Source organism: Hypanus sabinus, chromosome 11 (genome assembly GCF_030144855.1).
Source record: "Hypanus sabinus isolate sHypSab1 chromosome 11, sHypSab1.hap1, whole genome shotgun sequence".
Lineage (NCBI taxonomy): Eukaryota > Metazoa > Chordata > Chondrichthyes > Myliobatiformes > Dasyatidae > Hypanus > Hypanus sabinus.
The window spans coordinates 87,424,599-88,394,820 of NC_082716.1; the positions used below are offsets into that span (position 1 = coordinate 87,424,599).

Genomic DNA, 970,222 nt, shown 5'->3' on the forward strand with positions numbered 1-970,222 from the left:
CCTGCAACTAGCCAAAAATTAGAGAGATGGACATATAAAAATTGGAGAAGTTACATTGCTGGGTTAGAGATCCTGTGGGATTAAAGGTATTGGTGGTGAGGAAAGGAAGCTATGATATTTAGCATTTAAAGAGTGGAGTAGCTTGTGTCCTCGACAACCTCACTGTGATCTGATCTGTCTGTTACGTTGGCAAAGGTTAGGCAATATCTTTACTCTTTCAGAAGTATCTAGACTTCAATACAAGCTGTGTAAGCTTTTGCCACATCAGTGGTGAAAATTTAGTAAAACGCTCTTGCATTATCAATGGGTCTGAAACTATGCAAGGATTGAAGTTAATATTAATTACTGGTTATGGTAAGTTAATAGAATGCTTCCTGTGATGGGATGAGGGTGGCTTCTTATGACATTATACCCAATACCCATTTACAATGTTCTGTTCATCAGCACATCAACTGGAATAAGTTTTGTCACCTGACAAGGTTCATGCAATGAATTTGGAACGCTTCCATCTGGTAGTCAAATTCTCTCTGGTCTTTGAAGAGATTTTAACATTTCAAGGATAAGACACCAAAGTCTCTCTCAAAGTGGAATTTATTATAGTGAGCAGTTCCTGCTTCAAAAGCCTAAACACAGAAGGTGTTGGGTCTAGCTGAGGAAAGCAAAGCAGGCCTCTGTGGTCAAAGCAGATACGACCAATTTGCCTCAGATCATCTCACCTCTGATAAGGCCCAAAGGCACCTGAGTCCACTGCCAGGTAAATCACCAGAAAAGAAATGCAATGATTGCACTATCTACCAACCATCTTCCTCTTGCTTTCATTTCATTTCACTAGCTTCTTCCCTTTCTTTCTCTTTACTTTTATTCCATCTCCAAGCAAATTTCTCTTCTTTCTCCCACTTCCCTCTGCTCCATCAAATTCTCACCTGCTCCATGAACCAAATCACTGACCTGCTCTAATTCTCCCTCTCCTCAACCACTTTCTCCTGGACAACTGGACTAGCCTATGCTCCATGATGACTTTCCCTTCCAGTTCTTTCTTGCTGAACATATAAAAACAGCAACATCTGAGCTCTTTGTACAGAGGAAGAAATAGTTTAGTATTCACCAATTTTCAAAATGATAAATGAACAGGATTTCAGGAGTACAATCATAGCAAATCTGTGTGGCAACTGCAATGAAGCAAGGTGTCCTTTGAAATACTAAAGCTCCTTGATTATAAATCACATGTCAATAGCCTGTCAAGTTTCTCAATGCAAATTTCATACATTAATGGTATGTTATATATGGTGATGAGGAGACTAGGAGTGGGAGATAGGTCAGTTGTTGAGTCGTGACACAACAGCAAACTTGCACTCACCGTTAGAAAGACCAATGAATTGATTGTGGAATTCAGGAAGGGTAAGTCAAAGGAACACACACCTGTCCTCATTAAGGGATCAACAGTGGAAAGGATAAGGAGTTTCAAGTTTCTGGGTGTCAACATCTCTGAAGATCTCTGAAGATCTATCCTGATGCAATTACAAAGAACAAAGTACTATATTTCATCAGGATTTTGAGGAGAATTGGTATGTCACCAAAAACACTCATAAATTTCTACAGGTGTACTGTGGACAGCATTAGAGATGGCTGCATCACCATTTGGTATGGAGAGGCCACTGAATAATCAGAAAAATAGTTACAGGAAGTTGTATTTTCAGCCAACTCCATCATGGGCACCAACTTTCCCAGCATCAAAGACACCTTCAAAAAGTGATACCTCAAGAAAGTGGCATCCATCATTAAGGACTCCCATTTCCTCTCCTCTTTGCCACCATCAAGCAGGAGGTACAGGAGCCTATAGATACACACTCAGTTTCAGGAACAGCTTCTTACTCTCTGCCATTATATTTCTGAATGGACAATGAACCCATGAACATTATCTCACCACATTTTGCTCTCATTTTGCACTACTTAATTTAATTTTGATGTATTTTATTGTAATTTTTAGGTTTTTTATATTATTATGTATTGCAATGTACTGGTGCCCCAAAACAACAAATTTCACGCCATATGCCAGTGATGTCAAACCTGATTCTCATTACTACATTTTATTAACCCAAAGCATTTAATGAATTCAATTGGAACCATCAGATATCCAAAGTAATCAATCCAATAAGGCTTGTGACAAAGCATTGATGGCTATTGGCTTTGGGAGGGCAGGACCAGCACAAATTTTACCACTCAGTCATACACCACTCAGACCTGGAGAACTGACAGCATTCCTTCAACACTGACACAAGAGTTTCTGCAGATGTTGGAAATCTTAAGGAATACACACAAAATGCTGGAGGAACTCAGCAAATCAAGCAGCATCTTTGGAGGGGAATAAACAGAAGACATTTCTGACTGAGGCCCTTAATCGGGACTGGGAATAAACAGTCAACATTTTGGACAGGGACTCTTCTACAAGACAGAATGAGGATCTGATTAAGGGTCTCAGCATAAAATATCAACTGTTTATTCCCCATGATAGATGTAGTGTGAACTTCTGAGTTCCTCCAGCTTTTTGTGTGTGTTCCTTCACCATCAGTGGGTCGAAATGTTGACACTCGCCATATAAAAGAAGGACATTCACCACATCAACTGCAGTGGTTTAAGGTGGTGGACATGTCCACACTGCATTGGCTCACCACTACAAAGGTCAGTAAGGGATAGACAATAAATGACTTCTTTCCACTGACACCTTACCCCAAGAATGAGTTGTGTTTAACAAAGATAACTCCTTGCAGCCTCTTGAACTACTATTGTGTTTTGGTCTTAATTTAGTTCTGGTGATGCCAACTCTATTAAAACATACAGAATGGAAAGTGGGCCTTCAGCTTATCATCAACACCCATCATCAAGCATCCACTAACACCAATTCTATTTTATTCTCCCTGCATTCCCAACAATTTAGCCCAGAATCTACCACTTACTTAGACTAAGGTTAGCTAAGTTTGAGGTATTTTACTAGTTAATATGTAATATGGGGGTGGGGTTGAAAATCACACCAATATCAGCCAACATTTTGAATTGATGGGTCCAGACACCACCACCCTCCTTCCCTAATCAGTGGCAGCCACTCTGCTGCATGGAAGGTCCTGAAGGATGGTCCAAGTACACATTCCATACAGACAGCAGAGAAAACTTAACAGAACATGAGTAATGTGAGTTTACTTCATTCTTTCTCTAGCAGTTTTGCTTATGAGCGACAATTGTGCCACATTGGAAAAGGGGCCTGATTGAAAACTGTCTGATAATGCATTGAAGATGCTGTAGAAAGCAAGTTTTTCATTGCACCTGTGCAGATGATGATCAACCCAACTTTGACTTTGATCCTCATCTTTTCCCAGTCAGTGGTGAGATTGTAGGCCTCAGAAGACCAGTGGTGGGGCATGGTAACAAGACCCTGGAGGTCAGGTGCATCCAAGCACACTTTACACTCCGACACTATGACAAGGTGCCAATTGTTGTCCCACAATCCACACAGAGTAATTAGCACGCACCCACTCACCATACTCAACTTAACTTTTGAATATCCTTGCAGCAGATTTGTCAAAAACTAGAGGGTGCAGGTTTAGGGTGAGGAGTAAGAGATGTAGATGATCTACTGCTTCACCTGGAGTGTGGTTGGAACCTGGAACACAATGGCGGAGATAATGATGGAGGCAGACTCTCACAGCATTTAATAAGAACTTCAGTGAATGCAACTGCTGGTGAAAGACATTACTAAGGATGGTACTTGATGGTCAGTGAGGAAATAGTGGGTAGAAGGTGGTGTTTTTGTGTTCTATTGACTCTGTAGCATAACCAGCTCTGTTGAGCCGACTATGAGAGAAAGTGCTTGCCCCAGTGTAAGAAGTGGAGATAGAGACTGCTGATGCTGGGATCTGGAGCAACTCAGGGGTTATACAGCATTTGTGAGGGAAATGGTCAGAGATGTTCTGAGTCAAAACCTTCATCTGAATTGAAAGACTAGAGTGGGGAGAGCCAGTATAAAGAGGTGAAAGAAAGGTGTCGCATAAGAGCTGGCAATTAATAGGTGATTCCAGATGAGTGGCGATGCTATACACATGGAGGATGAGATCACTGAAATAATGACAGAAGATGGGATATGATGGGTAGAGGTGACAAAGGGCTGCAACTGATGGAACTTGCTAAGTGGATTTATAATCCACACAGTAACCAGGTGCTACCCTGTATTTTGCAGCTTTGCAAAGTGTGTTATAGCTCAAGTATGCTTCCCTTGAGACTGAAATAAGTGACTGGTTTAATTGGAATTGGCAACCCTCCAGACTGGCCTGATCTCCAGCAGGATTTTAAATACACACAGTACTGCCTTCAGCAATCCTGTAGAAAATTCATGAGTATTTAAGCAAATGCTTTGTTTTCCATTTTCTCCCACCATTTTTTCCTTCAAAATCTTCGTAATGGAGGAAATAGTCTGTGAAATCATCCATGCTGATGATAAAGGGGTCCGATTCCTTCCTGTGAAGTGTCTAGTATCCAAAAACAACAGGAGAGGACAAGGTTGCTTTCAGTCATTCAATGAAGCCAAAAGAGATACCAGAGATGTGCTGGGCAGGTTGTACACACGGGCACCCACATTAATCTATCAGACCTTTCGTTGTATGAAGGCAGCTTCCAGCTTAGTCAGCTGACACTCAATACTTCTTACACGTCCTGTACCATGGAACTTCTCACCTGCCTGCCACCCATCTACCCCTCACTCCCATCAACATCTTCTCAACTTTGCCCTGAACCATCATGTCATGCCAAGAGGATGTCTTCCTTCAAGAGCAAAAGGTTGGAGGTTAAAACTGAGCAAGACCAAGCATCCCAAGCAAATGTTTGGTTAGAGGGTGGAACTGTGTCAGGGCTCTCCAACTAACTATCTGCTACTAGGCTGAGCTGGTAAATGAGAAGACGAAAGTGTAAACTGGAAATGAATGAACCAAACCACGTGGATCAACAAGAAACAAGAACATGGGTGAAATATTCTTGAGAGTAATATATTCTTTACAGACTTCAATGTAAGAGATTCAGGCTGAGAGTTCCAAACATCACCATGGCCATGCATGTTTCCTTAGTTTGTATTGAAAAGGGCTAGATATACCCTGTTGACTGGATTTCAAAGGTAAATTGTATTTATTTAAATAAAATGATATGGCTTGAAGTTGTCAAGCACCTGCTGTGGACTCTGGACATTTGAATTTCATTCTTTGGGCATGTTTATGACTCACCAGCATCTTTTACACTGAATTCAATGCTTTCACTTCTTACCAAGGTTCAAACCAGGTAACTGGTTCAGTAGAAAACAGTCTGTCTTAATACTTGGGAAAGCAGGGTTGCAGAAGTATTCACTAATAAGCTACTAGACCCACTGTGTGCATGCTAACACTTTGCTATACTGTGTTAATCAAGTCAAGTTTATGGTTATTTCACTATATACATGCATACCATCAAATGAGACAATGTTTCTCCTGTCCAGGGTGTAAAGCACAGAAGTACATATAACACACAATAATTTAGGAAATTAAGATTAAAATCTACAAATGACTTATGCATAGATAAACAAAGTGCATAAATTAAGTATTGTAAGGTATAGTGTAAATTAACCAGTGACACTTCAAATGTGATACAGCAGGGAATTCAGGATCTTAATGGTCTGAGGGAAGAAGCTGATTCCCAACCTGACCATTCTTACTTTCATGCATGGACTCTCCTGTCTGATGGTAGAAAGTCAGAGGATGCTGGATGAACGGGTGCGATCCTTAATAATACTAAGGGCCCTGCCTACACAATGCGCCTGATAAACATCTCCAATGGATGGTAGGTATGACCCTCTCAGCCATACAGTCCTTTCTAGGGACTTCCAGTTTGATGCTCGACTGCTCCCGCAACAGAGGGCGAGGCACACAGCCCTGGGCAGCTCCAGTACAGTGCAATGGGTCTAGAGGCATTGCTGCCTACACGGACTACCTGTGGCCTTTCTATTAAGGATCCAGTTACAGAGGAGGATGCAGAGACCCAGCGAGGACAGTCTCCCCACCAGTTTCTGGAGAATTATGGTGTTAAATGCTGATCTACAGTCTACAAACAGCAATTTGGCATATGAAACCCCCCATTTTCCAGAGAAATATTAATTTTCTGGGAAGGAAGACAAATTACACAAGCTGCTGATCTGAATCACAAATTCTGAACCTGCGTAGTCTGATCTCAAATTGTGATCAATGCATTCTCTCTTCCTCTAAAACTCATCCTCCGCTGTGATTTATAAACAAGTTATAAATCATTATAAATTATAAACAAGCACCAGATTCAAAACAGAACGAGGGCAGACCACCTTCAGAAGTAATGGGTCTCAATGGATTTAGAAGTACAAAGGAGGATTTGAGCTATGATTGCACGTCAGAGAAGAGTGATTGGCATAAAAGGCCTTAAGGCTTGTCGGAACCTCAGCACCTATTAGGAACCTGGAAAGAACAGGTGAAGGGAATGGGATTACTCTCCAATATGACAACTTCAATGAGCTGAAACGTCTTCTTCACAGTTTCATAGAAATATAGAATATTGAAAATGAGAAACCTGGAATGATTGTGATCTGAATATTTGTTTTCCCTATCAAATAACACAGTTAACAGAGTTCAGGAAGCAAATCATCACTTTAATGCTGAAATGCAAGCAAGTGAAGCAAGAGTAACAAGTCTAGAGGAGCCTCTCTCACTGAAATTTGAAGTAAAAAAGTCATTAAAATTTTATGTAAAACTCCATCAAAAGACATCCAAACCTGATCTCTCTGTTATCAAGCCACTTGGAAAATAATATGCAAAGACTTCAAGTTCTAAACATGGATCATTAGGGGATCTGAATATTCAAAGGACAGGAAATAAGGAGCACAAAGAATACAAATGATTTACTTTTATAGTTGCTAGCACACTGAGGCTACATCCACACTACACCGGATAAATCTGTAACCGAAGCTTTTTCTCTTCGTTTTTACCCTTCATCCACACTAAAACGCCGTTTTCATCCCCCGAAACCAGAGCTTTTCAGAAAAGCTTTCCAAGGTACACACAGACACAAGTGCTCAGAAAAGGTTTGCTTCATAGCACCTCCAAGCTCAGCACCATTTAGGAGGTAGAAGCCTGTTTGATAGGCAATCCATCCGCAACCATTCACTCACTCACTCCAAAACACAATAACAGCAGTCTGCATTATCTACAACTATTCACCAAGACTCCTTTGACAACACCTTCCAAAGCCCATGACCTCTGTCAGTTGGAAGGGCAAGGGCAGCAAAAAGCACAGAAACTCAACTCCACCACCTAAAAGCTGTCCTCCAAATCACACATCATACTGATTTGGAAATACATTGCTGTTTCTTCACTGGCACTGGTTCAAAATCCTGGAACCTCCCATACTCTGACCCACCCCCCACTCCCCTCAAAGAGCATGGCTGGTATACCCACATCTCCAGGATGCAGCAGTTCAATAAAGCAGCTCACCATCACCTTCTCAAGGGCAATTAGGGATGGGCAATTAAATATTGGCAGCATGTGAATCCCAGATCCTTGAACAAATAGGAAAATGAGATAACCCAAAGACTTTGCTTTGAAATTTACCGGGAGGGAAATTCTGTTTGGTGGTAGGATAGGGAGGACCGTTGCATTAATAAATACCATTTCAAACAAAACTGATTCACAGATTTGGCTGCCTCCCATGGGAGTAAAGCTCTGGAGAAAGCAAAGTTGAGGGGAAACAACATTTAGGTGCAGGACTGGAATCTAGTCTTGGTCAGGAGCGATCAGAGTAGCCCCATGGGAGGTAGGAAAACTGGTGAAGGAGCTGGTATTTCTTGGGAGGCACCAAAGTGGTTGCATGGCTGGTGAAACCGTTAAGTGGACAAGCAAGAATGCTGGTTAAAGATAAACCAGTGAAGATAATCAAACTGACAGATGATGACAGCTTCAATCATTTAGAACTTGAGCTAACTGGTGCAACCTAATCACTACAACTTAAGCAATGCTTTGCACTAAAATGGACTTTTTTGTTATAATTGTGTTCCCTTTTGTAAAAAAAAAGTGTATAATTTATGGTTTTCTTGTGAAAGCTGCTTTTATGATGCTATGTGCCTGTGATGCTGCTGCAAGCCAGTGTTTTCATTGCACCTGTACATACATGGACTTGTGCATGAGAATAAACTCAACTTTAACCATATTGATTTGATCATCACTTAAATACTTGAACACAATTCTCAGAACTACAGCACAAGTCTATATAACTGCTTCATCATATTAAACAGAGTGAGTCTATTGGGAAAGGAAGAGACACCTCCCAAAGCATATGCATAACCTCTGTCTTTGCTTTTGCCTATTTCCCTAAAGCACAGGAAAATAAAAATCTGTCCTGGGCAGTAAAACATTCCAATATTACTTGAATAAATATATGCAGCCTCCTGAAAAAGTTACAATGAGCTTCCCAGCACCTGAGATATCCCATTCTTTGTCCTGTCTCCAATAGAACCAGAGAAGGCAGGTTAGGCTAAACATTTTTTAAAATCTTGCTCAGTTTTACAGTTAAAAATTATCCTCTCACTGTCATTCAGGAGGAGTAACACAGATGTTAGTGATGGATAATACTGAGGCAGTTTGGAAGTACTACCCACTGAACCTGTTAAGCCCCAGGGAGCCCTAATTTCAGCCCTAAGCCTTACTAATGAGAAAACATCCCAGGAGCAAATCACAGCAACAAGGCCCCATCCTGAATACTGCAAAAACAGCCATACAATACTGAAATGGGCCCTTTGGTCAACCGAATTTGCATCCAGTTATATTTACCCACATCATGTCCACAACCTACTTTGCCATGGCAATTTAAGTGCATGTCTAGATGTTTCTTAAACGTTGATAGAGTCTCCACCTCCACCACCTCCTCATACAGAGCCCTCTGTGAGTAAATGTCTCCTTAGATACCCTTAAAACAAGGGGTTCCCAACCTCCTTTATGCCGTGGACAACTACCGTTTACTGAGGGGTCCATGGACTCCAGGCTGGGAACATCTGCTCTATCCCTCTTGTTAGACATCCTCACATGTGAAAGTTGCTACTTAATATACCCTATCTGCCCCCTCCCTCAAGTTTTTAGAGAAAAGGAATTGTTGACATTTCTGGCCACAACCCTACATCTGGACTACTCAACCTGCTGACTTCTTTCCAGAAAATTGTTTGCAATTCCAAACTTGCACTGACCCATACCATCTATAGGCTTCTTCTTTCAACTACAGCTCTTATTTCTGAGTTGGTTACAGATTCATGCTGAAGGCAATAAGTGCACTGAATGAATTCTAACGATTTATCTTTGCCCTCAAGCTCCTGTTTCTCTCTCCACAGATGCTGCCTGACCTGCACTTTCTGATTTTATTCCCACTGCCAACATGAGTTTTTTGCTTTCCTGTTACATGTTCAGATCTCATTCTTTGAGCAGAAAATACTGGTAGATTCGCCAGTGCAGGAGTGCCACACTGTTGGAGGCACCGTCCTTTGGCCAGCACTGTCTCAGTCCAGAGCTCCCCCACAAGTAAGTTTAAAGGTCAATGCCTTAGGAAACATTTATTGTCAAATCACTTTTATAATGTGCTCATTTGGTTATTTGAGCTCTGTCCTGATCTCAAATAGAGTTGCTTTGGCTGTGAAACACTTCAAAATATCCCAAATTCAATAAAGATGCTATATGAATGTAGTAGCAGAGCCTGGTTTAAAGCAGTCATTTTTCCACCCCAAGCATGCATCACTTTTATGCTTTCACAGACACAATGCAAACATTTTTTGTAGTGGAGAACATCTGGGGAGCAACTACTCCAAACAACTTTTGATTCAAGTGTTATTCGCAATAATCGTAACAAATGAAGGGGATATAAATTAACATGACTGCTCTCAGCCCAGCCTTGGATTGAGACGAGTCAACCCATTATACCCAGACATACAGAACAACTTCCCCTCACAAATGTGTTCATATACATTAATAGTTTTCAGCCTGAACTGCTTGCAATAAAGTACCAGGACTCCATAAAATCCCACATTAAACTCACAAAATATGAATGTGCCTAATAATTTCTCCAGATGAACTAATGTTGCTTCTTCCTTTCCTTTATTAAGTCAGGTTGTTTTGCTCAACAACTGAGCTAAGGTTGACCGAGCTCATTTGTTTTGGGATATTTAGCAGCCGGAGGGAGTTGGATCTCTTCTCCCTAGTCTGGGACTGATTCCAAACTGCATAACAGAGAGGTGAAAGGCTAATGCTCTTACCCCCTGTGCCACCTGTGCCTTCTATTTCCTACACTTGGGGACCAGCAGCATTTAACAGCCCCTGAGTTTCAGTTAGTGTTATCTGGGTCAAGTGAAAGAATTGTTTTGTTGCTTCTGACCCATATTGTCCTTTCAATAGTCTCTAGATAAGAGGACATAATTAGTACCTTTGCAAATTATTATAAGTGACATGCTTTATGAAGTGTAAAATGTCTAAATGTCTTTACCTTCTGAGTTCTTACTTTGTAATAACACAGACCATTTGGACCCTCAACTCAACATTAACCACTTGGGAGAGAGACCCAGTGCTGCTGGGATTTTTATGTTCCCCACAGGGAATGTTTCAAAATGATTCAATGCACACATCTTTTTCAGGTTCTAATTTTTAATTTCAGTGGAAAGACCATGAAATATTTTGCTTCAGCAGTGGAAATAAAATATCAGTGCTGAAGAGAACTCTCTGCCAAGGCTTGTCCAGGCATATTTGTAGGAGCTTTATTCTGCTTTTAACTGGTACTCAACCAGCAGTGTATGATGTTGCTTTCCAGTGCTGGGAGATGTCAAGTGTGCACACAAGAGCAGGGATGCTCGAATCTGGAGCAACAGACTGGGGAAAGGAACTGTTGACATTTTGGTCAAAGCCTTTCATCAGAACTAGACGTGTTTCTACCCCCACGAATACTTGTCACTCAGCCAAGTTTCTCCAGATTGCTTGTTGAAGTAATTCAAATCCAACAGAAAAAGATTGAGTAGGAGTCTATAGGAACAAGAGTGGGCCATTCAGTTCCTCAAACCCATTCCACCATTTAATTATTTGTTGGGTATTCTGGCACCATGGAGCAGTTAGTGTTGCCACTGCTGAGCAGCAACGAAGACCTGGCTTCAATTCTTACCTCAGCTGCTGCCCACGTGGAGTTTGCATGTTCTCACTGCGGTGTGTGCATTCCCTCTGGGTACTTCAGTTTCCTCCCTCATCCCAAAGATAGGTGGGCTGGCAGGTTAATTGGCCGTGGTAAATTACCCCAACTGTGTAGGTAAGAATCTAGGAGCGAAATTGAGGTGTGAAGGAAAAGAACTGACTTGGATGGATGGCTCATGTACAGACTCAGTGGGCTGAAGAGGCCGATTCCCTGATGTACCTCTCCATGACACCAATGTTCCAGTTACTTCCATCTCTCCTTACTCTGGTCCTGGCCACTATTCATCCTGCAAACATTGCTGATCATTATTGATGTTGTGGGGCCTTGCAATGTTATTTGTTCATATGTGCTGTGTTATGTGATGCGGGCAATCACAGTCATTCCATGACCATGACAGTTCTTGGCAAATTTTTCTACAGATGTCATTTACAAGTGCTTTCTTCTGGGCAGTGTTTTTACAAGGTGGGTGACCCCAGCCATTATCAATACTCTTCAGATATTGTCTGCCTGGTGTCAGTGGTCACATTATCAGGACTTGTGATAGCACCAGCTGCTCATATGACCATCCACCTCTTGCTCCCATGGCTTCATGCAACTCTGATTGGCAGGCTACACCTTGCACCAAGGGTGACTCACAGGCTAGCACAGGGATGGAGCGTAACACACTTTCTTTGGTAGCGACGCATCTCCACCGCACCACCATTAGGATGCACAACTTTAAATTGGCTACAAAGCAATTTTGTTTAGTTTTACAAACTTAAGCTGTGACAAGTGTTGTGCAAGTGCAAATCATGCCTTTCTTTCACATTCTTCAATATCTTCACTGAGCAAAAATCCATCACTGAAAAGGAAAAACTATATAGATACTGTGAATCTGAAGTAAAACCAGAGAATAATGGGGATACTCAGCAGGTCATGCAGCATCTGTGAAGAAGAAAATAGAATCAACATTTCTGTTCTCTGACTTTTCATGAGAATGATTGGGTCATTTATATATGAAATGTACAGCTGCCTGGATTTTAAATCTCTTTTCAGTGAAATTCCAGACTGCCAATATCATAAGAGTGAAGTAATATATCATAATTTCACCCTTGAACAGACTACTAATTTTAAACTTGTGATCCATTGCTCTGGTCTCTACTGGCAGAGGAAATGGCTTCTCTCGGTTTACTAAATCGATTTTACTTAAGCACCTCAACTTAGGTATTTTTTAAAATGATGCACTATCACTGGCCAAAAAGAGGGAGTTAACTGCTGGGATCACTGTTGTTCAAAATCCATGTCAATAATTTAATATCAAGATTAGGGAATACGATACACACAGCACCAAATTAGACAGTAGTTAGCACAATGCAAGCAGCTTACAAAATAGAGAAGGACATTAATAAACTGGCAGAACTGGGATGTAATTGCCTTCCAAACAGCCAGTTGTTAAACATAATAGCATGCATTTTAGTTGAAGAGTACAGAAGTGCCTGAATAATGAGTTTAAATGGTGCAGCTGTGGCAAGGGATCTACATACACAAATCACTACAAGTTAATGTGGCCATAAAAAGCAAAATAAAGTTCATTTCAGGAGGCTGAAAATAGGGAAAGCAGAAGAATTATATTGTAATGGCTGGCAAAGTATGAAAAATGTTACCTTCTCTGTATATTTGTGGATGTTTATACTATCATCTTATTGAATGACAGGAGCCATGTTTCTCAGTCAGAGATAATTCCACAGACTTTTGGGACTGAGGAATGACTTGCTTCCACTGCAGTTCTGTGGGCTCAAGGCCAATGAGCCATTATGGGACCAGCAGACTCTAGCTCAAGAGGGCAAGAATTGCCTGGTGGGCTGACTATTTGGGTAGATGTTGCACACCTCCACCTTCATATTGGGCTTCGTTGTGTTCCTGGTGAAGGGGCCTGAGGTTCTCAGCACCATCTTCTTCTCCATTTGGAGCCACTGTGGACCAATGCCAATCTTGCAATTCTTGAGAACAGTTTTGAACTCCATTAACCTGTTAACCTCTTGGCATGACAGAGCTTGGAGTGGTGTCATGCACGCAAATGACATGACCTGCCCATCTGAGCGCTGGGAACATACCCTAGGAGATGTCACTGATGGCAGCTTCCTTAACCTGCCAGTGAATGGGAAAAGGTCAGTTATTTTTGGTGGTGTATCTTCAGTGGTCTGGTGTAGATCTTGTCCACAGTGCTATTTGATGGGCAGAATCCACACTGGGACTCACAGACAGTTATGCAACCTCAGTGAGGTGGTGCAGAAGGATTCTGCTGATGTCTTTCCCTGTGACAGACAGTGAGGATACTCCACTGAAGACACCATAAATGGATTGATCTCAATGGATGGTCACAATTACATAATTTCTGAGGTTCTCTGCCACATTCAAATCTTCTCTGCCATGGGAGCTATAGACCATCAATGAAGACACCATCTACTTCTGAGACCTTGTTCTCAATGTCAATAGAACAGCATAGCTGCTTCTTCAGAACTCCAGTGACTTGGGCCAATCCTGTTCTCAGGTGTGGAGTTTACACACTTTCACGTTCATATGAGCTTCATCTGGGTATTCCAGTTTCCTTGCACTTCCCAAATACGTATTGGTAGATCAATTTGCTGCTGTGAGTTAACTTAGGACGTAGGTGGGTGACAGGCACATTGGGGAGTTAATGGGCAATAGGTTACAAGGAAACTGACAGGGAATAAAACTGTTGAATTACTGATGAGCACAGGCACAGAGTTGATGGGCCAAATGGCTTCTATGTCATAAAAATGTGAAAACTGAAATATGAAATATAAGATATGGAGTTTTCATCCTTATGGAGGCAGCAAGGGGTTATGGATGCAGACATCAAGAACAGTTATTGTCAGAATTTCTTCAGAACACTTGCACTGGACACCCTAACTGCCTCTCAGTAGAGAGGGTCATATAGTCCCTACAGCAAGAAAAAAAACTCCGTATGTTAAGGCAAGCTCTTACATTCACTCAGTTTTGCACCAAATTCTTAGAGTTAACACGTAAACACAAGCAACCCTAATGCTCTATCTAATCGAACAAGGTTTTGTCTCAATCTACAGTACTACTCCATTCAAAATTAGGTTAAAGCTACAAACTTGTTCACTGCATGCTGCAGAACAAATTCTGAAGTCACTGGCGATGGTATAAGGAAACTTTGCAGAGATGACATCAGCACTGTAAGGATAAGTATTTGCATCAGTTTATTATTGTCACAGCTAACAAGATACAGATTTGTTTTGCATGCCATCCAGACAGATCATGTCATACATAATAATATCGGGGCAGTAGTTAGACTCCAGAATTTTGTATTGCGGGTCCAGGGAAATTGCAGTGCTGGTAGACAATTGAAGTGTTAAGGCCATGGCAATGTCGATTGTGAATTCAAGAATTCATGTTAAATTGTCAATAAAATTAGCAGGATCAGGGATGAGGTAATAGAGGTCTTCAGGATAATGGCTGAAAACATGGAAGATCAAAACTAGACTGTGAGACTCGTGAATACAATGGGAAATTCTGGAACTACATCCAAAAATTGGCACGGAACATGCTATTGCATAGAGTAGTGAGACGACGAGCAAAAATGCATTGAAAGGGAAGCCCCAGGTAAACACATGGATTTAAAAATATTTTGCTGACACTGAGAGGAGAAAGGGGACTGGTTCCATACTCTACGCACTATGCAACTTCAGTGAAGAGCTCTACGTACTTTGCACAGTTGTATGTGTCAGCTTGAAGGTATACTGCATTTGTGCAAGCCTCCACACAATAGGTCACAAGGTTGGGAAAGAAAAATTTGCAGAAAAATAGTTAAGATTAGTATTCCAAATAGAAACATCATCTCCACTATCAAAGACTATTGAATAGTCCCCAAAATGGTGACTCTTGGCCTCACCATTTACCTTGTCATGGCCTTGCAGATTATTGTGTATGACTGAATGACAATAAACTTGAACTTGAATAAATCAATTTATCAAGTTACCAATTTAGCAACTTGTTTTCAATTGTTATTAACATCTGAAGATAAAAAACTAAATCAGAAACATCTTTCTGTGTTAGGTGTTCTGAGTTCTCAAGGACCATCAGTCAACCCCAAGGTTATTCCAATTTTATAAGTGAATGGTTACACAAGGGAGTCTTGGGAGGGATACACAGTAGGAAACCACTAGAAAGCTGAGCAGTCTGCTGATTATCTTGATATTACGTATTGTATGAGCTTAAGACAGTAGATCCATGCCATTAAAAAAAAAGCATCTTTATTGTCATTTGCTTAGTTCAGATAGGACTGAAGTACTTGAAGCACAGATGGTACTTGATGGTACATCAAGGTCTGTATTTCCCTGATAGACGGAGCTATTCCAATAAAATGCCCATAGCTCTCATCTAAATCTCAGCAACCCATTCCTCAGCTTGTGCCAAACTCCATTTACCCAGTACCTTAGTGTCTGTTGAGCTACAATGGTTACACAGTACACCACAGTTTGATGGCCTTGTGTTGAGTCATTTCCATAGCTCCACCTGCCACCCTGCCCCTGCTAACATCTTACCACCCACCTCGGTGATCTTCTCTAGCAATTTGGACAGTCTGCCCTATTTTAAAATTGCTTAATTCCATTCACAGTTCCTCAGAAATAGAATAGCCTATGCCTGCTTGCAGCTAGACCACAACAATATTCATGTGTCTGCAGTTCCTCGAATTCCCTCCCAAAACCTATCCATTTCTCTGTTATGTCACTCCTTTAGGAAATTCCTTGAAAGCTATGGCATTGACCAAACTCTTCCCTGATGTCTCCATTTCACTTCTAAGATTGCTTGAGCATATCCCTGAAGGACTTCAGCTGGTAGCAAGTGAGCCAGCTCAAGGGATCAGCTTCTTTGACCTCTTCCTTCATCTGGTACCAAAATATTGCAGTACTGAACAATCTGTTAATAAGGGCAAAAAGAAGTACCAAGAACTGAGCAGTGGCTTTTTTTTAAATTTTGCTCAGGCCTTTGACTCTGTGGGATAAAAATTATTAAGTTTCTTGGCCATATGGGGTTAATTATCCATTCGATCAATCTTATTGGAGAAGTAAGCTTGCTAATAATATTAAAGAGGATACCAAAAGTTTCTTCAGATTCATGGTATAAAAGAGAGTTGAGAGTGGATATTGGACCACTGGGAAATGATGCTGGAGAGATAGTTATGGAGAGACAACAAATAGCAGATGGATGGAATAAGTATTTTGCATCAGTCTTCACTGTGGAAGGCATTCGTAGTATGATGGAAGTTCCAGGTGTCAGGGGCATTAAGTGTGCTAAGTTAACTAGAGAGAAGCTTCTTGGGAAAATGAAAAGTTTGAAGGTAGGTAAGTCACCTGGACCAGATGGTGTACACCCCAGAGTTCTGAAAGAGTGTTTGAAGGGAGGTATTAGTAATGATCTTTCAAGAATCACAAGATTCTGGAATGGTTTCAAAAGACTGGAAAATTACAAATGTCTCTCCACCCTTCAAGAAGGGAGACAGGCAGAAGAAAGGAAACTATAGACCTGTTAGTCTGACCTCAGTGATTTGGAAGATGTTGGGAGTCGATTATTAAGAATGAGGTCTCGGGTACCTGGAGGCACACACTAGGCTGAGTCAGCATAGTTTCCTCAAGAGACAATCTTACCTGACAAATCTCTATGTTGTGTATTTGGATTAGAAAGGATGTGCTGAAACTGTAAAGGGTTCAAGCATGTTCGGGAAAATTATTCCAGGATTGAATGGCTTGTCATATGAAGAGCGCTTGATGGCTCTGGGCCTGTATTCACTGGAATTTAGAGAAAGCTGAGGAATGACCTCATTGAAACCTATCGAATGGTGAAGAGCCTCGACAGAGTGGAAGTGGAGAGGATGCTTCGTTTGGTGGGAGTGTCTAAGACCAGAGGACAGCATCAGAATAGAGAGGTGTACTTTTAGTACAGAGATTAGGAGGAATTTCTTTAGCAGGGTGGCAAATCTGTGGGATACTTTGCCTCAGGTGGCTGTGGAAGCCAAGTCTTTATGTATATTGAAGACAGAGGTTAATAGATTCTTGATTGCTCAGGGTATGAAGAGATAGAGGAAAAGAGCAGGAGGTTGGGGCTGAGGGGGAAAATGGATCAGCCATGATGAAATGGTAGAGCAGTCTCAATGGGCCAAATGCCCTAATTCTGCTCCTATACATTATGGTCTTTTAATCCATTTTTATTACCTAAAAATAAGGTAATAACATGGCAAAGCAGACATGTTAATCAAAAAAGCTAAAAGCAAAAACTGACTGATCAATTCAAAACTCTGGAGTGCTCCAAACTACCATTGTGAAGGAGGAATATATGAAACTTTTGGCCTCATGACTACCCTGCTATAAAATAAATTTATGACAGTTCCCATACTAACTCCTTATCATTTGATTCCATTAATATTTTGTCCCAATTTCCCCAAATCTAACTGTGAATATATTCTAGGATTCAGCCTCTGCAGGACTCCAGAGTGGAGAATTTCAAGCACTTCTGATCCATTTAAGACGCCAAATTCTTTCTCATTTCCATATTGTGGTTGAGTTGCTATAATGAGACTATGCCCCCCACCAATTCTAAAATTTACCCCAATAGGGGTAAATTCTCATTACATCATTTACCCATTAAACCCCTCAAAATCTTATACTTTCAATTATATCTATCACCTTACATTCTTCTGAACTTCATAAAACACAGGCCCATTCTACTTACTCTTTCCTGATATGACAGCACTCTTTCCAGCAATTCACCTACAGAATCTTTGTTCCTCCATCTCCAAGAAAAGTGTAAGGAGAGCCCAACAGTACACGATTATTCCAGACATGGTCTTACTAAAACTTAACATTGTGGTGAGACTTCCTTCCTTTGGTACTCTGTCCCGGTGCAATAATAGCAAACATTCTGACAAAAACATGTAGATCCAAAACATGAGCTGCTTCACTTTTTATAGATGTTGCCTGACCCACTGGGTTTTCCAAAATTTTCATGTTTTGCAATGACAAACAATCTATTTGCCTTTAAGTATTTCCTGTGCCTGCAAGTTAACAGTGTGTTTCTTGGATGAAGGCACCAGATCCTGCTGCACACCAAACATTTAATGTTATAGCACCACTTAAATAATACATTGATTTTCTATTCTTCTTATCAAAGGAAATTACCTCACTTTTCTCTTCTTTAAGCTCCATCTGTCCTTCCCATGTCAAACCTTTACAGCTCTATGGACACTCTGAGTCCTCCTCACAATGTTCTTTCCCATTTATATTTGTATCATCTCTAAATCCAAATGCAATCCACTCTTTCACCCATGTCACAGGTATATTTTACAAATAGCCAAGAACCAGCACTAATCCTCATCGCACTTTCTGGTATAGTCTGCCAATTTGAAAATAACTCATTCATCCTTACCTATTATTTTTGTGGATCTTTAGAACAAGACCAAGTGGAACCCCTATTAGAATACATCACCTGACTTAATTGGAGTTATGGTCTTGTTGGACTGTTCTTGCACTTGGCAAAGTCACTAGCAGCAAACTGCAGCCTGAGTGTAAAATTGGAGCTGGTTTGGAAGAGGCATACATCATCCATTATTACCCTGAAATTGCATTACTTTAAACAGTAAATGTTAACGATTCCCTCCAGCTCCTCAATTCCCCAAAGATTTGCCTTTTGCAGAAAATATGAGAGGTTTGTGATTAATCATTCCTATAAAAGTGTGTAATGTATTAAAGCCAATTTCAAGTGCAGAACTTACCAGAGGGTATTTTTCTTCCGACAGCCCATTAGAGCCCACAGTATTTATTCAGGGATTGAAATACATAATTATAATGTTAATTCAGTGTGAAGATCAGAAAGAGAAGCAGGGCAATTTGAAAAGGGAAATTCAAGTACCAAAGTGCAAAAGGATAAGGAAACAACTGGTGAGAAAAACAAACAAATAAAGAGGAGAAAATATGGAAAAGTGGCATGTGGGAGAAAGACATGAAGTGAGTGTCAGGGGGAAAAAGACGAGGGTAAGGGGAATAAATTTGAAGACAGGTCATGAGAGAAAACAACAATAACAGAATACAAGACATGGGAAAGGAAACACGGGAGATTCTGCAGATGCTGGTAATCCAGAGTAACACTCACAGAACGCTGGAGGAACTCAGCAGGTCAGGCAGTGTCCATGGAAATGAGTAAACTGAGCCAAGACCTTTCTTCAGCACTGGAAAGGGAGAGGGAAGAAGCCAAAATATGGGCTTCAATTTAAAAAATGACAATGAGCCAGAAAGGGCACACTGAATGGCAAGGAACTTGGTGAGGCAGGGAGAGAGAGAGAAAAATAGCTGTGGTGGCTATAAAAGATAGCTGGAGTCAGCAGAGGTTATTGAGATATACAGCAAAGAGCCAGAAAGATGGAGAACCATCCTCTGATGCAGAGCCATGACATTACCAGATTCCAACACTACCACAAGGACAAACAGAAGATGTACTAACCCTGGTATAGACCAATGGTGAAATGTTTTCATTTCAGAGGATGGCAGGACTGTGGTAATGGTAGTACAAGTTGAGTACCTTCATCCAAAATCCCAACATTCAAAAACTTCTAATATCAAAAATTTTTGAGCACTGACGTGGCCTCACAAATGGTAAATTCCACAAGGCACTGGGAAGGTTCCCAGGTCATCCACAGATTTCTGCACATCACAGGCTGTTCTGAAAAGTGGCCTCACATATGCAATGAACACAAGTTAAGGAAAAATAGAAAAATACTGCATAAAGCAAAAAATGAATATCTCAATCGTGTATTGAAAAAGTCGATTTGTCAGCAGAGTGAACATTTGCCACTTAACTGTATGCTGATCATGAAATAAGCAAATATATATCATGATGAGCTGAAAATTGAAGGTAATTGTGAATATTCAGCAGGCTGGCTGCAGAAATTTAAGAGGAGGTATGGCATTAAATTTTAAAGCATCTGCACATCACAAAGAAGCAGAGAAATTCACTGAGTTTGCCGAGATTATCGCTGATGAAAATCTTAACACCAGAATGTGAACAATGCTGATTGTTTTTGTGCCTTAGATAAAATACAAATGTAGTGTAGTGTAACCTTTTAATCAAAACACAGCATTGTAGTTGGAGACTGAAAGCCTGACGGTGTTTGTTGTTGTTCAACAGCTGATTCGGATATTCTCCCGACACTGCTGTGCTAAATTTGTTATGCTGCACATATTATATTTTCATTTTATTAATGGTGTGTAATAACTTTTACTGTTAGATACAAACATGTGATGAACAAGTGTTAAGGCTAGGACTGCTTACCAGTTACACATAAATTCAGTCAGATATGATGGCCATCCCAATCTATCTCATTATACTGTATATTCCAAAATCTGAAATCGGAAACATTTCCAGCCCCAAGCATTTCAGATAAGGGGTACTCAACCTGTCATTTCCACCACTTATTCAGTGAAGATGGCATGTTCATCTCAAACAGCTGATCTGCTGTGCTCTTCAAGGGGAAGTTGATTACCCAGACATACAAATAACAGCACACGCACACATACAAGTTCAGTCTGTCAAGAATGTGTGCCAAAATGAGAGAGGAACCACAAGCAAAGAGAAGAAGGATTCATCAGAGTTATTATCTGCCTGTCAATCCAGATTGTTAGTGGGTCTCTAATATTTCAGCTGCCACCTGCTAAACCCCTTATCCAGCCCCTCACTGGCATGCCATTTTCATCAAAACCACCCATTCCAAATGTGGTAAAGCCCAATTAAGCTTGACCAATATACCAAGCTGGACCCTCTGAGGGTGACAAGTTTGTGGAGGCAGAGATAGGGAAGATGACGTGTCTTCGGGAGGTGAGAATTTCCCAGATTGGAAACTGACACAGGTTAGGGTGAACATTGCAATTCACACAATGGATCACTTCAAAAAGCTGAAAGACTGCAATGGAGGCATACTTGACAAACCACACTGATTACTCGAACCCAAATCACCCCCAGGTGGAAATAGATTTGTCCCTGAAATAATAATTCCACTACAAACATGGTATTTCAAGTCTCTGACATAATTTCCATGGCTTGGCAGCCACTCCACATAAAGCATGTTTTAAAAGCACAACTTTTAACTGATGGATTGAACTAAATGTTTCTTGGGAGATGAATAGGCTGTCTGCCACCCTACCAAGCAAGCCTGGATGAAGTCATTACTGAGGATGTTCTTGATAAAAGTTTGACACAGATTAGTTAGTGGCTGCAACAAAGAGTGTGATGCTTCAGTGGGAGAAAGTCTATTTCTCTTCATCTTCCAAGAGCATTTATGCTGTGCTCTCGTACAGTCAAATACACATATCTAAGAAACTATGGCTCAAATGAATCCAAAAAATATCTAATTAGACCACAAGACCGTAAGATATAGGATCAGAATTAGGTCATTTTGGCCCATTGACTCTGCTCCACAATTTCATCATGGCTGATCCAATTTTCCTCTCACCCCAATCTCCTGCCTGCTCCACATATCCCTTCATGCCCTGACCAATCAAGAATCTATCAACCTCTGCCTTAAGCATACAGTACGTAAAGTCTTGGCCTCCACAAGTGCCCGTGGCAAAGAATTCCACAGATTCGCCACTCTCTGGCTAAAGAAATTCCTCCTCATCTCTGTTCTAAAAGGACAACCCTCTACTCTGAGGCCGTATCCTCTGGTCTTAGATTCTCCCACCATAGGAAATATCCTCTCCACATCCACTCTATCAATGTATTTCACCATTCAATAGATTTCAATGAGGTCATTCTTCTGAATTCTAGTGAATACAAGCCCAGATCCATCAGATGCTCTTCATATAACAAGCCATTCAATTCTGGAATCATTTACACAAACCTCCTTTGAACCCTCTCTGGTTTCAGCATATCCGTTCTAAGATAAGGGGCCCAAACCTGCCCAAAACACTCTAATGAGGACTCAACAGTGCTTTATATAGTTTCAACATTACATCCTTACTTTTATATTCTAGTCCTCTTGAAATGAATACTAATGTTGCATTTGCCTTCCTCACCACAGACTCAACCTGCAAATTAACCTTTAGAAAATCATGCAGAACTCACAAGTCCCTTTGCACCTCAGTTTTTTGTATTTTCTCTCCATTTAGAAAATGATCAACCATTTCATTTCTTCTACCAAAGTGCATGACCATACACTTCCCTTGAGGAAACCATACTGACTATGGCCTATTTTATCATGTGCCCCAAGTACCCTGAGAGGTCAGCCTTAATAATCGACACCATCATCTTCCCAACCACTGGGGTCAAACTAACTAGCCTATAGTTCCCTTTCTTCTGCCTCTCTCCTTTCTTGAAGAGTGGAGTAACGTTTGCAATTTTCCAGTCTTCTGGAACCATTCCAGATGATTATTCTTAAAAGATTATTACTAATGTCTCCACAATCTCTTCAGCCACCACTTTCAGAACTCTGGGGTGTACACCATCTAGTCCAGGTGACTTATCTACCTTCAGACCTTTCAGTTTCCCCAAGAAGTTTCCCTCTAGTTCTGATAAATTTGCACACTTCATGACCCAACACCTGGAACTTCTACCATACTGCTAGTGGCTTTCAGTGAAGAATGATGTAAAATACTTAATTCAGTTCATCCACTACTTTGTTGTCCCCCATTACAAACTCTCCAGCATAGTTTTCCAGCAGTCCAATACCAACTCTTGACTCTCTTTTACACTTCATGTATCTGAGGAAACTTCTGGTATCCTCTTTCATATAATTGGCTAGCTTACTTTCATATTCCATCTTTACCTTCCTATGACTTTTTTACTTGCCTTCTGTTGGTAGTTAAAAGCTTCCCAATCCTCTAACATACCACTAATTTTTGCTGTATTATATGCCCTCTCTTTGGTTTTTATGTTGGCTTTGACTTTTCTTGTTAGCCACAGTTGCATAATCTCTTCTTTAGAATACTTCTTCCTCTTTGGGATGTATATATCCTGTGCCTTCTAAACTGCTTCCAGAAATTCCAGCCATTGCTGCTTCTCCATCATCCCTACCAGTGTTCTTTTCCAATCAATTCTAGCCAACTCCTCTCTCATGCCTCTGTAATTTTCCTTGACTCCACTGTAAAGATTCATCTGACTTTAGCTTCTCCTTCTCAAATTTCAGGGTGATTTCAATCACATTATGATCACTTATCCCCAAGGGATCTTATCAACTCTGGTTCACTGCACAAAACCCAGTCTAGAATAGCTGATCCCTTAGTGGGCTTAGTAGGCACTCCAGAAATGTCCTGTCCTGTAACCAAGCACCAAACTGATTGCCCCAATCTATCTGCATACTGAAGTCCCTCCTGACTCTCCCCCATTGCCCTTTTGTCATGCAGTTGCTATCTCCCATTGTAATTTATAGGCCACATCCTTACTACCGTTTGGTTGGGGGATTTATATAAAACTCCCATCAGGGTATTTTTACCCTTGCAGTTCCTTAGCTCTATCCATAATGATTCAACACCTTCTGACATGGGTGTCATTTCTTTCTAATGATTTGATTTCATTTTTTAACCAACACTGTCTGCCTCTGCCTTCGTCTGACCTTTTGATACAATGTGTATCCTTGGACATTAAACTCCCAGCCATGATTCAGTGATGCCCACAACATGAAACCTGCCAATCTGCAACTGTGCTGCGAGTTCATCTACCTTAGTCCGTATACTGCACGCATTCAAATACACCTTCGATTATGTATTCACCCTTTCCAATTTTGTCCACCTTTTACAGTGCAACTCATCCTATTGACTGTAATTTTGCCTTATCTACAGCCCCTCCTCACTACACATTGCCTGTTTGTAAACCAGCTCCCTCATTTTCAGCACTATCATCTACCTTTCTTGTATTTAAATATACACAGCTCAGGGCACCATGTTCAACCTTTTGATTCCTGACAACACACAAAAATGCTGCAGGAACTCCGCAGTCCCGCTGAAGGGTCTCATCCCGAAATGTCGACTGTACTCTTTTCCACAGATGCTGCCTGGCCTGCTGAGCTCCCCCAGCAATTTGTGTGTGTTGCTTGAATTTCCAACATCTGCAGACTTTCTCCTGTTTGTGATTGGATTTTAATTCCTAACTTTGTCCGAGGTCTGACCAACATCTACCTCTGCAACCTCACCACTAACTGTACTGCCACACTGATTCCCAACCCCCGCAACTCTAGTTTAAGCCCAACCATGCAGTGTTAACATATTCGTCCCCCTTCAGTTCAGGTATAAAGCATCCCTTCTGTAGAGGTCCCACCTTCCATGGAAGAGAGTCCAATGATTCAAAAATCTCGTGCCCTCCCTCCTATACCAACTCCTTAGCAATGTATTAAACTGTATAATCTTCCCAGTTCTGGCCTCACCAGCACATTTAACAATCCTGAGATCACAACTCTGCAGGCCCTGCCCTTTAATTTAGCACCCAACTCCCTTAACTCCCAATGCAAAACCTCATCACTCATCCTACCCATGTCATTGGTACCTACATGGACCATGACTTCTGGCTGTTCACCCTCCCACTTAAGAATGCCAAGGACAGTCTGAGATATCCCAGACCCTGGCACCCAAGAGACAACATGCCATCCACTAATCTCATTCTTACCCACAGAACCTCCTGTCCGTTTCCCTAACAAATACCCTATCCCCATAGTTCCCCTCTCTTCCCCCTCCCTTTCTGAGTCACAGAGGCAGACTCAGTGTCAGAGACCCAACCACTGTGACTTTCCTCTGTGAGTTCATTCCCTCTCCCCCACCCCCCCCCCCCCCAAGTATCTGGTGATATACCTGTTGTTAGGGGGGTGGCCAAAGAGGTTACACTGGCTGCTTAACCCCTTTCTGTTTCCTGGACTGTCACCCAGTTTCCTGTGGCCTGCACCTCAGGTGTAACTACCTCTCTAAATGTCTCATCTGTTACCCCCTCCACCTCCCAAATGATCCAGAGTTCATCCAGTACCAGCTTCAACTCCTTAACTCAGGGTGCTAGAAGCTGCAGCTGGATGCACTTTTCACAGTTGTAGTCATCAGGGACACTGGAGGTCTCCCTGCCTTCCCAAATCCGCAAGAGGAGCATTTCACTATCCTGTCTGTCATCCCAACTGTCCTAGCTGAGCAGATATAAAGAGAAAGAAAAAAACTTGAGCTTTTATTTACTTTCTCTGTGAAGTCTCTCTTTGCTGAAGTTTCGAAATCACCACCCTCTACTCAGACAGCCACTGCACCTGTCCCTGCCTTCCTTTACTAATCAATTCCAATACCAATAGGCCACTATTACACTGCTGCAACCCACTCTTGCCTTTTATTGTCAGCCAGTGGACCTGATTGAAATCCCTTCCTCTCCAAGCTTCCAATGTCTAGATTGGCCGCAGATCAAAGTTCATTACTGTTATTATTTCAAAGAAGCCCCCATTGCTTGCTACTTGAAGGGCAGCACTATTTGCTTACTTCCTTGTGAACAGTTTGCAATCAAGTAACAGAGGCAAAGTTAGTTAACTGTATATACCCAGAGGCCACTTTATTAGATACCTCTTGTACCTTCCACTTTACCCCATCCACTTCCAGGTTTGATGTGTTGTGCTTTCAGAGATGCTCTTTAGAATACTACTGTTGTAACACATGGTTAATTGAGTTATTGTCACTTAAACTAGTCTGGCCATTCTCCCCTGACCACTCTCTTATTAACAAGGTGTTTCTGTCCACTGAACAACCATTCACTGGATATTTTTTGTTTATCTCACCATTCTTCACACCAGAGATTATTGTGCATGAAAATCCCAGGACATCAGTAGTTTCTTCGATACTCAAACCACCCCATCTGGCACTACCAATCTTTACAGGGTCAAGATCACGTAGATCAAATTTCTTCCCCATTCTGATGTTTGGTCTGTACAACTGAATCTCTTGACCATGTCTGCACACTTTTATGCATTCAGTTACTGTTGCATGATTGGCTGATTGAATATTTGCATTAATAAGCTGGTCTACAGGTGTAACTAATAAAGTAGCCACTGAGTGTATATCAAACTCATTGTTGTCGCTGTCTCTCAGAGTTTTAGGATATGGTATGAACCCTGTCTTAATTGGCTTCCAAACTAGCTGACCTCAAATTTGGAATTCTCACCCTTAACCTCAGACTCTGCCATGGCCCCTCCCTCTCTCTAGGAAAATTCTTCACACAGCCTCACTTACTCCTGCATGTCTTCTGCTGTCTAGACTTCCTGAAGGTACCTCTCTCCCCTTTGAAGATCCTCGTTAAAAACTCTCAAGAACCAGGTTTAATATTACCGGGACATTGTGAAATTTGTTGTGCAACAGCATTACATTGCAATACAAAATAATAAAAAATGTAAATAACAGTGTATGTATGTGTGTGTGTGTGTGTGTGTGTGTGTGTGTGTGTGTGTGTGTGTGTGTGTGTGTGTGTGTGTGTGTGTGTGTGTGTGTGTGTGTGTGTGTGTATATATATATATATATATATATACACACACATACACACACACACAATTTAACACACACATTACATTGCAATACAAAATAAAAATGTAAATGACAGCAAAAGAAAATATATATACACACAATTTAGAAGTTAAAATAAGTAGCACAAGAGAAAAAGTAGTGTGCTAGTGTTCATGGGTTCAACATCCATTCAAAAAACTGATGGTAGAGGGGAAGAAGACATTCCTGAATTGTTGAGTGTGTCCCTTTGGGCTCCTGTACCTCCTCCCATCTGGTAGCAATGCGAAGAGGGCATGTCCTGAGTGATGGAGGTCCTTAATGATGGATTCCATCTTTTCGAGGCATCTCTTCTTGAAAATGTTCTGGATGCTGGGTATGCTACTGCCCATGATGGAGTTTCACAACTTTCTGCAGCTTATTTTGATCCTGTGCAGTACACCCCACCCCCCTCCCCCATACCAGATGGTGATGCAGCCAGTTAGAATGCTCTCCATGGTACATCTGAAGAAATTTCCAAGTATCTTTGGTGACATACCAAATCTCCTCAACTTCAAATGAAATATAGCCATTGCTATGCCTTCTTTGTAACTGTATTGATATGCTAGGCCCAGGAGAGATCCTCAGAGATGTTCACACCCAGGAACTTGAAATTGCTCTTGCTTTTCACTACTGATCCCTTGATGAGGACTGGTATGTGTTCCCTTGACTTACCCTCTCTCCCTCTTTGGCCAAATGTTTGGTTGTATTTCCTAGGCTCAGTGTTAAATTTTATTCAATAATGTCCTGAGACATTCAGCTATCTCCAAAGCAAACATTGCTTTGAATTGCGTTAAAAATTCCTGCTCCACCGGCAGAAACTCAGTCAGTTCAGAGAGGCCAGCTCCAGACCAAACTGCACAGGCGGTGCAATTAGTATGGTTGGGGTGGAGAGTTACACAATTGTAAAGGTGAATCTGTAGCATTCTAGAAAGCCAAGAAAACAGTTTTAACCCAGGAGCCGTAGATACCTTCATTCCTATCAGGCTATCCCGTTATCCAAGCAAAATAATCAAACCTTGCAGGATCATGTTAACCTTTATCTTGCAAATTTTTTGGGTAACTATGGAGCTTCTCAGCAGACTTTTGTCCATGGAAGCTTGCTGATAAATTTCTCCACAATGCCTTTCTAAGAAGCCAGAGAAGCCATCCATGTGATTTTTTCCAAACACTGTGACATCCAAAATTGTTTCACCCCATCTCCTTGGACTCTGGTTTGCATTTGTGCAGTGTGTCAAGGGGATATCCTCTGAGTGCACAGCCCCAGGATTCACAAGTCAAAAGGGGGGCATCACAGAGCAACCGAATCAAAAAGATCATTCAAAGGGCAGCATTCTCATAACTTTAGACTCAGTACTTGGGGCCACAACAACCTAAACCCCGCCCATAACACACGAGTTATTGGAGACCCAGCACGCAGGAAAACCATTCAATCTCCCCCACCCATACTCTGCCTTTTGCATTTTAACTTCCAAAATCCCAGCTTTTCGCATTTTTACCCCACTCCTTACAAGAGCACAAGACATAGGAGCAGAAGTAGGCCTATCGGCCCATCAAGTCTGCTCCACCACTTCACAGTTGACTTATTAGCACTCAACCCCACTCTCTTGCCTTCTTCCCATAACCTGACTAATCAAGAACCCATCAACCTCCATTTTAAATATACTCAATGGCATGGCTTCCAGAGCTGTCCATGGAATTGAATTCCACAGATTCACCACACTCTGCCTGAAGAAATTCCTCCTCATCCCTGTTCTAAATGGATGTCCCTCTATAAATGGCTGTGTTCTTTGATCCTAGACTCATCCACTACAGGAAACATCCTCTCCACATCTATTTCTAGGCCTTTCAATATCCGATAGGTTTCCATGAGATCCTCCTCCTCATTCTTCTAAACTCCCGTGAGTACAGGCCCAGAGATATCAAATGCTCAAATTAACTCCTTCATTCCTGAAATCATTCTCATGAATTTCCTCAGGGCCCTCTCTAATGCCAGCACATCTCTTAGATATAGATCCAAAATTGCTGTCACCCAAAAGGATTTGATTTCATGTTTTACCGAGTCACTCCACCCCCTCTGCCCACCTGCCTGTCCTTTTGATACAAGGTGTATCCTTATGATCTTCTTAATAATGGAAATTCTCTGAAGAATCCCAAATGTTGAACTATCCATTGGCTTAACAATCTGAAATTCATTCATCTGCACCTTTCTGGGAGAGTCACGAACAAGGGGATATGGCTATCAGATAAGAAGGTCAGTCATTTAACACTGAGGTGCATCATGATTTCTTCTCTCAGTGGGTAGTGAACCTCTGGATTTCTCTGATCCAGAGGGTGATAAAGGCCTGATCATGGGATACATTTAAGGTGAGATAGACAGATATTTCAAAGATGAAGGAATTGAAGATTATAGGGAACTGGCATGGAAAAGGAGTTTATCAATTTATGATTCTGAGGGACCTGGTGACTTACTCCTGCTCCTTCAGTGGGACTCCTCATCCCCACCACATTCTTTTTGCCCATTGCTATCCACCAGACCCCACAACTTCAACTCCAGTTCCCGCACAAACCCACTGCTCCTTTCAGTTCCCAGAAGTAGCTCTCGTCATGCCCAACCCCATCTGACCCTCCTTTTCCTTTCTTTCTCTCCATCTCCAAATCTCCTCAATCCAGTCCCTGTCATTCCCAATCACGGGCTTTCAGACTTCAACACCTCCGCCCTACTAGTCCCATCCAACTCCCTTCTCACCCACTGTGGTCGCCCTCTGCACCACACCAACACCCAGTCACCCTCCACACTTCACTATTCTCCATTCTCTCTCCCCTTCTAGTCCCCTATTCCCAACTGTTCCCAGTCCCCATGTCCCAAAACTCAGCATTCAGCTCTCCTCACCTGTCCAGCTTGCTTTCCCTTCAGTGAATCAAAAGGTTTGTTTCTACACTCAGATCTCTCTTGGTATTAAATTTTGGAAATGACCACCTTAAAAGAGTAATTGGAACATCGTTCTGGTTAGTCACCTAAGCAAGGTGCTCAGCTCTGGAAAGACAACAGTGGGAAAAGCATGCCCAGAAATGCTTCTGCCAATGTCAGAACCAGCTTAAACTTGAGACCAGGCTGAACGCATCACACACCAGCAATTACAGAAGAGACGGTTTCACACCTCTTCTCTCTGCACAGAAGATGAAGCAGGTTTCAGCACTCCTTCTGACCGGCAAACACACCTGGGATCACCCCGATGTGTGATGGAGACTCCCTCCGGGAGAGATCCAGACCGTCCCATTCCATCCAAGCAAACACAAAACATCAAGTGCTCCAGAAGTCAGGTGTCATTTATTGCTGTACAGCTGTTTCTAATAATATAGCTACAGTACATCAATGATCTGTCATTGTAAAATTATTCTAAAGGGTAGCACTCGGCAGCATTCATTCACTGTTGTCAGATATTAAAGCCATGTTGATCTAACCAAAATACAACCTAGCATTGAAGGTGCCACAACACAAACTTAAGATTTTAAAAGAATGTTAATTACACCTTCCAATGCAGAAACAGGAGCACCTTAAACTGTAGAAGATTTTCACATCATTTGCAGTCTGACTGCAAGCAAACTTGCAACCAAAATGCATGCAAAAGAGAGTCACAATGTCACTTGCCAGATGTGCCACTGGGCAGGGCCTGCTTGCCTACAATAAAACACCGTCCTGCATGTCTGTCTATTCACTCACTCATTGCTCCTCCTGTAGTCTAAGGTGATTGTCAAGTTGTTAACTGGGGAGAGTACACTGAACCACAGAAGCAGACTCTCCCCCCCCAACAATCCCTCCTGATATTTACACCTGCTGTGTATTATCTTCAGGGAGCAAGTATGTCAACAGCGTCACGCATTGTGGCACCTTCAGTGCTAGGGTGCAGCCTCAACCGCAAATTCCCAAACTCAGGCATGCTGCTGTGGGAAACTACAAGGCCAAATGGACAGGATGGAGAGTGAAGGAGTTAAACAATGAGAGGCTGCATCTCTTTCACACTCCTGGGTTGCACAGCAGTGTAGAGGAAATGCAGACTTGTAGCATTCTCAAGTTCTTCTGAGGGCTGCAGAGGGAAGTAGGTATGTGGAAGAGTAGAGAGACTGAAGAAACCTTGGTACAATATTAACTCTCTGGCTCTAGGTATGCTTGTAAACAATATCTAATACAGTACTTGCAAATGGTGGGAGATGTCAAGGTATTCAAATTAGTACCAGGTCAGCTTTTAAACATCTAACTTTTATTATTTACAAACCTGTCATCACAAAGGCCAAAGACACTTTATGATATTTTACTGCCTGCGAATATCGTGGAATTACTGTTCTTAAAAGATCACTAGAAATGGTCAAATAGCAGCTAATCCTTTCAACCCAGATTCCGCATCTCTCACTGGGGCAACACTGACTGCTCCACAGCATTACAGAGTGAGCTGGCAGTGGGACAGCAGGAGTGCTGGCTGTTTTGGAAGATGGGTCACGGGGAGAGCTCTGGATTAAAGCCCACGGCCCTGATGAGTGAGGACGACACTTGAATGTGTCCGTGTCCGAGGCCCGTTGTCTGAGGAGGGCAGACCTCAGAACTGGGGCAGAATTAGGAACCGGTGGAATCTGGGATTGGGAAATAAGGCAGGACACACTGCCAACCTTGGGAACTACGAAGAAAAGAGAGGATGAGTGCTAAAAGTTTGTGACTCCAATAAGTTATGGTGGGTGTGCTGGGTTTTGTTTTGAGCTTGGTTCAGAGGATGGTTTCTGGTTTACCTTGCCTCCCAACCAATTTCCTATAGCTTCCCTGCAGGACTGAGTTGTCAGTGGATCTATGCCCTGTTCTTACAAGATCTGCAGCAGGCTTTCCTGTAGTACCAGTGTGTGCACAGTTTCACCTTCAGCACCAAAGCACAATTGGCCGTCACTTTATCCTGACAGTTGTCATCTGTGGGGTAAACAAATGAGGTTGAGATTTCACATTAGAATCAGAGGTTGATTTGCTATCTATCCACTGATCATGCCACAAAGTCATTGAAATGTACAGCATAGAAACCCTGTCCTTTGGCCCATTGAGTCTGCGCCGACTATCAACTACCCACTTACACCAATCCTGTATTAGTCCCAGATTTTGTTCTCCACATATTCCCACCAACTGCCCCCGGATTCTACCACTAGTGGCTGATTAACTTTCTGAGCCCCATATCTTTGGGAGGGGGGGATAGTGGAGCAACTGGAAGAAACCTACCCAGCCACAGGGAGAGCATGCAAACTTCGCAAAGACAGCACCAGATCAGAACTGAACCTGGGTCTCTGGTATTGTGATGCAATGGTTCTGCCATCTGTGCCACCATGCCCCTCATTTACCTCTTTCCCTGCAAAATCACTATTATCCCTTCCACTCCCTCTGTTATTCCCCAAACCACCCAATCACCTTCCATTACCAAATCCACAGAATGCAGGCTGAGCACTAGACTAAACAACATTTTTCATTTTTAAATGATCCCAGAGTAACCTAGTACATAATCAGATGATATAATGCCAGCTTTAAACTTGCCACACAGAGAGTGCATACAAATAACCTCTGTGTATTCTTGGGAACAGTAATCCTATCAAAATAAACTCTGCAGTAAGAACTCAATCCAGTGTTGTAGTTAAATAGCCTGTTCAGCATCTTCAATGGGAATTGGATTTTTAAGCAGTGACAGTGTTGCTTTACGTAGCTTTTGGTGTGGAAATATGCTCCAGGTATTGAGTTTTAGCCGCCGTGTCTCAACAACAACAGACTGGCCAAGACACACTGTAGGGCTCGACAATGAAGCACTCAAAGGGCAGCTGCACAAAACGTAGGCCCTTCCTGTAATGTTAGTTACACAGTTGGCATTACATCATCCTGATCAATGCTCGAGTGTTCCTTGGAATCGGAAACAATGAATTAATAAAATAAAGAGAGAAACATTTGCTGCAGCACACAAAAGCACGGAGGTGATCAAGGGTGCGAGACACCAGGCCTGGATGCTATCAGCAGGATTCAATAGGAAATGACGATTTAATACAGGACTGTGAATTGGATTGGCGGCTCACGATGGGGTGTGAATTGATGATTCGTGGTGGGTGCAAGCTGGATTGGTAATTCAGGTCTTGTTGTAAATTTGATCGGCGATTCATGCCTACGTCGTGGACCATCTCACCTGAACCCTCAACACCACATCTGCACTCAGGAAAGCACAGCAACATCTCCACTTCCTGAGGAGATTGAGGTGAGCGAGGCTCTCCCCCCTCCACCCCCACCCCATTCTAACAAATTTTTACAGGAACACCATTGCTAATGTCCTGACCAGCTACATCACTATCTGGTACGGGAACACCATTGCTAATGTCCTGACCAGCTACATCACTGTCTGGTACGGGAACACCATTGCTAATGTCCTGACCAGCTACATCACTAGTCTGGTATGGGAATTGCAAAGCATCTGACTGCAAGATCCTACAAAGGATTGTGAGGACTGTGGAGAGGATCATTGAGGTCCCTCTTCCAACCATCAGAGATATTTATTAGGAGCACTGCACATGCAGGGCCCTTAGCACTGTCAGTAAACCCCTCCCTTCCGTGCCACAATCTCTTGACCCCCTACCATCAAGCAGAAGGTACTGTAGCATTATGACAAGCACTGTTCACAGGGGAAACGACTTCTTCCCCCAGGCCACGAGACTACTGAACTCCCTGCCACCACTCAGATCTCATCACTTATGAAGCCCTAGTAGCTTACTATTTATTTCTTAACTTGAGTCGTAAATGCAGCTTATGCCAAATGTCAATCTTCTGGAATATATTTTATTATTGTTAACATATTTGTGGTAATATTACTTTCCCTGTTGCGTGTGAGTTCTATGTGCTGCAGTGTGCACCTTGGTCTGGAGGAACATTGTTTCGTTGGGCAGTATACATGTGTATATTTGAATAACAATAAGTTTGAACTTCAACTTGAATTGGTTTGATTCACACAAGGTGTAAAATGTGTTGGTGATTAAGCTAATGGTAGTGAACTAGATTGGTGATTCAGGCCAGTAATTGATGTTTCAGGTCCTTGTGGTACATTAATGAATTGAACTCAGGTCAGGGTGTGAATTGGGTTGGCATTTGATGTCTGGGCATGAACTGGATTGATGTTGTAGACCTTTAGCTGCTGTGATCTTACCTGGTGCATCTGTAGGACAGGGCTGAACTTCACAAGTCTCTTTTGTCTCTGGTTTTGTGGATGGATCACATCCTTGTCCAATCTCATCGCCTTGGTAACATTTCACCTCCCGAACTTTGACACCACTGCCACAAGTCTTACTGCACTGTGCCAGAATGAGATCAGTGTTAGTCATAGTACCCTGCCATCTGCAGGTTGCCTTCTGTAAGTGCAAGCTGTAGCCATTTAATTTTCCAATAATCTCCTTAAGCAAATGGTGTGCCAATGATCCTGTACTTAAATATGCCATCAGAATAAAGGGTGGAAATGCCAAGAAAAGACCTTTGGTCTGGTATCAGCATTTATCAGATACTTAAAATCTTCCAATACTGGTCTATTTCCACCACACACATCGAAGATGTTAGATTCTTACCGTCAAGTAAAGCACTCTCACACTAGCCAGAGAATATATTAAATGTAGAATTCAGATTTACAATTTAAAATCTTAACATAATAAAAATGTCATATTTCTTATTCTTCACATTTCTCTGAGACGTAGAGGAGAACATTCCAGCCCATGGGGTCTATGCCAACTCACAGAACAATCTGATTTCCCACTAATGTTCCCCCTCACCTATTCAACGCCACATCTTTTCTAAGCAACAATATTAAACAACACGTTGCACCAGGACAAAAGGATGGAGAAGAACAGTACAGAAGGCTGAGAAGCACTTCAAATTCAAGAGGGGCGCAAATGTAAAGTTACCGATAACAGGAAAACGGTTAGAGGGATACAAGGAAGATTTATATTCTATACCTGGAAGAAACTTTAATATATAGATTGCTTTTTCAGAATCGGGTTTAATATTACTGGCACGCGTCATGAAATTTATTGTGTTCTGGAAGCACTGCAGTGCAATCCATAATTTTTGTTAAACTATAAATTATAATACATAGGAAAATTAAATAAGTAGCACAAAAAGAGAGGGGAAAGAGAACTGAGGTTGTGTTCACGGATTCACTGTCCATTCAGATATCTGACAAAGGGGGAAGAAGCTGTTCCTGAAACTTTGAATGCGTGTCCTCAAGCCCCTTGATGGGGCAATGAGAAGGGACATGGTCTGGGTGATGGGGATCCTTAATGATGGATGCTGCTTTTTTGAAGTCTCACCCTTTGAAGATGTTATCGGTGCTGGGGAGGCTAGTACCCATGGTGAGTTTACAACTTTCTGCAGCAGTTTCAAATCTTATGCAGTGGCCCCACCATGCCAGGTGATGATGCAACCCGTTAGAATGTACATCTGTAGAAATTTGCAAGTGCCTCTGGTGACATACCAAATCTCCTCAAACTCATAATGAAATATATCCACTATTGTGTCTTCTTTGTAACTGCATCAATATGTTGGGCCCAGGATAGACCTTCCGAGGTGTTGATACCAGGAACTTGAAACTGCTCAACCTATCCACTGCTGATCCCTCAACAAGGACTGGTGTAATTCCCTCAACTTATCCTTCCTGAAGTCCACAATCAACTCCTTGGTCTTAGTGATGTTGAGTGCAAGGTTCTTGGTGCAACACCACTCAACCAGCTGATCTATCTCATTCCTGTACGTTTCCATGTCACCATCTGAAGTTCTGCCAACTACCATTCTGTCATCAGCAAATTTATATATGGCATTTGAGCTGTGCCTAACCACATAATCAAGGGTATAGAGAAGAGCAGTGGGCTAAGCATGCATCCTTGTGATGTGCCAGTGGTGAATGTTATCAAGGAACAGGATAATTCTGATCCACACAGACTGTGACATCCCAGTGAGGAAGTCAAGGATCCAGTTGCAGAGGGAGGTAGAGGCTCAGGATTTGAAGGTTGTTGATTAGAACTGAGGGTGTGATTGTGTTGAACGCTGAGTTGTAATCAATAAACAGCAGTCTGACGTAGGTATTTCTATTGTCCATATGATCCAAGTCCGGATAGAGAGCCAGTGATATCGCACTTGCTGTAAACCTGTTGTGGCAAAGGGCAAGTTGCAGTGGGTCCAGGTCCCTGCTTGGGCAGGAGTTGATTCTAGCCAGGACCAACCTCTCAAAGCACTTCATCACAGTAGATGGGAGTGCACCTGGGTGATAGTCATTGAGGCAGCTCACCCTGCTCTTCTTGGGCACTGGTATAATTATTGCCCTTTTCAAACAGGTAGGAACCTCTGTCTACAGCAGTGAGAGATTGAAGATATCGTTGAACACTCCCGCCAGTTGATTAGCACTGGTTTTCAGAGCCCTACCACGTACTCCATTGGGTACAACCTCTTGCATGGGTTCACCCTCTTGAAAGATGTTCTGACGTTGGCCTCCGAGACAGAGATCACAGGGTCATCAGATGCTGCAGGGATTCACACAAGTGTCATTTTATTCTCCCTTTCAAAGCATGCATAAAAGGTACTGAGTTGATCTGGGAGTGAAGCATCACAGCTAATCGTGATATTAGGTTCTGTTTTGTAGGAAGTAATGCCCAGTCAGGCAGGGTTTGCAGGACATGGGTTTGATTCTGTCTCTAACCTCAATTGGAATTGTTTTTTTCACTCTTAAATAGCCTTCTGTAGGTCATACCTGGACTTCTTGTATAGTTCTAGATCACCAGTCTTGAATGCAAGAGATTTAGCTCTCAGCCCATGATGAATCTCCTGGTTCATCCACTGCTTTTGGTTTGGGTATGTCCAGTATGTTCTCAAAGGTCTTGGTGAAGTCAGTGACAAATTTGGCATATTCATTCAGATCCATAGCTGAACTGAATATTGTCCAGTCCACAGACTCAAAGCAATCCAATAAGCACTCCTCCTCCTCCCTTGACCATACCTTCTTGGTCCTCACGACTGGTGCTGTGGTCTTTAGTGTTTGCCTATATGCCAGGAATAGAAGTACAGCCAGCTGATTGAACTTTCCAAAGTGTGTGTGTGTGGGATAGCATGATAAGCATTCTTGATGGTGGTATAACAGCAGGGAAGTGTGTTTGTTCTTCTGGCTCTGCAGGAGCTATGTTGGTGGTAGTAATTCAATGACTTCTTCAAGCTGACCTGGTTGAAATACTCCCCTCTCCCCACAAGGATAGAGGAAGCATCCTTGCGCTGTTTCATGCCTGCTCAGCTCCTCCAGTGCCAGCCTGAAGTTGGCCTGAGTTGGAATGGACACCACCACGAGGATGATGGCAGAAAACTCCCTCTGCTTCAGGTGAGCAAGACAAACACAACCGTCATGTTGGTGCACCATGATGATGAGCACGAAGCATACTCCCCTTCCTCCACTTTTAAAAGACCGAGAAGTCCTGTCTTTGCAGATAATGGCAAAGCTGTCAGGTTGCAGTGTTGCATCAGAAATGGCAGGTGATAGCCATGTTTTGGTGAAGCAAAGTACATAGCAGTCCCTGATATCCCTCTGGTACTGCAAACTTGCTCTGACGTCTTCAGTTTCGTGTTCCAGAGACTGTACATTTGCAGCAGGATTGTTGAGCGTGCGGCTCCAAGGCCTCAGCATTTCAATCATACTACTAGACTAGCGTGCCACTTCCACCTCCGTTTTCAGAAAAGGGAGCTGCATTCGCAACCAGAGAATGCCATCCAAGTTTTGTCAATTTTGAGTATCAATAGTTTTTTAAACGTCTTAAATTTATACAGCTTACTGAAGTACCCACGGGTGTGACTGTGGATCTCAGCTGTAGTAGTCCTGTGGGAATATTCCATGATTTCCATCTGATTTGCACGCAAAGAATCATCACTTATCAGTGCCATCTCACTGGAAGCAAAATGGTACCAATCAGTGCATGTGGTTAGGGTCTGGAACATTTGAGAGGGTGTTAACACATGGACTCTCAATACTTTAGGATGAACATTTGAATTGCTAAGGTACAGATGGCAATGGCCCGAGAGCTGGTAAACAGGATTAGTATAGATGGTCAGCATGAAGAGAATGGGCCGAAGGGCCTGTTTCTACGCAAATTGATTCTGACCATGAATCTGAATGGATGATGAGCACTTTAAAATTGAGCACCAGCAACAGCCAAGTTGAGTCAGCAGTGAAGGGTAGGAAACATATGGTTGGGTTAGGGAATGGCCAGAGCTCTCTAGGTAGGGAAAAGATTGCCCAAGAGTACAGAGAACTTGATGGGTGGTGCAGATGGGGGGGGGGGGGGGGGGGTGGAGAGAGAGAGAAGGCATGTTGATACAGCAGGTAGTGCTATCTATACGACTTCCCCCAGCTCTGATGAAAACTTGGGTGCTATCTGGCTGAACTTTATCATTTAGCCCTGTGACCACAGATTTCCTCTGGGTACTCCAGCTTCATCCCAAATTTGGTTACTGACAACTACATCCAGGTGCAGGCAACTTGGCAGGGGGGTGGGAACCGAAGTGAAGGGACTCAAGATGGGACGGATGGTTACACAAAAAGCAAAGGTAGCATGCAGTCAGTCAGTCAGGAAGGGCAGGCAAATGACACGACAAAATTGCAGCCAGCAGGGACAGTATCAGTGCATTAGGGATGCAGAATCAAAAAGTACTCAATACAGTACTCAAGGTGCACGGAGTATTAGAAATAAGGTGGATTATCTTGTTGCACTTTGATTGTCAGGTATGACATTGTGGCCGTCACTAGTTGTAAGTGGGAGCTGAATATCCAAGGTTACACATTGTATTGGAGGGATAGAAAGGTCGGTAGAGGGGGTGGTGTGGTTCTGCTGGTAAAGAATGGCATCAAATCATTAGAAAGATGTGACATAGGATTGGAAAATGTTGAATCTTGTGGGTTGAGTTGCAAGGGTAAAAGGACCCTGATGGCAGTTATATACAGACTCCAAACAGTAGTTGAGATGTGGACTACAGATTACAACGGGAAATAGAAAAGGAGTGTCAAAAGAGCAATGTTATGATACTCATGGGAGATTTTAAAATACAGGTCAATTGGGAAATGGATCTCAAGAGAGTGAATTTGTTGAATGCCTGCAAGATGGCTTTTTAAAGCAGTTTGTCATTGGACCAACTAGGGGATCAGCTATACTGGATTGGGTGTTATGTAATGAACCGTAGGCAATCAGGGAGTTTAAGGTAGAGGAACCCATAGGAGGTTGTGATCACAATATGGAGTTCAACTTGAAATCTGATAAGAAAAAAGTAAAGTCTTACATAGCAGTATTTTAGTGGAGTAAGGGAAATTACAATGGTATGAGAGAGGAGTTGGCCAAAGTAAATTGGAAAAAGATGTAGGCTGGGATATCAGCAGAGCAGCAATGGCTTGAATTTCTGGGGAAAATGAGGAAGGTGCAGCATAGGTGTAATCCAAAAACAAAGAAATACTCAAATGGCAAAATCGTACAACTGAGGCTGACAAGGGAAGTCAAAGCTAATGTAAAAGCAAAAGAGAGGGCATACAACAAAGCAAAAATTAACAGGAAGACAGATGATTGGGAAGCTTTTAAAAACCTACAGAAAGCAACTAAAAAAATCATGAGGAGAGAACAGATGAAATAGAAAAGCAAGCTAGCAAATTATATCAAAGTGCATAATAAAAGCTTTTTCAAGTATATAAAAAATAAAGGAGAGATGAGAGTGGATATAGGACTGCTAGAAAATGAGGTCAGAGAAATAGTAATGGGAGACAAGGAGATGGCAGATGAATTAAATGAGTAATTTCATCAGTTTTCACTGTGGAAGACACTAGCAGTGTGCCAGATGTTGAAGGGAAGAGAAGTGAGTGCAGTTACTACTACAAGAGAGAACATGCTCAAAAAGCAGAAAGACCTAAAAGGTACAAAAGTCACCTGGATCAGATGGCACTCTAAGGTTTTCAAAGAGGTAGCAGTAGAAATTAGCAATGATCTTTCAAGAACCATTGAACTCCGGCATGGTTCCAGAGGACTGGAAAACTGTAAACCTCTCCTCTCTTTAAGAAAGGAGTGAGGCAGCAGAAAGGCAATTATAGACCAGTTAGCCCAACCTCAGTGGTTGGGAGGATGTTGGAGTCAATTGTTAAGGTTATGAAGTACCGTAGATTCCGGACTACAGAGCACACCTGATTAAAAGCCGCACGCTCTAATTTTAGAAAGAAAATCAATTTTGTACTTGTACAGGCCGCACCAGATTTTAAGCCGCAGGTGTCCCACGTTGTAATATGAGATATTTACACAGAAAGATATTACACGTGAGGATTCTTTAACTTTTAATTAAATCCGTATGGTAACATAAACAAATACATATTGCAAATGCTTTTTTTCGAACAGTGCCTGTAACACAGCTACTTTTAAATATACATACGTATCGGTAACACACAAATTACGTTGCGTATACTTTTTTACTGAACAGTGCACGAACAACATTCCAATATCTCCTAACGACTGGTAAAAAAATATATTTACTGCAGCCTACCAGGAAAAGTTATTGATCGCCTTCTTCATCTTCCTCCTGCGCACTAAAACCATCAAAGTCCTCTTCTTCAGTGTCCGAATTGAACAATCTCAGGATCTCGTCACTCACTTCAGTCTCTTCGTTGTCACTCTCACTTAAGCGCACGCGGTCCTCTTCATCACGCAGCAGTCCAGCCTTTCGAAACCCGTTGGTGATGGTGGATGTTGTGACACCGCTCCACGCATTTAGGATCCACCGGCAGACTTGAGTTAAAGATGCTCTTCGCATGCGTCCTGTTTCGGTAAAGGATTTCTCGCCGCTCGTCATCCAAGCCTCCCACTCAACGCGCAGCGCCACTTTAAATGCCTGGTTCACGCTGATGTCCAGTGGCTGCAAATACTTCGTGGTGCCTCTAGGAATCACAGCTGGAATTGAGTTTGTACTCTTGATGGCAGCTTTCACTGAATCTGTTAAATGGGCCCTCATGCTGTCCATAACGAGCAATGCTTTTTTTCTGTGAAAAAATCCCCCGGTCGCTTGGCGTAGCACTCTTTCAGCCAATCCTTCATTAGACTCTCCGTCATCCAACCTTTCTTATTGACTTTCACCATGATTTCTTTTGGGAATTTTTCCTTTAGCATTGTCAGCCGCTTAAAAATCACCATCGGAGGAAGCTTTAGTCCAGATGCTGTGCAGCTCAGAACACAAGTAAAATGCGTTCTCTCATGGCCACTTGTTTTCAGTGTGATGGACGGACGAGTCACCTTTTTTTTTTATTAACAGTCCAAGTGAGAGGCAGGTCAAACGTCAAAGGTACTTCATCCATATTTACGATATCATCTGGCCCGATGGAATTCTCCGCTATCTTTGTTTGAGTGAATGTACGGAAGTTAGCAAGTCGTTCCTCGTGGTCGGGAGGGAGCTGCTGACACAGAGTCGTGCGTACCCTGACGGACAGGCCTTTTCGTCTCATAAATCTAAAACACCACGATGGCCCACCTCTAAAATCTTCGATTTTCATTTTGGTGGCGATTGCTTTAGCCTTCAGTCTGATCTGCATGGTGGAAACACCGCGGCTGCCTGCTCTCTGTGTGTTAACCCAGTCTTCAAGAAAGTTTTCAAGTTCGGGCCATCTGCTATGATTACCTCTGAAAGCTTTTGTCATCTTTTTGCATTGACTCAGTTCTTCACGCTGGCGTCTCCACCGTCTCACCATCGATTCATTTATGCCAACGATTATGTGCAGCAGCTCGATTTCCTTCTTCAACCGCCAGATTGATCGCCTTTAACTTAAAAGCTGCATCATATGCTTTTCTTCGAGTGTTTTCCATGTTGATGAGGGTGAGTACAAATGACTGATTTACAATAATTTAATTGTGAAAGTGCGCTTGATTTATCGTACAATTTCATTGGACCTCTGAACTACTCATCAATTTTATTGGTCTTGCTATGATCCCAGCCCCCTCCTTTGTGAGAATCGCAAGAGCACCCGTTGGGGGGGGGGGGGGGGGGGGGGGGGTCAGTAGACCCAGTAGGAGAGAGAGAGAGAGAGAGAAACGTGCCAAATTGCACGTTCCACCCGGGATACAGAATAAGACAACAGCGACTATTGTCTCATGGAGACCACGTGAAAAGCCCTCGGGCAAGGTGGGCTGGTTGAGAGAGAGATTGCATCATCCCAACCTGATTGACACCTGCGACCCTGTGAGGAAGTATAAAGGAGAGTCTCAGGGGGACAGCCCCCTCAGACGCACCAAGAAGACACGAAAGAGTGATCCCGCAGCAGCGGAAAGCCATTCTGAAGGAAGCCACGTGCGTTAGATTCCGGGATGGGAATTTGTGGCTGGAATCACAGAAAACCGCTTTTAACTAACATCGGGGCGAGGAAACCAACGCTCCACCGATTTCACAGAAGATTCATCAAGACTCGGCAAGTTCTTTCTCTTCTCCCCCAATCTCTCTCTCTCGGTCGCCCCACATGAAACCCAGCGATTTTCAAAGGGCTGAGGCCTGCAGACTTTATGAGTGACTTTTATATTTCCAACGGACAATCTATTAACCCCTAGACATCAGCAGAGCTCACTTCTTAATGATGATTATTACTATACCCGCGCTTTAGATTGAGTGTTGACGATGTGCACTATCTGAATGTATGTATTAACCCTACTTTTGTGTCCCTTTATAAATAAAACGTTTGAAAATAGTGACATCAGACTTCAACGGACCTCTCTATCTTTGCTGGTAAGTTCTCCAGTTACGGGATTCATAAGTCTACTGTTACGAGGCAAAATGTTTTTGGCGGCATGAAAAAAAAACATGCATTAGCCGCACCGTAGTATAGGCCGCAGTGTTGCTGCAGTGTTCAAAGCGTGGGAAAAAAGTAGCAGCTTATAGTCCGGAATTTACGGTACTTGGTGACACAGGACAAGATAGGACAAAGTCACCATGATTTCCTTAAGGAAATCCTGCCTGATGAACCTGCTGGAATTCTTTGAGGAGATTACAAGTAGGATAGATAAAAGGGATGCAGTGGATGTTGTATATTTAGATTTTCAGAAGGCCTTTGACAAAGTGCCACACACGAGGCTGCTTACAAAGTTAAGAAGAAAGGTACTTGCATGGTTAGAACATTGGCTGATTGGTAGGAGGCAGCAAGCAGGAATAAACAGTCCCTTTCTGGTTGGGGCTGCCAGTGGTGTTCCAAAGGAGTCAATGTTGGAGCTGCTTCTTTTTATGCTGTATATCAATGATTTAGATGATGGAATAGATGGTTTTGTTGCCAAGTTTCCAGATGAATCGAAGATTGGTGGAGAGACAGGTAGTGTTGAGGAAACAGGTAGGATGCAGAAGGACTTAGATTAGGAGAATGGGCAAGAAAATGGCAAATGAAATACAATGTTGGAAAATGCATGGTCATGCACTTTAGTATAGGAAATAAATGTGCATTTTATTTTCTAAATGGAGAGAAAAATCACAAAATCTGAAATGCAAAGGGACTTGGGAGCCATTATGCAGAACACCCGAAAGATCAACTTGAAGGCTGAGTCGGTGATGAGGAAGGCAAATGCAATGTTAGCATTCTTTTCAAGAAGACTAGAATGTGATGCTGAGGCTTTATAAGGCATTGATGAGGCCTCACCTTGAGTATTGTCAACATTCTTGGGCTCCTCATCTGTGAAAAGATGTGCTGGGATTGAAGAGGATTCAGAAGGTTCACAAGGATGATTTCAGGAATGAAAGGATGGCTCTGTACTCACAGGAGTTTAGAAGGCTGAGAGGAGATTTCATTGAAACCTTTCAAATTTTGAAAGACCTAGACAGTGTAGATGTGGAAAGGATGTTTTCCATGGGGGTGGGGGGGGGGAGGGAAATCCAGGACAAAAGGGCACAGCCTCAGGGACATCCTTTTAAAACAGGTGTGCGGAAAAAATTCTTTAGAAAAAGGGTGATGAGTTTGTTACCACAGACAACTGTGGAGGCCAGGTCATTTTGTGTTTGTGATTGGCCACGGCATCAAAGGTTACCGGGAGAAGGCCAGGGAATGGGATTGAAGAGTGGGGAGAAAAGAATCAGCTATCATTGAATGGTGAAGCAGACGTGATGGGCCAAATGGCCTCATTTTGCTCCTACGTCTTATGATGTTGTAGTGAATGGACTAGGTGTCAGAAGAGAGTGGCTGGGCATGTGAGACAGAACAAGCTGCAGGGGTAAAAGGGAGAGGAGGGGGAGGGAAGGTGGGAAATGGGATTGATGGCATTGCCCTGCTGAATGACTGCATGGGTCCAATGGGCCAAATCACTTTGTGTTGTAGTAAGCAATGGTTATTCAGCAGAGGTTAAAATCTGAGTGAAGGACATTACCAGGGTGGAAGTAGAAGCTCATGGTTCTAATAGGGGGTTCTAACCCAAACTGTGCGTCAACTCTGATGGCAAGATCAGGATATGGAGTACGCATGCTCTACAACACTGCCTGATGCCGACTGTGCCGAGAGCTCTGTGCTGAAAGGGCACAGAGCAACCACTCCCTGCTGAACATCGATGGCTCCACGGTACAGATCGCAAACAGCTCCAAATTTCTTGGTGCTCACCTGACGGAGAATCTCACCTGGTCCCTCAACACCAGCTCCATAGCAAAGAAAGCCCAGCAGCGTCTCTACTTTCTGCGAAGGCCAAGGAAAGTCCATCTCCCATCCCCCCCATCCTCATCACATTCTACAGGGGTTGTATTGAGAGCATCCTGAACAGCTGCATCACTGCATGGTTCGGAAATTGCACCATCTCAGATCACAAGATCCTGCAGCAGATAGTGAGGTCAGCTGAGAAGATCATTGGGGTCTCACTTCCCGCCATCACGGACATTTACACTGCACGCTGCATCCGCAAAGGAAACAGCATTATGAAGGACCCCATGCATCCCTCATACAATCTCTTCTCCCTCCTGCCATCTGGGAAAAGGCTCCGAAGCATTCATGCTCTCATGGCCAGACTATGTAACAGCTTCCCCCAAGCCATCAGACTCCTCAATACCCGAAGCCCGGACTGACACCTTGCCCTATTGTCCTGCTTATTATTTATTGCAATGCCTGCACTGTTTTTGTGCACTTTATGTAGTCCTGTGTAGGTCTGTAGTCTAGTGTAACTTTCTCTGTGTTGTTGGATTTTTTTTAAATGTAGTTCTGACATTGTAGTTCTGTACTGTGTCATGTAACACCATGGTCCTGAAAAACGTTGTCTCGTTTTTACTATGCACTGTACCAGCAGTTATGGTCAAAATGACAATAAAAGTGACTTGACTTGTTGTTAATTTTTTACTTGAATTTGAATCAGGCACACAGTTGGCATAATAATTCTATTCACACTTGGCTGGGAAGGTGCTGATGTTGGGAGCAAACAATAACAAGGTGAACGTTATGAAGTGACAGTGCAGGCTGACCACTACAGTCAGCATCAGCACACAGCAAGTTGAGGCAGCCAGTGGCAATGCTAATATCTGCCAGAGGACAGCAGCAGCATTGCAGCTTAGATTGTCCAAAGGCGATGAGAACCCCATGTCTAAAGCTATCTTGCATGAAGTCAAAAAGCTGCACAGCACAAAACCTCTTCAGCCCAAAAGTCCATGTTGACCAGCAGTGAAGGGGTAGAAAGAAATCTCAAGCAGCAGCCAATTCAGTGACCCATTTCACACCATGCCCAGGTACACCCTAATCTTCCATCCATCCCCTCAACCCATTCCTCATTCTTTCTTCATTAACAGCCTCAGTTTAAAAAACTGGCCAGAATAAGCAGCAATGGTGTGGTATGTGAGTGAGTGTTAATGCACCAGGGGTTGAAATGGCCAATGATCTGAGATTCAGAGATTCACACAATTCCCACTGGGGGGAGGGGGGTGAAGATCAGGTGTGGAGGATGAGGAGGGTGGGAAACAAGAGAGGGAAAATGCTTCACAAGCCTGTCCCACCACCCAAATGAGTGATCGCTAATCCATACTGCAAAAAGTCATCGGCCTGTACTCTGCAACCTTGAAATAGTGACCCAACAAAACGCTACAGAATCCATCCCTGAAATATCAGCGTCACCCAGTCAGGCAGAATCCACAGCAGACTAGATGTTTTGCCAATTACACTTCTAAACTGCCAAGTTTTAGCTTTAAGGTTTAACCCAAACTCCTCATGGGCTTTGATTGCCCCCCTGTTGATGGGAACAGTTACTTTGCCTCTGAACCCTTTCACCATTTCTCAGAGAGTTGTTTAAATCAGACTTTTAACGACTGAGTTTGCTCACCTGCGACCAGGAGGTTTTGAACCACTTTGAACAGGGCCTCTCAAAACAGGCAGCCTCTTCATCAGGCTTCTTGGTGTGTCTGCATTGTCTCTCCTCATACTCCTTGTAAATTCCATTTTCCAAGCCGGCACACAAAATCCTTCGGGTCTTCCTGCCTCGACCACAAGTAGCATTACACTGAAACGGGAGGTCAACCATTTATTGGTCAGTTGATCCTGACAACACCAGAGGGAGCCCGAGAGCCATCAACTGAGTCACAGATCATCTCTTTCAACGTCAAAGCAGCACTCACCCAGCAGCTCTATCAGAACACTACAGCAACCTCATCAGAGTATCAGAGCCCTCATCAACACGTTTCGTAACCCAGTCTCCGAACACAGCTCTGCAACATTACGGGGCAGCAGGTCGTGCAGCTAGTAGCTCCACTGCTTCAGATCGCCGCACACCTGGGTTCAATCCTGATACTGGGAGACATCTGTGAACAATCTGCACTTGGGTTTCCAGGTGCACTGGCTTCCTCCCACATCCCAAAAATGTGCCAGTTAATGCTGTAAATTGCCCCTGGCAGGCAGGTGAATGGTAGAATCTGGCATAAGTGTATAATTACTGTAAATGGGTGGTTGATGATATGTGCAGAAGGATTAGAGTTCCATGCTGTACAACTTCAACATGGCTGGCTTATTGGTGAGATCCTAAATAAAAACCAACAAAAATTATTTTGTGGTGGGCCCAAATATCCATCCGTCATCAATCAAAGCTGGCTCTGCCATCTGCCTTGGAACCTTGTGGTGTGAAACCTCAGCTCCTGCAGCTACCATAGGGCAGGAGGTACACAAGTTTAAAGTTTCACACCGTGAGGTTCAGGAACAGCTACCTCCTTTCAACCATTCAGTTCTTGAACCAACCTGCACAACCCGGAACGCTAACTCAGTCCTTCAAACCCTGACCATTTTGATCACTTTGTACTAAAGTGGACTTCTTTCTGTTCCAATTGTGTTCTTCCTTGTAAAATTGTCAAGTTTATATTCTACTTGTGAATGTTTTGTTTCTGATTTTTTTTCTCTGTATCTGTGCACAAACATACTTGTGCTTTTAAAAATAAACTCAACTTCAACTGTCCAAGGAAAAACATTTCAAAGTCAAAGTACAACAAGACTGGGAGAGTGTGCTCAATTGTTAGGCTACAGGGATAAGGTCATTTCCATTGACCAGCCCACCTCAGATCTGCAACGTCGTATCCACTCCTCCCTCGCCATGGTTCTAGACATCACTCCGCCCAGACTATCAGGGACTAATCAACTGCTGGAGTACCTCCCCTGGGGTTGAGATCCAGCTGTTTGACCCACTGTAGGATACACACAAAACTCATGCTGTGAAGTCTTTACCATTATTTCAGCAACTGTGCAATTCCCTAGACCAGTGGTGAGTGGAAAACATCAGGTCAAGCAGCTACTGCTGACTGATTTCATGCCCGTAACTCAAAGAGCACATGGCCCACTGCCAGGGCAGGGACACCGCAGGCCAGATCTCAGTACCCAGTGGTTGAGGTCCCACAAATTCCAGTCAATGGGACTCACATAGCCCTGAGGAGAGATTGGGAATTGAATGCTAGTTATATTGTGTCCTCCGGCATGGGTAAGGTGGGCCATTACCACAGTGTTGAACACAACTATGAGGCAACATCTACAGACTGAGACTTCAGTCACATCCCCACCAGCTGTCATCAAATCTCAGAATGCTCACGCCTCCCATTCAAGCTGAACTAATGGCTGATTACCATAGACAGATCCTTACTGGAGGTACATCCATTTATCTGGTCAGGGAAATGGGTCCTGTACACCATGGAGCCCTGTGGCACGCCATTCTTTAAAGATAACTTTCTCCACAGTGCTGATCCCTTCAAAAAAAAATGCAGGCTATCTTTGAGTGATTCATGTCTCCCGCTGAAGCATGCAGGCTAATGCTAGCTCTACCCATCAATTATGCCCCTCAACCAGCAGACTCTTAAACCAGTGGGGATAAATTCATTCAACTTACTTGCCCCATCATCGCATTGTTCCCTCACCTCACTTTCAAGAACTCTTCATCTCATGTTCTCCATATTTATTGCTTATTTATTATAAATACTACTTCTTTTTGTATTTGCACAGTTTATCGTCTTCTGCATTCTGATTGAACACCTTAGTTGGATCGTCTTTCATTGATTCTGTTATAGTTATTATTTTATAGATTTACAAATCGAGCATGCCCACAAGAAAATGAATCTCAGTGTTGTACATGGTAACATATGTACTTTGATAATAAAATTTACTTTGAACTTTGGAAGCTAGCAGGCAGGACATCTGTGGCAAACTACCGGCTTCAGAAACAATGTGTGGGGGTGAATCCTCCAATAGATCCCAGTCTCATTCTCCTTTCATTATTCTGACCTGTGCCCCACATCCAGTTCAGACTCCAGTGGGGGTCCCAGAGTGAGTGTAAGAGGCCAAGAGCCCAAGAAGGGGTTGCCACAGCCAAAGACAACACTGACATTGGTCCAGCTGGTGCACCAGTGCCTACTGTTCACACATCATTTCTGAACACCTACCTGCTCCCACTCCTGTGACACCCAGTGGGGCGGGCAGTCTTTATCTCCACAGGGGTGTACCACCAAAGGCTTCACTGTTGCATCACACTGTGAATCTGGCAAGACCTTCCCTTCGTTGTTTCTGCAAACCACATACCGCATCATCCGACCCTCTCCACAAGCTCCCGAACACTGCAGCGGAATGGTGGGGGGGAGTGGGAGAGAAAGGCTCAGATGTCAACACAGGCAGATAGAGGCCCATCAACAGCAGAGTGCCCAAGGCACACAGTACAGAACAGATCCTTCCGCTCAACAGGCTCATACTGACAAAGATCCCATCTAAGCTAATCCCATTTGTCCATGTTTAGCCTATAATAGCTTTCTTATCCATTCACCTTTCTGAGTGCCTTCTAAATGTTGTTAATTTTCTATGGCAGCTCATTCCATATACTGAACATCCTCTGAATGATAACATGTTACCCCTCAGGTACCTATTAACTAATCTGCTTCTAACCTAGGTTCGCTAGTTCTTGATTCTCCAACCCTGAGAAAAAGACTGTGCTCTATGTCACCCCTCATTCTCCTATGCTCACAACAAAAAACCTCAAGCGTCATGGATTAGGGATAGACTGACATCCTCTCGTAATTCCATGGTCTTTACCTTTTTGAAGAACTATAACCTTCTGGGTTTCTTTATTTTACAGCTGCCTGTTAGGAGACAAATTTCAAGGTTGTATAACGTATACATACTTTTGATAATTAATATACTTTGAACTTTGAGAGAAGTGCAAAGAACACCAGCAAACTGAAAATCTCATACCAGCCCGATCTGGAAAGCACTCTCTCTTCATGTCAGCAGTTCATACTCACAAGCTCTCCACCACCCCATTGTGGGAGGACCCATACCCCAGCAACTGCAGAGGTTCATAAGGGCAGCGCAACACGACTCTCACAAAGGCAGCAGGGACCGTGCATTAAACACTGGCATTACGGGAGATGCCTGCAGCTCTAGAGTGGATACAAACTAAACTTACTGTAAACCCCATTTCACTGGACTCTCTGGTGAAAACTGTGTTATGGGGAAGGTTCATGGATAAGGTTTTCATGGAGAAGGGGAAGAGAATGGATCAAGGCAAGATCAGGCAAGAAGGCAGGGTGTGGGTGAAACCACAAGTAGGAGATACAGGGATGGAAGATAGAGGGTGAGGGTGAAATAGCCTGAATGGATGAAAATTTGAAACTATGGATGTTGATAGACAACAGATGAGGACAGACCTAACCAAGTTCAAATCTATTGGCATTCAGCAGCAGCACAGTATATTGCAAACAAGACAAACATAAATTGCATGAGTGTGAATTAACATATTATACACAACTTACTCCACAAAGTAAAAAATGTTCATATCACATTACTGCAAGTTGAGGGAAATATAGTCTGAGTGATGTTCAGCTGACAGTGGGGAAGAATCTGCTATAGAATCTTGAGGTATGGGTCTTCGAGCTCCCGCATGACAGTAGCAAGGAGAAACGGGCCCAGCCTGAAAACCAGGAGTCTGTAATAATGGATGCCACCTTCTGATGGTGGATAAATTAATGGAAAGTATTTTTAGAGATGGTATAGATAATTTCCCGGATAGACAAGGTCTGATTAGGAGCAGTCAACATGGATTTGTACGTGGAAGGTCATGTTTGACGAGGGTAAAGCAGTGGATGTTGTCTATATGGACTTCAGTAAGTCCTTTGACCAGGTTCCACACGGAAGGTTAGTTAGGAAGGTTCAATCATTAGGTATTAATATTGAAGTAGTAAAATGGATTCAACAGTGGCTGGATGGGAGATGCCAGAGAGTAGTGGTGGATAACTGTTTGCCAGGTTGGAGGCTGGTGACTAGTGGTGTGCCTCAGGGATCTGTACTGGGTCCAATGTTGTTTGTCATACATTAATGATCTGGATGATGGGGTGGTAAATTGGATTAGTAAGTATGCAGATGATACTAAGATAGGTGGCATTGTGAATAATGAAGTGGGTTTTCAAAGCTTGCAGAGAGATTTAGGCCAGTTACAAGAGTGGGCTGAACGATGGCAGATGGAGTTTAATGCTGATAAGTGTGAGGTGCTACATTTTGGTAAGAATAATCCAAATAGGACATACGTGGTAAATGGTAGGGCATTGAGGAATGCAGTAGAACAGAGTGATTTAGGAATAATGGTGCATAGTTCCCTGAAGGTGGAATCTCATGTGGATAGGGTGATGAAGAAGGCTTTTGGTATGCTGGCCTTTATAAATCAGAGCATTGAGTATAGGAGCTGGGATGTAATGTTACAATTGTACAAGGCACTGGTGAGGCCAAATTTGGAGTACTGTGTACAGTTCTGGTCTCCAAATTATAGGAAAGATGTCAACAAATTAGAGAGAGTACAGAGGAGATTTACTAGAATGTTAACTGGGTTTCAGCACCTAAGTTACAGAGAAAGATTGAAGGGGGGACTTGATAGAGGTATTTAAAATTATGCCACAGCAGACCTTGGCAAAGGCCTTACTACGGCCCATATGAACAATGTCCACTGCCTCAACTTCATTTATCCCCTTAGCTACACTCTTTAAAAGAACTCAAAGAGATTCGTCAAACATGAACTCCCATGTACAAAGCCATGCTGACTAATCTGGATCAGGCCTTGACTATCCAAGTGTTGGGAGATCTTATCCCTCAGAATTCTATCCAATAACTTCCCTACAACTGCAGTCAGGTTCACTGGCCTTGACTATCCAAGTGTTGGGAGATCTTATCCCTCAGAATTCTATCCAATAACTTCCCTACAACTGCAGTCAGGTTCACTGGCCTTGACTATCCAAGTGTTGGGAGATCTTATCCCTCAGAATTCTATCCAATAACTTCCCTACAACTGCAGTCAGGTTCACTGGCCTTGACTATCCAAGTGTTGGGAGATCTTATCCCTCAGAATTCTATCCAATAACTTCCCTACAACTGCAGTCAGGTTCACTGGCCTTGACTATCCAAGTGTTGGGAGATCTTATCCCTCAGAATTCTATCCAATAACTTCCCTACAACTGCAGTCAGGTTCACTGGCCTTGACTATCCAAGTGTTGGGAGATCTTATCCCTCAGAATTCTATCCAATAACTTCCCTACAACTGCAGTCAGGTTCACTGGCCTTGACTATCCAAGTGTTGGGAGATCTTATCCCTCAGAATTCTATCCAATAACTTCCCTACAACTGCAGTCAGGTTCACTGGCCTTGACTATCCAAGTGTTGGGAGATCTTATCCCTCAGAATTCTATCCAATAACTTCCCTACAACTGCAGTCAGGTTCACTGGCCTTGACTATCCAAGTGTTGGGAGATCTTATCCCTCAGAATTCTATCCAATAACTTCCCTACAACTGCAGTCAGGTTCACTGGCCTTGACTATCCAAGTGTTGGGAGATCTTATCCCTCAGAATTCTATCCAATAACTTCCCTACAACTGCAGTCAGGTTCACTGGCCTGTAGTTGAATCCTTCTTCAACAATGGAAGGACATCAGCCACCCTCCAATCTTCTGGAACTTGGCCAGTGGCTAACAATGAAGCAAATACCTCTGAAGGACCTCTGCATTTTCAACCCTGGCCTCCCATGAGGTCCAGCAGTCCACTTTGTCAGGCCCAAGGGATTTTCCCATATTAGCTGCAAATACCTCTTCATAATATGCATATGTTCCAAGACCTCACTACTTATCATCCTAATTTCATTGGCATTCATATTTTCCTTAATAAACACCGAGAAGAAGCAGGCATTGAAAATCTCAGCCATCCCATCTCAACAACAGTGTGTCTGCCCTGATTTCTGTTCCTGTAGTGTAAGGCGCAAGTATGGGGCTTGGGGTATTAAGACTGCAGCATAGAAACAGCCAGTTGGTCCATACCCACCAAGCCAACAATGATACTGATCTGAGCTAATCCCTTTTGCCTGTCACCCTCTACTCCTCTCCTGTTCATTTACCCATCAAATAGCTTTAAAATATTGCAATTGTTTCTACCTGCAGCTCATTCCTGATATTGACAGTGTCAAGATGAATGCATGCCAGCTCCAGTGCAGGTCACACAGTACTAATATGGAGATTGTTTTGGAGTGAACAAGGTTACGTATATCAGGGACGGCCCTTACCGGCCCCCAGTCCGATGCAGTCCAGCGCCGGTCACATGGAGGGCCTGTGCACTCCTCCTTGTTGCTGGGCTTGGTGTACTCATTGCACAGGCGAAACTCCACCGAGCAGCGCACTTCCCGTCTCATCACTCCTCTGCTCCCACACCGGGCTGAACACTGAGGGCAGAAGGACAGTTACCAGCTCCACACCGCTTGCATTCCGCCAGCAATTGCTGGGAACTCATTACATTGGAAACTAAATGCACAAGTTGGACATCCCTCATTCAGAAAAGTAGTAGGAAACCATAGGGAGAATAGGGTTTGAGCTTTCTCACCACTAAAATCCACAGTGAGGGATGGAGCCAGTGGATTGGACTACTCTGCCCATCAATGAGCTGGTGGGTGAGCTCACCACTGACCATTCCCTTTACACCAGACAGAACAAGGTTCATGTATTACTTTCATCTGAATGGGGCAGCTAACCCCAAACAGAAAGATAAACAGACTCCTTGTATTTTGTCTGTTTGTAATTAACATCTCGGGCTTTAAGGAGCTTGCAATTAAACTTTTTTTTATTATAGTTTTATTTTATGTATTATTTCAACCCCTATGAATTGTACCCGATGATCGAAAATGTTTAAAACCTGTTTGGAGATCTCTGGCAGTGCCCAGCTGTCAGAAGATCATCAGTGGGTCCCAGATCTGGAGCCTCGGGATCTGTCCCCACACCCTCTTTCCCCGGTCACTACTCTGCCTCGAGTGCTGCTAATCAAGTAACAAAGGGTCAGTTTGGCTGGTCTTCACACCACAATTAACTTTGTGTAAGTGGCCAGAAAGTGGGGCAATAATACAGGGTTGAGGGTCAAATCCAATAACTGAAAAAAAACACCACCACCAAGTGATCAAATCACTTCAAATTCATCACCTAGCTTTTGTTCGGTAACCCTGTAGGTTTCTCTGACTATATAAAATTCTAAATTGACCAACGGGGAGCATCACATAAAGCAGGGAAGGGCCGAACAAGAATAACCTCTGGACCAAGTGTCCAACCTTTTTTTATGCCATGGACCCCCTACCGTTAACAAAGGGGTCCATGGACCCCAGGTTGGGAAACCTGCTCTAGGCTGAGCTTCCCAAGCTCACCGATATACAAAACTACACTGTCAACAGTACCAGCTTCAGAGAGTGAACACATACACATTCATTCAACTGATAGGGATGAACAATATCTTCTTTAAATACCATCAAGAAATTCTAGAAAATCTCAGCAGGTCAGCCTATAACAAGAGAAGCTGAGCGATCAGTGTCTCAGGTTTACAACCCTTCAGCAGAATTGGATGAGACAGAGATGCACATTAGCCATCAGCATGTGGGAGGGATGCACAGAACAATGGAAATGTCTGTTATAGGATGAGCCAAAAAGGGACCAGCACATTAAGCTATGAGGCCTTTTGTAATTGTGTTGGGAATGTGCTATTGTGTAGGTTGTGGAACCTGTTTCGGCAGGTGTGATAGGGAAAGAAGGTTGGGTGCAGGGAGATAGAAGGCTCTTATTTGTTTGAGAGCGACAGCCATTTGATCTGTGCAGTGTGAATTAGTGTACAAAATGTCTGTGTGGGGACTGTCGAGCTTTTAAAGAATATAAGAAAACCATGCTCAGCAGGTCAGACTCACAAAGGTGTGATAATTTTTAAAAAAATAGAAAATGGAAAATGCAATTAAAATTTAACACTTACTACGCAAAAAACAAAAAATGACATCTCATGTTGGGCTACAATGTCCCTTGTCCATTGGCTCCAAGAATGATAAACAAAAATCTGAACAACATTGTAGATCTCTGAGGTACAAAATGCTTCACAAATTGTTTCAATATTGGATAAATAAAACAAAGTGCTACAAATATTCCTTCGTCCTCATTGCCATGGACAGGAACTTTTTTTTTAAAAAGCATTTCCAAAGGGAGGAACAGACAGACACCGAGGAAAGCCCAAAAGAGATGACACCAAAACTAAGAGGTGAGAGCTCCCATCTATAAAAAAAAGTCTTAAAAATTACAAAAGGATACATGTTCTCGTGTAGGGGTTGAGTTGTTTCCAATCTTGGCAATTTACTTGCAAACGTTTTGCCACCACGCAGGGAGACATCGTCAGTGCGCTGTATATACCTTTCAATCAGCCGATTGGTCATCATTTCAGAATTTCAATTATGATGTGAGGAGGAAATCCCACTGCCGATTGGTTGTGCATTGTGCGTTGTGTCTGGTATTTTGCCCGCATTGAATCATAAACAGGATCAAAGTCTATGTGTTTCTTTACAGAATTGTTTGCGAAAACCACACTTCTAGGAGTTCTCTTGCATGCCCCGTACTTTCACTGATGCCCAGTCAAATTTCTGCCCCTCTGAGCAGTACACTGACGATATCTCCTCGCATGCCAAAGAAACATTTGCAAGCAAATTGCCAGGATCGCCCCACAACTCAACCATCAACCACCCAAGTTACACATCTTCCAAATTATTTCCAACAAAAGGATACAATTCATCTGTGGGAACAGGTACAACCAGAACTAGGGGCTGTAAATATAGTTTACATGCCAGCAAGCCTTGCAAGAAATTCAGAAAGATCATCTTTGTACAAAGAATGGCAAGAATGTGAAACTCACCACCTGTCAGTTATAGTGCAGATAAAAGTTAATGAAAAGAAAAGTAAACATGAGAGAACACAAAGGCTCTCCTGATAGCATTACAGGAACAGGTATGGGAAGAGACTAATGTGAGACATAAACAATGGTAAATTGTGAAAGGCTTTTCATATAACGTTCCAAAGCTAGATTACCTCTGACCATTCCGACACCTCCCACTGGGGCCCACACCCCTTGTTTTTGCAGAGTTTACGCTCCACGGGCCTGGTCAGCTCGGCACCTTCACACAACTCGTCATAAACTGAGCTGTCAAAACCAGGAGCAATCATCTTCCAGCACCGTACTGTCCTGAACTGATAGCCTTCCCCGCAGGTCCGTGAACACTCACTCCATCTGCTCGTCTCCCACCTGCATAATGTCCGGAACAAAGAGAGGCAGAGTGAAACCAGCTGTTGCAGGAATCAGTCAGGCATTGTTGTGCTGCAGGCACATCTCAGACTCACTGATGGGCAGAACAGACTTGAAAGGAAGAAAGGCCTTAACTGCTTCAAAAAACTCAAAAAGGGAAATAATGGCTATATAGCTCATCAAAACCCAGGCAGCCAAATCAATGTCATTACACCAACACTTACTGAATAAAAAACTGCTGGAAAAACTCAGCAAGTTGAGCAGTGGAGCGGAAAGGCAGCTGCTAATGAAAAGGAGAGGGTGGCACGAAAATGACTTTCTCTACCCCTCTTTTTTATACCACTAAGTGCCAGGGGCTCCCAACCTGGGATCCATGGGCCCCTTGCTTAATGGTATTGGTCCATGGCATAAAAATAGTTGGGAGCCCCTACTCGACACTCAGTCCTGATCCAGGTTCTCAGTTGAAAGCATCAACAGTTCCAACAAACTGCTGGAGGGACATCTGTGGAATTCCCCTCCAGAGATGCTGCTCAAACTGATGAGTTCCTCCAGCGGTTTGTTTTTCTTGCTTCAGGCTGCAGCATCTGCAGTCTCCGTGTGGCACCATTAGTGGTTCTCCTAAACCATTTCTTTCCATTCATCTCTGCAGTATGTCCAAGGTTTCGATCCCCTCTGGAATATCACTGTGGATTCACATTCTGCAACCTTGTCCCAATTAGGCCAGCATTACCCCATCAATTAAAATAATTTTAACTTTTGCACACCAACTATCCCAAATCCACCTCGGACTCTCTCTCCAATTTCAAAATTACATCAGTCTTGCATATTTAATCTCCACATTGCTCTCCACTGTTCCCTTTCATGAAGCAGGAAGGGGTTGGGCAGGGGGAGTGGAGGGAAGTCAGGGGCACCTTAGCCCAAATTGTCCGGGTAGGAAGATGATCAAGGTCCAATAATCTTTAAAAAAAAACCATGGTCCATGAACCATACCCGATACCAGCCCCCTAGGCCTGAGTCAACGTAGTAGTATAGCCCATAATAGGCCATATAAAGCTCTGTGCAAAAAGAACATTTTTAGTTACTTGAGTAAAGAAAACCAGCTTGCTGCCCCTCACCTCTTTGCTAGTGAAGCTTTCAGCTGGTGTTTCTTTCATGCTGAACTAGTTCCAACAACCTTAGGTCCTCTGTCCCAAAGATCTAAATTTGGCTTCCATTCAAATTTCAAACAAATGTCTTCAAGATCACAGGCCTCTAGGAACGTAGGTAAGTCTGGATTGAGAAGGAGTCCTCACCCTAACTTGGTTCTTTCAACGACAATGAAAAGTACAAGGGCTCTCATCCTCCTCGTAGGAAGAAACAATTCTACTTAACTCCAAATTCAATGGCTTTCAAGGTGCTCAGAGTGAGTACCCACCAAATCAAAACTGCAACAATGCAAGCTGTGAGGACAACGTGTAGTGGTTGGGTAATTAGACTAATAATCTAAAGGCAGAGACCCTGAATCCCACTATGATTCAAATGTCTGCATTTTTTTCCCAAAAAGATGGAAAACAACTTTAGTGGAGAGGATAAAATGGGTTAGAAAATTATTAATGTAAAATGGGAGCATTTATCGCAGAATTGCTGGGCCGAAGATGTTGCTTCTGTGCTGTACCTCTCCACGCCTCTGTATCCATGAAGCTAGCTGTCTTCCGAAAGCAAGCACGGCCTGATCCAGGTCTTCAATAACATGACTGACTCTCATCAGAAGTGGCCCCGAGTCAGCTTCTTCTCCAAATTTGGTGTGACAATCCCACAGCACACAGGAAAATAACATCCACCTGCATTTGAGTAGTTACCCAGATCGCTTACCTGGGAGGGCATTCCCTTCCTAAACAAAACTCGTGTGTTGGCTCGGGCCTGGTAACAGCATCACAGTGAGATTCGTCCACCTCCACTCCATCATACCTGACACACATAGCATAAGAAGTGGTAATCCCTGCAATGAGGAGAGGATTACAGTTCATTCAACATCGCTCCATCAGCTTCAAATCAGTTGCATTTAGACACTTTGTTCTGACATCAGCTAGGGGTCACTTTTATGGGTTTGAGACTTGATCATCAAAGCTCGACTGACACTTCCCCTTCCCCCTACCACCCAAATATGGTGGTAAATCCAGACTTTGTCTGCCTTCTGAGGTGAGCAGAGATCCCATGATAATATTTCTTAAAAGGTCAAACAATTTTCCCTGGCATCCAATACAGTATGTCCCACATTCTCTCCCCACCCCCCCCCCCCCCCGAAGTATGCACACACAAGCATTTAAGTATCATATTTAAGGTTGATATTCAGACATACTAAACGTCTCTGAAATCAACTGCATCTACCATATTTCTGCTCAACTGAAAAAACACTTTTTTTCCTGTAGACTTTCCCATCAATATTTGGATCATTTGCAAATTTCTTCATGCCTTTAGATTTAATTCTAAATTATTAATATTTACTCTAGGCTAAGGGCTGTGAACCTAGATGGCTAAAGATTTCCTGTCACAAAAACACCATTATCTTTGCATCCTGCCACTATATCAGTTTTGATTCCAGTCACTCTCCCTCTTATCCAATGGGTTTTTAATTTTTTGACTAGCCTATCAAGTGGGTTAAGTCCAGAGTTTAGCTAAAATCTACAGAGGCAACCTCAAAGCCACCATCCTCATCAACTCTCACTCCCTCCTCAAAGAGTCAGACACTGCCTTCCCTTAACTAGTCCTAATTGCCCCTGAATTTATCTCAACCTGTCTATTTAATGATTTATAGTCTCTTACAATCTATTCCAATAACTTGCCTAAAGATAAAAGTAACCACCCTGTAACCCTTTGATTTCTGCCTACAGTGCCTTTTTAACTAGCAACCTTCCAATCATCTGGGACCTTGCCTGGAGCTTGGGAGTTTTCAAGGCATTGGTTGTATATCCCCCAGAATCGCATCACTAAAACATTACATCATCCAATTCCCATTTGAGGGAGCTTACTCCTTATAAACTAGTCACTTCATATTCTATAATTTTCCACTGTCTGGATTTCTGAAGTACTTCATTTCTTTGAAGTATTGTGGGTCATCTAAATATCCCAAATGGCTGAATATAAATATGCAAATAATCCTTTCACTACAGCGTTGGCAATCTACGATTCAAACAACAATAAAACAGGAAATGTGGTGCTTCTGAACAATGAACTCAGTGTTGTCTTTCTGCAGCCACCTCATCACACCCACCAACACTTTAGAGATCCAGATTATTATGTGTGGAAGGGCAGCACACATCAGGAGATGGCATTAGGTTGGAACCTTAGCAGGGGGCCAGTAGGAAGGTTACCGAAGAAGGAATCTTATCTTTACTTTCTCAGACTCTGCCCTGAAAGTTAATGGTATTTGTTAGCACTGCTTGTGACACTTTCCATTACTCAGTTGTGACTACAAGCAGATGGACTGGGTGGTATTTGTCTCACTGCTGGGCAGTTTTCCACATTAATAACAATGTTACTACCATAGAAGCACAGCTAATTCTGGAGCAAAAGGACGTCGTCTGCTCCTATAGACTATGCAGTATCCAGTACTTTCAACTATTTCCAGACAAAATGTGAATCCAATAGATTGAAGACTGTGATGGTGGGAATTTCCGTAAGAAGTGGGGTAAATCATCCATTCAGCTGAATGCGGTTAACACTCCATGCTGGGTCCCAGACATCGCTAGAGCCTGTTAGCTGTTTATCTGTCCTCTATTTAGATTTTAAACTGCAAAGGAAGTGCTGTGAGGGATGGAAAGGACAAGCATAACAGCTCTGAGAGGGTGACGCCAAGACAGCTGAGTCATGGGGCACTCAGTGTGTGACTAGTCTTCATTGTCTATCTGTTCTTGATGGCAGTGGTGCAGAACATGCCTGGGTCAGGCTATACTTATGAAAAGGAGAGAAAAAACTTAAGCCAAAAGTCAAAAGATAGACGAGTTCCAGCAAAAATAAGCAGATCAGTGGCTTACCAAAACTGGAGAATTTGAGATTGAGCTGAGAAGGCTGACGTGTGCCCAGACAGCAGATGAATTGCAGTTTCTTGAGCTTCTTGAAATAGTGAAAAGATGGAGTCGGAGTGGGATGGAGAATTAAAGCAGCCTCTCCATTGGTATAACACACACAAAATTCTGGAACTCAGCAGGCCAGGCAGCATCTATGGAAAAAAAGTACAGTCAACGTTTCGGGCCAAAACCCTTCAGCAGGACATTGACTGTACTTTCCCTCCAGCCCCCCATAGGTGCTGTCTGGCCTGCCAAGTTCCTCCAGCATCTTGTGTGTGTTGCTCAGATTTCCAGCGTCTGCAGATTTTCTCTAGTCTCCATTGGTACAGCCTGGCTTGCCAGACATATCACAGATATTCCCTTTGTCCCGTCCATCCCTCAACCTCCATGCCATCTCCTCTGCAACTTAAAATAATTTCTATCTTTCTTTTATAGTTCTGCCAAGAGGCCTTGGGCCTGAAACATGAATCACATTTCTCCTTACACTGATACTGCCTAACATGCTGAATATTTCTGTCTTTATTTCAGATTTGCAGTATCTGTTGGTTTTTTTTTTAATTTTCATCACTGCTGATGCTTAGATTTGGCATGACTACTGCCTCTTGACCTGATCGGTTGGCTGTGGGATAAGTGGCCTGTCCATTGCACAATAACAATGTAATAATCCATATATCCACCCTAATCAGCCCCAAATCCCACCCTCCAAATGGTTGAACAATTAAATGCCCTGTACTTGTATAAGTGAAGGGCTGTAGGGTTTCCAAAGGCACCTGTGGTACATGTGGAACTGCAGGGTGCGTACGCTGATACCTTCCATCTGTACATGTCAGCCAGACTGATGTCATGGTCAATGTCCCCACCTTCAAACTCAATGCTGCAACAAGGAAAGAACAAGGGGTGGAATTTAATTACAGCACAGAGAAGAAAATCCAGGGAAAACTGCGGAACTTTCTAAACAAACGGATGAAAGATCAGGTTTTATGAACCTTTAGTAATCACAACCTTTAGCCATTTAATTCACAAACTTGAGCTAATTGCAATTTTCAATTACTCATCTTCTCAAACTCTAACTCCAGTCATTGCGCGACTTAACCCATGTCCCAGACCAGGTTCCCTGAAGGTAGTCACATGGTAGGTCAGGTAGGCAGTTCCTCACAGCCCTAAGTTAACTAGTCACCTCCAGGTGATAGGTAAACACCAGCCCAGGTCAGGCCTCATTCCCTCTTCACCTCACCAAGCACCAAGAGAATCCAACAGCACAGGCCTGAAGAACCTGGTAGCCTACTCTGGCTCCCAGTTCATCTGTAACCCTTCTATGTGGTTGCAGTGACAACTCAACAATCAAACTGACTGAGAAAAATGCTTTTCTGGTGAGTGGGCTGGGCTTTTTGACCACTCTATTTGTTAACCTTTCTAACTGGCACAGGTCCATGAAGCACTGAAAATAACAAAATTGCAACCTTGTACTGGATGGAAAAAAAGAAATGATATGAACGATTACATTCCTCCACCCAGCTCCAAGGGGAGTTTCAACTACATTACTGTCTCCCCTTGTAGCTGCACATCCATTCTAGGAGATCAACTGGCTATTTGCTACTTCCTCCACAGCCTCAAATTCCCTTTTCCTCAGGGAAGCTGCCTTTTCTTTGAATTAAAATCCTTGGCAATTGTCCAGCACTTCTCCTACGTCACCCCTAGTGTTATTCCAGCCTGGCAGATTGTCAGACAGGCACAGGTAGAGAACTCAGCCCAAAACTAATCTCATCTTCAAAGAACCAATAAGGGTCACTGTGGAGTGGCTACTGAGGGAATGAGACTACGAGGAGGACAGAGAGTAAGATAGTGTGATCACCAGGAGAGGGCGATGGGGAGCGACTTATAGGAGAATGAAGCTGTGAGGAAGAATGATCCATGAGGAATGAGATGAGGGAGGAATGGAGTGAGAAAAGAAAGAGTGATCTATGGAGGGACAGAAGCAGGAGGAAGAGTGATCAGTGGGGGGGGAAGAGGTGGGGGGGTACAGAGAGAAAGCCTGGAAGCAAGTAGCAGGCAACTCTGGGAACATGAGCGGGTGGGAAGGCTGACCAATGCACGAGTGAGACAGCAAGGAGCATCACCAATGAGACAAATCTATGCCTCCCCCCCCCCCACCCCAAAAGAGACTGGTAACAAACATCATGAGTTGCTAGCAATGAGGTCAAACTACACAGAGGTTTGAGGGTCACTGCTAATATCCTTCGTACGTATCAGCCTGTGAAATGTGCTCGGATCAAAGAAACCACACGAAAGAACGAGTTCCTTTAAAGACTGCAGTAACAAGCTGACCTTACCGGCTGTGTTTTGTTAGGTTATTTTTCTTCAGATAGAGACTGATAAATGACCTAAAAGATATTTAATGCTCTACTTAAAAGAAGAACAAGGGAGCATTTATTGGGGACTACACAAACTGTAAACGATTTAAAGTTAGTTCTGAAAAGCAAAGAACTTTTTGGTTTGGCACCACAGTAGGTGGTTAGCGCGACATTATTACAGCTTGGGGATTCAGAGTTCAAAGTTCACTTCCAGTGCCATCAGTAAGGAGGCGAGGTGTGCCTTCCTCGTGGAATGCTTGGGTTTTCCCTGGGTGCTCTGCTTTACTGTTACTCAGAATTTATCTAAATCTTACATACACCCCACAACGTGAGGCAGTAAAATTTTTTGCATTATGTCTCCGTTGCAATTCAAAGGTACATTTAATGTCAGAGAAATGTAAACAATATACATCGTGAAATGCTTTTTCTTCGTAACCATCCATGAAAACAGAGGAGAGCCCCAAAGAGTGAATGACAGTTAAATGTTAGAACCCCAAGACCCCCCAGTTCCCCTCCCTCCCGCGTGTAAGCAGCAGCAAGCATCAATCCCACCTCTCCCACCAGCAAATAACACATCGGCACCCACCACCGAACACTCAAGCGTGCAGCAAAGCAACAGCAAAGACAGACTTGCAGTACACCAAAGACTACTCATTCACCCAGTATTCGATATACTACAGGCTCTCTCTCTCTAATAAGGGAGAAAGGTGTCACCGTTTCACAGACATGTGCATTTATAAAAGAAGCTGTCCTGTTGAAATAAGCCTGTTGGTCCTGACTTTTATGCTGTGGTACCACTTGCCAAATGGAAGCAGCTTAAACAGTTTATGGTTGGGGTGACTGGTGTCCCCGATGATCTTCCAGGCCGTCTTTCTGCACTTGCTGCTTTAAATGTCCTCAATGGAGGGAAGTTCACATCCACAGATGCACTAGGCTGTCGGCACCACTCTCTGAAGTGCCCAACAGTCAAGGTTGCAGCAGTTCCCGTACCAGGTGGTGATACAGCCAGTCAGGATGCTCTCAATGGTGCTCCTGTCGCAAGTCTTGAGGATTTGGGGGTTCATGTCGAACTTCTTCAGTCGCCTGAAGTGAAAGAAACGCTGTTGCGCTATTTTTGACACTCACCTGGGATGTATGGTCCAGTGAGATCTTCAGTGATGTTTATACCAAGGGACTTAAAACTACTCACCCCCACAGTCTACAGACATACCAGGGAGGTTAACTGATCACTGTAAATAGTCCCATGACTAGGTTAAATTGGGGCTTTCAGGGGTTGCATTCCTTGAAGGGTCGGAGAGCCTACTCAGCACTACATCTCCAAATAAATAACTTCATGCAGACAGTTAGATTCTTCAACTTGGCAAGGCTTACTTTATCTCCTGAATCAGAGACAGACAACAGGGTGGTCAAAGCTATGACTGAATATGACAATGAACGAACATTGGAAGGTGTTTAAAAAGGAATTTAACTCAATAAAATATACCAGTATGCATTGAAAGCAGAAGATCTTTTCACCAACTAAAGAGCTGTGGTCAAAGGAGAAAAGGGACAACATGAAGGTGAAGGATGGCGTGCAATAACATGCAAAGAACAGTGCCAATTAAGGGCACAGAAAAACAAAGAAGTGAAACACAGAAAAACAGAAATAGGTGCAGGAGTAGGCCATTCGGCCCTTCGAGCCTGCACCGCCATTCAGTATGATCGTGGCTGATCATCCAACTCAGAACCCTGTACCTGCTTTCTCTCCATACCCCCGATCTCTTTAGCCACAAGAGCCATATCTAACTTCCTCTTAAATACAGCCAATGAACCGGCCTCAACTGTTTCCTGTGGCAGAGAATTCTACAGATTCACTACTCTCTGTGTGAAGAAGTTTTTCCTCATCTCTAAAAATTCTAAAAGGCTTCCCCTTTATCATTAAACTGTGACCCCTCGTTCTGGACTTCCCCAACATCGTAAACAATCTTCCTGCATCTAGCCTGTCCAATCCTTTTAGAATTTTATACATTTCAATAAGATCCCCCCCTCAATCTTCTAAATCCTAGTGAGTATAAGCCTAGTTGATCCAGTCTTTCTTCATATGAAAGTCCTGCCATCCCAGGAATCAATCTGCTGAACCTTCTCTGTACTCCCTCTATGGCAAGAATGTCTTTCCTCAGATTAGGGGACCAAACCTGCACACAATATTCTAGGTGCGGTCTCACCAAGGCCTTGTACAACTGCAGTAGAACCTCCCTGCTCCTGTACTCAAATCCTTTTGCTATGAATGCCAACATACCATTTGCCTTTTTCACCGCATGCTGTACCTGCATGCCCACCTTCAATGACTGGTGTACGGTGACACCCAGGTCTCGTTGCATCTCCACTTTTCCTAATCGGCCACCGTTCAGATAATAATCTGCTTTCTTCTTGCAACCAAAGTGGATAACCTCACATTTATCCACATTAAATTGCATCTGCCATGAACTTGCCCACTCACCTAACCTATCCAAGTCACCCTGCATCCTCTTAGCATCCTCCTCACAGCTAACACCGCCGCCCAGCTTCGTGTCATCCGCAAACTTGGAGATGCTGCATTTAATTCCCTCGTCTAAATCATTAATATATATTGTAAACAACTGGGGTCCCAGCACTGAGTGAAAAAGACTACAATCTGCTGTTGTTAATTTCTAAATTGTTCAATTTCTTAAATTGTCATTGTGGTTTTTTTTCCTCATTTAAAAGCCTTGTATGCACTTCAGTCTTCACAGATAGCGCCTGCTATCTGTTCACAGATCACAGCTTCCATAAATGGTCCTCGACCTTCTCATTCAACTGTGTTTGAACTATGAAATAGTTCATAGGTCATAACCTTCTGATCCAATTTCTATTGGTTATTCAGCAACACAAACTGCACGTATTATAGATGACATCACCAAACTCTGGAATGACACCCACACAAAGGCAAACGTTGTCATGAAGTGCTCTTTCAAAATTCCCCATCTATTTGGAAGGGCGTCATGGGAAATTGAGCTGTAACGCGGGAAAACATGAGCTCTTTTTTGTGTGTGGTTTACACAGAAAACAGGTCCAATCAGATTTGTTATCTAATATAAAAGCAAAATAATCAGGGCTATATTGGGCTTTTATAACCCTACACAGTTAAAACAAGTTAACAGAACCTCTGTGTTAGACTTGGAACATAGAACAGCACAGCACAATGTTGTGCCAACCTCTTTAATAAACTCCAAGATCAATCTAACCCTTCCCTCTCGCATAACCCTCCATTTTTCTTTCATCCTTCTAAGTCTTTCAAATGTCCTTAATATATCTGCCTCCGCCACCACTCCTGGCAGTGCATTCCATGCATCCATCACTCTGTGTAAGAAGAAATACACCTGACACCTGTAGGTTGAAAGGAAAGGTTAAAGGTTTGAAAGCACCATGGTTTTCAAGGGACAGTAGAAATTTGGTTCAGAAAAAGAGGCATGTCTACAATAGATATAGGCAGCATGGAGTAAAGGAATTGCTCGAGGAATATAAAGAATGTAAAAGGAATCTTAAGAAAGAGATTAGAAAAGCTAAAAGAAGATACGAGGTTGGTTTGGCAAATAAGGTGAAAGTAAATCCGAAAGGTTTCTACAGTTATATTAAAAGCAAGAGGATAGTGAGGGATAAAATTGGCCCCTTAGAGAATCAGAGTGGTCAGCTATGTGTGGAGCCGAGGGAGATGGGAGAGATTTTGAACGATTTCTTCTCTTCAGTATTCACTAAGGAAAAGGATATTGAATTGTATAAAGTATGGGAAACAAGTAAGGAAGTTATGGAACCTATGACAATTAAAGAGGAGGAAGTACTGGCGCTGTTAAGAAATTTAAAAGTGGATAAATCTCCGGGTCCTGACAGGATATTCCCCAGGACCTTGAGGGAAGTTTGTGTAGAGAAAGCAGGAGCTCTGACGGAGATCTTTAAGATGTCATTAGAAACGGGGATTGTGCCGGAGGATTGGCGTATTGCTCATGTGGTTCCATTGTTTAAAAAGGGTTCTAGAAGTAAGCCTAGCAATTATAGACCTGTCAGTTTGACATCAGTGGTGGGTAAATTAATGGAAAGTATTCTTAGAGATAGTATTAATAATTATCTGGATAGACAGGATCTGATTAGGAGTAGCCAGCATGGATTTGTGCGTGGAAGGTCATGTTTGACAAACCTTATTGAATTTTTTGAAGAAGTTACGAGGAATGTTGATGAGGGTAAGGCAGTGGATGTAGTCTATATGGACTTCAGCAAAGCCTTTGACAAAGGTCCACATGGAAGGTTAGTTAAGAAGGTTCAGTCGTTAGGTATTAATGCTGGAGTAATAAAATGGATTCAACAGTGGCTAGATGGGAGATGCCAGAGAGTGGTGGATAATTGTTTATCAGGATGGAGGCCGGTGACTAGCGGGGTGCCTCAGGGATCTGTTTTGGGCCCAATGTTGTTTGTAATATACATAAATGATCTGGATGATGGGGTGGTAAATTGGATTAGTAAGTATGCCGATGATACTAAGGTAGGAGGTGTTGTGGATAATGAGGTGGGTTTTCAAAGCTTGCAGGGAGATTTATGCCAGTTAGAAGAATGGGCTGAACGTTGGCAGATGGAGTTTAATGCTGAGAAGTGTGAGGTTCTACATTTTGGCAGGAATAATCCAAATAGAACATACAGGGTAAATGGTAGGGCATTGAGGAATGCAGAGGAACAGAGAAATCTAGGAATAACAGCGCATAGTTCCCTGAAGGTGGAGTCTCATGCAGATAGGGTGGTGAAGAAGGCTTTTGGAACGCTGGCCTTTATAAATCAAAGTACAGAAGTTGGGATGTAATGTTAAAATTGTACAAGGCATTGGTAAGGCCAAACTTAGAATATTGTGTACAGTCCTGGTCACCGAATTATAGGAAAGATATCAATAAATTAGAGAGAGAGCAGAGACGATTTACTAGGACAGGGGTCGGCAACCCGCGGCTCTTTGATCTCTGTGCTGCGGCTTCCCGTGGTTTGTTAGTTTTTGAAATGTAATTTGAAATTTGAAGATTATGGTGATCTTGTACAATCTAAAAACGTTGTGGAGACCCCATTTCCTGGCACATCCGAACCGGCTCACAATTAGCCACCGTTCCGGCTAAGGGAGATAGCCTACGGGGGTTTGTGAGTACGTGTCTTTGGGAGCATCCGCGCCCACGGGGACGGGTTGAGGGAGGCTTTAAATCAAGGCTGTTTAGTTCAAATAAAGTTACCTTGACTGCAGTGTCTTTATTTTAGCGCTGCGTGTAGCACACCGCTACAATGCGTTTTTTAATCGCTATTAATATACATCACCACTGCCAATGCCTGACACCCGCCAGTGTGCGCTTTCTTTTAATTCTTCGATCCAAGGTAGGCTAACTATGGAGTAACCTTCAACCCAACGCCTTTTTTTCGGAGTTCAAAATGTTTTTGTTGCATGCAGAAATGTAATTTTGTTTTCTCTGCAGGAGTTCATCAATTTCATAAATGCAACACATTATAGTTTGTTTATACATAGCATAAAGGCAAAAAAAATCCGTTGTATGCAGTGTTATTTCATTTTAAATGTCAAACGGGTTTTGTGGCTCCCAGTGATTTCTTTTCTGTGGGAAATGGGTCCATATTGGCTCTTTCAGTGGTAAACGTTGCCGACCCCTGTACTAGGATGTTACCTGGGTTTCAGCACCTAAGTTACAGAGAAAGGTTGAACAAGTTAGGTCTCTATTCATTGGAGCGTAGAAGGTTGAGGGGGGATTTGATCAAGGTATTTAAAATTTTGAGAGGGATAGATAGAGTTGACGTGAATAGGCTGTTTCCATTGAGAGTAGGGAAGATTCAAACGAGAGGACATGATTTGAGAGTTAGGGGGCAGAAGTTTAAGGGAAACACGAGGGGGTATTTCTTTACTCAGAGAGTGATAGCTGTGTGGAATGAGCTTCCTGTAGAAGTAGTAGAGGCCAGTTCAGTTGTGTCATTTAAGGTAAAATTGGATAGGTATATGGACAGGAAAGGAGTGGAGGGTTATGGGCTGAGTGCAGGTAGGTGGGACTAGGTGAGATTAAGAGTTCAGCACGGACTAGGAGGGCCGAGATGGCCTGTTTCCGTGCTGTGATTGTTATATGGTTATATACCTTCCTCCAGTCTCTTAAAATTATGCCCCCTCATATTAGGCATTTCCACCCTGGGAAAATGTCTCAAGCCAAGCCTCTTATCGTCTTACACACCTCTATCAATTCACTTCTCATCTTCCTTCGCTCCACAGAAAATAGTCCGAGCTCGCTCAAGCTATCCTCATAAGACATGCTCCGTATCCAAACAGTATCCTGGTAAATCTCCTCTGTACTCTCTCAAATCTTCTACATCCTTCTTATAATTAGGAGACCAGAATTGAACACAATCTTCTAAGTGTGGTGTAACCAGAGTTGTTTTTTTTTAAAAAAAGACCTCCTAAACCTATACCTTCTTGTTTTTAGTGTCCCCTCCTTGGGAAAAAGACTTCACAGTGCCTGTGCCCCTCACGAACTTACATACCTCTATCGGTTCATCCCTCAATCTCACACGTTCCAGAGAATAAAATCCTCGTCTACACAACTTTCCCTTGTAATTCAGGCTCAAGTTCAGGTAACATCCTTGTAAATCTTTTATGCAATCTCTCTCATGCGATAACACCTTTCCTATAAACAGGTGACCAAACTGTACACATTCATATATCAACATTTATAGAACCGCATTGGAACTTCTAATAGATTAGGATCCAGACTGTTGTTTTATTATGTTTTTAGCTTCCTTTACACTTGTTTATTTGTTTATTAAATCACCTGTTTGTCTGTAAGATATTCAGTTCTATACTTTGCAGAGCTAAAGACTCAGTCTGCATCTATTCATAGGTCTCTTATCTAAATTGGTTCAGACCAATTTGCAGCATATAAGTAAAGCAGGAGTTCAAGTTCCTGTGTTATTTCTAGCCTTGCTTGCTGATACAGGCTGACCCTATCTGACCTATACTATATTGCACATAGAATAAAACAGCTGCAACTATACATTATGCACCTCATTCTTAGCTTCCAAGGAATCTTCTGGAAAACATCTCCATATCTAACAACCTAGCATCATGAACAGGATAGCTACGAGGATTAAGGATAGGCAGGACCCCAGATGAGGAAAAAGTTCAGGCATGCACACTCAACAGGAGGCAAGGTCAGCCTCCTCACTTTCCTAATTGTTAGAGAAACACCTAGTTCCTGTCTCAATACACTACTTAAAGGAACTCTGAGAGAAGTTAAAACCTGGGAATTCTCTCCTCTGTTTTAAGTGAAATTAAACAGTAGATGTGCATAATTTAATGATTTGGTGTAATCTATTTAGCTACGTATGGTTCATATGCATTCCGGTTGTACAATCTACTCATTCAAGCTATAGGCTCCCATTAATTGTAGCTACTTATCCCCAAAGGAGGCGAACAATCGTTCTATCTCTACACATGTAGCAGAAGGAGAATCATAGCTCCGGCCAAGTTAGTGAAAAAATCTACTACAGGAAAAGGGAAAATGGAACCTCCAATTGTTAAGTGTAAAAAGACCAAGGCTTTGAGTTCTTATCCAAACTAAATATCTGACTGGATAAGACCAGTGAAGAAATCAAAATGAGATATACCATCAGTGTTGTGTCAAATTGTGTCACTGCTAGATGATTTTAAAGGGCATGAGGTAAGATCCAGACACCGCCTGAAGGAAAGAAGAAAACTGGATGTATGTTGGCAGCGTTATCACAACTCAGAGAACTTGCTCAGTTACATAGTCAAGATGATAAAGAGATCGAAGAATTGAAAGAGCACGTCAGTATATTAACTGAACAAGTGAGAAAACACAAACAGAAGGGTGACCAAGTCAAAGTGAATGATACAAAGCTCAGATACTGAGTGTGGAGAAGCACAGCAAGGTCCTCAGACGGCGGTCTTGTCACTGATCCTCCCTATTGTGATACACACCCTACATCAGACAATAATCCAAAACAGCACCAAATTTAGAGTATTGCAGAATGGACAAGATATAGATACAACAGAAACCTCAATTGGTTCAAGTGATGATGACAATGATGAAAAAAAATAGGACTGGCAGACTCCATTAACATCAAAGCAAGTGATCCTACGAAATACAACAAGTGTTTTCTCACAAATCTGCAGAATCTGAGAAGTTTGATACATGGCCTAAAGAGGTTCTATATCCTAAAAATCCTCAAACCCTGGTCTAAATTTCTGCATATGAAGAATATGTATGATTGGCATCCATATGATGGCACCCAAATAGTGGCCACTATGTTACCTCATCAAGTCAAGACAGTTGATGTGTGAAGTTAATACTGACATTGGAGAGGATGAGCAAAATCTACCAGGTAGTTAGAATGCCAGGAAGATATTAACAAAGCCCAACACCAACAGACTGGGGAAGGGTGTCAGCGACATCCCTGAATGTTAGAAAGACTTGAGAACAGTGCGGTTGAACCACACAGGAGTGCAGTGAAGGGTCACGCGATGGTCCACTGAAGTCGACCTTATGGATGGTCTGAAGTCAAATGTGGCCAGAAGATTAGGTTAACAACATTGGATTGGAATGAATAAGTGCTAGATGGAATTCAACCCAGATCAGTGTGAAGTGGTTCATTTCGGTAGGTCCAATTTGCTAGGATTCTTGGCAGTATGGAGGCTGTTCAAGCAAGGAAAGCTACTGCCACACATAGAACAAAAGAGTGATCAAGGACTACATCCCTCGATAGGGACTGCCGTGTTGCATTGTCTCTGACCAAGGGGGACACTTCACTGCAGAATGAACATTGAATGGTCTTCCTGTCCACATCGCCCAGTCATCAGAACAGCTGGAACGAATGAGCAGATCTCTCAAAAAAAAAAGACTGACAAGGTATTGTGTGAAGGTTATACGATCTCACTGTGCCTCAGAACAACTCCAAACTACAAGACCAGGTCAAACCCTTTTGAGATAGTGACAGGACAATCTACGTCATTACCCAGAGCTGTTGACCTCAGAAGGTTGATATACATATTATGACAGGCAGTATGGTTGGCATTTGTGTGAATCTAACCCAAACAGCCACTCAGTTTTTGAGGACTGTCTGCTTTAGGCCGATTTATAGCTGTGCCATATTTTTTCCATTTCTTGATGATATTCAGTGACTTAGAAATATTTTTGTATCTATCTCCTGACTTGTGCTTTTCAATAACCTTTCCATGGAGTTGTTCAGAGAGTGTTCTTTTGTCTTCATGGTGTTGTTTTTGCCAGGATACTGACTAGACAGTTGGACCTTCCAGATACAGGTGTATTTTTACTACAATCAATTGAAACACCTTGCTGTACAGAGGTCTCCAAAAACAGATCTCCACTTAACTAATTATGTGACTTCTAGGAGTAATTGGCCACACCAGTGATGATTTGGTGTGTTGTGTTAAAGGGAGTGAATACTTATATGATCAATTATTTTGTGTTGTATATTTGTAATTTAGTTAGATCACTTTGCAGAGATCTCTTTTCACTTGATATGCAAGTCTTTTTCTGCTGATCAGTGTCAAAAACACTCAAAATAATTCCACTGATTCAATGTTGTAAAATAATAAAACAGATTTCCAAGGGGAGGTGAATACTTTTTATAGGCAATATATATGTGCCTAAGACTTTTGCACAGCACTGTAGTCTATGCCATTATTCCTTCTACCAAAGTACATGACCATTCACTTTCCTACACATCTAATAAAACAGATGTGTCCCTCAATCTTGGCAAAATGATCTAACACTTCCCAACTCAAAGCCTAACTTGATGAAGGCCAGCATGCCAAATGCCTTTACTACCCCATCTACCTGTGATACCACTTTCAGTTGTTCCTCCTGTCCCAGGACCCTACCATTCACTCCATCAGTCCAACCCTGCTTTAATCTCCCAAAATGAAATACCTCAGTTATCTGGATTGAAAGCCATCTTGTAACTCTCAACCCTCACTCCCAGATGATCAAGACCATCCCTCCCACCCCCGTTCATAACCTTATACACGATCTACACCACCTATTTTTGTATTATCCCCATTCACATTAATTACAAATAAAAAGGTCCTACACCAACACCTGTGACACACCACTAAACACAGGCCTCCAGTCTGAGGAACAAACTATAACCATCAGCCACAGTTTCCTACCACTGAGCACATTATGAATCCAATCCGCCATCTTTAGGTGTATAAGATGATGAGGGGCATTGATCGTGTGGATCGCCAGAGGCTTTTTCCCAGGGCTGAAATGGTCAACATGAGGGGGCATAGTTTTGTGCTTGGAAGTAGGCACAACTGGGATGTCAGAGGTTAAGTTTTTTCACACAAAGCGTGCTGGGTGCATGGAGTGCACTGCCAGCAAAGGAGGTAGAAGCAGATACAATAGGGTCTTTTAAGAGATAGGTACATGCTTATAAAAATAGAGGGCTATGTGGTAGAGTAATTCTAGGCAGCTTCTAGAGTAGATTACATGGTCTGCACAACATTGTGGGCCGAAGGGCCTGTAACGTGCTGTAGATTTTCTAAATTCTATCCTTCCAGACTATATCTGTCATAAGGGAACATCAAAGGCCTTAAAACTCCATATAGACAACATCCACTGCCCTACGCTCATTCATCCTCTTGGGTACCTCCACAAAGAACTCCCAAGAGGCTTATCAGATACAACTTTTCACACACAAAGCAACGGTGATTGGCCCAAACCAGATCCTATCTCTCCAAATGTTGACAGAACCTGTCCCTCGTAATCCCCTCCAGCAATATACTCATCACTGATGTCAGACTCATGGGTCTGTAGTTTTCTGGCTTGCTTTACTGCCCTTTTTAAACAATGGCACAACATCCAGTCCTCCCGAATCACACCTGTCACCAGTGATGAAGCAACTTAACTGCAAGGACCTCTGTAATTTCTTCTCTAGCTTCCTATAAAGTCAGGCCCTGAGGATTTATCCACCTTTAATGTACTTTAAGGTCTCTAATACCTCCTCACTGCTAATTGCATGTATTCCAAGACAACAACACTCATCCCCCTAATTTCCTTGACTTCTGTCATTTTATCTGAGGTAAAAATTGAAGAGAAATGTTCATTAAAATCTCACCCACACACATGGCCATGATGATCTTTAAGAGAAGCTATTCTCTCTCCCTAGCCACCCTAAAAGGAACATGCAGGCTATGATCCCTGGACATCACACTTTTAAAAGGCCTCCTTTCTGCCAGGCACTCCTTTCCCTGCAAACAATCAACCTCTGCGAGACAGTACCAATGGGCTCCAAATTTTGTTCTTCTCCATTTCAGGATCTTAAACTTGAATCAACCACGTCACTCTCCATAATGATTTTAAAACTAAAAGAATCATAGTCACTGGATTTAAGCACTCACCCACAGGCACTTGCTCTATCCAATTCCACTGGGGAAGACCCATTGCCTGTAGTAAGTCCCTCAAGATACTGATCAAGTTTTCTTGGACATACTTCTCAAATTCCACTCCAAGGTTTTCGCAGAATAAATGACCCAGTCCAGATTCTGACCCAGTTAGAATCTGCCACTACTACTACCCTGTTATGTTTACAACCAGCTGTTATTGCTTTGCACATTTGGTCCTTCTGGGATGTGTGTAATATAATCCAGAGTGGCCACCCCACTTCTTTTTCACCATATGGCTTCAATGGATAACTCCCAAGAACCTTCTCTATAAAGATCATCTTTCATCAAGAAGACAACTCCCCCTCCTTCCTTGCTTGCACCATTGCATCATCTGTATCCTGGAATATTGAGCAGCCAATCCTTCCCCCTTCTCAACTATTTCCCACCCTCTCTTTCTGCTGTTCCCCAGAACACCCAATCACCTCCCTTTACCAAGACCCCAGAAAGCAGATTGTCAACCGTAGTGAGGCTTCCAATGAACTGGACCAAAGAGGCCACGAAGGTTAGCACAGCTCAAATTGTCATGGATTAATGAGAGGCTGGAGGTCTAGCTCAGGGTCAACAAATGAACACTCAAAGGTTGTTGCAAGAAAAAAAATTTCTGAATGGTATCTGTCCCAAGATTTTAAAGGAAATTAAACCTGCATTAGTCCTCATCTGCCAAAGTACGCTCAATTTACAAAGCGGGCCATAAGAGTGGAAAATTACAAAAAAGCGAGAGAGAAAAATCAAGTTATAGAGCTTGTTTTTTAACTCCTGCTGTAACCAACAATTTAAGTATCTGTAATAAGGGAAATAATTAGAACCTATAGTTAAGATTGGTAATTATGAGAAGTTTGAGCTGATTATAGTGAGCTAGCAAGGATTTATATCTGCTAGATCACATCAAAAATATCTAAATTAATGTACTGTGGAAGAAATTTAAGTTGTAGAAAGTGGAACCGGAAAAGATTCATGTTATCCTGCAAAGATCTGTGCTAGTACCTTAAGTATTTGCATTACTTTAGATAACAGGGCTGTATACCCAACTTCCTGTCAGCAATTCCACTCTTGAAGCCATCTGTTCAAGTTTATCCTGTGAACATTGAATTTGCTGCAATGTAGCCGTGATGCTGCTTCAAGTATGAATGGTCTCCTTATGTGGTATAATCAATAAGTAAATAATGAAAACTTAGTAGCATACTGCAAGTGGAAGCATAAAATATAGTTATAAAATTAAGTATTAAATTCTACAAGTTTATTAATAAATTAAATGGACAAAATGCCACACAATTCACAATATCATTAAATGTGAAGATATCCCTCATCAAACTAAAGGCACATGTCAGCATCTTTTGACATGATCATACACCAGGAATTCTGGAATTCTAAAGAATTACAGGGGTTTTCATGAATGCCGATCACTTAAAAGTTGTAGTTAGATCCAAAATCTAATTCAACAACAAATTAAATGAAATTATATAATTTGGAGGCTAGAATGGAAAGTGGAGGAAGGTTGTTCTAGCCATGCAAAGACCTAGTTCCACCACCCATGGAGTTTATGCACAGTTCTGGGCTCAGCTCAGAAAAATTATACTGGTTTAAGATGCGTAAGGTGCAGGTTCACTGGATTGAATCAGATTCAAAGAATTGGATTTTTTTTAAAAAGATTTATTTATCTTGCATTGCCTGAAATAAGGAATATCAAGGAGTGAAATTGATTTTTTTTAGATTTGAAAATTAAAAATTAGGTTTATTTGCTTAAAACACCTGTTTTTTCTCCCTCTGATGAAGCTGTCAGGCCTATTGAAAAGTTCCAGACTTTTCTATTTCGCTTATTAATGACTTAAAAGGAGAGTTAACCTCTTAAACTAAGCAAAACAATTCATCTTTCCCCAAAAGATCTCCTCAGACTACTCTAGATGAATAGGCAAAGTCCTGTACATGGGTATAATTTGTAACCTTCTCATGGTTTCAATCCTGCTACTTAGCAAATATTCATGACATTAAGATGTTTTGCGATAGAAAAATTTCACTCTCCAGTTCCACGTACTTGTCTTTGTAAACCTGAGCATATATCATCTTTACTTTGTAATTAAGTATCCTGCTCCTATCACAATATCATGCCCTGAAGCATCTCGCTTAAAATTAAAAATAAAGAAATCTGTGCGACAGTAAGAGAGAACACCAAGATTGGCCTGAACTCCTTCACCCCCGATGGCCTATATGAGGCCCCAGTCCCATTCCACTCCACCTGCCTTTACCACAGCTGAAACCACAACTATCAGAGCTCACTCTCACCAACCCCTTGACATGGCACCGGTGTTTTCCCCCCCTTCTATGGTTTGCCTAGAAAGTTTGTATCAACCTTCTAGCAGTTCTAACTGGCAATTCAGCCCATTATATGTACACTGGCTCAGGGAGCAATCACATTCCTCCACTCCTGTTACTTATTACAACCATAAAACAAAGGAGCAGAAGTAGGCCATTCAGCCCATTAAGCCTCCTCCACTGTTCCATCATAACCAGTTTATTATTATCCCTCTCAACCCCATGCTTTCTCCCTGTAATCTATAAGGCCCTGATCCATCGGAACCTATCAACCTCGGCTTTAAGTATACTCTGTGATTTGACCAACACAGCCGTCTGTGGCAATAAATTCCACATATTCACCACTCTCTGGCTAATGAAATTCCTCATCTCCGTTCTAACTGAAAGTCCCTGTATTCTGCGGATATCCCCTCTGGTCCTAGAAAAATCCTCTCCACACCCGCTCTATCTAGGCCTTTCAATATTCAATAGGTTTCAATGAGATCCCCCTCATTCTTCCAAACTCCAGCAAGTACTGAGTCATCAAGCACTCTTCTTAAGTTAACACTTTCATTCCCCAAATCATTCTCATCAACCTCCTCTGGAGCTCCTCCAATGCCTGCACATCTTTTCTGAAATTAAAGGCCCAAATCTGTTTACAATATTCCAATGCAGACTGACAAGTGCTTTATTAAGCCACAGCATTACATTCTTACTCTTATATTCTAGTCCTTTCAAAATTAATGCAAACATTGGGCTATTGGGAAGAGTTTAAACTAGGATTGCTGGAGGGGTGGGAACCAAACTTAAGAGATGGAGGAAAGGGCAGTTGGCTCACAAATAGAGAAAGCTTGGAGACAGTGCAAGAGGGAGGATATGCTGGTGGTAGAGAAGGGATACGCACAGACCGATGGTTCGAGATGTGTCTATTTTAATGCAGGAGTATTATGAACAAAGCAGATGAGCTCAGAGGGTGGGTCAGTAACTGGAACTTTGATGTTGTGGCCATTACAGAGACTTTGATGGCTCAGGGGCAGGAATAATTACTTCAAGTGTCAGGCTTTAAATGTTTCAGAAAGGACAGAGAGGGAGACAAACGAGGTGAGATGTGGCACCGTTGATCAGGGATACTGTCATGGCTGCAGAAAAGGAGGAAGTCGTGGAGGGGTTGTCCACCGAGTCTCTGTGGGTGGAAGTTAGGAATAGGAAGGGGTCAATAACTCCACTGCGTGTTTTTTTAAATATAGACCACCCAATAGTAACAGGGACATACAAGAGCAAACAGGGAGACAGATTCCGGAAAGGTGTAATAAAAACAGGACTGTCATTGTGGGAGATTTTAATTTCCCAAATATTGATTGGCATGTCCCTAGAGCAAGGGGTTTAGATGGGGTGGAGTTTGTTAGGTGTGTTCAAGAAGGTTTCTTGACACAATATGTAGATAAGCCTACAAGAGACCGTACTTGATCTGGTATTGGAAAATGAACCTGGTCGGGTGTCAGATCTCTCGGTGAGGGAGCATTTTGGAGATAGTGATCACAATTCCATCTCCTTTACCATAGCATTGGAGGGGGATAAGAACAGACAAGTTAGGGAAACATTTAATTGGAGTAATGGGAAATACGAGGCTATCAGGCAGAAATTTGGAAGCATAAATTGGAAACAGAAGTTCTCAGGGTAATGTACGGAAGGTATGTTGCAAATGTTCAGGGGATATTTGTGTGGGGTTCCACATAGGTACATTCCAATGAGACAGAGAAAGGATGTTAAGGTACAGGAACTGTGGCATGCAAAAGCTGTTGTAAATCTAGTATGTGAAGAGCAAGAGGATTAGACATCAGAGAATTGGACCAATCAAGTGTGACAGTGGAAAAGTGTGTATGGAACCAGAGGAGATAGCAGAGGTACTTAATGAGTGCTTTGTTTCAGTATTCACTATGGAAAAGAATTCTGGCGATTGTAGGGATGACTTACAGCAGACTGAAAAGCTTGAGTTTATAGACATTAAGATGATGTGCTGGAGCTTTTGAAGAGCATAAAGTTCAATAAGTCACCGGGACCGGATGAGATGTACCCCAGGCTACTGTGGGAGGTGAGGAAGGAGATTGCTGAGTCTCTGGCAATGATCTTTGTATCATCAACGGGGACGGGAGAGGTTCTGGAGGATTGGAGGGTTGCAGATGTTGTTCCCTTATTCAAGAAAGGGAGTAGGGCTAGCCCAGGAAATTATAGACCAGTGGTAAGTTGATGGAAAAGATCCTGAGAGGCAGAATTTACGAAAATTTGGAGAGACATGATATGATTAGGAATAGTCAGCATAGCTTTGTGAAAGGCAGGTCATGCCTTACGAGTCTGATTGAATTTTTTTTTTTGAGGATGTGACAAAACACATTGATGAAGGTAGAGCCGTAGATGTAGAGTATATGGATTTCAACAAGGCACTGATAAGGTACCCCATGCAAGGCTTATTGAGAAAGTAAGGAGGCTTGGGATCCAAGGAAACATTGCTTTGTGGATCCAGAACTGGCTTGCCCACAGAAGGCAGAGTGGTCGTAGACAAGTCATATTCTGCATGGAAGTCAGTCACCAGTGGTGAGCCTCAGGGATCTGTGCTGGGTCCACTGTTCTGTGACTTTTAGAAATGACCTGGACAAAGAAGAAAGATGGGTTAGTAAGTTTGCTGATGACACAAAGGTGGAGGAGTGGGGGGGTATTGTGGGTAATGCAGAGGGCTGTCAGAGGTTACAGCAGGACATTGATAGTTTTCAAAACTGGGCTGAGAAGTGGCAGATGGTGTTCAACCCAGATAAGTGTGAGGTGGTTCATTTTGGTAGGTCAAATATGATGGCAGAATATAGTATTAATGGTAAGACTCTTGGCAATGTGGAGGATCAGAGGGATCTTGGGGTCCAAATCCATAGAATACTCAAAGCTGCTGTGCAGGTTGACTCTATGGTTAAGAAAGAATATGGTGCATTGGACTTCATCAATCTTGGGACTGAGTTTAGGAGCCGAGAGATAGTGTTGCAGCTCTATAGGACCCTAGTCAGGCCAAACTTGGAGTACTGTGCTCAGTTCTGGTCACCTCACTAACGGAAGGATGTGGAAGCCATAGAAAGGACGCAGAGGATATTTACAAGGATGTTGCCTGGATTGGGGAGCATGCCTTATGAGAATAGGTTGAGTGAACTCTGCCTTTTTTTCCATGAAGAGACAGAGGATGAGAAGTGAGCTGATAGAGGTATACAAGATGATGGGAGGCATTGACTATGTGGATACTCAAAGGCTTTTTCCCCAGGGCTGGAATGGCTAGCATGAGAGGGCTCAGGTTTAAGGTGCTTGGAAGTAGGTAAAGAGGAGATATCAGGGGCAAGTTGTGTTTTTTTTTTAAATGCAGAGAGTGGTGAGTGTGCAGAAGGGGCTGCCGGAAACAGAGGTGAAGGTGTTTACGATAGGGTCTTTTAAGAGACTCCTGGACAGGTACATGGAGCTCAGAAAAATAGAGAGCTATGGGTAACCCTAGGTAATTCCTAAGGTAAGAACATGCTCGGCAAAGCTTTGTGGGACTGAAGGCCCTGTATTGTGCTGTAGGTTTTCTATGTTTCTATAACATGCACCACTGACTCAACCTGCACAAGGACTCCCAGATCCCTTTGCACTTCTGATTTTTGAATTTTCTCCCCATTTATAAATTAGTCTACATCTTTATTCCTTCTACCAAAGTGTATGACCATACACTTCCTTACACTATGTTCCGTCTGCCGCTTTGCCCACTCTCCCAATCTGTCCAAGTCCTTCGGCAGTCTCCCTGCCCTTTCACCCATCTTCATTATCATCAGCATACTTAGCCACAAAGCCATCAATTCATCATCTAAATCATGGACATTTCATGTGAAAAGAAGCAGTTCCAAGATCGTATCCTGCAGAAAACCACTAGTCACCAGCTACCAACCAGAAAAGCCCCCTTTACTTCCATTCTTTGCCTCTTTCCAGTCAGCCAATCTTCTATTGATGCTGGTATCTTTTCTGTAATACCATGTGCTTTTATCTTGTTAAACAGCCTCACGTCCGACTCCAGAAAATCCAAGTAAACAACATCCACCGACTCTCGTTTGTCTATTCTGCATGTCAACAGATTTGTCAGGGATGAATTCCCCTTAGAGAAACCATGCTGACTTTGACCTATTTTATCATGTGCCTGCAAGTACCCCAAAAATCTCATCAATAATGGACTCCAACATCTTCCCAACCACTGAAGACAAGCCAACTGTCCTGTAAATTCATTTCTTCTGCCTTTCTCTCTTCTTAAAAAGAAGAGAGTGACATTTGCAATTTTCCAGTTCTTTGAAACCATTCCAGAATCTATTGATTCTTGAAAGATCATTATTAATGCCTCCACAATCGCTTCAGCTATCTTTTTCAGTACTTGGGGTGTAGTCAATCTTGTCCAGGTGACCCATCTACCTTCAGAACTTTCAGCTTCTAAAGCAACTTTTCCTTTGTAATAGTAACTTCTGCCCCCTCGCAAATTTCTGGCAAATTGCTAGTGTCTTCCACAGTGAAAACTGATGCAAAATATTTATTAAGTTTGCCCCCCAGTTCTTTGTTCCCCATTACTAACTCTCCAGTTTCATTTTCCAGTGGTCCAATATCCACTATTGCCTTTCTTTTAATGTATCTGAAAAAAAACTTTTGGTATCCTCTTTTATAATACATGAAGATCAGCTAGTCAGTAATATCTTTGTTCTCTGTATGGCTCGTTCAGTTGCCTGCTTTTGTTTTTTTTTAAAAAAAACATCTTCTCAATCTTTCAGCACCACTAAGTTTCGCTATATTATGACCTCTCCTTTGTTTCTATGCTGGCTTTGACTTCCCTTGTTAGCCATGGTTGCCTCATCCTCCCTTTAGAATACTTCAGCTGTTTGGATGTATCCATCCTACACCTTCCAAATTGACCCGGAAGCTCAGCCCTATCGCTCTGGTTCCCATCGCCCTACCAAATTAGTTTAAACCCTTCCCAAGAGCTCTAGCAAAACTGCCGAAAAGGATATTAGTCCCCCTTGGTTCAGATGTAACCTGTCCTTTTTGTACAGGGCATACCTTCTCCAGAAGAGATCCCAATGATCAAGAAATGTGGAAACAATAGGGTCTTAAGAGACTCCTGGATGGATACATAGAACTTAGAAAAAAATAGAGGGCTATGGGTAAGCCTAGGTAGTTCTAAGGTAAGGACATGTTCAGCACAGCTTTGTGGGCTGAAGGGCCTGTATTGTGCTGTACGTTTTCTACATTTCTAAGTCCAAAACCCTGCCCCTTTCACCAGTTTCTTAGCCACTCAATCATCTGTACTATCATTCTATTCCTGATGAGCACTTGGCACTGGGAGTAATCCAGAAATTACTACCTTGGAGGTCCTGCTCTTCAGCCTCTTCTCCAACTCCCTATACTCCTCTGTGAAGGACCTCCTCCCTTTTTCTACTACGTCATTGGAGCCAATGTGCACCATGACTTCTGGCTGCTCACCCTCCCGCTTGGGAATGTTCTGCAGCTGCTCTAAGACATCCTTGACCCTAGCACTTGGGAGGCAACACACCATCTTTGTCTCTCTTTTGAGACCACAGGACCTCTTGCAAGCCCCCACCCCCAACTTTTGAATCTCCTATCACTATTACACTACCTGACTTTACCCTTCCCCAGTGAGCCTCAGAGCCTGCCGCAGTGCCACTGACCTGACTGCTGCTCTGCCCTAATGGGCATTCAACCCCCACCAATATCCAAAGGGTTATACTTGCTGCTGGGGGGAATGGCCACAGGGAAACGCTGCCTTACTTCACCCATCTACCATCTGAAGTCTGTACTATGAGTGTGACCACCCCATCAGAAGCCTCATCTGTGGAGGATTTCAGCCTCCACTGTGGTCCTGGATACATCCAGATCCAGTTCCTTGATCTTGTCAATTAGGAGCTCGTTGTGTGCACTTGCTGCAGATGTAATCATCAGGGAGACTCCTAGGTACTTTGAAATCCTAATCTCACAGGAGAAGCATTCCACTAACTTTACTTCCATTTTGACTATGTTTGTTATACCTTTGCCTTCAGCTTATAGAGAGTTCTACAATTAACTAAACAATTCCAAATGACTCAGTACCCTGTTCTCAGCGAAGCCTGTTGAGTCAAATCCTGGCTACTCTAACAATGGCCCACTCCAACAATGGCCATTCCACTTACACCTCACTTTTTATTACTAAGTTACTAATAACCCAAGCAATTTCCCACTCAACAGCCAAGTCCCCAATATTTAATAATATTCTCATAATATTTCCATTAGTTCATCCCCACTGCCCACTCCCGATTCTGTTACCCTGTCTATAACAACAATAATTTTCCAATTAACCTATGAAACCAGCATGTGTTTGAAGGGTGGGGGAAAACCAGAGGAAGCAGAAACTAGGGAGAGTTAAGTGAGAACAGCTGTTTTTGGGCAAGTCCACATCTGCCTTGTGGAGCGTGCTTAAAGACCAACCACACATAGGACGGTCAGATACATTCAAATCAGAGGGAAGGACAATGATGGCAAGGTAAGAGGAGAGTGATGAATTTAGCCAAGAAGATTTTTAAAAAATATATAAATCTTAGGAAGCTAGAAACAAAGAGTCCTTGAGGATTATAAAGAAACCAGAAGAGAACTCAAGGGAATTAGGGAAGTCAGGAGGGGCCATGAAAAGTCCTTTGGCAACTAGGTTTAAAGAGAATCCCAAGGCATTGTATACATACATCAGGAGCAAGAGTACAACTCGGGAGAGGGTGGGACCACTCAAGGATAAACATCTTTACCTTCCCCCGACCCAAACTCTTCACTTTCCATAGGGATCACACTCTGATTCCCTTGTCCACAAATCTCACTCTGACACATGTCCCTACATGCAACAGAAATTCTACACCTATCCATTCAGAACCCCAAGCAGTCCTTCCAGGTGAGGGAACACTTCACCTGCAAATCTACTGGGGTTATCTGCTTATACATTGCTCCTGATGCAGCCTCTTCTGCATTGGTGAGACCTGATTTAAATTGAGCGAACTGTTTTGTCGAGCTCTTACGCTCCTTCTGCAAAAAGCAAACTTCCCATTGTCCAACCATTTTAATTCCAATTCTCATTGCCGTTCCAAAAAGCCAGTCCATAACATCCTCTCATGCTAAGATGAGGGCACTCTCCAGGTGGAGGAACAATACCTCATTTGGTGCAGACTCGAGGGGCGGGATGGTCTACTTCTGCACCTATTGTCGATTATTGTCTATTTTCTGTCTAGGTAACCTCCAAACTGATGGCATGAACATTAATTACTCCTTCCTTTCATCCCCGCCCCCATCCTTTCCCTCTTCTTTCTTTCCCCACTGGCCTCTTACCTCTTCTCCTCACCTGCTTATCACCTCACCCCTGACCCAACCCTGTGCCAATCCTTCTTCCCTTTCTCCCATGGTCCACTCTCCTCTCCAATCAGACTCCTTTTTCTCCAGCCCTTCACCTTTTCCACCCATCTAATATCATCCATCACTTTCTAGCTTGTCCTCCTCCTCCCCCCACCTCTTTAATCTGGCATCGTCCACCTTCCCTTCCAGTTCTGATGAAGGATCTTGACCCAATATGTTGACTGTTATTCATTTCCATAGATGCTGCTTGACCGTTGAGTTCCTCCAGCATTTTGTGCATGTTTCAATGGTGAATTGGCCGTTTAGATAGTGGTCTGTGATTAGTGATGTTCCACAGGGATCTATACTGGGACCACTGCTGTTTGTGATGTATATAAATGACCTCAATTAAAATGTAGACACATGGGTTAGTAAGCTTGCAGATGATTCAAAAATTGATGGTGTTATGGATAGCGTAGAAGACTAGCAAAGAATACAACAGGATATAGATCAGTTCCAGATATGGGCCAAGGAATGGCAGATGGAGTTTAACCCAGTCAATTGTAAAGTGTTGGACCTTGAAAGGTCAAATTTAAAGAGGCACACTGTCAAGGGCCAGACCCTTAATAGTGTTGAAGAGCAGCAAGATCTTGGGTTCCAAGTTCACAGCTCCCTAAAAGTGGCTACACAGGTTGAAAGCACAAACACGAAGAAATCTGCAAATGCTGGAAATTCAAGGAAGTTAGAGAAATCAATGTTCAATGCCATCAGGTTGGAGGCTACCCAAACAGAATATAAGGTGTTTTTCCTCCAACCTGAGTATGGCTTCATCTTGACAGTAGAGGAGGCCATGGATAACCATATCAGAATGGGAGTGGGACGTGGAATTAAAATGTGTGGCCACTGGGAGATCGTGCTTTCTCTGGACACCTGAACACCTACACTCTGTCCGCCGAAGAAAGCAGGATCTCCCAGTGGCCACACATTTTAATTGATTTCTCTAACTTCCGTTAATGCCTCTCCTCCTCTTCTTACCCATCTCACCCATCACACTTTGTCTGTTCTCCATCTCCCTCTGGTGCTCCCCCCACCCCCCTTTCTTTCTCCCTAGGCCTCCCATCCCACGATCCTCTCCCTTCTCCAAGCTCTGTATCCCTTTTGCCAATCACCTTTCCAGCTCTTAGCTTCACCCCACCCCCTCCAATCTTCTATCATTTCGGATTTCCCACACCCCCCTCCTACTTTCAAATCTCTTACTATCTTTCCCTTCAGTTAGTCCTGACGAAGGGTCTCGGCCTGTGTGTGTTACACAGGTTGGAAGGGTGATTTAGGAGGCAAATGTCATGTTTGCTTTTATTAGTTGAGTCACTGATTTTAAAAGTCAGGAGATTGTTCTGCAGCCTTATAAAACTCTTAGGCAGCATCTGAAGTATTGCATACAGTTCTGATCATCCTCTTATTGGAAGGATGTTGAAAGGGTGCACAAGAGGTTTACCAGGATGCTGCCCGGATTAGAGGACATATGCTATAAAGAGAGGCTAGACACACTTTAGTGATTTCTCTGTAGCACCAGAGGCCAAGGAGAGATCTGATAGAGGTTATTAAGAATATGAGAGCATAAATAGACTTGAAAATCAGTTACCTTTCTCTCCCCAGGGTCAAAATGTCTAATACAAGAGGGCATGCATTTAAGGACAGAGGGGGCAAGTTCAAAGATGTGAGGGGCAAGTTTTTATTTTTATTATTTCCTGTTCTCTCCCCACCCCCCCTTCCCAGAGTGGTAGATGCCTGGGGTGGTGGTGGAGGTAGATACATTAGAGACTTTTAAGAGACATGAATGTGAGGAAAATGGAGGGATATGGACATTGCGTAGGCAGAGGGGATTCTTTTGGTTGGCCGTATGATTACTAACTTATTAGGCTCGGTACAGCATTGTGGGCTGAGGAGCCTGTTCCTGTGCTGTACTGTTCGATATACTCAGTAGATCGGGTAATACCTGATAAGAGAAACATCTACATTTTCAGTTTGATGATCTTTCATGATGCTGATAAGTGAGCTGGTAAGTCAAGTTTTAAGATGTGGAGAGGGTAGGAGAGAACATAAGTTAAGTGAAGTTGTAAATATCCAATGAGATTAAGGGTGAAATGGGGCCAAGGAAGTGCGAATAAATGTTAGGGTCAGTCTCACAGAGATGTGAATGGGGGAAGAAGAATCGTTGTTGAAACCTACAAGGAAATCCTTTCTGGATGCTGTAAATATTTAAATGCAAAAGCAGAATGTGTGAAGTTGGAAGATAGGATGTTATCCTTATAATTTATATTAAATTTCATTGAAACAGAGTTCACAGGCTGGGGTGGCAGACTGGGAGTGCAGGGTTATGAATGATCACAATGTCAGGGACATCCTTGCAGACTGAATGTAGGTCACACATTCAAGCACTTTGTTTCTCTGAGAGAGGAGACCACACAGAGAGCACTGAATACATTCTGCTAAATTGGAAGTCATACAAATAAGTCACTGCTTCATGTGAAAGCTGTGTTTGGTCCCCTTGTAAACAGGCAGGTGCTGCATCTCAAGCTACTGAACAGCAAGATACAATGGGAATGGGAGTGGACAGAGTCACTTGGTGAGGAAACAGAGCATTCAGCCTGGGGTGACCAACGTGCCTATCTAAACCAATCTTATTTACCTGAATTTCAATCATATTCTCTATAAACTCTCCCTATCCATTTATTTTTCAAAGTGTCTTTTAAATGTTGTTAATGTACCAGCCTCAACCAATTTCTCTGGAAGCTCATTCCGTATAATGGCCAATCTCAGTGTGAAAACTTTGTCCAAGTTTTATTAAATCTCTCGCTTCTCACCTTAAACATCCAGTTTCTGATTCCCCAACTCTGCTTAAAAAAAAACTGTACATTCCTCTCTCTCTGCCTGCCTCTCATGATTTTATTGGAGATTACCTCTCATGATTTGCTGCACTTCTGAAATTACGGGGGGGGGGGGGGGGGAAGAGAAGAAGAATGAATGTCACAGGCTGCTCAACCTCTCTAGCTCAGTCCCTCGAGTCCCAGCAACATCCTTGTAAATCTTTTATGCATTCTTTCGAGCTCAATAGCAACTTTCCAAGAGCAAACTGAAGACAATATTCCAAATGCAGCCTCAACATGAGAGTTGAACGAGGAGGCTGGTGCAGTGGAAGAAGAGAACCAGAGGAAGCCTTTTCTGGTTCTACATGGGAGAAGAGGGGGCAAGGGCAGAAAGTGCTGGGAAGGAAATAAACATGGTTGAGCATCCAGTCCATGAGGAAGATCGATCAACAAAACTAGCAGATGGAATCTGCAGGATGTGAGAGAGATGGAGAAATGAGGAGAAAGGAAAGAATCCCTTTCAGGAAGCCAAGTGGGAGGAACTGGAGTCATTAGCTCAAGGGAGAAGGAAGAAGGGGTGCCATGGGCAAGATTACCATCTAAATCAGTATTCCCTTTATCTTAAAGTTTATCCTCTTTTCAGTTTAGATTTCTTTCCAAGATACTGATTGATCTGACATTATGCATGTGTTAACCAAGAGTGGTTAATGAGAATTCAGCAAAATTGATTCTGATTTCTATATTACAAGATGAGAGGGGAAGTATAACTGAATCAGCAACACCTTGATGTCAAAGTTACAACCATTGCACCACGTGATCATCTCTCACTCAGCTATAAATTTCTCCCTGTGATGTTGAGTTGTGCTAAATATTGCAAATGTTTTTGTGACACTCAAGCTGTGTGTCTGCAGGGCGAACAATGTCACCAATGTCAGCAACAGACTAATGTTCCAACAAACACCCCAACAATACACAACCATAACTTGCTTGTCCCCAACTCCAGTGTGTAGCCTATATCCAGCAAAATCTTGGCTGTGAATACACTCCCAACTTCCTTCTAATACGATTGCTTCATATATGAGAATGGATGAGAATCACGAGGAAGAAAGTGAGGGCAGTGTCTATATGACAGTCAGGTACAGCCAACAGGGTTGAAACAACAAAAAGTAGTGGATACGGCCTCATCCATCCTGGGTAGAGCCCTCCCCACAAAGTATTGCCACAAGAAAGCAGCATCCATCATCAGTGACACCCCCCCCCCCCCCACAAGATCATCCAAGTCGTGCTCTCTTCTCGTTGCTGCCATCAGGAAGGAGGTACAGGAGCCTCAGGACTCACACCACCAGGTTCAGGAACAGTTACTACCCCTCAACCATCAGGCTCTTGAACCAAAAGGGGAAACTTCACTCATCCCATCATTGAAATGTTCCCACAAACTACGAACTTATTTTCAAGAACTATTCATCTTCAACATTTATTTACTTATTATTATTTCTTTCTTTTCATATGTGCACAGTTCGTCATCTTTTACACACTGGTTCAATGCTCAAGGAGCAGTCTTTCATTGATTTTATTATGGTTATTGAGGATTTATTGAGTATACCCATTAAAAAAACCTCAGGGTTGTATATGGTGACATATGTACAGGTGTCCCCATTTTTCAAACATTCGCTTTACAACACCTCGCTGTTACTAGAGACCTACATTAGTTACCTGTTTTCATTAACAGGTGCTTTCACTGTTACGAGAAAAGGCAGCGCACGCATGCCGAGCAGCCAAGCTCCTCCCACGGAACTGCATTCTAGCCAGCATTGCTTAAACACGTGCCTGTGAGCATCGATGCTTTGTATCGATTTATTTTGTGCATCCGTTAGCAAGCTGAGTTCTAAGGTATCAAAAAAGCCTAAAAGAGCACGCAAGGGTGTTACACTTAGCGTAAAACTAGACATAATAAAGCGTTTCGATTGTGGTGAACGATATAGTGAATTTGGCTAAAGGTTTGTGAAAGTTGACGAAGATGATGTTGAAGAGGTTTTGGCATCCCATGACCAAGAATTGACAGATGAAGAGCTGATGAAGAGGAAAGGATAACAATTGAAACCGAACACAGCAGCAAACAGCCCAAAAGTGAAGTCATCCAGGAACTGAACGTGAAGCAATTGTGTGAGATTTTTGCTATGATTGACAATGCTGCAATGATTGCAGAAAAGTACGACTTTAATTTTGAAAAGGTATGTAGGTTTAGGGCATATTTGCAGGATGGTTTGAGCGCTTACAAAGAACTGTATGATAGAAAAATGCGCAAGGCTAAGTAGTCAAGCATACTGTCATTTTTCAAGCCTTCCACATCAGCCACAGCAGACAATGAAACTCGACCTTCAACATCGAGGTAGACAGACATAGAAGATGACCTGCCTGCCCTGATGGAAACAGACGACAATGAGATGACACCCCAGTCTCTTGTAACTCCCAGCACCCCAACCTCCGATTACTCAGCCTAACACACCATCAGTGTGCTCACTGTCTTCCCGATTCTAGTAAATGAAACTACACTGTATATACATTATTTCTACTTTATATAGGCTATGTATTTTTGTGTTATTTGGTATGATTTAGCAGCTTCATAGCTTGAAGGTTACTGGAAAGAGTGTTTCTGCCGGGAGTGCTTGTGAGATTTTCACTATGGTGGACAGTGCTGCAATGATTGCAGAAAAGTATTCCTACTTTATATAGGCTGTGTATTTATTAGATAATTCCTGCTTTTACTATATATTACTATTATTTTAGGTTTATGTGTTATTTGGCATGATTTGGTAAGTTATTTTGCGAACAGTATGCGAACACTCACAAATTTTTCCCCTATATATAAATGGTAATTGCTTCTTCACCTGTACTTTGATAATAAATTTACTTTGAACAATGCTGTCGCATTGGCTCCACAACTGGTGGAGGCATACACCTCCAGGTGTATGCTGACCCAGGTCACTCCATAAGTTGAAATTACTGAACTGGTATTGTCTGAGGAATTCCTGTTAATTGGCACAGATGCCGCCCAGAGAGAATGCACAATGTCAATCCATAGATATAAAATGCTACATATTTACCAGAGGAAGATTTGCAGCTTCATGTAAGTGACAGGCAAAACACAAAAGAAACATTTGCAAACCAAAGGTGCCACATTTCACCTCTAGTTATATTCATGCCAGCCTAGCAAAAACTATGCCCTCCTCATTTATCATATTTATAAGGAAGGTAAAAAAAAATCTTCATTAATATGGCTCACTGAAGTGAAGGTCAAAATTATGTCTCCATTATTATAAATAACATTTTTTTAAATTACTAATCCATTCCATGTTTCAAGTATCTGCAGCCTCTCGTGTGCCCACGTTTCCGCTGTTAACCATCAGGCTGACTGTTCTTGACAAACATGACCTTGCAGTGAGGCATAATGAGGATTACAAGGCCTATAATTCATTTCAGAATCTAATGGTTACATACAAGTTGGTGGATTGCCCGAATGAAGAAAGACTTCAAAGTTGAATCTTACCTTTCAGTATCTGGTGACTGCACAGGCTCTGCCCTGTGGTTATTAACTAAATTCAAGAGGTGGAATGAGGTGGAATTGGAAAGCGGGTACAGTGAATCAGTTAATAGGCTGTAGCTAAATCTCTCCTCAGTTCCAGTGTTGATGCCCGGCTCAGAGTCCGTATGAAGTCGTTCAAGTATGCTCTCCTGCTTTGGCTCCTCAAGCTGCTGGCTGCTGGGTCCCATTCTGGAGTGGCTGGTGAAATTTTCAGATCCAAGTCTCGTTGACAGGTTGGCCTGAAGCTCTGTACAAAGGATGGGCAGAGCAGTATTCAGAGAACTGTTCCCACACATCGCTCGCAGACTGTTCTGCTGGGAAGTGCTTCTAAAGCTACTGTGGAAATGGGGGTGGTGCAACGTACTGGTTGTGTTCCAGGGTGTCGGGCTTAGGCTGATCATGTTGGACTGCAGGGCTGAGGAGGGAACATGGTGTTAGAATTTTATCCCTCAAATGACTGGGTAAGCAAACACCTGCACTCCTATACAAATCAAACTGATTAATGACAAGGTAGGTAGGTGTACTCTTAGATCATTCAGCCTTTGAAACCACACTGATCATTTTCTTACGATGTGGCAAATACCAACTTATCTACTTGCTTTTGTGAATTTTAGTGGTGAAAAATATCTATTTAATTGCAGTACCAGAAACAGACCACAGGTACACCAGACTCTGCCACTCTGAAGCAAGTGTTTCAAGGGCATTGAAGATAAAGGATTTTTGCATCTCTATCAAAAGCCACTGATCTCTCCTTTCCACATGGAGATAGAGGACACAATGGACAGATAACCCACCACTCCATGATACCACACATGGATGCAAGCAGACATGGGGCATTTGGGAGGGAGAAACCATCAGAAGAATGGAACTTTACACACATTCAGCAGAACATAAGAACATTATAACTGTTTGTAACGATTCTGTTATAATACAAGTGCTTGGTTAATTTGAAACATTTCAATCCTTCATCAGAACACCCCTACTGGGCAATCTGGCTGCAATTTCAAATGCAGCGGCAGTGCTTGGTGAAACCGTACAGCACACCAAATCAAACACCTTCTCCCACCTGCACTTTTTCAAACTGTTCAATCCTGCTTCAAATGGAAAGTCCTAATTTACCATCAGCTAACTCGCATTAACTACCATCCCTTACCCAGTGCTTCACGTGCCCAAGAACAACTCTACTTCTGTTCTCACTCTGTCCCGTTATGCGCCCAGAACCCCTCTGATTTGTGCCAACAACTGAACAATTTTTTTAATCAATCTTCTACTGTTATGATTATAATATTTTATTTAAGTGGCAGTCAATGCATTATTTAAATGATGGAAGACAGAAATGTTGAAGCTTGAGAGGCAGCTGGTAGAGCCTCAACACCAGAACCCGGGTTCCATCCTGACCTCAGGTGCTGTCTGAGTGAAGTTTGCACATTCTCCATGACCCCTGTGTTTTATTTCCCCTGTGTGCCCTGGTTTCCTCTAGGATTGGTGTAAATGGGTGCTTGATGGTCGGCATGGGCTCAGTCATTAAGGACTTGTTTCTCTCCTCTTTTGCTTGATGAGATCTAGTGTCACTGTAAACCAAGCATGTGGGTAAGGCAACCAGTCTCAAAAGTACATTGGCCATCATTGCAAATATCCAAGGCCACACCTGCATTACTCTTAATCTCCCTACCAAAGAAAGGATTTACTTGCTCTACAGGGAGCACAACAAAGATTTTCAATCCATTAATGGTGGGGCTGCCATATGAAGAGAGACTGAGCCTGTATTCATTAGAGAGGTCTCATTGAAATATATGAAATTCTGACAGAGTAGGATGTGAACAGGATACTTCCCTTAACTGGGAGAACATCAGCAATCAGGGTTCAGGGTTTTAGGATACTGAGGATTTACAACCGAGGTAAGGAGAAATGTCTGCATGGTAATACTGTGGAAGTCTCTACTGCAGAAGGCCAAGTCACCAAATATATTTAGTCAGAGTCATATCTCACTGTGTGTGTGTGTGTGTGTGTGTGTGTGTGTGTGTGTGTGTGTGTGTGTGTGTGTGTGTGTGTGTGTGTGTGTGTGTGTATGTGTGTGTGTATACACCCCACCCCACCCCCCCCATTACCTTCTATGCCATGCTGTTTTAAGTTCTCTTTTAGAGAATTCTTTGCTGCAAAGAACCCACAGGAATTTAGATGAAAAGCACAGGTGTGGGATTAAGCAGGAGACCTTTTTGCCGGGAGCCAGCACAGGCATAAAGGTCTATTTGTGATTTTATGAAATTTGGGACTTTCCATTACCTGGCCATGAATCACACTGCTCTCTGGGGGAGCTAGCACAGTGCCATGTTTTCCTACAACATACTGATGACAACATTTCAAAAATGCTCCAATAACTCTGAAGATTTTCAATGTGCCAGGGTTGTGAAAATTGTAGATATTTCCTTTTTTTAAATCCTGGTAAAGAGTGGCTGAGAAGATGCGTTAAAAGCATTGGAATATGCGTATAGTAATGGATCTTAGGTTACTGGAAGAAGCATAGTGTAATGTATTAGTCAGCGGACCCAAGTTCAGGTGGCTTAATAGCAATCGTGATTCCATGGATGAATAAAAAGGGTTAAGGTGCAATGGGAAAATGGAGTTTCAAAAGAGACTGGAGAGGACAGATGCCAAAGTAGTGCATGTGGAAAAATTGGAAAAGAGAAGATGCCACAGTAATGACAGGAGGTGATGGTAACACTTGGAAGATAATCAGTAAGTGACTGACAAGAAGGTGGGGAATAGTGGATAGAAGTGTAAGTGTAGACTGGGGAAGACATGATTTAAATCACAAAGACAAGCAAATATTACAAAGAGCCAAATTTATGAGTGTGTCTATGTTTTTTTTGAGAAATTGCAGATTTGTAAGCTGAGTGATAGGATGTCAGGCACTTTGATTCATTGAGAGAGAGGTACTGTGCTTCAGTACAGGTTGGGACAGAAGTTATTGTCATGCTTTATCAGTGTGATCTCACTTAAGCTACCATAATCAGCATCAAAGGGAAGCAATGCCTCACCATTAGGGCTTGAGTGGATCTTGACTTGATGCCAGTTGTTGTCACCATCTTCATACTTTGACTCAGGTACACTGAAGTAGAAGGGACTCTGATCAGGCGGTGCAGACTTCAACACAGGCGGCCGCGGGATCGTGTACTCATACGTTACGTGTGGCATCTTCCCATTCAAGTTGTAGTACTGGTTTAGCAGAAAGAGAGAATTATAACTGAAGAGGCACAAAGTCACCTTGGTATAACTATATCCTTTTTACGAGAATACTAGCACTGATCTCAAGCTAAGCAGAAGAGAAGATATCCAATGACATTTGGCACCAAGAAGATTAAATAGGGTTAAGAGTGTGAAGAAGGGAAATGGAGAGATTGCTAGTTGATTATTGGAACGAGCTTTAGATTTCCATGATTAGGACAAAACAGATGAAGGGTTCAAGTGTCTTCCATCTGTATTCCTAACAAACTCCTATCGTGATCTTTCTTGTGGTTTGCTGCTGTTCCAATAGCAAGAGGGTCCTGCCATTCTCAATTTTCCTCTGTTGTCACTTCCTCTGTCTAAACATATGTTTGCACAATCTCCTCATCTTAACCGAAGAGGGATGAGAATTCTGAATATTGCAAAATATTTCCCCACCTTTGTCCTTACTGCCTGCCTGACAAACTTTTCTTTGCCTTGTAATACCCTGTTTGGAGAAATACTTCGAGCACAAAATTAATTTCATTGTGTTATCTGTGGACTAATTTTAGCAGACTCCTCTCCATGGCAGAGGTCGCAGATTCGCACAGCATCCCAGAGAGCTGAAAACAGTGTCCAGTCTAAACTGCAATTGGGAGAGAATTCCAGACGTGATGTGTAAAGCAGATCAATCTTAAAGATCCCTTGGCATCTTTTCCATCTGCAATCTGTCTGCAAAATATCAACCTTGCAGTCTGTGCCAACTATAGCTCATTAGGAAAAGTGTCAGACTCTACAAATACACTAGGCTAGATACAGTTATAGAAAATTTAAAATACACTTCAATATCCTTCTAACCCACCTCACAAAAATGTAGTTGATCACTGCCACAATTCTGCTTATGGCACATGCCTGGGCACCCTGTATGTGGTTCCTTCGGGAACTCAACAGTCAAGAGTCTGTCCAGTTGGGAAGGTATCTACACACTTCAGAGATCATAGCAATGGGGGTTTGGAGAATTACAAATACCACATGACTGTCTTCAGGATGCTCAACTGGGGCTAGGTTGTGCCATAGTCTGGGAAAAGCAGAACAGGAAGCTCTGAACTAACTCAGGAAAGCTTACAGATGATAAAAGAAGTCAGCTAAAGAAAACTGCATCATCTGTAATGATTGGAGACAGATCAAAAAGGGTTAATGGAAAGGGTTGCGGGGCCCTCATCTGTAAACTGCACTCTAGACGTCAATGGGTGGCACTCTGTCCTTTCATCTTTCGGAGTTCTACTGAAGTGCAGATAAGATGGATTTGCTTCTGTGAGCTGTGCAAGTTGGGTCAGCCTGAACTGCCAGTACTTTGGAATACACCAGGTGGGAAAACAATGAAAATGAGAAGTGAGATACAGATACGACAGTCTGGCACAGTGAGGGAGTGCTGCTCTGAAATCAGAACTAAGGCCGAAACAAGTCTAGCAGCAATACATACCTTATCTGACCTTATTCCAGGTTTAAAGCAGTAGCATCTTTAATGAGCACTCAATGAATCATTTTAACATAAATGGAAACCACAAAAGGTGCTTCATTTCCAGTTATTTCCACAGGTTCCTACAGAAATACTGATGAATAATGTGGCACCAAAAAAGTATTTGGTCCCATCATGACATCACGAAGGAACTATCAGAACGTTTTCAGTTACAATCTCTCCCTCTTCCCATATCCCTGCAACTTCTTCCTTATTATACAGTTATCATATTCCCTTTTATCTATTATTCAATCCCTTTCTTCAATCATTTTAGGCAGTACATATTGCATTTCATAAAACTGTTCCACCTCATCTCTCACTACCCTGCAGTCTGATGTTACCCCTCTTGAAGTCCTCTAAATCTCCTCTGCTCCAAGGAGAAAAATTCCAGTAATTCCACTTCCTCAAATCACTGAACTCTCTCATCTATACGTCAATGAATTTTCCCTCCTGCTTCTCCATTCACAGTGGCATTTGGAATTAGATCAAATACTCAAGCCAAGAACAAAACTACGTGTTGTGAAAGGTTTAACTGACTTTGTTTTTGCACAACATGTCATCTATTTATAAAGTCAAACATGCACTCTTGGCATTTTGGACTAATGCAGTTAGACAGGATATTGTCACCACAATGGGTAAATAAGAACAAATCCTTTTAATATCACAGCAAATTTATGTTAAAAAGCATCATATTTTATTAATGCATTCCCTATCTGACCTCTGGCTAATTTTACCTGATGGGAAAGGAGTTCACTCAACACAATATGAAGAAAATTAATTTTAAAAAATAATTCACAAAAACCAAGGACAGGGAGCAATAAATTAAGTCGACGAAAGACATGTCATAATCACAAATTTACAGATGCAAAATCCTCAATATATACCTTTAATTTTATTGCCAAAACAGATGTTGCTCCCCTCCTGTCAAATGAACTGCTCCTCAGGGCTGCTGACCTATAACACCATAAGATGAAGAGATTGTTGTCAGAAGCACAATCCAAGAGTTAATGCTGGATTCACATTGCATGTTAGCTCTTCAGTAGCAAAGGCAACATTCAAAACTTTCCCAAAGCTACATTTGAAATGAGGAAGCCAGTCTAAGGGGACAAGAACCTACATGAGGAATTACTGCCTTAACAGATTTTGTTTGCTCATTGTTTCAAAAAAAAACACATTTCAAAAGATTTCTCTGACTTAATTTCTCAGCGCCTACATCAGAGACAACTGTTCCAGACTTCATGGAGGTGGTGTCCAGCACCAACTCAACAAGGAATTCCTCCCATTTCATTCCAGCTTCATGGTTAGGCCTACTACTGAATCTGACTAGGGCTGTTTACAGGAGTGAGGCTTCACTGAGAAAGCACATGGCAGCTTTATACACTTCTTCTATATTCAACTGCTGAGGTTCAGGCTTTGCCGGTAAAAATCCACATTTATTGCCTGCATCTTGTCAATTTTCAAGAAAATGTTGCTGGTGTGCCACCTTCTCAAATCAATGAAGTCCATGCAATGGAACAGCACTCACAAAACTGCTAAAATGACGTGTTACAAGATTCTGGCAGACACATATGAAGGGGGCATGGATGAGCAATTGTGTTAATTTTAAACAGCAGGCTGACATCAGCTGCCTTCTTCTCAGGAGAGATCAGGACAATGAATCAAATCAGAGAGAATAGAGCAGCCAAGTCATGGAAAGTCTGCAACCATTTCAGTGTCTTATGCCTGGTCATCTTTGACCTGGTCAGTAACTCAGTGGCCCTCACCTCAGTTTCAGCATTGCTCCTCTCAAATGATTTCTTCAGCCTCTGACGCCATGGATCAACAACCCAGTGCAGCAGTTCATTTGACAGGGTGGGGATGGGGAGAAAGCAACATGAATTTGGCAGCAACATTTATGATGCGTAAATTCAACAGTCTGAGCTTACTGAATGTTTGGAACTCATTGATTGGAAAATTGTTCTGAAGAACAGTGACAGCTTGGGGAATCACTTGGCACCAGGTGAGATCTAGTGCTGACATTCCTTCACAGTTTTTGCAAAAGCAATGCAAAGTTTTGAATGTTCCATTTTGCCCAGAATCCACTGATAATAATGGATAGGTCTGTGCCTTGTTGCCTAATCATGCAGTCAAGTGCACAGATTCCCAGTTTCACTTATTATGTAGTTGAATGGAGAAAACAAAGCTGTAATGGAAAAAATTGCTTGAAAGAACCCGGATTTCAATGTTCCATTCTGACCTGAGAGGATCCGAGAACATTTTGGAACCTAACAATTACCTCTTTTTTTTTTAAAAACACAAAAAAAAGAGAGCGGCAATTTAAGCAAAGCAAGGTCTCAGACATGACAATGAAGCAAAACTCCAAGTGACTTGGGAGACTGAAAGGAACCCCTGCTGTTCTGTGCCAAGTTTCATATAATCAAAATAGGCAAATAAGTAGGTTTTTGGTTTAATGCTCATCGACTAGATGATTCTCACCCAAGACATACGACTACATCCGTATCTGCAATCTGTGTCTGATCAAATCAGGGAGCAGTTGAACCAGCAACTTTCTGGTTTAGAGGTGGGAATGTTACTAAGATGTCATTCTGCAGAGTGAAATAGCCACTGGCTTAGGACAGAATTCAGTTGTGTAAGATGACCCCAGAGTCTTCAGAAACTACAGCCTACCTCAAGGGCACTGACAGTAAAGGCAATTAAAAAAACACTTCTATAAATTTTAAACAATCAGCGTCATTATAACCTTGCACCTCATTGCCCGCCCATACACCTCATTGCCCGCCCATACTGCACTTTCTCTGTAATTGTAACACTTTAATCTGCATCAGTTATCACTTTCCCTTATACTAGCTCAATGCACCATTGAAATTAATTGATCTGTATGAACAGTATGCAAAACAAGTTTTTCACTGGACACGTGTGACAACAATAAACCATTTTGTCAATTGTAAAGATATTAGTTGTGGAGAAAATAACCAGCTTGTTTGATGGTCAGAATATCCATACTTGGAAAGGAGAATCTATTCACTTCCTGCTAAAGCAGGTCATTTTCTGATGGGCAACCAATGGCAGGAGTGTGGGGGTGGGAATTAGAGGCAGGAAGTCCTGATATAGACAGCACTTCACAGACTCACCATGGGTATATGTCTGGCCCTCATCTTCTGTTCTCAAGAAAGGTCAACTAAATGAAACACAAGAATCAGTGAGAATTTCCTCTGTGTGCCCTACAAAGTCTTTGTTTTTTTAAGATGCAGTTTCTGGCAGATGAACTGACATTAATAAATTCCTAACAGAGCTGGGGAGGAAGGGTTTTAGATCTCTCCATTTCATTCAGCCAGTTTTACCTCATCAACCACGGTCTTAAAATAATGCATCTCCCAAAACACTTCAAATTTGGAGCTCTGAAATGTGCTTTTTTTTTTAAAAAAAAAAGCAGATGTTTTAAAAATTATCAAATGAGACAACTATAGGAATGAGTCAAATAATCTCACAAACATGAGATAGAGATATGCAGCTTACTATGTGGGCATGCAGTGGTCAGTAATTTAATTAGCATTTAGTTTGAAAAACCATTTTAAATCCATAAACTCTATGCTACATCACTTTCATGAGATTTGGCAGCTAAAGGTGCTGACTAGTCAATCCATACAAGGAAGGTAAATTGGATTTTTACTCATTACAATTAGTGAACAAATGGGTCTAGCTTAGATAGAAATCTTGTTTAGTATGGATGAGCTGGGCAGAAGATCCATTTCTACGCCATACTACCCTACAAGTCTAAATAATGGCAAGAGCTTACATGCCTTCAGACTTTTTATCTGTACAATACCTTTTCCATAGTCATTTACCACATTATTAGAGTTAAGGAAGTTGATATCTGGGAGTACAGCATTACCAACATTGACATAAAACTAGCAGAGACAAAATTCAGAGACTAGAGCTGAATAATGTTTATCAGAATGGAGGGAAGCATTCTGTGGTTTTCTCTTGGTTTGTTGATTTTAATGGAACAAAATGTGTGGGAAGCCCACAGAACTAATAACAGGAATGGTCAGTTATTTTATTAGAAAATCTGTAACTGCCAGATTTTACAACACTGAGGAGATTGATTAAAGAATTGAAATCTTGATGTACCTGCATAGTGAACATGAAGAGGTTGTTTCTTCTTCTGTGAATGTAGAAATAGGACTCATTGTTTAAAAAGTAAGGTACTTATCTAACAGAGGTGAAAAGATATTTTCCCCCTCATCATGGTCTTAGGAAAATTCCTGCCCAAAAATTATGTCTTTAAATATTTTGAAGGAGTACGTGGAACAATTCGTGAAAGAAAAAGTGGGGTGAAGTGTTGTGAGACTTCGGTCACAACTTATTCAGTCACAATAGCGGGGAGATGAGAGAGCCTTGGTGAACTGAGCTGAAAACCCTAATTCTACCTTAGACTAGATTTCCCTCAACTTGCACTGCTATCATTATTTATTTTTGTTTATTTTGTCATGCAAGTTATGTATAATTAATGTTAATTTAAGCTATATCATTTATTGTGCCATGCTTGGAATATAAGAATTCTTCCTAAATCATTAGGGAACTGTGTCTAATTCTGGGCAGGCTTTAAGGGAGTACTGGTGAGTTTAGGCTGGATTCTGACTGGAGGATTCAATCCCCAATCCTACAGATGGCAGCTTCACACCAACTAACCTCTTAACCCCAAGCACTTATGACTGATTGCGCAGTTCATCTTGTACTGGAGGTCAACTGTATGGTCAGACTGAAATAACTAGATTTGTGCTTTTTTTGGGGGAAGACAATGCAGGGATAAGTGAATTCATGTGGCTTCAAAATACTTGGAATTAAAAACTAGGGTTAAGTTGGGGTTACATGAAAGGGTGGTAGAAGTTTTCAATAGCAATATAACTAGAGTATTTGAAGAGAAAGCATTGCACACTATTGCTTTTGATATAGAACAAGTAAGTGCACATCTTTAAATGATCCAGTATCATCACAATGAGCTGAGAACTACGCATTCAGGTATGTGCTGCGTCATTCTCCAATTCCATCCATCAATACCTGGTCTGCCTGAGGCAGATTTAGGACAGTTTGAGCTGTACAAACAGTTATGTGTCCTAAGCTATAACAAGGCTAATGAGGGAAAAGGTCAGTGAGGCTGGTGCACATCAACGCCCAGTAGCATTGCACACACAGAAAGGACGGATTTGTTCTGTTCCAGTTAAATACTCAATTAAGTCCAGGAAATAACCAACAGTTGGAATAGAACCATAGCAACAGGCCTAATTTATAAGTGGAAATAAAGATTTTTTTTTCAAATTAAAAGAGGACAAGGAAGAATATTTCAAGGCAATGATCCTGCTATTCCTGAGATTAGAGGCTACGCTCTTTTCTTGTAGAGTCTATTGTCCTTTTCTTGTACATTCCCATCCATTTCTGGCTCTTATACTAAGTACTTGTTGATAGGACATACAATTACCCTATGGGTTCAGGTAACCGGCACTGAGCACACATGAGGTACAAACTAGTGAGCAAAAGGTAGAGTGCTTGCTCGGGGCGTTATCTGTGTTACGTACCATTACATTCAGTCCTTGGTTGGTTGGTCCTTGGGCAATAATATATTCAAAGCCATCAGACAGCGGATTCGCAGGTCGTCTGTATTTGAACACTGTACCGGCCACTCGGAAATTCCGAGGATTGTCAATCGCTGTGTTCCCATTAAAGAAAAAGTAGCCACCTTCATCTGCAAGAGCTTTGGAGGGGGGGAGGGGGAAAAAAGGAATAATATATATTGTGTTGTTAGTGAAGAAGGAGGAGGTGGGGAAAAGGGATTAACTAGTATGAAACGATTTGGCAGAATTACCTAAAATATTTTCTGTTTTTCGCCGTTCAATTATTTGGATGTCAGAAGCACCAACAGGAATGTTTGTAATAAAGAGATAACCTGCAGTATAAAAAAGATGAAGACATCAAACCCTAATCACTTCAGCTGCCTCTGAACACAACCATTAAGGAACATCCGGTGCATTAAACCCCAGCCTAACATGGAATTCTGAGCTTCAGTCGCAGGGAAACTTCTCCAGGGGTTGCAGACAAGTTTTAGTCACAACTTGCGTGACTGGTTGGTAAATACCAAGTACCACATTCATATTACACTGGCTTTCCAAACAGTCCTCACTCCCTTCACCTCAAACTTGACATCTGAGCCTACGGCCACTTAGGAAGAAAGCTTAGGAATTCCGTCCTCAAACCTTCCTGCATCTTTTCATTAAATCTTTCATAACCTTCTATGACACAGCTTCTAGTTAACAATTCTAATGTGTCTTTTTTGTAGGGGAAATATCTTGCCGTTGTTTTGTGATGTCTGAGGCACTATACAAAGCCAAGCTACTGTCTGCATGACCTGATGGCTCAGTCAATCCATGGCTTCTGTTCAACATTGATCCAAAATGATAAGCGAGTACAAGAGGCTCCACAGGGTTGATATTAAAACAACTCAGGAAAGCAGCTAACATGATCAAGGACCCACTCCCACCCCAGTCATTCTCACTGTCCTCTTCCCCACCCATCAGAAGCCCGACAGCACACACCACCAGACCCAAGGACTACTTCGATCCTACCGTTATCAGATGAACTCTTGGCCCCCTAATCCACCTTGCCGTAGCCCTGAGCCTCACTGTGCCCCTGCACTGCACCTTCTCTGTAACTACGCTGTACCTCGAACTTCTTTGTGTTTGCTACCTCATTGTAAATCACAAATGGCATAATCTATCTGGATGGCACAGGAAAAACTTCTCACTGTCTCAGTACATATGTCAATGATAAACCAGTTACTATTACCTCTCACAATGTCAGGATGCCCTTCACATCCATGAATACCAACTGTTAATCTGTGAGAGAAACACAAAACCAAACTGGGCTCCAACCTAAATGTGTGATGCCTCGTCGATAGGTGCCTGAGATCCGGAAACAGGTGCTGCCATCACCGCCGCATAGTCCACATTTATCCAACCTTTTGGAGGAATAAAGGAGACCGTCGCATCCGATGGGCTGCAGAGAAAACACTGTTACTATCCTGATGACTTGACAAGCCAATGATCTATTCAATACCAATCACCCTCCCTCACACTGAAATCCTGCAAAGTCCCCATTCAAATCCCTTTCACCTCTGCTTCCACCATCATGACAGACAGGGGTAGACGTATAGTGCAGAAACAGTTTCCTCAGCCCATAGAACAACCATTTACACCGGGGGATCCCAAGCCAGGGTCCGCAGTCCCCTCAGTTAACGGTAGGGGTCCATGGCATTTAAAAAAGGTTGGGAACCCCTGCTTTACACTCCCCAATCTACCATCAACTCCCCCCAGTTTTCTTCCACTTACGTTCACACATGGGACACTTTACAGTGACCAATAAACCCCAGATGGGACATGGGAGGAAAATGCAGCACTCAGAAAAACCCCAAAAAAGTGATGGATATGACGAGGGTAGAGCGCTGCAGGAGGAATGGCAGAGAGGTGCCAGGGTGCAGATACACCCATCCCTGAGACACCAGGCTAGGTCAATTGATAACAAACATTTATTGAATGTACCTCTGGAGGTTCCCACTCCCTCTCCCTTCCCCTTTTCCCAGCCATGATTCTCCTCTCCCTGACTCTTTCCCACTGTCAGTTCACAACAGAGACCCAGATCAGAATCAGGTTTATCATCACTCACGCATGTCATGAAATTGCTTCGTTTTTGCAGCAGTACAGTGCATTACATAAAATTACTGCAGTACTGTGCACATATGGTACATACAGTTGGCCCTCCTTATCTGTGGATTCCGCATGCGTGGATTCAACCAAACGTGGATCGGGAAAACCCGGAAGTTCTCTCTCCAGCACTCGTCGTTTGAGCACGCACAGACTATTTTTTTCTTGTCATTATTCCATAAACAATACAGTATTACAACTACTTACATAGCATTTACATTGTATTAGGTATTATAAGTAACATAGAAATGACTTAAAAGTACAGGCAGTCCCCGGGCTATGAATGAGTTCCATTCCTGAGTCAGTCTTTAAGTCGGATTTGAAGTCGGAACAGGTACATCCGGTATTATTTAGCGACAGTTAGGTCAAACATTTTTCTTAGTATATAGTACATATTTTACCTTTCTATGCATATAAAACACTTAAGAAACATACATATTTCAAATAATTAAACCACTGTGTTGCTTAGTAATAATTGTAGCTTTCATCGGGGCAGGGCCTTTCACATGCTCCATTAAAACTGTTCCAATCATTGACTGACTGTAGCCTAACGCTTTTCCAATGACCGATGGCGTTTCACCTCTGATCGCTTTATTACTTCCACCTTATTTTCAATCGTGATTACTTTCATGAACAGAAACACTGCGGATTCAGAGCTGTACCGCCAGGTCCTAATGTCCACTGCACTGAGCCATGTTAAATAAAGTCCAAGGTTCCGCTGGGTCCTGAAGACCACCACACTGAGATAGGTTAAATAAGGGACTTGAGCATCCACATTTTTTGGTAACCACGGGGGTCTCGGAACCAATCCCCCACAGATAAGGAGGGCCGACTGTACTTAGATCTTCAAATCCCCCAACCCCCAGCTGGGGTAGAACTTTTGTAAACTAATACAAATCATGTTCACAAGTTTCCTCTGGTTATCATATCTGTAATTTCTCAAGACAATCAATTCAACTTGTTAGAAATATCCATTAACAAATCCATACTGGCTCTCTCAAATCAGCTTGGACTTCTTGGAGCAACCAGCCACTGCTCATTTTATATATTTTACTAGCTTCCCATAAGAAACTAATATGTCCATAATTGACAAGTTTCTTATGTAATGCAATTACATTTAAAGTCTTCCAATCTAAAAAGGTAATTCCTGAATGAAGGGAAACATGGTAGATTATAGTCAAGAAATCTACAATTGTCTCATCTATTCCCCTTTAAAAGTCTGAAATATTAGTCATTGGAGTGAGGAGTTGTCAGTCTTCTGGGGTACCATTCTTTTCCGATATCCCCTTATTGCTCAAGCTTCCATTCATCATTCACTCCTTCAAATTTTCAATTATTTTATTCTCTTTATCTGAAAATAATCATCAAGTGTTTGGCAGAACAAACTCAAGTGGCGAACTGCTCTGTCCTCTTACAATAAACCAATTCTACACAAGCTGAAACCACAAGTTATTCATCCGGAAGCAAGATATCTAATGAGAGACTGGCACCATAGGATATTATAAAGTGATTGAGTTTAACTGTGAGTGAACTAACATCATACAGCATAGAAACAAGCCCTTCAGCCCACAATGCTCATGCTAGCTGCTGTACCCACCTACATTAATCCCATTTAACCACATTTAATCTGTAGTTTTCTATACCCTTCTCCTTGTCAAGATGGTTCTTAATGTAGTGGGACTATAGGCCACCATTTTCATTTCAGGCAGAATATTCCAGACTCCAGCCACCCTCTGTGGGGGAAAGAACCCTTCAACTCTTGCCCTCTCTCCTCACCTCCATTGTCAAAGCTCCTTTGAGCTGAATAGAATATACTGCCTCACCTCACATCGGCCAGTGATACAGACACCCTGATATGTTCTGTCTCGGCAAGATGTCCCATCTTGAGCAGTAACCATTAACTGCCGCTCTCCGTCAGTAGTGGTGCACTGCAGATCACACGGCTTGTTTGAAATATTAATATAGTCATCTGTTTGACAACAAAATAGAGTAGTGTAATCACAGTCCAGACATTCCACATCATGAAAAAGTTTTCAATCTGCCCACGTTGGGAGAGCTTTTGATATCTAGATTTCTGATTTTGACAAAGAGCCAGGAATTTATTAACAGCAAAATCTCATTCCATTGCTCAAAATAATTCTGATGCGGGGACTACAACATACACTCACACATACATGCACTCACCTTGCAATAATTGTTATAAATGGGCACACTGTGAAGTCTATAATATAGCTGCTCATTGTGCAAGGTAACATTTAACTGACACACATCGCAAGCTGCCCATAATAGACCTCACAATGTGTCAGTTTATAGCAATTAGATGTTATGGCAAAACGTGATGTGAGATTACCAGTGCATGTGTGTTCTTGGTCTCACATCAGAATTATTTAGAGGACTACAAAATCATGAAGGGATGGTGTGGTCAGGGTCTTTTTATCCCCAGGACAGGAAGTCTGGAGGGCATAGATTTAACGCGAGATGGGAAAGATTTAAATGTGACCCAAAGGGCAATTTTCTCCACACAGAGGGTAATAGGTATGAGGGAAAAAGCTGCCGGTGGAAGATTCAGAGGCAGGTAAAAAATGCAATGTTTAAAAGTCATTTGGACAGGTACATAAATAGATAAGGTCTGGAGAAGGGTTTCCTAACCTCGGGGTCCATGGACCCCTTGCTTAATGGTATTGGTCCATGGTATAAAGAGCTTAACCAATATGAGTGAGTTGTATTGAAGGACCAGTTTCAATACTGTACAACTCTGTGACAAAATGGTGTATTTGCCACCCTAACTGTCAATCATGCACTACCTTCAACGTAACTGGTTACCCATAGGTAATCAGGCTTCAAGAAGCACCTTGAGTAAGAAAGAGTGGCAAGAGCCTTTAGAAAGGAATTCAGATTCTAAATAGCTAAAAGCTCATCTATTAAAGAAAAGCAAATTAATATTAGAAGAATGCAAAGATCGCAAAGCAATGCTGGTCCGGAAGAGTTTATAGTGGTGGAATTTATAAATTAGCTGCAAGTGCCATTGAAAAATGCAACTAGAACTCTGTTTGTTATGATAATTGTTGTAAGTTTATCAAACCTTACCTGGATACAATGGAACCCAGTGATAATATCGGCCACTAAATGCTTTGGCATTGAAAGCTGAACATTGCTGTTGTTTGAAACTTGCAACATTATTTGGACAAGGCTGTGCATAAATAGAAAAAAATATGATGAACACCAGAAACAAAAGTACCACATTTATTTAGCGCCTTTCACAGGACCCTGGGATACTTTACAACAACCAAGTACACCTTGAAATGTAGGGAATTTTGTAATATAGAGAAAACAGTGGTTAAGTTGCACACAACAAGATCGAATAATAAGACCACGACAAAGGAGCAGATTTAGGCCATTCAGCCCATCGAGTCAGCTCCATCATTCCATCATGGCTGATCGCGGATCCCACTCAACCTCATACGCCTGCCATCTCGTCAAATCCTTTGATGCCCTGACTGATCAGGAAACAATCAACTTTCACCTCAAATATGTTGACAGATGGCTCCCATCGCAGTCTGTGGCAAAGCTTTCCACAGATTCACTACTCTTTGGCGAAAAGAAAATTCCTCCTCAACTCTGAGGCTATGCCCTCTAGTTCTGGATACCCCCACCATAAGAAACATCCTCTCCACATCCTCCCTACCCAGTTCTTTCAAAATTTGGTAGGTTTCAATGAGATCTCCACCCCCCCCCCCCCCCCCCCACCAAGACCCAGCATTTTTCTAAATTGTGGTGAGTACAAGCAGAATCCTCATGAACCTCCTCTGGACTATCTCCAATGACAACACATCCTTTTGGTTGACAATACGCCAAGTGCAGTCTGAAAAATGTCTTATAAAGGCTCAGCATTATCCCCTTGCTTTTATATTCTATTCCCCTTCAAATAAATGCCAACATTGCATTTGCCTGCTTTACCACAGACTCAACCTGTAAATTAACCTTCTAGGACTCTTGCCCGAGGACCCCCAAGACCCTCTGCACCTCTGATGTTTGAACCTTCTTCCCATTTAGATAATAGTCCGCACCACTGTTCCTTTTAAGAAAATGCATTATCATACATTTCCCAACACTGTGTTCCATCTGCCACTTTTTTGCCCAATCTGCGAATTTGCTACAATCGCATTGTTTCTACCTACCCCTCCACCCATCTTCGTATCATCCGCAAACTTTGCCACAAAGCCAAGCAAGCAATGAGATCATCCACTAAAGTTGGTAGTTGATTACACCGAGACCAGAATCACAGAGAACCCCACATATTTATCCAAAATAATGCACTTAAATAAGATGTTCATCTAAAGAGCATGCATGATTTAACAGTCATATATAACATGGATAAAGGCCCTTTGCCCACCACGCCATCAAGTAATGATCTACACTAATCCCATTTCCCTGCATTTCATCTGGAGCTTTCTTAACCACGGCAATTCATAAGCGCTAAAAGAGATCTGCCTGGATTCCAGATTCCAGCTGTTCCCTGGCTGAAAGAATTCTTCATTACATTCCCTCTGAATCTTAAACTCGTACTTCTGCCCCCGCTTTAAACACTACCCTCTAGTCTTGCACACCTCTTCCTGATAACCCAATGTTCCACAGCACCACCCTCTGGAGCTGTTCCTATACGAGAACCTCACCACTTGAAATCAAAAGTACTACATTCTGAGGTGAGGATCAGCACAAAACACAGGTCATTCCAGAGTGAACAATGACAAGGGTTGCCTATTCATTGTGAATCTCCTCGTTTACAGAGACAATAGGCAAGCAAAGGTACATCTGATCTCCTGGGGGACACAACATCAGTATCTGTGACCAGGCCAACTTCTACAGCCTCAGTGCAGACACTCCTGTGTGTCAGCAGGCTTGTCCCCAAGGAAAAGGAGGGTGATGAAGAGAAAAATGACAGAAGTCAAAAAGTCAGGACTGGCGACTCTTACCTGGATTTGACATAAGTGATATCGTCTTGGTGATCCAGTGCAAAAAGTGCCATTTTTACTTTGTGAAATTATACGCCTACAAAAAAGAAACATTTTGACAAACCAACTGTAAAGAGCTTTGCATTTCAATGATCATGGATATTGAATGGACTAAGTGCTTCAGCATCTCACAGACCAGTTCATGCAACAAGCTGCATTAAAACAAAAGAGATTTCTATTCATGTGATGGAACAAATCTCCCAATAATACAACAAATGATTCTTAGTAACAGCTCATCCCTATTTCCCTTAATGTTGTATTGGTGTGGCACCTCCTGAACTAGTACAGTGACTGTACTGAAGGTATTTGTCAAGCATTGTTAAACAGCAAGTTCTGAAACCTTGCCTGTATGTATCCAATCAGGAAATTCTGCAAATTGAAGAGGAAAATTCTAAGAGGGAATGGGGTGGGGGAGGGTGTTGGCTTCCCTGAACCTTCTCCCCTGGTTCTGGTCAGTGGATGTAACGCATCACAAAGATATTACAAAGGAACTACGGCAAGCTGTTACTATGGTAAAACTGCACCCATGCTACCCAAGAGGTACAGGGAAGAAGCAGTTGTTATGCAGGTTGTTCTACCGTGGATAAACTGCTCTTGTAAACAGAAATGGACATTATTTCATCACATTCTTGCATTGTCTCACATAGATCATAAAATGGTTCCCTGGAATTGTGTGGTAAAGCAATCAGTGCAGAATATAGAGCTTCTTATGGTCTTTTATCTGTCATTCAGCATATGGGGAGGACACTGCACTGGATCAAAATAAGCTGCAGCAATTTGTGTGCCCTTTTAGCCCATGGTAGACATCCCCACCCCTCTTCCAATTACCCAGGACATGCCCTCATCTCATTGCTACCATCAGGGATGAGGTACAGGAGCCTAAAGGCACACACTCAACAATTCAGGAATAGTTTCTTCCCCTCTGTTATCAGATTTCTCAATGGACATTGAACCATGAACATTAGCTCGCTGCATTTTTATTTCTGTTTTTGTACTATTTACTCACTGGGCAGAGCTAGGATGGTACAAGAGAGCAGCTTCTTCAAGCTCATCTGTGGAAGCAACTTTATTTTTACACTTAACATCTCCTTTTTTAACTTTTCAAAGTGGACAGGGTTCTGTCAGTGCCCCTGACCTAAATCTTTGGGTCTTTACAGCAATGATTCTCGCTCCTGGGGCTCACAGACCAGCCGTTTCTCGATATCCCAAGGGTACAACCTAGAAGACTAGCGTGCCTTCGAAGCTCCTGTGGATGAGGTGATTCTATGGCTGGGCTGCCGACTGAACTGTCGCAGGAGAAAACGGAATATCGGAAACAGCTGATCAGCTGTCTAAGGTCTCTGTATTTGGCAAAGCACTTGTTGGTGGGGTGGGAGTTTGCTGCTAATCAAGTTTAGAACTCAAAAAACCGACTGTGCAGATTTTAACACCGTAAGTCAGCGAGTGGTTTTGATTTTGTTGGTCTCCCCTCTCACTGTGACACACCACTCTACCCCTTTATTAGGGAGCCTGTGGCATGTCGAATTGGTCGGGTGAATGATTAGTTTTACTGTTCTGCAGATCACAGTCTCTCTTGGGTGGCTTTGTTATTGCCTGCTTTGTGGTTGGTTGGCACCTAAGAGTGAGTGAGTGAGTGAGTGTCTGTGCGTGTCTGTGCGTGTCTGTGCGTGTCTGTGCGTGTCTGTGCGTGCGCGTGTCTGTGCGTGCGCGTGTCTGTGCGTGCGCGTGTCTGTGCGTGCGCGTGTCTGTGCGTGCGCGTGTCTGTGCGTGCGTGCGCGTGCGTGTGCGTGTCTGTGCGTGTGCGTGTCTGTGCGTGTCTGTGCGTGTGCATGTCTGTGCGTGTCTGTGCGTGTGCGTGCGCGTGTCTGTGCGCGTGCGTGTCTGTGCGTGTGCGTGTCTGTGTGTGGGGGGGTGAGGGTTGAATGCTTTGCGGCTGCTTATATGTTGGGGGGGTGGGAGAGGAGAAAGGGACTTTGGGGCTCTACCGTTTTTACCGTCACTCATTCATTGGAGTACTCTTCTGTTTTCGTCTGCAAAGAGCAAGAATTTCTGGCTGTAATTTGTATACATTACCTGATATTCAATGGAACTATTGAACTGTTAATTTAACTTTCTTAATATACACTTTTGATAGTAATTTACAATTATATATTACAATATATTGCTGGCACATAACAAGTTTCATGACATATGCCAGTGATATTAAACTCAACTCTGATTCAGTTTGCTTTTTACGACCTCGAAGTACTCGTGTATGGCAGGATCTGTCTGGAAGGCACACAAAGACTTTTCATTGTACTTCAATACCTGTAGCAATAATCAATCAATAGAGGTACCATTATGTTGGGGCCACTGGCTACCCAGGAGTCTTGGTGAGCTTGCTGGCAATGGGAATGCTATTAAGTTGCCCAGATGCAGTTAGGTTGCCTCATTGCAGGTGACCCTAACCTGGTACTCAGAGGACATTAACACAACTCACCACAGTACCTAGATCTTTCCGCACAAGATCACAGATTACATTATCTGAAGAGCTATGAAGGAAACTGAATACTGTGCAACCAATGAATGGTCACATTACCATGGAGATAGAGTCATTACTATAGCAGGAGAAAATGCTTGGACCCAGCACAGTGCCCTGATAAACTCTTACATAGATATCCTGGGACTGAGATGACCAGTCCCCAACAATCACAAGAATTTCCCCTTGGACATAGCGCAACTCCAGCCAGTGAAGAATATTCCTCCCAATTCCTGGTAACTATTTTGAATAGGTCTACTCATTGCCAAGTATATCCATATACTGTCACGGCATCAAGCAGAATCACTCTATTCAATGCTGGAATTCAACTCACTTTCCAGAACTAACTCTGTGGTTTGGAACCAAGTGGCCCTGCTAATATCCACCACCACAAGTTGGCAAATACCTGGCACAGATCAAGTGGGTCAAGAGACCATCCTCCATGCTCCAACTTTCTTAATGCAATATCTCCTCTATTATTTCGTGTTAATTAATCCCTCAAGTTTTCTGACCTGCACCACAACAGTACAAGATCACCTTAGTGTTGAGAGGCCACATGCTGAAAGTTAACAATTGTCTAAAATAAACAGGTGTATTTGTAATCACCTCATCTGTTAAACACCATAAATCCAAATGATCAAATGTGCTTGAAAGAATTATAACAGAAAGCAATTAAGTTGCAGAAAACATCAACATATACAGCCTACTGAAAGGCATGAAACAGAGACTAGCAGAAAGGAGAAAATCTGGAAATTTTGTTAAATTGGTTTGACTGACAAACTCAAATCTTTGAAAACTACCCATTTATACAACAATAGGAACAAAATTTATAATATAGGAAATCCACTATGTACATCATGCAATTTGGAACAGAAATGTTAATTCATCTAGGGACAATTGTATTCATTGTGTTGCTAATTCCTTAAGTATATGTTATTAGAAAAGCCTAATCCTGTGTCAGGAACGTGGAGCACCTGACTGGAATGTGAATGACACACTTGAACTTTGTTCTGTTTACAGTTTGAGCCTTGGTTTCTCTCAATTGACCACATTATATTGTGGAGAACCAATTCAACTGGCTCCACTTGCTGCTTTTAACCCCACTCCCAGTCACTCCTCATGCTGCCTTTAATCACATCACAATCATTCAGCTTTGTGCTACCTTGATCAGTATCATCCATTCCCCCACCAACAGTCAACCAGCACCTACATTGTTCTCAACATCTTCCCAGTTTACAGGAGGGTGTAAAAGATTTTTACATCATTTCCAACACACAAGCAAAATTACCCAGTTGTATCTGAGGCCAATCTGAAAAACTACCACCACTTTGTGCTGCCGTCAAAGCCACCCCCTCACACTTCTCTGTGCCACCTTCAAACCTCTCCCTCCACCTCTCAGTGCTACCTTGACACCACGCTCCCATCCAATCAGTTCCTCTTGCTGCTTTCACAGCCACCATCCCCAACCAGATCTCTTCATGACTTTTAATGCTGCATTTTTCCCTGCACTCTTCATAAGACTGCAAGAAATTGTTGAGAGTTCTGAACACAACACAGTCCATCACACAAACCAGGCTCCCTTCCCGCTGCTTTGGGAAAGCAGACAACATGATCAAAGATCCCTGCCACCCCAGTCAATCACACTTTTCCCCTCTCCCATCGAGCAGAAGGTACAAAAACTTGAGAACACACACAAGCAGGCTCAAGTACAATTTCTACTCCATTGTTATCAGACTCCTGAATGGATCTTTCATCTATGAAAATATAAATTCTTAACCTCACAGTCTACCTCATCATGGCCTTGCACCTTATTGTCTATCTGTACCGTCCTTTCTCATGCACTTTAACATTATATTCTGCATTCTTTTTTCATTACCACAATGTAATTCTGTAAAGCATAATCTGTCCGATGGTATGTATATGAGAGCTTTTCACTGTACTCAGATACATGTGACATCAATAAATCAATACTTCAACATCCAATCAGCATCCCACATTTTTAACAGTTGTGCCACCAACAACCCAACTCCTCCGTTTCAGGTAACCATATACCAGCAACTCTAACCACGTCTGGTCCTAGGTCACTCAATTCTTCACATTCACTTCAGAGACCCAAACAGACTGGATCCCAGCTTGCCCACCATATTACGTCTATATGGTGTTTGATCTCAATCTCACGGCCTTTCAGCAACCCAGCCTGGGAAGATCCTTTACTTCAAACACATCATCTTGGCTTAATCAGCTGTACTTACCACAGAGGGGTGGTGGATTGGAGATACATCTCTACAAAAGGAGGTGCAAGGCTCTTCCTTCATCCACTAGCCTGCAGGTCACCCTTGGGTAAGATGTAGCACCTGCTTATCCCACCTCCCCCCACCCCCAATCAGGGTCACATGAAACCATGTGAGCAGGTGGATGGTTGAATGAGCAGCTGGTGCACATCACAAGTACTGGTTATGCATCCATGGACACCACGCAGACAATCTCTGAAGAGTACTGATCATGGCTGGGGTCACCAGTCTTGTAAAGACTCTGCCCAGAAGACGACAATGGCAAACCACTTCAGTAGAAAATTTTGCCAAGAACAATCATGGTCATAGAAAGACCATGATCGTCCATGTCATATGACATGACACATAACAAACAAAACTTACAACTGAATGCTGCTACATGAAGAGAGGCAGGAGTAATATCTTTTGGGATGTACTGAAGACATGAAAGATGATTTATTATTCACCTTAGACAAAATAAGCACTTCAGTAGCAGATACAAGAATTCAAGGTACACAAACTAAATAAACCACCAATGATTTATTTGGCTATTGTTACTAGACTCAAGTAAAATGGAAGACAATAAGAAATTGAACTAATCCATGAACTACAAATCAAACAATCCTAGAGGCAATCCAAAGATGTTGCTTGAACTATTACTGAAACTTGAATACAAATGTAGGTACTAGTCATTCTCCTCCTGTAAGTTTGCAGATGACACAAAGATTGGTGGTATTGTGAATAGTGTAGAAGACTGTCAGAGACAGGATGCAACAGTACAACACAGTGTGGGTCTTTTGGCCCATGATATTGTGCCAACCTTTTAACTTACTCTACAGTCAATCTAGCCTTTCTCCCCTACATAGCCAATAACTTTCTATTTGTTTCCATACCAATGCCTATTATAGAGTCTCTTAAATGTTCCTAATGTATCAGCCTTTACCATCACCCCTGGCAACACATTCCACACACCAACCTTTCTCTATGTTAAAATCCTGCTTCTGACATCCCCCTAAACTTTCCTTCACACACCCTAAAAGGATGATCTCTGGTATTGGCCATTGCCACTATGGAAAAAAATAGCACCGGCTGCCTACTCTATCTATGCCTCTTTTAATTTTATACACCTCTACCAAGCTGCCTCGGAAACTTGGCTACAGGATAGCTACCATTGGGAGCTGAACGTCCAAGGATACACTGTATTGGAAAGATAGGTTAGATGGAAGAGGGGGTGGTGTGGCTCTGTGTATAAGAAATAATATTAAATCATTGGAAAGAGATGACAAAGGATTGGATGGAGTTAAGAAATGGCAAGGGTGAAAGGACCTCAATGGCAGTTGTATACAGGTCTCCAAATAGCAGCCGAGACGTGGATTACAAATTATGGCAGGAGATAGAAAAGTCGTGTCAGAAGAGCAACATCGTGATAATCATTGGGGATTTGAACATAAGAGTGGATTGGGACCTGAAGAGAGAATTTCTAGAATGTCTAAGGCATGGCTTTTTAGAACAGCTTGTTGTTGAGCCCACCAGGGGATCAACTGTGCTGGATTGGGTGTTGTGCAATGATCTGGAGGTGATAAAAGAGCTTAAGGTTAAGGGACCCTTAGGGAACAGTGATCACAATATGATCGAGTTCACATTGAAATTTGAGAGGGAAAAAAAAGTAAAATCCATTGTGTTGCACTGAAGTTCCATTTCAGTGGAATAATGGAAATTACAATGGCATGAGAGGAGAATTGGCTGAAGTTGACTGGAAAGGAACATTTGCAGAAAGGACAGCAGAGAAACAATGGCTGGAGTTTCTGTGAAAAATGAGGAAAGTGCAAGACAGATACGCTCCCAAATAAGAAGAAATTTTCAAAGGGAAGAAGGACACTACCGTGGCTGACAAGTCAGAGCCAAAGTAAAAGCAAAAGAGAGGGCATACTAGGAAGCCACCGCTAGTGGGAAGATAGAGGATTGGAAAACTTTTTAAAATTTGCAGAAGTAAACTAAGAAGGTCATTCAGAAGGAAAAGATGAATTATGAGAGGGAGCTGGTGACTAATATCAAAGAATGCACCCTCAAGTTCTGAAGGAAGTAGTTGGAGAGATTGCAGAGGCATTAACAATGATCTTTCAAGAATTGATAGATTCTGGCATTGTACCGGATGACAGGAAAATTGCAAATGTTACTCTGCTATTTAAGAAGGATGGGAGGCAGCAGAAAGGAAACTATAGACCTGTTAGCCTGACATCAGCAGTTGGTAAGCTGTTGGAATCAATTGTTCGGGATGAGATCGCGGAGTACCTGGAGGTACTTGACAAGATAGGCCACAGCCAGCATGGTTTCCCAGAAGGAAAATCCTGCCTGACAAACCTACTGCAATTCTTTGAGGAAATTGCAAGCAGGGTAGACAAAGGAGGTCCAGTTGACGTGGAGTACTTGGATTTTCAGAAGGCCTTTGACAAGGTGCCGCACATGAGGCTGCTCAGCAAGATAAGAGCCCATGGAGTTACAGGAGCGTTACTAGTCTGGGTGGAGCATTGGCTGGTCATCAGAAAACAGAGTGGGAATAAAGTGATCCTACTCTGGCTGGCTGCCATTTACAAATGGAGTTCCACAGGGGTCAGTGTTGGGACTGCTGCTTTTTACAATGTATGTCAATGATTTGGTCTATGGTAATAATGGATTTGTGGCTAAATTTGCCGATGATGCAAAGATAGGTGAAGGAGCAGGTAGTGTTGAGGAAACAGAGCCGGCAGAGAGACTTAGATAGTTTAGGGGAATGGGCGAAGAAGTGAGAAATGAAATACAAGTTGGAAAGTGTATGGTCGTGCACTTTGGTGGAAGGAATAAACAGGCAGACTATTATTCAGATGGGGAAGAAATTCAAAAATTCAAAATGCAGAGATGCCAAGGGACTTGGGAGACCTTGTGCAAGATAACCTAAAGGTCAACTCTCCAGTTTGAGTCGGTGGTGAAGAAGGTGAATGCAATGTTGGCATTCATTTCTAGAGGTATAGAATATAAAAGCAGGGATGTGATGTTGAGGCTCTATAAGGCACTCGTGAGACCACATGGAGTATTGTGTGCAGTTTTGGGCTCCTTATTTTAGAAAGGATATACTGATATTGGAGAGGGTTCAGAGAAGATTCACGAGAATGATTTCAGGAATGAAAGGGTTACCGTATGAGGAACGTCTGGCAACTCTTGGGCTGTATTCCCTGGAGTTCAGAAGAATGAGGGAGGATAGAAACATTCCGAATGTTAAAAGGCCTGAACAGATTAGATATGGCAGAAGTATTCCCCATGGTAGGGGATTCTAGGACAAGGGGGCATAACTTCAGGATTGAAGGGCTCCTTTCAGAACTGAGATGCAGAAAAATTACTTTAGTCAGAAGGTGGTAAATCGGTGGAATTTGTTGCCACAAGCAGCTGTGGAGGCCAAGTCATTGGGTGAATTTAACGCAGAGATAGATAGGTTCTTGATTAGCCAGCGCATCAAAGGTTATAGGGAGAAGGCAGGGGAGTGGGGATGACTGGAAGAATTGGATCAGCCCATGATTGAATGGTGGAGTAGACTCCATGAGACAAATGGCCTGCTTCTGCTCCTATATTTTATGGTCGCCCCAAGATCCCCATTCCTCTACACTGCCAAGGATTCTGTTTTTAAGCTTGTACTCTGCTTTCAAGCTCAATCTTCCAAACTGCACCAATAACACTTTTCTGATTGAACCCCATCTGCCACTTCTCAGTCTAGCACTGCATCCGCTCTGTGTTACAATGTAAATTATGACAATCTTCTACACTATCCTCAACACCACTATACTTTGTGTTATCCGCAAAATTACTAACCTGTCCTTCCATTTTCTCATCCAAGTCAATTAGAAAAATCAAAGACCAGCAGTCTCAGAACAGATCCCTGTAGAACACCACTGGTCACCGATCTTCCAAGCCTCTGCTTCAGTGGCAAGCCACTTCCAAATCCATGCAGTCAAGTTTCCATGGATCCCATGTCTCATAACTTCCTTAAGGAACTTTGTCAAACACTTTATTAAAACCCACATCCATTACTCTACATTTACTTTGTTTATTCATTTCCTCCTAAAGGTCAATCAGGATCATGATCATCCATCATCAATAAAGCCACAAGACTGTAAGACATAGGAGCAGAATTAGGCCATTCAGCCCATTGAGTCTGCTGATATTCCATCATGGCTGATCCCAAATCCCACTCAACCCCATACACCTGCCCATCTCACTACATCCCTTGATGCCCTGACTAATCAGGAAGCTATGAATTGTCACTTTAAATATACTCACGGTCTTGGCTTCCACAGCTGTCAGTGGCAAAGTATTCCATAGATTCATTAGTCTCTAGCCAAAAAAAAAATTCCTCTTATACTCTGTTCTAAAAAGTTGCCCCTGTGCCTTCTAATTCTGGACATCCCCATGATAAGAAACATCCTCTCCACATTCACCTTATCTGGTCCTTAGAACATATGGTAGGTTTCAATAAGATCCCCACACATTCTTCTAAATTGTAGTGAGTACAGGCCAAACACTCATATCTTAACCCCTTCATTCCCAGAATCATCCTCATGAACCTCCTCTGGACTCTCTCCAATGACAACACATCCTTTCTGAGATATGGGGCCCAAAACTGTTAACAATATGCCAAGTGAGCCTGACTAGTATCTTGTAAAGGCTCAGCATTATCTCCTTGCTTTTATATTCTATTTCCTTTGAAATAAATGCCAACATTGCATTTGCCTTCTTTACCACAGACTGAACCTGTGAATTAAACTTCTGGGAGTCTTGCACAAGGACTCCTAAGTCCCTTTGCACCTCTGATGTTTGAATTTTCTCCCCATTTAAATAATATTCTGCACTATTGCTCCTTTTACCAAAATGCACTATCATACATTTCCCAACATCTGCCACTTTGCCCATTCTTCCAATTTGTCCAAGTCCTTCTACAATCGCATTGCATCCTCAGCACACCTACCCTTCCAACTATCTTCGTATCATCCTCAAACTTTGCCACAAAGCCATCAATTCCATTATCTAAATCAATAAACAATAAACAATATGAAAAGTAGTGATCCTAATATTGACCACTAGGTGGCAGCCAACCAAAAAAGGCCCAAGTCCTGTAGGCCCATGCAAGTGATTCTTGAAAGGTCATTGTCAATGCATCCATCATCTCTTTAGCAACCAGTCTCAGGATTTTGGGATGTAATCCATCTGATCCAGGTGACTTATCCACTTTAAGTCCTTTCAGTCCTGACGAAGGGCTTCGGTCCGACACATTCACTGCTCGTTTGCACGGATGCTGCCCGACCTACTGAGTTCATCCAGCTTGTTTGTAAGTGTTGATTTGACCACAGCATCTGCAGTGTTGACTTTTCAGTTTGCCTAGCACATTTTTCTTTGTAATAGCAATGACACTCACTCCTGCTCCCAAATACTCACGGACCTCTGTCACACTGCTAGTGTTTTCCACAGCGAAGACTGAGGCAATGTACTTATTAAGTTCATCCGCGATTTCTTTGTCCCCCATTACTACCTCACCAGCATCATTTTCCAGTGGTCCAATATCAACTCTCACCTCCCTTTTACTCATTATACAATTGAAAAAAATCCTGCTTTATATTATTGGTTAGTTTGCCCTCATAGTTCATCTTTTCCTTTCTTATGGCTTTTTTAGTTCCCTTTCATTGGATTTTAAAAACTTCCCAATCACTTTTGTTACATTATATGCCTTTTCCTTGGCTTTTATGCAGTCCTTAACTTTCCTTGTCAGCCAGTTGCCTACCCCTACCATTTGAGAACTTCTTCCTCTGTGGGACATATCTATCATGCACCTTGTGAACTATTCCCAGAAACTTCAACCATCTCTTCTCTGCCGTCATCCTTGCCAGTATCCTCCAATCCACTTGGGCAAACTTCTCTCTCATGCCTCTGTAATTCCCTTATTCTATTGTGATACTAATACATGTGACTTATACCTCTCCCTCTCAAATTGCAGTACAAATTAAATCATATTGATTACTGTCTCCTACGGGTTCCTTTACCTTAAGCTCCCTTATAAAATCTGGATTGCTACACAACATCCAATCCAGGATTGTCTTTCCCCTAGTAAGCTCAAGCACAAGCGGCTCTAAAAAGCCACCTTGTAGGCATTCACCAAATTCCCTCTCTTGTGATCCAACACCAACCTGATTTTCCCAATCCCTAGCATATTGAAGTCCCCATTACAATTGTGACATTACCTTTATTACACGTCTTTTCCAGCTCCCTTTGCAATCTCAACCCCACATCTTGGCTACTATTTGGAAGCCGATACAAGATTCCCATAATGTTTTTTTTTAACCCCTGCAGTTTCTCAACTCCACCCACAAAGATTCAACATTCTCAGACCTTGTGTCACCTCTTTCTAAAAATGCAATTTCATCTCTTACCAACAGAGCCACACCAATGCCTACACATTCCTGCCTGTCCTTTCAATACAAAATATATCCTTTGATGTTAAGTTTCCAACTATGACCTTCTTTCAGTCACGTCTCAGTGATGTCATACCGACCAAACTCTAACTGTGCCACGAGTTCATCCCCCTTATTCCAAATACTACATGCATCTTCAGTCCTGCATTCTTTGCCTTTTTGAATGCTGTCTCTGTACAATTTAACTCTTTGCACTGTATGGGTACCTAATCATTGCCTTGTCCATCCTTACATTCATTCATCATCTACTTGTAAACCTGCAGGCTCACCCTCAGCTCTATCATACTAGTTCTTATACCCCTGCCATATTAGTTTAAACCACTCCCAACAGCTCTAGCAAAACTGCCCGCAAGGATATTGGTCCCCCTCAGATTCAAGTGCAACCTGTCCCTTTTCTACAGGGCACAGGCCCAGAAGAGGTCCCAATAATCGAGAAATCTGAATCCCTACAACCTCATTCTATTCCTAGCCTCTGTCACATGGCACAGGCAGCAATCCCAAGGGTATTACTTCCTTCCTAACTCCTGTACGCTATTTTCAGGACCTCCTCCCTTTTTCTACCCATGTTGTAGTTACCAATAAGTACTATGACTTCTGGCTGCTCACCTTCCCTTTTCAGGATATTATGGAACAATTCAGAAACATCGCTGACCCTGGCATCCAGGAGGCAAACTACCATCCCAGTTTCCTTTTTGCATCCACAGAACTGCCCATCTGTCCCCCATTACTGCTACCATTCTCTTCAGTTCCCTACCTTTCCGAGCTACAGGGCCAGATTCTGTGCCAGAGGCACAGCCACTGTTGCTTTCCCAGGTAGGTCATCACCCCCAACAGTACTCGAAATGGAGTAGTTGTTGTTGAGAGTGTCAGCCACAGGGGTGCTTTCCACTATCTGACATTTTTCCCTCCCTCTCTTGACTGTCGCCCATTTATCCGTCTCCTGTAGCCTTGTGACTACCTCCCTGTAACTCCTGTCTATCACCTCCTCACTTTCCCTAACAAGCCATGATGATCATCCCTAATAAGACTATGATTTTCCAAATGCTCATAAATCCTACCTTCTATTAGCTTGCACTCCACTGACAGAACACTCACTGGTCCATAATTCCCAGGAATATCGCTACTAGCATTTTTGAATGAAGAAATCCTCTTTGACCACTGGGGATACAAAGATAATTACCTACTCCCCAGCAATCTTCTCTCTTGCTTCCCATAGCAAGTTGGAGTATACCCCATCCAACCCCGAGCACTTATCTATCCTAATATTTTTCAAAAGCTACACTATCTTAACCTCAATGTGCTCCAGTAAATTAGCCTTTTTTTACGCTGACCTTACATTCCTCAAGGCCCATCTCATAGGTGAACATTGAAGCAAAGTATTTGTTAAGGACCTCCCCAACCTATTCCAATTCCTACTTTATCTCTGAACAGTCCTACACCCACTTGAGTCATTCTTCTGTTCTTCAAGTACATGTAAAACACCCTCCCTTGGGATTTTCCCTAATCCTACATGCCAAGGCCTTCTCATGACGCCTTCTAGCTCTACTTTCTTAAGCTCCTTCCTGCAAACCCAAAACTCTAAAGAATCCATTCTTACTTTTACTTCCTAAAACTGAAGTACACTTTCTTCTTCCACTTGACTAAATTTTCCACCTCTCATCAACCATGGTTCCTTCACCCTCCCACCCTTTCCCCGTATCAATGGGACAAAGCTATCCAGAATCCCATGGAACTGCTCCATAAATAACCTTCACATTTCCACTGTGAATTTCCTTGGAAACCTCTCATCCCAATTTACAGTTCCACATTTCTGCCCAACAGAGTCCTAATTTGCCCTCTACCAATTAAATACATTCCCATACTCAAAACATGACTGTTTATTCCCCTCCATAGATACTGCCTAACCTGCTGAGTTCCTCCAGCACATTGTGTGCATTACTCTAGGTTTCCAGCATCTGCAGAATCTCTTCTGTTTCTATACCTATCCTTGTCTACAGCGGTGCTAAAAGTTAGGGAGTTGTGCTCACCATCTCTGAAATACTCATACACCAAGAGATCTATCACCTGACCAGTTTCATTGACTAGTACTAGATCCAGTATGACCTCTTGTCTAATCAGAAATCCTGTCATAATTACCCCATAATAAATATTTTAAACAACAGCATTCATAAAGATGATTTAGACGTCAAGAAAAAGGCTTGCCAGAGAAATTTCTCATCAGTGACATCAGTCTGCCTTCACAACTCGAGTAATAACTGACAATTAATAGTTGGGTGGAAGGGAATATTTCAAAAAAAGAAACTACGTTAGTGCCTGAAACTTTATTGGTTGCATCATAGCAAGTTGGCATAGCGTAGGTTCAGTCAAAGCACTGGGTTTCCTGATGCAAATTCCATGCATAATTTATCTAATTCCAGCCAGATCATGGCAAAAATTAGTAGGCGTAGAGATACAGTGTGGAGTACACTGGTATTTAATGCAATGGCAATGCCAGTCCCAATGTCATACCACCTGTGAGTGAGAGGTCATCACATTCAAAGAATTCCAGTTTGAATCTGCAACCCAAAGACTCCAGCATAATGCACACTATATCAAGGAAGTGCTGTACCGGAGATGCTGTCCTTCAAGTTTTCAATTCTCTGAAGGAAAACTTGAATCTACAAGCTCCTGGCCATCGGAGGGAAGACCCAGAGCCACAAGTGGAATGTCCTACAATGTAAAAGTCAAATTTGAGTTTATTCTCATATATGAAAGTGCATATATGTACAGGTGATTCCTTAAGGTTGTTACAGCCCGGGGCGGTAATGGGGCCAAATTCCCACTACCTATTAAATGCTCCCAATGGCGTGGGCCTGAATAGCCTGACAATAAGTCCAGCTCCTGGTCTTCACATATAGCTTCACAAATCCAAAACCGTTTCTACTAACAGAAGGGGCAAAGGGGCACCTCAGAACCAGTTGCTTTGGGCAGATGGGGCTCATCAGCCATGGTTGGCAGCTCACCTAGGAGAAGGAAAACTCTGATCTCAAACCTCCGCTGCCCTGAGGCTATACCCACTCATGGGGAAGGCCCCAGGGAAAAGTCTGGAGCTGGAGCCCCCAAGCCTACATTGGATTCAATGCTGAATGGCAGCTCCTGTGGCACTGCAGGTACCAAACTATAATCGGTCTCTACTGCTCCTTTGGGTTCATCAGATCACTGAGATAGGAAGCTTGCTACATGAGCAACAGCTTGCTCTTCATATCGTACTGTCCAGGCTTGCGTATTTAGACAGCTAGGATGCAATATCCATGGTCACATCTGACTGACAGAGGCCTCAACTCAACCATGTACAGGTGCAATATCTTAGTTGCAGAGGCATCGCAGGTACTCAGCAATATAAAATCATCATTCAGAAGAAAGCATCAATTAAACAAATTATACTACACAAATGTTTTAAGATAGAAAAAAATTAAGTCCATTTCAGCACAACTTAATCAAAATGGTTATAGTGTTGGTATATTGAAGCAGAGATTGTTGGTTTGAGGACCAAATCATTGAAGGCGAGTAGCTGTTCTTGAACCTGATACTGTGGGACTTCAGGCTCATTCTTACACAAAATGAAGTGTTGGATGGTCACACAGCACCTAGTCTATGTATGCAGTGTCAAAGCTGACAAAGTATCTAAAATTTATCAGGATGAGCAAGAGCAGTCAAAAATTCTAACTGCACTTAACAATGGTGCACAGATCAAGAACCCGAATTATACTGTGCGCATTCTGCTTTGATTGCTGATCCAGACCATAAAGGCAGCATGCAACCTGTTGCCCTGCACTTTCAGTGGAACTTTACACAGTTCCAGATCCTTCTTTCACCTTTTAAAACCAGCATGTTGGGCTAATTTTCTTTTACAGTGTGAGCAAACTACGCCAAAATCAAGGCCATATGAGATGAACTGCAAGGAGGTGTTAAGTGGGCCACATACATCTCACACGCAAGGAGCTGCGGCATTTGAAGTTATCAGGCCAGATTGGACTCCTCAATCATACTGCCTTGGAACTGAGTGATGAAGACGACTTTATGGACAGCAGGCTGTGGTAACTTTGGGACCAGTCTCGTTTACACAAGCAGATAGATTTACACAAAATTATACAGTACTGTGATGATGGCCTGGTGTATGTTGGAAGTATCCTTTCAATAGTGCTACTTAAATTCACATCAGTTTTTGGAACTGATCTCGACTTTCTTCTCATTACCCAGTGGACAGAAGGTAAAAATCTGTTTCTCTCCGGAAGGACAGCATAAGTTCAAGGCAAGAGAGAACTTAGGGACTGAGGAGGAATTTTTAAAACAGAGGGTGGTTTGAGTCTAAAATATTGTGGGGCAGCACAGTAGCATAGCGGCTAGCACAACCTTTTACAGTACCAGCAACCTGGGTTCAATTCTCACTGCTGCCTGTAAAGAGCCTGTACCCCATGACATAGGTTTCCTTCCAAAAACATAACGGCTGGTAGGTTAATCGGTCATTGCAAATTGTCCCGTGATTAGGGCTGGAAGAGCCTATTCCAAGGTATATCTTAATTTCTAAAAAAGGTAAATAAATAAATAGATAAATATGCTGCCTGAAGAGGTGCTGGTGGCAGCAAAGCTCAAAGCATTCAAAGTATAGCACAGCAACAAGCCTGACTGTGACACAAACAGAAACTAATCTCCTCTGCCTGCACCGTCCATTTCCCTCCACTCCCTGTCTGTCATAATACTTTTTAAATTTGCTATTGTACCTACTGCTACCACTTTCTCTGGCAGTACTTTTGAGGGCACCTGCCCTTCTGTTTAAAAATCTATCTCCTAAAAACTCCCTTCAACTTGTCCGCCTCATCTTAAACTCTGGTTTCTAGTACTTAACACTTCTATTCTAGAGGTTTCCTGTTGTACACATTAGAAGCCAGAGTTTGGAACAACTGAATTATATGTATGAATGTTCTTACTGGGAGGAAGCCACTCATCTCCCTAACAGATGGATTCAGAAAAGCCTGGGAGGTTGAGAGTCACACCACAATGGCAAGGGAGGAAATGAACTTTCACCCTTTCTTTTACATATGAAAATCATCAGAGGGGGATCTTTATTGTCAAAAGTTCAAAGTGGGCCACACGCTGTGAGCAAGTCTCCCTGCGTCAAGAGCTTTTCACTTTGAGGCTGCACTAATGATCCTAAAGGTTACAATTCAGTTTCTTTCCTGCAAACCTCAGAATAATTCCCACTTTTTAATGATATGCCAAAAATTGTTTGTGTCCAACCCTATCTGATTCAATTTTTTTTATTTCTACACACTCTAAACATAATGAGGTGTGTGCTGTCTACCAGGAAGAAGACTGAGGCATGAGAGAATAACCTTTAACCTGAACGACTAAGAGATGTTTTCATAAAGCTTCTAACAATGTTCTGCGATCTCTGCTGTTGATTTCTATTTTGCACCTTTTTCCCCAAAATGACAAATAGTCTCATCAGCTTCAATACCATGCCATCCTGGGGACAAAATAAATCAGCAGAAACAATTTAAAATGGGAGACGGCACATTTGCAGCTCTAAAATGCTTTTTTTTCCCCCGACCAAAAAGTAAGTTTGAATACTTTCTTCATCTTTCCCCCTACCTCTCCACTGAATAACTGTTTTTAAAGTCTGTCAGTTTTATCCGAGTTTTTTTTGCCAACAAGTGAGCTTAAAAATTCAACATTGGGGGAGCATCTGCATCCAGCTGCTCTCTGCAAGCAGTAAATACTGAGAATATAAAGGAAATCTGGCTCCCATTTTGCTGCAACAGGGCAACCATCATCTTGCTCCAGATTCCTCACTGCCTGACTCATAGGTCAGGAACAGGCCCTTCAGCCCACACTGTTGTGCTGACCCAACTAAATACGCAAATCAAAAACCAATCCCTCCTACCCCTCCATCTTCCTCACATTCAAAAAAACCTACCCCTCACATCCCCACCCCCTCCCCACATTCAAAACAGAGACTGAGGGAAGTAGAGAAGATCTACTACACCACCATGCTACCCATATTCTCTTCAATCTTCTTTGCTCACCCATCGCACACTATTTCCTGCTAAAGTAGAACTGCAAGCACAGTCCATGGTAACCATCAGTTGATGCCAGAGAGAGTTGAGATTCTGTTGCATTCTACCTCACCGTGGTGTGTTAGTGTGCACGTACCATTGAAAGCATCAATGGTACATGCACAAACTCGATCTCTCATTCTACAGCATCATGTCCCTTGCACTATATTTGTCTGTCTACACTGCACTTGCTTTGTAGCTGTAATACTCGTATCTCCACTCTGTTACTGCTCTCCCTTTTGTACTCCCTTTGATGCACTTACATTTTGAAACAATCTGTATGGATAGCATGCAAAACAGTTTTCAACGCATCTCAGTACAAGAGACAATAAGAACTAATATTCTCCTTGCACTAAAGCATTTTTTTTTAAATCACAAACCCCTTTCTGCAATGCTAACACCCAGACTTTACTGTACATCGATGTAAAGGAAGTCCATCATAAGCTTTGAGGGCAATTACATAGAATTCAGTTGTTGATGAGCAGATTCCAAAGTCTGGCTTCTAATGTGTACATTAATAAACCACCATCCTCATCCAGATGTTATCTTGACTACACAGCTGGCACGTTAAATAGTAACTCTCCACATGTACAGTATACATGTTAGGCAATTGATATGTTCAAAATTGATGCTTGTCTAGAACCAAGTAGAATAACTTGAGATTTGAATTCGCAATAATACAGACACAAGAGTTTCTGCAGGTGGTGGAAATCTTCAGTAACACACACAAAATGCAGGAGGAACTCAGCAAGTCAGGCGACATCTATGGAGGGGAATAAACAGTTAACATTTCACGATGAAACCCATCATCAGGACCAGAAAGGAAGGGAATAAGATGGTGGCAAGAACATGGACTGACAGGGCATACATTAGGACTAAGTAAACTACTACAGTTGGCCCTCCTTATCCGCGAGGGATTGGTTCCGGGACCCCTCACGGAAACCAAAATTCGCAGATGCTCAAGTCCCTTATTCAACCTGTCTCAATACGGTGGATCTTAGGACCCAGCAGAACCCCAGACCTTATTTAAGCTGTCTCAGTGTGGGGGATATCAGGACCCAGCACCAGAACTCTGAATCCGCAGTGTTTCTGTTCACGAAAATAATCACGATCACAATTGAAAATAAAGTGGAAATAATAAGGCGATCAGAAAGAGGTGAAATGCCATTGGTCATTGGAAATGCATTAGGCTACGTCGGACAATGATCCCAACAATTTTAAAGGATAAAGTGAGAAAGGCCCTGCCCCGATGAATACTACAATTATTACTAAGCAACACAGTGGTTTAATTATTGGGCTTTGGGTTTTTGATCCTCCACATCAACCCGGCACAGTGGGGAGTGCATTTGGGAGCGGTCTGCCACTCAATCGAACTCGGGAAATTCTGTTCCCGAGCCCGGCACTGAAACATACATTCTTGAATGTTTTATATGCATAGAAAGGTAAAATATATATTATATACTAAGACAAACGTTTGAATAACTGACTCTAAATAATACCGGATGTACTTGTACTTACTAGTAAGAGAACTTACGATTTTTTTCGATCCCGATCCACAATAACCCACGCACATCCTCCCAGATACTTTAAATCATCTCTAGATTACTTATAATACCTAATACAATGTAAATGCTATGTAAAATAGTTGTTATACTGAATTGTTTAGGGAATAATGAAGAAAGTAAGTCTGTACACACTCGAACAACGAGTGCTGGAAGAGCACTTTGGGGTTTTCTCGATTCGTGGTTGGTTGAATTCACACACGCGGAATTCGCGGATAAGGAGGGCCGACTGTATTTCCTTATGAGTGAAACAACGGCCTGTAGTTTTCCACAGGCCTCACATTGTGCTACTGACATAGAAACAATACAGTATAATGCTCCTACAATTCTCACCACAGAAACATCAGGTGTTGAACTACCTTCTACTGTCTCCAAAGCTTTACCAAAGTCTTCAAACAGGTCAGGTGGTTTGTTACAACCACACATGAAAGGACTCTCTTTGATCAAGGGCATGAGTTGTTGGATGCAAGTGACTTACTACACGCAGGCACATAACTTTACAGAACTTCAGCAGCTGCTCTTCAAATGGGAGCCTGATACCTGCTTAAAATACAATTAACCAAAGTTGTGGAGTATTTCAGTGGTACAATGTTCTAACGGTGAACTTACAGGCAAGAACAACTAAGCAACATAGGTACATCATCCATGACCAGCTCAAAAAAAATGGATCCTTCAGCATCGGCTTTGCTCCCCCCACGTACAAACCCTGCATAGAGGCAGCTTAACCCAGATCAGATCACAGTAGTATTTGCTTTAAGTTGAATTGCCAACCAGGTTCAAGAATAATGATTACCCTTCAACCATTGGGCCCCTGAACTAGTGTGGATAACTTCACTCACCTCTGAACTGATCGCACAACCTATGGACTCACTTTCAAGGATTCTCAATATTATTTATTTCCCCTTCCTTCTCAGTCCTGATGAAAGGTCTCAGCTCAAATTGTCAACTGTTTAATCTTTTCCATTTTTTGCTGCCTGGCCTGCCGAGTTCCTCCGTGTGTGAGTGAGTGTGAGTGAGTGTGAGTGTCATTTTGAGACATATAAGATTATTAAGGGATTGGACACACTGGAGGCAGGAAGCACGTTCCTGCTGATGGGCGAGTCCAGAACTAGAGGCCACAGTTTAAGAATAAGGGGTAGGCCATTTAGAACAGAGATGTGGAAGAACTTTTTCACCCAGAGAGTGGTCGATATGTGGAATGCTCTGCCCCAGAAGGCAGTGGAGGCCAAGTCTCTGGCTGTATTCAAGAGAGTGTTAGATAGAGCTCTTATAGGTAGCGGGGTAAAGGGATATGGGGAGAGGGCAGGAACAGGGTACTGATTGTGTATGACCAGCCATGATCACAGTGAATGGCCGTGCTGGCTAGAAGGGCCAAATGGCCTACTCCTGCACCTACTGTCTATTGCTTCAGATTTCCAGGGCAGATTTTCATATTTATCATTATTTGTTTTTGTACATTTCGTCTTCTTTTGCCAATTGGATGTTTATCAGTCTTGGTATAGTTTTTCATTGATTTTCATTATTGTATTTCTTTGTTCGACTGTGATTGCCTGAAAAAGTGAATCTCTGAATACTATATAGTGACATAGATACTTTAATAATAAATTTTACTTTAAACTAAGTTTAAAATGTTTGTAAAGTTTGACATTTGTAAAACTGACCCATTAATTAGAGTTCAATTCAGAGTACAGCTGCCATTTCTCCAATATCAATTGCACATCTGATGATGTTGCAAGCTGTACACCACAGTTTCTGCACCCATCTGCAGAAACTGCATGCTTTGAATATCTTACAGGCTTGGTTGAACATTCACAAAAGCCTAGGAGCACACTGGGCTGAGATGATGCCATAAAAAAGTTCTATTCTGGTATCTGTGTCTTGCAGATAGTATCTGCCAGTTTTCAAATGCCTCATTCCCTACTATTCCAGGACTGTCTGCATCCTTTTTCTATTGAATAAATCAGAGTGGCATACCACATGCCCCTGTCCCCTTCAGTCATCCTTCAACACTTAATGAGCTTACAACCATCTATGATACATAACTCAATCACCCAGTCCACCCTCCTTCAAGATTTGTGCTGAGCCAGATTGGGGGGGACTGGGGAAAGAATAATTCCTTTGAGATTTAATTTGATGCCTTTCCCCAGTGTTCAGTCCTGCAAAAAGACAGCAGGTGCAAGCTATTTCATGCAACTCTATCTGTAACTATGCATGAACTGAAGGTGACAATTCTGCACACAAACCACCATGGCACTGTTTTAATCTCTTTTCAACAAATTTCATGACACATTCTTGTAAGACCTTTGAGCATTAGTGCTGCACAGAGCGCTATTTAAATTCCAAAAAAAAAGTCCAGACACGTGATATATTCTTTTCATTTGCTTCCATTATCAAGACACTGTTGCAGGTAGCTGCTCAAGATTAGCCAGTCTATTGACCTACATATCATGTTTTACAGGTCATCTTACACAGCAGATGTCATGACGACATTCGACTGGACCACAGATGGCTCACTCTCTTCAAACTGTTCCCAAGCACTCCGGAAAGCACAGTCAGCACCTCCCTGAGAATTCCACCCTTGCAACTTGCTGCTCCTTACCAAACTTCTCCTCCTCTAGAATATCTCAGTTCTGTCAATCCCAGATCTGTACCAACTTTTCCTACAAGCTCAATATTGCCTACCCTGTTCTGGCTCCTGCTACAGCTGAGGACACAGGTTGTCAGTTGTGTGCTTGTGAACACTGGAACCTGCAACCTCTCGCTTTAGGCACAGTAAATTAGATGATCCTCCAATGCCTTCCTTTACTACCAAGCCCAGTAGCACCACCCTCACTCTTTCTAATCATACTTGTCTTTGACCCCTGCTCGTGCCGCAATTCTAATTGCTTGGTCTCCAACAGAACACGTTCTTCCCCTCATTCCAACATCATCTGCACCCCTCTTCTTTTTGTCCCACCAGTCACAGCCATGACTACAATTACATTCCGGAACTCCATCCTTACAATTCTCCCAAAACATTCCTCAAAGAACCACCTGATATAGTCTTCCCTATTCAATGAGTGTTTGATCATCCCAACCTTACAGTTCCTGCTTTGCATATGACAAATCCACTTTGTCCAATTGGATTTCTGTAATTACCTTGGGATATATTTTTATATATTTTTTAAAAGGTTCTTTATAATGCAATGAATCTGTGACTTCAAGATTTAGAATGTCATAAGTGATGATAATGGAGGAATTAAGGAAGCATTTTAGAGACATATGTGGAATGATCATTTTTTGGAGAAATCTAAAACTACAGGCCATAGATATAATTGCTAATTAATCATTTTGGAAATACTGTACAAATTTCTTTGCTAGAGGAGTGGTAACAATGAGGACTGCACTACGAGCTACAGAAAGGTTTGACAAATAGCCTATCTGCAATTACGGCGAAGCTGTAGTAATATGATATGAAAAGAAATGAAAGCAAAGTATGCTGGAAGAGTATGAAAATTAGTGGGAGAAGGGTCGTTTGCAGCATAAACTAACACAGACAAGATGCACAAATGGTCTGGCATAATATTTTCCTCAGTGATTCAGCATCATCATGTGGTTCTTTTGATGGGCCTTGGTCTGATGCTATTCTTCAGGGAGCTATTACACTATTACCCCATTCTAATATGGAAGCTCGGGTTCTTGTGACTAATTGACTGTCCTCGTTACCTATCATTCACACTGCAAATCTTCACTGGGATATCCTACACAGCTGAATTATTAAGTCTTGGGACATCACACCACCAGTTAGTTGTCCAAATACATTTATCCCGAAGTAACCTGGGGCCAACCATTTGGTGCATATTTATAATCATGAGTCAAAGTGATTTCATTTCACAGGGCCTGTCCTGGGCCCAGCATGGAAGAGCAATTACGAAGAAAGCACAGCAGCACCTCTACTTCCTTAGGAGTTTGCAAACATTCAGCATGATGCCCTAAACCTTTGACAAACTTCTATAAGTATCTGGTGGGTAATATATTGACTGGCTGTATCAAAGCCTGGTATGGAAACACGAATCCCCTTGATTGGAAAATCCTACAAAAAGAAGTGGATTTGGTACAGTCATCACAAATAAAGCCATCCCTACCATTGAGCACATCTAGACAGAGTGCTGTCGCAGGATAGCAGCATCCATCGTCAAGGAAACCCACCACCCAAGTCCATAAGAACTTAAGACCATAAGACACAAGAGCAGAATTAGGCCATTCAGCCCATTCAAGCCCATCAAATCATGTCTGCACCATTTCATCATGGCTGATCCTGGATCCCACTCAACCCCATTCACCATCCCTCACCATATACTTTGATGCCCCAACCAAACAGGAACCTGTCAACAACATTCCACAGGTTCACCACTCTTTGGCTAAAGAAAAATGCCTCCTTAGAACAAAGGTCGCCCCTCAATTTGGAGGCTGTGCCCTCTAGTTCTGGATATCCCTACCAGAGGAAACATCCTCTCCATATCCACCTCATCTAATTCTTTTAACGTTTTGTAGGTTTCAATGAGATCCCCCACATTCTTCTGAATTCCAGGCACAAACCTGCCAAACATTCCTCACATGTTAACCTCTTCATTCCCAGAATCATCCTCATGAACCTCATCTGGACTCTCTCCAATGAAAACACATCCTTTCCGAGATAAGGGGCCCAAAAATAAGATGATTTTTTTTTTTTTTTTTTTTAACAGGCCTATGGATTGCATTTAAACAGGATGATATGTTAAAATATGTTTGAATGTTAAAAGGCCTGAACAGATCAGATATGGCAAAGTTGTTTCCCATGGTAGAGGAGTCTAGGAAAAGAGGACTTCAGGATTAAAGGACGTCCATTTAGAACAGAGATGTGGAGAAATTACCTTAGTCAGAGGGTGGTAAATCTGTGGAATTTGCTGCCACGAGAGGCTGCGCAGGCCAACTCATTGGGTGTATTTAAAGCAAAGATAGATAGGTTCTTGATTAGCCAGGGCATCAAAGGGTATAGGGAGAAGGCAGGGGAATGGAGATGACTAGAAGAATTTGATCATCCCATGACTGAATGGTGGAGCAGACTTGATGGGCCAAATGGCCTGCTTCTGCTCCTATATTTTATGGTCTTAAAACTGTTGAAAATACTCCAAGGGTGGCCTAACTAGTGCCTTATAAAGCCTCAGCATTAGCTCCTTGCTTTTATACTCTATTCCCCTTGAAACAAATGCCAACATTGCATTTGCCTTCTTTACCAAAGACTCAACCTGTGAATTAACCTTCTGGGAGTCTTGCACATGGACTCCCAAGTCCATCTACACCTCTGATGTTTGAATTTTCTCCCCATTTAGATAATAGTCTAAACTTTTGTTCCTATTACCAAACTGCATTATCATACATTTCCCAACACTGTATTCCATCTGTCATTTTATTGCCCATTCTTCCAATTTCTTGCTGCAATTACATTGGGAAAAGTAGTGGTCCCAATACTGACCCCCGAGAAACATCACCAGTCACTGGCAGCCAACTAGAAAAGGCCTCCTTTATTCCCAATCGCTGCCTCGTGCCCATCAGCCATTCCGCTATTCATGCCAGTATCTTTCCTGTAACACCATAGGATTTTATCTTGTTAGCAGCCTCATGTGAGGCACCTTATCAAATGCCTTCTGACAATCTAATTAAATGACATCCACTCTGTCTCCTTTGTCCATTATGCTTGTTACTTCCTCAAAGAATTCTAACAGATTTGTCAGGCAAAATTTCCCTTTACAGAAACCATGCTGACTTTTGACTTATTTTATCATTAGACTCCCAAGTACCCTGAAACCTCATCCTTAATAATGGACTCCAACACTTTCCCATCCACTGAGGTTAGGCCAGATGGCCTACAATTTCCTCTGTCTTCCTACCTTCTTAATGAGTGGAGTGACATTTTCAACTTTCCAGTCCTCTGGGACCATGCCAGAATCAAGCGATTCTTGAAAAATCATGACCAATGCCTCCGTTATTGTTTCAGCAACCCCTCTCAGGACTCTGGGATGTAGTCCATCTAGTCCAGGTGACATATCCACTTTAAGTTCTTTCAGTTTGCCTAGCACTTTTTCCTTTGTAATAGCAATGGCACTCAGTCCACCTCCCCGACACTCACAGACCTCTGGCACATAGCTAGTGTCTTCCAAGCAAGTAATGTTCCATTCTTACTGCTATCATCAGGAAAGTGGTACAGAAGACTCACACCACTGAAGCTGAGGAACAGTTAGTCCTTCTCAACCATCAGGCAGTTAAACAAGGGGATAAATTCACTCAATTTCAATTGCCCCATCACTAAAGTGTTCCCACAACCTATGGACTCTCTTTCAAGGACTCTTCATCTCATGTTCCCAATACAGATGGCCCCTGTTTTTCGAACGTTCGCTTTACGACAGCTCGCTGGTACGAAAGACCTACATTAGTACCTGTTTTCACGAAGCAAAGAGGATTTTCGCTTTTATGAAAAAAGACGCCCGCTTTATACATGTGTTACCCTGAGAAAGACTACCATGACAGTGAAGCCTTGTGTGGGCAGTTGTGCACCCATGCGTGAACATGCGTATGCGTGTACATGCCGATTTTTTTTCTCCACATTGTTTTGGATCGCTGTCTTCCCAATTTTGATAAGTGAAACTGCACTGTACATACAATATTTCTACTTTATATAGGCTGTATATTTATCATATAATTCCTGCTTTTACTTTATGTTCATGTTATTTTAGATTTTAGGTGTTATTTGGTAGGTTGGTAGGTTATTTTTTGGGTCTGGGAACACTCAAAAATTTTTCCCGTATAAATAGTGGTAATGGCTTCTTCACTTTACGACATTTCGGCTTACAAACAGTTTCAAAGGAATGTTCTACCTTCGGATAGCGGGGGAAACCTGTACTACTTACTTATTTTTTTGTATTTGCATAGTTGGTTGGCTTTTACACACTGGTTGAATGCACAGTTTGTGCGGTCCTTCATTGATTCTCTTATAGATTTATTGAGTACTAGACAACTGGGTGACCCATTGGGGCACCCTTTGAGAGAAGGTTGGTGCAGTCTGATGTGACCAGAAGGAACATTAAATTTTCCTGAATTCTATTGGCATTGCTTTGCTTTAGAAATTGAAGAAGAAAACTTCAGTTTATTAAAGAAGAACAACACATAGCAAGTAAATATAGCTCCTCCTCATTTAACAAAGAACACTCGATGGCATCATTTCTGGTTGATCTGCCACCCTTGTGCCTCCTGTTGTCATTCTGGTGATGTGCAGTCCTTTCATCCCCCGTCTCTTCATCTTTTCTGCTGTTTACTGTTTGTCTCTGATCCTGGAGACGTACATTTCTCAGCTCCTTTGTTTCTTCCTCTCCTCTTTCCTTGCCAGTTTTTGTCATTCTGGAGACGTGCATGCCTCTCCTCCTCTGTCTCTTCTTCTCTCATCTTTTTTGCCCTGACTCTTTTATCCTGGAATCGTGCAGCCCTGGCCTCATCCGATTCTTGTTCTCTCCCTCTCCTTGCTGCTTCCCGATGACGTTTGACCATAATGTCCCCCTTCTCTTTCCACATGGCATAATTAGGCTAACCATATTTTTTTTTACCCTAATGCTGGATAGAAGATACGAAGCACTAACACCAAAGCCTCCAGGATGCTGATTATTCTTGATGACATGGTTGGCACTCTCCTAAATGGACGTGATATAGTCACCGCTCTCTTTTGAATGTAGCAAAGGGTTTGACGGGTGACTTGAAGTACGTCATTACAGTAAGATTTAATTATCTCTTATTGATGGCTGTCAGTTAGATCTGTCCCAATCCTGCACATGCTGATGGTGATTAGCAGAATGTGACCGCTCAAAATATCGAGCTGCCCTGCCCTTTTGCTCCAGTTGGAGTCGCTGCTGTGAGCATCGCGAGTCGCTTCTGAGGCTAGCCGTGCGCATGCGTCGTTGTGTCGTGTCGCAGTTTCCATCATGGCTGATATGGGCTCTCGGGTGAAAGCAGGGCTGTTGATTTTGGCAAGTGAGCAATTTTATACGAAAATATAATCCTGAACTTTGCCTGCATTCTGTAAGTTGGCACATTTTAAGTCGATTTAGCCAAAAATAGTGCCGCTATAATGCAATGTTTGTGCTAATTGGAGATCACAAACAGACAGCATGAGAGTTTTAGTAGTATGTAGATGCCTGCAAGAAAATGAATCTCAGGGTTGTATATGGTGACATACATGTACTTCAATAATAAATTTACTTTGAACTTTGATTTATTCAGGTCCTTTGAAAGACTAGACACTGGACTAGTTAGAATTCTACATGTTTCTAGACAGAGACGTTTCACCTGTTGCATGCTCACTGATTAAGTCTGCATTCAATTTCACGACACAACACAACAGAATTTGAACTTCTGCTCTCTGGGCTGTTTGTTCAAAAGTCCATCAAAGTCAAGCTTATCAATACACAGAGCTTACTGCAAATCTGTGGTCTGCAGTAACCAGCATAGTCCATTGCTAGTGAGTGAGTGAGGGGGAAAAAAAAGTAATAATTTTTCAGAAAAGTGATCTGCAGTCCTCCCATCTTTCAGTAAAAAAAATGTAGCACAGCAGTACTACCAAGAATTCCAAACCTTGTAGAAGCCGGGTTGGTAAATTAAAACCAGAGCTGGCTCAGGCTATAATCTCTTTCTGCTGCTCTTCAAAGTACAGAAGTTATTCAAGCAGCAACTTTCAAGCATCAGGTTACAGACCAGGGTTGCTGGCTGGTTTGGGACATGTTCTGTTGGACGATAAGAGAGTTGGCGGGTCAGTTGAGAGTGAAACATGTCAAGGCACTAATCACTATGATGAATAATCACATCATGAGAAGCCTTTCAAGTCTCACACAAGGGCCGACAGGGAACAGTTGTAAGGCAGAGCAGTTTAGTAAAGTTTACACTCAGAATGGAAAATACATCTCACTTGGACCTGGAAGTCATTTCAATTTTGTTTTTCAACGCTGAAACAGCAGCAAATGATTTTGTGGTCAATTTAACACAGAGCCACTGCACAAACCACAAATTCTTCAGAATCAAAATCATGTTTGAATTATTTCAGTGCCTGTGGTTCACAATTTATATCACTCCCCACATGCAGGTCCTTACCAGGTTATGAACGTGCACCTTACCTACACGGCCTGTATGCACAAATGAAGAGCTTGAGTCCAGAGGGATGGATTCACTGGGGCTGCAGACATTGTGGGCTGGGTGGGATCTCAGCTTGTGGGTGCATTTCTAACGTGCAATCCATTTGGGTTATGGGCAGTTCACAGGAATGTCACCCTGCCGCAACCTGGAGAAGAAGGGTCCTTCAGAAATAGAATCAAGCTCTTCCAGTTGTGACTCCAAGCCCTTCGTTTTCAAGGAACAGCAGGGGAATTCTCAGAGGAAACCAATATTTATCTCCCAACAATTAGTTGTTAAATGCAGACAGCTGCCTGTGGAGCTGACACAAGTTAAATTACAATGGTCAGAAAGACTGAAATATCAGAACTTAGAGCTTGACAAAGGATCCATTACAACCCACCACCAATGACATTCTCAGAGTAAAAGAGTCAGCCCATATTAACTTGGTGTCCATAAGAAGGATCCTCTCTTTCATCCTGTTTGACAGCTGCAACGAGGTGGTTTTTCTCCCGTTCACAGCCACATCCTCCATCTGTCTATCGGTGAGGTGGACGGTACACCCCCTCCTCTATATAGGCCATGTCTGGGTTACAAACTGGATTTTTCAGACAATCATCAGCTGATTTGTCCAAATTGGAAAATTCACAAAACAAAAAAATCACTCAATGCAGTAAGAGCACAGTATTGCACGTGAGAGAAAAAAAGAACAATTAATAAAAGTGGAAAGGGAAAGAAAGGAAACTAGTTTAGCCATTCTTAAAACAGATGTATGCACATCAGGCATTTGAACTGAATATTACGGGGCTTTCTTTGTATTTAAGGGTGTTTGTACATAGAGCGTACATAGCCTAGGGACAGCCTATATTCTGCCTCTGGGTGAAGAGGGCTGGAATCCTGATAACCAGTCGCACATGAATGGGTTGACTTGTGTGCTATTGAGCCACTATTGTAGTGGACTGTAACATCAGAGGGAACCACATACTATATGCTCAAAAGTGCACAGACAGTTCTTTATTTTTACCACCAAGTCCTGAAATTAATATAAATTAAAATCTTTGGATCATTCCTGCCTGACCACTTCAATGAAAGATGCAGAGTTGTGATGAGGAGGTCGTTCTCCATCTGGATATGAAGGTCCATATCTATCCAACCCTTCACCTTTCATCAATGTGTGCACAATGTGAAAGTGATCACACTGAGCCTCAGCAATCTCCTTCAGTAGTGAAATGAAATTTCTGGCAGGTAGATGATCAGGTCCAGGAGGGTTTGCCATTGACAGTTACTCATGTTATGTTATCTGTTCTCCCTCCATCCTGATACCTATGAATCTCCATTTCAGACAAAATCTTTAGTGCCCATCAGCTGAAAGACATGCTGCAAGACATTTCACTTGACCTCAACTCATCCGTATCAAACCCACATTAATTATCTTCCAGCATTTAGCCCATAGCTCCCTATGCCTAGGCAATTCAAGTGCTGTCTTGAGAGTTTTTATAAGCTATTGGTGACTCTGCTTCCCCCACTCTCTCCAGCAGCGTTCCAGGGACTCTCAACTCTCTGGCTGAAAATGCCCCCTTAGCCCCCCCTCCAAATTTCTTGTGCTTTACCGTAAATCTATGTTCCCCAGTTGTAGCTACCTCTGATAAGAGGGAAAATGCTCCTGACATCTAGCATATCTTTACCCTTCATAATTTTACATACCTGAACCAGTGAAGTTTTCATGTAAAATTAAACAGCAAAATTGTTTGATAGATGAAGTCTAATAGTGTGGTAATCATGTTTACTGTAATTTCCACTGAGAGGGCATGTTCATGTGAGTCACAAGGAATAAATCACGATGTGATCCCTCATCTGGGAGTCATACAAGACAGATACAGATCCTTTAGTCCAACTGATCCACACCAACCTCAGCTAGTCCCATTTGCCCGCATTCGACTCACGCCCTTCATAACTTTTTGTATCCATTGTCCAAGTGTCTTTTACATGTGGCTGACCTGTTTTAGTGGAATAGCCAGCCTTCTTTAACGAATAATGATGCAGACATGAACAAATTCCAGAGGTTATTTTAAAACAAGATACTAATGAAATATTCCAAATTTTGCTGTCAGCCATCCCCTGTGTTGGCATTCAATGAAGTAGCACTGACTTCAAGTGCTACTTGTGGGCCACAAGTGGACTTGTGGACTTCAAGTGGGCCACAAGTACTACCGCACAGAAACAGGCTCTTCAGCCCATCTAGTCCATGCTGAACTATTGTTGTCTTGTCCCATTAACCTGCACATGGACTACAACCCTCTATACAACTCCCATCCACACACTGATCCAAACCTCTCAAATGTTGAGATTAAACCCACATCTGCCACTACCTCTGGCAGCTCATTCCACACTCCCCTCACTATGCTAAGTGAATAAGTCCCCCTTCATGTTCCCCTTAAAACATTTCATCTTTCACACTTAACCCACAGCCTCTAGTTCTAGTCTCATCCAACCTCAGTGGAAAAAGCCTGCTTGCTTTTTCATCAGCATCATTATGTGCCATGTCGCATGACATGGGCAATCATGCTCTCCATGACCATGATTGTTCTTGGTAAGTTTTTCCTTCAGAATTGGTTTGCCATTGCCTTCTTCTGGGCAGTATCTTTACAAGATAGGTGACCACAGCCGTTATCAACACTCTTCACAGATCGTCTGCCTGTCGTCAATGGTCACATAACTGGGATTTGTGATGTGCACCAACAGTTCGTACAACCATCCACCACTTGTTCCCATGGCTTCTTGTGACCCTGATCAGGGGGCTAAGAAGGTGCTATAGCTTGCCCAAGGGTGATCTGCAGGCTAGAGGAGTGAAGGAGTGCCTTATACCTCCTTTGGTAGAGATATATCTCCACCCCACCACCCAATCTATAGGGCATTTACATTACTTATACATCTCAATTTTATATCCCTCAATCAAAGCTCCTCTCATTATTCCCTTGAGTGTAGGTAAAGTCCTATCCTTTTCAATCTTTCCCTATAGCTCAGGGCCACAAGTCCTGGCACATCTTTGTAAATCTTCTCTGTACTTTTTCAATTTACACCTTTCCTGCAGGTAGGTGACAAACTGCACACAATACTCCACTTTAGTCTCTTTTACAACTTCAACTTAACTCCTCAATAAAATCTGCTAAAATCTCTTTACAACCCCATCTGTGACGCCACTTTCAGGGCATTATAGATCTGCATTCTGAGATTCCCTCTGTTATATTGTCCTCCTCAGTCCTTAGCATTCACTGTGTAAGACCAACTTTGTTTGGTCCTCCCAAACCGTAACAACTCACGCTTGCTCACATTAAATTCCATCTGCCATTTTTCAGCTCATTTTTCCAGCTGGTCCAGATTCTACTTCAAGCTTAGATGGCCTTTCTTGCTGTACACTAGACCCCCAATATTGGTGTCATCCACAAATTTGCTGATCCAGTTTGCCACATTATCATCCAGATTGTTGCTATAGATGACGAACGACAGTGGATACAACACTGATCCCTGTGGCACACCACTAGTCACAAACCTCCAGTCTTAGAGGTCTCTTCTACCAATCACTGGCTTCTCCTACAAAGCTAATGCCCAATCCAATTTGCTACCTCATCCTGAATGCCAAGTGACTGAACCTTCTTGACCAACCTTGTCAAAAAGCCTCGTTAAAGTCCATGTAGACACCATCTAATGCATTATCTTTAAGTTTCCTGATAACTTCTTTGAAAAACTAACATTGGTCAGACATCTCTACAACACACAAAGCCATGTTGACTATCCTAATCAGTCCCTGCCTATTTATATATCCAGTCCCTTAGAGTACCTTCCAAAACCTTACCCACTACTAACATCAGACTCACCATCCCACAATATTCTTACAGCCTTTCTTAAACAACATTAGCCATCCTCCAACACCTCATCCGTGGTTAAGGATACAGATGGCCCCCATTTTCCAAACATTCACTTTATGACAGCTCGCTGTTACGAAAGACCTACATTAGTACCTGATTTCACGAACCAAAGAGAATTTTCGTTTTTATGATAAAAAAAAGACGCCCGCTTTATACGTGTGCTCACCCCAAGAAAGACCACCATGACTGTGAAGCCTTGTGCGGGCAGTTGTGTGTGCATGCATGTACGTGCCGATTTTTTTTCTCCAAATCAATTTCAGCCTGTTGTCTTCCCGATTTTGATAAGTGAGGCTATACCGTACATAAAATATTTCTACTTTATATAGGCTTCTTATTTATCATATCATTCCAGCTTTTACTATATGTTCATGTTATTTTATGTGTTAATTGGTATGATTCGGTAGATTATTTTTTGGGTCTGGGAATGCTCAAAAATTTTTCCCATATAAATTAATGTTAATTGCTTCTTCGCTTTACATTTTGACTTATAAATGGTTTCATAGGAACGTTCTCGTTTCAGATAGCGTGGGACACCTGTACTTTAAATATCTCTGCCAGAGCACCTACAATTTCTGTACTAGTCTCCCACAAGGTCCAAGGGACCACCTTGTCAGGCCCTGGGGATTTATCCACCCTATTTTTCTCAAGACAGCAAGCATTTCCTCTTCTGTAACGCAGACATGGTCCATAACCTCATCGTACTTTTGCCTCAGTTCTACAGACTGTGTCCATCACCCAGGTAAATACAGATGAAAAAAACATTCAAGATTTCCACCGTCAATTTTGGCTCCATGCATAGATGACCACATCAATCTTCAAGTGGACCAATTTTGTCCCATGCTATCCTTTTGCTCTTAATATCTCTCCTTCACCCTGACTGCCAAGCAAACTCATGCCTTATTTTAGCCCTCCTGAATTCCTTCTTGTCCTCTTACACTTCATATAATCATGTACACCATTTACTCCTTGAAGCTTTTACCAGCTATGCACTTTCTCCTTCTTAACCAGGATCTCAATATCTGTTGCAAACCAAGGTATCCTAAACCTGTTAGTGTTGCCTTTTATTCCAACAAGAACATACAAACTCTACTCTCAAAATTCATTTCTGAAGGCCTCCCAGTTACATCACTTTACCAGTAAACAACCTATCCCAATCCACACCTGCTGGATCTTTTCTGATACCATCAAAATTGTCCTTTCTCCAATTTAGAATCTCAATCCGATATCCAATCCTATCCTCCATAATTATCTTGAAACTAATGGAATTATGATCACTGGATCCAAAGTGATCCCCTACACACACTTCTGTCACCTTTTCTGTCTCATTCCCTAATTGGAGATCCAGTTGGATCTTAACAGTTGACATTGGTTTAACAGGGGTTCCTATACCATCCTGCCCTCTGCACACAATACTACCCGAGACCAAGGGAAACATAAACCACTTCTCATTCCAGGGTCCACTGCACAGTGGAGGCAGTGGTCAATGATCTAATTAATCTTCACCTTCAATGTGCCAACATAGCCATTGGTAAATTGCAGAAAAAGGTACTTGAAGATCAATGCCTCAGACCTGGCATATAACTGCCTGCTGGTCAATAGTGATTCCTGCTACACACTACTTGATCCTCCTCCAGTTTGAACAGTCATGGGTCAGGAGTGACTTGAGTCATAGGTTTTCTGAAACAGGCACTGGGGCTGTTACACTTTGTGGCGGAGCTCAGAGTTTAATTCTGGCATCCTCTAGCTTGTACATTCCTTCCCATGTGCCCATGGATTTCTTTTGGGTACTCCAGTTTACACCCACAGTACAAAGATGCGTACCAATTAGTAGGTTAATTGGCTATTATAAATTGTCCCATCATTTGGCTACGGTTAAATCAGTGGGTTGCAAAGCAGCACAGCTGGAAGGGCCTATTCAATGCTGTATTTCTAAATAAATAAATATCTAATACTATCTCTGCAAAATCCTCCAAATTCCTTGGAAAAATAAGCAATCCAAACCCCTTCCCAGTCTAATATCCGCGACAATGAATTGCAGTCCATCTCAGTAGGTCATGTGTTTCTCCTGCCCAGCACAACACTCACTCCAAAACTTGATAATGAGAGGATATTTCCAGGCAAGCCAGAAAGGAGATTCAGGAATGTGCTCAAAGAAGTGCCGTAACTCCCAGTGACTTTTGGAAATTTCTGATCCATGACTGCTCTAAATGGAGGAGAATCACTAAGGATGACATTAAGAGCTTTGAGAGCATGCAGCAGGAATACACAGATGCCCTGTGACCTGCCGAAGGAGTGCATTACTTAACAAACTAAATGTCCACTATCACCTACTCCCTACTCCATCGTTGGCCTCATTCGGCACCTCAGACCCAAATTCATTAAATCAACCCCAATCCCAGATTTACAACTTGACTAACTATTTGGCCCAAGATGTTGTGCCAGTCTTGTTGCTGATTTATACCAAATGCCTTCCTCTTGTGTATCACTCATAACCCTCCATTTTCATGGGTCTATCCAAAAGCCTCAAACTCCAGACTCTGCTTCCATTACTACCACTGGTAAGCTATTCCAGGTACCTACCACTCTCTCTGTCAAATACTTACCCCTAACATCACCTTAACCACACCATCCCAGACTTAAACACATGTCCTCTGACACTTCTAAAAGAGGGAACAGATTCTAACTGTCTACCCCATCTGTACCTCTCAATTTTACAGATTTATCAGATCTCTCCCCAGCAGTCTGCCACTCTAAGGAAAACAAAACAATCTTTTCTTTTTAGTTCACATCCTTGAATCCAGGCAGCATCTTGATAAACATCTTCTGTACCTTTCCCACAATCTCCACATCCACATGTAATGGGCAACTAGAAAGGCACACAATGCTCTAAGTAGGTCTGACAAAAGTTTTGCGTATTGTAGCTGCAGCATTACCTCCTTAAACTCAATGCCCTCTGCCAATGAGGGCAAGCATTCCAGATGGCTTCTTTACCAGAGCATGACACAAAATTATGGGGAGAAGGCAGGGGTTGAGAGGGGTAATAAATCAGCCACGATGGAATAGGAATGGCAGAGTAGATTTGATGAGCTAAGTGTCTTAATTCTGCTCTTAAGTCTTAAAATGCTGGAGGACCTCAGCAGGTCAATCAGCATCTATAGAGAATCAACTGTCAACATTTTGGACCTAAACACTTTTTGACCACCTTCTCCATTTGTGTAGCAACTCACATAAACTATGGAACTGGGCTTGAAAAATCATTCTGTATCTCAATGCAATTAAAGTGCCTACTATTAATTGTACACTTTCTCCTTCCATTTGACTTCCCAAACACCATTTACTATACATCACAAACAATAAGGGACCCAGCACAGATCCTTGCCAAACACCACTTGTCACAGATCTCCAGGCAGAATAACAGCCTTCCACCCCATACTTATCCTCCATAGGCAATCCAATTCCAAAGTCAAATTGCAATCCTGAACCACAAGCATCTTTATCTTCCAAATCAACCTACCATGAGGTATCTTATCAAGTGCTTGATTAAAGTACATGTAGATAATGTCCACTGCCTTGCCCTCATCAAGCACCTTTGTGACTCCTCAAAATCTCAGTTAAGTTTTGAGACATGACTTAGACTGCACAAAGCAGTGCTGACTGTCCCAAGGCAGGCCATGCCATTCCAAGTGTGCATTAATCCTATCCTTCAGTATCCTCTCCAAGAACTTTCCTACCACTGACATGAATCTCACTAGCCTATAATTACTTGATTTAATTCCATTTCATTTCTTGAACAAAGGAACCACATTTGGCAGTCTCCAATCCTCTGGGACCTCTCCTGTTTCCAGCAGGTCACAAACCCCAGCAATCTCCTCACTTGCTTATTTCAATATTCTGATGTATAAACATGACAGCAGGCTCTACATTTTTGATCCACCTAATGCATTTCAAAAACTCCAGCATCATCTGGGTGGGGGCGTGGCACTGTTGTCAAAGCTGCAGAAAAGGTGGACGCCATGGAGGGATCGTCTATGGAGTCTCTATGGGTGGAGATTAGGAACAGGAAGGGATCAATAACTTTTCTGGGTGCTGTTGTTGTTTTTTTATATATAAAAATAGGCCAGCCAATAGCAACCGGTATATCGAGGAGCAGATAGGAGAAACAGATCCTGGAAAGGTGTAATAATAACAGTTGTCGTGATGGGAGATTTTAATTTCCCAAATATAGATTGGCATCTCCCTAGAGCAAAGGGTTTAGATGGGGTGGAGTTTGGTAGGTGTGTTCAGAAAGGTTTCTTGACACAATATGTAGAGGAGAGGCTGTACTTGATTTGGTATTGGGAAATGAACCTGGTCAGCTGTCAGATCTCTCAGTGGGAGAGCATGTTGGAGATAGTGATCATAATTCTATCTCCTTTACCATAGCATTGGAGAGAGATAGGAAGCTAGAAAGATGTTTAATTGGAGTAAGGGGAATTATGAGGCTATCAGGCAGGAACTTGGAAGCTTAAGTTGGGAACAGATGTTCTCAAGGAAAAGTACGGAAGAAATGTGGCAAATGTTCAGGGAATATTTGTGTGAATTTCTCCACAGGTACGTTCCAATGAGTCAGGGAAGTTATGGTAAGGTGCAGGAACCGTGTTCTACAAAGGCTGTAATAAATCTGGTCAAGAAAAGAAAAGCTTACAAAAGCTTCAGAGAGCTTGGTAATGTTAGAGATCTAGAAGATTATAAGGCTAACAGGAAGGACGTTAAGAAAGAAATTAAGAGAGCCAGAAGGGGCCATGAGAAGCCTTGGTGGGCAGGATTAAGGAAGACCCCAAGAAATTCTACAAGTATGTGAAGAGCAAGAGGATAAGACGTGAAAGAATAGGACCTATCAAATGTGACAGTGGGAAAGTGTGTATTGAACCAGAGGAAATAGCAGAGGTATTTAATGAATACTTTACTTCAGTATTCACTATGGAAAAGGCTCTTGGTAATTGTGACAACTTGCAGCAGATTGAAAAGCTTCAGCATGTAGATATTAAGAAAGAGGATGTGCTGGAGCTTTTGGAAAGCATTAAGTTGGATAAGTCACCGGGCCCGGACGAGAAGTACCCCAGGCTACTGTGAGAGCGAGGGAGGAGATTGATGAGCCTCTGGCGATGATCTTTGCATCATCAATGGGGACAGGAGAGGTTCCAGATGATTGGAGGGTTGCGAATGTTGTTCTTTTATTCAAGAATGGGAGTAGAGATAGACCAGCTAATTACAGACCAGTGAGTCTTACCTCAGTGGCCAGTAAGCTGATGGAGAAGATCCTGAAAGGCAGGATTCATGAACATTTGGAGAGGTATAATGTGATTAGGAACAGTCAGCACTGCTTTGTCAAATGCAGGTCGTGCCTTACAAGTCTGATTAATTTTTTGAGGATGTGACTAAACATTTTGATAAAGGAAGAGCAGTAGATGTAGTGTATATAGATTTTGGCAAGGCATTTGATAAGATACCCCATGCAAGGCTTATTGAGAAAGTAAGGAGGCATGGGATCCAAGGGGACATTGCTTTATGGATCCAGAACTGGCTTACCCACAGAAGGCAAAGAGTGGTTGTAGAAAGGCCATATTATGCATGGAGGTCAGTCACCAGTGGAGTGCCTCAGGGATCTGTTCTGGGACCCTTATTCTTCATGATTTTTATAAATGACCTGGATGAGGAAGTGGAGGGATGGGTGAGTAAGTTTGCTGATGACACAAAGGTTGGCGGTGTTATTGTTAGTGTGGAGGGCTGTCAGAGGTTACAACGGCACATTGATAGGATGCAAAACTGGGCTGAGAAGTGGCAGATGGAGTTCAACCCAGACAAGTGTGAAGTGGTGCATTTTGGTGGGTCAAATATGATGGCAGAATATAGTATTAACGGTAAGACTCGGCAGTGTGGAGGATCAGAGGGATCTTGGGGTCCAAATCCATAGGACGCTCAAAGCAGCTGTGCTGGTTGACTCAGTGGTTAAGAAGGCATACGGTGTATTGGCCTTCATCAATCGTGGAATTGAATTTAGGAGCCAAGAGATAATGTTGCAGCTGTATAGAACCCTGGTCAGATCCCACTTGGAGTACTGTGCTCAGTTCTGGTTGCCTCACTACAGGAAGGATGTGGAAATCATAGAAAGAGTGCAGAGGAGATTTACAAGGATGTTGCCTGGATTGGGGAGCATGTCTTATGAGGATAGGTTGAGTGAACTCGGCCTTTTCTCCTTGGAGCGACAGAGGATGAGAGGTGACCTGATAGTGATGTATAAGATGTTGAGAGACGTTGATCATGTGGATAGTCAGAGGCTCTTTCCTAGGGCTAAATGGTTGCCACAAGAGGACACAGGTTTAAGGTGCTGGGGAGTAGGTACGGGGGAGATGTCATGGGCAAGTTTTTTTTACTCAGAATGGCGAGTGCGTGGAATGGGCTGCCAGCAAAGGTGGTGGAGACGGATACAGTAAGGTCTTGTAAAAGATTTTTGGATACATGGAGGTACATGGAGCTTAGAAAAATAGAGGGCTATAGGTAAGCCTAGTAATATCTAGGTAGGGACCTGTTCGGCACAACTTTTTGGGCCGAAGGGCCTGTATGGTGCTGCAGGTTTTCTATGTTTTTATCTCCTCTTAATCACAAACATTCCCAACACATTAGCAGGTCCCACACTATTTCCATGATCTCCCAATTTCACCATTCCCATAATATTCACCCACTATCAGGTCTGGTTCATTTCCCAAAACTAGTCCTGTTACATTCTTTCTTCTAGTTAAGATTTCACATGCTGTTTCAAGAAACCATCTTGGATGTACTGAAGAAATCCTACTACATCTAAGCTTCTTGAAATAGAGTTGTAATTAACACTGGGGAAGTTGAAGCCCCTTCCCCAATACAAAAAAAATTGTTTCTGTACCTTTCTATAATCTGTCCACATATCTGTTTCCCTCTCCATCAGCAGTCTATGGTTACAGTCTCATCAGCAAAATTTCATCTGTCCCATTTCTGAGTTCCACCAAACTGCCTGCGCAGAATCGCTCTCCAATGTGCCTTCTAAGTACTGATGTGACACTCCTTTATCAGCACTACAACCCTCCAACACCTTTATTATCCCCTTTCTACCATATGAAAGATAAGAAACCCAGGAACACTGAGCTGCCAGTCCTGTCTCTCATGCACCAGGTCTCCACATCAGCACAACATCACAATTCCATGTACAGATCCAGGCTCCAACTTTATCCTTATGTATAGTACTCCCAGCTTTGAAATAAACCATCACATCCACCACATTTATTAGTCTGTCCCTTGGTGTCCTTCCTTTCAATCTGACTTGTCAAACCATCTTTCTCACCTGTAACCCTACAAACTGCCCTACTGTTGTGGTTCCCATTCCTCTGCCACTCTCGTTTAAACCTTCCCAAGTAGCACTGACAAACCTCCCAACAAGGATATCGATTCTCCTATAGTTCAGATGCAAACCACTCTGTACAGATCCCACCTTCCCTGGTAGAGCGCCCAATGATCGATAAACCTGAAGTCCTCCTTCCCACAACAATTCCTTAGCCACATACTGACTGAACTTACATCTATTCCTCACCTCGTGAGCACGTGGCAAACTGCAGAGTTTGAACTTTGTACCTCATTTCCTAAAATCCCTTTGCAAGACCTCATCCCTGTTCCTGCCCAAGTCATTGGTACGGTACCTACAGTACATAGAAAACGTTCACACTCCCCTCTCAGAATGTCCTGTACCACTGCAAGACATCTTTGACCCTGGCACCAGGAAGGCAGCACACCATCCTGGAGTCTTGAATGCGGCAAAGGAAAAACCTCCTTGCACCCCTTGCCTAACTTCACCTTCACTTCTTTACCTTAGAGACAGATGCCCAGCTACCCAGCTGACCTCTAAGAGGTGACCCTCCAAAAATACCCAAAGGGGTTTGCCTGTTACTGCGAGGATTGGCCACAGGGGAATACAGCTGTCTATCTACTCCCCATCTATCTCACCCAAATATCAGTAACTCACACCCGAGGTGTGACTACACCACAAACTGTCATCTATGATATCCTTGACATCCCAGAAGATCCACATCCAAATATATATATAGCTCTTCCTTTTATCACAGCACAAGAAACCAAATGGACAGAAAAGTGCAAATGGAATTGAACTGAGTGTAAGGGTTTTGAAGACAGTGAACAGGAAGAACCTGTAGAGAGAATGCTGAGACATGAAGAACCAATAAGCCATGACCACAGATCTCAGGTAGCAAGGCAAATGGATGTGATGGTTGAGAAGATGTGCAGCACTTGCCCCATCCAAAACCTGTCTAAGAAGTTACTTAAACCACAGTCAGAGTATCGAACATAGCTCGAGTCACACTACAGAAAGACTGGGATAGCACAAAAAATAATGTACAGAATAAACTCCTGGTCACACTACAGAAAGACTGGGATAGCACAAAAAATAATGTACAGAATAAACTCCTGGTCACACTACAGAAAGACTGGGATAGCACAAAAAATAATGTACAGAATAAACTCCTGGTCACACTACAGAAAGACTGGGATAGCACAAAAAATAATGTACAGAATAAACTCCTGGTCACACTACAGAAAGACTGGGATAGCACAAAAAATAATGTACAGAATAAACTCCTGGTCACACTACAGAAAGACTGGGATAGCACAAAAAATAATGTACAGAATAAACTCCTGGTCACACTACAGAAAGACTGGGATAGCACAAAAAATACTTAAGAGGTTGATGCCAGGACTAAAGAAGCAAGAATGGTTGAGCAATCTTTTGTGATGGTTGCTGTAGGTACTAACAAAGTGTGCAATATTTTCTAGTTCCTTGATCACCAGTTTTTAATTGTGCTTATCTTTGCAATGAGCTATTGCTGTTATTTTTATCTACACTAATTTTCATTTTTCTGTGTGTGGTCTTTCTTCCTTGAGCTTGCCAGGTCAGGTTATACCCAGTCACCAAAGCATTCTAGCCCGAGGCTTGCTGTCTCGGGAACAATTGACTATCTCAGGGGAAAACAGCACTGGAAGCTTCTCAGCTGTGCAGCACTGTGTGTAGTCACATAGGATCTGCTGCTCAAAGAGTGATGCCTTGTTGCCTAGTACAGAATTCCACTCCATCACCAGCTGTCCTACAGTTGTCAGTGAAACAGCAGATGTGATACATGAGCCAATTTCCTGTCAACTGTAACATGTGACATATCACCAGGTGAATGAGTACCTTCAGATGCAAAGCAGTCTACACACAAGCTTCAGCTACAGATAACATAGATCTCTGTCACCACTGCCTTTGAACAGAAGGAAATAGGAATGATGATCCGAGAAGAATCTCAAGTAATAGCCAGTGCAAATAAGAGTCATTTTTCCTTCCTTCCTCAGGAGACCATGCCCTTAGTCTTACCTCTCCTGCTCAAGGACATGCACTGATACCATTAGCCTTCATGCAAGTGATAAGCAGTAACGTCCACAATCAATGCAGCTTCCAAAGTTCAGCTGACCCCAATCAACTTCAACAAGCAGTTGATGTTTCTTTAGGCAGCGAAAGGGCTTCCCAGTTCTGTTCAGGATGTGTGTTTGGGTGTCAATGTACATTAACTTCCCATATGCAAACCAAAGTAAAAATGATAGATATGCATCACACAACTGACATTCAACCCAGAATGAGGCTCTAAATTGCAATCAAGTCTATTCAACCTACCACTATTGATTTTACACAGCAATTCAGATTTCTGATTAAAATGCATTGCGATGTAATTGAATTTCAAAGCCACAGTAATAACTGACCAGTGGCCAACTCGTACCTTGATCAGTCCAGTTACGAAGTGAATGGAGACACAAAGATACAGGGTCACTCTCACTAAACTAGGAAACAAAACGTGACATCTCTGGCTTGCTCCGGTTGCTCTGATTGCTTGTACATGAGAGGCCACCTAGTGAAGAACAACTCACAATGCCCAGCACAGTGCAAAGCTGGATGTCAGAATTTCCAGCATTCTAGCAAGACAATGAGTTAAATTGTCCCGTTTCTGCAATTAACTTACTCAAATCAGGAGCACAAAAATTTGCAATTTAAAAAATATATATCATTACTGTTTCAAGTTCTAGTTTTTTTTAAAAAAGTTGTCTTCACTTGTGTTGCCAATACAGTTAAACTATTTTAACCGTAGAGCCACTGAAAAAGGTTACAAATCCTACAGGGCCTCAAATGGGAAACAATGGATTTAGCCAAAGAATCTGCAGTTAAATCATGGATATCTTGTCTTTTGCTCCTGTTAAGCACTAAGTGGGAAAGAGGCTTCAGATAAATTCAACAAGTCAGTGTGCCATCAACGGTAAGGGGGCAGAATAAAGTAACTTCATCCCCAAATCTTGGGGGAGGAGGAACAGAATATCAACGAGGCAGTCAAAACACTGACTTATGCCGTGGTCTTCACACACAACGTTGCTGCACGAGCCATCTTTGCAACAACCGCAACTACTGGGAACAGTCTTTCATGCTATTTGTCATTAATCATGAAGACTGATTTACAGCTGTAACCCTTACCCACAGGCTGGTATATGTCTAGGGGAAAAAGGAGATCCAGCCACTCACCAACCCACCTCCCGTACACGCAGGTGCTGTGAGAATCGAGTTTTATGCCTCACGCCCACCAACAGTATCAAATCCACAACAAATACCGTTATGAAATACACTTTAAAGAGTTTACTAAAATTAAGAGAGTAGTAGGCAATACAATATATATATATATATATATAAATAAACACAAGGAAAAACAAAAGGCGCCAACTTATCAAAGTTCAGTCTGTTTAGTGCACTCGTTGAAGCTCAATCAACGAACCAATCGACCCATCCGGCCATCGCACCTGGGAGTCCAGTGCACGAGTCCAGTCCAGCGCACGTCCACCTTCCTCAGCATCTTCCTCGGCCTCCCCCTCACACCCAAAAACCTGCGAAAACCCCTCCCCCAAGTTCCCAGCATCACAAGACACAATAACATTCCCCATTGATTAACAAATGAATACAATTACCATATCAGCCATTCTAAAGCGAAACAACGGCGAGAGGAACACTTATCCAACAAAGAAGCATTCCTACTTGTAACAAACCAAAGAGGCCATTTTGAGTAACATACACAGGACATTGTACACAGCTATAATGCTAAATATAAAGCTTTGAGCAGAGATGGTCCACAGTACCACAGCTACACAATCGAATGCATGACAGTGAGGTGCTTCCTGAGCATTTTGTACAATAAGATGGATTCTCGATGTCACAGTTTACTCTGTCATGGTCATGCATATTATTATTTGCCTGCACTGCCTTTTCTCTATAACTCTAACACTTTATTTGGCAATCTGTTATTGTTTCCCCTTGCACTACCTTGCTGTTTTGATGTGATGAAATCTGCACGGATAGCATGCAGAGCAAAGTTTGTCACTGGACCTCAATTCAGGTGACAACAAGAACAAATTTATCATTTTCCAGTAAATGACCCCAAGGAGGAAATGGGGTTTGCCAGTCGATCAACCCAAGAAACACAAAAAAATTTGTTATACCAGGGTCACCTTGTGCCAATGAAGAGTGGTAAAGCATCGTTATCATCCAAAATAATCCTACCCCTGCCTGTAAGGACTTTTATGTTCTTCCTGTGACCATGTGGGCTTCCTCCGGATGCTCTGGTTTCCTCCCACAGTCAAAGACGTGCTGGTTGGTAGATTAACTGGTCATTGTAAATTGTAGTTAAGCTGGGATTAAATCAGGGTTTAGTGGGCAGTGCAGATCGTAGGGCCAGAAGGGACTATTCTGCACTGTATCTTAATAAAATAGATTCATCCAACACCACACATCTAGGTTTATGCCTTTTGACTTGATGATTTGGGTGGGGGGGAGAGAGCTAGGGAGGAGCATCACCAAACTTCCTGGAAATAGCCTCTTCAAGGACCTGCCAAGATGGGTGGGCAAGAAGAGCAGGTAATCCTTTTCTTTTTGCCCAGATGTAGGAAGTAATTCATTGGGAAACTGTGCATCCTCACTGAAAACCAATGGAGAATAACATCACTTACCTTTGCTGTAAACAGTGCCTCTCCTGGGACATAACTCCTCCCCCACAGCTCCGACTACAGGTGGACCAGGAGCTCCACTCTCCCCACCAATGGGCCACATCCTCCTCTTTGCTTTGGTCCCTTTCCATGACTTCACTACTGTCCTGACAAAAATAAAAAATAAAAATCCATTTATATCATTTATATTCATCAGCCATTAAATGGATTGGCTGCTTACCCAAGGAACAAGCAGCAAAATTGGTAAACATGAAGCACAGAGGCAAAGAACTATCTTAGGAACACATCAACATTTGAGTCCTAAATTACTTCCACCAATCAAGAAATCATGGATAATCATCTTTGCCTTACAACCTTAGTTATTGACATCTCACGTGTATAATTATAAACATTCCAACACTTACTATATTTTTCAGAAGAAAGTTCCAGACAACTTCCCCAGCCAGTAGTGATACAGAGGCACAGCAGGTGGAGTTGCTGCATTAGGCTGGAGTGCCAAAGACCAAGATTCAATCTTAATCCAGGGTGCTGCCTATGTGGAGCTTAGACATTCTCTCTCACCACATGGGTATCCTCCAAAAGATGTGCTGACAGATTAATTGGCCAATATAAATTCCTGTTGTGTGCATACATAGTAGGATCTCGAGGAAGTCAATGATGAAGCGGGGAGAATAAATAATTGTGTTAGCGTACAGTCCTGTGCAAAAGTCTTAAGACGTGCGTACGTGTGTGCGTATGTGTATATATATATCTAGGCTGCTTAAGACATTTGCACAGTACTGTAGTAATTTTATATATTACACTGTACTGCTGCAACTAAAAAAAATTTAATGACATGTAGGTGATAAAACTGATTCTGATATGGCTCTGTTTTGTGGACTGAGAGTGGGAAGGGGATAGGGAAAGGGGAATCATGGCTGCAAAAAGGGGAAGGCAGAAGGAAACATCAGAGAAACATTCTGTAATGATCAATTAACCAATTGTTTGGAATCAAATTACCTTGCCTGGTGTCTCAGAGCTGGGCAAGTCTGCACCCAACTCCCCCACCACAGCTCTCCTCCTCTACCAACTGTCCCACAACCCTCCCACGATGCTCCACCCTCAGCATTCTCAACATCCTTTGCTCCCACCAGATTTAGAAATGCATTTCCAACTACTTTATTTGTTAGAGAATCAAATCTGCACTGAGCATCAAGTACTTATCCACTCCAATCTTACACTAGTCAAATTTTTATACCTCCCACAGATCCTACCACCCACCTACACACTACGAATAATTCACAGGTGCCAATTAATTTATGAACCTGCATATCTTCATATTAGAAGTACCACCATATACATCCAGAGGAAACTCACACAAAGAACATGCAACCTCCACACAGACAATATTGGAAATCAGGATTGAAACAGTTTATTTACAATGAGGCTGCAGTTCTACTAACAGCAGCACTGTGTTGCCTCCACCCATAATGAATAGAAACTTTGATCAGATCCCCACTTTTCATCTTCTAAATTTCCGGTCCAAGCCTATGCAATCAGTACTCAGAATGTAATTTCTGGAGAAGCAGTTACCATTCTCGTAAATATGCACGTCAAGTCACTTTTTATTGTCATTTCAACCATAACTGCTGGTACAGTACACAGTAAAAATGAGACAATGTTTTTCAGGACCACGGTGCTACATGAAACAATACAAAATCTACACTGAACTCTGTAAACCAACACGAAAACTACACTAGACTGCAGATCTACCCAGGACAGTGCAAGCATTACAATAAATAATAAACAAGACAATAGGAACAGCAGAGGTCAGTAGGATGATGTAGTCCGATGGCTTGGGGGAAAATTTGTTACATAAATAATCACCTGAATGGTGGCGTCCGGGATTCCGTCTGTTTCTGGACTCCGGCCGAGTATTTTGTTGCCAGAGAGGTAGCCAACTTAAAGTCCACTGGAGAGCAGAACGGGTGGGAGAGCCAGCCAGCTAGGGCTTGCTCACTTCCAGGCACGGACTCCTGCCCACTCGCCTCACTTCCGCTTCCTTGCACAACAGCCATTCCAAAGACAGCTCAATGGGGCAAATGGCCTAGTTTGGCTCCTGCATCTTATGATTCATTGTCTAGCTCTTCCTCACTGTGCTAAGATGCTTAGGATTGTTTTAAGTATCCCAGGTGTGACTTATGGAAAGCTTCGTTTAACTGCACCATAAGCCTTTAAATTCTAGTGCAATTAATATAATTTCATAATGCTTTAATCATAATGATTAAGGAGCCCACAGTAATTTAAGTAATGAACATAAATGTAAACCTAACTCACACATATACACATCTTTCTTTTCACTCAAGCCGTTGATAAACACTTATTGAAACATGTTGTGCATTGTCCTAACTCTGTTGCCTACAGGCAGCTAGTCTCCAAACCAGATGAGAAAACTGAACTCTGTGATAGCAGTTTCACAACTGGTCATTCACATTCTCCAAGGCAGAGGTTCCCAACCTTTATTTATGACATGGACCCCTCCCATTAACCAAGAGGTCCATGGACCCCAGGCTGAGAACCCCTGCCCCTGCTTCACCTAATGAATGCCTCCTTGAAAACCACCTAAACAACATCCACTACCATTCCTTAGTTCAGTATCAAAGACTTCAGCAGAGCAAGGTGGTTTGGGACTAAGTGTAATGGAAATTTACCAGAATGTTACCTCCCCTCCATGAATTAAATTCAGAGTCATGAATACACCAACTAGATTTGGACTCTCCACATTTTAGAAGATTTGGAAATACCTAGAAAGTCAGGCAGTATGCATGGAAAGAGAAAGTGTATGGCATTTCTCTGACCCAAAATTGCCTGGCCTGATGGTTATTTCCAACATTTTCTACTTTTGCTTCAGATAATCTATAATTTATTTTTTTTTTTTGACAATATTGTGTTTCTGATTCTGTGCCTTGATGCTGCTGCAAGTTTGTCAAATGCACCTGTGTGTACACATGCTTGTGCATTTGACAATAAACTCAGTTTTGATTTCTAAGGTCTACAGGTTTTTGTTTGGCTTTTAGAAAATTCAAAAGCTTGACTTGGTCTTATGTTCTTGTGCTTGTGAGTTCTTTCAGCCAATGCCATAAGTTCAAAAAACACTGCAGACAATTTATGAACAATATTCCTCAATGTCTCACAACTCAAGATCTTCTATTCAAGGCTAAAGTAGATATAACTACAGACAGTCTACATTACCTACCAAAGTAATCACCTTTCCCGTCTCTAGACACGGCCCCCTTGCTTAATGGTATAGGTCCGCAGTATGAAATAGGTTGGGAAACCCTGCTCTATAGGAAGCATCCATAAACATATCTTTTTTGTCTCCTTCAAAGCAACAAGAGCTTGAAGACCTGATGAAGGGTCTTTGCCCGAAACAGTGACTTTTCATAGATGCTGCCTGACCTGCTGAGTTCCTCCAGCATTTTGTGTCTGTTGCTCAGATTTCCAACATCTGCAGATTTTCTCATGTTTGTTATTAAACTCTTCTTACATTTCCTCAATTCAGTCTGATACTCAATACACACAGGAAAATGCATAGCCACTGTTGCACTGCTTTCACCAGGGCCTTAAAACTGGAAGATCATCAAAAGCAATATCAAGTTAATATAACATCTGAAGCAAGAAAAATGAAACTGGTTTTGTTAAAATGTTGTTAAACAGATCAATATTTATCTGGATTCATATTTGGCCAATAGAAAAAATATAAATTCCCTTCAATAGTCACCCAACTTTGAAGCTACCAACGAGCCATCTTATCATTATACATTTTACAGACCAAGAATCTGGCTAGAGAATCAATTAGCAATGAAAAGTAGTTCACAGTGACAACTTCAACAAGGCAGCTCTGCAAGAGTTGGTGAAAGTGGAGTGAAAAGATAGAAGTGCACTTGAAAGTGAGTTGATCACAATAAACATGCAGGAAACAAAGAGTAGACAGCTATCATTCACAAAATGAACAAAGTGCACAAATTAAATAGAAACCCAAAACTGAGTTTGCAAAGTACAAGAAAAATACATACATACAAGTTATAAAAGGATGTGTGGGAAAAGCACCGTCTAACACAGCAAATAAAGATTATTATACACAGAACCAATACAGTGCATTCCAGTTAACTGAGTCATCAGTTGATTGGGGTTGCCATATATTTGGGACAACTCCTAAAGAACAAAAGCTAAAAATGGAGAAAATAGCCAGGATTCCTTTTGTTTATTTGGGACACTGGCAGGAGACTGTTGCTGAACAGTTTCTAACTAGCCTTTGTCAGGTTCACCTGCATAGCTGTTGGACACTACTCTGCGCTTAGAGCAATCAGTTTTTAAACAGCATCAGTTGTGTGTGTTTCTGTTCAAAAAGCAGTGATTTTTGTCACTGATATTTAGTGAGAAATAAGGAGCAAGACAATTCAGAACTGTTTTGCTCACCGCATTCACTACTCATCACTACTTCAACAAGTCAGGAATTACTAAGATTTGGAGGGTGCAATCATTGTAAGCATTGTATGAAGGCAACTCGTTATCTGCAATAGGTGTCTACATTGATTTTGTTCATTTACAGTCAGTCAAAAGAACACAACAGATGAATTCCCGAAACATCGACTGTACTTTTTTCTGTAGATGCTGCCTGACCTGTTGAGTTCCCCCAGCATTTTGTGTGTGTTGCTTTGGATTTCCAGCACCTGCAGATTTTTTGGTGTAAATGATTGTTTGCCTTTTTTTTTTAAAAAAAAGCTATTTCCATGAAACTTCGGCTAAATGGAGCAGCCATTAAATTGGGACAAAATATTCTCATCCCGATGTGTCCTAATTAACCATAATCCACTGTATTAGCATTATAGTCAGATGTCAATGATGTTGTTTCAGGATACTACGTACACGTTTTCACCATTAACAGATTTGGTTTTTACAGATTGATATTGTCTGTGGGTTGGGCAGTGCACAAAAATATCATGCAATATGGTAACCACACCTCCACAGTAGCATCAAAGGCACATCAGGATGATAAGAAGGAACGATTAATAAAAGTGGAAAACGATTTTTAAAAAAAACTAGTTCTGCTGTTTGTCGGAACAAACACATGTAAATATGCAAGATATTTGAATTTATTATTATTCACATGCAGGGGTGCTCGTAAGTTCAGTGCTTGCAACCCAAGGATGACCTGTACATACATTCAGTTGTCACTTCATGAGGAACCTCTTGTACCTGATAAAGTGGTCGATGAATGTATATTCATCATCTTCTACTTCTGTAAACCATCTACTTCAAGGTTCGACATGTTGTGCATTCAGAGATGCTCTTCTGCACACCACTGTTGTAACATTGGTTATTTGAGTCACTGTTGCCCTCCTGTCAGCTTGAACCCGTCTGGCCATTCTCCTCTGAACTCACTCATTAACAAGACATTTCTGTCCACAGAACTGCCGCTCAATGGATCTTTTTGGGGTTTTTTTTGCACCATTCTATAAACTCTAGACACTATTATGCATGAAAGTCCCAGGAGATCAGTAGTTTCTGAGATGCTCAAACTGCCCCATCTGGCACCAACAATCCTTCCATGATCAAAGTCCCTTAGATCACACTTCTTCCACATTCTGATGTTTGGTCTGAACAAATGAACTTCTTCGCCATGATTGCATGCATTGAGTTGCTGCCACAGGATTGGCTGATTAGATATTTGCAGTAACAAGCAGATGTACAGGTGTACCTAATTAAGTGGCCACTGAGTGTCTATTTCAAGATGAATTTTTCCATGCATTCATATAACATCAATTCACACTACTTGAGGTTAAAGACAGGTCTGGCAAACAATTAGCAGACACAGCACAGTACACATAATGAAATAGTTCAGCCAAAACTTTGCACAGATTGAAAGAGTATAAAAATGTGGTATATTACATGTCAATCAGATAGTTAGTCTGCTACATGATATTTTGCAAGTGAGAGGTCAGTTACCTAAAGCAAAATATTAGTTATAAAAATTGTTTCCAAAATAATTACAATGTAGATGAAAATTTATTTTTCAAAGAGTTCATGCTTCATCCTTTGAGCGCATAATCATCAGCAAGAACTGAAATGTTCCTGAAATAGTTGCACCTTGCAAAGCATTACCACACTGAGGTTATTCTCAAATTCAGTCTAAGTAAACTGAAGCAGCTATCTGAGATTGAGAGTCATCTGCAGCTCAGAACTCAACTGAGCAGTCATCTAGCTGGGACACTAAGTGGCAAAGCACATCTATGACCAAAGTGGAATGAGGAACAAGTTCATCACTATACCCGGCAATGCAGAAAGACAGTGACTGTTATCTTGTGATGCTACTCTTTCAAAAGTCAACAAAAGATGCAAGGGATAGAAGTCTATACACCATCAGACTCATACACAAAAGGAAATTATTCACACCCAGATGATGGAACTCAAAGTAAATTCAAAGTTCTACGTAAATTCATTATCAAAGTATATACAGTGGCTATAAAAATACTGAACCCCTCTTGGAAGTTTTTGTGTTTTATTGTTTTACAACATTGAGTCACGGTGGATTTAATTGGGCTTTTTTTTTGACACAGATCAACAGAAAAAGATACTTTTGTGTAAAAATGAAAACAGATCTCTACAAAGTGATTAAATTACAAATATGAAACACTAAGTAATTGAAATTTTTTTCACCCCCTTTAATATGACACACCAAATCATCACTGATGCAGCCAAATGGTTTTAGAAGTCACATTAATTAAATGGAGATCACCTGGGTGCAGTCTGGAGGTTTCAACTTAGTAAAAACACACCTGTATCTGGAAGGTCCAACTGTTCCTATTTGTCTGAGAGTCTGTTGGTTCATCAGTATGTTAAGGAAAAGTACTGATATGTTAACAATTTTTACTAATTTTTATAGTTAATTTAATGAGGAATGTCAGTGTAGCTGTTTTTGTGCCTGAATTACAAGTAACAATAAAGAAATGTCTTGCTAACTATTTATCAGTGTATACTGCAGAACTGGTTGCCATTGTTTTGGCTTACAGTGGGTGGAGGAAATCTGTCCCTGCAAAGTTATAATTTGTTGAGATTCCTTTTCAGTTTTGACCAGTCATAAAACAGGTCGTTCTAGTAGTAGGTCTGATTTACTGCTGGTAGCTCTTCAAACTTTATTTCATATTCAAAGTATAGGTCTAGGGGTCCTTGCACATAGAGGTGTTGAGGGGAATGTTTGGCCAAAAAGGCTGTTAAAGTTCAACACTGGATATAGACCTTCCACTTAGCAAATCAGAAGCTAAGAGGTTGGTGGGGCTAAGAATTCAGGGATTATGGCAAGACTTGTGGGATAATGGGCATAAAGGGAGACACCTTTACAAAATACAAAAGCGTTGGATTGATGGGAGAAGGGAATATATTGACTTGAACTGAATTGGGCATACTATGCTTATTTATTCCTATATCTTGTTGGAAAACATCACTCTGGGGTACGTAGCTGTTATCATCATTATGAAACAGTTGAACACTATTTTACATTGTGAGGCATACAAGATTGAACGAAAGCAAATACAGGCTGCACTACCAGCTTTGGGGGTTGACAGTTCTCATCTAAAAACTAAGTTATGGAAGTGACTTTATTTAATTCACAATATTGCCTTTCGTCATTTAAAATCTGTAGGGCTTTTTGGGGTAATTCAGTATTCAGTCGAGAGAGTTGGGTTTTATTTCCCAACTCATTACACCACACTCCAGTCCAGTTGGTGCGTCAATGCGCCTTGAAGGGGGAAGATCCAGCTGCTGGCGAGTTAGTATCCTGACAAAAACTACACCATGAAAACCATTTAAAAAATTACTCCAACCAACTCCTCGAAAAGGTTATTGAAAAGCACAAGTCAGGCATGGATACAAGAAAATTTCCAAGTCACTGAATATCCCTTACAGTACAGTTAAGTCAATCATCAAGACAAGGAAAAAATATGGCAGAGCTGTAAATTGGCCAGAGCAAACCATCCTCAAAAGCTGAGTGACTGTACAAGGGGACCTATGACAGCTCTGGAGGAATTACAAGCTTCAGTGGCCAAGTGAGAAAGACTGTGCATACAACAACCCACTTCACCAGGTGCAGCTCTATGGGAGACTGGCAAAGAGAAAGCCCTTTTTGAAAACAACTCACATGAAATCTCGGCTAGAATTTGCCAGAAGGCATGTGGGAGACTCTGGTCAGCTGGAAGAAGGTTCTATGGTCTGATGAAACTAAAATTGAGCTTCCCCCCCCCCCCCCCAATCGGACGAAATGCTATGTTTGGCATTTCTGTGGGGATGTTTCACTGCAGCAAAATACAGAGAAATCCTGGAGGAAAACCTGATGCAGTCTGCAAGAGAACCGCGACTTGGGAGAAGATTTGTTTTCCAGCAGGACAATGACCCCAAGCATAAAGCCGAAGCTACACAGGAATAGCTTAAAAATCGCAAAGCCAATATCCTGGAGTGGCCAAGTCAGAGTCCAGGCCTCAATCCAATTGAGAATTTGTGGCTGGACTTGAAAAGGGCTGTTCTCTTACGATCCCCATGCAATCTGATACAGCTTGAGTAGTTTTGTAAAGAAGAAAGGGGAAAAATTGCAGTGTTCAGATGTGCAAAGCTGATAGAGACCTGTCCACACAGATTCGAGCTACATTTGCTGCCAAAGGTGCATCTACTGACTTGAAGGGGATGAATACTTATGCAGTCAAATGTTTTGTGTTTCATATTTTTTTAATTAATTTAGATCACTTTGTAGAGATCTGTTTTCACTTTAACATGAAAAAGTCTTTTTCTGTTGATCAGTGTCAAAAAGGCCAAATTATATTCACTGTGATTCAATGTTATAAAACAAAACAGGAAAGCTTCGGGGGGGGGGGGGGGGGGGGAGAGGGGGTGAATACTCTTTATTGGCACTGTATATGTCACCCTGAGATTCATTTTCTTGCAAGCATACTCAATAAATTCAGTAACCATAATAGGATCAATGAAAGACCACACCAACTAGGCATTCAGCCAGCGCATAAAAATCACTCACTCATCGAACTGAGAAATGCGACTTGACAGTGGGTAGGGGAGCAGAGACATGGTAAACCTTTGCTAAGCATAGCATTTGAGGCCCTTCCCAGGTCACGAACATCTGACTTGTGAACAACTGCAAATATGAACATGCATTTGCGACACTACTAGGATGAATTGGGTTGAACTTGCTGATGGCTACAGGGCTGCAGTCTACTTCTGTCAGGTGGGAAAGAAGCATTTGTGTGTGAATTTTCTCCCACTCTACTCCCCCCCCCCCCCACAAATACCCCAAGCTGCAACAATCAAGGGCTGCATTGACCCAAGCAGATCCGGGAGACCAGCTGGGAGCCACTTTTCCTTCTCCTGTTTGCTCTCCCCATCACAGATGTTTCTGTGATCCTCTTCAGCTTATGAACAGTTTGCAGGAATGCAAGCCTGGTATAACCTCCTAGGGGCTTCCTGTATTTGATCAAGGGTAAAGCACAGGCATCAAAACATGCCTGTCCAAAACCAGTTAAACTTAAACTTCTGCACTTGTTTGTGCTACTTGTTGTTTTGCTGAAGCTGAAAGTCCTCAGTAGTTTTATAGATAGCACAGGTAACATCCTAATGGAACGAAACAAATAAAAGGCCTGGGATGATCCTTAGTATGCAAGGTGAATTACATTGACTAAGATTGGTCATGTTTCTTTCCTGGTCCTTCCAAGTTCGGGATAGGTTTAATATTGTCTCATGTAGAGATACAGCGAAGAGTGGTCATTCTCATGCTATCCGTACCAATCATTCCACACATAAGCACATCCAAGTGGTACAGAAGGAAAACCATAGCAGATTGCGAAGCATTGTAGTAATTTATAGAGAAAGCTCAGTGAACTTAGTCAAATAAGGTCTAAAAGATTATGATAAAGTAGAACAAGATATCAGGAGCTCATCTTTACCATACAAGAGGTCCATTCACAAGTCTTAAAACACAACAAGCCTGGTGATACTTGTCTCAAGCCTTTGTATCTTCTGCCCAGCTGGTGTGTGGTGGGAAAAGAGAGAATGAAAGGTAGATACTTGATTTCCATCAGAGCTGGGGTGGCTGTTGAGTCTGCTGTGAAGTCAACAGCCCCCATCACAGATGGAGTAGCTGGGGGTCAACCAGGTGATTTGCACTGCTGTATACCCCTTTCATTTGGTATCTGCTTACCTTTGGACATGCTCTAAATCTAAGTGCTCACCTTCTCTTTTAGCTTGACCTTCCTTGGAAAGTTCAAGGACACTTTGAGGATGTCCTTGAAGCATTTGCTCTGTGTTCCTGCTCCCTCTCTCATCACTTGCCAAACCGGATTTCTGAAACAGCGACCTTGTCTCAGGAGGTTGATGTCAGGCATACAAACATAGTGGCCTCATAGAGGACAGTTGTTCATCTCCCAGAGGAACTTCTCCAGGGATAGAACTGGAGAAGTTCCACCAACACTTCAAGGTACCTACTGCAAGTTGTGCATATTCCCCAAAATATTTTGGGGTAGGGAATCACAGAGTCGTAGAGAAACAGCAGAGACACAAGAAACATCAGGAGCTAGAATCTGAAGCAACAAACAACCTGCAGGAGGAACTCAGCGGTGAGAGGGGAAAGGAAACATTGAAATTTTGGGTGGAAACCATGTATCAGTGAAGATCTCATGAACAGAAAACATCTAATCCCAGAAGCAGACTTGGCCTGAGCAAGGAAGACCACAGTGCTTTGGACAAACAATCTTATTCATGAAACCCGAACAAAACAGAAAGCTCTTCAATTATTAATCCAGTCCAAAAATGCACTATAGGGCAGCTTAGTTAAGGTGTGAAATTTACTACCACAGGGGTTTAACAAGGCACATGAAGGAGAAGCTATTTAAGTACAGGTACTTCAAGTTATGTGGGGATTAGGAAAAAAGCCAAGTAGTACATGAATATGCACAGAATTGTTGGGCTGAATGGCCTGCTTCTGTGGTGGAATTCTGCAGAAAATCCTCCTGGATATGGTTCTATGAATTAAGGATTCACTTGTGCAACACTGAAAGCAAATCCTGAGGAAAATACATTACAGATATCAACTGTATTCACAGTACCCCAACTCCTTTGCCTTGAATATTAGATTTTACTGAGTTATAAGAAATACTGGCCATGGTTTTAAAAAGGGAGATGGGGGTAAAGATCACTAGACAAAAATCACCAGCAGAACTGAGTTTTATAGCATAAATTCTCACTTGTTTACCACACCACAATGAAGAAAACATTTGGGATTTACAATGCCAACTAATAATACAATTCTGCTAATCCTTGGACTGTGTTAGTAACCCAAAATTCTAAATGTTATCCAGATTAGTGTTGTGAATAAATCAAATGTCCATGTTTGGTACTGAAGCTGCTGAATTTGTCATCTAAAGCAATTCCACTCCAGTTTTTATCTCTTCCCTCCACCCCCCAAGCAGTCCATCTTTCATGGTGGTTTCCAGCAGTGCCGCTGATGGGTCCCGCAGTCAGGAGAAGAAAATGTCATAGAATCTTTCTTCAGATTACAACAGATTTTCTGTATTGTGAATGGTGGTCAAGATTACCAGAGACTGACCACCATTTCACATCCTTCAGACTAATCAAAACAAGTGGCATAGAGCACATACACAACCGTGAGAAGAATCCAGGGAAATTTACGTAGAATCTTTCCAATCATTGAAAGAGTGGATGAAAGATTCAGTGCGCTACAGATTTGATGTTTACTTTGTTTAGAATTTATTTATATCTTACACCCATCCCACATGAGGGAGTAAAAATCTTTGCATTATTTTTCAGTTGCAATGTACAGACATGTGAATTCAAAAGCCTAATGGTTTGTTAAAAGAAACTGTCCCATACCCTGTTGGTCCTGGCTTAATGCTGTAATAGCGTTTGCCAGGCAGAAGCAGCTGAAAGCGTTTATGGTTGGGGTGACTGGTATCCCCAGTGATCTTCCTGACCTCCTTTCTGCAGCTGCTGCTATTACCAAGATAGACAGACTATTTTCTCTAATGGACCAATCCAACACAAGGGAGCATAATTTAAGAGACCTTACCCCAAAAGACTGTGGATGCTGCAGGACATTTAGAGTTTTCACTACGTTACTTACACCTTATTTATCCTCTGTTTTATCAGAGTCCTTTAAATCAGGTAAACTCCCTCAATCTTTTTATGAAGCTTTTATTTCTCTTATTCTTAAAAAAAAATAAAAATCCAGCTGAATTTTCTTCATACAGACCAATTTCTTTATTAAATGTTGATGCAAAACTTTTATCCCACATCTTAGCTTGAAGACTTGAAAATATTTTACCATCTATTATATCACATGACCAAAGAAGATTTATTAAAAATCATTATTCACATTTTAATATACCAAAAAAATCCTTAGATGCAGAAAAAGCCTTCGATAGGATTGAGTGGAAATATCTTTTTAAGACCTTAGAAAAGTTTAATTTTGGGCCTAATTTTATTTGTTGGGTTAAATTAATTTACTTGTCTCCTACCGCTCAGGTTATTACTAACTCCAAAATTTCTAAGCCCTTTAAATTACAGCGGGGAACAAGACAAGGTTGCCCTCTTTGTCCTTTACTTTTTGCTTTAGCTATAGAACCCTTAGCAATAGCATTTCGAGAATCTAAGGACATTTCTGGTATACTAAGGGAAGGTATGGCTCATAAAATTTCATTATACACTGATGATATTTTACTTTTTATCTCTAACACAGAAACTTCTTTACCTTTGGTTCTTTCTTTAACTTCCCAGTTTAGTTCTTTTTCAAGATATAAGCTGAACCTACATAAAAGTGAGCTAACAACAACACACACAAAATGCTGGTGGAACACAGCAGGCCAGGCAGCATCTGTAGGGAGAAGCACTGTCAACGTTTCGGGCCGAGACCCTTCATCAGGACTAACCGAAAGGAAAGATAGTAAGAGATTTGAAAGTAGTGGGGGGAGGGGGAAATGCGAAATGATAGAAGACCAGAGGGGGTGGGATGAATCTAACAGCTGGAAAGGTGATTGGCGAAAGTGATACAGAGCTGGAGAAGGGAAAGGATCATGGGACGGGAGGCCTCAGGAGAAAGAAAGGGGGGGGGGGAAGCACCAGAGGGAGATGGAGAACAAGCAAACAACTAAATATGTCAGGGATTGGGTAAGAAGGGGAGGAGGGGCATTAACAGGGGAAGTTAGAGAAGTCAATGTTCATGCCATCAGGTTGGAGGCTACCCAGCCGATATACAAGGTGTTGTTCCTCCAACCTGAGTGTGGCTTCATCTTGACAGTAGAGGAGGCCATGGATAGACATATCAGAATGGGAATGGGACGTGGAATTAAAATGTGTGGCCACTGGGAGATCCTGCTTTTTCTGGCGGACCGAGCGTAGGTGTTCAGCGAAACAGTCTCCTAGTCTGCGTCGGGTCTCACCAATATATAAAAGGCCACACCGGGAGCACCAGACACAGTATACCACACCAGCCGACTCACAGGTGAAGTGTTGCCTCACCTGGAAGGACTGTCTGGGGCCCTGAATGGTGGTGAGGGAGGAAGTGTAAGGGCAGGTGTAGCACTTGTTCCGTTTACAAGGATAAGTGCCAGGAGGGAGATCGGTGGGAAGGGATGGAGGGGGGGGGGAACGAGTGGACAAGTGAGTCGCGTAGGGAGCAAACCCTACGAAAAGCAGAAGGGGGGGGGGGAGGGAAAAATGTGTTTGGTAGTGGGATCCCATTGGAGGTGGCGGAAGTTACGGAGAATTATACGTTGGACCTGGAGGCTGGTGGGGTGGTAGGTAAGGACAAGGGGAACCCTATCCCGAGTGGGGTGGCGGGTGGATGGGGTGAGGGCAGATGTGCGGGAAATGGGAGAGATGCGCTTGAGAGCAGAGTTGATGGTGAAAGAAGAGAAGCCCCTTTGTTTAAAAATGGAAGACATCTCCTTCGTCCTGGAATGAAAAGCCTCATCCTGAGAGCAGATGCGGTGGAGACGGAGGAATTATGAGAAGGGGATAGCCTTTTTGCAAAAGACAGGGTGGGAAGAGGAATTATCCAGGTAGCTGTGAGAGTCTGTAGGCTTATAGTAGATATCAGTAGATAGGCTGTCTCCAGAGATGGGGAAGGAGGTGTTGGAAATGGACCAGGTAAATTTGAGGGCAGGGTGAAAGTTGGAGGCAAAGTTAATGAAATTGACAAGCTCAGCATGCGTGCGCCAATGCAGTCATCAATGTAGCGAAGGAAAAGAGGGGGATGGATACCGGTATAGACTTGGAACATGGACTGTTCCACAAAGCCAACAAAAAGGCAGGCATAACTGGGACCCATACGGGTGCCCATGGCTACACCTTTGGTTTGGAGGAAGTGGGAGGAGCCAAAGGAGAAATTATTGAGAGTAAGAACTAATTCCGCTAGATGGAGGAGAGTGGTGGTAGAGGGGAATTGGTTAGGTCTGGAATCCAAAAAAAAAGCGAAGAGCTTCGAGACCATCTCGGTGGGGGATGGAGTTATATAGGGACTGGACGTCCATGGTGAAAATAAGGCAGTGGGGGCCAGAGAACTTAAAATCATTGAAAAAATTCAAAGCATGAGAAGTGTCACGAACATAGGTGGGAAGAGATTGAACAAGGGGAGATAAGACAGTGTGTCAAGGTATGCAGAAATGAGTTCAGTGGGGCAGGAGCAGGCTGAGACAATAGGTCTACCTGACCAGGCAGGTTTGAGGTAAAAGTGAGCCATTTCCTTTAAATGACCTAATGTCATCAAATGCCAAATTTCCGTTCCAAGTTGTTACAAGTCAATTTACATATCTAGGTGTAACAATTACTAAAAGCTTCAAGAATTTATTTAAAGAAAACTTAAACCCCTTATTGAATTATGTGAAAAAAGACACTTTCTAAATGGTCCCCTCTTTCTTTATCCCCAATTAGCCGAATTAATTCAATTAAAATGAAGATTCTTCCTAAATTTTTATATCTTTTTCAGGCCTTACCTATTTTTATTCCTAAGACCTACTTTGATTCTTTAGATTCAATTTTAAAATCTTATATTTGGAATAATAAACAAGCTCGTTTAAGTAAAGTTTACCTACAAAGAAATAAAGAGATTGGTGGATTAGCCCTACCCAATTTTAGGTTTTACTATTGGGCTGTCAATAGAGGAATATTACTTTCTGGTCCTATCATATTTATCGTAAAGATTGCCCATCATGGGTCTCCTTAGAAGTTAATTCTGTAAAAAAAATCCTCTATTGTCCCTCTTCTTGGATCATACTCTTCTATTTCAGCAAATAAAATAACAGATAACATAATTGTTAAGCAAACTTTAAGGATTTGGGCTCAATTTAGGAAATTTTTTGGTTTAGTGAATTTTTCATTATCATCTCCCATTCTCCTTAATTATTTTGTTTATCCCTTCCATGACTGAAAGTCTTTAAAGATTGGAATGAATTAGGTATTAAGTGTTTTTGGGACCTGTTTATCTCAGGATCTCTTGCTTCATTTGACCAATTGTCAAATAAATTTGCACTCCCAAATACATTTTTACAGATACCTTCAAATTAGAGATTTCCTACATTTCCAATTAACTACTTTTCCTATAGCTCCTGAAAAATTTACTGGATGATCTTTTAAATTTAAAACCTGTTGTTAATGGTTCTATTACCTATCTATAACTTGTTGATTGATTCTAGACAAGACTTTTTAAGATATAAAATAAAAGCTTGGGAGGATGACCTAAATTGTCAGATTTCTGATGATAGATGGAATAAAATTCTTAAACGGGTTAATAAATCATCCTTCTGTGCTCGTCATTCTCTTCTACAATTTAAAGTGGTTCATAGAGCTTACATTTCTAAACAGAAGCTGTCCAGTTTTTACCCGAATGTTTCTCCACTTTGTAATAAATGCAACTCTGCTGATGCCTCTTTAATTAATATGTTTTGGTTTTGCCCTAAAATTGAAAAGTTTTGGCGGGAAGTATTTCATACCTTCTCACAACTTTTTAGGGTCCAATTTGACCCAAATCCCCTTACTGCCTTGTTTGGTATTATTGCAAATGAAGATATAATTTTAAATACTCCTAACCTACAGGTTTTAGTTTTTACCTCTCTTTTAGCAAGAAGAGCAATCTTGCTTAAATGGAAGGAATCTACTCCTACACATCTTCAATGGCTACGTGATATTATGTTTTATTTAAATTTAGAAAAGATTCGCTGCTCAGTCTTAAATTCGAAACAATCTTTGATATCTGGGGATCTTTGCTAAATCACTTTTCCAATTTATAAAGTTTAACAGTGCACAGACTTTTATGTATATTTTTATCTTCTCTTCTTAAGAGAATATGTTTTTTTTCTAATTATCCATTATCGTCCATCAGCTTTTTTCTTTGGTAGTTGGTAGGGGGTTGTTTTTTTTATAATTCTTTTATGATGTATGACTTATCTTTAAATTTTTGATTACAGAGTGGTATACTATGTGTTATGCTATAACATTTTGATCAATTTTATTACAATATATGAATATTATGTTGAGATGTATCTATGTGTTGCACTCTGTAAATCTTGTTTTTTTTTCTTCTGAATAAAAATATTGCAAAAAGAAAGAAAGAGCTTTCAAGACTGATTAATAAATGCCTTGATTCTGAGTATTAGAGATAGAGGCAGGGTTTGTAATGAGACAACATCAGATGTCTCAAGGAACAGCAAGGTTATGATGAAAATCTTATAAACATCTGAATCAGTAGTTGGCCACTCAATCTCTCAAACCTGTACCATAGCTAATGGAATCATGGCAGATTTGATTGTAACCTCTTCCTCTATTCACAATACCCTTTCACCCTCCTTTACTTATCAATGATCCATCTAACCACACATTAAAAATATTCAAAGAGTGTGCTTATATTGCCATTTGAGGAACAGAGTTCCAAACACTCATGATTCGGGAGAATAACTTTCTCACACAAGTTCTTGGAATGCCTTGGTTTGACCCCAGGAGCAATCAGCATGTTTGCCTTCTGTGAGGGCAACTGATAAGTTTGGCCAGACAGGAACACATTTTCACTCTGTTGGACTTATAAGAACACTGCCCCCACCACCCTTATTCAAGCCCACCATCACGAAGAGATACGTTTGCCAATCCAATTGGTAAACACTGACTACCCATGCAAAAGAACCATTCTGCAGGTCTTTTAACCATCAAGATGGCATCCAAAACCAGCCTCCAGGAATGGAAGAGCAAGACACACATTAATCTACAAAGTGGAGTTGGTCCTTCCCTCAGCAAGCTTATAACCTAGTGTTCCACGGAACAGGATAGATACCAGGCATCCTGTGGACCACACAGGCAGCAATGTAACCAGCCCCTTTTGAAAGTTCTGCAACTTCCAAAAACTTGTTCTTCCTTCGTATTTTTACATCAGGACTGCGCATCTGTGCCTGCCATCACTTTGTCCTTTAATATACTGCAATTTTGCCCACAAGATCAGACGATACAACATTAGCCAGAGTTCACCACATTGGCAACACATTACATGAAGCAGCTTCACTGCCCTCCCCCATCTCCTGTTAGAGTAATGTGCTCCTTTGCCAGATTGAATCCTCCATGTTAGACTACAAGACCATCAGACATAGGAGAATTAGGCCATTCAGCTCATCAAGTCTGCTCTGCGATTCCATCATGGTGATTTATTATCCCTCTCAACCACATTCTCCTGCCTTCTCTCCATAACCTTTGATGCCCGTACTAATCAAGAACCTATCCCCATTCACCTTAATAAACTTAATCACTTATCTCCACAGCCGTCTGTGGCAATAAATTCACCACCATCTGCCTACGAAATTCCTTGCTTCTGCTCTAAAGGGATGTTCTTCTGTTCTGATGCATCAGATGCACCCTCTGATCCTAGCCGCTCCCATTACAAGAAACATCTTCTCCACATCCACTGTATCTAGGCCTTTCAATATTCAATAGTTTTCAATGCGACCTCCCCTCATTCTTCTAAACTCAAGAGTACAGGCCTAGAACCATCAAATGTTCCTCATACGTTAGCCCTTTCATTCACAGAATCATTCTCATGAATGGCCACTTAGCCTCTCCAATGCCAGCACAAAAATGATGGAGAAACTCAGCAGCCACACCGTATCTATGTAAAAGAGTAGCAGTCAACATATCAGGTCAAGACCCTTCATCAGGACTGGAAAGTTAGAGACATCAGACTAAGAAGGTGAGGTGAGGGGAGGAAGTAGTCTAAGGTGGCAGGTGATAGGTGAAACTGGGAGAAGGGGAGGGTATGAAGTAAAAGGCTGGGAAGTTGATTGGTGAAAGAGACGAAGGGCTGGAGAAGGGAGAATCTGATAGAAGACCATGAAAGAAAGGAAAGGAGGACCACCTGAGGGAGGTGATGGACAGGTAAGGAGATAAGGTGAAGGAGAGAAATGGGAATGGGGAATGGTAAGGGGGGGGGGGGGCAGAGCATTACCAGAAGTTTGAGAAATTGATGTTCACGCCATTAGGTTGGAGGCTCCCCAGATGGAATACAAGGTGCAGTTCCTCCAACCCGAGTGTGACCTCATCACAGCAGTAGAGGAGGACATGGACTGACATGTCAGAATGGGAATGGGAAGAAAAATTGAAATGGATGACTAATGGGAGATCTCACTTCTTCTGGCAGATGGAACATAGGTGCTCAACAAAGGGATCTCCCACTCTATGTTGGGTCACACTTATAGGAGGTCAGACCAGGAGCACTGGATACGGTAGATGACCCCAACAGACTCCGGTAAAGTGTCGACTCACCTGGAAGGACTGTTTGGGGCCTTGAATGGTACTGAGGGAAGAGGTGTAGGGGCAGGTGTGGCATTTGTTCCACTTGCAAATACAAGTACCAGGAGGGAGATCAGTGGGGAGGGAACGACTAGATAAGGAAGTCGTGTAGTCCCTGCAGGAAGTGGTGGGGGGGGGGGGGGGGAGAGAGAGAAGGGAAAGATATGCTTGGTGGTGGGATCCCATTGGAGATGGTGGGTTATGGAGAATTACATGCTGGACGCAGAGGCTGGAAGGGTGGTAGATGAGGACAAGAGGAATTCTACCCTAGTGTGGTGGCAGGAGGACGGGTTAAGGACAGGTGTGTACGAAACTGAAGAGATGCCAGTGAGAACAGCGTTGATGATGATACATCCTTTCTTAGATAAGGGTTCCAAAATTACTATAATGCTCCAAGTGTGGTCTAACCAATGCCTTATTACATCCTTGTTTATGTTCTAGTCCTCTACTGACTCAACCTGCAAGTTAACCTTAAAGGAATACTGCACGAGGACTCCCAAGTCCCCTTGCACCTCTAATTTCTGAATTTTCTCTCCATTTAGAAAATAGTCTATACCTTTATTCCTTCTACCCAAGTGTAAACTCCCCTCACTATATTCCATCTCCACTTCTTTGCCCATTCTCTAATCTAAGTCCTTTTGCAGACTCTCTGCTTCCTCAACACTACTTGCCCTTCACCTATCTTTGTATTGTCCACAAAATTAGCCAAAATGCCATCAATTCAGTCATCCAAATCATTGACATATAATGTGAAAAGAAGTGGTCCCAACACCAACCACTGTAGAACATCACCATTCAACAGCAGCCAACCAGAAAAGACACCTTATATTCCTATTCTTTGCTTTCTGTCAGTCAATCTTCTATCCATGCTAGTATTTTCCTGTAGTAGCATGGGCTCTCATCTTGTTTAGCAGGCTCATGTGCATCACCTTATCAAAAGGCTTCTGAGAATCCAAGTCAACAACATTCACTGACTCACCTTTATCTATTCTTCCTGATATTTCCACAAAGAATTTCTTCAAGTTTGCCAAGCAAGATTCCTCCTTAAGGAAACCATTCTGATTTCCCCCTGCTGCAGTTTAGACCACAACAAAGCTCTCATGTGTTTCTTCCTATCCCCGCAATGTCTGTTCTAATCACTGCCTCCGTCCCCAGACAGAACAGCAATAGAGTTCGGTCCTCACTCTTCACTCCACCAGCATCTGCATCCAACGCATCCTCCTCCACCATTCCCATGAGCTCAAAGGCGATCCCATCACGTCACATCTTCCCCTCTTCCCCACTTCCTGCTGTCCACAAGGATCACTCTTTTCAAGACTCCCATCTACTCATCACTCGCTACCTACGCATTCCCATCCATTCAAATTCCCCCATAACTAAAGGAACCTTTCACATCACCATGTCTCTCGCCAGCATGCAGGGACCTAAATAGCCCTCCAAGAGAGAGAGAATTACATGCACTTCCTCCAACCTGATCTCAATGCTTGCTGTTCACAATGAGATCTTCTCTAAATTAGTGAAACCAACTGCAAACCAGGTGACAGCTTTGTGGAGCATTCGTGCTCTGTCCGCAGCAGACATCTCAAGCTTCCTCCCACTTGCACACCAATCTGTTTGCCCTCAGCCTTCTTTGCTAAGGAGAGGCCAAATACAATTTGGAAGAGCAGTATTTCATATTCTCCTTCAGTTTCATACAACTCAATAGTGTGAACATTTAAAGATTGAAAGAGTCCTTTCAAGAACTCATGTTGTCAGCATTATTTTTATTTTTAATTTCTCTTCTTTTGTGCATTGCTTGTTTTGTCAGTGTTTATGAATAATTTTCTGTAAAATTCTATTGTATTTCATTTTTCCTGTAAATGCTCACAAGGAAATTAACCGCATGGTAACATACCTACGTGAACTTTGTCAATAAATTTACTTTGAACTTTCCAATTTCAGATCATCTACACCGCAGTGTTTCCCTCCCACACACATTCACCTGTTCATCTAATCATCTCTCTTTGATCATCCTTTTCATCCTCTCCCCCAGCTGGATCCACCTGCCCATCATCTCCTCCCTGTCTAGTTCCTGATTACCTGCTGACTTTTTTCCTGTTCCCAACCCTTGTGTGTACTGCAACTTGCTGCCAATGTTTCCTCTTCTCTATCAATCCTGATCCTGGGTCTCAACCCACATCAACTTACATGCTTTGACTCCACAAATGCTGCTTAAGCTGCCAAGTTACACCAGAATTGTTTTTTTTTGTTTAATAAAAGTAGGTATATTAGTACATGCAAAATAATTAACAATTGTTAGGGGTGGAAAACAAGACTCAGAGGAGTTCTTTCCCATGCAAAAGTATAGACAATCCCTGCAAGGAATCTATTAATGCAAATGTAGATGAGAGGGGAAAGGAAATCAACTGGATTCCCCTGTATTACTATCTATGGATTGCAAGCGAGACTGTATGAAGCATCTTTACTATATTGTTTGTGTGGTAGTAACCCAAGACAGGGTCATCTTCTAAACAAACAGTTGAAGGCAATGCCCAAGCTCTTCACTGACTTTTTCCACTACGAGTTGGGCTGAGAACCCCATAAATCATTGTTGTCATTATCCAGAAAGGAGAAAGGGAAAATAATCCCATTTGCAATAGTGCAACTTTGGTAAGGATATAGACAGACATGAGTTCGGCAGCATGCACACAATAATCAGCCTCTGATGAGCTACACTTGCTTATCTGGCAAATCAAATGAATCATCCTATCCCCAGACGAAGTTTCTATCATGACCATCTTTCTGTACGAGTCTGTAGCCCTATATCCATTCTAAATAGTTATACCCTCACCAAACTTTACAGATGCAACATGGAAAGCACCCTATCCAGGTCCATTACTGCTTGGTTTGGCAACTAACCTGCATAAGATCACAATAAATTGGAGAGGGTTGTAATCGTAGCCCAGTCCATCACACAGTCTCCCCTCCATTAACTGTCTACACTTCCCAACTTTGCCTCACGAAAACAGCCAACAGAGACCCCTCCCACTCCAGTCATTCTCCCTTCACCCCTCTCCCATTGGGCAGAAGATACAGAAATTCAAAAACATGAACCACCAGGCTCTAGGACAGCTTCTATGCCATTGTTATAAGACTCTTAAACTGGCTTCTTGAATCATAAAAATGAACTCCCGATTTCTCAGTCTACCTTATCTTTAGCCCTCGCAATTTGCCTGCCTACACTTATTCTCTAACTGTAACCCTATCATCTGGGCAGATGGAGCTCGACAGCCATGGTTAGCAGCTCATCTAGAAGGGAAACTCTGATTTCAAACCTCTGCTGCCTTGCAGCCATACCCACTCATGGGGGATGGTATGGAGGTAAACCCAGAGGAAAAGGCAGTCCTGTTGAGTTCAACACTGACCAGCAACTCCTACAACACTGCTGGTGCAAAACTGTAGCAGTCTCTGCCATTCCTTTGAATTCATCAGCTGCGTGAAGAGGGCGAATCTGCTACACGGGCAACATCTTGCTCTCCATATCATACTACCCTGGCTTGCGTAGCAACTTCGACAGCTAGGTCACAACATTCATCGTAGATCCCGACCAATGGAGGGCCAACACTATATTCTGCATGAATGAACAGATCTATCTGGATAGGTCAATGTTTCAGGGGCTTACCCACCATGTGCAAAAGCAGAAAGGCCGGACTGTAGTCCTTCTCCAACAAGTTTCACACTAGCTGCACCAAGTTTCAGCACATATTCCTGTAACCTAGAATGTGCAGTCAGCAGCATTCCTTCATGGGTATCTTGCTGTGGTGCAAGTCTTCAGATTATTTGTTGCTTTATATTCTAGCATCTGCAGTTTCTTGTGTCTAAGTTCCTTTGGCCAGTCATACACTTGCTCTAATGCACCTTTTGAGTTGAGAGTTTATTTATTTTCTTCCCTCAGTTCTACCTTGCAAAAACAATAATTTCAGGCCAATGTGAATCATGGTCTGTGCTATTAGCAGGAAGACTGGCTGGCTACATTAAGACACTTCCAAGATGCTTGTGCCTCCCATACCCAGACACCACGTGTGAGGGCAGGAGAAGGGGAAATCACTGCAGTTATTTTTTGTGGAAAAGGTTTACCCTGTTAATTACTCGGATTTCACTTGTGGCTCAGCACTCTCACCTTTGAGACAGCGGATTTTGGATTCATGCCCAACTCCAGGCACAGATACCCGGCTGGCACTCAGTCCAGGTTAGAAAAGGGAGGGGCGGTTGCACGCTGGAAGGCGTCTTCTGTCGGAGGAAATGTAACAGAGGCCCTGTCTGCCCCTTCAGGTGACGTGAAGGAGCAGGCAGCTCCCGACCTCCAGAATACATCTGCCCTCTCCAGCAGCAACAGATGAATCGGTCACTTTCGCATCTGTTCCGTGCAAAATGGGCTGCCACGTTTCTAAAAGCGCACAACAACACACTTTTTACAAAAATATACCAAGTGTCATGGGGGTGGGGAATGTCGGAAAAAGGCGCCATGTAAATTCAGGTGCCTCTCTCAGGAGCATGCGCCAGTGCATTTGCGTCCCTCCCGCTAACAGGGGTGAGTAATTGTAGCAGCGGTGTCCCGCTGCGCTCCCATCGCATATTTATATCGGGACTCTCCGTCCGGGGGAGGTGGGGTGGTGACGGTGAAGCCAAGTGTTCCGGATCCCCGTGCGCTGTGCTTGGGAGAACAACCCTCAGAATATCAAAATAAACCACAGCAAATAATCTGTTTTCCTTTCCTTGGGGAAACAGTTAGCTAATCGGTGGAGTTAATGACATCCAATTTTGTTTCTGCAAACCGTCAGCAATTTAGTCTCTTGCAGTTTCAGTAGTCTCAAATTCTTTCGCTACAATCGATTGCATCAAACACACACACTCCCCTTCCCCACCCCCTTTCCCTTAATAGCTTCTCCCTTCTACCCTCGGGGTTGAAACTAAAGAGCGGGGGGTGGTGGGGGTGGGAGAAGGAGAGAGAGACAAAACAAAACCCACGTGATGTGCCGGAGTTTTAACACAGCCGAACCAGGGGGTACATGAAAGGCCTCACGTTTGAGGCAACTTTAACGCGCCTCTGCTCGTCTAGACAAGCATGAAGGTGGCTGCAGAGTGCCCTCCCCAGCCTCAATACACTGCCCTGCTCCCAGCCACGACTGCGTTCATTTCTCTTTCATCTGACCTTTAACGAAATAAAGCCTTTCACCTCATCAGCTCCTCCTAACGTTAAAAATTCAATGTTGTCTTCTCTTCAGATTTAAATTTAAAATATCTTCAACCCAATTATTTAATTTTCTCTACCATCTCTTAAATGCAGGTTCCCAGCTCGTGCAAACACCATTAAAAGTGCGAGCCCCAATATCATTGATTGATGAAAAGGTTGAGGGAAAATAAAATTGAGCGACTGAAAGTGGAGGGGGGGGGGAGATATTTTTTAAAAAGACGGAAAGCTACAGCTGTGTGTGATGAGAGTCTACATTTGGAAACAGCAAGGTTAAATAAACCTACATTTACAAACTTCGGTGCGAGGATGCATGAGGATAGGGGAGGTTCAGTTTGACTGGGCAACCGTATAGAAAGACTCTGCTGTCCAAAAAAACACACACTATATATATATCCAACAGTTTATAGTGGATAGTTTGATTTATAAGCTTACTAAAATGTTTCAAATAGTTTTTTGCCAAAAAGTGCTCTCTCTTTCACACTCTGCAAATCTGAAAAAACATAAAACAATGCATGCCGTTTAAAAATAAAACCAGGCGCAGAACAAATTGATTTCGAAAATTTCCTTTGAAAATATTTCTGAAACTCAAAAAAACTGCGAGATGCAAACCAAGATACAAATTATTTCTCACCACTTCGCTCATACACACACGTGAGAACAGCTTCTGTCTGTGTGCTGTCCTCCTGTGAAATCAGACTTAATAATGTTGCAGCGGGAGAAGGGATTTTTTTTCAAAAAGCACCAAAGCTCAAGAGTGTCTCGGAATAAGGAGAGCTCAAACTTACCAGATTGCCATGAGTTTCGGCACGCCACAGAAGGAAAAACACGGAATAGGTGAAAAGCGCTGCAGACCTGTAGCTCTGAGTCCAAACCCTGGCAGCCATTCTCCAGCAGAACTGCAGGAGGAACACATGAAGGGAGAGCTTGATGAAACCTGGATGGAGAGCAATTAATGACTTTACAACCTGTGGGTGCAAGCGAAGAGAGCAGATCGTTCCATTTACCCTGATTGACAAGCTAGACAAACAGTGTAAGTGCAAGACCCCAGCTGAAAGGGAAAGATACCCATCCTTCTCCTCCCAGGCTCCAAGCAAGCTTTGTATCACTGCATATTCTTTTGAAAGTTCATTTTCGCCCCCACCCCTTCTCTCTTACCCCCAAAGCGACATAAGAGAGGAGGGCAGACTGGCGTCAGGAAGAGAGCGGTCGACCTGAGCGAGCAATCATCCTGCCGGTTTCTCGCCAGTGGCGGCAAGTCACAAGGGGTTGGGACCAGCAGCCACCTCCACGCTGACTGCCTTTGAAGTTTGCGCAGCAGGTTAAAAGAGGAAGCGTTTCCTCTTTAATGTGATACGTTAAAGAGAATAGACAAATCTCTTTTTTCATGTTAGGAGACAACCTGGTAAATCAAAGCGAGCAGAAATGAAAACCACATGGCACCTCTTTTAAACTGCCCGCCCCTCCTCCAGTCCTGCACACCCTCCCCCCCCCCCCCCCCACAGCATGCACACAGAGGGATCCTTAATGCACCTTCTTTAAACTAAACTCGAGAAGTACAGGTTCTCAAGCAGTCTAAAAGTGAAAGCAGGCCACTCTTTCTGGTAGAAGTATTATCTAAAATAGCACAGCAAGTGTTTTTTTAAACCATCCTTTTATTTCCTGTGAGACCAGCCGCTGGGCATAATTCCCCTTTAGTCCGAGATCTGAGCTCAAATTCTAGGTCATCCCGGCACTGAAGGAGCTCTGTCTGCCTGGTCGGTGGTGCTGTCTTGCTGGTAGAGATTTGGTCTCTTTCTGTGGCACTAGTTCTGTTTATGTGAAAAATGTTAAAGAATTTTCTCCCAAGTAATGCAGATGTGAAAGTCCCTCATATGCTGAAGAGAAATCTGGTATCCCACCCAATAATTAATTACCAGTCAACCTACATCACAAAAAAAACACACATTATCTTATTGCTGATTGTGGGATCTTGGTGTGTTGCTTCATTGTAAATGTCTATGCTTTAGAAAGTACTTTATTAGTTTTAAGAACACCTGGAGGCAGCTTGTGGTTACAAATTGAATCTCTTTCAAGTATCTACATAATCCCATAGAGTAGCATAACTTTAATTGGACAATTTGCCTAAATGAGGCATCAAAGAGGATCAATTTCCCAAAGCGGAGAATGGATTTTTCCTGTGCTGTGTTTTGTTGGATCAGGGTGCTGAAAAACATTTTATTCAAGATTGCTAGAGAAAATTGAAAGTTCTAAAAGTTGTATTTCAGCATCCTTATAGTAGTAACATTACCCTGAGAGTTGCTTGCATCTTAGAGCCAAAACCTGGTCTCATTTCTCAAAATATGAGAGGGAGTTATAGGAATACATTGTGTGCTGGAACGCCTTGACAGCTCAGACACCATCAACGGAGGAAATGGTCTTGACCCAAAACATCTGCTACCCATTCCCCCTCCATAGATGCTACCTGAGTCACTGAGTTCCTCCAGCATTTTATGTGTGACTCCAGATTTCAGCATCAGCAGTCTCTTGTTTTTTCTAGGGAAAGTAGGGCAATGACCTTGATGCCATACACAGTGTGGTTTAAATATCGTGCTGTTGAGACTACAGACTGCAAAGGCATCAAGTTTAGCTCCTGGCTTCTTCGGAGGAAGTGAACCTCATACCTTGTCATAATGTGAGTGAAGATGTGGTAAACCCAACTGTAATAGGGCATGTAAACTTTAGCAGCCAAACTCTCCTACATGCTCTGTAAAATCCATACTCAGAATGTCAAATCAGATGACATCAGGTGTCAGCCCATTACATGCTGGAGGTTGTTGGAGATGTGTGCTGTTAGGCCAGCCTGCCAGTATTGGAGCAAGAAAATGGAAGTTCTGTGGAATTACAGCACTTTGTTGATCAAGCATATACTTGGACAATGGCCATCTGGGTAAGCTTCCAGTATAAATGTGTGATTAAACAAATGACCACTGAACAAGACCACACGGGACCACAAAGGAGGTTCTTAACACAGAGTGACTAATGCATGGAATTCCAGGTACAGAGGTGGAACAACTCCAAAATGATTTAAGAAATAACTGAATGTAATGAGGCAATATAGTGTTGATGGGTTGAGGGAACAGTGTTGGTTTCCTAAAGGGGGGTTTGAATGAATTTCCTCATATGTATCTGTCCCATGATACTGTGTCAGTCCTTACCCACTGGATACTATATTCACCAAAGCAAACAGGTCTTGAGCTTGAACCCCACTCAAAGGCAAAGGAAAACAGTCCGCACAGTACTGAGAGGCTGCTGCATTGCTGCAAATGTAGTTCTTCAGGTAAGGCATGAAGCAGAAATCATGCTTAGCCCCTTGTAAGTTGTGTCTGAAACAAAAAAATTTCCTGGTATCCCATGCAATATCCATCCCTCCACCAACATCATTTAAACAGAGTTCTCTGGCTCAGTAATTGAACTGATGAAAGAACTCAGCAGGCTGAGCAGCACTGTCATCTATGGAGACAAAGTAATTGTTGACATTTTGGGACAAGACCCAACAACACAACTACCCAGCTATTTATTTTAAGCAACACACACAAAATGCTGGAGACCCTTCTTCGGGACTGGAAAGGAAGGGGTAAAATGCCAGAATAAAAAGGTGAGGAAGGGGAAGGAGGATAGCTAGAAGGTGATAGGTGAAGCCAGGTGGGTGGGAAAGGGATGGAGAGGAAGGAATCTGATAGAAGAGGAGAATGGACCATTGGAGAAAGGAAAGGATGAGGGAACCCAGGGGGAGCAGATAGGCAGGTGAAAGGAGGAGGAACCCAGGGGGAGCAGATAGGCAGGAGGAGGAACCCAGGAGGAGCAGATAGGCAGGTGAAAGGAGGAGGGACCCAGGGGAGTAGATAGACAGGTGAGAAGAGGAGGGAAACTGGGGGCGGGGGGGGGGCAGATAGGCAGGTGAGGAGCGGGGAACCCGGGAGGGGCAGATAGCAGATAGGCAGGTGAGGAGAGGGATGAAGCCTGAGTGGGAAATAGAAGAAGAAGGACAGAGAAGGACAAATATTTTACCGGAAGGAGAAATTGATATTCATGCCATCAGGTTGGAGGCTACCCAGACGGAATATGAGGTATTACTCCTGCTCTCCAAGGGTGGCCTCATCTTGGGACAAAAGGAGGCCACGGACCAACATGTTGGAATGGGAATGGGAATCGGAGTTAAAACGTTTGGCCACTGGGAAGTTCCACTTTTGGCAGATGGAGCGGAGATGCTCAACAAAGTGGTCCCCCAGTTTACGACTGGTCCAACCAATGTTTAATTTATTTCTCTGCTTTTAATTAATCTTTTTGTAAATAAATTGGCAGCTCCATTTCCACCAAAACAGTAGTGACTGGCTTTCACATACCAAGGTCACAAATAATGCTATGCAACTGAAGTAAGTACAGTATTTTTTTCTTTATTACTTCTAGCCTGTTACCAAGTAACCCAATGAATCAGAATCAGGTATATCATCACCGGCACATGACGTGAAATTTGCTAACTTAGCAGCAGCAGTTCAACGCAATACTGTACATAAGCTAGCAGAGAGAGAGAGAGAAAAAAATAATAATAAATAAACAAGTAAATCAATTACGTATATTGAATAGATTATTTTAAAATGTGCAAAAACAGAAACACTGTATATCCAAAAAAGTGAGGTAGTGTCCAAAGTTCCAAAGTCCATTTAGGAATCAGATAGCAGAGGGGAAGAAGCTGTTCCTGAATTGCTGAGTGTGTACCTTCAGGCTTCTGTATCTTCTACCTGATGGTAACAGTGAGAAAAGGGCATGCCCTGGGTGCTGGAGGTCTTTAATAATGGACATTGCCTTTCTGAGACACTGCTCCCTAAAGATGTCCTGGGTATTTTGTACACTACCCAAGATGGAGCTGACTAGATTTACAAACTTGTTCAGCTTCTGCAGTAGCCCCTCCATACCAGACAGTGCTGCAGTCTGTGAGAATGGTCTCCACAGTACAATTATAGAAGTTTTTGAGTGTATTTGTTGACATGCCAAATCGCTTCGAACTCCTAGTAAAGCATAGCCGCTGTCTTGCCTTCTTTAAGACTACATGAAAATGTTGGGACCAGGTTAAATCCTCAGAGATCTTGACACCCAGGAACTTGAAGCTGCTCACTCTCTCCACTTCTGATTCCTCTGAGGATTGGTATGTGTTCCTTCGTCTTACCCTTCCTGAAGTCCACAATTAGCTCTTTTGTCTTACTGACATTGAGTGCCAGGTTGTTGCTGCAGCACCATTCCACTAGTTGGCATATCTCAGTCCTGTACACCTCTCATCACCAGCTGAGATTCTACCAACACTGGCTGTACCATCAGCAAATTTGTAGATGGTATTTGAGCTATGCCTAGCCACACAGTCATGTGTATACAGAGAGTAGAACAGTGGGCTAAGCATATATCCCTGAAGTGCACCAGTGTTGATCATCAGCGAAGAGGATGTGTTATCACCAATCCACACAGACTGTGGTCTTCTGCTTAGGAAGTTGAGGATCCAATTGCAGAGGAAGGTTCAGATGCGCAGGTTCTGCAAATTCTCAATCAGGATTGTGGGAATGATGGTATTAAATACTGAGCTATAGTCGATGAACAACATCCTGATGTAGATGTTTGTGTTGTCTAGGTGGTCTGAAGCTCTGTGAAGAGCCATGGAGATTGCAACTGCCGTTGACCTATTGTGACAATAGGCAAATTGCAATGGGTCCAGGTCTCTGCTGAGGCAGGAGTTCAGTATCATCATAACCAACCTCTCAAAGAATTTCATCACTGTCGACGTGAGAGCTACCAGGCAATAGTCGTTAAGGCACATTATTCTTCTTTGACACTGGTATAATTGTTGCCTTTTTGAAGCAAGTGGGAAATTCTGCCTGGAGCAGTGACAGGTTGGAAATGTTGAATACTCCCACCAGTTGGTTGGCACAGGTTTTAGAGCCTTGCCAGGTACTCCATCGAGACCTTCTGCCTTGCGAGGGTTCACCTCTTTAAAGACAGCCTAACATCAGCCTCTGAGATGAGGATCACAGGGTTATCAGGAGCAGCAGGGATCTTCACAGCTATAGTTGTGTTCTACTTTTCAAAGCGGGCATAGAAGGTGTTGAGTTCATCTGGCAGTGAAGCATCGCTGCCATACATACTATTGGGAAGTTATGTCTTGCAGACCCTGCCAGAGTCGCCGTGCTTCTGATATCTCCTCCAACCTCATTTGAAGTTGTCCCTTTGCCCTTGAAATAGCACTCTGCAAATTGTACCTGCTTTTCTGGTACAGGCCTGGGTTGCCAGACTTGAATGCCTTCAGCAGATGATGTACCTCCTGGTTCATCCACGGCTTTTGGTTTGGGAATGTACAATAAGTCCGTGTAGGCACACACTCATCCACACAGGTTTTAATGAAGTCGGTATCAACTTCATTAAACCAATGGGACTCTTTGGTCACTGTCTCCTAGATGGTGCTGGTGAACCACAGCAACGTGTTGCGGGCTACTTACAAAACTTCTAAATATACTTCTGAATCCCACTCACTGCAATCTGCACTTCTAATTTTCTTTTGCTTTTTAATTTTCTTTTTAATATGCTTTTGAACTTTCTGAATGAACTAATGATTTAGTGATCTTCTGTAGGACTTGACAGACTTAACTCTCGAGCATGCTGAAGAGGTGCATCACCACGCTGAAAGAGAGGGAGGAGGAGAGGACTCCAAGCCAGACTGAAATGCCAGGGAATGAAACTTCCTACACCCAGCATCTAATTAGCTATCGGAGGTCCATGAACCAGATTTTCATAGAGGGGGATCAGATATGGAGCAAGTTTGCAACTTTGAATTCCTCAGTGTTAGCACTTCAGAGGATCTGTCCTGGGCCCAGCATGTAAGTGCCATTACGAAGAAAGCACAACAGCATTTCTACTCTCTTAAAAGTTTGCAAAGATTTAACATGTCATCTAAAACTGTGACAGATGCACGGTGGACAATATATTACGGGTTGTGTTACAATATGTTACAGCCTGGTATGGAAACACCAATGCCCTACAAATAGTGGAATCGGCCCAGTCCATCACAGGTAAAGCCGTTGCACCACTGTCACGGGAAAGCAGCATTCATCATCGGGGACCCCCACCATCCAGACCATGCTCTCTTCTCACCGCTGCCATTAGAAAGGATATACAGGAGCGTCAGGACCCACACACCAGTTTCAGGAACAATTATTACCCCTCAACCATCAGGTTCCTGAACCAGAGGGGATAACTTCACTCAGCTTTACTGAACAGTTCCCACAAACTATGGACCCACTTTCAAGGGCTCCTCAGCTCATGTTCTCAATATTTATTTATAATTATCACTATTATTTTTTTTCTCTTTGCAGTTTGTTGGGGGTTTTTCTGCACATTGCTTAGGTGCGGTGTTTCATTGATTCTATTGTGCTACTTGTATTTACTGTGAATGCCAACAAGAAAATGAATCTCAAGGCGGAATATGGTGACATATATGTACTTTGATAATAAATTTATTTTGAACTTTGAACTGTGGCTTGTCACCACCCCGCGCAATCCGTTCACTGTATCTAACAACTGTTCCATGTAACAACTACGTGATTGAAATAACAACAACAGGCTAAAGGTTTCAGTCCCTCTCACAAACATTAATCATCTATAATGTACCAGCTGTCCTGCCTGAAGGATATTGTGACCACATAAGAGAGTGTATAGTTCTGTAAGCTATAAAAGAAGTACAAAAACACCTTTCTCAATTCCTCATCAGAGGTTCAATGCTCCTAAGATACTAATGCAGTCTAAGCGACAAGTAAATTCTGAGCAGAATGTTAATAAAATCAACATGGGCCATGGGTACCCATGGGACAGGTTTCAGGAATTCCCCTCTGTGTTTTGGGATAAGTGAATGGCCTCCCATCAAACGTGGGCCAAGTCCAAACTACTTGAAAAACCGCACCACTCCAAGCTGGCTGATCTCCAACACAGCACTGCACACAAAATAAGAAATCACATTTTATCCCGCCCTAGCTCTCCTCATGACTGAAGGTTTTTATGTTGAAGTGAAATGACCAAATAAGCCTTTGTTTCCATGCTAGGCCTGCTGCACACCTTAAATGGATCAGAGTTATTCTGGTGCAATAAAATTGTTTGTTTTATTGAATACATTGATCTATGAATCTGTCAGGAGAATATGTTGAGGAGACCCCTGTGGAACTTAAAGACCAGCCCATTTGGATAAATCATCCATTTCTCTTCTCCTAATTCGACATTACTCTAATGTAGGCAGCATATGCCTGTCAGAGGTTTCCCGCCTTTAACTTATGAGGCTGCGTCATACGCATTCAAGCTGAGCAGTGTGCCAGGTCTGTATTTCCGAAGCCACCAGCTGCAGTGTGAAAGTCCTGCACAGTCAAGCTGCCTGCAAACCAAGTTCACAAAGTGGTTGCAGTCTACAACCCGACAGCATGAACATTGAATTTTCTACTTTCGGATACCCTGCGCTTTCACCCCGTACTGAAATACTCAGATCCTGCCAGACACACTCTTCTTTTCAAACCCCTACCCCTCCCCCCTTATCACCCATTTCTTTCCCCTCCCTCACCTACTCCATCTATCCATCACCCACACACTCTGATCCCACCCTCTCCTCAAATGTTCCCATCTGCCTACCATCTCTCCATGATCTAGTTCCTTTCTTACGAGATTCCAGCATCTGCAACCCTTTGTTACCTCCACTTACCATCTCCATCCTCCTTTTCCCCATTATCTGCTTATCAATCCCTCCTCAGCTGGATCCACCTTTTCACCAGCTCTCATCCCACCCCTCCCCTTCACCTCTTTATACTGGTTTTCCTTACCTCTCTGCTCTTTAAGTTGATAAAAAGGCTCTTGACTCCAAATATTGGCTATCCATTTCCCTCCACAGATAATGCTTGACCTGCTGAGTTCCTCCAGCAGCTTGTTCTCTGCTCCAGACTCCAGCATCTGCAATCTCCTCTGAAGCTCAAATCATTGCTGCTGGGATGCATCATCATCCAGGGCAGGGTGAAGGAAGAGAAGTTGGCCCTCACAACAGCTGGGGCTGATGCACTAACTGCAGGAGGACAGCTGGAATGATCTAGTGCTCTTCCTGGTCGTTGCCTCGCAAAGAATCAGTGGGATGTTCTTGAAATGTGCTCGTCCCACCGGTCAGATGGGCAAGAGAGTTCAATATACAGTTTCTGCTAAAGTTGATACAGTCTATAGGGCTGGTTTGAGGAGGAGCGGAGAGAGAGCTGCTAAGGGTGGTCCAGCTGCCCCAGAAGTTAAACCTTGAGAAAGTAAGGCAAGCTATCCCATTCCTCACTATTACCCCTATCCAAAGTGCTTAGAATATACAATGGACAACTACATCTCCAATCACCATTTGGATGTGGACCCACTGACCCTCAGTGTTAGGATCTCTTGATTTAATGTACAATGATATTGATTTCTCAACATTATATTGAAGAATCTCAAGATTATTCACCGTAATTAGATATATGTTTTGATTTTGCTCACTCATGTCTCTTTACTCTAACAGCTGGAGATCTCCAAGGACATAAGTAGAGAAGGAATTCACACCAAATATATTTATAGTTTACATTGTAAGCTGTATTCCTTGGTGTTAGATCAGTGCCAACTGCCCACCCTGTTTCTGTTAACATCCCTCTTTTATAGTGAAGTGTATCACACAGACATTCCATCTGTAACAGGTGGATGAGAAGGACAAAGCCTCCTGAAAAAAACTGGTTGAATCACCAGGCTTTGCTTTCAGCTGTGCACCTATTAATTGGTTTAGTGAAGTTTGTAAAATATTCTACAGAATTTTAATTGAGTTTTGCAAGTGGTAGCAGTGTTTGAAACAAGTGCGTCTACACATTGTGGCCTCACAATCAGGGTTATGTCGCTGACATAAGAAATGAAACATGTTGATTTGTGGCAGCAGTATAATGCAGGCATACCTAATTACTGTTATAATTAAAATAAATAAATAGTACAAAAAAGGAGAAGTGAAGTAGTGTTCAGAATCAGGTTTATTATCACCAGCATGTGTCATGAAATTTATCAACATAGCAGCAGCAGTTCAATGCAATACATGATATAGAAGAAAACAAAATAAAATAATAATAATAAATAAATAAGTGAATCAAGTGAATATTGAATAGATTAAAAATTGTGCAAAAACCAGAAATTATATATATGAACAACACACACAAAATGCTGGTGGAACACAGCAGGCCGGGCAGCATCTATAAGCAGAAGCAATGTCGACGTTTTGGGCCGAGACCCTTCGTCAGGACTAACTGAAAGGAAAGAGTAAGAGATTTGAAGGTAGTGGGGGGAGGAGGAAATGCGAAATGATAGGAGAAGACCGGATGGGGTGGGATGAAGCTAAGAGCTGGAAAGGTGATTGGCGAAAGTGATACAGAGCTGGAGAAGGGAAAGGATCATGGGACTGGAGGCCTCGGGAGAAAGAAAGGGGGTGGGGGGAGCACCAGAGGGAGATGGAGAACAGGCAGAGTGATGGGCAGAGAGAGAGAAAAAAATGAACAACTAAATATGTCAGGGATGGGTTAAGAAGGGGAGGAGGGGCATTTACGGAAGTTAGAAAAGTCAATGTTCATGCCATCAGGTTGGAGGCTACCCAGCCGGTGTATAAGGTGTTGTTCCTCCAACCTGAATTTGGATTCATTTTGACAGTAGAGGAGGCCATGGATAGATGTAGCAGAATGGGAATGGGACGTAGAGTTATATATATGATAAGTGAGGTAGTGTTCAAGGGTTCAATGTCCATTTAGGAATCAGATGGCAGAGGGGAAGAAGCTGTTCAAGGCTTCTGTACCTCCTACTTGATGATAGCAGTGAGAAAATGGCATGCCCTGAGTGCTGCCTTTCTAAGACACCACTCCCTGAAGATACCTAAGATGGTGCCAACTAAATTTACAAACCTCTGCCGCTTCTTTCAATCCTGTGCAGTAGCCCCCCCCCCCCATACCAGACGGTGATGCAGCCTGTCAGAATGCTCTCCGCAGTACAACTTTAGAAGTTATTGAGTGTATTTGTTGACCTACCAAATCTCTTCAAACTCCTAATGAAATATAGCTGCTGTCTTGCCTTCTTTATGACTGCATCAATATTTTGGGACCAGGTTAGGTCCTCAGAGATCTTGACACCCAAGAACTTGAAGCTACTCACTCTCTCCACTTCTGATCCCTCTATGAGGATTGGTATGTGTTCCTTCATCTTACCCTTCCTGAAGTCCACAATTAGTTCTTTCATCTTACTGATGTTGAGTGCCAGGTTGCTGCTGCGACACCACTCCACTAGCTGGCATATCTTGCTCCTGTTTGACATATCTTGGTCCTATATGGCCTCTTGTCACCATCTGGGATTCTACCAACAATGGTTGTATCATCAGTAAATTTATAGACGGTATTTGAGCCATGCCTAGCCACACAGTCATGTGCATACAGAGAGTAGAGCAGTGGGCTAAACACACACCATGGATTTTAATAAGGCATTTGACAAGGTACCACACGGTAGGAATACTCAGAAAGTCAGAAGGCCTGGGATCCAGGGAAGTTTGGCCAGGTGGATTCATAATTGGCTTGTCTGCAGAAAGCAGAGTCGTGGTGGAGGGAGTACATTCAGATTGGAGGGTTGTGACTAGTGGTGTCCCACAAGGATCATTTCTGGGAGCTCGACTTTTCGTGATTTTTATTAATGACCTAGATGTGGGGGTAGAAGGGTGGGTTGGCAAGTTTGCAGACAACACAAAAATTGGTGGTGTTGTGGATAGTGTTGAGAATTGTCGAAGATTGCAGAGAGACATTGATAGGATGCAGAAGTGGGCTGAGAAGTAGCAGATGGAGTTCAACCCAGAGAAGTGTGAGGTGGTACACTTTGGAAGGACAAACGCCAAGGCAGAGTACAAAGTAAATGGCAGGATACTTGGGAGTGTGGAGGAGCAGAGGGATCTGGGAGTACATGTCCACAGATCCCTGAAATTTGCCTCACAGGTAGATAGGGTAGTTAAGAAAGCTTATGGAGTGTTAGCTTTCATAAGTCAAGGGATAGAGTTTAAGAGTCACGGTGTAATGATGCAGCTCTATAAAACTCTGGTGAGGCAACACTTGGAGTACTGTGTCCAGTTCTGGTCGCCTCAGTATAGGAAGGATGTGGAAGCATTGGAAAGGGTACAGAGGAGATCTACCAGGATGCTGCCTGGTTTAGAGAGTATGCATTATGATCAAAGATTAAGGGAGCTAGGGCTTTACCCTCTAGAGAGAAGGAGGCTGAGAGGAGACATGATAGAGGTATACAAGATATTAAGAGGAATAGATAGAGTGGACAGCCAGTGTCTCTTCCCCAGGGCACCACTGCTCAGTACAAGAGGACATGGCTTTAAGGTAAGGGGAGGGAAGTTCAAGGGGGATATTAGAGGAAGTTTTTTTACTCAGAGAGCGGTTGGTGTGTGTAATGCACTGCCTGAGTCAGTGGTGGAGGCAGATACACTCGTGAAATTTAAGATACTAAATCGTAAATCATCTTAATAAATCATCTTTCTGTGCTCGTCATTCTCTTCTACAATTTAAAGTGGTTCATAGAGCTTACATTTCTAAACAGAAGCTCTCCAGTTTTTACCCGAATGTTTCTCCACTTGGTAATAAATGCAACTCTGCTGATGCCTCTTTAATTTGTATGTTTTGGTTTTGCCCTAAAATTGAAAAGTTTTGGCGGGAAGTATTTCATACCTTCTCTCAACTTTTTAGGGTCCAATTTGACCCAAATCCCCTTACTGCCTTGTTTGGTATTATTGCAAATGAAGATATAACTTTAAATACTCCTAACCTACAGGTTTTAGTTTTTACCTCTCTTTTAGCAAGAAGAGCACTCTTGTTTAAAATGGAAGGAGTCTACCCCTCCTACACATCTTCAATGGCTACGTGATATTATGTCATATTTAAATTTAGAAAAGATCCGCTGCTCAGTCTTAAATTCGAAACAATCTTTTTATGATATTTGGGGACCTTTCCTAAATTACTTTTCCAATTTATAAAGTTTAACAGTGCACAGACTTTTATGTATATTTTTATCTTCTCTTCTTAAGAGAATATGTTTTTTTTCTAATTATCCATTATCGTCCATCAGCTTTTTTCTTTGGTAGTTGGTAGGGGGTTGTTTTTTTATATATAAAAAAAATTCTTTTATGATGTATAACCTATCTTTAAATTTTTGATTACAGAGTGGTATACCTTTATGCGTTATGCTATAACATTTTGATCAATTTTATTACAATATATGAATGTACACAAGATATGTTGAGATGTATCTGTGTGTTGCACTCTGTAAATCTTTTTTTTTCTTCTGAATAAAAATATTGTAAAAAGAAAAAAAGAAAGAGACTACTAGACAGGTATATGGAGGAATTTAAGGTTGGGGGTTATATGGGAGGCAGGGTTTAAGGGTCAGCACAACATTGTGGGCTGAAGGGCCTGTTCTGTGCTGTATTGTTCTATGTTCTTAAGTCAATCCTATATCAATGTTAATATGTTATCATCAAACTTGTGAAACCTTACATCATGCTATCTTTTCAAATGCCTTTGTAAATCCAGATATACCATAACAATTGCTTTGCCTTCATTCTCACAACTTTACCTTACACTCTTGGAAAACTCAGATTTTTCAAATACCATATCCCTTTCATTAAACTGTGTTCACTCTGTCTAATCACATTCTGATTTTCTCAGCAAATTTTCTCCCTTCACCGGCACCTTGCCATCAACTGATGTCTGGTGAGAATAACTGTTCTTAAGATTCTTTATTTCACTTCCACTTCTATTTGTGGTTAGATTTAATATTATATTTGCTACCTTCCAGTCTGCTGGAACTATTCCAGAATCAAGGAATTTTGGAAGACCAAAATTCATAACCAATGGACTCTGCCAACTGTGCTGTCACTTCTCATGGAATCCTGGAATGCCATCTAATAAGTCTATGAGTTTATCTGATTTCACTCCCCTTTTCACTTTCTTTTTAATAATAGGAATTACTCTTAATTTCCTCCCCATTCCTGGATCACTGGCTCTGCTACACTTGTGCTCCTCATTGGCTCTTCTGTACGAAAGACAAAGTTCAAAATATTAATAAGAATATCTTGGGTTTTTTGGGAGACACCGAAGTCCTTTCTACTATGACAACTACAGCAAAGTCTTGGGAGTACCATTGATGACTGATGTATCTTCCTGAGCTTTAGTCATAACCATGACAAACAGTAAGTAAGAATTGGGAAAATAACAATTCATATTTGACATTTATTGTCATTCAGCCTAATAGTCAATGTTAACATGCTTGCCGTCCACCCACTTAATTTCTCAATATATACACACTGGTGTGAAATTTTTGCATTCTAAAAGTGTCTTGCTTGACAGCTAAGTGGACTCCACAGTTGTTAAGCTGCAGTTTAATATATAATTATAGTCTTGGACAATAAAGTAGCATGTAAAGAATAACACTCATAAACTTCCCACAAAATCTTAGCAGTCTGCAAATCTCTCCTCACTGCGTTTTCTGGGAAAACTTCCTGGAATTCCTTGTAACTACACAGGATTCCCATCTGTGCTTCTAAATGAGCTGGAACCAACAACTACTAATCTCTACACGCAAGTTTCAGTCAAATTACTGTGTTCAGATTCTTTGTAAATCCAAGAAAAGAGAAAGGAATGGACTTCTGACTTTATTTTCAGGTATTAAACCTGACAAATACCAAAGGATACATCAGATTAACTTGTATTCAATATCTTTTAGTAGGATGCTAATGACAAATAAACCAAACAGAGTGGGTGATTAGATTACTGAAGTAAATGCAACTGATTAATGCAACATCAACAAGAAAAGTGAAAGTTGCATTTCTCTCACACCTTTTATAACTACAGGACATCTTAGAGAGCTGGAGAGACTTATTTGCACTTCAGTATAAAGCCATGAGCAAAACCTTTCATGTTCACTTTGACCAACAGATCATGGAGACATCTAATAATCCAGTGGTCTCAGTCTCTGAGGCCGATGTCAACACATTTTCAGAACGGTGAACCCATGGAAAGCATTAGGTCAGATGGTGTAACTGGATGAGTACTGAAGACTTCTGCTAATCTACTGGCAAGAATGTTTATTGACACCTTTAACCTCTCGTTTCAGCAGTCTGAGATGGATGATTGAGAAGTTTTTAAAATCCAACAAAAGGCAACTAAAAAAGCTATAAGATGGCATATGAGGGCAAACTAGCCAGTAATATAAAGCAGGATACAATAAATTTTTTTCAGTTGTATAAAGAGTAAAAGGGAGGTGAGAGTAGATATTGGACCACTGGAAAATGATGCTGGTGAAGTAATAATGGACAAAGAAATGACAGATGAACTTAACAAGTACTTTGCATCAATGTGCCAGAGGTCTGTGAGTGTCAGGGATCAGAAGTGAGTGCCATTGCTATTACAAAGTAAAAAGTGCTAGGTAAACTCAAAGGTGGATCAGTCACCTGGACCAGATGGACTACATCCCAGAGTCCTGAGAGAGGTTGCTGAAAAGATAACTGATGCATTGGTCATGATCTTTCAAGAATTACTTGATTCTAGCATGGTCCCAGATGACTGGAAGATTGCAAATGTCACTCCACTCTTTAAAGAAGGGAGGAAGGCAAAATAAAGAGAATTAAAGGGCAGCTAGTCTAAGCTCAGTGGTAGGGAAAGTGTTGGAGTCTATTATTAAGAATGAGGTTTTGGGGTACTTGGAGACTAATGATAATATAAGTCAAAGTCAGCATGGTATCTGTGAAAGCAAATCTTTCCTGACAAATCTGTTAGAGTTCTTTGAGGAAGTAACAAGCAGGATGGAGAGAGGGGAGGCAGTAAGTGTCATTTACTTGGATTTTCAGAAGGCGTTTGCTAGGGTACCACACATGAAGCTGCATAACAAAATAAAATCCTATGGCATTACAGCAAGGATGCTGGCATGGATAGAGAAATGGCCCGACAGGCAGGAGGCAGCAAGTGGGAATAAATGGGACCTTTTCTGGTTGGCTATCAGTGACTAATGGTGTTCCTCAGGGGTCAGTACTGGGACTGCTGCTTTTCACATTGTTTGTCAATGATTTAGATAACGGAATTGATGGCTTTGCGGTAAAATTTGCAGATGATATGAAGATAGGTGGAGGGGCAGGTAGTGCTGAGGAAGTAATGCGATTGCAGCAGGACTCAGACAAATTGGAAGAATGGGCAAAAAAGAGGCAGATCGAATACAGTGTTGAGAAATGTACGATAATGTATTTTGGTAAAAGGAACAGTAGTGCGGACTATCATCTAAATTGGGAGAAGGTTCAAATATCAGAGGTGCAGAGGGACTTAGGAGTCCTCATGCAAGACTCCCAGAAGGTTAATTTACAGGTTGAGTCATTGGTAAAGAAGGCAAGTGCAACATTGGCATTTATTTCAAGGGGAATAGAATATAAAAGCAAGGAGATAATGCTGAGCCTTTATAAGATTCCAGTCAGGCCACACTTGGAGTATTGTCAACAGTTTTGGGACCCGTATCTCAGAAAGGATGTGTTATCATTGGAGCGAGTCCAGAGGTGGTTCATGAGGTTTATTCTGGGAATGAAGGGGTTAATGTCTGAGGAGCGTTTGACAGCTTTGGTCTGTACTCACTTCAATTTAGAAGAATGCAGGAGATCTTTCTGAAACCTACTGAATGTTGAAAAGACGAGATGCCGTGGATGCAGAAAGGGTGTTTCCTATGGTGGGGGTATCCAGAACTAGAGGACACAGCCTCAGAATTGAGGGGCGACCTTTTAAAACAGAGGTAAGGAGGATTTTTTTTGCCAGAGAGCTGTGAATCTGTACAACGCTCTGCCACAGACTGTGGTGGAAGTTAAATCTGTGGGTATATCTAAAGTGGAAGTTGATAGCTTCCTGATCGGTCAGGCCATCAAAGGATATGCCAAGAAGGCAGGTCTATGGGGTTGAGTGAGATCCAGGATCAGCCATGATGGAACGGCAGAGCAGACTTGATGGGCTGAATGGCCGAATTCTGCTCCTGTGTCTTATGGTCTCAAATGCTTCTCCTACATTAACCCTTTCTTTCCCAGGATCAGTTTCATAAACCTCCTCTGGACATTCTCCAGTGCCCCCACATCCTCTTTTAAAAATGGGCCCAAAACTGTTCATAATACTCTAAATATGGTCTGACCAATGCCTTATAAAGCCTCAGAATTACATCCTTGCTCTTATATTCAAGTCCTCTTGAAATGAGTGCTAACATTGCATTTGTCTTCCTTACAGTACCGCGTGGTAGTGTAGTGGTTATCAAATCAAACCAAGTTTAGTTATCATTCAAGCCATATATGGATATAGTCGAATGAGGCAGCATTCCTCTGGGGCCAAGGTGCAAAACATTCATTCAAAACAGCAGAGAAAAAACACAAATGTTGTTACACAGGAAAACACAAGAACCTGAGCAACATGCTAAATGATGATACAGCTCCACGCAATTCAGTCTGTCATTCTACCGTCGAATGCTGGAGGGCAGCCCCCAACCAAGCACGGACGCCACACTATGCAGCCGTCGGTGTCACCTCACTTGGACTGCTGCAGCATGCAAGCCTGCTGCTTGAGGCCTAGTCCTTGCTACAACGGAGGCCATGCTGCTGCCTCGTCGCCTGCCTTACCACCAAGCTAGAGAAACAGGCCTCCGGCATCTTACATTATCAGTGTCCAACGGGGTCTTGCAATTGAAAGACAAATGTTGAAGACGGTCACTCATGGTTAAGCTGCACGCTGCTTTCGCACACCAACTCTAATACCAACAAGTAGTAGGCAGCACGGTCTGCACCCAGGTCAGCTCCTCTGAACCCTCTCCAGCTCATCCACCAGCTTCTCCTTCTCTGACCCAGATGCTGGCTTCTCCTATTCCGGCCCAACCGCTGGCTTCTCCTTCCCTGGCCTGGCTGCCTGTTTCTCCTTCTCTGGCCTGGCTGCTGGCTCCTCTTTCTCCGACCCGACTGCCAGTTCCTTTGTCACCCTGGACAGCTACTCCAAACAACGAGCAGATCACAGGTGTGGTCGACCTGCTGTACCCGTATTTCTTGGAGTCCAGTATAGTCCTACGATTATAACAAAACACATTTTAAAAAGAAAAGTGTACCTTTTGATGGCCCAGAGAGACAACTGTGTTTGAAAATGCCACCACTTTAGCGCAACTCTTTACAGTCCCAGTGATCAGCGATCAGTTCCCACCATTGTCTCTAAGGTGTTGGTACATTTACCCATGGCAGTGTGGGTTTCCTCCCACAATCCAAAACCTTGTGGGCTAGGGTTAGGTTTAATAAGGCATGCTATTTTGACACCAGAAGCATGGTGACACTTACAGCACATCCCTGGACTGTGTTGGCCATTGATGCAAATGACATATTTCACTGTATGCTTTAATATTTCAATGTACATGTGACAAATAAAGCTAATCTTTAATCGTTACTGAATCAAGCTGCACTTGACTTTTTGGGAATCCTACATGAGGACTCCCAAGTCCCTTTGCACCTCTGGTTTTGGAATTTGCTTCCATTCAGAAAATAGTCTACATCTTTATTCCTACTATCAAAGTGCTTAACAATAAACTTCCCTATACCATACTCTATATGCAACTCTTTGCCCATTCTCCTAATCTGTCCAAATCTTTCAGCAGACTTCCTGCTTCCTCAACACTACCTGCCCCTCCACCTATTCGCAAACTTGGCCACAAAACAATCAATTCCATCATCCAGATCATTCACATGTATCGTGGAAAGTAGCGGACAGCACTAGTCACCAGCAGCCAACCAGAAAAGTCCTCTTTATTACCATTTTCATCTTCTGCCAGTCATCCAATCTTCAATCCATGCCAGTATCTTTCCTGTAATATCATGGGCTCTTATCTTGTTCAACAACTTGTCAAAGGCCTTCTGAAAATCCAAATAAACAACACCCACTAACTCTCCTCTGTCTATTCAGCCTGTTATTTCCTCAATGGATCCAACAAATTTGTCAGGCATGATTTTCCCTTAAAGAAACCATGATGACTTTGGCCTATTTTATCGTGTGCGTCCAAGTACCCCAAAGTCTCGTCCTTAATAAAGGACATTAACATGTGCCAACCACTGAAGTCAGACTAATTGGCCTATAATTTCCTGTCTTTTGTCTCCTTCCATTCTTAAAGAGAGGAGTGACATTGGCAATCTTCCTGTCCTCCAGGACCATTCAGTATCTAGTGATTCTTGAAAGATCATTACCAATGACTCCACAATTTCTTCAGCCACCTCTTTCAGAACCCTGGGGTCTAGTCCACCTGGGCCAGCTGACTTCAAGCACCTTCTCCTCATCTTTAGCAACTACACTCTCTTCTGGCCCCAGACACTTTCAAAAGTCTGGCATACCCCTAGTGTGTTCTACAGAAAATACTTATTCAGTTCATACACCATTTTTCAGTTCTTCTCCCCATTACAACCTCTTCAGTGTCCTTTTCCAGCAGACCAATGTCCATTCCTGTCTCTCTTTACATTTTATATATCTGAAAGAAATTTTGATATACAGTACCCGTATGGACTACCTTACATGCACATTACTTCTTTTCTCTCCTTATTGCCTTTTTAGTTGCCTTATGTTGGTGTTTAAAAACTTACCAATCCTCTAGCTTCCCACTAATTTTGCTAGACTGTACACCCCCACTTTTGCTTTTACGCTGTCTTTGACTTCCGTGTGGACTTCTACGCTCTCTTTGACGTCACTATCAGTCTCAGTTGCCGTATCTTCACTTCAGAATGCTTCTTCTTCTTTGGAATGGATCAATCCAGCATCTTCCAAGTTACTCCATGAAGTTCTGGCTGTTGCTGCTCTACCACCTTCTCTGCTAGCACCCTCTTCCAATCAACCTTGGCCAGCTCCTCTCTCATGCCTCTGTAGTAAGGTTTACTCAACAGTAATACCAATATGCCTAATTTTAGCTTCTCTCTCTCTCAAGCTGCAGGGTGAATTCCATCATGTTATGATCACTGTCTCCTAAGGTTTCCTTCACTGGACTTCCTGCAGTTTGCGTACCATCTCAACCGTTCAACAGACGACACCATTGCCATCACCCTCCACCTGGCCCTTAACCACCTGAACAAAAAAGACATGTATGCTCGAATGCTGTTCATAGACTTCAGTTCAGCATTCAACACAATCATCCCTCAGAAACTGATTGGAAAGCTGAGCCTATTGGGCCTGAACACCTCCCTCTGCAACTGGATCCTAGACTTCCTGACTGGGAGACCTCAGTCAGTCCAGATTGGAGGCAGCATCTCCAACACCATCACACTGAGCACAGGGGCCCCCCTCAGTCCACTGCTGTTCACTCTGCTGACCCATGACTGTGCTGCAACAACCAGCTCGAACCATATCATCAAGTTCGCCAATGACACGACTGTGGTGGGTCTCATCAGCAAGAATGACGAGTCAGCTTACAGAGGGGAGGTGCAGCAGCTAACGGACTGGTACAGAGCCAACAACCTGTCTCTGAATGTGAACAAAACAAAAGAGATGGTTGTTGACTTCAGAAGGACACAGAGCGACCACTCTCTGCTGAACATCAATAGCTCCTCGGTAGAGATTGTCAAGAGCACCAAATTTCTTGGTGTTCACCTGGCAGAGAATCTCACCTGGTCCCTCAATACCAGCTCCATAGCAAAGAAAGCCCAGCAGTGTCTGCGAAGGCTGAGGAAAGTCCATCTCCCACCACCCATCCTCACCATATTCTACAGGGGTTGTATTGAAAGCATCCTGAGCAGCTGCATCACTGCCTGGTTTGGGAATTGCACTGTACCGGATCACAAGACCCTGCAGCGGATAGTGAGGTCAGCTGAGAAGATCATCGGGGTCTCTCTTCCCGCCATTACAGACATTTACACTACACGCTGCATCCGCAAAGCAAACAGCATTATGAAGGACCCCATGCACCCCTCATACAAACTCTTCTCCCTCCTGCCATCTGGGAAAAGGCTCCGAAGCATTCAGGCTCTCATGACCAGACTTTCTAACAGTTTCTTCCCCCAAGCCATCAGACTCCTCATTACTCAGAGACTGGACTGATACCAACATACTGCTCTCTACTGTGTCTATTGTCTTGTCTATTATTTATTGTAATGCCTGCACTGTTTTGTGCTCCTTATGCAGTCCTGGGTACGTCTGTAGTCTAGTGTATTTTTTTATGTTGTTTTACGTAGTTCAGTGTAGTTTTTCTATTGTTTCATGTAGCTCCATGGTCCTGAAAAACGTTGTCTTGTTTTTTACTGTGTACTGTACCAGCAGTTATGGTCGAAATGACAATAAAAAGTGACTTGACTTGACTTGACCTTAAGCTCCCTCATCAAATCTGATTTTAAACACTCACTCCCTCATCAAATCTGGTTCATTACATAACACACAATCAAAAATTGGCTTTTCCCCAGTGGGGTTAACTACAAGCTGTGCTAAAATGCATCTTGTAGGCATTTTACAAATTTCTTCCCTTGAGATCTGGCACCAAACTGATCTTCCCAATCCATCTGCATATTGAAAATGTTAGGACTATCATAACATTGCCTGTTTTACATGCTTTTTCTATCTCCATTTGTTATTTGTACCCCACATCCTGGCTATTGTCTGGAGGCCCGCATATAACTTTCATCAGTCTTCAGTTTCTTAACGAGGATTCTACACCTTCTGATCCTATGTCATTTCTTTCTAAGGATTTCATTTTTTACCAGCAGAGCCACTCAATCTTCTCTGCTTATCTGCCTGTCCTTTTGATACAAAGTATATCCTTGGATATTGATCTCCCAACCAGAGATTATTGCCTTTTGATTCTGCACTTTAATTTAATCTCTAGCTACTCAAATTCCCTCAGCAGGATCTCTTGCCTTGTTCTTTCTGTATTGTTGCTACTACCCACATGGACACAACAACTGGATCTTTCCCCTCCCACTCCAGATTCCTCTGCAGGTCAGTCAGCTGGTCCTGGGCATCAGGCAAACAACACAGCCTTCATGACACTCAATCCTTGCAAAAAAGTATTGTGTCTATTCCCCTGACCATACTAGTCCCCATTACAGCTACATTTCTCTTCTCTCCCCCTATAGAACAGCACCTTGAATCATGGTGTCACAATTCAATTCCTCTTATTTCATACAACCCACTCTTATCCTCACAAGGAGTGACAATCTCAGATCTTTCGGGCAAGTTTAAGAGCTAAGGCTCCTCCAGCACTACCTGTTGGAACCCCCTACCTGCCTCACTGTAGCCTAGATGGTGACTTTTCATCAGAGCAGGGACAGTGAAAAAAAAACACGAGGAAATCTGCAGATGCTGGAAATTTAAGCAACAAACACAAAATGCTGGTGGAACACAGCAGGCCAGGCAGCAACTATAGGGAGAAGCTCTGTCGACGTTTTGGGCCAAGACCCTTTGTCAGGACTAACTGAAGGGAAAGATAGTAAGAGATTTGAAAGTAGGAGAGGAAGGGGGAAATGTGAAATGATAGGAATAGACCAGAGGGGGTGGGGGGAAGCTGAGAGCCCGAAAAGTGATTGGCAAAAGGGATACAGAGCTGGAGAAGGGAAAGGATCATTGGACAGGATGCCTAGAAAGAAAGAAAAGGGGAGGGGAGCACCAGAGGGAGATGGAGAACAAGCAGAGTGATGGGCAGAGAGAGAGAGAAAAAAAAGAGGAGGGTTAAAAAAACTAAGTATAACAGGGATGGGGTAAGAAGGTGAGGAGGGGCATCCAAACCTGAGTTTGGATTCATTTTGACAATAGAGGAGGCCATGGATAGACATATCAGAATGGGAATGGGACGTGGAGTTAAAATGTGTAGTTAAAATGTCTGGGAGACCGTTTCGCTGAACACCTTTGCTCGGTCCGCCAGAGAAAGCAGGATCTCCCAGTGGCCACACATTTTAATTCCACGTCCCATTCCCATTCTGATATGTCTATCCATGGCCTCCTCTACTGTCAAAATGAATCCAAACTCAGGTTGGAGGAACAACACCTTATACACCGGCTGGGTAGCCTCCAACCTGATGGCATGAACATTGACTTCTCTAATTTCCGTTAATGCCCCTCCTCGCCTTCTTACTCCATCCCTGATATATTTAGTTTTTTTACACCTTCCTCTTTTTTTTCTCTCTCTCTGCCATCACTCTGCCTGTTCTTCATCTCCCTCTGGTGCTCCCCTCCCCTTTGCTTTCTCCCTAGGCCTCCCGTCCCATGATCCTTTCCCTTCTCCAGCTCTGTATCCCGTTTGCCAATTACATTTCTGGCTCTCAGCTTCATCCCACCCCCTCCGGTCTTCTCCTATCATTTTTCATTTCTCCCTCCCGCTCCTACTTTCAAATCTCTTACTTAATTTCCTGTCAGTTAGTACTGACAAAGGGTCTCAGCCCGAAACGTCGACAGAGCTTCTCCCTATAGTTGCTGCCTGGCCTGCTGTGTTCCACCAGCATTTTGTGTGTGTTACAGTGAAAAAACGTTTGTTTTAAGTTTTAAAAAAAACAAACAAAAGAAAATCTGTAGATGCTGGAAATCCAAGCAGCACACACAAAATGCTGGAGGGACTCAGCAGACCAGGCAGCATCTATGGAAAAAAGTACAGTTAACATTTCGGACCGAGACTCTTCAGCAGGACTGGAGAAAAAAATTGCTGAGTTGTAGATTTAAAAGGTGGGGGCGAAGGGAGAGAGAAAAACACCAGATGATAGGTAAAGCTTGGAAGGGGAGGAATTGTAAAGAGTTGGGAAGTTGATTGGTGAAAGAGACAGAAGACCATGGAAGAAATAAAATTGGGTGGGATGAGGAGGGAGGAGTGGGCAAGGAGATAAGGTGAGGGAGGGAAACAGTGAAGGGGGAGGTGAGAAGCAATTTCTCAAACTTCTGGTAATGGTGACTGACTTCCCATAGCTGAATGTGACCTGATCCACCCTTAGCTAGAAGGTCTTTTCACTCTAGAGTTATTCCACAATGGTACTGAGACTCTCAGCAATATTTGTCAGTACGCACCTCACCAATGCATCAGGGAACTCATGCTTCATAGGTAGAGAGCATCAGGTAGCCATTGGTACTTGCGAATGCTGCAGGGTCACTAATGGTTCAGGAGATGATTGACCATGTTCACATCATCTTCAGAGTCTGCCCCACCAGAGCAAGGGGTTTTATTTCCGTATGTCCAAGTATCTGCAACCACAAGCAGAAAATCTTCATTAACCCTCTCTAACACTCCATGTACAATATAGTGATGTATCTGATCTTGCAGCCACTGTGACAGATTAAAGGCCCACCCTCATATCACTTTACAGTGCAAGAAAAGAAGATGCTGGAGGAACTCAAACACAAGAGATTCTGAAAACACTACAGATGCTGGAAATCCAGAGGAACACGCAAAATGCTAGAGGAACTCAGCAGGTCAGGTAACATCTATGGAGAGGAATTAAAATGTCAATGGTTCTGGCTTAGACACTTCATAAGTACAGATGAAAAATTTTGGCCTGAAACAACTTTCTTTATTCCTTTCCATATGAAGGGTCTTGGCCCAAAACGTCAACTCTTCATTCCTTTTCATAGAAGCTGCCTGACCTGCTGAGTTCCTACTGGAGGAACTCAGAAGCTTAGGCAGCGTTAGTGAAGGTAATAGTCAAAGGATTAGGATCAAATGGACAGTCAATAGTGAGGTCAAGATGCAGAGTTGATTCTAATGCAGAATCTCCTTCTGAAACATTGTCTAACCTGTTGCCTCCATAGATGCTGACCCCACTGCAGATTGGGAAAAATCACATCACTGCAGATCACAAAGACTGCGGTCACCAGAGTCTCCTTTTACAGCAAGTTGCTGATTTGCAAATTGACTCAGCATGTAAAAGCAGAATATATTCACATACAAACTTATCACACAAGGTTCTGCTTTCTGAAGCACCCTGGAGGTGCACGAAAGACCTGTGAATGTATTGTTTCAAAATCTTTGACCACATTGATTTTTGCCTTCCTCTGCAGCTGCGGTGAGGGAGAGAATGGAAGAAGGTGGCAATAGGGATTCATTCCAACTATACCAGGAAAGGGAAGATTAGTAACTTGAAGTTCTGTGGGGAAATGGAAGATGTGTGGAGTGTGATCCTTTTCATGAATGCTCAAGAATGAAGCCTACTCTATTACCTAGAACAGGGTTTCTAAACTTTTCTATGCCACGGACCCTGAGAGGACTGTGGATCCTAGGTTGGGACCCCCAAAGAGGTAGCTATAATTGATCTGGACAGGGGAAATATCCTTTCTGCATCCAACCCTTTCAGATTCTTGTACCTTTCCGTGAGATCTGCTCTAATACTTTAAAAACTGTGATCTTCACTTTCCTGGATAAATTCAGAGTTAACAAAACTCAAGAAGCCCTACACTATGCAGAACAAATTAGCTCACATCTGGAGAACCACCAGAAACCTTCACTCCCTCCACCATCCTGTGCAGTTAGACCAATCAACAGTTATTATTTGACAGAGAATCTCCAACAGGCATTACTGAAGAGCCATGCCCTGCAGGCCACTGGAAGGGGGATTGTGCTGTCTAGCTCTTTCTCAAGGGGCACACAAACATCATGGGTGGTATATCCTCTTTAGAATATAAAGTTGTACAGCACTAGAACAGACACTCCCACCTATGTTACCGGTAAAAAGTCTGATGCCAACTTAAACTAGTCCCTTCTGCCTGCACATGATCAATTTTGCTCCATTCCCTCATGCTTCTGCACCTATCTAAAAACAACTATTGTATCTTTCTCCACCACCACCCCTGGCAGTGTGTTCCAGATACCCACCACTCTCTGTGTAAAAGAACTTCCCTCTCTTGCCTTAATTCTATGCCATCTAGTATTCAATATTTCATTCCTGGGATAAAGATTCTGACTGTCTCCCTTATCAATGTCTTCATAATTTTATAAACTTCTATTAGGTCTACACTTTATCTCTGATGTTTCAGACAAGATTATCGATCGTTCTGTGTCATAAACCCTCTATCATTCTGTGATGGCATGATTCACACCCCTATAGGATAAAGGGAACAGTTGAGTGGGCACACCAGCATCCACAAGTTCACCTCCAAGGGAAATGCCAGCCTGACTTGGAAATGAATTGTACACTTACCTCTCTGTTCCCCAGGTCAAATTCCAAAATCTTGTGCATTACAGAATCATGAGAGAACATTCACTGCAACAGTCAAAGAGTTGGACTATGAGGTGGCTCACAGTCAGCTCCTTGGGATTATCACTGAATGCTGACCTGCAATGGTCCACATCTGATTAGCAAATAAAAATAAATACATTTCTCCTAATTTCGTAAAGATTAGTTTTATTTGTCACACGTCCATTGAAGTATTGAAAGATAGTGAAATTTGCTGTCTGAGAGCATGCTGGGAGCAGACCACGAGCATAGCCATGTTTCTGGCACAAGCGTACCAGGCCCACAACTTACTGTGGGAATTACAGACAGTGATAGGAATTGAACCTGGATCCCTGGTGCTGTAAAATGTTTTGCTAACCGTTGCGCTACTGTGGCCCCCTTCACCGCGTTTCTCATTCTACTACTGATCATCCTCATTTTCAATGGAAAATCAAATTATCTTTCAAAATCATACACATCAGGCCCCAAAGTATGACTGTAAGCTCCACAATCTATTATTCCTACCTTTCGTTTAGATATCCCCTTCTGTCTCCTACGAGGTTCACTAGCTGCACTAAAGCTTATTGAAGGTAGTAAAAAAAGTCACAGACCTGTGAGCTCATGTGGCCTCGCCTCAGGTCACATGATTGTGCCAGTCATTTGGATGAATTGACTGACAGGCAATGAGACTAGAAGAGTACCAGTGATGTGATCATAAATGCCATCATTTTCAGCAAGGACAGACAACCCTGTTCTGAGGAGCCACTCCCATTTCCCCAGAGGATTAATCCTTGTAAATTGTTGGAATAACTTCAAAAAATGCTTTGAACTGTGGTACTCAGCATCATGAATGTGGCAACCTAAACTTGCATGCCAGAAGTCTGAACTTCCACTTTGTTTCCATGTTTACCATGGATGGTTTTTGACTTGGTTGCAATAAAAAACTGAGAAATTGTCCATTAGACTGGGCCCATAAATGCAATTCCCATCATTCCAAGCTAGGCTCTCTGCTGATATGTGTCAGACTGAAGAGCTGAGAATTGGATAAGGCTTGCCCTTTTCGTCCCCCCCACTGAATGAAGGAAGTTATATAACATTTTGAGAGACATAGAAAGGTAGAAAGAGTCAGTTTCCCATGTTAGGCGTGTCTAAGACATCATTTTAAGGAGAAGGTCAAAAGGGGATCTAAGAGGGAAATTTTTCACATGAAAAGCATTTGGCATCTGGAATGAGCTGCCAGGAACAGGAACACCATAAGAGACATTTTGATAGGAACTTGAATGGACAAGGCCTAGAGGAAATATGGAATGAATGCCAGTAGGATTGTCATACTGTAGATAGTCGTAATGATTAGCATAGATGTAGTTGGCTGAAGGGCCTATTTCCATGCTATCCAATGCCACGGCTCTTTGTCTTCTAACTTCTTTGCTCAGACCACTAGGGAGGACCTACACAGTTTGTCGTGCATGCCAAACCACCTTTGTCCTACCATAGTGCTTTTCTGAAATCTCTGGAGCTGAAACTGCATATGGCTGTCCCAGCCAGGGCCTACCCTTACCTCTAGCCCTCTACCCTGTTGCAATGCTAATGACACATCCATTCTAGCCACCACTATATGTGCAGTGGAAGGAGGTGAGGAGGCAGCTGCTATTTTGCTTTCCCTGATGTAATGCAAGATAAATCAATTATAAACATAATATCCAAGCACTTCTCAGTTACTTTGACTCAACATCGTGGAGCACTGATGGGGAATCACTGCTGTTTGTTAATGCTGTGCTCTAATTCCAGACAGCATCGGTCACGGAAGTCTACCTGTGTGTGATACTTCTGCATTTCTAACAGTATGAATCTTCAAGAACCATTCAGTTCTTGAACCAATCAGCACAACTCTGATCACTGCCCCAGCATAACAACACTATGACCATTTGAATCTCCTTGCACTACAATGGGCTATGCTTTCTTTTGGTCTAATTCTGTTCCTTCTTGTAAAAATTCTGTATAATTTATGCTTTTGTGTGAATACTGCTTACATAATGCTTTGTGATGTTGCAGCAAGTTAATTATCTCATTACACCTTTTCATATATACTCTTGTGCATATGACAATACGACTTTGACTTTGACAATTGAAGTGGGAGCCTGATGGAGCCAATCAACATGATTGAATAATAGTTAATCTAATCCAAAAATAACACTTTCACTTAAGTTGACTTCCAATGCTAACTAAAATAAGATTCTAATAAATTGGTAGTTTATTACTGTTACATGCTGACATACAGTGAACATCCATTATCCAACTATTCAGAAATCATGATGGTACATTATGTGCTAGGACATGCACAAGAGAATTGTGAATGTTCTTATCTTTTTGGAGCTTGGAAGGTGGGATCACGGCCTTCAGTTTACTAGAACAGGCAGGTCTGGAAATAAGAACGAGCTGAATGAGAATTTCACCAACAGATGAGCTAAGTCATTGTAGAGTTGGGTAATACCACACAGGTGGAAATAGACCATTTTATTGACATTGTGAATATACAGATATAAACTCACCTCAGAGTCAAGTCTAATGCGAAGTTGCAAACAGTCTCAGGCAGTCGCCAAGGAGACAGGCAGAGTAGGTGACTAGGGAACAGAATTTGTGGCTTTGGCTTTCTCGATTTTTTTGTTGGTCCGAATTTCTATTTATCCTGACTTGGGTGTCTGAATTGTGACAATATCATGACATCAGAGGGACTAGGGGAGATGCTGGGAGAATAAATGGGTGTCATACATGTGTGTTGTGTTGCTACTCTGCTCCACAGGACATTGCCAAAGGAATACGTCTGGATATCAAGACGTAAAGATTTGGGAGTGGGAAGCTTTATTTGTCACATGGACATCAAAACGTTGAAACATTCTGTGAAAGCATCATTTGGCTCATTGTGTACTAGGGGCTGCTGGCAAGTGTCACCACACTTCCTGAGCCAACATAGCAGACCCGTAATTTGCTGACCCCAGCCCATACACTTTTGAAATGTGAGAGGAAACCGAAGCTCCTGAAAGAAGCCCAAATGGTTACGGGTATAAATCTAAGAATGACCAGCAAGTCCAATCAATGAGACAGTTGGTCATGTAGTCCAGCTTCCAGCAGTAAATTTCTTCAGTAAACTTTTGAGAAATACAGTGAACATTAAAATATAGGTGCAATAGGCTTTAAAGTCTGCTCTATTATTCAACAAGTTCAGAACTACCTCCATTCACCTTCACTGTTCAATCCCCACATGCTTTCATTCCAAAACTTTTCTGCTCTCGGCCTTGAATATTATCAACATGTAAGCCTCACAGCCTTCTGGGGTAGAAACCTCTAAAGTGTTAAGATTTTCCTTGCATCTAAAACTAAATGTGAAACTGCTGATGATCAGACAGCACGACCAGAGTTCATGCTGCCCGACCTGCTGAGTTCTTCCAGAATTTTGTGTGTGTTGTTTTGGATTTCCAGCATCTGCAGATTTTCTCTTGTTTGTGAACCTATCTGTTAACATCAACCAACCAGATTGTTGTGTACACTTCAATAATCAGCATTCATTCAACTAAATTTGAGAAAATATTGTCCCATTCTACACAGTTTCATGCAATCCCTCTCCCAAGCTGATCACAGTAATTGTGTTAATTTTTGTGACCATCAGCCTTCCTATTTTATTGTTACTGCAGATTCTGGAAACCATAAATGAAAATTAAAGCTGCTTGAAAAATGCAGCAGGCCAGAATGCATGTGTGGAAAGAGAAAGTGGGTTACTATTTCAGGCACTTACTCAGAACTGGAAAAGAGAGAAAGAAAAAAGTCATCTTTAAATTGCTGAGGTGGGGAGAGGAGTAGGTGGAATAAAGGGAGTGTCTGTGGTAGGGTGAAACTGGGGTTACCAGGAGAGGTCAGTGGTTTAATGGTGGCATTTAGAGAGAAGAGGAGAGCCAAAACTGAGTGACCTACCCAGAAAGTCAAACAGTTTTAGGGAGATAATAAGTGATCCAATATCTCAGATGGACTTACAATGTATTTGTTGACCTGTTCCCATTTTAAATGCTCCCCATTGCCTTCAACTCCCCTTCCCTCGTCTCCATTGCCGATTTTAGCTATACAACCTTCAAAGCTTCTTCCCTTTTCAAGCATGCTGCATGTCCCCCACCTAACATTGATTTTACTAACTGGCAATTCCCATGCTTTGAAATATCAGATACTTAGACAGAAAACAAAACAGCACAGGAACACAATATCAATCCCAAGTAAAAATGCATTATAATCAGTCTCTTCACTTTAAGTTATAGGTAGGACTTACACAGTGAATGGCTAGGGCACTATGAGTGCAGTAGAACAAAGGGACCTGGGAATACAGGCCCATAATTTGTTGAAAGTGGTGTCACAGTTAAGTCGTAAAGAAGCTTTTGGCACACTGGCCTTCATAAATCAATGTATCAATGTACTGGGTACAGAAGATGGGATGTTATCTTGAAGTTGTATAAGACATTGGTGAGGCCTAATTTGGAGTATTGTGTACAGTTTTGGTCACCTGTCTACAGGAAAGATGTAAATAAGGTTGAAAGAGTGCAGAAAAAACTTACAAGGATGTTGCTTGGTCTGGAGGACCTGAGTTACAAGGAAAGATTGAATAGGTTTGGACTGTATTCCTTATAACGTGGTAGACTGAGAAAAGATTTGATAGAGCTATACAAAATTATGAGGGGTATAGATAGGGTAATGCAAGCAGGTTTTTTCCTCTGAGGTCAGGTGTGACTGTAATCAGAGGTCGTGGGTTAAGGGTGAAAGGTGAAAAGTTTGAGGGGAATATGAGGGAAAGCTTCTACACTCAGAGGACCATGAGAGTGCAGAATGAGCTGCCAACAGAAGTGGTGCATGTGAGCTTGATTTCAACATTTAAGAGAAGTTTGAACAGATACATGGATGGAAGGGTTACTTCCGGTGCAGGTCAATGGGAGTAGGACTACACGAGGAAATCTGCAAATGCTGGAAATTCAAGCAAAAACACACACAAAATGCTGGTGGAACAGGTCAGGCAGCATCTGTAGGGAGAAGCGCTGTCGACGTTTCGGGCCGAAACCCTTCATCAAGACTAACCGAAAGGAAAGATAGTAGGAGATTTGAAAGTAGTGAGGGGAGGGGGAAATGCAAAATGATAGGAGAAGACCGGAGGGGGTGGGGTGAAGCTGAGAGCTGGAAAGGTGATTGGCGAAAGTGATACAGAGCTGGAGAAGGGAAAAGATCATGGGACGGGAGGCCTAGGGAGAAAGAAAGGGGGAGGGGAGCACCAGAGGGAGATGGAGAACAGGCAGAGAGAGAAAAAAAAAACCTAAATATATCAGGGATGGGGTAAGAAGGGGAGGGGCATTAACGGAAGTTAGAGAAGTCAATGTTCATGCCATCAGGTTGGAGGCTACCCAGCCGGTATATAAGATGTTGTTCCTCCAACCTGAGTGTGGCTTCATCTTGACAGTAGAGGAGGCCATGGATAGGCATATCAGAATGGGAATGGGACGTGGAATTAACATGTGTGGCCACTGGGAGATCCTGCTTTCTCTGGCAGACAGAGCGTGGGTGTTCAGCGAAACTGTCTCCCAGTCTGCGACAGGTCTCACCAATATATGAAAGGCCACACCGGGAGCACCGGACGCTGTATACCACAACAGCCGACTCACAGGTGAAGTGTCGCCTCACCTGGAAGGACTGTCTGGGGCCCTGAATGGTGGTGAGGGAGGAAGTGTAAGGACAGGTGTAGCACTTGTTCCGCTTACAAGGATAAGTGCCAGGAGGGAGATCGGTGGGAAGGGATGGGGGGGGTCGAGTGGACAAGGGAGTCGCGTAGGAAGCAATCCCTGTGGAAAGCAGAAGGGGGGGGGAGGGAAAGATGTGTTTGATAGTGGGATCCCGTTGGAGGTGGCGGAAGTTATGGAGAATTACATGTTGGATCCGGGGGCTGTTGGGTTGTTGGTAAGGACAAGGGGAACGCGATCCCGAGTGGGGTGGTGGGCAGATGGGGTGAGGGCAGATATGCGGGACATGGGAGAGATGCGCTTGAGAGCAGAGTTGATGGTGGAAGAAGAGAAGCCCCTTTGTTTAAAAATGGAAGACATCTCCTTCGTCCTAGAATGAAAAGCCTCATCCTGAGAGCAGATGCGGCGGAGACAGAGGAATTGTGAGAAGGGGATAGCATTTTTGCAAGAGACAGGGTGGGAAGAGAAACAGTCCAGGTAGCTGTGAGAGTCTGTAGGCTCAAAGTAGATATCAGTAGATAAGCCATCTCCAGAGATGGAGACAGAAAGACCAAGAAAGGGGAGGGAAGTGTCGAAAATGGACCAGGTAAATTTGAGGGCAGGGTGAAAGTTGGAGGCAAAGTTAATGAAGTCAACGAGTTCAGCATGTGTGCAGGAGGCAGTCATCGATGTAGTGAAAGAAAAGAGGGGGACGGATACCCATATAGGCTTGGAACATGGACTGTTCCACAAAGCCAACAAAAAGGCAGGCATAACTGGGACCCATGTGGGTGCCCATGGCTACACCTTCGGTTTGGAGGAAGTGGGAGGAGCCAAAAGTGAAATTATTGAGAGTAAGAACTAATTCAGCTAGACGGAGGAGAGTGGTGGTAGAGGGGAATTGGTTAGGTCTGGAATCCAAAAAGAAGCGGAGAGCTTTGAGCCCTTCCTGGTGGGGGATGGAGGTATATAGGGACTCAATGTCCATGGTGAAATATAAGGCGGTGGGAGCCAGGGAACTTAAAATCATTGAAAAAATTCAAAGCATGAGAAGTCTCATGAACATAGGTGGGAAGGGATTGAACAAGGGGGATAAAACAGCATCAAGGTATGCAGAAATGAGTTCAGTGGGGCAGGAGCAAGCTGAAACAACAGGTTTATCTGAACAGGCAGGTTTGTGGATCTTGTGTAGGAGGTAGAAATGGGAACTGCGGGATGTGGGAATTATGAGGTTGGTGGCAGTGGATGGGAGATCCCCAGAGCTGATAAGGTTGGTGATGGTATAGGAGAAAGTGGCCTGGTGCTCCATAGTGGGGTCATGATTAAGGGGTAAATAAGAGTAGGTATCAGAGAGTTGTCGCTGTGCCTCGGCCAGGTAGAGGTCAGTACGCCAGACAACAACAGCTCCCCTCTTATCAGCGGGTTTTATAGTGAGGTTGGGATTGGTGCGGAGGACTGGACTGTTCCTCTTCCCACCCTGTCGCTTGCAAAAATGCTATCCCCTTCTCACAATTCCTCCGTCTCCGCCGCATCTGCTCTCAGGATGAGGCTTTTCATTCTAAGACAAAGGAGATGTCTTCCATTTTTAAACAAAGGGGCTTCCCTTCTTCCACCATCAACTCTGTTCTCAAGCGCATCTCTCCCATGTCCCGCACATCTAACGTCACCCCATCTGCCCACCACCCCACTTGGGATCGCGTTCCCCTTGTCCTTACCTACCACCCCACCAGCCTTCGGATCGAACGTATAATTCTCTGTAACTTACGCCACCTCCAACAGGATCCCACTACCAAACACATCTTTCCCTCCCCCCCCTTTCTGCTTTCCGCAGGGATCGCTCCCTATGTGACTCCCTTGTCCATTCATCACCCCCCCCCCCCCATCCCTTCCCACCAATCTCCCTCCTGGCACTTATCCTTGCAAGCGGAACAAGTGCTACACCTGCCCTTACACTTCCTCCCTCACCACAATTCAGGGCCCCAGACAGTCCTTCCAGGTGAGGCAACACTTCACCTTTGAGTCGGCTGGTGTGGTATACAGCATCCGGTGCTCCTGGTTTGGCCTTTCATATATTGGTGAGACCTGACGCAGACTGGGAGACAGTTTCGCTGAACACCTATGCTCGGTCTGCCAGAAAAAGCAGGATCTCCCAGTGGCCACACATGTTAATTCCACGTCCCATTCCCTTTCTGATATGTCTATCCATGGCCTCCTCTATTGTCAAAATGAAGCCACACTCAGGTTGGAGGAACAACATCTTATATACCGGCTGGGTAGCCTCCAACCTGATGGCATGAACATTGACTTCTCTAACTTCCGTTAATGCCCCTCCTCCCCTTCTTACCCCATCCCTGATATATTTAGGTTTTTTTTCTCTCTCTGCCTGTTCTCCATCTCCCTCTGGTGCTCCCCTCCCCCTTTCTTTCTCCCTAGGCCTCCAGTTCCATGATCCTTTCCCTTCTCTAGCTCTGTATCCCGTTTGCCAATCACCTGTCTGGCTCTCAGCTTCACCCCACCCCCTCCTGTCTTCTCCTATCATTTCGCATTTCCCCCTCCCCCTCCTACTTTCAAATCTCTTACTATCTTTCCTTTCAGTTAGTCCTGACGAAAGGTCTCAGCCCGAAACGTCGACAGCACTTCTCCCTACAGATGCTGCCTCCCCTGCTGCTTTCCACCAGCATTTTGGGAGTAGGACTAGATGGGCCAAAGGGCCTGTTTCTGTGCTGTACTTCTCTATGACTCTACGTAGATCAGAAATAGATGGGATCCATGCACTAGTTCTTGAAACATTCCACATTGTAAGTGTCTAACTTAAATTTGATGCATTATTCTGTTTTCTTAGTGAACCAACCTCTTTTCACACTCATTTGTTACCCTTCATACCATGAGCCTTTATCTTGAGTAACATTTTATGTGACAACTTGTCAAACAGCCTTTGAAAATCTAAATATATCATGATCACAGGCATTCATTTATTGAGTTTCAAGATTCATCCTCACAAACTTCTAATAGTTTTATCAAATATATTTTTTCTGATGAATAATGATACTCTGCTTAATTCAAGTGTCCAAATGTCTAATTGAGCAAATAACAAGGAAGGTTAACAGAGGAGAATCAGTGCATGTTGTGTGCTTGGATTTTTAGGCCTTTGACAAGGTGCCATTGATGAGGCTGTTTGACAAGAACCTGTTTTACAGGAATGATACTGACATAGATAGAGCATTGGCTGATAGGCAGGAGGCAAAGAGTGGGAATGAAGGTAACCTTCTCTGGTTGACTACTGGTGATTTGAGATGCTCCACAGGTGTCAGTACTGGGACTGCTTCTTTTTACATCATATGTCAATGATTTGGAGGCTGGTCCTGGACTTATTTCCACTTGGCACGATTAACTTATTATTATTTAATTATTTATGGTTTTCTATTGCTATATTTCTACACTATTCTTGGTTGGTGCGGCTGTAACGAAACCTGATTTCTCTCGGGATCAATAAAGTTTGTCTGTCTGTCTGTCTGAATTGACAGCTTTGCGGGGAAGTTTGCAGGTGATATGAAGATGGGTGAAGGGACAGGTAGTGCTGAGGAAGCTGGAAGGCGGCAGAAGGACTTGGACAAATTAGGAGAATGGGAAAAGAAGTGGCAAATGGAATACAGTGTTGGGAATTGTGTGGTCACGCACTTTGGTAGAAGAAGAAAAGGATAGACTATTTTCTAAATGGAGAGAAAATTCAAAAAATCAAGCTGTAAATGGACTTGGGAGTCCTCATGCAGGATTACCTAAAGGTTAATTTGCAGGTTGAGTCAATGGTGATGAAGGCAAATGTGATGTTAGCATTCATTTCAAGAGGCCAAGAATAAAAGAAAGGAGGTAATGCTGAGGCTTTGGAAGGCACTGATGAGGCCTCACTTGGAGTATTGTGAGCAGTTTGGGCCTCTTATCTAAGAAAGGATGTGCTGACATTGGAGATATTTCAGAGGAGATTCATGAGAATGATTCCAGGAATGAAAAATTATCATATAAATGGTGATTAAAGGCTCTGGGCCTGTACGTGATGGAATTAAGAAGGTATTTCCTGTGGTGAGGGAGTCTAGGACCAGAGGGTAGAGCCTCAGAATATAGGCACGTCCATTTAGAACAGAGTTGAGGAGGAATTTCTTTAGCCAGAAGGTGGAGAATCTGTGGAATTCATTGCCTTAGGCAGCTGCGCAGTCCGGGTCATTGGGTGTATTTAAGGCAGAGGCTGATAGATTCTTCATCTTTCAGGGTATGAAAGGTAACAGGGAGATTGGGGCTGAGAGGGAAATGGATCAGCTATGATGAAATGGTAGAGCAACTCAATGGGCCCAATGGCCCAATTCTGCTCATTTGCCTTATGGTCAATAAAGTCATAGTGTCCTAGAATAATACAGCAGGGCAACAGGGCCAACTTGTCAAATGAGCTAATCCCACTTGCTCACGTTTCATCCATATCCCTCTTCTAAACTTTTCCTGGTGACCTATTTATTCAGATACTAGACGCCAGAATTTTCTGGGAACAGACATGAGACGAACAGGCCTGTATTTTCAGGTAATATTCAGTGTTCCATTTGCTACTTCCAAATTCATCAGGAATTTTATGATCTTACATCAATCCCTCCATTATATCTGAAGCAAGCTCTTTTAAAACCCTATGTAGCCAACAGAGCATTTGCCAACTTTTACTCTAATTAGTTTCCCAAGTATTTATTATACTAAAATTAAGTACTCTGTGTTCCTCACTCTGATAAGCTCTTTGGTCCCCTGCATAATTTGGAATGCTTTTTTTCTGTCTACCATAAAGACTGTGTTGCCTTTAAGGCAGTTATTTAGTTTATAATATTTTCACTTAGTAATTCGTTTGTTAGCGTACTAGTTAAAGTTAGGATTGTTTAAAGTAAATTCATTGTGAGATATCGCGGCATGCGATGACTTCACATCCGGTTTCGCCGCGTCCTGTGGGAAAATACTGGTTTGGAGAAACGGGAAGGTGGGGGTCGAGACATGTGCGAGTGCAGTAAGCAGCAGCAATGTTTTCTCTCTACGCACCAGGAACATTGTGAAAGCAACGCTGTGAGTTATGAGATAATCGATACGTTGAATTAAAATGTTAACGCCAATCCTGTTAAAAGTAACGACGGTCGATAATGTTTATGTTTTCGTTAGTTAAAGAGTTGCGGATAGTTTGCGTTGAAGTGTATTTAAAGCAGTCAATGGCGTAGGTAGATTCTGACTGTATGCTGCACTTTAATGTAATGTAGTTGTTGTAGTTTTACTTTTACAAGTATTTACGATGTAATTGTAATATCAAGAAGGAAACAAATGCTGTACAAAGCTTGTATTGTTTTATCAACAGTTTTCACCATACGTTAATGTGGAAGAGTGAACAGTTAACAGTTAATCTAACTGGGATCCTGTCATCATTGACAAAGGTTTAACTCGGTGTTTAGCTCAGCGTTATCTTAACACGCCGAGCAAGAACACTACAAAGACAGATAGTCTCTCTCTAATCTCCCTGCCGGAACTTATCCCTGCAAGTGGCCTAAGTGCTACACCTGTCCATTCACCTCCTCCCTCACCTCCATTCAGGGCCCCCGACGGTCCTTTCATGTGAGGCAACACTTCACCTGCATATCTGCTGGGGCTGTCTATTGTGTCCAGTGCTCCCAATGCAGCCTCCTCTACACCGGTGAGGCCTGTCATAAATTGGGGGACCACTTTATCGAGCTCCTCAGCTCCATCCGTCACAAGTGTAACTTCCTGGGGGGCCAAACATTTTAATTACAATTCCCATTGCCATTCCGACATTGTCAGTCCATGGCCTCCTCTTGTGACAAGATAAGGCCACCCGCAGAGTGGAGGAGCAACACCTTATATTCCGTCTGGGTAGACTCCAACCTGATGTCATGAATAGTAATTTCTCCTTCAGGTTAAAAAAAAATTGTTTTCCTCCCCCTCCCCTCATCTTCTACTATTCCCCACTTTGACCTTTACCTCATCTCATCTGCCTATCACTTACCCCTGGGTCCCCTCCTCCTTGCTTTTCTTCTATGGTATACTCTCCTCTCCTATCAGATTCCTTCTTCTTTAGCCCTTCACCTTTCCCACCCCTGGCTTCACATTTCACTTTCCAGCTAGTCTCCTTCCCCTTACCCCCTCCCCAACCTTTTTATTCTGGTGTGTTCCCCTTCCTTCTCAGTGCCGATGAAGGATCTCAACCTGAAATGTTGACTGTTTAGTCTTTTCCATAGATGCTGCCTGACTTGCTGAGCTCCGCTGGCATTTTTGTGTGTTTCTACAGAGAAGTGTCTCAGCCATTCTGCACTCAGTGAGCACACAACCATAATCATCAAAGCAAAGCATCTTCCACAGGTCTGATGTAAATTCACAGTTGTAACATCACAAAAGCAGCAAGTAATTTGCTCCAAGCAAGCTATCAAGGGTCGCAAGAAGAGAATGCCAAGTTATGTTTCAGTCATAGAAACAGAGAAAGTAGGTGCAGGAGTAGGCCATTCGGCCCTTCAAACCTGCACCGCCATTCAGTATGATCATGGCTGATCATCCAACTCAGAACCCTGTGCCTGCTTTCTCTCCATACCCACTGATCCCTTTAGCCACAAGGGCCATATCTAACTTCCTCTTAAATATAGCCAATGAACCAGCCTCAACTGTTTCCTGTGGCAGAGAAGTCCACAGATTCACCACTCTCTGTATGAAGAAGTTTTTCCTCATCTCGGTCCTAAAAGGCTTCCCCTTTATCCTTAAACTGTGACCCCTCGTTCTGGACTTCCCCAACATCGGAAACAATCTTCCTGCATCTAGCCTGATCCCTTTAGAATTTTATACGTTCCAATAAGATCCCCCCTCAATCTTCTAAATTCCAGTGAGTATAAGCCTAGTCGATCCAGTCTTTCTTCATATGAAAGTCCTGCCATCCCAGGAATCAATCTGGTGAACCTTCTCTGTACTCCCTCTATGGCAAGAATGTCTTTCCTCAGATTAGGGGACCAAAACTGCACACAATATTCTAGGTGCGGTCTCACCAAGGCCTTGCACAACTGCAGTAGAACTTCCCTGCTCCTGTACTCAAATCCTTTTGCTATGAATGCCAACATACCATTTGCCTTTTTCACTGCCTGCTGTACCTGCATGCCCACCTTCAATGACTGGTGTACGATGACACCCAGGTCTCGTTGCATCTCCCCTTTTCCTAATCGGCCACCGTTCAGATAATAATCTGCTTTCCTGTTCTTGCAACCAAAGTGGATAACCTCACATTTAACCACATTAAATTGCATCTGCCATGAATTTGCCCACTCACCTAACCTATCCAAGTCACCCTGCATCCTCTTAGCATCCTCCTCACAGTTAACACCGCCGCCCAGCTTCGTGTCGTCCGCAAACTTGGAGATGCTGCATTTAATTCCCTCGTCTAAATCATTAATATATATTGTAAACAACTGGGGTCCCAGCACTGAGCCTTGCGGTACCCCATTAGTCACCGCCTGCCATTCTGAAAAGGTCCCGTTTACTCCCACTCTTTGCTTCCTGTCTGCTAACCAATTCGCTATCCACATCAATACCATACCCCCAATACTGTGTGCTTTAAGGTTGCGCACTAATCTCCTGAGTGGAACCTTGTCAAAAGCCTTTTGAAAATCTAAATATACCACATCCACTGGCTCTCCCCTATCCACTCTACTAGTTACATCTTCAAAAAATTCTATAAGATTCGTCAGACATGATTTTCCTTTCACAAATCCATGCTGACTTTGTCCGATGATTTCACCTCTTTCCAAATGTGCTGTTATCACATCTTTGATAACCGACTCTAGCATTTTCCCCACCACCGATGTCAGACTAACCGGTCTATAATTCCCCGGTTTCTCTCTCCCTCCTTTTTTAAAAAGTGGGGTTACATTAGCCGCCCTCCAATCCTCAGGAACTAATGCAGAATTTAAGGAGTTTTGAAAAATTATCACTAATGCATCCATTATTTCTTGGGCTACTCCCTTAAGCACTCTGGGATACAGACCATCTGGCCCTGGGGATTTATCTGCCTTTAATCCCTTCAATTTACCTAACACCACTTCCCTACTAACATGTATTTCCCTCAGTTCCTCCATCTCACTAGACCCTCGGTCCCCTACTATTTCTGGAAGATTATTTATGTCCTCCTTAGTGAAGACAGAACCAAAGTAGTTATTCAATTGGTCTGCCATGTCTTTGTTCCCTATGATCAATTCACCTGTTTCTGACTGTAAAGGACCTACATTTGTCTGGACCAATCTTTTTCTTTTCACGTATCTATAAAAGCTTTTACAGTCAGTTTTTATGTTCTCTGCTAGCTTTCTCTCATAATCTTTTTTCCCTTTCCTAATTAAGCCCTTTGTTCTCCTCTGCTGGTCTCTGAATTTCTCCCAGTCCTCAGGTGTGCCGCTTTTTTTTGCTAATTTATATGTTTCTTCTTTGGATTTGATACTATCCCTAATTTCCCTTGTCAGCCACGGATGCACTACCTTCCCTGGTTTATTCTTTTGCCAAACTGGGATGAATAATTGTTTTAGTTCATCCATGCGATCTTTAAATGCTTGCCTTTGCATATCCACCATCAACCCTTTAAGTATCATTTGCCAGTCTATCTTAGCTAATTCACGTCTCATACCTTCAAAGTTACCCTTCTGTAGGTTCAGAACCTTTGTTTCTGAATTAACTATGTCACTCTCCATCTTAATGAAGAATTCCACCATGTTATGGTTACTCTTACCCAAGGGGCCTCTCACGACAAGATTGCTAACTAACCCTTCCTCATTGCTCAATACCCAATCTAGAATGGCCTGCTCTCTAGTTGGTTCAGAAAACCATCCCACATACATTCCAAGAAATCCTCTTCCTCAGCACCCTTACCAATTTGGTTCACCCAATCGATGTGTAGATTGAAGTCACCCATTATAACTACTGTTCCTTTATTGCACGCATTTCTAATTTCCTGTTTAATGCCATCCCCAACCTCACTACTACTGTTAGGTGGGCTACAGCATAGTCATACAGCATAGCATCTCTGAGGGTCGTCACCTTATCATGGTGGAGAGTCTTCTGAGTGTCTGATCTTGGTTCCTGGTAGGGTCACCAAATGGTTCAGTGGTTCAATTTAATATCACAGAATTCATACAGTAAATAACCTGAAATCCTTACTCTTTGCAGACATCCACGAAACAGAGAGAAAAAAAAACCCAAAGAAAAATGTTGGAATCCCAAAGCCCCCTGCCCCCTCCCATGCACAAACAGTGGCAAAGCATCAATCCTCCCCCCACTTGTTCCAGCAAAAAGCATCAGTACCCCCACCAACAACCCACCAAGCAATAGCAAGCCCCCAGAGACCATGATCTGTAGACCATCAGAAACTACTGTCCATCCCACTCTTCAACGTCTCAGCAGGCCCTCTGTCACTAACGAGGGAGAGAGAGATATCGCTCCTGTCACTGCAAGAGGGGTGGCAACTGCTCGCTGTTTGAATGTTACAGTAAGCAGGGTCACTTACTTCGAGCTCCCCAACACAAGGATCAGAAGACTGTCTTTCCCCATAGAGAGAGAGAGAGAGAGAGAGCAATCACGAGTGTAAAGGCCTCTGGCAGCCACATCCGCTGTTTCGATGTTTTGATCTCCTGCAAAGCTTCAGTCAGCAACATCAGTGAGGAATCGGGACATCCAAAGGGCCAGACCCAGAAGGCACTCATCTTCCAAACTGCCCTTGAGATCCAAAATGCAGGCCGCTTAGTGAGTTCCGAACAGCAATTACCCACCATCCATGAAGAACATAAATCTGTTGATCATGGACTCCAACAGGACCCCAGCCACCTTGAAAAGGAAAAAAAAGACACAAGAACAGATTTAAACTGTTTCACGGATGAGCTTGAAGAAGTCACCCAGGTCCACAAAAACCTCTGGCCCCAAGGCGATTAAGGTCAAGGAAGAAGTTCCAGACAAAGTGCGATCCAACCACGACCTCAACAGTAGAGCTGGTGAGTGATAATGACACATCACAACAGCAAAGGCAGAGGAAGGGTCCCCAGTCGTCCTCTGAACCCCAACCACGACCACAACCATGTGATGGTTGCCTGTGCATCAACCTCCCCACGTTAAGCAAAGTCACGCACAGGCATTCTCCATTAATGGAGTCCACACTAATGTCCTGGAATAAGTCCTATGGCAATCAGCAATTGGGAAGGGGGCAGGGTTTAGAATATGTGGATCCCAGATTGGACACCACAGCTACCTGAAGAGACAACCCCCTAGGAACATCATACGTGACTTGACTGATCACTCTACAGAATGGAAACAAGCCATTTGGCCCATCATGTGGATTTGTCCATATTAATCCCACCTTCCAGCATTTGGTCTTCAGGCTTCTATGCCTAGGAGATATAAATGTCCATCTAGACATTTCTTAAATACTGTCATAACCTCTGCTTCCACCACTCTCTCCTGTAGTATGATCCAGGTACTCAATACTCTGCATGATCTCCCTCAGATTCCTTTTAAATCTCTTGCCCAAAGTCATGTTGATGGTGGATAAATGTTGGCCATAACATCATGGAATACTCCACAGCTTGAGTTATATTTTGTGCCTCATGAGAGGTCAATAGGTCATCCTATCTAGATGTCAGTAACAGAGCCATCCCTAGATTCTGCATTGCCATCCCAGCCTACCTTTTGTACTGAAGTATCTGGAGTAAGGCAGGAATCACGCAGAGATAAAATTTATTGACCCACAGCTGACTACTTATGGTTGAATACCATCTTCCCCAGACACCATAAAAAAGCATATAATACCCATGTCTGGATTTATAACATTGACAATCCAGTTTAAAATGATACAGCAGGACTGCAGCAGTAAGAGGCTTGATGTGTTAAACTCCTGAAGTGGAGAAGTACTGTGGTGAATGGGTTACTGATTGGACAGGGATTGGCTGCATTCCCAGCAGTAACAGCCACTCAGACATGTTTCCTGCTGGAGTAGGTTTTGTACAACATGTCTGGACAGCAGACTGTGTGATAACAACTATTTAATATAAACCATACCAGGCCCTCAATGGTCTTGCTTTAAAACCACACAATCATTCCCTTATTACACTTTCCTGTCAATCCTCTAAGCATGTGGTAAGAGAACCCGGTGCAGACTCTCCTGGTCGGTTGTAATTCCAATGATGTTACCCATTTTATTTTCTTTTTTTTAAATGGATGTCTCCACAAGCAGAAATATTCTAAAACAGGTGACACCCACCCCACCCTTACTCCCCCGCCCCAACAATTCCAAGCTAAGAGTGCTATAGCCTGATAGGGTGATTACTGCTGTCTCTGTAAGTATCAGTGTTCGATACTGAGCCTTGAACAAACTAGAAATGGCAGGGGCATTACAGTCCAATCCCAGTACATTAACAGTGCTATTTCCAATCCATACAACTTTCCAGCAGAGGCTCCTAGATCCCAACAGGGAATGATTTTGCTCAAACCAGATTAGTGTTCCAAAAAGAGGAGGTAATAAATCATTGTCCAGTTGTCAATCAGGAGATCAGGTGCTTGAAAGTCATTCCAGAGACCGGAGAATGTTACTGGGGCAGGCATCTAGTTCAGTGTGTGGGGAGTCTGGCACTAAGGGCGCTGTGGGTCAGATGAAATGTTAAACCAAGCCAATGAGTTTCAGTCACAGAGCCATAAAACACAGAAGCAGAGAAAACACTGAAAATACTGGCAGGTCAGTCTGCATCTGTGGGAAGAGGAACAGAGTTAACTTTTCACGTTAGATACCCTTTTTCAAAATGAGCCAAATGAAGCTATTTATTTATTGAGATACAACACAAAATAGGCCCTTCCAGCCCTTTGAGCCGGGCCACCCAGCATTCCTCCAACTTATTCCCAGCCTAATCATGGGACAACTTACAAATTACCAATTAAACTACCAACCAGTATAACTTTTGACTGTGGGAGGAAACTGGAGCACCCGGAGGAAACCCCTTGGGGTCATGGACAGTATGTACAAACTCCTTAAGGGCAGCAATGGGAATTGAACCTGGGTCGCTGGTACTGTAAAGCGTTGTGCTAACCACAGGAAAGGTAGAGGGTGGTATCATGTAAAATCAAGGTGGCCATGGGGATAAGCAAAGTTATCTGGTCAATGAGTGAATAGGAGCAGTTACAGAGTCAAACATAGACAATAGAACAGAGACATACACTCTCACTCACCCTACCAGCTTCTCTTGTCTCCTTTTCAGTCTCTCAAAGGGTCGTTTAACCGAAGCACTGACTCTTGCTATTCCCGCAGCTGAAGCCTGCTCTGCTGAGTGTTTCCAGCACATTTTTGTTTTTGTTTTAGATTTTCAGCGTCTGCAGTTTTCTTTGATTTTCACAACACAGAGACAAGTCCTTCAGCCCACCTCATCCACGCTGACCATCAAAGACTTGACTCCACTAATTTCATTTTACCCATTAATCCACAGCAACTTCCACCTCTGTAAAGGGATGATCTACACCTGCCAATTTACAAGCTAATCAGTGTGTCCTTGACACGTGAGCCCCAAGAGGAAACTCATGAGGTCACAGAGAGAACATGCAAACTCCTCGTAGCAGCCAAGGTCAGGATCTCTGAAGCTGTGAGCTAGCAGCATTAACCATTATGCTGCCCCATAGACCATAGACCATACTGTCAATAGCACTATGCACATTTCGTGGAATGGGGAGCTCTCCTGAAATCCCAAACAATAATTATTTCTTACTCAACTCTACTAGTTGATTTGGTCCTTAGCACATCTTCATTACAATTGAGGCTACATTTCAAAAATAATTTATTGCCTCCGCCTCTTCAGGGTGTTCCAGGGCTGTGAAAGGGAAGATATACAGTAAAAATACAATTCTGCCTTTCTCTCTTTTCTCCTACTGAAATAGTTAAGTCCCAGGTAGTCAAACTATAATAATGTTGTACCTTGCAACTCTTTTGCTTTGCATCCTTTTCATATTAGTGGAAATTGCTGTATTTATCCTGGTTCCTCGCAGATCTGCATTTCATTTTCATCTTAAACTTTGACTGAAGACAAACTGGGGATGCTCTAAGAGTGAAATTTGTCAGTAAGTTACTCCGCCAATGGTGGTAGAAATACTAACTGCTGGAATAATACCTACTTGCTTTAAGTAGTCTGTGAAGACTGAATCCACTTTCCATTTGGGGAAGAAATCCATGGAAGGAGAGTGTCATCCTTAGCTCACCCGGAGAGGTCACAAGCTAGCTGCTTTGACAGTGGTCCTATAGCACGTGCTTTGAAGTTGGGGCTGAAGCCTATTGTTGGGGCTGAATAAATGTCTCCTTCGTTTGAGGGTACCATACGCCAATTGTGAAACAGGAAATTCAACAGCCTTTCTTACCTCTCGGCCTCAAAGAGCAATTTATTTTGTAAAACGAGTTCATGATTATATAATTAACACTACAGCTTGCTTTCTTTTCACCACCTACTTTCCAGAATTCTTCCTATCTTGGATTTTCTATATTTTTCTTCCAGCTTCAGTTCCATATGGATGCCTGGTGCTTCCCTCAATATTTCTGTGGTTAATTCAGTGATTCATCTCCCCTCTCAGGAAGTCATATCTCCATACATTTTTCAGTTAGATTTCACAATAATGAACTAACTCCACTGCAATGAGTTCAGATGCCTGAGTCATCCATTGTTGAAGATAGAGGGATGGTACAGAAATCGGGAGAATTACAGGAGGAGTTATACAGGAAGAAAGCATTCACTTTCCTCCTCACCATCCCCCCCACCCAAACATTGTCCACCATTCTATCAGCTAATCTAAATTTATGGTGCAGTTGATTATACCCATTTTATAAATTTGCATAGAAATAATATGTCACTGAAAGTTTTAAGTGAGTCAGCATCCCCTAATTTTAAGGAAAGAGTTCCACATTTCTGCAAACCTTTCTTTTACCAAGCGCTTTGTAACTTCATCCTGGGGTCTAGGGTCCATTGTTTATGCCATGGACCCCCACCATTAACCGAGGGATCCGTGGACCCCAAGTTGGAAACCCTTGCTGTAGACCCTCTCCTAAACCTTAAGCTCAGTGTTACTGCATGGTTTTCCAATGTCTCAAATCAACTTTCCTCAATAACTTTCTGGATGGCCTTCCACTTTGCAACCTCTGTCAACTCTAAGGCAAGTGCTGGTGCTATTAGCCTAACTCTCTAAAGATGTTCATAAGAATTGACCTTCCCCATCCCCACCAACCCTCTCCTCTCACCTTCTTTTGGTTCCTGTCCTAATATCTTGGTACTATTTATCAAAAATTGTCTCATAAGGTCTCTGTGAATTTGACTGGCATACTTTCCAATTTGAAAGGCATTTAAGAAATACAAATACTTGCTGAGAGACAAAAAGATGTACCTGCTGGAATTTGGAGCAACAAATTATTTGCTGGAAGAGCTCATTGAGTCATGCAGCATCTGTGGGAAGACAGGAATTGTTGATATTTCTGATTAAAATAAAGCAGGGTTTCATCTTGAAGCACCAACAACTTAATTAGTTTGACAGTTCGTCAAAGGAAGACTAAGAACTCATATTTTACTGCAAATAAAATGAGGATATGAATGCCCAGTGGGATTGACAAGGGTAATAAAAGCCAAACACTGTCAGATGAACCCCAAAATGTTCAATTTTCAACTTAGATCAAATACACTAATAGATTTGAGAAAGTAATCCACAAGCAATGGATTTGCAAGAAATCAGCAACACAAGCAAAGCAGGCAAGGCAGTAGCCTGCCTGTGACAATTTTCTTGCCTTCCAGGAAGATGGCAAAGTGTATTGTCATAAGCAGGAATAGCAACGTGTCATGGCACACAACACATTACCCAAAACTGTGGCATCAAATACCACATAAGGCAGCTGGTGGGGTACAGTCAGAAACAAGGTGAACAGGCCATCACTTTCTGTCATGCTCTGTTACAAGCTGAAAATTTTGATTATTCTACTCAAACATGACAAGACGTTGTGTAGTAAGAAATTTGAGCAGATAAGGAACTTCCAAGAAGCTAAAAGCAGGCAGATGTTGGGTACCAGGTGGCTGAGTTGGGCCAGAAGATCTATTTCCATGCTGCTTTACTCTAGGACTACTTCTAGCAGATGGTGTTTCATATCTTAACTTACTCCAGCAGTCCCTTGATCCTACTTTTGTATGAAAAACCTAATGCAACATGATAGGTTATTCCCATTCCTCGTTCTCACCATTGGCATTTTGTTGCTTAATAAATTTATGAGGATGCATGAGTGTGTTGCAGATATGAACAGCTTTTGAGATGCATGCAAAAGGCTCTAGAGCAGTGCCGTGATGGAACTGTGTGTCAACCAATGACATTGCCTCACCAGTTGACGTGAACAAAGACCGGATCTGCCTCAAAAGCGAATCAGGCACTGACCCACTTCCAGGTCAGTGGGTAGCTCTCCCAGCTCTGAGTCAAAGAGGTGTAGATTTAAGCTCCCCTCCAAAGACATCAGCACCAAAATCTTGGTGATAGTTCTGTGCAGCACTGAGGGAGTACTGCACTGGCTGAAGTGTCTTCTTTCAAAATAGAATGTTAAACCAATTTGAAACTTTTTTCAAATTCAATTAAATTGAATTTCAATGTTCAACAATCTGCTCTCTTGGGTGCATTTCAGAGATCTTTTTAATATCACCTGCATATGTTGTCAGATTCATTAAATTTGTAGCAGCAATACAATGCAATGTGTTAATGAGAAAAAAACTGTGAATTACAGTAAGTATCCACAGAATACGTATATCAAATTGTTAAATAAGAAGTGCAAAAATAGAAATAAAGCAAAAAGTAGTGAGTTAGTGTTCATGGTTTCAAAGTCCAATCAGAAATTGGATGACAGAGGGAAAGAAACTGTTCCTGAATCACTGAATGTGTGCCTTTAGACTTTTGCATCTCCCTAAGGGTGGTGACAGAGAAAAGAATGCACGTCCTGGGTGGTGAGGGTCCTAAATGATGGAGGACGCCTTTTTGAGGCACCACTCCTTAAAGATGTCTTTGATACTATGGATGTCTACCAAAATAGTTGTCCCCAGAACCCAAGGTAATATTTAACCCTCAACCAACATTCCCAAAGTATAGTATTGGGATATTTACCATTTCACTGTTTGTGAACATTGCTCTGTTCAAAATGCCCCCATTTCTCTCACATTACAATTGGGATTTCATTTCAAAGTATTTAATTAGCTGTAAAGCTTTTGGTATATGTCACAAACACAGATGTGTTATAGAAATAGCAAACACGAGGAAATCTGCAGATGCTGGAAATTCAAACAACAACACACACAAAATGCTGGTGGAACACAGCAGGCCAGGCAGCATCTATAGGGAGAAGCACTGTCGACGTTTCGGGCCGAGACCCTTCGTCAGGACTAACCGAAAGGAAAGATACTAAGAGATTTGAAAGTAGTGGGGGGAGGGAGAAATGCAAAATGATAGGAGAAGACCGGAGGGGGTGGGGTGAAGCTAAGAGCTGTAAAGGATATTGGTGAAAGTGATACAGAGCTGGAGAAGGGAAAGGATCATTGGACAGGAGGCCTTGGGAGAAAGAAAGGGGGGGGAGCACCAGAGGGAGATGGAGAACAGGCAGAGTGATGAACAGAGAGAGATGGGGGAGAAAACAACTAAATATGTCAGGGATGGGGTAAGAAGGGGAGGAGGGGCATTAACGGAAGTTAGAGAAGTCAATATTCATGCCATCAGGTTGGTATATAAGGGGTTGTTCCTCCAACCTGAGTGTGACTTCATCTTGACAGTAAAGGAGGCCATGGATAGACATATCAGAGTGGGAATGGGACGTGGAATTAAAATGTGTGGCCACTGGGAGATCCTGCTTTCTCTGGCGGACAGAGCGTAGGTGTTCAGCGAAACAGTCTCCTAGTCTGCGTCGGGTCTCACCAATATATAAAAGGCCACACTGGGAGCACCGGACACAGTATACCACACCAGCCGACTCACAGGTGAAGTGTCGCCTCACCTGGAAGGACTGTCTGGGGCCCTGAATGGTGGTGAGGGAGGAAGTGTAAGGGCAGGTGTAGCATTTGTTCCGTTTACAAAGATAAGTGCCAGGAAGGAGATCGGTGGGAAGGGATGGGGGGAAACGAGTGGACAAGGGAGTCGCGTAGGGAGCGATCCCTGCGGAAAGCAGAAAGGGGGGGGAGGGAAAGATGTGCTTGGTAGTGGGATCCCGTGGGAGGTGGCGGAAGTTACGGAGAATTATAAGTTCGATCCGAAGGCTGGTGGGGTGGTAGGTGAGGACAAGGGGAACCCTATCCTGAGTGGGGTGGTGGGCAGATGGGGTGAGGGCAGATGTGCAGAAAATGGGAGAGATGCGTTTGAGAGATGCGATCATGACGGCATGGACATTGACTTCTCTACCTTCCGTTAATGCCCATCCTCCCATTCTTACCCATCCCTGACATATTTAGTTGTTTTTTTTCCCCTCTCTCTCTCTCTCTCTCTCTCTCTCTCTCTCTGCCCATCTCTTTGCCTATTCTCCATCTCCCTCTGGTGCTTCCCCCTCCCCATTCTTTCTCCCAAGGCCTGTCCCATGATCCTTTCCCTTCTCCAGCTCTGTATCACTTTCACCAATCACCTTTCCAGTCTTAGCTTCATCCCACCCCCTCCGGTCTTCTCCTATCATTTTGCATTTCCCCCTCCCCCCACTACTTTCAAAACTCTTAGGTTCTTTCCCTTCAGTTAGTCCTAATGAAGGGTCTCAGCCCGAAACGTCAACAGTGCTTCTCCTTATAGATGCTGCCTGGCCTGCTGTGTTCCACCAGCATTTTGTGTGTGGTGTTATAGAAATACAAGTCTTTCTATTTGAAATTAAATAATACTAAAAAAATACATTTTAAAATCAAAATCTTTTGTCTTTTAAAATCAAAAATATAGCTTTAAGGAATCAACCATTAACGAGTAATTAAAGAACAATAAAATCTATGCTCAGTCACACTTGATTTGTTTAACAAGCAGTGTACCGGGTTAATCCAAACACACCTCGAAAGTGTTCCATACCCTGCTGAAGTCTGACCCATTTTTCAAGTGTATATCATGCCCCCATTTAGCCCAGCCAAAGACTGTAATTGAAACAAGGTTTATTAAGTGCTGTGCTGTTTTATAGTGCAAAAGCATCTGGAATGTGTTCTCTTTTCCTGCAAAGCTCCTGCCTAACTACATAGCTACATCTAAGTAGTCAGGAAGAAGTGAAATTTGGCCACAAGGTCAAAGACTGGCGTGTTTAAGCAGCCTCCAAAACACTTGTGTTGAGCCCCACTTTCATGCCAGGTAACCCAGGGTAACAGTGCCAAGGCTGGAGAGCCAATTGCTTTGCTTTTGTCTGCGTCTGAACCACTGGGAGAGGAGGGACTGTTGCCCACTCGTCCTAACAGAAACCTGGTTTCAAGACACCATTCCAGACTTGGCCATCCAGCTAGATGGGCTAACCTCCTTTCAGGGGGGCAGAATTGTTGCAATCCGGCAAGTCCTGTGGAGGAGGTCTGTGTGTCTACATCAATAAGGACTGGTGCAGTGAATGGCTTGGTAATAACAGCCCACTGCTCACCGCAGATAGAGCTTTTAATGGTGAAGTGCAGGCCCATCCGCCACCCCACATGCTAGTGCTGGGGAGGTGCTGCAGGAACTCTATGCAACCTCAAAGCTGCTCACCTTGACACCTTCTTCATTGTTACTGGTGACTTCAATCATGCCAACTTAAAAACAGTCCTGCCAAAATTCTACCAACATGTCAACTTCTCAACCAGTGGGGGTGATGCACCATCAATAACTCACACTGAGACGTAAGGCGAGATATCGGCTTTTATTGACTGGAAGAAGGAACCAGGAGTGAGTGTCTATCATACAATGTCTTGGAGACTGAGGCCGAGCGTCAGGCCGCAGATCTCCTTTATACAGGGGCCTGTGGGAGGAGCCACAGGAGCAGTCAGCAGGGGCGTGTCCTGACAGGCACATAGTTCACCACAGGGGGAAATATATTAGACACAGTTTATACCAACATTCATGGAGCCTACAAGACTATCACCCACACTCACCTTGAATACTTAGACCAAATATCGGTTTTGCTAATCCCTGCACACAGACCACTGGTTAAACATGTCAAACCAGTTCACAAGGAGATCAGGATCTGGCCAGAAGGTGCCACATCAGCGCGGCAGGACTGTTTTGAAAGCACAGACTGGAGCATATTCAGGGAGGCAAATACCTATGATTATCACATCAATATTGATAAACATTGGGATCAGTGATTGACTATATTGGAAAGTACATTGAGGACATTGAGCACTACGCTGTCAGGGCAAACTAGTAACCATGGCTGACTGAAGAGGTATGTGCACTGCTTAGGGATCAGGACGCTGTTTTCAGATCAGGGGACAGGACACGACAGCTCTAAGATCAGCAAGAGCCATGGTCTCCCATGCCATCAGGAAGGAAAACATTAGTATGCACAAAAAAATCCACAGTCACCTTTGTAACACCAGGGACACACAGCGCATGCGGTAAGGTATACGTCCACCCCATGACAGTAATTGTCCCTTCCTGATAGGCTGAATGCTTTCTATGCACAATTTGACCAACTGAATGGTGTGATATTGAGGAAAGCCACTTCTCTTCCTGAAGAACAGGCAGCCTGTTTGGCTGCAGCTGAGTTGAGGGGGACCCCAGACAGGGTAAACCTATGTAAAGCTACAGGGCCAGGCAACATACCCGGTCAAGTGCAGCCCTGCTAACACAAGTCTTTACAGACATCTTTAATATCTTCCTAAAAATGTCCCATGTTCCTGCAGGCTTCAAGGCAGCCACTGTCATTCCAGTGCCTAAGAGAGCAATGTTAACTGGCCTAAATGAGTATTGGCCAGTGGCACTGACTTCAACAATCATAAAGTGCTTTGAACGTCTGGTAGATGGATTGCATAAATTCCCATCCTCCAGCTACATTGGACTCTTTCCAGTTCGTCTACAGTGGAAAGACCCAATCAGTCCAAGCTGGCAGCCAACATCTCAAGCTCAATCACACTGAGCACTGATGTCCTCCAGGGTTGTGTCCTCAGTCCACTGCCTTTCACCTGCTGACTTATGACTGCACAGCCAGATCCAGCTCAAACAGCATCATCAAGTTCACTGATGATACAACAAAGGTTGGCCTCATCAACAATGATGAGTCAGGATACAGAGAGGAAGTAGAGAGGCTTCACAAATGGTGCAAGAACAGCAACCTGGGTCTCAACATGAAAAAGACAAAAGAGACGATTGGCATGTGTCAACAACTCTCCATTGCACATCAACATCGGAGAAGGTGTGGAGGAGGATGGAAGGGACGGAGTCGAGATTCATGCCCAGCAGCTGCATAACCGAGAACTCCCTGATGTACGGGCTGTTCCCAGGGACACACACGGAGACAAACATCTGGCGCTGCTGGCAGATCATCAACTCAGTGTAGGACACACTTTGGTCAGCCCAAGACTTGATGGTCTACCAGCACATGGAGATGTCCGTGGCTGAATGCTGCCAGCTGGCACATTCTCGTCTGCAGGAATACGTGCCGAGGGATGAGCTCAAGCTTGGTGCAGCCACCGGGAAGGCCCGTTGGGGAAGGGCCACAGTTTAAGGTCAGTCACCCTTGGGATTGCGAGGGGTCGGGTGGGGAGGCGTATACCCCTCATCAGCGGTGTGGATAGATAAATCAACATAGTGCCACAGGAGTGGCTGGAAATGTGTAAAGAATGAGAGTCAACATCTGGTTTTATTGTAAATAAGTTTTATTCTTGACTAAGGTTTGAGTGTCAACGAATGATTTTTTTGTTAACATCTTTATTTTGAATAAGGACTGAGGGTCAATGTATGATTTATTGTAGATAACTTTATTTAGTGAATAAGAACTCAGTCAACGAATGGTTTTTGTAATCATTTTATTTTGTAATATTTCTGAATTAAGTATATTTTTCAAAAAAAAAGAAAACATCTCCGCCACGGAAAGAGTGAAGAACACAAAGTTCTTTGGTGTGTACACAACAGTTGATCTAACCTGGACTCGCAGCACTTCCTCACTAGTAAGAAGGCACAGCAGCAACTACACTTTCTGAGGAGACACTGAGGGTGTGCAAGCTCTCCATCCCATTCTAACAACTTTCTGCAGGGGCTCTAAGGAGAATGTCCTGGTTAGCTGCATCATGGTGTGGTACTAAGGGCATCAGACTGAAAAACCTTACAGACGATAGTAAAAGCTGCCAAGAGAATCAATGAGGTCTCCTTCTCCATTATTGGTGACGTTTATCATGAGCATTGCAGACAAAGAATCAAAAGCATTATTAAGGATCCCTATCATCCATCCCACAATCTCTTTGACCCACTACCATCAGGAAGGAGGTATGGAAACATTAGGACTAGGAGTGCCGTACTGGGTTATATCTTCTTCCCTTAAGTTGTGAGATTAATGAATACCCCATCTCAAACTAGGTCTCGCCACTAGTAGGACAAGCTTACTGTTTACCTGTGCTGTGCTTTACTACATGCATTTTGAATTATTTTTTATTAACTTATTGATAGTGTGATATTTTGGATTACGTGCTATGTACGATGTATGTCATGTGGGTGCACCATCATCCAGAGGAACATTGTTTTGTTCAGTTCTACAATATATAAGTACAGTTAGATGACAATAAACTTGAACTTGAACTTGAATGGCACTATACAAATCATATATACATTGAAGTCCCAGTTTCATACAGGACCCACAAAGGGGAGGAAAGGAGGGACATCATAATGGCACAAGTGACACTTCTAATGGTGACCAGGTAAGAATAGAAGAGTTTCTCCTGATCGCTATCCAGAGATACGTGGATGAGCAGAAACTTTCAACAAGAATGAGTTATGTAATCAGTATATAGGTTTGCTTTATAGATTCTTTGTTTAGAATGGGGACATCACAGAATTGCCAGCTTTTACTGCCTGACCCTAAATGCCTTTAAATACACGATAGTAGACCACCATTTTGAGTGGGTTAGAAGTTCCGGTTAGAAGACCCAATAATGATGAAAGATAAGCAATATATTTCTAAATCAGGATGGTGTACAACTTGGAAAGGAACTTGCAGATAAAGGTGTTCTACTGTCCTCGTCCTTGGTCCGAGAACTTATGAGTCTGGGGGGAGCTGTCAGAGTAGCCTTGTTGTAAATGGTGCTCACCGCTATCACTGAGAGTCAGTGGTAGAGAGAACTAATACTTAGTGTGGTTGATGGGATGCCAATCAAGCGAACTATCTTATGCTAGATGGCATTGAGCGTGTTCAATGTTGTTGAAGCTGCATCCAGCCCGGCAAGTAGAGAGCATTCCACACCTTGTAGATGGTGATAAAGCTTTGGACATCAGTAACAGGGTCACTTACTCTGATCTGCTCTTGTGTTTCCTTAGTTGGTTCAGCTGAATCCCCAGTCCCCAACATCCCCAGGGAACCTGATGATGAATACGTGTGACAAGGACGAATGATTAGATCCTTGCTTGTTGGAAGTGGTCAGTGTCTGGCATTTTTGTAGTGTGAATACTCTTTTTGCCACTTTTAGTCCACCCCTTAAAGCTGATTAGACCCAGCTGGTGCCAGCAGAGACTGTTGCATTTGCTCAAGAGTTGTAAATAGAAATGAACTTTCTGAAACCATCTGCAAACATTTCCACTTGTGATGGCATTGAAATAACTACTGATGGCAGTTAGGATTAGGATTCCTTCCGGAAGAACGCCTGCGTTAGGTGTCAAGGGGATGAGATGACCAATCTCCGACAACCATCATGATGCTGCTTTGTGTAGGGCATGACTCTAACCATCGGTTTTACAATGATTCCTGAAGTTATTTTGTATCATAGGAAATCACTCTCACTTCACCACTGACACCCTGCTCTTTGGTCCATATTTCAACCAGGTCAATAATGAGGACAGGACCTGAGACATTCAAACTGACATCAGTGAGTAGGTTATTGGTGTCACTTGATAGCACTGGAATGATGCTTCAGTCACATTGTCACAAGCAAGAAGAGTAGTTTGATTGGGTGGTAAATACTGGATTGGATGTTTCCTTTTCATTGGCAAACAGAACATAGCCAAGCAATTGCCCAAGTTGTCAGATAAACACAGAAAAGATTTGGCTGAATGTTGCAACAGGTGTTCAGTATTACAACTGGGATATTGCCTGGTGTTGCCATTTTCCCCTGTATCTAATTCTCTCAGCCATTTCTTGATATTGCAAAGAATTAACTGAAGATTGGGTTCTGTGATAGTGGGGATCTCAGAAGAACTCCAGAGTCCAACATTACAATAGATCTGGTCCAACATACCTATGTTGCCACACCAGCTGCTTTGATGAATAATCTGAAGGAAAGTCTGAATGATGTGAAACAATTTTTCTCAACAACTAGGCTGACTCAATCTATCAGCTGAATGATAGTCATGCTAAAAAAAGAACACAGCTTCTTCAATCCCAAAGATTTACAAGTGACAATGCTAACCGTGGATGAATAGGGTTTAAGTCTTCATGTACCTCGGTATACAAAAGGGCTCTTGATTACACTTGTTATACAGCATGTTACAATGCTTCACATAGCTTTCAGGTGGATCTTTTTGGAAGCATCTCATTTGTGATCAGTTTGCTGTTGTACGCTTTCCAACTAAAGCTGGTGAGAACAAGGCAGAGAGGAGACATTTCTTGTTTGCCTTGAAGAAATATTTGAAGTAATCATCCAAGACCAGAATTATTACTGACAAGCCTTCTTTTGCCCAAACAGCATTGACAAAATTAAACTTCAAAATAAAACATCAAATTTGGTGGAATCTTTGGAATGGAAAAATTGGACTTGATTTAGCTACCAACAGAGGTAAAGCACTTTAGAGATGCAGATCTTAATTGATGTTAAGGGAATTCAATGGTTGTTTGGATTTCCTTAAGACTCAAAAAAATGTTCTGCTACATCTGTCAAACTGAGCAAAATTTCTCAGAGATTTAATGCAGAGGGATGTATGCCAATAACCTGACCTGGTCCAACCACATTGACATCACAGCCAACAAAGCGCATAGTGTCTCTACTTTCTCAGGAGGCCAAAATAATTGGCATATCCCCTTTGACCCTCACCAGATTTTTATATATATATACACCATAAAAAGCATCCTATCCAGATGCTTCAGGCTTGGGAATGGCAACTGCTCTCCCTGGGACTGCAAGAAACCACAGAGTGTTACGACACGGCTGAGGACATCATGGAAACTGGCCTCCCCTCCAAAGACGATGTCTATACTTTGCTGCTTGGGTAAAGCAGCCAATATATCAAAGACTACAGTCTCTCCAGATATTTCCTCTTCTTCCCCATTCCATCAAGCATAAGATGCAACTGCCTGAAAATGTGTGCCATTGTGGTCAAGGTCAGCTTCTATCCCACTGACTACTGAATAGTTCCCTGGTAAATAAGATGGACTCTGAACTGCACAATCTACCTCAGTGTGGCTTTGCACCTTATTATCTGCCAGCAATGCATTTCTCTGTAAGTGTAACACTTTATTCTGCATTGTATTATTGTTTCACTTACACTAACTTAATTCACTGTTGTAATGAAATGATCTGCATGGGTGGCATGTAAAACAAAGTCTTACCCTGTATCTTGGTACATGTGACAATAATAAACTAATTTACAGATTTTATAGACAACAACCAGATTGACTTAATGTCATGGTTCAAGTGCTGGCCAATCCTTAAACTTAAGTGAAAAGATTAAACACAGAATGCCCAAGGGCATTAACAACAATGGAAATGAGCTGGCCGTTAATCAAGAGAAATCTTCTTGCATTACATTCATCATTACTAACCTTGCAGCTTACATGCTTGCCTAGAAATTGATGAACAAGGAAGTTGATCGTCACCTGTCAGAATTGACAGTCTACAAATCTCAGGGTGGTAGTACAGCACTGGTACAGGCTCTCCAGCTTGTCCCAATTTCCTGCATTCGCCCCATATCCTTCTATGTCCTGCCCCGCCACATACCTATCCAAGTGCTTCTTAAATGATACTATTGTGTATGCCTCAACCACTTCTTCTGGTAGCTCGTTCCACACCCTCACTACCCTCTGCCTTAAAAGGTTGCCCCTTAGATCCCTTTTAAATACTTCCCTTCTCATCCTAATGCTATGCCTCACAGTTTTGGGCTCCCTTATCCCAGAGAGTAGACTGTTAACATCCACCTTATCTATGCCTCTCATCATTTTAAACACTTAGAGTCATGGAGTCATAGAAAAGTACAGCACAGAAACAGACCCTTTGGCCCATCTAATCCATGCCAAACCATTAAACTGCCTACTCCCATCAATCTGCACCAGGACCACAGGCCTCATACCTCTACCAAACCAAACCAAACTACAGTACCTAACCAAACTTCTCTTAAAAACAAAATTGAGCTTGCATGCACTTGTACTGGCAGCTCGTTCTGTACTCTCACCATCCTCTGAGTGAAGAAGTTTCCCCTCATGTTCCCCTTAAACTTTTCACCTTTCTCCCTCAACCCATGAACCCTGATTGTAGTCCCACCCAACTTCAGTGAAAAAAGCATTCTTGCATTTACTCTATCTATACCTCTCAGAGCTCTATCAAATCTCTTCTCAATCTTTGACATTGCAAGGAATAAAGTCTTAACATGCTTAAGCTTTCCTTATAACTTAGGCCCCAACAACATCCTTGTAAAGTTCCTCTGTAATCGTTCAAATTTATTCTAGTCAGACTCTGTCTAACAATTGCTTGTGTATTCTACCCCTCAGAACCCCCTTCAGCAGCTCCATTACCCATTTCAGGCTGGTTGGACTTGGCCAATCCTTGCTACTCTTCTGAACTAACAGAACAAAACTAGCCACATCTAGTCTTCAGGAACTTCACCAGTAGTTAAAGTTGAAACAAACGTCTCTGCAAAGGCCTCCACAATTTCCTCTCTAGTTTCCCACAAGGACTGAGGATGCCTTCTGTCAGGCCCTGGACCACTATCCACTTTGATGTGCTGTCAGACTGAAAATACCTCCTTCCAGATGATATGAATGTTCCCCAAATTATCTCCACTTATTTTCTTTATACCTTGAGCAACCATAACTTTCTGATCAGCAAAGAGCGGGGAGAAATATGTTAAAATTTTGCCCCACCCCCACCCCGGCACAAGGCAGAACCAGCTCCGCTGATCTCTAAGAGGACCTGCTCTCTTGCTTGCCACCCTTTTATTTTAAATACAGCAATAGGACCTCTTGGGATTTTCTGTAACCATACCTGCCATATGCATCTCATAGCCTCCCTTGGCTCGCCTAATTTTCCAATTAAGAATATCCTTAATCTTGATTTTGTCATCAAAGGATTGACTTGATTCTGACCTCCTAAATCCAATGTGTGCTTTCTTCTTTTTCTTAACTAGAACTTCAATATTTCTCATCAGTTAAGGTTCCCTAAACTTGCCAGGTTTATCCTTCACCCTAACAGGAACATGCTGCTCCTGGACACTCGATATCACACTTGCAAAAGCCTCCCACATTCCAATCCTTTCAAATCCGCTCACTCAGTCATTGAGTCATGGAAAAGTACAGCAGAGAAACAGTCCCTTTGGCCCATCCAGTCCGTGACAACAATTTAAATTCCTATCAACCTGCACCAGAACCATAGCCCTCCATAACCCTACCATCCATTTACCTATTAAAACTTCTCTTAAATGTTGAAATTGAGCTCGCATTCACCACTCATTTCACACTCTCACCACCATCTGAGTGAAATTACCCCTCATGTACCCCTTAAACTTTTCACCTTTCTCTCTTAACCCATGACCTCAAGTTGTAGTTCCACACATTCTCAGTGGAAAAAGCCTGCCTGCACTTACCCTATCCATACCTCTGTTAATTTTGTATACCTCAATTAAATCTCCTCTTAATCTTCTACATTCTAGGGAATAAAGTTCCATCTATTCCATCTTTCTTTATATCTCAGATCCTACAGTCCTGGCAACATCCTTGTAAATTTCCTCTGTACTCTTTCAACTTTGTTTACATCTTTCCTGTAGGTAGATAACCAAAACTGCACTGCACACATTCAAATTAACCCTCACCAACATCTTAAACAATTTCAACATAACATCCCATCTCCTGTAGTCAATACTTTCATATATGAAGGCCAATGTACCAAAAGCTTTCTTTACAACCCTATCTACCTATGACTGCACCTTCAATGAGCTATAGACCCGTATTTCCAGAACTCTTTGTTCTACAGCACTTCTCAGTGCTGTTACATTCACTGTGTAAGACCTATCCTGGTTGGTCCTACCAAGGTACAACACCTCACACACGAGGAAATCTGCAGATGCTGGAAATTCAAGCAACACACACAAAATGCTGGTGGAACACAGCAGGCCAGGCAGCATCTATAGGAAGAAGCACAGTCCTCATTTCAGGCCGAGACCCTTCGTCAGGACTAACCTCGCACATGTCTGCATTAAATTCCTTTTTCAGACCATTTTTCCAACTGCTCCAGACCCTGCTACAAGCCATGATCATCTTCTTCGCTGTCCACTACACATCCAATCTTAGTGTCATCTGCAAAGTTACTGATCTAGTTAACCACACTTTCATCCAAATCATTGACATTGATGACAAACAACAATAAAGCCAGCACCGATCCCTGCAGCACTCCACTAGTCACAGGCCTTCACAGAGAGACAACCATCTACTAACTACTTCTGGCTTCTCCCACAAAGCCAGTGCTATCCAATTTACTACCTTATCTTGAATGCTGAGTGACTGAACTTTCTTGACCAACCTCCCATGCAGGACCTTCAAATGTCCTGCTAAAGTCCACGTAGACAACATCCACTGTCTTGCTTTCATCAAATTTCCTTGAAAATTCCTCGAAAAACTCTACATGATTGGTTAGGTATGACCTACCATTGCAAAAAACCATGCTGACTATCTCTAATCAGCCCATGTCTATCCAAAAACTAATATATCCAGTCCTTTAAAATACCTTCCAATAATCTTCCTGATGTCAGGCTCACTGGCCTATAATTTCCTGGTTTATTTTTAGAGCCTTTCTTAAACAGCAGAGCAACACTGGCCATCCTCCAATCCTCTGATACCTCACCAGTTGCTAAGGATTATTTAAATACCTCTGCTAGCACTCCTGCAGCTTCTGCACTTGCCTCCCACAGGGTTTGAGGGAACACCTTGTCAAGCCCTGGGGATTTAATTTGCCTCAAGACAGCAAATACCTCCTCTGTGTCTGTATAGGGTCCATGAAGTTGCTGCCACTCTGCCTCACTTCTATAAACTCTGTGTCCATCCCCTGAGTAAATATAGATGCAAAAATTTAATTTAAGATCTCCCACATTTCTTATTGCTCCATGCATGAATTACCATTCTGATCTTCCAGAGGACCAATTTTGTCCCTTGCAATCCTTTTGCTCTTAACAGATCTGTAGAATGCATAAGGATTCTCCTTCACCTTGTCTGCTAGGCAACCTGATCTCTTCTTTTGGCCCTTAAGATTTCTTTCTTAAGTGTTCTCTTGCATTTCTTATACTCCATAAGCCATTCCTTTGTTCCGACCTGCCTATTCATACCACGCATCTTTTTTTCTCAACCAGGGCCTCAATATCTCTTGAAAACCAAGGTTCTCTACACCTGTTATCTTTACCTTTTATTCTGACAGGCAAATACAGGCTCTGTACTAAAATTTTCACTTTTGAAGGCCTCCCACTGACCAAGCACACCTTTGCCAAAAACAGCCTGTCCCAATCCACACTTGCCAGACCCTCTCTGATACCCTCAAAATTAGACTTTCTCAAATTTAGAATCTGAACCACAGATCAGACCTATTTTTTTGCATACTTACTTTGAAACTAATGGAATTATGATTACTAGATGTAAATTGTTCTCCTACACAAACTTCTGTCACCTACCCTGCCTGATTTCTTAACAGCAGATCCAGTATCACACACTTTCTTGTTGGGACTTCTATGTACTGATTAAGGAAACTTTCCTGAACAGATTTGACAAACTCTATCCCATCTAATCCTTTTTACGGTTCGGGAGTCCCAGTCAATCTGTGGAAAGTTAAAAATCACCTACTATAACAACCTTGTGTTTCTTTCAACTGTCTGCGATCTCTCTGCAAATTTGTTCCTCTAGATTCCGTGGAGTGTTTGGCGGTGTGTGACAGCCCCATTACCTTTTTTATTCCTCAGTTTCACCCGTAACACCTCACTGTACAAGTTCTCCAGTTGGTCCTGAGTGACATTTTTCCTGGCTAGTAAAGCCAACCCTCCTCCTTTACTCCCTCTCACTCTGTCATGTCTAAAACAATGGAACCCCAGGATACTGAGCTGCCAGTCCTGCCCCTCCTGCAACCAAGTCTCAGTGATGGCCACAATATCATACTTCCATGTGTTGATCCATGTCCTGAGCTCATGTGCTTTTCCTATAATGTTTCGTGCATTGAAATATACGCAGCTCAGAACATTAGTCGCTCCACGCTCAACCTTTTTATCCCTGACTTTGTCTTAACAACATCTGTCTCCACAACCTCTCCACTATCTGTTCTGGCACACCGGTTCCCATCCCCCTGAAACACCAGTTTAAACCCCACTGTGCAGCACTAGTAAACTTTCCCATTAGGATTTTCCTTCTGTACAAGTGCCACCTTCCCTGGAAGAGAGCACAATTATCCAAAAGTCTGATGCCCTCCCTCCTACACCAACTCCTTAGCCACATGCTAAACTGGATAATATTCCTATTTTTGGCCTCAGCAGCATGTGGCATGGGTAGCAATCTTGAGATCACAACCCTGGAGGTCCTGCCCTTTAACTTAGCACCCAACTCCCTGAACTCACTTTGCAGAACGTCGTCACTCTTCCTACCCATGTCATTGGTACCTATATGGACCAGAAGCTCTGGCTGCTCTCCCCCCACTAAAGAATGCTGAGGACTCGTTTTGAGATATCCCTGACCCTGGCACCCAGGAAGCAACATACCATCTAGGAATCTCGTTCTCATCCACACAACCTCCTTTCTGTTCCGCTAACTAATGAATTCCCTGTCACCATAGCTCTCCTTTTTCTCCTCTTCCCTTCTGAGTCACAAAGCCAAACTCAGTGCCAGAGACCTGCCCGCTGTGACTTTCCTCTGCTAAGTCATTCCTTCCCCCCCCCCCCAACTGCATCCAAAGTGATATACCTGTTGTTGAGGGGTAATGGTCACAGGGGTAACTCTGCACTGGCTCCTTAACCTCTTTCCCTTTCCTGAGTGTCACCCAGTTTCCTGCGTCCTACACCCTGGGTGTAACTACCTCTCTATATGTCCTATTGATCTGTTCATCCAGCTCCAGCTCCAATTTCTTAACCTCTGCCAGATCCTGTCTAACTCCCCAAAAATTACCCCTGCTCTAGTTTAGGACCCTAAGCTGTGGACCTGTCCTACAGTTTTTCATCACTCTCTTAAAACCAATAGGATTGTGGTCACTAGAGCTAAGTGCTCCCTGACTGTCACCTCATTTACTTGCCCTGAGGAGATCCAATATTGCACCCACCTGAGGAAAGCCTCAATATATTGATCCCTTACACATTTCACAAATTCATTTCCACCCAATCCCTTAACACATTGTGTCTCAGTCAATACCAGGGAAATTGAAATCTCCCATTAATACAAGTCTTAGCACTATGAACAATTTCGCTACACACCTGCTCCTCAAATTCAAATCAGACTTCAAAGTTCAAAAAGTGCAAAGTAAAATTATAATCATCAGCATATACTACCCTGAGATTAATTTTCTTGTAGGCATTCACTATAGATACAAAGAAATATAATGGAATCAATGAAAAGTGACACACAAATTAAAACAAACAACCAATGTGCAAAAGAAGACAATTTGCACAAATACAAAAAGAAACAAATAACAAATAAATAAACAAACAAACAAACAAATAAATAATATTTAAGACATGAGTAGCAGAGTTCTTGAAACTGAATCAATAGGTTGTGGAATCACTTCAGTATAGAGATGAGTGAAATTATGCATGTTGGCTTAGGAGCTTGAAGGTTAAAGAGTTCCTGAACTTCGTTGTGTGGGACCTAATGCTCCTGCATCTCCTTCACAAAGGCAGCAGCGAGGAAGGAGCATGATCTAGATGGCAGGGTCCTTGATGATGCGTGCTGCTCTTTTGGGCAGTGATCCTTGTAGATGTGCTCAGTGTTGGGGAGGGCTTTACTGTGATGGACTGGACTACATCCACCACTTTCTGTAGGCTTTTCCATTCGTGGTGTTTCTATACCAGGCCATGATGCAAGCTGTATGCTCTCCACTGTGCATCTATAGAAGTCTGTCAAAGTTTTAGATGACATGCTAAATCTGCACAAATTTCTATGAACATTAAAGGTTCTGCCATGCTTTGTTTGGAAAGGCAACTCCATGCAGGTCCCAAGACAGATCCTCTAAAGTGATAATGCCAAAGATTTTAAAGTTACTGGCACTCTCCACACCTCCACTCTCCCTATGAGGACTGGCTTATGGACTTCTGGTTTCCTCCTCCTGAAGTCAATAATCAACCCTTTGGTTTTGCTGACGTTGAGTTAGAGGTTCTTGCTGTGGCACCATTCAACCAGATTTTCAATCTCCCTCCTAAATGTTGATTTATCAGCACCTTTGATTCTGCCAACAACAGTGGTGTCATCAGCAAACTTAAATATAGTATTGGAGCTATATTTGGTCTCATATTCATCAGTATAAACTATAAACTCCAAGTTCTACCCATTTGGCCTCATTGGCCGATCCTCCAAGAACGTCATTCTTACATACTGTTTTTAGACCTCAAGATATGGATAGGAGCAGAATTAGGCCATTTGGCCCATCAAGTCTGTGCCACCATTCCATCTTAGCTGACTTATTATCTCTCTCAACCCTATTTTCCTGCCTTCTCCCTGTAACCCTGACTAATCAAGAACCTATCAATCACCACTTTAAATATCGTCAATGGCTTGGCCTCCACAGCTGTCTGTGGCAATGAATTCCACAGATTCACCATTCTCTGCCTAAAGAAATTCCTCCTTATCTCTGTTCTAAATGGACATTCCTCTATGTTGAAGCTGTGTCCTCTGGTTCTAGACTACCACTACCCATCCTTTCCACATCTACTCAATCTAAGCCACTCAATAGTTGATAGGTTCCAATGAAAACTCCACTCATTCCTCTAAACTCCAGTAAGTGCAGGCCCAGAGCAATCAAATGTTCCTCATACACTGAGCATTTAATTCCGGGAATCATTCTTATGAACATCCTCTGGGCCCTCTCCAATGCCTGCACATCTTTTCTTAGATAATAGGCCCAAAACTGCTCAAAGTACTCCAAGTGTGGTCTGGCCAATGCCTTACAAAGCCTCTGTATTACATGCTTTTACATTCTAGTCCTCTCAAAATGAATGCATTCCATACCACTGACTCAACCTGCAAGTTAACCTTTAGGGAATCCTACACAAGGACTCGCAAGTCACTTTCCAGTGGTCCAATATCCACTTGCACCTCTCTTTTACTTTTTATACTGTATATCTGAAAAACTTTTGGTATCCTCTTTTATATTATTGGCCAGCTTACCTTCATATTACATTTTTTCTATCCTTATGGCTTTTTTAGTTGTCTTCTGTTGGTTTTTAAAAGCTTCCCAATGCCCTTAACTCCCCAGTAATGTTTGCTATATTGTATGCCTTCTTTGCAGTTATGCTGTCTTTGACTTCTCTTGTCATCCTGGTTGCCTCATCCTTCCTTTAGAATATTTCTTCATCTTTCGAATGTATCTAGCCTGTGCCTTCTGAATTGCCCACACAAACTCCAGCCATTGCTCCTCTGCAGTCATTCCTGCTGGTGTCCCTTTCCAATCAACTTTCACCAGCTACTCTCTCATGCCTCTGTAATTCCCTTTACTCCACTATAATACTGACACTGCTAACCTGATTTTATCTTTTCTTTCTCAAACTGGGTGAATTCTTTAATATTATGATCACTGTCTCCTATGGGTTCCTTTACCTTAAACCCCTTAATGAAACCTGGTTCATTACACAACTCCCAATCCTGTCCCCTGATGGGCTCAACCACAAGCTGCTCTAAAAAGCCCTCTTGCAGGCATTTTGGGATCCAGCACTAACCTGATTTTCACAAATCTACATGCATATTGAAATCCCCCATTGACTATTGTAACATTGCCCTCTTTACATGCCTCTTCTACCTCCCAATGTAATTTATATCCAACATCCTGGGTCTCTTTACCCTTGCAGTTTCTGAATTCTACCCACAAGGATTCTACATCTTCCAAACCAATGTCACCTCTTTCCAAGGGCTTGATTTCATTTTTTACCAACAGTGTCACTTCAACCCCTCTGCTGACCTGCCTGTCCTTTCGATACAATGTGTATCCTTGGATGTTAAGCTCCCAACTATGATCTTCTTTCAGCCACAACTCAGTGATGCCCATAGTGTAATAGCTACCAGTCTCTAATTTCTCTAATCACCTTTAATCATTGACCTTATTCCATATATACTGTGTGCGTTTAAATATAACATCTTCAATCCTGTATTCATCATACAGGTCCATCCCACTGTCAAATTAGTTTAAATCCTCCCCAACAGCTTGAGCAAACCTGCCCACAAGGATATTGGTCCCCCCCTCGGTTTTGATGCAACCCATCCTTTTTCTACAGGTCATAATTCCCCCGAAGTGATCCCAATGATCCAGAAACCTGAAACGCTGTCATTTGCACTACCTCCTCAGCCTCTCATTCACCTGTACTACCATTCTGTTCCTGGCCTGACTGGGAGTAATCCAGAGATCACTGCCTTGGAGGTCCAGCTCTTCAGCCTCTTCTCTAACTCCTTGTACAAACTACTGAAAACCTGTTCCCCCCTTCTGTGTCATTTGTGCCAATGTGCACCATGGCATCTGGCTGCTCACCCTCCCTTTTGAGAAGATTCTGCAGCTGCACTGAGACATCCTGGACACTACAGCAACACATCTTTCCCGGCCAGAATCTCTTGTCCCTCCCCGTAACGATTGAGTCTCCTATCACTATCGCTCTGCCTGACTTTGCCCTTCCCTGCTGAGCCTCAGTGGCAGCCGCAGAGCCACTGGCCTGGCTGCTGCTGCTGTGCCCTGAGCCCTGAGAGGCCATTTGCCTCCCCTCAACTATATCCAAAGGAGATAACTGTTGCCATTTGCAATGTCCACAGGGGAACCTGCACTGACTGCTTACTCCCCTTACGTTCCCTGATAGTCAGCCACCTACCATCTGAAGCCTGCAGTCTGGGTGTGACCACCTCAGTAAAAGTCTCACCTATGAGGGTTTCAGCTCCCAGATGATCCTGAGTGCATCCCGCTCCAGCCCAAGTTCCTTGACCTTGTCACTCAGGAGCTGCAGTTGGATGTATTTCCTTCAGATGTAGTCATCAGGGAGATTGTCAGGTACCCTGAAATCCCACATCTCACAGGAGGAACATTCCACTGACTTAACTATCATCCTGCCTACACTTGTTATATTTCTAACTTCTCAAGCTTAAGTTCTAGCCTGTGCCTGTTCTGACCCAAGCCTGTTGAGCTAAAGCCTGGCCACTCTAACGCTGTTCACTCCAACAATGGCCACTCAGCTTACACCTCACTTTTTATCTGTCCCTGCTGAGTGCCTAAAAAGATCATTATGATTGCAGCCAATCAAAAAGTTCCAGAAAGCCCCAAGCTCTTTTCAAACCTCACATTGCCCCACAAAGAATGACCTCCCACCATGGTTGTAGCCCACCGATTCTCAGAAAGGCTATGATACCTCCTCACCAACCCCCCCACATGAAGGTGAACTGGTCCTATGGTTCTGGACTCAGAGAATGGAGAAGAAGACACTGTCAAGGTACACTATCACATACCAAAGCTTCCCCCTCTATCCTCCCTAGTTCCTCAATAATGGTCACCACATCTGAAACACTGCTTTGAGAGGCGGTCAATAATTGACCATCGTGCACCATGTTCCATCCCTCTTCCACAATAGCTAAAGAGGGAGGTGGCAGGGCGAATTACTCCCTCCCACGAAAGGGCATCTACAATCTCCACAATCTCTGTGGTGCGGTACTGTTCGACCAGCCTTGAAGGGAGTGGAAACACCAAACACTCTCATTTGGCCAAACCCACCAGTACCTTCACCTGTGCTACCCCAAATGTAAAAAAAAACTTTACTTGTTTGCAGGATCTACTCCTCAGCATATCCATACCCAGAGTGCACAGGAAATGCCACCACCAAGTCATTCATGGGTACTGGTTGGCCTAGTCCGATGGCCACCTGCAGGGTAACCTCCCAGCTGGGAAGAAGGGAACCCCCTAAATCCCCGATTGTAACCCAGAGACCGCCATATTGGGGTTACCTGGAATGATTTTATGCTCATCTACAGTGTTCATCAATCACTGTACCTTTCCTTTCCTCCAATGTACCTCAATGGGTACGCGAAGCCTCTGGCTCCCCCAGCTGCCAAGCATATCTGCAGGGACCCTCGACCTCACCGCTAGGTGAGGCGGGTGGGAGGGTGCCACCCAACGTTGGACCCCTGCTGCCGCTGGAGGTCCACCACTGCCCTTTGTAGGGCCTCCAGTGAGGGATATAGGGAGCCCTGATTCCAAGACAAATAATTTGGCGAGGGATAAAACCAGGGGTTCCCAACCTGGGGTGCGAAATGGAATTTTAGGGGGTGCGACAAAGAGTGCCTAGTGTCCTTGAGTGACGAGTCATCACTCAGCCAGCTGTCAGTGTGCCTTGAGAAGCGGTAGTAACGTTTGTCCCAAGCTCACTCCAGTCTCCCACTGCCCGAGTCAGCGTTGAGGATTCTCATCAGTGTTACCTGGGAAGTTACACCTCAGAGTTGAGGAGTCTCATCAATGTTAGCTAGAAGGTTACATTTTAGAGTTAAAAATCATCTCATAATGTCAAAATCTTTATACATCCTGAATCAACCATCGAGTAACGACTTCACGTTAAAACCAAACCCGCAGACAGTAGGTAAATTATTCAATTATAAAATTTTAAAAAGCTGCATTTTGATAAAAAGCAGCTGAAGTCATTCATTTGTATTTGTCTCAATGCATTAAAGAAGTTTTTGAATTTTGAAGGTTTTTTTCTTGAATTGTTGATAATTTTGAATTGTGTTAGTTGAGGAGGTATCATGGTTAGCACCGAGGACTTTGAATCGTGTGATGGGAGTTCATATCTCCGGTAATAATTGGAAATAGGTGTGTAAATTCAGTAGAGAGTAGCCTAATAAGTCACGTTGCGTCCCCATAGCATTTCCACCTGACGATTAATCTTGGCGTAATCGCAGATAATATCGTAATATAATATTCAAAAGCGTATTTCTCGCGATACTTTGTTATAGGCATGTCTGGTTGAGTAAAGTGGTCATCCCTGACTTAGTCAGATAGTTTTTCTCATATTAGCTCATATTTTTCTCTTTACCCTTAACCCTTCATCATGCCAAAAAGAAGGAAATGGAATGATGACTATGTGTGCTTTGGTTTCACTTGCACAACAGGAAATGATGGCTTGCAAAAACCCCAGTGCATTCTTTGTAGCGTTGTGTTTTCCAACTCAAATCTGAAGCCATCCAAGCTTCAAGAGCACTTCAAGAACAAGCATGGCAGAGCTGATGTTGAAGGACATGATGTTGGATCATTGAAAATCAAAAGAGCTCGTTTTGATTCACAAGGAACTCTTCCAAAATTAGGTTTCGTTTCTGTTGAAAAACCACTACTTCTTGCTTCGTACCAAGTGGCATATAAACTGGCCAAATCCAAGAAGCCCCATACAATTGCGGAAGATCTCATCAAGCCATGTGCACTGGAAATGGCAACAATTATCCTGGGCAAAGAAGCAAGAAAAAAATTTGAACAGGTGCCCCTATCAAATAATGTCATTCACAACTGTATCAGTGATTTGAGTGAAGATATTGTGGACCAAGTCATCTCAGATGTCAGAGCTAGTCCTCTTAAAATCTCTATTCAGTTGGATGAGTCAACTGATGTCTCCAGTTGTAGTCAGCTCATCACATCAGTGAGGTATGTCAATGATGGTGCTGTGAAGGAAGATTTCTTGTTTTGTAAAGATCTGAAAACAAATGCAACTACAAAGGATGTGATGCAGCTGGTGAAAGACTTATTTGCCAAACATAATTTAGATATCAAAGTCATTGGTTCCCTGTGCACTGATGGGGCACCTGCAATGCTTGGAAATAAATCTGGCTTTTCTACATTGATGAAAAAGGAGATTTCAGACTTGCAAGTTACCCATTGTTTTCTTCATCGGCATGCTCTGGCATCAAAAATATTGCCTCCAAATTCGAAGAAAATCCTTGATACTTGTGTGAAGATCATCAACTGGATCGGGGGCGTGCTTTGAACCATTGCATCTTCAAATCATTTTGTGAGGATCTGGGAAGTGAGCATTCAGTTTTGCTTTTCCACACAGAAGTCTGTTGGTTGTCACGAGGACAAGCTTTAACCCTCTTCTTTGAACTGTGGGAAGAAATCAAAGTTTTTCTGGAGGAGTGTGAATGTAATCTGGTTGGGGCAATGGAATCACAGGAATTCGCCCAAATGCTGGCTTACTTAGCTGACATTTTCACTCGTATGAATGACCTGAGTGTTCCTCTTCAAGGAAAAGGGATAAACATATTGAAGGCTTGAGAAAAGTTGAATGCCTTCAAAGAAAAGTTACGTCTTTGGTGTCGAAGGATGGAAAGAGGCAGTCTCTCAAATTTTCCTTCACTAGAAGACATGGTTAATGATGCTGGATCCATAACTCCTCTTGTGCATGAAGAAATTGTGGCTCATTTGGAAATGCTGTCAAAACCGTTTGATGGATATTTTGCTGCTGGAGACCTGAAGATTTCAGAAGAATGGATCATGAATCCATATTCCAACAATTTGGAGAAAATGTCAGATGATGAAGAGCTGAAGGAAGATCTTATTGATTTGCAGACAAATCGAGCCCTTGAAATGCAATTTGAAAGCAAAACTTTGGAGGAGTTTTGGTGTGCAGCACAGACTTCGTGGAAAAGCACTCCGTGTCCTCATTCCATTTGCAACAACATACCTGTGTGAATCTGGATTCAGTTCTCTTTTGTCAATCAAGACAAAATCTAGGAATTGCCTGAATCCACAGGCAGACCTGTGGACCGCAGTCAGCAAGAAAGTTCCACGTTTTAACAAAATCATGAATGAGAAACAGCAGCAAAGAAGTCATTGAATTTTATGTTCACAATTGGAATTGATTTTACTGTTTACAATTTTTTCTGAATAAATTAGAATCTAATTGCTCAATTTATATTTGCATTTTATGCACTGAGTTAAAAGCTTATTTTTTTAAGTTCAGTTTGTTCACCCGCAGTATTGTATGTGGTTCAATTTGTGGTTCAAAAATTAGAAATTAGACTTCATCTTCAAATGTGATATTACTTTTGTAGGGGGTGCGAACGTTAATCAAACATTTCCTAGGGGTGTGGGGCATAGAAAAGGTTGGGAACCACTTGATAAAACAAAACCCTTATCTGGGTAGGATTTAGAAAAGATCCCACCCTCCCCACCTTAATGCTCCTGATCTATTTATCTAGCCTCTAGATCCGGCTAGGCATACCTTCTCCCGTGTATTCCAACCAAATGGGTGCATTTACGGTACCCCCGAATGCCAGCCCCATCAAAGGCAGCACCACCCCTTTCAAGTGGGGAGCTGCTGTCTTAACCAAGTGCCCAACCATGGCAGGGGTTAGTTCGGAATCACCTGGTGGTCTACCACTGTATACACCTGTAATTGGTGCCTACTGGCAAGGGCGCTGGTCCCTTCCTCTATCTGCTTTACCCTGCTCTGGGCTTTATCCAACTCAGGAACGGAGGAGTACCTGGCCTTGACCGCCCCTGCCACCTGATCCCAGAAGGATTTATTCCCTTCATGGGCAGTGGACAGCATCCTCAGGATGCTATTGACCGATTGCTGGGCTGACAGCCACTATAGGGTGCCCATCTCTCTATTTGATAGACCCACTCCAGTACCCCTCCATCTCATATTCTCAACAACCACATGGCCAGAGGTTCTCTCAGCTTCTGCCAGTACTTATTCCCCCTAATCCTGCCAGTTCTTCGGCTGAGGATTCCCTGATCTCTGTTGTATCAGAGGGGTCCATTGTACTACTCCCCCCACATTCCTCATTCACCTCCTGTCCTATGAGGGTCAAGAGGGGCCATGGGCCAAAGCCTCCCATGCCAGGTATGGGACCACATGGCCACCGCTCTGGTCTGTATTTCCTCGGGTGCATGGGGGGAGGGTGATCATTTTGAGTGAGAATCATAGGAACCTGCTCTACTCTTTCTTCTCAATCTTCACCATGCAGCCAGATACCCCCATCTCCCAACCCTGCTACTTCCAGCTCCCCCTGTGCGAACATCTAGTGCTAGTGCTTTATGATGGCTGCCAGCAGCCTAAAGGCACCCCTCTGTCCGGGACCCCTACTTCATTTAACACAGATCTTGCCTGCGTGGGAGTCCAACACCGGCATGCCATGGCTTGCCAGTAGGTTGGTGAGACTGCCAAGCCCAGGACTCAGCACTCCTCATACAAGGGGTTATCTCACTTGCTCTTATCCATGAACATTTGAAATTCCTGTTACACTCACCGAACCCTGTCAACTATGCCATATGTTATGTAAAAGCATATTCACAGACTAGATAAGTGGAAGAGAAGACACTTATTGCAAGCAAACTGTGAAACACAACTGAGCAGCCAAGTCAAACAAGTCCTTATCTAAGCCCCCCCCCCCGTGACAAAACTATAACGCTAAACATTCAATAACATTTCTAACTCAAAAAGGTACTTTGTTAAGTTCTAAGTTACAAACCTATGACACTAAACTTTCAACAAACAGGTACTCAACTGAGTGTGTACGCAGGGCCCCCTTCAGCAACACACTTTCCCAATGGTTCTTCAGCCCAGCCTGAAGGGAGCCCCTAGCTAAGAGACAGACTGTCTCGTGCACAGTATTTGCATACCCCTGGCATGCCTGCAACCAGAAGCTGATGCCATGGCACAAAAGCCAGCCAATGGGAGAGGGCAACTGCAAACAGCAAAACAGGTCAATCGACACCCAGCACAGGAAAAGTGGCTTTCGACTGTGATACACTATCAATAACTCCAAAAGACTGGAAGTAGAGTAAATACTGAAAGGCTTTAATTAGCAGTAAAATGGAGCACGTTCATGCCAGATGACTGCCCTGGACTGTGGGAGGAGCAGTGACACAATCACCGTTATCCAGGGGTCTGTGGGAGGAGCCACAGGAGCAGTCAGCAGAGGGGCGTGTCCAGACAGATATACATGGTTTACCACAGACTGGCAGGTAAGTTAACCCCTCGCATTACAGCCCCCGAGAGGATTGAGTCTCATCTCAAATACTGACCTTGCCTGAATAGTGACAAGGCAAAAACACTGAGCTCCTGTAGTCCAGCACATACTATAATACCAAATATATCTGGCCTGTAAGACTTGGTTTACTGGAGCCAAAACAACATAGTCCCACCATCCCGCCATCCCTAAACTTGACTTTCCCCAAGAATTCCTTGGCTTTATTCAGACAGGTTTGAAAGGAATGTTTTGGCCTCTCTCGCCCTGGCAGCCAGCTGCTTCACCATGCACAGAAAGAGAATAAGTATTTTCTTCATGGAGGTTCTTGCAGTGAGTGATGAATTCATCAGCGCACCAGATGTTTGCAATTTTTACAGCCAAGGCCATTAATACTTAAGGGTCCATCCAAAGAGAATCAAGCTTCCTCTGATAAATTACTGGTAAAAATTGCAGCTTTAAATTTCATCCCTGTAATAATTCAAAGAAAATCTGTTATTCCTCTCACCTGTGATATTTTAGTTATTCTTTACAGTATTCATCGTGCTCACTATCACGAACAGTATCCAAAATACAAAGGAATGCAGCTTTCTTTATGCCAATAAACTCCTGTTCGTAGGAAATGTAAACTAGTTCACCAGAGCATTTAAATGCTTGTGCCTGTGTTCTAGCACAATGGGAATTAATGACACTGAGATATATCCTAGGATGCTCTGGGACACATCATTACTGATGTGGCCTGTGGTCATCGGCTGTTTCAGTCTTTCAACATCAGACACCCTTGCCCAGGTTGATCAGACCCCAGCAGCAGTGGTCCACGGATCACACTCCTTCATCCATGGCCATCTGGAGGCTTGTTCAGCTGCCCCTGTGACAGTCCTGAAGGCTCCTTTCTTTGTGACCCCATAATGCCAGTGCAAGCAGTCAGCAAAATGTCTACAGCCCACCTCTACATGCTCACATCGTGCCCTCCATCACAGTCTCTGGCACTGCTCTACCAGCTCCTGGGAATTCTTAAACTCAAACACCTCCTTAATCTCCTCTTCCAAGGCACTGTCAGTTGCTTCAAGGTTTCTGACAGAATGACCATGTCAGGCCTCAGGGATGATGAGGTCAGGAACTTTGACTGGGAATTCAATGATGTTTCATGCCCCATTGTCACCAATTTCACAGCAATTACATTGGTTCTCTACCAACATCACCTAAATATCAAACCTTGTCTTTGAGACATCTTGCTGCCTGGTCAAATCCTGGAACAGCAAGTCAGGTAGCCAGCCTTTCCAATTTGTTCTGATGATTGCATTGTCAACAAAATCACCAGACAGACACTGAAGGGAGTAGATTTAGAAGCTTATTCAGCACAACAGGCAGCTAGCTACTTGAGACTCTTTTGTAACCAAAGTCCTTCCAGCCAATATTACATGACATTTTTATATGCTTGAGATCAAAGGCTAATGCCCTAATGCAGGGCAATTCTGTCATTATAACATATCTACATACAATGCTTCCTTTGAATTACATATGGTTTTCACATACCTTCTTCTTTGCACCCACAGTCCAGCCACCCAAAATGAATGCGTATCTCCACTGACTCTAGGCCATATTCACATATATGCCAGCATCTGAGGTCTAATTGTTCTGAGCTGTTTTAAATGCAATCTGCAATCTACGTTCAAATCTGAAGATTGGTTGCTGGTGAAATTAATATTTGTTAGATACCCTAACTCCAGTATACACCCCAACACTGATGAAAAGTCCCCAATTTTGAAATATCAATCAGATTTTCTATGCACAAATTCTACCTGCCTTCCTTTTAACATTCTCTTTCGTTCAGATTTCCAGAAACTGTTTAGTCCTGCATAGTTCTAGCTTTCTTTATTTTAATTTCCCTCTGTCTTCATTCATCTCATTTTCTTCAAACTTCCTCCAGACTCATCAGCGACAATTAACAAGCCTTCACCACCTTGCTCAGACAGAACCACCACCATCTGAATTGTCATCCCCTCTCAGTCTCAGCTACAGTGCACACATCCCCTTTGGTATCTCAACCATTCCTCTTCCTGGAAATCAAACATATATAAAATGCTGGAGGAACTCAGTATCTCAGGCAGCATCTACGGGGAATAAACAGGCGATGTTTCGAGCTTCATTGGGACTGGAAACCAGAATAAGAAGCTGGGGGGAGGGGAAGAGTACATGGACCAGACCAGGTGAGGGGAAAGATGGGGCAGAGTGATGAAGTAGGAAGCTTGGGGGTGATAAATGGAAGAGTTAAAGGGCTAAAGGAGGAATCTGATAAGAGAGCACAGTGCATTGTGGAAGAATGGGGAGGAGGGGAACCAAAGGGAGGTGATAGGAAGTTGAGGAAAAGAGAACGGGTAGAGAGGGTAACCAGAATGAGGAATGGCAAAAAGAGAGAAGGGAGGAGGGGAGAAGAAATTAACAGAAGTTGGAGAAATCGATGTTCATGCCATCAAGTTGGAGGCTACCTGGAACAGAATGTGAGGTGTTGCTTCTCCAGCCCAAGAAAGGCCTCATTATGTCAGTAGAGGAGGCTGCAGGTAGACATATCAGAAAGGGAATGAGAAATCGAATTGAAATTGGTAGCCATCAATATATCCTGCTCTTTGCGATGGACAGGGCAAAGCTGCTTGACAAAGTAGTCCCCTGATCTATGTCAAGGAGGTGACACTGGGAACAATGTTTACAACAGATGACCCCAACAGACTCACAGGTGAAGTGTCATCTCACCTGGAAGAAATGTTTGAGGCTCTGAATGGGAGGAGGGTAGGAGAACATGTAGCATCTGTCCCGCTTGCAGGGGTAAGTGCCAAGGGGGAGATTGGTCAGGAGGAACAAGTGGGCAAGGGAGCCACATAGAGAGCAATCCCGACTGAAAGCAGGAGGAGGGGCAGGGAGAGAGAAAGACATGTTTAGTGATAGGATCCCGTTGGAGATGACAGAAGTTATGGAGAATGATACACTGCATAGAGACTTGGGAGTGGTTGGTAAGGATAAAGGGAACTCTATCCCTGTTATGATCATGGGAGGATAGGGTAAGGGCAGATGTGGAGGAAATGAAAGAGATGTGGGTGAGGTTTATTAGGCACTCCTGTACATCTGCTCGTTAATGCAAATATCTAAACAGCTTATCATGTGGCAGCAACTCAATGCATAAAAGCATGCAGACATGGCCAAGAGGTTCAGTTGTTGTTCAAACCAAGCATTAGAATGAGGAAGAAATATGACCTAAGTGACTTTGACAGTGGAATGATTGTTGGTGCCAGATGGGATGGTTTGAGTATCTCAGAAACCACCAAACTCATGTAATTTTCACGCACAACAGTTTCCAGAGAATGGTATGAGAAACAAATAAAAAAACATCTAGTGAGCAGTGTGGGTGAAAATACCTTGTTAATGACAAAGGTCAGTGGCCAGACTAGTTCAAGCTAACAGGAAGGCAACAGTAGATCAAATGCAGAAGAGCATCTCTGAACACACATGTCAGGCGTTGAAGTTTATGGGCTATAGAAGCAAAAGGCCATGAACCTACACTCAGTGTACTTTATTAAGTACAAGAGGTGTCTAATAAAGTGGCCGCTGAGTGCATTTCTGACAAAGGGTTACTGATTTCATTAACTCTCTCCACAGATGCTATCTGACACAAATAGAACCACAGATTTAAATTCAAATTCAGACTTAAGGTAACTGCAATTATTGTTGTTGTTTTGCTGTTCCCTACTTAAACCAGACCTGCAATATATCAATTCACACTTTTAAAGTCAGATTTGCAGATTTTCTTTGCATCCCCTCCAGGGTCTTAAAGATGGGCAAAAGCAGATTTAACACTAACTTTCAAAGCAGTATTACACAAACAACGGAAACAGAGGGGAATAAGACTAATTGAATAACAAGTTCAAATAGCTGGCATAAACCAAACAGGCCAAATGGCCTCATTCTAAGCTGGATAATTCACTAACTAACTACTCAATGGCAACAGTATACAAATGCCTGAATATAATGTACAAAAGCTCTTTACTATACAGATATTTACATATTCTGTACATATATTTTTGTGTTTTTATTGAGTAGATAGCAAGAGAGAAAAGCAAAGTGCTGGCATAAAGATGCAGAAATCTAAAATATATGGGAGAGAGAAAAGAATAAATAGATGTGGGTATAAAATGCAGGTAGATTGTATGCAAAACTGCTTCATGTGGATGAATGAGATCTGGCTTGCATACGTACCATTAGCATTAGGCTTAAATATGGCTTAATGAGAAATTTTGCTCCTTCATCATCTGCAGCAGGTGGAATTGCTACTATAATCACCCACTCCACAGAGCTTCCAACACAACCACAGGATCATAGGAAGAGGCCTCTCTACCCAATATTACATGATATTATTATATGCTAAATATCAAAAGTAACAGCTGGACAATTCTCTGGTTACAATGTATCTTCAATGCTTCCATTGAATTAGGTATGGTTATCACACACCACCTTCTTCGCACCCACACTCCCAACATCCAAAGTGACTGTTAACCCCCACTGATGCATGTGCAGGTGTCTGAGGTCTAATTGTTTTGAGCTCTGTTTTGAATCTAATCTGCAATCCGCATTGAAATTTGAAGATTAGTAGCTGGTGAAATTAATATTTGCTATATACCCTGACTCTAGAAGATGTCCAAACAATGGCCAGAAGCAAGGAACTGGACCCGCTGCAAGTTGCTTAACACTACAATGGTCTACAGTCACGCAGTCTCACTGGCTCTTTCTTCACTTGACCTTGGATCACCTGAACGGTAGTAATGCTCATGTCAGGCTGCTGTTCACTGAATACAGCTACAGCATTCAACACAACCATACCCTCAGTTCTAATCAAAAAGCTCCAAGACCTGGGCATTTCTACCTCCCTCTGGAACTGGCTCCTTACCTTCCTCACCAGAAGACCACAGACCATGTAGATCAGAAATAACATCTCCTTGCAAGTCTACACTCGTGAACCTCAAGGATGTGTGCTTAGCCCACTGTTCTACTCTCTACACCCACAAATGTGTGGCTAGATACATCTCAAGCAGCATGTATAAATTTGCTGACAACATTACGATTGTTGGCACAATTTCAGACAGTGACAAGGAGGAGTACAGGAGTGAGATAGATCAGCTAGTTGAGTGGTGTCGCAGCAACATCTGTGCACTCAATGTTCAATAAGACCAAAGAACTGATTGTGGATTTCAGGAAGGGAAGTTGAGGGAACACACACCAGTCCTCATTGAAGGATCAGAAGTGGAAAGAGTGAGCAGTTCCAACTTACTGGATATCAACATCTCTGAAGATCTATTCTCGGCTGAACATATTGATACAATTACAAAGAAGGCACGACAGTGGCTATATTTCAGTATATTTCAGGAGTTTGAGGAGAATTGGCACATCATCAAAAACACTCTCAAATTTCTACAGATGCACTGTGGAGAACATTCTAACTGGTTGCATCACTGTCTGGTGTAGAAATGCCACTTCACGGGATCTAAAAGAGCTGCAGAAAGCTGGAAACGCAGCCAGCTCCATTACAAGCACCAGCCTCCCCAGAGTCCAGGACACCTTCAAAAGGCAATGGCTCAGAATCCATCATCAAGGACCCCATCAACCAGGACTATTGCTACCATCAAAGTAGTGGTAGTGGAGACTGAAGACACAGACTCAGTGTTTCAGGACCAGCTTCTTCCCTTCCACCATCAGATTTCTGAATGAACAATGAACCCACAAAACCTTCTTCAGTATTCTATTTTCTCCCCTTTCATTTTGCACAACTTACTTATTTAATTAAATATATATTCTTCTCATTGTAATGTATTAATCTATCATTTTATTACTATATATTGCAATATACTGTTGCCGCAAAACAACAAATTTCACGGCATATGCCAATGATATTAAACCTAATTCTGCCTCTGGTTCAATGTCTTAAATAACAGGAGGCTTGTGATTACCAATGCTTGTGATGAGATAGTCTAAACTGGAGCTGTCCAACAGATAATAAAAGAACTAATTAAATTAATATCTAGAAGTAGGGCCACTATTCTTGTACAACAGTCATTTTATTCACATAGAACAACTTAGACTCTGTGGTAGGGAAGAAATAGGGGGATGTATGAGTTGAGAATATTCATGAAGAATATTCTTTGAGAGTTAAGGGCAAAAGTTAAGGGGTAACATGAGGGGGAACTTCTTTACTCAGAGAGTGGTAGCTGTGTGGAACGAGATTCCAATAGAAGTGGTAGAGGCAGGTTCGATATTGTCATTTTTAAAAAAAATTGGATAGGGGTATATGGGCAGGAAAGGAATGGAAGGTTATGGGCTGAGTGCAGGTCAATGGCACTAGGTGAAGTAAGTGTTCAGCATGGACTAGAAGGGCCGAGATGGCCTGTTTCCATGCTGTAATCATTATATGGTTATATGAAGCTTTTTACTCCCGGTTGCTCTCCAGGTTCTCCAAACATTTACAACTAGGTGTGACAAGACTGCAGAGCTTTGATTTGATCTGCGCTCTACGAGAGTGTGTAACTCGGACATCTGTAGACTGCTAAGCTGCCACTTCTGTCAGACTGGCATAAAGTTTATGATTGCCGAGCATCAGTTCCCTCAGATCCTTTTGCACTTTGTATTGAATCAGGATCGATCAATTAATGTGACAGTAAAGGAAGAGCAGAGAGGGGTTTGGAGTTTACATCCTAGCCCGCAGACAGTACATTGTGATTCTCTCACTGATAGACCACAACATTCCATGCAAGCTCAGTCTTATTCGATTCAGCGCTACGGTAGGACCACACGTCATCACAGCGGGAGTTCTTGTTGTGAAAGTAAAGGTTTATCTCTGTGTGGACTGCCCAGAGGTATTCACTGGACAGTACTATCTGCAGCAACTGGATTTTTGAGGACAATGTGAAATGCGTTTTTTGTTCATATCTGCCCAGTCACCATCAAATGCAAACCAGGAGGTCAGCTGTACCCTTCAGGAAGCAGATAGCCGAGCATGTAGTGGTGTTGCTAAACCAATCAAAGGCATGGATACTAGATCTCCCACCATGACAGATGTCTCTGAATTTCTATCCTGTAAAAGATGACACCACTATTCCATGTGTGCTTCACCACTGGAAGAGAGATAAAAAATCAAAAGCAATGAAGGGCCAAGAGATGAAGTCAGTAAACTGGATTTGGTCAGAGTTAGGATATAGTTTCAACTTATGGAAGCTGGACAAAGGAGATTGATACTCAGCAGACAGGGAACCCAAAACAACAAGAACACACAAATAATTGTAGGAGCAGATGATGAAATGAGTGATGCTGCAGGCAATTTTTCTGATGGACATAACTATCAGAATAATCAATTGTCACCATTCGGAGTTTCAAATGTAAAGCCAAGCCTAGATCTTGTGTGAAAGCGTCTCAATTAATACGCCATGCAACTGAACATTTCATACTGTAGTGATCCTGTTTGGAAATCCAAGCCAGCAAACGCACTACTCAGGAGAGATGACACCTTATAGCTTAGATATTTAATCCTGAATAATAATTTATTTTTTCTTAAAACATTGCAGCAAAAGTCTTTTCAGGGAAAGACTTCACCAGAATGATTAGGAAAGGGGCTGCATAAATGATAGATGAAAAAGCCAAAGCACTATCAAAGTTTTAATCATAGCAGTAATCAGAAATCCAAGTGTCAGTTTGGATTAGATTAGCTTATTGTTGTACACATACACCAGGGTGCAATGAAATGGATGGTGCAGAGACATCTTACTTAAAATTAAATAATGCATTGGTAACATACTGAGTGTACAAATCACACAAGTGTGTTAACGTACACAACCAAAGGAGAAAAGTGGAAACTGTGAGCAATTTCAAACTCCTGGGAGTCCACGTCTCACATAACCTCTCTGGAAAGCTCACCAATGCCTCTACTTTCTGAGGAGGCTGGATAGAGCTGGACTCTGCACATCTACACTCGTGTCCTTCTACGGATACACAGTGGAGAGCATCCTAACAAATTACATCGCTGCACAGAAGGGAAACTGCCCTACTGCGGACAGGAAGGCACTACAATGGGTAGTGAAAAGTGCCCAAAACATCACTGGTACCAGCCTACCCGCCATCAAGGACATATTTCCACTAGGGTGCCGGAAAGGGGCCAGTAACATCATGAAGGATCTCACCCACCCTGCTCATGGACTATTTGTCCCACTCCCATCAGGGAGGAGACTATGTAGCATCCACGCCAGAACCACCAGACTCAAAAACATTTACTTTCCCCAAACAGTCAGCCTGATCGATACCTCCACCCACTAATCCACCCCACCACATCCCCAGTCACCACTACTTCACTTCTCATTAGTCACCTTATATACAGACACTCCCGTGCCTCACGTCGTTTTATGAATGTACTATCGATCTATGTATATGTGCTATCTTACGGATTCATATTCATTGTGTTTTTTTTAAATTAGTGTTGTATTCTTTGTTTTGTGTGCTTTTTATGCTGCATTGGATCTGGAGTAATAATTATTTTGTTCTCCTTCACACGTGTGTACTGGAAACAATATTGAGCAATCTTGAATCACTTGGGGCCAATGCTATACACAGAACATAGCTGAGGAACTGGTTGACCACACTCCTCCTTATGTCCACTGGCAAAGGAGGTGAGGGAAGGGGAGAGAAATTAATACAGCCTAACACGTCATTTTCCATCAGCTGAGTTCAAAAAGAATCATCAATCACACAATAAAATACAGAGCTTGTCTTTGATTCAGAGAATCAAAAGCATCAGTAAATTGGTTGTCAATGTAACAATGCTTTACACCTTATAATGTAGCCCTGTTACATTCTCCACGTGAGAATACTTTCATCTCAAGCCTTAAAGTGACAGAGGTCAGGATATGATTTCGAGAAGTGAAAATGAAGTTTGGCCACTTTCCGCAAGAACAACAATGACGAATATAGAACAGTACGGCACACGAACAGACCTTCAGCAGACCAGCATCACTGTAGCTTAGTGGTTAGCTCACCGCTGCTACAGCTCGGGGCATCAGAGTTCTGCACCATCTCCTATGACTGAGCTGGTTTCCTCTGCATGCTCAGCCCAAAGATGCTCCAGTTCAAAGTAAATTATCAAAGCACACATACATCACCATATACAACCCTGAGATTCATGTTCTTGCGGGCATACACAATCAATCCAATAACAGTGAAAGACTGCACGCAACAGGGTGGACAGCCATTGTGCAAAAGACAAAGAACTGTGCAAACATAAAAGAAATTAATAATAAGTAAATAGTCAAACAAACAATAAATATCGAGAACATGTGATGAAGAGTTTTTGAAAGTGAGTCTATAGGTTGTAGGAACAATTCAGTGATTGGGCAAGTGATCATCTGTGGTTGAACAGCCTGATGGTCGATGGATAATAACTGTTCCTGAACCTGGTGGTGTGAGTCCTGAGGTTCCTGTACTTTCTTCCCGATGGCAGCAGTGAGAAGAGAGCATGACCTGGGCGGTAGGGTCTCTAATGAAGAATGCTGCTTTCCTGCAGCAACCCTCTGTGTAGCTGCACTCATTGGTTGTGATGGACTGAGCCGTATCCACTACTTTTGTAGGATTTTCTGCTCAAGGGCATTGGTGTTTCCACACCAGGCTATGATGCAGCCAGTCAATATATTTTCCACCACACATCTACAGAAGCTTGTCAGAGCTTCTAACTTATAGAAGTTAGCAGGTTGATTGGTCATCATAAATTGTCCTGATATTAGGGTAGGGTTACTGGGTGGCACAGCTTGTTGAGCTGGAAAGACCTGTTCGTGCTGAATTTTTAGTAAAAATACAAACATGTTGCCAATTTAAACTAATTCTATCTCTCATATCCCTACATTCCTGGACTGCTCACACATCTGATTAAACATCTTAAACATTGTTACCATATCTGCTTCGGCAACCTTCCCTGGCAGTACATTCCAAGCACCCACCACTCTGTGTAAAATAATGTCCCCCTCTCACCTTAAATCTAAGCCCTCTAGTACTTGACCCTTCACCCCTGGGAAGGAGAGTCAAACAAACCTGCTGGAGGAACTCTACAGACATATTTCCTCCAACAGATTATACGCCACTCCAGATTCCACATCTACAATATTTTGTAACTCCACTCTGGCTATTTGCCCTATTTATGCCCCTCATAATTTTATAACATCAGTTTTTCTGTTAGCCTCTGACATTTCCGTGTAGAGAAAACAATCCACATTTGGCCACCTTCTCCCTAAGCTAACATTCTCCAATCCTAGCAAACCTCTTCTGTGTTCTCTTCAAAGCCTTCACATCCTTCTTACTGTGTGGCAGCCAGAAGTGCACATAATACTCCACATTTTAAACAAGTGCACCACAGTAGTGTAATGGTTAGCACAATTATTCACAGTACCAGTTCAATGCCCACTGCTACCAGTAAGGGGTTTGTACGTTCTCCTCGTGACAGCATGGGTTTCCTTTGGGTACTCCGGTTTTCTGCCATTTTCTCCCACAGTTAATCAACCAGCCAGTATGGCTTTGGACTGTCCCGTAATTAGAGTACAGTTAAACCATGGGTTGCTGAGCGGTGTGGCTCGAAATGCCAGAACATATGTGTTCTAACATAAATGCCAGAACAAACCAGAACAGGACCTATGAACATGACCGATGAAAGCAAGTATGCCATTTTGTTCTTTACTGAACTATCCGATTAAAGGTTTGGGTGTTGGTTCCACATTAGCACAGCTAAGATGAGAAGTCTATGATATTCCCAGCATTTATCTCTTGATTAAGTTATATCATCGCAGCACAAGCAGGAAGTCAGACACCTAAATTGGCCTTATCATCAACTGAAAGTAGGAAAACTGTAAATAAGCGAATAAATAAACCAACAGCCAGAGGTCTGCAAAATAGACAATGATTCACAATCCCAACCAGGTTTTGTGGCCCAAAACTGTAAAAGCATCCAATTGCAACACACATTATAAGGTGGAGAACTCAGTCAATTCCCATTTAGACAAGTTTGCTAATTCTTCAGACTTTTCTGTGAGTGTCTCACCTGCAAATAATGTCAAAATCTTGGTAGAATTTCTGTAAAACAGAATTGTCTGCTGATGCTTTGGAAACCGAACAGTAGATCACACCATCTAGAATAACACCCTGAAGTTTCAGGGACAGCCAAAACCAACTGTCCAACTAAAGTAAATCCCATCAGTTCATGATAAATCATTTCATCCTTGCTGGAGAAAAAATGCAAATCTTTTCAAAGAACACGAAAGGAACACTTTCATACATAAAGCCACTGCATTTGGCCATTGTGTCATGTAGATTCACCTTTGTATTTAATGGCACTATTTAGTCTAATTTGGTCTTCATCCTCCTATGCCTTGGCAATCAAAGTTCTTGACTCAATTTTCTGAAAATGTTGTGAGAGCACTTACTTCCACCACCTCTTCAGACAGTGTGGGCCAGATTATAACCGCACACTATAGTAAATCCAACCTCTCACCTTTTGCCATGCCCATGCCCTTTTGCCTTATACAGCCCTACCAGGGGAAAAATACTCTTGCTCTCTTCTCTATCTATCCTCATCACTTTGTATACCCACCTTTAGTTCAAGATTCCAAATAAATTTAGTATCCATTTCCGACACTTCCCTTCCCTTTCTCAATCTCACTGTCTGTATCTCTGGAGACAGCTTATCCACCCCTGTCTATTATAAACCAACGGACTCTCACAGTTACTAGGACTACACCTTGTCCCACCTTACTACTTGCAAAAACACCATCCCCTTCTCTTAATTCCTCCATCTCTGCCACATCTGCTCTCAGGACGAGACTCTTCATTCTAGAATGAAGATGTCCTCCTTTTTCAAAGAAAGGGGCTTCCCTTCCGCCACCATCAACACTGCCCTCAACTCTTCCATTCCACGCAATTTTGTTCTTATCCCATCCTCCCACCACCCGACCAGGGATAGGGTTCCTCTTGTCATCACCTACCTCCCCACCAGCTTCCAGCATATAATTCTCCAAAACTTACGCCACCTCCAATGGGATCCCACTACCAAACACATCTTTCCCTCTCCCACCACCCCCCCCCCAACTTTCTGCTTTCCGCAGAGATCACTCCCTATGCGACTCCCTTGTCCATTTGTCCCTCCGCACTAACGTCTGTCCTGGCACTTATCCTTGCAAGTGGAACAAATGCTACACACGTTATATATCTCCTCCCTCACTGCCATCCAGAGCCCTAAACAGTCCTTTCAGGTGAGACAACACTTGACCTGTGAGTCTGCTGGGGTCATTTACTATGTCCAGTGCTCCTGGTGTGGTCTCCTGTATATCGGTGAGACTGCTTCACTGAGCATCTATATTCCATCCACCAGAACAAGCGGGATCTCCCAGTGGCCACCCATTTTAATTCCGCTTCTCATTCCCATTCAGGCATGTCCATCCATGGCCTCCTCCACTTTCCTGACCAGGCCACCCTTAGGTTGGAGGAACAGCACCTGGTATTCCATTTGGGTAGCCTCCAACCTGATGGCAGGAACATTGATTTCTCAAATTTCTGCTAGTGCCCCCAACCCCTCCCTCCCTTCTCCATTTTCCTTCCCCCTTTCCCAACCTCACCTCACCAATCAACTTCACAGCTGTTTACTTCATCTTTGAAATCTACTCCTCGGCTTTTCTCCCCAGTCCTGCCGAAGGGTTTCGGCTCATAACATCAACTGTACTTTTACCGTAGATGCTGCCAGGCCTTCTGAGTTCCCCCAGTATTTTGTGTGTTGCTTGGATTTCCAGCATCTGCAGATTTTCTCTTGTTCAAAGTACATGTATGTCATCATATACAACCCTGAGATTCATTTTCTTGTGGGCATACTCAATAAGTCCAATAACCATAATAGCTGGCCAGTGGACTAGTGGCATCCACACTGGACTTCGAGGCGAGTGGTCCCGGGTTCGAATCCAGCCACAATCTGCATGCTTTCCATCCGTGCTGGGTTGAGCATTGAGCCAGCAACTCCGCCTCGTAAAAAAACAACAGACAAAAATACTAAAGAATCGGCAAGGAAGAACAACATAATAGAATCAATGAAAGACTGTACTAAGAGAGCAGATAACCAATGTACAGAGTCAAAGATGGCGTACAAATACAGAAGAAAAAAGAAATAATAACAATAAATATTCAGTTTAGAAAAGTGGAAACAAACATTTGAAAATATTGATTTCACACCATCCATCTGCATAGCATCAGCCCTAGGTAGACCCCGCTTGCTAAACGATCCGCTGGCAAAGGTGAGCACAGTCATCTCTCATCTTCTTTCCAGTATAAAGGCTTTACAGATATCATTTCCCAGCAGATTGAGCAGGAACTCCTCTGAAACTACAAGCAAGGAAAGAGAATCTCCACTCTCCTCTACGTCATCTGAAAAGGCCAATGTTATACTATTGGAGACTAAAAGCCAAACGCCTTTTAAGTGCCAATGACGTTTATCCAGAAACTCAAAAGACCTGAAGGAACATTATGAGTCCATGTGGCTGAAGAAGGGCCAACAAGCTAGAAACAGACAATCGCTGTTGCTCAGCTGAAGTCAATGTAAATTCCAGAGAATGGAACTACCAATCATGTTATCTCTCAGTCACCAGCAGGCTTGTGAAATTGTTTGCTCTGCCACCTGTTTGACACTATCACCAATTTCCTCCCAGCACAATGGGAAAGATTTTGTCCAAAGGAACTGCTATGACAGGTCACCAATCACAGCAAAGCAGGTTTCAAATGTAAAATGGGAACGGGGACTGCTCTCAGTGACATCTTTAACACTACCATGTTAGTCACACTTTCTGAAAAGTTACTCTTTTCTGCATTTTCAGTCAATGCCTTTTTAAATGACTAAAATTTTAAGCTTCATCATTGAATGGACTAACGAAGTTCACAGGCCAAGTTCACAGGCACATCTCTCCCCACCATTCGCAGTATCTACATCTAGTGCTACCTCAAGGGGATAACATCCATAATCATTCTGGGTCTGATCCAGATCTCAGTAAGTCACACACTTGTGTCAAGATCACATCCTCTAGTGATTCACTTGGTGCAATAAGGAAATCAGAATATAATTACTTCAAAGCAACAGATCGTGTTAGGTGATCCCATAGCTGAACATGACATTCAAAAATGCATCCAATATAAACTCAAGTCATGAATGTGTAGGGATCTTTACAAAGATGTTTCTGGAAATGAAGGAGTCAAGATTAGACTTAATAGTCACACGTACATCAAAACATACAGTGAAATATGGGAGTTTAATGCAATACATAATATAGAAATAAATAAACAAAATAAAATAATATTAATTAAGTAGATCAATTACAGTTGAATAGATTAAAAATCATCCAAAAACAGAAATACTATATATTAAGAGAAGTGAGGGAATGTTTAAGGGTTCAGTATCCATTTAGGAATTGGATGGCAGAGGAGAAGAAGCTGCTCCTGAATCGCTGAGTGTGTGCCTTCAGGCTTCTGAACCTCCTACCTGATGGTAACAGTGAGAAAAGGGCATGCCCTGGGTGCTGGAGATCCTTAATAATGGACACTGTCTTTCTGAGACACCGCTCCTTGAAGATGTCCTGGGTACTTTGTAGGCTCGTACCCGAGATGGAGCTGACTAAATTTACAACCTTCTGCAGCTTCTTATGGTCCCATGCAGTAGCCACCCCCCCCCCCCCCACCAGTGACGCAGCCTGTCAGAAGGCTGTCCATGTTACATCCATAGAAGTTTTTGAGTGTATTTGTTAACATACCAAATCTTTTCATACACCTAATGAAGAATAGCTGCTGTCTTGCCTTCTTCATAATTGCATCAAAATTTTGAGACCAGGTTAGATCCTCAGAGATATTGACACCCAGGAACTTGAAACTGCTCACTCTCTCCACTTCTGATCCCCCTATGAGGATTGGTATATGTTCCTTCGTCTTACCCTTCCTGAAGTCCACAATCAGCACTTTTGTCTTACTGACATTAAGTGTCAAGTTGCTGCTGCGCAACTTCACTCCACTAGATGGCATATCTCACTCCTGTACGCCCCCTCATCACCACCTGAGATTCTACCAACAATGGTTGTATCATCAGCAAATTTATAGATAGTATTTGAGCTATGCCTAGCCACACAGTCATGTGTATATAGAGAGTAAAGCAATGGGCTAAGCATGCACTCCTGAGGTGCACCAGAGTTGATTGTCAGCGAGGTGATGTTATGAGCAATCCGCAGAGATTGTGGTCTTCCAGTTGGGAAGTTGAGGATCCAATTGCAAAAGGAGGTACAGAGGCCCAGTTGCTGCAACCTCTCAATCAGGATTATGGGAATGATGGTATTAAATGCTGAGCAATAGTTGATGAACAGCATCCTGATTTAGGTGTTTGTGTTGTCCAGGTGGTCTAAAGTCATATAAAGAGCCATTGAGATTGCATCTACTGTTGACCTATTGTGGTGATAGGCAAATTGCAATGGGTTCAGGTCCTTGCTGAGGCAGGAGTTCAGTCTAGTCATGACCAACATCTCAGAATGATGCTTTCCAAAGTCTTTATGGGTAAGGTTATGCTTTTTTTTTAGCCAGGTCTTCTTACTTCCCATTCTTCCATAAATACCTTTTCTGTGGAAGGCTTTAGAGATTGTGGTGCTATGAAGTTCATCTCCAGTTGCAGCCACTGACCTCTACAGACCCCACTGTTTCCACCTCAGCAGCCTCTCTCACAAGTGCTATTCTTCTCTGGTCACTAAATTTAGAGGAACAGCCTGACCTAGGCAGTGTGGCTGTTGTTCATGTTTTTCTCACTTTTTCCACAATGGACTACAATGAGCTGTGAGGTATGCTCAGCACCTTTGAAATGGTCTTGTACTCTTCCCCAGATTTCTGCTCCTCCATTACTATTTCTCTGGCTTCCCTTGAATAGTCTTTTGTCTTCATTTTGGTTTGGTCTGTTGAAAATCTACCATGCAGTTGGACCTTACAGAGAGAGAGAGATTTATTCAGGTGACCCTCCAATCTTCTAAATCAACAAATTAGGTGAGTTGGTAAGAAAGTACACAGTACCGTACCTGAGGAAAGTTAGCATAGTAATTCCAAAAGGGATGAATTTATTTTAGTCTCTCAATTTTGGTTTTACATGTAAATGTTTAGTAAATTGTTAACAGGTTTTGCAATCTTTATTTGATTTGATACGATGCACAATGTTTTGTAGGTTACCTCAAAAATCCTAATTCAATATATTTTACATTTAGAAAATGAAACATTAACATGAAAATAGTTGTGGAAGCTGAATACATTTTCAAGGCACTCTGCTTTTCATAGGAAATGAAGTGACTGCAGATGAGAAAGAGTGAAGATATATGTTGCAAGTCTAAGATGAGATACTGAAAGTAAGAATATAAACACCAGATCAGATCAGTTTTGGTAAATTGGACTATTTGCAGTATACAAGATACAAACTTATATACTGCAGCTCATATGAAATTGGCTTCACAATTGCTCATCTTTAGTGACAAGGAGAGTGACAAACTGTTGTCACTTGCATAATAATTGTATATCAGCGCACACACACACACATACACACACACACATCATCCAATAACAGTATATCTTGTGTTAAGTCTAAGTCATCATTTTTCAGCTGGGAAAGCAACAATCACTCTGCATAGTAAATAAAGCACATCATGAACATTAGCTTTTCATTCTGAATTACTGTTCATCTTGAATTCAAACTAACTTTAAATGTGTCAGCTCTATAATGTGTGTATGTGTGTGTGTGTGTGTGTGTGTGTGTGTGTGTGTGTGTGTGTGTGTGTGTGTATATATATATAAAATATTTAAAAATCTGGAAGTTTGATAAAATAGGCATATTCTTCAAACACCAAGTGTTCGCATGGCCCACAAAGTTCATATGCAAGTCTGTAATAAGCTAACTAAGTGGTAGGACTAAATAAACATTCAATTTGATATTGTATCAACAGAAAATTCAAAGAAAGGCAACATGCCATTCTGAAGCAAAGTATGATTGGGTGTTGGAATCTGGGGTCCTCCTCACATAACTCAATTGTGCCTCCTTGTGGTTGTTTTCATGTATATCACCAGTACCAGATCATGCTGCATCAGAAACAATTTACCAGCGAATGCAGCAAAATCATACAGAAATATTATTGTTTAAAAATTGATGGAGATGTCAGCAGGAAATATTAAAACAGGTAACCAAATGCTTGAACAGAGATATTTTTTAAGGAGGGACATAAAGGAGAAAGTTAGATGCGAAAAGTTTTGACCAGTTGTGGAGCAAGTACATTTAGATATGAGGGAAAATGGGCATGGATTGCAGGAGTGAAATTGAGAAGATATTAATTTATTTAACCATTATATTCCTGGGAAACTGAATGGAAAAGCAGAATAATCCAACTTCTTACACACAGCAAGGAAGTCAATTCCATGTTATTCTTGATTATCTGTAAATATCAAAGTCAAGAACCATGGAATATATAAATTAAAACAATGATCACACTGCCACCACATCTCAGTAATAATCACAAGGTGAAACCCATTTGTTCATTTAGGCCATTAAAGATCCAGCTCGTCATGTTTCCTATACCCAAAATTGTGTTGATAGTCATTAGGTTGCAGTTTCTGAACTGGATTTAGACAGCAATTATACAGGGATTGATTCCTGGCTGGGTACTCAAAGACATCCTTCTGAACATCCCCTTGCTCAATTGAAGGGCTTTCTGTTCAAACCACCTTTAAACTTCATTCACTGAGTACAAACATCACTGGCAAAGGTCACCATCTATTGGCCATAACTCAGCTGCTCTTGAGGTGGTAGTAGTATCCTTAAGCCAACGTAGCTCACATGGCCAAGGTTTCAAGTAATTCGAAGAATGTGGTAGAGTTACAACAGTGGAACAGCGGGATCTGAAGTCAGGATAACATAGGTCTTGGAAACAATGTTTCCCATTGATTCCTCTGGTATCACATGATTGTTCCATTTCTCCTCCAGTCTCTCAAGCTCCCCCTTAAAAACAGTATGAAGCTCCTGCTATGCAGCTGGCTACAATGTATCTGAAACTGATGAAATCGGTGCAATTCAACCAACACTTTAGAAAGCAGCAGATGGACTCATGCTCACAGACTAAGATAAACATAATTTTAAAAAAATACAACTTTTATTTTTGTTATCACAAACTCTTACTACACAAAAATGCAGCCATCGTAAGAGCAGATGTCACATTTAGAGGTATCATAAAACTAGAATTCTTAACTTCTTCATTAGTATAAAAAGAAGCAAAATTAAAATGCTGTGTTTGGAATGAAATTGAAAAAGATCTTCCAGTTGTGTTGCGCTTGTGATCAAAATTACATGCCGTGAAACTTTCTTGTGTATTTATTGACTGTCTTTCAACTATGAATCTAATACAAGGCATTTTGAGAAGTCCTAAGAAAGTGAAAGACATGGAATTTCCACAAACAAAAGATTTATAGTGGTGGTCTTCAGGTCAATATTTTATTCCATATACTACAAAAGCAACCATACATTTGCTGGTTTAACAAAGCAGCCAGTGCCTAAATAGGACTGTTCCTTTGAGTGTTATTTTATTGCATTTGCTTTAAATCTTTTTTCTGTTTTTTTTCTTGGGAAAAGAAAATTAAGCCTGCTCAAGTTAAACAGATTAGTAATATTTACAATTAAAATTCCAGTTTGTGGATTAAAAAAAATACGCATTACTCTTAATTTTGTAGAGGCTTTTACCAAGATCATACTACCATGTAGTAGAGAAAGTTTAAACAGGCTTCAATAAAACAGCATGAATGTGATTCATCAAAATATTTAGCGGCTTGTATGAAAAATTAACATGTAGTTCAATATTGCCGGCAACCCCACCCTGTCTAACCAACCATTGCCACCAATTCCCATTCAACCTAAGGCACATGCAGACATGACATAAAACATGATCAAGCAAAGGGTTACATTCATAGTGCTGCAAGAATGAAACTATTAAGCTATTGACTTTTCCTGGGGGTTTAGAAGGGAGAGAGGAGAGTGGTTAGTGTGGTGGGAAGGGAGATGGGAACTAACAGTTCACACATTACCTCTGGATTATACAATTATTGGCATAGTTTGTAAATCACAACATGAAATTGAGGCTTTAGGAGGATTCCTAATTCTCTAATTAATATTAAGACATATCAATGAACAGTGGTCTACTTATTACAGTCTGTTTGATCTGCACTCCACTCTGCTCAACTCCAGTTTCAGAAGAATTGGAAGTGGTTGGTTGAGAATTGCATTCAATCCGTTGAGACAACTCTTTTTGCATATGTTAGAATGACAGAACTGCCGGGCAACTAGTAACTCAGTTGATCTATTTCCTGCCAATAGTTATTTCTGGGGTCAAAGTGAGGGAGAGGTCTATCCATCTTGCCCTTTTTAAAATCTATTCCTTAATCTATTTCATGCACCCATCCCAAGTGAAAAGCTAGCTGACCCACCAAAATCATTTACATCAGCTGCCAGTGTGTCCAATATCACCCATATCCATATTTCTATTTTAAATCACTGCATATTAGTTGAGATGGTCTTTAATGCTGTGATACAACAACCAGCCATCACTGCACAAGTAAAACATGGCATTAAATGAACACTAATCACCGGCATGAGGTCTCCAGTCAAACTGTTTAATGCAAGACTCAGCTTGGGTGAAGTAATGCATTATGAATTAGGAAAGTGGGAGGGTCTGTGCATATCGAATCTCCTTTTTTTTTGTTACAACACTAAGTATCCAATTAATATTTTAATACATTATGTCACAATTTTGATTTGTTTCTAACTTTAGATTTGTAAACTGTCCTTCCATTAAAAACAGAAGGCAGTATCTATTCATGTTGGCGAGACCTTTCTGCTCCGGTGTTTATATTCCCTTTAAGTGACTAAGATCAGCCTCCCTCACCCATGACTCATCATTTGAGATTTCTGTACTTGTACTTGACAGAAACAGGTGTAGAGGAACCAGGAGGAGGGAGGTAGGGTGATTACGGATGAGGAACAGGAAATCAAATGCAAGTGTTTAAACTTCCCTTTGACTTCACTTCCCATACTCTTTCAAAACACAACCTCCCTCCTCTATCTCACGAACTGGTGCCACTGGGAGCACAACATGTGCAATGCGACTCCACAGGCCGCTCAGTTTGTCAGTGTCCATGCCTTGACTACCTTCAGAAGCAGAAAACCTCCTTATCAGAAAGTCACGGACCTTCATTTCCAAAACTTTCAGGCTAACGTCTGGTGCCAACTTCTCCTCGTCCAGGAGAATAGTGATCAGCAGGGCGATTGCCTTGTAGGCTGCGTTCTCATGGTCACAGTACTTGTAGAAGATCAGGGTGGACAAAGGGGGAAGATCCTGGAAGTGGTGAATGACTGCTACCTTGCTGCCTTTGTCAAACCCAGATGACAGCTGGGTATCCACCTCCAGTTTCACACCATCACTGTTCTGGCCACTACTAACAGTTGCATTGACTTCCACCGCTGCAGTCGCATTGAGGGCTGAGGAGTAAGCATCGGCAATCCGACGAGTGAGGCACCTCAAGGTCTTCTGCCCATCTGATGCAGCTACAAACATCAGGATGGCAGGTTTCTCATGCCGGGTCAGATTAATATGGTTGCACATTGTGATCCTGCTTCTCTTCCACAGTACTGACTGCTGTCCGTAGAACAGGGCCTGAACCTGCTCAAACTTGTCTAAAAATACAGTTAGTGTTGTCCTTTCCACCAAAGTAACAGACTGGGGCGCATTCATCAGCAACAACACAGAGAAAAACACCACTACAATCATTAGAATGAAGATCACATTCTTGTTTGAAGTATCAGCACTTCCTAAAGTGGAAAGAGACAGAAAAATTAATGTATGTTTAAATAGTCAGTCACCTGCACCATACTGCATAGAAACTCAAAATAGTACCATATTTGCAACTGAAACTGTGTATGTTAGCATACTAAGATTATACCTGCCTCAAGATACCTGTACCAGCCCAGATGGGATGTCAGAATACTGAGAGAAAATCTGTACCTCTCAGTGCAAGATGACACTTGTCCCATAACAGTGGAGACCACACATAGAGTAACTGCAGGATGAAATCCTAACTAACTTCCTCGAAGATGTTCCCATTCTGTATCAGTTTACTTTTACCCCATTCAAGTGCATGGGCATCACTGAGATCCATAATCGCCTTTAGTGAGCAGATTTTTACACTACTGTAGTCGTTGTGAAGGAATTTACAGACATAATTCTAAATTGTAGCATTCAGCTGTTGTTTCAAGTTCATGAGGAAGAATTTCTTTTGCCAGAGGGTGGTGAATCTGCAGAATTCATTGCTGTGGAAGCCAGGTTACTGGGTATACAGTATTTAAAGTGGAGGTTCTTGATTGGTAAGAGTACCAAAGGTATTGGGAAAAGGAAGGACAAGACGGAAAATAAATCAGCCATGATTGAATGGTGGAGAAGACTCAATGGGCCAAGTGGCCTATTTCAGGTCCTACAGTATGTCTTATATTATCTTAATAACATTTATTAACTTTTTTTATTAAATCTGCATTGGTCCTCTCTCTTGAGAGTAACAGCTGTGCTGGGGAATGAGGTTACACACTGATGATAAACAAATGCACTACTAATGGTCCACAACAGTCCACGGATGTTTGCTTTGAATTGCTCAGTCTGCTCTCCATCTTTTCAGTTTAGCATTGGGGAAATGTTGGTCAATGTTAAGAATACTGAGAGGAAATCTGTACCTCTCAGTGCAAGATGACACTTGTGTCCCATAACAGTGGAGACCACACATAGAGTAACTGCAGTATGAAATCCTAACTAACTTCCTCGAAGATGTTCCCATTCTGTATCAGTTTACTTTTACCCCATTCAGGTGCATGGGCATCACTGAGATCCATAATTGCCTTTAGTGAGCAGATTTTTACACTACTGTAGTCATTGTGAAAGAATTCACAATAAGCAATGTGCTGCCGTTACTACGACTATCTTGGACTAATGTACTCTCTACATGTGAATATTTAAGGATAAGATAGGATATTACACTCAGATGTACTGTGAAGGAACTTTTGTCTGGTATGGAAACTTAAGTGCACAGGAACGTAAAAGGCTACAGAACAGTGGGCTTGTCAACCACTGAGGACATCTACAACAGGCAACATCCATCTTCAGGAGACAGCAACCATCATCAGGGATCCTCACCATCCAGGCCATGCCATCTTCTCAATACTGCTAGCAGGTAGGTACAAGAACCTGGAGACTCAGCCCACGGTTCAACAGCTTCCCCATGGTCATCAGGTTCTGGAATTGTCTGAGAAACCTTAACATTATCTTGAACTATTATTTTTCTGTCACTCAATTTTGCACGGGTATCATTATTTATTTTGTTGTTTATTTTACACACATGCATAATTTATGTTAGTTTATGTTAACTCATGTTTGTCCTCACTCTGTGCTGTTGCTGCATGTTTGCCAATGACAACAACAAACTTGAATTTGATGTTAGTTGCCATAGACTCAATCTAGCAGCCAAATTCTGCAGGATTCTGTCAGCTCAGCCAGCAGCTGTCAACTTAGTGGAGACAAAGAGAAGGTAAATGCTTGAATCTGGACTAACATACAATCTGCTTGAAGAACTTAGTGAGTCAAATGTTATCTACAGGGAGGAAAGGTATTGTTGATGTTTCAAGTTGAAACTCAACCTGGCTATCTGTCCCAGTTTAATTATATATTACTAACTTGTAGTAGGTTTGGAATATTTATCGACGGCAGGGACATTCAAAAACATGAAAAAGAAATTGACAGCTTTGAAAAACAGAAAACCCTGGGCCCTGACAAATAACTTTCATATTATGAATGGACTACTTCCACCTTATCCAAGTGATTAGGTCATAGTACACACAGAGCCAATGTGCAAGTGAAACCTCTTGGTGTTACAAAGGGACCTTTCTATCCACAACTCTCCATTTAACTCCTCCATCCCTACTAAGTCATCTCCTTCTCAAAGTACTTTTCCACACAACTTAAGGACGTTCAACATTGATCTTTTATGTCTTCCCTTCCTACCTCTTGCAGACCCAAACTGAGCTTCCAGATGAAGTAGCAATTCACATGCACTTTTTCCAATTCACTGTATTAGATCAAGTCCTCATAACGTGATCACGTCTACATCAGAAACTCTAACCACAGTTTCGGGTGACTATTTTACAACCCTGAGCTTTCACTGCCTGCCACTTTCATTCTCTGTCCCATGTATATTTTAATGTCTTACACTGTATGGCATGAGGAGAAGCACAACGGTTTCACAAGAGGATTCAATGCAGCCCTCAGGATCAAATCTTTTAAATTTATTTCTTAATTTTCCTGTCTTCAATTGCTTATTCCCCACCCCAGATCAAAAATCTGCAGATGCAGGTCAGGCAGCAGCTGTAAAAGGGAAAAGGACAAAGTTTTAACTTGAAGACGGTGTCAGTATTTAAAATGCCTGATGGCTGCACCCTATCACAGGTATTTCCTCAGAACTCCCCACCATCCCTCCTTCTCTCTACCACTCACTCTTTCCATTTTTCTAAATCTGATGAAGAGCTTTTAACCTATAACATTGACTGTTTGACTCCACACTGACGCTGCTTGACTACCAGTGCAAACAGTTTGCTGCTATTATTTCCAAAAACTTGTTTTGGTTGAATCAACATTTGAGGGAGGCAAATTATTAAAAGTTTTATAATTTACAACATCCACATATGATCACATTATTAAAGCCACATACTTGACATAAACGAACAGATCAGTCAGGTGGTTAACTTTCTACATCTGCAAAGTTTCACATTAACTATTGGCTGCTTCTTTCAACAAACACTTACAAACTGCATTATTACCCTAAATTTTAAACACTCCAATCCAGATTTTAAATTTCTGTCATTGAGGCCAGGAAACTTTTCACATTTCTTCTACTGCTGGCATAAACTCAAAAGTGAATAATTAAATACCTTCCTGTGCAAGTTTTCTGCTTCTTTCATCTTCCTTTGGGGGAAGCTCAGTGCGAGGCAGTACTGTAGAAATAAACAACCAAAAGTAAACCTGAGGCTGCTGAAAACAGCAAACTGCTGCATTCTCTGAGATATCACAAATACCATTACAACATACATTCAGATAATAAACCCAATTATAATGCAAGGTAAACCCAGATTACCAAATCTGCAATAATTCTCTTGTCTGCAATAATTGTCATTTGCACTTAAAAGTCAAAAACACAACATACATTAGACAAGTGTCTAAGTGTCATACATTAGACATTTGCAGAATGTCTTGAAAATCAGGAAATGTTCTATAATGAAATAAATTGGCACAATTTCCTCAATGGTCTTGTTGAAATAAGAACTCCTTTAACCCGATGGGGTGCTGAATAGTAAATTTATCACAATAGGAGACGGAGATAGACAATTATTGAAGAAACTGCAGAGCAACTCTCAGAACCTTATGATACCCCAAATGTTAAACACCCAATGGAGTACAGTTCTAAAAAAAAACACCCTGAAAACATGCAAAGACTTTGATAGTTTTAAACCTTTAAGACCTACCTGAATACAGACAGGACCCTGTCTTAACAGCAGATTCAAAGGATAATATACCACTCACCTCAAAACAATACTAGAGTGTAAACCCAAATTATTTATTTTAATCACTTAATATTGGTTGGAACTCTCTGGTCCAGCATACAATAAATCTGCAGTACAACAAAATTAATTCTAAGATATAATTATGATCTAAACTAATCTGTTACTAAATAGTCCATGAGTGTAACTTCAGCAGTCTCAGCCAACAGCTTTCTGGCTTCCTAAAACTTCAGATTACTGACAGTTATAAGGAACAAAACACTCACTACCCCGTGCAGTGTCCTGTACTTAAAAAAAAATTCTCCTCAAAACTCAATATGAACCAAAATAGAAAAAAAAATCATAACACAATACTGTTTTGCTTTACCTGGAGGTACAAGCTTAGTATTAACTTTACTTGATGGAGTTACATCATCCTTTTGACCTAGAGGAAAAAATTAAATGGGTTAACAATATTTGCAAGTACATGTATGTAATGAAGTGATTGAGACAATTCAAAGATTTTAAACTTTGAGTACCTGGGCAATTTCTCCTGGGCAATTTCAAGCAGAAAGCCAAATTCAATCTATTATACATTATAGATTATCTTAATTTTTAAAACTAGTCACAAGCTAATTCAACTGAAAATTTTAAGAAGTACTGATGCTGGAAATCTTAAACAAAAAATGCTGGAAATGGTCAGCAAGTCAGGCCACACCTGAGGGAAGAGAAAGCACTGACGTTTCAGACGGAACACCCTTGGTTAGAACTGTTGCTTCTTCAGCACCTTGCTCATTCTCAAATGTTTGAAAGATTAAACTAAAATACAGCCAGAAATGTTCTTAGAAAAGAAAGCACTTTGACTCTAGAAACAGATCAAGGGTTTTTGTCTTAATATATGAATGTGGGACTTCAGCATAATCTTAACTGCAGAGCAATTTAATGTTGCAATGAAGAGCCCAATTCCATCCAACTATTCTATCTTTTGTTGAGGAAAGATAAAAGATTCCCCCCCCCCCTTTGTATTCCAAAAGCAAATGAAAATTATTCTGATGCTTCCAATTTAGAGTGTATGAAACTAGTTATCATGAAATAGCCAAAGTTCCAGCATCTCAGGAACACAATCCACTGCACACAACATTCATTCACTCATTCCTACTAGAAAATAATATTCTTAAACACAATCTTACCCAGATCTCAAAACTCAATATTGATGAATTTCAACAGAATTTATTTTATAGAATATGGAAAGGCAGTATTTCAATCACAAACAAAGATAGTACTTTCCTATTTCGTTCACCTACTTTTGCTCAGATTGCAGGAAATTAACTCACCCTTGACAGTGCATTCATCATAATGACACTTAACACAACTCTGCAAATACAGTTCTGCAACTTAAACATTCCAGTTTCCATATTTGGCTTTCAGACGCTTTCCCTACAAAAACTTATTATATAAATTATTGAGAGAGAGCCTTTAAAGTTTTATGATATTCCAAAGCACATCATTGTCAATTTAGCTGATAAAATCTGGCACAAGGCTCCATACACTAGAATTAAGAAATGTGACAATTAGCTTGGACAAGAAGATGAAAATGAGATCATATGAAGGTACTCATACTTTTTTTCTCTCTGGCCATACTTCAACCCTCCAAGAATTCTGTGTTCTTCCAATTCTAGATCCCAATTTGATTGGTAAGTTCAATAATATTTTCGTTCTGAATAGATCTCTCAAAGGGCCAGCATGTGCATAGTATGTCAAACACCCCTCTCTCTTGTTCTATATGATTTTATAACTTTGCAAACTTAACAGGTTAAACAGTGGTTAGCAATCTGATAAGTAAAGAGCACTTGAATGACATTTGCTCAGTCATTTCAACACTCAGTGACATCCTCTCTATACAACTATCACTTTACCACACTCAAATAACAAGACACCAACCTTGAGTTGAACGAAGCGGTCTTCGGCTTAAGTTAGGTTGTTGGGGATTTTGATCTGCAAAAATATGTATACAAGTTCATCAACAAGTTAAGCTCAACTGTTTAATTCAAATTCCTGTGCATGTACACAGGCATTTGTTACTGATTTTTCTCAATAGTGATCCACAGAAAAATAAATAAAAGCATATTTTGAGATCTGCCTTCAAGGACATTAAAACTACTAACCTTCAAAAGGTCAGAAAAGAAAAAGAAAAACATTGGTCAAGAATCCAGTACTCAATAGCTACCTGGCAGCTCTTTTTAGAAAATCTAACTATGTGGTCATTTGTTATGAAAAATTGGACAAGAGTAAGGGAGGGGAAATGGGAATTAGAGGGAAGGAATTGATGAAAAACGCTGCTAAGTCCAAAATCAGCTGCACATTCCTCAAGCAGTGAAGCACAGTAACCACTGATTGTCCATCAATCTGAATGGGGAGGAAAATCACTCAAGTATTGATCCAATGACAAATTACGACACAATCACTAATAATTCTACTATATACATGCTAGCATTGACACTTGAAATGAAAAAGCCAATTTTCTGGAGTGAGGCTAAATGTGCTCACTCTGTGAGAATTCTATACCTGATGAAGTGCGAGAGCGAGTCCTGCTAAATATTGGTGAATCCCCAGCTGCTCCCAGATCCAAAGGTGAGTCAGTGGTTTCTACAAAAAGAAAAAAAAATCAAAAGCATCAGTATTGATAGATCCCTACTGGAAATTAGAAAGCCACTGATGTCCTCAAAGCCAGATTTCTCCAATATCTAAAGGTGAACATCAGATTAAAAAAGACAAACATTTTATGCACATGCACTTACCTTCATCTAATTGGTCAGAGTCAGATTCACTTTCAGGACTCACATCTAAAATAAAAGAAACATACCTCAGATGCTGAAGCATATACCAAGGAATCATCAGAAATACAGGATTATACATGATGTACATATATAAAACTTTTCCCCAATGCCTAGGTGATGGGACTATGGCAGCATTTTCATCCTTGGGAGAAGATGATGTGGAAGAATTTATCTAACTTTCCAAACAAGGCAACTTCTTAACTTGAGATAGGATTACAAAAGGGGAGAGGAGAGGACACAGATCAGAACATAACCATTTATTGCTGATACTTTGATCTACAAAAGATCACTTTTGGAAGAAGCTCACGATTCTACTACTTGGTTCTGCATCAGTAACTTGAAGATAATACAATCTATCGTCTGCAAAATTTCCTCCTGCATTTTTTAAAATCTAGAATATTACTGAGCACAACTCCAAACATAGTCACTCTGTTTATCAGATGATATTCCTTCCTCCTTCAGGGAGTCTGAGTCAAAGTCAGAATCATACAACACAGAAACTGGCACCTCAGCCATCTTGTCCATGCCGGTCTTGAAACACTCAATCAATACTAATCTCAATTTCCAGCATTTAGTCCATAGCCTCCAATGGCTTGCAATTCTAGTTGCCCATAGGTCTCTACTTTCACCATCCCCCCAGGCATATTTGATATTCCGTCCACCCTGTGGATAAAAAAAAACCTTCAAATCCACTCCAAACCTTATATCCCTCACCCATTTCATCAACTCAAGAATATCATCCTGTACCTTGGAATATCCCCTGCACAATACCCATAATTTTCATGCCAACTATGAAATTACTCACTACATTCATATTCACATTGTTAATACGCAGGACAAACAATAACAGCTCCAACACAGGTCCTTAACTAGTGAACAAGCTTTATTTTATATATTAGTATTAAGAGCAACAATTTGATTACAGCACGGAAGGTCACACTACAGATAGAATGACTTCATATCTTCTACCATGCTTCAACAAGTGACATTATTTTAATATATAAAAACACACACAAACATAAGAAATTCTGCTGATGCTGTAAATTTAAAGCAACATACAGAACATGCTTAAGGAAATCAGCAGGTCAGGCAGCAACCATGGAGATGAACAGAACAGAAAGGTATACTGGTATCTTCCCCCTTCTTTTTCAGTCATAAAGAAAGGCCTTTCCCCAAAAGATTAACTGTTCATTTCCATGGATGCTGCCTGACCGCCTGAGCTCTTCCAGCATTTTGTGTGTGTGACATACACACACTTATTATAGTATTGCAGAACATTCCACCCTAACCACTATTAATGATTCGTTTTTAGCTCGAGTTGATGTCTACCTTTTTAACAAAAAAAAACTCTAAATTAATATCCCAGTTTAAATAGTAGGTTGACAGGCAAAGTCTGCAGAATGTATCAACTCCAACTGATGTTGTTAATTGGCCAAGGTCCATCGTGAAGAAACTGATTCAAGTCACTAAAACTAAGAATCTTTCAAGTATCCTTTTCACCACACACAAAATTCCTAAATTCCAAATAAAAAAAACAAATTGCAGGCTATTTATAAATCTCTTAGTCTTGACATCTTACTAATATTTTGTTCCCGACGTCAGGAGCTATTCTGCTGTGCAGCAAGCGAATGACATACCAAAACTCACATAAAAAGAGACAAATTTAAATCTCACTCAAGTCTGTGACTTTATGATAGAATCCCAACATGAAGGTCAGAGCTTCCAAACTTTTGTTCTCTCTTTAAGGTTCCTCCATGTCAGATTTAATTTTGTGAGCTCAGAAGAACCAACTCTAGTGAAAAAGAGATAATCTAATCCACTCATTAATTTACCAATGTACCTTAAGTATCAAACTGCACTTGATGTTAATTCTAATGATTATGCAAAATACTCAATACCTGACCAATCGTTTGTTCGTCATATTTTTTTCTCCATCCGATCATCACAAATTACTCAACCCATAGTTGAGGTCGAAAGAGTTGAGAACTTACACGTTCCTCGGGGTGAACATCACCAGTAGCCTGTCCTGATCACACAACATTAATGCCATATCCCAGAATATGCACCAACATCTATATTTCATCAGGAAGAAAAAGAAATTTGGCGTGTCCCCTTCCAGATGCACCATAAAAAGCATCCTGTCTGTGTTTGATATGGCAATGACGCTGCTTGTGATCAGAAACTGCAAAGAACTGTGCACACGGCTCAGTATATCACAGAGACAAGTCTCCTTTCCATGGATCCTGCCTGTATTTCTTGCTGCCCAGTAAAGCAGCCAGCATAATCAAAGAGCTCACCCACATCTCTGCCATCAGGCAAATGACACAAAAGCCAGAAAACTCATACCAACTGGTTCAAGGAGACCTTCTACCCTGTTATTAAAAGTCTATTAAATGGTTATAGAATACCATAAGATGGACTCTTGACCTCACAATCTACCTTGTTATGATCTTGCACATAATTGTTTACTGCTTTGCACTTTCTGCGTAACTTATATTGCTATTGTTTTAACAGTTACTCCCTCGGCGCACTGTGCATTGAATGCAAAGCAAGCTTTTCACTTTATCTCAGTGCACGTCACAATAACAAACCAATTCCAATCAAATTTTGCAACCATGAGATGATAAAATCTGAAGAAATTGATGGAGAAAACTAGCCACATCAGAAATGTCAGAATGGTGAAAAATTGTGGGTTGAAAGAAGTTGTAGGTTTGTCAGTTTGTGCAAAAATACCAGTTTCCGAGAAAATCCAAAAGGTGTTTTTATAGACACACATCTTTAAAATAACAACTATTGATTGATGAGGTGGCCAAGTACTACCCACTATTCTTCTGATGTTGCAGATTCCAAAACTAACTCAATAACCAACAGAAATGTAAATGTTTCCCTTATCAAAAAGGCAGTCAGCACAAGGGCCGTTAGGATGGAGCAGTAAATGCCAGCGTTGCTAGAAGCACCCAGAGTCCAATTAATTAAACTTAACAAATCAAATCTTTTATAATTTTCCAGAGCTTGTCTTTTCCCCAAATGACTGCCACATTTCCACATCACAGCAAATGCAGTCCTCTATTACACATCACAGTAGTCCTTCATTATCTGTGTTATGCTTTGGTATATCAAAATTATCAACAGCATTTTACATTTACTCTACATGTTTCAACCTAGCCAAATAACAGGATCATAATGTATTAACAATTAAAACATGTATAATTAATAAACTTTACAGTGTATAACAAATTGAAATGTCCAATACATACCCTTCACTGGATTACAATCCACTTCATCTGACACTTTTATGTTTGGCGAATATCTACGCCTCTCTGTAAAAGAATTAAGAGCAACAATTTGATTTCAGCACCAAAGGTCACACAACAGGTAGAATGACTTCGAATCTTCTACCATGCTTCAACAAGTGTCATATTAAACCACCTATTTACTAGTCTCTGACACTCCTCTTCCCTTTCTCAATCTGTCTTCAGAATGTCTGGAAGCAGACTGTCTTTAACCAAAGTACTGATTCTCAGTTACCTTCACCATACCTCTTCCTACCCTGTCACTTGTACAAATGCTATTGCTTTCCAGCAGCTCCTACATTTCTACCTCATCTGTTCAAAGGATGAGGCTTTTTTTGGGAAAGGGAATGGGAACCAGAACGATACATCAAAGGATGGTACTGTTAGTTGAAAGATAGATGCAGCTTGTAGACTGACTGTGGAGTAGGACAGACAGTTGACTGGGTGCAAATTGTTGGATGGGTTGAAATGTGTCAATTTTAATACAAGAAGTATTAGGAACAAGGATGATGATTTTAGAGCATGGAATTATGATGTTGTGACCATTACAGAGACTTGTCTGTCACAAAGGCAGGAATGGTGCTGGATGTTCCAGGGTTTAGATGTTTCAAAAGAGACAGGGAGGGGACCAGGCACAGAGTCTGGTGGTGCGGCTCAGAAGGGAAGTGGGGAGAAGAGGACAGCAGTAGTGATAGGAGATTCCATAGTTAAAGGAGTAGACATAACATTCTGTGGATGTGATAGAGACCCTGGGTGGCATGTTGCCTCCCAGGTGCCAGGGTCCACAGCATTCTAAAGGCAGAGGGCAAACAGCTAGAAGTCTTAATACATATTGGCACCAATGACATAGGTAAGGGAGGAGGTCCTGATGGGCAAATTTATGAAGTAAGGTAGAAAGCTGAAAACCAGGACCTCCATGGTAGCAATCTTGATTTGGCAGATGAATGCATGGCTGAGGAACTATTGTAGGGGGCAAGGTTCAGATTCCTGGATCATTGAGATCTCTTCTGGGAAAGGAATGACTTGTACAAAAGGGACAGGTTACACTTGAACCTGAGAGGGATTCTAGTCAAATTTACTAGAGGGTTTAAACTGATTTGGTGGGGGGATGTGAACCAGAGTGATAGGACTAAGGATGGGACAGTTGGTATACAAGCAGAGTCAGTGTGTAATGAGATGGTCAGGGAAATGATAGAGCAAAATTGTAATTGGTGGGATGAAATGCAGTGTAATAGGGGTCAAAAATCGAAAAGGGTGACAAATACAAGGCTGAAGGTGTATATCCAAATGCAAATAGTGTACACAATAAAGCAGATGATCTTGTAGCGCAGGTACTATGTTGTGGACATCACTTAGTTGTGGCTAAAAGAAGATTATAGTTGGGAGCTTAACATCCAAGGATACATATTGTATGGAAAACACAGGCAGGTAGGCAGAGGGGGTAGTGTGGCTCTGTTGGTAAAAAATGAAATCCTTAGAAAAAAGTGACATAGGCTCAAAAGATGTGGGATCATTGTGGGTAGAGTTAAGGAACTACAGGGTAAAAAGACTCACATTGGAGCTACATATAGACCTCCGTACAATAGCCAAGATGTGGGCTACAAATTACAATACAAAACAGATAAGGGATGTCAAAAGGGCAATGTTACAACAGTCAGGGGATATTTCAGTAGATTGGAAAAACCAGGTTTGTGCTGATTTTGGATTCCAAGAGAGCAAATTTGTAGAATGCCTATGAGATAGTCTCATCAGCAAGAATGACGAGTCAGCATACAGAGAGGAGGTGCAGTGGCTACAGACTGGTGCAAAGCCAACAACCTGTCTCTGAATGTGAACAAAACAGAAGAGATGGTTGTTGACTTCAGAAGAGCACAGAGCAACCACTCTCTGCTGAACATTAATAGCAACTCTGTAGAGATCATTAAGAGCACCAAATTTCTTGGGTGTTCGCCTGGCGGAGAATCTCACCTGGTTCCTCAACGCCAGCTCCATAGCCAAGAAAGCCCAGCAGCGTCTCTGCTTTCTGCAAAGGCTGAGAAAAGTCCATTTCCCACCCCCCCATCCTCAACACATTCTACAGAGGATGTACAAAGAGCATCCTGAGCAGCTGCATCACTGCCTGGTTCGGGAATTGCACTGTCCCGGATCACATGACCCTGCAGCGGATAGTGAGGTCAGCTGAGAAGATCTTCGGGGTCTCTCTTCCTGCTATTACAGACATTTACACCACCCCTGCATCCGCAAAGCTAACAGTATTGTGAAGGACCCCACGCATCCCTCATACAAACTCTTCTCCCTCTTGCCATCTGGCAAAAGGTACTGAAGCATTTGGGCTCTCACGACCAGACTGTGCAATAGTTTCTTCCCCCAAGCCATCAGACTCCTCAGTACTCAGAGTCTAGACTGACACCTACATCATTTATTACTATATTGTCATTTGTCCTCTACTGCGCCTATTGTTTTGTTTATTAATTATTGTACCGCCCTGCACTGTTTTATGCACTTTATGTAGCCCTGTGCAGGTCTGTAGTGTAGTGCAGTTTTTATGTTGTTTTACGTAGTCTAGTGTAGCCTTGAGCTGTCTCACATAGTCTGGTGTAGTTTTGTGTTGTTTCATGTAGCACCAGGGTCCTGGAGGAACGTTGTTTTGTTTTTACTGTGTACTGTACCACAGTTTATGGTTGAGCTCACTAGGGAATAAGCTATTCTAGATTGGGTGTTGCATAATGAACCAGATTTTATTAGGAACCTTTAGAGGCAGTGATCATAATCTGATATATACCCTGCAATTTGTGAGACGAAGCTAAAGTAAGACGTGTCAGTTTACAGTTGAGTAAAGAGAATTGCTATAGCTGGCTTGTTGTGTAGTGGCATCAGCAACGGACTTTGTGATAAATGGTCCCGAGGTTGAATCCAGCAGGCTCCTTGCACGCTTTCTATTGTGCCGAATTGATCATTGAGCTAGTTATTCGGCCTCGTAAAAAAAAGTCAAATGCTACAAACAGCAAAAATGCTGCCTGATGCACACATGGCACAAAAAGGAACAACAACAACAAAGGGAATTATAGAGGCATGAGAGAGGAGCTGGCCAAAGTTGATTGTCAGGGTGCACTAACAGAATGACGGCAGAGCAGCAATGGCTGGAGTTTCTGGGAGCAATTCAGATGGTGCAGGACAGTTACATCCCAAAGAAAGAGAAAGTACTCTGAAGGCAACTGTGGCCGACAAAGTAAGTGAAAGCAAACATAAAAGCAAAAGAGAAGGCATATAATTGACCAAAACTTGGTGGGAAGTTAGAGAAGTGGGAAATTTTTAAAAAACCATAAGGGGAAGAGATGAGATATGAAAGCAAGTTAGCCAATAATATCAAGAGACACTAGCAGGGATGACAACAGAGCAGCAATGACTGGAGTTTCTGGGAGAAATTTGAGAGGTGCAGAATATATACATCCCAAAAAGTAGTATTCTAAAGGCAGGATGACACAACCATGGCTGACAAGGGAAGTCAAAGCTAACATAAACGCAAAAGGGAGAGCATATAATAGAGCAAAAATTAGTAGGAACTGAATATTGGGAAGCTTTTAAAAAAAACAAATGGCAACTAAAAAGCCATATAGAGCAAAAAGATGAAATATGAAGGTAAGCTAGCTAATAATATCAAAACAGATGCCAAAGGTTTTTGCAGATACGTAAAAAGTAAAAGAGAATGAGAATAAATATCAGGCCAGTGGAAAATGACACTGGAGAAGTAGCAATAGAGGACAGGGAAATGAATATGTATGTTATATCAGTCTTCTGTGGAAAAGGCGAGCAGTATGTAAGATATTTGAGAGTATCAGGGAGCAGAAGTGAAGGCAGTTTTTATTACTAGGGAAAAGATGCCTGGGAAGCTGAAAGGTCTGAAGTCACGTGGGCCAGATGGACTACGCCCAAGGGTTCTGAAAGAGATAGCTGAAGAGGTATGGATTTTCAAGAATCACTAGCTTCTGGCATGGTTCCAGAGGTCTGGAAAATTGTAAATGTCTTTCTACCCTTCAAGGAGGAAAGGAGCGAGAAGAAAGAAAATTATAGGCCAGTTAGTCTGACCTCAGTACTTGGGAAGATGTTGGAGTTGATTTCTGAGGATGACATTTTGGAGTACTTGGAGATACATTATAAAATGAGCTGAAGTCAGTATGGTTTCCTTGAGAAAAATCTTGTCTGACAAATCTTTTGGAATTCTTTGAGGAAAAAATAAGCAGAATAGACAAAGAATCAGTGAATGTTGTATACTTGCATTTTCAAAAGACTTTTGACAAGGTGCCACACATGAGGCTGCTTAGCAAGTTAAGGGTTCACGGTACTACAGGAAAGATACTAGCATGGATAGAGCATTGGTAGATTGGCAGGAGGTAGACTGGGAATCAAGTTAGACTTCTGCCGGTGACTAGTGGTGTTGGTTTTGGGACTACTGCTTTTTACACTGCAAATCAATGATTTGAATATCGGAATTGAGGGCTTTCTGGCCGAGTCTGTGGACAATACGAATATAAGTGGAGGGGCATATTGTATTGAGGAAGCAAGGAACTGCATGAGGCCTTAGACAGATCTGGAGAATGGGCAAAGAACTGGCATATGGAATACAATGACTGGAAATACACTTTGGTAGAAGGAATAAAAGGGGAGACTATTTTCTAAACTGGGAGAAAATTCAAAAATCTGAGGTGTAAAAAGGACTTGGGAGTCCTTAGGATTCCCTATAGGTTAATCTGCAGGTTGAGTTGGTGGTGAGGATGGCAAATGCAATGTTAGCATTCATTTTGAGAGGACTAGAATATAAAAACAAAGATGTAATACAGGTATTGAGGCTTCATATGGCACTGGTGAGGCCTCACTGTGTATTGTGAGCAGTTTTGGGCCCTTTGTTGTGCTGACATTGGAAAGGGTTCAAAGGAGGTTCACGAAAATGATTCCTGGATTGAAAGGTTTAGCATATGACGAACGTTTCTGGTTCTGCGCCTGTACTCGCTGGAATTTAGAAGAATGGGGGGGGGGGGATCTCATTGAAACCTATCAAATATTGAAAGACCTAGATACAGTGGATGTTGAGAGGATGTTTCCATTAGTGGGGGCATCCAGGACCAGAGGGCAAACCGGAATGGGGGAACATCCATTCAGAATGGAGATGAAGAGGAATTTCTTTATCCAGAGGGTGGTGAACCCGTGGAATTTGTTGCCATAGGCAGCTGTGGCCAGATCATTGTGTTTATTTAAAACAGAGATTGATAGGTTCTTGATTATTCAGGACGTGAGAGGTAAGGGGAGAAGGCAGAAGATTATGGTTTGAGAGGGAAATGGATCAGCCACGATCAAATGCCAAAACAGATTCCATTGCCAAATGGCCTATTTCTGCTCCACTGCCTTATGCTCTTAAAAGAGCTAGGGAGGCAGCATTGATTACCAGGGTAGTATCACAACTGCAGGGAGGGAGAACATTATGAAAGGATTGTCTACTGATTCAGTGTGGGTGAAAGTCAGGAACAGGAAGGGTATGATCACTCTACAAATCACTCAATAGAAACAGAGTCACTGAGGAACAGATCAGGAGGCAAATTTTTGGAAAGGTGCAAATAATCACAACTCCTCGATCTTTACCGTAGACTTGGGAAGGAACAGGAGCAGATGGTTGGTAAAGTACTTAATTGGAATAGAGGGAATTATAATGAATTTGGAAGCATAAATTGAGAACAGATATACTCAGGGAAATGTACAAAGGAAATATGCTAACAGACTTGCATGCGGTTCTGGATAGGTTTGACTCATTGAGGCAGGGTGAAGGAACCATGGTTGACAAGAAAGGTGGAACATCTAGTCAAGAGGAAGAAAGCATCTTAAAGTTTAAGCAGCAAGGATCAGACAAGGTTCTTGAGAATTACAAAGTAGCCAGGAAGGAGCTTAAGAGATGACTTAAGGAGAGCTACAAGGGGACACAAGAAAGCGAGTAGGACTGAGGAAAACCTTAAGGTGTTCCACGAGACATGAAGAGTCCAAGGATGACTAGAGTGAGTGTAGGACCAATCACAGATACAAGAGGAAATGTGCTTTAAGTTAGAGGAGGTTCTTAATGAAATTTGCTTCAGTACTCACTAGTGAGAGAAACTTTGTTAAATGTGATGAAATCGTAAAACAGTATGATATGCTGGAGCATTTTGATGTGGAAAAAAGAGGATATGCTGAAACTTTGAAAATCATTACAATATACAAGTCCCATGGTTAGACGTGATATACCAAAGGCTACTACAGGAAGCGACTGAACAGATTGCTGTAACAATGGTGATAATCTTTGTATCCTTGGTGGCCATAACAGTACTACCAAAAAATTGATGATGGAAAATGTTATTCCTTTCTTCAAGTAAGGTATTAGGGATAATCCTGGTAATTACAGACCAGTGAATGTAATGTAAGTGGTGGGCAAACTATTAGAGAGAATTTTTGAAGACAGGATGTATGAGCATTTGGAGAAGCATAATCTGATTAGGAGTAGTCAGCATGGCTTTTTGAGGGGTAGGTTGTGCCTCATGAGCCTCACTGAGTTCTTTGAGAAGTAATAAAACAAATTGATTCAGATTATGCAATGGATGTAGTGTATATGAATTTTCGTAAAGCAAGTAACAAGGTTCCTTAGAAAGTTAGGAGGCATGGGATCCTGGGAAACTTGGCTGCATGGATTCAGAATTGGTTTGCTCACAAAAGGCAGAGCATGGTTGTAGATAGAGCATATTCAGCCTGGAGATCAGTGACCAGTGGTGTTCCACAGGAATACATGCTGGGACCTCTACACTGTGTTTTCTATGAATGATTTGGATGAAGAAGTGGCTTAGTAGGTTTGCAATAACATAAAGGTGTTGTGGATAGTGTAGAAGGTTGCTGTAGATTACATCAGCATTCGTAGGATGCAGAGCTGGGCTGAGCTTCAGATGGTGATGACGTGGTGTACAGGAGCAGGATAGATCTGCTGGTTGAGTGGTATCACCAATAACATTGCACTCAATGTCAGTAAGACCAAGGAACTGATTGTAGACTTCAGGAAGGGGAATTCGAGGGAGCACATACAAGTGCTAATCGAGAGATCAGAAGTGGACAGGGTGAGCAGTTTCAAGTTCCTAGGTGTCAACATATCTGAGGATCTACCTTGGGCAGAACATACTGATGCAATTACAAAGAAGGCATGACAGCTGCTATATTTCATTCGGAGTTTGAGGAGAATAGATATGCCACCAAAGACACTTGCAAATTTCTACAGATGTACCATGGAGAGCATTCTAACTGGTTGCATCAATGTCTGGTATGGAGGGGCAACTGTAGGGTCAGAGAAAGCCGCAGTAAGTTGTAAACTCAGCCAGCTCCACCATGGGCACTTGCACCAACATCAAGGACACCTTCAAGGCTGTGATACCTCAAAAAAGGGACATCCATCATTAAGGACCTACATCACCCAGGACATGAACTTTTTCCCATTGCTACTATAGAGGAGACGCCACTGGAGCTAATTTTATTATAGTTTTTATTATTGTGTACTGTGCTGTTGCAAAACTACAAACATACAACATATGCCAGTGATGCTAGACCTGATTCTGATTCTGAGAAGTGGCAGATGGAGTTCAATCTGGAAAAGTGTGAAGTGATACACTTTGAAAAGTTTGAACGTGAAGGCAAAGTAGCTCATTAATGGGATAACCCTTAGCAGTTTGGACAAACATAGATCCCTCAAAGTTACTGTGCAAGTTGATCGGGTGGTTAAGAAAGCATATGGTTCATTGGCCTTCATTAGTTGGGGGACTGAATTCAACAGCGGCCAGTGAATGTTGCAGCTCTATAAAACTGTAGTTCAACCACACTTGGTATATTGTGTTTAGTTCAGGTTGTCTCATTATAGGAAGGAGATTTGGAAGCCTTAGAGAGGGTGCAAAGGGAATTTACTAGGATGCTGCCTGAATTAGACAGCTCATCTCATGAGGACAGACTGAGTGAGCTCTGGCTTTTCTCTTGAGAATTAACTTGATAGAGGTATACAAGATGATATGAGGCATAGATTGAGTGGATAGCCAGAGACTTTTCCCAGGAAAGAAATGGCTAATCCAAGAGAGGCATAATTTTAAAGTGATTATAGAAACGTATAAGGGAGGAGGGAGGATGTCAGAAGTAGCTTTTCTTTTTACACAAAGCGTGGTGGTGGGTGGAGTGCGCTAGTGGTAAAGGGAGATACATTAGGGACATTTAAAAGACTTTGAGAAAGGCATATGGATGAAAGAAAAATGGGAGGGCTATGACCGAGGGAAAGGTATGATGGATCTTAGAACAGGTTCAAATTTCATTAAAACATTATGGGCTGAAGGGCCTATACTGTGCTATATTCTTTGTTCTATCTGAAATCCCTTTTTTTAAAAGAATGGGGGTTTCTGCCCTTGGCCACAAATCCTTTATTTTCCACATCTGCCCTGACACAATCACCCACTATCATAACAGTGTTCCCCTTGTCCTTACCTACCACCCCATGAGCACATCTTTCTCTGTAACTTTTGCCATTCTAATAAGATCCGATCACATCTTACCCTCCCCTCTCCCGTTCTCCTTTCTGCAGGGATCGCTCTCTGTGTGACTGCTTGTTAAATCAATTCTTGGCACTGGGACTTATCCCTACAAGTGTGATAAGTGCTGCACCTGCCCCAACAATTCCTCTCTAACCAACATTCAAGAACCGAAACAAGGAGGAATGTAGAGCAACTGAATCAGGCAAAAGTTAGAATCCTCGTTGTTCAAAGGCAGGTGTATGCAAAGGAAGTGCATTGCAGCACCAAGCAGGAACTACCGTACTCACAATCCAGTTATGCTAGTAAATTCTGTCCCTTTCTTGACTCTGATGAACTACTGCGAGTTGGAGGATGTAGTAAGAGAGCAGAACTCATTTCAGAAGTAACTCACCTAATCGTCAATCTGGGTGAGCAGAGTGATGACACAGTGCTCATCAGACATTACTATGAGCAAGTATATCATCACGGCTGACATTTTTGAAGCAGGAATGATTAAAGACTGTTCAGTAAGACTACTTCAAAACATGTCTCTGAGACTGTCCTTTTTTTTGCCAAAGACATAATGAAATGATAATTTGACTTAGTTTCACTAGTTACATTTGACATCTGATGGATGTCAGGTAGGGAGTGTTCTGTCTCTCAAGCTCAGTTCACTTTGTATGAACATCATTTTCTGTTCTTAAAATGTTTTTTTTAAATCATCATTCTCTGTGCCGGTTAATTTCAATTTCCGAAAGCTTCATAAATTGGCCTTCATAAATCAAATTATTGAAGTCAGGAGCTGGGATGTTATGTTGAAATTGTATAAGACATTGCTGAGGCCTAATTTGGAGTATTGTGTGAAGTTTTAGTCACCAATCTACAGGAAAAATGTAAGTAAAATTGAAGGAGTGCTGAGAAAATTTACAAGGATGTTGCCAGGACTTGATGACCTGAGTTACAGCACAAGGTTGAACAAGTTCAGACTCTATTCATTGGAACACAGAACACAGAACCTGGACCCACTGCAATTTGCCTATTGCCACAATAGGTCAATGGCAGATGTACTCTCAATGGCTCTTCACACAACCTTAGATCACCTCCTGGACAATACAAGCAGGTATGTCAAGATGCTGCTCATCTAACATAGATCAGCATTTAACACCATTTCTCCCACAATCCTGATTGAGAACTTGAAGAACCTGGACCTCTGTACCTCCCTCTGCAATTGGATCCTCGACTTCCTAACTGGAAGACCACAATCTGTGCATCGGTGATAATATCTCCTCCTTGCTGACGATCAACACTGCTGCACGACACGGGTGTGTGCTTAGCCCACTGCTCTACTCTCTATATACCTATAACTGTGTGGCTAGGCATAGCTCAAACACCATCTATAAATTTGAGTGCTATAAACCATTGTTGGTAGACTCTCAGGTGGTGACGAGAGGGCATACAGGAGTGAGATATACCAGCTAGTGGAGTGGTGTCACAGCAACAACTTGGCACTCAACGTCATTAAGATGAAAGAGCTGATTGTGGACTTCAGGAAGGGTAAGATGAAGGAACACATACCAATCCTCATAGAAGGATCAGAAGTGGAGAGAGTGAGCAGTTTCAAGTTCCTGGGTGTCAAGATCTCTGAGGATCTAACCTGGTCCCAACATATCGATGCAGTTATAAAGAAGGCAAGACAGCCACTATACTTCATTAAGATTTTGAAGAATTTGGTTTGTCAACAAGTACACTCAAAAACTTCTATAGAGCTTTCTGACAGGCTACATCACTGTCTGGTATGGGGTAGCAGAGGGGTGGCTACTGCACAGGACCAAAAGAAGCTGCAGAAGGTTGTAAATCTAGTCAGCTCCATTTTGGGTACTAGCCTACAAAGTACCCAGGACATCTTCAAGAAGCAGTGTCTCAGAAAGGCAGCGTCCATTATTAAGAACCTCTCGCACCCAGGGCAGGCCCTTTTCTCACTGCTACCATTGGGTAGGAGGTTCAGAAGCCTGAAGGCACACACTCAGTGATTCAGGAACAGCTTCTTCCCCTCTGCCATCCCATTCCTAAATGAACATTGAACCTGTGAACACTACTTCACTTTTTAAGATATATATTATTTCTGCTTTTTGCACAATTTTTAATCTATTCAATTAATTTATTATTTCTTCTTCTTCTTCTATATTATGTATTGTATTGAACCGCTGCTGCTAAGTTAACAAATTTCAGGACACATGCCGGTGATAATAAACCTGATTCTAATTCTGATTGAGGGGAGATTTGAAAGGCATATACAAAATGATGACGGGTATAGATAGGGTAAAAACAAGCAGGCTTTTTCCACTGCGGTTGGGTGGGACTACATCTAAAAGTCATGGGTTAAGGGTGAAAGGTGTAATGTTTTAGGGAAACATGAGAGGGAACTTCTTTACTGAGAAGATGGTGAGAGTGTGAAACGAGCTGCCAGTGGAAGTGGTGGACGTGGGGTCAATTTCAACAGTTAAAGAGAAATTTGGATAAGCAGATGGATAAGAGGGCTATGGACTATGTGCAGGGCAACAGGACTAGGCATATAAATGGTTCAGCACACACTAGGTGGGCCAGAGGACCTACTTCTGTGCTGTAGTATTCTGTGACTCCATGTGGGTTGGTGAGAGCAAGAACCCGAGCAGAGATGAGGAGAATGTGGGTAAAATAGAAAATAGGATTGACATAAGTTTTGAATAAATTGGTAGCTGATGGTCAGTTGGAATTCAGTGGAATTCAATTTCTTTGCCAATGAGAAAAAACATGAATGGGTAATGTGACAAAGATTGCAAGAATAAGGACCACGTACATGAAGAGTTAAGTGAATAACATCTGAAATAAAGAGCAAACACAAGGAAAACTGCAGATGCTGGAAATACAAACAACAACACACACAAAATGCTGGTAGAACACAGCAGGCTAGGCAGCATCTATAGTGAGAAGCGCTGTCGACATTTCGGGCCGAAGGGTCTCAGCCCGAAACGTCGACAGCGCTTCTCACTATAGATGCTGCCTAACCTGCTGTGTTCCACCAGCATTTTGTGTGTGTTGTTATCTGAAATAAAGGGTGTTTTATTGGGTAGAAGTGAGGTTGGTGATGGTAACAGAAAGGACATTTAATGACAAGGTGGTTGAGAGAGCAGAAAATTAACCTAATGAAGAAGGGCAATCAGTAGAAGGCATGAAGACAGATAGGAGATAACGTAAAGCTACAGTCAGACTAGAGCAATAAGAACCTTTGGCCACACTTAGCTTTGTATACAAGATCAGGGAGTTGAGCAGAAGAGACAACTGAACATGTGGTTTCAATTTCAATGATGAACATGTCCTCAAGGTCTTTCTCTGGCTTAAAAACAGAGACAGAGGAAATGGGGGAGGACTGGCATAGATTTCTGTAATCCAACAAGCTTCTTGGCACCATCATTATAATCTGTATTTCTTGAACTGAAGGAAGAATGACCAAATTAAGAAAAGTTTTACTGGAGTCATGAACATCAAAGACAGACTGAAGTGTATCATCAAAAAATTTGGTAGCTCCAAAAGTGCTATGAGGAATGGAAGGCCAAGCATTTGATATTTTGGAGTCTGAAGGTGCTACAGCAAGAGACTTGGGGAGAATCTTTTCCCCTAGGGAATGATATGGCTGTAATTGACTTCAAGGAGACATTACTACTGAAAGACATAGGAAGTGTTCAGAAAATTACCTTTCTCCTGACAGACAGCATGGGAATAAACACAAAGTCATTAAAATCTAAGGGCTGTAAATAGCCTGCAGAGAAACGGGGTCATAGAGAACTGAATTTCTCCAGACCTAAAACAAAGTTGAACAAAAGGAGCAGATTAAACCGCAAAAAAAATAAATATAAGGGTACTCTAGATTATGAACGAATGAACATGTTTCAAGGTTTTCATTTATGACTGGATACAGCAGACATTACATTAATTATGGATAGTTAAGGTTCAATGGAACTAAAAAAAAAATGATAGTTCATATATGTAAAATGATACAATAGAGGCAGGAATAAAAGGTGTGTGTTTTTGACTTGCTGAGAAATTGATTTATGGACATTGGTTGTTTGTCTGCCCTGTTGGTACGGTCCTTCACTGATTTTATTATGTTTCTTGTATTTACTGAGTATGCCCACAAGAAAATGAATGTCAGGGTTGTATATGATGATATACATGTACTTTGATAATAAATTTACATTGAACTTTCAAAGTCCCTATATTTTTTGCAGTTTTTCTTTTAAGAGATACCCTTTATTCTACATTATTTTGCTTTAGCTTTCTATCTAAACAACACATTTCTTCACACTACATCTTCATAATAACCAAGGATTATTTTCCCTTGATTTGAAATGTGTTTTCTGGTGTTTTACTCCTCTGCTAATGTGAATAATGTAAAATTAAATATTGGTAAAAACTTGCACACCAACATAAATTTCTTCTAAATTTCCTCTGTTTCATAAACCAAAACCTCCTATTCTCTAATCTATATTTTTGGAGTTGTACTGTCAAAGTTATTCAGCACAAAAATAGGCCCTTCAGTTCAACTTGCCAGACTAACTAAACTATCACATCTGCTTGTGTTTTGCCCTCTAAACCCTTATCTTTATACCTACCCAAACTGTAGCCATTTCTACTACTTCCTGTGATAGATCACTCCATTCACATCCTCTGTGTGGAAAACTTGCTCCTCAGATCCCCTTTAGTCTTTCCCTTTTCACCCTAAACCTATGACCTCTACTTTTAGACTGCCCTACTCTGAGAAAAAGACCATCTATGCACCTCATGATTTTATAAACCTCTAGGCTAGTATAAAGTTTTAATTGAATTCTCTCTTCCTTAGGAAATTTCAAGGAAATCTTTATTGCACCCTCTCCACTATCTTCACACTTTTTTCCCCAACTGTGATCATAACTGGCTATAACTTCCTAAAGCTTTTTGTATTCTGTGGCTCCACTTACAAAGCCCAGAATTCCTAAAATTGTATAGTATTTACCTGTGACAAAATGGTCATAGTATCTATTGGGTTCTTGTGGGAGCTGTTGGGACAGTTCAACTCCTGATCTGAAAAGTACCACCTCCACCTCTGTACCATCTCCATGATATTATACTTAACTATTTGTTCAAACCTCTGGAGTGGGAGTCAAGTTCTTAAACTCACAACTCAGAAGTATACCTAACCATTTTTTTTTGCAAAAGCCTTCACATTGACACGTAATAGCCATTTCCAGGAAGAATGAGAAAAACAGCAACAGCATGCATTCTGGACAAGGTTGTAAATGATCAACACCACTAATGTGAAGAGAAACAAGGCTACTCTTTGCACTGGCCAATATTAATACCTAAACCAACAGGCAGAGACCTTCTGGCTAGTCACATTGTGCACATAAAATGAGAAAATCTGCAGATGCTGGGAATCCAAGCAACACACACAAAATGCTGGAGGAACTCAGCAGGACAGGCAGCATCTATGGAAGAGAGTAAACAGTCGATGTTTCAGGCCGAGGCCCTTCATCAGGACCAGAAAAAAAGATGAGAAGTTAGAACAAGCTGGGGGGGGGGGGAGAGAGGGGGGGGAGGCCTTTTTGTGGGTGCAGGGTACTGAAGCCTTACTGAGGGCAGAACGTTCTGCCTCAGAGAGCGGCAGGTCAGAGGGAACAGTGAAGACCCGACAATTCCAGCCACTGTCTGTAAGGAATTTGTACACTCTCTGTTGTTTTCCTCTGGGTTCTCCAGTTTCTTCCTACATTCCAAAAAATGTACAGATTAGGGTTAGTAAATTGTGGACACGCCATGTTGGCACTGGAAACATAGTGACACTTTCAGGCTGCCCCTAACACATTCTTGGACTGTGTTTGCCATTGACACAAGTGACACACTTCACTGTATGTTTCAATGTTTTGATATAAATGTGACAAATAAAGCTAATCTTTGTTTCCTCTCATGGGGCAAATCTGGAATTAGGAGTCAAAGTTTCAGATAAAGTTCAAAATAAATATATTATCAAAGTACATATATGTCACCATATACAACCCTGAGGTTAATTTTCTTGTGGGCATACTCATAATAAAATGATAACCATAAAAGAATCAATGAAAGGCTGCACCAACTTGGGGGGGGGGGGGAGAGGAGAGGGAGGAGAGAGAGAGAGAATAAATAAATAGATAGATAGATAGATAAATAAATAAATAAATAAGCAAGCAAGCAAGCAATAAATATTGAAAACATGAGATGAACAGTCCTTAAAAATGAGTCCACAGGTTATGGGAACATTTCAATGATGGAGCAAGTAAAGTTGAGTGAAAGTATCCCCTTTGGTTCAAGAGCCTTATAATTGTTCCTGAACCTGGTGGCATGAGTCCTGAGGCTCCTGTACCTTCTTTCAGATGGCAGCAATGAGAAGAGAGCATGGTCTGGGTGGTGGGGGTGGCCGATGATGAGTGCTGTTTTTTGCAACAACACTCTATGTAGATGTACTTAGTGGTGAGGAGGGCTTTACTCGTGAAGGACTAGGCTATATTTACTACTTTCTGTAAGATTGTCCGTTCGAGGGCATTGGTGTTTCCTTACCAGTGTGGAAGTTCAGATGCCCAGCATGTTCTGTTTTATTTCAGGCTTCCTAAATCTGGAGGTTTTGTTTTTCAGTTAAATAGCAGACATTCTACCAAGGTTGCTTTCAAGCTGTTTTATAGAAAGGAACTCACACAAAAAGTACACAGCTCACCATTGCTAATTCCTTCTAAAAACTTAGCTTTGCCACAAATACAAACTCTTTCTCTCTTTCCAGTTCTTTTTCTTTTAATTCTGGTATTTTAATCAGTTCCTGCTGCTGCAGTTATAACTTCAGCTCAAGGACTTTGGACTTAGATTCCTCTTCATATCTGAAAATGGATTGACACTGTTCTGCTGATCTGTTGAGATGTTGTAATATTACTGCACCAAATAAGTATCTCCAGATACCGTGGATGACAGAATACTGTTGTAAACTTCAAAGACTTGGACTTGGTCCCAATGCCACAGTTCTGATTTAAATCTTGTTTTGCTGATCAGTTCCAAAGGTTAACATTAAAAGAGAAACCTCTTGTACTCCTGGTGGTTCCCCCGTGTTACTTATATACCGAATATCTCTGGTTGTAGAACAGACTGACACTAGATTTTCTGATGATACATTGGTTTAGGTTCCAAAGACAGGGAATTTATATGGAATGAGAAGAGAATATGTCCTGGGTGGTGATGGTCCCTGATGATGGATACTGCTTTCTCACAATAACATTATGTGTAGATGTGAGCAACAGTGGGGAGGGCTTTACTGGTGAAGTACTGGGCTGTATCCACTACTTTTTGTAGGATTTTCCATTCAAGGGCATTGGTGTTTCGCGATCAGGCTGTGAAACAAGGATGAGAAGGATCTTTTTCTCAGATAATCATTAACAGTTGGGGATTTTCTACCCAAAGAATTAAATCTCTAAATATATTCAAGCATGAGATAAGAAGTTGCTTGAACAACACAAGTGTTGAAGGTTAGGTGAACCAGACAGGAAAGCATTAAGCTAAGATCACATTAGCTATCATTTTATTGAATAACACTTCTGAAGAGACTGCATGGCCTCTTACTTCTCTTTCTTATATCCTTGTCTATTTTGTTTTTGCACCATTCATCTGTTGTATTCCTTAACTGTGCAATGAGATTTTGTTCATGAAGTTCAAGCACAACCATTAAGCTCAGGAAGTGAGCAAAGGTCCCCATGCAGGGCTTGTAATCTTAAAAATTGGTGAATGGAATGGAACAAACTATACAGACTTGCTTTCCCACAAATAGAATTCAGCATTCTGGCTGTCCCCAGTTTATAGGAGATCCCGACCTGAGTATAAGACTAAACTCTCATAATCCAATATACGTACACTGGAACAACAGAATTAGTTACTTTCTCTATCTCTCCAGCAGGCCCACTTCCACGTTTGATTTGCATTCTCCCCCCACTTCCCACTCCATCTCCACCTGTTCTCGTGTCACGTCACGGCGGTCCCGGGCGCAGCCGGTGACCCTCCAGCCCGTCCTCACCTCTGCGCGCCTGGGTCGGGGAGCCGTCCTTCATCCCGGCGGCTCGGCCAGTTGCAGCAACCGAACTGCCGGGGAGGCGGGGGAGGGAGGAACCTTTTCCGGTAGTGACGCGAGCGACCGGAAGTGTCGCCCGGTCAACCGGAGAGGCGGCCGCGGCTGGTGCTCCGGCGCTCCCCTCTCCGCCCCACTGCAGTGCGAACCGAATCGCCAGGGTAACTGGTAATTCCCAGGCTTATGCCTTTCTCGAGCCATGCTGTGGCAAACGGATGGGTGGAAAGGTTAAAACAGATGAAGAGCCCCCGGCATTAACAATACAAAAAAATGTATCAATGCTCAGTCAGCATCTGTGGTGAGAGATACAATTCACTTTAACAACCCGAAACACCAATCCTGCGTTTCTTTCAACTGACCTGACAGTTATCAGCACTTTAAGGTTCGCTTAACCACAGGTTTTCTTTTATCTTAAGGACTAAGGGGAAATCTCAAGTTATAAGAGATTTGCTGGAATCTGCAGCAAAAGATGGGTGAACTCAACAGGTCAGATAGCATCTTTGGAGAAATGTAGGCAGTGACCTTCTCCACCCAAAGCAACATAACTATTTCCCTACATGGATGTTACCTGACCCACTGAGTTCACCCAGCAATTTGGGCAATGGTAGGAATAAACCTAGCCTTTTATAAGTCAAGTCACTTTTATTGTCATTTCAACCATAACTGCTGGTACAGTACGCAGTAAAAACAAAACAACGTTCCTCCAGGACCCTGGTGCTACATGATACAACACAAAACTACACTAGACTACATTAAGCAACACAAAACTATATTAGACTTCAGACTTCACGGGACTACATAAAGTACACAAAACAGTATAAGACAGTACAATAATTAATAAACAAGACAATAGGCACAGTAAAGGGCAAATTACAATATAATAAATGATGTAAATGTAAACAATGTTTTAGCAGGAATTGAGAAAAATTAGCAAAAATTGCAAAGGGAGTGGAGTGGTATTCAGTAGAGTTTGTATGTGTAGGTCAGTGTCAGACTAGACTCTGGGAATCGAGTCTAATGGCTTGGGGGAAGAAACTGTTACACAGTCTAGTCGTGAGAACCTGAATGCTTCGGTACGTTTTGCCAGATGGCAGGAGGGAGAAGAGTTTGTATGAGGTCGTGGGGTCCTTCACAATGCTGTTAGCTTTGTGGATGCAGCATGTGGTGTAGATGTCCGTGATGGCGGGAAGAGAGACCCCAGTGATCCCTTCAGCTGACCTCACTATCCACTGCAGGGTCTTAAGATCCGAGACAGTGCAATTTCCAAACCAGGCAGTAATGCAGCTGCTCAGGATACTTTCAATACAACCCGTGGAGGATGAGGGGGGGGGGCGGGTGGGAGATAGACTTTTCTCAGCCTTCGCAGTGAGTAGAGATGCTGCTGGGCTTTCTTGGCTATAGAGCTGGTGTTGACCAGGTGAGATTCTCCGCCAGGTGACCACCAAGAAACCATTGGTGCTGTTAACAATCTCTACGGGGAAGCCATCGCAGAGAGTATTTGCTCCATGCTCTCCTGAAGTCAACAACCATCTCTTTTTTTCACATTCAGATACAGGTTGTTGGGTCTGCACCAGTCTGTTAGCCGCTGCACCTCTCTGTATGCCAACTCATCATTCTTGCAGAGGAGCCCCACCACGGTCATGTCATCGGCAAACTTATTAATGCAATTAGAGCTGTGTGTTGCTGCACAGTTGTGGGTCAGCAGAGTGAACAGCAGTGGACTGAGCACATAGGACTAGGCCACTTAGCTCCTAAGCCTGCCCGACCATTCAGTATGATCATGGCTGGCCTCGATTCAGTACCAATTTCCCATGGCCCTCAATTTCCTGTTAATTCTTTGAAAATTCTTTATGAAGCAGCTGGAGTAATTTCACCTCCATAACCACTAGGAAAGAGATTTACAGCTCTCTGTGACAAGAAAGATTGTTTAGATGAAAAAAAGTTGCCACCAATGAGCCCTTATTATCTTTCACAGTTCTACCCCAATTCCTATCTGTCTAACATTTGCTAGACAGTGCTCAATGTCTATCCTTAATTCCATTTATAACAAGTATAAATAAGGAGTGATAGACATAGAAACAAATGAGGTATCTGTCATTTTGATTTTTTATGTAGAGATATGGTGGCCCTTTGAGCTGTGCTGTCCAGCAACCCATCAATTTAACCCTGGCCTAATTTACAAAGTCCAATTAACCAATTATGTCTTTGGACTGTGGGAGGAAACCCACGTACGTACAGGAACGAATGTCCAAACTTACAGCAGATACTGGAAATGAATTCCAAGCTCTGACACCTTACGCTGTATTAGCGTCACACTGACCACCTGCTACCGTGGCACCCTAATAATAATTGTTTTATATTTGAGATACAGCGTGGAGTAGGCCCTTCCAGCTCTTTGAGCTGCGTCACCCAGCAACCACCAAAGCCCCAATTTAACTCCAACCAAATCCAAGGACAATCTACAATGACCAGTTAAAATACTCAGTGTGGAAGGAAACTGGAGCACCCGAGGAAAACCCACACATTCCTCAAGAAGGATGCACAGTGACTCTACAGAGGACGCTGGAATTGATCTCTGCTTTCCAATGGCCTGAGCTGTAATAGTGTTGCACTAACCTCTATGCTTCTGTGGCACATTCATAGCATTTCCTAATGTAATTACTCTCACATTATAATATTGTGCAATAGCCCAACTTGTTTTCCTTTACTTCATACATCATGGTGTACTACTGTTCCTATATCGGAAAGTATTTACCTTGAAGTTACCAGATTTTATGCTACATTGCAGAAAATGCACTGAAATCATAACAAGATTACTGATGCCCCACATGCACAATGAGTGCACTAGGTTTGATAATATAAGTGTTATCGTTTGTTATTTCAGCAAGAAGCATGGCATGGTTTAAACTACTGTCCTTTACCTTACAAAACTGGGATCTGAAATAGAAAGGCATTGAAATACAGTAGCTCTTACTGAGATGTCTGAAAAATTGGGGCAATAATAAAACATGTTTACTCTCGGCATCCATCCTGCCAACCCTGATGTACCTTTTTGGAATCCATCCTCCCAGTCTGTGCTGTGGCGCTCTATGACTCAATGCCCTGAGAATCAATAAAATCACCTCTTATTCTAGAATTAAAGGAGAATCTTCCCAACTACGCAAACTTTCTTCTTGTGTAAAAGAGGGACAGAATTGAAAAGGGTGATAAATACGGACTGGTTTCAATAATTTCATTTACTATCAGAGCAATGTATACAATATATAACCTGAAACCCTCATTCTTTGCAGACATCCTCGAAAACAGAAGAGTGCCCTAAAGAATGAGTGAGGGTAAAAACTTCAGAACCCAAAGCCCTCCTACTCCCCCCTCCCATGTACAAGCAGCAGCAAAGGAATGTCCTCCCCCCACCCCCACCCATATACATAAAAAAGCATCAGTCCCCTCCACCCCACCAAGCAAGCAATAGCAAAGCCCCGAAGACAGACCACAATCTGTAGTACAACAAACTGATCTTCACCCGACACCTTTCACAGTGATAAGGGAGATATAACAAAACAACTCACTAATTTACAATGATAAAGTCTGTCATGCTACCATTTTTTCTCTGACTAAAAAATCAACAACGAGAGAGGGGGAGAGCGGAAGAGAGAGAGAGAGAAAATATCAGCCTGTCCACGGGGCTGCGAAGCCTCAGAATACCAAAGGTGTGCTTGTCTTCTAGGCCGTGACTTTGGGATTTCAAAAAGTGGTTGGTCCAAAGAGCCAAAGTCTGCTTGTAACAAGTCAGGGTCTTCAACATAACCCCATCAACCCTGAAAAGGAAAAGAAGAGACATCAGAGGAAGAAATTACAAACACGAGGAAATCTGCAGATGCTGGAAATTCAAATAACACACACAAAGTGCTGGTGGAACACAGCAGGCCAGGCAGCATCTATAAGGATGTCTCGGGCCGAGATCCTTCATCAGGACTAATTGAAAGGAAAGATACTAAGAGATTTGAAAGTAGTTGGGGGAGGGCGAAATGTGAAATCATAGGAGAAGACGGGAGGGGGCGGGATAAAGCTAAGAGCTGGAAAGGTGATTGGCGAAAGTGATACAGAGCTGGAGAAGGGAAAGGATCATGGGATGGGAGGCCTCGGGAGAAAGAAAGGGGGGTGGGGGGAGCACCAGAGGGAGTTGGAGAACAGGCAGTGTAATGGACAGAGAGAAAAAAAACAAACTAAAAATGTCAGGGATGGGGTAAGAAGGAGAGGAGGGACATTAACGGAAGTCAATGTTCATGCCATCAGGCTACCCAGCCAGAATATGAGGTGTTGAGTGTGGCTTCATCTTGACAGTAGAGAAGGCCATGGATAGACATATCAGAATGAGAATGGGACGTGCAATTAGAATGTGTGGCCACTGGGAGATCCTGCTTTCTCTGGCGGACAGAGCGTGGGTGTTCAACAAGAAGGTCTCCCAGTCTGCATCGGTTCTCACCAATATATAAAAGGCCACACTGGGAGCACCGGACACAGTATACCACACCAGCCGACTCACAGGTGAAGCGTCGCCTCACCTGGAAGGACTGTCTGGGGCCCTGAATGGTGGTGAGGGAGGAAGTGTAAGGGCAGGTATAGCACTTGTTCCGCTTACAAGGATAAGTGCCAGGAGGGAGATCGGTGGAAAGGGATGGGGGGGACGAGTGGACAAGGGAGTCATGTAAGGAGCGATCCTTGCAGAAAGCAGAAAGTGGGGGGGGAGGGAAAGATATGCTTGGTAGTGGGATCCCGTTGGAGGTGGCGGAAGTTACGGAGAATTATATGTTGGACCTGGAGGCTGGTAGGTGAGGACAAGGGGGACCCTATACCGAGTGGGGTGGTGGGTGGATGGGGTGAGGGCAGATGTGCGGGAAATGAGGGAGATGCGCTTGAGAGCAGAGTTGATGGTGGAAGAAGGGAAGCCCCTTTTTTTTAAAAAAGGAAGACATCTCCTTCGTCCTGGAATGAAAAGCCTCATCCTGAGAGCAGATGCGGGGGAGACGGAGGAATTGTGGGAAGGGGATGGCATTTATGCAAGAGACAGGGTGGGAAGAAGAATAGTCCAGGTAGCTGTGAGAGTTTGTAGGCTTATAGTAGATATCAGTAGATAAGCCGTCTCCAGAGATGGAGACAGAAAGATCAAGAAAGGGGAGGGAGGTGTTGGAAATGGACCAGGTAAATTTGAGGACAGGGTGAAAGTTGGAGGCAAAGTTAATGAAGTCAACGAGCTCAGCATGCGTGCAGGAGGCAGCGCCAATGCAGTCGTCAATGTAGCGAAGGAAAAGAGGGGGACGGATACCCTATAGACTTGAAACATGGATTGTTCCACAAAGCCAACAAAAAGGCAGGCATAACTGGGACCCATGTGGACCATGGCTACACCCTTGGTTTGGAGGAAGTGGGAGGAGCCGAAGGAGAAATTATTGAGAGTTAGAACTGTTATGAAATCCCGTAACGGGATCACTTACCAGCAAAGATAGAGAGGTCCGTTGAAGTCTGTTGGTACTATTTTTAAAAGTCTTTATTTATGAAAGGGACACAAACGTAAGATTAATACAAACACTCAGATAATATACGTAGTCACTACTTAATCTAAAAGCACGGGTCTAATAATAACCATCAATAAGAAACAGCTCAATCGTTTGTCTAGGGGATAATATAGTGTCCGATGGAAATATAAAAAGTCACTCAAATTCCTGCAGGCTTCTGGTTTTCACGGGGGGGGGGGGGGCGCTGGGTTTCCACTTGTTGGAGAGAGAGAGAGATTGGTGAGAAAAGGAAAACTTGCCTGGGTCTTTATGAAGCAAATCCGTTGAATCAGGGGAGCGGGCTTCCCCGTTGTTAGCTAAAAGCGGTTTTCCATGATTCCAGCCACAGATTCCAGGCCCAGAATCTAACGCATGTGGCTTCCTTCAAAATGGCTTCCCGCTACGACGGGATCGTAGCATGCGATGATACCCCCCAGTTGTCCCCCCCCCAGACCGTCCTTTATACTTCTTCACGGGATCTCAGGTGTCAATCAGGTTGGGATGATGCAATCTCTCTCTCAACCAGCCCACTTTGCCCGAGGGCATTACATGTGGTCTCCATGAGACAATAGTCAATGTTGCCTTATTTTGCATCCCGGTGGATGGTATTCGGCACGTCTGTCTCTCTCCCATTTCCTGTGTCTATTCGGCACGTCTCTCTCTCTCCCATTTCCTGTGTCTATTTGGCACATCTCTCTCTCCCACTTCCTGGGTCTACTGACCCCCCCCCCCCCCAACGAGTGCTCTTGCGATTCTCACAAAGGAGGGGGCTGCAGACATAACAGAACTAATTCCACTAGATGGAGGAGAGTGGTGGTAGAGGGGAATTGGTTAGGTCTGGAATCCAAAAAGAAGCGGAGAGCTTTGAGACCTTCCTGGTGGGGGATGGAGGTATATCGGGACTCAATGTCCATGGTGAAAATAAGGCGGTGGGGGCCAGGGAACTTAAAATCATTGAAAAAATTCAAAGATAGTTGGGAAAAGATTGAACAAGGGGGGATAAAACAGTGTCAAAGTATGCAGAAGTGAGTTCAGTGGGTGAAGCGCCATCAATAACTCTCGGAGAAGTGAGGCGAGAGATAGGCTTTTATTACCTGGAAGAGAGCATTATCAGCAGCAAGAGACCATCACACAACATCCTGGAGACTGAGGGAGGAGCAGTGCCTCCAATTGCCTTTATACAGGGGTCTGTGGAAGGAGCTACAGGAGCAGTCAGCGGGGGGGGGGGGGGGGTGCATGTCCAGAAAGGTATATGTAGTTCACCACAGTGGGGCAAGAGCAAGCTGTAGGGGTAGGGGCAGGAGTAGGGGGTAGAAACGGGAAGTGCGGGGTGTGGGAATTATGAGGTTGGTGGCAGTGGATGGGAGATTCCCAGAGCTGATAAGGTTGGTGATGATATAGGAGAAAGTGGCCTGGTGCTCCTTAGTGGGGTCATGATCAAGGGGTAAATAAGAGGAGGTATCAGAGAGTTGTCGCTGTGCCTTGGCCAGGTCAGTCACCAGACTACAACAGCTACAACCCCTTATCAGCGGGTTTTATAGTGAGGTTGGGATTGGTGCAGAGAGCAGAGCATTTAGAAGGAGTGAGGTTGGAAGAAATTAAGCTGTTTTTGCAGATGAACTCCAAAAGTCGCCATTGACTGCCATCATAACTCCACCTCCAACTGAAGGTCTATATTTGACTGCATGCAGCATATGAAATAAGGTAGATGATCTTGTAGTGCATTTGGAGGTTGGCAGGTATGATGTTGTGGTATCATGGAGTCACGGCTGAAATACAATTGTAGTTGGGAACTTAATATCCAAGGATACACAATCTATTGAAAGGGCAGGCAGGTAGTTAGAGTAGGTGGAGTAGCTCTGCCAGTAAAAAATGAAATCAAATCCTAAATAAGAGGTGACATTGGATTGGAAGGTGTAGAATCCTTGTGAACAGAGGTAAGAACCTGCAAGGATAAGAAGACCCTGATGGAATTATTTACAGACCTCTGAACAGTAGCCAGGGTATCGTATACAAATTCAGTGGGAGATAGAGAAAGCAGTCAAAAAGGCAATGTTATATTAGTCATGGGGAATTTCAGTATGTAGGTAGATTGGGAAAATTAAGTTGATGTTGGATTCAAGCTCCAAGCTGGCGTTTTTGGAACTGATTGTGGTTGAGCCCCACTAATTCTGGATTGGGTGTTGTATAATGAATCGGATTGGATAAGGGAGCTTAAGGTAAAGGAACTCTTTGGAAGCAGTGATCATAATATGATAGAATTCACCTTGCAATTTTAGAGGGAGAAGCTGAAGTCAGAAGATTCAGTGTTGCAGTGGAGGAAAGGGAATTACAGAGGCATGAGAAAGGAACTGGCCAATGTTGATTGTCAGGGTGCACTAACAGGGATGCCGGCAGAACAGCAATGGCTGGAGTTTCTGGGAGCAATTCAGATGGCACAGGACAGTTACATCCCAAAGAAAGAGAAAGTACTCTGAAAGCAACTGTGGCCGACAAAGTAAGTGAAAGCAAACATAAAAGCAAAAGAGAAGGCATATAATTGAGCAAAACTTGGTGGGAAGTTAGAGAAGTGGGAAATTTTTAAAAAACCATGGGGGGGGTGATGCACCATCAATAACTCTCTGAGACATGAGGCAAGATATCGGCTTTTATTGACTGGAAGAAAGAACAAGCAGCAATTGACCACCATGCTACATCCTGGAGACTGAGGGCAGGGCTCAGGCTCCAATCGCCTTTATAACGGGGTCTGTGGGAGGAGCCACGGTCTGTGGGAGGAGCCACAGGAGCAGTCAGCGGGGGGGGGGGGGGGCGTGTCCAGACAGGTATATGTAGTTCACCACATTCACCCCACTTTGTTTTGAAAGAGAGTCCCCATGGGGCGAAGTTTCTTACAAGTATATTTACAGGTTAAGTCTATCAGGTGATCGAATCTGTCGCTGCGATCTACATAGCACCTACTTTGATTGCACAGGTGCCGGTGGTTGTGCTGGTTCCGGCCTAACTGGAGGTGTCAGCCCACTAGATGAAATATGAAAGCAAGTTAGCCAATAATATCAAAAATGATACAAAAAGTTTTTTTTCCGGATATATAGAGAGTAAAAGAAGTGAGAACAGATATTGGACCACTGGAAAATGACACTAGAGAGTAGTAACAGGGGACACAGAAATGGTAGATGAACTGAATAAGTATTTTGCATCAGTCTTCACTGAGGAATGTGCTAGTGCTGCAGTATGCCAGAAGTTTGTTATCACTAGGGAGATAGTGCTTGGGAACGGTCAGAAAGTTGTTAAGACCTGATGGACTACACCCCTGGTTTCTAAAAGAGTTAGCTAAAGAGATTGTAGAGGCATTAGTAATAATGTTTAAAGAATCAATAGATTCTGGAATGGGTTCCAGAAAACTGGAAAATTGCAATGTTACTCCACTCTTCAAGAAGGGAGGGTGAGGAATTGAGGATATAAAAAAAAACATTTTGAACCTATGTAACTTCTGGCTAAAAGAATAATTGGGACTGAATAGGAATTTTTGAACTGAAGTAAACTCTGTCTTCAGCAACCAGCTAAGACAAGCTCATTACCAGTTCTCTCTGGCTTGTAGAGAGACATTAAGAGTTTGATAACGTACATTGTACCCTCGTTTGAGTAGGGGTGAGAAGGACTCCCCAATAAGGACAGGAAGGAACATCCATCTGTAATTAAGTCAGGGTCTAGCAAAGGGAATAACTGATAAGGACTGGACAGCACATCCACCTGTAATTAAGCCTTGATCTAGCAGACTCTCTTATTTGTAACCATGTAACATATAACCATATAACAATTACAACACGGAAACAGGCCATCTCGGCCCTTCTAGTCCGTCTGATGCTTACACTCACCTAGTCCCATTGGCCCGCACTCAGCCCATAAATATCCATTCCTTTCCTGTCCATATACCTATCCAATTTTACTTTAAACGACAATACCGAACCTGCCTCTACCACTTCTACTGGAAGCTCATTCCACACAGCTGCCACTCTCTGAGTAAAGAAATTCCCCCTTGTGTTGCCCTTAAACTTTTGCCCCCTAACTCTCAACTCATGTCCTCTTCTTTGAATCTCCCCTACTCTCAATGGAAAAAGTCTATCCATGTCAACTCGATCTATCCCCCTCATTATTTTAAATACCTCTATCAAGTCCCCCCCCTCAACCTTCTATGCTCCAAAGAATAAAGGCCTAACTTGTTCAACCTTTCCCTGTAACTTCGGTGTTGAAACCCAGGTAACATTCTAGGAAATCTTCTCTGCACTCTCTCTATCTTGTTGATATCTTTGCTATAATTCGGTGACCAGAACTGTACACAATACCCCAAATTCGGCCTTACCAATGCCTTGTACAGTTTTAACGTTACATCCCAACTCCTATACTCAATGCTCTGATTTATAAAGGCCAGCATACCAAAAGCTTTCTTAACCACCCTATCCACATGAGATTCCACCTTCAGGGAACTGTGCACCATTATTCCTAGATCATTCTGTTCTACTGCATTCTTCAATGCCCTACCATTTACGATGTATGTCCTATTTGGAGTATTCCTACCAAAATGTAGCACCTCACACTTATCAGCATTAAACTCCATCTGCCATCATTCAGCCCACTCTTCTAACTGGCCTAAATCTCTCTGCAAGCTTTGAAAACCTACTTCATTATCCACAACACCACTGACCTTAGTATCATCTGCACACTTACTAATCCAATTTGCCACCCCATCATCCAGATCATTAATGTAAATGACAAACAACTTTGGACCCAGTACAGATCCCTAAGGCACACCACTAGTTACCGGCCTCCAACCTGACAAACAGTTATCCACCACTACTCTCTGGCATCTCCCATCTAGCCACTGTTGAATCCATTTTACTACTTCAGTAATAATACCTAACGATTGAACCTTCCTAACTAACCTTCCATGTGGAACCTTGTCAAAGGCCTTACTGAAGTCCATATAGACAACATCCACTGCTTTACCCTCATCAACTTTCCTCGTAACCTTTTCAAAAAATTCAAAAAGATTTGTCAAACATGACCTACCACGCACAAATCCATGCTGACTATTCCTAATCAGACCCTGTCTATCCAAATAATTATATATACCATCTCTAAGAATACTTTCCATTAATTTACCCACCGACATCAAACTGACAGGCCTATAATTGCTAGGTTTACTTTTAGAACCCTTTTTAAACAATGGAACCACATGAACGATATGCCAATCCTCCGGCACCATCCCCATTTCTAATAACTGACTAAGTTTTGCACCAACAGATTTGGTGGGTGTACCAGTTCAAATAACATCTTGCAATAATAATATATGGGGCTTACTATGTATAAATATATGGCTGTAACCTGAGGAAATGGGCCTACTTGTTGGACGGTGGCAGTACTTCCCTTTGACAACTGGATCTCAAACTCCTGCAGGAGGGTGCACAATAAACTGTTGTAAGCTAGTCTCCCGAATTTTATTCAGATTCAACTTTAACAGGGGAGGCAGGAAAAAAAATCAAAATTATAAGCCAGTTAGCCTGAACTCACTGGTTGGAATGATGTTGGAGCTGATTGTAAAGGATGTGGTTTTGGGGTACTTGGAGGCACATGACAAAATAGGTGGAAGTCTGCATGGTTTCCTTCAGGGAAAATCTTGACTGACAAATCTGGTGGAATTCTGTGAAGAAGTAATAAGTGCATTGACAAAGGAGAATCAATGGATGTTGTGTACTTGGATTTTCAGAAAGCTTTTGACAAGGTGCCACATGAGGCTGCTAAACAAGATAAGAGCTCAGGGTATTACAGGAACAATACTAGCAAGGATAGAGCTTTGGCTGACTGGTAGCAGGCAAAGAGTGGGAGTAAAGGGATCCTTTTTGCAGTAGCTGCCGGTAACTAGTGGTGTTCCATTGGAACATAAGAAATAGGAGCAGGAATAGGCCATCCGGCCCATCGAGCCTGCTCCGTCATTTAATAAGATCATAGCTGATCTGACAATAGACTCATCCCCAAGATTCTTAATTCCCCTACAGTGCAAAGATCTACCCAACATTGTCTTAAATATATTTACAGAGGTAGCCTCCACTGTTTCATTGGGCAGAGAATTCCACAGATTCACTACTCTTTGGGAAAAGCAGCTCCTCCTCATCTCTGTCCTAAATTGTCCCCTAGTTCTCGTCTCACCTAGCAGTGGAAACAAATTTCCCACCTCTATCTTATCTATCCCATTCATAATTTTATATGTTTCTGTAAGATCTCCTCTCATCCTTCTGAATTCCAGCGAGTGCAGTCTAAGGCGACTGAATCTCTCCTCATAGTCTAACCCCTTATCTCTGGAATCAACTTAGTGAACCTCCTCTGCCCTGCCTCCAAAGCCAGTATATCCTTCCTCAAGTAAGGAGACTAGAACTGCACACAGTACTCCAGATGTGGTCTCACCAGTACCCTATACAGTTGTAGCATAATCTTCCTGCTCAACCCTTCTAGCACTGAAGGCCAACATTCCATCAGCCTTGTTGATAGCTTGCTGCACCTGCAAACCAAACTTTTGCAATTCATGCACGAACACTCCAGTCCTTCTGCACAGCAGCATGCTTCAATCTTTTACCATTTCAACAATAATCTGATCTTCCACTTTTCCTTCCAAAGTGGATGACCTCGCATTTACCAACATTGTACTCCATCTGCCAGAACCTTGCCCACTCACTTAACCTATCTATATCTCTCTGCAGACTCTCTGTATCTACACAATTTGCTTTTCCACTCAATTTAGTATCATCAGCAAACTTAGATACACTACACCCGGTCCCCTCTTCCAGATAGTTAATGAACAGTTGCAGGTGCAGCACTGACCCCTGCAGCACACTGCTCACCGCTGATTGCCAACCAGAGTTACACCATGTATCCCAACTCTCTGCGTTTTATTGGTTAACCAATTCTCTCTCAATGCTAATAGATCACCCCAACTCTATGCATCCTTATCTTATGGATAAGTCTTTTATGTGGCACCTTATCAAAAGCCTTCTGCAAATCCAAGTAAATAGGATCCATCTGTTCCCCTCCATCCACTGCACTCGTTACATCCTCAAAGAACTCCAGTAAGTTTGTCAAACAGGACCCGCCTTTGTTGAATCCATTCTGCATCTGCCTGGTGGATCTATTTCTTTCTAGATGCCTTGCTAGTTCATCTTCAATGATAGCTTCAAGCATTTTCCCAACTACAGATGTTAAACTAACTGGCTTATAGTTACCTGCTTTTTGCCTATGTCATTTTTTGAACAGTGGCATAACATTCATCTTCTTCCAATCTGCTAGGACCTGCCCAGGGTCCAGAAAACTTTGGTAAATTATCACCAAAGCCTCAACTGTAACCTCTGCTATTTCTTTCAGTACCCTGGGTTGCATTTCATCTGGGGTTTGTGTTGGGACTACTTCTTTTTAGTTGTATGTTAACAATTTGGATGATGGATTTGATGGCTTTGTGGCCAAGATTGCAAATGATACAAAGATAGGTGGAGGGGCAGATAAGGTTGAGGAAGCAGGGAATCCACAGAAGGAATTAAATGGATCAGGATAATGGCCAAAGGGGTGGCAGATGGAATATAGTGTTGGGAAGTGTATGGGCATGCACTTTGATAGAAGAAAGAAAAGCATAGACTATTTTCTAAGTTGGGAGAAAATTCAAAAATCCGAGGTGCAAAGGGATTTTGGGGCCCTCGTGCAGGATTCCTTAAAGGTTAATTTGCAAGTTGAATTGGTGGTAAGGCAAATGCAACGTAAGCATTTATTTCAAGAGGACTAGAATATAAAAGCAAGGATGTAATGCTGAGGCTGTACAAGGCACTGGTGAGCCCTCACTTGGAGTATTCTGAGTAATTTTGGGCCCCTTATTTAAGAAAGGATGTGCTGACATTGGAGAAGGTTCAGAGGAGGTACATAAGAATAATTCACAGAAATGAGAAGGTTATTATATGGGCAGCTATTGATGGCTTTGGGCCTGTACTCACGAGAATTTAGAAGAATGAGGGGGAATCTTATGGAAACCTATTGGATCTTGAAAGGCCTAGAGAGAATGTGATAGGAATTTTCCATTGGTGACGAAGTCTAGGATAGAGGACAAAAGCCTCAAAGTAGAGAGATGCCCATTTAGACAGAGATAAGGAATTTCTTTAGTCAGAGGGTGGTAAATCAGTGGAATTTGTTGCCACAGGCGGTTATGGAGGCCTAGTCATCAAGTATATTTAAGAGAGAGGTTGATAGGTTCTTGATTAGTCAGTACATGAAAAGTTATGGGTATAAGACAGGAGAATGGGGTTGTGAAAGAAACAGATCAGCCATGATGAAATAGGCCAAATGGCTTAATTTTGCTCCTATGTCTTAAGGTCTTAACTTCTGCTTTCTAGGTATCAGCCTCGTGAACTTTTTCTGCACATCCTCAATGGCAGGACATTTTAAATAAGAAGTACAAACTGTATGTGGTACTCCATGAGCAATCAGAATCAGGTTTATTATCCTTATCTTATATGACATGAAGTGTGTTGTTTGGTAGAAACAATACAAAGACATAATATTACTATAAATTACAAAATAGTATATCACACAAAGGACTAATGATGTAATGCCCATGGGCCATTCGAAAGTTTTATGGTGAAGTGAAAATGTTGAGTGTGGATCTTCATGTTGCTGTATAGTTCCTAGATAGTAGTAACAAGAAGAGGGCATGTCCTGGAAAGCAAGGGAATCTAATGATTGATGCCAAGTTCTTGAAGAACCGTTTGAATATGGCAGGGTGGGTTATGTCTGTGTAGAGCTGGCTAAGTATACAACTCTCTGCAACCTCTTCCAATTCTGTAAAATTGCTTCAGAACATCCCTACTTTTATACCCCTTGTAACACAGGCCAACTTTCCTATTAGCTGCTTTAATTACTTGCTGTAGCTGCATTCTGTTTTGCATGTATTTTTTCTTACAACCCGAGGCCATAGAACATAGAACAGTACAGCACATTACAGGCCCTTCAGCCCACAATGTTGTGCCGACCCTCAAACCCTGCCTACCATATAACCTCCCACCTTAAATTCCTCCATATACCTGTCTAGTAGACTCTTAAACTTCACTAGTGTATCTGCCTCAACCACTGACTCAGCCAGTGCATTCCATGCACCAACCACTCGCTGAGTAAAAAAACCTTCCTCTAATATCCCCCTTGAACTTCCCACCCCTTACCTTAAAGCCTTGTCCTGTTGTATTGAGCAATGGTGCCCTGGGGAAGAGGCACTGACTGTCCACTCTATCTATTCCTCTTAATATCTTGTATACCTCTATCATGTCTCCTCTCAGCCTCCTTCTCTCTAGAGGGTAAAGCCCTAGCTCCCTTAATCTTTGATCATAATGCATACTCTCTAAACCAGGCAGCATCCTGGTAAATCTCCTCTGTACCCTTTCCAATGCTTCCACATCCTTCCTATAGTGAGGCGACCAGAACTGGACACAGTACTCCAAATGTGGTCTAACTAGAGTTTTATAGAGCTGCATCATTACCCTGCGACTCTTAAACTCTATCCCTCAACTTAAGAAAGCTAACACTCCATAAGCTTTCTTAACTACCCTATCTACCTGTGAGGCAACTTTCAGGGACCTGTGGACATGTACCCCCAGATCCCTCTGCTCCTCTACACTACCAAGTATCCTGCCATTTACTTTGTACTCTGCCTTGGAGTTTGTCCTTCCAAAGTGTACCACCTCACACCTCTCCGGGTTGAACTCCATCTGCCACTTCTCAGCCGACTTCTGCATCCTATCAATGTCCCTCTGCAAGCTTCAACAATCTTCTACACTATCTACAACATCACCAATCTTTGTGTCGTCTGCAAACTTGCCAACCCACCCTTCTACCCCCACATCCAGGTCGTTAATAAAAATCATGAAAAATAGAGGTCCCAGAACAGCTCCTTGTGGGACACCACTAGTCACAACCCTCCAGTCTGAATGTACTCCCTCCACCATGACTCTGCTTTCTGCAGACAAGCCAATTATGAATCCACCTGGCCAAACTTCCCTGGATCCCATACCTTCTGTCTTTCTGAGTATTCCTACCGTGTGAAACCTTGTCAAATGCCTTACTAACATCCATGTAGATCACATCCACTGCACTACCCTCATCTATATGCCTGGTCATCTCCTCAAAGAACTCTATCAGGCTTTTTAGACATGATCTGCCCTTCACAAAGCCATGCTGTGTCCCTGATCAGACCATGATTCTCTAAATGCCCATAGATCCTATCTCTAAGAATCTTTTCCAACAGCTTTCCCACCACAGACGTAAGGCTCACTGGTCTATAATTACCTGGACTATCCCTACTACCTTTTTTGAACAAGGGGACAACATTCGCCTCCCTCCAATCCTCTGGTACCATTCCCGTGGACAACGAGGACATAAAGATCCTAGCCAGAGGCTCAGCAATCTCTTCCCTCGCCTCGTGGAGCAGCCTGGGGAATATTCCGTCAGGCCCCAGGGACTTATCTGTCCTAATGAATTTTAACAACTCCAACACCTCCTCTCCCTTAATATCAACATGCTCCAGAACATCGACCTCACTCATATTGTCCTCACCGTCATCAAGTTCCCTCTTATTGGTGAATACCGAAGAGAAGTATTCATTGAAGACCTCGCTCACTTCCACAGTCTCCAGGCACATCTTCCAACTTTTATCTCTAATTGGTCCTACCTTCACTCCTGTCATCCTTTCGTTCTTCACATAATTGAAGAATGCCTTGGGGTTTTTCTTTACCCTATTCGCCAAGGCCTTCTCATGCCCCCAACTTGCTCTTCTCAGCCCCTTCTTAAGTTCCTTTCTTGCTACCCTATATTCCTCAATAGACCAATCTGATCCTTGCTTCCTAATCCTCATGTATGCTGCCTTCTTCCACCTGACTAGATTTTCCACTTCACTTGTCACCCATGGTTCCTTCATCCTACCATTCTTTATCTTCCTCACCGGGACAAATTTATCCCTAACATCCTGCAAGAGATCCACACTGTGACAGGAATCCATTCTGGACACACTTAACAAACTCTGCCCCATCTAAACTCTTGGAACTAATCAAGTGCCAATCAATATTAGGGAAGTTAATGTCAGCCATGATAACAACCCTGTTATTTTCGCACTTTTCCAAAATCTGCCTCCCAATCTGCTCCTCAGTATCTCTGCTGCTACCAGGGGACCTGTATAATACTCCCAGTAGAGTAACTGCTCCCTTTCTGTTCCTGACTTCCACCCATACTGACTCAAAAGAGGATCCTGCTACATTACAACACACACAAACTCCAGGTGTAACACAGCAGGCCAGGCAGCATCTATAGGAGAAGCACTGTCGACGTTTCGGGCCGAGACATCGACAGTGCTTCTCCTATAGATGCTGCCTGGCCTGCTGTGTTCCACCAGCATTTTGTGTGTGTTGTTGTTTGAATTTCCAGCATCTGCAGATTTCCTCGTGTTTCCTGCTACATTACCCACCCTTTCTGTAGTTGTAATAGTATCCCTGTCCAATAATGCCACCCCCCTCCCCTTTTCCCCCCCGCTATCCCTTTTAAAGCACTGAAATCCAGGAATATTGAGAATCAGTTCCTGCCCTGGTGCCAGCCAAGTCTCCATAATGTCCACTACATCATAATTCGATGTATGTATCCAAGCTCTCAGTTCACCACCTTTGTTCCTGATGCTTCTTGCATTGAAGTACACACAGTTTCGCCCTTCTACCTTACTACCTTTACACCCTTTATTCTGCTTCTCTTTCCTCAAAGCCTCTCTATATGTTAGATCTGGCTTTACTCCATGCACTTCTTTTCACTGCTCTATCGCTTCAGGTCCCACCCCACTTGCAAATTAGTTTAAACCCTCCCAAACCATGCTGGGAAACCTACCTGCAAGGATGTTACTCCCCCTCAAGTTCAGGTGCAACTCATCCAATCTGTACAAGTCCCACCTTCCCCAGAAGAGATCCCAATGATCCAAAAATCTAAATCCCTGCCCCCGCACCACTCCTCAGCCATGCATTCAACTGCCATCTCCTCTAATTCTTACCATCACTATCACGTAGCACTGGCAGCAATCCTGAGAATGCCACCCTTGAGGTCCTGTTCTTCAGCCTTCTGCCTAGTTCCCGAAACTCACACTTCAGGACCTCATCCCTCTTCCTGCCTATGTTGTTGGTACCAACATGTATCACGACTTCTGGTTGCTTTCCCTCTTGTACCAGGATGTCATGGACCCGGTCAGAGTCATCCCGGACCCTGGCACCCAGGAGGCACAAACCATGCGGGTGTCCTTCTCACGTCCACAAAACCTCCTGTCTGCTTCCCTGACTATTGAGTCTCCAATGATGACAGCTCTCCTCTTCTCCGTCCCATTTTTCTGCACCACAGGGTCAGACTCAGTGCCAGAGGCTCACACCTGGTCGGTCATCCTTGCCAACAGTATCCAGGATGGTAGACTTATTATTCAGGGAAATGGCTACAGGGGTGCTCTGCACTACCTATCTACTCTCCTTCGCTTTCCCCCGCTGACTGTCACCCAACGACCTGTTTCCAGCAGCCTAGGTGTAACTACCTCCCTGTAGTTCTCATCTATGACTGCCTCATTCTCCCTTATGAGTCGAAGGTCATCCAGCTGCTACTCCAGATTCCTCACATGGTCTTCCAGATCGCCCAGCCGCAAGCACTTCTGGCAGATGTGACTCTGCGGGAGAGGGGAGTTCCCCCAAGACTGCCACATCTCACAGGAGAGGCACATCACCATCTCAGGAGGCATTGTAAAGACTAACTGGGAACAAACTCGTCCTCTGCCTCTTATCGTCAAAGCCTCAAATCTCCACTCACTCACTGGCTGCTTTCCATAGGTCCTTTTGAACGATGACATTCTGTACTTTTGTTGTTTAAATTATAATTCGCTTTCTTGTTCTTTCCTTTAAAATCAGCACCGTTATGATTTCCCATACTGTATTCCATGTTGTAGCTTCTTGTTCATACCCATTGATCTGTATCCATTGCAACACACACAGAATGCTGGAGCAACTCTGGTCAGGCAGCATCAATGGAGAGGAACAAACAATCAATGTTTCAGGCTGAGACCCTTCTTCAGGACCAAGAAGGAAGGGGGAAACATACCAGAATAAGGTGGGGGGAGGGGAAGAAGCTAGCTGGAAGGTGAAAGGTGTATCCATTTGCCGGATCTTCCTGTCCTCACAACATACTAAACCATCTTTCTTTGTATCATCAGCAAGCACGGCTGCATTACATATCATTCCTTCATCTAAGTCATTGGTATAAACTGAGAATAGTTGACGCTTTTAGATCGAAATTGATTTTTTTTGTTATAATTGTGTTCTCTTGCATTAACAGAAATGATATACAGTTTTTGTTTTTTCTTGTGAATGCTGCTTGCAGGATGCTGTGTGTTTGTAATGCTGCCACCAGTCAGTTTTTCATTGCAGCTGTGCTTATATGTACTTGAGCTTATGACAATAAAGTTGATTTTGGAATAAACTCAACTTTGGAAGCCTTAGCACCAATCTATCTAGTTCTGATTACAATGTGAAAAAAAAGTTACCATTTCATTCCTATCCTTCATTGATGATAATTTGGCATAGTACATTAGGTTGAAATTAACTAGAGCAACATGGAAACAACCATTTGACAGGGAGAGGATGACCATTGCAGCTGAAGTCTGCTGGAAGAAGTTCCATGGTCTGATGAAACCAAAATTGAGCTTTTTTGGCCATTAGACTAAATGCTATGTTTGGCATTAAGCCAAACACTGCACATCATGGAAAACACACCATCCCTACTGGTAAGCATGGTGGTGGTTGCATCATGCTGTGGGGTTGCTTCACTGCAGCAGGCACTGGAAGGCTTGTGAAGGTAGAGGGTAAAATGAATGCAGCAAAATGTACGGAAATGCTGAAGGAAAATCTGATGCAGTCTGCAAGAGAACTGTAACTTGGGAGAAGATTTGTTTCCCAGCAAGACAATGACCCCAAGCATAAAGTCAAAACTACACAGTTAATGTTCTGGAGTGGCCAAGTCAGAGTCCAGTCCTCAATCCAATCAAGAGTTTGTAGCTGGACTTGAAAAGGGTTGTTCATTCATGATCCCCATGCAATCTGATAGCTTGAGCAGTTTTGTAAAGAACGGAGAAAAATTGCAGTGTCCAGATGTGCAAATCTGATAGAGGTCTATCCACACAGACTCGAGGCTGTAATTGCTACCAAACATGCATCTACTACATCCACATGCCTATTGGCAAACTTTGGTTGAGATTTCATGTGAGGTTTTCAACATGGGCTTTCTCTTTGCCACTCTCCCTTAAGGCTGCGATGGGTGAAGCACCCGGGCAACAGTTTTTATCTGTACAGTCTCTCCCATCACAGCTACTTAAGTCTGTAACTCCTCCAGAGTTGTAATAAATCCTTGGTGGCCTCCCCTCACTAGTCTCTTCTTGCACAGTCACTCAGTTTTTTGATGACTGCCTGCTCAGATTTACAACTTTTCTATATTCTTTCCATTTCTTGATCAACTGTACTCCAAGGTACATACAGTGATGTGGAAATTTTCTTCTATCCATCTCCTGACTTGTGCTTTTCAATAATCTTCTCCTGGAGTTTCTTAGAATGTTCATTTGTCTCATTGTGCCAGGATACTAACTCACCAGCAATTGCAACTTCCAGATACAGGTGTATTTTTACTACAATCAATTGAAACATCTTGACTGCACACCAGGTGATCTCCATGTAACTAAATGTATGATTTCTAAAACCAATTGACTGCACTGGTGATGATTTTCTGTGTCATATTAAATGAGCATATGCTTATGCAATCAATTATTTTGTTTCAAGTGTGTAATTTTAGATCATTTTGCAGAGATTGGTTTTCCTTTTGACATGGAGGTGTCTTTCTGTTGATCAGTATCCAAAAAGGTCAAATTAAATCCACTGTGTTTCAATGTTGTAAAACAATAAAGCATGAACTCTTACAAGGGGAGGGAGGTGAGTACTTTTTATAGGCACTGTATGTATGGAGGGGGGATGAGCCAGCAATGAGTAATACAGTGACAGATCACCCAGACCCAGTCCCCACATTATTGAGCCAAGAAGATGAAGCCCGAAGGCCCATTTAGCACTGAACAGCCATGCTATTGCCTGCAGTTTACGCAATGTTAGTCCTCACTGGTAACCTCCCCACACTGATCTGTAGGCCATTTGTTGTGGAAGTGTGCCAACAGAAGTTTGGGATTTTTGGCACAATAGTGTTATCAGCAACACATTTCTATATAATGCTTTTAAATGACCCTATTTTCATCAATTCTATCAATGTTCTCATTCCTGAGCATTAAATAAATGTCCAGTGTACATCTACTTGTTCTCCTTTAACCAGCTCTATATTACACCATCAAAGGGCTCCAGCAAATTTATCAACTATAATTTCCTTTATATAGAACCACGTTGAGTCCTTTTGATTGTCCTATCAATTTAAAAAATATCCTCTTAGTACCTCCTTAATAATAGATTCCTGTATTTCTCTCTACCCCGACAGATGTCAAGCTAACTGGTAGAATCTATCACACAACACGAGAAAACCTGCAGATGCTGGAAGTCCAAGCAGCACACACAAAATGCTGGAGGAACTCAGCAGGCCAGGCAGCATCTATGGATAAAAAGGAAACCTGTCGTTTCGGGCCAGACCCTTCATTAAGACTGGGAAAAAAGAAGTCAGATTAAGAAGGTGGTGTGGAAAGGAGAAAGAAGAAGAAGGTGGCAGGTGACAGGTGAAACTGATAAAGGGGGAGGGGGAAGCAAAGAGCTGGAGAAAGGGAAAGGGTAGATGACCATGGAAGAAAGGGAAGGGGGAGGAGTACTTAGAGAGGTGATGGGCAGGTAAGGAGATGAGATCAGAGAGGGAAATAGGAATGGGGAATGGTGAAGGAGAGGAGGGGGATGCAATTATCAGAAGTTTGAGAAACTGCTGTTCATGCCATCAGGTTGGAGGCTACCCAGATGGAATACAAGGTGTTACTCTTCCAACCTGACTGTGGCCTCATCACGGTAGTCATGGGTTGACAAGTTGGTATGGGAATGGGAAGTAGAATTGAAATGAGTGGCCACTGGGAGATCCCACTTTTTCCTGGCACCTGCTTTCTTGTAGGTGCTCGATGAAGCAATCTCCCAATCTACAATGGGTCTCACCGATATATGGAGGCCACACCAGGATCCCTGGATACAGTTGATGACCCCAATGGACTCAGTGAAGGTGTCACCTCACATGGAAGGACTGTTTCAGGCCCTAAATGGTAAGTGAGGGAGGAGGTGTAGGGGCAGGGGTGACACTTGTTCTGCTTGCAAGTACCAGGAGGGAGATCAGTAGGGAGAGACAAATGGACAAGGGAATCGCATTGGAACTGATCCCTGTGGAAAGCAGAAAGTGGAGGGGGTTGGAAAGATGTGCTTCGTGGTGGGATCCCTTTGGAGATGGCAGGTTATGGAGAATTATGTGCTGGACACAAAGGCTAGTGGGATGGTAGATGAAAATATCCCACTTTCTATCTCCCTTCTGTTTATTACACAAGTTATATTCGTTGACTTCTTATCCTCCAGGACTTCTCCAGAAGAGGGGGACTGTTGGTGAACTACAACCATTCTACTTAGTATCTCTGCAGGATTGAATACAATCTGTTAGAGTCCAGGGCCTGGCCCTCTTTCACCACTTTATTTTGCCTGGGACTTTATTTTAATCCTTAGTGTAAAGGTCATTTCGGATTTGGAATATACCTATGCATAGATCCAAGAAATATTGCAATAGAAGTCCTCTGCTTTACTCCTGTAAATTAGTTTCTCTAGTCCACTTTTGCCAGCTTTGTCCTCATATTGTCTCTCCCATTATTTGAAATTAGGGCACTGGTTTTAGACTTGCACCCTTAAATGCTTTCCTAAATACTGCCTTGCCTGAATCCTATCTTTGATTTCTGCCTTCTGTTCTACTCTTTTAACAGCTAAAATTATCTTATAGGGAGCTGCCACTCCAAACTGGATATATATAAAAAATTAAGAATAATTTTTTAAAAATGAGTGTGACTGAAGATTTAGGTGTCAGAATATTAAATGAGAAGACAGTTCAACAAGGATAACAATAATGCTGATAGGAGAATCATTCCTATTTTATACATGTGTACAGTGGTGACAAAGGGTCAGAAACTGAGCAAGGTCCATCACAGCTACAACCCTTACTGCTGTTAAAGATATCTTCAAGAAGTGGTGCCTCAAGAAGGTGGCACCATGACTAAAATCCTTCACCATCTGGGACATGCCCTCTTCTCATTACTACCAGTGAGGAGGTAGGGCAGCCTGAAGACCCATAACCAACAATTCAGAAACATCTTCTTCCCCTCTGTCATCAGATTTCCCAACAGTCCGTGAACACATGAACACTAGCTCATTCATTTTTTTGCACTACTTATTTAGTAATTTATTTTAATTTTGTATTTGCTTTATACCACTGTCAAAAACAAGTTTCACATCATATGAGACAGTGGTAAAGCTGATTCTAATTCTCTTTTGCACCTGAATTGAAAGCAGTTAATTCAACAATTAATAAAGCCAGTCCTCTGTTAATATACACCTAGAGTTCATTTTTTTCTGTGGACTGTCACTTTAAAATGCCGAAAGAATGAGTCTGACTTTTAGACACTGTTGGATTTCTACTGATTACAAAGTTGCTTGGTTACTATGGTGAGAGAAGTGGAGTTATTTGATGGACCATCAATGTTACGGTTTCTCTGCAGCTTGTTTACTTTTTACAAGGGCAGTCACAGACACACAGTCAGAGTCAAGATGGTTTTGGTCAATGAAAGACACCAGTGAGTTGGTCTCTGATTTAAACTTTCAGTAGCCCAAAAGGGGTGAGTTGAGATCGATCCAGAGTATTGATAAATAACTCTCACAAGTGCTGCAACTAGAACAAGTTTGCAGAGAGAGTAGGGGAGAGGAAGGTTTGAAACAGAAGAAACCTAGTTTCAAAGAGAAAACTGTTTGGACTTTCTCTCCAAGTAACCCGTGAGGGTGAGTTTGTTTCCATTCAGATACTAAAGTGTGAGTGGGTTCTCTGGTGAGGGGAAACCTATCAAGTGTGTGTTTACCCTTTGTCTGGGTGTGGTAGTTCACTGAAAGGCACCCCTGTGGCAAATCACCATTGGAGTTATTTTGTATGTTGAGGAACTGCATAAGTGGCTATCATGTTGTGTGTGATTGGGGTAACCTTGTGGAATCTACCAGTGTGTTGACCCTTGCCTGGGTGGTGGTTCCCTTGAAGATGGTCCCCTTTGTGATCAGCTACTGTTGGTGATAATCCATACGTGGATTCTGTTTGAGTATCCTGCGGCCACCACTTTGGGATGACTTGTAGCTGAATTCGGGTGTGGTACCACTTGTGTTGAAAGGATATTCGTTGAAGATCACTGTCGGTGATACTTCATGTGTGGAGTGGAACAACTTCGGAGATAAAACCTACTGCTATTGTTATTTTGTATTGCTGTCGTGGAATCTGTGGAATATCGACATAATTGCTTTCTCGCAACATTCGCCTTTGGGTTACAAACATCTCGCATTAATTAACCTGTGCATCTGAACTGAACTTTTCTTACATACCATTGTAAGACTGTAACTCTTGCCACCTGAGCTTGAATAAGTTTGGGAACTATATATTTACATCTATATACGCATAACACCATTAACTCTAGATTTACTTGGTTTAAGTTACTATATGACATAGTCACTAAAATGTTCTGTTAACAGCAAAACCAGACTCCAGGTACATTCTATTGCTGCTGATGCTTTTACAGGGCTGCGTGTACCTAACACCTCATATAGAAAAAAAACAGTAAAAGTGACTTAATTTCATGTTAACTAACTTAAAAGAGTGGACTAATAATTGTATGAATGTCAATTTAGTAACTGCTCCAATGTTTCATTTACAGAAGTAAAACTTGAAATGGAGGTTGAATAGTAGCTATTAGTCAGATTGAAATCCAGATTCAATAGTTAACAACTTAGTCATGTTAGATTGTGGCTGATGGAGACTAGTAGAGATCAAAACTAGTGCATGGCAAAGCAGGTTGATACATAGAGCCAGATAATTTATAAGATAAATTACAACCTACCTTTAGAAGCTGTGTTCCAAGTGTATACATTGGCTGGGATGTGAATATTGCAGACACTCTTCACACATTTTAGGGTCTTCCAGAAATAATCATACACTAGTTAAAGCTAAACCTTGAAAAATGAGAAAGATGCAGAAAGATCTTTCATTAGAGGAAATACCTCCTGTACCTAATAAAGTGGTTATGTTTGTAGCCTTCTGCTGTTGTAGCTCATCCACTTCAAGGGGCATTCAGAGATGCTCTACTGCTTGCTTACCATTGTTGTAATGTGTGGTTATTTCAGTTAACACCTTCCTGTCAGCTTGAACCAGTCTGGTCATTCTCCTCTGGTCCCTCTCGTTAACAAGACATTTTTGCCAGCATAACTCCACTCAATGGATTTTTTTTTGTTGTTTGCTCCATTCTCTGTGAACTCCAGAGAAAATCTTAGGAGATCAGAGGTTTCTGAGTAACCACCCCATCTGGCACCAACAATCATTCCATGGTCATTCTGATGTTTGGTTTGAACAACATCTGAACCTCTTGATCATGTCAGCATGTTTTTATTCATTGAGTTGCTGCCACATGATTGGCTGATTATATATTTGCATTAATGAGCAGGTGTTCATGATCCAACCATTCAGAAAACCTGATGGTTCTGTATCTGGCTTAGTTAGTGATTGATGTGTTTGTTTCCAGCGAGCTTTCAGGGGCCCTAGTCCCCATGATCCTTCCAACTTTTAAGGGGTCTTGCTTCTGTCTGTCTTTAAACTGATCAGCATCCCATTTCTCATACTCCCTTTAAACTTAAAGAGGAAATTTATTATAATACTGTGCAACAGCTCAAAAAGAAAACAAACTAAAATTTGTTTAGCATTATTCAGATAATATACAGTTGTGCAGAAATTTGCTAATCCACAAGTCCTGTTGGAGATAGATACATATAGATAAATAGATGGAAAGAGAGAACGAGAGCAGAAAATTGCACTGTACAAATTCTCCATCATCTAATATACAACAATTCACTGTTTCTTGCTGCTTAGCCAATTTTACCTCCATGCTGCTACAGCCTCCTTTCATTTCCCAGCCTTCAATCAAGGGCACTATATGATCTTAAATTTCCACTAGAAATATTGGAATAAAGTAGTGTTTTCATCAAACTTATTTTCAAAAGAGGAACAAAATGTCAATCATAAGTTTCCTACAAGCTTTTATTATGAACTCTAATCAAATGCAACTTGATGAAAATCTTGGTCCTTCCTCAGGGTAACAACTACATAAAATAGCTTTATAAAAATATATACAATCCCAACTCAAAGCAGTTATAGATTTCAGAATAAAAGCATCAACAGCTTGCTTAGAAAATGTAGATGCTGTTTTTGATGGAATGGGTTATCAATGACAATATTAAAGTATGCAAGGTAGCACCAGGAATGATTGGATTTATAATTAGACTTGAGTCCAGCAAACCCACAAATATTTATCTGTGTACAAGCATCTTCTGGTATCTTCTCTCCAATTTTACCGTGGAACATTGGATTACTACAGTCAAGGGGTTACACAAATAGGTTTGCTTTTCAATCTTGTCCAGGGTACTACTATGTATGATATGGTGCTGATTAACTCAACCTTCCACTCCCAGATTATTCTCACTACTGTATGGACATTAGTGGTGCTATGCACATAGTTTGGATTAATAACTGATCTCTGGTGAATTATTAACCACTTAGAATGAAACAGAAACAAAGCTAAACGGTTTTAAAAGTATTTTCGAAACATTTGTACATTTGTTTATTCATTAAAAAGATGTTGAAGCTCTGAAGAAAATGCATCTTTGAATGAAAACTGTCTTTCCCACCAGTAACAATAGACACTTTAATGATTCAATAGCAGGAGGTGGGATTATTGGAGCAAACAGTGAGAGTAATTAAAGCTCCAGAAATCCATCCATCCATCCATCCATTCTCCTTTTATGCAGCACACAGCATAACATATAGCGTTGTGCAATGGCCACCATTACATCTTTCATATAAATTGGCTGTGCAAGTTCGGGTTAGAGGTGACAACAATATGCTAAAGAGGACACAGAAAAACCAGTAGTAATAATAATAAATTCTTATAAGCAGAGCTTCAAAATATATTGTTTTTCCCACCAACCCTAGAAAATACAAGATCCAGATTCTATCTATGATAATATTTATAAAATATTCTCCACAATTGACCTAACCAGACATTTTTAGCAATGTAATGCTAAAAATGCATTTCTTTACATCTCTGGACAGTCCTTAGCTTCAATTTCATTTTCAGGTCTAACTGGGAGCACCACATGGGCAATGCGGCTCCAGAGGCCACTCAGTTTGTCCTTAACTGTCTCTTGGTGTGCAGCCTGGGTGCCAGAGCAATATTTCATCTTGAGGAAGTTGTGCACCATTTCTTCTATGGTTTTAAGAGACAAATCTGGTTCCAGTGTTGAATTGTCCAATGTCACTGTGATCAACATGGAGATGTCCTTGAATGCTGCATTTTCATGGTCACAGTATTTGTAGAACAGAAGGGAAGAACCTAGTGGCAGATCCTGAAAGTGATAAATAACTGCTGCCTTTTTTCCTTTATTAAACTCAGACATTAACTGGTTGTCCATGTCCAACTTCATTTCATCACTGTTGAGGAACTTCTTTAAAGATCCATCAATTTCTACCACACCAGAATTGAAGGTTGAGGCATAGGCTCCCACAATCTCACGTGCAAGACAATGCAAGGTTTTCTGTGCATCCTGAGCAGCAGCAAACATTAGTACAGCAGGCGAAGTGGGTGTTGCTTTGGCTGCATGATTCTTCAATAAAATCTTACTGCGTATCCATAGTTCCTCACGTTGATTTGGGAACCTGTTCTGTATCTTGTTCCAATTCTTGAGGAAGCAAACCTCTCTCTCTTTTATCAGCTGGTGAGCAGTATGTTCAGATGTCCAGTGCCAGTATGCAAAGGTGCTCAAAATTACAATCAGTACAATTAGCATAACAGCAAACTTCCAGAAAAGGAACCTGGATCCTGAGGAAAGATAGGAGTACAATAAGTCCCTTTGTGTGTTTTTCCTGGAAAAATAGATTGCAATGCCTCACACCAGATCAAAACATGTTTTTACAGATCAGCAGTGAAGATTCTCAGTCTTGGATACAATAGGCAAAATTAAATAACATATTTAGAAGAAAACAATTAGAATTACTTCTATGCAAAGCTGTTTTATGGCACTCTAGAATTCTTGGTCCTGTACATATCTTCACACTTATGATATTCCAGAAACATCAGCTGTCTAGGCTCTCACCTCTGGAATTCAAAGAAGATACAGCAGTACAACATTAACCGGCCATTTAACCTACCATGTTATGCTGATCTTAATGCTGATCTATACTGCATGCTCTCCTGCTGTTTATCATACTTTCCCTTCATGTTCATGTATCTAAAAGCTCCTTAAAGTGCCTATTCCACTTTTACCCTGGTAACCCATTCCAAGCATCTACCATTCGCTGTGTAAAAAATCTTGTTCTTTGTGTTGCTCGAAAATGTATGCTTTGATCTTAAAAACATGTTCAATTTATCACCGAATACTGAAAGAAGCAAGTGAGGAGATTGCAGGGGCTTTGACAAGGATCTCACTAGCATCAGGTGAGAACAAGGGGGACTGCAGTATAGGAAGTGCTGTGTCCTTGTTTAAGAAGGGAAATAGGGGTAATTCCAGTAATTATATGCCAGTGAACCTCATTATCAGTGGTAGGGAAGCTCTTGGAGAGGATACTGAAGGATAGGATTAATGCACACTTTGAAAGGCATGATCTACTTTGGAAAGTCAGCATGGCTTTGCGCAGCCAAAGTCATTTCCTACAAACTTGATTGAGATTTTGAGGAGTGACAAAGGAGTGATGAGAGTAAGGCAGTAGATATTATCTATATGGATTTTAGTAAGCCCCCTGATAAATTTCCTCATGGTAGGTTGATTCCAAGATAAAACTGCACGGGATCCAAGGTGAATTGCAAAATTTGGATTCAAAATTGCCTTGTATGCAGAAGAGAAATAGTGTACGGGCAGGTGGTTATTATTCCAGTGGAGGTCTGGGATTGGTGGTGGTCTGTAAGGATTGGTGCTGGGACCTTTGTTAGTAATACACATCAGTGATTTGGATGAAAATATAGATGGATGAATCAGCAGGTTTACAGATGAAACAAATACTGGTGGATATGAAAATCAAAGAATACAGAAAGCTATGGATCAATTATTGCAAATGTGGACAGAGACATGGCAGATGATGCTTAATCTAGCTAAGTGTATATGTTGCACTTTGGAAATCAATTGAAAAAAATATGTAATTCATTGTATACTCCTTAATAACACTGAGTTCCTAGTATCACCATTCAGTCCTATCAGAATTAGATTTTCTTTTGTAATTTTTTTTTATTGAAGTTCATCATCAAACACTTCCATAAGATGTATTTGATATATGATATGAAAATTTCTAAAAGAGGAGGGAGCACAGCCAGAAGTCTTGGTACATATTGGCACCAATGACATAGGTAGGAAAAGAGAGGAGGTCCTGAAGAGAGAATTTAGGAAGCAAGGTAGAAAGCTGAAAAGCAGGACCTCCTAGATTGCAGCCTGTGCCATGCGCCAGTGAGGGTAAGAACAGGATAATTTGGCAGATGAATGCGTGGCTGAGGAACTGGTGGGGGGGAGGGCTTCAGATTTCTGGATCATTGGGAACTCTTCTGGAGAAGGCATGACCTCTACAAAAGGGACGGGCTACACCTGAACTCTAGGGAGACCAATATCCTTGTGGGCTGGTTTGCTAGAACTGTTGGGGAGGGTTTAAACTAATTTGGCAGCGGGTTGGAAACCAGATGGGGCAGTTGGTATACAACTACAGTACATGCAGTGTGCAGTGAGACTTGTCAGGAAGTACAGGCAGATGATGGGATAAAATTGCAGTCAGTGGGATGAATTGCAGTGTAACATGGGGACAAAAATCAAAAAGGGTGATGAATACTGGATTGAAGGTGTTATATTTTAAAGCACGCAGTATACACAATAAGGTAGATGATCTTGTAGCATAGTTAAACACCAACACCAACACCAGACTGGCTTCAGTCTCGTTGCCATCTGTTCTGAAATTGTTAGGTTGCACTCAAGAAAACAAAGAAATAGTGCACTGCCATCTGACAGCGTTTTCAAAAGTCTCCGGTTACTCCGTCCACACAGATCTGCCCAAGCAGCATTTTCAAAACTACCCACCCTGGAAAGCATTTCTGAAAAGCACCGGTTTCGAGGGACAAAAACGCCGTTTTAGCGTGGACAGAGGGTAAAAATGAAGAGAAAAAGCTTCGGTTACAGATTGATCCGGTGTAGTAGCCTTAGTATGTAAAGTTCCAGACCTACCAAAGAAGCAGTCTGTAATCTCGTTAGTCTCTGTCTGGGTCACCTCACTTAACTGGTTTGAACCAGTCAGAGTTGGAAGACACAAATACACAAGGCTGGGGTGGGCAGAACCATGAAACAATGTTAGCTGTAGCCCTGGAAAAGAACCAGTAAGAAAGTAACCCAAGTAGGTCAGGTGACCTTGAGCCAATGGGATGGAAATCCACCAGTTCAACTGATGAGGAACACGAGAAGAGTCAGGAGCTCCAAATACATAGGGCAATAACGCTTCAGTGACTAGAGACCAACCATTGTGAATAAAGAGGACCCCCATGTACATGTGGAGATGAGTATCACGAGGAACACCTGGTCAGTGTAGACTCCTTTCCTGGGTAATACCTTTTCTCTTCATTAACTGTTCATGGAGGGTTAGGGAATTCCAGTGGGGTCCAGTTTGTGAACCCATGTGCTTTTTAGTTGAGACAATAAAAATTACTTGTCAGTAAATACAGATTCACTGTGTCTCACTAATCATTATTATAAGGGTGATTCTTGTAACACTACTGAAAAAGTCATATAGAGAGAAAAGATGAAAATATGAAGAGAAGCTAGCCAATACTATCAAAGAAGAAATACTTTCTTCAGATAAATAAAGAGTAAAAGAGAGCAAGAGTATATATCAGACTGCTGGAAAAATACACCGTGGAGGCAGTAATGGGGGACAAGGAAATAGTGGACAACCTAAGTAAGTATTTTGCACCAGTTTTCACTGTTAGAAGACACTAGCAGTATGCTGGAGTTTGATAGTGTCAGAGTGCAGAATTGAGTGAAATTGCTATTACTAAGGAGAAAGTGTTTGGGAAGCTGAACTCAACAATCATTACTAATGCCTCCATAATCTCTTCAGCTACCTCCTTCAGAATCCTGGGTGTAGTCCATTTGATGCAGATGATTTAACGACCTTACCCAGGAACATTATGGTATTAATGCTGGAGTAATAAAATGGATTCAACAGTGGCCAGATGGGAGATGCCAGAGAGTAGTGGTGGATAATTGTTTATCGGGATGGAGGCTGGTGACTAGCAGGGTGCCTCAGGGATCTGTTTTGGGCCCAATGTTGTTTGTAATATACATAAATGATCTGGATGATGGGGTGGTAAATTGGATTAGTAAGTATGCCGATGATACTAAGGTAGGAGGTGTTGTGGATAATGAGGTGGGTTTTCAAAGCTTGCAGGGAGATTTATGCCAGTTAGAAGAATGGGCTGAACGTTGGCAGATGGAGTTTAATGCTGAGAAGTGTGAGGTTCTACATTTTGGCAGGAATAATCCAAATAGAACATACAGGGTAAATGGTAGGGCATTGAGGAATGCAGAGGAACAGAGAGATCTAGGAATAACAGTGCATAGTTCCCTGAAGGTGGAGTCTCATGTAGATAGGGTGATGAAGAAGGCTCTTGGAACGCTGGCCTTTATAAATCAAAGCATTTAGTACAGAAGTTGGAATGTAATGTTAAAATTGTACAAGGCATTGGTAAAGCCAAATTTAGAATATTGTGTGCAGTTCTGGTCACCGAATTATAGGAAAGATATCAATAAATTAGAGAGAGTGCAGAGATGATTTACTAGGATGTTACCTGGGTTTCAGCACTTAAGTTACAGAGAAAGGTTGAACAAGTTAGGTCTTTATTCTTTGGAGTATAGAAGGTTGACGGGGGACTTGATAGAGGTATTTAAAATTTTGAGAGGGATAGATAGAGTTGACGTGAATAGGCTGTTTCCATTGAGAGTAGGGGAGATTCAAACGAGAAGACATGATTTGAGAGTTAGGGGGCAGAAGTTTAAGGGAAACACAAGGGGGTATTTCTTTACTCAGAGAGTGATAGCTGTGTGGAATGAGCTTCCTGTAGAAGTAGTAGAGGCCAGTTCAATTGTGTCATTTAAGGTAAAATTGGATAGGTATATGGACAGGAAAGGAGTGGAGGGTTATGGGCTGAGTGCGGGTAGGTGGGACTAGGTGAGATTAAGAGTTCGGCACGGACTAGGAGGGCCGAGATGGCCTGTTTCCGTGCTGTGATTGTCATATGGTTATATGGTATCACATTCACTAGAAGAATAGTTATAGGAGATGACTCATCAACTCCTTCTTATGGGTAATTAGGGATGGACTTTCTCAGTGATGTCTAGATCCCCAAATATGTCAAGGGTGGCCTAAATTACATGCACAGTAATTCTCTTTAAAAGAATTTTTTATCTGACTATCTAACAGGTAGAGCATTTTGAAGTCTCACCTTCCCCAAACCTGGTTTCCATCTGTTCAACACCAATATTCCTATTCCCCTCAGTTTCTTCTTTCTTCTCTCTTGTTTCACCTTTCTATCCCCTCCCTCACCTGCTTCCATCTGTGCATCAGCCCCCACTCTTATGCTCTTCCAGCATCTGCAGAATCTCTTGTGTTAACTTATCAATTGCACTGCAGCTCCTCCAAGTAAAATGTAGAACTGAGGCTATATTTGCTCACTGTATCTGGTATAGCATTGGATTACTTTGTGAATCCTCACTTAGCAGAGACAGCTCCCTTTAAGCCCATAGTTCCTCATGTATCATAAAAGAAAAAAAATACACACATCTCAAAGAAAAATAATTAAAATATAATTGAATGAGAAAAACACACTGGCTTTTATTAATGCATTAGTATTTTGTGTTATAATGGAACTCTAACTTAGTTTATTCCTGTGTGCTGAATGTCTATGAGAGAGAAGGGATAACAGATTCAAGGACAAACATTAAATATATCACAAAGGCATTTTTTTCAAAGATTAAATAACTAACAAGATACAGTATATGTGCCTGATGTTGTGCATTACACCTCACCGTAACAGTACAGTGCTACTACTTGCTCAAGTGCTGCCTTTTTGAACCCGTTTCTTGATTTGGGAGAGGATCTTCCTGTCAGGGGATAGGGAAGTGTTTGGAGGAAGAGGATCTTGCCTGATTTTAGTCTCCTGTTCCTATTTTTTATATTGTTATATGTTTAAATACAGTTTATTTAATCCCTTCTCACACAAAATAATCTGCCATCCCAGAAATCAGTTTCATGAACTCTTGTGCTCCCAACACTGCAAATATTATCTCCTGTTAGGAGACCAGACCTGTAGACAATATTCCAGATGCAGTGTCATATATAAGACCCAAAATAACTCAAGCAAGTTGTCAGTCATATTCAACTCCTCTTGCAGAGCAGCTAAGACATCATTTCCTTGCTGTATCTCACTATGGAGTGGAAGGAATATGTAAAATCTGTGAAATGTCTTTCTGTTGTAACTGAAGTGTATGAAGGAGACCAACACTGCCCATTCAAGGCCGCATTCCATCAGCAGATAGTGTTTGCAATCCATTTTTCTAAGTGAATGGAAACTCAGGAAGATATAATAAATCCAGATTTTAAAAAGCTATGGTGAATTAGCAATGCAACCTTGGCACTTTCACAGTTTGTTACTTACCTGAAACATCTGGTCCAATAAACTGTGAACTTTGTTTTCTGTCAGTGTAAATCTGGGGCTTCCTGTAACTGAAGTGTTGATGAGCAACCACTTCAAAAAAAGGAAGCAGTAATTTAGGGATAGCAAAGCATCCTCCACAAATAACTCACTATAAGACACAAGAAGTGAAAACAGGAGTAGACCATTCAGCCTGCCACGCACATGATCATGGCAATTGGTTTATTATCCTCACATGTACCAAGAAGCAGTGAAAACTTTTGTTCTGCATGCTATCCCATATAGATCATTTCATCACATTGGGACATCAGGGCAATACAAGAAAATATACAATAACAGAATCCCAAAAAAAGTGTTACAATTAAAGACAAAATACAGTGCAAGTCCATGATAATACTGTGAGACCAAGAGGTCCAACTTGTCATCCATCTGACCATAGCTAACTGGAAATTCTTCATGCCTTGTCTCTTCTCCTGTGACCACCAATTCCCTTAATCACAAGAAATCTGTCTATCATAGTTTTGAATATATACACATTCTGGCTCTGTGGCTCTCTTGTTGCAAGTTGTTCCAAAGACTCTCAATCCTCGAAGTAGGAACTCTTCCTAATCTCTGCCTTTAATAGGGATCCCCTTTATTCTAAGAGCCCAACTGCTGGTTTTAGACTTTCCCATGTAGGAAACATCCTCTCAGCATCTCCCTCATTTTTCTCCTTAAGAAACATGCAGAAGATATTCCCACATTCTTCTCAATTCCAAAGAGTTACAACCTTAACAACATTTCCTCAGAGGACATCCAGTCATATCCTATAACATCCTAATAAGCCTGCTGTAACAAAAAATATCTTAAAATCCATTCTGAGTTCCATTCTGATTTAACTAAGGGTGTTCACATATATATTGGGAAACAAAGGAGACACTATACACAAGTTAAATGACAAAGAAATCACTTTATTAGAGTGATACAAAACCCAGTATCAAAAGGAAAACAAATGATTAATGAAGTAGCAGCAGAGAAAACAAACTTACCCTTACCTAATGAATGAACTAATCTGCAGAATGCTGAAGGGAACCACAGATTCAGACAGCACAGGAGATCAGGACTGAGCCTGCTCACTCGTGCTGTAAGGCAGCAACTCTGCTAGCTGCACCATTGTTTTACCCTCCTGTCTCAGTTCACTGAACAATTTTAAGAGGATATTCAGTAGAAGTCCAGTAATCCTGAGTACTGAGGACTTTGCTAGGTTGGCAGATTTTCTAGACTTGGATATTACTCCCAGTTTACCTTACACTGCGATGTTACAAGAGTATAATTTTCCACTGAAACCAATTAATTGTAAGGGAGCATGAGAAATGGTGGCTTCATTTGCGGGTGATGTGTAATGCGTTATTGAATTGTCAGTACATCTACAGGTTTGGTGGTTTGCAGAGGCATTTGAGAAAGTTAATTTGTCATGTTTAACTTAAACAAGGTTGGAAAATTCTACAATGAATAGTTTCCAAAAGACAGGACAGGTACAAAGTTGTATGATTGTCCCTCTTGAAACTTTTCTTGTGTTGTCAGATCATGTACAATGGGAAAATAAATCAGCCATGATTGAATAGTGGTGCAGACCTGGTGGGGCAAATGGTCTAATTTTGTTCCTATGTCTTATGGTATGTTGAACCTCTGCTGGAACAGCAGGTGATACAGCAATTCCAAACTCAATAAACCTTCAATGACCTGCTGAAACACCAGAGGACATATGACTGGACAATGCAGGGAATTTAAGTGCTAGTTTGGCCACTGTCAACTTTGAAATCAAGGGACAGATCAGAAGTCAAGGCTAGGGCATGTTTCTTCTTACCATTGTGCTAAGAACACCCTGGGAAATATCAGTGTGTGGACATAAATTAGGTGTACAAGTGTGTCCGATTGTATATACGTCTGTAGTCCCGATCGGAGAACATGACGTAGCGGACGTAACCAATCTCGTGTAACACGCATTTCTAGAGTGTAGTAGAGTTATCTCTCTGCTTAATTTTCTTCCAAAAATATTACCATAAAGTGTATTATGGCTTCCAAATATAGCAAAACCACTCCTAGTGATAGCAGCAGCAAGAGGCAAAGGAAAAGTATTGATTTGGAAGTAAAACAAAAGGTTTTTAAATAATATGTAAGTGGAAAACCAGTGAATACTATTGCTTGGGATTTAGGCATGTCGCACTCGACAATCATGACGATCCTGAAAAACAAAGAAAATATTCTCGAAGCTTTCAAGGTCAGCTTCACTGAAAACTACATTGTTGGTGATTGTTCATCAATGCAGGTTATTCAACCTGAAACTCTTCCACTGGAACACTATGAGGAAGTTGAGAACAGTGATGTGGATGATCCTGATCCTCTTTGATAAATCGTGTGTGACATAGGCTAAGAAAATGTTTACATAAAAGTTTAAAAAGTGAAAAAAATTAAAGTTTAAAATTATATAAAAATCATAGTGTATGTATAATAGTGTACAGTATACAGTTTTAGTGTAAGTTCTTGGCTATTTAGTCAATACAGGTACACTACAGTACTCCATATAGATTTGCTAAGTATATAATGTGGGGTTAGCACAACGTCCAAATCAGATAACGTCCGATTTCACAGAACATATCATGGACATTAAGCAACGCATACCTGTATAAGAGAATCCAAACTGTGTCCATTAAAAACAATCAACTCTGACTTTGATTGGCTACACTCCACCCAAAGACAGCATTCACTAGATATTTGTCCACTGTGAAGTATTTCACATTCCAAATACAAGAGCAAAAAGTAACCAAGCCAGAATTTGAATACCAGCACTGAAAAATCCATGCAAATGCACACTGCTTAATAGATACTTATAACTTACCTGCAGCATTCGGCCTGATAAACTGTGAACTTTGTTTAGTATCAGTGAAACTCCAGTGCTCCCTGTATCTTGTGCGCTGGTGGGCACCAACTACAAAAGTGAAAAAATAAACAGAAAATTCGATTGGGGGCACTGTGAAACATGGAAATTGAATGTGTTTTCCCAATATATTTAATAATATTAAAGTGTCCCAGTTGTCTGGCAACCTGTAACACCGCAGATCACAACTGCTCCAAAAACATGACAACACAGGAACGGGCCTTAGTCCCATCGTGTCTGTGCTGACCACAATGCCAGTCTAACTAATCACATGCTGGCATTTGTTCTATTTCCCTCCATTCCCTGCTTGTTCCTGTAACTGTTAAACACATTGCAATTGTATTTGCTTTAACCACTTACCAGAAGCATTTGGCCTAGTTAGCTGTGAACTATGCTTTGTATCAGTGAAACCCCAGGACTCCCTTTTGCTTGAGTGTGGGAGAGCATCAACTACACAAAGGAAAAAATAGAAAGAAGAAATTAGATTAAAGACCACAACACATTGATTTTTAAAGGGATTTCTTCATATATTCAACAACCTAAAAATTCCGTTTGGCTTTTGAAATCATTCTCTGTGCTGTTAAAAGGTGAGCATCTGGAAGACTGATAACTATTACAATCTGTGGCTGTAATATAATCTCCCTGTTTTTGGATTACCATTTGGCCCACTGAGTCGATGCTAGCTCCTAGAGCACACCCCTCGGTGCCATTCCTCTATTTATTCCCTTCCGCCTATTCTTGCATACTCATCGATGCACCTGATTTTTCTTTTACCTTCCTATACTGGGAGTAATTTACAGGAGCCAATTTCTAGGAGCACATCTTTGATATGTAGTAGAAAACCAGAGCTCCGGGGGAAACCATACAGTCACTTGGAAGTAGGCAAACTACACAAGATGCCAGGATCAAATCCAGATTGCTTTTTGGCAGCAGCACAAACTGTGCTGCCTAAAGCATTTGTTGCAGTACATGTAAACGGTTTTCCTTCAAGAATTCACCTATAGGGTGGTAACTTATAAGGCAGCCTTGATAGCAAGTGCCAGCATGTGTTTTGACCCCAATGTGAGTGAGCAAAGCCACAGCATGCTCTTGCTGCTCAGGGAGTTGTCAAAGGGTGATCAGAAAGGGGTGCAGAAAAGTGGTTTCCCCTCTCTTCATTAATTCACTCTGGCAATATCAAAGATGACTTATTCAGACTCTTGAGAATGATAGTGTATTTCGCAAACCAGATCGACAAGTAACATTGCTATATCAAACAAGGATTTGAGTACAAGATTGTAACGAGTTGTACACCTCTCAAAATTGTAGGTTCAGATCAGACTCCAATTAGTTTATTCTCATATACACCAGGTTGCAATAAAATTTCATGCATAAGTGAACCTCACAGATAAAATTGCATACATGGTAATAATAAATATAGCCATGAGCTCAAAATAACTGAAAGGTGCAAAGTACAGACATGCAAACTATGGTTATAATTTTAGCTTGTTTGAACTTACCATAAGTATTTAGTCCACTAAACTGTGAACTTTGTTTTGCATCAACATAATCTTGTGACTCTCTTTTGTTCAAGTGATGGCAATCAGCATCTACAAGAGGGAGAAAATAAATAGAAATAGAAGTTAGAGCACAGCAAAACATGAATATTACCTTGTTATTCCTTTTTTGCACTATTTGTTTTGTAATTTATGTCATTGCATGTAGTGTTTTCACAAGACTAGAAATATCACAACATCAAAGACAATGACAATAAACCTGATTCTAAACTATATTAATACACTTTAGTGTAGCTAATGCATGGAACAATTGAATTGACTTTCTTGCTTACATCCTTCATATACATGAGGAGTAAAAATCTTTACGTTATGTCTCCATCTAAATGTGCAATTTATAGTAATTTATAATCAATTGCATGTACAACGGGATAGTCAATATAACATAGAAATACAGTTGTGTTAGTGTGAGTTAAGCAGTCTGATGGCCTGGGGAGGAAGCTGACCTGGAGCCTGTTGGTCCTGGCTTTTATACTGCAGTACCGTTTCCTGGATGGTAGCCGCTGCAACAGTTTGTGGTTGAGGTGACTCAGGTCCCCAATGATCGGGCCCTTTATACACACCTGTCTTTGTAAATGTCCTGAATAATGAGAAGTTCACATCTACAGATGCGCTGGGCTGTCTGCACCACTCTCTGCAGAGTCCTGCGAATGAAGGAAGTACAGTTCCCATACCAGGCAGGATGCTCTCAATTGTGCCCCTGCAGAAAGTTCTTAGGATTTGGGGGCCCATACCAAACTTCTTCAACTGGCTTAAGGTGAAAGAGGCGCTATTGTGCTTTTTTCACCACATAGCCGGTATGCACAGACCACATGAGGTCTTCAGTGATGTGTATGCTGAGGAACTTAAAGCTGTTCACCCTCTCATCCCCAGATCCATTGATGTCAATAGGGGTGAGCCTGTCTCCCTTCCTCCTGTTGTCCACAACCAGCTCCTTTGTTTTTGCGACATTGAGGGAGGGGTCGTTTTCTTGACATCACTGTGTCAGAGAGTTGACTTCTCCATAGGCTGCCTCATTATTATTTAAGATTAGTCCAATCAGTGTAGTGTCATCAGCAAATTTAATTAGCAGATTGGAGCTGTGGGTGGCAACAGAGTCACAGGTATACAGAGAGTAAAGGAGGGGGCTTAGTACACAGCCCTGAGGGGCACTTGTGTTGAGGGGCAGAGGTGAGGGAGCCCACTCTTACCACTGTCGGCCATCTGACAGGAAGTCCAGGATCCAGTTACATAAGGCCGGGTCAAGGCCGAGGTCTCGGAGCTTCTTGTCAAGCTTGGAGGGAATTATGGTGTTGAATGCTGAACTAGTCTAAGAACAGCATTTTCACATAAGCATCCCTCTTCTCCAGATGTGCAAGGACAGTTTGTAGAGCTGTGACTATTGTGTCATCTGTTGATTGATTGTGTCAGTAGGCGAACTGTAGGGAGAGTCCAGTGTGGGTGGTAGCATGGTGCAGATGTAGTCCTTGACCAGCCTCTCAAAGCATTTACTTATTATTGAGGTGAGTGCAACAGGACACCAGCTGTTCAGACATGTTACCTTGGCTTTTTTTTTTAGGTACCAGAACAATGGTGGATGTTTTGAAGCAGGTGGGCATTCTATACTGGGAGAGGGAGAGATTACAAATGTCTGTAAACACACCTGCCAGATGTGCCACGTACATCCTGAGTACTCGCCCTGGGATGCCGTCCGGTCCCACAGTCATGCGATTGTCCACTAGTTAAAAACACTTGCATACTTCAGCCTCAGAGATGACCGAAGTGCAGATCACATCAACTGTAGGCCTCCTCAAAGGCTCAGTATTGGTGACATCAAATTGAGCGTAAAAAGGATTTAGCTCGTCTGGGAGAGAGGCAGCAATGTCACTGGATTTAGCTTTGAGGTCTGTGATGGTGTGCAGACCTTGCCATAAGCTACATGTGTTGTTGGTGGAAGGTTGAGTCTGAATCTGGTCTCTGTATTGTTGTTTCGATGCCTTGACGACTTTGCGCAGACTGTAGCTGCATTTCTTGAGCTCCTGCTGATTACCAGCAATGTATGCTCTATATAGTGCGGTAAGTGCTATTTCCACAGAGCTGTTGATCCAGGCTTTCTGGTTTGGATAGACCCTGACCAATTTCTGGGGGCAACTTCCTCGATGTACTTCCGGATGAAACTTGTGACTCCATCCGTGAATTCGGAAACATCCTCATCATGGAAGACATTCCAGTCGACATAATCAAAGCAGTCCTGTAGCATGGAGGCCGATTGATTGGACCAGCAGTGGATGGTTTTAACTATAGCCGCCTCTTGTTCTGTTTCTGCCTTTATTTTGGCAGCAAAATGGAGGTGTGATCTGATTTTCAAAATAGGGAGCAAAGGAGCGCTTTATAAGTGTCGTGGAAGGGAGAGTATCTCCCCATGTGCTCATCTGGATGTGTTTACAAAACTTCGGAGAGACTTCAGTCAGCAACGCTAGATTAAAGTCACAGCCAATGATGAAGGCAACCTCCGGGTGTGCATTCTTCAGGGTGCTGATGGTCTCATACAGTTCCTTGAAAGCCAGGTCAGTATCAGCCTGCGGCTGAGATAATAACAGCCGTGAACTTTCTAGGCGGCTGGAAAGGTCTACACTGCAGCACAAGGTATTCCAGATCTGGGGAGCAAAAGGACTTGAGGGCATGCATGTTCCAGGGGTCGCATGAGGCATTATTGATCATGAAGCATACCCTACCTCCTTTACTCTTCTCAGGGCGGTTTTTTGACGTGTCTGCCTGGAACAGGGAGAAAACCCCGAGGGCTCAATGGCATGATCCGGTATCTCATCCATCAGCCAGCATTCCATTAAACACAAAATGTTACGTTCCTTTGTTTCTACTTTAGAGAATATTAAATGATATCTCCACTCATTCAGTGAATGGAGCAGTGTAGTGTACCTAGTGTATTATGGTATACATTGTGTTAATTTCTCAGACTGCTGTGAAGCTAACACAGACTCCTCACTGTAGCAGTATCTGAACACAGAAAAAGAAAAGCACTTCTATGAAACAAATATATTTCTAACATAATTACCATAGAGAAGGTGACATACAATAGAAGCTCTCTGGTTTAATACATTATTCCCCAACAAATTAATCAGCAGCTTCTACATTTCCCTAAGTACAGTACGAGTATGTTTTTATTAATTTGTTAGAAGTAAATGATGAAATCCATCTGATCAGGTAACCTACACAATTAAATTGCAAGAAAATCATTCACTTGTGTGGCCTCTCACACAGCTTCTCCTCATTCTTAGGGACAAAATAAGATATGGATTATGGAAGTATTCAAGTAATAACATCTTTCCTGCTAATTGTAGGGCTTTTTGAATTGCTCCATGCTTGTTAAATCATTCTACACATTATTCGACAGATCCTGTATGCAAGTAACCTTGGCACTATATCTGAAGGACAAGAGCAAGAAATCCCTTGAATATAAAGACAGAATAAAATGAGAAATATTTTAATTAAATTGATGGCACAACCCATGCTATAGATTAACAATAATCAGTACTATTTTGGGCTGAATATAAAACAGAACAAGGTGTATTCTTCAGCATAGAACTGAGACAAAACTAATATTTGAGTTGAATGCAAGGAAATCTTCTCTTACACACAAACACAAAAAAAATCCTTTCCACCCATTTCAATATTTTTCAATATTTGAAAATAAATGACTCCCAGGACCGTGCAGCAATTATCTGATGTCTGTTCCCAACTATCTGACTTTACACATCAATCTAGTAACAGTAAAATAGAACATTGTTATTTCACACAAAAAAGTAAAGCATCTAGTACCAGAAAACATTGTTGGCCCTGAAAAGTCTTGTACTCTGTCAAACTCCATCTCAAATTCTGCAACAGAAAGGGACCACAATTAGAATCACAGTCATAAAGCACTGAAATATATACAGACATAGTGAATCAAAAGATCTGTCATATAACCCATTTCTCAGCACTCGGTCTCCTTCTGTGCATAGATATTTCAAGTGCATGGCTTGGTATTTCTTATATGCTGTGAAAGAACCTTCCTCCATTACCCCCTCAGAAAATTAATTCTTGGTTTCAATGATCCTCTGGGTAAAAACAGAATTCTTTGTCAATTTCCATCTGAATCTCCTATACCCGACCCTAAACTCTTGCGCGCTAGTTATAAATACCACAGCTAAGGGGCAAAGTTTCTGACCATCAAGCTTATCACTGCCATTCATAATTTTGTGCTTCTTGATCAGCTCCTTTAACCTTCTCAATTGCCAAAGAAAACAAACACAGAATATCCAAAGTCTCCTCGTAATTAAAACATTCCATTCCAGGCAACAATAGTCAATCACGTTCTCCTTACAAGGTACTGGCTGGTGATGCCCAAATGATTTTTTATGTAATTGGACTATTAGCTTCCCACTCTTGTATTCCATGCCTTGCCTAATGAAGACAAATGTCCCATGTTATTTTATAACTACCTTGTCTGTGCTGTTGCGTTCAGTGATCCCATGGTCAGTGGCATGGTGGCATAGTAGTTAGCACAGTGCTTTACAGTACCAGAAACCCAGGGCAACTCCCATGGAACTTGTATATTCTCCCCACGACTGCATGGGTTTCTTCTGCTGCTCTGGTTAAGACTGTGGTAGGTTAATTGGTCATTGAAGATTGTCCCGTGATTAGGCGAAGATTAAACTCAGGGATTGCTGAGCAGTGCAGCTCAAAGGCTAGAATGGCCTCTTCCACACTCTATCTCAATAAGTAAAAATAAATAAACTGTCCCTTAGCACTTCAAGGATCATTTTCTAGATAACTAATCCTCCCAAATGCCTATCACACATTTTTCAAAATTAAATTCCACCTGCCATTTCTTTACCCATCTAACCAACTCATGAATATCATTCTGTGTCTGAAGACCACCCTACTCATCATTGACATGTGAACAAGTCGATCATATCTCCTGTATATCTATATCATTAGTATATAGATCAAACATCAAGGATCACAAACTTACAATTGCAAAAGTAAGCCTTTACCATCACTTCTGGTCTCTCCTTACCAAACCAATTTTAGATCTATTTTATCAAAGTGCCCTGTGTCCCATTGGCTCTTACCTTTTGGACCAGTGTGCTACATGGGACTTTCTCAAAGGCCTTGTTGAGTTCCATGTAAACTGCATCAACTTCATTACAACACACACAAAATGCTGGTGGAACACAGCAGGCCAGGCAGCATCTATAGGGAGAAGCGCTGTCGACGTTTCAGGCCGAGACCCTTCGTCAGGACTAACCGAAAGGAAAGATAATAAGAGATTTGAAAGTAGTGGGGGGGGGGGGGGAAATGCGAAATGATAGAAGACTGGAGGGAGTGGGATGAAGCTAAGAGCTGGAAAGGTGATTGGCGGAAGTGATACAGAGCTGGAGAAGGGAAAGGATCATGGGACGGGAGGCCTCAGGAGAAAGACGGGGGCGGGGGGGGGGGGGGGAGCACCAGAGGAAGATGGAGAACAGGCAAACAACTAAATATGTCAGGGATGGGGTAAGAAGGGGAGGAAGGGCATTAACGGAAGTTAGAGAAGTCAATGTTCATGCCATCAGGTTGGAGGCTACCCAGCCGGTATATAAGGTGTTGTTCCTCCAACCTGAGTTTTGATTCATTTTGATAATAGAGGAGGCCATGGATAGACATATCAGAATGGGAATGGGACGTGGAATTAATATATAAGGTGTTGTTCCTCCAACCTGAGTTTGTATATAAGGTGTATATAAGGTCAACCTCACTATCTTCTGTGAATTTTTCAAGGAAGTAACTAAGTGCATCAATTGAATTAATCACACAGCATCTCCCCTAAAAGCCAAGCTGACTATCACAGATCAATTACTGATTCCTAGTGCAGAATAATCCAGCCCCTCAGAATTTTTCCTATAATTTCATAACCAACGTTAGATTTACAGGCCAGAGCCAGCTGGCTTTTTCCTGATGCCCTGCTTGAATAAAGGTGTCACTACTTCCAATCATTTGGCATTTTTCCACCCTTGTCACCCCATGCTAGGCCCCAAGAATTTATCACTTTTAAGTGTGCTAAAACATCTAATACATCATCTTTACTGACAAAATTCAGAGTAAAAAAATTTCACCACTCTTCCTGAATCTCCAACTACAATGTCATTCTCTAGATTGAATACAGATTAAAACTATTTAAGATGTAACCCATTGTTTCAGGCTTCAGACACAATTTGCCTCTTTTCTCCCTAATTACCCTTTTAATTTCTCAGGACATCCTCGTGCTCTTAGAATTTTTAATTTTGCATGCCATTGCCATCTTGTGCCTTCACTTTTGACCTCTAAATTAATTTAATTACTCCACCTCTCATTACAGCAGGGGTTCCCAACTCTTTATACACCGAAGGGTCTGTGGACCCCAGCTGTAAACCCCTGCATTACAGGGATCACCATTCTCTACCCTTACCACAACTGTGATATTTCATCATTTTGGCTTTTTTTGCCCCTCCCTTTCTTTCTCTGAATAGAGGACATGCCAGCCTGATCTGCTTACCCTGTCCTCCTCTGCCTTCCATAACTTCCACAAGGGTCCATGTTCTTTCGTCTCTGTTCTCATTCTTTAACGATTCCTGTTCACCCCCCAAAACTCTCCAAACCCTCTCTCAGCTTCTTTTGTCTTCTTTTTTCAGTTCTAACTAAGTCTGACCCCAAACATTTATTCTGTTGCTCTTGCCAAAGAAGCAGGCTGACCAGCAGAGTATTTCTTTACCGTTTATATTTCCAACATCTACAGTTTTTAAAAAAGCACTGTTTTCACTCCCTCCATGTGCTCTGCTACATTCCCTAAAATTTTTAAATCATTTTTGCCCCTTTTCTCATTGGCGTATCCACGCACTGGCTCAAAAGGTTTTCCTGGCTGTATAGTAAAAATTACTGTTTCATTAAGCATTTCACACTAAAGTACCTTAAATCAATAATGCAGGAAGTTGAAACTATCTACTCCTATTACGTTCTTAGTTTTCCAGTTCTATATAATTTGCCTATACGTCCTTTTCCTGTTGACAATTTGGAGATTGCTTTACACTCATAGCAAAGTGATCACCTACTTTTCATTTCTAAGCTTCATCCTCATGGATATCTTCCCTCTTTACAACAATATTGAATGGTTGGTTAATAATGCAATTTCACTCCCTCATTTGCCATCCCTATGTCACACCTAAAGTTTCTGGACCCTAGAATGTTGTGTTGCCAGACCTGTCCTTCTTTCAATCATGTCTTTCAATAGCAGTACCATATTTCCAGATGTTAATCACTACTTCATTCGCCAGCGTTACTCAACAAACTGCTTTGATTTAAAATAGATCCAATCCAATCCTGCATTCCTTCCATATGTCTATAGACATCATTTTCCTTCTGTAGTTCTGATGCACCATCAATAACTCTTGGAGACAGGAGGCGAACGATAGGCTTTTATTAGCAGCAAGAGACCACCACACAACATCCTGGAGACTGAGGGAGGAGCAGTGCCTCCAATCGCCTTTATACAGGGGTCTGTGGGAGGAGCCACAGGAGCAGTCAGCAGAGGGGCATTTCCAGACAGGTATATGTAGTTCACCACAAGTTCTATGTTTCTCATCTGCTATTATACTTCCCCTTTATGTCTCATTTCCCTGTTAAATTATTTTAAACACACACAAATGTTCTAACAAGGCACCCAGCAAGGATGTGGTTATCCATACTGTCAGGAGTATCTTTTAATTCCCACATACTGCAGGCTGAACAACACCTGGCACTGAGCTCCCATACTATAACTTCAGTTTAAAATTTTTAAAAACTCTTAAAAAGTAATCCAAGTAGTATAGAATTTCCACCATCTCCAATGGGGAAACAGCCTCCACATTCAGCACATAATACTCCACAACTTCTGCCATCTCCAACAGGATCCCACCACCAAGCACATCTTTCCCTCCCTTCCCCACCCCCCCTGCCCCACTTTCTGCCGTCCTCAGGGATTTCTCCCTATGTGACTCCCTTTTCCATTTGTCCCTCCCCACTGATCTCCCGCCCAGCACTTATCATTACAAGTGGAACAAGTGCAACCCCTGCCCCTACACCTCCTCCCTCACCACCATTCAGGGCCCCAAACAGACCTTCCAGGTGAAGTCACACTTCACCTGTGAACCTGCTGGGGTCATATACTGTGCCCGGTGCTCCTGGTGTGGCCTCCTGGATATCAGTGAGACCCGACATAGATAGGGAGACCGCTTCAGCATACACCTACACTCCATCCACCAGAAAAAGCAGGATCTCCCAGTGGCCACCCATTTTAATTCCACTTCACATTCCCATTCCAATATGTCCACTGTTGTGATGAGGCCACACACAAGTTGGAGGAACAACACCTTATACTCTGTCTGGGTAGCCTCTAACCCAGTATGAACATTGATTTCTCGAACTTCTGCTAATTCCCCCAAATGTCCATTTCCCATCCCCTTTTCCCTCTCTCACCTTATCTCCTTCCACCTCCCTCTAGTGCTTCTACCCCTTTTCTTTCTTCCATGGACTTCTATCCTCAACTATCAAGACTCCCCCTTCTCCAGTCCTGTATCTCTTTCACCAATCAACTTCCCAGCTCTTTACTTCAGCCTGCCCCCTTCAGGTTTCACCCATCACCTGGTGTCTTTCTCTCCCCTCTCCCCACCTTTTAAATCTACTCCTCAGCTTTTTTTCTCCAGTCCTGCCGAAGGGTCTTGGCCTGAAATATTGACTATACTTTTTTCTATTGATGCTGTTTGGCCTGCTGAGCTCCCCCAGCATTTTGTGTGTGTTGCCAAGTAGTATAGAGTCACCTTTGAGTTTTCATTAACCGTAAGTGGAAAACCATTCAAATGCTACTTTCTTGGCTCAGGATCAGATAGATAACTGGACCAGAGATTTGAAAAGTGCATGAAAACTAGACCTGTCAATTAATCAGTGTAAACTTCCATAGGAAATCTGATTACAAATGAATCCAACTATTCTAAATGCATTAATTACATGAGTTGATAGAAAAAGAACACATGGGTAGTTATCAAAAAAATAGGGGATCCACTATACCTTACACATTCATCTGGCAACACCTTCTCAAACCTTTGACCTGCAGTGTCACCACCCCACCATCACAAAGGATAAAGGACAAAGCACAGGCTTTACTGAGAAGACATAGGTTATACAACATAAGGGAGCTTAACTATTACCAGCTGAGTATCAACAATAAAATATTCACAGATCTTGGTTTACACCATCTTACTCAAATTCTCCGCAACTGGATTAGTAAGAATGACACCACAATTTACTAATTCAAGTCAATCTGTACACAACAATGATTATTCTTGACATTAAAAGTGATTAAGGACATGGCTCCTTCTAGAACTGGTTACACTCTTATCCACAGAATTTTATTGAGAGAAATAGGGAAACAAAAAAAAAATGCTCACTTTGGAAGACCTGAAATAGTTTGAGGAAAACTAAAAGTCAATCTGTACACTACAATGCCTGTGCTTTGTCCTTTGTTCTTTGGGATGGTGGGGCAAATCTTGGTAATGGTCGACAGGGATGTTGTATACAGGTTGACTTTTAGGAATACTACCTTCGTCTGCAGGACTCTCAAGTGATGCTACAAGTTCTTTGTCATCTTCAGCCTGGTTCCCATCTGAAAGCAGATTGCAAACATATAATTCCAGAAGTTGTTCTCATTGTAAGAAGCATGAAGAATCATTTACAGGTATCTGAAACTTCTTTAGTTCCTGAATCATGAACTATGTCACAAGAGTCACTCATCTTTTGAGAAAATCTCATTTTCATGAAACTACTAGCTGTATGATTTATTGGATAAGGAGTTACTTAATAACCAAGTTAAGACAAATCATATTTGGTAGCTGGGTCCATGATAAACAGTTTCATTTCAGCCAATTGTAACATGCTATGTGACTAGTATCAGTTAATGCCAATAATACAGAAATATTCAACTGCTATTTTCTCAATGATTTATTATCTTTAAGGCAGACTCTTAAGATCAAGGATGATTTGCTTGACTCCAAATTTGTGGTTTCTAAGGTGATTGACGAGGCCAGTGTGAGAATTGCCGACTCTTCCACAGACTCTACTCATAGGCTACCCCTACACCTGCCCAATTAGCATCTCCTGAGCTGGTGTATGAGTACATTTTGAGGTGGTTGCACTTCTTCCAGCTTTTACACAGGACCTCTGATAATGTCATCCCAAGTGTTCCTCCTCCATTTTGAACAGTCATAGGCCAGGAATTCCTAAGAATCAGTGAGGATATTTCATTTCTCCACTCAAGGGAACCTTTGGACAAATCCTCACAATAATGTAATAGCAATATGTATCTTACTAGTTAACCCGAAGAAAGATGAAAGTTAACTCGAAAGAGGGATTTTTTTTATAGACTACCCTGTCCAACATCAGTTTGGGCAATGAACCCCAGCCATATGAATCAGTTTGCCTGATCTTCATGCCAAAGGTACACCTTTAAAGTTGCAACAGTTATCCTACTGAAACAGAGCAAGCTTCAGAATACTGATAATTCAGAAATAGTAAACCTGCAGTGGGCACTGTATCAAAGCCAACATCATCTAAACAGTCCATCTTCTCCGGTTCTGCAAGAAAAGGAAATAGAACCTTTAAATATATTGATAAATTTGCAAACTCATACCAAACTGCATGGAAATTTCAAGCATGTAGTGAATGATTGGTACATTGCCCACATTTTAACCAACAAGCCAAATCAATGCAGTTATTTAAGAAACAGGTTACCCAAGCAGTCTTGTAAGCCATCTTCTAGTTTAAGCTCCAAGGCAGTTAATAGCTATATTGAATTGTTACCTAAAAATCTTGTTACTTTAAATCTATCCTATGAGCCTCACACTTCCCTCTCCCTGTAACCTCCTCCAGCCTTACAACACTCTGGGAATCCTATGTTCCTTGATGTTTGTTCTTTTATGGATTCCCTCCACTATTGTCCTACATCAGTCAAGCTTTCAGCTGCCTGGGACCCAATCTATGTGTCAGAATTATGTGAAGAGAGAGAATGGGTTAATTTTAAGTTGCAGAAAATATGTGACAAGGTTGACAGGACAAAGGGAATATTGCTGATAGGTCAGCGTTGCAATGGTGATAAATTGTAGAGTTGATCAGGCCAAATGGTTTATTGGGGCCATGAGGACAAAAGAGAAAAATAAGAAAAGCAACGAAACAAGACAGTTAAAGAATGAGAGCACTCCCAAAGCACATAAAATCTGGGAATTGCCGGGTTACAAGATGCACCCATTAAATCAAGTTACACAAGTAGAGAGTTGTGAGTTTCTCATAAACATGATGTAATTGTCTTGTGATATTGGGATGATGTAATTGTCTTGTAAAATCAGAAGAAATCTGTGAACCAGACTTATGTGGAATTTGCCAATGACAAATCTGTGTGTTTTGAGATGGTGCACATCCAAAAATGTAGATGATGATTGTGACAACTTGCAAGAGGTGGTTTTGATTTGGGGAATTTAAAAGTTGTGTCCCTGATAATATAAAGGCATATTTGGATGGTAAGGACACTGCCATGTTGCAAGAGTCTGCTAAGTTAGCAGATGAGTATGCTTTAACCCACAAGAATAAGATTACTCCAAGTAAACCATTCCAAAAGGGTATTAGTATGGATAGTTGGGATAAACCAGAAATTAAATCGGAAGCTAGTGATAAAAGTAAGGATGAATGGAAGCCAGTGAAGGAAAAACATTTTGGTCCTATTTGTCACTATTGTAGGAAATCTGGTCATGTTACGGCTGTTTCCGACTGAAGAAGGAGAAGGAGGCAGTCCCAGATGCCTGTGTGCAACATATTGAAGCATCTGTAAACCTGCAGGGTTCAGGAAAGTCAGAATAAGCTTTGTCAGTGTCTGACCGGGTTGAGAAGGGATATGATCATTTTAGGACTGAGAGATTTGTATGCTTGAAAGAGGGGTCGACTCCAGTGCCAATAAAAATTCTTAAGGATACTGGGGCTTCTCAGTCACTTATGTTAGACAGTGTTCTAGAGTTTAGTGAAGAGTCTGACACTGGTGAGGTAAATTATATACGAGGTGTTGGGAGTGCCCTTATGCCTGTACATCTGTACAGAGTAATATTAAGGTCAGGGACCTTATTTTCAGGACCTGTTAAAGTAGGACTACAACCCAGTTTACCCGTGTGTGATGTTTCTTTATTGTTAGGGAATGACCGAGCAGATGGATAAGTTTTTCCTGAAGTGCAGCTGACAACTAAGCCAATCACTGATGATCCAAAGATGGATTCTAACATGTATCCCTCCTGTGCAGTAACCTGAGCTATGGCCAACAGTCTGCCAAGGTGCCAATTTTTATGATTTGTCAGTAACTTTCCTACCTTCCTTGCTTGATCAAGATTCTTATAGTAAGTCTGATCATGAAGATTCCTTTGTCCAGGAAGGAGATTATAGCGGAGCAGAGTAGAGACCCTGAGATTGTCAAATTAAAAGAACAAGCTCTCCCAGATAGTGAAATTGAGAAGGTGCCAGTAGGGTAATATTTTAAGAGTGGAGTGTTAATAAGGAAGTGGAGACCACTTATGATTCCTGCAAGTGAGGAATGGGTGGTTGTTCTCCAGGTAGTAGTTCCTAAAATCTATAGGAATGAGATTTTAACTTTGGCTCATAGTATGCCCTTCAGTGGCCATCTAGGTGTGAATAAAATTGCAAACAAGGTTTTTAAACACTTTTACTGGCCTAGTTTAAGAAAAGATGAGGCAACATTTTGTCGAACTTGTCAAACTTGCCAGGTTGTGGATAAACCTAATCAAGTTACCCCAGTGGCCCCACTGCAACCTATTCCTGCATTTAGTGAACCATTTTCCAAAGTTATTGTAGATTGTGTAGGCCCATTGCCAAAAACTAAAACAGGCCATGAATATTTGCTGACTATCATGTGCACAGCGTTCAGGTTTCCAGAAGCAATACCTCACAGGAATATTACCGCTAAAACTGTAATAAAGGCTCTTAATAAAATTCTTTACTTATTGTGGGTTGCCTAAGGAGATCCAATCTGATCAAGGAAGTAATTTTGTGTCAGGATTATTTCAGCAAGTAGTTTATAAACTGGGAGCCAAGCAGATTACCTCATCTGTATACCATCCAGAATCACAAGGGGCCTGAAGAGGTTCCATTCTACCCTAAAAACCATGATTAGGATGTATTGTGTGGAAAATGAGAAGGATTGGGATGAGGGAGTTCATTTACTTTTGTTTGCAGTAAGGGAGTCTCTAGGCTTTAGTCCCTTTGATCTTGTGTTTGGGCACAGAGTCCGAGAACCTTTGACATTGGTAAAAGATCAGAGGATTACTAATTTGCTGGATTATGTTTTAAAATTTAAAAGATTACAATTGTTTAGGGGTAAGATATAAAAGCAAAATGGAGGAAAATATAATGCATTACATATTCTGTATTGTGTCATTCCTTCAATATAAATTAAACTTTAAAAAGCTTGTAGCTTAGCAAGGGAAAATTTAAAATCTGCTCAGAATGAAAATCTGCTAAGAATGAAAACTTCGTATGACAAGGAAGCCAGAATGAGGTCATTTAAGCCAGGAGATATGGTGTTGGTTCTTTTTCCTGTGCAACCGAACCCTTTACAAGTTAAATTTCATGGTCCTTATGAGATTATATCTAAAGTTAATAAGGTGGACTATGTGGTAAAAACCAGATCGATGAAGGCCAACAAAGCTTTGTCATGTAAACATGCTAAAACCATATTATGAAAAACAGTCTGCCACTATGACTGTTGTTGTCAATAACAATGAGTTTGATCTCCCTGGGCTCACCTGAGGCTCATTTAAAACTGAACATTATTTCTGCCAGACTACCAAATTCGACAATTTTGGAAAATATTGATGAGAAATTGGTTGATCCACAGCTACAGCAGCGACAACAAATGACACAGTTAATTATGAAATATAGAGTTTTATTTCCCGACATTCCAAAAAGAACCACAGTAGCCTTGCATGATGTAGATGTTGGAAATGCCAAACCCATAAAGCAACATCCATATTGGATGAACATGGAAAAATATGCACTTGCCGAACAAGAAATTAAGTATATGTTAGAAAATAATACTATTAGACCTTCTACATTGGATTGGAGTTCACCTTGTGTCACGATGCCTAAACCTGATGGTAGTATTCAATTTTGTACTTATTACAGGAAGGTGAATTCTGTAACAAAAACCGATGCATATCCAATCCCTAGGGTAGATGATTGTGTGGGCAAGGTTGGAAAAGCTGAGTTTCTTACAAAGATTAATCTGTTGAAAGAATATTGGTGTGTTCCACTGACGGATGAAGGTCTGCATTTGTAACGCCATCTGGGTTATATGAATACAGTGTTTTGCCATTTGGAATGAAGAATACTCCAGGAACTTTCCAGAGAATGATTAATTCTGTTTTTCAAGGGTTAACACATACAGATGTCTATATTGATGATTTAGTCACAGGGAATGACACCTGGAAAGCACATATCTCTGCAGTGGAGAAGTTATTTGAAAGGCTTTCAGAAGCTAACTTAACTGTTAATTTAGCTAAAAGTGAATTTTGCCATGCCACTGTGACCTATCTTGATCACGTTGTAGGTCTGGGCTTAGTTAAGGAAAATGGTTAAAAGACAAATCAAACTCCAATTCAACAACAAGGTTTGATTTTACAAGAATATTATCTCTTAATAACTCATATTAAAGGCAAAGATAATGTAATTGCCAAATGTCTGTCCAGATGTTGAAATTGCAATGTAAATTTTTTTGAGTAGAATTTTGATATTTATAGACACTCCTGCCATATGTTATATTGGTTTGTAGAGTGTTGCATAATAATTGTATGTATATTGTACATTTTGTAAATTTTAGTTAAAAATTTTGCTCTTAATAGATCAATATTTTCTTTTCTTGGGGGGAGGTGTTACCTGTCCCATGAGTTTCTCATGAGAGTGATGTAATTGTCTTGTGATATTGGGATGATATAATTGTCTCCTGATAGTGGGGTGATGTAAGGTTATGTGATGGCATGTTCCCGCTGGTATAAAAGGGAGACAATAATTAGATGCATGGTTGTTTGTTGGGAGTCACAGTCAGTGAGAGAAGAGTGAAGAAATACCAGCTTCATGTGAACCCAAAGAATCAATGGCGTTCTGTGTGTATCGAAGTGATTGACATGAAGTGTGGCACACACTTTTGATTAACCCCTGCAAGGTCTAGGGTGTGTGTTGACCACTTCCAGCGAAAGGTCAGTTACTTTGAGAAGTCTTATTCTTTGGGATTCAGAAAAGGCATTTAGTAGCTGGGATCTGCATCAGCAGTTTCATCTTTCTTCACGTATCAATCCAAAGCTGGTTCAGGAAGTCTCTCCTCTCACTTGGACTTTTTAAACTACCACTTTATGACAGTGCTTAAATAAGCTCTGTTACGAACTATCTCTAAGTTCGACTGTTTGATAACTATAGACGCATAACACTGTTAAATTTCGTTTAAGTTACAAACGTTTGTAGTTGTTTGTTTACTTTTCCATGTTTTTTGAGCAGAGGTTAATAAATATTGTTGTTTGTTTATAAAAACCTGACTCAATTTCATATCTATCACTGCTGGTTGTGTAACAAGACAGAAAAGGATTGATTCAATATCTCAGACCAATGACATGCAACAAAAAGATAGTGGAATCAGATAAAATTACAACATTTAGAAAGCATATGGACAGATATGTGGAAAGCAAGTCTGTACAGGGGTCTAGCCAATTGTGTGCAAACTGTAGATAAGCATCACAGTCAGTGTGGATGAGGTAGGCTGAGAGGGCCTACTTCTGTGTTGTGGGCTTAGCTGATGCCTATTTTCATCTCATTTCTATCCCTCATTCTTTGAGTTGTACAGTGCAATACACTGTATATTTCTAAGATTATTCAAACCCAAATACATGGCACAGCAGCCATGTGTGTGAAAGAACTGATGACAAGGAAATGAATTAGGGGTGGGGATGGAATTGCTGAGCACCCATAAAGCATTGATTTGTGAGGAAATATGGAAGTTTCTCCAAATATTGAAGCAACTATTTGTTAATTAATGGATACAATACACAAGTGCACTAGCAAATCTTTGGGACATTGCTTGTGATGATGCCACTGTGAACAATACTAACATTCACCACGTTGGGCAGCAACTGTGGGAAAAATAGAAAGTTAGTGCTTCATGTGAAAGATCTCAGAAGCTGCCTGACTACCTAATGTTTGCTTTCTCAGTTATCAACCATACACACATTTAAAGTGAAATGTCTTTTTAGAGATGGTATGTCTCTGGGAGAAAACATGGATGATATAATAAGAGGTGCAGGTTTCAAACACAGTAATTTACTCAAGCCAAATTTTCTTTAAAAAAATACACTTAAAACAATAAAACACACTAAGAAAAGGATGCATTTGACATCCATTCAGAGTAAAATTATGTGTACACCTAGCAGTAGGAAATTCTTATCAAAATATTATTAGCTGAGATTTATTTGGTGATACAATGTGGAGTTGGCCTTCAGGCCCTTTGAGCCATGTTGCCTCAGCAACTCCACAACCCCAATGACCTTAACAGGACAATTTACAATGACCATTAACCTACAGGTATGTCTTTGGACTGGGAGAAAACTGGGGAAAACCCACACATTCCACAGGGAGGATATACAGCGATTCCTTACAGAATGGCACCAGAATTGAACTTTCAACTCCAGAACATACTGTGCTGAAATAGCATCACACTAACTGCTATGCTACTGTGTTGCCCAAGTGAGTTAACAAATTCAAACACAACAAACAAATGTTCTTTTTATAGTACTGTGCAAAATCCTGAAGCACATATATATAGTGAGGGTGCCTAAGACTTTTGCACAGTACTGTGTTTGTCAACTTGGAGCAGACAGCGAGTTTGTAAATCAGGTGGGAGCAAAGGGCATTGGGAATAACAAGGGTTGAGTGTCGCGGGAGAGGTGGGGGACTGGTGGCAGAGAAGGTGTGCCGGGGTCAAGGGGTGGTGGGGGTGTAGCCATGCCCAGCCCTGAGACACTAGGCAAGGTCATATAATTCCAAACAATTGGTTTATTGATCATTACAGTATGTCTCTCTGGTGCTTCCCTCCCCTCCCTTCTTCCCCCAAATATGATTCCCCTCTCCTGCCCACTTCCCACTCTCACTCCACAATAGAGGACATATGAGAATCAGGTTTGTCACTCACATGTGTCATAAAATATGTTTTGTTTGTGGTAGCAATACAGTGCATACATAAAATTACTGCAGTACAATGGAAAAGTCTTACGCAACCTATTGATGTACTGTATATATGCCAATGACTTTTGCACAGTACTGTAGTTCTGTTAATTAATTTCCATGCTTAATAAATGGTATGACATTTGTTATGAGTGTCCTGCTTTCTGTCATTTGATTATATTATATGCTGGGTTTTGGTGTTCCTCTTCTCCTTGTGCCCCATTTGCCCCCACCCACAGCAGAGACACAGCTTCTAAGGTAATCTGTAGGTCATGTGTGTAGGATCAGATTGTTCCTTCGAAACTTCTTGCTTTGCCAAAGCTTCCTGTTCCTTTTGCAAACCACCTTTAACTTCCATTGCCCAAATGTATGAAGTCTATCTCAGCTGCTCTGCGCACACTATCAGAATTAATTTTATTTAAAGTTAGGGAGAAAAATTCTCCTTCTGTCTTTTCTCTTTTCTTATATTCTTTTTTTCAAACCCACTCTAGCCATTCTTTCAACAATACCCATGAAGGAATCCTGGTTGGGTCTCACTTCTACTCAAGAAAAAAATCTAAGTTCATTGTAATACTTCTGTGACTTCTACTAGAAGTCAATCTAAGCACACATAAAGAACATCAAAATAGTTACTTCACTCAACACCAGGCATGTGGCACCATGGACATTATTCAGGTACCATAGATGACAAGCTGAAGATGTCAATATCGCTTTTTCAACTGGCTAAAATAACTAGGACATGGATGGGGTAGACACTGGGTCAGAACATACAAACATTCACGATTTTAAACTTGCTATAAATGTGCAAATAATTGAAAATTAATGTTTCACTGAAAGTTGGATATACGAATACCTTGTGATTCCAGACCTTCAGGAATAGTGGGAGGATGTTGTTCCATGCTGATATGGAGATACATCTCTGTAGCAGCTCCATCTTTTAAAAGGGGAAAAAGATACAAATGTAAGTGTGTACAAGAGCATGAATCACAATCAAAGACAAAGAACAGAAGACAGATAACAGGGTGAAGAAAGGGGAATCCCAGTGGAAAAGGGAGCGGGGTCCAGATAATCAGTAACAGCGATGATCAAAGAAAGTCTTCAACAGCTGGCAAAAAAAATGATTCATTGCATGAGGGAATTGCCCCATAGAGAGATTCAACAGACTGGCCCCAAATTCTCTTCAGTTTAGAAAACTGTGAGGGAGTTTCATCCAAACAGATTTCTGAGAAGGTCTAATAGTACAGGATTATGTTGCCCTTGGTGGGGTGTTGAGAACTAGAGGGAAGTCTCAGAAGAACAAGTCAGCCACACAGGTCTGTGATAAAGGGAAATTTCAGCAAATCTATGGAATCTTCTGCCTTAAAGTACATTCAAAGCCTAGAGAATTAGACTTCTGTATATAAAGGATTCAGAATCCAAGCATACAGGATAGTGCAATAAAAGTTCATTTTTGATCTTACTGAATGGCAGAGTAGGCACAAAAGGCTAATTCCTTGTTCTTTAAACTTTAAATAAAATTTATTCTGATAGTGTGCGCAGAGCAGCTGAGATAGACTTCATTCATTTGGGCAATGGAAGTTAAATTCCTTATTCTATTTCTCATCTCCCTGTGCTTTTGATGTGAATGTACAAAAAGCACAAACAAAAAAAGCAAACACAAGAATGAAAGAAAGATGGAAAGAATTCAAGAGAGAAAAGTTAAACAGATAATTTAGAAACTATTGGTCTAACAAATAATTAGTGTGAATGTTCACTGTTAGAATAGAGATTTAATGAGGACTGCATAGGTCATGATAAGAGCAACTTCAGACATAACTAATTTAAAAGATGAGAATGGTGAAGTTAAAGCACAAGTTTTCATAATGTAGTTAAAGTCAGCACGATACAGACCAATTAGTGACTTCAAAACGAACCAGGGCCCATAAGCATCCCTCTTCTTAAAGATGATAGATTTCAACACAAAAATTAGGGATCATGAGGAAACATGATTAATTCACCAAGTTTGGGTGAATTATAATTTAACTGCTTTGATTCAACTTGACATCAAGAAATCCCCAGCACAGAACGAAGTCCACAGGACTGAAAGCCTGTGCTCCTGAACTTACCTGAACGAAAATGCTTAATTACTGAGGTTAGATGAAAGCTACTATCTTTCATCTCTAGGTAGCTTTGTGAATTCAAGGGCCTGGTAAAGCTGAAGCAAATGAGAATCAACAGGAAAATTACATTTGCTGTCATTCCTCATTCATAGTCAATTGGTTCAGAATAACAGATAAAGTTCATAGCTATCGTAGGACTTTGCTGCAGAAGTTCAACCCAGTGTTCTGGAGCCATCAATCTTCAATTCTTCTGCTAATGATCCACTTTCCAGCACGTGGTCAGAATCAGGTTTATTATCACTAGTGTATATGACATGAAATTTGTTGTTCTGAGCAGTAATACAATGCAAACATAAAGTTGCTATAATTTACACGAATAAATAACATAGTACGAGGAAGGCGTAACAAGGTGGTGTTCATGGGTTCATGGACCTTTCAGAATGGCAGAAAGGAAGAAGCTGTTCCTAAAACATTGAGTGTGCATCTTCAGGCTCCTGTACCTCTTCCCTGATGGTAATGAGAAAGGGGCAGGGTCCTTAGGAATGATGTTGCCTCCTTGAGGCACCATCTCTTGAAGATGTTCTCAATGGTGGGAGTGGGATGTGCCTTGATAGAGCCAGCGGAGCCTACAACTCTGCAGCCTTTTGCGATCCTGTGCATTCATAGTTCTCAGATGCATTTGAAAGCTCATCAGTTAATGGTGTAATCCATGCCTGCCTGGATGACATTCAGGCATCGCCAAGTAAGTGGAAAACAGCATTCATGCTTCAAATAGCATTCAAGATAGACTACGTTCCCTTGTCAAAGAGAAGGTAACTTCTGAATAAAATACTCACAAACACCATGACAGCAAAAGAACCATTGTTGCATCGTGTTTCATGCAAATCTGTGACAGTCAAACTTTTCACTATCACAAGGATAGCTCACCTTCCAAATTCTTGCCACACACCATAAAGCTATTTCTACATTGCTACCGTGTCCTTGGAGGCACTGCAGATCACATTGTAAGTGAGCTATATGTGGCTTCCAAGTTGAGAACAAAGGCACACATTGGTGTAATATAGCACTCTACAGAGTGCAGACTGGTTTGAAAGTCCAGTCCTCAAATATATTTCATTCTCTCTCATTTTCACTTGTTCATGCCCATAACCAGGATGTATAGTGCCTTAAAAAGTATTCACCCCCTTAGAAGTTTTCATGTTTTATTGTTTTACAACATTTAATCACTGTGGATTTAATTTGGCTTTTTAACACTGATCAACAGAAAAGACTCTTTTGTGTCAAAGTGAAAACAGATCTATACAAAGTGACCAAAATTAGTTACAAAAATAAAACACAAAATAATTGATTGCATAAGTATTTACTCCCTTCAAGTCAGTATTTAGTAGACTCAAGCAATTACAGCCTTGAGACTGTGTGGATAGGTCTCTATCAGCTTTGCACATCTGGACACTGCAATTTTTCTTTATTCTTCTTTACAAAACTGCTGAAACTCTGCCAGATTACATTGGGATCATGAGTGAACAGCCCTTTTCAAGTCCAGTCACAAATTCTCAACTGGATTGAGGTCTGGACTCTGTCTTGGCCACTTCAGGACATTAAATTTGTTGTTGTTAAGCCATTGTTGGCTTTAAGCTTGGGGTTATCATCTTCCTGGAAAACGAATCTTCTCCCAAGTTGTAGTTCTCTTGCAGACTGCATCAGGTTTTCCTCCAGGATTTCTCTGTATTTTGCTGCATTTCTTTTACCCTCTACCTTCACAAGCCTTCCAAGACCTGCTGCAGTGAAGCATCCCCACAGCATGATGCAACCACCACCATGCTTCATGATAGGGCTGGTGTGTTTTTAATGATGTGCAGTATTTGGCTTATTAACAAAAATGATGATCTTTGTTATGAAGTCAGCTCAGCCAGGTTAGATGCTGAAAGTTGTGAATCATGTCTGAATTAAAGTGGCCCTGACTGAACTTTGTATTTGTAATGCAATTTAAAAAAAAATATTCAACAGATTAATGCATGTCTGCACTGTCACATAAATATTTCAGGCTACAGCCTTCACTGCACCACCACCTTTCTCGTTTAGGGCAGTAACTTATTTTGGAGATTTCCTATTTGGAGCTTACACTTTTACCTCTCTCACTCTCCCACTTATCTCCTCCCTTACTCCTCTGCAATGTTGTGTATTAAATTATTTTTATGGATTTTTGATAATCTGTGATATAACCTATTCAGACTGCAAGGTGACAAAGGGTCTCTTGATAACCGCTATCCCAGTTCTCCTCACCTCCAGGACAACCTGTAAAGATGCCATAAAAGGTCACTTTAACTGTGCAGATCTGTTTCTCACCAACTGCGTTACTTTTTGAGCTTGAATCACTGTTCATTTGTTTGCACTTCATGAACAAACCTCTTTAGTTAGAAATGAATTTAACAGCAAATGGTAAGAATGTACCTTTAGGAGACTTCTTTTGAGGTTCTGAAGATTCTGAACCAGGTCCATAATCTGAGAAACAAAATGACATGTTACAAATAATCAAATGCCCATACAAAATGCTGATCAATTGCTTTGTTAAGCACACATTATAGTGCTACTGATGGTAAACTTCACTTGAACTGTTGTTCACTTGTAGTTTACATGATTTCTTCAACGCCTCCAGATGGTTATGTTACCTCTCATGTAGTGGAAGTTAATACAATGGTTGACTCAAGTTAATATAATGGATGACTCAACTTTTCCAAATAAGTGTAAATACACAACTACGTCAAAGACAAAAAAAAAATCCCAAGCATGAATTGAAATAAGATTTTTTTAAAAGCCCTTTTAAATACTTGACATTTTTACCTTAACAGTTTCAATTTTACTGAAGAGACAACTTTCTAATACGATTAACATGGAACTATCTTCGAGTTCAGCCAGAATAAATTCTAGAAGTTTATTATCTTCCATAATGTTCCAGATTAATGAATTTAAAATAGTTCCAATTCTTAATTTTCCTAGTTTCTCTCACACAGAAAGCAGTGAAACCATCTCAATTTTTTCTACAAAGAACTTCTGCATGCAATGAAATGACCAACTGAAGGATGAATACAAGGAGGAGGAGCTTAGGAGGAGACAATGGCACATAGCGGCAACTCCTTTGCTTGCATCTTCAGAAACAGCTCCATTTCCATCTTTAGTATCTCTACTTTTCCATTTCATGGTTTTTTTGAAGACCCTGACCTGCAGTTACACGCTGACTTCTGTTCTTTGCAGGAATGGGAACCGCTCTCAGGGTTTCATGACTGGCCGTTATTCGATATGCCAAGGATGTGGCCTAAGAGATTAGCTCGCCCTCAGAGTTCCAGGATCTCGTGGCTCTGGACATGGGCGTACTTAAGGTCGGTGTCCCAGCAGGAAATCAGTGTATTTGGAGACGGAAGATCTGTGTGTGCATGCCCAGAGACCCGAGATCTTTGGACACAGAGCTCAGAAAAAGCGATGCAATGGACTTTTAACATTGTAAACCAGCAAGTTGTTTGTTATAGTCTCCCCTTTCGCTGTGAAATGGAGACATCTCTTTCTCCATTATAAGAGAGAGAGAGAGAGCACACGCACCTGTGGTATGTTGAATACCAGGTGAACTGGAGTACTGTAAGTCTGTGTCTTTGCTGCATGCTTGAGTGCTCTGTGACGGGTGCCAATGCTTTTTACTTTTGCTGGTGGTGGGAGGTTGTGGTCATTGCATTGCTGCTGCTTATGTGTAGGAAGGGGGAACTGGGGGGGGGGGAGACTTCAGGGTTCTAACATTTAACTGTCATTCATTCTTTGGGGGCACTCCGCTGTTTTCTTGGATGGTTGCGAAGAAAGGGCATTTCAGGATGTATATTGTATACATTTCTCCAACATTAAATGTATCTTTGAACCCTTTGAAAAAATACATCCAGTCCTAAAAAATTAAGATCAAATGTCTTGAAGACTAGTTCATAAATGGCTTTGAAGTGTTAGCAGAATGAGGTGATTAGCACAGCTTACCAGCATTTCTTTTCCTCGCACTTCTTATCGAAGGACGTGGTGTTACTATCTTGTCAGTTTCATTTGTTATGGAAGAACCTGTGTGTACCAGAGTATCCATTAATAACTGCACAATGGCCATGGGTGCAACAGTGACAGAGCCACTTTTTAAATTATACATGACATTCTTTGTTGTTTAAAGACTGGAACAAGTTCTAATATGAATCATCCTGCACTGGACTTCAGTTTAATACGAGCAGTGCAGGTTGCGTAATTACAATGACTTACTTCCTGTGGTCAAGATAAAAAATAAAACTTCCATTTTTTCCCATTCAGAGCAGTAACCAGCTCATTAAAATTTCCATTAAAAACAGTTAAAAATAATTGTTTTAATTGTGAAACAATTTCAGAATTGTTCTGAAGTTCCAGGGCCAGAGGGCAAGGACAGCGCCATGATACAGAAGGTAAAAGTCACAAGTTCAGTGAGAAAAGTTATAGTTCTTAAAGACAAAAACAGCGGGTGTTACCAAATATGACCTCTGAGAGCTATCAATTTCTTCATCAGCTAAACATTTACATTTCAGCATACCAGAGCCACTGCCCAAATCCAAAATACAGTGCCATTTTTACTTTAGTTATTACTGTTAGTGGCAAAAGACAATAAATTACTGACATTCACTTTACATGTCCAACTTGATGTGACTTGCATTTCTTAAGGTTTAGTGCAACATGAGGTGCTGACATTGGTGTCTTAAAGGAAGAAAATAATAGAAAGAAACTTTTGAACGAAAACATCAAATCACAGAAAGACTAGACCGTAAACCAGTTTACTCTTAAGTTATTTGAATCTAACATTTACTTTGCATCCTGATACAATCCTTAGCAGGATGGACAAAGGAGACAGACCACGGGGACACCATATGTCTCCAATCATATCAATGAAACAGATTGCTTCAACACATACATAAAATACTCAAGCTCTCTTTTCCCTTGGATTTTTAGTGAGAACTAGAGAATTGAAGCTAGAAATTATGATGTTGCATATTTGCCTTTTACTTTTTTGCATCCAGACCTGTTGTAAGGAATCATATAATTCTTCCACCAACCAACTTCATACATAAGCCCAGAAAATAGATACATTTCATTTTTATGGCAATGAAACAGGCCCTACAATGAAACATTTTTATGTCAATCACCTAATGTTCCTTGGGAAAAATCCCATAAAAATCGCAATCTCTAATTGCAAGTTATTCAAACTGAATTGCTCCCCAAGGAGCAGGCATTCTGTCTGGCTGCATCTGATGTCTAGCCAGGGTCAACCCACATAGAGCTGTGGGGCCTGATAACATACCTGGCAGGGTACTGAGGGATTATGCAGCCCAGTTGTCAGAGGTTCTGACAGACATCTTCAAATCTCTCTGGAACAGTCCACTGTCCCAGGGGCTTCAAGGTGGCCACCATCATCCCAGTGTCCAACGGGGTGATAGTAACCTCCCTCAATGATCAATGGTCCAGTGGCACTAACCTCAACAGTAATAAACAGCTTTGAATGGCTGCTTATGGATCATATTAAATCCCATCTTCCTGCTACATTAGACACTTTCCATCTCGTTTATTGCTCAAGTAAGTCCACTAATAATGCCAAGCCCTCTGCACTCCACTCATCCTATCCCATGTGGAAATGGTGCCTCATATGTCTGGCTGTTGTTTATTGATTTTAGCTTGGTGTTTAATACAATCATCTCTTAAAAGCTGAGGAGTAAGCTGTCCTCATTGGGTCTCAACACCTCTCTCTGTAACTGGATCTTGAGAGAAAGGCCACAGTCAGTCTATGTTGGCAGTAACATCTTCAGCTCCATCACTGAGCACCGGCACCCCTTCCCCCCCACCCCCCCAGGGCTGTGTGCACAACCCACTGCTGACAAATGACTGTACTGCTCAATCCAGTTCAAACCCAATCGTCAAGTTTGCTGATGACACAACAGTGGCTGACCTCATCAACAATGACAACTACACAGAGGGGAGTTAGAGTGGCTTGTAGTATAATGTGAGCATAACAACTTGAATCTCATAGTGGACAAGACCAAGGAGATGCTTGTGGACTTTAAGAAAGTGCAGGTTCATTACTCCTCACTGCACATAATGGCTCCTTTGGGAAGACAGTTAGAAGTACCAAGTTTCTGAGAGTGTACATAATGAACAACACACACAAAATGCTGGAGGAACTCAGCAGGTCAGGCAGCATCTATGGAAAAGAGTACAGTTGACATTTCTGCCCAAAATGTCGACTGTGTTCTTTTCCATAGGTGCTGCCTGGCCTGCTGAGTTCCTCCAGCGTTTTGTGTGCGTTGCTCAGATTTCCAGCATCTGCAGGTTTTCTCTTGTTTGTGATTACATAATAGACAAACTCAGAGGTGTTCCCCAACACCACCTCTTTGGTTAAGAAAACACAGCAGCATCTCCACTTCCAGAGGGGATTGAGGCGAGCGAGGTTCCCCCAACCCCTCATTTTAATTATTTTTTCAGGAGCATCCTGACCAGCTGCATCTCTATCTAGTGTGGGAATCACAAGGCATTTGACCTCCAGGCCCTACAAATGACTGCAAGGACTGTTGAGAGGATCACTGAGGTCTCTCTTCCACCTATCAGGGATATTTACCAGGAGTGCGATGTACACAATGCTCTTAATGATCCCTCCCAACCGCCCAACAATCTCTTTGACCCCCAAACCATCAGGTAAGAGCTACCATAGCACTAGGACAAGAACAAGGATGGGAAACAGCTTGATATCCCAGGCAGTGAGACCACTGAACTCCCTGCCACTTCCCAGGTCTCATCATGTATGAACTGCAAGTTGCATCACACTGTTTACACTTTCACTTGTGTTGTAAATGCACCTTGTGGTAATATTACTTTATATGTTGTGTGCGACTCAATGTACTGCGTTGTGCACCTTGGTCCGGAGGAACATTGTTTCATTTGGTGGTATAAGTGTGTGGTTGAATGACAATAAACTTGAACTTGAAATTCATAGGGGAGCAATGTTGGGTGAAGTTATACAGTCAGCCCTCCTTATCCACGAGGGATTGGTTCCGGGACCCCTCGCGGATACCAAAAAACGTGGATGCTCAAGTCCCTTATTTAACCTGTCTCAATACGGTGGATCTTAGGACCCAGCGGAACCCCAGACCTTATTTAACCTGTTTCAGTGCGGTGGACATTAGCACCCGGCTCTGTTCACAAAAATAATCACGATCACGAATGAAAATAAAGTGGAAATAATAAAGCAATTGGAAAGAGGTGAAACGCCATCGGTCATTGGAAAAGTGTTAGGCTACAGTCGGTCAATGATCAGAACAATTTTAAAGGATAAAGTGAGGAAGGCCGTGCCCCAATGAAAGCTATAATTATTACTAAGCAATGCAGTGGTTTAATTATTGGGTTTTGGGGTTTTGATCCTCCACATCAACCTGCCATGGATGGAGAGCGTGCTCAAAAGCAGTCTGTCACTGGCTCGCACTCGGGAACGGTTCCCGAGCCCGGCGCTGAAACATACGTTCGTAAGTGTTTTATATGCATAGAAAGGTGAAATATATACTATATACTAAGACAAACATTTGACTAACTGACGCTTAATAATACAGGATGTACCTGTTCCCACTTACATAGTAAGAGAACTGATTTTTTTTATCCCGATCCACGATAACTCACGTACATCCTCCCGTATACTTTAAATCATCTCTAGATTACTTATAATACCTAATACAATGTAAATGCTATGCAAAATAGCTGTAATACTGCATTGTTTAGGGAATAATGACAAGAAAAAAAAGTCTGTACATGCTCGAACAACAAGTGCTGGAAGAGCACTTCCGGGTTTTCGCGATTCGCGGTTGGTTGAATTCGTGGATAAGGAGGGCCGACCGTACTGTGTCATTTCCAACTGTAGATTCTACTTCTCATTTGCAAGTCCTCACAGCTGCTTGCATTCAGCTAAAATCAGGCTACTTACAGCATATTTGCAATAAAGACAGTAAGTTGAGAGCAGAGTGTTGGGAGGATCTGGACAGACTGATGAAAACAGAGCACAAACAAAAGCACAAACTAGTGGCCCGAAATGTCGTCACTACCTCCTCCCATAGGTGCTGTCTGGCCTGCTGAGTTCTGCCAGCATTTTGTGTTTTTAATTATTTCCAGCATCTGCAGATTCACTCGTGTTACAAACTAGTGGTGTTGGGAGTTACTCTAAAAAGTATTACTAAAGAATTGCAGTCCATGAATGACTACAAATGAGCCCTCTCCCTGCCCGTGCATTGTGTGTGAGCTAAGTGAAGAGTTCTCACCCTTTGAGTAATGAAGCTGAGTGACCTCCTAAGTACTGCAGTGGCAGCCCAGAACATTCTCAAAGCTGCAAACCTCATGGTAACTATGTCCTCCCTGCACAAAACGATCCAAGGACACTAGTGAGGCTCAGTGTGGGGGCAGATGCCAGAGGTAGACAAGGAATACAGTAAGCAGACTCTTTGAATTGCCGTGTTTCAGGAGAAACAATCTGAAAATATCAGGAGAAAGTGCCTGGTTCAATGAATAAAAAAGATATGTCATTATTTGGCAGGGCAATTCACATGGCAAAGTACCTGTGTATGTTTCACTTCTGAAACAAAAAATTCTGCAGGGTCAAGAGATGAATTTCCCAACAAGCAGAAAATATTGCTCAACTGTAAGATAATCAATTTTTGGAACAGAAATTTTTCGGCCTCGACATATAAAGAGACATTCCAGAATACAGATGCCCAAGAGAACTACCAAGCTTCATTTGTGCATCACATTTGGTAGAAAATGTTTGAACTTTGAATAGTACAGATAACTGAAACAATTACACTTTACAGAGGTGTGAAGAGGTGTGGGTAAACCAGGAAGTGGAGATCTTTTGGAAATGTTAAACACTAAAATACAATTCAAGCAGTTTGGAAGCTATTAGATGAAAGATCTGTGTGGCCCCAAAGGCACAATAGCAAAAGTGGGAGGTGAGGTAGTCTTAGGGGTAAGGGAATTTAAAAAATGTAGTGTGTCACATTGGTAAAGAGGCTTACATTAGATCTATTGCTGTCAAGACTAATTATTCTCTCTTTTTTGCTGTTTACCATGGCTCTCCAGAATCATTGAGAGCAACTAGCTGGTCCCAGAGTGATAATGCCAAGGGCTACGTAGCAAGAAAGTGAGTTTTCTAAAGTACTTTACTGTTCTCAAATAGCCTGGGATAAATGCATGATTTAGAAGTCATAGATCATGTATTATTTTTGATGATACTTATAATTTCCCCAAGGATAAGAATTTAAAATATTCTGCAATTTCACTGGCAAAACTTGTGACTAATAGTGAAAACGAAGTTTAGAAATAACAGCTAGAAAATAGCTCTAAATATAAAGACAGCAGTCACCATGAAGGGTCATTTGTAAATCAAAATAATAGGCACCTAATTTGGACTTGAGAAAACTGTAGCACATGAGGTGTACAAAAGTTATTTCAATTTTCCCTCTCAAGTACCCAATAATTATATTGTCAACTTTTTTGCTTCATTTCCTTCTGTTTAATTATTAATCAGGTAATAAAACTGAAATATTATTTTAGCCTGAATTGGGTTGTGTTCCATTTTCAAGATAATACATAATTCTTTGCTAGGAACCTTCTAGAAGGATAAACATCAGCAAAGATTAACTTTATCTGTTACATGCACATTCCAACACCAAAATATACAGTGAAATGTGTCATTTGCAACAAAGATGTGCTGGGGCAGTCTGCAAGCGTCATCGCACTACCGACGCCATCGTGGCATACCACTCGTAGCACGTAGGTCTTTGGAGTGTGAGGAAACTACAGCACCTGGCCATGCACTCACGGGGGGAGCGTACAAACTCATTACAGACAGTAGTGGGAACTGAACCCTAACAGTAAAAAGTTACTATCCATTTTGTGATGTTTTTCTCAAGCACAATATTAATTCAGATGCAAATTCCAAGTTAAAGGTACTTACTATACCCACTGGAGCACCCAGATGCTACAACATCAGAGTGACCCAATGGTTGGTGTTCGTCTTCTTTTCAGACAAAGGCAACCATATGCAGGATTACTAGGCTGTCTCCTATCCAAAATTAATTAGACTCCAAATATACTTAGTTTCTAATATTGACAGGTTTCAGTATTTTCCAAGAAGTGCCAGTAGACAGCTACTCAACATTAGTGGGAACTGCATTGAAAGAGGCAGAATCAAAGGGGAAGATTCAGGAGAGACCGTGGTTTGAGAAAACGTTACCCAGTGCCACCGTTACCCTGTGGATAAAGTGTTTGCATCTGCTCTACACTCCCTCAGAGGAAACAAACCTCATTTAATTATCTACCACTCTGAAAATAGAAATCCATGGGACATATCACAACCTCATTCTACAAATTAGAAACTTGCATCAAGAAATATAAACCTTAAGGGGACTCATTGTCACTTACTATTGATTGTCGGTATCCTGAGCTGGTCAGTGCTTTGGCCCTCAGTGGACCTAGCCTTTCTTGATGAGCTTTGACTCAGTTCTGTAAGAAAAATTAACTTTTTTTTATTAAGTTAATGCGTCTTAATCAATTAGGTTCCTTTGCTTTACTAAGATAATATTTTCTTAGATACAAAGATGTTATTCTGTAGGACTAACAAGTTAAAGACATTAGATTAGTGGAAGAGGCATTGATCTAGTTCTTTGGCCTGACAGAACTGCAATCTGGAAGTTGCTTTCCTGCCATGTAGGGGAACAAATGGGGAAGTAGGAGAATGAAAACAGTTTCAGAGCTCTAAAAATATATATTTTTAAAACACATATAGTGGAAACCTTTAAATAAAAACAGAAAATGCTGAAAAACTCAGGTCAGGCAATGCTTGCGGAAAGAAAAATGAAACCCTTCATCAGAACTGAGAAAAGTGGTGCATTTGAGCTTGATGTCCATGTTTAATTGAAGTTTGAATAGGTATATGGATGGTGGGGATATTGAGGGCTATAGTCCCAGTGCAATCCAATGGGAGTAGGCAGTTTAAAAGGTTCGGCACGGACTTAGATAGGCCTAAGGGCCTGATTCTGTGCTGTACTTCTCAATGATTCTAGAAAGAGAAACAAATTAGCTGAAGTAGCAGAATGAGGGAGAGCAGTGGCTAGAGTCAGACTGAAGTTTGCAATGTACACCATTGTCCAGTTCATGCTGACAATTAATTAAAATAGACTCAGTTGGGCATAGATTTTATAGTGTATTAGAAAAATAAATCACACAAGGAACCTTGCATTACCTTCAGACCTCAATCTATAGTCAGGACGCAACTGTTTCCCACATTGGTCTGGGGTCAGCCTCAGCAAAGGTGCAGTTGGTGAGTTTGGGTGCTGTTAAGGGCAAGGATGGTATGGGGGGAAGAAAAGGTGGGTCTTTTCCATCTGGAGACCCGTCTGCTGACACTTCCTTGCCCCTCCAACTCCACTTCCTCCCTCGATCTCTCTTCTGTAGCAAACTAGCACTGTGCTCGTCATGGTTGGTCTGGGTCGGACAGAGCAGGAACCAGGTAAACCTGCTCCACAGCTTGGGATCCTCATCAATCACTGGCCCAGTTTTCTTCCTCCCCACATGACCATGAAGAAAAAATTCCAACAGCAGCACTGTGTGTTTCCTTGACGGTGGTAGGTAAACAAAATTGCAACTACAGGCTCAAACTGTGTTTTTGATTTCCACTCTCCTTAAGAGCAGTGAACCACAAAAGTGATTTCTTAAAGAGAAAATGTTACAATCTTGCAATATTTTTGGTGATCCAGATTTTACATGGGGGGGGCAATTGTGGTATCCAATTAGAACATCAAAGATAGTTGAAATTGGGTTTTAAGGGAATGAGGTAGGTCAGGAACTAAGGAATGCCACTCCCTCTTTCTCTTTTGCTTGTTATGCAACTGGTGTTTAGGGTAGTAATGAAGGTCCTCCAGCTCTGGTGGTGTTCAGGGCTTCCATCCTCATACCAGTGGCTTCCTCTTGATTTTCACCACTGTTAGTCCTGCAAACCCTGGGTGGAGACTCAGGGATACTGTTGAACTCAGGTGTAGAATTCTTCATTGCTGTTTCTGTCACAATTTTGTTTTACAATCAGGGTAGTTGACTGGGCTTGAGCTGAACCCCTGAACCTGGAGAACCAGTGGACCACTCCTAGTCTGGCCTCTGCCCTCTGGCTGTTTGGCATGGGTAACAGCCAAAGCATAAAGTCCTGACTCAAGCCAACATAGCCCTCCGGGTCATTAAAACTACGACAGGGTCCTCTTGGAGGAAGGAATGCCACCAACTGAACGTTTTTAGCTTGGTTAATGTTGGTTAGCTTGGTTTCCATACCATAATCAGCAAAAGACAAAAAAGGGTACCTTTGTGAGATTTCTCAGGTTTTTCTGAGGAACTTGAATGTTCTTGATCTAAGAAAGAAATGAGCAGAATTATAAACACAGCAAAACTGACTTTCAAACAATTGAATTTTCACTTGCATTACCTTTCTTTGTACCTATGAGAAACACAGTCAGTCCAACAGCAGTCTTAAAACAGTAAAAGGCAGAGGCAAATAGCAGGCAGAGATTAGAAGAAACTTGATAGAAATGAGGAAATGTTGTAGACAACAGAAATAAAGTAATGATAAAAGAAATTCTTTAACATCCTACAAGGAGATTTGATAGAGGTTTACAAAATTATGAGAGCTATAGATAGGGTAAATGCAAGTAGGGTTTTCCACTGAGGTTGGTAAGATTAGAACTAAAAGTCATGGGTTAAGGGTAAAAGGTGAAACGTTTAGGGGGAATTTCTTCACTCAGAGGGTGGTAACAGTATGGAACAAGCTGCCAGCAGAAGTGGTCGATGCAGGTTCAACACGTAAGAGAAAATTGGATAAGTACTTGGATGGGAGGGGTAAGAAGGGCCATGGTCTGGGTGAAGGTCGATGAGACTAGGCAGGATAACAGTTTGGCATAGACTTCACTCAGCTTCCCCTGCCCCATCATTGAAGTGTTCTCACAACCTATGGACTCACTTTCAAGGACTTCATCAAATGTTCTCGATATTTATTTATGTCATTATTTCTTTCTTTTTGCATTTGCACAATCTGTTGTCTTTTGCACACTGGCTGAACGTTCAAGGTGGTGCAGTCTTTCATTGATTCTATGATGGCTATTATTGTATTATGGACTATTGAGTATGCCCACAAGAAAACAAGCCTCACGGTTATATATGTACGTTGGTAATTACTTTGAACTTTGACTGGATGGGCCAATGGGTCTGTTTCAGTACTATAGTGTTCCATGACTCTGAGAAAAACACAAATGCACTGGACAAAGTAAACATGTAAAGGTGTCAAGAATGAAAGTGATTAAAAGCCAGCAGATAAATGATTAACTGCCACATCAGTTTAAACGGAAAATCAACTGCTAACAAGTGTAGGTCCAAAGATGAGTGCTAAAGATTGCACAGAATACCAAAAAATAAGGTACACACTGATGAAGCTTAAACACGGAATTACATAACAGTAAAAACATCTACTGCAGTACACAAAGAGCACTTCATCCAATTTCCATGTGCCTCTACCTGGCAGCAACGCCTTCAGGTATAAATGTCTTATTGTGGGGTAGCCAAAATGAAAAATGCCCACAAATCCACCTGAGTGAAAACTCAGGGCCAATTAAGCCACGCTCACTGGCTCCATCAGCTGTCAAGGATTTTGTATGTCTTCAAAAGCCTTCCAACTCTGTAAAACTAATTTATATATTAAAACAATTGAAAAACAAAAATATTCTCAAACAATGAAATTGATGGTGAATTAAACTAAATATTTTTTGAGACATGAGAAAATCTGCAAATGCTGGAAATCCAATGCAATACACACAAAATGGTCGAGGAACGCAGCAGGTCAGGCAGCATTTATGGAAGAGAGTAAACAGTCGACGTTTCAGGACAAGACCCTTCATCGTGACTGGAAAGAAAGAGAAGGATTTAGAGTAAGAGGCTGAGGGGAGGAAAGAAGAATTACAAGGTGATAGGTGAAACCAGGAGAGGGGGAGGAGGAAGTAAAGAGCTGGAAGTTGATTGGTGAAAGAGATAAAGGGCTGGAGAAGAGGGAATCTGATAGGAGAGGGTAGAAGACCATGGAAGAAAAGAAGGGGGAGGAGCACCAGAGGGAGGTGATGGGCAGGTAAGGAGGTAAGGTGGTAAGGTGTGACAGGGAAATGAGAGTGGGGAATGGTGAAGTGGGGGGGAACATAACTAAAAGTTTGAGAAATCGATGTTCATACCATCAGGTAGGAGGCTACCCAGATGGAATATAAGCTGTTGTTCCTCCAACCTGAGTGTGGCCTCATCACGGCAGTAGAGGATGCCATGGACTGACTTGTCAGAATGGGAATGGGAAGTAGAATTGAAACAGGTGGCTAGCAAGAGATCCCACTTTTTTCTGGCAGATGGAGCGTAGGTACTTGGCAAAGTGGTTTCTCAATCTATGTCGGGTCTCACCGATATAATGGAAGCCACATCAGGAGCAACAGATTGAGTAGATGACCCCAACAGACTCACAGGTGAAGTGTCCCCTCACTTGGAAGAACTGTTTGGGGCTCTGAATGGTCATGAGGAAGGACATATGGGGCAGGTGTGGAACTTGTTGTGCTTGCAAGGAGGGAGATGAGTGAGGAGGGACAAGTGAAAAAGGGAGTCACACAGGGAGCAATCCCTGTGGAAAGCCGGGGCAAGGGGAGTGGGATCTCTTTGGAGATGGTGCAAGTTACGGAGGATTATGTGCTGGATCGGAGGCTGGCGGGGTGGTAGATAGGACAAGAGGAACCCTAACCCTAGTGGGTGGCAGGTGGATGGAGTGAGTGCAAAGTGGAAGAGATGTAGTTGAGGGCAGCGTTGACAGTGGAGGAAGGGAAGCCCCTTCCTTTGAAGGAGGCAGACATCTCAGTAGTCTGCAATGAAAAGCCTCATCCTGAGAGCAGATGTGGCAGAGTCAGAGGGACTGAGAGAAGGGGATGGGATTTTTACAAGTGACAGTGTGGAGAGAAGTATAGTCCAGGTAGCCGTGAGAATCAGTCAGTTTATAAAAGACATCAGTAGGTAAGCTGTCTTCAGAGACAGAGAGATAAAGGGGAGGGAGGTGTCAGAAATGGACCTGGTAAACTTGAGGGCAGGTTGGAAGTTGGAGGCAAAGTGGATGAAGTCAACGAGTTCCATATGGGTGCAGGAAGCAGAACCAATGCAGTTGTTGATATAGTGTAGGAAGAGTTGGGAAACAATATCAGTGTAGCTTGGAATATGGACTGTTCCACGTAGTAAACAATCAGGCAGGCTTAGCTCGGACCCACGCGAATGCCCATGCCCACACCTTACCTTTGAAGGAAGGAGAAATTATTGAGGGTGACAAAGGTGGTGGTGGAGGTGGTTTGATTAGATCTGTGGTCCAGAAGGAAGCAGAGAGCTGTAAGGCTCTCCTATGGGTGATGAGGGTGTATAGGGTCTGGCCAACCATAATGAAAATGCGATGACTGGGGCCAAGGAGTTTGAAGTAATCGAAAGGATCATGGCTTCCTCTACTGCCGCGATGAGGCCACACTCAGATTGGAAGAGCAATGCCTTATATGTTGTCTGGGTAACCTCCAACCTTATGGCATGAACATCAATTTCTCCAACTTCCAGTAACTGCCCCCCCATGACTCCTTCACCATTCCCCATTCCTGTTTCCCCCCTCACCATATCTCCTTACCTACCAATCATTGTCCTATACTGCTGCTCCTCCTTCCCTTTCTTCAATAGCCTATCCTTGTGTCAGATTCTCCTTTCTCTACCCTCTATGTCTTTCACCAATCAATGTCCCAACTCTTTACCTGCCACCTTGTACTTCTCCCTCCTTCCCTGCACCTTCTTACTCTGACTTCTCCTCTTCCTTTCCAGTCCTGATGAAGAGTCCTGGTCCAACACACACATTGTTTACTCTTTTCCATGGATGCTGCCTGACCTACTGAGTTCCTCCAGAGTTTTGTAAATACTTTTTGCCGACACGTGAACCATATTCTCTCCATTACTTGCGTATTCATGTGTCTAATAGTCTTTAAAACCTCACTCACGTATCTGCTTCCATCACTCCCGCAGCAGCCTATCACTTTCCCCATCTCATCTTAAATGTATTTCCCTTGTATTTGACATTTTCTGCCCAAAGAAAAATGATTTGAAGTACATTTATTACAAAATCTGTATACTATATATAACCTTGAGACTCGTTTCCTTACAGGCAGCCACAAATCAAAGAAACCCAACCAAACCCATTTAAAAAGACCACCAAACACCCAAAGTGCAAGGGGGGGGGGGGAGAGAATAAATCGGGCGAACAATAAAAGTAAACAAGTAAAATTCCGCCTCTCATAATTTTATAAACTTCTAACAGGTAATTGGAAGATTCTGAGTCCAAAGATTGACAAACAGCAACATTTTAATTTTAAAAAGTTGCACAGAACGTGAAGAAACATATGGGTCATAAAAAAAAGCATGATGCAGCTAAAAAACTGCAACTGCATGAAGGAAGATAAAGAGAAACAAAATAGTTGCATTTTATTCTTGTACTCTGTCCAGAATTATAAAAAGGTGTCGAACAAGCTTTCAATGTTAAGCGATTTTAACTAAAAGGTTCCGATGATTAGCGCATTTCGGATCGTTATACTATTGGTGACAATTGGGTGTTCTGATCCCCATGCCATGGCAGTTTTGCACAATAAATTTGTTCAGATACTACTCGTTAGCAACATAATGCACAACACTCAGCCAGTCTCTACAGTAAACGTCAATGTAACAGCAGGCGTAAACTCTCAACAGGGAGTCGAGAATTGTAAGTGCAACGTTCACAGTGATCTCAGTTCACACACAGAAAACCAGCTGCAATTTCTCCCAGTTTGCCGATAGGACAATAAATCCCTGAACAGGTCATCTGCACAAAAGGAGTCTGAGCCCTCATGGGAGTCGGAGCCGTTTTCAGTTTCTAATCGCACCATAAACAAATACACAATTAAAATCATTCGTAAAACCCGAGCTACAGAATAAGAATATTTTTGTTAAACTGATTTTGGTTACGCACTTTTATTTCTATTTGACCTCCGCTTCATCTTCTCGCCTGTCTGCTTTCCTCCCTTCCCCTGACGGAACGTATCCCCGGCGGACTTTCTGATCGGCCCCGCTTTTCCTCCGGACGGGGCGGCGGAACAGCTTGCCGTAACTTCCGCCGTTCCTGGCATGGATGCTGGGTAATTAGGGTGATTTTTCCGCGCCAAATGATGGTGTCAAATGGGAACAGACAGCATGAACAGGTCAGGTTTCAGTGAGGCTGGGAGGACACCCTTTAGGATCGCGGTCGCTGTTTATTGCCCAGACTTCACCCGGGTCCCACCACCAAAGTCTCTCTTCGGCATTTTTACCCTCAGATTGTTTGTTGCCCTTACACTCAGTGACTGATGAAGGCTGGTGTGCCAGATGGCTGCTTCACTACTGTCTCCCCGAGACACCACTTTGAACGAACTCTGCACTCGCCCTCCAAGGTCCCTCAGTTCCATAACGTTCCTCAGGGCCCGACCATTCATTGTATGTCCTACCTGACGTGATTTTCCAAAACATAGTATTTGGCATTTAACTGGATTTAAAGCCGTTTGCCAGTCCTCAGCCCACTGACCTAACTGATCAAGTTGATAACGTTCCACAACCGTCTACACTTTCTACAACACACTTTCATGTCATTATAATCGGTCTGGATAGTGCCTAGAGGTACTTATGAAAGGGAAATCATGCTAAACAGATTTGTTTGATCTTATTTTCTAGTAGCTAATGGAACAGAGGGAACCAGTGGATCCTATGTATTTAGACTTTCAAATAGCCTTTAATAAGGTGCTACATAATTCATTATGTGCATGTCATATGACATGGGCGAACATGGTCTTACAATAATAATTATTATTATTTGGCAAATTTTTCTACAGAAGTGGTTTGCCATTGTCTTTGGCTGTGCAGTGTCTTTACAAGATGAGTGACTCCAGCCATTATCAATACTCTTCAGGGATTGTCTGCCTGGTGCCAGTGGTTGGATAACCAGGACATGTGATATGCACTGGCTGCTCATATGACCATCCACCCCCTGCTCCCATGGCTTCATGTGACCCTAATCTGGGGGTGGGGGGATGGGGGGCTAAGCATGTGCACATTACCCCTTGCCCAAGGGTGACCTGTAGGTTAGTGGAGGGAAGGAGTGTCTTAACCTTCTTTGGTAGAGACGTATCTCCAACCCACATCCCAGCTACATGATGCAGTTAATAAATACTCTATACCCCTGACTTTGTGGCTAGGCATAGTTCAAATACCATCTATAAATTTGCTGATGATACAGCTATTGTTGGTAGAATCTCAGATGGAGATGAGAGGGCATACAGGAGCGAGATATACCAACTAGTGGAGTGGTGTCACAGCAACAAACTTGCGCTCAACATCAGTAAGATGAAAGAGCTGATTGTGGACTTCAGGAAGGGTAAGACGAAGGAACGCATACCAATCCTCATAGAAGTATCAGAAGTGGAGAGAGTGAGCAGTTTCAAGTTCCTGGGTGTCAAGATCTCTGAGGACCTAACCTGGTCCCAACATATCTATGCAGCTATAAAGAAGGAAAGAGTGACTGTACTTCATTGGGAGTTTGAAGAGATTTGGTATGTCAACGAAAACACTCAAAAACATTTATAGATGTACCGTGGAGAGAATTCTGATAGGCTGCATCACTGTCTGGTATGGGGGTGGGTGGGGGGGGGGGGTTGCTACTGCACAGGACCAAAAGATGCTGCAGAAGGTTGTAAATCTAGTCAGCTCCATCTTGGGTACTAGCCTAGAAAGTACCCAGAACATCTTCAAGGAGCGGTGTCTCAGAAAGACAGTGTTCATTATTAAAGTCTTCCACCACCCTGTTACTGTCAGGTAGGAGGTACAGAAGCCTGAAGGACCAGCTTCTTCCTCTCCGCCATCCGATTCCTAAATAGACATTGAACCCATAAACACTACCTCACTTTTATTAATATATATTTCTATTTTGCATTATTTTAATCTATTCAATATATGTATGCTGTAATTTATTTACTTATTTATTTTTGCTTTTTTTCTTATATATTATGTATTGCATTGTACTGCTGCTGCTAAGTTAACAAATTTCATGATACACGCCGGTGATAAGAAATCTATTTTTGATTCTGAAATAAACTGAAAGTACAAGTGATTGTAGTAATATACTGGCATGGATTGAGGATTGGTTAATAGACAGAAAGTAATGTAGGAATAGGAATCCAAACTCAAGGGGTAACCTTGGGCTGTAGCTATGCCTGCTTTTTCATTGGCTATGTAAAGTAGACAATGTTCCAGGCCTTCCCTGGTAATGCTCCCCAACTCTTCATGTGCCTTATTGACTACTGCGTTGGTGCACCCATGCTGAGCTCATCAAATTCACTTGATCTGTGTCATAACTCCTCCTCCCCCTTTCTCAATCTCTCTATCTGGAGACAAGTTGTCTACTGACATCTTTCTTGAACCTACCAGTTTCTATAGCTATCTTGTCTACCTCTTTCCCACATTGTCTCCTGTAAAAATAATATTCCCTTTTCTCAGCTCTTTCATCTCTGCCATACCTATTCCCAGGATGAAGATTTCCAGCACATTAGAGATGTTCTCCTCCTGCAAAGAATAGGGTTTCACTTTCCCCACCATTAATGCTACTGAGTCGTGTCTCCATTTCCTGGACATCAGTGCTCAGCACATCTTCCCGCTGTATTAACAGGGATAGAGTTCCACATGTCCTTTCCTAACATCCCATGAGTCTGCACATCCAACACATTCTCCGCAACTTAAGCCATCTTCAGTGAGATCCTACCACCAAACACATCTTTACACCCTCCTCCCGCACTAATCTCCCTTCTGGCACATATCCCTGAAGCGTTACACCTCCTCCGTTACCTCCATTCAGGGCCCTGAACAGTCCTTCCAGCTGAGACAACACTTCACCTGTGATTGTGTTGGGGTCTTCTATTGCATATGCAGTCTCTTCTACGTTGGTGAGACAGATGTAATCTGGGGAGCCACTTTGCTGAGCACCTCCATTCCATCTTCCAAAAGCAGAATTTCCCACTGGTCAACTATTTTAATTCCTTTTGATGGTATCAGAAAGTATCCGGCAAGTGTGGTTTGGGACAGGCTGTTTTCCTGCAAAAGTGTACCTGGTAAGTGGGAGGCCTTCAAAAGTGAAATTTTGAGAGCGCAAAGCTTGTATGTGCCTTTCAGAATAAAAGACAAGGATAAATGGTTCAGGGAAACCTTGGTTTTTCAAGAGAGATTGAGGCCCTAATTAAGAAAAATAAAGGAGGTGGGAAGATTTGATAGAGAATTTTGAAGGGTATAGATAGGGTAAATGCAAGCAGGATTTTTCCACTGAATTTGGGTGAGACTACAACTAGAAGTCATAGGTTAAGGTTGAAAGATGAAATGTTTAAAGGAAACATGAAGGGAAACTTTATCATTCAGAAGCTAATGAGAGTGTGGGATGAGCTGGGTGCGATTTCAACATTTAAAAGAAGTTTGGATAGGTACATGGATGGGAGGGGTATGGAGAACAACAGTCTAGGTGCAGGTTGATGGGACAGGACATTTAGAATTGTTCAGCATGGACTAGATGGGCCAAAGGTCCTGTTTCTTTGCTGTAGTTTTCTATGACTCTTATGACTATCCCCATTTGTGTTCAAAAATGTTTCACCCTTTGCCATAATGAAGCCACTCTCAGGGTGGAGGTGCAACATCTGATATTCCATATAGGTAACCTCCAGCCTGATGACATGAACATCAATTTCTCCTTCTGGTAATTTTATTTTCCTCCTCTTTTCCTCTTCTATTCCCCACTCTATCTTCATACCTCTTTTCCCCTGCTGATCACTTCCCCCTGGTGTCACTCATTATTCACTTTCTCCCATGGTCCACTCTGCTCTCCTATTACATTGCTCCTACTTCAGCCCTTTACTTTTCCCACCTATCTGGCTTCACCTATCACCTTCTAGCTAGTGTTCCTTCTCCTCCTCCCCACCATTTTTATTCTAGTGTCTTTTCTCCTCCCTTTACTGTCCTTTAAAAGGGTTTTGTCTTGAAATGTTGACTGTATATTAACTTCTATAGATGATGGCTGTCCTGCTGAGTTCCTCCAGCATTTTGTGTGTGTTGCTTTATTTTAGTATCATTCCCAAACTTAGTAACCACGTGGTAATCAGTTTGTATAATAAGCTGTTTCTGTGTGATCCCAGTTTTTGTGCCATTAGTGAACAACATTCCTGATGGCTGGTGGTTCCTGGGCTGTTAACGTGTGTCCAGACAGTTAAACAAAACAAATGCTGGGGCACCCATGCTTCATGGACTGTTAATGCACCCTGAGCTCACCCACTCCTTGTTTCCAATCTGTTAATGAATTGTGCACCCGGCCACTCGCCGTGATCGATTAGAGGACAGTGAGCCTTGCACGGCTGTGAATGAACTCTGTGCCTGGCTGCCTGTGGTTGATAAGTGGCATGACTGCCGTGAGCCGCTTCCCGGGCCATTGATAAATATGCACCAGCCATCGACAAAGTAAGTTTCAAAAAATGTCCCTAAAGGAAGGGAGAGGTTGCGCTGGAATTTCACACCCGACACATTGTTTGTTTCCCTTTGTATCGAACATGTGGAATATCTCCCAACCCTTTGTTTTAATTGAAAACAAGATGAGTCCAGAAAGGTTCAGAGAAGAATTCTGGAACTTGGGGCCTTTAAGCTTCAGGTTAACTGTTGAGTGATGTTAATCAGAGGTCCCATACATTACCAGATGAGGTGATCTAGAAAACCAAGGACCTGGTATTTTTAAAATCTGCTTTACACTGCTCATTGTAACATTGAGTTTCAAAAGGGGCTACATCTGTATGCAAATTGGAATCTTTAGGTTGGAGTCATGCCAGACTGTCATCAAGCAAAGAGAGAAAGGGAGAGAAAACTGAAAAGATGCTATTGGACACCTGGGGCTCCCTCTAACACTGTATTAGTTCATTCTTTGATTGGTTGATAAGTAATTTATTTATGTATTTTAATTAACTGGTTAATAAGCAATCTTTACTTAATCCTAATAAAGTAGATTTTAAATTTTCAATCCATGTATCATGCCCTCTGTTTGAAAATACTTCTTGCTGCTGAATCAGGAAAGAACAAGGAACAAATTTTAAAATAATTTAATTTTTCAGGCTACAATTGGAGAATTACAGCGTCTTGTACTGGTATTCAGCCACCTAACTGGGAATTTTGATAATTTAACTCATCCCAATTAAATATACTTCCCCATGCCATCTGCTCCTATCCCAGTCCAAGGTTATTGTAAAGATCGGGGAATTGTGGTTCAAATTCTCAATCACTGAGAGATATGTCACCTGATTAGGCTCATTGTCTACATATTGTGTCAGGATCCTTCATGAACACACCTAACAATTTTATAAAACTCTATAAGGTTTTTTGGAAAAATATAACAATTTATAAAAATTTTAAGAATCTATGCCTCTTGCACAGTAAGGAAAGAGTCCCAGTTTATTGAGTTTCTCCTTATAGACAATAGACAGTAAGTGCAGGAGTAGGCCATTTGGCCCTTCTAGCCAGCACCACCATTCACTGTGATCATGGCTGGTCATACACAATTAGTACCCCGTTCCTGCCCTCTCCCCACATCATTTGACCCCGCTATCTATAAGAGCTCTATCTAACTCACTCTTGAATGCATCCAGAGACTTGGCCTCCACTGCCTTCTGGGGCAGAGCATTCCACATTTCCACCACTCTCTAGGTGAAAAGGTTTTTCTGCATCTCTGTTCTAAATAGCCTACCCCTTACTCTTAAACTGTGGCCTCTAGTTCTGGACTCACCCATCAGCGGGAACATGCTTCCTGCCTCCAGCGTGTCCAATCCCTTAATAATCTTACATGTTTCCATCAGATCCCCTCTCATCCTTCTAAATTCCAGTATATACAAGCCCAGTCGCTCCAATCTTTCAACATATGACAGTCCCGCCATTCCGGGAATTAACCTTGTGAACCTACGCTGCACTCCCTCAATAGCAAGAATGTCCTTCCTCAAATTTAGAGACCAAAACTGCACACAATACTCCAGGTGGGGTCTCACCAGGGCCCTGTACAGCTGCAGAAGGACCTATACTCAATTCCTCTTGTTATAAAGGCCAGCATGCCATTAGCTTTCTTCACTGCCTGCTGTACCTGCATGTTTGCTTTCACTGACTGATGTACAAGAACACCTAGATCTCGTTGTACTTCCCCTTTTCCTAACTTGACTCCATTTAGATAGTAATCTGCCTTCCTGTTCTTGCCACCAAAGTGGATAACCTCACATCCACATTAAACTGCATCTGCCATACATTTGCCCACTCACCCAACCTGTCCAAGTCACCCTGCATTCTTATAACATCCTCCTGACATTTCACACTGCCACCCAGCTTTGTGTCATCGGCAAATTTGCTAATGTTACTTTTAATCCCTTTATCTAAATCATTAATGTATATTGTAAACAGCTGCAGTCCCAGCACCGAAAGGGATCCGTTAATCGCTATTCTTTGTTTCCTGTCAGCCAGCCAATTTTCAATCCATGTCAGTACTCTGCCCCCAATACCATGTGCCCTAATTTTGCCCACTAATCTCCTATGTGGGACTTTATCAAAAGCTTTTTGGAAGTCCATTTTCATAGTTACATCCTCAAAAAACTCCAGAAGATTAGTCAAGCATGATTTTCCCTTCATAAATCCATGCTGACTCGGACTGATCCTTCTACTGCTATCCAAATGTGTCATAATTTCTTCTTTTATAATTGACTCCAGCATCTTTCCCACCACTGACGTCAGGCTAATCGGTCTATAATTCCCTGTTTTCTCTCTCCCTCCTTTCCTGAGAAGTGGGACAACATTAGCCACCCTCCAATCAGCAGGAACTGTTCCTGAATCTATAGAACATTGGAAAATGATTACCAATGCGTCCATGATTTCTAGAGCCACCTCTTTAAGTACCCTGGGATGCAGACCATCAGGTCCCGGGGACTTATCAGCCTTCAGACTCAAGAGTCTATCCAACACCGTTTCTTGCCTAATATAAATTTCCTTCAGTTCATCCTTTACCCTACTTCCTTTGGCCACTATTACATCTTGGAGATTGTTTGTGTCTTCCCTAGTGAAGACAGATCCAAAGTACCTGTTCAACTCATCTGCCATTTCCTTGTTCCCCATAATAAATTCACCCGTTTCTGTCTTCAATGGCCCAATTTTGGTCTTAACTATATTTTTGCTATTCACATACCTAAAGGAGCTTTTACTATCCTCCTTTATATTCTTGGCTAGTTTAACTTTGTATCTCATTTTTTCTTGGTGTATTGCCTTTTTTGTTCTCTTCTGTTGCTCTTTAGAAGCTTCCCAGTCCTCCAGTTTCCCACTCATCTTTGCTATGTTATACTTCTCTTTTATTTTTATACTGCCCCTTACTTCCCTCATCAGCCATGGCCGCCCCTTACTCCCCTTAGGATCTTTCTTCCTCTTTGGAATGAACCGATCCTGCACCTTCTGCATTATTCCCAGAAATACCTGCCATTGTTGTTCCACTGTCTTCCCTGCTAGGGTTTTGTTCCATTGAACTTTGGCCAGCACCTCCCTTCCCTTTGTTCAACTGTAATACACATCTGATTTTCCCTTCTCCTTCTCAAATTGTAGGTTAAAACATATCATATTATGGTCACTACCGCCTAATGGTTCCTTTACCTTGAGGTCCCTGATCAAATCCAGTTCATTGCACAACACTAAATCTAAAATTGCCTTCTCCCTGGTAGGCTCCAGTACAAGCTGTTCTAAGAATCCATCACAGAGGCACTCCACAAACTCCCTTTCTTGGGGTCTAGTACCATTCCAATTATCCCAGTCTACCTGCATGTTGAAATCCCCTATGACAACTGGATCATTACCTTTGCGGCATGCCAATTTTAACTCTTCATTCAATTTGCACCCTACATCCAGACTGCTGTTTGGGGGCCTGTAGATAACTCCCATTAGGGTCTTTCTACCCTTAGAATTTCTCAGTTCTATCCATACTGACTCTACATCCCCTGTTTCTATGTCCCCCCTCGCAAGGGACTGAATATCATTCCTCACCAACAGAGCCACCCCACCCCCTCTGCCAGTCAGTTTGCCCTTTCGATAAGATGTATATCCTTGAATATTCATTTCCCAGGCCCTGTCTGCTTGAAGCCATGTCTCTGTTATTCCCACAACATTGTACTTTCCAATTTCCAACTGAGCCTCAAGCTCATCTACTTTATTCTTTATACTTTGTGCATTCATATATAATACTTTTAATTCGTTACTCCCCTCTCCTTTCATATCAATTCCTATTTCACTTGGCCATACTGTATTATCTCTTCTTAAGCTTTCTACTCCATTGATTCTGTTGGCCTTTTTAACTTTTCTTATTTTCACTTTCCCTTTAACTCCATCCTTATATTTCCAGTTCATCTCCTCCCCCCCTGCCCCCCCCCCACTACTTAGTTTAAACACATCCATGTTGCAGTGGCAAACCTGTCTGCCAGAATGCTGGTCCTCTGCCTATTAAGGTGCAACCCATCCCTTTTGTACAATTCATCCCTCCCCAAAACAGATCCCAGTGGTCCAAGAATGTAGATCCTTGCTTCCTGCACCAGTTCCTCAGTCATACATTCAGATCCATTATCTCCCTGTTCCTGCCCTCTCCAGCACGAGGAACTGGAAGCAGACCAGAGATAACCACCCTGGAAGTCCTGCTTTTCAGCCTTCTTCCGAGTTCTCTGAAGTCCCGCTGCAGAATGTCCTTCCTCTTCTTCCCGATGTCATTTGTGTCGACATGCACTACCACTTCCGGCTGTTCACCTTCACCCTTGAGGATTCCCAGCAATCGGTCCGTGGTGTCCTGGATCCTAGCACCAGGGAGGCAACACACCATCCTTAAATCTCACCCCTTTCCGCGAGTCTGAGCTATTCAAATCTTGATTGCCAATCAACTGCTAATCGATTCTTGATTGCACTAACCAACTGCCAAAACTGCCAGAATCTCTCGAGCCAAAGACTGGCACTTTTCACACGAGGCACTTACCTCGACCAGGCCGCTTCCCAACTTATAACTCAAGTCCTCCTGAGTCATAGAGCAATGCAATTCCCACAAAGCAAAACACAATAGCATGAATGGCAGCGATGCTTCACTACCAGATGAACTCAACACCTTCTATGCCCACTTTGAAAGGAAGAACACAACTACAGCTACGAAGATCCCTGCTACACCTGATGACCCTGTGATCTCTGTCTCAAAGGCCAATGTTAGCCTGTATTTAAAGAGAGTGAACTCTTGCAAGGCAGAAGGTCCTGATGGAGTACCTGGTAAGGCTCTGAAAACCTGTGCCTGCCAACCAACTAGCTGGAGTATTCAAGGATGTTTTCACTGCTATGGCCAGAAGTTCCCACTTGCTTCAAAAAGGTAACAATTATACCAGTGCCTAAGAAGAATAATGTGAGCTGCTTTAATGACTATTGCCCCATAGCACTCACATCTACAGTGATGAAATGCTTTGAGAGGTTGGTCATGACTAGACTGAACTCCTGCCTCAGCAAGGACGTAGACCCTTTGCAATTTGCCTATCACCACAATAGGTCAATGGCAGATGCAATCTCAATGGCTCTCTACATGGCTTTAGACCACCCGGACAACAAAAACACCTATATCAGGATGCTGTTCATCAACTATAATTCAGCATTTAATACCATCATTCCCACAATCCTGATTGACAAGTTGGAGGAGCTGGGCCTCTGTACCTCCCTCTGCAATTGGATCCTCGACTTCCTAACCAGAAGACCACAGTCTCTGTGGATTGGTGATAACATATCCTCCTCACTGACGATCAACACTGGCGTATCCCGGGGGTGTGTGCTTAGCCCATTGCTCTACTCTCTATATACACATAACTGTGTGGCTAGGCATAGCTCAAACACCATCTATAAACTTGCTGATAATACAGCCATTGTTGGTAGAATCTCAGGTGGTGACGGGAGGACAGACAGGAGTGAGATATCCCAACTAGTGGAGTGGTGTCACAGCAATAACCTGGCACTCAATGTCAGTAAGATGAAAAAGCTGATTGTGGACTTCAGGAAGAGTAAGACAAAGGAACACATACCAATCCTCATAGAGGGATCAGAAGTGGAGAGAGTGAGCAGTTTCAAGTTCCTGGGTATCAAGAGTTCTGAGGATCTAACCTGGTCCCAGCATATTGATGCAGTTATAAAGAAGGCAAGAAAGCCACTATACGTCATTAAGAGTTTGAAGAGATTTGGCATGTCAACAAATACACTCAAAAACTTCTATAGATGTACCGTGGAGAGCATTCTGACAGGCTGCATCGCTGTCTGGTATTGGGGGGGGAGGGGGGGCATTGCACAGGACTGAAAGAAGCTGCAGAGGTTTGTAAATCTAGTCAGCTCCACCTTAGGTACTAGTCTACAAAGTACCAGGATATCTTCAGGGAGGGATGTCTCAGAGAGGCAGCGTCAATTATTAAGGACCTCCGGCACCCTGGGCATGCCCTTTTCTCACTGATACCATCAGGTAGGAAATACAGAAACCTGAAGGCACACAGTCAGTGATTCAGGAATTTTCTTCCCCTCTGCCATCTGATTCCTAAATGAACATTGAACCCTTGGACACTATCTCATTTTTACTAATATACACTATTTCTGTTTTTTTTCATGTTTTTAATCTATTCAATATGCATATAGTGTAATTGATTTATTTATTGTTTAAATTATTAATTTTATTATTTATTTTTCCCTTCTATAACAATGTATTGCTGCTAAGTTAACAAATTTCATGTCACATGCCGGTGATAATAAACCTGATTCTGATTCTGGATAAAGGCACTTTAGCTCAGTGAGTCAATGTGACACAGTCAATTCCAATTTCCTGCAATTTACCCTACCCCTCCATGTAGCTATCCAATTGCTTCTTAAATGATACTATTGTACCTGCCTCACCCACTTCCTCTGGCAGTTCATTCCATATAATCACCAGCTTCAGCATGAAAAGTAACCCCTAAAGTTCCTTTTAAATCTTTCCCCACTCACCCTAAATCAATGACCCTAGTATTGGACTCCCCAGCCTTGGAGAAAAGACTGTTACCATCCACCTTATCCATTCCTCTCATAATTTTAAATAACTTTTATAAGGTCACCCCTCATCCTCCTACATTCAAAGGAATACTTAGCCTGGCCAGTCTTTCCCTATGACTCAGGCCCTCTAATCCTGGCAACATCCTGATCATTTTTTCTGCACTCTTTCCAGCTTATTGCATCTTTCCATTAACAGTGTGACCAAAACTGTACATGGTACTCCAAATGCAGCATCACCAATGACTAATACATCTGCAACACTAAACTCAGTGCCTTGACAGAGTGCTAACTTCTTTTTCACCGCGTTAGAATATAGAATAGTACAGCACAGTACAAGCCCTTCAGCCCACAATGTTGTGCCTACCCTCAAACCCTGCCTCACATATAACCGCCCACCTTAAATTCCTCCATATGCCTGTCTCTTAAACTTCACTAGTGTGTCTGCCTCCACCACTGACTCAGGCAGTGCATTCCACGCACCAACCACTCTCTGAGTGAAAAACCTTCCTCTAATATCCCCCTTGAACTTCCCTCCCCTTACCTTAAAGCCATGTTCTCTTGTACTGAGCAGTGGGGCCGTAGGGAAGAGGTGCTGGCTGTCCACTCTGTCTATTCCTCTTAATATCTTGTACACCTCTATCATGTCCCCTCTCATCCTCCTTTCCTCCAAAGAGTAAAGCCCTAGCTCCCTTAATCTCTGATCATAATGCATACTCTCTAAACCAAGCAGCATCCTGGTAAATCTCCTCTGTACCCTTTCCAATGCTTCCACATCCTTCCTATAGTGAGGCGACCAGAACTGGACACAGTACTCCAAGTGTGGCCTAACCAGAGTTTTATAGAGCTGCATCATTACCTCGCGACTCTTAAACTCTATCCCTCGACTTATGAAAACTAACACCCCATAAGCTTTCTTAACTACCCTGTCTACCTGTGAGGCAACCTTCATGGATCTGTGGACACGTACCCCCAGATCCCTCTGCTCCTCTACACAACTAAGTATCCTGCCATTTACTTTCTACTCTGCCTTGGAGTTTGTCCTTCCAAAGTGTACCAGCTCACACATTGGCTACCTGTGATGCCACTTCCAATAAACTGTGCACTTTTACCCCAAATTTCCCTCTGTTCTATTGCACTGCCTAGAATACTACCATTCATAGTAGGTCTTATGCTGGTTTGACCTAACAAAATGGAAGCCCTCACACATAGCTGTATTGAAATCCATTTGCCGTTCCTCAGCCCACTTCCCTAACTGATCCAGATCCCCTTGTAATCTACAATAACATCCTTCACAATACCTTGTAAATTCATGTCACCCACAAACTTACTGATCAAGCGTTGTGCATTCACATCCAAATTATTGTATAAGTAATGAATTAAAGGTTCCATACATTGACCCCTGCGGCACGCCACTAGTCATTGGCCTCCATTTTGAGAAACAATGTCAAACCACCATCCTCTGCCTTTCACCTCCAAGCCAATTTTTAATCCACCTAACTAACGTTTCCTGGATTTCCATGGGATGTAACCTTCCAGACCAGCCAACTTGGAGGGATCTTGTCAAAGGCCTTTCTCAAGTCGAAATGACATTCATTATTCTACCTTCAACTACCTTTTTGGTTACCTCTGCAGAAGTTCTAAGGTTCATCTGGTATAACTTCCCACACATAGACTCTGACCAGGAGTTGTCAGCATGTTTTATTTATCCAAATGCTGGTAGATCCATAATAAGTAATATTCGTTATATTACTTTTTGGATTTACGGTGTAGACAATCAGGATTGTCCTTCATGGTTGGACTTGGAGGAGAGCTCGGTAAGGGGGTTTTGTTTGGCTTTCTTACTGGGAGCTCCTCTTTCTTTCTTGTTTTCTAGGATTGGTAGACAAGATTTTAGTCCCATTGTTAGACATAAATTAAAAATTTGGTTTCAGTTTTGCAGATTTTTTGATTTGAATAACTTTGTTCTATCTAGTAATATCCATCTTAACTATTTTTTTAAACCATCAGTTCTGGATATGGCCTTTTTAATATGGAAAACTAAGGGAATAAAAACTTCTTTAGATTTGTTTTTAGAGAATTGTTTAATGTATTTTTCATTAATATAAATATGATATATCTAATGCACAATTTTTTAGGTATTTACAAGTTAGGAATTTTCTATGAGATTTATTACCGAGTTATCCATTTGTCCATTTACCAAATATGATAGATGTTATTTTCCAGCTTAAACCATCTCAAAAAGGATTGATAGCCATTATATATAAACGGCTCATGAATTTACCAATGATGTCTAATGATAAGGTTAAATGTGCTTGGGAATTGGAACTTCAGGAGTCACTTTCAGATGATCAATGGAATAAAAATTATCATTTAGTCAACAATTCATCCATCTGTGCCCATCACTCCTTGATTCAGTTCAAAGTAGTGCACAGGGCGCATATGTCAAAAGATAAACTAGCACATATTTTTTCTAATATAAATCCCACCTGTGATGGATGTAATGCTGAGGTGGCTACCTTAACTCATATGTTTTGGTCTTGTATAAAGTTAAATAATTTTTGGAGAGATGTTTTTAGAAGGTTATCCAAAGTCATCGGTTTGGACCTACAACCTAATTCACTTACAGCAATCTTTGGGATCACTCCGAAGGAAGCAGGAAATGTTTCTGCTTCCGCTCAACGTATTATAGCTTTTTCATCTTTATTGGCTAGGAGAGCTATTTTGTTGTATTGGAAAGATCCTAATCCACCTACTGCTTTTTTTTTTGGCTTTCCTCCATTATGTCGTGTTTAAGCTTGGAGAAAATTAGAAGTCGGACGTCTGATACATCTTTTGAATTTGAGCAAACCTGGCGACCTTTCATTTCAATATTTTCATATGATTTAAATCTTTTTTACTTTATAACATAGAATATAGAATAGTACGACACATTACAGGCCCTTCGGCCCACAATGTTGTGCCAACCCTCAAACCCTGCCTCACATATAACCCCCCACCTTAAATTCCTCCATATACCTGTCTAGTAGTCTCTTAAACTTCACTAGTGTGTCTGCCTCCACCACTGACTCAGGCAGTGCATTCCACGCACCAACCACTCTCTGAGTGAAAAACCTTCCTCTAATATCCCCCTTGGACTTCCCTCCCCTTACCTTAAAGCCATGTCCTCTTGTACTGAGCAGTGGTGCCCTAGAGAAGAGGTGTTGGCTGTCCACTCTGTCTATTCCTCTTAATATCTTGTACTCTATCATGTCTCCTCTCATCCTCCTTCCCTCCAAAGAGTAAAGCCCTAGCTCCCTTAATCTCTGATCATAATGCATACTCTATAAACCAAGCAGCATCCTGGTAAATCTCTGTACCCTTTCCAATGCTTCTACATCCTTCCTATAGTGAGGCGACCAGAACTGGACACAGTACTCCAAGTGTGGCCTAACTAGAGTTTTTTAGAACTGCATCATTACATCGTGTCTCTTAAACTCTATCCCTTGACTTATGAAAGCTAACACTCTATAAGCTTTCTTAACTACCCTATCTACCTGTGAGGCAACTTTCAGGGATCTGTGGACATGTACCCCCAGATCCCTCTGCTCCTCCACACTCCCAAGTATCCTGCCATTTACTTTGTACTCTGCCTTGGAGTTTGTCCTTCCAAAGTGTACCACCTCACACTTCTCTGGGTTGAACTCCATCTGCCACTTCTCAGCCGACTTCTGCATCCTATCAATGTCTCTCTGCAATCTTCAACAATCCTCTACACTATCTACAACACCATCAACCTTTGTGTCGTCTGCAAACTTGCCAACCCACCCTTCTACCACCACATCCAGGTTGTTAATAAAAATCACGAAAAGTAGAGGTCCCAGAACAGATCCTTGTGGGACACCACTAGTCACAACCCTCCAATCTGAATGTACTCCCTCCACCACAACCCTCTGCCTTCTACAGGCAAGCCAATTCTGACTCCACCTGGCTAAACTTCCCTGGATCCCATGCCTTCTGACTCTCTGAATAAGCCTAGCATGTGGAACCTTGTCAAATGCCTTACTAAATTCCATGTAGATCACATCCACTGCACTACCCTCATCTATATGCCTGGTCATCTCCTCAGAGAACTCTATCAGGCTTGTTAGGCACGATCTGCCCTTCACAAAGCCATGCTGACTGTCCCTGATCAGACCATGATTCTCTAAATGCCCATAGATCCTATCTCTAAGAATCTTTTCCAACAGCTTTCCCACCACAGACGTAAGGCTCACTGGTCTATAATTACCTGGACTATCCCTACTATCTTTTTTGAACAAGGGGACAACATTCGCCTCCCTCCAATCCTCTGGTACCATTCCTGTGGACAACGAGGACATAATGATCCTAGCCAGAGGCTCAGCAATCTCTTCCCTCGCCTCATAGAGTAGCCTGGGGAAAATTCCATCAGGCCCCGGGGACTTATCCGTCCTAATGTACTTTAACAACTCCAATACCTCCTCTCTCTTAATATCAACATGCTCCAGAACATCAACCTCACTCATATTGTCCTCACAGTCATCAAGTTCCCTCATTGGTGAATACCGAAGAGAAGTATTCATTGAGGACCTCGCTCACTTCCACAGCCTCCAGGCACATCTTCCCACTTTTTTCTCTAATCAGTCCTACCACTACTCCTGTCATCCTTTTCTTCTTCACATAATTGAAGAATGCCTTGGGGTTTTCCTTTACCCTACTCGCCAAGGCCTTCTCATGCCCCCACCTTGCTTCCTAAACCTCATGTATGCTGCCTTCTTCCACTTGACTAGGTTTTCCACTTCACTTGTCACCCATGGTTCCTTCACCCTACCATTCTTTATCTTCCTCACCAGGACAAATTTATCCCTAACAGCTTGCAAAAGATCCTTAAACACCGACCACATGTCCATAGAACATTTCCCTGCAAAAACATCATCCCAATTCACACCTGCAAGTTCTAGCCTTATAGCCTCATAATTTGCCCTTCCCCAATTAAAAATTTTCCTGTCCTCTCTGATTCTATCCTTTTCCATGATAATGCTAAAGGCCAGGGAGAGGTGATCACTGTCCCCCAGATGCTCACCCACTGACAGATCTGTGACCTGACCCAGTTCGTTACCTAACACTAGATCAAGTATGGCATACCCCCTAGTCGGCCTGTCAACATACTGTGACAGGAATCCATCCTGGACACTCTTAACAAACTCTGCCCCATTTAAACCCTTGTAACTAATCAAGTACCAATCAATATTAGGGAAGTTAAAGTCACCCATGATAGCAACCCTGTTATTTTTGCACCTTTCCAAAATCTGCCTCCAAACCTGCTCCTCATTATCTCTGCTGCTACTAGGGGGCCTATAGAATACCCCCAGTAGAGTAACTGCTCCCTTCCTGTTCCTGACTTCCACCCATACTGACTCAAAAGAGGAGTCACCCTTTCTGCAGTTGTAATAGTATCCCTGACTAGTAATGCCACCCCTCCTCCCCTTCCCCCCCCCCCCCATCCCTTTCAAAGCACTGAAATCCAGGAATATTGAGAATCCATTCCTGCCCTGGTGCCAGCCAAGTCTCTGTAATGGCCACTACATCAAATTCCATGTATGTATCCAAGCTCTCAGTTCATCACTTTTTTAAGTAATCTTTTTTCTTCTTCTCCAGGATGTTTCAATTTTGACCTGAAGGATTTTTCCCTTTTTTTTTTGTAATTATATCCTCAAAGAGAATGCCTTTTTTTTTTGTTTTAGGTTAGTTTAGTGGGGGTTTTTTTTCTTCTCAATAATAGAAATTTTGAGTCTTTTTTTTGAATTGTTAAGAGGAGTTGTGGTTACTTTTATATATTAGCTCAATATTATACTATATATGATTTTGACAGTGTATGCTCCTTTTTTTGTTTGTACTTTTATTGAAATAAGTGTTTGATTAACTTATCCTCTGATATGTATTTGTCTTTATATATTTTTTTAAAATAAAAAAAATTAAAAATGAATGAAATGAGATCCTGTCACCAGACACAGCCTCCATTAACTTCACCATTGTTCATGTCAGGCTTGTCCTTGCTAGATATTTTAAACAATAGAACAACTTGGCCACCTTTCAGTGTTCTACAACTGTACCAGTGACTAATAATAAAGAAAATACCTGCAAGGGCCTCCTCAATTTCCTCTCTTGCCTCCCACAAATTCAGAATATGCACTTTGTCAGACCCTGGAGATTAGTCCACCTTAATATGCTGTTAGGCTTCTCCCTCCTCCCTGGTAATATGAATGTCCTCCAAAATATCTCCAGTTGTTTCCTTTATCCCATTGTGGTATTGGTTCCCTGCCACAAAGCCCTAAAATTAAATGAAGACTTTTAAGCCCTATCCAATATGCAGTCAGTATCTATGGATACCCTTACGGTAGAGAGGTTATACTGTATCAACCTGCTCTTGAGAACTAACTTACTACGCTGTCTAGTCCCTGGGGCAAGATCCAGCTGCCAATGCCCACTGTTTGAGTGGTGGGTTCCCCTCTTTACCAAAGAGGAAATGTATCCAGCTAACAAAGTAGTTTAAACTGTTTATTTTATTTTTAATGATACACAATTAAATTTAACAGTTCTTAACACACATTGAACACTAATAGGAGACTTCAAATTTATTACAGATGTACAAACTACAAACTATTTCCCAACACAGGTACAATCTTTACAAACTAGAAAAACATACGAATGAGTTGCAGACAAACTGGTCGTCTGTCACAGAAACCAATGATTGAGGAATGAATTCTTTCTGTCATTCACCTTGTCATTCCTAACAACCCAATGCTTCTAATATTTATTCTATTTTCTACTAGATCACATCATCTGCATGTGATATTTTCCATATGCCTTTGCTGGGAATGCCATAAAAGCGTCTGGTGACAGAGATCCCAAACATCCATAATTAACACTATCGGGGATGACCCTTTGAGTACACAAACATCCTAACCTATAACTAGGTTTTATCTGCAAAGTGATATAACCCATATTGCATGTAGATGATGTAGATGAGAGGTCACATCACTTTGCAAAGTTGTGTTTCCAACTTATAACTGATTGCTGCTTGCAATTTACATTAAGATCTAGAGACTGGTTCTTGTTGACAACAAAAACATTGAGCAAAGAATATTTGTTAAAAGTTCAACTTTGTAACCAAGAAACCTGACCCTTTGGAAAAGTCTCACTGCTGTGCGAGAAAGCTGAGTTTAGCAATAAGCTTCTCAGACTCTGGAAAGTGAATATCCGTTACATTTTGAGCAATCATGATATTCTCCTCAGTAAACTCGGAGGAACAAAATTCATTAAAAATCCCACCATCTCTTGCAGCTCAAGACATAGGCAGCCCAGCTATTCTCACCAAAGGGACAAGTAGATGATTGGTGTAACATGAATATAAGGAAGGACAAGCCAATGATTGGGTACAAATGCAGATAGAGCAAAGAGTTAAATTGTTCCACAGAAACAACATCCAAAAGGGCAAAGAATGCAGGACTGAAAGTGCTGTATTTAAATGCGTGTAGCAGTCCGGTTAAGGTGGACAAACTCATGGTGTAATTAGAGATTTGTCGGTATGTCATTGTGGGCATCTCTGAGTCATGTTTGAAAGAAAAAAGGCATAAGCAGTGGTGTGTCTTTGCTGGTAAGAAATGGAATTACATCTTTAGAAAGACGTGGTGGAGTTAAGAAAGTACAAGGGTAAAAAAAACATTATGGGAATCATATATAGGCCTCCAAACCGCAGCCAAGATGAAGGGTTGAGATTGTAAAGGGAGCAGGAAAAAGCATGTAATAAGGGTGATGACACAATTGTAATGGGGGACTTCAATATGCAAGGGGATTGGGAAAATCAGGTTGGTATTGGATCACAAGAGAGGGAATTTGTTGAATGTCTATGAGATGGCTTTTTAGAGCAGCTTGGGCTTGAGCCTACTCAGGGAAAGGCTGTCTTCGATTGGATGTTGCGTAATAACCCAGATCTTATTAAGGAACTTAACGTAAAGAAACCCTTAGGAGGCAATGATCATAATATGATTGAATACATGCTGCAATTTAAGAGGGAGAAGCATGTATCAGTATCGCAATGGAATAAAGGGAATTACAGAGACATAAGAGAGGAGTTTGCCCAGGTGGATTAGAGGTGTACCCTGGCATGGATGACGGCAAAGCAGAGATGGCTGCAGTTTCTGGTAATAGTTAATAAAGTGCAAGATAGACATGTCCCACAGAATAAATTGTTCTCAAATGGCAGGGGTAGGCAACTGTGGCTGACAAGGGAAATTAAGGACTGTATAAAAGCCAAGGAAAGGGCATATAATGTAGTAAAAGTGAGTGGAAAGTTGAATGATTGGGAAGCTTTTAAAGTCTAACAAAAGACAACAGAAAAGCTGTAAGAATGGAAAAGATTAAATAGTGAATAGACTAGCCAATTATATAAAGCAGGATACCAAAAGTTTTTTCAGTGTATAAAGAGTAAAAGGGAAGTAAGAGTTGATATTGGTCCACTAGAAAATGATGCTGGTGAGGTAGTAATGGGGGAACAAAGAAATCAGTCTTCACTGTGGAAGACACTAACGGTGTGCCAGAGGTTCATGAGTGTCAGGGAGCAAGAGTGAGTGCCATTACTATTACAAAGGAAAAAATACTAGGCAAACTGAAAGGTCTTAACCTGGATAAGTTACCTGGGCCAGATGGACTACATCCCAGAGTCCTGAGAGAGATTGCAGAAGAGATAACGGATGCATTGGTCATGATCTTTCAAGAATCACTTGTTTCTGGCATGGTCCCAGAGGACTGGAAGATTGCAAATGTCACTCCACTCTTTAAGAAGGGAGGAAGGCAAAAGAAAGGAAATTATAGGCCAGTTGGCCTAACCTCAGTGGTTGGGAAAATGTTGGAGTCTATTAAGGATGAGGTTTCAAGGTACTTGGAGTCTAATGATAAAGTAATTCAAAGTCAGCGTGGCTTATGTAAAGGGAAATCTTACCTAACAAATCAGTTTGATAAATCACCGGGACTGGATAAGATGTACCCCAAACTACTGTGGGAGGCAAGGGAGGAGTTTGCTGAGCCTATGGCAATGATCTTTGCATCATCAATGAGGACAGGAAAAGTTCTGGAGGATTGGAGGGTTGCAGATGTTCCCTTATTCAAGAAAGGGAGTAGAGATAGCCCAGGAAATTATAGAACAGTGAGTCTTACTTCAGTGGTTGGTAAGTTGATGGAAAAGATCCTGAGAGGCAGGATTTATGAACATTTGGAGAGGTATAATATGATTAGGAATAGTCAGCATGGCTTTGTCAAGGGCAAGTTGTGCGTTATGAGCCTGATTGAATTTTTTGAGGATGTGACTAAACAGATTGATGAAGGAAGAGCAGTAGATCTAGTGTATATGGATTTCAGCCAGGCATGTGATAAGGTACCCCATGCAAGGCTTATTGAGAAAGTAGGGATCCAGAACTGGCTTGCCCACAGAAAGGAAAGAGTGGTTGTAGATGGGTCATATTCTGCATGGAGGCTGGTGACCAGTGGTGTGCCTCAGGGATTTGTTCTGGGACCCTTACTCTTTGTGATATTTATAAATGACCTAGTGGAGGGATGGGTTAGTAAATTTGCTCTTGACACCAAGGTTGGAAGTGTTGTGGATAGTGTGGTTACAGATGGACATTGATAGGATGCAAAACTGGGCTGAGAAGTGACAGATGGAGTTCAACCCAGATAAGTGTGAGGTGGTTCATTTGGTAGGTCAAATAGGATGGCAGAATATAGTATTAATTGTAAGACTCTTGGCAGTGTGGAGGATCAGACGGATTTTGGGGTCAAAGTCCATAGGACGCTCAAAGCAGCTGCACAGGTTAATGCTGTGGTTAAGAAGGCATACGGTGTATTGGCTTTCATTAATCGTGGAATTAAATTTAGGAGCCGAGAGGTAATGTTGCAGCTATACAAGACTCTGGTCAGACCCCATTTGGAGTACTCTGCTCAGTTCTGGTTGCCTCACTACAGGAAGGATGTGGAAGCCATAGAAAGGGAACAGAGAAGATTTACAAGGATGTTGCCTGGATTGGGGGGGTGGGGGAGAGAATGCCTTATGAAAACAGTTTGAGTGAACTCGGCCTTTTCTCCTTGGAACATCAGAGGATGAGTGGTGACGTGATAGAGGTGTCTAAGATGATGAGAGGCATTGATCATGTGGATAGTCAGAGGCTTTTTCCCAAGGCTGAAATGGTTGCCACAAGAGGACACAGGTTTAAGGTGATGGGGAGTAGGTACAGAGGAGATGTCAGGGTAAATGTCTTTTACGCAGAGTGGTGAGTGTGTGGAATGGGCCGATGACGACAGTGATGGAGGTGAATATAATAGGGCCTTTTAAGGGACTCCTGGATAGGTACATGGAGCTTAGAAAAATAGAGGGCCCTAGGTGATTTCTAAGGTAAGGACATGTACGGCACAGCTTCGTGGGTCAAAGGGCCTGTATTATGCTATAGGTTTCTATGTTTATCGATTCCATCTTGTTCTTCAAACTATGTACCTCTTTCTCCTTTTGCAAGATAATCTCATGCTGCTGCTTCAGTCCTGCAGCCAGCAGCTCGAAAGCACCCCTCCAGCTCCCTTTCCTCTAGGGGAGCCCCGCCTTATTAAGTACGGACACGATGTGATGTCCGATTTTCACTCACGACTCCAACTTATCTCACCACTCTATGGGCGTCCTGTAGTCCAGCAGTAGGTTGGTGAGACTCCCAAATTCCCCAATCAACCAAGGGAAACAAGTCCTTATCTAAGCCCCCCCCCCCCCCACAAAGTTAGAAAACTATGATTCCAAACATGTAGTAACACTTCTAACTCAAACAGGTACTTTGTTAAGTCCCAAGTTACAAACCTATGACACTATACTTTCAACAAAGAGGTACTTAGCTAAATGTGTGCACGGGCCCTCCTAGAGTCAGACTGTCCTGTGCACACCATTCACGTGCCCCTGGGATACTTGAAACCAGAAGCCGGGGCTGTGACCCACAAATGGCAGAGAGGTGGCTCATCAATCGAACAGGCCTAACAGCGACTGGCACAGTGGAAGCAGATTTCGATTGGCCAGTAAGTTAACCCTTCATAATATAGATATACAAAAAGAAAAAGAACGACAAGAGTGGCTATCAGGCAACTGGAGGACAAAGAAATGGCAGATAAAGTTCACCATGGAAAATACCAGCTCTATGCCAGAAGTGAGTGTATTACAAAGATTGTAATACAAAGAATCCCTGTTACAAAGGAGAAGGTGCTTGGGAAGCTGAAAGGTTTGAAGGTAGATTGGTCATCTGGACCAGATGGGCTACAAAGAGGTAGCTAAAGAGATTATGGAGGCATTAGCAGTGATCTTTTAAGAATCAATAGATTCTGGAATGTTTTCCAGAAGACTGGAAAATTGGAATTGTCACTACACTCTTTAAGAAAGGTGGGCAAAATGCAGGAAATTATAAGCCAGTTAACCTAACTTAAGTGGTTGGGAAGATGTTGGATTCCATTATTAAGAATGAAGTTTTGAGGTACTTGGAGACACATGATAAAATAGGCCAAATTCAGCATGGTATCCTTAAGAAGAAATCTTACCTGACAAATCTGTTGGAATTTTTTGAGGAAATAACAGGTAGAACAGACAAAAGAGAGTCAGTAAATGTTGTTCTCTTGGTTTAGGAAGGCCTTTGACAAGTGCTGTACATGGGTTGCTCAACAAAATTAGAACCCATGGTATTACAGGAAGATACTAGCATGGTTAGAAGATTGACTGACTGGCAGAAGGCAAAAAGTGGGAATAAAGGGGGCTTTTTCTGGTTGGCTGCCGTTGACTAGTTATTTCCCAGGGGTCTATGTTGGGACTGCTTCTATTTACAATATACGTCAATGATTTGGATGATGGAAATGATGGCTCTGTGGCCAAGTTGTGGATGATGCAGACAGCTGTAGGGGCAGATAGTGTTGAGGAAGCAGAGAACCTGCAGAATGACAGCTTCGGAGAATGGACAAAGAAATGGCAGACATAATATAGTGCAGGGAAGTGTATGCTTATACAATCTGGTGAAAGGAGTAAAGCATAGACTATTTTCTAAACATGAAGAAAATTCAGAAATCAGAGGTGCATAGTTAACTTGCATGTTGAGTCGGTGGTAAGGAAGGCAAATGCAATGTTAGCATTCATTTTGAGAGGGCTGGATTACAAAAGCAAGGGTGTAATGCTGATGCTTTATAGGCATTGGTCAGATCACACTCGGGAGTATTGTGAATAGTTTTAGGCCACTTACCTGTGGAAGGATGTGCTGGCATTGGAAAGAGTCCACCAGAATAATCTTGGAAGTGAGTTTAGAAGAAAGAGGGTGGATCATTGAAACCTATTGAATATTGAAAGGCTCAGATAGAGTGAACGTGGAGAGGGTGTTTCCTATAGTGGGGGAAGTCCAGGACCATGGGACACAGCCTTGGAATAGAAAGACATCTATTTAGAACAGAAGTGAGGAGGAATTGCTTTAGCTAGAGGGTGGTGAATCTGTGGAATTTATTACCAAATATAGCTGGGAAGAATAAATCATTGAGTATACTTAAAGCAGAGATTGATAAGTTCTTAATTATTATGGGTGTCAAAAGTTATGGGGGGGGGGAAGGTAGGAGAATGGGGTCAAAGGGGATAATAAATCAGCCTTCATGGAATGGCAGAGCAGACTCAATGGGCCAAATTAGCCTAATACTGCTCCTCTTTTTTTTAATGGTCTCATGGATTTGCTCAATCCCAAACTCAGAAACCCAAAGTATACTTCCTTTATCTTGACCTTTCATCAGCCAGGATTCCCTATACTTGCCAGGTTTACCCTTCATCCTAACAGGAATATGTGGCTCCTGGACTCTCACTAACACACTTTTCATTCCTTTCCCTTCAAATAAGCTCACCCAATCTAAAATGCTAGATCCTATCTAATTTCTCCCAAAATTTGTCCTGCTCCGGTTTAGAGCCCTAACCAGTGGAACTTCCTTGTCTTTTTTCATTACTATCTTAAAACTAATAGAATCGTGGTCACTGGAGCCAGGAAGCTCCCTAACTGCCACCTCAGGTTTTGCCTGGCTTCGTTCCTCAAGAGGAGATGTAGGAACTTCCACAGATCGACTCAGGAACCTTTCTTGGCCACAACTCACGAATTCCATTTTTTCTAAAACTTATTCTGATTTAACTCAATATCATAGGAAATTGGTATTTGAAAAAATGTAAATTGTCATAAAATATTCATGCAGTTGCAAAGATATTCTTCAGTGGTTGATTAGTTCATTAATGGTAAATAAAGAGAACTATGCACAAAGCCTACTAAAACATGTAGCAATCCAGTCAAATTATTAAACAAAAATACACTGATTTCAGGTGAAATATTTGATCAAAATTCATTAAATGAGAAGTTGAATATTTCATATACAAACTGAATTTCCTACTTATTAGTTCCCTGTGCACATAGTTTCTCACAAACCCAGTCAACATTTAAATTTCCTGAAGTCATTTTTATTCTTGCTTACAGCCATTTTCTTCAATTTCCCTTTCAGGCCGAACAGGCAAAATGGCGTGAGCTATACGACTCCACAATCCACTGAACTTGTCAATGTCCAGGTCATTATATTGTCCACTTTCACTCGAGACGTTGAATTTCACCATGAGGAAATCATGAACTGTCTCTTCAAGAGCATCAAGGCTTAAGTGTGGATCTAGTCTGGGCTCATCGACTAAAACTGTGATCAGTAACGAGACATCCTTGAAGGCTGCATTTTCATGATCACAGTACTTGTAAAACAAAAGTGTAGAAGCAGGTGGGAGCTCCTGAAAATGATGAATAATGGCTGACTTTCTGCCTTCTCTGAAGCCCGATGACAACTGATTGTCAAGATCCAACTTCACTTGGTCACTGTTTAGAAATTTTTTATCAGTTCCATCAATTTCCAGAATCCTGGAGCTGAAGGACAAGGCATAAGCTCCAGCTATCCGACTTGTGAGGCACCGCATAGTTTCCTCTGCATCCCAGGCAGCTGCAAACATTAAGATGGATGGTTCAGAGTGCACGGTCTTGATAACTTGTTTCTGCAACATTATCCTGCTTCTATTCCATAACTGTTCTTCCTGATTGGGAAAACCCCTCTGAACTTGCTCAAAATTATTCAAGAACACGTGGAGTAGTTTATCGTCTGCAGGTTCCTGATTGCTTTGAAAATTCATCAGAAAGTAGGCGAAAAGAGGCACCATGAGAACTCCTATCCAGATAACACCAAGATCGGATTGTTTCCCTTTAAAAAGATGAAAATTGTGAAGATGTGCAGGTACCCAGGATAATATTAACACAATAGCAACAACTCAAAATGTAGTGTGAAGTTGCAAACTAAAAAAAAAGAGCTAATTCTGTAATATACAGTAAGTTAAATAGTCAAGCACAAAAATATTTCAAACAGGAAGAACAACACTAATAACTATTTTATTGTATCAAGGTGTTCAGAAGGTCTACATTACACAATAGATGCAAACGTATTGCAGAGTTTAATTGGGTATTTGTATGTTGAAAAACTGTTCCCACTGAGTGTATAATCGAATGAATCAGAATTAAAATCAGATTTATTATCACCGGCATGTGATGTGAAATTTGTTAACTTGGCAGCAGCAGTTCAATGCAATACATAATATAGAAGACAGAAAATAAATAAAATAAGATAATAATAATAAATAAATCAATTACAATATACATATATTGAATAGATTAAAAACATGCAAAAATCAGAAATAGTATATTAAAAAAAAGTGAGGTAGTGTCCAAGGGTTCAAAGTCCATTTAGGCTGTAGGCAAAAACAAAAATACTGAACTTAAAAACAGCCTATTCACCTCCAGCATTCTAGGCAAGTAATTACACCTTACTGCAGTAGATAGCTTTCTCCTTTAAATCCTTGTTGGCCCTTCCCCTTTACTTGCCATTCAAACTCATCTTTTACGTAGGTGTTTGAGACAAGGTTGGAATTTATTTAGCATTTCTAATTGCTTTCATAAATATGGTGATAAGCTATCTCTGTTCCAGCCGAAGTCCATGTAGTGATATTTAGACTCACTAATAGTCATATATTCCTCAATTCTGGAATCCGTGTGACTGAGCGGTGCCACTCCCACACAGCCTTTGCTCATCTTTCCAGGTTGGGAGTTTTGGAAGCGATATCAAAGAAATGACAGTGTATTTAGTAGATAGTGTGCAGAACAGCCACAGTGCACCACAGGAAGAAGGAAGAATCAGTTACATGGTACAATGACCTGTTCTTGGGAAGTGAGGGTGATGGCCAAGGCAGCATTAATTAGGCATCCCACCTCTACTTGAGAAAGTGGCATTACATTCTGCTTGAATTACTGCCCTGTGTGTTCTGGGAGTACTCCTGATTGAACCATTTCTGTCTAGATTTTACCCATCCCTCATTGCTGAGTTATTTTAGAAGCCAGATAAAGGTCAACCACAATGAAATGGGTCTAAGAAGATAGATTCAGCTGCCCCGTTGAATTATATACTACCATCATCTGTCTCTCTTTTAGGTTTTGCTACTTTTTCCTAATTGGAATTTGGTAAATCAGACATCAGATCTCTCTAATTTCCAAATATTCCTTAAGAACAGATATATTTCCGTATTGTTTTTACCTCTATCATGTTGATGTTTGTTGGCTTCTTCAGTAATATGTAACTTTGGCCCGCTTTCGATTGAACTCTTGGCACGTTTCCATTCTTCATTCCAGGATTCTGAATGAAAAGAACAAAATCACCAGGCGAGGTTAATTCTAATCAAAGTAATACACAGAAAATGCTAGAGGAATTCAGCATCTATGGAAAAGACTAAACAGTCAAGCTCTTGGGCCAACACCCTTCATTGTGATTGGGGAAAGGAGATGAGAAATCAGAGTAAGAGGGTGGGGGACGGGAGGAAGTAGGTGATCGGTGAAACCCGGAGGGGGGAGTAAAGAGCTGGGAATTTGATTGGTGAAAGAGATAATGGGCTGGAGAAGGGGGAATCTGATGCAAGAGGACAGAATACCACGGAAGAGAGCGAAGGAGAAGCACCAGAGGGAGGCGATAGGATGGTAAGAGGATAAGTTGAGAGAATGAAATGGCAAATATTGAAGGGGAGTGGTGGGGGCAATTTCTAGAAGTTCGAGAAATCGATGCCCAATTCTTGTTAATTCTAATCATGCAGTTTTCCAGTCCTGCACACAATAAAAAAAACTGATGTTTCAATCTGATCAACTACTTTCAGATAAGTTACCCATTTTTCTGTTTAGACATTCACATGAACTTGCATTTATTGTCTGTTCCTAATTGTCCACATGGAAGAGATAGGAAACCACTGTAATCAATACGGCACAAGTTCGCCACTGTTTTATTAGGCTGTTGAGGAAGTAGGTTCCATAACAATGAGGGAATAATTTGGAGACAGTGGTGTTCTCTTTTTATAACAAATCTTCAAGTGCTCTGAATATTTCATAGCAGTACAGACCTATCTAACTCAAACCTTCAACATACAAATCTGTCTCCGTTTGGCATCCAATTTTTTTCAGTCCTCCTCCTCCACCATCATCCACTATATCATCCTTTGTACTAATCCCTTATTTATTCATCTTTAATAAGCATCCTTCATTATTGAACTCTTTGTACTTCTTGCCACTTGAAAAGAGAGATTCCTGAGGCTATACGAGTCTTGTAGATCAAATCACAAAGTCCAGGACACATTTTATAGCCCTTATTCACTAATTTTATTCAAAGAATTTGTGTAGCTTGATAGCTTTGTTCCTCAAGACTGTTTAGGAAAGTTTTAATTCATTGCCAAATGAGTGCTACGATTTTAGGGAGATTGACTCTTTACTGATATGATTTTCTTCAAGGTGAATCTATTCTGAGGATCTCTTCCAATTTTAAGAAGGCTGCATTGCTCAAAGCTTGGGCAATTTGCCAGTGTGATAATCTATTGAGAGGACATTGGAGAAGCAAAGACTAGCAGATAGCTGACAACCTTTAATATTGTGTAGAATGTATTTGCTGCAAGGCATTAATTTTAGACTGGCTTAAACAAAAGTACAACTGAAGCTAAGTGTACAGCGCTTGTATTGACAGGTTAACCGATCTTAGATAGCATTAGAATTTGTGACCAAAGACTCATTCTTATCTGCTGAAACTTGCCTATCATTCTGAGGACCTCAGAGCTTTCTCAGTAAATTCTCTGTCACATTCTTGCATTGTTAAAACTGAAAGTCATCTGATCAAGAACAGAATATGTTGACCTTAATTATTTATTCACACGGGATGGCAAATGTGTGTTTAGTTCTTCCAGTGAGAACTGTGCTTACCAAATGGTGTGTAATCTAAAATGGAGCATTTTTAATTCAATGAGAAATGAGTTGTTATGAATACAACAGGCTCAACAGAAGTATGCCTCTGCAACTTCTCTCCATTTTACCTGAATTTGCTCTTTCATCCTGTGTTAGGTCTGGCTTCTTATCACATTGTGAACTTTCCACATCTCTTACTGGCTTCTTGTCACTGTGGTCTTCAGGAGTGGCTTCTGAGAGAACCCAAAAAAAATAGCCAAGAAAAATCAGTGAGTGTACCAAATATTGAGAAGTTTTTCCAATAAAACAAAGAGTCTGCAGCTTCAAGGTCCTAATGTAAAGGCAGAAAGGATGACTTTTTTGTTTGTAAGGCTATATGAACCATTGCACTATTAAGTGTGGCAAGATTTATGCTATCACAAGTCATAAGTTATTCTGAATATGATGTCATTGTTGACTTACGAAGTGGCAATATTCAAGTGCATACCTGCCAATGCCAAAAAGAACACTAATGTTGAAGTTGCCAAGCTACATTTATCTTTTGGGAGTTATCTTGTAATTGTCACTGTTGCTCCATCTTAGCAATTGATTGGGCAATGGTTCAAAGTATACTGCCTAGACTGGAATGTGTGTCCACAATGTTTTAGAGACATTTATGACAATGTCTACGCTGATGCAGCACGATCCTGTTCAATGAGACCACTCTTCAGGATATAATCGAAGCCCAGTGAAGAATCCTGGTTGAGGGCTCTCTTGTTGAAGGTCTATAAAATAGAGAGATTAAGCTGGCACTAAGACAAACAGCAAGCTCACTTTAATGTGTGATAATAATCTTACTTTCATTTCGTGTTTCTTTGAAAGGCTGACTTATAGTTAAAGGTATTCAGTAATCCAATACACAAGAGGGACATTATCTGTTGATGCACTGGAATTAGTATTGATCCAGAATAGAGTAAAACTGTTGACGTAGTTGTCCATGTTTCTTTTTCACTAATCAGCCATCCAGTGGGCCCCACCAATGTGATTCTCAAGCCACTGGAATTCTTCTCCAAACTGGAACTACAAGGTAATCTATAAGGCAGTATGTGTTTGTAGGATTTCAGCAGGTATTAGGTTTTGATAAGATCAGGCAAAGTAACTGAAGATTTTCACAACCTGGTGAAACTCATAAAAAATGTACCAGTTACATTTTTGAATTTGGAATGTTGCAAGGCCCCCAGTCACAAAACAGAAAACACAGAGAATGTTATTCAAATATATGTAAATATAACCATATAACATATAACCATATAACAATCACAGCACGGAAACAAGCCATCTTGGCCCTCCTAGTCCGTGCCGAACCATTAATCTCACCTAGTCCCACCTACCCGCACTCAGCCCATAACCCTCCACTCCTTTCCTGTCCATATACCTATCCAATTTTACCTTAAATGACACAACTGAACTGGCCTCTACTACTTCTACTGGAAGCTCATTCCACACAGCTATCACTCTTTGAGTAAAGAAATACCCCCTCGTGTTTCCCTTAAACTTCTGCCCCCTAACTCTCAAATCATGTCCTCTAGTTTGAATCTCCCCTACTCTCAATGGAAACAGCCTGTTCACGTCAACTCTATCTATCCCTCTCAAAATTTTAAATACCTCGATCAAATCCCCCCTCAACCTACGCTCCAATGAATAGAGACCTAACTTGTTCAACCTTTCCCTGTAACTTAATTGCTGAAACCCAGGTAACATCCTAGTAAATCGTCTCTGCACTCTCTCTAATTTATTGATATCTTTCCTATAATTCGGTGACCAGAACTGCACACAATATTCCAAATTTGGCCTTACCAATGCCTTGTACAACTTTAGCATTACATCCCAACTTCTGTACTCAATGCTTTGATTTATAAAGGCCAGCGTTCCAAAAGCCTTCTTCACCACCCTATCTACATGAGACTCCACTTTCAGGGAACTATGCACTGTTATTCCTAGATCTCTCTGTTCCTCTGCATTCCTCAATGCCCTACCATTTACTCTGTATGTTCTATTTGGATTATTCCTGCCAAAATGTAGAACCTCACACTTCTCAGCATTAAACTCCATCTGCCAACGTTCAGCCCATTCTTCTAACTGGCATAAATCTCCCTGCAAGCTTTGAAAATCCACCTCATTATCCACAACACCTCCTACCTTAGTATCATCGGCATACTTACTAATCCAATTTACCACCCCATCATCCAGATCATTTATGTATATTACAAACAACATTGGGCCCAAAACAGATCCCTGAGGCACCCCGCTAGTCACCGGCCTCCATCCCGATAAACAATTATCCACCACTACTCTCTGGCATCTCCCATCTAGCCACTGTTGAATCCATTTTATTACTCCAGCATTAATACCTAACGACTGAACCTTCTTAACTAACCTTCCATGTGGAACTTTGTCAAAGGCTTTGCTGAAGTCCATATAGACTACATCCACTGCCTTACCCTCGTCAACATTCCTCGTAACTTCTTCAAAAAATTCAATAAGGTTTGTCAAACATGACCTTCCACGCACAAATCCATACTGGCTACTTCTAATCAGATCCCGTCTATCCAGATAATTATAAATACTATCTCTAAGAATACTTTCCATTAATTTACCCACCACTGATGTCAAACTAAAATGAAAAACTAATCTGCATCTTCTCACCATTTTTGCTTTTAAAAGTCTTTTTGTATCCCTTTGTGCACAATTTGTGATAATCCAAAGAGGAGACATTGGGAAGCAAGGACAAAAAGACTGGTTAGCAAATTATTACGACACATTGGATGATCTTAGTTCTTGAACATACTTCCATGAAACCACAGAAGGAATCTTGAAGCTGATTGGTTATCAAATAAATAGAACTATCAGCTGAATCAAAAGCAGTCTACAGTTCTGTGGTTCTCCGGACATGAAAGCAAAATTTAAACTTAGATGATGCAACTTTTCGGCAGATTGATGAACGAGGCCCAGGAACTATCTGGAATAAGAGCAGGTGATTGGAAATCAATCCGAATTCCATTCAACATATTTTAAGTAGTTGAGTATGATAAATCTGTCACTTATCAGTGATGAAATAATCCCATAAACAGTATTGAAGCCTTTCTGAAACTCACTCTTAATCACAGAACTGCACGATATAGGTCATAGTGACAAAAGGCTTTCACTATCCTGCTCAAACACATCTAATATTTGCCATTCTTTAATATTCCATAAGTACTTTAGAGATTTAACTGTAAATTGCGTGTCTGCATTGAGAATTTATATTGGGAACATTGTGTGGAATCTGCTCACAGATAAAAACAGACAGAACTTGAAATATGCCTGGTCATGTAGGAAGGCAAAGCATAGGTAGAAAATTTCCTTCCTATTCTCCAAAACCTTGGGTTTCAAATTGGATTGAAAGAGTTCTCAGTGTTTAATGTGTCTGCAATGTTTTGTTGAGAACTGAACAGGCATCTGGTGAGGTATGACAAAGTACGAAATCCATAACAGCATTTTTGATTATACAACAGATAGGTGTGTGCATGCACATGTGTGTGGTGGGAGCAGTGTATCTGGCCCAACACAGGCAATTGAGCAACCGTACTGTTTCCATTTTACCTTTATTCTCTTCTTCAATGTCTATTTCTTTTGGATCCTTGGAGCAATTTGAGTCTTGCACATTTGTTGGTATCTCACCTTGTCTCCATTTTTCATTTGTGGGTTCTGAGGAAGCAAAAATAAAACTAAGAATGATTAGTGCAATTCCAAATACATACATGTTATTAATCAAAATGGTGCCAACTTGTAACAATGAACAATCTCTGAAAATATAAAACCTTTGCATAAACATGACTGCTGACCGAACTCTAGTCAAGATCCTTTCAAGAACACAAAAGATTCTGCAGATGCTGGAAATCCAGAGCAACCCACACAAAATGATGGAAGAACTCAGCAGATCAGACAGCACCTATGGAGGGAAATAAACATTTGGTGTTTCAGGCCCAGACCCTTCTTCAGGACCGGAAAGGAAGGGGATAGAAGCCAGAATAAGAAGGTGGGGGACAGAAAGGAGTACAGGTTAGAAGGTGATAAGCGAAGCCAGCTAAGGGGGAAAGTGGGTGGGTGAGGAAGAGGGCTGAAGTAAGAAGCTGGGAGGTGACAGGTGGAAAAGGTAAGGGGCCTGAAGGTGGAAAGTGATAGAAGGAATGGCACCAGTGGGAGGTGATGAGCTGTTGGAAAGGAAGGGCTAGGAGGGGAGCCAAGAAGGGGAATGGAAAAGCTGCCTGGAGCTTTATTGTCAACTGGACATAAACATAAAACAGAGCTTGACTTCTGTAATAAGAAGATGCAACCAGCTGGACAACTAGTAAATCAAGCACAGGAACCCACCCAATAAAACAGCAGTAATATGAATTAGTTCCCAGCTCTGTTCAAAACTGTTTCACTAATTTGTATGTTAATCTTGTACAACTCAGCAGGAAGGTAGTGTCTACAAAGAGTATTGGTGCAGTTCTGAAGCCAATTAAATGTTCTACCAAATTGCTAAACTTCATGGAAAATAACAGAGTACAGCCCTGAACCACGTATCAACCAATTACCTGGCTTTAGTGACATTCAGTGGCATGATCAAAATTTCTATCATCTTCAGCTAAAGCTTTCTCATTATTTCCCCATCTGTAATATATTATGATTACTTTAATCAAAGGTAACTTTCAACCAGATGGCAGTGTGCAAATTGCTTGGTGGAAAAAAAGGTGAGAATATCCTCCCTGCTCTTCCTATCCACTGTTTTAAAATGAGATTGAGAGAGACCTCAGCATCAAACATGTCTATATTCCTCGAAGTGGAACTCCTGGTGAGGAATGAAAAGCACAGACTTCATACCAGTGTATTTCTGATTATACTTTGAGATGGGGGTATGGGAGATGTGAGCTCAAAGACTGGCCCTGCAGCTCCTCTCCATCTTACCTTCATAATCCTCGTCAACTTCAATTTCCTTTGGATTCTCAGAACTTTCTGAATCTTGTTCATCAACCAATGGCTTCTCATCAGATCTCTCTTTGCCATTCAGAGGTTCTGAGGAAACTGGTGGAATACAGATAAGAATCATCAGTGACCAAATAGCGAGAAAGCTTCTTCAAAAATGGAAAAAAAAACACTTGCAATAATGGAAAAGCTTAGTGAAAGTTGAAATCTCTGTGAAAAAAAAAGACACAATTAAACATATCCTATCTGGAGTTCAGTGTTTTTGGTAAAGCTGTGATGAGGCATGGTGTATAGCAGGTTACTAGTGAGTAACTGGCTCTTGAAATACTGTCAACAACACCTTCTGTCAGACTGCTGAAGTTTGAGAACAGACTGACCGAATGGTAATTAGCTGAGTTGAGTAAATCTAACACTTTGGGAACAGGACATACCAAGCAATTCTCCACAATGACAGTGTTCCAACTGCACTGGAACAGCCTTCTAGAGGCACAGGTAAAACTGGGATGCTGTCTGAACCCCTATCCTTCATTTTAACAAAGGCTCTCTGCTGATTCTTGATATCACATGCAGTGAATCAAAGTGCCCGGGCACAGGCATCTGTGATGTTCATATTTGATTAACCAGAAAGACAGATGAATCAAAATCAGCAGGCAGAAGCAGAAAAGCAGTAAGCTTGCTTTCACCATCTATAATCATAAAGTCATGTAATGTTGACCGGAGTTTGTTTATTAAGTGATTAAACAGGATACGTATTATCTCATTTGCAGAGTTGCTGGCTAGACTTATGATAGCTTAGCAGATGCAGTTTGCAGCTAGGATCAGAGACTCACACTGAAGCAAGTATGAGGCCTACAACTTTATTGTTGAGTGCTTCCATCGAGGTAATACTGTAAAGGCAGGCATCTGTAAATATAAATACTGTAAAGAATTGTGCTTGGTGACATAAAAAGGGAATGGATGGATGAGAATGTTCTTCCTGCTCCCAAATGAGATTGACGAAACTCGGAATTAAACATGGGGCCCCATTTCTCTGCTGCAGACTCTACATGGCATCTGGTGAGGAATCAGACAGCACATAGTCCATACTGGAGTATTTTTGATGAAATGAGAACTGAATAGACAAGAGCAATGCATTAGACCCAACACAGGGAATGCCGTGCAACTCCTCTCCATTTTACCTTCATTCTCTATCCCAACTTGAAGCTCTTTTGGATCCTTGGAACACTCCGAGTCTTGTGCATCCCTCATTGGCAGACTGTCACATCTCCCTTTCTCACTGACAGGTTCTAATGGGGGAAAGAGAGAATCAGAATTAGGTTTATTATCACCAGCTTGTGTCATGAAATGTGTTAGTGTTGCAGTAGCAGGACAATGCAATGCATGATAACGTAGAAAGAAACAAAGTAAATGTAAATATGTATTATATTACATAGATTAAAAATAGTGCAAAACAGAAATAATAAAGAAGTGATGTAGTGTTGGTGGGTTCGATACCCATTTAGAAATCACCTGGCAGAGGGGAAGAAGCTGTTCCTGAATCGCTGAGTGTAAGCCTTCAGGCTTCTGTACCTCCTTCCTGACAGTAAAAATGGGAAGAGGACATGCCCTGGGTGGGGCACACACTCAGCAATTCAGGAACAGAGGCCACTGTGATGCCAACTCTGAGTGAACTGCAGAAGTCAGTGGCTGCAACTCGAGATGAAGTTCATGCTCCATAATCTCTAAGCTCTGGCACAAAAAGGGGATTTATGAAAGAGTGGCAAGGAAAAAGCCTTGGCTTAAATAAACAAAGAGCATGTCCTTGTCCTTAAAGACTTTGCAAAGTGTCACTTAGAAGACACTGTAAAGATGTGGGAAAAGATCTTGTAGTCAGATGAAACAAGTGGAATTTTCTGGCTCAACCCTAAGTAGTACATGTGGCATAAATTAATAGTGTGCATCAGCCAGGTAACACCATTCCTACTGGTAAGTATGCTACGGGGATGCTTTACAGCAGCAGGAATTGGAAATCTGGTTAGGATTGATGGGAAGATGAATGCTGCTAAATACGGAGAGATCCTGGATAAAAACCTGGCAGCCTCTGCCAGGAAGCTTAAACTGGGGAGGAAGTTCGTCTTTCAGCAGGACAGTGACCCAAAGCACAGTGCCACAGCGACCATGGAGGGCTTAAGATAAAGAAATTGATGTCCTTGAGTGGCCCAGTCAGAGTCCTGACTTTAACCCAATTGAATATCTCTGGCAAGACCGCAAGACTGCTGTCCACCGCCGCTCCCTAACTAACCTGGCACAGCCTGAGCAATTTTTCAAGGAGGAATGGGCAAATCTTGCTCCATCATGCTGTACAAAGTTGGTAGACTTATCCAAAAGACTACTGGCTGTAATAGCTGTGAGAAGTGGTTCAACTAAGTACTGAGCAAAGGGGTGAATACTTTTGAACTGCTGATATTTCAGTTTTTGAATTTTTAGTTTTTCATGTTGTATAATTTTCCGTTTTTTGGGCTCTGCTGTAAAAATAGGAGCATAAGATGCATAATTAAAAATTCACAGTGAAATTGATCAAAATCCTTGGGTGTAATACCCATTGAGTGGCATGCACAACACTTCCCTGCCGCTGCCTGCAAGGAACGTACGTTCTCCCCGTGACCACGTAGATCTCCTCCCACAGTCCAAAGACATACCGGTTTGCTGACTGTTCATCGACAGAACTAGATTAGGAAACTCACTATGCAACTCGCGTAATCAAAACTCACACTTTATTGTCTCTGCACGAACAACATTAACAACTATGTTGACCCCAAGCCACAACTGACAACATGACTTCTACTGTTTCCTTTGTACCAATACTCACTCAGACCACTTTTCCAATTTACAACATAGAACTAGGAGATCTCTTGTTGGCCAGATGACCGATCCTTCTTCCTCCCAGCCCCTGGTGTGGGGGTTCTTCCTTACGATGGTGGGTCTCTTGAGAGAGGTATCGCTAATACCACAATCAAAGTGTCCACTTTAATATTATTCCTTACCAATTCAAATGTTATATTCCAGTGTCATCGGCTATAAGTCACATGTCTGACCTTTAACACCTTTATATTGCCTCTGTTCCCAGTCTACATCCATCTATTGCCCTCTCCCCAGCAAGTGACAATTGGTAATGTATGGCTCTTTGTTCTCACTCAACAACTAGCTTGAATCACACAAAACAGATTCAGACCCCAACAGTCGAAAACTTGCATGTTATATCCAACCAAAGAACACTTCACAAATAACTTATCTGAAAATGATCCCTAGTTCAGCAGATTTTCTGAGGCACCATTGCATCAACTTTAAAACACTGATCAAGCCAAGCGACTAACTCACAAAATGGAGTATACAGTATCTTCATAAAATGGCAGCCTCCATCTCCTCCCTCATGGTAAGAACAAAGGCAATTGGTCTATCTGCTTCACTGTCCTTGATTCATTTGATTTTGGCAATCTCTTCCATATTTTAAATCCACCATGGCCAACAGGTTAGTCAATTAATTGGTAATTGTAAATTGTCCCGAGATTAGATTAGGATTAAATCGGAGTTGCTGGGTGGTGCAGCTTGAAGGGTTGAAGGGCCTACTTCACGCTGCATCTCAATAAAATAAAATAAAAATTTTTTAAAAATGATATGAACAAAAGGTCTGAATACTTTTTCAAGGCACTGTATATAAAGTAATACATACAATTCATACTCGTCACTCTCTAGTAATTCAAATATATTTAATTCCTTCTACATCACTTACATCACTGCATGTTCTAATGTTTCAGTTACTACTGCCTTTGTATTTGTGTTTAGTTTTGCTTTACAGCTTGAAACATGACGGGTCCAACATCCAACTGGAACCATGTTCCTCACAAACACACATCTCCTCACTACTTTACCGTTCTCGGAAGTGGGCTCCACCTGCGAGATTTCCTTTGGCAGCTGGTTGTATCCACACTCTTCATCTGGGCTTTCTGAAATAAAGACAATAATTAATTAACTTTAATTCATACAAAAAGTTACCAAGTAAAATAATTCCCTTCATTACAATAGGACAATGTACCTTTAAATGTTGTTTTACTCACAGGACATGGGCTGCCATTTCTTTAACCACTGCAGGAGGTATACTAAGATTTATTTCCAAGTTGGAGCAATTTGTCATTTGGTTTTCCCATGCAATTGCAAACCTCGTCTTCTAGGTGGTAAAGATTGGGCATGAGGAAGAACTCTTTTGAAATTAAATTAATTTGGACCTCGGAAAAATATACTTTGCCACACTTTCCAATAGGGAAGATGTGCTTCTGTTGGAAAAGTGGCTCCAATTTAATGACACTGTAGTTTTCTTAACAGAAAAATATTACATGCCTGATATGTTTGTGATCATGTTGCCTCACTGATTGACTCTAAGTGGCTATTTTACATTTTGTTATGATAAAGTTAAACAGTCTGAAGGCAGCAAGAGCAAGGCCGAATGATGGCCCAGCAACACAGAGAGAGAGAGAGAGAGAGAGAGAGAGAGAGAAAGAGAGAGAAGCTACCTACCGCGCAGCTCTCTGCCGTCTGGGTGGAGCTTGCACGTTCTTTCCATGGCTGTATGAGCCAACTCTTGTTCCAACCACCCCAGGTGCCGTCACACCACAAACTATATGGCCTCTAGCTCTGACCTCGGACACCAGCAGCTCTAGGCCGAGAACTTCCTCACTGCTGCTGCGCTCCAGGCTCCCCTCCCCCCACCACCACTCTCCAACCCTGGGTCTCTCAGGCTCCCCTGTCACCCCTTGGGTTCTCAGAGCCTCCATCTTCCTCTCCTCCTGCCTACCTTGGATAGCCCAACCCTCCCCCCTCCTCTAACACCACCAACTCTCCTTCTCCCAGCTCTAATACCTGCCGTGTCTCCACCATTCCCTCTGACCCCCCCCCCCCCCGAGGTGGAGTGTTTTGTTCTCAGCAAGTCCTCCCTCACCTCCATTCAGGGCCCCAAACAGTCCTTCCAGGTGAGGCAACACTTCTCCTGTGAATCTGTTGGGGTCATCTATTGCATCCAGTACTCCCAATGTGGCTCCCTCTACATTGGTGAGACCCAACATAATTGGGCGATGGCTTTGTTGAGCACCTCAGCTCTATCTGCCAAAAGCAGAATTTTCTGATGGCCAACTATTTTAATTCCTATTCCAATTCCTGTTTCCAAAATGTTGGTCCATTGTCTCCTCTTCTGCCATGATGAGGCCACTCTCAGGGTGGAGCAGCAACTCCTCATATTCCGTCTAGGTAGCCTCCATCCTGATGGCAGGAACATCGATTTCTCCTTCCCTCCTCCTTTTCCTATTCTTCTATTCCCCATTCAGCCTTCTTACCTCTTCTCTTCACCTGCCTATCATCTCCCCCTGATGCCCCTCCTTCCTCCTATGGGCCACTCTTCTCTCCTATCAGATTCCTTCCTCTCCAGCACTTTACTTTCCCACCCACCTGCCTTTGTCAATCACCTTCTGGCTAGTCCTCCTTCCCCTCCCACACCATTTTATCTGTTTCTTTCCCCCTTACTTCCAAGTACTGAAAAAGGGTCTTGGACCAAATTTCAAGTCTTGGTCACAAGACTGCTACATACCACAAGAGCAGTCTGGATAAACTTGATGCTGTAATCTCAAAGGGAAGCAGTCAAGAAGTTCTAATGGAGGGCAGCTACAATAAATATGGATCACAAGTTCAGCATACGTGAGACAAAAAGCAAAGTTCAAATTGATAAAATAAACGCAGCGATCATTTTTGGGAAGGTATTTCCTCGTACGAATAGCAAAGCCCAAATTAGAGATAGATGTTCAGTTTGAACTAATTTTGGAATCAGACTCAAATCACTGATGGATAAGTTACATAGCCGAGGAGCAGCTCATCACAGTGCCCAAAAATGGAGCTAACTTGGTCATTTAGAAAAGGGCAAAACAGTTAATAGGAGTAGAAGCAAAAGTATTGGCTTACACAAGGAGTAAGTAGATGAATAAAGTGTATCTTATGATAAATAGCAGGAGTAAGGTTCTGTTGACCAGGAAAGCAAAGTACAGGAGAGAATTATAATAGCTACAATGCAGGCCAATTGTCAAAGATCATCAATCGTTCTATTAAAAAATTTAAGTGCTAATGTTAGCCCATTATGAGGGGTATAGCTACGGTAAATACAAGCAGGCTTTTCCCATGTTGGGTGGGATGACAACTAGAAGTCATGGGTTAAAGGTGAAAAGTGAAAAGTTTAAGGGGAACACGAGGCACTATTTCTTCACTCAGAGGACATTGAGCGTGTGAGATGAGCTGCCATGCAGGTGGTGCATGTGAGCTTGATTTCAACATCTAAGAAAAGTTTGGGTAGGTACATGGATGGTAGGAGTGTGGAGAGCTGTGGTCCTATGCAGGTCGATGGGAGGAGTCAGTTTAAATAGTTCAGCATGGACTGGATGGGCTGAAGGGCCTGTTTCTGTGCTGTTCTTTTCTATGACTCCATTAAGAACCAAATGAAAATCGAAGAATGGTAACAGCACAGATGAGTACCATTCAGCCTGTTAAGTCTGACCAGCTCTTTGCAAAAACAAGTCATCTTAACACACTCTCCCACCCAGTGCCCTTGGCTCCACATCGTATTTCCTATCAATATACCAAAACTGAATCCATCTTCACTACCACCATGCAGACTTAACTATTCACTCTAAGAACATTCTTCTTTATTTTTTAGTTTCACCAATCAACTTTGTAGTTGGAAAAGCAGGAAAATAGGAAAACATTTGTCAAAGGTAACCTATTTCTGGCAAGAGACTTAATTCTATGATGAGGGAACTGAAAAGGTTAAAGAAAGTCAGTGGATATATGCATCCACTTCAAAAAAAAAGCATACAGTACTGTCCAAAAGACTGACACATATGTTAGCTAGTGTTCCTGAGACCGTGCACAGTACTGTAGTAATTTTATGTACTGCTGCCACACAAAAAAACTTCACGACCAATGTGAGTGATGATACACGTGATTGCGATAATGGGTCTCTATTGTGGTTTGAGAGTGCAAAGGGGGCAGGGAGAGGGGAAACATGGTTGGGAAGAGGGGAGAGAGCAGGGAAGTACCAGAGAGACATTCTGCAATGATCAGTAAACCAATTGTTTGAAATCAACTGACCCTGTCTGGTGTCTTAGGGCTGGGTGTGTCTGCACCCACACCACCCCTGCCCTGGCGCTTCCTCCCTTCCACCTATCCCACACCTTTCCCATGGTGCTCCACCCTCTCCATTCCCAACATCCTTTCCTTCCGCCAGATTTACAAATTCACTTCCCATTCCATGTTGACAAATACAGTACTGTGCAAAAGTTCTAGGCGTCCTAGCTATATCACACACACACACACACACACACAACCAGGTTTATTATCACTACATGTGTCATTAAACGAGTTAATGTTGCAGCAGCAGTGCAATGCAATGAATGATAATATAGAAAAAGTAAATCAAATTACAGTAAGTATATATATATTAAATAGTGCAAAAACGTAAGTAATATATATGATACAAGAATCAGGTAGTGTTCACGGGTTCAATGTCTATTTAGGAATTTGATGGAGAGGGGAAGAAGCTGTTCCTGAATCGCTGAGTGTGTGTCTTCAGGCTTCTGTACCTCCTTCTCAGCAGTAATTATAAGAGGGTGATGGGGGTCCTTAATAATGGACTTTGCTTTTTTGGGGCATCACTCCTTGAAGATGTCTTGGATGCTACAGAGGCGAGTACCCAAGATGGAGCTGACTAATTTTATAACTTGCGGTAGCTTCCTTTGGTTCTGTGCAGTAGCACCCACCCATACCAGACAGTGATGCAGCCTGTTAGAATGCTCTCCACAGTACACCTATAGAAGTGTTTGAGTGTTTTAGGTGACAAACCAAATTTTTTCAAACTGCTGACTTGCCTTCTTTATAGCTGCATCGATATGTTGGGACCAGGTTAGATCCTCAGTGATACTGACACCCAGGAACTTGAAGTTGCTCACTCTCTCCATTTCTGATCACCCTATGAAGATTGGTGTGTGTTCCTTCGTCTTACACTTTCAGAAGTCCACAATAAGCTCTCTGGTCTTACTAATGTTGAGTGCAAGGTTGTTGCTGTGATACCACTCAACGAGCTGGTATATCTCACTCCTGTACGCCCTCTCATCTCCATCTGAGAGTCTACCAACAAAAGCTGTATCATCAGTGAATTTATAGATGTCATTTGAGCTATGACTAGCCACACAGTCATGTGTACAGTCGGTCCTCCTTATCTGCGGATTCCACATGCACGAATTCAACCAACCACGGATCGCGAAAACCCATTAGTGCTCTTCCAGCACTTGTTGTTCAAGCATGTACAGACTTTTTTTCTTGTCATTATTCCCTAAACAATGCAGTATAACAACCATTTTACATTTACATTTAAGTAATCTAGAGATGATTTAAAGTATATAGGAGGACGTGCATCGGGATCGAAAAAAATCGGAAGTTCTCCTACTAGGCAAGTTGGAACAGGTACAACCGGTATTATTTAGCGTCAGTTAGTCAAACGTTTGTCTTAGTATATAGAATATATTTTACCTTTCTATGCATATAAAGCACTTAAGAATGTATGTTTCAGCACTGGGCTCGGGAACGGAAGTTCTTGGGAGTTAGGACAGATCGCTCCCGAGTGCACTTTCCACCGTGCCGGGTTGATGTGAGGATCAAATACCCAAAACCCCAAAGCCCACTGTGTTGCTTAGTAATAATTGTAGCTTTCATCAGGGCAGGGCCTTTCTTACTTTATCCTTTAAAATTGTTCCAATAGTTGACCAACGTAGCATAACGCTTTTCCAATGACCGATGACATTTCACCTCTTTCCGATCACTTTATTATTTCCACTTTATTTTCAATTGTGATCGTGATTATTTTCGTGAACAGAAACATTGCACATTTAGAGCTCTGGCGCTGGGTCTTAATGTCCACTGCACTGTGTCGGTTAAATAAGGTCTGGGGTTCCGCTGGGTCCTAAGGTCCACCAGATTGAGACAGGTTGCATAAGGGACTTGAGCATCCGCAAATTTTGGTATCCACGAGGGGTCCCGGACCCAATCCCCCACGGATAAGGAGGGCCAACTGAATACAGAGATTAGAGCAGTGGGCTAAGCACACACCCGAGGTGTGCCTGCATTGATCATCAGCAAGGAGGATATGTTATCACCAATCTGCACAAACTGTGGTCATATGGTTAGGAAGTCGAGGATCCAATTGCAGAGGGAGGTACAAGAGGCCCCATGTTCTGTAGCTTATTAATCAGGATTGTGGGAATGATGGTATTAAACACTGAGCAGCATTCTGACACAGGTGTTTGTATGGTCCAGGTAATCTAAGGCTGTGTCAAGAGCCACTGAGATTGTGTCTGCTCTTGACCTATTGTGGCGATAGGTAAATCACAATGGGTGAAGGGCCTTGCTAAGGCAGGTGTTCCTTGTAGCCATGACCAACCTCTCAAAGCATCTCATGATTGTCGATGTGAGTGCTACTGCGCGATAGTATGGTTGTGGATGGATTTTTTTTTAGACCAGAGCATAACTGGCAGCGGCTTGCGACAGGGTCAGTTTTTGGTAAGTATATTCAGTTGTTAAAAGTGACCTGGTGTGGTGCGCAATAATTGCAGATGATATATGAAAGTTAGCAAAGAGGTAGAAATTAAGAAAAAGTTTCTTATTGGCTCAAGGAGAAAATGAGCAAAAGTTTGCACAAAGGAAGCTGGTTGTGATTGCTAGAGGTTAACTATCACATCTAAGGACAATGGTGGCAGACCTCTGGCACACACAAAAATTCTGCTGGCACACAGCTTACAATGATTCATTAACTGCACCCAGAATAAAAAGATATATAATAATAATCTTTACTGCCAAACAAAGCAACAAACGAATTTTTACAGGAAATGTTTTCACAGGAAATGCCTCAGGCAAGCTAGACACTGGTGAAAACACATGACATTGGATGGCGCTTTGAAACCCCTGCACACCTGGTGTACACATCAAGATTTGGACAGTAAATGGTTGGGCCCGTTGGCGTTGGCTTCACTCTGCTTATATTTTTTTCTTCTGATGTTTCAAGATTCAAGATTCAAAAACTTTACTGTCATTCTAACCGTACATCAGCTCTGCAGGGCAGAATGAGTCAGCGTTTCCCAGGAGCAGTGCAATCATAACATAACAAATGCAACACTAAATAATAAATATAACAATAAATAGTAAAACGCAACATCCACGTGTCAGTTAAAAACAAGTTATAAGTGTCCAAAGCAGAGTCAGGTAGAGCAGCTATTTAGCAGTCTGACTGCCTGTGGGAGGAAGCTGTTTAGTAGCCTTGAGGTTTTAGTTTTGATGCTCCTGTAACGTTTACCTGATGGCAGAAGAACTAACAGTTCATGGAGAGGGTGTGAGGGGTCTTTAATGATGTACCGTGTCTTCTGGAGGCATCGACTCTGAAAGAGGTCTTGGACAGAAGGTAGGGAGACCCCAATAACCTTCTCTGCTCCCCTAACCACCCTCTGCAAGGCTTTTTTGTCGGCAGTACTGCAGCTGGAGTACCAGGTTGTGATACAAAAGGTCAGCACACTCTCAACCACTCCTCTGTAGAATGCAGTTAAGATGTTAGTGGGGAGTGATGCTTGTTTAAGCTTCCTCAGAAGTGCAATCTCTGCTGGGCTCGTTTCACAATCCCAGTGGTGTTCCTGGACCAGGTGAGATTGTCCGAGATCTGCCCCCAAGGAACTTGATGTTTTCCACTCTCTCCACTGTGGAGCCGCTGATGCTGAGGGGTGTGTGCTCAGGCTGAGACCGTCTGAAATCAACGATCATCAAATGCACAAAGTGTCAGACATAAGGCAGATGAGCTTGAAGCTCAGGTGCGAATAGTTAACTATGATGTTGTTGGGATAACGGAAACATGGCTGCAGGGAGATCAGACCTGGGAAATGAATGTACACGGGTATACGTGCTATCGTAGGGACAGAAATGTGGGCAGAGGGGGTGGGGTGGCCCTGTTGGTGAGGAATGAGATTCAGTCCTTTGCAAGGGGGGACATAGGATCAGGAGAAGTGGAGTCTGTGTGGATAGAACTGAGGAACAGTAAGGGCAAAAGGACCCTAATGGGTGTTGTCTACAGACCTGTCAGCCTAACATCAGTAGTGGGGAAGATGCTAGAGTCCATTATTAAAGATGAAATAGTGGCATATCTAGATAGCAGTGATAGGATTGGGCCGAGCCAGCATGGATTTACCAAGGGTAAGCCATGCTTGACTAATCTATTGGAGTTTTTCGAGGATGTAACCAGGAAGTTAAACAAGGGAGATCCAGTGGATGTAGTGTACCTCGATTTTCAGAAGGCATTTGATAAGGTCCCACATAGGAGATTGGTGGGTAAAATCAAATCTCATGGCATTGGGGGGAAGACATTGACATGGATAGAAAACTGGTTGGCAGATAGAAAGCAAAGGGTAACGGTGAATGGGTGTTTCTCGGAATGGCAGGTGGTGACTAGTGGGGTGCCACAGGGCTCGGTATTGGGACCACAGCTGTTTACGATTTACGTCAATGATTTAGATGAAGGCATTGAGAATAACATCAGCAAGTTTGCTGATGATACTATCTGGGTGGCAGTGTGACATGTGATGAGGATGTTAGGAGAATTCAGGGTGACTTGGATAGGCTGGGTGACTGGGCAGATACTTGGCAGATGACGTTTAATGTGAATAAGTGTGAGGTTATCCACTTTGGGAGTAAGAACAGGAAGGCAGATTATTATCTGAATGGTGTAGAGTTAGATAAGGAAGAAATACAAAGAGATCTAGGAATACTTGTTCATCAGTCACTGAAGGTGAATGAGCAAGTGCAGCAGGCAGTGAAGAAGGCTAATGGAATGTTGGCCTTTATTACAAAAGGAATTGAGTACAAGAGCAAGGATATCCTCTTGCATTTGTACAGGGCCCTGGTGAGACCACACCTGGAGTATTGTGTACAGTTTTGGTCTCCAGGGTTAAGGAAGGACATCCTGGCTATAGAGGAAGTGCAGCATAGATTCACGAGGTTAATTCCTGGGATGTCCAGATTGTCTTACGCAGAGAGGTTAGAGAGACTGGGCTTGTACACGCTGGAATTAAGGAGATTGAGAGGGGATCTGATTGCAACATATAAGATTATTAAGGGATTGGACAAGATAGAGGCAGGAAATATGTTCCAGATGCTGGGAGAGTCCAGTACCAGAGGGCATGGTTTGAGAATAAGGGGTAGGTCATTTAGGACAGAGTTAAGGAAAAACTTCTTCTCCCAGAGTTGTGGGGGTCTGGAATGCACTGCCTCGGAAGGCAGTGGAGGCCAATTCTCTGGATGCTTTCAAGAAGGAGCTAGATAGGTATCTTATGGATAGGGGAATCAAGGGATATGGGGACAAGGCAGGAACCGGGTATTGATAGTAGATGACCAGCCATGATCTCAAAAAGGTGGTGCAGGCTCAAAGGGCCGAATGGTCTACTTCTGCACCTATTGTCTATTGTCCTTGGTATTGGTAACATTAAGCATCAAGTTGTTGTCACTGCACCAGCTCTCTAGGTGTTTGACCTCCTCCCTGTACATTGTTCCATCATTTTTGCTGATGAGCCCCACCACTGTGGTATCATCAGCAAATTTAATGATCAGGTTCTCCTTGAATCTGGCTGCACAGTCACGTGTTAGCAGTGTAAACAGCAGTGGGCTGAGCACACAGCCTTGTGGGGATCCAGTGCTCAGTGTGATGGAGTCAGAGGTGTTCCTGCCATCACTGACTGATTGTGGTCTCTCTGTCAAGAAATCCAGAATCCAGCGACACATGGCAGTGTTAAGGCCAAGCAGCGACAGTTTCTCCACTAGCCTCTGCGGGATGATGGTATTGAACGCTGAACTGAAATCAATGTACAGGATTCTGGCATAAGTATCTTTGTTGTCCAAGTGAGAGAGAACTGTGTGCAGTGCAGTGGATATTGCGTCCTCCGTAGAGTGATTTGGACAATAAGCAAACTGTAGAGGATCCAGCGATGAGGGGAGGCTGGCTGTGATATGAGGCTTGACAAGCCGTTCAAAACATTTCATCACTATGGGGGTCAGGGCAACGGGACGGTAATCATTCAGACAGGCTACAACTGATTTCTTTGCTACAGGGATGATTGTGGAGGTTTTGAAGCATCTGGGGACAATGGCTTGACTAAGGGAGATGTTGAAAATGTCTGTCAGGACATCTGCTAATACATCAGCACATTCCTTGAGCACCCGTCCAGGGATGTTGTCGGGACCTCCCTCTTTTTGTGCGTTAACCCTGGCAAGGGTCCTCTGTGTTTGCTCTGAATCAATGATTGGAGCTGGCTAGTCAGATGGTAAGAAGGGACTGAATGCACGCTAGATATTCACTTTTGAATAGGTTTTCTAAAATGTTTCAATCACTTAATCTGTCTCTGTTATATTTTATTAATAGTAAAACAATGAAAACAGGCAAATAAGTAACAGGGATCATCCTTTCTTCTTAAAAAGTTACATAATTTTTGTTACTAAGTCATTAATTAATGATAACCCCTGGTCAAAGTTACCAGGAGAATTTGCGTACATAGAATTAAAGTACGTAGGAGAATTTTTAAAAGAATATTGTCAGTTTGGGCATTTGCTCTCAAATTTGCCACTCCTGTCTGAGGACATCACTGCTTGGATCTCCAAGGCACAACCCACAATCATTTTGTGCTACTTCCACAATGACCTACAGGCTCCGTTCCATTTCACACACCGCCCTGACTTTAAAATATCCTTCTTTGTCACTGAGCGTAACTTCCTCCCCAACACTGTGAGAGCGTCTTAACCAGGAGAATTAATGCATTTCAAGAGACAGCTCACAACTGGCTTCTTAAAAATATTAGAAAGGGACATATAAATGCTGGCAATACTGACAACGCCAAGGTACTGAGTTAAAAAAAAGATGCAATTCAATGCAGAGTAATGTGGCATGATGCACGGGAGTGATGGAAAGTTAATATATTATAAATGACATAATTCTGAGAAATTGTTGGTGAACAGAGACAGTTTGGTGTCCACAACAGAAGTGGAAATTCTGCTAATTTTGCTGATAATCTCCAGTAACTTCTGGTGTTGTGGCTGGCTCTGTATGTACACCTTATATTGCCTACCCAATTTGCTGCAGTCAGACAAGTCCTTACAGTCACCTCACTTCAGATCTCCTCTATTGTGTAAATTAATCTATCCTTAAAGGTGATAAAACAAATTGGAAATGTGAATTTATAGACGCAGGAATAAACTATAAAAAGCACAACAATCAGATCAGAACTTTGTCAATCCCTCTGGTCAGCACACCAAGAAAGATGGTTCAGACTTGGAAAGGCAGTTCACTGGGAATGAAGAACATCTGTTACAAGGACTTTGGAAAAATAAGAACTGGTCCTGAGGCAAACAAGAGCAAATCTGCAGATGCTGTAAGTCCAAGCAACGCACACAAAGCGCTGGAGGAACTCAGCAGACCTGGCAGCATCCATGGAAAAGAGTCCTGAGGCGGAAGTTTATGAGATTTTCCAACAGAGAAAAACTATTTCTCCAGGGGAACAGTGGCAAACCAGCAACTTCAAATCGTTGTCAAAGAGGGCAGATGAAGAAATTTTCTGCAAACACCTCCTCCAACAAATTTCTTGTGATCAGGAACATCCCACCTTTAAAAGTGATGATTAATAATTCATTGGTCAATTTAATATGTGAATTAAAAGGTAGTTCTGGTTGAGGAATTTGGAGACTATAATAAATTGTGTGGGAGCAAGACTATTTTTTCAACAGATCCAGAGGGTAACTGGCATTCTATGTTGTATGTATTTATAAGTTTGCGTTTAGCTAAAGGAGCCGTAACTCTTCTACTGGATATATGTATCATCCATGCCACGCAACTCAGAAAAAAAGGAATGTGCAGACCAAATGCTTGTGTTGATCAGCCCACTGCATTCAGAAGCATTGATTTCGCAATACACATCTATTTTCCACATTCAACTAGGCCAACTGTACCAAAAAAGTTGTTAGTTGTCAGTTTCTCATATTATAGGTCGCTTTACTTTCACCAGTCGTAACGATCGATAAATTGCAGACGGTTGGACCCATTAAAGGGGAGGTACCTTGGCTGATAAACAGAGCGGGCGGTGAGGGCACTTGTTCAACTCTTGAGAAACTTATCGGTCCCGACGGGGGGGGGGGGGTCACCATTTCCCCTCACCACCACACCTGAAATGACACCCATGCAAAAACTCGTCCCGCAGGATTTCCAACATAATTTGTTTTAACAATACGGTACTAATTTCCCAACACTTGGGAACTCCCTTAAACCAACTTGTTTTCTCATGGACAACTCACTCAATGCAGCACAGCACTCACAGATCACCTCACCTCGCAACTCCTGGCCTTCACTTCTATTCAATCCGTCCATTTTTCAACAGGAGCTTCCTCAACCCTTCCAGAAATCACTCATTTCATCTCGGCTTTTGCCGAGCCCGGAACCGCCTGCAAACAGCCGCGATGGGAGGACATTCGCCGCCAGTTTCCAACCCGACGACTTTATTGGTGGGAACGCTGCAGGGACCGGTGTTGAGGCGAACTGCGGGGCAAAGAGCACTTCCTGTGCACCGTACTGTGGGGTAAACCGACTCTGGCCTCAGGTGCAATGTTTATTAGACCAGGCTAGTCCGATGGATTTGCACAACTCTTACAAACAAATCTTTCATCCACCTGCCAAAATCGGAACTTCCTGGAGGTCGAATATTTAATTCCAATTCCTGTTTCCGTTCCTGCTGAAGGATCTCGGCCCGAAATGTCGACTGTACTCTTTTCCATAGATGCTGCCTGGCCTGCTGAATCCCTCCAGCAGTTTGTGTGTGGAACCGAGGGTTGCCAGCTTTCTCGCTCCCAAATAAGGGACAAAAGGTGGCGAGCCGCGGCGGTGTGGGTATGGTGCAGGCCCGGGATGAAGTGATTGAGGGGCTGGCAGCTAGCAGACGATAACAGGGACCTTTTGCAAAAGAGAGAGAGAGAAAAAAAACAACCCTGAATAGGTAAACAAATCCAATATATGAACCATGTATACACATCTTCAGTGTTATATATGAAATGTAACACCAAATTAGAACAAAGCATAATACAGAGCATAATCTGACTACTAGTCAGACATGAAATAACACGAAATAACCCTGTATGTGCCTATAGTGTAGACATATAATCACTGGAAAAGGGGGGGGGGGGTCTCACCAAGGCTACTTGTTCCATGGATATTTCTTGCTACTCTTGACTGATTCAAGTATTCCTTTGTCCTTTTGCAGAGCCAGAGAGAAGTCCTTAAATAACAAGTCACAGTTCACAGATAATTGAAGTTAATTTTTGATCAGTTCTGCGCTGCATCTGTTTCTTGAGTCTGACCATTTAATGGACATCAGAGAGAAGATCCTCTCTACAGGGGCATTTGAGCCTAGCACAGAGGACAAATGAGACAATCCTGAACATGTTGATGATATTGGCGGATTTTGTGATATCCTTTCTGGCTTTCTGTATTTCCTCCCGGCTAGCAAAGAACTTTTTTTTAGAGTTGGTCCATATTGACTGTCTCTGTCATTTTGAGGGCAGCCACTGATAAAATTTTAAGGGAATTGGGGAGTTTCAGATTCCCGTAAATAATGGTTAAGGTTGAGTCTGTGTATTCTGGTTTGAGAATGGCTGCAGTTTGAGCAGCTGTTGTCTCCTGACTCTTCACACCCTTTTATTTTGTGTTTAAATTTCAACTTTGGGTTAAGTACCAACTACATATGTTTGTAACTGCAGTATGTTTGAATAATATCTCACAACTGCTTCTTTGAATGAAAATAAGGATTATAAACTTACAAAACCCACAAGAAGATGTCTCCTAACTTTTCACACCTTTTAGTTTCAACAAAAGGTGGAGATAAGGCAGGACGTTCTTTACATTCCTTTCTTAATTTTGGTGAAGTCTCTTATCTAACATTAAGTTCTGCTCTATTTGAATAGCCGGAATGTCTATGGATCTTACACGAGGAAATCTGCAGATGCTGGAAATTCAAACAACAACACGCACAAAATGCTGGTGGAACACAGCAGGCCAGGCAGCATCTATAGGGAGAAGTGCTGTCGATGTTTCGGGCCGAGACCCTTCGTCAGGATGCCATTTTGTGTGCGTTGTCTATGGATCTGACTGTTCTTTTGTATTGAGATGTTAAAGGATCAATGTGTCCTGCTGACTCCTTGTCTCACTTGCAGGATGTAACAATCTATACTCAGTTTTCTGATTACCTTTGCCTGCTGTATTCTTTGTCAAGTACGTTTACCTCTGTTTTAGGTGATTAAGTGCCCTTTGTCTCAGACTACCACTGTTGATGGCATTCGTGACAAAGATGGTATAAAAAAACTCTGTATCTCTGTCCTTAGACAGAGAGACTTCAAGTGTCTGACTCTCTGTGAGTGCAGATGGAATGTTCCCTCTGGTAGCTTGCTACTAATAAAGGCAGAAAAGTATCAACTGTGGTATTTGTTTCATTACATCGGGTTGATCACTGTTGACACCACCACCTGCTCCAGGTCAGTGAAGGAGAACTCCTCAAAGAGGCTGATCGGTTTCAGTTTCATCATTACATTTTCATTACATTACATTACAGTGAGAAATCAAACCACTTGTCAATGTATGTAATGACAGAGTCATAGAACTTCATAAAGTCCTGTTGCTGCTGGTACTTGCTTGTCCATCAGCTGCTTGGTCTGGTATCCAAAAAAGCTGTCCTGTTTCCACTGAAGCATCTTCATTTTGAACTTTTGGACTTCCTCGTAAACATCTGTGATGCAGAGCTTTGTTTCCTCCAGCTTTTTTACAAGTGGGTCAAAAACAAACCCCACTTTGTGGAAAAAGCACAAATTAATTTCAGTAGCTCCAGTTTTTTCTTCATCCTCAAAAATCCTCTTCAGTGCTACAGGACAAGTCTCAAGGGACCTGAAGTATGGCATATGAGCTGGCCGGCTTTGCAGGAGACGTTCGACAGCTGGATGAAGAGAGAGCCATCGTGTGCAAACATGACGTAGAATTTCACGCCACTCAATGTCAACAAAGGTAAAAATTGAACGCAGTTCCTCTCTGGAAAGCAGATATTGGGAAGTGGCTGTAGACCTTTAGAACAATTGTCTCAATATACACTGACAGCTGATCACAGGTGTGCTTGCAGGCTTTATGAGCTATGTGAGCTGGGCAATTAGCTTTCAGAATGTGATTGTTGGCACTGCTCAATAACTGGTAAATTGAGTGGTGTTTTCCAAAGTTTACATTGGCAATATCTGCTGCATAGGCTGTGACGTGTCTAATATCCAGTTAATACTTTCCAGGCAGCTCATCAGAGCTCGATGTGTTCCATTTGCAGTTTCATCACTGTCTTCATAAAAGTCACTGCACTCCATCAGTCAGAGAAATATCTCACACACAGAGGAAACATTTTTCTATCTCCCTTGTTTGAGGCATTGGTGGCAACTGAGAAATACGCAGGCTCCGTGGGCTCACCGTCTTTGATCGGGGACAGATCATCCATAATATCCCGCCAGTCTTTGGTCCTAAAACATTCATTGTAATCATCTAAGCTTTTGTTCTTCCCAAGTGTGTCTTCTTCACAACATTTGAGTCATTAACTGTTGAGCTTAGCAAGACAGTTGGTGCAGTTGCAGCTGAGTCTCTGTTAACCGTATGGTACACATACAAGGCTTCACTTGCCGTAATTTTGTCATTTTTTGCAGCAGATTTCATGAAGATTGCACCAATATTGCTGGCACCTTTAGCTAGTGTGGCCTTCTTGTGCACATCTGAGGAAGCATGCTGAGTTAGGTCATTCTCACCTCCATGGCCAATTGACAATTCCCTATGGCATAAAGTACAGAAGGTCTTCATCGGTGTCGAGTCACCACTGACAGGCTTAACCCACGTCTTTTTTGCTTCCCATTGCTTGTTATAGCTGCAGTCTATTATTTTTTGGAGGTTTATCCATATTGGCATATGCCATACTGACCGAACAACACCAGACATTACTGAAACTTCTGGTTTTGGCAGGAATTGGCAAAATATGGCACACAACTGATGCGCATAAGGGGGCCTGTGATTGGATGACAGGTGACAGGTGTGTGGCGTCAACAGCACATGCAACATGCACACACGCTGTTGCATCAGATCCAGGATCTGTCTGTAAGCGTGTCCTCTGGTGATTACAGAGTAGTAGCAGTCAAATACGGGACAAGGGCAGTCCCATATGGGACAAACTAATTTAGCCCAATATACGGGATGTCCTGGCTAATACGGGATAGGTTGGCAACCCATTCCAGCAGGTCGGTCCATGGCATCTTCTTATGCCAAGATGAGGCCAACCTCAGGGTGGATGAGCAAAATCCTATAATCTATCTGGGTAGCCTCCACCCTGATGGCACGAACATCGATTTCTCCTTCAGGTAATTTTTTTCCCTCCCCTCTTCTATTCCCTACTCTGACCTCTTACTTCTCATCTGCCTATCACCTCGCCCTGGGCTCTCTGCTCCTTCCCTTTCTCCTGTGGTCCACTCTGCTCAGCTATCAGATTGCTTCCTCTCCAGCCCTTTACCTTTCCCACCTACCTGGCTTCTAATTACCCCCCCTGCTCCTCCCTCCAACTTTTAATCCTAGTGCCTTCCCCCACCTTTCCAGGCCCAAAATGTCAACTGGTGGTTCATTTCCATAGAAGCTGCCTGACCTGACCTTTGGATTTGCAGCATCTGCAGAATTTCTTGTGTTTACTTTCACAGGCCAAAGGGGCAATTCAGCAATACTGTAGATTTACAACCTCGTTTAAAATGGTTCTGGCGATGCCATTCAAAAGGGAAGTAGACATGACAGGAGCCTTTCTGCATGCAGCATCCATGACGAGAGTTGGGGTGGCTGACTGAGGGACGGGTACGTCCTAAGCACAATTGGAGTATAAAAATATTATGGAGTATAAAACTTGTATTATTTGCTGTGTAACCAAAACTATGTAGTCAGTTTGCTATGCATGTACCCAAGATGAAATCCTAGGAATGTAGAAGACAATGGCGTGTTAATGTATGTTAATGAGGGGTAGCTAAGAGATGTAGTCAGCTTTGAAACTTGCTATTTGCTATGCATGTACCCAATTTAGCAGGAGAGTGAAATGTTGAGAATGTGGAAGTCAATGTTGTGTTAATGAAAGGTGGCTAAAGGGATGTAGATTAGAACATGATTAAGTCATGAAGTAATAAGAATGTAAACTTGCTATTTGCTAGAGAATGAAATCTTAGGAATGTAAAAGACAATGGTGTGTTAATAGAAGGTAGCTAAAGAGATGTAGATTAGAACTGTACCTGTGGTACCTGTGAAACTAGACCAGGATTTTGCTATAAAAAATGTCCCTGGATCGGTGGGCAATCAGCAACTAGCTCAATGACTGTCTCAGCTTTGATTTGCAAATTAAAGTTTGTGGGGCACGAGAAACCACGACAGCACCAGCCTACAAACCTGTTTAGGTAATCAATCAAATGTTACTGGAGATAATTGAGGTCTGCCAGTTTGTCTATATTGGTGTTTTGTTGAGATTTAGCAATTCAAATGTCTCTTTAGATGCCTCTTAAATATTGTGAGTATCTGGCTCCACCACCTCCTCAGACAGTAAGGGCTCCAATCATTCTCTATGAGGAAAAATTCCTCTCAGATTATCTCTAAACCTCTCAGCTTTAACTAATGTCCTTTTGTTTTAGTCTGCCCAGCCACAGGGAAGTCAAATTATTTCCCCACCTCAAGAGCTCTCTCACCCTCTCCATCTTCAGTCCCTCCACTTTCCGACCTCTTTGGCCTCCTCCTGCTCCTTTACCCTGCATAACTCAAGGTCTCAGTGACCACCTTCGAGATCACCACTTCACACTTCCATTACTAGCCTCCATCTGAACTTCCCTCCCACAAGCTCTCCTCTACTGAGACCATAAGAGATAGCAACAGAATTAGGCCATTTAGCCCAACGAGTTTACTTCTCCAATTCATTATGGCAATTCATTATTCCCCCCCCCCATTCTTCTGCTTTCTCCCTGTAACCTTTCACACACTGTTTAATCAAGAACCTATCAATCTCGGCCTTAAATACACCCAATGATCTGGCCTCCACAGCCACCAGTGGCAATGAGATCCACAGATTCAACACCCTCTAGCTAAAAATATTCCTTCTCATCTCTGTTCTAGGTATATGTCCCTTTATTCTGAGGCTATGTCTTCTGGCTCTAGGCTCCAGCACAATAGGAATCATCTCCTCCACATCCACTCTATCTAGGCTTTTTGAGGCATTCCTCAAGACTTCATCCATTGATTACTGTGCAGTCACTGGGTCCCAGTATCACTTGACCTTGCTCCGTGATGGGTAAGATGTACCACCAACCCTTGCACCTCCCCACTCTACCTCCTGAAGCCCATCTAAGATTTCCCAAATCTATCGCCCTTCTGTGTCCCATAACCACCCCACTCCCACCCATAGGGTAACTCCAACATACCAGCTGTCGTGGTTTCTCATGCCCCACAAACGACCAGGAGACGCATTTTACTATTGGGCGAATAATATTCGTAACCTAATATATTGGAAATTAGATTTGGATTCACCATTGTGCCCACAGTGGGTAAATTTAGAATGCAATGAGGTACAGGGATATTCTCTATTCTCCATTCTTGGTTCTTCTCTTCCTACTGATTTAGTTAAATTCAATAAACAGATATCTAATCCTGTTGTCAAACATACATTACGAATTTGGTTTCAATTTCGTAAGTTTTTTACTCTGAAAAACTTTGTTCTTGATAGCCCTATCTTACTTAATTTTTTTTTCAAACCTTCTTTGACAGATCAAGCTTTTAGCATATGGAAAAGGAAAGGTATAAAATGTTTTCGTGATCTTTTCTTTGAAGGTAGTTTGATGTCTTTCGACCAACTTTCCAACAAATTTAAGTTACCTAAATCTAATTTTTTTAGATATTTACAAATCAGAAATTTTTTACATAAAGTTCTACCATCTTTCCCCAATTCAACTTCAATGGATTTCTCAGGTTTGATTTTTACCTTAAATCCTTGTCAGAAGGGATTAGTGGCTTTTATTTATAATATGATTATGAAGATACAACCAGAAATATCAGGTAGAATTAAACAAGAATGGGAAAAAGAACTTCAATATAATATATCAACAGAAAAATGGGAAAAAATTTTACAAATGGTTAATTCTTCTTCTATATGTGCTAAACATGCTTTAATACAATTTAAAATTGTACATAGAGCTCATATGTCTAAAGATAAGCTTGCTCGATTCTATTCTCATATTAACCCTCAATGTGACAGATGTCATTTAGATGTGGCCTCATTGACCCATATGTTTTTACATAACTATTGGAAGGACATATTTGCTACCATTTCCTCAATTTGGAATATCGATTTACAACCTCATTTTATTACTGCAATTTTTGGTATACCAAATGAGGATGGTAATCAGTTTTCCCCTTCAATTAGACGAATGATTGCTTTTGTAACATTAATGGCCAGAAGGTCTATATTGCAAATTTGGAAAGAAGTAAATCCTCCTACCACGTTTCAGTGGTTCTCTCAAACTATTTCTTATCTGAGCTTGGAAAAAATTAGAAGCACTATTTTTGACTCATCAATTAAATTTGAAGAAACTTGTTTCGACATTTTCATATGAATTAATTTGACCTCTTCCAGACCTTCTCTCTGCTTATTCTTGTTCAGGTATGGAGTTCCGGAGTTTTTGACACTATCATATACATATAAACTGTTATTATTGCCCATGTTAGTTTAGTTTAGTGTTTTTTTTCAATATATATTTTTTCTTGTATTTTTAATTTTTTTTCTTCTTTTGATGATTATTTTTATTTTTTTCATATATAATTATTATAGACTTGATTAATATACTATTTTTTTGTTGTTGATATTTAATGGTATATTGTTATCTTATTATTAATGTAATCTCAAGTCTATTGCACTTATAACCTATTCACTATTATGTTATGTTTTCTTTATATATGAAATTCAATAAAAAGATTGAAAAAGAAAGAAAGAGACGCAAAAGATTCTTCAAGAAGTATTAAACTTTAATTTGCAAATCAAAGCTGAGACAGTCATTGAGCTAGTTGCTGATTGCCCACCGATCCTTGTACATAGCATGTTTTATAGCAAAATCCTGGTTTAGTTGCATTAGCATATCCAATCGGTCTACAGTTGCGTATCACACGTACATCCGCCACTATTGTTTCTACCCATTGACTTAATCATGTTCTAATCTACATCTCTTAGCTTCCTCTTATTAACACACCATTGTCTTCTACATTCTTAAGATTTCATTCTCCAACTAAATTGGGTACATGCATAACAAATAGCAAATTCAGACTACATAATCTACATCTCTTAGCTTCCTCTTATTAACACACCATTGCTTTCAACATTCAATTGGATACATGCATAGCAAATAGCAACTTTCAAAGCTGACTACATAGTTTTGATTACACAGCAAATAATGCAACTTTTATACTCCAATACAGCACAGCCAGGTTATAGCTGTCCACTGACATCAGTACTCCAGGGAGTTCTGTACCAGATCTGCAGACTGTGCTAACTGTGGGGCAATCGGTGTCAAACGGGACCAGTAATTTGAGCTGAACCGAACTTCTGCTTATTCTCTTGTTTGAAGCTGGTTTCTCTAGGCTCTCCTTGGAGAAACTGAAGGCATTCAGCATTTTTCCATTTGCTTCTCCAGACCGAGTGTGTTTTGGAGAAGGGACACCAATCTGCCAGGTAGGCTTGATGTTCCACTCTTTCAGGGAGGCTTTATAAGTGCTTTCTCCATTTTTCTGGAAATCTCTCAAGTACTGTAAAATTAATTCCTAGTGTGCTGGGGCTGAAATGTGTAACATCTACAAACAGCTGAAGAGCAAGCAGTGATCTTATTGAAACATGTATGATCCTGAGGGTTGGCTATCAGGAGGAACCTAGGTGCCTGGGAGTACTATAGCACAGAAGCAGACACTTGTCCATGCTGATCACAAAATATAGGTCAGGAAACATATATAGTAATGTTTTGGGCTGAGATCCTTCATCAGTCTGGAAAGGAGGGAAGAAGGTGGTGGTGTGGGAGTGTAGAGTACAAGCTGGCAGGTCACCAGTTCATCCCCACTCCGTTCTCTTTTTCCCCATTCTGGCTCCCCTCTTACTCCTTACCCGCCTATCATCTCTCTCTGGTGCTCCTTCTCCTTCCCTTTCTCTCATGGTCCACTCTCCTTTGCTATCAGATTCCGTCTTCTCCAGCCCTTTTCTTTTACCACCTATCAACTCTCAGCTTCTCATTTCATCCACCCACCCATCTACCTTCCCCCTCACCTGGCTTCACCTATCACCTACCAGCTTGTACACCCCCTTTTTATTCTGGCTTCTTCCCCCTTCCTTTACAGACCTGTTGAAGGGTCTCACCCCAAAACATCAACTTCTGGTACCTCTCCATAGCTGCTGCTGAGTTCCTCCGGCATTTTGTGTGTGCTAGAATTTAGAATTTATTTAAATCTTACATCCATCTCACAAAGCGAGGGAGTAAAAATCTTTGCATCATGACTCCATTGCAATGTCCAGACAAGTGAATTTAAGTCTAATGGCTTGTATAAAGAAGCTGTCCCATAGGCTGTTGGCCCTGGCTTTCATGCTGTGGTACCATTTGCCAGATGGAAGTAGCTAGAACATTTTATGGTTGGGGTGACTGGTGTCCCCAGTGATCTTCCTGCACCTGCTGCTATAAATGTCCTCACTGGAGGAAAGTTCATGTCCACCGATGCACTGGGTACCACTCTCTGCAGTGCCCACCGATCAAGGTAGGTGCAGTTCCCGTACCAGGTGGTGATACAGCCAGTCAGGATGCTCTCAATGGTGCCCCTGTAGAAGGTGTGCTGTCTTTACGACAGTTATTTAGTTTATAATATTTTTGCTTAGTAATTCATTCGAAAGTATATTCATTGCATGTAAAATATATCGGCATGCGATGACGTCACATCCGGTTTCGCCGCGTCTTGTGGGAAAGTACCGGTTTGAAATTAGCGCGAGGGTGGGGGCTCACCACGAGGCAGACCCGAGCAGAAGTTGTTTTGCAGGCATGAGAAATCACAGTGAGAGCAACGCTGTAAGTTAATAGATAATCGATATATTGAACTAAGATGTTAATGCCGATCCTGTTAGAAGTAACGACGGTCGATAATGTTTATGCTTTCGTTAGTTAAAGAGTTGCTGATAGTTTGCATGGAAGTGTATTTAAAGTAGTCGATGGAGCAGGTAAACTCTTACAATTGAAATGTGATATTAAGGAAGGAACAAATACTGTATCAATCTTGTATTGTTTTATCAACAGTTTTCACCATATGTTAATGTGAAGAGTGAACAGTAAATGGTTAATCTTACTGCGATCTGGTTCTTATTGACTGTGGTTTATCTCGACGTTTAGTTCGGCGTTCGTTACACGCGAAGGAGAACGTTACAGTGAAAAAGCGGCATTATCAGGTGTTTCAAGTGCTGCAATGTCAGCTCGATCCAGCATCAAGTCGATGGCGCCCAGCGACAAGGGCGGTAAACCGACATCAAGTAAGTCCGCCCAGGCAAGAGCCAAGGCAGAAGCCGCCAAGGTGCGACTGCGTTACGCCAGACAAGAAGCAGTTTTGAAAATGAAACAGGCCACCAGAGAAGCCGAAATCCAGAAAGAAAAGGCTGCCAGAGAAGCCGAAGCGGCCGCCCGAGAAGCCAAAATCCAGAAAGAAAAGGCTGCCAGAGAAGCCGAAAGGGCCGCCAGAGAAGCCGAAATCCAGAAAGAAAAGGCCGCCAGACAAAGGAAAGCAGCCGCCCGAGAAGCCGAAACCCAGTTGGAAATGGCAAAAATATCGACAGAGTTGCAAGTGCTGCAGCTAGAAAGAGAAGAAGAAGCTGCCATGGCGGAAGCAAAGTACATAGAAGAAGCTGAAGGGTCACGTGATCTGACCGCAGTAAGATCTACTTTAGAAAGGACCAGACTGGAACGCACAAGCGACTATGTACAATATCAAATAGACAGGCAGGCTCGTCTCCCCTCTCCATACGTATTCGATAACTTCCCCAGCTACGAGGAACCTCAGAGAGTCACGATTGCATCACATCCATACGAGGAAGAAAATTTACCCTCGCGGCTCCGTGATGAAGTCAAGAATGAAAGAACCGACAACGCTCCTTCACCCCCACAACAGGACGGCGGGGAGGGAGAGGCTCACTCTAGGTCAACAGTTGTTAGCACGAACTGTACAGAAGTTTGCGGTCAAGCTCAGTCAAGTCGTTCTTGTTCCAAGATCTGCCTCACTAAGGTGTACCCTAAAGGAGCCAAAGACAAGGCCATCAAAGCCTATGTGATTCTGGACGATCAGAGCAATCGCTCACTAGTCAGTCCAGAGTTCTTTAAATTGTTCAACATTGAGAGTGAGCAGTTCCCATACTACCTCAAAACTTGCTCAGGCAACATGGAAACCCAAGGAAGGAAGGCAGAAGGCATCCAGATTGAGTCCCTGGATGGTAAAGTCGTCATCTGTCTCCCTCCACTCTTAGAGTGCAATGAAATCATGAATAACCGCACTGAGATCCCGACACCAAGTGCGGTGCTACACCAGCCGCATCTCCACCACATCGCCAAACACATCCCAGAACTGGATCCAAAAGCGGAAATACTCCTGCTATTAGGAAGAGATGTTATCCAGGTACACAAGGTTAGGCAGCAGGTCAATGGACCGCTCGACGCCCCCTTCGCGCAACGTCTGGATCTGGGCTGGATGGTGATAGGAGAGGTGTGTCTCGGTGACGTACACAAACCGACGGTTGACACACTCAAGACCAATGTGCTAGAGAGTGGCCGCCATTCGATTTTTCAACCCGGCACAAGTTCCATGTATATCAAGGAAGCACAACAAGACGTTAACAAGCGTAAAGTAACCGACGAGACGCTAGGTCAGTCAGTTTTCGTTCAAACCGAGCACGGAAACAAACTTGCACAATCAGCTCAAGATACCATTTCTTTAAAAACCAAAGACACCAAGGTCTTCAGAGGTGAAGCAAATAATGGGGTTGCCCCATTGCCTTTCAGAGAACCACGCCAGCGCTCACCAGATAACAAAGAGCAGGCAGTCAAACGGTTCACGTCCTTACGGAAAACCCGGAAAAGGAAACCTGAGATGCAGCAACGCACCCGATTGGCCCACGAGGTACTGTGCACCCTAATGGTAGAGGTCACAGCCATTATAAACGCACAATCACTCCTACCTGTGTCTTCTGACCCAGAAAACCCCTTCATACCTTCGCCATCAATGCTCCTTACACAGAAGGCAGGAACACCTCCTCCACCAGGAGACTTCTCAGACAAGGATTTGTACACAAAGCAATGGAGACAAGTCCAGGCTCTGGCAAATCAGTTCTGGCCTCGCTGGAGACAAAAATATCTACTTTTGTTGCAACAGAGACAAAAGTGGACAGAACCCCGCAGGAATCTTCAAGTTGGAGACTTAGTCCTGCTCAGGGACAAGCAAATCGCCCGCAACAGCTGGCCAATGGCCAGAATCACTGCTACATTCCCTAGCGGGGATGGACATGTCAGGAAGATCGAATTGAAGACTACCGACCAAGGCGATGTGAAAATTTACCAAAGGCCAGTTACAGAAGTTATTCTACTTCTACCCAATGACTGATTAAGAGACTAAGTTTTGTACTCTGCTCATTGTGACCTTACGAAAGTCAAGCGGGGAGTGTGCTGTCTTTACGACAGTTATTTAGTTTATAATATTTTTGCTTAGTAATTCATTCGAAAGTATATTCATTGCATGTAAAATATATCGGCATGCGATGACGTCACATCCGGTTTCGCCGCGTCTTGTGGGAAAGTACCGGTTTGAAATTAGCGCGAGGGTGGGGGCTCACCACGAGGCACACCTGAGCAGAAGTTGTTTTGCAGGCATGAGAAATCACAGTGAGAGCAACGCTGTAAGTTAATAGATAATCGATATATTGAACTAAGATGTTAATGCCGATCCTGTTAGAAGTAACGACAGTCGATAATGTTTATGCTTTCGTTAGTTAAAGAGTTGCTGATAGTTTGCATGGAAGTGTATTTAAAGTAGTCGATGGAGCAGGTAAACTCTCCCTGTATACTGCACCTTAGTGTAATGTAGTTATAGTCACCTTTGCAAGTATTTACAATTGAAATGTGATATTAAGGAAGGAACAAATACTGTATCAATCTTGTATTGTTTTATCAACAGTTTTCACCATATGTTAATGTGAAGAGTGAACAGTAAATGGTTAATCTTACTGCGATCTGGTTCTTATTGACTGTGGTTTATCTCGACGTTTAGTTCGGCGTTCGTTGCACGCGAAGGAGAACGTTACAGAAGGTCTTAGGGATTTGGGGGCCATGCTGAACTTCTTCAGCCTCCTGAGGTGGAAGAGATGTTTTTTTTTGCCACAAAGCCAAGGTGTACAGTCCAGATGAGATCAACAGTGATGTGTATACCGAGGAACTTGAAACTACTCACCTTCTCAACAGCAGACCCATTGATATTGATCAGGCCGAGCCTGTCTCCATTCCTCTTGTAGTCCACAATCAGTTATTTTGGTTTTTGGACATTGAGGGAGAGGTTGTTATCCTGGCACTACTGTGTCCGAGAGTCAACCTCTCCTCTGCAGGTGGTCTCATTACCACTACAAATAAGGCCGATCAAAGTCGTGTCATCTGTGAATTTGGTCAGCAGATTGGAGCTGTGCGTGGCAGTAAAGTCATGGGTGTAAATGGAGTAGAGAACGGGAACACAGGACACAACTCTGGGGGACACCTGTGTTGCGGTGACAGAGGACAGAGGTGAAGAAGCCTATCCTGTCCTATCTCCTGTCCTGAGATTATCTGAGGTTGTGGCCTATAACTAATGAATCGGCTGCAGTGATGACTGGCTTTGTGGCTGTGAACTCACTTTTGGAACTTCAGTTCTGAATTAAAATTGCTTACTTTTATTGTTTACATGGTTTTTTTTCCTCTGCACTTGGTGTTTCACGGTCATTTTTAAAATGGGCTCCATTGGGTTTTTTTGTTTTTTGTCTTTCTGTAAGGAGATGAATCTCAAGGTTGTATATGGTATACATACTTCCATAATAAATGTACTTGGAACTTTGAACTAAAAACACATGCCCACAATGGCCAGCAGAACAACACAGGACACATCAACACAACACCATTCACACACCCACAGTTCTCCAACCACTAGACAGCCTCGAGGCCTTTGGCCTCCAATGTACTTGCAGACAATGGGCCTCTGACTTCCCCAGTTTATAGACACGGGGTTTTGACTACTGGGCTTCCAAATCCAGAGAGCGGAAGCTGTGAACTGTCTGTTATTTGGCTGTGGTCCATGGAGAGGATTCCTAATGATAAAGTTTTAAGGAAATTAGGGAGTAGTGGCGACCCACTTCCTAGTGCACTCGAACCGGCTCACAAATAGCCAGCACGCCGGCATAAAAGCCAGTCCCAAAAGGGCGCCAGGTCTGCTTCACTAACAAAGGGAAAAGCTCGCGCGGGACTGTGAATATGTGCCTCCTACAGCATCCGCGCCCGGGGAGGGCGGGATCAGGGAGGCTTTAAAGCGAAGCCGCGAAGTTCGAATAAAATCTTCTTTAACTGCAGTTTACCGACTCCGTGTCGTTATTTCAGCGCTGCGTGTAGCACACCGCTACAATTGGTGACCCCGACGGTCCAAACGATATTTGGACCGGAGATGAACGACGTCGCACCTGTTCATGCAGTTTCGTTAAAACGGCCAAGCTTTTGGACGCTGCGACCTCACCTGTGGTTCCAGCAAGCAGAAGCCCAATTCCACGTTCAGCAGATAACCTCAGAGGACACACGTTACTACTACGTGGTGAGCTCCCTCAACCAGGACACAGCGGCCCAGGTTGAGGAGTTCGTACAGTCTCCCCCAGCGGACAGCAAGTACACGGAATTCAAAGCCCTGCTCATAAGGGCTTTCGGACTCTCATGGCGTGAGCAGGCTGCCCGTTTACTGCACCTGGATGGCTTGGGAGACAGACCTCCATCAGCTTTAATGAATGAGATGTTGCCTCTGGTCGGCGGACACAAGCCCTGCCTCATGTTTGAGCAGGCATTCCTGGAGCAGATGCCCGAGGACTTACGCCTGCTGCTGTCCGACGCGGATTTCAGCGACCCCCGGAAGGTGGCAGCCCGGGCGGACTTACTGTGGAACGCCAAGAAGGAGAGTGGGGTGTCTGTCGCACAGATCACCAGGCCACGCTCCCAGCAGCAAACCAGACCCGGCTCGGCCACAGAGCCCGCTAACCCCAGAGGCAGGGGTGGGGAGCCCAACGAACAATGGTGCTTCTACCAGCAGCAGTGGGGCGCTGACGGCTACAGCGGTTGGCCATCGGGATAGCCTCCTGTATGTGTGGGACAAGCTGTCGGGACGCCGTTTTTTGGTCGACACCGGTGCCGAGATCAGCGTCTTACCGGGTCCCCCCCGAGGACCGTGATCGGCAGCACAGTAAGGATCTAAGGCACCCATACAGTGCGGCTACAGTTTGGCTCCAGCCGGTTCATGTGGGACTTCACACTGGCCGCCGTAGCCCAACCGCTTCTGGGTGCGGATTTTTTGCGAGCTCACAGCCTACTGGTCGACCTGCCCAGGAAGAGACTGGTCCACGCCGAGACCTTTCAGACGTTCTCCCTGGGTGCAGCCCAGTTGCCAGCCCCTCACCTCGACTCCATCATGCTGTCTGAAAACAACTTCACCAGGGTCCTGGCGGATTTCCCATCGGTTCTGGCACCGCAGTTCACAGCAGCCATGCCCCGACACGGCGTACAGCACCACATCCCGGCCCAGGGACCACCCCTCCACACCCATGCTCGGCGGCTTCCCCCGGACAAGCTCTGACTGGCGAAAGAGGAGTTCAAGAGGATGGAGGAATTGGGGATCATACGGCGGTCCGACAGCCCATGGGCCTCCCCCCTGCACATGGTGCCCAAAGCGACAGGGGGCTGGAGATGGTGCGGCGACTACCGCAGGCTGAACGAGGCTACAACACCAGACCGCTACCCTGTGCCGCACATTCAGGATTTTGCAGCAAACCTGCATGGCGCACGGAACTTTTCCAAGGTAGACCTCGTTCGGGGATACCATCAAATCCCGATGCATCCGGACGATGTCCCCAAAATGGCACTCATCACCCCATTCGGCCTTTTCGAGTTCCTCCGCATGCCGTTCGGACTAAAGAATGCTGCACAGACATTCCAGCGGTTAATGGACGCAGTGGGACGCAACCTGGACTTCGCTTTCATCTATTTGGACGACATCCTCATAGCCAGCAGCAATCGTCAGGAGCATCTGTCCCACCTCCGTCAACTCTACGCCCGATTGAGTGAATATGGCCTGACGATCAACCTGGCCAAATGCCAGTTCGGGCTCGACACCATCGACTTCCTGGGCCACAAGATTACTAAAGACGGGGCAACCCTTCTGCCCGCTAAGGTAGCCGCAGTCCGCCATTTTCCCCAACCCACCACAATCAAAGGCCTTCAGGAATTCGTGGGTATGGTAAATTTCTACCACCGCTTCCTCCCTTCAGCTGCCCGAATCATGCGTCTCCTGTTCGCCCTGATGTCGGGTCCGGGCAAGGACGTTACCTGGGACGAGGAGTCCGCCGCCGCTTTCATTAAAACCAAAGAAGCCTTGGCAAACGCCGCGAAGCTAGTGCACCCCAGAATGGACGTCCCTACCGCCCTCACAGTGGACACATCTAACATGGCAGTCGGTGGGGTATTGGAGCAACTCATTGCGGGTCGCTGGCAACCCCTGGCGTTTTTCAGCAAACACCTGCGACCGCCCGAGCTCAAATACAGTGCTTTCGACTGGGAACTGTTGGCGCTATACCTGACAATCTGGCATTTCAGGTACTTCTTAGAAGGTAGGCCCTTCACCGCGTTCACGGACCATATGCTGCTTACCTTTACGTTCACAAAGGTGTCCGACCCCTGGTCGTCCTGCCAGCAGCGCCATCTGTCCTACATCTCTGAATACACGACGGATGTCCAGCACGTCTCGAGTAAGGATAATGTCGTGGCGGACGCGCTCTCTCGCCCTAACATTCATGCCCTTTCCCAAGGGGTAGACTTTGAGGTGCTGGCAGAGGTGCAGCAGGCAGACGAGGAGATCTTGCGCTCGGGCACTGATCACCACCTGGGTGTCCCACTTTGGTGTACCGGCCCACATTACCTCCGACAGAGGCACCCAGTTCACCTCCAGCCTGTGGTCAGCTATGGCCAGCCTTTTGGGGACACAGCTGCACCACACAACTGCCTACCACCCACAGTCGAACGGCCTGGTGGAGCATTTCCACCGTCACCTAAAGTCAGCTCTCATGGCCCGCCTGCAAGGAGCTAACTGGGTGGACGAGCTTCCCTGGGTCCTGCTCGGCATCCGCACGGCGCCCAAAGACAATCTGCACACCTCGTCGGTCGAGTTGGTGTACGGCGCACCCCTGGTCGTCCATACCAGCCCCAATGGGGCACACGAAGAACCTGCAGCAGTCCTGGGCAGACTACGCGAGAGGCTCGGCAACCTGGCCCCCATACCCACTTCGCAGCACGGACTGACCCCGACCCATGTACCCAAAGACCTGCAGAACTGTAAGTTTGTGTTTGTACGAATTGGTGGGCATCGGCCACCGCTGCAACGGCCCTACCAGGGGCCGTTTACAGTGCTCAGGAACAACGGGTCCACGTTCGTGCTGGACGTTGGGGGGAGAGAGGAGGTTTTCACGGTGGACCGACTCAAACCAGCCCATGTGGACGTGGCGCAACCGGTCGAGTTCCCGGCACTGCGGCGCAGAGGCAGACCTCCCAAACAGGGTCCGGCCAAGACTGTGGACATTGGGGGGTGTATCGCCGGTTCTGGGGGGGGGGGTTATGTGGCGACCCACTTCCTAGTGCACTTGAACCAGCTCACAAATAGCCAGCGTGCTGGCATAAAGGCCAGTCCCAAAAGGGCGCCAGGTCTGCTTCACTAACAAAGGGAAAAGCCTGCGCGGGACTGTGAATACATGCCTCCTACAGCATCCGCGCCCGGGGAGGGCGGGATCAGGGAGGCTTTAAAGCGAAGCCGCGAAGTTCGAATAAAATCTTTAACTGCAGTTTACCGACTCCATGTTGTTATTTCAGCGCTGCGTGTAGCACACCGCTACAGAGTCTCCCGATTCCTATAAATAATGGTTAAGGTTGAGTCTGTGTATTCTGGTTTGAGAATGACTGCAGTTTTGAGCAGCTGTTGTCTCCTGACTCTTCACACCTTTTGATTTCGTGTTTAAATTTCAACTTTGGGTTAAGTACCGACTATGCCTGTAATAGCAGTATGTTTGAATAATGTCTCACAACTGCTTTTGAGTGAAAATAAGGATTATAAATTTACAAAACCCACAAGAAGATGTCTCCTAACTTTTCAAACCGTTTGGTTTCGACAAAAGGTGGAGATAAGGCAGGATATTCTCTATATTCCTTACTTAATTTTGGTGAAGTCTGTTATCTAAATTATTAAGTTTTGCTCTATTTGAATAGCCAGAATGTCTATGGATCTGTTCTTTTGTATTGAGATGTTAAAGGATCAATGTGTCCTGCTGACTCCTTGTCTCACTTGCAGGATGCAGGATCTGTTTTCTGATTACCTCTGCCTGATGTGTTCCCTCTGTTTCAGGTGATTAAGTGCCCTTTGTCTCAGACTACCACTGTTGATGGCATTCGTGACAAAGATGGTATAAAAAAACTCTGTATCTCTGTCCTTAGACAGAGAGACTTCAAGTGTCTGATTCTCTGTGAGTGCAGATGGAATGTTCCCTCTGGTAGCTTGCTACTAATAAAGGCAGACAAGTATCAACTGTGGTATTTGTTTCATTACATTGGGTTGATCACCGTTGACACTAAGACTATGAGGCATCCAAGTAAAGTGACCCAAGATGGAATTTGTATACTTTTCCAAAGCACTTTGAATGTATCTTCTGCCACATTGTTTGGATTTGTAAACTAGTTTCCAGAGATTCAACATTACTCTTTATTAAGATGCAAGTATGTTTTGGGTCAACAAGTGGTTTTATCCACTTAAACCAGATGTGAAAAGTACAAGTATAACCTTTTCAATCCTTTAGGCAAAATAATAACAGTTTCTGCTGAATTTCTTTCTAAAAGTAGCTCATAAAAAGAAGTTTACGAATTGTGACTTTAGTCTAGCCCAGGGGTGGGCAAACTTTTTGACTTGAGGGCCACAAAGGGTTCTAAAATTTGACAGGGGGGCCGGACCAGGAGCAGATGGACAGAGTGTTTTGGTAATACACCTCATGAAAGAAAATAAAATATCATGGGATATGTAGAAAACATGTGCTTTAATTTCAATTGAAAATGAACAAATGCATTACAACAAAATATCTGTCTTTGAAGTCCCAAGGTATATAGCTATTTATTGAAATGACTTTTAAAACACTGAAAATTAAATGAATAAAATACAGCTTTTTTAAATAGTAACAGTTATTATTTTAAAGCACTGAAAATTCTGTTATCCTTCAAGATATTATCAGCATCACTCTCCTCCTGACTGTCTTTATTTCAAAAACGGTAGGAGATGCAGGTCTACTTGTCCTGCTCCTTCTTATTCAATTGTCCCCTGTGCCAAAACTCAACAACGACCCGCAGAATGACAGAACAGTGAGAGCGCTCCAGTATGCGGAGCGCGTCATTTGATCTGGAGCGCATTTTTTATTTTGAGAACATACGTGCACCTGCGCACTACTCATGTCCATCACTTAACAGAAATGACATGTAACATGTCAGGCTTATTGAAAAAAATATTTTCAAATGCATTTTTTACATAACACAACGAAGAAACATTTTTAATTTCAGTGGGAACAGTGTTGTTGGTCTCCCTTTTTAGCCAGCACATCAAAGTCTGGATTTAGTTTTGTTGTGGCGATTCTCAGGATGGATCTGAGATGTTGGTCAGTTAACTTGGATCTGTGGCTGGCTTTGTTGATGTTCATGACGCTGAACGCCTGTTCACACAAATAGGTCGAGCCGAACAAAGAGTAAAGCGCAAATGTGGAGTAATACGCTGCACCTCAACAAAGGTCAATGTGTAGCGGTGTGCTACATGCAGCGCTAAAATTACGACACGAAGTCGGTAACTGCAGTCGAAGAAAAAAACTTTATTCGAAATCCCCAGCCTCACTTTTAAGCCTCCCTCAACCTGCCCCCCTGCGCAGAGGCTCCAAAGCTCTGTGCTCCCAAATCCCCGCAGACTATCTCCCTTAGCCGGAAAGCTGGCTAATTGTGAGCCGGTTCGGATGTGCCAGGAAATGGGTCGCCACAAATGTATATAGAGTGCGTCATCTATTGGGAAAACGCCAGAATTGCGGGGAAAAAACGTTAACAAGGTTTATTAATATAATTTCATCAAGTTCTGTGGGCCGGATTAAAAAGCTTAACGGGCTGCATATGGCCCGCGGGCCGTAGTTTGCCCATGCCTGGTCTAGCCTAACTCCCCAGTTGAAAAGCATTGAAACTTGCACATGAAAACTTTTGATTGTGATTTTAGAGCTATTCATTGACTGGAGTTGGTTAGAAATTCTCACACCACAAGATTCTGGAACAAAGGAATTTAACTTCACTTACCTCATCATTGAAATGCTCACACAACCTATGGACTCACTTTCAAGGACTCTTCATCTCCTGTTTTCTCAGTATTTGTTAGTTTATTATTACTAAGCCTTTCTTTTTGTATTTGCAGTTTGTTGGTCTTTTGCACTCTGGTTGAATGCCCATTGATTCTATTATGGTTATTATTCTATTATGGATTTGGGTATGCCCATAAGAAAATGAATCTCAGGGTTGCATATGGTGACATATATGTAGTTTGATAATACATTTACTTTGAACAAAGTAAAACGATAACAAAATGGAGAATAAAGAGTAACAGCTCCAGAGAAAGCGCAGCGCAGGTAGGACAATAAAGAGCAAAGCCATAGAGAAGTAGCTTGTGAGGTAATGTCCATCTTATCATATAAGATAACCATTGAGTAGTCTCTAATCTGTCCTTGAGCTTGGTGATATGTGCTTTCAGGCTTCTGTATCTTATGCTCGATGCAAGGGATAGAAGAGAGAATGTCCAAGATGGGTGGGAGCTTTGATTGTGCTGGCTGCTTTACTGAGGCAGCACGAGTCCATGGAGGGAGGCTGGTTTTTCTGAACTGCTGAGTTAGGAACACAACTTCTGCAGTTCCTTGTGGTCATGGCAGAACAGTTGCCCTACCAAGCCATGATGCATCTAGAAAGGTTGCTTTCTGTGGTGCATTGATAAAAACTAGGGGTGTCAAATGTGATATGCCAAATTTATTTAGCCTTCTGCAGAAGCAGTGCAGCTGGTGAGGTTTCTTGACCATGGACTTTACATAGTTGGACCAGGGCAGGCTATTGGTGCAGTTCACTCATACGAACTTTCAACTCTCTCAACCTCAGCAACACTGATGTAGACAAGAGTATGAGCAATGAATACCCTGTGTGAAGTCAATGATCAGCCCTTTTGTTTTGTTGACATTGAGGGAAAGGTGTAACGCATAGCACTAGCTCTTTATCTCCTTCCTGTGCTCAGATACATCAATTTTTTGTGATACAGTCCACTACACCGGCATCATCTGCAAACTTGCAGGTGGAATTACTACAGCTTGAAATTGATCTCCCCTTGTTTTTGTCTATCATTAAAGAGGGATTATTTTCATTTATCCTGGCAAATTTTCTAACCATCTGAAACACTTTAATCAGGTTAAGAGAATACAATTGCTTCTATTAATAACCCTCTAAATCCTTTTGGTGAATCTGGCTGGGGTGCAGCACCTCCAAAGTACATTGTTTCTGAAATGCATTGCACACAGTGTGAAGACAAGTCTGTCAGCCCACCAAGTCCATGCCAAGCCTCAAAAAAACATTTACACTATCTTATTCTCCTTGTATTCCCATCAGATTCTACAATTTACCTGCACACTAGGGGCAATTTACAGTAGCCTATTAATCCAGAACTGGGTGGAAACTGGAGCACCCAGAGGGAACAGATATGGTTACAGGGAGAACATGCAGATTCCATAGACTTGATTGAGCCAGGTTTCGAGAGTTGAGAGGCAGCAGCTCTGCCAGCTGTGTGACTGTGCCACACATTGGCAGAGCACTTCAATTTCTATGCTATTAGTTAGCTATATTCTGCCTGTTGAGATAAAGGGTAACTTGGCATTAGCTTTTCTGCTGATATTTGTTCCTGTCTTGCTTTATTTGGGTTTTACAAATTGGACTCACTGCTTTCTTCTTGTCCCTAGTTTCTTGGCATTTAGAAAATGAACTTATCCATTTTCTTAAGTTGGAAGTGCACGGCTTCACACATTGATCTCCAATTGTCAGAATTGTACAATGTTTCAAAGATCTGATTTGCTGTAACTCACCAGGTTGGGGATTTCAGCATAGAACTTGAGTTTTTTTAAAATATTAATTATTTTTCTTTCTTTCCATTTCCCATGTGAACACTAGCAGATGGGCCACTACTTCAGATGAACTTACCACTGTGCACAAAGGGGTGCAGAATTTACATTCACATTTCCCCCTGGAGTAGACCAAAATCTGAATCAGGTTTATTATCATTGACTGATGTGTCTTGAAATTTGTTGTTTAGCATCAGCAGTACAGTGCAAAGACATTTTAAAAAACTATAAATTACAAAATAAAAAAAAACAGTGCAAAAAAAGAATAATAATGTTTATGAATTTGTGGACTTCAGAAATCTGATGGCAGAGAGGAAGAAGCTTTTCCTAAATTAGTGTTGTGTGGATCTTCAGGTTCCTATACCTTCTCTCCATTGGTAGTAACGAGAAGAGGACATGTTCCAAATGGTGAAGGCTCTTAATAATGGATGCTGCCTTCTTAAGGCAAGTCCTCTTGAAGATGTCCTGGATGGTTTGGAGGGTTGTGCCCATAATGGAGCCGGCTGAGTCTCCACCCTTCTGCATTGGAGCTTCCACACCAGATGGTCATGGAGCCGATCAGAACGCTCTCCACCATACATCTATAGAAATTTGCAAGTCTTTGGTGACAATCTCCTCAAACTCCCAATGAAATATGGCTGGTGGTGTGCCTTCTTTGTAATTGGATCAATGTGCTGGGCCCAGAACAGCCCCTCTGAGAACTTGATACCCAGGCCCAGGAACTTGAGGCAGCTCAACCTTTCCACCACTGACCCTTCCAAAATTCAAAGTACATTTATTATCCAAGACTGTATAAATTATGCAGTCTTAAGATTTGTCTGCTGACCAGCAACTACAAAGCAAGAAACCCTAAAGAACCCAATTAAAATAAAGAGCAACACCTGATGCACAGGAAGTGAAAAAAGCACAAATCATGCAAACAATAGAAGCAAGCACCAGCATTCTGAATGAACCATACTGAGTCCTTAGATCTGAATCCCCAGAGTAGGCCCAAGCCTTGGATTCAGTTCATCATATTACCAGGACAAATCGCTGCAAAGCTCGGAGATAGACAGTCTCACAGCCTCAGTGTCATGGAGAGAACAGTGAACATCACAGGAAAGCGAGCAAAATCGGCTTGACCCTCACCTCCAGTCCTGTCACCACACCTTTCCAGTTTATTTGAGCCGGCATTAAATTGTCCAAACAGTACATCATGCCTCACATTAGAATCTGGCCAGTGAAGATTGGTGCACATTGTCTCAAATTCCCCTTCCTGAAGCCCCAAGTTTCTTGGTTTTGCTGATGCTGATACTAAATTGTGGTTGCAACACCCCTCTGCGAGCAGACTGACTCACTCTTGCACTACGCCTGTTTGCCATCTGAGATTTGAGTAGTGTCACCTGTAAATTTATAAATGGTGTTTCAGCTGTCCCTTAGCCTAGTCACGGGTGTAGGGAGAGTAGGTTAAGCATCCACTCTTGTGTTGACAGTCAGTGAGGAGGAGATGTTATTACCAATCCACACTGACTGTGGTCTCCTGAAAAAGAAGTGAGGATCCAGTTGCAGAGGGAGGTACAGAGGCCCAGATTTTGAAGATTGGTAAATATTGATCTGTATATGATTCAATAGCCATGATCAGAAATTTAATATGTGCTAATTTTATGCAGCCTCAAGATCATTAATTTCTCCCCACAGAAACTTGTTTCATTCTTAGATTTTAAAAATACAGCAAATGCTGAGGCAGGGTTTAAGGGTCGCACAACATTGTGGGCCAAAGGGCCTGTACTGTTCTGTTATATTCTATGTTTTCAGATGCAGTCTAACCCAGGCATGGGCAAACTATGGGCCATATACGGCCCGTTAAGCTTTTTAATCTGGCCCACAGAACTTGATGAAATTACATTAATAAACCTTGTTAACGTTTTTCCCCCGCAGTTCTGGCGTTTTCCCAATAGATGACGCACTCTATATACATTTGTGGCGACCCATTTCCTGGCACATCCGAACTGGCTCACAATTAGCCAGCGTTCCGGCAAAGGGAGATAGCCTGCGGGGATTTGCAAGCACAGAGCTTTGGAGCCTCTGCGCAGGGGGGCAGGTTGAGGGAGGCTTAAAAGTGAGGCTGAGGATTTCGAATAAAGTTTTTTTTTCTTCAACTGCAGTTACCGACTCCGTGTCGTAATTTTAGCGCTGCATGTAGCACACCGCTACACATTGACCTTTGTTGAGGTGCAGCGTATTACTCCACATTTGTGCTTTACTCTTTGTTCAGCTCGACCTATTTGTGTGAACAGGCATTCAGCGTCATGAACATCAACAAAGCCAGCCACAGATCCAAGTTAACTGACCAACGCCTCAGATCCATCCTGAGAATCGCCACAACAAAACTAAATCCAGACTTTGATGCGCTGGCTAAAAAGGGAGACCAACAACACTGTTCCCACTGAAATTAAAAATAAGTTTCTTCGATGTGTTATGCAAAAAATGCATTTGAAAATATTTTTTTCAATAAGCCTTACATGTTACATGTCATTTCTGTTAAGTGATGGACATGAGTAGTGCGCAGGTGCACGTACGTTCTCAAAATAAAAAATGCGCTCCAGATCAAATAATGCGCTCCGCATACTGGCTGGTCGTTGTTGAGTTTTGGCACAGGGGACAATTGAATAAGAAGGAGCAGGACAAGTAGACCTGCATCTCCTACCGTTTTTGAAATAAAGACAGGCAGGAGGAGAGTGATGATGATAATATCTTGAAGAATAACAGAATTTTCAGTGCTTTAAAATAATAACTGTTACTATTTTTAAAAAAGCTGTATTTTATTCATTTAATTTTCAGTGTTTTAAAAGTCATTTCAATAAATAGCTAAATACCATGGGACTTCAAAGACAGATATTTTGTTGTAATGCATTTGTTCATTTTCAATTGAAATTAAAGCACATGTTTTCTACATATCCCATGATATTTTATTTTCTCTTATGAGGTGTATTACCAAAACACTCCGTCCATCTGCTCCTGGTCCGGCCCCCCTGTCAAATTTTAGAACCCTTTGTGGCCCACAAGTCAAAAAGTTTGCCCACCCCTGGTCTAACCTATCGAGTATTTCCAGCAGTTTCTCTTTTTACATATTTCATGTACGTGGCACAGTTTCAGATTTCACTATTGTGTTTGATCAGATTTCACAAAAATTCTCAAGAATGTTTCCAAAAATGCATTGGTGTATCTTTTACTGAAATATCCTTCCTACATTATTTTTCTTTCATCAAGAGGCTTGTAATTCTATTTTTGCAGAATAAGGTGAGGCACATTCATTTCTATTTTGTTTGGAAATACAGATTTATTTTTACAAAAGCCTGATGACCTCAGTAATCTAGCATTCAGGTTGAAATTCATTTTGTTGCTTTGGTCCTCAATTCAGTTTAGAGAACGAAAACCAACAAGCAGAGCTCCCTGTTGTTACCAATCTGCTCCTTTCAAAATAATCTGGCTGTTCTATTGCTTTGCAATGCAACAAAAATAGAGACAAAAGTAATTCACTCTGGTGACTCACAAAATAGCCATGTGATCCTGAAAACAAAAGGTCTTTCACCTCCTACAGTACACTCTGAGGTTTATGTGGTGTGCATTGTTTGAATGCACTTACTGAATAGGATGTGAAATGTTTCCTCATCCTTCTCCTTCTGAAAAAAGCTTATTATTAAAAATGGAGTAACAAACATAAGATCAGACAGCAAACACTTACGCCACATTTTACAAATATAGGTAATATTGCATTACCAGCATTGAAGGCTTTATTTCAGTGTTTTACTCTGACTACATAAACAATAGTGCTTTTCTGTTAGAGCGTTAAAGACGCAGATTGCAATACAATGCAATTTCCACTGATACAAAATCTTTTGAGAATGTCTTTGAACCTTTCATGTCATGTTACAAAACAAACAAATTTAATGTGTGTTTTCCGAACAATAGCCAAAAATTTCATCAGCTCCTGCCATTCAAGAATTTAAGAAACAAAAAATGAACAGTAATTCTCAAATTGTTGTGTGATACAGTTGATCTAAATACTGCTTCAGCTGAGCAGCAGAATCATACCGTCTCAAAGCAGACCTTTAATCAAATGGCATATGAAAAGCCACTGACCAAACATTCTAAACTGAACGTTGAGACTGGCAATAAATTTGACATGGATTGTTGTGAGATGGCCGATGCTGGCATCTTCTCTTCAACAGTCGCCAGGTTCAAAGCACACTCATGGTTGAGTAATTCTTTCATTTTACATTTGTCAAGTGGTTAACCACATATGCAGTTTATGCAAATAACCTTCTGTGCTGGTTGAGGCCAGGTAGCTCCTGTGGTGGGCCTTTAATTAAGTGTTCCTTTGGGATATCACTTTAACACCTCTGATTGCTAGCATCCAATTTTTCAATTAATTCATGTTACCAAGCTAGCATTTTTTACCCATCCTTAAATGCATCTAAACAATGTTCAGGTTGGTTTCCTGAGCTATTTCAAATGACAGATTTGAGTCAACTAGCAACTAACAATCTACTGGAAGAACTCAGTGATCCAGAAGTTGAGAAGTGGTGTTAGTGGTGGGGTGGGGGGATAAATTACTAACATTTCAGGTTGAAACTCTGCATCAGCTGGTAGTTGATAAATACATTAATTTATAAATAAGAAATGGAACAAGAATATACCATATTGTCCCTCAAATCTTCTCTCCCAAGCAAAAACATAATTGATCTCTTCACGTGAACTTCACTTTCCTCTCCTTAATCCAAACAATGCTTGATTTGATGCTATCCAAAACTCCACCTAATCCTTGAATACCGCAGATGACTCAGCATCCACAGTTCTCTGGGGAAGAGGATTTCAAGAATCTATACCCAACAGTGAGAAAAGAAAATCCCTGTCATCTCAGTCTTGAGTGTGCATATCCTGAAACTATGCTCATGAGTTCTGTATTCTCCTATATGGGGCAGGGGAAGGGGGAAAGCAGCCACACAGCAACCACTGCCAACGTCCTCCTCAGAATCTTGTGCACTTCAATAATATCACCTCTTAATCCACTAAATCCCATGCAGATGGGTTTAATTAATCCTATTAAGATGAATTTTTCATCCCAGTAATTAATGTAGTGACCCTTTTCTGCACTGCTTCTGAAGCAAATATATTCTTAAATAAGGAGACCAAAACTCCAGTACTTCACATGTAGTCTCAACAAAGCTATGCAGATGTACGCGTATTCTTTCATACTCCATTATTCTTTCAGTAAGAGCCAACATGCCAAATTATTTGCTTCACCTGCATATTAACTCTGTGCATAAGAAAACAGGACAGGTGTATGTCCCTCAAGTCAGCCTACCATTTTATATGGATGGGTCAGAAGTAGGTCCCTCAAAGTCCTTCTGCCATTCTACATGATCATGGCTTCATCTTGTCTTCTATGCGAGTTCAGTCCTCAATTCACCAATCTTTCAAAAGCATACCTTTCTCCTCTTCAAATACCCTCAGTGATCCAGCTTCCAAAACCCTCCAGGGCACAAAATTCAGGCAATTTACTACCTATGAGTAGTAGTTCCAATACACCTCAGATTGAAATGACTAGCCTCTAGTTTTGTAACTGTCTCTTCGTTTGACATTCTTCCACTGGTAGAAATCTCTCAATATCTATTGTCTTTCTCCTTAAGGAATTTGTATTTCATTAAAAGCAGACAACTCCCACTCCTCCCCCCCATTCTTCTAAACTCCAAATAATATAGATCTTGTTTCTTTTTCCTCTCATCCCAGCAATTAGCCTAGTGAATCTCCTCTGGACTGTCTTCAATAACAGTATTACAGTATTTATTTTGTTTAATAAGGGCATCAAAAATTGTGTACAGTACTCCAGTATCATGTTGAGTTGTAAGAATATGCCCCTATTTCTAAATTCCAACCCCTTGCAATACAGGGCAATACATCATTTGCCTTAATAACAACTTGCTGCACCTGACATTTTTCTGATTCACACATCTAGATCCCTCAATACTTTATTCATCTGTAATCTCCATGTATGTATCGTTCGTTATCTTTTGATTTCTCTTAACACAATGCATGATCTCACATTTTCCTATATTAAACTCCAATTGCTAAGATATTGATCACTCACTCAAACTATCTATAGTACATCCAGTTGCAGATTACAAAACATGCCCTTCCATCCATGTCCAGCAAACTTGGACACTTTTCACTCTGCCAACTCTTCCATCCAGGTCTCTGAAATAAGTCATATATCACTGAGGACCAAGAACTGATCGTTGAGATATTCCACGAGTTACAAATTTCCAGGTGAAAAAGACCTGTTTATTCCAGCTCTCTATTTTCTATAGAATAATTCGTCTTCAGTCTATCCTGACCCACTTCCCCTAACACCATCAGCAGTTTGTCTTGTGTACCAACTGTATGTGTGGCACCTTGTCAAACACCTTCTGAAAATCCAAATACTTACAGAACTCACAAATGTATCATATGATCTACCTTTTATAAGGAAATTGAGCATTTTCCAAAAGAGATATTTAGCTGTCTGGCCTGTTGCTTTCAAGCCTCTCTCTCTTGCTACATTTTGTTTCCAATCCATTAATATCTTTCCAGGAGATATGGAACTACTTATTCTCATCTATTTACTGAGTATATATATTATTATAGTGATAATCCCAAGTTCTTGCCTCCCTTGTTCCTGCTATTTTTAATTTGCTCCAATTGTGAAGACAGATACAAACTGTTTGCATTCTCCTTTCGATAATTTCCCTGTCTCATCTTCAATGGAACCAACATTTACTTCTGTTATTCTTTTCTTCTTGATATATTTAAAGCTCTTATAGTCCATTGCTTGGTTAGTTGACTCTCAGCCTTTTTCTCTTTTGATCAATTTTTTGGCCATATATCTCTAAAGTTTCCCTAATTCTTCACAACAAAAGACTTCTTTTTATCCTAACACCAACATTAACTTCTTTATCAGTTATGCTTGGACCCTCTTTTTCCCTAGAGTCTGTATTCCACAATGTTAAGTATTTTACTATCATAAGGGATGGAGGGAGATCCAATTTTAATAAATGACTACAAGGTTCGAGTACTTTTAGACTCTTTAAACCCCAGGAACTACAAGAAGTCTACCAGTAGTCATGTGCAACATTTCATCTTAAACACTCCCCACAGAACAGTTGCAGGAGATACTTGTACTGACTGGCTGTGACAGAATCAAAGTTGAGTTAAAGATAATCTGATTAGTGTTTTGGATCTCATTCAGCTTTTGTTTAATTTTCCTGATAAAAAGATGCCCTGCTATATCTTTTAATGCTGTTTCCTTTCAAATCAGCATGCAAGATTGTATGCAGAAAAGCTACAGATATTAAAAGAAAAAAAATTGAACAATATTTTATTTTCTTTGTCTCATTGCAACAGTTCTCATCAAAAGTGAGCCAACAATTTAAGATTAAACTCACACTCTTCACATCTTCAATAACCAAAAACAGCAGCAGAAACTGCCAGGCATCTACCAGCAGTTGAATGGAGGGAAGGGAAAACTTTCTAGCTTCAACATTCTTGCAGAACAGCTCCACGAGACATTCAAATTGGTTAGTTAGATACAAATTTGGCAAAACATTATTCTAATAAAGTTAGATGCATTGAGTTTAAAAAACTAAGGAGATTCATTTGGAAAATGAATTGATTTTAGAAAGTAAAGCGTGCTTGCAAATCATGCTCTGCATTATTACCGTTCCCTTTATCCATTATGGCAGCACCATCATTCCCCAAATCACTTTGTTTTGTAGAACCACAGAAAATGGTCATTATCATCATCATGTGTCTATCTCTCTCTCTCTCTCTCTCTCTCTCTCACACACACACACACACACACGGCAGCATTTTACTTTATACAGTTTTCTAAAAGTAAATTTGAAATATTTCTTCTATGGTTGCATTCTTGAACACTTTTCAATGTGATAAAGTTTGATTTTAAAAACAGAATTATTTCTAAGGTACTGTGATATACAACTTGTTTTCGTTCATGACAGATTTTTCTGCCAAAAAACTCGTAAAATATCTTAGTTTTAACATATTTAACATGGGGTATTTTACCCTGCAAGTAACCAATGTAGTGTGTTAATTAAAGAAGCAGACACTTCACATACTGTAATCTCTCTTTTTTAAACATACTATCTTCTTTCTATGTGCTTCTTAGCTAGATATGTACACCTTCTAAACCAGAATATTTAAACTTGAAAATACACAACACTTGAAAATTCCGCTGCTTGTGAAATAATTGTTCCATTCTCTACTGTTTCTTTGGAACATCTTGCAGAGTAGGAAGTCTGACAGAAATAATTAGAAAAAAAAGTTACTTTAAATTCTAAAATTATTTACCCCAATACAGTCTTACATTTCATTTCTGTACAGGTTTCATACAGTTTCCAGAGTGGAGTAAGACATCTGCAGAGTGCACATGATGATATTAGGCATTGACCCCATGAATAATCTCTCACAATCCAAAGCATTATAAAACAGTCTTAGCAGCACCTGTGAATAAATCAGGAGTGAATTCAGAAAGCTAAATCCATGTGAGTCTGCCGAGAAGCATCTAGATTCTCCCTCAACAGCTGCTGTTCTTGAACTCCCCGTTCTCGGTTATTGACAGCTTGGTGGGGTTGGTCGGAGAGATCCCATTGCGAGTTTGCATGCTGTAACGTTCCTTGACCTGTGTTAGAGCATTCATCAGCCGAGAGTTGGCAGAATCCAGGGTGATGATTCGTTTCTCCTGAGAGAAAAGTGAAAGCAAGTCAAGCACTGGGAGCTGGGAATAAGCTGAATTTCTCTGGCAGCAGTGAGCTTGGGTGATTTTTAATAGTATAAATATTATACAAATAATATCCATACCATTCATTGAGATTATCAGCAAAGAAAAGACACAACACAGATAAAGGAGAAAGGAAGTGGACAAAGACCTGAAGAAAATCCTATGATCCAACTCCCTCCAAAGTACAGACTATTGCAATGGTTGAGGCATTTTTTCTTCCATTGTTTTTCTTTATTACAAGACGCAATGCAGACCCCAGCATAAGCACCATCTACTGTAAAGGCATTGGCTTTGTCACCTACAGATGTTTCACATATCACCTCCATAACATCCACATTTTGCAGAATTCTCAAATACAACAAAGGTGAGCACTTTTCTTATGCTCTGAATTCACCCGGCTGTATTAACAGAGGTTTTTACTTGCATTGGAACATGTTGAAGAACTGAATTTTCACTTCTGGGACCAGTTGAACTTATACAGAAGGTGTTATGATTTCACAAGCATTTTGATGACTGGGTGGCAGGGAAAGTGAGATGATGCAAATTTCGAAGGCAGTAAGTGAAGATGAGTAGAATGAAGCGACAGTTGTAAAAGAACAAAAGTGATGCTCTCACTGAGGAGTGTAAATTGCATGCTATTAGTTTGATATTTCATCTCCATTATACAGTATGTGCTCCTTTCACTTCCTAGAGGAAAACAAATGTTCTTGGATGGTATCACTATGTCAAATGATGAACATCTCTATATTTTTTAGAAAAGAGTCACAGTTTCAGATAATTCATCAAAATATCTGGCATTCCAATAAAATTATGCATTTGACAGAACATCAACTTGTAAACTTGAAGCTTCATTATTCACCTCTTTAGGTATTGAATGCTGATGAGCTATTTGATCAAGGAAAATGAGAGCTAATTATTTCCAGCATCTCTCACTGGATAGCCACTGGGAGCTAGTGCAATGGCTGATTATAACATCCACAAACCAAGGGACAAAGGAGGAATATGGTGTTTTAACTTCACTCTGGTTGAGATCAACCAAGAACCAACTCAAAGTTTGAAACCTAGAGCCTTCTGTTGATAATCTTTTATAATAAAATTTGATGCTTTGTTGAACCCATTGTGAACTTGAACATTCTCTTGGAAATTAGGAGGATTCCTGGCTGGTGTAGTTGCCCAATACATTTCATTATCTGTTAATAATTTATATAGGCTATAAGGATTCTGGCTTTTGGTGCCTAATCCTTTGTTGACTGATCTCACCCATGGCCCATTTCCCATGGCTATTAAGAGAGTCTACTTGAAAGAATTATCCTTGGCATTCATGATCTCCCACCATTGAACTGCGTGGCAATCACCTTTCAAGCTCTGCATGTCAAATGGCCATTTGACCAAAGAGTTATCAATGCCAAGGGTATCTGTAGATGGAGGGAAAACAAGTAAAAGAGAATGGAAAATTTGGATGTGTTTCTTTTCAGATCCTTTGTGTGTTCACCATAGTTGTATGGAGTTACACCATGTTTGGTAGTCATGAGTGAACCACATACTTGCATTGTGATGCTTCATTTACATCTTTGAAATTTCTCGGATCTTGCCATTGCTCTTTTTCAAAAAAGAATATATGGGGTTGATATATGCAGTGAGGAAAATAATATACACAGGCAGAACGTGCAATGACAAGTCCATACAATGGTAGCTGGAGAAGGAAAGGACCAGTGGGGTTTTCTCATCTCTCTGAACTTCTTTGCTAGAAAACAGAATCTTACTTGCCTGTTATGCTCATCCCATCCTCACAATTGACCTGTAATCAATACAGTGAACATGTCATGGGCAATATTTGGCAAGTGTAGCTACTTTCTGAAGAAACAGCAGCTTTGCGATGATTACACAAATGAGGGAATAAAGCACATTATTACACACAAGGCGATCAAACAATCGATGATGTTAGCCAAAGGTCATGTCAAGGTAGATATTAATTATTCAAAAAATTAAAGCAGGATGGATGTGGAAGTGTTTCAATGTTGATCAAATTACCTTCCAGCCAGTGACCTCACCAAAAGAGACATGCCAGTTCTCAGCTGGGCCACTGGGAAGAACACTTATTGGCATGGTGAGCAACTGGAAGAGATTTTGGGAGAAAAAAAAAATTTGTGGAAGAGCAGAGAACAAAAGAAAAATATAAGATAGAATGATAAGAGAAATTAGAGGGACCAGGGAATAATTATGTTAGTGCTGTGGTTAGCACAATAATTTATGGTGCCAGTGACCCAGGTTCGATTTGCACCAATGTATGTAGGGAGCCTACATGTCCTCCCTGTGGAACGTGTGGGGTTCCTCCAGATGCTCCGGTTTTCTCCCGCAGTCCAAAGACATACTGGTTGGTAGGTTAGTTAGTCATTGTAAATTGTCCTGTGCTTAGACGAGGGTTAAATTGGGGGTTGCTGGGTGGCGTGGCTTGAAGGACAGGAAGGACCTATTTCACACTGTATATCAATAAAAATACATAAATAAGGGCTGAAAGTGACGAGAGCGAAGAGAAGACAGAAGCAGAAACAGATAGCTTAAGTGAGCGGGCAAATGGAGTTTAATGTGGGTAAGTTTAAGGTTATTAGTAACTTCAGTAAGAGAAGTCAAAAGACAGATTACTAGCTAAAGGTGGAGAAGATGAAAGTGAGTGAAGTACACAGGGATCTAGTGAATCACAAAAAGCTATTGGACAGATTCAATAATAATTAAGGCGGCAGGTGATATTTTGTCCTTCAGTGTAAAGGGGTTGGAATTTAAGAACAGTGAGGTTGTATTGCAACTGTACAGTGTTGGTGAGGCATCATCTAGAATACTGCCACAGTTTTGTTCCCCTAACCTGAAAAAGGATATAGAAATATTGGAGACAATATGAAGATGATTCACAAGGCTAATTACTGGGATGAGGGGGTTGTACCACCAAGAAAAACTCAATAATTATGTCTGTATTCCTTGGAGTTTATAACAATAAAGGATGACCTGACTCAAACATATAATATGATGATCTTAAGGAGGCTTGACAGAGCAGATATTGGGACATTTCCACTAGCGGGAGAGTCTTGAATTAGGGCATATAGCTACAAGATAAAAGGTTGTTCATTAGAACTGAGGTTCACAGAAATTCCTTCTTTCAGATGGTGGTGAATTTCTGCAATTCTTTGCCCTGGTGGGTGGCAGAATTTGAATCATCAAATTTAAATTGAGAGTGGGTAAATATTTGATAGATCAAGGTATTGATGCAATGGAGAAATGATACAGACGAGGAGTGAAGGCTACATAGATCAACCCTGATCATTTTAAATGACGGAACACACTTAAAGGGCCTGATTGCCCACTCTCCTATTTTCTAGTATTCTCTCTTACATTTGTCATCCTTAAGTGCAACATTCCATACTTGGCTAGATTAAACTCCGTCTGCTATTTCTTCATCCACATTTCCTAATGATTGATATTTTTTGTGTCCTTGGACAACCTTCCTCACAATCCACAATTCCATCAATCTCTGAGTCCTCTACAAACAGCCCACCTACATTTTACTCCAAATCATTTATATCACAAATAACAGAGTTCCCAGCACTGATCCCTTCAGAACACCACTGGTCATAGACCTTCAGTCAGAATAACACCCTTTATCACTACCCACTGATTTCTGTGGTCAACCCAATTTTGAATCTAATGTACCAAGTCACCATGAATCCCATAAGCCATTATCTTCTTGATCTCACTGCTTGTCAAAAGCTTTACTAAAGTCCACTGCCCTAACCTCCTCATAAAACTTAATCGTTTGTAAGATACGACCATCCTTGCACAAAGCCATGTTGACGGTCCCCATTAAGACTGTATCTTTCCAAATGCAAGTAAAACCTATCTCCTAAGAATTTTCTCCAATAAATCTCCTATCATAATCTGCCTACATATCTGTTCTATCTCCTGCTGAATACTGGGAGAGCGGTAGTATGATTCTTCAAGATGATTACTCCTTTCTTATTCCTGAACCCTATCCATGTTGCCTCACTGGATGAGCCCTCCCACGTACCTTTAACTACCACTGGCAATCTCCCTGATCAGTACTGCAACTTCCCCACCTCTGATACATCCATTTACATCTCATCTGAATCAAATTTGGATCATGTGCTGGCAATCCTGCCTTTCTCTCAGCCAAGTCTCTATAATAGATACAACATTGTAGTTCCATGCATTAATCCTGGCTCTGCCTTGCATTAATACAAATACAATTAAGCCCCATCAGCCCCATAGTTCATAAACCTGGCTCTGCCTGTCCTTCCTATCAGACTTACTTGACTTAACCTCTAAACTCCACTACAGACCTATGGTTCTGGCTCCCAAATCCCTTTCACACTTGTTTAACCCATCCTGGGTAGCATTTGCAAACCCCCTTGTAAGGATATTGTTGTCCCACCTGCTCTGAAAAAGAGACCAATGTTCCATATAGCTAAAGTCCTCTCCCCTGCAGCAATTCCTTAACCATGCATTTAATTGGACTACTGTCCTCGTTCTTGCCTTGCTATCACGGAATATCATTCAAGGCTAACCATTAATCAATAATGTGGAAATTTCAATTGCTCAGACCAATTTCCAATGAAGAAAAAGTTTGTGAATGTCACAAAATATTCCTTCCTTTGTTTTCATCCACAGTTCAACACATGCAAAATATTTCAGTAATTACTTGATTTACTTAATGAATATTTCACTGAACAGTTAAATAATCAATGAAAAGGAAGTTCTCAGTTTAATTTGGATTTGTTGCTATGTTACCATTTTCCTATTCTTTTTGTTTTGTAGATGGTGCTGATGTCCCTGGATTATAGTTATCTTTTGTTCTTTCCACAGCATGAATATGAAACTTGTTGTTGAAAAAATTGAAACATGTAACAAATGAGCAATAATGTTGGCCTTCGCCAATGATATCCAATTCTCAAAACAATGAAAAAATACATTAAAAACACGTATGAAGATCAATTTTATCACGATACTGACTAAAAATCAACTTGCACAAGCTTAATACTGAACACTTCTTATTCAAATGAGAATCCATTCAAAAATGAGACTAATAAATCACAAAAATTTTGCAATGAAGTAACACTAGATCAAATTAAGAAAGTTATAAATAATACTCCTAAATGCCTTAAAGAAAAGTGACTATATGATGAAGATGACTAGACAGATAGCAGTAATAATCAGTGCCAGCTTCTGCAAGTGCTTGGAAAAGAATCTCACAGTAATTTATGAGGGGTGTGAAGGACTGACATTGATCCAGGTTACAACTCCATTCTTTCTTCCTAGTAACAGAGGCTGAAAGAGACACTTCATTAACTCAGTGTCATACCTGACTTTGAGATGAGCATCCACCCACATATCTGTGCCATCAGTAACTTGGGATATTATACCAGCTGAAGGAACTGAATTTACATGTTTTCTGTAAATAACTCAAGATAAATTTATCCCCAATTGTACTTTGTTTCTTCCTGTAGTTAGCTTCTGCTGACTTCACAGCAGCAACTCCCAGCAGCTTCCAACCTTGTGTGGTTATCATGGGCTTCATTATAATTCTCAATTAAGCACTTTTCTGTTCTGCGTAATTAACATAATCTCACCCCTAGGATTCTCTCTGCACTACATAGCATTACCCCTCACATGGTAGTATTTTTATTCCTTAATCATTAACTTTCAGGAACAAATGTTCTACATTCCCTTTGGACTTTTCATAATTCCCACAACTGATAAAAAATAAGTACATTCTGCAGACATTGTAAATCAAAAAGAAATGTGATAATTGCAATGTTCACAATAAAAAGCATTTGACTGAACACTGAAGTATACTCACTTGGGCTTCAATAATCTTCTGTTTTGCATCAATTACTGCCTGCATTTCTGAGTGATCTTTCCTCAGTTCTTCTTCCACCGCCATGAGTCTACAAACCGGAGAAGATAAGCAATGTGTTATAATAGTTAGAAGTGCACATAAGACACCAAGAGCAGTTTATGTTTCACTAGGGATGACATCTGAATCTCTTTCAGTCCAAGTTTATCTTTTTTTTAAATTTACCCTTAAACATTTTCAGTTATGCAGCTAACCCAGATCCAGCAACCAAACACCATTCATCAGTTCTTATTCCTGCTGCTCTGATCTGGCAGTTGGAGGGGTGCCCAGCATTGATTTGTTGCTCTAATTCCTTCTCCCTGTACTGTAATGGTTCAGACTTCATATCTAGCATAGTTGAATTTTGGAACTTAGTTTCAACATTTAATAGAAGCCTAAACTGATAGGCTAGCTCATGAAACATTTGGAATTCACATTTGTACACCATGTTGTATGCAGTTGTGTTAATTCCCATTAGTCACAAGACAATTTAATAGTAAATGAACACTGCAGAATGAGTACTTGATGTCCTTAGTCTTCAGTTTATTGCTTATGCTCTATGGGCTGTATAGTTTAGGTGGTTTGGCGTAGCCTAGAATCAGAATCAGGTTTAATATCACCAGCGTATGTCAAAGGGCCTGTTTCCCTGCTGTACTTTTCTGTGACTCTGTGATCAATAATGCAGCCAGTTTCTAACTTTCAAGGTACTGACATCAATGGGCTACAGTTTTGCACTCACAATGCAAAATAGTTCTTACACTAAACAGAAATGTTTCACAACCTACCATTTAGCAACAATCAGCCTAAACATGTAGTGATAAAGCAGTAATTATTACTAAATTAATTGGTCAGTCTGGTGTATACCTTAGATCTAGTGATGCTCACACAACTTGCATTTATGTTATGTCTTTAAGTGTAGAACAAATGACCCAAGACAGTCCATATGACAGTATTTCAGAGAAAGGGGGCTGACAGCAGAAAATATGTTACCAATTATGATGTCCTTGTGTGGATTGAATACAAGATGGATGGGTTATGCAGAAGAGACCAGATTCAGAAAGTTTTGCAGGACTTGAAGAGCATGGATTGCCTACAACAGGAAAGGTTGCTAAGATTTGGAGGGAGGCAACAAAAAAAAACATTTTAAGACCCTGTAGATATGGGATTGGAATGATTAAGGGGTACTTTCTTGTGGTTTTGGAGAACAATGCATTAATTAGTTACCATGTTGGTTCAAACCTGGTTGTTACTTAAGTCTTAAAATTTATGGCATCAGGACATTTCACACAACCACGGATATCTATAATAGTTCTGATGCTATTTCCGGTTTATATTCCTTGAAGCCTCCTGGGGCCATGAGTTTGAGAAGACGCAGGAACATACCCATGCGGTTTTGAAAGCTCTCATTGTCATGAAATATATCCAGGTTGCATTTAAGAATTTCATAATCTTTTCCTCACTATGACCATACAAAATAAAATCTGGTAATCTAATAAGAATGGCCTTTCCTCTTATGGCTATGACAGTATAGTAATTAAAGTCTCAGACTGTTGACATAGAAACACATTTTTAAATGTGAAAAATGTAAACATAGAAACCTGGTTGCAAGGTGGAGATGACTGGGAATTAAATATCCAAGGGTATCAGGTAAAATGAAAAGATAGGCAGGAAGGCAGAGGAGATGGGGTGGTGCTCCTGATTAGAGATGAGAACAGGGCAATTGTGAGAGACGATATAAGATCTACGGAGCAGAATGTTGAGTCCATCTGGGTAAAGATTAAGAATAGTAAAATAAAAAAATCACTGGTAGGTGTTGTCGATAGGCCACCTAATAAAAATATTGCAGTGGCAATGGCAATTAACCAAGAAATTACTGAGGCTTGTAAGAATGGAATGGCAGTTGTCATGGGGGATTTTAACTTCTACATAGATTGGGTGAATCAGGTTGCTCAAGGAAGTCTTGAGGAGGACTTCATAGAACGCACCCGTGATGGCTTTCTCGAGCAGCATGTTAGTGAACCTACAGGGAAAATACTATCTTAGATCTAGTCCTGTGCAATGAGACAGGTAAGATTAACAATCTTGTAGTCAGTGATCTTCTTGGAAAGAGTAATCATAGTATGATTGAATTTCGCTTTCAGATGGAGGATTAAGTAGTTAGATCTAAAACTGGTGTATTATGCTTGAACAAGGGAGACTACAACAGGATGAGGGAGGAGTTGGCTAATGTGGATTGGGAGCACAGGCTATTTAGTAGAATAGTTGAGGAAGAGTGGAATACTTTCAAAGAGTTTTTTCACAGTGCTCAACAAAAGTATATTCCAGTCAAAAGTAAGGACAGTTAAGTGTGGGGAGAGCTAATCTTGGATAACTAAGGAAATAAAAGATAGTATCAAATTAAAAGCTCATGTGTACAAAGTTGCAAAGAGTAGTGGGAGACTGGAGGATTGGGAAAACTTTAAAAAGTAACAGAGAACAGCTAAACAAGAAATAAGGAAAGGGAAGATGAGTATGAAAGTAAATTAGTACAAAATATAAAAATAGATAGCAAAAGTTTTTATAAATATATAAAGCAGAAGAGGGTGGCTAAAGTCAACGTAGGTCCCTTGGAAGACAGGAAGGGGAAATTGATATTCAGTGATAAGGAAATGGCTGAGGCATTGAACGACTATTTTGTGTCGGTCTTCATGGTGGAGGACATGTCTAATATGCTAAAGAAGGATGTTATGGACGAAATGGGAGGTGAGGACCTTGAGAAAATCACTGTCACTAAAGAGATAGTGATGAGCAAAATAGAGGGCCTGAAGGTAGATAAGTCCCCCGGTCCTGATGGGATGTATCCCAGGGTGCTGAAGGAATTGGCGGAGGTTATAGTAGATGCGTTGGTAATCATTTATCAAAACTCTCTAGAATCTGGGCAGGTCCTGGCAGATTGGAAGACAGCAAATGTGACGCCTCTTTTTAAAAAAGGATGTAGGCAAAAGACAGGCAACTATAGGTCAGTTAGCTTAACATCTGTAGTCAGGAAAATGCTTGAAGCTGTCATGAAGGAAGAAATAGCGAAACATTTAGAAAGCAGCGGTTCCATTAGACAGACGCAGCATGGATTCAGGAAGGGCAGGTCCTGTTTGACAAACGTACTGGAGTTCTTTGAGGACATAATGTGTGCAGTGGATAGAGGGGAACAGGTGAATGTCGTATACTTCGATTTCCAGAAGGTGTTCAATAAGGTGCTACACAAGAGACTTATAAATAAGATATGGATGCATGGAGTCGGAGGAAGTGTATCAGCAAGGATAGTAGATTGGTTAACCGATAGAAGGCAGAGTGTTGGTATAAATGGATGTTTCTCCGGTTGGCAGTCAGTGGTGAGTGGGGTGCCACAGAGGTTGGTGCTGGGCCCACAGCTGTTTACCATTTACACTGATGATTTGGAAGAGGGGACTCAGTGTAGTGTAGCAAAATTTGCTGATGACACTAAACTGAGTGGAAAAGCAAATTGTACAAAGGATGTGGAGAGACTAAGGTTAAGTGAGTGGGCCAAGGTCTGGCAGATAGAATACAATGTTGATAAACGTGAGATCAGCCACTTTGGAAGGAATAATAGAAGAGCAGATTATTATTTAAATGGTGAAAGATTGCAGCATGCTATTGTGTAGAGGGACTTGGAAGTGCTTGTTCATGAATCGCAAAAAGTTAGCTTGCAAGTATGACAGGTTATTAAGAATGAATGTTGGCCTTCACTGCTAGAGGGATTGAATTCAAGAGCAGGGAGGTCATGCTGCAACTATACAGGGTACTGGTGAGGCTACACCTGGAGAACTGTGTGCAGTTCTGGTCTCCATACTTGAAGAAGGATATACTGGCTTTGGAGGCAGTGCAAAGGAGGTTCACCAGGTTGATTCCATGCATGACGGGGTTAATCTATGAGGAAAGATTGAGTTGCCTTGGACTATGCTCTCTGGAGTTCAGAAGAATGAGAGGGGAGCTTATAGAAACATACAAAATTTTGAAAGGGATAGATAAGATAGAAGTAGGAAAATTGTTCCCATTGGTAGGTGAGATAGGAACTCGGGGACATTGCCTCAAGATTCAGGGGAGACGATTTAGGCGGAGATGAGGAGAAACTGCTTTTCCCAGAGAGAAAGATAGAAACACAGGAAATCTACAGCAAAATACAGGCCCTTCAGCCCTCAAATTTGTCCCTACCTTAGAAATTTCTAGGCTTGCCTATAGCCCTCTATTTTTCTATGCTCCATGTACCTATCCAAAAGTCTCTTGAAGGACCCTATTTTATCCGCCTCCACCACCATTGCTGGCAACCCATTCCATGCACTCACCACTCTCTGAGTAAAAAACTTACACCTGACATCTTGTCTGCATCTACTCCCCAGCACCTTAAACCTGTGTCCTCTTGTGGCAACCATTTCAGCCCTGGGAAAAAGCCTCTGACTATCCACACGATCAATGCCTCTCATCATCTTGTACACCTCTATCAGGTCACCTGTCATCCTCCTTCACTCCAAGGAGAAAAGGCCGAGTTCATTCAACCTTCTCATAAGGCATGCTCCCCAATCCAGGCAACATCCTTGTAGATCTCCTCTGCACCCTTTCTATTGCTTCCACATCTTTCCTGTAATGAGGTGACCAGAACTGAGCACAGTACTCCAAGTGGGGTCTGACCAGTGTCCTATACAGCTGCAACATTATTTCTCAGCTCCTAAATTCAATTCCAGGATTGATGAAGGCCAATACACTATACGCCTTCTTAACCACAGAGTCAACCTGCGCAGCTGCTTTGAGCGTCCTATGGACTCAGACCCCAAGATCCCTCTGATCCTCCACACTGCCAAGAGTCTTATATTCTGCCATCATATTTGACCTACCAAAATGAATCACTTCACACTGATCTGGGTTGAACTCCATCTGCCACTTCTCAGCCCAGTTTTGTATCCAATCAATGTCCCGCTGTTACTTCTGACAGCCCTCCACACTATCAACACCTCCAACCTTTGTGTCATCAGCAAACTTACTAACCCATCCCTCCACTTCCTCATCCAAGTCATTTATAAAAATCACAGAGAGTAGGGGCCCCAGAACAGATCCCTGAGGCACCTCACTGGTGACCGACCTCCATGCAGAACATTACCTGACTACAACCACTCTTGCCTTCTGTGGACAAGCCAGTTCTCGATCCACAAAGCAATGTCCCCTTGGATCCCATGCCTCCTTACTTTCTCAATAAGCCTTGCATGGGGTACCTTATCAAATACCTTGCTGAAATCCATATACACTACATCTACTGCTCTTCCTTCATCAATGTGTTTAGTCATATCCTCAAAAAATTCAATCAGGTTCGTAAGGCACGACCTGCCCTTGACAAAGCCATGCTGACTATTCCTAATCATATTATACCTTTCAAAATGTTCATAAATCCTGCTTCTCAGGATCTTTTCCATCAACTTACCAACCACTGAAGTAAGACTCACTGTTCTATAATTTCCTGGGCTATCTCTACTCCCTTTCTTGAATAAGGGAACAACATCCGCAACATTCCAATCCTTCAGAACTTCTCCCATCCCCATTGATGATGCAAAGATCATTGCCAGAGGCTCAGCAATCTCCTCCCTCGCCTCCCACAGTAGCCTGGGGTACAGCTCATCCGGTCGTGGCAACTTATCCAACTTGATGCTTTCCAAAAGCTCCAGCACATCCTCTTTCTTAATATCTACATGCTTAAGCTTAATCACTAAGATCCTTTTCCATAGTGAATACTGAAGTATTCATTAGTACCTTTGCTATTTCCTCTGGTTCCATACACACTTTCCCACTGTAACAGTTGATAGGTCCTATTCTTTCACATCTTATCTTCTTGCTCTTCACATACTTGTAGAATACCTTGGGGGTTTTCCTTAATCCTGCCTGCCAAGGCCTTCTCATGGCCCCTTCTGGCTCTCCTAATCTCCTTTATAAGCTCCTTCCTGTTAGCCTTATAATCTTCTAGATCTCTAACATTACCTAGCGCTCTGAACCTTTTGTAAGCTTTTCTTTTCTTCTTGACTAGATTTATTACAGCCTTTGTACACCACAGTTCCAGTACCCTACCATAACCTCCCTGTCTCACTGGAAAACACCTATGTAGAACTCCACACAAATATCCCCTGCACATTTGCCACATTTCTTCCGTACTTTTCCCTGAGAAAATCTGTTCCCAATTTAAGCCTCCAATTTCCTGCCTGATAGCCTCATAATTCCCCTTACTCCAATTCAAAGCTTTTCTAACTTGTTTGTTCCTATCTCTTTCCAATGCTATTGCAAAGGAGACAGAATTATGATCACTGTCTCCAAAATGCTCTCCCACTGAGAGATCTGACACCTGACCAGGTTCATTTCCTAATACCAAATCAAGTACAGTCTCTCCTCTTGTAGGCTTATCTACATATTGTGTCAAGAAACCTTCCTGAACACACCTAACAAATTCCACCCCATCTGAACACCTTGCTCTAGGGGGATACCAATCGATATTTGGGAAATTAAAATCTCCCATCATGACAACTCTGTTATTATTACACCCTTCCAGGATCTGTTTCCCTATCTGTTCCTCAATGTCCCTGTTACTACTGGGCGACCTATAAAAAACACCCAGTAAAGTTACTGACCCCTTCCTGTTCCTAACCTCCACCCACAGAGACTCCGTAGACCAGGGGTTGGCAACGTTTACCACTGAAAGAGCCAATATGGACCCATTTCCCACAGAAAAGAAAACACTGGGAGCCACAAAACCCGTTTGACATTTAAAATGAAATAACACTGCATACAGCGGTTTGTTTTTTTGCCTTTATGCTATGTATAAACAAACTATAATGTGTTGCATTTATGAAATTGATGAACTCCTGCAGAGAAAACGAAATTACATTTCTGCATGCAACAAAAACATTTTGAACTCCGAAAAAAAGACGTTGGGTTGAAGATTACTCCATAGTTAGCCTACCTTGGATTGAAGATTTAAAAGAAAGCGCGCACTGGCGGGTGTCAGGCATTGGCAGTGGTGATGTATATTAATAGCGATAAAAAACACGTTGTAGCGGTGTGCTACACGCAGCGCTAAAATAAAGACACTGCAGTCAAAGGTAACTTTATTCGAACTAAACAGCCTTGCTTTAAAGCCTCCCTCAACCCGTCCCCGTGGGCGCGGATGCTCCAAAAGACACATACTCACAAACCCCCGTAGGCTATCTCCCTTAGTCGGAACGGTGGCTAATTGTGAGCTGGTTCGGATGTGCCAGGAAATGGGGTCTCCACAACGTTTTTAGATTGTACAAGATCACCATAATCTTCAAATTTCGAATTACATTTCAAAAACTAACAAACCACGGGGAGCCGCAGCACAGAGATGAAAGAGTCGCATGCGGCTCCGGAGCCGCGGGTTGCCGACCCCTGCCGTAGACAATCCCTCCACCTTTTCTGCAGCTGTGACACTATCTCTGATCAACAGTGCCACGCCCCCACCTCTTTTGCCTCCTTCCCTGTCTTTTCTGAAACATCTAAAACCCGGCACTTGAAGTGCCTGTCCCTGAGCCATCCAAGTCTCTGTAATGGCCACCACATCGTAGCTCCAAGTACTGATCCATGCTCTACGCTCATCCGCTTTGTTCACAATACTCCTCACATTAAAATAGACACATCTCAAACTGTCCGTCTGAGCATGTCCCCTCTCTATCACCTGCCTGTCCTCCCTCACACACTGTCTCCAAGCTTTCTGTATTTGTGAGCCAACCACCTCTTTCCCATTCTCTTCAGTTCGGTTCCCACCCAACAATTCTAGTTTAAACTCTCCCCAGTAGCCTTAGTAAACCTTCCTGCCAGGATATTGGTCCCCCTGGGATTCAAGCGCAACCCGTCCTTTTTGTACAGGTCACACCTGCCCCAAAAGAGGTCCCAATGATCCAGAAATCTGAATCCCTGCCCCCGCTCCAATCCCTCAGTCACGCATTTATCCTCCACCTCATTCTTTTCCTGTACTCACTGTCGTGTGACCACCTGCCTGTAACTGCTTTCTATCACCTCCTTGTTCTCCCTGACCAGGCGAAGGTCATCGAGCTGCAACTCCAGTTCCCTAACTCGGTCCCTTAGGAACTGTAGCTTGACACACTAGGAGCAGATATGGCTGTCTGCGAGGCTGGGAAACTCCAGGACCTCCCACACCAGACACCGATCACAGAAAACTGGCCTCACACACATACTACTTCCTTTCTACAAATAACACAGGTAAACCTACCTCGCCTCGTTACCACCTAAGCCCATTGAGCCAAAGCCCTATCACTCTGCCACCTCTCACTCCGCTACCTGCTGGATATGGCGGTCTTCTTTTTGAACTTTTCCCGCTCTACTGGCTGACGTCATGCACCTGCACAGTCTTGCCTATCTTTTACCCCGAGTAGTAAAACTGCCTTCGCTCCGGAAATCCTCAGCCATTCACTCGCAGCTTTCTTGCTTCAAATCCACTGCGTGGTGAATCTGTGAAATTCTCTGCCCAAGGAAGCAGTTGAGGCTTTCTCACTAAATATATTTAATAAACAGTTAAATAGGTTTTTACATAGTAAGGGAATTAAGGGTTATGGGGAAAAGGCAGGGAGATGGAGTTGAGTTTACAGACAGATCAGCCATGATCTTATTGAATGGCGGGGCAGGCTCGATGGGCCGGATGGCCTACTCCTGCTCCTATTTCTTATGTTTTATGTTATGTTCTTAAAATCCATGGTGGCAGTTAAATACTTAAATCAAATGTTACTGATCTTAAGAAAATTTGGCTTATACTTTCTGGAGTTTAGGAGAATGAGAGGTGATCTCATTCTTACAAGGCCTGACAGTGTAGATATAGAGATGGTGCTTCACTTGCTGATGTGTCTAAAACTAGAGTAATAGTTGAAACTTAGGGAGATGGGTCTTCAGGACTAACATGATTACAAAAATATTCCACCCAGAAAAAAATGAATCTGGAATTTTCTACCCTCTGTTGGGCTCAGTAGTTTATCATATTCAAAGTAGAAATATTTTTTTCAGAAAAAACAGATTTTGATATTAAGGAAATCAAAGGTATCAGGTTATTGCTGAGATTTATTCCTGCTGTTTCTTGTATACTTATGAGCACTTATATATAACAGTGATTGGTGAGTTTTCCCAAAGTTAGTAGCAATCCAAGGATATGGCTCACAAATGTAACCAATTCTGATATGGTTTAAACAGATTCCAATTTCACTTGCGGCAATATTCACCTGAAAATGGTGAGAAAGCTTAATGAATGGATCTCTCAGAATGAAATTATGCTAATCAAACACAAGCACTGACGGTCCTCATAACTGAACTCCTAAACTTTCAGACAATTTGCTTATTGTTAATATTTTGTTGGTAGTTGTTGTGCTCTTGTTAAAACATAACAATCTTGTTATGTATACTGTAGTCGCACACCACAGAAATAGGTCCTCCAACCCACCAAGTCTGTGGCATCAAGTAAGTTCCCATCTGCACTAATCCTACTTTATTCTCTCCATATTTCCATGAACTTCCTGAGATTTTTTATCACTCAACCACAAGGGAGGGGCAACCTAGTGTGGCCAATTAGCTGACCAACCTGCAAGTCTTTGGGATATGGAGGAAACTGGAGCAGTCACAAGGAGAATGTACAAATGCCACACACAGCACCCAAGGCCAGGATTGAGTCTTTGCCTCTAATTTTGCGAGGCAGCACCTCTAGCTATCCTACTGTGCTTCTCTATGAAAAGAAGTGGGATGTTTATTGTTTACACAATATTCCCTTTTGATCTGGCACCTTAAGTTACAGCAGATCAAAATAGGAGATAGGGAACTAAGTGTTTTAAATATGCTTTAGAGATTTTGTTCAACATAACATTATGTTTGATGTAGATATTGTTGCCCTGTGCTATGTCCGATGTAAATACTCACTACTCCCACAAGCTGCAGTGTAGCTGACCTGCTGATGATTGTTTTCATCTGGCTGTCCTTCTCCTCCTGCTGCCGACGCAGTCTCTCCTCACTGTCCTCCAACCTGGATTTGTACTCAAGCAAGAGCTTCTGCATCTGCTGCTCCTGGGCAAGCAGGCGCCGCTCATATTCCTCTAGCCTCCGACTCGATACCTTCAACCGATCCTTCAGCTTCGCGATCTCCTGCTCATACTGGAAGAGAAATCAGGTGGTGTTACACAACCAACCAGAAAGCACCAAAGATGTAGCTTGCTTGCAGGTCAACAAAGATGAAACTGTATGAATGGTCTAGTCCACTGTAAAGCAACGATATTTAACAATTGCACAAAGTAATCCCGACACAGTCAACAGAAATGCAGTAGGATTTGGCAGAAATAAAGAGGATGACCTCGTCCCTATACACAGTGTAAAAGCGGCTGTTTCTCTCTGGAGAATCTCCTTGTCTCTACTGCATATTCTATATTGGCAGCAAAGCCAAGATGAGACAATTTTTTTACATACCAAAAAAGACTTCATTCATGAGCCTTCTGATCAGCTATGGAAACCTATCTTAAAAGCAGCTGGGCATGGAATGATCAGAATGTTAAAAAATATGTCTTTTTGTTCCCCTGGGTGGGATGGTCATTTCTGGTTTATGTTCTCAAATAGGCAATTTTCCTGCTGTAGTCTCCACAGAGACTTCATGAGACCCATGTCGGGCTGATTTGAACCTCAGACACTACTGAAGATCACATTGTTTTCACCCACAGAATTTTAGAATCATAATCAAAATCAGGTTTATTGTCACTGACATTAGTCATGAAATTTGTTGTTTTGTGGCAGCAGTACAGTGAAGGCATACTAAATTAAAACAAATCACAATTAAAATAAATAGCGCAAAAGAGGAATAGCGAGATGTTGTGAATGGATTATGGACTGTTCAGAAATCTGTTGGCAGAAGGGAAGAAGCTGTTCCTAAAATGTTAACTATGGATCTTCAAGCTCCCTGATGAGGAGGCACTGTCCCTGTCTCCGACGGTGAGGATAATTAATGGTGGCTGTCACCTGCTTGAGACACCAGCTTTTGAAGATGTCCTCAATGGTGGGGTGCTGCTCACTACTTATCTCTGCTTTTAAAGAACCAGGGATAGTGGTAGGGAAATATTTATGGTGAGGATAAGACCAAAACTGCTAGTAGGTTCAGAATTAAGTTTTGATTCAGAATTTGAATGATAATATTTTGAAGATCCAGCCTAAAGATAGTTATAATGATTTATTTTACTTATAGAGATGGTTTTAGTGGTCTAAGTGATGCAAGGGGTTTAAATACTATTAGTTTTTTTTCCAAAAATACTTTATTCAGGAATATTACAAAATAAAGTTATTTACATAGAAAAAAACATTCATTAAATCTGAATCCTAATACAATAAATAAAGTTATTTACAATAAATTAGGCGTTGGCTCTGTTCCTATTCAAATTAAAGATGTTTACAATAAACCATTCATTGACTCTCAACCTTTAGGTAAGGATTAAAGACTTATTATACAATAAAATAAAAAATATTAACAATAAACATCCAGGCATTGACTCTTATTCCTTTACCAAAGTTCCTTTACCGTCTATACATTTCCAGCCACTCCTGGGGCACCATGTTAACTCATCTATCCACACCGGTGATGAGAGGTATTCTCCTCCCCACCTGACTCCTCTCACTCCCGCGGGTGATGAACCTTAAACAGTTGTCCTTCCCCAACGGGCCTTCCTGGTGGCTGCACCAAGTTTGAGCGCATCCCTCAGCACGTATTCCTGCAGACGAGAATGTGCCAGCTGGCAGCATTCAGCCACGGACATCTCCATGTGCTGGTAGTCCATCAAGTCTTGGGCCGACCAAAGAGCGTCTTTCACCAAGTTGATGATCTGCCAGCAGCACCGGATGTTTGTTTCCGTGTGCGTCTCCGGGAACAGCCCGTAAATCAGGGAGTCCTTAGTTACGCAGCTGCTGGGCATGAATCTTGACACCATCCCTTCCATCCTCCTCCACACCTTTCTCACGAACCCACAATGTGCAAAGAGGTGAGTCACTGACTCCGCCTCATTGCAGTCCTCCCATGGGCAGCAGGGAGTGGAGATGATGTTCCGGGCATATAGGAAAGATCTGATTGGGAGGGCCCCTTTCACTGCCAGCCAGGCGAGGTCTTGGTGCCTGTTAGTGAAGTCTGGCGATGAGGCAATTTGCTAGATGTACTGGACGGTCTGCTCGGGAAACCACCCCAATGAGTCCATCTTGTCCTTCTCCTGCAGCGCCTGCAGGACATTACGTGCCGACCACTGTCCAATAGCTGTCCTAGTGATGGTGACATTGGGAGCAATGATAGCAAGGTGGCAATGCTGTGACAGCAGATATATGAGTGAATAAGGTTGTAGTAGAATATCCCACCTCTTCTGTGAAGTTTTAACAAAAGAATTTTTGGCTTTTAGTGGTTATTGTGAGCATAATGAAAAACATCATCCCAATGCGGATATTAGAATGGATGCAAGAAGTGGATGAAAGAAGTTCAACAAATATTCCACTACAGTCTGTCATTCCACGAAATGTTGTGTTGATGTAGGTTGATAAGATAGCTATGGAAAGTTTGAATGTGTAATATGTAATACTTTCTTTATCTCTGAGAGGTCTCAGCCATCATGAGACATCCAGTGGTGTACTACCAAGAGTACTGGAAGATAAGGCACTGAGTGAGAATGACAGTAAGAATGGAGCTGATAGAAAAGTGGTTGGCTGATATCAGTCTGGATTAAAGAGGAAATTGTTAAGCTATTAGAACTGAATAGGATAGTATGCAAAGCGGAAATATATTAATGTGTTAGTAGCCAGAGAGATGCCAGCTAAATCTACAGGTAAAAGGCACATAGTCAACATTAACAAGAGGCATATGGCTTTGATAAATAACTGTTGAGTCAGACAAAGAACTGGAACCAGAACCTCAACTATATTAAGGTTCTAATTCTAGTATCTTTTGTAGTTAGTAAACAAGACTATGTACTTTGTGGATAGATGGGATACTGAAAGCTGCAATTCCTGCTTGGAGTTATTAAATAACAATTAGGTCTAATGTATTGAAAACTTTGGCTGAAATTCTCACATGAAAATAAGATCACCTTAACTAATGAATGGCAAAAAGAGTTTCTTTATGGCAACCCCTGGCAGCAATCAGGATATTGCTATTTTAAATAATTTTTTTGGCAAAAGCCTTTGACTTGGTTTAACACAAACTAATTAGCAAGAGAGTATGCCCGTTAGGGGTCTGCAAGGATTTTATAGGGTTAGTTTTAGATCTTTATTCCATATGTTCCACTCTTTTTCCCAAAGGAAGGACTGATAAAGAGTGCTCCCACTTTAATCAAAATGGAATTAAGCAGGATAATCGGCTTTCAACCATTTTATTTAATTCCATAATGGACATTTTATTGCCTGTTACAGCAAAATGGGAATGGTTTTTATCTCAATGGTTTTGACATGTCATGTGCAGCACTTGCTTTTGCTCATAATGGTGCATTAATTAGCAACAGGATATTCTAAAGGCATGACTATATACCTTAAAAATTGTGGAAACGGTTTGCAGTAGGACAAGTTTAGAGTCAATGATGGTCCAAAAAGTGAGTTTTATTAGAACAATAGCAAGAAATGGAAGATGAAACATGAGAGCATTATTTTATTTTTCACATCAACCTTCCTGTGTGAACAACAAGCTTTTGGAGACCTGTTCCTGGGGACTTACAACTGGCCATTTTTTGATATCCCAAGGACATGGCCTAGAAGACGAGCAGGTATTCGGAGTTCCAAGGCTTTGCAACCCTAGGGACGAGCTGATTCTATGCCCTAGCCACTGACTAAAGCATCGCGTGAGAAATCAGGATATCAGATCGGCTGTCGGGGGCTCTGTACTTGGTGAATCACGCAGAGTCTCCCTTTCTCTTGTTGGTGGGGGCGAGTTTCTCAAGTCAGAGAACTCAGGGAAAAAGAAGTAACACAGTAGAGTTTTACACTGTAATCAGCAAGTTGTTGTCTCCTCTCTCGCTATGAAAGTGGAGAATGTGCCTGTGGTATGTCAGATTGTCTGGTGAACAATTAGTTTTTGTTGTATTGGAGATCATGGCCTTTCTTAGGGGCTTTAATATTGTTTGCTTGGCTGGTGGAGGGTGCTGATACTTTTTTTGCTGAAGTGGGGGACTTTGGGGTTCTAACGTTTTTACTGACATTCTTTGGAGCACTCTTCTGATTTTGTGGATGTTTGCAAAGAACAAAAATTTTAGGTTGTATATTGTATACATTCTCTGATAGTAAAAGGAACTTTAGAACTATTGAACAAAAGTCTGTGATGTTTGGGGCAAAGGGGATTGTTCTAGAAATTCTAAAATTGAAAATCCTAATAGCCAGAACTATTATAAGAATATTGAAAAAATTGACTAAAGCTACTCATAAACTTTGTTTAAGTTTACAGGGACTGATTTATTAGATTAGATAGAACTTGGGATTCAAGTTCAAATTCAGAGAGTGTTTAAGTTGGGGAACCTCAGAGTAATGTCATTATTTCGAGGAACTTAACTGACAGACAGAGGGTTTGTGTACTGGGTGTGTTTGCCTCAGCAAGAGGTTGGGGTAAACTATTTTAAAGAAGATATTAACTCCAATGATTGGATTAAAGATTTCAGTCCTTTCACCAAGTCAAATGTTATTAAATGTATTTTAACTAAATCTGATACATGCCCCAAGAAATATAGTCCTGCTGCTGCATCATGGATAAGACTGTAGAAATTTGGGGGCGCGGGGTACAAACCTTTCCAGATGCTACCCTGCAATAAAAAAGCCCTGGTTATAGGTACAACTAAAGTTTAGATATGTTGGTCTATTCATTTTAAAAGCCCTTGGTTTGTTGATGCAGTTGGACAAAGATGGACGTGACAATATTTTTAAGAGGGGAAATGCCAGTGCTATCATTGACATCAGAACAGTGACTCCTTAGGTAAAGCTTTCAGTGAGAATTAAAAGAGGTTATTGCCTGGCCTGCTCAGTTCCTCCAGTGTTGCTGTCCTTTTTAAATGTATTTTTTATGATCTCAAGATCCTGCTGGTCATTAAGAACTTAAAGTACTACAGGTCTACCCCTTCAACAAGCTGCTCATGGGCAAAGCAACTGAAGGAGCTACTCTTAGTACGGACTGTGTTGCTGCCTGCGGAAGAGAGGCATTGAAGCAGTGGGTGAATGAAGGCAGGGTGCGGTCCCTCAGTGAATGATCACCTTAGGCGCTTTTCTTGTGGCCATAAGACCCCGTTGGACATTGTTGATGTGGAATACTACAAGTTTGATTCACTGATTTATTGGCATGGCGGGGGGGGGGGGGGGCTGCATGGCTTAGGTCGTAGTGAGGACCAGGCCTTGATGTGTGATGTCGCCTATTTGCTGTTGCCCAGGAGAAAGGTGCCAGAGTCGGTGTGGCACGATGGCTGTCCAAGCTGGAGTCAATGTGGCCCCCACTGGTTGTTCAGCAGAAGACAACCCGTATTGTGTGCGATTACAGATTGCCCCAATATTCATGGTCTCAGGAGCTTGGACTTTTTTTTGTGTGACTGCATTTTACTGATATCATATATGTGCTTGCCATTTTATATGTGCTTTATGTGCCTTGTTCTGTGTGTGACTGTTTTGAACCTTGGCTCTGGCGTACTGCTGTTCCATTTGGCTGTATCTATGGAGTTCATGTATGGTTGAATGACAATTAAACTTGAACATAAGACATGATTAAGGAGTGATACTCTGGAGTTTGTTAGCTTTTTATGGTTTTGTCAAGGGCACAGGGGAAATAGTCCCCTGCGAAGGCTGAACGAACTTCCTAGGATCACAAAACTTAAGGGGTCTCAAGTTCAGCACTTACGTAAATAAATTGGTTTATTATTGTCCCAAGTACCAAGGTACAAAGAAAAACTATCCATAAAAATTTCATTACACAAGTACATTGAGAAAAACAATAACAACGTAGAATATAGTGCTTTAGTTACAGAGAAAGTGCATTGCAAGCAGACAATAAGGTACGAAGCAATGACATGGTATTGTGAAGTTAAGTGTCCACCTTATCATAAGACCATATGGCCATCGATATAGGAGCAGAATTTAGCCATTTGGTTGTTTGCTCCGCCACTTCATCATGGGTGACCCAATTTTCCTCAGCCCCAGTCTCCTGCCTTCTCCTTGTATCCCTTCAAGCCATGACCAATCAAGAATCTATCATACTCTGCCTTAAAATATACATAAAAGACTTGGCTTCCACAGCTGCCTGTGGCAAAGAATTTCAGAAATTCACTACTCTCTGGCCAAAGAAATTCCTCCTCATCTCTGTTCTAAAAGGACGCCCCTCTATTCTGAGGCAGCGTCCTCTGGTCAAAGAGTCTCCCACCATAGGAAATATCTTCTCCACATCCACACTATCAAGGTCTTTCACCATTCGATGGGTTTCAATGAGGCCATCCCTCATTCTTTTGAATTCCAGTGAATACAGGCCCAGAGCCATCAAATGTTCTTCATATGACAAGCCATTCAATCCTGGAATCATTTTCATGAACCTCCTTTGAACCCTCTCCAGTTTTAGTACATCCTTTCTAAGGGGCCCAAACCTGCTCATAATACTCCAAGTGAGGCCTTACCAGTGCTTTATAGTTTCAACATTACATCCTTGCTTTTCTATTCCAGTTCTCTTGAAATGAATGCTAACATTGCAGTTGCGTTCCTCATCATTGACTCAACCTGCAAATTCAAACCGATTTGTCAGGCAAGACTTTCTCTTGAGAAAACTATGGCCTATTTTATCATGTGCCTCCAAGTACCTTGAGACCTCACCCTTAATAATCAACTCCAACATCTTCCCAATCACTGAAGTCAGACTAACTGGCCTCTAGTTTCCTTTCTTCTGCCTCTCCCACTTCTTGAAGATTGGAGTGACATTTGCAATCCTCCAGTCCTCTGGAACCATTCCAGAATCTAGTGATTCAGCCCCCTCTTGGAGAACTCTGGGGTGTCCACCATCTGGTCCAGATGACTTATCTACCTTCAGACCTTTCAGTTTCCCAAGAACCTTCTCTCTAGTTATGTTAACATCACACACTTCATGCCCCTGACACCCAGAACTTCCACCATACTGGCAGTGTCTTCCACAGTGAAGACTGATGCAAAATACTTATTCAGTTTATCCACCAGTTCGTTGTCCCCCATTCCAACCTCTCCAGCATTGTTTTCCAGCTGTCTGGTATCCACTCTCACCTCCCTTTGGCACTTCATGTATCTGAAGAAACTTTTGGTATCCTCTCTAATATTATTGGCTAGCTTACTTTTGTATTCTATTTTTACCTTAATGACTTTTATAGTTGCCTTCTGTTGGTATTTGAAAGCTTCCCAGTCCTCTAACTTCCCACTAATATTTGCTCTATTGTATGCCCTCCCTTTGGCTTTGATTTCTCTTGTTAGTCAAGGTTGTGTCATCTTGCCTTTAGAATACATATTCCTCTTTGGGATGGATATATCCTGTGCCTTCTGAATTGCTTCAAGAAATTCCAGCCATTGCTGCTCTGTCATCATCCCTGCCAGTGTTCTTTTCCAATCGATTCTGGCCAACTCCTCTCTCATGCCTCTGTAATTCCCTTTACTCCACTGTAATACTGATATATCTGACTTCAGCTTCTCCTTCTCAAATTTCAGGGTGAATTCATCCATATTATGATCACTTGCCGCTAAAGATGATACAGAAAGTCCATCAGCGGTCTTATAACAGCAGATAGAAGCTGGTCTTCAACTTGGTTTCAGGCCTATACATCTTCTGCCAGGAGGGGGGAGAAGAGAGAATGTCCGGGTGGCAGAGGTTTTTGTGATGTGCTGAGCTGTATCCACAGCTCTCCTCAGTATCAGGTAGAGCAGTTGCCATACCAAGATGTGATGCAACCACGAATTGCATCAATAAGAACTGGGGATGAACTGGGGACATTTGCTGGAACAACTGAAATGTTATGTTCAAGATCATGTTTATTTTAAATACACAATTAAGCTTATTTTTCAGCTATTCAATGTGATGTAGCAGTGGGTATGTGAGGTTTGTGTTAAAGGTATTCTATTTTAATAATTCAACACACCAGACAATGTTACTAACTGAACTGACAAGAACGGTTTTTCCTGGCTTAGCATCTTTGGTGGATGACCCATGACCAAAGGATGCCCCAGGAAAGAGTAATCACATCATTGTAGAAAGTTAAATTCAGGCCAAGAGTGAGATACAGGCCTGAAACTAGTGTCCTAAATTTAAATAATAGTAATTACATTGATATGAATCAATGTCATAAATGGAAATTGGTTTAAATTCCATACTCTTGGTCTCTGAATCTAACTTGTCATGACACTTGCACCTTATTGTTGAACTATACTGCACTTCCTCTGTAACTGTAACACTCTAATCTGCATTATGTTATTGATTTTCCCCTTTACTAACTCAAAGCACTTATCTTTTGAAATGATCTGTATGGATAACATATGAAGAATCTTTTTCCACTTTTACTCTGTACACGTGACAATAATAAGCTGTTTATGAATATTTTGGGCAAACACAGAATGTCACAATTACTTTAAATATATTTTGCAAAAATAGAGATGCCTAGAAATTCTGCAGTGCTTGTCACTCCAGAAGTGTGCCATCTCAGTGCAGAACCAATCACTATCAACTGCTCAACTATCAACTATCACAGATTAACAGGAAGCATCTAAGATGACAGTTCTAACAATGGAAAACACAAAAGAATGGTATTTCACAGCGATTTGGTATATGTGACATGCTGAAGAAAGTAGCAGTAGGTTGACTGCTTAAGCATAATGGCAGTTGATTTTTAGTTGAAGGGTGTGAAAGAGTGTATGAAGTTGATAGGTAAAGTCCTCCAGTGTTTAGTAACTAAAGAAAAAGATGGTGATTTAGTTGCGTAAATTGATCTTGTTACACATTGATAATAGCCAGTATTACTAATCTGGATTCCCTCCTTCCAGGCACCACTTCAATGTGCAGAAAGAATTTCTCAATCCATCAAGACCCTGCTGCATACAGATGTCACTTAAAATAAGTAACATGACATTGGTGACATACTAAAATTATTAAGCCAATTTATTAACATAGCTTTGGTCACACAAGTGAAAGCTACATAATATTGTGTCCTGGAAAGAGCCTGATCTTTTTCTTTCTTCTTGTGAACTTTGCTACTACTAATTTGCAAAAAAAAAGTAATTTTTATCAAGATTCCATGTTCGATAATGTTAATTTGTTAAGCAAGCAAATTTCATCATACCTTTTCTGCATGTTTACTCTCCTCATGAATTTGGTCTGTCTCGTCATCCTCTAAGTACTGTCCGTTATTCAGAACCCAGGCAGCTGTCCTCTCCACTGGTGACATGGTGGCAGTCTCAACCGGTGACTGAACCTTCAATGAATAAAAGTCAGACGACTAACACTGAGTACATATTGATATTAACATTAAATTTTCTCAATGCGTTGTGAAGTTTGTGAAGGACAGGGTGTTACATGGAGCGACTGGGGAGTGGAGGAAGCTGATGCGGGAAGTGCAGGACACAGACACAGAGCCGGACTTGGACTCCGAGCCGGGACTCGGACATGACATGGAACTGGACAACGAGCTAGGACTTGGACTTGACTTGGAACTGGACAACAAGCCAAGACCTGGACTTGACTTGGAACTGGACAATGAGCCAGGACTTGAACTTGACTTGGACAACAAGCCTGGACTTGGACTTAACTTGGAACTTGGAACACAGAGATGACAACGCCACACAAAGACAGACGATTCATATCTTGGCTCAGAGGAGCGGCAAATGGCCAGCAATCCTTAGCTAGACACAAAGAGACAGAATTCCCAACTCAGAGTCGCAGCAAAACTGCCGGACCAACTCAGCTGGGAACGAGACGACAAAAATAAATAACGACTGACAATTCTTAAGGTAGCTAGGAGCAGTGGCAAATGGCCTGCAATACTCAGCCAGACACAGGACGACAAGAACAAACAACAAAAGTCCATTCGTATCTTGACTCTGGGTAGCACATGAAGCGGCAAGCTCTCAGCTGGATGGCAGGATCTCGACTCGGGCTTGGAACTGGACTTGCTGCTCTGCTGAGGTGATGAGCCAGCGCCAAGTAGATGTAAGCCGGCGCTTATGTGCTGACCCGTTCGAATAAGGATCAGGTGCCCTAATCAAGGAGCCCAGTGGAACAGAGAGAAAAGGAAATTGACTGAAACAAGGAGTCGACTGACTGGACCGTGACAGAGGGAATCTGTTGTTGTCATCCAACTGAAGAAGGCTAGTACTGCAGGGCCACTTTTAGCATGAATAATTTCTTCCTATTCTCAAACGAGGTGTAATGGGAATTAAGTTGAAGAAGCAGTGCTGTAACTTCAGTTTTAGCTCAGCACCGCTGCACTGGGGTCAAATTTCCAGATGCAGTCAGGTCTGGGTAGTTCTGGGCCTATACCCACCGCAAGGTGGAATCTGCTCACTTTTATTAAAAATGGATCTCTGTAGCTATACAAAGCAACTTTCATCACTTTAGGGCTAGTATGTATTCAATTTACTTGTCTGAGTTGAAACAAGGCCTGACACTATGCCACTTTAGAGAATGAGGATGTACATCAATGAGAGAACAGGCAGAACCAGGACATATACGAAATGAAAACCATCAAAGGTTCCTTCTTCTTGCTGCTGCTAATCAACCTGAACCACACAAAAGCAACTAGTGCTGAGTGCAGCATCAGTTGCTTCTGAGAACTAGCCTGGTAGTTTTCATACTAGCAGTTTAAGTGAAGCATCTGTAGAAAAGCACCCCAGCAAAAGCCAAAGTATTCATCAGGTTGGAGCTCTCAGTAAAGTCAATAAACAAAATAGCTGAAAAAAAACAGGTGCTGAACAGTGTCAATAGCTTCGAGCAGGGGCTCCCAACCTTTTTTATGCCATGGACCAATATCATTAAGCAAGGGGTCCATCGGCACCAGGTTGGCAACCCCTGGCTTAGAGGCTTTCTCACCTGGTGTGCCTGCTGCTGTCTATGTACTGCCCGGACTTTGGGCACAGGACTTTCTCCTTTGGAAGAAGTTGATGGTTGTCGTGAGCGGTTTTCATTGTGTGGTGGCTCAGGTGACGTAGATGCTAATCCTGCTATGCTCCCAGTGCTTCTCTGTGACAAACTAAGAGGTAACAAATGTGGTGCTTTTGCTCGACTGCTGGAACCTGACAAATCTGTCCTGCGGAGCTGTGAATGCCCAATGCTGTTCTGCCGTGGCAATGCTACTGGAAGATTGTTCCTGTCTGGCATGGTGTGTCGTTTGGTGTAATCTTCACTGTATGCGCTGCGTTTGGCAAAATCCTCAATGCTGCTGTTACTGGGGCCACTCAGCTTGCTGATCAGCTCCTCGCTGTTGGTATGGCTCCGGGAGCTTGAGGAACTCAGGTTTTCAGAACTGGAGTCCATGCCAGTTTTACTGCTTCCTGCTGGAGGGTTGTTCAGTTGGTAAACAGGGTTTTGGAAAGACAGAGGTTGAAGGCTGCTCTGTTGGTTCAGAGCTGGATGCAAAGGCCTACGGATTTGGGGAGCACTCTGTGCCCCACTCTGCAATTCTCGCAGCTGCTTGATGTTTGCTGTATGTGTAATTGAGGCCTGGCTGCCAAGTTGCCGGACCTGTACACTGGAAACAACAGGAACACTATTTGTCCCTTGAGTTACAGCTGTGCTCTGCAGATCCACGAGTGATACACTCCTGCCGTTAGGTAAAGTGGACTCTTCTTCATCCCTGTCAGAGTAAGTCATACTGTGTGTGGAGGCTGGCTGGCCTGGAAAGTGCTGCTTGCTCTGTAAAAACACTTCAACGTTTTCTTGAGTTGGAGATTGCAATTGCTGCACATCACTGAAATAAAAATGTATGTTTTGTTTGCATATTTACACTTCTTAAAAACATCCCTCTCCAAACATTTATTAATATATTTATTCTCTATCCCGCTCCTCAATTCTCTTATACTAGATAGTGTTGGTTATTCACTGATCAGGCTGCCATGTTAGTTGACCAATTTGCTGAGCTCTGCTACTTTCACAGAGGATAAAGAATTATGGAAGATCATAAAAAAATGAATCTCATATAACTGTTAATAAGATGTGATGAAGAGTGTGCAAATAAGAGGACAGTGCACATAAATAGTGCAGGAGGGAGGCCTGGAGTTTAGTTTTGCAGGAGGTGTGACCAGAACTAGCCAGAAAGTTTGACATCAGTGCAGGAAGATTTGAGTCTAATTGGAGAGAATTTAAATAGTTTGGCATGGAGGGAGGTGGTTGCAGACAGAGAAACAGGAGGGAGAAAGGCAAAGCTGACTGTGAAAACAAGAAATTAGCAAAAGAAGTTTGCAAAGGAAATAAACAATGATAAACAATGAATGCCTCACAGATCTGTATTTCAAGGAATTAGGACAAGTGAAACAGGAAGGTAAGTACCCAGTGCAAAGTCAATGTATAATGATGCCACAATTACTGAAAAGCATCTTAGAGTAGGTAGGATAGCAGTGTGAAGTCGCTAGTTATTGACATAAAAAGGGAGGGTGAAAAGGGAGGGTTTGCAATATTGGTTACAGGAATACGTAATGGCTGAATAAAAATTCTCTGAGATGTTAAGTTTCTAAGATGGTGTAGGAAGAGAATAATTTACTTGTTCCATTTCAATGTATTGGTAATGGTACTTCACATGAATTTGAATGACGTGACCACAGACACAGCCTAACCATTAATTTCTAAAGTGGGTGCAGGTAGGAGGTTGTCAATGGAAGATAATCCATATTTCCACTGTCTTGATAGCATTAAGCTCCAAGTTGTTACAAGTACACCATGCTGCAAGATGGTCTATCTCTCTTTGATAGCGAGTCTCATCATTATTAGAGATGAGACCAACTACAGTCATGTCATCTGGATTTATCTGTGGAGGCAGTCATTTGTATAAAGTAAAATAAAGTGCTTATAGACATTGGCTCAGACAAGTAGGAGCTCAGCCTTACATACTGCTCCCTTCCTGTCAGGAAGTTCATAATCCGCTGACAGATACCGTCAGCTCGCTGGGTTAGCTCGTTGGCTGTCAGCTACCAACATTAAAAGACCTGTTCATTGCCAGAATGAAGAAAAGAGCTGGAAAAATTACTGCTGACTCCACCCATCCTAGCAGTCTATTCACCAAATTGCCATCGGGGCAATGCTACAATTCCATCACCACCAGGACTACATGTCATCGCCAAAGTTTCTTTCCTGCAGCTATCCAGCGTCTCAACAAAACTCACTAGAGATCCCAATGGAGGTATATTCAGTGACCAACTTATTAGATACAGGAGTGGAACCTGAAGTGATCTGCTGCTCCTGTAGCCTATCCATTTCAAGGTTCAGTGTGTTATGTATTCAGAGATGCTCTTCTGCAGACCATTGTTGTAATGGGTGATTATCTAAGTCACCGTCACCTTCTTGTCAGCTTGAACCAGTCTGGCCATTCTCCTCCGATCTCTCTCATCAACAAGACATTTTTGCTCACAGAACTGCGGCTCACTGGATTTTTTTTTTTTGTTTTCACACCATTCTCTGTGATATCTAAACCACCCCATCTGGCACCAGCACTCCATGGTCAAAATCACAGATCACATTTCTTCCCCGTTCTGATGTTTGGTCTGAATATCAGCTGAACCTTTTGACTGTATCTGCATGCTTTTATACATTGAATTACCTCACATGATTGGCTGATTAGATATTTGCATTAATGCACAGGTATACAGGCATTCCTAATAACGTGGCCACTGAGTTTTGGTAAGATGGTTAAAATGGCACATTTTGCATTTGGCTTTATTGGCTGAGGCACAGAATATGAGAAGGATAATATTCAACCTACACATAATCCCAGCTATTGAAGGAATGTACATTTAGGAGGCAATATGTGCCAAGGTGGAAAAGGGGAGGATGACAACAGATTCTCTCTTGAAAGGTTTCATATTTCATTTCCCTCATGACAGAAAGCGGGCGCTTGGCTCACTGAGAGTATGCTGGCTCTCAGAGCAATCCTATCAATGTCATTCCCTCATTTACTCTGGGCCAGGACACTGTGAAAAGGACCTATCACCTTCAGGAGAGTATTAGATCACCAGGAGCCAGGATTTAATTCAACAGATTGAATGATTACCAGGATGTTGAAGATTTCTTTAAATCAAAGGGCAGCATGGACCTGAAATTCATGACTGAAAAGCTTTGACCTCACTATAAGCATCAACAGAAAATGCTGCAAGCACTCAATATATCAGCAGAGAGAGAATTGCAATGTTAACATTTAAGTATGTTGAAATTTCGTGCAAACCTGGGAACAGCAATTGCAGCAGGTATGGAGAAACAGTTCTTTCAATCGACACAAGTAGTAATTTGGAGTCATTGAGTTGTTCAGCACAGAAATGGGCCCTTAGGCCCAATTCATCCACGCTGACTGCAGTGCCTATCCATGCTAATCCCACTTGCTCCCATTAGGCCCATATCTCTCCACTCTTCCTATCAACATCTCCATCCTAATGCCTTTTAAACACCATAATTGTATCCACCTCTACCACATCCTCATTCCACAAGCCTCTGAGATTCCTTTTAAACTTCTTCCCTTTCACCTGGAACATATAACCTCAAGCAACTCATACTAACTATCCTATCAATGCCCAACATAATTTTATAAACCTTAATGAGGTCGTCCCTCAAACTTCTTACATTTTCAATGAGGGCAAACACAGCCTTCCCAATCTCTCCTTAAAGTCTCCATTGAAAGCAATCTACTGGTAAATTTACATTCATTAAGAGCAGCTCAGCTTTGGTGTGAGAGGAAAAAATAGAAAAAGGTCCAAAATTCTCTGTCTCTCCAATCCCTTCTTTTTAAGACAAAATACCTTGATTTAGACAACTAAGCCTAAACTTCATTCTAAAAATCCCCTTGCCTCTGGTCCTCGACCTCCAATTGAATTTTGACACAGTTTGAAATAGTGTTCAGATTTAGGGCAAGCAGACTTCTACAGTCAAATGAGTTCACTCAGAGAGTAGTCCAAGGGATAGACAGAAATGAACAGTTTATAAAAGACCCTTTCTCAACCAGGGCAGCCACACAACAGACGACACAGAGGTAAATGTTTGGCAAAAATGTCCTACCTGTCAGCTGGATCCTCGAATATCCGCTGCAGCCCAGATGACACACTGCCACTCACGTTTGGGGATGAGCTGAGGTTCTCGCCAAAGCGCCGCACCTGCTGCTGAATTGGTGTGGGACTAGCTAGTGATTTGGTGATATCGCTGAGTATGCGTGGGAGAGGGCCAAGCTTCGCTACTGTTGCCTGTAGAAATGAATTTTCACCCTGGTTGGACAGTACCACGGAAAAGCCCACAATTTATTTGGTGGAGGATGGCGATTGATGTGAACAGACCAGAATGCAGATGTTCCGAATAACATAACCGTGATGATTGAGGGAAGGAGGGAGGGAACAAAAATGATGCAGGGATGAATGGAAGGGAAGAAGAGAGAAAGGGGACATAAAAGAAATTAGAAACAAAACTAATGTTACTCAATGTGGCTTCAAACTGCTCCACAACCTTGCAGCATTCATTCATTCAAAACATGCAAAATAAATATCTTAAATGACTAAAAAAAGAAGCAACTTAAAAGAAAACATTCCATCCATCCAGAGGGAGTCAGGCAAAAGAACAGACACTAACAACAAGAGTAAAACCAAACTATATAAACATGCAGACAATTTAAATGCCAGTTTGATGTTCACAATGTTAATTATTACTTCTATATTAGAAAGACTGAAAAAATACAGTACAGTAATACAGAATAAATTCAGCCATAAGACAACTGATGAAAGAAAGTGTGCATTGGATTTTCTACAAAAACACCACTCTTAGTGTAGGTTCTTTGTCTCACCATTTCCCTCACACTAAAGCCATCCACCTTCATGGGCATGATACAAGGGAATCCTGTCCATTTTTCCCCATTAACTTCTACAATGGTATGATTCCATCATCTCAATTTTCTTGTCCTCATCAAGCAGGATCTTTTACTTCTTTCACTCAAAGAGTTCAAATCCCTTTGCAATCTTTTGCCAAATTTTGACCAATACTAACTACAAACCAAGGAGCATATTAAGTCCTAAATGTGAAGAAAAACAATACACCAACATTCCAAATGAGTAAATTCTACTTTAATGCAATTCCAAAACAAAATAAAACTATTTATTTTCATATGGAAAGTTAAAATGAAATGAAAACACTTAAAATTAAAAAAAAATATTTTATGCCCTTTTTATTTTGCTGTAACATGCAAAGACCAGAAACATCAATGAATGAACTGGCTGTCCAACCAAACCCCTTCAACAATTAAATCAGCCAGATGTATGCATGTAATTCCTATATCTTAGCAAAAGCTCCCCAAGGCATTTCATAGTAGTGCTATCAATCAGAAATGGACAACTGGTAACTTAAGTAGCTTGTAAGATTTGTTCACAAAAGATTTTAAGAAATGCCTTAAAGGAGACAAAAGAGTTACAAAACCAGAGATTTGCAGAGAGAATTCAAAACAAATGACCCTGACAACTAAGGACACAGCAACAGTAGTGCATATAACTAGCAGGTCACATGGAAACATGCAGTTATCTTTAGAAAATTACATGTCTTAATGGAGACAGAGGGGAGCCTGTAGATATGGTTTATTTAGATTTCTAAAAGGCTTTGAGAAGATACACTAATAGAGGCTGATACATAAATTGAGAGTTTATGGCACTGGAGGACACGTGCTAGAATGAGCAGTTTACAGAGAAAACAGAATTAATGCTTTTTCAGGGTATAAGAATGGAGTACTCCAGGGATTAGTTCTTAGCCTTCAATTATTTACTTATATGAATAATCTGGAAGGTGAGGATGGGTCATGGTAGTGGGGGTAAAACATAAATTTGCCAAAAGAGGGAATTCTAACAATATGAGAATATTGTGACCCTGGTGAAGGGTAGAGATAGATTGATTGAATGGGCAAAAACCTATTAAGTGGAATTCAATATGGCCACACATTTTGTTAGGAAGAACTAAAAGGTAGTTATAATTAAACTGGCAAAAGATTACCAATGAGTGGAGGCACAGTGGGATCCAGACATTCTTATGCAACAATTACATATAGTTAGCAGACAGGTGCAGCAGGTAGTTAACATAGGAACATAGAAAACCTACAGCACAATACAGGCCCTTCAGCCCACAAAGTTGTACCAAACATGTCCCTATCTTAGAAACCATAAGGCTTACCGATAGCCCTCTATTTTTCTAAGCCCCATGTATCTATCCAAAAGTCTCTTAAAAGGGCATAAAATAGGAGTAACACCCTGGGAAAGGTTTCACTGCTAATGTAATGGTTTTTCTGTAGCAGCAGTGATTGGGTTTTGGCTAGAGTTAACAAGGGGCTTTGGAACGTGCCAAAAAGGGAGTATTTTTTTCTTGTGTGCCTGAATCTTTTGGTCGATCTGGGTATTTTGTTCGGCGGAAGATGAAGAGAGAAGATGCCTGAAAAGAGAGGTCGTAGACACCAGGATGAAGTGAACTTGGAGTGGAGCTGGGAGACAACGAAGCCCGGGGAAATTGAAGGAGGACCAATGGAAGGGAAAGCATGAGCTCGAACTAGTGCAGATTAGACTGTTTCATTAAAATGGGCCCTTTTCTTTTTGTTTATTTTACTAACCCTTTAGTCAAATTAAGAATTACAAAGCTAAATTGTTTAATTACATAGAATGTACTGTCAGTTATTTCGTGGTACTGATTTGTAATGGGAGAACAGGTCACACAGTATCCACACAAACAAGAGATTTTGCGTCTCAGATTTCACATGTTTGGGTTATGGCTAGAGATAATAGGGTAAGAGACTGTCTTCCTTACACTATGCTGCCAGCCGAACCTGAGGATTACAACTTGGGGGGGGGGGGGTATCGTTCCAGGATTGATTTTGTTAGATGCTGTGTGACTGCCCTGAGCATTGAACCAGTCAGTTGTGTGTTTAAGTGTGTGCTAAACTATTGTCTGGTAAAGCAATTACAATACGTAGGTATGGATGCTGCCAGGTTTGAGCAATGGTGTACATCTACCGGGCTACCAGTAACAAATGTGTGCATGTTGAGTGGGTTGGATAGTTATACTCCTGATGAATTGTTAATTCGAGTTTTAAGTACTGTTAAAGCTGTAGGCAAGGTTACAACTGTAGGATGGAGAATGGATAAAATGTGGGCACAGACTTTGTTTTAGTTCAGACTAGCACTGATGTAGCGGCAGTGGAACTGCCTGATACTATTAGGGCTTGGGGGGGGGGGGGGGGCGGGCTTTGAACTGTCCATACTTTCCAGGAGGAGGAGAGTGTAGGTGAGTGGGCTGAATAGCAAGTTGAGTCTCCCGTAGCTGGGCACAGAGACGTCAAAGACAGGATTCTTTCATTTCTGCTTAGCAAGGGGAAGGAGTGGTCTGATTTGGAATACCTAATGAATCCTACTCCCCCAGTGAAGAGTGAGAATTATGAGTTAGTATCCACCATTACCTCTCTTGTAAATAAATGAAAAAATGCCCAGGTTCAAAGTCCCATATATCATGTGATGCACCATCAATAACTCTCGGAGAGGTGAGGCGAGAGATAGGCTATTATTAGCTGGAAGAGAGAGCACTACCAGCAGCAAGAGAACATCACACAACATCCTGGAGACTGAGGGAGGAGCAGTGCCTCCAATCGCCTTTATACAGGGGTCTGTGGGAGGAGCCACAGGAGCAGTCAGCGGGGGGGGGGGGGGTGCCCAGACAGGTATATGTAGTTCACCACAATATGCTCCGCCTATTCTCAGGAATGAAGCCCACCCCTAAAGGGGAAGAGGAGTATGAGACTTGGGCGGAACAGACCTCTCAGTTGTTAGATGAGTGGCAGTGCTCTGATGACATAAAACAACAGTGATTGGTTGAAAGTTTGAGTGGGTGTGCTGCTGACGTAGTGAGAGCCGGAAAGGCACAGAGTTCAGAGGACGCTCAAAGCAGCTGCGCAGGTTGACTCTGTGGTTAAGAAGGCGTACGGTGTATTGGCCTTCATCAATCGTGGAATTGAATTTAGGAGCTGAGAGGTAATGTTGCAGCTATATAGGACCCTGATCAGACTCCACTTGGGAGTACAGTGCTCAGTTCTGGTCACCTCACTACGGTAAGGATGTGGAAACCATAGAAAGGGTGCAGAGGAGATTTACAAGGATGTTGCCTGGATTGGGGAGCATGCCTTAAGAAAACAGGTTGAGTGAACTTGGCCTTTTCTCCTTGGAGCGAAGGAGGATGAGAGGTGACCTGATAGAGGTGTGTAAGATGATGAGAGGCATTGATCGTGTGGATAGTCAGAGGCTTTTTCCCAGGGCTGAAATGGCTGCTACATGAGGGCATAATTTTAAGGTGCTTGGGAGTAGGTACAGAGATGTCAGGGGTAAGTTTTTTACTTGGAGAGTGGTGAGTGTGTGGATTGGGCTGCTGGCCACAATGGTGGAGGTGGATACGATAGGGTCTTTTAAGAGACTTTTAGATAGGTACATGGAGCTTAGAAAAATAGAGGGCTATGGGTCACCCTAGTAATTTCCAAGGTAGCGACATGTTTAGCACAACTTTGTGGGCCGAAGGGCCTGTATTGTGCTAGGTTTTCTATGTTTCTATATAACCCCCTTGCCACTTCTGTGGCCCACATGCAAGCACCAGAGAAGGTGTTTTGTGTGATGGGAAGCCCAATGGAGCTCATGATGGGGTTTCAGAACACGTGTCAGGAGAAGGGGCAGAAGCTTTCTGCCTACATCTTTCAGCTAGAGAGGCAGCAAAATTGCTTGCGGCGCAGAGGGGCCATTCAGAAGGCTGAGGTGGATCAGTTAAGGTTGGACCATAGAGAAAGGCATCCAGTCACAGAACCTGATCACTTGGGGTCTCTGACTGTCTCGTAAAACATGCCTCCTCCCTCGTTTGTTGAGCTGATCAGACAAGTATGAGAGAAGGAGAATGCGTCAGAGGCATGGGAGACCTCCGTCAGCAGGGTACAGTCCTCCTAGTGGTCCCCTGCAGTGAAGTGACTGTGGATAGCCTGCCCGGGGAGTGGCAGAGGAGATTGTGGCAGAGTTGAGGACCGAGATGTCCCGGTTGTTATCACAGGTCAATTTACAATGACCAATTTAACCAATATGTCTCTGGACCATGCAAGGAAACTAGAGTACCTGGAGGAAACCCACACAGTAATGGGGAGAATGTATAAACTTCTTTTGAGGAGTACAGATAGGGTAAATGCAAGCAGGCTTTTCCTACTGAAGTTAGGTGAGACCAAAACTAGTCATGAGCCAAGGATGAAAGCTTAAATGTTTAAGGGAAACACAACATGGAACTTCTTTGTTCAAAGTGGTAAGAGTGTGGAATGAGCTACCAGTGGAATTTGATGTTTGATTTGAGTTTGATGTCAAATTTAAGAGAAGTCTGGATAAATAAATGGATAGGAGGGGTATGGTGGGCTATGGTCCAGGAGCAAGTCGATGAGACTAGGCAGAATAATAGCTTAGCATGGGCTAGATAGACAGATAGGGTCTGCTTCTGTTATGGGTTCTCTATGACTCTGTATATACAATTATAAGAGGAATAGATCGGGTCAATAATCAGAATCTTTTTCCCATGGAAGGGGTATCAAAAACAAGAAAGTACATGTATTGTAAGAGAAAGGGGTTTTAGAGGAAATCTTTGAGAAAGTTTCTCTTTTTTTTACACAGAAAGTGGTTGACATTTGGAATTCATTGCAGAGGAGGTGTAGAATTAGATACAATCACTCTGTTTAATAGTCATTATCACAGGCATTTAAACAGGCAAGATATACAAGGATGCAAACCTAACAAGGCCACCTGAAATGAATGTACGTAGGCAAAGGCATGGATATGATGGGTTGAAGGGCGCACTTTTGTGTTTTACAATCCTATGATAAGGCAAGCTTGAAGGGTCAGGTCTACCACTCCTTCCTCTATCTTCTTGTGTTCTTATGGTGGAAATTATAAAGTTGGATAGAGATAAAATCAAAGAAAGATTTAAAATATAAATGAGAATGTTAAAGTCAAACACAGGCAAGAGATTATGGTAAGCAATTTAACGTGAGGGATGGGATCTCATCCCCACCCATTTTCCTGTTGGAAATATATCAGTCGTAACAGTATAGGTGTGAGTGACCACTGCTAGGCCACCATGCAGAAACAAAGGTGTATAAAATCACAAGGGGTATTGATAAGGTGACACACACACAGTCTTCCACCTGGGAAGAGGAATTAAAGAGTGCATAGGTTTAAGGTGGAGACTGAAAGATTTAAAAGGGATCTGAAGGGAAATTTCTTCACACAGAAGGTGGTGAATATATGAAATGAGCTTCCAGTGAAAGTGGTTGAAGTGATTACAATAACAAAATTCCAAACATTCACATGGAGAAGAGGGGTTTAGGCCAATCGAACTAATTTGGTGAACACTATTGTCAGGATAGATGAGTGGTCTGTTTCCATGTTGTATATGCATTACTCTATGAATGTCCACACATTAAGAACCATTAGAAAGTACAAACGTACAAATAATTGTGACACATGTCCCTCATTCAAAAACCATGTTCCTTTGAGCCCCTGCTGTGCACACGATGATTTTATTTGTGGCTCAAACATCATTTGATTCCATTTTGCCCTTCACACAGAAGAGTACACTGGCCACTTATGGTGACAGTGATTGATGGCCATTCTCTGGGCTGTTCAGTAATGTTTTGGGAGCTCACAGTGAAATGTCGCCTTATGTATTCCAGACCTGCATTCTTAAGCACTATAAAATTCTGCTCACTAACAGAAGTGGTGTCCTGAAGATCACTTTGAATTCAGCTGTTTTAAATAATGACACACATCTGATTAATAATGTCAAAGAATCCTAGCAACATCAATAACTGGAGATTAATCAGCAACTAATAAGTCATACTTGAAGTCTAATCTTGGGCATTATTATTATTGAAAAGCAATCTGCCATGGCAATACATGATTCTAGATGCTCTAATATCTATCACACACACTACCCGAGTTCTGATTCTTATCACAAACATTAGAGATAAAATAAACTGATGTTGATTTGAGCCAATGAAGGGGAATCAGTGATATTCTCAAATTCTGGCAGAATGTTTCACGAGCACCATTAACACTGGATTTCAATTCTCTAATGGGAGGAGCAGTGAATTGGAAAGGAAGTGGGAGAAGGAGAATGAGGAGCAATAAAATTGCATCTGTATAACAGATGAATGACCAAATGTCCTATCCTGTGGCCTTCTTAAAACTGGAAATCAATTGCATTTTCTAACTCAGCTTGGAGTCTGCATCCCAATGGCATGTACATTTAATTTTCCAGTTTCAGATAGTCCACATTTCATCTCCTCCTTTCTCTCTGCTTCTGATCCACACACATTCTCCAGTGATCTTCCTGGTCATACAGTTTTGATCTCCTCTCCCATTTGGTTCTATCTACTTGTCACCCACACACTTTATCTATTGAATTTCACCTGGTTCCATTTGCCCATCACATCTCAGCACATACAGTTTCTTGTATATGTGTATCACCTCCCAGTCTCTATCTCTACCATCATCCTCTCTTCTCACCTGGCTCCATCAGACCTTTGTTTTTTTCTTGCCCGATTTTCTTTACCTCTGCCCATTGCCCACCAGTCAGTGTCTCCCAACTCCTCCCCTACCTATCTTTCCATCATCCCCTCCGTACCTGGATCCAGCTACATCAGTAACCCATACCATGCTCCTCCCTTTCACCTCTTTACCTAGGCTATATCTACTCTACACCCTTAGCCCTAATGCAAGGTCTTGACCTGAAATGAGGACAATCTTTTGCCTCTTGATCTGCTGTGATCTCCAGTGGTCTGTTCTTTGTTGCACATTACAGCACCTGGAATCTTTTGCACCTTCAATCTATTTTTTAAACCATTCTTCTTCTAAAATTTTACTGAAATAACTTGAGAGAAGCAAGTTCAGCCAGACCAAAAAAAATTTGTTTCAATTTAATTACCAAATATATTATCATTCCTAACCAATAAAAAGCATAATCCATTTTCATTAACTACAAGATTACTAACCTCTTCTGAATTAACAACCATTGTACCAACTCCTCAATTTTATAGATTCTGTTGAGAGAAAAACTCTTTAGCTTGCACTATTTCTCTGGGACGAATCTCATGTTTGCCCCTCCCCCCAGCTCATATTAGCTCCACAGCATCACTTCTCCAACTATACCTCACTATTCCATATAACACAAGTCTCTCATATAGAAACATTAATGAAGAATGTTTTCTGACCTTCTTAAGTGAAAATGTTTGCCTCATTATTTCAGTGTTAATCAGAAAAGTGAAGTTTAAAATGTTAAAGCAGTAAAGTATTAAAACATGCATAAGATTAAAAATATCAGACTACTAAAATGCTTAATATTGTGCCTCAACTACAATACTAAATAGTTTATCATTAAGTCAATTCAAGTACCTTATCAAGTTGAGACACCACTTCCCAGAGCAATGAGTGCAGGACAGAGAGCTCACGACCAAGGTCAATATATCCTTCAAAGCCTGGCGTGTTAGATATTGTGTCTAGGTTTGAGATTTCCACCAGAAAACGTTTCATCCCACTCCATTCATGTTCCAAAAAATCATTCATAAATGCCATGTATTCTTCTTTGTTCCCAAACCTATGGAAATCAGTGGAAGTGATTGAAAGATGAAGTGCTGACTGTCACAGTGGGAAATGATGGATGGGTTAAACATCTGTTATCAGTGTACCCTGCAGAACAGTGTCTCCAACTAAAATCAGTTCTTAACAAACTATCTGCAGCTACTGGACATACATGAAATTGTAGATTTAGCATCCTGCACCCTCATATTCAGCAACTCAGAATGCTGAATGGACTCATGACCATCCTCAGCACACTTCTTCACTTGTCCAGAATTACCTCCTCTAAAGTTCACTATAAACTGCTGATCCCTATGATTAAATTATTCACTCTCAGATATTAATTTGGACTTTCAAGAATTACAAAATACAAATTAGGGCAATCAAAGCTGATAATACATATGGAATTTCAATACAAAACAAATAATTAACCTTGACTCACGTAACACTCGAGCAACTGAGATTAATTTAGCAGATATGGCAGTGCGTAACGTACTTGGTAAAATTGGCCAGATTCTGGATGACTTTGGCAATGAGGGTGAGAGTGCGAGAAGTTCGATCGTCTGGGTACTCCTGCATGAGGCCAAACAGGCTGGGTGACATGATTGCAGGACAGAGGAAACGTAGGAAGAGTGACGCACTGATTAAGCGCTCACTGGTTTCGTGCTTCCCACGGATTAAACATTGCTGCTTCCACGAGGCAAAGACTTCTTTAAGTTCCCGTGGAAACACACTGAAAAAAAGAGTTAGGAAAAATAGATGAGTCATGTGGCAGACAAACTGGTATTTGGCCTGCACAGACATTAACCTCCTCTCATCCATCATGGATGTTGCTGATTTTCCAGATGTACATCAGAATTATAGTGCTTATATTTACTCATACTGGGTTTAAGATTATCTATTGGATATCTTCACATTTCAAAATTCTCCATAAAATAATTAACTAACAAAATATTTCTATCTGAGTAGGTGTAAGAAAGAGAAAGATAAATACAAATTCAGCACTGATGGGAAAACTGAACGTAGAAATTTAAACATAACAGATAAAACTTCAAACTGCTAAAAAGAAAAAAGGAAGATTTTGTCACACATGATGTGCAATGGATTTCTAGATGAATGGATTTGGCAGAAATAATTAAGGGCTACAGAAAGCTCAAGGGAAAGGTACATGAATGAACAAGGATTGCTGAATAGCCTCCCTACTGTCCCATTAAGTTGTAGAAGAGATAAATCAGTAAGACTCTGATAACCTGGCACACTTTGTACTTTGGTGGTGCTAGACTGGCAGGCTTTTTGGATTCTCAGATGTTATTTCTATTAATTCATTTTTCTTAATGTTACATAGTGTGACAATAGTCTTCTCAGTGAACCAGAAAGGTTCAAAGGAAATACAGAAACAGGAGCCCCAGTGAGTGTAAAAGGGAGGCTTAAAACCAGGGCCCTGGAGAGTAAAATGGGGAAATGGGAAGCGGGGTATTGAGGGAATATGAGGGAGTGGAAAAAGAAGAGTGCAAACCTGGGTCCCAATGATAGAAATTACAGAAACAGGGACCTCCTGGAGTGCGAAAGGGAGTGTAAAACATCACTGGGTGAAGCAGATGTCAGACTATGTAGATTTTCAAATTGATGAATAGCAGATTATTGGAATCTAACTGGTACTTCAAACAGACCAGATAATTAGGAAATCTGACATGCTCCTTGAAAAAAATAAAAAATATATTTAAATTGAGTTTCCCTTCACTTCCTTCCCAAATAACAGTTCCTTACCAGTAAGAGTTGATAATCTTGCAGAAAGCCAATTCACAACACATTTTGAGGTTACTCTGATGTTCTGGCAGTTCACTCGATGAACACTTACTTGGATCTACCTCACAATTTTCATCTGATTCATAAAGTGCCTTTATGAACTCTCCTGAGGCAGGATACAAGCAGGTAGAATTAGGTTAGTATTATTGTTTACTGGAACAATAGGTACACTACGTTTTAAACCATAAGAACAGTAACATCTCATTGGTTCAACAAAGATCAAATTCTTGCCTCTGTGCTCACTGATCATCATTAAGCACAATCTTAGGAAATAGAAAAATATTTGCAGCAACAAATGCTCTTTTTATTTAGCAAACTAGTCCAGCATCAAAATCAACACATTTGGTTTCAAAGGGCATTGCTTCTGATGAATCTTAAACATGAGAAAGGCTGCAGATGCTGGAAATCCAAAGTTAACACACACAAAATGCTGGAGGAACTCAGCAGATCAGGCCGCACCTATTGAAATGAATAAACTGTCGGCGTTTTGGACTGAGACCTTTCTTCAGGACTGAGAGGGAAGGGGGAAGATGCCAGAATAAAAAATGGTGGGGGAGAGGAAGGTGATGTGGGAAAGGTCAAGGGCTGGAGTGCAAGGAATTTGATAGGAGAGGAGAGTGGACCATTGAAAGGGGAGGGCACCCAAGTGGGTAGAAGGTGGTTGATTACCTCTGCTTCTTTCAGCACAAGCAGAACTTCCCAGCATTTAAAATCTGATCTCCATTCCCTTTCCAACATGTCAGACCGTGGCCTCCTCTTATGCAAAGCTGAGGACACCTCAGGTGGAGAAGTAACACCTTATATTCCATCTTGGTAGCCCCCAACTTGATGGCATGAATATCAATTTCTCCTTCCAGCAAAAAAATCCCCCCCATACCGCACCCTGACATTTTACCTCTTCTCACCTGCCTATTACTTCACCCTGGGTCTTCTCTTTCTCCTTTGGTCCACTCTCCTCTCCCAGCAAATTCCTTATTTTTCCAGCCCTTTACTTTTCCCACCCATATGGTTTCACCTTTCATCTTCCAGCCTGCCTCCTTCCCATCCCCCCACTTTTTATTCCAGCATCTTCCCCCTTCCTTTCCAGCCCTAAAGAAGGGTCTCAGTCTGAAACGTCAACTGTTTATTCATTTCCATAAATGCTATCTGACCTGCTGAGTTCCTGCAACACTTTGTGTGTGTGTTGCTTCTGATTATTTGTTTTTCTTCTGAGTGTCTTGGTCCAAAATGTTGACTGTTTATTCCTCTCCATAGATGCTGCCTGACCTGATAAGTTCCTCCAGCATTTTGTGTGTGTTACAGGAATAAAAATGTCATTTTTTGATGTAACCAGTGGCCTTCCACAAGAATCAGTGCTTGAGTCTCAGAAACCTAACAACTTTGATCAGAGGGCTCAGTGTTCTGATGATATACTGGAAAATCAGGTAGCAAGTAAACATAGAAAATCACATCACAAACAAGAGAAGATCTGCAGATGCTGGAAATCCGAGCAACACGGACAGAACACTGGGGGAACTCAGCGGGCCAGGCAGCATCTATGGAAAAAAGTACAGTCAACATTTTGGGCCAAAACTCTTCAGCAGGATTGGGAAAAAAAAGCTGAGGTGTAAATTTAAAAGGTGGCGGGAGGGGAGAGAGAAACACCAGCTAATAGGTGAAACCCTGGAGGGGGATGAAGTAAAGAGCTGGGAAGTTGATTGGTGAGATGAGGTGAGAGAGGGAAAAGGGGCTGAGAAATGGAGAAGTTGGGGGGGTTGTTGGTGGGCATTACCAGAAGTTTGAGAAATTGATGTTCATGCCACTAGATTGGAGGCTACCCAAATGGAATATAAGGTCTTGTTCCTCCAACCTAAATGTGGCCTCACCATGACAGTGCAGGGGGCCATGATGGACATACCAGAACAGGAATGGGAATGGGAAGTGGAATTAAAATGTGTGGCCACTGGGAGATCCCACTTGTTCTGGTGGATGGAGTGTAGATGCTCAGTGAAGCGGTCTCCCGATCTACATCAGCTCTCATCAATGTACAGGAGGACACACTGGGAGCACTGAACACAGTAAATGACCCCAACAGACTCACAGGTGAAGTTTTGCCTCACCTGGAAGGACTGTTTAGGACCTTGGATGGTAATGAGGGAGGAGGTGTAGGGGCAGGTGTAGCACTTATTCTGCTTACAAGGATAAGTGCCAGAAGGGATGAATGGACAAGGTAGTCCTGAAGGGAGTGATCCCTATGGAAAGACGAAAGTTGACGGGAGGGCAGAGGGGGGAGAGAAAGGTGAGCATGGTGGTGGGATCCCACTGGAGGTGGCAGAAGTTTCGGAGAATGATGAGGTTGGTGGGGTGCTCGGTGAAGACAAGAGGAACCCTATCCCTGTCAGGGTAGTGGGAGGATGGGGTAAGAGCAGATGTGTGTGAAATCGAAGAGATTAGATTGTGGGCAGCATTAATGGTGGAGGAAGGGAAGCCCCTTTCTTTGAAAAAGGAGAACATCTCTTTTGTTCTAGAATGAAAAGCCTCATCTTGAGAGGGTATGTGGCAGAGACGGAGAAATTGAGAAAAGGGCATGGCATTTTTACTAGTAGGGTGGGATAAGGTATAGTCCAGGTAGCTGTGAAAGTCCATTGGTTTGTACATCACTGGATAAGCATTCTCCAGAGATTGAGATTAAGAGATCGAGAAAGGGAAGGGAGGTGTTGAAAATGGACCAGGTGAATGTGAGGGCAGGGTTGAAGGTGGAAAATTACACTTCAATCGAAGCAAGAGGCTGAGAGTGGAAGACTGAAGGCATCGCAGAGAGAAGGTCGTTTTTCTTTTCTTTAACAGCTCGGGGAAAAGAGGCTAGACTGCACAGGCACGTGACGTAGCGCGCCAAGGTTTAAAAGAAAGACCGCCATATACAGCGGTCATCGTTGGAGTGGACTGAGTTGGAGTGGGATGGCTTTGGCTCAATTAGGCTTCGGCGGGGGTAGGTTCCGGTAAGTTTCTGTTTTTCTTCTTTTTTTTTTGTTCAGACTAGAGAATATGCCAGGCAGGATGTTGGAATGCTCCTCTTGCAGGATGTGGGAAGTCAGGGAGACCTCCAGTGTCCCTGACAATGATACCTGCAAGAAGTGCATCCAGCTGCAGTTCCTAACAGACCATGAGCAGGAGCTGGATGACCTCCGGATCATTTGGGAGACTGAGCAGTTTATAGATAGTAGCTTCCAGGACGTAGTTACACCTAAGAAACAGGGCACAGGTAATTGGGTTACTGTCATGCGAGGGAAGGGGAAAGGGCAGGTAGTGCAGGTTCTCTGTGGCCATTCCCCTCCAAAACAGGTATACCAATTTGGATACTGTTGGGGGGGGGGGGGGGGGATGGCTTACCTGGGACAAGCTGCGGCAGCCGGATCTCTGGCACTGAGTCTGGTTCTGCAGTGCAGAAGGGAGGCAGGAAGAGGAGGAGAGTGGTAGTGACAGGGGACTCCATAGTCAGGGGTACAGACAGGAGATTCTGTGGTCGTGACAGAGACTCCTGGATGGTTTGTTGCCTCTCAGGTGCCAGGGACAGGGATGTCTCTGATTGCATGCACAGCATTCTGAGGTGGGAGGGTGATCAGCCAGATGTCATGGTACACATCGGTACCAATGACATAGGTAGAAAGTGTCAGGAGGTCCTGAAGAGTGAGTATAGAGAGCTTGGTAGGAAGTTGAAAAACAGGACCTCGAGGGTAATAATCTCCGGATTGCTGCCTGTGCCACGTGCCAGTGAGGGTAAGAGTGGGATGTTCTGGCAGATGAACACCTGGCTGAGAAACTGGTGTAGGTGGCATGGTTTCAGATTTCTGGATCATTGGGACCTCTTCTGGGGCAGGTGGGACCTGTACAAGAGAGACGGGTTACACCTGAACTACAAGGGGACCAATATACTTGCAGGGAGGTTTGCTAGTGTTATTGGGGAGGGTTTTAACTAGGTTTGCAGGGAGATGGGAACCAGAGTGCCAGAGTAGATAGTGGAATGAGGGTAAAAATAAATGATGTTAGTAGTTCATGCAAAGTCACAAATAGTAAGGTTGTGTGTGGTGTTAATAATCTTCTGAGGTGTGTATATTTCAATGCGGGGAGTATTGTGGGAAAGGCAGACAAGCTGAGGGCCTGGATTGACACATGGAATTATGACATCATAGCCATTACTGAAACTTGGCTACAGGAGGGGCAGGACTGGCAGCTCAATGTTCCAGGGTTCCGATGTTCCAGACGTGATAGAGGCAGAGGGATGAAGGGTGGGGGGGTGGCTTTGCTAGTCAGGGAAAATGTTACAGCAGTGCTCAGGCAGGAAAGATTAGAGGGCTTGTCTACTGAGGCCATATGGGTGGAACTGAGAAACAGGAAAGGTATGACCACATTAATAGGGTTGTATTATAGACCACCCAATAGACAGCGAGAATAGGAGGAGCAAATCTGCAGAGAGATAACAGACAACTGCAGGAGACAGAAAGTTGTGATTGTAGGGGATTTTAATTTTCCACACATTGATTGAGACTCCCATACTGTCAAAGGCCTAGATGGGTTAGAGTTTGTAAAATGTGTTCAGAAAAGTTTTCTAAATCAATATATAGATGTACCAACTAGGAAGGATGCAATATTAGATCTCCTATTAAGAAATGAGTTAGGGCAGGTGATGGAAGTGTGTGTAGGGGAACACTTTGGTTCCAGTGATCATAACATAGTTTCAACTTGATCATGGATAAAGATAGATCTGGTCTTCGGTTTGAAGTACTAAACTGGAAAAAGGCCAAATTTGAAGAAATGAGAAAGGATCTAAAAAGTGTAGATTGGGACAGGTTGTTCTCTGGCAAGGATGATATTGCTAAGTGGGAGGCCTTCAAAGGAGAAATTTTGAGAGTGCAGAGTTTGTATGTTCCTGTCAGGGTTAAAGGCAAAATGAATAAGAATAAGGAACCTTGGTTCTCGAGGGATATTGGAACTCTGATAAAGAAGAAGAGAGAGATGTATAACATGTATAGGGAACAGGGAGGAAATAAGATGCTTGAGGAGTATAAAAAGAGTAAGAAAATACTTAAGAAAGAAATCAGGAGGGCTAAAATGAGGTTGCTTTGTCAGTCAGGGTGAAGGATAATCCTAAGAGCTTCTACAGGTATGTCAAGAGCAAAAGGATAATAAGGGATAAAATTGGTCCTCTTGAAGATCAGTGTTCGGCTATGTATGGAACCAAAAGAAATGGGAGAGATATTAAATGGGTTTTTTACATCTGTATTTACTAAGGAAACTGGAATGGAGTCTGTGGAAACAAGGCAAACAAGTAGGGAGGTCATGGAACTTATACAGATTAAAGAGGAGGAGGTGCTTGCTGTCTTGAGGCAAATCAGAGTAGATAAATCCCCAGGATCAGACAGGGTATTCCCTTGGACCCTGACAGAGATTAGTGTTGAAATTGCAGGGCCCTGGCAGAAATATTTAAAATTTTGATATCCACAGGTCAGGTGCCGGAGGATTGGAGGATAGCTCATGTAGTTCTGTTGTTTAAAAAAGGCTCAAAAAGTAAGCCGGGAAATTATAGTCCGGTAAGTTTGACATCGGTAGTAGGTAAATTATTGGAAGGAATACTAAGAGATAGGATCTACAAGTATTTGGATAGACAGGGACTTATTAGAAAAAGTCAGCATGGCTTTGTGTGTGGTAGGTCATGTTTAACCAATCTATTAGAGTTTTTCGAGGAAGCTACTAGGAAAGTGGATGAAGGGAAGGCAGTGGATGTTGTACACATGGACTTCAGTAAGGCCTTTGACAAGGTCCCGCATGGGAGGTTAGTTAGGAAGATTCAGTTGCTAGGTATACATGGAGAGGTAGTAAATTAGATTAGACATTGGCCCAATGGCAGAAGCCAGAGAGTGGAGGCCTGTGACAAGTGGTGTGCCACAGGGATCAGTGCTGGTTTCATTGTTATTTGTCATCTATATCAATGATCTGGATGATAATGTGGCAAATTGGATCAGTGGACAGTGAGGAAGGTTTTCAAAGCTTGCAGAGGGATTTGAACCAATTGGAGGAATGGGCTGAAAAATGGCAGATGGAGTTTAATGCGGACAAGTGTGAGGTATTGCACTTTGGAAGGTCAAACCAAGGTAGAACATACAAGGTAAATGGTAGGGCACTGAGGAGTGCAGTAGAACAGAAAGATCTGGGAGTACAGATACATAATTCCCTAAAAGTGGAGTCACAAGTAGATAGGGTCGCAAAGAGAGCTTTTGGTACATTGGCCTTTATAATTCAAAGTATTGAGTATAAGAGTTGGAATGTTATGGTGAGATTGTATAAGACCTCACCAAATTTGGAGTATTGTGTGCAGTTTTTGGTCACCTAATTACAGGAAGGATATTAATAAGGTTGAAAGAATGCAGAGAAGGTTTACAAGGATGTTGCCGGGACTTGAGAAACTGAGTTACAGAGAAAGGTTGAATAGGTTAGGACTTTATTCCCTGGAGCGTAGGAGAATGAGGGGTGATTTGATAGAGGTGTATAAAATTATGATGGGTATAGATAGAGTGAATGCAAGCAGGCTTTTTCCACTGAGCCTAGGGGAGAAAAAAACCAGAGGTCACGGGTTAAGGGTGAAGGGGGAAAAGTTTAAAGGGAACATGGGGGGGGGGTTTCTTCATGCAGAGAGTGGTGGGAGTGTGGAATGAGCTGCCAAATGAAGTGGTGAATGCGGGCTCACTTTTGATATTTAAGAAAAATTTGGACAGGTATATGGATGAGAGGAGTTTGGAGGGATATGGCCCAGGTGCAGGTCAGTGGGACTAGGCAGAAAAATGGTTCGGCACAGCTAAGAAGGGCCAAATGGTTCTGTGCTGTAAATGTTCCATGGTTCTACTTAAGTGATTGGGCATGGAGATGATGCTTGAACTGAAGTATAGTGAACTTATTTACAAGGGTACAAATGCAAAAAGAACTTAGTAAATGTTGACATTTGAGAACTTTGGGAATGCTTCTTTCAGAATAACACAATCAATTGGAAAGTACTTTTTATTCTAGGCTACATTGCAAGAGGATAGGAGTTAAAATGTAAGGAGGTGCTGTATGCATACAGGGCTTGTGGAGACTATCCAGGTCACAATTTTGGTTTCCTTCACCAAGGAAGGATGTATTTGTTTCAGAAGGGTATTCAACAGATTCTGGGATGTAAAGTTGCCCTTTGAAATAAGACTGAATAGACTGTTCTCTAAAAATCAGCAGAATTAGTGGTGGTCTTATGGCATTTAAGGGTTTGACAGGTGAGAAGCTATTATATAAAAATAAAGAGTGCGGTACATCCGTCATTCTCTATTTGAACGTATATTCTCACAAGAGGAAAGCATCCACTAGCTTGTGTTGTAAGCATTGCAGCAGATTCCAGGAAAGGTTCCTGGTTGGCTCTCTCCACTGGAAACCAGTTTAGGAAGCAAATATCATTCTGCACACTGTCACAGGGTATCACAGTTTCAGAACCAGCCATGTACCTCCTGTGGCGAATATGTCTTGGCCTATACCCTTATGCTTTCAATGGTTTTGTGTAAATCAACTCTAGATTTGAAGTCAGCAATTAACCTTGGGGACAACCATGGCCAGCACTTGCTTCCGAGTCCAATTTCTCCAGCAAGTGTACATTCATGTAAACTTTTCTTATGGCATGATTTTGTCACTTCTGTGAAAGAAGACAGTTTCCTGATACTGCAAAAAGATTGAATAATATCCCAGGTAAATCCAGTCAAATTTGGTTCATTATTATTTGTATTTAGAGGAGGGGGAAATACAATGTTTGTCATCCTCCCTCATATACTTGTATGTATTTTCCTATACCAAACTCTTCCAGGGTACCTGAGCGATAGCAGCAGCATCGGTGAACATAAGACAGACCAGTATATTCATATATCATTGTATCTTACCTAAGGCATCATGGAGATACTTCTGGCCAACAAGCTTCAAATATTCTTCTATGGCTTTTGTTGCTAAGGTATTTTCCCTGAAGAGGAGAACATCATGCTCCCCACATCGATCTACCTCAGACATCACCAAGTCCGTCAGGAAATCCTGAATGCAGAATGAATTAAAAGCCTCAATGACGGGTAACAGCTGATGTTCTATAATGTGTTGAGAAAATGAAATCTTCACTAACATGAGCACTCACTCACAGAGCTTCAATCTAAGGAGATTAAGACCAATTTGTGAAAGCATAGAGACTGGAAATGAGGCATATCTAGGTGAACAGAAATACAGGGGAGTGGATCATTCTCCATTACCTTCTGTGTACAGGAGTTGGCACTGAGCCAAACAAGGGGCATTCAAATGTGATTCTGTTTTATAGATGGTATAGCTTCAGGTTAATTCTTTAAATGCAGTTACTGGGAAAGAGAAGCAATATAAAAACTTCTATTTCTGAGACATTGAGATTCTGATGTTTATGCCAATGAAGAAAGAACATTTGATATTGAAATCCTCTTATCTGTGCATTCCAACACATAAAATTATCCAAAAATTTGACTGTTAAGAAGAAATGACATGATATCTGTTTCTAAAACAGCTGAGCATAATACATACAATACCAAAACATAATAAAGATTGAGCAACAGCATGAAGGGCATACTGAATAAAAAAATCAAGTGGTTCCAAGCAATCACAATCAACATCCATCTCCCTTCTCTTTCAGACTGTCCAGGGTAATTTTTTTAATAAACAAAATATACTTTATTCAAAAATATAATTATGTACAATAAACCATTCAATGACTCTCAGTCCTTTACAAATGTTTCCATTACAGTCTTTACATTCCCACCCTTTAGCCACCCAGGTGGCACTGTGTTACTTCATATTTACATACACTTGTTCAGGGGTATACACCCCACCCCACTACCCCTCAACTCCCGTGCGAGAAGAACCCTAGACTGTGGTCCTTCCCTACCGGGCCCTTGTGGTGGCTGCACTAAGTTTGAGTGCGTCCCTCAGCACGTACTCCTGCAGCCGAGAATGTGCCAGTCGGCAGCATTCCCCCACAGACATCTGTGTGTTGGAAGACCACCAAGTTTCGGGCCGACCAAAGAGTGTCTTTCACCGAGTTGAAGATCTGCCAGCAGCACAGGATGTTGGTCTCGATGTGCATTCCTGGGAACAGCCCGTAGATCCCCTGTTATGCAACTGCTGGGGAAGAACCTTCCATCCTCCTCCACACCTTCTCCGCAAACCCACAGTGTGCAAAGAGGTGGGTCACTGACTCCTCCTCACTACAGTCCTCCCGTGGGCAGAGGGGTGTGGGGACAACGTTCCGGGCGTACAGGAGGGATCGGACTGGGAGGGCCCCTCTCAGTGCCAGCCAGGTGAGGTCTTATTGCCTGTTGGTGAGGTCTGGCGATGAGGCATTTTGCCAGATGAACTGGACGGTGTGCTCAGAGAACCACCCCACTGTGTCCATCACGTCCTTCTCCTGCAGTGCCTGAAGGTCCTTACGTGCTGACCACTGCCTAATGGCCCTGTGGTCAAAGGCATAGACCCGAAGGAACTTCTCTACGAAGGACAGGTATAGTGGCAATGACCAGCTGACAGGGGTGTTGTGCGGTAAGGGGGCCAGACCCATCTTTCGTAGCCCGGGCGACAGGTAGAACCTGGGCACGTAGTGGTACTTGGTGCCCACGTACCTGGGATCCACACACAACCTGATGCAGCCACACACAAAGTGTGTGGGCTGGCCACCAGGGTGAGGGCAACATTGTGAACGTTTTTGCCCCCGTTGTCCAAAGACTTGTGCATGGTGGTCCGTCTGACCCGCCCCATCTTGGATCTCCAGACGAATCTGAAGACGGCTTGGGTGATTTCCGAGCTGAAGGAGCTGGGGACTGGCCACACCTGTGCCAAGTACAGCAGCCCTGAGAGCACATCACACCTGATGACCAGGCTCTTGCCCGCTATTGATAGGGAGCGCCCTCCCCACAGTCCCAGTGCAGATACTGTCATATCAGGCACCACTTTGACTGAGTTTTACAATGTGCTGCAGTCAAATTAACACCAATTCAGTTGGTAACCTGAGAATGCTGCGCTATAAACAACACATCAATCATGAGTGGTGAGATACACATTTCTCAAAAGCATTAATTAAACAAAAAGACAAAAAGTTAAACAAATAAAATAGATGTTAGTAAGAGAGAACTTAAGCAAATCTGAATGTAATACTTCAGAGGAATCAGTTTGCAAACCATTCAGTTGCATCGGTTACAGTCACATTTATGGTGCACATGGAAATAGGTCCTTCAACTAACTGAGAGAAAGCAGACCACCAGGCACTCATACTGACACCAGTTTTACTCTAAGCCACTGAATTCTCCTTGTATTCTTATCAATTTTCTCCGATTACCACACATCTACACACAAGAGGTAATCTACAGTGGTCAATTAACCCAGTGGTGGCCCGATTGTTGGGGACCACTGAATTAACCCATTTGTGGAGGAAACCAGAAGAAATCCATGCAAACATAGAGAGAATGTGCAGATTCTACACATACACAGAACCAAGGTAAGGACTGAACTGGAACAGTGAGGCAGCAGCTCTACCAGCTGCAGCACTGTGACAATTATTAGCTTCATCAACAGGTTATTTTGGATATCTTGCATCTCCTAACACTGAATCTGGGTAAGGGTTCCAAATTACTTGGTAAGGACACCACCCAAACATGAGAAAAGTTAAAGATAATCTAATCAAAATGACACCAATAATTTGTGTTTGTCAGGAATCGCTGGAGTAGCTTCTGAGTATTCTCCCAATTTCCCATTACCTTGATCCCAGCAAGAAAATAAAGATCTATAACATTGTACTCGCTAACTGCTTCAAACCATTATGACTGATTTAAACATTTTTCCCTTTTGCATGATCTTTATTCAGACAACACAACAAGGTATTAGATTATTAATGCAACATGACACAGTAAAAAACTTGTAGGAAAAAAACCAAGGGAAAGGACGAAGAGACAGAGCATCTGTATTAACACCAAATGACGTGAGTCCACAGCATAAAAGGTCACTACTGGCAGGAGGTTATAAAGCAATATGTGTCAAATCACCTGACATCTTTTTTAAACAGAACATTCAGCACATCAGCAACATCTGGAGAGAAAAACAAAATTCAGTTTGGATTGATGATTATCAGGATTGGAATAAATTGGAGGTGAACATGTTTTAAGTGCAGAAACAGAAGGGAAATATGTGATTGGAGAGATCAGAGGGGAAATTAAATAAAAAGATGACGGATGATTGGATGAGAGTTAAATGATAAATCAAGAGAGAGAAGGTAAGGGCTGATAGTTGAGGGAAGATCCTCCAAAGTTATCACCAAATCTTCGGTTGGTAACAATTTCAACAAGAAACTACTGTATACATATTTGAACACAGAATCAGAATCAGGTTTATTATCACTGGCATGAGTCATGAAATTTGTTGACATTGTTGAAATGTGTTCAAGGGTTCAATGTCCATTTAGGAATCGGATGGTAGAGGGGAAGAAGCTGTTCCAGAATCACTGAATGTGTGCCTTCAGGCTTCTGTACCTCCTACGTGATAGTATCAGTGAGCAAAGAGCATGCCCTGGGTGCTGGAGGTCCTTAATAATGGAAGCGGCCTTTCTGAGACACTGCTCCTTGAAGATGTCCTGGGTACTTTGTACGCTACCCAAGATGGAGCTGACTAGATTTACAAACCTCTGTAGCCTCTTTCAGTCCTGTACATAGCCCCCCCACCCCATACCTGACAGTGATGTAGCCTGTCAGAATGCTCTCCACGTTACACCTACAGAAGTTTTTGCATGTACTTGTTGACATACCAAATCTCTTCAAACTCCTAATAAAGTATAGCTGCTGTCTTGCCTTCTTTATAACTACATCGATATATTGGGACCAGGTTAGATCCTCAGAGATCCTGACACCAAGGAACTTGAAACTGCTCACTCTCTCCACTTCTGATCCCTCTATGAGGATTGGTATGTGTTCCTTCGTCTTACCCTTCTTGAAGTCCACAATCAGCTCTTTTGGCTTATTGACGTTGAGTGCCAGGTTGTTGCTGCAACACCACTCTACTAGTTGGCATATCTTACTCCTGTATGCCCTCTCATCACCATCTGAAATTCTACCAGCAATGGTTGTATCATCAGCAATTTATAGACGGTATTTGAGCTATGCCTAACCACATAGTCATGGTATATAGAGAGTAGAGCAGTGGGCTAAGCACACACCCAAGATGCACCAGTATTGATCGTGAGCGAGGAGGAGATGTTATCACCAACCCGCAGAGACTGTGGTCTTCCGATGAGGAAGTCAAGGTCCAATTGCAGAAGGAGGTACAGAGGCCCAGGTTCTGCAACTTCTCAATCAGGATTGTGGGAATGATGATGTTAAATGCTGAGCTGTAGTGTTGTCCAGGTGGTCTAAAGCCATGTGAAGAGCCCTTGAGATTGCATCTGCTGTTGACCTATTGTGGTGATAGACAAATTGCAATGGGTCCAGGTCCTTGCTGAGGCAGGAATTCAGTCTAGTTATGACCAACCTCTCAAAACATTTTATCACTGCAGAAGTATTTTGTTGTTTTACCGTAAAAGATGTTTGGTTAGTGGGAACAGAAGGACGCAAAAGAACAAGTACTGTATCTTATGTGGCTGGGAAGCAAGATGCGTCGGGAAGGGAATGTTTCTTTATGAATGCAGAAAGGAGAGTGAGAGATACGTCTGAGGAGGCTGTGAAGTTGAATGTTGGAAATGGCAGATGACAACTCATTGAATTTCTGGTTTGCCAAAAGGCAGATTCAGGAGTAATCTCACAAAGAAATGGGTGAGAATCCAAAGTGAATGAAATGGAATGGTCAAATCAAAAGCCCTGTCAAGTACAGTGCACAGAATTTTAGGAAAAAGAAACAGCACATTTTCCAACAGTTCCATCTTAAAGGTTCTACAATTCAAGAAAAGAAGCATTTTTTCTGCCGATTTGCAGAAAATGCAGTAATTTTGTTCAAAGTTCAAAGTAGATTTATTATCAAGGCACATAGATGCCACCATATGCAACTCTGAGATGCTGTAATTTCAGACAATAATGTTTCAGCGAAATCAGTGTGCCACAATTAGTGAACTGACAAAGACAATATCTCTAAGCCAAGCAGTTTTCAATTGGCAAATTATTCCCCCTCCCCTCATATCTCATCCTTTTCAACACACAATAAAGCAAACATTGAAACATGTGTGTGAAATTTTAGGGAAACATAAAATTACTCTGTTTTATAAACACAAGAGATTTTGCAGATGCTGGAAATCCAAAGTAAGCACATAAAATGCTGGAGGAACTCAACAGGTCAGGATCTACGGAAATGAATAAACAGTCAATGTTTCGGGCCAACAGTCTTCTTCAGGATGCTGTTTTCTGTTATAACACCAGCAAACAAGAGTACCTTGGTTTTAAAAGCCTGTAAATTGTTTTCAAGGGGAGGTATGAAGATTAAATTTTATAAACAGCCAAAAACAACATTCCAGCTAATCATTTAACATCTCTTTCATTCACTGTCACACTCAGAGACAAAAGCCAAACTTAGGATTCTCCAGCAATGTTCCATCAATACTGAACTTACATATTTATAGTACCTATCACAATCCTAAAAAATTTGAAAGCATTTCAGATCTAAAAGAGTATCTTCGTTGAAGTGTCATAACACTGTGATATGAGAAATGCAAAAGCCAGTTTTAGCACACCTCGTGAACATCAATGTGAAGTGCTCTGGGGAAAGATGGAGGGCCACTGTCCCCAACTCTGCTGGAAGCTCAGCGGTCTGTCCTGGGTTTGGAGGGGTGTGTGGGTGGAAGAGAGGAAAGGGGCTTGTTTGCTGTTGTGTTGTGTTGTGTTCTGCTAAACAGTGTGAGCATACTATGCTGGCGCCTGAATGTTGGTTGTTAAGGCAAATGACACATTTCACTGTATAGTTTGACATAGATGTGGCAAATAAATTAATCTGAAAATGATCAGATAACTTGTTTTTATGATGTTGAGGGATAAATATTAGCTGCAGTAGGGGAGTGGGTATTCCCTGGTCTTGTAAACTGTGACATGGTACCTTTTACATCCATATTTGTGGTAGAAGGGGCCTTGCTATACCATTTCACCTGAAAGAGCATCAGTACAACATTCCAGAGTGTAGATCAGCCCCCAGGTCTCAGGACTGTTTAGCAGACAGAATATCATTAACCCACTGAGCCAATGCGGCAACTCAGAAGGTTGCTCTTGCAAAGGTTATTAAATAATCAGAGATATAGCCCAAGTTCACATGGTCTATTATTGCTTCCTGACAGTTATCTGACCTGGGGCACAGCTCTGCAACACGAGCTGCAACAAAGTTTCCATTGTAATTGCTCATTCAATATAATGACAAACACAGTAGCTGTGACCTTATTCTAGCAAAGGTTCTTTATCTTCTGAGCTTTCATGAGAATTTTCTCCAGCAGACAGCAGTAGCAACAATTGTGAATGATTGGCATGCCTTTCTCCCACAAGTGGAGAGAGAAACAGAAGAGATTTAAAACTGAACAAGAATATATTGGAAATCTCAGCCTTAGTGATGTATCCCAAGAAACAAATAAACAATAAACCACTCCAATATAAAAAAGAGAACATAAAACAAAAACAGACTAAATTGCCACAGTGGGAATTATTTCAAATGTTTAAGCTTCAGAGGACTGTGACTGAACTATAGACAAGACACAGCTGCAGAGAAGCAGTATTTATTTTCATTTGATGACAACAATTTGCAAAAGCCCAGAGATGAGAAGTTCAAAGACCCAGGAAGCAGGAATGCCAATGATGTACACAGCTACAAGAAAATCTGCAGATGCTGGAAACCCAAAGTAAAACACACAAAGTGCTGGAGGAACTCAGCAGGTCAGGCCATATCTATGGAAAAGAATAAACAGTTGATGTTTCGGGCAGAGACCCTTCTTCAGGACTGGATAAGGTGTGGGGAGAGGAGGAAGAACTACAAAGTGGCAGGTTACAGTTCAAATTTGGAGGAGAGAAGGGGGTGAAGTAAAGAGCTGGGAAGTTGATTGGTGAAAGAAATACAGGACTGGAGAAGGGACAATCTGACAGAAGAGGATAGAAGACCATGTAAGAAACGGAAGGGGGAGGGGCACCTGAGGGAGGTGATGGGCAGGTATGGAGATGAGGTAAGAGAGGGAAACAGGATGTACACAACTGACAGGGTGGACAATTCAGCCCATTTTGATAAAGGCTTGACATTGCAAGATCTGTGATTTACACACTGCTGCAATAGATATAGGTAATATCAATGAATGTATTTTACTGGTCGATCAAAAATAGCATTGATAAAAAGGTTAAGCTATAATGGATTCAAGCCACATCAAATATTATATTTAATAATTTAAGCTAAATTATGTCGTGTTCAACAGCAAGAAATGTGAGAATTACTATCTGGAAAGACATAGAATGATAGAATATTTTCTGCTTTAGGAAGACTGATAAAGATTTGAATGCATGTGGGTTCTCAGTGGAAATCCCAGTGAAATGGTTCCAATTTAATCCCAGAAGAGCAAACTGGAGATGGTGTAAGAATTTTCCCCATTCTCCCCAGCTATCCTTCATCAATGAGCCTCAACAGTTACCATCAGCTGACTGGGCGGCAATCACTGAATGGTTTGTTTCCTTGCCTGGTATCATGGTAGAAGGCCAATATGTTTTCACATTGTGTTGTCTCACTGCATCTGAGTTCTAAACCAAATAAAAAAAGTGCCATCAGCTGAAAGAAGTTGCAGGAGATCAGCTAAATTTGTACCAATGTATTCATCTCTCAGGAAAATCCATGACTCTACTGGTTTTTAACATCCAAACTTAAGAGCTTCAATTGACAAATATGCAGACAAATTAGCAGCCACCTAGAAAATATCAATTACTTCATGGGGCTTGAATAGAACAAGATTCCGCTGAAAGACCCAGCAGTTTAAATTGACTGAAATAAACAGTTGAAATGTTGAAAAAAAAACACAGAACAATTTCATTGTTTAAATTTGCTGATAATGTGTCAATATTTTTATCTGGTTCAGCTTATTATCACAACAAGAGATAGAAGGCAGTCCAAATGCTACAGTAGTAATTGTTTTGCCTACCTTTGCACGACCAGTACTTTGCAGGATATGAACAAGTGCACAGGCCATCTCTTCTTTGTTCTTCACACTGATAACTGGCTCCAGAACAGAGCACAACATGGTGTAGTTATTGGTGACAAACTCTGCAAACTCCTTATATAGTTCCATAGGCAGAATGGCAATTGTCTGATAGCGGCATTTAATGCGGATACAAGGGCTTCCTCCTTTGCCCTTGTTTGAGTTTGGTGTGCTGACAGGGTACCATTTCTCTATGAATTGTCGTCCAGTGACACTAGTGATTGGAATATTGATTAATCCCACATAATTATTCTTATCTTTCTTTTTCTTCTTGTCCATATCCTTGTAAATATGCACAGTAATATTCCTGACCATTGGCAAAGTGTAAAATTCAAAGTGCTCACCCCAAAAAAGGTTATCTGTTTTCATTTTACTGGTAGTTCGTGCATAAAGTGTGTCATCCAGGCACAGTTCACAGAAGTACCTCTTTTTAGGGGCTAAATCTTTTGCTTCAATAATCCAGAGCCGGAGTATATTTTCTGCACGGCGACAGTTGTCCTGCAAACATAAAGCAATGCATCTATCAATATTTCTTAGTCCAATCATTTCTTGATTATTTTCATATGCACAAAAAACCTATCCAGGTTACTGAGTTCAAAGCATGCCGTTTTTTGTAATTGATAATGATGATGATGATGATGATGATAATGATGATGATGATGATGATGATGATGATGATCGGTAGAACTGAAAGGCTGGATATTTGATCCCAGCATGATTTACATTCCCCTCTAATTTCCTAATAATATGTTTTTATAATACGTGATAGACTAGGACTTGTTTGAAGGCTTTTCAAGTCAATTCCAAATTGAAGCTAAGTTTATTGTGATTCATTCATTCACATGTGTATCACCAAACGAAACAACATTCCTCCAGACCAAAGTGCACAACATAGCACATATAACTTACGCACGCAACACATAAGGTAATATTACCACAAATAAATTAACAAGGTGCATTTGCAGCATAAGTTAAAGAGTAAACAGTGACAATAACAATAATTCCCAATAATAGAGCTGGAAACTGACCTTCAAAGAAGACCATCTTGTCAACTTCTCCTCACAGAATTACTGTGTCATACAGACCTCTCCTCACAGAATTACAGTGTCATACAGCAGAGAAACAGCCCTTTGGCACAACTCGTCCATTCTGACCAAGGCACCCACCTAAGTAAGCCCACAGTTTGCCCAAATCCCTCTGAAACTTTCCTATCATGTACTCATCCAAACTTCTGGTAAATTTGTAAAAAAGTAATGATTAACTTTACCAGTACTGTTTACGGCTTATCTGGCATTATCAAATCAAGTTGTCTTCTGATAAAAATTCTTGAGAAGTGACAACTGGGGATTAACAGCATGAATTTTTGGGTACTTCCAATGGTCAAAATGCACTTTTAATAAGGGTCCACTTGATGCTCTGTTGTCTGAATCATTAACTGATTAAAATTCTAATTTTACAGATAGTTTTAAATAAAAATCTTCCGATGAGAGATGAGCATAGGTATCTTTATAAGCCATGGAGTTTGAGCTACTGCACCGTGTGGTTGACTAGTAGCCTTCCAGCATATGATGAGGAGAAACCGATTTCCCTCCACAGATGCTGTGATACAGTAGCAGGTGTAGGGCTGTAGCTAAACTGAGCTGAAGACGCACAATTTGACAAAACCAAACTGAATGAGTGTCAATCCTAGACACTTTCCTGAGCACAGTCACCGGCCCTCTTTGGTATGCCCATATAATTGATCTGAGAGGTTGAGTCAAGGATTTTGCACTTGCAAAAGTAATTTACCATTGCTTCAAGGATGTCCAATTGAGAATAGAATATTTGAAAATATATAACACAGAGCACCAGTAAACCCCATAATCAAAACTTCTTGTGTGATTTTCCTTGGTGTTATGTTTTGTTATATTTCCAAAATACTTCTGAAATGCTCAAACTATAATCATGACAAATTATTATTTTTCATGAAGTAAAACAGAAAGCAGGAAAAAACATTCATCCTCATGTTATTAATACAATCTGTAATTTAGCCTGCTTTCAAAAAGAATATCAATGCAAAGGAGAACATTTAAAGATATGATGATCTGTGTACCGAAAGCATCCTATGCATAAATTAATATACACTTAAAGATAACATAAAAAGCTGCAGATGGAAATGGAGGAAAATTAATAGTCACAGGTGGAAGAGTGTAGCAATCAATCAACACTAATGGAAAACAGAAAAATGTGATCAAGAAAGTACCAAGTACACACGCGCGAGAAGATACGTGATCAATCCCAGAATGCAACCAGACCAGGTTGAGCACACCCCATTGATAATATTGACACAAATTCTGATTAGGTGGAAGTTTGCAGCAGGTGCACTTGAAAGCAGCTGGCTAATGCAGGGAGGACTATTCCTTCAAGTGGTAAATTGAATGAAACATTGCACTGGGTGAATAGTTCACATACATTGCCACGTGAGTGACTTATGGGCCGATTCAGTTTACTCACAAGACTGACAGTACGAACAAGGTTGTGGATAGAGCGATGTCATGTACACACGGGTGAGCACACTGTAATGTGCTGCAGTTTTGGAAAAGCCCTGCTCATGTGAAAGCAATGCTTGCCTCATGCAGTCCCACAACACCACAAAAGCTGTACATCATATTATTATTTATCTGAAGAGCACACCAGCATTTGAGCTGCTGGCAAGCAGCAATGAAAAGACCTGAAAGAAGAACAGAATGTGACGGTGAACTGCGCACAAATATAAAAGCACAGAGTCAGACACGGATATGAACACTGTCAAAATTGGAGTGCACCCACCGTTTCCAGGTTTTACAGTCCTTGGAGACAGAAGGCAGAGTCCTAACAGCATTATATAAGGCTGAGAGGTGAATAACAGCATTACTGTTAGGAGCAGAAAGTTGCAGATTAAATCAGCAAGACTGACCTGATTGTTCAGACCTTATGAGCATGCACATAATTACATTCTGCATCTTTCACATCATGAAGAATACACACAGAACTTTGTAAATGTGGTTAATTGAAGTTATGAGCATTGCAGTTCAATAATAATGGCCCTTCCAAATGCTTATTTCTGTCCAGATCAGCATAGCATTAACATCCTTGAGAACACTGAATCTGCCAAGATTTGCTAAGTATGACAGCACTGTCCATTACACATGATGAACGATGTTAGTAACATTACTCAGAAGTCTTTTACAGCACCCTTATTGTAATATGAATCCAAAAACAAGATGAGATAAGCCTTATTACCTAACTGCAGTACAGAATAAAACTGACCCAATGAATCGATGAGGTTTAGGGCTGGTTTCAAGTGATAATTCAAAGTGACTTACGGTTAGAGTCAGCATTACTTTATTACTTTATATGCAATGTACTGACTCAATTGAAAAACACATCCAATTTGACTGGACACCAGTGTCAGGAAATAGTAAATGCTGGATGAACACGCATCTACACTCAGTGGCCACTTTATTAGGTACATCTGTACACCTGCTCATTAATACAAATATTTAAATCAGCCAATCACGTGGCAGCAACTCAATGCATAAAAGTATGCAGACATGGTCAAGCAAACATCAGAATGGGGAAGAAATGTGATCTAACTGACTTGGACAGTAGAATGATTGTTGGTTCACAATGGAGTGGTTTGAGTTTCTCAAAAATTTAGAGTTTACAAAAATTGGTGCAAAACCGCACCCCCCCCCCCCCACCAAAACACCCAGTGAGTGGCAGTTCTGTGGGTGAAAACACCTTGAGGAGAATTACCAGACTGGTTCAAGATGACAAAAGGTGAGATTAACTTAAATAACCATGTGCCACAACAATAGTGTGTAGGCGAGCATCTCTGAAGTACAACACATCGAACACTGAAGTGGATGGGCTGCAGCAGCAAAAGACCACATCGGGTTCCACTCCTGTGGCCACTTTAATAGGTCCGCTCCTCTACTCTGCAACATCTGATCTCTTCTTTAGAGTAGCAATCACCCATTGATGCTATCAATTGAAAATGTCATATCCTCAAACCTCTGAAATACAAAACATCCTCTTGCATGTTAAGTTTTGTAAGATATTGTGTCATTGCAGGCCAAAAAGATACTGAATCTGAGAAAAACGCATGTTATATGCTGCAGGAAACAGATTGAAAATCTGGGAAGCTGAAATAAAGCACAAGACGAACACTTGGCGCAAAGTTTAATTCAAATAATAGTTTTGGAATGGTCAGCTTGCTTGAGGACAAGAATAGAAAATAAATCTCAGGGTAGTGGATAGTGACTAAAATGTGACATATATGTACTTTGATAACAAATATACTTTGAACATTGAAATGAGCGTTGGGATCTCTTATCCCATTGCTAAGTTAAGATGAATGGCACACATATGCAAAGCACCCTGCAGCACGTGTGCTTCAAGGAACAAACTTCAGAGGTGAGCTACTGGGCACTGATGAGTGTGTAAACAAGTAGATTACTCATGTGCTGCTCAATAAAATCATGACATTGATCTGATTTGAGCAATTCCTGGAGTAAAAGATTAAAATGTAGCTTTACGTATCACATATACATCCAAACATTGAAACATACAGTGAAATGTGCTGTTTGCGTCAATGACCAACACTGACTGAGGATGTGCTGGGAGTAGACTGCAAGCGTCGCCATTATTCCACACCAGCACAGCATGCCCACAATTGACCAACTCTAACCTGTATGTTTTTGGAATGGGGGAGAAAACAAGGAGCACCCGAAGGTCACAGGGATAACATGCAAGCTCCTTACAGACAGCAGTGGTATTGAACCTGGATCACTGGTGCTGTCATAGCATTACATTAACTGCTTCGCCACTGTACTACCTACGTACAGTATTAATTACCTCAATAACTCTTGGTTTCTTTTTCCTGAGAGACCCTTGATGAAGGGTCAAGGGATCCCTTGGTTTAAGAAGTGATCACAGCTTTGCAGGATATCCAGCCCACCCTCGGAGCTAGTTCCTCATTAATGCAGAATGATTTAAAAGCATGTCATTGTCACTTACAGATAACAAGACTAGATAAAAGCAAACTGCCCTGACATTCACTTGCTCTTAGTAATAATCTTAATACTGTCTATTGGATTGCATAAAGTGCACATTTTTAACAGCTAGATTTGATAATCCAGTCACCAAACTTCTTTACTTTAAAAGTATAACAAACAACTTTAATACATTTAGTAATACATTTTTACTAAAACATACTACCTTGTTTGGTTGCACAGTTCTCCGAAGGTTCTCCATCCACTTATCTCTCTCTGCCACAGATGAGCAGCTAAAGCACTTACTTCCTCCTGTGTATGATACCTGCAACACAAAATATGTCAGGTTATGCCTGGGCATGCTACAAGTGCAAGATGAAAACCAAGCCAGTGCTGCTACTTTAAGTATTAAAGACAGAGCAAAGAATTAAATTGTACCACAGAGACAAAATTCAAAAGAGTGAAGAACGCAGGACTGAAGATGCTGTATTTAAATGAGCGTAGTATTTGGAATAAGGTGGACGAATTCGTGGCACAGTTAGAGATTGGTCGGTATGACGTTTTGGGTATCACTGAGTCATAGCTGAAAGGAGGTCATAGTTGGGAGCTTAGCATCAAAGAATATACCTCGTATCAAAAGGACAGACAGGAAGGCATAGGCAGTGGTGTGGCTCTGTTGGTAAGAGATGGAATTACATCTTTAGAAAGAGGTGACATACAGTCAGATAATGTTAAATCTTTGTGTGTGAAGTTAAGAAACTACAAGGATGAAAAAACCATTATGAAATCATATATAGATCTTCAAATAGTAGCCAAGATGTGGGGTTAAGATTGCAAAGGGAGCTGGAAAAGACATGTAATAAGGGTAATGACAAAATTGCAATGGGGGACTTCAATAAGCAAAGGGGCTGGGAAAATCAGGTTGGTATTTGATTGCAAGAGAGGGAATTTGTTGAATTCTTATGTGATGGCTTTTTAAAGCAGCTTGTGCATGAGCTTACATGGGGAAAGGCCATCTTAGATTGGGTGTTGTGTAATAGCCCAGATCTTATTATTGAGCTTAATGTGAAGGACCCCTTAGGAGGCAGTGATCATAATATGATTGAATTCATTTTACAATTCGAGAGGGAGAAGCATAAGTCACACGTATTAGTATCACAATAGAATAAAGGGAATTACAGAGGCATGAGAGAGGAGCTTTCCCAGGTGGATTGGAGGAGGATACTGATGGGGATGACGACAGAGAAGAGATGGCTGAAGTTTCTGGGAGTAGTTCACAAGGTGCAGGATAGATATGTCCCACAGAAGAAGTTTTTCTCAAATGGCAGGGCTAGGCAATGGCATGGCTAACAAGGGGAGTTAAGGACAGCATGAAAGCCAAGGAATGGGCATATAAAGTAGCAAAAGAGAGTGGGAAGTTGGATGATTGAAAAGTTTTTAAAATCCAACAAAATGCAACAAAAAAAGTATGAAGGGAACAGATGAAATATGAGGGCAAACTAACCAATACTATAAAGCAGGATACTAAAAGTCTTCTCAGTAATATAAAGAGTAAAAGGGAGGTGAGAGTTGGTACTGGACCACTGGAAAATGATGCTGGTGAGGAAGTAACGGGGGACAAAGAAATGCAGATGAACTTAATGGGTACTTTGCATCAGTCTGACTGTGGAAGACACTAGCAGTGTGTCAGAGATCCATGAATGTAGGGGAGGAGGAATGAGTGCATTGTTATTACAAAGGAAAAAGTGCTAGGCAAACTGAAAGGTAGATAGGTCATCTGGACCAGATGGACTATATCCCAGAGTCCAGAGAGAGGTTGAGAAGAGATAACGGATGCATCAGTCATGATCTTTCAAGAATCAGTTGATTCTAGCATGCTCCCGGAGGACTGGAAAATTACAAATGTCACTCCTGTCTTTAAGAAGGGAGGAAGACAAAAGAAAAGAAATTATAGGCCAATTAGCCTAACCTCAGTGGCTGTGAAAATGTTGGAATCTATTATTAAAGCTGAGATTTCAGTGTACTTGGAGACTAATGTTAAAATAAGTCAAAGTCAGTATGTTTTTTGTAAAGGGAAATGTTGCTTGACAAATTTGTTAGAGTTCTTTGAGTAAGTAACAAGCAGGGTGGACAAAGGAGAGGTAGTGGGTATCATTTACTTAGATTGTCAGAAGGCATTTGATAAGATGTCACACATGAGGCTGTTTAACAAAATAAGATCCTATGGCATTACCAGAAAGATACTGACATGGATAGAGAAATGGCTGACAGGCAGGAAACAGTAGTGGGAATAAAGGAGGCCTTTTCTGGTTGGCTGCTGGTGACTCATGGTGTTCCTCAAGGGTCAGTATTGGGACCACTACTTTTCACATTGTCAATGATTTAGATAATGGAAATGATGGCTTTGTAGCCATCAAAGATAGGTGGAAGGGTAGGTAGTGCTGAAGAAGCAATGCGATTGCAGCGGGAGAGACAAATTGAAAGAATGGTCAAAAAAGTGGCAGATGGAATACATTGTTTGGAAATGTACGATAATGCATTTTGGTAAAAGGAACAACAGTGCAGGCTATTAACTAAATGGGGAGAAGATTCAAACATCAGGGGTGCAGTGGGACTTGGGAGTCTTCATGCAAGGCTCCCAGAAAGTTAATTTACAGGTTGAGTCTACGGTAAGGAAGGCAAGTTCAATGTAGGCATTTTTATTTCAAGGGGAATAGAATATAAAAGCAAGGAAATAATGCTGAGGCTTTATGAGACACTAGTCAGGCTGCACGGAATACTGTCAACAGTTTTGGGCCCCTTATCTCAGAAAGGATGTGTTGTCATTGGAGAGAATCCAGAGGAGGTTAACCAGGATGATTCCGGGAACGAAGGCCTTAACATATGAAGAGCATTTGGCAGCCTTGGGCCTGTACTCACTGGAATTTAGAAGAATGCAAGGGCATGGGATCTCATTGAAATCTACCAAATGTTGAAAGGACAAGATAAGGTGGATGTGGAGAGGATGTTTCCTATGGTGAAAACTGCCTCATAATTGAGGAGCAACCTTTTAGAACAGAGTAAGGAGGAATTTTTTTAGCCAGAGAGTAGTGAATCTGTGGGATCTGCCACAAACTGTATTGGAGGCCAAGTCCGTGGGTATATTTAAAGTGGGAGTTGATAACTTCCTGATTGGTCAGGGCGTCAAACAAAATGGCAAGAAAGCAGGTGTATGGGGTTGAGTGGGATCCGGGATCAGCCATGACGGAATGGCTGAACAGACTCAAATGGGCTGAATGGCCTAATTCTGTTCCTGTGTCTTATAGTCTTATGTAATGAAGCACTGGAAACAATACCAATTCAATGCTGATATCAAACATTTGGGTGCACCATTGGATCATGGATCTTGAAAGCCAGCTTGAAGACATTTCATGGTTTTACAGGAATGCTAAAGTCATGTATTGTGTACTCAGGTAAAACTGTTTCATATAAATTGTGTAAGTATCCCTCAGAAGAGTGGATGTTTCAGTTACACTTGCACTTTGCTGTAACCCAGTCAAGAAGGAAGAATTTATCAGGCTGACAAAACAGCACAGTAGCACCAAAGCCAAAGGAATACAAATAAGACTGACAGCATTTGACTCCATCCCTTCACAAGGAAGATCAATGCAGGACGATCTTTCTGGGAATTATACACTTATTACTTGCAAAAAGCTTTTGTTCAAACCACTAATCTTTGCCACAGTGTGCCAAAGTACAATAAAAACTACTGGAGCTCTACACCACTCACATTCTCCAATGTCGGGAAAATTCAAATACCATTTACATCTCATAGCTAAGTGTCTGAAACTCCTTTCTGGCAGGACAAAAGGATATCCTATAACATTGAGTGGTATCTGTTTAACCCAGAGGTAGCATTAGAGCAGCAGCACCAGGGAAACCATATCCTTTGTGGTTAAGGAGTCATTTCTGTGCCAGTGGAGGCACATTGGCATTTCCTTTACCAGCAATGGGAGGTCAGTGCTAGGATCCAAATTCAAATAATGTTTGCTGTCTGAAGTTAGCAACCGAGGTGTCCACAGAACTACTCATGGGGTATTTGAGGAAATAGTCACATGCTATAATTAGGCTGAAATTTTGCCTGCAGCCTTCTGTTACCATGGTGAATCTGCTATTTCTGAAGAGAGAATTTCCTATTAAGAAGGGCATTGACGGAACGTATTGCCAGAAGATAACAACATTACATTAAAATAAGCAGATCCAGTAAAAATACTGAAAAGGAGAAATCTCAAAGTTCTTATTATAAAATGCTGTCTTAGTAAGTGAAATTACAAATGCACTGTCCCTTTGAACATCATTATTCATTCACACATGAATGAGGAGGATCTGCCTTCAAACCACTGGATGTCCTCAATGAACCTTTGATGACACAACCATTGCACAAATTTTGACCTTGAGCTAATCTTTCTAGCTGCAGTCTGTCCATCACCTATACCATCCTTTCCAACATCTTCTTGAGGACTCTTCTCTCTTCCTCTCACTTAATGCTTGAACTTTGTCATGCATCTGAGTCTATGCCCTTTATTTCTCTAATTCTACATTGGTCTCCTCTTCATCATTAGAGTTTATTATTTCCATTATTATACTCACTGGAAGGAGAGAACACACCAGTTTACTTCACCACTTGGTGAAATACAAGTTTGCACTAGATACCTCCTGTAAAGTGGCCACTGCGTGTATGTTTGTGGTTTTCTGCTGCTGTAGCTCAACCACTTCAAGGTTTGACATGTTGTGCATTCAAGACTGCTGTTCTGCACATCACTGTTGTAATCTGTGGTTATCTGAGTTACCTTCCTGTCAGTTTGAACCAATCTGGCCATTCTCCTCTGACCTGTTATTAAGGCTGCATTTTTGCCCACAGAACTGTGGCTCACTAGATGTTTTTTTCTGTTTTTCACATCATTCTCTGTAAACTCTGGAGACTGTTGTGAGTGAAAATCCCAGGAGATCAGCAGTTTCAGAGATATTCAAGCCAGCCCGCTGGCACACACAATCATTCCATGGTCAAAGTCACTTTGATCACATTTCTTCTTCATTCTGATGTTTGGTCTGAACAATAACTGAACCTCTTGACCATGTCTGCATGCTTTTATACACTAAATTGCTGCCACATGATTGGCTGATTAGATATTTGCATTAACAAGCAGTTGTACAGGTATACCTAATAAAGTGGCCACTGTGTATAATTATTAATTCAGCAACACAAGGAAAATCCAGCACTAGTTCAACTGTTGATTGAAAGAACTCAAGTGAGATAAACTGACTCAAGCCAACGCTGGGCTGAAGGATGGTGGGGTAACTGAAAAAGATTTGGGAAGGCACAGAAAGAGTGGAAACACAAAGTGCACTGCAGATGCTGTGGTCAAATCAACACGTACAAACAAGCTGGATGAACTCAGCAGGTCGGGCAGCATCCATTGAAATGAGCAATCAATGTTTCGGGACGAGTCCCTTTGTCAGGACTGAAGGAGGGGGCAGGGGCCCCATAAAGAAGGTGGGGGGAGGGTGGAAAACCAATCAGAGGAAAGATCAAAGGGTGGGGGAGGGGAAGCAGGGAGGGAATAACCAGGAGAGGTGAAGGAGGAATCTAAGGGGAAAGCACTAAGGGTAGTAGAAGAGGGCAGGTGATAGGTGATAGGCAGAGAGAGTGGAGTAATTCCAGAGATGGGGTGAAGTGATGTGTCTGGAGAATAATAATTTTAAATTTTATCTGCTGGGCAAAGGGAGACGATATTGCAAAACTATAAATATACATATATGCATTGTGAATAGATTGAGGCAGAAGTCAAGAACAAGACTGTGGACATTACATGTGCAGGATTTGGCCATTCTGCTCTCAAGGCAGCTCCACTGTTCAGTGAGAACATGGCCAATCTCTATTCTGAATTCACCCACATGCTTTGGCTCAGCAAAAATCTCAGATTTATATTTATTAACTGAACTAGTATATCTTGCTTTTTATAGGAAGGAATTGCACAAGTATTTAAACTGGTTGCTGATTTTGTTCTAAAACAGCCTGGATCTGATTAAGGATTTCCTTAAAAGGCATCTATCTTCCCGATCAATTATATTCAAACTCAAACATTTCAATAAAATTATTCATTATCCTTTAACTTCTGCCGGGATCATGAAAAGATATAATCACTTTTTTCCCCACAAACTTTAATTGCAGATAACTATATCTTATTTGGAAAGTTCCTGAATATCCTCTGGTAGTGTGTGAAAAATAATCCAGAGTAATTTTAGTTAGCTCTTTAAATAAAATTCAACAGCCCATCCATAACAAATGCATGTTGCCTCTCTCTAACCACTTTCGAAACTCTGCTCTGCTACTCTGTCACTCCGTCCTCCATTATAAATTCCTTGTTTTCCCCCCCCCCCCCAAATGATGAATGTTAATTAACAGAGCATTATTACATGGTTTCTGTTTCACTGTAAATCCTCAAGCCAAAGAACAATTTCAGAATTGACAGAGCTTGGGGTCGTAAGGCAATAGAATCTGTAAATCCTTCACCATCTTCCTTAAAATGTTGGGATGAAAACCAAGAGAACATGGGTTCTGTAAGTCTTCATAGACACTTATTTTTCCCTTAAGCTTTTTGTGTGTCCCCTTAACCTTTATTATGCCTTTTATTTATTATTGGTTTACCCAGAATGACAGGTAGATTAATTTTTTCTTTTACTGTAAGGACTGAAGTATTTATTCATCGAACTTACCATTTCCTTATGAAATCAAGGGTAAAGAAAATTAGAAAATAAACATTTGAAGAGCATAGGGAATGAGATAAGGGTAAACAACACAGCAGTAATATTTTGTATTCATGGCTGAAAGGCAGAATTGCTCTGAAACAAGAGGGTCATTTGTAAAGTACAATCACCAGTGCTGCAGTTAGCAACATAAATGTGTCAATATATCTCACATTGATAGCCAGGATGCATTGCTTCCATGGATCTTAGGAGATGCTGCAGAATTTGTCAGCTCACAATGGACAGTAGCACCAATGGCAACTACCAATGAGGGAAAGCAATAGGGAGTGATTACTAAAGTGTTTTCCTTCTCAAGTCTGATCTGAAATGTACTATACATTTTAGCAAATTTTAAGTATTTTGGAAAACACTGTGTTGGAATGTTCGTTTTCTGGAGGTTGATGATGCAATGTTTTAGCAACCTTGCTGATTTGACCAGGCCAGCAAGAATGCACTACAGGTGTGCAGACTCAATATGCTAAATGTGGCTTGATCTGCAGCTGTTTCATGTCACTGTCGCTCATGGTATTCCCTACAGACTGCTCGGTAACAAGGGCATGAAAGTTCATTCAGGAACAACAATGCGCAAGTAGCACAATCATTTCTGGCAGAGTAGAATAATTAATCACTTATTGTTCAAGGTCATTCAATAGGACTGTGCAGAGCTGTGCAGATCTTCGGTATATTGATGCACTTTTCACACAAGGCTCAGAAAGTGCTCCTGCTTTGGAATCCACAATAGCACTTGGCTGATACTCAGTTAAGAATGCAAGGATAGAAGCAGGAATAGACCTCTGGCCCCTGAAGAATGCTCCACCATTCATCAAGATCAAGGCTTGCCTCCTGCCTCAGGGTCATTACCATCACAATTCCCATATCTCTGGATTTCATTACTGGCCAGATATTGACTCACCTCTGATTTGAATGAACACAACATCTGAGCCTCTACAGCTAGCCCTCCAGACTACTAAATATCTAAGGATTCAGTGAAAGGCATTAGAATCTTTAGTTTGCTAGAAGCTCATACCCAAGTTCAAAAGAACATTAACAAGACCTATTTACTCCTGTAATCAAGCCCTCTCATTTTAAAGGTTATCATTTGCCTCTTAATTGCTTTCTGCACTGTATGGTAGCCTTCAATCGCACACCAGAGTGCATTTGAATATCAACACTCCCAAATCTCTCATCACTTGACAAGCACTCTGCTTTTCTGTTATGTGCACAAAAATGTATGACCTCATTTCTCCACAACATATTCCAACTGCACTGAACATGCTCATTCACCCAGCTCATCCATACTCCCTTCAAGCATTTTACAACCTTCTCTGTACTCCCAATTCCATTCGCTTTGTCTCAACAAGAATCTTAGCTAAATTGTTGATTTGGACAGTGAAAAGCTGGGGAAGAAGAGCCAAACCTTGTGTGCTTGGCAGTTTGTTAATCTGAAATGTTCTTAATTCCAGTGTCTTCATTCTATCAGTCCACATCAGTCCATGTCAGTAAATGAACTGCAACTTACAACCTTGTTGACCAACTTTCTATGTAGGACCTTATCAATGCATTCCAAAATTCCAATTATATTACATCCAATATAGCTTAATATGTATTCTAGTAGTCACATCCTGAAATAATTAGTTGAATAGGATGTTCCTTGCTTAACCACGTGGACTTTGCTAAATCTTATTCTTTTCAAGGTATAGGCCGGGGGTCGGCAACCTGCGGCTCCCGAGCCATTTGTGGCTCTTTCACCTCTGTGCTGCGGCTCCCTGTGGCTTTGGGAAATAATTGGTCAGTATTTAATTAAAATGTATTTTATGTTAGTTTGTTAGCTTTTGAAATGTAATTCTAAATTTGAAGATTATGGTGATCTTGTACAATGTAAGTGTGGCGACACATTTTCTGACACATCCGAAACGGCTCTCAATTAGCCAGCATTCCGGCTAAGGGAGATTGCCTACGGGGGTTTGTGAGTACGTGTCTTTTGCAGCATCTGCGTCCATGGGGGCTGGGTTGAGGGAGGCTTAGAAGCAAGGCTGTTTAGTTCGAATAAAGTTATTCGACTGCAGTTTACTGACTGCCTGAACACACCGCTGCAACGTGTTTTTATCGCTATTAATATACGTCACCACTGCCAATACCTGACACCCGCCAGTGCGCGATTTCTTTAATTTTTCGATCCAAGGTAAGCCAACTATGGAGAATTCTAAAAAAAGAAAAGTGACTGAAGAAAACAGAACGTTTAATGATACGTGGACAGATTCATTTGCTTTCACTGTTGACGAGACTGGTTTACCGGTATGCTTAATATGCAATGAGAAACTAGCAAACAACAAAAAGTCAAATGTCGCAAGGCATTTCCAGAGTAAACACGCAGCCTTTGCTCAAAAATATCCGGATGGAGATGAGAGAAAAAAAGCCGTTTCGGAACTGATGCGGAAGGTTGATCTGAGCAAAAATCATTTCCAGAAATGGATGAAGTCAGGAAAATCAACGACATACGCCAGTTATATTGCCGCTCAGGAAATAGTCAGGCACGGGAAGCAGTTTACAGATGGTGAATATATAAAAGAATCTTTCATTAAGATTTCAGAACATCTATTCACGGACTTTAAAAACAAGAGTGAAATTGTGCAGAAAATCAGGGATATGCCCCTCTCTGCAAAGACTGTCAAAGACAGAACCATAAAAATGGCAGAAGACATCACAAGACAGCAAATTAAAGACATCAATTCAGCTGTGGCCTACTCGATTGCCTGTGACGAGTCTAAAGACAAAGGCGATATTGAACAAATAGCGTTGTTCTGCCGGTATGTAAACTCTGCCGGGCCACAGGAAGAACTGATTGAGTTGATACCTCTAAAAGACCAAACACGGGGGGAGGACATCTGTGAGGCTGTCTTGAATTGTTTAAGAGCCAAAGGAATAAAGACCACCCATCTGGTGTCAGTAGCTACTGATGGGGCTCCGAATATGACGGGAACGCACAAGGGATTTGTGGCTTTACTGCAGAAGTCGCTGGACAGAAAGCTGCTGACTTTTCACTGCATCTTGCACCAAGAGGCACTGTGCGCTCAAACATTTCCTCCGGAATGCACAGAAGTAATGGATGTTGTCATTCAGATTGTCAATAAAATAATGGCAAAAAGTTTAAATCACCGTCAATTCCGTTTGTTACTGGACGAGATGGAAAGCGCATATTCTGATCTCCTGCTGCACAACAAAGTCCGGTGGCTGTCCAAAGGGGAGGTGCTGAAACGCTTTGTCGCGTGTCTGGAAGAAGTGAAAACTTTCCTGGGCAGCAAAGGGCTCAACTTTCCTGAGCTGGAACAGCCAGAGTGGCTGGAAAAGCTACACTTCATGGTAGACATGACAGCGCACCTGAACACGCTGAACACAGCTCTTCAGGGGAAAGGACGCACAGCCCTGCACATGTTGGAGGATGTCTTGGCATTCGAGCGCAAGTTGACAGTGCTTGCCAGAGATTTACAGAAAGGCACTTTGTCTCACTTCCCCAATTTGAGAGAGTTCAAACAAGGTCACGACATGATAATTTCGGAGTATTTACATTCTGCAATCATCGCAATGCAAACATCGTTTGGGAAACGCTTCTGTGAGTTCAGAGAGGAAAAAAACACATTATCCTTCCCGGTCACTCCCTTAAGCATCGATCCTTCCCTACTGAATACGACTGCATTGGCAGGTGTGAGTCAACCTGATCTTGAGATGGAACTGGCCGACATAGCCGACAAAGACATATGGGTGTCCAAGTTTAGACGCTTGACAGCAGACCTTGAAGATGTTGCCCGTCAGAAGGCCGTTCTTGCTCAGAATCACAAATGGAGTGATATTGAAAACCTTCCAAATCCGGACCAACTTGTGTTTGAAACATGGAATGCTGTGCCCGACATTTATGTAAACATGAAAAAGTATGCGCTTGGAGTCCTGTCGATCTTTGGATCCACATATGTATGTGAGCAGGTGTTCTCCAACATGAACTTTATTAAAAACAAACATCGCGCATGCTTCACAGATGACAGCTTGCGATCCTGTGTAAAGATGAAGGTGACGTCATACAGCCCTGATGTGCAGACGCTGTGCGCTGAGGTCCAGGAGCAGAAATCCCATTAACCAAGTATGATAAATATTTTAATTGCCTATTATTTTATGTATATTCATATTTTTTCATTGTTCAGTGAAATAGTCCTTTTATTTTTCAGGCTGACAGCTGGCTGATGATATTTTTGGTTTGCTGCTGGCGGAAAATTTAAGTTCGGCGTTTTTCATAAATACAAGAGGGACTCAAATAGACATTGAGTATTTTACTTAAAAGTAACTTTCAACCCAACGTCTTTTTTTCGGAGTTCAAAATGTTTTTGTTGCATGCAGAAATGTAATTTCGTTTTCTCTGCAGGAGTTCATCAATTTCATAAATGCAACACATTATAGTTTGTTTATACATAGCATAAAGGCAAAAAAAACGTTGTATGCAGTGTTATTTCATTTTAAATGTCAAACGGGTTTTGCGGCTCCCAGTGTTTTCTTTTCTGTGGGAAACGGGTCCAAGTGGCTCTTTCAGTGGTAAAGGTTGCTGACCCCTGGTATAGGCCATCCTCAGGTTATGAACACTGAATTTATGGACACCCGTGTACACTCAGAGACCACATTATTAGCTACTTCTGTACACCTGACTGCTTGTTAATGCAAATATCTAATCAACCAATAATGTGGCAGCAACTCAGTGCATAAAATCAGGCAAACATGGTCAAGAGGTTCAGCTGTTGTTCAGCCCAATCATCAAAATGGGAAGAAGTGTGATCAAAGTGACTTTAACCATGGAATGATGGTTGCTGCCAGATGGGGTGGTTTGAGTATTTCAGAAACTACTGATTTCTGGGGACTTTAAGAGAGGATAGTACAAAAATCAAAAAATATCCAATAAACTTTATTAGGTACAGGAGGTACCTAATAAAGTGGTCCTGATGATGCGTCTCAGCCCTAAATGTTAACTGTTCATTCCAATCCACAGATGCTACTGAGTTACTCAAGCATTTTGTGTGATGCTCTAGATACCCAACATCTGCAGAATTTCTTATGTTTACACTCCACTGGTTACTTTTGGACATGTGATATTCTTAAATGCAGATATCAGATTTTAATTACCCATGATGTTAGTCAACAAGCCAGATTTTCTCTTTCCCTCCTCTCTTAAAGTGTAGGGTCAGATTTGTTAGCCACCAATCCACGGGACAATGATAGAATCTGCAGAACCTGACAACCAGAGCACTCACAACATCAAAAGCCATTGCCATTAAAACTTTGGGATATACATCAATGGGATTTATCAGTTTTAAAACATGCCTCCTTCATCAGTACTATCTTTTGTGAGTAATACTTTGTTCCTTCACTTCTTCATTCTCCAAAATATTTGGCAGGGTTTGTGTATTTACTTCCATAAAAGGAAATGTTTAATTTTTCTGTCCTTACTCCTTATTACAGGTTTTGTTTGTCTGGAAGGAGCTTTGTTTGCCCGCACAATTGCATTCCTTTTTATTTCCCCACAGAAGTTTTTAAAAGTTGTTTTAATGTTCTTCACCAGCCTGCATCTACATTCTATACTTCCTTATGACATGATAATATCATAGACCATAAGACATAGGAGCAGAATTTGGCCATTTGAGTCTACTCCGCCATTCCATTATGGCTGATTTATTATCCCTCTAAACCTCATTCTCCCACCTTCTCCACGTAACATTTGGTGCCCTGATTAATCAAGAACCTATCCATCTCCACTTTAAATATACCCAGTGACTTGACCTCCACAGCTGTCTGTGGCAGTGAATTCCCCAAATTCACCACACTCTGGCTGAAGAAATATCTCCTGATCTAAGTGGATGTACCTCTATTCCTAAATTGTGCCCTCTGCTCCCAAATTCCCCCACCATAGGAAACATCCTCTCCATTTCCACCCTATCTAGGGTTTTCAATATTCAGTAGGTTTCAGTGAGATACCCCACTCCCCATTCTTCTCAACTCCAGCAAGTAAAGGCAAGCACTCCTCATGTGTTAACCCTTTCAGCACCTAAGTCATTCTCATGAACCTCCTCTGGAATCTCTCTAACGCCAGCACATATTTTCTTAGATAAGAGTTCAAGATTGCTCACTACATTTCAAGTGTGGTCTGGTAGTGGCTCAGCATTACATTATAAAGGCTCAGCATTACATTCTTGCTTTTATATTCTATTCTTCTTGAAATGAATGCTAACATTGCATTTGCCTTCCTTTCCAGTGACTCAACCTACAAGTTAACCTTCAGGGAATCCTGCATGACGACACCAAAGTCCCTTTGTACCTCTGATTTATAAATTTTCTCATTTAGAAAACAGTCTACACCTTTATCTCTTTTACCAATGTGCTTGACCATATACTTCCTTGCACTATATAAAGTTCCCCTGAAGGAAATCAAACTGACTTTGACCTAATTATTTTATCATGTGCCTCCAAGTACCCAGAAATCTCTTCCTTAATAATGGACTCCAACATCTTCCCAACCACTGAAAGCAGGCTAACTTACCTATAATTTCCTTTCTTCTGCCTTGCTCTCTTCTTGAAGAGTGGTGTGATGTTTCCAATTTTCCAGTCCAGAATCTAGTGCTGCTTGAAAGATCACTACTAATACATCCAAAATGTCTTCAGCTACCCCTTTCAGAACCTAGGGGTGTAGGCAATCTGGTCCAGGTGACTTATCTACCTTCATACTTTTCAGCTTCCAAGCACCTTCTCTTTAGTGGCAGCAACTACACTCACTTTTGCCCCGAAACTCTTGAATGTCTTCCATGGAGAATACAAATATGAAGTACTTTTAAAGTTCTTCTGCCATTTCTTTGTCCCCCCTCCCAATTACTATTTCTCCAGCATTATCTGAAGATATCTGAATATCTGAAGAGAGAACAGGCTGGCTTCAGATAATAAACAGGTTCTGTTTCTACAGATGTGTTCACAATAAGTCAATTTTGTCCATAAATAAGAAAGTACACAGAAGTCATTCAACATGGTAACCAGAACTCCATGGTACTGTAATAAACAGCATCAAAAGCACAAAGGCTGATAAGAAAGATCAATAACAACAAGTGGAGAGAGAAAGCGAGGAAGCTGTTTCTGCCGTTCGTTGGAACAAGCATAAACATTGGGCTTCTGAATTTAATAATATTATGGGAGCCTGTTTGTCAGGTGTCCCTAAGTCAAGTGATCTTAATCCAGGGATGGCCTGCAGGCTATTCAGCAAATTGTGCCTCTGCCATCTCCCAAATCAATCCCACCAATGTCTTTCCCCAATTTACTTCCTATAACCTATTTTCTCACACTTGTCCAACTGTACTCCTCAGCACAGTTCTTAAAGCAACCAATCCTTGGGCAATTTTTGAACTAAATGCCCAGAGCTACCTAGTTGCTATAACAAATTTCAAAGAATTCTATCAACCATAGCCAACTCTCCTATTATGCCTTCAGAGCTTCATTAGTTTGCCATAGTTTCACACTGAAATTACACAAGTTTAACTTTCAAATTTATCATCAATTCTTTTCCATTACTATCAATTCCCCAAAGGCTCTTGTCAACAGAATTATTCTGTAATCAATTTCTTCTTGTATAAAACACAATCCAAACCAAAATTTTTCCCTCTCAGTCATTCCTCAACATATTAATTAGGAAAATGAATTCATCTTTGACATAATCATAGCAATTTTGATTTAGAGGGTGGTGAAAAAGTAGTTTAGCATGCTGGCCTTCAACAGTCAAGGCATTTTGTATAGGAGTTAGGACATGATGTTGCAGTTGTACAAGTTGTTAGTGAGGACACATTTTCAGTACTATGTACAGTTTTGGCCACCTTGTTAAAGGAAAAATATCGTTAAACTGGAAATGGTGCACTAAAGATTTACAAGGACACTGCCAGACTAGAAGGCCTCAGTTATAGGAAGAGGTTGGCCAACATTGGAACGTAGGAGAACGACAGATGATCTTATTAGAGGTTTATAAAATCATAAAGGCATAAAATAAGGTAGAGGGGTGATTTAAAAGGGATGGAGGGGCAACCATCTTACACAGAAGGTTATAGCTTGCGGAATGAGCTGCCTGAAGAAGTATCATTTAAGAAGCACTTGGATAGGTATACACAGAGTTGGGCTTAGAGAGATACAGGTTAAGCATAGGAAACTGGGATTAATTCCATGCTCACATGGAATAGTTGGCTAAAGGGCCTGTATTCTTTCTTTATTGTTCTATGACTCTATAAGCTTATCCAGCTACCATTGGGTAGAAGGTATAGAAGTCTGAAGTACCAGGTTCAAGAACAGCTACTTCACTTTAATCATTCAGTTCTTGAACCAACCAGAAAAACTCTAATCACCACTACAGTTTAGCAACACCATGAGCATTCTAATCACTCTGGGGTGTTTTTTTTTCTTTTGTCCTAATTGTACTTTTTCTTGTAAAAATTGTATATAATTTATGTTTAATTCATATTTTCTTGCAAATGCTGCCTATATGATGCGATGTGTCTGCGATGCTGCTGTAGATAAGTTTTTCATTGCACCTGTACATTCAAGTATGTGCATCTAACAATAACCTCAACTTTATGATTCTATGATTCTTTAGTGGTTGATAAATAGTTTCTACCATGTTTTCTCCCTTTGGGATGTCTTAGCCTACACCAAATTGATTTAGTTTTACATCATGATCCATCAAGCTAAGATTATTTTCTGTCAATACACTGATCTCCTCTCTTACCAGTAATACTACAATATCCCTATTCCTTTTTGCCCCCCTTTCTTAAATGTAGAATATTTGGATTCAAATATATAGTTCCCAGCTTTGGTTACAATGCAGCTCTGTTTCTACAAAGGTAATTAGCTCGCAGATGTTCTTTTGCAATCAGTGGATGAGTAAGTCCCCAAATCTTCCATGGTTATAGACAGACAGACATACTTTATTGATCCCGAGGGAAATTGGGTTTCGTTACAGTCGCACCAACCAAGAATAGTGTAGAAATATAGCAATATAAACCATAAATAAATAAATAATAAGTTAATCATGCCGTGGAAATAAGTCCAGGACCAGCCTATTGGCTCAGGGTGTCTGACACTCCGAGGGAGGAGTTGTAAAGTTTGATGACCACAGGCAGGAATGACTTCCTATAATCTGAAAAGCAGACAGTGGTTGTAAAGTCATAGCACACAAGATTGAACAATTTGGGATGAGGACAATTAGCATGAAAGATTGGTTATTTATATAGGCTGTTTTCTGCAACAGCTTTCATATCAACAAGGCTTCCCAAAGTACAAAGTGCAAGCCAATTCTTACATTTGAAGTTATTCCTGGCCTTCAGTGTTCAGTATAGCAACTCGTGTCTTCTAATCAGGGTCCCATAAAAACCAGACCACTAGGCTTCCTAATTTTTTAAGTGGCATGAACAAAAGGTATAAGTGGCCAGAACAGCATTCCAGTTCTTTGAATCTTCACATGAGGACCTTTGACTAGGAGCTTTCACTGAACGTCTCAATCAATGATTCACACCTCGAACAATGCAGTTCTCCCTTTGCACAGAAACGTGTATTTTTAAAAAAGTATTCAAATACTTCAATTGCATTTCCATAAGAGGTCAGCTGACTTAGAAACTGAATACTGATCCTTGCTGATGTCAGGTTTATCAACATTAAATATATTTTCCCTCAAATAATAATGGTATAAATATAGTATTTTACCAAGGAACTGCCTGCATATGCCATAAGAAGTGATTCTTCTCTACTCTCTCTGGAGCATTGCAGGCTGAGGGGAGATCTGACAGAAGTTTATAAGATTATCAGAGAGAGAGAGAGATAGACAGCTGGTATCTTTTACCCCGTGGTCAAAATAGACAATAGACAATAGGTGCAGAAGTAGACCATTCGGCCCTTCGAGCCTGCACCGCCATTTTGAGATCATGGCTGACCAATTACTATCAATACCCGGTTCTTGCCTTGTCCCCATATCCCTTTATTCCTCTATCCATAAGATACCTATTTATTTATAGACAATAGTGTCTAAATACCTGAGGTCGTGTATTTAAAGTGAGATGGGGTAAGTTCAAAGACGTGTGGGAAAGTTTTTTTTAAACAGAGTGGTGGATACCTGGAATGTGTTGTCAGAAATGGTAGTGGAAGCAAATACGACAAAGGTGTTCAAGAGGCTCTTAGATAGGTCGATGTGTGGGATGGAAGGATGTCAACCTCGTTTAAGTAGAAGGGATTAGTATAATTACTAGATTAATTAGTTCAGCAAAGCACTTTGGTTCAAAGGGCCTATTTCTGTGCTGTACTGTTCTATGGTCTTTGTATGAGCAAAAGTAATTTAAATACAAGTTCATACCTCACTAGTCTGCGTGAATGCAATATTTGTTTAAATATGGAACACAAAGTTGTTTCACATAAAGTTGTTAGTAGAGGTACCAGAGTCTGATGATCAACTAAAAAATGATCGCTGATGTCCAGTGAGTGCTTGTACATTTAGTGGACCCTATTGTAAGCTTTGCTGGATTAAGACTTTACACAAAAGAGCAGAAACTTCAAAAAGTACCCATATTACACTATCCCAGAGTTCAGTGTCTTCAAAAAGGTAACTAAACAAAACCTGCAGGAATAAAAAGGGGTACAAAATCTGTGTTGAGAATAACAGTGAAGTCAACAGTGGAAGAAATTTCGAAACAAAATATGCACATTGAAGCAGTAAATACAGGAATCCAGAAATTGCTCAGTTGAAATCTTCTACAATAAGCAGAATCGATGTATTGACAAGAACTTCAACTGCGTATGAATACTGAAAACGTTCTACTTTGTTAAACAGCATATTGTGCAGTTAACCTGTGTCTTGTAGATCAGTACTTATTCTTTCAGATAATTCTCTCAAAATTATATTTAAAAATATTATCTGTTTCAGCTTTGACTTTAATCCTCAGCCTAGAAGATGCTATCATGCCTTCCAGCACTATTTGTGGAAGTCTTGCAAAGATATCAGGTTTCTCAGTGTAACACTGTAGTGTGTTCATTTCAGTTATGAGGGAGACCAAGTATGATGTACCCATCTTAAATCTTTACTTAGCTTTTGCTGTACATACCATAGGCCTTATTTCTCAAACAATGCCAAAGCAGTTTTATCTAGGTACTTTTCTCAACAGTGTTTTGAGAAAGTAAAATGGAAATGAGAGACAAAAAGGCCAAGAGAGATGGCAGTATGGCAAACTAGGAAACTTGACAATACTCCAACAATCTTTTTGAAAAATGAGATCTAGCACATACTAACCTATTGCTCTGCTGTGTGGCTTGCAGAGTTATTAGCCTACTGCCACACAAGCCTAGATATTTACAAAGTCAGGTGCTTGTTTTTCAGAATTAAAGCCTCGTTCTTCTGGATTTCTTCGCAACAAAGTCTTTGATCAGAACACTAAAATCCAGTTTCTGAACAAGATCACTTTCAAGTGACATCAGAGTAAGATGATTCAACCTGTGTTGTCCCATTGTGGGTTTGAGCCTATTCTTCACTAGCTTGAGCTTGCAGAAAGATCCCTCACCACTTGCATTTGTGACAGGGAGAGTCAGGTAAAGCCTCAAAGCAATGCTTACATTTGGGAAGATGACCTGCAAGTTTTTTTCTCTGAGGAAGCATAAAAGCTCTGTTGCAGATGAAATATCTTTACCACTTAGAAATTCCCTGAAATGGACAATCTCCTCCACAAGGTCTAACTCTGGGTCAGCTGAATATATGCTTCGGAGATCACATGCTCTGTTACGCAGATCTTGTACAGAGAGAGAAGGAATATTGTTTAGGATGCCAAATGTGTTGTTAAGGTCATTATATGATGCAAATCTTCAATCAATTTCTGCAAGTAATCTATCCATCACGACTAAAAAAAAACAGTAACTGAGAATTTTTCTCTGGCTGACAAACCAACATCAGGTGTTGTGGATTCACCCAGAAAGGCTTCAAGTTTTCTTTGTCATTGGGTGTCTTCTTTGTACACTTGTGAGACTTTTGGAGACATAGTTTTAGCTTGGGTCTGAAAAGTATCAAACTGATCACACAAGCTTGCTACGTATCCTCGTAGTGATCTCATCAAATCCACAGCATTACACAGGTCCAGATTTACAGCTTGCAATCCAACAATTGCACTTTCAAAGCACTGAAGAATGCAATGCTACAATTTGCTCAGAAAAACATCTCAAGCTTGTCCTTTTTTGTATAGTGACCCTGCTTCATTTCTAATTGCCACATTTTGACTGTCATCTGCAATGCTCTTTAATGAATCTTGAATATTGGCATAATTTCCACACAATGCCTGTGTGGCTTCTGCATGTGCAGCCTATCTGGTTTTAGAGAGAGACTTCAGAGTTTCAATGCGCTGTTTGCATTAGGCTGAAGCCCTGCGGTCACCACCTTCCACCTGGAAGTTGACTTGGAGCAGAAGTTGAACACATTCTGCACAAAGCTGAAAAAATCAGCTGTTTCAACACAACAGTTGACACTGTTGATTTCAACGAGATTCAGTGTGTGTGCTGCACATGGAACCCACTCAGCAAGTGGATTGATTTCCTTGATGCAGGATTGTAAGCCTTCGTATGCACTGGACATATTTGCAGCATTGTCATAGCACTGCCACCTGCAGTTGCTTATGTCAACATTCATCTCTTAATTCTGTATCTATTCTTTCGCTGTCAGATGCTAGTGTAACGTAGGTCAGTATCGTTTTTCCAAGCTTGCATTTGAAGTGAAATTTGGAGGAAAAAATGTCTCTACTGTTTGAATACTCGTTCCGAAGCTTTGATATCCACATCCTTATTCTGGCAGGACTCTGGCCCTTTCTTAGCCCAGTATGCTCGGGCGGAATCATCTAACATTTCCTTTCCCCAGCAAGCAGGATCAGTGCTGTAACGATTCCCAGTAGCAGTAACGTTAACATTAATGGCGGCCTGACTTGGTTGTTCGGAGGCCTCTGTGATCGGGAATCCTGAAGTCATGCTCTCTGTCCTTCAATGTTAGCTGCTGACTGCGGCAAGGACGGTGGTCCTGTGCTAACGCTGGTGCTAGCGCTAGCTGTTGGACAAATCTCCATTTGTCCACCAGTCTCAGACTGTGACAAGAGCGATGGTACTGCTGCATCATCCAGAACAGGTTTTAAAAATTCTGTCAATTTCAATGTCTTTTTTAATACTTCTTTCTCACAGTCCTCTTTTTCTTGTTTCTTTTTCCTTTTCTGTGCTCCACTCGTGTATTTTTTTGTCTGCCATGATGATAGCTAACTATTTTGGGCCCCTCTGCAGCTCTGGCCCCTGGGCTGCAGCCCAGCCTAGCCCTGTCTAAAGTCCGGCCCTGCTTAAGGAACATACCAAATTACAAGCAGCATTCTTCCAGCTTCAGAGGTGTGCTTCTACTTAATGACTGGATAGTACAACAATTGGGATGGGTGAGTGGGGGCAAAATCAATGAATATTCACATTGCAAGCACCAACCACCTTCCAACCCACCCACCCTCTAATCCTGTGGCCTGAAAGAAATGTACATATATTCTTCCCTCACTGAGCATGCAACATGGGTAACCTTCCAACTACAACATTCAGCAGTGAACTGTGAGATTTAGTAGCAATAACATGAGTGATATCAAGGTTATGAATCTCAGACTGTAGATCCTTTCTCTCCCACCACACCCCACCACCTTCGATTGCTCTCCAACTCTTCAGCTGCCAGTGGGTTAGGGGAGAACAGCTGAGGAGAGAGGGGTGATTAAGGAATGGTCTGAGAAAGAGGATATCAATATCAGTGGCCTTGCACATACAGTAGATTAGCAAATCTTGTGTGAATATGTCCTAAATTCTTGTAGCAGTCCCTAGTTTTCAATTGTCTTGAACATTTTGTCTTTGCATGAAGACCTTGTGCTAGCTAGTTAACACTGATCATCTCACTGTAACAGAAATCCCACCCAGACATAATGTTGCTCTCCTCCAGATTATGTCCCCTTTCAGTTATACAATATCTTTCCTTATGCAGTGATGTTAAGAAATTTCTAGTCTCCAATTCTTTCTTTCTTTCTGTAAAATTTAAAATATTTGGTCTTCACTTCTTAGCTTTATATAAGGAATTCTTTAGTAAAACTGCTTGTTGATATGACTGTTCAGTTGGAAGGAGGAACGGCAAACCAAAAAGATGATTTCATCTGTTGGCAATCCTCCTTAAGGTCAGCAGCAAACTCCATCATGTTGAACCAGAATTTGGGGCTACAGAGTTACTCGTGCTGCCGTAGATTATGAGTTTCAGAGACATGGGATTACAGGATGCTATTCAGTTTCTGCATTATCATTTGTAACAATCTCTGAAAACAATTTGTAAATCCAAGTTTCCATGTGACAGTGGAGTTCCAACCAGAAGTGAAAGGGGATACAGGACATTTGGTGCTGCAAAATGAGGAATGGAATTGAATTTTGTGCCTTTGATACATAAGGGATTTCAACTGTTAGAGATTAAATATGCATCACCAGGCTGGTAGGTTAGTCTGGTGACAACCTGCCTTGAGAGCTTGCCAAAAGCTTGCACTCTCTTAACAAATAACCACAACTTGCACAGTTGCAGATAAGTTTTGGGAGTAAGAAGCCAGTTATTGTATTAATGTTAAAAGGGAAAAGGCTTTGAGGTAAAACTACAAATTAATTAAATTACCTGCTCCACCAACACATTGCATATGGATTCTATGTGCTCCTACTCTCACTGACTGTATTTACGGTTTGAAATACTTATATGCTGTGTGTTATACCTCAAATCCAGTCTCTCTTCAGGCAGACAATACAATTAGTCTATAAGAAAATTTGGGAGATTCCTTGTATATTAAAATTGTAGTCATATTTACCTAAAAAAATCTCAGAAATCATTCACCAAGTTCAAATCTCCTTTAAATATTGGGCAACATATATAACTTTACTGAAATTTTAAACACAATCAACAGTAATATTTGGATTTAACATGTTTCACGACATGGCTCAAGCTCCTGAAGGAGAGATCGCTTCCAAAGAAGGCAATGACCCAATTCTTTCCCATCAGATTTAATTTGTTCCTATCGGATTGAATTAACTCAAAAGGAAAACTTAATTCATGCTTACAGGTAGCTGCTTCCTGTATATCTTTCAGTTGACCTAGACAATATGTTAAACTAAAATTGTTCATATTTATCCAATAAAATTTACAGGGCTTCCTTCTTCTCAGCTGTATACTTAACACACTTGATTTTAAAAGTTATCTGATTTTGGTCTCCTCAGGACAAATAACTCCATTTAAGTTTCCAGGCTTCAATTAAAGGCAGTGTAGCGGTGTGCTACACGCAGCGCTGAAATAACAACACGGAGTCGGTAAACTGCAGTTAAAAAAGATTTTATTCGAACTTCGCGGCCTCGCTTTAAAGCCTCCCTGATCCCGCCCTCCCCGGGCACGGATGCTGTAGGGGGCACGTATTCACAGTCCCGCGCGAGCTTTTCCCCTTGTTGCTGAAGCAGACTTGGCGCCCTTTTGGGACTGGCTTTTATGCCAGCGTGCTGGCTATTTGTGAGCTGGTTCGAGTGCGCTAGGAAGTGGGTCAGGGCTCTGTTGCGGGTGTCGTAACTCGTCGGAGGTAAGACGCTGATCTCGGCACCGGTGTCAACCAAAAAACGGCATCCCATCCACTTGTCCCACACATACAGGAGGCTAACCCGATGGCCAGCCACCGTAGCCATCAGCAGCGGCTGGCCCTGGCGTTTCCCGGGAACTTGCAGGGCAGGCGACAGTGGCGGGCTTCTGCCCGCCACCGCTAGTGGTAGGAGCACCATTGTTCGTTGGTCTCCTCACCCCTGCCTCAGGAGTTAGTGGGCTCTGTGGCCAGGCCTGGTCTGGTTTGCTGCTGGGAGCATGGCCTGGTGAGCTGTGCGACGGACGCCCCACTCTCCTTCTTGGCGTTCCACAGCAAGTCTGCCCGGGCTGCCACCTTCCGGGGGTCGCTGAAATCCGCGTCGGACAGCAGCAGGAGTATGTCCTCGGGCAGCTGCTCCAGGAATGCCTGCTCAAACATGAGGCAGGGCTTGTGTCCTCCGGCCAGGGACAACATCTCATTCATTAAAGCCGATGGAGGTCTGTCTCCCAAACCATCCAGGTGCAGTAAGCGGGCAGCCCGCTCACGCTGTGAGAGTCCGAAAGTCCTTATGAGCAGGGCTTTGAATTCCGTGTATTTGCCATCCGCTGGGGGAGACTGTATGAACTCCTCAACCTGGGCTGCTGTGTCCTGGTCGAGGGAGCTCACCATGTAGCAGTAATGTGTGTCCTCCGAGGTTATCTGCCGAATGTGGAATTGGGCTTCTGCTTGCTAGAACCACAGATGAGGTCGCAGCATCCAGAAGCTTGGCAGTTTCAACGAAACTGCATGAACAGATGCGGCGTCGGTCATCTTCGGCCCAAATATCGTTTGGGCCGTTGGGGTCACCAATTGTAGCGGTGTGCTACATGCAGCAATGAAATAACGACACGGAGTCGGTAAACTGCAGTTACAAAAGATTTTATTCGAACTTCGTGGCCTCGCTTTAAAGCCTCCCTGATCCCACCCTCCCCGGGCGCGGATGCTGTAGGGGGCACGTATTCACAGTCCCGCACGGGCTTTTCCCCTTGTTGCTGAAGCAGACTTGGCGCCCTTTTGGGACTGGCTTTTATGCCGGCGTGCTGGCTATTTGTGAGCCGGTTCGAATGCGCTAGGAAGTGGGTCGCCACAGCAGTGAGATTTCCCCTCTCGAGGGGATGCCTTGTCCTTTCAAGAACAATTGGTAATACCACTTGATGCAGAATCAGCAAAAAATATGTCATCTCATTTCATAACGCAGTCTTAGATTAAAAGCTGGTCAATTCATCAGAATTTCAAAACATCAGACTTTTACAATGAAAGCTGTTAGACTTGTGACCGAGTCAGGAACATTGTAGATATTTCAGATTTAATGAACATGAATCATTAATATCATTCTGAATGACTGCTTAACGCCACAAAAAATCAAATGTTAAAACTAGGAACTTAAATATTGCTTTTATTAAACATAGAGGTCTGGCAGTAATTTATAGATGACCTTGTGTCGCTTGACACCAATCATCAGCTGAAATGTAACTACCTTGTTAAAGGAACTTAACAGGTAAGGCAGCATCTGTGGAGAGGAATAAACGGTCAATGTTTCAGTTGAGACCTTTCAAAATAACTCACTATAGATGCTGCCCGACCTGCTGAGTTCCTCCACCACTTTGAGTGTATTGCTCTGGACTTCCAGTATCTGCAGATTCTCTTGTGTTTATTCCTTTAGTTATAAGTTGCACCTAAAGTTCAGACTTTATATATCCAAATAGAACGCAACAGTAAATTCCAGGACAGATTCCTGCTCACAGAAAACGTTCCTTATACCTACTAAATGGGTAAGTGATGATAGGTTGTGGAGAAAAATCTTAAAAATATATCCAGCTCATGGTGGAGCCTGCGACTGAGAAACAGGAAACCACAAGCTCCTTAAGTGCTTTAATAAAAGGTTTGCAAATTCCCAAATCATTGCCATGCCACAGTCAGCATCTATCTCATATGTGGTACACAGGAGAATGCTCTCTTTGTGATATCTCTCTGCTGATGGTCGTTCATTGAAGTAATTGCAGGAGGGGAAGAGAGGGAAAGAGAGAAATTGGCAGTGGTTGGGAAATAGAGGGTGAAATCAGAGCTTGTTTAAGGGTGGGGGGAAGGTTTGATTCAAATATTGGTGTGGGAACTGTGCATTGTTTGGTAAGGGATAAGGCTGGTATATTAGAAACATATTTATGGGGAGGAGGTATTTGGTACAATGAAGGATGTGGGAAGGGAGAGCAATGCAACAGCTGGCTGTTCCTCACTGCCTCAGAACAGCAATTAAATTGCAGACAAAAGCAGACTTGCCTAGGATCTGCTCCAGGAGACCCCCTTTAGGCAGTAGTGTTATGAAAACATAATTATTCTCAGAATGGCCAGCAATGGGCACTCTGGGGAACGTGACCTAATTTCTTGGGATACACTCCAAATTAAGTCATTCCTTGCACAAGTGAAATGAAAAGTGTGCCAGGTGAACAAAGTGCTATATGTTCAGAAAATGCAGCTCAAATTTCCAGACTGATGCAATTTGACCCAGAGATAGTCATGATCACATTCCATTCCACCGCGGGGACTAAACTAGATGACTGAAATTCTCAGTTACTTCATCTATACTTAGAAGCTACTTGTAGAATTCAAGTTAAATTAAATTAATAAATTAGGAGAGTGACAAAATTTACCTGCTCAATTATGCTGGTGAATAATGTATTTTGTAAATCACCTATGACCCAAACAGGCATTTAACCTCTGTTGTATCACAACTTAATTCTGAGTCATTCTTAGCCTTATAAAATGCACCATATTTCTGATCCCAGATAAAACCTGGTTAGATGATAAAACTGTACCTCAAAGCAGAAGTCCTGCCCCAGGATACTACTGTGCAAAGGTTTAATAAAGACATCCTGCTCCATGCTTAATTCCAATGTCTCGATTGCACTGCTAGGGCTCAGCAGGGATTCATGCGAATGAGATTCTTTCAATTTTGGTAAAGCACGAGACCTGCAAAGAACAATAAATAATTCATGGCAAAATGCATCACATAGAACAAATAAAAACTTCAGTTTTACCAATCCTGTCCTATAAACAAACACAAGAGATTTAAGAGATAATGAAGAGTAGAACCATTAATGATTGTATTTGTCTGTTAGAAAATAATACAGTGGATTCCAGTTAACCGGGACACATCAGACCAGCACATTTTGGTCCAATTAAGTGGCTGCCCCAGTTAGCCAAAGTTTCAATGAATTAGTTAAAAATGCATAAAAAAGACAAACTACATTTAACTGAGCAACAAATTATGTATTTAAATGTAATACAGAACAAATTAGAACATTACCAATACTACTACTGTACTATAAAGCTGTGTATTATTAGTTTGAAATAGTTATCAAAGGAGAATAGGCTGTAAATGAACAAAATCAGCGCAAACACTTAGCAGATAATGGACTACCTTCATACAATGCTTCTGACAATTGCATCTTCCAAATCTTCAGTTTTATTCTAACATTCAAGATGATTGGTAGTACCTTCAAATTCTTCCTGACAGATAATTCCTAACTTGTTAACTTCACTCACAACCATTTCTAGCATCTCCTAGCATGAAGCTTGAAACTGCAGTGAGCTAAACATTTCTGAATTGTCTTACTGCTTATTTCTTGCCAACTATCAGTGACAAAAATCACCGCTTTTTGAACACAAACACACACTACTAATGATAGTTACAAACTATTTGCTTTAACCACAGTGTAGTGTCTAATGGCCATGTACATGCAGGCAACTGATACTAGTCAGGAACTGTTCAGCAAATTTGCTGTCCCAATTAAGCAGCATATTGTCCCAGATAAATGAAGGAAATCCCAATTATTTTCTCAATTAGTTTTTACACTTTAAGAGTTGTCCTAATTAAGCAGCTGCCCTGATTAAGCAATGACTTGAAAGGGGGCCTGTTTTGGTTTGATGCTGGTGACAAATGGTGTTCCACACAAGTCAGTACTGGGACCACTTTTCATGCTATATATCAATGATTTGGATGACAGAATTTTGGCCAAGTTTGTGGACTATACAAAGGTAGGTGGAAGGGTAGGGAGTGTTGAGGAAACAGGGAGTCTGCTGAAGGACTTAAACAAATTGGAAGAATGGGCAAAGAAATAGCAGATGGAATATAGTGAAGAGAAGTGTATGGTCATGTACTTTGGTAGAAGGAATAAAGGCATAGACTATTTTCTAAGCAGGGAGAAAATTCAAAAATCAGATGTGTATAGGGATGGGAGTCTTTGTGCAGGATTTTCTAAAGATTAACTTGCAAGGTTGAGTCATTAGTAAGGAAAGGAAATAAAATGTTTGCATTTATCTCGAGATGTAATACGAGGCTTTATAAGGCACTGGTCAGACCACATTTGGAGCATTGTGAGCAATCTTGGGACCCTTTCAAAGAAAAAATGTGCTGATACTGGAGAGGGTCCAGAGGAGATTCTCAACAATGACTCTTGATATGAAAAGGTTAATAAACGAGGAACATTTGACTGCTTTGGACCTGTAAAAAGCATGCTTAAAAGCTTGAGGGGAGATCTTATTGAAACCTATTGAATAATGAAAGGGTGAGACTGAATGGAGGGGGAGAGGATGCTTCCTATACTGGGTGAGTCATGGACCAGAGGACAGAACTTCAGAACAGAGGGATCTCAATTTAGAACAGAGATGAGAAGGAATTTCTTTAGCCAGATTGTGGTGAATCTATGGAATTCATTGCCACAGATGGCAGTGGAGGCCAAGCCATTGGATATATTTAAAGCAGAGGTCGGTAGATTCTAGGTTAGTCAGGGCATCAAAGGTTATGGGGAGAAGACAAAAGAATAGGGTTGTGAGGGATAATAAATCAGCCATGATGAATGGCAGTAAGACTCAACGGGCCAAGTGGCCTAATTAACTGAAATCCAGTGTACATGAATATAATGGTGGGAAGGGGTAAATTCACAGAAATATATCTTTCTTTATATAGAAACTAAGAAAAGTGGTACCTTGCAGCAAATGAGTGATTATACTGGACCAAGGTCCATTCTGTATCAGCATATCATTGCTGAAACCTTCAGGTATTGAAAAAAATTGCAAAATTACAATGCAATATCACTCAACAAGATTACACAGCAAAATGACAATGGGAAAAAATCAGGAGCTTATTTTCATTTTGTTCAAATTTGATTAGAATGCAATATTCTAATTTACTTTGCAGAGTAAATCCTTTTAGGAGTCAGAGAGTATTTGCCTTCTTAAAGCACCTGCCTCTTCACAGTGACACCACTATACCCTTGAAGTACCCTTCTGCAACAAATTTGCACACAGCCAAGAGTTAACAGAAAACATGAAGTTGTTAAGGAAAATATGAAGCTAATTCTCCATCAAGATATGAATGTCTCCGATCTCCTCTGCACAACTAACCAGCTGATCACCTGTTCACTGAAATATTAACCAGTTTCCCCAAATAAAGTACTATAAAGTACTTAATAGTAGTGGCTGACAAATAAAAAAACTTCACAAAATAGAATCACAGACTGCTTCGCTCCTATTTATTTTTTTCTCCCTTTTTTAAGTGGCACCAACCCAAACGTGACATCAGGAGCTCCGCAATGCCTCATTCCACTGGTAATACTATATGTCAGCTTTGACTAAAAATGTATGTAGTTATTCACATTAAGGGCAGGGCAGGGAAATCACAGCCAATACATTCAATATTTGCTGGAAAATGTACACAGTGTAATTTCAATTTAGACTGGCATCATTGGCAAAAACCAGGATTCATTCTTTTATCACTCAAATCCACACAAGATTAAACCTGGGGATGCTCCAAACTATTTTGGCTCAACAACACACAATCTGCTTTTTTCTTGAAGAGGAATATACTTGCATTTTACTGAGCGGATGGATGTGTCATTAGCTGTCACAACTATTTTCTCAGTACCTAAATAGAAAAATACATTCTCCCACAAAAAACTTACTCAATGGTTTATAACCTCAAGCAAGTAATGTAGAAGATATTTAAAACATAGCAACCTTGAACAATTAAAATTACTTGCTTAATATTTTAGTAATTAGAAAGACATTTAAAAAATCACCTTCTATATTTTGCTCTTCCTCTTTACAAGCCTGCAGGCACCATGCCATGCATGTCTATCAGACCAATGCTAATGAGCTAGATACTTTGAAGGAACTGCAAGAGCAAAAATCTGCTCTCTAGTTTTTTTCCAAATGAAAAGAGAAATACCTGGACCTTGCCTGGCAATTTCTAGTAAGATGAAGACCAGGAACTTACTAGCATTCACTGCAGGTAATATAGACTCCCTTGGTATAAATTTGAAAATAGAAATTTGTTCCCTGTATAGCTCCAAGGTTTGTTCTCTGCTTAACAGGAAAAACGTAGTTGTTTACCCTAACCCTCCTCACATTGCTGCTCCAGTGAAAGAGATGCAGAGTACAGATCTTCAAAAGCATACAAAGCTTGAAAAAGTAAGGTTCCATGAGTGCCAGGGCAGTGCTTCAATTTAGTTGGGAAACTGACAAGTCAGCACATATGCAAAACAAAAAATGAAACTGCAGCTTGCATGTAATGTCAAATACTGCAAAGCCATTAAACCATTCGATTCAAACAGTACATTAACAAACACTTCCGGGATGTGAAAAAGCACTGGACAACAAGCTTTGATTGAAAATGGCACATTTAAAGCATTCTCCATTTAAAGTCTGGAACAATTGTGTTTTTCCATGGATTCCAAAAATAAACTTGACTAGGAATGGATACTGCTGTTCTGCTTTTGTACTGTTTTCACTTTGAAAAACCATTCAGAGCTTAAGAATAAAGACAGCATGAATTTAAAAAAAACATCGCTCACTAAGTCCTTCCAGAAGAACAATGTATGTAAGGTGCACAATAATGGATATATCTTAATGTTCACTGCAGGCAGAGGGTGGGAGAGGTGACTTGATGACTTCCTTGCTCACTAGTAAACCTTCACTATAGTCCACAAACCAGCCTGCAAAAGGTAATTCTTTTATGTTCTCACACTGATGGGGGTTAATTCTCCATGTGCAGTCTCATAACCTTTATGCTTGCAATTTAAATTCTTTGAAAAAATTCTGGAACTTTATCTCTTCCCATAATTCAAAGAAACCTGAATGCAGAGGCAAAACAACCATACCAGTCACAGTTTTGTTTAAAAAGCAAATCTGCATCCATAAAGTGAAAAAGTACATTTATAAGCTTGTACAGTATTTGCTCGGAAAAATGTTCCACCGTTTCAGTGGAACAAGTTGACCAATTCAGAAATATGACCCAAGGCAAGGCATACCGTACACATTCTTATTCTGTAGCAAAAGGTAATATAAAATAATGCAGGGGGTTCTAAGAAACGAAGTGAAATCAGTTAATCTCCGACCCTAATGAATACCTCATCACAGAAGCGCTGACCCAAGTGTCATTTCAATGCACCACATTTAGGCTAGCTTTTGATATCTTGGGATTACTGTGCACAGATAAATTTAGCTAATAGTCACTTATAATTTGCCTTTATAGCAATAACACATTCTCATGTGCAAAAGAAATTTAGTGTGAGTCAGTGAGTAAATTTACAAAGACTCCAACATAACATGAATGCTTGCAACTGCAGTAACACCTATAATTACTTTTCTTCACAGGGAAATCATAGTTGTAAATCCATATCATCAACTCTTCATATAGGCCTGGAGAACACATTTTTGTAATCAGCTGGAGCTGGGCAAGGAGGTTCGAAGAAAAATAAAACAATAGCAATGATTAACTCATGCTATTCATCATTTTGTGGTAGGTTTCCACACTACAGCTGAAGACATGTTAACAAGTCAGTGGGCCACACACGTGCAGGCAATAAGAAACACACAAGATAGATAATGGGGCGCTGAAGAAAGCATCAAAAAATGTAATCTCCATGTCAAAACATCAATGGCATCAAACACACATCGTATTTTTCAAAATTCGGTTGTTAAGCCTGGAAAATACTCAAACAAACTGACATAATATTATACTTACATTAGACAGCAACGGAGCCACTTAACAGAACATCCCCAGATCATGATGATGGTGCTACTAGTTATGGGAAAAAGTGACTTCACCTTCCCCCTTCTCCCAAGACCAAAGGTAAAGCCAATTCTCACAATCTTCAAAACACACCTTGAGTATGATGGTTCTCCAGTATTTTCAAGACCTCAAGTGGCCTTAAAATCTTCAGAGGTTAATTCCATCAATGATAGTTTTGCTCCTGAAAACATTGTGCCTGTTAAAACAAGCATCTCCACATTGCAGGCTTACAGACTTTAAAAATTCCATGGGGAAAAAAAGTTTCAAAATAAAGCTTTTTCAGAAGACACTCTAATTTTAACAATTGAAGTATTCCATTACAGGCCAGTTATCAGGTCATCTCCAGTTATTACTCCTTCTCCCATAAAACAAAAAAAAAGCAGTCCTCATCATTTTAGTCAAAGCCGTGAAATATACTAATTTTTCTCCTGAAAGAGCAGAGCCAAGTATCCACCATGTTCTGATCACTTGAGGGCTGGGACATTCCCACCCCCCCCTTGGTTAAATTACTTGGCTGAATATGTGAATTATCTTCACTGGTCGGCAATCCTTGTGCAGAAGAAGGCAAGATTCTTCCAAGTTCTACCCATCACAGGCATTGAAACAGCCAGTCTTCAAATTTTCCTTTCAAGCACACAGCTAGTTCAGGTCAAAGCACTCTCATTGCCTCCTGGAATACAATGAGAGTCGAATGATTTTCTTCACTTCCAGGCACAAAAAGCAGTGATTCGTTCTTTGCATATTTCAGTACAAGGAAGCACACTGTTCAAAGGGCTGTTAGTGATTCTTAAACAAATCTAACAATTCATCACTGCCTCTGAAACAGCAAAACATGGGCCTGACGTATATTGTTTTGACCCACCTGGGGCAGTTGTTATGGCAATGCACCTATGAGAAGATTAGTGTCTGAAGCCAGCAGGGGCCATGAGCACCACAGTCACTTGAATCCTGCTTCTTTACTGCAGCACTCGCTTAATAGCACAACAAACACAGCAGAAGAAATCAATGTGACCCTCAAAATGAACAATAGTAATTTCACCTCGAGATGTACTGTCCATCACATGACATCTTCAGCCTCTCTGAGCACACTCCAGCTGAGCACTGAGCTCGAGTGCAGCAGCCCACTGCGTAAAATGCTCTCATACAGATGCTTTCATCTGGATTCAGGCCAAGTTAAACTGTAGTGACAGGGATTAAATATAGAATGATGGATGGTCAGAAGTACAATAAAAGATACCTACTACCCAAAACACAGCTTATTAATTGTACAAAGCCAGGATCGAGGGATAAAATGTACACCATCATAACTTATCCTTAAAACAACAAGAGAAAAAAAGATTTAAAAAATATTTTAAATTGGTTTACCTTCTAGTAATATGAAAGCTGATATTTTGCAAGTATGAATTTCTTGCATAGGTAGCCACACAGTTTTAATTAAATGCAACAAATCAGGAAACTGAATGATGAAAGCAAAAGTAAAATATCGACTGAACAAAATAAATGCTAATTAGAACCACACAGGATGGCAGAATAACGGCTGCATGAAGGTATCTGCAATCCCAGAAAGGAATATGCCTTTCAATAGATCTCAAATTTAGCAGGCACAATTGTATTATGCCAAACAAGATATATGGGATTGTGTGCCATTAAGTCTTTCACAGAGAGTAAGGTTATGAAAAAAAACACGGACAGTTAAGGAAAGGAAATGGGCACATTCATAAAAAAACATTGTTTGAAACAGATGAGCTACAACAGAATTAAGGTAACATATAATCTCACTTCACTGCCTAGCATCTACATTCAAATGAAGAGGTAAAACTGATGCACGCAGTTAAACTCTCATGTTACATGGGCCACAATGATACTCTAAATCATGTAAAATTACATTCTGTACATTGAACAGCAGAACTCCCATGGTATTTAACAAAGTGTTTGCCTTGGTTTGTGCTTGTCCGAGCACTTAGATCCTTTGAATAAGGATGAAAACCTCACAACGACTCATTTGTTTAATTAAATTGCCTTGGACAATTTAATTTTAAAAATGTCAAAGATTGCAAACTCCATGCAACCTTTATTGAAGAATATTAGTTGAACAGCTATTTCAATTTGAAGAAAATTTCTTGTTGTTATTCATTAGCAAACTAAAATTCAGCAATTTTGTATGAAGACAGGCCTCTAAAATTGAAAGTGACTACAATATGTATGAATACTTGTCATATTTTCATTAAGAATTTTTAAAAATGCAGATATTGGAAGTCTGAAATAAAAACAGAAAACGCCACAAACACTCAACAGGCAGTCAGCATCCATGGATCCATGATCCATCATCAGAACAAAGAAAACAAGTTGGTAGAAAAGATGGGGGAAGGGTAGGAAGGACAAAGGGAACATCTCCAATAAGATCTGACCAGAGGATTTAATATGGCAGTTAAAACCAGACTGAACTTCTTTGTCCATGTAATGTGCTGCTAATGGTAAGGTTCTGGGACACCCCCAGTAGACCAGACTCTACTAAAGGAGAACTACACAAACATGATGACAGCAAGAAATGACCGGTACTGATAAGAGACAGAAAAAAAGGGTTACTTAATTTTGATTCTGTACTTTAAAGGCTACTTTCTGATGAAGAGTCCCAGATCTGAAATATTAAAGCAATTCCCTCTCCACAGATGCTGGCTGATCTGCTTTGTCTTTCCATCATTTGGTTTATACAGAACCTTGAAAAAGTATTCTGCCCCAACAACTACTTTCATATTTTACAGTCTCATTTTCTAAAATTTAAAATATATTGAAGGAGAATTGTGAGCGAATCTACAAAACATCATGTCATGTGAGGCCGAAAAAGTATATATCTCATTTATAATTACTATGCGAACTTTCCTCAGGTGCAATCTATAGTATTGCCGTACCAAATCACCAAATGTATTGATGTAAAAAATTTCAATGAATTCATAAGAATAAATACTCCTCTCTTTGAAAGGTCCAATAGTATGGTAGATTTTCAACAGATCAAATCAAATGAAGAAAAAAGAGCATTCAAGACAAGTCAGGGATTGATAATAGAGATATGGGGGAAGGGTACAAGACCATCTCAAAGATAATGAACATCCCTTGGAGCTCAGTGCAGTCCATTGTGAAAAAGTAGAAGCATGAAACTACAGCTACACTGCCTAGGTCAGACCACCCCTCTAAACTTAATTGCCAGAGAAGAATGACACTTGAAAGGAAGGGTACTGTGATGCCTATGGCTGCAACTGGAGATGAATTTCATGGTTTCACTATCTCTAAAGCCTTGTACAAAAAGGGTTTTTATGGAATAATGGCAAAGAAGAAGCCCTGGCTAAAACAAAAAGCACATTCTTGCCTGTAAGGGTTTGAAAAACATCACTTCGAAGAGACTGTAAATATGTGGAAGAAAGTTTTGTGGTCGGATGAGACTAAAGTGGAAATTTTTGGCCTCAACACTACACAGATGTGTGGCTTTAATCTAATAATATGCCAAAACCCAGTTAACATCATCCCTACTGTAAAGTATGGTGGAGGTAGCGTCATGCAATGGGATTGCTTTTCAGCAGCAGGGACTAGAAATCTCATCAGGATTGATGGGAAGAGGTATACAGAGAGATCCTTGATAAAAGCATGCTAGCTTCTGCCAAGAAGCTTAAACTGGGAAGGAAGTTCATCTTTCAGCAGAACAATGACCCAAAGCATAGTGCCAGAGCAACCATGGAGTGGCTTCAAATGAGAAAATCGATGTCCTTGAGTGGCTTCCTGACCTTAACCCAATTGAATATCTCTGGCAAGAGCTTCAGATTATTGTCCATTGCCGCTCCTGAGCTAAACTATTTCAAGGAGGAGTGGCAAATCTTGTTCCATCATGTTGTGCAAAGTTAATTAAGACCTATCAAAAAAGACTACTGGCTGCAATAGCTGCAAAAGGTGGTTCAACTAAGTACTGAGCAAAGGGAGGTGGGGGGGGGGGGGGTTGAATCTATTTGAACTGCTGACATTTAAGTTTTTGAATTTTTTTTGTTTTTCATGCTTTACAATTTTTCTTGTTTTTGGGCTCCGATGTGAAGAAAGGGCCATGTAATTACACAAATAAAAAAATCTCAGTTAAACTGTTCAAAATTCTTAGTTGTAATACTCATTTATGTGAACAAAGGGTTGAGGGCTGAATACTTTTACAAGGCACTGTATTCTTGATTTGCAAATACCTTTAGCTACCATTCAGTCATCCCCGAAGACTTGAGCACAACTCTGGTATTTCAGCGATTGGATGCCTCAATCAAAGTGGTCATTGTGACACCCATTCTGTCCATCCATTTCAAGCTACTGGAATACTAGGCCTTGATAGTTAGAACCTTTGCTTGAGCTGGGATATCATTACAGTTCAAAGTGTTTATGATAATTTACTGACTACGATCAGTCTGCCCTTAAAACCCTTCCAACTGCAATTTATGGAAGTAAGAACAGCCAAACTGTTTCAATCCTTTTCAAATGCATAAGGTTTCAAGAAGAAGCTACGTTACTGTACTTTAATTTTAAGGGCAGACTACTCGCTAATTTACAGAGCAAGTGAAAGACGGGTATTTCTGCTTTAACACAACTGTTATATTCTTACAAACCTCATAAACCTTATCATAGAAGAAGAGGCTACAGTTGCCTACAAAGCACAGATTTAAACATGTTTCCTGTATGTGATCACACCATAACTAATACAACCTGTGTAATGCAAATAATGTTCCTAAACCACTAATCTTGTTATAACCAATTTTCATTATGGTAATATGCATTGTAGCAAACTTAGCTGCAGTCATTATTGCTCTATTTAATATAGCTGTGTCTCTGAGCAGGAAAAAGATCTGATTATAATGCCTTAAAGCATCAACATAATATTTGCAAAGGTGGGTAACGGCATTAAGCAAGAATGATGAATTAAATGATTTTATGAAATAGCACAAGATTTAAACCTAGCAATGTTAAATGGATTCGCATTTCAAAATGTGTTTGATGTGGAGGAGTTTCAGGTGGTGGTGTTTTTATACATCTGCTGTTCCTCAGACTGAAATAGGTTTCAGATTTGGGCACTGTTGTCAAAGGAACCTTTGTGAATTGCTGCAGTATGGCTTGTAACTTGTGCACTCTGTAGACATAATAACCTAGCAGCAATGGGAATGAATGTTCAAATAGTTAGCCAATCATGCAGACTGCTCTCCTAATTTTTGTTGAGCCTTGGATGTAGCTGTACTTAAGAAAAAGTGTTCAATTACATAAGTGTTTAATTTGGGGAATCCAGAGGCAAGTCATTTACCATCAATTGTATCATCATCTGACTTGCTTATTACTGTAGCAATTACGTGGCAAGCATATTTAAGCTACTGTCAACAATGACCATCAGGATGTTGACAATGAAGCTTTGCCTAGTGAAGCTCAAAGGATCTTGTCAAAGTTGATTATTGCCCAGCACTTTGTTAACACCAAAATTGATATTTATTAGCAGACAGGTGAAGCTCTGATGTACTGTATGTAAATAGGGACTGCTCTGTAATGGAAACGAATTGCAAAATGTGAATGCGCCCTACTTCAGACAAGCCAACAGAGATGGCTGAACAAAGGACAATGAACTGAAGAACTCCTGCAGCAAAATCCTGTGGCCACATTGAATGACCTGCAACAACCACAATCTTTGGTTCTTGGTATGAATCCATTTATTGTAAAGAATTTTCCCTCAATTCTCATTAACTTATTTTTAACGAGAGCTGCCTTGCCTTTAACGAAACAGCCTTCCACTTGTTTACTGATGACTGAGAAAAGACTGTAATTGATATTTCCGACACCTCCCTCCCCTTCCTTGATCTCTTTGTCTCTATCTCTGGAGACAGCTTATCTACTGATGTCTACTATGAGCCTACAGACTCTCACAGCTACCTGGACTATTTCTCTTGCCACCCTGTTACTTGTAAAAATGCCATCCCCTTCTCTCAATTAATCCGTCTCTGCCGCTTCTGCTCTCAGAATGAGGCTTTTCATTCCAGGACAAAGGAGATGTCTTCCTTTTTTAAAGAAAGGGGCTTCCCTTCTTCCACCATCAACTCTGCTCTCAAATGCATCTCTCCTATTTCACGCACATCTGCTCTCACCCAATCCTCCCATCACCCCACTAGCAATAGGGTTCCTCTTGTCCTCACCTATCACCCCACCAGCCTCCATGTCCAACATATAATTCTCCATAACTTCTGCCAACTCCAATGGGATCTCACCACCAAGCACATCTTTCCCTCCCCCCCACTTTCTGCAGGGATCACTCCCTATGTGACTTCTTCATCCATTCATCCCCCTCCATCCCTTCCCACTGATCTCCCTCCTGGAACTTATCCTTGTAAACGGAACAAGTGCTACACCTGCCCTTACACTTCCTCCCTCAGCACTATTCAGGGCCCCAGACAGTTCTTCCAGGTGAGGTGACACTTCACCTGTGAGTCTGCTATGTCCGGTGCTCCTGGTGTGGCCTTTTATATATCGATGAGACCCGATGCAGATTGGGAGACTGTTTCACGGAACACCTACGCTCTGTCCACCAGAGGAAGCAGGATATCCTAGTGGCCACACATTTTAATTCCATGTCCCATTCCCATTCTGATATGTCTATCCATGGCCTCCTCTACTGTCGAGATGAAGCCACACTCGGGTTGGAGGAACAACACCTTAATATTCCGTCTGGGTAGCCTCCAACCTGAAGGCATGAACATTGATATCTCTTACTTCTGTTAATGCCCCTCCTCCCTTTTTTACCCCATCCCTAATTTTTAATTAAAATTTTTTTTCTCTCTTTCCCTCTCACAATAATTCTTTGCCTGTTCTCCATCTTCCTCTGATGCTCCCCTCCCCTTTTCTTCTGTCCTATGATATTCCCCCTTCTCCAGCCTTGTATCCCTTTTGCCAATCAACTTCCCAGCTCTTAGATCCATCCCTGCAGTTCCCACTTTCTAACCTCTTACTATCTCTCTTTTCCATTAGTGCCAAAGAAAGGTCTCAACCTTTAACATCGACTATATTTCTTCCTATAGATGCTGCCTGGCCTGCTGCATTCCACCAGCATTTTGTGTGTCTTGCTATAATTGATATGATTGGATTCATCTGCATAGCTTGATCCTGACCTCCAGCAGCTCCTGTATAAATTAGCATGTTAGTGTGGAATTTTGTGAAGGATTTTTCCAAGTGCTCATATTTCCTCCCAAATTCCAAAGATATGCTGGTAAATTAATTGACAAATGTAGTTGCCAGTGGTTTGCGTGAGTAGCAGGAGAAATGATGAGCACCTGAGAGATAAAAGGTAAAAGGTATGTGAGGCAAAGGCACTGGTGGGAAAGGTCTAGGAAAAGTGAATTTTCTGCTTCTTGTGGGCAGTTTGTACCTGGACAAAATTGCAAGTTGTAGCTGGCTTTGAAACACAAGTCTTCAGCCACGGTACTGTCATGTAAAATACAGAAGGAAACATCTAACCGGAAAGAGTCAAAGACAGTGGAGGTAGACAAACCAAATGTCTTTGTTCTTAACATGAGGTTGAAGGAATAGAGGTCTCCATTCCATGAAACTGCTCTGCAATCCCCATTTTGTGAACTGGTTATACACAAGAACAGCTATATCAAAGCACTTAAAATTGGATACAATAAAGCTCTCGATAACCTGCTGAACTAAAGATTATCTCCAAATAAAAAGTTACTTGTGAGATTTGTTTTGGTAAGATGGAACTTACAGGTTTATGAATAGATTTATCAATAGGGTAGTTTATATCTGACCTGAGTAACTTGAGCCTAGAACTGGCTGATCTTCTCTGATTCAGAACAAAGATATATCTACTACAAGTTGATACTTATGAGAGGGACAAAAATGATGCTGCCTTGGACTAATGAAAAGCTGACACATGTTAGCAAGGCAGGTCACAGCCTATAAGACCAAAACACAGCATACTGAACTGATAGCGAAAATGAATAAGAATGAGGGGCATCAAATCCAACTCCAGAGGCTAACTATTGCAAGGAAGACCCTAATGCCAGGGGCTGGGATTTGAAGGATCAATTGTTTGGCCAATGGGAGTTCCCCTATTTCAGTGTTATAAATTGGAGAAGTGGTCTGTGAGTATTGGTACACAGCGAACAGTAGGATCCATAACTTAAGTTGTTAGCTGGGATCAACATATTTGTGTAAAGACAATAAAATACAATCTTTGCATTAATTAAAAGTTGTGTAGTGAATTGACTAACTTAGATCAGTTCATGATAGGTCATGTAACTATGCACTGAATTAAGGTGAATCAAATTGGAGGAAACCAAATTAAATCTTTGAAAAAGACACTTCTTTTGGTGGATAATCTATAATTGTTTCTGGCTGAAGGCAACTGGAAATGCCTCCAGTATTGTCTTTTGTACCGACACATGGGTCCCTTACTCATGTATATATGGTAGACCTTAATATGCATTGTTGACTATCAACATTGAGTGAAGGAGGGTTCCTTTGAAGTGATACAACATTGAACAGGATGTAAGCTTTTTAAGTTCACACAAAAGTTGGTCAGTAAGTTCCACAAAACAGAATAAAAACCAATGTGGGCTCAGTTTTGTTCCCTCATATTGACTGGCACCTCCTGACTGCAAGGGGAATAGATGGGGCTGAAATTGTCAGGTGTATTCAACAAGGATTCCTGACACAGTATGTGGACCGGCCCATGAGAGGAGAGGCCATACTGGATCTAGTTCTGGGTAATGAACCTGGTCAGGTGGCAGACCTCTTGGTGGGGGAGCATTCTGGTGAGAGTGACCACAACTCCCTTAGTTTCAGCATAGCTATGGAAAAGGTTAAAAACAGACAAAATGGGAAAGTGCTTAACTGGGGAAGGGCTAATTATGAAGGGATGAGGCAGGAACTAGTGAGGGTAAATTGGAAACAGATGTTCAAGGGTGAAAGCACAGAAGTAATGTGGAGGAAGTTTAGGGACCACTTGAGCTGTGTTCAGGTTAGGTTTGTCCCACTGAGACAAGGAAAAAATGGTAGGAAGAGGGAACCGTGGCTGACGAAACACGTGAGGCAACTTGTCAAGAGGAAGAAGGAAGCATATGTTAGATATAAGAACCAGGAAGTAGGAGGGGCTCATGAGAAATATAGGGTAGCCAGGAAGGAGCTTAAGGAAAAACTTAGGAAAGCTCAAAGGGGGAATGAGAAGGCCTTGGCATGTAGGATTAAGGAGAACCCCAAGGCATTCTATGCATATGTGAGGAACAGAAGGATGACAAGAATGAAAGGATAAAGAAGACAACATGTGCCTGAGGTGGAGGAGGTTGGGGAGGTCCTAATTTAATACTTCACTTCAGTATTCAGAAATGAAAAGGACCTTGATCTGGGTGAGGTCAAAATAGAACAGGCTTGTGTGCTAGACAATGTGGAGATTAAGAAAGAAGTAGTGTTGCATCTTCTTAAAAACATCAAGATTGATAAGTCCCCAGGGCTGGCTGTGGGAAGTGAGAGAAGAGATCGCTGGAGCATTAGCTATGATCTTTGAATCCTCTTTGGCTGCGGGGAGGTCACGGAGAATTGGAGAATGGCAAATGTAATTCCCTTATTTAAAAAAGGTAATAGGGAGAATCCTAGGAACTATAGACCAATGAGTCTTACATCGGTGGTCTGCAAACTATTGGAAAGGATTTTTAAGGATAGGATCTATGAGCATTTGGAGAAGTACAGTCTACTCAAGGATAGTCAACATGGCTTTGTGAAGGGAAGGTCATGCCTCACGAGCGTAATTGAGTTTTTTGAAGAGGTAACAAAAGAAATTGATGAGGGTAGGGCGCTAGATGTGATCTACATGGATTTTAGTAAGGCCTTTGACAAGGTCCCCCACGAGAGACTCATCCAGAAAGTCATGAGGCATGGGATCAGTGGAACCTTGGCTGTTTGGATAAAAAAATTGGCTTACAGGAAGAAGGCAGAGGGTAGTAGTGGAAGGAAAGTATTCTGCCTGGAGGTTGGTGACTAGTGGAGTCCCGCAAGGACCTGTCCTGGGACACCTGCTCCTTGTGATTTTTATAAATAACCTGGATGAAGAGGCAGAAGGATGGGTGAGTAATTTTGCAGATGACGTGAAGATTGGAGGAGTTATGGATGGAGCTGTAGGTTGTTGAAGGTTACAAGAGGATATAGACAGGATGCAGAGTTGGGCAGAAAAATAACAGATGGAGTTCAATCCGGATAAGTGTAAGGTGATGCATTTTGGAAGGACAAACCAGAAGTCTAGGTTTATTGGTCGGTTACTTAAGAGTGTGGATAAACAGAGGGACCTTGGGGTTCAAATCCATACATCCCTCAAGGTTGCTGCACAGGTTGATAGGATAGTTAAGAAGGCCTATTGGATGCTAGGCTTCATTAATAGGGGTATTGAGTTCAAGAGTAGAGAGGTTATGTTGCAACTCTACAAATCTCTGGTGAGACCACACTTAAGAGTATTGTGTTCAGTTCTGGTCACCTCATTACAGGAAGGATGTGGAAGCTATGGAGAGGGTGCAGAGGAGATCTAACAGGATGTTGCCTGGATTGGAAAGCAAGTCTTATGAGGGAAGGTTAGCAGAGCTGGGACTTTTCTCTTTGGAGTATAAAAGGATGAGAGGGGACCTGATAGAGGTCTACAAGTTTATGAGAGGCATAGATAGGGTGGATAGCCAGTACCTGTTTCCCAGGGCATGATTAGCAAACACCAGAGGGCATATGTACAAATTTAAGGGAGGGAAGTTTAGGGGAGACATCTGGGGTAAGTTTTTTTACACAGAGGGTTGTGGGTGCCTGGAATGACTTGCCAGGGATGGTGGTGGAGGCTAAAACATTAAAGGTATTTAAGGGCCTCTTGGATAGGCATATGGATGAAAGAAAAATAGAGGGTTATGGGATAGTGTGGGTTTAGTATTTCTTTTTTAAGGAATATATGAGTCGGCACAACATCAAGGGCTGAAGGGCCTGTACTGTGCTGTAGTATTCTGGTGTCTAGTGTTCTCTGGCCTGCAGAAGGTGGTATAGAAGATCTACAATTAACCTATACAACTGCGACCTGAAACATGAGGAAAAAAATGTGCTGCTTTTGATTGGTTTCAGTAAAACATGGCAAAAAGATCATGATGAACATTATGTTAAAAACCTCAAAAATTCTATTAGCAAAGTGGTTGCTTGTTTGAACAGTTGGGGAATAACCAGAATGAATGGAATTATATTCATTCTAAAGTCTAAATCAGAAACACTGGCCTATTTTAATGACATGTACATTTCCTACAGAAGCCCCAGAAGCCATTGATCAGTATAATAGCCTATTACAATAAAGAAGACTTTATCATGCAAAACTTCTTGGAGTCAAAGATATTTATTTTGTATTGTGTAGATGTGATATGCTCAAAAAGAAATCTTTTTCACCAGAGACAAGGATGAGAAATTGTAGATATTTCCTATAACTAAAAAAAACAACAAATGAGAACCAAGAAATCAGTTAATGACACCTTGCTGAGGCTGTGCTAAAGCAGTTTACAAGGAAAACAGCTCACATTGGGGTCCACAACACAAAATTCTCAGCTTTGATGCCAGATAAAGCACATTCTATGGCAGCATTTTCACTGCCCAATTAAATCAATTTCTTTAAATACTAAATATTTCAACCCTTCTCTATGCTTGTACATTTGAGAAGAATGAATGTAGCAGCCTGACTGACAGCAGATGGTATGAGGAATATCTGAAGGAAGCTCTGTCTCTGATCCTCATGCAGAAATAATCAGCTTAATTACAAGATAAACAAATGCAAATTAAAATTGGTGCCGATCAACTATGATGTCTCCAGTTGTTTTAATACAGGACAATTTGTTTAGTACTGAAACACTCCTTTTGTGAAGGCCCACCAGATATACAAGAGTAGGCGCAGTAAGATCAGAATATTTCTCTCAAGGTCAAAGGAACTAAGTTTAATTAATCTGTCCAATTTCTAGCATGAATTGATAAATAACAATCATGATTGGGTTACATTTTGCATCTTGAAGGTTTTCAACTGCTAATCTATGTTCACAAACACACATCTAACATCAATAACTAATCAGGGATACCAGAACTTCCCCTCATTAAGCTGTCATAATTCGCTCTTGTTAGTTATGAGGTTGCTGTCCAATCAAAGTGAACTCAGCAAAGGTCAGGAATCAGACTTGGGATCCTTATGGTAAATACAGCTCAAAGTTATACTGGGACAAATTATGCACTCAAAAAATAGATACTTGGCTCATTTAGCATCAGTTCTAAGGCTCAGCACTTTATCAGTTGCAACCTCTAGATTCATAAGCAGTCTCACCTATGCTCATTGAAAGCTATAAACTGCACGTAAAAATGCAGATATCAAATCAACTACTGAGGATATACTTTTTGCAAGGAACTATTTTGTATTCCTTTTCAGAGGAACAACACAATATGGACTCGATAGACAATGCTTGACTGCTGCAAAACACCCTCCATGACACCATAGATACAGTTTTCATTCCCAGTCATCTGATCTAATAGAAATCTTAGGAATCGTCTACCCACTCAGAAATACAAATGATAAATAATTAGACAAACTTGCTCAAGTCCATTAAAGTGCTCTCTCCAGAAACCATTTATTTTAATTCAGGCCTGTTAGGGGCACCTGAAACTATCTGGTCTCCCAGGATACAAACTAATCACAGAAAAAAGCTTTTGTTCAATTTTGCCAATGGCTGCATTTTGTAAAATGGAATTATTCTTCCTTTTGCCATTTAACTTGCCTAGTTATTGTTCTACTTTCCAGAAAGAATGTAACTCTATTCTAAAATGCCTTTTGATCCCTTAAAGTCCATTCCATTTTATAGGCTTTGACAACAAAATTCAATTAAATTTTTGTCATTATTTATCTAGAGATTAAAATAGGCAATGTTGATCAAAGATATCAACAAAATATATTTTTGCAGGCTAATATTTGTATCTAGCTCTCTTTGGCAATGAAAAGCTGTGTTTAGCTTTATCCCATCAGCCAGCTTCAATTGCTATGGACTAGTCTAATTTTCTCATAGCTACCATCCTATTGAACTTAAATGAGATTTCAAATTCCATTAAAGCAATCCAGTGATTGTAATGGTTACCTGGATAAAGCTGAGAGTTGAAATCACATCAAGGTAAGTTGGAAAACTGAATTCAATAAATCTGGTAATAGCATGGCTAGTAACAACCCAAGCTACAATGAAACTTGAGAGAATCTCACCAAGGACCAAATATTGCCCTAATCTCATCCAGGAAGGTAACCTTTCACTTACACCTCATCTGGATGTGACAGAATAAGGTTAACTGTTAACAACATTAAAAACAATTAGGATCAAAACTTATCAACCTTATTAAAAATATTTGAAGATAATTTAAGACGATTTGAGATGTTTTATTTGAGACAATTTACTAGGATGTTACCTGGGTTTCAGCACTTAAGTTACAGAGAAAGGTCGAACAAGTTAGGTCTCTATTCATTGGAGCGTAGAAGGTTGAGGGGGGATTTGATTGAGGTATTTAAAATTTTGAGAGGGATAGATAGAGTTGACGTGAATAGGCTGTTTCCATTGAGAGTAGGGGAGATTCAAACGAGAGGACATGATTTCAGAGTCAGGGGGCAAAAGTTTAAGGGAAACACGAGGGGATATTTCTTTACTCAGAGAGTGATAGCTGTGTGGAATGAGCTTCCTGTAGAAGTAGTAGAGGCCAGTTCAGTTGTGTCATTTAAGGTAAAATTGGATAGGTATATGGACAGGAAAGGAGTGGAGGGTTGGTAAGTGGGACTAGGTGAGATTAAGAGTTCGGCACGGACTAGGAGGGCCGAGATGGCCTGTTTCCGTGCTGTGATTGTTATATGGTTATATGTTATATGGTTATAATTTTGAGCCAGAGTTATATAGCATGGAAACAGGTCCTTTGCTCCAACTTGCCCATGCTGACCAAGTTGCTTACATGGGCTACTCTCAATTGCTTGTGTTTGGCCCATATCCTCCAAACTTTTTCAATCCATATACCAATTTAAATACTTTCTAAAAGTTGTAATCGTATATGACTATACAGCTTTCACACAGCAGCTCATTCCATATACCTAACCTGTGTGTGGAAAACCTTGAGCCTCAGGATCCTTTTATATCTTTCCCCTCTCATCTTAAATCTACTCCCTCCAGTTTTAGACTCCAAAAAGACTGTGACCTTTCACCTTATCTATGCACCTAATGATTATATATACCTCTACGAGGTTTCCCTTTAGCCTCTTAAATTTGAGGGAACCAAGCCCCAGCTTATCCAGTCTCTCCTTATATTCAAACTGTTCAATCCCAGTAGCATCCTTATGAAATCTTTTCTTTGTCCTTTCCATTGTAATGTTATCATTCCTATCATTCACTGACCAGAAATGTACCCAATATTTCAAATGTGGACTCATCAACAACTAGTATAGTTATAACAAAATGATCCAGCATCTGCAGTCCAATGTCTCAACTCTTCTACTCAAAGTCCTGACTGATGAAGGCAAATATGCCGAATGCCTCCATCAAGAAACAATAACCTACCCTTCAGTCTCTGTTACTGGTGATTCCCCTCCAGTAACTCCACAGCCCTGAAATTTACTGTGCAAGTCCTGCTGTAACTTAACTAAACAAAATCAAAATGCATGTCTGTGTTAAATTCCACCTGCCATTCCTTGGCCCACTTTTTCAGTTATTCTAGATTGTGTTATTATCTTAAATAGCCTTCTTCACCGTCCACTATAACCATTAAATATTTATCCACTATAAGCTTTGGTATCATCCACAACTTTATTAACCATGCCAATGATGCTCTCTTCCAAATTACTGATGTACTGTAGATGATAAACAAGAGGGGCCCAGCACTGATCCCACTGGTTTATTGCTGGTCACAGGCCTCAATCCTGATGTTTCATTACCTACTTCTGACTCCTACCATTAAGCCAATTGTTATGTCCAATTTGCAAACTCACCCTGGATCCCATGTGCTCTAACCTTTGAACTAGCCTATCAGATTGGAACAGCAACACACACAAAATGCTGGTGGAACACAGCATTTTGTGTGTGTTGCTGTTTGAATTTCCAGCATCTGCAGATTTCCTCGTGTTTGCTTATCAGATTGGAAGTTTGTCAGGGATCTTGCTAAACTCTTTGTAGACAACATTACCACCCTGCCCTTGTCACTTCTCTTGGCACATCTTCAAATAATCAAATATCTGTGAAATGAGTTCTCATGCACAAAGCCATGTTAATCACTTATCCATCGATACCTTTCCAGATGCAGGTGGATCCTGACTCTCAGATTCCCCTCCAGTAACTTCCACACCACTGATACCAGGAAGTGGCTACTGAGTATATTTCTGTATATTCCTGGTCTTTTGCTGCTGCAGCCCATCCACTTCAAGATTTGATGCATTGCACGATCAGAGATGCACACCACTGTTATTTGAGTTACTGTCATCTTCCTGTCAGTTTGAACTAGTCTAGCCATTCTCCTCTGACCTCTGGCACTAGCAATGCAATTTGCCCATAGAACTGTTGCTCACTTGATGTTTTTACGGTTTTGTTGCACCATTCTCTGTAAACTAGAGTGCTGTGCATGAAAATCCCAGGAGATCAGCAGTTTCTGAGATACTCAAACCAGCCTGCCTGGCATCAACAATCATTCCACTGCCAAAGTCACTGTGATCACATTTCTTCCCCATTCTGTTATTTGGTCTGAACAACAATTTAACCTCTTGACCATGTCTGCATGCTTTTATGCATTGAGTTGTTGCCACATGATTGGCTGATTAGATAGTTGCATTAACAAACTGTTGTACAGGTGTATCTAATAAAGTGCCCACTGAGTGAAAATATTATAGTTTCAACCACATTTCAGATTTATAATACGAGAACAAATGTTCCTTTATTTTGTATAGTTTTAATGAAGCATGACTTGCAGAAACTTCCTTTAGCTATTTTGCACATAGAAGTATTTCCTATCATAAGTGCTCTTTGAAATAAGATAGTTTATACCTTAACTACTGCATTATCTTCAATTTACTCATTTTAAATAAAACATTTAACTGTATACTGATTACGTTCTCTGATTACAAATGAAACAATTGCTTTCTGTTCATAATGTCTACTGATACATATCTATACATCTAATCAGTACTGCTATACCATTGCAAAACTTCCTGTTGTGAAATCCTAACTGGAGCAATAACAGCCAACACAAATTTTCTTTATAATATCAACTGCAATATATTATAACATATTGATGCAATTATGAAGCAGTTAAATCATATTTCATTACAAGTTTGATGAGATTTGCTGTCACCAAGAACTCTAGAAAATTTCTACAGATGCACCTTGGAGAGCATTCTGACTGGCTGCATCATAGAGGCACCAATGCAAAGGACTGGAAAGAAGCTGCAGAGGGTTGTAAACTCAGCCAGCTCCATACAGATACCAGCCTACCCATCATCAAGGACATCTTCAAAGGTAATGCCTCCAAAAGGCAGCATCAATCATTAAGCCCCCTCTTTACCCAGAAAATGCCCCTTTCTCATTATTACCAAGAGGGAAGAGTACAAGAGCTAAAAAAACTATGATTCCACGTTTCAAGACTCAGCATTTCGGGAACTGCTTTTTCACCTCCACAATCAGATTTTTGAATGGTCCTCAAATACATGAACACTACCTCATTGCTTTGTTCTCTTTTTGGCCAACTTATTTTTCATATTTCTAACCATAACTTACAGTACTTTTACATATTGCAATGTATTGCTGCTGCAAAACAACAAATTACATGACAAACGTCAGCGATAACAAACCTCATTCTTATTCTGAGTTCAATTATGATCTGTAGCCTGATCTAGAAAATTATCTCTGTAGCTTATTTCAATAGCATGGAATGATAGTTTTTTAAACAACCACATCGGATGTGATCATTTCTAGTAAGCTGTCTAAGTTTAGCAGGTTTCAACAGTTGTGTATAATTGAAGCATTTTTTCAACATGAAGTTTTCAACTTCTGTACATCATTTAAATATTGAATTTCAGACTCCCCTTATGCTCTGATTTTAAAAATTACTTAAAATTTGACTATAATCATTCAACACACCAAGTTTAAACTCCACATTAGTAATTTCTCAAGCTAATAGGAAACTGTAATTCTCAATCACTTTATCCAGACTAATTGTAATTTCACACAACAGAATTATAAGGCACCCTCAATAATAATTACAAATACTAGTTATTCCTGTCACTACACCACAGAATGAGACAACAGGCATTCTAATACTTGGCTGTTCCAAAAACAATCTGCAATTGTATTTTATTTAGGAAGGATCAAGAACAAAATGTGAAATAGATCACTTGCCTGCAGCTCAATGAAAGTAAGCAACTTCACTGGAGATAGAAAGCCAGAAGCTTTGTGCAGATGGCTTATAATAGATAAGACTATTTAATGAAGGCATGCATTAGAACTAATATTTTCCTTGGGAGTAAAACTGTTCAAAGGAAGATCCCAGTGCTAACATGCCTTCACTACAGTTCCTTTATAAGTGAAGGCAGTGTACTTTGAATGGCTACTGTTAATACAGATTATCTTTTTCATCAAACAACACCAAATAACATCTGACCACATGACTATCTTTTTAATCCTGAGGCTATCTTCCATGCAAATGGAGAAGCAATGGCAAATGAAGTAAAATAAATTAAATGTCCTTTTTATTAAAGACTGGAAGTACATTTATTATCAAAGTATGTAAGTAGTAAACAACCCTGAGATTCATCTGCCCCACAGCCAGCCACAAAACAAAGAAAAACCATGGAACCCTTTCAAAGAAAAACATCAAACACCCTCTCCCCCACATCACAAAGAAAAAATAAATCACCCAAATGGCAACAAAAGATAAACAGGTGAAAAATACAGAAGATAAAAACACAAAATCAAGAGAGTCAAGGCATATACAATTCAGCTCGGTATTTGTTATCTGCAGGCTGCCCCAATTCAAAATTACCCAAAATGGCAACAAAAAATTTAGCAACCAGAGCCCAGAAACACATCAGAACATGAACAAAACAGACAACCACACTTCCCAGAAACAAGGAAAATATTTTTATTTTGGATATAACATCACTCAAAAAGAAAGCTGATATGATCTTGCATTCATCAATACTGGCTGCATATTAAGTATTCAGTGCTGGTAAAAGATGTGACCAGAATTTGTTTAACAAAACATACTGAACACATAGTTAAAACTCCTTCATGCTGACAGAAACTGTCAGTCTCCTTGCTCAGTCTAAATCAGACTCATCTTACACTACAAAGTCTTCTTGTGTCGAATCACAGATTTTCCACAATTCTTTCATGAGACAGATCAGCTGCTGTATACATCCAAGAGACCAAAACGTTTATAATTAGGTTTTTAATCTGTGCTCCAGCTGTCCATAATAACTTACTTCTGAGTTTGCTAACCTAGACTAACATGACTCATGACTCTAAGTGAAGGAGATCTGTCATCAAGAACAAAAGAGTTATACATTCAAAATAGGAAAGAGAAGCTATAACCCAACGACTCTTCAGCTACTTGGACTATACATCTCTCCACCCTGTTACTTGTAAAAATGCCACCCCTTCACTCAATTCCTCCGTCTCCACTGCATCTGCTCTCAGGATAAGGCCTTTGGTGGCAAGAACAGGAAGGCAGATTACTATCAATATTGAGTTAAGTTAAGAAAAGGGGAGTACAACGAGATCTAGGTGTTCTTGTACATCAGTCAATGAAAGCAAGCATGCAGGTACAGCAGGCAGTGAAGAAAGCTAATGGCATGCTGGCTTTTATAACAAGAGGAATTGAGTATAGGTGTAAAGAGGTCCTTCTGCAGCTGTACGGGGCCCTGGTGAGACCTCACCTGGAGTATTGTGTGCTGTTTTGGTCTCCAAATTTGAGGAAGGACATTCTTGCTATTGAGGGAGTGCAGTGTAGATTCACAAGGTTAATTCCTGGAATGGCGGGACTGTCATATGTTAAAAGATTGGAGCGACTGGGCTTATATACGCTGGAATTTAGAAGGATGAGAGGGGATCTGATTGAAACATATAAGATTATTAAAGGATTGGACACTGGAAGCAGGAAGCATGTTCCCGCTGATGGGTGAGTCCAGACCTAGAGGCCACAGTTTAAGAATAAGGGGTAGGCCATTTAGAACAGAGATGCTGAAAAACTTTTTCACCCAGAGAGTGGTGGATATGTGGAATGCTCTGCCCCAGAAAGCAGTGGAGGCCAAGTCTCTGGATGCTTTCAAGAGAGAGTTAGATAGAGCTCTTATAGATAGTGGGGTCAAGGGATATGGGGAGAGGGCAGGAACGGGGTACTGATTGTGTATGATCAGCCATGATCACAGTGAATGGCGGTGCTGGCTAGAAGGGCCAAATGGCCTACTCCTGCACCTACTGTCTATTGTCTTTTATTCCAGAACTAAGGAGATGTCGTCTTTTTTCAAAGAGAGGGGCTTCCTTCCCTCCCTCCAACACCATTGCTGCCCTCACCAGCATCTTTTCCATCTTGTGCATGTCTGCCTCAGGGATAAGGTTCCTTTTCCCCTCACCTACTACTCCACCAGCCTCTGCGTCCAGCACATAATTCTCTGTCACTTCTGCCATCTCCAATAGGATCCCACCACCAAGCACATCTTTCCCTCCCCTCCCTCACTTTCTGCAGGGATCACTCCCTCCACAACTCCCTTGTCCATTCATTCCTCCCCACTGATCTCCCTTCTGGCATTTATCCTTGCAAATGGAACAAGTGCCACACCTGCCCCTACGCCTCTTTTCTCACTACCATTCAGGCTCCAAACAGTCCTTCCAGGTGAGCTGACACTTCACCTGTGAGTCTGGTGAAGTCACCTACTGTATCCACTGCTCCCAATGTGGCCTCCTGTGTACTGGTGAGACCCAAAGTAGATTGGAAGACCACCGCCCTGTCTGCCAGAGAAAGAGGGATCTCCCGGTGGCCACGCACTTTAATTCTATTTCCCATTCCCTTTCCTACATGCCAGTCCATGGCCTCCTCTACTGCCCTGATGAGGCCACAGTCAGGTTGGAGGAGCAACAGCTTATATTCCGTCTGGGTTGCTTCCAACCTCATGGCATAAACATCGATTGCTCAAACTTCTGGTAATTACTCCCCCTTCACCATTCCACATTCCCATTTCTCCCTCTCACCTTATCCCCTTACCAGCTTATCACCTCTAGTGCTCCTCCCCCTTTCTTCCATGGCCTTCTGTCCTCTTCTATCAGATTTCCCTCTTCTCCAGCCCTTTATCTCTTTCACCAACCAACTTCCAGCTCTTTACTTCACCCCTCCCCCTGTCCTGGTTTCACCAATCACCTTGTGTTTCTCCCTCCCCTCTCCCACCTTCTTACTCCGACCTCAGTTCTTTTTCCCTAGTCCTGATTAAGGGTTTCAGCCCAGAACGTCAACTGTTTACTCATTTCCTAATGCTGCCTGGCCTGCTGAGTTTCTCCAGCATTTTGTGTGTTTTGCTATAATTTACCATGTTGACTTACCAAATGCTGGAGGAAATAATGAGTAGTGCCTAGCAACAGACAGCTTGTTTATTGTATTGGTTACAAATCAAAGTGAAAAAAGTCAAGGTCTTCAGATTCTTTATTATTTTGGCTGAAGCTGCACAAACTCCAAATAAGAGTTGATGCCTCAGAGGAGAGGCCTCCTCACCATTTCCTAATTAAAATGACAGTAGTGAACTGTAAAAACAAAGTTCTCGAGGTTAAAGCGTTAGACATACTATTATAAAGTTGCATAAAATCTCAAGTAGAGCATAATGGGAGTCATTGCCATCTTTGTCCCCTTCCTGGCCCCAACCAATCATCACTGGTTTCCACCTCTCCCCTATCTGGTTCTTGCCCCACTGACCATTCACCTCTCTTCCCATGGTTCCCACTATCACCTTATGAACTCATCAGGTTCCAGCATTAGTAGCCCCTTATTTTCTTGCTTATCTCTCTCCAGCAGCTGTCTCCGATCTCCACATACCCTTTCCTGTACTTCACTCCACTGGCTTCTCAGGTTTTTCCACTCAGTTGGCCGCCATCTGCCATTGCCTCCAAAATCATTTCCCCTCCTTTTCCTTCCCTGGCTCAACATGCCTGTTATCTTTCATCCTGCCCCAGTCCACAAATTACCTCAGTCTATTGTCGCACCATTAGGCTTCTTTTTAAGTTGATCCATATTAAACATCATCAATTCCTTTCTTTCCACAAATGCTGCACAACCCACTAAATTCTTCCAACAAATTGTGTGTTGCATCAAAAATTATCTCCAGCAGCTGTTACCTGTTGTGGAAGCCTATTGATAATTTCATCTAAACTCCATCGAATTCTGTATCTTGCACCACTATCTGGAGAAATCAAAGGTGCACTTGCATATTTCTCAACTGTTATTTTATGAGATGTAATTTTTGATGGTGGTTTATTTTTTATAACGTAAATTTTTGGTGAATCATGATATCAGAAAGCTTGAACTTCAAGAATCGGAAAACTGAAAAGGATTTATAGAATTGTCGTCAGCTTCACTCAGATTTACTCACTATCACTGTGTTTTTCTCTTCAATTCCTTCAAGAATATAAAAAAGTTCAATTCCATCAGTGTCGGTGAATTGCAGTCATCCAAATTTTGACATACTTTGAAGGAAAGCCTTTTCTCTCAGCTACTCTTTTGTTACTGAATAACAACTCGATAACTGTGGTAGAGCTTGAAACCCAACACCTCCTACAAGCAAAACCAAGCAACATATGTAAATGGCAATAAGGTTTCATTCCCAAATGAGCTCAACACCTTTTATGCTCACTTTTGACTGAAAGAACATGGAGGTATTCTCAAGAATCCCCAGAACTCCCGAACACCCTGTGAGTTCATTCTCTGAGGTTGAGGTGAGAACATCCTTCAGGAGAGTGAATCCATGGAAATCATCTGGCCCAGACCTGTGCTAATCAACAAGCTGGAGTATTTTTACAGACATCTTCAACCTCGTGCTTCAACAGTCTGAGGTACCCATCTGCTTCAAGCAGGCTTCAATCATTGCCCAAGAAGAATGTGGTAACCTGCCTCATTGACTATCATCCAGTAGCACTTGCATCCACAGTAATGATGTGCTTCAAGAGATTGGTCATGAAGCATATCAACTCCTGCTGGAGGAGCGAACTGGGTTCATTCCAATTTGCTTCCCATCATAACAGGTCAACAGCAAATGCCTTTCCATTCGCTGTCACTCAGCTCTGGAACACCTAGACAACGAAGATGCATATATCAGGATGATAGCAGCTCAGCATTGGACAGTATCATTCCCTTCAAAATCATCATTAGTCTCCAAGACCTGGGCTTTGGTACCTACCTGTGCATTTGGATCCTTGATTTCCTCACTGGCAGACCCTGTTGGTACAGATTGGCAACATCTGCTTCACAATCACCATCAGACCAAATGTGCCACCAGACTGTGAGCTTATCCCCCATTTTCTCACCATGCCTATGATTGTGCAACAAAATAAAGCTCCAGTTTCATAGTTAAATTTGCTGACGAACCACAGTTTTTGGCTGAATCAAAGGTGGTGGCAAATCAACAGAGAAGTTTGAAAACCTGCTAGAGTGGTACCACAACAACCTCTCACTCAATATCAGCAAAACCAAAGAGCTGATTATTGACTATAGGGGAAAGAAACTGGAGGTCCATGAGAGAGTACCCACTAGGGGATTAGGGGTGGAGAGGGTCAGTAACTTTAAATTCCTTGCCATTAACATATTAGAGGATCTGTCTTGAGACCAACCCATAAATATCATCACAGCACGTCTGCTTTCTTAGAAGTTTGTGTTGCTTCACCATGTCACCACAAACTTCCATAGATGCACCGTGGAGAGTACCCTAACTAGCTGCATCATGGCCTGGTATGGAAACACCAATGTCCAGGAAAGGAAAAGGCTACAGAAAGTGGCAGAGAGAGCTCAGTCCGTCATAGGCAACACTCTCACTGAGTACATCTATAATGAGCCCTGACACAAGAGAAAAGAATCCACCATCAAATAGGCCATGGTCTCTTCTTGCTTTTGCAGTGGGTAGGAGGTAGAAAAATCCTACACCAATCGGTTCAGGAACAGTTTTTATTTTGTTTTATTTAGAGATGCAACATGGAACAGGCCCTTCCAGTCCAACAAGCTACACAGCTCAGCAACCCACTTATTACCAATAGCATAATCACTGGACAATTTACAGTGACCAATTAACCTTCTAAACAGTACCTCTTCAGACTGTGGGAGGGAATTGGAGCACACGGAGGAAAATCACGTGGGGAAAACATACGAACTGCTTGCAGACGGCGCCGGAATTGAATTCCAAACTCTGGAACTCTCCAAGCTATAATAGTGTTGCTGTAACCGCTGTGCTGCCATAGTTATTACCCTACAACCATCAGGCTCCTGAACCAGCATGGATAACTGCAATTGCTAAAACTCTGAACTGATTCTGTGACTTACAGACTCACTTTCAAGGACTCTTACAACTTAAGTTTTTAGTTCTTTTTTATTTGCTGTTTGTCTTCTTCTGCACCTTATTGTTTATGTATGGTTTGTCAAAGATTCTATTGAATTTCTTTATTTCTCCTATAAATACCTGCAAAAAATTAATCTCAAGGTAGGACATGTTAATATATGCATATTTTGATAATAAATATGCTTTGAATGTTGAAATCTGAGAACAGCCCAAAAACTAAATTGTTATTGATACTTCTGGAAATTTGCTCCCAAGTTGTGATAAAGAAATGAGATTTCACATTTTTTTCTCAATAAAACACTAGAGAAAATGCTGCACTCTTCCACCAGAATTCTGTTTAATTCTTTGGCATGCTGATGATTTGAAGAACTAATTAAAATTCTCAGAGACAGGGAGGTACTTAGACAAGAAGCAATAAACTATAAGAGGATAAAGAGGAAGACAGATACACATTAACAGCTATTATATTTCTGCCTTTACATAATTCAAGACAATAATGTAAAACAGATGACTGCCCTTCCTCAAATAATCCACAGACACAATTACATAAAAACACATCATGTACAGTTTAAATACCCTTTATCTGAAATGCTTGGGGCTGGAAGTGTTTTAGATTTTTTCTGGATTTTGGAATCTATAATGGAGGTTGCTTGGGATTACCATCATTTCTGACTCTGAATTTATGTGTTCCGTAAGCAGGCTTTGTCTTAACACTTGCTCATCACACAGATGTTGCTGTTCTGCATGTTAGATTTTCATCAGGTCATCAATTAATTATTTCTGCATCTTCGTGATCATCAAATGCCTTATCACCACAAATCTTAAAAAAAAATAATGCTGTGTCTTTTCTGTGGAATATAGTGAAAAAGCCCTGGTATTCTGTATTCCATTATTCACCCATAAAATTCCTAATTCTTCACCAAGTTCCTTGCTGTTGGCTTAACATCTGTTCAAATTTGATGAGATCAAGTTGTGTATTTCAACAGAATTGTATCTTTAAATGCACAGCAATGAAGAATTCCCTGCAAAATTTTGCATATGGATCAGATGAGGGCATGTCAGGACATATAATTTAATCAGACATAAAATAATCATCAACAGCCTCTATTCCTTTCATCCTGTGCTTCTGCCTTCCGCTCAACTGAAAAGCCAGACTTCCACATAATCCCACTCCACCTAAAAGCATGTCCTCTCTCTCTTTCTCTCTCTCTCTCTCTCTCTCTATCACAGATGCACAGGAAATCTCTGCAGGTTTAGCCCTCAGACTGATATACAGACGTATTTCACATCAACAGGAAAAAGGAATCAGAGTTTTAAAACATGCACAGTTTTCTACAACTAGCATTCTTCAATACTCTAAAATGCAGTTAAGTAAAATGATAATGTTTTACCGGTCACTATCAGAGTTCCTCAGTGATGGTAGTATCTGACGGAAGCTGGTATTGCGGTCAAGTTTTGGCTGGCTCTTGGTTCGTTTAATAGACCCTTTTAATCTTTTACTGAAAAATCCCTGCAACAAAGGCAGAAGAAAAAATAATTAGCATTTCAAGTAAGTGACATTTAAGTTGATCTATGAAAGACAAATGAAGCTAGTAATGTACTTGGTGGATACTTGTTAAAATATGAAAACAAACTATACTGGTTCTGTTCTCAATATAGAGCATTCTCCATTCAATCCTTTCAAATTCAAACCACAAATGATAAAATTTATGTCTGCTGAATTAAAAATCCATGATATTTCCAATTTAAAATTATTAATAATACTTGCATTAAAGCTCCAACATAATAAATACTGCCCTCTACAAATGTATCCTTGACTTCCAGACCAATAGACCACAGTTGGTAAGGACAACCACAACTTTAACACAATCACCCTCAACCTACTGCCCCACAAGACAGCATTCTTTGCCCCCTATTCTGCTTGTTATGCACTCACAACTGTGTGGCCAAATACAACTCTATTCCCATCTACAGATGATAGATACCACTGTAAGAGGTTATATCTCAAACAACGCCAAGATGGAGTACACGCGGGAAATAGAGAGCCCACTGATGTGGTGTCAAAAGAACAATCTTTCTACTATGTCAAACAAAAGAGTCAGTCATGGACTTCAGGAGGCAGGGCGGAGTACTCATCCCAGTCTATACCAATGCTGAGGTGGAGATGGATAAAAACTAACAGATCCCAAGTGTAATTATCACTAACAATTTGTCCTAGTCCAGTCATGTGGACACTATGGACAAGAAAGTATAGTAGCACCTCTATTTCCTCAGAACGCGAAGGAAATTCAATATGGTACCAATGATTTTTACCAATGTTTACAAATGCACAACAGAAAGCAACCCATCTTGATGTATCTCAACTTAATACGGCAACTACTTTGCCCAAGACAACAAGAAATTGCAGAGAGTTGAAAACATAAGCCCGGTCCTTCATGCAAACCAGCCTCTTACACTGACTGTGTCTGCATTTGACACTGCTTTGGGAGAGCTGCCAAGGGTTTTGTCCAAAATGCCGACTGTACTTTCTTCCAAAGATGCTGCCTGGCCTGCTGAGTTCCTCCAGCTTCTAACCTGCTGTTTATCAAACTCTTGAACAGCCTTCTTCTATGTTAAATATAAATGCCTTAAATTTGTCAATCTATCTGGTCATGGACCATGCACTTGTTTACTTGCCCTGCATACTTTCTGTAACTGTAACACCATATTTTGCATTTTTCAAAATTTTTCGTATTACCCTGACATGTATATGGAAGGATCTGTCTTGATGACATGCAAATGAAAGCTTTTCACAGTGTCATGACACACCTGACAATAATAAACCAATTACTCTATTTTAAAAAGTAACAGAGATTTCAAAAGAAACAAGTGGGACAATCAATATGTTCTGTGTGCCATGATTCCCAAGGAGACATTGGAGGGTGCATAATTAAGCAACTGGCAAGAGCCAATAAAAATAAGTTAGGTTTAAGTGGAGTGGCCATTGTGTGAGTAGGCCAGAGTTACAGTAGGGACTTCACACTTTGGCTCATAGAAGCAGAAGCTGTAGGTATATATTTTTGTTTCTTTTTCTTTCTTTCTTATTACATAGTTAGAGCAGTGGGGATGCCTGGTAGGATAGTGGAATTCTCCTCTTGCGGAATGTGATAAGGCAGGAGGCCTCCAGTGCCCCTGATGTCAACAACTGCAAGAAGTGCATCTAGCTGCAGCTTCTTTCAGACCTTGTTAAGGAATTGGAACTGGAGCTGAATGAACTCCAGATCATTCGAGAGGCTGAGGGGGTTGATTGACAGGACATAGGGACGTAGTTACACTCAAGCTGCAGGACACTGGTAACCGGGTGATCCTTGGGAGGGGTAAAGAGATAGACAGCCAATGCAGAGTACCCCTAGGCCGTTCACCTCAACAACAGGAGGATTGCCACTGTTAGATACTGTTAGGGAGGATGACCAAGCAGAGTAAAGTCACAGCAGTCGGGTTTCAGGCACTGAGTCTAGATCTGTGACTCAGAAGAGAAGAGGGGAGAAGAGGTGAGCTCTGGTGATATGGGATTCCTTAGTGTGGGGCACAGAAAGGAGGTTCTGTGGATGAGAATGAGATTCTCAGATGATATGTTGTCACACGGGTGCCAGCATCAGGGACATCTCAGATGGAGTCCACTGCATTCTTAATGTTAGGGTGAGCAGCAATGTTTGTGGTACACATTGACTAATGACATGGGTATGAAGGGTGACAAGGTCCTGCAAAGCGAATTCAGGGACTTAGGTACTAATTTAAAGGACAGAACCTCCAGGGTTGTGATCTCAAGATTGCTACCCATGCCATGTGCTTGTGAGGCCAGAAGTAGGAAGATCATACAGTTTAACACGTGGTTACGGAGATAATGCAGAAGAGAGAGGGCTTCAGATTTTTGCATCGTTGGGCTCTCTTCCAGGATAGGTGGGACCTGTCTTGGTGGGATGGTTTGCACCTGAACTGGAGGGGGAATAATATCCCTGCAGGAAGGTTTGCTAGTGCTACATGGGTGTTTAAACTAGAGTTGCAGGGGGGTGGGAGCCAGAGAGCCAGTGCAGTAGTTTAGTTGTGTTGGGAAAAGATGTTGTTAAGCCCATATACAAAAACACGAATGAAAACGTTAAGCATGGTGTAAATGATGTTCTGCGTTGCATCTCTTTCAATGCAAGAAGCATTGTAGGAAAGGCGGATGAGCTAAGGGCATGGATCAGTATGTGGAATTATGAAACTGAAGCCATTAGTGACACTTGGTTGCAAGAGGGGCAGGACTGCAGCTCAAGGTTCTGGAAATCCATTACATTAAATGTAGTAAAGTGGGAGGGATTAAAGAGGGAGAGGTGGCACCTCTCCCGGAAGTTCCAGGAGTCTCCCACATATTGATAGCGGCTCCCTGATGCCCGCAAATGAGGGGGGGGGGGGGAGAGAGAGAGAGAGAGAGAGAGAGAGAGAGAACGAGGGCACCATGGCAGAATGTTCCAAAAAACCAAAATTTAAAACATTTTTCTCCCCAGACTACACTAAAGTGTACCCCTGCCTATTAGGGGTAAAAAATAATGATAGTGTTGCTCGCTGCACTGTTTGCAACAGTGACTTTTCTATTGCCCATGGTGGGTTAAAATGTAAAAGACATGTTGAGGTGAGTTTAACAGGCGTCATTCGTTCAATTAGCATAGCTAATGTTATTTAAACTAGCTGGCTAGCTGCTAAGGAGCTGCTCTATTGCAGACATCCCACATCTCCCACAAACTGATGGTGCTACCTCCCCGAAATGAATTTTTGTAGGGTGGGATGTCTGCATTACTAGTCAGGGAAAATGTCATGGCTGTGCTCAGACAGGACAGGCTGGAAGCTTGTAAACTGAGGCCATATGGATGGAATTGAGGAATAAGAAAGGGATGACCATATTAATGGGATTATATTATAGACCCCCACAACTGTCCAAGGGATTTGGAGGAGCAAATTTGTAGAGAGATTGCAGATGCTTGATAGAAACATAAGTGATTTTACCATTACACCTATTGACTGGGATCCCATACTGTACGATAGCTGGTTGGGATAGAGTTTGTCAAATGTGTTCAGGAAAGTTTCCTTAATGAGTATGTAGAGGTCAGTGCAATACTAATCTCCGATTAGGGAATGAGACAGGATAATTCAAGACAAAGACCAATTTTAATAGACAATAGTATCTGGCAGGTGTGGATTGGGATAAGTTGTTTTCTGACAAAGATGTGCTTCGTAATTGGGAGGTGTTCAAAAGTGAAAGTTTGAAAGCACACTGTTTGTATGATCCTGTCAAAATAAAAAGCATGGATAACACTTTTAGGGAACCTTGGTTTTCGAGAGATATTAAGGTCCGGGTTAAGAAAAACGAGGAAGTGCATAGCAGTTATAGGCAGTAAGGAACAAATCAGGTACATAAAGAATAAAAGTCCAAGAACACTTAAACAGTAAATCAGGAGAGCTGGGAGAAGGCAAGAAGTTGTTCTACAGATACATAAGAGCAAAACAATTGGAAGGGATAAAATTGGTCCTCTGGATAATCAAAGAGTGGAGTAAAAAGAATTGGGGGAGATCTTTAAATTGAATTTTTTTGCATCTGTATTTACTTGGGAGATGGACACAGTCTATAGAAGTGAGGCAAAGCAGCAGTGAGGTCATGGACTGTATACAGATTACAGAGGAGGAAGTGTTTTCCTGTCTTGAGGAAAACTAGGGTGGATAAATCCCCAGAGCCTGACAAGGTGTTCCTTTGGACCCTGTGTGAGGTTAGTGCAGAAATTGCAAGGGCCCCAGCAGAGATATTTAAAATGTCCTTAGCCACGAGCCAGGAAATTATAGGCCAGTGAGCTTGACATCAGGAGTGGGAAAGTCACTGAGAGGCATTCTAAGGAACCAGATATACTGAAAGGTCTCAGCCCAAAATGTCAACTGTTTACTCTTTCCATAGATGCTGCCTGGCCTGCTGAGTTGCTCCAGCATTTTGTGTGTGTTGCTTGGATTTCCAGCATCTGCAGATTTTCTCTTGTTTAATGTTCTCTTGTTTAATCACTGTAAGTAATTGTATAAATAGCAACTAATTAGCAATAGTCAACATGGCCTTGTGTGTGGTGGGTCATGTCAAGCCAACCTTATGGAGTTTTTTGAGGAAGTTACTGGGAAAGGATGAAGGTAAAAGCAGTGAATGTTTTTTGACATGATCTTTAGCAAGGCCTTTGACAAGGCCTCGCATGGGGCGTTCAGTCACTTGGCATTAAAAATGATAAGAGTAATCTGGATAAGACAATGGCTTCATGGGAAAAGTAAGACAGTGGTGAGAGATGGTTGTCTCTCTGACTGGAGGCCTGTGACTAGTGATGTGCCACAGGGATCGTTGCTAGGTCTGTTGTTGTCTATCATCTACATCAATGATCTGGATGATAATGTGGTTTACTGGATCGGCAAATTTACTGATGAACATAAGAAATAGGCCATCCGGCCCATTGAGCCCATTATGGCTGATTTGTCCATAAACTCAGCTCCATCTACCTGCCTTTTCCCCATAACCCTTAATTCCCTTACTATGCAAAAACCTATCTAACTGTTTCTTAACTATATTTAGTGAAGAAGCCTCAACTGCTTCCCTGGGCAGAGAATTCCACAGATTCACCACTCTCTTGGAAAAACAGTTTCTCCTCATCTCCATCCTAAATCTTCTCCCCTGAATCTTGAGGCAATGTCCCCTAGTTCTAGTCTCTCCTACCAATGGAAACAACTTTCCTACTTCTATCTTATCTCTTTCAAAATTTTGTATGTTTCTTTAAGATCCCCTCTCATTCTTCTGAATGGCACCAAAATTGGGGTGTAGTAGACAGCAAGGAGCACTATCAAAGACCATGCATCTCTGGACCAGGTGGAAAAATGGGCCAAAAACTGGCAGATGGAATTTAATGCATACAAGTGTTGCATTTTGGAAGGACCAACCAGGTTAGGATGTATTTTTATCTGTCTGCAAACATGTTTAGTATACATTTGCTTCTTCCTTCAAAGTCATTAATATATATAGTAATTAGTTGTGTTCCGAGTATCAACCCACACGTTGCTCCACTGGTTACAGGTTGTGAACCTAAGGACACTTCCCTTATCCCAATTTCCTGATTCCTGCCAATTAGACAACCCTCTTTCCATATATATGCAGAACCTTCAACACCATCCACCCTCCTTGTCAGATTACCAGGTGTGCAGAAAAAAAAGGATTTGTGGATGTTCTCCAAATGCAACATCCCCAACAACATCTGAGTATCAATGGCATATAGCTGCTCAAAATACAGAATAATCATTTAGAATGGCACCAAAACAACTATTCCATGCAGCAGCCTAGTGTGAGGGACACAGCACACCACCTCCCAAACTGCTCAACAACCAATCCTGCCACAAACTTCCTAGTCCCTCCTATTACACATGGCGCCCTCCTCTGTCACTTCTGAACCCACAGAACTTTAGTAAAGTATAACCAATTTAAGAAATAAGTAGAATCTTAAATTCAACTTCAAACTTCAAAATTCATCATTTTCTATTATTACACAGCATAAGGAACAGATGCAGGAGTCAACATTTGACCTCTTCTGGCTGTTCCACCATTCACTGACATCATGGTTGACATTTCAATTCGGCACCACTCTGCTGTACAAATCCTATAAGCTCCAATTTTCCACATAACCAAAATTCTACCCATCCATCTGTCTTGAAGAGACTCTGTGACTGAGTGGCACAGCCCTCTTGGGTTGAGAGTTTAAAAAATTTAACATGCTTCAGATGCAGAAATCTCTTCTCAGTCATGAATGGTCAATTCATTTTGTTGAGATTGTAACCTGATTCTTATCAAGCCAGCCAAAGGAAACATCATTCCTGCACCTGGCCTGTCAAAGCACCTTAACAACCTCGTTCTCCATCTCTCACCTCGCTGTTCTTTCCCTCACCTCCGCCATACCATCTCAAACACCCTACACCGCCCACCTACTTAAGCAATTTAAAACATTTTTTTAAGTTCTGATGGAGCTTCATGGCCTGAAATGTTGACTCTTGTTTGTCTGCCCACAGATAGTTCTTGTCCTGCTACCGGAAAAGTATTTCCAGCATTCTGTATTTTCTTGTTGATTTCCACCATCTGCAATCTTTTGCTATAGCTACTTATCTGTTGAGCATATCACATGCAGGAGAGACTGAATCCTTCCAGAGTTAGAGATTATTCAATCTCTAATTTCAATTAGATTTAATACCCCAATGTCAGTTACAGCTAGCTACAAAACAATATGAGACTCCGGCAACTGCTTTCATCCAGCAGGAATGGATAATAGCAAGAAACAAAATGGTAGTTCAGAATTGAAACATAGTAGTGTAGTATCTTTTTCCTAATGCTACTCACTTTCTCAGAAACATCAACAGAAATCCTTGAAGCATAATCTTAGGTGTTTTCTAATACATCTATTGATGTATACACATAAATCGATGGTGTGCTGAGAGTTCCAAAAATTCTGTTTGAATGTAGGCAGGCTAATTAATCGCAAAACAGAAAGCTTGTTTCAAAAATAACTGATTTGCTCATAAAAGAATCACGTCATCCTTGTAATAGGAGTATAAATTCTTCCAACTGTCTAACTGAAGTGAAGCAGTTGTCAAGTCTAAATAATATATCTTAATATGCAATCTGATATAGGAAAATGAGAGTAAAAGTTGCAATGAACTTTAACAGTCAGCACTCTCTGTGTTTAAAACAAATTGATCCTGAACACCAATGTGATGCAGGGCAAATACATCTGCTTTATTTTTTGCATCTTGAAGAGATTTGTACATTTCAATGAAATCACCTCTGGCTCCTCTAAGAGCTAGAGAAGCCCCAAACTTAGTCCACTTATCCTATCCTCATATGACAAACCATATGAATCAATCTGGGGAACCTTTGCTTGCTCCATCTACTGCAGGTATATATTTCTATAGGTAGGGAGACAAGACCTGTGTATAATATTGTAGCCACATGCAAACTGACCAGGTCCCTATACACTCAATGCAAGAAATAGGGAATATTTTATAAACTATTATTAAGGAGTTGGTAAAATGACACTTTGAAAATAACAATCAGACTGGTTAGTGCCAAGAGGGACTTATGAAAGGGAAATCATGTTTGTCAAACCTGCTACAGCTTTTGTAATTGTAGCAAGCAGAACAGAACAGAAGGAACCAGTGGATACCATGTACATGGCCTTTCAGATAGCCCATAATAAAATGCTACACAATGCAGTTACAAAATAAACTTAAAGCACAATGGATTGGGGTAATGTACTGGCATGGATTGAAGATTGGTTAATAGACAGACAACAAGGCAGGCATAGGAACTCAAGGGATAGTCCTAGGCACCTGCATGGACCTAGATGTTTTTTATGTTTTTTCATTGGCTACATAGAAAAGTCCATGTTCCAAGCCTTCCTTGGTAACGCTACCTAACTCTTCCTGTGCTATATTGACTACTGTATTGGTGCTGCTTCATGCACCCATTCTAAACTCAACAATTACATCAACTTTGCCTTCAACTTTCACCTTACCCTTAAATTCACTGGGTCCATTTCTGACACCCCTCTCCCCTTTCTCAATCTCTGTTTCTACTTCTGGACATCTTTTATACACCTAATGTTTCCCACAGTTATCTTGACTGTACCTCTTCCCACCCTGTCTCCTGTAAAAATGTTATTCCTTTTTCTCAGTTCTTTTACCTCTGCCGCATCTGTTTCCAGGATGAGATACTCCTTTCAAAGACATCAGAGATGTTGTCCTTCTTCAAAGAGCCCTTTCTTTGATCATTGGTGTTGCCCTCATCCGCATCTCCACAATTTCTCGGACATTCATGCTCACCCCATATTCCTACTGCCTTTTGTACTCACCTAGCACCCCATCAGCCTGTGCATCCAACACATCATTCTCTGCAACTTCCACCATCTTCAATGGGTTCCTACTACAAAACACCTCTTTAATCCCCTCCAACTCCTCCACTTTCCACAAAGATTGCACCCTCTGTAATTCCCTTGTTAATTCAAACCTCCTGGCATATATCCCAGCAATTGACAAAAGGTGGAATTTCCCGCTGGCCAACCATTTTAATTTCTATCCCTATTCCTGTTCCAACATATCAGTTCATGGCCTCTTCTCTTGCCATGATGAGGCCACTCCCAGGTGGAGTAGTAATATTTCATATTCTGCCTTGGTAGCCTCAAACCCGATGGCATAAACATCGATTTCTCCTTCTGGTAAATTCCCCTATCCCACTCTAGCCTCTTACCTATTCTCCTCACCTCCCCCAGTACCCCTCGTCCTTCCCTTTTTCCCTAGATCCACTCTCCTCTCCTATCAAATTCCTCCTTCTTCAAACCTTTACTTTTCCCACCCCACCTGACTTCACATATCACAGTCTAGCTAGTCCTGCCCCCCCACCTTTTCATTCTGTCATCCTCTGCCTTCCTTTCCATCCCTGAAGAATGGTCCTAGCCCAAAACATCAACTGTTTATTCACTTTCATGATTGCTACCTGACCTACCAAGTTCCTCCAGCCTTTAGTATGTGTTGCTCTAGACTTCCAGCATTTGCCGAACCTCATGTTCATGGTGGGAATAGCTAGGTCAAGACACTGATTTGTAGGGCTCTGATAGAGTTGATGCTGGACCCCAGTTGTTCTGAATCTACATCAATGATTTGATGAGCGGGGTGATGATCTAAAGCTATGTGTATTGTGAAGAGAATGCAGAGATCTCAGGGATATTGGTGGACAAGGCAAATGAGTGAGATCAAAGCAAATTAAATATAGAAAATGTGAGGTCATCCATTTTTATACAAAATATAGAAACTCAGTATCATAATGTGGGTACGAAGACCATTTGAAAGGGGTGTAGTGAGACTGCACAAGAAACAATGTAGTAACTAAGAAAGGATACACTTGCTATAGAGGCAGTGCAGCGAACTAAATTGATCACTTGGTTGACGGTATCCTGTGAGGAGAGATCAGGCAAAATGAGGTAAATACTCCAGACTTTAAAAGAATGACGTATCAAAAACAAAACTCTTAAGGGCTTGACATGATGGATGCAGGAAGGATACTTCCCTCCAGCGGGGATCATGAAACTAAGGGACACTGTACCAAAATAAGTGACTTGCCATTTGAAACACACACAAACAGCATTTTCTTCACCAAAAACATGGTAAACCATTGGAACGGTGTCCCTAAGAAGACTCAGTTCCGAAATCTCTGCAAGTCAGAAGTAGGTTTTTAGATACAAAGGAAATAGAAGGATTTTTATGTTAGTTGACTAACGTGAACATGGAATACAAAAATAGCAATGATCTTACTGATGGTCAGTAAGTACATTCACAGTGTCCCAATCACCACCAGCAGCAAGTTTATCAGAGTAATATTGCAGCAAGAAAGCTTGAAATAAATAAGATTTAGAATGATGACACTGCCTCGCTTGACCAGAGTCTGCACTGGGATTCGGACTCTTGTGGACCAGTTGATTTGAATCAGAGCTTGGACGTCATCATGTAGTAAGCAGAAGCTGCAAGTTTCTGAGGGCAACTAAAGGATTATCTGTCATTCCTCTTGATTGAAAGAATCAAAAACTTAAGATCAGAACCGATCAAGATTGATTGATATTGTTCCTTGCAGTTTTCCTGGCGTTGTCAAATGTTGGAGATTGCATTTATTGTGCTCTCAGTGGATGGAATCCACACTGTATTCAGGGAGCAACTTTTTAGTTTCTGGAAGCAAGCCATTGAGAAGACCCTTGCAGTGAACTTCCTGGTGGCAGACAATAGAGTAATCCCTTGGTAATTGCTAAATTTTGTTTTGCTTCCCTTCTGAAGATAGTCACATCATTTCTGAAGTCTCCTAACGTATATCTGAGTCATGGAGTAACACAGCCTGTCGGCACAATTTGTCCATGCTGAGATGCCTCTTCACTGATACAGGAGATGAGTCAATTAATGCATGTATGAAGTTCTTTTCCATCAACCTTTAAAACTTAAGCTGGGATACCATCTGCTTTAGAGGCTTCCTTGTTTTTTCAGTTGATATATGGATCTTCCAGCTCCTTGCCTGACTGGAATGGCAGCTAGACTGTGTTGGAAAACGTGCTGTGATTAAGAATCAAGGGTACTCACACTTGGAAAATAAGTTCTTCAAGTGTTGTTCAAGCGGGTATTAACTGTGTCACTATCTGTGATAAGTCCTCAGATCTTGGCACTCAATGGGGTGTCCTCTACTAAAACAGCAGTGAAGAAGATAGCCATATCATGACAATTATCATTAATTACTGGACTAACCATTCTTCATGCACTATATGCCCATCAGCTTTGCCCGAAATACAATGATGGAAGCAGAAACTATACTTCCAGAAAATTAATGTTTTTTTAGGTTTCAAGGATCCCACAAAGAAAGTGCTTCTAGTACATTGCTCACAACCCATCTGATGACTCCTAAACAACAGAAGATGAAAAACATCATTGTAGTTGGATTGCCCTGAAATTCTTCCATAAATAGTAGCTGTTAAGGGATTCTGTTTCTCCTCCAGAAAACAGTAGGACCAACTCAATGGAAACTGGGAGATCCAGAAGATAATATAGCAGATGCTAATTAATCATAAGCTCAAAGTATTCTTGCATCAGAAATTCCAGCATTTCTCAAGAGGAGAACAATACTCTGCAGACATCAGAAATCTAAGCCATTCTCTGTCAGACAGTAAACAACTTGTACAAATAGACAGATCTGATGAAGTGGCAGCTCCTTTGTTTTCAGGTTGGTGACACACAATACATTCAAAAAAACAAAAGAAAGCATATATTTCTTCTACAAACCTAGCAGAGATAGTGGAAAAATTGAGCTTTCGTGTCACTGCCAAGAAGAATATTTTCTTTAAAACCTACATTCAAATTGTTAAACAGAGTTTTATATGAAACCCATAATACTATCTACATTAAAATAGCCAGAAAAGTATTTCCACATTAACATTTAATGTGGCTCTTTTTTTGTTGAGATACAACACAGAATAGGCCCTTCCAGCTCTTTCCGCCATGCTGCCTGATTTAATCCTAGCCTAAACATGGGACAATTTGCAATGACCACTTAACCTACCAGCCTGTACATCTTTGGACTGTGAAAGGAAACCGGAGCACCTGGAGGAAACCCATAGGGTCATGGGATGAACATACAAGCTCCTTACAGGCAGTGGCGGGAATTGAACCCGAATCGTTGGTACTATAAAGTGTTGTGCTAACCATACTAAAGTGCAGTAGTTTTCTGAGATTCCTTTGTCTCCAACATCTCAACTTTCTGAGCAACACATACAAAAAGCTGGAGGAACTCAGCAGGTCGGGCAGCATCCGTGGAAACCAGCAGTCAACGTTTCGGGCTGAGACCCTTTGTCAGGACAGGTCTCGGCCCGAAACGTTGTTTGCTCATTTCCATTGATGCTGCCCAACCTGCTGAGTTCCTCCAGCTTGTTGTACATGTTGCTTTGACCACAGCAACTGCAATGTACTTCGTGTTTACCTCAGCTTTCTGAAGTGGCTGAAGAGAGCTAGACTATGCACGCCAATATTTGCGACCTACAAATGGACAGCGGAGAGCATCTTAACAGGTGGCACCATATGGAAACTCCACTGTGGCAGACAGAAGGGCTCTACAACGGATAGTTAAAACTGCCCAGTGTACCAGCCTACTCACCATTAAAGACATATATAGAGAAAGGTAGCAGAAAAGGGCCAGCAATATTATGAAGGATCCCACCCATTCTGCTCATGAATTGTCCATCCCACTCCGATCATGGAAGAGGCTAAGCAGCATCATGCTTGGACCACCAGACTCAATAAGTTACTTCCCCCAAGCTGTCAGGCTAATCAGCACTGACACCCATCAACCCACCCCACCACACCCCATCACCACCATTTCATCAATTCCTGTCTAAATCACCTTATATGAAGATATTCCTGTACCAAGTATCGCTTTATCTATATATAAATCAATGTATTTAAGCTAATCTTTAACTAACCATTTCTGATAAAACAGAAGACAAAGACTTCTCCCAAAAATCAAAGCAGACTAAATCAAAGCTAATGAATCTTAAACATAAATCCAATACAGAATATGTTTGTTAAAACAAGCTCTATCTGCCACTCCACTTGGCAACAAATATGCTCCTAATTCATTATGGTTTTTCACACCAACTTTTGAAACTTCTGTACAAAATAATGCCTCAACAACAAGAAAAAAAACTAAAATTAAAGCTGTGACAATGACAGCAAGCTTATATGTCACAGAACTTCCATCATGTTCCAGGGATCACAAGGCCTATTATCAGAGATGGCATAATTTCAGACCCTCATCAATTAATGTTGGGCCTCAAAACTCTACTCTATTACTTTCAGACTCCTGGGCTGCCAATAATGTCTAAAAATAATTATTTTTGTAATAATACTCAATACCTCCAAATCACAATAGGCAGTCCCAGGGGAGAAAGGCTTATGCATTTTCAAGAACTCCTGAAGGCAAGAACTTTCAGAAGAGATATCAGTCAAGATCACACTGAAGCCACAGGAGACAGACAAGTGGGTCACAGTCAGGAGAAGGGAGGGGAAGAGTCAGGTACTAGAGAATACCCCTGTGGCTGTCTCCTAGAACAATAATTGCTCCTGCTTGAGTACTGTTGGGGGGGAGGGGGAACAGCCTACCTGGGGGAAGCAACAGTGGCCGTGCCTCTGGCACAGAATACGGCCCTGTGGCTCAGAAGGGCAGGGAAAGGAAGAGAAAGGCTCTATAGGGGACTCTATAGTTAGGGGATCAAGACAGGCAATTCTGTGGATGCAAGAAAGAAACTCGGATGGTAGTTTGCCTCCCAGGTGCCAGGGTCCTGGATGTTTCAGATCACGTCCAAGATATCCTACGGTGGGAGGGAGAACAGCTAGAGGTTGTGGTACATACTGGTACCAATAACATAGGTAGGAAAAGGGAAGAGGTCCTGAAAACAGACTACAAGGAGCCTCCAACTTTCACCCTGCCCTCAAATTTACCTGGTCCATTTCTGACACCTCCCTCCCCTTTCTTGATCTTTCTGTCTCCATCTCTGGAGATGGCTTACCTACTGATACCTACTATAAGCCTACGGACTCTCACAGCTACCTGGACTAATCCTCTCCTCACCCTGTCTCTTGCAAAAATACCACCCCCTTCTCGCAATTCCTCCATCTCCAGCGCATCTGCTCTTAGGATGAGGTTTTTCATTCCAGGACGAAGGAGATGACTTCCTTTTTTAAAGAAAGGGGCTTCCCTTCCTCCACCATCAACTCTGTTCTCAAATGCATCTCTCCCATTTCATGCACATCTGCTTTCACCCCATCCTGCTTTCACCACCCCACTTGGGATAGGGTTCCCCTTGTCCTCACCTACCGCTCCACCAGCCTCCAGGTCCAACGTATAATTCTCCGTAATTTCTGCCACCTCCAACAGTATCCCACTACCAAGCACATCTTTCCCTCCCCCCCTTTCTGCTTTCTGCAGGGATCACTCCCTACACGACTCCCTTGTCCATTCGTCCCCTCATCCCTTCCCACCAATCTCCCTCCTGGTATTTATCCTTGTAAGCAGAATAAGTGCTACACCTGCCCTTATACTTCCTCCCTCACCACCATTCAGGGCTCCAGACAATCCTTCCAGGTGAGGCGACACTTCACCAGTGAGTTGGCTGGTGTGATATACTGCGTCCGGTGCTCTCGGTGCAGCCTTCTATATATCGGTGAGACCCGATGCAGACCAGGAGATCGTTTCGCTGAATACCTACGCTCTGTCCACCAGAGAAAGCAGGATCTCCCAGTGGCCACACTTTTTAATTCCATGTCCCATTCCCACTCTGATACGTCTATTCATGCCACTCTAATGTCAAGATGAATCCACATTCAGTTGGAGGAACACCACCTTATATACCGGCTGGGTAGCCTCCAACCTGATGGCATGAACATTGATTTCTCTCACTTCCGTTAATGCCCCTCCTCCCCGTCTTACTCCATCCCTTATTTATTTATTTATTTATTTACTTACTTACTTACTTACTTACCTATCTCTCCCTCTCTCTCTACCCCCCCTTTTTTCCTCTCTCTGTCCCTCTCACAATCACTCCTTGCCTGTTCTCCATCTCCCTCTAGTGATCCCTTCCCCCTTTCTTTCTCCCTAGGTCTCCTGTCCTATGATCCTTTCCCTTCTCCAGCTGTCTATCCCTTTTTCCAATTAACTTTTGAGCTCTTAGCTTCATCCCTCCCCCTCCGGTCTTCTCCCATCATTTCAGATTTCCCCTTCCCCCTCCCACTTTCAAATCTCCTACTATCTTTTCTTTCCGTTAGTTCTGACGGAGGGTCTCGGCCCGAAACATCAAATATACTTCTTCCTATAGATGCTGCCGGGCCTGCTGTATTCCTCCAGCATTTTGTGTGAGTTGCTACAAGGATTTAGGATGGAAGTTGAGAAGCAGGACTGCAAAGGTAGTAATCTTGGGATTAATCTTGGGACAGTGAGTATAGGAATAGAATGAGGTGGAGGATAAATGCGTGGCTGAGGGATTGAAGCAGGGGGTAGGGATTCAGATTTCTGGATAATTGGGACCTCTTTTGGGACAGGTGTGACCTGTACAAAAAGGACGGGTTGCACTCGAATCCCAGGGGGACCAATATCCTGGCGGGCAGGTTTGATAGAGCTGTTGGGGAGGGTTTAAGCTAGTTTGGCAGGGGGGTGGGAATCAGAATGTGAGTGCAGGGATTAAGGTAGAAGGACAAGGGCATGATGCTAAGAGTTGTGAGTTGATAAGAAAGGACAGGCAGGGGACAGAACATAATTGTAGCCAGTTAAAGGGGTTGAAGTGTGTCTATTTCAATGCTACGAGTATAAGGAACAAGGAGGATGAACTTAGAGCATGGATTAGTGCATGGCAGGGAGGTTTACTAAAGCTACTGGGGAGAGTTTAAACTAAAATTGTTGTGGGGTGGGAACCGAACTATAGAGACTGGGGAAGAGGCAGTTGGCTCACAAATAGAGAAAGCTTGGAGACAGTGTGTAAGGGAGGATAGGCAGGTGATAGAGAAGGGACATGCTCAGAAGGACAATTTAAATGCAAGGAGGATTGTGAACAAAGCGGATGAGCTTAGATCGTGGATCAGTACTTGTTGCTATGATGTGGTGGCCATTACAGAGACTTGGAAGGCTCAGGGACAGGATTGTTTACTCTAAGCGGCAGGTTTTAGATGTGGGGGCGTGGCACTGTTGATCAGAGATAGTGTCACAGCTGCAGAAAAGGTGGACATCATAGAGGGATTGTCTACAGTGTATCTGTGGGTGGAGGTTAGGAACAGGAAGGGGTCAATAACTTTACTGGGTGATTTTTATAGGCCGCCCAATAGTAACAGGGATACTGAGGAGCAGATAGGGAAACAGATCCTGGAAAGGTGTAACAATAACAGAGTTGTCGTGATGGGACATTTTAATATTTCCCAAATATTGACTGGCATCTCACTAGAGTAAGCGGTTTAGATGGGGTGGAGTTTGTTAGGTGTGTTCAGGAAGGTTTCTTGACACAATATGTGGATAAGCCTACAAGAGATTTGGTATTGGGATTTGGTATTGGGAAATGAACCTGGTCAGGTGTCAGATATCACAGTGGGAGAGCATTTTGGAGATAGTGATCATAATTCTATCTCCTTTACAATAGCATTGGAGAGAGATAGGTACAGACAAGTTAGAAAAGTATTGAATTGGAGTAAGGGGAATTATGTGGCTATCAGGCAGGAAATTGGGAACAGATGTTCTCAGGGAAAAGTACGGAAGATAAGTGGCAAATGTTGTGTTCAAAGGCTGTAATAAATCTAGTCAAGAAGAAAAGAAAAGCTTACAAACAATTCAGAGAGCTAGGTAATGTTAGAGATCTAGAAAATTATAAGGCTAACAGGAAGGAGCTTAAAAATGAAATTAGAAGAGCCAGAAAGGGCAATGAGAAGGCCTTGGCAGGCAGGACTAAGGAAAACCCCAAGGCATTCTACAAGTATGCGAAGAGCAAGAAAATAAGATGTGAAAGAAAGGACCTATCAAATGTGACAGTGGGAAAGTACGTAAGCAACCAGAGGAAATAGCAGAGGTACTTCATGAATACTTTACTTCAGTATTCACTATGGAAAAGGATCTTGGTGATTGTTGTGATGACTTGCAGCAGACTGAAAAGCTTGAGCATGTAGATATTAAGAAAGAGGATGTGCTGGAGCTTTTGGAAAGCATCAAGTTGGATAAGTTGCCAGGACTGGATGGATGTATCCCAAGCTACTGCGGGAGGCAAGGGAGGAGATTGCTGAGCCTCTGGCGATGAACTTTGCATCATCAATGGGGACAGGAGAAGTTGTGGAGGATTGGAGGGTTGCGGATGTTGTTCCTTTATTCAAGAAAGGGAGTAGAGATAGCCCAGGAAATTATAGACCTGTGAGACTTAATTCAGTGGTTGGTGAGTTGATGGACAAGATCCTGAGAGGCAGGATGTATGAACATTTGGAGAGGTATAATATGATTAGAAATAGTCAGCATGGCTATGTCAAGGGCAGGTCATGCCTTACCAGCCTGATTGAATCTTTTGAGGATGTGACTAAACACATTGATGAAGGAAGAGCGGTAGATGTAGTGTATATGGATTTCAACAAGGCATTTGATAAGGTACTCCTTGCAAGGCTTATTGAGAAAGTAAGGAGGCATGGGATCCAAGGGGACCTTGCTTTGTGGATCCAGAATTGGCTTGCCCACAGGAGGGAAAGAATGGTTGTAGATGGATCATATTCTGCAAGGAGGCTGGTAACCAGTGGTGTGCCTCAGGGATCTGTACTGGGACCCTTACTTTTCATGATTTTTATAAATGACCTGGATGAGGAAGTGGAGGGCTGTCAGAGGTTACAGCGGGACATTGATAGGATGCAAAACTGGGCTGAGAAGTGGCAGATGGAGTTCAACACAGGTAAGTGTGAGGTGGTTCATTTGGTAGGTCAAATAGGATGGCAGAATACAGTTGGCCCTCCTTATCTGCGAATTCCACCAACCACGAATCGTGAAAAACCGGAAATGCTCTTCCAGCACTTGTTCGAGCATGTGCAGATTTTTTTCCTTGTCATTATTCCCTAAACAATGCAGTATAACAACTATTTTACAGAGCATTTACATTGTATTAGGTATTATAAGTAATCTAGAGATGATTCAAAGTATACGGGAGGATGTGCGTTGGTTATCGTGGATCGGGATCGAAAAAAATCGGAAGTTCTCTTACTAAGTAAGTAGGAACAGGTACAGCCGGTATTATTAAGTGGCCAGTTAGTCAAACGTTTGTCTTAGTATATAGTATATATTTTACCTTTCTATGCATATAAAATACTTAAGAATGTATGTTTCAGCACCGAGTTCAATCGAGTGTCAGACTGCTCCCGAGTGCACTTTCCACCGTGTCGGGTTGATGTGGAGGATCAAATACCCAAAACCCCAAAACCCAATGATTAAGCCACTGCGTTGCTTAGTAATAATTGTAGCTTTCATCGGGGCAGAGCCTTTCTCACTTTATCCTTAAAAATTGTTCCAATCATTCACCAACGTAGCCTAACGCTTTTCCAATGACCAATGGCGTTTCACCTCTTTTGGATTGCTTTATTATTTCCTCTTTATCTTTAATCGTGATCGTGATTATTTTTGTGAAGAGAAACACTGTGGATTCAGTGTGCTGCCGCCGGGTCCTAATGTCCACCGCACTGAGACAGGTTAAATAAAGTCTGGGGTTCCGCTGAGTCCTAGGATCCACTGTATTGAGACAGGTTGAATAAGGGAGCATCTGCAAATTTTGGTATCCACAAGGGATCCCGGATCAAATCCCTCGCAGATAAGGAGGGCTGACTGTATAGTATTAATTGTAAGACTCTTGGCAGTGTGGAGGATCAGAGGGATCTTGGGGTCCAAGTCCATAGGACACTCAAAGCAGCTGAGCAGGTTGACGCTGTGGTTAAGAAGGCATACGGTGTATTGGCCTTCATTAATCGTGGAAAGAATTTAGAAGCCGAGAGGTAATGTTGCAGCTATATAAGGCCCTGGTCAGACCCCACTTGGAGTACTGTGCTCAGTTCTGGTCGCCTCACTACAGGAAAGATGTGGAAACCATAGAAAGGGTGCAGAGGAGATTTACAAGGATGTTGCCTGGATTGGGGAGCATGCCTTATGAGAATAGGTTGAGTGAACTTGGCCTTTTCTCCTTGGAGCGACGGAGGATGAGATGTGACCTGATAGAAGTGTATAAGATGATGAGAGGCATTGATTGTGTGGATAGTCAGAGGCTTTTTCCCAGGGCTGAAATGGTTGCCACAAGAGGACACAGGTTTAAGGTGCTGGGGAGTAGGTACAGAGGAGATGTCAGGGGTATGTTTTTTAATCAGAGAGTGGTGAGTGCGTGGAATGGGCTGCCGGTAACGGTGGTGGAGGCAGATACAATAGGGTCTTTTAAGAGACTTTTGGATAGGTACATGGAGCGTAGAAAAATAGAGGGCTATGGGTAAGCCTAGTAATTTCTAAGGTAGGGACATGTTCGTCACAACTTTGTGGGCCAAAGGCTTGTATTGTGCTGTAAGTTTTCTATGTTTCTAAAAGTGTTTGTTTCCATTCAGTTGAACTTTATGTTCGACTTGAAGTGCTTAAACATTTTGGGAGAGGTGCAGAATCATGGACCATCAACAATTGTGGATCATTGCTCAAAACAGTACATCATCAATAACAGTAAAACACTTCACATGATAAAAGGACAAGGTACAAGGTTAAAAGAAACAACTACCTATCTTCCTCGACAAAAAGGACAATTAATAGCACAATGCTACTGATAACCTAATTCACTCAGAACTCAATAACAGAGATAGGGCTGCTACCCATTCAGTTATTTTCAATGCTGAAGAGAACAAACCCATTGCTATTGACAGTTAATGATATGCTTATAGTTAATGATATGTTTTTTGTAATTTCAGCATATATTTTCTAGAAGATTGACTCTTCCTATACAACACTGCCCTCTTCATTTAATCTATCATTTAAAAGAACACACAATAAAAACAAATGACAGTGAGTTTTCATCCATTATTTCTCTGTTGAGAAATTCCTTTTTACTTGAAAGCCCAGCAGAATAGGCACAGCCTTCATGATACAGTACAAAGATATGGATAGACAAGGCATTAAATCCAAATCCTCAGTCTGATGTGATGGCAGAATGGAAAGCAAAGCAGACTCGTGGCATTGAAGCAGAAAAGGATAAATGGGGTCAAGTATCAGTCAAATCTTGCAAGAGGTGGAAAAGCAGAGAAATAAATGAGAAAATAGTGTAAAATATCTTATTTATGACTTGCTTCCAACCCTTTTAATGAGCCACAATTAAATGAATAATCTGCCCCAAACTGATTGATGATCCAATCTTCTTGCTTAGTCTCAGATGAGGTAATAAGATATAAAGCAAAGGACAAAAAGTTAACATTGGGAACATACACAGACGAAGTGGGAAAAATGAAATGGCATAAAAGATGAAAATGTTCAAAGAGAGAAAAAATATTTACACAGTGTTGACATTTCACTTCAATTTACTTGGCACCTTTCCTGCAGATGTGCTGTGTTTCAAGTATTGTTCTACACATCCATTACTTTGCATTATCTTTGACCTCTCTTCTGTGCTCTCAGTGGACACAAAAGTAAAAAAGTACAATAGCATAAAACTTTTAGGGGTATAGGTAAAGTACATTAATTTAAGCACTGAATTTAAATTAATTTCGCTATTGCGTTGAAATCATTGTGTTGTTCCTAAAGTGCTGTCAGTGGATGTTAGATCATTCTGGCAATCAAGGAAAAATAATATTGGATTGCATTTGATTCAAGACTATTAAGTTATATCACTACTTTCCTACTCATTACTTACTTTCATACAACAACAGCACAATTGCACCCTTTCACAGGTGGTTATGTTTTATGTACTGCTGATAATAATAAGAGATGATAAACCTGATTCTGATACGGGTCTCTATTGTGGACTGAGAGTGGGAGGGGCAGGGAGAGGGGAATTATATTTGGGAAAAGGAGAAAGGAGACATTCTGTAATGATCAATAAACCAATAGTTTGGAATCAAATGACCTTGCCTGGTGTCTCAGGGCTGAGTATGCCTGCACCCACACAGACCTCGCACTCTTTTTCTGCTACCTGTCCCACACCCCTCCCATGGCCTTCTCCACCCTTGCCATTCCCAACATTCTTTCCTCCCACCAGATTTACAAACTTGCACTCCACTCTACTTTGACAAATATAGTACTGTGCAAAAGTGTTAGCACACCAGCTACCTACAACATTGAATCACAGTGGATTTAATTTGGCTTTTCTGATCAACAGGAAAAGACTCTTTCAAGTCAAAGGAGAAACAGATCTCTACAATCTAATTACAAATATAAAACACAAAATAATTGATTACATAAGTATTGACCCCCCCCCCCCCCTTTAATATGACACACCAGATCATCACTAGCACAGCCAATTGGTTTTAAAGTCACATAATTTGTTAAATAAACATTTGTTTTTGGAGACCTGTGTGCAGTCAAGATGTTTCAATTGATTGTAGTAAAAATACACCTGTATCTGGAAGGTCCGACTGCTGGTGAGTCAGTGTCCCGGCAAAAACTACACCATTCCGAGCCACTCCATGAAAAGGTTATTGAAAAGCACAAGTCAGGAGATGGATACAAGAATATTTCCAAGTCATCAGATATCCTTTGAAGTACAGTTAAGTCCATCATCAAGAAATGAAAAGAATATGGCACGGCTGTAAATCTGCCTAGAGCAGGCCATCCTCAAAAACTGAGGACCTATGGAGGAGTCACAAGCTTCAACAGCTGAGATGGGAGAGACTGCGCTTACAACTGTTGCTTAGGTGCTCCACCAGTCACAGCTTTATGGCAAAGAGAAAGACACTGCTGAAAAAAACTCACATGAAATCTCAGCTAGAAAACTCATATTTGTTGTTCTGATAACTCCCGGCTTTTGTCAAAGTGGGCAGGTCAGCATTTTCATTCATCCTTTACTGCTAAAGCTAGGGGAGTCTCCATTCTTATTAATTCAAATATTCCTTTTGAACTCCATAATAAAATATCTGATATAAATGGCCGTTTTATTATTGTTTCTGGCAAACTATATAACACTAAAGTTGCACTAGCAAACCTGTATGCCCCCAATTTTGATGATGTTAATTTTTTTGAACGGTTTTTTTCCTCACTACCAGACTTAAACTCATACTCTCTTATACTGGATGGTGACTTTAATTGTTGGTTAGATCCTAATTTGGATCGATCGTCCTCTGTTACTAGACCACCTACTAAATCTGCCTTAGCTATCCAATCGTTTCTCTCTAATTATGGTAACTCTGATATATGGCGTTTCCTCCATCCTACGGAGAGAGATTATTCTTTTTTCTCACATGTTCACCATACCTTCACTAGAATTGATTTTTTCTTACTCGATAACCAACTTATTCCATTTGCCCACTCTTGTGACTATCAGAGTATACTGATCTCTGACCATGCCCCAATTACTTTCTCTCTGAATTTGCCTGGTCTACCTCAGAGGAATAAACACTGGCGGTTTGATTCAACTTTACTATCGGATGATGATTTTTTAAAATTTATTAAGGATCAGATAACCTTTTATTTTAACACTAATACATCACCTGAAGTGCCATCCCAGATTGTCTGGGATGCCACAAAAGCATATCTGAGGGGGCAAATAATCTCTTACACAGTAAATCTCAACAGAAGATCCCGTGCATATCGATTAGACCTCATTAACCAGATTAAAGAATTGGATCAAATATATGCCCAAACTAAGAACCCCGAATTATACAAGAAACGTGTTGAACTCCAAACTAAATTTAACCTTCTGTCCACTCAACCTGTCGAACACCAACTTCTCAAAAGCAAGAGTCGCTTTTACATTGATGGGGATAAGTCTGGTAAATTCCTAGCCAATCAGCTGAGGCGTTCCAAAGCCAAACAATATATTACAAAGATCCGGAAGGAGAACAGAGACTTTACATCGGATCATTTAGAAATTAATGACGCATTTAAAATTTTTTATTCTCGGCTTTATTCCTCTGAATCTCTGAATGACAGTATCTCTGCTGATCAATTTTTACAGAATCTGAATATCCCCTCACTTTCATCTGATTTCAAAGCCAAACTCAATGTGTCTATGTCATTAGAAGAAATATCTACTGCAATTTCTGCACTGTCCTCAGGGAAATCTCCTGGACCTGATGGGTTCCCTGTAGAATTTTATAAATCATTCTCTTCTCTTCTTTCTCCTCAGTTACTTTCAGTATTATCTGACTCGTTTAATTACGGCAAATTGCCACCCTCTTTCAGTGAGGCATCTATTATTCTTCTTTTAAAAAAGGGCAAAGACCCAACAGAGTGTTCCTCGTATAGGCCAATCTCTCTACTCAATGTTGATATAAAGATCTTAGCTAAAGTTTTGGCTCATAGATTAGAAACTGTCATTCTCTCCATTATCTCTGATGACCAAACAGGCTTTATTAAAAACCGTCTCCCTTTTTTTAACATTCGGCGTTTATTTAATATCTTATACTCACCTCCAACTGGGATTCCTGAATGTGTTATTTCCCTCGATGTGGAGAAAGCATTTGATCGTATAGAGTGGAACTACCTTTTTGCAGTCTTAGAAAAATTTGACCTTGGCCAAAGTTTCATCTCTTGGATCCAATTGCTGTACCTGTGTCCTACTGCCTCTGTTTTAACCAATTTTCAGAAATCCCAAGTATTTAATCTCAAACGTGGCACCCGCCAGGGATGCCCCTTAAGTCCCTTTCTCTTTGATTTGGCTATGGAATCTCTGGCGATAGCATTTCGAAACTGCCCTGAATTGACTGGGATTTGGAGAGGGGGTGTTGAGCATAAAGTTTCTTTCTATGCTGATGACTTATTACTCTTTCTCTCAAATCCGTCTACAACCTTACCTCTAATGTTTTCACTTCTTGACCAGTTTAGCCAGATCTCTGGCTATAAACTTAATTTACATAAGAGTGAACTTCTCCCAATTAATAAAGAAGCACAAGAACTAACATTTCGTGATCTCCCTTTTAATGTAGTCCATAATCAATTTACTTATCTTGGAATTACAGTCACAAGGAAGTTTAAAGATCTCTTTCGTGAAAACTTTGCCAATCTTTCATATGCTATAAAACAGAGTCTGGTACAATGGTCACCTCTATCTATGTCTTTGGTAGGTCGTATTAATGTTGTTAAAATGTATGTTCTCCCCAAATTTTTATACCTATTTCAATCTATCCCAATTTTTATTCCTAAATCTTTTTTTGATTCCTTAGACTCTATTATTTTGTCATATCTGTGACAGAATAAGCGCTCTAGAATTAATAAAATCCAACTCCAAAAATCTAAAAAAGAGGGTGGCATGGCTTTACCTAACTTTCGTTTATATTATTGGGCAGCTAATATACGTTGTGCTACCTTCTGGTCTTTCTTCCATGGCCAACCCTAGTGCCCTAACTGGGTGGCGATGGAGCTGAGCTCCACTAAAGAATTATCTATCTCTGCACTTCTTGGCTCTGCACTCCCTAGTAGTCTACCCAAATCAATAGCTAATCCTCTTGTTAGACACACTTTGCGTATATGGGCTCAGATCAGGAAATGCTATGGTTTCCAGGGGTTTTCCGTTTCCAGCCCTATTGCTCATAATCACCTTTTTTTACCTACTACATACGATTCAGCATTCCAGGTTTGGTATAGGAAGGGCATTAGACATTTTGAAGATCTTTTCATTGATAATCGCTTTGCTTCTTTTCAGCAGCTCTCTGTTTAGTTTAATCTGCCCAATGCTCATTTTTTCAGATATCTCCAAATCTGACACTTTATTGCTCCGTTAATTCCTAACTTTCCTGAAATGCCTGCGTAAAATGCTATGGACCTATTTCTTTCCATGAATCCACTAGGTAAAGGGTTAATATCAATCATCTGAGATAAACTAGCAGCCTTACGACGGGCCCCCATGGATAAAATCAAAATGGCTTGGGAGCAGGATTTAAATATCTCCTTATCTGAGGAGAGCTGGGATTCAGTTCTCAAATCGGTTAACTCAACCTCTCTTTGTGCTCGCCACGGCCTTTTACAGTTTAAGATTGTTCATAGAGCCCATATGTGTAAATCTCAACTATCTTGATTCTACCCTAGCGTTAGTCCACTCTGTGATAAATACAAGAGGGGCGTGGCCTCTCTCATCCATATGTACTGGTTCTGTCCTAGCTTGGAGAAATTCTGGAAAGATGTCTTCACTACGTTATTGTGTATTCTGAATCAGCACCTAGAACCAAACCCCTTAATTGCTCTGTTCGGTTTTTGGGGCGAGACAGATTTATGTCTGGGTCCGACCAAATGCCGAATATTATCCTTTGCCTCTCTCCTGGCTAGACGCTTGATCCTCCTCAAATGGAGAGATGTTGCCCCGCCCACTCATGCTCAATGGCTTAACGACATCATGGCCTGTTTGGACCCCGAAAAAATTCATTATTCAGTTCTCAATTCGGATCTAAAGTTCCATAAGGTCTGGGGACCTTTTATCGAGTACTTTCATAACCTTCCTCTTGACTAGGGTTTTTTTTTCTTTTCGGTCCCTTGCTTTCAGCTCCTTTTTTTTCTGGTAGAAGGCATTATTATCCTCTGTTGCTGAGTGTATTCACAGTCTGGGAGTTTGGCTGTCCTGACTTATACTCTCTATATTGTGTTGTGGTTGGTCTGGAGTTGCTGTTGTTTTTTCTTGTGTTGTGGGGCTTGGGGAGGACACTAAGCTTACTTGTCTTTAATTTAGGTGTGTAGCGGTGTGCTACATGCAGTGCTAAAATTACGACACGGAGTCAGTAACTGCAGTCGAAGGAAAAACTTTATTCGAAATCCTCAGCCTCACTTCTAAGCCTCCCTCAACCTGCCCCCCGTGGCGCAGAGGCTCCAAAGCTCTGTGCTCGCAACCCCCCGTAGGCTATCTCCCTTAGCCGGAAAGCTGGCTAATTGTGAGCCGGTTCGGATGTGCCAGGAAATGGGTTGCCACATAACCCCCCCCCCCCCCCAGAACCGGCGATACACCCCCCAATGTCCACAGTCTGGGCCAGAACCTGCTTGGGAGGTCAGCCTCTGCGCCGAGGTGCCGGAAACTCGGCCGGTTGCGCCAGGTCCACATGGGCCGGTTTGAGTCGGTCCACCGTGAAAACCTCCTCTTCCCCCCAACGTCCAGCACGAACGTGGACCCGTTGTTCCGGAACACCATAAACGGCCCCTCGTATGGCCGCTGCAGCGGTGGCTGATGCCCGCCCCTTCGTACAAACACAAACTTACAGTTCTGCAGGTCTTTGGGTACGCAAGTCGGGTTCCGCCCGTGCTATGAAGCGGGTATGGGGGCCAGGTTACCGAGCTTCTCGCGTAGTCTGCCCAGGACTGCTGCGGGATCTTCCTCTTGCCCCCGTGGGGCTGGTAGGAACTCCCCGGGGACGACCAGGGGCGCGCTGTATACCAACTCGGCCGACGAGGCGTGCAGGTCATCTTTGGGTGCTGTGCGGATGCCGAGTAGGACCCAGGGAAGCTCGTCCGCCCAGTTGGCTCCTTGCAGGCGGGCCATGAGGGCCGACTTCAGGTGACGGTGGAAACTCTCCACCAGGCCGTTCGACTGTGGGTGGTAGGCAGTTGTGTGGTGCAGCTGAGTCCCCAAAAGGCTGGCCATAGCTGACCACAGGCTGGAGGTGAACTGGGCGCCTCTGTCGGAAGTAATGTGGGCCGGTACACCAAAGCGAGATATCCAGGTGGTGATCAGGGCTCGGGCGCAAGATTCGGAGGTCGTGTCGGTGAGTGGGACCGCCTCTGGCCATCTTGTGAACCGGTCCACGATAGTCAGGAGGTGCCGCGCTCCGCACAACACTGGCAGGGGGCCCATGATATCCACATGAATGTGGTCGAAACGCCGGTGGGCGGGATGGAACTGCTGCGGTGGGGCTTTGGTGTGCCGCTGCACCTTGGCCGTCTGGCAGTGCATGCACGTTTTGGCCCATTCACTGACCTGTTTGCGGAGTCCGTGCCAAATGAACCTGCTGGAAACCATCCGGACAGTCGTCCAGATGGAGGGATGCGCCAAGTTATGAATGGAGTCGAAAACACGGCGCCGCCAGGCTGTCAGGACGACGGGACGGGGCTGGCCGGTGGCGACGTCACAGAGTAGGGTCCTCTCACCCGGGCCTACGGGGAGGTCCTGGAGCTGCAAACCAGAGACTGCGGTTCTGTAACTTGGAATCTCCTCATCTGCCTGCTGTGCCTCTGCCAGTGCCTCAAAGTCTACCCCTTGGGAAAGGGCATGAACGGTAGGGCGAGAGAGCGCATCCGCCACGACATTGTCCTTACCCGAGACGTGCCGGACATCCGTCGTGTATTCAGAGATGTAGGACAGGTGGCGCTGCTGGGGGGACGACCAGGGGTCGGACGCTTTCGTAAACGCAAAGGTAAGCGGTTTGTGGTCCGTGAACGCGGTGAAGGGCCGACCTTCTAGGAAGTACCTGAAATGCCGGATTGCCAGGTAGAGCGCCAACAGTTCCCGGTCGAAAGCACTGTACTTGAGCTCGGGTGGCCGCAGGTGTTTGCTGAAAAACGCCAGGGGTTGCCAGCGACCTGCGATGAGTTGCTCCAGCACCCCACCGACTGCCGTGTTAGATGCGTCCACTGTGAGGGCGGTAGGGGCGTCCATTCTGGGATGTACTAGCATTGCGGCATTCGCCAAAGCCTCCTTCGTTTGAACGAAAGCGGCGGCGGACTCCTCGTCCCAGGTAATGTCCTTGCTCGGACCCGACATCAGGGCGAACAGGGGGCGCATGATCCGGGCAGCTGAAGGGAGGAAGCAGTGGTAGAAATTGACCATACCTACGAATTCCTGAAGGCCTTTGATCGTGGTGGGTCGGGGGAAGTGGCGGACCGCATCTACCTTAGCGGGCAGAGGGGTTGCCCCGTCTTTAGTAATCCTGTGGCCCAGGAAGTCAATGGTATCGAGTCCGAACTGGCATTTGGCGGGGTTGATTGTAAGACCGTACTCACTCAGTCGGGCGTAGAGTTGACGGAGGTGGGATAGATGCTCCTGACGACTGCTGCTGGCTATGAGGATGTCGTCCAAATAGATGAACACGAAGTCCAGGTCCCGTCCCACCGCATCCATTAACCGCTGGAACATCTGTGCGGCATTCTTCAGGCCTAACGGCATGCGGAGGAACTCGAAAAGGCCAAACGGGGTGATGAGAGCCGTTTTGGGGACGTCGTCAGGATGCATCGGGATTTGATGGTACCCTCGGATGAGGTCTACCTTGGAGAAGATCCGTGCGCCGTGCAGGTTTGCTGCAAAGTCCTGAATGTGCAGCACAGGGTAGCGGTCCGGTGTGGTAGTGTCATTCAGCCTGCGGTAGTCGCCGCACGGTCTCCAGCCTCCCGTCGCTTTGGGTACCATGTGCAGGGGGGAGGCCCATAGGCTGTTGGACCGCCAGATGATCCCCAGTTCCTCCATCCTCTGGAACTCCTCCTTCGCCAGTCGGAGCTTGTCCGGGGGAAGCCGCCAAGTGCGGGCGTGGAGGGGTGGTCCCTGGGTCGGGATGTGGTGCTGTACGCCGTGTCGGGGCATGGCCGCTGTGAACTGCAGTGCCAGAACCGATGGGAAATCCGCCAGGACCCTGGTGAAGTCGTTGTCGGACAGCGTGATGGAGCCGAGGTGAGGGGCTGGCAACTGGGCTGGAGCCAAACTGTAGCTGCACCTGACGGGTGCCATAGGTCCTTACTGTGCTGCCGTTCACGGCCCTCAGGGGGGGCCCCGGTGCCCTGCTGCGGGTGTCATAACTCGTCGGAGGTAAAACGCTGTTCTCGGCACCAGTGTCGACCAAAAACCGGCATCCCGACCTTCTGTCCCACACATACAGGAGGCTATCCTGATGGCCAGTCGCCGTAGCCATCAGCGGCGGCTGGCCCTGGCGTTTCCCGGGAACTTGCAGGGCGGGCGACAACGGCGGGCTTCTGCGCCCCACCGCTGGTGGTAGAAGCACCAGTGTTCATTGGGCCGGGGGTTGGCGGGCTCTGCGGCCGGGCCTGGACTGGTTTGCTGCTGGGAGTGTGGCTGGGAGATCCGTGCGATGGACTCCCCGCTCACCTTTTTGGCGTTCCACAGCAAGTCCGCCTGGGCTGCCACCTTCCGGGGGTCACTGAAATCCACGTCGGACAGCAGCAGACGTGTCCTCGGGCAGATGCTCCAGTTATGCCTGCTTAAACATGAGGCAGGGTGTGTGTCCGTCGGCCAGAGACAACATCTCATTCATTAAAGCCGAAGGAGGTCTGTCTCCCAAGCCATCCAGGTGCAGTAAACGGGCAGCCCGCTCACGCCATGAGAGTCCGAAAGTCCTGAGGAGCAGGGCTTTGAATTCCGTGTACTTGCCGTCTGCCGGGGGCGACTATACGAACTCCGCGACCTGGGCCGCTGTGTCCTGGTCGAGGGAGCTCACCACGTAGTAGTAGCGGGTGTCTTCTGAGATGATCTGGCGAACGTGGAATTGGGCTTCGGCGTGCTGGAACCATAGGTTCGGTCGCTGTGTCCAGAAACCCGGCAGCTTCAACGAAACCGCATGAACAGAGGCGGTGTCGGTCATTTCTGGTCCAAAAATCGTTTGGACCGTCGGGGTCACCAATTGTAGCGGTGTGCTACACGCAGCGCTAAAATTACGACACGGAGTCGGTAACTGCAGTCGAAGGAAAAACTTTATTTGAAATCCTCAGCCTCACTTTTAAGCCTCCCTCAACCTGCCCCCCGTGGCGCAGAGGCTCCAAAGCTCTGTGCTCGCAAACCCCCGTACGCTATCTCCCCTAGCCGGAACGCTGGCTAATTGTGAGCCGGAAAGCTGGCTAATTGTGAGCCGGAAAGCTGGCTAATTGTGAGCCGGAACGCTGGCTAATTGTGAGCCGGAACGCTGGCTAATTGTGAGCCGGAAAGCTGGCTAATTGTGAGCCGGAACGCTGGCTAATTGTGAGCCGGAAAGCTGGCTAATTGTGAGCCGGAACGCTGGCTAATTGTGAGCCAGAAAGCTGGCTAATTGTGAGCCGGAACGCTGGCTAATTGTGAGCCGGAAAGCTGGCTAATTGTGAGCCGGAATGCTGGCTAATTGTGAGCCGGAACGCTGGCTAATTGTGAGCCGGAAAGCTGGCTAATTGTGAGCCGGAACGCTGGCTAATTGTGAGCCGGAAAGCTGGCTAATTGTGAGCCGGAAAGCTGGCTAATTGTGAGCCGGAACGCTGGCTAATTGTGAGCCGGTTCAGATGTGCCAGGAAATGGGTCGCCACAGGTGCTTTTTTTTGTTAAATTCTCTTCCTTTGTAGCATATTGTTATTGTATGCTTAATTTTGCACTGTTTTAATGTTCCTCATTGGGATTTGGGGTTTTTAATTTGTAAAATGTTTTGAAAAACTAATAAAAAAATTAAAAAAAAAGAAATCTCAGCTAGAGCTTGTCAGAAGGCATGTGAACTGGAAAAAGGTTATGTGGTCTGAGGAAACCAAATTTGAGCTCTTTGGCCATCACTCAACGCTATGTTTGGTGTAAGCCAAACACTGCACATCATTTAAAACACCATATTGGAGGGGTCGTGACTGTCACATGCCCATTACCTGGTCAAAAGACACACCACCTGCCAATCAATGTTTGACCCCTCCTCGCCCATCAATGCACATCTAACCATTAGCCCCTTTAATTAGCCTTGCATTTGGCCTTGGGCAACTGACCTTTGTAATCAGCTTAACTCAGCAGGCAATGAGGCATTGGCTTCCCTGTGAATTACCTGGGCTGAACTATCAAGGAAGCCATTTGTGCTTGACCCACTCTCTTTTTTGCTATCTCCGAGGGGCCACCCTGCTGTTGGTGAGTTGTGCATTGAATAAGGTTGGGAGTGTGAGTATTGTCCCTAAGCAGAAGAGCTGTGCCCGAACAAAGTCGGGGTGGGGGGGGGGGGTGGTGGTGGGCATCGTATTGACTTTTCCTTTGGTTGCATGTGTGCGTGTACTTTGTTTCCACGTGATTTTCCCACGCTTGTTATTAATTGTCCACGTGTTTTATTGCCTATCCGACTACTGTAAATGGTGTCTGTGTGTGTGTGTGTGTGTGTGTGTGTGTGTGTTGCTCCTGTTGCAATTTTCCCACGTTTGCCTTCTGTAAATAAAATCCTTTACTACCAAGGCTGTGTGTCCAGGGTCCTTGTCCGTGAAACCTATCGAATCTGTTTCCTCACTCAGTACAAGCACACCATCCTTACCGTGAAGTATGGTGGTGGCTGCATCATGCTGTGGGGATACTTCACTGCAGCAGGCCCTGGAAGGCTTGTGAAGGTAGAGGATAAAATGAATGCAGCAAAATATAGGGAGATCCTGGCAGAAAACCTGATGCAGCCTACAAGAGAACTGCAACTTGGGAGAAGATTTGTTTTCCACAAAGACAATGACCATAAAGCCGAAGCTACACAGGAATGGCTTTAAAACAAAATAAATGTAGTGTCCTGGAGTCCAGACCTCAATCCCATTGAGAATCTGTGGCTGTACTTGTTCACTCACAATCCCCATGCAATCTGACAGAGCTTGAGCAGTTTTGTAAAGAATGGGAAAAATTGCAGTGTCCAGATGCGCAAAGCTGATAGAGACCAATCCACACGGACTCAAGGCTGTACTTGCTGCCAAAGGTGCATCTACTAAATACTGACTTGAAAAAGGTGTATACTTATGCAAACATGAAAACTTGCAAGGGGGAAAATACTTCTTATAGGCACTATATACACACATACACACAATATATATAATACAATTAAAAGAGTCTTTCTCAATGACATCACCAGATTCTAGCAACTGTAAATTTATCAATAGTATACATATCCCATCTATCCAACTATTGATTTACAGAAATATCATGTCCTATCTCAGCTATCATCCTGCAATCAAAGTGGGACTGCTTATTAATTCATAAGTCTTCCATTATTGATGGGTAAGAATATAATATTGCAAAATGTGCTGCAATTGCAAATAGTTTCAGATTGAGAAATGGAGCTGTGCATGTCAACCATTAATTCAAGTGGACATTGCAATATCATAACTGAATAAGTAATAGTTAAAGTTAGAGCAAAAATAAAAGAAGCCTTTATATAACAACTTCTGTGGCTAGGTGGATTGCCTTAACGAAAAAAGTTGTTTGCACAAAGGAAGACCCCAGTAATAGCAATGTGACAATGATCATGTAATCTGTTGGTGTGATGTTGGTTGAGGGAAAAATATTTTTCTGGTGAAAGGAAACACATCCCCTGGCATTCCTGTGGTGTTATTTACATCCTGCTGAGATGGAAAACCAATTCTTAACATCACATTCTAAGTATAGCAATGCTAGAAGAACAGCAATCTTTCAGCACTACACTAAAACTTTAAATTGGAATCTATACTGACAGCGCCAATTCAGAAAATAACATGAGCTACAATAAGCATCACACAGAATTTCAATTCACATCAAAGTTGAATGCTACTTATTGAGATAATCTTGTGGAAATGGAACTGTCCCATTTCCTAAATTAATCTATTTTCTTCACTTCCGCTGGCAGCTTGTTCCACACACTCATCACCCTCTCAGCGAAGAAGAACCTCCTCATGCTTCCCTTAAGTATTTTATCTTTCACCCTAAATCCATGATCTCTGGTTAAAGTCTCACCCATTCCTAGTGGGAAAAAAAGTTCGCATTTACCCTATCTATCCCATTCATAACTATGTATACCACTTATAAGATTTCCCTTCATTCTTCTATGCTCCAGGGAATAAAATTGTAACCTATTCAATATTCTCAACTCAGGTCAGCAACACCCTTGGACCACTGGATGGCGCGATGGGAGGAAAAAGGTACAGCCATATCAAGAGAATGTTACCCAAAATTGTTAAATTCAATGTAAATTCTGAAACTTCAACATATCCAGACAAAAGATGAAGAGCAATTTATTTGAGATTTTGGTAGACAATATTGAAGCAACGTAGAAGACTGAAAGTAGAGAGAGCAGGGAGAAATTGGACCAGAGAAATGAAGCAACAAGAGGATGAAATCTCAGGGAAACTCTTGGTAGATTAGACAGATGTTCTCCAAAGTGGCCATCTAATGTGTATTTGGTTTCTCTAATCTCCAAAGGACAATGTGAGCACTGAATACAATACACTAAAAACAAAGAAGCAGAGTCAAGGTAGGATCTTGGAAATTGCAGGACTACCAAGAGTCAATAAAGAGAAGTGTCTCAAGGAATGAGATCAGAACTGCTTGGAAGGCAATGCCTGATTTCTTGAGGGCCACTGCCTATTGCAAGAAAGCATCTGAAGGCTGATATGAGCAAGTTTCAGCACTTTTCAACACATCACAATAGCACTGACCTTGTTAGCAGCTTTAATGAGCTTATTATAATTAGCATTTACTGAACAGAGTGCTGCAAGTTCAAAGGGTGTTGGATTAGAGTGAACAAGTGCAGCGGAAATACTAAAATACTCAATTCGGTGCTCGACACTGGGATAAATAGGCTGCGAGACAGCTAGGGATTGCAAGGAGAAGTCTACTTGGATCGGGAGACAGAGGTGTTGCCAGTCAGAGCTGAAAACATCCGGCCAGAAATAAGCATGCAGTTGAGGGTGATCCTAATTCTAAGTTCAAAATCATTTCTCTCTTCATGTTCTGTTCCAATTTCTTTCACTTTTCTTTTAGATCTCCATCTGCTTTGTTTTAAACAACTGGTCTGCAGCCTATCACAGATACTCCCTTTGTTCTCACCACTCACAACCTTTTCTGCAGTTGGAAAAGAACATTTGTCTTCTTTTCCAATCCTGATTACAAGTGCCTAGTCTGAAATGTGAACTCTGTTTTGCTTACCACTGACCTTGAGCATCCTGAATCCCCAATTTCTATTTCAGAATTCTAGCTTTGCACTCTTCTGTTTATTTGTTTATTTGTTTGTTTGTTTGTTTGTTTATTTATTTATTTATTTACAAGTAGTTTAAGCAGCGACCAAATACAATCTGTAATGGGTTCAATGCCCTACATCAAAGGAAACATCGCATTAGTGGAAAATATGTAAGCAAATTTGTGCAGACACATAACAACATCAGAAAATGATGCAAATTTTCAGAAGTTCGAGGAACTCATCATTGATTTGTCTTTTAATCATAAAATGTGCAAAGATTTTTGGGAAGTAAATGTATCTCTAGAATTAAAAACAACCGGATTAATGTGGGATCTATATAAGTAGGTGGTTGATGCCTCCATGCTGTATCTCTTGATGACAAACTAATTGCAGCTTTCTGTAAGCACTTAACTTGGCATGGTAAATCCGAATTTCCACAAATGTTGACTTAACAAATGTATATTCCCAATGTTTTTTTATTTTATAAGTTCTACAATCCAAAGATCCAATCTATCACCTTGGTTCAGTTTGTTCCCAATTACATCCGCAACACTTCTCATGCCCTCAATTTCCTCAGTAACTTTCAATTTCCTGTCCCTCATCTTCACCACGGATGTTCAATTGTTTTCCATTCTATCTCCCATCAAGAATGCCTCAAAGCTCTCTGCTTCTTTCTTGACAAAAGAACCAACCAATCCCAGTCCACCACCATCCTTCTCCATCTGTCAGAACTGGTCCACACCCTGAACAATTCTTCCTTCAGCTCCTCTCACCTTGTCCAAACGAGGGATAGCCATGGGAATTTGTCTGGGCCCCAACAATGCCTGTCTCTTTGTTGGCTACATAGAACAGTCTAAGTTCGAGGTCTTCCCTTAATACTCCCCCTCTTCCTCTGCTACATTGACGATTGCATTAACGCTGCTTCATGCACTCATCAATTTTATCAACTTTCCCTTTAACTTCCACCCTGCCCTTAAATTCACCTGGTCCATCTCTGACACCTCCCTCCCCTTTCCCGATCTCTCTGTCTCCATCTTTGAAGACAAACTGTCAACCAACATCTTTTATAAACCGACTGATTCCCACGGTTATCTGATTATATTTTATTTCACCTATCTCCTATAAAAGTATGATCCTCTTTTCTCAGCTTCTTCGCCTCCACTGTAACTATTACCAGGACATGGCTTTCCATCCCAGGACATCAGAGATGTTCTTCTTTAAAGGTAGGAGTTCCCTCCCTCTACTATTGATATTGCCCTCACCTGCATCTCCTCCATTTCCAATACATCCGTACTCACCCCATCCTGCTGCCATAATAGCAAGAGCCCCTGTTGTCCTTACCTACCACCCCATCAGCCTCTGCATCCAATACATTAACTTCCACCATCTTCAAAGGGATCCTACCACTAAACATATTTTTACCTCACCTCTCCCAACTTTCTGCAAGGATCACTCTCTCTGTGATTCCTTTATCCATTTGTCCCTCCCCACTAATCTCCCTCCAGGCACTTAACCCTGTAAGCAGAGGCAGCTGATGTGTTACACCTGCCCATAAACCTCCTCCCTCACCTCCACTGAGGGCTCCAAACAATCCTTCCAAGTGAGGCAACACTTCACTTGTGAATCTGCTGGGATCATCTATTCTGTCTAGTGCTCCCAGCACAGCTTTCTCTACATTGGTAAGACCCGATTTAAATCGGGGGATCGCTTCATTGAGCACCTCTACACTATCCACCATAAGCAGATTTTCCTGGTGAACAAACATTTTAATTCTGATTCCCATTCCTGTCCTGATGTATTGATCTGTGGCCTCATCTTGAGCCAAGATGAGGCTATCCTCAGGGTGGAGGAGCAACACCTTACATTCCATTTGGGTAACCTCCAACCTGATAGCACGAATATCGATTTCTCCTTCCGGTGAACAAACTCCCCCCTGCCCTATCCCTCACTCTGACTGTTCAGATCATCTCACCTGCCTATTACTTCCCCCTGGATCCGTCCCTCCTTCCCTTTCTCCTATGTCCACTCTTCTCTCGTATCAAATTCTTTCTTTTCCAGCCCTTGACCTTTCCCATCCACCTAGCTTCACCTATCATCTTCCAGCTAACCTCCCTCCCCGCCCCCCTTTTTATTCTGTATCTTCCCCTTACCTCTCAGTCATAAAGAAGAGCCTCAGCCCAAAACGTTGACTGTTTACTCATTTCCTTTGATGCTGCCTGACCTGCCAAATTCCTCCACCACTTTGTGTTGATTTGGATTTCAGGCATCTGCAGACTTTCTCATGTTTGCATTTTGCTTTAATACAGTATCAGTATGTGTGTTTTTGCAAACATAGTTGTATTTGAGTGGAATCACCACTTTAATCAAACAGAGCTTCCATCCCATTGCCCTGACTGACACAAGAAGAGCCACCCAGGGAAGAAGTAAGATAAAGGCAGTCGCCCACACTGCCACTTTTCCTTTGAGTTGGCATCTTCAAAAGAGAATGGCACAAATGGATAAAATAAAAAATAAATTATAAAACATGATTTTAAAAAATTAATAACAAATAATACTGTAACAAATTGTAGGTGGTCAATAATAAAATTTTGCTTGGCAATTAATGTACACTAAAAGGTCAACACAGACAAACTCAAGGCAGGAAGGAATAGGGAAGCCACATTATCAAATGGTTGAAATACCAAATGAATGGTAACATACCTATCACTGCATCAAGGTCTTAAAAAAAGCACTTGAGTTTATTTCTGGACAGGTAGAAAAGTAGGGAAATTCTGCTGAATCTCCTCTGAGCCTTGATTAGGCCACTCAGAATGCAAGTTTGCTAGATTATTGAAAAAATATCAAGACATTGGAGAGAGCAAAAAACACATTTACAAGGATAATAAAATATAGAAAAGTACAAGATCAAAGATTCAAGTTTATTTGTCATGTGCATATTGTAATATACAGTGAAATGTGCCATTTGCATCAACAATCAACATACCAAAGGGGGCACCAAAGTGCTGGGGGCAGCCTACAAGTGTCACTACACATTCCGGCAGTGACAAACAGTACTGTGCAAAAGTCTTGGGCACCCTATAATTTTTATATAGATTCAGATGGTATGGCCTTCACAGAACTCTGATCTCAACATCATCAAGGCTCTCTGGGATTACCAAGAGAGACAATCAAAGTTTGCAGAACTTTGGCAAGTTCTCCAAGATCCTTAGAACAATCTACCAAAACTGCAGCTGTGACTTCACCTAAGAGAATTGATGCAGTTTTAAAGAAGGTGGTCACACCAAATATTGCTTTGATTTAGTTTTTTTTTTACTGAGTACTGTCCTTTAATATAATTTTTGATATTTAGAAACTTTGAATTTCATTATTTTTGAAAGCATCTTTGCTTTACAGATTCTTTTTTACGTGGCCTAAGACATTGGCTCAATACTGTAGCATTCCCACAACGTGCCTTCTTAACAACCTTTTCAATTTTTTTGTACCAACATTGAGGGATCTATGTACAAGGATCACAAGATCCTTCTGTTTGTCCAAACTGCCAAGAATCTTCTTATTAACCTTGTACTCCACCGTCAAGTTTGATCTTCGAAAGCGTAATACTACATACTTTTCCAGACCGAACTCCAACTGTCACTTCCCAACCCAGTTCTGCATCCTATCAATGTCCTGTTGTAATCTACAACAACCTTCTGCACTATCCACAACAACCTTCGCGTTATCAGCAAACTTACTAACCCACCTTCGAATTCCTCATCCAAGTCATTTACAAAAAACACAAAAAGCAAAGGACCCAAAACAGATCCTTGTGGCACACCATTGGTCCCCGACCACCTGGCAGAAAATATACCAGCACATCAGCAGGTTCCAGTCAATCAGCCTGTTCTCTGCTGTCCTCATATTTGTTAAGGCCCCTCTCTGATAAATACTGAAAGAATTCATTACAGACGACCCTCTACCACCACCTGCCTCCTGTGGACAAGACCATGCTGAATCTACGCAGCCAAGTTTCTCTGGATCCCATGCCTCCTGATTTTCTGAATGAGACTACCATGGGAAACCTTCATTCACAGCACTTGATCCAAGCCCTTTTAAACCAGGGGTTCCCAACCATTTTTATGCCATGGATTTTTACCATTAACTGAGGGGTCTGTGAACCCCAGGTTGGGAACCCCTGCTCTAAACTCTTGGCATCAATATATCTGCCTCAATACTTCTTTAATATATCTAATGTATCTGCCTCAACCACATCCTGTCAGCAGTTCCATATATCTCCATTCCACTGTGTAAGGAAGTTGCCTCCCAGGTTCTATTCTAGCTTTCACCTCCAACAAAACTATGTCCTCTTGTTTTTTGCCTCCTTAATCCTTGGATGGCAGGGTGGAGATACATCTCTACCAAAGGAGACATAATGCTCTCCTTCCCTCCGCAAGCCTGTGGGTCACACTTGGGCAAGGTATAGCACTTGCTTCCCCCCCCCCCCCCCCCAGATCAGGGAGGAAGCGGTGGATGGTCATATGAGCAGCTGGTGCAAATCACAAGTCCTGGTCATGTGACTACTGATGGCAGCCAGATAATCTCTGAAGAGAATTGATAATGGCTGGGGTCACTCATCTCGTAAAGATGTTGCCCAGAAGGCAGATGTAAACTACTTCTGTAGAAAAATTAGCCAAGAACAATCACAGTCATGGAAATAGAATTTATGAAAATAATGAAGCATGATGCATTCAAACTCCTTCTGTACTAGCCACTCTACCGCAAAGCACAACACAGAGAGTTAAAACAATAATGTCTGTGAGTGCTACACGCGGAACAAGGAGACAAGAGAATACTTAACCCAAAGTACTAAAACATTAAGGGCCACTGCCTGCCTCCACATACATTTTCATGCTGACAGAGATTATTCATAAACACATTAACTTCCTGCATGTACACAGATATAAAATGCTGGCGGACAACAACGAGAGAGATCAGAAATGACATGACGACCATTTTCACTTTTCTGGATGTGGGAGGGGTAAGAGAGTTGGGGGAGAGAGCTGGGGGGAGAGAGTTGGGGGCGAGAGTTGGGGGGGCGAGAGTTGGGGGTGAGAGTTGAGGGAGAGAGTTGGGGGAGAGAGTTGGGTGTGAGGGGGCTGGAGGGTGGGGATAGGGGATGTGGGGCTAGGACAGTGGAGGGAGAGGGGTGCAAGGGGGAGAGGGTGAGGCAGTAAGGGGGGCTGAGAGGAGGTGGGAAAGGAAGAGAAAACACTTTATTTAGTGGAGGTGCCGTTGGTGTACAAATGGTAATCAATGGACCAATCTGACCCAATAAATGCACCCTTATGGATATTCAGGAGGTCAACGAACAGTTTGCATATTTTAATAAACATTTAGTGTTTATTTAAACACAGGAGGCAGGATGAAGAAATTTGAAATGGCACTGCAAATATGTCAGTTTAAACTTGAGGGATTGCCTGGACTAACTTGCCCAGGTTTGCTAGTCCAGTTTATGCTGCAAACATTGTTGTTAAAGCCCCATGTTCCTGGCTAATTTTATTCATCTCAACAAGCTATTTCATTTGAACACCTTTGTTGTATAGTCCACTCAATGAAATTAAACATTCATCTGTAGGCTCCCTTCTCATTTGCTTCTGCCCCAATTATAACTCGACACCTCACAATGTCAAATCTTTACTCTAAGAAATGCAGTTCACCTATCTGTTCACAAGGACAATATTTCAAAATTTCCTCCAACAAAAACCATTTTAATAAACAAATTCAACTGATCCAAATGACATCCCAGAAAAGTTGTAATAAAAAACAGTCAAAGGCGGCTACAAACAACATGAGACAATATATACTTACATCTCCTAAAGGTAGGAATCAGTATATCATTTCCTGCAGTGGATAAACAGTCCAGCCAATCCATATTGTATGAATTCATTCAATTAAGCAATTCACAATTTAACCCTGTATTTGGCTTAGCAATGACAACGCAGCATGTAAATGCATCCATTTCCAGCCATATTATATATTTAAAAAAACCACACTAGTAGATGAACATTCCAAATGAAAATCCCCCACCTTCAAGAATTCCACTGAATCCACTTGGGAAGGTCAGAGGTCAAATGAATTTCTTCTTCACTCTGCCACTCCCAGTTTAAACTCAAGTCTACAACTCTGCTCACTGAAACAGTGAAATACTTTGCCAGAAGTTGCCATGGTTGGAGACCCCTCCCTAGCAACAGGCACTTTCCTTCTGTAGCCTATCAGTGCATTCTTTTAAGGCGGAATCAGGTACTCGGTTCCTCCTGAATGACTCCCAGTGTAAATGGAGACAGATTGCAATATTAGGAGAAAGGAATAATTTTCTTTGGTTAAAAAAATTCAAACCAGTTTAAAACCCTTGCCAAATCCAAAGAAGCTGCTATTTCAACACTTGGCAGCTGGATAAAATAACACATTGGTAAAAACACAATTGCTTTCAATGATTATTGTGGAGATCAAAGAGAACAGGAGTGAACCACACTAACACTACAATCCACCTTAAACCTGTAGCAGTTCAGTCAAGTAAAACCAGTGTTGAATTACAAGTTAACCATTTACCCCAGTATCCTTCTATTTTAAAATAAAGCCTCAGGTACGAGTTTCTGCAGTGACTCATGAAAACAAATCCAGTACAACCGTTAAATTGCAAAGCAGGCGTAACACCATTCCTCAAGAAAATAAAGAATGATGGTGTCTTAAACAAGTACTTAGGCTGAGAATGAAGTCCATAACCATCCACAAGAACAAACGAAAAACGAAAGGAGGAGCTCACAAGAATAAAGAGCCGACATTTCCACCAGGACTGGAAAGGAAGGGGGAAGATGCCAGAATAAGGTGGGGGCAGGGGAAGGACTAAAAGCTAAAGGTTGATTGGTGAAACCAGGTGAGGGGGAAGGTAGGTGGGTGGGGAGGAGGGATATAGTGAGAAGCTGGGAAGTGAGAGGTAGAAAAGGTAAAGGACGGAAGAAGGAGGAATTTGACAGGAGAGTGATCATGGCGGAGAAAGAAAAAGGAGGAGCACCAGAGGGAGGTGAGAGGCATGTGAGGAGAAAAAAGGGATAAGGGGGAGCCAAATGGAGAAATAGAGGAAGGGAGTAGGGAGCTATTACTGGAAATTAGAGAAATTAATTGTGTCGGAAGCTATCCAGATAGAACACGAGGTGCTCCTCCAACCTGAGACTGGCCTCATCATGGCGGTAGAGGAGGCCATGGACAGATATGTTGGAATGGGAATAGGCAGTGGAATTAAAACCCCACTTGTTGCAGATGGAGTGAAGGTGCTTTGCAAAGAGGTCCTCAATCTATGTTGGGTATCAACAATATAAGGAAGCTGCATCGGATACAGTAGATTACCTCGAAAGACTCACAAGAGAAATGTTGCCTCACCTGGTAGGACTGTTTGGGGTAAGGAAGGAGGTGAATGGGCTTCTGTAGCACTTCTTTTGCTTGCAGGGATAAGTGCCAGGAGCAAGATTAGTGGGGAGGCAAGGGAAGCAGGGACAGAACGATCTTTTCAGAAAGCGAAGTGTGTGATGTGGTGCGGTGTAGGGTGGAGTTGAGATATCTTTGGTCACAGGATTCTACTGAAGATGGTGAAAGTTGCAGAGAATGATATGCTAAATGCGGAGGCTCGTGGGGTGGTAGGTAAGAATAAAAGGAACTCCATCCCTGTTAAGGTGGTGGGAAGATAGGGAGAGCAGCAATGTCCAGGAAATAGAGGAAGACGCAGGTAAGGACAGCATAAATGGTAGAGGAAGAGAAACCCCATTCTCTGAAGGAGGCGGGCATCTCTGGTGTACTGAAAAGGAAAGTCCCATCCTAGGAACAGAAACGGTGCAGATGTAGGAACTAAGAAAAAGAGATAGCATTTTTTTAAAATTTTTTATTAGTTTTTCAAAACATTTTACAAATTAAAAACCCCAAATCCCAATGAGGAACATTAAAACAATGCAAAATTAAGCATACAATAACAATATACTACAAAGGAAGAGAGTTTGGCAAAAAAAAAGCACCTGAATTAAAGACAAGTAACGGGACAGCATTTTTATAAGTGACAGAGTGGGAAGAAGTGTAGTCAAGATAGCTGTGAGAGTCAGTAGATTTATATAAAAAAAAACATCAGTAGACAGCCTGTCTCCAGAGATAGAGACAGATAGATCAAGGGAAGAAAAGTGTCAGAAATGGACCAAGTGAAAAGGGCAGGGAAGAAGTTGGAGGCAAAGTTGCTGAAATTGTCAAGCTCAGTGTGGGTGTATGAAGCAGCACCAACGCAGCTGCATCATACCACATCCTAAATGTTGAGCAAATACAAGTTGTCTCTGAGTAATGAATAGGTTCAGTTTTTGTCTACAAATCAATATTGTCCATTAGTTGGAAAATACACAAGAATCACTTGATATGGTAACTATGCTGTTTTATTATGAACAGCATCAAAAAGCACATGACAAGTAAGAAAGAAAATACTATAAGGGGAGGGAGGGGTGAAAGGGAGGGGGAGTGGGAGAGATGGGGAAGATGGGGGAGAGAGATGGGGAGGGGGATGAGAAGGGGTGAGAGAGGGGGGCTGACGGGGGAGAGGAGGGAGGGGGAGGGGAAGAGAGGAGGGAGACGGAGGAGAGGAGAAAGAAAGAGTTCTGCCATTAGTAACAACAAACATATCTGAATACCTGTGACTTGGTTTGTTTAGATGGGATGTCCCTAAGTCAGGAGTTTGTAACATGGGGACTGCCAAAAATGAGAATGTCCTCAAGACTATACTGCACTGTCAGAAATACAATCTTGTCTAGTCTAATACTATTCTCCCCTCATGGCTCGTATCCTACAATATGCTAACACTCTCACCCCATTGCCCCTGTATCACTGTTCATCTATTCTCTCTGAGGTTTGAACCCAGTTGTAAAAAACACAGACACCTCTGCTGATACCTGCAGGACCCTTTTCTTCCTGCTGCCTTTGGGACCCAACAGCACACACAAAATCTGTTTCCCTCATTGCATCCACCTCCAGTAATGGAAACAACAATAACATAAGAACAAGAGATCTTTATTCTTAAGTCATCCAGGCTGTCCCAACCAAATAGGGGTGTGGTAATCCTTGATAATAATCATACCAGCACTTTCAAATTACTGCTTTATTTGCAAAATGCCCAATGTTATAAGCTACATTATACAAATCTCTCTTCTTTGCATTGGTCTTGCAGTTGTCTTACTTTATTTGCAAAATGCCCAATGTTATAAGCTGCATTATACAAATCTCTCTTCTTTGCATTGGTCTTGCAGTTGTCTCACAATTTACCTTCCAAAAAAAGAATATTCATTCATTTTCAACTGATTGAAATACATGAAATTAGCAGGCTGTTTTGAATTGCAATTCACTCACATCTGTAGTATTCTGGAATGCATAGAAAAGTTAAAACTGTATTCATTTGAGAAAAACCTTTCATTCTTTGCAAAAGCTGCAATCAACTTGAGGAGACAATTTGATCTTCTTGGCTCTGAACTTTATAAATATGTAACATTATTAGTACAACATACTAAAATTTTATACATCATTATGATAAAAAACAATTTATTGTCAAGATGCTCATTTATTTAATCTGGTAAGGAGATACCACAGCACTGAAAAAAGTTCTTAAAATGATGTATTGTACAATCAATTCTTGACAACCTCTTGGGATCACTATGCAGTGGATTCTGGTTAATTGGGACAAATTGGGATCAGTATGTTTTGGCCCAATTAAGCAGCTGCCCCAATTAGCCTAAGTTTCAAGGAAATAGTTAAAAGGTATAAAAAAGACAAACCACCGTTTAACTGAGTAACTATTTATGTATTTAAATGAAATACCAAATAAATTTTAATACTCACAATACCTTTACAGGACCATAAAACTGCATATTAGTTCCTAACGTATATCAACAGAGTTCATCTGCTGTGTTCATTTGATTAATGGTAAGTGAACAAAATCAGTGCAGACATCTAGTGCAGATAATGGACTGCCTTCATACAAAGCTACTGATGATTGCATCCTCCAAATCTTCATTTTCATTGTAACAGACAAGATGATTGTCAATACCTTCATAATTCCTAATTTTGTAGTTTCATTTACACTCCCAGCCATTTCTGGCATCTTCTCCAAACCTGAATGCTTGAAACCACACTAAACAAACAATTCTAAATTGTCTTGCAGCCTATCTTGCACCAACTATCAGTGACAAAATCACTGCTTTTTGAAAACCAACACACCTAACTGACACTATTTAAAAACTGTTCCCTCTAAGGACAGTGTAGTGTCTAACGTTCACCCAAATGCACGAGACTAAAACTAGTTAGAAACTGTTCGGCAACAGTTTCTTGCCTCAAGTAAGCGGCATAGTGTCCCAGATAAACAACTGGAATCTCGACTATTTCACCAATTTAGTTTTTATTCTTTAAAAGTTGTCCCAAATAAGTAGCTGCCCTGATTAACTGTCCAATTAACCAGAATCCACTGTGATCCACTAAGTCACTAAATTATTTACTTATTTAGCAATACAGCATGGAGTCGGTCTTTCCAGCCTGTCGAGCCATACCACCCCAGCAAACCACAATATATCCAATTAACCTTAATCAATGACCAAGTATCCTACCCAATATATCTTTGGACTGTGGGAGGAAACTGGAACACCAGGGAAAACCTACTCATTCTACATCAGGGTATACAGAAGGTGCCGGAAATGAACTCCAAATGCTGGAACATACCAAGCTGTAATATATTTGCTCTAACCACTATGCTAGCGCGGCACCCAAATGCTCAAGTGCCTGAAATTATCTTTAATTTACAACCCTTGACTATGCATTGTACAAGACCCTAATCATAAATTTGTTTCCTAAGTAGAGGGTGCTAATGTCATTTTTAAATGTATTTTTAATGATTGCAAGATCCTGCTGGAGATTAAGAACTTAAAGTACCACAGAACTACCCCATCGGCGAGTTGCTCAATGGCAGAGAAACTGAAGGAGCTGGACTTGGTGCAGATCGTGTTGCACTTGCATCAGAGATGCTTCAGTGGAGTTGGGTGCAAAGGAGGCATGCAGTCTTTTAACGAGTGACTTTCTTAGTCATTTCCTTGTGATCACAAGACCCTTTTGCACATTGTTAATGTGGAATTCTGTAAGTCCAATTCACTGATGTATGGGGGATCTGTGTGACCTCAGTCATAGCGATGAGAAGGCCTCAAGCAGTGGAGTTGCCTGTTTACAGCTGCCGTGAGAGAGGTGTCCAGCCAGTGTACTCCACTGGGAGTGGTGTGACCTATTGTCCAGGCTGGAGTTGGTATTGCCCCCTGACCCCAGTGTTTGCTCTACTGAAGACAAGCTGTATTGTGGTTGACTGCAGATTTTTGTGGCAATCATGGACTCAGGGTCTGGACTATTTATTTTATGTGGCTGTATTTCACTGATATCTTACATGTGCTTGCTATATTGTATTACCAGGGTGATTGATAAGCATGTGGCCTAAGGTAGAATGAGTCAATTTTAGAAAACCTAGCACATTTATTTTGCAACATAGTCCCTTCCTACATTTACACACTTAGTCCAGCAGTCGTAGAGCATACGGATCTTGGACCTCCAGAAAGTGTCCTCAGATGGGTGATTGGTAAGTTTGCGGCCTAAGGTAGAAGGAGATTTGAGTTATAGAGCTCTCGTTACATGCACATGCAGTTCAACTCTGAGTGACTATGCAGAAAGTTTGAAGTTAATAACTCATCTCCTTCTACCTTGGGCCAGGAACATCAATCACCCCTGATGAGTTATTAACAACCAAGTTTGTCTTGATAACATTCTGTCCAATGGAATGCAATAGAACATTTGACAGAGATTAGCTGCATCCATTTCTAGGAGAATGTGGGTTGTTGTGATGGGGGAGGACGGGGGACGGTCCTCTTTTGCCAGAGTTGAGGGAGAAGTGAGGAACACAATGAAAGATGCTCGTGGAACCCTGCCTGAAGGACAAACACCATTGAAAGAAATTCTTTGTGCAGACAATTGGTTCTACGAAGGAAGTGCCACTACTTCTGACTTAGACAGTTAGTTCATAACAGACTTCGAGGAAAGTTTGAATCATGGCAGTCCTTTTCACACAGAATGTGGGTTCAGCGCCATGAGTAAGTAAAGTGAAGCATTAGACTACACGGCAATGAGAACATGAGCCTTGAAAATGTATTTGTAGGTCATAGAATCAGTTCAGAGTAGTTGTAATTTAAGTTCAGATTCAGATTTCAAGACTGCATTGAGTTGGTGGACTGTACAATATTCAGGAATTCATCTTCAAAACTAAATTAATATGCCAGTTGTTATCCATTTCATCAAGACCTCTGTGGATGAGTATGTGCCTTTGAAAACAATCTAGACATAACCAAACCAAAAACAGTGGATGAACAAGGAGGTTAATAATTTGCTGAGGACTAGATCTGTGGTATTCAAAATTGGTGACCTTGAAGTCCAGACACATCCTATGGAAGGCTCTTTTAAGAATGATTTTGATCTAAATTAGAGACTGAATCAGATGCACGACACCTCTAGCAGGGTTCCCACCTGCTTCAAAAGGACACCAATCAATCCAATGCCCAAGAAGAGCAGGGTGAGCTGCCTCAATGACTATCGTCTAGTTGCACTCACATCCACTGTGATGAAGTGCTTTGAGAGGTGAATTATGACCAGAATCAACTCTTAACTAAGCAGGGACCTGAACCTGCTGCAATTTGTCTATCGCTACAATAGGTGTACAGCAGACATAATCTCAATGGCTCTCTACTTGGCCTTGGATCACCTGGATAATAGCAACACCAAGGTCAGGCTGTTGTTTGTTGATTATAGTTCAGCGTTCAGCACCATCAACCCTCAATACTAGTCAACAAGATCCAAGTCTTGGGCCTCTGTACCTCCTTCTGCAAATGAATCCTTGACTTCCTCATTGGGAATCCAGTCAGTGTGGAGTTTCTGTGTGTCCTCCCTGTGGAATGAGTGGATTTTCTCTGGGTGCTCCGGTTTCCTCCCACAGTCCAAAGACAAACTGGGTAGGTTAATTAGTCATTGTAAATTGTCCTGTGATTAGGGGTTGCTGTAGCAGCACAGCTCAAAGGGCCAGAAGGTCCTATTCTACACTGTATATCTAAATAAATAATAAAAATTAATTAATTAATTAACAGAATCTCCTTCTTAATGACAATCAGCACTGGTGTACCTCAAGGATGCATGCTTAGCCCACTGCTCTACTCTCCCTTCACCCGTGTGACTATGTGGATAGGTTCACTTCAGATGCCATCTGTAAATTTGCCAATGACAACTATTATTGGCAGAATTTCAGATGGTGACAAGGAGGCATACAGAAGTGACATAGATCAGCTGTTTGAGTGGTGTCACAACAACAACGTTCAATTCAACATCAGTAAGATCAAGGAATTGATTGTGGACTTCCAGAAGGGGAAGTCAGGGGAACATACAAGAGTCCTCGTTGAGGGATCAGCAGTTTCAAATTCCTGCATGTCAACGTCTCAGAAGGTCTATCCTAGGTCGAACATATTGATGCAATTACAAAGATGGCAGAACAGTGGCTATAGTTCATTAAGAGTTTGAGGAGACTTGGTATGTCACCCAAGACTCTCATAAGTTTCTTTGAATGAACGTGGAGAGCATTCGAGCCAGTTGCATCAACATCTGGTATGAAGGGGCCACTGTACAGGACCAGAAAAAGCGGTAAAATGGTGTAAACTCAGCCAGCTCCATCATGGGCACTAGCCTCTCCAGCATCAAGCCATCTTCAAAAGGCATTGCCTCAAAAAGGCAACATCTGTCATAAAGGACCCCTATCACCCAGGGATGCCCTCTTCTTACTGTCACCATCAAGGAGGTGGTACAGGAGGCTGAAGACACAAAGTCAATGCTTTAGGAATAACCTCTTCTCCTTTGCCATCAGATTTCTGAAGACAATGAACCCATGTACACTACCTCAGCAGTTTGTCCTTGTTTTGCTCTCTTTATGCACTACTTATTTAATTAAAAAGTTTTAAATATCTTTCTTATTGTAATTTATAGTTTTCTTATTATGTATTGCTGCTGCGAATACAAATTTCATGACATATGCCAAAGATATTCAACCTGATTCTGAGATTCATTTATGCATCATGTGCACATTGAAACATACAGTGAAATGCGTCATTTACGTTAACAACCAACACAATCTAACGATATGAGAGGGCAGCCTGCAAGTGTTGCCACACTTCCCAGTGACAGCATAGCACGCTCATAGTGTTCAGCAAAACGACACAGAACACAAGAAAGTAACAACAGAAAATAAGCCCCGATGTTCTCACCTACCCACAAACACATACACAATCCTCCAACCTTAGGACAGGCCATCTTTGGCGTCCAGCAGACTCATAGATCTACGTACATTAGGCTCCGACTTTCCCAATTGCCTCACAGAAACATGCAAACCCCAGCTTTGACCATTGGGCCTCAGCTTCTGGATAGCTGATCGACCTTTCAGGCTTCAATCTCCAGTATCAACCCCAGGACTAACTGATGACGATGTATGAAGACCCTGGATGAGGATCCCAAACACTAGACCTCAAATCAGTGGTCTCTCCAATGACTGGGACCCAAAGTATTAGGCCTCAATCAACGAATTCTCTAATGATCAAGACCCTGAACACTAGGCCTAGTGTTATCAACACTGGTAATCCATACAGGTTCAGGAACATGATGGTTGCATGGTAATAACTGCTCCTGAACCTAGTGGTGTGGGATTTAAAGCTTCTGAACCTTCTGCATGATGGCAGTAGCAAATAGAGAGCATGGTCTAGATGGTAATGTATACATAGTTTGATGTATACATAAATTTACTTCAAATTTTGAAGAATACAACATTCTATAACCCAGTAAATGTGTTTGTTTTGGTAGCAACAACTAGAAGGCAAAATTAAATTGTGAACCTAAAAGACAATGAAAATTTCAGACTTCTCTCCTAAGCCTGCTTTAAACAGAATATCAATGGTACTCACAAGTTGAAAAATTAAGATAAATTCCAAACCCTTATTAATATTCCAGCAGCAAACACATTCAACTAAGTGCCTGGAGAATATGGGTTTGGGCTCTCATGCAATATCCAATATTGAGTATTGGTCACAAATCAACAAGAAGTTTCATATACAAATAAGGGCAACACATGCAAAGTGCCAGAGGTACTCGGTATTATATATTAGAGTGAACTCAAACAATAATTTTAAAGACAGAGAGAAAGCCAACATTGACACTAATACAGCCAAAAATAGCCAAAATATGTATTGGTGGAGTGGAAAGCAGCAGAGACAAAACAACAATGATCAGCTTTGATTTTCATATGGAAAGAAAAAGGAAAACAGCAAACAATAAAACTCCCTATCCAGGATATGCTCGCTTCTTGTAATTACCATCAGGGAGAAGGCAGAGGAGCCTGAAAACCCAAAGCTCAATAATTCTTCCCCTCCACATCAGATTTATGAATATCCATGAATACTACTTCATTGTTTTCTTGCATTCTTCATTTACCATATGTAATTTACAGATTTTTTTTACCTTTGCACTGTACTGCTGCTGCAAAACAACAAATTTCACTCAAAATATCTCGTGTCAGTAATAATAAATATAATTCGGATTCTTCTCCAATCTACCGGACATGGGATTTAATATTGTAAATGTAAAGAACATCAGACAAATGAAAGTGTTGATTTTAATTGTGTAATTTCAAGAAACACATCTTCCAATTTTTTTTAAAAGGATAAGAATACCAATCATCAGGAGTTAGAAATTCATTTACTGAAAATGTACAAATCTGGTATCACTCCTGCTATGAATGCAGAGATTACAATAAAGTATCACCAGAGAATCTTGTGGGGAAAATATCCTATGAGAAGATATTCAACAGAACTGGTCCTACATTTTCTACAGATGATCTCATTGAAACATACAAAATGCTGAAAAACAATCAAAAAATTGCAGAAGCTGGAAACTGAAATAAAACAAAAAATGCAGGGAATATCCAGCAAATGCAAGTAAATTGCTGCCTCACTTGAAAGGAGTGTTTGAGTTCCTGGATGATGGGAAGAGAAGAGGGAAAAAGAAAGCCAGCAAGGCATTCCTTATAGTTGTAAAAGTAAGAAGAGTAGGTGTAGCAAAAGATAGAATGAACTGGAAAGCCACAGAGGGCATGGGAGAATGCCAAAAGGGAAAGTGACATTATACTTGGCAATGGTTTCCCATTGAAGGTGGCAGGAATTACAGAAGATGTATTGAGCATGGAAGGTTGTAATGTGGACAAGGACCAGGGAATGCTCTGCTTGTGCTAAGTGGAAGGAGAAGAGACTGAAGCTGAAGTGTGGTAAGTGGAACTCACAATAACAATGTGGGGGGGGGGGGGGAGACACGGTTAAGGTGGAAGTAAGGCATCTCACAAGCACTGTTTTATTTTGTCTTATTAGAAAAGTTATGACAGAACTATTGAAACTGGCAAAATGGAAGTAAAAATGAGGTGAAGCTAGAGGGAGAGAAGTTGTTCCTAAAAAAATAAATATGGATCTTCAGGCTCCTTTACCTCCTCTGCAATGTTAGTAACAAGAATAGGCCATGTCTCAGTTGGTGAGGGTCCTCAGTAATTGATACTGCCTTCTTGAGGCACTGCCTCTTGAAGATGTTCTCAGTGGTGAGATTGGAGCTGGAAGAGTCTTTTTCAATCCTGCACACTGAAGACCTCTTACAAGTTGCCAATTCAACCAGTCAGAATGCTCTCCACCAAGTATCAAGAGAAATTTGCAAAAGGGTTTCGTGATGTAACAAATCTCTTCAAACTCCTGATGAAGTAAAGCCACTTGGGTGTCTTTTTCATGACTGCATCAATATGTCAGCTCCCCTGAGAATGTTGATGCCCAGGAACTTGAAGCTGTTCACCCTTTCTACTGCTGACTCTTCAATGAGGACTGGTGTGCTTTCTCCTGATTTCCCTTTCCCGAAGTCCACAATCAATTCCTTTGTTTTGATGACATTGAGTATGAGATTATTGTTGCAACACCACTCAATCAGCTGACCTAATTCACTCATTTACACCTCCTGTCACCATCTGATATTCTGTCAACAACAGTGGTACCATCGGTGAATCTATAGGTGCCATTATAGGTGTGCTCTGCTAAGCCACACAGTCATGTCAAGAGACAGTAGATGGGAAGATAATGTTTAACACCAAGCTGATAAACAGCAGCCTGACATATGTTTGCTGTTTTCTGAGTCCCCCAAAGCAAAGTTTATTTGCTATGTTCTTAAATTTTTTTAACATAGAAGATAAATTAATTTTAAAGGAACTTAACTTTTCTTCAAGTCCATAATTTACAATGGTAACATTTTGTTGTAACTATATCAGCAATTCAACCAGTTGCAGTAAATCAAAAGAGGCTTTGGATGTTTGGGACTGAGGATGGTCTTGCATAATTTTTGCAGACAAAAAGTGCAGAGATGAAATCAATATTTGCTATTCTCACTGACCTTTGAGAGGAGTTATCAAGGAAGTGCATGATGCTCTCTACTGATCTCAGGAGTGTGCATTGCTGTGCCTGAGCAATCATTACCAGGATTAATTATCTTCTACTGTTTTCAACAAAGATCCCTTTTGTTTAAAGACTCATCTGTCCATGTAACAATCACCTTGGGTCACATCTCAGTTTACATAACAACAACTTGGGTCCTTTTGACTCAAAAATTTAATATGGTTTGCAAAAATTCTGCCATTTTTTCCATTACATCACTTACCACCAGTCCTCATTGAGGGATCAGTAGGGGAAAGAGTGAGCAATTTCAAGTTCTTGGTGTCAACATCTCTGAAGATCTATCCTGGGCCCAGAATATTGATGCAATTATGAAGGAGGCACAAAGCGGCTTTATTTCATTAGGAGTTTGAGGAGACGTGGTATGTGACCAAAGATACTCACAAATTTCTACAGATGTACAGTGGAGAGCATTCTGACTGGCTGCATCTCTGTCTGGCATAAAGGGTCTTGGCATCTAAGCTCAGCTTGCAGCCATACAACCGCTCTATGTTTTTTGGGGGGGGGGGGCAGGAAAAATAGAGGGAGAAGTGGGGAAGGAGGGCTGCATGGAATTGTGGTAAATCCACAAGGATGCTGGCTTGAATTATGATAAAATATCAAGGAAATGGTTACTTTGTAATCCTGTTAAATTGATCGCATTAACTGACAATACTAGCTTACAGCAATTGTTACCTTTACTGCTCAGTAAGTAATGTTCACCTATTAAAAACATGGTTACACATGTACGTTCAACAGTAATTAACAGTTTGATGCAAATAACCCAGATCAGATTTGCAAGTCAGCATAGAGAGTATTTAAGATCAGAATGTAGCAAGTAATAAAGCAGATTAATTGCACTAGTTTGGTATATACAGTATGGCAATTTTATATAGATATTAATTTGTCTAAAACTCCAGAAAATATCTGTATCCTTACTGATTGCTTCTCACTATCACAAAAGGAATTAAATGGTAAGGTACAATATGACTAAATATCAGTGCCTGTGAAGTAGTTCATGAGAATTTAGATGATATGCTTTCACTGAGGTGCAGAAGTATCATATATCCCAAGGACAATTGTATAAAATCTGATCTCTCCTTTGAATGACACAAGGTTGAATGGAAATAGTACACTGATATTAATCAGGGAATATCAGTGGTAGATACTGTATATTCCTGGAGAATTTTAAGAACTCAAATTGTTTTACAAAATATTTTGAATGGAATTAGTGGATGCAATGCAGAAACATGGAATATTTTGTGGTAGTGGAGTACAAACGACTAGGGATCTTCAGCAGTGTGAGCAAATATAAAGACTTTCCACTGAAACCACAACTAGTTTTTTCCCAAAATCCTTAGGAATGTCTTGTATGGAATTCTGTCAATACATTCAATTGATTATTTTAGGGAAGTGAGGACTACTGTAGACAATATAGTTCACTATATTTTTCTGAGGTAATATTTAACTACTGGCTTTAAAATATAACTTCTGAACACAATTCCAGTTATAAGTCTTGGTCTGCTTTGTTTTAGTTGATCTCACTCAAAAATTATTAGCAATTTGATAAAGGGAAATAAACAGAACCTCCACATTTTCAGTGACCGATTGGGATCCTACATGATTTCACACTTGTAACAACCAGCCTACTATGTTTGGTCACAATGGATCCCCACATATCGTGTTAATATTTGGTTGAGAATACAGCGACAGAACAAGTAATTCTAGTGCTGGCACTGGCTAAACAATTGAACCTGCAAGCAACCTTGATTCCAAGGGGAACAACACAAAATTAAAAATGAAAAATTAACTAAATACTCAGTAAAGTTAACTTCTGCTTCTCAGGCTTCCCTATCTGTTCTTTAACCCATGCTTAACAACACCAATTCCTGCAAGCACACCAAATCATCTTGGGAACCTCGTGGGACATTTCCTTATTCTATTCCTTTATGGAAGTCAATGAGTCATCTCAGTGATACTCTCAAAAGAACCCAAATCAATATTCTGTCTTACAAGTGGAATTGTAATGTGGAAGCTTATTTAAGTGGGAAGGGAGCTGGAAAAAACGTTACTGCTTGGTTCCCCGAATCCCTGAAGTCAAATATACTAAATTGGAACACCTTGTGGTGTTACACTGTAGCTTGTTTGAACCCCTTCAAAAGAAGGTAGTTGTTCTGTTTTAGGCTAGAAAGTTTGGGACATGACAGTTGAAAAACTCATAGTATTTTCTGACCAGACTCCTGAGAAATAAATCAATACAGTCACTCAGTGAGATGGTACCATGGAAAACACTGGCTATCGATGTATAGCAACATTCTTTCAGGTTTGGTTGCCATAAAATCAAGCAAGGAATAGCAGAAGATAGATGCCATGTAAGAGTTGGTGATTTAATAAGAAATGAATGCTGAATGACACTGCAATATTTTATAATCTGCACTGTAATATCCCTGCCAAGACACATGGTATTCAAGTTGTACTTCTCTGTACACCATGTTTAAAGATCACAGCTTCTAAATAATGACCAAGTGGTTTCGTTTCCTGCCTGAACAAAAAGAAGCAAACAATTCTAACATTCGAGACTAAAACATCATAGCTGAACTATTTCAATATTAATCTTCTACTTTCATGAATGACACATTTTAAGAACTGTCTCTTTAAGATAACTTTGAGTAAATAGATTTGCTATGTGACCGATCACTGATCAGTTCACCTGTTTAGAGATGATTATGAAACATTAGAACAGTCTGCTCATATGATGCAATTGAAATCCACAGTTGCCTTCCGGGACTATGCAGTTATACTGTTGGTCAGTGTGGATTAGTATTTAACTATTTTGCACTTGATGAACTGTTAGTGGCATAATTGAAAAAAAATCATGGTAATTAGATCCATTAAGACATCACTTATAGTTAAAAATTTGTGTATTTATTGTAGCACATATGGGGACAAAAAGAAACATATATTTCAATCGAGGATACGCCACCTTGAATGGGGATGTGGAATCCTCCATCCCATTTGCTTTCTCAGATGATCCTGGCCCTGATATACTCCTACGACGTGGGGAGCGGTCTCCAGGTGGCTCTGCAACATATAAATACTTAAAGTCAGCTTCTGATTCATTTAAACACAGTACTGTTGAAGAAACAAAATGAGTTAAGATTGCTTTTGCTGAAACCTTAATATTCATCAGAATAAAGTCTCTGAATTCTCACTGGAAATGGACAGTACCACACACAGCAGGTACAATCAAACTCTTTATACCAAAAGTATCACTGCTTTGAAATTCACTTTGTAAATGAGACTACTTTGCAGCAAGATGTGGGCAGGGACATGAGCCATAGAATAACCGGAGACTAAGTTGAATTCTCAAACTTTTGTAAGAAAGACAATTATAGAGCAGCCTTCACAGTACTCTGGTGCCACTGGGCAATGACTTATCATAGTCTGCAACTTAGGAGCTAGGATGGACCCTCTGTTACACCCACTGTCAAAAACCTTTTCAAGCAAGGCTAGAGAATGCACAGGGAAAAACATGCGGAATTTCTTTCTCCCTATAATCCATAACTTAAAATTTGACATTACAAATAAATATGTTCACATTTTTTTCAGAGAAGTCTTTCTTTCATCAATGGGGTTTATGACACTCTAGAATTTACACCTTAGCTATAAAATCTAGTCTACACTGGCAGTGATCTGTTTATTCAGCACCACCTCAGCAGCTCGAATTTTCATAGACCTCATCATAGATGTAACCTGTTTAGTGAAAAATATGTCAGACTTTGTTCACAACTTTCTTGCCTGCCAAATTCAAATTACACAAACATAATTACAGTACAGTGGTGGGAAATATAGGATAATCCACACAAAAAAATTTACACTACACTTCTGTTTAATCACTAAAAGCAAGTAGTAAATCTACTTACTACCCCACCAAAAAAAGACCATCAGAAGACACTGAGAATTTTGTTCTCTTTTTGACAATTATCTAGCCATGATGTGGCATTTAAACTTAATTGGCTTAGTTTTACAATATTTGGTAAGCTTTTGTGTTTTGATCCTCCCATAGAAGACTAATTTTAAGACAAATGACAAAATTATTTTAATATTCCTTATGAACTTCAGGAATTTTTCCATGCTGCAGATGATCATAATAGGGACTTAAACAAAATTTAACTGTACTTTTATGATCTCAAGAGAAAGGATGTAATATGGATGATTATTTACTGTTCCTGATAAATACCAGGAATGTGACCTATGTTGAAGGGTGATGTCATTGTTATCTTGGAGTAAATGAGAAGAGACAGAGAATATGCAATTTGCAATGTGGAACAGATAGTAAGGGGCAACACAAGTGCAAGGCCCATCAAATCAAACAAAGGATAAATGCCCAACTTCAAACTGTCTGGCTGTTATTCTTATCACAGCGATGTTGAGGTAGCCTGCCAAATTATAGATTTTTTTGGAGATAATTTTGATTGTTTTTACACACATGTAGATAATAATTGTATCAACAACAATTCCTAGAAAGTAGAAGCATTTGTGAGAATTCCATTACAAATGTTTTAAATTTCAGTTTCTGCAGCATTTTCCTCATTCTTTTCCACTTCTTGGTGGAAAAGAAAGAATCTTCCTTTCTTTGTTCATCTTCTCTTATTCAGGGTCACCCAGCTGATTCTCTTAGTTCATAATTAATGGCTTTAAGCTTTTAAAAATGTCTCCCCAGCAAAACCCTTCACAGAGGCCACTCTTATTGTTTCTTCATTTCTACAACACAGGGAAAATTGCCAAGACTCCAGAAGCAATATTTTAAAAAGTGCTTGGCAAGGACATTACTAATTATATTAAACCAAGATTGTATCAGCAAGCTTTAATCAATTCCACTTTCAATAAATACATGTATAATGAATGGCTGGAAATGCAGCCAAAATAACTTTTTGCAGAATTAATTCTGTTGATAATGTAGTAACCATTTATTTAATAAAATTTCACATTAAAATTTTGAACAACTTCATTCCCATTTGATGACAGTATAGTGTTGAACTTGACAGAACATGAATACATAAATTGGATTAAATTGGGTTGGTTTCTTATGTCCTCAGACTCATATTGGATCAAGCTAGGCAGCTTGTTTTAGATGCAAACAGAAAGTGTTGGAAACACCCTGCAGGTCAAGCAACATGAGTAGAAATTGAATACCAGTCAATTAGCATTCAGGTCAAAGACACTTCATCAGAAGTATTACCTATTTTTCTCTATCCTCAGATGCTGCTGACCTGCTGAGTAGTTTCAGCATGTTGTTTTTAAATTTTAGATTTCCAACACATGCAGTTGTCTGGGAGGTCAAGCTGTCCAAATCTGCCAAAAATATTCCAAAGTTTTTGTCCCACAACAAGGGCAATTTTGCCAGCTGCTAATGCTTGGCAGTAGACCAGGCTAATTACCAGTTTCACCACTTGCTTATAGTACTGCCAGGCTCTAAGTTGACTCTCTATTCTACCCTACCTGGCCAGGACCACCTAAACTTTAACACCATTGTGATATCTTGCACCTTTTTGACAACACATCGAAATGGACAATGTGTGAAGCACTGCAAAAAGGAAGCATAATTCATAAATAAGCATATTATTGAAAAGAAATATATGCACTGTCTGAAATTCAAAGGAATCCAATATATAGTACTATCTCGAGACAAAGGAACTGTAGATGCTGGATATCTGAAGCAGCTGGGAGAACTCAGCAAGTCAGACCACCACCTATAGAGGGAAATTAAAAGTTGGCATTTCAGGTCCTGATGAAGGGTCTTAACCCAAAACATTGATTCTTAATTTCCACCTCCACCTCCCCACAGATATTATCTGTCTCACCGAGTTCCTCCAGCTCCTTTGAGTGCTACTCCATTGCCGTTTGGGTATAAATGAAGCCACCGATAGCTGCCAAATAGGTGAAGATACACACTAGACCTGCAGTCTTTCCTCTGAAACCTGGATAGTCTGAATTGATGGACCACCATCACAGCATCTGACGGGGAACAGAAGAGCAACAAACAATCTGCTGGAGGAACTCAGTGGGTCAAGCAGCATTGGTGGGAGCAAGTAAATCGTGAGTTTCAGGTTGAAACTGTACATCAGCACTGACAGCAGAGAGGTGAGATGGCTGGCATTGAGAGGAGAAGGATTCAGAGACAATTGGGGAACTGAGGAGGGTTGTATGATGACAAGCAGATAGTGTCATGTAGAGGTGGTGAGCAGGGGTGGCAATGGAAAACGGTGGGAAGTGAATGATCGATGGAAATAGAGGCAAAAGCGAAAAATCAACAGTTGGAGCAAGGTTGTGGGAGGGGTGTGTGAAGGTGGGATACAGCTACCGGAGGGAGATAAGCAGGACTCTGTAGAGGTTGATTACCTGACCCATGTCAGCCAGGACTTGTTAATTTGCCAGATTTGGATACAATAGAGTCTTTTAAGAAACTCCTGAATAGGTACACAGAGCTGAGAAGAAAAGAGGCTAAGGGTAACCCTAGGTAATTTCTAAAGTAAGTACATGTTCGGCACAGCACTGTGGGACAAAGGGCCTGTATTGTGCTGTAGGTTTTCTATGTTTCTATTTGGATTAGGTATCAAAAAAATTAATCTAAATTCACTGCCTTGAGCTGGATTAGGCTTGCCTGCGGTTGGGTTAGTTCTTAACTTTATACTGAAGCACAGCCCTAGAACACTGGTTTTAAACGTCAAAGCAACTGAATTGGGGTCAGTAAAGGATGAATGAAGACAAGTCAAATGAGCCAGTGCTTCTGTTCTCTCTTTGGTGACCAGTCTGGGAGAGGAGAAGAAGAAACAGAAAAAAAGAAAACTAAGCAGCAATTGGTGAAAATTGATGGTAGTTAAAGGAAAGGTCAGAGTGTGGAGAATAATCTCTCTGCTATGTACAATCTGCAAGATGCAGTGTAACCACTGACTGATGTCTTTTAGACAACACTCACATTGCAAGAACTGTAAATTCTGAAATGGGCCAGCAGAGTGGATGAACGGGGAAAATTTTCCCTTCCTGTCAGACACCATCTCTCACTGAGAACTATTTAGCCTTTCCTTCATCAACATTGCATCAAGATCTTGGAATAAATTTCTTAACAACACAAGGACAGCAGCAATTCAAGATTGCAGCTTCCCACCTTCCCAGGGACAACTTGAAAAGGGTGATAAAAATGGACAGTCACATTGTCCACATTCCATGAAAATAAAATGGAGAGGGTCCATACATATAGAGCATGCACCCAAAGGTGGGAACACTGTGTGTTCATACCTGTATGCAAGTCCATGGCTCTATAAGCATATTCTTGCGCATATGTGCATGTCTTTGCATATGTGTCATTGTGTGTGTGTGTGTGTGTGTGTGTGTGTGTGTGTGTGTGTGTGTGTGTGTGTGTGTGTGTGTGTGTGTGTGTGTGTGTGTGTGTGGGTTTCTGAGAGTATGGATAGAATGAGGAAAGTGTATAATAGCTGTAAATTAACTGTAGTTATTGTGGCCAGATCATTCACATATCAAGCAGTTGTTTGTGCTAACCTGTGAATATGTAACAGCTGCCATTAACTCTTTCGCAATAACACTATCCGTCCAATTGGGACTGAAGAAAGGTAAGAGCATTATTGAAATGAAACAGGGTAAGAAGAGAAGATAAAGTCTGGAGTTACACAATAAACAACTTCTTCTGGATACAAAACAAAGAAAAATGTCAATAAAATATTCATTATTGACAGAAATGTCTCTTTATCACCAATTGATTGCCATTTCTGAAAAAATTACAATATTAAATATCAAGAAGAATTTCATTAGATGCCTTTTGTCAACTAAAAATGATGCAACATACCTTTCCTATTGCCTCATGAATAGCAACTGAAGCTGCATCTCCGTCTGTTGCATGAACTGATTACCAGATTTGATTAGCTGGGAAACCAACAACCCAGATATTACTTTTGAAATGTGAGGATCTAATACTTGTTGAAAAATTGCTGTGAAGTTTTATACCCTACTTAAACTTCATAAATTACAGCTGTATTCATCTCCACATCAAATTCAGAAAATATAGTAACACGTCTGATTATTCAGAAATCCTGTGTATAGCATCTCTCCCACACTTCTTGGAACGTGAATCAAGGGGACGAGGTATGCAGCCAAAGCTAAAGTTAAGGCAGGGAACATGGGCAGATTTGCAGCAAGAGCCGGGGTCTTTACATATCCTTTCCCCTTTAAACTCACTAGTATTTTGAGAATTTATTTTGCATAAAGTGTAAAAATAGTTGGATATTAATAGGAGTAATATCCAATAGTCCAGAAAATTTGGTAGTCTGTCACTCCCAATGACCTGAGTGCTGGATTATTACTAATATACCACATGCCAATGTGTATCTATAATAATGTCTAGCACATATGTCTAGCTTTGGCAAATTTGAACCAATGCAACAGCCCCCTTGGATTGAAGCTAGAGGAAAATAAAGGGCTTTACCACGCTGTCACAGTCATTAGGATTTACATTACCTGGGCCTTCTGCAAGAAAAAAAGTTACCTCTGCTTACTATAAAATCTGAGAGGTCACAGCTGTCATTGAGTTATTTTCGTAAATGGCTCTATACTGCATGTAACCCTCCGGTTCAACCGGTGGCGTTAGTCTAGGGAAGATAGTTTCTGGCCTTGCCAAACTTGTGAAATCTGAGCAAAATCTCTTGTTTGCATGGATGCTGTGTGATTTGTTCACCTGTTACAAATCAGTACCATGAAATAACAGACTACACCATATGCAATTAAACGATTTAGCTTTATAATTCTTAATTCAACAAAAGGGTTAGTAAAGAAAAACAAAAAGAAAAGGGCCCATTTTAATGAAACAGTCTAATGTGTACGTTGGAGCTCACAGTTTCCCTTTCGTTGGTCCTCCATCGATTTCCCCGGGCTTCGTTGACTCCCAGCCCCACTCAAGTCCACTCTGTCCTGCTGTCTATGACCTATCCTTTCTGGCGTCTTCTCTGTTCATCTCTTGCCGAATAAAGAAACCCAGATCACCTCACTCACAGGCACACAAAAAGAAAAAACACTCCCTTCATTGGACAGCACACATTCCAAACCCCCGTTATCTCTAGTCATAACCCAACCACTGCTGCTACAGAAAAAGCATTACATTAGCAGTGAAACCTTTATATGTTGCATTCCCAGCTTTCCCCAAACGTTCAGGTTTAGCATCAGACACCAATAAAGAGAATACACTGAGACGGTTAAAAAACCAATGGACTTACAAAAATACAGTCACTTAAGATGCAGATGCTATCTGTAGTATAAACTATGACCCATTGAGTTCGTCCAGCAGTTTTGTTTTATGCACCAGTAAAAGTAGTTAAACTCTTTACAACTTATATTATACCGAACACATCACATTTCTTTAAAGTGCTTTGATGAATCTACGTAAGATCTTAACTGTAATTTACTCGCTCGTCTTGACTGATGTAGATTCTTAATAGTTCATTGTAATACGGTGAAAGTCAGTTGTGTAATCAATGTTATTACTGCAAGTTTCAGAAATGCACAACAAAAAATCTGGACAACAACAGTATCTGAGTCATCAGTGTTACTGCTTCCTCTGTTTAGTGGCTCATTGCTACCATTTCCAGAGGAGTGTGATGTATGAATCCAGTTTATTCAATTAATGGATCCATTTCCCACACAGAACCCCATTATTCAAAGCTGATTACTAATGATTAATTACTCACTATTCCCTGCAGTCGATGGGTCAGACAAATGGCTCAGGAACAAGAGCTGACTGAAATACTTTTCCAGCCAAGATGTAATACATCATTTAATACATTAAGACTTAATACACTAAGTTATTTGTCACTTTCTAAGACTCAAACAAATCCCTTTACCAATTTGGTGTAATTAAGATAATGAAAGAATTTACAAATAAACCTTAAGCATTATGTACACCATGCTTCGATGTAGATTATGACCATGCTTAAGAGACAGAACAAGGTACTGGATTGCTACAAATACCAAATTGACTCAGACAGCACTGCAAATACCAGTATTTCTCATATTTTGTACCTTACTGATATCTAATTTATGAAGACTGGTACAGCAAACTTTATCCTCTGAATAAGTTTTAAAACTGTTGTTCTTACAGCATATCAAGGTTATGTTCAAAAATACATCCACTGCATGTCGAAGGGGTGGCAGCCAATACAATAGCAATATTTAAGAGGCATTTAGGCAGGTGCACAAACAGGTGAGGAACTGAGGGATATGGATCACATGCAGGCCGATGTGCAATTAAATTCTGCATCACGGTCAGCAGGGACATCAAGACCAATAGATAGCTCCTGTGCTGCAAAGGTCTAAATGTGGAACAAAAAACATGCTCATTTCCTGGACATGAATTACAGGAAAATCAGAGATAGAGCAGAAAACAGGATAATTACCACCCTTTCAAATCTCATCACAAGAAAAGTAATCCATGGAAATCAAATCAACAAATAAATCCATACTGTTAAGTTTCCACATCTGCTTACTGCTACTCCATTTTAGCTCTACTGTTCAGGTGCTGGCATACTGAGCGTGAAAGTTGTACGTCAAGGTCCAGTCTTGCAGCCCACAATACACTAGGTCTATTCCAGCTACCCCTAATATTTCATGCAACTCCTTTCCACTCTTGACCCCTTTGAGCATCTACAGGCTGGGCATACCAACACAACACAGCTAATGTAATTGTTGACATAAAAATTAATAGTTTGCACACAAAAATGTTAATTAGATTAATCAGATTTCAACTATCAATGCAGTTGCAATTAATAACCTAATATAATTTTAATCCAAATCAAAACAATCCCAGAGAGGAAACCAGATTGCAGATACTGGAAATCTGAAATAAAAACAGACAATGCCAGAAATATTCAACAAGGCAGGCAAAATTTGTGTGGAAAGAAACAGAATTAATATTTCAGGTCAATCTCTTCACCAGGTTTAGTTATTGTGAAGTCATTAAGCAAAAATAACAAATAAATCTGCTTTTATAACTAATAAACAATATTATCTTACCTGCCTCACCATACTCCACTGGTACAGTTCAGTGACCATCACAAGAAATGGGCAGATTTAAGTAATTATATATTAGGTATTTTACAGGAAATATTTCATTGCCCTGCATTAGTTTTTGATCAGAATCACAAACAGGCTCTGGTGCTTTTGTAACAAATATAGAAAAAGCTATAATTCAGCAAGAACCAACTAATATCAGAAATAGTTGAAATCAACAATTCTATTCATCTGTAAGCTGTTCGAGCTGCAGATCTCAAATTATTATTTGGCATTCTGCTTGGAAATTCATAGCTTTTATAATTCAGACTCTATAAAAGTGCATGTTCTCAGTCATTCTTTAGCCAGCAGTGAGACAATAATTTTCCAACATACTGTATGGCTTCAAATGGAAGAAACCAATGCAGAAATGGACCATTGTAATCAAGATGCTTGGACCACGGTTAGATTAGCAGAACTTCTTTCAATGATCTTTGTTTGGCTTTACTTCTCCATGGACACATGGCTATGCATTTTACATATTTTTCAAATCCAAAATTTATACCTACCCTCAGGGTATACTGGATCTAACTAAATTGTATTAAATGGACTACAACATAGGCAACTCATAATCTGTATGTGCAGTTAGAAAGTACAAACTGAATGGAACAAGAATTGGTGGGGAAGAGATGGGGACGGAGGTTTGTGCTGGGAATTATGTATCAAACAGATTTAAAAGCAATTTCAAACTGTGACTCAGTGATGGCATTTACACATTACTGACACTTCTGGGTGAATTCTGAACATCTTATAGAAGCCATCACAAATTCCAAGTAAATTTAGTTGTAGACTGGGAATATAATTTTCTGAATTGGCAATACAAATACAAATGGAATAAATGCAAATGTTCAAACAAAGGTTAGTATTGCCCCACAAATGGTTTAGGGTGCTATGCTTTGGTTTAAAAATTAGTGAAGCTAAAGTTTCAAACAAATTTTCATCAAAATTAGACCAATCAATAATTCAGCTCTTAATTCTTTTTACATGTTTGTGCCATCAATTGCTATCATGCTACCTGAGGTAAATAACTGGCACTCTACAGGCATCAACTCCCTCACTGATTGCTAGTTACATAATCACATTATCTGCTGTGATCAAAACATCTCTCATGACCAGCATTTTCTAGCAAGGAAATACTTCTGAATGTATGAGAAACTGCAGTGCTAGCAAATGTTACACTGCACCAATCTTGTTAATCAAGCAATGTGTTTGGTACACTGAACATATAAGTTTTTAAACAAAAACTCGTGAAACTCCACCAACTTACCACATGCACTGAAAGGAGAGCTGGGACTTGGCTGATCTCCGAGACAGCCATATTCGCCGGAGGCCTGCACTGTACAGTGGTGACAAAATGAAAACACCAGCGTTGACAAGGGAGTTGTTATCGAGCATGACTGCATTGGCACCGAGCTGGTACCAAGATGAGGCTGGCCCGCCGATGGAAAGAGTGGCTGGTGATGCAAATAAATCCAAGTTATAACCACTTGATGTAAGGAAGTACAGTATGTGGTAGAGTGTTAAGCAAGTGAACTCGGGTTCTTCTTCCAAGTGACGATGGATCATCTTATTCATGATTTAACACAAGTAATACCAAACTGTTATTATGGAAAATCTGTTCTCTTGAGAACCATACCCTAACTCTAATGCATACTAAGCAGATCTGAAAATTTTGTTAACAATACATTGCCTTTCAAAACATTACGTAGAAACAGAAAAAAATAGATTATTTCACTCATTCCACTTTTCAGGAGGTCTGATTATAATACTTAGTGTGAAATCTACATTGAAAATACAAAGCTAAACCAGCCACCTTGCCTAATAAAGAATTTTAATAATCAAAATAGGTGGTGGTCCAAAACAACATGTGAAGCAAAAATCTTTCATTTGCTCCTCTTTATATACCTCCTCTTCTGAAGATGCTGACTCTGGCTTCAGGCTGTGATAACTCGCTTGTGATCCTGCACAGTCAAAGATGGACAGAAACAAATTTCTATCCTCAAACTTTAGTCACAATATCTGTCAGGATGTTTTGACAGTTGGGGATCTGCCTACTTTGTTTTAAGCGAACAACCATACCCTCAAACAAAACACAAATTTTAATCACAAGGCTAAGGCTCCTTTTAACTCATCCAAACAGCATTTTTTCAATCTGAAGGCTTAAGGAGTGAGCCAGAGGATTCAGTCTTGCAGTGCCCCTTCTTGACCTCATGCGGCATACATTCACACTGCTTAATTTTCCAGTAACAGCCTCATTATCATACCAGGCATTGCATCTACCAGACTAATTTGTGACAAGATAAAAGACAGGCACCATCAATGAAAGTTCAACGCCCAGAGCTAGTAATTACTCTCCTTCAATTGTGACAATTTGCCAAGACAAAAAATGAATAATTTTTTTGCCATTCCTACACATCCAAATTTAAATACACACCTTGCCACCACCATCTAACATTCAAGAATATCAACATGCTTATTAAGATTCTTTCACAACAGACATCCTCTAGTCATCTACCTGAAACACTTGCTCTCACCCAATAGATCTGGCTGCCTAATGGAACATTTCCCGCAATATCTTGTTTAGTGAAGTACAGGAAGGTGGTGTTGGATTCCTATCTCAACAGGAAAAAATCCACAAGCATAGACAGGTTTCAATGCAGAAGCAGCAGCTGTAATTCTAACACTTTATAACACCAACTGCGGTGAACATGAAAATAATAGCCCAAACTCCTCTCCAAAGAAGAATTAATAGTAAAAAAAATAAAATGGGAAGCAAGAGTCTTTCAAATGGAAAACATAATCAACCTACAGCTAAGTACTTAAATTCAATGAAGTACTGCATGAGCTACATGCCACTCCCTGTGCAGTCAGAAATAAACTGCACTAACATTATGACCATCATCAGTTAAACTAATTAGAAAATTGACTATTTGCAATATACTCTGATTTTCCCAACAAATTATGCTATTTCTTCCAGAGCTTCAAAGAAACAAAGAAAATCCACCAACATATTTATACAGAGCTTCTTTTTTAAATTGATTGTCCCAGTAAAAATCTCTATTACTCGAGATCTTCTCTATAAATGGATGAGAATTGTTGACCTAGGATCACTGTACAACAGTGCCATGCCATGGACTAATACCCCAGCTGATACTATCAAATTAAAAGTGAGCATTCCAGTGTGTGATCATTAGGACAACTAAAAATGAAAACAAGGCAGGTGTTCACCTCCCATCCCAAGTCCTCTTAATGTAAACAACAATGCACTCTGCTGCAGCATATAGGCAAAACACTTGTACAAACATGTCTTTGTTTTTATATTCTCTAGTTATCAAGTAAATAAAACTAGACTAAGTCCAGCAGGGTTCCAATTTACAATAGTCCGGCTTTGTAGAATAAACTCCAATGCTGACATCTACAGCTTTCTTGCTGCAAACTGAAAATATTAAAATACTCCCTTTGTTTTACAAACACAATTATTCAGAATGCTTAATTTTTTTGAATATGAAACTCCTTTGTCTGCAGTCCATTGACACTATACAAAAACTCTCAACTGTTCTACATCACCGTTTTTGAGCAGAAACTTAGCACTTTCAACAGGCAATCACAAAACTTTATTTTCAATTCCTTAACCTGTGTTTAAAGAGAAAACCTTTGAAGCAAACATACACACCCACCCAGCAGCAGCATTTCAGAGAACAAATCAGCTAAGCATGAGATCAAAGGTTCACAATTACAAGCAACACCAGAATCTCTGCGTACGTCTCAAACACCAACTCAATACAGAGCATCTCATCCAAACAAGCTTCAACATCCCAATTAGCCTTGCATCACCCACTACTGGCAACTGGCACTTCGATCAAATACACACAAGACAAAAGACCTTTCCAAGGGTTTAGGGGTCAGGTAAAGTCTGCTTTCTACCGAGCAACAAAAGAAGCTGTTCCTCATCTTCAATGCAGTTTGACCACTCTGCTCTACCATGGAGGAATGAACTCATTGTCTGTCCACAGAATCTGGACTCTGGCCACAAAGGCTGCACAAAATATACCAACACCTTTCATACAGCTCTATTATCCTTTCTCATATATTACAACAAGACAGCCAGCCAATAAATGGATATGCAAAGTGTTTTATTGATCACTGGCCTCTCTCATTGGCGCACAACACAGTTCATATTGATGGATTTTAATGGATTGTATAAAAGCTGCCAAGAGAGATATTAAAGCTTTTAGTGCATTTCCTGGATAAGATTTTCTGTGCCTTTGCATCTGCAGTCAGCAGCATTAATGATTACAGCTGATTTTATCTAGCAAACCAAGTATTTTTTGAAGTCCTTTTATCACAACCAAAGCAAATGAATTTGTTTTCTAATGTAGCCTTTATTTTCAAGAAACATTAGAAATTTCCATTTCCACATTACTTATTTATTTAGAGATACCATGCAGAGTAGGCCCTTCCAGCCGCACCACCCAGCAACCCCTGACAACCCCAATTTAACCTTAACCTAATCAGAGGACAACTTACAACGACCAATTAACCTACCTGGTACATCTTTGCACTGTGGGAGGAAATGGGAGAACCCACACATTCCACGGGAAGGACATACAGAGACTTCTCACAGAAAATGCTGGGATTGAACACCAAACTCCAATGCCCTGAGTTGTCATGCTGTCCCATTATCATTCAGGAAAGCAGGAAATTCTGCAGAAGTATACTATAATAAGGTACATTTTCTTAACAGTACCATCTCACGGCATTGCAAATTCTACTCAATGTGAAGTAGTACCAGGACACAGGATAGTTCCCAGGCATAAACAATATTTTCACATCTTTAAGGGAATTATCCAATCTCATCCTGGCCTCTCTGCAAATTATATCTGAATCATGCTAAAAAATCACATCCTGAGTAAAGTGTTACCCAATTAAGTGACAAACTTGACTGATTTAGAGGTAAAAAGAACTCCACAGAGAAAGGCAGAAAGAACTAGAGACAGAGAGTGAAGGTTTCTCATTTTTCCATGCAAAAGTGGAATTACCTGTGGAATTCATACACAACAACTGACGTACATGTACTTGATATGTCCCTAAGTGCGCACAAAAATACTCTGAGATGTAACATAAATATTTGAGCCTCAAATTGTGCACTTGTCCCATATGATGACTCTTCTCTTGGGTTGAAGCATGGATGGAGTCAGGGAGTTTAAAAAAAGGGCATAAATTACTCAGTAGTCAATTTTCAGCAATGCAGCACATAAATCAATTCCTAACCTACTAAGCACTATGAATAGAACTGAACATCAGTCTATAACTTGCATTACTGTGCAGACATCACAAAGGAATTATGGAGAGACAATTTGTCCAAGTATAAATGTAATCACCACAGAAAAATAATGAAAAAGCCCTAATAGAGAAACAGCACTGGGGAAACAAACTAGAAAACATTTCAGTACAGGGTTTACCGGCGCTTGTCTATAAAGCCTGACAAAGCACTATAACAAATCCAAGATATGAATAAATTAATGTGGCAAGTTATAATTTAAGTGGTGCTTATTGTGTAAGGCAATTAGTTTATTCACCCACATTACCAAATTTTGAAGACTCTAGCTTTCCCTACTGTGATAAAACAAAAAAAAGAATTCAAACTGAATTCAAAAGAACAAAACTGGCCACAAGTACAAGGATGTCGCACACTTTCAGACATGACATCACAGAAACACAGGCGAAAGATGGACAGCAACATTTTACTGCCTGGGCTTTCCGACACACTTTATAGGCTTATAGCAAAAGAGGAGAAAGAAATAGGAAAATCAACCAAAAGCACTGGGCAATATCAATAGTTTCAAGTCAACCATGAGCTTCTCTGTTTCTTTAACAGGCTCTGAAAATCAAGTGCAAAAGTAACTTTCTTTTAAATAAACAACCTTTACCAAAATAGCAGATTACTCCAGGAATGCTCCTCAAAGCTGTAGCTTCTGAAGAAAAATAATAAAACACCCTTCAATAACGGCAGCAAACTCCCACATAAACACCAGTGACTGGTACAATAATGCATCAAAATCGTAACATTGGATAGTCAGATCTTTGAGGTATCTTTCCTCATACAAGCTACCCTGGGGCATTGATAAATCACAAGTTGAAATGCAGTAATCTGTTGATGACAGCTGGTGTATATTGTCAATACTGGCACTTCCCCTACTACTGACTGTTCACCAAATTACCATTACTTACAACTGCTCCTTGGTAGTTCCCGTTTATTGACATGACATTTGTGGTTTTGTGAGTAGTACAAAGCAAAAGCATAAAATTAGTATAAATTACAAAATACTACCTGGGGTGCTTAAGGAGAGGTAATCCACCTCAAAAATTGCTGGCCAACTTTTATCAATGTGGGATAGAGAGCATACTGACATATGGCATGACGGTGCGGTATTCTAGCTGCAGCAAGACAGATCACAAAGCACTCCAACGACAGCTGGAGTAGGGCAGCTCAGCACATCATTGGGACTCAACTACTGGACCTGGAGACAATCTACAACTCTCAATGCCTATGCCACTCTTGTAACATCATTAAAGACCCGTCCCATTCTAGACACTGCTTGTTCAATTTTCTGCCATTTGGAAGGACATCTTAGTCAGGACAGCAAGACTGAAAAGCAGCTTCTTCTTGAGGGCTGTTGTGCATCTAAATAATGCTACAGCCTGGCTTGCCAATGGTCTTTCAGTGTTATGGAGTATCAAAGTCACTTGTTGCATGTAAATAAGGGATTTTTAAAAAATTAAGCAGTACCACATGCATTGTAAATATGTTTTTTGCACAGACGGGAGTAGCACTGCAATCTTATTGTCTAGGGCAATGACATTCAAGTTCTATTCTATTCTATAATAAATAAATAAAAGAAAAATAGAAATAATTAGGTAATGTTCATGGACCATTCAGAAATCCAATGGAAGAGTGGAAGAATCATAGAACATGAGGCTTCCGGCTTTTATACCTCCTCCCTGATGGTAGTAACGAGAAGAGGACATGTCCCAGATGGTGAAGGTTCTTTCTGATATATGCCACCTTCTTGAGGAAAAGCCTCTTGAAGGTGCCTTCAATGGTGTTGAGGGGTGTGCCCCTGATGGAGCTGGCTGGGCCCGCAACCCTCTGCAGCCTCTTGCAAGCCTGTGCATTGGAGCCTCCATACCAGACTGTTGTTGGTAAAATCTCAGATGATGACAAGGTGCACTGAAGTGAGGCTGATCAGCTAGTTTGAGGGGTTTGCAACAACAACCTTGCATGCACTGCGAGCAAGATGAAGAAATTGATTGTGAAGAACACGCATCAGTCCTCATTGAGGGGTTAGCGGTGGAAAAGTGAGCAGCTTTAAGTTCCTGGATGGTGATATCTCAGAGGATGTGCACTGGGACTAACATATTGATGCAATAATGAAGAATGCACACCAATGGCTCTACTTCGTTAGGGTTTGAGGAGAACTAGAAAATCATCAAAACCTGTTGCAAAGTTCCATAGCTGTACAGTGGTAGTTCAAATACTGCATTATGACAACAAAGGTGAAAGAGGCAGAGTTTGCATTTACTGTACCTCCAAAGTGATTATTTCTACAGCAGTCTTTTCAGATGATATATGGAATATCGTTTTTCCAATCCTGGGGGAGGGGTAACAGATGCAGCAGGTAGTGCTACTGCCTCAGAGCTTCAAAACCCCATATTCCATTTATCTTCTGGTTTATCATGTGGTATTTATAGCATCTTCCAGTGGACATGCTGATTCCCCACTGTACTCCACACTTGACCCCACATTCTAAAAATACGCTACCTCAAATGACTGCTGTAAATTATCCCTAATTTTCTGGGTGAGAGGAGTTATTCTACTTTATTAGGTGCAGTTGATAGTTACATAAGAGAAAATAGAATGCAGGGAAACAAATGGGGTTGATTAGCAACCTAGCACAGAATTGATGACAGAATGAATCCCAATGAAAAAAATAGAACATAGAATAGTAAAGCACAGTGCAGGCCCTTCAGCCCACAATGTTGTGCCAACCCTTAAACCCTGCCTCCCATATAACCCCCCCACCTTAAATTCCTCCATATACCTGTCTAGCAGTCTCTTAAATTTCACTAGTATATCTGCCTCAACTACTGACTCAGGCAGTGCATTCCATGCACCAACCACTCTCTGAGTAAAAAACCTTCCTCTAATATCTCCCTTGAACTTCCCACCCCTTATCATGTCCTCTTGTATTGAGCAGTGGTGCCCTGGGGAAGAGGCGCTGGCTGTCCACTCTATCTATTCTTCTTAATATCTTGTATACCTCTATCATGTCTCCTCTCAGCCTCCTTCTCTCTAGAGGGTAAAGCCCTAGCTCCCTTAATCTTTGATCATAATGCAAACTCTCTAAACCAGGCAGCATCCTGGTAAATCTCCTCTGTACCCTTTCCAATGCTTCCACATCCTTCCTATAGTGAGGCGACCAGAACTGGACACAGTACTCCAACTGTGGTCTAACTAGAATTTTATAGAACTGCATCATTACCCTGCGACTCTTAAACTCTATCCCTCGATTTAAGAAAGCTAACACTCCATAAGCTTTCTTAACTACCCTATCTACCTGTGAGGCAACTTTCAGGGACCTGTGGACATGTACCCCCAGATCCCTCTGCTCCTCCACACTACCAAGTACCCTGCTAATTACTTTGTACTCTGCCTTGGAGTTTGTCCTTCTAAAGTGTACCACCTCACACTTCTCTGGGTTGAACTCCATCTGCCACTTCTCAGCCCACTTCTGCATCCTATCAATGTCTCTCTGCAATCTTCGACAATCCTCTACACTATCCACAACACCACCAACCTTTGTGTCGTATGCAAACTTACCAACCCACCCTTCCACCCCCACATCCAGGTCGTTAATAAAAATCACGAAAAGTAGAGGTCCCAAATCCGATCCTTGTGGGACACCACTAGTCACAACCCTCCAATCCAATCACGACCCTCTGCTTTCTGCAAGCAAACCAATTTTGAATCCACCTGCCCAAACTTCCCTGGATCCCATGCCTTCTTACTTTCTGAATAAGCATACTATGTGGAACCTTGTCAAATGCCTTACTAAAATCCATGTAGATCACATCCACTGCACTATATGCCTGGTCACCTCCTCAAAGAACTCTATCAAGCTTGTTAGACTCGATCTGCCCTTCACAAAGCATTGCTGACTGTCCCTGATCAGACCATGATTCTCTAAATGCACATAGATCCTATCTCTAAGAATCTTTTCCAACAACTTTCCCACCACAGACGCAAGGCTCACTGGTCTATAATTACCCAGACTATACCTACTACCTTTTTTGAACAAGGGGACAACATTTGCCTCCCTCCAATCCTCCGGTACCATTCCTGTGGACAACAAGGACATAAAGATCCTAGCCAGAGGCTCAGTAATCTCTTCCCTTGCCTCGTGGAGCAGCCTGGGGAATATTCCGTCAGGCCCTGGGGACTTATCTGTCCTAATGTATTTTAACAACTCCAACACCTCCTCTCCCTTAATATCAACAAGCACCAGAACATCAACCTCACTCATATTGTCCTCACCGTCATCAAGTTCCCTCTCATTGGTGAAAACCGAAGGGAAGTATTCATTGAGAACCTCGCTCACTTCCATAGCCTCCAGGCACATCTTCCCACTTTTATCTCTGATCGGTCTTACCTTCACTCCTGTCATCCTTTTGTTCTTCACATACTTGAAGAATGCCTTGGGGTTTTCCTTTACCCTGCTCGCCAAGGCCTTCTCATGTCCCCTTCTTGCTCTCCTCAGCCCCTTCTTCAGCTCCTTTCTTGCTACCCTATATTCCTCAATAGACTCATCTGATCCTTGCTTCCAAAACCTCAAGTATGCTACCTTCTTCCACCTGACTAGATTTTCCACTTCACTTGTCACCCATGGTTCCTTCACCCTACCATTCTTTATCTTCCTCACCGGGCCAAATTTGTCCCTAACATCCTGCAAGACATCCCTAAACATCGACCACATGTCCATAGTACATTTTCTTGCAAAACAACATCATAATTCACACCAGCAAGTTCTAGCCTTACAGCCTCATAATTTGCCCTTCCCCAATTAAAAATTTTCCTGTCCTCTCTGATTCTATTCTTTTCCATGATAATGCTAAAGGCCAGGGAGCGGTGGTCACTGTCCCCAGCTGCTCACCCACTGAGAGATCTGTGACCTGACCAGGTTCATTACTTAATACTAGATCTAGTATGGCAGTCCCCCTAGTCGGCCTGTCAACATACTGTGACAGGAATCCATCCTGGACACACTTAACAAACTCTGCCCCGTCTAAACCATTGGAACTAAACAGGTGCCAATCAATATTAGGGAAGTTAAAGTCACCCATGATAACAACCCTGTTATTTTTGCACCTTTCCAAAATCTGCCTCCCAATCTGCTCCGTGGTATCTCTGCTGCTACCAGGGGCCCTACAGAATACTCCCAACAGAGTAACTGCTCCCTTCCTGTTCCTGACTTCCACCCATACTGACTCAAAAGAGTATCCTGCTACATTACCCACCCTTTCTGGAGCTGTAATAGCATCCCTGACCAGTAATACCACCCCTCTTGCCCTCCCCCCCATCCCTTTAAAATCAATGAAATCCAGGAATATTGATAATTCACTCCTGCCCTGATGCCAGCCAAGTCTCTGTAATGGCCACTACATCATAATTCCAAGTATGTATCCAAGTTCTCAGTTCATCACCTTTGTTCCTGATGCTTCTTGCATTGAAGTACACACACTTTAGCCCTTCTACCTTACTACCTTTACACCCTTTATTCTGCTTCTCTTTCCTCAAAGCCTCTTTATATGTTAGATCTGGCTTTACTCCATGCACTATACTTGCAATTCTCGCATGACCTTCATCCTCCTCCATCTCACTATCTGCTCTAACAGTCTGGTTCCCCTCCCCCTGCAAATCTAGTTTAAACCCTTCGGAGCTGCGCTAGCAAACCTTCTCACAAGGATGTTAGTCCCCTTTCCAGTTCAGGTGCAACCCATCCTGTCGGAACAGGATCCACCTTCTCTGGAACAAGGCTCAATTGTCCAGAAACATGAAGCCCTCTCTCCTGCACCAACCCCTTAGCCACATATTTAGCTGCATTATCTTCCTATTTCTAGCCTCACTACCACGTGGCATGGGTAGCAGTCCTGAGATTGCAACCCTGGAGGTTCTGTCCTTCAACTTTGCACCTAACTCCCTAAACTCTCTTTGCAGGACCTCCTCCTTCTTCCAATCCACGTCATTGGTCCCTACATGGACCACAACATCTGGCTGCTCACTCTCCCTCCTGAGAATGCTGAGAACTCCATCCGATATATATGGTGGACCCTGGCACCAGGGAGGCAACAAACCATCCGGGATTCTCGATTTCTCCCACAGAACCTCTTACCTGCCTCCTAACTATCAAATCCCCTATCAATACTGCTCTCCTCTTTTCCTTCCTTCCCTTCTGAGCTGAGAGTCCAGTCTCGGTGCCAGAGACACGACCACTGCAACTTGTCCCTGGTAGGTTATCCCCACCAAAAGTATCCAATACTTATTGTTGATGGGAATGGCCACAGGGGTGCTCTGCTCATTCTGTCTATTCCCCTTCCCTCTCCTGACAGTCACCCAGCTACCTCTCTCTTCCTCATCTCTTTTTGTGGATGGATTTTGCACATGGATGACTGAAGTCTAACCAAATGTGGATTATTTTCAGAAGAATTGCAGCCGTCACCAGCAAAATTGTGAAAAAGTAATACTGTTTTTTAATTGATAGTGAAATGTGCTGAAATTAGTAGTCACTTTCACTTGTACTTAAACCACATTTTAAAAATAATAAAATTGGCTATCTTATGGATCCTATGGTGAAACAGCTTCAGGTCCTCCACAAACATCATTCTTCATCAGAAAGCCAGGCCAATGGAGACAGTCTCAACACATGCCTTGATCCAACCCTAGAACAATTTAATTCTAACTCTGTAATGAAGTGACAACTTCTCAGTTATTAAATTCCACACCACACCAAACTGCCTCACCTTCACCAATAATCCTTTATCCTCATCACCTCCTTGATCTCACTAAATTCAGGCAGCTCCACCAGTGAATCCTTGACTGTGCTTGAATGCTGGTGTCTAAGTGGAGTGCTTTGTTGCAGCAGGTAATGCATTACATCCCCAGCCATCTGGACTGGATCCTGACCTTGCAAGCTATGTGAAGTTCACACAGCATGGGTACTACGATTTCCTTTTCCAAGGCAGAGATATGCTGGTTAGTTAACTGACTGTTGCTAAATATTCCTCAGAGGCAATGAGTTGCAGAAGAATCAAAATGGGACTGATGGATTTGTGCGTAGTGGTTAACATAAAGCTCTTATAGCTCGGAGCATCAGAGATTGGAGTTTAAATACAGCATCCTCTGTAAGAAATGTGTACATCGTCCCGTGATCACATGGGTTTCCTTTGGTGTTACTGTTGCTTCCGACAATCTAATGAGTTGCTGGGCATGGTGACTCATTGGGCTGGAAGGTATTGTTCACGCTGTATCTCTTAAAAGGAAACAGGGGATAAGAGCAGGAGTGGAACCGATGAGACTGCTCTGCTGCGACTTCGAGTGGACCCAATGAACCAAAAGACCACCTTCTGTATTGTAATCAGTAAATTCCAGATCGGTTGTCTAATCCACAGGAGAACAAAAGGAAACTGAGCAAAACATACACAAGTGAGTCCTGATAAACAGTCAGCTGTGTTCCTCTCCGTAAATGCTGCCTAACCTGCTGAGTTCCTCCAGCATTTTCTGTGTTTCTAGATTTCCAGCATCTACAGAATCGCTTGTGTTTCAAAATTGAACAAAAACTATTTTCTGTACATTGCTTCAGACCCCACGTTTTATTTGACTTCAGTAAGGTTAGAAGGACACTAGTCTTAAAGGAGTTACAAAAACTCTAAAAGGGCATTTTCTTTGCCACGTACTTGACATTCAAAGGCTCTCACAGACTGGAATAGAAAGCAGATATAGAGAAGGCATCCGTCTCTCTCTTACTATGAGCAATGGCTCATCTGTGACTGCTTCACTTCAATTCTCTTTGTTCACAGCATGAAGTCAGTGTATTGATATGCATTTCTGTCGGAAGGACTTCTACAGCAATGACAAAATTACTTGATCATGACTGCTTGAATGTTATCGGTTTCACCATGCTTTGCAATTTCTTTTTTCAGATCATATACAGAGTGCATTGAAGGAAAGTGACTGGGCTGTTGAAGGTCTTCACGTACCTCACTGACAGAAAATAGATGGTCCATTGTATTGTTCTGTGTTCCTGGATGCCTCAAGTCACTCACACTGCATGCCTTAAGCATTAGTCACAACATGGACAAGAAAAGGGTCTGGCTACTAATGACTGAAAGACATGGCCCCAAATTTTTCAGACATCACTACTCAAACACCTGCTTTGCTGGAATTAAGGTCGTTAAGATAAATAACCCTCTACTCTTCTCAGTTCAGCTGTTCATTGGTGACTGTCCCATGATTTTTGTGGTATTACATCATAATTTTTCTAGTTGTATTTATTAAGGACAACCATACTGCAAGATAAAATCCTTTTCACTTCAGTTTTTTCTTATGGTCCAATTGGCCAGTCACTAACTATTGAATAAAACAAAGCTGTTTATTACATGTCCTCTTGACAGCACATGTTGCAATTTCACTTGGAATGAGGTTTCCATTTTTCATTGGGTTTCACGCCTTAGATATGACTTAGTACATCGAGACTATTTAACAAACCATTTTAATGAACTAAAATTAAAGTAACAAACAGAAACCAGACAATGCTGGGAACAAATTAACTCATGTTGCATATATTTGCTCAGTATTCAACAGTTACTAAAATGGGACCAACTTTTCTGCTTGGCAGTGCTGGCTGTGGGTGACAGCCATATTATCTACATTGCATAAATACAACCTTAAGTTTCTCTTAGAAACTCAGTTAGAATCCGATGAGCACTATATTGGTTTGCTATAGGCTGCTGTAGGCATGTTCTTGCCAACAACATCCATGGACTCAGGGATTTGGGCTATATTATATTTGTGTGTGTGTGACTATATTTTTACTGCTATCTGCATGCGTCTTGTGCTGTGCATGACTGGTGGTAACGTGTTTTGCATCTTGGCCCCAGAGGAACACAGTTTTCTTTGGTTGAATCCATGGGTTTCCATGTAATTGTTTAATGACAATTAAACTTGAACTTGAAAGAAATAACAAAAAGATGTACCCATAATTACACAATGGTTTAGGAAGGGGTGTAATATTTAACAGAATCTTTTCTGCACCATTCTCTGCTCCACAAGAGCAGCAATATAAATTTCCAGATCAACATACTTCAAAAATATATGCCAAGACACCTAATATCTCCTCATCTGGATTGAGAACAAAAGACCATAGTTGTGGAAATACATTGCAGCTGGTCTCAGAGTTACATACACCCAGCTATGGACACCCCTAATGAGAACCTGCATTATTCATTTCAAAAGTACAAATTACATGCCAACTTCCATTCCTATAAATAAAAGAACTAGTTTCCTCTCTTTCCGCTTCTTGTAATTGTTCAGATCCTGAAGATATCTTGGTCCTTTCCACTTCTTGTCAGTCTTAATTATCTTTGATTCATTCATTGTAATACTATAGAAATGCAGTTACCCTATAGAGTGATTTTTAAAAAAATGTATTTTCTGACTTATGGGCAGAATTGACTTTTAGACTTCTATGAAAATGAAACCTATTTGTTAGCTGGAGATACCCTGCACTTTAAAACATTAAATTCAGGGTGGGTCATAAAATGATTCTCAAAATCATGGACTAACAATACAAGTCAGAATAAAATTATTGCTTCAAAACTTTCATTCTGCTTTCTGCCCTTTTGAATGATTCAATCCTTAATTTTTGGTCTTTTACTTTAAAATGTTTCTTTTCTCCTCCACTTTACTATAAACAAGGAATTAAACATGTGGAATATGACTGAGACAATCTAAAAAATACCTACTCAGAACAATTCTGTATTGGCATTTAAGTAATTGGTAGAGACATGAATGGGATCAGAGCTCAAACTCATCATTTTTGAAGTATCTCAGATTGTTCTGCCAAAATAAAAATGACTCTGGATATTTCTCATTACAGCAGATTGCATTCCAAGGCCAAGTTCCCAAATTAAATGAATGCAGAATCACCTCACTGAACTGCTGGACAATTAGGAGAAAGTATAAATTGATTTCCTGAAACCTCATATGGCAGCAAAACTAAGAGCAGTCAATTCAAGATTATATAACAATGTAACAAATAGGACCAAGAGATCTTCAGGATCTGAATAAATGCATCATAAGAATTTGAAGGTGATCACTCTGCACTGTGCCAGGAACCTGGGTTCAATGCTGATCTCAGGCACAATCTGCGTGGTTTGCACTTTCTCCAATCTCATCAAACAGGTTTCCTCCAGGTGCTCCAGTTTCCTCCCACATCTCAAAGATGTGCAGCTTCATGGCTAATTGCCACCATAAATTACCCCTCATGAAAAGGTTAGAGTTGATGAGAATATGTGGAGAATTTTAAAAATGGAATTAGAAGCGTAGAAAATCTACAGCACAATACAGGCCCTTCGGCCTTCAAAGTTGTGCCAAACATGTCCCAACCTTAGAAATTACCCACAGCCCTCTATTTTTCTAAGTTCCATGTATCTATCTAAAAGAATCTAAAAAAGAGACCCTATCATATCCGCCTCCACCACTGTTGCCGGCAGCCCATTCCAGGCACTTACCACTGCCCGAGTATAAAACTTACCCCTGATATTTCCTCTGTAACACTTACCCAACAGGCTGGTATATGTCTAGGGGAAAAAGGAGATCCAGCCACTCACCAACCCACCTCCCGTACACGCAGGTGCTGTGAGAATCGAGTTTTATGCCTCGCGCCCGCCAACAGTATCAAACCCACAACAAATACCGTTATGAAATACACTTTAAAGAGTTTACTAAAATTAAAAGAGTAGTAAGCAATACAATATATATAAGGAAACAAACAAAAGGCGCCAACTTATCAAAGTTCAGTCTGTTTAGTGCACTCGTTGGAGCTCAATCAACGAACCAATTGACCCATCCGGCCGTTGCACCTGGGACCACCTCGGTGGTCTTACGAGCAGTCCAGCACACGTCCACCTTCCTCGGCCTCCTCCTCCCACCAAAAACCCGCGAAAACCCCCTCCCCCAAGTTCCCAGCATCACAAGACACAATAACATTCCCCATTGATTAACAAATGAATACAATTACCATATCAGCCATTCTAAAGTGAAACAACGGCGAGAGAAACACTTATCCGACAAAGAAGCATTCCTACTTGTAACAAACCAAAGAGGCCATTTTGAGTAACATACACAGGACATTGTATACCTCTGTACCTACTCCCCAGCACCTTAAACCTGTGTCCTCTTGTGGCAACCATTTCAGCCCTGGGAAAAAGCCTCTGACTATCCACACGATCAATGCCTCTCATAAGGTCACCTCTCATCCTCTGTCGCTCCAAGGAGAAAAGGCTGAGTTCACTCAACCTATTCCGATAAAGCATGCTCCCCAATCCAGGTAACGTCCTTGTAAATCTCCTCTGCACCCTTTCCATGGCTTCCAAATCCTTCCTGTAGTGAGGCGACCAGAACTGAGCACAGTACTCCAAGTGGGGTCTGATCAGGATCCTGTATAGCTGCAACATTACCTCTCAGCTCCTAAACTCAATTCCTGATTGATGAAGGCCAATACACCATATGCCGTACATCTTCTTAACCACAGAGTCAACCTGCGCAGCTGCTTTGAGCGTCCTATGGACTCGGACCCCAAGATCCCTCTGATCCTCCACACTGCCATTAGTACTATATTTTGCCATCATATTTGACCTACCAAAATGAACCACTTCACACTTAACTGGGTTGAACTCTATCTGCCACTTCTCAGCCCAGTTTTGTATCCTATCAATGTCCCGCTGTAACCTCTGACAGCCCTCCACACTATCCATAATACTACCAACCTTTGTGTCATCAGCAAACTTGCTAACTCATCTCTCCACTTCCTCATCCAGGTCATTTATAAAAATCTCAAAAAGTAAGGGTCCCAGAACAGATCCCTGAGGCACACTACCGGTCACCGACCTCCATGCAGAATATGACTTGTCTACAACCACTCTTTGCCTTCTGTGGGCAAGTCAGTTCTGGATCCACAAAGCAAGGTCCCCTTGAATCCCATGCCTCCTTACTTTCTTAATAAGCCTTGTGTACAATGTCCTGGGTATGTTACTCAAAATGGCCTCTTTGGTTTGTTACAAGTAGGAATGTTTCTTTGTCGGATAAGTGTTTCTCTAGCCGTTGTTTCACTTTAGAATGGCTGATATGGTAATTGTATTCATTTGTTAATCAATGGGGAATGTCATTGTGTCTTGTGATGCTGGGAACTTGGGGGAGGGGTTTTCGCGGGTTTTTTGGGGGAGGCCGAGGAAGACACTGAAGAAGGTGGACGTGTGCTGGACTGCTCGTAAGACCACCGGGGTGGTCCCAGGTGCGACGGCCGGATGGGTCGATTGGTTCGTTGATTGAGCTCCAACGAGTGCACTAAACAGACTGAACTTTGATAAGTGGCGCCTTTTGTTCTTTTTCCTTGTGTATATATATTGTATTGCTTACTACTCTTTTTAATTTTAGTAAACTCTTTAAAGTGTATTTCATAACGGTATTTGTTGTGGATTTGATACTGTTGGCGGGCTCGAGGCGTAAACTCGATTCTCACAGCACCTGCGTGTACGGGAGGTGGGTTGGAGAGTGGCTGGATCCCCTTTTTCCCCTAGACATATACCAGCCTGTTGGGTAAGGGTTACATTTGTGGGGTGCTCGTCCCGGATTGGATTGTCAGGGGCTGTGGAGTCGCAGGCAGCAGAGCAGAGATGGACAGAGATAAGATTGTTTGTTGGTGCCAGTTTGAAGGTGTACCAGTACAGTACTGCTGCGTAGTGAGTGGAGTGGATTTTCGAGTTTCGGGAGACGCGGTAGTGCGGGGTTTAAGTTCGGTGAAGGGTATTGGGCAGGTAGAATTGGTAGCTAGACGGTGTGGTAAAGAGGTAGAGTCTAGCTGGGTGTTGGTTCGTACGAGTGCTGAAGTCAGGACGGTGGAACTGCCGGCGACGGTCAGTGTACCGGGGGAGGAGGGGCCGTGGGGGCTCCACTCCTACAAGGATGAGGCTGAGGAGACATCGGGGGAAGAGTTAGAGCTAGAGGTGGACCCCAGAGAGGTGCCCGGCACTAGTAAAGGGAGGTGGGAGGAGGGAGTCGTGACTAAGCCCCGCTCCCCAGGTAGGGTGGAAGTCTCGGAGCTGGCAGCCGCACTTAACTCCCTGGTGGGGGTGGCCAAGAGGCCACGGCTGAAGCTGGGGGTGTTCTCCGGAGCCAAGCCTACTCCGGATGGGGAGGTGGACTATGAGACCTGGATCGAGCATACGTCTTTGATGTTAGAGGAGTGGCCAGGCTCAGAGGAGGAGAAGAGGCAGCGATTGGTGGGAAGTTTGAGGGGTTTAGCAGCCAAAACCGTCCGGGAGTTGAAAGCTGAGAAGCCTGGGGCCTCAGTGGAGGACTGCCTAGGAAGTTTTGGAGGGAGCGTTTGGGTTGTCAGGGGAACCCTGGCTGCTTTTAGCAGAGTTCCAATGCCTGGAACAACGGAGAGGGGAAAAGCTCTCCGAGTACATATTTAGGATGGAGGGGATGCTCTCGGGGCTGCGGCACCGGGGGGTAGTGAAGGCGACTGACGTGGCTAGCGTGAGGATGAGTCAGCTATTCAGTGGCTCTCTGGAGGAGGACAAGGTGGCGTGGACTATCCGGCAAGCTTATAGGAAAGGTCCCCCTCCATCCTTCGGGCAACTGATTAGAGAGGTGCGAGAGGAAGAGAGAGCGTTGGGGCGGAAAAGGGGCACGGGCCTACGGGAGCAATCCTCAGCGATACAGGAAGTAGTGGCTGAGTGGAGGAATGACAATCCCCCAGGGAGTAGGGAACCCCCTTTGGAGGGGAGGGACAGGGGAGGTACCTACTCTCAGGGGCGATCAGTGCAGTGGATTGGGAGCAGGAGCCGTCCTGGGAGAGGAGGGGCGGCCGGCAGTGTGTGCTTTAACTGTGGGAAAGAGGGGCATTTCAGGCGGGACTGTGGAAGGCCGAGGGTGTGCTATAGCTGTGGAGAGGAGGGTCACTTTAGGTGGGATTGTGAGAGACAAGGAGTCCCGCGGAGGACAAGCCCCCCTATGACTAAAAAGGGAGAGGTGTCGGGAAACTTAGGAGAGGCTCAGTGAGGGAACGGACTGGAGCCTCTGGAAGAACACGTTCCCAGAGATCAGCCGGAAGACCACCGGGTGCCCACGCCTCTGTTCCGGATGGGCTGGTAGGACCCCATGCCAGTGTGGGTCTACGGATAGAGGGAATTTACGCAAAAGCCGTTCTTGATACGGGATCGCAGGAGACCTTATTGTACCGGTCTTTCTACAATCAACATCTAAAGCATTTGCCCATAACACCATTTGACGCCCTGCAGATTTGGGGTGTGAGCGAGGGTGACTACCCGTACGATGGGTACCTATCAGTGAGATTGGAGTTCTCGGAGGGCGATGTGGGAGTGTCGGAAGCTATTGAGACGTTGGTGTTGGTGTGTCCTGACCCGGTGGAAACCGGTGGTGCTGCCCTCCTGGTGGGGACTAACTCCCCAGTTGTGCGACGGCTCCTGGGAGCTTGTAAGGAGAAAGGGGGGGAAGACTTTCTGGAGACCCTCTCGGTGCATCCAGTGTTTCGAGCAGTGTTCGCAGAAGGGGTTGCCTCCCAAGGGCTGGACCCGGAGTGTAAACGAGGGACGGTGTGGTGTACGCAGGCGAGGCCCAAGGTGATCCGACCCGGGGAGGTAGCCCTAGTGATGGGGACCCCCAGATTCCCAGGAGTGCCGACGGGAGAAGCCCTGTTAGTAGACGCCCCAGACGATCTTGAAGGGGAGACACGATTTCCGGCGGGGGCGCTGGTGAGGCCCGAAGTGCAGAGACCAGGGGTGGTACATGCGAGGCGTATAGCTATAAGTGTCAGGAACACCACGGCAAGAGAAATCACCTTTAAGAGGGGAATGCCGCTGGCACATCTGTTCCCGGTGACGGTAATGTCCAGCGCACCAGTGCGGACCCCTAACGGGGAGGGATCGGAGCATCGAAGGGAGCCTACCGCTGAAGCCTTTAACTTCGGGGATTCCCCAGTGTCGCCGGAGTGGAAACGCAGGCTAGTGGAGAAGATGCTGAAGATGGAAGCTGTTTTTTCTCGGGGCGAGTTTGATGTTGGCTGCTCCAAAAGCACTCGCCACACCATCCGGGTGACGGAGGACACCCCGTTCCGAGAGAGATCCCGGCGGCTGGCTCCGGCAGATGTTGAGGACGTGCGAAAGCACTTGTGCAAGTTGAAGGAGGCCGGAATCATAGCTGAGTCTCGAAGTCCTTATGCGTCCCCAATAGTGGTGGCACGGAAGAAGAATGGGCGAGTGCGCATGTGTGTTGACTACAGGACGTTGAATCGGCGAACTGTCCCTGATCAATATACTGTCCCAAGAGTCGAGGATGCGTTGGCCTGCCTGAGCGGTGCAAAGTGGTTCAGTGTGCTGGATTTAAGAAGTGGGTATTACCAGATCCCGATGAGTGCGGCCGATAAAGAGAAGACCGCTTTTATCTGCCCGCTGGGGTTCTTTCAGTTCGAACGAATGCCCCAAGGCATATCCGGAGCCCCAGCCACCTTCCAGAGGCTCATGGAGAGAACTGTGGGGGATATGAATCTGTTGGAGGTGCTGGTGTACCTGGACGATTTGATAGTGTTTGGATCGACTTTGGAGGAACATGAGGAGAGACTGTTGAAGGTGTTGGGCCGGCTTAATGAAGAAGGGTTGAAGCTTTCCCTGGACAAATGCCAGTTCTGCAAGTCGTCGGTTAACTACATTGGCCATATCATTTCGCGAGAGGGAGTGGCTACTGATCCAACCAAGATAGAGGCTGTGACCACCTGGCCGAGACCCCAGAAAGTGGGTGCTCTGCGCTCATTTTTGGGGTTCTGTGGGTATTACCGGCGATTTGTGAAAGGATACGCCAAAGTGTGTCACCCGTTAACTCAGCTGTTGTGTGGCTATCCCCCGGTGGGGAAGAAGAGGACGGGGAACCAGAGGCAGGATGCTGGAGGATACTGGAACCCGGCGGAACCTTTTGGCTCGAGATGGGATGATCAATGTGAAGAGGCGTTCTGATCTTTGAAAAGGGCACTGACCCAAGCCCCGGTGTTGGCTTTTGCCGATCCCCAGAAGCCATATGTGCTGCACACGGATGCCAGCCGAGAGGGTCTCGGGGCTGTTCTGTACCAGGAGCATGGGAAAGCATTGAGGCCGGTAGCCTTTGTCAGCCGAAGCTTGTCGCCATCGGAGAGAAACTATCCCACTCACAAGTTGGAGTTCCTGGCGCTGAAGTGGGCAGTGGTGGACAAGCTGGGCGATTACCTTCACGGAGCCAAGTTTGAGGTGAGAACGGATAACAATCCTCTCACTTATATTTTGACTTCGGCGAAGCTGGATGCCACAGGACATCGGTGGCTGGCGGCATTGTCGGTATATGATTTCAGCCTGAGGTACCGCCCCGGAAGCAAGAATATCGATGCGGATGCATTGTCTCGTCGGGAGCCGGGGGAGGAGGAGAGGGACGAGGAGTGGGAGAGTGTCCCTGCCCCTGGAGTGAAGGCGATGTGTCAGTTTGTTATCACCGTGAAGGCCGAGGGAAGAGGGAGGCTGGAACGAGCCGTGGACCATTTGGAGGTTTTTGACGACGCCATACCCCTAGTTTACTGTGACCTGACCGCTCTGGGGACTAAACAGTTGCCGGAACTGAGTCCGGGGGAAGTGGCAACTGCTCAGCAAAATGACCCGGGCATTGGCACAGTGTGGAGAGCGGTCGAGAAGGGGGATGGGCGTTGGCTGAGAAGGCGAAACACCCATACGTGCCTCTGTTGTTGAAGGAGTGGTCTCGGTTGAAGTTAAAGAACAAAATTTTGTACCGGGTAACGACGCCTCCGGACCAACCCCGCTGTTGGCAACTGGTCCTGCCGGAGGAGTATCGCCAGACTGTACTCCAGGCCTTACATGATGATTCTGGACATTTGGGGGTGGACGTCGAAGAATACTGTAGGGGATGCCGTCGTTGCATCCAGAGGAAGACCCTGCCAGCGTTGGCGGCTCCACTGTCGCACTTGCAGAGTGCGGGACCTCTGGACCTGGTATGTATGGATTTCCTGTCGATTGAGCCTGACACCAGCAACACTGCGAATGTATTAGTCATCACCGATCATTACACTCGCTATGCTCAGGCATTTCCCACCAAGGATCAGAAGGCGACGACAGTGGCGAAGGTGCTATGGGAGAAGTACTTTGTGCATTACGGCCTTCCCAGGCGAATCCATAGTGATCAGGGGCGGGACTTTGAGAGCCGCCTTATCCAGGAATTACTGACTATGCTTGGGGTTGAGAAATCCAGGACTACCCCTTACCACCCACAGGGAGATCCTCAGCCAGAGAGATTCAACAGGACCCTGTTGGATATGCTCGGGACGCTGGAGATTGGGCAGAAAAGCAGGTGGAGTCGTCATATTGGACAATTGGTTCACTGTTACAATTGTACTCGCAATGAGGCTACAGGGTATTCACCCTATTATCTGATGTTTGGGCGGGAAGCGAGGTTGCTCATTGACGTGTGTTTTGGGGGTGGAGTGGGTGAATTTCCCAGGAAGTCCCATCTAAAGTACGTGTCCGACATGAAGAGGGAGTTACAGCGGGCGTACGAGTTGGCCGAGGCGGCGGCTACCAAACAAAATCAGCGGAATAAGATGCGGTATGATCGAAAGGTGAAGTTTGTACAATTATTACCGGGCGACCGGGTCCTTTTACGGAATTTGGGACTCCCTGGTAAGCACAAGTTGGCAGATCGATGGGCGGCCAGCCCCTATGTAATAGAGAGCCAGGTGCTGAACCTGACAGTTTACCGGGTGAAACCCGAGGATGGAAAAGGGCCTATCAAGGTACTCCATAGGAATCACCTGCTGCCACTGGGTCAAGCGGTGCAGGTGGATAAGGAGCCCGAGTGGGAGGTTACGCCCAGTACAAGGACTCTGCGAGGGAGCGGAGAATGGGAAGAGCCCGCTGCTGAAGAGCGGGGACGGGTCCCTCACTCGGGAATGGCTACCGATTCAGAGGAGGACGACTCAGATGAGTGGGTCCTGTTCCCATTCGCTGGTGCTCCAGTACCAGGAGAGGAGGCTCCTGGCCCTTCCCATACTGAATTGGGTGAGAGGAGGGAAGGTCTTGAGGGTCAGATGGAGAGGCAGCCTACATTGGTGGGAGAGAGGGTGGAATCTGAGCGTGAGCCGGAGAGATCTCAGGTGAGGGAGGACCCCTGTGAGGAAGGGGGTGCGGGTCTGTCAGGTAGACCTGGGGTGTCCGAGACAGTGGGTTCGCAGGTGACGAGGGAGCCCAGTGGGGCAGAAGGGGTATGGAGATCTCAGAGGATTAGGCGCCCCCCGGAGCGGTTGACATATGTGGTACCGGGAGAACCAAGTGTGATTTCTACTGCTCTGGGTAGTTATGTCATTGCCTTCTGCACCTGGGTTGGGTTTTGTGTGTTGCAAGAAGCTTTGGGGACCTCTAGTAATGCCATGAGGGCATGACATTTGCTGGTGGGGAGAGAATGTACAATGTCCTGGGTATGTTACTCAAAATGGCCTCTTTGGTTTGTTACAAGTAGGAATGTTTCTTTGTCGGATAAGTGTTTCTCTAGCCGTTGTTTCACTTTAGAATGGCTGATATGGTAATTGTATTCATTTGTTAATCAATGGGGAATGTCATTGTGTCTTGTGCTGCTGGGAACTTGGGGGAGGGGTTTTCGCGGGTTTTTTGGGGGAGGCCGAGGAAGACACTGAAGAAGGTGGACGTGTGCTGGACTGCTCGTAAGACCACCGGGGTGGTCCCAGGTGCGACGGCCGGATGGGTCGATTGGTTCGTTGATTGAGCTCCAACGAGTGCACTAAACAGACTGAACTTTGATAAGTGGCGCCTTTTGTTCTTTTTCCTTGTGTATATATATTGTATTGCTTACTACTCTTTTTAATTTTAGTAAACTCTTTAAAGTGTATTTCATAACGGTATTTGTTGTGGATTTGATACTGTTGGCGGGCTCGAGGCGTAAACTCGATTCTCACAGCACCTGCGTGTACGGGAGGTGGGTTGGAGAGTGGCTGGATCCCCTTTTTCCCCTAGACATATACCAGCCTGTTGGGTAAGGGTTACACTTGCATTGGGTACCTTATCAAATGCCTTGCTGAAATCCATATACACTACATCTACTGCTCTTACTTCATCAATATGTTTAGTCACATCCTCAAAAAATTCAATCAGGCTCGTAAGGCATGACCTGCCCTTGACAAAGCCATGCTGACTATTCTTAATCATACTATGCCTCTCCAAATGTTCATAAATCCTGCCTCTCAGGATCTTCTCCATCAACTTACTAACCACTGAGGCAAGATCACTGGTATATAATTTCCTGGGCTATCTCTACTCCCTTTCATGAATAAAGGAACAACATCTACAACCTCTCCTGTCCCTATTGATGATGCAAAGATCATCGCTACAGGCTCAGCAATCTCCTCCCTTACCTCCCACAGTAGCCTGAGGTACATCTCATCCAGTCCCGGTGACTTATCCAACTTGATGCTTTCCAAAAGGTTCAGCACATCTTCTTTCTTAATATCTACATGCTCAAGCTTTTCAATCTGCTGCAAGTCATCACTACAATCACCAAGATCCTTTTTCATAGTGAGTATTGAAGTAAAGGATTCTTTAAGCACCTCTGCTATTTTCTCTGGTTTCATACACATTTTCCCACTGTCACACTTGATAGGTCCTAGTCTTTCACGTCTTATCCTCATGCTCTTCACATACTTGTAGAATGCCTTGGGGTTTTCCTTACTCCTGCCCGCCAAGGCCTTCTCATGGCCCCTTCTGGCTCTCCTAACTTCCTTCTTAAGCTCCTTCCTAGTAGCCTTATAATCTTCTAGATCTCTAACATCACCTAGCTCTCTGAACCTTTTTTAAGCTGTGCTTTTCTTCTTGACTAGATTTATTACAGCCTTTGTACACCACAGTTCCTGTATCCTACCATAACTTCCCTCTCTCATTGGAACATACCTATGCAGAACTCCACACAAATTTCCCCTGAACATTTGTCACATTTCTTCCTGACCTTTCTCTCAGAACATCAGCTTCCAATTTCCTGCCTGACAGCCTCATAATTCCCCTTACTCCAATTCAATGCTTTTCTAACTTGTCTGTTCCTATCTCTCTCAAATGCTATTGTAAAGGAGATAGAATTATGATCACTATCTCCAAAATGCTCTACCACTGTGATATCTGATACCTGACCAGGTTCATTTCCCAATACCAAATCAAGTACAGTCTCTCCTCTTGTAGGCTTATCTGCATATTGTGTCAAGAATCCTTCCTGAACACTCCTAATTAACTCCACCCCATCTAAACCCCTTGCTCTAGGGACATGCCAATCGATATTTGGGAAATTAAAATCTCCCATCACGACAACTCTGTTATTATTACACGTTTCCAGGAACTGGTTCCCTATCTGCTCCTTGATATCCCTGTTACTATTTGGCAGCCTATAAAAAACACCCAGTAAAGTTATTGACCCCTTCCTGTTCCTAACTTCCACCCACAGAGACTCTGCAGACAATCCCTCCATGGCGTCCACCTTTTCTGCAGCCATGACAGTAACTCTGATCAACAGTGTCACGCCCCCACCTCTTTTGCCTCCCTCCCTGTCCTTTCTGAAACATCTAAAACCCACCACTTGAAGTAACCATTCTTGTCTCTGAGCCATCCAAGTCTCTGTAATGTCCACCACATGATATCTCCAAGTACTGATCCACGCTCTATGCTCATCCGCTTTGTTCACAATACTCCTTGCATTAAAATAGACACAACTCAAACCTTCGTTTGAGTGCGTCCCTTCTCTATCTCCTGCCTATCCTCCCTCTCGTACTGTCTACAGGCTTTCTCTATTTGTGAGCCAACCTCCTCTTCCCCAGTCTCTTCAGTTTGGTTCCCACCCCTAACAGTTCTAGTTGAAACTCTCCCCAGTAGCCTGAGCAAACCTCCCCGCCAGGATATTGGTCCGCCTGGGATTCAAGTGCAACCCATCCTTTTTGTACAGGTCACACCCGCCCCAAAAGAGGTCCCAATGATCCAGAAATCTGAATCCTTGCCCCCTGCTCCAATCCCTCAGCCACACATTTATCTTCCACCTCATTCTATTCCTATACTCACTGCTGCATGGCACAGGCAGTAATCCTGAGATTACTACTTTTGTGGTCTTGCTTCTCAACTTCTTTCCTAACCCCCTGCAGTCTTTTTTCAGGACTTCTTTCCTTTTCCTTCCTACCGTAAATTACAGTGTATAGGCCGAGAATTTGGCCCTAAATTTTGGTCCTAAAATTAGGGGGTCAGCTTATACAGAAGGTGTCAACTTTGGAAAAATGAATACACGGAAGACAGGTCGTATTTATTGGCTGCTTTTGAATCAAATTGGTTCCACTGTCGAAACATGAATTCTTTGGTTTGTTTAAACTCACATCTAGTTGCTGAAGCACGGACATCAAACCACCGGGGATGATTGCAATGTCCTTATTTTCAGCTTTTAATGCAGCTTTTGTCTCACCTGACAAGTGCACTTTGAACATGTCCCACACAAGTAGCGACTTTTCTTTCCTGACACCTTTGGGACGTTGACGCCACACCTCTTTAACCCACTTCAAGCAACCCGCTTCGTTCGTCCAGCAGTGTTCTTGAACGTAATCAACACCCAGCGGGAATTTTCTGAGCAATCTTTGTTTTTTGTCTCAACACAAGATCACGTCTATTCATAAATTGGGTGCACCAACTTCGCGCAGCTTGGAAATTTTCGCTGACCTCATGATGTGTTTTGTCCCATTTTAACGCTTGAACTCAAATCATTTCTCTGGTAACAATGTATCCAGACGATCACTGGTGATTCACCCACTCTAAAACTTTTTCTTCCAGTTCTGGCCACTGGCATGTTTTCCTGCAGTTTGCACATTTCATATTTGGCATTTCCCTCAGCATGTCCTCTGCCTTTCTCCACTCTTTCACTTGTTTCTCGTTTACACTAAACTTCTTAGCAGTTGCAGAATTATTTGTTCCTATAGCAAAATCCTTCAGCATGAAGCCTGCATCATATCGCAATTGTTTTAACCTTTTATACATGGTGGTCACAAACTCAATACTGAACACACGTACTGATCCCGCCGCACCATGTTATGTTTTAATGAGATTACGATGGGCGCTAAATGGTTTCACCGTGGTTAATTTCAGAGGATTCTTTTCCATTGGAAACCTAATCCAAAATTTCTCTCCCTGATTTATTTATTAAGAATTTGCTCTACAATGCTCTACAATGTGTAGGCCTGTTTTCTTAGCAGGTACTAGTTTACAAAATTTCCAGGGTCCAGATCCGGCAACGCTGAGTACCGGCATATGAGATCTTGTGATCATTTCTGGTTAAATCAAAAACCTCTACAAAAGGGGTCAGCTTATATAAAGGCAACATGAGAAAGTCACTTTTTTAACCTTGAAATGGAGGGGGGGGGGGGGGGGATGTTCGGCTTACACTCCAGGTCGGCTCATACCCCAGAATAGACGGTACGTCATTGGTACCAAATATGTACCACGACCTCTGGCTGTTCTCCCTCCCACTGCAGGATATCTTGGACCCGATCTGAAACATCCTGGACCCTGGCATCTGGGAGGCAAACTACCATCCGAGTTTCTTTCCTGCGTCTGCAGAACTGACTGTCTGACCCCCTTAACTACAGAGGCCCCTATCACTACTGCCTTCCTCTTCCTTTCCCTACTCTTCTGAACCACAGGGCCAGATTCTGTGCCAAAGGCACAGCCAGTGTTGCTTCCCCCAAGTATGCTGATCCCCCCCCCCCACCCCCAACAGTACTCAAACAGGAGTACTTCTTGACAAAGGATACAGCCACAGGGGTACTCTCTTGTACCTGATCCTTCCCCTTCCCCCTCCTGACTGTGACCCACCTGTCTGTCTCCCGTGGCCCCGGTGTGACCACCTGCTCGCTCTCCCTGACCAGACAAAGATCATCAAGCTGCATCTCCAGTTCCCTAACTCAGTCCCTTAAGAGCTGCAGCTCGACACACCGGGTGCAATTATGGCCATCTGGGAGGCTGGGAGACTCAAGGATCTCCCACATCTGACACCGAGTACAGAAAACCAGCCACATACTACTTCCTTTCCGCAATTAACACTGTTAAACCTACCTGGCCTCATCCCGTTACCGCCCAAGCCCGTTGAGCCAAAGCCCTATCACCGTGCTGCCTGCTCAGAACGCTGCCCGCTGGATAGGGAGGTCTTCTTTTTAAACCTTTCATGCTCTACTGGCTGATGTCATGTGCCTGTGTAGTCTTGCCTCTCTTTTACCCTGAGTGGTAAAACTGCCTTCGCTCCAGAAATCCTTAGCCATTTACCTGCAGCCTCCTTGCTCCAAATCATAAACCATTGAAGATTCCTTGCCTTTTTAAACCTTTTGCGCTCTACTGGCTGACGTCATGTGCTTGCGCAGTCTTGCCTATCTTTTACCCCAAGTAGTAAATCTACCTTCGCTCTGGAAATCCTTAGCCGTTTACCTGCAGCCTTCTTGCTCCAATTTAGTGGAGAGAATAAAAAAAATGGGATTAGTGTGGTTCAGGTAATTGGATATTTGTTGCGTGGCTGAAAGGACTGTGCCTCTCTATGACTCTGTAACCTCCAAAGTTCCATCGATTCTAGAATTGTATTCCATATACATACTTTGATAATAGATGTACTTTGAATCTTTGAATTGTAAGAGCAAATATAACACCACACTTTCAGGAAGAAGGGAGAGTGTAATCAAGGAACTAAAGGCCAATTAGAGTGACATCATCAGAAAGGAAATGGCCAGATTCTATTTTGAATGAAGCGGTAAGAAGGCATTAGGAAAATAAAACAGTTTTGGACTAAACACGATTTTGTGTCTGACAAATCCACTGAAATTTATTGATGTTTTAAGAAGCAGAAAAGATAACAGCCAATTGTCAAGATGTACTTTGACTTGCAGAATAAAATGTGACAAAAGAGATTTTCCAACAAAATAAGGATGCACAGTATTGAGGATAATAGACTCGCTAATAGCTGAAAGAGTAGGAATAAACAGGTCATTTAAGGAAAGGAGGTTTTGACCAGTCAAGTGTGCCAGAAATCTGTATGAGAGTTCTAGTTATTTACTACCTGTATCAATGAGTTCAGTGAAGTAGTATCATGTGTATTATATCCAGGTTTCTTATGAAACATAGCAAAATGTAAAGAAACATCAGGGGACTGTAGACAGGTGAAGAATCTCCAACAAATTAAATAGAAAATAATGTGAAAAGATATGAAGTTATCTCTTTTGATCAAAAATGTAGCAAGGCAATGATGTTTTCAACAAGAAAGATTGAAATGTGACGGTTTCCAGAAGAACAGTCCTTGTATACAAAATACGCAGGTTTAGCAGACAACTGGAAATAAAGCAGATTGATTGCCTTTATTGCCAGAGGATTTAAGTACAAGAGCAGACATGGTTTTGCTCTAGTACAATAGAATACTAGGGAAAGGGGTTGAGGAATATTGTGCATAAGAAGAATAACCAGGTTGATTCCTGGGATGGAGTTTTGTTATACTGCATAAGAGATGAAGGAGACACAGCATGTTTAGTCTTGAATTTGGAAGAATGAGTTATATTCACAATTGTATAAAATTTGTAAAGGACTAAGTAGTGTAGTAGAGTTTACATTTTCACTGGCTGGGATGTCAAGAACCAGAGCTTAGTTTCAAAATAAGGAATAACAATTCAAGACAGAGGTAAAATAGATTTCTTCAGCCTGACTACACTAAACCTAAGAAACTCTCAATCCAAAAGAAGTGTGAACACCCAGTCACAAAGTACAGGTCAAAATGGAAATCTAACTGATTTTCAGTTATTAAGAAAATCAAAGAAACTGGCACTGATGCAAACAATCAGAACAGGTCAGATTGGATGGCAGAGAAAGGCAACGCCTGCTTTGATTTATCGTACGTAAAGTTCCTATTCAATCATTGTAGCTCACTGTAAATAATGAATTAGGAGTTCCAGAGGTTGGCCTGATGTTATCGCCAGTAATAATAATAAAAAATAGAGTCTTCAACAGATAAAACACACATTTATGAAGCACATCTGAGGAGGCTTCAACTTCAGAGAAGTATAAAAATTTCCTAAATCCTAAAATTTCCTAAAAAGTGCTTCAAGTACTGTATTTGCTGTTATTGTCCACCAAAGAGAAAGGGGACCTCCATTTCATTACATATGAAAATCAAATACTTTCAACTCACAAGATGTAAAAATTCAATCATATTACCTTATTGACACATCTAAACGGTCTATCAATCACCAACTACCTTCAGGAGAGAAATCAAACAGAGAAGTGAAACATCATGTCCCCACTGTATACCATCACCATTTGCTTGTAGTATTTTACTAAGTTTGAGATACTCTGCAAATTGCTGGTATGGCACTAACTACAACAAAGTGAACTTACTTTGAACCTATAAAAATTACCAATCATCCATGCTGAACTTAAACTTCCCACCAATGCCAAGAATTAAAACAATTCACAAACATCTTTACAGAAGTATTTATTACACAAAACTATTTTAACAGAATTTTTCCACTGTAAAAAATGTTTCCCTGTAACACAACACAGTGCAAAGCACAGAAACCCTCAGGCACTGACACAAATAGGACAATACCAAGATATGATTGCATGCAAGTTTTAAAAATGTTCATTATGCAAGAAGTAACTACTGGTAAACAGCTAAATAAAGAAAGCAAATGCAGTATTATGTTTCAGTGAAGTGGAAGGAGTAATTTTGTGTGCGGAATAGGGCATTAAATGGAGAAAATGTCCTAAGGACTCATGGCAAAAATGATGTTAGGATTTATAATCAGAGGTATAGTTTAATGGGTAGATCTTAACAAATATCTGAAAGTGGCTAACTTTCTGACCTCACTTGAAAGAATTCAGAATTCTTAAAGAATTGCGAGATCTGAGATAGATTAAGAGATTAGGAAGAATTTATTTTCGGTTAGTCCTGATGAAGGGTCTCGGCCCAAAACGTCAACAGTGCTTCTCCTTATAGATGCTGCCTGGCCTGCTGTGTTCCACCAGCTTTTTGTGTGTGTTGTTAGGAAGAATATGGTCATTTTCTCCCCAGTGAGAACCTGCTCTCATTGGAGTTCCATAGATTTGCAATGAATTTTTTTAAAGATAAGTCCTGACATAAATATAATTGAAGATTGCCACTGAAAATTAAAATATTTTTGGAATTCCTTTTAAAATTAATTATGGACTTGATCAGGCATTTCCACTGCTGTCACTGTGAATTCACAGCAGATGGCTTTAAGGTAAGGGCTGGGAAGTTCAAGGAGGATATTAGAGGAAGCTTTTTACTCAGAGAGTGATTGGTGCGTGGAATGCACTGCCTGAGTCAGTGGTGGAGGCAGATACACTAGTGAAATTTAAGAGACTACTAGTCAGGTATATGGAGGAATGTAAGGTGGGGGTTTCTATGGGAGGCAGGGTTTAAGGATCGGCACAACATTGTGGATCGAAGGGCCTGTACTGTGCTGTACTATTCTATGTTCTCTATGCTTTTGTATTTTATGATATTTAGGAAGAGTTAATGTGATAGTACAGTGGTAGGGGGAAAAAGCCTGTTTCCCTTATAATTATTCAGAGTTGAAAATGTATGGGAATTAGGAAAGGGTGGATCAGTACACAACCTTAAGGAATATTTTAGTATTGGTAATACAAATAAATATTGTTTCATGCGGCAAAGATGAATGATTTATGCTAAGTAATTCAAATAAGGTCATCACTGGGACAAGCTAATTCATGAACTTGTTTGACATGCTTATAATTGAATTAAGCAATGTCACAATGAAAAAATGCACCTTGCCCACTTTCACAAGAAAAGGCAAAACAATTGGATGTTGCAAAATGAGGTTTAAGAGTCATTTAGACATATAGTAAGGAATAGAGTGATATGGATCACAAACAGGCAGATAAATAAACCTCAATAGACCATGACCATAAGATACAGGAGCAAAATTAGGCCATTTGGCCCATCAAGTCTGCTTCACCATTTCACAGAAACAGAAACATAGAAAACCTACAGCACAATACAGGCCCTTCGGCCCACAAAGTTGCACTGGACTCCACCTGCCACTTCTCAGCCCAGTTTTGCATCCTATCAATGTCCCACTAAAACCTCTGACAGCCCTCCACACTATCCACAACACCTCCAACCTTTGTGTCATCAGCAAACTTACCAACCCATCCCTCCATTTCCTCATGCAGGTCATTTATAAAAATCTCAAAAAGGGTCGCAGAACAGACCCCTGAGGCACACTACCGGTCACCGACCTCCATGCAGAATATGACTTGTCTACAACCACTCTTTGCCTTCTATGAGCAAGTCAGTTTTGGATCCACAAAGCAAGGTCCCCTTGGATCCCATGCCTCCTTACTTTCTCAATAAGCCTTGCATGGGGTACCTTAGCAAACCTTGCTGAAATCCATATACACTACATCTACTGCTCTTCCTTCATCAATGTGTTTAGTCACATCCGCAGAAAATTCAATCAGGCTCGTAAGGCACGACCTGCCCTTGACAAAGCCATGCTGATTACTCCTAATCATATTATACCTCTCCAAATGTTCATAAATCCTGCCTCTCAGGATCTTGTCCATCAACTTACCAACCACTGAAGTCTCACAGGTCTATAATTTCCTGGGCTATCTCTACTTCCTTTCTTGAATAAAGGAACAACATCCACAACCCTCCAATCCTCCAGAACCTCTCCCATCCTCATTGATGATGCAAAGATCATCGCTACAGGCTCAGCAATCTCCTCCCTCGCTTCCCACAGTAACCTGGGGTACATTTCATCCAGTCCCTGCAACTTATCCAACTTGATGCTTTCCAAAAGCTCCAGCACATCCTCTTTCTTAACATCTACATGCTCAAGCTTTTCAGTCCACTGCAAGTCTGCACTGCAATCACCAAGATCCTTTTCCATAGTGAATACTTAAGTAAAGTATTCATTAGGTACCCCTGCTATTTCCTCTGGTTCCATACACATTTTCCCACTGTCACACTTGATAGGTCCTATTCTTTCACATTTTATCCTCATGCTCTTCACATACTTGTAGAATGCCTTGGGGTTTTCCTTAATCCTGGCCACAAGGCCTTCTCATTGTCATGTCTGGCTTTCCTAATTTCCTTTTTAAGCTCCTTCCTGTTAGCTTTATAATCTTCTAGATCTCTAACATTACAGTCGGCCTTCCTTATCCGCGGGGGATGGGTTCTGAGAACCCCCCGTGGATACCAAGAAACACGGATGCTCAAGTCCCTTATTTAACCTGGCTCAGTGCGGTGGTCTTTAGGACCCAGCGTAACCCCGGACTTTATTTAACATGTCTCAGTGCGAAGGACATTAGGACCCGGTGGAGCAGCTCTGAAACTGCAGGGTTTCTGTTCACGAAAATAATCATGATGACAATTGAAAAATATGTGGTAGTAATAAAGTTGGGGGGAAAAAAAATTGGAGCGTAGAAGAATGAGAGGGGACTTGATAGAAGTCTACAAGTTTATGAGAGGCATAGATAGGGTGGATAGTCAGTACCTGTTTCCCAGGGCACCAATAGCAAACACCAGAGGGCATATGTACAAAATTAAGGGAGGGAAGTTTAGAGGAGACTTCAGGGGTAAATGTGGTTTTTTTTACACAAAGAGTTGTGAGTGCCTGGAATGACTTGCCAGGGATGGTGGTGGAGGCTAAAACATTAGGGGTATTTAAGAGCCTCTTGGACAGGCACGTGGATGAAAGAAAAATGGAGGGTTATGGGGTAGTGTGGGTTTAGTACTTTTTTTTTCAAGATTATTTGGGTCGGCACAACATGGAGGGCTGAAGAGCCTGTACTGTGCTGTAGTGTTCTATGGTTCTATGGTAATAAAGCGATCAGAAAGAGGTGAAACACCATCGGTCATTGGAAAAGTGTTAGGCTACAGTTGGTCAATGATCGGAAAAATTTTAATGGAGCATGTGAAAGGCCCTGCCCCGATGAAAGCTACAATTATTACTAAGCAACACAGTGGCTTAATTATTGAGGTTCATATGTTTCTTAAGTGTTTTTATGCATAGAAAGGTAAAACGTACTAAATACTAAGAAAAACGTTTGACTACCTGACGCTAAATAATACCGGATGTACCTGTTCTGACTTCAAATCAGACTTAAAGACAGACTCAGGAATGGAACTCATTCATAACCCAGGGACTGCCTGTACTTTTAAGTAATTTCTAGGTTACTTATAATACCTAATACAACGTAAATGTTATGTAAATTGTTGTTATACTGTATTGTTTAGGGAATAATGACAAGAATTAGTCTGTACGTGCTCAAACAACAAGTGCTGGAGAGAGAACTTCCGGGTTTTCCCGATCCGCGGTTGGTTGAATCCGCACATGCGGAATCTGCGGATAAGGAAGGCCGACTGTACTTAACTCTCTAAACCTTTTGTAAGCTTTTTTCTTCTTGATTAGATTTATTACACCCTTTGTTTAACACAGTCCCTGTCTGATTGGAACTCCACACAAATATCCCGATCATTTGCCACATTTCTTCTGTACCTTTCTCTCAGAACACCTGTTCCCAATTTAAGCTTCCACTTTCCTGCTTGACAGCCTCATAATTCCCCTTACTCCAATTCAATGCTTTTCTAACTTGTCTGTTCCTATCTCTCTCCAATGCTATTGTAAAGGAGATAGAATTATGAACACTATCTCCAAAATGCTCTACCACTGTGATATCTGACACCTGACCAGGTTCATTTCCCAATACCAAATCAAGTACAGTCTCTCCTCTTGTAGACTTATCCACATATTGTGTCAAGAAACCTTCCTGAACACTCCTAACAAACTCCACCCCATCTAAACCCCTTGCTCAGGTGAGATGCCAGCTGATATTTGGGAAATCAAAATCTCCCATCACGACAACTCTGTTATTATTACACGTTTCCAGGAACTGGTTCCCTATCTGCTCCTCGATATCCCTGTTACTATTTGGCGGCCTATAAAAAACACCCAGTAAAGTTATTGACCCTTTCCTGTTCCTAACCTCCACCCACAGAGACTCTGCAGACAATCCCTCCATGGCGTCCACCTTTTCTGCAGCCGTGACAGAATCTCTAATCAACAGTGCAACACCCCCACCTCTTTTGTCTCCCTCTCTGTCTTTTCTGAAACATCTAAAACCACCACTTGAAGTAACCATTCCTGTTCCTGAGCCATCCAAGTCTCTGTAATGGCCACAACATCATAGCTCCAAGTAATGATCCACGCTCTATGCTCATCCGCTTTGTTCACAATACTCCTTGCATTAAAATAAACACATCTCAAACTGACAGTCTGAGCGCATCCCTTCTCTATCCCCTCTTGTGAGCCAACCTCCTCTTCCCAAGTCTCTTCAGTTCAGTTCCCAACCCCCAACAATGCTGGTTTAAACTCTCTCCAGTACATCTGCCCCAAAAGAGGTCCTAATGATCCAGAAATCTGAATCCCTGCCCTTTACTCCAATCCCTCAGCCACGCATTTATCCTCCACCTCATTCTATTCTTAGACTCACTGTCACGTGGCACAAGCAGTAATCCCAAGACTACTACCTTTGCGGTCCTGCTTCTCAACTTCCTTCCTAACTCCCTGTATCCTTTTTTTCAGGACCTCTTCCCTTTTCCTACCTATGTCATTGGTACCAATATGTACCATGACCTCTGGCTGTTCTCCCTTCCACTGCAGGATATCTTGGATGAGATCTGAAACATCCCGGACTGTGGCACCTCGAGGCAAACTACCATCTGAGTTTCTTTCCTGCATCCACAGAATCGCCTGTCTGACCCCCTGACTATTGAGTCCCCTATCACTAATGCCTTCCTCTTCTTTTCCCTGCCCTTCTGAGCCACAGGGCCAGACTCTGTGCCAGAGGCACAGCCACTGTTGCTTCCCTCAAGTATGCTGTCTCCCCAACATTACTCAAGCAGGAGAACTTATTGTCAAAGGGTACAGCCACAAGGGAGCTCTCTAGAACCTGACTCTTCCCTTCCCTCTCCTGACTTCTCTTTTTCCCATAGCCCTGGTATGACCACCTACCTATAACTCCTTTCTATCACTTCCTCATTCTCCCTGACCAGATGAAGGTCATCGAGCTGCAGCTCAACACACCAGGTGCAGATATGGCTGTCTGCGAGGCTGGGAGACTCCAGGACCTCCCACATCTGACTCCAAGCACAGAAAACCGGCCTCACACACATACTGTTTTCCTTTCTGCAATTAACACAGGTAGGTCAACCTCGCGTCATTACCGCCTAAGTCCACTGAGCCAAAACCCTATCACTCTGCTACCTCTCACTCCACTGCCCGCTCCAAATGCTGCCTGCTGGATATGGCGGTCTTCTTTTAAAACTTTTCCCACTCTACTGGCTGACGTCACGTGCCTGCACAGTCTTGCCTCTCTTTTACCCCGAGTAGTAAAACTTCCTTCGCTCTGGAAATCCTTAGCTGTTCATCTGTAGCCTTCTTCCTGCCTTGACCAATCAAGAATCTATCAACCTCTGCTTTAAATATACAAAAGACTGTATATTTCCTCTCCAGCTGCCTGTGGCAATGAATTCCACAGGTTCATCACTTTCTAGCTAAAGAAATTCCTCCTCACTCTGTTCTAAAAGGACACCCCTGTATTCTGAAGCTGTGGTCTCTGGACTTAGAGGCTCTCACAATTGGAAACATCCTCTCCACATCCACTCTGTCAAGGCCTTTCACCATTCAATAGGTTTCAATGAGTTCACCCCTCATTCTTCTGAATTCCTGTGAATACAGGCCCAGAGCTATCAAACACTCTTCATTTGACAAGCCGTTTATCCAGGAAGCATTTTCGTGAATCTCTTTTGAACCCTCTCCAGTTTCTGCACATCCTTTCTATGATAAGGGGCCCAAAACTGCTCACAATTATCCTTGCTTTTATATTCTAGTCCTCTTGAAATGAATGCTAGCATCGCATTTGCCTCCTTGCCTTCTTCAGACTCAAACTGCAAATGAACCTTTAGGAATCCTGCACAAGGACTCCCAGGTCCCCTTGTGCCTTAGATTTTTGTATTTTCTTTACACTTAGAAAATAGTCAGCCCTTTCATTTCTTCTACCTAAGTGCATGACCATACCCTTCCCAACACTGTATTCCATCAGCCACTTCGATCTAAGTCATTCTGTAACCTCTCTACTTCCGCATAACTACCTGTCAATAGTCCGCGTAGACCTGGTGGACTGAAGGGCTTTTCCTGTGTTATACTGTTTAATGTTCTAAGTTTCTGGAATGTTGTTTTATGCTCCTCATTAAATGCTGGAATTCAATTCTAATTATGCCCCATGCTACCTCATGGCTGCTTGTATTTTTGTTCTCTCTATTTCATATTGCAAAATAGTTGTACTACAGAGGAGAATACCCTCCATGTGAAGATGGGACTTCAGGTGCATCAAATGCAGGCATGGTGGTGGTTCTTCCTCCTAATAATATTGTGAATGGACACATCAGGAAGTGATAGTTTGCAAAAGCTGAAGTCAATTGGGTTTTGGTTGTCACGCCTTTATAGGCTAGTCTGATATTTTACCAGATTAGTCTAGAGTGACACTATCAAGCCAAAGTTGCTGATAAGTACTACCCTCAAGGATTACAACGTCATGCTCAACAGGGAGGAGGATGACAATCAACTGATGAATGCTGTTAATCAGCAAGAGTTTTCCTACCCCTATGTGTGACCAAATGCCATAAGAAAACACAAGGTCAAATGTCACTCAACTTTGGGTCTCTATTGCTACAAGGCAAGGCATATTTTAGGAAGCTAATAGAAAGGTGTTGAACCCTGATTGAAATATTCAGATAACCCCAGTACAATAATTACATCAGACTTTTTATTGAATAATTTGTGGTCAACTGTCACAAATTTCTAGTCCTCAGATATTAACAAAGATGTTCTTGCAAAGTTCATTGGATTGGGTTGCTTGAATCTTGTGCCTAGGCAATTATTATTTTAGATATTTTACACTCAATTCATATAACTGGTCCTTGGCAACTTCAATTGAAAGTAAAACAGTAGCAAGCAAAACTCACCTTGACACAAGGTCAATAAAGTTATTGCTATACACAAAGTTGAGAGCACTGCTAATTCTTGTTCAGCCTGTATATCATGCTCAAGCAACATGGCTATTATTTATTTAATTAGGGGTTCCGTGTACAACAGGCTCTTTTGGCCAAAATAGCTACACTACCCAGCAACCCACCTATTTAACCTTAGCCGAATCAGAGGACAATTTATAATGACTAGAACATCTTTGGAACGTGGGTGGAAACTGGCACCCAGAAACATATACGTTCACAGAGAGGCTGTATAAACTTCTTACAGATGTCACCAGAAGTGAACTCTGACGCTTGAGATTTAATAGCATCACGCAAACCACTATACTACCATGGCGCCTGTCATTTTTGTTACAGATGACAATGTTATTCTCTTCAAAAGTAGCAACTAAACCCACACTGCAGAAATTAAGTTAATCGTATCATTAGATCTAGGCTAATCAAGTCACCAACCAATATTGCCTTGACCATCAATTACTTACAAAGACACAAGACCACAAAAGTCCTTGCCTCATGACCAAGCAACTTTCTCTTTTTTAGATCACTACTCCTTTCTCATTTCTTTAATAATAATTTGGATTCTCCAGTAGGAAGTGCTTCAACTTGCTACACTGTGGTCACTTGATACTATCAATATCATCACCATTTGTCTCATATCCACTGGGTTCATCTCCATTACCACCATTACCACGTAACCAATCAAAATAAATAATTCTTCTTCAACTAAGATGCTGTTATGTATTAAAATGCCAGCTTTATTGTGAAAACAACGTAAATTTTGAATTCATTTCTCCCATTTGGCTATATGAAAACAATATTTCAATTCCTAGATGAGACTGCATGGATCATTGAAAATTGAGAAGGCAGCCAGAAAGTTATGCAGTCCATAAGACAAAGGAGCAGAATTAGCCCATTCAGCCTGAGGTCTTCTCTCCACCATTCCACCATGACTGATTTATTATTTCTCACAAGTCGATTCTCCCATCTTTTCCCCATAACCTTTAACACCTGACTGATCAAGAACCTATCAACCTTCAATTTAAGAATACCCAATGACTTGGCCTCTTCCAGCTTCTAGCAATAAATTCCACAGATTCACCACCATATAGCTAAAGAAATTCCTCCTCATTGCTCTAAATGGACATCCCTCTATTCTGAGCCTTTGCCCTCTGGTTCTAGGCTTCTCCCACTATAGGAAACATCCTCTCCACATCCACTCTATCTAGGCCTTTCAATATTCAATAGGTTTCAATGAGATTTCCAACCCCCACCCCTGGCTTTATTCGTCTAAACTCCAGTGAGTACAGGCCAAATCAAACTCTGATCATACATTCCAGGAATCTTTCTCATGAACTTTCTCTGGATTCTCTCCAATGCCAACACTCTTTTCTTCGATAATGGGCCCAAAACTGCTCACAATTCTGCGAGTGTGGGCTGAGCAATGCCTTATAAAGCCTCAGTATTACATCCCAGCAGGATTACATATTCTAATTCCCTCAAAATAAATGCCAATGTTGTATCTGCCTTCATCACCACTAATTCAAACTGCAAGTTCATCTTTAGGGAACTCTACAGAAAGCTTTTCAAGTCCATTTAAACATCTGATTTTTGAATTTCCTCTCCCTGTTCAGAAAATAGTCCACAACTTTATTTCTTCTACCAAAGTACATGACCATACACTTTCCTAAACTTTATTTTATCTGCCACTTTTTTGCCCATTCTCTTCACCTGTCCAAGTCCTTCAGCAGACTCACTGATTCTTCAACACTTCCTGCCCCTCCACCTATATTCATATCATCCACAAACTTGGCCACAAAGCCATCAATTCCATCATCCAAACACGGACATACAAGAAAAGAAGCGGTCCCTTTAATTTCCTTTCTTCTGCCTCCTTCCCTTCTTAAAGAGTGCAGTCACATCTGCAATTTTCTAATCCTCTGAATCATTCCAGAATCTAATGACTCTTGAAAGATCACTACTGAAGACCCTAGAGAGGCTCGTCCTCACTCACCTCTGATCACTCAAATCAGCCCTTGATCCCCTGCAGTTTGCCTACCAGCACACTGTTGATGATGCTGTCATGTACCTGCTGAACTCTCTCACTCTCATTTGGATAAGTAGGACAGCACTATGATAATCCCACTTCCTGATTTCTCAAGAGCTTTCAATACCCTACAGCCGTCATTGCTGGAGGAATAGCTCCATCTAATGCAGGATGGCACTTCCATTGTATCCTGGATAATGCAGACCACAGCTTCAGAGCTGTGTGTTGGACATGGCTATAAGCAGCACTGGAGCTCCACAAGGACTGTATTGGCTCCCTTCCCATTTACCCTGTATACCTCAGGCTTTAGATGCAACACTGATTCATCTGCAGAAATTCTCTGATTAACTCAGCAATAATTGGATGTATATAGGGAGGACAGGAGGACGAACACATGGCCCTGCTGGAGGACTTGGTCAAAGGTGCGAGCTGAATCATTTGCAGTTCAACATCAGTAAGGCAAAGGAGATGGTGATGGACTTCGGAAGACTAAGCCTGCACTGCTCCTAGTTACTATTGATGGTGAGAATGTGGATGTGGTGAGGACCTGCATGTACCTGGGGGTGCACCTGGATGACAGACTTGAGTGGAGCACCAACACAGAGGCTATGTACAAGAGGACCAGAATCACCCTACTTCCTGAGACTGAGGTCCTTTGGAATATGCAGGCCTCTCCTTCACATCCTCTATTACTTTGTTGTACAATCTTTTATGCTGTGGTGTGCTTGGGCAATGGCATCAATGTGAGTGATGTCAACAGGCTCATTAAACTCATTAGAAAAGCTGGCTCTGTATTGGAGTCAAACTGGACACACTGAAGGCTGTGGTGGAACAAAGAACCCTACAGAAAATCCTGGCAATTCTAGACAATGTTTCTCACCCTCTGCATGACAACTTGGCTGAACAGAGAAGCACTTTTAGTAATAGACTAATACAACTGTGCTGCTCCAAAGAGCACCGTATGAGGTCATTCTTACCCTCGGCCATTAGACCATAAGACAAAGGAGCAGAAGTTGGCCATTCGGCCCATCGAGCTGGCTCCACCATTTCATCATGAGCTGATCCAATCTCCCCTTTAGTCCCATTCCCCACCCTTCTCACCATAACCTTTGATGCCCTGACTACTCAGATACCGTACACTTTCCAACACTGTAATTCATTTGCTGCTTCTTTGCCCATTCCCCCAATTTATCCAAGTCTCTCTGTAGACTCTCTATTTCCTCAGCACTACCAGCCCCTCCACCTATATTTGTACCATCAGCAAACTTAGCCACAAAGACATCTACTCCATAATCCAATTCATTGATATACAACGTAAAAAGAAGTGACCCCATCATGGACCCCTGTGGAGCACCACTGGTAACTGGCAGCCAACCAGAATGGGATCCCTTTATTCCCACTCTCTGTTTCCTGCCAATCAACCAACGCTCTATCCATGTATGTAACTTTTCCGTAATTCCATGGGCTCTTGTTTAGCAGCCTCATGTGCGGCACCTTGTCAAAGGCCTTCTGAAAATCCAAATACACAACATCCACTGCATCTCCCTTGTCTAGCCTACTTGTAATTTCCCAAAACAATTGCACTAGGTTTATCAGGCAGGATTTTCCTTTAAGGAAACCATGCTGAGTTCTGCCTATCTTGTCATATGCTCTATAATGAGTCAACTAGTAGTCGGAGAAATGTTGATCTCCTTCCTGTTATACTGTTTGAGGTAGTTTATGTTTTATTCTTTCCGACTTCTCTTCTGATACGTGTATGTACTGTATGTGTAATTGTAATGCGACTGTAATTCCCTTTGGGATCAATGAAGTATCTATCTATCTAATACCTCTACAATCTCCTCATCCATCTCATTCAGAACTGAGGTGTCGTCCATCTGGTCCATGTGGCTTATCTACCTTTCAGCTTTGCAAGCACCTTCTCTTTTGTAATAGCAACTACATTCACTTCTGCCCCCACTCAAATTTCTGGCATACTGTGAGAGACTTTCACAGTGAAGACTGACACAAAGTACTTAACAAGTTTATGCACAATTACTTTGTTCTCCCCATTGCTAACTCTCCAGTGTCAGTTTCCAATGGTCTAATATCCACGCTTGCCTCTCTTTTACTCTTTATATATCAGAAATAAAATGATTTACATCCTTTTTTATATTATTGACTAACTTACTAATATTTCATCTTTTCTGTCACGGCTTTTTTAGTTGCCTTCTTTTGTTTTTTTTTAAAAAAAGTTTCTAATCCTCTAACTACACCAATTTTTTGCTATATTATATTCCCTCTCTTTTGCCTTTATGCCGTCTTTGACTTCCTTTGTCAGCCGGGTTGTGTCATCCTGACTTTAGAATAATTCTTTGGGATGTATCTATCCTGCACCTTCTGAATTGCTCCCAGAAAATTGAGCCAATGCTGTTCTACCACCATCCCTTCCAATTAACTTTGGCCAGCCCCTCTCTTGTGCCTCTGTAATTCTCGTAATTCCATTGTAATACTGAAACATCTGACTTCAGCTTTTCCCTCTCAAACTGCAGGGTGAATTCTATCATAACATGATCACTGCCTCCAAAGGGAACATTTACCTTGATCTCCTTAATTAACTCTGTTTCTTTGCACAACATCCACAACAGTATTGCTTTTCCCCTGGTGGGGTCAACAACTTGTTCTAAAGAGTCATCTTGTAGGCATTCAGCAAATTCCTTCCCTTGGGATCCAATGTCAACCTGATTTTCCCCATCTAACTGTATATTGAAATCTCCCATGACTATCGTAACATTGCCCTTTTCACATGCCTCGCCCATCTCCCATTGTAATATGTACTGCGTATCCTGGGTACTGTTCAGAAGCTTGTATATAATTCCCATCACAGTCTTGTTACAAACCCCATTTCCAGAAAAGTTGGGATATTTTCCAAAATGTAATAAAAACAAAAATCTGTGATATGTTAATTCACGTGAACCTTTATTTAACTGACAAAAGTACAAAGAAAAGATTTTCTATAGTTTTACTGACCAACTTAATTGTATTTTGTAAATATACACAAATTTAGAATTTGATGGCTGCAACACACTCAACAGAAGTTGGGACAGAGTTAAAATAAGATTGAAAAGTGCACAGAATATTAACACCAGTTTGGAAGACTCCACATTAAGCAGGCTAATTGGTAGCAGGTGAGGTATCATGACTGGGTATGAAAGTAGCGTCCATCAAAGGCTCAGTCTTTGCAAGCAAGGATGGGTCGTGGCTCACCCCTTTGTGCCAAAATTCGTGAGAGAATTGTTAGTCAGTTCAAAAGGAACATTTCTCAATGCAAGATTGCAGAGAATTTAGGTCTTTCAACATCTACAGTACATAATATTGTGAAAAGATTCAGAGAATTCAGAGACATTTCAGTGTGTAAAGGGCAAGGTCGGAAACCACTGTTGAATGTGCGTGATCTTTGAGCCCTCAGGTGGCACTGCCTGAGAAACCGTCATGCTATTGTGACAATTATAGCCACCTGGGCTTGGGAGTACTTCGGAAAACCATTGTCACTTAACAAAGTCCATCGCTGCATCCAGAAATACAACTTGAAACTGTATTACGCAAGGAGGAAGCCATACATCAACTCTATGCAGAAACGCCAACGAGTTCTCTGGGCCCGAGCTCATCTCAGATGGACTGAAAGACTGAGGAACCGTGTGCTGTGGTCAGATGAGTCCACATTTCAGCTAGTTTTCAGAAAAAACGGGCGTCGAGTTCTCCGTGCCAAAGATGAAAACGACCATCCTGATTGTTATCAGCGAAAGGTGCAAAAGCCAGCATCTGTGATGGTATGGGGGTGCATCAGTGCCCATGGCATGGGTGAGTTGCATGTATGTGAAGGTACCATTGACTCTGAGGTGTATATTAGGATTTTAGAGAGACATATATGTTGCCATCAAGGCGACGTCTCTTCCCGGGACGTCCATGCTTATTTCAGCAGGACAGTGCCAGACCACATTCTGCACGGGCTACAACAGCATGTCTTTGTAGACACAGAGTGTGTGTGCTTGACTGGCCTGCTGCCAGTCCAGATCTATCTCCTATTGAAAATGTATGGCACATCATGAAGAGGAGAATCAGACAACAGAGACCACGGACTGTTGAGCAGCTGAAGTCTTCTATCAAGCAAGAATGGACAAAATTTCCAATTGCAAATCTACTACAATTAGTATCCTCAGTTCCAAAATGATTAAAAAGTGTTATTAAAAGGATAGGTGATGTAACACAATGGTAAACATGCCTCTGTCCCAACCTTTGTTGAGTGTGTTGCAGCCATCAAACTCTAAATTTGTGTATATTTACAAAATACAATTAAGTTGGTCAGTACAACTATAGAAAATCTTTTCTTTGTACTTTGGTCAGTTAAATAAAGGTTCACGTGAATTAACATATCACAGAATTTTGTTTTTATTGCATTTTGGAAAATATCCCAACTTTTCTGAAAATGGGGTTTGTACTTACAATTTCTTAACTTTACCACAAGGATTCTACATCTTCTGATCCTCTGTCACGTCTAATGGCTTGATTTCATTTTTTTTACCAACAGAGTCACCCACCCTCTCTGCCTACTTGCCTGTCCTTTCGATACAATGTGTATCCTTCGATGTTAAGCTCCCAACTATGATCTTCTTTCAGCCACAAATCAGTGATGTCTACACGTCATAGCTGCCAACTGCTCTGTGCTACAAGATCATCTACCTTATTATGCATACTATGAGTATTCAAATATTACACTTTCAGTTCCGTATTGATCTCCTTTCTTGATTTTTCCCCCATGTTAAATTTCAACCCATCCCACTGACTGTAATTTAGCCCTATCATCTACCTGTCCTTCCTCAGTCTCACTACATCTACTTGTATACCAACTCCCCTGTCCTCATCCCTTTCACTCAAGTTCCCATTCACCTGCCAAATAAGTTTACACCCTCCCCAGTAGCTCCAGCAAACCTGCCCACAGGGATATTAGTTCCACTGCACCACCCCACCACCCTCCCCCAGGTTCAGGTGTAACCCATCCTTTTTGTACAGATCATACCTTCCCAAGAAGAGATCCCAATGATCCAGAAATCTGAAATTCTGCCTCATGCACCAGTCCACAGTGGTGCATTCATATGCCAAGTCATTCTATTTTTACCCTCACTAGCAAATGGCACAGGCAGCAATCCAGAGATTACTGCCTTTGAGGTCCTGCTTTTCAGTTTTCTACCCAACTCTCTATATTCTCTCTTCAGGGCCTCATCTCTTTGTTGTTTTTGGTGCCACTATGTACAACACCTCTGGCTGTTCACCTTCCCCTTTAGAATGCTGTGGATCCAAGACATCCCTGATCTTTGCACCCGGGAGGCAACATACCACCTGGGTGACTTATTCCACATCCACAGAATCTCCTGCCTGCTTCTGACTCTACTCCTCTTCCCCCTCGAGTAACAGAGTCAGACTCAGTTGCAGAGACCCAGTCACTGTGGCTTCCCCTGTTGGTCGACCCAACCCAGCCGCATCCAGAACAGTATATTTATTATTAAGGGGAACGGCCACTTGCTACTCTGCACAGGCTGCCTATTCCCTTTCCCTCTCCTGACAATGAACTAGATACCTCCCTGTAGCTCCCATCTATCACACCTTCACTCTCCTGTAGATCATCGAGCTGCAGCTCTAATTTCTGAACGTAGACTCTGAGGAGTATAGCTCGATATATACAGATATATATATTCCATGCAGATATAGTTATCAAGGAGACTGAAGGTTTCCCAGAGTTCCCACATCTCACACGAAAAACATATCATTAAACCTGGTCCAATTCTCACCCCCCACTAACTATGTACTAATGGACAAAGAATGAAAAGAAATTCACAACTTACTTAGAGCCTCCACTGGTTTACACCAAAGCCTGATCACTCTAACCCTGGCCACTCTGCTTTTAACTTACTTCTTTTTATTGGCTCAAATAAAACTCCCCTCCCTTACTGGCAACTATGAGTCATTGAATTATACAGCACAGAAACAACCCCTTCAACCCAACACATCCAAGCTGACCAAGATGCTTATCTGAGAAAGTCCCATTTGCCTCTATCTGGCCCATACCTATCTTGGTCTTTTCTGTCCATTACCCATCTAAATGCTTTTCAAACCTTTTAATGATATCTGCCCTTACAGCTTTCCAGAGCAGTACACCTCCCATCATTGTGTGAAAAAGCTGCTTTTCAGCTCTCTTCTAAATTTTCACCTCTCACCTTAAACCTCTGCCCTGACTCACTTGTCCTGGTATTCAGGCTGTGATCAACCACGTTATCTGCTCCCCTCACTATTTTTATATATCTCTACAAGGTCGCTCCTCAGATTCCTCCAGAGAAAAGCAACCCGACCTGGTGAATCTCTTCTTAAAAACTTAAGACTTCCAGTCCCAGTATCCAGTAATTGTGAACCTTGTGTGCCCCAACCTTTCCAATTCAATGACCTTCTTCCCTGAGCTCAGCAAGCAGAACTGAACACAGTACTTCAAGTGAGGTCTTACCAATGACTTACAGAATTGTAACATGACGTCGCAACACCTACACTCATTGCCCTTTATGATGAAAGCAAACAAGTCATACACCAGCTTCAAAACCCTGTCTACCTGTGTCAAAACTTCCAGGAAACAATATACATGCATGTTTAGGTCTCTTTGTTCTGCAGTACTCTCCAGGTCACTGTGCAAGTCCTGCCCTGGTGTAACTAACCAAACTCCGGCTATGTTGGGCTGCATTCCATACAAAGTGACCAAATGTCAGCCACCTGAACCATCCAAGGAAGATGGTATATTTACTCCAACTCATGTAAATAAAACCTGGAGGGAAGTGTTAAAATTAGGTAGGCTGAAGAAATTGGGCTTCTTTTCCAGCCCAACCGAATCATCGGCTGTCTGGCAAATTGAAAGTTGCCTGGCTCAGATTATGCTGATTTAATACAGCTCAAAACAAAGGTACTTCCATTTCAAACATCCTCCATTCATGACATATCAAGTCAAGGGGTTCAAATGATGAGGATTAACCCCTTAAAAGCAGAGGAATTGTATGGGTTCTATTATTCAGGTAATCAAAATATCAGGTGAAACCCTTCACGTTCATTTATCTCAAAAGCTTTCAATCTACCTTAAATAATCTTTTTAACAGTTCTCCCTGAAAGCAAATACACACAGCACATCCTGGAAACAGTTAAAAGTCATGTTCTAAACCAGCGGCTCCCAACTTTTTTAATGGCATGGACCCTTACCATTAATGAAGGGGTCTGGGGTCCCAGGTCAGGAACACCCGCCAGAGTATTAGTTGAAGAAAACTTCAACTAATTGTCCAAAATCAGTTCAGACCTACAAGATTAACCCAAGCATAAAGAGTATATGATTACACAAAGTCAAGCAGATGCTGTAGAAAGAGGAACTGAGTTAAAGCTTCAGGTCAACAATCCTTTAGAATGACCTGCTGAGGGCTTCCAGCATTTTTTTCAGATTTCACACATTCTGCAGATCTCCTCTGAACACCTACGCTCTGTCCGCCAGAGAAAGCAGGATCTCCCAGTGGCCACACATTTTAATTCCACGTCCCATTCCCATTCTGATATGTCTATCCATGGCCTCCTCTACTGACAAGATGAAGCCACACTCAGGTTGGAGGAACAACATCTTATATTCCATCTGGGTAGCCTCCAACCTGATAGCATGAACATTGATTTCTCTAACTTCTGTTAATGCCCCCTCCCCTTCTTACCCCATCCCTTATTTATTTATCTCCCCCCCTTTTTTCTTTTCTCTCTCTTTTTTCTTTCTCTGTCCCTCTTACAATCACTCCTTGCCTGCTCTCCATCTCCCTCTGGTGCTCTTCTCCTCCTTTCTTTCTCCCTAGGCCTCCCATCCCATGATCTTCTCCCCAAACAGTAGCGTGGATATTGGGTACAAGTTGATTAGGGAGTTAACATTGGCATGTGCTAAAGGTAATGCAGTCGTTATGGGAGATTTCAACATGCAGGTGAACTGGGAGAATCAGGTAGGTGCTGGACCCCAGGATAGGGAGATTGTGGAGTGTCTAAGGGATGTATTTTTGGAACAATTTGTGCTTGAGCCAACCAGGAATGAGGCTATTTTGGACTTGGTGATGTGTAATGAACAGGAATTGATAAGTGATCTTGAAGTAAAGGAGCCATTAGGAAGTAGTGATCATTAGAAACATGATAAGTTTTTATCTACAATTTGAGAGGGATAAGGGCAGATCAGAGGTGTCAGTGTTGCAATTAAATAAAGGAGACTACGGAGCCACGAGGGAAGAGCTGGCCAAAGTTAAATGGGCGGATGCCCTGGCAGGAAAGACAGTGGATCAGCAGTGGCAGATATTCTTGGGGATAATACAAAAGATGCAAAAGCAGTTCATTCCAATGAGAAGGAAGGATTCAAAGAGGGGGAAGGGGCCACAGTGGTTGACAAAGGAAGTCAGAGATCGTATAGCATTAAAGAAAAAGAAGTATGACAGGGCTAAGATGAGTGGGAATACAGATGATTGGGAAAGTTTTAAGGAACAGCAGATCTTAACTATAAAAGCAATACGGAGAGAAAAAATCAGGTATGAGCTCAGTCTAGCCAGGAATATAAAAGGGGATAGCAAAAGCTTTTTTAGCTATGTGAAGAGAAAGAAGATAGTTAAGAACAATGTTGGCCCCTTAAAGAATGAATTGGGAGAAATTGTTATGGGTAACAGGGAAATGGCAGCAGAATTTAATGCGTACTTTAGATCTGTCTTCACCAGGGAGGACACAAGCAATCTCCCAGATGTATGGATGGGCCAGGGTCATAAGATATCAGAGGAATTGAGACAGATTGACATTAGGAAAGAAACTGTGATGAGTAGACTGGTAGGACTGAAGGCTAATAAATCCCTGAGTCCAGATGGTCTGCATCCGAGGGTTCTAAAAGAGGTGGCTCAGGAAATTGCGGATGCATTGGTAATCATTTTCCAATGTTCCTTAGATTCAGGATCAGTTCCTGAAGATTGGAGAGTGGCTAATGTTATCCCACTTTTCAAGAAGGAAGGGAAGGAGAAAACAGAGAACTATCGCCCTGTTAGCCTAACGTCAGTCATGGGGAAGATGCTTGAGTCCATTATTAAGGACGAAATAGTGGCACATCTTGATGGCAGAAATAGGATTAGGCCGAGCCAGCATGGATTTACCAAGGGCAAATCATGCTTGACTAATCTGTTGGAGTTTTTTGAGGGTGTAACAAGGATGTTAGACGAGGGTAAGCCAGTGGATGTTGTGTACCTAGATTTTCAGAAGGCATTCGATAAGGTGCCACATAGGAGATTGGTGAATAAAATCAGAGCTCATGGCATTGGGGGCAGGGTTTCAACATGGATAGAAAACTGGTTGGCAGATAGAAAGCAAAGGGTAGCAGTGAATGGGTGTCTCTCGGACTGGCTGGAGGTGACTAGTGGGGTATCACAGGGCTCTGTATTGGGACCACAGCTCTTTACGATTTATGTCAACGATTTAGATGAGGGCATTGAAAACTATATCAGCAAGTTTGCTGACGATACTAAACTGGGTGGCAGTGTGACATGCGAAGAGGACGTTAGGAGAATAGAAGGAGACTTGGATAGGCTGGGTGAGTGGGCAGATACTTGGCAGATGTCACTCAATGTGAATAAATGTGAAGTTATCCACTTTGGAAGCAGGAACAAGAGGGCAGAGTATTGTCTGAACGGTGTCGAGTTAGGTAAGGGAGAAATGCAAAGAGACCTAGGAGTCCTAGTTCACCAGTCAATGAAGGTGAATGAGCAAGTGCAACAGGCAGTGAAGAGGGCAAATGGAATGTTGGCCTTTGTTACAAGGGGAATTGAGTACAAGAGCAAGGATGTCCTTTTGCATTTGTACAGGGCCCTGGTGAGAGCACACCTGGAATATTGTGTACAGTTTTGGTCTCCAGGTTTAAGGAAGGACATTCTGGCAATTGAGGAAGTGCAGCGTAGATTCACTAGGTTGATTCCTGGGATGGCAGGGCTGTCTTACGCAGAGAGATTGGAGAGATTGAGCTTGTACACGCTGGAATTGAGGAGATTGAGAGGGGATCTGATTGAAACGTTTAAGATAATTAAAGGATTTGATAGGATTGAGGCAGGAAATATGTTCCAGATGTTGGGAGAGTCCAGTACCAGAGGGCATGGATTGAGAATAAGAGGTCAGTTATTTAAAACAGAGTTGAGGAAGAGCTTCTTCTCCCAGAGAGTTGTGGAGGTGTGGAATGCATTGCCTCGGAAGAGGGTGGAGGCCAATTCTCTGGATGCTTTCAAGAAGGAGCTAGATAGATATCTGATGGATAGGGGAATCAAGGGATATGGGGACAAGGCAGGGTCTGGGTATTGATAGTGAATGATCAGCCATGATCTCAGAATGGCGGTGCAGACTCGAGGGGCCGAATGGTCTACTTCTGCACCTATTGTCTATTCTCCAGCTATATATCCTTTTTGCCAATCAACTTTCCAGCTCTTAGCTTCACCCCTCCCCCTTGTATTCTCCTATCATTTCGATTTCCCCCTCCCCCTCTCAAATCTCTTACTATCTCTTCTTTCAGTTAGTCCTGACGAAGGGTCTCAGCACGAAACATTGACTGTACTTCTTCTCATAGATGCTGCCTGGCCTGCTGCGTTCCACCAGCATTTTGTGTGTGTTGACTAAAAATAAACAAGGTTTTTAAAATTTTCTTTGTCAACCACACAAAATTTAAGTTTATACAAGTCAATTATGTTTGTATAGCACATGATCATAATTACAACATTGGGCTACATCATATTTTTCCATCTTAAATGACAAGGCACATATCCATACGCATTTGTGATGAAGTCCTATTTAACCTGCATTGTAATGCTCTGGTTTCAAACCTCCTTTAATGAATGCTGTGCATGCTGTGAACACAAACCAATCCTCATAGAGGGATCAGAATTGGAGAGAGTGAGCAGTTTCCTGGGTGTCAAGATCTCTGAGGATCTAACCTGGTCCCCAACATATTGATGCAGTTATAAAGAAGGCAAGACAGTGGCTATACTTCATTAGGAGTTTGAAGAGATCTGGTACATCAACAAATACACTCAAAAACTTCTACAGAAGTCCCGTGGAGAGCATTCTGACAGCTGCATCACTGTCTGGCATTGGGGGTGGGGGGTGGGGGGGGGGGGTGACCTGTATAACACAATTAAATTCAGACTCCAGTACAGCTAACCATCTCTGTAGATTTAGTAACTCCAGCAGTGCTCTGCACAAAAGCTCATGATGACTTTTTTGCTGACGTGCTCATAAATAACTACTCGAGAAACAGGTAATTGTATAAGAAATTGGTGCTGTCTTGTTCTTTTAAAAAAAAATCATAATCCATTTGTTAATCAGCTCCATTTTCTAATGTGTGTTTTTCCCCAGCTTCTCACAGTCTCGGAAGTCTTTTCAATGGTCATGACCACACATTTGCTCTTGACCATTGAAGGTATATTTAGAGTTCAGCATGGTGCTCTAGGATGCTGGGCTGCAGTGTAATTAAGCTAAGCCTCAAGAACCCTCACAAGTTTTAGTCACTTCACTGTAGTCACTATGTTCTCCAATTAAAAGGTGCTATTTAATTCCCAGAAGCATGGGCTTTTCCAACTGTAGCATAATCCTTGAAAACTCCCATTATTAATTTACACTCAAAGGAGGCAATCTGAACAATGAAGTCAAGAAGGTATGAGAAATAATGAGCATAAAAAAAAACTGAGAGGATATGTATAATTGTTCCAGTGTCTCAAACGTAAGTAAATCATCAGCTTCAAATAACTCATATCTGAAACAGCTTGGAAATGGTAGATGCGCCATCATTTTCTTTTTTTTCCCCAATATTTTTATTAGTTTCTACGTAGAAGAATACAGAATACAAGTGTATTTAAAAGGACAAAAATATTTTTTAAAACTACCAATTACATTATATCTGTTCATATTAACAATCTCATTACCCCATATTCATGTAAGTTAATCAATAGTTATATTGAAATATACTAATTTATTACAAAAAAAGTATCCAACCCCTACCAAGACCGAAGTCCAATCAACAATATTGAAAGAGATGACCAATTAAATGATATCCTTTTTACATGATTCAATAAAGTAAGAAAGTTTTCTTTAAACAGGTGCTTGTAATTGTAGGTCAGAGGACAATGGAAGAAAAGGAAGGGGGAGGAGCACCGGAGGAGGCGATGGGCAGGTAAGGAGATCAGGTGAGAGAAGGAAACAGGAATGGGTAATGGTGAAGTGTAGGGGGCTTACTACCAGAAGTTCAAGAAACCAATGTTTATCCCATCAGTTTGGAGGCTACCCAGACTAATTACAAGGTGTTACTCCTCCAACCTGAGTGTGGCCTCATCGCAGCAGTAGAGAAGGCATGGACTGACATGTCAGAATGGGAATGGGACGTGGAATTAAAATGAGTAGCCACTGGGAGATCCTGCTTTTTCTGGCAGACAGAGAACAGGTGCTCGCCGAAGCAGTCTCCCAAACGATGTCAGGTTTCACTGATATACAGGAGACCACACTGGGAGCACCAGATACAGTAGCTGACCACAACAGACTCACAGGTAAAGTGTTGCCTCACTTCCATGGGGCCCTTAATGGTAGTGAGGGAGGAGGTATAGGGGCAGGTGTAGCACTTGTTCCGCTTGCAATGGCTTGCTGAGTTCCTCCAGTATTTTGTGTATGGTGCTTGGATTTCTCTCTTGTTTGTGATTGAAGTACTTCCTCTTTACCTATTTTAAACCTACCAACAATATCAGTTTTATCTTTCTTTGCTGATATTCTAGCAGCTCCTTCTTTCTTTTTGAAAACTGATACAAAATGGTCAGTCAATACTTGTGCCATGCCTATTACATGCATCAGTAAATCTTCTTTGGACCTTGGTCAATTCCACCTCTTACAGTCCTTTCCCTGTTTAAAAAATAACACTGCTGGAGGAACTTGGTGGGTTTGTAACATCTGACGCAGGGTCTTGACCCAAAATGGCAACCATTCATTTGCCTCCATAGATGACCAGTTGAGTTCTTCCAGCAATTTGTTTTGTGCCCCAGATTCCAGCATCATGAGTGTCTTATGTTTCTATTTTCCTATTCACTGGTTGATGGCATATTTTTATTGCCAGGTTTCCTCATGATTTCTTTGCCTTACTCATTTTGTTTTTGTTTTGCTTATCCTCTGGATTTACTGTTATCAGCCCAGCTTTCGAGTGTTAACACATGGCACCTGATCTTTTTTTCAGTACTTTTTATTAAGATCAATGGAGCTCTGGCTTTAGCTTCTCCACACATTTCTATCGGGGGAGCACAACTTGACCATGGCTGGAACATCTACACTTCAAAGACCTCCCATGTTCAATTACATTTTTGTCTTGCTAAGCCTTCATTCAAATTTGCATGGGTGATGCAAATTTTTGAAAAGATAACAAATGAGGGTTGATGAGGGCAGCACATTTGACACATAAAGAAGCAAAAGTAAAAGCCAATGGATGTAAAACTGGCTTAGTGTAAAAAGTGTAAAAAGTCACAATATGTGTGGGTAAGAGTTTAAATGAACAAAAGAATGCAGGCAAAGGTGTTCAGAGAACAGTATAAGATTTGTTGATTTGCATGATAAATCTGCATTAATGATTTGTACTTAAATGGCCAAACCACGTCCAATAATTTGAAGCCTACGCAAAAAAATGGCAGTGTTAGCCTTCTGGAATTATCAATACATTCAGATAGGTATATGCGATAAATGAAGTTCAGTTTGAAATATTTGAAAAGGGCAAATAAGACATTGTAAACACAACAAGTTGAAGGATACATTAATAACATTAATGAGAATCAAAGGACTTTCACATGGAAATCACTAGAATGGCAAATAAATTAAGTTCACCTGTTTAGTTATAAAGGAAGCAGAAGGGAGAGTAAATTGAGATATATGAAACTGGTGATGAGAGGGCATACAGGAATGAGATATATCAGCTAGTTGGGTGGTCACAGCAACAACTTTGCTCTCGACGTTGGTAACACCAAACAACTGATTGTGGACTTCAGGAAGGGTAAGACAAGGGAACACACATCAGTCCTCATAGAGGGAACAGTGGAAAGAGTGAGCAAATTCACATTTCTGGGTATCAGTATCTCTGGGGATCTAACCTGGTCTCAATATATCAATGTAGCTATAAAGAAGACAAGATAGTGGCTATATTTCATCAGGAGTTCGAGGAGATATGGTTTGTTACCTAAAACACTCGAAAACTTCTACAGATGTACCGTGGACAGCATTCAGACTGGCTGCATGGTTCTCTGGATTCAGGGGAGATGGTGGCTGCTGCACTGGATCAAAGTAAGCTGCAGAGAGTTATAAAATCAGTCAGCTCCATCATGGGTACTAGCCTCCATAGTATCCAAGACATCTTCAAGGAGCAGTGCCTCAGAAAAGAAGCTTCCATCATCGAGCACCCCAACCACCCAGGACATACTCCCTTCTCATTGTTACCATCAGGGAGGAGGTACAGAAGCCTGAAGGCACACACTCAACGATTCAGGAACAGCTTCTTCCCCTCCACCATCTGATTTCTAAATGGTGATTGAACCCCATTAACATTACCTCACTGCTTTTTAAAAAAATTCTGTATATATACATACACACACACACACACACACAGAGCTGAAAGCAAATGAAATTGAAAAGGACTAGAAGGGAGGATAGTAGAGAGAAGCGCCTGGTATAGCTTACTAACAAAATCAGCACGTTAGAGAAAAAAAGTGAATAAGATTTTATCAAAGTTTGTAAACTTTGGATAAGCTTTGCTTACAATTAATTGAACTGATGACAACAGTTCCATCTATTTACACAGCAATAAGGAGCTAATTCCTTTTTTGTCCTTGAGAGTTAAAGTCACCAGTAGTCACAATTCAGTGATATGATCCATGTTGAAAGGTTCACTATTCTTAGCTCAGCCTGTAATCCAGCTCCAAGTTGAGTGATGTCTCAATCACATTAGATAGAGTTCCTCTTGTTGGAAAAGGAAGACTGTGCCACTTTTTCCTGGACTTTCTAATGACCCTCAACTTCCTCATCTTTCACATATTAATACATCCCATTCCCGTTAATATGCCAAAGCTACCGTGCATCAGATAATTCATTTTATAAAACTACTGCTATTTAAATTGTGAATTCCCAATGTACAGACTGGAATAACATACACATTCAGTATAGCTTCATTGATTATTGATGATCTTTTACAAGGAGAGCCTTAAGTCAAAGTGATTCTGAAATGCACTGAACAAAAATAGTGACAACATAGTGGGAAAGAAAATTAAGCTTTACCTGCTTTACTCAAAACAGTAATGCTTTCAGCTGCAGCTATGGATAAAGTCCTAGGCAGGTCATCAAAATATCATTTGTTTAATGTATCCAAGTCTCAAGATTTAGTCATTGTGATACTCACCTGCGGACTGCATGGTCAGAGTTCCCGTTTTCAAGCTTCTTCAGCACCGAACAAAATAAGAAAGAACTACTCGTTTTCAATCAGCCCAAAGGAACGCAGGAAAGCCTGTTTCAGAATCATTTCTTCCTTTTTTGATTTCACAAATAAACTCTCCAAATATCTACGAAAGTCAGACTCCAACACTCGGCTCAAAATTAATCTTGCTCTTACTAAGCACAATAATGATAACATCAGGGACAAATAGTTTGACTCCACCCTCTCCCTCCACTCCCTGAAAATTTGCATAGAAATGACAGTGAACTTTGAAAGGCTTTCAGAAAATGAACGAAAAATCTCAGAATACCTCAGAACGTACCAGCAAAACAGGTAAAATTTGCAGAGGGCTATTTCAAGGGCAAAGAGACATTTCAAATGAGGTTGGAGGCGTCATTGGATGCATGGCATCTCTGGCAGGGTCTGCAAGACATTACTTCCTACAAAGCAAAACCTAATAGCATGATTGGCAGCAATGCCTCATTACCAGATGAACCTTCTATGCCAACTTTGAAAGGGAGAACACAACTACAGCTGTGAAGATCCCTGCTGTACCTGATGACCCTGTGATCTTCGTCTCAGAGGCCGATAAAGAGAGTGAACCCTCGCAAGGTGGAAGGTCTTAATGGAGTACCTGGTAAGTCTCTGAAAACCTGTGCCAACCAACTAGCAGGAGTATTCAAGGACATTTTTCAACCTCTCACTGCTACAGGCAGAAGTCCTCACTTGCTTCAAAAAGGCAACAATTCTACCAGTCCCTAAGAAGAATAATGTGGGCTGCCTAAATTACTATTGTCCAGTAGCACTCACTTCTGCAGTGATTAAATGCTTTGAGAGGTTGGTCATGACTAGACTGCACTCCTGCCTCAGCAAGGACCTGGAGCCATTGCAATTTTCCTATTGTCACAATAGGTCAACAGCAGACGCAATCTCCATGGCTACATCACAAACACCTACATTAGAATTCTGTTCATCGACTATAGCACAGCATTTAATACCATCATTCCCACAATCTTGATTGAGAAGTTGCAGAACCTAGGCATCTGTACCTCCCTCTGCAATTGGATCCTCAATTTCCTAACTGAAAGACCACAATCTGTCAGATTGGTGATAACATATCCTCCTTCCTGACAATCAACACCGGCACACCTTGGGTGTGTGCTTAGCCCACTGCTCTACTCTCTATATACACATGACTGTATGGCTAGGCATAGCTCAAATACCACCTATAAATTTGCTGATGATACAACCATTGCTGGTAGAATCTCAGGTGGTGACAGGAGGGCATACAGGAGTGAGATATACCAACCAGTGGAGTGGTGCCGCAGTAACAATCTGGCATTCAACATTAGTAAGATGAGAGAGCTGTTTATGGACTTCAGGAAGGGTAAGACGAAGGAACACATACCAATCCTCATAAAGGGATCAGAAGTGGAGAGAGGGATCAGAAGTGGAGAGAGTGAGCAGCTTCAAGTTCCTGAGTGTCAAGATCTGAGGATCTAACCTGGTCCCAATATACCGATGTAGTTATAAAGAAGGCAAGAAAGCAGCTATACAGTCAGCCCTCCTTATCTGAGAGGGATTGGTTCCGGGACCCCTCGCCAATACCAAAAAACACGGATGCTCAAGTCCCTTATTTAATCTGTTTCAATGTGGTGGACTTAGGACCCAGCAGAACCCCTAACCTTGTTTAAACTGTCTCAGAGTAGTGGTCTTTAGGGCCTGGCGGAGCTCTGAATCCACAGTGTTTCCATTCATAAAAATAATCATGATCACGATTGAAAATAAAGTGGAAATAATAAAGCAATCGAAAAGAGGTGAAACACCATCAGTCATTGGAAAAGCGTTAGGCTACAGTCGGTCAATGATCGGAACAATTTTAAAGGATAAAGTGAGAAAGGCCCTGCCTCGATGAAAGCTACAATTATTACTAAGCAACGCAGTGGTTTAATTATTGAAATACGTACGTTTCTTAAGTGTTTTAAATGCATAGAAAGGAAAAATATATACTATTTTCTAAGACAAACGTTTGACTAACTGACGCTAACTAATACTGGATGTATCTGTTCCGACTTAGTAAGAGAACTTCTGATCTTTTTCGATCCTGATCCACGATAACCTATGCACATCCTCCCATATACTTTAAATCATCTCTACATTACTTATAATACCTAATACAATGTAAATGCTATGTAATAAATTGTTATACTGCATTGTTCAGGGAATAATGAATAATGACAAGAAAAAAAAGTCTGTACATGCTCAAAGAACGAGTGCTGGAAGAGCACTAATAGGTTTTCTCAATTCGCGGTTGGTTGAATTCATGCATGCAGAATTTGCAGATAAAGAGAGCCTTTATTAGGAGTTTGAAGAGATTTGGCATGTCAACAAATACACTCAAAAACTCCTGTAGTTGTACCATGGAGAGCATTCTGACAGGCTGCATCACTGTCTGGTATGTAAGGGCTACTGCACAGGACCAAAAGAAGCTACAGAAGGTTGTAAATCTAAGTCAGCTCCATCTTGGGTACTAGCCTACAAAGTACCCAGAACATCTTCAGGAAGCGGTGTTTCAGATAGGCAGCATCCTTTATTAAGGACTTCCAGCACCTGGAGCATGCCCTTTTCTCACTGTTACCATCAGGTAGGAGGTACAGAAGCCTGAAGGCACACACTCAGCGATTCAGGAACAACTTCTTCCCCTCTGCTGATGCTCTGTCTAAATGGACATTGAATGTTTGGACACTACCTCACTTCTTAAAAAAAATATATAGTATTTCTGTTTTTGCACTTATTTAATCTATCTAATTTACATAATTGATTTGCTGGTTTATTATTATTTTTATTTTATTTTTTATTTTTTCTGCTAGATTATGTATTGCATTGAACTGCTGCTGCTAAGTTAACAAATAACAAACCAAGTACACCAGTGTCCTCCAAGAAGTCTGTTGTCATATCCTCACCAACAGATAACAAACCTGAGAAGAAACCTACAGCTTAGGATGATAAAAAAACCTGATTCAGAGAATTTTGCAATACAACAGCAATACAAAAAAAAACAGCAGGGGCTGGAAATCTAAAATAAATGATGGAGGCACTAGAAGGCAAGGCAGCATCTGTCAAGAAAAATATATTGTTTGACCCACCAAGAATCTCCAACATCCCATTACATGGCTTTTAATACAATATTGCGAGGAATGACTTTGCTATTGTTCTGTCTGAATTTGACACCTAGATTCATACCAAGCATTTGGTCCAATTTTATTCTTTCTATTTGAGCACAGAGATAATGACACAATTTAACTTGCAAGACAACACCAGAAGATATTTAACCACCTGGGGTAGGTTTGAAATTACAAACATTCTTGTACTACCTGGAGGACTGCTCAAGATGTTTTCCCAAGATGGAGACTAATGAAATCAATTCCCAAAAGGGTCACTTGAATATTATATACATTCTAATGTCAGTGTGAATGAAGCACCCAGACATGATGCAATAGTTACCCGGGAAAGCTGATATTGAATAGGCTGGGTCAACAGACAGACATACGTTATTGATCCTGAGGGGAAATTGGATTTTGTTACAGCCATACCAACCAAGAATAGTGAAGAAATATAGCAATATAAACAATAAATAATTAAATAATAATAAGTTAATCATGCCAAGTGGAAATAAGTCCAGGACCAGCCTATTGGCTCAGGGTGTCTGACACTCCACAGGAGGAGTTGTAAAGTTTGATGGCCACAGGCAGGAATGACTTCCTATGATGCTCAGTGTTACATCTCAGTGGAATGAGTCTCTGGCTGAATGTACTCCTGTGCCTAACCAGTACATTATGGAGTGGATGGGAGTCATTGTCCAAGATGGCATGCAACTTGGACAATGCATCCTCTTTTCAGACACCACCGCATGGAAGCATGGCCGTTCGTGCTGAGGTGCAATCTCAGGGTTATCTTAGGATGTCTTCCCCTCTCTTTGGCTGCACTGCCTCCCACAGCCTGAATTTTCTTTCCCCACTAGTAACAAGCTTAATAGTGGTTACAGGATGCATCTGCAATATTGTTTCTGTGATTCAGAGTTTGGGCTGCAAGGTAAAAGCACTGTAATGATCAGCTTGGTGCTCTGTTGGTGAGGATATGACAACAGACTTCCTGGAGGGCACTGGTGAATTTTCTCATCTTTTTGGTGTACTTGTTCCTGTGTCTAGTTCCTGTTCTTCGAAATTTCAGATTAATAAGAATTTAAATTCCACCATTGCAATGATGGATCACACATCATCATGAAGCATCCCACTGATCAACTTACAAAGCATTTAAAACGTGTACACATAGTCCCCGAGCTACGAACGTCTGACTAACAGACAACTCGTATTCACGAACCAAGGAAGGAGAACGCCGTCCGCCATTTTAAGTCATATCCCAACGCCATCCGCCATTTTAAGTCATTGCCGTTGACACTGTGTTGAGTGTTTAGCTTTGTATTTGGCTTAAACTTTTCTTAGTAAGATTCACCCTGACCACATCCCCGTTTCGGTCAGCTGGTGGCGTAATGAGATCAATGCTGGGCTGGAGAACAGAGGCTTCCGTGCCGGGTTGATGTCGATCCAGTGACACCCGTACCATCTGTGCCGGGTTGATTTCGAGCTCACAACTCAACCTCATTAAAAAAAAAACACTGCCACCTCCAGTTTAAATTCCCATGCAAAATATTGTGGATGATCAAATACGCAAACCCAGCACAGCCCCCACTTGTCCCATTCAGCCTGTCGTTAGGACCCAGCGGACCTCAGGACCTGCTGCCTGTGGTGTTTCTGTTCCGTTGACGGTGTGCAGTGGTCCTTAAGACTCAGCGGACCTCGGGAGCTGGCGGCGGTCGGGACTCGACACCCGCAGTGTTTCTGCTCTATTGACGGGAAGCGATCGCGATTGAAAATAAAGTGGAAATAATAAAGCCTTTGGAAAGAGGTGAAACGCCATCAGTTATTAGAAAAGTATTAGACTACAGTCGGGCAACGATCGGAACAATTTTAAAGGATAACGGATAAAGTGAGAATAATGGAGCATTTGAAAGGCCCTGCCCCGATGAAAACTACAATTATTACTAAGCAACACAGTGGTTTAATTATTGGAATACATACATTGCTTAAGTGTTTTATATGCATAGAAAGGTAAAATATATACTATATACTAAGACAAACGTATGACTGACGCTAAATAATACCGGATGTACTTGTTCCGACGGACATAAAAATCCGACTTAAAGATGGACTCAGGAACGGAACTCGTACGTAACCCGGGGACTGCCTATATAATATTTTTAATTAAACCAAATATTTTAAATGTTGAGTTCGTACCTGTATTCATCACTTCCGCTCGTTCCATATTCTCCACCCTCAGAATGTAGTCCCTCCTCGTGTTCCCCTTAAACATTTCACCTTCCAGCCTTAACCTATGACTTGTAGCCTCACCCAACCTTAGAGGGAAAAGCCTGTTTCCATTTATCTTATCTCTACCCCTTATTCTACTGCACTCAAAGAAATAGGTCTTAATCTATTCAACTTTTCCCTATAACTTATGTCCTAAAGTCCTGGCAACATCCTTGTGCAATTTTCTCCATACTCTTTCAATTTAATTGAGATCTTTCCTGTAGGTGGGTGACCAAAACTGCACACAATACTCTAAATTAAGCCTTACTAATGTCTCATACAACTTCAAATGCAGAAGTACTTCCCCATGCAACTGCAGGAGATGTAATAACTGTCCTTAGAACTCTTCCCTTCCTGGTATCTTGGGAACCAATCATCCATTCCACATTATGCAGCAATTCACTTGAATTATTTTGAATCTCATATATTACATTCAATGTCAACAATATGGTCTGCTCCACATTGGAAAAAACAAATATACAGAAAGTTAGGTGATCACTTTCCAGAAAATCACTGCTCAGTCTGCAAGCATAACCCTGAACTTCCAGGTATCTGCCACTTCAATTGCCCATCACATTTCCACTCCAGAATCTCTGAAGGTGACCTCTTTCACTGTTGAAATGAGATTCAATGTGGTTTCAAGGAACAACACTATCGTTCATCTGGGCACAGTGGGGCCTTCAAACCCGGTATCAATTTCTTCAATTTTAGACAACCTTCTGTTTGTTTCTGTTTGAATTATGGCTGCCATCCATAAATAAAGGCCACCATCCCTTTTGCTTTCATTTGTATATTCTACTCTGCTGGGTATATCCCTTGGACTATACAGCGTTACATAGACTTAACAACATTAGCACATTACACAGACACCAATGATTCTTTTCCACTTCACCCAATGACAGCTGCATATTTACAAGTTTCACTTTAATGCCCAAAGGCTTCCTCAGCCTTTCCCATTCGTAAACTTCATTTGAACCGATACATCGTGCTTCTAAAGTCATATGATTTAAATTTAAATTACTGCGCTAACAACAGACAGCAAGGGAGACAAAAATGAGCACTTCAGAAGAAATCTGCTGTAACTTCAAACTTAAATATCACAATAATCTGAATCAGGTTTAATATCACTGGCATATGTTGTGAAATTTGTTAACTTAGCAGCAGCAGTGCAGTACAATGCAATACATGATAAATACAGAAGAAAACTGAATTGAAGAAAGTATAATACATAGAACAATACAACACAGTACAGGCCCTTTGGCCCACAATGTTGTGCCGACCCTTAAACCCTGCCTCCCATATAACCTCCCACCTTAAATTCCTCCATATACCTGTCTAGTAGTCTCTTAAATTTCACTAGTGTATCTGCCTCCACCACTGACTCAGGCTGTTCATTCCATGCACCAACCACTCCCTGAGTAAGAAACCTTCCTCTAATATCCCCCTTGAACTTCCCACCCCTTACCTTTTCCTCTTGTATTGAGCAGTGGTGCCCTGGAGAAGAGGTGCTGGCTGTCCACTCTATCTATTCCTTTTAATATCTTGTATACCTCTATCATGTCTCCTCTCATCCTCCTTCCCTCCAAAGAGTAAAGCCCTAGCTCTGATCATAATGCATACTCTCCAAACCAGGCAACACCCTGGTAAATCTCCTCTGTACCCTTTCCAATGCTTCCACATCCTTCCTATAGTGAGGTGACCAGAACTGGACACGGTACTCCAAGTAATATATGTGTATATTAACTAACTTTGAATTAAGATAAATAGTGTAATGGTGCAAGAACTCTGTGCTGGTCTCTAATAACTGCTCATTGCTAGTGGAGTCTGTGACTGTTAGATACAGACCATTCTATTTACCACAGGAATTCACCACTGTCCTTTAGTAGGTGTGTACATTCCCCCCAGCGCTAATGCTAAGGAGGAGCACACCCTGATGGACTGTTTATTGTCGCCAGAGATTTTAACCATGCGATCCTCAAGTCAGTGCTTCCCAAATTCCATCAGTATGTGGACTTTGCAATGAGAGGGGAGAACGCATTGGACCTTGTTTACACAAACATCCTGACATGTACCGGGCGGAGCCCTACCCCCCACTTAGGATACTCAGGCCACATCTCTGTTATGCTAATCCTAGCATACAGACCACTCGTCAGATGCTCCAGACCAGTTCTGAAGCAGGTGAAAACCTGGCCAGCAGGAGCCACCTCTGTGTCCAAGACCATCACTACACACTCTAACCAGAAGCCATGGATGACCACGAGGTGCATGTGCTGCTGAGGACCCGTGACTCTGTTAGGTTAGCAACCCTAACAACAGCGAGGGCCAAACTGTCCCGGGCCATCAGAGAGGGAAAGCGTGCACACGCCAAGTGAATCCACAGCCACTTCCAGGACAGCGGCGACACGCGGCACATGCGGAAGAGTGTTCTGGACATCACCAACTACAGGACATTACTTGGCTGTGCTGGTGATGCCTCCCTCCCAGATGCGTTGAACAAATTCTACACTTGTTTCAAGGAGGAAAATGACGTGGTGGCAAGGAAGACCACTTCTCCTCCCAGGTGGCTGGACCAGACAATATTCCTAGCAGAGTGCTCAGAGGATGTGCAGACCAGCTGGCAGATGTTCTCACTGACATCTTCAACATCTCCCTGAGCAGCGCCATTGGTCCAACTTGCTTCAAGACCGCCACCATCGTCCCCGTGCCTAAGAAGTCTTCAGAGTCCTGCCTCAACAACTACCATCCCGTTGCACTCACATCTATTATCATGAAGTGTTTCGAGGGGTTCGTCATGTGGCACATAAAGACCCTACTGCCCCCTCACTGGACCCCCTGCAGTTTGCGTACCGTCCCAACTGCTCAACAGACAACGCCATTGCCATCACCCTCCACCTGGCCCTAACCCACCTGGACAAAAAAGACACAAACATTCAAATGCTGTTCATAGACTTCCGTTCAGCATTCAACACAATCATCCCTCAGAAACTCACTGGAAAGCTGAAACTACGGGGCCTGAACACCTCCCTCTGCAAATGGATCCTAGACTTCCTGACTGGGAGACCTCAGTCAGTCCAGATCGGAAGCAGCATCTCCAACACCATCACACTGAGCACGGGGGCCCCCCAGGGCTGTGTGCTCAGTCCACTGCTGTTCACTCTGCTGACCCATGACTGTGCAGCAATACACAGCTCGAATCACATCAAGTTTGCTGATGACACAACAGTGGTGAGTCTCATCAGCAGGAATGATGAATCAGCATACAGAGAGGAGGTGCAGCGGCTAACAGACTGGTGCAGAGCCAACAACCTGTCTCTGAATGTGAACAAAGTTGTTGACTTCAGGAGAGCACGGAGCGAACATTGACGGCTCCTCCATTGAGATTGTTAAGAGCACCATATTTCTTGGTGTTCACCTGGTGGAGAATCTCACCTGGTCCCTCAACACCAGCTCCACAGCCAAGAAAGCCTAGCAGCGTCTCTACTTTCTGCGATGGCTGAGAAAAGTCCATCTCCCACCAACCCCCCTCCCCATCCTCACCACATTCTACAGAGGATGTATCGAGAGCATCCTGAGCAGCTGCATCACTGCCTGGTTCGGGAATTGCACTGTCCCAGATCGCAAGACCTTGCAGCAGGTAGCGAGGTCAGCTGAGAAGATCATCAGGGTCTCTCTTCCCGCTATTACAGACATTTACACCATACGCTGTACCCGCAAAGCTAACAGTATTGTGAAGGACCCCACACACCCCTCACACAAACTCTTCTCCCTCCTACCATCTGGCAAAAAGTACCAAAGCATTCGGGCTCTCACAACCAGAATGTGCAACAGTTTCTTCCCCCAAGCCATTAGACTCCTCAATACTCGAGGGTCTAGACTAACATCTACATCATTTATTATTATATTGTAATTTGTCCTCTACTATGCCTATTATCTTGTTTATTAATTATTGTACTGCCCTGCACTGCTTTGTATACTTTATGTAGTCCTGTGCAGGTCTGTAGTCTAGTACAGTTTATGTTGTTTTACGTAGTCTAGTGTAGCCTTGTGTTGTCTCACAAAGTCTAGTGTAGTTTTGTGTTGTTTCACGTAGCAGCAGGGTCCTGGAGGAACGTTGTTTTGTTTTTACTGTGTACTGTACCAGCAGTTTATGGTCGAAATGACAATAAACTTGATGTGACTTGAAAAACAGACATTTTTAAAAAGTAGTGAGATAGTATTCATGGGTTCAATAGGTTCATAGGTTAAATGGAGAAAGGTGCTATTGTGCAGTCCGTTGGTCATTTTCATTCCCAGGAGACACTTAAAAAGCAATTTTAATAAAGTTTGCTCCATGTTTTCCAAATTAGATTTATTTAACATTATTAGCCAACTTGATAGCATTACAATTTTCAATGAGTTTCAAGAAAGAAAGAAAGAAAGAAAGAAAGAAAGAAAGAAAGAAAGAAAGAAAGAAAGAAAGAAAGAAAGAAAGAAAGAAAGAAAGAAAGAAAGAAAGAAAGAAAGAAAGAAAGAAAGAAAGAAAGAAAGAAAGAAAGAAAGAAAGAAAGAAAGAAAGAAAGAAAGAAAGAAAGAAAGAAAGAAAGAAAGAAAGAAAGAAAGAAAGAAAGAAAGAAAGAAAGAAAGAAAGAAAGAAAGAAAGAGAGAGACATCAGTCAAGCAACAACACAAAATGCTAGTGGAATGCAGCAGGCCAGGCAGCATCTATAAGGAGAAGCAATGTCGACGTCTCGGGCCGAGACCCTTTGTCAGGACTAACTGAAAGAAAAGATAGTAAGAAATTTTAAAGTAGGAGGGAGAGGGGGAATTGCGAAATGATAGGAGAAGACCAGAGGGGGTGAGGTGAAGCTAAGAGTTGGAAAGATGATTGGTAAAAGGGATACAGAGATGGAGAAGGAAAAGGATCAGGGACAAAGAAAGGGGGAGAGGAGCACCAGAGGGCGATGGAGAACAGGCAGATGGGCAGAGAGAGAACAAAAAGGGGGAGGGGGGAAAATAAATAAATCAGGGATGGGGTACAAAGGGGAGGACCAAGGATCCAATGTCCTAAAGCAATTTGAACCACTTAAGTTAATAGGAAACCAAAAGCCTAAGGATGAGTCATAAAAGTATGGTTTAAGGAGTGAATTGGAAAGTGTGGTGGAGAGGATTTAAGAAGAAATACAAGAGGTTCAGTTCCAGACAGTGCAACACAGAAGACTAGTCATCAGTTTTGCCAACTGTGTCATTAAAGGATCATCAGCAACAAAGATAGAATTTCATATTAAAGTTCATATTAAAGTAAGAGAAGTTGGACATGGTTATTTTCCCAGAATGGAGGATACCAGAATGTCTTGTTCCCAAGGGGTCAGCGGTGGGACTTACTGCTTTCATTTAATATAAATCAGTGACTTAGACATGGCTTGTGATGATATTGAGTGCATCAATATCTACAGTTGTAAAAATTAAGCCAAGATTTTAAGTCTTACTGTTATAGATGTCTATCAGTAACCTCACAGTCATAGAACACTACAACACAGAATCAGGGCCTTCGGCCCACCTAGTCCATGCCGAACTATTAATCTGCCGGTTCTATCTGCACCTGTACCACAGCCTTCCATATCCCTCCCATCCATGAACTTATCCATATATCTCTTAAACGTAATCGACAACACCTCCACCACTTGCACTGGCAAGTCATTCCACACACTCACCACCCTCTGATTGATAAAGTCCCCCCACCACCCCCATGTTCCCTTTAAATATTTTACCCTTAGCTCATGACCTCTAGTTGTCGTCTCACCCGACCTCAGTGGAAAGAAACCTACTTGCATTTACCCCACTTATACCCTTCATAATTTTGGATAACCTCAATCAAATCTCCCCTCAATCTTCTACATTCTAAGGAATAATCTATTCAGCATTCCCCTATAACTCAGCTCAAGTCCCAGCAACATCCTTGTAAATTTTATCTGCACTCTTTCAATCTTATTTACATCTTCCCTGTAGGTAGGTCACCGAAACTGCACACAACATTTCAAATTAGGCCTCACCAATGTCTTATAGAATTTCAACATAATATCCTAACTCCTGTAGGCGAAGACGAAGGGTCTCAGCCCGAAACATCGACAGCGCTTCTCTCTATAGATGCTGCCTGGCCTGCTGCGTTCAGCCAGCGTTTTGTGTGTGTTGCTTGAATTTCCAGCATCTGCAGATTTCCCTATCTACCAGTGACACCACTTTCTGGATCTGTATTCCCAGATCCCTCTGTCACCTCCCACCTTAACTGCCTTCTAGTATTTACATCTTTTGCCGGTCATCTTGTGATGACCTCATCTGCATGTGATGTGCTCACAACCACATTGATCAGGTCAGATGGCAGGAGTTTAGGTTAACAGACAATGTTGTTTCTTCTGATTAGGTTGCAATCTCAGTCAGTCAAAAATAGTGTCTTGAGCCTGGACAGCATTGCTTCTTAAGAGAAATGCTAAATAATAAAAGTTTTTAAAAAACAACAAACATCTTCATACAAACAGTTACTTCTGCTAAAAAGCAGAGATTAGCAAAAAGCTTCTGACCAGGATACTGAATATCCATCCCAGGCAATGTAAAGTAAAATTACCAGATTTACAGTTTTCAAATGTAGTATACAGTGAGAAGGAGAGCAAAAAAATTCAAGGTGACATTGACAGTTAAACTGGGAAGACTAGTAATTGAAAACATGCAGAACAGAAAAGTATGAAATGCTACAACTCAGCAGAAAGAACAGGGAGAGACAATGAAGACTCAAGAACACAGTTCCAAAGTGTATGTAGGGTCTTGGTGTATATGTACACAGATCACTGAAAATTCTTGAAAACTGCTGGTCATTTTGAGGGAGTGCTTCACAGAGCACAAAGAATTCATAATTAAGCTGATATCGAGTATAAAATCAGCTGTTTATGTGGGAAAATGCTTAAAGTGCAAAAACTAATCAAGAAAATAGCCAGGATTTCCTCCATTTATTTGGGACCCTATGCCACTTAATTGGGACAGGTCACTGTTGCAGACTGCTTCTCACAAGAATCAGTCACAGACACACATGTATGGCTGTTGGATACTACACAGTGCTTAGAGAGAAGTTATTTTAAGTCACACCAGATGCACATGTTTGTGTTCAAAAAGCTGTAATTTTTTCACTGACAGTTTGCGCAAAATAAGCTGCAAGACAATTTAGAATTGTTTTGCTCACTGTGGTTTCAAGCATTCAGGCTTGGTGATGCCAGAAGTGGCCGGGAATGAAAATGAATTGATTTCACTACATCAACAAGTTAGGAATTATAAAGAATTTGACGCCAATCATCTTGAATATTACAATGGAAATTAAGATTCGGAGGATGCAATCATCAAAAGCATTGTATGGAGGGGGGTGGAGTTTCAAGATGGCGACGTAAACATCTGCCTTTTAGGAGCTCTTCACTTTTTTAACTATAATCACCCTTTAATCAAATCTTTTCAAATTTAATCAAATGAGTTGATATTTTCGATTGACTTTTTTTTCCTAAAACTATATTTGAGCTAACTCTGTTGAACTTAAAATGGCTACAAGTAAGAAATCGTCTAAGGAGCCTTTATCTATCGATGCAATTTCTAATCTTCTGGACACTAAACTTGCAAGTTTGGAAAGCAAGCTGGAAAGTAAAATGGCAAGTTTGGAAAGCAAGCTGGAAAGTAAAATGGCAAGTTTGGAAAACAAGCTTACCACGAAAATGTCTGAACTTGAAGGAGTTGTTAGATCGCTTGATACTAAGCTTCAGTCGGAGGCATCGGATATTCAGCGGCATGAAGATAAGTTGGCGACTCTTGAAAAATTAATTGTTGAAAAAGTACGTACAATTGAAGTGTTGGATAAGAAGGTACAATCCACTCTTAAAACTGTAGATCAGTATAAGTTTAAAATTACTGATCTCGAAAACCGATCTCGCAGACAGAATTTGCAAATTATCGGGTTTCCCGAAAGAGTTGAGTCCGGTGATTTAACTGAATTTTTCTCTAAATTACTGTGGAAAATTTTCGGTGGTGAAGGTTTACAATCTAAACCTGTTATCGACCGCGCTCACAGAGTTGCGAGGTTTTCGTCTACGAGCGATGATTGTTCGCCTTCATTATCCTCGTGAGAAAGAGCTTTTAATTCGATTAGCTCGTAAAAAAGGTATGATTTCTTACAATACCAACACATTTCGAATTATTGAGGATTACTCATACGAGGTGATGAGAGCCAGAATCGCTTTTAAACCAGTGACGGCAGAGATTTACTCGATTGGACTTAAACAAGCTTTAATGTATCCAGGGAAGCTTAGAATTATGCTGAACGACAACAGTCAGCAAATTTTTAACACTCTGGAAGAAGCGAAGAAATTTGCTGAAGAATTTCGATCTTCTAGTGCAACTTGAACTATGTGTTATGTGGAAGATTTTTCGGAGACAGGATATCTTTTTACTTTAAGTTTTAACCTATGAAACTGGGTTATAACTTCTTATTTTGATCTACGGGTCTGGTTTTTTTTACTATCATCATTGTTTATAGATGTTCCTTTTAATTTTTATAATATCTTTTTTTTCTTCTTTCTGTTTTGGACATATACGTTTATATTTTGCAATAATGATTTACTTTTTTTTTCAAGATGTCGTTTCTTTTTCCCGTAAGATTCTGTTTTTTGTAAGCATTTATTGGTTTGCCTGTACTTAGAAATGGGATGAATGTTTTGGATTTTTGGTCTTTTTTTTAATATATATTGTACTGTTTATTACATCCCTTTTTTTAATCCTATTTTGTCTTTTAATAGATTGCTGAACTCACATTTGTATTTAGTAATATGGCTTTTTCAAAATGGCATTTCTTCTTCCCATAAGTCTTTGCTTTTGAAACGTCATCTTTCTTGTATTTGAACACGGGATTTTTTTTTTTAAAGGTATATTACACTTCCAAATTTTAATGCTTATACTTTTTTTTATTAATGATTGTTTTATTATATTAGTTTTTTTTATTCTGATTGATATATATTTTCTTTTTGCAACTCTATATCTTAATCTGGGTGTTATATAGTATTCTTTTAATCTTTTTATAGAGCTGCCATCTTGAAATGGGGGTAATGTTAGTATTAGATTATGCGCCTGCCGCTTGGCTTTTTTTCGAAGGGTGGGGGGAGGGGGTAGGGATCTTTTTTCACGCTTTTGCTCTTTATTTTTTTGCTTTTAGTTTATGGGCTGACTTTAAATTATTAATATTGTTGAGGTGTCATGTTCTCCGGTTGCTCCTGAATCAATTTTCCTCCTTCCTGAATTATGGGTTATGTGTCTTTTTAACCTTTTATGATACACACAACTAATATTAGCATGATGGATAAATCTGTTAACTTTATCTCTTGGAATACTAATGGTTTAAGTCATCCGATTAAACGTAAAAAAATATTTAAAGTATTCCATAGACTGAACGCTAATATTATCTTTGCACAGGAGACCCATATCAGGAGGGAGGATAATCAACATTTTTTTTAGGTTCTGGAAGGGTCAACAATTTCACTCGAACTGTATCACCAAAATCAGGGGTGTGTCTATTTTTATAGACCCCTCAATATCGTTTACACATCATGAAATTATTTCTGACCCACAGGGTAGATTCTTGATAACTGGCTCACTTTTTAATCGAAAAGTTGTTCTAGTTAATATTTATGCTCCAAACTTTGACTGCCCTGAATTTTTTAAACGTTTATTTACTTCCCTTCCTAATCTAAATGAATATATGTTGATAATGGGTGGAGATTTTAATTGTTGTTTGAATCCTTCGATGGATAGATCTAAACCTATCCGTACTCTTCCGAATAGATCAGCCCTACTTATTAATTCTTTTATGGTTGATTCGGGAATTACAGAAATATGGCGGTTTTTGAACCCTAAAGATAAAGAATTTTCATTTTTTCCCACATGTATATCATAGCTATTCTAGAATTGACTATTTTCTTATTGATCATCGGTTATTAACGGATGTTATTGATTGTAAATATGATTCTATTACTATTTCGGATCATGCACCTTTGAAGTTATCTATTAAGATTTCGGACTATTCCAATAATATCAGATCTTGGAGGCTTAACGCTACTTTGCTTCAAGACCCAGAATTTATCACCTACATAAAACAGCAAATTGACTTGTTTTTCTCAACAAACTATACTGAAGAAATCGACAGAGGAATACTTTGGGACTCTTTTAAGGCTTTTATCCGTGGACAAATTATCTCATATTCTGTTGGTAAAAGAAAACAAAGATATTTAGATATTGCTTTATTAGTGGATAAAATCAAGGAAATTGATAAGATTTATTCCGTGACTCCTTCCAAAGAACTTTATAAGAAGAGAGTTGAGCTTCAAATGGAACATAGTTTACTATTATCTTCTTCAATTGAAAATCAATTAATTAGGACCAGGGCTCAATTCTATATTCACAGTGATCGAACTGGCAAACTGTTAGCTAATCAATTAAAAGCTATTTCGACTAAGCGACAAATTATTAAAATTCGTAAACAAGACGGTAATTTAACTACTGATCATAAAGAAATTAATAATACTTTTCAAGATTTTTAGAAATCTTTATATCAATCAGAATTTGATGGTGACCAGTCAATGATGGATAATTTTTTTAACAATTTGAATATTCCTAAACTGATAGATGAAGACCATAGCCTGTTAGATGCTCCTATCTCTATGGTTGAAATAGGAGAGGCTATCTCATCAATGAATTCAGGGAAAGCTCCTGGTCCTGATGGTTATATAGTAGAATTTTTAAAAACTTTTTCTTCTTTGCTCTCTCCTTGGTTATGTGAAATTTTTAATGATGCATTTGCTAAGAAGAGATTACCTCAATCTTTTTATGAAGCTAATATCTCTCTAATTCTTAAAAAAGATAAAGATCCTACTTTATGTACATCTTATCGCCCTATATCACTATTAAATGTAGATTCTAAGATTCTTACAAAAATTTTAGCCATTAGATTAGAAAAAGTACTATCACAGATTATTTCAGAAGATCAAACTGGTTTTATGAGGAATCGGTATTCCTTTTTTAATGTTAGAAAATTGATTAATATAATTCATACTTCACCACCCACAATCCCAGAATGTGTTATCTCATTAGATGCTGAAAAAGCTTTTGATAGAGTTGAATGGACATACTTATTTAATACATTGAGAAATTTTAATTTTAGTCCTAACTTTATATCATGGATTAAATTAATATATTATAAACCTGTTGCTTCTGTTCTTACAAATAACTATAGATCCTCTTTTTCTCAATTATCTCGTGGTACGAGACAAGGCTGTCCCTTAAGTCCTTTATTATTTAATATCGCATTAGAACCTTTAGCTATTGCTATTCGTGAATCTAATATTTTTGGTATTACCCGTAATGAGAAGTTATACAAATTATCACTTTATGCTGATGACTTGCTGTTATATATTTCTGACCCTGATAGGTCTATTCCCGCTATTTTATCCTTGTTGGTTCAATTTGGTATTTTTTCTGGTTATAAACTAAACTTAGATAACCCTAACCCTAACCCTAACCCTAATGCTTTAAAATTATAACTGTTACTATTAAAAAAAGCTGTATTTTATTCATTTAATTTTCAGTGTTTTAAAAGTCATTTCAATAAGTAGCTAAATACCATGGGACTTCAAAGACAGATATTTTGTTTTAATGCATTTGTTCATTTTCAATTGAAATTAAAGCACATGTTTTCTACATATCCCAAGATATTTTATTTTCTCTTATGAGGTGTATTACCAAAACACTCCGTCCATCTGCTCCTGGTCCGGCCCCCCTGTCAAATTTTAGAACCCTTTGTGGCCCTCAAGTCAAAAAGTTTGCCCACTCTTGGTCTATGTCTTTAGTAGGTGGTATTAATGTTGTTAAAATGTATGTTCTCCCTAAATTTTTATACTTATTTCAATCAATCCCAATTTTTATTCCTAAATCTTTTTTTGATTCCTTAGACTCTATTATTTTGTCATATCTGTGGAAGAATAAGCGCTCTAGAATTAATAAAATCCATCTCCAAAAACCTAAAAAAGAGGGTGGCATGACTTTACCTAACTTTCGTTTATATTATTGGGCAGCCAATATACGTTGTGCTACCTTTTGATCTTTCTTCCATGGCCAACCCTAGTGCCCTAATTGGGTGGCAATGGAGTTGAGCTCCACTAAAGAATTATCTATCTCTGCACTTCTTGGCTCTGCACTCCCTAGAAGTTTGTCCAGATTAATAGCTAATCCTCTTGTTAGACACACTTTGCGTATATGGGCTCAGTTTAGGAAATTCTATGATTTCCATGGTTTTTCCGTTTCCAGCCCTGTCGTACATAATCACCTTTTTTTACCTACTACGTATGATTCAGCATTCCATGTTTGGTACAGGAAGGACATTAGACATTTTGAAGATCTTTTCATTGATAATCGCTTCGCTTCTTTTCAACAGCTCTCTGTTAAGTTCAATCTGCCCAATGCTCATTTTTTTAGATATCTCCAAATTAGACACTTTATTGCTTCTTTAATTCCTAACTTTCCTGAAATGCCTGCGAAAAATGCTATGGACTTATTTCTTTCCATTAATCCACTAGGTAAAGGTTTAATATCAATTATTCGAGATAAATTAGCAACCTTACAACGGGCCCCTGTGGATAAAATTAAAATGGCATGGGAGCAGGATTTAAATACCTCCTTATCTGATGAGATTTGGGACTCCATTCTCAAATCAGTTATTTCAACCTCTCTTTGTGCTCGCCATTGCCTTTTACAGTTTAAGATTGTTCATAGAGCCCATATGTCTAAATCTAAACTATCTCGATTTTACCCTAACATTAGTTCGCTTTGTGATAAATGCAAGAGGGGCGAGGCCTCTCTCATTCATATGTACTGGTTCTGTCCTAGCTTGGAGAAATTTTGGAAAGATGTCTTCACTGTGTTATCATATATTCTGAATCACTACCTAGAACCAAACCCTTTAATTGCTTTGTTCAGTTTCTGGGGCGAGACAGATTTACGTCTGAGTCTGACCAAATGCCGAATATTATCCTTTGCCTCTCTCCTGGCTAGACGCTTGATCCTCCTTAGATGGAGATGTTGCCCCGCCCACTCATGCTCAATGGCTTAACGACATTATGGCCTGCTTGGACCTCGAAAAAATTCATTATTCAGTTCTTAATTCGGACTTAAAGTTCCATAAGGTCTGGGGACCTTTTATCAAGTACTTTCATAACCTTCCTCTTGACTAGGGTTTTTTTTTTCGGTCCCTTGCTTTCAGCTCCCTTTTTTTTTAGGTAGTAGGCATTATTATCCTCTGCTGCTAAGTGTATTCACAGTTTGGGGGTTTGATTGTCCTGATTCATATTCTCTATATTGTGTTGTGGTTGGTCTGGAGTTTTTTTTGTGTTGTGGGGCTTGGGGAGGATACTAAGTTTACTTGTCTTCAATTTGGGTGCTTTTTTAAATTCTCTTTCTTTGTATCATATTGTCATTGTATGCTTAATTTTGCAGTGTATTAATGTTCCTCATTTTGATCTGGGGTTTTTTAATTTGTAGTTATGTAGAAAATATATAAAAAAAACTAATTTAAAAAAAACTGACTTCAGATGCTAGGAAAAGCATTTTCCTATTCCACTAGGGTATGAGACCCACGAGCCATCTTCACTTGGTTTAGCCCACCTGTCGAAGTAGTGCACAGGTGTAGACTCTGTCACATGCAAACTGCTACTTGGAGCATAAGTGAGAGCTCAGTGTCTGATGGGGACCAAAGACAAGTGAACGACCCCAGAATGACAAGCCCCTTCACCAGAGGTGCTACCCCTCCCTGGACACTCCTTACACAGCAATGTACACTTAATGAATTCCTCTGTTGGTAAATATTAGGAACTAACACAAAGTATTATAGTACTGCAGTAGCATTGGTTTTGTGTTCCAATTTGTTCTGTATTTCATTTAAATACATAATTTATTGCTCAGTTTAACAGTAGTTTGTCTTTTTTATACCTTTTTAACCATTTCCATGAAAATTCAGCTAATTGTGACAGCTGGTTAGTTGGGCCAAAACGGTCCCAATATGTTTCAATTAAAAGATCTTTGAGAGCTATTGTTTTTTTTTAATACAATTGCATAGGCACTTAAAATAAAGTATTTGTATGGCTGAGTAAGGAGCAAAGAAATGAGGATGATAACTAGGAACTGGCTCTGTGGGCTATCTATATGCCATTAGAACAGCAATTATTTTGGTAGCAAAAGGCACAACAATCACTGGTGAAGTGATTAAACCATGAGATATGTACCATCAGAGAGCTAAAAAGCCAGAGAATTCTTGGAAGGTCAGTGAGATAGATAAGATTAGAAGAGATAAGAAAACCTGTAACTTTATGGTCTGCATCATTAAATTAACATGTAAGTGCATGCTTAAGAAGCACCAATTGTATCATTGAAAGTACTGCAGTAAAAAATGAAATATCAAGTGGCAAAGGTATTTAACAGCAAGTAGCAGAAAATAATGGACAGTATTTGAATACTCTTATAACTGAATGGTCAGATCCAAACACCACATCCTGTGGTGAATGATAAAGCCAAGAATTGCCCAATGCGAGGCACCACTTTCTGTCAGAGTGCTGAGTACACAGTCATCTCAGGCTTCTCCTGAGAGTGCCATATCAGCAAGAAGCTTGATTTACTTCACATGATATCAAGACATGACTAGGAGCAGTGGCCAAAACAAGGCTCAAAGAACCAAACCATGAAATTAACATTTTAAAACTAACATATACTTATGAAAGGTCATCAAACTGTAATGTTAGCTCACTTTCTTGTGGATTTTGCTTGACCTGCAAAATGTTACCAGCAGTTTTTGTGTAATTGAATACTCTTCACTTGTTTTATCAACCAACAATTCCCATGACACTGCACACTATGGCTGCAGCATTTCTGCCATCTACAAAAAGCTCAAGTGCCCCAGATCTCCATCAGAAGGCAGAATCTCAGGTGGGACAAGAGGGCATACAGGAATGAGATATGCCAACAAGTGGAATGGTGCTGCAGCAACAACCTGGCACACAATGTCAGTAAGACAAAGGAGCTGATTGTGGACTTCAGGAAGGGTAAGATGAAGGAACACATACCAATCCTCATAGAGGGATCAGAAATGGAAAGAGTGAGCAGCTTCAAGTTCCTGGGTGTTGAGATCTCTGAGGGTCTAACCTGGTCCCAACATATCAATGTAGTTATAAAGAATGCAAGGCAGTGGCTATACTTTATTAGGAGTTTGAAGAGATTTGGTATGTCAACAAATACACTCAAAAATTTCTACAGTTGTGCTGTGGAGAGCATTCTGACAGGCTGCATCACTGTCTGGTATGGGGAGAGGTTACTGCACACGACCAAAAGAAGCTGCAGAAGATTGTAAATCCATTCAGCTCCATCTTGGGCATTAGCCTACAAAGTACCCAGGACATCTTTAGGGAGTGGTGTCTCAGAAAGGCAGCATCCATTATTAAGGATCTCCAGTACTCAGGGCATGTCCTTTTCTCATTGTTACCATCAGGTAAGAGGTACTGAAGGCACACACTCAGCAATTCAGGAACAACTTCTTCCCCTCTGCCATCTCTCTCTGCTAGATTATGTATTGCATTGAACTGCTGCTGCTAAGTTAACAAATTTCACGACACATTCCGGTGATAATAAACCTGATTCTGAATGTCATATCTGGGGACAATGAGAAACGTGTCCAGATTTTAAATGTTTAATCTGAACAAATACTCTTAGATGCTTGGTATCATATTTCAATAATTGGGCAATATGCGTTGTTTGCACCAGTATAAGTGACATTGTCCAAAATCTGCATTTTCAATCCTGGTCAGGAGCTTGATACTTTTCCCTACAGATTCTCTGTCTCAAAATCAACAAAAGTTAATTCACACAATTCAACATTTAAAGAAATCTGAAGTTTCAGTTGATTGTGAATCAAAATTTTACAATCACAACTTACTTAAACACTTGGCATTGTCTGCTTGGGTCAGTAACACTTACAGGCCTGAATCACTTTCTGAGTGATTTGGCTGAGACAAATTCCCATCACAATGAAGATACAGAAGTTCTCATTTCCTTATCAACAAACATTTCAAGCAGATTAGCGTTGCAGGAGGGGCCTTGATATTTCATTATAATTTATTACGTGAAGCACTCTTGACAAATTGCTTAGGTCAAATACAAATATAAGCTCTTCAGTTGCCATTTTCAGTTTTTTTACAGTTGAGAGTACAACACAAAAGGGGACCGATAGTGTAATAAAATGTGAATAATGCACTGTGCAAAAAGCCTTAGGCACAAATATATAAATAGCTAGGGTGCTTAACACTTTTGCACAGTACTGTACTTATCAACATGGACCGCAGAGCGAGATTGTAAATCTGGCAAGAGCAAACAATATTGGGAATGGTGAGGGGGGAGTATGCGGCGGCAGTGTAGGGCAGGTGGTCCAGAAGTGTCAAGAGCAGGGGTGGCGTGGGTGCAGACACATCCAGCCCCAAGACATTTGGTTCTAAACAATTAGTTTATTGATCATAACAGAATGTCTCTCTGGTGCTTCTCATTCCCTTCCCCTTTTCCCCAACCATGATTCTCCTCTTCCTGTCCCCTTCACACTCTCAGTCCACAAAAGAGACCCATATCAGAAACAGATTTATCATCAGTCAGATATGACCTCTAGAAAATGAGGCAGGGGGACAAGGAGATGGCTGATGAACTAAATGAGTATTTTGCATCAGTCTTCACTATGGAAGACACTAGCAGTATGCTTGATGTTGTAGTGTGCGAAGGAAGAGAAATGGGTGTGGTTATTATTACAAGGCAGAAGGTGCTCAAAGAGCTGAAAGACCTCAAGGTACACAAGTCACCCAGACCAGATGAAGTGCACCCTAGAGTTCTGAAAGAGGTAGCGTTAGAGATTGTGGTGGCATTAGAAGTGATCTTTCAAAACTCATTGAACTCTAGCATGGTGCCAAAGGAATGGAAAATTGCAAATGTTACTTCATTCTTTAAGAAAGGAGGAAGGCAGCAGAAAGGAAATTATAGACCAGTTAGCAATGGTTGGGAAGATGTTGGAGTCAATTGTTAAGGGTGAGGTGATGGTGTACTTGGTGACACAGGACAAGATAGTACAAATTCAGCATGGCTTCCTTCAGGGAAAATCCTGCCTGTTGAGGACATCACAAGTAGGATAGATAAAGGGGATGCAGTGGATGTTATATACTTGGACTTTCAGAAGGCCTTTGACAAGGTGCCACACATGAGGCTGCTGACCAAATTAAGAGCCCATGGTATTATGGGATAGTTACTAACATGGTTAGAGCATTGGCTGATTGGTAGGAGGCAGCGAGTGGGAATAAAAGGATCTTTTTCTGGTTGGCTGCCAGTGACTAGTGGTGTTTTGCAGGGGTCAGCATTGGAACCACTTCTTCTTATGACTTAAGATGATGGAATAGATGGCTTTGTTGCCAAGTTTGCAGATGATAAGAAGATTGGTGGAGGGGCAGGTAGCATTCAGGAAACAGGTAGTCTGCAGGAGAACTTAGACAGATCAGGAGAATGGGCAATAAAGTGGCAAGTGAAATACAATGTTGGAAAATACATGGAATGCACTTTGGTAGTAGAAATAAATATGCGGTCTGTTTTCTAAATGGGGAGAAAATCCAGCAATCTGAGATGCAGAGGGACTTGGGAGTCCTTGTGCAGAACACCCTGAAGATTAACTTGCAGTTTGAGTTGGTGGTGAGGAAGGCAAATGTCATGTTAGCATTCATTTCAAGAGGTCCAGGATATAAGAGCAAGGATGTGATGCCTCACCTTTAGTACTGTGAAGACTTCTGGCCCCTCATCTTAGAAAAGACATGCTGGCATTGGAGAGGGTCCAGAGGAGGTTCACAAGGATGATTCCAGGTGATGGCTCTGGGTCTGTACTTGCTGGAATTCAGAAGGATGGGAGGGGGGAGAGAATCTCATTTAAACCTTTTGAATGTTGAAAGGCCTAGACAGAGTAGATGTGGAAAGGATGTTTCCCATGCTGGGAGAGTCTAAGATAAGAGGGTATAGCTTCAGGATAGAGGGATGTCCTTTCAAAATAGAGATATGGAGAAATTTCTTTAGCCAAAGGGTGGTGAATCTGTGGAATCTGTTGCCACATGCAGTTGTGGAGGCCAGGTTGTTGGGTGTATTTAAGACAGAGATTGATAGGTTTTTGATTGGACATGGCATCAAAAGTTATCGGGAGAAGGCCGGTTGAGGAGATAGAAAAGAAGGATCAGCTATGATTGAATGGCGGATCAAACTCAATGGGCCAGATGGTCTAATTCTGCTCCTATGTCTTATGGTCTATGGCCTTATATATTATGAAATTGTTTTTTTCTATTTGCTGCAGCAATACAATGCAATACATAAAATTATTACAATACTGTGCAAAAAGTCTTAGGCATCCCAGCTATATTCATGTGCCTGAGACTTTTGCACAGTACTGTACATGCAATAATGTGAAATGCAGAATAAGAATAATAATCACTTATGCATTTACTAAAACAAGCTACCTTAGAATCAACACATTTACATCTGCAATTTGCACAAAGGTTTTCAAATTCAGCAATGACACCTTCAATCATAATGTACCACATTTGGAATGCAAGACACTAAATGACATTCTGTAGATCCATAAAACATTAATAGTATCACAAACAGAAAAATTTACAACTAGAAAAATGACACAGAAAACATAAAAAGCTAATTTCTAGAAAAGCCAAGGAGGTTTGGTTAAACCATGCTTAGAATACTGTGAATCTCTTTATATAAAAACCTAGAGACATAACATAAAGGTGCACAAGGATTATCCTATTTATCCAGTCCTTCCATAAAAAATTCTTTAAGCCTTAGCTAGAAAAAGGACTCCAACCTGGATCTGTTCAAAAAGATGATATTGACTGGGCTGAAGAGAAGAGTTGCAAGATGATTCTCAGCTTTAAATGTTTCATGAAGATTGATTATAAAAGCTGGTATTCTTCATTCAAAAGATAAATGGACAAGGAATGTATTTTCTAAACTTCGTTAAAATTAATCAATGGACAAAATTATTTCTGAGTGGTGAATTTAATTCAAGCAAACAAACAAGTGGGGAACCTCAATGCACATGTCGTGTTGCCATTTATCAGTATTCAATGCCATCATCCTACAGTACTAATCAACAAACTTCAAAACCTGGGCCTATGTACCTCTCTATACAACTGGATTCTTGACAGTCAATCTGACAATCACACTGGAACACCGCAAAGATGCGCACTTAATCCACTGCTCTACTCTTTCTGCATTCATTACTCTGTGGCTAGATACAGCTCAGACACCATCTATAAATTCACCAATGACACCACTGTTGTTGGCAGAATCTCGGATGGTGATGAGGAGACCTAGAAGAGTGAGATGGATTAGCTGCTTAAGTGGTGAGCACTAACCTTGTACTCAACATTAGCAAGACCAGGAAATTTATTGTAGACTTCAGGAAGGGAAAGTGGGGAGAATACAAACCAGACCTCATGGAGCAGTCAGTGGTAGAAAGGATGAGCAGCTTCAAGTTCCTGGGTGCTAACACTTCAGAGGATCTATCCTGGGTACAATGTATTGTTAGGTATCCCGTAACTGGATAACTTACCAGCAAAGATAGAGAGGTCTGTTGAAGTCTGGTGTCACTATTTTCAAACGTTTTTATTTATAAAGGGACACAAACGTAGGGTTAATACATACATTCAGATAGTGCACATCGTCAACATTCAATCTAAAGCGCGGGTATAGTGATAATCATCATTAAGAAGTGAGCTCTGCTGGTGTCTAGGGGTTAATAGGTTGTCCGTTGGGAATATAAAAGTCACTCAGAAAGTCTGCAGGCCTCAGCCCTTTGAAAACCGCTGGGTTTCACGTGGGGCAACCGAGAGAGAGAGATTGGGGGAGAAGAGAAAGAACTTGGCGAGTCTCGATGAATCTTCCGTGAAATCGGGGGAGCGTTGGTTTCCTCTCCCTGATGTTAGTTAAAGCAGTTTTCTGTGATTCCAGCCACAGATTCCAATCCCGGAATCTAACGCACGTGGCTTCCTTCAGAATGGCTTCCCGCTGCTGCGGGAACACTCTCGTGTCTTCGTGGTGCGTCTGAGGGGGCTGTCCCCCTGAGACTCTCCTTTATACTTCCTCACGGGGTCGCAGGTGTCAATCAGGTTGTGATGATGCAATCTCTCTCTCAACCAGCCCACCTTGCCCAAGGGCTTTTCACGTGGTCTCCATGAGACAATAGTCGCTGTTGTCTTTATTCTGTATCCCTGGTGGGACCTGCAATTTGGCACGTTTCTCTCTCTCTCTCCGACTGGGTCTACTGACCCCCCCCCCTTTCGACGGGTGCTCTTGCGATTCTCACAAAGGAGGGGGCTGAGATCATAACACCTCTCCTCTTAAAAAAACGTTTTTACCAGCGGTTAAAACGGAGTGGTCCACAGTCTTACAGGACTTTTGAATCTAACACAATACACAAGTTTTTCTTTTCACAAAATACTACCGTTATACATTCAAGTCAGTATCTAAATAGTTAACAATTACAGTGTCCCTTTCTTTAATATCTTAACATTGCGAACTGTACATCAGACTTCAATTCAATAACTACCTATTTATTTTTTTTCCTAAGCAACAAAACTAAGGAGGTGTGACCTTAGCTTAGGTGCATTTACAAAAGTTTATGCGAATATTAATCGTTTCAGTCGTTTAACTTAACCGGCAGGTCTCCAAAGGGCTGTCTTTATTATTCACAGGCTTTGGCGCAAACCCGTTCAACCTGCCTGGCTGTCTAACAATGGCATCTCCATTAACCGTCGCCTCTTTCCCGGCGAGCCCCCCCACCCCCCGTGGGGAACTTGAGTAATTTTTCGTGGTGAACTCCCACCAGCATTGTTCATCGGGGTTATTTTTGCAACACCATGCCCCAAACTTAGACCCTTTTCACCCAATTCTTCGATTTTTCCCAGGTGGCTGGCCCTTTTATCAGTCCCCTTCAGTCTATTGGTGTTTGATTCGAACTCTTCGCTCAAGTAGCCTGTCGAAGGCAGCCTTTTCACACCCCATCCTGGCATAACAATAGAGTGGGGGGCCCCGATATTCCCCGGCTCACTCTGTGAGCGATCTGCCAGGTTTAAGATTTCTTCCTTCGATTTGAAACTACAGACTTTTCGTTTCCTTCGCTAACAATCCTCACCCCCCCATTCTTAAATTCGGCGTTAACTTTGAACCCACCTTCGAGTACAAACACTTCCCCCGGTTACCAAGGTTAACCCTTTTCCCACTGAACCAAGTCCATCTGACCCACAAGGACGGCTGCCCTGTTCCACTGAATCAGATACCTCAGACTTCTTCTGAGCTCCGTTACCAGGTTCAGCACCTCGTGCATCCCCATCTCGGACACACTCGAACGGGACATTGGCCTCTTCCAGGCTTTCAACACCCGTACCTTTTTCACATTCTAACTTCCCCCGATCCTCCCAGTTACTCTCTGGGCAGCTCCCACCCGGGGAAGGCGCAACCCTGCAAGCTGAAACAACCTCCTCGGCCTTTTCAGCAGACTCCTTCAAGGCAAGGGTATCCTTTTCATCTCGGACTGCCCTCCTCTCATTATCGGGAACACCTTTAGAACTCTCAAGTTCTTCAACTAATTCTGCCAAACCAGACAGATCATCCATGTCCAACTCTGGACCTTTTAACAGCTTTATCTGTTTCTCATCTTTATTTCCTACCTTTAGGACCTTTCTCTTCGCTAAAGGCAGATCTATCTCCTCTCCCTTACCCCCTTCATTTTACTACTCTTCGTCTTACCACCCTCTAAACCCGCATGGCACAGGGTCAGCAAAGACGTCTCGGCCAAATCAAAACTGGCCAGATTTAAACTGCTCTCGTTCACAGCTCTCTCTCTCTCGACAGGCTGCGAGTGACCGTGCCGGCGAGATGGTCCTTGGGCACTAGGGACGGGGCCACCACACTCTCCGGTCGGCAGGTCAGCAGCATGGCTGACCAAACCTTACCCCCGCTAAGTCATTTCCCAGCAGGATGTCCACGTCATCTCTTGGGAATTCTGAGGGCACCCCTATTTCAACTGATCCATACACCAGCTCACAATCCAGAATGACCTTATACAAGGGCACCATTTCTATCCGTTTATTTATTCCTTCCACCTTTACCATGCCCGTTTCCCGACCAAATTCTAGTACCTTACGGCTAACCAGGGATAATTCAGAGCCCGTATCCCTCCAGATTCATACGGAAACTGGTGTGTCTCCCTCCGTCACAGACACGGTTTCGTGTGACAGACAACTCTCAGAGCCTTCTCGTACTCTGTCTACCCTCGGCTCTCTGGTCGATTTGCTGAATACCACGGCACACCCGATAGGGATTGCGGCTTTCCCTCTTCCTATCTCCTTCCTCGGAGCAAAGCATCGAGATGCAATGTGCCCCTCCTTTCCACAATTAAAACAGGTCAAACCCGGAGCCCTCTGGCCGTCTTGCCTTTCCCCCTCAACCTTACCGCTAGCTCCCGGTGGGACCTCTGCCTCACTCGTCGGACTTTCTCGATCGTTCCCACGGTCTCTCTGGGGACCTTTATTCGAGGGAGTCTGTCTTGTGGGTTAGGGCATATTCGTCTGCCAACCTGGCAAATTCTGAAATGGACTTATCCGGCTTCTCATTCAAATACACCCGGATCTCCTCCGGAACACAACTTTTGAATTCCTCAATCAAAAATAACTTCCTGAGACGCCCATAATCCTCGCCCACTCTTTCCGCGGTGCATCAACGGTCCAAGAGCACCCCCTTCTCATGGGCTAGCTTGGAATACGTTTGATTCCACCCTTTCCTTAAAGTTCTAAACTTTTGTCTATAGGCCTCAGGTACCAATTCGTAAGTCCGGAGAATGACCTTTTTTACCTCATCATAATTCTCCACTCCTCCCTCCTCCAGGGACAAGGCCGCATATGCTCGTTGGGCCTTCCCCTTTAACACACCTTGTAACAACGCCACCCAGTAGTCATGGTGCGAGTGTTGGGGAGGTTAGTAGGTGGAAGTGTTGATCTACCTTACTGCTCAAGGAAAGTAACTTTTTTTAGTGGTCCTGGCACAGATGTTATGTTGCCTCCTCACTGACAGGAGTGCAGCAAATGGACTATGGAAAGGATGGGTGGGATCCTTCATAATATTACTGGCCTTTTTCTGGCACCTTTCTGTATACAAGTCATTGATCTTCAAAAGGCAATGTCTCCAGAAGGCAGCACCCATCATTAAGGACCTTTAGCATCTGGGACATGCTCTCTTTTCATTACTACCATCAGGGAGGAAGTACAAGAACTTGAAGACCTACATTCGACATTTTGGGAACAATTTCTTCTCCTCTGCCATACAATTCCTGAAAAGTCCATGAATACTACCTCATTATTCTTCTTTTGCACTATCTTGTTACTACTTTTTTTGTAACATAGTAATTTTTTTGTCTTGCACTGCATTACTGCCACAAATCAACAAATTTCATGACATATATCAGTAATAATAAACCTGATATTGATAATTTTAAGATTATCAAAGCCAGCTTTAGGTTAGATGTCAGAAGTGGTTAATTTCCCAGAGAACTGAGACTTCCGGAAGGTGTCATCTTTACTTCAAGCAATTTTGAATCTGCTTCTCCACAAGGCAGTGATCCCAAAATAGGTACTGCGCAGAATTATTCGGACCAGAGTGATATCCTGAATTCCAGTTATGCAAGGGGTCTGAGTTTCCTAAATTTGTTTTTTTCCCAAATTGTCCAGCTACTTTTAAATCACTTTTCACTTCCTAACACAAATCATATCTGTGCTGTCAATTATCAGCTTCATTTTTTCTTACTGATTTTTGATTTTACATTTGGTTCAATAGTGCCTTTTTTTGCACAGGATTTACAAGAACTCTGCACTAAGGTCTGATGGATACCAAAAATGAGAACTGAATCTACACTTCGACAAAATCAATTAATGTTAAGACACAATGGAAACAGAAAACCTATTACCTATCAGGTCTATAATAGAGAAGCATAATATAAAATATACCTGGCAACAGAATTAAGGGGCAATGAATATATTATAAGGTTTATAATGTAAGGTTTAATACTATACTTATAAAAAAGGAAGAGTGGAAACAAAAAATATTGTTAAAGAATATTGAAAAGCACAAGTTGAATGTTTTGCGATAATCTTTACAACAAAGATGGCTGGAAATGTCACAATAAAGGAAGTTGCAGAGAAAATAGCTGGAGAGATAAAGATGAGATTCTTAAATACTTGTACCACTCACAATGAAATATTATTTGGTTCACTTCATATGTAAATGTTACAAACAATTTTATTCAAAAAAGATATAAACCTGTTAACTTCAGGCCTTTCTCATATGAATAAAAACTTCTGGCAAAAGTGAAGAAGGGTAGGAGTGGGGGATCAGTAGAGCTGAAGACCCATTTAATGCTGTGGGTTATGAAATTGAAAGCACAATCTGAAAAGGTGAAGAAAACTGATGTAGTAACATATAGACTTAATTTGGATCGTTACCTGCGAAGGAAAAATATGGCAATATGGCACAAATACTTGCTGAGCAGACGTTACAAAACAATGTTGTGTAACTTTCCTTCCTCCCTTCTGGTAAACATAAAATGACACAGATTGAGGTGTTTTGGGAAGGACAACCATGCATCTAATGATACAATGTAGAAGGTATGGTTCAAGAATTTACTTCAAAAATGCAGAAGAATCATTGTTAGAACTTAAGTAATTTCAGAACATAGCTTTGCTTAACAAATATGCACAGAAAACTCTTACCAGAATTGATGATCCTAACTAGCTGCTCCATTTTGTCCCAATAAACTGAATACCATTGAAGGTAAATAATATTGGTGAGTTAGTGTACAAAAAGAAAGCAATGTATCTTAACACAGCTGGCCAATGAAATCTTCAGAAGTTGTACAGTCAAATAAATCAAGAACTGAAGGAAACTGCAACTTTCATGACAGCAGCAGGAGTTGTGACCCGTCTGTGGCCAGTCAGGTTGTCAAGAATATACTTAAGATTTGTCACTGGATTCGGTGCTCTCGTGGCAGCCTCAGCAAGTTGTCCTGAATACACACACTTGGTTGAATGTAATTAAAACCCACTCCATTCTTCGAAGGTCATTTCATAAATAATGGTGCCCTGTTTACAATAATTCCAGTCACCCACTTGTTCAGCATTTCATTACTGTGGGACACAAATGCAAAGGGCTTATTTATCCCAAAGTTTCAATATACAATAGAAAGCTGATCCCATGCAATCCATCCTTCTGTTGAGCAGAAACCTGATCCAGAACTTTGGTTTTAAATTGAAGTCTACTCAATGATAACCCAACATCTTGTTTTTGCATTAGGAAATAAGTACAAAATTGTATGCAACAGTGTTATTGCTATATACTCACGGTTCTGAATAACTGTTACGGCACCCATACCATGAACACAATGATAACCCCTCAGTTTTCATTTTTAATTAAAACTCAACTATTTGCAGCATGAACAGTACACATTTGCCAAGAAACAGCAATCATAAGAATGTTTAGTGACAGAAAAGCCCACATGGTAAGGAGTGGGTATCTGAGATAATTTGCCTTTCTTATTAACTAAAAGATTCTTCAGTACAACTGATGGCTTGAATTTTGGATCTTTAAAAAAATCTGACCAGTTCAGGTTCAAACCACTTAGGCGTTTTAGTCACTTAGCAGCATAGCTCAGTTGCATGAAAAGGTACTCAATCGTCTATCTATTAAATCAGTAAGCGTGCTTGCCACACAGTTTTTAAATGTCTCCAACATCTTGATCTTTAATTATGGGTCTCCCAGAACAGTGTTAATGGATATTCCTGTGTTGATTTCACGGCAAGTTCCTCTACTGATCTATTTCAAGATAATGCAAGTTGCTGGCAAAGGATCACAGCTGGCAACCTCAGCAACAACCCTTACCAGGGCATATTACCATACAAATCCTCTTCTTGAGCAGTCCTTTGGGAATAAAAATGACTCTTCCACTCTGGATTCTGAAATAGCTTCCAAGTCAATGTGGGTGATTCTCTCTTCCACATAAGAAACAGGAAACTGCTATGGGGAAGTTGAGTGGTTAGTTTGTGAGGGAGCAACATTCTTTCATCCCAGAGCTGTTGTAAGCTCCCAGTGCATTGCCTTGAGGTTCTCAATAGCATCCCAAATGCTTTCCCATGGTTCACAGGTTACCAGCTATCTCTTTCAGTAAATTTTAAGCATAACCTTAGATCTTTTTGTCCTATCTGCCTGGTAATCTGTGAGAGTTAGGGAAAAAAGTGATAGTTTCTGGAGTTTGCTGTCAGGGAATCAAATGACTTAGCTAGTCCAGCCTAGGGAATGGAGAGTAGTTAAGGCCTTGATGCTGCAGACACTGGCCTGAGAGAGAACATTGGTTCGTTTAACCTACCAGTGAACTTGGACAATTTTACAGACACAACACGAGTGTTATTTTTCCAGCATCTGGAGATGACTGATGATGAAGGTAGTTCAGATCTCAGAAGATTAGAGGAGGGCAGAATCAATGCTATATTTAAAATCATTCAGTAGCACTTGCCGCCTCAGAGTCTCTTTGCTGAAAAGCATAGGAATGCTCTCAGATGGTCAGGAAAACAGATGAGGGACAGTGTTTGTAAGAAGCATGTTCTTAGTGCAAAGCTGCTACAAAGGCACAATAGGGCTGCGGCCAAGCACTCCTGACAACAAACTTTCAGGAAAATCTTTGCTGTAAGTAATCCAACATAAATGTAAAACCAGAATCAATGAGTTTTGGGAAAGTTGGTGATGCCAACAGATTCCCATGTTTGTTCAAGAATATTAAAGAAACAGTAGACAAAACTTTCTCTGTTTGTGTCTATGTGGAGATTGGGTGATTCTACTTCCCCTCAACAACTCCAGTGGCCACTTTATTAGGACATCTGTCCACCTGCTCGTGAATGCAATTGTCTAATCTGCCAATCATGTGGCAACAAAATGCATAAAAGCATGCCAGCAGGTTCAAGAGGTCCACTATTGTTCAGACCAAACATCAGAAGGGGGAAGAAATGTGATCTCAGAGACTTTGACCATAGAATGATTGTCAATGCCAGATGGGGTGGTTTGAGTATCTCAGAAACTGCTGCTCTCCTGGGATTTTCACGTACAAGTCTCTTCACAGAGACCAGTGCAACAAAACAAAAAAAAAACATCCAGTTGCATAGCAGTTCTGTAGATGAAAATGCGTTGTTAATGAGAGAGTTAAGAGAAGAGTGACCAGACTGATTCAAGTTGACAGGAAAGCGACAGTACCTCAAATAACCACATTTTAAAGAGCATCTCTGAATGCACAACATTTCGAACCTTGACATGGATGAGCTACAGCAGAAGGAAACCACAAATATAAACTCAGTGGACACTTTATCAAGTACAGGGCATACCTAATAAAGTGGCCACTGCGGGTAAATAGCAAATTATGAGATGTGGTAGAAATCACAGCAGCATCCTGGAATAAACCTAAGGATAAGAAGGAGAGACATTACCATCCAACTGCAAAGCAGCCCAGGCATTTTGGTGAACCTATAATTGATCTGCGAGTGATTACCAAACTCTGTGAGGATAGAGAATGCAACATGACTACTAAAACTGTCAAACTGCATGAGTTCACTGAAAATGCCATCAGTTAAAGCTGACCGAATGAGTTTTAATTTTCAGGACTATATATCTGAAAATTCACACTGCAAAAGAATGTTGAGTATTACATTATTGTTGGTGTCACTTTAAGAAGATCAATATCAGAATTTATTTTCAGAGCAGATGAAATACTTGCCAGAAAATCAGAGGCCAAATTTATCACCAGGTACAAAGAGTCTAGGGAATGGGTACATTATTGCTATACTTCAAATTACACTTTTTTTCAGCTGCACTGCATCCATTTTTCCAGATTTATGTAAAAGAATTATTGGTTCTTCAGTTTCAAACATTGTTTATCGCCAGTTTACACAAAGTTTCCAAGCATACCTACAGCTCCAAACCCCAAGGTTCTCAATAAGTGTTTTTGGAAGAAAAAAAAACTAAATGTTGCCCAATAAATCAAAACAGGCTCCATCATTAGCAGAAAGACTATTATCCACAATAACAAGATGATATGAAAGGCAGAACGCATCATGATAAGACTGTCCTGGACAACCACAAAAGCCACTTTTCTCTGAATTTGCATAATCACAAATGGAACAACAATGACTCTTGCCAATTTTTGAAAATCATACAAAAAAAACAGAGCAACTATATGTCTCAGCTCTACTCTCTTGAGAGGACACATAAGCAAACTACAAATGCAAATATATTTGCTAATGGAGTAATTCCAGATGAAAAAAGTAATACCAGTTTTGAAGGAAATAATGGCACTGATTTCTTGTAACCGATAAGCGATTTCTTCAAAAATGATGTCGATTAAGTCAGACCCATTTCATACTGTAGATATAAAGCAAATACACCTGCAGATGCTGCAACATGAAACAAACAACAAAACTGCTGGAAGAACTTACCATCTGTGGAAAGTTGAAATCGTCACTCCAGAACAAAAAGAATAGTCCCCAAAAGATTCACCAATCCATACTGTCCTAGCTGATCCAGTCTTGGTTGTGCCCCTACTTCCTTGCTAGTTCCCAAAATCCATTAACATCATTATAGTCTGAAAACCTGACCAATTTAGTGATGAATAGATTCAGTGATTCAGGTTGCACAACTCTGCGTGGTACAGAATTGCAGAAGTTCACAACACTCAGGAGAAATTCTACCTTAGCACCAACGTCCTCTCAAAACTATTCTCCCTGGTCTTGGATTTCCCCACGAGGAGAAAATAGCTCCTTTATCAAGCTTTCTTGCAATCTCACTTGTTTCACCTTTCATTCTTCCAAATTCCCAGTATACTCAATCATTTCTCATAGACAAACCTTCCTTCCTACAAAATCTAATAAAACTGCCCCCAATGCCAAGTATATACTTCGAAATATGGAGATCAGAACTGTATGGAGCACTCTAAATGTGACAGCAAGAATTTCCTATTTTTAAATTCTGCCTCCAGCACATTAAAGACCTAGATCCCTTCTTTGAGACTGCAACCAGTAGAACAGATAAGAGCATATAAATTGACAGTGCACTGGAACTGTGGGAAAGCCTTCAATAAGGTGCCACATAAAACAGAAGCAAGCAAAGACTGGAATACACATTTTGAAGATAACTGATGCATGGATTGTGGATTAGCAACAAAATGGAAAACACAGAGTAGAAATACCTAGGCCATTTTTAGATTGTGAGTTTGAGACAACAGGATGACAGACAAAACGGTGCTGAGGCCCTAGGTGTTGACAATCTGTATCAAGATTTTGGTATTGTCTAATACATCCAATATTGCTGACAATACCAAACTGTGTCAGTGGTTGACAAGAGGATGGTTGAGGAGTTACCAACAAATTAAAAGGATGGGGAAGGACAAGTCAGATGGAATACTTGGGAGGAAAACTGTAAGGTCATCCATGTCAAAATAAAAATTTTTTTCTTTTTTGAAAATAAAGGTGAGATATTGAAAATGTTGGTTTCAGAGGCACATAAGCATCTTCATGATAGAAATCACTGGTCAAACTCTTATAATCTACTCTCTAAAATCTGGCCCATCATCTGAAATCTCAATGGTTCCCCACTTAACTCCAAGGAAAACAATGAATGAGGCAAATGGACAGATGTAGCTACCCAAAGTAATTCTTCCAAACAGGTAACATGATGACCTATTATTCCAAATCAATGCTTGCCTGGCTCCCTTCCACTTACCAAGGCCTCCACTCCCCCATTCCCTTCCAACTGCTGGGCCCAAGTTCCCAGATGCTCATTAAATTGATTTTTTTCTATTGTCTGCATTCCCTTGAAAGAAGTTCTTGTTTCTTCGCTCCTATTAAACTTACCAAGGCCTTGGTTACCTGCTCCCTTAAAGAAAAATTCAATTAAACATGTAATTGAATTCAAATAGAACACCATTTTATGTTCTGAAAACTCCTAGTTCAGCACCATAAAAGATCACAGCTGTACGTCAAACTGCTTTGGGAAGCTAAACAGAACGCTGGCCTCAACTGTGAGAGGATTTCAAGTGGAGGGTTTTTTTCTCCAAATTACCTGGAGTGTTGGTGAGGCCACATCTGTACTATTAAGTATGGGACTGAATCAAAATCAGAATCAGATTTATTATTACTGACTTATATGACATGAAGTTTGTTGTTTGCTGGCAACAATAAGTAAAGTGCAAAGACATGACATCCATATAACTTACAAAATAAATACTGCTAAAATAAAGAGAATAATCAGATGGTGTTCATAGGCTCATGCATCAATCAGAAATCTGATGGCAGAGGGGTAGGTTATTTCTGAGTCATTGAGTGTGGGTCCTCAGCTTCCTGTACCTCCTCCCTAATGCCCCAGTAATGAGAAGAGAGCATATTCCATGTGGTGAGGGTCCTTCTTGAGGCACCGCCTTTTGAAGATGTTCTCGATGATTCTGCAACCTTTTGCAACTCTGTGCATTGGAACCTGTGCACTATACAGTGTACACCTATAGAAAGTTCTAAGTGTTTGGTGACATGCCAGATAACATCAGACTCTAACATAGAGGCACTGGCATGCTTTTTTCTTGATTACGTCAATGTGTTGGGTCCAGGATAGACATTAACACATCCTCACCCTTTACACCGCTGATCCCTCAATGAAGACTCTGCGTGTTTTCCTAACTTCCTCTTCCTGAAGTCTACAATCAATTCTTTAGTCTTGCTGACACTGAGTGCAAGAGTGTTGTTGTGACACTGCTCAACTAGCTGACTTAACTCATTCCTTTCCCTCTTTGTTGGCAGCTGAGATTCTACCAATAACATTGGTTTTAACTGTGAATTTATAGATGGTGCCTGAACTGTGTTTCATCACACAGTCACAAACATAGAAAGTAGAGCAGTGGGATAAGCACACATCCTTGAGGTGCATCTTTGTTGAATAACAACAAGAAGGAGATGTTTTTACTCATCCATACTGATTGTGGTCTCCTGATAAGCAAAATCAAGGATACTGCTGCAGAGGGAGTTACAGAAGCCCAGGAAAGTGGGAATGATATCACCCAAGAAGTGAGTGATTAGCAGACTAGGCATGAGTATTGAAATGGTCTATTCCTGAGCCTGTTAGCAAATCTCAAGGTAGCATATGATAATTTATATGTACTTTGATAATAAATTTATTTGGAACTTTCTTGTTTATATTCTTTGTCATTGATATAAATTGTAAACAGTTGAATCATTACAGTGATCCCTCTGGAACCACACAAAAGTACAGTTTCATTACCTGAAAATGACTCATTTATTCCAACATTCTTCTCTGCTCTGGTACCCATCCATCTATTCTTCTTACTATATTACACCTACCTCAACAGATCTTGCCTTGGAAAATTACTTTTTAAGTGGTGCCTTATCAGCAACCATTGGAAAATCCAAAGACATTCCTTTTACCCCCAATGCCAGGGACATTCTCAACAAACCGATTCATCGTAATGATTTCCCTTAACCTCACCTTGGTTTGGTGATAGTGTGATTTTCTGGGTATCCTGTAGCTACTTCCTTCATAATGATCTCCAGCAGTCTTCTAATAGCAGATGTCAAACTAACTGGCTTGTTGTTTCCCATTTGCTGCCTTGCTTCATTCTTATGTAGGACATGAAATCATTGCCTCGATGGAATTAGGGAATTTTGCTTTATCATGGAACCCATTTCTGCAGCCAATTAGACTTGCAGTCTTGTCAGCCTTCAGTCTGATCACTGCATAAAGTAATTTCTACTCGTGTTAAGACTAAAGTAGCCCCACCCCCAAAATTTGCCCCTGTATGTTAAAATTATTCCATTCTGAAGAAAGATACATAAAATTGGTTCACAGCCCAGATCTCGACCCAAAATATTCACTTACCCTTCACCTCCACATATACTACCTGACCTGCTGACTTCCTCCAGTCATTTGTTTTTTGCTCTGAAGTTATGAATATTATGAAATAACAATATTATATAGTAGTAATGGCCATCTTAGGGTAAAACTTATTTCTGCATATCATGTCAAATAAAACACAGCATTATTTAGTACTGGGAATGAAATTTAAACAGGTTCCAACAATTAACAAAGGTCAACATAAAACACAAAAAATCCAGAAACTATTTTATGTTCACAAATTCTACAAAGAGATATGTTCAATTTTCTTTTCCCATATAAAACTGACAGAAAATGAGGCATGATTCCAGTAGAGAAATAACTTTAAATTACAGAGGTGAAATGAAAAAAGGTAGAATTTTCCCAACAAAACAGAAATAATTATGACTTAGGTTTTCGAGCAGTTTTGTACAGTGACATAAATCATAACCTATTAATAGTCACAACAATGATCTCAATCTTCACCATGCTACTGGAAAAATGGCATATAAAAAGAATGTATTTATTCCCTTATTGGGAAAAGGAACCCGAGTCAAAGCAGCAACATCTCATACTTCTCAAACAAGATCAGTAACTTTTTGAGCAGTAATGGTTCAGCTCTACCATGAGGCTACTTCTCAAATTCATTGGAATCTCTCACATCATACCTCATAGAACTGAAATTCATTGGCAGCTTTGTTTTAATTTTGTTCCCAGGCTTTTCAAAACTCATTGAAACTTCTCCAGCCTGATTAGAAATTCTACCAAAATCAGACAAAACGTTTGATTAAAAACAAACAAAATGTTGCACATTTTTTAAACAAAATGTTGTTTTGTAAAAGTGTTTGTGTTTCAGACAAGCAAATCTCATTCCTCACAACTGATTTTGTATCTGCAAAATCACATTTCCAAAAAATACCAAATTTCCCAAAAAGGAAATCTTTGAACAGTGCAGAGAACTATTTCTGCTGATGCAAGCACATTGGGAACACATTATCTCACATATCTATTTAAAAAATTTTTTTTCTGCTAAGCAAGACACAAGAGCTTTAGGGAGAAAGGGGGCAGAATAAAAATATACAAATGACCCCCAGCTCACTGTATTGAACTTGGGCAGGTAGTTTACTTAACAGCCAGGAGATGGCGACATTACCTGTTGAGCTGGAAAGATATTTTTCCCTTTGCAAATTACATTTCACTTTTTGTCCATGAGAGGGCATCGCTAGAGACGATGTGCACTCAAGATGTGAAAACCAATCAACTAGCATCACTCAGTACTTACTGTTCTGCAGCCCGGCTGAACTCACCCAGTTTAGTGTTGCCATCCTGTTGATAGTCTGGAAACTGCCCCTCAGATGGAACGCTAACTGTCCGCCGCAGCATTCGTCCTTTTGAGAACTCCACCTGTTGATCCTGTAGCATATCGACGTTCCCCTGTGCAAGAATGACATTGGTCAACCCCACAACTTCAAGCCTGCCAAAAGACTGCACCAACTGCAGGATTATTCAAATTGCGAGACACATTTCTAGGCTGAAACATGTGACATGAAGATTAAAGCTGCATTTTTACCTACAGCAATCTGGTTACCATGAACTTGCCAGAACTGCAAGTTCAAAACTTGCTCAGTTTTGGGGAGTTCTCCATTCAAATTTTGATCAAGGGAAAATGGAGAACTCCCCAAAACTGAGCGATCTGCTCCTTTATACTGTACCATCACGGGTAAAGGCCTCCCCACTGTAAAGCACAACTACATGGAGCACTGTCGCAGGGAAGCATCCAACATGAAGGTTACGCTCCCTTCTCACTGCTGCCAAAAGGAGCCTCAGGACCTGCATCACCAGGTTCAGGAACAGTTATTACCCCTCGACCATCAAAGGGGATAACTTCACTCAACTTCACTCATTTGCCCCACCACTAAACCGTTCCCTTAACATATGGACTCACTTTCAAGGACTCTTCATCTAATTTTCTCTTATTTATTATTATTCTCTTATTATTGAATATTCATTACTACTTTTTCCCCTTCTTTTTGCTTTTGCACTATTTGTTGTTTTTACCACACTGGTTACTCATCCACCCTGGTGGGTGCGGTCTTTCATTGATTCTGTTCTGTTTCTTGTATTGACTGTGATAGCCCATTAAAAAAATTTCTGTGTGTGTGTGTATATATATACTCTGAATATAAATTTACTTTGAACCTTGAAAGTTTACGAATTCCGTGAATCTATTGGATGACTTTGATTACCTCAAACATTTCTTGGCTGAGTGTTATTTTTCTGCAAGAAAGAATATTTGTTTGAAAAAGGCTATGTCAGTCACATTGGTGATAATCAACACCAACATCTTCCCGACCACTGAGGTAAGACTAAATGGCTTACAGTTTCCTTTCTTCTGCCTTTCTCCCTTCTAGAATTGAAATTACCCAAGCTTCCAAAATCAGTCCAGAATCTAGTGATTCTTGAAAGATTATTACTAATGTCTCTTCAGCTACCTCTTACAAAACCCTGGGGTGTACACCATCTGGTCCAGGTGACTTATACCTTCAGATCTTTTAGTTTCCCAAGAACCTACTTTCAAGAAATACTAATTTCACATGCCTCATGACCCCTAGCACTGGAACTTCCACCAGACTGCTCGTGTCTGATGCAAAATACTTATTCAGTTCATCTACTATTACCTTGTCCTCCCATCTCCAGGATCATTTTCCAGCAGTTTGATATCCAAACTCACCTCTCTTTTACACTTCATGTATCTGAAGAAACCTTTGGTATCCTCTCTAATATTATTGACTAGCTTATTTTCATATTCCATCTTTCCTTTCTTAACGACTTTCTTAATGGCCTTTTGTTGGTTTTTAAAAGCTTCCCAATCCTCTAACTTCCCACTAATTTTTGCTCTATTATATGCCCTCTCTTTGGCTTTTATGTTGGCTTTGACTTCCCTTGTTAGCCAAGGTGGTGTCATCTTACCTTTAGAATACTTCTTCCTCTATGAGATGTAAATATTCTGTGCCTTCTAACTGCTTCCAGAAATTCCAGCCATTGCTGCTCTGCCATCCTCCCTGCCAGTGTTCTTTTCCAATCAATTCTTCTCTCATGTCCTCTGTAATTCTCTTTACTCCACTATAATACTGATACATCTGACTTTAGCTTCTCCTCAGATTTCAGGGTGAATTTGATCATATTATGATCACTTGCCCCTAAGGTTTCTTTTACCTTAAGTTCTCTAATCAATTACAGTGCATTGCACAACACCCAATCCAGAATAGCTGATCCCCTAGTGGGCTCAACCATGAGCTGCTCTAAAAAGCCACCTTATAGGCATTCTCGAAATACCCTTTTTTGGAACCCAGCACCAACTTGATCTTCTCAATCTACTTACATATTGAAATCCTCCATGACTATTGTAACACTGCCCTTTTGGCATGCATTTTCTATCTCCCACTCTAATTTGTAGACCATATCCTTACTACTGTTTGGGGGGGGGGGGGGCTGTATACAACTCCCATTAGGTTCTTTCTCCCCTTGCAGTTCCTTAGCTCTATCCACAATAATTCAACACCTTCTGATCCTATGTCAGCTGTTGCTAAAGATTTGATTTCATTTTTTTACCAAAAGCAATGTTGCTGCCTTCCTGCCTTCCCATTCGATACAATGTGTATCCTTGGACATTGAGCTCCCAGCTATAATCTTCTTTCAGCCATGATTCAGTGATGCCTATATCATACATGCTTATCTGTAACTGTGCTACAAGTTACTCTGTATACTGCGTGCATTCAAATACATCTTCAGTCCTGTGTTCACCTTGTTCAATTTTCTGTCTTTTAAGTTGCAACTCATCCTGCTGACAGCAATTTTGCCCCATCAACAGCCTCTCCTCACTACACATTGTCTGTCTGTAAACCAGCTCCCTCATCTTCAGCAGCCTTTCCTATATACTTCTTGCATTGAAATATAAGCAACTCAGGTTATCAGTTACTTTTCCCATTCCCCTGCAATTCTTAGTTTAAACCCCACCATGCAACATTAACAAACCTTCCACTAGGATATTCGTCTCGTTCCAGTTCAGGTGCAAACATTCCGTTCTGTACAGGTCCCATCTTCCCTGGAATATAGATCAATGATCCAAAAATCTACACCTACTACAATACACTAATCTACCCTACTACACCAACTCCTTAGCCACATGCTCAACTGTATATTCTTCCTAGTTCTGGCATCACTAGCACATGACATGGGTAGCAATCCTGAGATCACAACCCTGGAGGTCCTGTCCTTTAACTTAGCACCCAACTCCCTGAACTCCCAATGCAGAACCTTGTCACTCATCCTACCCATGTCATTGGTACCTATATGGACAATGAGCTCTGGCTGTTCACCATCCCACTTAAGAATGCTGAGGACTTCATTACAAGATGTCCCAGGCCCTAGCACCTGAGAGGCAACATACCATTGGGGAATCTTTTTCTTGCCCACAGAACCTCCTGTCCATTCCCCAAACTAATGAATCCTTTATCAGCATAGCATTCCACTTCTCCCCCCTTCCCTTCTGAGATACAGAGGCAGACTCAATGCCGAAATGTCTTTTCCATGTTTGGTCATCCACTGCCTCTCCTCTAATAGTATCGAAAGTGATACACCTTTTGTTCAGGGGTACTCCTTAACCCCTTTCGCTTCTGGACTCCTGTGTCCTGCACCTTGGATGTAACTACCACTCCATATGTCTTATCTATCTCCCCTTCAGCCACCCGAATGATCCAGAGTTCATCCAGTTCCAGTTCCAACTCCTTAACACCAATTATTAGATGCTACAGCATTTACAGTTGTCAGGAACACTGGAGGTCTCCCTGCCTTACCCCATCCTGCAAGAGGAGCATTCCACTGTGCTGTCTGGCATCCCTACTGTCCTAACAGCACAGATATAAAGGGGGGGGGGGGGGGGGAGGAAAAAAAAAACTTAACCCAGAGCTTTCTTTTGCTTTCTCTGACTGAAGCCGAAGAGTTAAAGCCTGAAGATCACCACTCTGACTCTGTCCACTCAGACAATGGCTGCTCTGTTTGGCCTGCCTTCCTTTAATTTGCTCTTGTTAATCAATCTCAAATGTGGATTGATCACTGGTCAATGAATTGAATTGAATTGAAGAATACATGAGGAATAAAAATCTTTGTTACATCTCTGTCTAAATGTGCAATTTATAGTAATTTATAATAAGTATTATGTACAACAGGATGGTCAACATAGAAATAGTTAAATTAAGCATGAATTTCAGCATGAGTTAAGCAGTCTGATGGCCTAGTGCAGGGGTGGGCAAACTTTTTGACTTGTGGGCCACAAAGGGTTCTAAAATTTGACAGGGGGGCCGGACCAAGAGCAGATGGACAGAGTGTTTTGGTAATACACCTCATAAGAGAAAATAAAATATCATGGGATATGTAGAAAACATGTGCTTTAATTTCAATTGAAAATGAACAAATGCATTACATCAAAATATCTGTCTTTGAAGTCCCATGGTATTTAGCTATTTATTGAAATGACTCTTAAAACACTGAAAATTAAATGAATAAAATACTGCTTTTTTAATAGTAACAGTAATTATTTTAAAGCACTGAAAATTCTGTTATCCTTCAAGATATTATCATCATCACTCTCCTCCTGACTGTCTTTATTTCAAAAACGGTAGGAGATGCAGGTCTACTTGTCCTGCTCCTTCTTATTCAATTGTCCCCTGTGCCAAAACTCAACAACGACCAGCACAAAGACAGAACAGTGACAGCGCGCCAGTATGCAGAGTGCGTTATTTGATCTGGAGCGCATTTTTTTATTTTGAGAACGTACGTGCACCTGCGCACTACTCATGTCCATCACTTAACAGAAATGACATGTAACATGTAAGGCTTATTGAAAAAAATATTTTCAAATGCATTTTTTGCATAACACAACGAAGAAACTTATTTTTAATTTCAGTGGGAACAGTGTTGTTGGTCTCTCTTTTTAGCCAGCGCATCAAAGTCTGGATTTAGTTTTGTTGTGGCGATTCTCAGGATGGATTTGAGGCGTTGGTCAGTTAACTTGGATCTGTGGCTGGCTTTGTTGATGTTCATGACGCTGAACACCTGTTCACACAAATAGGTCGAGCCGAACAAAGAGTAAAGCGCAAATGTGGAGTAATACGCTGCACCTCAACAAAGGTCAATGTGTAGCGGTGTGCTACATGCAGCGTTAAAATTATGACACGGAGTCGGTAACTGCAGTCGAAGAAAAAAACTTTATTCGAAATCCCCAGCCTCACTTTTAAGCCTCCCTCAACCTGCCCCCTGTGGCGCAGAGGCTCCAAAGCTCTGTGCTCGCAAATCCCCGCAGGCTATCTCCCTTAGCCGGAACGCTGGCTAATTGTGAGCCGGTTCGGATGTGCCAGGAAATGGGTCGCCACAAATGCATATAGAGTGCGTCATCTATTGGGAAAATGCCAGAATTACGGGGAAAAAACGTTAACAAGGTTTATTAATATAATTTCATCAAGTTCTGCGGGCCAGATTAAAAAGCCCGTGGGCTGTAGTTTGCCCATGCCTGGCCTAGTGGAAGTAGCTGTCCTGGAGCCTTTTGGTCCTGACTTTTATGCTGCGGTCCCAGTTCCCAGATGGTAGCAGCTGGAACAGTTTGTGGTTGGGATGACTCGGGTCCCCAAAGAACCTTCGGGCCCTTTTTACACACCTGTCTTTGTAAATGTCCTGAATAATGGGAAGTTCACATCTACAGATGCACTGGTCTGTCCACACCACCTCTCTATAGAATCCTGCGATTGATGTCAATAGGGGCTAGCTTGTCTCCATTCCTCCTGTAGTCCACAACTAGTTCCTTTGTTTTTGTGACATTGAGGGAGAGGCTGTTTTCTTGACACCACTGTGTCAGGGTGATGACTTTTTCTCTGTGAGCAGCTTCATTATTATTACAATGCTCAATTACACTGCTGCATCCCACTTGCTGCCGCCTTTTCTACATGGGCAGTGGACCTAATTGAAATTCCCTCCTCTCAATCTTCTGATGTCTGAATTAGCTGCTGGTAAATGCTCCATTACGCTGAGGTCCACATTGCTGAAGTCTCAAAGATGATGCAAAATAGATCAATGAAAACATACATGGTGGTGATATCACAACCAGTTGAAAAATAGTTGGTAGTGAGTGTAGTAGTGCCGCGAACCAAGGCCAAGATCTCTCTTGAAGATATAGTTACAAACCCTGAAGTGACATTTTAATCAATCACCCACAGAAACTTAAGAGCTACACATTTGGATCTTGCAACCTAGAAATAGACGAGATGATTGATGAATATTTGTCAGATTGAAGAGAATAATTATATGCTGCCCTTTCAGACCTTCCTAGATTGTGTGTTTCGGGATCTTTTAGAATGCGGGCTGACAAATAAGAAAATCCAAGCAATGGATCTGACACAAGAGGAATTACGCAAGGCTGCTAAGTGCATGGACAGTGCACTGAATACTTCCATTCTTGACATGACTAAGAGGTATTGGATAGCAGCTAAGTTGGCAAAGGCAACATGCACTTACTATCAGCTGAGTCCCACTGATGCTACAAGCAACTTGGATTGATGAAAAACAATGGACTACAGCCAGAAATGGAAAGTCAGTCAAGAAAATTGCAAACAACAAGTCTCATTTCTGCTTTTATACAAGTCACCTGGCTTCAGTATGTCTACATTTTAACTGCCACCAAATAGGACATACTGCACGGGAATCAGCAAACTCAAGAGTCCGGTTCACCTCATCTGCAGAAGTACAATGTACAGAAGAGCAAGTCTGAGGTACTATCCACGGGACAGAATTGAAGAACAAACAGGTGGAGTCCTACATGACAAGTTAATTTACAGTTCATGATCAGGAAATATTATTGAGAACAGCTTTCTTATTGCCTGAAAACATCAACATCTGCATTGATTCTGCAGCAAAATGTTTCATGTATCAAAAATACCTCAACCAATTTTCTTTGAAGCCAAGTAAACTCAAGTCACCATCACACCAGAATCACCTCCTGTTGGGTATTTGATGTTTTCTTGAATGGGTTCCATGGTGTTTCTTTGGTTTTGGCTCCCTGCGGGAGGATGAATCTCAAAGTCAGTCAAAGTCAATTTATTATCAAAGTACATACATGTCACCATATACAACCCCAAGATTCATTTTCTTGAAGGCATCCTTAATAAATCCATAACAGAATCATAACCATAGTAGAATCTAAAAAAGAATGCATCACCTTGGGTATTCAACCAGTGTGCAATAAACAAAAAACTGTAAACACTAAAAGAAAGAAAGAAATAAGTATTGAGAACATGAGATAAAGAGACCTTGAAAGTGAGTCCATAGATTGTGGGAACATTTCAATGATGAGGCAAGTGAAATTGAGTGAACTTATCCCCTTTGGTTCACAAGCCATATGGTTGAGGGGTAATAACGGTTCCTGAACCTGGTGGTGTGGGTCTCCTGCACTGTCTTCCTGACGGAGGTGGTAAGAAGAGAGCATGTCCTGGGTGGTAGTAGCCCCTGAGGATGGATGCTTCTTTCCTGTGATAGCATTTCATGTAGATGTTCTCAGTGGTGGGGAGGGGGTTTACCCATGCTGGACTGGGCCGTATTCACTACTTTTTGCAGGCTGTGATGGAGCCAGTTAATAGACTTTCCATTACACATCTATAGGAGTTACACATTACACAACTATAGAAGTTAGTCAAAGTTTTAGATGTCATGCCAAATCTTCACAAACTCCAAAGGAAGTAGAGGTGCTGCCGTGCTTTTTTTGTAAATGCACTCATATGATGGACGCAGGAAAGGTCCTCCAAAATAATAACACTGAAGAATTTAAAGTTGCTGACCCTCTCTACCTCTGATCTTCTGATGACGACTGATTTTCTCCTCCTCCCACTAGTCTCATGCTGACATTAAGAGAATGTTGTTATGGCACCATTCAGCCAGATTTTCAATCTCCCTCCTATATGATGATTTGTCACCATCTTTGATTTGGCCTATGACAGGGGCATCATCAGCAAACTGAATATGGCATTGGAGCTGTGTTTAGCCACACTGTCATAGGCATAAAGCGAGTAGAGCAGGGGATTAAGCACACAGTCTTATAGTGCACCTGTGCTAATGGAGACCGTGGAGGAGATGTTGTTGCCAATTCAAACTGACTGGGGAAAGTAAGTGAGGAAATCAAGGATCCAATTGAAGCTTATTGATTAGTTTTGAGGGATGACGGAATTGATTGCTGAGCTGTAGTCAAGGACGAGCATCATGATGTATGCAGCTTTGCTGTCCAGATGTTCCAGGGTTGAGTAAAGAGCCAATGAGATGACAACTGCTGTGGACCTGTAGGCAAATTGGAGCGAATCTAAATCATTTCCCAGCCAGGAGTTGATATCACCAACCTCTCAAAACACTTAATCACTGCAGATGCAAGTGGCAATGTTAGATAGTCATTGAGACAGATTACCGTGTTCTTCTCAGCACTGGTATAATCGAAGTTTGCTTAAAGTAGATGGGTACCTCAGTCAGCCAAAGCGAGAGGTTAAAGATCTCAGTGAACACTCCAGCCAGTTGATCAGCATAGGTTTTTAGTACTTGGCCAGGTATCCTGTCTGGGCCAGATGCTTTTCATGGGTTCACCCTCCTGAAGACTGCTCGTACATTGGCCTCAGCAACTGAAATGACAGAATCATCAGGAGCTGTGGGTGTCCGTAATGGTTCCTCCATGTTTTGACAGTCTAAGTGAGCATAGAAGGCTTTAAGCTCATCGGGAGGCCAAGCCTTGTTGATATATGTCACTTGATTTCACTTCATTAGAGATGATAGTATTTGAGCCCTGCTATAACTGTCAAGCATCCTTTGTTATTTCCAAGTTTAGCCCAGAATTGGCATTTCACCCATGAGATGGCTTTCCGGAGATCGTACTTGGACCATTTAAAACTTTCTTGATCAGAGCTGTAATCTGTGGCACAAACAAGAGAAAATCTGCAGATGCTGGAAATCCGAGCAACACACACAAGATGCTGGAGGAGCTCAGCAGGCCAGGTAGCACCGATGGAAAAAAGCACAATCAACATTTCAGAGCAAAACTCTTCTGCAGGACTGGAGAAAAAAAAAGCCGAGGAGTAGGTTTGAAAGGTGGAGAGAGGGATTAGAGAAACACCACGTGATAGGTGAATAAACAAGAGAAAATCTGCAGATTCTGGAAATCTGAGCAACACACAAAAATTACTAGAGGAACTCAGCAGGCCAGGCAGCATCTATGGAAAAAAGTACAGTCGACGTTTTAGGCTGAAACTGTCAGGACTGGAGAAAAAAAAGCTGAGGAGTAGATTTGAAAGGTGAGGACAGGGGAGAGAGAAACGGCAGGCAATAGGTGAAACTTGGAAGGGGAAGGATGAAACAAAGAGCTAGGAAGAGCTGGTGAAAGAGACCGAAGGCCACGGAAAAAAGAAAAAAGGAGCATCAGATGGATGGGCAAGGAGATAACATGAGAGAGAAAAGGAGATGGGCAATTGTGAAGGGGGGGGGGCATTACTGGAAGTTTGAGAAATTGATGTTCATGCCATCAGGTTGGAGGATACCCAAATGGAATACAAGATGTTGTTCCTCCAACCTAAATGTGGCCTTATCACGCCAGTGGAGGAGGCCATCGATGGTCGAATTGGAATGGAAATAGGAAGTGGAATTAAAATCGGTGGCCACTGGGAGATCCCGCTTGTTCTGGTAGATGGAGCATACATGCTAGATGAAGTCATCTCCCAATCTATGTCAGGTCACTGATATACAGGAGACACCAAGAGCACCAAACACAGTACATGACCCCAACAGACTGACAGGTGAAGTGTCATCTCACCTGGAAGGACTGTTTAGGGCCCTGACTAGTAGTGAGAGAGGAGGTGTAGGGACAGATATAGCACGTTGCACTTGAAAGGATAAGTGCCAGGAGGGAGATCAGTGGAGAAGGATAAATGGACAAGGAAGTGTAGGGAGTGACCCCTGTGGAAAGCAGTAAGTGGGGGGAAGGGAAAGATGTGTTTGGTGGTGTGATCCAGTTGGAGGTGGCAGAAGTTTCGGAGAATTATGTGCTGGACGCAGAGGCTGGTGGGGTGGTAGGCGAGGACAAGAGGAACCCTATGCTTTGTAGCGTAGCGGGAGGATGGGGTAAGAACACACGTGCGTGAAATGGAAAAGCCTCAAACTGAGAGCAGATACAGTGGAGAGGGAGGAATTGACAGAAGGGGATGGCATTTATACAAGTAGCAGGGTGGGATGGAGGGAGAGAGAGAGGGGGGAGAGAGGAGAGAGAGAGATGGATCAGGTGAACTTGAAGGCAGGGTGGAAGTTGGAGGCAAAGTGGATGAAATTGATGAGCTCAGCATGGGTGCAGAAAGCAGCATCATGCAATTGTAGATGTAGTGTAGGAAAAGTGCGGGGTGTAAATTAGAAAATCTTACTATTGTATTATTTAATGTTAGAGGATTAAACTCCCCCTACAAGCATTCAAAGGTTTTAGATTTCTTATGCAGAACGAAAATAGGTATCATGCAATTACAGGAAACACATCTTAAGCCTAATGACATTCCCAGGGTTCAAAACCACTTTTATAAAACTCGTTGTGGCATCAGCTGATGGTACTCATACAAAAGGAGTTATGATATTAATGCAACGTAGTGTTAATGTATCAATTGAAAGGACTGGCTCCGACAATGAAGGACGTCTAGCTTTTGCTGTACATCTATTCAGGGTAAAAAAGTTGCATTCCATTAGCCTATACGTCCCAACTATGTTCGAGGCTGAGTTTTTTCCCTCAATTACCTCACAATTACTGAAGTTAAGTGACTACCAACTATATGTTGGTTCGGACATGAATGCTTTGGCAAACAATAACCTTGATAAATCTTCCTCAACTATATCAAGCTCTCAAGAATCTGCTTCCAAAGCACTTAACCTCTTTCTAACGGATTTAAATTTAACTGATGTGTAGAGGGTGCATAATCTGTCTGCTAAAGACTATACTTTCTTCTCCACAAAACATAAAACTTTCTCTCGGATAGATTACATTCTTATATCCTCTGGTTTGCTGCCTTTGGTACGCTCAATAGAATTTTTGCCCAGACATCTATCTGATCACAACACGGTTATATCTACTTTTAATTGTGGCAAAATGAAAAATAAGGCTACTAGGTGGAGGTTTAACACCTTTCTAAAAAACGTTGAATTTCTAACACAACTGAGGACAAAACTGACGGAATTTATAAATTTAATAAAAATAGTGTCTCAGATGTGACAGTGGTTTGGGCCTCCATCAAGGGTTTCTTACGAATTAATGCCATATGGCTCAGTTCCATCTACATAAAAGCCGGCTTCAAAAGATCTCCACCCTAGTAAGGTTTTGGAGAATGATCCAAAAGGAGATACACCATAACAAAAGAAAATGAGATCAAAACAAAACAAGCAGAATTAAATGATTTATTAAGAAGCAGGGCAGAATATATGATCCATATAACCAAACCTAAGTATTATACAGAAGGCAGCAGACTGAGCCATCCTTTGGCTCTAATGCTCAAACAGGAAGCTAAAAGGTCTATACCAGTGATTAGATGTGCTAAACGTATCTTCAGAGGAAATAAACGAGACATTCAAGAATTACTTTAAAGAACTGTATACAAGTGGCTCTGTTCCTTCTCAGAATGACTTCAGCAATTTTTTTTAGTGGATTAGACCTCCCTGCATTGTCATTAGAGGACACCAAAACTCTAGACTAGTGGTCACTGATTTTCTTAAGCCCAAGGTCCCCTACCTTGGCCTTAGTGAAAGAAAAGATCGACCACAAATTGGTTAGTCACACGCATGCACACCAGGCAGAAAAGACAGAAAGTAAAACCCCGCAACCCGGAAGTAGAAATAACGCATGTACACCAGGGGTCGCCACCTTTTTTTGCACCACGGACCAGTTTAATATTGAGAATATTCTTGCGGACTGGCCAACAGGCGGGGGGGGGGGGGGGGGGGGTTGGTGGGTGTTAAACACAACCAGACTACAGCGATACGTGAAGCAGGTTCCTTATCTCCAGTCTACTCTGCAATTTAATTTACGTGGCTCTCAGCACTTAGCTTCTGTCCCGCTTGCTCACATTTGTTCCACTAAAAAAACTCAGTGGATTTGTCTTGGACTCAGGGTACTGAAGCAGTTTTGAGGGCTTCATTGCCTCATTAGACATCCTCTGGGCCTGAACTCTAGTTTCCCGCCCATCCGCCGCCAGACGCCTTGGCCAGGTGTGGCCGGTCATGTGTGGGGTGAGAGGACAAAGTCAGGGCCGGAGGTCCCCGTGCCGGGGCTGCGGTGGTCGCAGTCCAGAGAGGGTGACCAAGCAAGCAAGGAGTGCGACAGGGCGCGCGCCTTTCCCCCCTTGTACGATCTATGGCCGACAAAAGTTTTTTTCAGTAGATCACAGCGAGGTCGCTGCTCTGCTACTTATGAAACCCTGAGCCCGAATTAGGTCGTCTGTGAATATTTTAGCACCGGGTTCCCCATGAACATTCGGTGTGCTAAACCAGGTTCAGAGGCAGTGCCCATTTGTCTGTGCTCCAGGCCGGTACCAACAGCACTTCTCATCGGCTGCGCGAGGCAGCCGGTTACCCGAGACCAACCAATGATCCCTGGTGTGAGGGTATCACTGCGAATAGGTGACTGATAACTTCAAGTGCATTCAAGTTCAACAGTGGGCGTGACAGGGAATGAGGAAAGGCGCAGCTGACTCATATTGTTTCCTCATGGCCCAGTGGTTGGGGACCACTGAAGTACACTGTGTAATACGGGGGAGCTATGCGCATGCGCACTGGGCAGAAAGAACAGAGCTAAAACCCGGAAACAATCTCTCAACAGTATTTGTGTATTTATTTTCATTTTTTTTCAGAATCTACTGGGAAAGTCTCAAAGATCGACCACTCAATCGCGATCGACGGGTTGGCAATCACTACTCTAGACTCTCCTATTACACTGGATGAGCTACTCAAAGCAGTCAAAGCTACAAATAAGGGCCGTACACCAGGTATAGATGGCAGACCTGTGGAACTTTACCTAGCACTTTGGGATATTCTTGGACCAGTATGGCTAGAAACATTAAATTATGCTATTGGAAATGGTGCTTTCCATAGAGATCTAAACATAGCCCTGATCACGATTATACCTAAGCCCGGTAAGGATCCCTCGCAGTGTGCCAATCACCGTCCAATCTCCTTGATAAATGCTGACCTCAAGATATTTTCCAAAGCCTTAGCCAGTAGACTCAAGACAGTATTTGGGAAAATGATTAGCCCAGATCAAACGGGCTTTATCAGGGGATATCTGATAATATTCGCCGGCTCTTACACATACTGAGTGCAACGCATAAAATCCCACCTGTCTGTGGCCTGCTATTTCTAGATGCTGAAAAAGCGTTCAATCGCCTTGAAAGGCCATACCTCTGGAGAGTTCTAAAAGAATTTAAATTCAGTGATATATTTATCAATATGATTCAAACACTGTATGCTAATCCCTCAGCCCAGGTATGTGTGGAAGGAGGTTTCTCAGAGTTATTTGACATAGGACAGGGCACGGAACAAGGGGACCTTATGTTTCCTTTAATTTTTACTATATCTATTGAACCACTTGCACATTTAATTAGATACTCTCCTCAGATCTCCCCTATTACTATAGGTACAACATCACATTCGATATCACTTTACGCGGACAACACATTAGTTTATATAGCAAATTTTCAACAAACTCTCCCCTATGTCTTAAAAACACTGAAGCAATTCGGATCTCTTTCAGGATACAAAGTTAATCTGTCAAAATCAGCACTGATGCTGATTAATATAGATAAAAGTAACGTGTCTCTTCCTCCCGAGATTAATGTTACAAATGAGGTCCTCTACTTGGGTATTAAAGTTAATACTTCCCTATTGTCTGTGGATCAAACAAATCACTCTTTAATTTTGAAAAAAAAAGACATTAATAGATGGAGACACCTGCCAGCATCAGTCCCAGCCCATATATAGGTCATTAAAATGAACATCTTAGCCTGCATTAATTTTATCAGCTCAATTATCCCTCTTGCGCCTCCAGCAGGATATTGGCAAAAACTGGACTCCTTACTACGATGCTGTTTGGAATGGTAAATGACCCAATATAAAGTGGTCAGCTCTACAATTCAGAAAGTCGGATGAGGGATTGGCATGTCCAAATTTTAAACCTTATCACTGGGCATTAGTGTTAAAAAGTCTTAGCTAGTAGATGGAGGAGGATAAAGTTTCATCATGGAAAAATATAGAACAAGAGCTAATAGCACAAATAAGGTTGAAGGACTTTCTCTTTATAGGTATATCTACCAAAAAAATGCGATTTGCATTATGGTCCAATGTTAACCCATATGCTACAAGTGTTTAGATCAGAAAAAGAATTCCTAAAATTTAAAAGCGTAGGTGCAAATCATCTCCATTATGAAACAATAATCATCTTCTATCTGGGGGGAAACCATTCACTAACACAACTTGGGAGGATAAAGGGTATTACTACTCTTCAAGATATTAATGAGGCAAGTACTATCCTTGGCTTTCAAGAACTGGTATCTTGATATAATATTGATAAACACTCTTTTCTTCTACTTTAGAGTAAGATCAGCTTGTAAAGCCTACAGGGTTCCCTAGGGGTCAGATTTAAAGGACCATCCCATTTTAAGTTGGATACAGAGTGCTCCAAGACAGATAGTGTCATATGTCTATGATAAATTAAATTCCCAGAAATATATGCCCACATCAGGAATGAAAGCCTGGGAAAGGGACGTATCTGAATTGGGACAAGACTTAGACTGGGATGCAATTTGGGATAATGCTGCCAGTGCTTCGAAAAACCCAAATCATCGGTATATACACTTGAAATTTTGTCACAGAGCATATCTAACACCAAGAATTAGACATCAAATGGGACTGGTTCCTGACCCATATTGCTCATTTTGCCCCTACGGAACTATTAGAAATGTCCAGGGGTTTTTGGTTTGTGGGGGAAGGTTATCAGTACTTTTACAGAACTAACCAGGGGTACAATTAACAATGGACCCTACTGTACATCATCTAAATGGTGACTCCCCGCTTTCCCTTATGGAAAAAACACACAAAATCTGGCTGGCAGGTCTGACTGCAGCTAAGAAGATTGTAGTCCAGCGTTGGAAACCTCCTCATGATATTTCAAGTACTCACTGGCTTCGGAGCTTTTTGGACATTTCTTACCTGGAATTATCATCAGCAAGAATAAATGATGCACAACCAAACACAATCTTAATGTAGACAAATTTGATATCTAACTTCAATATCTTCTGTTAAAATAGGAGTGCTCTGGCTGTGTATGCACTACTATTCAGTTCATTGGTGGAGGGGAGAGGGGTGGGGGGAGAGAGAGGGGTGGCAAGGGGGGTGGGGACGAGGGTTGGGGGTGGCTGGGTTAAACAGTCAAAATGTAATCGTCAACTAGTTGTATTGAATGTAATTTGTTGGTGTTGCAATTAAAGTTAGTGATAAAGAAAAGTGTGGAGTGGTCACCAGTGTAGGCTTGGAACATAGACTGTTCCAAGTAGCCAACATAGGCAGGCATATCTGGGACCCATGTGAGTGCCCATTGCTACCCCTTTTGTTTGAAGGAAGTGGGAGGACCGAAAGGAGAAATTATTTAGAGTGAGGACAAGTTCCACTAGGTGGAGGAAAGTGGTGATGAAGGGCAACTGGTTGGGTCTGGTGTTCAGAAAGAAATGAAGAGCTTTAAGGCCTTCCTGGTGAGGGATGGAGGTATATTGAGACCGGACATCCATAGTAAAAATAAGATGATGGGGGCTAGGGAACCTGAAATCCTTGAAAAGATCAATAGCGTATGGTGTGTCACAGATGGAGGTAGGAAGGAACTGAACCGGGTGGATAAAACAGACCCGAGGAGCCATGAGGGAAGAGCTGGCCAAAGTTAAATGGGCGGATGCCCTGGCAGGAAAGACAGTGGATCAGCAGTGGCAGATATTCTTGGGGATAATACAAAAGATGCAAAAGCAGTTCATTCCAATGAGAAGGAAGGATTCAAAGAGGGGGAAGGGGCCACAGTGGTTGCCAAAGGAAGTCAGAGATTGCATAGCATTAAAGAAAAAGAAGTATGACAGGGCTAAGATGAATGGGAATACAGATGATTGGGAAAGTTTTAAGGAACAGCAGATCTTGACTAAAGAAGCAATACGGAGAGAAAAAAATCAGGTATGAGCTCAGTCTAGCCAGGAATATAAAAGGGGATAGCAAAAGCTTTTTTAGCTATGTGAAGAGAAAGAAGATAGTTAAGAACAATGTTGGCTCCTTGAAGAATGAATTGGGAGAAATTGTTATGGGAAACAGGGAAATGGCAACAGAATTTAATGCGTACTTTAGATCTGTCTTCACCAGGGAGGACACAAGCAATCTCCCAGATGTATGGATGGGCCAGGGTCATAAGATATCAGAGGAATTGAGGCAGATTGACATTAGGAAAGAAACTGTGATGAGTAGACTGGTAGGACTGAAGGCTAATAAATCCCTGGGTCCAGATGGTCTGCATCCGAGGGTTCTAAAAGAGGTGGCTCAGGAAATTGCGGATGCATTGGTAATCATTTTCCAATGTTCCTCAGATTCAGGATCAGTTCCTGAAGATTGGAGACTGGCTAATGTTATCCCACTTTTCAAGAAGGGAGGGAAGGAGAAAACAAAGAACTAGGAAAACAAAGAAAAAAAAGAACAAAGAATTAGCCTAACATCAGTCGTGGGGAAGATGCTTGAGTCCATTATTAAGGACGAAATAGTGGAACATCTTGATAGCAGTAATAGAATTAGGCCGAGCCAGCATGGATTTACCAAGGGCAAATCATGCTTGACTAATCTGTTGGAGTTTTTTGAGGGTGTAACAGGGATGTTAGACGAGGGTAAGCCAGTGGATGTTGTGTACCTAGATTTTCAGAAGGCATTCGATAAGGTGCCACATAGGAGATTGGTGAGTAAAATCAGAGCTCATGGCATTGGGGGCAGGGTTTCAACATGGATAGGAAACTGGTTGGCAGATAGAAAGCAAAGGGTAGCAGTGAATGGGTGTCTCTCGGACTGGCTGGAGGTGACTAGTGGGGTACCACAGGGCTCTGTATTGGGACCACAGCTCTTTACGATTTATGTCAACGATTTAGATGAGGGCATTGAAAACTATATCAGCAAGTTTGCTGACGATACTAAACTGGGTGGCAGTGTGACATGCGAATAGGACGTTAGGAGAATACAGGGAGACATGGATAGGCTGGGTGAGTGGGCAGATACTTGGCAGATGTCATTCAATGTGAATAAATGTGAAGTTATCCACTTTGGAAGCAGGAACAAGAGGGCAGAGTATTGTCTGAACGGTGTAGAGTTAGGTAAGGGAGAAATGCAAAGAGACCTAGGAGTCCTAGTTCATCAGTCAATGAAGGTGAATGAGCAATTGCAACAGGCAGTGAAGAGGGCAAATGGAATGTTGGCCTTTGTTACAAGGGGAATTGAGTACAAGAGCAAGGATGTCCTTTTGCATTTGTACAGGGCCCTGGTGAGACCACACCTGGAATATTGTGTACAGTTTTGGTCTCCAGGTTTGAGGAAGGACATTCTGGCAATTGAGGAAGTGCAGCGTAGATTCACTAGGTTGATTCCTGGGATGGCAGGGCTGTCTTACGCAGAGAGGTTGGAGAGATTGGGCTTGTACACACTGGAATTGAGGAGATTGAGAGGGGATCTGATTGAAACGTTTAAGATAATTAAAGGATTTGATAGGATTGAGGCAGGAAATATGTTCCAGATGTTGGGAGAGTCCAGTACCAGAGGGCATGGATTGAGAATAAGAGGTCAGTTATTTAAAACAGAGTTGAGGAAGAGCTTCTTCTCCCAGAGAGTTGTGGAGGTGTGGAATGCACTGCCTCGGAAGACGGTGGAGGCCAATTCTCTGGATGCTTTCAAGAAGGAGCTAGATAGATATCTGATAGATAGGGGAATCAAGGGATATGGGGACAAGGCAGGGACTGGGTATTGATAGTGAATGATCAGCCATGATCTCAGAATGGCGGTGCAGACTCGAGGGGCCGAATGGTCTACTTCTGCACCTATTGTCTATTGTATGCAGACACATACAGTGGGGCAGGAACAAGCTGAAACAATAGTTCTACCTGGACAAGTGGGTTTGTGGATTTTGGTTAGGATGTGGGAACGGGAGGTGTGGGGTGCTGAAACTATAAGGTTGGTGGCAGTGGATGTGAGATCCTCAGAGTCAATAAGGTTGGTGATAGTGTGGGAGACAGTAACCTGGTGTTCTTTAGTGAGGTCCTGTTCGAGGGGTAAGTAAAAGGAGGTATCTGAGAGTTGGTGTTGAGCATCGGCAAGGTAGAGGTCAGTTCACCAGACTACTACAGCACCTCCCTTATCTGGCACTGCAGAGGGAGTGGAGAGCCGAGTGTTCATAAGGAGCGAGGTCGGAATAGGAGAGAGGAGTGTTAAATTTTAGACGGTTAATGTCCCATTGGCAATGAAAAGGTCCAGAGCAGGCAGAAGACCAGAGCAGGGTGTCCAAGAAGAGGAAGAGGGTTGAAGACAGGAGAAGGGGTCATCAGTGCAGGGAGTAGTTCTTGCCAAAGAAATAGGCTTAGAAACAGAGGCAACCGAAGAAGAGCTTAGAATCATGGCGGGCACAGAACTCAGTGTGTAGGTGCAGTAGAACAAAAGTGAGGTCCTTGCTGAGGACAGGACGTTCTGCCTCAGAGAGGAGAAGGTCTGACGGAATGGAGAAAACTTGGCATGGATGAGAGCTGGGATCGGAGGGGGTAAGACGATTAGTGTGTCTGAGGGGAAGGGAGTTTGGTGGGGTTAGAGGAAGATGGAATCTCTGATGGCCCAAGAGCTGGCGGTGGGACATAAGAGAGACGGGATTGCGGAGTGGTGGTCAGGGAAGGGAAGATGGGGGTTCCAGCGGCAGTGCATGAAGACCTGGCCTGGACATCAAGGCCAAAGTCAGAGCTGGGGGTTGCACAATTGGCACTTTGGAGAGGAGCAGCCTGTGAAGATCTGGCTTGTTATCTGTGTACATACTTCTGACAATAAATGTGCTTAGAACTTGTCCATGCTAACCAATTTGCCCCACCAAGCTAATCCCATTTCCCTCTAAAGCTTTTCTATTTATGCGCCTGTCCAAGTTTTTTAAAATTCATAATTGTACCCAACTCTACCACTTCTCTGGCAACTTGTTTGAAAAAGATGCTCCGCAAGTCTCTTTTAAATCTCATTTTAAGCCCACGCTCTCCAGTTTTGAACTCCTCTATCCTGCTAAAACAGCATGCTACCCATCATACCATGCCTATGGTGAAGTATATTATTGCTGAACAAATAAAGCTTCTATTTTCACCCAGGAAACATCATGCACTCCCAGGTCAATTACAGTGTAAAACTCTTTCATGTTTGGTCTCACCATTCCATAGAGCTGTGAATGCTAGCTTTGTCTGAACTCGCATCGAGCTCAGTCTCAGGTTACAGGACCATGTGCTGAATGAATTGCAGTTTCTCAAATAACTTTCAAACCGCCCATAATTTACCCTGGACATGCTGCAATGTCAAATGTTTACCAACAAGAACCATTCAGCATGTGCAGTTGCTCTTTCTAATTTTCAAGCTCGTCTTCAATTTTATTGCACAGAGCAATTGGCCAAGATATAGCAAAGGAACTTGGTTTTGGTGCCCCTTTGAAAGAGTGGTCAATGCATATTCTCCCTTTAGTCTGTTACCCTCAAATGATCCTCTCTACTGATTATTAATTTATGACCCTTGTTGCTGTATGTTGCACCAGAGAATAGTTTTCCTTCACCTAAAATGGTAAATCGGTTTATTATTCACATATACTGAGAAAGTATGAAAACTTTTGTTCTGCATGCCAGCCATTTATCACAGCGGGTCACTGAGGTAGTACTTGGGAAAAACAGTAACAGAATGGAGAATTAGCTGTTAATGGTTCATAAACAAGATGCTGAAATCTAAAGCAACGCACACAAAATGCTGGGTGAACTCAGCAGGTCAGGCAGCATCTATGGAAATGAATAAACAATTGACGTTTTGGGTCGAGACTCTTCTCCAGGACTGGAAAGGAAGGGGGAAGATGCCAGATTAAAAAGGTGGGGGGAAGAGAAAGAGGCTAGCAGGCTGATAGGTGAAGCTAAATAACCATATAACCATATAACAATCACAGCACGGAAACAGGCCATCTCGGCCCTCCTAGTCAGTGCCGAACTCTTAATCTCACCTAGTCCCACCTACCCGCACTCAGCCCATAACCCTCCACTCCTTTCCTGTCTATATACCTATCCAATTTTACCTTAAATGACACAACTGAACTGGCCTCTACTACTTCTACAGGAAGCTCATTCCACACAGCTATCACTCTCTGAGTAAAGAAATACCCCCTCGTATTTCCCTTAAACTTTTGCTCCCTAACTCTCAAATCATGTCCTCTAGTTTGAATCTCCCCTACTCTCAATGGAAACAGCCTATTCACGTCAACTCTATCTATCCCTCTCAAAATTTTAAATACGTTGATCAAATCCCCCCTCAACCTTCTACGCTCCAATGAATAGAGACCTAACTTGTTCAACCTTTCTCTGTAACTTAAGTGCTGAAACCCAGGTAACATCCTAGTAAATCATCTCTGCATTCTCTCTAATTTATTGATATCTTTCCTATAATTCGGTGACCAGAATTGTACACAATATTCCAAATTTGGCCTTACCAATGCCTTGTACAATTTTAACATTACATCCCAACTTCTGTACTCAATGCTTTGATTTATAAAGGCCAGTGTTCCAAAAGCCTTCTTCACCACCCTATCTACATGAGACTCCACCTTCAGGGAACCATGCACTGTTATTCCTAGATCTCTCTGTTCCACTGCATTCCTCAATGCCCTACCATTTACCCTGTATGTTCTATTTGGATTATTCCTGCCAAAATGTAGAAACTCACACTTCTCAGCATTAAACTCCATCTGCCAATGTTCAGCCCATTCTTCTAACCGGTATAAATCTCCCTGCAAGCTTTGAAAACCCACCTCATTATCCACAACACCTCCTACCTTAGTATCATCGGCATACTAATCCAATTTACCACCCCATCATCCAGATCATTTATGTATATTACAAACAACATTGGGCCCAAAACAGATCCCTGAGGCACCCCGCTAGTCACCGGCCAAAACAGATCCCTGAGGCACCCCGCTAGTCACCGGGGTAGGAAAGGTCAAGGGCTGGCAAGGAAGGAATCTGGCAGGAGAGGACATTGGACCACAGGAGAAAGGGAAGTACAGGAGGGGACAGGGGAGAAGAGTGGGGAATAGAAGAAGAGGGGAGAAGGAGGAAATCTTTCTTTACTAGATGGTTGAAATTGATATTCGTGCTATCAGGTTGGAGACTACCCAGACGGAATATAAGGTGTTGTTCCTCCACTAAGGTGGCCTTAACGTGGCAAAAGAGTAGGCCGTGAACCAACATGTCAGAACAGGAAGGGGAAATGGAATTCAAATGTTTGGCCACTGGTAAGTTCTACTTGTGGCAGATGGAGCAGAGGCACTCGGCAAAGCAGCCCATAAATGTAGAGGAGGCCACATTAGGAGTACTAGACAACCCTAGCAAATTCACCCTAGCTGCCTCACCTGGAAGAACTGCTTGAGACCTCGAATGGAGGTGAAGGAGGAGATAAATGGTGAACTGTTAACAGTTGCAGAGAAAATGCAAAGCAAGCAAGACAGTAAGACATTCTATTCCATTCAAACACGAGGAGATCTGCAAATGTTGGAAATTCAAGACAGTAAGGCATTCTATTCCATCCAAACACAAGGAGATCTGCAGATGCTGGAAATTCAAGACAGTAAGGCATACTATTCCATTCAAACACGAGGAGATCTGCAGATGCTAGAAATTCAAGTACACACACAAAATGCTGCTGGAACACCTCGACCCGAAACATTGACTGTAGTTATTCCTATAGATGCTGCCTGGCCTGCTGCATTCTACCAGCATTTTGTGTGTGTTGCTATTCCATCCAAACTCATCATCTTGGAAGTCTCTAGGTCATCTCTTGAACTTCCACACTCCTGAGGGAAAAGTTTCTAACTTTTTCAATCCTTTATCAAAGCCAAAGTACTTGATAGACACAGATTAACAGAGCAAGCCCTTCAGCCCAATTTGCCTATGCCCACCAGGATTCCCATCTAAACTGATCCCATTTGGTAATGCATAGCACAGATCTCTTTAAACTTTTCCTGCCCATACACCTCACCAAATGTCTTTTGGCTATTATTATTATTGTATCTGTCTCAACCACTTCCCTGACAACTCTTTCCATATAGGTACCATCCTCTGTCTGCAAATGTTGTCCCTCAGGTCCCCTTTAAATCTTTCCCCTCTCACCTTTAACCTTCTCTCTCGTTTTTGATTCTTTTTCTCAGGAAAAGAGACAGTGTGCATTCACACCATCAATGCCCCTTTCCCCTGATTTCTACTTTTCTATAAGAATCCTCATTCTCCTATATACCAAGGAATAAAGTTCAAACCTGCCCAGCCTTTCCCTATAATTCAGCCCCTCAAGTCTCAGCAAGATTCTTCTAAATCTTTGTTGCACTCTTTCTATCTTAACAATGTCTTTCCCATAATGATCTTTAATAATATCTAGGGCAACAATTTCTGCTATCATTCCAAGGCTTGAATTCATTTCACACAATCATTATGGCAAGGAAAGCCATTCAGTCCATCAGGTCCATGCTAGTTAAAATGTAGCTACCAGAATTGCTTGTTTGGTTTATTATTGTCACATGTACCAAGATACAGTGAAAAGATTGTCTTGTATACAAGCAGTCCCCGGGTTACATACAAGTTCCGTTCCTGAGTCCATATTTAAGTCGGATTTGTACGTAAGTCGGAACAAGTACATCCGGTATTATTCAGCATCAGTTAGTCAAACGTTTGTCTTAGTATATAGCATATATTTTACCTTTCTATGCATATAAAACACTTAAGAAACATATGTATTCCAATAATTAAACCACTGTGTTGCTTAGTAATAATTGTAGCTTTCATTGGGGCAGGGCTTTTCACATGCTCCATTATTCTCACTTTATCTGTTATCCTTTAAAATTGTTCCGATCATTGACCGACTGTAGCCTAATGCTTTTCTGATGACTGATAGCGTTTCACCTCTTTCCAAACGCTTTATTATTTCCACTTTATTTTCAACCACGATCGCTTCCCATCAATGGAACAGAAATACTGCAGGCGGCGGGTCCCAAGCTCCACCGGCTCCCAAGGTCTGCTGATCCGAGCGACCTCCGCACTGAGACAGGCTGAATGGGACAAGTGGGGGCTCTGCTGGGCTTGGGTATTTGATTATCCACGATATTCTGCATGGGAATTTAAACTGGAGGCGGCAGTGTTTTTTTTTACGAGTTCGATGTCAACCCGGCACGAGAGCGGTCTGTCACTGGATCAAACTCAGAAACCTCCGTTCTCCAGCCCGGCGCTGATCTCATTGCACCACCAGCCAACCGGAATGGGGGGGGGGGGGTTCAGGGTGAGTCTTACTAAGAAGATTTTAAGCCAAATACAAAGTTAAACACTCAACACAGTGTCAACGGCAATGACTTAAAATGGCGGACGGCGTTGGGATCCAACTTAAAATGGCGGACGGCATTCTCCTTCCTCCTTTCTTGCGAGTCCGACGGTCATAACTCAGGGACTACCTGTACTTGTTTATACAAACCAAATCGTTGTACAGTACACTGAGCTGGAATAAAATGTAAAAGCTACTGAAAAGTGTAATACAGGTAAATGCAAAGTACAATAGCATAACAAAGTGTCCATGGTACTTGATCTGAGATTGAATCAATCATGTATAAAGTTCCGGAAAGATGTCTTTCAATTAATAAATTTGAATTTGAACCTGAGTAGCCCATGAAGTTTGATCATCATACACTTCTTTTGCCAACTACAAGTATTTTTGTAAAAGGACATCTCTTAGTGCTTAGCTGTACTCAAAGATCATCCTATGCATCATATATCCATCCCATGCAAGCCCTCCCAAACTGCATATTTTCAGGTTATTGATCTCCACCTGCCATACATCTGATCTATCCACGTAAAGTCTACGACAATTCCAATTAAGATTTTTTTAAAAATCATCAAGAAACTTCTTACACCATGAGTGAAGATTATTGGACACAAACCTCCACTTGAAGACCAACATAAATCTTCATGATAAGAGGTGCAGTAGTGGGCAGTGACTGTTAAGTTACCAGAAGACTACAGACAAATCAATAAACCAACATGCAAGTTGTGCAAGTTAATTTCAGTTAATAACTTGGAACTTTAAAACAAAAAATCATTTGTTATAATGATAACAAAGATGGATTGTGAAACAAAAAACAACTTACTTCACTAATACCCCTTTAAGGAAGAAACTTTGCCTTCCCTGCAGCCTGGCCAATACAAGAACGAAGTCATCCATTAACTATCTACTTAAATAGACTAGCAAACTTCTCTATTTTACCCAACTGCAACATGAAAACAGGAAAAGAATGAACTACATGGACCACCAAGCATTGCACTGATTTCAGACAATGCAACATCACTACCAGGTCCTCCTCCTCACAAATATCTGTGGGAATGTTATCTAAATTGGAAAAATAGTTTCAAAGTTGAGTCGAAGTAGTTTATCTCAGTGAAGAGTGGATGTGCAGAGGATGCACAGATTCTGAATAAGCAGACCTCTCAGTAAAACTAAGATACATTGGACTTTCTTCAGCCAGTGGGAAGTGAACCTGAGGAATTGATTGCTACATATGGCTGTGGAGGTCAAGTCATTGGGAGCATTCAAGGTAGAGACTGATGACTCTTAATTGTTAAGGGAGGTTACGGATTATGAGAAGAAGGTAGGAGAATGTGGTTTTAAAAAAAAATCAGCCATTATTAAATGGTGGAGTAGATCTGATTGGCTGAATAGCTTAATTGTGCTCCTATATCTTATGGTCTTGATGTGCCAGAGTCGTCAATCACAATCCCTGGCAGATCGTTCTACTAACTGGACAAATCTGCAAGAGATGGCAGTAGCAGAAGGGAGATCTCAGAACTCTGAGTTTCATGGCACCAAGTAAACTTAGGCAAGGAAACCTTCTCTTGATTACACCTACCATCCTTCTTCAGTTCATGAATCATTATTGTTCCTTCATGTTGAAGAACTATTCTGATGAGAAGTCAAGGACCTGAAATGTTAACCTATTTCTCTCTCCAAGATTCTGTCTAACCTGCTGTTCTCAGTATTTTGTGTTCTTATTTCAGATTTCCAGCATCCACAGTTTCTACTTTTCTATATGAGGGATAAACCTGTAGCCCACAATATGCCAATGCAATCATCCATAAAATTTTTTGGTAATAATAAGCCTGTAAGATACATGGGCAGACTAAATGCCATGTGCTCCAAAAATATTCTCCACGCATTGTGTTGCATGGCACAATAATTATGTTAAATGCAGTGGTATTGGTTTAACATTGCATTGGTTTACTATTGTGAGATGCACCAAGACACAGGCAAAAGCTGGTCTTGTAACTGTTCATACAGATTTAAATCATTACACAGTGCAATGAGCTAGAACAAGGTAAAACAAAAAAGCGTAAAAGCTAAAGAGAAAGTGCAATGAAGGGAAACAATAAAGTGCAAGATCATATCGCGGTAAATTGTGAATTCCTTTTATCTAACAAGGTCCGTTCAAGAATCTGATAACAGCAGGATAGAAACTGTCCTTGAGCCTGCTGGTACATGCTTTCAGGCTTTTGTATCTTCTGCCCAAAGTGAGTGGGGTGGGGGGGGGGAAAGAGTGAATGTCCAGGGACGGCAAGGTCTTTAATTATGCTGGCTGCTTTACTAAGGCAGCAGGAAGTATAGAATGTGTCAGAATCAAAATCAGTCCACAGCTCTCTGCAGTTTCTTGCAGTTGCTATACCAAGCCACCAAGCATCCTCATAGAATGCTTTCTACAATTCATCAATAAAAATTGGTAAGGGTCAACAATAAAATGCTGAATAGCCTCCTGGGGAAGTAGAGGTGTTCATGTGCTTTCTCGGCTGTGGCATCAAGGTGGTTGGACCAAGTCCATCTATTGGTGATCTACACACCCAAGAACTTGGACTTCAACACCATTGATGTAGACAAGAGCATGTGCACTGCTCCCTTTCTGAAGTCAATGATAAGCTCTCTTGTTTTCTTGACATTGAGGGAAAGGTTATTGTTATGTCACCATGTCACCTGGCTCACTATCACTTCCAGTACTCCAAATCAATGTTACTTGAGATACAGCCCACGACAGTGGTACCATCTGCAAACTTGTAGGAGTTAAGAATATAATCTCACCACAGTCATGAGACTGTAGACTGTAGAGAAGAGACTAATGACACAACTTTGTGGAGCACCACTGTTTAGAATAATCGTGATAGAGGTGTTCCTTCCTATCCTTTCTGATTTACAGTCTGTTGATCACAAAATCAAGGATCTAGTTGCAGAGGATGAAATTAACTCCCAAGATCTAGAGCTCAGTGATGAATTTGCTTTGATTAATAGTAATGAAGGTGGAACTGTAATCAATAAACACTAATCTGATGTAGGCAGCTTATTATCCAAATGCTCCAGAGATGATTATAGTCAGGGAGTTCCCGTCTGGTGTAGACCCGTTTCTTCTGTGGCAGGCAAATTGCATTGGGTCAAGGTTGTCTGCAAAGTTAAGTTGAAACATACCATGACCAGCTTCTCAAAGTACTTCATGATGGTGGATGCCAGAGTCACTGGGTGGTAGTCATTAAATGAACACATTACCTTGGTTTTCTTGGGTGCGGGGATGATAGTGCTCTTCTTAAAAGCAGGAGGAACCTCAACTTGTTGTAGGGAGAGGTTAAAAATGCCCAAAATACCTCTGCCAGCTGATCAGTACAGGGTAAAGAGACACAGCAGGGACACCATTCGGCCTGATGCTTTCCATAGGATCACTCTACAGAGACTGATTTTACATCCATGACAGTGACTGTAGATTCAGGTGCACTGGAGATAGTCTCGTTTCATACTCATTTCCCTTCTGCTCAAAACATACAGAGAATTGTGAAGCTCATTAGGAAGGAATGTGCTGCTGTCAGCGATGCAATGCATCTTTGTTTGGTAGCCCATTGTAGTATGCAAGTCCTGTCACAATTGACGGCTGGACTGGGACTCAATTTTAGACTGGTACTGTCTCTGAACATCTCTGATAGCTTTAGAGAGGATATATCTTGATTTCTTATAAAGCTCAGAATCACCTGATTTGAATGCTGCAGACCTAAACTTGATAAGAGTTGATCTCCCAGTTCATCCATGGTTTCTGGTTTGGGAACACCCAGATTGTCCTCTTTGGTACAAATCCTCAACACAGTTGCTGATAAAGTCCCTGATGGTGTTGTCATACTCATCTTGGCTGGTAGCTGAGTCTTTGAACATGGACCAGTCTATGACTCAAACAGTTGCATAGAATCTCATCTGTTTCCCCAGACCAGCATTGTATGACTTTCTGTACTAGATTCTATTTGCATGCAGGAAGTAGGAGCACAGCCCAGTGGCCTGTTTTACCAAAATGTGGATGAAGGATGGCTTAGTAGGCACCTTTGATGGGATATACCAATGGTCAAGGGTGTTTGATCTTCTGATCGTTGAGGAGACATGCTCTTGAAGTTGTCCTGGTTAAAGTCACTGGCAATGATGAAAAGGGCCTCTGGGTATCCCTTTTTCAAAGCTGCTGACCACAGAGTATAGATCACTGAATACAGGCTCCATGTCCATTTGAGGTGGGATGAAGACTACCATCAGGATAGCTAAAGTGAATGCTCTTGTCAAGTAGTATGGGTGACATTTCACTGTTAGTATATTCCAAACTGAGTAAGCAAAAGTTATTCAGAACTGCTATGTCTGAGCACCACAAGGAGTGCAGATTCCTCCATCTCTGATTTTGCCTGAGGATGCCATATAACTAAATAAATTTTCTTTACTTAGACTAGACCTGCAGTTCATGATAAATAGACAGATCAGTATACAACCACAAGGTGTAACTACATATCACGAAACCACAGTGCTTCATTCTACCATTACATTCAAAATAAGATGATCGATTATGGGGAGGTGATCAACAGTGAGGAGTGCAGTAAAGGAATTGAATCAGACAAATTAAACACAGTGGTCACCTGAAGCACCACAGGATGACACAAGTGGTGAACAACAAAAACAGCATGAAATGGACAGGGACTTATGTCCAATGAATTAGATCAAAACTCCAAACTGCAATCACATCTTAGTATAAATCATGATGGACAATTCAACAGTTAATAAAAGGACAATCTAAGGACCTTAATGATGGCAGAACCCCCACACGTGCACTCTTGCAGATTTAAGGAATCACAATCATATTTAGCCAGAGGGACAGAGAGGATGATCCACCTTAGCTTCCTCTAGAGATCCACAAAATCACAGAAGTCAACCTTCAGCTGTGTCCATTCACTGTACATGATATCAAGAAATGGCAAAAAGTACTGATGCAACAAAGTAAAGGAACAAAACAACATCCCAAGTATAGTACTCAAGATTTGTGGTAAAGTACTAGTTACACCTCCAATTAGTTTTTCCAGTATAATTCCAACTCGAGTATCTACCAGACAATATCTCGGGTATGGTGATGAAGACTTGCACTAGAGAACTAATCACATCCTCAAGACAAGTTGTTCCAACATAATTACAAAAGTGGTATTTACTTGACAATGAACAAAACTGCTATTTTTCTGAGCAAACATGAGGAAATCTGCAGATGCTGGAAATTCAAACAACAACACACACAAAATGCAGGTGGAACACAGTAGGCTAGGCAGCATCAAGTCCTGATGAAGGGTCACGGCCCAAAACGTCAACAGCGCTTCTCCCTATCGATGCTGCCTGGCCTGCTGTGTTCCACCAGCATTTTGTGTGTGTTGTTGCTATTTTTCTAGTGATTTCAGTGTCAGATAAGATTTCCTTGGGCCAAAAAGCATGATAATCCCCAAAATCACATAAAATCTCCCTCATCTCTTTCATTTCAGCCTTCTGTTTTTTTAAAAAGGTTTTAGAAAAGCAAAGTGATCAAGGAGATCAAATGATGCGAAGTATTTCTTTTAATCCATTTAAAAATTATTTGACCATGTTCTGAGATACTCTGCCTCTATTGGGATGCGTCAAAAGCTGTAAAGTCTATTCATGCAAACCTCAGCAGCTTATGAAAGCCTGACTGAGGTACTCCCTGTACATACAAATGAGCACTAGGGAGACCAGCAAGATGGAATTGCAGGTTGTGCAGGGCTGCAGCCATCTTCTGGGTGACAAACAATTCACAGAATTGGAACAGAATGCTATCATAACCTGGGGAAGAATTGTACATAATTGTTGGTCATTTTTGCTGATTAGTAATGCAGGCATTATGATTTTTTACCTCTTCTTCCCTGTTCAGAAGGATCATCTGGCTGTCAGTTAGCATACAATATTTCTGATCCCAGGCTGTTTCTGCATATGGGGACTGGCCACAAGACAGTCTGTGTGTTGGAGGACCTTTCACGTCTGCAAATAAAAAGACACAAAATAGATTTAATGTATTTCTCTATAAACTTCAAAAGGTGTCAAAACAAAATCTACATCTCCAGCATCTCACTTAGGGAAACTACTTCCCTTCTGTTGTTCACCAGTTGAAAGTATTTCTGTTTGAGCTTCAGAATGTCAACCTTCAACAATGCATGGACAACTCTCATGAGAATTGAGAGGAAGTCAAGTTCTATTGTTAAAGTTCAAAGTAAAAGAACATTAATAGATTGAAGCAAGAGTAGGGCAATCCACCAGTTGTGTGTACATGATCATTTAGTAAGATTGTGGCTGACTTTCAGCAACAGTACCACTCCCTTATTCCAACCCTACATGTGTTCATCTCTTTTAATATCAAAAAAAATTTCTTGTGAATTGACTCATCAAGTGAGCATCCACAACTGCCTTGGGTTGAGATGGGGGCAGCCTGCAAGTGTCACCACACATAGCAGTGCCACTGTATCATGCCCTTTCCTCTTTTCCAACAACAAACCTGCTATCCATAAAATCAATTGATGAACATTGCGGACCTCCCAAAATCATAGGGTATCCTTTGTCAAGTTGGAAAATTCGATATATAACATTCTAGAGCTTTATTATAATGGATGCAACACACTTCTGTTACTGGGATCATACTTTTGCACATACTGCCTTCTTAACAGCTTTAACCTCCATTTTAATTTCCAGAAATCTATTACAAGGATATGAAGATCCCTTTAAACTTCTCAACAAATGAAAACTTCTGTGAAGTTTCCACACTGAACAGGAGCCATTCATTTCCAAGCTGTTTTGTTGCAATTAGTCAAACCTCAGTTTGTGTTAATAAATCCCCAAAATCATATGCTTTGATTCTGTTCAGAAACGTCATAAGACATCTTACAGAAGGCCTTCTGAAAGTCCAAAATCAGCAAGTGGTCTGCTTGTTTCAACCTCAATAAATATCCAATAAGTCTGTAAATCACAATTGTAAATCCATATGAAGTCCACCTATTATATCACTAACTTCAATGTTTCATTGTGAGAGTGGCTACAGTAAGGTTGAAGTGTTGTACGTGAGACGCAAATGCTGGAGTTTTGCCTTAAGAGGCTTTGTCAAGGAGGATGCACGTGGAAAGGAAAGATAAGGTGAGATCTTTTACTTTCCTCTGTAGTCCTGGTGTTCTACAGATGAATGGGAGAAATCACAGAAACCTCCATTGTCTCTGTTAGAGTGCCCAGCAGTGGCTCCTGCCTCACTGCAACAAGCAGCTGAACTTACTCAGGGTCATTTGCGATGCTAAGAATGACAGAAGCTTTAGTTGGACTACACAGGTGGAATGCAGAAGGCTCCACGGTAGCATAGCGGTTAGCATGATGCTATTACAGCTTGGATGTTCTGGAGCTTGGAGTTCAATTCCAGTACCATTGCAAGGAGTTTGTACGTTTTACCAATGACCATGTGAATTTCCTCTAGGTGCTCTGGTTTCCTCCCACAGTACAAAGATGTACTAGTTAGTAGGTTAATTGGTCTTGGAAATTGTCCTGTGGTGAGGCTAACGTTAAATAGGTGGGTTTCTGGGCAGTGTGGCTCATAAAGCTATAAGTGTTGTATCTCTAAATAATATTAAAAACATAAATGAGAACGGAATGAGCACTTTGTTGTGTTTGCATAATAGACCTTCCAACAGTCCCCAGGAATTAGAGGAACAACTATACAAGGAGATTACAGACAGCTTTCAAATAATGACTTGGTGATTTTAAGTTCTTGGTGGTGATTTTAACTTCTCTGATATTGACTGGAACTGCCATAATGCTAAAAGAAATTGTTTAAGTATGCACAGTTAAGTTTTCCTCAATCATTATGTAGATGGTCCAACTAGAGAGGGGCAAGCAATCAACCTCTCAGCACAAAATCAGCTGAGCAAATGACAGACATGCCTGTGGGGAAGCATTTGGGGACTAGTGACCATGATTTATGTTTCAAAATAGAGAGGGAGAGACACAGGACTGATCACAAATTGAAGTCTAAAATTGGGAGAAGGCTAATCTGATGGCAGTATTTTGACAGGCCTTACAAAGATTGACTGGAAAAAGTTGTCAGTGAGAAAAGGAATCTCTGACAAGTGCATGATTTTTAAAGAGAGACAGTGCAAGAGTGAAGGACAAGGGAAAAGCCTGGTTGAGGAATGATATTGAGGATCTGGTCAGAAAACAGGTGGTCTCTGTCAGATATAAGCAGCTAAGACCAAATCTTTATACTATCTGCCATTCTTTAATAACAACAGCCGTACTTATTTTCCAAATGTAGTTTTTTGCTTGAAACAAAAGAGCAATCAATCATGTAATCTCATTTCTTTAGAAGTCTGCCATTACTTGGTTACCATCAGACCTTTTGACGTAGCTTCTCAATCTACCATAACCAACTCATTTCCCCAAATTTTGCTTCAGTCTGATTTGAAAGACCCATTTCAAATTGAAATTTCTTTTGAACATCATTCCTAAATTTTATATTATGTAGTTCTCCAAAAGGCTCTTAACAAGCAGATTTTCAACCTATCCATTCTCACAACAGAATATTAGATCTAAAACAGATAGCACCTGCATTACTTAACATACTGATAATTAAAATTATCTCTTATACACTTATAAGAATTAATCTTTCACAGCATCACTGTTAGCTTGGTTTTCCCAGTCTACGTGTAGACCAAAGTCCCATATGGTTATTGCATTACCCTTGTTACCTGCTCCTCTAATTTCCTGATACACTGTACATAATGGGAAAACAAAACCATTACTGTTTGGGGACCAATAAACCATTTCCACAACTGTTTTTTGCCCTTGCTATGTCTTATTATCCACCAAGATTAATTCCACTTCTTAGAAATGTAGATCTTAGGTCCGTTGTCCCAAACCTTTTTTATCTATTAGTTAATACCAAACTATATGATGATTAGGATATCAGAATCATAGTCAATAATTCACACTTGTAGAAAGGAGTTATAAAATCAAGCTGCTTGAGGAAGGCGTTTAGAACAAGTTGCTAGACTTGGCAGTTTTTATTGTTTACCCATGGATTATGTGAAATGCTGGCAAAATCCTCCTTTAATGTTCATTATTAATTACTTTTGCAAACATCATGTGAGCCACACTCATGAACCATTCCTTTCACCGAAAGTACCAACACAATTTTATAACAACATCAACAAAGTTCAAACCCTGCTCAATCTAGACTGGGAGAGCTGAGTCTGCTACTCCTTCATTGACTATTAAAATAAAAGATTATTGTGACTGAACATGTTTCCACATTCACCGCTTAAAACTCTGTGAAGATACAATGTGATACAATGTGCAGTTAAATCAACATTGGAAAGATGCACCAAAGCTAATATGCTTTTCAGTCATACTATGCCATATCATCCCCTTAAACTGGTAGTACAATGACATACTGTACCTGCAACACTATGGCCACTGGCGTCAAGCAGTTTGCAATATACTTTTCCAACACAATAAAAGTTTTTAAGAACAAATTTATAGCAGCAAGGTTAAGTGCCTCTTGACCATAGAAAGCAGCATGAAATTTCAAAGCATCTATTCAATTCACTCAATTCTCACAGTAGCACAGACTCCAAAGGTTTTGTTTTCCCCATACATTAAAATCACCATTGGCTATAGCAAAAACTACAATTTTTGTATAATGCTAGATTCTGAGAAACATTTATCTGTCCCACCCACCTAGCTGCACCTATCACCTTCTAGCTTGTCCTCCTTCCCCTCCCCACACCTATTTATTCTGGTGTCCTTCCAGTCATGAAGTAGGAACTCAGCCCAAAACTCGACTGTTTATTCATTACTATAGATGTTGCCTGAACTGCTGAGTTCCTCCAGCATTTGTGTGTACTGTTCTGAGAAACATGCAGGACTTTTGCCAACTTTTGCATAATAAATAATGCTTTTTTAAAAAAATGCTCAAATTATGCTTTGCATCACTGGTCACATCTTCAGAAAATAAACTTGTGTTAAGAGCAAAAATAACAGTCTGAGTGAAATTCTAACACAAAACATCAAAGCTCACAATTAATTGATACACCTATGTTTTCTATTATTTAAATCTGACAGAAAACAATAAGCACTTGACCAATGAGACCTTTATGACCTGATGTGTACCTTACTATTAAGTTACTTGCTTTCAGTGTTGAACAGATGTTCCAATAGACCTCAGAAATCCATTGAAAAGGAAGATACAGAAAGATGGAGCAGTAGTCAAAGAAAACATAGATGTAATAAGTCCAGTGTAACCTAGAATGTGCATGCTTTATTATTGTATTTATCAATTCAAATGAGATCTATTAAAGGAACCCAGATTAGTCAATTTTACCAAAGATATTGACCGAAAATATAATAAATGAATAACCAGTCACAAACAGAACAAAGATTAAAGAAAATATTGAAGATCTAATCACAAAAATTGGTATTCAGACTCCAAATTTGCCACATTATAACAATAGCTCATACAAAAAGAAAACTAATTGATACTTCATGAGTTAATTGGTTCTCTAAACTGGGTGAAACAAACCAGTTCCAGCATTGCCATTCTTCTGTAGTGCTTATCAGCCTATACATTTTCTTTTGCAAGCTACACCTGTGATACTTTAGCTTGCATGGGTGCTATCCTATCAAAATATTGAGCTTAGGATTTATTAGTTTTGTACATTCATTGTGTATCAGATGTCTAAAAAGGCCAACTAGCAGGCTGTAACACCAGCACAATAACCTAATCCACTTTACCTGAAATCTCAGATGCACACGATTTTGAACAGAAGTACAACAACCTTCTTTTCAGGCCCACTCGATCCATCAGGAATTGCCAACTGCTGCATCCAATTCGTCACTATGTTGGACACTTGCAGCAGTAGAAGTCCTTATTCATTCTAAAAAGGAACAACTCGGCTGCAGAAATGAGCACACTAACTAATGCCTTGTTCCATGTAATGCACAGCTATTAAATCAGTTTACACATCACATAAGTCTTGTTTTACAAGATTCTATATCTTCTCAGCTTAGGTGAACACATTCCCTTCTCTGCAATCAGAAATACTGCAGTACAGTTACTGGCATTGAACTGAGCAAAGCGACCACCTCCTCCTCTTTTTAAAAGCACTACATCACAGAATCGCAAGACGCCCAACTTTGTGTGTGACAGGAATGCACAAACTGCAGTCTGCAACATCCTTGCCCTGCAAATACAAGTCAAACTGTCTTCAGCCTGATAGCAACAATAAATATTCTGATCAAATACAACCCAGAAACTGCAGTACGTAATTGGCGAGTGGTATTGACTACCAAATATGGTCTTCCCATTTGTAGATACACGTGTATGCACCATGCTTCTTCTCATTTTCTAATAGTAAATATGGGTAATATAATTATGCTTAGGACTTTAGTGAAGTCCTCTACTTCATAGATTTAAGCTTGGCTAAATCTGAAGTTTTGATTTTTACATTGCTTTACTTGTAATCTACCAACCCCAGTTCATAATGACAATTTCAACAGAAGTAACAACTTAATTCCTCTGATAAAGGTGATTTCTTTGGTGGCGGTGGCATGGGAAAAGGATGCAATCAATTTCTCAACAACAATTAAGTACAATAAATTATTGGAAGTACACAACTATATAAAATAATCCAAAATAGAGAAAATACTTTTTTTATCCCCCTCTCTTCAAAATTAACAAATCTTTTTCCTCAAATTTCCTTTTTTCAATATTGGAGACATTCTTCGTCAAAGAACAGGATTCCCTTCCTCTATCATTGATGCTGCCCTCACCTGCATCTCCGCTACTTCCCAGACATCCACCCTCACATCATCTTCCAGATGCCAAAACAAAGTAGGATTTCCCTTGTCCTTACCTACCACCCCAGAGGCATCCACTTCAAAGATATCATTCTCTGTATCTTCTGCCTTCTTAAGTCCACAAGACCATAAGTCATAGGAGCAGTATTAGGGCCATTCAGCCCATTGAGTCTGCTCCACCATTCCATCATGGCTGATCCTGTACCCCACTCAACTCCATACATCTGCCTTCTCACCGCATCCTTTGATGCCCTGACCAATCAGGAAATGATCAACTTCTGCAGGACTTGGCCTCCACCGCAGTCTGTTGCAGAGCATTCCACAGATTTACTACTCTCTGGCTAAAGAAATTCCTCTATCTCTGTTCTAAAGGGTCACCTCTCAATCTTGAGGCTGTGGCCTCTAGTTCTGGATACCCCCACCATATGAAACATCCTCTCCACATCCACCCTATCTAGTCCTTTCAACATACAGTAGGTTTCAATGAAATCCCCACCCATTCTCTTAAATTCCGGTGAATACAGGCCCAAAGCTGCCAAACACTCCTCATATGCTAACCCCTTCATTTCTGGAATCATCCTCGTGCACCTCCTCTGGACTCTCTCCATCCCTTCTGATGGCTGAAAACTGTTGATAATGCTCTTCAGTGTGGCGTGACTAGTGTCTTACAAAGGTTCAGCAATACCTCCTTGTTTTTATATTCTATTCCACTGGAAATAAATGCCAACATTGCATTTGCCTTTTTTACCTCAGACTCAACCAGTAAATTAACCTTCTGGGAGTCTTGCACGAGAATTCCTAAACCCCTCTCCTCCTCTGATGTTTGATCCTTGTCCCAATTAGATAATAGTCCACACTGTTGTTCCTTTTATCAAAATTCATTATCATACATTTCCGCACACTGTATTCCATCTCCCAACTTTTAAGCTCATTCTTCCAATTTGTCTAGATCCTGTAGCAATCACATTGCTTCCTCAGCACTACCCACCCCTCCACCTGTCTATATCATCCATAAACTTTGCCACAAAACCATCAATTCCATTATCTAAATCATTGAGAAACAAGCTGAAAAACAGCAATTCCACCACAGATCCCTGAGGAACACCAAAAGTCAATGACAGCCAACCAGAAAAGGCCCCTTTTATTCCCACTCGCTGCCTCCTGCCTGTCAGCTGTTCCTCTATCTATGCCAGTATCTTTCCTGTAACACCATAGGATTTTATCTTGTTAAGCAGCCTCATGTGTGGCACCTTATCAGACGTCTTGTGAAAATCCAAGTAAATGATATCCACTGCCTCTCCTTTGTCCACCCTGCTTATTACTTCCTCGAAGAATTCTAACAGATTTCTCAGGCAAGATTTCCCTTTACAGAAACCATGCTGACTTTGACTTACTTTATCATTAGTCTCCAAGTACCTCAAAACCTCATCCTTAATATAGACTCCAATACTTTCTCAACCACTGAGGTTAGACTAACTAGCCTATAATTCCACAACAGCCCTTTGCCTCTTCCACCTATCATCTCCTAACTGCTCATATCATTTCATTCCCCTTCTCCTACCCACCTACCATCCCTCTCTCACAAACAAGAGAAAATCTGGAGATACTGGAAATCCGAGCAACACACACAAAATGCTGGAGGAACTCAGCAGGCCAGACAGCATCTATAGAAAAAGGTACAGTCAATGCTTTCCGGCCGAAACCCTTCAGCAGGACTGTGCAGTTGACATTTCGGGCCAAAACATAGACTACTTTTTTTACATAAATGCTGCTAGGTCTGTTGAGTTCCTCTAGCATTTTTGTGCATTTGCAATCAACCAGTCCTCCGACACCATGCCAGGATCAAGTGATTCTTGAAAAATTAAGGTTAATGCATCCGTTATCTCTTCAGCAACCTCTCTCAGGACTCTAGGATGTAGCCCACCTGGCCCAGGTGACTTATCCATTTTAAGACCTTTCAGTTTGCCTGGCACTTCTTCCCTTTGTAATATCAAAGGCACTCACTCCTGCTTCCTGACACTCACAGACCTCTGGCACACTGCTAGTGTCTTCCACGGTGAAGACAGATGCAAAGTACCCATAAGTTCATCTGCCATTTCTTTGTCCCCATTACAACCTGACCAGTGGTCCAATATCAACTCTCACCTCCCTTTTATTCTTTATATAACTGAAAACATTTTTGGTATCCTGCTTTATATTATTGACTAGTCTGCCTTCATATTTCATCTTTTCCCTTCTTATAGCTTTTTCAGAAGCCTTTTCATGGATTTAAAAGTCAAGTCCAACTTCCCACTCATTTTTGCTACCTTATATGCCCTTTCCTTGGCTTTTATGTAGTCCTTAACTTCCTTTGTCAGCCACTGTTTACCCCTGCCAATTGAGAACTTCCTCCTCTGTGGAACATGTCTATCTTGCACCTTCTGAACTACCTTCAATGGAATCCTACCACTAAACATATGTTTCCTTCTCTCCCCATCTCCGCTTTCCACAGGGATCACCCTCTCTGCGACTCACTTTTTCATTCATTCCTCTCCACTTATCTTGCTTCTGGCAGTTGGACAAGTGCTACACCTGCCCCTTCACCTCCTCCCTTACACCATTATTCAGGGTCCCAAAGAGTCCTTCCACGTGAGGCAACAGGCCCCCTGCAAGTCTACTGTATCCAGTGCTCCTGGTCTGGCCCCCTATATTTCAGTGACACCTGATTGGGTATCCACTTTATCGAGCACCTTCGCTCCATTCGCCACAAGGGGCAAGATTTCCCTATGGCCACCTATTTTATTTTTACTTGCTATTTCCATTCCAACATGTCAATCCATGACCTCCTCTACTACCACAATGAGGCTACTCTCAGGTTGGAGATACCATATTCCATATGGTAGCCTCCAACCTGATGGCACTAACACTAATATCTCTAAATGCCAGTAAATTCTCCCCTTTTCCTCTCTCTCTTTCCATTCCCCGTTCTGACACCTGTCTTACCCTTCTTTCTCTTCACATGTCTATCACCTCTCTCTGTTGCCCCTCCTCCTTCTCTTTTTCCCCATGGTCCACACTCCCCTCTTACCAGATTCCTTCTCTTTCAGTCCTTTTCCACCTATCACCTTCCAGCTTGTACTCCTTGTCCTCTACCCAGCTGCTTAATCTGATTTATTCCCCTTTCATTTCCGGTTCTGATGAAGATCTTGGCCCAAAACATTGACTGTGCATTCCTTGCCATAGATGCTGCCTGACCTGCTGAGTTCCTTCACAGGTGTGTGTGTGAGTGCGCGTGCTGCTCTGGATCGCCAGCATCTGCAGAATCTTGTACTTATGATTTGTCAAAGTAGTCACTCTAACAGTGTTCAGTTTCTCTATCACAGAGACAACTGCACTGAATGCAGTTTACCAAAATGGAAGAGGTACAAATTGGTCATTATTTTATCACAGAAAACTATTTGGACCTCTGGACAATGGGAAGGGAAGAGGTAAAAGAACTAGTGTTGCATCTCTTGCACATTGGTGTAATTTATTCCACTAGAGCAGTGGTCCCCAACCATCGGGCCACGGATCAGTACCAGGCCGCAAAGCATGCGCTACCCAGCCGTGAAGAAACAATATGATTTGACGGTATGAAACGATATGAGTCAGCTGCACCTTTCCTCATTCCCTGTCACGCCCACTGTTGAACTTGAACGCATGCGAGGTCATTATCCATGCGAGTTCATCAGTTGGTCATTAACCTACAACTACTCGATGAGTAAAAAACAAATGTCGCTTGAGAGTTTCTTTGGAAGAGGTGGTAAGGGACATAAAAGGCCTAACGATGAAGATGACACACAGACAGCTGAGGCCGAGACTGCAGAAAAGAAGAAAGCTTCCTTCAACAGAAAATACAACGAGTCATACATAAAATATGGCTTTAATGCGACCAGTGACTCGCACGCTCCAAGCCCCCTGTGTGATAGGTGGAGACAAACTGTCAAAACTCTCAAAACTGCTTCAGCACCTTGAGTCCAAGCACCCTATACTTAAAGACAAACCTGTTGAGTTTTTTTAGCAGAAAGAACATGGGTAAGCAGGTCAGAAGCAAGTGCTAAGAGCCACCACCTCCACAAATGCTGTTGCTCTGAGAGCTTCGTACTTGGTGGTTACCTGTATTGCTAAGGCTAAGAAGCCTTTCACTGTTGGTAAAGAATTGATTCTACCTGCTGCCAAGGACATGTGCTACAGGAGAAGCTACAGCTAACAAGATGGCACAGGTTTCTCTTTTAGCTACCACAGTTTCAAAGAGAATCGATAACATTACAGATGACATCGAAGCACATCAAATGGCTTAACAAGTCATCATGGTATGCCATCCAGGTTGACACATCTACCGACGTTGACAACAAGGCAATGCTGCTGGTTTATGTGCGATATATATTTCAAGACAATGTGCACGAGGATATGTTGTGTGCACTGCCACTGCCAACTAACACAACTGGGGCAGAACTATTCAAGTCTTTGAATGACTACATGTCAGGCAAACTGGACTAGTCATTCTGTGTTGGAATATGCACAGACGGGGCCGCAACTATGACTGGACAGCTGTCTGGTTTCACTTCCTGAGTCAAAGAGTGTGCCAGTCTACACATTGTTTTTAAACGTATTCCACCTGTTTTTGACACGTTCCCAACATTAGCTGGGATTTTGGGAGAGACTGAGGCTGCACCATCTTTCTCACAGCTAGTGCATGATCACCTAACTTTGTGGTCAACAGAATTCCAGTGCTACTTCCCAACCGTAAATGACCCAAGCTACTTGTGAATGTCCCTGGTGAATCATCCATGTCAGTGTGGGAAGAAGATCCACTCCTCAAGCTTGTAAATAATGGTGGGCTGAAGAGTATGTTTGACATAACATATCTGCTGGATTCTGGATCAAAGTCAAGTCTGAAAATCCTGAGATAGCCACGAAAGCACTGAAAACATTGCTACCATTTCCAACATTATATCTCTGCAAAGCGGAGTTTTCTGCAATGAATGCAATGAAAACTAAATTGCGGAATAGACTGAACATAAGGAACCCCCTTCTCATATCACTGTCTACCATCACCCCTTGATGGAACCATCTTGTTGCAGGGAAACAAGCCCAGGGCTCCCACTGATTCAGTGATATTGGTGTGTTGCAATGAATTTGTACGTTCATATAAGGAAAATGTGCGCTGTGTGTTTAATATCCAAACATTACTTAAAATGTTATGATGCTATTGACTTATAAGTGACTTATAATTGACATCACTATATTCATGCTAGAAAAATATGCACTATGTATTTAATATTAAATTCGTTAGATAAACCCTTTTAGAAACGAAATTGAGTGTATTAGCCACATAAGTGACTTATAGTTGACTTATCACCTATAGTCCGGTCGTGATTAACAACACCACCCACCCACCCCGCCCCCCCCCCCCCCCCCCCACGTCGGCTGGTCTGCAAGAATATTGTCAACATTAAACTGGTTCGTGGTGCAAACAAGGTTGGTGGCCCCTGATTTATTCCTTCCAGTACAGCCTCCATCCACATCAAAGTAGACTGTGCTCACCTTTCTTTGAACACCTTTGCTCCACTTATCCTTAACACCCATAATCTCCCTCTGGCCCGTCATTTTAATTCCACTTCCTATTCCTGCACAAGACATGTCTGCCTACAACCTCCTCTACTGTTAAGTTAAAGCTAAATGTAGAGAGAAGAACATCATCTCATATTCACCCTCATAGTCTCCACCTATCAGCATCACCACCAATTTCTCTAACATACAATAATCATTCCTCTCCATCTCCGCCTTCCCCCTGGTTTCTCTTATCCCACTGGTTCTTTTATCCCTTCTCTTTCCCCTCCCCCACCTTTCCAACCTGCCCATCACCCACACATTCATCTTGCTGTTTCCCGATCTCCTTCCCTTTATTCCATGGTCTACAGTCCTCTCCTATCAGATTCCATTTTGTTCAGCCCTTTGCTTCTTCCACCTATCATCTCCCAGTTTCTGACATCATTTCCACTTCCCCCCCACCCCCACCCCAACCTCCCAACCTTTTATTCTTTCTGCTCTCTTCTATTCTATTCCTGATGAAGGGTCTTGGCCTGAAACAATAACTGTTCATTTCCTATCACCCTCCATAGATTCTGCTTGACCTGCTGTGTTTCTCCAGCATCTTAGTCTGCTGTATCTCCTACAGTTGCATGGGTATGCACTGCAGGCAGACAACAAGATGTTGGACAAGATAAGCCTATAAGCATATATACTGAGGAAAAAACAGCTGCTTAAGGATACTGGAAGGGGTTCATAATGATAAAGTAGGTAAAAGGTTAACACAGTCAGTTAAACAATAGCAGCCTGCTTTTCTGTAAGAAACTGCTGATGATCAACAGATGTGCTAAGTCATGCTTAACCATATTTCTTCTAGGAGTTAGACAGTATTTCAAGGTACTGTCATGCACATAGACAAGTCTGGTTCCAGCCTATCTAGTGTGGGGGTATCTGAACATCTATATCTATCCTGCAAGAGAAACTGCCAGTTAGTTGGTGGACTGAGCAGAAACAGTCACAGACTGTTCCTGATTGAGTGACTAACTGAAGTGTCTCGGAGGCTTTGAATAAAGAGTTTGTAATTATGCCGTATACTGTATGAGTGATTTTGTCAGGATTCAACTTCCACAATAAACTTATGGGGTCACTCCATTGAAAATGGCAGAAATTTATACATCATACCGAATCATCTATTTGAACTTATAGTACAAGGTTGTCAATAGATGATGCCAAGATAAACATACAAAAGATACTTCAAAAAGCTACAAACAGGAAAATGCCATCAAAAATGAAAATGCAATAATCAACACAAATAAATAGGAAATTCTTCAGCACATACAAGCAGAAGATGGTCACTCAGCTCATCCAAACTGCTCCATCGTTCAATAGAACACAGTTGATTTGGCTGCAATTGCAACTCCATATGCCCCTACCCTTAATAACCATTCACTCTGTTGTTTAGCATGAATCAATCTAATTCTGTCTTAAAAATATTCAAAGTCTCTGTTTCCACCAACCCTTTGAGGAAGAATTATTCAAAGATTCAGGATCCTCAAAGAGAAAAACGATTTTACCTTGTGCATCTTAAATACATGATCCCTTAATTTTAAGCACAATAGGTCAAGAATTTCCCACAAGACCAAGTATCATCTCCATATGCACCATGGATTTTTGTGCTTCAATTCTTTTCTTTCATTTTACTAACATTCAGCAAAACAAGTCTACCCCATTCATCTCGTCAGGTAATCCACCCACTGGAGGCCCGGTAAACTTTCTTGTTCTGCTTCCAATTCATTGACATTCTTTGGTTAAGAGGGAAACCCTATTGACAATACTCCAGAATGAATTGCACCATTGTCCATAACTGCATCATAAACACACAAAATTTGCAATGAATTCCCCCTGCAATAAGCAATAACATTTTGTTAGCATTCCTAATTACTTTATGTTTGACAATCATACACCAGGGTATTCAGATACGCCTGTATTTCAGAGCTCTACAATCTATGACTATTCAGATAACATGCTCACTTTTATTTTCACAAATGCTGGAGGAACTCAGTAGCTCAGGCAACATCCATGGAAGGGAACCAACAGTTGATGTTTCGGGCCGACAACTTCTTCAGGTCTTACCTGAAAAGTTGATGATGTTTTCATTGCCGCAGATGCTGCCTGCCCTGGTGAGTTCCTCCAACATTTTGTATGTATTGCTTTGAATTTCCAGCATCTGCAAAATTTCTTGTGCTTTTCCTCTTACTGCCAAAATGAATAATCTTATATTTATCCACATTATCCTCCATTTGTCAAAACTTTGCCCATCCACTTAATCTAGCTAAACTCGTTTCAAGATTCCTCATGTCCTCTTTGCAATTACTTTCCTATTTCTGTGCCATCAGCAAATTTAGAAACCATATCTTCAGTGGCTTAATCCAAGTCTTTATTATAAACTGCTGAAAGTTGATGACTTGCATCAATTTGTCACATTGCAGCTCACCAACTGAATAAGATCCATAAATACCAACTTTCTGTTGCCATAAGGTTAACATATTATTTTATATTAACTCATTATCCAGATAGATATTTTACCTCCCACAACATGACCTTTGACTTTCTGAAAATTCTCTGATTATCAGAGAGAAAAAATATTTATAAAATGTCTTCTGGAAATCTAGGTTCACTGCATCCATCAATTCCCCTTTATCCTCAGCACATGTAACTTCAAAGAACTGTACAAAAACTTAAAGTACAGATATATACAGTGTATGACATTTGGAAAGTGGTAATCCAAATAATCTAAGTCTATCCCAAGGATCCAACGCCTCACCAGATTTAACAATGACATGGATAGAGCAAGGACGTCATGGAACTCTACAAGGATATACAATGGTCCTCCATTAATCAGGGTTGACCATGGATGTTATGTCCTAGCTGACTGCTTCAAAATCAATACACTAATCAATATGCAAGCCAGGCCAGTAAAATATGGAAAGAAAGCTATTGCCCATGCATTAGGCTCCTACTCTCCAAGCAGCTGATGAATCCAAAAGAATGGCAGAGGCCGATACAGTTTGGCACAAGCGACATCACAGAAGTTGCCAGTCAGTCACTGCCTTAGGGACTCCTGCTCCAAATTTTTCCTTGGGCTTTACTCCTGAAGCCCTCCCCATAAGTAGGTATAGCTGCAAGGCAGTGAAGGTTTGAGATTAGAGTTTCCTTCCTCCTACACCACAGTTGATGAGCCCCATCGGCCCAAAGTGACAGGTTTAAGGTGCCAGTTGCCTGCCTTGCCTCTTCTTCAGTGAGTAGAAACAGTTCCACCAGGCTTAGCCACAAAAGAAAGCCAAGAGCTGAACCCTGTTGTCAAATGTTATTTGAGATGTACGCCATTAGGAGCATTTAATAGATAGAGGGAGCTCATCCCCACTGCTCCACCCATCCCCCATCTCCCCCCACCCCAAACCAACTTCGCCAGCCTTAGGAACCAGGATGTAAAACTAATATCCAATCTTAAAATGGCAAAATTGAACACAGGGAGAACACAAGGAAATACAATTTTTTTGGATATGCAACTATAGCCTTGCCAGCAGTTGATGAGTTGCGCTAATGAGTGCTCCAGTTCAGGAGCCATCAGATCAACAGCTTCAGTGGGCTTCGTTGAGGGGCTGTCTTCAGCAACTGAGCCACTGCTTCTGCCCATCCATTCCTGTGTGTCGTGTCACTTCGAGATGTTTACATAGGGATATTGGGTACATACTGCAACCCAGCTAATCAGTGATTTTTAAAAATTATATTTATGAAGAAATGAATGATCAGAGGCCAAAAATTCAAAGATCACTTTTCAAAGAGACTTCATCCCAGTGCATGGCAAACTCACGAGACTCAGAATCAGGTTTATTATCACCAGCATGTGATGTGAAATTTATTAACTTAGCAGCAGCAGTTCAATGCAATACATAATATAGAAGAAAAATAATAATAATAACTCTGACTCAGTATACTTTATACAGTATATGTATATTGAATAGATTAAAAATCATGCAAAAAACAGAAATACTATATATTGAAAAAAAATTGAGGTAGTCTCCGAGGGTTCAATGTTCATTTAGCAATCAGATGGCAGAGGAGAAGAAGCTGTTGCTGAATCGCTGAGTGTGTGCCTTCAAGCTTCTGTACCTCCTACCTGATGGTAACACTGAAAAAGGGCATGCCCTGGGTGCTGGAGGTCCTTAATAATGTATGCTACCTTTCTAAGACACCACTCCTTGAAGATATCCTGGGTACTTTGTAGGCTAGTACCCAAGATGAAGCTGACTAGATTTACAACCCTCTGCAGCTTCTTTTGGTCCTGTGCAGTAGCCACCCCCCCCCCCCCCCATTTCAGACAGTGATGGAACTGTCAGAATGCTCTCCATGGTACATCTATAGAAGTTTTTGAGTGACACATACAAGCTGGAGGAACTCAGCAGGTCAGGCAGCATCCGTGGAAATGAGCAGTCAACGTTTCGGGCCCAGACCCTTTGTCAGGACTGAAGAGGGAGGGGGCAGGGGCACTATAAAGAAGGTGGGGGGAGGGTGGGAAGCAGAATAAGCTAAAACAGAAAGCACTGGACGATGGTGATGAAAGTGGAATTTAAAGGTAGTCATGGGTGGTTTGATCAGTTTCTGAGGCGAGAGCAGCTTCATAGCTTAAAGTTTACTGGAGAGAGTGCTTCGGCTGATACTGAAGCTGCCAAAAAGTTCCCAGTAGAACTGAAGAAAATAATTACAGAAGGTGGTTATTCATGTAAGCAACTGTTTAATTGTGATGAAACTGCAATTTATTGGAAAAAATTGCCAAGCACCCCAACCTCCAACGCCTCAGCCTAACACACCATCATCAGTGTGCTCGCTGTCTTCCCGATTCCCAGTAGATGAAACTACACTACATACATTACTTCTACTTTATATAGGCTGTGTATTTTTATGTGCTACTTGGTATGATTTGGCAGCTTCATAGCTTAAAGGTTACTGGAGAGACTGCTTCCGCTACGTAGTGAGATTATACGCTACACTAGACAGTGCTGCAATGATTGCAGTAAAGTATTTCTGCCTTATATAGGCTGTGTATTTATCATATCATTCCTGCCATATGTTACTGTTATTTTAGGTTTTATGTGTGATTTGGCATGATTTTGTAGGTTATTTTTTGGGTCTGGGAATGCTCACAAATTTTTCCCATATAAATAAATGGTAATTGCTTCTTCACTTTACGACATTCCGGCGTACGAACCATTTCATAGGAACGTTCTACCTTCAGATAGCAGGGGAAACCTGGACAGGTATCTGAGCACATTTGAAGTGCAATCCCCATTAATCAGACCAGAACTGAATACAATACTTGGAATGGGGTCTAACCAGAGTTTTATACAGCTGCAGTGTTATCTCGTGGCTGTTGAACTCAATCCCCTGGCTAACGAAGGCCAACACGCCATACACCTTCTTAACCTCCCAATCACTTGCACTGCAATTTTGAGGGATCTGTAGACATGAACCCCAAGATCCCTCTGTTCCTCCACACTGTTAAGAATCTGCCATTTCATTATAGAAATTCAATATTACTTTGATTGTTTGAATATGCAAAACAAAACCTATATTTACTTAGCAGTTTCAACCGTTATTAATCATTATTACAAGTTTAATTTTGAAAATTCTATTTGGAGAGAAACACATACTGAAGGCTAAATAAATTAGAACTGTGCATTATCACATCATTCCCTGTGGAAAATAGATTGCACATTATTGAGGCTCTTGCTGGTCAGGATCGATCGTGGATATTGTGTCGCAGCTGTTGACATGACACGCAAGCCAGAGCAGTACGATATGGAAAGCAAGCCCATGCAGTAGGCTCCCCTCTTCACGCAGTTGATGAATCCAAAGGAGCTGCAGAGACCGACACATTCTGGAACCAGCGTCATCACAGGAGTTGCCAGTCATTGTTGAACTCAACACAGGACTGTCTTAGGGACTCCAGCTCCAGATATTTTCCCTCAGGGTTTACTCCTTCATCATGAGTGGATGTAGCCACCATAGCAGATGTTTGAGATCAGACTCTTTCTTCTCCTACCATGGCTGAGGAGCCCCAACTGCCCAAAGCAACTGGATTTAAGGTGCCGGTAACCTGCCTTTGACCTCTTGCCTGTCAGTAGAAATGGCTCCACAGAGCCCACATGTGAAGGCCAGGAGCTGAACTTGATTGTCAGAGGCTATTTGCATACCACTCATTGAGAAAAGGGATCATAATCTTGGAAAATGTGTAATCACAAAATTCTCAATAATACATGGACTAAAAGTGTTAACTGTGAATGGAATTTATATAGGACAGGTATACATCCTACTGAATAAGCAACAATAAATAAGGATTAACATAATTATGTTTTAGATGATTTAAATATCTGGCAGATATAATGAGGAGAAAAGAAATAAATCACCCTTAAAAGTCATTCCATCCAAATCTATTTACCACTCTTGAGGATAAAGAGGCCATATGGGGGATTTACAAGTATATTTCCTGGGATAAGGGATTTCATTTATGATAGATATGAGAACATGGATTGTTGTCCCTGGAGCAGAGGATAATGTGTTGTAGGTGTTCAAATTATATCATTCTTAGTTTCTCTGGACTAAGCATTCAGCAAAAGATCAAGGACCAAAGGATAAAGATTTAGCGTGATTAACAGAAGATTCAAATCTTACATGGAGGAAAACATCACAATTAAGGATACTTGAAGATATTAAACAATCATGATGCATGGGGTTGAACAACATCCATTTTCCAGACTTATTCAATTTGTGCATGCACACTTGCTGAATAAGCAGAAAAGCGCAATCTGAAAGTGTTGCGGATGGAGGTTCAATTACTACCTTCTGAAAAAGAATTAGGTATTTACAGATAAGCATCAGAGAAACAGGACTTAACTCAATTGCTGCACAAAGAGTCAGCAAGATTCTCTGGGCCATGCAGCCTACTATAACAATTGCTGTGTTTGATTTTATAACTGAGCTGTGCAGAACAAGGGACATATACTTGAAATGGGATAAGGGGTGTTCAATACAGAGGTCATGAAGCACTTCTTTACACAAAGTGGAAATCGTAAACTCTATCCTAATGAAATGTTCAGCTGGTTTGATAGTGTATTTCAAGATTCAAATGAAAAATGAAACCATTGTTGGTATATGTGATTAAACTGTAGTTCAGGCATAATTTAGTGAAATGGTGGAATAGTTGAGAGCAATTGAATGGCACTCTCCTGTAACAGTATAAATTACCCCTAGTTTGATTCCCTATGAAATGACAAGTGTCAAGTACATTCAGATATAAACTTTTTGGCAAGTATCTTTATCTCCTCACTTCCCAGAGCTAACATATCCACCACCTACAAGGCTAAATTCAGACTCGGCTCCTTCTTGACCTGGTGAGTTCCTCCAGTACACTGATGGCAGCTCCCATCCTTGCAATATGCACTCTCTTGTATCTCCATTAAATGCTGGCTCAGCCCACATCCCTTGAATGAATATAATAAAAAACTGAGTAAGACCACTATAGCAGCATCAGAATGTAGGTTCCACCTTAAATGTGGTACATACCTTTACAAACAAAAACTGCATTCAGTGATAATGCTGTTCTCACTCATAACAATGATTGGGTCAGTCAAAAACAAAATAGCATTGTGGCTTGAAATGTAAATTAAGAGAGAACTTCCTCAAATCACTCAATGACAGATCACCAGCATGAAGCTCTATCGTCTCTCTTTCCATTGATACTGCTTGACCTAACTTTATAATATCCTATACATCAAGCCTGATGACTAAAATAAAATGTTTCAAAGCATATAATTTGTAGGAAATGATTTGGGAAATGTGTAATTCCGATGACGATGGTTGGGTTGGGTTGCTCTCTGATCTTGGCAAGTAGAATTTCACCTCAAACTTGAAGAGAAACATTGTCAGCATCTAAAAGAAAGACATACTGATCCTCCTGGTCAACTTTAACTTCTTTATTGCTTTTTTTTTGGGAGATTGTCTCCTTTCTTTTAAGGACAAGAAATTGTTTGAAGAACAGTCCAGTCATAAAGAACATTTTATTCCATTGAAGGGACAAAAGCAAAGCCACATAGCAACAACCAGAAGCATAACAGAGGCAGTGATTACAATACATGAGGGACTGCTAGAAATCACACACACCATGACAGGAACAGTTAGACCATCCATAATTGAATCTGCTCTATCATCTCTATCAACCAGGTCCTCAACCATGAACATCAACAGAAGTGTTGCCCAAGAAGACCAATGTTGAAGCTCTCAAGCACTCTTCAAAAGGTAGCTCATCTGAGGCGGTGTTTCAAAGGCAACTTATCAAAATCAAAGATATATCTGTAGATGCTAAGAGCAACAGATGCTGGAAAACTCAGCAAGTTATGTGGCATTTGTGGAAACAAAAACAGTTAACAATTTGAGTTGAAGCCACAAAAGAAATAGTTTATGAGCTGCCCAAAAAGTCACTATAATTGGTAACTGTAAATCAGCAGTTCCCAACCTGGGGTCCACAGAACCCTTGGTTAATGGCAAGGGTCCATAGCATAAAAAAAGGTTGGAAACCCATGATGTAAGGAGTCTCTTGGCTTTTCTATGAGGAAGTACTAGGAATGGTCCAATGAGCGTGACCATAAGATGAAGAAACTAGTAAACCACAAACAAAGTGCATCTGGATCCACCAGTTAGCTCCACCATTCAGCAAGAGAAAAGGAATGTTAATATAAGCACCTGAAAGATGAAGTACTGGAGAAAATCTTCAATCTAACGATTGAGGGACAGAGGCTCAGCAACTCACCAAGAGCTATGTTTGGTGGTGGTTTTTTGGCACTTTGCCACCATGACCCAAATTACCTTGAGGGCCCAATATGAAGGTGAACAAAGACAAGGAGGCAGTCAACACTCAGTGAAAAGATAACCTCAAAGGCCTGCCCGACCACCACACCTGAGTCGTTGATTTCATTCCACTGTAACCTACTTGGTCCAGCCTTACAAATCACTTCTGACCAACAAAACAAGTCAAACAGGCCATATCCAAATAATATACATCAAGTACCAGGCTTCAATCCAGCAGATTTTACCAATTCAGAAAACCCATTCATCCATAACCAGAGTAAGATAGCTCAATTGTATCTAGCCCCTATAAGTCAAAATCTGTGGATTCAAGCAAGAAAAAATGAGTAATGTTCTTGAAATCATGTTAGAATAAGTTTTACTATGGAATTATACCAATTCATTATGTACTAGCTGATATGATAACTACCATCTTCCTCACTGCATAACTATTAAACTTCCACACAGGCACGTACTGTTAACAGAAATGTTGAAATCCATAACTAAAAATATTTATGCAAAAGTTCTGAAATGCCATTTCATTGCATTACATTGATTGGTCATTGCAGAATGACAAAGCTTTTCATCTGTGCATATCACCACTGTACAAGTATTTAAAATATTTGCAGCCCATCTTTTATTTAACACTTTTATTGAGATGGCACCATCAATGGTATAGTTATTTTTCTGGGATTGTGTTACATAACATTTCCTTACTGAGCAAGGACAATGACTTCCAGCTCATACTTGATTTGACTTCCAGCTCATACTTGATTTGTCAAGTTGATGGTAACATGAAACCAGAAAAATCTTTCATATTTCACCTAATCTCTCACAGAACATTTACCTCTTTTCTTCACGACCTCCTCTACATTGGTGAGATCCATCGGAAATTGGGGGACCGCTTCATCAAGCATCCTTGCTCAATCTGCCAAATGCAGAACTTTCTGGTGGCCAAACATTTAAATTCTCATTACCGTTCCAATATGACGGTCCATAGCCTCCTTTTGTGCCAAGATGAGGTCTTCCTCAAAGTAGAGGAGCAACACCTTATATTCCACCTGGGTAGCCTCCAACCTGATGGTATATTGATTTCTCCTTCTGGTAAAAAAAAATCCCACCCTCTCCCCACTTCTTTTCCTCCAATCAGGACTTTTACCTCTTCTCTCCTGACTATCACTTCCCCCTGAGTCCCCTCCTCCTTCCCTTTGTCCTTTGGTCCACACTCCTCTCCTATCAGATTCCTTCCTCTCCAGCCCTTCATCTTTCCCATACATCTGGTTTCACCTATCACCTTCCAGCTAGCCTCTTTCCCCATCCCCACTCACTTTTTTTTAATTTTGGCATTTTCCCCTTTACAGTTCTGAAGAAGGGTCTCGGTCTGCAGCATTGACTGTTTATTCATTTCCATAGATGCTACCTGACCTGCTGACCTCTGCCATTTTGTGTACATTGCACTGGATTTCCAATATCTACAGACTTTCTCGTGCTTATGATTTGCTTCTCTTTTAAAGTTGTTTTGTTTAATGTCTATAGTTTGAGTAGTGTAAAGACCTGATAAGGAACATAATTGAGGTCTAACTCACTTCAGTGCAAGTAACTGCATCACTGTGAAAACATTATTTGTAACATGACGCTGTTCTGACTAATAACCAGACAGCAACAATGTTGAGAAGTTGTTTAAATTAGTTAGTAGCTAGCAAAGTATTTTTTCCTCAAAGAAACTTTTTTAAAATCCACACTTCGCAGTACTTAGAGAGATGTCATAAACAAAAGTCACCCAAGATAGACTGACTAAGAATGTAAAGGCTTGTCAGTTGTCCCCATGCTTTTTCATACTTCCATTTAACAGTAAAAGTACCATATAATGAGATAGATTTATCAAATGAAAGAAATAACAAACTGAGGATGCTTCCAAACTACTTCCAAATACAAACATTTCACAGTAAATGAATCATAGTTTTAATATGCCTGCTGCCAACATTAAAGAACATAATCACTCCTTGAAGAGAAGACTGTTCACTAATGCATCTAGTCCAAGTCCAATTTTGATTTTAAATTGCTCTTCGACAACATAGCACTTTATTCTTACTTGAAGGTAATCTTTAAAATGTAATAAAAAAGTACCTACATCTCTGCTAGCAAGAGAAAAGTCACCACAGACACATACAATTTAGTTGAGGTTTGTAAATTTTGAATGAAATTTTTAAATTTGCTTGCATTGCAAAAAAGTTGACCAAATATCTAATAAAAATGAAGAAATCATATGTGAAGATGGGAACAACTAATCATGTTGTTTAGCTACCTGCTAAAAAATGACCAATAATGTGACAGCAGTAAAGGATGCAATAAAAAAACTCATTCACATTTGAGAGCTCTTACCACTTGCATAATTTATGTTTGTTAAAGAAACAAATCTCAGAGAACCTCAAGTATTTTATATGTGGCCCTTTAAGATACTCTCGACAACTGTGATTATATGGAATATATATGGATTGCTGTATCATCTTCCTTAGTCATAAATGGACCACAAAAGTGAAAGAAAGGAACAGCGTTGGCATGATGGTTAAGTTTCTGGACTGGAGGGCCTGCATTAACAATCCAGAGACATGAGCTCAAATCCCACAACAGCAGCTGTGGAACTTAAATTTAGTTAAAAATAACCTGGAATTTAAAAATGAAACATAAAAACAATTGTGAAACTACTAGATTATTATAGTTAAAAACATCTCTAAGGAAATCTGTTGCATTTACCTATTCTGAGCTGTACATAAGTAACTCTAGACACATAGCCATGTAGTCAATTTCAGCTTCCCACTGAACTAGTCTAGCGAATCAGTCAGCTCTATTATGATAAAATGAAAAAAGAATAAAACCAGTAATGGCTTTCCGGGATTGACCTTAGTATGACAAGGTCAAAGCCAGCCCACTCAAATATGTAAAATTGTCCTCAAACATTTGACCGTCAACATTCCATGAATGAGTTAAACAACCACTAGACATAGTTATACTTAGAATCCTATCTTTAACAGAATACGGCAGACTCTGCCAATCCCTGGATACCTCCTGTTCTACAGACAGGGATACAGGCAGGTGGAGTGAACCTGACAAACCTTGTGAGGTCTCAGCATCATATTAAATGTGGGCAAGAAGCCTACTGATTTCTACCTACTTTCTTCCCTCATGCTGATGCATCTGTACATCTTCATCCTTTACAACACTCTGAAGCATTGAATCTCAATGCTTCGATTTCAACACCATTTTCTTACCATATTCCTGATTTTTCTAATATCTAAAACTCCATTGATTAATTACATTTTAAATGCAATTGATGTCTCAACTGCTCTGCAGTGTGGAGAATTCCAAAGATTCACCATGCTCTCATTAAAAGACATTTCTCCCCATTTTAATCCTAAATGGTCAATGCCTAATTTGTGACTGGGGTTCCTAATTCTTGATTCCCAAATCTGGGAAAACATTAATTGCTCATCAATACCAAGGATTCTGTACACTTTAATGAAGCACTTCTCATTCTTGCAAACTCTGGTAATGGTGGCCTGGCCTACTTAAACTTTCATCATAAAACAAAACATGCCTTCCCAGTCTGGTGATTATTCTGCTGTACTCATCTCCAATAACGAAATCAATATTGGACAAAATAATGTCCTATAAAATCATGGTAAGAAATCTTTCTTCTTGTACTTAAATATTTTTGCGATAAATGCCAATTTACCATTTGCTTTCTATATTACTGCTGCAACTGCATTGTTGATTTCAGTAAGCCACGTACAATGACACCCAGGTTTCTTTGAACATCAATATTTCCCAATTTCTTAGCATTCAAAAAGTATTTGCTTTTCCATTTTTGCAACAAAATGGATAACCTCACATTTTTCCACTTTGTAGTCCATCTGACAAGATACTGTTTCCTCACTCAGCTTGTCAAAATCTCTTTGGAGACTCTTTGAATTCTCTACTCCCAGCAAACTTGGAAATATGGTCACCTCAGCCAAATTATTAACGTAGATTTTAAATATTTGGAGCACAAGCTCCAATTCTTGCAGTACTCTACAGATCACAATCTTCAAAGGTGAGGAGGACCTATTTATTCCTATTCATTGTTTTCTGAGTTACCAATTATCAATCTAGAGAGAAAATATAACAACAATTTCACATTTTCCTAACTTGGTCATCAACCTCCTGCCTGAAACCTTATTGAAAACTTCCTGAAAATTACATGACATGTACATGTCCCTTTTCCTACCCTACTATGTACAACCTCAAAGAACTAAAACAGCAGTCAAACAGAATGCCTTTTTCATTAATCCATACTGACTTTGCTCAGTCATTTTTTTTATATACTGATCAACCAATCTTGTTATGCAACATATTCCCAGCTGTCAATGTCAGCCAACAGGGTGGCAGCTCCCCAATTCCTCCCCGCTTAACTTCAGACATGGTAAAATCTGCTGAAAGACAAAATAAGTATTATTTAAAGAGCAGATGCCTATTCCAATTAGCTCAGCATTACATCCATTCATATGAGCTTTTGTTGTTTCTCTAAGGATTGTGTAGACAGTGTTCCATAAAATTGCCAGGCATCAGAGAGATCTAATTTTCAGAAAGTCACATTTCAATATCCACATGCTCAACTTTGCAAGCTGATTTTACAAGTTGGAGCTAAATCTTCTAAAAAAAAAGTCTTTATGGAGAATACAAATTATTTCCCCAGCAAGAGAAAAGTTTAACATCTAGAGGGCTGAGAAGGTGAAATTATTAGAGTACTTAAATACTGTGTAATGTAAATTTACCAGTGATCAAAAAGATGAAAGTAATACAAAGCCAACCTAATTAACTTGCCCAGTTTTGGTTGACAATGAATTTATATTAAAAATTCAGCATTTATTGCATATTATTTTGACTTCTTACAGGTGTTGAGTTCTTTTTGAACTCAAAATCAGAAATCAATTACTTCAGCTGAAATGCATCATGACTGCATGACGGAGGGGGAAGCCTCACATCATTTTCTCTTGACATGACACATAACTTGCAACCTTCAAAGTATTCAACATTTAACCTTAAAGGTACAATGTAAATTTGCTTTGTCCTATTTCATAGAATCTTAATTTGCCTTCTCAAAGTGTAATATATTTAACTTATTCACAAAGGAATATGTTCTCATTTGTACCAAGTTATGCACACAGCTCCCTTGGGCAATCATTAATTTAAGCCAGTCAGTGTGAATGTGGTTTTGTCTGGATGCAACCTGAATTACAGCTGCAGAACTAAGGACTGTTTATACAGTATAAATGTTTCCTTGGTTTCAGTATGGATTTATGTTCAAAAATTCCAATGACCATTCAGATTTCCAAGAACAATTTAGTTGGGACTTAGAACTCCAAGAACAGCTGCAATCAAAGCAGAAACCACATAGCATGTGGTCACCTAAAAATCATCTTAAAAACTTTTAAAAGTCTCAAACGTTTTTTGAACAAACAAAACCATTAATGAAGGGATCAACATAAATGAATCTCAAATGAAATTAGTACAGTTTTGCTCTGTACAATACCACTTTGAAAATGATTCCTATTAACAAATGTGTGAGTTCTCATAATTCCAAATGTAGTACTTGATTTAGCATTGCACGTATAACTATGACTGCTCACAAAAACACCTTGACTTTATTTGTAGACACATATAGACACAGCATAAATATTTTGGCATACACAAGAAAATCTGTAGATGCTGCGCACACCAAATGCTGCAGGAACTCAGCAGACCACGGAGCATCTATGGAAAAGAGTAAACTGTCGACGTTTCAGGCTGAGATCCTTCATCAGGACTGGAAAAAAAAGATGAGAAGTTAGAGTCAGGGGACAGTGGAGGAAAGAGTACAAGGTAGTAGGTGATAGGTGAAACTGGGAAGGGGGGTGAAGTAAAGAGTTGGGAAGTTAAATGATGAAAGAGATAAAGGCCTGGAGAAGGGAGAGGGTAGAAGACCATAGAAGAAAGGGAAGGGGAGGGGCATCACAGGGAGGTAATAGGCAGGTAAGGAGATAAGGCAAGAGAGGGAAACAGGAATGGGGAATGAAGAGGGGGAGGCTATTACCAGAAGTTCAAGAAATCCATATTCATACCATCAGGTTAGAGCAAGGGTGGGCAAACTTTTTGACTTGAGGGCCACAAAGGTTTCTAAAATTTGACAGGAGCAGATGGACGGAGTGTTTTGGTAATACACCTCATAAGAGAAAATAAAATATCTTGGGATATGTAGAAAACATGTGCTTTAATTTCAATTGAAAATGAACAAATGCATTACAACAAAATATCTGTCTTTGAAGTCCCATGGTATTTAGCTATTTATTGAAATGTCTTTTAAAACACTGAAAATTAAATGAATAAAATACAGCTTTTTTTAATAGTAACAGTTATAATTTTAAAGCACTGAAAATTCTGTTATCCTTCAAGATATTATCATCATCACTCTCCTCCTGACTGTCTTTATTTCAAAAACAGTAGGAGATGCAGGTCTACTTGTCCTGCTCCTTCTTATTCAATTGTCCCCTGTGCCAAAACTCAACAACGACCCGCACAATGACAGAACAGTGAGAGCGTGCCAATATGCGGAGCTGTGTGCTCGCAAATCCCCGCAGGCTATCTCCCTTAGCCGGAACGCTGGCTAATTGTGAGCCGGTTCGGATGTGCCAGGAAATGGGTCGCCACAAGGTCACAAAGTAAAGCGCAAATGTGGAGTAATACGCTGCACCTCAACAAAGGTCAATGTATATAGAGTGCGTCATCTATTGGGAAGATGCCAGAATTGCGGGGAAAAACAAGGTTTATTAATATAATTTCATCAAGTTCTGCGGGCCGGATTAAAAAGCTTAACGGGCCGCATATGGCCCGCGGGCCGTAGTTTGCCCATGCCTGGGTTAGAGGCTACCCAGATGGAATATAAGGTGTTGCTCCTCCAACCTGAGTGTGGCATCATTGTAGCAGTAGAGAAGGCCATGGACGATGTATTGTAAGGAGAATGAGAAGTAGAATTAAAATGAGTGGCCACAGAGAGATCCTGCTCCTTCTGGCGGATGGAGCATAGGCGCTCAGCAAAGCCGTCTCCCAATCTGCATCAGGTCTCACCAGTATACAGGAGGCCACAATGGGCCCACCAGATACAGTAGATGGCCAACATCTAATGAAGTATCACCTTACCTGGAAAGACTGCTTGGGGCCCTGAATGGTAGTGAGGGAAGAGGTGTCGGAGCATGTGTGGCACTTGTTCCACTTGCAAGGGTAAATACCAGGAGGGAGATCAGCAGTGGAGGGACAAATGGACAAAGGAGTCGCATAGGGAGTGATCCCTGTGAAAAGTGTGTGGGGGAGGGCAAGATGTGGTATTCCATTGGAGAATTATGTGCTAGATGAAGAGACTAGTGGGATGGTAGGTGAAAACAAGAGTAACCCTATCCCTGGTGAGGTGGTGGGTGGATGGGGTAAGAGCAGACATGTGTGAAATGGAAGAGATGCAGATGAGGGCGGTGTTGATAATGGATGAAAGCCCTTTTCATTGAAGGAGGAGGACATCTCATTAGTTCTGGAATGAAAAGCCTCATCCTGACAGCAGATGCAGCAAAGATAAAGGAGTTAAGAGAAGGGGATAACATTTTGACAGGTAACAGGATGAGAAGAGGTATTGTCCAGGTAGCTGTGATTATCAGTGGTTTATAAAAGATATCAATGGATAAACTGTCTCCAGACGTAGAGAGAGATTGACAAAGGGGAGGGAGGTGTCTGAAATGGATCGGGTAGATTTGACTGTTTCATGTAGCTGACAAAAAGGCAGGCATAGCTGGGACCCATGCGTCTTCCCATGGCTACATCTTTCGTTCGAAGGAAGTGGGAGAAGACAAAGGAAAAATTATTGAGAGTGAAAACCAGTTCTGTCAGACAGAGGAGAGTGGTGGTGTAGGGGAATAGGTTGGGTCTGTTGTCTAGAATGCAGAGAGCTTTAAGGCCCTCCTGATGCAGAATGGAGGTGAGGAAGGGACTGGACATCCACGGTAAAAATAAGATGATCAGGGCCAGGTAACTTAACATCATTGAAAAGATCCAGAGCATCTGAAGTGTCAGAGATACAGGTAGGAAGGGACTGAATCAGAAGGAATAAAACAGAATTGAGTAAAAGTTCGGTGAGGCAAAAATAAGCAGAAACAATGGAAAAAAAATAAAAAACACAAAATGCTGGCAGAACTCAGCAGGTCAGGCAGCATCTATGGGAGGAGGTAAAGGAGGAAATAATGGGTCGACCTGAACAGTCAGGTTTGTGGATCTTGGAAGGAGATAGAAATGGGAGGTTTGGGGTAAGGGAACCATAAGGTTTATGGAAGTGGGTGGGAGATGCCCAGAGTTAATACAGTCAGTAACAGTGCAGGTGAAATGGCCAAGTGCTCTTTAGTGGGGACCTGTTCAAGGGGTAAGTAAGAGAAGGACTCTGAGAGTTGTCGCCTGGCCTCAGCAAGGTAGAGGTCAATCCGCCAGACTGCTACAGATTCCCCCTTATCTGCAGGCTTGATGGTGACCTCAAACAGTCCTTCCGGGTGAGGTGACACTTCACCTGCAAGTCTATTGGGGCCATCTACTGTATTCGGTGCTCCTGGTGTGGCCTCCTGTATATTGGCAAGATCTCCCAGTGGCCACCCATTTCAATTCTACTTCCTATTCCTATATGTCAGTCCACGGCCTCCTCTACTGCCGCAATGAGGCCACATTCAGGTTGGAGAAGCATTATCTTATATTCCATCTGGGTAGCTTCCCTCTATCACCTTATCTCCTTGCCTGCTCGTTATCTCCCTCTGATGCTCCTCCCTCTTCCCTTTCTTCCATGGCCTTCTGTCCTCTCCTAGCAGTTTCCCCCTGGTCCAGCCCTTTACCTCTTTCACCATTCAACTTCCCAGCTCTTTACTTCACCCCTCCCCTCGCCTGGTTTCACTTTGTACTTCTTCCTCTCCTCCCACACCTTCTTACACTGACATCTTTTTTTCCAGTCCTGATGAAGGGTCTCAGCCCAGAACATCGACTGTTTATTCTTTTCCATAGATGCTGCCTGGCCTGTTGAGTTCCTCCAGCATCTTGTGTGTGTTGTTTTTTATAAAGATTTCAGCACCTTATGTTGCTTGCATTATAGGTGGACAGGGACAACAGAGGGCACAACTCTTTTGATACCAAGAAAACAGCACAGGAAAAGCAGATCAGATGATTTGACCCAAGGGTAAAAATGTTCATAGTCTTAAGAAACATATTTATAGTAACTTGATGCATTCTCTTTAAATAAAACAAAATGCTCATGCTGGTTTCATTTTTTAAAGCAAAATCAACTTTAGATTATATAGACTTTTCAAAAAAGCTGTCAACTTAAATGCTGCACAATTATGTATCCAGACACCACCATATTAATTATCACATACCATCCCAAGTCCCCTCCCATTTGCAGTTTTAAACTGGCAGCTGACAGGTGTAGTGACTATCTGATAATGGAAATTCATTCAGACAATTTAAACTTAAATATCAGTTATATAATGCAAAAAGTCCTGCAACGTAAATGCAATTCACTTATCAACCTCTGAAGTTCCCTAGCAGCACAATATTGTGGAGAACATCATGATTTAAAATAATATCTAATCATTGATCCTTTGTTAGCAAGTGTGTGAAGAGCATTTTCCAGTTTGTTATCCAACAAATGCAGTTTCAACAGATCGATTTCATGCTTCAGATACTTCAACATGTGAAAAATGCTCATCTGTGGCCAAAATACCCCTCTAATGCAAACACAGCTACCATCTGCTCATCACAGATGTAACTGAACATTACTCACAATCTTCTGTATGTTTTGAATGGATACTAAGCACAATGGAGATCTAGTACACCATAGTACACTATGTTCTATCTCATGATTACTCTTCTGCATACTGACTTACAACTGTGACCAGGCACATGAGTACTTTTTTCCCTGTTCGGTACGTGCAAATTTGAGCACAGGTCAAATACCCTGTAATGAAAGTCTGAACAAGAAATTAAGAATATCTACTTCAAAAAACAGCTAACACAATCATAACCAGGACAAAAACCTTCAATCAGAAGCATTTGATAGCCTCTAAGTTCATCCAATACTGTGGCCTGAGCAAGATTACACAACAGTGAAAGAAAATAAGATGATGTGACTTTATTTGAAAATGGAAGAAGATCTGCTTTGGAATTGTGCCATTAATTTAATTTATCTTTACAGCTTTTTCATCTCCATGCCATTCCTTACACACTCAGCTGAAAATTAAATCTGTCTTTCTAAAACTCCTGTTTCAAATAATCACACTTACCTCAGTTTTAAATGTAAATTATTTTTCAACATTTTGATCTGAAGACAATTTCCAAAAGCATTTGAAAGGGAAGAACTATTTGGTAATGGTAAATACACAGTAAAATTGAAATCTCATCCATCAATGCCAGCAAATCATTTTCTGCTCAATCCTTACATATATATACCCTTCATCTTAAAATAACTTTAATCATATTTTGAAGGAGCATAAAATATTTCACAAACTAAAACAGCACTTTGCAAAAGCTAAAACATTCATTGCCGAGAACAGCTCAGTGTTCACTTGTTTTTATGTATCTGACTTCCGCAGAAACAATAAGTAGGAGACAGAATGGTGATCACATGAAAATAATTAAAGAACATGTCTCCTAAAATTGGAAGTGTAAGCAAATATTTTCTGTGATCAAGCATATGCACAACTGCATCTGTCTGAATTGGCAAAGCTTATTGTGACAAAATAAAATTATAAGCACTTAAGCAATATTCATCAACAGAACAAAAAATCTGCACAGTTCAGCAGTAGACCCTGCCGCCATATTTACACTGGTAAGTCCGACAAAATACCACACTTAAAATATTATCTTGTACTTTGAACACATTTAAAACATCCAACAATTACAGTATTTTGCTTACGATTGCTGACTCACCGGTGCTTCTCACCTTCAACTTGTTGTCATCAATGAGGGCTCCAAATTACTTGGCGTTGAAAATGCTTACATTTGAATGCTTTTCTATTAGCTCCATTGTTAAAATTCTGAATCAAGAGAACAGACTGACCATGTCCAACTTGCTATGCCAAATTTATAAAAGATATCTTACAAATACATTTGCCAATCTGAAAATGACTCCATTCTCAGTTTTTCCCTCTTTGATCCATGCTAATAAATTGCCCTCAACTCAATGAATACATCCTTTTGTATCCTCCACAAGAAAGCCAAATATCCTCCATCTTGCTCAAATAACTTAGCAAAGTTTGTAAAATACAACTCCCTTGCATAAAAATACTTTGTACTTAGCTGATCATATTATAACCTTCTAGATGTCCTAATTGCTTCCAGTACAAGGAATTCAGCATTTTGTTAACAATAAATTGTAGGCTAATTGGTCTACTTTCTTTTATCCTCCATTCTTAAGATGTAGTGTTATTATTTACAATTTCCAATCTAGGGAACTTTGGGAACATCCTTCTCCAGTGTCTACATGGGTTGGATCTCATTACAAATGGCCTACTCAATCAAAGGCAATAGGCACCATGGTAGAGTAGTGGTTAGCACAACACTATTACAGCTCTTAGCGTCAGAGTTTGGAGCTCAATTTTGGCACCATCTGTAAGGAGTTTGTACATATGCCCCGTGAATGTGTGGGTTTCCTCCAGGGGTTCCGGTTTCTACCACAGTCCAAAAGATATACCCTTAATAGGTTAATTGGTCACTGTCAATTCTCCCATGATTATATATAACCATATAACAATTACAGCATGGAAACAGGCCATCCCGGCCCTTCTAGTCTGTGCCGAATGCTTACTCTCACCTAGTTCCACTGACCCGCACTCAGCCCATAACCCTCCATTCCATTCCTGTCCATATGCCTATCCAATTTTACTTTAAATGATAATACCGAACCTGCCTCTACCACTTCTACTGGAAGCTCGTTCCACACAGCTACCACCCTCTGAGTAAAGAAATTCCCCCTCGTGTTACCCTTAAACTTTTGCCCCCCAACTTTCTACTCATGTCCTCTTGTTTGAATCTCCCTTACTCTCAATGGAAAAAGCCTATCCACGTCAACTCTATCTATCCCTCTCATAATTTTAAATACCTCTATCAAGTCCACCTTCTATGCTCCAAAGAATAAAGACCTAACTTGTTCAATCTTTCCCTGTAACTTAGGTGCTGAAACCCAGGTAACATTCTAGTAAATCTTCTCTGTACTCTCTCTATTTTGTTGACATCTTTCCTATAATTCGGTGACCAGAACTGTACACAATACTCCAAATACGGCCTTACCAATGCCTTGTACAATTTTAACATTACATCCCAACTCCTATACTCAATGTTCTGATTTATAAAGGCCAACATACCAAAAGCTTTCTTCGCCACCCTATCACATAAGATTCAACCTTCAGGGAACTATGCACCATTATTCCTAGATCACTCTGTTCTGCTGCATTCTTCAATGCCCTACCATTTACCACGTATGTCCTATTTGGATTTACCATTTATACATTTACCACATATGTCCTATTATGCTAGGGTTAAATAGGCCGATTGCTGGGTGGCAAGGCTCGTTGGGCTGGAAGGTCCTGTTCTGTGCTGTATCTCAAAATAAAATAAAAATCATGAATGTTTCATGCTTTTCACACCATCTGATATTGTCCATGCATTTAAACCTCATCTTTGTCTATTCCAAATTAGCACATCACTATTTAACAAAACACAGCATCACACTGCTGACAGACAACTCCACCTTTCGAGATCTCCAGCTGTCACTAAGTTGTGTTATGAATGTACCACAGCTCTGAGGGGCTGAAGGGGCGGGAGCAGCCCCCTCCTTCCGGAGAATCGCAAGATCACTATTAATTCGGGTCTCGGACCCAGGAAATGAGAGACAATGCAACGGTTTTGACCATTGTTCTTAGAGACACCTGTGTGAATTGCAACTCCCTGCTACGTTCCAGCTACCAGGGACATGGACACCCTCGGGCAATGTGGGGGTGGGGATTGCATCACCCTACTTTGATGGACATCTACAACTCTGCAAGTCAAGATAAAAGAGGACTGCAGGAGGCGGTACCCCAGCGACGCACCAGAAGGACACACCATCGCTCAGCGCTCCCTTGCTAGCGGGAAGCCATTCAAAGCCACGTGCGTCCCGTTCTCCTTTGCCTAGGGAGCGGGTGGCTGATAACACCGAAACGGACTTCGAACTAACAACGGGGAACCAACGTTCCCGATTCAATGGATTTGCTTCATAAACGACTGGGCAAGTTTCTTTTTTCACAAGTCTCTCTTTCTAACAAGTGAAACCCAGCGGTCCCCAAAAGGCTGAAGCCTGCAGACTTCTAAGTGACTTTTATATTTCTATCGGACTCAGTATTATCCCCTAGACAAACGATAGAACTATTTCTTATTGGTGATTATTACTATACCCGCGCTTTAGATGGAGCATTGATGACGTATATTATCTGAATGTTTGCATTAACCTTACTTTTGTGTCCCTTTATACAATAAAGACTTTTAAAAATAGTACCATCAGACTTCAACGGACCTCTCTATCTTTGCTGGTAAGTGATCCAGTTACGGGATACGTAACAGTTGTCAAACACCTTTTTGAAATGCAGCAATAGATGAATAGATATTCCTTCTTAATTTAAAATAAAAGAGCAAAAGCCATGACTTTCACCTGCTATCAACAACCTTCTTCGCCAACTACATCCTTTACTTCTTCTGGCATATCTGCAACTGAACAAGATTGCATAAACTTTGACATCACATGACGCTGTAATGAAGTTCAGAAAATCTATTCCAGCCATGAAATTATGGAAATTGCTATCTCCATAACATCGTCCATCTCCACCAATATGCTGCCAAAATCTCAAGTCATGACTATTCTAATGCATAACTGGTCAGCCTCCTTCATTATACTCTTAAATCCCAGGAATAAAACTTTGTCACCCAAGCTTCAAGTTCAAGTTCAATTATCGTTCAACTACAAATGAATATAGTCAAATGAAACAGTGTTCCTCCAGGGCCAAGGTTCAAACCTATTAATAGCACACAGAACACTGCACATAGCACAAATAATGCAAATGGTTTCTGATTTCAAAAAAAAACACGCAGTCACAAAGAACAAATATTATAGCCTAAGTTCCTGAGAGGCATTACTGTAAATTGTCTTTGTCCAGCTTGTTCTTCCACCAAGCAGGAGGGCAGCACTGAGTGAACACTGAACAGCAGCACAGATAGAAGGCGCCAGCCTCCAACCCAGGACATGTTCCAGGGTGCCCAACAGAAGCCCAAACTCCCTCCTACACAGGTTCGACTCTCATCCCCGGGCACCTGCAAAAAATGATACTGTGGCCTCAGCATAGTCCTCTCCACAACCAAGGCAACGCAACTCCCCTGCCATCAGACTCACCACCGAACCAGATTTGTGGTATTACCGACATCCAACAGGGTCTTGCAAACATAATAAAAATGTCCAAGACAACCACAGAGTCCATTTGTTCGATCACACACCGTCTCAGAGCAACAGTACGCAACAAATCCAGGCAATTCCATGATAATGGTATCCAATGGCCAGCTTCATCGCAACTCAATGATGGGATAGTCATGCAGTACATGATGGTCTTAGTATCCTCCTGACTCTTGATGAAGGGTTTTGGCCCGAAACATCGTCACTACTTCCTCCCATAGATGCTGTCTGGCCTGCTGAGTTCTGCCAGCATTTTGTGTTTTTATTTAGAATATATACAGTAATTAGAAAACAGCTAATCTATGACACTGGTGCCAAGCTGTATAAGCCCATGCCCTTCCTTTGGATAACCCTGGTTGCATGGAGAGAGGAGACTTGCTGCAGGGGCAACAGCCGGTCTGCCATACAACCTTGCCCAGGCCTGCACCCTGGAGAAGACTTTACAGGCACAGATCTATGGTCTCGAGAGACTAACAGATGCCATACAATCTACGATTTAATGCCACCATAACGGATTCATTTTTCCAGTTCACTTGTTTGGAAAATAGAGAAAACTCATTATAAATCAATTATTTAAGTCACATTCCCACAATCATCATGCTTTCTTTGTCTCAATTTAAATAAAACACAATCAACAGGAACATTTTTCAATACATGAAGTCGACAAAACTTCCTTTCATGGTGGCTAGGTGTTATTTTTGACAAGAATTACTATGGAACATTGGGTATTTACAATCTATATTAATGATCTTAATGAAAATATGGAATACAAGATATAAGTTTGCTGATAAAAAGCTCAAAGGAAAAATAAACTGCGAGAACAACACAGAGTTGGAAAGGGATGCAAATGAGCTAAAAGAGTTAATATAAAGGTGGCAAAGGAGGCATGAAGTGTGAAAACGAAAGGAACTCAAAGAAAGAAAATGAAAAAAAAACCTTTTTGCATATAAAAATTTGTTGGTTTACCGAGGAATTTTAGTGGCTTGAGTATGAAATGCAGAGAAAGATCAAAAATGTGTAGCTGTTGGAAATCTGTGGGAAGAGAAAGGGACTTAATGTTTTGGTTCAAAGACTCTCCATCATCCACAGAATTTCAGCTCTGTAGGCTTTGTGGATCTATATTGCTGCTGAGCCTTATTAAGAGCTTTGAATTCTGCCCTGATCAACCAAATCCCAAATTTAAGATTTTGGATTTCTGTATTTAGCATCTGCTGTATTTAGCTTTTGTTCAATTACATTTGCTCTTGATAGTCACATAGACATTCAGTTACATCTGCACACAATTTCCTTTGGACAAATAAAGTTCATTGATTCAGATAATGAGCCTGATTGATTGGCAGCTCATTGACACAATAAGCTTGATTAAGAGCTGAAAATATTCCTAAGCACATCAATTTGATTCATGGAGATGATAAATATAAATGTTCTAATTAGTTTTACTCTGGGTTTTCCCACCCAGAGTTCAAACCACTAGATTAGTGGTCGCCAACCAGTCAATCTTCGAGGCTTTTCCATTAGATCCTGAAAAAAATGAAAAACAAATACACAAATACATTATGCCTGATAAACCCTTTGATACCTTTTCTACTTTGCAAAAGGACCACTCGACAACTTCATGCCCAAAAAGAACAACTTTATCTAGGACGGTAAAACAATATTTGCATACAGAAGTTTTCACCAATGCGCACCAGGCAGAAAAGACCGGAAGGAAAATCCCACAACCGCAGAAACAATCTCTCTTTACGAACGGTTTTCCATAACGGGAGTATTGCTATATTACTATAATCCTAATTGGTATTAACTCATCTTTATAATGCTCACATTACAACACTTCTCCCCCTTTAAATTCCAACATTCCCCAAATGTACAAGAAATGGGAAACATCCTCAGACAGGATGAAGAGATCATTACTCCCCAATGCCATTCGGCTCTACAATTCAACCACCAGGGGCAAGATATGTTAAAGTGCCGGGGTTAGGACTGAGCTTAAGTTACCACTCAATGCACTTTAGTAAACTATTTAAGAACTTTTTAAAAGCTATTTATTAATGCTTTTTGGGAGGGTGATTTTAGATGCATATCATATTTATACTGAGTTAAATACTGTATGTAATTAGTTTTGCTACAATAAGTGTATGGGACACTGGAAAAATGTTGAATTTCCCCTTGGGGATGAATAAAGTATCTATCTATCTATCTAAAACAATGGTGCAATTAGCCTGCATACCCCTGAAACTAATACTAGTGTCTGAGTAACAGTTTACTAACACCGGGAAAGTTGAGGAGCTGAAATCGCGGTTGAAGGCCCAGCAAACATGCTGCTCAGAGGATGTGGATAGACAAGTGTTAAAGGACTTGTCACTCTGTGAATATTTTTCACTACAGGTCTATTAATCCCTGGATGTAATGCAAACAGCTCAGCTTGTTGTATTTGTCAGAATGGCTTTCCAGGATTTTATAACAAAGGAGGACTTTCTCACTCTTTTGCACTTAAAGGAGAGAATGAGAGGTGAGGATATTTATAATGAGTTTTAAAAAAAATGTCCATGAAAATGACATCTCCAATCATAAACTGGTGGCAATTACTACTGATGAGGCCCCAGCAATGCGTGGTGTGCGCATTGATTTTTATAGCACTGTGCCATAATGACCCTGATTTTCTCAACTTGCTGGATATCAGTGTGTGATTCAGCAGCAAGCCTTGGCTGGGAAGGTCGTGGATTTTTCTCATGTAACCTCAACGGTGGTCAAACTGATAAACTTGATTCGAGCAAAAGCATTTCAGCACCGCTTATTCAAGGCGTCACTGGATAAGCTCGATGCTGCTATGGCCTGTTTGATATGCTAGTTACAGTGTTTTCTTGGTTGAATTAATTTGAAAGTTTGACAAAAGCAATGTATGTAATTAAAATACAATTAGCCCAAATAAAGGGACTCAAATTGGAAGTATAATCTGAGCTGCTTTTTCTCTAAACAATTTAGTAGGCCGATCTTGCCTTTCACTAAGGCTGAGGTAGGGTATCTTGGGCTTAAAAAGGTTGATGACCACTACACTAGATTTTCTAAATATACTTACAGTATTTTCCTCTTGCAGTGCCAGGCGTTAACCCATGAACATTGAATAAGCTACATCTATTTTCATTTCCCACAATAAAACACAGACGATTTCTATGTGTAAGATAAAACAGCAATGCTCTTAAGAACGTAAGAAATGGAAGCATGAGTAGACCATTTGGCCCTTCAAATATACTCCTCCATTCCATGAAAGTTGGGCTAACTTTCTACTTCAACACAATTAGCCTGCTGCGTCCCCATACCCCTCAGTGCCTTGAGTATCCAGAATTCTATCAATCAGTCATTATGTCTCCACAGCCCTCTAGGGTAGAAAATTCCCAAGGGACACCACTCTCAGGAAGCAATAAGAAAGTCAGCATCTTGTCAATACAGCATCTAGACTCTGAAGAAAGGAGGATGAAATGCAGACACTTATCACAATGACAAAACCTTGAAAGCACGCCAGGGATTCATGGCACTCTGTAGCCACTTTATTAGGTCTAGGATTGGAATCTGCAGCGGTCCTCTGCTGCTTTTGCCATCCACATCAAAGTTCAACATGCTGTACGTCTAGAGATGCTCTTCTGCAAGACTGAAATGACAAACTGTGAACATTCTCAAGGAAGATATTGCATCCATCTGTATGAAGTGGAAGTTGACATAAGCATTTACACTGAAGAATGTGAAGTAATGTAAATGACAAAATATGATATATTAAGGCACCTGGCACATTTAAAAGTGTGTACATATCAAAATTAGCAGTGTACTCGACAGTAAGGAAGTATGCTTATGGGAATATGGGAAGATATCAATGGATTGTTCAGGTTAGCACAAATGGCCCAAGTGGAATTCAATCTATACAAGTGTGAGTAATGCATTTGAGAAGGGCAAACAAGGTAAAGCTGTATGTGATGAAACGGTAGGATACTGACAAATGTCGAGGAACAGATCGATCTTGGATTCTGTCCACAAATCCATTAAGATAAGTGTGGTGATCCAAAAGGCATACTGAAAACTTTATTTCGGAAATCTTCATTTCCCAAAGCATAAAATACACGAACAGAGAACACGTAAACAGAAACTGGGCCACTGCTAAGTACTGGATGCTTTTCTGACTACGCAGCATTGCATGGAGAAAGATAATTGCTCAAGATAACAGAGTAGATTTAAGAGGATGTTGCTAGGGCTTTGGCATTATAGCTATAAAATTAGACATCAAGACTCGGGTAATTTTCTGAGAAAGAAAGGAGGCAAGATTTAATTGAACTATATAAATTTGTGAGGGGCAAACAGAAAACAACAAGTTTACTTTAGCAGAGAGGTCAATAGATTTAATTTAATTGGATTTGGACAGTGATAAAAGGGGAGCTGAGGATAAATTTTTTAAAGTTAAAAGTACATTTATTATCAAAGTATATATACTATACCCAACCTTGAGATTCGTCTTCTTACAGGCAGCTCCAAAACCTAATAGGAAAAAGAATGGTCTTTTTCCTTTTTTTCCCCATTAAAAAAGATCATCAAACACCTGTGTCAGAAAAAAACAAATCATGCCAGCAGTTTACAGCAACGACAGACCACTGCTCAGTTCAGCGCACAAATAAGTAAACCACGCAGAGAAGCAAGATGAACACCAGCCCATTGCTCTCCTCTGGCCCTGATAACTTGACCTTTTCAATCTGGCTCAATGCTTAAATCAGCCATAATTCAGGTCCGTTCCTCGATCTTAAACCCAGGTCCTGCCACATCTCAGGCCCAGGCCCAACAGCCTGAATTCGGCCCATACCCAACCATTCCAATCTGGGTTGGTGCATAAATTGGCCAGACAGCAAACCAATCCTTGCTCTCGGGCTCCATTAGCTCGATTCAGTCCATAACCACCATGCCACAACCATCTAACAGCTTCGAAACTTCAGTGCATACCGCAAAAATGCCGGGTTCAAAAACTCAACTCTGAAGTTACGGGATATTGAGTGCAGTGATCATTTCCAAGAAAAATTGTGATTAATAATGTAGTTAATAGTTTTGTTTGCTACCAGCAAATCGTTGCTGTTCTTCACTAGCACCATCTTAAACCAAAATCATCTTTACCTTAAACAAGTGGTGGGGATCTGGAGTCCATTTCCTATTAAGCAGAAACCCTCAATACACAACAAAGCAATAATTTAAAAATCCTGGACATTTGTACCACTTGGATAAGCACTTTAAATGCCAGAACCAGTGAAGCTTTAGAAAAGGGATACAAAGTAAGAGCAACCAAGTAGAATTATACAATATGGCTACCAGATGGCAGAAACTTTGATAATTTTGTCCATTGAATCTACAAAAGCTCATTGCTCCAACCCAAGTTATTCTCTATAAAGATTCTTCCATTTCTTCACAAATGACAACTATACAGACAGCTCTGAACATCAGTTCAATAGGCACTTACATTAACTTAGACAATTTCTACTGTGAACTTGATTCACACCTAAATCAATTTAAAAGGTTGTCTGCCAACAGTAGCACTATATTAACAATAAATGCCAAAATAGTAGGCTTTTTAGAATTTGAAGCTTTGAACTACTGCTTAAAGTAAGTCACCCCTACACTATATTTTTGATTGGATGCATGTGAAATATAGGCACAAATAATTTACATTTTACCTTTTCACAGTGAATAAGATTATTGCAAGCTTGCTTCTTTCAATTTATCTTCACTTTTAGCCCTTCATGGCTATGCCGAACCATCTTTCTGCCTAGTCCCACTGACCTGCACCTGGACCATATCCCTCCATACATGTAGTTTTTCTTAAATGTTAAAAGTGAGCAAGCATTTACCACTTCATCTGGCAGCTCATTCCACAATCCCACCACTCTGAATGAAGAAGATCCCCCTAATGCTCCCTTTAAACTGTTCCCCTTTCGCCCTTAACCCATGTCCGCTGGGTTTTTTCTCCCCTAGCCTCAGTGGAAAAAGCCTGCTTGCATTCACTCTATCTATATCCATCATAATTTTCTAATCCTCTATCAAATCTCACCTCATTCTTCTACGCTCCAGGGAATAAAGTCCTAACCTATTCAACCTTTCCCTGTAACTTAGTTTCTCAAGTCCCGGCAACATCCTTGTAAAACTTCTCTGCACTTGTTCAACCTTATTAATATCCTTCCTGTAATTTGGTGACCAAAACTGTACACACCATACTCCAAGCTCAGCCTCACCGATGCCTTATACAACCTCACCATAACATTCCAACTCTTATACTCAATACTTTAATTTATAAAGGCCAATGTACCAAAAGCTCTCTTGACTACCCTATCTACCTGTGACGCCACTTTTAGGAAATTTTGTATCTGTATTCCCAGATCCCTCTGTTCTACTGCACTCCTCAATACCCTACCATTTACCTTTTATGTTCTACCTTGGTTTTTTCCTTCCAAAGTGCAATATTAAACTCCATCTGCCATTTTTCAGCCCATTTTTCCAGCTGGTCCAAATCCCTCCACAAGCTTTGAAAACCTTCCTCACTGTCCACTACACCTCCAATCTTTGTATCATCAGCAAATTTGCTGATCCAATTTACCACATCATCATCCAGATCATTGATATAAATGACAAATAATAATGGACCCAGCACTGATCCCTGTGGCACACCACTAGTCACAGGCCTCCACTCAGAGAAGCAATCCTCCACTACCACTCTCTGACTTCTCCCATTGAGCCAATGTCTAATCCAATTTACTACCTCACCATGTATACCTAGCGACTGAACCTTCCTAACAAACCCCCCATGTGGGACCTTGTCAAAAGCCTTACTGAAGTCCATGTAGACAACATTTTCAGCCTTCTCTTCATCCACTTTCCTTGTAACCTCCTCAAAAAACTAAAATGTAGTTGGAATAATAATAATAATCATCATCATCATCATCATGTAGTTGGAAGGGTTTGAACTAAAATGACATTGGGGTAAGCAAATACATATAACAGTAGAAAAGAGGAATAAGAGAGGGTTAGCCAGCAGCAGAATTGGAAATAATGTTTCATTAGGGGATGGTGTAAGAGAGGAGGACGAGAGAAGCAAAACTTTGAACTGGAGAAAAATTTTAGACAAGATGCTGTAGAACCAAATACATGTACAAAAATTGAAAGAGGATAATGGGCGACACATTAAAGTAGTAACATTTCAGATGTAGAGTATATATATTTATAAAAGGGTAAATACAAGGAAATCAAAATTTGAATTTTAACAAAAAAGGAAATAAGGAATAAGGTGAAATAAAACAAGATTTATGAGGCACATTAGGTAAATAGCTCAAGTATGAACCCAGCTGAAAGAGACCATGGAAAGGAAAATAGGAAGGGAAATTTTTTTTAAAAATCACAATTCATATCAAAGAAGATCCAGAGGTTTTCTACAAGCATGTGAATAGTATTAGGGTATATTGGCAAGCAACCACCTTATACTGGTTGCAGAAATCTCTGGGTTGAGAGCTGTGCAGCCAAACAGAGGAATTTCAATCTAAGAGGCTATGCTAAGTACTCCAGCCCCCTAAACCCAGACCTCACAGGCTGCCATTGCACATGGCTCACTCCATACTGACAAGTAGCAAAGAAATAATTTTAATTGTTTCATTGCTGAAGGTACGCTAATGGAGGACGGAACCACAACCAAGTCTATATCACAGCAGCAGGAAAGGCAAATGTTTGTGCAGTTAGCACAGAATCTTGACAAAACTTCAAAGAGAATACTACCAAACTACACTAAGTCATTGATAGATAGGAACAATGAACTTTAATGGAGTGAGGTGTGATATTTTTGGCAAAAGAACAAGAGTCAATGTAAACTAAATGGCAGAGATACAAATGGCTTATAAGAAGATCTGAATGCATATATTGAGAAATATTTGAAGGTGGCAGCATTTGTAAGTGTAATTTAGAATTAATTTAAAAAGTAGAACACAAAAGCTGGAATGTTATAAAACATTGGTTTAGCAACAATCCGAGGATTGATTCTAAAGACAGTCATGAAAATTCAAGTAGCACACAGAAGTGGTGGAGGAAAGTTTCCCTACAATATTTCTCGGAATGACTGATTTCAGCTGCAGAAAATGAGTTTGATTTCTTTGAAGCAAAGAAGGAAGTTAGGCCAAAACACAAAATCTATGCATATCATAACTGCTATGAGTAAACACAAAGGTACTGCTTCATGGCAAATGGTTTTAAAATAAGGGAACTGATGAGCAAAAGATATAGGTGTGGTGGATATTGGAAAAAAACACTTGTGCAGAATGTAGTTATGAACTGCAATCCACCGTCTGTAAGTCAGCAGTAGGTAAAATGTCAAAGAAGGCTTTCAAAGGAGAATTGAATGGCTACATATTTGTAAATCATTTCTAGAACTACAGGAATAGAACAGAGGAATGGGATCAATCAGAGACAAAGTCATTAAAGACTCAATGGGTAAGATAATCTCTTACCATTGCATTATGAAATTACATGTCAGAGCTTTTTTTAAGAAATAAATATTAATTCTCAGATTGTTAGAGCAATTTTTAGGTTTAAGACACATACATTTAGCAATGCATGTGTCCTAAACACATACATTCACCAGACTTCACATCTGAAAATGTATTGTGGATTTAATTTGAAGTGCAGCTCTGAACAATGGTTTCCAAACCAGACAATACTGATTAAAATTTATTTGGATGTCTGTGATGTGGATGCGAATCACAACTATGAAGGTTGTATGTAGTTACAAAGAAATCATTGTCCATTTACTGTAAATATGGAATTATCCTTTGATGTTTGGTACATAAAATACTGAGCTCCACATTAGCCCAGCCAGACCTTTGAGTGACAGCATCTCCATATGATGTCCTGATGTACCTTGTTTTGTCGAATAAAGAAGCTGCTTTGTATCTACCAGTACGTTTCTACAGTGACTTCATTCATGCAACAATATTACCTGCAAGGTTACATGAATTACCCTGCTCTAATTGTGTTTGATAAGGTAGTAATGGAGATTTAGCACACAAAGACATCACTCAACATGCACAACACTAAAATAGAGTCTGATTTTCTTGCTGTTTTGCTTGTGTTTTGGTAAGAATTTTGGATGATCACATTCCATCAGACAATATAACAAATCTCATTCACCAAATAATCTTTCTTTTTCAATCTTTTTATGATTCTCAAAGTCGACACTCTTGGCTTTAAGTGTTTCCACCAGTTTAGTGGTCGAAATTAAATCTTGTTGCAATTTTTCAATTATCAAATCCCGTTTCCGAGCGTCTTCTTGCAGAGATGGGATAAGAACTTGCTGCTGGTTAATTACTGAATCCGTCTTAACCATATAATCTTGAAAAGCCTTTATATCTTGTTTAAAAATTTGTTGTTGTTCAAGAAACTTTTTATCCAAAACTTCCAGAAGCAATTCATAAAGTTAATTCAGTGCATTGCGGATGAGCTTGCTTCTTTCCTTTACCGTTCGGGTTCCGCCCAGGTTGCCGTACTTTAGATCTAAGAGACATTTCTGATTGCATATCCTCAAAAATTCACAATAAACTCTTAACGATAAGTCCAAAAAAAAAATAGCAAGAGTCTTTTGGTGTAAGTAAAAATAAGTTGAATAAGGGTAATCAAAGGTTAAAAAAAGTAAAGGTTATGGAGCGAATCTGAAACAGTCCTCACTCCATGAGCGTCACCCGCTGACCACATTCACCAAATAATCTATTGTAATTTATAATAATTTATAATAAATAGAACAGTAAATGTAATTTAGAAAACACTCAAATCAACGTGAGTTAATCAGTCTGATGGTCTGGTGGAAGAAGCTGGGCCTGGCTGTTATGCTGCGGCACCATTTCCCAGATGGTAGCAGCTGGAATAGATTGTGGTTGGGGTGATTCAGGCCCTCAATGATCCTACAGACCTTTTTTACATACCTGTTTTCGTAAATGTCCTGAATCATGGGAAGTTCACAACTACAAATGTGCTGGGCCATCAGCACCACTCACTGCAGAATCCTGCAATTTCGGGAGGTACAGTTCCCATACCAGGCAGTGATGCAGCCAGTCAGGATGCTGTCAATTGTGCCCCTAAAGAAAGTTCTTAGGATTTAAGAGTCCATACCAAACTTCCTCAACTATCTGAGATGAATGAAGTGCAGTTGTGCCTTTTTCACTGCACAACTGGTATGTACAGACCACGTGAGATCCTCGGTGATGTGGATGCCCAGGAACTTAAAGCTGTTCATCCTCTCAACCCCAAAAGCATTGATGTCAATAGGGGTTAGCCCGTCCATTCCTCCTATAATCCACAACCAGCTCCTTTGAATTTGCGACATTGAGGGAGAGGTTGTTTTCTTTATACCACTGTGTCAGAGAGTTGACTTCTTCCCTCGAGCCTGGATGGAACTATGGTGTTGAATGTTGAACTGTAGTCCAAGAACAGCATTCTCACATAAGCATCAATAAACAATAGGTGCAGGAGTAGGCCATTTGGCACCTTGAGCCAGCACCACCATTCACTGTGATCATAGCTGATCATCCACAATCAGTACCCCGTTCCTGCCTTCTCCCCATATCCCTTGACTCTGCTATCTTTAAGAGCTCTAACTCTTTCTTAAAAGCATCCAGAGAATTGGCCTCCACTGCCTTCTGAGTCAGAGCATTCCATAGATCCACAACTCTCTGGGTGAAAACATTTTTCCTCAACTCCGATCTAAATGGTCTACCCCTTATTCTTAAACTGTGTCCTCTGGTTCTGGACTCCCCCAACATCGGGAACATGTTTCCTGCCTCTAGCATGTCCAATCCCTTAATAATCTTATATGTTTCAATCAGATCCCCTCTCATCCCCATTGAGGATTTGAGGTAAGTGTGACAGGACACCAGTCGTTCAGACATGTTATCTTGGTCTTTTTTGGTACAGGGACAATCGTGGATAATGTGAAGCAGGAGGGCACTCTACACTGGGAGAGAGAGAGATTCAAAATGTCTGCAAACACACCTGCCAGTTGTGCTGTGCACATCCTGAGTACCTGCCCTGGGATGCTGTCTGGTTTCTCAGCTTTGTGACTTGTCCACTCGTTGGAAATATCTGCATACCTCAGCCTCAGAGATGACCAGATTGCAGGTTGTAGCGGTGGCTTTCCTCGGAGGCTCAGAGTTAGCGACATCGAACTGAGCAATGAAGCGATTGAGCTTGTCTGGGAGAGAGGTCGCGATGTTGGCGGCACCACTACATTTGGCTTTGAAGTCTGTGATGGTATGCAGTCCTCACAAGAAGGCATGTGCGCTGTTCATTGTGAATCTAGACTCAATCTCATCCCTGTATTGTTTCGCAGCTTTGTTAGCTTTGTGCAGATTATAGCTGCCGTTCTTGAGCTCTAGCTGATTGCCAGCAATGTAAGCTCAAATACAAATTTATTTATCCCCATCTGTTTAATTAAACAGCCATCTCCTAAAATTTGTTTTGGTGGTTTCCTTAAAAAAACACAGTCTCATTCTAATCCAAAGCTAACCTCTACAAAAGAAACTTTTTTTCCCCCACATTACTCAAATTGGAGTGCAACAATCTCTTTTGATCAATGTTCAGGTATTACTGACAAGATAACACAAACCTTCAACTTATGAAAGGAATGAAGAACATGAAATAAATATTGTACTTCAATAGAACTGAATACTATGTGGTTAATTTCTCAAAGTGTTTCATAAAGTGTCTACTTCAAGCTTTAAAACTTAGCGACAGATCAAAACAACAAATAACATAAGACACATCTGATGTAAGTCATTGCTATTAACAAATTGTCAGAATCAGACTTTATTTCTGACATATGACGTGAAATTTAACTTAGCAGCAGCAGTTCAATGCAATACATAACCTACCAGGGAAAAAATTAAATAAAATAAAAAATAATATTAAATAAACAGATAAATCAATTACATATATTGAACAGATTAAAAACATGCAAAAACAGAAATACTGTATATTAAAAAAAAGTGAGGTAGTATCCAAAGATTCAATGTCCATTTAGGAATCGGGTGGCAGGGGGGAAGAAGCTGTTCCTGAATCGCTGAGTGTGTGCCTTCAGGCTTCTGTACCTCCTACCTGATGGTAACAGTGAGAAAAGGGCCCTGGATGCTGGAGGTCCTTAATAATGGTCACTGCCTTTCTGAGACACTGCTCTCTAAAGTACCCAGGAACTTTGCAGGCTAGTGCCCAAGATGGAGCTGATTAGATTTACAACCTTCTGCAGTTCCTTGCAGTCCTTGCAGTAGCCTACCCCCACCCCCCCCATACCAGACAGCGATGCAGCCAGTCAGAATGCTCTCCGCAGTACAACTATAGAAGTTTTTGAGTGTTGAGAAGTTTTAACATTAAGAACAATGTTACTGTGAGAATCTCAGCAAAGAATGACATCCTGGGAAATGAGCCACGCCAAGTCAGCAAATGTCAGTGAAGGAAAATATAAGAAATGGTGATAATAGAATTGTTAAATAGAGGGATATAGACCACCCCAAGATTAAAGCAGTCAGTTGGGGAAGGGTGCAATTCAATGAATAAGAACAGATCTGGTCCATGTAAAGTGAAATAAAGGCATGGCAGGTAATACTATAATTGAGCAACAGGGAGGTTTTAAAGTGTGCGTGTTTCAACCACAGCTGAGGCAAGTTCTCCTGAGGCAGATAAAAATATCAATGCCAGAGCTCCAGGATGGCAAAAAACACAGCTAAAAAAAGATGCAAAATAAAGCATTTGATAGATGCTGAATTTTAATACGTACATGTTAACCAGGTTCAGATGGCAAGTGAAAAATGAAATGAGAATGGACTAGTAACAAACATAAAAGGATACCATAACCATGTGAACAGAAAATGACTAAAAGAGGTGGGGCTGACAAGAGCAAAAGGAACTTTACTCATCAAGGCAGAGAACATGAGAAACTTTGTTAGTGTTCACCAGCAAAGGAAGATGTAATTGAGATTCTGAACGTCCAAAAGATTGATAACAATTTGGAACTGGAAGGACTAGTTACACTTCACATCAATAGACCATCTGGCTACATGGTCTGCATGCCAAATTGCTGAGGGAAGCACAGCTCTGGTTTAAACTACCAAACATCTACTCATTCAAGGAGAACCTCAGGGTCAGGATGTTACAACTGTTTGAAAAAAAAAGAGGATACAGGGGTAACTCCAGTTAATTACAGACTCAGCAGTTTTACTGTAAAAATCAGGGAAGTTTCAGAATTAATAATCAGGAACAGAATCTGAGGTCACCTGAAAAAGTGTTGATAGATTAGAGAAAACCAGCATTGGTATGTTAAAGATATAACACACTCAACTGGTTTGGTCAAGGTTTTTGATGAAATGGTAAAAAGGGCTGTTCTGTCCAATATGGTTTACATGCACTTCCAAAAGAAGGGGGCACATAATATTCTTTTCACTAGACTGAAAGACATGTTGTGTAAGATGGCAGCATTGACAGAAATTGACTAAGTAACAGACACAGAGGGCAGTACTAACTGGAGGGAAGTGTCCAGTGGGGAAACTCCAGGTGTCAGTATCAATTATTTGGACTTGGCTATAAAAAGCACCATTTCCAAATGTGCAGATGATAGAAAACTTGGAAGCCCAGTAACCTGTGAAAAAGAGGGCAATATATTTCAAGGAGATGGAGACAGGCAGGTGAAATGAATGTATTGATAGTAAAAAAATGCTGCCTGAAGACACACATTTAACATTTAAGGAACAGCTTCTTCCCCTCTGCTATCATATTTCTGTTACAGAGGGTAACAAAGAAGATAATAAAGCATATGGTATCCTGAGCTTTAATTTATAAATAGAAACATAAAATACAAGAAGTCATGATGAACATTCATAATGCAAAGGCTTCGCCACAGCTGGAGGACTGGAGGACTGATCATGGTTCTGGGTGCCTTATTTTTGTAAAGGTGTAAAGGTTTTGGGGAGCCTGCAGAATATATTTACCAAAATCATTTCAAAGAACTGAAACAGAGGGATATATCGTTTCTGAAGTCCTTGAGTCGATAAGAAAAATAAATACAGTGGATTCCGTTTAATTGGGCCATCGGTTAATCTGGGAAGCCACTTATTTGGAACAACTCTTAAAAAGAACAAAAATTAATCAAGAAAATAGCAGTGATTCCCTTCCTTTATCTGGGACAGGAAACTGTTGCCAAGCAGTTTCTGACAAGGGTCAGTCGCGTGCATTTGTTGTGGCCATAGACATTACACCATGCTTCAAGCAAACAGCTTTTAAACAACATCAGTTGCATGCATTTGTGTCACAGGTAATCAGCGAGAAATAAGCCCCAAGACAATTCAGAATTGTTTTACTCACTCGGGTTTCAAGCATTCAGGTTTGAAGATGCCACAAATGAAAATGAAACAATTTCACTATTTCAACAAGTATCGATAATCATCTTGAATTTTACAATGAAAATCAAGATTTGGAGGTTGCAATCGTTGAAGGCATTGTATAAAAGGTAGTCCATTATCCACACCAGATGTCTGTGCCGGTCTTGTTCATTTACAGTCAATCAAAACAATATGGCAGTGTAAGCTGGATGAATTCCTCTGTCGATAACTACTAGGAACTAATACAAAATTTTATGGTCCTGTAGTAGTATCAACAGTATACTAATTTGTTCTGTATTTCATTTGAATATAGAATTTGTTACTTTGTTAAATGGTAGTTTGTATGTTTTTGTACCTTTTTAACTGCTTCCATGAAACTGACTAATTGGGCCAAAATGTATGGTAAGAAAATGCTTCTGTTGGCAGAGGGATCAAGAACAAAGGTCACAAGCTAAAGAACCAACCACTGGGATTTTCTTTTCTTTTACCCACTGAGAGGTTACAGCTGGAATGTAGTGCTTAAGATCATAATGAAGGTAGATTCAACTGTCACCTTCAAAAGGAAGCAGGGTAAGTATTTAAAAGTAATGAATTTACAGGACTACCAGGTTGGGTTGAGGTGCGGGATGATCTAGGATTACTCATTAATCAAGTCAGTCCAGACTCAATGTTTTGAATGACCTCATTCGTAGCTATAAGCATACTGTGAAACACTGAAATGTTGAAATAACAGAACTTGGCAGGCACACACTTCAAGAAACACACACAAAATGCTGGAAAAGCTCAGCAGGCCAGGCAGCATCTGTGGAAGAGTACAGTCAACCTCTTGAGCCAAGACCCTTCATCAGGATTGGGAAAAAAAATGAGGAGTCAGACTAAGAAAGTTGGAGGAGAGGAGGAAGAACCACAAGGTGATAGGTGAAACTGGGAGAGGGGGAGGGGTGAAGTAAAGAGCTGGGAAGTCAATTAATGAAAGAGATACAGGGCTGGAGAAGAGGGAATCTGATAGGAGAGGACAGAAGACCATGGAAGAAAGAAAAGGAGATGTGCACCAGAGGGATGTGATAGGCAGATAAGGAGATATCAAGCTATCTCTCTTGAAACACATTTACCATCGCATAAAAATTTTAATATGACCACAGCAAAAACACACCCAATCACTGATATTTTCAAACCATCAAGTAACAAGATCTAATTTGTTTCAGGCCCTCAGTACATTATGCCTATTTTGTCGTCCCTGTCAGGTAATACTTGATCACCAAACCAAAGTTAAATCATTGAATTTCACTTGAGTTCACACTGATGAACTTTACAAAGCCTTTTCCAGAGCGATGAATGCAATGCATATAACTGCACCAGCATACAGAAATGCCATCAGTCCAAATCATAGGGAAGTTTTGACATTCAAAGCATCACGTGTTAAGATCATAAAACAGAGTAAATATCTATTTCAAGAGATATGCAACAGCTGATGAGCCATCATGACTTAGAAAAGGAGTGGCCAGTGCAGTTCAAATTACATGCTTTGAAATCATCAAATAAAATCCTCTGCTCACATTTCATATTTTAACTTGCAAAGAATTCCAATCAGCAACAACTCCTTATTCCCACTCTCTATTAGTGTGATTAGATAAACACTGTAAGTGTTCACTGTAGCAGAGATGAATTGCCTTAACATTCTCATTTTTGGACAACAGTAACAGAAAATGTGCACTTTCAAATCTGAAGTGGATTCACGAACCTGATCAGTTTTACCTTTCCACCAGTGTCATTTCCTTACAAGCTATGATACTTTGCTGCTAATTACAAATTTGAACCTTGAAGTAATAAACAACCAGTTTTCCTATTCTCAAATTTTGCTCAAACCATAAATTGAATTCTGGGAAAGAACAATGTACATGTGATAATCTATTCTCTACTTTCTAAGAAGTTTACGTAAATTGGCAAACTTCTAGAGATGCATAGTGCAGAGGAGCCTAACTGCTTGCATCACAGCCTGGTATGGAATTACCAATGCCCAAGAATGGATAAGTCTCCAGAGAGAGGTGAATACAGCCCAGTGTATTACAGGAAGAACCCTCCCCATCACTGAGCACATTCACGAGGAGCACTGCCACTAAAAGCAGCATCCATTATCAAGCATGGCCACTATCAAGGCCATGCACTCTTCTTGCTACTACCATCAGGTAGGAGATACAGGGGCCTTAGGTAGTATACGGTGACATACAAGGACTTCAATAATAACTTTCTTTGACTTTAAAGGAAATTATAATAACAAGAATATCAACAGAACGATTTTTATAATTTACAATGGCCAACATGGAAGAGTTATTGAGAGTCATGAGGCCACAAAAGACAAACATGAAAATTGTTAGAGATGCAGATGCAGGAAGTAAGAAATTATTTTTTTTTTTAGAAATTCTGGCATTTTTTATTTTATTTTTATTTCAGATTTCCAGTAGATCCAATTCACCAAGTCAGTTATTTGGCTCTATGTTGAACTGCAATAACAATGGATTCCTTCCAACTTAACTCTGACAGTGCCCCCATCTCACACTTTATTTATTGGCTCAGTGATCTCTAGGCTACAATTAGCTTGAAGTCTGACATGATTTAATATTCATTTTATTGTGGACCTGATGAGTTCTGAACACTAACTTGTTCTGTGATAAATAAGTGCTATGTAAACACGTCAAGCTGCAGAAATTCAATTTCAAATCCTGTCAAAAACTGAGCCCAAAATTTTATAACATTTACAAATGCCCATATAGTTTGCACATTAATGGATCAGTAATGAACTTATAAGAGTGACCAAATTAGAAATTCCACTTTCCAGATTGATGTTTAGCAGATTGCAATGCAGTTCAGTTTTTTTTTTGATAATCCCCTGTGAGTTATCTCATCCATGAAATCTGCAGTGATACATACCAACTATAAACTTGAGATATAGTTAAAAGAATAATGACATTTTATTTTTGGCTCAGAAGTAAACACTATTTCCAAGCAAACAGCATAATGATGTTAAATTATTTCAATTAAATTCCTCTAAAAACTGTAAGAATTCTTTCTTAAAAAGTGTACCTTAACTCCAACTAAGATCCATGCCCAGATTTATTACCTTTTCTCTTTTAAATGTACTGAATGTAACACCTTGGATCTTATCAACAGCTTTTTTTAAATTTATGAAAAATCTATCTTCTGCTTTACCATGAAATCAATATGAAAATTTTATTAAGTTGTCTTCATTGATCTTCAATGAACAAATCAACATGCAAAACTTATTTGACCCTTTATAAGATAAACAGGAACCTTCATCAGACATCTTGCTTAACCTCATCAGGTCAGCCAAGAAATTTTGATAAACCATTTGCTTTGCAGTGTGATTGGCAAAGTTAAGTCAGCAGACACCCAAATATTTTATTACCTGTATTTCACTTAGAAATCAACTATCATCTGCCCGCTGTGTTCCTCCAGCATTTTGTGTGAGCTGCTCGCATCAACTATCAAATATGCTTTCCCGCTACATGGCTTACTAATACTTCCAAGTACTTAAGAAAATTTAGAATTTCAGTGGCACCACTTTGGCAGTAAATTACAGTCGGTAATTTACAGTCTGCGGGGGATTGGTTCCAGGACCCCTCGTGGTCACCAAAATTCATGGATGCTCAAGTCCCTTATTCAACTGTCTCAATGCGGTGGACCTGAGGACCCAGCAGAACCCCTGACCTTATTTAACCTGTCTCAGTGCGATGGACATTAAGACCCGGCGCCAGAGCTCTGAATGCACAGTGTTTCTGTTCACGAAAATAATCACAATCACGATAGAAAATAAAGTGGAAATAATAAAGCGATTGCAAAGAAGTGAAACGCCATCGGTCTTTGGAAATGCGTTAGGCTATGTCGGTCAACAATCGGTACAATTTTAAAGGATAAGGTGAGAAAGGCCCTGCCCCGATGGAAGCTACAATTATTACTAAGCAACGCAGTGGTTTAATTATTGGGTTTTGGGGTTTTGGGTTTTTGATCCTCCACATCAACCCGGCACGGTGGAGAGTGCACTCGGGAGCGATCTGTCCCGAGTCCTCAGAACTTCCGTTCTCGAGTCCGGCACTGAAACATACATTCTTAAGTGTTTTTTTTATGCACAGAAAGATAAAATATATACTATATACCAAGACAAACATTTGAATAACTGACACTAAATAATACTGGATGTACCTGTTCCGACTTACTTAGTAAGAGAACTTCAGAATTTTTTCGATCCCGATCCACGCACATCCTCCCAAATACTTTAAATCATCTCCAGATTACTTATAATACCTAATACAGTGTAAATGTTATGTAAAATGGTTGTTATACTGCATTGTTCAGGGAATAATGACAAGAAAAAAAGTCTGTACATGTTCGAACCACAAGTGCTGGAAGAGCACTTCCAGGTTTTCGCAATTCATGGTTGGTTGAATTCGAGCATGTGGAATCTGCGGATAAGGAGTGCCGACTGTACTCTAAACACCAAGTTCTGATGCTGAATTTCAACCGGAAACGTTCATAATTTCTTTCCTCCCAAAGACGCCACATAACAGCTGAATTCCTCCAGTAGATTGCATGTTGCTCCAGGTTCCAATGTCTGTGATCTCTTGTATCACCAAGAACAGATGAAGTGTTCAAAAGAAGCAATCAGTCTAAATAAACCAGTGCAGGTCTTTGCTGACTAGAAGCAAAAATCAGAGGTTACCTTCCAAAACCTACAAATCCAAACAAAAACAAACATCTAGAAAAGATGTTTGAATCCTTAGTTCAATAACAACAACAACTCTAACAAAGAAAGCTCTATTCAGTAACAATACACCTAAGATCCACACCACTGATAGATTTTAGTAATCCTTTTGAGAAATAAAAACAGGTTTCAAATGCAGGCTTTAGCTTTTCAGGTTGCTTTGTCAGCAAAACATACTTGAAGCAGCATCACAGCAAGGTAACAACACTTCAGCAAACACAATTCTAATATTATTCCAACTGTATTAGCTTTTTCACACATTTAACATGCAATTGAAATTTTCGTTCTGGAATTTCACTCCATTCATAGGGAGATATTCAGGTTCTTCCAAGAATTTAGCTTTTTAACAAATACAAAAATACAATATATTGTTAAATTTTACAAAAGCAATGTGCAATGCATTATGAACATATTCCTAGATCATGACTACTCTGCAAAAAAGTGCATCAAGGTGGACTTTCTGCCAACGTCACTATTTTATTCCCAAAGAGACTGTTGGGGGGAAATAGACAGTGAAGACTTTTCCTTTTGACAGGTTAAAACAGTTTTGGTTTATGGCTGAAATCCTACCAAGATGTAATTTGGTATAGCAGACAGATGTTGTGTTCTTTATCACTGTCATTTTAGTTTTTAAATCGCACCAAGTTAGCTCTTTGCACTTTTCAACATCCAACATTTACAGATTAATTACTCAAGCAGACAGATTGAGAAACAAGACCTTGAAATGTGGAATTTTCATCTAACACTCAATTTTACACTTCCTCTTTCACAAAATCCTTTTCACTTGAAAATTCTTCAAGCAAAAAACCACTTGCCTTCAAACATGGCTAATAAAGTTTTTCCACAAAACCCTTCCTGAAGGGTCTCGGCCTGAAACATCGACTGTTTACTCTTTTCCATGCTTTCTGGCCTGTTGAGTTCCACCAGCATTTTGTGGGTGTTGCTTGGATTTCCAACATCTGCAGATTTTTTTCTTGTCCACAAAACTCAAGTCTGATGGCATATTTCCCATTTCCCTGGATGAATAGAGCTCCATCAAAACTCAAAAAATTCAACATCATTGCTGGATTCTGGTGTTTAAATCCAAGATTCTTTTAGAAGTCAGGAATGAGGCGTTGAACTTGCTGCTTCACGATCATTTTATTAAGAGTTGACAGAACAAAGAGAACAGGAATAGAACAGTGATTGGGGGGGGGTCTCATTACTTGAGGAAAAGAGGATCTAAAGAAGAGAAAAATGGCACTTTACACAAAACAGCTACTTTTACCCCATAGCGGTAAGAAAATTCCATTCTAAGCTATAAATAATAATAGAAAATACTTCATCAAAACCATAGTAAAAAGTTAACCAACGAGAAAAACTAGCAATACAAAGCTTTCCAGAATTATGCTTTGTATAGCCATTAGAGGCATATTAAACTCTTAAGCATATAACAGCTACTTAAGATACAAGCAGATAATTAATTGTTCAACTGCAAAGAAAATAGCAATTAAACAGTCAGATCCAACAATTCCCCCTTTGATTCTAAATCACATGTTTAGACTCATTACATCTTAAAATTCAGAGGCAAAAAAACTTGTGCCATATATGTTACATATAGGATAATCAAAGAACTACTTAGGTTATAAAGTATCAAACTATATATTCTTCAAAGTATTCTACATGGACTTTAGTAAGGCCTTTGACAAGGTCCCGCATGGGAAGATAGTTAGGAAGATTCAGTCGCTAGGTATACATAGTGAGGTAGTAAACTGGAATAGACATTGGCTCAGTGGGAGAAGTCAGAGAGTGGTAGTGGAGGATTGCTTCTCTGAGTGGAGGCCTGTGACTAGTGGTGTGCCACAGGGATCAGTACTGAGTCTTTTGGTTTTGGTCATCTATATCAATGATCTGGATGATAATGTGGTAAATTGGATCAGCAAATTTGCTGATGATACAAAGATTGGAGGTGTAGTGGACAGTGAGGTAGGTTTTCAAAACTTGCAGAGGGATCTGGATCAGCTGGAAAAATGGGCTGAAAAATGGCAGATGGAGTTTAATGCAGACAAGTGTGAGGTATTGCACTTTGGAAGGACAAACCAAGGTAGAACATACAAGGTAAATGGTAGGACACTGAAGAGTGCAGTAGAACAGAGGGATCTGGGAATACAGATACAAAATTCCCTAAAAGTTTTGTCACAGGTAGATAGGGTAGTAAAGAGAGCTTTTGGTACATTGGCCTTTATAAATCAAAGTATTGAGTATAAGAGTTGGAATGTTATGGTGAGGTTGTATAAGGCATTGGGGAGGCTGAATTTGGAGTACTGTGTGCAGTTTTGGTCACCTAATTACAGAAAGGATATTAAAAAGGTTGAAAGATTGCAGAGAAGGTTTACAAGGATGTTGCCGGGACTTGAGAAACTGAGTTACAGAGAAAGGTTGAATAGGTTAGGACTTTATTCCCTGGAGCGTAGAAGAATGAGGGGAGATTTGATAGAGGTATATAAAATTATGATGGGCATAGATAAGAGTGAATGCAAGCAGGCTTTTTACACAGAGGCTAGGGGAGAAAAAAAATCCAGAGGACATGGATTAAGGGTGAAGGGGGGAAAGTTTAAAGGAGACATTGGGGGGGGGGGGCTTCGTCACACAGAGCGTGGTGGGAGTGTGGAATGAGCTGCCAGATGAAGTGGTAAATATGGGCTCACTTTTAACATTTAAGAAAAACTTGGATAGGTACGTGGAAGAGAGATGTATGGAGGGATATGGTACAGGTGCAGGTCACTGGGGCTAGGCAGAAAAATGGTTCGGCCCAGCCAAGAAGGGCCAAAAGGCCTGTTTCTGTGCTGTAATGTCCTATGGTCTTATGATTCTATTCATAAGATCATGTCATGGTTAGGCAGATTACAAGAATTTGAATACTCTGTTTATGTTGGCCTTTAAACAACTAAAATAGATGTAAGTTATGATAAGGTATATTAGTATGAATAATATGACTCATAATATTGAGTAACCCCAGCTTCCAAGACTTTAATGAATCCAATCAAAGAAATCCCATCCATCAGATCTATGTATTCTAGCTGCTTCTTTAAAAATATGATCAGCCAAATTACTTATACACCTGATGAATCTGAAGATACAAGTAAAATGTTCCTTGCCTTTAGCTGCACATAATTCCCCCCCCCCCTTAACTGCTGATATCTAATGCCATACTATTTTGAAGGACCATCTTATGCATAGCAACCATTTCTGTTGTTACTTTTCCCAAGGCTTCAGCTGTGTCATTGCTTACTCTTTCCAAGGCTGCAGGAACATTTTAAATCTCTCTTATATTCCTTACAAACCATAAAACAGGAATAAAATTGATGGAAAACTATCTTTTCTGAAATGCCACATTTACTTCTAGACTTGGGAGGTAAAGATAAGGTGTGTGCAAGTCTCATGACAGAAAAAACATACCTGAAATAACGAGATTCTAACCAACAACATGGAAGTGAGATGTAGGCTCACACTGATCCATGAACTTAGACCATTTCTTACTACTTGACAAGAGATTTGCAGAATTGTAATATTTCTGATTGTCAATAACACAAGTATACATTACGAATCATCTAAACTGGCACATTATAAGAAGGGAAAATTTGCAAAAATATAACAACAAATAATACTGGAATAAACTTTACAATATCCAATGGTTGTTGACTTGCTTGAAGTCTTCCAACTGGTTAGTGATTTGCTCACTGTAACCCAGCAGCATAGCCACAGCAACAGAGGTTACCAGTATATTAACCACAGCATTTACTGTCTTTGCCAGATAGCACTCTTGTTCACTTACAGTGATAGGCATGTATCCATTTACTTCTATCTTACACTTTCACTGTTGATAATTATCAGCACTTGGTAAGGACCTTCCCATCAAACTCCCAGTACTTCCTTATGAGGTTTCTTAATCAGAACCCACTCACCAGGAATCAGGGTGTATCCTTCTGTTAGGTTTTCCCAAGTGGCAGAAACCCTTTGAGAAGCAGACTGTACAGCTTGGATTAATTTCATACAATTATTAACTAAATTGTTTGCCTCTCTAAGATTGAGGGCTCCCAGCAGTGACATAGGACACCCAGTAACGACTTCAAATGGACATAGTTTAGTTTTCTTGTTTGGGGTTATTCTGCTGCTACACAAGACCATAGGCCATAGTATATTTTCCTTATGATACTTAGTCAATCGTTCAGTGATTTCATTCATTCGTTCAACTTATCCAGATGACTCTGGGTGATGCATACTATAAAAAGACTATTCAGTGTTCATCAGTGGACACAATTCCTGACGAACAGTCACAGTGAAGTGTGTTCCTTGGTCAGCATCAATATGGCATGGCAATCCCCAATCGGGTAATATAGTCCTTGATCAAAGTTTTTGCTGTTTGTATGGTGGTAGTTTTTACATTTCAATACAGTAACTTCTGATGGCCGTTGTATGGCATCCATAAGTTTTTTTTAAGCAGTTGTTCATTCTTGATAGAGGTTTCTACAGCTGTAAGAAATCCACTTCATCTCTATAGGTTGATCCAACAACTGTAGGTTGATCTAGCAAATACATCATGACCAAATAGATTACAGCCAAGTAGATTGTCCAACCACAATTTTCACCAGGTACCAAAATAGATTGTCATGCAACCAAAATAGATTGTAACCAAATAGGTTAGGACCAAATAGATTGCAACCAATACTTTGACAGCTGTTCCCCTTTTAAATAGCAGCACAGAAGTTCTCAATCCTGATATCCATCCAATATTTGAAGCCAGAACTTTTCTCTCAGACAGCAGAGGAACACAGGAAGTTCTTACCCCTTTTGCTGCACATTAAAAAATCTATTTGTCTTCAAGTGTAACAAATTTTAAGCTTCGGAATATCATTGCTAGCGACTCCAGTTTGGTGGAATTCTGGTGTTTAAATCCAAGGTTCTTTTAGAAGTCAAGAATGAGGCATAAAATCTGTTGCATCATGATTATTTTATTAGGAGTTGATAGAACAAAGAGAACAATGACATGGGGGTCTTATTACTTGAAGAAAAGAGGATCTAAAGAAGAAAAAGATGGTGCCTTGCACATAACAACTACTTTTATACCATAAAGATATGAAAAATTCCATTCTATCGATAATAGTACAATTAGAATACATTTAACCAATACTGCATTAAAAAGTTAACCAATAAGAAAATACTAGCCACTTAATGAAAGACAAAGAAGCTTTCCAAAATTATTTACAGAATTACTTAAAATACAAGCAGAAAATTAATTGTTAAACTGCAAAGAAAATGGCAAACAGTTGGATCCTACACCATCCACGACAAAGTGATATCCTTGATTGGTACTCCTTGCACCTTCACAAAATATTCCCCTTGTCCACCTTGATACAAGTCTGTAGTATGCCACACAAAGTCCAAAGCCATTATTAACCAAGGCTATTTTGATAGCATCTCTCAATCCCACAACCTCCACCATCAAGTCAGATGTGTAGTAATTACACAACCCGAGTTTCTTTTCGGAGAACCTGAATCCTGAAACACTCTGCAGCTACTCTTGGTGAAGCCTCGCCACCACCTTATCAAATAATTAATGCTGGCCTTGGCGTGCCCTCTTAATATTCTAAAAATGTTTAGTGCAAGTTTTAACCCTGGTACCAAAAAAGTAACACACTCAAAGCAAAAGAGGAAAAGGATCCAGTTTTCTCATACAACTACTTTGAGAGATCTATGCATCAGAACAGCCTGAATTTTTCTTTCTCCAAATACTTTATATCACAGCTATATCTAGATTCAGCAAGCTCCCTATCCACATGAACACCTCACTTGCACAAGTGCCTGTCAAGGCCCTATACAAGTGCTGAGCAGCCACACATCACCTAGATATTACTTTCTCACACAGATTTTTTCTTCTTTATGATTCAACTAGCTTGAAAACCAATTTGATCAAAATTGAGTGAAGACAAAAACAAACTGAAGGTCGGATTGGTGGTGAGGCACTGTAGCCAGCTGATATTTGTTTGTGAAGTCGACGTGCTCAGCACGTGTGCAAGAGGCAGCGCCAATGCAGTCGTCAATGTAGCGAAGGAAAAGAGGGGGATGGATACCCGTATAGCCTTGGAACATGGACTGTTCCACAAAGCCAACAAAAAGGCAGGCATAACTGGGACCCAAACGGGTGCCCATGGCTACGCCCTTGGTTAACAAAAAGGCAGGCATAACTGGGACCCATACGGGTGCCCATGGCTACACCCTTGGTTCAAGAGGCTTTGTGGAACAGTCCACATACGCATGCTGAGCTCGTCGACTTCATTAACTTTGCCTCCAACTTTCACCCTGCCCTCAAATTTACCTGGTCCATTTCTGACACCTCCCTCCCCTTTCTTGATCCTTCTGTCTCCATCTCTGGAGATGGCCTATCTACTGATATCTACTATGAGCCCACAGACTCTCACAGCTACCTGGACTATTCTTCTTCCCACCCTGTCTCCTGCAAAAAGGCTATCCCCTTCTCACAATTCCTCCGACTCCGCCGCATCTACTCTCAGGATGAGGCTTTTCATTCCAGGACGAAGGAGATGTCTTCCTTTTTTAAACAAAGGGACTTCCCTTCTTCCACCATCAACTCTGCTCTCAAATGCATCTCTCCCATTTCCCGCACATCTGCCCTCATCCCATCCACCCGCCACCCCACTCGGGATAGGGTTCCCCTTGTCCTTACCTACCACCCCACCAGCCTCCAGGTCCAACATATAATTCTCCGTAACTTCCACCACCTCCAACGGGATCCCACTACCAAACACATTTTTCCCTCCCCCCCTTTCTGCTTTTTGCAGGGATCACTCCCTACGCAACTCCCTTGTCCACTTGTCGTCGTCCCCATCCCTTCCCACTGATCTTCCTCCTGGCACTTATCCTTGTAAACGAAACAAGTGCTACACCTGCCCTTACGCTTCCTCCCTCACCACCATTCAGGACCCCAGACAGTCCTTCCAGGTGAGGTGACACTTCACCTGTGAGTCGGCTGGTGTGGTATACTGCGTCCGGTGCTCCCGGTGTGGCCTTTTATATATTTTTGAGACCCGACGCATACTGGGAGACAGTTTCGCTGAACACCTACGCTCCGTCCGCCAGAAAAAGCAGGATCTCCCAGTGGCCACACATTTTAATTCCACGCCCCATTCCCATTCTGATATGTCTATCCATGGCCTCTTCCATTGTCAAAATGAATCCAAACTCAGGTTGGAGGAACAACACCTTATATACCGGCTGGGTAGCCTCCAACCTGATGGCATGAACATTGACTTCTCTAACTTCCGTTAATGCCCCTCCTCCACTTCTTACCTCATCCCTGACATATTTAGTTGTTTACCTGTTCTCCATCTCCCTTTGGTGCTCCCCCCACCCTTCTTTCTCCTGAGGCCTCCCGTCCCATGATCCTTTCCCTTCTCCAGCTCTGTATCACTTTCGCCATTCACCGTTCCAGCTCTTAGCTTCATCCCACCCCCTCCGGTCTTCTTCTATCATTTCGCATTTCCCCCTCCCCCTACTACTTTCAAATCTCTATCTTTCCTTTCGGTTAGTCCTGACGAAGGGTCTTGGCCCGAAACGTCAACAGCACTTCTCCCTATCAATGTTGCCTGGCCTGCTGTGTTCCACTAGCATTTTGTGTGTGTTAGTGTAACCTATAGCAGTTTCAAAATTTGTCAATGAAGATGCAGACTGCAATGAGATGTCACAAACTTTCTATCAAACTTTTTTTAGCTGCATTCTTTAAAAGAACAGAAGTTGGATTTTTCACAATCAATCACATATTCAGACCTAAAAATCAGTGGCCAGAGAATTAATGAGCATTTTCAGAACAGAAAGATATCTGATAAAATTTAAAATAACGTTTCCTATATTTTTTAGACAAATATATTCTGAAAAGTGACGTTATGCACATCATGAAAGTGTTAGAATAAGTGTGTATGAAAAAGGATCTAGTGCTTTCAATAGAAGACAGTATATTTGAATAAGCTCAAAAATAAAATTTCACATTAATCAATCATTGTACTCAAGTACTACCCAATTGAATGGCTATAGATTGCAAGCAGGAACTTTTTAGATTTTATTTCTAACAAGATCCATTACAACATATCTTCTTGCTATTGAAGAAGTCTGCTGCAATAGTTCAAGTATATCACTTATAAAGACTTCTCCCTTTACCTGCACACACTGAATATGGGTGATGCAGTTTGTCATGCAGAACAGGTGGCCCAAGTGTATGTGAAGTTACAGTGAAATTCCAAGTGGTATCAAATCAAATACTGAAGAAGAAAACTTAAGCCTAAGGGAATGGAAAGTTTTTAAGAAACAGGTCTTCCATCCCCAACACTCTACAGCTAAAGGCATACTGAGAACATAAGGAAGTATATTTCAGTAGTTATTATTCTGGATGTCCTGCATCCATTCAAAGGATGAGGGAAAAAAAGCATTCTTAAAATAAAATTGTGGCAAATTGTTGTCTCAGCTTTGCACAAAAGAATCAGAAATAACAGATTGAAACAGGAAATTAAACTGCACAAGCACTAACTACTTGACACTTGTATAACTTATCAACAAAATCTGAAAGGTAAGAGTTTTATTCCAAATTTGGAAGGTCAAATCTGCCAGTCATTCAATCACAAGACTCTATGAGAAGTCCAGTAGAGGAACCTTACTCTGCTAAAAGTACCCTTTACCCAGGTCTGGGGAAATCATTTCTTAGATATTGTGCCAGTCAGACTTGACAAAAGATCCAACACACCTCATATGTAATGGGGAGTGAAAGGGAAAATATTAGGAGGGAAAGTCTGCCTTTTAATTATTATTTTGTTTTATTGGTCTTGATTACTTAGAAGGACTAATATTTTAGTTAAATTTATTTTCCAAGCTGTATTAATAATGCAGTTAAATTTTGTCATCTTTAACAGGATATTAACATCAGAGTCATTCAGAAATTCTAAAGAATAAACTGCAGTTTGACTGGATGTCAAGTTCTGTCATGGCTGTCATGATCTCAAAGTCAACATAAATTTATTATCAAAACATACATATTTCACCATATACTACAGTGAGATTCATTTTATTGTGGACACTTACAGAAAAAAGGGATACAATAGAGTTTATGACAAAACTGCACAACTAAATATGGCCAAATGTGCTAAAGAAAACAAATTGCATAAATAAAAGACAAATAAATAAATAATACCAACAACATGAGTTGTCAAGTCCTTAGCAGTCAGTCTGTAGGTTGTGGAATCAGTTCAGAATTGAGGCGAGTGAACCCAAATGTGATTTGAAAAAAATGGCTGAAGAAGATAAGAAAGAACTGTACAGATTTATTGTAACAAGCAAAATAAGTACAATGCTGCAAACAGATCTAGAAGAGGTCAAATTCTTGTGCCTAAAAGAATTTATGTTCCAATGCAGCTTATTCCTTATAGTGATGATAGCAACAGTGGTCCAAAGGAAAACTTCTCATATTGTCATTTGATGTTTGTAATCATTGTCTTTTGCTCTTAGTCATGAAGGTTGTGATTTTTGTAGATACAGTATACATATGGTTGCTGCTCTAACGCAGTCGAATGTATCGAAGTAACAAGCACATAGCACATACCATCACAAAGAAGGCATGACTGCACCTCTACCTTCAGAGAAGTTTATACAAACTTAGCATGCCCCATAAAATCTTTCTATAGATGCACAGTGGAAAGTAACCTAAATGGTTGCATTAACTATGCAAAACACCAATGGCCAGGAATGGAAAAGGCTACAAGACATGCTGGTTGGAGCCCAGAGCATCCAGGCAAAACCTCCCCACCACTGAACACTCTTACAAGAAGCACAGCGAAACAAATCAGCATCCAACATCAAGGACACCCACCATCAAGGCCATGCTCTCTTCTCAATGCTGCTATCAAGCTCTTGAACCAGCATGGATAACATCACTTAGCTCAACTCTGAACTGATTCCACAAACTATGGACTCACTTTCACGGACTTTTCATCTCATGCTTTTGGTGTTTATTGCATATTTATTATTATTACTACTGCTTATTTTTGTATTTCCATAGTTTGTTGCCTTTTCATATTGCTTGTTTGACCGTCCTGTTGGGGGTGGTCCTTCATTGACTCTACTGTGTTTCTTGAATTTTCTGTGTATGTCCGCAAGTAAATGAATCTCAGGGTTGTATATAGTGACATATATGTACTTTGATAATAAATTTACTTCAAAGAGATCAGCAATACCATGAAACTTGCATTTATTTTATTACAGTACCAACTTTCAGTTTTTCACATCAGAATTCTTTGTGGAGTCTGGCTGAAATCAAAGCGTGCAGTTTAATTGACCTTCCATGATACCTATCCGTCAGTTTGAAAAATGATTTTCTTGTAATATAGTAATGAAGAGCTCTTTCAAGCATTGTATGATTTCTCAGTAATTTGACCGAACTAGTACAAACCTGGGTTTGCAAGAAATGTTAAACCCCAACAAGGGTTTAAAAATACAACTTTAAAAATAAAGTGTAAAATATAATGCTCCACATATGTTGCAACAAAGCATTTTACACAACCCTGGAAGACCTGCTCTCATTACTACAGACTTTGCAATTGTGTTTTGCCTGCTTTCTCCAGAGTTGTAGTGATAATGTTTAGAATACAGCTGCTGATTAATACTGTTGGCATTTTTATTTTCTAGCCACATTGGTCTAAATGTTCATTAAACTTTAAATCACTACAATATTCAAGAAACTTCTCCCAATGCACAGGTAATAGATTTATTCCCAATCAAAAGTAATAACCACATTAGTAATACATAAATGTGACAGTGCGGGAACCAATTTGTTTACCTACACTCTTATCACATTAGCTGACTGTTCTTTCCCATGTATTCTTCACATTTACTATGAAAAGCAACTCAAAATATAAATCCATACTCTGCTTCTGAGGCACAGCATCTTCAAAGATTCTATTTAGAAACTGAGTGAAAATATTTTGCAAAGATGCAATTACTCCGAAGGGAACAGAATACTGGTATCCTTTGGGAAAACTGCTAATGTTGCTGTACATTCACTCGATATTTTTTCTTCTACCCCCTTTCCCCTCAACTCCAAAAAGAGGTCCTGATTCTATTGAGTAGATTCACCTGCTTTAAACACCTCCAACAATATCAAACACCTCTAATTAAGAACTTGATTGAACTATGTTGCTGACATGTAGAAATATTTTTGAACTGTAATATTGTGGTTTTTTTTAAAGAAACACTTTTGCCTCCATTAGTGAGTTTGGAATTTTAAGTCTTCATTTAACACACATAAACAACTGGCTGCTTCAAACCTTAATAAAAATCTGCAGGCTAAGGTCCGCAATCTCAAATTGAACGCTCCCCTACTGCACTCTTTTTCTTCAACAGTCCCTCACTTGTTTCCATTCCAGTTTTGTGAGTTGCAAAGCCAACGTAGAAAGAGCAGATGTCTGCATTGCAGTGTACTTAGAATCCAAGCACTAAACCATTTCAAATTTGTTTCTTGAAGCATATGATAGGATGGGTTTTACACTCAACACTTGCAAGACAAAGCAGCTTGGCTCCGTCTCTGAGCATACAATGCCAGATTTGACCAGCAGGCAGGCACTCAGTGTAACACCTTACAGCACCAACTGTAAGATCAGAGTTAGATTCCAGCTGCCATTTGTGAAGAGTTTGAACATTCTTCTTGTGACTGTATAGGTTTCCTCTGGGTGCTCCGGTTTCCTCCCACATTTCAAAGGCATACATTTAGGGTTAGTGAATTGTGGGCATACTATGTTGGACACTATGATGGTTACTAAGCACAATCCTTGCTGATTTGATTTGACAAAAATGACATATTTCACAGTACGTTTCAACTTATATGTGACAAATAAATAAAGCTAATCCACTGAGATAATGGCCTTCCTCCTGCTTTGACCAACTTTTCCTCGCTGCCCTCTAAAAATAAAAGCTAATGGAAAATGTAAACTGCTTCTCTTATCTGAGAAGCCACATCACAGCAAACTCACAACAGCGTCCAAGTTCAACATCCCCAGCATCGAGGCTCTAACTACACTCAGTCAATTCCGTTGAGCAAGCACTCATGGACTTTAAAATATATCCTCCCCACGAATTCTTTGGATCTGTGACCCACGCCTGTACAGTCTAGTGAAGGAAGGAGCATTCAAACAGTATAAAAAACCTTGGGTGAATGCACTGGCATCACACTCTGGAAAAGCAGGAAGAATACAATACACAATAAACTACCTACCTGCCCACTAGTCAGATCAGCCGTCGCCTGCCCATCTGCATTTGCCTGCACTCACGAACTGAACTTCCAGAAACATTGACTCAAGTTTCTACGTGTACACAAATGTTACTACAGCTGTAGTAAACACAAAGCTTAAATTATTAATTAATTTGATGCCGAGAGAAAGATGAACAGAAACAGCACATGCCTTAATCATTTACTTCAGTATCACAATTGCCATCTGTTTCCCTATTCAAACATTTCCTGTGACAGTAGCCAGTCCGATAAAGCAGCTACTAAAAATACACCTGCTACAGGAGTTTTGTGAAAACATGAAACACATACAGGAAGTGCTTCAAATAACATGGAACATTTTAGAGTCATGCTGTCCTAAATTAAATCTCAATCCCCACTGTGTCTGAATTTGTAAATCACGAGCACCGCAGAATTTAACTGAAGATTCCAACTGAGAACACAAACTCTCCCATTGGCGGTCTCTACATGTTGTGAAACAGGGAATTTCAGTGGCTACACATGCAGGTTTGTTGTTCAAAGTGGCCCCACCACACCACTTCCTTTTAATGCTTCCCTAAACTCCACTCACAGAAAAGTAACTCCCTGTACATCCCTGAAAAGGAATTTATCCTCCATCTGTTTTTGACTACATTTTCCACACTTGAGGAAATAGTTGCCCACATCACAGATCAGTATGGATTCACTTTTTCTTGACAGATCTAAAAAAAAGCAGTCAATAAAATAGAAAGTGTTGGAAATGTTCACTGTTGGTAGAGGGAAACCAGTGAAGCTTTCAGTTTGAACTACTTTTCTGCAATTGCCAAAATTTGAAATACATTTGGTTTTAAGCAAATACATAGATAATATGATTGCAAAAGGTGGGGGAGGTAAAAATTTGAGGTAAAGTTATTAACAGGATTACAAATATGAATGATTAATTGACATAAGAGAGATGCAAACCAAAAAGTGCTGTTAATGGTTAAAAGGAGAAACAAAATACGATGTACAAGTACCTATAACTGACAACATCAATCACTGCAATCAATAAAACACTTGTAACATAAAATTGGTGAACTCAGTCTGAAGTTCGTCTGGGTGCAAAATCTGCATAATTGAAAGTTGAGGTGTTACTCCATGGGATACAGACTAGTAATTGGGAACAAATTAAGAACTGATCATGAAGGCAACACTTCCTTTAGAACACAGAGAGGAGGAAGATGTCTTTGAAGGTAGCATCATCCTAAATAACAGGAATAACAGAGAATGATCTTTACAAAGCAGAGACTGGAAAAATTCAACTGAAGGATAAAAGGGATCCATTTATGGTTCTATGAAGAGGGAAGACAGAGAGCAAAAGTGTAGGAAAAAGAACAGACATGGACCAGGGTTTAATCAACCATTCTGTAAAGTCATCTTTAAGAAATATATTTTTAATATATTAAAAACATCAGTGTGGAAAATCACACCATTAGAACACAAAATGTGAATGTTTCTTGTGAAAATCAAGTTCATCCAGCTCATGCTCACTGCTTAACCTTTTTATCTGCTAGATTCAGCATTGCATTGACTCTCCAGGCACTTCAAACCTAGTCAACTAGTCTAGGAAAAATCTGGATCTTGTCTTGATGGTTCTGCAACCTCAAATTGTTGATACAAAAGGGCCTTCAGAGATGACTGATCCAAAGTCGGTTCTATGGAACTGGATTTGAAACTCAAACAGCTTTAAGTCAGTTTATAATTTTGAATAGAAATTACAAAAAAAAGTAAAAGTAACTAAGAAACAGGAGAAATAAGACAAAATTACTTTAAGTTCATTGCTGGTTAATTTTTAATTTGCTTGCAGAGAACTGGTTAATGCACATCAATTCAAACATTTTAATTATTACCAAAGTATACATAGGAAGAAAAACCTCGATTAATGTCAGGCTCACTCCAGCCTGGAGATCCCCAGAATTTCTGATCTAACAACCCAGAAATTTCATGAGTGACACAACTAGAAGCAGTGCAACTTTTAGAAAGGAGTGTTTCAATTAAAGTGTACACACCCTTTCACAACACACAAAACTAAATGTCATTCAAAAACCCCTCTATTATTTTTTATTCTTTCCCTGCACTTCTCCAAAAGTTAAAAGCTCACATTTAAGTGCAGTTTCGGTGTCACTATGCTGGATCAGGAGTGGTGATGGGCTGGATATCTTGTTAGTGATTGTGCTGAGTAAGAAATCCATAGATCCACAGGGTGCTAAAACAGACACATGGGTCCAGTGAACGCCCAACAACCACCAAGTATCCATTTACATTAATTTAGTTTTATTCTCCTCATATTCACATGAACGCCCACCATTTTCTTCCACTTGTCCACGTACTACAGGAACTGAGGGAAGAGGTTGTTGGGGCTTTAGCCATAGAAGTCATCCAGATGATTGGAGGGTAGCAAATGTTATTCCTTTGTTCAAGAAATGTAATAGGGATAACCCTGGGAATTATAGACCAGTGAGTCTTACATCAGAGATGGGTAAACTGTTTGAGAGATTTTTTTAATTCCACTATTTATTTAATTGTATGTAAACAACCCAGCTCATGTAATGGAATGTGAACTCTAGCATATTACTCCACCCCCCCCCCCCCCCAATTGCTAGCGCTGTACTTCAATCCAAACCAAATTGATTCATCTGACACCACAGTACACTAGCATGTTTTCTGAAAGGTTGCATTGTTGCTCCTAAACAGAGCTGGAAAAGGTTCCCAACTAGTATGATAAATAATAGAAGAAAGACCAGCTCATAAAACAATTCTCCTGATTTCAATCCCACAATAAACAGAAGTTAATCAACTGTCAAGAATATACAGCTCTAAGACATTAGAAATGTAACCACAATTTTGATCCTCACTCAACCATAACTGGAGCACAGAATTACATGAAATAACAACTCGAGCTTTGAGGAGAGCAGTCCACAAAAATCATGTTTAGAGTAAAAATTTTCCAATTACCTACCCGTCACTTGCCTAGCTGAATGCACAATTGTAACATTGTCAATTCTATGCCAAAACTTTAAAAAATCTGGAACATTAGCTTTGCAAAACTGTACTTGTTGTTTTGTGTTCAGTCTGAATTGCTGCATTAAATAATGACAAACACTCTTTCAAGAACAAAAATTTATACCACATTATATTAAGATTCTTAGGCAACCACAATCCTGATCCAAACACAACATTTCATAGGATTCAAGAGTCAATTCTGTAAGGCCTGAACTTGCCAGCAAATTCCTGAGGAAGTTTGAAGAGAAGCAAATATTTAGCAACTTAAAACAATTTTTTTTCCAGGCTTTGAATCAGGCAAAGCAACACACACAAAATGCTGGAGGAACTCAGTAGGTCAGGCAGCATCTATGGAAATGAGTAAACAGTCGACATTTCAGGCCAAGACACTTCTTCAGGATTGCTCAGGGAATGCCTGTCTGACTCAAGAAACACACCTAAAACATGTAGGATACTACTAGCCACCGATCAACACATAATCCAACTTCTACTGTGATTCGCTTCATCCCCCAGATGTTCAAAATAACAGTATATGAACCTAGAACACTTTCATTGGCAATGAACATGTTGGAAAGAAAAACAGAAATGTTGGGGCCAATTACAGATTTACACAGGCAGCATTTTGTATGTCTTGATAGTTACACACCTTATACATGGATCAGGAAAAACTCAAATGTTATATTGCTAAAATATGCATGCAATAATATGAAATACTTTTTAAACTGCTTGCCTCTGCTATGAAATCAGATCTACAAAGTTTGTTGTTAGTTATTAAGTGTAAAACTATAAAAGCAGCTAAATCATGAGTTCTGTAAATGCTCTAACAACTTTAAAAAACTAACACCACAGTAAGTTTGAGACATCCAAACAAGCTGTTTATCCAGCAAATGCAGCATAAACATTTCTCTATCCACAACAGAAGTAAAAATTACTTTTAAATGTGTTCTTAATTTCAATTGTTTTCATATTTTATAAATAATTTTAAGGAAAAATGTATATGAAGCCCACATCAATGTTGGTCTTGATACTTCTGTGTGCAAATACTTGGTTTCTTCACTTGCAGACCCAGTCAGTTTGGATTGGCAACATCTCCTCCACAATCTCCATCAGCACAGGTGTAACACAAGGCTGTGCACTTAGCCCCCAGTCTACTTGCTTTATACCTATGATTGTGTGGCTGAGTACAGCTCCAATGCTATATAAAAATTAGCCCAAGTCACATGTGTGTTCATTGCCAAATTAAAAGCAGTGATGAACTGCCATTTAGATGTGAGATTGAAAATCTGGTTGAATGGTGCCACAACAACCACCTCTCACTCAATGTCAGCAAAATAAAACAGTTAACTGTTGACAACAAGAGGAAGAAGTCAGAGGTCAGTGGGCCAGTAGTCACCAGGGAATCATGAACTAGAGATGGAGAAGGTCAGTAACTTTAAATTCCTTGACATTATTATATCAGAGGATCTGTACTGAGACCAGCATGTACAGCCATCCCAAAGAAGGCATGGCAGCGCCTTAGCTTTCTTAGAAGTCTACACAAATTCGGCAAGTCATCTGAAACTTTGATAAGCTTTAATAGATACAAAGTAGAGAGTATCCTGACTGCTTGCATCGTGGCCTGGTATGGAAACACCTTATTTTTATTTTGTCTTATTTTGCACAATGGCTGTTTGTTAGTCTGTGTTTAGTTTTTCATTCAACTATGAATATCTGCAAGAAAATCAATCTCAAGAGAATATATGGTGGCATATACTGCACATACTTTGATCATAATTTTACCTTAAATTTAAACACACAAAGCTGTTTATAAAGCAAACACGAGGAAATCTGCAGAAATTCAAACAACACACACAAAATGCTGGTGGAACACAGCAGGCCAGGCAGCATCTATAGGGAGAAGCGCTGTCAACGTTTCATGCCGAGACCCTTCGTCAGGACTAACTGACAGGAAAGATAGTAAGAGATTTGAAAGTAGCAGGGAGAGGGAGAAATGCAAAATGATAGGAGAATACCAGAGGGGGTGGGATGAAGCTAAGAGCCGGAAAGGTGATTGGCAAAAGGGATACAGAGTTGGAAAAAGGAAAGGATCATGGGACTGGAGGCCTAGGGAGAAAGAAAAGGGGAAGGAAGCACCAGAGGGAGATGGAGAACAGGCAGAGTGATGGGCAGAGAGAGAGAAAAAAAAGAGGGGGGGGAACTAAACATATCAGGGATGGGGTAAGAAGGGGAGAAGGGGCATTAACGGAAGTTAGAGAAGTCAATATTCATGCCATCAGGTTGATATATAAGGTGTTGTTCCTCCAACCTGAATGTGGCTTCATCTTGACAGTAGAGGAGGCTATGGATAGACATATCAGAATGGGAATGGGACGTGGAATTAAAATGTGTGGCCACTGGGAGATCCTGCTTTCTGTGGCAGACAGAGCGTAGGTGTTAAGTAAAACGGTCTCCCAGTCTGCGTCAGGTCTCACCAATATATAAAAGGCCACACCGGGAGCACCGGACGCAATATACCACACCAGCCAACTCACAGGTGAAGTGTCACCTCACCTGGAAGGACTGTCTGGGGTCCTGAATGGTGGTGAGGGAGGAAGTGTAAGGGCAGGTGTAGCACTTGTTCCGCTTACAAGAATAAGTGCCAGGAGGGAGATCGGCGGGAAGGGATGGGGGGGACGAATGGACAAGGGAGTCGCGTAGAGAGCGATCCCTGCGGAAAGCAGGAAGGGGGGGAGGGAAAGATGTGCTTGGTAGTGGGATCCCATTGGAGGTGGCAGAAGTTACTGAGAATTATACGTTGGACCTGGAGGCTGGTGGGGTGGTAGGTGAGGACAAGGAAAACCCTATCCCGAGTAGGGTGGCGGGCGGATGGGGTGAGGGCAGATGTGCGGGAAATGGGAGAGATGCGTTTGAGAGCAGAGTTGATGGTGGAAGAAGGGAAGTCCCTTTGTTTAAAGGAGGAAGACATCTCCTTCGTCCTGGAATGAAAAGCCTCATCCTGAGAACAGATGCAGCAGAGACGGAGGAATTGTGAGAAGGGGTTAGCATTTTTGCAAGAGACAGGGTGGAAAGAGGAATAGTCCAGGCAGCTGTGAGAGTCTGTAGGCTTATAATAGATATCAGTAGGTAAGCCGTCTCCAGAGATGGGGACAAAAATATCAAGAAGGGGAGGAAGGAGTCGGAAATGGACCAGGTTAATTTGAGGGCAGGGTGAAAGTTGGAGGCAAAGTTAATGAAGTCAACGAGCTCAGCATGTGTGCAGGAGGCAGCGCCAATGCAGTCATCGATGTAGCGAAGGAAAAGAGGGGGAACAGATACCCATATAGGCTTGGAACATGGACTGGTCCACAAAGTCAACAAAAAGGCAGGCATAACTGGGACACACACAGGTGTCCATGGCTACACCTTTGGTTTGGAGGAAGTGGAAGGAGCCAAAGGAAAAATTATTGAGAGTAAGAACTAATTCCACTAGACAGAGGAGAGTGGTGGTAGAGGGGAATTGGTTAGGTCTGGAATCCAAAATGAAGCAACGAGCTTTGAGACCTTCCTGGTGGCGGATGGAGGTATATAGGGACTGGACATCCATGGTGAAAATAAGGCAGTGGGGGCCAGGGAACTTAAAATCATTGAAAACTTTCAAAGCATGAGAAGTATCACAAACATAGGTGGGAAGAGATTGAACAAGGGGGGATAAAACAGTGTCAAGGTATGCAGAAATGAGTTCAGTGGGGCAGGAGCAAGCTGAGACAATGGGTCTACCTGGACAGGCAGGTTTGTGGATCGTGGCTAAGAGGTAGAAACGGGAACTATGAGGTTGGTGGCAGTGGATGGGAGATCCCCAGAGCTGGTAAGGTTAGTGTTGGTATAGGAGACAGTGGCCTAGTGCTCCTTAGTGGGGTCATGATCAAGGGGTAAATAAGAGGAAGTATCAGAGAATTACTGCTGTGCCTCAGCCAGGTAGAGGTCAGTACGCCAGACTACAACAGCTACCCCCTTATCAGCAGGTTTTATAGTGAGGTTGGAATTGGTGTGGAGGGAGCGGAGAGCAGAGCATTTGGAAGGAGTGAGGTTGGAATTGGAACACGCTGTTTATAAAAGTACTGTGCACATGCTTGCTCCCTCTCCGGTTTGAGATAATAATATAAAATTCAGCAATTGCTTGCTAGGATTTAAAAAATGTTTAATTACATTCATCTGCTATGAATTGAATTTAGCAATGTTATTCCCCCTCCTACTTCATACAAGGACTTTTAACACAGAATACCACAACAAAATCATGCTGGCACTGAGGCAAATTCCCACTAATACTTTCCAACTGTCTGTCGCATTTGCCATTCAACCTCAGTTTCTCAAGGAGCCTCCTGTAAAACACCACCTATTATTTCCACCCCATTTCTTTACGTTCATGTTTTCACTTACTCCTCTCTCTTTCCTCATTCATTATCTTTAACCCCTCAGAACCTCCTGCAGTTAACTTATTAAATTATTATTATTCAATAGCTAGAACCGTCAATGACCTGTTATCATGCAGTTCATTTTTTTTTATTGTTCTCTCATCAAATATGGACATCACTGGCATAAACAGGAAGAGGCATAACTGCTTTTAAACTAAGTGACTTTCTAGGTAACTATACTGTTGTTAATCTGAATTCATGCAATTTCAACCAAGTAAAGAGTCATGAATAAAATTCTACAAAAAAGAATAGTTTACTGGCCTTTATGAACAATACAGGTTGAGTACCCCTTATCTGAAATACTTGAAGCCAGAAGTGTTTTAGATTTTGGAATACATAATGAGATAGAGTGGGATTGCCATCATTTCCAACTTTGAGTTTCAGTGCTACCAGTAAGCAGTCTTTGTTTTAACTCACTCATCACGTGTATAAAAGTTCTTGCATACCATTAATATAATGAAGATATAATGTGTGGGGGTAACAAAAGCAGCACAGCAGCATTGGGAGAATACCTGAATCAGCAGCTGAACAACAAACTACAGCAGGCTCTCAATCTCCACCTATGATGCTGTGTTTTGATTAAAAGGTTACACTACACTGCATTTGTACTTTAATTTTTTTTAAGTTTTTATGTAAGGTACAGACCAATCAGAATCATAGACTTGTTCTGGTGTTAGATTTCTGTAATCAGCAGACACTTTAAAAACTTACTGCTGTGGCTTTCCTTAAATTTCAGCCATCAGCCTGCTGAAGATTCACAATTACCTTCAATTTTCAGTTTGTTGTGATATATCCTTCTTTGTTTCATGATCAGCATACCATTAAATGGCATACGTTCACTACAATGCTGACAATACATGATCATATTTTGCTTTATGCTGTGTTTTTCTGTTTTTCATTCATTTCTGTTCATCACATATGTGAGGTCACTTCTCAGAACTGTCTGTGATACACACAGACCTGTACAATGTCTGGGAACCTTCCCAGCATTTCATGGAATTTTTTTTATTTGTGAGGTCATGTTGGCACTCAAAATAAATTGAAATTTCAATGTTTCAGATTTTGGACTTTTATACAAGGGGTACTCAACATGCAAAAGCTTTTTATTCCCACATTTGCCTCACCACCCAGGTTAGAAACCATAAAACTGATATATATGAAAGTCAAACTCAATCCTAATGGTGTACCTAAGAAGATGAGTATATTCAAGTGGAAAATCAACTAGTCAGTGAACCATGTCAGAACAAATCCTTGTTCGAACCATAGGACATTTCTATTTGAGATCCTGAGGAAGGGGTATCATTTATAATTACTTCATTGACAAATGATTTCTTTGAAATGCTCTGAAAATGACATAAAAAGTACTGGATTAATACCATCATCACTCAAATTGACACAGAAACAAACAAATCACAAGAATAAACACAGAATTAAAGGACTGATGATGGAATAAGTTCCTTTTCATCAGACACAATACTGGGACTGAAAACATTTACATCTATCACCCAATCAGAATAACATGGTGCCCTTGCAGAACGGACCAAAAGAATTGACAGCAAAATCTCTCGGAAAGAAGCAAATGCTTTGAGCTATCAAGAACCCAAAGGCTTAAAAACCAGGAAAATGGTAATTGTTCAACTTGAAAGATTTATTTGCAAAAAAAAACCTAAGTGTAAACAAAATAAGTAAAATGAACATAAAACAGAATTAATTAAGAAAAAACATTAATAATTATGGAATAAATATATTCCAAAAGTCATCCAACATCTTAAAAAAATTATGAGACTTGATAGTCAATCAAATATGGTTGGCAATGTTTTATAAGAAGAATCTCATCCATGAATGACAAACCTTCAGAACACATACCATATGGAGGTACAAAAGTCCACTGTTTCTGGGGCTTCAACTTGTACACTGGTGGGTCTCTACAGTGATAACACCCTTGGCCTGACTTGTCCAGCATATGCAAATATGGACAAGGCTCTTAAAGTTGTCTCTGATCTTTTAAGACCTTGCTTGACCTTGTCACTATTTCAGAGATTTGGCCTTCACAGAACCACAGCTATTTTTGGGTTGGTCAAAGAATGTAGCCTTCATTATCTGAGCTTGAGGCATGCATTTCTTGTATATCAGCCAGAGAAGACTGCCTGCATCCAATTATATTTGAGTGAACTATGTGTGAGATATGCTTGCTAAAGTCAACAGAAGTTTTGCTGATTTCTGCATTATTTGCATTAAGGCTATATTAATACTTAAGAGCTGCTTTGGCAGAGGGCCATTTGTCAACAGATCTTGAGGATACCATTCCTGCTAACCATGTCAAAGTTTCTTATATAGGTCAACAAATGCTGCATCAAGAGGTGCCTGTTAATCATGTTGACAACAGTTACCATGGGAAAAACATATCAGTGCTGGAGCACCAATTCTTAAATCCACATTGTTTCTCAATAGAATGGTTAAACTAAACTGGGAGAAAGTTGAACTAAAAATATGTTAAATTGTAATGACAGCAAACAGCAGAGCACCCACGGAAAAATGAACTGACAACAGTAACATGGAACAAGAAAACAAGAAGAGGAGAAATTTCTGTGACATAATTATAGAATAACCTAAGCAGGAAGGAACTCAAAACGAGTAAGTTTTGTGAAACACAATATTACACGTTAAAATCAGAAATATGTAATTATCTCTCCTTTTAAATTCCTGTCCAGTCAGGTTAGTTTATTCAGTAAACCATCTATTTAAAGAGTAAGAAAAAAAACAAGCTACAGCAACTTCTCTCTGTAAAAATTAGGGTATTTCATGAGAAAAGGAGGAAAGTTGCAAATGAATTTGCACAGATACACAAATCAAAGACACATGCAGCACAGTGGTAACAGAGTTTATCACACAGAACTAACATTGTCCTTTTGTCATCAGACGCAGACTTTTATTAAGCAGAGATGAGAAATGCAACATTTGGTCACTTATTGGAGCAAATATAGGTTTTGGCATTAGGTAAAAATTTGGCATTTGGCAACAGCTCATACTGGCAAATGATCCACAACAATAGAAAGTGCTATTTAGAAACATCCTAAGAGCAAGAAACCAAGTCATGGTCCTACTATACACACTCCTCATACTACCTCAACTGTGGGTTTATTTTCCCACCAATCAAAACCTTTGCAAGCCCAAGCATAAAATTTAAGCAAACAGATTGACTTCTCTCTTCAGAACTGGAATATTGCTCCGCATAGATCAGTTATCTTCAAATCTATCACGTACCCACAAAACGTACTTGCATGGAAACTTCTGTACATGGAGCATTTCAGATTTAATTTTCAGAACATAGCAAGCAGACCTAGTTAAACACTTTTGCAGTACCTTCTCATTTGTATTCCATCATGTACTGAATGTTCCTGATTAGTGAAAAACACATACTGCTGTTGGCTTATCAGCTGATAAGCCTCCCTTGAGATAAAATTCTTTTACAAACACAAATCAAGTAAGTAAGTTCAATGTAGTTTTCAAAGAGGAGCACGCAAACCTACTTGGCATGCCAAGAAAGGCCTCGACAGAGTGGAGAGGATGTTTCCTATGATGGGGGAGTCTAAGACCAAAGGACACAGTGTCAGAATACAGGGACATCCACTTAGAACGGAGATGAGGAGTTTCTTTAGCCAGAGGGTGGTGAATCTGCAGAATTCATTGCTACAGGCAGCAGTGGAGGCCAAGTCACTGAGTATATTTAAGACAGAGATTGATAGATTCTTGATTGGTCTGGGCATGGAGGGATATAGGAAGAAGACAGGAGATTGGGGCTGAGAGGGAAAAGGATCAGTCTTGATGAAATGGCGAAGCAAACCCAATGGGCCAAATGGCCTAATTCTGCTCCTATATCTTATGGTATAATGTAGTAATATCTGATTTACACAACTAGATTTTTGTAAAGTAGTAAAAAAACTCATGCTGGGGTATTGACTTTCAGTCCAAATACCAAGTCATAGTTTTGAAAACTGCACTGTGTCTTGAAGGCTGTATACTTCTCCAGATTTAAACCTTGGAAAAATACAATCTTGAGGGGTTCCGGTGACATCATTGTCGAGAATGGCAGCTTAAGTCAATAGCTTCTCTGGAAAAACACATACTTTGCCCCATTAACCCATCAAATATAGGATTTTTTGGAAGTATTTGAACTAATAAGAGGGGCAAGAATGGGAAAAAATGGAAGTAAAAAAAGCAACAGTGCGGAGCCTGTGGACGAGAGGGGTGCAGCGAGCAGCTCTCCTACCCGACCGCATGTAGCGAAGCTGACGATGGGCCTTGTTCAGGCGAAGGGGCAAATATGATCAAAATTTTGAAAGAGATACGGGAGTTCCAAAAAGATATAAAACAGCAGCTACATGATATTAAATCAGAGCTCGCCAACATCAATCAAAAAATAGTTGTGGCAGAGACTCGAATTGAGAAGGTGGAAGATAGTGTGCAAAACATGGAACAGATGCTAAGAAAGACAATAAAAATATTAAGTCAACAAGAAGGTAAACTGCTTGAAGAGGAGGGAGGATCACTGCAATAAAATATCAGGATATACAATATTCCTGAAGGAGCGGAGGGTTTGTCTATGACGGAGTTTGTAGAAAAGTTGCTGCGGGACGCACTCGAGCTTCCCTTGACTATGGAGCTGGAAACTGAGAGGGCGTCTCGCGGCCTACCCAAGGCAGAGAAGATCAGCCACACTCAATAGTAATGAATTTCATTCAATACAGTACCAAGGCGGAGATTCTACGAAGGGCCTGGGGTAAGAAGAGGGTGTTTTTAGATGATAAATTAATATATTTCGATCAAGATTACCCCCCTGCGGTGCTGCAGAAACATAAAGAATACTCTGAAGTAAAGCGAATACTAAAGCAAGAAAGGATTCGATTTCAAACTCCATACCCTGCTAAACTTGGAGGGTTTTATCAAGATGGAATCCAACTGTATCAGACAGTGGAAGAGGCGACTACAGACATGAAGGCCAGAAAGTTGCCCGTCAGCATGATCAAACCGAGTGAAAGCCTGGCAGAGGAATTATCCCGCTCTGCTTGGGAAATAGTGCGAGAATCGAGAAGGCAGGAGACGGAAGGAGGGTGAGAGAAGTATATCAGGAAGTGACTGTGAGTTTTCTGAAGACAGCCCTCACCCCCTCCAGAAGAGCCATAAGGTTCGGCTAACTTTAAAAATGTTGAGAAGCTAAACGGAAGCAAAAGTAGACAGTGATATACCTATCTCGAGAAATACTTATTATAATGTGAATTTTATATTACTCACTTATTCTTCTTTATTTGCTCACTTACTCCTTTTTCCCCCACCAAAATATATATGTGTGTGTGTGTGTGTGTGTGTGTGTGTGTGTGTGTATATATATTTATTTATGTGTAGGAGGAGTACACAGGGAAATCTTTTCCGTGTAATGGATTTGTTCACTGACTTTTATGGGTACTGCAATGGGGGCCCATAACTCACAAGTAGGAGGAGTTATTCCCCACAGCTAGACATTTCCTCTAGCTCAACCCAAGGCCATCTACTAGAGACCTCGGCCTTGGAATCACAGCTTCGTTACCTTTTTTTTTGTTATTATTTGCGTTTCTTGGTTCTTATTTTTTTCAGGGAGTGGATCGATTAAGTTTTATTCTGCTAATTTCAATGATACATTGACATAAATACAGAGGGCTAAGGACAAAGTAAAATTCATTTCTTTTAATGTCATTGGGCTATTAAATCCAATCAAACGTAAAAGAATTTTATCCAAAATGAAAAAAGAACAAGCCCATGTAGTATATTTACAGGAAACTCACTTAAGTGATAATGAGCATAGAAAACTAAACAGAATGGGCTTCACTGATTTGTTTTACTCCTCATATAAATCAGGACATAGGAGAGGAGTTGCTATTCTTATCTCAAGTAAGCTAAATTTTAAAAAAGTATTCGAAATGGGAGATAAGGAGGGCAGATATATTCTGGTAAGGGGGAATATAGACGGAAATTCAGTTACTCTATTGAATATATACGCACCTCCAGGAAATGATACTGGTTTCTTTCAGAAAATTACTGATACTATGGTAGCGGAAACAGAAGGACTCCTGATATGTGGGGGAGACTTAAATTTACAATTACAACCAAAGTTAGACTCTTCCAATAGAAAAACCTATGAAACAAAATACTTACATAAGAAAGTTAATACACTTTTTGAGGATGTTGGTTTAATTGATATATGGAGGGACCTTTTCCCCAACAGAAGGGATTACACTCACTATTCTGCACCCCATTCTGTATACACAAGAATAGACGATTTCATAACATTTGGAAAAGACAAAGACAAAATAAACACCTGTGGAATTGAGACAATAGATGTAAGTGACCATGCACCTATATATATTTATCTATTGATTTTGACCTACAACCAAAGAATACTATTTGGAAACTAAATTCAAGTCTACACAATGATCCTGTTTTACTCCCCACACTGAACTGGGCTTAAAAAAGGCACAAATGCCATCCAGTTGGAAGGAAGCGATAATCTCAGCTATACTGGAAGAAGGCAAAGATGCAATGGAATGCGGGTCATTTAGACCAATATCCATTCTTAATGTAATTATAGATTATTTACCTCCATCATGGCCAAACGATTAGACGAGTTTCTACCCATACTGATATGTAACGATCAGACAGGTTTTATACGACAACGCCAAACACGACAATATACGAAGGACCCTTCACATTAGGGATCATATACAAAAAAATAAAATCGAAGCAATAGTGATAAGCGTGGTTGCTGAAAAGGCATTTGATTAGGTTAATTGGAATTTTCTTTAGAGTCTTACACAGATTTGGTTTCCAAGACACAATTATTAAAACTATACAGACACTGTATGACAATCCTATTGCTAGGATTAAAATCAATGGATATTTATCAAATAGTCTTACCCTAGAAAGGGGCACAAGACAGGGTTGTGCATGGTCACCACTATTCTTCGCATTATATCTGGAACCATTAGCTCAATACATCAGACAAAATGAAGATATCAGGGGAATTACTATTAAAGGGACAGAGCATAAATTGGCTTGTTATGCGGATGACATTTTGATCTATCTAGGGCAACCAACATACTCTTTACCTAAACTGATGCAATCCTTTGAACAATAAAGTCAATTATTAGGATACAAGATCAACATAGATAAAACCCAATTACTTTCATATAACTACAGCCCACCAAGAGAAATTGAAAGTAGATATCCTTGGGCATGGCAAACAGAGTCTTTCAAAATATTTGGGCATCATTATGCCAAAAGATTTGGCAAAATTATCAGAATGTAATTATCAGCCTTTATATAAAAAAATTAAGGAAGATATGGCAAGATGGAACCCGATTCATTTTTTTAGTCTCTGTTCAAGGATTGAGTCTATTAAAATGAATATACTGCCCAGACTGTTATATCTCTTTCAGACCTAACCGATAGAGATTAATCAAAATCAATTCAATGAATGGAACAAGATATTATCAAGGTAATTTGGCAGGGTAGAAGACCCAGAGTTCGTCTCAAAACTTTGCAATTAGCAAAGGAAAAGGGGGAATGGGGCCTAACTTCTCTTAGAGATTATTATTTTGCAGCACAGTTGAGACCTGTGATATGTTGTTGCAACCTATCATATGACGCTCAATGAAAAAACATTGAGGAGCGGGTACTTCCCATCCCCATACAAGAAATTTTGGCTGAATACAACCTGCAAAGGTACATAAATACTATTGATAACCCATGGGTGAAATTGACTCTTAAAATATGGAAAATTACGATAAAAGAATATAATCTAAAGGGAGATATTGCAATTCTTAAATAGTGTGCATGTGACTTGGATTTTACACCAAATAAACTGGAAGCTAGATTTAAGGACTGGACAGCTAAAGAAATAACAGTTCTTTGCAACATAATGAAAGAAGGAACACTGTTCAGTTTTGAAATGCTTAAAGAGAAACACTTAATAGAAAAACAAGATTTTTATCGGTATTTACAGATGCGACAATATGTTAATAGGACGCTTAAAAATGTAACCAAGGCAAGTACATACTTGACAGAGCTATTTAGAAAAGCATATAATTCAGATAACGGTAGTAGAATCATTTCAAGCATGTATAAGGGTTTGTCAAATCTCAAAACACATTCAATTTCATACATTAAAACAAAATGGGAGAAGGAAGGAGGGATAATTATATCTGAGGAAGAATGGACAATATGGAGGAAGTGTACCAGTTCACAGAAATGGAGGGAGTTTGGATGGAAAAACTTGATAAGATATTTTATTACACCCTCTCAGAAATCCCATTATGATAGTAACCTCCCTGTTTGCTGGAGAAATTGTGGAAATCAAAATGCAAATCATTATCATATTTTTTGGGACTGCCCTGTTATCAAAGACTATTGGAGGGGGATACACAATGCCCTACAAGACATCTTTAAATGTGAAATACCCTTAGAGAGTAAGGCCATATATTTTGGGTATATACCTCAAGAATGGTTGAAAAGAGATAAATATTTAATGAATATACCGTTGGTGGCTGGTAAAAAGACTCTTAATAGGAAATGGTTATCATAGGAGAGCCCAACTTTAAATGCATGGATGGAAATTACAATGGACATTTATAAAATGGAGAAGATAACAGCATCTGTTATTCATAAGCTGGAACAATTTGATTCAGACTGGGAAAAATGGTTTAACTACATAATGCTTCATAGGCCTGATTTTATTCTCACAAATCAATGAATATGTTGTAAAAAAAAATCACTCCCTACTTGTACATAGTCTTTTCCTTTCGCTTGTTTTTTTTTCTTTCCACTCTTTTCTATAAGTGTACACCTCAGATAAATACTATGTGGAGATTTGTGACATATATGATTATATGATATATATGTACAATGTCTGATATACACCTTATGAAAATGTTTGTTTGATGATGAACTGCAATAAAAGAAATAAATTTAAAAAAAGGAAAAATACAATCTTGTTGTTATGGCCCGGACAAGCCAGCCTTCACCTATAGACAGAAACAGGTCCACACTTCCGAAACCCAGTCGACTGAAAACAGCAAATGAAATACTACTATTATAGAAAAAAAGGGTAGAATTAAAATATTTAATTGTGGATCGGGAAACATCATCAGTAGCAGACTTTACAGCAAGCTAATCTTCAGTACTGACCAGGTGACTAATGTGTGATACACATCATAATACAAAATTAATCAAATAACCTCAACTTAACAGGATGTCCCATTGAAATCAACAGACACAAGGCACTTACCAAAATTCTTCAAACCATGTGGTGTTTAAAGGAAGTAGAGATAATTAATGCTTCATAAATAGGCAACTACACTAAAAACAAAATACCACTTGAAACCTCAGCCAAAACCTTTTTTCAAGTGAAGGACAAATGGATGCTCTGTAGCAAACTGAACAGATGGACCAAGATCAGTGAACACAGCTGTTTATTCAAAATTGATTTCCAAAATACAGCAACAGGAACACACTTATCCTTCTTCCTTTATCCTCTTCTAATATATATTTGATGTAAAATACTCACTTCACCTTTAACAACTTTAACAACCATCACATTTCATGGTCTGACAGACGTGTCTTTTACCATCTGTCATGATAAAAATTCTCTCCAAAACCAATGCAGCACATGATTGAATAGCAGACATTATTAGTTATATTCTTCATTCAAAATGTGCATAATTTTTAAAAGCCAGATTTAATTGCAAGACTCAAATGAGAAACGGAACTATCTTAATATTTTAACACTTTTGCTTGAACTACAATGGGAGCAAAACAGATAATATTAATTAATTCAAAGTTCAAAGTAAATTTATCATCAAAGTACATGTATGTCACAACATACAACCCTGAGATTTGTTTTCTTACAGGCATACTCAGCAAATCCAAGAACCATAAGAAAATCAACATTGAGAGGACAAACAACCAATGTGCAAAAGACAACAAACTGCAAATACAGAAGATAAGAAATGATAAATAAATAAGCAATAACTATCAAGAACATCAGATGAAGAGTCCTTGAAAGTAAGTCAAAGGTCATGGGAATATTTCAATGATGGAACAAGTGAAATTAAGTGAAATTATCCCCTTTGGTTCAATAGCCTTATGACTGAAGGTTAATAACTGTTCCTGAACCTGGTGGTGTGAGTCCTGAGGCTCCTGTACCTTCTTCCTGATGGTGGCAGCAAAAAGAAGGCATCTTCTGGGCGGTAAGGAGTCCCTAATAAGGGATGCTGCTTTCCTGTGACATTGCTTCAAAAGTGGGGGAAGCTTTACCCGTGGTGGACTGGGCCATGGGATTTTCCACTCAAGGGCATTGGTGTTTCCATATCAGGCTATGATGCAGTCAGTCAATATATTCTCACCACATATCTATAGAAATTTGTCAACATCTCTCTGGAATAGTCTAGTGTTCCCTTGTTTTTCAAGGCAGCAACCATTATTCCAGTGCCAAAGGAGATGACAGTAACCTGTCTAAATGACTATCATCCGGGGGCATTAATCATCAACCATTATGAAATGCTTTGAGTGGCTGGTCATGGAGTACATTAAAGCTTTACTCCCAGTTACATTGGACCCTGTCCAAAGTTACACACACAAAATGCTGGAGGAACTCAGCAGGTCAGGCAGCATCTATGGAAAAGAGTAAATAGTTGATATTTTGGGCTAAGACCCTTAATCAGTCATGATGAAAGGACTCAGCCAAAACATCAGCCTGACCTGCTGAGTTCCTCCATCATACTGTGTGTTGCTTTGGACTTCCAGCATCTGCAGGTTTTCTTATGTTTGTGGTTGGATCCTTTACAGTCTGCTTATTGCTCAAATTGACAAACTGATTATGCAAGTGCCTCTGCCCTCCACTCTCTCCTGTCCCACCTGGAAAATGGGGTCTCATATGCCAGACTTCAGATTAGCATTTAACATCATCGTACCCCAGAAACTGTCCTTACTGGGTCACAACACCTCCCTCTGCAACTGACTTCTTAACAGAAAGGCCATAGTCAGTTCATGTGGGCAGCAACATCTCTAGTCCTATTATACTGAGCACTGGTGCTCCCTAGGGCTGTGTATTCAGCCCATTTCTGTTCATACTGCTGACACATGACTGTGTCACAGGATTCAGCTCAAACCGTGTCATCAGTTTGTGGATGACACATCAGTGGTTGGCCTCATCAACAATGATAATGAGAAAGAGTAGGAAGTGGAAAAGCAGGGGGACTAATGTGAGAAGAACAACCCAAGTCAGAATGTGGAGAAGACCAAAGAAATGATTGTGGACTTCAGGAAGGAACAGAGAAACCATCCCTCTCTAAGAAAACATGGCTCCTCTGTAGAGAGTTAAGTGCACTAAGTTCCTGGGGGTTCACATCACAGATGACCTCACCTGATCCCTTAATATCACCTTCCTGAACAGAAGGGCACAGCAGCACCTCCACTTCCTAAGGAGATTGAGGCAACTGACAGTCCTCTGCCACCACCTCATCTTAACCGAATTTTATAGGAGTGCCACTGAGAGCATCATGACGTTTCACCTCCATCTGGTATGGGAGCAGCAGAGCATCAGACCGGAAATCCCTACAAAGGACTGTGATAACGGCCAAGATGATCATAGGGGTCTCCCTAACATCCATCGGGGACGTTTATCAGGAACACTGCGTACATAGGGCCCTTAGCATTACTAAGGATCCCACCCAGCTATCCAACATCATATTTGACTTTCTACCATTAGGCAGGAGATGCCAATGCATAAAAACAAGAATGCTCAGGATGGAAAACTGGTTCTTCCCTCAGGCCATTAGGCTTCTGAACTCCCTGCCATATCACATTCAAAGTATTGTTCGCCAATACATTCTGTGCCCTACAATGTTTAATTTATGCACTTTAGTTTGTTTATTTACGAGTAATTCATCTGTAGATTTTATCCTTACAATAAGTTATAACACACAGTAAGTTCTTGTGTGTTATATGTACTACTGTGCTTTACACTCTGGTTTGGAGAAACGTCTCATTTGACAGCATACATGTATATAGTTAAATAACAACAAACTTGACTTGGCATGTCAAAGTTTTAAATGCTATGCCAAATCTGCAAACTAAGGAAGCAGAGCTGCTGCCGTACTCACTTCATAATTGCACTTACGTGCTGTGCCTAGGACAGGTCCTCTGAAATGATTACACCGAAGAATTTAAAACTGCTTCCCCTGTCCAACTTTGATCCCCTGATGAGGACTGACTCATGGACCTCCAGTTTCTTCCTGCTGAAGTCAATAATTAGCTCCTTGATCTTGCTGACACTGAGTGAGAGATTGTATGCACCACTTAGCCAGATTCCCCATCTACCTCCTATTTACTGCTTTGTCACCAGCTTTGACTGAAGAGAATGTGGCTTAGATTGTAGGCGTTCTTCATGATGAATGCTGTTTTTTTTTGTGGAGTGCTCCTTGCAGATGTGTTCAGTTTTGGGGACGGTTTTGCCTGTGTGGACTGGACTGTATACACCACTTCATGTAAGATTTTCCGTTCCATGGCATCATTGTTTCCATACCAGGTCATGATGCAAGTAGTCAGGATGTTATTTACTTTGTATCTATAGAAGTTTGTCAAAGTTTCAGATGACTTGCCGAATTTGTGTCGACTTCTAAGAAGGATAAGGCGCTGCCATGCCTTCTTTGTGATGGCAGTTACATGCTGGTATCGGCACAGATCCTCTGATATAATAATGCCAAGGAATTTAAAGCTACTGACTCTTTTCATCTCCAGACCCTGAGCCCCTGATGAGTACTGGCTCAATGACTTCCAACTTCTTCCTCTTGTAATCAATAATCAACTGTTTGACTTTGCTGACATTAGATGATTGTTGTGGCACCATTCAACCAAATTTTCAATCTCTCATCTATATGGCAATTCATCACTGCCTTTGATTTGGCCAAGAACAGGAGTGTCATCAGCTATTTAGCATATGGCAATGGTGCTATTCTTAGCCACACGGTCATAAGTGTAAAACGAGTAGAGCAGGGGGCTAAGCATGCAGCCTTGTGGTGCACCTGTGCTGATGGAGACCATGGAGAAAATGTTGTTGCCAATCTGAACTGACTGGGATCTGCAAGTGAGAAAATTGAGGATTCAATTGCACAAGGAGGTATTGTGACCAAGATCTTGGAGCTTATTGATGAGTTCTGAGGGGATGATGGTGTTGAATGCTGAGCTGTAGTTGATAAAGAACATCCTGATGTATGCAACTTTGCTGTCCAGATGTTCAAGGGTTGAATAAGGAGTCAATGAAACGGCATCTACTGTGAACCTGTTGTGCCGGTAGGCAAATTGGAGCAGATCTAAGTTGCTACTCAGGCAGTTGTGTGTTTCATCACCAACCTCTCAAAATACCTCATCACTGCTGATCGAAGTGTTACGAGTTGTTGAGGCAGGTTACCACATTCTTCTTAGGCACTGGTGTGATCGAGGCCTGCTTGTAGCAGGTGGGTAAATCAGACTGCCTAAGCGAGTAGTTAAAGATATACTCCAGCCAACTGATCAGCACAGGTCTTTAGTACTCGGCCACATACCTCATCTGAGCCGGATGCTTTTTGCAAGTTCGCCCTTCTGAAAGATGCTCTCACATCAACCCCAGAATCTAAAATCAAAGGGTTATCGGGGCCTGTGGGAATTCATGAAGGCTCCTCCATGTTTTGGTGGTCAAAGCAAGCATAGAAGGCACTGAGATCATCTGGAAGTGAAGCCCTGATGTCGCTTGATTTCACTTTGTAAGAGGTATTAGCATTCAAGCTAATACCACAGCTGTTAAGCATCCTTCATTGATTCAGGCTTAATCCAAAATTGCACTGCCCATAAAATGGCTTTCCAGAGATTGTACCTGGACCTCTTGCATCTGTGATAGCCATACCTAAAGGTCTCTGATCTGACCATTAACGGATTGTGAATCCCATGATTCATCCAGGGCTTCTGGTTGGTGAAGATTCTGAATGATGTTGTGGGGACACACTTAATAACTGTTTTTATTAATTATGTGACAACTGTGGTGTACTCATTAGGTCCAATGATGAGTCCTTGAACATGGCCTAGTGACCTGACTCAAAGCAATCCCATAGCCACACCTCTGCCTCCCACAATCATCTCTTTGTTGTCCCTATCTCTGGAGCTTCGCTCTTCAGCCTCTGCCTGTCTGCAGGCAGGACAGCCAAGTGACTAGATTTCCTGGAATGCAGTCTGAACATGGAACAGTAGGCAATCCTTATCATGGTATAGCAGTAGTCTAGCGTATTGGGACCCTTGGTAATTGGGCAGAGATTTCTTCAAACAAGCCTGGTTGAAGCCCCTGATTGATTTGAAATGTGTCAGGGTAGACTGTTTCCTGTTTGGTGACATCTGAAGTGCCTGATTACAGTTGGCCGATGGTGGTATGTAAACTGCGGCCAGGATCATGGAGAACTCTCTTGATAAATAGAACTGCAAATCGGCTGATTAATTTATTTGGTAATTTCAAAGGTATAAAACTGAGAGTTTGAGCTGCAAGTCGCAAGTTGCAATTTAATTTGTTCTGCCAACTGCAGGTCACAAGTCAACTAGAAACATATTACAGGAGTTCTTGTTGGTTCTTTTTAACGAGGTTAAAAGACAATGGAAAAGACAATTAAATGGATGTAAGATTAACTTTGAAAAATAAAATCAAGTGGTTAATATCATTTTACAATCCTCCATCAACATATGTACATCTATTAAAATAGGCATTCTTCCTTTCTCCATTATATCTAAATATTGACATAGAGGGGAAAAATATACAAAAGCCAAATCTGTCCAACCATTTACTTCCCAAGAGAGCAGGAAATGATCCTGCCCATAGTCTTTTTTAAAACAATGACAGTATCTCAAAATTTGCATCTCTGTTATTTAACATACTATTGTTCTACAGAATGTTGGCACGTGGTTGCAGCAATGTTTCAAAATCCATTGCCTAGGAGTTCAAGGTCAGCAAGTGTCAAGGTTTTCAGATCTCTTAATGCTGAGATGAAGCTGTAGATCAACAGCAATCTGAAACAATTGCTGCACTGGTTTGAACAACACATCAAATGAACAGCTTTCATTTATATGATAACTTTACATAGCAAAAGGACCACATACAGCATCCACGTGGTAACCTTTATGAACGCTGATCCTACATTCACCAATTAAACCAGTATCACAATATGGCCAATGACCTCGATAGATATACAGAGAGATCCGTGAAACATACATATGTTCTTCACATGAGTGTTATCCAAAAGTAAAATATACTGAACCACAAAAAGAGCCTGCAATAAAGACATATAACAAATATTAACAGTAGCAAAACAGATTATGTACAGTATTTCCCCAGTCTGTTTTGCCATTCACTAAAATTACCTAAGAGACCAAATTTCCATTTCAGACTTGAACATAATTGATCCACAGCACTCAGGGCAGAGTTGAATAACAAAGATAACCAAAAGCTTATCCACTCAAACATCTCGAAAGGAGAGGAAATAAGAGCGGTGCAAACCAGTGTTCAACCTCTATGTAGATGTTACTCCTGTTCCCAGTGTTAACACCCAAACAAGGACAAGTTTTCCCTTTGCTTAAACAACCTTACTTTCAATGTCTCCATTCAATACCCAAGGGCCACCACCTTTACATCCCACCATTCCCCACACCCTGTCTGCACGCATGCGCATTACTCCTGTCAATGGAACACATACATGTCTAAAAATTTAACTCAAATTCAAAGCAATGTTGTAAATCTGGCAGGTTTTGAGAATAATGTCTTCCATCTTCTCACTGTCAAGCATCAAGTAAATCAATAAATCAAGGGCAGCAAAAAAGAAGGGGTCACCAATGAAGTTGGTGGTAAAGTGAGGATGGGAATCTGTCGTAGAAATGTGAGATTTTCTGACTAAAGGCAAAGGCAGGTGTGATAGGGTCCTAAACAACATCTCTTACTTAGAGGACTTTCCAAGATGTTTCAGAAGCAAAAATCACAATTTGCAACAATAGCTTGCAGGAGGGCTCGTTTGATCCAATTAGCAGGATTTGGCCCAGCAACAGAAAAAAAAGCAGTAAATTCATCTGGACAGTGAAAAGATGAGACAGATCACCCATCATTAAGCAATAGTACAATTAAGTAGACTGACATGAGTTTTTCCTTTATATTCCTGTACGCTTCCATCAGCCTAAAATAGCTTCATTCCTTGTGTTGTTCAACCAACTTCTCCTTGCTTGTTTCCCTTTTCTTCTAAAGTTTTTACTTAGTACTTGTTGAAGGTATGTTGCTCCCCCTTCAATTGCACATATGGTAGGTACACTGCTAAAATACAAATCAATTAACTTGCAGGTGACAGGCTTGTGCACAATGATACCATATATTCATGCCAACGGATTCAAATGTGACAAGAGACAATTTCTTCACTTGGCCACAACTTGGAATGGAACTTACTAGATCATTGCGATTTTGAGCTTCTCTATCAATTTGGCTAGGAAGATAGTCTTAAGTTTTGACATGAAGATTCTGTGCACCTCTGGGAACTACCTTAAATTTTCGATATCTTAGTATGACGAGATTTCACTGCCTTATAAGAAGATTACTGGGGGGGGGGCAGCAACTTAAAACAATGGTTCAAAATTAAACTTGGCCATTCCTGTTCCTAATTACAATAACTTTCAGGTAAAGACATAAAAGACCAGCGAGAAGAAAAGCATCAAAATTATTCCATTAGCTGGCTTTACCCAAAGCTAATGAATGGCAGAGAATATCCCTGGGTACATAAATAGTTAAAAAACAAAATTTCTTTAGAAAATGAAATGATCTATTATTATTTACTCCTGAAATATGAATATAATTGAAAATGCTCATCTCAAAAAGGTGATTGTGAACTGCTGCCTTCAACAAATGGTGGTGAAAGTATTCCCTGTGTTTGATTAGAAATTCCACGGTTCTGGCCATTCTATGATTAAAATATAGTTCTATTTCTAAGTTCTTGGCTAACGATGAACAGGAGTCTAAAGGTGATGGCATTCCCTTCTTGTCAGTGTATGGCTAATGACTTTAAATCTCTAATATTAAGCAAATCTTGTGGAGCTTTATTTCTGTTTTATTTTACAAAGCCTGGAAGTGGTTTTCCTGTTTGGAAAAAGAGTTTCGAGGAATTTCCTATATTACAACTAACTGACTGGATAACAGGAAAGGGAAGGTTAACATCCTGAATAAAGGTGGTGTTGTGAGTTACAAAAAGGGCTGGAAATGATATCACTAATGGGCTTGAGAATATGTTATATTTAGAATGAAAGAGTATTTTGTTGAGCAGAATACATTGTTGATAGCTCCAGGAGATGACAGATTTAGATGCACCATCTTTGGCTACTGATGGGGAACAGACATGAAGCCCAGATTAAGAGTACGTGTATGCCAGAACAGCAATACGTTTAAAAACTGGGATTCAGTACCATTGGGAAATGATCCTCAATCAGCTACAGTATAAAATTTTCTCAGACAACAAACATCATGTCTGTATCTCTGCATTCTGACTACTAGTCATCCAAGCATGAAAAACAGGTATATAAACCAAGCTGTAATTAAGAACTTGAAATTTTTAAAATATAATTTTTAATTGAAATGATCAGACAAAAGCTTGTGTTTATCTTTATGACAGGGAATTCTTGCTGGCAAAGTAATTTAGTATTCATTTAAAAATCAAAGGGAATTTTCTGCTATGGAGAAGACTTCTTTTTTTAAACAGTATTTTTTGCTAATTATAGCAGCTTGCTATAAATACTCAGCTGATCAGGTAGCATCATTCGAAAGAAAAAAACAATCAACATTTCAAGTTGATTATTCTTTATCAGAATCTTACTGAAGATCATCAAACAAAATGTTAACTGTTTCGCAACAGATGCTGACTGTCCTGCTGTGTATCCCCAGTACTCTTTTCAGAGTTTCAGAATATGCCAATTTTTTAAATGACATCTTACTTTGGAGTAGACCACATTGTTTCCTGGTTCATTATATTGCAGTCGTTGCCTGTAATGTCATACGTATTGATTAGTATGCAAATTAACAGTTTTATGCTTTCAAAACATGGTTCTTGAGATGAAAGATCAACACCTAGATACAGAGTACAGAGCTTGGCAACAGCACTAATAAATTGTGCTACACAGAGCAGTACTGTACCTTCATGTTCAATTCATCTTCAGAGCTTTGATGAATCATTGTCATAATTGATCAGGCATGTTCCTGATCATTATTTTAAACAACATTATCATGACACAGGGACTGAAAGAGAAACTCACAGCCCCATCTAGCTATCCTTATTGTAGATACTAAGTGTTGTGGCTTAATGCCAAATAAGTTACTGATGTTACTTTGATCAAAAACATATAGTGGCAACTTGGCCAAGTAATCAAACAGTTCCTGCAGAATTAAGTCCAGGTGAAGAAACTTGGATTTCTGACACAGGAGGAAAAGTTCTTCCTTCGTTCCCACCACTGACTTATTCTTGGGGATCAACTTCAGCAACTGCTTCTTATATTGGGAGATGAGCAACAATCAACCAAATACATTTGCCACATTGTAGTCAACCTTGTAGTGATCCGGCAAGACCTCTGAAGCTAAACCTGAGTAGTATCTCCTAACCCTTGCATAAGCTGACAGCCCTGTGCTGATGAGGGTGAAGCAGGACTGAATGAAGTGACTAGCAGAGTGGGACTCTAGAAACAATCAGTGTGACTGAGATAAGGAATAAGAGGTTGCATGCCATAATTAAACCTAGGCTCTGGGGCGCAGTGGAGTTTCTGCGTGGCAGACGACTCTGCCTCTTCAAAAAACAGCCAGGGAGGGGAAAGGATGCCATGCTTTGTTTGAAATCCAGGAATGGTAAGGAAGTGTGTATCTATATGAGACACCATTTTACAGTCGCCTAATAAAAAGCAATGTGGATCCCTGTCTGCTAATTAAAATGGTAAACAAATTGAACATGTAACTCATGGCTTTACTATTCTTCTCAAGGTGATTTTTGAAATAATATGTAGTTCAGTTAATTGTGCAATTAATAATTGCAGCTGCAGGTATTGTACTTACTGATCAATTCATAATACTAATTTAAATAATTTTATAACAAACAGTGTTTTAATGGGAGTGAAGCAACTGATGATTTGGTGATACTTCTGGCACAAAGCAGCATTTGCCATGATAAAACAGGACAAAGTTTAGTTTCAGACTTTTCAGATTCTTATTATTTTTGCCCCATTCTATCTCATAAAACACAAATATACATGAACTTTTCTTAAGTCTAGATGAAGAGTTTTTAGCTTTGACATGAACCACCACCGCCAATCTACACTGTGATCCCAGCCCCACACAACTCCATGAAAGGCCCAAACACGAGGAAATCAGCAGATGCTGGAAATTCAAGCACCACACACAAAATGGGTCTCGCACCCTGGGTCTCGGCATGAAACGTTGACTGTACTTCTTCCTATAGATGCTGCCTGGCCTGCTACGTTCCACCAGCATTTTATGTGTGTTCCATGAAAGGCCCTCTGTTTTAATGATGGACTAGAAGGAGGATGGAATACTAAATTTGTGTTAAATATCTTTCTTTTTAACATGAGTATGAGATAAAACTACATTTTTCTTTCATACAAGTAGTGATAAAACTACAAAAAATCAATTCAAAAAAATCACTTTTTAACTGTTATCCCACTTCTTTTTACATTTGCAGTTCAACTCCCTAATCTGTTTCCCACCTGCAAAATCAATAAATAATACAAGAAATCAAATTTAGTTTAACCTATTTGCAAAGATTTTACACTTATTTCTGCTCCTAAAGATTATGGACAGCACTAAATAGCAGGAATCATTTCCTGCCTGCTCAGATCGGAGTGGCTGCTTCAGGAATCAGGTGAAGGGCAAACTTATATCATGTCCTTCCCAGCAGAGCACAGAGAGTATAATTTGGACCTCTCTGCAGGGAATATACTTTAAGTGACTCTTTCTATAGTCCCCATCTCATGGTGTGGATAAGGACAGGCACCAATGCTACCTAGAGCTCAAAAATACAACTGCAGATGCTGTGGATCAAAGAATACGAACACAACGCTGGAAGAACTCAGCAGGTCAGGCAGCATTCATGAGAAGAATGTTTCTGACCGAGACCCTTCATCAGGAAAGCCAACATTTTGGGCTGAGACCCATCTACCTAGAGCTGTTGTTGGTTTTCAAATACTTTCCTTTAAACAGTCATTGCTTATGCTGGTGCACTGAATACAATGGTGAATTTCACAAAATATTGGAGAAATGGTCTCGTCATTAACTTCTATTAATTGTGGGGAAGAGGATGAAAACTGATGTAGGCACAACTAACCCCGTTAAAATAAATGGAGGATAATGCCTGCAAGGAGAAAGATGAAATAGAGATATGATTTCAGTTAGTCCTGACGAAGGGTCTCGGCCCGAAACGTCGAAAGTGCTTCTCCCTATAGATGCTGCCTGGCCTGCTGTGTTCCACCAGCATTTTGCTGGTTTTATTGAGTAGATCCAAAAATAACAATTTGCTTTCTTTTAGCAGATCCTAAGTGCTAGTGAATCTTTTACTGTCAAAGATGTACAAAAGTGCAATAACCACAACAGCTGTAGATAGTGGGGTGGAGCCTCACCAGCTGTCAAAGCAGTTCTCTAATTGCAGCTGGCTGTCTGCACTTAAGAGAGCTCCGTTCTGCATTCTGCCATGCTGAAATGCTCACACCTGGCCTCCCTGTGAAACACTATGGTTGGCGCCACACTAGAAAAAACAGCTGTAAGATTTTACCCTTCAACACGTAGATTTCACTGTCTTTCTGTGTTAACACAGCAACTTTCCAATGGCCACTGAGTTTCCCATTTTGTCTAAACATCTGGAGTTACACATGGCCAGAATGGGTAAAAATGGCAATTTTCATCCCCTTAAGGATATCAGTGACATCTTTCATTACAATCCAATTACAATTCTTCATTAACAAATTTACATTTAAAAAGAACTTCTAGTAACCGACTAGATCAACAGCCTCTTGCTGCTGACTTTTGCACCTTCCTTTTACCATTAAGTTTCATGACATTAATCACCAATGGGTATTGAAACCTCCCAATTACACCTACTAACTTTCTTTCAACACACACAAAATGCTGGTGGAACACAGCAGGCCAGGCAGCATCTATAGGTCTCGGCCTGAAACGTCGACAGTGATTCTCCCTGTAGATGCTGTCTGGCCCGCTGTGTTCCACCAGCATTTTGTGTGTGTTGCTTGAATTTCCAGCATCTGCAGATTTCCTCGTGTTTACTAACTTCCTTTAATCACTGCTCTTCTGTCTTGAGCAACACTTGGAAATTCAGGCACAGAAACTGAAAACTATTGAGGTACAGCGATCTGGATGCCCTTACACACAGTTAATAGATATACAGCAAACAATAAGTTGGAATAGTAGCAAGAGGATGAGAATAATTGTGAAGTCATTTTAAAGTAATTGCAATTTCATTGTGAGGTAGCATCTTGAATGCCATGTATACATCAGGGCCCCTGATCTAGAAGAGGACTTGATCACTACCTTATAAATCCAGCAGTTGCAACTACACCTGTTTCGAACAGACATGATAGGTGCAGCCACCATATCCTACTTGCAGAACTCCATCGTTTCAATGAGGAAACCTTTCATCGTGCATGAAAACTGGATGGATGAACAGATGCTATTGGTTTAAGATGCAACGAAATAACAACTTAGCCAGCTGGTGGTGTAGTGGCATCCGCAATGGGCTTCATGGAAAGTGGGCCCGGGTTCAAGTCAGGCTGGATCCTTGCACGCTTTCCATCTGTGCAAGACTGCATTGAGCTAGCAATTTGGCCTTATAGAAAACAAACATTAAAGAAACAGCAAGATTGCTGCCCAATATGCCACAACACGCAACGAGGAACAACAGTGAAGTATCAACAGCAGCAGAAGTCCACACCATTGCAATCCCTAGCTACAGTGCTCAGCATATCCTACTCACTCCATCGTCACAATCAAGCCTGGAGAACAACCATGACAACCCTGGTTCAATGAGCAGAACAGTACGAGGCACACCTAAAATTAAGGTGCCAACCTGGTGAAATTGCAAGACAAGGTGACATGTGCTAAGCAGCAAATACAAAATGGAATAGATTTAAGCAATCCCACAATCATGAGTGAAGATCACAAAGTTCTGTAGTCCTGCCACAGCTTATCATGAATCATGGATATTAAATATCTTGGCAAGGGGGTAGCTCCAAAATCATCCTCATCCTCAGTGATGGCAAGACCTAACATACGTATATGAAAGACAGCACTGAAGAGCTTGCAACCATGTTAAACCAGATGTGCCAAATGATGATTCATCTCAGCTATTTCACCAAGTTCTCATGATTGTAGAAGCCAATTTGATTCATTCATACGGTATCAAGAAATTCTTTTTAAGAAGTGGGTGAAAGACAGACTGGAATGTAGAGTTGAGAATGCAATCAGATCAGATTCAAGTCATATTGAATGGCAAAGCAACTCAAAAAACTGAGTGGCTTATTCCCATTCCTAATTCACATGCTGCAAAACACTGCATTTGGCAGATGTCATGGGATCAGACAACATCCTGGATGGAGTAATGATGAGCTGTACTTGGGAACTGTACCTCCTGTCAAGCTGCTCCAGTACAGTTAAAGCACTGGCATCTAGCCAATAATGTAGAAAACTGCACAATGTTTTGTTTAAAAGAAGGGATTGGTCCAATACTGCTAACTATTGCAGTCTACTCTCAGCCATCACAAAGCAATGGAATGTGTTATTGATCATGCTATCATGTAGACATACCAATAAACTGCTTCATTATTCACAGTTTGTTTTCATCAGGACCACCAGTCTTCAGACTTTATCACAAACTTGTCTGAAACAAGATCAAACAGCACAATTCTAGAGGGAAGTTAAAAGAGACTGCCCTCACAATATATGGCCAAATATGCAACTAATAAACCCAAAAAATCTTAAGCAACACACACATAATGCTGGAGGAGGAATTCAGCAGGTCAGGCATCTATGGAAATGAATAAAGATTTGAAGTTTCAGGCCAAGGTAAGAAGCTGGGAGGTGAAAGGCAAAGGGCTGGGGAAGAAGATCTGATAAGTGCAGTGCATGTCATGAAGAGGGAAAGAAAAATATTTCAATGATTAGAGTTACAACTTGTTATTTAGAGACAAACATGCCAAAATACTGCTCCAAATGTTGTTCATGGTAGTTTCCTTGATCAACTTGCTTCAGCTTTTTCATCCATTACCTTTCTTTCATCATTGGGTCAGAGGTGATCATTGCAAGAAGTTCATCAGCCTTGTATGAGTTACTTTAGAGATGGTTAATAAATAAGTAATGAACCTTTGGGTGAAAATAAGATTACATATCAAATCAAAAGATCGTATGCCCTTGCATTCACTACAGGTTGCATCAATCAGGCAATCTGAGGTGACATATTTCTTATGTACAAAACTGCTCTTTCAATTAAGAAATTGTCCAGGTAAACCAACAGTGAGAATTACACTACCCTAGGACCCATGAACAAGTGCAGGTTAGGTCTTGTTTGGCAATACCTTGCCAGCTCTTCCGTTAATGATGCTTCCACAAATAGCTCAGAACAGCATTTAGACCAAATACATCAGCAACAGCATTTTCCATTCTCTTCTTTGGTTTTGTGTTTCTACTTTCTGCAATATTTTCTGCTTCAACTATCAAACACACCATTTCAGCAGAAACTACTATAATGAAACAGCTCTTACTGCATCTAACTGTACTGTAATATGTACTCTATCAATATCGTGCACTAACTTGGGCAACATGGTAGCTTAAAAATTAGCCAGTGACCAGAGTTCACTTCCACTGCTATCTGAAAGGAGCTTATGCGTTGTCACTGTGACCACGTCTGTTTCCTCCACGTGCTCCAGCTTCCTCCCATATTCCAAAGACATGTGGGTTAGTACATTAATTGGTCACCTGGGTATAAATGGCATATATATGTGGGCTTGTAGTCTAAAAGAGCCTGTTACCGTGCTGTACCTCTAATAAACACACACACACACACCTTATATTAACTTGTTTTCATCTCCCCACCAAGTAAAATTGGAAATAAATTTAGAAAGGCACAAGGAATTCGAGATATTCTCAAATTCTAACTGCAGGGAGATAAAAACTGCAATTTAAATTGTTGGAAACATAGATGGAACATTAATTAATTTGTACTTTAACACCTCAAATCAATCATACAAACTTAAAAAGATCCTTTTTCATAATTTTTAATTAATTTAACAGTATATTTTATGGGGTAAAGGGAAAATTTGATATAGGTTTTTAGTTTTCCTGCCACTACCAAAACATACATAGCAAATACAATGCCATCAACACACAAAGTGCTGGAGGAACTCAGCAGGTCAGACAGCATCTAAGCATCTGAGCAGCTGAAAAGTCCAGGGCCTAAACGTGACTGCTCTGGTTTCCATGGATGCTGCCTGATCTGCTAAGTGTCTCCAGCATTTTGTCTGTGTTGCTTGGATTTCCAGCATCTGCTGATTTTCTTTTGTTTGACAATGCCATCAACATCCTTTATTGATTAAGATTTTTCACCAAAGTCAGCACACAAAAGGGTCATCTACTTAAACATCAGAGACCTTTTGCGACTAAAACAATAACAAGTGTTACACTGGGGATATAAAATTAACACCACAAAAACAACACATTAATTTAGCATATTTGGTGCAATAGAATATTAACAGGCATACTATCAAACAAATGTAAGCATTATGAAAAGAGTAGTCAAACATTTGGTCCACGGTGTGTCTCAAACAGAACCTTAAAGGAAAAAGTAATAAGGCTGACAGAAGAAAGCAAATTCCAAATCTTGGGACTAAAACACCCAAAGCCTTGGTTGTCAGTAATGGAGGGATAAAACACGGCTTAGGACCTCTTGCTTACTCACATAATATGTTTCCACTGATTCAGAGATAGACATCTTTGATTTCCAGACCTACACTTCTGGTTGTGCTCAAGAACTGCCACTGTGGATGGTGAGATATGCAGCCTGAATCCCAAATACGCTTGAAAAAAAAGCGCCAAAAGGAAAACTTGCATGCTGATGAAGCTACTCAAAGAGCTCTGGACTGAACATCAGTCTCCCATTACCTCAAGACCTTAAGAACTCTGGTTAAAGCCTTATAATGGCACTTGCACAATTTGAACAAAGTTGCTACAGTGCAGGAAACTGCATCAGCTGTTTTCAGAACCTGTTGAAGGCAGACACATGAAATTGAACAGTGCAAGTGGCAAGTTTCAACATGAAATCTGTCTGAGTGAAATATTTAATTATCCTTTACTCTCAAATGGCTAACAACTGTTCTTTGAAAAATCATGAACAATATTCAGTGAAAATCCATAAAAACAGCAAAGTGTTTTGGTAGTGTTAAAAATACTGATGAGCCATATGCTTACATGGATTGTAAGTCTCCTGTTATCACATAAAATATCACAAACAACAATGTAAAAGTAGTTATAATCATAAGACACCCCGAGGGTAAGAGACTCAAGCAAGCCAAAGAAATATTTCTATCCAGACCCTTTCATCTGTCCCATGGATCATTAATAATAGTACAGCCCACAGCTTTTCTCTGTAATCTACCCATGCCACTTCCCAGAAAATTGATTCTGCATATTTCACACACAAAATATTGCCAACAAAACCACTAAAAAGCAGTTAATTACCTATTTTAGCCATAAATAGCTATTTTATTAAATAAATTGATGAAACCAACAAATAATCATTCACCTCAAAGTGTTCATCAACATACCTCCATATACTTACAAAAATTGACTGTGGTTCTGGAGATGTTAATAAAGGTTAACAGCAATTTCCACCAAAGATTCAAAACTAAAATATCCTCGGTTACTGAAAATATGAAATACAAACAGAAAGCACTGGCAAGAGGCAACAGGGATCAATGCAGCTGAACTACTAAAGTGTCACTGGCTGAGAAAATTAACATTATTTCTTTGTACTACCAAACCTATTGAGAATTTCCAGTCTTTGTTTTTTTAAGTATTTTTAATTGACACATTTATGAAGATAGCACTAACCACACTCAAAACTGCTAGGCTAAGAGAGTCAATAGGCATCTCAAGCATTCCTGAATCTATTTCTGTAAAGGATGGGTAAAGTAGAAGAGACTGTCTCGTGAGCACCAAATGCAGTTGACAAATTGGAAGATAGGCAAAGGAGCATCTGTCCATCTTGGAGGAGTGTTAAGATAACCTGGACGGTGGTAAGTGAGGTGATGAGAGGAGGACAGGTGTTATACTTCGTAAAGTTGTAGGTGAAAGTGTCAGAAGTTGGGAAGGGGTGGACAGGGTAGGATAAGCAGACCTGAAAGTCCTCAGAAGAGCTGTTCTTGCAGAAAAGGGGTGGAGAGTGATATTTATTTATTTATGAATTTAGATACAGTGCAGTGTAGGCCCTTCCAGCCCTTTCAGCAATTGAACTCCAAAGCCCAGAGCTGTAATCACATCATACTAACGTCTATGCTACCATGGCATGCAGGGGAACAAAGAGAAAGTGTCACTGGTGGCGGGATTATGATCGAGCTGATGGAAATGGTGAAGAATGATGTGTTGGATGCAAAGGCTCATGGAGTGAAAGGTGAGGAACTCCACTGCTGTTCTGTCTTTGAAGAAAGGGATGAAAACAACAGACAAGCCAAATGTTTTGTGCAGAACATGTACTCTGTCTGCAATGGCCAGCTCAAGCTTCTGGGTATATATTATTCTAACTTTTCCTTCTCTCCCATACCAGCCTGTCTGCCCTTAGCTTTCTCCATTGTTGTGGAGTGGCCAAATGCAAATTGGAAGAATACCTCTTATTCCATTCCATTTGTTGTGTTTTTTCTCTCTCTTTCTTCCACTTGATACCATCTGCCCATCACCTCATTTAGTTCCATCCCCTCCTGCACATGATTTCATCTCACATCCTCATTCCATCATTCCTTTAACCTATCAGCCACTATCCTAACCCATCCATAATGTTATAATGACAGTTCCTGGGTAACAAGTACCTTCTGGCTTTACAGCCACTCTTCAACATCACAACCATGCATCCAGAGTATTGTAAGAAAAGGCATCAAAGAACAAACAACTGATAAAGAACAGCTACTAAAAGTAAATAGGGAAAGAGGAAAGCAGTTCTACCATTCAGAGGAACACTCATATCTACGTATGTACACCAAACTGTCAAATTTATTAAAAATATGGGAGTTTGTTAATATGCATGGATGTCCACAGGTTGGGTGTTCATAACCTGGAGATAAACATATACTGGTCATCTTTCATCTTCCCGCTCCGGTCTGATGCAGGGTCCCAACTAAAACATCCACTTCTACTTCAGAGATATTTTAGCATTCTGTTATTCTTTTGCAGATTGCAGGATCTGGAGTCTCCTATGAGGCCTGTTTCATGCACACAGTCATTATTCATATCGTATCTCTTGATAATATCATAATACGAAAGCACATAATAATTCACAAGTCAATCTAATGTTGTCCAATCCTAATGAGAGCACCCAGAACTTTAGCTATACATACACAAAGTCACGGACATGACCAATTTTATTCTCCTTTAAATATAAAGAAAAATTGATGTCAACAACTTTCAGATGCATATGGCTCAGCCACTCACTGAATAAGGTTGCCACTAGAGGAGACAAAGACTTGATGTGTTTCCATAACAATCAATTGTTTGGACAAAAGTTCAAATCACAATCTGTCCGGATTTTACTAACTTTCGCCACAAAACTAGAGCCAGTTTCACTGTGTTTTCAAAAAGGTAAACAACTGCCCTCTAACAACAGCAATTGATGCAAGGAAGTGTAAATGTAAAGTTTCCAGGTACAATATTCCTCTGTTAGAGTCAGGTCAAAGTTACACATTTTAAGTGATGACCTGGATAAGGCAATGGAAAATGTTAGGGAAGAGGTATAAATGGATAAAACAGGCAAAATAGCAGAAATAAATTTCAGAGAAATTTCAGAATTACAACTTCCTGGTATAAATGAATTCTAACAACATTGAAAGCTACAAAAGTGACATCACGGTCAATATGAAAAAAAAGATTTCATCCTGACATAGAATCCAAGTCTACTCTAGAATAATCCAAAAGGGAAATGGGTCCTTCAAACCAGCTAGTCCATGGCAACCACAGCATTCTCACTACAAGTCCAAACTGCCCACATTCAGCCCAATACTCTGCAAGGCTTACTCCTCATAATTTTGTAAACTTCTAGGTCACCTTTCATTCTCCTGCGCTCCAGGGAATAAAAATACAGCATTACTAACTTCTCCCTATATGTCAGGCCCTCTTGTCCGGGCAGCATCTTCAGAAATCTCTACTGTACCTTTTCTGGCTTAACTATGTCTTTCCTGTAACAGGGTGGCCAAAACTGAGCACGATACTCCAAGTTATATAAATGCATCATAAAGTCCGAGCTCCTAAATTGATGGTCTGACTGATGAAGGCCATCATGCTAAATGCCTTCTTCACCATCTTGTCACTGTGTCACTTTCACCCCCAGGTCCCTCTGGTCTGTAAGGTAACACTTGTCAGTGCTCTGCCATTCATAGAATAGGTCTTCCATTGCTTTGACTGTCCAAAATACGTCACCTTACCCTCAGATAAGTTGAAATCGATTTGTCATTCTTCAGCCCTACCTGATCAAAATCTCTTTGTAAGTCATTGTAAACTGTTTCACTATCAATAACACATCCAGTAAACTTGCTATTCATGCCATGTACATCCATATCCAAATGATTTAGAAGATTAGTTTTATTCATTTACATCAAAACATACAGTGAAATGCATTGTTTGCATCAAGAAACAACAGAATTGAGGGTATGCTGTGGTCAGACTGCAAGTATCACCATGCTTCTGAGGCCAACATAGCATGCCATTCCAAACGCTAACCTGTATGGGAGGAAACCGGCGCACACGGAAGAAGCCCACCCAGTCACAGGGAGAACTTTTAAACTCCTTACAGTGATGGAAACTGAACCCTGTTCTCTGGGGCTGTAAAGCATTACACTAACCACTATGCTACCATGCAATTTACATAAATAATGAGTAACAGAAGTCCAAACATCAACTCCTAGGGCACTCCACTAGTCACTGGCCTCCATTCAGAGAATCAGCCTTCAACCATCACCCTCTACTTCCAAACATAGAGCAAGTTCTGAATCGACCTCAGTTGCTCTCCCCGAATCCCATACAATCTGACCTTTAAAATCAGCTGTCAAAAGCCTGACTGAAGTCCAAATAGACATCTACTGTCCTACCTCCAGCACTCCCTTTACCCACCTCTTTGAAAACCTCCAAAAGATTTGTCAGACCTACCACACACAGTTGGTAGATCTTGTCTGACAGAATTCTCTCCAATAATTTTCCTACAACTGAAGTCAGGCTCACTGGCCTTTAACTCCCTAACCTATCCTTGGTAACCTTCTTGAACAATGAAACAATATTAGCCACCCTTCACTCTTCCAGAACTTCACCAGTGGCTAACAACGAAGTAAATATCCCTACAAGGCCTCTGACTTCTTCCTTGGTCTCCCATAAGGTCTGGGGGTGCACTCGGTCAGGTCCTGAAGACGTCCTGAAGTCCTTGAAGTGCACTTCAAGGCAGCAAGTACTTCCTCTATCTTAATACATCAATGATCCAAGACTTATTACCCTCATTTCTTTGGCATCCATAATGTTCTCCTTAGTAAATGCAAAGGAGAAATAGAGATACAAAAACCTCAGCCATTTCTTCTGGCTCTACACATAAGCAACCTTGGTGATCTCTCGAAGACCAAATTGCTCGTTTACTGTTGATGTAACTGAAGAACCTCTTGGGATTATTTTAACCCTACATGACAAATCCATAGCATACCCTCTTTTTGCCCTCCTGATTTCCCTCTTAAGTCTGGTGTTAAACTTTTTACCGTATAATCATAACCATCTGCCTAAATTCAATCTACACTTTCTTCTTTTTCCTTAGCAAAGCCTCAAAACCTCTTATCAGCCAGGGTTCCCTGAACTTTATATTTCTACCCTTCACACTAAAAGAAACATGCTGCCCTTGGACCTCCTGCTTGCCAACTGTTCCTTGCCTTTAGATAGGGACACCAATCGACCCCAGCTAGATCCTGTTTAATGTCATCAAAGTTGGGCCTGCTCCAGTTCAGGACTTTAACATGTGGACCTGCTCTATCTTTTTTTTCTGATGACTATTAGAAAATTGAGAGAATTGTGGACCCAAAGTGCTCCTCAATTGCCAGTTCAAGATTAATTCAGAGATTAAGGGAGCTAGGGCTTTACTCTTTGGAGAGAAGGAGGATGACAGGAAACATGATAGAGGTATACAGGTAGTCCCCGAGTTACGAATGTCCGACTTACGGACAACTCGTACTTACGAACCGAGGAAGGAGAATGCCGTCCGCCATTTTAAGTCAGATCGCAACGCTGTCGACCATTTTAAGTCATTGCCGTTGACACTGCGTTGAGGTTTAACTTTGTATTTGGCTTAAATTTTTCTTAGTAAGATTCACCCTGACCCCTCGCGCCCCCCCCCCCCCCGTTCCGGTCAGCTGATGGCGCAGTGAGATCAGCTCCAGGCTGGAGAACGGAGGTTCCCAAGTTCGATTTAGAGACAGACTGCTCCTGTGCCGGGTTGATGTTGAACCAGAGACTCCCATACCATCCATGCCGGGTTGATGTCGAGCTCGCAACTCGACCTCATAAAAAAAACACTGCCACCTCCAGTTTAAATTCCCACCCAGAATATTGTGGAGGATCAAATACCCAAACCCAGTACAGCCCCCACTTGCCCCATTTAATCTGTCTCACTGCGGAGGAGTTTAGGACCCAGGGAATTCAGTGCAGTGGTCCTTAGGACCCAGCGGACCTCGTGAGCCGGCACAGCTTGGGACCCGCCCCCCACAGTGTTTCTGTTCCGTTGACGGGAAGCGATTATGATTGAAAATAAAGTGGAAATAATAAAGCGTTTGGAGAGAGGTGAAATGCCATCGGTCATTGGAAAAGCATTAGGTTACAGTCGGTCAATAATCGGAACAATTTTGAAGGATAACGAATAAAGTGAGAATAATGGAGCATGTGAAAGGCCCTACCCCAATGAAAGCTACAATTATTACTAAGCAACGCAGTGGTTTAATTACTGGAATACATACGTTTCTTAAGTGTTTTATATGCATAAAAAGGTAAAATATATACTATATACTAAGACAAACATTTGATTAACTGACGCTAAATAATGCCGGATGTACTTGTTCTGACTTACGTACAAATCCGACTTAAAGACAGACTCAGCAATGGAACTCGTACGTAACCCGGGGACTGCCTGTACAAGATATCAAGAGGAGTAGATAGTGGACAGCCAGCGCCTCTTTCCCAGGGCACCACTGCTGAATACAAGAGGACATGGCTTTAAGGTAAGGGGTGGGAAGTTCAAGGGGGATATTAGAAGAAGGTTTTTTTTACTCAGAGAGTGATTGGTGCGTGGAATGCACTGCCTGAGTCAGTGGTGGAGGCAGATACACTAGTGAAATTTAAGAGACTACTAGACAGGTATATGAAGGAATTTAAGGTGGGGGTTTATATGGGAAGCAGGGTTTAAGGGTCGGCACAACATTGTGGGCCAAAGGGCCTGTACTGTGCTGTACTACTCTATGTTCTATGTTCAATTACTTAGCCTGCCTCATTTCTAAGAAGAGGTCCAGTGTTCCTACCCCAGTTGGTTCCTCTGTATACAGCATAAGGAGACTGTTTTGTTTGCACCAGACAAATTCTGCCCCATCGAAGCTTCATTCACTCAAAAATCCAGAAAATGAGTCATGCAGAGACAATGAATCAAAGAGCACAGAAATGGGTAGTTCAGTCCACCACAATCATGCCAAACCTTTTGGCAAGCTATACTAATCCCACTTTCCTTGCACTGCCAATTCAAATACCTGTCAAAATGGGGGGGGGGGGGGGATCAGAAAATGTGTAGCTCAAGTGGTCAATGGTTGGGTTGGATTGCTCTCTGATCCCCACAATTTACTTGCAAATGTTTCGTCACCATATGAGGAGCATCACAATGCAATGATGTCATCTCCTTGTCCGGTGACAAAACATTTGCAAGGAAATTGTCAAGTTCAGAAAACAATTCAACCCAACCATCTGTCTAAATGTCTCTTAAATGTAGTGATTGTATCTGATTTAACCACTGACTCTGGCGGCATGTTCCAATATCTACCACTCACTACATTTAAAAAAATTCCCCTTTGAATCTCCTTCTTCTAATCATAAACCCATACCCTCTTGTTCATGATACTCCAACCATGGAAAAAATTTATCTACCCTATTCTGACAATTTTATAAACTTCAATCAGTTTACCCCTTAGCCTCATTTCCTCTAACAAAATCAAGCTTAGTCTATCCAATCGCTTCCTTTAATTAAAGTCCTCCAATCTTGGCGACATCCTGATCTATATGCTCCATCTCAACCACATCCTTTGTAGACTGTGGTGCCAGAACTGCATACACTTCTCTGCCTGCAGTCTAATTAATGGTTTGTAAAGTGGCAATATTAACATACCAACTTTTATATTCAGTGACTTGGTCAATGAAAGCAAGCTTGCCATATATCTTCTTCACCACACTATCTACTGTGTTGTCACTTTCTGAGAAGTATGAACTTGAACCCCAAGTTCCCTTTGTTCATCAATCTTTTTTAGCACCTCATCATTCTCTCAATGTCTTTTATCCTTATTTGATTTAATAAAACACACTACCTTGCACTTGTTGGAATTGAATTCCATCTGCAAACACACTGTCCAACTTTCCATCACATCCATATCCTGAGGTAGCCTTTGACAACCTAGCTAGTCACAATACAATCAAGTTTATGTCATCCACAAATATACTAATCACATTTGTCTCCCAGAAATGCAATGCAAAATCAAATGATTGTTCTGAGAAGTGCAAAATGAGTCATTTTTATTAGTTTGGAAATGTCAGCAGACCTCAGCCAAGTTTCCAAACAGTTGCTAAGAAAGCAGAGAGAAACAATGCATCTAATCTAAATGATTGCACTCAGAGAATTAATCCCACTTAATCACACTAAACAGTAATTTCTTACTTATGAAATTAAATTACATAAGAAATTACAATTGACATGTATTTATGATCAAAAGCTCATAGTTTTCTGTGAAAAGCAGCAGGATCCAGTAAAAGATGTTTTATAGGACCATAAGAGATAGGAGCAGAATCAAACTATTAGGCCCATCATGTATGCTAAACCATTTCATCGTGGCTGATTCATTTCCCCCTCAACTCTATTCTCCTGCCTACTCCCCACAACCTTTCACATACTGATTAATCAAGAACCTATCTACCTCTACCTTAAATACACCTAATGACCTGGTCCCCACAACTGTATGTGGCCATGAATTCCACAGATCTGTTCCAGATAGGAGGAGCAGGACAGACAGGAAACAAAGCCCACAGTGGTAATTGTTAATACTATTGTTTCTGGGTCCAGTTAGGATTATTCTTAAGATAATGAAGAGGATAAAAAATACTGGTCAACATCTGCAAGACTTGAAATTTAACACTGCTGCAGTTTCTCAGTTTTTCCCCCATGAGATTGTAGGCAATTCATTGAAAGATTACGACCAATAATTCTCCAGAATAACATCAAATGGTATGAAAAATCTGCCAGTCTGGCACCACTACTAAGTGTGCCAGATTAACAGAACTTCATTGTATTTAGCAATTATTTGCTGGTCCTACTTTTCACAGAGAAATTAAATCTCAGTAATCATTCTTCATGCTTTCAAGTGTGATTTTTGAATTGCTTCCTTCAGATTGAGGGGTTTGATGGGGGTTTAGTCTGATCAAAGGGCAATTGGGCCATTAATTTTTATTCTTAAATTATATTTTATTGCTTATGATTGAATGTTGGCAGATAAGAAAGTTCTTGAAGCATGCAACCTAGAATTGAATCTGCAAGAAGTCTTTAAGATCAAAGCAGTTAGAGTACCAATCTTTTCCCTAAACATTCCTATCTGTAATCAATATCCTGAGAAGATTATATTTTGGTGGCTGAAAATGTTGACCGAGTTTTGTGGTTAAATTGGAAAAAAATACACAACATTGTAGATGTTTTGCAGGTTCACAAAGGAAATCCACAATATTTAACTGGAATTGCTTTTGACAAATGAATACTTGCAAACAGATGCAAAATTGAAGCCTGATCTGTGGATTTGTTTATTTATCTAGAGACAGAAGGCTCATTTCCCATAAATGAGAAAAGAATACATTCGTTTGCACAGGAAAGCTGTCCTTTCCAAAATCATTAGAAGCTGTTGGATATTTTAGTGATAACCAAGTAACTAATCCTTTGGTTCCCTCCAAGCGCTTGAGTCAATTATGGTGAATACTGTAGATAAGAGGAACAGAGGAATACTTAACCCACATCAAGTACTTCTGATTATTCACCATAACTTATGGTAATCACTACAAATCAAAAGCTCTTCAGAATTAATAACTATAAGTATTGAAGTATATAAGGAATGGGCAGTGGTTATAAGAACAATCTTGGTTCATGTTATGGAAGCTTGATCAGATATGATGTTTAAACCTGATTCACTAGCAGACAATCTAAAGTCAACCTGAGCCAAAATGTTTGAAATTATATTCCTCCATGATGAGAATCAACCAACAAAATGTCTCAGATTTTGAATTGATCTGTGAGGATGATATGCCTAATATTGATCAAAAAGCGAGGACTCTTGCAGTAACGCTAAACAAATCATTCTGACCTTTCTTCTGATAACTCTTCCATGAAGGTCATATTTGTGAAGGTGTCACTGCACAGCAGAACAGTGCACCACCACTCTGAATTTAGATTCAGCTAAATCTTCCTGAAGGTCTTTTGCAGTCAAACAGGGTTTCTGATTTGCCTTTCTAGCAATCCTACTAGCAGTTCTCTCGGAAAGTTTTCTTGGTCTTCCAGACCTCAACTTGACCTCCACCATTCCTGTTAACTGCCATTTCTTAATTACATTACAAACTGAGGAAACAGCTACCTGAAAACTCTTTGCTATCTTCTTATAGCCTTCTCCTACTTTGTGGGCGTGATTTATTTTGATTTTCAGAGTGCTAGGCAGCTGCTTGGAGGAGCCCATGGCTGCTGATTATTGGGACAAGGTTTGAGGAGTCAGGGTATTTATAAAGCTTTGAAATTTGCATCACCTGGCCTTTCCTAACGATGACTGTGAACAAGTCAAAGCCCTAACAAGCTAATTAAGGTCTGAGGCCTCAGTAAAAGTTATCTGAGAGCTCAAATCTCTTGGGGTGCCCAAACTTTTGCATGGTGCCCCTTTCCTTATTTTCACTCTAAAATTGTACAAAACAAATACACTAATCTGCCTTAAAATATTGAAAAGAATGTTTTATCTTTAACTTTATGATTTTTAGTGATCAGTTCATCTTCTACTCACTTAACTATTCACAGTAACAGAAATTTTGACCAGGGGTGTTCAAACTTTTGCACGTCACTGTATTGTCATATATCAGTATCATGGACCTTCAAACCATAGTTCTATTTTCCTACACCATCCCAGAATCATAATTTGATTCTCTTTCTTATCCCAAAACTATTCAGCGTCAGTTTTGAATCAATTTAATGACCATAGACCTCTGTGTAAGAGATGTCCAAAGAGTCATGCTCTCTGCTTGAAGAAATTTCTTTTCATTTCAACCCAAACAGTTTACCTCTTAATCTGAGACAGTGGCCACTAGTTTTAGACTTCTCAGTCAAGGAAAACTTTTCACTGAGATCAAATTCCATTCTCTTAAGCTCCATAGAACATAGGCCTCCTTATAAACTTCGTATGGTAGACTGATCAGAACTCCATACAGCACTCCAAATGGGGCCTTACCAGTGTCTTGTACAGCTATAACATGACATTCTAGATCCTATACTCAATATTCTGACTGATGAAGACGCCGCCAAAGGGCTTCTTCATCACCCTATCTACCTGTATCACCACTTTCAAAGAACTATGTCACTGCACCCTCAGACTTCTCTGTTCTACATTTCCCAATGCCCTACTATTTAATATGTACATCCTGCCCTGGCTTGACTGACCAGAATGAAACACCTTGCATTTATGTTAATAAATCTTTGTCTGCCATTCCTTGACCAAATGGACCAATTGATCAAGATCCTGTCCTTGATAACCACCTTTACTGTTCATTCTACCACCAATGTTAGTGTCATCTGCAAACTTACCATGCCATCTACAATCTCAATATAAATGATAAACAACAGCACCTGTTTCTGTGGTACACATTTGGCCACAGGCTTCTAGTCAGGAAAAACTGGACTCCTCTACAACCCTCTGACTCACATTATTACAACCTAATTTGTATTCATTTGGCTAGTTTGCCCTTGATCCCATGTGATTTAACATCCTGGAATTAGGGTGTCATCATCTCCTATTAAGGCATAGAAGACGTAGACACTTTTGCAGCAATGAGGTAATCAAACACTCTGACTGAATCAAGAGTTGTTGCCATGAGATCTTGGACTTAACTCACTGATGAAACTAAGTGTTGCTTGTGATTAAAAGCATGTTTTAAGGATTAATAACATGGAGGACTTACTTAGAGTTTGCTTGCCTTTTCCTGCCTGTTGTACCTTCTTGAAAATTTTATGTCAATTTCACTTTTGTGTTGAAATTCAGCAAGGAAACTCAGTTCATTTCTCATTTGAATTATGGTCAGGTATTGTTATAAGTTTTGATTTTTTTTTAAATCCTGATTAGCTTTGTGTGTTGCTTCCAGAATAGAGCATATTTGCTGATGACTGTTGTGTGCAAGATCCATCACAGAATCATGAGAATGGTCATAAGTCATTTGATTATTCCAAAATCCAGCTGTTAATTTTTGATAGCAAAACCCCTGAACCCTGACCTAGCATTTGTTTTGCAAATTGCAGTAAAAAGAATTTCTGGCAATTTTATTTTATAGTTATTGCATTTCCATCATTTTCCTTTGGATGGTTAGTTTGCTTTTACATCTAGTACAGTTCCACAGCCTTTCATTAATCACACTTCTTGTTACTTCATCTGTTTTCCCTTCCTTCTAATTGTATATCTTCCTTTTGCCTAATGACAGCTAAACAGTGTTTCTCTCTACATAGAAATTGTCTGGCCTGCTGAATACTTCAAGCATTTTCAGTTTTTAGTTTGCACTTCTGCATCCAAACAGAAATTTTACTTTTGTGGATCTGTTTTTCATTTCCCATTTGTTTCTTTTCCTTTTAAATTTTTATTTTATAATAAGCGCTGTCACCAAGTCAAGCACTGATTCTCATGTAATGGACAATGTCTAGTAGCACAAAACAGGATGTCCTCCCTAAATTAAACGTTGAAATATTTGTGAAGTCATGCTTCATGTTTTGTTTGTGTAAATGTTTAATCTTTAACAGGTCAAAGTGAATTTATGAGGAAATGGTTTTAATATTATGCTGATAATACCAAATGCTGGAATACTGGGATCTGGCCAGTAAGAATTTAACCATGAACAGCTTAGTTGATTATCTGAGCAGACTGTGGGGGTTATCATCAATTGTGAAATTTCAGACTTCTCCTGAAATGTATAAATCACTTTTAATGTGATGTACAATCGTGGTTATGGAATGTGGAGGCCACAAGGAGTTTCCCTAAATGAATCGCAAATTTTATCTCAAGGGAGATATTAACAGTATCACTCTATGGTTGTTGAATAGAAACTGTAGATATGAAAAGCCATTGCTTTGAATGAACCTGAAAAAAATAAAGAATAAGCATTTTTGTTGCAACAAAATAAAAGGCTTATTCATGCCTTCGAGAAATTGGGAATTTAATTGTATACATAATGCAAAAGAATCTAATACAATGTTCCATTTACTGAAATAAGAAAATTATTTTCAGTATGTGAAGTATGTTTTGAGGCCTGCTGCTGGTATTTATTCACTGTTTGTAGCATCAGTGCTCCTAAATAACTTATTTGCTGTTTTTTTTAAATTTTTGTATTTGCTTCAAATGGCAATGTGGCCACCTGTATTGCAGTGGAATATGACAGAATCAAAATAGCAGACTTGCTTGTCACTGCTGAAGTTTGGGAACTAGAAAAGACTTCTTTAAAGTTTACAATCTGCTATGATTGACAATACCCCAAATGTTTTGTATAAGATGAAAGCCTACCTGTATCCACCAAAGCTATGGTGCACTAAACTAAGTAATGCCATCTGTTTTGTCATTTGTTTTGGGCTCCAAAAGACGATGCAGGACACATCATTTGAAGTAGAAGTTATTAAAAAATGAACTGTTAAACTGACCAGTGACAGAAGATTGCAGCAAGATATCTCTTTTCTCCTTGCCTAACATGAACACATGGGCATTTTTAGCACAGGATAACTCCACAGTGAAGAAATTCTGATGAATTTTCCACTTATATTGCAGGTACACTATGACCAGGTAAAACATTTATTTTATGATTTATTTTATGAGATTATTAAACTCTGAACTCCTCAGTTGGAATTTAGCCCATTTAGCATAGCTATTCAGGTGGTAAATTCACTGAGAAATCTTTTTCTTGATTCAAGAAAGAATAACATTTTCAGTTTGTGTCATTCTATTATGAGTCATTGAATTTTTTAAAATTTGTTTTGGAAAATCCATCAAAAAGGGTGACAAATAAGGACAGAAGGTGTTATATTGCATGCATACAGTATACAAAATAAAGTAGATGACCTTCTAGCACAGTTAAGAGATTGGTACGTATGACATCGTGGGCATCACTGAATTGTGGCTGAAAGAGGGTCATAGTTGGGAGCTTAACATCGAAGGATACAAACTGTATCGAAAGGATGGACAGATCAGCAGAAGGGGTGGGGTGGCTGTTAGTAAAAACAAATGTAATCAAATCCTCAAAAAGAGATGACATATTATCAGAAGACGTAGAATCCTTGTGGATAGAGTTAAGAAACTGCAAGGGTAAAAAGATCCTGATAGGAGTTATACCAGGGTTCTGAACAGTACCCAGGCTGTAAGGTACATATTACAACGGGAAATAGAAAATGCATGTCAAAAGGGCAAGATATGGGGGATTTCAATATACTGATGAATTGGGAAAATCAAGATTGTGCTGGATTCCAAGTCAGAGAATTTGTAGAAAACCTGTAAGATGGCTTTTTAGAGTAGCTTGTAATTGAGCACACTAGGGAAAAGGCAATTCTGGATTAGGTGCAGTGCAATTAACCAGATTTGATTAAGTAGCTTAAGGTAAAGGAACCCTTAGGACAGTGGTTCCCAACCTTTTCTATGCCCCACATCCCTAGGAAATGTTTGATTAATGTTTGCACCCCCTACAAAAGTAATATCACATTTGAAGATGAAGTCTAATTTCTAATTTTTGAACCACAAATTGAACCACATACAATACTGCGGGTGAACAAACTGAACTTAAAAAAAAAATAAGCTTTTAACTCAGTGCATAAAATGCAAATGTAAATTGAGCAATTAGATACTAATTTATTCAGAAAAAATTGTAAACAGTGAAATCAATTCCAATTGTGAACATAAAATTCAATGACTTCTTTGCTCCTGCTTCTCATTCATGATTTTGTCAAAACATGGAACTTTCTTGCTGACTGCGGTCCATAGGTCTGCCTGTGGATTCAGGCGATTCCTAGATTTTGTCTTGATTGACAAAAGAGAACTGAATCCAGATTCACACAAGTATGTTGTTGCAAATGGAATGAGGACACGGAGTGCTTTTCTACCAAGTCTTGGAAACATATCCAGTGCTGCACACCAAAACTCCTCCAAAGTCTTGCATTCAAATTGCATTTCAAGAGCTTGATTTGTCCGCAAATCAATAAGATCTTCCTTCAGCTCTTCATCATCTGACATTTTCTCCAAATTGTTGGAATATGGATTCATGATCCATTCTTCTGAAATCTTCAGGTCTCCAGCAGCAAAATACCCATCAAACGATTCTGACAGTATTTCCAAATGAGCCACAATTTATTCATGCACAGTAGGAGTTATGGATCCAGCATCATTAACCACCTCTTCTAGTGAAGGAAAATTTGAGAGACTACCTCTTTCCATCCTTCAACGCCAAAGACGTAACTTTTCTTTGAAGGCATTCAACTTTTCACAAGCCTTCAATATGTTTATCCCTTTTCCTTGAAGAGGAACACTCAGGTCATTCACACAAGTGAAAATGTCAGCTAAGTAAGCCAGCATTTGGGCGAATTCCTGTGATTCCATTGCCCCAACCAGATTACATTCACACTCCTCCAGAAAAACTTTGATTTCTTCCCGCAGTTCAAAGAAGCGGGTTAAAGCTTGTCCTCGTGACAACCAACGGACTTCTGTGTGGAAAAGCAAAACTGAATGCTCACTTCCCAGATCCTCACAAAATGATTTGAAGATGCAATGGTTCAAAGCACGCCCCCGATCCAGCTGATGATCTTCACACAAGTATCAAAGATTTTCTTCAAATTTGGAGGCAATGTTTTTGATGCCAAAGCATGCCGATGAAGAAAACAATGGGTAACTTGCAAGTCTGAAATCTCCTTTTTCATCAATGTAGAAAAGCCAGATTTATTTCCAAGCATTGCAGGTGCCCCATCAGTGCACACAGAACCAATGACTTTGATATCTAAATTATGTTTGGCAAGTAAGTCTTTCACCAGCTGCATCATTTCCTTTGTAGTTGCATTTGTTTTCAGATCTTTACAAAACAAGAAATCTTCCTTCACAGCACCATCATTGACATACCTCACTGATGTGATGAGCTGACTACAACTGGAGACATCAGTTGACTCATCCAACTGAATAGAGATTTTAAGAGGACTAGCTCTGACATCTGAGATGACTTGGTCCACAATATCTTCACTCAAATCACTGATACAGTTGTGAATGACATTATTTGATAGGGGCACCTGTTCAAATTTTTTTCTTGCTTCTTTGCCCAGGATAATTGTTGCCATTTCCAGTGTACATGGCTTGATGAGATCTTCCGCAATTGTATGGGGCTTCTTGGATTTGGCCAGTTTATATGCCACTTGGTATGAAGCAAGAAGTAGTGGTTTTTCAACAGAAACGAAACCTAATTTTGGAAGAGTTCCTTGTGAATCAAAACGAGCTCTTTTGATTTTCAATGACCCAACATCATGTCCTTCAACATCAGCTCTGCCATGCTTGTTCTTGAAGTGCTCTTGAAGCTTGGATGGCTTCAGATTTGAGTTGGAAAACACAACGCTACAAAGAATGCACTGGGGTTTTTGCAAGCCATCATTTCCTATTGTGCAAGTGAAACCAAAGCACACATAGTCATCATTCCATTTCCTCTTTGGCATGATGAAGGGTTAAGGGTAAAGAGAAAAATATGAGCTAATATGAGAAAAACTATCTGACTAAGTCAGGGATGACCGCTTTACTCAACCAGACACGCCTATAACAAAGTATCGCAAGAAATGCTCTTTCGAATATTATATTACGATATTATCTGCAGTTACGCCAAGATAAATCGTCAGGTGGAAATGCTACGGAGACGCGACGCGACTTATTAGGCTACTCTCTACTGAATTTACACACCTATTTCCAATTACCGGAGGTATGAACTCCAATCACACGATTCAAAGTCCTCGGTGCTAACCATGATACCTCCTCAACTAACACAATTCAAAATTATCAACAATTCAAGAAAAAAACCTTTTAAGAGAAAAAAAACCTTCAAAATTCAAAAACTTCTTTAATGCATTGAGACAAATACAAATGAATGACTTCAGCTGCTTTTTATCAAAATGCGGCTTTTTAAAATTTTATAATTGAATAATTTACCTACTGTCTGCAGGTTTGGTTTTAACGCTGTTATGAATTCCCGTAACTGGATCACTTACCAGCAAAGATAGAGAGGTCCGTTGAAGTCTGATGGTACTATTTTTTAAAGTATTTATTGATAAAGGGCACAAAAATAAGATTAATGCAAACATACAGATAATATACGTCGTCAATACTAAATCTAAGCGCAGGTATAATAATAATCAATAAGAAATAACTATCGTTGTCTAGGGGTTAATGTATTGTCCGATGGAAAGATAACAGTCACTATCAGTTCGTCCAAGCTGCAGCGTTGTTGGGTTTAAAAGTGATGCGGTTTAAACTTGCCCCAGGTCTTTTAAGATGCCAATCCATTGAGTCAGGGGAGCTGGCTTCCCGTTGTTAGCTGAAAGCTGTTTTCCGTGGTTCCAGCCACCGATTCCAGCCACGGAATCGAACGCACGTGGCTTCCTTTTTTTTTTAATAATTTTTTATTGCATTTTTAAATGATTACAAAGTATGAAAAAAACAATGTATATAACCCATACCCCCTCCCCTTAACCCCTCCCCCCTAACTGCCCCATAGAAAAAAAAAGAAGAAAGAAAGAAAGAAAGAATGAATGAATGAATGCCTGGTGGTTGGAAGATCTCCACATGCTCCATGGAATTCGTAATAATTTTAATATGTATATTTATTTCTTTCCCCTAATAACCAATTGTTTCATCTTCAAAGCATCTATATATTTAATGCACGTGGCTTCCTTCAGATGACTTCCTGCTGTTACGTGGTCGCTTAATGTTTCTTCTGGTGCGTCTGAAGGGGTTGTTCCCCAGACCCTCTTTTATACTTCCTCACACAGTCTCAGATGTCAATCAGGTTGGGATGATGCAATCCCTCAACCAGCCCACTCTGGTCATCCCCTGAGGGGCTTCAATGAATAGTACAGTACTCAATACACAACTTGGTCTTCCGGAGACAATGGCCATGTCCCGTAGCTTTACATCGCCGGGGAAACGAGCCAGCCTGCACGTCTCTTTTCCAAACCCAACAAGTGATCTTGCGATTCTCACAAAGGAGGGGGCTACGGGCGTAACAACGCAAAGTCATTACTCAATGGTTGATTCAGGATGTATAAAGATTTTGACATTATGAGATGATTTTTAACTCTAAGTTGTAACCTTCTAGCTAACATTGATGAGACTCCTCAACTCTGAAGTGTAACTTCACAGGTAACACTGCTGAGACTCCTCAACTCTGAGGTGTAACTTCCCAGGTAACACTGATGAGAATCTTCAACGCTGACTCGGGCAGTGGGAGACTGGAGTGAGCTTGGGACAAATGTTACTACCGCTTCTCAAGGCACACTGACAGCTGGCTGAGTGATGACTCGTCACTCAAGGACACAAGGCACTCTTTGTCGCACCCCTGAAATTCCATTTTGCATCCCAGGTTGGGAACCCCTGCCTGAGGAGAAGCGATCATAGTGTGATAGACTTCACCATACAGTTTGAGAGGGAGAAGGTAAATTCAGATCTATCAGTATTACAGTGGAGTAAAGGGAATTACAGGCATTAGAGAGGAGCTGGCAAAAGTAGATTGCAAGGGGATACTACCAGGGATGACAGGGATGATGGCAGAACAACAATGGCTAGAGTTTCAGGGGAGGGGGATCAGAATGTGCAAGATAGATACATCCCAAAGTAGTATTCTAAAGATGGGACGACACAACCATAGCTGACAAGGGATGTCAACAATGATAAAAACAAAACAGAATGCATATAATACAGCAACAATTACTGGGTAGCTACAAGATTGGGAAAACCAACAGAAGGCAACTAAAAAAGTCATAAAGAAGGAAAAGATGAAACATAAAGGTAAGCAGGCCAGTAATATCAAAGTGGATACCAAAAGTTTTTTTTCAGATCTATATAAAGAGGCGAAGGTAGATATCACACCACTGGAAAATGCTGCAGAGATAGTAATGGGGGACAAAGAAATGGTGGATGAAATAAATAAGTACCTTGCATCCGTCTCCACTGTTAAAGATACTAGCAGTCTGCCAGAAGTTTGAGTGTGTCAGGGGACAGAAGCAAGCTTAGTTGCTATTACCAGGGGAAATTATGATCCAAGATGGCGGCGCAACGCAGCTTGCAGTAGCCACTCCAGAGCTGATTATCTGTTATTTGTGAAGCGGGGTGCCGTGTGCAATCATAATTGGATGAAAACGGACGTGGGAGCATGGAGGAACATCTGAATATCTCCAGGAAGACCTTCATTGCTGCTGCTGCTGCTGTGAGGTCCGGGTCTCTGCTGGGAAGAACAGGCCCCCAGTCCTCGGGGTCGGGTTGCCGATGGCCATTGGCATTACACTCGGCAGAGGATGGTGCTCGGAGAAGTTGTGCCGAAGGGGATGGTCGGAGGCTCAGAGGTTCGACGGACTCGGAGTCTGCTGCAATCAGGTCGCTTTCACTGTGTGCTGCGTCTGCAAGGCTGAGTTGGGTGGCGCCGTGGAAGTCCATAGCGGGGATATTCCCTTCTACCGCCTGCGTGAGATGACGAGTCTATTGGGACCCTGAGGACTTCTGGAAACTGAGTGGTGGTTTTCTTTCGAACCTACAATCTTTTAACATCTTTGGACTATTTTTACTGTGCCCATGGTCTTTTTTTTATCAATTTATCAATTTTTTATCTTGTTTGCACTGTTGTAACTATACATTGTAACTATGTGGTTTTGTGCAGGTCTTGTAGCTTTAGTTTTTGGTCTTGTTTGTCTGGTGGGATTGGAGCTCCTTTCCAGAGAACGCGCTAAAATGGTAGCGCAATATTAATACGCAGCAGCCTCTCCGGACTCTGGACTGGGGATTGCCAAACGTTATGTGGATTTTCTGGTGTAGTCTGTTTTGTCATGCGTTTTTGTGATAACATTCTGGAGGAACGTTGTCTCATTTTTTTTTAACTGCATTGCATTTGTGGTTTCTAAATGACAATAAACTGAATCTGAAAAGTACTTGAGAAGCTGGAACATCTGAAGTAGATAGTCATCCAGACCAGATGAACTGCACCACAGGGTTCTGAAAGAGGTAACTTAAGAGATTGTGGAGGCATTAGTAATAATCTTTCAAGAATCACTAGATTCTGGCATGATTCTGGCATGATTCCAGAGGAATGGAAAATTACAAATGGCTCTTCGGCCTTCAAGAAGGAAGGGAGGCAGAAGAAGGGAAATTATAGGCCAGTTTGCTTGACCTCAAAAGAGTTAACATGTCAGGTTGAAGACTGTTCATCAGAACAGTTCTAACGAAAGGTCTTGGATGTTAAACATTAGCTTACTTATCTTGTCCCACAGCTGTACCCTGACCTGCTGATTATTTTCAAGGTTTTTATATTATTTTAAACTACAGATATTCATAGTTCCAGAAACATCCATACCCTCTCAAGAACTTATCCAGTTCCCATCTGAAGCAAAGCAGGAAAACATCACCATTACACAGTTTTCACATCTGCTCAAAGACAACGATCTTGAAATGATAACTCGCATCAGCTAACTTAACCCTGAGTTAGTGTGGATTAATTTAAACTCCTAAATCATCCTACCACTGATCTAGTTCAAGTAAATTACACTCTGTGATAAAAATAAGTCTCTTCATTTTCAAACCCCCAGATACATCTTCTCAACTACTGAAATTTGTATTGAATTGGAGCCAAATCCTGGAACCTAAAAATACATTCAAGATGAAAAAACACAAGTCTGTAACAACTCTTCATCAACCCATCCAGTCAGCTCAATTTCTCCACCCTTTTCCCATAACCCCGAAACTAAGCGCACTTAAAATGTATTCAATTCCATACTGAGAAAAAAAGATTATAATTTGTACCTGTGAATATTAAGTGCCAACTCAACATCATTTTTCTTTTATTGGCAGGACAGTATATTCCCACAGAACTATTTATGCTTGCAGAAAACCAACAAACAACATATTCTGTGCAATTATACAAACGCATCTAAATCTAGTGTTTAACACTATCATCCCCCTCAGTACTAATCACCAAACTTCAAAACCCAGGCCACTGTAACTGGATGCTCAACTTCCTTATCAGGAAACCACAATCAGTGCAGATCAGTAACAACATCTCCGCCTTACTGACAATCAACACAAGATACGTCTCTACACTTATGACTATGTGGCTAAGCACTGATGAAACACCAATGATAAATTCACCAATAACACCACTGTTGTTGCCAGAATCTCAGTTGGCAATGAGGTAGTGTACAGAAGTGAGACAGATCAGTTGAATGAGATCAACAACCTCACTCAAAGTCAACAAGATCAAGGAACTGATTGTGGAACTCATGACGGGAAAGTCAAGAAGCTTTCAGTCATTATGGGCTCAGTGGTGGGAAGGGTGAGCAGCTTCAAATTCCTGGACATCAATATCTCAGAAGATTTATCCTGGGCCCAATATATTAATGCAATCATGAAGAAGGCATACAAGCAGCTATACTTCATTAGGAATCTGACCAGATTTATTATGTCACCAAAGACTCTTGCCAGTTCTTCTAGATATACAGTAGAGAAAAAATTGACCAGCATTATCACACAGAGTGGCAAGAAGCAGCAGAAGTTTGCGGACCCATCCATTTCTGTCATGGGCACAAATCTCCCTGCCATTGAGGACACCTTTAGCATCAGTGCCACAAGGCAGCAGAATCCATCATTAAAGACCCTCGCCATCTGGGACATAATGTGTTGCATTGCTATCATCAGGGAGGGGGTACAGAAGCTTGAAGATCCACACTCAATGTTTTAAGCACAGCTTCTTGCCCTCTACCAGATTTCTGAAAGGTTCATGAGCACCTTTTTTTTTCCACACTTTTGTAATTTATAGTAATTTTACCTTTTTATGCTGTACTGCAGCAACAAAACAGCACAGTTCACATCATCCGTCAAAATTCAAAGTAAATTTATTATCAAAGTAAATATATGTCACCATTTACAACCCTAAGATTCATTTTCTTGTGGGCATACTCAATAAATCTATAGAATAATAACTGTAACAGAATCAATGAAAGACTACCCAAATAGAGTGTTTAACCAGAATGCAGAAGACAACACTGTGCAAATAATAATAATAAATAAAGAAGGTTCAAGAGCCTGATGACTGAGGGAGGGGTAGTAACTGTTCCTCAACCTGGTGGCATAAGTCCTGAGACTCCTGTACCTTCTTTCTGAAAGTGGCAGCGAAAAAAAGAACATGTCCTGGCTGCTGGGGGTCCCTTATCATGGATGCTGCTTTCCTACAACAGCGTTTCACACAGATGTGCTCAATGGACTGGGCCGTATGCTCTACCTTTTATAGGACTTTCTGGTCAAGGACATAGGTTGTGATGCAGCCAATCAATACACTCTCCACAACACATCCATAAGAATTTATCATGCCAAATAACAGTGATAATAAGTTTGATCAATACAACAAAATGCACAAGGAACTCAGTAGACCATGAAGCATCTATCGAAAAGGGTGCAGTCAATGTTTCTAGCCAAGAACCTTCACAAATCCTGCTGAAGGATCGCGGCCTGAAAGGTCAACTGTAATCTTTTCCATAGATGCTGCCTGGCCTGCTGAGTTCATCCAGCATTCTGTGTGAGCTGCTTGAATTTCCAGCATCTGCAGATTTTCTCTTGTTTACAATAAATCTGTTTGTATCCCTCATCAAAAGCTTTTAGTACCAAATAATACCACATTCTGTCTTGTGCTAGTCAACAGTCTCACTTCTTAATTCACCTTATTCCTCTTTTTTTAATATTTTGGTGCCAATCCTTTTGTCAGTTTAGCTTAAACTATCTTCAGCTACAATGGTCAACTTTTCCACAAGAACATCCCACAAGGACATCAGTCCCAGCCCAAATGAAGTGCAACCCATTAAATTTCCAACAATAACTACATTTCCATACTTGGCATTTCATCTTTGAGTATTCCAATGCTCTTGATAATCACCATTCAGACCAAATTTGTTCAAAGGGTTAAAACTTCCAGCCCTGGTCTCCTTTATATACCCAATAGAGAACCTAAATATTGAACAAATCAGGATAGAAATGCATCAATTGAGACCCTATACTACCCAAATAAGTGATCTTAATAATGAATTTGTCTCTCCAAGGAATACAAAACTTCCTTTTTGTTTGACAATTCTCCCAGGGTAGCTCTTGTGGGTGTGCAAAGATGAAAAGGTACCACCCATAAACCCCTGGTTATTTGCACTCCTTTGATAAAGGGCCTTGAGTTTTTGGACCCAAGTATAAAGACAGCATTTTCCCCCACAGTAAGAGACAACTGCTACAGCCAAGACCATTCCCCAAGCTTTTTTCATAGTCAGACAAATGAAACCAAATAAAGTATTAAGCAACGAATCAAGCAGCAATCAATCAAAGCAGATTCCTCTTCCTGATGACAACTTTCTGCCAATAAAACAGCAGACAATTTTCACAGTACACAGAACATCAGTCACAAATCCACACAATTAAATCTAAACTAGCCTTGTTTCACAGTCAATCAAAAATTTGATGAGAGCACATAACTGCCAAACATCATCTAATAATGCTGTTACCATTCACTAAGAATTTAAGCAGATTTGAGGCAGGATCTCAGATCCTGACAGCATTGCTGCAACTCTAAACAAAAATCTTGCCAATTTTTCCCTGAGTGAAATGCATAAATCCTTGTACAATCTAGGTCACCCCTCAATCTCCTGCACTTCAGGGAACACAATTTAAAATTTTCCTTACATCTACCAATTTTGGTTTGATTTATTTCCCCTTCTTAAATGAGGATTGGTGCTTAATTTTTATGTTTCACTATCACTGCAGTTGGCTTATGATGTTTTTGGTGCAGAAGAGTAACAGCACATAAACATTCTACACCCTTGTAAAACGTGGTATCTAAGAATGGTACCTCAGTCAAAATAGATCTAACAGTAGATGTGCTTAAAGACTCTCAGTAAATTAACAGGGTCATTGTTGACTAAAACTTGCAAATAAAAAAGCTTGAGCTCTTTTTAAACTTTCTTTCCCACATTTACTGTTTGCAAGTTATCACAAATTTATTGTTTGCTAATTTATGCACAAGGAAATCAAATCAATTCAGAAATTTTGCAAATGTGAAGTCATAAGTTTTTTTTTGCATCAGAGAATTAGGAATAAGAAACAGTTAAAATCTACCATCTTTACAGATCTTCCGATCTTTCAAAGAACGAAGCCAATTCATCAAGAACATTCAGGGATTTTCTAAGTTTGTGAAATAATGACAAGTGATGCCTCACTGCAGTAACAGAGCATAATTCAAATGAGGCTTCATTTGAGGATATACACACAAGAGCCTTGTTGCTGAAGGTCAGCTGCTTGAAAAATATAACTGCTACGCTTGAAAACATGTGATGTGGAAAATTTTTCTTTTAACATTAACTGCTACTTCCTTTATGCTTGATTTTTTTCAAGCTTTAAACTGTCACTGAATCCAAGTTACTCACTTTCAGCCCCCCAAAAAATTAAGCTGGCTAGGGCACTAAGTTGACAATTCCCTCAGTGCCACCAACTAACTGCCTGGACCCTACATAGACTGTATCCAAAACAAAGAGAATTCCAAAGAAAACAATTTTCCCATCTAGTTTGTTGGTGCTTTCTAAAGATTAAGGCTCCTTACTGTAATTAATAGTAAAAAATACACACATATAAGGGAAAATTTCATCTTTCAATGGGAGCACCAAGTTCAGTGAAGTCTCATCTGTGGCTGTTAAAAAGCAACAGTGACATCATTCACAGGAGCAAGTAAATATTTGTGACTTGTGGTTTCCAGGTAACAAGTATTCAACACACAAACATACCAAACTATTTTCAATATCAGTGTTAACAGCAGCATCTTAAAACAATGTTGAACATAATTGAACAATCTGTTAAAAGCATCACCAAAGGAATTGAAATTCAGCTAAAAAGCTGAAACCACGGTTCAAGAGCCTGATTACATGACACAACATGACTATATTTCAAGTTTGAGTCCAATATCAAAAATAAATTTTGAAATCTTTAGATTTGGATCAGATTTGTATTTTATACCTGTGCTAAATTCTTCTGTGCTCCTCCAAAAGAGGGAACTATGGAGTGTTGGGAGTAGAAGAGACCATGTCAGGCACATTCCAGAAGAATACAAGCCTTCTAGTCAGAATTATCAACACCAGACAGTCTAGTTTTTTTTTTACCAATTTATGTCCAAATATCTTATAAAATTAAAGTAATTCATAAATCTGAATCTACTATCTATAAGAAGACATTCATAACATGCCCTGGCAACAAATTCTTTAAGTGACACTAACACCACTGAGTTGTTAATTTAGGAAACACAGCCTGAGTAATGAAAACACCACACGCCATTATAGACACCAACTGCATTGCTCTACGTATTAGATTTCTCAAATGCCACCTGCCCAAATACAGAGTAGCCTTACAATTTCAGCGGACTCTATGTTCTGCAAATGGTGCTGTCAAAGGTACAAAACACCTGTGAAGGTTGAGAAAAATTAAATAGAAGGTCTAGCATAAGAAAAATTTAAACTGCCAAGCTGAAATTCATAGCTGAATTTCCAGTCATGAAGTGACAATAAAAATGAGCCAAGTGCATAATTGTGGCAATTCAAAAATCACTTCTAAAAGGCCTGATTGTCATTTTCTGCTATTTATGCAATATCAGTTTTCAAATATCTCGATTCATTGTTAACCACAGAGTAGCAAAATAACCATATAACAATCACAGCACGGAAACAGGCCATCTCGGCCCTCCTAGTCCGTGCCGAACTCTTAATCTCACCTAGTCCCACCTACCCGCACTCAGCCCATAACCTTCCACTCCCTTCCTGTCCATATACCTATCCAATTTTACCTTAAATGACACAACTGAACTGGCCTCTACTACTTCTACAGGAAGCTCATTCCACACAGCTATCACTCTCTGAGTAAAGAAATACCCCCTCGTGTTTCCCTTAAACTTCTGCCCCCTAACTCTCAAATCATGTCCTCTCGTTTGAATCTCCCCTACTCTCAATGGAAACAGCCTATTCACGTCATAATACCTGTGATATACTACCAGCTGGTTTATCACAATCACTTATTTAAATTATAAGAACTTGGTATTAACACAAGTCACAGAGGTGTTCATTTCCTACCAAAGTGTGAGGATGCTCAAATTTCTATCTCCTACTATAAGAGCCAGAAAACTCATTCAGGAGTGGGCAGAGTGAACTGATCACTATAACTTTCAATATTTCATTGATTGATCAATTCCCAACAGAATGTACATTTTAAAAACTTCTTTAAAAAAATTACAAAACACTACTGAAGAAATTTGATCTTTTAAATTATATCAATAAGTGTATAAATAGTGTACTCCATGATTTACTGTGTGTCTTGCAAAGGTTTAATTTTATTTTAAACACTCATCCTAAGATGAACTTAATGCTTTTTATGCACACTTTGAAATGGAGAATAAAACTACCCCTGTGTGAATCTCTGTAGCTTCTAGCAACTCTGTGACCTCTGTCTCAGAATATCTTTTAAGATGGTGAACCCTCACAAGGCATCAGACCCTAATGGTTTGCCTTGGAAGGTTTTGAAAACCTGTGCCAAACCCATGGTGAGACTGTTCATGACACCTTCAATCTTTTATTGCTGCAGTAGAGTTTCCAACATGCTTCAAAAGACTGACAACCATATCAGTGCCCAAGAAAAGCAGGGTGAGCTGGCTCAGTGACTATCATCCAGTGGCACTCACATTTACTATGATGAAACACTTTGAAAAGTTGGTCATGGCTTGAATCAACTTCTGCCTAAGCAAGGACTTTGGATGGACTGCAATTTGCCTATCGCCACAAGAAGTCAATGGATGCAATCTTACTGTCTCTTCACTCGGACTTGGATCAGCTGTACAATAGTAATATCTACAGTATGTTAGACTGCTGTCTATGTATTTCAACTCAGCATTCAACACAATCATACCCTCAGTTCTAATCAACAAGCTCCAAAACCTGGGTCACTATTCCTCCCTCTGCAACTGAATTCTTGACTTCCTCACCATGAGACCAAAGTATGAGCAGATCGGAAATAACATTTCCTCGATAATCAACACTGGTAATCAAGGATGCTTGCACAGCCTACTGCTCTACTCTCTCTACACACACAACTGTATGGCTAGGCACAGCTCAAATACCATCTATAAATTTGATGATGACATAACCGTTGTTGGAAGAATTTCAGGTGGTGATGAGGAGCAAGATAGAGTGGTGTCGCAACAATAACAACCACCTTGCACTCAACATCAGTAAGATCAAGGAACTGATTGCGGACTTCAAGAAGGGGAAGTTGAGGGAAAAAAACACTAGTCCTCATCAAGATTATAAGCACTGTTAAGAGTTGGCAGGTTCAAGTTCCTGGGTGTCAACATCTCTGAAGATCTATCTCGGGACCAACATATTGATGCAATTACAAAGAAGGCAGGAGTTTGAGAAAAATTGGTATATCACCAAAGACACTTGCAAATTTCTACAGATCTACCATGGAGACCGTTTTAACTGGTTGCATCACTGACTGGTATAGAGGAGCCATTGTACTAGATCAGAAAAAGCTGCAGAAGGTTGTAAATCCTGCCAGCTCCATCATGAGCACTAGCATTGAGGACATTTTCAAAAGCAATGCCTCAGAAAAGCAGCAGCCATCATTAAGGACTCCATCATTCAGGACATGCCATACATGCCATCTTCGTATTGCTACCATCGAGGAGGAGGTACAGGAGTCTGAAGACACACACTCAATGCTTCACAAACAGCTTCTTATCCTCCGACATCAGATCTCCAAATAGACAATAAATCCATGAACACAACCTCACTTTTTTCTCTATTTTTGCACTATTTATTTAATTTGATTTTTTATACTGTGCCTTGAAAATGTATTCAGACACCAATCCTTTGTTCACAAATGAGTATTACAATGTTATTTATTAATTTTACTGAGTATTTGCTCCTTTTTTCACAGTAGAGCCCAAAAACAGAGAAAATTGTGAAGCATGAAAAACTAAAACTTCAAAAACTGAAATGTCAGCAATTCAAAAGCATTCATCCACCTTTGCTCACTACTTAGTTGCACCACCTCTCACAGCTATTACAGCCAGTAGTCTTTTTGGATAAAATTCTATTAGCTTTACATAATGTGACGGAGCAAGATTTGCCCATTCCTCTTTTTTTTAAACTTTATTTTTACTGTTTGGCCAATAACAGAACAAACTGGATAAAAACAAACAGACAGGGTCATCATAGGTCAAGTAAAATACGTATCTTATAATAGAAAAACTGCCCATTCCTCTTTGCAAAATTTCTCAAAGTGTGCCAAGTTAACAGTGGATGGCAATCTTCAGGTCTTGCCAGAGATGTTTGATCGGGTTAATATCAGTACTTTGACTTGGCACTCAAGGATATAAATTTTCTTCATTTGAAGCCATTCCATGTTTGCTTTGGGTCGTTGTCCTGTTGAAAGACAAACTTCTTCCCCAGTTTAAGCTTTCTGGCAGAAGCTAGCATGTTTGTATCCATGATCTCACTGTGTTCAGCAGCATCCCTCTTCCCATCAATCCTGACCAATTTCTAGTCCCTGCTGCTGAAAAGCATCCCTGTAGCATGATGGTTACCTCAAGCATAGTTTACAGTAAGGATGGCATTACCTGGCTGATGCGTAGTATTACATTTACACCATATGTACCATTCCATTTTAGTTTCATACAACCATGAGACCATCTTTCCCATCTTTATAGTATCTTCTAAATGAAACTTTGCAAAGTCTTTATGAGCAAGGATAGCCTTACCTTTTTGTGCAAGGCCTTAGAGATTGTGGAGCCATGAACTTTATCTCCAGTTGTAGCCACTGACCTCTCCAGCTCACTCGGAGTGATTGATGCATCATAGTAGCCACTCTTACAAGTGTCATACTTCTCTGGTGACTAAGTTTGGTGATTAAGTTTAACAGGGTGGCCTGACCTAGTCAGTATGGCTATGGTTTCGTGCTTTTCCACTTTATCATGATGGACTGCACTGAGCTCCAAGGTATGTTCAATGACTTGAGGATGGACTTGTACCCTTCCCCAGAGTTAAGCTTCTGTATTATTATTTTCCTGACTTGTCTTGAATGTTCTTTTGTCTTCATTTTGGTATGGTCTGTTGAAAATCCACCATATTATTAGCCCTTACAGAGAAAGGAGGTACTGTGTTTAGTCTTATTAACTCATTTAAAGTAAGTGTTCCTCCAATTTCATCTGAGAAAAGTTAGTAATTACAATGGGGATGAATACTTTTATAGTCTCAAAACTTTGGTTTTTAATTTTTGGTAAATTGTTCGCAGGTTTAGGAATTTTTCTTCCGATTTAACACGACGTGTAATGTTTTGTAGATTAGCTCAAAAAATTTTACTTCAATATATTTTAAATTTAGAAATTGATACAGTAAAATTGTGAAAATAGTTGTGAGAGCTGAATAGATTTTCAAGGCACTATATATACTTATTTAATTCATAGTTTTTATTATTATGAATTGCAATGTACTGCTGCTGTAAAACAACAAATTTCACGACATATGCCAGCGATAGTAAAACTGATTATGTTTCTGTAGATTGTCACTGTGATAGTATCTTATTAAATGATAAGCTCAGAAAAACTATTAAGAGAAATACAGGAACAAACTTAGCACTTGACCTTAAGTCAGTTACCATTTCATCCAACTGACAGTTCACTAAATAGCAAATTGAAATAGTGATTTCTGACATATGACACAAAAGAAACAGTATTAAAATTTGAAAATACTGGAACTGCACAGAGAAATCCCCCGTCATGTATTATCCCCCAACTGCCCAGAATGAAGACCTTAAATTACCAATGGAATATATATTTCATATACCAAGTATCTGATGTACCCAATGTTGATCTTATGGGACAGAACTTAGGAACATGGAAACTGATAAACAAAATTTAAAACAAATTTAGTGTTATTATTTTTATACTTTTGTAGACTCGTGATTTTACAATTAAAATATCTTGTGATTAAAATTAGTTCTAACATAATACAGACATATACAAAATAATTCAATGATTTAGTTCAATACAAACATCGTTTCATTCTATATTTGCAGAATAATCCACTAAACCTGAGAAACAGGAACTGAAAATATCTAGGAAAGATCTTGTTAGTTTTCAATGTTTCTGGGTGTTCATATGTTCACAAGGAGGTGTCTGATGAACAATTCTATACAACAATTGCAATAGCTCTATTGTAATGATGCTTTGAAATAGATCAAAGTACATCAATCACTAATTGCTGCCATACTACCACTGACTTCCCCATACTATGGCAAATTCAATTCATTTGAATCCTATTCCTATCCCAGAGTACTCAAATGGTCCAATTTTTTCATTGATTAGTACATTTCTACTTCATTTTCTTTCAACATAAAGACTAATTCGAGCCACACCAAAGTAATGATTGAACTAGCTGAACAAAAGCGTCATTGAAGAGTCAGCCTGAGCCGAGGTTCACACAGCCAAACCATTTCCTGATACAGTCATTGGCAAACTGGAAGCAGTGACTCTATGACCACAGCACATACAAATTTGGTACTTCAGCCTGTTCAACCTAACCAGACACGCAGCTGAATTCATTATGATAAAGCTTTTTCATGAATTTTAACTCCATGTGCAAAGAATGCTATCCTTTAACAAACTTTTGACCAGGATTCAGCAGACCTCAAATAAAAATCCCAATTAATGCAGAAAAAAAAATTTCACCGCAGGAACATTGCCTACCTCTGCCATTTTTTTTGTACATTTAACATCAGCCACTCTATCACTGAACCTTTCACTCCCACATCAACTTGAGACTAAGTTATTCCAATGCCCTCCTCATCAGCTTTCTGTATTACCTCATTTTTACATAATTTTTTGCCCATTAGTCTAATATTAATCCATCCTCCAAAATCCACTTACAAAAATGTAACTTTTCTGTTCAAATTTCTCTACAAGGCCCCATCTCACAAGTCAATAATCGCTTAGTCAAGTACACTGTTCCAAAAACATTTCGTTTTATAGCTACGGATTTCTGCTTTCACTGGAATCACTGAAAATTTGTTTCAGCAACTTCCATTCTTCCAAACCGTCATGCATCTCCAGCTCTATGACTGCTCAAAACCAACTTTCTTGATCAAATTACAAACAAGAGAAAATCTGCAGATGCTGAAAATCAGGTTGTGTGTATTACTTTTTCAAATCTTTGGTTAGATTAATGATTCTTACTTCTTTGATACAGAACCTGTTATCCTCTTATTGGCATTCAACAACAAACAACAAAAATACTTCTGAGTATAGCAACAAATAAGACATCAAATCTAATTTCCACAGAGAAACTTGCAAATCTAGAAATAATGATGCTTTACTCAGTCTGTCAGATGTCAATGTCTGCTATTTCTACTAGCTATGTAAGATACCAAGCAGGACATTGCACTTTTCACTAAATGCCTCTAGGCCAGGGGTCAGCAACCTTTACCACTGAAAGAGCCACTTGGACCCGTTTCCCACAGAAAAGAAAACACTGGGAGCCGCAAAACCCGCTTGACATTTAAAATGAAATAACACTGCATACAACGTTTTGTTTTGCCTTTATGCTATGTATAAACAAACTATAATGTGTTGCATTTATGAAATTGATGAACTCCTGCAGAGAAAATGAAATTACATTTCTGCATGCAACAAAAACATTTTGAACTCCGAAAAAAAGACGTTGGGTTGAAGGTTACTTTTAAGTAAAATACTCAACGTCTATTTGAGTCCTTCTTGTATTTATGAAAAACGCCAAACTTAAATTTGCCGCCAGCAGCAAACCAAAAATAACGTCAGCCAGCTGTCAACCTGAAAAATAAAAGGACTATTTCACTGAACAATGAAAACATATGAATATACGTAAAATAATAGGCAATTAAAATATTTATCATACTTGTTCAGGTTGACTCACACCTGACAATGCAGTCGTATTTAGTAGGGATGGATCGATGCTTAGGGGAGTGACCGGGAAGGATAATGTGTTTTTTTCCTCTCTGAACTCACAGAAGCGTTTCCCAAACGATGTTTGCATTGCGATGATTGCAGAATGTAAATACTCCGAATTTATCATGTCGTGACCTTGTTTGAACTCTCTCAAATTGGGGAAGTGAGACAATGTGCCTTTCTGTAAATCTCTGGCAAGCAACGTCAACTTGCGCTCGAATGCCAAAACATCCTCCAACATGTGCAGGGCTGTACGTCCTTACCCCGTTGAAGAGCTGTGTTCAGCGAGTTCAGGTGCGCTGTCATGTCTACCATGAAGTGTAGCTTTTCCAGCCACTCTGGCTGTTCCAGCTCAGGAAAGTTGAGCCCTTTGCTGCCCAGGAAAGTTTTCACTTCTTCCAGACACGCGACAAAGCGTTTCAGCAGCTCCCCCCTGGACCACCATCAGACTTTGTTGCGCAGCAGGAGATCAGAATATGCAATTTCCAGCTCGTCCAGTAACAAACGGAATTGACGGTGATTTAAACTTTTTGCCATTATTTTATTGACAATCTGAATGACAACATCCATTACTTCTGTGCATTCCGGAGGAAATGTTTGAGCGCACAGTGCCTCTTGGTGCAAGATGCAGTGGAAAGTCAGCAGCTTTCTGTCCAGCGACTTCTGCAGTAAAGCCACAATTCCCTTGTGCGTTCCCGTCATATTCGGTGCCCCCATCAGTAGCTACTGACACCAGATGGGTGGTCTTTATTCCTTTGGCTCTTAAACAATTCAAGACAGCCTCACAGATGTCCTCCCCCCGTGTTTGGTCTCAACTCAATCAGTTCTTCCTGTGGCCCGGCAGAGTTTACATACCGGCAGAACAACGCTATTTGTTCAATATCACCTTTGTCTTTAGACTCGTCACAGGCAATCGAGTAGGCCACAGCTGAATTGATGTCTTTAATTTGCTGTCTTGTGATGTCTTCTGCCATTTTTATGGTTCTGTCTTTGACAGTCTTTGCAGAGAGGGGCATATCCCTGATTTTCTGCACAATTTCACTCTTGTTTTTAAAGTCCGTGAATAGATGTTCTGAAATCTTAATGAAAGATTCTTTTATATATTCACCATCTGTAAACTGCTTCCCGTGCCTGACTATTTCCTGAGCGGCAATATAACTGGCGTATGTCGTTGATTTTCCAGACTTCATCCATTTCTGGAAATGATTTTTGCTCAGATCAACCTTCCGCATCAGTTCCGAAACGGCTTTTTTTCTCTCATCTCCATCCGGATATTTTTGAGCAAAGGCTGCGTGTTTATTCTGGAAATGCCTTGCGACATTTGACTTTTTGTTGTTTGCTAGTTTCTCATTGCATATTAAGCATACCGGTAAACCAGTCTCGTCAACAGTGAAAGCAAATGAATCTGTCCACGTATCATTAAACGTTCTGTTTTCTTCAGTCACTTTTCTTTTTTTAGAATTCTCCATAGTTGGCTTACCTTGGATCGAAAAATTAAAGAAATCGCGCACTGGCGGGTGTCAGGTATTGGCAGTGGTGACGTATATTAATAGCGATAAAAACACGTTGTAGCGGTGTGCTCACGCAGTCAGTAAACTGCAGTCGAATAACTTTATTCGAACTAAACAGCCTTGCTTTTAAGCCTCCCTCAACCCAGCCCCCATGGACGCAGATGCTGCAAAAGACGCGTACTCACAAACCCCCGTAGGCTATCTCCCTTAGCCGGAATGCTGGCTAATTGTGAGGAAATGTGTCGCCACACTTAGATTGTACAAGATCACCATAATCTTCAAATTTAGAATTACATTTCAAAAGCTAACAAACTAACATAAAATACATTTTAATTAAATACTGACCAATTATTTCCCAAAGCCACAGGGAGCCGCAGCACAGAGGTGAAAGAGCCACAAATGGCTCGGGAGCCGCAGGTTGCCGACCCCCGCTCTAGGCTATGAGGAAAACTATGAAAGACAGTCAAGCATACAGATTCATCCTTCTGACCTCATAATTCCCATCTTACCAAGCCCTGAAATAAGTTTCAGAAGATCATCCAGAATACTTGGCTGCATCCTCACTTCAAGTTCTCATTAGAATTTATAGCCATTTCTGTAGAAACAGAATCAATAACATACATAATTGAATGATCTTTATTGTCATTATACATCGGTACAATGAAACTCTGTTTGGCTTCCTCTCAGGCAATCAAACAAAGCGGTAGATAAAAACAAGACAGTAATAGAAAAACAGTATTAAATAGATAAGTAGCAGAAAATAAGTTGCAGCAGCAGCAGAATATCACAGTAATGCACAAAGTGCCTTTAGTGCAAGTATTTGAGTTCTTGTGTGTGCATGTGTGCTGTCACAGTTTCAGTCATTGTTCTGTGGGAGTGGTGTGATGGAGACCACAGCTCTGGGGTAGAAGCTGTTCCTCAGTCTATTTGTTCTGGCTTTTAGTGTCCTGAACCTTTTGCAGGACAGCAGCGGATCAAACAGGGAGTGGCCAGGGTGTGTGGTGTCTCTATTATGCTGATTGCTTTCCTCCTGAGTCTGCCGGAATAGATGGTGTCCAGTCCAGTCCATCCTGACAATTCGCTGGGCCGCCTTCACCACGCGATGCAGGTCTTGTCGCTCAGCGGCTGTGCAGCTGGCATACCGCACTGCGGCGCTGTTGGTCAGGATGGTTTCATTTGTGCTTCTATAGGAGTTAAGCAACAGTTTTTGTGGGAGTTCGGCCTGTTTCAGCTTTCTGAGGAAGAAGAGTCTTTGTTCTGCCTTTTTTACAAGCAGCGAGATGTTGGTGGTCCACGTCAGCGAGGTGTCGGTGGTCCATGTCAGCGAGGTGTCGGTGGTCCATGTCAGCGAGGTGTCGGTGGTCCATGTCAGCGAGGTGTCGGTGGTCCATGTCAGTGAGGTGTTGGTGATCCATCTCAGCTGTTTTGACAACATAACTCCAAGGAACTTTAGGTTTTCCACACTTTCCACTACCTCTCCATGTATACGGAAGGGGTGTGTACTCTGTCCTTCAATCTCCTGAAGTCCATGATCATCTCTTTTGTTTTAGAAGTGTTAAGGACACTTAATGGCATCAATAACATATATAGTCTACCAAAAAAGGAGAACAAAGTAATATAAACTACAATTTCTGAAATTTAAGCTCTATGTTCAATCGCCCCAATTCCTAAATCCCTACATGTATAGACATTTCACAATATTCTCTCAGCTTGCTAACATGTTTAATTGTATGGGAATATGGGGCAATTTCTTGAAAAATAGCACAATGATAATGCACAAAGGATAAAATTAAAATGTGAGTTCTGGGACAGTTGAATGAGCATAACCTCAAGATTGAGCACTTCACCATACATTCTGATGAAGCTACTCTCCGGACCAAAGTTAAAAATGCTTCATTAAGTAACATATACTGTACTGAACAAATTTTCTTCACTCTCAACACTCCGCTTGCAATCACTGTGCCCATAAACACTTTTGGATAATCTGCCTTTGTGGCAGATGACAATACTTCTAATAAACCTCTTTTTTTAAATTATTTTTATAATTTCACAGGTCATGCAAGCAGCACCCAGATTTTCACATCATTTCCAGTACTTTATGCTAATCTTTCAATTTCACTGTCTTTACCTTTTACTTCATCCCATTCACTACAGCTCCACCCACTACATTCAATCCTTTGTTATAACAATCTTCCAATAATAACATTTGAGTGAAACCAGTGCTAAATGATGTTTCCTGAGGGCTATCTGCATTTTTGTTGGAGTGGACAAAAATAATAATATTCATTCCCTACCATTGCCAAACATCATCAAGCAAACATGAGTGATACACGACAACAGCATTTTGATTCAGATTAGGTCCATAATCCAGTTTTAAAAGCGTATTTAATATTTACACTTTAAACAGCAAAGTAGAATACACTAGTTGACCAATATGATGAATATAATGAATAGCTGAAACATGCAAGTCCTGCAAAATATCAAGGCAGTCCTTCATTCATAAAGTACTGAAAATGCCCAAAAATTTCAGACTCTAATATTTTGACAGGTATCAAAAGTTACTGATGGCTGATTTAGGAAATCAATATTTCATGCAAGTTGAGGAACTTCAAAGCATTAGTATGGCATGCCTGGTTAACTATTCCTTGCCATTGAAGGAATGTATTTAATGTATTTAATCATGTATAGATTAACCATGTATTTAATCTTGGTTAAATACATCACACCTAAACAAAAAGCAATTCATGGATGGTGAAGCAAATGATAAGCTTGATCTTAAACACTTCTACTTGCACCTAACACTGCCCACAAACTGAAATGCTTGAAATATAGCATACTACATACAACAACTTCAGAAGGTGATACCATTTAAATTTGTTACAATTCTGATTTACTTAAACTTAGTAATTTCAATTTCATTTATTCCACACAAATAGGATAGTACAAATCATTCTGTTTTAGTCTGTTCCCTTAACAACAGACCAGCTGTTAAGGGGCACCTGCCAGGATTAGAATTGGACTGCACTTATAAGTGCAAACCAACAATAAATCACATGCAAGAAGACTCTTAAGATTTAACACAAAATAACTATGATGTAAATAAATCCTAAAGAGGTTCTATTGCTTACTGAAGTTACTACTCAGATAGCAGCTAGCAAACCAGCATGAGTCTGTGCAAATTAATATGGACGTTTCACAGTACCCTCTTACAGCAGAGTTAATAATAAGTCTGCATTTATCCAGCAAGCACTCATTTGTGCCTATTAGAGACAAGCAGATGAGGATGGTTACTTCAGTTCCTCTCTGATATTGGCTAGTTTCTCAGTGGCTACCCAGAAGGGGAAAAGAAATCAATAACAAAGAATTCAAAAAAGGCAGTTTTAGTCTTTTGTTCCTGGACTAGCCAACTAAAGAACATACAACATGTTGAAAAAGTGTCAAACTTAGTCAGCTGGGATTGAGTCAGCATGACTTCAAACTTACTATTCTGCCAGAAGATGAAATCACACTGCATTCATTAGTGTTACTCAGATGAATTTCAAAAGGACAGCTAACTCCAGCCCTACCCATGTTTAATTCACCCTCCCCCATTCTTTTCCTGAAGGGAGTGGTTCCTCATGGGACAGTGGTGTGATAGAACCCTGGCACTCTACACAAACTTGGGGGGGAACTGTGTGCTAGAACACACTGTACATCAGCAAGATACTCAACTACAAAAACCACAAAGTTATACTTTCTTGAACGCCTTGATAAAAAGCGAAATTTGCTGGTGGCCAACCATTTTAATTCCAATCCCCATTCCAACATATCAGACCTCCGCTGCCACGATGAGGCCATTGTCAGGTTAGAGAAGCAACACCTCATATTCCGTCTGGGTAGCCTCCAACCTGATAGCATAAGCATCAATTTCTCCAACTTCCATCAAGTTTTTCCCTCAACCCTTCCCTCTTCATTTCCCCACACTGGCACCCCTCTTCCTCACTTGTCCATCACCTCCCCCAACTGCCATTCTTCCTTCCATTATCCACTCTCCTATCAGATTCATATTCTTATTATCCACTCTTCTCCAACCCTTTCCTTTTCTACTTATTACCTCCCAGCTTCTCACGTCATACCCCCTCCCCACCCACCTGGCATAACCAATCACCTAGCTTGTCCTCCTTCCCCCCACCCTCCTCCTTATTCTCACTTCTTCCCCTTTCCTTTCCAGTCTTGTTGAGGAGTCTTGGCCCAAAACATCAACTATTTATTCATTTTATTAAATGCTGCCTGACCTGTTGAGTTCTGCCAGCATTTCGTGTGTGCTTCACTTGGTACACTTAATGATGCACATGTACAGCAGATCTCTCTATGCAATTCAAAACTTTTTCTAACAAAGTTTCTTCTCCCTCATCCACTGTCATTATAGTTAATTGGTATCCACATTTCTACTAAATACAACAAATTCAGCTTCTTAATAACACATTTAATAAATCCACTGGGAAGCCCCTCAAAACTCCAGGCCGTAAAATGACAGCTGATCAATACCATTTGTTTTTTCTCTCCATAAGTCTTAGTTTAAGGCTATAAGTTTCGACTACTCATCAGAAAAGAATTCCTATTTGTTGAGTGTCCTGCTTGTACAATGTTCCTGCACGGACAAATCCAAAGCTAAATAATTCTCCAGTTCCAAGATTCTTCCCTCATAATTCACCTTACATTTTGGCACCTGATTTCCTTTTCCATTACCTTCACTAACATGAACACAAAATACTCTTTATACCTGAAATATAAAGATGAACAAAATAATTTTAACACAAAATTGTAACCAGTGTGTCATGAGGCAAACATCTTTTTCATTGACTAAATGGAATGGTTCATCCAACATACAAGGTACAATTGCTGAACCAGAAACAATGAGCACAATTTGAATATAAGATTGAACTATCAATGGAGTTGAGCAACTGCTCATTTTTAATCATGGTTCATTTGTTACATTCCAAAAGTATTAATTGTCAGATCGGAATAATGAAATGCAAAGTCCGTTTACTCACTCACTTGACTGCAAAGTTGAAATAACCAAGATTAAAATTAGTATTTTGCTTATACACACTGCTCTGTTTCTTGTAATCAAAAATTGTTTATTAGTTTTGTAAAGAGAACTCTAAATAAAAAAACAAGTTAACCAACGGTATCTTATTACTAATTACATCAGAAAAATAGCAGTTTGTAGCGTTGTAGTTTATAAAACTTTACCCACATAATATTACTGCTAATACTTTCTGATGTGCCAATTTGACTAGAAGCATGTTTTAAGTGAGAAAGGCACTCTCTCAAACAGCACTCAGACATCCTAACATTTAGAATACAATTTGCAAAACATAAAAAAGTGAATTCAATAGAATATCATAAAGTTAGCTCGTTCATTTCCTGTTCTTGCTTCCCATTGCTTCGCATCCCTTTCATGTGGTCGTCTCCCCCCTCCTGTTTCGCGGTATTTTCCAAACTCATTCCTCAATCACAGAGACAGTCTCTCAGTCCGAGTCTTGCCAGCTCGCTCGTCTGTGAAAGGCGCCCGGTTCCACCATCACTCACGAGTTATCAGCCATAAAGTCAACGGCCTACGTCCCTCTCCACAGTCCCGCCTGATCAATGGCCCTCGTTCTTCACCCAAAATACTGACCTTTTCCCTGTAATCCCCAGCAACTTGTATGACCAACCCTATCCAATACCCAGTGCCTCCGGTACTCAGCTGTAACCCCTGCCCCGACCTTTGTCCCCGCCACTCCCATCCATGCCAAGAACCTTCACCCCATCCACTGTCCACTGCCCCCTCCTCCCTCCTCAAGCTTTGCTCCCCCTCTTACCGTACACCCTGATCCATCCCTGCTGTTGACATACAGACTCCAGCAAAATCCGTTCCACCGGGTCTAGCGCGGACTCCTCCACCCCGGCAGCCGGCAGCAGGTCCAGCCTCCCGGCTCCATCCTGCGCTTCCATGCCGGCTGCAATCCTGCCGGCGCCGGCTCGTCCGAACAGAAAGCCCAGCTCCGGGCCACTTCCACACCAGTGCCCAGGGCCTCGGCGGACGTTCCCAACTTCCGCTTCAATCAAGCAATGCAAAGCAGCAGGGAAGAGAGAGCAAACGGAAAACAAATCAATCGGATCGGCCCAGGATCAGGACACGAACTGCTGCTGATACCGGCGCCAGAACTACTGCACACAGTGAGCCATGGCAACAGGCTCCGCAATCGCCCCCAGAGCCATCGCACAAAGCAACAGCCCTACAATCATATCCAGAGCCATCGACCCCAACCAGAGATCCCACAGTCACGCCCAGGGTCCTGAGAAACCCACGCACAAATCCCAACATTGTACTTGGGTTTAACAGGTCCACACAACTCTTCACTTCACCCTTCCAACGCAATCTCATCCCCCAATGTCCCTTTTCCTGTCTTCCTCAATCTTCTTTTCTGCCTTCAAATATTTCCTCTTCATTAACCACCTTCTCACAGCTCCAGCCCCTTCAACACTCAGCCCTACTCCCTTTGCTGCTGATCCCCCAAATTCAGTTTCCTCCTTCATCAGACACCTTTCCATCACAGACTCTTACCTCCCTCCATCTGTTCTCTCCTCTTCTTATTTCATCTCCCATGCTCTCACCCACCAGACCTCACTACACACTATTGCTACAACTACTCCTTCTTCTAAAGGTGATATTGTGCCTCAATCACCTATCCAGGACAACTTCCCAATTTTTAATCTTTCTCCTAAAACTCCAGCCCCAGTATTATATATTATCCTAATTTAGATTTTTGCCCAGAAAATCTTCAGCCAATTGCAACAAATGAAAGGTTAAAAAAAACCATAACTCTGGTAGTTCTCCAATAATCTATTGAGTAAATGTTCCCATCCCCAACAGCAGGATCATTTGGTGGGAGAGTAGTCTACTTTGTTCATATCATTGTTAAGCTTCCCGAGAGACCCATCCAGGAAAATACTCCCAGCGTATTTCTGACTTCTCCCTTACACATGGTGGAACAATGTCCAGAAATGAACAGCCTGCTGTAGGATAACCCTCCTTTGAGCCATGCTTATAGCCACGTGATTTATATAGCTGGTTAGATTAAACTATTGGCCAATAGTGGCACACAAAGCATTGATAATATAGAGTTATGCTGTTGCATGTTAATGAGAAATTGGTAAACTTACACTTGAAAGTGGCCACATCGATATTACTTGCTGCCTTCATTTGTTTTATTATCTGAGGAGGTGAATGGAATTAAACATTGAATGCAATTATTATGGAACAATTGCCTGCCCAACTTTGTGATAGAGGACAGATCCTCAATGAATAACAGAAGATGGTTCAACCTAGGATACAGAACTGATATAAACCTTGAGGTTGAAATGACCAGCTTCCTACCACAATAACCATTTACCTTTGCAAGAGCAATGTTCTGTTGATGGAGATTTCTTCAAATTGCCATTGATCTGAAACATTCCAGCCTCAATCAAATGAAAAACACTCAGTCTCATCTCACTTGACCATGTTTGGCCTGAAGCTGTAATAACACCTGAAGATGAGTGATTCTGGCAGCCCAAGGTGAGTCAATTAATAAATTGACTCAGTAACATTGGTCAGTAACATCCATTTATTTGTGGATTTTGTCATCAGTTTTCTATCAACTGTGAGTATCAGGAGCACATGGTAAATAGCCAAAGTGGGTTTGTTCTACTTGTTGAAGATGGGATATATATATATATAAAATACAAGCTACTTTTCACACTTTCAAGTCGATGCCAATGCTTTCCATTGCTGAGACCTCTCAACTAAAGGTGCAGTCAGCTTTGGTGCATCGACTGCTTCCTTATGTGATCCAGAGTAAATTGAACTGCCAATGACTTGGTGGTGGGGAACTCAAGTGGAGGCTTAGATGGATTATCTTGTTGCTAACACGTCATCTTTAGTCCTCGCATGCTGGCCTTTGTCATCTGTGAGGAGGAGTTGCCTTGTGAAGCAATTCAGCCTTTGATTGTTTAATATTCCAGCACAATTCACAAATGTAGCAAAAACTGTAGTCCATCAGAGGTCCATCACTTCCTCCGATCCAGTCCATCTTTGTGGTGCATCACCAAAGGAAGGCTAACTGTAATGTCAAAAATGCCCCCCCCCCCCCGGTTATTCCCTTGTCTCTCTTCCACCTTCTTAAAGATGCAGGAGCTTAAAGCTCAGAATACTAGACTCAAACAATTTTCCCCCATTGTTATCAGACTTTCAAACCAGTTACCTCTTTCAAATTTCCTCCCCAACCTTTACCTTCACCTCTTTGTTTATGTCGCTTTAATATTTTTTCTGAGCTACTTCAGTTTTCACCTTGATATTTTGTGCCATTTTGGCCTCGTTGCTAAATTTATTGTTGTACTTATTACACTTTTTACAATGTGAGTCACACAAACAAGGAATTTAATTACACCCTGGTATGTTTGACAATAAACTCATCTGAACCTGACCATCATTTTTCTTCCCCCCGCCCCACAACCTCTCTACATCTTGAAACCAAATTGTTTTCTTCATTTCCAAGTTTTGATAAAAGTTCGTTAACCTGAAACCTTAACTCTATTTTTCTTTCCACCAAAATGCTGCTTAAATGTTGCCAGCATTTTCTGTTTTATTTTGGAATTCCAACATCAGCAGTTTTTTTAATTTTTCAGTTACTAATTGAGTTGAATTGGTATATTGTTGCTGGTTACAGCCTATGTCATCTTAAATAAGGATGCACAATATGCACAATTAAATGAGTTGATAGGTGTGTGTTGTGCCAGTTTGAATTACCCTTCATGGAGCCTTCACTCACTCCCAGACCACAGAACCCATAATCACACCAAGCCCAGATAAAGAATCAATCCAAAATGTCTACTGTCCATTACCCTCCATATTTGCTGCCGACTTGCTGAGTTTTGCTTGTGCTTTGTGTGCTGATTCAGATTCTAGCATCTGCAATCTCTCAGGACATCGTCACCACTATTGTTCCAAAGCAAACCTCCTACAATCAGATTGCACCTTGCACATACCCACAATAATGATATGGCAATACTTAATGTCTGGATTTACCAGTACTTTTCAGGCCAGTGGTGTTTTTGGGTGGAGGTTAGTGCAGCCCTTAATTTGTGTGTCTCCAGGATTTCATTATTGCTCAAAACAAATCTCTGATACACAAACTTCCCCAACTCAAATAACTTAACTCAATTGATGCCTATAATAATATGAATAGATCCCTGTCCCATCATCGTAGTGGGTAACTGAATCCACCACCCTCCCCCTCTATCTCACCAACAACCCACCAGTATTTCTCCTCAATAAACCAGAGTCCCCACCCCCCCGCATTCTCATTTACTATCAACTTACTCTGTCCCAATAAAAAGTAATCAAGATACACCTTCCCCCATAACTATTCTAAGAAAGGGTCTTTGAGTTGAAAACTTAACTCTGTTTTTCTTTCCACAGATTCTTCCTGCCCGGCTGAGTATCTCCAACATAATCTATTTTATTTCAGATTTCCACCACCTGCATCTTTTTGATTTTCATATGCCCAACAACAATGAGCTTCCAAAAGTATCTATGTGCCAACTGATCATGGTTTCTTCAATTATCAATCAATGTGCAGTAAATTCCAAGAAATGTACCTCTTCACCTTTTGAATCCAGCTTACAGATGGTATCCTAGTAGGACTACACTATTCCTTTACCCATCTGCAAACAATCCTTCCACACACACGTAGTTTCATTTATGTTTCCATATTTCCTGGCGAGTCACTTTGGGCCATTGAGCCTGTTACATTCCCACATTCCCATCAACAACTGTGGCACATCTACACATGGCCATCTACTTTGGCCAACTAACATACCAACCTGAATGTCTATGGGTGGAAACTGGAACACCCAAGAGAACCCTGTGCGGTCACAGGAAGAATGCACAAATTTCTCACAGACAGCACCGGAGATCAGTATTGAGCCTGGGTCACTGGAGACACGAGGCAACAGCTCTCCTAACTGTTCAGCCCATTATGACAACAACCTAAATCAACGGCAGTGTATTTATATGGCACAAACTCTAGCACCCTTAAGCCAATGATAGTCAACAGCTTTTGCATCTGCTTCTCTGCAAAGCTCTCTGCTTCTTTCTGAACAACAGACCCAACAACTCCACCACCACTCTTCCCCCATCTGATGGAACTAGCCCTCACCCTCAATAGTTTCTCCTTCAGCTCTTCCACTTACTTCAGACCAAAGGTGTAGCCATGGGTACTCACATGGGTCCCAGCTATGCCTTCCTTTTCATCAGCTATGTGGAAGAGTCCATGTTCCAAGCCTACGCCAGCATCAGTCCCCAACTCTTGCTATGCTGCATCGATGACTGCACTGATGCTGCTTCCTAAACCCATGCTGAGCACATCGATTTCATCAAATTTGCCTCCAACATCCACCCTGCCCAAAAATACAGAGAATTTTAAATGAAATTATTAAAAAGGATAAAAGAAAAACAATTTACCCATATTACTTTAATTCAAACAATGATATGGTAATAAAGGATATTAATTTGGTTGCAGATAGGTTTAATGATTTCTTTGTTAATGTGGGAATCAAATTAGCTAAATCAATTACTGACCCCAGCAATAAAGATGGAGTAAATAATAAGATTATCAATATAAACACTTACACTATGTTTATTATAGCAACTGAGGAAAAAGAAATAATTGAAATAGTATATAAATCAAAGAGCAAGAGATCAACAGATTAGAATGGATATGATATATATTTAATTAAAAACATAATTATTTTTGTTGTGAAACCACTGACTCATATCTGTAATCAGTCTTTGATTGCTGGAAAATTTCCCAATAAAATGAAAATAGCCAAGGTCATTCCAACATACAAAGCTGGAGATAAACATGTATTTTCAAATTATAGGCCAGTTTCTTTGCTCTCACAGTTTTCCAAAATATTGGAAAAAGTATTTGTAAGAAGGTTAAATGATGTTATAATAAAACATAATATACTCTGTGAACAGCAATATCATTTCAGAAAAAACCACTACAATAGCATTAATAGATTTTGTAGAAGAAATATCAAATGCTATAGAAAGAAATGAATACACAGTGGGAATATTCCTTGATCTAAAAAAAGCATTTGACATTATTGACCATAAATTATTATTAACAAAATTAGAAAAATATGGTATTAGAGGGGTGGCACATGACTGGTTTAAGTAGTTATTTAGAAGACAGATATCAGTATGTACATATAAACAATTCAAATTCAAGACTTTTGAGGGTAACTTGAACCACAAAGTTCAGTGCTTGGTCCATTGCTGTTCATTTTGTATATAAACAATATATATATATGGTTTCTCAGACATTAAAATGTATATTATTTGCTGATGATACAACTATATTTTGTAGTGGGGAACATCTGAAACAACTTTTAGAAGGAGTGGAGAAAGAACTAAAAATTATAAAGAAATGGTTTGATACCAACAAATCACTGAATCTAAGTAAAACTAAATACATAATATTTGGAAACTGTGTTCCAAACTCATATAGTAAACTTAGAATAAATTATGTTGAAATTGATAAGGTATCTGGAACAAATTTTTTAGGAGTGGTAATAGGTAATAAATTAAGCTGAAAACCACTTATAAATTATGTCAAAGCAAAAATGTCAAAATCTATTGCAATACTGTACAAAGTGCAAGATTTCTTAAATCAGAAATCTTTGTATACATTATACTGTTTACTTATAGTCCCATACATGACTTACTGTGTAGAGGTATGGGGAAATATGTACAAAACAAAGACAAACTCAATTTTTCTACTCCAAAAGAAAGCCATATGAATTTAAATTAGACAAGTTATTATGAGCCAACCAATCTACTATTTATTCAACTAAATACTTTAAAATTCAGAGATTTTGTAGATTTTAAAATAATACAAATTATGTTTAAGGTAGAAAATGGACAGTTACCACAAAGTATCCAAAGATTGTTTAAAATGAGAGAAAGTCAACTTGACTTGAGAGGAACGTGTATATTTCAAAAACAAAGGATAAGAACAAATGTAAAAAATCATTGTATTTCAGTCAGAGGGGTTAATCTATGGAACAGTTGTAGTAAGAATTTAAAAATATGCGCCACACTTAAGTTTAAAAAATTATTTAAAAATTGTTTAATGAATATAAAATACATGATTTAAAATGAATGGGAGTAATGTAAATAAATGATACTTGTTATGCACCATCAATAACTCTCTGAGACGTGAGGCGAGATATAGGCTTTTATTGGCTGGAAGAAAGAACAAGCAGCAAGTGACCACCACACTGCATCCTGGAGACTGAGGCCGGACTCAGGCTTCAATCGCCTTTATACCGGGGTCCATGGGAGGAGCCACAGGAGCAGTCAGCAGGGGCGGGGGGCGAGTCCAGACAGGTATCTATAGTTCACCACAAATTGGAATTGGATTTTGTGTTAAAAGATTATGAAATTGATTGTTTTGATGTGACGATTGATGCCATATATGTTTTTGTATAAGTAAGAGGGGTAGGCATAATAAGCTGTAACTTCAGCCTACGCCCTTTTGGTCTGTTTCAAAGTTTTGTATTATTTAATTTTGGCTTATGAAATCATCATTGAAAATTATGCTTTTTGTTAGGTTTGTGCTGACCGAAATAAAACTTAAATTTCAATTTCAATTTCAAATCTACTTGGTCCATTTCCAACACCTCTCTCCCCTTTCTCATTCTCTCTTTCTGCATCTCTGGAGACAGGCTATCTACTGATATCGTTTCTAAATCCACAGACTCTCACAGATATCTGGACCACACCCTGTTACTTATTAAGTGCCTTCTCCTTCTCTCAGTTTCTCTGTCTCCACTGCATTTATTCTCAGGATGAGGCTTTTCATTTCAGACAACTGAGATGTCCTCCTTCTTCATAGAAAGGGGCTTTCCTTTCTCCACCATCAGTGTTGCCCTCACCCACATCTCTTCTATTTCATACACGTCTGCCGTCATTCCACCACACCAACGATAGGGTTCCTCTTGTCCTCACCTACCACCCTAGTAGCCTCTGCATCCAACACATAATTCTCCATAACTTCCACCATCTCCAACGGGATTCCTGCACCAAGCACATCCTTCCATCTCTCCAACTTTCCACAGGGATCACTCCCTGTGCAACTCCTTTTCCACTCGTCCCTCCCCACTGATCTCCCTCCTGGTACTTACCCTTGCAAGTCAAACAAGTGCCACACCTGCCTTGACACCTCCTCTCTAACTACCAAACAGTCCTTCCAAGTGAGGCAACACTTCACCTGCAAACTTGTTGGGTCATCTTCTGTATCCGGTGCTCCTGGTGTGGCCTCCTGTATATTAGTGAGACCTGCCGTAAATTGGGAGACCACTTCACAGAGCACCTCCGCTATAAAATGCGAAATTTCCCGGTGCCTTTACATTTCCATTCTGCTTCCCATTCCGACTTGTCAATCCATGCTCTCCACTGCTGCCACAATGAGGCCACACAGGTTGGAGGAGTAACACCTTAACACGTCTGGTTGGCCTCCAACCAGATGGCATGAACAGCAATTTTTCGAACTTCCGGTTATTGCAACCCCCTCTCCCTTCACCATTCCCCATTCCTGTTTTCCTCTCTACCTTATCTCCTTACCTGCCTATCACCTCCCTCTGGTGCTCCTCACCCTTCCCCTTCTTCCACGATTTTCTGTCCTTTCCTATCAGATTTCCCCTTCTCCAGCCCTTTACCTCTTCACCAATCAACTTCCCAGCTCTTTACTTCACCCCTCCCTCTCCCAATTTCACCTATCACCTGCCACCTTGTACTACTTCCTTCCCTCCCTCCCACCTTTCCCTGACTTCTCCCCTTCCTTTTCAGTAATGAAGAAGGATTTCAGCCCAAAATGTCAACTGTATTCTTTTCCATAGATGCTGCCTGGCCTGCTGAGTTCCTTCAGCATCCTGTGTGTGTTGCTTGTATATCCACACTCCTCACTAGAATAGTACCACCTACCATCTGAAGCTGAGGATGAAGCAAACAGACGATGCCATCCACCCTATACACATCACATTACTGCTGCAACTATGTGTAAGCAGGTGTGCCAGGAAGGACACAGATCTTGATAGTGGGACCAGAATGGACAGGAGGCCAACTGGACAACCTCCTGCAGAGACACCACCCAGAAGATCCTGAATTACCTCTGTAGCCAACTTGGCTGGTCAGCAACCTACCCGGTCGAGAAAAGTGCTGCTGCACTCCTGAGATTTACATCTCAGGCACTTGTTGGTTTGTGCACTGTCCAAAGATGGGCTCAAGGATCTTGTGAAGGTCAACCCTCAGGCTATTGTGACTATTCAAGCTCAAATGAGACATCTGGTAAACACCAGAAAACAGTGAACTGTAGAGTCAGTGGATGGTCTTCAAGAAAAGATCTTGAACTCAACAGCAGATATGGACAACTGAGTCCACTACCTGGTTTTAATTTTGATTCACTTTTTGTATGGTTTCTTTATGATGCCACTATATTGTTCTATCATGTCATGGCTCACCTTTCAATTGCCAGGGCTGTTTGCTAGTCCCAGTCCATCTCTTGTCCATCCACTACTTTGCTGGATGGAGGCAAGAAGATTAGAGTCATCATTCTAAACACAGCTATCCAATTTCAGTTGGTTTTTGACTCACAGTTGAGTAACCTCATTTCCTCCAGGACAAGTAAATAAAGCACAAAAAGGAAAATTTTAAAATATATGTAATGCCTTTACAATGTTTCTTCTGGACTGTAATGCAACTATGTTTACTGTAAACTTTAGGACAATCCTCTGCCATCAGATTTCTGGATATCCATGAACAATCCCTTGTGTTCTTTTATTACCACAAGACAATAAAACCATAGACTTCCTTATTTTTGTAACTTATGGTAATTTTTATGTCTTGCCACTATTAGAACATCTACAGGATCCATCATCAAGGACCCCCTACGTCCTGGCTATACTCTCTTCTTGCTGCTACCATCAGGAAAAAGGTACAGGAGCCTAAAGACCCGTATCACCAAATTCAGGAACAAATATTACCCCTCAACCATCAGGTTCTTGAACCAGAGGGAATAACTTCACTCACCCCATCACTGAACTGTTCCCACAGCCTATGAACTCACTTTCAAGGACTCTTCATCTCATGTTCTCGATACTTACTGTTTATTTGTTTATTATTATCTTTTTTTCTCTTTCTTTTTGCATTTGCACAGTCTGTTATCTTTCGTACATTAGTTATTTGACTGTCCTGTTGGGTCCAGTCTTTTCATTGATTCTGTTCTGTTTCTCATATTTACTGTGATGGCTTGCAAGAAAATGAATCTCAGGATTGTATATAGTGACATAAATGTACTTTGATAATAAATTTACTTCAGAACTTGGAAATTTGAACTGCAGCTGCAAAACAACAAATTTCATGTGATGTCAGTGATAATAAACTGATTCTATCGGAGTTTATCAGAGGGGCAGAGCAAAGGGACGATGGTGCTGAACAGTGACTCCATTGCGTGCATCTTCGGAAACAGCTCTATTTCTATCTTTGATATTTCTTTTTTCCCTTTCAAGGTTCTTTTGAAGACCCTGACCTGGAGTTACACTCTGACTTCAGTTCTTTGCTGGAATGTAACCCAATCTCAGGGCTGCTTTTTGATATGCCAAGGACGTGGCCTGGAAGACGAGTACGCCTCCAGGTTCTGGATTTTCGTGTCTCTGAAGATGGGCTGATCCTAGGCCAGTGCCTCTGACTGAAGCGTCACAGGAGAACACAGAATATCAGGAGCAGCAGGTTGGCTACCGCGGGTTGTGTGACCGAAGAGCTGCGCCTTCCTGGGGCTAACTCTCTGGGCGCAGAGCTTGGAAAAAGCAACGCAACTGACTTTTAACATCATAACTAAGCAAGTTGTTTGTTATGTCTCCCCTCTTTTTTTCCTTTATTAGGGAGAGAGAGAGCCTGTGGTATGTTGAATTAGTGGGTGAATGAGTAGTCTTTGGGGTACTGCTAGTCTGTGTCTTTATTGATGATTCCTGCATGCCTGAGTGTTCAGTGGAGGGTGCTGATGGGAGTTGGGGGTGTGTCATTTCTTTGCTGCTGCTTGTGCATATGAGGGGGGAGTTGGGGGGCTTTGGGGTTCTAATGTTCAACTGTCATTAATTCTTTGGGACTCTTCTCTGTTTTCATGGATGTTTGCAAAGAAAAAGAATTTCAGAATGTATATTGTATACATTTCTCTGACGTTAAATGTACCTTTGAAACATATTGAACCAATTGATTCTAATTCTGACCTAAACAGATTAAACTCAAGCCACTCACAATATAGTCCAATCATACTCAGAATGGTCAGGCCCATTATTGCTTGTCCCTTTCAGCTACGACCAATATAAATGTAAGCAAAAATCGAACACAACAGGAGACTGTGACAATCGTCTGCTGTGTATTTGAGCTCAGTTATATTTCTGTTGTAGATACCTTCATGTTGTTAGTGTCAATTGTACATCATTTGTTAGTGACCTTACCTCTGAAACAGAAGCTTTTTGGTTCAAGTTCTCCTGCATTAACTTAAGCAAAAATATCTGGTCTGACATGGTAGAGATGAGACTTGAAACTAAGATCCCATCTAGATTGTCACAGACATAAAAGAGCACATTAAATTATTTAAAAGAAAGGCAGAGGAGTGATCCCTGGTGTCATTGCAGTTCCAATTTGACACCAAAGGGGTTATCCAGTAATTGTCACGCTGTTGTTTGTGGAAGCCTGTTGAACACAAGTTGACTGCCATGCTTCCTGCTTTACTTCAAAGTAATTGCGCTTTATTTTAAAGTAATTGCACTTTAAAAGTATTTAATTGGCTGCAGAACAGTTTTTGACATCATCAGGCTGTGAAAATCACTGGAGTGGACTTTTATCTGACATGGATGTCATTCTATGGATAATGCATAAATACAGCTAATGGAGAGGAATAGCATATCCACTGCAAGAACTCAACCAAGGGCCAGAGCATCGTCTGCACCAGGTTACATTTTGGTAGTAGATCTACTTGAAGACCATGCACCTGGATTAGCCCGAGCAGGTGCATACCTGTCAGCACCACCCTGAGCTCTAGCCCCCCCCCCCCGAACACGTCTCCTGGCAATGCCCCACCATGCTGCAATTGTCAAAATGATCTTAATAGCACAACTTCACAACCATATTCAAAGCTGTTGCAGCTCCAGTGAAAGGGCAACAATGGCTTTTTTCATCTGTATTGCTTACTTGGCTGGTCAGTGTCCTAAAGAAGCTGGTATATGTTAGAAGCAATACCCATCCCACATGACGTTGATGACTGAGAGTGAGCTGCAGTTGGTTCGCCCTCATGAAGATTCTGACTACAGCAAGCACCTAAAATGTCAAATGTCATCCAATACCCATGCTAAAGTTAACCTGCCGCAGAGGCAGCAATCACCTAACAGTGAGCAGTGTTACTAACACAGCACTTCAGAGCTCAGCAAGGTTAGACTTGGGTTCTCCCTGTTTCAACTACAAACTAGTCAATCTGCCCGCAGATAACCCAGAGTCAATCATGTACATGCAACTCTTCTTTAATCCTTACACTGATTTTGATGGTGAGAGCATCTTATTGTGTGGTTAACAACCTGCTATCTTTTATCCACTACATTCCATGGCTGCACAAGAAGTTCATCTGTGGTTACATCCTTACCCTCGGTTGAGGGTTTGAAGACCAAGCCAGGATTTCCATAATAACAATGGCAGCACACTGGACCAGGAGGAAATGCTGCTCTTTCACAGCTCCAAAAACCAGAGGTGACCCCAGATGTTATCTGTGTGGAGCTTGCATGTTCTATGTGAGACCATGTGTTTCCTCCTAATGCACACCTTTTGTCCAACAAACCAAAGACATTCTGGTTGGAAGGAAGGTTTACTGGCCACTGAAAATTACCCCTACTATAGGTGGGTGGCAGGAGACTCAGGGGAGTTAGAAACATAGAAACAGAGAAAAGCTACAGCACAATATGGGCCCTTCGGCCCACAAAGCTGTACCGAACATATCCCTACCTTAGAACTACTTAGGCTTACCCATAGCCCTCTATTTTTCAAAGCTCCATGTATCCATCCAGGAGTCTCTTAAAAGATCCTATCATTTCTGCCTCCACCACTGTCGCAGCAACCCATTCCACGTACTCGCCACTCTCTGCATAAAGAACTTACCCCTGACATCTCCTCTGTATCTACTTCCAAGCACCTGAAAACTATGCCCTCTCGTGCTAGCCATTTCAGCCCTGGGAAAAAGCCTCTGACTATCCGCACGATCAATGACTCTCATTATCTTGTACACCTCTATCAAGTCACCTCTCATCCTCCGTTGCTCCAAGGAGAAAAGGCTGCGTTCACTCAACCTATTCTCATAAGGTATGCTCCCCAATCCAGGCAACATCCTTGTAAATCTCCTCTGCACCCTTTTTATGGTTTCCACATCCTTCCTGTAGTGAGATGACCAGAATTGAACACAATACTCCAAGTAGGGTCTGACCAGGGTCCTATATAGCTGCAACATTACCTCTCGGCTCTTAAACTCAATCCCACAATTGATGAAGGCCAATGCACTGTATGCCTTCTTAACCGCAAAGTCAACCTGCGCAGCTACTTTGAGCATCCTATGGACTCGGACCCCAAAATCCGTCTGATCCTCCACTCTGCCAAGAGTCTTACCATTAATACTATATTCTGCCATCAAACTTGACCTACTAAAATGAACCACTTCACACTTATCTGGGTTGAACTACATATGGCACTTCTCAGCCCAGTTTTGCATCCTATTAATGTCCTGCTGTAACCTTGGACAGCCCTCCACACTATCCACAACACCTCCAACCTTTGTGTCATCAGCAAATTTACTAACCCATCCCTCCACTACCTCATCCAGGTCATTTATAAAAATCACAAACAATATGGGTCCCATAACAGATCCCTGAGGCACACCGACCTCCATACAGAATATGACCCGTTTACAACCACTCTTTGCCTTCTGTGGGCAAACCAGTTCTGGATACACAAAGCAATGGCCCCTTGGATCCCATACCTCTTTACTTTCTCAATAAGCCTTCCATGGGGTACCTTATCAAATGCCTTGCTAAAAATCCATATACACTACATCTGCGGCTCTACATTCATCAATATGTTTAGTCACATCCTCAAAAAATTCAATCAGGCTTGTAATGCACAACCTGCCTTTGACAAAGCCAAGCTGACTATTTCTAATCATATTATACCTCTCCAAATGTTCATAAATCCTGCCTCTCAGGATCTTCTCTATCAACTTACCAACCACTGACTTGAGACTCACTGATCTATAATTTCCTGGGCTGTCCTTACTCCCTTTCTCGAATAAGGGAACATCATCCACAACCCTTCAATCCTCCGGAACCTTTTCCATCCTCATTGAGGATGCAAAGATCATCGCCAGAGGCTCAGCCATCTCCTCCCTCTCCTCCCATAGTAGCCTGGGGTATATTTCATCCAGTCCCGGTGACTTATCCAATTAAGGAAACCTCTTCCTTAATATCTACATGCTCAAGCTTTTCAGTCTGCTGCAGGTCATCCCTAAAATCGCCAAGATCCTTTTCCATAGTGAATACTAAAGCAAAGTATTCATTAAGTACCTCTGCCATCTCCTCTGATTCCATACACACTTTTCCTCTGTCACACTTGATTGGTCCTATTCACTCATATCTTATCCTCTTGCTCTTCACATAATCGTAGAATGCCTTGGAGTTTCCCTTAATCCTGTCCGCCAAGACCTTCTCGTGGCCCCTTCTGGCTCTCCTAATTTCATTCTTAAGCTCCTTCCCACTGGCCTTATAATCTTATAGATCTCTATCATTACCTAGGTTTTTGAACCTTTCGTAAATCTTTCTTTTCTTCTTGACTAGATTTTCAACAGCCTTTGTACACCATGGTCCCTGTACCCTACCATCCATTCCTTGTCTCATTGAAACATACCTATGCAGAACCCCACGCAAATATCCCCTGAACATTTGCCACATTTCTTCCGTACTTTTCTCTGAGAATGTATTTCCCCTTACTCCAATTAAACTTTTCTCTAATTTGTCTGTTCCTATCCTATCCCTTTCCAATGCTATGGTAAAGGAGATAGAATTGTGATCACTATCTCCAAAATGCTCTCCCACTGAGAGATCTGACACCTGACCAGGTTCATTTCCCAATACCAGATCAAGTACAGCCTCTCCCCTTTTAGGCTTATCTACATATTGTGTCAAGAAACTTTCCTGAACACATCTAACAAACTCCACCCCATCTAACCCCCTCACTCTAGGGAGATGCCAATCAATATTTAGGAAATTAAAATCTCTCACCACAATGACCCTGTTATTATTACTCCTTTCCAAAATCTGTCTCCCTATCTGCTCCTCGATGTCCCTGTTACTATTGGGTCATCTATAAAAAAACACCCAGTAGAGTTATTGACCCCTTCCTATTCCTAACTTCCACCCACAGAGACTCTGTAGACAACTCCTCCATGACTTCCTGCTTTTCTGCAGCTGTGACAGTATCTCTAATCAACAGTGCCATGCCCCCACCTCTTTTGCCTCCCTCCCTATCCTTTCTGAAACATCTAAAGCCTGGCACTTGAAGTAGCCATTCCTGCCCCTGCACCATCCAAGTCTCTGTAATGGCCACAACATCATAGCTCCAAGTGCTGATCCACAATCTAAGCTCATCCACTTCATTCATAATACTCCTCACATTAAAATAGACACATCTCAAACCATCAGTCTGAGTGCGTCCCTTCTCTATCCCTGCCTGTACTCCCTTTCACACTTTCTCCAAGCTTTCTCTATTTGTGAGCCAACCTCCCTTTCCTCCATCATTTCAGTTCGGTTCCCAGCCCCCAACAATTCTAGTTTAAACTCTCCCCAATAGCTTTTGCAAACCTTTCCGCCAGGATATTGGTCCCTCTAGATTCAAGTGCAAACCGTCTTTTTGGTACAGGTCACACCTGCCCCAGAGGAGGTCCCAATGATCCAGAAATGTGAATCCCTGCCCCCTGCTCCAATCCCTCAGCCATGCATTTATCCTCCACCTCATTCTATTCCTATACTCACTGTCACATGGCACAGGCAGTAATCCTGAGATTACTACCTTTGAGGTCCTATTTCTCAACTTCCTTCCTAACTCCCTGTAGTCTGTTTTCAGGACCTCCTCCTTTTTCCTACCTATGTTGCTGGTACCAATATGTACCACAACCTCTGGCGGTTCTCCTTCCCACTTCAAGACATGAAGAGTTGATGTGTATGTGCGAGAGAATAGGTGACAGAAAAGTGGAATGGAACATGTGGAATCGCTCTGAGAGCCAGCATAAATCTAATGGGCATATCGGCCTCTCCCCACGTGTATAAACCTGTGGTGTCCCTTGGGGATATGTTCTGTGACACCCTACTCTTTTCGGTTTTTTTTTAATTGAATTGCTTAGATGAAGAATTGGAAGGATGGGTTAATAAGTTTGCAGATGTCACTAAGTTTTCAACAGGATGCAGAACTGGGCAGAGAAATGGCAGATAGAGCTCAATCCAAAAAAAAATATGAAGTGAGACAATTTGGATTCTTATAAGTGTGGATGAATAGAGGATCCAAGCCCATACATCTGTCAAAGTTGCCATGCAAGCTGATAGGGCAGTTAAGAAGGTATATGATGCGCTGTCTTCATTAGTTTGTGGTTGGAGATAGTTCGAGATTTTTCTGGAATGCTGGCTAAATTAGAGGGCATGTCCAATGAGGAAAGGTTGAAAGAGCTCAGACTTTTCTCTTTGGAGCAAAGGAGGATGAAATGTGCTTTGACAGAATTGTCAAAGATTATGAGAGGCACAGATAGTGGGCAATGGAAACTACCAGAGGTCATCCATTTTTCACACTGAGAGCAGTGGGTACCTCAAACAGTCTGGTATTGGAGGCTGATACAACAGGGCATTTAGAAGTTTCTTAGATAAGCTCATGGATGCAAGAGAAATGGAGGGTTATGAATTGTGTTGGAGTAAAGGGTTAAATTGTTTGTGGAGTAAATTTGCACAGGTTGGCACAATATTGTGGGCCACAGAGCCCATACTGTGCTGCACTATTCGTGTTTTCTGTGTTCTTAAATGAGAAATCTACAAGGCCCATGCCAGACATGCTTTTCTCCATCATAAATATGAATTGCCTCCACCACATATAACCATGATCAGAGTATTTAATAGCTGCCAGGCACATTGCAGTGATTGGCCAAATATTTTTCTATGGTAAATACCATCCTGAAAGAAAACAGATCACCATTCCCTCATGAAAGTTCAGATTCCACACCAGACAGCTCTTGGGCCACGTCATCATCATCTGGATGGCAGCAGCGAAAGGAAACAGCCCTTCACCACCTCCTCCAGGGCAACCAGTGATTGACAATAAATGTTGAACTCACCTGTGATCTCCACAGATCATAAAAGTGAGAAAAAAGTGTAAAGTAGTTAGCTTACCCTGCCTTACATTTACTTCGATGATCATGTAATATGGGTTTTACTTACATCTCCTGACATAGTTCGATAACTGTGTTTTTGCAAGTACTCTTGTTCTTCCAAATGTGAATGAAAAAAAATTATACTACCTCACATCAACAGTCATCTAATTTTGTTCACTCAGTTTGGTTTCTTCCCGCACACTAGTACTTATTTATGTACTTATTGCCCCCAAATCCTACAAACTTTCTACAGGGGCACAATTGAGAGCATCTTGACTGGCTGCATCACTGCCTGGTATGGGAACTGCAGAGAGTGGTGCGGACAGCCCAGCACATCTGTAGATGAGAACTTCCCGTGATTCAGGACATTGACAAAGACAGATGTGTAAAAAAGGCCCAAAGGATCATTGGAGACCTGAGTCACCCAACCACAAACTGTTCTAGCTGATACCATTCTGGAAATGGTATCGCAGCATAAAAGCCAGGACCAACAGGCTCTGGGACAACTTCTTCCACCAGGCTATTTGATTGCTTAATTCATGTTGATACAGCTGTATTTCTATTGACTATCCTTTTGTACATACTATTTATTATAAAATACTATAAATTGCACATTGCACATTTAGAAGGAGACGTAGTGTAAAGATTTTTACTCCTTGTATATATGTAGGATGAAAGTAATAAAATCAATTCCATTCAATTCAATTCTATTTGTAAGACATCTGGCCAATTGCTGGCATTTATATATTTCATCTGTGTAACTGGGAATTGGGGTGGAGGGGAATGGGGAAGGACTATGAAAATTGGCAAAAATGAAGTTCCACATAAAACAGTGGGAAGTCCAAATAGTGGGATTTAGGTGCTACCTTTTAGACGTTGGCTGTGAGGTACTTCCTCGTTCAGTATATCATGTGGAATGAAATCTAAGTAGTTGTGCAAAGATGACTGAAGCCAAAATCACCTCCAAGCATCCATTTTTGATGAAGCTCTTCAGGGACCTCCTCAATATATTGACCAGGACACAAAATTCCACCAATGTGATTTTGAGGGACAAATAACACTGAATTTAAAGGTTGCCTTCAAAAGCTTCACCACTTCAGACAAGGAGGAGGCATATTTTAAGCTACATCACTGATGCACCATCAATAACTCACACTGAGACGTAGGCGAGATATCGGCTTTTATTGACTGGAAGAAGGAACCAGGAGTGAGTGTCTATCATACAAGGTCCTGGAGAATGAGGCCGAGCGTCAGGCCGCAGGTCTCCTTTATACAGGGGCCTGTGGGAGGAGCCACAGGAGCAGTCAGCAGGGGCGTGTCCCGACAGGCACATAGTTCACCACAATCACTGGAAGGAATTCCCAGAGGATTGGATAGTACACCTTTTTAAATGGTTATCCATTTTAACAAGGAGCCTGTGTGGCCATTGGTGTGCCTGGAGGGTAGGCCTCTGTGTCTGTCTTTCAATGATGTTGGAGGACGTCACCATTTATGCATTTGGACCATGGATAATGAACTTTTTCAGTTTTATGGTTTTTATATTCTGTGTTTTTGTCTGTTCTTTCTCAGGATTTTTTTGTGCGTGGGGAGAGGATCAGGGGGTTTGATGATCTTGTTGTGTTTTTGTTAGTTTTTTGTGTGGGGAGAGAGGTATTTGGAGGTCAGTGTTCTAGTGCACTTGATGCTGGAGGAGGGAGCTTAGTGGTGGGGTTTGATGGTTGTGTTGCCATTCCTTTCAGTATGGGAAGGTGTGGGTTTGCTGTTTCCCTCTGAACTAACTTCCTTCGTTTTATGGCTATCTGGAGAAGACAGTTCTCCCATACTATGCAAACATACTTTGATAATAAATGAACATATTGACCTTTGATTATGCTTGAACAAAGAAGGAATTAAAGCCAACTGCATACGCCATACAATAAAACTCTAAAAATGTGGCATTTGTTGTTCAGAAATCTTGTTGGAGTTTTATTGCCTCAGTTTTGGTGTGGATGTTAGTGTGGGGTGATTGGTGCTTATTGAAGGCTGCTGCTTTAAGGCATAATAGTTGTTCCTATGCTGCTTGCACCTGATGTCTTCCTCAATGCATGTTTTACTGGGACGGCTCAAATAACCATGACAACCAACTACAAATTTTGCAGGATCATGAGTGCAGCCCTACCCATGAGGAGGAAGATCTGTCCATCTGAGAATGAATTTGATTTCTTCCTCTTTCCACTGTCACTTTCCCATTCCCTCCCCCTAAATGTAGAGCTGTCTTTGAAGAGAACACTTTCTGCCAGATTAATTTCTCTACTAATTCAGGAAATTGTTGGCAGCAACTTTGTCATCAGAGCCAAATGTTAAGAGCTTGAAACACTTGGAAAGTTAAGATCTTCTGTTCATCTTCCAACTTCTGGGCATTTCTATTCAGTTGATTTTCCCATGTGTTATTCTTCATCCGTATCAACGCTCAGGTAGATTACAATTTGATGTCAAGGGTACATGAATGATTGAGTTCTTTCCCATCCTGTAGAGTGAACAGAGCACACCGGGAGTGAGTTTTGTGACTCCCTTTTTTCATTATATAAAATAAACAGATTTAGAAAGAAAGAGCAATATTTTTTTCCATTTGATGAATTTCAACATACTCCTCTGAACAATATCCTTATCCTTTTTCCCTCTTTAAGAGTTGATTTTCCATCTTTCCTTGATCTTGTGTTCCATTGTTTGCCAGTGGTCACTGAAGGACTCTCTTGCTGCCGTTCTAAAAACAAACAAATTGTGGAATTCAATAGTGGGCAATGTAATTTAAAAGAGATGTCAAGGTGTTGGTGATGGTGCATTGGAGATTTTCTCAACAGTTGAAAATCTTAATTTATATCAGATATAAAAGTAGTTATTTTTTTCATCAGAGGAAATTCAATAGAGGTGTTCAAAATCATGAAGCTCTTCTGAAGCATGGTAAAGGAGAAATTGCTTTCTGTGGTAGTGTATTGTGTTAACCGAAAGAAGCATAGGATGGATGAAAAGATTATAGCACATTATTTTATTATGGTGTGGAATATCCTGCCTTAAGGGAGGTGGAAACAATTAGTAATTATCAAAGCAGAATTGTTTTAATGTTCAAACATTAGTGTGGCTTTCAGCAAAGTGGGAAAAAGGATAAATTGAACAACTATTTCAAAGAGTTGGAATAGACACAGTGAGCCAAATGGTCTTCTGCTGTTTTGTTTCCTTCTGTGATTCTATGGGAGATCTTGACATCCTCACTGTCTTATTTGATAGCTTACTTCATTTCTTTTTAAAACAATTGACCCTGTTTTATCTCTTTGTTCATTAATGTCAAAGAATTTTTTCTTTGATAATCCATATCCATAGAAGTGTTAGAGGCAAAAGATGCATTTGAATCACAAAGACCTTCTTTGTAAGATTATGAAACAGGACCTGGACACAAACCAAATCATTTGCCAAATATTTCTGCTGGAACTTTGACCAATCTATAATAGGAGAAATAAATTAACTAGAAAGGAAAACTATGCGCCAATCATTAAACACACCAAGAAAATCTGTGTGAAACAATTATATTCTTAATGAAAGGTTGGCGATCAGTGACTGATTTTATTCATATAAGTGAGAAATTATGAGAAATTGTACAAGATTTTTCCTCTTAATCGGCCTTAACTGTTTAGCTCACCTCTCTGTGCTTAAGGGGATGTTTAATCACAATTCAGCAGGTAGCATTTAGCATAACCTTCATACGTTCATGTCAAAAGTGCAAGTTGTGACTCAATTAGAGGTTCCTTCATTTCTAAGAATAATGTTCCTAATATAATATAGACATAGATCTCATTTTTACATTATTTTTACATTATTATATTTGGGATATTGCTTTGTTTGGATCTTGGCTAACACCTCCACTATCTCCTTGTGATCAATGTAAGTCCTTGATCGTGGGTGGGCTGGAAAGCAAACAAGAAAACCTCTGAGTTAAAATGATAATTAATAACTCTTTAATAAAGCAAAAAAAATGCTATGCAAAGGCTAATGTTGCATGGAGCATAACATTTCTTATCCTGGGAACAAGGAAGATAAGTAAAATATGGAGGCAAAAAGGTCACTGAGTATTCTGGAATGATGCTCAATTAAATGATTAAATTTGTGATTTTTTTTTTTGTTCGAACTTCACCCCTGAGGAGATTTAAATGGAAGAAGAGAAATCAATAATAGCAATGGATTGTACTGCTTCCAAAATGCACTGCCTTGACCATTACATTCATGAGTTTTGGCAGCCACTAAGTGTATTGTTCAGTTGATTTCCTTTCATTGAGAGTAAACCTTCTTGCGGGGTGCTGCACAAGTAGTCTCCACCATGCTAAATAACAGATCGAGCGACAGAACTTGTGGCCATCTGTCTCCAGACAGTGTTCCTGATTTTATTCAGAGATTTGAGGAAAGTTCCTGCCTGGAACCTAAGTGTTTCCTTTTGAGGGGAGAAATGCAGTGCTATCTTGAAATACTCTTGTCAGACTCCTTGTGAATTCCAGATAAAAAAACTCTTTGGACCCTGGTGACCAACAAAACAATTCAGAATTAGAACGTACTGTCTCCACCCACCTCCCTCACTAATTCATTTAGTGCCTCACACAGTCTTCTCATTAGTCATGTGCAGCTAATTGGGAATTCAGATGTGCGTGCTTGTGTTTCAATTGGTAAACAATCATCCACAAGATATAAGACTTGCAGTCATTTAGCAATTGTTGCTAAAATGATGAAAAACCAAGTGTGTAAATTAGAATTAAGACTTTGTAGAAAGGTACATTTATGCTGCCAGTTTCAATTAACAATGATCAAAAACTACCTTAGAAATTTGCTAATGTTTGGCATGACATCTAAAACCTTGACAAGCTTCTATAGATGGGTGACCGGCTGCATCACAGCCTGGTATGGAAACATCAATGCCCCAGATAGAAAATGCTACATAAAGTAGTGGATGTGGCCCAGTCCATCATGGGTAAAACTCTTCCCACTTTCAGCACATCCACTTGGAGAATTGTCGCAGGGAAAGTAGCATCCTTCATCTGGAGCCCCCACCACCCAGGTAATGCCCTCTTCTTGTTGAGGCCATCAGGAAGGAGGTACGGTAGCCTCAGGACTCCCACCACCAGGTTCAGTAAGTTATTACCCCTCAACCATCAGGCTCTTGAATCAGAGGGGATAACTTCACTCAACTTCATTTGCCCCATCACTGATCTGTTCCCACAACCTATGCACTCATTTTCAAGGATTCTTTATCTCATGATCTTGATATTTATTGTTTATTTATTATTATTATTTCTTTTTCTCTTTCTTTTTGTATTTGTACAGTTTGTTGTCTGTTGGTGCTGTCTTTAATTGATCCTATTATGGTTATTGGATTTATTGAGTATGTCCACAAGAAAATAAATCTCAGGGTTGTATGTGATGATATCCATGTACTTTGATAATAAATTTACTTTGAACTTCGAACTCTGACCAGCCAAGTGAATAATATGGCTACAGAAGCCTGCCAGGGGTGGGTATCCCGCTGCAAGTCAGTCACGTTCTACCAGCCCAAATTCCTTCCACAATATACACTGAACGAGACAGAAGTGTAGTTGAATACTCTCCCCACATGTCTGGATGAAAGCAGCTTCAAACTCACTGAGAAAGCTCAACACCTCAACTGGATTCCATCTACCACATTAAATATTCTCTCTCTCTCCACCACCTTAACTGCTATATGTGTCATCTACAAAATGTACTGCCGTAACTAGTTCCAAACTAGTTCCTCTACCATCAAAATGAGAAAGGACAAAATTGCTGCCACCTGCAGATCCCTGTCAAGTTAGACACAATTTTGACTTGTGAAAATCTTGCCATTGCTTCATAATTGCCACGTCTAAATTCTGTATCTCCCTGCTCAACAGCATTGTGGTGTTCCCACCTCTAGAGGGAATGCTGCAGTTCACAAAGACAGCTTGCCAGGACTTTTTAGCACCATTTAGGGTTGAGCTATAGGTACTGGCCTTGACAAGTCAGATTCATGCATACACAAAGCTGTAACAGCAGACATGACTACTGTGCTCTCATCCTCAAAACTGCTTGAGGAGTGAAGAGCAAACTAGGTCAAATACATCAGACAGCAAGGAATTGGAAACAGTTCATCTCCAACCCAGGACAAGGCCACGCAGAGTCAGAAAGCAGCAACACCTTCACACTGGAGGACGGTGTGCATTCCTGTGCCGGACACCATTAATGCTTCTATGCTGCAGCTGATATATTGTCATGCAACTTCCATGAAGGTACCTTCCAGACCATTTTTTTTTGCCTCTCTCTGGACTCAGGCTGATCTTACCAGATGATATTAACTGTTACTCAAGAGCATTTTACTGTCCACTAGGATTAGGTTGTTAATTTGTGATCAGAGAGCAGCTTCCTAATAAAACACAAGAACTATCAGGGGTCAGAAAGCTATATGGTAAATGAAGAACAAAAAAAAAACTGGAAGCGCTCAGCAGGTCAGGCAGCATCTGTGTGTAATGCCTTAGTTCATATTTTACTGTTATGCTGTATGCATTGCATTTCAGGCAGTTCTGTAAGAGCAGCTTGTTTGGGTTATTGTTGAAGATAAGAGAGAGGAGAAATGTATGCCATCCAGTTAGGATGGTCAGATTAAGGGGAGGTTTCCCTGGTGACGGACACTAAGGTTGGGCTTGGAACTTTTGCTTGAGAAGAGATGAAAAGGGAAGACAAAGGGAAGAACCGGTCGTAGCATACGATCCAGTGGGAGACTTGTTTGTTTGAGATGGATTGTGGACGACATTCGGAAGGTAGTGTGGGCTTTCACGTTGACTGAGGACTCAGCTTGTGTGTGACAGAGAAGTTCAAGATGAGCTCCAGCTTGTGCACATTTGACTGTTTAATTGGAATTGGTCCTATTCTTTTCCATATTCTTCACTAACCCTTTAGTTAAGATTCATAAATATAATTCCTTTAACCGTATGCAGTGTACTGTCTGTTATTTCGTGGCACTGATTTGTAACAGGATAGCAGATTACACAGCATTTACACGAAGCCATCTCAATCTCACGAGATTGGTGGGACTTGAGAGTGTCTTCCCTAGACTCACGCAGCCAAGGAAACCGGGGTGTTTCATGTGGTAAGAGCAACAGAGTGAATGTTTCATACCAGAATCAGAATCAGGTTTATTATCACTGACATATGTCATGAAATTTAACGTTTTGTGGCAGAAATACAGTGCAAGACAAAAATTACTGTAAGTTACAATAATAAACAAACAAAAAATAAATTAATAAATAGTGCAGAAGAGGAATCAGAAGCTGGTGTTCATAGTTTCATGGACCATTCAGAAATCTGATGCCAGAAAGGACATAGCTGTTCATAAAACCTTGAGTGTGGGCCTTCAGGCTCCTGTACTTCCTCCCTGATGGTAGTAATGACAAGTGGACATGTCTCAGGTGGTGAGGGTCCTTAGTGATGGATTCCAGCTTTATCAGGCATCAGCTTTTAAAGATGTTCTAATGGTGCTCATGCCCATGCCCATGATGGTGCTCAATGACCCTGTGTTAAAACTCAGCTCTGTTGTGGTAGTTGGTGACCAGGATTGGTACATGTCTGGAGGATTTTCCATCACAGCTGCGTGATTTGGGCCACACCAGATCCTCACCCTGTTGCACACTTAGTTGAGAATTACAACATCATTGCCAGCATGAAACTGCTGTCCTCCTTTGTGGTGTCATTCAGGACCAGCTCTCAGCCAATGCTCCCACTTGTTCTCCAGAACCAGCTATCCAAAAATGCCCCCACCCACCCTGGCACTGTGCAGACACAGCAAAGTTTAGGCATCCACAATGGACAGTCACTGTCCACGCCAGTGTAGAGGAAGCAACCTCCTTGCAGGTAGAGATAAAGTTCTAGCAAAGGTAAGGGAATGAGGAATGTACAATTATAGAGTAGTGAACAAATAAAGCCAATATGGAAAGTGAGCACAATGGGGAAGCAGGGTGGTGAACTGAAGGGTTGAATAAATGTCAACCATTTATTCCTCACCATAGATGCTGCCTGAATTGATATATTCCCCAGTATTTTGTGTGCCTTATTCAGGATTTCCAGAATCTCTTGTGTTAAATGTGAAGCACTGTTTCAAAAAGGACATTCCTGTGACTTCACAAGTTACATTGTATGTATACTAAAAGACCTTTGAGCATGCAGATGCACATGAATTGCATCTCTATCATTAGGTCCTTGTGAAATTACTGCAGTAATTACTGCACATTGCTGTTTCCCATTGCACTTTACCAACCTTGATAACACTGAAAGAAAGGGGCAAGTAATGATCCCGCTAATTTTTGTGCAAAAATCTTGTGCTGTGCAATTTTTTGCCCAGTGACAAAAATATGTGTGCACTGAATTATTTTATAGAGTAGTATTCATTTTAACAGCTAGCAAAACACTGTCAATAAGAACTTCGATCTCTTGTGTGTTTGATTGATTTTGCTCTCATTCATCTACACTCTCACAGAACATACATAGCAGGCCTGTGGTGAAAAATGAAGCATTTTCTTGCCAGAGCTTTTGCACACTGTACGTATGTGATTTACTTGCTAAATGACACTTTAAAAAATTAAGTTTTCAAGTATCACTGCACTTCTTCCCACTTGTAAATACTCCAGCAACTTGTACACCAAGACAATACATGCAGATAACACCAATTTTTGTATTGCATGTAAATATTTCTCGTAGCTGCACGTTCCTGACCTCATGAGCTTTCAGTGTAGCAGTTTCTACTGTTTCATTAAGCCATTCCATTTTAAATGAACTAGCAATTCTTTTGTGCTTCACACCCTTTGCTTCTTTGGAATCTGACATAGAGAATCAATAATCGATAAAAACAGTATAAATAAACCATTTCTAAAACCTGCAGAAAAAAATAACGCAAACTCCACGTTGTCAACACTGTCTGCATCAGAAACCAGAAAAGGAAATGTGATGGTACACTATCATGATATATACTCAAAATGCCGAAGAGGTAGAGGGCGACCTTTTGTGCAGTTTAAATTCCTTCGTGCATTAGCAGCAAAAGATGTGTCTGTATGCACACAAGCACACTTTGGTGGGAACATTGGGGAAGGGTCCTGAATCAAAGAAAATCTGTAATCACATATTTGAAGTGAGTAATTTGGTTACTGTATACAAAACATCCCAATGGTAAATAAATGTATTATGAATGCTTTAAAGCTCTTACGTCCCATAACTTAATTATGTGAGTATATTTTTCCACTCTTTCAGCAAGAGGTTCAGATGAAATCTGATTACTGTGATGTGTTTCCTATTGGGGTCATGGGCCATGGTAGATGACGGCAGAAAAAGCAAGTTCTGCTGTTGATAACAGTCTAAGGAGCAGAGTGCACAGATGGGTTGGGTACAAGCATCATCTCAGGAGAACATCTGAGAGAACCATTCATTGAAATAGCTACAACTGAGGAAGAAGAAAGAAACCTTAAGTCTGACATTGCTGATTAATAGTCATTCCCCATCTTACAAACCATGACACAGAAGGAAGTCATTCACACCATTAGGTGTCCCAGCAGAGAATTCGCATTTCCAACCTCCTCTTCATTTCATTTCTTACATAGAGCTGCAGCTTATCCTTTCACAGATGTCTATCACTTATCCTTTAATTTGTCATTGATTTGGACTATGGGGTGATTTACAGTGGCCAATTTATCGTTAGGATGCATCTGGCATCAATCCACACGGTCATAAGAAAATTGTGTAAGCTCCACGGACACAGCACCCAAGGACCCAACATAACTTGGGTTACTGGAGCTGATAGAGAACAGCATTACTTGCTGCACCACTATGCTGCTCATGATGTCTTCACCAACTTTTATTCTTCGAGAGGTCTGAGGTTCTGTATTTAAGAGTGATCTGTGTAGATAAATCAGGTGTTCTTCCAATGCTGTAATCGCCAAAACAAGAACGTTTAAGTCTGATCATGACCTCAGTCTTGACCGGCAAAGCAGTTCAACCACTGGAGTGAGCCTGGAGGTCTGTAGAAGGTCACATCATTGGATCTGCTTGGTTCAGTAAACCTGAGACTGTGATGGCTCTTCCTTGAAAGTGGGTGTATGGGTTTATCAGAATCAGAACTAGAATAGATTCATAGATTCCTTGTGCATGTGGTATGTGAGAATGAGCGTTTATATCCCACCTCTCTCAGATTTGTTGACCTCGCTTATGGACCGTCTGATAGCTCCCGGGAAACCAGCAGCAGTACCAGTGTAAGGCCTATCGCATTTGAAGTGTTGAAATGGGAATCAACCTTCAAGGTCAATAGAAGTAGGATTCAGATTAAGTCACTAGTTTCCAGAGTGTTCAGCAGACTGTTGATACTGTAGATCAAAGTTGGAATGTTCCTTCAATTAATGGCATGTAGACAAACCCCAACCCCAACAAAGAAACAAAGTGTCTCGGGAGCATCCAATGACTGCCTTGGTTCAGACCCAGATTCAACAGAAATGCTTAAAATTGTGTTGCTGAAAGAACAGCATTGACTGAGACACCTCTGGTGTCAAAAACACGTCGCCATTGAATGTGTGATTCCTGATGGGATGTGTCTGGACAAAGTTCCGGAGTGACTTGAAATAACTTTTACCCTGGAAATAATCAATTTTCATTTAAATAAACAGTCTCTCTGCTTTTGATAGTCCTAAGAATGTCTTGGTTATCAAATGAAACTATTTCTATACATTAAGAAACACATCTCAATATATCTACTTATATGCAAACACGAGGAAATCTGCGGATGCTGGAAATTCAAACAACACACACACACAAAATGCTGGTAGAACACAGCAGGCCAGGCAACATCTGTAGGGAGAAGCGCTGTCGACGTTTCGGGCTGAGACCCTTCGTCAGGACTAACCAAAAGGAAAGATTGTAAGAGATTTGAAAGTAGTGGGGGGAGGTCCCACTTTCCTTTTGGTTAGTCCTGACGAAGGGTCTCGGCCCGAAACGTCGACAGCGCTTCTCCCTATAGATGTTGCCTGGCCTGCTGTGTTCTACCAGCATTTTGTGTGTGTTAATATCTACTTATATTGTGTGTTTAAATGTAAGATGCTTTCCACTCATATCAATGTACATGGTTAACATAAGCCATGCACATCTCTAAAATCAACATGTTCTTTGCACAATATTTTCTTGAAAATGAAAATGTATAAAGAAAAAGGGCCACATGAAGCCTATAAAAACTGCTTAATTTTGTCATGAGCACAAAGGAAACCAGAGCTCAAACAGCCCATTGAACTATTCATCGTGATTATCAACTTCAGAATCGGTCAGATCGATTATCACTGTCCAATGACATGAAACTTGTTATTTTGTGCCAGTTGTACAGGGCAAAAACAAAAATAAAATTCTATAAATAATAGAGGTAAATAAATAATGTAAACAAAAACTAAGTAGTGGCCTAGACTGTTCAGAAATCTGCTGGTGCAGGGGAAGAGGGAGCTTCTAAATCATTGAGTGTGGGGGTTCAAGCTCTTGTAGCTCCCCTCTGATGGTAGTAGCAAGAAGAGAGCAAGTCCCAAATGCTGAGGGTCAATTATGGTAGATGTCACTTTCCTGAGGCACCACCTCTTGAAGATGCCTTTGATGATGGGGAGAATTATGGCCAGCATATGATGGAGCTGGCTAAGTTTGCAGCCCTAAGCTTTGGAGCCTCTGCACCAGACTGTGATGCAACCAAATCTTGCCAGGTATCCAAAATGCAGGACATCTCTGTTATCCAAAATTCTGTCCATCTCAGCTTTTAATATATTCAAATGAATGCCTTTACAATTATTCTGATGAATACATAAGAAAATCTATTCAACCTTTCCTCATAAAGCATCTCCTTCATCTCAAGAATCAACCCTGTGAACCTTTTCCAAATGATCTCCAATGCTGGTATACATTCCTCCTTAAGGAGCAAACTATAAGCAGTACTACAAGTGTGATCTCACCAACATACTATATAGCTGCTCCCATCCCTCTTCCAAATCAAGCCACAAAAAAAACCTGTAAAACAATAGACAGTAGGTGCAGGAGTAGGCCATTCAGCCCTTCTAGCCAGCACCGTCAATCACTGTGATCATGGCTGATCATACACAATCAGTACCCCGTTCCTGCCCACTCCCCATATCCCTTGACCCCGCTATCTGTAAGAGCTCTTTCTAACTCTCTCTTGAATGCATCCAGAGACTTGGTCTCCACTGCCTTCTGGGGCAGAGCATTCCACATATCCACCACTCTCTGGGTGAAAAAGTTTTTCCGCATCTCTGTTCTAAATGGCCTACCCCTTATTCTTAAACTGTGGCCTCTAGTTCTGGACTCACCCATCAGCGGGAACATGCTTCCTGCTTCCAGTGTGTCCAATCCCTTAATAATCTTATATGTTTCAATCAGATCCCCTCTCATCCTTCTAAATTCCAGTGTATACAAACCCAGTCGCTCCAATCTTTCAACATATGACAGTCCCACCATTCCGGGAATTAACCTTGTGAACCTACGCTGCACTCCCTCAATAGCAAGAATGTCCTTCCTCAAATTTGGAGACCAAAACTGCACACAATACTCCAGGTGGGGTCTCACCAGGGCCCTGTACAGCTGCAGAAGGACCTTTTTACTCCTATACTCAATTCCTCTTATTATAAAAGCCTGCATGCCATTAGCTTTCTTCACTGACTGCTGTACCTGCATGCTTGCTTTCATTGACTGATGTACAAGAACACCTAGATCTTGTTGTACTTCCCCTTTTCCTAACTTGACTCCATTTAGATAGTAATCTGCCTTCCTGTTCTTGCCACCAAAGTGGATAACCTCACATTTATCCACATTAAACTGAATCTGCCATACATTTGCCTACTCACCCAACCTGCCCAAGTCACCCTGTATTCTCAATTCTTTACTTTGTGGAAAAATGTGTACCAAATGCAGCAGTCAAGAATGCAGAGGTTGCACATACAACATTTGGCAGTACTTTTTATTGTGTTAGGCCAAATCTGAGAAGGTATAAACAGAAATAAATTATTTATGACTTTCTTTACGAGCTGCAAGTGTCGTTATTAATTGTCATGTGATAACTTGCCTTCTTTTAAAAATATGCATAAATAAGAGTTTATCTTGATTCAGTTCAGACTTTATGGAGCCTGATAGGAGAGTTTTGTTTCAGAACTAGGAAAATCATTGTTCAAAAATGATACCTTAAATATGTCTAAATCCCTGGGGGTGGGGAGCGCAACAGGGAGGGTGCATGCAAATTAATTAATTAAAGCTGAATTCTGAAGGCTGAAAGCTGATCATGAAATAACCTGATTTTCTTTTTTAAAAAAATGTGATTCATGTGTGCCTTTTTGAGAAGGAAATCTACCACCCATACCCTGTCTAGTCAATACCTGACTCCAAACAGCTCTGCAGTTCACTCATGATGATCTGTCAATTGACAGAGCAAATCACACAGTTCTCCGATAGTTGAGGATGGAAAATTAATATTGACCTTGCCTTTCCTTTGTGCTAATGACAAAATTGAGCAGTTTTCACAGACTGAATTGAAGAAATTGTTTTTCTATAAGTTGCTATGGTGTGCTGTGTTTGGGGCTTTTTTGGCTTCAGTCTTTCCTCTTTTCAACTTCTCCAGTATATCCAGGTAAATTTAGCAGCTGATTACATCTCCCTGCCCTGGGGCTGTGCTTGCTACTCACAGGAAGATGAGTAATAAATACCTTGAAAAGTAAAATTAACAAACAATTCATAAAGGGGGCTTTGTTATGCTGGAGTCTTGAGTGTAGATACTGTTCCTCCCTCTTTATTCTTGATAAGCATGTGAGAGTCCACAGCGAAACTTCTGAACTGAGAAATTATTTACTCGATTTGAACAATGCAGCACTTGTGTTTTTTGCTCAGAAGTTGGATTCTGTCCCATTTGGGTGTGTGGCTATAAAAAGAATAAAGAGAAACTTGAATGCGTATAATAGAAATATACACACATACACACACATACAGATATGCCCTGCACGTGTGCTTGTGTGTCGAACACATGCAACACACACTCATCACATGCTTGCACAATAGAGACACTTTTTTTCTCTCTCTCCCTTTCACAAACATATGCATAAATTGCAATTAACTAACACTTTCAATTAAATAAAAAGGCAAGTCACAGGAGTGTAAACAACCAAGAACAGATACTCAGTCAACGGGCAAATTCTTGAACAGGTAACCAAAAACATGGTAAAGAGATAGATAATAAGAAGCACAAAGCAAGAGCTTGGGAAGTGTAGAGATTCTGGAAGGGAATCCCAGAGATTAAGGCTGCAAATGCTTCAGGCACAGCCGCCACTGGTGGAAAAATTAAAATTGGGAAAGTACACTGATGCCTTGGATTGTTATAGGCTGGAGATAATCGCAAGAACAGGAGGGGTGAAGCCATGAAAGGATTTGGAAAATTGTGAAAATTTGGTAATCAAGGTGCTCCCTGTTCAAACAACAATCAGTCTATGCACAGAGGAGATAAATGGACAGGACCTAATATTGACTGCAGGTTTTTAGATGAGCTGAAGTTTTCAGAATGCATGGATTTAGGCTGGCAGGGGAACACTTGAAGGTCAGATCAAAAGTTTAAAAAAATCATGTTTCAACATCTGATAAGATGAAATATGGGGAACGTGGATGTATTAGAGAGGTGGCAAAGGCATTTTGGACATAGAAATGTAAATGGAAGCAGTCTCAGTTCAAAATCAGATTGAATGATGGAAGAAAACATAAATTGATGGAGGAACTCATCAGATAGAGCAGCATCTGTGGGGAGAAAGGTATTTTGTTGATCAGAAATGCTGATAATCTTTTTCCCCCATAGATGTTGAGTGACCTGCTGAGTGCCTCCAATAGTCTGGGATTTTCTGGCACTGTGGATTCCAGCATCTGCAGTCTCTGGTGTCTCAAATTTAATGATAGTTGCAAAATCCCTTTGGTATGTATCAGTCAGTGGCTAGGGGCAAAATAAAAACAATAGGTGAGAACAAAATTGTTCTGATGTGACCTGAAGTCAGTATCTGCAGAGGTTTAATGCAGTTTCACTCTTGTCCTAATGTTCTTTTGGGAGACACTCAATTGTTCATCTTCTTGGCATTAACTTTATGGCTTATTAGGTTTCAATTAAAGGCGAAGAAGGTGAAGGCATAACTTGCAGCAACATGGCAGAGAGAGGATTCAATGTGAACCAGAGATGAACAGCAGATCAGTCCATTCAGGTGCGATACCTGGGCAAAGAATTTATCTGGATGATGAGAAGGTTAAGCTAGAGAGTCTATGTAAATACATTCCAGTCATTCCAGTTGTGACAATTTGGAAGAAAAGGAATGGATGAGAAAGTGAAATGATAGAATGGTAGGTTTTAAAATTTAATTTTCAGCATCTGGATATTGCTGGCGAGGTCAGTATTTATTGTCCGTCTCTAACTGCTCGCTGCTGCAGTACTTCTGGTGAAGTTACTGGCCCAGTGCTGTTGTGGTGAAAGTTAACGAATTTCATGACATATGCCGGTGATATGAAACCTGATTAAGAACGGTGTGCAGCTGGGGGAGGACCCCACAGATGGTGGTGTCTATGGCTTTCTCGAGGAGTCCTGTTGAGAGAGAAGGCGAGATCAGAGTAGGGAGGCACCAGCTTTTTGAGCTGAGAACATCCGTTTCTCATTGATATTAATGACCTGCACTCTATGTAAATAACTCAGATTTTTGATGATCTACTGGAGTGATCAATGGAATCAAATGATACAGCTGAGAAATTACAGAATAACTGAACAAAATTTGAATGCAGGGCAGAGATCAATGGAAGATTAAATTTAATGGACACTAAGCATGTAAGAAGGAAAACTAAGCATTATTTAACACTATGAATAAAACCAAAATAGCCTAAGATGAATCTGAAAAAGATTCAGGAAACTACAGAGTGTAGTGTTAAGTATCCCGTAACTGGATAACTTACCAGCAAAGATAGAGAGGTCCGTTGGAGTCTGACGGCACTATTTTCAAATGATTTTATTCATAAGGGGGGCACAAAAGTAAAGTTAATACAAACATTCAGAACATATACATCAGCAAAACTCAATCTAAAGCGCAGGTATAGCAATAATCATCATTAAGAAATCATCTCTACTGTTGTCTAGGGGATAATATATTGTCCGTTGGAAATATAAAAGTCACTCAGAAGTCTGCAGGCTTCAGTCTCTTGGGGAATCGCTGGGTTTCACGTGTTTTAGAGAGAGTGAGGAGAAACAGAAAAACTTGCCCGGGTCTTTGATGAAGCAACTCCGTTGAATCAGGGGAGCGTTGTCTTCCTGTTATTAGTTTGAAGTCCTTCTCGGTATTAACAGCCACCTGCTCCCCAGGCAAAGGAGTTACGGAGCGCACGTGGCTTTTGAATGGCTTCCAGCTATCACGGGAGCGTTGAGCGATCGAGTCCTTCTGGTTCGTCGCTGGGGTACCGCCTTCTGCAGTCCCCTTTTATCTTGACTTGCAGAGTTGTAGATGTCCATCAAAGTAGGGTGATGCAATCCCCACCCCCACATTGCCCGAGGGTGTCCATATCCGTGGTAGCTGTCACTTAGCAGGGTCATGCACTTAGCACATGTGTCTCTCAGAGCCATGGCCAAAACCGTTACATTGTCTCTCATTTTCCTGGGTCCGAGACCCGAATTAATAGTGCTCTTGCGATTCTCCAGAAGGAGGGGGCTGCTCCCGCCCCTTCGGCCCCTCAGAGCTGTGGTACATTCATAACATCTCCCCTCTAAAAAAAACGTTTTTTACCAACAGTTAAAAATGGAGTTGTACAGAGTCTTACAGGATTTTTACTCTAACACAATACCCAAGCTTTTTCTTTTAATTACAGAGCCATACAGTTATACACGTAGTTCAGCATCTAGATAAACAATCTGCTAGCACATTATCACTCCCCTTAATGTGCTGTATCTTAATATCGAATTCCTGCAGCATCAGACTCCAGCTCAATAACCTCCTGTTTTTATTTTTCATATTGGCCAGGAATACCAACGGGTTGTGATCGGTATAGACCACTAGGGGTTTTTGCGCGGGACAAATGTATACTTCGAAATGTTGTATCGCCAACGCAAGTGCCAACAATTCCTTTTCTACGGTAAAGTAATTCCTCTGGTGTACATTGAACTTCCGAGAGAGATATGCTACCGGGTGCTCCACTCCATCCCCTGACCACTCCTGCAGCCTCATCACTGGCGTCCATTGCCAAGGAGAAGGGTGCTGACAAATCGGGAGATTTTAACACCAGGTGATGGCACAATACGGCTTTTAACTTTTCAAAAGCATTCTGACAAGAGGGACCCCACTCAAACTTTCCTCCTTCCGTAGGGGTTTTGTAAGGGGGAGTGCAATGTCCGCAAAATTTTTACAGAATTTCCGATAGTATCCCACCATGCCCAAAAACCTCCTCAGGGCCCTTTTATTGTAGGGTACAGGAACCTCAGAAATAGCCTGTACCTTCGCCTGCACAGGAGCCACTTGTCCCTCTCCCACCACATACCCCAAATAGGTGATAGTGGCGTGACCAAATTCACTCTTGGCAAGGTTTACTGTAAGGTGGGCTGCCGACATTCGGGTAAACAGACTTTCTACAGCCTCCAGGTGCTCCCCCCAGGTGTCACTCCAAACTATCACGTCGTCAAGATAAGCCTTGGTGTGGGTTAACCCTTTTATCACAGCGTCTATCATCCACTGAAATGTCCCTGGTGCATTTTTCATCCCAAACGGCATAACGTTGTACTCGTACAACCCGGATGGGGTGACAAAGGCGGAAATCTCTCGAGCCCTGTCCGTTAAAGGAACGCACCAGTATCCCTTTAACAAGTCAACTTTTGTGATGTACCTCGCCTTCCCCACTTGGTCAATGCAACCATCCACCCAGGGAATAGGGTAAGCATCTGTCTGGGTGACCGCGTTGACCTTCCGGTAATCAGTACAGAATCTTATGGTACCGTCCGGTTTTGGGACAACCACGCAAGGAGAAGCCCACGCGGAAGAGGATTCGCGGATTATCCCAGCAGCTAGCATATGTTCAATCTCCTTTCCTACTAGCTGGCTCTTTTCGGAATTCATACGATAAGGTGCCTGTTTTATGGGCTGGGTTGAGGTAACTATCACATCATGTTGCGTCCCACTACACCTTCGGGGAACATCTGGGCATAAGTCTGCATGCCGGTTAATGAGCTGTATTATCTGCTCCCGCTGTTCAGGCTTTAAGTGTCTAACCTTATCCGCAAGGCTTGCCAATACCATAGAGTTCTCCAATCTGGTGGGGACTATACCTATCTTTTCAAACCGCTCTGGTCCCTCCGGGCCATCCCCCCCACCTCATCGGTTTTCATGGCCGCACCAACCACCGCAGGGGTAGTGTCATGGTACCTTTTCATCATGTTCACGTGAACTAACTGGGTCGGCTTTCGCCGATCAGGGGTTTCAATCACGTAATTCAGCGAGTCTATTTTCTTACGCACTGTATATGGTCCTTGAAACCTCGCCTGAAGGGGATGGGTAACTACCGGAAATAGGACCAAAACATTGTCGCCTACGTAAAACTCTCATTCTCTTGCTCTTGGGTTATACCACTGGCTCATTTTTTCCTGGGATTCTTTAAGGTTTTCCTTTGCCAGCCTCTCCCGGAATTTCAGAACATAGTCGATCACACTGACTTGAATGGTCGGGCTCGACCACTTTTCTCTCAGGAGGGTTAGAGGACCCCTGGGCCTGTGACCAAAAACGAGCTCAAATGGACTGAACCCCAGTGAGCACTGGACTGTATCCCTGACGGCAAATAACAGAAGGGGTAATCCTCATCCCAGTCTCGAACGTTCTCCTGACAATAAGTTTTAAGCATGGTCTTTAGTGTGGCGTGGAACCTTTCCAACGCCCCTTGGGATTCCGGGTGGTACGCGGAGGCTAGAATTTGTTTGACCCCTAGCTGGGTCATCACCTGCCGAAATGCGTTAGATGTGAAGGTACTCCCCTGATCCGATTGTATCTCCTTAGGCAGCCCTACTGTGGTAAAGAATTTGATGAGGGCCCTCACCACCACAGCGGTCCTAAAATTACCCAGAGGCACAGCCTCTGGAAATCGTGTAGCGGCACACATCATGGTCATGATATACTGCCGCCCCCACGCAGTTTTAGGTAGGAGTCCCACAAAATCCACAATGATTCGGGAGAAAGGCTCCTCGCACGCGGGGATGGGTTGGAGGGGTGCCTTAGGGATAACTTGGTTCGGCTTACCCACCATTTGGCAGGTATGACACCTTTTACAATATTCAGTAATCTCTTTTCTCAGGTTTGGCCAATAGAACTCTCTTTGAACCCGATCCACTGTCTTCGTTATTCCCAAATGCCCACCTAACGGTCCCTTATGAGCTAAGTTCAAAATTTCGTCCCAATACGCTTTCGGGACTACTATCTGATGTACCACCGCCCAGTCCTCATCGACCGACACCTTGGGGGGCCTCCACTTCTTCATCAACACACCCTCCTTCAGGTAGTAACCTTCGGGCTCAGTTTCAACCTCGGTCTCCAAAAGAACCAACTCTCTCAAGGCTATCAGCTCCTCGTCACTTTCCTGTTCCCATACAAACTCTCGTCTGGCTAAGGGCAGGTCTACCTCCCCGGTTTACTCTCTCCCCCCTCCTGACTCTCCGGGTTACCTTCCTCGAACCCTCGCTGGTACAGAGTCGGTAAAAACGTGTCGGCCAAAGCAAAACCGGCCAGATTTAGACTGCTCTCTCTCTCAGCTGTCTTTTTTGACATGCTGCGAGTGACCGTGCAGGTGGGGTATATCTTCAGATCTGAGGGAGGGGCCTCAATCCTCGCAGGCTGGGTTGTTAGCTTCACGGCTGCTCCCATTTTCCCTCCCGCTGGGTCATTCCCCAGAAGGACATCCACGCCTTCCCCTGGCAACTCCAGCAGGACCCCCAGCTCCACTGGTCCCGACACCAACTCACAATCTAGAAGGACCCTATGCAAGGGTACCACTTCGGTCCATTTTCCTATGCCTCTCAGGGCTACCTCTCCCGTCGGAGGTCTGAACTCTAGCACTTTACGGCTAATCAATGATAGCTCAGCTCCATTGTCTCTCCAGATCCGTATTGGAATTTGTGGGCCTCCCTGCTCCAGGGACACGGTTCCTTCGGAACTAAACGTCTCACGCCCCTCCTGTACTCCATCTACCGGGGGCCCTCTCGACGATTTTCCGATCGACGCGATACATCCTATAGGGATAGCTACTTTCCCTTTTTCTGGCTCCTTCCTCGGAGCGGGGCACTTAGATGCAATATGTCCCATCTTTCCACAATTAAAACAGGTCAAACCAGGAAATCTCCAGGTTTCTGGCCTGGTATCCTCACTTTTCCGGCTAGCTCCCAGCTGAGTTTCTACCTTAGCCGGCGGGCTTTCCCAACCGTTCCCAGGGTCTCTCGGGTAACTTTTTGTCGAGGAAAACTTTGTCTTGTGAGTTAGGGCATATTCATCTGCGAACCTAGCAAATTCTGCGACGGACCTAGTCGGCCTCTCATTCAAATACATCCGGATCTCCTCCGGAACACAACTTTTAAATTCCTCAATCAAAAGTAACTCTCTGAGATGCTCATAATCCTCGTCCACCCTTTCCGCGGTGCACCAACGGTCCAAGAGCACCCCCTTCTCATGGGCTAGCTCGGTATACGTTTGATTCCACCCTTTCCTTAAATTTCTAAACTTTTGTCTATAGGCCTCAGGTACCAATTCGTAAGCCCGGAGAATGGCCTCCTTTACTTCAGCATAATTCTCCGCGTCTCCCTCCTTCAGGGACAATGCCACATATGCTCGTTGGGCCTTCCCCTTTAACACACTTTGTAACAACGCCACCCACTGCTCTTTTGGCCACTTCTGATTTACTGCCACCTTTTCAAAAAGCAAGAAATAACTATCGACATCTGTCTCCTCGAACGGGGGCACCAATCTCAACTCCCTACTAACATTAAACCACTCCGCTCGGTCTAACCCTTGATCTCTTCGCTCGTTCCTCATCTTCTCAATTTCCCAGTCATGTTGCCTCTGTTTCTCTTTCTCGGCCCGTTCTTTCTCTTTCTCAACTGCTTCTAGCTCCTTTAGCTGAATTTCATGCCGTCTTTGCCTCTCAGCCGCTTCCAGCTCTTTTAACTTAATTTCATGTTCCAACCTTAATTTCTCCACCTCTAACTGAACCGTCCCACTTGATGGTACCTTTTCAGGGATGTCTTCCAATACCTCAGCTTCAAACACATTCTTCCCAATGTAATACTGAGTTATGGCCCTTCGCACCTCCCGCTTTTTCATGGATGACCTCACTTCTGCGAGGTTCAACCCCTTCGCTAAATTTAACAAGTCTGATTTGGTGGCCGCCTCTAGCGCCCCCACAGTTGGGTTTTTCATAAATTTACCCACATCCATCTTTGCTGGTTTCCCGTCTGGCTACCCGCGTAACCAGATTCAAATTTTGGACTTACAAGCCCGATTCACTGGCCTCCCAATTTGGTGTCAAATCCCGAGACGAGAAACCCAAGTTGTTACGTATCCCGTAACTGGATAACTTACCAGCAAAGATAGAGAGGTCCGTTGGAGTCTGATGGCACTATTTTTGAACGTTTTATTCATAAAGGGGGGCACAAAAGTAAGGTTAATACAAACATTCAGAACATATACATCGGCAAAACTCAATCTAAAGCGCAGGTATAGCAATAATCATCATTAAGAAATCATCTCGACTGTTGTCTAGGGGATAATATATTGTCCGTTGCAAATATAAAAGTCACTCAGAAGTCTGCAGGCTTCAGTCTCTTGGGGAATCGCTGGGTTTCACATGTTTTAGAGAGATTGAGGAGAAACGGAAAAACTTGCCCGGGTCTTTGATGAAGCAACTCCTTTGAATCAGGGGAGCGTTGTTTCCCTGTTATTAGTTTGAAGTCCTTCTCGGTATTATCAGCCACCCGCTCCCCAGGCAGAGAAGTTACGGAGTGCACGTGGCTTTTGACTGGCTTCCAGCTATCACGGGAGCGTTGAGCAATCGAGTCCTTCTGGTGCGTCTCTCTCTGGGGTACCGCCTTCTGCAGCCCCCTTTTATCTTGACTTGCAGAGTTGTGGATGTCCATCAAAGTAGGGTGATGCAATCCCCACCCCCACATTGCCCGAGGGTGTCCATATCCGTGGTAGCTGTCACGTAGCAGGGTCATGCCCTTAGCACAGGTGTCTCTAAGAGCCATGGCCAAAACCGTTACATTGTCTCTCATTTTCCTGGGTCCGAGACCTGAATTAATAGTGATCTTGCGATTCTCCAGAAGGAGGCGGCTGCTCCTGCCCCTCAGAGCTGTGGTACATTCATAACAGTAGTCTCAAATATCTGATTGATGCACAAAACGGTCTACAAACCCAATGATCCGTTGAACTCCTGTGACTAAGAGAGCTGTCGTGCTAATATTGTCCAAAGCTCTGCACACTGCAGCTTGAGCACTGGTAATCAACATCTACAAAGGGAAATGGACCAGGTTTTTGACCTGAAATGTCAACTGTCCATTTTCCTCATAGAAGTTCCACAGGTGCCTGATCCATTGAGTTCCTCCAGCGTTTTGTGTGTTCTCCAAGTTCCATCATCTGTAGTCTCTTGTGTCTCTACCTTGAACACTGTGTTGAGTTTGGTCACTGGGATACAATGGAGTTATTCAACTGCAAGGAAGGAAGGAAGCATAAGGTAGATACTTTGTGGCAAAGTACCTGAATTAAGATAGGAGACATTTGAGTCTCTCGCCCCAATTGAGGGAAGATATTGGAAATGAGTGAGAATTATTGAGGAATAAAGAAAGATCTAAGGAGAGTACTCATTTACAGAGAGTGGATACGAAGAACTGGATTTAATGATTAAGAATGAAGCACAGTGAGTTTATTGCTACGTGTACAAGTACAGCACAGGAACAAAAGAAAACAACACAGGCACATAGGTACAGAAAACACAGAGCAGACAAAATCAAGTCAAGTCACTTTTATTGTCATTTCGACCATAACTGCTGGTACAGTACACAGTAAAAATGAGACAATGTTTTTCAGGACCATGGTGTTACATGACACAGTACAGAACTACAATGTCAGAACTACATTTAAAAAAAAATCCAACAACACAGAGAAAGCTACACTAGACTACAGACCTACACAGGACTGCATAAAGTGCACAAAAATAGTGCAGGCATTACAATAAATAATAAACAGGACAATAGGGCAAGGTGTCAGCAGGTTTCAGGTATTGAGGAGTCTGATAACTTGGGGGAAGAAACTGTTTCATAGTCTGGCCGTGAGAGACCGAATACTTCGGAGCCTTTTCCCAGATGGCAGGAAGGAGAAGAGATTGTTTGAGGGGTGCAATGGGGTCCTTCATAATGCTGTTTCCTTTGCGGATGCAGCGTGTAGTGTAAATAAATATCCCACACAAATTGTTCATGAATTCTACAAAACAGCTAAGAGAGGGAAAAGAAAGAGTGTAAAAACCAAGTGCAAAAATAAAGTCAAACACCAGGAAATCTGCAGATGCTGGAAATTCCAGCAACACACACAAAATGCTGGTGGAACACAGCAGGCCAAGCAGCATCTATAAGGAGAAGCACTGTCGACGTTTCGGGCCGAGACCCTTCGTCAGGACTAACTGAAAGGAAAGTGATGCACCATCAATAATTCACTCTGAGACGTAAAGGCGAGATATCGGCTTTTATTGACTGGAAGAAGGAACCAGCAGTGAGTGACCATCATACTACATCCTGGAGACTGAGGCCGAGCATCAGACCTCAATCGCCTTTATACAGGGGTCTGTGGGAGGAGCCATAGGAGCAGTCAGCAGGGGGGGTGTCCAGACAGGCACACGTAGTTCACCACAGAAAGATAGTAAGAGATTTGAAAGTAGGAGGGGGAGGGGAAATGCGAAATGATAGGAGAAGACCAGAGGGGGTGGGGTGAAGCTGAGAGCCAGATTGGCAAAAGGGATACAGAGCTAGAGAAGGGAAAGGATCATGGGACAGGAGATCTATGGAGAAAGAAAGGGGGAGGGGAGCACCAGAGGGAGATGGAGAACAGGCAGATGCGGGGGAGACAGAGGAATTGTGAGAAGGGTTTTTTTTTTGCAAGAGACAGTGGGAAGAAGAATAGTCCAGGTAGCTGTGAGAGTCTGTAGGCTTATAGTAGATATCAGTAGATAGGCCCTCTCCCACTATGTTCATGAGACTTCTCATGCTTTGAATTTTTTCAATGATTTTAAGTTCCCTGGCTCCCACCGCCTTATTTTCACCATGGACATTGAGTCCCTATATACCTCCATCCCCCACCAGGAAGGTCTCAAAGCTCTCCGCTTCTTTTTGGATTCCAGCCCTAACCAATTCCCCTCTACCACCACTCTCCTCCGTCTAGCCGAATTAGTTCTTACTCTCAATAATTTCTCCTTTGGCTCCTCCCACTTCCTCCAAACCGAAGGTGTAGCCAGGGGCACCGGCATGGGACCCAGTTATGCCTGCCTTTTTGTTGGCTTTGTGGAACAGTCCATGTTCCAAGCCTACACGGGTATCTGTTCCCCCTCTTTTCCTTCGCTACATCGATGACTGCATTGGCGCTGCCTCCTGCACGCATGCTGAGCTCGTTGACTTCATTAACTTTGCCTCCAACTTTCACCCTGCCCTCAAATTTACCTGGTCCATTTCCGACACCTCCCTCCACTTTCTTGATCTTTCTGTCTCCATCTCTGGAGACGACCTATCTACTGATATCTACTATTACAGACTCTCACAGCTACCTGGACTATTCCTCTTCCCACCCTGTCTCTTGCAAAAATGCTATCCCCTTCTCACAATTCCTCTGTCTCCACCGCATCTGCTCTCAGGATGAGGCTTTTCGTTCCAGGACGAAGTAGATATCTTCCTTCTTTAAACAAAGGGGCTTCCCTTCTTCCACCATCAACTCTGCTCTCAAATGCATCTCTCCCATTTCCCGCACATCTGCCCTCACCCCCATCCGCCCACCACCCAACTCGGGACAGGGTTCCTCTTGTCCTTACCTACCACCCCACCAGCCTCCGGATCCAATGTATAATTCTCCGTAACTTCCGCCACCTCCCACGGGATCCCATTACCAAACACATCTTTCCCTCCCCCCCGCTTTCCGCAGGGATCGCTCCCTGTGCAACTCCCTTGTCCATTCATTCCCCCCCATCCCTTCCCACCGATCTTCCTCCTGGCACTTATCCTTGTAAGCAGAACAAGTGCTACACCTGCCCTTACACTTCCTCCCTCACCACCATTCAGGGCCCCGGACAGTCCTTCCAGGTGAGGTGACACTTCACCTGTGAGTCGGCTGGTGTGGTATACAGCGTCCGGTGCTCCCGGTGTGGCCTTTTATATATTGGTGAGACCCGACACAGACTGGAAGATCGTTTAGCTGAACACCTACACTGTCCGCCAGAGAAAGCAGGATCTCCCAGTGGCCACACATTTTAATTCCACGTCCCATTCCCATTCTGATATGTCTATCCATGGCCTCCTCTACTGTCAAGATGAAGCCACACTCAGGTTGGAGGAACAACACCTTACATACCGGCTGGGTAGCCTCCAACCTGATGGCATGAACATTGACTTCTCTAACTTCCGTTAATGCCCCTTCTCCCCTTCTTACCCCATCCCTGATATATTTAGTTTTTTTTCTTTCTCTGCCCATCACTCTGCCTGTTCTCCATCTCCCTCTGGTACTCCCCTCCCCCTTTCTTTCTCCCAAGGCCTCCCGTCCCATGATCCTTTCCCTTCTCCAGCTCTGTATCCCTTTTGCCAATCACCTGTCTGGCTCTCAGCTTCACCCCACCCCCTCCGGCCTTCTCCTATCAGTTGGCATTGTCCCCTCCCCCCACTACTTTCAAATCTCTTACTATCTTTCCTTTCAGATACTCCTGATGAAGAAGGGTCTCAGCCTGAAATGTCGACAGCACTTCTCCCTTTCGATGCTGCCTGGCCTGTTCCACCAGCATTTTGTGTGTGTTCCAAAAATAAAGTCATAATCAGAGATATTATACAGTGGAAAATGTGATTTGTAGTGATCCTTTGCTGTGGTAGGGTTGGGATAGAACCATAGAACCATAGAACACTACAGCACAGTACAGGCCCTTCAGCCCTCCATGTTGTGCCAACCCATATAATTCTTAAAAAAAGGACTAAACCCACACTACCCCATAACCCTCTAGTTTTCTTTCATCCACGTGCCTGTCCAAGAGGCTCTTAAATACCCCTAATGTTTTAGCCTCCACCACCATCCCTGGCAAGTCATTCCAGGCACTCACAACTCTTTGTGTAAAAAACTTACTCCTGATGTCTCCCCTAAACTTCCCTCCCTTAATTTTGTACATTTGCCCTCTGGTGTTTGCTATTGGTGCCCTGGGAAACAGGTACTGACTATCCACCCTATCTATGCCTCTCATAATCATGTAGACCTCTATCAAGTACCCTCTCATTCTTCTACGCTCTAAAGAGAAAAGTCCCAACCCTGCTAACCTTGCTTCATATGACTCGTTCTCCAAACCAGGCAACATCTTGTTAAATCTCCTCTGCACCCTCTCCATAGCTTCCACATCCTTCCTATAATGAGGTGACCAGAATTGAACACAATACTCTAAGTGCGGTCTCACCAGAGATTCGTAGAGTTGCAATGTGACCTCTCTACTCTTGAACTCAATCCCCCTGTTAATGAAGCCTAGCGTCCCATAGGCCTTCTTAACTACCCTATCAACCTGTGCAGCGACCTTGAGGGATGTATGGATTTGAACCCCAAGGTCCCTTTGTTCATCCACACTCTTAAGTAACTGACCATTAACCCTGTACTCAGTCTTCTGGTTTGTCCTTCCAAAATGCATCACCTCATACTTATCCGGATTGAACTCAATCTGCCATTTTTCTGCCCAACTCTGCAGCCTGTCTATATCCTCTTGTAACCTTCGACAACCTATAGCTTCATCCACAGTTCATGTCATCTGCAAACTTACTCACCCATCCTTCCACCTCTACATCCAGGTCATATATAAAAATCACAAATAGCTGGGGGCCCAGGACAGATCCCTGCGGCATTCCACTGGTCACCGACCTCCAGGCAGAATACTTTCCTTCCACAACTACCCTCTGCTTTCTTCCTTAAAGCCAATTTTTTATCCAAACAGCCAAGGTTCCACTTATCCCATGCCTCATGACTTTCTGGATGAATCTCTCATGAGGGACCTTGTCAAATGCCTTGCTAAAGTCCATGTAGACCACATCCACTGCCCTAACCTCATCAATTTCTTTTGTTACCTCTTCAAAAAACAGAATCAGGCTCGTGAGGCACGATCTTCCCTTCACAAAGCCATGTTGACTATCCTTGAGCAGACTGTACTTTTCTAAATTGTAGATCCTATCCTTAAGAATCCTTTCCAGTAGTATTCATACCACTGACGTAAGACTCACCGGTCTATAGTTCCCAGGTTTCTCCCTATTACCTTTTATAAACAAGGGAACTACATTTGCCATTCTCTAGTCATCCGGCACTTTCCCTGGAGCTGAAGAGGATTCAAAGATCATGGCTCATGCTCCAGCGATCTCTTCTCTCAATTCCCACAACAACCTGGGGTGTATCATATCTGGCCCTGGGGATTTATCAATCTTGATGTTTTTAAGAAGATCCAGCACTTCTTCTTCTGTAAACTCCACATTGTCCAGCACACAGGCCTGCTCTATTTCAACCTCACCCTGATCAAGATCCTTTTCACTTGTGAATACTGAAGCAAAGTATTTATTTAGGACCTCCCCAACCTCCTACGCCTTCAGGTACATGTTGCCCTCTTTATCCTTTAGCGGTCCCACCTTCTCGTCATCCGCCTGTTCTTCACATACGCATAGAACACCTTGGCGTTCTCCTTAATCCTACATGCCAAGGCCTTCTCATGCCCCCTTCAAGCTCTCCTAAGTCCTTTCCTTAGCTCCTTCCTGGCTACCTTATATTTCCTGCTTCTTATATCTAACATATGCTTCCTTTTTCCTCTTGACGAGTTGCCTCACGTGTTTCATTGCCACAGTTTCCTTTTCCTACCATTTTTTCCTTGCCTCAGTGGGACAAACCTATCCTGAACCCAGCTCAAGTTGTCCCTAAACTTCTCCCACATTACTTCTGTGCTTTCCACTTTGAACATCTGTTTCCAATTTACTCTTGCTAGTTCCTGCTTCATCCCTTCAAAGTTAGCCCTTCACCAGTTAAGCACTTTACCATTTCGTCTGACTTTACCCCTTTCCTTAGCTATGCTGAAGCTAAGGGAGTTGTGGTCACTCTCACCAAAATGCTCCCCCACCAAGAGGTCTGTCACCTGACCAGGTTCATTACCCAGAACTAGATCCAGTACAGCCTCTCCTCTCGTTGGCTGGTCCACATACTGTGTCAGGAATCCTTCTTGAACACACCTGACAAATTCAGCCCCATCTATCCCCCTTGCACTCAGGAGGTGCCAGTTAATATGAGGGAAATTGAAATCACCCATAACTACTACCCTTTTGTGCACCATTCTAAAATCTGCCTACTTATCTGCTCCTCGGTGTCCTGAGGGCTATTTGGGGGCCTACAGACTACTCCCAGCACAGTGATTGATCCCTTCCTATTTCTGACTTCCACCCAGACCGACTCAGTGGACACTCCCTCTGCAGCGTTCTCCCTTTCTATAGCAATGATACTATCCCTGATCAGCAATGCCGCTCCCCACCTTTTCTACCTCACATCCTATTCCTTTTAAAACACCTGAACCCCAGGACCTGCATCATCCAATCCTGCCCTTCCTCCAACTAAGTTTCAGTAACGGCCACAACATCGTAGTTCCACGTACTAATCCATGCTCTAAGTTCATCCTCCTTGTTCCTAATACTCCTAGCATTGAAATAGACACATTTCAACCTCTTTAACTGGCTACAATTATGTTTAGTCCCCTTCCTGTCCTTCCTCATCAACTCAGAACTCTTAGCATCATGCCTTTGTCCTTCTACCTTAATCCCTGCACTCACATTCTGATTCCCAACCCCCTGCCAAACTAGTTTAAACCCTCCCCAACAGCTCTATCAAACCTGCCCGCCAGGATATTGGTCCCTCTGGGATTCAAGTGCAACCCGTCCTTTTTGTACAGGTCACACCCACCCCAAAAGAGGTCCCAATGATCCAGAAATCTGAATCCCTGCCCTGCTGCTCAGCCACGCATTAATCCTCCACCTCATTCTATTCCTATTCTCACTGTCACATGTCACAGGCAGTAATCCAGAGATTACTACCTTTGAGGTCCTGCTTTTCAACTTCCTTCCTAACTCCCTGTAGTCTTCTTTCAGGACCTCTTCCCTTTTCCTGCCTATGTCATTGGCACCAATATGTACCACAACCTCTGGCTGTTCTCCCTCCCATCACAGTGCAGGGATTGTGCAGGTTCATTGTAGGAATGTGCTGTAACTGTTATTGAACCGGATGCTCTGGGATTTCAGGTACCTTCTGTACCTCCTGTCTGAAGGTAGCAGTGAGAAAACTGCACGTTCTGGGTGATAGGAATCCTTCATGAGGGATGCCATCTTCTTCATTCAGCATCTGAAGATGCTTTCAATGGTGGGAGGGCAGTGCCTGTGATGCAGCCTCTTGCTGCAGGGTGGGTAGGAAAAGTAAAGCGCTTGAGGGGAAGGAATCTGATAGGAGAGGACAGCGGACTATAAGAGAAAGGGGAAGAGGAGGAGACCCGGGGTAAGTGGTAGGCAGGTGAGAAGAGGTGAATGGTTGGAGTGGGGAATAGAAGAGGAGAGGCGAAGGTAATTTTTTTTACCAGAAGAAGAGATAGATAATTATGCCATCAGGTTAGAGGCTACCCAGACGGAATATAACATGTTGCTTCTCCACCCCGAGTATGGCCTCATTGTGGCACCAGAGGAGACCATGGACTGACATAGTGGAACAGGAATGGGAATCAGAATTAAATGTTTGGCCACCAGAAAGTTCCACTTTTCGTGAACGGACAGGGGTGTTCAACAAAGCGATCTCCCAATTTACGACTGGTCTAACCGATGGCCACAAAGGAGCACTGACACAATAGAAGACCCCAGCAGATTCATAGGTGAGGTGTTGCCTCACCTGGGGCCCTGAATGGAGGTTAGGGAGGAGGTAAATAGGCAGGTGTAGCACTTTGACCACCTGCAGGGATACTGTGATTTGCTCTCCTTGTAGTAAATATGCCAAATATCTACTACATTGTTGAAGTGCCAGTACTTGAGGGAAAATGAGGATGGCGATGGGGTTGTGGGGGCTGCTGATCTCAAGGTTCCATGCACAGCTGTTTTGAACCATTAAGGAGATGTATGTTTTTTTTGCTTGTAATTTGACCAGTAAGTAAAAACTGAGAGAGGTAGAGGTCCTTAACAATGAACCTTCAATGAATTTCAAAGTAAGTTTATTATCAAAGTACACAAATGTCACCATATACAACCTTGAGATTCATTTTAATTAATTGACCTAAAGCAGCAGTGTACACACAATTCCAGTTCTCACTTACACAGTGTATGGAAGGATTCTGAGAACACAGTTTGGAGATGGACTGAGGCTGCCCAACATCAGGTGTTGAGTGCAGTTTGTTTTGTTTTGTAATTTCTTTTTTATTGAAGTTTATCATCAAACAAACATTTCCATAAGATGTATTTCAGATATTGTACAGATATATCATATAGTCATATATGCCACAAATCTCCACTTAATACTTATCTGAGGTATACACTTATAGAAAAGAGAGGAAAGAAAGAATAAACAAAAGGAGAAAACTATGTACAAGTAGGGAGGGATTTTTTTTACAACATATTAATTGATTTGTGAGAATAAAATCAGGCCTATGAGACAATAGACAATCGACAATAGGTGCAGAAGTAGACCATTCGGCCCCTCGAGTCTGCACCGCCATTCTGAGATCATGGCTGATCATTCACTATCAATACCTAGTCCCTGCCTTGTCCCCATATCCCTTGATTCCCCTATCCATCAGATATCTATCTAGCTCCTTCTTGAAAGCATCCAGAGAATTGGCCTCCACCGTCTTCCAAAGCAGTGCATTCCACACCTCCACAACTCTCTGGGAGAAGAAGCTCTTCCTCAACTCTGTTTTAAATAACTGACCTCTTATTCTCAATCCATGCCCTCTGGTACTGGACTCTCCCAACATCTGGAACATATTTCCTGCCTCAATCCTATCAAATCCTTTAATTATCTTAAACGTTTCAATCAGATCCCCTCTCAATCTCCTCAATTCCAGCGTGTACAAGCCCAATCTCTCCAATCTCTCTGCGTAAGACAGCCCTGCCATCCCAGGAATCAACCTAGTGAATTTACGCTGCACTTCCTCAATTGCCAGAATGTCCTTCCTTAAACCTGGAGACCAAAACTGTACACAATATTCCAGGTGTGGTCTCACCAGGGCCCTGTACAAATGCAAAAGAACATCCTTGCTCTTGTACTCAATTCCCCTTGTAACAAAGGCCAACATTCCATTTGCCCTCTTCACTGCCTGTTGCACTTGCTCATTCACCTTCATTGACTGGTGAACTAGGACTCCTAGGTCTCTTTGCATTTCTCCCTTTCCTAACTCTACACCGTTCAGACAATACTCTGCCCTCTTGTTCCTGCTTCCTAAGTGGATAACTTCACATTTGTTCACATTGAATGACATCTGCCAAGTATCTGCCCACTCACCCAGCCTATCCAAGTCTCCCTGTATTCTCCTAACGTCCTCTTCGCATGTCACACTGCCACCCAGTTTAGTATCGTCAGCAAACTTGCTGATATAGTTTTCAATGCCCTCATCTAAATCATTGACATAAATCGTAAAGAGCTGTGGTCCCAATACAGAGCCCTGTGGTACCCCACTAGTCACCTCCAGCCAGTCCGAGAAACACCCATTCACTGCTACCCTTTGCTTTCTATCTGCCAACCAGTTTTCTATCCATGTTGAAACCCTGCCCCCAATGCCATGAGCTCTGATTTTACTCACCAATCTCCTATGTGGCACCTTATCGAATGCCTTCTGAAAATCTAGGTACACAACATCCACTGGCTTACCCTCGTCTAACATCCTTGTTACACCCTCAAAAAACTCCAACAGATTAGTCAAGCATGATTTGCCCTTGGTAAATCCATGCTGGCTCGGCCTAATCCTATTTCTGCCATCAAGATGTGCCACTATTTCGTCCTTAATAATGGACTCAAGCATCTTCCCCTTAAGAGGTGTTATGTAATTAAACCATTTTTCCCAGTATGAATCAAATTGTTCCAACTTATGATTAACAGATGCTGTTATCTTCTCCATTTTGTAAATGTCCATTGTGATTTCCATCCGTGCATTTAAAGTTGGGCTCTCCTGTGATAACCATTTCCTAATAAGAGTCTTTTTACTAGCCACCAGCAGTATATTCATTAAATATTTATCTCTTTTCAACCATTCTTGAGGTATATACCCAAAATATATGGTGTTACTTTCTAAGGGTATTTCACATTTAAAGATGACTTGTAGGGGCACTGTGTATCCCATTGAGTCCAGTTTGAATGATCATCTGGTCTTTTCCATCATTTTCAAACCTGCATCCTTCTGGAGGTAATTTTACATACAGGCAAAAAAAAAAATCAACAGAGGATGCATTTCCCTTGCACTACATTCAGCTTTGGATCACCTTGACAATAAGAATACACATCTTAAAATATTATTCATTGATTACAACTCAACCTTCAACACCATAATACAGGATCTCATTGTAAACTCTTGGACTTTGGCCTTGGGACCCCATCTGTGACTGGCTTCTTGACTTTCTGACCAACAGGCCTCAGTTGGTAGAAATGGTGCTCCCAAGGGTTGCCATGCTCACTCCTCTGTTCTACTCCCTGAGAGGTTCAAATTCTGCGCCAACTTGATCTTGTTGATGCACCATCAATAACTCACTCTGAGACGTAAGGTGAGATATCAGCTTTTATTGACTGGAAGAAGGAATAAACAGTGAGCGACCACCAAACTACATCCTGGAGACTGAGAGGCCGGGTTCAGGCCTTGATCGCTTTTATCCAGGGGTCTGTGGGAGGAGCCACAGGAGCAGTCAGCAGGGGGAGTGTCCAGACAGGTATATGTGGTTCACCACACTTGTGAAATGGTATCTAACCATTAATGTCATCAACACACCTGAGCTGGCTCTTGTCCAAAGGAAGCAGGGAGCTAGGAGTGGTGAACCCTACTCTGTTCTCATCAAAGGGTGGCTGTAGAGATGATTAACTACTACCTTGGCAAACTTGTCACCACATATCTGATGTGGTCTCACCATATTAATAAATGATCAAGAAAGTACATCAGCTATACATTTTGTTAAGAGGATGATGACTTATATCATCCACAGGGATTATCTGGACTTTCTGGGTGCACCGTAGACAGTATCCTAATGGATTGCATCTTGGCTTGGACTGGCAACTGCTCTGCTGTGGATCATTGGAACCTGAAGACCTTGCACAGTCTGTGAGAGGCTCATCACTTCCTTCCATCCAGTCCACCTTCATGGTGTGTTACATCAATAAGACTAACAGTGTAGGTAAGGATGCTTACCACCCTGGCCATTCCCATTTTTATCTTCTAGGAGAAGATAGAGGAGCTTGAAAGTCTGGATGACCAGACTCAAGAACTTCTTTCTCAATGCCATCAGACTTCTGGACCAGTCACCTGTTTCACATCCCCTTTCCTGTTGTGCAGCCATGTTCTTTAACCCTTGCTTCTACCTCTTCCATTTAACACTTACGCCCTACTTCAGTTTGCTGCTATAATACCACACTCTATTTTGTACCATTCTTTTGTTTTATATACATTAATGTATTTATTATTATCATGTATGCTGTCACTCTGTAAGCTTCATTTGATCAAGGAATTTCCTTACATCTCAGTGTATATGACAGTAAACTAAATTAGCGAAATAACTGATAGTGTGGTGACAATCAGTAGGATCCTGCAGGCTCGGAAACTGTGAGTAACAGGTATGGGTTTTTCCACTGTGATGGTGAAATGACCTTTGGTTTGGGTATGAGATTGGTGTGGACATTGAGAATGAAGACTGCATAAGTGCTGAGTATTAGTGGGTAATGTTTCATTGAAAGGAGGGGAGGAATGTGATTTATTCCTATGGTTGCCATTATCACCACTAATGTATACTGTGTAGACTGTATAATTACTTGTGCATGGACCATAATTCCACTTCAGTTCTTTACCTTATCTTCTGAAATGTTTTGAAGTAATTATAATAGAAATACAGAGCATATCAAAAGTATTCACCCCCCTTGGAAATGTTCATGTTTTATTGTTTTACAAGATTTAATCACTGTGGATTTAATTTGGCTTTTTTGACACTGATCAACAGAAAAGACTCTTCTGTGTCAAAGTGAAAATAAGTTTCTACAAATTAATCTGAATTTATTACAATGGTTAAACACAAAATAATTGATTGCATAACTACTCACTCCTTAAAGTCAGTATTTGGTAGATGCACTTGGGCAGCAATGACAGCCTTGAGTCTATGTGGATAAGTCTCTATTGTTGTGATCTTTATACATACCGTGGGTTTCTAAGAACAAACTATATTCTGGAAGAATAAGAACTAGAACTTTTATTTACAACAGCAAACAGCAACCACATTGAACACTGCCACACTTCTCGATCACTCTTTCATTTCTGCGCATGCTCTGAACTCCATCCAATCATGTTCTGACACATGACAGATGATATCACCACATCCTTCTTTCCTTAAAAAGAAAAACAATTAGCAACATTAATCAAAACAAATGCATAATTTAACATGTCTATCAGTCTCTCTGGGGGTCTATGAACACGAGTAGACCTTCTAAGTGGTTCACACAGTTCTTGTGTTTCGTTGTTATTTTCATGTTTTGTCTGGTCTGCATCAATTAACTGAAACTCTGAAGTTGGCTCTTTCTTGAGATCTTTGCAAAGAAATCGCAATTCATCCATTAACTATGTAATCTCTTTTTTATGTTGAGACTTCATCATTTCAATAAAACTTCTCAATTCCTTCACTTGTGCTTTCACTTCTTCAATTGGATCCTGATTCTTGTCACTCTTTGGCTTCAGATCAGTATTGTACTGTACCGGCAAGATTAGTTTTGGTGACAATGCTTTGTCAGATGCTGGTATCAAAGGGATGGGTCTGGGATTTTCCTTTATGACTTCTTTTACTTTTGCCATGTTGGAATCAAATTCTGTTCTCTCTCACTCTTTCATCAAGTCACTGTATTCTGACTCTGTGTCACTATCCAGGACTAAGATTCTTTTCACCAAATTCAGTTTCTCACAGGCAGATAAGCCCAGTATTGACTGTACATTTTTTTGGCACGACCACAAACGAAAGCGTGTGCACACTATTTTTGTGTGATACTTTCGCCACAAATGTTCCTTAACTGGAATGTCTGCACCTGAATACTCAGTCACTTTTATATTTGTCTGATGTAACTTTGGTCTTGGCTTTAATGCATTAAACTCAGATTCTGCAAGAACATTTACTTGTGTTCCAATATCCAATTTAAACAGAATAATGTTGTGGTTCACTTGCAATGGAATAGTCCAGTCATTCTTACTTTGTTTGTTTTCACAAAGCACATCAATATAAAACTCCTCACATTCATTTTCAAGCACCGCATTTACATGTTTTATTTGCTTTCTACTTATGCAACTGCGTGATAAATATTACTCTTACCACAGTTGTTGCACACCTTCCAATATGCTGGACACATTTTAGGTCGGTGCTGCAGCCCACAGCAATCACTAAGTTTTTTTCTTTCAGATGGCATCTTGCTCTCCGTTGGTTTCGTTGTCACTTCATTATTTTTTCTAATATGTTTGCGCTTCACAGTGTCTATGCTGCCATTTTTGATAAAAAGCTCTTTAGCCTGTGACATCACTGTCTCCAAAGCTTTGCAGAGTGCTACAGCTTTTTCCAAATTCAAATCTTGTTCTAACTGCCTTTCTCTCAGACCATTATCCAGAATTCTGCAAACAATTCTGTCTTCAATGAGAGTCTGTAAGCTCTGCAAACTCGCATGTTTTACTGCGATTTCTCAATTCCGTAACAAATTGGTCAAACGTTTGACCAGCTTTCTGCTTGCATGTGAAGACTTTGTTCCGTTCATATGTCACATTGTGCTTCAGTATACAAAATGCTTTTGCTTTTTGCTTTTTCAAATTGATTATTGCTTTTAGATTCAAATTATCTCCATTCTCAAAAGTAAAATATATACCTCAACTGTGTCATCCTCAATCACATGGAGTAGAATTGCAGCTTTTGTTTTCTCCATTTTATTATCTGCTCCGATCGCCGATAAATAAATTTCAAAATGCTGTTTAAATCTTTTCCAGTTTTCAGCTACCTTTCCAGTCAGCTGAAGCATCAACAGAGGTTGCAAAACTTCCATACTTTAATCTGTTAGCAAACAACGAAAAAGTTTGCATTCTTTTTTTCTGATTATCTTCGCTTCTCCCATGTTAGCAAAATGAATTATTCTTCCAAACTGACTTCTGACACAATGTTGTGTTCTTTATATGTACTGTGGTTCCGGAAGAATAGAAACTATAACTTTTATTTACAACAGAAAACAGCAACCACGTTTAACACTGCCACACTTCTAGATCATTCTTTCAGTTCTGCGCATGCTCAGGGCTCTGTCCAATTACATTCTTACATGTGACATGAAATATCACCACATCTATCAGCTTTGCACACCTCAACACTGCAAATTTTTCCCATTCTTCTTTATAAAACTGCTCAGGCTCTGTCAGATTGCATGGGGATTGTGAGTGAACAGCCCTTTTCAAGTGCAGCCATATATTCTCAATTGGATTAATGTATGGACTCTGACTTGGCCACTCCAGAACATTAACTTTGTTGTTTTTATGCCATTCCTGTGTAGTTTTGGCTTTGTGCTCGGGGTCACTGTCTTGTTGGAAAACAAATCTTCTCCCAAGTCACAGTTCTCTTGCAGACTGCATCAGGTTTTCCTCCAGAAGTTCCCTGTATTTTGCTGCATTCCTTTTACCCTCTACCTTCACATGCCTTCCAGGGCCTGCTGCAGCAAAGCACCCCCACAGCATGATGCAGCCACCACCATGCTTCATGATAGGGCGGGTGTGTTTTTGATGAAGTGCAGTGTTTGGCTTATGCCAAATATAGCCTTTAGTCTGATGACCAAAAAGCTTAATTTTGGTTTCATCAGACCATAGAACCTCTTCCAGCTGATGTCAGAGTCTGCCTTCTGGAAAACTCCAGCTGAGAATTCTAGTGTGCTATTTTCAACAGGTTTTTGCAACTGTCATGTAGAGCTGTGACTGGTGAAGCACCTGGGCAACAGTTGTTGTAGGCACAGTCTCTCCCATCTCAACTACTGAAGCTTATAACTCCTCCATAGTTGTCATAGGTCTCTTTTTGAGGAATTCTGCTCCAGGAAGATTTACAGCTGTGCCATATTCTTTCCATTTCTTGATTATTTATTTAACTATACTCCAAGGGATATTCAGTGACTTGGAGATTTTCTTGTATCTGTCTCCTGAGTTGGGCTCAGGAGACAGTTGCTCAGAATGCTCTTTTGTCTTCATGGTGTAGTTTTTGCCAGGACACTGACTCACCAGCAGTTGGACCCTCCATTTTACTACAATCAATTGAAACACCTTGACTGTACACAGGTCTCTAAAAACAGGCCTCCATTTACCTAGTTATGTGACTTCTAAAAATAAATTGCCTGAACCAGTGACGATTTGGTGTGCCATATTAAAGGAGGTGTTACTTATGCAATCAACGATTTTGTGTTTTATATATATATAATTAATTTAGATCACGTTGTTGCTATTTGTTGTCACTTTGACACAAAAGGCTTTTTTCTGTTGATCAGTGTCAAAAAACCCAATTTAAATCCATTGTGATTCAATGTTGTTGACAATAAAACATGAAAACTTCCAAAGGAGGTGAATACATTTTATAGGCACTGTATTTTCAGAGCTTACAGGCTCTGTAAGCACATACAATTTTCCACAGTCACAAGCCAGAGGAAAGGAAGCCAATATTCAGAGGGGATGGGATGAGACTGGAGCAGTAATTGATATCATCTGCCCATCATTCCCAACTCCTCCATGGTCCTCCCTACAACCCTTGTCTCATCCCTTCTCCTCTCTTTATATCAACTTCCTTCCCTTTCCAGAATCTCAAATCCTGATGCAGGGTCTCCACTCAAAACTTTGACATTTCCTGTCCACCTCCCCCCCACCAACGCCCCACCATTCCCAGTTTCTGGTTGACTTGCTGAGTTGCTCCGGCAGTTTGTTTTTTCGGATGAGCAGTAGAAGTTTCCTTTGCCATTGACACCCATCCCTTGCAATACACACAGCCATATTCAGACATAGACACATGCATAAACACAGCAACAAATATGCAGTTAGGCAACAACAGAAAACAGCTAAAGATATAAAAAACAGACACTATTGAACATAAAGGACCAATACAAATACTCACAGAATTGAAATATTTCCATACCTTGCTATGCACTAAACAACAAATGCATTTCTATCATAACCTCAATTAACATTAGTCACTCTATGCTCAATGACCAGTTTCTCCTTAATTGTCACAAAATTAAGACTACCGTACTTTCAAGATGGCATGGATATAGATGCCCAAAATATTTCTATTAAAAACTACTCTTGAGTTTGCATAAATAAGACACACATTTACAAAGAAATTCCTTGGTCTGAATCAGGTTGCTAAAGTTACATTTCAAAGGCTTCATGGCTTTTTCAATGAACTCAGCACACAGAAGACACCAGACAAATGTGAACTCTTTTAAATTTTTCCTCACTCAATGTCCAGGGCACCGCTGGAGCAGACAAATTCTGTTTGAAGATGATGCTGCCTCTGAATGAAGAAATGCGATCACCAGTGAAAGTAAGAGCACATTGTGGAGAAACTAACGATGCAAACAAACTTCCCACAGCTTTTGAAAGTATTCCAATGTTGTAATGAGAACACACAACAGCAACTGCTATTTATAAACAGCTTCTAACATGGTGAAACATCCCAAGGCACTCTGCGGGAATGTTATCAAATTGACTCTTTCAGAGTGCTGCACGGAGATGTATTCGGACAGATGGTGGATTTTAATGAGATTCTTTAAGGACAGAAGTGCACAAGTGTGAAGTTGTAAAAGAGAGAAGTCCAGAGTTTAGGGCTGAGGCTGCTGAAGACATTCTTTTTTATCCTTCCTTTGCTCCTTTCACTGAAACTGCCAGACAGATGAGCCAGTAGCTTGGGTTTTGCATGAGGTTTTTAAAAAATTCCTGTTCGTTGATTCATACATGGTAGAAAAATGACAAATAGTTAAAATCCTAACTTTTCTGTTTCTTATCATGTGGCTATGATTTGGTGCCTGTCGAGAGATGGTGTCAATAAAAGGCAATATCACCATCTGGTGGACAAAAGTGTCCTTTCTTGCAAATGAAGCAATCTCAGCTATGTCTGAAGTTTATACAAGATTGCTGATTTATTAAAAACTTTTTGGAATAATAAAATCATACAGCATTGGCAAAAGTCATTCTGCTTTAACAGGATGAAGATTCAAATGCACTCATTCCCTTGGTCAACCCCTGTAATTTTAACTTACATAACAGAATCAACCAACGCTTCTGGCAAAACCTAAAAGAATATTTTTCCACTACCTCTTCAGGTAGGATTTTCCAGATCTCAACAATTCCAACTACGAAAGAAAATCTTCTGATCTCCCTTAAACTATATTACTAATAATTTTGAATCCAAGGCTTCCAGCGGGAGTCTTTTTTCTCTGTCAATATTATCTTGATTCTCCTTGTAGAGAGAACAGTCTGACCTTTCCCAACCTCTCTTCAACAGAGACTGCTCATTACCAACAATGCATCTTCTGCACCCATTCTGTGTTACATGATTCTTTTCTTGAACTGCAGTGAACAGGATTATCCAGATTACACCTGCTGATGGTGAACTATTGACATAAAATTCTCAAGTATATATCAAATTGCAAGTTAGTGCTAATTCTTAATTTCTCACACACCATCTTCCATGTCGTTCATGGCTCTTCATTACAATTTTCTGTGCTTAATATTTTCCTTGTCTCCTTTCTGAAGATGAAATCAAATGTTTGAAAAGCAGCTAATGGCCCTGCAGTGCATTTGCAAGGCTGAGAGCTATATGAAGAAGAAAATCCAAGAGGTGATAACACCACAGTTTAAATGTATAAACTAGTGATAGCTGGAGCATCAAGGAGATGATACAGGCAGCCAAGACTCTACCTTGAATTCAACGATGCATATCAGCATTGGACCTACAGACTCTTCCACTGACAGGGGAGGTGGAGGCTGATGAGGCAAGTGGGCGAGTAGTTTGTGAGTTGGTGAGCTCTGCATGACCAAAATTCTCAAAATTATCCCAAACATTTTGCATTCTGACAGGCCCAGTTCAAAAGCCATTCTTTCCCCTTAAAATTACAAGTCAATAGTTTGGATTGCAAAAGAACTGACTGTAGAATAATGTGCTACATTTGCAGAAAAAATGCAGTGCAGATAGACAACATCATGAAAGATCATAACAAGGTAGATTTTAAGGTCAGCAGTCCACCTTATCGTATTGGGTGTGTTATCATGCAGGTACATCATAAAGAACTTCAGTTCCCAGTGTGCATTTCAGGCGGTTCACCAGGAACTAGAGGTGATATGCTGAACTGCGAGTGTGTGCTAAAGTGTGGAGTTTGAAGCCCATGACAGGAATATATCAATAAATGTGTTAACATTTAAACTCTGTTATCAAGAACAAACATGACATGGTGTACATAACAAAGAATTGCAGTTCCCAGTGTGCAATGTGGGTGGTTCACTCAGACTGGAAGCGATGTTGGTGAATGGGACACACATGCTCTTGGTGGACTGGAGGGTCCTGAGTAAAATGTGGTCAAGATTAAGCCATTCTGTAAATAAACAATATGTTAATTTATTGCCTACACAAGTTTGTCTTTATTAAGAAAAAGCATGGTGTCAGAAGTCAGCGTGAGGTCTAAATGTGAAGTGTAACTGAATACCGTGAGCAACAAAGAAGGAGACAACAGAAAGAAGCTGCTGGCAAGAGAACATGCTGTTTTGAAATTCACCAAGAAAATGAGGTGGGAGCCTAAAAATCCCCTCAATGGATAACCTAAATCCTCTTGTAGCTATGCGGTTTACTGGCAACCTAAGTGATAACTGGAAACACCTCAAACAATTATTTCATTATATATTTAGCAGTGAGTAGAGCCAGAGGCACAGAGGGAAAATTGAGAGTGTCTATCTTTCTACATGTAATTGTCAAAGGTGCTTTAGATATATATATAATAGTTTTGAAATTGATGAGACAGTCTTTAAATTGGACACTCTGATGACAAAATTTGAGGACTATTTTGTTCCAAATAAAAACATAATGTTTGAACGATGTAAATTATTTCCTGTGAACAGAAAGAAGGTGTTAGCTTTGACCAATACTTAGCTGAGCTTCACACCCCTTGTCTCTCTCTCATGTTATCTCCTTGCCCACTCATCGCCTCCCTCTGGTGCTATTTCCCCACCCCCAGTTTTCTTTCTTCCATGGCCTTCTGGCTCTTTCACTTCATCCCTTCCCCTCCAAGTTTCACCTATTGCCTCTAGTATTTCTCTCCCCCTCCCCCACCTTTCAAATCTACTCCTCAGCTTTTTTTCTACAGTCCTGCTGAAGGGTTGATGACCATGCAACACTAATGGAAGAGTAGGCAACTGTCTTCGAGGGGCTTGGATGCTTACTTAATGTAACACGAGAACCTTGTAACAGTATCCACAAGAGCTCCAGAGAGGAAATGGTAGAGAGGCAGAAGAATTCCACTTTCCATAGACATCCATACCAGCTACATCATCTTTACAGTCAGGATGGCAGTGCTAAACAGGGTGATCATGATGAATAAGTTCCTAGTCCTGGGTCAAAATCTGTCTCTCATTGACTTCCAGTTGAAGACACCACGATCCTTTCCAAAGTTGAAGAGAAAAAATAAAAAGGAAGATGGGGAGAACACACAGATCCAAAGGCCAGAACAACAGTTACAGTTGAAAACAAGCCAACAGGAGGAGTTGCTATCAATGATATTCAGCCAACAGAATGTGCTCTGTGAACTGAGATAGACTCAGTTGTAACTTGTGCAAAGACTCACTGATCACATGGATATAGTCCAGGACTCCATTATGAGGCATGTGAGGTGAATTATGGTCACACAGCAAGAACAAGAACAGAGATGATCAGATAGGATCTTGGCAGGAAGAAGGAACATGTTGATCAGAATTCTCAAAAAGACACTAATTTTGTGCAGCAAATGAAAGCAAGACATCTGTGGAATCAAATAGCAATCCAACAGGGATCATTAAGCCACCACAGAGACAGATTGAGAGTGGTTGAGTACATTCAGGGTCTGTATTCATTTATGACAACTGAAAATTAATGTAAACATCTTACTTACCAATGTAAACTTAATGTAAACACCTCCAGTGTCCCTGATGACTAAACCTGCAAGAAGAGCATCTAGCTGCAGCTTCTAACACAACACATTAAGGAGCAGAAGCTGGACGAATTCCAGATTATTCAGAAGACTTGAGTAGATGATAGATAGGACATATATAGATAGGACCCAAGGTGCAGAACACAGGAGACTGGGTGACAGTCAGGAAGGAGAAAGGGATTGAACAGCCAGTACAGAGTACCACTGTGGTCATCCCCGACAGCAAAAGGTTTATCACTTTGGATACTGTTGGGGGGGAGGGTGTGATGACCTGGCAGAGGAAAGTCACTGCGGTCAGTTTCTAGCACTGAACCTGGCTCTGTGATTCGTTGGAGTGGACTGAGGCAGAGTGGAATGGCTTTGGCTCAATCAGGCTTTGGCGAAAACAGGCAGGGGCGAGGTTTGAACGGGGCACAACTGCGCAAGCGCGTGAAAGTCGGCCCGTGAGGCAGCCGGAGAATTTAAATAGCGAGCAGAGGCTGAGTACGAGCTTCACTCCGGGTGATGTAAGGCGGGGTGAGCTCCTTTAATTAATCTAATTAGATTAAGAGTAGGTAATGGAGGCAGCAGTTAGGGCAGTTGAGTGCTCAGTTTGCAGTATGTGGGAAGTCAGGGCAAGCACAGCTGTCCCTGATGACTACACCTGCAGAAGGTGCATCCAGCTGCAGCTCCTGACAAACCGTGTTAGGGAGCTGGAGTTGGAGCTGGATGAACTTCGGATCATTCAGGAGGCAGAGGCAGAAATAGACAGGAGTTTCAGGGAGATAGTCACCCGTAGGAGTCAGGAGACAGGTAGTTGGGTGACTGTCAGGAGAGGGAAGGGAATAGACAGGAAGAGCAGAGCAACCTGTAGCCATTCCCATCAACGATAATTATTCCGTTTTGGATACTGTTGGTGGGGACGACCTACCAAGGACAAGTTGCAGTGGTTGCGTCTCTGGCACCAAGACTGGACCCTCAGCTGAGAAGGGAAGGAGGAAAAAGAGGAGAGCAGTAGTGATGGGGATTCAATAGTTAGGGGGACAGATTGTAGGTACTATGGAAGAGATCGATAATCCCGGATGGTCTGTTGCCTCCCTGGTGCCAAGGTCCGCGATATCTTGGATCAAGTTCTCACCATTCTCAGGAGGGAGGGTGAGCAGCCGAATGTCATGGTCCATGTAGGGACCAATGATGTGGGTAGGGAGAGTGAGGAGGTCCTGACAGGTGAGTTTAGGGAGCTAGGTGCCAAGTTAAAGGACAGGACCTCCAGGATAGCAATCTCAGGATTGCTACCAGTGCCACGTGCAGGCAGGTTTAGAAATAGTAAGATAGTGCAGATCAATACATGGCTGAAGACATGGTGCAGGAGGGAAGGCTTCAGATTTATAGATAATTGGGCAGATTTCCAAGGAAGGTGGGACCTGTTCCGACAGGATGGTTTACATCAACTGGAGGGGGACAAATATTCTTGCAGGTAGGTTTGCTAGAGAGGCTCCAGTGGTTTTAAACTAGATATGAGTGGGGAGGGGAACCAGAGTGTAGGAGCAGATGTACGGGAGAAGGAAGAAAAAGAAGATAGTAAAGATCTTTGAACTGTTAGAAATAAACAGAAAGGAAGAGGTGGAGAATTTCTTAAATGCATTTATTTTAATGCTAGGAGCATTGTAAGAAAGGTGGATGAGCTTAGAGCGTGGATTGATACCTGGAAATATGATGTTGTAGCTATTAGTGAAACATGGTTGCAGGAGGGGTGTGATTTGGCAACTAAATATTCCTGGATTTCATTGCTTCAAGTGTGTTAGAATCAGAGGGACAAGAGGGGGAGGTGTTGCGATGCTTGTCAGAGAAAATATTACAGCGCTGCTCTGGCAGGGTAGATTAGAGGGCTTGTCTAAGGAGGCTACTTGGGTGGAATTGAGGAATGGGAAAGGTGTAGTAACACTTATAGGGGTGTATTATAGACCACCTAATGGGGTGCGAGAATTGGAGGAGCAAATTTGCAAGGAGATAGTAGATATTTGTAGTAAGCACAGGGTTGTGATTTTGGGAGATTTTAATTTTCCATACATAGACTGGGAACCCTCTTCTGGAAAAGGGCTGGATGGTTTGGAGTTTGTAAAATGTGTGCAGGATAGCTTTTTGCAGCAACACATAGAGGTACCAACTAGAGAAGGGGCAGTGTTGGATCTTCTGTTAGGGAATGAGATAGGTCATGTGACAGAGGTACGTGTTGGGGAGCACTTCGGGTCCAGTGATCACAATGCCATTAGTTTCAATATAATTATGGAGAAGGATAGGACTGAACCGAGGGTTGAGATTTTTGATTAGAGAATGGCTAACTTTGAGGAGATGCAAAAGGATTTAGAAGGAGTAGATTGGGACAATTTATCTTATGGGAAGGATGTAATAGAGAAATGGAGGTCATTTAATGGTGAAATCTTGAGGGTACAGAATCTTTATGTTCCTGTTAGGTTGAAAGGAAAGGTTAAAAGTTTGAGAGAGCTATGGTTTTCAAGGGATATTGGAAACTTGGTTAGGAAAAAGAGAGAGATCTACAATAAACATAGGCAGTATGGAGTAAATGAGGTGCTCGAGCAATATAAAGAATGTAAGAAGAATCTTAAGAAAGAAATTAGAAAAGTTAAAAGATACGAGGTTGCTTTGGCAAGTAAGGTGAAAATAAATCCAAAGGGTTTCTACAGTTATATTAATAGCAAAAGGATATTGAGGGATAAAATTGGCCCCTTAGAGAATCAGAGTGGACAGCTATGTGTGGAGCCGAAAGAGATGGGGGAGATTTTGACCAATTTCTTTTCTTCGGTATTCTCTAAGGAGAAGGATATTGAATTGTATAAGGTAAGGGAAACAAGTAGGAAAGTTATGGAAACTATGACGATTAAAGCGGAGGAAGTACTGGCGCTTTTAAGGAATAAAGAAGTGGATAAATCTCTGAGTCCTGACAGGATATTTCCTAGGACCTTGAGGGAGGTTAGTGTAGAAATAGCAGGGGCTCTGACAGAAATATTTCAAATGTCATTAGAAACGGGAATGGTGCTGGAGGATTGGCATATTGCTCATGTGGTTCCATTGTTTAAAAAGGGTTCTAAGAGTTAAACTAGCAATTATAGGCCTGTCAGTTTGACGTCAGTGGTGGGTAAATTAATGGAAAGTATTCTTAGAGATGGTATATATAATTATCTGGATAGACAGGGTCTGATTAGGAACAGTCAACATGGATTTGTGTGTGAAAGGTCATGTTTGACAAATTTTATTGAAATGTTTGAAGAGGTTATGAGGAAAGTTGACAAGTAAAGCAGTGGATGTTGTCTATATAGACTTTAATAAGGCCCTTGACAAAGTTCTGCATGGAAGATTAGTTAGGAAGGTTCAATCGTTAGGTATTAATATTGAAGTAGTAAAATGGATTCAACAGTGACTGGATGGGAGATGCCAGAGAGTAGTGGTGGATAACTGTTTGTCAGGTTGGAGGCCGGTGACTAGTGGTGTGTCTCAGGGATCTGTACTGGGTCCAATGTTGTTTGTCATACATTAATGATCTGGATGATGGGGTGGTAAATTGGATTAGTAAGTATGCAGATGACACTAAGGTAGTTGGCATTGTGGATAATGAAGTAGGTTTTCAAAGTTTGCAGAGAAATTTAGGCCAGTTAGCAGAGTGGGCTGAGCGATGGCAGATGGACTTTAATGCTATTAAGTGTGAGGTGCTACATTTGGTAGGAATAATCCAACTAGGACATACATCGTAAATGGTAGGGCATTGAGGAATGCAGTAGAACAGAGTGATCTAGGAATAATGGTGCATAGTTTCCTGAAGGTGGAATCTCATGTGGATAGGGTGGCGAAGAAAGCTTTTGGTATGCTGGCCTTTATAAACCAGAGCATTGAGTATAGGAGTTGGGATGTAATGTAAAATTGTACAAGGCATTGGTAAGGCCAAATTTGGAGTATTGTGTACAGTTCTGGTCACCGAGTTATAGGAAAAATGTCAACAAAATAGAGAGAATACAGAGAAGATTTACTAGAATGTTACCTGGGTTTCAGCATCTAAGTTACAGGGAAAGATTGAACAAGTCAGGCCTTTATTCTTTGCAGCGTAGAAGGTTGAGGGGGGACTTGATAGAGGTATTTAAAATTATGAGGGGGATAGATAGAGTTGACGTGGATAGGCTTTTTCCATTGAGAGTAGGGGAGATTCAAACAAGAGGACATGAGTTGAGAGTTGGGGGCAAAAGTTTAAGGGTAACATGAAGGAGAATTTCTTTACTCAGAGAGTGGTAGCTGTGTGAAATGAGCTTCCAGTAGAAGTGGTAGAGGCAGGTTCAGTATTGTCATTTAAAGTAAAATTGGATAGGCATATGGACAGGAAAGGAATGGAGAGTTATGGGTTGAGTGCGGGTCAGTGGGATTAGGTGAGAGTAAGAGTTCGGCATGGAATAGAAGGGTCAAGATGGCCTGTTTCTGTGCTGTAATTGATTATATGGTTATTATATGGTTAAAAGGGAAAGAGAAGAAGAGGCAAGCTGCAGTGGTAGGGGACTTGTTAGTTAGGGGAAGAGAAAGGCAGTTCTGCGGATGAGAACAAGATTCCCGGAGTTCGTGGTCCATGTAGGTACTAATTACATAGGTAGGAAAAGTGTCCAGGTTTTGCAAAGTGAGTTCAGGGAGTTAGGTGCTAAGTTAAAGGGCAGGAACTCCAGGGTTGTGATCTCTGGATTGCTATCCATGCTATGTGCTCGTGAGGCCAGAAATAAAATTATCCAGTGGAACATATGGCTAAGGAGTTGTTGCAGGAGGGAGGGTGTCAAATTTTTAGATCATTGGGGTTTCTTCCAGGGGAGGTGAGACCTGTACTGAAGAAATGGATTGCACCTGAACTAGATGGGGAGAAATATCCTAATGGGAAGATTTGCTAGTGCTGCTTGGGTGGGGGAGGGCAGGAGGTCAGTTAAATTAGAGCTGCAGGGGAGTGGGAATCAGAGTGCTAGAACACCAAGTGGAGAGGTTGTGGAGACAGATGTTGTTAAGACCTCAGACCCCAAGTCAGAAATCAAAAGGTTGAGCATGGTGTGACTAATGTCCTGAACTGCATATACTTCAGTGCAAGAGGTATTGTTAGTTAGGTCAATGAGCTCAGGGCTTGGATCAACACAAGGAATTATAATATTGTAGCCATTAGTAAAACTTGGTTGCAGGAGAGGCAGGACCGGTAGTTCAATATTCCAGTGTTCTGTTGTTTCAGATGTGACAGCAGGATGGATTAAAGGAGAAGGGGTGGTATTACCAGTCAGGGAAAATGTCACAGCAGTATTCAGTCAGGACAGACTGGAGACCTCATCTGGTGAGGCAATATGGGTGGAACTGAGGAATAAGAAAGATTTGACCATATTAATGGGGCTAAATTACAGACCCTCCAACAGTCTGCAGGATTGAGAAACAAATTTGGAGAGAGATTGCAGACTGTTGCAAGAAACATAATGTTGTTATAGTAGGTGATTTTACCTCCATGTATTGACTGGGACTCCCATACTATAAAAGGACTGGATGGGATTGAGTTTGTCAAATGTGTTCAGGAAAGTTTCCTTAATCAGTCCCAACAAGAGAGTGTGCGATACTTGATCTGCTATTTGGGAATGAGACAGGGCAGTGACAGGAGTTTGTGCAGGGGAACACTTTCCATCTAGTGATCATAATGCCATTATGTAAATATGCAATACGATGGGTCTGATCTGCAGGTTGAGTTTCTAAATCAGAGAAAGGCCAATTTTGATGCTATCAGAAAGTATCTGGCAAGTGTGGATTAGGACAGACTGTTTTCTGGCAAAAGTGTACTTAGTAAGTGGGAGGCCTTCAAAAGTGAAATTTTGAGAGTATAAAGCTTGTATGTGCCTCTCAGAATAAAAGATAAGGACAACAGGTTTAGGGAACCTCGGTTTTCGAGAAATATTGAGGCCCTGATTAAGTTTATGGAAGTAAGATAAAGCAGGTGTCGAGGTTATGGATCCTAGGCAGACTATGGAGGACAAGGTGTTTGCTATCGAGGCAAATTAGGGTGGATAAATCCCCAGGGCCTGACAAAATGTTTTTTGGACCCTATGCAGAAACTTCAGGGGATTTGGCAGAGATATTTAAATAATCCTTAGCGACAGGTGAGGTACCAGAGGATTGGAGGATAGCTAATATTGGAGGGATTGGAGGGTATAGATAGAGTAAATGCAAGTGTCGTGGTTTCTTGAAATAACCAGGAGACACAGAAGATTCTTCGAGAAGTTTAAGCCTTTATTTGCAAACAAAAGCTGAGACAATTAATGAGCATGTCACTAATTGTCCCCAGTTCACACTATTCTTTATAGTAATTTCTTATCTTAGTCGCATTAGCATATACTTGTTCTAGTGCTTTGACTGGTCCCCATACCATCACACCACTCCACGATCCCGTCTACCACCGTTATCTCTACATGCTTATTTGCACTGTTAGCTACATTCTCAAGGCATTGATGTGTTCAATAGTACAGAGACAATACAGAGATTTCATTCTGGCTAATAAATTGGATACATAGCAAATAACAAACACAAGGCTGGTTACTTAGTATTGGTTACACAGCAAACAATGCAACTTTATTTTCCAATACAAGCCGGCTTTTTCCACTAAGGTTGGGTAGGACTACAACCAGAAGTCATGAGCTGAGGGTGAAAGGTGAAAATTTTAAGGGGAACATGAGGGGAAGCGCCTTCACTTAGAGGGTCAGGAGAGTGTGCAATGAGGTGCCAGAACAAAGTGAGCTTGATTTCAACATTTAAGAGAAATCTGGACAGGTACATGAATGGGAGTACAGAGAGCAATGTCCTGGTGCAGGTCAATGGGATTAGGCAGTTTGAAAAGCTCAGCACTGGATGGGCCAAAGGGCTTTGTTGTGTGCTGTACTTTTCTATGACTAAGAGTTTGGAGTTTGCTTGGAGTTACAGTATTGAAGGCAGATTTATAATCAAACAGTAGTGTAACATAGATGTTTTTGATGTCTGAATGCATCTGGCAGAGACTTGTTTCAGCACTAGGCAAACTACAGTGAGTTGAGATTGTCTGAGAGGCTGGAGTTAATGTGTGCCACTTGTAGCTGATTCTACCAACTCCTCTGTCAGTGAGTTCAAGATATTCTCTTAAAATCCTCTTCAAAATTCCTTTCTCCTAAACCTGTGCCTGCTGAGGTTTGATATCCGTACTGTGGGAAAAAGATTTTGACAATCTATCTGTCACTGTCCTTAAAATTAATACACCTCTGCCAGGTCACCCTTTACTCGAAGGAAAACAGGTCTGCCTATTCAATCTCTTCTTATAACTAATATCTTCCAATCAAGGCAACATCTTGGCAAATCTCTGCTGCATGCTCTCCAGTGCAACCACAACCTCCTGTAGTGTGGTAATCAGAACTGTGTACACTATTCCAACAGCAAACCTACCACTATTTTGGAAAATTGCAAGATAACTTCCTAACTTTTATTTTCTTTGTTCCAACTGTCATGATGCACTCATGAACCACTGGACCCAGGCGCAGAGGAACAGCAGGATCCCAGGCAGAGACAGAAACAAGAGGTTAGAAGTCAGAACCAGAGCCTCAGAGGAGCAACACAACGAAAATTCATCCTCTCCAACACAATGGCCCCACTCAAGAACTGAATGGGAGACCCCTTTAATCATAGAATCTGGGAAACATGCGCTAGCTACAATTAACGACAAGATTAAACTGAAAATGTAAGGGCTTAACAACTTTAGTTAACATATTGATCAGCAAATACAGGTGCTCAAAAACCCCAGAATCTCGATGCTCTATGGCAAGCCATAGGGCTAATGACAACAACCTATGAAGGTAAGCATACCACATGCCATTGTCACCCTCCTATCTAGCTCTGTTGCCATTTTCAGGAAACTATAGACTTAAGCCCCCAAAAGTCCCTTCTTTTCATTAATATTCCTTATTGCTTAACCTTAAAACCATTTACTGTACTGTGTGTGACTTCCCAAATGCATTATTTTATACATCAGTATTGAATTCCATATGCCACTGCTAAGTCTAACTTCCCATCTGATCTACATCTTCCTGCAGTTTAAAACACCCTTCCTTGACATCTACTCAGCACTGATTTTCATATCATTCACAAGCTTACTAATCATTCCTCCTGCATTCACATCTAAGTGATGAACATACAGTATATCTGATGCACCATCAATAACTCACATTGAGACGTAAGGCGAGATATCTGCTTTTATTGACTGGAAGAAGGAACCAGGAGTGAGTGTCTATCATACAATGTCCTGGAGACTGAGGCCGAGCGTCAGGCCGCAGGTCTCCTTTATACAGGGGCCTGTGGGAGGAGCCACAGGAGCAGTCAGCAGGGGGCGTGTCCCAACAGACACATAGTTCACCACAATATCACATACAACAAATCAGATTGACATACATTTATTGCATGTACATCAAATGCATTGTTTGCGCTAGCAACCAACACACCTAAGGATGTGTTGGGAGAAGTCTGCAAGTGTCACTTGACATACCAGCACTAACATAACAAGGCCACGATGCTCGATAGAGCAGCACAGAACACAAGCAACAAAAAGCCTCTTTCCTCTCTCCCTCCAACCCTCACAGACAGTCCTCTGGGCCTCTAAGCTTCGGTCATTGAGCTGTGACTTTTGGGCTTTGATTTTTGGTATCTGTCCCTAGAATAGCTGATGACAGTACCATGAGGCTGGTACTCCCAAGTACACTGACTGACTGGCCCTCGTGCCTCCACACATACATCACACCTCTGATTTCTGAGGAAACCCACTCTTTCTGTGGCTTCTCTTTTGATGTACTCAGAGAATGCCTTTGTCCTACTTGCCAAGAATAGTTCATGTCTTCTTCTTGCTCTTCCAATTTCTTTCTTAAGTTTTATTCTACAGCCTCCATTTTTGTTTTCAGGGGACTCACTGTTTCGGGTCCCATATGATCTCTTTTTACACTTGATCAAACATTCAATATCCTTTACCATACATGGATCCCTAATCTTGCCATCATGCTAGCCCTGAACTCTTATGGATTACCTTTTAAAGACTCTCACTTGTCTGATGTAATTTTACCTGCAACATCAGTTCCATAAGACCTTAAGATATAGAAGCAGAAGTAGGCCATTTGGCCCATTGAGTCTGCTCCACCATTCAATCATGGGTTGATCCAATTCTTCTAGTCATCCCCACTCCCCTGCCTTCTCCCCATACCCTTTGATGACCTGGTTAATAAGAACCTATCTATCTCTGCCTTAAATGAATAAATTCACCTCTACAGCTGCATGTGGCAACAAATTCCACAGATTTATCACCCCCTGACTAAAGTAATTTCTCCGCATCTCTGTTCTAAGTGGATGTCCTTCAATCCTGAAAGTCATGCCCTCTTGTCCTAGACTCCCCTACCATGGGAGATAACTTTGCCTTATCTAATCCCTTTAGGCCTTTTACCATACAGAATGTTTCTATGAGATTCCCCTGAACTCCAGGGAACACAGCCAAAGAGCTGCCAAACGTTCCTCATACAGTAACCTTTTCATTCCTGAAATCCTTCTTGTGAATCTTCTCTAAACCCTCTCCAATGTCAGTATACCTTTTCTAAAATAAGTAGCCCAAAACTGCACACTATACTCCAAGTGTGGTCTTCTGAGTTCCTTATAGATCCTCAACATCACATCCCTACTCTTATATTCTATACCTCTAGAAATGAATGCCAACATTGCATTCATCTTCTTCACCACTGACTCAACCTGGAGGTTAACCTTTAGGGTAACCTGCACAAGGACTCCCAAGTCCCTTTGCATCTCTGCATTTTGAAATCTCTCTCCATCTAAATAATAGTCTGCTCATTTATTTCTTCCACCAAAGTACAAGACCATACACTTTCTAACATTGTATTTCATTTGCCACTTCTTTGCCCATTCTCCTAAATTATCCAAGTCTCTCTGCAGGCTCTCTGTTTCCTCAACATTACTGGCTCCTCCACCTAACTTGTATCAAATTTAACCACAAATTCATTAATCCCATAGTCCAAATCATTGACATACATCATCAAAAGCAGCGGTCCCAACTCTGACCCCTGTAAAACTCCACTGGTAACCGGCAGCCAGCCAGAGAAAGATCCATTTATTCCCACTCTCTGTTTTCTGCTGATCAGCTGAGCCAATGCTCCACCCATGCTAGTAACTTCTCTGTAATTCCATGGGCTCTTATCTTGCTAAGCAGCCTCATGTGCGACACCTTGTCAAAGGCCTTATGAAAATCCAAGTACACCACATCTACTACATCTCCTTTGTCTGCCCTGCTTGTAATTTCCTCAAAAAATTGCAGTAGGTTTGTCAGGCAGGATTTTCCTTTCAGGAAACCATGCTGTCTTTGGCTTATCTTGTCATGTGCCTCCAAGTACTCCATATTCTCATCCCTAACAATCAATTCCAACAACTTCCCAACCACTGATGTCAGGCTAACAGGTCTATAGTTTCCTTTCTGTTGCCTCCCACCCTTCAATAGCAGAGTAACATTTGCAATTATCCAGTCATCTGGTACAATACCAGAATCTATTGATTCTTGAAAGATCATTGTTAATGCCTCTGCAATCTCTCCAGCTACTTCCTTCAGAACCCGAGGGTGCATTCCATCAGGTCCAGGAGATTTATCCACCCTCAGACCATTAAGCTTCCTGAGCACCTTTTCATCATAATTTTCACAGCACAAACTTCACTTCCCTGACACTCCTGAATGTCTGGTATACTGCAGATGACTTTCATTGTGAAGACTGATGCAAAATACGCATTCAGTTCCTCTGCCATCTCTGCGTCTCTCATTACAGTATCTCCAGCATCATTTTCTATTGGTCCTATATCTATCCTTTTACCCTTTATATACTTAAAAATGCTTTTAGTATCTTCTTTGATATTAGTCACCGGCTTCCTTTCATAATTAATCTTTTCCTTCCTAATGACCTTCTTAGTTTCCTTTTGCAAGTTTTTAAAAGCTTCCCAATCCTCTATCTTCCCACTAGCTTTGACTTCCTTGTATGCCCTCTCTTCTGCTTTTACTTTGGCTCTGACTTCACTTGTCAGCCATGATAGTGTCCTTTTTCCATTCGAAAATTTCTTCTTATTTGGAATATATCTGTCTTGCACTTTCCTCATTTTTTGCAGAAACTCCAGCCATTGCTGCTCTGCTGTCCTTCCTGCTAGTGTCCCTTTCCAGTCTACGTTGGCCAGTTTCCCTGTCATGTCATTGTAATTTATTTTATTCCACTGAAATACTGACGCATTGGAATTTAGATTCTCCTTTCCAAGTTTCAAAGTGACCTCGATCGTACTGTGATCACTGTTCCCTTAACCTTAAGCTCTCTTATCACCTCCTGATCATTGCACAACACCCAATCCAACACAGCTGATCCCCTCAACAACAAGCTGTTCTAAAAAGCCATTCCTTAGACATTCTACAAATTCTCTCTCTCAAGGTCCAGTACTAGCTTGGTTTTCCCAATCCTCTCTGAAGTTAAAATCCCCAATGATTATCATGACATTGCCCTTCTGACACACCTTTTCAACCTTCTGCTGTAATTTGTAATCCACATCCCGGCTGCTGTTTGGAGGCCTGTATACAACTGTCATTACGGTTCTTTTAACCATTGTCATTTCTTAACTCAGCTCATAGGGGCTGTACACCTTCTGATCTTATGTCATCCCTTTCTAATGATTTAATATTATTTCTTATACACAGAACCACATCACCCCCTCTGCCATCTAACCTATCTTTCTGATACACCATTCATCCTTGGATGTTCAACTCCCGTTGGCAATCATCCTTTAGCCAACTTTCACAGTTGGCCACAACATCATACTTGCAAATCTGTAGCTGAATTTCAAGATCGTCAATTTTATTTCTTATGCTGCGTGTATTTGTTGCTTTCTGTTTTAACTGCACCATGCCTTTATTGCCCTGTGACTCATGTCACCGGCTGTGACTAAGCCTCATCTCCTGCCTGTCTTTTCTATCATCTCTGTTGCACGCTATCTCTGATTTATTTCTGTTTTCCCTTCCTCAGCCCTATCACTCCGGTTCCCATCCCCCTGCCAAATTAGTTTAAACCCTCCCTAACAGCTCTATTAAACCTGCCTGCTAGGATATTACACCCCTTTGGGTTCAGGTGTAATCTTTGGGTCCATCCTTTCTGTACAGGTTGTGCATCCACCAGAAGATGCCCCAATGATCTGGGAACCCAAAGCCCTGCCCCCTACACCAGTCTCTCGGCCACGCATTAATATACCTGATCATGCTATTCTTACGCTTGTTAGCATGTGGCACAGGCAGCAATCCTAAGATTACTACCCTGGAGGTCCAACTTTTCAGCTTCCTATCCAACTCCTTGAATTCTCTCTTCAGGACCTCCTCGCTTTTTCTACCTGTGTCATTGGTACCAACGTGTACCAAGACTTCTGGCTGTTCTCCCTCTCCCTTCAGAATGCTCTGCACCTGACCTGAGTCAACTCGTACCCTGATACCTGGGAGGCAACACACCATGCGTGTATCTCTAACAGGCTGACAGAACCTCCTGTCTGTTCCCCTCACTAAGGAGACCCCTGTGACTACCGCATTCCTCATCTTCCTCTTTCCCTTCTGCACCACGGAACCAGGCTCAATGCCAGAAACCCGATTGCTGTGGTCATCCTCTGTCAGGTCACCCCCCCTCAACAGCATCCAAAACGAGATAATGATTACTGAAGGGGATGGCCAGTGGGGTGCTCTCGACTACCTAAGCTCTTCCCTTCCCTTCCCTGACAGTCACTCAATTATCTAACTCCTGCAGCCTCAGGGTGACTAACGCCTTGTAGCTCCTATCTATCTCTTGTTCATTCATCAAACCACAGCTCCAGATCCCTAACATGGTCTCTCAGGAGCTGCATCTCGTTGCACCTGGCAGAGATGTGGCCATCTGGGAAACTGGAAGATTCACAGTATTCCCACATCTGACTCCCAGAGCAAAGTACTAATGCTACAGACATGCTCTTTATTCTTCTAAAGAAAAATGGAAAGAACAAAAAATGAAGCCCACTCACCCACTTACTCCGCCAAAGCCTGAATGAGCTAAAGCCCTACCACTGCCTCAGATCTCTCCATCGATGACCACTCCACTAGGTAGTGCCTCCCTTTTATGCCTGAACCTTCTCTGCTATCCAACTCACAATTGGTGCTCTGGCTATAGCTGCTGAAAGGCCATGTACAATGGACAAACACTCTCGAAGCTCCCTTTTTAAATAACCATCTCCTCTCTTATTCTAATGAAATCAGCCTTCCTCAGATCTATTAATCTGAGGGCTTATACTTTTAAAGTTATGGAGCCATACTCCATCCACATTCCTTAGTTTGTCTCTATCTATTGAATTGAATTGTCTTTATTTCTTACATCCTTCACATACTTGGAGTAAAAATCTGTATGTTACGCCTCTGTCTAACTGTGCAATCACAGTAATTTATAATAATTTATAACAAATGGAACAGTCTACTTTGCTGACTAGACTTGCTTGACATTTACATTTGAATGAGTCTCACCACCTGCTGCAATTTTGTACAGAAGAAATACCTGGATAATTTTCCACATTGTTGCATAGATGCTGGTGTTGGAATGCTATTGGAACAGTTTGAGTGGAGGTGCAGTTTGTACTGAATGTAAATCTTCATGATAGATTGGTCCAACAAGTTATAGCCCAGGCTAGTTGGCAAATATGATCCAAAAAAAATTGCCTTGCTAATAACAGGAGGCTGAGGGTGGTGGTGAAGGATGCCTTTTCTGACTGGAATATATCACAAAGATGAGTACTAGGATCTTTGACATTCATGATATACATTAACAACTTACATGTGAATTTACCAGTAATGATAGATCGATTTTAAGATCACAAGAGGATTTGTGGTATTGCAGATAGCAAGGAAGATTCTCTTAGACTTTTCCAGAGTATTGACCTGTTAGAAGGTTGGGTGGAGCAACAGAAGATGGTATTCAATACAGGCAACTGTGAAGGATTGCAGTTTGGAAGATAAAAGTCATCTACAATAAATGGTAGCCAGCCGGTGGTGTAGTGGCATCAGCACCGGATTTCAAGGTGAATGGTCCTGGGTTCAAATTGAGTCGACTCCATGCACACTTTCCATTTGTGCATGCTTTCCATCTAAAAAATAGACAAATACTAAGGAAATGGCAAAAATGATGGGCTCACAAGGCATGAAACGGAACATCAACAACAGTAAATGGCAGGTCCTTGGGAGTATTGATGAATGGAGAAACCTTGGGATGCAGTTCCATTGTGACCTGGCAATGCAGCACAAAATACGGTGAAGGAGGCATGTACAATGCTTGTCTTCAGTTGCTGTTGCATTGAATTAAGAACAGAGGCATTGAGGGTACTGGTGATGTCATCGTCGAGAATGGCAGCTTAAGTCAAAAGCTCCTGTGGAAAAACATATATTTTGCCCCGTTAAGCCATCAAATATAGGATTTTTCAAAAGTATTTGAACTGATAAGAGGGGCAAGAATGGGGAAAAAGAATGGAAATAAAGAAAGCGACACTGTGGAGCCTGCAGACGAGAGGAGTACAGTGAGCAGTTCTCCTACCCGACCGCGTGCTAGCGAGGCTGATTATGGGCCTCATTCAGGCGAAGTGGCAAATATGATCGAAATTTTGAAAGAGATACGGGAGTTCCAGAAAGATATAAAACAGCAGCTACATGATATTAAGTCAGAGCTCACCAACATCTATCAAAAAATAGCGGTGGCAAAGACTCGAATTGAGAATGTGGAAGATCGCGTGTAAAACTTGGGACAGATACTAAGTAAGATGATAAAAATATTAAATCAACAAGAAGGTAAATTGCTTGCCTGGAGGGAAGATCACCTCGGAAAAATATCAGGATATACAACGTTCCTGAAGGAGCGGAGGGTTTTTCTATGATGGAGTTTGTAAGAAAGTTGCTGCGGGACGCACTGGAGCTTCCCTTGACCATGGACCTGGAAACTGAGAGGGCGCATTACGCGATTATCCTGAGGCCTACCTGAGGCAGAGAAGATAAGCCATGCTCAATAGTAATTAAATTCCTTCGATACAGTACCAAGGCGGAGATTCTACTAAGGGCCTGGGGTAAGAAGATGGTGTTTTTAGACAATAGACAATAGGAGCAGAAGTAGACCATTTGGCCCTTTGAGTCTGCACCACCATTTTGAGATCATGGCTGATCATCTACTATCAATACCCGGTTCCTGCCTTGTCCCCATATCCCTTGATTCCCCTATCCATAAGATACCTATCTAGCTCCTTCTTGAAAGCATTCAGAGAATTGGCCTCCACTGCCTTCCGAGGCAGTGCATTCCAGACCCCCACAACTCTCTGGGAGAAGAAGTTTTTCCTTAACTCTGTCCTAAATGACCTACCCCTTATTCTCAAACCATGCCCTCTGGTACTGGACTCTCACAGCATCTGGAATATATTTCCTGCCTCTATCTTGTCCAATCCCTTAATAATCTTACATGTTTCAATCAGATCCCCTCTCAATCTCCTTAATTCCAATGTATACAAGCCCAGTCTCTCTGAACTCTCTGCGTAAGACATCCAGACATCCCAGGAATTAACCTCGTGAATCTACGCTGCACTTCCTCTATAGCCAGGATATCCTTCCTTAACCCTGGAGACCAAAACTGTACACAATACTCCAGGTGTGGTCTCACCAGGGCTCTGTACTGAAGGATTTCCTTGCTCTTGTACTCAATTCCCTTTGTAATAAAGGCCAACATTCCATTAGCCTTCTTCACTGCCTGCTGCCCTTGCTCATTCACCTTTAGTGACTGATGAACAAGGACTCCTAGATCTCTTTGTATTTCTCCTTTACCTAACTCTACACTGCTCAGATAATAATCTGCCTTCCTGTTCTTACTCCCAAAGTGGATAACCTCACACTTATTCACATTAAAGTCATCTGCCAAGTATCTGCCCACTCACCCAGCCTATCCAAGTCACCCTGAATTCTCCTAACATCCTCATCACATGTCACACTGCCACCCAGATAGTATCATCAGCAAATTTGCTGATGTTATTCTCAATGCCTTCATCTAAATCATTGACATAAATCGTAAACAGCTGTGGTCCCAATACCGAGCCCTGTGGCACCCCACTAGTCACCACCTGCCATTCCGAGAAAAACCCATTCACCGCTACCCTTTGCTTTCTATCTGCCAACCAGTTTTCTATCCATGTCAATGTCTTCCCCCCGATGCCCTGAGCTTTGATTTTACCCACCAATCTCCTATGATAAATTAATATATTTCAATCAAGATTACTCCCCCCGCGGTCCTGCAGAAACATAAAGAGTACTCTGACGTAAAGCGAATACTAAAGCAAGA

The 970,222-nt window shown here is 41.6% G+C and overlaps 6 protein-coding genes and 1 long non-coding RNA gene across 19 annotated transcripts; 3 read left to right on the forward strand and 4 right to left on the reverse strand.

Moving 5' to 3' along the window:
* Positions 1 to 30,136: 30,136 nt before the first annotated feature.
* Positions 30,137 to 226,469, reverse strand: si:ch211-267e7.3 (ADAMTS-like protein 2). The gene is made up of 20 exons (XM_059983535.1): positions 226,431 to 226,469; positions 213,266 to 213,446; positions 176,447 to 176,595; positions 151,559 to 151,701; positions 107,397 to 107,472; positions 105,511 to 105,613; positions 104,247 to 104,392; positions 101,596 to 101,719; positions 100,533 to 100,613; positions 100,246 to 100,421; positions 92,985 to 93,162; positions 89,911 to 90,361; positions 60,720 to 60,823; positions 57,755 to 57,881; positions 55,690 to 55,903; positions 52,878 to 53,033; positions 48,736 to 48,906; positions 46,149 to 46,325; positions 34,004 to 34,148; positions 30,137 to 31,752 (listed from the first exon to the last, which is right to left on the reverse strand). The coding sequence occupies exons 1-20, from the start codon at positions 226,467 to 226,469 to the stop codon at positions 31,637 to 31,639; spliced, it is 3,057 nt and encodes a 1,018-aa protein (XP_059839518.1). The 3' UTR covers positions 30,137 to 31,636.
* A 40,311-nt stretch (positions 226,470 to 266,780) lies between these two features.
* LOC132402174 (torsin-1A-interacting protein 2-like) lies at positions 266,781 to 295,838 on the reverse strand. The gene is made up of 8 exons (XM_059984851.1): positions 295,713 to 295,838; positions 279,033 to 279,095; positions 275,737 to 275,781; positions 275,504 to 275,584; positions 274,880 to 274,933; positions 273,327 to 273,383; positions 272,333 to 272,395; positions 266,781 to 269,176 (listed from the first exon to the last, which is right to left on the reverse strand). Exons 1-8 carry the CDS (start codon positions 295,744 to 295,746, stop codon positions 268,389 to 268,391), a joined length of 1,185 nt encoding a protein of 394 aa, XP_059840834.1. The 5' UTR covers positions 295,747 to 295,838; the 3' UTR covers positions 266,781 to 268,388.
* A 25,511-nt stretch (positions 295,839 to 321,349) lies between these two features.
* LOC132402175 (torsin-1A-interacting protein 2-like) lies at positions 321,350 to 420,122 on the reverse strand. 2 transcript variants are annotated; one of them, XM_059984852.1, is made up of 20 exons: positions 419,479 to 420,122; positions 407,919 to 407,993; positions 405,189 to 405,296; positions 403,993 to 404,109; positions 402,643 to 402,747; positions 399,150 to 399,254; positions 397,343 to 397,441; positions 365,749 to 365,796; positions 363,824 to 363,904; positions 357,344 to 357,421; positions 355,784 to 355,834; positions 352,087 to 352,167; positions 344,495 to 344,551; positions 343,522 to 343,584; positions 337,710 to 337,766; positions 333,840 to 333,929; positions 332,701 to 332,790; positions 332,302 to 332,391; positions 329,427 to 329,516; positions 321,350 to 323,567 (listed from the first exon to the last, which is right to left on the reverse strand). In XM_059984852.1, the coding sequence occupies exons 1-20, from the start codon at positions 419,516 to 419,518 to the stop codon at positions 322,786 to 322,788; spliced, it is 2,307 nt and encodes a 768-aa protein (XP_059840835.1). In that variant the 5' UTR covers positions 419,519 to 420,122; the 3' UTR covers positions 321,350 to 322,785. The 2 variants fall into 2 exon arrangements, with proteins under 2 accessions (XP_059840835.1, XP_059840836.1); XM_059984853.1 differs by lacking the exon at positions 329,427 to 329,516 and having other exon boundaries at positions 321,354 to 323,567; positions 419,479 to 420,121.
* Positions 370,621 to 426,984, forward strand: LOC132402176 (uncharacterized). 6 transcript variants are annotated; one of them, XM_059984859.1, is made up of 2 exons: positions 370,621 to 370,707; positions 421,105 to 426,984. In XM_059984859.1, the coding sequence occupies exon 2, from the start codon at positions 425,662 to 425,664 to the stop codon at positions 426,829 to 426,831; it is 1,170 nt and encodes a 389-aa protein (XP_059840842.1). In that variant the 5' UTR covers positions 370,621 to 370,707; positions 421,105 to 425,661; the 3' UTR covers positions 426,832 to 426,984. The 6 variants fall into 6 exon arrangements, with proteins under 6 accessions (XP_059840842.1, XP_059840841.1, XP_059840839.1 ...); XM_059984858.1 differs by lacking the exon at positions 370,621 to 370,707 and adding an exon at positions 419,712 to 419,842; XM_059984856.1 differs by lacking the exon at positions 370,621 to 370,707 and adding an exon at positions 419,875 to 420,012 and having other exon boundaries at positions 420,405 to 426,984.
* A 189-nt stretch (positions 426,985 to 427,173) lies between these two features.
* Positions 427,174 to 433,791, forward strand: LOC132402177 (uncharacterized). The gene is made up of 2 exons (XM_059984860.1): positions 427,174 to 427,940; positions 429,628 to 433,791. The coding sequence occupies exon 2, from the start codon at positions 429,701 to 429,703 to the stop codon at positions 431,876 to 431,878; it is 2,178 nt and encodes a 725-aa protein (XP_059840843.1). The 5' UTR covers positions 427,174 to 427,940; positions 429,628 to 429,700; the 3' UTR covers positions 431,879 to 433,791.
* A 12,490-nt stretch (positions 433,792 to 446,281) lies between these two features.
* Positions 446,282 to 894,605, reverse strand: rasal2 (RAS protein activator like 2). 7 transcript variants are annotated; one of them, XM_059984861.1, is made up of 18 exons: positions 894,274 to 894,605; positions 755,762 to 755,886; positions 726,429 to 726,555; positions 623,307 to 623,404; positions 568,964 to 569,082; positions 538,686 to 538,839; positions 513,597 to 513,695; positions 508,299 to 508,853; positions 500,056 to 500,200; positions 492,089 to 492,233; positions 490,818 to 491,054; positions 490,139 to 490,340; positions 481,725 to 481,927; positions 477,561 to 478,437; positions 475,816 to 475,947; positions 466,455 to 466,657; positions 456,428 to 456,515; positions 446,282 to 450,522 (listed from the first exon to the last, which is right to left on the reverse strand). In XM_059984861.1, exons 1-18 carry the CDS (start codon positions 894,404 to 894,406, stop codon positions 450,358 to 450,360), a joined length of 3,807 nt encoding a protein of 1,268 aa, XP_059840844.1. In that variant the 5' UTR covers positions 894,407 to 894,605; the 3' UTR covers positions 446,282 to 450,357. The 7 variants fall into 7 exon arrangements, with proteins under 7 accessions (XP_059840844.1, XP_059840845.1, XP_059840847.1 ...); XM_059984862.1 differs by lacking the exon at positions 894,274 to 894,605 and adding an exon at positions 822,249 to 822,265; XM_059984864.1 differs by lacking the exons at positions 623,307 to 623,404; positions 894,274 to 894,605 and adding an exon at positions 822,249 to 822,266.
* On the forward strand, positions 609,697 to 645,639 carry LOC132402180 (uncharacterized). Its single transcript, XR_009514825.1, has 3 exons — positions 609,697 to 609,765; positions 612,613 to 612,683; positions 644,693 to 645,639. It is a non-coding gene; the product is annotated as an uncharacterized LOC132402180 (long non-coding RNA).
* Positions 894,606 to 970,222: the final 75,617 nt, after the last annotated feature.

Bases quoted from the DNA above. Each gene is read 5' to 3' on its own strand.
- rasal2 (XM_059984861.1), bottom strand. From the start codon at position 894,406: ATGGAAGCGCAGGATGGAGCCGGGAGGCTGGACCTGCTGCCGGCTGCC. The intron at 726,556-755,761 runs GTAAAAAATCAT...ATTCTTGCACAG, and splicing joins TTCTGAACAGGGAAGAAGAG to GGGAACGTCGATATGCTACA. The intron at 492,234-500,055 runs GTAAGATACAAT...ATCCTGCCTCAG, and splicing joins GTATCTCCATGATGCCTTAG to GAGAGTTCATAAAGGCACTT.
- LOC132402175 (XM_059984852.1), bottom strand. From the start codon at position 419,518: ATGGACGGATTGAATAGAAGTGAAGGCCAGGAGTTGCGAG. The intron at 399,255-402,642 runs GTAAAATGGAAA...GGGTTCTCTCAG, and splicing joins CATTGAAGAAGAGAATAAAG to AAGCCACTCCTGAAGACCAC. The intron at 343,585-344,494 runs GTTTACTATTTC...ATCTGCTTTCAG, and splicing joins TGATACAGTGCCCACTGCAG to ATGGGAACCAGGCTGAAGAT.
- si:ch211-267e7.3 (XM_059983535.1), bottom strand. From the start codon at position 226,469: ATGATTGAAGTCACCAGTAACAATGAAGAAGGTGTCAAG. The intron at 60,824-89,910 runs GTAAGATTCAAC...TCCTTGTTGCAG, and splicing joins CAGTCACCAGATACTGAAAG to CATTGAGTTTGAAGGTGGGG. The intron at 34,149-46,148 runs GTGAGCAAACTC...ATTCTGGCACAG, and splicing joins TCAAAACCTCCTGGTCGCAG to TGCAGTAAGACTTGTGGCAG.
- LOC132402176 (XM_059984859.1), top strand. From the start codon at position 425,662: ATGCCCCACAAACGACCAGGAGACGCATTTTACTATTGGGCGAATAAT.
- LOC132402177 (XM_059984860.1), top strand. From the start codon at position 429,701: ATGTCAGCTCGATCCAGCATCAAGTCGATGGCGCCCAGCGACAAGGGC.
- LOC132402174 (XM_059984851.1), bottom strand. From the start codon at position 295,746: ATGAAGGACGGCTCCCCGACCCAGGCGCGCAGAG. The intron at 279,096-295,712 runs GTGAGGACGGGC...ATTCTTTTACAG, and splicing joins CCCGACCCAGGCGCGCAGAG to AGAGGCGTAGATATTCGCCA. The intron at 273,384-274,879 runs GTTGGTGTCTTG...TTTTTCCTCTAG, and splicing joins ACCGCTTCGTTCAACTCAAG to GTCAAAAGGATGATGTAACT.